The following is an 826,471-nucleotide window of genomic DNA, read 5'->3' as shown; positions in this document are numbered from 1 at the left end:
TTTCTTAAAGCACTCTGAGAAACTATGATTGGTCTTCTTACATAAGGAACAAAATTTAGTTGGATGTTTTGGTTGAGTAATTTTTACAAGTTTGAAAATTTTTTCTTCTTCGACTGCTAGAGAAATTGCTTCATTAAGTGTCGAAGGGTTTCTGCAGCGGACAATATTAGAAATATTAGGGTTAAGACCTAATTGGAATAAGCTTAAGGCGAGTTCTTCCATAGCTGTGATTTTGCCTAGAAGGAGATTACGATCAGTGCATGAATTTTGAATATCAGCTTGAAGTCGAGTTAGGCATGCTTCGAGTCTGATAGAATATTGTGTCACACTTTCGGACTGGCCCTGTTTACAGTTTTGGAGATCAAGTAGCAGATGGGACGAGTGTTTTTTCTCGCCAAACGTGCTTTTTAAATATGATTTTAATTCATCCCAATTATTGAAATTTTTAAGGCTGCAGGCTAATTGAGCTTTGCCCTCAAGTTGGGAGATTATATATTTACATAAGATATTTTGCTGGTCGGGAGCAGCTAAACTAATTGCGTTATCGCAGTTAGTTAGGAACGCGGCAAGAGTTTCCCGATTCCCATCATAAGACCTTACGAATTTAGTGAGTATAGAGAGAGTCACTTTTGCGTCCGAACTTTCTGACTTTAAACTCATTTTTGATTACTGAAACTGAGATATGGAGAGAAAAAAAAAAGGATTTAAATTTAAAATACAGTACGAAAATATACAATTTAGACAATTTACGCTTTTTATACAAAATTAATATAAACTACTTACAGGATAACGGCAAACATCACGATTTATTTTTTCACAAAAAGGTTTTCACTTTGATGTCACTGCACTGAAAGTTAAATTAGGTCGATGCGTTTGCGACACGTGAAGGCTTTGAACTGTACGGAATGCGTCTCGTATTTCACGCGGCGACGATATCGAGTAGGTTTCTGAAGATATTGAAGAAATTGTATTTCGTAATTTTGAAGGCTTAAAATTTATTTCACTGATGTTTTTAAGTGAGTCCAGGATATTCGCGTTCTTCGTGTGAGATGCGGGCTCAGTCTGGCAGGCTGAGACTTATCGTCGATCTTGAGTAGAACCGGTGCTTAGTGGTTGTGATGCGGGCTCAACCCTGGGGGCGAGGCTTATCGTCGATCACGACTGCGATGACCTCAGGATTCTTTGGATGCTAAGGGTCCTCTTGCGTGAACCTTCTTAGCATCCCACTTCTGACACCAATTGTTAGGAGGTCCGCTTCGACAGTCTTTTGAAAAAAAAACCACAAGAAATGTCCAACGAATTTAATTTGGAAATTCACACACACGGAACTTTTACTTCACGCGAATACAGTAGTTTCAGTGTTAACTGCTTAATGTGGAAATGTGGACTGCTTCGCCGCCTCGCGGATTGTTCGCTTTATATAAATTGAAATGCTGAAGCAGCGAATTAACACGTCATGTTAAAATTATTAATTTATAACAGAGCGATGATTCTGCGAAACCATCGACATATTTTGTGGCGCGGTGTTTGCGAGTGAATAGCGGGCTTCATCGCGCCACAATGACTGTACCGATTTGGCTGTTTGGAATAGAAAAAAACTTATACTATACCCTAAGACATAGATTACTTTTATCCCAAAAGAAATCCTGCGGGCATAATCTAGTAATCTATATACCTATAAAAAGAAATGCTGTCTCAGTTCTGACTGATCTTTCATACGCACAGTAGATACAAAGTACAAACTACTTATTGGACGAATTAAAGCGTACCTACTGCGTAGACATCCGCTATGAAACGATTTTTGAAAATTCAACCCCTAACGGCGGTTACGCACTCATCCGATCTGAGTCCCTAAAAATACGTTCCTTTTTGTTTTGTATGGGAGCTTATGACATAATGTCGTAGATAATCGCTGGTATTCTCACGGATGACGGATGGAACTCTGATGACGAAGTGCAGTGCGTAATCGCTGTAAGGGGGTACAGTAGGGAAATTTAGTGTTTGTGGTTTGTTGCCTAGTAGTTTGGAATTCGTGCCGTAGCTAGCTAAAGTATAAAACTAGTAACTAATAAATAGCTCTATTTCAGATAATTGGCGGTCTCATGATTGCGTTGGGATTCTCGGTATATGCCCATTACCACACGTTCTCGTTCTTCTACGAGGGCGCCAAGACAGGGCGGTTGTTCTCACCATCCATACTCTGCATCCTGTTGGGCATGTTCCTTCTCATTGTTACACTCTTTGGGTTTTTCGGCAGCTTGAAACAGAGCACTTGCATGGTGAATTTGGTACGTATTATAAACAAGGAGTCAAAAGCTTAATCTGTATACATAAAATTCAAAGTCCTGTACCCGTAGTATAAGATTTTACGTCTCACCAAACGGTGCTCGAGAGTCGAAACACTTCTGCGTTATAGTAAACTGGATCTTAACCGCCTTGTTTTAAAGCTCAAGTTTGTCTACACATCTAAAGCCAGCGCTCCAAGCGGAAACGTTGGGAAATTAAAATCAGTGGCATTGAATTTTTGACTTCAATTCAAGGCTGTTTAGGTCCATTTTACTTTGATGTTATTTTGTTTCTATTCTCGAATTCTAGCAACGTTTGGTGAGACGTAAAATCTTATACTACGGGTACTGACTGACTGGCTTATATTTCAACGCACAGCCTAAGCCGCTGGTCCTAGAGACATGAAATTTGGAGAGTGTGTTCTTGTAAAGAGTAGGTATCCGTTAAGAAAGGATTTTTCGAAATTCTACCCCTAAGAGGGTTAAATGGGGGTTTGAAATGTATGTAGTCCACGCGGACGAAGTCGCGAGCTAGTTTGTAATATAATCCGCTGAAACAGACAAAACTGTATGGTGCAACATGCAGTATGCGATATGTACCACCCGCCCTCCCACTTCTAAACGTATAAAAAAAGCCAGCCACCAAGCAAGCAATACGCACCACCACCACGCAGCATGGTATAAATCCCTCAAAACACACTCGACGCACAATTGGGTATTTGACTCCAATTTTTTTATTACTTTATTATAAACTAGGATAAAAATAATGACGTAAACTGAAAAAATAATTAAATCAATCAAATAACAAAAAGTTATATGCATTTAAATATTTCTGATTGGACAGAGATAGCGATATAGCATTTTGACGTCACACCTTACTAATGCCATAATAGCTTCGTGCGGTTTCATACAAATTTTCGTTTTGCGAGAAAGGGATAAAAGACCCTCCCACTCCAAAATTAAAATGCCTGTAACTTTGTAAATCTTTGTTGGATTTTAATATTTTTTTCAGGGTAGGTAGGTACGTCTTTATTTTTATCCTAGTTTATAATTTAAAGTAATAATATTTATCAAATTCAAAAGTAGGAAAATACCCAATTGGCAGATTTAACAACAGTTTCCTCACGATGTTTTCCTTCATCGTTAAAGCAAGTGATATATTTTAATTGCTTGAAACGCGCATGACTCCGAATAGTAGGCGGACGTCTTAACTCTTGACCACTAGGCCATCACGGCGTTTTTAAGTTCCATTCTACGTTTTTTTAAATTTCAGTATGCAGTCATTTTGACGATTATGCTCTTACTGAAGTTGGTTGTGATCATACTGGCGTTCACATTGGACGCAGGAACCATACGGGATCTTTTGTACATACCTATTTCCCAATACGCGTCGGATCCAGAAATTGAAATGGAAATCGACCGACTCCAAGTGTCTGTAAGTTTATTCATTAGGTATTTAGCTATAATATTGATTTTGAGAATTTAATTATAAATACCTATAGTTGATACCGGCTGTAATCACGTGGTTAATCGAAGTAAGATCACTTTGTTGTCTGTCTGTCTGTCCGTCTGTCCGTCGTGTCTGTCTAGAAAACCGCTAGGGTAATTTCCGTTGACCTAGAATCATGAAATTTGGTAGATAGGTAGGATATCACAAGTAAAGGAATAAATCCGAAAACCATGAATTTGTGGTTATATTCCAACAAAAAAATTTAAAATGTGTTCACGAACAAATAAATAGGTACCTAATTAGTATTTTCAATTTTCAGAGTAAGATAACTATACCCAGTGGAGTATCATTTGAAAGGGGTTTGTTTACTTGTACAGTGTACCATTCTAAAACACGTTTTTATTTATTGACGTAAAATCAAAGAAAAGTCTACTTTAGAAAGAAAGGGCTATCTACTTTAGGGTTACCTGCTGCGTCAAATGTACTAACATTTGACGCCTGCCAGTGACATCGAAGCTTCGCCGTTTAGAAGTTCCCTAACTGTCGTGAACTGTGACACAGGCATTCTTATTCCCAGCTCAACTGCTGTGGCGGCAACTCGTACGCAGATTACGCCGATGTGGAGTTCACAAGCAACCACTCAACAACGCTAGTCCCAACGCCCACTGGTGGTGGCCGTGTGCCGATAGCTGTACCTCAAACCTGCTGCATCCTCCCGCACGCGGAAGTCTGCTATAGGATGAGGGAACGGGGCTGTAAGACTGCATTGGTGATCCTTTTCTCGCAGAATGCTAGTGTTATTGGCGTTCTGGGGATTTCTGTTATGTTTATTCAGGTAATATCTTAATTTACACGCTTGAGCACGGTTCTCCTCTCAAGGTTCTTCTCTCCTCGAAGGGTGTAAGACCACCATGATGGTCAAGTGCCGATTTTATTGGTAAAGCCTATGTTCAACAGTGGACATCCGCATTCCGATATTATGGTGAAAAACTTTTGAACCTAGTTAGAATCGACCATTGCGAACCCTGGATAGGTACTTATAAATGCGAAAGTGTGTCTGTCTATCTGTTTGCTAGTTTTTCATCATTCAGCTGTTTAAACGATTTTGACCTAATCATTGATTTATTAACTACTAAATCAATGGACGTAATGTACAGAGATAATTTGCATCCCAGCAATGGACATGGGCTACTTTTCTACTGGAAAATCAAAGAGCTCCTGATTGTTTGAAGTTTGAACTGTTGAGAGTCCTGATGAGTTTCACTGAATTTTTATAAAGCCTAAATCCATATGAATGAAGCTGCGGGTATCACCCATTTAGTACAGAGATCAACAGGGACGACTAACGGAGTTTATCCTGGCTATTATTTATACATTTCCCATTTTAAAAACCTAAACCCGCATCATCTGATGCAACACATTTTTTTTCTATTTACAGCTGCTGGGTATAATTTTTGCACTGCTACTAGCAAGATGCATCCGTAAAGTGAAAAGCGAAAGGGGTCTGCTTTCGTGGAACATCAAGGAGCACATGATACTGGCTCGCCAGGGCCAGGAGACGAACAAACAGGAAGTTACTACAGATGCCAGTACCAAACAGAAAGATACTACAGATGACAGTGTCTACATACCACCCCATGAGTCTAGCACTGCTTGAACAAAACAATCACATATTATTTTTCTGTAACTTTTATAATAATTACCTATTAAACACCAGATTATTATGTTATGCCCATTACATTATCCGTATGTACCCAAAATTTTTCTATTAAATGTGTCTGTCGGTTACGTCTGAACCGATTTTGACAGGCATGCAGTGTGCTCCCGGAGAACGGACATAGGCTACTTTTTATTCCGTAAAAATAGCTTTGTCCCACAGGAGATTTGGTACAGATATTTAGGAAAAAATGGGCTGATTCGTTGGGTTATAATAATTATTAGTATTTGTGTAAAACATATTACCAAGATCATAGTAGCGTCGTTCATTATGATTGCAGGTATAAAAGTACTTCTATTGTTGTGAACAAATCAGTATTTTATTACGGCTATTGGTCAATAAATAACACAATAATAAAATTAAAATAAGTTTTTTTATTATAATATATCACCATTGATGTAGAACAGTAGAATATATAGATGGCAGCTCACGAATAAAATGAAATCCTCAAGTTTTGCACACATAAAATACAGTATAGTGTATACGTACACCTTTAGTCCGCGACAGGTTTAGAACGACTAATGCGATGCCGCTTGCTTCCAAATCCTACTAACATTTCTATTCCACTGGGCTTTGTAATCGGTATGTTACCTATTTGCCAGCGGGACAGGAGTGGAGAAGGCGGGTAGAGACTTGCGCGAAGGGTGCAATGGACGTGATAATTTTGCATTGATATACGATAACGAGTAGTTGAAGACCTGGGAGACGGGAGAGTGACATAAGCTACTTTTATCCCGGAAAATCAAAGAGTTTCCATGGTATTTTTGAAACCTAAATCCACGCGGACGAAGTCATGGTCATCAGCTAGTAAGTAATAAATAAAACTGCACCAATATCATCGTTATCTTTTATCAAAAAATATTTATCAGCGGAGTTTTATGTGAATTGAACATAATATTCAGTAAGGTATTCTTTACCCTAAGTGTAGGTACTATAGTGCTAAAAATGACGCTCAAAAAAGCGGAATTAAACTTGAAATCTATGAGAACTCTGATGCTCATGATTACGACAAAGTTTATGGTAAGTATTTGTACTTAGTACCTATACAGGCTACTGATATATTGATGATACTAGTATTATTAGATTTATAGATAGGTACACACTTCGTAATCAGTATACGTCATATTAAAATGTCTTTGTATCATGTAGATTCAATTGTTTTAGACAAGTATAATATGCTTACCTACTTTCATATACTTAATTGATAACAGCGATAAAGAAATGTAAATGTCGAGAAAATCATATTTTGGTTTTACCTTACCAAAAAGTTCGAAATTCGTACTTATATAATACCTATGGAAATAAGTGTAGTCTTATTAACAAGATTTCGATTGACTTGTCTTTACACAATTTTAGAAATTTCTATTAAATAGCGTATTTCGTAACTACAACTTAAAATAAGCTATTGTTACTTTGTTACTATACTTAATATGGTTGGAATTTGTATAATAAAAACAAAACCGGCCAAGTTCGAGTCAGGCTCGCGCAACGAGGGTTCCGTACTACAGTCGTATTTTTTCGACATTTTGCACGATAATTCAAAACCTATGCTGCATAAAAATAAATAAAGACCTGTTTTAGAATGTACAGGTGAAGACCTTTCATATGATACCCCACTTGATATAGTTATCTTACTTCGAAAATTGAAAATACCTACTAATTATATTAATTAATTCATGACCACATTTTTTTTTGTGTGATGTAACTACAAATTCACGGTTTTCACGGCTTACCTACCTGCCAAATTTCATGATTCTAGGTCAACGGGAAGTACCCTGTAGGTTTCTTGACAGACAACAAAGTGATCCTTTCACTTTCATTGAGGGTTCCGTTTTTCCTTTTGAGGTACCTACGGAACCCTAAAAATTGAAGGAGGATACTTGTTTTTTTTCTGTTTCCTATTCAGAGATCGTTAGGTAATAAAATAACGTAAATACTTACCTTAAAACAAGTAAGATAGGTACGTAGGTAGAGCTCCTTTTCCACATACGACTAGTGTTATGTGTAGTTTTAGCAAGATGTAAAAAGCTACCCTTTTTTGTTAGCACGGAATAGCAAATTAAGCTTGTTGGTCTTTGTGTATTTATGGACATCAGCAAAATAACGCCAGCTTCTATCTAAAATATTCATCATTCCCCAAAATCCTTGTAGCTTTAGTTTTAAGTTTACCTATGTAATTAACTGACCTTTAGGTAGGTACATCTTTATCTTTAAAAAAAAAGTGTATTTCGTAATACTATTTTAAATAAATGATTTGACTTGACTTCAGATACTGGCCTGTTTCATGATCGTCTTGGGATTAGCAGTGTATTCTTACTACCACTCATTCTCGTTCTTTCAAGAGGGCGTCAAAAGCGGAAGGTTTTTCACGCCCGCCCTAATAACTTTTCTGCTGGGCGTATTCCTACTCATCGTCACACTGTTTGGATTTTTTGGTACTTTAAAACAGAGTACTTGTCTGGTGAATTTGGTACGTGACTTTTTTAAATTTTAACAGAAAATAAGTAGGTAGGTACCTACAGTACTTTTTGTGCAAAACTGTTCGTAAGACGGATTGAAGAAAAAGAAGATTTAGACAAATTGAGAACCTCCTCCTTTTTGAAGTCGGTTAAAAATGGAAATAGTTGATCTATTCGAGACTGCCAGGATCACGATCTTCAGTTATGAAGAAACGACGGGGAGAGATAGAGAGAGATACTTGTTTTTTAAACATTTGCAGCACCAGAGGAACCGCTAATACGTTGCGTTGCCCCTTGAATACCCCATGTTGAAATCTAGTGGGAACACCGCAGAAACGAATTGGTCCCACAGTTTTGGAAAACAGTTTTGAAACTTTAGAAAGCATTCCTTTAAGTTATTTTTTACTTTACAGCGGCGTTTAAACTGTACAATTTACATTGATAAGACCCACGACGTTACAGCGTGTCCATACTCGATTAATGTCATCGAGATGTTCAAACTCATGTTAACTCTTTAGCGAAAGTAGGGTCTGCTAGTCTACGGGTGTTATAATAAACTGGAGGTTTTTATTTCAGTATGCCCTAATTTTGGGTCTTATGGTACTACTGAAGGTGGTTGTGGTCATACTGGCGTTCTCATTAGACCCTTGGAGACTAAGGGAAGCGTTGTACATACCAATCTCACAATATGTTTCGGACCAAGAAATTGAAATGGAAATCAACCAGCTTCAAGTATCCGTAAGTACCTTACCTACCTACCTGAGTACCGGACCTACCTTAGGCACAGTGTAAGGATAGTATTACCTACTGGTATCATAGAAGTTCGTCGAAGCTGTCTCCCCGCACTTAGGTACCGCACGATTACTCGGTCTACACTCTACTTTACGGGACGAACATGTTTTTTTTAAATAGAGATAGCGAGCAAAGGAGCAGGCGGGTCACCTGATGTTAAGTGATTACCGCCGCCCATGAACATTTGCAGCACCAGAGGAACCGCCGATGCGTTGCCAGCCTTTTAGGAATTTGTTGGTCCGCCCCTTGAATAACCCCATGTTGTAATCTAGTGGGAACACCGCCGATGGGAGTTGGTTCCACAGTTTGCATGTGCGTGGGAAGAAGGATCTGGCACAGCGGACGGTCGAAGTGCACCAGACACCCAGGTGGTGAGGAAGGTATTCGTTGTTATAGCAGCATAATATAACAACGAATACCTAATACAAATTTCAAAATGACCGCCATGTAAATTATGAAAAATAAAAAGTAGGCATAATTTTGTACGATGGTACGGATAACGGAACACTTCTTCTGTAAGTCCTACTCGACCTGACCAGTTTTTTTAATTTATTCCCAGCTTGACTGCTGCGGCAGTGAATCGTTCTTCGACTACGTCGGTATGGAGTTCACTGGTAACCACGACACAACGGTGGCCCTTGCCTCCTACCAGGGTGGTGTAGTGGAAGTGGTAATCCCAGCGACTTGCTGCTCCAAACAAAAAGAAGGGGTATGCATCACATTGAGGCCTCGAGGCTGCAAGACGGCGTTGATTGACACGTTTATGCACCATTCTGGCGTGATTGGCATTTTGGGGCTTTGTGTTACGATTATGAAGGTAATAATTTAGTATGAACTTAGGTAAGTACCTACCTGAACATAGATGTCCCGGAAGGAGTCAAGCTGGTCTGCTACGCGGATGATTTGGCGATATCTGTAACCGCAAATGATGCATACGAGATGGTGATTAAAGCAAACGAGACACTACACGCTGTTGACCTATGGATGCGACAGAATAAATTGGAGATCGCACCAGAAAAAACAGAAGCCGTCATCTTCAATAGAAGGAAAAATGCTCATAGCATATATTTTGACTGTGGAGGTATAGTGGTAGTCCCATCGTCCAGTGTTACATACTTAGGAGTCAAGCTGGATTGGGGGCTAACCTTCGGCCCACACATAAAGTCTGTCTGCGAGAAGGCTTCTAGGACCGCAGGGGCCTTGTGCAAAATACTCCTTAACACAAAGGGCCCACGAGATAACAAAAGACGAACGCTGGCAATGGCTACCCAATCGATAATCCTGTATGCTGCGCCGGTGTGGGAACCAGCAATGAAGTTCGCAGTGCACAAAAGGCGAATCCTAAAAGCACAACGTGTGCTGGCGCTTCGAGTATGCTCGGCTTATAAAACTGTATCAACGGACGCAGCGCTGGTACTGGCGAACCTAATACCTATCCACTTACTGGCTCTCGAGAGAACGGAGACAAGAAACATCAAAAACTCCGAACAAATCAGAACCTCGAAAAAGGAAACCCTCGCAAGATGGCAAAGAGAGTGGGATAGCTCGACCAAAGGTAGATGGACACATTGTCTCATTCCAAACCTGGAAAAATGGACAAATAGACAACATGGCCGACTGTCTTACCGACTGACGCAGCTTCTAACAGGGGACGGGGTATTCATGGACTTCCTCGTACGCATTGGTAAAAGACAAGATGCTAGATGTTTTTACTGCAGCGAAGTTGATGATGCGATGCACACAATATTTGCATGTGCAAAGTGGGAAAAAGAGAGAAGAGAGATCGTCAGTAGAATGGGAGACATAACAGTAGAAAATCTAATAGAAAAAATGCTGGAAAATGAGAAAAACTGGACAGCTATAACAGACTTTGCTGAAATAATAATGAAGGAAAAGGAAGACGAAGAAAAAAGAAGAGGAAAATAGTAAAAGACAAGAATGTTGCTGTGTTGTAGGCTGAAAGGCGGGTACACGGTCAACAAGAAGACAGCAGGGGTTTTTTAGCCGGTAAGAGTCCGGCTCTACCTACGGGTGTCCATGAGGATTTTCCCCTGCTGCATTAAAAAAAAAAAAAAAAAAAAAAGGTAAGTACCTACCTACCTAAACTTTTTAAGTTAAATTTAAATTCAAATTCAAATGATTTACTCAAAATAGGGTAATAAATTACTCTTTGTGATGGTCAGATGTTAGATTTGTAAGATATAGTGGTGATAATTACTACGCAAACTTAAAACTAAAGCTACAAGGGTTCAAAACCCGGTAAAGGTCGATGTACATTATTTTTATGTCGTGTAATGTAAAAATGATTGTTTTCTTGCAGGTGCTGGGTATAGTATTCGCCTTATTGCTAGCCCGGTGTATACGTAAAGCGAAGAGTGAGAGAGGTCTAATGTCGTGGACGATCACCGAGCAGTCGATAGTGGCAAGACAGGACGAGATTGCCAACCAAGTGGGAGATCAATCGGGATCTGAAAACCAAGCTGGGAACCTAGCAGGAAACCATCACCAACCACCACCATGGGCGGTTACAAATGGCGATGCCAGTGGAGAAGTACCTACAGCTACACATATTGTAGTCCCATGACTCTAGCACAATCAGTGATATACTCGTACATTACGTAAGTCCCGCAAATTGCTAATGCGCATAGCCGCCATTTTAGTGACGTCAGCACTAGACTGAAGTTTCGAGCTGATTGTATATTTTTATTACGGCTGACGTCAAAATGACATGATTTCGATGATATAATGAGACATGATTCCAGCGCAATAGCAATTTGTGAGACTTATATACCTCTACACTCATGTCTACGAGCGCAAAATGTATCTTTGTCAGGATATGTTCCTACCAAAAACATTAGAATCCATCTTGTCATCATCACCAACCGATAGACTCAAACCACTCTAGGTTGGACATAATCTTTGAAGGGATTTTTACGTCATGGATTCCACCTGAATCCAGCGGCGGCTCCCTGCGACTAGCGTGATGTCATCTGTTCACCTAGTAGGTCTTCCAACGCTGCGCATTCCGGTGCAATCCTAGCAGTCCAGCTCCTTGGAACTCCAACGTCTACCGGTTTTTCAAACTATGTGCCCTGCCCATTGCCACTTCAGCTTCACAAACCGCTGACTTATGTCGGTTATTTTGGGTCTCTTACGGATCTCATTTCGGAATTGATCACATACCTATAGAAACTCCAAGCATAGTTTTCTCCACCCGCTAAATGATTCTGAGCTTTATGAGGCCCTTAGTTAGCGACCATGTCTCAGATCCGTATGTCATCACTAGCAAGTGGCAACATGCACTGTTCGAAGACCGAATCCATCTTATGCTTACTGTATTGTATATCTATGGTGTTTTTAGTAACTCCCTATCACTAAAGTACTTCATCTTTATGCATTCTGTCTTGCCACTCCTCATTATTTTAAATATCAATTTGAATACGATCTATAAGTATTTAATCTAGTTACAGCTAAGTACCCTACTCCTAGATACTTCTCTTCCTTCTATTTTCTAATACGGCTTTGGGACTCACTTCCCTTGGATGTTAAACAATCTCGATCACTTCCTCTGGTTTGGTTCAATTACTTTGATAATATACCTACTATTTATACCTATCTATTTAGATAGTTACCAATTCTATCGTCTATATATTTTATGTTTTCTCTTTTGTATTGTTTTAATATATTTATGTTCCACTGTACTTACCTGTATTATTTATTTTTAGGGTTCTAAAAAAAGGAAATAAGGAACCCTTATAGGGTCACTTCGTTGTCTGTCTGTCAAGGAACCGTAGGGCACTTCCCGTTGACCTAGAATCATGAAATGTGACAGGTAGCTAGGTCTTATACCAACCACAAATAAGGGGGAAGAATCTGAAAATCGTGAATTTGTGGTTATATCATGGTGTTCATGAAAACATATTAGTACTAGCTGTTGTCCGCGACTTCGTACGCGTGGATTTAGATTTTCAAAAATCCCGTAAATTTTATATTTTCTAAATATCCTCTGGTCTGGTGGGAGGCTTCGGCCGCTAGTTACCACCCTGCCGCCAAGCGATTTAGCGTTCCAGTACAATGTCGTGTAGAAACCATAGAGGTATGGGTTTAATAAAAAGCCCTTCCAGGTTAACCAGCTTTCATCTTAGATTGCATCATAACTTACCACCAGGTGAGATTGCAGTCAAGGGCTAACTTGTATCTGAATAACAAAATAAAATAAAAAAAAAACTAGCGTTTAACTTGAAAAGTTACATTGGAGCGTCATTTACATTTTCAAATTTCATGCAAATGTTTTTGTAAAAAAATGTATGCATAGATGATTGTTTAGCTTTTATAAGCAAAGGTAATAACACCAATAAACGATCCAGTTTATTGCTAAGTTTATTAATCTTTGATAATTTACATAGTTTGTCTTTTAATAAATATGTTTAATTTACAAATACATAATTAAAGATTAAAATAAGTATAACACAATTTTTATTTAATAAAATATCCATGATAAAGTACAATTTAAAGTTCCTTGCCTAATACATTGTTACATATCTACCATTGTACACAATGACATTAGAATGTCATTGATTGTACATAATTATTGTATATGGGTCCTTATAAAATATCATTTTGAGTTATACATGCATCTTTAAATCTCTCCCGATGGTCCCAAAACTGTTTACCTTTATCCCTAATTTCTTGTCCGATGGCCGAATGTATACCATTGGTCATGAAAGGTGGTGTGAACTCTCTGTACGCTATGCATACTCTTCTAGATGTTATGTCCTCCCTGAGGACACAATGCTCCCAGTGATATCTGCATTCACCATAAATTACTGTTAGAGATCGTCTGTAATGAAAAATAACAAACCTTGTACATATAGTATAACTAGTATTTTGCTCTGTGCTCGAGCTGCTAAAGCAGCTCTTGAGATTTATATTCGCCATATAATTGCCAACTTGAATCCACCATTTTGAATTATTTCCCAGCTCTCTGCCAATTTGATAAGGTTTTGAGTATATTACATGTCTTTAAATTCTTTAACTACCTAACCTGCCCCAGCTTAACTCAAAACGGAAGTTTTTAAATAGATAAAGGGGTGGAATTTCCAAAAATCCTGAAACACATACTTTTTATTTTTTGACCAAAAGCTCAAATATCTATTTCATGGATTTAGTGTGAAAAATGACAGACTTTCATACAAACTTTAATCCCCTTTGAATTCGAATTCCCAAGAATTCTTAGTGAGTACCTATATTATAAAAGGAACCTACTGTCAAACAACTTCCTAAGACTGGGGACACACGATGCCGCAGAGATTTCACCGTATCAGCGAGCACACGAGCGGTGCGGGGCGCCGCAACGTTGTTATGTCGCAGCGGCGCCGTGTAGCAGCGTTGGACAGTGTCTTTCGTTGTGACGCATGAACAACTGAGCGGTGCTGCTCCGACGTCGCAACGCATTCACCCCTCCCCGCCTCGTCTCGGTGGTTGCAAGTCCGGTGCGGCGGTAGAGCGCATCGTGTGACATGCCACAGATATTCCTAACGACTCAGCGACACCGCTCCGGCGCCGCATCACCGCCGCAGCGCATCGTGTGCCCCCGCTCTAACCCCAGCGGTTTAAGCTGTGCATTCATAAAATTTGTCCTGACTGACACTTAGGACAAATCTGTTTTTTTTATATAATTACTTAATTCTCTGCCAGTCTCATTTAATATTCAACAAGTTCAACATGAGTTAATATTATTTCACATTATTGCACAACCATTAAAAAAACAAAATGCAGCACATGTGGTCAGTGCCATCAACCTTTGGGTGTGGCAAAATTAAAATCCTTTTCAAGGGTTCCATTCCTGAAGGGTGCCAACAGATTTTTACAAACCTAAATCCACACAGACAGTCGTAGGCATCAGCTAATATATTATAATTTATAGAACAAGCCTGCAGGTTAATATAGGGTTGATTGATTAAACAAGATCAGGATCACAAATCAAAATATTGTACCTTATTAATGGTATCCTAATGATAACATCCATATCTTTTATAGGTTTACAGAATTCCAACATGCTCTTGCCTTTGTCTTTACACTCTAAATTTATACTGTCATCTGCTTCAACCAGGGGTGGGTATTCCTCCGCACAATACAGGTTATATTTCTTCTTATCCCCTCTATATGGTGTCATGGTAAGGGCCGAGTCAGTTAAACAGTTGACAGTTAATATTCTCTCGCCCCAAACCCAGCAGTCATCTATATGAGGGTCGATAGATGCACCTTTGCTAGGATCATACTCTAACGAACACTGTTCTATCACTTCATAGCCTTTCAACAAGTCTATACTAAGAAATCGATCCTGCAAATACTTCGAAAACTTAGGAAACCCTTCGAATTTACCTGGCACGATTTTCTGCTTTTTAAAATTAGTTTTAGGTCCGTAGTTCTGTTTACGACGTCCACTCTGAGAGTTATCCCATGGTACTTCATCTATGTTCGTCATAAGCTCTCTTTCTTCGTCCAGAGATATAAAGTCCAGCTTTATAAGCACTCCGGGGTAATCTACCGAAGTACCTTCGTGGTTTGGATGTTGTTTGTACGAATCGATGTCCCAGCCACTCCAGGCTTTGTTGCAAAAGGGACAGTATACGTAGCCTTTTTCTTTATCAAGAGGTTTGATATCTTTTAAAGTATTTGCACCGTAATAAGTTTCGCAAACTAGACAAGTCCGGCAGCCCTTACAACCACAAGGACGCGGTTTCATTTTGGTTTCGTATTATTGCACAATGTTTCACTTTTGTTATATCGCACTAAACACTAGTCTAATAACTTGAAAATATGAATAAAACTAAAAAGAAGAATAAAGAACTATTGTAGAAAACCAGAGTCGAAGCAGCGGTAAACCATAAAGTAAACTATCTGTCATGAGTCAAGTCAATGTCAAAATGACATTTCACGGCTTTAGTGAAGCCCACAGTATTGGTACAGTGGGTACAAAGAACCATCTATGAAAGGACCGTAGGTACCGTAACACATTACAAAATACCTAATAGTAACTAATCCATCATAATCATCATTATCAACCGATAGACGTCCACTACTGGACATAGGATCTCTTGTAGGAGTAATAACTTATTACCCACTTTCTTAATCTGTGGTTAACTTCTATTGAAACTAAAGTCGATAAAAATGATGAAATTCACTATACCCATATTAAACTATAGTAGGTAGCTACAAGGTACCTACCTAATATAAAAAGGAACAAAAATGGCAATTAAATAAAAAACAGTGACTTTTAATTAATATTTAATTCATGTGAATGTGTAATAGAATAAAATATATAGGTAAGTCAATTTTTTTTGTAAATATAATCATATAGGTAAATACTAAGTAGCAAATAATGAAACGAAGTTTATTTCAATATTAAAATCTTTAGTTACAATAAATAACTGAAATGTTAATGAACCAAATAAAGTTATTAGTTTATTACACAATATAAAATACCTACTATTAATTATGTACTTATAAATTAAAAACAATATCGGTAATATGGATTGATAGGTACGTGATTTTTACACTAGGTAGGTACATAAAATTACACCATGGTCATTTCGTGGTAAGAAATAAGAATCGACATAAAAATATGATTATTATAACTATGTGTTTGGTGACAGTATAAAACTCCTACTGTATTGTGTATATTAGTTTTATTTAACCTATGATTTTAGCGTTGATAAAAACCGCTTAATAAATGACTTAGTGGCCCGCCACTTATTGCTGTATAAAATATCAGTGCATATTATGTGTCCACTTTTTTAGACCCTGATTGGGATATTTACTTCTGTGCCTCTATTCTATAAGTATTCGTTAAAATTTTGAAACTATGGTATAAATAATAAATTATATTGATAAATTATAACTAAAACATCTAATATCTGGAAGTCAAAACTAGAATTAAAGCTTAATCTAATGTATTTTTCCTTTTTAAATAGGTACTTATTATCACAAAAATAAATCTCAACTACTTTAAAAAGAGCGAATTTATTTTTTATAATGCACGTTAGAATGGCAGTGAGTGAAATGACGCTTGATATTTTTCAATTTACTTCTTAATTTTAAGATAACAATCACATATAAATCTTTCTCAGATACTTTTTATCATAATTTTTTCTCCTCAAAATTCTGCACTTACTGCAGTGAAGTAGAAGATATCCTCCCAAAGCTCTGTGCTATAACAGAGCTACAACGAATCTCATAGAATTCGTTTAAGAGCCATAACGTGATATGGGTAAAGCCAGTATCCTCCTGTCCTGTAGTTCCTTTCAATCAAGTTCATCGAACTGTAGCACTCGGAACGTAGGATTATAAGCGAGCGCGGGGGGCGGTGGAGATGGAGTTGGAGGTGCCAATACGACAGCTGGTGGTCGCAGCCCCTGCGCTGCTTGATGCTAATCATCCACTAACTCCCAAAGCATGAGAGCAGCATCTGATCCACCTGAGGTTACAAGGCAACGATCATTAAACAGGAAACGAGCTGAATAAATAGATCCTGAGTAGACTTTTACTTCGTTGTATTCTGCTTTGGGACTAGCGCATGGATATCTGTAAAAATTAAAAGTATAATTTTAATGCTGATCATAGTAGGTGGAGACAACGAGGATAAATCATGTTAATATGTATATTATTTTAAAGTAGATTACCTAAATAATCGCAAATATCCATCAGAGTCACTGCTTATTAGAAGATCGTGGGCAGCTGAACGACTAGCTGCGGTAATTAGCGATGTCATGGGATAGAATCTATTGTTCCACATTCCTGAAATTAAATGAAAAATTAATATAATTTTTAATATGTCGTTTAAATTATGTGTAAATTAGTAAATGAAAATATTTACCGGAAACAAGGAACCCAACTGTCGAATTGTAGGTAAACCATTTTACATCTTTCATTGCTATTGGACTTTTTTCAGGTGACAGCGCTTTTATATCCCCTACAAAAATAATTACATAAATTTACCTGAACTGCATTCATAATTATATTTTAAATATTATGCGTTATAGATGCACACTTACAGAATGACAAATCATAGTCAGCTGTAACAGTCTGCAAGTAAACTCCATCAAGACTCCAATCTAATTGAACGAGTGGCTGAGCACCTCGAATTTTGTTAGATTTTTTATAAGAAAATCCATCACGGGATACTCTGAATAGATATATGCTACCATTTTGAGATCCAATCGCAAGAATATCCCCAGCTAAAAATAAATATGTTTATACAAATCTGAAATTATTGGAAAATGATTCTGATATTATGTGAAGATCTTTTGCAATTTTACCTGAATTATATTGTAAGCAGTTAAGAGGTGATCCACACACTCTAATTGTAGCCACATGTGCTCCAGCTTCAGCATTCAAAATCACTAAATGACCTTCTGTACTTCCTGCAGCCAAAGCCCCACCTCCAGGGTGCCACGCTAAGGAAACACATTCGTAGCCGACCTGATACATAAAATATGTGATCACAAAAAGTAAGCGATTTCAACTACGCTATTATTGTTGTTTTTGAGTAGTATTCTAATATGCATACCTGTGTAGCGAAAATCAACTTGTGCCCTTTCCATAGGGCAATATTTTTATCATGTCCAGCTGTAGCAAACATTTCATCATCAGGATGGACAGCTATGCCCATTAAGTGCTTATGATGACCGAATATCACCTTAAATTATAAATAATTTAAAGAATTATTAGTGTTAAAAATTAAAATAGACATGGATATTCTAAATGATAAAGATAAGCTTACTTGGTTAAATCGTCGCTGAAGAGATCCTTCCATAATGTTGTTTTTTGTTGTACCAATATATAAATTACCATCATTTCTTCCCGGTCTTTGGGGGTAAATACTTCGCACCCCACCAGCAATTTCAGGTAACTGTTTGATAAAAAAATGATACAAAATTACATTAATTATAAAAAAAGTTTTTTCTTTCCCAAAATATACATAATTATTAATGTTTCATCTTACTTTCGTTTCTGTAATCCTTTTATAGTTTTGTAAAGAATCCCAAGCTGCAATTTTTCTGTCTTTTTCACCACCTGATATCAAAGTACCTTCTGAGAGCATCACTAAAGAACTAATTCCCTTTATATGTGCCTGAAACAGGATTTAATATTGGACGTTATATTCAGACTAAGTCAATAAATATATTTATAGAACAAATAAAAATATAATATTTGTCTATCTCTCTGTGCCATATTCCTCATTGCTGTTGCCCTTGCCACTAATCATATTATATTAGTAAACGTTTTTTTTTTCGGATAATAATGCGGTGGGTTCTCAGATTCTTCCGCATACAACTCGATTTAAGAGAACTAGATTTCGATTTTACAGTAATTGTCAGATGGTAGTGACAACAATCAGGACCAATGGCCTAATCAAAATATGTGCTCTCCAAGATATGAAGCAATTGAAAATGTCAAAAGCGGACCTTCAAAGTCAGTCACCCATCCAATTACCAAATAATATATTTTGTAAATATTTAAAATGTAACTACCAACGCACCTCAAATTCCATTCGTACAAAGTACGCCCCATCGCTATCGACACTATAAATTGTGATAAATCCATCACTATCGGCAGTTACAACGTCACCATCTTGTTCAAACTGTAAAGCAGTTACTTGAGTCCGTGCAGGCTAAAACAAACAATCAATATCAATATACTTATAATAAAACTGTAACAGGTCAAATTCTGTACATTGAAGATATTTTGAAAATTTTTTTTCGAGGGCACTCTATAATCGATACTGAACCCAAAACTGTAATTTTTTTCATTTTTGTCTGTCTGTCTGTCTGTCTGTTTGTCTGTCTGTCTGTATCACGGCCGCGCATCACGCTGAAACTACTAAATGGATTCCAATAAAACTTGGCACGATTTGAGGTCATACTATGAGGAAGAATATAGGATACTTTTTATCCCGAAATTTAGCATGGTTCCCGTAGGAGAGGGGATGAAAGTTAAAATGTATACTGAGTTGTAATTCATTAACGCGTAGTCCGATTTCATTCATTCTTTTTTTGTTAGAAAGGGGATATTTTAAAGATTGTTCCGTAAATATTTCAAGGTCATCGGTTTTTAACCGACTGTCAAAAAGGAGGTGGTTCTTTTTTCTACATCGATTTTTTCGAGGTTTCTGGACCGATTTGCAAATATTTTTTTAAATCAACAAAAAAAGTTTACGTCGTGGTCACATAAAAAATTCTAGATTCAACTCCTTAATCCTGATGCTGCCCGCCTGGGTTATCAAGATTCAGGAAGTGTTCATAGTGAATTCATATTGTAGGTACCAAGCAACGACAACAATCCCGAAAAATCAAAGAGTTCCGCGGGATTTTAAAAAACTTAAATCCACGCGGACGAAGTCGCAGGAATCAGCTAGTTATAAATAAATTATTATTATTAAGAACTATAATAATACTTGAATATCGGTACATAATAACCAGTTACACATTAACAGAATACGCACATCACTAAGGATCAGTGCGAATCATAGAGTACAGACGGAACCACAGTCAGCCATCTCGTGGTCATCTCAGAACAAAATATACCTGTCAGCAATAGAACAAAATCTATGAAAGGCGGGAATAAATTGGCAGGAACTCACTGTACCTTTGAATTAATGCGATACTGAAAGTCATAAAGGAAAATAAGAAGAAGTAAGAGGATTTAATGCGATGTTACGAAAATTATCAAAAAGAGCATGATTAATTATGACGATTACCAACTGATTAGGTATTTTTTATGTCAAACAATTACCTATTCCAAATATAGACTGACAAAAATTCCATCTACTCGTATCTGTGCTATCTACGATTCCAAACCTTTTTGTTTGGTTTATATTTTCGTATTATACCTAAATATTTAACTAGTGATTAGTGATTACTGCTTAGTCATACTTACAGGTTTTATAATGTCAGTTCGTTCAAAAAATCCATCCTTCCTCCTGTTCCAGAAGGCAAGATGCCCCTTCCCGTGCGTGATGAGGAGATTGTCGTCGAGGGGGTGAAATACGGCGCCAGTCAGTTCTTCTTGTAACGTCTGCAAAAACATTTGCCGTCAAAAAATAATTATAGATTTACTTGTCTGATTTTTACGAAGTAATCTTCTTCTTCTTCTAAATATACAAAAGGAAAAGGTGACTGACTGACTGACTGACTGACTGATCTGTCAACGCACAGCTCAAACTACTGGACGGATCGGGCTGAAATTTGGCACGCAGATATAGCTTTTATGTAGGCATCCGCTAAGAAAGGATTCTTGAAAATTCAACCCCTAAGGGGGTGAAATAGGAGTTTGAAAGTGTAGTCCACGCAGACGAAGTCGCGAGCATAAGCTAGTTTTACATATGTAGGTACAGTATGTACGTGGCCAAAAGTGATGAACATCGATCTTTAGAAGGAGACAGCAGATTTGTAGAGCACTGTCTCGGTCGTTTAGACCGACAGAGCGTCATATGGGTATGAGTGACAGACTCTACAAAGATGAAATGTCACTCTAAAGGCCGATGTTCATCACTTTCGGCCGCGTACTGTACATACTTAATTACTTTTAAAGTAAATCATACTGTTATTGGCTCAGTTTTATCATTACCTTATTTATCTATTAAGAGCTTTCGACACGGTCAAGTGGTTTGACGTCAAGCACGTAGATTTGTTTTGCTGTCAAGCGGCTTGATGCGCCCGTCAAGCAGCAAGAGGCACTTTTCTCATTTCGTACGTGATTGCATTTAGTTACTTGTATCGTTTTCGCCCACAGATGTACCTACATTATTTTCTGCTGCATACTGTACCCACTATCTTGATTGATCTCTGGTTGCTTGGCTACGCAGCTGTGCAAACTACAAGCTTACACACAATATTCAGCTTTATTTAAGAAGGAATACATATCAAATTAAGTTGCAGTAAGCATTGCCACCATGTAGCGCCCGCGTAGCACTACCTAACCTATGTGACCGCGGCGTAGCAGAGGCGTGGTTTTTTAGTACGTTGAACTTATAATTAGTTCACTCGAGGTAAATAGGCGTTTTAACGTAGTGTGTAGTAGTGGTAATTGCGGTATACAACTAAAGTTCGCAAAAGACTATAATTTTCTCGAAAACGAACTGAAACGTCTTTTCAGTGCATCAAAAACTTATTTATTAGATGTAACTAATCTGTGCGTATAATGCAATTCTACTAAGAAATTAAATAAATAAATTAAAAAGACCCCTATAAATAACTAGATAAGTATAATATCATCATCATCATGATCATCCCATCGCCGGCTCACTATAGAGCACGGGTCTCTTCTCAGAGTGAGAATGGTTTTAGCCATAGTCTACCACTTTGGCCATGTGCGGATCGGTAGGCTTCACACACCTTTGAGAACATTTATGGGGAACTCTCAGGCATGCAGGTTTCCTTACGATGTTTTCCTTCACCGTTAAAGCATGTAATATTTAATGAATGAAGACGCACATAACTCCGAAAAGTTAGAGATGCGTGCCCGGGATCGAACGTCCGACCTCCGATTAGAAGGCGGACGTCCTAAGTAACCACTAGGCTATCACAGTAAGTATAATATGCTCTATATTATATCTATTTGTAGATACAAGGAAGTAAGGAATGATCTTTTTATAGTGCATTATTAGATTGAAAGATAGATAAAGACACGTAGATAAATGTTGAACTTACTGCAACTTTGCCAAGTAGATGTCCCCATTGCCACTGCCAAACCGATAAAATGCTTTCACGGCCGGCGTCAACGGCTAGCACGTAACTCCCGCCGTTCTATGTTCAAACAAAAATTATTATAAGTACTTCTTACGTATAGGTACAGGTTATTTCATAATATATTATTTACCTGCAATTCTAGCGTAATTTTGAACGCTTTTGAACGCTTCTTCGATGCAAAAGCCGCGTGAAAGAGTTCTCGCATTTATGCGAGTGGTTTTCACGTGTAATGTTATCACCCATTCGCCCAAGTTACCAGATTACGTGCACCGTGTACACAAGGCCGTAGCACAGAGTAAAGCATTATAACAGCGGAAAGCTAGAGCGAGACAAACACACCCCTGGCTTCACAAAACGTGTGTCATGAGCAGTGGCGTAGCTAGGTAACCAAGGGCCCTGGGGCAAATCAAAAAATGGGGCACACTGCTATCGAAACTGGTTAGGTTTTAGTCAGTAAAAATCTCAAGTCAAGTAAAAATATTAAATATACAAATACATTCACAGAAAGAATTTAGGGGAATTCCTTAGTAACTTTCGAATTTCTCTCAACTGAGTTGCCATGATTAAAGTCACCTGACTTTAATCATGGCATACTTATTTATGACTGCAACCTGTCATATTTATTTTGAAAATGGGAGAAATTTTCAAAAGTTTAGTTCGATCGAGATTTTCTGGTAAGGATTCGAGGGCCTCCTGAGCTTTAGGGCCCCGGGGCACCGCCCCGCCTTGTCCCTAGGTAGCTACGCCACTGGTCATGAGTCATGACTCATGTTATCACTATACTTAGTTGATCCATTTCATTACGATCATAGGGTTGTGAGAATGCTGCAGAAGTCGTTATCTATACAGGGATGACGCAGGTAGTTGGAGCTCCCTCGCTCCTTATAACCTGTTATAAATCTCAGTCCGCGACGCGTGCGCGAACTGATTCCCTTTGAAAAAGGACCCCGGATGAGTTCGAAACTAGTCGGGCTAACGTCGACTAAACACGTGAGTATAGCCGGGTGCGAGATATTATATATATCGACAAATCCTTTTTTATAGTTGCACACAGCACCACAACATCAGATTCCTCCATAAGGCCTGTAGGAACGAGCTAAAGATCTGATAAAAACACAGACGGATAAAAATGATTTATGACTCAGTTTTCACGTTTGTAATAGCTCAATTAAACACACACTTACGAGCTGAGAGAAAGCAACAGCGGAGACGCCGGCCTCGAACTCCGCCATGCCGAACACGTGCAGCGTCTGCAGCGTGTCCGTGCTCCAGATGCGCACGTGCGCCTGCGCGCGCCGCCCGCGCCCTGCGCGCTGCCCGCTCGCCACCAGCTCGCGCGACGGGTGCAGCTCCATGCTGCTCACAAAAACAAATCACGTGACTAACCACTTCAAGTTGCGACAACTTGTACCTAGTTATAGTAGTCTTAAGCCTAGACTCCCAGTTAAGCTTCGTTGGAAAGGCGAGGGCAAAAAGATGCCAAATTTTTACCCTAAGACTACCTATTGCCCGCGACTTCGTCCGCGTGGACCACATAAGCGAACCCCTATTCAACCCCCTTAGGAGTTGAATTTTCAAAAATCCTTTCTAAACGGATGTCTATTGTCTACGTCATAATAGCTATCTGCACGCCAAATTTCAGCCCGATCCGTCCAGTAGTTTGAGCTGTGCGTTAATAGATCAGTCAGTCGGTCAGTCACCTTTTCGTTTTATATATTTAAGATTTATAATTTATAATATTATGCTATGACGAACTTATTGTAGATATTTACATTCAGCCGCAGGGAATCGCTGGATTCAGGCGGCGCAAGACCGTGGCATGTGGAAGTCCCTACAAGAGACCTATGTCCAGCAGTGGTCGTCTATCGGTTGATGAGGAGGATGATGATGATAATGACAATCAATTCAAAACCTTTTTATGCAGTATACACACTAAGCAACAGTGTTAAGTCAAAAAAGTTTTTGTCAACGCACCCACATGGTTATAACTAGTCTTACCACTGTATGTCTTCGGTGTGGCCAATATAGTGTCGCTGCGACTCCTCGTCTCTGTCGTACATGACGGCCACAGCGGCCACGTAGTACAAGAGCTCACCAGTCGGCAGCACCCACAAGTTGCGCCGAGAGTCGGCGCCTCGGTAACCATATCTGTTGTGATTATTTTACTTTTTCATAAACTATGAGACTTTTATATACCATCCTATATACTTATAAATATGATAAACTTGTGTATGTAAACGTATGTATGAAAATGACAAAAAATCTGCGATAGAAATCTAACAATGTAGTTGAAAGAATTGCGCAGAGTCCTTCGCGTTCTGAGTCTAGTAAGTAGGTAAGTAGGAGATTTTCTTTGAACTCAAGAGAACCTTATTCTTAGTTCTTTAGTGTAGTATTAATTGTTTTAGCTTAAGTCATGTCTACGCCCAAAAGATACGTTGAAAATTATTAAGCTAAAATCATGGACCTATGACACTCTTCGTTAAATGTGGATTGATAAAACTCCGCGTGCAGTGTTCAACGCGCGATTTTTTTATTAAATAATGCGATTGCAGACTAACAGCACTGACGTACTAACAGTTAGATGTCAACTTACACCCAGTCAAGTTGCATTTTCTTTTCCGGCGGTGTGTTGTCAATAGGTGCGTGGTGGATCGGAGGATAGAACGTGCGACGCAGACCGCGGATCGTCACTCTCATTGGCTCCTCCTTTAGTACTTCTAACAATGTGTAGTCTACAACAAATCGGATCAAATTACGTGCTTAGATACAACAGAAACTTTAAGGGTGCTTAATCTTCTCAGCGATTAGATTATCATATAGCATTGTCAGAATGAACTATTGCAAACGGGTTTTTTAGTATAACGCTAAGACAACGTCATCATCTTTGGGACAGGACACCGTTGTTTTTTTTTTTAATATTCCCCTTTCCCCTCCAGCTAAGCGTTAAGCTTGTGCTAGGAGTAGGTACAGCAGTAGTGCAACGGGTACCCCAGCCTCCCTCACAGCGTTCCTCGCGTGTCACAGAACGTGCGACTCGCTCGTAGCCGCGAGCAGTTGTGGTCTCAAGGTGCTAGAATGGTGACCTCGCACTGGAAAGCGCAGCGTTGGAAAATCTCGTCTAGGTGTACAGACGACTTCAAACGAGTTGTAGGGAGCCTTTTGGCATCGGTGTACGTACCAGAATTTCGAATAATTTCTCCCTCTGGCGCGTAAAGAACCCTGGGTCGGCTTTTACTGCGCGCTCGCCGACCTCGTGTGTCCTCTGACACTGGCAGTGCTGCTACCGCACCTCTTGATCGCGACCTACATAAAATGATTTTTAGAATCAAAATTATACCAGGTAAGTAGATCGAGATCTTTAGATCTACATATTATAATCTTGTTAAGACTATCTGAAATTGTACACTCCTTTGAATACAAATTACAAGTTTTTCGGTTGGCACTAATAAGAAAGTGACACAAACGGTCGTACTTTAATAGTTTGCATACCTAGTAGGACGGACTAGGTGGAGTAAGGGTGATTAGATTTCGTTCTGGGCTACTTCATTACTGGCTACAGAAAGTGTACTTGACACTTTAATTAAAAGTTTTTCTTCTCGCGGCAGTCCCTCAATTTTGCGGATCGTGGCTCCCTCGAGATACCTATCACCTTCTTCACGATTTTTCCCTATTGGAGTATTGGAGGCCATACGGAAGGCATTGCAGAAGGGCGTGTCGACCGCTTCTCGAATCTGGTCGGACCAACGTCTCGGGCTTCGTTCGGTCAACGCCGCGGGGTCTTTAGTTTGTGTTTCCGAGCAAATTATTAAAACACTTGTGGCCGGATATTTTTTGTTACCAAGCAACCGCTTGTACCCGTCTAGACACTTCCTAAAGATAATGTTTTCTAAGACTAACCTTCTTATCGGTGACTCTATAGGCAGAGGTGCGCTTATACCAGGACTTAACGCGGGAGGTACCATGGCAGTGCCCAAATAAAACGTCTCCACATCCGTGAACTCATTCCGTAGCTGTGAAAAACTTCGCACCTAAAATACACAAAATCATTGGCTTATCCGAGTCGAACGACCATAATATCAGTTTACAGGAAGGCAAGTTATAGAAACTTAGTTGTTGTTAAATTAGTCCTATAACCACAATTATTTTAGTTAGAAATATTTATTGTAAATAAATGTAAATATTTATATGTATTATAAGTAAAAAAGCTGTGATAGCCTAGTGGTTAGGACATCCGCCTTCTAATCGGAGGTCGGGGTTCGATCCCAGACACGCACCTCTAACTTTTCGAAGTTATTAAATATTACTGACACCCAAACCACTAAAGCCGAAATGGGCAAGCCATGATTGTCGTAGAGGCGATGGCCGTTGAAGCCATAAAGTCCTAGAGTTGTACATCGCGTATATGTTTAAGCAAGCGTAGTGTGGGGCGCCCTCCAGCACGATGGACCGACGATATAGAGCACTCATTAGAGAAGGCCATATGAATGATCATAAGTAAATTATGTGTTAAGTCAGTTACCTCTTGGCCCGTAATTGTGTACATTCTTTTAGCTCCACTCATTTTCAGTACTTGTCCTAAATCTTCCAAAACCTCCTCAAAGGGTTGAGTTGTGCGTAAATTGAGCAATACACGACACTGCAAAATATAAAAAGGTGTTAAGGGTTCTTCCAGAATACAGACTTTTAAGGTCTGATACAGACTTTTAAGTAGGGTCAGCAACAAAGATAGGTTTGCACCCGCTAGTACAAGCGACTATGGACATGTGCAATGTACCTAGCTTTGTTGCTGACTGTACTTAGGTACAGTCTAACTGACTCTAACTGAAATGGTGGACGTAATATACAAGAACGCTGGAAGACTGGTGCCATACAAAAAATTACAGTTACTTTTTTTGCTGAATCAGAGCGCCCGCAAATTGCCACTTTGTGTCAAATGATCTTCGTGTTGATAATACTATATTGACAGATGTCCCATCACTAACATTTAGTTCCGAGTGCGCTCACATGACGTTCATTGGCGGTGTGTTCTTAAATCATGCTGCGTTAAAAACAGGAAAATCTCAGGTCCAGTGTACTTGTAGAGTTGTAGTACTTACTGTATTTGTAGAGGTCAGTAAGTTGGACTGAAGTATGACATAATGTTCAGTTAACCACAGCTATACAATCTAAAAGGTTGACAGTCACCCATGGAATTAGGAAGTATCTACCTACTTCGCAGGTACAAGAATTATTATTTAGTACACCCATACAGTCATCTCACTATAGAGTTTATGCGATGACAATACTAAAACCAGACTGACAGAAATAAAGCATTCTAAAGACCGTTTTGTTGCATGCGCTTACTCCTTTTGGACTTCATGCATAATGACTATTGGCTGATCAACAGCTGTTGATCAGCCTATACTGCTGTATAGTCTGGGAGGTTTTATAACTCGCAAGATTGATTGTAAGGTATTAAATAATGTTCTTTGTGAAAGCATAATAACACCCCACAAAGTAACATATGACCTCAAAAGAGCTATTGAAACCGGGGTAGTGCTGAAACACCAAGGCTCCTTCATTGAAAATGTTTTATTAGAACACCCCACGAGATTGTACTAAATGACTTTATGGTTACAATCATGGCCTTAAAACTTACACTCGATTATAATCAAAATATACTTAAAGCATGCCACCCGATCGCCATACGAGATTTATTATTGAGCCAAATCCCAAATTCCATTTTCCAACCATTGATTTTTCCAACGATTTGATTTGTAACTCCCAAAAAACTTCAAATCAAATCGCGAAGTCGCGAGCATAAACTAGTTTAAAATAAATAAAAAGTGTTAAGTGCATCTTATACAATGGTCTAGAATCCTCCCTGTGCGAGTCCGACTCGCACTTGACCGGTTTTCTTTATCACCTTGTTGGAAAATACATACACAAGACAAGTATACAAAATTGTTTCGTGCAACCCTGTCAGTATTAAAATGTAAATTATGCCAGACGATAAGTGATTTTTTAGAACTTGTACTGAAATGTAGCCGAAACAAAGGAATATATCAAAGTTTTTTAAACGGTAGATTTGTGCGTGACAACAGCTGTCGTATAAATTATATTTCACTATGATATTAGGTTAACAAATAGGTACTTAAATATTAAAATTCCTGGTTTATGAATATATCATAGCACAAAGTCGTTTACTCGTAGACTTTAGAGTTGGAACTTGTAACAAGTAAATTTTGAACTCCAAATTTATTTCATTAGGTAAGTAGGTAACTGTACTTTTTGCAGAATAATAGACGCTCATTCTTTTTCAGTTTTAAACGCTTTTTTTCGTCTCCACAAGAGATATATGTATGTATGTTTCAGTAATACAGAAGTTAGTAAGTATGACAAGTAAAGGACTCGAACTTCCGTATTAATTCAGAAGTCTCGAAGAGGATGAGTTGAGCATAGCAAACCTGTCTAATCCGCAAGCGTTATTCGATAGATAAGGGTATTTTCCTTCCAGCCAGAATTTCAAAAATAATAAGGTTTTGTCACAAAAAATAGTGCACACTAAACTTAACGCACAGATGTAGCAAAACCAAAAAATGGAATCCTGCGCGCGCATATTTAATAAATATGAGCCTGCAAAATGTTTTCAAATCATAATCATATAGTAAGTAAAAATATAGAGGTCGAGATGGCAATCGGGGTGTGAGGCGGGGGGACGCCCCGTACACCCGCACGTCACTTGCGCTCGCCCGCACCGTGTTAGCGCAGGCGTGATGGCGACCTCAAAACAGCTGATCTGTTTGGCGGCCATTATTGGCGGAATGTTACTTCCGTCCGAAAACGACCTGAGTTAGCAATTTCTCGTACCTAAAAAAGTTTTATTTTCTTCAAAACAAAATACCTGTATAGAATGATCCATGTTGTTGATGATCCGTATGACTCGTCCGCTGGTGTTCTTGCCGCCGCCAGGTGGGGGCGCGTCGGACTCCGCGACCGACTGCTTGCGAGTGCCCGCGCGGGACCACCCGCTGGTCCCTGTCACCGTGCCGCCGCCGTACCACATTCCGTTCTTCTTGCCGTAACTTGCAGCCTGGTTGCAGACAGGGTTTCATTAGTATCTAAACTATAGATATTGTCACAACAATCAAAATCTAACTGGATTATAGATCAGTAGCTATCTTGTTGGTAGGTACGTATGCAGTGATTATGTCAGTTGCGCTGATTTTATTGTTACCCATAAAGAAATTAAACCTGAAGAAAAGAGTAATTAAACCTGTAATAAAAGAGGAATTAAACCTGTTATAAAAAAGTGAATGTTGATCTCTAATAGTGATGTGATACTAGTTTAAAGTTGCTTATATAAAAACGTAGACATGAACCAGAATAACCTGAGAGCCACACCATTATACCAACCTTAGGTACTCTGTATCATGAGTCTCCTGAGGGAAATCTGTGTTAGCCTATTTACAATAATCAAGACATCTGCAATGCCTAATTGCATAGCCTGTAAAAGTAAACTTATTAAGTATTAAGTAAACATAACTTTTATGATGATAATAAATGAACACCTATTTGAATGTAAGATTGTCCAGTAAGAAAATCCAGTAGGTACATAGTGTTTTGAGTAGGTAAATATATTCCATTTTTAAATACTACATAGTATTATAGGTACCTTTTTTCAGTATTTACTGCAGATGTGTTTGAAAAAAAAAACACTTGTTTCGAATTTACACTAACAGAAATTATGGGACTGAATTTCATATCACTTTCAGTAGGTAGATATGTGAGTATATGTTTAATCGTCTGAATCGGAGACCTTGACATGATTCGCTTGATTCACAACTTAGCAAACGACACCGCATATACCTACATCACATTACATTATGAATTATATGCTTGTATACTGTTGTTTCTTAGGCTCTACAAAATATTAGATTCAAAATATTGTTTTTACTTAGGTACATCGCGGAACGCTAAATCGCTTGGTGGCATGGCTTGCCTGTAAAGTGGTAGCTAGCCTCCCACTTATAATACCACTCAGCACTGCACCAGGGACTTCGTTAATTCTTTTCTCCATTCCAACGATTTCTTGCTGCAATACTTTTTCTAATTTCTTGAAAATACCGAGACTTTTAACCTAATTTCTTTATGACGGCCAATTTCATGCAACGTATAACTAACATTGTTGCTGGGAAATAAACTCTCTGCTACCCATAAACGTTTAATGAAGAATTTCATTTCAAAAAACGTTAATAGTTTGAAGTACTACTTAGATTTTTTTTCAGGAATGAAATTGCTGTAGTGTTTCTGATTACCAGGAAAAATTTGTAAAACAAAATGGCAGTGTTCATGAACAAATAATTAGTATTTTTTACTTTCAAAGTGAGATTATTATACCAAGTGGGATATCATATGAAAGGGCTTTAACTGTACATTCTAAAACAGATTTTATTAATTTTATGCTAAGTAGTTTTTGATTTGTCGTACAAAATGACGATAAAATACGACTGTAGTACGGAGCCCTCAGTACGCAAGTCTGACTCGCACTTAGCCGTTTTTTTACATGAATGCCCAAACGAGAAACACTGGTTATATTTTTTTGAAAAAAATCAATGCGCCGGCTTATGGGCGTCATTTTGAAATGTGAAAAAGTATTTTAGTTAGTTTTTGGTTTCGCAGGGCTGTCGTGTTTCTTAATCTTTTGATCAAGACTTGTTAATAGCTTCGCTCCAATCTTCAGGTGTGCGTTGGATCTAACAAGTCGCAAAAATAATGATTTTTTATCTACCATCTTTGATTCTTAATACTACCGTAGACCGCTACGATTGTTCTACAGCATGACGGCGTAGCATTGTAGTTGCTACGAAAAGTTTATATCATATAATAGTGCTACGTCAAGTCACATAATATAGACACGGCAATCTACGCTGAGTTCATCTAAACAGCTCTAAACACTTGTTATTCTGTAGGCCCAGCACCTAAGTTTAATAGAGAGGAAGAAAGAAAAAAAGAAAGAAACATATTGTTTAAATTACGAGTAGCTACATAGTGTGACGACCGCAATCAGCGCTGATTGGCCGACACTCTTTCGCCATTGGCTAAAGTGTAATGTCGCAGCAACGAAACAAGAATGCCATAACTTCAATCATATTGCAACAATTTACACGAATGTGAAATTCTGATGATGCCTAGATGTTTCTGAGGCGTCTTGATCATACAACTACGTGCATCTTGCTAAAAAAAAATCCTAAAAGGTAAGCTAAGTAGATATTCATAAAAGAATAAAACTTACCATATCGAAGATTAGTGTCAAATCGTCAGCGCTTTTAGAGTAATACCGAATTCTTAGTCGCGATATCTTGCACAATTGCCCGGCTAGGGCAACCGACGGGCAATCACTGACGATGGTAAACAAAACCCCGACGATAACGGTCGAATTATGCTAACGTCCTTGGCCGATGGTACCTGTCGGTGGTCAACCTGCCCCTCAAGGACACTTGTTATCGCGTACACGCGTGGGTAATTAGAAAGTACAATCACTGTGGCCTTCTCGACCACGCAAGATGTAAGTAAAGGGCCGATCCGTTTTAGTGGGTTAATTGTTGTGGATTTTGTTCGGAGTATCGAAGAGTGTTTTGTCGCGGACGAGGTCAAGTTAGAAATTGCTGCATAGCAAGTAGACTGCGGTGTTTTGTGGGTTTGGTGCGACTGGAAATGTTGGATGTTTGACGCTCTGTAATGATTGTTTTTGTAGAGAATAATATAACACACGAATTGGAAGTCCAATTTGGACAATGCATATTTCAGTACTCGCTTTTAAACAAGCCGCAATTTAGGAGTAGTTTAGGTTTCATAACTTTTTGAGAGACGGCTTTTCTACTTTGTTAAGTCGTAGGAAGAATTACAGATGAGATACCCGCAACTTTGTCCGCATGGATTTTGTCCCGTGGGAGCTCCCGTGGGAACTCTTTGATTTCTGGGATGCAAGCTATCTCCGTACCAAATTTGTTTAAAAATGGTTGAATAGATAGCTCGTGAAAAGATAGCATACACGCAGACAGACATACTTCTGAATTTATAATATTAGTATGGAATATGGATAGTATGGATAGAGTTCATGATAAAAACCCATTCACGACTAAATTACTTGAAATGTCTACCATATTTTGACTCTAACACCTAAAAGTTTTACTTACTAAGTAGGTATAATATTTTATTTTGATAAATCACCTAAAAAAATAGGGTACCCAACCGTTTGTATTATTATACTAGCTGACGACCGCGACTTAGGTTAAGGTGTCCCCGTAGATTTAGGTTTCTAAAAATCCCGTGGGCTCTCTTTGACTTTCCGGGATAAAAGTAATGCTTATAACTCCAGCTCTGTGACTAAGCCAATGCAAAAAATCACATCGATCCGTTGCACCCCTCGCACCTCTCTATTCGCCTACTAAACTCCTATCCCGCTGGCAAGTTACATATCGATATTCTAAATCACCACGATATAGAAATGATGTCAGGGTTGATGAGTTGGGTCCCCGAGTTTAACGATGTAGTCTTTACTTGGTAGGTACCTCCAATATTAATTTATAACCGATAGTTTCTAAATCCCATCAGTTTTGGTGGTCAGGTCTCCTGCAGCATCAGAATTGAGTAGTTGGAATCCAATTTTTTTTACGGGGCATTGTCGCAAAGTTTCTCTATCGATTAAAAAAATACGCAAATCGTTTCAGAAATCTCGGAGATTTCTGTGTACCTGGGTAGAAAAACACCACTCCTCCTTTTAGAAAGTCGGTTAAAAAAGTAGCCTATGTTACTCCTTGGTTAATCCCACTAATCCTTGTCTGTGAAAGTCCCGTCTAAATAGGTTCAGCTGTTCCGAATATGTAGCCCGTTCAAACCGACAGACAAAACAAACAAACAAACAGACAGACAGACAGACAGACAGACAGACAGACAAAAGACAAAAAAAAATAATAACTTTTGATCCAGTTCAAATACCCATATGAGCCTAATATGAGGTACTTAGTTATCTCGAAATTACAGACAGACACTTCAATTTTATTTATTAGTTGTGTAGGTACATTTGTTATTTGTGTAAATTTTGAGTTATCATGAAATAGTTTCACTTACGCAAGAATTATTCAGAATGAACGCGACTCACGCAAAACATTGAATAAGTATGTGTAAAGAAACGGATTTTATGTAAAAACAAAACAAGACTCGGCCATTACCTAACGTCATGTTAAATACTTTGGTCATTAGTTAAAAGGAAAATAAAATATGTAGTATCCAAGTACGTTTTTATTTGCTTGTATGGGCGGTTGAAAATGGTTACTAAGAGCCTATCCTAATTACATTTAACTCTTTACTTGTTACTACAGGAAAACAGTCAAAGGAAATCCTTCGTCTGAGTTCCTGTGAAAAAGGAGCCCGGATGGGTTGGAAACTAGTCAGGCGACGACCTTCCTGGCGCAGTGGTAAGCGCTGTTGTCTTAATAGTGGGAGGTCCCAGGTTCGATTCCTGGCAGGGATTTGGAATTTTATAATTTCTAAAACTTCTGGTCTGGTCTGGTGGGAGACTTCGGCCGTGGCTAGCTACCACCCTATCGGCAAAGCCGTGCCGCCAAGCGATTGAGCGTTCCGGTACGGTGCCGTGTAGAAACCAAAGGGGCATGGGTTTATTAAAAACTGCCATAATCTTAGACTGCATTGTCACTTACCACCAGGTGAGATTGCAGTCAAGGGCTAACTTGTATCTGAATAAATAAATAAAAAGGCTAACGTCGACTAAATACGTGAGTAAAATCGGTTTCTTCCTCATTAATAACATACTTACAGGTGGCTGTGGCGTGTAAACTGGCAGAGATATGACTGTGAATGGCTCTTCGTCGCTCTCATCCATGGAATCAGCTGGGTAGAGCCAGCGGTACCGACTTGGGCGCCACACTTTCGCTCCTTTATACACTTTTACGTTAAAAAGTCACTTGCTCTTTTACTAGCAATTTTCTAGATTTTAATATCTCTAGTCTCAAAATACAACTTTTCCGGTTTACACTTTATTATTTCACCAATATTATGCAGCTTTATTTCAGCATCATGTCAGTATTTCATTTTAGCAATTTTAAAATAATTTGTCTTTAAAATAAGTAGTTTCAAAGATTCAAAGATTCTTTATTTGCGGAAAGATTTTACAATGAGATCTTATTACAAATTCTCCATTTAACTATGATTTCTCTTAGCTCAGTTATAGGTCTGCTAATAGATTCCCGAAAAGCTACGATTTCAATAAAAATAAATAAAATAGTATTTGTATTTTATCTGGCATTGATTTCAGGACCAAACTTGTAGAGTTCTGCATTGACTGTAAGTGCACCTAGGCGATCAAGAATTAATACTTCCTAAATACATGGTATTACGTTATAGAAAATGTAATTGAACGCGATGGTCAATAATACCTATAACTCTGATCGCTGAACCGAGGTGTGAACTTGACTACTTGACTTTCTGCACTCATCCGTATTCGGCTCGTATTCGTGATTCTTCGAAGTGGCCGTCATACAAATATCTACTCATTCGATTCGTATTTTTACGGAATCCGTGATTTTACGAGTGCACAAACGCCCTTAGTATAATTATTAATAAAGTATGATAATAAACTCAATCTTGATACTCAAATATCCAGATTGAGTTTATTATCATGAATCAGAATGGAATGGAAAGCATATGAAACATGAAAATTTTAGGCAAAATTAAAACGCCTTACCAACAACAAAGGCAGCCAACAAAGGAATACCTACCTAGATAAGAATCTCCAAATGTCATTCGCGTTCAACACCTTTACTGAAGTTCAAGTACCCGCTACAAACATCAAGCTTCTAGAATAATTTAGCATTTTTTATTAACGAACTCTCTTTTTAGGGTTCCATATTAAAACCCTTATAGTTTCATCCAGTCGGTCTGTAGGTATGTTTGTGTGTTACAACCATTTTAATAGGAAACTAGGAGAACAGTAAAATTGAAATTTAGCTGAAATTAAAATTCAATTACTTATACAAACCTGTTACCGTTATACGGGCATATTTAAATTAAAAAAAGGTTTTTTTTTTAAAAGAATATTAGCCATGTTAAATGACTAATATTCCCTTTACCTCTCCAACTAAGCGTCAAGCTTGTGCTAGGAGTAGGTACGACAATAGTGCAACGGCCGAGGTTTGAACCGTCGACCTTTCGGTTTTCAGTCCACTCCTTTACCGGTTGAGCTATTGAGGCTCTATATTTTGAAGGGTATCTACCCTGTGGGACTAACAAAGTGAGTCGAAATAAAATTAGTTTATCCCCTCATGCGATGATAGTTATGATGGGCGATGATGATAGTTAGATACCATTGACACCCTGTGAAATAGGTAAGTATTTTAATATCATTATGAAGTTCATTAAACAGTTTGTAGAAAAAACTACCATTTAAGAAATAATCACCGCCAAATTAAAACTTTATATACTTTTTTAAAAGCGGTTTTCGGTTACAAGTTGAAGTTAGCCCTTGACTGCAATCTCACCTGGTGGTAAGTGATGATGCAATCTAAGATGGAAGCGGGATACTTGCATAATTAATATAGTAAGATTCTATGGTTAGGGGTAAATCGAAAATATTGTCGTATACAACATAGGAATGACGTCAAAGTATCCGTTGCACCGGGCATTTGCATATAGAGTGTAAACGTTATACTATATGGTTGATTTGAACGGTAAATTGCTGGGCATGAGCTGATGATATTCTACCTTGAAGGCCTCGAGTCGCCTTGGGAGATTACCTTCAATGTACCTACGTAATCTGAACATTCAACATGAATTGTAATTTGGTATAGGTATAAATTTATAGGGAAGTCTTGATTGCGTTGACTTAGACGCTAGATATTTGTACAGCTCCAAGGGATCGTATATTTAAGTATTTGATATTAATTTCAACTTGAAGCCTCCACGGATCCTGAAAAAAAGGATCTGGACAGACAAACAGACAGACAACGAACTGGTACCTGATATCGCTCGAAACAGTCACGCGTTAGTAGCGAATAGCGATGCAGAAGCGATGCTGAATCGATACTACTTATGCGATTGTATCACTACTGAATCGCTACTGTTGCCGTGTCGCTCGTTGCAAATGTAGCGATCTAGTCGCGCGTTTACGAAACGTGCTACGGATTCACTGCAAAAAATCGCCGTGGGCGACCTACCTGGTTCTCTGCCGACGTCTTTCTGTATCTTTAAAACGCACTTTACAAAAATATTTAAACGATTTATGAAAAAGTGTGTTGTTGAAATACTGTATATTGTTATACCTGGCGTTACCTCTTCAGCTTTCAACGGAAAATATCGAACTTGTCACGCGATATTACTTGAGTCACGTAACTACGTGTGAATTATATGAAATATAAAGAAATAAAGCGAGAAAGTGAATGGGGCTTTACATAATATGTGTATTGCCATCGATTTGTTCGTACTGTTAAGGTGTGTTCCTGATATGAGTCACTAGCTGATGGCTGATGCCCGCGACTTCGTTCGCGTCGATATAGGTTTTTAAAAATCCCATGGGATTTTACTAGTTTTTGCATGAAAGGGTAATAAATATACACACACACATACAAACTTTCGCCTTTAAAATATTAATGTGATAGTGTGATGTGATTCCTATTATTTTATGTTCCACGACAGATCGAGATCGCAATCCGGGAGGCAACGCCCTGTACACCCGCGCTAACCCAGTGCGGACGAGCGAGGTTGACGGTCCCGGGTCCTCATACCCCGACCTGTGGCGTACTATACCTATGACTGATTTATCCGTATGATACAAATATAGGTCCCCCTACGCTATGTTTCCGTAGGTACTTGGAACTTAAAGGATTTGCGCGCACTATACATGCGGATCGATATTCAAAAAGCCAAAGATTATTTTAGTACCAACTCCAAACACAGACTACCAATATACCCTTATTTAGAAGCCAAAGAAGTTAAATTATGTAATAAATAGCTTAGGTAATTGTAGAATTTTATGATGATTTTAGTAATAGCTTTTCAAAGCCATATAACGCAGTTATGGGGTCAAACTTCTGATAAACTCAATTATTCTTTGATATGGGGACAAGCTTCTGATAAGCTCAATTATTCTTTGATGGCACCTCAAAAAAATTACATCGAAAAATCTTGTTAAAAAATAAAGAAAATTATTCATGGAAGTTATTGAAAAAGATTTATATGTCTCGCGCTTTATTGTTAAAAATGTTGCACTTGATTTTATTATTGGCACTCTCACTAGGTGATGTCTGCGACTTTGTCCGTTTGGGTTCGAACCTCAGAATGTTGGTTTTCATTAATAAAAGTAAGTTCTACTCGCTAAGGAGCACTAGGTTCTTTGCCACTATATGGACAACTTTAACTACATACATATGTTTAAAAACGAACCGAGTATTATCTTTAGAAAGTAGAACGACTTATCCAAATAAATAAGTTTGATTTAATATCCTACTCGAACTCCTATAAATCAATTGTTAAATTACTAAAAAATTTCATCAAAGAAAATATATTAACTGCATTGGTAAATAAACATTAAATTTCTTTTGATAGATTTGAAATAGGTACTTAGATAGAGATATTAATCACTGTATTTTCAATACATCACTTATACCACATTCACTAAAGAAAGCTCAGTATCGGAAGTTCGATTGTAGCCGATTACAAAGATACGTCGTCGTTTCGAGCCGCCATACAAGGTACTAGACCCAAGTACAACAGCTGATGAATCCGCAGCAACAAAACAAAGCCTTCATTTCAACTAATAGGAGACCTTAACCACCACGATCGCAAAAAGAAAATAGACCGTATTTAATAACATTAATGTTCTGAATTCCTCGCGAAAGCTTTGCGCATAGCACGGTTGGATAACAGCGACTGTTTAGATTGGAATACGGTGTTTGCGCGGAACGGTCGGCCAACCAAGGTCAATCTTGGCTAATCCACGCAATCCCAGCAGAACGTTATAGCACTAAACCGATATACATCGAACCTTCATAATTAAAAGCCCTTTATGGTGGTCTCACGTGCTTCAAATATTAAGGAAAAGTTGTCGAGCGACACGCGAACCGATAAGCTAAATCAGGATTACGCATTACGAAATTAAGTGAAATTAGGCGAAGGTTGGATCAAACGTTTGGACCTTGATCCAAATGTTTGAATTGCCTAGTAATTTTGCTAGACATGATTGTTATTTGGAACGTAGTTAAATTACTATTACGAACGATTTGTATAAGTTATGCAAAGAAATTAAAATAATTGGGCTAACTGAAAATTATTTACTATTCCATACAACACTGTACTTAGACTGTTAGTAATTTTCTTGATTAAATTATTACTAACCAATTTTTAAAAAGAAGTAATAGGTTCTCAATCTGGAGCGTATATTATTGTTACTTAAGTATGTGCTTAAAAACTGCATTAATTTATTATTGTAGGAGGCTTCGGTCGTGGCTATTGCACTTTAGCTGCACTGGCATTCATTCAGCCTTTGATATTGAGGTAATGAATAAACGTCATATTGGTTCGAAATAACGTCATTAGGACTACGTAACCTAAAAAATAGACCTGAACTATAATCTAAAACTACATGATGTTAAATTATTAAATCTTAAAATATAATATTCAAGGAACCTCTAAAATAACCGTCAAAGTGTTTATCGGATAGAACCAGCAATAAACTCCGTGGTCGCTAATATTTTTATTACTCTTTAATAACTACATAATAATTATAATTGTAGTTTCGTGCATTGCACCATAAAAAGGCGATAAAAAAGTAGCTCTTCGTACGTTTACGTGTCTTCGATAGTTTACGTGTAAACTTCCTTGCAATTTCGAGTATCAGGTATCGCTTAAACGCTATCGGACGCTTGACCTATATCCCTATTTTCGACAGCCCCCCGACCACGGACTTGGATCACCTAGATGCCGCATGTTCATTAACAAGTTGTGTACCTAACTAAAAATAAACACAACTACAACAAAATACGAACTGTAGAGCAAAAAAACAAAGTTTGAAAATGACCCTATTGAATTTATTTCATAAAATTTACAAGTAGCCAGTGTCACTCGAGAATTCTTACGATACCCATTCTAGCATTCCAAGTTCCAAGTTCCTCCGACCGATAGGTACTATATACAGGTGCAGTCGTGCAAAGAGAATTTTACGCGAAGCATTTCCATATTCATCTTTGTAAAGTTAGTTTTTAAATGTTCGTGAATACTTAATAAAAGTTGGTCTGTAGCTGTGAGATATTTTTGAATATTTTTAATACCGACAACGGCTCCACATGAGTGGTTTTACCTACTATATTTTATGTACAGTACTACTATACTATGTTTTCATAGAGATTGCAAGATTTATTGATTAATCAGTGTAATTAGGTAATTGAAATAGGTGATGCCTGCCATTTCGTCCGCGTGGACTTCAACAATTTCAAACCTCTATCTCTTACCCCCTTAGGGGCTGAATTCTCAAAAATCATTTCTTAGCGGATGCCTACGCCATAATAGCTATATGTATGAGAAATTTCAGCCCGATTCGTACAGTGGTTTATAATAGAATAGAACAGATTTTTATTCAAGTAAACTTTTACTTGAATAAAAGTGCTTTTAAATCGTCAACAAGTTTAATTTACTGTTTGAGCTGTGTGTTAATAGATCAATCAGTCAGTCATTCAGTCAGTCAGATTTTCTTTTACATATTATATAGTTGAATAAGTTACAATGTGTAAACTATACTTACCTAAATAAAAAATCACGAAATACGGTTCGAAACGAGAACATCCTCTTTTTTGAAGTGGATTAGTAAAAATAGTCTCGGGGCCTAAATATAACGCCTTGATCGTTAAGATGCCGCAATTTTCTATTAGAAATATTACAAAGAAGCTTGTTACATAACATCGATCAAGAGAGATAGTCAGAAATTTAGCATCTACGGATAGAGTATGTTATTTATTAGATACATTTAGGAAATTAAAAAATTTACTTTTGAAACATTTAGATATACATAATACAGGTTATAAACTCTTTTATAACGTCATATCTAATGTTAAATACTAACTAAAAGACACTAATCTAAAAGTGAACATCTTAAAAATTTACTTAAACAATGAAACTAAAACTAAAACCTTAAAAAATATAATATTAAAATATATTATTAAAAGTTATAAACTATATTAATGTTATTTTAGGACACGTCTTTAATATTCTGTAAACATAAACGGATGGCGTATTTTATAGTTTAAGATTGTAGCTACGAAGCGCTACGAAATGCTACGTCGACGAGCTACGCAAATAAAAACTCGACTCTCCAAAATTCCTACAATAAAAACATTTGGAGATAAAATGATAATAATACTTAATACCCGCAAGTTCGTCCGCGTGAATTTAGGTGTTTTTAAAATCCCGTGGGAAGTCTTCAATTTTCTGGGATAAAAAGTAACATTTGTCCTTCCCCGGGATGTAAGCTAACTCTGTACGAAATTTCATCAAAATTGGTTAAACTGTTGGGCATTGAAAAGCTGACAGACAGACAGACAGACACACTTTCGCATGAATAATATTAGTATGGGGTATGGATTGAATCTAAATGAATAGCTTTTTTATTTTATTTTTAAAAGCTCTGGTTGATCTTCACCCACCCGAGTGGGGGATCACCAACGAATCATATCAATCATCATATTAACCGATAGACGTCCACTGCTGGACATAAGTCTCTTGAGGGGCTTCCACTCGCCACGGTCTTGCGTCGCCTGAATCCAGCGGCTCCCTGCGACTCGTCTGATGTCGTCCGTCCACCTAGTGTGGGGTCTTCCAACACTGCGTCTTCCGGTGCGAGGTCGCCATTCTAGCACCTTGGGCACTATGCTTTCAATAAACATTCGAAATTCAATTCGAAAACATAGTTTCGTTTGTGATTGGTCGGTGGTTCAAAATGGTTAACGCCCACTGAGATTTTTGTCTCTGTCGTTTGTATGAGATTACGTAACAAAGAGAGCCCTAACTTCTTTCCGTGGATAGAGCATAGTGGTATAGTCCGTACAAAATGAGAACTCACTCGCCATTTTAGTTCTGTGTGTCAACTGTTATCTCAAAAGTATGACTTTAGTCGTTATTTTAAACGTGAACCGTATTTTTGACATATCAGTTGACGAAAAGAGCAAAAATGACGAGTGGGAACTCAAAATTTATGCATTATAAAAAAATTATGTCATATACAGACTAAAATTTGGCTTTTCTGAGGATGAATTGAACCTAAGATTATATATAGTACGTGACAGGTCAAGATGATAGTCGGGTTATGAGGCGGGGGGGCACCCCGCACACCCGCACGTCACCCGCGCTATCCCGCACCGGGCTAGCACAGACAGGAGCTGTGCGGATGTGCGGGGCGTCTCCACCCCGATTGTTATCTCGATCTTTCGCGTACTATAGGTTCCATATTGAACAACTACTACGTCTTTATGTCATAGATTAGCATTTTAGAGTTTAATTAGATTTAACTTACATTTATTATAACTAGGTAGGTACATACTCGAATAATAAAAAATCGGCAAGCTATGAAAAAAGCTAGTGAACAAACGACTTACAGCGACCGTCACCGGTATTTTACTTATTATTCATATATTCAAGCCTTCATCGATAACGCCGTAACTCTATTATTACTATGGTATGAGTAATTAGACGCATTGAATGTAGGTCACAGAGATGAAATTCTTTATTTTTTTCTTTAAATACAGCTTATTATAATAGATATAGCGCATAACTGAGTAGGTTCCTGCGGTAGTGAAGCGGTGCGAGAGGGGTATGATGAGGGGACGAGAGAGCTCAGTGATTCGTCAGCTTGTGACAACTGTCACCCTTCGGCCTTCCGCACCGCTCCATTGCCACAGGAACAGGAGCCTACAGTACCCGTAGTATAAGATTTTACGTCTCACCAAACCAAACCAAAGTCGAGAGTCGAAATACTTCCGCGTTACAGTAAACTGGATCTTAAATGCCTTGTTTTAAAGCTCAAGTTTGTCTACACTTCTACAGCCAGCGCTCCAAGCGGAAACATTGGGAAATTAAAATCAGTGGCATTAAATATTTGACTTCAATTCAAGGCTCTTTAGGTCCATTTTACTTTGATGTTATTGTGTTTCGACTCTCGAATTCTAGCAACGTTTGGTGAGACGTAAAATCTTATACTACGGGTACTGTCCGTTCATTATAACTTTTCCCATGCCGTCATGTTGGCACCATTGCTTTGTTTGCTTTGTTCCTTAGAGCTTAGGGTTTATTGTTGTGTGATTTGCAATGGTGCCAGTAATAACGTCAGGGGAAAAGTTATAGTGAACGGACTGTACAGTACGCGGCCCAAAGTAATGCACATCGACCTTTAGAAAGAGGTAGCGGTTTTGTAGAGCATTGGTTCTGTCGTTGAAACCGACAAAACGTCACAGAGGTATGAGTGACAGAGACAACGCTCTACAGAGCCGAAACGTCATTCTAAAGGCCGTTGAACATTACTTTCTGAATTCTTTCGCGTATACTCAGTTATGCACTATACCTATAGTAAGTCCAATTTCTGATTTAAGCTTCTTGTATCTTTAATCATTTAGGAAGAAGTAGAACAATAATAAGCTCTTACTTATAGCTTGTGTTGCGAAAGTCCTAGGTACGTAGGCAAATGTCTAGGAATTGCCTTGATGCATATTAAGTGCAAGGTGGTGCATTGCCCCCGCCATGGTGTCGTTGCCAAGTTTGCTCTATTGAGGGTGGCCACAGATAATTGTATTTTAGGACAGTCCTTAGAATTTGGTAAGTAAAAGACAAAAGGCTAATTTTATTTGCTTATTGGCCCAATTTATCAAATCTATGTGGAAAAGTTAGTGGGTAATGGTTATTGTTAAGTTTCAAGTAAAAATATTTTCATAAAATTTTAAATAAAATTATCAACTATTTAGATCTAAAGTTTAAAGACCTTATTTAATATAGTCACTAAGCAAATAGACCATGAACAACTTCTTTAGTCTCTATCTCTATTTTAACTTCACAACTGGTTCCTAAAAGTCCACAATAAATAATAAGCTGAGTAGACATTACACATTCTATTCTAAGTTATTAGCCATAAATCAAAACTTGACTAGCTTTGGATTTAGAACATAAATCATCAAAGGGCTCCTCTTTTTTAAAATCGATCAAAATAAAAAAAGGTTATAGCCAAAAGACGGAACAAAGTCCCAATATACCGAAATATATTGCTATCTTACTTTATGAACCGGCACAGACGACTGAACGATTAATACTGATCGTGCATTAATATTCGACCGTACGTGCTGCTTTTGCCGCAAAAGTCGCTTACTAAAATATTATTCAATACGAATAAAATACCTGTGATTTACATATGGATGGATGGACGATCGGATAGACGAACTGGACGAAACTACTTATAATTCAAAGTGACCAGGCTTAATTTATGTAGTTTACATTGTGTTTTTGCACGGAGTCTGTGGCAGTAGATTGTGAATGGGTCTAACCTTATAATGTTAACTGTTATATACCCAAAATTTGGTAAAATAAATCTGATTTGATTTTTTTAATGGAACACTAAAATTATGAATGACGTTAGTAGCACGAGTCATAAAGTTCATAAAGCTTCGGATAAGGCAAAACAAAACTAAATGACATCGTCATTAAGCCTCGGATTTATTCAGAACTTGAGGATCTGTGATCCACACTGTTTTCACTACTGACTTTTTCAGTACTGCGAAATGTTACCCGCAGTGTATGCGGTGCGTGCGGTTCGTCCGTAATATGTGCGATCAGCATAAATCTACGTACTTATTTCAAAAAAATGTTTGCTCATAAGTATTCCTTACACAAAAACAATAAGTATTTTATTAATCTCTGCTTTCTTAATTTATACAAAATGTCACAATCACAATGGTCACATTTATCAAAAATAATGATACCATTTGAAACTAGGTTTTATTATATACGTGAGTGATTCATGCTAACATTTGGTTTCAGCCAATTCTCAGAAACCCTAATCTGTTCATTCATTTGACCGCCCGTACCTATTTAATGTTTATCTTGACCACCATGAAACGCTTTGACCTTGTCAGTAATAGGGGGAGGGAAAATAGCTAATGAAAATTCTACATAGTTTTTTATCAACTTTGGCCAAACAAGAAAAGTCCGCATAATTGTTTTCATAATTTCCCGTCGCATATAAAATTATGCTTTGGTTACTTAGTGGCTAAAATATACAATTTTTGCCGTCAATGGGTTGTAGATTCAAAGCTTGATCAACACACTTTATAGTCTGTAAGATATCATGATTCATGAAAATATGATCGTGGTTTTTTTGGTACCTAACTAACCGAGCATTTAATTTATTTTGTACTTTGATATATGAATTAAATACTTAGTAAAAAACCAGGTAAGTTTTCGGATATAGTTAAAAATTTACAAGTATATAAGTAATTCAGAGCCTCAATAGCTCAACCGGTATAGGAGTGGACTGAAAACCGAAAGGTCGACGGTTCAAACCCCGCCCGTTGCACTATTGTCGTAGCTACTCCTAGCACAAGCCTGACGCTTAATTGGAGAGGAAAGGAGAATATTAGTCATTTAACATGACTAATATTTAAAAAAAAAAAAAAAATTGCCGTTATATTATTTAGCCTTTTCCCCTTCGGTTCCATCACGATTGTGCGTAACTTTTTACCCTTTATGTTACAGCCCTTTCATCTTAGACTACATCGTCATCCATACTAATGTTATAAATACGAAAATATGTCTCTGTCCGTCTGTATACCTTTTCACGACCCATTTGTTATCTGATTTCGACGAAATATGGCACAGAGATAGCTTAGCAAAGTCGTCGGCTTCAACTATTTGATACTGAGATAGATCGCAATAATAATATATAGATTTTAAACATAGATATAGGTTACGTTTTAGGTATCCCGGAAAATCGTAGCTTTAGTTTTAATTTCGTATTAATTATCACCACTATATCATATCATCTTACAAATAAAAATTTATGACAATCAGGAAGCGTAAAATTTTACCAATTCTGAAAAAATAATTTGAGTTTGAGTTTGAGTTTGAATCAAAGAGTTTCCATGGGATTAAAAAATTAAATGCAAACGATGAGTCACGGATATCATCGAGTGTATTAATAAAATTAAGTGAGATCGATAAATAACCCAAACAAAGAAAGAAAAATTATTTTATTGCAAAACAAGCAAAGAATCCGTATTATTTATTTTCATAATTTCCTACCGCGTACAAAATTACTTTCTAGCGGAATTCGTTAGCAATTAGCGACTTATCGACGTCGGATAAAAGTAAGCTAAAACTTAACTGAATTTAGGTAAATTATTATTGTTAGGTAGTAACTAGGTACGCAATAAAAATGCAAATGCCGGAGACGGTGCGTGGCTCTTATCCTGTGACCCAAATCACAAGGACGCGGCCCCGTGGGTATACTTCTATGAGAAAACGTTGCCTAAATACTTATGCCAATTGTCAAAACTTACAAGTAGGTATGTAGGTAACTTTTTAATCATATGAATAGTCCATACTAATATTATAAATGCGAAAGTGTGTCTGTCTGTCTGTCCGTCTGTCTATCTGCTAGCTTTTCACGGCTCAACCGTTCAACCGATTTTGACGAAATTTGGTATAGAGATAGCTTACATCCCGGGGAAGGACATAGGCTACTTTTTATCCCGGAAAATTGAAGAGTTCCCATGGGATTTTTAAAAATCTAACGGGTAAGATGTTGGCTTAAGTTTCTTCATTTAGAATTTTGAAATCGTAACCTATGTTTAATTCCACCCTTGTAACTTACGGAGACGTATCCATCATTATTAAAAATCATGATAGCTTTAGTCTGGCTTTATATAGTTAGCTTAGTTAAGTAAAAATAATTTGAAATAAAAATTATATTAAGCTAAGAATCGAGTTTAAATAAGTTCTTAAATGAGACTTTTTTTTAAATTATTAATGGGGATACATAATGGTACACGATTACTAGATATACGTCTTGAATGAATAAAACAAAACCGCATGCAAAAGCAACATTTCAAGAGTATTTAGGGGTGAAATTATTGTATGTAGATTTTGTAAACTAAAACAGTTATTAAGTATTCTTTTACGTATTCGTTTAATTCGTTTGGTATGGATCACGCATGCCACATAATAACATGTGTAATTAAAATACATTGTTTCTAGCCACTGTAGTTATAGTAATTAATTCTTACATCGAACACCTAATTGTGTCACCCAGATCTTTAACACCTTAGCTGTTAATTAGATAGAATATCTAGTAACCAGCATAAAATCAAAATTATCTAATTATTCATGTTTTTCTAAATTTGCTATAGAATTTTACTCGTCACTCTTACGTGTCTCTTACTTACGTGTATCTAATCTTAAGTAAGTAGATGATATACACGAAACAGGAGGTTTTATCCGAGCGGCACTTTTTGCAAAACTTTCAATGAAATGTTGAACAGTTTTTGCAAATAAGCGCTTGCCGACAGATATATGCTTAGCACTGACTTTGTACGTGCTATGAGATACCTATTTGTAATAAAAAGTAGGTATGTAAAATCAGAACTTACCTTGAAAGTCTTGTAAGATGAAACTACATAAGAAGCTCCGTCTTCCAATTCCTCAAGTCTGTATTTCCGATCGCCATCCATTCCAAAGATGAATCTCGCACCTCTCGGCAGTTCCAATCTCTCTGACAATCTGTCGAGTAGCGCATCCATGGATACCAAATCTCTACCCAATTTGAAACGGAACTCAACGCCTGGATGGAAAGGATCTCCATTTCTATAGAAGGTTACACGTCTCGCTTTCCAGTAGTTAAGATTTGCGTATCGACTTGCTGGTTCTGCTCGGTCTGTTCGATCAGGTCTTATATTCGAACGGGTAGGTTCAGAACCTTCCGAGATGTCGTCAGGGCGTTGTGGCGGCGAGGGCGGGCGGGACGGGCGCCAGTCTGGCGATTTCTCGTCGTCGGACGGCGGTTGCGGATCTGGATCTGGTTGCGGTGGTTCGGGAACTGCAACCGGCTCAGCCGCAACCTGGGGACGAAGGCGTGGTTGACGCGGTTGGCGCTTAGTTAGCACTCGACGCGACATGGCCGCTGTCCACTCGACCGTCGACTGGGCGGGTGCCGGGCGGCCACTGCGCTCTTTTCGCTTTATCAGCTGATAACTACGCATGTGATGCATAGCCGGCATGCCTTTCATTCATGGGATCCATTAAATATATTACCTATTCGATTACTCGCGAGTTTACCTACTCGTAATTTATGTAAAGTCAATACGTAAACAACGAAAGTACCTGCAAGGTTTTTATTACTAAGTATTTTGTCTGGTTTCTAGTCATTTTCAGATCCTTTTCCTAATAAAATGACAATGGAATTAATATAAGTAAGTAGGTTTATCATGTCACGCCTTGAAGTACGCGATTATTTGTTTACCTATAGATTATTTTCTGAGACTACGCAAAACACACTATAAGATTTTCTAAAAAGCACTAAGTACACCTAAAGTAACTAAAGGTTTAGTCATAATATTACCTATATTTAGTTAGCGTTTCTTCATCTTAGATGTTCTAAAATCTAGATAAGCGTAACGAGTTCAGCCCTTGCGCGTGACTAAGTAACCGGAGTCACGACTTTCAAGTTTCACGTTTAGTTATGTTACTAGCTGATGCCAGCGACTTCGTCCGCGTGCAATAGTTTTTTTTAAAATCGCGCGGAAACTCTTGGATTTTTTTGGGATAAAAAGTAGCCTATTTCACTCTCCAGGTCTTGACCAGGTCTAGGATTCATGCAAAAAATCACGTCGATCCGTTGCTCCGTTGCGACGTGATTGAAGGACAACCCAACAAACAAACACACTATCGCATTTAAAATATGGGTCGGGATTAAAGATCCCATTTTTTAAGCTTCACCCTATATTGTTGTATGAATCATGGTAATGTGTATTTGAATCACCTAGACTAGAACGTGGCGGTAATTTAGCATTTTTATTACCATAATAATAAATGTGCATAAATTACTGATTTAAATATACCAATTTGTTGATACTAAACTCTTTTTCGTGACTAGAAAATCATACTTGATTAAATTATGATTTAGTTAGGTATACCTATTTATTTACCTCTAAGTATTTACGTATCAAAGTATTGTTCAGATGTTGCATGTTTCGTGTGGGTATATGTTTTTCAAATACTATTCTAATCTAGGTATACCTACACATATGTAAGATATTATATCATAATATAAACCATAGTTAAACCATTTTGCACATTATGTTCATTTTTAGTGTTATGTACCTACCGATAAAAATGAAAACTTAGCTATTTAAGTATTCTAGATCCCAAATTTTTTCAACCATTATATTTTATATCGAGATTTACCTATAAGTACATACAATGATAAGAGATCCAATTGAGTACATTTAAGTAGGTACTTAGAACTGGTTAGGTACGTGTTTTTCACGTAATCAGTATATTTAATTTAGTTATATTATTAAGGGAAAGGCGCAACTACGATTCGCGCGCTGGAGCTTGCCTGGTACAAAGATTTTCCATCGCCATTCAGCATGGCAACTCTGCAAGCTTTGGCCCTTTGGCCCAGGGGTAACCAAGGGTGGACTTTTTGACTAGGTATTGTGGCTAATTCTGTTACACACAATCTCTAAACTAAAATGGCGGGTCTAAATGTGTTACTATTTTTTCATAATGCTCCCTGCGGAAAAGGATAGTTAGCACTAGATTTAGAGCTGTAATAAAAAGTGGCCTTTGTGCTTACCCGGGATGTAAGCTAACTCTGTACCAAATTTCATCAAAATCAGTTAAACGGTGGGGCTGTGAAAAGCTAGCAGACAGACAGACACACTTGCGCATTTACAATATTATTATAGTATGGACAATATACTTAGTTTAGTATGGATTATTATACTTTTAACGATGTTGTTACTGATCATTAAGTAAATAAGCAAAATTTAATAAATAAGTATATAAGTATCTACTTACCACCGCTGTAGCAGCCAAAGATTCCTCGGAAGTCATTGAACTAATAAAAGACCTCTTCAAAATACTCAACCATCACAAAGCTTCACTCAAATCAACTACAAAACTACGTGCTGTATAAAATGGGAGCGCAAATTTGCCGCCAAAACTAAACTACAAAAGGCTCGCCTTCTAATTCAGTTTATATAGTTAAATGGTAATAATATAGATTTACATAATTTCGGTATTAGGTATAACTGTTTGGTAATCTAACGGTTGTATATAGTAGTGTGAGAATCGTTGGGAAATAAAGGACGCAATAGGAGCGTAGTCGTCCGGCTATGTTTTGTGAAAGCAATCGAGTGACCGTTTCGTGGTGGTAGTGGTGGTAGCGTGGAGGGTGGTGCGGCCAGCGCCCCCGTGTGCCTTACACCCGCACGGCATGCAAGAAATTCGTTACCAGGCTACAAAATAGTAGGTAATGAGGCTAGCTCTGTTTATTTGTATGTATGTAAGTTGTAACGTAGTTCCCAAACTGTCAATATGATAAATGATTCGTCGCTAGCTTCGAGTTAGCATTACGTGTATCATAGGCTTTAATTAGGACCACATGGCAAATCCAATATGGAAGAAAAAGAAAAAGAAATGGAAGAAAGAAAAACATTTATTTTTGAAAGTTGTACCACACAGCACCACAACTTAGCTAAGAGGTTGGTCATCCTAGCGCCTCCAGTACTTGAGCATTAAAGCCAGAAAGCCTCAAGCAGAAGAAGCGCCAAAATAAACTATGCCATGTGTGGCACAACCCGAAAAAAGGAAAATATGGAGGATATGAAAAACAAAAATTCGCGAAAATTGAAGCAAATGGTTTGGCATCAAGCGAAATATATAATTGCGTGCTACAAGCAAAGTTGTCGTCCAGATTTATCTTCTCAACTCAAAATCATTTTTCGCATGTTTGATTCTATAATATAGAGGTGAATTCCAACATCAATGATAGTATCATTGCCCGTTTGGGATACCTAAACCTCTTGACATCTTCTTAGATAACCAGAATTATTTTTTATGTTCTAACTTTTTTATATTCTAAATATTTTATAAGGAAATCAGAATATTTTTATGTTTTAATTTTTCAACTAAACTGTTTCATCATCATCATCATGATCAACCCATCACCGGCTCACTGCAGAGCACAGGTCTCCTCTCAGAGTGAGAAGGGTTTTTGGCCATAGTCTACCACGCTGGCCAAGTGCGGATTGGCAGACTAAACTGTTTACTTATTAAAAATATGTGAGGGTCTACGTTATAGAACACCCCTAGCGCAAAATCCAAGTATCTAGACTCAGCGATTGACGGCAGTACTTTGATAGATAATATTATGTCAGTCAGTCACCGTGTAGGTGGTCGTGCCGCTGTATCGTACATTTGTCGCCAATCGGTCATAGTCATATACAAAGCTATAATACTCTCGTGGCGTGCTTATATTTTTTTACGTCTCCCCTTTGAACGGTTGTTTGCTGTTTGTTATCGGTTTCGTAATAATTAAAGGTAATTTTCAAAGGAATTTATTTTCCAGTTACACTAATCTGATCTAGATATATCTAGTAATAGTTTTTCTTGATTGGAATACAGTCATTCTCAGAGTGGGTTAATCGTTACTTAAGCTTAGATAAAACGAGACGGAGAGTTTATCTCACATAAATCTGTCTCGTTTTAACTCGATCTCAAGTAACGATTAGCGACTCTGAGTACGGCTGTATGACGGTAAAACTAAAATTGGTTAATCGGATGGGTCGCGAAAAGCTACCAAACAGGCAGACAGTCAAACTTTTGCATTTATAATAATTAAGTAGTATTAGTATGAATTTATGGGTATACATCAAAATTCGATTAAAAATAAGCGAGAAACAGGTACGTGCCTAGGTATACAATTATTTCTTCTCAGTTTTTTATCGTAACGAGCAATTTTGCCATTACTGTGACATTTCAAAATTGATTTACTGTACTTAATATTAATGTTATAAGCAGTTACTTTACATGGTAAAGAGCACGCAAGCTGACTTGCAAGTGCTTGAAAAACGCATAAAAGTAACTTAACTCATACATATATCTACCTTCACCTATTTTAGCTTTTTATATTTGCTGGTGGCTACAATGAATGAACTCCAGTATGTAGCCTATGTCCGTCTTCGGAATATAACCTAGCTTTGCGCCAAATTTCAACAAAATCGGTCAAACGGATGGGCCGTGAAAAGCTAGCAGACAGACAGAGACACAATTTCGCATTTATAATATTACTTAGTATGGATTAGTATATGTATAATGAGGTACCCACAATTGATTACTTAGATAACTATAAGTACCTAAACACTCTGCTATATACCTAGTAAGGTATAAGCATCCAGTATTTTCAAAACTTATACTTCTGCGTTACTTCTCCGTGGATTCTGGTTTCCGCACCAGTCACTAAAACTGACTTGACATCTTAAAAGGATCGCTAAAGTGGTCCTGTTTGAACCTAAATATCCATACTCATACTATAAATGCGAAAGTGTGTCTGTCTGTCTGCTAGCCTATCACAGCCCATCCGTTCAGCCGATTTTGAGGAAATTTGGTACAAAGATAGCTTGCATGATGCATCCCGGGAAAGAACATAGGCTACTTTTTATCCCGAAAAGTCAGAGTTCCCACGGGATTTTTAAAAACCTATCCACACAGACGAAGTCGCAGGCATCATCTTGTTTGAAATAAACTTAGTTTGTAGTATTTTAGAAAAAATCAACGATTGACCTACTAAACTTGCAGGTATGTCTGGTTTAAAAATCTAAACAGTTCCAAGTAAGTACTTACCTAATTGATTAATTAGTAAAAAAACTGCACTAACTAAAATTCAAATAACATACTAGGTAGGTAATGCCACTTTAGGTACCTGCGTATGAATAATAATAAGCTATTACACGGTAATTCTTCACCATTATGTATTTAAATAATTTTTGTATTTGCATAAACGATTTGATTCTTAGTTGCGCCTTTCGCGTGGTGTAGGTAAGGTAATAATACCTAGTTGAAGTCTGAAGTACCTAAATACATAGTAGGTAAAATCAAATGTAATAGTTGATGATGTCACCCTTTAATAATTTTTAGTACATAACTCGCTCTTCGCACGGATGGGCTTATAACTATTACACATATTTTAGTACAAATATTTTCATTAAAAAAGAATAACATTGTGGCTAATTCTCTTGTACACAATCTCTAAACTAAACTAAAATTACACGTCTAAATCTATTGCTATCCCTTTCATAATGTTGCTTGCGGAAAAGAATGGCACTAGATTTAGACCTGTTAATTTAGTTTAGTTTAGAGATTGTGTACAAGAGAATCGGCCCCAATATAAGCCTTTCTCGTGAAATGTTTTAAATTAAACTTAAAAGTTTTGAAGAAACCACGGACAATTTATGCATTTTGTAACTTTGCTTTTTTATACTAAGTATTTCGAAAAGAGCAGTAGGTACCTACCTAGTACCTATGTACCAAGAGACAAAGTAGGTAAAAAGTGTTATTTTATTCCATTACAAAAATTCCGTTGAGTTTTTATCGTTAGTTTTTGCGCTACATCGTGTGCTACGCTCGTAGCACTTTCGTAGCATAAACGTGAAAGATTCGAATATCGGTCACGTACGTTGGTCACGCGTACCTACTATTTGGCTATCATAATATGCTGTCATTGCACTTTGTAAGTTTTGTAAGTTTGGGCTTTGTAAGGAGTGGTGTGCTCGTAGGCCCGAACAATGTAGTGGCTACGTCGTAGTCAACCGACATCAGCGTAGGCGAAATTCTGACATATTGTAAATAAGCTAAATAAGATAAGCTGATTCCTAGTTCCATATTAGGTATGTATGGTACGCTACAATGCCAACAATAAGTTACCTAAACAACCACAAAACCGTGGGGTGTCATCAATAAACAGCCAATAACGGAAGCGCTATTAACCTTTAATAACGATTACCAGCCAACTTAGAACCTTATGCCCTTGTTACAATAAACATTTTGCGTCGTAACTACGATATAACTATCGGTGACAACCGGTGACTGACACTGTCATAATAATCGCGCATCTTTGTGATTGGCTGGCGGTGTTGTAAGTAGAGAACGCCCTTGTAAAGTCGCCCGCCCAGCATCGTGTCGCTAGGCAACCCCAGTTGTTGATCTGAGACGCGGCTAAGCCTCCGAAACATGCTGGCCAAACGAATCGGCGAGTGCCAGCCGACGGTGTTTTACTGGTTATATTCTCTTTGTGTGTTTACGAACTGCGCAAAGATCATTCCTTTGATATTTGTATGAAAACTTACCTACATCAGTCGGCAAGACGGCCAGTGCTGGCCGCACATGGCATTTGTATAAGCCAAGTGGTTTACCGAGGGTATGCGTTGAGCGCGTTGGATGAACATGTGCAAGGGGCATTAGAAATTAAGAATACAGTGCAGAGACGTGGCGTGGACGTTTCATCCACGAGTGCACACTACTCAGGGACTGATACGATTAATAAAAACATAATTTTTCGTCGCAATTATGACAATGTGATCTAAACAAGACAAAAACTTAAAGGGCGCAGTGAAGTTCAATTTAGGGGTTTTTATTATGACGTAACGTATTTTTTATTATAAAGTACCTAAAGTACGCGACAGGTCGAGATGGCAATGACACCCGCACAGCCTCTGCGCTAACCCGGAATAACGCGCCTCCCTCCGCCTCATACCCCGATTGTCATCTCGACCTGTCATGTACTAGGTAGGTACGTTAGAGTATAATATAATAGATAGAATAGATAGATCGAGGCAGGTCAAGATGGCATTCGTGGAGGGAACGCCCCGCATACCCGCACAGCCCCCTCGCTAACCCGGTGCGGGCGAGCGCGGGTGTGCGGGGCGTTCGTTTCTCTGCCGCATACCCATGGCAATAGGCCATCTCAACCTATCGCAGACTATAGGTGAGAACAGCAGGCCGATTGCGAATCGACTGCATCTATCATTTAATGACAGCATCAATGTCAAAATATGGTTTTCCTAGCACGGTTCATGGAGACAGTCCACAAAGGATAGATGTGGACAAAAACATGTTTTGACAGTTCATTTACACATTCTATAGCGACGTCGCTACAGGCTCAAATCATTCTCGACCACTGGTTTGGAAATTGGAATGCATACCTATTCCACTGAGAAGTCAGCAAAAAACTTTTGGTTGCCATCGTAGGGACTGAAAAGCTCTGTAAAAATACTTACTTTTATTTTCAGTAACTTAACACAAATTAATACATTTTAGCCATAACGTTGGAAATACCATAGGACGATCTTTCATGTTGCTATTTGGGTCAACACGTTCAATCGACCTTCGAGTTTATATTTATTTTTTTATGTCATTTCTTTGATTCTGCGGCCTTGGTCTAATTAGAAGTTAGAACGCGAAGGTACATACCTATTCCGCACCAGCTGTAACTTACACGTACAGACGTTTAGTGCGTGTTCACTTCAACTATCATTCATTTATCATTCATTTAGGGCCACAATATGTAAAAGTAACCTTGGTAGTGCTGCTCCTCTTAATAGTATTGTCATATCCTATAACAATGTGTTCTGAAAAGCTAACCTAGATATTTTTCAACACGTTGAAGTGGCAGTGGGCAGGCCACGTCTGCCGCAGAACCGATGGCCGATGGGGCAGACGTGTTCTGGAGTGGAGACCGCGTATCATCAACCGCAGTGTGGGACGACCTCCAACCCGCTGGACTGACGACCTTAAGAAGATAGCGGGAAGTGGGTGGATAAGGAAGGCGGAGGATCGTGTGTGGTGGCGTGCTCTTGGGAAGGCCTATGTCCAGCAGTGGACGCAAACAGGCTGATTGATTGATTGATTGATTGATTGAAACCGTTAGATTCCCATTTTAAATAAATAAATCAAAATATTATTAATTATTATTCAAATAAACTTTTACAAATACTTTTGAATCGTCAAATGCATCTACCACTGGTTCGGAATGCCTTTCCTACCGAGAAGAACCAACAAGAAACTATTCAATAAAATAATCTCTGTGATAATAGTGAGTAAAATATTTATATGTATATATTTTTTAAAGTGGGTACAATATCCCTATTTAATATAAGCGAGGGGTTACGACTTTTGCGATCAAAATAATAAAATAAGGGCGCACGAAAGTGTTCGTGACACGTAAACAAGCGTGTCGCTGCAACAATCTTCGCAACAATCATAATAATCGACTGTTGATCGAAAATGAACTATATTTTTTAAGTGATAGGACTCATAATTAATCAAATCAAATAGTTACAAGGATAATAATAGTACAAAAAAATCAATATTCATAATTTTATACATATTATTAGCAGCTATTGAGTGACCAGAGGAAAGTAAATAAGACATCTATATGTAAAATGATCCATTTTATTAAAATAAAATATACATACAAATACCTATACACAAAAAATGGTAGTATAAGTTAAATGAAAAGAAAGTCATGAAAACCAAGAAAGTTATCGTCAAGCATTTTTCTTTTTCATTGCTTTTTTAGAATTTTTCCTTGCATACATCTGAAGATATATTTATAACTTCTAAAGATTCACCGTCACGTTTTTTGTGTTTTTTTTTTATCTTTTTTGGCATTTCTGTTTCGTCAATGTTTTCAGTTTGTGAATCATTAATATTTTCTGTAGTATTATTCTCTTTTTACATAGAAATGTCGTTAGCTGTTTCTGATACAGATTCTTTAAGTTCATTTTCACGATCTTTGCGTTTCTTCTTTTTCCTTTTTAGTGTTTGTATTTCGTAATTATTTTCAAGTATCTTGTTGATTTCTGGGGTATTCTCTACTTCTGAAGAAATATTTATAGCTGGTATGTTTACAGCTTCTATAGATTCATTTTCTTTGCACTTTTTATTTTTCTTTTCTGGCATTTCTGTTTCAAATATTTTACTGTTTTCTGTAACTGGTACGGTAACAGATTCATTTTCACGTTGTCGCTCTTTGCGTTTTTTCTTTTTTTTCTCTGGAATTTCTATTACATCATTATTATCAAATAATTCAATCGCCTCTGCTATATTTTTATCATCTACATCTGTTGAAATATCTATTACTGCTGCGGTAAAAGATTCATTTTCACGTTGTTTACGTTTTTTCTTCTTCTTTCCTGGCATTTCTATTACGTCATTATTATCAAGTAACATACTCTTTTCGGAAGTATTGTTATTTTCTATTTCTATAGAAATGCCTATCACTCTTTCTGATACAGCTTTTTTAAGTACTTTATCAAGATCTTTGCATTTTTTCTTTTTCTTTTTTGACGTTTCTATTTCATCATTATTTTCAAATAATGTTTGGGTTTCTTGAGTTTCAGGTTCTTCAAAATGTTTGCGTTTCTTTTTCTTTTTATTATTTGTAGTATCAGTTTTAAAATCATCTGATAGAACCTGCTTAAGACTGAAATTGTCACTATCTTCTTGTTTATCTTTTAAGTTGGAATTTTTGTCTGCACTTTCTGCATTTATATTTATAGATATATTTTTAATAGTTTCATTGTCATGGTCTTTTAGTTTGGATTTTCGTTTTTTATTTTTCAAATTTAAAATATCATCATTTTCTCCAAAATTTTCACTTATTTCATCACTATCTTTAGCAGTTTTACTAAGCGAATCTTCATTTTGAATAGAAATTTCACTAACTTTATTCCGCCTTTTCTTTTTACTTTTCGGAACATTATTTTCATCATTCATACGTTCAGAGAACTCTTCATGATTGGGTCCATCTTCTATATTGTGAGATTCACTGTCTCTGTGTTTCCTTTTGGTCTGTTGTTTTTCTTGATCATCATCTCTTGAATCATATTTTTCACTATTGATATCATTACCATCTCCACGTTTTTTAATTTTATCTTTAACTTTCTCTTCATGACCGTTGGTTACTTTGTTTTCATCTTGCTTATTTTCAATATCTCTAAAATCTCTGTCTAAGACTGCCAGAAAGAAACCAATTGTAAAATCACTATCAGCTTTAGCGTAAAGGCATCTAGTGCCCATACTTCCATACATTCCCGAGCCAAAGTTATTCCACTGGCCCTTAAGAAGCTCTCTTACATCTTTAACTCTCCATTTAGCTCTTGAAGCTTTAACGATATTTGTAACTACCCTCTCATTTTCTTCAGGGAATATAGAGCATGTGCTGTATACTATTCTTTTTGCGTTCGGAAATGAATTCATTGCGTGTTTCAAGAATTTCTCTTGTAAAGAAGTGAGATTGGTCATCCGAGTTTCTTCGACATAGCTGTGTACGCTAAGGTCCATACCTAAGAAAACGAGATACATTTCATTTAAAAATAATTAAATAGAGATTTTTAGAGACATTTCCTATGTGCCTCGGAGGTCTTCTCTAAGCTAAACCATCGATCCTGGTTATTATACACTTCCGATAGTAATCTGAAGTTAAATGTTTAAACCTAAAAGTCAAAATTGTACTCTTAGGGCCAGTTCATACAGACGGAGGTGAGTAGAAAAGTATACCGGCAGTGTAGCGGGATAACGGCGCAACGTCTTTCATGATAACAACCACATAACAAATCAAACTGAAGCCCCTCCCAAGCAAAAAACGCATAGGCAATATATATTATCCATATGACAGTGTAACTAGAACGCCAATAGCCTCATTTTGTAGTTTTAGTGATTTTGTATTTTTCTAATCCGCAATGTATAGCGTGCAAAACTCGGGTCAATGCCCCGCCTGCGACGCGGCATTGACTCCAAGTGGCCAACTTACGCAACGTTCATTGACCTCTAGCGTCAGTCAGATGTTTTATTTGCAATATATCGTGAACATTTACAAAATATAGGATTTTTTAAAATATTCTTTGGGTCTTTTTTTGCGATATCATATCAGTAATCATCAATACTATCACCTGACTTCGTTTTCGCTCGCGTTCTGGTTACACCCTGTATTATAAGTGCGAAAGTGTGTCTGTCTGTCTACTGTAGCCGGCATGAAATATTGTATATCAACCTTTAGAATGAGACTTCAGCTTTGAAGAGCGTTGTTTCTGTCACTACTTATTTGACGTTTTGTCGGTCTCAACAACAGAGACAACGCATTACGAAACTGCTATCTCTTTCTAAAGGTCAATGTATATATTCTGTCACATACTGTACTGTACTAGGCCCATCCGTTTAACCGATTTTGTCGAATTGATACAGAGTTTGCATCCCGGGGATGAACATAGGCTACTTTTTGTCCCGGAAAATTAAAGAGTTCTCACGGGATTTTTAAAACTAATTCCACGCTATCAAAGTCGTGGGCATATAGGCGATAGCTTGCATCCCGCATACATCTCATGTCTTGGGATTTTAATAACCTAAATCCACACGGATGAAGTCGCCGGCATCATCAGCTAAGGAATAGCACATGGATTATTTATAAAAAAGAAATAGAACTCACCAGATCCTGAACAACTCGGATCAAGAAGGATATACTCCACGTCATCCAGGTCGCCCCTCTTGATCTGCAAGGAGTCTTTGCAAAGGGTTTGTACGCACTTGGAGCCGGTCGCCTCCACTAACTGGCATAGAGTCTGGTATCTTTTACTGTCTCTTTCCACTGCATAGATTTTGCCCTGTTGAATCAAAAAATATAAAAAATGTAAGTACCGGTGTGGCTGTATTGACTTTAATCTCAATATATAAGAGTAAAAGTCACCTTTTCGACTGATCTATCAACGCACAGCTCGAAGTACTGGACGGATCGGGCTGAAATTTGGCGTGCAGATTGCCTATTATAACACAGACATTCGCTGAGACTTCACACACCTTTTAAAACATTATGGAGAATATTATGTGAATATTGTTGATATAATGTACACTACGCGGCAAAAAGTAATGTACATCGACCTTTAGGACATAGAAAATTTGTAGAGCATTGTCTTTGTCGTTGAGACCAACAAAACATCATATAGATATGAGTGACAGAGACAACACGTCGTATGACGCGGGGGCGTCCCCCCACCTCATACTCCGATTGCCATCTCAACCTGTTGCATACTGTAGTTTACCTCATTTCTCATATAAGCTGCGAGTTGCGTAGTCTTCATACCGGGCGCCGCACACAAGTCCAATACGACGCTTCCCGATGGTGGCGCGAGAAGGTGCACCGCCAAAGCGGTTGCCTGAAACGACATTTACTTTAAATCGCAAAGATCTTCTTCTTATTTCGGTCTCAAGGTGCTGTAATGACGATCTCGCACCGGTAGGCGTTGGAAGACCCCCCACTAATCACTATAGGTGGACATTAGATGAATCGCAGGGAGCCGCTGGATTCAGGCGGCGCAAGACCGTGGCATGTGCAAGTCCCTACTTGAGACCTATGCCCAGCAGTGGACGTATATCGGTTGATGATGTCAATAATGCAGGTTCTTGAATAGGTACCCTTTATCACTTCGATCGTCTCCAATCCATTGTAATCGCCACCACCTTTACAGTTTCTTGTAAAGACTTGTGGCCACTATATACCTACAGCAGCACTTCGCTACATCGCAAAGATAGAAATAGAGATATTTGGAAAGACACTGGCCCTTAAGATAGGGGCTCTCCTAGTTTAGGGGCCAGGACTCCATTATAGTTGTATGTAACCAATTTTCGATTAAAAGTAAAAAGTAAAAGTAGAATATTCTTTCATTCAAATCAGTAGATAATAATACCAAATCGGAGTATGAGATAAAAATGTTATAATGGATTTAAGTCTAAGATTAGAAGAATCTTTTTTATTAAGGAAACTAGCTGACCCGGCGAACTTCGTACCGCCTAACAGTCGATTATTTTTCAGGCAATTTTTTAAATTTTTTTCTCCGTAAGAACCATCCTCGTACTTCGAGGAATATTATAAAACAAGAATTAGCGAAATCGGTTCAGCTGTTCTCGAGATTTGCGATCAGCAACACATTTAGCGATTTTTTTTTTTTGATTTTTTTGTATGTTTGTTACGCGATTACTCCGTCAATTATGAACCGATTTTGATGATTCTTTTTTTGTTTTTTATCTATAAAGACTCCAAACGCATTTGAGCTGCGTTGCGCGACATATGAGTTTGTATGGAGCAAGATGCTGCCGCGTGGCATGGCACCGCGCAGCGCAAATTTATGTAAAAAACGATTTACCTTATCTTGCAAAATAATTTTGTTCTCTAGATATAACTCATGATCATGCATCCTTGTGCCAGGCGAGAACACGAAGATCGTCTTCACGTGGTAGTCTTGTGTGAAATCGTACTCTGTCAGCTTTTGTATTTGCTCGAGGTAGTCATTATAGGAACCCGACGTACACCGGATGAATTTATAGCCTTCATCTTGAAAGGCCCTTATAGCATCAGAGGTTGTTAGTAGATTCGTGTTGATGCGGACGTAACGGGGCCTGCGAACTATTAAAGCAATTTTATTAGTTTCACTAAAGTTTTAAAAAAATGTTAGGCATACCTACTACCTACTCATTTTTTTAACTAGTTTTTTGTTCTGTTATAATAAGTAATATTATGTTCTGTAATATACCTAAGTCAGGGAATTAAATGACAAATTCTTATTTTTTCACTATATCAGCAAAAAATACTAGGATGTACCTGTCTATATATTAAGGCTAGGTAATGATGGGTAGGTAAGTATGAGCAGTGGTAGCCTAGTGGTTAGGACGTCCGCCTTCTAATCGGAGGTCGGGGGTTCGATCCCGGGCACGCACCTCTATTTTTTCGGAGTTATGTGCGTTTTCATTAATTAAAATATCACTTGCTTTAACGGTGAAGGAAAACATCGTGAGGAAACCTGCATGCCTGAGAGTTCTCCGTAATGTTCTCAAAGGTGTTTGAAGTCTACCAATCCGCACTTGGCCAGCGTGGTAGACTATGGCCAAAACCCTTCTCACTCTGAGAGGAGACCCGTGCTCTGTAGTGAGCCGGTGATGGGTTGATCATGATGATGATGATGAAACATGATTTCCAACATAACATATTGTAGTACGAGACGGGTTGAGATGGCAATCGGGGTATAAGGCAGGGGACGCCCCCCACAACCGCACTCGCTCACGCCGTGTTAGCGCGGGGGGCTGTGCGGGTGAGCGGGGCTTCCCCTCCCCGATTGCCATCTCGACCTATCGCGGTCTATACTATTGGTGCTTGAAGTGAACATTATAGCTATTTATATTGCTAGAATGACCAATATAGGGTGAACAAACCTATATTAAGAATATATACCCTGAATAAAGAACCCATTCTGTCAGGTAGCCTTCCGGCAAACCTTAAGCCTTAAATATTCGCTGGCAAAAATTAATTTAAAGTTGATTAACTATATATTTGTTATTATGTGTTAATGCTATTTTTTTGTAATAAATGTTGTTGTAATTAAAAGTTGTAGCATCAACTATGAATTAATTTTACTTAATGCTTATCTTCTACTTCATGTTACTGTTCCATCTTATGACTGAATGTTACCAATATAACCATAAAACATAATAATTTTAAGAGCACAGATCTGTCACAGACATAAAGAACTACCTACTATAAGAAAGTTTGTAAATACACATCTAAATATATAAAAGCAAAGGGTGACTGACTAACTGATCTATCAATGCACAGCTCAAACTATTTGACGGATTGGGCTGAAATTTGGCATGTAGATAGCTATTATGACGTAGGCATCCACTAAGAAAGGAATTTTGAAGATTCAACCCCTAAGGGGGTGAAATAGGGGTTTAAAATTTGTGTAGTCCACACGGACGAAGTCGCAAGCATAAGCTAGTTGTAGGATATGCCCTAACAGTTATTTTACCTGGAGATATAAATGAAAAGGATGGAAATGGAAAATAATTAAATAATAAAAGATTTTTGTCTTTCTCTATTTATTAGCATAATATATCTAATTTTCTCATAGATGTTTTGTTGATAATACTGAACACACACTGGATTGTTATATAAAAATATAACTAACACACTAATCCTCCTTATTGAGTGAACTCTTCTCGGACTCATTTGTAGCTTTATATGAATGCTGATCTATTTCATTGCCATCATCATCATACTCTTTTTCATGATACGCTTTGTAGGCATACAAGAAAATTATTAGATTAACAACTACTACGGCTGACACCACAGACCAGACAGTCCTTATAAAGGGATCGACCGGGAAGTAATCCGTTAGAATGTGTTGCATGCCAAAAAACGCGACAAAAGGCAGTGTAAACATGGCTACACTATAAAGAAATAGATTTGCCATAGCGAGCGCAGCCAGCTTTGTTTGTTTTGGTATCAGTGGACCCTCAGTATTTTCTGCCATTTCGTCACAATGATTTGTCTATATCGCAGTATTAAATCTGTAAAAGAAAAGAAATTACCTTTAGTTTTCTCATCATCTTCACCTTCAGGTATCAATTTCCTAAATTGCTCTTTATATGACAATATTGTTTGCTCTGGTTTGCTTTTTCCCGGCAATTTCTTTTTTCCATAAAGCAGTTCTGCAGTAAGAACCTTTGCCAGCCAAGGGTTTAAACGTGGTTCATTCACCAAAATACCCGTGCTTTCAAACAAGTTATTGATATCAACAGCATGTTTAATAGTTTCATTGATCAGTGCATAAAGCACATTAATTCTCTGGAAATACGTCACAATCGTAAAAACACAAGTGGTGAGAAGTTACAAAACTAACAAGAAAGCGAGTTAATATTGATTGCCTTATCGTCCAGTTCCCGAGCTATGGCCCCCTCAACTTCACTATTATAATTAGGTACTTAGAGGCAAATTTAAGTTTTTACCGAACAGGCAAACAAGAGGGCGTGTTGTCAACCAATTTAGAGCTGTTTAAAGTTTTAAATCTCTAGCTCATCGGGAAGGTACCTAGTTTAAAATTGATTGTAAGTTCCAAATAGACAGATAAAGCGATTTAATAAAAACGTGGTAAACGAGGTATAATAAAAAACTTTAAATACTTACAAAATGCTTTAATTTATCGTCGTAGAGTAAAGTTTTGAAGCTACCACCCTCTTCAGAAACCTTCTGAACAATATTTGCTGCTATTTTATAACTTTTTGGAACGCTAATTGAATGAATAAACATTTTAATTATACCCGAAAATATAAAATCCTTATCATTTTCCAAAATTGTTCAAAATATCAGTCACGCATGGGTCACGCGAAATACGAATGTCAATATTGTCAATGTCAATTTGTTTTGTCATTGTAAGTGACTGAGTGTGGAGTTTTGGTTATTTATGTTGCATTCAAATTATAAAATTAAACATGCATCATGTGCAGTAGAAACGGGCACAACGGGTAAGATTGGTAGGTATAACTTTTTTCAAACAGAGAATTTACCCACTTTATACTTTAAGATAGGTTTGTATGGAATTTCTGTCTTCTTCTCTCTGAGAGACAAAATCCGTAACAACGAAATCAACGACATCTATAGGAGAGCCAAAGTGACCGACATAGCTCAACCTTTAAAAATATCAATGAGCAATGAGGCTCAACGCAAACGACAAAATATTTTTTTGTTTTTGACATCACTGACATTAGTTTTAGGGTTGCTCTATCCATACTAATATTATAAATGCGAAAGTGTGTCTGTCTGTCTGCTAGCTTTTTACGGCCCAACCGTGCAACCAAGTTTTATGAAATTTGATACAGAGTTAGCTTATTTCTCGGGGAAGGACATATTCTATTTTATCCCGGAAAATTAAAAAGTTCCCACGGGATATTTAAAACCTAAATCCACGCAGACGAAGTCGCCGGCATCATCTAGTAATACATAAACATTTTAGTTGCACATGTTTATGTACTCTAAACGGTCGCACTGTAACTTATAGACGTTAAATCAATAACCATAGACGATATGTATCACCTTTACTCTATGGTTAACACATACTCCCGTCACTACATCTATCTATTTACAAAAGTCCAAAAAAATTACAAATAAGTGGAAGACTGGAAGACATGAAGACATTGACTTGTAATAATTGTAATTTGTATGTTAAACTTCTTATTAAAATAAATAGAGCGATTCGGTTTCATGTGCGAAAATAAGTAAATAATACAACATCTGAAGGTTATGCAGTAACTGCAGCATAAAATGTTTTGACCATTGTTGTTTGTGTAATAACATTGACAGTTTCATTTCGAATGGCTATTTTTCCCCATAATCAAAATACCAGGAATTTCTATGATTCAACACCGCCGCATTGATATCGGTGACTAATGTTTACTGCATGTGGTTTCAATTTTTTTTGCAGTTAAAAATACAAACGGATTTGCCATGCGAAACAGGAAATCAGTTGCAAGTGCCAGGATGTTGTGTATGCGTTAAAAATTGTACGAGCTGCTAGAAAATCACATAAACAATGGTTCCTGCTCCTAGCTGTCCCATAACATGGGACTATTGGACCGCCACGCCGTCAGATTACGTGGAGCTAACATGTCTGATGCCAAATTCCATATTTCTCTCTTTGAGAGTAAGTTGGAATGCAACATTGCATGGTGTGAAAGAGGTAAGCATTATTGGAATTTCGAACCAATCTTGGGATGAGTCATGCTTTATTTGCAGGAGAAGTAGGTCAAATGGTTGTGTAATGTGTTGTTCAAAACACAAATAGTTGACTTTTAATTTTTAGAAAGTAGATCACATTGTTTACATTTTTCTGAACTCTCATGACTCTAATTGCTCTTGATTTTTTAAATAGAGTTGATAGAGCTGATATTATAATGTCTTAATATGAGAGCAAAATATTTTATAAAGAACTCATAAACATAATTATATATGTTACTTAGGTTTCACATCATAGATGAGTACCATATTAACAGAATATAATTATATTGCATATTAGTACTATTTAAATTGAATGTTGTCAAGCAGAAAGGATATAATGTTTTTGATTGAAGAGAAAGCATAGGTATACTGGATATACCTATAGTTGAAACAAAAGTTCTTCCAGATGTGAAGTTGCCTCTGCAGGCCAATCTGCTCATAGTCCACTGGCCGCTCATATTTAAGAAAATAAGACTTATATCACTGTCATAAATCTGTTTTGCATTAACTGAAACGTAAGCCTGAGCAAAGTCCAAACTATACTTTATAGATTTCTGCCCGAGTATTAACTCACATTTACTGAGTATCACATTTGTAATACTTAACACCAGGACAAATATTACTTGAACCTAAGCAATGTTTATCTTATAGAGAAGTTTGTTATAGTAAGATTACTTAGACATCCACACTGGTCTATAATTCAGTTAGCGTACTATAAAAAAGTTCAATACAGGTACTTTATATTGTATTTATAATTACAGGAGCTATGGGACCTAGCAATGAAGCAACCCCTCTTTGGGATGCTCCGGGAGATGTCTGGCTATGTGTTCCAGTTCATCAACTCCCTAGCAGTTCCTGAGGAGGTTGATGATGAGAACAAGAGGGTGCGAGACATCAAACCTGCTCTTGGAGTGCTTATGATCATAGAGCGCTCCATACAGAGGCCTGGGGAAAACTTGTTGAACACACAGATCAGTCATTTGATAGGAAAAGGTAAGTTACATCCATTCCATACTAATATTATAAATGCGAAAGTGTGTCTGTCTGTCTGTCTGCTAGCTTTTCACGGCTCAACCCTTCAACCGATTTTGAGGAAATTTGGTACAGAGGTAGCTTGCAACCTGGGGAAGGACATAGGCTACTTTTTATCCCGGAAAATTTATGAGTTCCCACAGGATTTTAAAAAACTAAATCCACGCGTACGAAGTCGCGGGCATCAGCTAGTTGTTAAATATATGGGTGGAAAATACTTTAGCAAGAAACAGATCTAATTCAAACAGTGACAGCCCATGTGGTGGATCGGCAATGGGTTGATCATGATGATTAATCTAATTGACGACGATCGACGTGATGTTGTCCTACAGACTTCCACAGCCATATTAGAAAAGATGAAATAGAAGATGCATACACTTTTTTGAAATGTTTTTGCATGCCATTTTTCTTTTGTCTGTTAATAGAACTGGTAGTTGAAGATTCACTTGAAGATGAAATCTATTTCTCTTTGTCCATTATCCTTCCACTCCTATTACAGCTATTGAAGCTTTAAAATACATTTTAATTTCAGGTTTAAATGAGTTTGATAATTTAAGAAGTTCAGAAGTCAATGACTTTCGGATGCGAATGAGATACTTAGCAGAAGAGAGTTTACTGAAAAGAGCACAGAGTACACAATTAGAGAGGCTGCGGTATCACTGTCCGCCGAGATTAGCAGACCATCCTACTGTACCAACCACTTTGCTCAGCCATCTGAACAACAACTGCTTCATACTTGTCACTAAAGTGGCTAAAACCGAGGTTAGTATTCTAATTAAGTCTTTATAAAGCACAGTGTAATCAATTATTGGATCAATTATTAGATTAAAGAGGTTGAGATAACATTATCCACTGAGATTAGTGGACCATCGTACTGTACCAACTACGTTACTCAGCCATCTGAACAACAACTGCTTCATACTAGTCACTAAAGTGGCTAAAACAGAGATTTGTATTCTTATTTAGTCTTTATAAAGCACAGTTTAATCAATTCTTAGATTAAAGAGGTTGAGATAACATTATCCACTGAAATTAGTGGACCATCCTACTGTACCAACCATGTTACTCAGCCATCTGAACAACAACTTTTTACTAAAGTGGCCAAGACTTAGGTAAGTATTCTAATTTAGTCTTTTAAATGCAAAGAGTAATGAACTTTCTATTGAGATTAGTGGACCATTCAATCGTCTACTTCATGCTTACTTGTATCACTAAAGTGACCAAGATGCAGGTTAGTATACTAATTTTGTCTTCATAACAGTATGTTCATTTGAATTGTTCTTTTTTAATGCATCCTTGTGATTTCGAGGATTAATTTTACTCAATTTTTGTTACATTGCAAGTCAATAAAAAAAGTTCGTTACTATACTGTTTTTATTTATTAACTAGCTGACCCTGCGAACTTCGTTCCGCCTAACAGTCAATTCAAATTTTTTAATTTTTTTTAAAATCCCCTCGATTTAGGACTTCAGTACTTTGCAGCATCAGGATTGAGGAGTTAGGATCCGAAGTTCAATGATGTAGCCTATGCTTGGTACCTAAAATAATTTTGCATCATCCGCAGTTCCTGAAACATTATAGTTTAGGAGTGCTGTACCCTACATCATCAGGGTTGAGGAGTTGAGACTTGAAGTCTGAGAATAAAGTCGTTGCTTGGTACCTACAATATGAATTCACTATGAACACTTCCTGAATCTTGATAACTCAGGCGGGCAGTAACCCTGCAGCATCAGGATTAAGGAGTTGAATCCAGAATTTTTTATGTGACCACCACGAAAACTTTTTTTGTTGATTTAAAAAAAAATTGCAAATCGGTCCAGAAACCTCGAAAAAATCGATGTAGAAAAAAGAACCACCTCCTTTTTGACAGTCGGTTAAAAACCGATTACCTTGAAATATTTACGGAACAATTTTCAAAATATCCCCTTTCTAACAAAAAAAGAATGAATGAAATCGGACTACGCGTTAATGAATTACAACTCAGTATACATTTTAACTTTCATCCCCTCTCCTACGGGAACCATGCTGAATTTCGGGATAAAAAGTATCCTATATTCTTCCTCATAGTATGACCTCAAATCGTACCAAGTTTCATTGGAATCCATTCAGTAGTTTCAGCGTGATGCGCGGCCGTGATACAGACAGACAGACAGACAGACAGACAAAAATGAAAAAAATTACAGTTTTGGGTTCAGTATCGATTATAGAGTGCCCTCGAAAAAAAATTTTCAAAATATCTTCAATGTACAGAATTTGACCTGTTACAGTTTTATTATAAGTATTGACGAACAATTTTCAAAATATCCCCTTTCTAACAAAAAAAGAATGAATGAAATCGGACTACGCGTTAATGAATTACAACTCAGTATACATTTTAACTTTCATCCCCTCTCCTACGGGAACCATGCTGAATTTCGGGATAAAAAGTATCCTATATTCTTCCTCATAGTATGACCTCAAATCGTACCAAGTTTCATTGGAATCCATTCAGTAGTTTCAGCGTGATGCGCGGCCGTGATACAGACAGACAGACAGACAGACAGACAGACAGACAAAAATGAAAAAAATTACAGTTTTGGGTTCAGTATCGATTATAGAGTGCCCTCGAAAAAAAATTTTCAAAATATCTTCAATGTACAGAATTTGACCTGTTACAGTTTTATTATAAGTATTGACGAACAATTTTCAAAATATCCCCTTTCTAACAAAAAAAGAATGAATGAAATCGGACTACGCGTTAATGAATTACAACTCAGTATACATTTTAACTTTCATCCCCTCTCCTACGGGAACCATGCTGAATTTCGGGATAAAAAGTATCCTATATTCTTCCTCATAGTATGACCTCAAATCGTACCAAGTTTCATTGGAATCCATTCAGTAGTTTCAGCGTGATGCGCGGCCGTGATACAGACAGACAGACAGACAGACAGACAGACAGACAAAAATGAAAAAAATTACAGTTTTGGGTTCAGTATCGATTATAGAGTGCCCTCGAAAAAAAATTTTCAAAATATCTTCAATGTACAGAATTTGACCTGTTACAGTTTTATTATAAGTATTGATTATTTTTATTTATTAATTATACATTATGAATAGAGATTTAAGAAACTAAGCTAATATAAAATATTACTACTAATCTAATATCAATATTAATTTAAAAAAAAATTACGACGACGACGACGATAAGAAGAGTCATTGGAGTCCTTAGGAAGACGTCGCCAATTTCATGGAGCCCTAGAGCTCAACCCAGGTAGACCCTCGCACTTGGATATGCTGTAAGAGCGATCACACACTCATCTGATCCGATTCCATGAAATTACGGATATAAAAAATTCGGACCGAATCCGGATATTGTTTACACACTAATCCGATCTGTCATCCAAATCCAAGCTATTCACTGGTCATCTTTGACATAATATATCTACGTCATAATGTCCGATTTGAATCCGAGGCACCATAGTTCACGAGGTACATCCGAGATATTCTAACGGATGACGGAGAGAAATCGGATAACGGAAGCCGGATGTTGTGCGTAAGCTACCATACAAATAGTTCTATGACTACTTCGGAACGTATTTTCATGGAGTCGGATCGGATGAGTGAGAGGGACTCTAACTGTTGTTTTGGCCATCCAAAAAAAATGTTTTCGAGAAACATTGATTGACATCTTGAAATCAGTTGGCGGTTTCCTCCTGTTGCTCTTCCACTAGTTCCTCTTCATCTTTCTCGCCTTCTTCTATCCATTGTTTGAGAAGTTCTTTAGCTTCAGCCCTGCAAATATAATCATTTCAGTGACTATGCAATAACAGTTCTGGTAAGGATAGGTAACCCTGTAGGGCGATTGTCTAAAACCTGCATCAATCATTATTACAATCTCAATTGTTCTGATTGGCTGAATTTCTGCGATTCTTCTTGCAACAATGCATTGTGGCCAATAGTGAGCGAGCATTAACCAATCAGAGATGATTGCGATAGTGACATTGTAGCTGTCAAACAACCGCGGTAGGGCCACGGGATTTAGTCACAGAATAGCTAGAATAAATAATACACAAGTGTTAGTCCCTAAGAATGCTTAGAAATCTAAATATATAAAAGGAAAAGGTGACTGACTGACTGACTGACTGATCTATCACCGCATACTAGACGGATCGGGCTGAAATTTGGCATGCAGATAGCTATTTTGACGTAGGCATCCGCTAAGAAAGGATTTTTGAAAATTCAACCCCTAAGGGGGTAAAACAGGTGTTTGAAATTTGTGCAGTCCACGCGGACGAAGTCGCGAGCATAAGCTAGTATCTTATATATTTTTATAATGCAGCGCAAGCGAATTCGTATCAGGCAAACTGTATTTTACTATCCATATATTAATATTATTATAAATGCAAAAGTGTGTCTGTCTGTCTCAATTTTTAATTTTAATTTATTTGTTTACTAGCTGATGCCCACGACTTCGTCCGCGTGGAGTCAACTTTTTGCTGTTGCAATCAATTATTGCAGTCCCACCTGAAGGTTTAGAGGCTGTCAAAAATGCCTTTACCTTTCCTCAGGAGTAAAAACTCCCTTATTGAGTCTCTTAAGCCTTGGAAGTGCTGCAAGGATTTCCACTCTCAGTTCAGCGTCGTCTTCCTCTCCTTCGACATCCTGATCCTCTTGTCCCATGCCTCCCATGTATGGACAACCTTTCAGTACTAGAGTTTCCAGTGCGGGCAGGACCTTGAAGTTGAATCAGTACCCTTATTATAAATGCGAAATTGTGTTTGTTTGTTGGTTTATTGGTTTGTCCTTCAGTCAAGTCGCAACGGTGCATATTGATGTTAGTGTGAGAAGGATTTTGCCCATAGTCTACCACGCTGGCCATGTGCGGATTGGTAGACTTCACACACCTTTGAGAACATTATGGAGAACTCTCAGGCATGCAGGTTTCCTCACGATGTTTTCCTTCACCGGTAAAGCAAGTGATATTTAATTACTTAAAACGCACATAACTCCGAAAAGTCTGGTGGTACCTTCATATTTTTATGAGACTCCACAAAGGCACCTCATTGGCACCGACCCCAAAAAATATTATCATGGAACTATATTAACTCTTGTATACATAATATATTCGGTAATAAATTAAATTATTTTTTAATTTTTAGTGTTTGTGGCTAGGTATTGAAGTTGGTTTTTATTTTTTTTGTAAAAAATTTTCATTTCTCAATTTTTAGTGACCCCATGGTATTAAAATATGCTATGCCTGGTTAAAAATCTACTGTTTACTAAGCTATTACACTGATCGCGAGCAATTTACTCTTATCCGTTGAGGAGTTCCATTATCTATCTTCGAAGATGTTCATCAGATCTTCACCAAATTTATATGGGACCAACTTTGAAGTATACCCTTTCAAACAAAAAAAGAATTTTCAAAATCGGTCCAGGCGTCTTCGAGTAATCGGGGAACATACATTAAAAAAAAAAAGATTGTGACGAATTGAGAACCTCCTCCTTTTTTTGAAGTCAGTTAAAAATAGTTTAATCATGTAGATGAAGAAGTTGACTTGCCCTTAATTTCTTGACTTGTTTTAAAGATGCAACTCCACAGTTTCGCAAATTCAAATACTGTAACTTCTTCAAGCCAGGGTCGAAACCGTTCAGTATCTTGATCGGATTATTTCTCACATGTAAAATCCTCAAATTAACCAATTTTTCTATTCCAACGAGACTAGTAATACTATTCCCAGCCAAATATAAGCTGTCCAAATTCGGAAAGTCGAAATCTGGGATGTCTTGAATCAAATTGTATCTGAAGTCTAAACACTTTATATTGGGCATTTTATAATCGAATTGTATTTTTTTTATTTTGTTATAACCTACTTCCAAAGTACACAATTCCGGTTGATATACATCGTGAACAGACGTTATCGAATTGTTATTCATTATCATAACTTGCATATACTTCATTTTCTTTAGGGCCGCTGAGTTCAGTAAGTTTTTGTCGGCGTGGATTAATACTAGAAACGGTAGTTTGGTGACTTCTTGTAAGCTTTCCAAGTCCAAGCTGTTATTGGAAACGTCCAAGAACTGAAGATGCTGAAAGGATTTGATGGCAGAAATATTCGTCAAATTCATTCCGGTGCACGAAGCTTTTAAATACGTGTACCTGAAAAAAAAGTGTTTATCATTAAACTTATATCCAACTTATTACTGTAATGAAATGAATACATGTATTAAAAAAAAAAAAAAAATTGCATTGCATTGCGATTTTTGAAGCGAAGCTTCTTAACGGATGTTTGGGACGAGGGCCTTAATTGGCATACCGAAACGACCATACGAACGCATTCGGTCGAAACGCGACGCACACCTCATTGGCAGAAGAGTGCTATTGTTGCCCATATGAGTGAGCGAGACAGCGTACAGCTTCGCATCTGTCCCACTACACCTCGCGACTTCTATTTTTATAGCATAATCCTGTAAAATATTCTGTTGAAAGCATAATTTTATAAATAGGTACGGAAAACTAGTATGAAAAGTGAATAAAAATGGCTTTTATAAAAGGAGCACTATACCCGTCTCCTTCAGCAGTTTTCCCAAGTAAGCTCAATCGAACGCTGACCTCGGATCTATTCAGTCGTCTCTCCGAAGAGAAAGTTTTCTGCACATATTCTTCAGGCTCCTCTTCCATTACCTCATGCGTCTCGCCTGGTGCTTCCTCTGGCACATGCTCTGACTCTTCCTCTAGGTCTATATCCCCTTGCTTTGCAATGTTAAAATGTGATTTTAACATTTTTACACCTGTTGTACACAGACACTAGAGCGGTATTTCCACGAGCGAGTGTATCGCCAGTGCATACATCAAGTCATCAATCAGTGGAGATCCACTTACAACATTATCGCGGTGGTATGACACAGAGAATTCAACCTCAAGTGTACGCATATACAAGGTTTGGCATGAAAACAAAATCGTAAAATGTTGGCGGGGGACAGGGGAGAATGCTCTGTTGTGATTGGTGGACTTAAAAGTCACGTAATCAAGGCAATGTGCGGAATAAGGGTTCCGAACGGGCGTGGGCCCAGTTTTATGCTAAGCAACTGCCTAAGCTTGGCGATCGGACGTGTCCGGCTATTAGGTGGTCTGTGTGGTATGATGATAAGCTTTGACAGTCCGTTCCTTTTATATATTTAGATTATTTACTTTAAAAATCTCAATCTCAAATGTTGTTTTTGAAAGATAATTAGCTTTTACGCTAGCCAGACTAGGCACTTACTCGTATCTAAATATCACTAGAACGGACAACACCAGCGAATTATTACATACAATACGAACATTCGTTGGAAAACACTCATATCATTATATATTCTTGTTGTCTTATTTTTATTTTTCTATTTTTCCCATATTTTTCCCGTCAAGATTTGTAAATATGTGTCATAGTGACAAAGTACGTATTTTTTTAATTAAAAAGTTATCATGAAAGTTTAAAAAGTATAACTTCACTTTTTTTGCAAGATAAATCTTGCCGAATACGTAGTGGCGCATCATTGATGTTAGAAGAGGCGGTGGCGCATCTTTAAAAATTTGCCTATGCCAGTTTCCAGGATGTATAACTCTGTACCTTTCATTGAAATCGGTTAAACTGTTGGCTGTTGGGCCGTGAAAAGCTAGCGGACAGACAGACAGAAAGATTTTCTTTCATACAATGAAAGAAAATATTTGCAAAATCCAAGGGAAAAGACAGTTCCCGCAGGATGCGGACGAAGTCGCGGGCAACAGCTAGTATTAATTAAAAGACGCCGTTTCGTTACAGATAGAATATTCAATGAGTATTTCTTTTTCAGTTCTCCTTCACATCAAACGTGTCGGTCAGTCTGACGCCGCAGCAACATATAGAGACTATTCTGAGGAAGAAGGCGAATTCGCTCAACATGCGCGGGGAAAACCCGCGGAATTACGTGCTCAAGGTATAATATATAATACCTATGTTCGATGACAGGTTAACCCTTGATTGGTACCTTACCTTGCTGCTCGATTGCGGTAGAATGACAGCTACAATGTCACAATCGCAATCACCTCTTGATTGCTTGACGCTCGTTCACTATTGGCTACAATGCATTGTTGCAACAAGAATCGCACAAATTCAGCCAGTCCGTAGAATTGAGAGTGTAATAATGATTGATGCAGGTTTTATGAAATCGACCTAAAGGTGATGTGTCAACTGTAGTATAAAATAAAAGCATTAATGGCGATTTCGTAAAACCTGCATCAATCTTTATCACAATCTCAATTGTTCTGATTGGCTAATGTGTGCGATTCTTGTTGCGACAATGCGTTGTAGCCAATAGTGAGCGAGCGTCAACCAATCAGAGGTGATTGCGATCGTGACGTGATCGCGAATCGAGCAGCGGAAGGGACTTATTTTTACGTTCTATGTCTGTCTATAGCACCTAGCGGTTTTTAATTCGAAAAAATGTTTATTCGCAATGCTGGTTAACCTTCGATTGCGACCTTACGTGTCAAGTGTAGTATAAAATGGAAGCAGGCTTATCAGGGGCATGGCAGTTTTATTAAACAAATAACCCTTTTTTTTTGTCAATGGCGGAAATCTCTTTAAGAAACTCGACATCCTGCGGATGAGAATTAAAAGATGAAAATACAAAGTACGACTTTATTATGTTAGGTTTGCGGGCGGGAAGAGTACCTGCTCGGCGAACACCCACTCATTCAGTTCCTGTACATACAAGAGACGCTGTCGAGAGACGGCGTGCCGCAGGTCATGACGGTCTGCATAGACAATATACCACGTGAGTAAAGGCCGGACCGCATTACAGCGGCGCGTCAAAATATTCTCTATGCCGCGACGCGCTGTGCAGCGCCGCTAGAGTGACGCACTAGAGTGCGACGTGCACCATACGAAATGATTGAAAAAAATATTTTGACGCTTTGTGCCACGCTGTGCAACGCCGTTGAAATAGGGTCCGCGTCGCTGCGCGTCAAAAGATTCTCTATGCCGCGACGCACAGTGCAGCGCCTCTAGTGCGACATGCACCATACAAAAGGATTTAAATATTTTGACGCTTTGTGTCGCGCTGTGCAGCGCCGCTGTAATGCAGTCCGGCCTTTAAATGTTCTTCGTCTCTTCTCTCTCTGGACTGGTTTATCCGCACTTGAACGTTTCCGTCTGTTGGGCGTGCATTGCCTTTAGATGTTATCTGCGAAACCTTCAAAAGAGCGTGAATTTGACTTGCAGCTCGCTCCAGCAATGCGCGGGACTGCAATTTTTTAAATTAATTATATTAGCCATGTTTATAATGACTAATATTCCCCTTTCCCCTCCAAGTAAGCGTAAAGCTTGTGCTAGAAGTAGGTAATGCATACATTTTGAGAAATTACTCGCCATGTTTGCTCTTAGTGTCAACTGTCACTGGCCTAAAATCGTGCAGCGGGGCGATTGTCTAAAACCTGCATCAATCATTATTACAATCTCAATTGTTCTGATTGGCTGAATTTGTGCGATTCTTGTTGCAACAATGAGCAACAATACATTGTGGCCAATAGTGAGCGAGCATTAACCAATCAGAGATGATTGCGATCGTGACATTGTAGCTGTCAAACAACCGCGGTAGGGCCACTGTTGACATGACAATTGACACATAGAGCAAGGCGAGACCTTTCTCAAAATTAATGCACTATATACTATTTCAGTAGGTTCAGATATCCAATACTACTCGCTGCCGGAGCGGACGCGGCTCTCCTCGGATCAGTCCAATACTATAAGGAAGAAGAAGAACTACGAGTCTTCGTGGAAGATAGACAAGAACTACTCCTGCATTGTGCAAAGCGTTGGCGGCCTCAACGTTGACCCGGGCAGGCCTGTTGAGGTAAGTAGTACACGACAGGTCGAGATGACAATTGAGGTGAGGATGCCCCGCACACCCGCACAGCCCCCGCGCTAACCCGGTGCGGGATAGCGCGGGACGTGCGGGGCGTCCCCCCGCCTCATACACCGATTGCTATCTCGACCTGTCGCGTACTAAAGGTATCTCCATTATTTGTTTCACTATATATATCATATTATGAGGAATGGAATTAAAATGCTGTAATCGCAATAGAATATGAATTACATTAAATGTTCTTTTAAATCTTAAACTAATGTATGATGCAACAATTTCAAGTTGCAAAGTTATTGTAATAGGGCTGGAATTTGGGTAGATTTTTAGGGCTTTATTAATTTTCAAGCTGTTCCTGTACATATCCTCTCAATGTATGATGTTTCAGTTCTTAAGTTTCTGGTACAAAATAAATAATAATAGGTAATAATGGCCAAGATGAAAGAAAATCCGAAGGTTGATTTTTATCGACACAAACGTAAAATTCTAATTTAAAAACCGTTTTCAGTTTTATTATCTTAGTTTGACCCATCTGTGCGTAGCTGCAGCGTCCACGAGATATTTTGCCAGAACCGTTTCAAAGCAATGCTTACGCGTGTAGTTGCTCTCTTCCTCGATGTCAATAAAATAGTTCTTTCTTACATCATGATACTAGGTGGTATGCCAGGCGGGCATCTACCACGGCGGCAAGCCTCTGTGCGAGGCGCGCAAGACGCGAGTGGCCGTGGTGAGCATGGAGGGAGAGGCGCAGTGGAACGCGAAGTTGCAGTTCCCCATCAAAGTGTGCAACGTGCCGCGCATGGCGAGGCTCTGCTTCGTTATCTACGAGATATCCAAGGCCAAGAACAAGTGGAAGGCGAATAAGGTGGGTATACTTCTCATGGGCTCTTTTCAGAACGTAGACTTCGTCCGTTGTACGAGACTGCTTGTGCGCTCCCCGCTGAGTCACTCAGAGCATACTCCAGAATCCAAGCAGACTACCCAGATTGGCAAAAACTTCAGAGCCACGAGAGTGTGCCTAGGAAGATGAATTGTGAGTGGTAATGGCTTGAGCATTACGAGAAACGGCAAATTGACGAACGCGGCTTTTGAAAGATGTCCAAGGAGCTATATGAAGGTGCAAATGAACCGCACTGCAGCCTGATTGTGTAAGAATAACCATTTCATCGCTATCGCAATCGTCAAGAAATGCTGCCCTTTAATTGGTTAATTCGCTGTTTACATTTTTTCACAGCCAATCAAAGGGCAGAACTTCTTGACGATTGCGATATCCATGAAATGGTTATTCTTACAGAATTGGGGGCCTGAATTAAGGTTTGTTGTGAAGCTATTTGAAATCCGGTGATGTGTTCCTTTTAACTAGTCTACATTTTTGTTGAACGATGTTACTTCCTTTTTTATTACAAATTAAATACGCAGGTAATAAAGAACCACTTTTTTCAGGACACAATCAACAGGCTAGCGTGGGCCAACACAATGGTATTCGACTACAAAGACCAGCTGCGCACAGACGGCGTCACGCTATACATGTGGACGCACGTCGCGGACGGCACGCAAGGCGACGACCTGCTGCTGCATCCGTTGGGGACGGTGGTGTCCAACCCCAACATAGAGTCCTGCGCGGCGCTGCAAGTGCGATTCTCCAAGTGAGTGGAAGGTGGAATTTGGTAGTCCCAATTGATTTTTTACAGGTTTTTTTTCAAAAATTTGTGATTCCCTTCTCTGCTAAATTGGGAACTTTTGGGTGCCATCCCAAATGTAACAGTTTCCTTTATTTTTCTGAATTGCCAGGCTTGGCCAACGCATGACTCGTTGGATTATCTGAGACACGGCATTAATAAAAACATTTTCATGCACGATAACCATGACCCCCTGAGTCTCAAACGCAAGTGCCGCAAAAACGCACGCTTAAATGCTTGAAGAGACTGCACCCGCCTTTTTGACACATGTCCTGTGCATCATTGCCAACCCATTCAATGTTGCAGGTCGCATTCCATACGAATGCTCGTTCGAAAAATAACTTATTCAAAATATTCTTTTAGCTACGAATGCCAGCACCCAATCCTATTCCCGAAGCCGGAATCAGTAAAAGCGTACGCAGACCAGCTGGAGGACGAGGCAGGTGACGCGGTGGCCACGCTCAGCGATGACTTCGAGAACCTTCGCGCAACGGCCGAGAAGGACCCTATGTATGAGATGCACGAACAGGACAAGAAAGATATTTGGTCTTCGAGGTTAGTACTGCGTTTTGGACAAAGTCACTGAATAGTTATGGCCTGTTACAAGCCCATATTAGTTGCTGTTGTTTAATTTTTTTTATAATTTTATTACATTCTTTTCTTCGAAATAAAATTCGCTAGCTTGTCTGAAAGTCAAAAAACAAGACGGAGACTGCGGGATGGCCTTGAACAAAGATTTTACTGTTATAAAGTGCTTTTGCATTATGAAAAAATACGCGTGAAACAATTCGCCTCTTCTGGAGTCTTATTGGCGATAAATGATCATGCTCTGGGCTAGGCAGTCAAAATACATAGCTTTTTCTGTTGAAGCTATAGTGTAGACTTGTGTTCTTTTCTACAGAGAATACTTCCGAGTTGCAGCCCCAGAGTTACTACCAAAGCTATTATCCTGTGTGGAATGGACGGAGCGAGCTGAAGTGGCCAGGGTGGTCAGAATGTTGGCCACGTGGCCTTTGCTGCGAGTGGAATCTGCCTTGGAGTTGCTAGACTATGCCTATGCTGATGCTGCAGTCAGGAGATTCGCGGTGAAGTGTCTAGCTAAGATCAGGTCAATTCCAATAGACTTTCAACAACTTCCCTTACTTTTTGTGCCTATTATAAAAAATTATCATATGGCAACACCATATCTATAGTCTGCAACAGGTCGAGATGGCATCCGCACGTCACCGGTGCTCCCCTGCTCCGGGTTAGCGCAGGGGGTGTGCGGGGCGGACCCTCCCCGTTTGCTATTTTAACCTGTCGCATACGATAAAATAATATGTGATTGTTTAAAAAATCTTTGTTTAGTATGATTAATAGTATATTTCACTTCAGAGTAAGTACGAAAATACCGTAATGACTAATGAGTATCGGGTTTTCAAAGGTGCTTGAATCACCAATGTATGGGAGTATGGTCACGCGGACCCGAACGTAGAAGGAAATCATTCTTTTGGACTGTTATGTCTAAAGGCTCAGCTGGTCTGGAAAACTTCGTATGCGCGATTCAGGCTCCATGCCGAGAAATTGAAGATACCCGTGGCGACATCTAGTTTGTTCGTTGCAAGTTACTTCGCAGGCTCGCAGCGCGTAATTGATTTCGTATCATTGCGAGTAGCGTCATCTAGTGTCAAAGTGGAGACCGCCACATAATTATTAAAGGTTTGTTGTTATGTGCAACAATGTGCTACCGGAGAGGAAATGCCCGGGCAAGGAGGCCCAGCCTCGAGGCCCGCACCCCGATTGACTTAGATCGATCGAGAAGACCCTTCATCATCAGGTTTGTTGTTACAGTGACGAAGACCTCCTTCTATACCTGCTGCAGTTGGTGCAGGCGCTCAAACACGAGTCGTATCTCATGTGCGACCTGTCAGTGTTCCTGCTGCAGCGCGCCTTCGACAACATGAACATTGGACACTACCTCTTTTGGCACTTAAGGTACGTTTTCCTGCCGATAGCTTCTTCTGTACTGCTGCATTGGTGCAAGAACTCAAACATGAGTATCTCAAGTACCACCTATCATATATCAATATATTTTACGTCCACACCTAAAAAACTACGTGTGAGCGAAAACTATTGTATAAAAATTCAAAATTAGTGTTCACGGTTAAAATAATATTACTACCCATATTATAACAAAAAGTAAAGGTAAAACAAGAGTTTGAAATTTGTGTAGTTCACGCAGAGGAAGTCGCGGGCATAAGCTAGTGTTTAATAAATCACATAGCTGGCGCTGTACGTCATAAACTTGCTGTGTTGTAAAGCTGTTGGAACGATACATTTTTGCTATACCTACTGGTTTGTGTTTGCTTGCACGATGGTATGGAACTCTTCGTGTGCGAGTCTGACTTGCACTTGACCGGTTTTTTGTCATTGTATGAGATTGTCATTAGGTCGGAGATGCACGTGCCCTCGGTGTCGGTGCGTTTCGGCTTAGTGCTGGAGGCGTACTGTCGCGGCTGCCAGGACCACATCAACAGCCTCATGCGGCAGATCTCCTGTCTAGACAAACTTAAATGTAAGTCTTTATCTAAGTTCTATTTAACTAATTGATATATATTGCCGATTTCCATAATTTTTACTTGGTCATAATTTTCTTAAAGATTTTATTAAATTGTCCTATCTTGTCCCTTATTATTTTTTCATCGCCTCCTCGACCTTTGTATAGTTCGCGATAGATCAAGATGGCAATCGGGGTAAGAGGCGGGGGACGCCCTGCACACTCGTACGCAGTGGCGTGCACAGGGTTTGAAGCCAGGGTAGGCATTAGTAATGTAGGAAACTGTTTACTGGCAGGTCATAATGAAAAATATGCATTTAGCTATTACAACTGGGGTAAGCAGTGCATTTATGACTTGCACGCCACTGCTCGTACGTCACCCGTGCTCGCGCGCACCAAGTTAGCGCGGGGGTTATGTGGGTGTGAGAGGCGTTCCCACCCCGATTGCCATCTGGACCTGTCGAGGTGGACTGACATTATCCGTTCCGCAACGAACACGCCTATCTCCGTGTGTCCACGTAATGCTACCAACAGAAATTGTTGAAGGGAAATCGCACGAAGCAGCAGTGAAGAGTTCATATTCAAAATTCTTTGATCTTTTATCGTTTTGTATTTTATGTCTTTTTTCTTGTACCTTTATTTGTATTTAAATTTATTATTAATCATCTAGTTAGTGTAAGTGGCACTGCCGTTCTAATTAGATATAAAATAAATAAATAAAATAAATAAAATAAATAGCCACGACCACTCTGTCAAGAATCAAACTTTGAGAATTACTTGTTCATAGTTTTGACGTATGACAATGGCACAAGATACCTAACTAGGATCTACTTATGAAGCAAGGTGTTTCTTGGTCATAAGAGAATATGTATTTGAACACTGATATAATCATAAATTTTTACCAACTTCTAAAACAAGAGTAGGTTTTAATGCGTATTTTTGTATTTCAGGGGCGAATCAATGCATTCGCAAGAAGAAGGAAATAACCAAAGCCCGCGCTGCGCTAAGACAGCACCTTGAGGAGCAGCATTGTCTAGAGACACTTTCCGACTTTGTTTCACCGCTCACCCCTAGCCTACTTTGTAAGAGAATCAAGTGAGTTACGAGTCCAGGCAGACGGACTACAAGCCAACTGCAAACTGCAGTCGGCGTGCAGGTCTACTGCAGTTGACATAACTGATGTAGACGGAATGTGCGGTCCAAATGCAGCCCATCTGTCTTGACATTTTCATACTTTTAAATAATAATAATAATAATAATAATAGTTTTTTATTTTCAGGCATAAAACAACCCATATAAATATAAACCTTTTTTCTTTACAATTTTCCTTCTTTTTGGCCTTCTATTGTCGGGGGCCTCCAAATCTTGAAAACCCTATTTACAGTACGCGGCCGAACGAAAGTAAATGTACATCGACCTTTAGAAGGAGTCCCTGTCGTTGAGACCGACATAACGTCATATAGGCATGAGTGACAGAGACAATGCTCTACAAAGCCGAAATGACATTCTAAAGGCCGATGTACAGTACTTTCGGCCGCGTACTGTAGTCAAATTCCAAATCAGGCTGAACTATGTTCAGTAAGACCTAGATTGAAATTGGACGCCTCCGAAAAATTAATATGTAAAAAGTTTCGAGTGCCTAAGATTTATTTCAGTAAAATAAAGAAAAAATTCGATAGCAACACAATATGTCCAACCAAAAGATATTCGTTAACAGGCCTGAAGGTTGTCGCGTAATGGACAGCAAAATGCGTCCGCTACTGCTCGAGTTCGAGAACGTGGACCCCACGGGCGGCGACATCCGAATCATACTGAAGGTGGGCGACGACCTGCGCCAGGACATGTTCACGCTGCAGATGCTGCGTATCATGGACCGGCTGTGGAAGAACGCTGGATACGACTTTAGGTAGGTAACTTTACAGCTTTCTAGTAAAAAAACCGTGCAAATATACCTGATATCTTGGAAGAGAAATCAGAATTTTCTGCCAACAAAAAATTTAAAATCTTCAGTGACCTGCATGTCATGGGCAACTTAAGGATTTCCTAAGTCCTGCTTAAGAATTGTGGAATCGGAAATTGCTATACTGCAACTCCTTCAGCGGTCATCCTCAATGATATGACACTCCGGAATCTCTTAAGTAAGACCCGCTTCAAGCTCTAAAAGGACTGAAGGTTGTCGCGTAATGGACAGCAAAATGCGTCCGCTACTAATCGAGTTCGAGAACGTGGACCCCACGGGTGGCGACATCCGCATCATACTGAAGGTGGGCGACGACCTGCGCCAGGACATGTTCATTGTTCACGCTGCAGATGCTGCGTATCATGGCGGTCCATGATACGCAGCATCATGCTATCAGCATAGCAGGGTCATAGCATATATATATAGGGTCATAGGGTATATGCATAGCAGGGTCACAGCCGGTGCTGTGGAAGAACGCTGGCTATGACTTTAGGTGTGTACTTTTATTGTTTTCTTGTTCGACGCCCCTACTACTTGTACAGTACGCGGACGAAAGTAAGGTACATCGACCTTTAGGATATGGCAGATTTGTAGAGCACTGTCTCTGTCGTTGAGACCGACAAAACGTCATAAAGGTATGAGTGATAGAGACAATGCTCTACAAAGCCGAAATGTCATTCTAAAGGCCGATGTACATTACTTTCGGCCGCGTACTGTACATGAAATATGCCAAGAAGGATTGCCCAAACTTTCCCTTCTTCCTGAATCAGCTCACAATAGGTCTTGGATAAATCTTAGTTAGGTTAATTGAGATAAAAGTGGCGTAGAAGCACAAAAAAGTTACTTCTATTGATTGCGTGGAAATTACCCATGAGAAATTGAGCTGAAGATTAGCTCTAATGATGCTGAAGAAAAACTTATTGATTGTTTTATTTTATAGATTAAATCCTTACAACTGCATATCGATGGAGTACGCAGTGGGCATGATCGAGGTGGTGGACGAGGCGGAGACGGTGGCCAACATCCAGAAGCAGTCCGCGCGCTTCAACGCCACGTCCGTCATATCCAAAGTCAACTTGTTCCGTGAGTTGCACTATGTTCCACTTGGAACTGAGTTTCTACACTTGCATCGAGGACACGTTTGTGGGAATGATCGAGGTGGTGGACGGGGCGGAGACGGTGGCCAACATCCAGAAGCAGTCCGCGCGCTTCAACGCCACGTCCGTCATATCCAAAGTCAACTTGTTCCGTGAGTTGCACTATGTTCCACTTGGAACTGAGTTTCTACACTTGCATCGAGGACACGTTTGTGGGAATGATCGAGGTGGTGGACGGGGCGGAGACGGTGGCCAACATCCAGAAGCAGTCCGCGCGCTTCAACGCCACGTCCGTCATATCCAAAGTCAACTTGTTCCGTGAGTTGCACTATGTTCCACTTGGAACTGAGTTTCTACACTTGCATCGAGGACACGTTTGTGGGAATGATCGAGGTGGTGGACGGGGCGGAGACGGTGGCCAACATCCAGAAGCAGTCCGCGCGCTTCAACGCCACGTCCGTCATATCCAAAGTCAACTTGTTCCGTGAGTTGCACTATGTTCCACTTGGAACTGAGTTTCTACACTTGCATCGAGGACACGTTTGTGGGAATGATCGAGGTGGTGGACGGGGCGTAGACGGTGAACAATATCCAGAAGCAGTCCGCGCGTTTCAACGCCACGTCCGTAATATCCAGGGTCAACTTGTTCCGTGAGTTGCACTTGGAACTGAATCTTCCATTTGGAATCTGGAGCTTGGAAATTAATTTTCCATTTGGAATTGTAACATTATCTCGTTGACTGCGACTATTGCTTGTCGACATCAAAGTTTTTTGAATGTCAGGTCGCAACTGGCGCAATAATCACTAAATGTCAAAGAGTTACAGATCGTTCACTATAACTCGTCCCCTGCTGTCATGTTGGCACTATTGCAAATCACAATAATAAACCCTAAGTTCTATGGAATAAAGCATACAAAGCAATGGTGCCAACATTACGGCAGGGGACAAGTTATAGTGAACGAGCTGTAATAACACCCCATTTAATTTTTTTAAACAGAATGGCTCCGCAAAAAGAACCCGAGCGAGGAGTCGTTCAACAAAGCAGTGGAGGAGTTTACCATGAGTTGTGCGGGGTACTGCGTCGCGACGTACGTTCTAGGCATTGCCGACCGACATCCAGACAACATCATGATCAAGGAGAGTGGGCAGGTACAGAATTAGAAATTTTGTGATATAAGCTAGCCGTACTCCTATTTTTTTGATTTTTCAAATATTGGGGCATCTCCACGTACGATTACTGTTCGAAATTTCGCAATGCGAATGATTTTAGCACATGCCTTCGTTAGTACACACAAATCACGAAGATTGAGTTAAAAACTCACAGTAAAAGTTAGCAAAAGACTGGCTTCAGAGAGACAATTTGAAGAAAACGACAGGTACGATTTGAATGCGCGAGAATTTCTAAATAACAAAAGTTTTAAAATCGACAAGCTGTTTTAGTTTTTCCTTTTCTGCATAGACGTAAGTATATACCTACGTAACCTTTTATTGTTCCAGCTTTTTCACATCGACTTTGGACACTTTTTGGGCCACTTCAAGAAGAAGTACGGCGTAAAGCGCGAGTTTGTTCCGTTCGTGCTCACACACGGGTTCATACACGTGATCAACAAGGGACAGCGAGGCGGGAACAACGATCTGCTGGACTTTAAAATCTTCAGGGAACTCTGTGAGACGGTGAGTGCAGCTTTTCCTCATAGAAATTTGGGCATTTCAAGTACACGAGTAGATATATAGACCAGAGGGGAAGCTTCATACTAGCGGCTGGCTGTAGGTTCACTCACTCATAGCGCAGCTCACGCGCACCACGACGTGTCACGGACGCTCCGTTTGCCGCCGTTTGCCATCGAACTGGGCGCAAACGGAGCGTCCGTGACACGTCGTGGTGTGCGTGAGCTAGTGTGAAGCTTCCCCTCTGGTCTATAATATCTACTCGTGTGCTTCAAGGTTATATTTAAGATTCGGCGTCGTTAATCGATAGAAGTCCACTGTTGGACATAGGCCTCTTGCACGTCCATACGCTATACGGCAGCGCAAGACCATATATGGTCTTGCGCTGCCAGGTCTAGCCCTCTGCGACTCTTTTAAGTTGTCTGTCCACCTAGTGGACTGACTGCCAAAGCTGCGTTTTATAGTGGATTGGTGTTAGATTACAATAATGCGATTTCCAACATATTTTTACAGAAATTGCCAATGAAAGAAATTTTGTCATTGACTTTCTTTTTACAGGCATTTAAAATCCTTCGAAAACACGGACATCTTATATTGTCGCTGTTTTCAATGATGATCTCTACTGGTTTACCGGAGCTTAGTTCGGAGAAGGATTTACAGTATCTCAGACAAACTTTGGTAAGTGGCCAATATACATTTTAGTCCTCGAATTGAGAACCTCCTCCTTTTTTTGAAGTCTGTTAAAAAATTGGAGTCAAATACCCAATTTTGGCAATACATACATATGTACTTTGAATGATGATAATTTCGCGTGTTTCAAGGTGATGGACCTATCGGAGGAGAAGGCGATAGAGCACTTTCGGCTGAAGTTCGACCAGGCGGTGACGAGCTCGTGGACGGCGTCCGTTAACTGGGCCTTCCACAACATGGACAAGAACAACTGACAGTGACCCGTGAGCAGGCGCCTCAAGCGCCGGCCCACCAAGCACGCGCCGCAGACGCTGTGAGAGACTCGCTAGGCGTTATGTTACCCTGGTACTTTTTGAGTTACACTCATTTTAAAGACTGCATACAAACGCGTGACGGAAATATACAATTGACGCGCGCGTACGCGTGTACGACTTATACAGAGAACAGTTATGAACGCGCGTATGTGTGTTCAATTTGTAGTACTAGAAACATTGTTGAATACAAACGCGGGATAGAAATTTGTAATGCACGCGCGCGTATGCGTGTAAAATTTGTTATACAAGCAACAGTGTGAATTATGATATGCTTATCGCGCGCGTACGCGTGTTTAATTTGTAGTACGCCATGCGGTCTTACAGCTCGCGATGCATACACCAGGACCTCAACTCCTACGCGCGCTTCGCAGTGTGGACGCCTTCATACTTCGTGTGTCGAAGTAAGAGACCTATTGGAAGAGACAAGGACGAACTAGAAGACGCTGGCCCACCAAGCGCGCGCCGCAGACGCTCACAGCGTCTTCGCCGTTCGACTTTTTACCCGACTACGGCAAGCCAAAAGGAAGGGTTATGATTTTATTAAGTTGTACAGTAATTAATAAATTAATCTAAAGACTGAATACAAACGCGTTTGTTATTGGCAACAGTATGAAGTATGACACTGATCGCCCGCGTACGCGAGTACAATTTGTAGTACGCCATGCTGTCTCACAGCTCGCGATGCTGACGATGCCTGACATCAAGACCTGAACTCTTACGCGCGCTTCGCAGTGAGACCTATCAGAAGAAGAAGAGACATGAGCAAGAACCCACCAGAAGACAGTGACCTGTGAGCAGGTGCCTTGAGCGTCGGCCAACCAAGCACGTGACGTAGATGCTGTGAGAGACTCTGGACTTACCCTTACCTGGTACCCTGGTATTCCTGGTACTAATCTTATACAACACGTGACGGTATTGGAAAATGTACGGCAAGACGTCATACTAGACTTGTTTTCTGCTATTCGATGAAACACAGGATGCGCGCATACACGTGTACGATTTTCTTTACATATGAAACTGTACGAAATATAACAATGTGTATTTCAGGTTTTAATGTTGGCACGGTAAAATATTTAGTACTAGTACATCATTACTTATATCCACTGACACGATTTTGATTTTTTTTTAAATCCTAATAATCTTATATATAGCATTTTAATCCATGAAAGTCTTCACAGTATGGTCAAGTATCAAACATAGTCAATGTTGAACAAAATCACAGTGACGGTTAGTGCTCGAGTTAGGATAGTGAACTTTATATAGAAACTATTAAAGTGTAAAATTGAATGGATTCGTGATATAAAACTTTAATAACATACCGATGGGAGCTATTTTAAGCTCTATGCTCATATGCTTAAGGTTTATAATCAAAGATCGCAAAATATAGATTAACTGTTTCAAGTTGAGGCTTGGATACGATGTTTTAACTATGCAGAAGCTCAAAAGTGAATTTGCATTGAAAGTCATTTATTAAAATAAGAGAAAGCAAGTATTCTATTGAATGTATGACAATGTAAAACGGGTTCCATAATATTATCCAATAAAGCATCTAATGTCCGTTCATCGTAACTTACGGGTGTTGGCATTGCATTGTTTCTTTATTCCTTAGGACTTAGGGTTTATTATTGTGTGATTTGCAGTGGTGCCAACATAATATTACTCACGCCGCACGGTCAAGTTACGATAAACGCACTATACACGCTGAAATTTTAGTTGTTATCTTCCCTCGGCAAAACGATTCGCCCTCAGTAGTACTATCAAAACATCGAGTTAAACTTAAAAATAAAAATATTATTTGAAATAATTAAAAAAAAATCATGAACTCGAAAGTGTGAGAAACAATAGTAATTCACTAGACCTAACGTGAATAGTAAGTAGGTGCATCTGTCATCTACTCGAACCGCGCTGCCAATAAACTGAAAAAGTTTAGAGCAAAATAAGCTCTCAAGCGTAGTGATACGGCATAAACTAGCCTGCGCGCACGCGGCATTCCTATTGGTTCGAGGTCTTATTCGAGTTTTGTTTTTCTCGACTGTAAATTTGCCATTTTTACTCAAAACCATGACAAAATCATTTTGCTTCAGGAAAACACCCATTACAATTGTAGCGTGTATACATGTATCAACTCTGAAAAAATCGGACTTTTTCTTGTCTGGTTAGGAAGTCAGCCCGACTAAATTGCTGAATTATGTATTGTAATAAACTAGATTGGAATTTAGTTGGCATATCTCTGGATGCTTTACTGCACATAAAATGTACTAGCTGATGCGCGCGACTTCGTCCGCGTGGAATTAGGTTTTTTAAAAATCCCTCGGGAACTCTTTGATTTTCCGGGATAAAAAGTAGCCTATGTCACTCTCCAGGTCTTTAACTATATCTATGCAAAATCACGTCGATCCGTCGCTCCGTTGCAACGTGATTGAAGGACAAATCAACAAACAAACACACTTTCGCAATTTGTAATGTATTATTGGTACGTAATGTATTGATTTTACCCTAAAGCTTATTTATTATTGACACTTAGAAAACCTTACTGTTTATACGATCTTCATATTATTTAAACACTCCTTCGTATCTAAAGTTGCGAGTATCTAAGCCAAAAATTGAAGTTAAGACTTCATTAGACGCGTTGGGCGATTTCGGGTGGGGTAAAAACAGATCACGTCACAGATATGCTAATGTTTATAGTGCAAACTAATGTTACTGATTTTAATTTAGAAACTATGAAATTAGTATTTTGGATACTACTTACATATAATTGATTTAATTAGTTTTTTAAACCCCGTTTTTTTTCTGTTTTAAGTTTTAGCTTCTGTCGAGAAGCCCCACTGACTGCCATTTTTTTTTCTGTAGAACATAGACCTTTTTTATTTTGTAATCCTCTATTGTCTTTCTTTTTTCTTGGCTGACATAAACGGTATCCCAGGAAAGTTTATGCAGAAACACGTAAGTAACGCTATTATGTACGGCGCATTAGGCGTTCTAAACTTATACTTATTACGGTTTTGTTGTTAATTTGCTTTATGAATGTCTTAAGCGCCATACATATCGCGTCTTTTATGCGCGAAAAGCGATTAAAAATATATTTAAATTTCACCGTAACGCGTCAAATAAAGTACCTAATTTATAATCTGGATATATGCGATGAGCTAAGTATCATAGTTGTAGCAGTATTATATACTAAAATTTAGGATTGCAAGGTATTTATTTTTGTAATAGCGTTAAGGCCGGACAGCATTACAGCGCGACGCGTCGCTTTCCGTACGCCGCGACGCGCAACAACGTGCTGTGCCGCGCCACTCTAGTGTCTTCCTAAGCCTTAAATGACACGCTGTCCGGCGCGATGCGACGCGGCACGTCAGATATAGTTTATACTTTTTTCATACTAATATTATAAATGTGAAAATGTGTCTGTCTGTCTGCTAGTTTTCACGGCTCAACCGTTCAACCGATTTTGACGAAATTTGGTACAGGGATAACTTGCACCCCGGGGAAGGACATAGGCTTCTTTTTATCCCGGAAAATTGAAGAGTTCCCACAGGATTTTTTAAAAACCTAAATCCACGCGGACGAAGTCGCGGGCATCATCTAGTAGTTTATATGACTTTGTATGGAGCAAAGCGCACTTGAGCGACGTGGCGCGTAGTTAATATGAGTTTGTATATAGCAAGGCGCTGACGCGTCGCGCAGCGCAACGTTAAGTGCGTTTGTACCTTGAATTTCTCTATTAGGTTATCTAATAGAGTAGTACAGAAAATATAGGTTCGTTTGTGATTAGTTGCTCGCTCAAAATGGTTAACGCCCAAGGGATTTTGTTTTTGTCATTTGTATGGAATAACCTATCAGGTTTGGTGAGATGTAAAATCTTGTACAAAGCCTACAGAACAAAAACGAAACGAAATTTGATTTCGAATGAAAATGCCTTATTGACCTTAGCAACAAGTCGTTCTAATATAAAGTCAAAGTAGGGAAATTAACATAAGTACTATATCAAGTCGTGAGTACTAGTATGGCCGAAACCCTTCTCATTCTGAGAGGAGACCCGTGCTCTGTAGTGAATGTTAATTAATTGTAATATTATAATTATAAATAATAATAATATACACTGTATCATAAAAATACTCTTTGTATAAATTTATGATTGGCTAAATTTATTATACTATGTAATTATATAGAAAAGTTTTGTGTATAAATATGTAAACAAATTATCTGTTCGCTTAGTACGAGATTTATGTCTCACCAACGTTGATAGTATTCGAGTGGCGAAAACCTTCCGCATTATGGTAAACTGGATCTTAACTGCCTTGTTTAAAGCTCAAGTTTGTCTACACATCTACAGCCAGCGCTCCAAGCTGAAACGTTACGAAATTAAAATCAGTGGCATTGAATTTTTGACTTCAATTCAAGTCGCTTTAGGTCCATTTTACTTTGACGGCATTGTGTTTCGACTCTCGAATTCTAGCAACGTTTGGTGAGACGTCAAATCTCATACTAAGCGTACTGAAACTAGATGATTTTGTAAAAAAAAAAACTATTAGTCACATTTTCTGGTATGTAATATCTTAGATTCTTTAATATATACCTACTAATCTATTCATGATCAATAAATCAAATAGGTTTTTAAAGTAGAGTCATTTAATATCAATTTCTAAAAATGCTAAATAGTTATATTAATATTCTTTATAATTATTATTTGTGCTTGCGCGATTTGTAGAACAATTTGTATAATATGTTGTAAAAACCATTATCACAGTTCACCACAGTTAGGGAACTTCTAACGTTGAGACTTCGACGTCACTGGCAGGCCTCAAAATGTTAATACAATGACGCAAAGAGCCCTATTTTTCTTTGATTTCACGTCACCATAGCCTAATATTTGACATATTATCGTCGATTCACGACCGGGAAACCGAGAGTTTCCTCACTCTAAGGGCGTTTGTGCACTCCTATACACATATCGTATCCGAATGCAGATGAGTGCACTAACGCCCTAATTCACTCTGCCATAATGTAGAATTTCATATTTTGTTTTTGAGATAATAATATTGTGATCTTTCAGTTTTATTTTGTTTCCTTTGCATACAGGTCTTAGTACGAGTTTACACATTGATAGATTTCGAGTGTTGAAACATAAATGTCAGAGTAAAATGGACCTTAACTTTTTTTGTTTAAGGTATAAGTTCGTCCATACATTTACAACCCCAAACGGAAATAACAAATATAGGTTGTATTGTACGGAACGAATATCGGCAGTATTGAATAGACGTATTTGTATTTTTTTTTGTATTTATTTATTTATTAAAGAAGAATATTTGCAGGTTACAACAAGTTTGGTGCATTCATAAACTTTAAATAAGTTTTTCCGTACACCAGTGCCGTCGACAGTCGATAGGTACCTACACGTAACATTTAAAACAATTATTTTAACAACTATTGTTTAAAAAATTATAAAAGATTAAGTTGCTATTGGGGCCGATTCTCTTGTACACAATCTTTAAACTAAACTAAATTAACAGGTCTAAATCTAGTGCTATCCTTTTCCGCAAGCAACATTATGAAAAGGATAGCATTAGATTTAGACGTGTCATTTTAGTTTAGTTTAGAGATTGTGTACAACGGAATTAGCCACACTGTTTACAAAATTAGCCACAATACTTGTTTAAAATAATATTTTAAATCATTTGTTATAAATATAGACTTATGCGATATTTTCTTAAACATTTGTTACATTATTTTAGGTCTATTTTATTCTAACATTATTTCTATGTCCGAAATCGATCAACGTTTACGAGTTGTGAAAACTCATACTACTCGTATTCGTACTGGTCGTGCGCTCCTGCACTCAATTGTAGTTCATCTTACGTATCTCAGATTTTCTCTGTAAATTGTGTAATAAAAACATAATCTGTATTTTATCACTATAATAATAGTCTGTTAACCTCTTAGGCTCAGATCTATAGAGCATACTTTGACTTTGCTCAGATTTAAGATGTGTTAAAGCAAGACAGATTTATGTGAGAGATACCTATTCATCTATCTCGTCTTAACTCTGTTTTAAGTCTAAGCAAAGTTAGAGTGCATCTACATATAAGTACAATGCGACAAGGCTATCTTGGCGCGTGGCGAAAATCGCGAACTAACGTTGTGTGTTTGCCCTTTGTTCTTGTTTGAATATTCTAAGCCTTTGTTCACCAACAGCGCCCCCTTAAGTGCCAGGAGAGCCTTGTCACACTGTAGCTCTGTACTCTACAGATCATAGCCTTAGTATGAAAGCATCGTTCCAGTGGATTTAGTTTTCCAAAACTACAAAAACTGGACGTGGCGTAACCCTAATTAACAACGCAAAGTTTATGTCTCGTTCTCTAATGTCGCATATTGTAAGAAATATTCACCAAATATTATTGCCATGAAAATATTAGTGGGAATTACCTAGTTGATAAGATTGATTTGTATGCATTTGCGCATTATGTATATTAGAGCCATTACGCACGGGCGACTAGTCGCCCGGCAACTCGTCGACGGCGACCGTTAGAATCTGTAATTTATATGGAAGACGGCACGGCGACTAAAACGGCGGTAATGGGTTTTATAGTCTTTTCAATCACATTACTATCAACGTTTAAAACTTTACAGTTTGTGAACTTACAGTAGCTAATTATGTTCTACACTATCTCTTCACTATACTAAGTTCCCAGATTTGAATGTAGCCAGTCAACTTTTTACATGTTTTATATACTAAAAACTTACAGAAACATGACAGTGACTTCTGCAAGGACCTGCCAGTTAACATTTGACCTGGCCCTCAATACGGTATTTGACAACTATTCAAATCAGTATCTTTTTATCAAACGTCAAAACGCGCACTTAGTATGCGATATTCTATGAAATACTGGAATGTGACGTCACGTCATAATGACGTACTTTTTTAATTTAATCAATAATTTAAAATGGTTATTACACTTAAAACAAACAAGGGACGTGTATTTTACGTATTTTGGAAGACCCTCTATTTAATAATCACTGAGAAATAATTTATTTTTAATGTAGTCAAATATCCAATTGTGTAAGAAAAACGTATTCAGCGTTATCGTAACCGGTAGCAAATCTGCCTCCTGATTGGCTGTGAAAAAATGTAAACAGCGGATCAACCAATCAAAATACGATGAATTCGATTTTCTTACACAATCAGGGGCTGTTCTTGGAACCCCTTAATACTGCATAGCGTCATAGTATTACACATAATTTGTCATTACATTATAATAGATTTTAAACCTGCCAAACTTGTATGTCACATTGTAAAAATTCACATTATTATAATTTGAATTACTTGTGTTTATTTTACTTCGATCGAGGGCGGTGTATATGTCTTTAGTATTTTATATGTAAATTTGTGAATGCATGCAGTCCGATATCGATGTGATGAATGATAATGATGATTATGTTGTAATATTCTTAAGACTTATGGCTGGTTCACATGATTTTAGTCCTTGTATTCAGTAAGTTCTTATCAGGACTAGACAGACATGGAAAGCATCATCTACATTTTAATCCTACTAATATTATAAATGTGAAAGTGTGGATGTTTCGATGTTTGTTACTCAATTACGCAAAAACTGCTTAACGGATTTGGATGAAATTTGGAATAGAGATAGATTATACCCTGAATTAAACTATTACTGAGTCTTTGTGTGGTTGCAACGGAAATTGACGCGGCGATCGACCAATCCGGACGGGACAAGTGTTCCCGTCTTCATATAAAATGTGGCTAATAATCTGTTGAACACAATCCCTAAACTAAACAAAAATTACCGGTATAAGTGTATTGCTATACCTTTCAGAATGGTCTATGCGGAAAAGGATAGAACGAAATTTAAATTTAGATAGTAATTAAGGTAATTCAGTTTAGTCAGAGATTGTGTACAACAGAATTAGTCACAATGTATGACTACGTTCGCCGTCTTTCACTTCTTGATACATGTCTAGGGTTGCCAGGCGTCCGGATAAAGCCGGACACAGGTAGGCTTTTTGATTGCGTGTCCGGCCAAAATAAACGGTGTCCGGCTTGTCCGGCTTTTGTTAGGCTTTTTACATTTCGCAAACGAGCGTGGCCGAGCGCAGGCTAGTAGACTGTCGGTCGCTCCCGCAGGCGGCAGTGCCGCCCGACAACAAGATTTATGACAATAATAAAAAAAAGCTTGATTTTACATACAATTTTTTTGTCGTACCTATTAATACTAAGAATCTAACCTAAAATCCTCAATAATGTAGGGTGTCCGGCCATTCTACCTAAATGTCCGGCCAAACTGGCTGGTCTGTCCGGCTATTAGATTTGGCGACCTGGCAACCCTATACATGTCAATACAGTAAGTAGGTACACTGTACAGACTTGGAATGTTACATAATTTTGCTTCTAGTCAATGTTAGTCGCGAAGGATTGCTAACTTGATTTATTTTTGAGTAGGAATACAGCGCTGGTTGAGATCGCTGGACTGGAAGGAGCTACTAGAGTAATGTGAACCGGTCATAATAAAATTAATATAAGGCTCATAAAACATCGCAATTCTATATTCAATAGTTCCTTTGTACGTGTCATTTGTAATCGAGTAAAAGAAATAATGCATTATATTCATTTAAATAAATATTGTATAAAATAATTTACCGAATAATTATTATTCGCTTATCTCAAATATATTTTTTTTTAATAAAACAATTTACATACTTGAATTATGGTCTTTTTTTATTTTAGTAGGTAGGTACATCTACCTATACTTTGTATACTTTTGATAGTTTTTCACGTCATCTCTCATAATTCTATTCTGATTGACCACATCTCTGTTCCGCTTCGCTTCAGTGGACAGGCACCCTAATATTATGAAACTTTAACTTACATTTTACATTCTTAAGCATCTTTGAGATCACAAGCGTTCGTTGTTTTGAATTGAATTGAATTCCTAAAAATTAGCAAATTTACAGGAGTGCGAAAAACTTGAAGTTTGGTTTGTTACTTGTTATGGATACTGAGCAGTTGCTTTTTTAAATTTTTTAAGAGTTTGTGAGTAAGAAAACGGCTCGTTTTCTTATTTCTGACAGGCTGCGTTTCGGTAATTTCGAAGTCATTCTCTAGCAAATGGCCGGGCATTAGCAATTAGCAACCCGGTGCGGGCGAGCGCGGGTGAAGTGCGGGTGTGCGGGGCGTCCCACTGCCATCTCAACCATTCGTTGACTATACCTTATCTAAAAATTCATATAATTTATATAAAAAACAACGCAATCCTTATGTTGCGGACAACAAAATTGACATCGGAAGGGGAATGCCGCGAAACCATCCAAACAATTTTTATTGTTTCGTGGCGTTCGCTATTGTAGAGCGGGCTATATCTGCCTAAGGTAATTAAGAGCGCTGTGTATTCGAAGCCTTAGGAATCAGTCAAGTAAGGTACATTGTAACCACTAACTAAGTAGCTGCTACCTGCCCATTGCCATACTTACTTACTTAAAAAGTTATCAAAGTTAATCAATAATGACCGGATCATTACGATACAAGTTAACGGTCTTACCACAAAAAATTAAACAGGCTTTAAACGCGTCTTAAATTTTAAACCTGACAGATTTTCCCAAGCACTGATCTTGCCAGCTAAAAAAGCTGTGGTAGCCTAGTGGTTACGACGTCCGCCTTCCAATCGGAGGTCAGGGGTTCGATCCCGGGCACGCACCTCTAACTTTTCGGAATTATGTGCGTTTTTTAAGTAATTAAAATATCACTTGCTTAAAACATCGTGAGGAAACCTGCATGCCTGAGAGTTCTCCATAATGTTCTCAAAGGTGTGTGAAGTCTGCCAATCCGCACTTGGCCAGCGTGGTAGACTATGGCCAAAACCTTCTCACTCTGAGAGGAGACCTGTGCTCTGTACTGTAGTGAGCCGGTGAAGGGTTGATCATGATGATGATGATGATCTTGCCAGTGATCATGAGTTTCTCTGCCTACTCGCGTTTTTTTAACAATGAGCCCGAAGAACCTAGTCGAGCATCCGCCGCAGACAGCTGATGTAAGATAGCCGCATCTTTATTTTCAATCTGTTTAAAATCGAAACGTTCGTCTTATCTTCCGCCCAAGAAAATTGTTAAAGTATTTGATACTTAGGTAAACTACGCGGCAGAAAATAATGTACATCGGCCGTTAGAATGACATTTCGGCTTTGTAGAGCGTTGTCTCTGTCACTCATACCTATGTGACGTTTTGTCGGTCTCAACGACAGAGAAAGTGCTCTACAAAACCGTAGCCTCTTTTTAAAGGTTGATGTATATTAATTATTAATTTCTATCGCGTAGGTACTGTATATTTTTGTTCACACTTACTTTGCAGTCTAAGTCTCAATTTTCATAGGTCAAAGTTAAGTAGGTATCTACATATGAGACAGATTACAAAATATAACTCCTTCAAGTTACATGCCTGTCGACTGTAGGTGGAACAACCGGTCCAGTTGGTTCACTGCATGATTAAAATAATGATATATTCTCACATATGCCAAAGCTTTTGCGGATCTACCTAACGCTTCTAACGTTATCCGAGTGCGTTGCGTATAGATGCTTGAGTCTTGACATTTTGAACAAGTTCAAATTTTGGAAAAAACTTCCAGCGTTGCTATGCTCTCAGACATTTTAATAGGTGGGTACATTACATTATTTAACTAGATGATGCCCGCGACTTCGCGTGGATTTAGGTTTTTTAAAATCCCGTGGCCGAACTCTTTGGTTTTCCGGGATCAAAAGTAGCCTATGTCTTTCCCCGAGATGCAAGCTATCTCTGTACCTCTTTATTGAAGTCGACAGACATTGAAGACAGACAAACTGACAGACAGATAGACACACTTTTGCATTTATAATATTAGTATGGATCTCTGCTCAATCTACATGAATATGCTCCCCAAACAAGTAGAAAATCTGTTTGCATTTTGAATCGGAACCGTGAAGATTAAAGATACCTACTTAGTTCGTGGATACTTATGTATACCTACTTAGGTACTTATTATTCTAAGTCCATGAGAAAAATTTCCCAAGGTGCTGTAATGGCAACCTCGCACCGGAAGACGCAGCGTTGGAAGACACCCCACTAGGTGGACGGACGACATCAGACGAGTCGCAGGGAGCCGCTGGATCCAGGCGGCGGCGCAAGACCGTGGCGTGTGGATTTTGTGGAAGTCCCTACAAGAGACCTATGTCCAGCAGTGGACGTCTATTGGTTGATAATGATGATGATGATGATGATAAGAAAGTTTTAGATGTTTTAAGTATATCGTTGCCGAAGATAAAGTCTGTTCGTTACAGCTTCAACTTGACTTTCCCATTCAACGCAGTCTCGCCATGCAATCCGTGCATTACTTACCAAGTGGAAATATAATAATATATTTTCGTAGATATATATATATATATATATATATATATATATATATATACAGGGTGTAACCAGAACGCTGGCAAAACGAAGACAGGTGATAGTACTGATGATCACTATGATACCACAAAAAAATAAAAATCCTATATTTTGTAAAATTTCACGATATATTGCAAATAAAACATCTGACTGACGCTAGAGGTCAACGAACGTTGCGTAAGCAAGCCACTCGTGTCGTAGGCGAGGGTATTGACCCGAGTTTTGCACGCTATACATTGCGGGTTTGAAAAATACTAAATCACTAAACTACGAAATGAGGCAACTGGTTATTGGTATTGGATTGTGTTTAGGTAGTATAACAATTGACCAATTTATAATAAATAAGCTAAGTTTTTGCTAGCGTTCTGGTTACACCCGGTATAAGATAGTTACCTATAGGTACTAGGTAAGTAGCAATAATGCATGTAGATAATTAAATTAATTTAGCACGCTACTTACTATAATTACATAATTACCATGTGTATGTTTAAAAAGCCAGAATTTCAAAATATGTATAGGTAGGTCTAGGCCTACCTACTTAACTAATTTAAATACCTATTTAAATAGAGAAGTTCTGACTCACTGATTGATTCACCAACGCCCAGCCAAAACCCCACTCTTATTAATAAACATGGACTAGAGCGAGATTAAGTTTATTCCAAGGTGTAAGTCTGTAGTAGCTACATTCTGTATTGATAAACATAGAGTAAGGAGGAAGTAAAATAATGCGACTCTACTCTCGGTGTAAAATTTACTCCTGGAGACCTAGAAAGCAAAAAGCTGAAAAAAAATTAAGACGCCGAATAATGCCGGATTTTTTAAATTTGGGGAGCGAAGCCACGGATGGTTGCTAGTTTCAAGATAAATTTTATCTTACCTGGGTACCTAGGTATCTGAGTAGAGCTCAAAACTGACTGCCCTTGTTCCGTTCTTCTTATCATTTATTTAACTTTGTCAAATAAACCGTTGCATTTGAATGCTGTAGGTACATGTCTACTATAAAATTAAGAAACGCTTGCATCTTTTATCACTTTGTATAATGGTCTTCTACATAGTAAGTAGGTACCTAAGTGCCTAATTAATTATGGTGCATATTTAGAATGACCGTCTCTTCGACCTCTTCGCCAAAATATTAGAACTGATATTATTTTTTCATACATAGAGTGTCGCCACACGAGCAGGAGTAGCTATCAAAGATTTTATGTAGGTATAACTACCTATTTTACTAGAGTTTTCAGGTACCTAACAGACATACGAATATACAGACACATGGTCGCATTTAATAATATTAGTAGATAAGTACTTATTGAGTTAATACTATAATATAACGAGTTACTTATTGAGATATCATAACTAAGCAGTGTTTATTATTACCTACAATCAAATCTTTTTAGTTAAGGCCACCCGTGCGAAGCTAGGGTAAATCGGCTTAAAAAAATCTACATCATATTAATATCATATCCCTCAGAGTTGCTTAACCTCCAACTTTCAATCACCAACTTTGTAAATAAACCTTGATGTGATTTTTGGTCTTCAAAGCACTATTAGATAATAATTATGTATTCTGATACAAGCATACTTACTTATTGAAAAATAATTTACATATTGGTAAAATATTTTTAAATTGTGTCAAAATTGAATCATTCATTAAAAGTTGTTAATAGTTTAACGTATTTCTTAATAATAATTATAATAATTATTAATACGAATTACGGACTGTATTGCGTGACAGTTCGAAACGAGTAAGCAGGTATAGTTAATTCATGCTGAAGTCTTTTTGTTGCAAGACTTTTTAGTCTTGTGTCTAGTCGCTTTCACACTATAAATGGAAGAAGAGACCTAGTACAATAATTTTATTAAACACATATTTTTTGAAACGTCGTCAAAAATTCAAAAAAAATTCAAAAAAAAAATGTAGAAAGTAAGTAATTATAAGTACAGAGTACCTACAGACCTACCTATGTTAACGATTTTCTTGCTTCTAGATCGACCGATTTGAATGCTGTTTTTACTCAAAGGTTGGTTTAGTCGGGGTGGTACATTGTTTGTTAATATAGTGTCATATGTCTTGTTTAATTATTATCTAGGTACCTACTTAGTCGTTTCCAAGGTCTGGTGAAAGAGCATGAAAGTAGTCACACGAACTCAGCCCTATTAAACATAGGTCTACCGAGTTACCGTATAGTGATCCACTTCAAAAGTTTCAGTGCTAAAGCACTGAAACCTATCCTAACCTAAGTTAACCGAGTCCTAAAGGAGTCGGTTCACTTTTTTTGAATAAGTTTTAGATAATATTCCTTCTTATCTAGTTCGAAAGTCTTGTATATCGTTGGCTTTTGTTTCGTTGAAAAACATCATCAGTTTGTGAAAGTTATTCTGATTTTCTACTTTACTTACAAAATTAGGAAGATAAAGTTAGAGTGAGAGTTTAGAGTGGAGTTCACGTATAAATAGAAAGCGTATCGTGGGGCGGCCTCGCAGACACAATGGCGATATAACAAGGGTGATGGCAAGCGACTGGCTGAGGAAGGGAGAGTATGGTGACTACGGAAGATCAATGTTTACCAAACGTCCACAGGCTAGTAATATAATATTATGATAGGTAGTACAGCGACGAGACTTTCTGTCGCACGACATATCGCTAACGTGTCCTTTCACTTACCGAATGTGATTTTAATATACGCACGCTCGCAGTGCCTGTCGTGTCGTCTAGCGAAACGCATCACTCAGTTACCGCGTTCTCCCGTACCTACTAGTCGTTCGTAAAAGCCTACCGCGCGTGCTTTGAAACTTCATAAACTACTTAAAACAGTGCTAACATGAATGTGATATTAGTTTAGTTATTTGACTAATTAAACTGATAAGTTAAGTTTTTAAGGATCAAAATGACCGCCGGTTCCGAAGAACACGAACCGCTGATTTCTTCGTCTGTGGATAACCAGCGTGTGACCTATAGTAATTCTCCTCACGTATGTATCTAGATAATCATCATCATCATTATTAACTGATAGACGTCCACAGCTGGACATAGGTATCTTGTCGGGACTTCCATATAAGCAGTAATATAGAAAAGCCCTAATAGTACCTTAGGTATACGTGGTAGGTGGTAAGAAGATAGATATGGCCTGAAATTTGTCTCGTAGGTAGGTATAGTACGTGACAGGTTGAGATGACAATCGGGGAGGAAACGCCCCGCACACCCGCACAGCCTCCGCGCTAACGAAGCGGTGCGGGTGACGTGCGGGTGTCCCCCCGCCTCATACCCCGATTGCCATCTCGACCTGTGGCGGATGATGCACTTGATTTCATCCGCGTGGATTAAGATTTTAGAAAATCGCGTGGGATTTAGGTATTTGATTTTTGGGATCAAAAGTAGCATATGTCTGGAATGCAAGCTTCCGCTGTAGGTACTTACCAATTTTTTCAAAATCCGTTTAGCGGATGGGCTGTGAAATGATAACAGACAGACATACCTACTTTCGCATTAATAATATTTAAAATATGAATTTAATTATTATCAAAGTTTTTATACCCGTGGTAGGATACAAAACGATCTCAAAAATTCTACAGACTACTAGACCTGAGTACCTACTTAATAGTATGAAAACCGGTCGAAATATTTGTCTCACTCAGACAGTTTATTAATTTTATTCAGACTTTTTTTACTTCTACTAAAATTTTAAATTACCCATCTATAAATAGGTAATTAATTACAGCGACCTCCCTGGCGCAGTAGTAAGCGCTGTTGTCTAATTAGTGGGAGGTCCCGGGTTTGATTCCTGGCAGGGGTACCTATGGAATTTTATAATTTCTAAATTTCTGGTCTGTTCTGGTGGGAGGCTTCGGCCGTGGCTAATTATTAGTTGATGACCACAATTTTTTTTGTGATGTAACCCTAAATTCACGGTTTTCAGATTTTTCCTTTCATGTCTGCTATAAAACCTGCCTACCTGCCAAATTTCATGATTCTAAGTCAAAGGGAAGTACCCTGTAGGTTTCTTGACCGACCGACAGACAGACAGACAACAAAGTGAGGTACGGAACCCTAAAAGTAGTAGAAATTAATTTAGTGTGGTGGTGTGGTGTTCATTTGATATAAATAGGAAGTACCTAGTACTTACCTACTTAAACAATTGTAGAGCTTCCCCTCTCTATTTTGAAATATAATCTAACTTGGAATCAACCACAATACAACTTTTGCGCCTTTACCTATACAAATAAAATATATAAAAAGGCATAAATTAAATACTACGTTCAATTCAAATGCGAAAGTGTGTCTGTCTGCTAACTTTTCACGACCTATCCGTTTAACCAAGTTTAACGAAATTTGGTACAGAGATCGCTTACATACCTACATCCTGGAGCCATAGACTAATTTTTATGAAAATTAAAGAGTTCTCGTGGGATTTTTAAAGGCGCATCCGTTTAAAAGATTTGACGAAATTTGGTAGGCACAGAGATACCTAGTTAATTTGCATCACGGAAACAAACATAGCCTGTTTTTGATACCAGAAAATCAAAGAGTTCCCCCGGGATCGGACGAAATTGCGAGTCTCATCTAGGCATCATCATCATCGTCATCAACCCATCACGCACCGGCTCACTACTGAGAACGGGTCTCGTCTCAGAATGAGGAGGGTTTGCCACGCTTCCCAGTGTGGATTGGCAGACTTCACATAGCTTTGAGAACATCATGGAGAACTCTCAGGCATGCAATTTCCTCACAATGTTTTTCTTCACCGTGAAAGTATTTGATTGCTTAACACGTAGATAAATCCAAAAAGTTAGAAGTGCGAGCCTGGGATCGAACCCCCGACCGCCCGAATGCCGAACGTCCTAAGTACTAGGCTATCGACACTCTAGTATAATAGAATAATATTAGGTACTATTCTTCTTTTGCATCTATAATACCTAACTAATAAGTATAAGCAGGCTTATAAGTACTTATCCATACTTATATTATAAATGCGAAAGTGTGTCTGTCTATCTGTCTGTCTGCTAGCTTTTCGCGGCTTAACCGTTCAACCGATTTTGGCGAAATTTGGTACAGAGGTAGCTTGTAACCCGGGGAAGGACATAGGCTACTTTTTATCCCGGAAAATTTAAGAGTTCCCACAGGATTTTTAAAAACCTAAATCCACGCGTACGAAGTCGCGGGCATCATCTAGTTAGTTATAAAGCTGTCATGTTGAAGAGGTAATAGCTACCTAGATATTCTGACTATGATTAAAATGATTTACTATATTTGCATAATACCTACTTACTTTGCATTGCTTACTTAATAAAGATGGTTGGCAGATAGACTGGTAAATATATAAATGTAAATTACACCTTTTCTAGAGGCACTATATCTACAGTGCGTGGCAGAAAATAGTGTAAGTACATCGACCTTTAGAAGGAGTTAGCGGAGATAGAGCATTGTCTCTGTCGTTGAGGCCGACAAAACGTCATAAAGGTTATATCGGTATGAGTGACAGAGACAACGCTCTACAAAGCCAAAATGTCGTTCTAAAGGCCGATGTATAATATTTTCTGCCGCGTACTCCTACCAACTTGTCGGTCGAAACTTCGATACAATTTGTTCAGAAACTTTATTCATTCTTAAAGTTAATTCTACGCATTTAGCGAATCGAGTGTGAAACTCAGTTTTATATGTATATTATTTAACCAATCTCAAAAAAAAAAAAATTAAATCTTGGTTTCGAGGTTAGGAGGTACGGAGGATATAAATATGAATATTATAATACACAGAATACTTAGGTATAAAAGATAAACATAAATAGACCCAAAACTACTATTAGGTATACCTATTCTGTGCCAAAAGTTACACCAAATTTTACGTCACCGTGGGAATCTTTATTTCTTTATTATTATTTACAATTTCCATATCCTACAAAAGCTGTGATGTTGTAGGTCTCCTATTGAGGGGGCCTGGGGTTTTATCCCGGACCCGCCCTCTAACTTTACTTTTTGGAATATTTGCGTTTTAGGCAATTGAATATCATTCGATTTCACGGTGAAGGTCACGAATCATCGTGAGGAAACCCGGTGCCTGAGAGTTTTCCATAATGCTATCAAAGGTGTCTGAAATCTGCCAATTGGGCTGCACTTGGCCAACACGGTGGACTATGGACTAAACCCTTCTCATTCTGAGAGGAGACTTGTCCTTAGTACTGAGCCGGCGATGGTTGAGATAATATTACTGATGGGTTTCTTATATTCCTTTCTTCGTAATAGAGACGGTTGCGGACCTCTGATACGGATTTATAATTGTATCTACAATGTACCAAGGGGGGAGAGTTAGCATAGGGACAAAGAGGAGAGATAAAAATAATTTGAGGGAGTCAAAAAGGGAGCCGAGAAAACGCCAAGAGCAAGTACCGAACGGACGCCCTCTCGCGATTCGGCCCATATTTAACCGAGAGGTTGATGGGGCCATGGGTGCTGCCCCGGCGAACTTCGTACCGCCTAACAGTCGTTTTTTTTTCAGGATTTTTTTAAAAATTTTCTTTCCGTAAGAACCATCCTCGTACTTCAAGGAATATTATAAAAAAGAATTAGCGTAATCGGTTCAGCTGTTCTCGAGATTTGCGATCAGCAACACATTTAGCGATTCATTTTTAGGGTTCCGTACCTCAAAAGGAAAAACGGAACCCTTATAGGATCACTTTGTTGTCTGTCTGTCTGTCTGTCTGTCGGTCTGTCAAGAAACCTACAGGGTACTTCCCGTGGACCTAGAATCATGAAATTTGGCAGGTAGGTCTTATAACAGACCTTTGGGAAAAAATCTGAAAACTGTGAATTTAGGGTTAGATCACACAAAAAAAATTAAATTGTGGTCATGAACTAATAATTAGCATTTTCAATTTTTGAAGTAAGATAACTATATCAAGTGGGATGTCATATGAAAGGGATTTACCTGTGCATTCTAAAACAGATTTTTATTTATTTTTTATAATAGTTTTTAAATTATCGTGCAAAATGTCGAAAAATACGACTGTAGTACGGAACCCTCAGTGTGCGAGCCTGACTCGCACTTGGCCGGTTTTTTATATATAGAAACAAAAGATGTGGAAGCGCCTTAATGCCACTAACCTATCTATCGTAATTTTACCCAAAAGGAAAACTATTGTCGGTTAGACGGTGCCGGTCTATGGCTTCATAACTTCACAGTAATCCGATTTTCATGCGTTTTAGGTTTCTTTAGCCTGGATCGGAACCGGAAACTTTGTCTATTTCGTTTAATTTAACCACTAGCTACCCGCCCGGCTTCGCACGGGTGCAATGTGTATTACTAATAATATTATGGACTATGGTGTCAGTGTGGTGATCACTACCCATATTATAAATGCGGAACTGTGTTTGTTTGTTGGTTTGAGCTTCAATCACGTCGCAACGGAGCAACGGATTGACGTGATTTTTGGCATGGGTAATAGGTAAAGACCTGGAGAGTGACATAGGCTACTTTTTATCCCGGAAAATCAAATAATTCTCACGGGATATTAAAAAACCTAAATCCACGTGGATGAAGCTGCGGGCATCAGCTAGTTTGTTGCTAGTGTGTTGTTAGACAGACATACTTTTGCATTTATAATATTAGTATGGATGGATTATAAAAGTTCCATCTTGAATAAATGCCGTGAAGCGAAGCCAAATATTTGATTTCCATCAAGTCAAAGGCCCACGACTACGTAAAAAACTTCAAACTAGTTCTGGTTAATGATCTCGTCATACAAGTTTAGATACAAAGTCCTCTCTATTCTTTAATGTGCTATGCAATAAAATTATTGGCATTTTTGTTGTAAAAATCGCACTCAACGACCGAGTTTTTTTGCTCAGTTCTTACTTAATTCTTATGTTACTTTTGGACTAGCTTATGCCCGCGACTTCGTCCGTGTGGCCTACACCAACCCCTTATTTTACCCTCTTAGGGGTTGAATTTTCAAAAATCCTTTCTTAGCGGATGTCTACGTTATAATAGCTATACCTGCATGCCAAACAGCCCGATCCATCCAGTAGTTTGAGTTGTACGTTGATAGATCAGTCAGTCAGTCAGTCAGTCAGCTTCTCCTGTTATATATTTAGACTGGCTTATGCCCGCGACTTCGTCCGTGTGGCCTACACCAACCCCTTATTTTACCCTCTTAGGAGTTGAATTTTCAAAAATCCTCTCTTAGTGGATGTCTGCGTCATAATAGCTACCTGCATGCCAAACAGCCCGATCCATCCAGTAGTTTGAGCTGTACGTTGATAGATCAGTTAGTCAGTCAGCTTCTCCTGCTATTATATTAAGATATCGATAAAATCTAGGGATCTAGTTCTATATTCAGGCTGGTAATCCTCTGTATCGCTTTGGCGTCGGTACGTAGGTACTACTTACTACTTGGTTTTAAGGGATCATGACCCCCCAAAATAAGAAATATGACGCTGAAGGAGAAAGAGAGCTTAATAGTTGGAACCTTTTATAAATAAGTTTAAGTATAACGTGAAGTGAACCGGCCGGCGCCAGCAACGGATAACCTTGTAACGGAATGATAACCACAAGGTAAGGTAACGACGTTTCTCGTTACCTTACCTTGTTCGTTGATCGTTAATCGTCGCCACCACACTGGTGGTAGGCGCCGCGCCGGACGCTCGCTGTGGTAAGACAATGTACAAACTAGGTACAGATCGAGGAGCAAGAGCAAGCAAAGGCGAATAAGCCTGGCCGATGGATAACGAATTCTCACTCGCCTTCGCTGTTGTGGAATTGGGTATTTGACTCCAATTTTTTTATTACTTTATTAAGTATAAACTAGGATAAAAATAATGACGTAAACTGAAAAAACGAATTAAATCGATCAAATCGATCGAACAAAAAGTTATAAGCATTTAAATATTTCTGATTAGACAGACATAGCGATATAGCATTTTGACGTCACACCTTACTAATGCCATAGTAGCTTCGTGCGGTTTCATACAAATTTGCGTTATGCGAGAAAGGGATAGAAGACCCTCCCACTCCAAAATTAGAATGACTCTAACTTTGTAAATCTTTGTTGGATTTTAATATTTTTTTCAGTGTAGGTACGTCATTATTTTTATCCTAGTTTATTATAAAGTCAAATTTATATTTATATTTATCAAATTCAAAATTAGGAAAATACCCAATTAGCGAAGGCAAATCGGAAGCGCAGACCGAGAAGGTTTTGTGATAGAGTTGTTACAAAGTAGATTTTTTGGTCTATTGGTGCGTATGGATAGGATATCAAAATACTATTCAAAAACTTACTCTCTCCATTTTTATACTGAAAAGTCGTATATTCTTCCTCTTCTATTTCTTCCCTATAACCGTAGGTGGAAACTTCATAATATAGAAGTTCTATATAATGAAGTTTATATCTACAGTCATATAGAACTAGGATTCTATAACAGCGAAGGCGAATGAGCGTTCGGCGTTCGTTCGGTTCGTATTCCACGCCCACAATCGTTTGCCTTCGCTGCTCGATCTGTACGTGTCATAATGTATTTAAATTATACCTACATGGTATAAATCTGACTTTCACAAAGCGTAGAAGCGTTTCTGGTTTCGCTTGACATATTATATTAATTACCCACCTATTCTACGCGTCTGATAATACCTATTATAATCATCATTGCTTATAATGACGCCCAGTAGATAGGTAAATAGGTACAAGTAAAAAAATTTGGGCTTCTGATAAAATATGGTTTATAGGTATAGCACCGGGTGGATAGGTGCACAGTCAATCTAATCCGCGATCAGCGATCAAACGGCAAACCCCATAAAGATCAATAATGGCGATTCAGATTCAGATTCAGATTGTGATCATTGATTTTGACCACAGATCAAATTGTCCGTATACCTACTTCGCGCCTCGGATACGTTTTTACAATCAGTTTTGCCAGCAACTGCAGCAGCATGATTCATGTTTGGTGCCCGAATAGGAATACAAAGTCGTGATCTTCTTCTTCTTCTTCTTGATCCGTTTCCGTGATTTACGATCAAATCCACTACAATCAGATCAAAATCAAAATACCGGGCGCGTTGGAGAAAATATATCTGGACTAGCTTATGCCCGCGACTTTGTCCGCGTGGACTACACAAATTTCAAACCCCTGTTTTACCCCTTTAGGGGTTAAATTTTCCAAAATCCTTAGCGAATAGCGGATGTCTACGTAATATACCTGCATTCCAAATTTCAGCCCTATCAAAAATTTCAAAATTTAAATAATTTATTCAAAATAGGTAATAATTAATCTATTTGATTATCGGTTGTTGGATTTGTAAGATATAGTGGTGATAATTATTACGCGAACTTAAAACTAAAGCTACGAGGGTTCCAAACGCGCTCGTCTGAGAGCCCACAACAAACTCAGTCCAGTAGTTTGAGCTGTGCGTTTGTAGATCAGTCAGTCAGCTTTTCCTTTTACATATTATATATATATAGGTCCCTGCTTAATTGCTTATCCACACTAGGCCAGCGTGGCAGACCCTAACCCCTCTCATTCTGAGAGGAGACTTGTGTTCAGTGGTGTACCGGCGATGAGTTGATCATGACGATGATGATGACGCTGTTCTATCACGTTGTCACATTGTTATTGACTGGTCTATGATCCGGACCAATTCAATTAATCGGTTCCAATTCGGCGCAATCGTTTATTTCCTGTGCTAAGACGTATCTACGGATAGATCCTTTATGGTTCGCCGAATTTTTACGCGACAGAGAAACAATTTAAGTACCTAATTTTTTAATAAGGTAAGCTTAGCGGACTCCTTGGAAGTTCTAAGTAGGTAGCTACTTCGATGATTTTGTTTTAAGCGCCAGCTGATGTTGAAGTCAAGTTCTGCGACCTGTCTATAATAAACTCGTTTTAGAAACAAAAACATACTTAATAAGTGGGTAGTTAATAGTGAATTTTCAATGGACATAGAGTCGTGGGAATTTAATACGTCGAGGTAGGGATACTACATTTTTTAAATTCCATGCCACTTCAAAATACGTAGGTTAATTAAATTACGTGAGTTTAGTGATTTAAGTAATCTGGAATTAATTAATTTCTATATCTTGCTATTTACATTATGATTTATTCGTTTTAAGTTAACGAATTAGAAGTGGAAACCAGCCCAGAGAGAAGAAAACCTGAGCAAAACTTAATTTCTGATGGGTGCATCTGGCTTGTTTTAGGGCAGTACACACAGCGGTAGCCCCCGCACGAGTGGAGAAGAAATAACCCTAGCAATCCCACCTTCACGAGGCTATGGGGCTATCGGAGGCGTGGAGAAGGTCACATACACCTGGGCGGATGTTAACGCGTTCGCTACAGAAGACAGATCCAGAAATAGAAAGTTCTGGCACTTTTGGAGGAGCTCCTCAGATCGCATGTTCCAGCAGAGGAAGCAGTTGCTTAAAAATGGTAGGTATAAGCATAAGTCTGACTATTTTTAGGGTTCCGTGCCTCAAAAGGAAAAACGGAACCCTTATAGGATCACTTTGTTGGCTGTCTGTCTGTCGGTCTGTCAAGAAACCTACAGGGTACTTCCCGTTGACCTAGAATCAGTAAATTTGGCAGGTAGGTAGGTCTTATAGCAGACATTAGGGGAACAATCTGAAAACCGTGAATTTGTGGTTACATCACACAAAAAATACTAAATTGTGGTCATGAACTAAAAATTTGTATTTCCCATTTCGAAGTAAGATAACTATATCAAGTGGGATATCATATGAAAGGGCTTCGTCTGTGCATTTCAAAACAGATTTTTATTTATTTTTATGCATCATAGTTTTTGAATTATCGTGTAAAATGTCGAAAAAATACGAATGTAGTACGGAACTCTCATTGTGCGAGCCTGACTCGCACTTGGCCGGTTTTTTTTAATAGAATAAGTCTGTTTTACAAAATCGACTAATTAGGCATCACCTCCTAGACCTTACTAGATTGGAGGTTTAGATTGAATCCATATCGGGTCTTAAAATTAATTATTTTAATTAGAATCCCTTAGCATGAAGGGATGAATAATATTTATGCTAATGACCGAGCCATACCTGATGTGGGTATGGAAAAAGTTTTGGAATATCATGAAGGCATCCTGTTACCTGCCTGTAGTGCCTCAGTGATATAAGCGACTTTTTATTCCGAGAAATCAAAAAGTTCCTATGGGATTTTTAAAAACCTTAAATCCAAGTGGAATTCATAAAGTTATTTTATAAAATATCGTCAGTTTGGTTCAATTTTTGATAAAGACTGATAATTTAGGTTATAGGAAGGAACTGCTCAACGGATAAAAGCTGTAAATCATTCCCAATGAGTGCAATAGTTTAATGCATCAATCGTCAACTTTTTAATAATTAGTAATGTAACATTGTAACATTTTGACGACCTCCCTGGCGCAGTGGTAAGCGCTGTGGTCTTATTAGTGGGAGGTCCCGGGTTCGATTCCTGGCAGGGATTTGGAATTTTATAATTTCTAAAATTTCTGGTCTGGTCTGGTGGGAGACCTCGGCCGTGGCTAGTTACCACCCTACCGGCAAAGCCGTGCCACCAAGTGATTTAGCGTTCCGGTACGATGCCGTGTAGAAACCAAAGGTGTATGGGTTTAATAAAAACTGCCATACTCCTTCCAGGTTAGCCCGCTCCCACCTTAGACTGCATCGTCACTTACCATCAGGTGAGATTGCAGTCAAGGGCTAACATGTTTCTAAATAAATAAATAAATATATATATCGGTTAATTTTTAGGGTTCCGTACCTCAAAAGAAAAAAGGAACCCTTAGAGGATAACTTTTTTAGATTCTTTTTATGGGACCTCAAAAGGAACCGTATAGAAAAATTTACTACTTACTCCTTTTAGTAAATGGAGCAGCGTATCCTGGAGAGCTCCTGGCCATAATGGGGTCATCTGGCGCTGGGAAGACCACCCTCCTGAACACGCTGACCTTCAGGACGCCCAGCGGAGTGATGTCCTGTGGTACCAGAGCGTTGAACGGTCAGCCTGCCACTCCTGAGATGATGGCGGCGCTGTCAGCATACGTACAGCAACAGGACCTGTTTATTGGTACCCTTACAGTCCGGGAGCATTTAGTATTTCAGGTAAAATCAACTGAAATCTTTTTTTTTATTTTTAGGATTCCGTAACTCAAAAGGAAAAAGGAACTTCGTAGTCTGTCTGTCTGTCGTGTCTGTCAAGAAAACCTATCCCATTGACCTAGAATCATGAAAGGTAGGTAGGTCTTATAGCGCAAGTAAAGGAATTAATCCAAATATCGTGGATTTGTGGTTACATTACACAAAAAAAAAATGTGTTAATGAACACATAATTATTATTTTCAATTTTCAAAGTAAGATAACTATATACTAAGTGGGGTATCATATATTCATATAAAAACGCTTTACCTGTGTATTCTATATAGATTTTTTTTATGCATACCTAATAGTTTTTGATTTGCAAAATGACTAAAAATATACCTACCCGAGTAAGGAGCTCTCGGTGCGTGATTCTGACTCGCACTTGGGTGGCTTATAATAATAATAATAAATACAATTTATTTGCACAACCACAAGAAGAATTACATTGAAGAATAAAAAACACAGACAGAAGGAAGAGGCTTATTGTTTTATGTTCATGTTAAAAAAATACATTGCTTTCTAAAATGGAATTGGGTTTATCAGGAAAGATTTTTTAAATTCCTAAGTACTTAATGGATATAACATTTTACAATTTTGTTATAGGCTTTAGTGCGTATGGATCGGCACATCCCGTACGCTCAGCGAATGCGGCGAGTCCAGGAAGTCATTTCTGAAGTGAGTTATATTATATTATTACTTATTTATTATTCTTACCATGCCCAAAAGGCTTGACAATTTCACTCAGCCAATATTGGTGCACCAATAGCCAAGATTCCACTAGGTATATTCCCTATATTTTATTTTATTAATAGTTTCTACGTATAAAAGCTTAAAATTAAAAACCAACTAAGCATAAGTTTTTATTTCACCTATTTTAAGCTATTTCTCATGCTACCGGATACGACTGGTTGCACATAGTTGTAAAACTTCAGTAATAGGCTAATTACAATTATTCCTAACTAGATATTTAATTAGGTAAACGATTAATTGCTTATAATATTCGTTGTACGGTCGTATGTAAATTATATTATTAAACATGTCAGTCATGTCTAGGTTTCGTAAATCTATTCTATAAATAAGCTCGTAACCTTACAGTGGACGTGTTTCTTAATTAAATATTAGCTACTTACATTCCAATCTTAGGCTTAGGGCTAGTTCAGACTATTGGAATCCATGCGAGTGTAAACCGTGCAGCTCCTCATAAGCTTTTCATCCATACTTAATATTATAAATGCGAAAGTGTGTTTGTCTGTCTGTCTGCCTGTCTGCTAGCTTTCACGCTCCATCTGTTTAACTGATTTTGATGAAATTTGACACAGAGATAGCTTGCATACCGGAGATGGTCATAGGCTACTTTTAACCTCGGAAAATCAAAGAGTTAAAAAACCTAATTCCACGCAGACGATTTCGCGAGCATCATCTAGTACTTAATGATTTAAAGAGAAAATATTTATTTATTTGTTTGTAATGGATAAACTTTGAAACTACTAAACCAATTTTAATAATTCTGTCACAATTAGAAAGCTACTTTATCAAGAAGTAACATAGGCTCTAAATTAAATAATATGACCACCGCGCCGATGAAGTCGAGGGCAAAAGCTAGTTGTTTAGATTTTTTCGCCTGGATTGTTATTCCGTGCGATGACTACAGGTGCCTACCTTTATTCATCCACCGGAAAATAGTTACTACGTAGTTATCTATTCTATGGCTACGCTATCGTTAGGCAGCGGAGCTACGACGGAAGCGTGGATAGCAATACGTTCTTTTACTTTTCAACGTTTGAGTAGAGAGCGGAAACCGCGGCGGACGAGGCGCGGCTGCATAGATTATCTACTATATACGCGGCTGTCATGAGCGAATCATGACATTGCAAACCTGTTTGAATTATCAACAGGTTTCACAAAGGTGGGACGGGCTACTTTTCTTGCTTCGGCAAATATTCATTGATAATGTAAACACTGAGATGTTAATGTCGGGTATTTTGGAAAAGCCCGCATTGTGGAAGGTTATTAAGGTCTTACAATAGTGATAAAGAAGTTGTCAAGAAGATGGGGCTGTATACCATGTCTGTCTGTGGTACATTTTACCGCAGTTAGCATGTCACGTTTGTAGTTTGCATGCACGCGTTTTTCGCATGTATGAATTGACCTTTAAACTTATTCACTTTCGCAATGTTTTTCAGTTAACTGAAAATCTATTCTGCCATTAATAATAAAGCAAGCAGCAAGCATAAATAAGTTATATTATAATAATAATATAAATCTATATAATCACAACTTAAATACAAAATCACTAAAATTTTTATTAGCAAGCATAGATTAGCAAGAAACAAAAATAATGCCTGTGGTATTTGATAATGTGCCTACCTGTACCTACCGACTCACTTGAGGCTTAAAATAAATCATAGAGCCTAATCTAATTTATGCGTGGGCGGGGCGACATAATTACACATAATGTCGATTCGCATATAGTTTACTTAGTGATAACGTGAAAAAATCGTCAAGGACCTTGCCTGATCTCTGTTAAAAGTACACAACAACACTATTCTGTCCCACACATTTTGTTTCTCAGAACATAATTAAGTAAGGTCTGGCGGTCCTGGGATCTAGCTCTTAGAATATTACAAGCTACAGTAACTACCGTTATTTACTAATATAATATTATGTATTATTATTAAAGTTACTACATATTTTAAAGTAGACGTATATCTACCTATTTTATAGTATAAGACCCGCAGATTGCTATTGCACTGGAACCATGTCTCGTTACCATCGAAATGACGCCATTTTGACGTCATTTGACGTATATTTAAGTAAAAATATACCATCAGCTCGAAATTTCCGTCTAGTGCTGTCGTCAATAAAATGGTGGCCACGCGCATTAGCGATTTGTGGGACCTATAGGTACAAACATTTACTTACTGGGGTTAAAACATTTACTTTAATTTGACCAACTTCTGCTGTCCCGATTTATTCTTTCGATACAATGAAATGATCCTTACATGAAACTGAGTCCATCGGCATTTAAAAAAAAATAGTCAGTTTCATTGATTTTTATCGACAACTCACGCTTGACCAAAACATTGATGATGCCAAAATTGTTTCCTAAGACAGCTTTCCTGTATCTTCTATGGTTTTGGATTTCCCCATACTGTCCCCAGTTAAAAAATATATTAAAGAATAATATTAAAAGAGAAAAAAATATTTTTTTTAATGTTCCACTTAAATATCAGTCTGTAACTGTATAGACCATCGATGGTATAGACTATAGAGTTTATGATAGACTTTTGAAAGACACAGAATTCAAAATAACTTAATAGAAATAGTGTCTGATGTACCGGGACAGTGCAGTGTGTCGCGAATTTTTATCATCATCTTATCTTAGCAATTTATACTAATACTATAAATAGGCTTGTGAGGTTTGATGTAGCAGATAATCTGCACAACTACTCATCCGATTTCAAAAAATCTTTCACTGTTACACTATAGGTACCTACATTTTCTCCGAGTGCATTATTAACTTCGACACATTTACTAATGTAAACACTCTTGTGAGTTGTGTGTCAGTGTCATTTGCCTTAGTAAATTTTTGTTGTCAATTTATTACGTGAGTAATACTTAAAGGTGTAGAGTAATACTTTGTACGTTCGTGTGTAAGTATATACCTATAATTCGAAAGCACAATATGTCTCTGGCATGCAACGTAAACACCATAGCGTGTAACCAAATAAGTTACAACTGAAGTTTTTTTACAATAACGCGCTTTGATGTTTCACTATACATCTGCGCGGCGAAGCTCACTTGTCTTTACCACTTCTATTTTGAATTAAAATTCTGTGGAGACAGGATTAAAGGCCTGTAACCGGAGCAGCAAGACGGTATAATCCGATTGTGTGGCAAACACAGTCGCAAATAGAGCAGACTAGCCGCAATGAAATAGAGCAGACTAGCCGCAATGAAATAGAGCATGCTAGCCAGACGCATTATGTTGATTTATGTCTATCTAGGTATATTACGTGTCTGTGTACCTGACCCTGAACCACGACTTGACCGAACACTAGTGTTTTAGTGATATTTGAGCTCATATCTTTTTCTTCTAAATATATAAAAAGAAAAGGTGACTGACTGACTGATCAACGCACAGCTGAAACTACTGGACGGATCGGGCTGAAATTTGGCATGCAGATAGCTATTAATAATTATTATATAGACATCCGCTAAGAAAGGATATTTGAAAATTCAACACTTAAGGGGGTAAATTAGGAGTTTGAAATTTGTGTAATCCACGCGAACGAAGTCGCGAGCATTTACTTGTATGAAATATAGGAACATATTTTACTATATGACTTGACAAAGTAGTTGCTTTGAAACTGCTTTGATAAAACTAAAATCTAGGAAACCTTGCAGTTGTGGCAATTTAAGACTTATTTTAAATAGATGTCTAATCTATCTAAAAGCTTCCCGGTACCTTATCGGTATAAGTTAGGTACATGTCTCAAAAGTGGGAATTTGAATTGCAAAAAAAAAATACCGTGGAATACGTAATAATCAGTCACAATATTAGATAGTACCTACCTTTGTAGAGATGTAGCTATCTATCTTGAGTTAGTTTTTTATGTTTGTATATGCACAGAAAATAACACGGGTGTATCAAAGATAAGATAACTAACTACCTCCAACGTCCTACCTAGTCTATTTCCCTTTAGTTGACATATTTTATACCTATTTAATGTAAAAAAGATGCTCTTTCCGGGAACAGACAATAGAACCGAAGTACAAATTAAAAAGCACGTTCTGCGAGAAGTTCATCAGGCATTCTATTCCAGCTGAACAAAAAAAAATGAAAATCAACACGTAGTGTCTGAATAATAGTCACCGCGAGCTCATTTGACATTCATTTTTAATCCATTGAAGGTTTTCTACGAATTTTTTTCTGATATCAGTCCAGTGAAGTAGCAATGTAAAACTAACCAAATAAGACAGACAGAACAAACAAAATAATGAGCTCGGTGGCTATCATTCAGTATTAGACACTGAATTAGCGAACCACCCCGCAGATATATCATTTTTCGTAGCGATATGTGAAACAATTGATTTCTAGCTGGCCCTATCAAAATGCCAAAACACAGTGATCGGGATCCCGGGTCGGTTGAAGGGCATATCTGGAGGAGAGATGAAGAGGCTATCCTTCGCGAGCGAGGTCCTCACAGACCCTCCGCTCATGTTCTGCGACGAACCTACCTCTGGCTTGGACTCGTTCATGGCACAGAATGTTATCCAGGTGAGTGACCACTCATTTTATACCCTCATCAAATTTTTCAGGATTTTTTATTCCATTACAAATTAGCCCTTGACTGCGATCTCACCTGGTGGTAAGTGATGATGCTGTGTTAGATAGTAGACTGACATACCCCTTCCAGGTTGACCCGCTTCCATCTTAGACTGCATCGCCACCTACCATCAGGTGAGGTTGCAGTCAAGGGCTAACTTGTATCTGAATAAAATAAATAAATAAAAATAACCAATATGTTCTGATACAAATACTTTCATTCCACCAGGTACTTAGTGGATTAGCTAAAAAAGGCAAAACCGTGGTATGCACGATACACCAGCCCTCATCCGAGCTTTACGCCATGTTTGACAAGCTGCTAATCATGGCGGATGGCCGAGTCGCCTTCCTGGGCTCACCTGACCAGGCTACGGAGTTCTTTAAAGAGTAAGTTCTTAAAGATTTAAATTTTGTACGTCATCAATTATCACAAGAAAGTGAGCCGAAAGAGGATTAAAAAACCCCTGACTAAGTAGTTAAAAAACAGATATGAACTCTTGATAGATCTTTTTCTGAAATAAGTCTAGGTTTCTTTCTGATGTCTCCGAATCTGCTATGAAAATAGTAGGTACGTTAATTCAGTAGCATCGAAGAAACGAACGACTAGAAAGAAAAAAGATTTGATTCTTCGGCAAATATTCTTAAGACAGCAGAAGTTGATAAATTACTATGTTTCCTTAGACTTGGGGCAGCATGTCCTGCGAATTATAACCCAGCAGACCACTACATTCAACTCCTGGCCGGCATACCAGGTCGGGAAGAAACCACTCGACATACTATCGATACCGTCTGCACTGCTTTCGCCAAATCAGAACTAGGATGCAAAATAGCTGCTGAAGCTGAAAATGCCATGTATCATGAGGTGAGTTGTTTGGTATATGTAGTTCAAATCTTTAAAAAAATATTTAACAACTTTCTATTTCCACGAAGTTAATAGGAGGATACATAGACTCTGTCACACTCGACTCTATGCATGTTTTACTTGCACATAACTCGATAATCCTCAGGAATTGGATCGTACAATGATCATCGAAAACCGGGTGGTTACTGGTAATTAATTTACGCCGTGCTTATAGAATCTAAATATACAAAAGGTGACTGATTGACTGATCTATCAACGCACAGGTTAAACTACTGGACGGATCGGGCTGAAATTTGGCATGCAGATAGCTTTTATGACGTAGGCATCCGCTAAGAAAGGATTTTGAAAATTCAACCCCTAAAGGGGTGAAATAGGGGTTTGAAATTTGTGTAGTCCACGCGGACATAGTTGCGAGCATTGTTGGATAAATGCAGGCAGAACTTACGAAAGTTCATGATATACAAGCAACCACAAAATTAATTCTTCATAATTTTTTTTATTAATCATAATAAAACTGTAAAATGGAAAATGTTTTGGTGGATTTTAGCGAATTAAGCTTGTGGTTTCTTGTTGAGTTTTTTTCATTGGATGAAAAAGATGCATAGCATGATCTCTATGTATCGTGTAGCTTAATACCTAAATTATCATTTGAAGGTATAATTTCATTGCAGCGTAAAATTTCCTCCGGTTGGGCCGACTCTGCCTGGTCTAACGCGGTTGCGATGCGGTCTCGTCGTTCCCCATACAAGGCCTCCTGGTGGGCACAGTTCCGAGCAGTGCTGTGGAGATCATGGCTTTCTGTTACGAAAGAACCTATGCTTATCAAAGTCCGCTTTTTACAAACGATTGTAAGTATATTTTTTAAACTCACTTTTTCTATTGCCGTGTCGTTTGTGCTTGATTTTCTTGTTTTGTTTTTTTCTCTAATTCTATTTATTTAATTAGAATACTTCTTTGTCTCTGACGATTAATTACACTAGCCATTGTACATCGACCTTTCGAACGAGATTTCAGCTACGTAGAGTGTTGTCTCTGTCACTCATACCTATGTGACGTTTTGTGGGTCTCAACGACAGAGACAACGCTCTACGAAATTGGCCGATGTATAATATTTCCTGCCGGCTACTATATTATCTTTAACGTTTGTGTAATTTTTTTATGTTATTGTTATTTGTTAGATTATGTACCTGATTTTAAACACTATGTTTTGTTAAAATCTATATGTGAATTCAATTTCTTATTTCAGATGGTATCAATTCTTATCGGCGTAATTTACTTTGGGCAACATTTGGATCAAGACGGCGTAATGAACATCAACGGGGCCATCTTCATGTTCCTTACCAACATGACGTTCCAGAATATATTTGCTGTTATTAATGTAAGTTCTAAGTTTTTCAGATCTAATGTCTTTCTTATGATAAAGTTTAATTCAAACTAGCTATCCTTCCACTGGCTGAAGGGTGGATACGATACTAAACTAGTCGTGACTGAAGTTAACAGCATGATGTTTGAAGTTTACAAAGATTTATTTATTTATTTTACATCTAATTGGAACGGCAGTGCCACTTATACTAACTACATGATAATTATAAATTTCAATGCAAACACAAGAAGACACAAAATACGGAACGATAAACAATTAAATGATTTTGAATGTAAGCTGAGAACATTGAATGACCTGTTCATGTAATACTCTCCGCGTACTTCAGTAACTGCCTAATAAAATAAAATAAATAAAAATAAAAATCTTTTTTATTCAAATAAACTTTTACAAGTACTTTCAAATAGTCGGATGCATCTACCACTGGTTCGGAATGCCTTTCCTAACGAGAAGAACCAGCAAGAAACTCGGCGGTTGCTCTTTATAATCAAAGTTATACACCCGTCATTAAATATATCGTTCTAAAGATATCGTTTAATTTAAACTTAACTTTCTAACATACAAAATTCAGGTCTCTTAAGATACCTGCTCGCTCGCTGCGTCTTGAATCGCCATATATTAATTTAATAGCAGTATGTTTTTATCAGGTATTCTGCTCAGAGCTGCCAATATTCATCCGTGAGCACCATTCAGGGATGTACCGCGCAGACGTGTACTTCCTCTCGAAGACGCTAGCCGAGGCGCCGGTGTTTGCAACCATACCACTTGTCTTCACCACAATAGCCTATTACATGATAGGCCTCAACCCCGCTCCGGAGAGATTCTTGATTGCTTCGGGCTTGGCTGCTCTTATCACCAACGTTGCGACTTCGTTTGGTAAGTTTATCTTAAGTTATCCTTTTCTTTTAAGAAGAAAACCAAGAAGTCATCAATATCATGATCAGCTTCAACTCAAGTGCCGAGAAATTTTTATTGCTTTGGTTTGAATGCGCTCATTACCAACGTTGACAAGGTTCTTTAAGAATCCTAGTTATTTTAAAAGTTATCTTCGCCTTTGTCTACTTGGTTCCAAGTACCATTGCCTTTTACATGATAGGCCTGATATCCTGCACTAGAAATATTTATATGCTCGTAAAATATTATGTAAATACTTAGGTACGTCATAACTCATAACTACACAAATCTAGAGCTATCTTGAGAAACACTGCTTTGTCAAAAAATGTATCGGAAATTATTTTATAATTAACTAGCTGATGCCCGCGACTTCGTCCGCGTGAAATTAGGTTTTTGAAAATCCCTTGGGAACTCTTTGATTTTCCGGGATAAAAAGTAGCCTATGTCACTCCGCAGGTCTTTATCTATACCCATGTAAAAAATCACGTCAATCCGTTGCACCGGTGCGACGTGAAGGACAAACCAACAAGCCAATAAACCAACAAACCATCTAACAAACACACTTTCGCATTTATAATAAGGGTACTGATATATTGCTAAGTAATTGATTGACAATTTACGGATAGTCTGATTAGTCACTGTCAAAACGATCGTGTCAGTTGTCAGTCTCATTTATATCCTACACACCATTAAATTGTGTCCTATCTAAATTAAATGTCTCACATCACATCCGGACGAACAGGTCAAATGGTCTAAGCTTTAAATGTGAATGGAAATCGATTTCAAAGACACGTCTACAGATTGTACCTACATCTGTATTACTCATCAAAATACGTAAAATAGAACTTAGTAATTCATTCAGTATTAATCTTCAAGTTATTGATCGTTAACCTGTCTGTTAAGCACTCGACAGCCTAGTTATTAAACCTACGTAACGATTCATAAGTCTATAACATTGATAAGTAGGCAATGTGTTATGCTCGTGCTATTAATATAATCAATTGAAGAACCAGTATTTCCATAATGTTGAGAACATTTTAGTCATAAAATATAAGCCTATTAATTACAATATCATAGCAGGTATTTTTATTACACAACAAAGTGATATTGAGCAGTAAGACGTATATTGAGTAGATACTTAATAGGTTTAAAATCCTAAACTGGCTTCAAATCTATGAAATTATGTGAATGTAGGTATAATTTTTAACTAAACCAACGTTAAGGCATCATTAAAGGCCATTAAGGTCTTCATCAGACATTCACATTGATCTTTAATACTACTTTTAAATTACAGCGTAGGTACAGTTTATATCTAAGTAGGTATCTATCCGTTAATATTGACGAAACATAATATTATTATCATACCTAGTACTTAGGTATGATAATAATAGTTTCTTTAGTTGATTAGAATAATATCTAAATATATAAAAGGGAAAGGTGACTGACTGACTGACTGACTGACTGACTGACTGACTGACTGACTGACTGATCTATCAACGCACAGCTCAAACTACTAGACGGATCGGGCAGAAGTTTGGCATGCAGATAGCTATTATGACGTAGGCGTCCGCTAAGAAAGGATTTTGGAAAATTCAACCCCTAAGGGGGGGAAATAGGGGTTTGAAATTTGTGTAGTCCACGCGGACGAAGTCGCGAGCATAAGCTAGTTCCAAAATAAGCAGTAAGAAAATATGCCGAATGTTATTCACTGACTTCAAACAATCTTGTTATTTTTAAACCTTCCATGCATATTGATGAGAAATAAAATTATACAATCTAGTAAGATCTAAATTGGCGTTCAAATATTTCGAAGGCGAAGGGCTCTGGCCTGACGTAATTTATTACGAAATTGTGACTAAATAAGGTCAATGTCATTGAGTTACAGATAGGTAATAGAGGTGCAGGCCTCATTCATCATAGGTCAAAAGCACCCCAAAGACAAATATTGGAATAAATAAATATTTTGAAATAAATCCATATCCATACGATTATATTATAGTATAAAGTATATTATTAATAAATACGGAATTATGTCTCTTTAACTACTTCCTCTTCACGGCCCATCTGTTTATCCGATTCTGATGAAATTCGTAACAGAAACAGCTTGCTTCCTGGGAACAGATATATATATATATTCCTTTGTGTGTGCATTTAAATAACCTGCAAGCCTGAGAAACCCTTATAATATTTTCAAAGGTGGGTGAAGTTTTACAATCCGTACTTAGCCAGCGGCGCGGTGTATCCTTTTTAGTCTAAGAAACGATCCGTGCTCAGTAGATGAACTTGTAATGCTGATATCTGTTTTGCTTTTGGTATAACATCATAAGAATTAGGTACGTTTTGTTAACGATATTATAAACAGACCTACAGTACCCGGCAGAAAGTAATTTACATCATCCTTTAGAATGACATTTTGGATTTGTAGAGCGTTGTCTCTGTCACGCATACCAATATGACATTTTGTCGGTTTCGACGACAGGGACAATGCTCTATAAATCTGCTATCTCTGTAAGTACTGTATACAGGTCTTCTTGTGAAGTCAGGTTGAGCGTTGTTGGCGAAATATATTAGCCTCTAGTATTCTATAGGTATGCCAACTCTCTGGTACACAGTCACACACGTGGTATCAAATGTTGCGGACCGCAGTTTGTGGCAAAGCAGTATAGTTTGTGGGTTATTCAGATATCGGTTTCAATGGAATGTCTAATGAAAATGAGCCTTGTAAACTAATATACGCACAGACTTGGGTCATAGGTACTAATCATTGATGTGTGTTGCGGATTTAGATCTGGGTCAGTTGGTAACTGTATCACTTGCAAGTTTCTTTAGGGCAAGTACACACGACCAACTTTTTTATCCGCAAAAGTTTAGTAGTTCACTTGAAATCTATGAAAAGCTTTTATAGGGCATACAAGTTTTTTTTAAATTTATAGACTAGCGCTTGGCTGCAACATACCTACTGGCAAGAGATAAGTACGCAACTAAGTCATATTTTAAACCAACAAAGTGCAATAACTTTTATGTATCCTATGTCGTTTATCATCATTCTCTTCACAAGGTGTGAAGAGAATGATGATAAGGTTGAAAAGCTGCGTTCATTAGAGTTCAAATTGAAACGCATGGCTTTGACTTTACTTTAGTCAGACGGTGTTTTAAAATAAATGAATGTTATTGGTATAAAAAAAAAGTTTTTATGACTTATACGTGCTTTAGTATGCCGATCCTATTGTGGTAGACGAATGTATTTCGATGACGATATTTTGCGTGCGTACACCCTTAGCTTAAAATAAGCCTGTATTTTACTGTACTAACTTCGAAATTAACTTAAAGAAATAATATATAATATTTAGTAAAGGTACAGTTACCTAGTACATAATTATACATATTATTATCTAGGTAGATATTTATTATTTCCAACTGTGGTGCAATCTTACGCAACTTTAATGTCAATGACAATAAACCATTTATCTTCCTACGACCATCAGCCATATATCTATCATCATTAGCGTAGCTAGGTATTTCAAGCACGCAGCTTATTCAATGGATTCAACATGCATCTATAAACTTCTTAAGTGTAATTTGGATTTATTAGTGTAGCAAAAACACCGCAGAAACATGCTTTGCATAGAAAGTACAAGTATAAACTTATTTAGTGCATAAGTTGAATTAAATAATAAGCCATCTTTCCATAAAACTTTCTACGGTGTTCTATTTTGTTACATTCAGTTAGGCATATAGCAGCTGATCTCCATAATAATTATGTATATATACGTAAAAGCGCCCTACCCTCATCATCATCAACCGATAGACGTCCACTGCTGGACATCATCTCTTGTAGAGACTTCCACACGCCACGGTCTTGCGCCGCCTGATTCCACCGGCTCCCTGCGACTCGTCTGATGTCATCCGTCCACCTAGTGGGGGGGTCTTCCAACACTGCGTCTTCCGGTGCGAGGTTGCCATTTCAGCACCTTGGGACCCCAACGTCTATCGGTTTTTCGAACTATGTACCCTGCCCATTGCCACTTCAGTTTGGTAACCCGTTGATGTCGGTTACTCTAGTTCTTCTACGGATCTCCTCATTTCTGATTTGATCACGTAGAGAAACTCCAAGCATAGTTCTCTCCATCGCCCGCTGAGTGACTCGGAGCTTTCTTATGAGGCCCATAGTTAGCGACCATATCTCGGATGGTTATGTCATCACTGGCAACATGCACTGTTCGAAGACTTTGGTCTTCAACCACTGAGGAATTTTGAACAAGAACACATCTCGAAGCTTCCCGAACGCAGCCCATCCGAGTTGGATTCGGCGGCTGACCTCTTTCTCGAAATTGGCCCTCACCTAATGATTACAAATACGTAAAGCTTTGAACTAGTAAACTTTTTTGAATAAACGTACATCGTAAATAACAAGTTTCAATTTCAATTAGAAATAAGTTTCATTTCATTAGACGAAATCCAACCTCTTCCAATCTTCTTCTATTAATAAAATAAAGAAATAAAACAAAAATCTTTTTTAATCAAGTAAACTTTCACAAGTGCTTCTAACTCAATTCCTATACAGCCCAAGCATTTTAACAGATTTTTTCCCCGGATTGTTTGACAATCACACTAACTGTCCATCAAAACGGAACGGTCCATTAACCCGGTGAGGGCGAGCGCGGGTGACGTGCGGGTGTGCGGGGCGTCCCCCGCTTCACACCCAGATTGCCATCTCAACCTGTCACGGACTGTGTCAGGGACTGTACACATCAGTCAGCTTGAGTCCATTCCATTTAGTCCATTCTGCTGGACTTTATGGCTTAGTACTTAAACAACTCTGGTCCTAGGAGTGTTTTTTAGACTCAATTGGAAGATAAGTATATCTTTTTTTTAAATTCATTATAGGCGCACGCTTGACCACGATAACATCTGATGGAAAGTGATGATGTGGCCTAAGATGGGACGCGTTTGCGTATATCTTTTAAATTAAAGTACTATAAGCCCGCCTTTGTACATTTATCTTCTGTGGGTATTAGGTACCTAACTTGACCGTAGATATTTTTTTTTTCTCTGAACTAAACAGATAATGCACCGACCATTATTTGTAAATACATCAAAGAGTCTCTGTATTTTAATATCGACAGCGGTTAACGACTAACGTGGTCCGTTTCTAAAAATAATTTAATTACTATCAATGTTCCTATTGCTGTAGGTACCCACCTAATTAAGATTTTTTGTAAAATTTCATTTAATGACTTCGTTGCCTTTCGATAATGTCATTTTTCTTTACTTACTTAGGTACTTACCTACTTAATTTTCTTGATCAATAATGGCTTGACCATCCGCAATCGTTAATAATAATATTATTAAATAATTTTATTATTATGATGCAATATTACCCATGTCGGTTCCATAAATATTTAATTACTAGATGATGCCGGCGACTTCGTCCGCGTGGATTTAAGTTTTTACAAATCTCGTAGGAACTTTTAATTTTCCGGGATAAAAATGTGTACCTACATCCTTCCCGGATGTAAGCTAACTCTGTACCAAATTTCATCGAAATCGGTTAAGTTATTAAATATCACTTGCTTTCAAAATGTTCTCAATGTGGCTAATGTGGCCAGCGCGGTGGACTAGATAGATATACCTTCTCATTCCGAGAGAAAACACGTGGTCAGTAGAGGACTGGCTATGGAATGGATGATGATAGTGAAGACATAGATACGTATAGTCTGTCGATAAGAATCTGGGGTATTTTAAGAATATGCGTGCTTTGATAATAATTATTTAATCATTTAATCATGATGTTGCTGAGTAAGTAATTAATTGTTTGTATTTGTTCCAGGTTACCTGATATCATGCGCAAGCAGCAGTGTGAGCATGGCCGCTTCTGTGGGCCCGCCCATCATCATCCCCTTCATGTTGTTCGGAGGATTCTTCCTTAACTCAGGGTAAGAACCTTATTTTGTCGTAATCAATAAGTATCATTAATTTAAAAAGTCTAGTAGCAAAATTGTCTTTAAAGTGTTTTTAATTTTTGTGTGCACTTAAGTACCTAGTTAATTTTATAGATCTTTAAAATCTTGAAACAACTAAGTACTTAATAAATAAACTAAAATTACAAGAAAAAATTGATAGCAAAAAAAAGCTAGTGATAGTTTTACTAGCTCTGATATGGGTGAAATATTAGATTAGATTTCATCATTGCGGCGTAGCATAGCTACATTTCTGCTACCATAGCTTTAATAGAAGAGCTTAAAAAGAATCAAAACATTTGATGAAGCCTGGTGACTTTCCCTAGGTACCCATACAAGTTATTTTTCTGCACCAATAAAGTAAAGCGTGAAATAAACTATGGGACGCATCCGTAAAACGCGGCTGACTGTCGCGTCTGATAGGTATGGACACTGCACAGTAGCGCAGTTGTTTCGCGAGATAATATTATGTCTCAGACGTCTGACTGCTCAAGGCACCTCAAGGTTACGACCGACTTACGTCCGACAGTGTACACAGTTCAGTATAATATACTCAGTATAGTATTGTCCAGATACATATAAGGCGCGGCTGCGTGTCTTCTAATTTGTTTCTACACAACTTCACACACACTTAAGATCTCTGCGAACATTTTACTCAGCTCTCAGAACAAACTTATACTTTTTAATGCACGCGACGATAAAATTATAATTTTTATTCCAGATCCGTACCTCCCTACCTGGGCTGGATATCGTACCTGTCGTGGTTTCGGTACGGCAACGAAGCGCTGCTGATCAACCAGTGGTCTGGCGTGGAGACCATTGCGTGTACCAGGGAGAACTTTACCTGCCCTGCCAGTGGGGATGTTGTGTTGACTACGCTTAGCTTTTCCGAGGTAAGGATAGTTGACTCCCTATCATCCTACCTGGGTTAGATGTCGTACCTGTCGTGGTTCCGGTACGGAAACGAAGCACTGCTGATCAACCAATGGTCTGGCGTGGAGACCATCGCGTGTACCAGGGAGAACTTCACCTGCCCTGCCAGTGGAGATATGGTGTTGACTACGCTTAGCTTTTCCGAGGTGAAAACACTTAGTTGATGGTATTTTAGTTAACATCGTCGTCTCGACCAAACAGACTGTCCCGGTACATAAGTGTCTTAGGTACAAGAATCTCCATAGAACACCTCCGCTTTGTGCTGCTTAGGCCCAGCCGTAGTCGTTAATTAATCCTAATTTGATTGCGTGGAGATACTCTAAGCCCACCTCTTTCCACAGCCGCTCTTGACTTTGAGCCTTCTTATGAGGATAGAATCCACCGAATAGAATCATTGGAAACATTCATTATTCGACGACTTTCATTTTCAACTCATAGATATTTCGCCTAAATTAAATAGATACCTGAATCTATTTAAGTTAGATCTATATCACACAAAGGCTTTACTCACGTGTTAGGCGAGCTAACGTCGTCGACTTAACACGTGAGTAAAGCCGTTGTGTGATATATGTATAATGGAAATCACTCACGATCTTAGTCTTTCGCAAGTTAAGTTAGTTTTCCGCGTGTTTTATATATTTCTGATGATTTTTTTTTTACATTTACAGAAAGACTTCACGATGGACGTGGTCAACATGGTCCTGCTGTTCATCGGGTTCCGTCTGCTCGCGTACTTCGCTCTACTGTGGCGCACGCGCCGCGGGAAGTAGCGGCCTTTAGCACAAACAAAACCTACTGAGTTCTGATCAGTGGCGTGCACTTCGCCTACCATGGGGAATAAATGCACATGTCTATCTGTTTGTCACCCTGTAACCTTGAAACACTCAGGGTACTGAGTGTAAATTTTCATGTCGAAAAATCCAAGTTACGTTAATTTGCTAAAATACGAGTACGGTACGATGTCAAATCACGAGCTTGTGTCATTTATTATAAACTAGCTGCTACCCGCGACTTCGCCCGCGTCCCGGGACCTGATTTTTTCCGTGGATTTTCCAACAATTTTCTTTCATACAAACCTTGTCCTGCAAATAACGAACACAAAAAAAAGAATTATCCAATTTGTGCAGTCGTTCGGAAGTTATGCGCGTACATAGTACTTATACATTTTTCGTTGATTCATTTTTGTCTACACCTAATAGATAGGGAAAATGTTATTATATCTACCTTTTAATTCTATGCAACGCACACCGATCTTGCGGATATAAGTGCTTGCATTCCTGAGATAGACATTGGAAATAGGCTACTCAGTACTCGTACCTCACAATAGCTACATTTTGTCGCGAAAAATATAGAAAAAAGAGAAAAAACCTTGCAATTCCAGGTTTCTAGTCCGGGCCAATAATTAGTAAGTACACGCAAAATATCATAGCAAGAAACAAGTAGACAATGCTCCATTTCGTATCATCTGCTTACAGTCTACCTATCTATCTAAAGAGTCGCAGGGAGCCGCTGGATTCAGGCGGTGCAAGATCGTGACGTGTGGGAGTCTTACTAAAGATCCATGTCTAACATGGACGTCTTCCTATCGATTGACGATGATGATGATGATGATGTAGTGTGGCGCAATGCTTCTTACACATGTGCGTTCAGCTTTATAAAAATAAGTAAAAAAGTAAGTAAAATAATTTAATTCTTATTACCTAGTGACAATCAAAGTACAAGTTTGTTGATAAACTCTGATAAACGATCGCAAATCTGTATAATTAATAAACTGATAGAGATCGTTTTAAGAGGCCTAATTTAGATATAACTAGCTCATGCTCGTGACTTCGTCCACGTGGAATATACAAATTTCAAACCCCTATTCCACCAACTTAAGGGTTGATTTTTTTTTAAATCCTTTCTTAGCGGATGCCTACGTCATAATAGCTATCTGCATGCCAAATTTCAGCCCGATCCGTCCAGTAGTTTGAGCTGCGCGTTGATAGATCATTCAGTCAGTCAGTCAATCACCGTTTCCTTTTATATATTTAGATTTCTTTTCATAACAAATTAAGGTAGACTTTACAGTAAAGTACTAACACATTTATAAGTGGCATCACCAAAATTCGTTAGCGCAGAAAAGCGCAACCTAGCGCAGACTAAAACCAAATATAAACCTTATTGCTTGAAGTTAAGATTTTAAATGCAATAACAACAGATACTCGTGCTACCTCGCTCTTAATTCGCGCGTACAAAACATGGCGCGTAGGCAAACCCCAATAGCATGCGGATGCGTGCTATGATTGGCTGTGATATTTTCGCGCCATCTGTATATATAAAATTCAAAGTCCTGAGTGACTGACTGACTGACTGACATATATATCAACGCACAGCCTAAACCGCTGGTCTTAGAGACATGAAATTTTGAGGGCGTGTTCTTTGTAAAGAGTAGGTATCCACTAAGAAAGGATTTTTCGAAATTCTACCCCTAAGTGGGTTAAATAGGGGATGAAAGTTTGTACGAAAGTACGTCATTTTTCAAATTATTTGCATGAAAATTGGTATTTGGGTTGTCGGTCACAAATGAAGAAATACGTGTTTCAGGATTTTTGGAAATTCAACCCCCACCTCTATTTTCTAAATTCCACCCGAGCGACGCCGGGGCGGGTCAGTTATTCTAAAATAAAATTTCTGCGCAGGTACATCAGCAACTTATAAAAGTGGTAGTACTAGACGCTACTAGACGCGCGACAGAGATACGGGCCATCTTATGCAAAGTGTCGCGCGTCGCGGTCTTTCACCTCATATTATGCTCTCCATCAGGGTTGGAAAAAACATTTTTTATTTAAAACAGGATTAAAACATGTTTAAAACTGGTTGTTTTAACTTAATAGTTTTAAACGTTTGTTTAAACTTTAAACCCTGCTCTCAATACAGCTACATTTATATACCAATCAGTACAGTGCAAGTGTCGCCACGCAAGTGTCACGTAGTCTATGAAGTCTAAGAAAGTCTATCTTTAGGTACTTAGATCTTTACTACTTCAGTCATACATCCCAATAGGTGGACGCATGCCCGCTCGTGTACTGCACCTAGAAAAACATTTTTATACACTATACTGCAACACTACATAAGTGTGGCGTGCAGCTCATAGAGGCATAAATGCACTTCTTACCCTCATTGTAATAAATCAATGTTTATTTTTCATTATAACCTGCCGGAATAAATCAATGCTTATCTATCCCTATTTCATAAAAAATAGTTTAATTATTGTCATAATAAGTAGGTATACCTGCCCGTTTCTTCCGGTGAGGATGCGTAAAAGCATTTCCCAGCGGAAAAAAAAGGTATACATTTATTATTAATTTATTAAATTTGCTCAATGTAAGAAAAATTATGAGCCATTTATTGCTGACCTACCTACTCTATTAATATGTATGTCGTAACTCCTATACATAACTATACCTAATACTTAATTGTTGTAAGAAAATAAAGTTGTTTATAAATAAAGTTGCAGAAAATTTATTTGTTTCTTTTATTATAATTAAGTAAGCCTGAGAATAAGCACCTAAGTATAATTTTACTAGGTTTAATTAGGCTTATTTCGTTTATTATCCTAAAACAGCCACCCCAGGGTGTACACACTCAGAAACGTCAATATTATGCACTTTGGACTGTAGTCTACACTAATATTATAAAGAGGAAAACTTTGTTTGTTTGTTTGTTTGTTTGTTTGTTTGTTTGTACTGAATAGGCTCAAAAACTACTGGACCGATTTTAAAAATTCTTTCACCATTCGAAAGCTACATTATCCACGAGTAACATAGGCTATATTTTATTTGGAAAAAAATAGGGTTACGTAAGATATTTGGGTTTTTCGGACACAAGGTGTAAAAAATCAACCAGAAAAGTTACTTATTTTGCGTACGCTGCCTAAACTATAAAAGATAGAACCATAAAATGTTCTAATTAATTGTAGATCTTATAAATATCTACAAAAAAGTCCGCGACACACTATACCCATCTATGTCGAGTGAGGCACAGCAACCATTTTTTTATTTAAAAATCTTGAATTTTTTTTGGACTACATTTAAACGCGTTTATTTTACTCATGCTATTAATCCTTATCAAAATAAATGATTTCATCACTAAGAACAGTTTATGGAGATAATATTTGGTCTTTGAATGATTAAAATTGGACGTTTGGTTTTGAAGTTATGGCGAAATTAAAATATTACGATTTCTGCTGCACGGCCCGTTGTATTATATAAAGAGGTAATGTCGTTAAGTTTGTTTGTAGGGGGTAATCTTTAGAACTACTGAACCGATTTTAAAAATTCTTTCACCAGTAGAAAGCTACATTATTCCTGAGTGACATAGGCTATACGGGATCTTTAAAAACCTAAATCTACGCGGGCGAAGCCGCGGGGATCAGCTAGTAAGTAATAAAATGAAGTGATTTTTTGTATGGTTTATGGGGTTAGGTTATTGATGTTCCGGTCGTCCTTTTAGCTATTATGGCAGCCCTAGGCTAGAATTCATTATTAAAGAAAATATTTTTAAAAATCATGATTTTTATTTATTTTTAAAGAACGTCATGCTGTACGGAAGGTGAATAATGACGTCACAATCCGTAAACGACAATTTTTTCAATTTTTTAACATAGTTACCTAAGTACCTACTTAAAAAATTGAAAAATATTTGTCATGTAGGTACGCCATGTGGCGTCATTAATCGCTTTCCGTTAGGTAATTGTTTGAAAAATGAATAAAACTCGTGATTTTTTAAAATTAGTCTCTTTAATAATAATTAATTTTAGCCCCATAAACTACCGCTATACAAAAAATTGCGTTTTTTTTAAAATTCAGATACAAGTTAGCCCTTGACTGCAATCACACCTGGTGGTAAGTGATGATGCAGTCTAAGGTAGGAGCGGGCTAACCTGGAAGGGGTATGGCAGTTTTTATTAAACCTATACCCCTTTGGTTTCTACACGGCATCGTACCGAAACGCTAAATCGCTTGGCGGCACGGCTTTGCCGGTAGGGTGGTAACTAGCCACGGCCGAAGCCTCCCACCAGACCAGACCAGAAATTTAGAAATTATAAACTTCCAAACCCCTGCCAGGAATCGAACCCGGGACCTCCCACTATTAAGACCACAGGGCTCACCACTGCGCCAGAAAGGTCGTGCGTTATTATATTACTACAGTCCGAGACCCTATTCGTCCCGCAACGAACACGCCTGTCACCGGTGTGCACGTAATGCCACCAACAGAAGTCGCTGGAGGGAGATGGCAGGAGCAGCAGTGAAGAATCAATAGCCACGACCACTCTGTCAAGAGTGAAGGATTGAGAATAAGAAGAAGAGTGGAAAATTTGCTCTAAAGAGTAGGTAACTAGTCGACCTATAGGGGGAAGTGGGGCAGCTAGATACAGGGGGCACATTAAATCGTGACAACGCACGCTAAAATGTCTTTAACATGTGTTGCCCATACAGTGGCGTCCACAGACTTTTAAGCCAGGGTAGGCATTAGTTAGGTAGGAACCTGTTTACTGGCAGGTCATCATGAAAAATATGCTGAGCTATTACAACTGGGGTACGCAGTGCATGTATGCCTCTATGACCTGCACGCCACTATGCACATACCAGCAAAATCTAGTTAGGTTTGTATTTTAACACCTATATAAACCTGTTTTGAGTGCATCTAACTTAAAAATAATGCAAAGAGTCGAAATATTTTAGCGATCTCCTATGCAATCCTAAAAAGATTTATATTATACAAAATGTTAATTAATGGATCCCGAATGTATTTTTAATGCATTTTTTAAATTAATTTACATTACTAGTTTTGAAAATGTCGTTTGGGGTACAATGATACAGTGATAGGTTATTGCATTAATACACATCAATGCAACCTATAAAAATATTAGAAACTAGCTTATGCCCGCGACTTCGTCCGCGTGGACTACACGAATTTCAAACCCCTATTTTACCCCCTTAGGGGTCGACTATTCAAAAATCCCTTCTTAGCGAATTTCTACGTGGTAATAGCCCGATCCAGTAGTTTGAGCTGTTCGTTGATAGATCAGTAGGTCACCTTGTCGTTTTATATATTATGTATTAACATATCCAAAATCGTGAAAATAAAGAAATACAAGTCTTGGGCATTAACTAGTCTAACATATAAATTTGTCATTTTGACAGGTTACCAATACAAAAACTGTCATAACGTCAAATTTATTCATTAGATAAAGTTTATCTGAAGCATAGATTAGGTATTGGTTTCGCTATGTATGATCTAAAGGTTTTGAAACAGGCCCTATGCAATCGTTTGCTAAAGGAAAGTAGGTATTTAATGCTTTCACAATTTACAGCAAATGAACCACAAAACCTATCGACATTCTACGTAATGATGCCCCACTTAACAGCCGCGACACCGTGGGCGTGGTAGTTTCCGGGGCTTAGCGAGAGATGTTCGCGAAGCCCTACTAATGCCATTCAATGTGTCAGCCAGATATTTGTTAGGTATACCCTTATTACCCAGACAACTAGTACCTACTATGTAGAACGAAAGAAAGAAAGAAAACACGTTTATTAACCAAACTGTGCCACACATCACGTCTTAAAACTAAGAGCTGGTTATTCCGACGCTTCTTCCACCTGAGCATAAGCCCAACGCGCTTCAAGCAAAAGAAGCGCCGGAACAAATATGTCATGTGTGGCACAACCCGTAAAAGGGCAGCAGCAGATAAGTCACATATTTTTTTTTTTTACTTTTTCCACTCCAACTAAGCGCCAGGCTTGTGCTAGGAGTAGGTACGACAATAGTGTAACGGGCGGGGTTTGAACCGTCGACCTTTCGGTTTTCAGTCCACTCCTTTACCGGTTGAGCTATTGAGGCTCTAAAGTCCGTCCGTCTTTTGCAGTTTCGCCATTATAGGTCATAGTATCGCGTACATAATTAACATTCCTTTTAGCTTAAGGTACCTCCAAAATGTTTTAGGGTTACCTTCTTAAGATTCTTCTGCATTATGGTGAAAGTAGTATTTTTTTCATAAGTCGAAAGAGTCATTTAGTCATAAATCGACGACCTCCCTGGCGCATTGATAAGCACTGTGGTCTTATTAGTGGGAGGTCCCGGGTTCGATTCCTGGAGGCTGGACGCTGGAAGCTTCGGCCGTGGCAGTTACCACCCTACCGGAAAAGCCGTGCCGCCAAACACTTTAGCGTACCGGTACGATGCCGCGTTTTAATTAAAAAGAAAGCCATACCCCTAACAGGTTAGCCCGCTGCCATCTTAGACTGCATCATCACTAACCACCAGGTGTGATTGCAGTCAAGGGCTAACTCGTACCTATCTGAATATTTAAAAAAAGTCTCTTGCACCGGGCTCTGAGCATACTAAAAGTATCGTAATCACGCGGGGTAGGTATTAATTTTTTTATAGCGCAAATGATATTGGCGTTGGCGTAATGATATTAGGTACTTATTCGTAGATTTATTATGAGTTATTTGCTTGGACGATCTAACCTAGTTATTTGTTAGTTAGATTTGGTACTGATTCTGAGCACAACCTAATTTTAGAGTAAGTATTCGCATTCTCTTCTTACTAATGTAATAATAGCGTGCACTAAAATTTAGAGTCTTTGTAAAATGTAAAGTTCATGTTCTGTACCTTTTAAGCATTGTTAAAAAGAAAAGGATGCAGATACTCTAAATTTAGTTTAGAGAAATACAACGGAATCGGTGCCGCCCGCAACTCCATCGGCGTGGATTTATGATTTAAAAAATCCGGAACTCTAATTTTTCGGGAAAGGTGACGGTTGACGGTTTTGACAGACAGACAAAAAAACAACGGAAATGATCCTCCTGTAGGGTTCCTTTTTTCGCTGGAGATACGGAACCTTGAGAAGTCAATACAACCTCCCTGGCGCAGTGGTAAGCGCTGTGGTCTTATTAGAGGGAGGTCCCGGGTTCGATTCCTGGCAGGGATTTGGAATTTTATAATTTCTAAATTTCTGGTCTGGTCTGGTGGGAGGCCTCGGCCGTGGCTAGTTACCACCCTACCGGCAAAGCCGTGCCGCCAAGCCATTTAGCGTTCCGGTCCGATGCCGTGTAGAAACCAAAGGTGTATGGGTTTAATAAAAACTGCCATACTCCTTCCAGGTTAGCCCGCTCCTACCTTAGACTGCATCGTCACTTACCATCAGGTGAGATTGCAGTCAAGGGCTAACTTGTATCTTAATAAAAAAAAAAAAAAGATGACTACGTGGTAGGTGCTAGTAATAAAAATATAGTATCGTAACTCTATGGTAGGTATAATAATAATATTATACCTACTCAATGACATCCTACTTAAAAATATCTTTGGGCACGTGCCATTATTATTATTGAACTTATTTAAATAACATAGGTTAGGTTGTTAAGGGTCATAGCTTTTTAATTTGATTTTTCGAAATATCAAACGGCGACACAGGTGGAAGTGTAAAAATTTTTGAAAATGTCAGCCGCAACTCAGCAACAGGATATCAACTTTTTGAAAAATTATTTTAAATAATGCCATTTACCGAATGAATTAGAAGAAAAATTTCTTCTAATATCATTTGCATTTACCTATTATTTAAATGAGCAAATTGGGAATGTTCTATTTTTAGGCAATTTTAGTTTCTATAGGGAATCCAAATAGGATTGTATTGGGAAAAGTGACGTATTTTAGCTCCTAGCACTCTACTTTAGTAAGTAGGTATAGTTTACCCAACAGGTCGAGATGGCAATCGGGGTATGAGGCGCGGGGACGCCCCTCGCACCCTTAAGTAAACCGCCGCTACCTACTGTTCAAATTTCGTTCGAAATCAGGTCAATTCGAAATTTAATTGTGATTTAATTTATACTTACTTAGCATGTGTATTAAATACATGATCTAGGACACTCATATAAAAACAGTGCGGCAGAAAAAGTGTACATCGACCTATCAAGAAAGAGATCGTTTCGTAGAGAATTGTCTCTGTCTTTGAGACCGACAAAAACGTCACATAGGCATGAGTGACAGAGACAGCGCTCTACAAAGCCGAAATCTCATTCTAAAGGTCGATGTACAATATTTCTTGTCGTCTATTGTACTAGTGGTTCTAGTGGTGGGGATCTCGCACCTTATGAGTTCGGAGTTCCGAATCACCTACTTCAAATTTTCTAAAACACCTGTGTATCCTGGCAAAACGTTTTTGCTGGGAAAATTCAGCGGCTCTTTTTACTCTATTTCTTATCCGCCTTTATTCTTATTTGAAACTTCACTAATTTTAGTAAGTACCTACTTGGTTTCGGTTCATTGAATTACACCATTATTACATACTAGCTGATGCCCGCGACTACGTCCGCGTGGAATTAGGTAAAAATCCCGTGGGAACTCTTTGATTTTCCGGGATAAAAAGTGGCCTATGTCATCTCTCCAGGTCTTTATCTATACCCATGCAAAAAATCACGTCAATCCAACAAATTAACAAACCAATAAACCAACAAACAAACACACTTTCGCATTTATAATAAGGTTACTGATATTGATTCTGAATTAGAAATGAAGTATGCAGGTTTTTTGTACCAGGTTTACCAGGCTTCAGGTTACCACTACCCAGAAAATAATAATAACTAAAATCCACGTTCAGCTTTTTATGTTGAACCTCCAAATAGAAGGCTGAAGTCTTAACTTAATTTTATACTTGCCTTTACACAAGTTTAAAAAATCTATTAAAAGTATGCTCTTAAAAAAAAAGCATATGATACAGTGGAAGACTATGTAAATGATAAGAAAGCTTGAATTTGACTCGCTCCAGCAATGCACGGTGCTGCAATTGCTTGTACAGTAGGTATAATAATATTGTAAATTGATGACTTGAAAAGAGCAACCGCCGAGTTTTTTGCTGGGTTCTTCTCGTTAGGAACGGCATTCCGAACCAGTAGGAAATTTAACTAGTTAACGATTCAAAAGAACTTGTAATAATCTACTTGAATAAAATAAATCTATTCTATTCTATTCTAACCACTAGGCTATCACGGTTTCTATATGCCCACCAAATTTTAATAGTTTGGGCCAACCAAGTGCGGATTGGCAGACTTCACACACCTTTGAGAACATTATGGAAAACCTCAGGCATGCAGGTTTTTTTTCACGAAGTTTCCTTCACGGCAAGTGATATTTAATAGCTTAAAATGCAGATCCTAAGCTAAAGGTGCGTACATGGACTGAATCCCTAACCCGCCCCCCTCCAACATCACTGCTTTTATAGGCCTCTTACATAAGTTAGTGTACCATGTACTAAAACAGGTTCTTTTAATATAGTATGCTTGTTAAGATATTTGCCACGCTTTGTGCGTTTGCATTTATTACTGGTTTCATTCAAACATGAATTCTGTTAACAAGAATATTAATGACTTTTTAATTTTTTTACTTTGGGCTAGTGAAAATAACTAATTATTAAAGGTTGACAATAACGAGAAAAACAAGAAATTACAAATTAATAAATTCGTGACCGTCAAAAGTCAAGGGGCCACGTCAATACTGGACAGACTGACGAAGAGTGAATAAGTACTAACTTATAGAAATGCGAAAGTGTGTCTGTCCGTCTACTAGCTTTTCAAACGGCCCAACCCTTCAACCGTTTTGGTGAAATTTGGTACAGAGTTAGAAAAAAACCACCTTGCATTTAAAGATGATTACAAACCGCCTTCATTGCAGCTCCATCTGCAAGCAAATTTGACGACCTCTCTGGCGCAGTGTAAGCGCTAAGGTCTTATTAGTGGGAGGTCCCGGGTTCGATTCCCGGCAGGGATTTGGAATTTTATAATATTCTAAATTTCTGGTCTGGTCTGGTGGGAAGGCCTCGGCCGGTGGGCTAGTTACCACCCTTCCGGCAGAGCAGTGCCGCCAAGCAATTTAGCGTTCCGGTACGATGCCGTGTAGAAACAAAGGTGTAACTATGGGTTTAATGAAAACTGCCATACTCCATCCAGGTTAGCCCGCTCCCAACTTCATCGTCTGCTCGTCACTTACCATCAGGTGAGATTGCAGTCAAGGGGCTAACTTGTACTGTATAAAAAAAGCAATCGCGGAAAAGATAATAGGTATTAGGTACTTACCTACTTACTTATTTATTTATTAAATTACTTTCATGTACCTAATTCCCTATAAAATCACAGCGATCTACTAGATCCTATGTGTTCTGAGTAGAGCAGAGTGAACTAGAGTGAGGGGAACTCTCGGTTTGATCATGAATCAGAAATCTCATTCTAAAGACCGACGTACAATATTTCTTGCCGGCTACTGTACTTACGGCTACAGGTTTGGCGGTACTGGTATCTTGGACCATACGTCTAACCAGTGAGAGAATCAAGCCAGAACTGACAACATACAACTTTTTAAAATAATATTAAGTATACTTAGGGGTATTTGACAACTGAACCTACATGTTGCTATCACAAAAATCAAATGTTATTCAATCAACCAAAGTGCACCGCCTAAAACGCATTTTTTTTTTCATTCAGAATCAAGTTATACCTATGTAGGTATGTCGTATCAATGAAACCATGACCACGAAGGCTTACCAGGGCTTTGGGCTTGTACACAAAACTGCGATGCGACTGTCGAAAAAACTCGGAAACCGTGCGAGCACGCCACAGTCCGCGTCGCAAGAACTTGCAAATCGATTCGCATATTATTGCCCTATGATTGATTGGGTCACCTTATCGTGGAAGGGAGACCGCCTGGCCGCACGAAATCGTCATGCGCAGCAATTACTTGTCGCAACTTTCCTACGGTTGCGAATTCGCGTCCGCGTCTCATCGCAGTTTTGTGTACAATCCCTTATCTGCGTGGGCGGATGGATGTAGGTTTTTTACTGTCCGACTGTTACTTATGTAATATTCATTCCAATTTTAAGATAATTACTAGGTAAGCTGATGCCCGCGACTTCATACGCGTAAATTTTAGCATTTCAAAAATCCAGTGATTTTAAAAACCTCTTGATTTTCCTGGGTAAAAAGTAGCCTTGCCACTTTCAACTGTCACTGTGCAAAAAAATCTCGTCGATTCGTTGCTGCGTTGTAATGTGATTGAAGGACAAACCCATAAACCAATAAACAAACACCCTTTCGCAGTTACATTAATGGGTAATCCCTACTGTTTATTATATTTTAGAGTTACGAGTAGGTAGGTATATTGTTAAAATTAAATAGGTTAAAATTTTGGATACTCAGATGCTCAGAAACTAACAAGAACCCGACTATTATGATATGTTACGTAGGTTGGTAGATATATGTATATGCGATAATTACTGGTACAGTGGTCCGCAGTTACTATAGCATTTAAAAATAATGTAAAGTAAGTAAGTATATATCGCTTGCTTGGGATGCAACTTGTGTAGACACTTTAGCTGCATCCCACATTCAGGCGACCTCCTCTATGGCGGGTGCAGCGGCCATCAGCGCCTAACAGGCCAAGAGGCGCAAATATGAAAACCTCGATGGGAGCTTCGTATTCGTGCCTTTTGGTGTGGTGACCTTGGGGCCGTGGGGCCCGGGGGCTCGAGCTCTTTTTGAAGAAATTGCGAAAAGAGTTATCGAGTCAACCGGGGACCCGAGAGCTGGCAGCTACCTTGGTCAAAGATTAGTTTGGCCATCCAAAGGGGTAATGCTGCCAGCATCTTGGGTACAATGCCTCGCTGCGGTGGTCTCGATGAGGTTTTAGATTTAATTTAATTTATTTTAGTTTTAATTTAATGTTGTTTTTTTTTTTAGATTGAAGTTAATTAATAGTTTATATATGTCATTATTATTATATTAAGTATAATTTAAAACCAGTAAGTATAGACTTATTTTTTGAGACATCGAGATAAATTTTAGATATGATGCAGAAGGGCTTCGAACATTTGCGTGCTACGAGAATAGTTATTCGAACCGCTACGCCCGAATCGTCAAAAAATGTACTAACTTACACAGAAGCAGCCCGTATCATGTTTTGGTTTTACTATCAAATTACTTAACACCTTAGTATCTCATATTATTATGGTTCAGTAAACAAGTAAAAATGATACCGTAGGTATAAATATTTGTTTAATAACTGTACCCATGCTCCATGAGAGAATCTTATCAGAAGTTCTTATATTAAGACCTTTCGTAGACAACCGACTATTGTACCCAAATATGCCAAACCTACTTACCAAGCCCATTCGTATTAATTTATAATCTTTCAGTTTATGGGTTTAAAATATATTCTTTTTATTCTATACTATAGATAAACCCATTCCAAACTAATAGAATAGAATAAAATACACTCACCGGCACGGAAATTTGGCCACCCAGTTTTTTTTATGTAAGTAGGTACTTAAATCTAATGATTTGATTTATGACTGATACTGTTAAGAATTGGGTATTTGACTCCAATTTTTTAATACTTTATTATAAACTAGGATAAAAAATTTAGCGTTTAAACTACCGTGAGTGATTTCCATTATAAATAAATAATATCTTCCATCTTTGATTTCCATTATAAATAAAATATAAACACGTGAGTACAGCCGGGACAGATATTATTTATTTATAATAGGATAAAAATAATGACGAAAACTGAAAAACTAATTAAATCGATCAAATAACAAAAAAGTTACAAGCATTTTAATATTCCTGATTAGACCGAGATAGCGATATAGAATTATGACGTCATTGTGACTAATGCCATAGTAGCTTCGTGAGGTTTCATACACATTTTCGTTTTGCGAGAAAGGGATAGAAGACCCTCCCACTCCAAAATTAAAATGCCTGTAACTTTGTAAATCTTTGTTGGATTTTAATATTTTTTTTCAGCGTACGTCTTATTTTTATCCTAGTTATAATAAAGTAATAATATTTATCAAATTCAAAAGTAGGAAATACCCAACTGCATTCCTAATCGTGGTGATTTAAAACAGGCCTACTAAGTCGGTTAGAAAAAGGAACGACTAAACCGATGCTATGCCGCTCGCTTCCAAATCCTACTAACATGCCTATTTGCACTGGCTTTGAAATCGGTTTGTTATTTGCCAGCGGGACAGGAATGGAAAAGGCGGGTAGAGACTTGGAGAGGCGCGAGGGGTGCAACGGATCGACGACACGTGATTACTTTGCATGGATATAGTTAAAGACAGAGGACTGGAGAGTGACATAGGCTACTTTTATCTAGGAAAATCAAAGAGTTTCCATGGGATTTTTAAAAATATAACTCCACGCGGATGAGTCGCGGGCATCAGCTGGTATAATAAATACTAACGTTACATAGCCTAAGCGTGCGCCCGACCGCCAAACGAATCAAATTTAGCAAACCAAATTGGTCTTATGGACACGTTTTTATCTTTATGGGCCTATCTATTCATATTTAGTATAAATCAAAATTACTATTACTACTTAATTGTTATTACTTGTTTTTTATCTGTATTATTAATAATTTTTTGTGTTCCTTATAGGTATAATTATTTATGTCAGCACTCAGCAACTTAAAGTCAATAAAATTTATTTATTATTATTATTACCTACTATTGAATAATGTTGATAGTAAATTCTCATAAAGTCATAACTGACAACTTACTTAGGTAACCTACTATACTTTGCATTGAAGTTCTATTGTTACGATAAAGATATTAAAATATATAAAACCGTCTCTACTACTCTCTATCATCAGCGAATAATTTCGTGACGAACTTGAAGCGAATTACGATATAATCCGAGAGCTGGTGGAAACCGGTCCCCTCTCCCCCTAGGTGGACGGACGACATCAGGCGGCTCGCAGGGAGCCGCTGGATTCAGGAAACGCAAGCCTGTGGCGTGTGGAAGGTCCCTGCAAGCGACATATTATATCCAACAGTTGACGTCTATCTATTGATGATGATGGTGGTGGAAAACTTTGAAGAGGTGCTTAAAAAAAAAGCAGAAAACTTGTTTTACTGTGGTTCCTCTACGATCTAGCTTCACTGAGTAAAGAATAATACTTAGGCAGCCAATCGAACCGCAGGGAGTTGACAAATATGATACCTATATGTATTTGCATAATTTTGAATTATTTATTAAATATTTTTTAATAAAACTGAAATAAAATTGAGATTGAAAACAAAATGGCATTCAATAGCATTTTGAGGTTTTCGATAAATAATAAAGAAGTTGAAAGTAATTATAATGAGTAATTATAATTACGATTTCTCAAATAATTACCTAGTAATAATTAATAAATTAATTGAAATAATTAATTCTATATTATATTAGTAATAATTAATTTAAATTAGCAGCACCTATTATCTGAATATGACGTGTGAGGGATTGTTATAATGACATGCAATTAAAGTAACTAATACATATATCCAGTACCATCCAAATCACCCGGCTGTGCAGTTGACAATGCCGCAGGCGATCCGTCGACTAAAAAGAAAGCATATAATACTGGATAATTAGCTGAGACTCATGGAGTCTTCCCGCTGGGGAAGTTGTCTCCAATCACGCCAACCTGTCCTCCAACCAATCTGCTCATAGTCCATCGACTGATCGCATGATAAGGCACATCAACAAATATATATATATATCCAGTAGTTGCTCCTAAAATCGAAAAGTTTTGAACAACAATGAACCAACTATACCACGAAGGACTACAGTAGCATATAAACCTTCAACGTTTATTAAGCACCTCCTTGAAATCGTCTATCAGCTCCCGAAGCATGTACTATCATTCAAGACTCCTGTAATTGAACCTTCGCACCTCTCTTTCTAAAAGCTCATTCTGTCCTTATCTCTAGTATCAAGACCGGCAATCGTAGAACATCGCCGGCTCGGTACCGCCGTCAAACGTAGCTACGCTCGCGGTAAAATGCTACGTTCCAAACCCAATTCAAAATTCGAACATATTTGATTTTTTTTTTCAATACTTAGTGACCAGTAAGATGCGTTCGTCATTAACGTATGATAATAACGGAACTTCTTCAGATTCGCTAGCGTCTGCAAAGAGTTCGAGCAAAAACAGTTCAAACGCCGATGTGTTGGATAACATGCATGTAAGTTACTAATAAACATTTATCTATCGATAATCACTACCCATAATATTATAAATGAGAAACTGTGTTTGTTTGTTGGTTTGTCCTTCAATCACGTCGAAACGGCGCAACGGATCGACGTGGTTTCCATAGGTATCGGTAAAGACCTGGAGAGTGACATAGGCTACTTTTTATCCCGGAAAATTAAAGAGTTCCCATGGAATTTTTAAGAACCTAAATCCACGCGGACGAAGTCGTGGAAGTTATTCAAATAAACTTTCGCAAGTGTTTTTGAATCGTCTATAGAGTTTACCACTGATTCGGAATGCCATTCCTACCGAGACGAACCAGCAAGAAACTCGGCAGTTGCTCGTTTAAAATATTTAATTTACCAAATATGCAATATTGTTTTTAGCAATTGCAGCCCCGCGCATTGCTGGAGCGTCTCACATCCACGCTTTTTATGATTTAAGTACATATTCTTCGATTTTATAATATCCTTATTAGGAACATACTTTTCATACATTTTTAAACTATACTACTACTAACTAACGATACTACACTTGGTATAGTTATCTTACTTTGAATATTGAAAAAACCTAATTAAGTATTTGTTCCTGAACACATTTTTTAAATGATGCAACCAGAAATTTACGGTTTTTGGATTTTTCCTGTTACTTGTGCTATAAGACCTACCTACCTGCCAAGTTTCCGTTCGTCCTGTCTATCAAGAAAACCTATAGGGTACGTCCCGTTCCCGAATCATGGAATTTGGCAGGTAGGTAGGTCTTATAGCACAAGTAAAGGAATAAATCCGAAAACCGTGAATCTGTGGTAACATCACAAAAAAAATGAAAAGGTGTTCATGAAGAAATATCTATATTTACAAAATTCAAAGTAAGATCAAATCAAAACTCAAAGTATACCAGTGGGGTTCATAATATGAAAGGGCTTTACCTGTACATTCTAAACAGACTTTGATTTATAAGTTTTTGTTGAAAAAATACGGCTCTAGAGCCATATTTTTTCAACATTTTGCAGGATACTACTATAACTAAATAACTACTTTCTTTACTAGTAAAGAACCCTCGGTTTGCGAGTCTGACTCGCACTTGGCCGGTTTTTATATTACATAATGATATTGATGTGTGAGGTTAGAAGTTAAATCTAGACTCTAGAGCCTTCAATTTATTATTTTCCTTTTATAGAATAGAATAGAATAGAATTTATTTTTATTCAAGTAGACTTATTAAAAGTTCTTATGAATCGGTAACTAGTTTAATTTACCACTTACATAACTAAGCAATTTAAAAAATATATTTATTTCACTACCTACTACGATAGTAAATGTGTATTATATATACCTAGCTACTTATCATCTACTTAAAAAATAAAAATAAACTTATTATTGAAATATTATAATTACCTATTAATAATAAAATTATGCAAACGATAACATGTTTAAATGTTAAACTATTATAATATAAGTATTTTTTAGTGCATTATTTTTTATTTACGTACCTAATAAAATGAATAATTCATTAAAATGGACAAGTGCGAGTTGAATTTAAGTAGGAAGGGTTCCGCACGATGAACGTGTTGTCTACCAGGTTTTTCTAAGACCATAGGCTTCGTATAGGTTTTCCTGTAATTTATTTAGTAAAAAACTATTTTCTGTAATATTTCTATCAATTTTCTAAAATAACTTTAAACTACCTATTTATTTAAAAATTATAAAAAAAATTGGGACCCTCACAACAAGCCCTTTTTAGCCCGATATGTCGCACGGTACAGTTGGTGTCCTATAGAATTGGAACAAATTGGCTGTGACAGACGCATAGATAGACAGACATGTACGACTGGTCCTAGAGTTCCATTTTTTCATTCGGACGTGCGGAACCCTAAAAAAGCCGGGGTTTACATAAATTGTTTATTCAACAAAATAAAGCCTATCGAAATTCCTATCGACCAAGACTTTTACTAGGCTTTGCGTTAAGGTCATGTTGTGTCAATTAAATAATAATTAATTTTTCAATATGTTCAATTAGAGCCTCAATAGCTCAACCGGTAAAGGAGTGGACTGAAAACCGAAAGGTCGACGGTTCAAACCACGCCCGTTGCACATATTGTCGTACCTACTCCTAGCACAAGCCTGACGCTTAGTTGGAGAGGCAAGGGGAATATTAGTCATTTAACATGGCTAATATTCTTTAAAAAATAAAAAAATTGATATTTAATGCATCTATACTTAATACTTATCAATAGTTAAATAATTAAAGTAAAAACGAATGGCTAAATTAAATTTTAATGCATAAGAAAATTATCCAGACATCTAATATTATAAGTAGAACTAAACTAATATATAAAAAAAATCAGTACCTAAGTTTAATAATATTATAAGTTTAAGCCTGACCAGAAACATAAATACCTCGCCGTATTGCGGAAAACCCGTGAAACTATGTAATAGTAAGTAAGTAATATGGATTAGAATGATTAAATTACTTATAGATAACTAGCTTATGCTCGCACCTTCGTCCGCGTGGACTACACAAATTTCAAACCCTTATGACACCCCCTTAGCGGTTGCATTTTCAAAAATGCTTTCTTAGCGGAAACTTACGTCATAATAGCTATCAGCATGCCCGATCCGTTTGAGCTGTGCGTTGACAGATCAGTCAGTCAGTCACCTTTTCCTTTTATATATTTAGATGTTATATTCTATACTTCTATATGTTAATATTATGAAGAGGTAAAGTTTGCAAGTTTGTTTGTATGAAGTAATCTCTGGAATGACTAGATTTTGAAACGTTTTTCACCGGTAGTAAGCTACATCATTCCCGAGTAACGTGGGCTATATTTTAGTTTCAAAAAAATTAGAGATCCCTACGAAAATTGTAATAAGCTACTAGTGCGAAGCCGGGGTTCATTAGAAAAATATTTGCCTTCCTTACAATAGTATCTATGGTGCCTTATATACCTAGAAGGTTTCCGTAACCTATTAAATAATATTGCGTAATCTAATATTCCACACAAGGCTGGCCCGGTAGACGAGGTTTGCGGCTTTTTGTAATTAAATACGTACCTACTAATATATTATCTATTATAATTATATTATCATATCGTATCCACAGCTTCTTTACATAGTATAAAATAAAGTCGCTTCCCGCGTCTGTACTACAGAGTACGGGTCTCCTCTCAGAGTGGGAGGGGTTTTGGCCATAGTCTACCACGCTGGCCAAGTGCGGATTGGCAGTTTGTTAGTAATTTAATATTTTTCATACACTATTATTAGTTAAATATCATTACTACATCGTCGCCTAGCTAGGCCCTAGACCTACAAACAGAGTTCAAGGCTAATTATTATTTAGGGATATAATTACAACCACTCATTAGTACATTACGCTTCAATGAACAATTATGTCATTGTCAAATTTATCTCGCATGCAGATAGCTAATATGACGTAGGCATCCGTTTAGAAAGGATTTTTGAAAATTCGATCCCTAAGGGGGTGGAAATAGGGCTTTGAAATTTATGTAGTCCACGACGGACATAGCAATAGAGTCCCGTTGGCACCCTGCGAGTACGAAACTCTAAAAAATCTAATTCATGCTTTTTAAAGGTTCCGCACCTGAAGGGTGCCAACGGGACCCTACTACTAGGACTCCGCTGGACGTCTGTCCGTCCGTCCGTGTGCATGTATCTCGTGAACCATAATAGGTAGAGTTGACAACAAATTAAAAATTTCAAAATGGCCGTCATGAAAAAAAAGGTTTCATGTAAGGTAAAAGAAAAAATCCAAAAACCGTGAATTTGTAGTTACATCACAAACATTGTTATTTCTTGTACGATGGTACGGAACCCTACGTGTACTGATTTTTTAATGACACTTTCTTTGACAGGAACTGGTACCAGCCGACATAGTCTACATAGATAGCGGCATCACCTCCTCTAAATACAATGAACCGTTGTTCGACGAAGTGGAGGAACTTTTGGGGGCGTCCCCTGCAGCTCGACCGTGCACTCTGGTGTGGCGTGACGTCACAGTTCACGTCAAGCTCAAAGACGGGAAGCTCAAGAGGCTGGTTAACAATGGTATGTATCTCCTCAAGCGTACCTTATGTTTTTCATACTCTACTAGCTGACCCGCGGCTTTGCTTGGGTGGAATTTAGAAAATCGACGTGGGGGTTGAATTTTCAAAAATCCTGAAACACGTATTTCTTCATTTGTGACCGAAAACCCAAATACCTTTTTAATTAATTTTCATGGAAATACCTAACTTAAAAAACGATGGAATTTCTCACAAACTTTCATCCCCTAATTCTACTACCAAGGGGGTTAACCCCCTTGGTAGTAGAATTTTCAAAAATCGTGAAACACGTATTTTTTAATTTTAACTGAGAGCTTTAACTTAAATACCAATTTTCATCGACGTAATTTTAAAAATGACTTACTTTCATATAAACTTTGATTCCCCATTTAACCCATTTAGGGGTGGCATTTCAAAAATCCTTTCTCTATCTTTGAAATTTATATAGTCCACGCGGACATAAGCTAAGCGAAGTCGCGAGCATAAGCTAGTAAGGCATAAATGTCGTCAAGCGCAAACTGTCTATCCTGTAGTAAATAAAAAGCTTTTATCCGCAATGTATCTGTATATTATATAAAATTCAAAGTCCTGATTACTGACTGACTGACTTATATAACAACGCATAGTCTAAACCGCTGGCCCTAGATACATCAAATTTTGAGGGAGTGTTTTTTGTAAAGAGTAAGACTAAGAAAGGATTTTTCTAAATTCCACCCCTAAGTGGGTTAAATGTGGGTTTGTTTATGTAGTCCACGCGGACGAAGTCGCGAGCACAAGCTGGTCTTGATAATATGAGATAATGGCTCTATAATTCCATAAATTTTATATTAGACTAGTCGAGCCACTCCGGCTTCATTGAAGTGTAATTTCTGAAAAACTTTTCGAATGTTATAATATTATAGAAAAAACCTACATGCTAAGTCTCAGGTTTCTAGATCCAGCAGAGTTTAAACTATCGTAAGTGATTTGCATTATAAATATACAAAGATATCCGGCTGTACTCACGACTCTCGAGTCGAGACGCGTTTGTGAGCTGAGGCTGAGATCTATACACCGCACTTTGACTTTGCTCAGACTTAAGATTGAGTTAAAACGAGACAGATTTATGTGTGTCTGGTGGGAGGCTTCGGCCGTGGCTAGTTACCACCCTAACGGCAAAGCCGTACCGCCAAGCGATTTAGCGTTCCGGTACGATGCCGTGTAGAAACCAAAGGGGCATGGGCTTATTAAAAACTGCCATACCCGTTCCAGGTTAGCCCGCTACCATCTTAGACATCGTCACTTACAACCAGGTGAGATTGCAGTCAGGGGCTACCTGTATCTGATTAAAAAAAAAAGAGATATAGCTCTGTCTCTTTTTAACTCTGTCTTAAGTCTAAGTCAGAGTGCGCTCTATAAATCTCACCCTGAGTGCCTGCGAAAAAGGACCCCGGATGGGTTCTAAACTACTTAGTCAGGCTTACGTCGATTAAAATACCTTACAGCTATATTTATAGTTTAAAAGCTGTTGTTATGTCAGATTTTAGCTTAGCCTTCGCATACCTTAGAAGACATTATGAAGAACTCTTAAGCATGTAGCTTTCCTCATGATGTTTTTCTTCACCGTCAAGGCATTGTGCTTAAAGCTCCAGAAAGTTAAAGGTGCATATTATGCCCAGAATCAAACCTCGGACCCTTTGAATAGGAAGCCCAAGCCATGACTTGGCTAAAGACTTGTTTTTTACCTATATTTTATTAAATTTTCATAACGCGAACTCGCCATCCTCACATAAACTTCAACAGTTTCTAGAGGATGGCGATTTTAAATGTATTATTGAAATTTACGTGCTCAATAAAGAAAAAAAAAAGGCTTACTGCTACATCTAGGTAAGTACGCTATTTTTATAGTCTAAAACTTGAATTTAAAATGTCCTGTGGATAGGAACTCGTATTTTGATGATGCGCACCCACGAATTAATGTAAAAGAAGCAACTCTCACCGGAAATTATAAATACCTTGTGTTTTAATAATATTATATCTAAAATTTTATATTGATATCTACTCTAAGGGTCTAAGATCCCGCAGTAGAAATATCTTCTTTTTTTTAAATTCATTATAGGTGTACGCTTGACCACAATCACACCTGATGGGAAGTGATGATGTGGCCTAAGATGGGACGCGTTTACCTAGAAGATGCCTATTCACTCTTGTTTTAAAGATACCCGGGTTGTAATTGGTAGGAAACACATATCGCGGAAGAGTATTCCAAACCTTAGCCATACGTATGAGGAATGATGACGCAAAACGTTTCGTGCGTGTAGATGGAATGTCGACGACATAAGGATGGAAACTCGCCCGACATCTTGCGGTTCGGTGGTAATCTAGCCTCATCTGTTATTTAATCGTGATAAAGATAAGATCTCGTTGAAAATAATCGTCACCCGAGCAAAGCCGGAGCGGGTCGCTAGTATATTATAATTAATTGTCTGTGGATGTATTTGACAACATTTTTAGAATAACCAACATTTTAAACTGCAACTGCAACATAATGCAACAAGTCGCCTACCGGAAATGCAACTGAATATCAGCCTTCGTATTTATATGAAAACAATTTGAAATGAACTAGGCTATTTACTATACCGTAGGAGAACTAGAGTAACTGTCTAGCTCAACGGGTTGCGTAGCTGAAGTGGCAATAGGCAGGGCACATAGTTCGTAAAACCGATAGACGTTGGGGTCCTAAGGTGCTGGAACGGCGACCTCGCACCGGAAGACGCAGCGTTGGAAGACTCCCCACTAGGTGGATGGACGACATCAGACGAGTAGCAGGGAGCCGCTGGATTTAGGCGGCGCAAGACCGTGGTGTCTGGAAGTCCCTACAAGAGACCTATGTCCAGCAGTGGACGTCTATCGGTTGGTGATGATGATTTTCTATACTTAGGTATTTTTCTGTTTGTTCGCAGTAAGTGGAATCGCCAAGCCAGGGACATTAGTGGCTCTCATGGGACCAAGGTAAGATTTAAAAATCAAAAAGATATACCTACTTGTTTCTTTCGTAAGCGTAATAATTAAGTAGATGTATATTCTGAAAAATGTGCCAACCTACTTATATTCAAGTCAAAATTGAGATAGGTAGGTGTACCTATCTCAATTTTGATATTGAGATAGGTACACCTAATATTTAACCCATTTCATTTATCACCGGAGGATCCTAGCTTTCAACCTATCTTTCAACGGTCAATCTATCTGTAATCTGACCATAAGTTGTTATTTGTCAAAAAAAACCATAAGTTAAAGTAATGAGTAATTTCACCATTTAAATTTCACCAAAAAAAGTAACAACCTTGCTATGTAACTTATCGATATATTAAATACTTAGGATTGATTTTTATTAATTTTGGTCGTAAATTATGCGTTACGTACAAATGCAGATCAACAAGTCAATCAAGAAATGAAACAATTTGTCGCAATTTAACTGACTCAGTCAGGTAATTTTCGGAAAAACTCTAACTGGTTTATATACAGGCTGTAACCAGTACGTTAGCAAAATCTTAGTGTTATATATAGCGTGCAAAACTCGGGTCAATGCCCCGCCCACGACCCAGCATTGACCCGAGTGGCCTTGTTATGCAAGGTCGTTGACCTCTAGCGTCAGTCAGATGTTTTATTTGCAATATATCGTAAATTTTTACAAAATGTAGATTTTTAATATAGTTTTACGCGTCATTTTTGTGGTATCATATCAGTAATCATCAGTACTGTCACCTGTTTTCGTTTTTGCTAGCGTTCTAGTTACACCCAAGTGTACTTTAGTGTAGTATTGTTAATAAGATAATCACAAATTCAGCCATTAACACAATTATAATAATCGTGCTTACTGAACCATGACTGTGATGTTAGAACTGCATTGTTTACAATTGACCAATAGAAAGCTGTACTTCATCATTGATAGTAGATTAATTAGACAAGCTTGATTATGTTAACCGGTCATATTCATTGAATATCAATAATCATTGTTAGCGTCAGTGGATATTACACAATAATAAAATAATTCTTCGTGGTATAGATATTGCATTGCATAGATTATTATGTTTACCTACACTGCATTAAAATAGCTGTTACCTACTTTGGTAGTCTATCCAGTAAAGCGGAGTGGAATGGAGACGTCTATAGGGGACCAATCATATTGATTGAAAGGCGTAGGTACTACCGAGAGAATTTCCACAGCCGCGAGAACTCTTTTTGAATTTATTTTAAGGATAATAGAAACGTCAAAATATTATGTACTAAGGTAAAAAATAGAGAGAAGTGTAATTAGGTTATTATGGATCTGACATAGTCACATAGTGATTAAAAGATCCCAAAAAATTAAGAATAAAATAAATAAAAAATAAACCAGGACTTCATTCGCCTGGGTTAAAAAAGCCCATGGAAACTTTTGTTTTTTTTTTTAAATAAAAATGGCATGCAATCGAGCAGGCGGGTCACCTGATGTTAAGTGATTACCGCCGCCCATGAACATTTGCCAGAGGTACCACCAATGCGTTGCCGGCCTTTCAGGTTGGTCCGCCCTTTAAATAACCCCATGCTGTATTCTAATGGGAACACCGCCGAAGGGAGTTGATTCCACAGTTTGCATGTGCGTGGAAAAAAGGTTCTGGCACAACGGGCGGTCGAAGTGCACCAGGCACCCAGGTGGTGAGGGTGGAATTGTTTGCGGTGGCGTGCGGTGCGGTTGTAGAAAAAGGAGGATGGAATGATGCATGACGAATCAAAAAACTCTTCAGAGCACTCCCGCACAAGAGCTTACGTCTCTGCGGTGCTCCAAACTTTCCAACGAGCCGGTTAGTTTGGGAGTGAGTCGAACAGTCCAGTTTTCCCAGGATAGAGGTGCCCGCTAAGTTTCTTGCCTAAGTTTTCAGTAAGTACTTATTTCTTTACTGAGAAGAACCGGCAAGAAATTCGTCAAAACCAGTGATAGATACGTTAACTATAGTGCTTTCCAAATTACAATTTTTCATAGTATTACTTAATATTAGTTTTTCAAAAAGGTGTGTCTTGTTGCAGCGGGGCTGGCAAAACCACGTTAATGACCGCATTAGCACACCGGAGTACAAGTGAGTAATATTTTAAACTAGCTAATGCCCGCGACTTCGCACGCGTGGGTTCAGATTTTTGAAAATCCTGTGGTAGGTAACTCTTTGATTTTCCGGTATGAAAAGTAGCCTATGTCACTGTACCGGTATCTTTAAAACAAGAGTGAATAGGCATCTTCTAGGTAAACGCGTCCCATCTTAGGCCACATCATCACTTCCCATCAGGTGTGATTGTGGTCAAGCGTATACCTATAATGAATAAAAAAAAGTACTATACCCATGCAAAAAATCACGTCCAGTATGTACGCGGCTGAAAATAATGTACATCGACGTTTAGAAGGGTATAAGAGATTTGTAGAGCACTGTCTCTATCGTTGATACAGACAAAAGTCATATAGGTATGAGTGACAGAGACAACGCTCTACAAAGCCGAAATATCATTCTAAAGGCCGATGTACATTACTTTCGGCCGCGTACTGTCGATCCGTTGCTCCGTTGCGACGTGATTGAAGGACAAACCAATAAACCAACAAACAGACACACTTTCGGATTTATAATAGGGGTAGTGATACCCAGGAACCCTGAAAAAGAGATTTTTAGTCGTCATCAATATCAACTAATAGATGTCTACTGCTAGACGTAGGCCTGTAATAGGGATTCCTTTACGCCACGGTCTTGCTTCACGCCACCTAAATCCAGCAGTTCCCTGCAACAATAATGTTATCTGTCCACCTAGTGGGAAGAAAGGAAATTTTTATTTCATTACAATTATTATTATTTACATACCTACTTATTATGTATTTCGAATTCTGCAGATCTTTTTACATTGATGACATTTTCATTAGCCTTTTACATTAAGAAATATTATATAGATAATCAGATCTCCACAGGGTACCTAATTAAAATATGTTATTCCAAAACTAGCTGATCAACTCGGTTTCGCTCGAATGGAATTTTTAAAAATCGGTCGAGGGATGGAATTTTCAAACATCCATTTCCAAAAATAACGGATGTCTCCGTCGTAACTCGTATAACATATAATGGCTAATTCCGTTGTACACAATCTCTAAACTAAACTAAAATGGCACGTCTAAGACCAGCCATACATGAACAGCTTGAAGCAGTCAGGATAGACTGCTTCAAGTTGCGACTGCGTATTGAAGTACAGACGTACGTACATACACGAACCGCTCAAGCAGTTGCAACTGCTTCGGGCGGTTGGCGGTCAAGCAGTCGCGTCGCGCACGCCTTCCCGCCCGCATTGAAATTGCTTGAAGCTTGAAGCTGCCATCGAGCAGTTAAGCTAACTGCTCGATGGCAGCTTCAAGCTGTTGACTCTGACTGCAAGAGCGGTCCGTGTATGTTGATCACTGGCTAACCGCTCGAGCAGTCCGTGTATGGCCGGCCTAAATCTATTGCTTTCTCTTTCATAATGTTGCTTGCAGAAAAGGATAGCACTAGAGTTAATTTAGTTTAGTTTAGAAATTGTGTACAAGAGAATCGGCCCCTAGCATGCTAAATTTCAACCCGATCCGTCCAGTAAGTTTGAGCTGTGCGTTCATTTGATTGCGATTGATCATTCAGCCAATCAGTTAGTCAGTTTTCCTTTTATATGTATAGATTATAGATTAGAATCATAATAATTACACCTCATTATTAAGTGGATATAAAAAAGTTGTTTTTCAAAATAAATCCGGTCTAGTGTCTATAAAATACTATGCAGCTTTCAATTTGACATTGGAAATGTTTATGAAAAATTTGCATTCTCGATCTACAGGTAGTTAAATCGATAGATAAATAAATATTAAAAAATCAATTAATTATACATACAAAAAACAATTTTCTGTATGTATATACTATTAATTAGTTATCATTATCAAAAGCATATTTTAATGTCGCTATTGATCCAATGTTATTTCCGGCTGCTAGGCGAGAATCTTATGTAAAGTGCAAATATGCAAATAATAATCGGTCAAATGCGAGTTGGACTCACACACGAAGGGTTCCGTACTTGAAGTCACCCATATTATAATTGGAGCGGAAAACTGATACTGGAAGGGTCTCGTACTTGGCCGTTTTTTTTAAATTTTATTTTATTTTTTATTTTTAATTTATCTTATTTGTCAAAGAACCGCCCACAGAATTACACACTCAAAATTACATAAAATGTTTTTGAGTTTTATAGGTCTCGTGTAACTCAATTTACGGACAGTCATAATGAGCATTAAAACACAAGTCGTACATTTAAATGTGTGTACAAAATTTAATGTAAGTATTTGAATTTGTACCAGGCGACACGATCATAGATGGAGACATAGCAATGAACGGCATCCCAGTGGGAGAGTTCATGCACCGACAGAGCGGCTACATGCATCAAGACGAGCTCTTCGTTGAGAACCTCACAGTTATGGAACACCTCAGTATCATGGTAAGTTCTGTTGTTTTTAAGGGTCCTGTAGTAATAGGTAATTAAATATCACTTGCTTTAACGGTGCAGGAAAACATCGTGAGGAAACCTGCATGCCTGAGAGTTCTCCATAATGTTCTCAAAGGTGTGTGAAGTTTATCAATCAAGTCTAAAAATTTATTTATTTATTTATGTCACAGCCAGTATATTATAAAAAAATTAGATGCTGTACGCGACTTCATCCGCTTGGATTTAGGTTTTTAAAAATCCCGTGGGAACTCTTTGATTTTCCGGGATAAATAGTAACCTACGCGCTTTGCCGGGATGCAAAGGTATCAGCATAGTAGTAGGAACATCGGAATGCACAGCTATCAGCCCATATACCCATATACCCATATTTACCCTAATTGGCTTTCACACGACATTGTACCGGAAACCTGAGTAGCTTGGGGCAGTCTTTATAATATAAAGTAGGAAGTCATACTGGAGGTAATTTGTACATTAATCTATACTTCCAAATTTAGGTAATTTTATTAATACATATGTACAGTGGAAACTCGATTAACCGGACTAATTATTGTTGTCGTTAGGGATTCGGATAATCGAAAATCCGGATAATCGAAAATCCGGATAATGTATGAAGAAAAGCGGGTTTTGTGCATAGATATTATGTAGTTCACTATAATAGTATTTTCAATTTTTTTTTTTATATTCTTTCTTGTACACCAAAAAGAAAAGACACAAAATGAAACATGTAAAAGAAGAATATACAATTAGCGGCCTTATCGCTGTGAAGCGATCTCTACCAGGCAACTAGGTTGAAGAGGATTTAAAGGCTAGTGAAGCTGGGTTTGAGGTGTACGTAAGTTGTTAGGGAACATAAAGATAATAATTATAATATAAGTAATATGTATATTAATAGGCACAAGAATGCCTAAATAATAATATATAGATAAAGATATACATAGGTACATATATAATACATAACATATATACATATATTTATATATAATATAATGATAGATGAATAATAAATATACAACAATAATATGAGTAATATTGATGTTTTAATTGTAAGATATTATATTTAATAATGTGTAATTACATAGAAGGGTTCTGACATTTTAGATAGTGTTTATATACACGAGTCTTAAAAACGTTAAGAGACGGAGCTTGTCGTACCTGCTGAGGAAAGGCGTTCCATAGCCTGATTGCTGTAACAGTGAAGGAATCTGAATATAGCGCCGAGTTGTGTTTCGGGTAGGCAAGAATATCTATATTTGAGGACCGCTGAACGCGACCTAAGGAGCCAAAGAGTTTAAAACGTTCTTTCAGGTACCTATTTAGGAGAGCCTGGGTCGTTGAGAATGCCATAGAGACAGGCAAGAACGTGCGCATTCCGGCGATACCGAATATTAAGCCACCCTAGTTCGGAACGGAATTTTGAGATGTGATCGAACTTACGCAAACCAAATATATACCGAATGCATAGATTGAGTAGACGATCGAGTTTGTTCAGTAGCTCTTCAGTAAGGTTAGTGTAGCAAATGTCCGCATAATCTATAAGGGGGAGCAACAGAGAGTTAACAAGCACAAGTTTTGCCTTTGGGGGCAACATATTCTGCATCCGTTTAAGTGCGTGCATAGAAGCAAAAACCTTTCGACTAATTTCCCCAACGTGAGAAGACCAGGAGAGATCTTGCGAGATATAAAGCCCTAAGTTTTTGACCTGAGTGGAGTATGGTAGATTTAAGTTGTTAAAGATGACAGGAGGAAGTGAATTTAAGTCCAGTTTTGAAACTTGCCTAGGTCTACCAATTAACATAACCTATGTTTTAGAGGGATTCACGAGGAGTCCATGGTTTTCAGTCCAGATACGGATCGCCTCTAGATCTCTATTGAGTTTCTGAATGGAGTCTAGCGCATTTTCAGCATTGAATGAAATGTACAGCTGTAAGTCATCTGCATACAGGTGATAGGAGCTGAAATTTAAGATGGAGACTATTGTGTTGATAAATACTGAAAAAAGTAAAGGAGAGAGCACTCCGCCTTGGGGAACACCCGCACTAGTGTCAGCCCATTCAGATGTAGCCTCCACTTACTTTTCAAAGTAAGATTACTATACCAAGTGGGATATTATATGAAAGGGCTATGCCTGTACATTCTAAAACAGATTTTTATGCATAATAGTTTTTGATTTACTTATCGTACAAAATGCCGGAAAAAATACCTGAGTATAACCCTCGGTGCGCGAGTCTGACTCGCACTTGACCGAACAATTTTCGGTTGGTAGTCCGGATAATCGCGAATCCGTATAACCGAGGGCCGAATAATCGAGTTTCTACTGTATGTCTATTATCTGTTCAAAGCACCTCCGTTTAACCGATTTTGACACAGAGATAGATTGATGATGAACATAAGTTAGGTACCTTTTATCTCGGAAAATCAAAAAGTTCGCGCAGGGTTTTAAGAAACCTAAGAACGCGTCGACGAAGTGGCGGCCATCAATAAAAAGTATATAATATAATCCGTGCATAGAGGAAGGAGAGGAGGTTTTTAAGAGGATTAGTCGGATTTTAGTTATTGAACTTAGACTGAAATCAAAATGGGCATGGCGCTCAAGTTCCTGACGCGATTCTAACGTTTTTCTCGTAGAGCGTACCGAAACCAATAATTAATCTATGTTTTTTCTAGCTAAGCCGTTGGGTATTGATTGCCGTTGGGCTAAATAATAAGTGCCAAGTCTTAGTTCATCTAAATGATGCGCGAGTCAATTTCTGGGAAACATTAATAAAAAAATCGTGTCCGATGACCATGAACCCTGAGTCTTAAACGATAATTTATTCTGTTTTTCTTGATGTTTAGGTTAAAATTAAAAATACAGGGTCCTCTAATGGCCCTTCGTTTGTTTTCAAGTAATAAAGTATTTTATAGCCAAGCCATTAAATATAAAATAGGCTATGAATTTATGTTATAATTGTTTTAAAATATCTGTTAAAACACATCTTAATATTTATAGTTTAAAAATATCTGTTACTGTTAAGGTTGATTTACATTTGCATTAGTTAAATAAGTACCGAGTTAACTTGTGAAACTGACGTGTAAAGTTTTCATGATTGTTTGGACAGTTTACAAGTCAAACTGGTCGCAAGTCAAGTCAATGATGGAAAGAATAAGTAACGTATAACTCGCGACAGGTCGAGATGGTAATCGTGGAGCTAACGCCTCGCACAGCCGCACAGGCCCCGCGCCAACCCAGTGCGGGCGAGCGCGGGTGACGTGCGGGTGTGCGGGGCATCCCCCGCCTTATACCCCGATTACCATCTCACCCTGTCGCGGACTATACCAATCTAAGTTACAAACTAAAATGAAGACTTAAAACTATGTGCAACACTAATTGGGTCACGTATAAATGTGCGCACTGACTCTTCTACTCTTGTGCGTTTTGTATCTTCTTTACTCATCATCGAATACGAATTTTATACGCCACTTCAATCTCTTAATTACGTACTAGCTGATGCCCGCAACTTCAACCGTATGGGAACTGTTTGGTTTTCCTGGATAAAAGTAGCCTAAATATCACTCTACGAGATCCACTATATCCTTGCAAAAAATTATACCGATCCGTGGCTCCGTTGCAAAGTGATTGAAGGACAATCCAACAATCAAACACACTTTCGCCTTTATAATATGGGTAAAGATAGGTAGAACGAATACTGGTATAGGTATATTTGAACGTATAGTCCGTACAAAATGACTTCTCATGCACCATTTTTACTCCATGGGTCAACTGTCGTGTCAAAAGTACGGTCTACCTTTAAAATAAAGACTAAAATCGTACCTACTTTTAGGATGAAATTTGACACATAAAGTTAAAATGGTGCGTGAGAACATGTCTGTGTTATAATGTCATTGAAAGAAAAAAAGAAAGAAAGAAAAACGTTTATTTTTTAAAGCTGCGCCACACATTACCAGTTAAATCTAGGGGTTAGGTTATCCCGACGCCTCCTAATACTTGAGCAGTAAAGTCAAAAGACCTCAAGCAGAAGCAGCGCCGGAATAAACTACATATGTCATGACGTAGCACAACCCGAAAAAAACCGGCCAAGTGCGAGTCAGGCTCGCGCAATGAGGGTTCCGTACTACAGTCGTATTTTTGCGACATTTTGCACGATAATTCAAAAACTATGATGCATAAAAATAAATAAAAATCTGTTTTAGAATGCACCGGTGAAGACCTTTCATATGATACCCCATTTGATACAGTTATCTCACTTCGAAAGTTGAAAATACTAATTATTAGTTCATGACCACAATTTAATTTTTTTTGTGTGATCTAACCCTAAATTCACGGTTTTCAGATTTTTCCCCAACTGTCAGCTATAAAATCTCATATAAATCTCAAAATATAAGATTTGCCTACCTGCCAAATTTCACGATTCTAGGTCAACGCGAAGTACCCTGTAGGTTTCTTGACAGACAGACAGACAGACAGACAGACAACAAAGTGATCCTATAAGGGTTCCGTTTTTCCTTTTGAGGTACGGATCCCTAAAAAGGTCCCGACTCAGCATAAATGCTATATGTCTTGCACAAGTACAAAAACAAGCAAATTTTATTTTGCTGAGCTAAGTGCAAGCGCATCCCGCTTGCGCATCTCTCATTTCGATAGCTAAACAGCTTATCCCACGCGTGTAGAAACTGGAAAAGCGTATCACGTTTGTACAAGGCTACTTACTTACCGAACTAAACACATCAATATAATTTAATTTTCAAATTATTTCGAATTAAAATGTAAATCAGTAATTAAGAACTAGTAATAAACAAATCAGATAAATGTATCTGCCACGTGCTAAACTAATAAATAAACATAATAAATTAATGGCTCAACAAAAAATATTTAAAGGTTATTTTGGCACGCGCTGCTTGTAAATTATGCACATAAACTTAAAAATTTTTTTTTTTTTTTTTTTTTTTTTTTTTTTTTTTTTTAATTGTTTACTTTTCTCTCTTTTTACTATTTTTTTTTTAATACAATAAAACTTAAGGCTAGCCTTATCTAATTACTATATAAATCATGACCGCGTGGAATGGTGCCAAGAATACTGGCTGCATTTCCGCGCTGGACAGCCAGGCTGATCCGCTGCGCAAAAAATGAGCCAGCCCTTCTGTCACCAGTTGAGGCTATTAATCGCGGTGAAATGTCTCGTAAAAAATTTTTAGCACTAAGACTCCATGGCCCCAGGGTCTCCACGGCAAACGGCACAAAAATGTAACTCTCTATAAGAGAGGCATACTTGCGCCGCTTGCCGTTTTCAGCTGTTTCTGCTGCGGCTCCCGGTCTTGATGCTAAAAAAAATACTTAAAAAATATACTGATCGAATTCGAGTGGAATTTTACTTGTCTTTTGCGTTTTGACAAACATCTAAAACTACTTAAGTAGCTGCTTTTGCTGTGAATTTTGCATAATTTTAGTTTTTTATAAAACATATTATACCTACATGTGATCTACATGTAATGTAGCCTTTGCCTGCGACTTTCTCCGCATGACCTAAGTACAGGAACTGTGCCTTTTTGCGACAATTTATTATTACGGGGAACAAGCGGCGACTGATCGACCAATTGCATGCCCCCGTACGATAGAAAGAAGGGATTTCTACCGCAAAAATCCGCAAAAAATTGGATCCTTCAAAAAGACCTTAAAATGGATACTGCGCCTTTGCTCAAGTTATTTGCTGCTGACTGGATCAAGAGTTGCTATTATGATAATAATTAGTTCTTACCAGCTAATGTTACAAAATAAACTCACAATATAACATCGATATAAATGACAAGATATGGTAGTAGTAGGGGATTCGCCGGTTCTGGCCCACCTCCTGGGCCCCCTCCCAACCTCGGCCCCCTCCGCCGGTCGGTCAACTTTGAAATCTAAAAAAAAAAAAAAAAAAAAAAAAAAAAAAAAAAAAAAAAAAAAAAAAAAAAAAAAAAAAAAAAAAAAAAAGGTTTTGGGGTGCGCTGAATCGTTTGCGCTCACTCCCGTCTTCGTATCTCTAACCGTTTCAAAGTTAGCTTTCGTCAAAATTAATCCCTAGTTCGTTATCTACTTGCTAATGACCTACTAATCACCCTCTATTGTTCGTATGCTCGCTGCTTCATTTCATGGGAATTACAAAGGAAACTCTTATCTCTCATAAGTACTGTTTATTGGCCGCCAAATATTGATTTTAATAATTCTAACAAGAACATATCATTCTCTAACGTATTTTTATTGAATAAATCTAAAAAATCTGAACTTGTAACATGAAATACAAATACACTATACAATATTCACCGCAAACTGCTCTGTAGTCTTTTTGAACCCTCATTGTATTGAAAAACTTTGAACTTGTATAGTAAGTAACCAGTACCAATCAACCTATTTAGCGTTCACACCTGGACATAGGTCTTCCCAAGAGCGCGCCAACATATACGTTCCTCTGCCTTCCTCATCCATCTACTTTCCCACAGCTCAACATATTATTTTGATGACATTTCGTACAGACTTAGCTTACTTACATCCTGGGATAGGACGCTACTTTTTATCCCGGAAAATCAAAGAGTTTTCACGGTATTTTAAAAAACTTAAATCCATGCGGACGAAGTCGCGGGCGTCATCTACTCAGAAATATATTCGTATTACACTAACGATTGCTTTTCTGCATATCGGGCATAACATTTTATCCAATGATAAAGCACACTTAATACACGTTATAGCATGACCACATGGTCTATAACACATGCCTACTTCTTCTACAAGACAAATTTTACAGCAAAGTTTAAATGTTTCTTCAGCATTTTCAACACATAATATGTTTCTGCCTGCAAATTTAGAACTCATTGTATTGTTATTTACAAATTGTTCAGAGTCTTTTGATGTACCACAAACATCTTTGGCAATAGTTTGTATGTATGTTTCACCCATCACAAGTAAAACATAGGGGCAGGACGGAAACCAACGAGCGTGCTCCGACCATGGAAGTGAGTCCAATCCTTCCCAATCTTTGAGTCCACCATCACAAAAGTAACAAATCACTCGATCACTTTTTCCTGTATAAAAAAAACCAGCGTCTGCCATTTCTTGAGGTTTTTGATTTAAACCTTGAGGCCAGGCATCAAAACTTCGCAATCTTGCGATTTTAGTTGCATAACTAGGATATTTGGGATATAGAAACTCCATTTCGATCTACGAACAATGGATTTCGATGTTAATAAAATATATTATAACAGATTTTTAGTAAGGTTTGCAAGCTTATTACACATTATTATTTATTGAAAATTAATTCTTTAATAACGATTTTACACACATTTACTGCTATTTAAGTATATTTCGATTTTTAACATTTTTAACATTTTATATCTACCTATAAAAAAAAACATATTTAAGGTGATGGTGGATAACTTAAAATAAACAAAAAATATCTTTTAGCATTGTTTTATTACAAACCTTAATGAAAATGTAGATACAAGTTTTGGCTTAATCTATTTACTAGATTTTCTTAACTGCTAGTATATATAATATGATAATTTTTAAAGTTGAATGAGTTTCTTTGTAAGAGTTCCTTACATTCATTTTAGCCATTTTTTTGATTTAATCATTCTTTAGTTTTAATAATTTATCAAAGCTACTAAACCGAACAGAGTGTTTTTGGTCATAATATTATTCATTTCTAATAAGGGGTCCATTTTTCCCAATCAATTTTTTTCTTTATTTTTTTAATGTGTTTATCACCACTACCCTTTGGAGTCTTTAAAGTTCCTTCGTTAGATGTAAAATTCCCTTCGAGCGATTTCATCTGCAGTTGATGAATAAAATCAGACCTTTTAGAATTTCCGATGTAAGTCAAAGGTATTTTAATTGCATGTAATGTCTTAGCAAACTTTTCCCAACCTATTGGATCACTTTTTTTTAGAGGTCTCAATGTATCATTAATTAGATCAACAATATTACTGCCGGGAATTTTTTCATTGTTTATTAACACTGTACCATCAGCATGATCCCAATAAATTGCATTTTTACTCAAAGAAATCGAGTTTAATAACAACTCACCTTTTTTCAAATATGATTTTGGTATCAGACTTAAAATTTGAGTTGTTGTGTAACGTGGTTGATTATTTTCTTTTCTGTTACATCATCTGTCGGTGTTTTGAATGACATTAAGTTTTCATTTTCTGTGTCTTTATTTTTGTAACTCTTATTTTCATTAATACTGTCAGTAATAATTGGTAACAAGATAGGTTGACGTTCTTCCTCGGTGAAATGTAGATATCTTTGTAGAATTTGTAAATATAAAATACATTTTTTACGATCTTCAATATTACTATTTAAAATCTTTTGCATTTCTACATCTAATCGGGACATGGGATTTTCAACATTGGTTTGCTGTTTGAGTCTTTCTATAAAACTAGGCTCAACAAGCAACATTTTTTTTGCATTTTCCATATTAAACTAATCCACTCAAAATAAACTCCAAAATGAAAGGTAAAAATGCTCCTACTTTTTGTATCAATATATTTTTCTTTAGTTTTTTTTCCCTTGTGATACAAAGTGCGAAGTATACTTTTAAATTTTTTAAACTTTTTCTTTTGTACATTCACAAATGCAATTTATCTCTTCTTCTCCACACGATTTTAATAATGCTTTTTGACATTTAGGTTTAAGTATATGCAATGCGAGTAACAACTTTTTATGTGTCTTCAGACTTCAGTGCATTATTTGTAAATAATAGGAATTTGACGATTCTTTAAACTTTTACTATTCTTTGTTGAAATATTATATTCTACACAAAATTCATCACAGGTAAATATTTTTGATTTAATTGGACACATCATTTGCATCTTGTTTAAGATCAATCATTAAATATCCATGTGCTTCTTTTGTTGCATCCTTATAGCCATCCTCAATGAATTTTAAATTATCTGGTGACACTTGTCTTGATAAGTATCGTATTTGGTTTTATGATATCACGAGGATTTTTAAAATAAATAATGTAGCTTTAATTCAAAGATATAATATCTATTTAATCTTTTCCATGATGAAAAAAAAAATTTCAGTAAAACAAAATGACTTCCTTTAGTGAATTTGTTTTTGAGTTTAATTATTTTTTAAATAAGTTTTCAACTTTTATTTCATTCATTGAATTTTATGGAACGTGAAAACAAAGTTTTATCTCTAAATATTTTTTTGTGTTTAATTATTTTTTAAATAAGTTTTCGACTTTTATTTTAATCATTGAATTGAATTAAATTTTAACTTGTTTTACAGAACTTTTATTTCTTCATAGAATTTTATGGAACGTGAAAACAAAGTTTAAATCATATAAATTTAAATTTCTCCAAACACATTATATTGTTAGAACGAACATCACAAGGATTATTTCAATAAAATAAAATTTAATTCAATTCAATGATTAAAATAAAAGTCGAAAACTTATTTAAAAAATAATTAAACACAAAAAAATATTTAGAGATAAAACTTTGTTTTCACGTTCCATAAAATTCAATGAATGAAATAAAAGTTGAAAACTTATTTAAAAAATAATTAAAAAATAATTAAACTCAAAAACAAATTCACTAAAGGAAGTCATTTTGTTTTACTGAAATTTTTTTTTTCATCATGGAAAAGATTAAATAGATATTATATCTTTGAATTAAAGCTACATTATTTATTTTAAAAATCCTCGTGATATCATAAAACCAAATACGATACTTATCAAGACAAGTGTCACCAGATAATTTAAAATTCATTGAGGATGGCTATAAGGATGCAACAAAAGAAGCACATGGATATTTAATGATTGATCTTAAACAAGATGCAAATGATGTGTCCAATTAAATCAAAAATATTTACCTGTGATGAATTTTGTGTAGAATATAATATTTCAACAAAGAATAGTAAAAGTTTAAAGAATCGTCAAATTCCTATTATTTACAAATAATGCACTGAAGTCTGAAGACACATAAAAAGTTGTTACTCGCATTGCATATACTTAAACCTAAATGTCAAAAAGCATTATTAAAATCGTGTGGAGAAGAAGAGATAAATTGCATTTGTGAATGTACAAAAGAAAAAGTTTAAAAAATTTAAAAGTATACTTCGCACTTTGTATCACAAGGGAAAAAAAACTAAAGAAAAATATATTGATACAAAAAGTAGGAGCATTTTTACCTTTCATTTTGGAGTTTATTTTGAGTGGATTAGTTTAATATGGAAAATGCAAAAAAAATGTTGCTTGTTGAGCCTAGTTTTATAGAAAGACTCAAACAGCAAACCAATGTTGAAAATCCCATGTCCCGATTAGATGTAGAAATGCAAAAGATTTTAAATAGTAATATTGAAGATCGTAAAAAATGTATTTTATATTTACAAATTCTACAAAGATATCTACATTTCACCGAGGAAGAACGTCAACCTATCTTGTTACCAATTATTACTGACAGTATTAATGAAAATAAGAGTTACAAAAATAAAGACACAGAAAATGAAAACTTAATGTCATTCAAAACACCGACAGATGATGTAACAGAAAAAGAAAATAATCAACCACGTTACACAACAACTCAAATTTTAAGTCTGATACCAAAATCATATTTGAAAAAAGGTGAGTTGTTATTAAACTCGATTTCTTTGAGTAAAAATGCAATTTATTGGGATCATGCTGATGGTACAGTGTTAATAAACAATGAAAAAATTCCCGGCAGTAATATTGTTGATCTAATTAATGATACATTGAGACCTCTAAAAAAAAGTGATCCAATAGGTTGGGAAAAGTTTGCTAAGACATTACATGCAATTAAAATACCTTTGACTTACATCGGAAATTCTAAAAGGTCTGATTTTATTCATCAACTGCAGATGAAATCGCTCGAAGGGAATTTTACATCTAACGAAGGAACTTTAAAGACTCCAAAGGGTAGTGGTGATAAACACATTAAAAAAATAAAGAAAAAAATTGATTGGGAAAAATGGACCCCTTATTAGAAATGAATAATATTATGACCAAAAACACTCTGTTCGGTTTAGTAGCTTTGATAAATTATTAAAACTAAAGAATGATTAAATCAAAAAAATGGCTAAAATGAATGTAAGGAACTCTTACAAAGAAACTCATTCAACTTTAAAAATTATCATATTATATATACTAGCAGTTAAGAAAATCTAGTAAATAGATTAAGCCAAAACTTGTATCTACATTTTCATTAAGGTTTGTAATAAAACAATGCTAAAAGATATTTTTTGTTTTATTTTAAGTTATCCACCATCACCTTAAATATGTTTTTTTTTATAGGTAGATATAAAATGTTAAAAATGTTAAAAATCGAAATATACTTAAATAGCAGTAAATGTGTGTAAAATCGTTATTAAAGAATTAATTTTCAATAAATAATAATGTGTAATAAGCTTGCAAACCTTACTAAAAATCTGTTATAATATATTTTATTAACATCGAAATCCATTGTTCGTAGATCGAAATGGAGTTTCTATATCCCAAATATCCTAGTTATGCAACTAAAATCGCAAGATTGCGAAGTTTTGATGCCTGGCCTCAAGGTTTAAATCAAAAACCTCAAGAAATGGCAGACGCTGGTTTTTTTATACAGGAAAAAGTGATCGAGTGATTTGTTACTTTTGTGATGGTGGACTCAAAGATTGGGAAGGATTGGACTCACTTCCATGGTCGGAGCACGCTCGTTGGTTTCCGTCCTGCCCCTATGTTTTACTTGTGATGGGTGAAACATACATACAAACTATTGCCAAAGATGTTTGTGGTACATCAAAAGACTCTGAACAATTTGTAAATAACAATACAATGAGTTCTAAATTTGCAGGCAGAAACATATTATGTGTTGAAAATGCTGAAGAAACATTTAAACTTTGCTGTAAAATTTGTCTTGTAGAAGAAGTAGGCATGTGTTATAGACCATGTGGTCATGCTATAACGTGTATTAAGTGTGCTTTATCATTGGATAAAATGTTATGCCCGATATGCAGAAAAGCAATCGTTAGTGTAATACGAATATATTTCTGAGTAGATGACGCCCGCGACTTCGTCCGCATGGATTTAAGTTTTTTAAAATACCGTGAAAACTCTTTGATTTTCCGGGATAAAAAGTAGCGTCCTATCCCAGGATGTAAGTAAGCTAAGTCTGTACGAAATGTCATCAAAATAATATGTTGAGCTGTGGGAAAGTAGATGGATGAGGAAGGCAGAGGAACGTATATGTTGGCGCGCTCTTGGGAAGACCTATGTCCAGGTGTGAACGCTAAATAGGTTGATTGGTACTGGTTACTTACTATACAAGTTCAAAGTTTTTCAATACAATGAGGGTTCAAAAAGACTACAGAGCAGTTTGCGGTGAATATTGTATAGTGTATTTGTATTTCATGTTACAAGTTCAGATTTTTTAGATTTATTCAATAAAAATACGTTAGAGAATGATATGTTCTTGTTAGAATTATTAAAATCAATATTTGGCGGCCAATAAACAGTACTTATGAGAGATAAGAGTTTCCTTTGTAATTCCCATGAAATGAAGCAGCGAGCATACGAACAATAGAGGGTGATTAGTAGGTCATTAGCAAGTAGATAACGAACTAGGGATTAATTTTGACGAAAGCTAACTTTGAAACGGTTAGAGATACGAAGACGGGAGTGAGCGCAAACGATTCAGCGCACCCCAAAACCTTTTTTTTTTTTTTTTTTTTTTTTTTTTTTTTTTTTTTTTTTTTTTTTTTTTTTTTTTTTTAGATTTCAAAGTTGACCGACCGGCGGAGGGGGCCGAGGTTGGGAGGGGGCCCAGGAGGTGGGCCAGAACCGGCGAATCCCCTACTACTTATGGTCAAGCGAACAAAATTTTTCACGGTTTAGAATCCAAATAAATCACCGCCACCTCTTAGATAGTAATGAACGATCCGTTTGAAATCCAGACGTCACTGAGGTTGCATTAATAATTGTCAATGAGTCGGTGCCATTTGGTTTGTTCAATAACCCTGTCCATACGAAGTAATATATAAGTCATTGCAATATAACGGTAATTTTACCTAACATTATTTACACACTTAACACACTTAGGTATATCTCCACAGGTATTGCTTTCGCCACAGCCTATAATTAAAACAATGACACGTAAATGATATCTTTAAGAAATACTCAATTTGTGGTTTCACGGGCATCTCAAGTTACGGCACCGAAAGGCAACGGCCTGAATTCAAATCCCGGCTTATTCCTAATAACCGAAGCCCTTATTTGACACCTAATAAATTAAAGCTTATTTAACAACCTGAATTATAAAAGTGTGTCAACTAAAAATCTATAACCTCAAAATAACAGGCCGGGTCACGCCAAGTGCGAGTCAGACTCACGCACCGAGGGTTCCATACCCGTATTTTTTCGACATTTTTCACGATAAATCAAAAACTATCATGCATAAAAATAAATAAAAATCAGTTTTAGAATGTACAGCCCTTTCATATTATGATACTTACCCCGTTTATTATACCTAGTAATCTTACTTTAAAAGTTGAAAATACTAATTAATTATTATGTTCATTAGCACATTTTTTGGTGATGTAACCACAAATTCACAGTTTTCGGATTTTTACTCTAACGTGTGCTATAAGACCCGCCTACCTGCCAAATTTCATGATTCTAGGTCAACGGAAAGTACCCTATAGGTTTCTTGACAGACACGACAGACAGCAGACAGTGAATTGATCCTATAAGGGTACCATTTTTCCTTTTGAGGTACGGGACTCTTGAAAGGATACACACACCGAAACGATAAAGACGAAACTCTTAGATGAATTATTCTGAGACGAAACTCTTCTAGGCTCGGCTCCGCATGGACAGACGCACGTCACCTCTGGCGCGTCGGAGAAAAGTCAACCAGCTGATGAGGCAGCTCTCTCTATACGGAGCTCGACACACGCGGATCGGTGGACTGGACGGACAGAAAACACTGTCCGGTGGCGAGAGGAAGCGACTTGCCTTTGCTTCAGAGGTGAGCATAATAATATTATCTAGGTTGAGATGGCAATTGGGGAGGGAACGCCCCGCACATCGTGCAAGTGACGTGCGGGAGTGCGAGGCGTCCCCTCGCCATCATACCTCGATTGCTATCTCGACCTGTCGCGTACAATACTTACCTACCTATAATAGGTTTCGCCAAACCTCTTGTATAATTGCTTTAAGGTACAAAAGCTGTGATAGTCTAGTGGTTAATACTTCAAATTCCAAATCGGAGGTCGGGGGTTTGATCCCCGGCACGCATCTCTAACTTTACGGAGTTGTTTGCATTTTAAGTAAATAAATATCACTTACTTTAACGGTGAAGGAAAACTGCATACCTGAGAGTTCTCCATAATGTTCTCAAAAGGTGTGTGAAGTCTGCCAATTCGCACTTGGCCAGCGTGGCCTGGTAGAATATGGCCAAAACGCTTATCATTCTGACAGGAGACCCGTGTTCTGTATTGAAGCGGCGATGGGATGAAAAAGTAACCTATGTTCAATGTTCATGTAGGTACATGTTGTTTGATACAAGAATGTAAGCTCTTTCCATACCTACTTACCTACGTAATTTCGTCAGAATCGGTTAAACGCATCAGTTTAGTCGACGGCTCATCGGCCGTGAAAAGCTATAGCAGAAAACCGCGGACACCATCTAACTAGTTAGTAAGCAAATCCTGGTTGACTAACGAGATTTCCCAAGGACGAAATAGCTAAAAACCGGTCATGAAACAAGTATTCATAAATGAATGTGATAACAGATGAAATGAATTTGAATTTTTAGATCAAAACGATAGTGCGATTTTATCTAGTGATGGAATGTGGACACAATCCAAGGTGTAAACATTTAACGAAATTTAAATTAAAAACTTATACCGCACTAATTGGCGGCCCGGCTTTGGAACTCTCCCGCCTGACCTGAACAGGGAAAACGCTTGAATTCAAAAATTACTTACCCCTGCCGAGAATCAAACCTAGGTCCCTTTCTAAGATACATGTAGAAGTCGTAGCTATTACACAAAAACTTACAAAGTTGCATGGAAACTAATCAATTTTGCTTTCAGCAGCCTACAAGGCCAAGGTAGTGTAGTTGTTATGTAGAAAGAAAGCAAAAATGGTAACTGCTTTATAGGTTCTTCTTCTCTCTAGAATCTGCTTCTCGAACCTTATGGTAGCATATTTTAAAGTAGAAAACGGGTACATACCACGATTAATTTGTTGTTTTTATTTGTCGATATTTCGACCCAATTGCACGGGTCACGATGGGACTGCAGTGCTGCGAGAGATGAAGGTCGAGCAGACATGGGCAGTAGCGAACTTTGTGGTAGAGTTTTGAAATATCATAATTGGTTTCCCTCTATGAAGTTATAGTACATTTAATTTCATTATATTTTATTTCCCAATGGCTGCTGACAATGAATCAACAATTTTGCTTTAGCTCTTAATCGACCCGGGTCTTCTATTCTGCGATGAACCCACAACGGGACTGGACTCGTCGTCTGCACAGAAGTTGATAACTCTACTCCGAGCCAGCGCAGTCCAGGGCAAAACTGTGATATGCACCATACACCAGCCGTCCTCAGAACTGATGGCGTTGTTCGATAAGCTGGTGTTATTGGCGGAGGGAAGAGTGGCTTTTGCTGGCAACGCTTCAGGAGCGCTGAATTTCTTTGAAAGGTATATAATATGCATAGTTTTTTTAAACTAAATAGGTATGCCCTTGGCTGCAATCACACCAAATAGTGAGTGATAATGTAGCCTAAGGAGGAGCGTGCCTGCCTAGAGCGTGCCTAGTAGGTATAGTAATTTTAAAAAAAGTGTAGGAATATAATGAATTTTTTGTAAGAATGAAGATGCGTTTGAAGCGTGGATGGGACGGCGCAGAAGTCACACAGGCATTATTTAGTAAAAACATATATGAAAGTAGCAATTATGCTCGCGACTTCGTCCGCGTGGACTTCACAAATATTAAACCCATATTTCACCCCCTTAGGGGTTGAATTTTCAAAAATCCTTTCTTAGCGGAAGCCTACGTCATAATAGTCTGCATGCCAAATTTCAGCCCAATCCGTCCAGTCGTTTGAGCTGTGCGTTGATAGATCAGTCAGTCAGTCACCTTTTTCTTTTATATATTTAGATTAAAGACCTACACAAGAACACCACGGTGCAAATCTGGATTCATGGACTTAGACATTAACAGTAAAAAAAAAATTACATCATTTGTCTAGGGCTCCTTGGTGGGAACTGTATTTTAAACTCAAATTTCTTCGGTGATTAAAGATTAAAAATCAATATGATGGCGCCTCAGGCTAGACAGATCAGACAGTTGATACGTATATCGGTAACAATAATTAGATACGATCAGAACGATAATTCGCTGACCCTAATAGGACTTCCCGACGACTAGAAACAGCGGCAACGTTCAAGGGCTCGCGTATTACTTATCAACGGCCAAAATTATTAATAATCAATCATATCTGTAACCTGTCGATAAGTTACTGAGCAGCATTGTTATTTGTCAAAAATTGTATACTCTTTTTTGACAAATAACAATGCTGCTATAAGTAACTTATCGACAAATTACAAAATAGATTAATTAGCAATTAATTTCAGCCGGTACTTCATGATAACGCTAGCTTTAAAATCGTGCTTTGTTTAAAAAATCCTACAAAGATACTTAACATATTTTTCAAAACTTTTATCAATACAAAAGTAACGAAAAAATAATTGAATTAAGCCTCACAAATAACCTGTTGATAAAAAGCAGATTTGTAGACGTCATTATTATTAGTTATTATAATATTATTTTCTAAGTATAGATATAGGTACTTAAACCTGAAACACGAACGCTTTCCTGACTGATGCTAAAATAAATAAATAAATCTACGTGAGTTCTGAAAATTAAATATTGGAATGTTATAAATAAATATCCCAAAAATTTGGGCTTGTATTACGGTTTATTTAAATATTGATCAAAACTGTTCACAGTTTGGGCTACCAGTGTCCTATTACGTACAATCCTACGGACTACTTCATCAAAGTCCTGGCTCTAACCCCCGGATCAGAAGGAGCATCAAGGCAAGCCATCAAGAGTGTATGCGACAGATTCGCCGTCAGTGATGCTGCTAAAGAACTTGATATGGAGATACATCTGGAGTTTCATCTTATGGATAATAAAGACGTGGTACGAATTTATGGTTTTATCACTAAGTAATCTTAGTAAAATCTCTGTTAAGACGGAGGCAATAAATTTTTTACTGTCTTTGAAAAAAAAAAATGTATATTCGATTTATTTGCTTGTACAGTCATTTAATTTGTAAGCAAGGCAAAAGATGTCGTTTGCAATGTAGCTCCCGATAGCTATGTATCTTCATTAAAAATTGCTTTAATCGCCTTGGTTCTTTTGTTATATAATTGGTCAAAGGTACTCTACAATTTTTTTATACCCGATGGAATATTGCGTTCGGTTCGAGCTCATCAGATAGTGTCAGATCTCGTGAAAAACATTCCAATCGTTTTATTTGGATCTTCGCCACACTGAAGGATTTTAGCCTATATATTTTGTAACTTCTGTTTCAGGATACAAGGCGAGTGAAAAACGATGATTATAAGCCCCCGTTTTTTCACACAAAGGTTCTTTGGCTTGTCTACAGATATTTTATCATAATATTAAGGGATCCTCGAGTACAGTTCGTGCGGATATTACAAAAATTGGTAAGTTAAGAATAAGAAGTCAAACTCTTGAAAAAAGTATAGACTATATTATAGTGATAGCCTAATGGACGGAATATTAAAGACGGGTAATTATTTTCAGGCCATAGCATTGACAGCTGGATTATGCTTCATCGGAACAGCTCGACTCACTCAAGCTGGTATCCAAGATGTTCAAGGGGCACTCTTCATAATTATAGCAGAAAACACTTTCTCGCCAATGTACTCAGTACTGCACATGTTTCCTGAGGAGTTCCCTATGCTGGAAAGAGAACTGAAGGCTGGGCTGTATTCTACTCCGGCATACTATATCGCTAGAATGGTGGCTCTGGTAAGTTAATCCTTTAAAAAAAAATCTTTGTCAAAATTCAACAAATTGTATACTTAATGATGATGTTAAATATTTCCAACAATAATTGGAACTTCATTAAGTCACCTTCCCAAATAAAATTTCAGCCATTATCAAAAATAATCTACTAGGAGCATTAATACTTAGGATTGAATAATTTTCATTTTATCATTAGATTTTCCAGGCTTGTCTGATCACGATTTTTTTTCCTAGTTTCCAGGTCTAGTGATCGAGCCTACGTTGTTCACACTGGTGGTGTATTGGGTGGCAGGACTTCGAGGCACGGTCTACGCTTTTGGTTTTACTATCTTTCTGTCCATCTTGGTTCTAAACGTAGCCATCGCCTGCGGTGAGTAATATTGCTTTTACGTCATGTCTGATTGATTTTTACTCTGTGTGTCTGATGAATGCATATTCTGATAATCTAAGACTCTGATTTATTCGTTGTTATTGTCATCTGAACCATAGACTCCCTTTAATGCACGGTCTCTTTCAAGGCTTGTCACAAAATATAGGATTTTCTAAATTATACATAACTTCCTTAAGTTCAGTTTGTCTCGATTGAGAACTTATAACTGCAATATTTCCTGATTTTAGGTTCCAGTTTCTTTAAACTTTGTCGACACAACTATTCGTCAAACTAAGCTTAACCAATATTATGATATGGTGTGTCAATAATTTCTATTTTATTTCCAGGATCATTCTTTTCATGCGCATTTGGCTCAATGCCGATTGCAATAGCATACCTTGTGCCATTTGACTACTCACTGATGATGACCTCTGGACTCTTCATTAAGCTAAGGTTTTTATTTATTTTCTATTATCATCATTATAAAGTATGTAAATATTAAAGTAATAGTTAAAATTAATTTAAAACTAATGTAAGCTTATAGATTAGCCGTTAGATGTTATAATAATCATAATAATATACTTAGTTGATTGTTAGCGCAACTTATGTCGACGTAATTTTATTATAGTTTTAAGGCTAAAATTTGTACGCCTTACATAGGCATGAAATAGAGTGATTTTTTTTATTTTTGATCAAACTATTTTCTTCTTTTTTTGTTATTGAGTCGCAAATTAATCATGCGTTTTTTTTCAGTTCAATACCTAAATACATTTCATGGATTCGGCATTTGTCATGGCTAATGTACTCAAATGAAGCTATGAGCATACTGCAGTGGGACGGAGTTGAGAACATAAGTAAGTGGGCTATTTCTTTAATTTAACATCGTAAACCTAGACTACTTTCTTTCATATGAGTTATTATAGCGATTTAAGATAAAGCTTAGCCATTAATTGCTGCTACAATAACATTTCCATTCATATCTATTTGAAAAAAAAACAGGTCCAATAATACTACCCTTGGTAACACCTAATCGAAATAATATCTTTTACTGTGTTCAATGTACAATCCTTTTGTTAATTTACCTGATTTCCAAGAATATCTGTTAACCTTGGAAATCGTTGTTAACATGAGGCTGCTGGCCGGTGGGAATATTAGGTATGACTTTAAAAATACTGATAAGGGATTTCCCAACAACAAACCTAAGATTTTTAAGTTTCATTCAGAGTATGACATAAAATAATTAATGAAATACTATAGTATAGGCACTATAAGCAAGAAACTTAGCGGGAAAAAAAATTATGGTTAGATTTCGGATGCGCGGCGGATTCCATTTTTGACCACTGCAACTAGTATAATATTAAGAACTAATAAGGCACTTTAAGGGCGTTTGTGCACTCAACAGTGATTTGACGAATCTGTCAAAAAATAACTACAGATCGAATGTACGTATTTGTATGACGGCCACTTCTAAGAATTACGGATACGAACCGAATACGGATGAGTGCACAAACGCCCTTACAGTGGAATTCATAGTCAAGATAGGCGCTTCTTTAGGAAACCATTCCGACAACATTTGTCATATTCAACCCCAATTGCATTAAGGTTGAATAATATGACACTCATGTCGTCTGAATGGTCCCCTAAAGAAGCCCCTGTCTTGACTATGAATTTCACCTCGATAAAATATGGCGGGCTCAAAACAGCTGTTCTGTCAGGCGGCCTATTTTTAAAAACTTCCTTCCGACCGTCTGAAAAAAGATGTGCGATTCAAAGTCGCGCAGGGTCTAAAGTTATTTAACTTCATAAAATAATTTAATTTCAGCGTGCACGATACCTCAACCCGGCGTGCCTTGCGTCAGCACCGGCAAAGAAGTGTTGGTGAAGTACGACTTTGAACCAAACCAGTTCTGGGTGGACATCCTGGCGCTGTTCCTCCTCTACCTGGCCTTCCACCTGCTTGCGTTGTTTGCGTTGAGATATAGGACTAGGAGAAAATAACGAATAAACTGGAATAGAAAATAAATTTTAATATTATTTCCAATACAGACATAAGATTTTTTTTAACTATTCTTAGGTTACCGTTATGAATGACTAGCTGATGCCTGCGACTTCGTCCACGTGGATTTACATTTTTAAAAATCCCGCGGGAACTTTTTGATTTTCCGGGATAAAAAGTAGCCTATGTGTTAATCCAGGGTATAATCTATCTCCATTCCAAATTTCATCCAAATCCGTTCAGCCGTTTTTGTGTGATTGAGTAACAAACATCCAAACATCCACACTTTCACATTTATAATATTAGTAGGATTAATAAAAGGGGTCATAACCTGCAGCAATGACGACGCAGAAAGAGATAGTGATAGCAAATTTGTGTTACTCGTAGGTTAGGTAGGTACTGTCTATGTACCTACCTTGTTATAATAACTATATAAATAATTCTTGTTATACCTAAGAATTCTTCCCGTTTCTGTGTTTTAGACCTAAGAAAAGAAATGCAATGTTACCTCAAAACCCAGAAATGTTTGCAAAAAACCTACAGAAAATGTTAACAATTAAGTAGATGGATATTAGACATTATAAATATAATAGTATTTTATTAAATTCTATTAAACAAGGATGCCTGTCCACTAAGCGCAGCGGAGCGGAAATACATGAGTACCTAGTGGCGGAAATCTGTATAGTCGACTAATCAGATTTTTATCAGATGACCTCCAATACTCGGATTGGTTTGTTCAATCTCCACTCCGCTCCACTTCAGTGGATAGGCACCCTAATACCTAGTTATGTGCCGTTTCATACATTACTTTACTACTCACACATCATAACCCAACCATCAAGTCTTAGTAACGTAATATTTTGTCGTAAGCTTTCTTTTATTTTCTGATGCTAGAATGTCAAGTGAAGTTAATACGAAGGTTACCAACGGGACCTTCTAAGACCGAGACTAAGCCTCCGCTGTCTGTCCGTCTGTCAGTCTCTGTCTGTCAGCAGGCTGCACTCATGAACTGTAATAGGTAGATCGCTATAACAACAATCAATACTAATATTTCCATACTAATATTATAAATGTGAAAGTGTGTCTGACTGTCTGTCTGTTTGCTAGCTTTTCAGGGCCGAACAGTTTTACAGATTTTGATGAAATTTGGTACAGAGTTAGCTTACATCCCGGGGAAGGACATAGGCTACTTTCATCCCGAAAAATCAAAGAGTTCCCACGGGATTTTAAAAACTTAAATCCACCCGGACGAAGTACTAAAAATCGAGATGGAGAATTTCAAAGTATATACCAAGGTACTTAGTGAATAGTGTTATCTTGTAGGATGATACGGATAACGGAACCCGTTGTGTGCGAGTCCACCTCGCACTTGTCCGGTTTTTGAATAATTGCTATGGAAATCATGCTTTAATTTACATAAATATTTTTCATAATAATTGCACGTGAACAAAATATATCATTAAATCACTCTTTTTGAATTCATAATCCGGATTTTAACATAATATGAGCGTCGATAAAATTAAGTAGTTATAGTTCGCGACAGGTCGACATGGCAATCGTGGTAGGGACGACCCGCACACCCGCACAACCCCCGCGCTATCCCGGGGCAATCGGGGTGTCTCCCCGCCTCACACACCCCGATTGCCGTCTCGACCTGTCGCGAACTATAGGTACCTATGTTTCCCATATTAATGATTTTTATAGTCTTATAATAATAATTATAGTCTTTTAAGATGTTGAAGTGTTACTATTCTATAAATTTATTTACATAATGTGTTTTTGTATCGTATTTTTATGATGATGAAATAAATTATTAATTAATATCTATAATGTTCAGTGTTTTTTAGGGTTCCGTACCTCAAAAGGAAAACGGACCCTTATAGGATCACTTTGCTGTCTGTCTGTCTGTCTGTCTGTCAAGAAACCTACAGGGTACTTCCCGTTGACCTAGAATCATGAAATTTGGCAGGTAGGTAGATCCTATAGCTGACATTTGGGGAAAAATCTAAAAACCGTGAATTTAGAGTTAGATCACACAAAAAAAAATTAAATTGTGGTCATGAACTAATAATTAGTATTTTCAACTTTCGAAGTGAGATAACTATATCAAGTGGGGTATCATATTATGAAGGTCTTCACCTGTACATTCTAAAACAGATTTTTATTTATTTTTAACATAAAATAACATATTTATATTTAGCACAACTTGCGTGCATTTTTAAAATAATAATATTGTAAATACATTAACAAAGAAAGCGCTTTAATCGTTAGTTTAAATAAATAATTAAAACAGGTCTAAGATTGGGAGCACATTGCACTATCGCTTGAGCATTTTGCGTCTATAACAATGGTCTAAGAGCCAGCGCGTGCCAGACCTTCCTTATTTTATAAAAGCTGAAAGTTTCTATGCGAATTGTCCCAATTTGTAAAGCAACATTTGTTTGGATCATGGTGGCTTTGTGAGATGACAGGTAATAAAGGTGTAACCATCTTACATCAAAGTATAAAGTCAATTTTTTTTCATCAGAATATATTAGAAAGCCTGTCATGAATTGCCATACACTTAGTATGGTGGCAACCCTTGCCAGACACCGTTAAAGTTTGATAGATTATCAAAATCCTGTAAAAATTCTTTGATTTTCCGGACAATCAAGTGGCTTATGTCACTCTTCAGATTTTAAACTATATCCATGCAAAAAAATCACATCGATCTGTTGCGCCGTTACGGCGTAATTGAAGGATAAACCAACTAACAAACATACTTCGCATTTATAATATTAGCGATATCGCGATGTGTCTAGGCTACGAGTCGGTCGGTCAGTCAGTCAGTTAATCAGTCAGTGTCCAGGAGGGAATGTGCGGCGCTTGGGAGAGATGTTTGACGATATCCACCCAGTCCCAGCCGCGCGGCTTTCGCCCGCGCGTCCCACTTCTGCTCGATCCCACGCTCTTCTCTTCTGTGATTTGCTTAACTGCTCCTTCTTCTCCGGTTTCTTTGATTCAGTCTGTTCAGTAATGGCCATCTTCTCCACCCTCGCAACAACAGCCTCTTCAGTCTGTTGGGACAGTATCTCCGTCACCCGCTCCTTGAGGCACTCAAACAACGTATAGGTCATAGCACAGCCCACCCACTGCTCTGCTTCTGTGTCCCAGTATGGACAGGATTTTGTCTTCACTGACGGTAATAGATTCTGATTGTAAAAGATTTCTAAATGAAGCTAGGTTTTTCTGTTGGATACGTGGCCCCCCATATTATTTCCAGTACAAATGACTTTTCTCCATCTACATACTTATATTGGTATGTGGTTGCACTAACTTGTTAAAGTTCTCATCACCTTCGTAAATAGATTTAAGCACTTCAATTTCGTCCGCCTGCTGTTCTTGTTTAAAATATTGCAATGATTAAATTATTGTTAAAATATAAGATATTTTAGAAAATACTTAAGATTTCTATTAATTAACAAAATAATATTACTATTATTACAATTCTGAATGCATGTATTTTTTCAACAATTTTATGCATCAAAGTTTTTGAATCATCGTGCAAATGTCGAAAAAATACGACTGTAGTACGGAACCCTCATTGCGCGAGCCTGACTCGCACTTGGCCGGTTTTTTTAAAAACTACGAATTTAAAAATTCCCTGGCCGTTATTAGGTAGGTAGGTATAGTAATTTGCAAAGCCGCTTTCTCACGGTCGGCTCGGTGGTGCCCTGCCTAACTTTTATGTCAATAACAATGAAAATATTGTATTGTACGCGGCAGAAAATAATGTAGGTACTTCGGCCTTCAACACACTCCAAGTCCAAATTCCTCAAACCTGATGATGCAGGGTACAGCACTCCTAAACCATAGAGATTCAGGAACTGTTCCTGGTGAAATAATATTGTAAATGCCGAGCATAAACTTTGTTATTAAATTCCAAGTCTCAACGTTTCAATCCTGAAGTTGCAAGGCAGTCTGAACTCCTAAGCCAAATGGATTTGGAAAGTTTTGCTGGTGAATTGATATTTTAGGTAGGTAAGTACCTACCTACCAGGCAATGATTACTTACACTACAAAGCTACGATACTTGTGATACGAAACTAGTGTCTAGTCACTAGTCGGACTTAGGTACGTCAACTAAACACAGGCATATTCGTAATCATCTAGATTTATAATGGAAATCGCTCACGACATAATATTATAATTATCTCTTGTAGGGACTTCCACAGGACATTGTCTTGCGCCTGCCTGAATCCAAAGGTTCCATCACAGACGATACTATTGGCTCCCTGTGACTCGTTTGATGTCGTCTTTTCCAATGCTCGCTTCCGGTGCGAGGTATATTCACCGAAAAATTTTATTTAGGAGAGACATCTTACGCAAATCTAGCGTACTAATATGCAATCCGTTGGAATGGAATCTTTCGTGCGCGTGATTCTCGCGTCCGTACTCAGGCTTCCCTTGACAAAGTTCACCGCTGTTTTGCGAGATGGCGACACAAGCGGATATTTACCTGACAGCAAGGCTTGCAAGGCGGCGCAAGCGTAGTTCAAATTCATCCGCCATATCGTCGTGTCAGGACGGAGTGCAGTGCACGGCTGTGTCATGTTTTATCGTAAATTTTCATATTATTTATGAAATCGAGTCGTTATTGGTGCTTGTTTTATATATGAGGACACTAAAATATGCGATCTAATGAAGTTTCGAATGGACATTCGTGTCGCTTGTTGAAAAATAAACGTGCAACGAACTGTGCATTCGTGTGTTTATGATAACAGCATTAGCAGTAACCGTCGGTCGTGTATTTGGTTTTATCCATAACTGGTATAAAGGTTGAGCGCTATTATGCAAGAGTAACATAACCGTGACCTTCGATTTCGTGACCGTGCTAAAGGTGCTTTTTGAGGTTAAAATGCAGCTTGGATTTTGAGGCGACTGCGCCGAGCCATCAGGTCAGTAAATATCGCTTTATCTCTTCCTGATACCACGTTTCGAGGACTTTCAACTGTCCCAGTGCAAGTGATACAATTCGAATTTCGAACACGCCAAGCTATTGACGTGAGAAAGCCGGCGAAAAGTTCGTTTACTTTGCTGTATCATGTTGTTTAGACCAGAAAACAGAAAAAAGTACATACCAATGTGAGTTAAATATTAGTATTTATTTAAACAAGTTTACAGTGGAAAGAAAAAGTGTTGGTTATGTCAAGAATTGGTTAAAAGTTCAAGAAGTAATACACGTTTCGTTGACGTTTGGCGCTAACAGTACGAAGCCACCATCCGCCGGCGGGCGGGAATGCAAACCTCTCCGCGGGACATAAAAAGGGACTAAACTAAAACAAGCTTCCCGTGCCGCGTCTTTGCTTATTCCAAATACTTTTTGTAGTGGGTACGATCTCGCTTTAACTCGCTACCAGCCTTCCATCATGTTGTTATAACTTATACCATTTACCGTTACATAACCATCAACCTTTTTAAACTCATGCTCACGTAGCGTTAGAACCGTAGTTACCAAGAAAAGTAAATACATAATATATGTATACTTACCTAGATAGTCGATTATATTGTGCTTTTGGTTGGACAGGTCTTAAGCTGGCCATACACGATCAAGTTTACCGTCAAAGCAACAGACTTGAAGCGGCATCCATTAAACTTGACGGTGTAGGTATGGCTATCAGTTGACTGGACGCCGCGCCGCTTCAAGTCTGTTGCTTTGACGGTAAACTTGATCGTGTATGGCCAGCTTAAAATATGGTGCCATCCTTTTCCACACGGAAGAACATGAAAAGGATGGCATTAATTCAAAAGTCAGATCTGTCATTTAAGCTTTATGTGTAGCACCGAAAATTAATTAGTACTACGTACCTATTGTAGTAGAATCAAAATTAGAAACCTAGGCAGCACCTTTTAGGTAGTTATCAGTTGCATCGCTATTCACTTAATAGGTACGTAGGTATACTCACATAGTTTACATTTGATTTGCTTTCAATTTTGCTTGAAAGTATAACCTACTTATTTGTCTAACTTGACCACTCACGTTGCATTTTTTTAAGTATATGTCATCAATTAATGATACCTACTTGATATCATGCAGAATTGCAGAGTTCAGCTTCGCCCACGTGCGGATTACGTCATGCAAAAGCGGTAATACTTGTACCTACATATGCCTATATACCTACCTAACGTCTTCCTTATGGCTTAGATACTGTTTAGATTTGTACCTGATATCGTATTTTTACTCCTTCGTATTAGATTTATGCTCCTAGATTTATGCTCCATTACGTAAGCACTAGTCATTAGTGTAGTCATTAGTTACCTACTAGGTAGTACGAGTAGACAGCTACGTAGGTAAGTACTTAGATGAAGCTTTTGTTTGGAAACGAAAGGTTGAAACCAGTGAACAGGACAAATACCGATACCACCCGATACCAGGTATTTATTTCTCAACAATTTACCGAACAAAAAAGTAATTGGTTAGGTACCTCAACATGTACCCACCTTTTTTTTTGTAGGAGGGGAAAATCCTCATGGACATAGTGCCGGACTCCTACCGACTAAAAACCCCTCCTTGCTCCAAGCAATAATGTTCCCGCCTGAAACATGAACCTACCTACCTACCACCGAAAGTCAACATAAAAACATGGGTCAATCTGAATAACTAAAGAATAGTTTTGAGTATTGTAAACAAACTTTGAATAACTGTGACAACCGGCTTTTCAACCACAATTACCTACCTACCTACCAACTGAATTGAACAGTCAGTCTTCACTCTTCGACATTCGTTAGGGGGTCTATTAGAGTTTAGACTATAATATTATGTTTTACGCAATTTAAGGCGTAAGGCGAAGTCATAAGGGGTCCATCAGACAATAGGCTCTGCATCAGAATCAATACAAGGAAACTTACGGCCGATAAGTTCTGCAGTGAATTTATTGATGCATAACTGATGGATCATGAAGTAGAGAATTATCAGATATTTGTTATGCAAGCATTAGTCCTTCTATTAGACCGTAAGACCCGATAGTCATAGTAGTGACTCTGGTAAAACTGGCAATAAAACCTATCATCTAATCCTAATGGATGCCTTATGATTGTTACGCCGCATATTTATTTTATTACTTTCTACACTACAGATTCCGGAGAATGCTCAGGAATATGTCTGTACAGAACTCATAAGTCATTTAACTAACCCTCATTACTATTTTTCTGGTGGGACTCGGCGTGACGATTTTTCCAAGAGTTTTTTTTGCTGACTCCTACAATATGAGTACACAATCCAATGCATAAAGAAAGAGGAAGTCATAAATGAAATCTAGCGATTTCCTCTGTAAAGATCCGTAAAGGTGCAGGTAATACTTCGTGATTCCTGCTATACTGGTGTTGATGGTAAATTGACGATCTCGCATATTCTCCACAGTATTATCTTGCAGACCTACGATAAACTGGCAACTTTACCATGCGAGAGTTTTATATGTGCATACAGTACGCGGCAGAAAGTAATGTACATCGGCCTTTAGAATGACATTTCGACTTAGTAGAGCGTTTTCTATGTCACTACCTATATGACGTTTTGTAGATCTCAACGACAGGGATAACGCTCTACAAATTTGCTGTCTTCTTCTAAAGGTATATAGGTACATATTATAATATGTACTTACCAACTTACTTTATGGAATTCTCGGTAGCTTGCAGCAAACTGCAACAGCGTTACGCCTAATACGTCAAACATCCTGCCAAAAGGCCCGATTGATTGCAAAACTATAATAAAAACTTAGGTGTGCTTTTTACCGGTAAAGTTCGAAGTACTTGTAGGACGTTATTCATAACAACGTTTACTAAACTGTATATAAATCCAAATATTTTTCTAATTTTCATTCAGTGAGTGAGTGGAGTCATCTTTCATCATCTAAGAATCAAGAGAAACGTACTACTGTTTAGGTTAAATAAAGTTGACTGACGTATTAGTAAATTTCTCGTGCCAAGCCAGAAGCCAGAAGTCTTGATCATCTTGTCTTGTCATGCCAGGATGATGATTCTCGATATCTTTCCCGAAATAGTCGAAACGTACAGCGTATTGCGTCAAACAGTCCGTCTTCTATAAATACACTCAATATAAATATTACCTGCCCACAGTACCTAAGGTGAGCAGTAATTCAAATGCTAAGCCGATATTCGCATGTAAATTTTAATCCTTGTAACAGTTCTAGACTATTTACTGAGAAGCCGGTTTAGCTAATGATAATTATTATTTTCTAGATTCAGTTAGTAACTATGTTATACCTATTGTGTTATCGTATAAAAACTGTCGTGACGTGCTAAGATTGACCACATCCTATTTATTCAATCCTTCATTGTAAATTTTTTGGTAACATTGGAGTTGGAATATGTACGGTTGTGTGTAAATGTCGATTTTAATATCGCTAACTCCAACCTATACCATTATTAATATCTATACCATTATTGTGATGAATGCTTGAATTGCATGAATTTTCCGAATTTGTTTGGAGTTAATAATAGATAATAATAGAGTTAATAATATTATTATTATTATTATTATTAACTCCAAACAAATTCGTAAAATTCATGCAATTCAAGCATTCATCACAATAATGGTATAGATTCTGAGCACACCTAAATTTTAGAGTACTCGCATCCTCTTTTTACTAATGTTATATGAAAAGGCCATTTTGACAGTTTAAAATTTAATTTAGAGTGACTGACTATGACTTCAACTGCCAGGTCGTAAGCCTATTGTTTAAATTTGTAGCGTGCACTAGAATTTAGTTTTGAAGTGTAAAATTCATTTTGTCCTTTTTTACACGCAGATTTACAGAAAGATAACAGAATCGGCGCCAATTCTCGCCTTAACTTTGAATATCAGCAAATAACTCATTGAATTGATTCATGAACTCTGTCAAACTTATAAAACATGGTCCTTGTAAGGGCATTTTGGACCCTCTGTCATTTAAAGGGCAAGGGGTAACCAACCGCTTGATCCGTGTATATGCCTAGTATAATGTCAAATAAGGGTGATAAGCAAGTATGCATTGTAATGTTCATTGTATATAGCAGGCTAAGTAGAATATGCATGCCGGTTTAGGTTTATTCAAATACAAAACACAGAAACATCTGCATCTTGAGTGACTGCACGCTCAAGAAAGACAATGTACAGTCGAAAGTGCACGCATGAATCACATTCCCTATACGTAGAGCAGTTGCTTACAAGGAGTATGATTTGTTTCACACCAAACAGGCCAAGTGCGAGTCAGGCTCGCGCAATGAGGGTTCCGTACTACAGTCGTATTTTTAGACATTTTGCACGATAATTAAAAAACTATGATACTAAAAATTAAATAAAGATCTGTTTTAGAATGCACAGGTGAAGCCCTTTCATATGATACCCCACTTGATATAGTTATCTTACTTTAAATATTGAAAACGCTAATTATTAATTCATGACCACAATTTTTTTTTTTGTGTGATGTAACCAGAGATTCACGGTTTTCAGATTTTTTCCCTCATATCTGCTATAAGACCTACCTATCTACCAAAGGAGATCGCCCGTGAACGGGCCCTCCTTTGTGGCGCGCCGGGTCAAAACTTAAACAAATTTTTAAAAATGTGTTATTTTTTACGATTATATGTTTCGTTACGACTTTTCTTTCACTCTATTATTGAAAATATCAAGAATTACAGTTAAAATCGTAAACATCCATTTATTTTGAAGAAGTATTAATTAAATATAACTTTAATATCGGCAACATAAAAAATAAGATTTCTTTATAACCAGGGTGAATAAATGGAAATCGTTTGCAGAATATAAAAAGGTAATTATTTGTCTACAAAATAAAATTAAAACCATGATGACATAACGATTATATTAGGGGGGGCCCAAAGCTCCTAAGAAAATGGGCAATCTCCTTTCATGATTCTAGGTCAACGGGAAGTACCCTGTCGGTTTTTTGACAGACCGTCAGACAGACAGGCAGACAACAAAGTGATCCTAAGAGGGTTCCGTTTTTTATTGCACATCGAACTTAAGAAAGAGATCGTAGAGCTCGGTTTCGTAGAGCGGTGTCTCTGTCGTTGAGACCGACAAAACGTCACATAACGGCGCTATACGAAGCCGACATCTCTTTCTAAAGTTCGATGTGCAATATTCCCTGCTGGGTACTGTACTTAATTATCCTCTTTTAAAGTTTACGATTACGAACAACGTTGTTAATGTCAAAAAATTATTTCCATAGATATTGAGAGTCAATTTTGTTCGATAATAAACAATAGAATTTTGAACAACACTTGGGAGTGCCTAGGAGTGTCTGAGGAAACTAAATTATTAGTTTATATATTTTGACTTTAGCCAGCCCCACCTGTAGATACATTGTTCCTAATAAGGAATAATCCTATTATTTCCCGTCTTGCTAGACTAAGGACTTAAGAAAATTATATGCGTGTCTTTGGGATTTTGTAAATCCCAAAGAGGATTATAAACCGCACCAACCTCGGTGGCTATCACAGTGTTAGACACTGAGTTAGCGAATCACATAGCTGGGGTCTGCTCTTCAACCACAAGAGCCTGACGACCAATAAGCTGCTTTCTAGAAAGTGGTATTACAATTCCTATCAGATTCTGCGGCATTGAAAGCCGTATTTTACGTTAGTGTTATCAAGGGGAAATAAAAGCCACTCTAGATAAGAGTTTGTGGGTGTTTATTGACAGCCTCGAAGCTGCTACAAAAAGTGAATTATTAAAAACTTGCGACCCGCCCCAGCTTCGCACGGGTAGCTTATTACAATTTTCGTATGGATCTCTAAGTTACTCAGGAATAGTGTAGGTTTCTACTGGTTAAATAAATTTCAAAATCGTTTAGTCGTCCCAGAGATTGGCTTCAAACAATCTTATAAACTTTACCTCTTTATAATATTAGTATAGATATCTCGAATGTAGAAGTTCTGCGACGCGCCAATCAATAAAGTGAACTTTTGAGAAATGTTAATTTAATTTAAGATTAAAAAATCACATATCTGGGGCATGTAGTAGAAGCATAGGATGTAAGATGTAAGTATTTTTATAACTCATCATGATGGGAAAAGTTGCCGGAAGAAGAGACGTTGGTCGTAGAAAAATTCGGTAACATCCGAGAGTGGACGGAAATGGCAAGTATCTCCGAACTGTATCATCTGGCGAAGAAAAGACATAGAAAAGGATTATAATATGAAACTTACTGCCAAATATTGGGGGTTCATTAACTACTTTCGCGATCTAGCAACGATGATATAGTCAAAGATATGTAGTGCTGAGCTAAGATATATAGAATAATTGAACTGTACTAAGTACATATACCTAATGTTATAATGTATAGGTAGGTACGTATAATGGCTGGAATGCAGATAGCCATATTTTATAGAAGAAACGTAGAAGATTTATAAGCACTTATCGAAGCACCTTACATGGTAACTGCATTGATTTCAAATAGAAAATTGTAGGATAAAAATTATAGTTAATCTGATAAGAATTTCACTTAATAAATTAGTAATTAAATCCTTTTTTAATATTTTGCAATAAAAAAGGTAGTTGTTATACTATGTTATATTAATATTACTTACTTAATTGCAACTCAAAATAAAAAGACAGTAATTATTATTTGCATTTAAACTCTTAAAATCTTGTAACCATTGGTCATTGGAACATAAAATAAATCCTTTCTCAGAAATCAATTTGAAACCAGTTCACAAAGTTCCCATACCTAAAATTTGCATTTCATATAAGTAATAATTCTTTGTTGTTACCTTATAATTAGGTAATTATTTATAGAAGTACATTAAAAATGTTATTAAATTAAAAAAATCAGTTTTCAGTTTTTAACATGACTAAGTAATACTTAATTATTTCCCTTTTTTATCCAACTTAGCGTGAAGTTTGTAAGAGTGATGTACGACCACAAAGCAACCGATGTTCAAAACAGCAATTTCAGTGAAGGCCATAATATTCGCTATAAAGTCTACGAGTGTGAAAATATAAATTTTTAGTTAGTTATTTTCAAAATCAAATCAAATTTATTTTACTGGCTGATACCCGAGATTTCGTTTGCGTGGATTTAGATTTTTTTTAAATCCTGTAGGAAATATTCTGAGTAAAACTGATCCTATGTCCGTTTCCAGATACAAGCTTATTCAATAAACATCAAAATCAGTTCGGTTGGGCCGTGAACACTTTCGCATTTATATTATTAGTATGGAAGAATCGATTAAGTATTATGTATTTTATGTAAATATAAGCAAATCAATATAATTTAATTGTCCAGACAATTTTCTCTAACGACTGAGATCAAGAATGCAGATAATTATTGACACAGCAATTGATTTAAGTCACCGAGGATTAAATGCGCCATCGTGTCCGACATGATTGACAAAGGTCGCCTGTTCACCATCTAGGTTCTGATTTTACGAACCACAGCAAAACTAATTTCAGCCTTAGGTTTGGACTTTTTTACTTGACTCGACTTGACTTGTCATTTTAGGTAGGTGCTATTTAAAGATGGGAATTGAAAGGAGTTTTGAAAATCGGTATGAATGTACCTAATAATTATTATATTGTGCATAGGGTAGGTGCCTATCGCTTCTCAAAATATAAGCTGTCAGGACCTTGAATTTTTTTTGCAAATGATTGCACTTTTTTCACAAACTATAGTGACATTATCTCAGAGTTATGAAAGTTTGTTCGATTCTAGACAAAAAGTTTTACACAAATATACCGATAAAATTAAGTTTTTTCTAGAAATATGGCTGCCAATATTGTATTACAAAATGTATTTTATTCCACTGAAATTTCCAATATTTCTTTCCCATATACCTATCTTCATAATTTTACGTGCCAGCCGCCATTATAACCATTTTAAAAATGTCCAGCCAGTCTCAAAATTATAATTTGTGTAGTGTGTCCAGAAATTCATTCAGTTAAATTGGAAATTACTAAGTAAGTAGTTATCTTTCTAAAGTTTGAAGAAGTATAACTTTGGTTTGAATTTTTCTGTGACTCTGGCCTATCGAGGTAAACAGCTTATAGTAGTCTGTCTAAGTGTCTCTGGGATGCAATCTCTGTATGAATTTCATCAAAATCAGTTAAGCAGTGTGTAAGTGAAAAGGTAACAAGGCCTTGTTAGAACTAGTGAAGTGAAAGTACATCTTACTAGAGCGAATATAGGTATAGCGAAGCATATTATGTTACGAAATAAGTGGATTTAGCTTGTAATAAATTAGTAACGCCTATTTCTTGCATTGTGACACTTTCGACCTATAAAACAATGAAATGTCAATATTTCATAATCAGAACTCGTAAAATATCAATATCTCCTATAATTAGTTACGATGTCTTGCAGCCAGTATGTACTGTTAATTTAATAAATTAATGCTACAAATTGCTCGGGTAGAAAATATGTTTAATTTAACTAAGCAAATACTAATGACACTTTGATAACTTCAGCGAATAAACATAAAATGTTGTCGTCGTTACAGTAAATGAGGTTGGTTTGCCTAACAGACCAAAGCTGGCTCCACTCGCGACATGTAAGGATGCGGTTAATTAAGCCTCTGCCTAGATTTCCGCTTTAACCAGTCAAACCAGGGTAAGTGTTTATAGTTATTCGCCGACTATAAATCTCTATTAACGGTTTTACGTGGCACAGAACAAGAAGTAGGAATTTACCTATTAACGAGACTAAAATACTAGATGGCCGATCATAAATCTCACGCAACGTTGACAACGCATCAAAGGATACGTCTGCATTCACTGTGCAATTTAACAAAAGCTATAAACCTGCATAAAAATATCCAAGGTGTATTTTCTTTATGCTCAAGTCTTTGTACCTACCTAATGATGAATTAATCACTTGTACAGAAAAATAGGAGGACATGCAAAAATTTCGCGGTAATCAAACGCCTTTATATTTTAAGGACAAAGAAATATCCATATCTATACTACTATTACAAATACGTAAGTGTGTCTGTCTGTCTGCTGGCTTATCACGGCCCATCCGTTAAACCGATTTTGACGACATTTTGTACAGAGATAGCTTGCATCTCGGGGAAGGACATATACTTTTGTTTAGAAATTTGTCCACGCGGAAGAAGTCTCGAGAATCATCTAGTTCATTCAATATAAATCTGACGTGAATCGTGATGTCTTCACAGTTCACACACCGAAAATTACTTTGCGCATCATTTGTATTGACATTTCACATGAGAACACATTAGAAGTCTTTCATGTTACTTGAACAAAACACGTGCACACGATAGATGGTAGGTATCACGAGCTCTCCTAAATCAGGCTGCTCGTAACATGAGACCGATGAACTTTGTAATTAGCAGGTTACGTTCCAAGAAGGTGAAAGGAAAGTTGCGCGTGATCCTCTTTTTTTTGTTAACCACCTTTGGTATTATAATGTGAATAATTGTCGCTTGAAGCATCGCAATCTTTTCTTGTTCGAAACCAATTACTATGGCATTGGGCGTATTACATGTCGGACGAGTGAAAGTAGGCATGTAATTATAAGATAATGATGAACATCGACGGACACTTAATTTGTTCGGTAATTTTATTAAACTATTTGCGAATGAGAATCTTCAGAGGATGATCAAGTTTTACGAGCTCAGTAGTTACTTAAATCGTGAGAATAAAGAAAGTGTTGAAGTATTTACTACCAGATTTGGCGTGACGCGAAGAAATGGGGAACTGGTTTGATGCTCGTTAAGACGCGCCACGGAGTCTCACGTATCTGAACAAAAAGCGAGCCGGGAACAGGGCAGACCCGTTTTGGACAATACCCGGCTTGACACTTGAATACCGATGCGTTTACCAGACTCTTCGAAGGAAGGCTTGCGTTTGGAATGTAGGCTTTGTAGATCACGATAAGCATTACTTGAAAGGGTTGTGAGTGCTCAGGGAAAAATGCGCAATTAGCTGTACACAAGAGCATTTTTGGTTTTAATGGAATGTAAACGGTCAAAACTTTAATCGCTTTCTCATAATACAAAATTCATGCGGTAATTGGGTTACTGATTCTGAATTTATAATTATTGATGCATTTATCCATTTAAAAAGACATTTCTGCGTCCCAATTACGCAGAATAAGTAATTGGCGGATGCCGTAATCATATTGTGCTTTTTAAAAATCTATAGACTATCAAGCCATCACCGGCTTACTACAGAGCACGGGTCTCTTCTCAGTAAGAGAAGGGTTTGACCATAGTCCACCACGCTGGCCAAGTGCGGATTTGCAGACTAATAGACTAATATAGACTAATGCTTGGCTGTAATCAGACCTGCAGGCAAGTGATGATGCTGTCTAAGTTGGAGCGCGCTTGCCTAGAAGATGCCCATTCACTCTTGACTTGAAGGTACCTATATTAATAATTCAATGAAACTGAAAACTGAAGCCAGAAGAGCGTGCCATAATCCATATCCTAGCGGTCCGAATCAAAAACGAGGACGCAAATTGCTTCGTGCGTACCTGTAGAATTTCAACTACGTAACCTACGAGTGCAGGCCTTGACGATGCCTTGCGGCGCGATAGTAAGTAGAAAAGTGAAGGATGGACCAGGTCAAAAAGTTCTTAGGTACACTCTGAAATATATCCTGTAACCTGTGTGCGAACAGCGCTTCGTCACTAAGAAGCCTTCTAGGGCGACGATCCACCGAATCCAATGTATCAAGCTGGTACTTAGTAGTCGAGCCATCCCATAAATGGCCAAAATAGCTCAACGGTTAAGGAACGGACTGAATTCCGAAAGGTCGGCGGTTCAAACCCCACCCGTTGCACTATTGTCGTACCTACTCCTAGGACAAGCTGTACGCTTAGTTGGAAGGGAAATGGGAATATTAACTAGTCATGATTAACAATATAAACACTAATATTCTTTGAAATTAAAATTCATCGTCATCATCATCATGATCAACCCATCGCCGGCTCATTATAGACTTATAGAGCATGAGTCTACTCTCAGAGTGAGAAGGATTTTGGCCATGGTCTACCATTGCAGATTGGCAGACTTCACACACCTTTGAGATCATTATGGAGAACTCTGGGGCATGCATGTTTCCCCACGATGTTTTCCTTCACCGTTAAAGCAAGTGATATTTAATTAACTAAAACACACATAAGCCCAAAAAGTTAAATGAAATGAAATGAAAATCTTTTTTATTCGTATAAACTTTTACAAGTGCTTACGAATAGTCGGATGCATCTACCACTGGTTCGGAATGCCTTTATAGAGAGCCCAGGATCGAACTCCCGACCTCCAATTAGGAGGCAGACGTCCTAACCACTGGGCTATCACAGGCTAAATAAAAATTGCTGTATCTCAAAGATACTTTACCAGTAGCGAAATTTAAATCTCTAGCTCCATATATGAGAATTGCATGGGTCACCGACCCTTAATTACCCTCCACTGCACGGCGCCGGTGCAATGCTCCAGTAAAATTTAACATAACAAGACTTTATTAGACCCAAATGGCGCCAACTTACTTATTACATGTGACAAAAATGGATTGCTTTATAGCCACTTTGAAGAATTCCAAGAATGTTTTAATTTGTTCATCTTCAGGAGAATTTTTCGATACTTAAGATGAGTTTGTAAGGATCGTCTGATCTACTTGTTGATCTGAAAAGATCGACATAATATATCTGATGTCCAGATTTGGGCCTAACATTAAAGACTGACCTTTTTTTGATAGAGACTCAAATCCCCTGCTGTATCTAGATTTGAATTGCAATAATCGCAATTTAACTATCATAGCTTTGGTCTTTGATGTTATGTCTGTTCTTTTAATGTAACTTTAGGAAATGTAAGATACTTCCGCTACATTAATTTCAATGATTAATTTATTATTTATGAATTTTATTGCTAGAGTTTTTATCGTAGACTGCTTCAAGATAAAAAGGTGTTTAAATCCTAAAATTAATTCACTCCAGTATTCTTTCATACATTTGCGCTTGGGGTCGTTTAAAAAACTCGTTAAATAAGTAATCCTTAACTATCTGATATGTCACCCTCAATATTCGTGCTCGTTTTTGTGCATTCATGATTTAACTAAAAGAAGCCAATGTACGGCATAAATGGTTGTATCGATTGCAGCTAAAACCCTTTGTGGTGGTTTTTGTAAAACAATATCATCGACAACATCGATTTACGTGATGCCGATGATTCATTTGATTCCGTGAACCGGTTTGATTTTTTCGTCGGAACTAATTATTTTTTGTCGGGCTAACATCGAAGACACCACGTAACTTAACGTGGCTTTACATAAATGTGAACTTTGAAACAAAATACACTAATGAAAGGATCGATTGTCAAAGAGCGAATAGGTAGTTATCGGATTTCTTGCTGATTCTTGGTAGAAGCAATGCTTTTGAATTTACTCGACGTTAAATACAATTTTTCGAATTTCAAAAGTATTTTAAAAATTGCATCTATATTTCCGAACATACTCTTTGAGATTACAATTTACATATTTCCTCTACGGTCTACAACTAATTGTAAACAACATTCGCCAACCTAGAACTAATAGTTGTTAAGCAGAAACTAAGTAATTATTAGTTCGTGTAACGGAAGTTTTGTTAGTAGCTTTGTAATGAACAAGCCGATAATTATCTATTAAATCTATCAGAATGATCTAGCGACTCTAGACTCTAGTATTTCAGCTACTTATTTCTACGGTGGCTTAAATTGGCACATACGAAAGCTTTGCTTGTGCAACGCTAAGTAAGATGTTTAACAAGATGATCATTAAGGAGCAGTGTGACGCGACAAGTTACTATAAAAGGTATCCAAGTAAACGTTTTCCCGTTAACTATGACACACTGTGCAGGGTTTAGAATTTAAGAGCACTCGCAGACTGAAAATTTAGTTTGGTCGATAATTTTGACGGCTGTTTATTGGCATGAAGAGTTGAAGATCATTGTGGGTGCATAAATGCAATGATTTATACCCGATAGTAAAATTTAAAGAGCTGCCCGATAGCTATTAAAAACTATACCGACTGTCAATCAGTACAACGCTCTACTCGTGCACACTCGCCGATTGTTTTATCGTCGACCTTGTAGAGTAATGAGCTTTAGTGCAAGATGACCAAGTAGACTATCGCGCGACTGGATTCTTGATATTTCTTTCCCATTGCTAACAGAACATTTTTAGTTACGTCGACAATCGATATCATCGTTTGGAACATGGTTGACCTTTGCGATTAGTCTTTGTCACTTCATCATCATATTTTGGAACATCATTGGCATGTGCGTTTAGTCTTTAAAATTTTCAAAGTATAAAAATATAGTCTGAAGGGGTTCTAACGCGCAGGCTTTGTGGAGAACTAGCTAGTGTCAACGGCGCAATTTATAATATTTGGCCGTAATTATAGACGACAGTGTTCGAATTTATGGAGCAATTACTCCCATAATACCTTATGAAGACTGGTAGCGCGGTTGCAAAATATATGCGCTCGGTAATTCAAATGAGTGAAATAATCAGTGCAGTCGTTATTTATGTACTGTACTTTTACACTTTAGCTGTCTCACTGAGTTTCGCGCTCTATTTAATATGATAATGAACTAGAGAAACAATTTAATAGAAAGTTGTTTGTTAATTGCCAAGATAGAATTAACAAATTACTTAGAAGAAATCTAAAAAAAAACTAAAGAGGTACAGTGTAAGTGCTGAAAGAACATTTGTACAAGATGACTGTAATCAAGAAAGACTAACATTTGTGTCAATGGATAATTTCTTTGTTAATTTACAAGTTTAGGTTGAAGTTAAATTAATAATTAGTCAAAAATAAGACTAAATCGTAGTCCAATAGAGTATTTCATTGGCCGTTAGTAATACGGAAAAAAGGATTGAATGAATTATGAAGAATAAGAATTAACTAGTTGGTACGATAATCATAGTTTAGGATTGTTCAACATTTCATACTCTGACATGTTTGTCGAATGTTGAAATAATCCTCTTTGTAGATGTTTGCATCCATCATCATTTGAAACGATCATGTGCGTGATTATGAATTCTTGAAACAGAATTAAGGCCTGCCTTACAAATGCTAACGATTAATATTCATAGCTGACTTGGGTCAGATGTATCTATTGACACCAGACTCTCTCGGGTCAAGGATCAGTGGAGATTGACGATAAAATGGGGCATATAGCGAAGTTATGACGTCATCGTCTTCTTTAGTATGATTAACAGTATGCGTTACATCGATTCTTTGGTATACAACACGTTTTTACCTTTTCTATTTTGAAGTATTTGTTCATATGCCATACTAAGATAATGAGATTTTTGACTATTTGGTTTAATATTACAGAATTTCGAGTTGAATCGAAATGGTTTTTTGAACTTTAAATTTGACTCTATTTTCATTATTTCTATCACAACATAATAGTGGTTTAACGTCTAATATTAGTGTGTTTCTTGAAAAATAAGCAAGACGACGATTACTATTACCTCGCTGTTTTACTTTGAGTATCTGTTGTCGGATTCAAGAATGTTTGACCACTTCTATAACAGCGGTATCAAAATGTACCTTAATATCATTATCATCATCATGATCAATCCACCGCCGGCTCACTACAGAGCACAGATCTCCTCTCAGTATGAGACGGGTTTGGCCATAGTCGACTACGCTGGCCAATTTCGGAATACAGCTATATCAAAATAAATAGTATAATAAGTTATCATGTACATTTATTTTTTAATGATCAGTGGACAAAATTTAAAATGGTTTGCATTGCATCATCATGAATCAGTTTAAAGTTCAAACTAGAAGCTATATTCACATAAGACTACAGAGACAGACATGACTTACTTGAGTGCCGGTAAAACTGCTCTTTTTCTCACTAATTAGGTAGCAGTTAACATCGCTGCAAGATTTTCTGAGAAAGTTGTTTGCAATTACATCTCTGATGGAATCTTATTACCCGTATGTATCGTATGAATATGTAGGTACAACGCGTGAGATCATCGTCATCATTATCAACCGATAGACGCCCACTGCTGGACATACTAGGTATCTTGTAGGGTCTTCCACACGCCACAGTCTTACGCCTTTTGAATCCAGCAGCTTCCTGCGTCTAGTTTGATATTGTCTGTCCATGTAGGGGCGGGTCTTTCAACGCTGCGCTTTCCACCACCATACTTGGGACCCCAACGTTTATCGATTTTTCGAACTTTGTGTCCTGCCCTTCTATGATGCTACTTCGAATCCGTTTGAACTATGTCAATTACTTTAGTTGTCCTGCGGAGTACGGATCTCTTCTTGTCTTATATTATGTCTTTTGCGAAGCGTGATATATCGTTCAGTAATTCACCCATTCATCTGGGCTAAATATCAGTAACATTAGAGACCGAGTGAGATGTAGGACGACGTAAGGATATCTATATGACCTTGACTTCATATGACCCCTATTGACACGAGCATTCAGTCCATTGTTCTGTTTGATCTGTTTCATTGATGACTATTGCTGGCGCTTGTTTATGAGATGCTAATGCATTCTGTTCCTGTGGTGCAAGACATTTACAAGCATTTTTGACGATTCTAAAGTACGTAAAAGTATAATTGAATAAAAAAAAATTTTTTGTAAGTTCCCTATTTGTCGTCAATTGTGCTAGGGACCTTACCGTTACCGTTTTATAAATTACTAGTTCATCCCCGCGACTTCCCCACGTAAATTTGGGTTTGTATTAATTTTCGAAGGAACTTTTTGTTTTAGCGGGATATAAGTAGCCTAAATCCGTCTTTGGGATGCGACCTATATATGTTTTTAAATAAATAGGCCCTGAAAAGGTAACAGGCAGCAAACACTTTCACATTTAAAATGCTAAGCAGTACCATAATACTAGTATTATACTAAGTATGAATTGTTTTCAAGTTTAGCTCATATTGTGACTACGATATTATGCATTTGGTTTTACTTATAATTCCGCCAGTGGCTTATCACGATTCCTTATTTTTCAGCGTTTAATTATGTACGTACGTAATTTTAATGCTACTGTGAGTGTGCATATCATTACATGTACCCATAATTTATGTAAAATTGGGTTCACTTGTGTTTAAGTATTTAAAACATTCTAAGTTTTATAGTTTAGGTAGGTAACTATAATGAATTCGTAACCTACTCTATTACTCATAAACACGTACCTACTTCTAGCCTTGCACTGCATGCGATTTGTTAATGCACGCACAATACTATAGGTAGGTATGGTATGGATGGTAACACGTGTTACCAACCAAGTATGCGTATTCGTAATAATTGTAATTAACTTCAAGAAGAAGTTGCATAAATTGCTTCATGTACCTATCAAAATACTGGGGCAATCATTTTATCTATTTTTTTTATTATATGGTTATGTTTTTTATAATATTGGTGAACAAATATGATATGATGAAATTTCAGCCCGATCCGTCCAGTAGTTTGAGCTGTGCGTTGATAGATCAGTCAGTCAATCAGTCACCTTTTCCTTTTATATATTTAGATAAGTTTTGTAGAAGTAACCAAAACATCAAATAAGTAAAGGAAAGTGAAAAATGAAATAAAACAAATCCTTTTAGGTGTCACAACTCACAATAAACTCAAACAATTCAGTGACTTATTTCTTAATTGAATTAATTAGCCTCGCAATTGACCTTTTTGTTGGCATTCTGCAGAAGAAAAGTGTAATTAATATGTCAAATAAGTAGGTCAGAGCATGATTCGATCGACTGCAGCGCTCTGTTCGTTATTCCAGTTTCTCAAGATGCTGAATATGTGCATCTAAACTTAGCAAATGATGCACAGAATAAATCAATGGCTGAGAGGTATGACCTTATACCAATGCATAAGTTTAGATAAATATACGAGTATATTATTATGAAAACGAATTTTGACTTAATTAAGGAAGAATATATTCATTATAATTAATTTATTAGGATGACATTTATTAGACTTTCATAAAATGTTCCAGTTATAATAAAATAATATAAAACATAAACTTGATCAATCTGTTTGAAGGAGGTAAAGAGTGTTATGTAGCTCTCCCTCTCTGTACCTACAGAACATGCACTCACACCGCGATAAAAGATGGCGGCCTCAAAACAGCTGTTCTAATCGCCGGCTATTTTAAATACAAACGGAAGTGACTTTCGTTATTTACTCTAAAGTTGCACCCGAAGAACTTACAATTCAAAAGCGTTATATTACAATATCGTAGGTTTAAATGTTTGATAAAAATAAGTAAGTACCGGAAAAAAATATTCTCCATTATTAATCCTAATATATAACATATGGAAAGTTTAATATAATAGCTATCAGTTAACGCATTCCTCAATTTGTATCTTCGATATCACAGAGGCATCCTGATGATTTATATGGTTCATGAACGTATTGTGGCCGTGAATTGGTCCAGCAATAAATTTAGAGATCAGAGAGTCTGTTGTCCGACGGGACGGTATTTTATTCAAATATTATTTAGGGGTCGATGACTTTAACTCAATGAAGTGTCAATTCAGATGATACCTTGTTCAAGTTATGTTTCTTTATGAACCGTCGTATGTTTGATATCGATCTCACTAATGGTTGGTATCTCAGCAAAGATGCAGTATAAGCACAAAATACTTAATATGAGATCGAACTGTTTGTATTTAGAGTTAAAACCAGATAGATTTATGTCAGTCGTCTCGTTTTAACTTTAAGTAAAGTCTTAGGAAATTCAAAGTTATTTTTATCTCAGCTTAAGTTTAGATTATTCAAAAAAGTAATGTATTTTTGTAGGTCAACTTAAAGCTCATGAAATCTCAAGCCTCTTCCAGCGGATCCAAAACTAATACACTACTAAGAAGAACCGGCAAGAAAGCGAGTACCCACATTTTTCAAATAGCATGATGGAACCCGAAACTATCCAAATGCATTATTTTTTAAATTCTGCCTGGAACAATTATTGTCGCGATGAAGCGATTTACCCAAGTATTGACACTGCTTGTCGTTGTTTACTTTCGATTTTCTAATCCACTATCTATCCACGAACGTTGGAATGTGCCCACATACTTGGTGCCCACGCAACGCTATCGGCCGCAGTCAAAACATATTAGGTCGGATAGACAATGTGATACTGACCACAGACATGCAAGATGGCCTCCCATAGGCGTGCCATCAAATAAACGAGACAATAAATTACATGAAAACACAGCAGACGAAATCGGAAAATCTTTTGCTTTTGTTACAGAGAGATGGAGTAAACTTTATTAATTTTGATTTAATTGAGGCAGTTTCATCCGAAATGACAGCAATTGTTCGTATAAATTTGATACAACTTTAATCATTCAGCGTCCTTCCTAACTCATCGAAGTTAGTATGTGCATGCTTTTGCAACAAAAGCGTTTACTGCGTGTGTTTATAACTTAACTATAACTTTATTCGGTTTGATTTAATTTTGGTACTTTCATTCGAAATCACAGCGATTGTGCGTACAAGTTTTAGGTATTAAAGGTAGAACTTTTCCTTAATTTTGATACAGGATTAATTAATTATCCGACATCCCTCCTAACTTATTGGAGTTAATATGTGCATTCTTAGCAGTTAAATATCACTTGCTTTAAATTGTAAAGAAAACACGGAGAGGCAACCTGCATGCCTGTGAGTTTTACGTAACGTTCTCAAAGGTGTGAAGTCTGCCAATCTTCACTTGGTCCGCTTTGTGTACTATGGCATAAACTTCTCCTTCTTCTTCCTCTTCTCCTTCTCTTTCTGATGATCGATGATCTGAAGAAGGTGGCGGGAAGCAGTTGGATGAAGAAATTGGAGGACAGTCTTTGGTGGCGCTCTGTCTCTTGAAAAGGCATATGTTCAGCAGTGGACGCAAACGGACTCACGGATTGGAATGCATATCAGTAACCTGTTCGATTTTCCCTGAATTTATGGGTGAATTGCGGTTCAGCTCGAATCAGTCGAATCAAGAACAAAATCATGCCTTTTTTACGCAATCTTGTAAGTTGCTACTATAAATCTGAGCCACATCTGAGCGATTTAACTTTACAAGATTAAACGGTACATAAGTAACACATAATCGAAATGTGTTTGATATGTCAAAACGAAAATAATACGTGATATCGATAAAGTAGGTTGTTACGAACAACGATGTGGTCAGATCGATTTCAAGGATTCGTGGTTTTACGTAGGTACACCACGTTTTTGGGGGCAGAATATCGAGTTTGTTTATCGATTGTAATAAATATCCTACTCATTTAGTATGCTTTATTTAAAATGACTTTTCCTTCTTCCGATCTAATATGCGCCACTGTACACCGGTATATTTTTATCTACCCTACTTTTATAGGACACTTCAGTTGAAACTATCCAATCGTAAAACTATGCTTTCCATAAAGAACTTAGTTGGTGTTTTATCAGTCAGAACATACTTTGTAGACATCTTAAAGTACCTAACAGGTGCTGAGTTCAAATCAGAAATGATATGCGTCAAATTCAGAATTTCTCCTTTTTAGGCTTCCGTACTTTTCTTACCAAAAGAAAAAAAAGAATCCTTATAGGATCACTTCTTTGTCGGTCTGTCGTGTCAAAACCTATAGGGTACTTCCCGTTGACTTATGAAATTTGGCAGGTTGCAATGTCTTAGAACATAAGTAAAGGAAAAATCCGAAAACCATGAATTTGTGGTTACATCACAAAAAAAAGTGTTACTTCTTGCAGCATGGTACGGAACCCTTTATGTGCGAGTCCGTCTCGAACCTGACCAGTTTTTTTAGGCATTCGATTAAAATCATTATAATCTAGATTACTTTTTAATGAAAACACTCGTAGTTATCTCCGTCGTCCGATATTTTACGATACAAATCGAGAGCGAATAAAATTGATTACGGTTCATAATTTATGATCAGCTATTCCCATACCAAATTGATTCATACTTCGAGATGTTTATTTGTTATAATTCGATTAAATGGCTGACAGACTGTTTACTGAGTTTACCGCAATACGCTGAGGCAACGAGTAACAACACCCGCTTTGTTCTGTGAAATTAGCAGAAGCAATTCGTTCAAAACTCTTGCACAATTCGCGGTTTCATGGAACTCAGAATCGTTCCCACTGCTTTGTTGTGTCAGTTATATTTTTGTGTTTCGCAATATTAGATGTTATTCATGATTTTCGGCTTATTTCACGGTTTAACGACATACCTATTATAATGAAAGAGCCTGTGAGGGCCAGACCTTCGTTATTTTATAAAAGCAGAAAGTTTCTCTGCGCATTGTCCCCAACAAAGATAGGAACGATCAGCGACTATGAAGTTTGGGTCACCATCGTGAATTTTAGATCAAGCTGTTATACAACTTTGTTATCCGTTATCTGCTAAAGCCACGATGATCCAAACTTCATAGTCGCTGATCATTCCTACTGGTGTTAAACACTCAGGTTAGAATCTTTCAGCTTTTATAAAATGACGAAGGTCTGGCCCTCGCTGGCTCTTAGTCCACAAATGTTAATCATGTCAACCTTTCCATGGTGGGTTGCGATTGCGAATATCCGCTTTTACAGTATCGCGGGGTTAGCTAAAGTTCCCTGTTTACTTACTTTCAAAGTCCTCAGGCTGAGTATAGAGCGAACTCTGAATTTGCTTCGACTTAAGATAGAGTTAAAAGGAGACTGATGTATATCTCTCACATATATCTGTCTCGTTTTAACTCAATATTTAGTCTGAGCAAAGTCGAAGTGCGCTCTATAGATCTCAGCCTTAGTTCTTACGTCGAAACAAATCGAGTGGTAGCACTTGTACAATGTACACCTCTGTAGATAGGTATGTAGGTATATACTTCTATCTTTTTGTCATTAAAAGTAAAGTAAAAGTAAAGTAAAATATGCTTTATTGTACCTTTATGCTAACAAAGATAGCATGTACAATAGGCGGCCTTATCGCTAAAATAGCGATCTCTTTAGGGTAGAGGATATTATAAAATTAAAGAAAGCGGAAGGGGTCATTAATTGCATTAATTTTTGCCTGTTTACTTCAATTTGGTTATTTACTTTCTACATTTTTGTTTTCTATTTCACTTTCGTATGATAATAATTTGAAGACGTGCTTAACCACAATTTAGAGTACCTAATTTAGAATTCTGTATAGACTTAAAAATATCTTTAAATTAAACAGCGCGCAGTTTACTATCTACTTATAATAATTTCTGTATCATTGCGCTTACTTTTTTAATCGATCAATACCAGTTTTTGGACTTATTTTGTATTCAGTTGCCATTCTCCGTTGTGCCCATGGCCCGTTTAAAGGCGCCTCATTACTTTTTATCGATATGAGATTTCGGATTTTTTTCGCCCCCATAAACATTTTAAGAATTGTCGGCACGGAAATGACTTCATTTTTGATTATCGGTGAGAATCAGGTTAAGGAGAAACTTGAAAGGCACATAAGTCCCGCGAATTGCTAATGCGCGTGGCCGTCAGCACTCGACTGAAGTTTCGAGCTGATGGTATATCTTTATTATACGGCTGACGTCAAAATGACGTCATTTCGATGTTAATGAGAGATGGTTCCAGCGGAATAGCAATTTACGGGACTTATACAAAAAACTGATGCAATCGTTGCGACAATCGTAATTGTTCTGATTGGCTAACACATTTACCCTTTTGGCTACAACTGCATGGTGGACAAGGGAAACCTAAATTTTTATTATTACAGTCGCAATGCCTGAAATTGAGTTTTTATAAAATTAACACGTGGGTTATCAGTTTTTTTTAAATATATAAATAGCGAGCAAAGAAACAGGCGTGTCACTGGATGTAAAGTGGTTACTGCCGCCCATGCATTTGCACTACCTATCAGAGGAAACGCTAATGCGTTGCCGGCTTTTCAGGATTTTTTTTAAATAGATATAGCGAGCAAACGAGCATGAACATTTGCAGCACCAGAGGAGCCGCCGATGCGTTGCCGGCCTTTTAGGAATTTGTTGGTCCGCCCCTTGAATAAACCCATGTTATAATTCACTTGTTGATTCACTCCTTGATTCAACCCTATCGCTAAAGGGAGTTAGATCCACAATTTGCATGTGAGTTAGATTCAATTTTTATGAAGTATTTAACTTGTACAGATTTGAAATCACTAGCTTTTAAAATACGCCGAAAATTCTCGGGAGATGTCCTTGCGTCTAGAAATGAATTGCAAAGATCTCCATAAAACCTGACAACTTATTTGCGTAGTACAATAAAGTTGCTAGAATCAAAGTCGTTAACATCGTCTACGTGGACTTTCAGCTTTGATGTGGGTATTTTATGTGGCCGTAAAATAGCATAACGTTTTTATTTGAGTTTGCTTTGCTTTGTTCTAGCATGTTGAAGTGTAATATGGGGCCAGTGCTTACTCATACTTTCAACAGGTTTTCACTTCATAGTTTTTCCATCTTACTGTTAAACTATTTTTTTTATTGCAAGATAACCTTGCGCTTGGCGACAATCATGTGAATCATGCTCAATATAAAGCAATTGTGAGGTCTAGGTTGGAGCGCGCTACCCTAGAAGATGCCTACCGAGAAAAATTACATTCTTCACGATGTTTTCCTTCACCTTTAAAGCAAGTGATATTTAATTGTTTAAAGCGCATAACTTCGAAATGTTAGAGGAGGATATCCGGGAACCCCGAACCCCCTAAAATAGGAGGCCGACGTCCTAACCACTAGGCTATCACCGCACCGCTTCGATTCACTACCCATATCATAAATGCGAAAGTGTGTTGGTTTGTCCTTCAATCAGGCCGCAACAGCTCGACGTGATTTTTTGTATTGATATAGTTAAAGACGTAAAAATGGCCATAGGCTACTTTTTACCCTGGATAATCAAATAGTTCCCACGGGATTTTAAAAATCTGAATCCACGCGGACGAAATGGCAAGCATCAGCTAGTACTTAATACAACCTACTATTACCCACTATACCGATGGTGCTATATTTGGAAGTATAGACGGAGGTACTTTACCTATGATTGCCTCAAAAGCAGTTATTGCGAATGGAACGTAAATTGTTATGCCTACTCGTTCCGGGAATAGTTTATTTCCCCGAGGTTCGATGCCCGCTCTGGAACCATTGACGCTACTGTTTACAGTTGAGTAACGTAAATAATTTCACTCAGATTACGGTATATACGGTATATCAATTTCATTCCAAAAGTGCATGGTCTGGACATTTTTGGAATAAGTAAACTCGAATTACCTTTGGCTCATAGTGTTTGTTTCTTCTTCGCAATTTAATGTCAAAATATATAATTATATATAATTTATGAGTAAAATTATTATTCATAGTGTGTGTTGGAGTAATTATTCAGATATATTCATACGCAATCTTGTTCATGTCTGCAACCGCATGGGCACGTTCTGAAGTAGAGCTGTGAATTGTCGCAAAAAAACCTTCTTTGATACCACTGAAACGTGAAATAAATTGTAGCTCCGGAACGCAAAGCTCGACTATGGTAAGTATAAGATGTGGATATCTAAATATATAAAAGGAAAAGGTGACTGACTGAGTGATCTATCAACGCACAGCTCAAACTACTGGACGGCGCGGGCTGAAATTTGGCATGCAGATAGCTATTAAGACGTAGGCATCCGCTAAGAAAGGATTTTTGAAAATAGCAGGATCCGATTGAGTGGTAACAGTAGATTTCCGCAAAAGGACCGTAGGATCCTATAAAACTGGACGGCCGTATGAACACACTATCCGGTTTTGCAGGATCCGATATAAACTAGATCCGACAAAAGATGATACCGCGCCGCCGTGTGAACGGGGGGGGTAACTTCGGCTTCTGAATCGTATTGAAACCCTCCACAACTTTGAGAATTACAGTTTTGTTATCAACCCTATAAAGCAGTCATTGATTTGCAATGGGGCCAAAGGAAATGCATTCAACTGGTTCCAATTGAGAGTTATTTCACTTATCCTGCCTTTCAATGATGCCAAAATGATACTTAGTTAATTTTACAATCATGCATGCTGATCCATTAGGATTACGCTGATAATGTCATGTTTGATTCAATTTTATTACTTGACATGGGTATCTCAATTTGCAATCCTACAAATACAATTATCAGGTACTAGGTGCTGTCCGCGACTTCGTTTGCGTGGATTTAAGTTTTAAAAATCCCGTGCCCTCTTTGATTTTCCGGGATAAAAGTAGCCTACGTCACTCTTCAGGTCTGGTCCATGTTACAAATTCGAAAGTGTAATTGGTTTTTTAGTTTATCCTTTAATCACGCCGAACCGGATCAACGAATTGACGTAATTTTTTGCATGGGTATAAAAGACCTGGAGAGTGAAATAGACTACTTTTCATCACGGAAAATCGTTGAGTTCCCACAAGATTTTTAAAATCTTAAATCCACGTGGATGAAGTCGCGGGTATCAGCTAGTTACAGTACGCTGCAGAAAGTAATATACATCGGCCTTTAGAACGACATTTTGGCTTTGTAGAGCGTTGTCTCTGTCACTCACACCTATGTGACGTTTTGTCGGTCTCAACGACAGAGACAATGCTCTATAAATCTGCTCCTTCTAAAGGTCGATCTACATTACTTTCTGTCGCGTACTGTATATAAGGAGTAAAATTTCGTAGGAAAACATTACCCATCTGTGGCTATGGGTCGTAAAAAAGTCACAGCAGCTGTCACCGTCCATCCGTAAATGGACAGAAATGACAGTTCACGCACTGACCAACGACACGTGACCTTTACACCATATGTAGTTATGGCGTGAATAGTAGGCAGTAGCTACAAGCACGACACATGGGAATTATAACGTGGAGAAAGTGTTAAGTCTGTTAGTAAAGGCACAATAACATTCTCTGCAGTATTTCGTGAGTACATTGTAACGATATTCTGAATACGTAATTTATTTAGTTGTTTATTTTCATGAATAGAATAGATCATTCATGTCTATTTATTCTTAAGCAGTGTTTAATAGACTTTGTTGACTTGAAGCCTGCAAATACCGGCTATAACTTGGTTTCGAAATTCGAAATGTTCTAAATTGGCTCAGTTTGGGTTTGGTAGAGAGAGAATCTACATGCAATCTCAAGTTTCCACTAGCGGTTTGAGCTTTGCATTGATATTAAATATTAAATGTCGCGCCAGAACCTTAAACAGTACCATAATTATACCCTATTCAGATCTTCTAAATATATATAATTCAACACATAAATAGGGGTTTGAAATCTGTGTAGTCCATGCGGACGGGTTCGCGGGTATAAGCTAGTAAACGCATAATAATATGCCCACCTCTGACATATTATTATGCATCATTATTGTCGGAAAATATTCTTAGAAAGTAATGTATATCGATGCCTTCAGAATGACATTTCGGCTTTGTAGAGCGTTGTCTCTGTCACTCATACCTATATGACGTTTTGTCGGTCTCAACGACAGAGACAACGCTCTACAAATCTGCTATCTCCTTCTAAAGGTCGATGTACATTTCTTTCTGCCGCGTACTGTAAGTAAATGAAAGTGCGTTTTACTGTAACACATGATATTATTAGGAAGTAGTTCCACACAAGCAGGATTGTATTTCTGTGGGGAGCGCTGCGGTCGGAAGTGAATTTCATACTATACTAGAATGCTCGTGACTTCATCCGCTTGGACTGTACAAATTTCAAACCCCTATTTCACCCCCTTAGGGGTTGAATTATCAAAAATCCTTTCTTAGCAGATGCCTACGTCATAATAGCTATCTGCATACCAAATTTCAGCCCGATCCGTCCAGTAGTTTAAGCTGTGTGTTATTAGATCAGTCAGTCAGTCACCTTTTCCTTTTATATATTTAGATGTATATATAGATTCCGTTGCAGCCTGCCAATGTAATTTCGCATTACTTCTTGGTTAGAGCTGGTACAGTTTAAGTTCAGTTCATCATCATCATCATCATCAGCAACCAATAGACGTACACTGAGCTGACGTCTCTTATAGGGACTTCCACATGCCACGGTCTTGTACCGCCTGAATACAACGGCTCCCTGGGACTCGCTTATGTCGTCCGTCCAGCTAGTGGGGGGGTCTTTTGTGAAGGCAAGTCCAAAATAGTTTGCGGAATTTTGTTATAAAAGGTTCTTTCCTGAGCCGTAGGGTAGGAGTTGCAAGCTTATTACGGTTTCTAGTTAGCCTATTGTGTAGTTCACCTAGGTAGGTAGGTATGTTATACTGTAGAAAGAAAGAAAATAAATAAATAAAATAAAATAAAAATCTTTTTTATTCGTATAAACTTTTACAAGTACGAAAGAAAATGAATTTATTTGTTGTTGGACGTTGGTGTCACATAAAAACAAAGTACAAATGTAACAATTTTTTTTTAAAGAATATTAGCCATATTAAATGACTAATATTCCCCTTTCCTCTCCAATTAAGCGTCAGGCTTGTGCTAGGAGTAGGTACGACAATAGTGCAACGGGCGGGATTTGAACCGTCGACCTTTCGGTTTTCAGTCCACTCCTATACCGGTTGAGCTATTGAGGCTCAATTTTCATCTGTGACACCACCCCAAATGGGTGTACAGCTCAGCATAATGTCTTGCATCATATGCGTTAACACACATAAGATGCAGGACGCCGATTTTCAGCTGTGACCCGGGTGACGCCACAGTTACAACCGTAAATTATAAATGTAACACATAGATTTAAATTATGTAGTTACTTGTTCTTAAAGAATTTCTATTATTATAATTTATCTGAACAAGTGGTAGGTACAAAGGCACGCTCCGACCTTGCAATCACTATAATTGTCTATTTCGTATGTCGAAATACCATTTTAAATTATATTATTATTATAAATGCGAAGGTATGTTTGTTTGTTGGTTTGTCCTCCATTTACGCCGCAACAGAACAACGGACCAAAATGTGGTTTCTTGGTGGATATACATACTTACCTACATAGTAATAGATCTGCAAGTCGGTCACATAGGTGCTTTTTATTTCGGAAAATCAAAGAATTCCCAAGGGACTTTTAAAAACTTAAATCCACGCGGACAAAGTCGCGAGAATCATCCAGTCTAGTATTTAAAAACGCAAGCGTATTTTATGTATATCTACGTACGTAATAATTAAATACCTATAATTACCTACCTGTTATAAACGACTTCCCTTTTAGTCTGTAGGTACCATAGACTTGGAATAACTAGACGCCGCAAGTTCATTAAATAGTATGAACCAACCGTACCTATTTTTTCCTAACTACGATAACACGCGAATCTTCATACAAATATGTAACAGGAAAAGCTGACTGACTGATCTATCAACGCACAGCTAAAACTACTGGACGGATCGGGCTGAAACTTGGCAGGCAAATAGCTATTATGACGTAGACATCTGCTAAGAAAGAATTTCAGAAAATTCAATCCCCAAGGGGATAAAAAGGAGTTTGAAATTTGTGTAGTCCACGTGGACGAAGTCACGGGCTAATGCCCGTCTAAGTATATAAAAGGAAAATGTGACTGACTGACTGACAGCTCAAACTACTGGACGGATTGGGCTAAAATTTGGCATGCAGATAACTATTATGACGTAGGCATCCGCTAAGAAAAATTAGAAAATTCAACCCCTAAGGGGGTGATAGGGGTTTGAAATTCATGATTTTCGGATTTTCCCCCTATACTTGTACATTGCTACCTGCCAACATTGCAGACATTGCTACCTGCACAAATTTCGTGATTCTAGGTCGATGGAAGTGCCTACCCATCCAGTTTTAGGTTTTGATTCCCTTGACGTGTCTTGACAGATACGACAGACCGGCAGACAGACAACGAAGTGATCCTACAAGGGTTTCTAACTCTAAAAAAGGCCCTTGGCACAAAATTTGGCTCAAATTTCGGGCATGAGCGGACGGCTTACGGACTACGGTATCTAGTTACTCCGAGTCCATGGTAAGTAGGTACTAAGTACAGGTAGCTCATCAAATTATAATCAAGGTTTCTCGGTCAAAATAAACGACCGTGTTACGAAACTCTATTTAGCATCAATATTGTTATTTTTAACTAATCGATTTTCCTCCCTACAAGAGACCTATGTCCAGCAGTGGACGTCTATTGTTTGATGATGATGATGATGATGATGATGATGAATCGATTTTCTTACATTTGCTGCTGTTGTAAGGTAAAAAAATATGGAGACCCTTACACTTGCTCGCTAAACGATTGTGCGAGTTCAATTAGTTGAATAAAGATTTTATCTAGCTTTTAATCCGCAAATAATATTTAAAACTGAGGCAGGTTGACAGTATCAAAAAATACATTAGTCCCAAACGCGTAAAGTTCGTTCAGAGTTATTTTTATAATTTGCCGCTTCATTTCAAATAATGTGAAAAATTAATCATTGTTAAAAATTATACACAACGGATGAATCCATACTTAATATTATAAATGCGAAAGTGTGTCTGTCTGTCTGCTAGCTTTTCACGGCTCAACCGTTCAACCGATTTTGACGAAATTTGGTACAGGGATAGCTTGCATCCCGGGGAAGTACATAGGCTACTTTTTATTCCGGAAAATTGAAGAGTTCCTAGTTCTAGTAAGAATATTTTACTTTTCTACTTACAAATACAGCGGCGCAGTGCGCGGCACTGTGTAGTCGCGGGCGTTGGCTAGTCTTATACACATTTTGGTTACCTAATTTTGCTATAAAGTATACGTTTTCTAAACCAATAAATCAATTATATCCATGCAGCGTAATAAATAACATTATTATCTGTATTAATCGAGAAGTTTGTGTAAATAAGATCTAATATTTACCAATCATTGGTACGATCGACAATATTCCATTGTTCTCTTATCAGTGTTTAAATCGCTTATCAGTACATTCGATTTGGCCAAATATAGCGTCGACTGTGAAATACGGTAAGCAAGTCGAAACGAGAATTTAATGGAGTAGTGAAAATATATTTAGAATTTGATTGTTTTATTTCATTAGAAATAATATATCTAGAGTGTTTTTGTAAAGCGCGAAGACAGAAGCTCGCGAATGAAGAGGCGAGGAAGCGAGTCTTTTTTTTAAAGAATATTAGCCATGTTTATCATAATTCATGACTAATATTCCCCTCTCCCCTCCAGCTTGTTCTAGGAGTAGGTACGACAATAGTGCAACGGATGGGGTTTGAACCGCGCGCTGACCTTATGCCTCTGGCGTAGTCAATTTAAAAACTTGATTCTTAATTATTTACTTGATTTATTTATTTTGATTTAGTCTGTCGTATTACTTATCGCAATTATTGTGATACTAGCTGATGCCCGCGACTTCGTCCGCGTGGAATTAGATTTTTCGGGATAAAAGTAGCCTGTGTCACTCTCCAGGTCTTTATCTATACCCATGCAAAAATCACGTCAATCCGTTGCACCTTTGCGACGTGATTGAAGGACAAACCAACAAACAAACATACTTTCTTATTTATAATAAGGGTACTGATTGTTACATAGTTGCTAAGCTAAATTAAATAATAAAGTAGGTATTATTATTTTTCCAGATCAGTGCATTGTAAAACTTGACCTAGATCAACTATCAGAATTCAGATTTTAAGAATGGAACTGTACAATACAACCGTGCGAGCGAACGTCCATTAAATTTAATTAATGCTAATTTATATCGATTAAAATCAAAACGCACTCGATCGTGACGCGAAACAAATAATGGTTACTATAAAAATATTTAACTGTGCTTAAAATAAAATATGACGCGTTTATTTTAATTGGCCAAGGATTTATTTTTCCACCGTACAAATATACTATCAATGGTTTTTATTTTGATGTAATTTCTAACTTTTTATGATGCGAAATATAACGCGTAAAATTTACCTCCTCACGCTTTGTTTCAAATTTCATGTGACAGAGACAACGCTCTACAAAGCCGAAATGTCATTCTAAAGGCCGATGTACATTACTTTCTGCGGCGTACTGTACGTCTTGCTTGCTTAGTGGCTTACTTATCCTGTATGTTTTGCAGCGGACAGGAGAGCGATGCATATCGCATATCGCATGCTGTACGGTGTACTATACAGATCTGTCTGTTTTAGCGGATTATAGAAAACCCTTCCTTTTATGAAAAGTACTAACGAATGTTGTTATAGTTGGGCCATTACGAACGTGCGAACTGGGTCATAAATTATTTTTATCAGACCTCTATCTCGCACTTACATGCCTTATAGATCTGGAACATGATGCTTTGGTGTTGTGCGTGGTGTTGTGTGTAACAGTAAAAAAAGGATTTGACGATAGTCGATAACAGGTTATAAAGAGAGAGGGGAAACAATATAAAATTAGGTAAAGTCTGTTTACTAACATAGTGTCGCTACCCAACTAGTGTTTATTTTTATTTTATTTTTATTTATTTAATATTATTATAATAATAAATTATTATTTTATTTTTATTTATTACAATAAACATAAGAATAATACAGAAGGTATTCTATTTTATTCTTAAAATAAAAAACATTTATTTAACAAACACAGTGAAAAATAATATTATAATAAAAGCGAAATAATAAATGCGCCTGCGGGTGTAGCGACACTAAGTTAGTGAACAGACTTTACCTGCTACTGAACGGCATCCCTTTATCCCTACAATCGTAATGATTCTCAGTTCGCACGTTCATAATGGCCCAACTGTAAGAGTGAACGTTGATTCAACCTACTAGACATAATAATCAGTATTTACCTCACCCTTATTATCTGCGACCCAGTGAGATAACCGTTCCGCAAACATAACATTTAGTGCACTCCTACATCCATCTCTCTCACTCTCTTTGTTGTAATCGTTCGAGTGTTAGAGAAGAATGGCATGTAAGCAGTGATAAGTGGTTTGTTATCAGTTGCAGTTTTTAGATATTATGTTACCTATACTCAGTGTTTTTTTCCATGTAGGTAGGAAAATAGCACTGTTTAAACGGTATCTATGCTTACCTGTTTAAAGTGTTTCCGGTGCTTTGGAAAATAATAGAGCACTGTAATGTAAATACACGGGACTACAATTACCTACTCTTTAGATAATCTTTTAGCCGACTCGTCGCTAATAGTACAGATTTTGATAATTTTTAATACAATAACATTTTTGGTATCTAGTAGTAAGCTCTAAATAACTCAGTTGTGTCATTTGAATGAATCAATGATCCAGTTCCTGCTCCTCTATTTTACATTGAGCTCATGCAAGCAGAGTTAAAACGAAGCATTGTAAAACTAGTAGGTAAATAATTACTAAAATAAAATAACTATGTAGACTAACTATCTATCTAGGTAACATTGGTATAATAGTGCTTTAAAAAGGGGTTTTAGGATATGATTGAATTATTTTTGTCGGCGAAGATTATACAACCTCTCACTTCGTTGCAATAAAGAACTTGGCTCCTTTTCAACATTTATGTTTTTGGTGGGTTAGTTATTATAGAGAAAATGTTCCATATGCGTCTGATAAAGTTGTAGTTCCGTTCATAGCACGGCGAAGGAACGTCTATTTGGAATAGTTTATGGCTTGCCGTTCATGGGTAATAAAGAGCTAGCACACATTGTGGCCGCATAACACTCGTAGTTGAGAGGAATGCCCTTATGTTCTAGACTGCACTATTTATAGCTTTTTCATATTAAACGTCAAATGTGATAAACTTAAAACTAACTATTAAAACGTGCCAAATTATATGACCTACTTCAATAATATAAAAAAAAATTTAAAGGAATTCATTTTAGAAGGAATGATTTCATCCTACCTATGGAACCTGGCACCTATCTCTATATCAATGATTTTTGTCGGCGAAGATTATACAAACTCTCACTTCCTTGCAATATAGAACTTGGCTCCTTTTCCACATTTATGTTTTCGGTGGGTCATTACAACGAACGAAGTTCCATAGGCGTCTGATAAAGTTGTAGTTCCGTTCTTAGCAGGGCGAAGGAACGTCTATTTGGACTAGTTTATGGCTTGCCGTTCATGGGTAATAAAGAGCTAGCACCCATTGTGGCCGCATAACACTCGTAGCTGGGAGGAATGCCCTTAAGTTCTAAACTGAACTACTTAAAGCTGAAATGAAATAAAGTGTATGGTGCTTGTTGTTTGAAGCGATAACGACATACATTTTGTGTCACTTGATTTTTTATGGAGAAGCTTGGATAAGAAGGAACGTAAGCATTACGCAGTTTAATGGTTTGTGACGTGGACTTTACAGAACAGGAATGCGTTGAACAAATCTTTTCCGCCATTCTAAATGTTAAGTACCTACTAGATGATGCCCGCGACTTCGTCCACGTGGGTGTAGGCTTTTGAAAATCCCGTGGTAGCTCTTTGATTTTCCAGGATAAATCAATAGCCTATATTTATATAACTCTAAAGGTCTTTAACTATATCCATGCAAAAATCACGTCGATCTGTTGCTGAATTGCGGCGTGATTCAAAGACAAACCAACAAACAAGCACACTTTTGCATTTATGTAGTTAATATAATTAGTCACTCACAATCCTTTAATTTAAACGAGCTATTCTCGAAAACGTTTCTAAAGATTTCGATCGTCCAACGTTTTAACGTCCAAGTTTATCAGGATGGGTTCACTCTTGAATTCCCGTGGGAAACTGGAAAACAAAAACCATAGAAAAAAGAAGTCTAAAAATAATCCCTATTATAAAAAGTTTTTTTCCGATACCGGGAATCGAACCCGAGCCTCCTGGGTGAGAGCCAGGTATCCTAGCCACTAGACCATATCGGATGCTGACTGATGAGTTGAAAGTTGAATATGTTTGAACAATGATACCAAGAGATCAGAATAACATCGCGTTAACCAGGCGTTAACAGAATACTTCCTAATATACGAGTATGGGGACAATTGATATGACCCTAATACCAAAATGAGCCAGTTTGTGCAAATATCTACTACGTATCGTGTGAACTGGGTATAGGAAATAACAATTTTCTTTTTGTTCCATTTTGTTTACTAGGTACAGATAATTACCCAGATATTATAATTAGGTAGACTTTTTAGAGATCTAATCTAATTGTTTGTTTTATATTGGTATGTGTTGGTGTGTTAAAACGTAATCTTCAACAAATATTTCTGCTCAATTTACATCGGCAACATATTTTGTAACTTTGTAAAGCAGATGAAAGCCGTAAACCAGAATTTATTTTCTACGCAGCAACGAAAAGATCTAAGTAACGCTGGCCATACACGATCAAGTTTATCGGTCAAGTATGCAGCGGACTTGAAGCGGCGCAGCGCGGCGTCCAGTAAACTTGACGGGTTATGGCTATCAGTTCCGCTCGCCCGCCTCAAGTCCGCTGCAAACTTGATCGTATTTGGCTAGGGTAAGAGAAGGTAAAGAATTTGTTTAGGTACTTAGGTCTAAATAAAACTTACAACTCGTACGAGTACGTAGGCAACACAACATCGCTGATGTAGGTAAATATAGAATTAATAGATATTTGTTTATTGTACAGAATAAACATTTCGACGGATGTGTTGTTTATAAACGTATAGTTCCCTAAAACTAAACATTCGACGAACTACCGTGTCCATCGAATGTTCACCTGGTGAACCAAAACAAAGTAGAAAGAAACGCAGAGATAAAACAACTATAAATTATAGCACCTGCACATTTCTATGGTGGAACGAATAAACAAAAGGTACATAAACGCTACTGCGAAGACCGATTTGGATAATTTTGACACGGAATGAATTATAGGCATAGCGTGTACTCGTTCTTGTGTGCACACGAAATTCCATATTATTTTCTCAAATGTTTCCGCGTAAAAATCAACAATATTTTATAATTTGTTACGTTCCTGGTATTCTTAAAATACAAGATTTCACTGAGTAACAAATTTTAGAATGCTTTATGAGCAATAAAATTTACAATGAAACGACGACGTCGGGAACGGCTGACGAGAGTCAAGACCAAACTAAAACCGTAGTGCGAGAATACTCAAAATGTAACGTGAGTAATGAATGGCATCCAGCTAAAACAGAATCACCATTCAACAAGTTCAAGAAAATCCTCCATGATTTAATTTCACAAGTTAAATCTTCTGGAATGTCAATATTTTTACACAATCTAGACATAAAGTCGTGTGCCAAAAATTTTCACCTACTGCTGAAATGTCCAATCCACTTGACCTAGTTTTAGGGGACTAATTATTTCATTTACCGATGGCTCTACGTTTCTAGTCTGACAGTCTTTTTAGCTTTACCGTAGAAATAAAGACTGCTCGGTGTTGTGTTGTCTCATAGTGCCACACGCATTTACTATTTATCTATGGTAACGTAAATAAATGTAACTATGCCCTTTACTCTTGACGATTCCAGATATTTGCTACCTTTTATTTACTGATAGTTCTTATGTCTTATGTTTATTATGTCTAGTCTAATTTTAGTTTTTTGTTTCACCGTAGATAATATTTAGACTGTGTTTTGTCTACTCGTAGTTTCCGCATTTACTCGCAATTCTACTGATAATTTATAGGTGTTACTATGCCTTGTACGATTGACAATTCCAGATATTTGCTACCATTTCTTTGAATGTTTTGGACCAATTCACCGATGACTGTATGTTTGTTATTCTAATTTGTTTTTAGTTTTATCACAGAAATAGAGACAGTGTTTTGTTATTTCGGTGTTTCACATGCATTTGCTCGTTATCTACAATCTATACCTATTAATATTATAAAGAAGTTAAGTTTGTAAATTTGTTTGCTGGGGGTAATCTCTGGAACTAACGGACCGATTTTGAAAATTCTTTCACCAGTAGAAAGCTATTTTTTGTGAGTGACATAGGCTTTATTTTATTTTAAAAAAATAGAGATTCCTACGAAGATTGTAATAAGCTAGCCGGGCTAAGCCGGGGCGGGTCGCTAGTAACTAAATAAGCGTGACATAATATTATTTCCTACATTTGATTTTTGAATGTTTGGACACGATTCAGCTGTTGGTATAAAATTAAACATATTGTGACTCTATGTAACAATGGTAGGCAAAATAGCCGCAGTAGATATTTTAGGAGGAACATAAAACTTTGTATACTCATTGTTTTATTTTTAGATACCTATCGATTTATCAAGGTGTTATTAATTGCTACTCAGTGCCAATCAACAATAGATTGTGATGCTGATGATTCATTAATAGGAGACAATAATTGAAATTCATGAAACGTGTACTTTTTGCATTGATTTAGTAATTTCAATCAATGACTTTTTGGTTGACTAAAAAAATCGTTGTATACCACGAGTTGACATGAAAGGGGCGCAAAAATCGAGAGGTGCATCGTTAACAGTTAAAGTCGGTCGCTACGGGCGCATCGAAGAAATACTAACGTAAACTTTGCTTGCTACTTCTTTCGGCGCGCCCGATGTTACCTATTGGCGACACTTACATCTTTAGTAGGTATTGAAAAATGGATTGAATAGAATTCATCGAATCAAAAACTACATTTCTTTTGACTACTAATTTAGAAAATGTTTTCGCCCACCTTTGAAAGATGACGTAGCAACTGGAAGTTGGTGGATGAGAGTGATTTAGGAATGAATACTGAACACCTGTTGAAGTGGGTGGCTCGACGAGGGATTGCTTTGAACGTTCAGGTAAAATATTACCTGATTACGTATTTGGAATGGCAGTGTTGATAAGTAGTAGGTCAAGGGATTTAGTATTGGTTATTATTAAATTAAGGTATACTGTCAAATTAGTGTTTCCTAAAAATGGACTTCTAGCAACCTCAAATTGTAAACAATTAGACCTTGAGAGATAGCGGGAAGAAGGTAGATGAGAAAGGTGTAAAACAGAATGTTGTAATGGGCTTTAGAAAGGAAGAATGCTCAGCAATAGACGCAAATAGGCTTATGATGAAAACAATACTGCCTGAGAACTATCATACTTAACTGTACCTACATCTTTATTATAAAACAGGAATCCTTATAATATAGCCAATAGTTAGTAATTAGTAATTTATGTGTGAAATAAATGCCCAAAAGAGGAAGAGGACAAATTATTTCGGATGGTATCAATGTCTGTTGAAAAGATTGCACACATATTATCTAGCAAATATGATGATAAAAAACATGCTGCCTGAGAATCATGGTACTATACATCTTTTAATTTTTCTTTATTTGCTGTAATACCAATCTCGAATCCTTATATGTATATGATGGATGATGGATCCAAGTGTGAAATAAACTTCCAAAAGAGGAAGAGGATTATTCATTTGAGGTGGTGTGAATGTCTGTTTCCGGTGCGACCTGATGTATTCACGAGCACATTGGCATACCACACGTTGTGCGAATTCTACGACCCCCTGTCTGTGTGGATTTATAAATAATCCCGGTTCGCCAGTGGCGGCGGCGGACTGGCAGACCGCGGACGGCGCGGGCGCGCATCCGTGATGGACGCCCGTCGAGATCACTCCAACGATGGTCCATATCGATAACCCACCCGCGATCCCTATCGCACTGTCGATAATACGTGCTAAGACCGTGCGTGTACCTGGACGACATGTGACCTTACGTTGAATGGACTTAAGTGAGAGTGTGTCAATGTTTAAGTGCTATAGTGATATGTTTCAAGTTTAGTAGTTAAGTGAAGTGTAATCTCGCAACGCCGCACAGCTTTACCCGCATCTAGCAGCTGACTAAGGATTTCTTCGGAAAAATTGTGTCTTCGTATTTTCATTAAAAGCAATTTGACATTTCCAAATAACCAAAGTTCTAATGAGAAATTGTATTTGATTAAAATTGTCATGCTCAACATTTTGCTGTTGTGATTAATTATCAACCGTCTGTCTCAAATTGTAATAGCAGATGATTTTTCATGCTCCGTTTTAAAATCGCATTTTCTTTCGAGTTAATCAAGATTGATTGCTAATGAATGTGTTTTTGGTGTATGCGTATTTGTCTCTAGTTTCAAGTTAAAAGACGCTTAGGCTGATGTCCATAAATAAATCGAGACAGTCAAGTATGTAGCTAGTGCTGTCTTCCGTACCTACTGTACATATACATCGATTAGGTATTATATCTATACTTTCCACTGAACACGTGTTGATCTTACGACATCTTCCAAATATACAAATACCTGTACCTATAAAATGTGTAAATATATCACAATTTACAGGATTTTGGTTTTCGAAGCACATCGCATATTGAAAACAAAAGTGACCCAAAATTTAGATTTTTCAATATGGCCATTTTATAAAGCTTTGCATTCAGCAATAATTGAGCTTAAAATGACAAAGTACATATCGTGACACAGTATATCATCAACACGAGAGTTAGGATAGAATTACAGCTGTTCTACTTTTATGTCTTTCTTTTTCATAATGGTGTGCAATAAAGCATAATAAGTATTTCATTCACTCGTTCATTCTAATTAGTTGTAACTCAGAACTGTTAATTTTTGGATAATACCATTTTTGTTTTCAATGTGCGACAAATTCTTTGTAGTTAGGTTAGCATGGTTTTATGTGTGGCTAATTATACTTCACTCTTCACAGAATTCTCATTAGTGTTCACCTGGTATTATTGACACGTTTATTTTCAAATGTTAATTTTCCACCAACTGTGTGTTCTTTTCTTCAATTGATATCTTTGAATATCATGCTGACTTCAATTTGTATAATAATGTACATAATTAGACTATCCTAATGTTCTTCTTCTTCTTCTTGAAATTTCGTCTCCTATCGGAGGTTGGCAATGATAGGGCTATCTGCACCTTGGACACTGCTGCTCGGAAAAGAGATCGGGTGCTCTTCCCGTACCATTAGCGTAAATTCTTTAGCCACGATGTTCTTCTACAATCTACGCCCTGGTGGTCTTCTGCCGGCTATTTTCCCCCGAATAATGAGCTGAAGGAGGTCGTCTTTGCTATTTCTCATAATGTGGCCGAAGTACTTAATGTGTGTGTTATCCTTGGTGATTAATTCGTTTGTTTAAAATACATGAATGGCCTTACTTATTTGGTCAATTTAAATAAAACGTAACTACTTCTTATTTTTCGCACTAAATTATTAATTTCGGTAGTGAAAATGATGTTATTATTTAAATAAAGAAAAACGGACGGGCCTCAGGTGTGCTATTAAAATTTAAGATACCCTTAAAAGGTTAACATAAAATTTGAATTATTCAATAGCGACCTCCACCTACGCGTATTTTCAAAGCAGTATTTTAATTTTTAATATTGAGATGGTCAGTGTGTTGTCATTGTAGTGGGCGTTGACATAGGGCTTATGAGACTTTTGACTTTTAAGTTTATACAACTTTTAACAGGTCCTTAAGTTTTAATTGGGTAACATTCGGTGATGTTGATTTGTTATATCTGATCAACATTTTTTTGCCAGCAATTTACAGTTTCGTAAGCTTTAATGGGCTTTCGTAGTCAACCAAGTGACCTTTATTATAGTTTCATCAAGTGTGTTCTGAATACTGAGGGTCATCTATCTCACGAGTTATATTCGACCAATATGATGTGTGAGTTTACACATCATCATCAGCTCCGGCTTATTTATACTCACCAAGTTCCAAGAATACTTATAATTCTTTTAGTACCAAGTATTTTTTTCAGTTCCTCTATACACGCTTGACAAAGATCACTACAGATGGCCCAAGATGGGACTGTGTGTCTATTCATTCTGCTTTTAAAGATACCCGGGTTACAATTAGGAAACACTGATTTCGGAAGAGTATTCCAAACCTTAGCCGTATGTGCATGAGGAATAAGGACTTCACAAATTTCAAATCCTTACTTTACTCCCTTGGGGGTTGAATTTTCAAAAATCCTTTAGCCGATGTCTGCGTTACGAGCTGGATGTTGATAAGTCAGTCAGTTAGTCAGTCACCTTTTTCTTTGTGTATTTAGATGAGGATAATGACGCAAAGTTCTTACATCTGCAGCATTTGCCATTTGTTCTACAAATTTTAAACCCTTACTTTACTCCCTTCGGGGTTGAATTTTCAAAAATCATTTCTTAGCGGATGTCTACGTTACGAGCTGGACGTTGATAGATCAGTCAGTTAGTCACTCACCTTTTCCTTTTATATATTTAGATGAGGATGATGATGCAAAGTTTTTAAATCTGCAGCATTTTCCATTTGTTCTACATGTCCAACATTGCATTCCCCTTGCCCAGTGGCTTGTAAAAGTGTACAGAGTAATTGCTAACAGAGAGTTACGCAAATCTGATTGATGATTACGATCCAGCTGGTGATACCGTTACTTCAATTTGGCCACCGGCTGCTCAATTACAAGGTCATTCAACTCCAAAAAAGATAATCACATTAATAATTTAGAATATTTTCCCATGAATGTGTTTGATGCATTGTATGCATTTTTGGTCTCAGTTATTAAGGGCTTCATAAACGGGCTGGTCTTTCGTGAAGCCGCCAAGTCTTTGGTAAAGACTTCGCTGCTTTTTCTAATATTTTAATTCATTTATTTATATTCGTAATTAGCAGCGTCTAACAAAAGTAAATTTAGAGTTTCATCAGGCGATGCATAAAATTAAACAAAAAAATCTTTGTAACAGGATAGACTGAAATATTATTATGTTTGAGTGTGTGTATACTGTATATGTGTGGGAGTGTAGTGTGTCTAGTGTGTGTGTTTATTAGTTTAAGTGAGAGTGTGTTTGTGCTTGCATTTTGTTTTTAATAGTTTTTGTTTTTAATAGTTTTAGTAGTTTTTGTTGTGTACAAGATTCAAAGTAAGATGCAGTTTTCACAGTCCGTTTACGAGCCACTTAATTTAATTAGTTTCCGTTCCATTTTTACACGTTTTATCAATTACAGTTTGACAGATGAACACTTCGCATTATGAAATAGAAAACATAATGAGGTCATGTTGTTCATATTGATCAAATAGCACGTCGACAGGCTTTATTTTGAGTCTGATAATAAAATAGTTACAACTAGTGAGTGCTACGAAACATCTTCCAAGATGATGCAAGCGCTGCTGGAATCGCTCTACAAAATCTATACAGGTAAGTCTATCATATTAATGATGATTTATTTTAAGGATGTATTTTAATTATCATTTATTACTTTGCCTGTGATAAACTAATTAATACTGATTTTTAGGGTTCTGTAACTTAAAATGAAAAAAATAACCCTTATAGGATCACTTCTTTGTCTGTCTATTTATCTGTCTGTCTGTCGTGTCCGTCAAGAAACCTATAGGGTACTTTCCGTTGACCTTGAATCATGAATTTTGACAGGTAGGCAGGTCTTATAGCACACGTAAAGGGAAAAATCCGAAAACCGTGAATTTGAGGTTACATCAAAAAAAAATTTAAAATTCATGAAAAATTAATTAGTATTCCAACTTTCAAAGTAAGAATACTATAACAAGTGAGGTATCATATAAAAGGGCTTTCATTCTAAAACATATTTTAATTTATTTTTATGCATAATAGTTTTTGATTTATCGTGCAAAATGACGAAAAAATACGACTTTTGTACGGTACCCTCGGTGTCTGACTTGCACTTTCACTATTAATCAGTTATCCGTTAGTTTAGGCCTCCTGCTAAGTTCTCTCCTCTTCTCTCCACTTCTTCTCCACGCCACTAAGCATCGGAATAGGATAAAAGTGAAAAGACTTAATCTTTTCACTTTTATCCTAATTTTATATTGCTGAGACTTTTAAAACATTCCAGCTGTGATTGTTGGTATGGTATAACTCAAAATCTGTTTTTATCTCAGCGTAAATGTGTGTTAAGTAAGTAATACTCGAAACTAACAAGCGTGTAATTATAATAAATGGACGTAATGGAGGATTGCCTCGCGTCCGCTATTTACCCACCTCGGGCTTTTAGCTGTGATTATCATTTTGAAATCCTTGATGGAAAGACCTGTGTGCATTCGCTGAAATCGTACTATACCGTATAGACCGTATTGACCGTATTGACCTAGTGAATTGGACGGTTTAGAGTTCCAGGAAAACACAGGATATACATGCTTGTTTAGAAGATGTACTGGAATGAAAAATGAATGCATGCTTCCTCCTAATTTTTATGTCACGAGCATGGTTCACGGCGAAAATAAATAGGTCATTATCTCTAAACGTTTCAACTAGTTATTTCTACTGCGTGGATGCTACTTTGAGGAATATTTTTTTATCATGTTAGCATGTTTCTGGCCATTTTTTTTACCAGCGCGGTCTGTTTACCAACGAAAAATGCAGCCTTAACCTTACAGGTAGCTTGCATCCCGGAAATTGACATATACTTTTTATCCCGGAAAATCAAAGAGTTCCCACGGGATTTTTTAAAACCTAAATCCACGTGAAGTCAGGGGGATCCTCTAGTTAGGTATAAAGGAGACCTTCTGTGCAAAGTTTCAGTTTTTTATATTCAAGGGTTTGAGCTGGGCGTTGATAGGTAAATCCATCAGTCACTTAGTCAGGATTTTTTATATGTATTTATGTTATGGATGAAAATAGCAAAATTCACTATACAGTACAGTAATTTATTTATATTGAAATTTTTCTCCTCTAAATCTGGGTTTGAATAGAGTCGATGCAAATGGCTAAGAATTACACGTAGGCGTAGATTTTCCTGATCAAACTCGTGCGGTTCATAGATAAGGTTTTAAATAAGACAACTATTGAACATATTTCTTAATTATAGTGCGGATATTAAGATTCTATTGCTGATTATTATCTGCTAAAATTATACATGTTATACTAATACCTACTCAAGTTATTCATTGTATCCTCAAATATAACATTAAGAGTCGATTCACACTGACACAGTCGCAAAAATTTTACATAGCATCATGCATCATCATCATCATCAACCGATAGACGTCAACTGCTGGACATAGGTCTCTTGTAGGGACTTCCACACGCTACGGTCTTGCGCCGCCTGAATCCAGCGGTTCTCTGCGACTCGTCTGATGTCGTCCGTCTACCTAGTGGGGGGGTCTTCCAACACAGCGTCTTCCGGTGCGAGGTCGCCATTCCAGCACCTTGGGACCCCAACTTCTATCAGTTTTACAAACTATGTACCCTGTCCATTGCCACTTCAGCTTCGCAACTCGCAACATAGCATCATGCATAGCATATTAATATCTAGGAAATTTTCTCTAGATTAATTTATTACACAACTGTTTTGACTAAAGGAGATATTGTTAAAAAATGTTTTTGGGCAATATTTTTCCATATTTAATTCGAAAAGAGCACGTCAAAATTTACAAAATCATCAATTTTCTAAACTTCTTTAAAACCTTTCAGTAAAAATACCATATGACTGAAGTTACATAACGTAATGCATAAACTAAAAAAAACGTCGAAAACACATGTGCATTTGCGCCTTTTTTATGGAGATGAGGTCAATAACTGCACTGCAATTTTTTTTATTACTGCTTCAGAACGCTTCGACTCTGTGTCAGTATGAATCGACCTTTACTGTTTGATGTAGAGCAGCAATATTAGAAATGGGAACGCTATTAATTATTATAATTGTTGTAATTAAGTTTTTATTGAGGTCGAATGTTGAATAGGCGTATTTTATGTACCACTTTGAAAGATTCTTTTCTTACTACTTAACATAATATCGAGGCAAGATGTACAAGATAGTGATTTTATCAACTTTCGGACGTTTTGTTTGTCTTCTTCATAAATTTACACTGCATTGTTATTAATTTAAACAAAGAAAAATACGTGCGTCATGATAATCTAGTAACACTTTAGAATGTTTATATTAAAGTTACTTGAGTAATTATAGGCATTAGTAGATGTCTAAGTTTTTTGCCTATATATCCATCTCGAGATTATAATATTTTACTGAGTTTGTTGTGGGCTCTTCTCAGACCTGGGCGCGTTTGGAACCCTCGTAGCTTTAGTTTTAAGTTTGCGTTATAATTATCACCACTATATCTTACAAATCTAACACTATACCAGACAATCAATAAGAGTAATTTATTACCTATTTTGAATAAATCATTTGACTTTGACTTTGACTTTGACTAACAAAATACCTTCTTCTTAGTCCTAAACGTATTAACGTATCCTAAGTGTAATGTGTGTAGTGTAAGTGTAGGATATGTTTAATACCATGGCATTCCTTGTTTAGCATAACTTTACGCAACGCGGGCTGGCCTGCCAATTGACGTCACAATGGGACAACAAATCGTATGTTCGTCGGTGTTGGGACTTGCGAGATCGTATTGTTTCCATTGATCGATGATTGCTCTATAAACTACTCCCACTCTGTTTCGCTCACAACTTTAATAGCTCGTTTTGTTTATTGTGACCCCGCAGTACTTCTTCATCATCATCATCAACCGATAGACGTCAACTGTTAGGCATAGGTCTCTTGTAGGGATTTTCACACGCCACGGTCTTGCCGCGCCGCCTGAATCTTGCGGCTCCCTGCGACTCGCCTGATGTCGTCCGTCTACCTAATGGGAGGTCACCATTCCAGCACCTTGGGACCTCAAAGTCTATCGGTTTTTCGAACTAAATGCCCTACCCATTGCCACTTAAGTTTCGCCACCCGCTGAGCTGTGTCGGTTACTCTGCTTCTCCTACGGATCTTCTCATTTCTGATTTGATCACGTAGAGTAACTCCAAGCATAGCTCTTTCAAGGCTCTCTTGGCTCAAGAGGCCAAGTACTTCTTAAACGACATTAATTATTATGTTATCAGATAATTTAAATAGTGTTGTGTTGATCGATTGAAATTAATTTGCATAATTTGTTATGTTAAGTACTTTCTCACTGCCACGTCTCGATATTGCCGGGTGGTCTTGCTCTTGAGTTTAAATATTAGTTGAGGAATCCCTTTCAACAACACACTTTCTATCTATCTCTAATAAATATTTATCTATCAGTGAAAACTTTAACAAAATCCGATTCACCCATTTTGAGGTATGCACTGTACTAGGTAATTTTGGAATCTAATAACTAATTTTCATTTGATTGCTTATTTTGTCTGAATTTTCAGAAATAGGGCATATTATCTTATGTAAATGCCATGGAAACGACTGTTTATAGTTATCACCATCGTCGGTTAAATAACCAATATCAAGTAGGTAATCATTAAACCAACTATGTAAGTATATTATAATACTCGATCTGTACAAAATAAGTACAGTTATATTATTATTAATTAACTCAACTCCATAAAAGTGAAACAATATTAAAAACTTGCAAAAGAAGACGTTGGTGGTCTCCGTAGCCTCTATATACAGTGTATTAATAAAATTTTACGTCCGATACAAATTAATTAACATTAACTATACAGCTACATATTATAAACAATGATTGGATATAAACATTTGTAGCTGTCGATAAAAAAGCTTATATTTGTAGTTAACAACAATATAATAATAATAATTGGACCGTGACATTTCGATATGTAGGGATTGGTAACGATAATGCTCATTAATACTTAATTGTGAAGGTTAACAAAAGTAAGTCAATAATATATCCCTTTTTAACTGTGTTTTAGTCGAAGGTCTTGTATTGGTCACACAATGAGTAATAGTAACAAGGGGTTCCTTTGGATACGTGATCTGAGAAATATACCTACCTACCTACCGACAGCGCCATACTGCTGGCATAAATCTGTCTCGTTATACCAGCAGTATAGCATTGTCTCTTGTTCACAGGAGTGTTATAATGAAATTCAGTACAACATTATAACACTCGTTTGGATGCTTTAATGGTTATTAAGATATTGGGTGTTTTAATGTTGGCAATAAGCTAACTGTTTCAGAATCTTTTGTAGAGGATTTAAAGCATGGGTGTAGATAAAATATTTTTATTGTAGGTAGGTATGTACATAATTTATCTTTAGAGCTTGCCTTTCTGCAAGGAATATTTATTGCTTGCTAGGATGCGGAACGATGGATGTGTAGGCGTAATAAAACTACTGCAATGATCGATTCTTCCATAGCTTTTTTTTTAAATTCATAGACTAGCGCTTGGCTGCAATCAGACCTAGTGGCAAGCGATGATGCAGCCTAAGATGGAGCGCGCTTGTCTAGTTTAGATAATTTTAGCTCTTGTGGAAGGGGTTTCGTGAGCTGAGCTTTGAAAATGGATCATTCTTATTGATTGGTATCACAGAATCCTTCTTAAAACGCATCTTATCCTCGCTTGATTGTGAGTAGTTTTGGACAGAGACTTTCTGTAATTTCTAGAGACGAATAAAATTGATTGAATTTCTTAAATCCGCCGAAAACGACAACAAGATAAAACTCATTATTTATGTTAACTAAATATTTAAAAGAAATACTTACTTTAATAATATTGGTGTGAACCCATATCGAAGCCTTTAATTAAAGGCTATTTTAATACTGGTTGTTTGGGTACTGGATATTATGTAAATGTTTAGCGGTACCTTCAATATTTTTTACAGCCACGAAAAGAAGTTAAAATACGATAAGTTACGAGGTGCCATATTTACCGCAGATAAGGTGTTTAAAAGTAATAAAAATATCGCTTACTTATCAATATTTCGAAACACTATTCGATAATCACCAACATAACCTGAAAGCGAGCACGATTTTAAAAGTTACAAGACCGTTTCTGGCTTGTCACGAACTTTGGGAATCACCGAAATTGAGTGTATAATACAAGTAGGTACGCTGGAAAAGGTGTACCAGACGAAATGACAGCTATTTTTAGTGCCGACTCGAAGCGCCCCACCAAGCGTACCGGGCATTAAAATTGACACTTGTCAAATGGTCTTCGTATTAGACATGTTAACATAATGTCTCATCATCACTAACATATTTTAATAGCGAGCTGAGAAAAAATACCTCTAGAAGTAGCCCTATTGCAACTCTTACTGTTAGAGCGAGGTAAGCCAAATGCAAAAAGCTCTTATTAGAACGTGACGAAATTATCATTTTTTGTCTTTATCACCGTGGCCACTTTTTTGTTTGTCAAGATGTATTTTGTACGTGAGATCTTGGCAAACAACGTGAAGTGAGTTTATATTGATTCAAGTTTTTTAAAGAAATAATTGATTATTGAATACAATTTTTCTTTTTGATGTTATTGTACAATGATGGGTTGCAGTATACTAGGCTACAATAGCCGAAGAAACGTAAAATAGAAGGAATAACATTTCGCAAGTAGGTAGGTAACTCTGCTTGAGCGAGAGGGACTATAGGGGCCACGCTAGTTGCATATCTGTAGGTATATATCTGTGGTGGCGAGTGTGCTCACAATATGACGCTCACTGCTGCTATTAGTGACAGCGCTAAAAGACGAAAATCAAGTTTCTTCAAAAACAGGACGGCAATCGCAAATCCAGCGTCCCTACTTGTTTTAGTAGAGGTCAGTGTTGGAAATGAATTTGAAAGTAAACATCCTTCCTTATTACTTAGTGCAGCGTAATAAGCAATTAAATCAACCATTTTACGATTCCGAATCAATCGAAATGTTTTTCGAAAATCGTGTAAATTATATCGAAATAAAAAACCGTCGGTTAATATAAAACGGAAAGTAGGGGCTGTAAATATGTAATCGGGTTTCGAGAAAGTCGAGCGATTTTAGGTCACAAGCATTCACATGACAATTTTTTTATGGAGTCATCAGATGTGTGTATCAATCCAAAGAAAGCTATAGTAGGTATAGTATTTGGGTTGAAAAAATTTGTCTGAGTGTAGTTGAGCTGTGCCTTGATCTAAGTTCAGTCAGTCAGTCAGCATTTTCTTTTATATATTTAGATAAGTAAATAATAAACCAGATTAAACCAACGATAGTATGAAGAATGAGTTTATTTAATAGCATACATTTCAATATCCAAATGTTTGACTATCCTATTGTTTTAGACTTAACGATCTTAATTATTGATAACTCCTTGACATTGACCTGTCCGACCATAGATGTGTCCGACATAGATAAACCAACATAATAAACAACAGCTGTTATGTAATACAGTACAGTGTGACAAGGCTCTATTGGCACTTGAATGACATTGACAGGAGGGCGCTGTTGGAGAACAAAGGCTTAGAATATTCAAACAAGAACAAAGGGGAAACTTGACGGCAACGTTAGTTCCGATATTCGCTACGCGCCAAGATAGCCTTGTCGCACTGTAGTTAGTAAAGACTAAGATTTAGCGTGCACCACGAAAAATTTCAATACGTTTTTTTCCCGCAAAATCTGTGAACTATGTATAGAACTACATAGAAGCGCGTGCACTGCAATATTAATTTCGCACCGGATTTTGATAAATTTAAATTCAAATTTACGTATTTTAAAACGCACCGCACCGTGGTGCGCGCTACGATCTGTCGTTTCAACAATGGAACATTTTACAATAAAATTATTCATACTAAAGCCACGGTAATCTAACAGTTAATACTTCCTATATGTATAGTTACTTACATATTATATGGGCCTTGTCATATTTTTTTAGATATTCAATTTATGTACTTCAATTTCTTTTTTTTATAATATACTTAATGTTCTCGACTTCGTTTTCAATGTATATCTATCAGCATAACCGGCCTTTGTAAATTTATCATTTTTACGCAACTCAAAGGTCAGAAAGTCCAGCAGATAACGAACAAAGACAGGTATTGCAAAAGTTGTGAGAAAAAATATAATTAATGATCGTTATGTCAACGACCTTATGAAAGGAAAGGAGAGGAACGAGGAGCCGTCGATCGGCGCCGGGAAGGGTAGAATCACATTAGCGATTTGTCGCTCGAGAGCAAACATTTTGTTGAGCGAAATATTGAGCTAACTACACACCTACACGTTTTACCTGATCATTTTGTAAGCAGTAACCACAGACTAAGTACCTATCGATGTTTTAAGGTGACGCAGGACGCTCGACCGAAATTGGCAGCGCACGTGGGTAACATGTTTGCTTTTCACTTGACATTGTATGAGAAAGTTGAGAGGCACGATGATTTTCACTGAAATCAAGCGCGCGAAAAGGGTTTAGGAAAAGTATTTTTGAGAAAAAACTGCTGAATTTATGTTTGCAAAGTAAAGTTATTTCAACTAATGAATAAATAAACAACGTCTAATGATAAATTTTTTTAGAATTTTCATATCCCTAATCTTATTTATTTACGCCCAAAGTTGTCATTAATTTAGTGTTAAAATAGAAATCTTTTGAGCCTCGTAACTTTTAAATCAATATTTTTTTCAATATTTTATACATCAATAAACCTAGATAATGACGAGATAAATCGATATAATTCTTAGTTTTGGGCGTACAATATCGAATATTGTTGTATTTTCCCTCCTACGTTTGTATGGAGAAAGCACCGAACTGAGCTACCTTAAAGGAGCGTAAGGCTGTTGCTCAGATAGATATGTAGTGAAACATTGAGGCTAACTACGTTGTACACAATATCTAAACTAAACTAAAATGGCACGTCTAATTATATATTGCTATCCCTTTCATAATGTTGCTTGCGGAAAAGGATAGCACTAAATTTAAACCTGTTAATTTAGTTTAGAGATTGTGTACAAAAGAATCTGCCTCAATATCTACTTATGTGATTAGTGTGCAGGCTAGTAATAAAACAGACTTATTTTTATACCGCAACGGGAAAATGCCCCGCAGCCGGCTGTATTCATTTGGGGCTTGTTTGCCAATCAATGTAAGATTATTAAAATAACACCAACGATAAAAAAAATTGTCAAGTGTACGGTCTAAGTAAAGCGGTAATAGTATAGCGGTTAAGACGTCTGTCACCTATTTCGGGGTTGTGGGGTTCGATTTCGGATCTCCAAAATAGGATCAGGCGATGAGTTGAAATAATTGTTAGATGATAAAAATTGTTAGATCAAAACTGGGCTAGTGTCTTCTTTGACATTAATGGAGCGTGTTGAATGACGCGGAGCTGGGTGGAGTGGAGCGGAGCGGACCGTGAATGACCAATCACATCGCTCGAAATCTCCACTCCGCATCACTGGAAACTGTGTGATTCGCCAATTCATGGTACACTCCGCCCAGCTCCGCGCAAGTGTAAAAACGCACCCTAATTTTTGTCACTTCGTGCCAAGATGACGGCAGATTTAAAGTTGTGCAACTAAAAGTCCCTAGTGTGATCTGACCATATTCTGACATTAACGTTCCCGTTGAACTCGATGGAGTCCGAAACCTTACACAATTCCCGCCAACTTTTTAGTTTTTTTTTTTCCATTCTCTCCTGTGGCCAGTGATCCAGTTTGCGGCAAGTTTTGTAACGTTTCTCGCTCGCATTTTGGACGATTTTCGTCAGTGATGCCGAGCGGATGCGAAGCAAGTTGTATAGTGGTGCAGTCTGACTTCGATTTACTGATATCGATATATTTTAAACTCTTTATTTTTTCAGTAGAATGTGATTTTAATTCAAGCTTCACAGCGAAGTATGTAATTTACATTAAAACACTTTAAAGATCCGGCCAAGTGCGAGTCAGGCTCGCGCACCGAGGGTTCCGTACAACAGTTGTATTCTTTCGACATTTTGCCCGATAAATCAAAAACTATGAAGCATAAAAATAAATAAAAATCGGTTTTAGAATGTACAAATAAAGCCCTTTTATATGATACCCCACTCGGTGTAGTAATCTTACTTTAAAAGTTGAAAATAACAATATTTGTTCATGAACACCTTTTTTTCTTGTGATGTAACCACAAATTCACGATTTTCGGATTTTTCTTTACTTGTGCTGTAAGACCTACCTACTTGCCAAATTTCATGATTATAGGTCAACGGGAAGTACCCTATAGGTTTTCTTGACAGACACGACAGACAGACGGACAGACAGACAGACAGACAACGAAGTGATCTTGTAAGGGTTCCTTTTTTCCTTTGGAGGTACGGAACCCTAAAAGTGGTCGAAACTGCTGCTTTTAATGAATGAAGCGGCACTCTTACTGATTAGGATTTACATTTTAACTAAACCGATATCGGTTTAATTAAAATGCACACACCACATAGCAGTTCCAAGTTGACCTGCTTCTATACTATTCTGTACTAAATCGTTACTTTCCAAGAGATATCACAGCTAAGTGATGCGTAAATTTTCATAATCAAATAAATTCTTTAAAAAAATCCTCGATGGCCTTTGTGTTTCCGCCATTTTTGCTCGTACTAATTACGATAATTTTGGTTTTAGTTCATATATGCATTTCCAAATTAGCTGATGCCCTTGGCATCGCCTTCCGATCCCGTGGGAACTTTATATTTTTCAGGACAAAATTAGCCTACCTGTAGTAGCCCTGGGATGCAGGTATTTCAGTATCAAATTTCGTAAAAATATTTAAACGGATGATTCATTAAAAATCCCGTGGGATCACCACGATTTACGATTCCATTCCTTACAGCATCAGGGTTGAAGAGTTGGGTACTTGAGTTCAACGATAGTTTTTACTCACTAGGTACCTCCAGGTAGGTAGGTAGGTAGGTCGGTATTTATAACCGACAGTTTTGGTTTGACAGTTTAAATCCCATCAGTTTTGGTGGTCAGGTCCCATACAGCATCAGGATTGAGGAGTTGGAATCCAAATTTTTATGGGACAATGTCGGAAAGATTTTCTATCGACTTTTAAAAAATGCGCAAATCGGTTCTGAAATCTCGGAGATTTCGGTGTATATAGGTAGAAAAACACAACTCCAGAATGATATCGATATTTATCATACATATCGATACTTTTTGCTGAAATCAGAGTAGTTGTACACATCCCTACGCGATCACAGCACAGATTTAAAACGGTGTATCAAGTCAAGGTCACGGGCGCGTGAATGCGTACTGTTTGTTCTCACGGAACGCTCTCGTATCCTTTAATTAACGCCCTCCCTTTGTCGTGACGGCGATGTTTTATTAAAGACTAGCTTATGCTCGCGACTTCGTCCGCGTGGACTACTCAAATTTCAAACAACTATTTCACCCCCTTAGGGGTTGAATTTTCAAAAATCCTTTCTTAGAGTATGCCTACGCCATAATAGCTATCTGCATGCCAAATTTCAGCCCGATCCGTCCAGTAGTTTGAGCTGTGCGTTGATAGATCAGTCAGTCAGTGAACTTTTCCTTTTATATATTTAGATTTGTTCATATTCTGTGCCTACATTTTCAAATTTTGATAGATTGAGTAAAGCCTTTTATTATCAAAAAGAATATTAAACATAATATAAACCCAAGTTTATGTGCTTGGTACAATTAAAATGTAACCAGGTTTGATGGGTCGCCGAATTTAAGCACCATGTTTTCAGTTTTAAGCCTTTATCGAGGTAACTCTTTTCAGACTGCATCCTATTCGAATCCGAGAAAATTCAGATCGAATTCGGATATGCGGACTAGCAAACTCAGTCCAAGAATTCTCAGATTTGGATCGGATGCAGTGCGTAAAGAGCCTAATGTATCGTTCCACGAAAACGCCACCTGTCAAGATGTGATGTCATGTCTCTCGAAAGATATTGCTTGCGTTTGAACATTGCTGTAAAAATATAGGGTGGGCTTAACTACTCGCGCACGTGGGTCGGAAAAAGTTGGCACTAGCTAATCTGCCTATACTCTGACAGGAGGCCTCATGTAGGTTACCTATAGGTATCGTTTAAAAATATTTTCTAATAGTATATCTTCCATATATGTCATAAGAAAATGTATGAAGCTTGCCGCATTGAGGAGTGTAGGACTGAGCGCGCAGCGTGGCTGTAGCACGGCTCTCAGAGGGGTGACGGCAACGGTATTTATTCTGCCGCACATTCGTTTAATCAGCATTTCATTTTGAAAGATGTAAAGTAAAAGTAAAATATGCTTTATTGTACACCAAAACCAAAACAATAGACATATAACAAAGATAGCATGTACAATAGGCAGCCTTATCGCTAAAATAGCGATCTCTTCCAGGCAACCTTAGGGTAGAAGGATATTATAAAATTAAAGAAAGCGGAAGAGGTGTACTAATTAAATAAAGTAAATAGACATAATATACGTATGTATATATATAAATAAAAATACAACAGTAAATAAGATAGGAATAGACGACAGCTAAGTGGAATAAAAAGTAAAAATAAATAAATAAACACATCAAATGGAGGATAAATAAAAGAGCTTCATTTGTTTTTCATCATTTCGTTTTGAAAATTGATAGTGATTGAGACTGTATGATATCCAAGGGGAGAGAATTCCATAGCAGTATAGCGGTAACAGTAAATGATTTAGCATAATAAGAAGAGGAGTGAGATGTAATTGTAGGTATGCTGGTAAAACTATATATATACGACCAGGCCACTGTTGTGGTCGTTTTAAGATGATACAATTTACATATTATTCTATAAAAGTCACTTTGAAGCCACTGCTAGGTCATCGCGCTACAATATGACTAGCTAGAATTCGTTGGGCACCTAGGTACTTATTTGTATTCTACGAGTCTATCTACGGAACTTTAATAATAGGTAATTAATATCTACAATTTAAAAGCCGTTACCATTAATTAAATACTAAATTGCAATAATCATTGCGTGTAATTTGTTTACATTATTTGCAATGCAACGGTATAGCATTCAATAAATTTTAATTAACCTACGACATTGTGACAGTAACTTAGTACCTAATGGCGAAAATGACTTTTATTATCTTGGAATAAGAATTACTATCATTCAATGTAACAGTTTTTCAATTAAGTACAGTTAAGGGTCAAGGTATAAAGTGATAAAAGTCTTGATAAATCGAGAAAATATTACATAAAGTACTGTCCACGAATAGATACTTTGTAAACAGAAGTTTCTTCGTCCAAAAGTCGTCAGGCCTCGAAGATCAAATTCTTCGAACAGTGCATGTTGCCTGCAGCATGTAACTTTGAAATTATTGTGTAATACGGAATACGAAACTTAACTAAAACTAAATAACTTTGAAACTATTCTTATTATGGATTACGAAACTAATTACATTTTTTTATTTTTTTTTATTTTTATTCATTATAGGCTTGACCACAATCACACCTGATGAGAAGTGATGATGTGGCCTAAGATGGGACGCGTTTACCTAGAAGATGCCTATTCACTCTTGTTTTAAAGATACCCGGGTTGTAATTGGTAGGAAACACGTACATATTCAAATGAGAATCAAACTACGTTTGTATGGAAAGCGCTGGGGAGCGCTGGGGGAGGGTAGTTCTCTAAATGATTTCCTTTCCAGATTTGAGCCTATATTTGCCAGTCTGTATAAACCATAACCGTGAACCGTTATTGTATTTTGTTTCTATTTAGTTTCAGTTCGTCACTGTCACTTTACTTAATTGACGACGTCTCTTAAAAGTCGTAACTCGTAACAGTTTAGAAATGTATAATAGTGTACCAAACGGTGTATCATTAAAATTTCACCAAGTGTCTTATAATTGTATAGTTTGTATACTTTAGTGATAATTATGTGTTGTCATGTCTAAGACTCTATATCAATGCACAATTTTGAATACAGTAATTAATTTGTGCTACATAGATCCAGCGTCTTGATTCTTGAATCAAGTTCTTGTTAAGTAGGTCACATTTTGTTCGGGGTATATGCAAGAGAAGTTTGTACAACTTGTTTCGAACGTTATCGGTAATCGGATTCTATAATTTTATTATTAACTTTATTGGTAATCAGATACCAAAATCATCTGAAAGGTTAAGCTTTATCGAAAAGGTCTCAATTACAAGTGCACTTAAGTCAGAATTAATGATTTTAGTAGCATCATGACCCAGAGTTTTGAGTTGAAAAACAAAACTTGTTTTTTATTTGATCACTACATTGCAATGGACACTACAATAAACCTTAAAACTTATATAATCAATCTACATAATTATACTTATGGGTAAAAATATACTAAATAAAGTGTATCGTGTGGCCAAATATAGGTCTCCCACTCAGCATCATGCTGCAGCGCTGATTTGATATATTTATTTTTAATATCGTTCTGTTCCCAAAGGAGAGTCTGCAGGAGAACCAAGGTTACTGACACAGCGCAAACCATTTGCATGCTGAAGTGGCAGTGGGCAGGCCATGCTTGTCGTAGGAGTGATGGCTGTTAGAGCCGTAAAGTCTTAGAGTGGAAACCACCTTACAAGTGACCGTCACATCACAGAATGGGGCATCTTCCAGTACGACGAACCGGCGATATAAAGAAGTAAACAGAAGTGGCTGGATGAGAAGGGCAGAGGACTGGTTGTGATGACACTCATTCGGAAAGGCATAGGTTCAACACTTCCGATTAGTAAATGTTTACAGGCTGACGATAATAAACATTGTGTCAGGCAAGGCACTAACTTTGGCAACATATTATCAGAAAATAGCAAATTACTGCTCTTGCAAAATCTAAATTAAATTTCATTTTAATTTTGCAAGAGCAATTTCTTGAATTAGTTAAGCAGCTGGCTTTATAGTGAATCTGTATTGACTTCTTGAAGTTAAATTTTGACTATATGAAGTTAAGACTAGACATATTTCTTCAGATTCAAACTCAGATTTTTCAGATTTTAGATTCTAAAAGCCGGAGGATTTAGAACTTATATTACAGATCTATCGATTTACGTGAAATCTATAAGCGGATACGTAAGTGATATGAATTCCAGTGGATCTATTTGTTCCTTTTAAGGTATGAGAAAACAGTGTCAAAGCTTCATACGCATTACTTTCTCAGACACAATTTCCCTTGGTCGAGGTACTTATACTCGTATATCTTTAATTTAGCGCCTTATTTGAAATAGCGTTTCACGATCACCGCGGGCCGTTGTCTGCTGCGCCCTTGTGTTCCGGTTCAGCTGTCTTGTGATACGGAATTGAGAGGTTTTGTGCAATCCACTGCAATTTACTTGTACAATTTCACCGATCGTGCATATTTATCGTTTGTGGATTTCTTGCGTCGGTTTTGTTTTTATAGGTATAGCCACCAGACCAACCAGAAAAATAAATGCTTCGCCATATTGCCAATCCTAAACCCTTGCTCATAAATATTTTGTAGTTTTGTAGGGTTGTTTAACATCATTAATTTTTAGTGTAATGAATGCAGCGTCTTTATAATAGTTTGTTGCATCTTCGAATAGATTATAATATTCAAACATTAATTTTGATTGAACAATGTAAAAGTTTACCTCAACCTATTTTATGAATCAAGTTCTTTTCTCCTGAAAAGAGAACTATTTTTATTTTTTATTTATGAAGTCCCTAACAGAATTACACAATTACACTTTCGCATTTATAATATTAGTGTGGATTTTGAGTGTAATATGTATTGTAATGTAATCTTTAGACTGAATTTTTTTTGTGATCAAAAGAAAAAAAGGTGTGCACATATTCATCGTTTCGCTGGCCTTGTTTGACCTTTACATTTAATTTTCTATTCGTCGTCGCCGTAACCTAAAAACGTTACGGCAACAAAAACCGAGCTATGCAATCGCTCAGCGAATATCTCAAAGGGCCATTTGGAATTTTCGTCGTTTGTCTGTCGAACCGAACCAAGGCTCAGAGTCGGAACGCCGCGGGTCGACGCGTGATGGAATGCCCCAGAATCGACTGCAATTGTTGTTTGTTGTTGCCAAATAACTGTTGTTATAATGTCGTTCGTCTTGTTATGGTTGCGTTATGCCGTAGCCCGTACTTAGGCTGTAATTTGAAATGACTTCACTGGATTTGTTCAGTTAGAGACTGGATAAAGACAATGTACCTACTTACAACGTCCAATAAAATCGGCATTTATAGGGTCGGATTAATATTAAAATTAGCCTGAAAAAGCAAATTACTTTTTTTATAATAATAGGTATAATACGCGACAGGTCGAGAAGACAATCAGGAGGGGAACTCCCCGCACAACCGCACAGCCCTCGCTCTTACCCGGTGCGGGCGAGCGCGCCCTCTACATACAAAGATTTAAAACGAAATTTTAAGATACATTTTTGTAACATGCTCATTTGACATTTGACATTGCTCAAAAATGTTTTTTAAAAGCCTAAATCATACAAAAAAGATGCACGAATACACACATGTCCACGATAGGTATATTATTTACTATTATACTTGTTAAAAAATGTTTTGTTTAATTTTCCTTTCTGTTTCAGGTAATGCATCATCGTTATTTAAAGGAAACAAACCATCGCTCGGTGAGAACGTTAGGTGTACCGGATATTATTTAGTTTACTTCCTTATTTGTGGGCTTATTGTAACAATACTCGTAATTCATAATACATAGTTACATCAGTGATGTGTGACTAAAGAACAAAAACAAATAAGTAGTACAGTTCTTGCAATTCACGAAGGCGAGTGTACTTTACTTGTGGTTGCGTCGGATACGCGGGCATTGTGTAAGTGTGCGTGCATGTCGGACCAATCAGTCGCGAGCAAGCGCTCGCAAACGCACACACATAGTATACCTTATCGATACGACTTAAACACAAGCATGAGCCACTCGCCTTCGTGAATTGCAAGAACTGTAAGTAACTATGAAAGCAATACTGTTCGATTTTTTTTATTGCGTGGAGGAAAATGACGTCAGCAGTGCTCAATTTCTTTTTATATGTGTCAGTAGTTATTATCTACTAGCGGATACCGGGTGTGTGCTACTACGCTAAAAGAAAACTAAAAAATAAACACTAATTCCATCTTCGCATTATTGCCTTTCTGATGAAACCGGTTTGGGGCGCATCGGTTGGATAGTTTCAAAGGGCACCCCACACAGGTAGAACAATTTTGAGTTTTATATATGTAATTGTAGATATAATATAACACATAGCCTACCTCTCTGGCGCAGTGGTAAGCGCTGTTGTCTTATTATTGGGAGGTCCCGGGTTCAATTCTCAGCAGCGCGGTTTGGAGTTTTATAATTTCTAAATTTCTGGTATGGTCTGGTGGAAGGCTTCGGCTGTGGCTAGTTACCACCCTACCGGTAAAGCCGTGCCACCAAGCAATTTAGCGTTCCGTTACGATGCCGTTAAGAAACCAAAGTTTCAGTTTTTAAAAAAAACTTAAATACCCATTCCAGGTTGGCCCGCTTCCATCTTAGAGTGCATCATCACTTACCACCAGGTGAGATTGCTGTCAAGAGCTAACTTGTATCTGAAGAAAAAAAATAACATGTATTATGCACATAGGTAACCGTATCAAGTTACAAGCCCGTATTGATAAGTGTTCTTATTTAATTAGTTTAGATTGATTAGTACTGCTCAGCATAATAAGTAATTAAATAGGTATCTACTCATTTCTATCTCTATGATTTGTAGGTTACCTACCTCAGGTTAATTAATAGCTGTTAATAAAATAAAATAAAAAAAGTATAATGTTCATTAAATAAACGCAACATTATACAAAATATATTAGTACAACTATAAAATGTGTTTAAGGTTAAAAGGTCTATCACCCATTTGTCCACACATTGCTATCATTCTGTTTGTAAAACAATAATTGTTATTGGTTTTAATTGAATATTAAAGATAGTGCTGTTTAATTTAGGTAACGTTCATAATTGAAACCAAAATAATTATGAAACCATGCAAAGCATTGCGATTTTCATAGATCTTCCATAGGTAAACACGCAATGGTTCACAGGTGTTTTCTTATTCTAACTACTTACTCATATTATCTAGTAATTATAACTTTATATATGTGGCTCGGTGCCCATTCTCGTAGCTACGGATTCTTTGGCGATGAGAGTCAGTAATTTAATGTAGCAGTGATAGCTCACTTGGATTATTAGCTCAGTGTCAGCTTGCTTTATTATTAACTGCACAGGTAGATTTTGCTCTGATTACAGCTCTGTTATGCGTGTTTTGATAGGTAAGAACATATAGCGAGTCATGGCGGTCAGAGTTATAAGAGGTTATCGCAATTTACTGTGAGGCAGCCTGTGCTTTGGCAGGGACTCCTCCATTGGGATCTGGATGCGGAGATGCTGGTTGACATGCACCAAGCGAAGGGTGGATGCCCGACTACAAGGAGAATACCCTACCTCCGCTGAAATCGCTGGGTGGTGGCAAAATACACAGGCCGAGCTCCTCCGCCAATGGTGGGGGAGCCCCAAATCACCCAACGCGGGTCACATGACAGTGGCGGTGATCCGGCCAGTTCTTTAACAGTGGGTTAAAGGGCACGGAGTACCTACTATCCTATCTTGTATATACTATCTTGTGCAGGTTCTTTCGGGGCACGGCTGCTTCAGAAGGTACCTGATGTGCAAGATCGCAGGTAGAGAGTCTACTGAGGCACTCTACCTGCGATCTTGCATCACTTTAGTGACTTCATAGTATCGTGGCCCAAGGTAGGTTACACGTGGGGCCAGCGACGCATGATATATTTCGCGGCTTCACTTCTTGCAAAAAGTCGCGGTGAGCGTTCTCGAAACCTGGTAAAAATGTAAGGTTTTTCCGAGAACGCTTATATTTCTGCTTGGTAACGACCTCCTTTTTAGGGTTCCGTACCTCAAAAGGAAAAACGGAACCCTTATAGGATCACTTTGTTGTCTGTCTGTCCGTCTGTCTGTCCGTCTGTCTGTCAAGAAACGTACAGGGTACTTCCCGTTGACCTAGAATCATGTTTGGCAGGTAGGTAGATCTTATAGCTGACATTTGGGGAAAAATCTGAAAATCGTGAATTTACGGTTAGCTCACACAAAAAAAAATTAAATTGTGGTCATGAACTAATAATTAGTATTTTCAACTTACGAAGTGAGATATAGTTATCAAGTGGGGTATCATATGAAAGGTCTTCACCTGTACATTCTAAAACAGATTTTTATTTATTTTTATTCATCATAGTTTTTGAATTATCGTGCAAAATGTCGAAAAAATACGACTGTAGTACGGAACCCTCATTGCGCGAGCCTGACTCGCACTTGGCCGGTTTTGTGACGAATATAAAATTTGACACACAAATCCACTTTGTGACAGAAACAGGCACCTTGTCAGCTAAATATTCCAAAGCAACAAACACTAATGTCTGTATAATCGTCAATCTATCGTATAAATAGTCCAATGAAGTGTAACTAGGCGTGAAGTGGTGCCAAAATTCCTAGTTCGATCTCCGTTGTTTATTCTTAATAACATTGTAACGGCTCAGACCGACAAATATTCCGCGAGACAATGTCTACATTCCAAAATAATTGTGGAATTAACTCTTGAAAACTTATGATATTCTGAAAAATGTTTGAGTATTGAGCAAATTATTGGAGTAATTTGTATGACCGATTGAATGTCTCAATTTGGCAACTATACTCTCTAACAGAGGTGATGAATGGTGGAGTGTATTTTTTTAAACTGAAGTCTCAAAAACTTTTAATAACTAGTTCAAAAACTTTAAACTTAATTAAAGCTTACGTGAGCGAAAAGTTATAATCAGCGGCGAAAAACAAAATGTAATTTTATCAAATTAAATTTTGTTAAATCGATAAAATTATATAATTACCAAGTACAGTTCTTTACTGTTCATAATTATTTCAAAACTTACTCTCAAAGATCTGGTATCGTCAGATTCCGAACAAATCAAATCAATCAAACCGGCCTCGGTAAGTCGATTTTTTGAACATTTTTTAAATAGGTTTATTATCCCAAAAATCTTTCTTAGCAGTTTCCTAAGCAATAGAGTCACCTGTGTTATTTCAGCTTTATAAGCTTAACGTTTTGAACTCTACCATGGAGTAAGGATAGTATGGTTGGCTCTCTTTGAAAACCAGCTCCCACTGAAAACCAGCGCTGCAGCTTGCTGCAGCATGATGCTGAGTGGGAGCCCTATATTTGGTCACACGTGACACTTTATTTAGTATATTTTTTTACTTATTTGTATAACTATGTATATTGATTTAATTAGTTTTAGGCGCCGTCCTATTGTCATCGCTCGTGCGATGATGCATGCGTCCGACGAAAATGATCGCGGGTCCCGTGCGTTTAAACAAACTGTGTTCTACTGAATGTCCTATTGAAGATCGCGCGATCATGCGATGCGTTCATATTGTATTTCATCGCACGATGAAATCGCATCGCATCATCGCGCTAACGATGACAATAGGACGGCGCCTTAAGGTTCATTGTAGTGTAGTGATTAAATAAAAAAGTTTTCTTTCTATCTTTATACTGTTACTTTACATTAATATATCGATCAGTGAAGCTTTTTAATATTATGTAGGTAGGTATATGAGGGTGTTGCGCGTAGGCGTACCTATAACTGCCTTAAAAGTAAACACACAATCAAAATAGGAGCGACTATGTCCCTATGATTTATGCCTCTATAAACCTACTCCATAAACCGTCATCATATAATGATAATCATGACCTACGCTGCACTGACCTTTTACGGCGCGTACATTGACTTTGACATAAAATCAACAGCATAAGCAAAGGCGATAATTAATTAGATCCTACGCACACTATAGACAAATCTTATTTCCATATTAATATACAATTGTTTTAGATTTCCACTATACATATAATATGACTCACCGGCTTTACTCACGTGTTAAGTCGACGTTAGAACGACTAGTTTCGAACCCATCCCCCCACCCGCACAGCCTTCGCGCTATCCCGCCGGTGCGAGCGAGCGCGGGTGACGTGCGGGTCTGAGGGGTGTCCCCCCCGCCTCATACCCCGATTGCCATTAAATACCTTGGTTGGTTGACATTAGATGCGTGGACCGAAAACTCACAATAATGGCTTATTTTTTCGTTTTTCTCCCTTATTTCCCTTTTTTGGCAGAAATTTTCTTTAGTAACGTATTTTATAAAACAACATGTCTCAAACCGACAGCTGTTACTAGTATTTGCTAATGCTATTTACATCTGTTTTATGTACGAACGTCAAAGGTCCAACGCGACTTACGACCATAGTCAACGTTGGAAAATGTTATGTAATTGGACGTTGATTTGTTAACGCGTTGGCTGGATGGACTTGAATGGAATTTATTGCGAGTTTGTGTCGCTGTTGATCGCGCGATTACCTCCTATGTTAATTTCATAGTTTATACTACGTTAAGTGCTTGAGTAAATATCATTTTTCAATACAAATGTTATTTGCTCCTAAAGTGGCTGTTATTTCAGGGTTGTCAACACGTTAAACTAGTGCTTAAGCAGGATTTTTTTTATATGCATCGAAGTATTGTAACTGGGTATATCATACTATGTAATCTGAATTGGTATGTAAAAGGAAAAGGTGCCTGACTGACTGACCGACTGATCTATCAACGCACAGCTCAAACATGGACGGATCGGGCTAAAACTTTGCATCATCATCATCATGATCAACCTATCGCCGGCTCACTATAGAGCACGGGTATCCTCTCAGAGAGAAGAGTTTTGGCCATAGCCTACCACGCTGGCCATGTGCGGATTGGTAGACAAACTTTGCATGCAGATAGCTATTATGATGTAGGCATCCGCTTAGAAAGGATTTTTGAAAATTCAACCCCTAAGGGGGTGAAATAGGGATTCGAAATTTGTTCGAAGTCGCGAGCATGACCTAGTTATAGATAAATATGTATTATAGTTATGTAATTATAGTAGACAGCCAAAATTTCCGCTAAATGGAGCGTGTTATTTTTAGGCAAATTCGATCCTTCACTGCCTATAGAAGACGGTGTAAGTAAAATGTAGTTTCAGATGACTCTGAAATACTTAAATAAGGGAAAATTAGAGCAAGCAGATAATATTTCAAAGAAAAGTGACTAAACTTAAAGTGGATATAAATTACAGGGCACCAAATACCACTTTTTTACACTTTTTTTTTAAGAAAACTAACTTAACACTAACGAGATAGGCTTTTGTTAGACTACAATCTTATCAGATGATGTACATCTAATCAGGTAATAGGGTCTTGGACTGTAGTAATAAAATGATGTGATGTTGCGTATAGCGGTAGCTTATGGGGCTAGAATTCATTATAAATAAAGAAAAATTTGAAAACTCAAGATTTTAATTTATTTTTAACATGAACGTCACGCTGTAAATATGAATGAAAATATTAAAAAAAAAATAGAATTTTCGTTACTTTTAACATAATTATTTATTAACGTCACGCTGTACCGAAGGTGATTAATTGGAAAGAAACCTGTAACATTTTCGCTTGCAATAACATAAAGTGTTCAAGGCTATGATTTTATCAGCACTAGAACATTATGATGAAGTACCTATATGAGAAGAGATAATAATAATATATTCATCAATGATCATTGTCATTAGTAATTTGGACAATAACAGAGCGTCCTTCATCGCAATGGGAGCAAAAAGCCCGTAACAAACGAGTGATGTGTTTCGCGTCACGTACCTACCAGTTTTTGTTAGCTAAACATCAATTTGCGCCACTATGGGAATGGTTACCATGAGTCATCGCACATTTCACAGACTCGACTTTCTTGGCGGCTCTTCTCAATAGAATCTCCTTTCCGGGCTTGTAGTAGAGTCCATTTTGTTTCGACTCCAATCCAACACCGTCCCAACTCCAACTTTGATGGCCATAAATGTACGAGGAATGGACCATGAGTGGTCCACGTGTAGTACTCTTCTTTCAATTAAATGATGAAACTCCACCGTAAGGAACACGATATAAAGCTCACATTTCCTTGCTTTACTAAGATTTGAGTTGGAGTGGAGTTGGCGTCGTGTTTGTGTAATGTGTGAAGACTTTAGCCTGTTAAACTTAGATCCTCAACCAAATGAAAGACGTCAGTCAAGATAGTTCATAACATCTTTCTTATTGCTATAATAATATACAGTCGGAGCAAAATCTGTTAGTTAGAAAAAAAAATCTTTTTTATTGGTATAAACTTTTACAAGTACTAACGAATAGTCGGATGCATCTACCACTGGTTCGGAATGCCTTTCGGCCTGTTCGGAAAGTTAGAACTAAAGATAAACAGTCATTGGTCGAAGATAAAGGCAAAGTCTTACAGTATTATAAGTATTATTAGTAGTATTTTACAATAGAAAATTGGTCCAACTAGCGCAACTTTCAAGCGAGAAACATTGCGGCCTCTGCATGTCAACGAAACCGTTGAGAGTTGTAAAGAATTCTCTCGCGTACAAAGCAACCGAATGCCAAGTCTGGCATAGCGGTCATATGCCCTAAAGTCTGCCTTCTGTCCCATATAATATTGATCCGTAGTAACCCTACCATAGCAACTGGAGCAAAACTTTTCGTAAAGCGAGTACCTACCTAATAGCACCTCGTTATCGACTTTGAAAAAGTTCTTTGTAACTTTGGCCTCGCTTCTAATGCTCAAATATTTATCTCGCATCGAGTCTTGGATACAATCGGTTTGTCTTTACGTCAGAGAGAATTACACGTGTTTCGTTTCATCAACTGTTTTGACTTTTACATGCCGTATCGTTATGTTGCCGTTCCATCATAATTTTCGTTCCCAAAATATTAAAACCAAGGTGAGTTTTTTGCAGTCGCGGTGACGCTCGTACAAATTTAAGTTTCAGAATTTTTGGCCACTTATTAAATGAATCTAGTAGGTACTTATACGTTCGCTTATGGAAATTCTCTTCGGTGTTGCGTTGCCCCAGCAGCTATGTGGCATTCTCCTAACATTTCTGAACGACATATTTGGAAAGATTTCCCGCCTGAATCCAGTGCAGCGGCACCCTGAGCGTCTGATGTCGTTCGTCCACCTAGATAGAGGGTCTTTCAACACTGCGTCTTCCGGTGTGAGGTCGCCATTCCAGCACCTTGGGAACCCCAACGTCAATTAATTAAGTACATACCTACTGCAAATCAAAACATTACATATTCGAACGCAAATATTTGCTCAAATGCAGCGCTTTATCAAAGTAGTTCCACAGTCCACACTCGAGGCATAAGTGATAGAATTGGCACTTATTAGGCGCTTATTTGGACAAGGGTCATTTACCTTAACGCGTACGGTAGCTGCGTTTGCGTGTGGCAATGAGTTTGACAAATATGATAAAATCAAAACCGGACAAGTTTGAAACGTTTTTGCTCCGTGGGATCCGTACCTCAGTTCACGACAGTTAGGGAACTTGTAACAAAACGTAGAGGTATGTACAATGGGGCCGATTCTCTTGTCACAATCTCTAAACTAAACTAAAATGACACATCCAAATCTATTGCTATCCCTGTCATAATTTTGCTTGCGGAAAAGGATATCACTAGATTTAGACCTGTTCATTTAGTTTAGAGATTGTGTACAAAAGAATCGGCCCCAATGAACCAAAAGCTTAATTTGCTATAATCCGCTGAAATAAATCGAATCTATATGGTGCAACATGCAGCATGCGACATGCACCGCCCGCCCCCCCACTGCTAAACATGGAGGAAAAAGCAGCCACCAGGCAAGCAATATGCACCACCACCACGCATATCCACACGAACCCCAAAACACACTCGACGCACGTTTCGCCCCTACACCGGAGCATCCTCAGGAGATGTAGACCTTACAATCCACAATTGCAAATTGTTTTGATGGATGATGATGAATATAACCGTAAATAATTAAAATTAATATTTCCACGCTTTATATTACTAAACTTGTCAGACTGTTGTTAAGCTTATTTATAGGTTTCACGCTAAACATTATTGTAAACAATTAAACACTTGTCGGTTATAAATTCTCTAAGCACATGCGAATATTTATTTATGGATTACGTGGTAACTCGTAACATGTCAATATTATTTTAACTGCATTCGATGAAATAACTATCGTGAAGACGCGATTCGTACTTTGTTTCTAAAAGGTAAACATTAAACATCGACATTGTAACTAAGCGAGCCGCAAGGTTGTGTGCACAACTGCACAATGGACTTCTATGTGCATATAGCGCATAGTATAGCGCATATTTTTAAAACTAATGTTGAAAAATACTAATTCACTAAAACTACAAAATGAGGCAAATGGTTATTGTTACTTATTGGATTGTGTTTAGGTAGTATAACAATACTATAACGCTAAGTAGTGTTTTGGTTAAACCTTGTATAAGGTAGGTGTATCTAGGTATATAAATTTTCCATAATACGATATTTTGCTACACACAAAGACGTTTTTTCCTTATATTTTTTACGCAACCATTGCGACACAATAGTGTAATGCCTAAAGAACACTTTTATAGAGATCGTGACACCGATCTAATTATTTTTTGTTGATATTGTAAAAATCGACTATAATTGGGTATTTGACTGACTATATGAAAAATAAATTAACAGCCGTACTCAGAGTCGCTTAAATCGTTACTTAAGTTTAGTTAAAACGAGACAGAGCTATATCTCTCACATAAATCTGTCTCGTTAAAACGAGAAAACAACAAGTAACAATTAGCGACTCTGAGTACGGCTGTAAGTATTTCTCAGATTTTTACCGTTTTTCTTCTTCTGTAGTATGAAACCCTCGATGCGCGAGTCTGTATCGCACTTGACCGGTTTTTTTTAATTTGGAAGTTTTTATTGTCCTACAAAACGAAAAGGTTCTTTAGACTTTCTCTATAACCACGGTTCTCAAAAAAAAACTCCCTTTATATTCTACTAGATGATGCCCGCGACTTCGTCCGCGTGGATTTATGTTTTTAAAATACCCGTGGGAACTCTTTGATTTCGTCAAAATCGGTTGAACGGATGGCCAGTGAAAGGCTAGCAGACAGACAGACACAGTTTCGCATTTATAATACATGCATTTATAATTATGGATTACAAGTTCTAAATATTATATAGTCTAAGAGGTCGTCGACATTTTGATCTAAATAATAGAACAAAGCCTGGGCGTCACAGTTTTTACCATTTCTTGTGCTCAATGGTGTTCACTATTGTTACCATTGCTGAGTGCACACGCAATTTAACGTCATTTTAATGTTTGAAACACAATTCAGTCTGGCTTTAATGGTGGTTGAGCAGGCGACCTCACTCACGTCTAGATTATAATCGGTTGGAACTACAAACAATTTAGTCTTTTTTTTCTGTATATTTTCCAATTTATTTTGCGTTACGGAATTGAACTTTTTTAGGTTTTCTTTCCAAGAATAGAGCGAATATTATTACTGGTAGGTAGGTATATAAATAGTTCGATGACATTTTAACTTTTTTGTAACAAAACTAAATTATCGTTAAATCTAGGTACCCAGGTATCAGATAGCAGATAGGTTTAGATAGGTAGATAGATACATAAGTAAAACTATTTTCTTGAAGCAGTGCAATGGTAGACATCAACGTTGATGACAATTGAATGACTTATTAGTAGAAAGTTCCACACAACAGTCTTACGCAGCCTGAATCTGGCACCTCCCTGTGACTCGTTTGATGTCGTCTGTCCACCTCGTGGGGGGTCTTCTAACGCTGCGAGTTTTCCGGTGCGAGGTCGCCATTACATGAGAATCTTCTAACGTTCGTTTCTATCGGTTTACATCCCTCCCCCCCACGTCTGTCAATTATCAGAAGTGTATACAGGTAACCAAAACGCTAGCAAAAACTTAGCGTTTTTGTTATACCTACTACCTACCTAAACACAATCCAATACCAATAACCATTTTCCTCATTTTGTAGTTTTAGTATTTTTCAACCCCGCAATGTACAGGGTGCAAAACTCAGGTCTCCGAATGGCCTACTTACGCAGCGTTAGTTGCCCTCTAGCGTCAGTCAGATGTTTTATTTGCAATATATCGTGAACTTTTACAAAATATAGGATTTTCTTTTTATATTTTATTTACAAAATATTATAGCGGTTTTTTTTGGCGTTATCATATCAGTAATCATCAGTAGTATCGCCTGTACTCGTTTTTGCTAGCGTTATCGTTACACCCTGTATATCTAAATAAATAGCTACAAAAAAGTCCTGCTGGTTGTTATTATCGACACCGTGGCTTCTAAATGAACTGTCCCCAATTTCATTACGCCATGGACGGTTCTGCTATTGATATTAATTGATTGGCTTCATGAAGCATTGTGCCATAGTGTAGTCCACATCAATTGGGTATTTTACTACTTTTGAATTTGATAAATATTATTACTTTATTATTAACTAGGATAAAAATAATGACGTACGCTGAAAAAAATATTAAAATCCAACAAAGATTTACAAAGTTACAGACATTTTAATTTTTGAGTGGTAGGGTCTTCTATCCCTTTCTCGCAAAACGAAAATTTGTATGAAACCGCACGAAGCTACTATGTTATTTGTCAAAATGACGTCATAATTCTATATCACTATCTCTGTCTAATCAGAAATATTTAAATGCTTATAACTTTTTTGTTATTTGATCGATTTAATTAGTTTCTTTCAGTTTACGTCATTATTTTTATCCTAGTTTATAATAAAGTAATAACAAAATTCAAATACCCAATTCACTATACAGTACGCGGCCGAAAGTAATGTCCATCGGCCTTTGGAATGCCATTTCGGCTTTGTAGAGCGTTGTCTCTGTCACTCATACCTATATGAAGTTTTGTCGGTCTCAATGACAGCGACAATGCTCTATAAATCTGCTATATCCTTCTAAATGTCGTTGTACATTACTTTCTGCCGCGTATTGTACCTACTTGCGTATGAAACACTTTCGGTTGTTGACTGTCGTCTGTCCGTTACGCTGCATTTACGCGTACTACGATATATCATTCATCGAACTCATCACCGTCTTTGAGGCCTGTCACAATATGTCGCAGTCACAGACGCGTATTTCAATCGTATCCATCGACTACCACGTGGTCAGCCCCCCAATTGTGTAAGAATAACCATTTCATGGCTATCGCAATCGTCAAGAATTCGGCCCTTTGATTGGCTGTGAAAAAATGTAAACAGCGAATCAACCAATCAAATGGCAGAATTTCTTGACGATTGCGATGGCCATGAAATGGTTATTCTTACACAATTGGGGGGCAGGTATTGGTTAGTATTGCCAAAGAGATTACAAATTCCCAAATTCAGCCAAAGCAATGCTGCTATATTTCTAACACTTATTTATTGAAAAGAAAGAATATTATCGCCTATTTCCTCATCAGAGAACTTTCCATCTTATCTTTAACTAGCTTATGCTCGCGACTTCGTCCGCGTGGACTACACAAATTTAAATCCCCTATTTCACCCCCTTAGGGGTTCAATTTTCCAAAATCCTTTCTTAGCGGATGCCTACGTCATAATAGCTATCTGCATGTCAAATTTCAGCCCGATCCGTCCAGTAGTTTGAGATGTGCGTTGATAGATCAGTCAGTCAGTCAATCCTTTTATATATTTAGAAGAAGAAGAAGATTAGATTTCCACGATTTTGTTGGCATTTGGCAAAATCCTACTAAGATAGTTTGCTAGCTTAGTAGGATTTTGCCGTCATGAGCACAGGTGCCTTTTCAAAATGAGAAGTCTACCACGCTGGCCAAGTACGGATTGGCAGACATACTTAGGATACTTAGAACACCTTTCAATTATAGCTGCATTTTTTCATTAGATACACCGCGGAAATGCTTATGTATCAATTTCTAAGACTAATGAAATAGACCTTGATAGATCACATAAAGGCAATACCCTACCGAGTCTTATCCTTTAAATGATGATGGAATGTATAATGCTCAAACTGTAACGATAATGAATGATCAACATGAACGCTATCTACCTTATTTGGTGTAGTTACTTCGTAGAATTCGCACGTGTTCATAATTGCTGCTTCATTTTTAGGGTTCCGTACTTTATAACGGAAAACCACCCTCGTAACAACTTTTTCGAGAAACGACTTTGGGTATCAAAGTATCAAATTCAAAAATCAATATCGAATACCTGTGTATCTTACTGGTTCTTCTCGATAAAAAAACCCATTCATTTAACCAGCCATTCCGAACCAGTGTGATAGATTCACTTGACGCTTCGAAATCACATGAAAAGTTTATAATAAGAAATCTTTATTAGACAAATCTAGACCAAGTTTCCTTTGTAACTTGATTACCGATTAAAATGGTTGGTACGGAACTCTTTTAGCATGTGAGTTCTACTCGCACTTAATAGTGTTTTTTGTGCAGAGAATGCCGTCATCTCCCATCTTGTACCTCGCATTATGGTTACCATGGTTTGTAATCATAGAGAATGTGTTATTAGGCAACAGTCGTGGCCATTGCAATTTGTGTTGTCAGTTTTTTGTTTACTCGCAAACGTCTGTAATTACCTTAATATACAGTCCACTATTGCTGTGCGCGGTTTATCTGCGGTTAATTTAGAAACATATTAGTGAAATAATGGTTTAACATTATCTTATGATTTTAATATTATTACTTCAAATATATTGCTCAAATATGGTGTTAGATGCATCCCACTATTCGAAAGTACTTGTAAAAGTTTATTTGAATAAAAAAGATTTTTATTTTATTTTATTTTTATTTATAGGAACAAAATTGTGTAGATTTTGGTTCAAAATAATGGTCGGATCAATAATTACTAGCTTATGCTCGCGACTTCGTCCGCGTGGACTACACAAATTTCAAACCCATATTTCACCCCTTCAGGGATAGAAGTTTCAAAAATCCTTTTTAACGTATGCCTACATCATAATCTATCTAAAAGAAAGAAAATGCATTTATTTGTTGTTGGTGTCACAGATAAAAACTAAGTACAAATGTAACATTTTCATCTGCATAGTGCATTCAAAATTTCAGCCCGATCCATTTCAGTAGTTTGAGCTGTGCGTTGATAGATCAGTCAGTCACCTTTTCCTTTTATATACATATTTACATAATTTCTCTGAACAGTTCGTTTCACAAAAAGTTCGCATGGTAAGGGGCAACAGAAGGAGGTCTATGCGGTAGTGCATATTTTGTTCATTCAGCAAACTATTCCTTTTTGCGGGCAGTATTTATTTTGGAACTGCAATATTTGGACTCAATTGGTAGGTATTCGCAGGTTGTATCATATTATTGTTTTTGTTCATTTTTTTGTTGTCCTTCAATCTTTGCCAAATGACCAAAGCTAATTCGGCATAGTTAATTACATTAGGTTGTATCAATAAAATTTTATACCATTCGATTATTAATTATCACGCGCTTAATTAATGATTTCTTCATATTATGAAATATGAATATCATGCAGTTTTTGTTTGTATCATGGTATCAGATTTCTTGGTAATGGTATAGGTAGGTATTTGAGGAAAAATTGCTGAGAATTTTTTAACGCGTTTTGTTCTGGAGGTTGAAGAAATTGTAAAGTTATTTTTTATCGCCCAGTGTGTTTTTACTTTTTACCTATTTTGATACGGTATTTGTATTACACTGGTTATATTATGTACGTCGGAGTAGTTCTTTCGAAATGTTACTACTACTTTTAGATAGGTACCTAAGTTTATTTTGTCACTAGTTCTTGAAACATTTAAAGTTATGCTTAAGTAATTTAAAAAATAAAAATAAAAAGCGTCTAGACGGCCACAAGCGGTCGTTCGGTAGTAAATAATCTCCGGCCACAAGTTTTTTATAAGCTAAATTTGTTCTTCAATGCAAACTGTTAAGGACTTAAACTTTCGGTAGCTTACTCCAGCTACCCAGAACGAAATCTAATCACCACGACTCCACACAGTCTTGTCTGTCCTACCCCTAGTGTTTTTGTAAAGTGAAGCGAAATAACCGTCATCTCTTGGACTATACAGATAGCACTGGCCATGGCAACAAACTTGTAAAATGACAGTAGGCGGTCTAAAGTTTTAAAACGAGAGATCGTTATATCGCTGGCATAAGACGGTCTCGTGAAACTTAAGGTCTAAAAAAGTCAAACTACGCTCTATAGAGCTCAGCCTTAGAGTGATTTTGTAAAGCGATACGAAATAACCGTCATCTCTTGGACTATACAGATAGCACTGGCCATGGCAACAAACTTGTAAAATGACAGTAGGCGGTCTAAAGTCTTAAAACGAGACATCGTTATGTCGCTGGCATAAGACGGTCTCGTGAAACTTAAGGTCTAAAAAAGTCAAACAACGCTCTATAGAGCTCAGCCTTAGAGTGATTTTGTAAAGCGATACGAAATAACCGTCATCTCTTGGACTGTACAGATAGCACTGGCCATGGCAACAAACTTGTAAAGTGACAGTAGGCGGTCTACAGCTCGGAGAACGTTATTGTAGATTTCCTACCCTTAGGTTGAAATCAATAGAGCGCACTTTGACTCTGCTCAGCCTTAAGACACTCTTAAAACGAGACAGCGTTATATCGCTGGCATAAGACGGTCTCGTTTTAACTGAAACTTTAGGTCTAACAAAGTCAAACTACGCTCTATAGAGCTCAGCGTGATTTTGTAAAGCGAAGCCAAATGGCCGCCATCTCATGGACTATAGGTACAGATAGCACTGGCCATGGCAACAAACTTGTAAAATGACAGTAGGCGGTCTAAAGCTCGGAGATCGTTAATTTTGTATTGGATCTTGATTCATGCAGCGATTTAAATGTCTTGTGATGATGTGATTTAATGCAGCCATTATGTTATGATGAACAGGATCAAATGCATTGAATCGAAACTTGTTTATCGAAGTTGCTTTAAGGGGGGAGGGGGGCGACGCTCCGCACACCCACACGTCACCTGCGCTATCCCGCACCGGGTTAGCGCGAGGGCTGTGCGGGGCGTCCCCACCCGTATTGCTATCTCGACCTGTCGCGTACTATTGGTCTATTCAAAAACAAACAAAAAAGTTAAGGTGGACGCGACGACGTAAATAAACGTTTTTCCTCAATTTATTCTTTAAACCGGTTTTTAAGCTAAGTCAAAAAGTTAATGTCAGCGGCGGATGTGGTCCGAAATTCCGAATGTAATTTGTTGACTGTCGGTACGTACCACAGATCTGTGGTACGTACCTAATGTAGAGTGTGAAACTGTTTACTTATAGAAGCTAAAATATATAAAGGAATAAATAAATATTAGTTTATTTCAATACAAATAAGAGTGGTAATTCGGCCAGCCTGCTAAGGCTCCTTCGTCCAGCGCCTACGAAGTAATCATAGTTCTTGCATTTCACGAAGGCGAGTGACTCATGCTTGTGTTTAAGTCGTATCGGTATACTTAAGGTACAGTAAATGTGTGCGTTTATAGAGTAGAGTTAGAGTAGAGTTCACTCGCCTTCGTGAATTGCAAGAACTGTACCTTAGTAAGTTGGCCATTTCTCTTAACTTTACTCACACTTCAATAATTAGGTAGGCTTATCCTCATTATTTACTTATTACTCAGTAAACAGCTGAGTCCTTCTCCTTCGAATATGGTATTTTTATTTCTTCCTTACTTAGTATTTACTCATCGATGACTTCGGTATTGCTTTGTGCTGTCTCGGCGGGAAAAATATTTACTCGTTAACTTTCAAAGTCATTTTTATCATACTTATTGACAACGCATACTCATAATCTGCTGTAGTACATGCACAATCAGTGCCAAGACGCTTTCTCGCGCCTTTATCACCAACAGTTGCAAAATCCGCAAGAGTGATCAATTTTTTTTCCCGTTTTATTTGTGGTATCATATCAGTAATCATCAGTAGTATCACCTGTCTTCGTTTTTGCCAGCGTTCTGGTTACACCCTGTATTTTACGTAACATTACGAAAAATAGGCAGGTATAACAATGACACGTTCAAAAATCATTGTCAAACAATATTACGAACCGGTGACCAAATTAACAAAAAGTGACCTAGAACTGCGACTCGCGTGAAGTAACAATTTATTTTTTATTTACACAGGTGATAACGGTTCGACGTCTCAAATGTATACGTTTCTATTAGAGTTAGCCATTATTGCTACTTTCAAATCATTTTCATTTGCAGAAATTAAGAAATTTCACAGGTGATTTTTCACAGAAAAATATTTTTCTATTGTCGCATTTACAGTCGTTTCCTACATCAATTATTTAACTAGGAAGTAATCATAATTGATTAAAATCAATAGCGCTATATTTCACACGGTTTTAAACGGAAAGAATTTTCGCTCTTATAAGTTTGCTATATACCTACTACATGCAGCCATGCAGGCTGCGTGTTATATATTTTTAAGACGCAGCGATGGAACTGTGCTCATTTGCTCTCTTGTTTTAGCATCTAGCTCGGATCGATACCATGCGTGCGCGAATTTTAAAAAATAAAGCTGAATTAAAATGTAATAAGTGCCAAACTTTGTGAGATTTTGATTCGTAATTTTCACAGGGTATTTTAAGTAGAATGGCAATTGTTTCACATGAAAAGGCTATTCACGTGATTTTTCACATGCTACCTGTGAAATGGTCCATCTCTAGTGTTTATTTATGTTTGCTTGCGTACGATAACGACATGCACACGAGACGTGGATTAAAGGCGATTTGGGAGTATGTAGGTATTTATGTTAGCGATAATGCGCCCCTTGCATACGTGTTGACATATATACAATGGTTGAAAAAATAAATTTGGAAACTAAAAACTGATAGAAGTTGTGATGCGAAGGTGCTGGAAGACCTCACAGACCTCAGCTGTGACCTCACAACGTTGGCAGACGACCCATTATTTGGACTGCTGCGTGCATACATCAATGGAGTCGCAGGGAGTCTCTGGATTTCGGCCGTGGCGTGTGTAAGTCCCTATGTCCAGCTGTAGACGTCTGAATTTATTTATTTATTATTTATTTATTTAGTGTTGTGCTATTAAAATGGGTATTTTAATGGTATTTCTAGAGGCGATCCAACATTTCTGAAATATCGCGCATCGTAACTATTCCAGAAACTTTAACATTAACGTCAAAATTGGTGATGGTATCGATGATACAAGAAATTGCTCAAGGGATCGTTGTTAGGTTTCTCTCGTTTCATACCTAATTAGAGCAAATAGCGAGTCCAACTTATCTGTTGGATTCATCTCGACTCGTCAGAAAAGCTTATTATCGAGATTGACAATCACTAACCCATATTATAAACGCGAAAGTGTGTTTGTTCGTTGGTTTGTTAGTTTGTTGATTTTTCCTTCAATCACGTCGCAACGGAGCAAGGAATTGGCGTGATTTTTTGAAATAATTTTTTTTCTCATAATAATAATAATTAATTTTCACTTCCAGTATAAGTTTAACTCCACTCTGCAACTTGTACAAGTGCATTTCATGTTCCCAACCCAGTATGATTCACTGTAGTCCTCCAAACCTGTAGTGTGGGCGATTGTGTATAATTCACCGTGTTATATTATACAATTATACACGGACTTCACGTTCCCCGTCGTCATTACATGCTAAACACATTTACCCAGTCAATAAATATAGATAAAGAAGGATTAATATTGTTTTACTTACCTTTCAAAATATGTCTCTTATATCTGTAGTATATATAAAATTCAAAGTCCTGACTGACTGACTGACTTATATATCAACGCACAGCCTAAAACACTGGTCCTAGAGACATGAAATTTTGCAGGAGGTGTTCTTTATAAAGAGTAGATATCCACTAAGAAGGGATTTTTCGAAATTCCACCCCTAAGTGGATTAAATGGGGGTTTGAAATTTACGTAGTCCACGCGGACAAAGTCGCGAGCATAAGCTAGTCTTTAATTATATTACTTGTTCTCACTTGTCAGCTAGATTCTCTTTTCATATTATAAACAGACTATCTTTGGCTCGCGACTTCATCCGCGTGGACTACACAAATTTCAAACCCATATTTCACCCCCTTCAGGGTTGAATTTTCAAAAATCCTCTCTTAGCGGATGCCTACATCATAATAGTTATCTGCATGCCAAATTTTCTGCCCGATCCGTCTAGTAGTTTGAGCTGTGCGTTGATAGATCAGTCAGTCAGTCACGTTTTCCTTTTATATATTTAAGATTTCTTCGTAGCATGTATCATGTAAAAATGACGTAATATCAGAAAGGATTCTAAAGATTTACTGGACAGGTATCATGATGAATGAAATCCAGCGTGAATGCGGCATTAAATCTCTCTAACATTTGAATGAAGAGTTGCAAACATTTGCAAATATAAAACGGCATTACATTATAATACTGTTATCATTCATTCGCAAGAGATATTACGACACCCACTCTCGGGGACTTGCTAAATCCTATTCCACCCCCAAACACTGGTTTTGCGATAAGGTTGCCTGTACACCGACCTCAATTATTGCTTTGAATGCGTTATGAGACGACAATAGTCTATCTAATAAACGTAGTCAAACTTGAAAGCAAAACCAATTTGAAGCATTCCGAACCAGTGGTAAATTAAACTAGTTGACGCTCCAAAACAACTTGTAAAAGTTTATTTGAATAAAATAAAAATATATTCTATTCTATTTAAATAAGGCTAGGGCTTAGAAAAATAAGCAAAATCTCGTCACTACCCCGGCATATGCTAGTCTGTTCCAGTAACTAAAAAATTGGTAACTTCAATAGAATAAATAGGCACTTTCTAGGCAGGCCTTCTAAATGTAAAAACACTGACAGACAGATTAATATTCTCTTTTGTGATTGGTTACTTGATACTTTGTAAAATAATGATAATTTTCGGTCTTTGAGCGTAACATACACAATTATATTTTTTGTTTTATCTTACAAGTCTGATTCTGCGCTGTCAATGCCCTGCGATGGATGAAAGACGGCATACGACGGAATTTAATAAATGCCGATACAATCAACTACACAGTGAGTGTCTTGTTGGACGATAGTTAATTATTCTTGTGCAGTCGTTTATAAACTGATTTACCGCTCCTATGAGCAATCGGTAATGCAAGTTAAATGTCGTAGACTCGTAGATAATCGTTGGTGAGATGTGTGTTTACAAGTTATTAACTTGGAATTACATGAGTATGAACAAGTACGAAGAAAATATATTGTTTAATTAGTTATTTTATTGTAGTGTAATAGGAACCTAAACATTGAAGGAAATAATAAGATTAATTTGATATTATAAATTGGAGATAATTGGGTATTTCAATCAATCAATCAATCAGCCTGTTTGCGTCCACTGCTGGACATAGGCCTTCCCAAGAGCACGCCACACTAGATCCTCCGCCTTCCTCATCCACCCAGTCCAGCGGGTTGAAGGTCGTCCCACACTGCGCTTGCTGATATTGAATTGGGTATTTGCCTATATTATCAAAAATAAATTATTTCACAGTGATTATTAAATAGCTAGGGTCTCCCGCAATACGTAAAATCCACGTCCTTTGTTAGTTTTATGTGTGATAGCCATTTTAAATTATCGATTAAACTAAAAAAAGCGCGTCAAATTATTGTGACGTCATATACCGGTATTTCATAGAATCTCACATACTAAGCGCGCGTTTTGACGTTTGATAAAAAGTTACTGATTTGATTAGATATCTTATACCGGATTATAGGTATATTTTATTTGAGCCCCATGGGGAAGTAATTTACATAATGAAAGTTAGGTACATTTGGACTGGGTACCAATGGAATATCTACGTGTTACCCAACAGGAAACGTGATTAACATTAATTACAGTGTGTATTGTTATAATGCGATACAATGGCCGTAAATTGAGTTTTAAGTTTTAATTTTTTGTTTAATTATAATTTTATGTTGTGTTGTTTTTTTTTAAATCTAAGTAGGCACTTGTAACTAATATTGTTAATCGTGACTGTTAATGCTTATCACTAATGCCTGCTACTATATCGGTATTTTCTGTGTTTATCATATTTGTTTAGTACGTTGTACGTTTGTTTGTTAATACAAGTCTATTAAAGTTACTTCGTTTAATCTAAGTTAACACCGTTTTATGTAGGCGAGGCTTACCTAAATAATTGTTAGTTTAAATTTATTTTAATAATATGAAGTCATGAATCAACAACCCAAAATCATACGTAATTAGATAAGGCTAGCTAGCTTTAAGTTATATTGTAATTTGTAAAAAAGCATTGTCAGATATGGAACTTACCGAAATAGTTAATATAATAATAATTGGTAGGCCGTAAGTTTCTGTTTTTTTTAAATTCTCTTTTAAAGAGCTTAGTCACTAGTGTGAATATTGTTAGTAAAATAAATCTGTCTTCAAGCTTGTAGACGAACATCCTGGCTTAACACCTTCATCAGTGGTTAAACACAAATACAGTGACTGTTTAGGGCAGCGGTGAACCAAATCCAGTAAGCCAACCCTAGTTGCCAACCTCCTATACGAGATAGGACTAAATGAAGAAGAAAAATTGTTTCATTCTGGAACCTTCGTAGGCCCATAACCAGAATTTTGCATCTCCACTTAAACGTGTAAAAACCTGTTTCAAAGCAATGTTTGCTCAAACTACATAAACATCAGTCCCTCAAACAACAACGTCAGATTACATCAATATGCACAAAGGGGTGACGTGACAGGGGAATTAAAATGCAACCCTTCCAGTGTCTGTGTAAACCATTGATGTTGGAATCCCCCTGTAAACTGAAGCCTCGTAAACCCCTGTGATCGTCCTAATCACTTAATAGCGTATTTGTGTCGGGATAATTCTAACAAAAGACGGCGTTTGCAATGCAGGCGTAATTTAAAATAACGGCCATTTTGAAGTTGATTTTTAGTTTTTATTGAATTTGCGAAAATTGCTAACTAACGAAAAGAGTAAAACTGCTTAGTTTTTCGCCGGTTTCTTCTTTTTCAAACCGGTGGCGGTGGTACATTCCTGTCTTGCCGTTTATTAAAATTTTGCTTCTCATTGCAAAATTTTGTGCAATATAACTATGCTGTTTAAAGAGTATCAAAAATAACGTTTAATTTAAGCCTACGAAGCGATTTAAATTGGACATTTATGTAGATAAGTAGGCCAGTGGAGATTTAAGGTCTTTAAACCACTGATATAGTCCGAAGTTTAGGTTGTTCTTGAAAAACTTAACAAAGGTTAAATTTTATCGACATGAATCATCGATACATTATGACAAATCATAAAATATTTTTTATTATACCTATACTTCAATGTATAATGTGCTTATTTTTCGAATAGTTTTTGTGGAGCTTTTATGGTAAATTGATTTGTAAAATAAGTTGTATGTATGCAATGCAAACCCCGTTGCACAGCTGATGAAATATGTTTTTTATTATGACGCGGACTTGTGTGACTTTTACAACTTCATCTAGATTCTAGGAGTTATTTATTGTGTCTAGTCAATTTCGCTGGGTATACTTTCAGTATTCATTGACCATACATTCAAGTGGGTAAAACAAAGTTTTCTTAATACATCTACTGACGGAGTCTCATTTATCCGATTGGATACTTAACATTTTCTTTGTTCATTTACATACACTACGTAGCGTGTTGTTGCTGTTCGGAATTCAAAAATAAAGTCGCAGTAGTACATGATTCATGGTTTTGATCGGTTTCTGTTCTCCTGTTCATCACCATTTTAAGCGATGATTCCCTCATGATTTAGTTGCATCGTGTTGTCAGTGATATCATAAAATCTGTCTCAAGAAATTTAGGAATTTTTGAAGGCTTAATTCTGCCTTCTTTATCGACTTACCTTACAAGTTAGTTACAGTAAGACAATGCTTCTCCTTTTTTTAATATCTTCTCGTTCAGGTTACATTTAGATTTTAGACCTAATTAATATGCCTTATTAGCCCTTGGAAAAACGATTTCCCTTTATATTATTTAAACGATCTTTACTAATTAGGTACCTGAAATGTGAATGATTTGGTATTTGTAAAAATAAATAACCAAAATATCAAGTTTTCTGATTAAATGAGTTTTCGCAAGTCATCGAAAGTAATCATTCATGCGATCTATCTGAAATAACATTAACAATTGAGGAAAAATTATTCCGTCTATCAATAGAGTTTTGAAGAATGGTGTTGGAATAAATGCCAAAACTCGCAAATTATCCTCGGTCGTGACTCAGGTTTGAGCAATCATTGAAACGCAACGCTCATCAAATGCCTCGAAAGTCGCATTACCAGCGCCTAAAGTGTTGTTTAGCAATGGTGTCAGTGGAGTCGATTGGGATACGGAACGGGGTTCGCTTGCAACATTACGAACCAAACGAACGTATACAACTTTAGTATATAGACAGCTGTGAATAAGATACCTAAGCTTCGATTGTACTCGTTTTCTATACACACAATATCTCTAAAGATAAAATGTTGTAGCGGTAATTTACCCATGGTAGGGTCTTTTGCAAAATCATTAGGCACAAATGCTTGAAATAAACCCTCAATTTCGATAGCGTCTTATCGAATTTGAGGGCTAATTACGGTTAAGCATTCGTGAGTGAGCTTGTTTTTGTCGATTTTTTCACCGTAGTGAGGGAGTAAGGAACAGCTTATACCATCTTCTTTTACTTTCTTGTCTCACTAAGCATCTTTCGTTTTACTATGTCACACTTTTATAACGGCTTTTGTATCGCCCATGTCCCTGCACATGCTTTAAGTTTTTTTAACTTAGGTTTACATTAGCAGAAGGACATTGAAGCCTTCTTTTAGGAGTAGAAGGATTACGCCTGTGTCAGAAAACTCCGCTCTTCCATTACAATATAATAGAATTTTGTATGTGTGTGTGTTTGTTAGTCTTTTAGCAAAAACTACTGGACGGATTAGGCTGAAATTTGGAATGCAGGTAGATGATCACCTTGAATTAACAAATTGGCTACTTTTTACCCCGCAAAAATGCAAGGTTCCTGTGGTTTTTTTGAACATAATATGCACGCGGACGAAGTCATCTAGCATTTCATAAGATAGAGAAATATCTTTAGGCGTTACACAATACCGATAGCTAATGTGCTGCACTATTGAATTTTATTACAACATGAATGCAAGGAGATCAGAAATCAGCGACACCTCTGCTCGTGTCTCCAATACAAATCAACAGAGAGACGTGACTGGCATCAGAGTGCATCGGATTTGAATAAATAAATCACGCCGGTTTCATCCCGGCTTATTTGTTAGCACTCGAGAGAAAGGCTGGTTACAGTTCCTGATAGCCTAGTGGTTAGGACGTCCACCACATTCGGGAGGTCGAGGGTTCGATCTTGACCACGCATCTCTAACTTTTCGGAATTGGGCATTTGACTACATCAAAAGTAAATTATTTCTCAGTGATTATTAAATAGAGGGGTCTTCCAAAATACGTAAATACCACGTCCTTTGTTTGTTTTAAGTGTAATATAATAACCATTTTAAATTCTCGATTAAACTAAAAAAGTACGTCATTATGATGTGACGTCACAATCCAGTAGTTCATAGGATATCGCATACTAAGTGCGCGTTTTGACGTTTGAATAAAAGTTACTAAATTGCCTAGTCGCCTTTTCCTTTTATATATAGGTATTTAGATGCTGTGACAGGATCCAACTTGTTGGCATATCTATAGAAGCTTTATAGGTATTTCATTTCCGGTTCATGCTCGTGCTCGCTCCTATCTACGGAGGCATCGGTTGACAGCGATGTTATCTGCGCCGCATTCACACCATCGCAATGATCCGCGAGATGCTCTCTCGTGACTACATAAGGCTGAGTGCAAACGTCAAGTTCATTGATACGGTTTCTCAACCTCACAAAAACTTACGACTCAGCGGTTCTATTACGGTAAAATGATAGCTACAGTTTGACGATCGCAATAAGTTCTGATTGGCCGACACTCGCTAACCATTGGCTACAACGCATTGTTGAAACAAGAATACCATAAATTCAGTCAACTACAATCGCTATGATTGTAATAATGATTGATGCAGGTTTTCCCTCTGACTAGCTGTATAAACAGATATTAATTAAGTAGTAAGCTAACTCTTTACATCAAAATCTGTTTAACTGTTGAGCCATGAAAAGCTAGCAGATAGACACACAGACAGACGAACACACTTTCGCATTCATAATATTAGTATGGATTATTTTATTTTAAATCTGGGAATTCAGTCATTGGATGACCTTAATTGGAAAAATGCATCAACAATCCAGATGTCTGTGCTTAGCCTAAGTTTCTTTCTGTATTTATCTCTCATGTACCAATCTATGGAGTTAAACCCCTCATTAATTTCAACCAATTAAGAGCATAAAAGCTGTTATTTTAACGTTTATTGGGTCTTAAATAATAACATTTCGTACTTTAGTCCGATAATTTTCAAGTCGCTAATTGTATCCCGCTGTCTATCATTATTTTGCAACTCTGTCCAACTAGAAATTGTTCGCGACTCGTTAGTGTAGCCTTCGTTAGTTATAGACCAAAACTTGTTTAAATGATAGATATTGCTATTTCATTGTTATAATATGTTGAACTAATACCGATCGGCATATTTGATTATCCAAGTGCAAAGTTTTTACTTTTTTTTTCATTATCTTAATAATCCTATATCAGAAAGTTTCTCCAAGTTTCTTCCATCTTTATTATATTTTATCTTTAAGAATTTCAAACCTGTTTTTCTTTACAGTTCGAAAATATTGTTTTCTGCTTTTACATAACTTTTGTTTTTTTCGTCTTAAAAATATCATCAACCCAATTTTTAACGCTTTATACGTCTATCATAATGATCAACCCATCGTCAGCCCACTACCGAGTACAGGTTTTCTTTCAAAATGAGAAGGCTTTAGGCCATAGTCCGCTACGCTAGCCAAGTGCGGATTGGCAAACTTCACACACCTATGAGAACATTAGTTAGAACTTTCAGGCATGCAGGTTTCCTCACGAAATTTTCCTTCACCGTTAAAGCAAGTGATATTTAATTGCTTAAAACGCATACAATTGCGAAAATTTAGAGGTGCGTGCCCGGGATCGAACACCTGGCCTGCCGAACAGGAGGCTGACGTCTTAACCACGAGACTATCACTGGTTTTATAGTTATCGAAACGTTACATTATCACTTGGCATAGTATCTGTATCAAAACTCGTGATCAGTCTGCGTCCGTTGGTAGGTCTGGTAATCACGGGGGTCATCTAGATCATGCAACAAAGACGTCGTTAACGCTACCGTTAAATGCTTGACGTGTTACACTTCTCCATTCAAAGCAGAGATCCCTTTATCTATGGTTCAATGGTATTAACGAGAAATTACGTCTGTCTATAGTTCTATACCCAGTTGGTACATAATACTATTTTAAGTATATTTTACACGTGCATGTATGAAACTTTGACAGTTACGGCGATTACGCACTTCCGTAATCCGAATTATATCCGTCATCCGTGAGAATACCAGCGATTTTATCTACGACATATGTCATAGGCTCCCATACCAAACAAAAACGACCGTATTCCGATCAGAGTCCTAGAAAATACGCTACAAACCAACAGACCAATAAACCAACAAACAAACACACTTTCGCATTTAATATGGGTAGAGATAGGCTTCTGATTTTAAATGATACGATCTAGTAGCTTTTGTGATTGAAATAGGTAATGTAGTGCCAGGTATTCGAAGCCAGTCAACGGTATATTCGGATATGTTTTTAACAGCATTAGTGTCATGTTAGTCGGTTATTATTATTCTGTTACCTCGAGACATGTCTGGCACGCGATCTGTACGGTGCTTTGTGCAAAGATTGTTCCTTATTATTAATGGTAGTTGTCTTGTCATTCATGTGGATCTTAAGAAATAAATTGTGATTTTTTTAAACTGAAATTAGTGATCTTACTCGAAAGTTCCAAATTAAATAAAGTGCGGATTGTCAGACATCACACACCCTTGGGAATATTATGGATAGCTCTCAAAGGCACGCAGGTTTTTTCACGATATTTACCCTCACCATTAAAGCGAGTGATATTTAATTTCTTGAAACGCAGATAACTCCGAAAAGTAAGAACCCCCCTAAACTCCTGAATAGGAGGTGGACGCCGCAACCACTAGGCTCTCACAGCTTATACCCTGTCACAATACAAAGCAGTAAATATTTCGCGGGTGGCTTATCGCAACGTGTCGTGTAGAATGACGTTTTGCATGTTCGCAGCGCTTGATAAGCCATCAGTTTTATGGGGAAAAAACTCGCGTGCGACAACTAAATATTATTATGCGTTTTTGAGATGTCATAAATTAGAAATAATTTATGAGGATGTGTGTGAAGCATGTTGGAAGAGATGAAAGAGTTGAGATTTTAATTTTAATCCCAGTTTGTAATAATATTAATGCAAGAAACGGCCTGACTTCGCAAAAGCCTAGCAGGCCACCTACGAAAATCTATAACCAATACAGGGTGTAACCAGAACGCTGGCAAAAACGAAGACAGATGATAGTACTGATGATTACTGATATGATACCACAAAAAAAATCGCGAAAAAAATATAAAAAAATCCTATATTTTGTAAAAGGTTATATTGCAAATAAAACACGTGACTGACGCTAGAAGTCAACAAACGCTGCGTAAGTAGGTTATTCGGAGTCAATGCCGCGTCGTAGGCGGGGCATTGACCCGAGTTTTGCACGCTATGCATTGCGGGTTTGAAAAATACTAAATCACTAAAACTACAAAATGAGGCAAATGGTTATTGGTATTGGATTGTGTTTAGGTGGTATAACAATAACGCTAAGTTTTTACCAGCGTTCTGATTACATCTTGTATATTGAAAGCAATTCCAATACTTAAAAGTCAGCCCACAAAAGATAAAGCCCTTTTTAATAACACGTTATGAATAAATCTAATTTACGCTTGCAGTTTATGTAAATCACCTAGTCCTTTAAAGGCCTGGATAGATAGAAAGCGTTACTGGAGCGAGCAGTCATATTATCTGCAATTGTTAGAACGTTACACTGAAGTCGACCACGTGTACAATTTTTAATACAAGGAAATCTATGAAGCACGTCATACCGAAAGTGATGACGTATACGCCCAAGTGCAAAAATGCAGATCCTACATGCGCTCCGCTATTTATAACTTACAAGTTACAACTTTATGTTATGTAGACTGCATCTTAATGTCAGAAAACTTTCTGTCGCGTTCACTCTGTGGACATCAGAAATTTCCGATCCGGCAAAATTCTGACCGCGTCTATTGTGTGCTTTGGTTCACGTTTTTTTAAAATTTATTTATAATCAAATTAGATACAGAATATTTAAATTTTGTGACTCTCGCCAAACTGGTGGGCCAGTTTATTTCTAATAAAATACACAGACAGATTATTTCTGATAAAATGTGGCTGGCTTAAGAACAGCGTTGGATACATTACCGCAGCGAGTTCCGTTTTCCCAAGTCTTAAGTTATACGTTTATCCTCCAGGGTGGTCCCGTAAATTCCCGTGGGCCGCGACCCTCGCGTGTGAGCACCTTCGCTCTGATAATTACCTGTGACTTGAATACTGATTGCTACTGTTTAGGGGAATTGCAGACGTCACGTGAGTCTGCCCGTGAATTAAATGCCGATAAGTTAGAAGGGCACCCTTTTGAGGTGGTAGTTTTATAGACTTTCGTGAGTCAAATTTGAGCGGACTGAATTCCCACAAAATGCCACGGTCTGAATGCAGCCAAGCGCTGGTCTATAAATTAAAAAAAAAACATCTGGTCAAGAAGTTTGTGTTTTACGTGACGAAGATATTATATGGAAAAGGTATAGAAATTCACTTCGATTCGCTGCTGTTATAAATCGACCATTATATTATTTCAGGTATCTTAGAGCAGCTGTGAGTAGAAGTAATTTCTCTAGAAGAAAGTGGTAAGGATAAATTAATAGAATTCCTCTTATACCAAGTGTATCTAAATCCAGAACCTATTATATTTCGTATAGAACGTAACCTAATAACTCGCAGCGCTGTAATTGTACCATCGTGATACAGAATTAATAGAAAAGGCTCCAGTCATTATTCTCGTGAAGCGGACCAGATAATAGTTCCGGTGCTATTGGAAAGGTATTGGGCTTGTAATTGAAAAGGTCTAGATAAACGGTATAATTTCTTTGTAACGAAGAAATATTGCTTTTTACAGAATATATTTCGTAGAGTGCCGAAGAACTTTTCGACCTGGTTCTTCCTTCACCTTTCTACTATTGTACCGCAAGGCATCGCCAAGGTCTATAGTCGAAAGAAATGTATACCTAATACTACTGTACAAAATGATGCCCACACAGCAAAAGAAAAACATCACTTATCAACCTGCATTTCAAAAATCGGCAAAAAATCGTAGTGAATTCAGTACATTTTGTGACGCAAACTTAGATGTCTCTATAGTTCGCCCTTCGAAGTAACATAATTATTACTAACATGTACATTGTACGTAGTTATTATATACACGCTGAAATTTTAATGGTTGTTTTCCCGAAGCGAAATGATTTTGAATGAGTCAAAAATGTCAAATTAACAATCGAGAAAAACAAAAATCGAATGAGACCTCGAACCAATAGTGATACCGCGTACGCGCAGGCTAGTTTATGCCGTATCACTACGGACGAGAGCTTATTTTGCTCTAAACTTTTTCACTTTATTGGCAGCGCGGTTTGAGTGGATGTACCTACCTACTATCTGTGCTACTATTCACGTTAAGTCTAGGGAGTTACTATTGTTTCTCACACTTTCGAGTTGTCGATTTTTTTTAATTATTTTAAAAAAAACATTTTTTTTAAGTTTAACTCAAAATTTCGATAGTAGGTACTACTGAGGGCAAATTGTTCTGCCGCGGGAAGATAACCACTAAAACTTCTAAAAACATCTATCAGTTTTTTTTGTGACACTTAAGAGTTAGATTAGGATATCAGATTACTTTATCCCTCCCTTATCTGGAAGGACGTTAATGACGACATTAGTTTTAATTTCATCCCTTAAACGGATTATTTGTAATGATATTATGTCGCTCCTGGGAACATTTCGTCGAGTTATCGAAAGGGCGGAGAGTTCAAGAGGATTCAATTTTTTGCCGTAGGGTACGAGATACAGACCTACGAGTCACTTTTTCTATTTCATAAATAAAAATGTTGGTTTCTATTATTTTTAGGGTTCCGTATCTCAAAAGAAACCCTTATAGGATCACTTTGTTGTGTGTCTGTCCTTCGTGTCTGTCAAGAAAACCTATAGGGTCTTCTCTTTGATCTATAATCATGAAATTTAGCAGGTAATTAGGTTGTATAGCACAATCAAAGGAATTAATTTAAAAACCGTGGCTTTTGTGGTTACATCACAGAAAAAAAAATTAAAATGTGTTCATGAACAAATATTAGGTAGGTAGGTAGTATTTTCAATTTTCAAAGTAAGATAACTGTACCAAGTGGGGTATCATATAAAAGGGCTTCACTTGTACATATCGAAACAGATTTTTTAATGCATATTTAAAAGTTTTTGATTTATTGTGCAAAATGTCGAAAAAATACGACTGTAATACGGCACCCTCGGTGCGCGAGTACGACTCGCACTTGGCTGATTTTTTCGTATTGATAACAAAAAGTGTATTCTAATTATTTCGAGATCTCCTCTTCATACGCTTGACATTCTTGTTTCATGTTTGTATCTCTACTTAAAATTCGATAGTTTTCGCGATATGTCGATCTTTCAATAAGTAACAACAAATTCCTAAAAGGCCGTAACGCATCGGCAGTTCCTCTCTCTCTGGTGCTGCAAATGTTCATGGGCGGCGGTAATCACTTAACATCAGGTGACTCGCCTGCTCGTTTGCCTCGCTATCTCTATTAAAAAAAAAACTAACATACTCGTGGCTCGTGGTTGTAACAGTTCAATCTTCCAATACGTGCCTATGCAATGCAACGGACAAAATACCGGTAGTAAAATTGGTATAAAAACCAATCTCGTTTGAAAAAGGAAATGAGAAAATATCCCCCCCGCAATTACCCCACGTATAGAGATGTAAGTACAATTTGTAGGAAAATTGCTTCTGCGGGCTATCATCGCAAAGGAGCGTCGGGCCAGGCACGCGACCCCAGCAAGAAACAGCTACTTGAAAAGGAACTTTATTTTAATGTAATAGAGTACACAATTTATATTCAAATCTTTAAGTGATTCACAAGAAATGTAGCGTTGTTTTGGAGGGAAGTAAGAAAGTGTTATTATCTTATGCAAGTTGTATCACCCTGATTGCGTCAGTCAATATTTTTTAAGTAACTAACTTTAATAATATTCTTGTACGAATTTATATTACGAGTACGAAATATTGGCATAGAGACAGCTTGCATCCTGGGGATGGACCACCGAGTAGTAAACAACAGACCGACGACGGACATAGGATACATTCTATCCCGGAATGTTTCAAAAATGTTTCATCCATGCGGAAGGCATTAGATACCTACTAGATAATTCGTCATAATTCTCGTATATCTAAATATATAAAAGTAAAAGGTAACTGACTGGCAGACTGGCTGACTGACTGATCTATCAACGCACTGATGAAACTACTGGACGGATCGGGCTCAAATTTGGCATGCAGATAGCTATTCTGACGTAGGCTTCCGCTAAGAAGGGATTTTTGAAAATCAACTCCTAAGGAAGTAAAATAGGGGCTTGAACTTTATGTAGTCCACGCAGACGAAGTCGCGAGCATAAGCTAGTGAATGATATTTTAAGACAATCCATGGCTAATCCTTGGGCATCAATGACTGGCAATAAGGCAATGCACTCAAATTTTTCCTTGCAATGAGCGCTTTGTGTAAATCGTTCACCCTTATCGACAAATAAATTGTTAGTTACACGCATTTACTCGATAAACATGGCGGAGTGTAAAAGATACGATAAATAAAGGCTTTGTTTGAAGTGTTTATTGAACTGAACCTGATCTTACAAGGTCTGTGACCCTAGTATGAGTTTGCACATTTCGAAAACCTGGACTGTTTTCGTGAGTTACATACAGTACATACGCGGCAGGGAATATTGCACATCGAACTTTAGAAAGTGATAAAAATAAATAACAATCTGTTTTAGAATGCACAGGTGAAGCTCTATCATATGGTACCCCATTTAATATAGTAATCTTACTTTGAAAGTTGAAAACAGCAATATTTGTTCATGAAAACATTTTAATTTTTTTCTTGTGACGTAACCACAAATTCAAGGTTTTTAGATTTATCCTCTCATGTCTGCTATAAGACCTACCTTCCTGCCAAATATCATGATATTTAATTAACTAAAACGCACATAACTCCGAAAAGTTAGAGGTGCGTGCCCGGGATCGAACCTCCGACCTCCGATCAAAAGGCGGACGTCCTAACCACTAGGCTATCACACTACTCTCTTGAGGTACGGAAACCTAAAAACGTCTAAAATTGCTGGATTTAGATGTACAGTAGTGCGTAGGTCATAAAGGCATAAAAGCATTACTTATTCTACTTAAAATAACTCAATTCACACTTTTCATTACGACCTGCTAGTACGTAAATTGCCTAATTGTAATACATACCCTGAATTCAAACCCTGTGCAAGTGCATTCCACTGCCTATACTGGAGTTCGGCATCGAATCTAGTTTTTAAACACTATACAAACTTGTTCTAGGGTTAAAGTACTGCTTGGAAGTGTTTGCCGTTTCGTTGGTCTACTCTATAGGATTTGCAATTGCATTGTTAAGATTTGGTACGAACGACCTTGCGGCACGCTACCGTTGGGCCTTGTTCCTAAGCTATTAGGAACTGGTTTTACTTAAACTGCACTAGGTAGGTCTATCTGTATTTCTTTTAGTTTGGCTCAACGATAATGGTTAGGTGTAAGCATCATCACCATCATTATCCGGTACAATGCCGTGTAGAAACCAAAGGAGTGTGGGTTTAACAAAAACTATTATATTCCTTCCAGGTTAGCCCGCTTCGATATTGCAATAAAGGACTAACTTGTACCTATCTGAATTTTTTTTTAAATCTAGCGGGCGCGTGCGACCCATTTGATGTCGTCAACCAAGTGTGGAGTCTACCATTGCTGTGCTTTCCGGTGCGAGGTCACCATTCTAGCACCTTAAGTTGGGACCCCAACATCTATCAGTTTTTCGACCTATGTTCCCCACCCATTGCCACTTCAGCCTCGCAAACCGCTGAGCTATGTCAGTTACTCTGGGTTCTCCTTCGGATCTCCTCATTCCTGATTTCATCACGTAGAGAAACTCCAAGTGTAATACAGTAAAAAGAAACTCGGTTTAAAATATCTGGTAGATAAAAACCTTGACATCAGTCAAACCGTTGAATAGATAAGCCGGCTATGTCCCGGATACGTTTAAATTAACACGTTAATAAATCCTTTCCTAGTCGGCTCGTTTGACCGGCCGCAGGTCTAAACAAACCAGCTAAATTAAGGTAAGCGTTTACCTATAGATAAAAGAAATAAGTTTATCTAACATAGCCGAAAATTAAAACCTTTTGATTGTTTGTGTATAAGTCTTTATTTATCTATCCTTAGATTAAGGATTGGTCTAAACTAAAAATTGGGCGAATCCTTAATCTAACATCTAGTCGTTAACCATGATCGGTACCTAGAATTGGTATAAACTAAAAATTTTGACAATCCTTAATCTAAGATCTAGTCGTTAACCATGGGCACAAAATAACAAAGTCGGTATGGGTCTCTAAGAAAGCTCAGAGTCACTCAGCGGAGAGAGTTAATGCTTGGAATTTGTCTACGTGATGAAATCAGAAATTAGGAGAACTTGATTAACCGACGTAGTTCAGCGGGTTGCGAAGCTAAAGTGGCAATGGGCCACTTCAGCTTCGCAATGTGCTGAACGGAGAGAGATCAGGCTCAGGACTGATAACTTTTCGTGCTCTCCAAGGCATGGAGGTGAAACACCGCTAACTTCTTATCTCCGGGCTAGTACCTACCTTACCTAGTACTGAGAATTTAGAAATTTGTACTTACGCGGTTTCCATTCTCGCAACAGAATAGGCACTAATAATTGTTCTAACGAAGTAAAAAAGAACATAATAGCAAAGATAGGTTACTGTGCAATAAATTATTTCTGCTAATAGCTAGTTATTATTATACGTAGATATTATACGTATTCTTACTACCTACTTACAAAGAAATAACTTTGGTAACATGTTTCTTGGAATTGCAAGCAAAACGTTTTTAAAAGGAACTGCAGATTTCATTGAAAACACATGCAATATTAACCTACCTATTATTATTTAAAATGACTGTCTTGGCTATAATTATAAACTCTTCCATGAAAACTGAAAATATTACCTACAAAATATTAAATTAATAACCTATTGCTTGCATTTTTATAATGTCTTGGACCTATGTTCGAGGTAACTTAACTTTTCACTTATTACAATTTTATTATATTTAAAGTTAGATGATTTTACGTCGGACTTTTATACATATTATTGATCAAAATTTTTAAATCCCCTGCCCCCCTAGCATGGGCAGGAGACAAAAATTTTATCCCCCAATTATATCGACTGACGAGGGATAAAATTTACTTGTCCACCTCTCAAAGCACGGCAACAGGGGAGAGGAGAAGTTTATCCCTAATTCGGGGACAATTTTATCCTCGACATTAGACGTGGGTTTAAGTTTATTCTCATAGAACTTAAAAAATCAAAACATGTCTCGCGGTACCTGTTGGGTTTAGGTTATGTTTGGGTTGTGTTTGGGTTATGTTTGGAATATGGTTGGGAACCCCAACATAAACCCAACATAGGTCCCAAATACCAATTACCATTAACCCAATAAAGGTAAAGGAAAAGATCCAAAAACCGAAAAGTCCCCCGTTTTATTCACTGTGGATAATTATATCCACCCGTGAGCCCATGCTCGGAGAGTGGATAAAGCTGTCGGAGGGGATAAAGATTTTATCCTTTCCCCGGGGAGAAAATTATATCCCCGCCCATGCTAACCCTGCTGATATCCGTTTCGCCTGCATTATCAACATCAGGCAGTAGACGACAATAATTTCTTGTTATATTTTTCTTTAGAAATAACTCGAAGCGGAGCAGACGCAGCGACGCCGGACAAGTGAACGACGCGACGCTAGCTAGTTTTGCCACCGAGTTGCGTGCCGTATACAGAGATGGCGCTGTTATAATAATAGACTTTTTTTATTATAATAAAATAATAATTTTACTGGATTGGTAATAATAAATTATGAAATTAAATTTATGAATTAACGGAAATACTGCGAAGAGATGATGGTGCATAATTTGGAATCGAACTAACCTGGAAGGGGTATGGCATATTTTATTGAACCCATACCCCCCGATCAGTCTCAGAGGCATCAAACCAAAACGCAATCGCTAATCGGTACCACAGATCGGCACGATTTTATCAGTAGGGTGGTTTCGTATCCATATGTGATCAAACCAATTATTTTTAATTGATACCTACCTATCTAAAATCCTTAATTAATTTTTAAATCTAAGGGTCTGTCTCAATAAATAATAAAAGTATTTTCCACTTTTTTTCGTGACCCATCGTCTCGTAATTATAGACAATCTAAAATTGATAGGAGGGTTAGCGTGATGCATCGTTGTTTCGCTTCACGTCGTCAATGCGACCCTTTGTTTATTAGGGATCCTCGAAATAATTATTTTTTTATTTTTTTATTCGTTTATTTGCAATCAACAGCGATACATAGAATATAATATTACATAATAACAGACTGAAAATAAGGCCAAATAGGATTACTATTTAGTTTTACAGATTACCTAAATAGTTATTAATTATATAACATTAGGTACGTTTGAAGAGACCAAATAATTTAAGAAAGCTGAAAGAAATTAATAATATGAAAATATAAAAGTCAATTAACTAGTAAAAATACCTAGTAGGTGATTCACAACATATGCATGTGTGTGTATGTGTGAGTGTATGTGTCAGAAAATAAAATAAAAATATTTTTTATTCAATTAAAGACTTTTACAAGTACTTTTGAATCGTCAAATGCATCTACTACTGGTTTGGAATGCCTTTTCTACCGCTCACTTTTATAACGCCTTAAAAACTACCTAGACAGGTATTACTGAAGCAGCAGCAATTAAAGGCCAGGGTGCTGCCCCCCGACTAGGTGGAACCATGGCATCCGGAAAGTGACTGGCGTTGAAAAGGGCAAGGTATAGGCAACGTTGGCGCTACACCTGTCTTAAATGTAACGCCAACTTTGCCTATCCTCGCCCTTTTGTCCCGTTGACCTTTATTCAACAGTGGATGCATATTGGCTGTCGATGATGGAAAAGGCTAAGCAACCTAGACCATTTTTTTGAAACATAGCTTTTTTTGCAAGAACCTTTTCTTCTAATGTCTATGCGACATTATATTATGGGAAAGCTAATAGGTAGGTTTATATTATTATTGAAGTAGGTATATTATCTCCTATGTACATCAATAGATAAAATCTATCTTTGTAGACTGTGTAAGAATGTTTAGTAGATATGCCTCTTGTGTCCATGCAGCGGGATTCCTATTGGGATGTCTACGGAATGCCTCTTACGGAACCCTTAGTGTACAAGTCCGACTCGAACTTGATCGTTTTTTTTTTCAATTCTCAATGGTGTGTCAAGTGCCTAGGCGCAGTGATTGATGTAGGGGAAACGGGATTTGATGAAGCTAATGTTTTTTTTATTGTATACAAGCAATTGTAATTCTAATGAGCCACATAGTTGCGACTTGCGGGGTAGGTATTGATTTTTTTTATTATAGTTGTATAATTTACCTATAGGAACAAAATTGTGTAGATTTTGGTTCAAAATAATGGTCGGATCAATAATTACTAGCTTATGCCCGCGACTTTCTCCGCGTAGACTACACAAATTTTAATTACCCCCTTAGGGCTTGAATATTCAAAAAATCCTTTCTTAGCGGATGTTTGCGTCATAATAGCTATACGCATGGCAAATTTCAACACGATCCGTCCAGTAGTTTGAGCTGTGCGTTAATCCTAATCTTAATAATATTATTCTTTTTTCATAATATTCCTTGAAGTACGAGGATGGTTCTTACGAAGACGAAAGTTTAAAGAAATTCCTGAAAAAGAATCGACTGTTAGGCGGTACGAAGTTCGCCGGGGCAGCTAGTAATATTACAAATGTGAAAGTGTGGATGTTTGGATGTTTGTTACTCAATCACGCAAAAACTGCTGAACGGATTTGGATGAAATTTGGAATGGAGATAGATTATACCCTGGATTTACACATAGGCTACTTTTTATCCCGGAAAATCAAAGAGTTCCCGCGGGATTTTGAACAATGTAAATCCACGCGGACGAAGTTGTGGGCATCATCTAGTAAGTAGATAAATCCAATCAGTCATCTTTCCCTTTTATATAATGTAGATGTTTCCATTGTCGTCAGATTGGCGCGCACCGATGACGGACGAGCCGGAGTCGGGTCGGCGGAGTCGCGCGCCGCCGGCCCCGCCGCCCCGCGCGAGCGTGCGCCCCGAGCCGCGGCCGCGAACGCTCCCGCCGCGTCTCATCCGCCCCTCGGAGCACCTTGCCATTGTGGAGCAGGCGCGGGAGCGGCGCCCGCCGCCGCTCGTGCCTTCTGTCACCGTCATACAGGTACCTACCTACGCTAGAGGCATCGATATAAATGACAAGATATACCCAAGCGAAAAAAAATTTTCACGGTTTTGGAACCAAATAAATCAACGCCACCTCTTAAATACCCGCCCCGTTCCCGTTTGAACCCGACCCGTTTGAAATGCAGACGTCACTGAGGTTGCATTGGTGCTAAATAAACATTTAAGGACCAATGAATCGGTTTGTAGAATTCTGAATGGACCAAAATATTAAAAACCATACAGTGTTTCGAATCGTTTCGAGACGAAAATTGATCAAACCTTACAGCATAAAAAATTACGATGTTTGAACACAGGGACATCAAGGATCTCGTCCACCGCCCCTCGTGCCTTCCGTCGCGGTGGCTCAGGCTCAACCTCGCCCGCCGCCGCTAGTACCTGCCGTCACTGTGTTCAATGGGCCGCAAAGGCCGCAGAGGCCGCAAGGGCCGCAAAGGTCGCTTGTGCCGCGGCCTCCGCCCCCGCCTCCCGGGCCGCGGCCCTATGTCCCGCCGTCTACTCGTATGCCAGCTCCTGTGCCGAATCCTGTTATGAGGCTGCCACAAGCGAGGAGAGATGTTCAGGTATGTAGATTTTTGCCTTTTCGCATACTTGTCCTTGTACGCTTTCGCTACTATCGATTTGAAACGGGTAGCACGGAGCAAAAAATACATGCTTGTTATCCTAAGGATCTGTGAAGAATTAACGGTGGAACCAGCACGACAGCTTTGAGAGATTCAATATCAAGCAAGGAGCTTTTTACTACAAACCGCATTGTTTAGCTTGATTTAAGGTGATCGCATACCACGATATGAGCCGCAAAACTGCAGGAGCAAAAGCCGAATAACGTCAGCAAAGGTGACTTACGTGATACCATTTGTTGAAGTGTGTTGAAAGTAGACAAACTAAGTTCTTTACTAACTAAAATTTATTTATAATAATCTTTGATTATGGAACTATCTAGGACTGGACTGGAATTCTGAAGGTTAACAGTACCAACCCCAGCCTTTGCACTATTGTTATTAATAATTGGACAAACTTTAAGTTTAATTGGAGCGGAAAGGAGAATAATAAATGTTATAGATAGATAGATAGAAATACTTTATTGCACACAAAAAATACTACATAACATGACAAAGAAACTAAAACTAAAAAAATAATTGTATGCAAAGGCGGCCTTATTGCTCACAGCAATCTCTACCAGGCAACCTTTGGTGAAAGGAGAAACTAGGTGTGTTGGGATAGCACTTCAATGTAATGTTCAACATGACTGAAGTAAAATTAATATTATTTCTGCTCTGCTGATACTTCTGATGCAGCTGTCTCCAGTTGATAACGTTCTAGTAGTATCTGAAAAAGTCATTGCGTGTTTTCACAATACTTGCTATGCGACGTTGTATCGTAAAATTCTACAATCTACAACGCATCGTGGGAATTTGCATGGGAATTGCATTGAGGTGCGATGTCTATGTCTACGCTTACGGCTCTACGTTTCTTGCAGACCGTCAAGTATCTACTATGCGATCAGTTTTAAAACCGCCCGCGTAATCTAGAAGCCAAACCGATTCGTAACGGACTTCGGAATAATACAAGAAACCTGAGTAATTCCCCAAATAATGAAGATTTAAGGCGAACCGATATCCCGCGCAGACAGATTCGAAAGTTGTATTGAATTTATTCGAAGATAAACGTTGTAAATTTACTTTTGCTAAAATTATATTCGCAAAAAATATATTTGAAAGTGACGTCTTAACTGCTTCGATTTATGGTTTTACCAAAATTTAATTAAGTCGCTATTGTATTGTCGATTGTTGTATAAATCGCGCTTTTGTATTATTCTTTCGACAGACAAATTACTAGTCTAATAGAACGGTTAAAATTTAGACGTTTCGTAAAATTATCTAATCTAATCTATCTAATCTAAATCAGCCTGTGCTGTCCCACGTCTGGGCAAAGGCCTCCCTCCGATCCTTCCACAATTTTCTATTTCGTGCCTCTTCAGGCCACGAAATAGAAAATTGAAATTTTACAGTAAAATTATAGTATAATTTATTTGTGGATTTACCAGTAGCTTCTGTAATACCTAGTAATGCTGTGTGCATATTGGCTACTAAATATCACCTGAGCGTTTAGCCTTTCTAGCTGCCAAAGCAACTAAAGAAGAAGCCTCGGAAACTATGCTTCCATACGGACGCCCGATACTCCTGAGCGTTGTAGGCCTTCTTCGCATTCATTTTGCTCTTGACAGAGCAATCATGGTCATCTCTTGAGTGTTGTGGCACGCTGGACTATACGTCTCTACTCCTCCCTAAAAGTCTTCTTCGTGTATTCATGTAAGGGTACCTACATCCACCGCAGCCCTTACTGGATCTGTCGATCTCTGATCTCACGGGAGATTTGATCTTCCAAAGCCACTATGATCCAAACAAAAATTCAAACAAACGTTTGTCCCAGTGTTGAGGACAATACGCAGAGAAATTTTCAGCTTCACACGCTGTCTCTCTCTCTCTATATGTATATCGTATATCTTTTAAATAACTGGATTCAGGTCACCGCCAGACAAGCATCATTAGAAGGCTAGTGTGCCGAAGAACTTTTCAACCTGGTTCCTCCTTCACCTTTCTACTTTCGTACCGAAAGGCATCGCCAAGGTCTGCACCCGTACGTAGTCGAAATTCCCCGGATACGTATACGAAGTGATTTATTTGCTTCCTCATTTCTAATCCGAACCACTAAGATTTGGAACTCCATTCCAGCATCAGTTTTCGCCACCAATTATAATATGAGTACCTTCAAGTTGAGAGTGAATAGGCATCTTCTAGGCAAGCACGCTCCATCTTAGGCTGCATAATCACTTGCCTGATACACAGGTCTGATTGCAGCCAAGCGCTATTCTATAAATAAAAAAAATTATATGGCATAGCATACTAATCTTCTGTCTGAACTAAAGTATGGGAGTAAAGCCACTGTCAGTTATTTTTGTAGATAGAGTGGATATTTTTCGAGTACTTACTTAAAATTTTAAGTCTTAATTCCTTGGATTCTATTTGCGCCTAGTCTGTGCACGTCTTCGACAAGGCTTCCTAGAAGTGTTATGCAAACACTTAAGACGTCATATAGGCTCGATGTAGCCAAACATGTTTGTCTTATGCTATTCACAACAAAGCGTGGGTGACACTTTCTTCGCCAAAGACCATATGCTAATGATTATCGAACGATGATATGGCATTATTCATGCATTAATACGAAAGCGATAGCGATCTGACTCAATCGTAAACAATGGAATTCTGAATAGGTATACCTAACTATATTGTGGCGCCGAGGAAAAGACTTCGAAGAATCTCGAATTGCGCGTCTTGGACGAGAACTACGTAGGTATACTACGCTTGATCAGTTCCGTTGTTATTATTGGCGTCTGTGCCTACTGATATTTTTAGCTTAGACTTCTTTTAAAAAGCTTTTCTTAAACATTATATTCATTTATAGGTACCTAATTTTGAAACATAAATGAAACTAATAACCTATATTATTTGATCCACTATTGTGTCTAGTATTAATTTGAAACTTTGCAAACTTACGCAATGGGGATAGGCGGCTATCATGGGCGACCCACTTCCGCCCGAGGATGACATGAGAGAGCCCACATCTGCATCCTCCTCTCTTATGCGCTCCGCCGACTCTTGCGATATTATCTACTCGCAGAAGGGTCGTAGTCTTCTCCTTTGCTAACATGCTGTGATTATAAAGCTCTTGCCAACGTTGTAATGCGCAATGCTCAGTCTAGGCTCTCATTATTATTTTAAGCTTGTTTTATATTTTTTTTCATTTTTTTTTTATTCAGATACAAGTTAGCCCTTGACTGCAATCTCACCTGGTGGTAAGTGATGATGCAGTCTAAGATGATAGCGGGCTAACCTACTGGAAGGGGTATGGCAGTTTTTATTAAACCCATACCCCTTTGGTTTCTACACGGCATCGTACCGGAACGCTAAATCGCTTGGCGGCACGGCTTTGCCGGTAGGGTGGTAACTAGCCACGGCCGTATATACTGTAGATACCATGCCTATTACCTTGGTAGACTACCAGTAGTAGGTTACAGTCAGCACCAAAGCTAGGTTTGCCAGTACAAGCGACTATGGACGGGTGCAAACCTAGCTTTGTTGCTGACTGTACCTAGTAGTAGGTACCATAGTAAAGTGTCTGTGAGGTCGTGATATCCCAACAAGGTATTCCACTAAATGGTCACATTTAAAACAATATCGATCATCAATCGGCTCAGTAATGGGCAGATTACACCTACCGAGTAGTGAAGCGAGACAGTATGGTATAATGTCACTCGGCCGAGACAGTGCTGTGTCTGAGAAATTGCGGCGAAATTGCACTCGACGACTCGAAGTACTCGACCAAGGACACTGACTCGCCACTGTACTCGGTAGGTGTAATCTGCCCATAAGTACAAAGCTGTGCGCCGCGGTATCCAACCTGTCAGATCGCGATAGCCATCGCGCTGCCATCGCAACACGACATTCGACCGACTTATCGGAGTGATCGCGTACGGAGAAATCCCCTCCGATTTGCCCTTTAATCGTTAAGATATCTGATACGACGTATCTATAGATTTAAAACGATAAACTGACAGACATATTATGAACGTACGTAGCTTTAACTACTGACTCTGGAAACTTTAGCACAAGTTGTCTCTATAGCGTGGATCCCGCTAAGATATTTTAAACCTGTTTTTTTTATTTTTCATGTACCAAAATTGTAGTTATCTACTTAATTTGTTACTACAAAAGTAATAATAAAATAAGTTACATTGGAAATGTTTATCTCTAAACAGAGATTTCTTCCAGCTTCCCATACACCTAATCTATCTTCTAAATAAAAGATTATTACAATCTTAAAAAATCCATATCCGTACTTAATATTATATTTGCAAAAGTGTGTCTGTCTGTATGTCAGCATTTCACGGCCCATCCGTTTGATCGATGTTGACGGAATTTGGTACAGCGATAGATTTTGTCTCTTTGGAAAATAAAAGAGGTCCCATGTGATTTAATACTAAATTGATAAGAAATACCTTGCTATGTAAAGTAGCTTGCATGTGCTTGCATCCCAGGGACGGGCATAGGCTACATATTTGAATCCCAGAAAAATAAAGAATCCCTGCGCGATTTGTAAACAAAACCTATAAGTATTCACGTCGCACACGCAGTTGCAGGCATCATCTAGTGGGATATAAATTAAAAACCCCATAAAAGTCTACATTATTATTAGGCAAGTATTATAACTATAGACTAGAAGACATTAAAACATCACTAAACTCATAACAACAAGGAAGAAAAGTTCATGGAAGCCATTTAAAATTGAGCACGCGTTAAAAGCAACCTTATCTGATGGTTTACTACAAGGAATCGAGCGTGTAAAGTATGACTTATAAGGCCAAGGCCCGCTCCGCCCTGTCTGGCTCGTCGTTATAAGTCTGCGGGCACGAAATTTGCGGCGCCCGAGCGTTGGCGGCCGCGGGGCGGCGGGCGGCGCGTGGCAGCGACGTGAACAAAAACATAATATACTTGAGCCATTACAAACGTGCGAACTGAGTTATAAATCATGGTTGTGAGAATGTTGCAGAAGTAATCTATACTAATATTATAAAGAGGTAAAGTTTGTAAGTTTGTTTGTAGGGGGTAATCTCTGGAACTACGGAACCGATTTTGAAAATTCTTTCACTAGTAGAAAGCTACATTATTTCTAAGTGACATAGGCGATATTTTGTTTCAAAAAAATTAGAGATCCCTACGAATATCGTACCTACCCTACCCGCGCGAAGCCGGGACGCAGGTAGTTATTTGGGGCAACTCGCTTTTCATAATCTGTTTTCGACTATCGACAAATTCTTTTTTTACTGTTACGCACAACACCAGAGCAACAGGTTCCAGGTCCATAAGGTATGAAGTGCGAGCGAAAACTCCGATAAAAATGATTTATGCTCAGTTCGCACGACTTCGTACGCGTGGATTTAGGTTTCAAAAATCCCATGGGAGCTCTTTGACTTTCCGGGATAAAAAGTATCCTAAGTCACTCTCCAGGTTTTAAACTATACCCATGCAAAAAATCACGTCGATTCGTTGCTCCGTTGCGACGTGATTGAAGGTCAAACTAACAAACAAACACACTTTCGCATTTATAATAGGGATAGTGATTGTTGCTTTTCGACTGATTTTTCGTGCCCACGCGAGAAGCCGCTGCCGAACCGCTCCAATGCCTCGCGAGCCGCCACGCAGTCCCCATCGCTCAGTCGCCGCTGCGTGCCCGCAGACTCAGTCACAGTGCTTTCGGGGGACACCCAAACTGGGTCAGCCGGAACCTAAAAAGGTTTATGATGAAAGGTATCTATTTAGCTCTGCGAAAGTTTATTAGGTACTAGGTTGTCTTTTATCTCTGCTCAACTGAGTCGGTCGTTACATAAATGCTTAAGGATGTATAATGGAGGGCCCCTATTTAGTTCAAATCCGTAAAGTTTTTACTGGTAATTGCTAAATTGACTTTGTTTCCTAGCCATTAATTAAGAAATAGATGTAAACAGTTGTGTTAGTCTAGTGGTTAAGATATCCGCCTCCTAATCGGAGGTCGGAGGTTCGATCCCGGGCACGCACCTCTAACTTTTCGGAGGATGTGCATTGTGCGTTTTAAGTACATAATTAAATGTCATTTGCTTTAACGGTGAAGCAAAACATTGTGAGGAAACCTGTACATCTGAAAGTTTTCTATATTGTTGTCATGGGTGTGTGAAGTCTGCCAATCCGCAATTGACCAGCGTGGTAGACTATGGCCAAACCCCTTATCATTCTGAGGGGAGACCCGTGTTCTGTAGTGAGCCAACGGTAGGTTGATCATGGTGATGATGATAATGATGAGCACCCAAATTCAGCTGTCTTGGTCTTAGAAATTCGCTTGCTATAGATGCCGTTTCGGTCAGTTAGGACCACTTCTCGTCACCTGTAGTCAGTGTTTATTCGGGGAGCTGATACCTGAGTGGTTTATGATGAAAACTGACTGTCTAGTTCTTCGAAAGTTTATTACTAAGTCTTCTTTAATTTCTGCACAACAGTCTTTCCCTAAATGCTTTATAAGGCTACAAAGGCTATTTAAATCGTCGGATTCTTTGAGTTGTTGTTTTGATATCGTTCAGATGGTAGATACTCGTGTTGACACCAAAACTAGGTCGATCGAGGCACCTAAATGCTTTATGATAAACAGAAACCACTAACTACCTAATAAGTTCTTCGAATCCACGTTAGCATTAATTACGATGTTGTTTTGAAGTCTTTTATTTCGCAACATTATTTGACGAAATTAGTCTTAACTCTTAAGTATCGAGACTTTTGTTTGTCCGTCTGAGCCAATAGAACTCAGCCTAAGGCAGTGGTCCGACCGCCGACGATGAACGAGAAACAAGTAGAACTAGAAACTTAAACGAGTTGGCGATCAGCGGGAAGCGAGTGTGTAGTTTTGATAGTTTTGTCGCTGGGCTATAAGCGAGTGTGCAAGTGCGACGAGCGATTATTCGCGCCATTCGCCCGCGGTCGCTCAGTCCTGACTCCTGTGCAAACCTGCGCACGCGTTACACATGTTCAAGTGAGCGAGCATCGCCGAACGAATATCGCTGAGCGAGTTTATTTTTGGAAGCTCGTCGCTCAGTGACAAAACCGTCGTCACCGGCAGTGTGAACAGTCAGAGAGCAACTTTTGATATATGCATCTCTTTCGTTAACACGGAATGTACATTTTGTGCGTTTCTTGAGAGAGAAAATCGCCGATAGTTATTCGTTTTCTCGCCGGCGCGCGGTCGGACCACTGCCTTAGTCTGCATCATCAATTACGGTAAGATGAGATCATAAAAATGTCAGTAGGTAGGTACCTACTTAATAAAATTATGCACGTACAACGATTAGGTCATTATGGCTCACTGGCATTCACAATGCACACCAAAATGCCAGATATCATTATTCCAACGAAAAACTGTGGCGAGCGTAAAATTCAAGTGACAGTTTCAAATAAGGCATGAAATAATCGTCTAAATTTGTAATGGACGGTGCAACAGTGAAAATGTGGACAAGATTACTGCCGTCCGCTCACTAGAACGATGCTAAGTGCAAAAAATCAGTTTCTAGACGCAAGGGAAAAAGTGGAAAAGGAAATTACATTCTGCTGAGAGAATACTGATGTTTACCGGATAAAAATAAAGGTTAAAAAGAAAAGTTATACTTACTGTGTTAGAAACTGTGAAGTCATAACAAATACGAGTAGAGCTCTTCGAATATAAAAAGAATATCCGGCTGAGTTTATTGTGGGCTCTTCTCAGACCTGGGGCCCTACTACCATCGCTTAAAGTAGTGTTTTGATATTGTTTTGACTTTTGACATTTCATACAAAACTTGTATGAAAATGTCAAAAGAATATTGAAAAAATTGTAGGGTTCCTGGGCGCGTTTGGAACCCTCGTAGCTTTATTTTTAAGTAATTATCACCACTACATAATCTTACAATTCTGACAATCAATAAGAGTAACATATTACCTATTTGGAATAAATTATTTGACTTTTGACTTTTTGTTGTATTTTCTTGTAACATGCTTTACTCTCTCTTCTTAATTGCCCAATCCTTTACTTATCAGTTATCACAGAAACGACTAACAAAAATATGTATAATGAATATAGCCATTATAATTAAAGCCTATCTAACGCCCGAAATTATAAGCATAGATTGCTTATAATTTTGAAATCGATATGGTACAATATGTTCAAAACCCTAAATCCACGCGGATGAAGTCGTGGGCATCAACTTGTTGTAATGTTAATTACAAGTTTAATCTTTCCTAGTACCTAGTGATATAATTAGCGTGAAAACCCCTAAATCGACCACAATGTAGTTTATGTAAGTTTTAGTTAAAAGGCGACAGATAGATAGGAGATCTACGTCGCTGTGCTAATTCTGGTCCAATCTTCCGCCTCATTAGAGATTTAGCGATCGCTAAACGGTTCGTTAGCTACTATTAATAATAATCAATTTAGTTTGCCGTGCGTCTCGTGTTAGTTATGCCAAGACCTGCCCGAGTTCCAAGAATGCATTACAAATACATACGTTAAAGATTACGTTCTGAATGTTTAAAATTTAAATATTTTGACGACCTCCATAAATATAAATGACAAGATACCTATGCCCAAGCGAACAAAAATTTTCACGGTTTTGGATTCCAAATAAATCAGCGCCACCTCTTAGATACTAAATGAACGACCCGTTTGAATCCGGACGTCACTGAGGTTGCATTGGTGCTAAAGCACCACTGAATCGGTGCCAGTTTGTTTGTTCAATGGCCCTGTCCATACGAAGTAATATATAAGTCAATGACGACCTCCCTGGCGCAGTGGTAGGCGCTGTGGTCTTATAAGTGGGAGGTCCCGGGTTCGATTCCTGGCAGCGATTTGGAATTTTATAATTTCTAAATTTCTAGTCTGGTCTGGTGGGAGGCTTTGGCCGTGGCTAGTTGCCACCCTGCCGGCAAAAAGCCGTGCCGCTAAGCGATTTAGCGTTCCGGTACGATGCCGTGTAAAAACCAAAAGGGCATGGGTTTATTAAAAACTACCATACCCCTTTTAGGTTAGCCCGCTTCGATCTTAGACTGCATCGTCGCTTGCCACCAGGTGGGATTGCAGCCATGGGCGGCTAACTTGTTAACTTTTGTAACCGTACAGTGACCTGCAAATGTAATTTGTGATATATTTTTAGAATCAGCTCATGATGCCCTTTCATTTGACATCCCACACGATAGGTTTCAAAAAGGTTTTTTTAAATTTCATAAAAAAAAATTATGATCACTAATTAAATCTTTCAGACCACACAACTTCCGGGAAATATCAAAACTAGACATCTTTGTGGCCTTAAGAATTCATAACAGAAGAGGTCAATCCGTGTTTTTCATATTTTGCAATTCTGTTGCAGTTTATATCATAGTTTGCCGAAACATGCTGGAAAAAATATTGCGCTAGTAGTACCCACTATCTAGGTATAGTATGTAGTCTGCAGCTACTAACATGCCTGAACCGAAAAGCGCACAAATTTGTCTTCAGCTTTACATATCTTTTGTAATTTTTTTTTTTCTTGCGGCCCGGTCTATCTCCCCATTAATATTTATCTGTCTTTCAAAAGCGCTTAGTTTTAATTTAAAACATCTCTACTGTTGCGTTAAATCAAGCAAACGTTAGGCGCCTGGCAACAAGGTTGTTGCTCAGAATCAACGGATTGTAGTTAGGCTGAGGTCACACTATGCGTTTCCGGTGCGTCGCAGCGCCGCTCTGCGGATTTCAGTATTGGATGCCACAAGGGCACTGCGTTGCCACTCCTCCGGCAGAGATTATGGCGTTGCAACACACCACGCCTCCCCGCCTCGGCTCTCGGGTCCTAAGTCCGTTGCGCGGGCGGTGCGGCGCCGCACGACGACGTTGTAACGCATCGTGTTACATGTCAAACTCAACTTCAAACTCAAATTATTTATTCAGAATTGGTAAAATTTTACGCTTCCTGATTGTAAATTTTTTTATTTGTAAGATGATATGATATAGTGGTGATAATTAAAACGTACTTAAATCTAAAGCTACGAGGGTTCCAAACGCGTGTAGCGTGTACAGTGATTTTTTATGTAGGATGACGCAGCGGCACGCGCCGACGCAACGCATCGTGTGGCTTCACTCTTTACATAGATTTTTTGCTACTCAACCGCGACAGCAGCAACTTTGGTCTAGTTACAGTTAGGATCAGTGTACGTAACGAAACGTAGATCGAATTACAAAATGTACCGTTTATGCTATTACATCTAGTGACTAAAGTGTAATGTAATAAAAAAGAGACCGTTTCGGGAACTAATCGGAGTAGTGTGATTCTATGCAGTTCTTTTTCGATGTAATAAATTGATAAGTACTGTACTTAAACGTCTACGATACCATTCTTGAGTCCTTAAGGGGCAGGGCACGTATGACGTAGAGAGGACGGACGCTGGAGCCTAGCAGAGAGCTGCTGGAATGACAACTACGTATGGTTGCAAAATTGTCGACCGATCACCTGCACAATGGAGCGACGCTATCGAAAAAGCAGCGATATTAAAAGAGGTGGGTGCAAACGCAGATCACCAAGAGTACTGTGCGACTAGGCTCTCTTGGTACTTCAATGACATTAACAGGGGGGCGCTGTTGAACAGCAAAGGCTTAGAATATTAAAACAAAAACAAAGGGGACACTTGACGGCAACGTTAGTTCCAATTTTCGCCACGCGCCAAGATAGCCTTGTCGCACTGTAGATATATAGAGGCTTCTGCGAGTTTTTTATAAAGCTGGAGATTGACTTGTACCGTTTGTTTGTAATATACCATTCGAGGCGATCTTGTTACAATACAGGCGACAGAGGCTGACTTGTAGCGTATGTTTGTAATGTATCATTCGAGCATATTTAATTACTTAAAAAGCACATAACCGAAAAGTTAGTGGGGCGTGCCGCCGCCGCCGATTTAATTCAGCTGTCAATTGAACGAGCAATATCGGAGTTTCGCAAAGCTAGGCGCTCACCGGATCATTAACAGAGAACATCGCGCCGTGGGCGGGCAAGCTTGCTGGCAAACAATTAAGAGGTGAACGTACCCTCTTATGGAATCGACAAAATAATAGACAGATTGTTTGACTAAAGTACCTAAGTATAACTTTATATTAGGAATCAAGTTTATTGATTTCTGTTAAAAAATACTACCAATTCACACTTATATAATACTAGCTGAGGCCCGCGACTTCGTACGCGTGGATTTAGGTTTTAAGAAATCCCGTGGGAACTCATCAATTTTCCGGGATGAAAAGTAGCCTATGTCCTTCCCCGGGATATAAACTAACTCTGTACCAAATTTCATCAAAATCGGTTGAACGGTTGGGCCGTGAAAAGCTAGCAGACAGACAGACACACTTTCGCATTTATAATATTAGTATGGATTATAAATATGCGGAAGTGTATAGCTATTTGTCTGTTTACTAGCTTTTCACAGCCCATCCGTCTAACCTGTTTTGACGAAATTTGGTACAGAGGGAGCTTGCACCCCGGGGATGGACATAGGATTTTTTTGTCCCAGAAAATCAAAGAGTTCCCACGGGATCCTTAAAAACCAAAATCCACGTGGATAGGCAGGCATCATCTAATTGGTACGGGTATAAACGTGGTATACTTTTTATCACCGTAAAACCACAGGATCTTTAAAAACCTAAATCCACGTGGACCAAATTAGGGCATCATCATAGGCTTGGAAGTTTCTCTTGATGCCACAGGAAAGTTTTTGCGTGAAATTAAAATTAAACAAGATATATTATAGTAGGTAGCTATAATGCAGTTATTTGGTGGAGATATTAAATGTTAACAAAGCTAAAAACAAGTTTAACTCTTTCGTACGAGTTTAAGTTTTCTCTTATTTTCAGTTTTTATTCTACGTTTCAAATATAGTAACAAGCTGTAGTACAAATTATATTATGTAGACGTAATGGAAATGAACTTGTAAATTTTGTAGCTACTAATGTTTTATTATCTTTGTTACGTCAATAAAAGCTTAGTATATTCCTCGTGTATTAATGTTATGTCAAACCTAATAAAAGAGAAAGTTTAAATAAATCGAAGGCTTATAAACGATGTGTGCGTTTCCTCTGATTGGATCCCAATCTTTTATTTTACAAATGTTTCGATCGTCACCCACGCTAGCATCCACGGGCGGCCCGATCGGATGGGCTTATTAATATCGGTTAGGGTTGCCACCGGTTATGTTTATTTTATATTAAGTTATAAAGCAGTATAATATGATACGTCACTAAGCCAATATTGGTACTGATTCTGAGCACAACCTAATTTTAGAGTATTCGCATCCTCTTCTTACTAATGTAATATGAAAAGGACAGACGCAGTATGACAGTTTTAAATTTAATTTTTAGATGATAAAACCCGTGATTTTAGCGCACAGTCGCGAGCCTACTGTTAAAATTTGTAGCGTGCACTAAAATTTAGTCTTTAAATGTGAAGTTCATGTTCCTGTCCCTTTTTAGCATTGTTAAAAAGAAAAGGATACAGATACTCTAAATTTAGTTTAGAGAAAGACAACGGAATCGGTGCCATTGTAGGTGTTTATAGCCTATATTTTACAAAATAATAGTCCACAGTTTGTTCATACAAGTGATATACCTGCAAATGTTCGACCATTCTAAGTCATTTTATTATGTACTTGTAAATAAATAATTAAATAAAAACATTCAGCCACAAATTCATATGCCTACTGTTATTTGATTTACATTTTTTCTTAACCCGCAACCTTTTTGGTCTTGTGTATTTTTTAATCTACAGTAAAAGGTCATTTGGGCCCTAACTCCAGGAAATCAATCTAACTGCAGTCTGCAAAATATTAACGTAACAGCTAACTAAGGGCGGTTTCAGACTAGCGTATTTTTGTGCGCGTATACGGTCGTTTCAGCATACGCGCTTACACGCGCGCTACATTACGCGCTTCAAAAAACCGGACTCGCGTATACGGGCATATTTCAGCGTGTTCGCTCGAACCGGTGGCCCGGTGGGTAGTGGTCTCTCGCGGCTCGCGCTTATACGAGCTTAGGGCGCGTCAACGCTCGTATGAGTTGATCGTGTGCCAAAAGGCGCGCCTATACGCGCCTACATGCGCTTCCAAATACGAGCTCATACGCGCGTATAAAACGCTAGTCTGTAACCGCCCTTATAGAAAAATATATGTGGCAACCCTAATTCTTACCATTAGGGTCCATTGAATACACATTACGTTAATTTAAAATGCTGACGAATTAATGTCTTCGCCGATAGTCAATAATTAGAAACGATTTTTTATGTAAATAGGTCGCGTGACATCCTTAATGCAGGATCATTAATTAATATCTAAGGCAACTTCAATTAATTATCTATTTGTTTACAATAAATTACTTTTTTCGACAACCGCACCGCGCGCCATCGTAAGGAATTTCACCCTCACCACCTGGGTGTCTGGTGCACTTCGACCGTCCGCTGCGCCAGATCCTTCTTTCCACGCACGTGCAAACTGTGGAACCAACTCCCATCGGCGGTGTTCCCACTAGATTATAACATGGGGTTATTCAAGGGGCGGACCAACAAATTCCTAAAAGGCTGGCAACGCATCGGCGGTTCCTCTGGTGCTGCAAATGTTCATGGGCGGCGGTAATCACTTAACATCAGGTGACCCGCCTGCTCGTTTGCTCGCTATATCTATTTTTAAAAAAATTACATTAAGATAACTAATTAGATAGGTACCATATCAATTATTTTTTAAAGTGGTGATAGCCAGGTCAGCGGTCAGGGGTTCGATCCCGGGCATTCATTTCTAACTTTTCAATCAAATATCATTTGTATTATAAATACTATCTGTCCCGGCTTTACTCACGTGTTGAGTCGACGTTAGCCCGACTAGTTTCGAACCCATACGGGGGGGGGTCCTTTTTCAAGGGAGTCCGTCCGCCGTATGGGTTCGAAACTAGTCGGGCTAACGTCGAGTACACACGTGAGTAAAGCCGGGACAGATAGAATTTATCATGGAAATCACTCACGGTAGTTTAAACGCAAATATCATTTGCTTTCAAAATTCAAAATTTGAATCACTTATTCAAAACTAGCTGATGCCCGTGACTTCGTTCGCGTGGATTTAGGTATTCAAAAATCCCGTGGGAACTCATTGATTTTCCGGGATAAAAAGTACCCTATGTCACTCTCCAGGTCTTTTATCTAATAGGAAAAAATCACGTCAATCGATTGCACCAGATTGCACCGTTGCGACGTGATTGAAGGACTAACCAACAAACACGTTCTTCATATTTTTCTCAAAGTTGTGTGAAGCCTGCCAATTCGACCCTATATTAAATTAATATTACTAATACCTACATTAAATTTCGTCGAAGCGAAGCCGGGAGAATTAGCAAGTAAATAGAGGTAAAGACAATAACTGTACAAATAACGAGTTGTTTTCCAACAAACGCGAATTATCTCTACATTAGCAATATTTTAAGTAGAACATTGCTATTGCTGTCCATAGCCGTGTTCTGGAAAGTACCAGGAAATCTGATACCCTGTAAGTGGATCCAAGGATTATTGGCTTCGGAGGAGCGCGTAAAAAGTCGAGTGAGCGAACAATATCGGTTTTCAAGAGGTTCTTTCGTTGCATTCGACATGTTTAGTGGAAGGCTAGTAGTGAAGTGGGCGGTAGATCGTTTTTGTTTGATGCTTTATTTCAGAGTTTAAATAGTATTTTTATTGATTCGGTAAAGTTGCCTTTTTTAGGGTTCCGTACCCAAAGGTTAAAAACGGAGCCCTATTAATGTCACTCTGCTGTCTGTCCGCCTGTCTGTCCATCTGCCTGTCTGTCCGTCAGTCTGTCTGTGCGTTTGTCTGTCTGCCCGCATGTCACAGGTCGCTAGCTCGTACACGAAATGAGTTACAAACCTGAAATTTTGGTATTTGATGAAGAACGTTGACCTGAAACCAAATATTTAATAAGTATCTAATATTATTAAATTACTTTTATGGAGCTCTCTTCTAGCTCGGAAAATAAATGTTTCATACACCCAAAATAATTATCATAGGTATTCATAATTTTGTACGAAACCCTAAAAGAGCGAGGTCCGATTCGCACTTGACCGGTTTTTATAAAGTTTATGACTTTATGGTGTATCGTTGCGAGTAAACGCGGCAACTTTGAAACTAATAAGTACCTGTACAAATTCGTCTTGAAATTTTCTGACTGGTAGTGGACCTATAAAGTACATCGTATCGAGGTTAGGAAGTTGCCTCGAGAGTCGAGATGTCGAGACGCATTTCACGCCCACGTCGCGCGCGTCCTGCGCCTAATGATTGACACTTGACGGCAGGACTCGGTCGCATTCACCAGTTACGATACGATACGACACGACAATGTGGCCAATTTCTAAACTAAAATGACAGGTATCAAAGTTGTTCGATTGCAGTAGATGACAGCTACAATGTCACGATCGCAATCACCTCTGATTGGTTGATGTTCGTTCACTATTGGCTACTGTAACTGCTAATGTGTTGTTGTTACAAAAATACCATAAATTCAGCCAATCACAACGATTGCTATTGTAATAATAATTGATGCAGTTTTCCCGCAATCGAGCAGCTGCTGTTCGATTAAGGTAGAATGACAGCTACAATGTCACGATCGCAATCACCTCTGATTGGTTGATGCTCGCGCATTATTGGCTACAATTCATTGTTGCAACAAGAATAGCTCAAATTCAGCCAATGGCAACAATTGAGATTGTAATAATGATTGATGCAGGTTTTAAAAATTAGAATATTTTTTATATTGTTATCCCTGCCATAATGCTCTCTGCGGAAAGGGGTATGACTTTTAGACCTGTCAATTATTTTTTTACTTAGAGATGTGTGGGTACTTACCTACAAGAGAATTAGCCACAACGTTCAACCAAACAATCGAAACTAAATTGACGCATGAGGAGTCATTTTGTACGGACTATATGTAGTTCAAAAATTATTCTCATTACTAAATACGGCTGGAATTTCTAATTCAGAAATGTTAAACCGCGATCAGATATAACGAGTCAAGTTGTAATAAAAACAGCGATTTACATTCAGCCGTCACAGAACTTTAAACGATTAAAAAAAGTCGTGACGTGTCTCGTTAGACCTCGATAAAGGTGCATAATGAATGCATCCCGTACGGGGCGATTATGCTAATAGCATTCTTGTAAGGCCAAGTCACTGCCATATCGGGCCACAATGAAATGGGTCATTTTTAAACACTGTCGCATAAAACATTGTTGCATTTAAGGAGATCGCACACGGCCGTAAGAGCCGCAAAAAGTGCATTTTTTAGGAATCTTGGAAATGGATGTGAGTTCAGTTACACTGGGCGCGACGTAAAGATGCCGAACAAAGCAGCCGTTGCTTTCGAACATACCACATGTCTAATTTTACCATTTCTTCGATGCGCCTGATGCTGCCCAATTTTCAATCTACATTAGTTGCAGTGTGCGCAATTAATGATCGTCCCTTGCGGGACGATTATGCTTATATAATTCTTGTAAGTAGTTCATGTCGCTACTGCCATATCGGGGCGCAATTAAATGGGTCACTTTTAAACACTGCCGCATAAAATTGTTGCATTTAAGAAGGTCGCAACACGGCTGCAAGAGCCGCAAGAGCCGCAAAAATAGCATTTTTTAATAATATTGGAAATGCGAGTGAGATTAATCATATATCATTAAGCGCGACGTAAAAATACCAAGCAGAGATTACACTAAGCTGATTGTACCATGTAATTAGCATTTCTTTCACCCAGATGTCACCGTATCATCAGTGCATTATCAGTGCATTAATTAGAGCGATCCCATATATCAATTTTAAGCATTGCTCCGTGTTGCATTTAAGTTAGCACACGGTTGCAAGAACTATTGAGGACGTAAGTGCCGCAAGAATATAATTTTCACTGCAAATGGCGCCAGCAGCATCGCTTGCCAAGAAAATGCGTAACCACAGAGCTAGCTATATATACTGATTTCATCGTAAATTTTTTGAAACACTGGGAAAATGGGCAATGGGCACTGGACAAATACAGCTCACTGCTGTGAGCTGTATCTTACTGCTGATGGTACACACATTTTCTGTAGGGTGGAAAAAGCAATGCGTAAGCCTCTTGCGGCTCTTGCGCCTTTTGCAGGTCATCTCGTGGTATGCGATCACTATGAAACTCGGATGCAAATTGCAAATGTGCATTTATTTGCATAATATTCCGTCACGGTAGCCTTTGTTAAGGGGACGTGTGACAGCGGAGCCTATTTTTCTGTCCGTTCGCAGCGAGCACCGCAGATTGACGTGTACCTTTGTAACTCTGACGATGTATTTTTTTCGAGGTAAATTGGCTTGTTACCAATTTTTAGAACAATTTCTGTGTTATTTACCTCCTTGTTTTGATTCTATGTTTACACTGAAATTCATATTCATCCTTAGCAAATATACATCCATTACTGGACCTAAGCATTTCATATATTTGGGGGGGGGGGGGGGGGGGGGATTTTGCATTTTCTGTCACTACTCACTAGTTTATTTGATGCTCATATAGAATTACGTAGTCAGCCAATATCCATCCGCTGTTGAACATAGAACTACATATTTTAAGTAGTCTACAGTGTTGACTGTTGACAGTTATTCGGTCTGAAAGATAATGGTAATCGTAATTTGTCTTTAACTCTTTAGGGAGCACAAGTAGGGTACATTTCCAACTTTTCTTGTCCGTGGAATTTACTTTTGCGCCTTGCAATATCTAACCAACTGCTTTTAATTGGATAAAACCTCTATCTCTCTAGTCTACTCTATAATATTATATTCTTAAAGGACCTCTATAGGACCTTCCAAAAGGCACAAATATCAATCGTTACCGCAGTAATAAGAAAATTGCTTCTTGATAATTTTAATCTTACTGCACTTACCTACTATAAGCTCATGTTTGCATTGAGGATGCGATGTAGATATGTATTTTTTCAAAATGACCGGACATCCCGCTATCTGCCGTAATTGTTTTGATTTGTGACATGTGCAATTCAAAAGGGAATCAAGCAATTAACGTGTTGACCGCCGTCAAAAAAAATTGTTCTGTAGTTAACTATTTATTTGTTAGTACTTTGCTATGTATTTAACTTTCATTATTTAAGTGAACCTATAAAAGTTAGAAGCAAGGTGCAAAACATGAAGTATATTTTCTTTATGTTGCTTTTAATCCTTTAGGTGGGTAGTGATCGCCACATGAGATAACGCTTCTTATTTTTAACCGACTTCTTTTACAAAGCATTGATATGATGATAGTTAAAGTTGGTTTATAAACGTTTTGGTCCTTTAAAATTAAAAAAAAAAAATTTTTTTTATTCAATTAAACTTTTACAAGTATTTTTGAATTGTCAGATGCATCTACCACTGGTTCGGAATGCCTTTCCTAACGAGAAGAACCAGCAAGAAACTCGGCGGTTGCTCTTTTCAAAGATTTGATATACAATATTATGCCATGTAATAAGAAAAGTATTTGCAGTCCTGCGCGTTGCTGGAACGAGCTGCAAGTCAAATCCTCTTTTATCATTTCGATAATCTTCAATTGTGTAATATGCTTTTTTCAGGAGCATACTTTGAATAGATTTCTTTAACTTGTGTAAAGGTCCAAAATAGTTTGCAGGATTTTGTTATAAAAGGTTATATCCCCAAACTTCTTGTTTCTTGTTAGTCTATATTGTGTAGATCAGCGTTTCCCATTTGCCGGGTCGCGACCCAGTACCGGGCCATCAAAATAAAATCCCGGATCGCAACAGGTTTTAAAAATATTACCAAATTTCGATAAATCTCAAACAAACTCACTCTAAAAAAATCTCACACAGCTGAACAACTGAACCGATTTCGAACTTTTTTTCATAATATTCCTTGAAGTACGGCACGGGGATGGTTCTTACGGAGAGAAAAATTAAATAAAATGACAGACAGATAAGACTGTTAGGCGGTACGAAGTTCGCCGGGGTACCTGATGGAACCAGCTTGGGAAGTGTTAAGTGGGTCACGAAGCGGCAATGTGAAAATTACCGGGCCATGGCAGAACAATGTTTGGGAAACACTGGTGTAGATCACAAATTTTCTTGTAACTAAGAATATTTTGTCTAAATTTCTAATTAACGTCAATATTATGCTCCTCGTTAATTATGAAGAAGAATGTGATTGCAATAGCGTCGCTCAACTCCCAGTCCCACCTCAATTGCCGGCAACGAACCTTAATTATTATCATGAATATGTAAATCCTCGTTGCAGTTGCGCACTTCATCATAATTTTCTAAAGCCCATTTGTTCGCTCCATTAGAGAAATGCGAAAGTGAAATCCTAATTGAAAACGACGAATTAGAAATTCACATAGAAACGTGTGAATAGGTGCGTTTTCCACGCGAAATAAATCAGTGGACGCGATTGCGTATATCATTAAGTGAAAAGTGGCCACAGGGTACCTAATACCTAGAGAAAAAGCCTATGATGGCCAGACCTTTGCTATTTTATAAGTATTATAAAATAGCGAATTGTCTCCCAACACTGGGAGGAACGATCAGCGACTATGAAGTTTGGACCATGGTGGCTTTGGCAGATAAAAGACCCAAGACATATAGTCAAAGTTAAATATTTTTTCAAATTGGGTACTATTGTACTACTAGTATTCATAATTAATTACGTAAAACTAAAGCTACGAGGGTACATATTAAAGTGTAGGGGTCTGGCAGAGGGTTGCCACGATACTCAGTGTCTCCAATGCGTGACGTGATTTCTTAATATTTTTCTAAGAGACTTAATACTTTGACGAAAGATTTTTTACGTCTTTGTGTTGTGTGTTGATTAAGTCAGCATGATCCAAACTCTCATAGTCGCTGATCGTTCCTTCCTGTGTTGGGGACAATGCGCATAGAAACTTTCAGCTTTTATAAAATAAAGAAGGTCTGGCCCCCACGGGCTCTTAGTTCATAATAGACGTTTCGCGATTAAGATACGAACAGTTGGGCTCTTTGCGGTTAGAAACAAATTATTCGCAACGCAAATGAGCATGATGATGGGGTTTGGAGATTAAACCTAATGTTGCTATAATTCACTACACTGTTATGTGAGTAAAGAAAAACGCACACCTACGAAGAAGAGTGGAGTCGAGGCGTAGCGTCGCTCGTTTTGGTATTGATAGCAATTCAAACTAGCTTTGTTTACCTTGGCATAGCCGTGGTGCGACCGTAGCGCTTAGGTTACCTTTGACTCTTCTCCGTGATTAGTTTTCCGTACCTACCTATTTATGTCAAAGGCATGCCAACAAATACTACTAATACCAGGTTACTCAGGGTAAACACCATTCATATGATATTTTAATTAGCTTTTCACATATTGTTTTACAACATCAGTAATAAAACACGTGATGCAAAACTAATGTCAAAGTGGCAAGTTGCCTTTGCCAATTTCCAGGATGTAAGCTACCTCTGTACCAAGTTTCATATAAATCGGTTTACCGGATGGGCCTTTAATAATTTCGTGGGAACTTTTTGATTTTTCGGGATAAAAAGCCTATGTCCTTCCCCGGGATGTAAGCTAAGTCTGTGCCAAATTTCATCAAAATCAGTTAAACTGTTGGGCCGTGAAAAGCTAGCAGACAGACAGACAGACACACTTTCGCATTTATTATATTAGTACGGATTAGTATGGATGTTACAAATCATACACGAGCATTCTTTCCTCCATTCATCATCGTATACACTTTTTTACACACACCGGTACTGTATAGGTATAAAAAGGTTGGAGCTTGGTATAGATAAGCATTTAAAAAAATCCAATTACAATATTAAATATGTTTTCCAAGTAGACCGACAGTTTTCCCGTCCGTCTTGTAAGTTGTAACAAGACTTCTACGATGTTCACGACCTGATTACCCCAATGCTCGATCATTTCCATAACATCAAGGAAGTCGATCACTGCAGTACTACCGGAAAACACGATGATCGCATTATCTGAAACCGGTCGATTATGGTGGCATTAGTTAATGCTCGTGTGAATGCTCTTTCGATGACAATTTAATGAGATTACATCTAATTAAAAGCTGTGATAGCCTAGTGGTTAGGACGTCCACCTTCTAATCAGAGGTCGGGGGTTCGATCCCGGGCACGCTCCTCTAACTTTTCGGAGTTATGTGCGTTTTAATTAATTAAATATCACTTGCTTTAACGGTGAAGGAAAACATCGTGAGGAAACCTGCATGCCTAAGAGTTTTCAAAGGTTTGTGAAGTCTACCAACCAATCCGCACATGGCCAGCGTGGTAGACTATGGCTAAAACCCTTCTCACTCTGAGAGGAGACTGTAGTGAGCCGGCAATGGGTTGATCATGATGATGATGACATCTAATTAATGAGTTATCGTTCAGGAAGCTTTGAGATGTCTTCTTGTCCAAAATTCCTCAGTGCTTGAAGACCAAAGTCTTCGAACAGTGCGTGTTGCCAGTGATGACATATGGATCCGAGACAACATGGTCGCTAACTATGGGCCTCATAAGAAAGCTCAGAGTCACTCAGCGGGTGATGGAGAGAGCTATGCTTGGAATTTCTCTACGTGATCCTGTACTTACATGTGAAATGCAAAATTTGTCTGGTGGGAGGCCTCGGCCGTGGCTAGTTACCAACCTACCGGCAAAGCCGTGCCGCCAAGCAATTTAGCGTTCCGGTACGATGCCGTGTAGAAACCAAAGGTGTATGGGTTTAATAAAAACTGCCATACTCTTTCCATGTTAGCCCGCTCCCACCTTAGAATGCATCGTCACTTACCATCAGATGAGATTGCAGTCAAGGGCTAACTTGTATCTGAATTAAAAAAAAATGAAGAATCTGAATATGAATAATTCAATGTTGATAGAGCGATTCCGCACCGCCCTCATTACAGCGAGTAAATTAATAGTCGTTAATGTGCACCGCGTATTAACCCGATACTAAGCACCGCCACTAAATCATGGTCCTTCATTCGATTCTCATTTCGCCGACTGCGCGTGTCGGCGATGTACTGCAATTTATAATTGACCGTTTGTTAATAAGCTTATCCGTCGTAATGAATTATTGCAATTAAGGTGCTACTTTCTAGGAGTTTCAGGTCGTTGCCTTTGCTCGTAGCAGCGTCATCTTCACTCATTAATTATTTTATCAACTAAGTTTCGAATAGAACACTTTGTACAAAAACTCCTTAACTTGTGGTCATAAAAAAATATGGCATAGTTGCCTAATATAAATCCTTAAAATTGCTAATGCGCGTGGCCGCCATTTTAGTGACGTCAGCACTAGACTAGTTTCGAGCTGATGCTATATTTTCATTTCGGTTGAAGTCAAAATGACGTCATTTCGATGTTAATGAGACATGGTTCCAGCGCAATAGCAATTTGCGGGACTTATACCTACCTACCTAAGAACATGGTGATGCCCGCGCCTTCGTCCGCTTGGATTTAAATTATATTAAAATCCCGAAATCTTTGATTTTCCGGGATAACAAGTAGCCTATATCCGAGTCCGAGATGTAAACTATCTTTGTAAGTATCAATTAGATAATGTCCGTGACTTTATGCACGTGAATTTAGGTTTCTCAAAATCACGTGGGAACTCTTTGATTTTCCAGAACAAAATTAGCCTATGCCCCGGGATGCATGCTATCTTTGTAAAGATGGGCGTTATTGGCTATTTATGTCAACAGTTAATCAACAGTTATTTAGTTTCAATACCGATATTGATAACCGTTGTCGAATATCGGTATCAAAGTTGTGTTTCAACTAATTTAATATGCGCAACGCGCAGCGGTTTCCGTAGTAGTAACTAAGCTAGCTGCCGTATCAATACCGTCTGTATAGCTAGCGCGCGCATATTCACTAAAATAAAACCAGTTTGACTTTCATGAATATCGTGAAGTAATCACAACCTTAAGTTCATAGCAGCAAAGTTTAATTTGATCATTGACATAGGTCAAACTATAGTGGACGCCTGCACGAATAGTTTGCCACAGTCCAGTTAACCAAAAACATTTCACGAAGATTGATAAACCAAAGAGGACCTTATCTCTATTACTCTAAGGCTAACTGTATTAAGTTTGATAGATCAAAGTGTAATGGACAAGTACTGGTGCAGTTAAGCCTTAGCGTAATAGAGATAAGGTCGGCTTTGGTTTACCAAGTTCTTAGTTACTAAGCCGGTAGCCAATAACCGCTCCTTCTCAGCTTTCAGTGAAAGAAAGAAAGAGAAGGCATAATTATTGCGTTTCTAGTAACCAAAAAACCAAACAATGCATTGTCAGTTGCCAGTTGGCAGCGTTGCGTTGTCAGGTGGTTCGTCATAGATGTTAGCTGAAAACCGTTGCTAGCTACGACAATAACGCTATGGTACGCTATAGGCACGGCAGCGGTTTTCAGTTAAGTTAAGCTATAGCGGACACATGTCTATATCTTTGTACCAAAGTCAAAATCGGTCAAACGATGGACTGTAAAGGACAGACCGATGGAAATAATATCGATAATATTATGTCTCACGGTGTGGCTACGTATCGTTTATCACACAATATTTTTCTCTCATTTCTTTTTTTAATTGAAATGTAGCAGACATCACCACCTAAATTTTCAGAAAACTCATTCTTTTTCGAGTATTTATTAGTTTCCTTTACGTCGTAGAGTAAAATAACTGAGAAAACTATTTATTGCAATCATAAAAAAGAACATTTAAATATTTACATGAAAATTCTTCACAATTTGTAAGGAGCCTGCAATAAATACATACGAAACAGTAAATTACGACCGTCGCGTCGGTAATAATCATAAAATTGAATGCTCGCTCATCTTGGCGTTACATTGTTGCAAATTGCAAGTAAATTCACACTTTGGGCGGGTTTGCCAGGAAGTTTTGAGGCAATCAAGAACCTTTAGACCTGTAGGGCTCTAGAGATGTTATTGACGACACAGGATATATCCTACAAAGTAGTCAAATTGTTCGGTATAAATGGTAATGTTATTTAATAAGTGTTGGGATTGATTTGTGACGATAGCAAATATAAAAGAAGAGAAGCATTGCAAGTAAATCGAACTTCGGGTGGGCTTGCCAGGAAGTTTTGTGATATTGAAGAATCTTCTGCCTTGTAGGGCTCTAGAGATCTTATTGACGACTAGCTTATGCTCGCGACTTCGTCCGCATGGACTACAAAATTTCAAACCTCTATTTAACCCCCTTAGGAGTTGAATTTTCAAAAATCCTTTCTTAGCGGATGCCTACGTCATAATAGCTATCTGCATGCCAAATTTCAGCCCGATCCATCCAGTAGTTTGAGCTGTGCGTTGATAGATCAGTCAGTCAGTCAGTCAGTCAGTCAGTCAGTCAGTCAGTCAGTCACCTTCTCCTTTTATATATATAGATACAGGCTCACAACTATATCTTAATCCAGATTAATAAGGGAAAGAATTAAAAGATGAACAGCGGGGACGCTCCGCCACGTCACCCACGTTTGCCCGCTCCGGCACCGGGTAAGCGCGGGGGCTGTGCGGGTGTGCGGGCCGTTCCCTCCCCGATTGCCATTTCGATCTGTCGCGTACTATATATGTAATAGACTAGTCCTAACAAGTTGCAATTTACGCGTGTCTCGAAAATTGAATCAACAAATGGTGCTGCATGACAATCGTGTACAATATTACAACACATTGTCACAAATTGATGTATCTAGTTAGGGCTGTCAACACTAGAAAATGGAGGAGACTACGTTACAAAGTACAGGCATACAAGCTCTAGCGTTAATATTTTCTCAAAATTATTCTATTTTACTTTACCTGTTTTGTTTCCAAGGCCCTTAAAATCCCATCTGATTATTTATTATGGGTATAGAAATAGTTTGCATCCCGGAGACTGACATAGGCTACTTTTTATCCCGGAAAATCAAGAAGTTCCCACAGGATTTTGAAAAAACCTTTACCCACACGGGTGAAGTTGCGGATATCATCTAGTAAGTAATAAACAATTTTAAAGTGTTCAGTGTTCATAGTATACTTACTAATCTCAGAGATCCGGAAAGAAAACCACGTTATTTTAAGCACACTGAGATTCGTTTTTTTGTTTTGTTTTTCTAGGGTACTGGCAACCCTACTGCAAGATGTGTAACAAGTGAAGATCGAGTCCTTCCTCGTGCCAGCCCGGCTAATATCATTCACGTCAATTTAAGGACGTATTAGCTTTTATAGGAAGATAAACTGGCTTCGTGACTAGACGAGATTGATCGAATCATTCGCGGCGTGACGTAAGAGCTTATAAATCGATATTCGCCTTATCTGGTGTTTGTTATTACATTGATCACTCGACTCTACCGGTTAAATGCCAGGATGAAGCTACTCGTGCAACGGATTATAGCCTTTAATCGCTTATGACAAAGGCTATTATAGTTTATAAAGTTTTGCGCCGTGTAATTGTATTAAATTGACACGTCAGTCAGTAGTTGTGTAATTGTATGTAATTTAATTGATATTGATGTCTTTTTTTTTGAGGAAATTATGTCAAAAAATGTGGGCTATGTTTTTTTGATTGACGTTTTCAGTTAACTTACTTTTTTGTGCAAGAACTTTGGTCATAATAATATGATTTTATTAATTCAGTAATAATTTAAAGCGTGACATACATATCGATTACGTTTTTCAATAAATAATAACATGTATTTTTTAAAGCTTATGAAATCAATAATTCGTATAGAACGTAAGTTCATACTTACCTACCTAGATATTATTATGCTGTTATCTTCATACGAATTTACAATAATTTACTCTTACATCAAATTCATGACTCACATTTAAACCATAGTCTATACTTTGTTGTACAGATTCCTGTGTTATGTTTCAGTCTATTACGCTATTACCTCAGTGTTGAGAGGCTTAATAGATTTCTTCATTATAGCTCTGCGTCTGAAATCTATTATGGAATTATAGGGATTATGTTGCAATCGTATCATCTCGAATGCCCCTGGCTACTTTCTGTCATAGGAAGTCGAGGAATAGTGATCACATAAGCTAAACACCATCGTAATATAGTCTTTATTGTATGGTAAATAAGGTATATTATATAGTATATTGAGATGATATTTATTAACGGTACGCACTGGACTCGTGGACGCCATATTATATCTACTGGTAATGAACTAAACGGTAGAAATTAAATCGGTGATAGTAAAACACAAGTTTGTAATGTAAAGTATAAAATGTTACTTGTTCACTATTTCTTCGCCTTCTATCGTCTAAACTAGGAATTTTTGATTTACAATTGAGATTCTTCGTGTTGATGATTGGTGTCATTTTTAGGGTTCCGTAGTTCCAGAGAAAAAAGGAACCCTTATAGCGTCATTTCATTGTTCTCTGTCTGTCAAGACCCGTCAAAGTATTTAAAACCTATAGGGTACTTCTCGTTGACCTAGAATTATAGTACAAGCACAAAAGGAAAAATCCAAAAAACGTGAACTTTTCAACCGGGGTTACATTACAGAAAGGTATGGAACCCTTCGTGTGCGAATCCTACCCGCACTTGACCGGTTTTTTAAGTCGCTACTGCATTTTTATCCTCGTCTTGTCGATCCTATGGAGACGACGACATGGTTAAAAAGTGACAGACGCTTCCTTTTCAAAGATTTACCTGATTAAGACTCTGTACTAGGTGTTACTCCGTACCTTTATCATTTAAATAATATTATGAAACACAAAAATGCATGTCCGTTATAGACTTTGAAACCAACCGTTTTAAAGTTAGATGAACCAAAATCAAGGCTAGCCTTTTTGAAATAGGTACCTAAATATTTTCTCATTCTTGTCGATTACGAATAGAAAGCTGCTAATCTAAAATGAACAATTAACATAATAGGGTCTTGGACTGTATTAATAAAATAACGTGATTTTTTTTAGTATAGCGGTAGTTTATGGGGTTTAGAATTCATTGTTAAAGAGAATAATAAAAAAATCATGATTTATATTAATTTTTAAAATAATTAATTATTAACGTCACGCCGCGCTGTACGGAAAGTGAATAATGAAGTCACACTACGTAAACGACAAATAGATATTTTAAATAATAGATAGTTTACATACATAATTACAATTTAATACGTAGATTCTAGTTATTTTTAAGGAGCGCCAGCTCGCCAACAAACTGGCTCACCAGTTTGGCGAGAAAAATATAATGTAAATATTTGGTGTACCTACGCTTGTTATAAAAAAAAAATTGTTTAACATAAAAATCTTTTCCCGTAGAAATTACTCTACTATTTTTATGTTCGGAAATTGAAAAAAAAAAAATCGTTTGCGGATTGTCACGTCATTATTCACCTTCAGTATAGCGTGACGTTCATGTTAAAATAAATGATTTTTTTTTAATCATCCTCTTTAATAATGAATAAACTACCGCTATACGAAAAATCACATCATTTTATTACTACAGTCCAAGCAAGACCCTATTGCTATGAATGATGTAGTCTCTTATTCATCCCAGTCTCAATACATATAAACATTCCATCTACATTTCACCGAAGACTACAATTTGTCACTTGATTTATCGACCACGAGAAAGTTCATGATGACTTTACGTAACTCTGCTCTCCTAGTCGTTTGAACTTTGGAAAAGGCAAGCTTCCACGATATTAACTAACTATTAAAGCTCATATCGCGATTTTATCTCTGGAGAAATAGCTGCCCTTTCCTATTTGGAGGGGTAAAACGTGAAGGTAAGGATGTACTAAATTCCAATCAATGAAATATTTGTTGCTTATATCTTCTTCCTATAAAACCAGAATACATTATTCTTATTTCTAATTCAGATTTAGACAGACTTTTTTATTCAGGTATAAGTTAGCCCTTGACTGCAATCTCACCTGGTGGTAAGTGATGATGCAATCTAAGATGGATGCGGGCTAACCTGGAAGGGGTACAGTAGGTTTTATTAAAGCCATACCCCTTTGGTTTCTACACGGCATCGTATCGGAACGCCAAATCGCTTGGCGACACGGCTTTGCCGGTAGGGTGGTAACTAGCCACGGCCGCACCCTCCCACCAGACCAATGCTTGATCTCAGGCTGATGCTAATCAAAGGGCGATGGAGAGACCTTTGCTTGGAATTTCTCTATACGTGATCAAATTAGGAATGAGGAGATTCGTAGGAGAAATAGAGCAACCGACATAGTACATCAGGGTCCTCATTTCTGATTTGATCACGTAGAGAAACTTCAAGCGTAGTTCTCTCCATCGCCCGCTGAGTGACTCTGAGCTTTTTCTTATATGAGGCCCATAATTAGCGAACATGTCTCGGATCCATATGTCATCGCTGACTACACGCACTGTTCGAGGACTTTGGTCTTCAATCACCAAAATTCTTCTCAGTGCTTGATGCCATTCAACTATGTTCCATATCTATTTCTGAGTGATTGATAGGCAACTCTTGTGTCTCGCATTACCTTTTTTGTCCGTTGGTAAAAATGCAATTAAGCATCAGGGACGGGTATGTGGGACTCACTGGCAATTTTTTAACCGCCTTCAGCATACCCACTAAAAACCCAGCGGTACCGTCCGCGTCAAGTATATGGTGTCTCAGGATCCCGGATATCGGATGCGACTGAGACGTCCTGACGTTGAACCGGCACAGGTTTACACTTAATACCTAAGGCTGGAGAAGGTGAGCATAATTTCTCCTTTTTAGGGTTCCGTAGCCGAATGGCAAAAAACGGAACCCTTATAGATTCGTCATGTCTGTCTGTCTGTCTGTCTGTCTGTCCGTCCGTCCGTCCGTCCGTATGTCACAGCCACTTTTCTCCGAAACTAAAAGAGCTATACTGTTGAAACTTGGTAAGTAGATGTATTCTGTGAACCGCATTATGATTTTTACACAAAAATAGAAAAAAAAAACAATAAATTTTGGGGTTCCCCATACTTAGAACTGAAACTCAATTTTTTTTTCATTAAACCCATATGTGTGGTCTTCGGATGTCTTCAAAAATGATATTGAGGTTTCAAATAATTATTTTTTTCTAAACTGAATAGTTTGCGCGAGAGACACTTCTAAAGTGGTAAAATGTGTGTCCCCCCCGTCCCCCGTCCCCCTGTAACTTCGAAAATAAAAGAATGATAAAACTAAAAAAATATATGATGTACATTACCATGCAAACTTCCACCGAAAATTGGTTTGAACGAACGTATCAAGTAAGTAGTTTTTGATTTATCGTGCAAAATGTCGATAAAATACGATTGTACTACGGAACCCTCAGTGCGCGAGTCTGATTCGCACTTGGCCGGTTTTTTTCTCCCGTCTTTCTGCGGAGCGGGTGGGCGGGGGGCGAAGCTGCAAGTGAAATGTAGTTTTTACTAATCCAGCTATAATTCCGTCTCTAATAAACATTACCATTTGTTTCAACCTCTCGCTTTGTTTTTACTGAGTAATTGGTCGATTGTTAATCATGCAATCGTCGTTTGCATAACCAAAGTCGACACTAATTATCCCTACACTTAACCTTTTATCAACGGCTTACCTTTTAAATCTAGTACAATACCCTTAATTGCTCTGCTTTTTCGTATCCATTTAATCTTTGGTCCATTTAAGGGTTCGGTTCCACTTTCGGGATTCGGCAAATGATTCGTGATATTGCAAATTGTGTGGCCGGCCGCCGGCGACAATCGTATCCTTTGGCATATTCATACTAACCCGAATCATCATGATCAACACATCGCTAGCTCACTACAGAGCACCGTTTTCCTCTCAGAATGAGAAGGATTTTGGTTTTAGTCGCTGGCCAATCGCAGATTTGTTACACCTTTGAGAACATTATGGAGAATTCTCAAACATGCAGGATTCCTCACGATGTTTTCCTTTACCCGAATGGTTGGCGCGGATATACCTACCTATGTTTTTTATAAATCCCGTGGGAACCATCTATTTTCCGGGATATAATATCTAATACACGACATGGACGACTATTCGATTGCCAAACTTACACTCGCCGTATATGTATCCGTAATAAACATGAATCAGCAAATCAATTAGCCAGATTATTATTAAAATTATAATCCGGCCAATTGATTTGCCTAATGCCGAACTGCTCGTATCGTAACATTTGCTCGAACTTGAATGAATACCGAATCCAATAGTGGAGCCGTACCATAAAAGTGATTACATAAATGTTTACTGTTGTAAATAAATAATTGGCGTATCGATAACGCGATTTCGTAGTAGCTCTGTGGTAGCAGTACCTATAGTACCTACCTATCGAAATCATTACTTCATAGATAAACACCTTATTTCAGTACCCTTATTACAAATGCGAAAGTGTGTTTGTTTGTTGGTTTGTCCTTCAATCACGTCGCAACGGTGCAACGGATTTACGTGATTTATTGCATGGGTATAGATAAAGACCTGGAGAGTGACATAGGCTACTTTTTATCCCGGAAAATCAAAGAGTTCCCACGGGATTTTTAAAAAAATCAATGAAGTCTGAAAATGAATGAAAAAGAATGAAATAAATGAAGTCGCGGGCATCAGCTAGTTGATTAAATAATTCATTAATCATACTTCAAGCGCACTCCATCTTAGGCTGCATCATGACCACCATGCCACCATGTCTGATTGCAGCTAAGTGCTAGTCTGCAGACAGATAAATAAAAATCGCTTAGCGGCGGCTTTTTTTTTTAGTTAAAATTTATTGTAGGACCTTAGTTAACATCGAAACTCACAGAAGTCACCCATATTAAAGTCAAGGAGAAGAAAGTAAATTGGAAACCGTGAGGTTCCTCATGCCAAGCGATTTGTAAACGTCACATTCGGGTAGTTCCACTCATAACAGTCACAACCGACCAGCATAAGATGTCCTCACTTCCCTGTCTCTGTTAAAAGGAAGAGGGGTCAAGTTAAGTGGACGAAGTACAGCAGTGGCGTCTGTATTAGGTTAATTTGCCGTAGATAGTGGCCATGATGGATAGTTTGACGCGCAGTATGCGCCTGCGCTGCACGCCCTCAGCCAAAGGTTAAACGCCCACTTTGTGCACGATTCCCCCTCTATATTGATTTTACAGTCGATTACGGGCACTATCTCTCGGATATCTTTTTTATCTTTTGAGATAATCTTTTATATATCTTTTTGTGTTATTTAACTTGGCTGAGTAACGTGAAGATTAACTTTTAGTTGGAAATAACAGAAAACTTTTATGTTCTTATCTGAGTTCATTTATTCTTACAATCTATTAGGGAACAAGATTGACAAAAAGGTTTACTTTAGGCCTATATCTAGCCTAGATGAAGCTGCGGGTGAAAAATAGTTTTAAATTCATGTTATAATATTTTAGCTGTGTCGGTCATTGACTTGACCAATTTATTCAATAAAACAATTTTTTTTAGATATCATCATCACCATCGCCATCTCACAATCATTGAGCACAGTCTCCTCTCAGATTGAGAACGGTTTAGCCATACCTGTACTACACTAACCAATAGTGGATCGGCAGCCTTACATACCTTTGAGAATATTATGAAGAACTCTCAGGCATGCAGGTTTCTTCTGGATGTTTTCCTTCAATGTTTAAGCAAGTGATAACATAACTCCGAAAAGTTAGACATGTATGGATGTATCTACAAGAAATGTAGTTGAAGAAAAAGTCAAAAAGTAGTTTTAAGTAATACGAAACAATTCAGAAATGAAAGAATTGAAGTTATTCAAACAGAAGATTACAAGTTTGAATATTAACGTATCCGCTAACTTCAAAGTTAAATCGAATGACGAAAGCACCCATTGGCAATAATTTGCATGAGGAAATAAGATAAACCATAGCGCATGCTCAAGAGGGTGGTCCAGATACTTAGCCAACGTAATATATAATATACCGTTCAGATAAGAAACAACAGACTTCCTACATAATATTCTGGAATAAGATTAGAGGGAAATGTACTTAACTGTAAAACATTGTTAAACAAGGTGTAATGAAATATGTATTGCAGATTTCAAATTAGATCAAATAGAAGTCGTAACACATGACACGGCTATTTACAGCGAATCGTTCGAACCTAATATTGATCGGGACAATAAATTATTATACGTAACATATACGTTAGAGTCGGTAGCAGACAGTGTCGACATCATGGTGTTATTTATTGTTACGTTTTATCTGCAAACATTCGCTCACGATATGCGATTGAGGTTGCTAGAAACAATAGAGTCGATATGTACCGTGCCAAAATGGGGCAAAGTATATAGTAGCAAGAAATAGTAGTTAAAGTAATTTTTTATTTTATTTATTAGGAACACATACAATACATTAATTTAACACAAACTACGACACTTATAAACAAACACAGGCTGATAAATGTATCTATAAAATGTGTACACATAATAAGTAATAACCAATTATTTGCGCAACGGATCAGTCTGGGCTATCCAGCGCGGTAACGCAGCCTTTTTTGGCACTATTCCACGCGGACATGTTTTTTTTTTTTTTAAGAATATTAGCGATGTTAAATGACTAATATTCCCCTTTCCTCTCCAACTAAGCGTCAGGCTTGTGCTAGGAGTAGGTACGACAATAGTGCAACGGGCGGGGTTTGAACCGTCGACCTTTCGGTTTTCAGTCCACTCCTTTATCGGTTGAGCTATTGAGGTATTTGTACAGTAATTAGATACCTCAGGCTAGCTTTAAATTTTATTGTAATACTAGCTTATGCCCGCAACTTCGTGCGCGTGGATTACACAAATTTCAAACCCCTATTTCACGCCCTTAGGGGTTGAACTTTCAAAAATCCTTTCTTAGCGAATGCCTACGTCATAATAGCTGTATGCCAAATTTCAGCCCGATCCGTCCGGTAGTTTGAGATGTGCGTTGATAGGTCAGTCAGTCAGTCAGTATCATTCCCTTCTATATATTTAGATTAACAATAAAAAGCTTTACAAGTAGAATTTGCTTCAGAATTATTGTGAAACTTACGGAACAAACCCATAAGAAAACACAGGACAATCATAATGATAAAGGTCCTTTTTAACCGACTTCAAAAAAAGGAGGAGGTTCTCAATTCGTCGGAATCTTTTTTTTTTTTTATGTATGTTCCCCGATTACTCGAAAAGACCTGGACCGATTTTGAAAATTCTTTTTTTGTTTGAAAGGGTATACTTCAAAGTTGGTCCCATTTCAATTTGGTGAAGATCTGATGAACATCTTCGAAGATAGATAGGTACTGGAACTCCTCAACGGATTAGAGTAAATTGCTCGCGATCAGTGAAATAGCTTAGTAAACAGTAGATTTTTAAGCAGTCATAGCATAATTCCATGGGGCCACTAAAAATTGTGAAATAAAAATTTTTTACAAAAAAAATAAAAACCGACTTCGTTACACAAACACTAAAAATTTAAAAATAATTTTATTTATTACCGAATATATTCTGTATACAAGAGTTAATATAGTTCCATAATAATATTTTTTGGGGTCGGTGCCAATGAGGTGCCATTGTGCAGTCCCATAAAAATATGAAGTCTAGACGATTCGCGCAGCTAAAGCTAATTGGCACCGGCACCAAAAAGTATTATTATGGAACTATATTAACTCTTGTATACAGAATATATTCGGTAATAAATAAAATTATTTTTTAATTTTTAGTGTTTGTGTAACGAAGTCGGTTTTTATTTTTTTTGTAAATTTTTTTTTAATAATGCTGCTACTGAAGTAACTGAACAATACTGAAATATAGTAAACTGCTACAACAGGGAAGTCTGAAGCTCAGTGCGTATTGCGTACGGTTACAGTAAGTAATAACTTTCGCAAACAATATCACAGCCACAATGAAAATAGAGAAACGTATTTTATATGCATTGAATGTACTCTAGCCGACGGTCATCTCTGGATTAACAGCCTGGTCATTAATGTTAGACGCCCACTTCAGGCTTACTTTGTGCTATAAAGAAAACTACTTTATGACGTCATTTCAATGTGTATTTAAATGTGGAACTATTAACATCAATTATTAGTTTTATATCCTTACTGTACTTGATGGGTTCGATTCCCGGTAGTTTGGGAATTTATATTTTCTAAATAGTCTCTGGTCTGGTCTGGTGGGAAGCTACGGCCGTGTTACCATCCTTTTAATATATTTATTCAGATACAAGTTAGCCCTTGACTGCAATCTCACCTGGTGGTGAGTGATGATGCAGTTTAAGATGGAAGCGGGCTAACCTAGAAGGGGTATGGCAGTAATTAAACCCACGCCCCCTTGGTTTCTACACGGCATCGTACTTGAACGCTAAATCGCTTGGCGGCGCGACTTTGCCGGACCGGACCAGAAATTTAGAAATTATAAAATTCTAAACAACTGCCAGGAATCGAACCCGGGACCTCCCACTAATAAGACCACAGCTGTTTCCGGGCGCGCCTGCATAGGATGACGTTGTGCGAGAGCCCGGCATGCGAGTGCGGCTTTGGCGACGAGGATAGGCACCATGTGCTGTGGGAGTGTCCCCTATATGAGGACTTGCGAGTGACGATGTTGGATGGGATCGTACGCGGGGAAGCGGGGCCGGTCTTCTACACGGACCTCGTCTCATCGGCGGGGAACTACAACCGGCTACGGGAATTCGCGCACCATTGGCATAAGAGGCGAAGCAGCTCGGAGCGTGCAGGTGCCAGGCCGGCACCACGGAGGAGCAGCAGCGGAGATCACAGCTGTGTTAGTGACGTCTAGCCCCCAAGGGGGGAGAGTGAGCATAAGGGACAAGGAAAAGACAAAATAATTTGTAGGGAGTGAAGAAGGCGCCCCGGGAAAATGCCAAGAGCAAGTACCGAACGGGCGCCCTCCCGCGATTCGGCCCATATAACCGAGAGGTTGGTGGGGCCATGGGAGGTGGAGGGTTGTCCCAGTAATAAGACCACAGTGCTTACCACTGCGCCAGGGAGGTCGTATTAGAAGCATATCGAACAGCTGTGCGGTTATATAACTTTGTTAAAAGATGTATTGGTTACTCGTTAAGCATATCCGTTACAAGTCATTACGCAGTAAAACAATATTGTTACCAAACTATATTGCACAGTGCGACCTACCGGAGCACGCTCCGAAGCGTAGGCGTTATTGTTTGTATGATAACTTCCTAGCGAAGCCAATAGTGCAAGTCAGGTTGTTTTGCGCAGAAAAATAGGTATCAATTCATTAATGTACTCGTAGATATTACACATACTCGAAGCTCAACGGGGCTCAGTAAACCAACAAACAAACACACTTTCGCATTTATAATATGGATAGTGATAATATTAAGTAAAAAAAAAAACTCAATTTTTATCTATTTAAGGACAGGGTCTGCCAGCGAAATTATAATTTAATTTGATTTTAGCGTTTAAACTACCGTGAGTGATTTCCATTCTAAATAATATCTGTCCCGGCTGTACTCACGTGTTTAGTCGACGTTAGTCCGACTAGTTTCGAACCCATCCGGGGTCCTTTTTCAAGGGAGTCCGTTCGCGCAAAACCGCGGCACGTGCGCGAACGGACTCCCTTTGAAAAAAGGACCCCGGATGGGTTCGAAACTAGTCGGGCTAACGTCGACTAAACACGTGAGTACCTACAGCCGGGACAGATATTATTTAATTTGGTTTTTCGCAATTTGTAAACTAATACGACAAAGTGGGCTTAAATTGCATGGGCGTGGCATTCAAATTGAGCCCCTAGCAGTATCATCTTCACAGGTTTATATAAAAATCTTAACTTGAAAGTGAAAGTGTATTTTGACTAATTTCTTAAACTGGACACTTTCAAGTTAAGATTTTTATATAAACTTGTGAAGATTTGAATGCCATGTCTACTTTGTCGCATTAGTTTACAAATTGTAAAAAACCAAATTTAATTTGAATTTCGCGGGCAGACCCGTGTCTTGGGCCTTAAAAAAATCAGTATTCGCTTCCTGAACTTCGTTCGGCTTTTGTTTTTAAGCAGACAACAGAACCGAATAAGGATATGTTTCAAACAATTATTCTAGACTTAGTGCTTCTGCCGCATTGTTCCCGTGGGTGGAACAGGAAGTGTCTGACACCCACGGCCTTTCGTTGCTTCGTTATTCATAACCTACAACCGTGGCCATTAGTTAAGAGACTTGTCTGAGAGCATTAGCTCTTTAGAGCCTCCACGGGCAATTTATAGCGCTCTTGTTTCAGCGTGTCGTTTAGAGCCAGATGTTGCTCCTGGATCGCTGAGGACATTAAGTCTTAAGATGATATTCCTTACATAATAATAATCGGTCTTATTTCGAAGCTCTTCTCTATTAAAGAAACTTACAATGAGATAGCTGCGGCTAACCTTCTCTGTCCAGGTGAGATCGCAGTCAAGGGCTAACTTATATTGGTATAAAAACCGGCCAAGTGCGGGTCAGACTCGCGTCATACCCGGATTGCTATCTCGACCTGTCGTGGACTACTTACCGATTGAACGTTTGAAACTGCACATTACAGTCCATTAAACATAGCACGAAGCAAACAAATGCCAAATGATCTTTAAAGAAATTACGAGGTGCAACACCTCCTATTAGGTAAAGTATAACGTATAGTCCGCAAAGCTACGGGTGCGTACAGCCCTAGGACATTTTTCACCGCGCTCGAGTAAATTATAGGCGTTCGTCGTATGAAGCAAAATGAGCCGATGATATACATCTACTTTTACACGTTCCGAGCGTTCTTGTATGCTGCCTTAAGTTATAGACATACGAATATTTTAGCTACGGTTTGCTTGCTGCCAGTGATGAAAATTGTGATATGCGGCCTAATAGTCTAGTAATAATCAGAGCGTCGGGTGTGATCCCAAGAGACGCGGGTTCGAATCCTGCCGGTCCGCAATTTTTGATATGTATTTAAAATTATTTAAAAACCTATCTTCCTGTGTTCGTCTCCAATCTCTGTACCCGCCAAAATCGGTTAAAAACGGATGGGTCGTGAAAAGTTAATAGACAGTCCGACATACTTTCGCATTTATAATAATTAGTAAGGATGATAGTTTGAGCATCGTTAATTTTCCAAATTCCACTCGAGCGCAGCCGGGGCGGATCGGCTAGAAAAATATATCGGCGGGGTGATTACGTAAAACGTTGCAGTAGCGACAGCAGTAGCAATGCGACAGTTCATTTGCTGTCTTTCTTCTTCTTATTTTGCTTTGTGGCTATTGCTGTCTCTCTCTAGCCGCTGTAACGTGTGACGTTTGACAGCAATGATCGCGAGATTTACGCCTGTCGCGACATACGTAATCACCCCAGGTCCCGCTTGTCGCTTATTCCTTGAGCCTAATGTTTCTCGGTGAAGACCAGTAGCCGACTACTTTCTCCGCCCGCGTCTGGAACACGAATTTCGACTAATAGTATGAATTATTGCACCAACTATACCCCGCCATTTTGTAACAAAGCATTTCCACGCTACTGTGTGGGTTTCTAGTTTATTATTGACAGGAATCGAAATTATTTCCTCCTGCTTTCTAAACTAAATGCTTTCTCGGTGACAAAGTTATGTTATATCTAATTAATCATCATTTCCGAATGTGATTTGATTGACAATTACAAATTACTAGAAACTTAGAGAAAATAATTGTGTATTTTTATAAAATAATGGGTTTGATGGGTTAGCGTATGGTGTTACTGCTCAGCGACGATGTCAGTTCTAACATTTTCAAGCAAATGTTCATGCTTTTACACAATCGAAAATACAACACGCCTGTTTCTTGTCTGGATCACGAGTTCTAAGGATCCAAGATGGTTCCGAAACTAGTCTGGAGACGTAGGCTACTTTTTATCCTGAAAAATCAGAGTTCTCAAGGAACTTTTAAAAACATTAAGCCTCGCCGATGAAGTCGCAGACATCGTCTAGTTATTCTTTACTTTAATGTTGGGTCATTTCCTTTAATTCGTATCGGAAGTCAGGAACCCCAAGTTTTTGGCGGTACGGATTGGGTTATTGCCAAATTAGCTACTTAACTAAAGTACCTATTTAATTTGTACGAGTTTTTTAAATTGAGCGTAATTGTAAGGCTATTCATATTTTTAAGTCTGTTTAAAGTAATTTCAAAATTAGCTAATCGTTTTCGTCGCTAAGAGAGGTTTGTTCGTATTGGGCTCCAAGTAAATGTAATTTGGCTCTTTGGGTCTAATTTGAATAGTAACCAATCAAACTCATTATAATTTTGGTGATCCGCTCTTCTAATATGTATGTCTGTGGTTTTCCAGGTTTCCGTTAAAATGTTCAATTTTAAAATTACACTAGTCTCAAGAAATTACATACAAATCTTAAAGATTACGTGCTACTTATTTTTAAGGAAATCTGGCAAACCATAGACACAGATATTAGTTTCTAGAACGTATCTACAAATTAAATCGAGTTTTTATTTTTATAGTGTTTTACCTACACTTCGAGGTAATATCTAAATAATTTTAAATACATATGAAAAATTCCTGCCGGTCCGCAATGTTTGATATGTATTTCATATTATTTACATCGAGTTTGTTTATTTTTTATTTTAATAGAATACTAGACGATGCCCGCGACATCGTCCGCGTGGATTTAGGTTTTTAAAAATCCCGTGGGAACTCTTTGGTGTTCCGGGACAAAAGTAGCCTATGTCCTTTCCCGGGATGCAAGCTGTATCTGTGTAAAATTTCGTGAAAATCGGTTTAAAGGATGGGCCGTGAAAAGCTGGCAGACGAATTTCACCCTCACCACCTGGGTGTCTGGCGCACTCCGACCGTCCGCTGTGCCAGATCCTTCTTTGGAACTTTGCAAACTGTGGAACCAACTCCCATCGGCGGTGTTCCCACTAGATTACAACATGGGGTCATTCAAGGGGCGGACCAACAAATTCCTAAAAGGTGCCGGCCGCCGCATCGGCGGTTCCTCTGGTGCTGCAAATGTTCATGGGCGGCGGTAATCACTTAACATCAGGTGACCTGCCTGCTCGTTTGCTCGCTGTCTCTATTAAAAAAAACAGATAGACACACTTTAGCATTTATAATATTAGTATGGATTAGCCATGTTTTGTTTAGCATGACTAATAATCCCCTTTCCCAACTACGCGTAAGTGTAAAGTTTGTGCTAGAAGTAGTAACGACAATAGTGCAATGGCCACCCATTTCACTAGATTTGAACCGCCAACCTTTCGGATTTTATTCCGTTCCTTTAACCGTTGAGCTATTGACACTCTTTTAGTCTGAATTTGATTCAAAAGAGAACAAACTACGATTGTGTAGAGCGAGTGAGGAAAAGACCTCCGTTAAACTGCCGTGCGGGCTATAATACTAAAAGTATCATTATGCTGTCTCGGGCGTTTATGCAACTTAATGTCTTAATTTTATTGCGTACACTCCTGGCTCGAAATTGTTAGATATTATTATAATAATAATTATGGACTTGGGACCGATAACGAGCGTATTGTGTCTGTAAATTGTACAATTATGACAAACGTTGGAGAAATTGTTGATATGGAAAGTGACTTGCTTAGGAAACATAATAGGTATAGATAAGTAAATACATATCAACTACTAACAATTTACTAAGGACAGCTATAAATTTTATGAATGATGATAGCCTAGTGGTTAAGACGTCGGTCTGGAGGGTCCGGGGTTCGATCTCGGGCCACTAACTTTTCGGAGATATGATAAGCATTATTCTTCTCAAAGGTGTGTGAAGTCTGCCGATCCACACTTAGCAAGCGTGGTGAACTATGGCTTTCTCATTCTGAGAGGAGGCCCGTTCTCGGTAGTAAGCCAGCGATGGGTTGATGACAATGATGATGATAAATTTGATTGTAAGATTCAGTGAAAAAAATCAATATAAATAATATTAAAAATAACTAACTGAAAATGTTAAAGTCAAAGCAAAATTGATGTTTGATTACTTCTGATGATGTAAACAATGTTTTCCTCTTACTTCTAATAAGGAAAAAGATCCGTTAAAGAACTTTTATGTTTATTTAAAGATTCCTAAAAGTCCCACACAGTCTTTCCGGACCTCGTATTTTATTTCGGTATTTTCCTCCCATCGGGTAGCTCCATAAAAGCGTATGGGCTACCCTTTATGGTGGTACCAATTGATCACATTGGTTTTTACACATGTGTAATATTAAAAGACTACATGGATTGTTGGTTCGTTGAATTTTATTTCTTCATACAGCTTATGGTCGTAGTAGCTAAGTGGTAAGATAGTGCGGATCCATATAAAAAGGGCCTAAAAACGCAATATGTTGTTGAACAATGTACATTGAGAAACGTGAATATTTTCACAACAAACCTTTTTTTACGGCAATACGTCCAAACGGACGAAAATTCGTTTTCGACTAAAATAGCAATCTTGCACTGGAAAGCGCAGCAGGGCAAGACCCTGCACTAAGTTCAACCCCTAAGATATCAAACGAGTCGCAGGGAGCCGCTGGATTCAGGTGGCGCAAGACCCTGGCGCCTGGAATGTCCAGCTGTTGACGTCTTTCGGTTGACGATGATGTGACAAAGATACATAAAGTTTAATAGGTCGGGGGTTCGATCCCGGCACCTCTAACTTTTCGGAGTTATGTTCGTTTTAAGTAATTAAATATCATTTGCGGTGAAGGAAAACATCGAGAAAAAACCTGCATGCCTGAGAGTTCTTCATTAATGTTCTCAAAGGTATGTGAAGTCTGCCAATCCGCACTTGCCCAGCGTGGTAGACTATGGCCTAAACCATTATCATTTTGAGAGGAGACTCGTGCTCTGTAATGTAGCTGGTGATGGTGGATCATGTTTATGACGATGAGTAGATTCCAAGATCTCTACATCTTTATATGCATGTAAAACGCAGGCAAACCCATGCCAACACGTGCTAGTATTGAACAAAACGCTCCGAGCGGACTCAATTTGCATTGGCCATTGTTTCGCGCTATCCATAATTTCATCTTATAGCCGAATTTCCTTTTTTTGCAATTCCACGCTCTTTATGTTTTTATTTGCACATACCATTCGAACACTGCGTATTGGAATGAGTAGACATTGGCATTCCTTGGCGATATTAATACAGCTTAATTGTTCTATTGTTTTAAAGCTGTGGGATTTTTATGTACTCACTTGTTGTATGACGAAAAGCTTCTTTAAAACTACGAACGACTAGGTACCTTGCCAAAACACTATATAGTAAAAAAAACACATTTGAAATGAGTTGAGGATGGTGTGAGGATTCTAACGGACCCCCCCAATACATCCAAATCTATTCAGGAATTTAGAAGTTATAGTAGTAGAAACAAATCAAATACTACGAGTATAACGAACTATGTCTTCCATACGCAAGACCATGGCGTGTGCAAGTCCCTACAAGAGACCTATGTCCAGCTGTGGAGGTCTATCCTCTAAATATATAAAAGGAAAAGGTGACTGACTGACTGACTGACTGACTGATCTATCATTTGGCAAGCTATTATGACGTATGCATCCGCTAAGAAAGGATTTTTGAAAATTCAACCCCTAAGGGGGTGAATTAGGGGTTTGAAATTTGTCGAAGTCGCGAGCATAAGCTAGTTCGGTTGATAATGTTGATGATAAAAGTATACTATAAGCACTATGCCGCAACTTTCCTCTTCTTATTCTTATGAAAGATTCTTTAAAGAAATAGGTCGTTCGTTCTTTCATACATTAAAACTCAATAAAGCCTTCCTCGAACGCCTGATTTAAGACGTATGATCTTCGTAAATTTCAATGGCTCGTTTGTTAATCGTACTTATAAAAACTCTCGTGCCAATTTCGCGCCATTCATGTATTTAAGGCCCAGACTACACTGATTACGGTTGCTTTCCGGTCCGGGTTCCTTATCAATATTTTTTGCATATTGGACAATATGCTGATTCGCTAACACAGCGTTCAACGATAAACGATAACCACCGAGCTCCATTGCTACTTCTCTGATGATGTTAAAATTATTTTTGTACAAAACCTTCAATGGATTAAAAGTAAATGTCAAATGAGCTCAGTGGCTAACATTCATCATTAAACACAGTTAGCGAATCACACCGCAGGTAGCTTCGCGAGCCTCGATTTCACTAATACCGAAGCAGACTCTTTATACGCCTGTGCAACGTAAAGGAGTATTATTTTCATTTCATTTTATAAGAACTTTTTGTCAGACACTGATACCTACTGTTCTATAGAAATATTAAGTCAAAAAATCCCCTAGATCTAACTAAATATTTCGTTCAATATGTAAAAGTACCTACATATTTTGTATATATTTAAAGATTTTTAAAATGTAAAGGATACTTCAGTTCCTAAAGTTAGCTAACAAATAGGGTCCGGTGATGTACGCTTATAAAATATTCGCATACATGGACCGGACCGGTTTGCAACCGGACACCTCTTCGTGTAGTCCGTGCCTTAATCTCGCATGTTTATTTTCGCAATAACACTTATCGGCAATAAAAAGGAGCTGACAATTCATCAACCAGTACTTTATACGTGCGCTATCTCGGTTCAAGTACTTACAGTGCAAGTATTCAGTCTTCGTCACTTTAGCCTTACTGACAATTTACTTGGGAAATACATAAAAAATGATTACGCTGTGATCGGTCACTTTGTTGCTATTTATTGGTATGAATCACTCCATTGTACGTGAGATACAAGTGACTTCACATTTAAAGTGTTACCAATATACCTAAATGTAGTACGCGACAGATCGAGATGTAGACTAGCGCTTGGCTGCAATCAGACCTGGTGGCAAGTGATGATGCAGCCTAAGACGGAGCGCGCTTGCTTAGAAGATGCCTTTTCACTCTCGACTTGAAGGCCCATCTGTCTTTTATCTGTACCTCATAATATAACATATAAATAATGTAGTGATTATTTCGAACAAATTACCAACTGATTGGGCTGACGGAAGACACTCTTTACATGGAAGAAATAATATTTAAATCAATAATGATCTGTAAAAAAATGAAACGTATGTAGGGAAGTCGGGTACGAAAATGGTTATTGTCAATGTGTCATTCTGTATGTTTATGACAGTTGCTAACGAGCTTGCTTTAACGATTGTTTACTTATCGGTAAAACACGTTACTTTCCGTGGGTGATTGTTTCGGCGAGATCGCATTCAATGTTTTTTTCATAGCAAGCGATATAAGGGATAGCGTCCACCAGGCTGGCCGGGTCGGAATCGCATAGTCGCAGACTGACTGACGGACTTATATATCATCGCACAGCCTAAACCACTGGTCCTAGAGACATGAAATTTGGAAGGTGTGTTCTTTGTAAAGAGTACTGAGTAGGTTTCCACTAAGAAAGGATTTTTCGAAATTCCACCCATAAGGGGGTAAATATAGGATGGAAGGTTGTATGTAAGTCTATCATTTTTAAAGTTACATCGATGAAAATTGAAAATTGGTATACCGGCTTTCGGTTAAGAATAAAAAATACGTAATTCACGATTTTTAAAAATTCAACTGCCAAGGGGGTTAAATAAGAGATGAAAGTTTATATGAAAGTCCGTCATTTTTCAAGTTATTTAACATGTGTTAACAATCGATTCAAATTTTTTAAATTTATCTCTCCGTAAGAACCATCCTCGTACTTCAAGAAATATTATGAAAAAAGAATTAGCGAAATCGGTCCAGCTGTTCTCGAGATTTGCGATGACCAACACATTTAGTGATTCATTTTTATATTATAGAGAGAAGAGATGTTATTTAATAAATTTAACATTTGGTCTTCTGTACAAAACAATACTTATTTATTCGATCCTAAAGAAGGTAGGTATGCCATCAAAATTTAAGTGGAACGTGCAAGAGAAAGATAGATAAATGTCCTTCATTATAAAGCTGAGTGCACATAAAAGCTCCTTTTATACTTTTCCATAAAACGTTCACGAACTCTACCTCGGCGACACCTGTACGCTTAGTACGAGATTTTATGACTCACCAACGTTGATAGTATTCGAGTGTCGAAAACCTTTCGCATTATAGTAAACTGGATCTAAACTGTCTTGTTTTAAAACTCAAGTTTGTCTACACATTTACAGCCAGCGCTCCAAGCGGAAACGTGCGTTGTGAAATTAAAATCAGTGTTATTGAATTTTTGACTTCAATTCAAGGATCTTTAGGTCCATTTTACTTTGACGGTATTATGTTTCGACTCTCGAATTCTACCAACGTTTGGTGAAACGTAAAATTTTATACTAAGCGTACTGACCTATTTCCGCCCTACGTGCTCTTTATTACAGCCTTGACCGGCAATCGTGACCTTTAGCTCGATATTAGGTATAGGAACGTAAAGGTTCTAGGCTTGGCATAGTAACTCGCCTTATTAGCTTTCCACCGACAATTTCATAAGTATAGGCTATTATTATCGTTTACATCAGGATATGAATTTTCTAATAAAGGAATGGATTTCAGGCTGGATAATACGATATTGATTATGACTTACTAGCTGTTATATCTAACTAGCTGATGCCCGCGACTTCGTCCGCGTAGATTTATGTTTTTCAAAATCCCGCGGGAACTCTTTGATTTTCCGGGGTAAAAAGTAGCCTATCTATGTGTCACTCATTAGCTCAACGGTTAAAAGAGCGGACTAAAATCCGAATGGTCTATTGGCGTTGCACTATTGTCGTACCGACTCGTAGCACAAGCTTAACGCTTAGTTGGAGGGGAAAGGGGAATATAAGTCATAATTGACGTTTCTATTTACGGCTGCACTTTGGCTTTATCTTTTGGTATGTGCGTGTTGCCAGTGACGACATATGAATCCGAGACATGGTCGCTAACTATGGGCCTCATAAGAAAGCTCAGAGTCACTCAGCGGGCGATGGAGAGAGCCAAGTATGCTTGGAGTTTCTCTACGTGATCAAATCGGAAATGAGGAGATCCGTAAGAGAACTAGAGTAACCGACGTAGCTCAACGGGTTGCGAATCTGTAGTGGCAATGGGCCGGGCACATAATATGTAGTTCGTACAACAGATAGACGTTGGGGTCCTAAGGTGCTGAAATGGTGACCTCGCACTGGAAGACGCAGCCTCGGAAGACCTCAACTTGGTGGACGGACGACATCAGACGAGTCGCAGGGAGCCGCTGGAGTTAGGCGGCGCAGGACCGTGGTGTGTGGAAGTCCCTACAAGAGACCTATGTCCAGCAGTGGACGTCTATCGGTTGATGATGATGATAATGATGATGTGCGTGGATGTGACTGTCACAGCCATACACTCACATCCATACAAACGAAAATGACGTTTAAAAGCCTTTTGATCTTCAATAACCAAAGTTGGTATTAAAATCTGGAAACATGAAGACAGAAGTCGTAATATAAGAGCCTTGGTCGGATCGTGTCCTTCTATGTACTCTAATGGCAATAAACTACGAATCCTTCACCTAAACCTTGACCGCGAGAATCGATATTCTCTAGTCTAGTAGGTACCCTAACACGCGATGCTCTATCGATTAGCACAGCTTTAGCAATGGAATCTAATTTCCATTGAATAACTTGAATGTAAAAAAACGTGTTGAGTACTAAAAGATTGATTGATAAAAGAAAAGATAAAAATAAAAGAAAAGAAAAGATTGAAAGAGTGGTTGATTGATACATGATTGAAACTTACTCAGGAAACAAAATATGTAACTTCAAAGTCAAACATGACTTTCTTGCCATACCTAATCGTGATTTCCAGTCATCATTTCATCTTCAACATGTTGAAGATGAAATGATGAGTCTCATGAGGCTCGTGTATTGTATTTTTAGAATCATAAGAACTCATGAAAACAACGAAAACGAGTCTATAACTCGATTTTCCTGCTGTATGCTACCAGAGAGATCCAATATCAACCTTCCTCCTACATCATCAGAGTAGCTCAATTTATCATCTGTTATCGTCCAAACCACACGGTCTCTGCAAGTTTTCAACTCAATCAGATAATAGGCATAACCGAAAAGTCAGTTACCAAAATTGACGAAAATATGGCAATATAATTATATGAAGTTAAACTAATAAAAATGTATTTTTTTCAATAAAATTGGCCTTGTTAGATGTATTGTGTTGACGAAGAATATCAGAAGGCCTTGACCACAACATTCATGAAAGGATGGCCTTAGAAATATTATCATCTACTTGGCTTTAAAAATTGCGTCTATACTCGTAGCTATATACCATCTACAAAATAAAGGTATAAAGGCTTAAGGATAATGGAGGAATACTCCCAAATTATTTTACCTCAATTGTTTTTCAAAACTTTGCTTGTGATTTCATATTCTAAACATATTTTTTTCCAGGTATGGCCAACTGATATGATCTGAAAACAACTAATCGAAAGTGTCAAATTTTATAAAACTGTAGCACCCGCGAGTAACTAAGTAAGATCTGATGTTTTTAAGACTACATGAATTCAATTTTTTTTCTCTAAATATTTTTTATTTATTTATTTTAATAAATTTATAGATTAGCGCTTGCTGCAGGTCTGACCTAGTGGCAAATGATGATGCAGCCTAAGATGAAGCGGTTCGAATTAGAAATTATTAAAATAATTTAAGAGTACCTCGATAAAATGCGTACTTCATTCGCGTCTTAAAAAATGCGTTGCAATCTCCATTAATGTGCTACTAGATTAATCAATTTCACAGTTTCTGGCTATCGGTTTCCGAATACAATGATTGCCATCTGACCTTTTCAACCCGTTACGTGTTGCCTAGCAATAAGTCAGTCAGTTATTCAATCATTTGATGTGTTGTTTATTATCTATCGATGTGATAGTAGATTGATACTAAAATCACAAATGCGAAAGTGTGTCTGTCTGTATTAACTGTTACGTTTTAAGTTGTAGGTTTATAAGACTCTCGTGGGACTTTTGATTTTTTTGGGATAAAAAGTAGCCAAGTCCAACGAATAAAGCCTCAATGCTAAGCAACCTATTGAGGCTAGCTGGGTTAAGGAGCGGGCTGAAATCGGAGAGGTCGAGCGATATATATTTGTCGTGTCTATAATAATTGTCGTACCTACCGCTAGCACAAGCTTTACCCTTAGTTGGAGGCGAAAAGAGGATCATAGCTAATATATTATTCTTTTATCAATAAAAACTATTTTGGCAAAATTTGGTACAGAGATGGCTTGTATTCCGAAAACGGATATAGGATACCTACGGGATTATCAAAAACCTAAACTCACGCGGACGAAGTCGCGGGCTTCATCTAGTTGAGAGAATAGATTGATTGAAATCATATCTCAGTCACGGCATGATCATTGTGCAAATCATTGTAATCAATAGTGTGTTAATAGATTGATTTATTTGTGGTCTCAATAGATAACAGGTTATATAATAAAAAACCGGTCAAGTGCGAGTCAGGCTCGCGCAATGAGGGTTCCGTACTACAGTCGTATTTTTTCGAAATTTTGCACGATAATTCAGAAACTATGATGCATAAAAATAAATAAAAATCTGTTTTAGAATATACAGGTGAAGACCTTTCATATGATACCCCACTTGATATAGTCACTCACTTCGAAACTTGAAAATACTAATTATTAGTTCATGACCACAATTTAATTTTTTTGTGTGATCTAACCCTAAATTCACGGTTTTCAGATTTTTCCCCAAATGTTAGCTATAAGATCTACCTACCTGCCAAATTTCATGATTCTAGGTCAACGGGAAGTACCCTGTAGGTTTCTTGACAGACAGACAGACGGACAACAAAGTGATCCTATAAGGGTTCCGTTTTTCCTTTTGAGGTACGGAACCCTAAAAATAAACTGGTTTTTGATTACAGAGACTGCAACAATCTCAGCATGAGGTCTAGCGAAAGATATATTCTGTAAATAACAATAAAGTGAGGTTCTTCCATCTTTAAACTTTTCGAAACTTCGTCCGCGTGGATTTTACATATTTTAAACTACTATTTACCCACTTAAGGGTTGAATTTTAAAAATCCTTTCTTAGTGGATGCCTACGTCATAACAGCTATCTGCATGCCTTTCAGCCCGATCCGTCCAGTAGTTTGAACTGTGCGTTGATAGATCAGTCAGTCAGTCACCTTTTCCTTTTATATATATAGATATCTTGTTTTAACGGTGAATGAAAACATGCAAAGAACCGGCATGCCTGCACTTCTCCATAATGTTCTCAAAGGTGTGTGAATTCAGCCAATACGCCAGCCAGCGTGGCAGACTGGCCTAAACACTTCTCATTTTGAGAGGAAACCTGTGCTAATGATAATGATGATATCGTTTGCTTTCGGTATAGATAGAGATAAAGGATATCTGACTAGGTTTATATCTAGAAAACAAAAAATAGAATGAACAGTGTAATACATTTTGTAAGTACAGGGATCGCGTAAGAAGTCCCGACGGTATTTAGAAGCTATATCAAAAATAAATAAATTCTTAGGAACTAAGAAGTAGAGGGTCTTCCAAAATTCGTAAAATTCACGTCCACCGTTAGTTTTAAGTTTGCTAACGATTTTAAATTATCGATTTAATTAAAAAAGTACGTCAAATTACGTCAAGCGTTTATGTCGTCACATCTGTGTATTTCATACAAGCTAGCTTATTGACGTATGACAAAAAGTTGCTGATTTGACTAGTAATCATCATGTTTTCTCCAAGATACGCCATATTGGCGAAGTGCTGCGTTGGCACAACAACACAAAAAAGCCACACAATAAACTACTGTACCATCGAGGTTGTTGTCAAGACCCACGCCGTTCTCACGGGAGGCACTCGCACACGTAGATCATGTGTGTCCTGGCCGGGTCAAATCCAAAACAATGCTTTCACCGGTGCATGTTAACATTGTCGCTAATTAATGAGCGTGCAGGCCAGGGTATGTCATCCATGTTCGGTTTACTTGAATAATGCTTAAATGGAATAGTATACAATTAAAACTGATTATGATTTATGATTTATTTATTCATTTGCTTTCACGGTTACATGAAGCCCCGTTAGGGCATTGCAAAGTTAGGTACATTAACAATACATACATGCTAAATATATAATTATTATACAATTACATGCAAACTACGTGTTACATTATTTTATAATAGATTTTATCAGGTAATTATATAGGGCATTCATTTTGAATCGAAATTATTTTTATTTATTGATCGCACTAATTAATTGAGTTTGTTATAATGTCAATTAGTTTCTTTGTTAATAATTTAGTAATATTAGGTAGGTACAAGTATGTTAATATAAAATAGTTTCGATTATCAGTAAGAATGGGGCCGATTCTCTTGTATACAATCTCTAAACTAAACTAAATTAACAGGTCTAAATCTAGTGCTATCCTTTTCCGCAAGCAACATTATGAAAGAGATAGCAATAGATTTAGACGTTTCATCTTAGTTTAGTTTAGAGATTGTGTACAACGGAATTAGCCACATTGTCATATTAAACTTAAATTAACAGGTTATAGTAAGTACAACGTAGTCTGAAGCATGGATAAGCTTCCATCCATACTAATATTATAAATGCGAAAGTGTATCTGTCTGTCTGTCCGTCCGTCCGTCCGTCAGTCTGTCTGTCTTGTCTGTCAGCCTGTTAGCTTTTCACGGCCCAGCAGTTTAACCGATTTTTATTAAATGGTACAGAGTTACCTGACATCCCAGGAAAGCACATAGGCTACTTTCTGTCCCGGAAAATCAAGGAGTTCCCACCTTCCCAGTTTTTTAAATACATATCAAAAAATTTATATATCTACATACTAGCTGAAGCCTGCGACTTCATCCGCGTGGAATTAGGTTTTAAAAACCCCTGGGGAACTCTTTGATTTTCCGGGATAAAGAGTAGCCTATGTCACTCTCCAGGTCTTTCTATCTATCTATACCCATGCAAAAAAGCACGTCAATCCATTGCACCGTTGCGACGTGATTGAACTCGTTGAATGACATATCAACAAACCAACACACTTTCGCATTTATAATAAGGGTAAGTGCTGCTGATATTAATTCTATGTTTGTGCTGCAGAAAAGGGCTGTTCGAGCCATATATAGTATGGGACCACGAGAGTCACTGAGAACTAAATTTAGAGAAGTTAAAATTATGACAGTGCATAATCAATATATTTTTGAAAATTTATTGTACATCCATAAAAACATAAATAAGTTCAAGAAAAAAAGTGTCTGTCATAATGTAAATACTAGAAATAAAAATAAGCTTGTAATGCCCACCTCCAGGCTAAGTAAAGTTAGCAATTCATTTATTGGAAAATCTATAAGTTTTTATAATAAGCTTCCAGAAGACATATTGGAGATGTCTCTCAACAAGTTCAAAGTTTTCATAAAACGTAAACTAATTGAAAAATCCTATTACAATGCAAAGGATTATTTAAATGATAAGCGAGCTTGGGAATGAGTTGCTTAACGGATTTTAATAGTTCTAATAAGTTTCAATAATTTTGTAAAGTGGTGATAATAAAAAGAATACCCGGCTGAGTTTGTTGTGGGCTCTTCTCAGACCTGGGCGCGTTTGGAACCCTCGTACCTTTAGTTTTAAGTTTGTGTAATAATTATCACCACTATATCTTAGAAATCCAACACCTGACCATCAAAAAGAGTTATTCATTACCTATTTTGAATAAATCATTTGACTTTGACTTTGGTACTCATCAAATATCAGTAATGAATGAACATACATATTATCATGAATTTTGGCACTGGTAGCGAAGCAAACCGTGGCCTAGCGCTTTCGCAATTTTTGATATATGTATTTAAAAAATATTTAGGTCCTTGAAGTGTAAGCTAAAACACTATAACAAAAATTATAAAATAAGGATAGTATGTTATTTGTCTCTCTGTATACTATGGCAGAACGAAACATATTGAGTATTTATTACCCACTTACCTATTAGTTGTTTTCTGCTATTAGTACCTATTAACTGTAGGTAATTCAAGTTAATACCAATTTTATATTTTATATCCCAGATATCACTTATTTTGTTAATAAATTCACTAGTTTTACTGCCAATTTCACCTTTTCTACTACTTTATTATTTCCTTCGTCAGTTCCTTAGTATTCTGAATATTATGAACGAAAACATAAAACGTTTGCGACATGTCCACTTGTTGGTAGAGTTTCGCTAACTCGGCAATTTATCACTGCTTAAGACCTTGTCCAGAAGCGGCGAAGCCCTACGAGATAGGGAGCTTTATCGGTCATGATTTGATCGTCGGGATCGTTAAGGACGTGCTTAGGACCTCCTTTAAAGGGGGGGGGGGGGGAGTACGTCAAATAAAAGTAAATCAGTGACTTTTTATCATACCTGTTCGCCGCGAATCGATTCGCGCAGGTACGGGCGTATGCACTAGGATCAATTACACTTTAGATCAACTTGACACGACATTATTAAACTACAGCTATGAACTCGTCAAGACGAGTTGAGTTTGTTGTTGGCTTCTTCTCAGACCAGGGTGCGTTTGGGACCCTCGTAGCTTTAGTTTTAAGTTTACTTGATTAATTATTACCATTAAATAAATCTCCCTTCTCACTCTGAGAGGAGACCCGTGTTCTGTAGTGAGCCGGCGATGGGTTGATCATGATGATGATTACATAAATTAGCTCACATATTCAACAGTTGACACTAAATCTTCTTGACTTATAGACTTCTTTTTTTTTTTTTACATGAATAAAAAACATTCTATTCTATTCTATTCTATTCTATTCTTGCAGATCACTTGTTACACGTTGTACCATATAAATTGTCTGTTTCGCTTGATCATAGCGAACTAAGTCTGGGGTTCCTTGTATGTAACCTTACCTTTGAGAAACCTTATTTTTTTTGTAACTACGTATGCGCGATCAGTGTGGATGTCCTGCCATCAGTAGTCATACTAAGTCTTGTCTGGGTTCAAGCCTTTATGTTGATAGGTAATAAAATAATAACAACTTTCCCCACTTAGCCATTATAGATAGTCTGAAACCTGAGTTACCTTATCTTGTTTATTATTTTTACTTATGACCCATTCCTTTGATGGAACGCATAATGGTACCTAACTTTACATAAATATACAGTAGGATTAGCGATAAACTTTTTTTATGTTGCTTTTTAGCGCGATTTAGGCAGGCACTAAAAATAAGCACTAAAAGTGTCTACTATAAAATTAGGTATATTCCCATTGCCGTTCGTGGCTTCATTTTGACATCTAATTTACTAACTTTTGCTCCTGTAGTAAACATAGAAGAATATTAGCTCTATAAAAATTCCTCTTTTAGTGAATGCCTGCGTTAATTAATTAAAAAATTCTGCGTTTTCTCAAAATTTCAAGTTTATAAACCCTCGTAATGTTTTTCAGTCAGTTAGGACCAGCTAGCCGCTAGCTAAGCCAGGCTAATCTCTGTGAAAATTCTGTGAAGCAGACAGGGAATCACAACATTGTATGGTTATTAGTTATACTTACAATGTTGCACTTATCGTTTCAAGTCTGTATATGAATGTCTTCTTGTCGTGCTGTCCGATTATTCGCCAGTGCATTAGTGTGCAGTTGTATTAATTAATGCACCACAGGGCCGCGCCCACGCAGCGCGTAGAAAGTCCGTGGGATTGCGGCTCTAACTGTGTTTACAGGTTCAATTTGCAAATTGATTATACTTCTGTTCTTTATAATACAACTTACCATTTCTACCTAAATTAATACCACTTTCTGGACATAGCTGTCTCTTGTAGAATCTTCCATACGCCAGGTCTTGCGCCTCTTGTGTCTAGCCTAGCAGATCACAACGACTTGTTGGATGTCGCTTCTTCACCTAATTGGGGGTTTGTCAACGCTACTCTTTCCGACGCGAATTCGACTTTCCATTCTATTCTTAATGTCTATTGGATCCTTGTTGGTTACTCTGGTTCCTTCTTCTTTTAGTTAAGTTTATAACATTCAACAGTCTCTTCTTCCTGTGCCTCTAAAGCTTATTGATTTTTGAACTTCTTCACATTTTTCTGCCCTTGTTTTTACATTATATTCTTTATTACGGTCCTTAGGTCTACTTCTATCACATTCAGGCTTACTTTTAGTAGGCAATATCTGTTGTTAATTTTTTGTTAGCTGATTGATTATGTTACGAAAGGAATTCACAAACAACCACAATAATTTTTAATGAGTGGTTTTAATTAGAAAATATGTATATCGTACGAAAATATTTATACGAATTACTTAATATTATCATGATTCATAGATCTAAACCTTGGGAAACTGCAAACGAATTTTATCTTAAGAATGGTGTTGATTATATTTCCTTACACCGCCCATTGCCTTCTCTGATATACACTGTAGCACGTAAATTGCAACAAATGAAACTCTCAGACAAACTGCTCCGGATTATTCTTTACATAACACTGATAACCTACGAAATCCCGCAAGTCCGCCTTGTAATCTAAGCAATGTTAATTCGTAAGGCTCGAATGCTATTTGAAAGTGGAAAGTTAGAAACGCCGTCTAATCAGGATGGCGAGGTTCCTGCAACTGACTCATCAGCCAAATTATGAATCATTGTAGCCGCCGTATGATCACTGACCGACATTTGATTGTGCCATCTTACGCAACCGAAAGGTGACCGCTCGGCGCTCTTAATTCATTGCATAAAAGTATAAAGCAGAGAACCGTAGACTACTTTCTACTTTTAACTTGATTAAGCCATTATACCCGCTATACAGGCTGTAAAGGCTATAAAATAGCTCATTGTAGTCAGGCCCGATTATATGAGAGCGTTGTGTACGCTTTATCTTAGTGAATCACCATTATCGGCTCGCTATCGATCCGATTTTATCGATAAAAGTGAAAACGATATCGGTGTTGCATTGTGAGGCTGTAGCGGTTTATTATCGCGCCCATATACGGTCAACGCGTTGATTTTATCTATCGAAAAGTTTACGTGCTACCGTTGTTCGCTTAAACGATTGCATACATTTGAATTTCATTTCGATGTAGTGGAAATTGACTTGTAGATACCTATTACTATCACCTGGGTGATACTTAGATAGCACTTAGTATAAATTACACATAATTGTTTCGAAACGTGTTGGAAATAATAACATCAAATCTAGTTTCATTCACGTAAACTTGATAGATACCTACTTTTTAACCAACCCATTTTGAGAGCAGACTCGTGTCTAATAGTGGCCCAGCAGAGGCTTGAGATGATGATGATGATGATGATGATGATGATGATGATGATGATGATGATGATGATGATGATGATGATGATGATGATGATGTTAATGATGATGATGCTTATAGTATAGCTATATAAGTTTGTAAAATGATAGAGTTTTGTATGAAAAACTAAGTTATTTAAATCGTTTTTGGTTACGATAATATAATAAATATTGCAAAAGCAGTATGAATAAATTCGCAAAAGTATTAAATATTATATTTTAACCCATACTATTCCATATACTATAATATTATAAATACGAAAGTGCGTCTGTCTGTCTGCTAGCTTTTCACGGCCCATCCGTTCAACCGATTTTAATGAAATTTGGTACAGATATAGCTTGCATCACGGGAAAGGACATAAGCCCCTTTTTACGGCACTTTCGCCATGTGCCGTTTGATTTTACACCTGCTTTAATAGAAACTTCTGATATATTTGATGCGAATTGTTTTAGCATCATTAGCAACAAACTTGCGGTTATCGTCGCGACTAATAGTGCGACGATGTCTGTCCTAGTCTCTTTTATCGACAATATAACATCGACTCCTGGTCGACCCTGTGCCATTCGATTTTACCGCTCGTTTGATTGTCGCTTCTGCGTAATGTCTTTGTTGCGGATTGTCTTAGCTTCGTTAACAACAAACTTGCGGTTATCGCCGCTACTGTGATAGCGCGGCGATTATGGAATTTATTAGAATTGCCACCCTGAAATACGAATATTGTTTGATATAACAATTTACTAACAGGTCTCGCTACCTCGTCACCAGTTTGTAGGATATGTTTTTGTTATCTATAAACAGTATTGGATTATTTATTGAATTACATGGAAATGTAGAAATATAATTTTTCCCCTATAATGTTTGCTGGCTGAATTCATATAATATTTTAAGAAATATTGTTTCATTCATAACTAGCCTGAATTTTTTTTTTTTTTTAATAGGCCCGAACTCAGCTGAATGTTGTGGTTACACGATGTAACCACAACTTTTGTCTGCGTGGAAATTATTTAAGTACATATTTTTCAACAGTTCTGTTTAAGCGTGGGTTAAACCGAAAGTTCCCTCACTCTAGTTCACTCCGATCGCTCTGTCTAGATGGCTTCGTCGAAACTGTGTATGTAATATCATATCCTTACTCTGTGCTAAAGGTGTTTTTTCCATATGATATTATAAATTATACGGTGTAGACAACTCGAAGCAACTGTTTAAAATGCTCACGTAAGACTTGTAATCGCCAGCGACTTTTATATTATTCGCTAAGCCTTATTTGAGAAGAGCTTCCTTTATTGGTCTACTGTCCACTATTGACCATTTCTCATTACATAATACGCACCTCCTTCATAGTTTATTGCATGATGCTCATGCCTTCGTCCGAGTGGATTTAGGTTTTTAAATATCCTTTTGGAATTCTGATTTTTCGGGGTTAAAAGTAATCAGATGGAATGCAATCTTTCTCTGTACTAAACATTAAAATTGTTTAAATGGATTTGCATGATAAGGAAATAGGCAGCATTTAAAAGATTCAATCAATCAATCAATCAGCCTGTTTGCGTCCACAGCTGGACATAGGCCTTTCCAAGAGCGCGCCACCACACACGATCCTCTGCCTTCCTCATGCACCCACTTCCCGCTACCTTCTTAAGGTCGTCAGTCCAGCGGATTCGAGGTCGTCCCATACTGCGCTTGCCGATACGCGCTCCACTCCAGAACGCGTCTGCCCCAGCGGCCATCGATTCTGCGGCAGACGTGGCCTGCCCACTGCCACTTCAGCTGGCTAATTCGTTGAGCGTGTCAGTCACTTTGGTTCTCCGACGGATTTCCTCGTTACGGATTTTGTCCCTCAGAAAGATAGCCAACATAGCACGCTAAGCGACTTTGAACTTGTGGACAAGGCCAACTGTCAGTGTCCACGTTTAAAAGATTAGTATGGATTTATTATGACTTTTATAAAAGGCAGGGGAAAGGTCGATCTCGAAGCGGCAACATCAGGCTGCTGTTTGTTTTATAAGAATCTTCGGTCAGACATTTCTTAATCAGTTGGAACTCAGTTCATGCTCAGCAGTTCACCTCTCTCTGCCAAGTCGTTTCACATTCGCACTCGGGATTTGCGCAAATCAGCACAACAAGGAATAGAAAGTCGTGTCAGTATCAAAATACGCCGAAACTGACATTCGCTATTTAATCTTTGAGGCTATATTTATTATAGTCACGTCCACAAATGCTAAGCAGCTCGTTAGCGAGTGTTGCCGAGACGTGCCGGTCAGTTATCTATGTTCTGTGTATTTAAAACAGAGATATATAGGCGCGATAAGATCTTGCCGATCCAGTGACTTACGGCTGGCGTGAAACATCTGATGCGAAAGTGATTTTCGTGTAAAATAACAACAGTTAGACCGCCTCTTGAAATTAATCCTTGGCCAGCTTATGCCGGCTTGAAAAGCCTTAAGATCTTTATTTATAACTGGCTTATACTCGCGACTTCGTCCGCGTCGACTACACAAATTTCGAACCCCTATTTTACCCCCTTAGGGGAAGAATTTTCAAAAATCCTTTCTTAGCGGATGCCTCCGTCATAATAGCTATCTGCATGCCAAATTTCACCCCGATCCGTCCAGCGGTTTGAGCTGTGCGTTGATAGATCAGTTAGTCAGTCAGTCATCTTTTCCTTTTATATATTTAGACTTTTATATACTTACATAGGAACCAAAACATGGTCGCGAATTATGGGCCTCATAACTCATAAGAAAGTCCAGAGTGATTCAGCGATGGACACAGCTTGGCTTGGAGTTTCTCTTCGTGATCAAATCAGAAATGAGGACAACAGTAGAACTAGGGTAACTGACGTAGCTCAACGGGTTGCGAAGCTGAAGTGGCAATAGGCAGGGCACATAATTCAAAAAACCTATATACGTTGGGGTCCCAAGATGCTAGCAACGGCGCTGGAAGATCACCTACTAGGTAGTAGGTAGACATCAACTAAGGCGTAGAGAGCAGGTAGATTCAGGCGGCATGAGACCGTGACGTGTGAAAGTCCCTACAAGAGACCTATGTCCAGCTGTGGATAATGATAATGACAGCTATTGCTCTTGACTTCATCCGCGTAGTTTTTCTGTTTTCCGAGAAATTCTCTCTTGGTATAAAGTGAGCCAGGTGCGGACCTCCAGAATGCTATTCTATCTTTGCAAATATATTTTCGGAAGGACTACCGCTGCCACCCTTTAACCAACAATGGTTACAACAAAGGAGTTTGAGCGAGCTAGACGTGAAGAGATAACTCAATTTTCTGCATTTAAATGCAGAAGCAAGTAATTGTTTATGGTACAATCATTTGTGTGGATATAACATCAATTTTATTTCTCAACTATATGATGCTCGTAACTTACTCGTAGTTCACGTTCATTTAATTTTCCAAAAATCTCGTGAAAACTTTTGCATTTTCCGGGACCAAAAGTGGCCAATGTCCATCTCCGGGATGCAAAGTATCTCTGTACCAAATTTCGTCAAAGTCGGTCAAACAGATGGGCCGTGAAAAGGTAGCAGACAGATAGACAAATGGGTTCAATGCTCTATGTTACATCCAAATCTTTTAATTATTATTTGCCTGAAAAGGCATATGATTGCCTAACGGTTAACCTGCCAAAATTATAATACAAGTCATGATTTTACAACGTCCGTGAAGTCATCAGGTTGCAATACGCTTGTAATTAATTTATTATCCATTCAAATGGAAGTCGAATCTGTTGAGGGGAAGTCGACTAGAAACTGAGTAGTAATGATTAAGATATTTAGGAATCGGTTTTAATTTAACACCATTTTATTTTTGTGGATTCATAATTTAAACGTACAATCACGCCGATTCTCTTGTACACAATCTCTAAACTAAACTAAATGAACAGGTCTAAATCTAGTGCTATCCTTTTCCGCAAGCAACATTATGAAAGGAATAGCAATAGATTTATACGTGTCATTTTAGTTTCGTTTAAAGAAATTGTATACAACGGAATTATCCACAATATCTGTATTTATACATTTATCAATTTTGTTTTTTTCCTCCGTCTACCCCCGTTCCCACTTGTCGTTTGTCGTTGGTCGTTTGTCGATTGGTGTTCCAGTGGCAGTACATTTTGACACAAAATCGGTTTCCGACAAGTGTGAATAGCTTAATAAGTATAAAATGTTCTGCCACTAAAACATCCGATTTAAATCCGACGAAAGACAAGTGGGAACGGGAATAATGTAAATACGAGAAATAAAAATAAATTTGTAATGCCCCGCCTCTAGGCTAAGTGAAGTTAGCAATTCATTTATTGATAACTAGCAGTTGCCCGCGACGTCGTCCACGTAAAATTTCTGGTTTCTCATGAGATTAGAAACCGAAACTCCACTCGGACTCCGAATCGGTTTCCAAAATTGTGGTCATAAACTAATAATTAGTATTTTCAATTATCAAAGTAAGATGACTATATCAAGTGGGGTATCATATGATAGGGTATATTCTAAAACAGATTTTTATTTATTTTTAGGCATAATAGTTTTTGATTTATCGTACCAAATGTCGAAAAATACGATTGTAGTACGAAACCTTCAGTGCGCGAGTCTGACTCGCAGTTGGTCGGTTTTTTTTTATTGGGAACACGCGCGTATTATTTCGCGAACCATACGTATTCTGTAATCCCCCGTATAATCGCTGTGATGGACAGGATCATTGTCATACGCCCAAGCCTCGGGTGATTATTCTGCTAATGCACTTTCACTCCTTTTGTTTGGTTTTTTGCCGATGAGACATCGCGTCAGACATCGGAGCTATCTGTCACGATAAACCGCTTTCTTATCTCAGTATCGATTATCGATACGGTATTGTTCTTTGCACTTACCTATAGCAGTTCAATAACCTATTGAGTCTTCTTCTTTTTCCTTACCTTATCCCACACTAAGTGGGGTCGGCACAACATGTCTCTCATTCCTGTCATTCGTCAACGTATTATCCACCTCTTTTTCACGCAATCCACCCACCTTTTCTTTTGAGTGTTTGCAAAATTGTATGGCCTAAGAGCCAGCGCGTGCCAGACCTTTCTTATTTTAGAAAAGCTGAAAGTTTTCTGCGTTTTGTCCTCAACGCTGGGCGGAACGTTTGTTTGGATCATGGTGGCTTTGGGAGATAACAGATACCTAAGAAAGGTGTAAAAAATCTAACGTCAAAGTATAAAGCCTAATTTTTTTGTTCAGAATAGTATTAAAAATCACGGTATGCATTGCCAGTCACTTAGTATGGTGGCAACCATGCCAGATACAAAGTTTCGTATCATCGTCAGCCAATACGCATCTACTGCTGGACTGTGTTCATATACGCTTACTAGCTTATGCTCGCGACTTTGTCCGCGTGAACTACACAAATTTCAAACCCCTATTTCACCCCTTTAGGGGTTGAATTTTGAAAAATCCTTTCTTAGCGGGTGGCTACATCATAATAGCTACCAACATGCCAAATTTCAGCCCGATCCGTCTAGTAGTTTGAGCTGTGCGTTGATAGATCAGTCAGTCAGTCAGTCAGCCGTCTTATCCTTTTATAAATTTGGATTTAAGTAACGCCAACGTAACCTCGACCTATCGCATGGATTTCAGTTGTAGTAGAAATCAAAAGTGTTAATGCTAATACACAAATCTAAACAATTAATACACTTGTCAGTTCATACATTTTATAGCGTCGAGAAAGGCTTATAAATACAGAAATGGGCTTTATTTTCATATTTATAGTGAAAGGCAGTCCTGCGGTGATTATTTATCCCGGGGGGCATTTGTCAGGCGCCGCTGTCCACTTGAATCCAACATTTATACATTATATCTAGTACTACTACTAGAGAATGTTTCGGAAGTAAAAAAACAACACTAATATTTTCTAAAGCTACGAGTATCTTAGTACAGTAGCAAAATGCAAACATCATAGTCAGATGTTCTCACAGACTCGTATTTGTTTTTGGTTTTGTTTCCGAAAACTGCTCCAAAACTTATCTAAATACTTCTAATTAATCTAATTAATCTTTTAGTTTCAATCGGAAAATTTATTTTTAGGGTTCCGTACCTCAAAAGGAAAAACGGAACCCTTATAGGATCACTTTGTTGTCTGTCTGTCTGTCTGTCAAGAAACCTACAGGGTACTTCCCGTTGACCTAGAATCATGAAATTTGGCAGGTAGGTATATCTTACAGCTGACATTTGGGGAAAAATCTGAAAACCGTGAATTTAGGGTTAGATCACACAAAATAAATTAAATTGTGGTCATGAACTAATAATTAGTATTTTCAACTTTTGAAGTGAGTGACTATATCAAGTGGGGTATCATATGAAAGGTCTTCACCTGTACATTCTAAAACAGATTTTTATTTATGTTTATGCATAGTTATTGTGCATAGTTTTTGAATTATCGTGCAAAATGTCGAAAAAATACGACTGTAGTACGGAACCCTCATTGCGCGAGCCTGACTCGCACTTGGCTGGTTTTTTATTATGTGGATAAGTATGTACATACTACTACGCAACCAAAAGTGATGAACATCGGCCTTTAGAATGATATTTCATATTTGTAGAGCGTTGTCTCTGTCACTCATACCCATATGACGCTTTGTTGGTCTCAACGACCGAGACAGCGCTCTACAAATCTGCTGTCTCCCCCTAAAGATCGATGTTCATCACTTTTGGCCGAGTACTGAACTTACAATTATTTCCAAAATCATCATATAAAATGTCGTTTATTAACACAATTTATTTTTAAAACAATTTAATTTGATCTTTTCTTCTGTCGTGCTCAATTTGCTTTCTTCTCGATGCTCTACAGTGAATAAATCTACTTTTCTCACATTTTTACTTGAAATCAGTTTTCTCAATAACGCGATAGACCGCGAAAAAAGTTTTTGTTCTAGATCGACGTAAATAAATTATTACTAAACAATTTATAGTCTTCCGATAAATATTGTCCTGGGCATAAAATATCTAAATACATATTTTATAGAAACATCAGAATGATTAATTTATCCATTTTCATCTGTCAGACAGACAGACTGCAGGGACTCTCTACTAGAGTCTAGGTACTGAAATGATATTATACACCTCTTATCGTTTATGGTCATACGAGACTGATCGAGTTTAGCGCGTTCAGACAGACAGACGCTCTCGAGGACTTTCTTTTATATCGACAGTATAGATTAATATCTTACAAGTTACAATCATACTTACTGGCTGTAGAAATAACTACCTAACTATACAGATCCAGGCCTGATTTTTCAATCGTAAGGAAGAATTCGTTTTTATGGTTTTTGAAACGAACTCTGTACCCGTAGTACAAGATTTTACGTCTCACCAAACTAAACCAAATTCGAGAGTCGGGTCATTCTGAAAACAAATCGTATTATATGAAAGTGTCAAAATTAGTAGGTATGACACTGGCCAATGGAAATCAAGTTATATGCAAAAGCGAGTTGCAGCCTGCAAAAGTTTTTGTTCGGGTCTTTGTGTACATAAAGATCTTCTCAGACCTGGGCGCGTTTGGAACCGTCGTATAGTTCCAGTATTAAGTTTACGTAATTAATTATCACTATTACATCGTTAATTGTCTTACAAATTCAACAATCGACAATCCAAAAGTGTACATTGGTACCCAATTTGAACTTTGACTTTGGTTAATGGAAATTGAAAAAGATTAATGGTAAAAATAATATTGATTTTCCTTTTGGGTATTATGTACAAAAAATATCAGTTTTATACGGTCTCCTTATGTAAATACCGTGTAATGACTCGACTTCGATGAAACAACTTCCGCTCGTCGAAACCGCACCTTGAACGTATCGGCGACAAGGTGTTGACATCTATACTGATACAGCTTTTTATGGAAGCTTCGGTTAACTGTTATTACCCGATTATTTATCTTTTAATGTGGCCGACACCTTAAGGGTTCTTTCACATACTTCTTAATATACATCTTTGACTTTAGAGTTAAGTGGCCAAGAAATTATAGTGATGAATGATGGCATATAGGAAGTTCTTATGTTAAGCAGGAGCACTGGCTGAGATCTATAGATAGATATCGTCTTAAGTCTAAGCAAAGTCAGAGTGCGCTCTATAGATTCGGCGCAGACTAGAGCCGAGAGCTGTCGAAGGGGCACGCTGCCCTAGGTATATTTCTCGGGTCACGTAACTAAGTGATTTTCATAAATTCCACCTGAGTGAAACTGTAGCGGGTCAAATAATTCTTCATACGCAGGTAAAATGGCGAACTTTTGCATGCCAATAATAATAACGAAGGAGATAAATAGCGTAGCGGGAAAACACAAAATGTTCAGAGTCAATAAATAATCTCTTCAACTGAATCCACGCCCAACGTAATGGTGCTGCCATGATCCGTGTGTGAGGTTGTATAGAGCTGTAATTAATATTATCTCGCCTCACTTCGCTTTTAATTAATCAAAGGATCGGTAACACGCGCAAATTTCACGGCCGAGTGATTTCGTGAATTTAAATAAATGCCGGTCATTTATTTGAATAAAATTATTCTACTGTGAAGACATTATTATTTTAGGTAGTTGCGGTTTTTAAATTTCCGTAACAGGTATTTGTTTCAAACCTAGCATAGGATTGCTTTCATTCTGAGAGTGAGCCGGCGATAGTTAATGGTGATGATAATAAGACCGCTTTAAGTATGTTTGTAGCCGGGTTTCATGTAAAGTTCATGTAAAGTTTTTCACCAGAGCTTAGCTCTAAGCAATAAAACTAAAGCACTATGTATTAGGCATCATGGAATTTTTTCCACCAGGAGCTTTGTCAACTATGAAAGAAAATAAGCTTCATTATTAGAGAATGTCAAACGCTCCGACTACGGCCATGTTAAGAATACTAACCTGAACACGTAAAACCAAACTATATGAATTTTCAGAAGTTAAAAGTAGAACCTGTTGCAAAAATGCGAAAATGGCAATAGGAATTAGGAAGTACCGCCACAGTTCACGACTGTTATGATTTATGAAACTAACCCACGAGGATTCACTTCCACTAGCAGGCGTCAAATGTAGGCTATGAAATGGTTAGGGTATATGACATGGGCCGTCGTGGCAGCGTGACCCAGGTCGTCACCCCTAGTGTTCATATACCTACCTAATATTTGACAGATGTTGATTCAGGATCAAACCGAGAGCTCACTCACTCTAGTTCACTCTGGTACCGTTGCATGACAGCTTTTAGTATTGCCCTGGGTGCGTTATGGCCGACCATTAAGTTTCGTGCAAACTGTAAATAAATAAATGCAATAATTACGTATAATCTCGTACTCGGACGGTTTTATTTATTACAGTAAAGATGCCTCCGTAGTCCGTAGGCTGTAGTTAAAATCACAATCCGTGTCTTAAGGTGACGCAGTACGCTTGACCGAAATTGGCAGCGCACGTGGATGGTTAGTATTCAGTAGTTTTTGAGAAAAAACTACTGTTCTATGTGTTCAAAGTATAGTTATTTCAACTTATGAATAAATAAACTATGTGTAATGTTCAATTCTTTTAGAATTTTTATACCAATAATCTTATTTATTTGCGCCCAAAGTTGTCATAAATTTAGTGTTATAATAGGAATCTTTTTAGGCTCTTTTTAAAATCAATATTTTTTCAATGTTTTATATTTCAATAAACCTAGATAATGACGAGATAAATAATACTTAGTTTTGAGCGTATCAAATAATATAGTAATTACCCTCCTACGTTTGTATGAAGAAAGCACCGTCCTGAGCCCTCTTAAGCATGTTAATTAAAAGGGATGATACCATCAGTTCATTGTCTCTGTGACTTTCGGATTTAGTGAGGCCTTGAGAGCGCGATTTGCCTCGCTACCCGGTAGATAAAGAATCTGGAATTATCGAATTTTTTCCTTAACAGTAAAGGAAAAAATTCGAAAAACCTTAATTTATATAACTTTTTTTGCGATTACAAACTCACATTTGCTGTTGGAGATAAGTAATTTGAGCAACCAAATAATTACACGTAGGTATCCTTCCACGGTACGAAAAACTGGGCGCGGGAGTCCAACTCGCACTAGGCCGGCTTTTTTGTGTGTAACATTTCATAAAACGAGACTCGTGGTGTAATTTATTACGTGACACCATTGTTGGACCTTCTATTATAAGGACGTGGTTTGACTTTTCGGCACAATGTTATAGAATGGCTTATTTGAAATATTTCAAGTGTCAAGGGGGCTAAAAATTTCTGGCCCAAACAATAGCTATTGTTTTAATCACTACTTAAAGTTTAGGGCTATTGCCTTACCGTGTAATATATTTTTGCTTAGATAAAATATTTTCATTAAATTCCGTTTTAACCTAATAAATTATTAGTTACCTATACTAAATATCCAGGTTATTATTGTATTACAATAAAAGGTTACTTAAAAGATAAAGTATAAAATACGAGATGTTCTCTTTTAGATCATTAGTGTAACACGACATGACTTGAATTTGATTATTCTGTGCATACTTTATTGCAGATCTATTGAATTTCGTCATTTAAAATCACCATCTTCATTTCAACCCGTCCGTGCATGATACAGGTACAATTTGTTTTGACTACATAGGACCACATTAAGTAAAATGTGGCAAATTGAAGCTGTATTTGTTCTTTCTATTAACGTACCAGTCATAGAATTAGGGTGCGTTCCCACTCTGTCGTGACCATAAATAATTGTGCAGTTTACAGCATTATGGTTTGTATATTTGAATGAAGGTGTTCAGGATGGCGCGACAGGTGTCATTGCGCTGACACGGTCCGGTCCTTGCACGGTCTACCACAAATCCACCCTTAATCTTTGATGAGATAATTTTTTATTTTATTTTATTTATTATAGGAAAATCAACAGCGAAATAATACAATAAGTTTCTTTAATGCTAATTACAGAAGTATGGCCAATTACAGATTACAGAATATAAGAGTGAGTTAAAATTATTTCATACAGAGGAACAAAATTTAAAAAAAAAACAATTATTGGCTAAGTACATGACATAATATCAAAACTAAATTCTTTGATATTGGCCCATGCATTGTAAACACACTCATAAAATGCTGTACTTACATCCAAATGACTCAATTTCTATGCTCGAACTACTTATGGTCATTTTCCATAAGCTACCGAACAGAATGGCATTATCGTAGGTTATATGACTGCTTTGTCCGTTGCTCCGAGGCGTACGAACAATATGCATTGTTAGAGTCTGGAGGTGCAAAATTGTAATGCAGCGGCTACATTAACGGGAAACGCCGTTGATCAATGCGTTAATAGCTGGTAACCGTCTATGAGTCGTGAGTCGTGACGCGATAATTTGAACAAGGGCATTCATAATGCTGTTTGGCGTTAGACGATTTTTACCCCAATTAAATTGGCAATAGACGTTAACCGTTCAAGTGTGGCCACTCAGTTTTTAACGCGTTGATTATCGGTGGAATTATTGCGTTGATTAAGGCGTTGTTGGACATTGACGTTAACCTTATTGTGGCCCGAGCATAGCGCTATGCGTGGAGATTTTAGTGTCGGGGGCACCTTGGATACTGTATCTCCGATATTTCATATCTTATCGGTTCACTGCAGTCTGCAAATCGATAAGTATATCAAACGATAACGTGACAGTTTTGTGTTTGTTAGTAAAGTAAACGAAATTTTAATGTAGGCAGGCAACTAATTTACGTCAATGCCGGTAGAAACTAGAAACTAAGAAGGCATATTATCAAAGCTTATATTTCTATCTTCGTTTCGTTTTACTCTATAGAAAGAAAACTTACTGACTTTAACATACCTTCAGGTGCTCAAACTGAAAACTTGAGATTTATTATGTACCCAAAGAATTTCTAAGTACTAATTCCTATGTCGATGTATGTACCTAACTACCTCACTGCTTTAATAAATAAGATCTCTCTCTCTATCTTCTTTTTCTACTTTTCTTCTTTAGTTTTCTAATAGATTTTTTGACCCTTTATTTCTAACAACTTTTTGTATCATTTTCGTATCTTACATTTTTACTTTAATATTTTTTTTTTCAATCAAAATATCAATACAATTTATTGTGACTGAAAGGTCTAAAAGGATGTACTTTCTCACCTTTAGTCAATACAAAGTTGCTTATAATAAAATCACATAACTTATTGGCGTTGACATTCGCCAGTCCCTTTCCCATTATCAAAACATTTACCTCGTGATTTATACCGTTTGCATTGTAACCTGTCATAATATCCAATTCACGCCTCGCAGAACCGAATGTCCTCATATCTGATCCGTTGGTACCTACGTGTTTTCAGAAACCCCGCAAATATCTTCCCACTTCCAGGTGAAGTAGTAAAAGGGACGGTGCTAAGATTTCTTATGATCCTTATACACACGAAAATGATGGGATAAATGGCTATTGGCTTGGCTTAGACAATCTGAGTTGACATTTCGTAAAACCTGCATCAATCATTATTACAATTTCAATTGTTGTGATTGGCTGAACTTGTGCGATTTTAGTTGCAACAATGCATTGTAGCCAATAGTGAGCGAGTGTCAACCAAACAGAGGTGATTGCGATCGTGACATTGTAGCTGTCATTCTACAGCAATCGAGGCCCTGGTCCAGGATGAACCCAAGAAAAATGATAAAATGAATTGTAGATTTTTCTAAACACTTAAACACTGAAGTTAATTAATTTATGTGTTTGATTGTGGCTGTGTATATGTATAGCTGCGTAGTGCCTATCCATCAGAGATGTATATCTCGTATATAGGTAACGTACAAGAAAGGTATCTTAATAAAAATATAGGCTTTTGAAAGTAGTTTCGATAACCGTAACGTGTCGCTACTGTAATCTATCCGCGGAAGGAAACATAATTTCCCATACAAATGAATGAGTCAAATATCTCAGAGGGCGCTAACCATTTTGAGTCTCTATCATTTGTATGGGGTTACGTAACAGAGATAGCTCTGTACTAATTTATTTCCGCGGATAGAGTTAGATAGCATTAACACTTGACCGTCGCCGGTGTCCAGTGGAACCCTTATCCAGGTGACGCCACGGAATAATTGAACTGACATTTGAGTATTTATGCGCTAGGAAAGCTTACGACGGTCTCCCGCTCTATCATGTTCACCATTTGTCACGGTGAGAGCGGTATCGTAATGTATCCCTACTCCGGATCGCTCGAGAATTTGTCGAGCCCGCAGCGAGATGAATAGGCCCTGTTCCAATGTCGAACGATTTATTGGCCCCATGTAATGCTTGTATGATTTGTCGGCTGCTCGCTACTGATAGCTTAACCTAGAATATTGCTATTTTACACCTTTTGGACTTAGAACCTTCATGTCTGGAGTAAGAATAAAGACTAATGCGTATCTTCCATCTTCGTCATGAAGAATCCATGGTCGTTACTGACGTCGCAGGTAGAACTGGTTTGTAAAAATTTGTTTTGAGTACATAGGAGACTTTATACAAAATTTGACGGCCCACCGGGTGGCTAGAACTACGCACACTGACTAATTTCATCATTATCATCATCAACCGATAGACGTCCACAGATGGACATAGGTCTCTAGCCTCAATAGCTCAACTGGCAAAGGAGTGGACTGAAAACCGAAAAGTCGACGGTTCATACCCCGCCCGTTGCACTATTATCGTACCTACTCCTAGCACAAGCCTGACGCTTAGTTGGAGAGGAAAGGGGAATATTAGTCATTTAACTTGGCTAATATTCATATTAAAAAAAACAACTAACTCTTCTTCTCTTTCGATCGTATTTCATACATACAACTATTGAACTTCGTATAGAAAAAATGCTCAATAGGGCACGTAGTCGTTATAGTCTCTAAAGTTCTTTGAGTTTTATTTTGAACCAATCTATTAAATTCACGGCATCGCGCGTCGTCGTACCTACCATAGCAATTAGCAATAAACAAAGTTAAAGTAGCTCTAACCTTGTGTTTTTTGTATCGAAATTCGATACAGATAAATAAAATTTAAAAGTCCACGGTCTATGGGGAAAAAAATATTGAAGCAACAATCGTATCTGTTGTGGTCTCTAACACTAAAGTGGCGTAAATTCTATTTAGGGTTGTCGATATTATCATAAAGTTACGGCGTGGTTGCGATAAAAGGTAGACTTTTAAGAGATAGAGTAGTCAGTATAGTGCGCACCCACAATTATTATTTGTAGGTAGGCTTCTTGTTCTTCTGAATAGCATGCGGTTGGCAAAAATTCTATTAATTTTCATAAGGTTTTATTGCATTTTGGTTTGTTTTGTCTTTACTAGTGTAAAGTTAAAACACTAGTCTAGTGCGTCTTGTCCCAGCTTCGCACGCGTAGCACTTACACAGTGCACGCCACGGAATCTCTCAGATTGCCGGGTTGCTTCGGGGATATCCCCTCGGCTCCTGTCGTGACGATATAATTGTCGCGCCTTTAACACATAAATAATAATGTCACCTATAAAAAAAAAAAAATATATATATGTGTGTATGTGCATGTGTGTATGCATATATGTGTGTATATACATATATGTGTATGTATATGTATTATCTGTTCTTTGTATTTTTTTTTAATATTTAGTTTGTATATTATAATATAGTAATATTATTTATAAGTAGATATAAGTAGGCATGATGTAATGCGCAGACGTACGCATTGAGGGTCAAACCTCTGTGGTTTTAACAATGCGTGCTACCTATTATGTGTAATTTTCTCTTGTATGTTAATAAAAAAAATTAAAAAAAAAAAAAAAGATGGAACGAATTTATCTGACTTAATTCACAATTATCATCAACCGGTAGATTACTTGTGCCTATAATCTTCTTAAAATAATACTTCCTTCTATTAATAAAAAGAAAAACCATGTGGAAATTCGTACATTAGTTTCTGAGATTAGCCCGAACAAACACGAACTCAGCGCGACGCGGGCGGCGCGGGTGAACTTTATTTTATAATAATATGTATTTATACCTATTTATACCTATAATAATAAAGCTTTATTTAATACCATACAAAGTTGTTGACAATTAAGTTACAGTGAGTAAGTACTTAAAATAATTATGGTTAGTAGTTAGTTACTATTTTAAAATAAAATTATGGTTAGTTAGTATTACAAATTATTTACATAGATCTATTATAATGTCAAACTGTTATTTTGTACGGACCCCCTTTGGGTAAAAGCCTCCTCCAAGGATTTCCACTTGGCTCTATCTGTAGCTGAGGCTAGCCATCTTCGACCCGCTATCGCCGCTATTTCATCTACCCATCTGGCATATGCCCTGCCTCTGGCTCTGGAATTAGATGCTAGGTAATTTAAGCTGTTATTTATTTGTGTAAGTACGTAAAATGATTATTTAATCGTTTGAAAAAAAAACTTTATTTTTAAAATATTAATTAGTTCAATGATATTTCTTAATTTATATTATCTCTACCATTACAGGCAGCAGCCCTAAACGCAAGCGCATGTGCTCTAAAGAAATCCATTTATTACGACCATTGTTGCTCACCGTAATGAGAAAAAAACACTTTATTGTTCGCTTTACACACTGACTAAAGGCCGTAAACAAAGTGCTTGGCTGTATTTTCACTTTTTTGTGTGTACCGTGGTTTGTAAGGCAATCCATGGCGTGCCCTTTATTTTAGTACTTTTTAGTGCCTCGATTTGTATTTCGTTTCGTTTCAATAGCGCTTCGGTTCAAGAGTTCTGCACATTTATTGAGTGTAAGTATTTGCCATTAGGAGAATCGAGGCGAATGCTCTTTTCTTATCTAAGTACACTAATATTATAAAGGTGTAAAGTTTGTAAGTTTGTTTGAAGGGGGTAATCTCTGCAACTGCATCTACCGACTACACGAAGCAGTCAACTAGTAAATAACAGTTATAATGATAAATAGTCAGATATAAACACGGAAGAAACCCTAACAAAAAATCTAATATTAATATTTAATACAGACTCACTCCAACGTGATTGACACTACATACGTTCTAAGAAAACACAAGCTTAATTTAAATATCAAGAGGGCAGGTTATCTGGTCAGAGTGATATGTTATCATACAAATCTGATAATAAAAAATGAACCGTATCTCAAGGATGTAGAGTGCATAATATTTTCGGCAAGTGCAACGTTTGCGAATTCGTGATCCAAGATCGTGAATCGGATTCGACGTGAGGAAGTCAATAAGTAAGACACCTACACGATTCATTGTTAATTATTGCGGATTGTATATTCATATAATGCTTAATGACATGAATGTTAAGATATTTATGAATGTACGGCTTAGTTGTGGGAATGGATTAACGCCGGCTCTTAATCTGGTATTAGAAACTGTTTTTGATTCAACTTAAATTGAGTCGCGCAGCTTATTTCACAACTTCCTTTTGAAGTAGCTTTGCCAAAGTTAGTTTAACTAAACGACCGAGACCAATCTAATGTAAATTCTAATTTTGCAATTAAATTTCATAGAACCATTAAAATGCCCTTTCGAACCTTCTAAAATATTTTGCACCGTACCTACCTATCCTCTTTACTCTCTGTGTCATGTTATTATCAACCGATAGACATCCACTACTAGATCTATCTCTTGTAGGGACTTCCACACGCCACGGTCTTGCGCCGCATGGATCCAGCGGCTCCCCGACCCGTTTGATATCGTCTGTCCATCTAGTGGGAGGTCTTGTAATTAATATTAAAATTATTAAATTATATCGTGTTCTTATAATTTTGTGACTACGTTCGCCGTTTTTTAAAAATGTACCTATATATATCAAAATGTACGATTAATGATGGTCTTTAAAAAAATCGGTGCCTAAACCGTCTTATTTTGAAACGTAAACTGTGACTTTAATGTCCAGTCTTTAATGTTTTAAAATAGAAAATACATAAATACATACTTCTGCTTGAATACGAATAGATTTATATTAAGTAGGTAGGTATTATGCTTCGTTATATAACAAGGTATATAAAATGAACCCATATTTTAGATTATAATAAGGAAAATAAACAAAAGTTGGCGCAATGCATCACATCGGCTGCATTACGCAAGATAGGAACATATCACAAATCAATATCTGTTCCGTGCTTAGGTTCACAGACAGACAGCACATACATAAGATGATTATCAGCTTACCAAATCCTTCCTACTCCTGCCAACCGCTGTAACTACCATTTGCGTCATATTTCACGAGAAATTGAATAAATATCTACATTGTAAGAACAACTCTCTCTGTATTATTAAGATATTATATTGCTTAAGTACACGGGCTAGATTTTGCAACAATTTCTAGATGCCGTTTACAGCAAGAACTTTGTTTTAAGAAATGTTTGTTTTATTAATTGTTGCCAAGCTATTCTTCATTTTGTTCTTACTCTAGGGGTTCTATCTATATAGCGCACTCTGACTTAGCTTAGACTTAAGACAGAGTTAAAAGGAGACAAAGCTATATCTCTCACATAAATCTGTCACGTTTTAATTCAATCTTAAGTCAGAGCAAAGTCAAATGAGCTCTATAGATCTCAGCTCTAGACTCGAGAAGTCTAGGAGTACTTACGACTGTTCCTACTTTTTCACTCTGTAAATTATTTCGGTAATCTGTTGCTCGATGCCTTAGAATGACAGCTACAATGTCACGATCGCAATCACCTCTGTTTGGTTGACGCTCGCTCACTATTGGCTACAATGCATTGTTGCAACAAAAATACTACAAATTCAGCCTATCACAACAATTGCGATTGTTATAATGATTGATGCAGGTTTTCCGCAATCGACCAGTTGAGATCACTCCAGAAAAGTACTCTGGTAGCTGAGTCATAGTTGCAGCAATTTTTGTAGCCCGTTTAAAAATTGGCTGTGCACAAGATTGGGCGAAGATGGGTCTCAGTCGTGACATAAGCCATGCTCGCAGTTCGTACCTCCGATAATGAGGTGCAATATTTTCGTAATGGGGACAAGCACATACCGTGTGAATTTCTGCCACTAGGAAGACGGCAAATCGTCAGCCCTTAAACGGAGTGACATCACACGGCCTACCTTCTACGGCGGTGAAAGCGTACGCAATAAAACTATGATTGATTCTATGATTGTGTTATCGTAGTGGACGTAGTGGGACCTGCGTGACGTTGTTTATGGTATTTGGCCTCATGACTACGTTGATTTATATGTTAACAGGTGGTACTTCTATAAATGTTAATGTTAGCAATTTGTTGCCAATCTAGGTAAAGTTTATACATACATTTTACGGTCATGGTAAGTAAAGGTTGGGATAGACTCTGAGGTACAAATGATAATGTAAGATTGGAGTGAGTTATCGTGTAGAATGTACAGTAAAATTTAATAGAGAAACCAAGAGCAATAACAATATATTATTATGTAATGTATGTATGTAATGTAAGTCACTGTAAAAAAATAGAAATTATAATAAGAACACCGTGCCAGCAATGGAAAAGGTTTTGACCTTTTAAGCTATTGAACTAGATCGTTTTTTTAAAATCCAAAATTCTCATTTTAAATCCTTGCTATAGCTGGTCCATTTCGGATAATATTTCGTTCATTTTGAATGGCTAAGTGGCCATAACATAATTATTAAAACTCCAATTTATCTCTTAAATATAATTGGGCATGAAAAATGGCCAAGATAATAAATTATCTGCACACAAATCAAGATACATTTAACAGTTTCATTGTAACTCATACAACGGTACTGTCCGTGATTGTTTTCGAGAACTTTAAAAGGACTACACGTGCATCTGTTTGTAACTTTGTATTTACTCGTTTCCTACATTTGACCACTGTGCTCGATTCGTACGTGACATTCTGGACAACGTTATTCATTGGTTCCACGTTCTTAAGTTCAAACTGAAGGTACATTTATTTCGTGTGTATGAATAATACATTTTGCCAAAATGGTACCGTGGCTCGGTGCCTTTTTAGGAGCGTGTTCCCTCGTTTATCAACTCGTGCCTATGCCTTGCATAACTTCCGCGGTCCTGCAGCAATTGACAGCTAAGTACATCGTTTCTCAACCTTTTTAGTGTCACGATTCCCCAAAGAGCCTGATTCATTAATTTAATCCGTTTCTGTAACTGACAATCAAAGATTTTATTTGTCTTTTATAAAAATCTGTTGTCATCGAAACCATAATATTTCCACTGGATCTTAAAGTTGGGTTTTTTTGGCTCTTCTTCTTAATGGCAATGCTTTAAAAGTTACCTAGAGTTTAGCCGACAGGTCAAAATAGCAATCGGGGAGGGATCTGCACACCCGTACAGTCCCCGCACTAACCCGGTGCGGGCGAGCGTGGGTAACCTGTGGCTGTGCGGGGCGCCCCTTCGCCGCATACCTCGAATGCCATCTCGACCTGTCGCGGAGTATACCTAGGTTCACTGAACGTTGCCAATCTGTTGTGATCGACACTAGACGGTTCCTCTTCTATATTGGTTTTTACGAAGTACATCATAGCTTCTTATTTAACCGTCTCCGGATGACTTATATAATTTTGGACATAGGTCTCCTGAAGGGATAACTACAATCTACTATCTTGTGCCACTTGAGTCCAGCGGGTCCCTCCGACAAAGACATTAACAGAAATCCTTAAGAAATACCTTAGAGTAGAGAAGAGAAGTATTTTTTCATTTAAGATTAAATAAAAGTGTAATTTCACTTGTGTAATTTTTAAGCCAAACACTTTCTTTGGCGTTATGTCGTAATTATTATCGGCGCCAGATGATATCCCCTTAAAGATAACAGAATGCAGTGCCATAAAACATTGCAACCAATTTGCTCAAATAAAATATTGGAATGCAGTGCCAATAAAATAAGTTTTCACTCACATAAAAATTATGATGCAATGCAATATTCTATGGGTCTAAAGCGGGATAATATTTCAGTAAATATTAACTAGACTGTTATATATTGGCCCATTTATTGTAACTTGTAAAGTGGCAATATAGTTATTGGTTGGTGCTTTAGTGTAACCGAGTATTATTGTTATTCAAATTGTGTAGCCGTATTTGATTGTTGTGGCATATTTTCGTTACCATTATAAAGATAAGTATTAGTAAGATATGTTAACAGAGCGGTTGGCCCACGGTTGGTCCATTTCTTCGCGCAAAGGATCAGCTTGGCTGTCCAACGCGGAAATGCAGTCAGCATTCTTTCATGCGAGCATGATTAGTATAGTACTTAAATAAGGCTAGCTTGTAAGTTTTTTTAATGAAAAATAGAAGAAATAGAAAACGAAGGACAGCAAAGGTATTCTATATTATTATCTACTATATTCTATATCATTTTTACATAGATTTATTTGGTTACCTATATGATTCAAAGTAGTCATAAAATTGTGAACATAAACCAGTAAATAATAAAATCCTGGTTGGAACGGCAAAGGGCCACTTTCACGGCGATTATGAGTCCATCGATACGTTCTTTTGTTCGTTTTATGTATGACCTCGGCTACTGATGATAATAATATTTTAAAGCGGGGCACTTTGAAGATCCATGCTTATTTTGACGGCGCTTTTGACCGAAATTTAGTTCTATCATAAAAGCAAAGGATTTCTGTTTATCAGTTTGTCGCGGCTAGCTTCGAAAAGACTAATTTTGAGTACCACGATTTTTGCTTAGTTTTTTGCCTAGACTTATTCTTATTTGTCAGATACTTCAAAGTCCAAACTTTCATTAATTTCGTACCATTAGCATTCAGCTTAAAATCAAGTGCTTTTATGGAGAAACTAAAATAACATGTTCTCACAGCCTTACTCTTTATGGTGTCGCTGTGATGAAAAACGTTTGACGATTTGACGCTTTTTAGTGCGTCACGTATTTTGATGGCGAACTCTACAGTAAACCTTTGATACCAAACCAATACGGTTGTAGTCGTTAAAAATAAAATAAGTAGCCTTAATCGTCATTTTATGAGACCACTTTTCGTCTTCGAATTTCAATAGCCCCGAGGCGTCGATCTGTTCTACTTTGCTGACAATTAAATAACAGTTTAATACTGGTTTCTTATATAAACATTTATTCTTCTGCACATTCAAATCTTCACTGTTTTTAAATTCAAATGCGATGCCATTGTCTGCTTGTCGTTTTGCGAGGCACATAATGCCTTCGAAGAGGAAAAGCTTACACCTCGATGTGTGTGCACGAGGCTTTATGTGAGGGCTGCCAGCGTCATTCAATTTTCAGTTGCGTTATTTTACAGATTTTACTATTTTAAGGTTAGGTAGACTTCATTCGCTCTTCTTTGAGAAATTGTTGAAGTTGCCAGACATCCGGCAGGGGGTTGCTATGATACTAAGTGTCTGGCAAGTGGCAATGCATGACGCAATTTCTAATACTATTCTAAAGAAAAAAAAATTACACTTCAAATTTTTAAGAAACATTTTATACACCTTTGTTACCGGGGGTTACTTGTTATCTGCCAAGGCCACGATGATCCATCGTAGTTGCTGATCGTTCCTCCCTGTGTTGGGGACAATGCGCATAAAACTTTCAGTTTTTATAAAATAACGAAGGTCTGGCTCTCACGGGCTTTTAGTCCATAAATAAACCATGTAAAAAAACAAAATTGCTAAACCACCGACCGCCTTGAAAGCAAACTTTCGGAAGGTATGTACTTAGTAATAATTTCAAATGTGTTAGGATTGTTTAAATATATTGAAAACTAGATGATGCCCGCGACTTCGTCCGCGTGGATTTAGTGGATAAAAAGCCTATGTCCTTCCCCGGGATGTAAGCTACGTCTGTACCAAATTTCATCAAAATCGATTAAACCGTTGGGCCGTGAACAGCTAGCAGACAGACAGACAGACAGACAGACAGACACACTTTCGCATTTATAATATTAGTATGGATTTATATGCTTTGTTAAAACATCGCGGTCGTCCATATTCTCATTCTTGAGTATGTCTCCTGCTCACTGTAATAATAGCATGTGCTCTCGCTTCCACACTACCACGGAAGTAGCCTCCTACCAGACCAGACCAGAGACAAATTAAAAATTCGCAAATTGCCCTTGCCGAGAACTGAATCCAGGACCTCCCGCTTATGAGACCTCAGCACTCACTACTGCGCCAGGGAGGTCGTCAACAGCCTTATGTTTTGTGTCATCCCTATTGAAGATTGTAGGCACACCAATGCTTACGTCCATATTTGGGCGTGATTCGCACCCAGCGCGGGGAAATTACATTGTTTATTTAACTACACACTATTTTGCATACAATCATCGAGAGAAAGCACAAACCATTGATATTTTAATCATAGTAACACGGCAATTTATTCGCCGTGAAATCGATATCTCAATTGAGGTAAGTTCGCGCCAAGATTTCATAGTTTCTAGATTATTACCATAATATCTTCTGAATGCTTATTGTCAAGCTGCTTGTTACTTTGTTGTAATTCGATACCGGTACTACCTAAGAAGTTACTCACTGACAAAAGTGTCGTTCCCATGTTTCATTCGGAATTAATCTGTACCCGTAGTACAAGATTTTACGTCTCACCAAACCAAACCAAATTCGAGAGTCGAAATACTTCCGCGTTACAGTAAAATGGACCTAAACAGCCTTGAATTGAAGTCAAATATTCAATGCCACTGATTTTAATTTCGCAATGTTTCCGCTTGGAGCGCTGGCTGTAGAAGTGTAGACAAACTTGAGCTTTAAAACAAGGCATTTAAGATCCAGTTTACTGTAACGCGGAAATATTTCGACTCTCGAATTTGGTTTGGTTTGGTGAGACGTAAAATCTTGTACTACGGGTACTGTATCTTGTAAAAGACTGTCTGCATTTAAATGACTCGTTAGACTAGTGGATAGCATGTTCAACTGCGGGTAACGAGGTCCTGGGTTCCCCGGTCGGGCCAAAACTAGTTAGAATAGTATTGGGTTTTATTGTCAAGAAATTCCCAGTCTCTCTCCGTTTGTGTCAGATTGCTAGAGAGTATATAATTGCGCATAGGTTCCTACACATTTGAGACAGCATCAAGAGCAGGAGCCGCAGCAGAAATGGCTGAAAAGGGCAAGCGGCGCAAGTATGCCTCTCTTATCAAGAGTTACATTTTTGTTCCGTTTGCCGTAAAGACCCTGGGGCCATGGAGTCTTAGTATAATAAAGTTACACCATTTCAAAGATTTGTATGTGAATCTTTTAGCCCGTGTAACTTTGACTCTACAAATTTTTATACAGAAATCTGGATAAGCACATTTACGGATTTTTGTTTCTAGAACGTCTCTATAAAGTTTCATTGAGTTTGATTGGTCAACATTTAAATGAGAACCAAACTGAATTTTTATGGAAATAGCTGGGGAGCGCGCTAAGGTTACTGCTCTTAAGTACAAAATAAATATGGCGGTTCAAAAGGTCGCCTCGTCGGTCTTCGCGTTATGATGTAACAAAAATGATGTTTGAATTTAAAAATCAAATGAAAGTAGCTATTATACGAGAGTTGTTAGCTAATATTAAAATGTAATAAACTTGTATTTCTGTATAATGTCAATTGGTGCTGCTTCACATTTTATTATGGATGTCTTATGCAACTCGATATTTCTACACAGTATAGGTACTTTCTTAAAAGCTATGATAGCCTAGTAGTAAGGACGTCCGCCTTCTAATCGGAGGTCGGTGGCTCGATCCCGGGCACGTACCTCTAACTTTTCCGAGTTATGTGCGTTTTAAGTAATTAAATATCACTTGCTTTGACGGTGAAAAAAACATCGTGAGGAAACCTGCATGCCTGAGAGTTCTCCATAATGTTCTCAAAGGTGTGTGACGTCTACCAATCCGCCCATGGTAGACTATGGCCAAAACCCTTCTCACACTGAGAGGAGACCCGTGCTCTGTAGTGAGCCGGCGACGGGCTGATCATGATTATGATGAATACTTTCTTTAGATTTGAAAATAACATCAGGTAATCGAAATGGCGACGAGTTCGAGTGGCTAAAGGATATCAGGGACCACGGCAGTGCCCCCGCCAAGACGAGCCTAACTAAAGGTACATATTACAAATTGCGAAAACTCGTGACAGTGTCCGCTAAAAAATATATTATCACTAATTTAAAAAAAATCAAAGATTAAATAAGCTTATTATCAAATTGTTTTGCTAAATTTCAATTCAAGTTAATATTTTCAAATATTTTTCACGGTGCCAGTAAAGCACGCAATCGAAAAATGTATTTTCTATTGACGAAATAGCGAACTTCACTATTTAATTAACATATATTTTCAAAATATCTTAAAAAGTCATATTTTAGAATGTAGACCAACACGTCTAATTAAATTCACATTACCGGTAAAGCCGTGCCGTGCGTTTTTTTACGGTGCAGTAAAAGAACCGAAATTTCATGTTGGACTGCATTATTACTTACCTACCACATCAAATTCAAATCAAAGGCTAACTTATCGTTGTACAAAACGTAAACGTAAACGTAAACGCCACTTATCTAAGTCACAGACGTATCTTATGAATTATGAACTATGTGTCTTAGGTTAATATTTAAAAATTTCAATGATTATTTTTCCGACCCAAATGTCGACCAATAGAATTGCACCATTCGACGTCACGTGGTACAACCTACATGGTATTATACTGATAATTTTTTGAAAATTTTCTCTGGTAGTAAACAAAACATAATCCAGTCAAATTAACCACACGTCAAACTGACAGGTTGAATTCAATTGTGAAAATTGGAGATTTTGGCCGACATTTGGGACGGAAAAATAATCCCCCGAATACCACACGAGCTTCAAAATTATCTGGCATTTCAAATACCCGATAATTTTGAAGCTCTTGTGGTATTATAAGTGATTAATTTGTTCAAAGAACTAAATAGAATTGTCAGCCGGTGTTATTTATATTGACGTGATTAATTCACAATACGAGCTTCACTTAGCGGCAGGTTGCGCAACCAGTTGGAATATAATCGAACGGTCTCTATTAATTAATGCAAGTTTTTATTACATAACCCGGTCGTAACCTCTTCTAATTTAAAACCGAACCTCGTTCGCCGCGGATCTAAGAACCTCATGTATTACCGGTTTACTTATAGATTGGTACCGCATAAAATGCACAATTCGTATGCAAATTTTAATTATTTCTGGATCTTTCTATAACATGTACCTAATGTGTGCGCTTGTATTATAACAATAATGTGGCTAATTCCTTTGTACACAATCTCTAAACTAAACTAAAATATCACGTCTAAATCCATTGCTATCCCTTTCATAATGTTGCTTGCGGAAAAGGAAAGCACTAGACTTAGACCTGTTAATTTATTTTAGTTTAGAGATTGTGTACTAGAGAATCGGCCCCATTATCTACATACCTAAAACAAAGTCGCTTCTATATATACGCTTAGAAACTACGCAACGGATTTTAATGCGGTTTTCGTCAATAAATAGAGTGATTCAAAATGGAGGTTTCAACGTATAGTTTAATATTGTTTTATGTTAATTTGTTGAAATATGACGATCATTGTTCAAAATGTCTGAAGACATCAAGCCGCCGAGAACTAATTGAAAATGCAGGCCTATTATTTTTAAATATAACAAAACAACCAGCAAAAATAGCAATTCATTTGCTCGTGATTCCATACGTTTTTATAAAAAGCTTCCAGAAGCCATATTGGAGATGTCTCTCAACAAGTTCAAAGTTTTCATAAAACGTAAACTAATTGAAAAATCCTATTACAATGTAAAGGATTATTTAAATGATAAGCAAGCTTGGGAATGAGTTGCTTAACGGCTTTGTGATAGTTCTAATAAGTTTCAATAATTTTGTAAAGTGGTGATAATAAAAAGAATACCCGGTTGAGTTTGTTGTGGGCTCTTCTCAGACCTGGGCGCGTTTGGAACCTTCGTAGCTTTAGTTTTAAATTTGCGTAATAATTATCACCACTATATCTTACAAATCAAACATCTGACCATCAAAAAGAGTAATTTATTACCTATTTTGAATAAATCATTTGACTTTGACTTTGAACCAAACTAACCCCACGTTCGTATCTATATTGTACACGTGCGAAGCCAGGCGGGTCGCTAGTTATACCATAATACAAAATAAATATTATAATATGAAAATCCTTACTCTGATTACTTCGGGGTCACTGTTGTAATCATATTCCACACAATGATTAATGGTCCTTTATAGCATAGTGTAAACAACATTTAGATAATATTATTATCATCTATTTCTAATCTATATTATTGTGTAGTAATATTATAATTGCAAAAGTTTGTCTATCTGTCTTACCTTTTAAAGGCTCATCCGCATAACCGATTTGGGAATAAATAAATAGAGATAGCCTGTATCCCGGAGACGGACATAGGCTGCTTTTCTCGTAAACTAAATATCAAAGAATTATTCTCAATTCTCAAATTTCTCAAAGGGGTTAAAATAAACCTAAATCCTAGCAGACTAAAGTCGCGGGGAAAGCATCTTTCTATTCAGAAAAAAATTTGCTAATTATGCTAATTTTCTTTATAATATGTAAGTATCAATCGAATTTTACTTTCTCGGTAATAATATCATCCTCATCACCACCGATAGACGTCCACTGCTGGGTCCTCTTGTTGGGACGTCCACTGCTGGGTCCTCTTGTTGGGACGTCCACTGCTGGATCCTCTTGTTGGGACGTCCACAGCTCCACACCACACGCCACAGTCTTGCGCCACCTGAATCCAGTAGCTCCTTGCGACTTGTTTGATTTCGCCTGTCCACCTTGTATGGGGACGTAGAAAGTAGATTTGACCCTTTTTGAAACTACGCGTGAAATCAGAGACATGCAAATTGCGAAAAAAATGATGTCATTAGCTTCAAAAGGCTTGATTAAGTTCTCTCCTTAAGTGCTTAATTAATATTGACATGACAAATTAATAGCAAGATTTACGTAATTAGATAAACTGAGGTTAAAAGTAAAAGTTTTTGAAACCTAAGATGAAAGGAACGACAAAACGTTTTCTTTATCTTTGAGAAGGCTTGGTTAAGGAGTGGCCTCAAATAGCTGCGATTTATCTAAATTGTGCTTACAGATGAATGGTTTGTCAACATAAATTGATGTTGATGTTGAATAGCGGATTTGATTGAATTATAATATGTTTTAGAATTTTAGATCTTAATTTGGGCGGTCAGCAAAAATATCCGCTGTCGAAGACTGGTCACGATAATATTTATGATATTCAAATGTCTCAGTATAGAATAAACTAGCTTATGCTCGCGACTTCGTCCGCGTGGACTACACAAATTTCAAAGCCTTATTTCACCCGCTTAGGGGTTGTATTTTCAAAAATCCTTTCTTAGCGGATGCCTACGTTATAATAGCTATCTGCATGCCGAGCCCGATCCGTCCAGTAGTTTGAGCTGCGCGTTGATAGATCAGTTAGTCAGTCACCATTTCCTTTTATATATTTAGATAAACATTGGATAGCAATGTTCCACGTATGTATACATATGCTGTGTCAAAGAAAAACAATTAATTATAAAACTCCAAATTGGTTGGTTTCGACCATCATCTTAAGAAACTATCGCTTAACTTTTTTGTTGTTTCTGTTATTTTGTTTTTTGTTGTTTCTGTTAATTTATTTTTTGTAGTTTCTGTTATTTTATTTTTTGTTGTTTCTGTTATTTTATTTTTTATTGTTTGTTGTTTATTTTATTTTATTTTTATGTTATTTCTGTTATGTTATTTTTGTTACAATTTGTTAAAAATATGATAGCAATGAGACATGTAAATAAATGAGAGATAATGATTTGCTAAAACTAGCCAAGATAATAAGAATATGGCTGTATTCATTTTAAAATTTTTAGTTTAATATGTTTCGCGTAGTTCCAATTGGCAACGGTATTTTAAGTTTTTTTGGCACAAGTTCATGGAATTTGTGCTTAAAACTATGCAATTAGATATGTAAAGTTATGTTGTTGGCATAAATCCAACTGTCTACACTCGCTAGAATCCTCAGTAAAAGGTTACGTACGCGTTTACAGCCGAAACTTCAAACTAATAATAAATCTGGGAGTATCACGTAGGCAGATTCTTGAAACAGGCGAACAGAACATGGACGACCTCCCTGGCGCAGTTTAATAAATTATTAACGTTTAAGGGGGTCTGGTGGGGGTTCCCACGACAGTGCTAGCAATGCATGACGTGATTTTTAATACTACTCCGAAGATTAGACTTTGACGTAAGATTTTTTACAAATGTATTACCTGTTACCTCCCAAAGCTACCATGATCCAAACAAACATCCAAGCAGTGTGACAATACACAGAGCAGCTTTTATAAAATAAGGAAGATCTGGCACGCGCTGGCTCTCTCTCTCTATCGTATTTCTAAGGCTATCTAAGGAGATAAAAAGATATTATAAAGTAGTTCAATGAACCTTGTATCAAAAAACAATAATCGAGTCGTCAACCTATCCTTCAGCAAAACTTGACATCGCTAAAAATTAAAATAAAATTGGTGAGTAGGTAGGTACTAAAGTAGAGAAAAATATTTCATAAGACTAGAAAGCATGAGATTTGATAATAATAATGTTTCAATTAAAAATATGGTAGGTAGATTCTTAAGCCTACACGCTGTGGCTTGTAGATGTAGGCGGCAGTGAGAGTGAAAAACTTATGTGATCTTTGATTGACTCATTATGACGATATATATATTTGTATGAGTGGTAGGTACTTACAGTCACAATCGTATCATATCGTGTCAGTGAAAAGGTCATGGTTAGAAACTACGGATCTTGTTTACTAAAGATCAACATTTATTTATACTATAAATTATAACTTTGCGATTTGTATCATTGTTATTTTTGTTGCATGACTTTGTATTGTTTTGTAATAAAATTAATGAAATAATCTTCTAAATATATAAAAGGAAAAGAAAACTGACTGACTGATCTATCAACGCACAGCTCAAACTACTGGACGGATCGGGCTTATATTTGGCATGCAGATAGCTATTATGACGTAGGCATCCGCTAAGAAAGGATTTTTGTTTGGTTTGAAAATTGTACAATCCACGCGGACTAAGTCGCGAGCATAAGCTAGTCACTACTAATATTATAAATGTAAAAGTGTGTTTTTTTGTTGCTTTGTTAGTTTGTCCTTCAATCACGTCACAAAGTAGCAATGGATTAAAGGGATTTATGCATAGATAACAGAGTCATCTATGGATTTATGCATGAGTATAGTTAGACCAGGAGAGTGAATAGTTTTTTATTCCGGAAAATCAATGATTTCCCACGGGATTTTCCAAACACTAAATCCACGCGAATTCTCGTCGCGGGCATCAGTTAGTTGAAATATAAGTTAATAATAGGTACTTACTTATTTCATGTATTTTGTTCTTTTTCAGGTATGTACCAGTAAGAATATAGAGTTCATTGAAATCTACAAAAGTAAGTGATTATTATTTATTTTATGACAATTAGGGCATTATGAATAAATTCGCCCAAATCGAATAATCTATGCTTTCATCGTTTAAAAACCTTCACTATATTATATGTATTTTTCCCAATAGTTCCCAATAGTAAAATAACAATAATATAGCATCTGATGCCCGCGACTACGTCCGCGTCCCGCGGGAACTGTCTTTTCCAAAAAAAAAATCTATCATACAAACCTTGTCCTGACAATTATAAAAAACAAAAAATAATATTATTAATATAATAGAATTGTAAACGAGTACTTATAGTATGCGACAGGTCGAGATGGCTACCGGGGTATGTGGCGGGGGGACGCCCCGCATACCCGCACGTCACCTGCGTCCCGTAGCTTGCGGTTAGCTTGGGGGCTATACGTACGGGTGGGTATGCGGGGCGTCCCCACCCTGATTGCCATCTCGACTTATCGCGTACATACATTAGCGTTATATATTCTCTCAAGCGAGATTATCTTCCGCTGTTACCCGTGACACAGATATCGGTTGCTAGGAAATGGCTACGTGGAAAAAGGGACGCGCTCCATACTTGTGCGGAAACAGCTGCTAGAACCATATCCCGTCTTCACTCTTCGCGTCTGTGTAGACATTCTCTACTAATTACAGTTTTACTGCGGATATAATATGACACTATTCTATATTCATTGGTTGTAAGTTTTAATCGCATGGAATAAGCTTAGCTTGGCAGTGGTCCGCCGGCGATAAAAGGACTAACTATCAGCGATTTTCTCTCTCAAAAAACGCACAATAAATGTACATCCCGTGTAAACGAAAGAGATGCATATATCAACAATTGCTCTCTGTTCACACTGCCGGCGACGACTCGCTTTACTAGTTTTGCGCTGAGCGACGAGCTTTCAAGAATAAACTCGCTCAGCGATACTCGTTCAGCGATGCTCGCTCGCTTGTACACGTGTAACGCGCGCGCAGGTTTGCACAGAACTGAGCGATCGCGGCCGAATGGCGTGAGTAATCGCTCGTCGCACTTGCACACTCGCTTATAGCCAGGCGACTAAACTATCGAAACTACACACTCGCTTCTCGCTGATCGCCAACTCGTTTAAGTTTCTAGTTCTACTCATTTCTCGTTCATCGTCGGCGTCGGACCACTGCCTAAGCCGAATGGCGATTTCGGTAAGCGTTGTAATAATAATAACAATCCAATGGTCTTATTGCGAATAGTTTCGACCAAGAAACTACACATCACATCTTAAGAAACTATCGCTTAATTGTTGGATCAAGGGTAAGATACAGAAGGCAGTGGTTCTTGAGCCCTGACCATTGGCAGCTTGGATCCTAGCCCGCTGCTAGTGGGATCCATTTTATCATATTTTTAATTATTGTTTTTTTTTTGTTGTTCCAGTTACTTTAATTTTTGTTGTTCTTGTTATTTTAATTTCTGTTGTTTCTGTTATTCTATCGTTTGTTGTTTCTGTTACTTTATACTCTGTTGTTTATTTTATTTTATTTTATTTTTTGTTGTACCTGTTATTTGATTTTCTGTTACTTTACTTTAAATTTTTTTTGTTGCTTCTGTTATTTTATTGTTTGTTGTTTTTTTAAAAATATGATAAAAATGAGAAAAATAAATAAATGAGAGTCAAAATAAAAATAACAATCAATAGCAGTTATAATGTTTCCAACCGATTTCACCACGCAATGCGAACCAAGATCAGAGCACCATTAATTCAATTTACCGGGATCGCGTAAAAAGGTAACAATAATATAAATATTTTGTAACATCTTGCTTTGCACATTTATTACTACATAACAGATTTAATTCGGAATAAGCTTAACTTAAGGCCCAAGACACGGGTCTGCCCGCGAAATTCAAATTTAATTTGGTTTTTCACAATTTGTAAACTAATGCGACAAAGTAGACTTATGGCATTCAAATTTCGCCCCTAGCAATACCTATCATCTTCACAGGTTTATATAAAATCTTTAAAGAAATTAGTCAAAATAATGACTAATTTGTGAGTAGCTCACGTCAAACTCATTATTTTGACTTAATTTCTTAAACTGGACACTTTCAAGTAACGCTTTTTATATAAGCCTGTGAAGATGATACTGCTAGGAGCTCAATTTGAATGCCATAAGCCTACTTTGTCGTATTAGTTTACAAATTCCGAAAAACCAAATAAAATTTGAATTTCGCGGGCAGGCCGTGTCTTCCACCTTAAGCCGAGTGGCGATTTCGGTAAGCGTTGTAATAATAATAGTAATCAATAGCAGTAATATTGCTCCCAACCGATTTCACCTCGCAATGCGAGCCAAGATCAGAGCACCATTAATTCAATTTACCGGGATCGACTTTCTAAATGATGCACAAAACTCATTTGTGGAATGACAAGTGAAATTGTAGCTGCCATTTTGCTTTCACGGGCCACGCAGTGACATTTAGTTCTGAATCTAGATGGGCCCAGATTATCGGGTTAGGCCATCTGTGCCTAGGCTGGCTTTTTAGGGTTCCGCAATAAAACAAGGAATTCTTAATTTTTAAAGAATCCATACTAATATTATAAATGCGAAAATATGTCTGTCTGTCTGTTTGTCTGTCTGTCTGCTAACTTTTTACGGCCCAACAGTTTAACCGATTTTGATGAAATTCGGTACGGTCTGGTTTTAAATAAATAGGCACATATCAAAAATTGCGGAACCAGCAGGATTTGAACTTGCGTCTTTCCTGGACATCGCGCCCGGTGCGCTTTTGATCACTAAACCATAATAATTTTAAAATCGCATTACTAGGGACATTTTACCATAATGTTCTCAAAGGTGTGTGAAGTCTGCCAATCCGCACTTGGAGCGTGGTAAACTATGGCCTAAACCCTTCTCGTTTGAGAGGAGACCCGTGCTCTCTAGTGAGCCGATCATGGGTTGATCATGATGATGATGATGCAGCCATTTGGTATGCATCAACATCACACTGTGCTGCTTTGGCGTAAAATGGCCTTAAATGAGTTTGAATTTCGAATAAGCGAAGTAAGTACAGTTGGTACAGTACCCAGCAGAAATTATTGTACATCGACCTTTAGAAAGAAATAGCGGTTTTGTAGCGTTGTTTCTGTCATTGATACCGACAAAACGTCAAATAGGTATGAGTGACAGAGACAACGCTCTACGAAGCTGAACTCTCTCTTTCTAAAGGTCGATGTACACTATTTCCTGTCCGCTACTGTATACATAAACGCTTTTAATAGGCAACTAATCTAATATCAATCATAGCTTCCATATAAATCCGTTATAGTGTTTTCCAAGTATGATAGGTATAATTTGCTATTTTACTACATAATGTATAAACATTATTACATTAACGGAAGTCTCTCCGTCATTCACTCCATACAAACTTAGTTTGGTTTTCATAAAACTGGATGTATTTTTGCAAAGACGTCCTAGATAGTTAGATACTAATATTTAAATCCATGGTTTGCCAGATATCCGTAAAAATAATTAATTTTAAAGTTACAAGGCTTGTATGCAAATCCTTGAGACCGTGTTATATACTTTGAAACTGAATATTTAAACGGAAATCTGGAAAACTACCTGTATGACCTATAGTACGCGACTGGTCGACATGCCAATCGTGGTGGGGGCACCCCGCACACCCGCACAGCCGTCGTGCTAATCCAATGCGGGACAGCACGAGTGACGTGCGGGTGTGCGTCCTTCGCCTCATACCCGGATTGCCTCGACCTGTCGCGAATTATAGGTACCTAGGACCTACTACTTCCTAGAACATCTCTACAAAATTTCATTGGGGTTTATTGGTTAGTATTAAGTGAGAGCCAAACTACGTTTGTGTGGAGTGCACTACGAATAAACCCCTCTTAAGCTTTGGCGGTAAAAGCGGGGTTAGCTTTATGCCTATTTCGTAATAGGCTTATAAATTAAATTAGTTTGAGAGCTTATGGGATATTTTGATGAGGTTTTTGATGGCTGTAAGTTTCAGCTATCAATTACTACATCAATAAACTACTAATAGTTACCTTTATATCTTCCTAGTGTCGCAAAGTATACTCGCCAATGGGCCCATCATAAATTCGAGAGTAATTATAATAGACATTTTGATTGTTATTGCCTTATTTAACGTAAACATAATTTCACAGACTGTTATCTGCTTGGACTTAATTTATTTTCTAAAATCAGACAAGTGCGATTCAGCTTAGCACACGAAGCAATCTATACCATCGTATAAGAAATAACACTTTTTGTGATGTAACTACACGGTTTTCGGATTTTTCCCTTTACTTTTGCTATATGACATTGCTACAGATAAGCTGAGTTTTTCTATTAATTGCTACTGGGTAGATAAATGATAAGCCCCAGTCAATTGCGTGGGCGTTTCGTAGAAATATCTGATCAACCAAAACACTTTGTCATTTGGCTTGCCGTTTCAGGATTAATTGTATGGTTTTCTTTTGCAAAACTCAGTATTTTTTAAAGACTGTGGGAACACAATAAAAATGAGACAGTATAATTACATAAACTACTTATTGAATTCTAGAATCGCGTCGCGTGCAATATTTTGCCATTTTCATATAGCTGAAGTGTAATTTTTATCTATTGCTGCATTTTTGTTGCTTCTACGTAAGCACTAAGCTGATTCCTAAACAAACATCCAAACAAACGCTCCTCCCAGTGTTGGGGACAATACGCTCACAAATTTTCAGCTTTTATAATAATATAAAGTCTGGCATGCACTGGCTCTTTCTCTCTATTATTAAGTCTTTTTATTTTTTTATTTCATTTCTTAAGAACTATTACAATTCAATTTACAATTAACTGTCTTATTACCTACAAAACTGTTTGTACAGCTTGTCTGTAGAATTTTCTTTACATTACATCATACTTCTCATTATTTTTAATATCAATGGAATAACTCGGAATGTTTAAGACATTAAGACCAAACTTATTAAGCGGTCCGCGAAATTTTTAGTTCCAGCGTTCAAGGCGAGCACAAAAAGAGATATTATTTTCAGATAAAACCTAGCGGCCCACTCGGCTAATTGCCACAATAAAAATTGTTGCGGCCCATAAATCACTGCGCATGTATTCGACAATTTCCCTTAATTGGGCACAATCTCCACGTTTCCCAATCGAGGCGATTGTGATCTCGAGTTGTGTGGCCAGCTAGGCCCTATGCCCAAATCAGCAGGGCGATCACCCTGACACTGACCGGACCTGCGAAGTAATTAGTCCCAACCAGACCACACACCGATGTCAATGAGAAACAATAAAATCATTTAAAATTAATAAACTTCAATGTAACTGTTTAAGGTCCATTCAGATAGATCCGTTTTTCTTCACATAGACCGGAGCCAGTCTGCAGCTGAAGCACGAAAGGTTTTAAGTACGATCAAAGCTAGCTCTCCATGCCAGTCTATCTGAATGGACTCTAATAAGGCTATGGCTTTTGATACGATGCAACAGTCGACAATGCAACGTGATGCCTACTTTATCGTCTGGTGGGAAGCTTCGGCCGTGGCTAGTTACCATCCTACCGGCAAAGCCGTGCCGCCAAGCAATTTAGCGTTCCGGTACGATGCCGCGTAGCAACCAAAGGGGCATGGGTTTAATAAAAACTGCCACACTCCTTCCAGGTTTACCCGCTTCCATCTTAGATACTGCATCATCACTTACCACTAGGTGAGATTGCAGTCATGAACTAACTTGTATCAGAATTTTAAAAAAATCTTCAGTAAACCTTAGATATAGAGAGCCTCAATAGCTAAACCGGTAAAGGAGTGGACTGAAAACCGAAAGGTCGACGGTTCAAACCCCGCCCGTTGCACTATTGTCGTACCTACTCCTAGCACAAGCCTGACGCTTAGTTGGAGAGGAAAGAGGAATATTAGTCATTTAACTTGGCTAATATTCGTTAAAAAAATGGAAAATCGTGAATATCAGTTCAGATTAGGTATGTGAAGTAACATTTAACTTGGGAACCCCAAAAAAAGGAGTGGTGATAGCCTTGTGGTTAATTCAAAATGTTATATTTTTTGTAACATTTTGAATTCGGTTGTATATACATAACTGAGGCGCCTCCATTTAGTGATTTAACTTTCATCCTCCGATCGAGTCTGGGTCGCGTGAATCACGCCGATATGCAAATATGAAAGGCTTTGCATATTGACTGGACGTAACTGAACAGTTTCCAGTTTTTTTAATGGTCTTTTATTTATTTTTGTTTAAACGCTTCAATAATAAACGTTTTCGAGAATATTCTTTAACAGACATAATAAACATTTTGGAGATGCTTCATGTAAAAAAAAAATTGTTTAGTTTTAAAGATTATCGAAATCGCGGAAGTGTGTCCAAAATTTGATATTTAGTAATATTGGACATCCAAGAACTTAATTAAATAAAATCTAAATATATAAAAGGAAAAGGTGACCGACTGACTGACTAATCTATCAACGCACAACTTAAAATACTGGATGGATCGGGCTGAAATTTGGCATGCGGGCAGCTATTATGCCGTAGGCATCCGCTAAGAACTTGGACGATTTAACCTAAGGACGCGCCTCGCATGATTATTCCCCTCTGTCAATAGTAATGGATTTTTAATCCACTGCGTTTATAAACACTGTTTGCGGAATCGATTTTGTCATTGTCAGAATCGTTTTCGATGTGTGACGACGTCTTACACGCTGGGTGAAAAATGCCTGTTTGTGCCGTTAGTGAGTGCAAGAACAAATCAAACACATCAAATTTACAAAAAGATGGAATTTCATTTCATAAGTAAGTATTTTTGGTGTAATAAACGCTTTCTATAAATTAAATTACATAAATTATTCTAATAAAATAACCATCGAGAACTTTACCGATTCAGTAACTGAGTACGTAATAATTCGGTAGAAACGAGTCGCACTCCACACGAGACTATATTTTGTTTTTTCTAAACAATTGCAACCCTCGATATATACAAATTAGGTTAAAATTTGAATACGCGTGAACAGCATGAAATTACGTAGTAGTACGATAGTGATTGCGGTTCGATTATCGATATCGATGAAAACATTTTCTTTATTATTAACGACTAAATTACCGTCTTCAAGTCAAGTAAAGAATAGTTATTATTAATTACCACAATTTTTTTGCTACCTATACTTGTAATAAAACTGGTCGATTTCTGTGATTTCACGTACTTAATACATTTAAAAAAAAAATTAAATTTATTTCCAAATATTGATGTTCACGATACAGATAATACTGTAAATCATAAAATTGAGCTGGCAAAAGCCGTGATGAATAAATATGCTGATACAAGGATTTCATACCTAGCCCGAAAAATTAACTCTGAGAAATGTATTAGGCATATTTACACAAAATTAATTCATTTTAAAAATCAATAAATAAAATAAAGATATGTCGTTGGTTAGCTGCAATAAAAATTTATGTATTAAATCGCCAAGAATATACATAACATTAACCTAATGGTAAATAATGACGTGTTAAAAATAGAAGAGGCCACCGTGTGTGTTTACTAATTTATTTTCATAGTATCATATCTGTCTTATGGAATTTTGCTGTGGGGTAAAAGCGGCAGGTATTGAGAAAATTTTTGCATTGCTAATTTGTAAGGGCAATACGTGTTATCTAAATATATAAAAGGGAAAGGTGACTGACTGACTGACTGACTGACTGACTGACTGACTGACTGATCTATCAACGCACAGCTCAAACTACTGGACGGATCGGGCTGAAATTTGGCATGCGGATAGCTATTATGACGTAGGCATCCGCTAAGAAAGGATTGTTGAAAATTCAACCCCTAAGGGGGTGAAATAGGGGTTTGAAATTTGTGTGGTCCACGCGTACGAAGTCGCGAGCATAAGCTAGTATTTAATAACTTACATTTAATTTTTTTGGACAAAGAGTACACTATATTGGAATTACCATGTAAACCCAATGTGCAATAAATAAATGATTGATTGGAAAGAAAAAAACATTTTATTGATTGATATACCTACTAATTATGTTTGGTAGGCTTTTGCGCGGTCAGGTTTATTTTGTATTATATAATAATATAAGTCATTAATAAGCACATTTTCACTATCGAAATTTTAAATGAAAATTTCGTTATATAAAAAAATACAAAAGATTAAAAATGATATAAAATAAGTAAAAAAGTATGTGCATATTTTTTAAATAAATATTTTTCTTATTTTTACGTTGCATTATTAGTTTTTGGGATAATTACCTATTAAGTGAGGTGAATGTATGCAAGAATACGCTACGCTGACCAAACACTGGTTTTAAGTAATTAAATACGAGTAATAAATTCTTACTTCTACATTTGTTTCTGAAAAACTATCGATATATTTTAAAATATCGATACGGTAGCATCGCAAATCAATTTGACTGTCTTACACTCGTAATGTCTTTGTATGTTGATGTATATAACTTATTAGTGTGCGTAAAATGTAGTAGTGTTGAAGATTTAGATATGTGTGTGTTAATAATGACACAAAACTTTGTTGAGTGAGTGTGTCAAGTTGTCTATGTAGTGTTTCCTCGTCCCGCACCAAAAGTGACAGAAATTTTTATTCGTAGTATTAGGCGCGTTACAAGTCCATAGGTTAAATCGTCCAAGGCTAAGAAAGGATTTTTCAAAATTCAACCCCTAAAGGCGTAAAATAGGGGTTTGAAAATCATGATATTGAGTATGTAAATGTAAGTAAATTTGATGGTTGCAGTAAAGTAAGCTTGGTGGTTTTGGCACCTACTAACAGTTTTTTTTTTAAAGAATATTAGCCATTAAAATGACTAATATTCCCCTTTCCTCTCCAATTAAGCCTCAGGCGTGTGCTAGGAGTAGGTACGACAATAGTGCAACGGGCGGGATTTGAACCGTCGACCTTTCGGTTTTCAGTCCACTCCTATACCGGTTGAGCTATTGAGGCTTATCATTCAGATTAGCGAAGGATATTGTCCATGAACATGTTCTGTAGTTAATATTTTGCATTTAGCAGTATGACACATTTACAAATCTCATATTTACATATCATCCCTAAGCGTGTAAAATAGGGGTTTAAAATTTGTGTAGTCCACGCGGACGAAGTCGCGGGCTTAAGCCAGTTTAACATAATTTCACTGACTGCTATAATTAATCACTAGCTATTGCGTGGCATATCCACTAGGTCACACTGTAAAGTATCAGGTTCAAGGTGAACGCTCCATTTTGCCACAAATTAACTGAATTTATTCCCTTCGTGTCTGCCACGCCTCGAGGTACGTCCACGTGTGCTATTTCATCCATTTTTTAAATAAATAAAATAAATTAATCAATAATAGTTTACTCAGCTCACAAAACAAACAAGACAAAAAAAACATATAAACCATATATTAAAAATTAAAAAATTTAAACTTTTATTATTATTATTATTATAAATTAAAAATTAAAAAAATTTTTAGTGTTCCGTACCTCAAAAAGAAAAAACCAACCCTTATAGGATCACTTCGTTGTCTGTCTGTCTGTCAAGAAACCTAGGGGGTACTATCGTTGACCTAGAATCATGAAATTTGACAAGTAGGTAGGTCTTATAGCACACGTAAGGGGAAAATCCGAACCCGCGAATTTGTAGTTACATCACGAAAAAAATAACTAAAATGTGTGCATGCACAAATAATTAGTGTTTTCAACTTTCAAAGTAAGATTAATATACCAAGGGGTAATTAAATGAAAGGACTTTACCTGTACATTCTAAAACAGATTTTTATTTATTTTTATGCATTATAGTTTTTGATTTATCGTGCAAAATGTCGAAAAAATACGACTGTAGTACGGAACCCTCGGTGCGCGAGTCCGACTCTCACTTGGCCGGTTTTAATAAAGTCATCAATGTGAAAGTACCCTTAGCGCCAGCAACAGGCCAAGTTGAGGTTGACATCGGCATAAAACACCCGCTCCGGTGTAACCAAGACGGAAACATGACAAGAACACCGCTATAAGAGGATTTTATTCCGTTATGTAGGTATCTACTATCTACCAAGTATACGTTGCGCGTTGGGCCAGCTTCTTGGGCCAATACACCAACGTGTAGCAAAATGATCATCCGTTCGTATATTCATCAACTTCATGCATACACTCAACACTGTTACATCCACCCATTTATTAATCTTTTTTAAGGTCGTCGGTTCAGCAGGTTGTCTCACATTGTGCTTATAGTAATTGGCATTACAAATAAAGAACTCATCCTTTAAACCTGCGCAGTGGGTGATTTATTGATTTATTTGATGGTACGATAAAACGTGCAACGGCGTGGTTGTCATGGTTATCTATGCTTTTTCATTATTGATTCTTAATCTTCATTCGTTTTCCGCGTTTGTACTCGTACGAAAGAACAGTACCTAGTCTTTAGAGCTTTTCCCTCTATCAACTGTATACCAGTACACGGTGTCTGAAATAACCAAAAGAGTCTATGCCCACGTTGGCCGAAATCATTGGGCCAATACCTTGGCCCAACATGTCCGAGGGCCGATATCGTTACACAGGCTGTAGCACCAATTGTAGCGTTGTTCTCACGTCTGGTTTATGATCCCAATGTTATAAATGTAGTGTTACGCGATAAAGTAAGTCAATCGACAGCAACAATACCGAAATGTGTTGGGTCCTTATTTCCGATTGTAGAGAACTTGGATAGCGGTAAATAGCTTTGACATTAGAATTGAGGCGGAAACATACTACTAACATGCTACGCGACCCCATAAAGCATAACATCATCATCATCATCATTATCAACTGATAGACGTCCACTACTGGACATAGGTCTCTTGTAGGGACTTCCGCACCCCCGGTCTTACGCCGCCTGAATCCAGCAGCTCCCTGCGACTCGTCTGATGTCGTCCGTCCACCTAGTGGGGGGTCTTCCAACGCTGCGTCCTCCGGTGCAAGGTCGCCATTCCAGCACCTTGGGACCCCAACGTCTATCGGTATTCGGTTGTACGAACTATGTGCCCTGCCCATTGCCACTTCAGCTTCGCAACCCGTTGAGCTATGTCGGTTACTCTTTTAAAGTAGGTTTGTCTTTTAAAGTATAATTATTAACAAATGCAATCTTGTTCACAGAACAGAGGATGTGTGTAAAAGAGTTAGACTATTTTATCATTTATGTAATCCACAATTGCATTATACATAGGCCTTGGATCTACGAAATGCATTTGCATTCAAATGTCACGGTGCACTTAGCCTTTTGTTTCACTGGGAAACTTCAAATTAAGGGCCAGATGATCAATCATGAAGAGACCACGATTCCTGACGCAACAGCCGTTGTGTCCCTATAAAGATGATCGCATATTAGAGGCTGCCCGCAAAATCCACACGCGCATTGGATTTATTTACCTACTGAAAATACGAGAGCCGCAGTTACCGAATAAAACCTACCGCTGGTGCATCATCAATTTCTACCAAACCAATCATCCCAAGTTATCCTAAAGTAGCCTAATGTCATAATAAATAGAGGCATAAGCCACAGAGAAGGCGTCCTCTGAACGATGCTACTCCAATTTTATCTGACCCATCAAGCAGAACTTCTTCGCTCGCCTAAGTTGACTGATGATACTGTAAAAACCATATGGCCAAACAGCTTTCTATCCGAAATAAATAAATGATATTTTCATTTTTTGTTATGTCCAATGAATGCGCTTGACGCGTGTTGATAACGTCTAACGCATTTTCAGAAGGTATCTATTGCAATTTGCAAAATACACTGACGAATAAAGTAAGTGAACTGGCCAGTGCATTGTTTCCTGAGCCAGTGCTGCGACTCTAAGGGTGATATCTATAGAGCGCACTCTGACTTTGCTTAGACTTAACACAGAGTTAAAACGAGACAAAGCTATAACTCTCACATAAATCTGTCTCGTTCTTCTCAATCGTTTCAATGATAAATCTAAGCAAAGTCAAAGTGCGCTCTATAGATCTCACCCTGAACGCTCACCGCTCAATATATTTAGGCTGTAATTGTCATAAAAATGCGGATACAAGTGCCGCCGGTTCCGCAACTTCAGAAATCCCTTCAAGTGTATGCCTATAATGATCCTTAGGGTTCGGTGCGCGCGGCTCTAATGCCTTGTGCGGATATGCAATGTGCCTATGTTTTACGATCGACTTTACTCGTAAATTGCATAATTGGAACCGAATTTATCAGTGAAAGTGAGGAATCGTTGCACGCCGCAGTAATGCCGGTTTAATGATAGATGATCTCGACGAAATATACCCTCGCCGTGAAAGCTCGAGCATTATTTGTTACTAGCAACTGCCTGCGACTTCGTCTATGAAGAATTTCACCTTTGGGGGAAAAGGCTTCGGAGTTCTCTGCCTGCATAGTTGCTCGCATGGATATACTTTGCCTTTAATTCTATAGTACATTGGCGCCGATTCTGTTGTCTTTCTCTAACCTAAATTTAGAGTAACTGCATCAAGTATGGATTTTCAAAAAAAAAAGGAACTAAGTAGGTACTTTTAGAATGCTATTTAAAACTGAACTGAATTTTCCAGCTGAAAACACTGGTAGTGTCGCAGTTGAAAAATCATGCACGACCGACGTACACGACATACAACGTACGTCCCTTAGATATATACTTTTCGGCAGTAAAAAAAGTAGATTAGATTATTCCTTGCATAGCCCTCGATTGATCTGCATACAAAATCCAGTTTATATTAGTTTAACCGTTTCGAAGATGCGCCCGGACAAACAACCTCAAAATGTTTACCTAACGAGTACAGTTCTTGCAATTCACGAAGGCGAGTGAAATTTACTTGTGGTTACGTCGTATACAAGGGCATTGTGTAAGTGTGCGTGCATGTCGGACCAATCAGTCGCGAGCAAGGGCTCGCAAACGCACACATTTACTGTACCTTACTTATACCGATACAACTTAACACAATCATAACCCACTCGCCCTCGTGAAATGCCAGAACCATAATTTGTGTTTTGACTTGTGATACCTTGCGAATTACCATAATTTAAGCTTACGAAAAGGCAAGTACTTACATATTTCAAAATGACAGACAGACACTTCAATTTTATTTATTTGTATAGATTGCAGAAACCATTGTCGTTCACTCCGAGTCAAGCTGAGTGATGCACAATAGTATCGCCTGTCCGACATATCGGCGGCTAATTACAAAGCTGCTCCCCAGTAGGGTGGGTCCACACCTGTGTTTTACTCCCATCATACTCCACGTCGTGTAATCAGTACCTACCCTTATTATAAATGCGAAAGTGTGTTTGTTTGTTGGTCTGTTGGTTTGTCCTTCAATCTCGTCGCATAGATAAAGACCTGGAGATTGGCATAGGCTACTTTTTATCCCCGAAAATCAAAAAGTTCCCACGGGATTTTTAAAAATCTAATTCCACGCGGATGAAGCCGCGGGCATCAGCTAGTTGATAATAAAACACAATCATTTAGAAATTGAAAGACATGAAGAGCATAAAGACAATGCTTACAATGCCGGATATACAACAAAAATACGTTACTGTTGTTTTGAAATATTGTTCCTATGTTTGCCGTAGAAAGTCTTCCTGAATTTAAGTGTTATTTTTTATATTAAAATTAATATTTGTTAGCGGTTCGTAAAGTACTGTAAATGCATTATTTGCAAGAAAATGATGAACAGTCATGTTTTTGTGGACGTGCGTGTGATACTGCAATTCTGTTGTTGTTAATCGTGATAGAAACTCTATCGTAACCAATTAAATATTAATAACGTTATTTACTTTAAAACACTTTGTTTGCTTGTACATTTTTTCATGAATACTTAATCATTATAATTGTCGTACTGTCATACCGCTTCAATGTTAATAATTTAGTTCATTTTTAATTGCGAAAAATTAAGACGTAAGTATTTTTGATATCTTGCAAATTAAAATACTTATATTAAAGAATTTTTAATATTGAACTTATTATTTTAATACGTAGTAAGTAGTCGGTAATTATAATAAAGTGTGTTAATAATAATTATTAAACTATAGGTAGATGCAAAAAATGGAGATTTATGTCTCATGCAGTTTAAATAGATACACAAGACATATTTTAATATCGGGCTTGTATTTTTTTAAATTATAGGTATCTAGACAGTTTTATTATCTAACAACAAAATTCGTGTCTTGATCTCAAAGCACTTTCTACATTTCATGGCAATAACTATAAATAAAATTGCATCATCGAAATCGTATTAAAGTCATCAATGGAATTAAATCTCGCTGGTGTAAACAAAATATGAAGGCTTGGACAAGTAAAGCGCGATGCTGAACCAAACCAAGACGTGCATACACATAAAATTACAACAGGTTACAATGAACGCACCCGTACGATTAACCTTAAATGAGGTGACCCATGACCCGCAAGAATCATGGGAGATGTCACCATCATCAACTCATCGTCATCTCCTCTCAGAATGCGAAAGATTTAGGCCGTAGTCCACCACGCTGTCCGGATTGGTAGGCTTCACACATCTTTGAGAACATTATGGAGATATCTCAGACAAGCAGATTTCCTCACCAATTTTTCCTTTACGCACATCCTTGTACGTGAACATTATTCAAAAAGAAAAATACGTATGAAAGATTCGGCTGCATCAGTGGGCTGCGTCAATCAGATCAAAGAAATGCTGATGGCTGATGATTATGAATGTCAGAAGAGGCCTGCGCTGACCTGATCTCTACACATGCATTTTACAGCGCAACCGATGCTGACTTAACTCGCATTATCAGTACAAAAAAATTCGCTGCTCGCACCTCTTGCGGTTTTTTAAGGGTTTTACGTACTGCGATGGATTCTGCAATCATACGATATCCGATAAAAATGTATATGATGCACGTCCCACTGCAGAATGAGCTCCCCAGCTCCCCGAGCTCCCCAGTGTGAACGGCTTCTTACAATTCCTTGTGTTACAATATTTTCTAGAAGTCACGTTGAACACGTTGTCGTCACGCGTTTTATTTAACCACGCCTTAATATCGTTGGTGTAAACAAAATTAATGTTCGCCTTTCGGCCGCAGCCGCTTTCCTTCAACGGTGCACATTGACTTGTCTGTTTAGGATGCAAACTGCATGCCTTATTATGTTTTACAAGTCTGACACGGTGTCGTTTATTAGCTCGATATCGAAAATATCTTTATTTTAAGACTAGCTGATACCCGCGACTTCGTCCGCATGAAATCCCGTAGGAACTCTTTGATTTCTCGAGATAAAAAGTAGCCTATGTCCTTCCGCAGTATATATAAGCTAACTCTGTACCAAATTTCATCAAAATTGGTTAAAGTCTTGGGCCATGAAAAGCTAGCAGACAGGCAGACACCTAAGACAGACAGATAGACAGACATATACACTTTTATAATATTAGTATGTACTAGCTGATGTCTGCAATTTCGTTCGCGTGGATTGAGGTTTTTTAAATTCCGGGATACAAGAAGTAGCCTATGTCACTCCAGGTCTTTAACAATACCCATGCAAAAAATCATGTCGATCCGTTGCTCCGTTACGACGTGATTGAAGGATAAACCAACAAACAAACAAACCAACAAACCAACCTATCCTACTAATATATCCTACTAATACATACCTATTATAAACTAGCGAGTCTAGCGACCCGCCCCGGCTTCGCTCGGGTAACTTATTACAATTTTCGTAGGGATCTCTAATTTTTTAAAAATAAAATATAGGTCGCTCAGCATTCAGCAATAATGTAGCTCTCTACTTATTGGTGAAAGATTTTTCATAATTTCTTTGCCATCCCTTTTTTTTATTTATTCAGATACAAGTTAGCCCTTGACTGCAATCTCACCTGGTGGTAAGTGATGATGCAGTCTAAGATGATAGCGGGCTAACCTGGAAGGGGTATGGCAGTTTTTATTAAACCCATACCCCTTTGGGCTCTACACAGCATCGCACCGGAACGCTAAATCGCTTGGCGGCACGGCTTTGCCGGTAGGGTGGTATCTAGCCACGGCCGAAGCCTCCCACCAGACCAGACCTGAAATTTAGAAATTATAAAATTCCAAACCCCTGCCAGGAATCGAACCCGGGACCTCCCACTATTAACTCCCACAGCGCTCACCACTGCGCCAGGGAGGTCGTCAAAAGAATTTTGTGTATAGAAAAGGCATGCAGTCAATTATTTCGTACCTAAGAATACTTTGTTACGACTATACTCACTTATTGCTTTACATACTCTTCCAATCAAGATATTTTTGCTTTCCATACAAAAATGTCTTGTACTCCTTACTGTCTTGTACTTCGTACTGTTTTGACTGTTGGCGCCAGCTCGGTTGTAATATGTTTGTTCACCCAAAAACTTACACTGGTTGCTTTGGCCGCTAAATCCCTTTACTTAATGATGTGTGTCATTGAGAGGACTCTTTCTTTTTTTATTAATGTATTAAGATAAGCTTGAAATGTCGGGTTTGATTTCAAGCATTTATAATACTTTACTTTAGTACCGAAATCGTGCGTGTCACGACCTACGTAGGTTTCTTGCGACACGTTTTGATTTCGTGTGCTGCATGGCTTCCGGATTACGTACCTACTACCTACTGTTATTGTTGGCTTTAATTGCACTTTCACCTTCAAGGTAATCTAATAGAGACTAAATGTTCCCACGTTTGGGTAAAGGTCTATCCGATCTCTACAAATCCTGGGGATGGAGAATCTAATTCTTATTAACTTCATAATTTATTTATTTTTAAATTTATAGACCAGAGCTCATCTTATTAGCATAATATTTAACCGACTTCCAAAAAGGAGGTGGTTCTCAATTCGGCCCGTTTTTTTTTACTTTTTATTTTTATCTTTTTTTTTTTTTTTTTTTTTTTTTTTTTTTTTTTTTTTTTTTTTTTATCTATTTTTTTTACTTTATATATGTATCGATTTTTTCCAGGTTTCTGGACCGATTTGTTTACTTGCTTGATTGCAATAGGTGTCTCACTGTCTGAGACAGTGTGCAATATAATATTATATTATGTATGAATTGCTTTTTAGAAAAGAGAAACTGCTGAGTTTCTTGCTGGTTCTTCTCAGTAGAATTTGCTTTCCCAACTGGTGATAGAGTCTTGATATCATATATCACTTGATATCAACAGTGGCACAAGTTCTACATGAAATAAAAAAATAAATACAATTTCATAAGTTGCAAATGAAAAGCAACGATCTCGTAGTATGTAGTTATGTACACATACTACACATCGAGACATACGACACGTCGAGATAGCAATCGGAGAGGGAACGCCCCGCACACCCGCACAGCCCCCGCGCTAACCCAGTGCGGGTGAGCGCGGGTGACGTGCGGGTATGCGGGGCGTCTTCCCGCCTTATACGCCGATTGCTATCTCGACCTGTCGCGAACTATACTTTTGGTTTATATGTTCTGTAGTACCTACAGGTACAGTTTGAATAGCTCGACCTGTAGAAGCCCGACTTTTTAATAGCGGAACTTCGAAAATCGGCTGTTACACAAGGACCAGGGCAATGTAACAACCGTGGAAAGATTCAGAGATACACGCGGACGAAGCCGCGGGCGGCCGTTAGTGAGAACATAAAACTTATCGATTTTAAGAGCGCGAGTTACATAATTTTCTACACAAATTGTGACTCAACAAAACAATATTCAGGTTTACAAATGTAATTCTAATGCAGTTATCTAATATCAATTACAGCCTCCCACGCCGTCTGTCACACATCAAAGAGAAACAGGCGGTGTTGTCAAACAACTGTCTTAAATCGATACAGTATCGATGTAATTCTGATTCGACTGAGACTAATTTTATGGTCTCTTTGAACGAAAGAATGCCGTAGAAATTCAATTGGCAGCACTAATTTGTATTTTATTGAAAAGTTAGCCTGGTTAAACTTGTTTATTTTACGTGTTCTACCCACAATGTGAAATAATATAATGTTTTTCACATTTTTATGTGAACTACATACTCTTGCAGAATCAGGGTTGAGGAGTTCGAATCCAAAGTTCAAATAGTGTTGTTGTCTCATGAGAACGATATTCGAGTACAAAGTTCCATTCAAGAAAAATCCATTGAATGAAAAAATCTGTTGTCGAGTAGGTTGTACTTTGAATCCGTCTATTAGAGTCACTCGTTGATAATTAAGGACAACATGCAATTGCATAGTGGAACATGCGTAGAGTGTGTTTCGAGGGATTTGTGCGATGCGTGGTGGTGATGCGTATTGCTTGCATGGTGGCTGACTTTTCTTTGGAGGGCGGGCTTGGTTCTTTGTATATCACGGACTTCCGCAAAGTAACGCCTGGACTAGAACTAAATTGTTGTATAAAACAACAATTTAGTCTCTATATTACATCAAACGCCGCACCGCCCGCCCTAAATCTTCTCAATGTTTAAAACACCAAAAATGTTCCTACCTGTGTCTGTTATAGACTTCGAAACCATCCAACCGATATGTTCCAAACCGGTTTCATTAGAAAGGCAATAATGCGAAGATGGTTTCAGACAAATAAAAATGCATTAGGCATTTTTTTTAGCGTAGTATTACACGCCGGTTATCCGCTAGTTTTAGATAGCAACGGAACGATCGGTATGCGATAGGTATTCCCTTCCTCCGGATATCTTTCGGACCGGTCCGTTGAGAGCATCGATATAAATGACAAGATATGCCCAAGCAAACAAAATTTTTCACGGTTTTGGAACCAAATAAATCAGCGCCACCTCTTAGATACACTAATGAACGACCCGTTTGAAATCCAGACGTCACTGAGGTTGCATTGGTGCTAAATAAACATTTTAGTACCAATGAGTCGGCGCCATTTTGGTTTTGCAATGGCCCTGTCCTTACGAAGTAATATATAAGTCAATGGTTGAGAGTGAAAGCATGCGCACGCGCCGCGAATTGTGGCCAAAATAATTATTCACACGTCCAGCTGTCATGTCCAGTTCATTTGACATTTCTTAATGAATTCATATCGCGAAATCGAGCGTGGTGAAATTATTAAGCCACAGCAAAAAAAGGTTAGAAGTAAGAAAAAAAAGAAAATACATGTTCTGATCTAAACGTACAGAACATGTATTTTCTTTTTTCTTAACTAAATAATTTACGTCATTTATTAACACGAGCGAGCGTCGCTTATTAAGTAAATGACGCTCACAACTTCATCGTGAAGATGTAGGTTTTTAAAAACCTCTGGAAATGCTTTAATTTTGCGGGATAAAAAGTAAGCCTATGGATGCAATCTGTCTCTGTTCCAAAGTTAGTCAAAATCGGTATAGTCGGTGGACGTGAAAACGTAAAATATACACAGACACACTTTCGCATTTATAATTTATACTATCTATATTTCTATACTAATATTATAAATGCGAAAGTGTGTCTGTCTGTCTGCTAGCTTTTCACGTCCCAACAGTTTAACCGATTTTGATGAAATTTGGTACAGAGTTAGCTTACATCCCAGGGAAGGACATATGCTACTTTTTATCCCATCAGAAAATTAAAGAGTTCCCATGGGATTTTTAAAATCCTAAATCCACGCGAAAAAAAGTTCTGATTATTAGTGATTAGTAAGATCTGTCGCTGAGAGAGCCAGTCGTTGGTTTAACTTTGCCCGTAGGGTGATAATAGAACTGATCCAATTTGGAAAGTCCGTTTCTTTAATTAACTCCGCAGGCGATCTAACCTAAAGGGACCTCTAGCTTAATTGGCATCAGAAATAAAAAATTGTTTCGCCAGTCTTCATTTTGACATTGGCGAATAGAAAGTTAATTTGTGTTTTGTATCCTCGTTGTAAACTCAATTATTATATCTAAGGCTGAATTATATTGTTAAATTATGGTAATTTATGTCCAGCTGAGGTGAATTTAATTTGGCTGTTATAAAAGAAAAACATGTTAATTCGACTTTTACGAGTATTATTTATATTGGAGTGGAAATAGATTCACTAAAAAAATTGGTGCCGGCGATATTTTACTGCTATCTACTACAATTTTTGGTAAGAATTGAGAACAATAATTATGCAGCCTCAATTTTTAAACAATTAAGTTACTGGGGACCCAATTTAATTTAGCCGTTACAATAATTACGAAATAGGTACTACATGATGCCAGAAGTAATGGAGGTAGCCCAGAGAAGAGACCCGTACTTAGTAGTGGGCCGGTGATGAGCTGATGATGATGAGTTCTGAACAATCCATACTAATATTATAAATGCGAAAGTGTGTGTCTGTCTACTAGCCTTTCACGGCCCATCCGGTCAACCGATTTTGACTAAATTTGGTACAGAGATAGCTCGCATCCCGGGAAGGGCATATGCTACCTTTTATCCCGGAAAATCAAAGAGTTCCCACGGAATTTTCAAAAACCTAAATCCGCCCGGACCAAGTCGCGGTCATCACCTACTGTTTTAATAATTTTATAAAAACCATAATATTAAATATAACCTAATCTCTACACTTAATTACGGTTTTGTTATTTATGTATAGGCATGGAAGCCAAACCGAAAGCGTACGGGAGTATGACGTAGGTACTAAAAATTACATCGCATACATTGACTTATATATTACTTCGTATGGATAGGGTTATTGAACAAAGAAAATGGCGCTGACTCATTGGTGCGTAAATGTTAATTATGCACCAATGCAACCTCAGTGACGTCTGGTTTTCAAACGGGTAGTTCATTAGTAGGTAGGTATCTAAGAGGTGGCGCTGATTTATTTGGTTTCTAAACCGTGAAAAATTTTGTTCGCTTGATCATATCTTGTCATTTATATCGATGGTCGCATAGTAAAGTATGCTAGTGATAAATCGTTGTAAAGAACAATACAAATTGGACAAAACGAATGCACATCCCGAATTGAATGTCAGTGAAAAATATACCTCTCGTCTCAGAGATCATCAAATTGAAAAACAATAAAGATTAAGGTGGATGTCCAAATAAAACAATCGAGGTTAACTCTACCATTTATCAGATTCATCATATTGTGACTTTTTATACTTGTTGTTGTGATTATCGTTTCATTATCATTATATATATATATGCAGCACCCAATATGGTCGGCTGAAAAATTGATTTGAATGCCTTTCAAAAATCACAAGTGTGCACTAACTTATTGTGTCAATTTGTTTTACCTACCTAAAGAACAAACAATTTACTTTCGTCTCGTGTGAGACCAATCGCTATATTAAAAGATAGAGGACGCCCGCGACTTCGTCCGCGTGGATTTAGGTTTTTAAAAATCCTGTGGGAACTCTTTGATTTTCTGTAACCTATGTAACTTTTGTCACTCTCGAGGTCTTAAACTATACCCATACAAAAAATCACGTCGATCCATTTTTAGAGCGAAGTGAGCTTTAGTGACTATCCACTTTGTTCTTTCTTTTTTGGAGCACAGCACAGTGAACATATTGGCATATACAGTTTAACATACAAATGGCAAACTATTCAAATCTAAACAGCATTACCTGTCAAACCGCGAAGATATGGTTTCAACATTGAGTCCCGGCGCTGGTCACGTGTGGGAGGATGTGGTTGAGGCCCTGTTCGCCCACGGCATCCTGCTGAAACAGCATCACTTGTGACTCGGGTGCTAAGTGCCAGCTGCGACGTACACAATGCAATCTTCTTCTTGAACCATATTTAGTATATATCTCAAATTGAGACACTGTGTCACAGGTCTGTCACGGTCGCTACGCAGACTCACTACGCTCATCTACGTCGCTTAGATTATCTCGACGAGTCCTTTCTGTTTTGGAGGAATCTTACTCCGTTTGCATGGAGTGCGCTCTATTAAGATTTTGTCACACAGTTTGTGACAATGGCTAGTGGGCTACATAGACCCACTTACTACGCTCTTCTACGCCACTTGGATCATCTCAAACTTCACAAATTGTTTCTTTTTTTAGAGCGAAGTGAGCTTTAGTGACTATCCACTTTCTTTTTTGTAGCACTAATTTTATGCATAATAGTTTTTGGTTTATCGTGCAAAATGTCAAAAAATACGACTGTAGTACGGAGCCCTCGGTGCGCGGTGCGCCTGACTAGCAATTAGCCGGTTTTGTTTTTGTTTTTGGAACGTAGCAAGAGTAGCCTTACGTTGCCTTACTACACTAACTTTCTTTCGATTTTGTCAGAGTTATGTATTAGACAGCAGATTTGCAGTTATCCTCTGACCTATTTGACTAATCATAAAAAATACAGGACACACTTTGTATTTCTAGCTTGTTCTTTTTAAAGTTACTTTTTTATTAAGGTCGGTATTTATCGCTCCATTGAGCTGAACAAAACGTTAATCTATTATAGTAGACATGATTATAAAACAAGGACTTTTTTCTTCATTAGCAAATGAAGCGGAATATAAAAGGGTAGGAGCATATCTCCTTCATAAATGGTTAATTGCAAATAAAAACCGGTCAAGTGCGAGTCGGACTCGCACATAAAAAATTCTGTACCATCGTACAAGAAATAACACTTTTTAATTTTCATGGCGGCCATTGTGAAATTTTTATTAAGTGTACTACTAGCTGATGAACGAAGCATTAATATTAAGTGTTCTATAAGTCAAATTTCAGCATTCTATAGTTCAACACGGATTCATACGGGTACAGTACCCGGCAGAAAATATTCTATATCATTCTTTAGAAAGAGATAGCGGTTTTGTAGAGCGTTGTCTCTGTCGTTAAGACCGAGAAAACGTCACATAGGTATGAGGGACAGAGACAACGCTCTACAAAGCCGAAATCTTCTAAAGGTCGATGTACAGTATTTCTTGCCGGCTACTGTTGGTTCTATGGTTCTACATAATATTACTTTTCATTTTCGTTTACAATGTAGTCACTCGTTTTTCCTGAAATTGTTCCGCTCAATAGTAGCTCCATTAAAATCTTATCAGTATAACAACCTACCATAATTTTTGCTCTCCACTACAAAGGTAAATCATCTTCGATTGTGCTTCTGATATGTTAATACCGCATTCGTACCTCGTTTATATTGACGTTTCGCTCTCAGAGGAGTTCCGTATTCGAGTTAAAATATCTCAAAGGAATCATATTTCTCATAATTTTACCGTCACTTGATTTATTAATAGCAACCGACAACTTTAAAGATGTTTATCCATACAAGCTCCCCGACGTGACTTATTCATTGTTTAAAACAATTTATTCATGCAATAATATAATCGCTCGGACCTTGATCTTTTACTCTACACTGATTTACATCTGTTTTCTTCGCGATCATTTCACTTGCCTTAAATAAATGTGGAGGAGTCTCGAACAATGGGATTCAGAACCCGTGTTCAAGTCACTTCTCTGGCTATTTTTCATGTTTAACTTGTAAATCATTAAACTGGCGTGTCTAGGCGCTTACCATCAGCGAAGATGCAAAGTTTCTGCTGCATTCCCAATTGATATCTTAGCTTCTATGACTTGGGTATCACGGCGCATTATTATCCTCTGTACTAGCGAATAGAATATTCTGGTCTGTCGTTATTTATTATTGCGTGGCATGTTGTCCCCCCCGTCTTCTACTAGGGACGCATAATGATCTAGATGGTTTCTTGATGCAGGGGTTCTATTTCAGTTTTAAAGGTCATCTTTATTTGTTTCTTTTGAACTATCAGGCAGTTTATTCTCATTATTTATACGCTATCACAACTAGGTAGATGATTGGGAGCCACTGCAATCTATCAACTGCAAGTAGCATTTGTTTAATATTTTTTTACAAAAGTATTTATGCTTTTTTTAAAGATTGATAGGCATAAGTTCGTAATCACGACGAAGGCCTATCGTCATTAAATATAGGTACATTATTGGACTTGATTTTTGGACTTTACGTTCAAGCTTTTCATGAATCAGTGAATTCAGTTGCATAATTAAATCAAACCTGTTTCTTTCATTTTGCTATATTTGCCAATGAAATACGAGGTAGGTGCATGCTCTACTTCGCATTCATAATAATAGGGTATGGCCGTTCATTGAGGTAAATTAAATGAAAATACACATAACGTAATTACCTTATTAATTTTATTTATTTAAGTCCGGCGCGACTAATTGAAGTTCCGATATAATAGCTTAATTAAAGACGTAGAGTAAATAAAGTCTGGGTATTATTATTATTGAATGGGAATAAATACTAAGTTAGTTGGTAAAGATAGCTATAATAATGGTATGGCTGGCTTAAAACTAAACCATTTTGCAATTATTTTTGAAATCAAATCAAATGTATTCTGAATTCAAAACAGATTCCAAATGATGAATTAATCCAAATACTGAAATAACTGAGAAGCACCCATGTTCTTTGATGGTGTGACTATCTCAGAAAGCTTCAACAAAGTATCAAATCAGTCAGATGACCGATGTGCGACCGCATAGGTAAAGACAGACAAACAGACAGACATTAATTTTTTATACGTAACCACATTGTTTTATTGAAATATTTTTTCACCCACAAGCTTATCGAGATAAACAATTTATAAAAAAAATATTGCGCGTTATTAAATTAAGTAGCAAAAATATTTACGCCTTGAATGACTCTTTCTCGAATTACACATACCGAATTGTCAGCTTACATTAGGAATAATTACGCAATGTTGATTAATAAGTGAAAATATTAAAGTCGTAATTCATTTGAAATACAAAGCAAAATCTACTTTAATTTTAAGTTGATAAAAGTGATTTCTGATTAACATAGTTACTCCGATTTCTTATTTTTAATCCGGACTGGTTTTTGGAGGACTAGTGATTTAATTAATCAATTACTTTTTTTTTGTTGCAGGTAACCATGGAGTATTTTTTTGTAATTAATTTTGGAAGTAAGTAAAGTATTTGAATATTAAATAACATAGTACGGGGCTCCTCACAGAGAGGAGGGTTTTGGCCATAGTCTATCACGCTGGCCGTGTGCAGATTGGTAGACTTCACACATTTTTTAGAGCATTATGGAGAACTCTCAGGCATACAGGTTTCCTCACGATGTTTTCCTTCACCGTTGAAGCAAGTGATGTTTAATTACTTAAAACGCACATAACTCCGAAAAATTAGAGATGCGTGCCCGGGATCGAACCCCCGACCTCCGATTAGAAGGCGGACGTCCTAACCACTAGGCTATCACAGCTAATTTAACCTTTAGATAGAGTTTATCTGGTGATTGTGAAATAGGCACATAGAGTTTAAAATTTACCTTAACATTATAAAATATTGTACTAACTTAATGCATGTAAATTACCCATAGCAATTCATACAAGTTTCGTAGGTAATTGGTCTAGACATACGATTACATATAGATTTATGACTGCAGAACCCACGTCTGTGAAATTCCTTTACGTTGTTTTCAAGTTGGGAAGTAAACCTCTTTGTCATAGTGGCCTTGTTTACATAGTACTAATAAAATTCATTGATTCTCAGATAGATTGTTTGATCCTGGTTTGACCTGGGCGCGTTTGGAACCCTCGTAGCTTTAGTTTTATGTTTGCGTAATAATTATCACCACTATATCTTAGAAATCCAACATCTGACCATCAAAAAGAGTAATTTATTTTGAATAAATCTTTTGACTTTTGATCAAAAACTTACGCAGATTTATGCATAACACTATTGCTTTACTGAAAATACTTTTTTAGGGTTTCGTACACTCTAAAAGAACCCTTCAACGACAACGAAGTGATCTTAAAATGGTTCCTTTTTTCCTTTTGAGGGAACGAACCCTAAAATTACGACAAGTTTGGAGTCAAATGAGCGACCGCAATGAACAAGTAACCAGTTGTGATAGTAGGTAGCTAGGTACCTACTACGGAAGTGTGTGCTTTTGACACACGTAATTTGATCACCTCGAGGTATTTGTAATTTCAATACCAAAACATTGCGCATTTATGTCACATATTATCTGTAATCTACATTTTTTATGCGTCTGGTCGATAGACACTCAAAAAAATGTAATAAACAAATTCCAATTCAAAATATTTTCAATAGATGATACTCGTGAATTCGTCCGCGTGGATTTACGTTTCATAAAAACCCCGTGGGAACTCTTTGATTTTCTGGAATAAAATTAGCAGATATCCATCTCCTGGAAGCAAGCTATCCCTGCACCAAATACATAGATAGATGATACCCGCGACGTCTTGTGGATTTAGATTTTTAAAAATCCCGTGGGACTCTGGCTATGTCCGTCTCCTATCGCTGTACCAAATTTCGTGAAAATCGGTTAAAGGATTGGACCGTTAACTGCATGATCACTTACTATCACGTAAGATCGCAGTGAAGGGTTAACTTGTAATCGATAAAAGAAATATATTCGACAATTTTGTGCACGAAAATCAACGATACGTTACGTTAACGAAAACACCGTCAATGACCCTTCACTAGTTATAATTACTACCTTTAAAACTGATATTTACCCACGGATTAGAGAAATATTATTCACTCATCTGTGTATTTACCTAAGTATACTGATACTGACGGTAGGTACTTTAATTCCACTCAGACCGAGAGCGTTGCTGCAAAATCCATTTGGGATTAATAACTCTCATTACTTTAATGGATCATAACATGTTCAGTACTCAACTTCAGACGCGTTATTTCCACGTACGCGTTTGCGTATTTCATGCAAATATTTTTTTAATAACGCAAATATTTTCATTTATGAAAAACGTTGGGGGTTCTTGATTTTTCGCCTATTCCCCACGTAAAAAACGGGGGCGGGTCAGCTAGTCTCAAATATGCCAAAATCGACTTGAGTTTGAAGTATTTTCCTTATTTAAAAGTAGATAACAGTATAAAGATTACTAAACATCATAAAACGTTTGTATTAAAGGTTAATATAAAAATAAAGCTCTCTTAATGAGGCAATTCCTGAGCTTTTCGCAGCGGGGAAAAGCCCTTTTATAAAAGCAAATGGAAACCTCTACCATCTTTACTGCGGGGAAGCATTTCAATTGCTCCGTTATTTTAAAAATGTATACTGCAATTCAGTTCGCTGCGTTCAAGCTCATAAAAATGGAGAAAAATGATACCACTGGATACTAGGAAAGATTGAAATAGGTCAACTACTTACCTACTCGAATATCGGCGGTATCTTAGTTTGGTTTATCTTCTTTGATCCAACACTTCCCGGAATTGAGTCGGAAGTAATGATGTTAAGCTTATTTCGTCATTCAACGACATATTTTAATGTATACATATGACGGGTACAACATAATACGATTAATTTTTGTTCTTATTTGTCGATATTTCAACCCAATTGCACGGGTTCCGTCGTGACCACGACCCGTGGTCCAAATTAATTCAAAAAGCGTTGTCGCATCGATTGTGTTTGGGCTGTTGTTGGCCTAGCGTAATCGACGTGAAATAACATGCTTTACCACTCGAATATTTCACTAACAATTTGTAACCAAGAAGGATGTGATATTCTTGAGTGGCATAGACTATTTTTTATTTTCAAAAAAATTAGAGATCCCTGCGAAAATTGCAATAAGCGACCCTTTCCAAGCCGGGACAGGTTGCTAGTCGTGAATAAAATAAATAGGTACAGTTCATTATATTCCATCTTTATAGCAGACTTTTTAATTTAGTAAAATGAAATGTGCTTGCAGATTATACCGCAATATAAGCCGCTAGAAATAGAAATGATACTTTCAATTAATTCGCAATAAAAGCAAATCTTTTGTGCAAGCTATCGCGATTCTAATGATTAATAACGACATCTGAATGACCCGGTCTTTTGAATCCTCGTCTAATTGTATCAGCGGTCTTCCATCTGGTATGCAGTGTCTATCGTTCATCTGGCAAGTCGACTGTAGCACATTCTTTCTAGTACTGAGTAATAGTAGATTAGTATGAGTTTTCACATCTCGATAGTTATGAATGATACATTTCGGGTACCAAAACCAGAGAAATGTACTAAAAATATGCTTTAATGTCTTTGATCGAAACACTTAATAGAGATCAACCCTCAAGATCTATGGAAAGCAGTGGCAGAGCTTACTACTGAATCTCTAACTCAGAGTCTAATCTAATCTCTAACTCACTGAATGATAGCTTACATTAAAGGTTTTCTACGAAAAACTACTGTAATATCACTTCATGAAGCAGTAATGTAAAACTAGCCAATGTCAATTGAGCTCGGTGGCTATCAGTCAGTGTTAGACATTGATTTAGCGAATTACTCCGCTGCTGGTCTGAGTTGGCACAGGGTATGGAATTTACATGCGATTTCTTGTTAAATTTGTCACATATCAATATATATTACAAATTACTTATTTAATGATAAGACTTTAAAACATTTGTCTAAAACCTAAAACGTTAAAATAAACTTGAAACAAAAATGTACGGGTCTTTACAGGCGTTCGATATAGTGGATCGATACTCGAAATCTATAGACGTTGTCGAGATACGTGAGAACTTATACTAAGGGTACTGATGGTTAACGAATCGCGGTTCGTTCTTTTTATTTTCTTATAAAAACGCCAGTAGCTTGTTAGCTGGCGATATTGTTCGTGATTATGATTTATATGTCAATGTAATAAAATGAATTATTAATCGATTCCAAGACAAGTTTTAGAATCGAATAGAATTATTGGAAACCTATCAGCTTTTAAATGAGAGGAATTTTTGTATTTATTTCGTGGTTTCGTGGTTTTAATATCCTTTTTCGTAATTTTAGATTTCCGATTCCAAAAATATTCATATTTTTAACAAAGTTTAAACCACGAATATTTTTTCAAAAGTGCATCACTACCCATATTATAAATGCGTAAGTGTGTTTGTTTGTTGGTTTATTGGTTTGTTGGATTGTCCTTCAATCACGTCGCAACGGAGCAACGGATCGACGTGGTTTTTTGCCGTTATCTACTTTTTAACTCGGAAAATCAAAGAGTTCTCCCACGGGATTTTGGAAAAACTAAATCCAGGTTATGACGTAGGCATCCGCTTAGAATGGATTTTTGAAAATTCAACCCATAAAGGGGTGAAATAGGCGTTTGATTTTGTTTAGTCCACGCGGACTAAGTCGCGAGCATAAGCTAGTCTTAATATATAAAAGGAAAAGGTGACTGACTGACTGGCTGACTGATCTATCAACGCACAGCCCAAACTATTGGACGGATTGGGCTGAAATTTGGCATGCAGATAGCTATTATGACGTAGACATCCGCTAAGAAAGGATTTTTGAAAATTCAACCCCGGCGATTACGCACTGCACTTCCGTCATCCGAGTTCTATCCGTCATCCGTGAGAATACCAGCGATTATCTACGACATATTATGTCATTAGCTCACACACAAAACAAAAAGGAACGTATTTTCACGGACTCTGATCGGATAAGCGTGTAACCGCCGTTAGGGGATAAAATAGGGAAGGAAAAATAGGACGTTTGAAATTTGTGTAGTCCACGCAGACGAAGTCGCGAGCATAAGTTAGCTAGTATTAAATGCAATAACGTTTTGCCATTTTTGTTAATCTGTGGTCCGAGCGGGCAATATTTCCTGTAGAGACTTTCTCTTTCATTGTTGTATAGAAGGTGTCGAGCGATTTATCGGCCGGCACGTATCGCGCGACAACTACACGCCGGGAATCGAACCCGTAGAGCAAATACTAATTTCTCTAATGCAACATTGTTAATGCCGTTACCGTTGGTATAAATAAGACTGTGTTTTAATAATAAAAAACCGGCCAAGTGCGAGTCAGGCTCGCACACTAAGGGTTCCGTACTACAGTCGTATTTTTTCGACATTTTGCACGATAATTCAAAAACTATGATAATTAAAAATAAATAAAAATCTGGTTTAGAATGCACAGGTAAATCTCTTTCATATGATACCCCACTTGATATAGTTATCTTACTTCGAATATTGAAAATACTAATTATTAGTTCATGACCACAATTTAATTTTTTTTTGTGTGATCTAACCCTAAATTCGCGGTTTTCAGATATTTCCCCTAAAGCCAGCTATAAGACCCACCTACTTGCCTTTCATGATTGTAGGTCAACGGGAAGTACCCTGTAGGTTTCTTGACAGACAGACAGACAGACAGACAACAAAGTGATCCTATAAGGGTTCCGTTTTTCCTTTTGAGGTACGGAACCCTAAAAACCGGCCAAGTGTGAATCAGACTCGAGCACCGAGGGTTCTGTACTGCAGTCGTATTTATTTATTCGACATTTTGCACGATAAATCAAAAACTATCATGTATAAAAATAAACAAAAATCTTTTTTAGAATGTCCTGTACATTCTATAAAAGATTTTTGTTTATTTTTTAAAGGGTAAAGTAAAGGCCTTTCATATGATAGCCCACTATTTAGGTACCTATTTTACTATGAAAGTTGAAATACTAATTATTATTTGTTCAGGAACACATTTAAATTTTTTTGTGTTGTAACCACAAATTCACGGTTTTCGGATTTGTCCCCGTACCGTACGTGTGCTATAAGACCTACCTCATGTATCTATGTATGTACTTGTCGTCAAGATTTACAGCAAGGTGCAATTTAGCCATTTAACGAACCACTTAAAAGCATTATTGTGCAACGGAATAGCTATCTCAGTACACTCGGTGCAACGGAAATAGCATATCAGGTAGCGATAATGCAAGCATGCGCCAGGAGCTAGTACCCAGTACCCACAGCGATAGCTAGTGTATCGGGGAAACATTACTCTAAAGTCTAACTAATTGATATTTGCATGCACCCGTTAAACTGGCCTTACACGATCCGATTCTTTCCAAATTCCAACCAATCAGAATCGTTACGAGCATACGATTTTAAGGGAATTACTTATTAATTGTAGCTTAGCTATGCATTATTGTGCAACTGAATAGCTATCGCAGCACACTCAGTGCAACGGAAATAGCATATCAGTTAGCGATAATGCAAGCATGTAAGTGTTTTTTTTTGTGTAAATAAATAAAATAAAATAATAAAAAAACCGGCCCTTGTTTTAGACCGACGACGGCTCAGTGTGTACTTACTTAGTATTTTACAGCCAAAATTAATAATTCAATCCATCTACAAATTGTGGATAATTTACTTAGCAACGTTGTTATTTGTCATAAAAATCCTACAATTTTTGACAAAATATTATAATATTGTTAATAAGTAAAGATAACAGATAGATAAATTTCGGCCGTTAGATCGTAATCTACTTGTACTGCAATCTGGAGCTGTCATCGATAAAAAAATCGTCTGAGGGCGATTCGATGAAATTAGGTTCTGATGGGATCGGAAGGTGTGGAGGCTACTTTAGCGGGTGCAGAACACGGAAACTGCGCGGGTTACATCGGTGACCTTATAAAATGGCGCACGTTGATTGAGCAATTAATTAATTTATGGTTGTAGGCCGTCGCAGCGTATTGGCAAAGCTGTTGTTTATAGTGCTGTTTACTCTAAAATATCTTTACTCGTACCTACCGCTTCGTTCTCACGGTTTTGTGCTAAAATGTTTTAATGGAATTTAAACATAACATTTGGAAGGTTTAGTAGATGTTTTATATTGTTTTGCTCTTAGGGTGACGTGTTCACGTCGTAACAAAATCACTTAAAATCAATGACTGTTTATATACTTCGCTTAAAATAAATATGATATGAAAAAAAAACCGGCAGGCTCGCGCAATGAGTGTTCCGTACTACAGTCGTATTTTTTCGACATTTTGCCCGATAATTTAAAAACTATGATGCATAAAAATATATAAAAATCTGTTTTAGAATGTACAGGTGAAGACCTTTCATATGATACCCCACTTGATATAGTCACTCACTTCGAAAGTTGAAAATACTAATTATTAGTTCATGACCACAATTAAATTTTTTTTTGGTGATCTAACCCTAAATTCACGGTTTCAGATTTTTCCCCAAATGTCAGCTATAAGATCTACCTACCTGCCAAATTTCATGATTCTAGGTCAACGGGAAGTACCCTGTAGGTTTCTTGACAGACAGACGGACAGACAGACAGACAGACAACAAAATGATCCTATAAGGGTTCCGTTTTTCCTTTTGAGGTACGGAACCCTAAAAACATTTAGATACCTACCTATGTACACTATCGACAAAATATGTATCTACAGATTTATTTAGAGCCTCAATAGCTCAGAGGTTAACAGAGCGGACTGAAATGAGAATGGTCGCCGGAACCCCACCCGTTGCACTATTGTCGTATTTACTCCTAGCACAAGCTTAACGCTTAAATGGAGAGGAAAGGGCATCATTGACTAATATTCTTTAAAAAAAACTGTACCTAACTATTTGTCGTCTTATTTAGCCAGCGATTTTCTTCTTCGTTTCTAATTAGAACCACTAGGATATGGAATGGACTTTCGACATTCCATATCCTAGTGTTACATACCATACTGTACATTAATGTGGATACTTTTAAGTTAAGAATGAATAGACATCTAGGCAAGGGTGCTCTATAGCTACATCATCATTTTTCAGCAGGTCTGATTGCAGCCAAGCGCTAGTCTAAAAAAAGCACTTCCGGATTTTATAAGCTCGTGAATTTAATATCTTTCTTTTTAATCGTCAAAGCTACAGCAGGTGTCTGCTGTTTTCTTCTTAGTATTTCCTATTACCAGAGTGAACTTGAGTGGGACAACACTCGGTTTGATCCTAAATCGACGATATGTCAAATATAGTGACGTGAAATCATAGAAAAATAGGGCTACCTTAGGGCTACCTGAGTCAAATGTACTAACATTTGACGCCTGCCAATGACGTCGAAGCCTCGACGTTTTGTTAGAAGTTCCCTAATTGTCGTGAACTGTGCTAGAATTACCTAGTTATTTTGGCAAAGTCGAACAAACTGGTATTCTAAAGCACCAATCAATTAAACTTCTATAAAAACGTTAATAAAAGAGTTAGATCATATCGTAAGAATATGCGTTTATTAATTGTTTTTCATATTTATTAGTTTATTACCGAATTCCAGTCCAGCCGAGTGAGTCGTTATAGTTTTATTGTTGTTATAATTACAAAGTTTTACGTTGTTGAGTGATTTAATAGCTAGTTAGCGGCAACTTGCTTGAGATGGAATGCGATCTTCTCTTGCTGATTGCTTTATATACTTAACTAACTCTTTATATCTCTTATTTATTTTAATTTAAACTGGCTTATGCTCGCGACTTCGTCCGCGTGGACTACACAAATTTCAAACCCCTATTTCACCCCCTTGGGGGTTGAATTAAAAATCTTTTCTTAGCGGATGCCTACGTCATAATAGCTATATCTGCATGCCAAATTTCAGCCCGATCTGTCCAGTAAGTTCGAGCTGTGCGTTGATAGATCAGTTTTTTTTTGAGTTTGAGTTTAGGTACTTTCTGTTAATTAATATATTGTGTTTACTGTGTGTTGACTGTTGGATCAATTAATAAACGACATTATCTATGTAACATACATCATTGTTTCTCTTTCTATTTTTTATCAGTGAAAGTAAACCTTATTCTTTCTATTGCAGCATTATTAATTTTAATTAAAAAAACTAATTCAATTTTACCGTTCGACTATCTAATCTGTATCACGCAATGTAGTAGTAGAAATCACAAGTTAGCAATAATTTATTTTTGTATGAAATCTTTTGATAAGGTAGCCATAATATTTTTAACCTTTTGACTAACGCAATGAATGCCATGTACCTACAATCTAAATATATAACCGCAATATTCAATATGATTTTAAGGCTTATCATATTGTTCATTACAAGAAATATATATTATATATAATCTAAATAACCAACCCCTAATGGGGGGAAACAGGGGTTTGAAATTTGTGTAGTCCACGCGGACGAAGTGGCGAGCATAAGCTAGTATATATTGATGCGTTCACTGTAAAACGGGACATTATCGCTCCTTCCAATAATTCCCAAAACGTAAGGACCATTATTCCAGAGTCGTGTATAACTACACTAGCAGTACCGTTGCCTACGTGATTCTAACACCTGTGGCCTAACCTCATGTGCTGTTAACCTGTAAATATGCCACGCATGTTTTCCAACATTGCATAGCATAGGATGGGAATTTTTATTATATTCCGCTTTCAGCTCTCTCTTTTAAATCTTAAACACTATTTTACGAACTTTGTGAGGAAGAGGAATGTCCAATTATTGATTTTTAGGGTTTCGTACCTCAAAAGGAAGAAAGTTACCCTATTTTATTTTTATTTTTACTGTAGGACAATCATGATTTTTGTACATCATGATCAACCCATCACCGGCTCACTACAGAGAGCGGGTCTCCTCTCAGAGTGAGAAGGGTTTTTGGCCACAGTCTATAGTCTATAGTCACGCTGGCCATGTGCGGATTGGTAGACTTCCCACACCTTTGAAAACATTATGGAGAACTCTCAGGCATGCTGGTTTCCTCACGATGTTTTCCTTCACCGTTAAAGCAAATGATATTTAATTAATTAAAACGCACATAAGTCCGAAAAGTTAGAAGTGCGTGCCCGGGATCGAACCCCCGACCTCCGATTAGAAGGCGGACGTCCTAACCACTAGGCTATCACAGTTTGTAGGATATATATAAAGATAAATTAAGTACTTTTTAGCAATGCTTTTTAGTTAATCTTTTTAATTAATCGTATTAACTTTTTCGTCACATCGCTGCGATTATTCAAATGAGTGGAGTGCATAATATCGATGATACCGTTGCTCCTACGTGATTCTAACACCCGTCGCCCAGTGGCCCGCCTCGTCCGCTATAGCCTTCAGGAAGTGGCACACTTTCAAACTTTAACACGTTAAACGGTATTTGGATTTACTGTGCTCTTCCGTTCAAATAATTTTACTATTTTCCGTACAGTAGATACTATCAAGGGACTCTACGAGACCTATAAGAATTTTTCATTCATTTCTTATTCTTTCGGTTGCACCAAACAAACACTACATGTTTCCTTTACCAAAGTTATGTTATGCTTCATCATTCACCAATTTTGGTTTACCACATACTGATAAAAGTATCTTTATTGAAGTTTTCCCAAAAATAAAATGACAAAATTTGATAAGGCGATTCGGTAAATCCAATTTTTGGGAAAACATGAAAACATCAGTAAGGACACTTTTATCAGCAGATTGTCTTATTTTATCTTACAAAATATGATTTTTTTATCGCATTTGCTATGTTATGTATTAAAAAAACCAATCCTATAGAGACCGATTCCATAATCGGTGTTTATAGGATTGTTTTTTATTTATTAAATATGTACCTACATGTGGATATAGGTACATATTTAATAAATAAAAAACATTCCTATAGGATTGGTTTTTTAGCAAATATTCAAGCTACACCTTAATTGGTGCGTGATTATAATTTCAATCTTCCCGCATCAGCATTCTCACGAGAATTCAAGATGCGAGACGATTACTATTTACGCTTGTACGTTAATTCAGTACCGTAAAAGGCGTGAATAATTACTTGGATAAGTGAAAAAGCGGTCGGATGCCTCGGCTTAAACGTGCGGTGGTCTGACGCTATGCGGTACGCATCCTTGTTTTGTCCGGTTGACCAGGATAAAAAGTGCCTATGGTTCTGGGAGGATGGAAATTGTGTCCCACACACAACTACTACTGAGTACTATTACTATTTGCCATTACACTAAACATTGTGTAAAAACCGAGGCTTTTTTAGGCATGCGCTTGACAACAATCATGCCTCAGAAACAGAGGTATAGGTTGAAGCGCCCTTGCCTAGAAGATGCCTATACAATTGATGAATTCCTTAGGGACAAATTTGCGTGGAGGCAACCGGCTGAGCTTTCAATTGCCCACAAATGGTGTAGTATCGTTTAATATTGTAACAACGGCTGACTTTCTTGCTGGTTCTTATCAGTAGAATTTTCATTTCAAACCGGCGGTGGTAGAGTCAGGTACATAAGACACACTAGTTGTCGCACATGAAAAAAATAAATTTTGATTTTGAGTAGGGAATGGGACCAAGGGGTTGCGAAGATGCGCCTGTGCGTCGGCGCTGTACGCCGTCCGCTCGTCCGTCAGTCTCGCTGTACCGCGAGCGTGCAGTGGTCGTGGTAGAGGGGGCACGAGCTTCGTCGCTCGCTTCTTATCGGCTGTTATTCGCGGTTTTCTGACGGGAACGCACGTGTAGCCGGTATAGAAAAGCCACTTATTTACGATGCTCACACCTGTGACAAAGCAAATATTTAACGTGATGTGACAGACCTGTATCGGTTGAATAGCGTTTTGTGTTTGCCGTTGAATTCGAAACTTAAACGACACTGTGGTTGTTTTTTTGTGGTGTTTTGTCTAGTACTGTGCCATTTGGAATACAAAACTCTGCAGATGTTCTGAGGCTTGAGCGTGAATTTCGGCGACAGCCAGAGCGCCAACATTTACAGTTGGATGAACGCCAACAGCGACGGTTCTAAGGTGAGCGAAATCTTGAAATACCACGGTCATTAATATCAGATTTTTTGCAAGTCGCGACAATAATGTATCGGTACATTACTAGTTAGTATTATTTAAACCATTATCGCCTAATCGCTCCCTTCCGCTGTCGCAATTTATAGCATGTGTTATTCCTCTTCACAAATGACCGGTGTTATCATTTATCGCAAAAAAAATATTCCGTAGCTCACGCCCGCGACTTCGGGTTATTTAGGTTTTGAAAATCCCGTGGAAACTCTTTGATCTCCCGGGATTAAAAGTAGCCTATGTCACTCTCCAGATCTTTAACTATATCCTACCTGTGCAAAAAAGTGTAAGTATAATAAGTATATGCGTTGCTCTGTTGCGACGTGATTGAAAGACAAACCAATAAACACATTCGCATTTATAGATATGGGTAGATGACCGTCGAAGTAGGCGTACACTAGGTATGTTCCTTGCAGAACATTTTCTGTCCATTATTATGTAGCTCGCAATTCTTAAATCAACAATAGGTAAATGTTCAACATGCCACCTGTTTAGTTTTTTTGAAATGGTTACTTAATCACGCACATCATACAAGTTTATATTCCTTGTACCATTTTGTACTTGCTAACTTAACACTTAGCGCTAGTAACAGAGCGTAACTACCAACTGTCTTCATTTCATGTTTTAGTAGCTTCCAACATTTTTTTCTTTATTATTATCATGAAATGCTCTACGAATTGGCATTTTTAAAATCGTATATTTTGTATACCTACCTACTTAGGTATTTATGTCGAAGTCTATTTTGTTTTCATATTTCTTTTAATTATCTTGAATACCTTTGCCAGGTAGGATCTTCTTTATTGTATAGATCCAGACACATAATATAAGTAATATTAACTTTAAAAGCTCTTCTAAATTGATACCATCAAATTGTTATTTTTTTTGCATCAACACTTCTATCATGAATATCTATCTGTCTGTCCATATGTCTGTTAATCTGTTACCTTCTATCGGTACAGAGATAGATTGTATCCTGGAGATAGACCTAGACTACACTCTATCCCGGAAATTTAAAGAGTTCCCACGGGATTTCAAAAACTTTAATCCACGTAGATAAATTCACGAGCTTCATCTATTTTAATGTAATTTTAAACTAATTAACAAAATTGCATTATATTTTCAATATCAATTAATGTAAACTGTATTGGTATGATACCGACTTAACTGATTTCTCTTCGTAAGACTTTAGATTATATTATTCTGTGCTTTAGGTGTATTGAGATATGAGACAATACTCCGTATTAATAGTACTGATAGAAGCAGAGCCAGTAACAATAGGCAGACTGAAATAATAAAACTGTTCAATGGAAAAAAAACCGTGCGCGTGTATGTATTTAAAAATATAAGCAAATCACTGAAACAGCGTCATAACACAAATCAGACATTTATGTTGAATAATTTACCGTGAATTTTACATTGAAGTCCTGAATTAAACGCATGAAAGCAAGAGAATGTATCCCAAAACCCAAAAAAGAATAAAACGAAAATATTATCTCAGCTCATTAAAATAATGTACATTGAAGTCCTGAATTAAACACATAAAAGCTAGAGACGGCAATATTATGGAATAGGAATAAAATAAAAATATCTCAGCTCATTAAAATAGAACAGGTGAATCCAAACCGAACAGGTAAAAGTAGACAAAAACGAAGAAATAATGACTGATATAAACCAAGTTTTATTAGGAAGGTATGCGTAATATACGATGATTAGGTATGTGGTCATTAGCTTATTTTGTTATTGCATAAAAATTACATCATTATGATCGACCCATCGTCGGCTCACTAGCACGGGTGTCCTCTCAGAATTGAGAAGGCCGTATTCTACCACGCTAACCAAGTGCCGATTAGCAGACTTCACACACCTTTGAAAACATTATGGAGAACTCTAAAGAATGCAGATTTCCTCACGACGTTTTTCTTCACCGTTAAAGCAAGTGATACCCACTTAATTGTATCCGAACCAGTGGTAGATGCATCCGACTATTCGTAAGCACTTGTAAAAGTTTATACGAATAAAAAAGATTTTCATTTCATTTTCATTTCATTTCATTTCAATTGCTTAGAATGCACATCATTCGGAAAAGTTAGAGCGTGCCCACGATTGAACTTCTGCCCTACCAACTAGGAAGCAGACGTCTCAACCATTAAGCTTTCACGCCTTTGTGTTTTTGCTATTTCATAAAAGTATAATAGTTAAATAAACTTACACCTCAGTCATGGCTTTACAAATCATTTTCATGCGACCCAAGGTCAGAGCGTGAGACCGAATGTTATCTCTCGTAGAAGTCGTAAGGTCATAGCACACTTAAACGACTCTGCTCCCACCCGGCAAAAAGAATAAAATTCAAATATGGGCTTTAAATATTGCTCTTTAGATATATTTTACATTGGCATCATAAATTAGCAGACAGCTCGCTGTCAGCGAGCTTACCGCCGTCAGACTGCTCGGTAGTTGACGCCTCGCAGGCCGCACGTTGTAGGCGAGCGGTCGGCGCGGTGCCCGCGCGCTTACTGCTAGCGGTCGGCGCGGTGCCCGCGCGCTTACCGCTAGCGGTCGCCGCGGGGCGCGGGGCCCGCGCGCTTTGCTAGCGTTCGCCGCGCCCGCCGTCGCGTCGCCCGCGCCGCTCAGTCGGTCAGTATCTACACCGAGTAAACCGCACGTTCGATCTCTTTCCAAGTGTTTTCGCAGATATTGAACGCATTCATTATGAACAAAGAAAAACTTATAGAAGAAGTTCGAAGATATCCCTGTCTGTACGATGCCAGTGACGCAAAATACGCAGATTCTGCCAAAAGGGATCAAACATGGAAATCTATTGCTAGAACGTTGTCTGCAACAGGTATGTATCTATCTACGTACAATCACACTAATATTATAAAGGCGAAAGTTTGTATGTGTGTGTGTGTGTGTGTGTGTGTGTGTGTGTGCGTGCGTGCGTGCGTGCGTGCGTGCGTGCGTGCGTGCGTGCGTGCGTGCGTGCGTGCGTGCGTGCGTGCGTGCGTGCGTGCGTGTGTGTGTGTGTTTGTTACTCCTTCACGCAAAAACTACTGGACGGATTTGGCTGAAATTCGGAATGGAGATAGATAATATCCTGGATTAGCACATAGGCTACTTTTTATCCCGGAAAACCAAAGAGTTCCCACGGGATTTCGAAAAACCTAAATCCACGCGGACGAAGTCGCGGGCATCAGCTAGTCTATACTATATTAAAAACGTATAGGAGGAAAATTGTATTTTTTAATAATTTTTTAGGGTTCCGTAGCCAAATGGCAAAAAACGGAACCCTTATAGATTCGTCATGTCTGTCTGTCTGTCTGTCCGTCCGTATGTCCAGCCACTTTTTTCCGAAACTATAAGAACGATACTGTTGTATGGTAAGTAGATGTATTCTGTGAACCGCATTAAGATTTTCACACAAAAATAGAAAAAAAAACAATAAATTTTGGGGGTCCCCATACATAGAACTGAAACTCAAATTTTTTTTCATCAAACCCATACGTGTGGCCCCTCCACACGTATGGGTGGTATGGTAAAAACCATGCCTCTCTTTCACACTAATCATCCTTCCTATTTGCATTGTTGAAATAAGGAAAGATGATTAGTGTAAAAGAGAGGCATAGTTTCTTTATCCTTTTGTTTCCTAGAAAAGATGAACTACTTTGCAAGACGGGCGTTCTGGGTAGTTCTGGCACGTGGTGCTAGTGAAGAGTTTCTGTTCTTTTCACAAATTATAAGTGTGACAAGCACAGTGATGTTTCTAGCATTCCAACGTACAAAAAACTAGCAGTTTAACTAGCAGCATGATAATCTTCAAAATTATTTTGAATTAAACTAATCTTTTGCACCTTGATATGAAAAAACGATTATAATACCAGAATTACGAAACAAAGAGTACCTCATTTAAATTGGCATTAAATCAGCAAGTTTTTCTTATACAGGGTCATTTTTCCGTAGTACATTTTTTTTCACAGTGCGCTTTTAAAGTGACACTTAATTTTTGGTAACGCTTTAAAAGTTTTGGAAAAAATTAATTGCTCTTGTAATTTGGTAGCCAGAGCTAAAGTACATGTTGAAATAATAATTTTTGTGGTACCTAGTCTATAAGATATTTATTTTTCATAAAACAAAATATATTTTTAAAATGAAGGGTAAAAGTTGCTCTAAGTTTTTTCCTCGTTATTGAATATTTTGATGCAGCCATGAAACTTGACCTTCAGGAGATTGAAAGTAAGATGAAAACAAGTCTCGAATATTAAAAGCATTTTCGGCACTGTTCATTTCGTTTTCTAGTATTGGTTGCAGGAAACCATTCTCGTTGTGATGTATTGGTTGCTGCATCTCATGTTGATCTAGATACTCTATTTCATAGTTTCGCATAATATTATGTAAAATACATGTCGCTAGTATCAATGTGTCAACGTGTATCGGGTTCACATTAATATTTTTGTTATAAATGCTAAATTTCTGGTACAATATTCCAAATGCATCCTCCACAACTTTGCGTGCTCGTGATAAACGTTCATTGAATATAGTTTGTGCCTCAGATAAGCCACGACAACGAGGGTATGGCCTCATTAAATTTTTCATCAGAGGAAACGCCTCATCTCCTATGAAAACATGTGGTATATTTCTGTTACTTCCAGGTAGTGGTTTATCGTTTGGAATATGTAATGAATTACTTTCAAGACGTCTCGCTAATTTCGAAGATGCAAATATTCCACCGTCACTATTTCTACCAAAAGCGCCTATATCAACTATTATAAATCTATATTTATCATCAACCACAGCCATTAGGACAACAGAAAAGTGCTTTTTATAGTTAAAATACAGCGAACCACTATTAGCAGGTGCTATGATGTTGACATGCTTCCCATCTATAGCGCCGATGCAATTTGGAAAATTCCATCTGTCTTGAAATCCTTGAGCTATACTTTTCCACCGCTCTTCAATTGGCGTTGGAATGAAAATTCCCATTAATTTGTTTATGATTGCATTACATACTTCTTGTATAATTGATCGGATTGTTGATTCGCCTAATCTAAAGCTTGAACTCAACGTCCTTGCTGAACTTCCCGTGATCATGTATCTGAAAAAAACTTCCTCTATTAATATTTCTTAGCAAAAATAAACACACCTTAGCACACAGACACCTCTTCACTTCGATTTTTTTCTTTTTCAGAATCAGAGTGCAAGAAAACATGGACAAACTTAAGAGAAAGCTATAGAAGGGCAGTTGTTAAGACACGCACAAAAAGTGGTCAGGCTGCTATCTCATCCAAAAAATGGCAATTTGAAGAAGAGATGTCTTTTTTGTTGCCGCATATGAAACAAAGAAAAACTATTTCATCGTTAACGGAAGATGATAGTGAAGTGGACGAAAATTTTGATGTTAACGAATTATTGTCAAATCACGATTCTCTCATGTCATCAAATGACTCAGAACTTAATGTCGCCAACCAACCAGAATCTGCTTCAACAAATACCTCAGCAAACTCTTCTTTGTTTCCAAACATCCCTAAAAGAAAGCGATTCAAAGGGACCCAAGAATGTACCTCGGCATCAGCTCAACTTTTACAATATTTACTCAAAGAAAAAGAGACAAATAAGGATGACGAGATTGACAAGTTTTTTTCGAGCATTGCAACAACAGTAAAAAAATTAAATCGTTACAGCCAATCTGTTCTGAAGTCTAGAATATTCAACATGGTGTCTGAATTTGAATTACAAGAAATTCAGGAACAAACTAATTTCTATGCTGGTTCTTCACGACACAATATTGAAAGTCCTTCGACTTCGGGTTATAACACCCACAATACAGGACCTTCGGGCTATAACACCCACCATGTAGGATCTTCGGATTATGACCTCCATAATGCAGGCCCCTCCGAATTTAATACCCGCAATGCAGAGCTTTCAGGCAATAATCCTCCAGTTTTAGAAGAACCGATATTGAACAGTGAATTGCCTAATGCTATACAGAAAAATGATTCCTAAGATTAACATGTGGTAGAATATGTTTCTTTACTAATTTAAAGTTAACATTGTAAGCTATAAGTAATGGAAATTAGAGACTGATTGTTACTATATATTTTTTTCAAATAAATATGTACAAAATTTACAAAAAAGTTTCTCTTTCACTTACCTCAACGTGACGGCAATTTTTTCTATTGGTGTTATTGCTTGTCTAAATTTCGTATTCTTCTTTGTTATGTCTTTTTCAATAAATGATAATATGTAATCAAATAAATACCGATTCATATGAAAGTAAATGTAGAATTTTTCTTCGTCATCTAATATGTGTCTCTGGATCTGCCAAAATTCTCCTTCTGCATGTCTTGCTTTCAGCATTTTATGCACCCAATATCTTCGTCTGTTATTTCTTGCGCTTCTCTCTTCATCCTCAAGTGCAATAGCAATAATTGCTAGTTCGCGCGTTGTGAATCGGGACATAGTAAAAAATACAAGTTGCTTCAATGGAAACCGATCGTGAACTGCGTCTATCGCGAAAGGCGAGAGCGGTCGGCGGGTGGACAGCTGGCTGTCTGCTAGCTGTCGCCGCGTCGACTGCTAGGGGCCAGCTAGCTGTCGCCGCGTGGACTGCGAGCAGTCGTCTTAGTTTAGGGCGGTGTTGGGTGGGAGCGGTGTTGGAGCAGAGTCGTTTAAATGTGCTATGACCTGTAGAATTACGTACACCGTCCGAGGCCGTGTCTTATCAATTATGTCGTATCAGATTCCTGCTGTTCACTTGCTTAATTGACTTGTTTGTGTTATTGTATTCACCAAAAATATGTTTATATGTTTTGGTTTCATTAAAAAGAAAAGTGTTGTCAATCAGAATAATCCCTAATCAAGATATATCAATGTTAAGCTGATACCACCGATAAAAGTATTAAAATTAGACAGTTGTTGCTTTATAGACTTAGAAACTTTATCCCTTTAAAAAGTAGGTAAGTACTCGAAAGTTTTTATAAGTGGTATGTCCTTGAAAAAATAATGATCAGCTACTTATCACTTTCAATTTAGCTATACTTTATTAAAACAAACCGTTATTACAGAATGTCCAAATTTCTAATGAAAGCTAAAATGTACTACAAAAGTTTTGAATGATTTTAATGGAACTTAAATATTTGAATAGAATGAACTTTGACGGATTTTGTTATGGGAAATGGTAAATGTCGATCACGTATTATTCCCAAAAGCCACCAAATAAAATGCCTTTGAGACAAAAATTGTCGGATTCTGTAATAGTATAAACATGGAACTAATTGCCGATCACAGATTAATCTCTAAAGCCACCAAATAAAATGCCTTCGAGACAAAAATTGTCGGATTTTATAAAGGCAAGCTTGGAGGTAATTGTCGATTACAGATTGATCTCCAAAGCCACCAAATAAAATGCCTTCGAGACAAAAATCGTCGGATTTTGTAATGGCAAACTTGGAGGTAATTACCGATCCAAAGCCACCAAATAAAATTCCTTCCGAGAAATGTTTAAATAATCTAGAAAAGGCGACGATAATGATAGAACTCTTGCAAACATTATTATTTTTACACTCCCCGTTCTACGTGATTTCCCGAATTTTTATCTAGTTTGGTTATTATTTGTGTTGACTTATCATTAACAAAACTACTTGACTCTATCACATTTTATATTTATGTACTTAATTATTGTCAACATTGTCGTTAGTTATTTTAATGTTGGTTGAAGATTCGTTCATGCGTCTATCGCACCCCATTTGTTTCTAATTTATTACTTTACGATAAACTACTTTGTTAAAAGCAATTTGCACACATAACTTTGTATGGCAATTACAATTTTATTTCAACTTTGCGGTCTACTCGTATATCAAATGTAATAACTCATCAATATGTTAATTTGAAATATTAATCGATTTGTTACGTGTATAAACATTAACTTGTTTTAATTCGTTCTCATCATAGTGAATATAATTTTGATTGATGGATATATTATTGTTATTTACTCCGTGTATTTACTTGAAGGAATTGTTATCTAATTAATTGCTAATATTTACTCAAAGATAGACTAGTATTGTTTCTAATAAGTACCATTGTATCAATTTCATGGGTTGCGTAAAATTACTTAGTTCTGAAAAAATTTGTTCTGTAATTCGTAACTACCAAATTGTGCAAACTATCACTAGGTACCATATTATGATAAGAAAATGCGAAAATGTGTTTGTTTGCTTGTTGGTTTTCCAATCACACAGCAACGGAGCAAAGGATCGGTGTGATATTTTTGCTTGGGTATATAGTTAAAGATCTGGAGAGAGACATATGCCGGACATGTCATACATTATCCCCGACTTTTTATCCCGGAAAATCAATGAGTTCTTACAGGATTTTTAAAAACCTAAATCCATACGAACGAACTCGCGGGCATTGTCTAGTAATTAATAACTCGAACAAATGTACCTACAGTAATAACAAACACTGTACCTAATGCAGATGAGATCACTGCTGGACGCGGTCCGGATTACTCATCCTAAAATCTAACTCCAGACCCTACCACTTGTGTCCGAGAACAATGTACGTCAAATATTATGTAACATTATAAATTACATCTTTGCCAAGGCGAGCTACCATGATTTCTAAAGCTTTTTACTAAAAATTGGTACGAATGTTGGGATTTGGGAACACCAATATTGACCGGACTATAATATACCCGTAGTATGAAATGACCTTTACTCAAAAAGGAATCTTAATTTGTAGTAATAAACTGTTATCAATTCAATTATCATTTTTGACTCTATTTTTAATTCCTAATTTTTCAAATTCTGTCTTTTTTCTTACCTTTACAGCAACTAATTAAAATCTGCGAATATTATTTTTCTTTCTTTATATATCACACTGGCCAATTCCTTCGATGTCTAGTTGGATTTAGAACTTTGGAAATCCTGTGGGAACTCTTTGATTTTCCGGGACAAACCCATGCAAAAAATCACGTTGATCCGTTGCGACGTGATTAAAGGGCAAACAAACAAACACGCTTTAGCATTTATAATACGGGTAGTGATATCATCCATATTAATCTCCTCTTCCTATTTTTGATAATTGATTGGCCAAGCGAGAAATTATTCAAATGCTTCACGTGATTTCCTCGCATATATAACCCGAAACTCACACTAATATTAGTTAGTGAATTATTCGATGAGTACGGCCATTATCGTAAACAGATACGCGTTTCCTCCTAGCTTGCTCAATGGGTTTCCATCTCGAGTGCTAACTGAGTCAGACTCGGTAACTCTTCAGCATTCGACCTCCCCGAAATAGAGTGAACGTGACCGTCTACCTCTGGTTCTTTTGGTCGTTTCAAATCGTCACTCATTCAATTGCCTGTTGGCCTTCGGCCAGGATATCACGGAATGCCGAAGTGTAGTCCACTTTTATAATGGAACTTAAGCCTACTGGATAAGAGTCGAAACTGCGTTGCTTATATTTATCCGAAACGGCGCTTGATCGCTTAATCTTAATCAATATAAAATGCTCGGACATATTTTCTGGCTATCGCGGTAAAAGCACTTGGACCTAACGACATATTTTTGCGCATCACTTTTTTGTTAGTAACTATTTAACCAAGATTTTGATATTTTTTCTGCAAACAATGCTTTCCATCCTTGTTCTATTTTCCTGTCTAGACTCTAGTTTATTAAATAATATTTCGTTCTTTCTGTTGAACATTCTTCCAATTACAGAAGGTTTTACCATTCAACAATTTGGTAGGTCTAGTAAGCATAGTATTTTATGCCTGTCACATTTCTAACTTAATCTAATGTTTGTTAGGCATTGACTTAATATTTTGCTATCCTAAGCGGTGGCCACTAAGTATGCTTGACTTTAAATATTGCTATCTATCAATCATCGCATCTATACAATGAACCAAAAGCTTAATTTGCTGTAATCCGCTGAAACAGGTCGAATCTGTATGGTGCAACATGCAGCATGCGAAATGCACCCCCCCCCCCACTGCTAAACATGCAGGAAGAAGCAGCCACCAGGCAAGCAATACGCACCCCCACACAAATCCCAAACACAATCAACGCACGTTTCGCCCCGACACCGGAGCATCCTCAGGAGATGTAGACCTTACCATGCACAATTGCTTTGCAATTGCGATTGTGTTTGGGATTTGTGTGGTGGTGTGTGGTGGTGGTGCGTATTGCTTGCCTGGTGGCTGCTTCTTCCTGCATATTTAGCAGTGGGAGGGCGGGTGGTGCATTTCGCACGCTGCATGTTGCACCATACTGATTCGACCTGTTTCAGCGGATGACAGCAAATTAAGCTTTTGGTTCATTGTATATCATGGACTTCCGCAAAGTAACGCCTGCTTCTATACAAAATCATCGCATCAACATTTCGCACTGAATATGTTACTCAACTCCAAATCAAATGGAAATATTTTGGAACATTTATTTCCGTGAGTGCATTCAGTTATACAATTACCAGCACCGAAATTAGTTTTACAAGAACCCTCCGCATGCTAGTCCGACTCGCACTGGGTCGGGTTTTTTCCTGTCACATCATTAACTTAATCGAATGTTTGTGTTTTGTTAGCCTTAGGGATGACTACTAAATACACTAAACTTTGAACATTGCTGTCTAGTGTTTATCAATCTTCGCATCAACATCTGCACTGAGCACGTTACTCAACTTTATACGCACATGCATGTGATATTTTGGACCATTTATTTCCTGCTATTGCTTAATCCGCGAGTGCAGTCAGTTGTACAATTACCAGCACCGAAATTAGTTTTACGAGTGGCGGCCCGGGCTATGACGCGCTCGCACACATCAAACGGCCACACTCATTGTTAATGTTTATTATTAGTTCCCATGAACCGTTTACGTTACTCGTTGTATGTAGGTCCATCGTTTTCGTAACCTTGGGATTTTGTTTCGTAAGCGTGATAATTACTCACGATTCTAGTTACAACTTAACCGCATGGATTTCGTTATTCTTCTCTGTTGTGTCCTCAGTCTATCTTTATTCGTACCCTTACTGACTCAACTCAAAATAACTTATTTATTTTTAACTAGCTTATGCTCGCGCGACTTCGTCCGCGAAGACTACACAAATTACAAACCCCTATTTGACCCCCTTAGGGGTTGAATTTTCAAAAATCCTATCTTAGCGAATGCCTACGTCATAATAGCTATCTGCATGCCAAATTTCAGCCCAATCCGTCCAGTAGTTTGAGCTGTGCATTGATAGATCAGTCAGTCAGTCAGTCACTTTTTCCTTTTATATATATTTTGATTTGATCTGTGTTCATCCATTTAAATAAAATACCTAACTGACTGATATATCACCGTACAGCTCAAACCACTGAATTTTACTTGTTTTTCTCTATAGAGACAAACTCAACAAAGCCGGAGTGGATCGGCTAGTCACTACCCTTAATATAATTAATGTGAAACTATGTTTGTTTGTTGGTCTGTCCTTCAATCACGCTGCAACGGTGTAGCGGATTCGCGTATTTTTTTGTATGGCTATGGTTCCGGTAAATCAAAGAGCTCCTACTGGATTAAAAAAACATAAATGCACGTGGATGAAGTCTCTTGAATCAGCGAATTGGTAATGAATCTGTTGGCTCTATCAACGGACAGTCTAAACGACTGAATTTATCAACCTTTAATATGAAAGATTACTCCAACGTAAGCAACCACTATGAAAATGTTTTGGGTAAATCCCGCGAGTTTAAGAGAATATAAGTAGCTTAAGTAAACATACCTAAACGACGCAAATTGTAGGCACGCTAGGAGCTACAATGTTAGAAATTATGTCAGGAACCAGAAACTATATGCCCCATGAATACCAGTGTTTGACTTACAATGCGTACAAGGATGTTTCATGTTTATCGGTGTCATCAGGTCATCGGATGCCGATGAAACAATGCGCTCACTCTACCGAAAGTCTACATTACGTTAATTATTCATGACGTGCGACCAAAAACTGTATCGAGAAATCGGAGCCGACCGGTCTCGCTGACCTATTCGTGTTCGACAAATCGATACAAATTTTTTAACTCATCCAATTCTTCTGCGTAGGGTTAGACTTAGGATGCATTTATTTTTATGGTACTTAACTAATAAGATCAGGAATTTTTCTAGCTATTGAAGCCTTAAACACATCATAAAGAATAACGGCAGCTATGCGCGACGTGTCCAATACAGATCCTAAAAGTTGTAGAAGAAAGATGTGTATAGGCATTTATAAAGAGTAAAGACGTTTGCACAATTCCAAACGCGTTAAAAAATCACGAACCATCGTATTCCGGTTCTAAAGTATGACGTGCTTTATACAATTTCTTCAGGCAAAAAGGTGTCGGTCGCACAATAAATTTCTGATGGTTACGCAACATCCTAGGGTAGAATGGAATTGCGAGTGTTGCTGAACTATTGCAACTCACAAAGAAAAGAACGGAGTTGCAGAATATGAAGCTGAGCTGCACCCTTCGCTACTCAGAGAGGCCTGAAAAAGAAGATAGAATTTCTTGTATGTACTGCAAATCGTACGCGTGGTTTCTGTATAACGTCTTGTGAACGTCTTTCCGTTCCGTCGCGCTTTGTCTCCAAATTTTGTTTATGTGGTCTAAACCCATAATTGACAAGTTGGCTACCAGTGTTACACAAAGTGATTACAATCTGACCTCCAAACCGGTTAAATGTAAACCAGTACCTTAGTTTTAGAATAATAACCAATTTATCGTCAGACGTTAGTGACGATAATCGACTTTCAATCCGACTGCCCCTTATCAATTCCTAAAATCTAGTTTCTGTTTAGATATTCGAGAATGTATTCATAGTCATTGTCTGTGTTATTTATCTGTTTTCTCCAATTATTAATTCCTTTTCAAACACGTTTTGCCTCTCATATGTTCCGTGAATTATTTTTTGTCGAATATATTAATGTTAAAATTTTATGTTTGCAAATATTGGTTAAGAGGTCGGTTATCGGTAAACGTCGCGATAGTGGCGACACTTCACACGGCTCAACAAACTCGATTCGACACCCTTATGAATAAAAGCACGAAAAACTTTATTGTTACATTGACACCAATATGTCATTCGAGAGTGTAGAGGGCCGAAAAAAAGGGAAAATGCACTGTGAGGCTAGAAAATCGGAACATGGTACTCCATTTACGGGCAGAGGAACAAGTTTTTAAAGACTGTCGAAGTCATCGAATAACGGTTACAATGAGACAAAAAAACTGCTCGGTGCCTCCATCCTGCGTAATTGGCGAAGGGCTTTCGGAATGCGGCCTGACGAAGATGACTCCCAAAAGGAAAGACGGACGACCTTAAAAGGAGTTGCAGATGCCTTACATTTAAATAGAATTTAAATTTTATGGCCACCATATCTTTTGTGGTGGTTTTATTGCCGTTTTTTATTCCTTTGTTTTTTGATCGAAATGTTCAATAATCCATTATGTGCCATAAATGGCCCAAAATTTGCTACGGGGCGATTTACGAGTAGTATTGAAGATACCATCTTCCACGTATTTTGTAAAGGTTTTTGTATCCATTGAGGATCGCTGTCTTTTAGCTGAAGGTAGGTAATTATGTTGAATAGTGAACTAGATATACTTAAATGTCACGACATTTGAATGTTCGTCACTTATGGTGGCGGGTAACGGTGCAGCAATCATACCTAACATTATCCCTACACTTTGAGGTAACGAGCCACATCAGCCCCATAACACAAGGAATGTGTGTTAAACTCATCAAACCACTTCTGAGAAGGGCTGGCTCTGTATTCTATAGAATGTTAGATAAAACCACGGAACACATAAAACGGTAAAGCGTTTCCTTGAAGCTTAAAGAGGTTTGATCTTCATAATGTTATTGCCACTCAAATATACCGAGTGCATTCCTAACTGTTGTTAAGCGTTACATATTTTGTATTTTGATTTATAATATATTAGAAACTTGAAATGTAATCATTAGAACGTCGTAAATCTGTATAAACGTAAAAATGTTAAATAACTACTAAAATCGATGAGTTACATATGTAAACAGAGAAGTAACTAGCTAGTTACATACATAGGGAACTATTTAAATTCCTTCTGAAGAAATATAGTTACTTCTTTTTATGCATATCCAATAAAATTATATTATGGTCATCGCGCAACACGAACTCGTTCTCAACCAGTCCTGTTCGCTATCCTCTCAAGATGCCCGATGTATGTTGGATCGCGAAAATGCGATTTTACAGAACTAACTTGGCCTGTACAGGTGAACGGGGACTCTTTTATGGTATCGTTGAAAAAACGACAGCTGGCCAACCCCATATTAGTGCAGTGGCAGCGAAAGGTGTCGTTAAGGCGCAAGCTGCCTTGCAACGAGACGAACAACTAAGCCTAATGAATTACACAGAACAGTAGTTAAGGGCACAAATTAATTTTCTTAACACACCGACTTTGTTCATTAGTCACCTCGCCCAACCTGTACGCTTTTGCAATAAAGCCTTCATAAGGCTAATACATCAACTGTGGCAAGTAATTAATTAAAATCGCATTAAAGTTTTTCCACAGCGGGAAAACATGGAAAAATTTATACCTATCTCCCGACCGGTTGTTGTAGGGCACATTCTCGTATCAATTGCGAATTGCGATGAATGCCGAGTAAAAGCTGTTAATAGACCAACTTTTATTGCGAATTCGATGACTAGGCGTATGACAGCCGCCGCCTTTTTCCTGTCGAGATCACTGACATGGAATTATACAAGTAGGTACGCTGGAAGTGCTGGAAACCGTGTGCCATACAAAATGTCAGTCATTTTTTATGCCGTTTCGCTGCGCTCCACTGAGTTTACCGGGAATTTCGACACGGTGTCAAATGTCTTCGTATTCACACTATGTTGACAATGTCTCATCAAGTCATCACTAACATTTGGTTCCGAATACGCCCACGTGACGCTCACTACTGCTATTAGCTCAAAAATGGCGAAAATCAAGTTGCTTAAAAAACTGGTTGGCAATTACAAATCCAGTGTAGAATATTGGTAGAGGTCAGTGGTCGAGATTGACGGTTGTAAGTAATCTCAATCACACACCATCGCTTCCTCGCCTCGCCTCACATCGCGCTGTCATGAACAGATAGAGAAACCAGTGAAATATTGCAATGCATCCATTATTCATTAATTAACCCACTATCGCTCGCCATAACGGACCATCCTCGGAAGCTAGTAGCTAGTCGTACGTTGCTAAATAACTGAGGATGATCGTTTCAAACGAGTTCCAGCGCAGATGCTTCTTACTACTCACATACCAGGCGTTTCGCTGTCATGAGTGAATATCTATTAGACATAGCAAGACCATTTTCGTAAAAAGATATTTATTTATGATTCTGCTGTACCATGTCCATACATGCTATATCCATATTCCATACTAATATATGTATTATAAATGAGAAAGTGTTTTGTTGTCTTGTTGTCACGGCCCATAAGTTTTTTGCGGCACCTAGTCCCTACATATTTAACTGATTTTGACGAAATTTGGTACAGAGATAGCTTTTAACCCGAAGACGTACATAGACTACATTTCTGTCGAAAGTTTCCACGAGATTTTCATAAAACAAATCTATGCGGATAAGTTGCGAGTATCATCTAGATATTTATAAAGTTGAAAATGCTCGTGTGGAGACTTTGTACCTACTTTTAGGAGGAGATAAACTGACAGTCAACCTTTCCTAAACTTTATTATCGCAGTTAGCATCACCCAAACCGAATGCAACCATGCGCCGTTTTATAACCACATACTTACAACAAATAAAATTAGATAAACGCTCCTTAATGAACTTTTGAAAGTAATAAAAATGATAATAACAGTGAAAGGATTATGCAATGATGAAAAGACTGCGATGCGAATGATTAATATTGTAGCCTAACCATCGATATTCTTCCGCGTTAGGTATTTGCGACATCAGGTATTTTCGAATGCAAATCATAACACTTCCGTACACACAGAAATGATTTCTGCATCAACTGCAGGAGTTGCGTAATCGTTGTAAATGCTTTGTAAATTGTAAATTACTTGATTTTAGATATATCCCTGCAGCGAGTAATCACCGTAATAAATTTTTATGAGCAAATAAATAATTTAGAGAAAAAGTTTCATAATTTTGATTCGTTGAAAAGTTGTCTACAATATTTCCAACGACTAGCCGTTTTGTCATTCTCGTATTTGAAGTGAAATCTTCTTAGACGTGTCGTGGGGCAATTCTGGGTGGGTAAAAAGTTAAAACTTCAAGGTTATAATAGTACTCGGAGTGCCGATAGTTGTAAAAACTAAAGTACTTGATGTTACAAGTAATTAATGGTTTTAATTTACAAATAATGATAAATTAAAATTTAATTTTAGATAAGTACTATATTCGAAAATCCATAAAAACCATAACAGTGATTTTATTCATAGTTTTAAGTTTTCATTTCTATCGGCATCAGTAGACTGTCAATATCAATTGTTACTTTCTTCCAAAGCTTCGAGACAGCTTTCTATTACGCGTACGGTCAAAATGACCAAGTTCAACGTTTGACGGCCTCGTCATTTATCGGCTGACCCGAACTTGTCACGGCTCGAAGGCTGTCTACTGACTTGGTTATCAATCAGTCGCATAGCCACAAAAATACATTCCAATTTATGACCTATCTTTATCCTCATAAAGCACAGAATTGTCTACATGTACAATAAAAATATTCTTCACTGAATGTAGAGCGCATGAAAACTGTTACATTTGAAACACATGGACTTTAGCAACATAACAATAACCTTGTTGACATCAGAAAAGAACTACATCACGTATACGCGATTTTAATCACAATATTTATAACCATCTACATCAATATTTCCTCATTAACGATTACCATAGGTATTTTTGGGTTATAAATGCCAATATTAATAGCTTATACAATAAAAAAACATCGTTACTTTATTATAGCTCACGAATAAATAATTCTAAATGTTCCTCCATGTAACCATTATATTTAACTGATTGCACAATATATTTCTTGGTCTTTAACTTATCTAGAGAGGTGATCGTTTTAGAAGGAATTCTGTGTTTCCTTAAAGAGATAAATATGTCAAAACACAAATACAATATTCCCTTATGCAGATAGAATAATAAATCTCGATTCGACCGCTGAAGTGTCCACCTGATTTACTCAATCACTCTTCCCGTATCATTTGAAGCCCGCATGTCAAGCCGTGACGCTTCTTCTTCAAAGCGAATTGAATAAGTGGTTATCGTAGATAATGAAGACAAATAATATGACAAGAATCCTATATCTAAATATACAAAAGGAAAAGGTGACTGACTGACTGATCTATCAACGTACAGCTCAAACTACTGGCTGAATCGAGATAAAATTTTGCATCCAGATAGCTTTTACGACGTAGACATTTGCTAAGAAAGGATTTTTGAAAATTCAACCACTAAGGTGGTAAAATAGGGGTTTGAAATTGATGTAGTCCATGCGGATGAAGTATATAGCATAAGCTAAATTCAAGAATGCTAAACATGAATATAAAATAAAAGACTGATATTATAACAGCTAAGAAGAAGTAAAACTTACAAATCTAGTTACTTAAATAAAACCTTTGGGAAATTCTGAACTACTACTGTACGAGGTAAAAACAAATATAAATCTCAAACAAATCGTGATTTTTCTGACGTTGACAAACAAGATCAAACAAATGGTACCTACGACTAGGAGCATTACTATAATTTACCTATTATTGAACGAGAGTGCGATAAAAAAGTTTGAATAAACAGGTGGTGCCAATAGAATAGATGTGTCTGCGGGGTTTTAAAATACGGAGCAGGTAGCATTTGATATTCAGTTAGAAATGTTTTGTCTATAGATGTTGAGCTGACGCGTTACAATAATTTACCTGTTATTAAACGAGAGTGCGATAAAAAAGCTTCAATAAACAGGTGGTGCCAATAGAATAGATGTGTCTGCGGAGTTTTCAATTACGGAGTAGGTAACATTTTGATATTCAGTTATATGTAAATGTTTTGTCTATACATTTAGAGCTGACGCATTACAATAATTTACCTGTTGTTGAACGAGAGTGCGATAAAAAAGCTTCAATAAACAGGTGGTGCCAATAGAATAGATGTGTCTACGGGGTTTTAAATTACAGCGTAGCATTTTGATGTTCAGTTATAAATGTTTTGTCTATAGATGTGGAGCTGACATCTTCTGCTATGTTATAAATGTGTCAGAAAGTCGGAAATGTTTAATCCAATTTGTATACTCTACAAATTTTATTTTTTTATCTTCGTGTGTTTTGACTTTGAATTAAGGTTTATAGTGAACTAGATGATGCCCGCGACTTCGTCCGCGTGGATTTAGGTTTTTAAAAATTCCGTGGGAACTCTTTAATTTTCCGGGATAAAAAGTAGCCTATGTTCTTCCCAGGAGTGTAAGCTAACTCTGTACCAAATTTCATCAAAATTGGTTGAACTTTTAGACCGTGAAAAGCTAGCAAACAGACAGACAGACAGATACACTTTCACATTACATATTAGTATGGATGTTACTGTACAGTACGCGGCAGAAAATATGTACATCGACCTTTAGGAGATAGCGGATTTGTAGAGCATTGTCTCTATCGTTAACACCGACAAAACCTCATATAGGTATGAGTGACAGAAACAGCGCTCTACAAAGCCGAAATGTCATTCTAAAGGCCGATGTAAATTATTTTCTGCCGCGTACCGTATATTATTTTTCACTGTATTTTATTAAACCGTTACTGTACTGCTTAGGTATACTGCCTATGGGTTGATCATGATGATGATGATGCTGATGAATCGATTAGGTAATTAGGTAATCGGTACACATTATATCAAATATATGCAAGGGATCATTACGTCGATCTCATTGTTTTGTGGCGCAAGTAATTGTTGTAGTAACTAACGTTTAGCGTTTAGTTTACATAACGCCCACACGGATCATGTTTCCAAAACAACCGTTCAATCAAATCGGTCTGCTCGTGTACATGTGTTTATTTATATCTTATCTGCGTCTGCAAAAAGTAGGTACAATGATCGATTACATGCGCAAATAAATGTTTTGATATCAGGACGATTGTGCTGGTCCCGTACCCGAAGGGTGTCAACGGGAGCCTTTTTTAGGGTTTCGTACCTTAAAAGGAAAAACGGAACCCTTATAGGATCACTTTGTAGTCTGTCTGTCTGTCTGTCTGTCCGTCTGTCTGTCAAGAAACCTACAGGGTACTTCCCGTCGACCTAGAATCATGAAATTTGGCTGGTAGGTACTTCTTATAGGCTATAGCTGACATTTGGGGAAAAATCTGAAAACCGTGAATTTAGGGTTAGATCACACAAATAAAATTAAATTGTGGTCATGAACTAATAATTAGTATTTTCAACTTTCGAAGTGAGATAACTATATCAAGTGGGGTGCTATATGAAAGGTCTTCACCTGTACATTCTAAAACAGATTTTTATTTATTTTTATGCAACATAATTTTTGAATTAACGTGCAAAATGTCGATAAAATACGACTGTAGAACGGAACCCTCATTGCGCGAGCCTGACTCGCACTTGGCCAGTTTTTTTTTAATACACAGGAAATGCCTGACGCATACCCCTCCGTCAGGGAAACGGAGGGGTTATGTGGGGCTTGCACCCACTAAAACCTATGTTCGTCCTTCAACAGACAGGCGTTTGCGCGGGTATCACTTGGCAGCATTGCTACCGCCAGGTTTTCCGTCATCAACTGGCAGGTGGGTCCCATCGCTAGCCTGGCTGCTATCAAATCTGTCTCGGAAGCACTCCCAGAACCCGGCGCGCTATCTCCTGAGCTGTTTATATTTCGGCTGACGAACGCCCCTTACTTACGCCCGTCAACCACAAGCCAGCAACTCATGGAGGCCGAAGGTCGTTGAGCGCCCCGGTGCGTCTGCTGCGAGAGGGATCCGAAGGTGTCAACGGGAGCCTTACGCTATGCCTGCGCTGTTCGTCCGTCTGTCTGTCAGCGGGCGTTATCTTATGAATCGTAATAGGTAGCTAGGTAAACATTGCACAGAGTGTTTATTTCTATTTCCGCTTTAACAACAAATAATAAAAATTTAATTCTTAAATTGGCCGCCATGCAAATTTAAGAAATATTCATAATTATAGATAGGTACACTATAAAATGGTTAAATCAGTTCTATGATAATGTAATAAAAAATAAACAGTTAATATCATATTAAAACACAAGTTGTAAATCGAAAAGTTATTTTCATTTGGTGGTAAATTCAGTTCGATTGTAAATACGATAGTCAAGCGACGGTAAACTCATACCGCTACTTTCGACAGCATTGTATCACAAAATCCGTCCATCTAAATAATTGTAGCGACACAACAATATCAGCAAATATACCTGTCATCTATTGTCGCATAAATTGGCACGTCCGAGCACAACAATTGATCTACATACGCGGTACATCCACACCGCAGTCGGACGGAAATTATACATGCGTTTACATGGACCGCATTGTGTCCTCTGGGCCGTGTGCATCTAACTGTACTGAGAGTAGGGGTGTCCACTTCAAAAAATCTAAGTATAATCATCATCACGATCAATCAATTCAAGGGGCGGACCAACAAATTCCTAAAAATGATCCTTAATATTATTATGATCGCATCGATTTCATCAATTTTGATTTGTACCTAGTTATTATCTAGTTTAGTTCAGTATTATAAGAGGAATGTGCAACATCCATAGAAACTCAAGAGAGTTTCTGGCATGTCAAGCGGAAAATTGTATAATTTGTAAATTTATAAAAAAATAAAAAAGCCCGGCTACGCATCGGCGGTCCCTCTGGTGCTGCAAATGTTCATGGGTGGCGGTAATCACTCAACATCAGGTGACCCCCCCATCTAGTTTGCTCGCTATCTTTATTTAAAAAAAACCATCGCCGCCGGTTCAAACCTTCTCAAGAGACTACAGAGCACAGGTTTCTTGAGAAGGGTCTCATTCTGACCCTTCTCAAGAGACCTGTGCTCTGTAGTCTCTTGGGAAGGGTCAGAATGAGAAGGGGTATTATACCTGAACATAATGAAATAAGAAGGAAAAATCTTCATTCGTCGCAAATAAAAAGTTTTGCACGATTGGCCCTGAAGTGTAATGTTTCCAGGGTTCATGAATGTATCTAAGTTTCTGTATTCCACCGTGACTTCTAGATTTTTTTTGGAAAAATTCAATATGGCTCCATTTTCAAATCCAAAAAACAATTGTCAATTATTTTGACTTAATAATTGTGGAAAAGAGGTTGATAAATTTGGAATCCACGGACTCTCTTGCCAAAGGAGCTCCGGTAGGCTGTTTAGGCATGGCTCTCTTAACGATACAATTAAAAGAGCTCTTGCCACCATAAATATTCCTGCGCTCATTGAGCCGGCAGGGATTAGTCGGGATGATGGCAAGAGACCTGATGGATTGACGCTGGTTCCCTGGGAACGGGGACGGGCGCTAATGTGGGACGCAACTTGCGTTGACACATTGGCCCCGTGTCATATCAGGAAGACAGCATCAAGACCGGGAGCCGCAGCAGAAACAGCTGAAAACGGCAAGCGGCGCAAGTATGCCTCTCTTATAGAGAGTTACATTTTTGTGCCGTTTGCCGTGGAGACCCTGGGGCCATGGAGTCTTAGTGCTAAAAATTTTTTACGAGACATTTCACCGCGATTAATAGCCTCAACTGGTGACAGAAGGGCTGGCTCATTTTTTGCGCAGCGGATCAGCCTGGCTGTCCAGCGCGGAAATGCAGCCAGTATTCTTGGCACCATTCCACGCGTTCATGATTTATATAGTAATTAGATAAGGCTAGCTTTAAGACTTAATCTTGGATGAAATACTATCTCTTTGGACTTAATTGTACACCAGACCTGATGCAGGGCAAATCGCAGTCGGGTTTTTTTGAATACTTAATTTTTTCGATAAGCTCTGAAAATCATTTGCTGAGGTGTTTTTTACGCACTATTTTTTTGACATTTCTAGCAAAAGGAAAATGTGTTGATGTAAAAATAAAAGAATCAAAACCTGATCTTTTTTGTAACATTTCTAGCTTCTTAAGTTTTATAATTCTTTTTAAAGTAGTTAGTAAATCGTATAGTCGTAATTTTATCACAATGGTAAATACTACATGATCTAAAATAATTACAGGAATATTATATTACTTTGTTGGCTAAAGTAAGCTTTTATTAAAACGTTCCAGAATTAAAGTGTCGGCCCTACAAAGGCGAGGGTAGGTAGTTCACCCCATCATATTCGAACTCAACGGCATAATTTCCCAATATCAAGGGTTACCGCCCTTTGCGAAGGCAATAGCGTGACAATTTATTGGCTATTCTTGCACAATGCCCGGGAAAATTTATTACGTGATAACGCGCGTGTCTTATCCCGTTTCATTTCGACGGGATTTGGTGTGAATCCCGGCGTCCACAAATGTCATTATACTTTTAGATAATCGTAAATAATCCACGAGGAAGCTGACTGGATTCGAGTGTTACGAGTTACGACTCGTTTATTTGAAACAGAAATTTATTTTTGTCGGGCTGTTGTGATCCATGTAATAAATGTCATGACGGCTTTCCATGCACTAGGTTAGTAGTGTTTTTAGTTTTAAAAATCTTTTTAACCGACTTTTTAAGTAAATAATCGGGTTATGTAGGATTTTTACGTACTGAAATCTTACATATACTAAGGGAGGAAAATATCACAATAGGTTCACGTGCTCTATTTACTTGATGGGGTAACTTCGTAGTTCGTACTCGGTAGCATCACACAAAGACACGTGCCGAGCACGCGGGCGGTCGAAGCCATGTCGCATGTCTGATGTGTTTATCGAGCGTCCTCTACATGGTAATTTTCATGCCATTATATAATCTACTAGCTGATGCCCGCGACTTCGTCCGAGTGGGATTAGGTTTTAAAAAATCCCATGGAAACTTTCATTTTCCGGGATAAAAGGTCTTTATCTATACCCATGCAAAAAATCACGTCAATCCGTTGCACCGTTGCGACGAGATTGAAGGACAAACCACCAAACAAACACTTTCGCATTGATAATATGAAGTAGGGATATTGTATAAATGTGGTAATTTTTTCTACGTAAAATTTTTGAGCGGAAAAGTGAAAAAGTCCAAACTGTTTCCATTGAACGAGAGTATTCGCAACGAGGCAGGTCAAACTGTTCATTAATTTCGGCATCACTATTGTTGCAGCTCGCAAACCGTGATTGTTTTGTGCAACCATTGTTGTAAAAAAAGTGTTCAGCTGATCGCACATTATAGCGCGTGCTGCTCGCGGTAAGAGCCTAATGAGAACATATTGATTGCTTGAAATTACCATTCCCGGGACGCAAGCTACTCGTATACCTGGAGGTACCAAAAATCAAAATCGGTTAAACCTATCTCAAGAAGATTTCCCCCTCGAAAAAAAAGGCTGACAGACACAAGCTTTCGGATTTATTTATTTAGTATGGAAGTATGGATTGCTAATGCCTTTTTTGTTACATACACTTTTTTATTTGTGACTGAGACTGACAGACACATAACCCGATTGGGTATCTCAAGAAGATTTCCCCCTCGAAAAAAAAGGCTGACAGACAAGCTTTCGGATTTATTTATTTAGTATGGAATTATGGATTGCTAATGCCTTCTTTGTTACACACACTTTTTTATTTGTGACTCAGACTGACAGACACATAACCCGATTGGGTATCTCAAGAAGATTTCCCCCTCGAAAAAAAAGGCTGACAGACACAAGCTTTTGGATTTATTTATTTAGTATGGAATTATGGATTGCTAATGCCTTTTTTTGTTACACACACTTTTTTATTTGTCACAGACCTCGCGCGGCTCTTACGGTTTATACGGTGAGTGCTAAAATGTTGCGATTACATAGTTTAAATCTAAGCTTACTTTATGAGAAGCCAAAATTAATTTATTTTTCAGTAGGTTGTATAAATGCATACGACATGCAAATGACTTCATCTAAATTTCTTTCGTGAATTCAAATTTCGAATGGAGAATGTTATAAGTAATTATCATCGCATGCGGCCCGACTGTATGTGCGATCAGCATGAAAGAGTAAAAAATCTGCACTCCGAAATAGCACAATGCACCGCGCCTGCGCCCATTGTTCGCCTTTGTGATAGCGCAAGGGTGGATATTAAAATGCTCCCTTAATGTACGCCCTTCGGCCAACCATGAGGAATATAATATTATCTCGCATCGTTTCTCGCGACCGAGTTTTTGATCATTTGTTCGCACTTTACTATAGATACGATTTTTATAGATACGATTTTCAAAAGTAGAGAAGTAGAGTAAAGCCATAGAGCTGAGTATGAAGAAGCTATGTATTGGTTGATGAGATATAATGTACTTACTTTAATTCAATAGTTGATATTCCCCGAATCCAAGTAAGTTGGCATACCACCTACAATCAATGCTATTAGTTTTGCCTATTTTTAATGTAAAGGTAGCTAGGATACCTACTAATTTAAGCTCTACCGTTTACCTACCTAGTTTATCTTTATGATTGGATCACGTTTCTTCTAATAATACTTAATCACTATTAAATGCGCAGTTCAATCATGCCGTGAAAAATTGCTTAAGTATCTTTGAATATCTCAGTCCGTATAGGATAGATTGCACATAATAATATCTACTGATTTCTGAGAAGGCGCAGCGTTTCCTAAGACCTAATAGATGCCTTTGCAAAGAAACAACCTGCATTAGGTTAATTTAAGCTTATAAAAAACTTATTCAAATTAAATCCGTTTTGTACTTTTGCAGCACATTCAAATAGACAGACTGATTTACTTATAAAACAATTTTTTCTGTCGTGAATGATGAAATGAAATAAAATTCAATTTTGATCAAACTTTCATTGGCAGCTTTTACCTAAGCAGCAGTATCGTTTTAAAGTTAAAAAGATGTGTTGGTTTAGTGTAGTTTGTATGATACAAATACATGAACGATTTGATTCGATCTATATGTATAATGCATTCAATATAAATTGGCGTGTTTCCACTTGAGACCGTCATTGAATTTACCCGCCACGACTTAATCATATTGTTATTGCTAATGACGGTCTCAAGTGGAAACACGCCAGTTTATTTTGAATGCACTATACTATTAGTAGGATTTTAGGGACATTTCCCATCAATTTTTAACTGACATAGGTACGCGTGTCGAATTGTATTATTACAATTTTACAAATGGTTCCCAGTCCCCTTTAATCTGTTACATTCGCCACAGATAAACTATTTTGCAACTGTCATCTGGTTAATCTTTTAACGGATGGCGTGCAGTTTTTGGGACAAAGAAAACAACGCCTACTCCCTCTTTTAAGCCTGATGTATGAGTAGCTTTAAAATAAATCGTGCATTGTTTTCAAGGAGATGGTTGGTAGAAATCTGTAGCTGATTATATCTGCAATCAGATAAATAATGAAAAGAAGAAATTGAACTGATTCTGATTAGGTAGTAATTAGTATAGCTCTTCAATTCTTTTTTGTCTAAAACGATTAGATAGAAGTGATAACTAAATAAGAAGTAGGTAGCGCCTTCAAATATTTTTCATAGACTTTCGATGCGACCGCGAAATGTTATCCCCTCATAAAAAATATATTTAAAAAATCGACTTCCAAAACCACTACAAAATAAAAAATAACTTTTGCTTCTACACGTAACACGTGTAGGTATGTATGTTGAAGTCGGGCGAGCTTTACGCTTTGATTTTTAGTTTCTTTTATGCTCGCCCGACTTCATACATACATATCTGCACGTGTAGAAACAAAAGTTATTTTTTACTTTGTAGTGGTTTCCGAAGTCAGTTTTTTAAATATTTATTTTTATTTTAAGCTTTTTAGAGTAATTCGTCATCGCTTGGTAGGTACCTAAAATATCGATTCACCAGCAAAACTTTCCAAATATACACAGCAGGAGTTCAGTACCTTGCAGCATCAGGATTGAAGAGTTGGGACTTAGAATTCAATAAAAAATATGAAATGAATATGAATTGAATGAAAAAAAAATGTTAGTGAAATTTTCTATACATTAAGGCGCAATAATATTCACTCTACCGAACACAAAAACCATCATCCCATCATAACATATTTATCACAAAATTATACAAGAGTACCTACGTAATACCTTTGGACGTAACATTTGGCGCATCGGCCCCTGGTCCCTCTCGCAGGGGACACAGTTGGTCGCACACCCTCCGTCTGTTAGCTAGCACTGGAATGTACGTTCAGTCCCTAGGCGCTACAGTTTAATATCTTTGTATAAGGATTAAGTAACGAGAGCATGGCGTGTTATACCTACGTATTCCGTAAGTATTCCTCAAGGTAGGCATTTTTACGTATTTTTAACCGACTTCAAAAAAAGGAGGAGGTTCTCAATTCGTCGGAATCTTTTTTTTTTTTTTTTTTTTTTTTATTGTATGTTCCCCGATTACTCAAAAACGCCTGGACCGATTTTGAAAATTCTTTTTTTGTTTAAAAGGGTATACTTCAAAGTTGGTCCCATTTCAATTTGGTGAAGATATGATGAACGTCTTCGAAGATAGATACTGGAACTCCTCAACGGATAAGAGTAAATTGTTCGCGATCAGTGTAATAGCTTAGTAAACAGTAGATTTTTAACCAGTCATAGCATAATTCCATGGGGCCACTAAAAATTGTGAAATAAAAAATTTTTACAAAAAAAATAAAAACCGACTTCGTTACATAAACACTAAAAATTGAAAAATAATTTAATTTATTACCGAATATATTATGTATACAAGAGTTAATATAGTTCCATAATAATGTTTTTTGGGGTCGGTGCCAATGAGGTGCCATTGTGGAGTCCCATAAAAATATGAAGTCCAGACGATTCGCGCAGCTAAAGCTAATTGGCACCGGCACCAAAAAGTATTATTATGGAACTATATTAACTCTTGTATACATAATATATTCGGTAATAAATTAAATTATTTTTCAATTTTTAGTGTTTATGTAACGAAGTCGGTTTTTATTTTTTTTGTAATTCATCTCAAGTTTTTGAAAAGATTTATTTGGTAAAAAGGAAAATTCCGAAATAGATTTATCCCGAATATGAAACAGATTTGATGCTTTCACAAATTAAAAACTGTTAGTGAAAAATAGCTGGTGTGGAAACAGATGAAGAATAAGAACTTGATAAAAGGACATAAAAGGCAGAAATAGAGAAACATTGTAAAAAAGGTTCAGACCCTCAATTCATGTATTTCTTCACTTATTACTAGACGCGATTTTTTCTTTCCACGCCCCATACATACTGTGAAATCAACTCCCATCGGTGGTGTTGTGTTTACAACATGGGGTTATTCAAAAGGCGGACCAACAAATTCCTGAAAGGCTGGCAACGCATAGGCAGTTCTTCTGGTGCTGCAAATGTTCATGGTCGGCGGTAATCACTTAACATCAGGTGACCCACCTGCTCGTTCGTTTGCTCGGTATCTCTATTAAAAATAATAGGATTTTTAAAAGTCCCATAACCTATGTCCGTGTCCGAGATGCAAACTATCACTCAACCCGTTTAAATAAGTTTAAGTTTAAACGAATGGGCCGTTAAAAGGTAACAGACAGACAGACACACTTTTTTTTTTGTTTCTTCTTCTGGCTTTACACAGATTAGCTAGACACACTTTTACATTTTTATCATATTAGTATGAATTGAACTGCAAATTCAGTAGTAGTTACAAAATAAAGCCAGTTCACTCCGTTCATTTAACTTAGTACCTTCTAAACAGCCTATGTGCCCACAATGCGTGACTGCACATGTTGATACATCACCTGTTGTCTTTGTTCCCACGGAAGAGTGACTTTTAAAATTACGAGGTACTCGAACCATATGGTAATTTGGATGTGGCAATACCAAATATGTTTTTTAAAAAAATACGCTACGTGAAAAGGTAAAATATAGATAAAGAAATTGTAACTCAACAGTCTAATATTAATGATTTAGTAACACAGCCAATTATTATTATTCATCTATACTAATATTATAAATGCGAATGTGTGTCTGTCTGTCTGTCTGCTAGTTTTCACGACCAACCCGTTCAACCGATTTGACGAAATTTGGTACAGAGATAGCTTACATCCCGGAGAAGGACATAGGCTACCCCGGCTTATTTATCCCGGAAAATTAAAGAGTTCCCACGGGATTTTTTAAAAACCTAAATCCACACGTACGAAGTCGCGGGCATCAGCTAGTACACAATATATTTAAGTATGTTAGAAAATAAATGATGGTATTCATGTCCCCATAGAAAATAACAAACATATATTATATAGAAAATGATACAATTTATTAGTCCTATTTTAATTAATACTTACGTGTTTCTTCAGTTAAAAGAAAATAAACGTGTAGTATCTCTAATAATATATTATGTGGGTACTTAAATAATATTTAGAATATACAATCATTTTATTTTATATATACAGTAAAATCGTACCAATAATATACACAATAACTTATTCCATTAAGATAAATAGCAATAAATCTCGTATCATTGTATGTAAAAAGTTGTCCTACATAAAGAAGTGATATAAGTTATGTCATAATAAAAGCTCGTATCTATATTAAGTTTTGTCGTAATAACAGAGCTCCAGTTATTAACAAAAGCGATTACTAAGTTCTAACCTCCACAACCCATTAAAAAGTTAACTGTTACGTTGATTGTATTCACATTGCGATCTAAGGCAGTTGTCCTACCGCCGACGATTAGCGAGGTACGAGTTGAGCTGAAAATTCAGCTATTAATTTATTTATCTCTTTTATTGACACGAAATCATACATCGATGTACGTTTACTGATCGAGAAAATAGTCGCTAGCTAGTCGCTTCCTCGTCGGCGGCGGTGGGACAAGGGCGTAAAACAACAGAAACATAGCATTAAAATGCAGGTTACAAAGTAATCTAGTTAAATATATGAATTAAAGTTTATAATGTTTAGAGTTTTTAGAACAAGGTGAGATTTAGTACACGAAGTTTCAACTAGTGACCTTCTAATAGGACGTTATGCAAGCCTTATTACGGACGCATTTTTTCGGAGCTGTACAATTATAGTAATCATAGTTTACATTCACCATTTACAGCAAAACAAGCACATTCAATTTTTATGAAGTGTTATAAACGCAAGCGCATTTTTAAAGTATCTATATGATGTGAATCTGTTTTTTTCAAATCAAATAAATAAAATCAAATAATTTATTCAGAATAGGTAATAAATTACACTTTTTGATTGTCAGTTGTTGGATTTGTAAGATATAGTGGTGATAATTTTTACGCAAACTAAACGCTAAGAGGGTTCCAAACGCGGTCTGAGAAGAGCTCACAACAAACTCAGCCGGATATATTTTTTTTGAAATAAAATATGAAAGTCAAGATAATTTAATGAAAATAATAAAAAATAAATAATCAGTGAGCCTCAACACGAAATGTGTAATATGTACTTTGTTTCTTAACAGGATACAATATTAAATGACAACTTTCTCAAGTTATTTACTGTTCACTACTCTCTCTAACAAAGTCATTTTACACAAATCAACATTTAAAGTTGACTTATATACGACAAGCCAGAAAGATGCCAGAAGATGAAGAAAGAGGAGGTCCCTCAAAATGGCATAACAGGTTATAGACTGGACTCGTTAAAAAAAGGACAAGTCATGGTTTCAGTGGCATGTCGGTGACAAAATGTGTCATGAGGTTCGACTTCGACTTTTGACATGACAGTTGACATAGAGCAAATAATGGCGAGTGCGTTTTCAAAATGTATGCATGCGTTTTCAAAAATATTAAAAAATGACTTTCACGCGCCATTTAATTTTATGTGTCAAATTTCATTATTTTCATCCCAAAAGTACGATTTTAGTCCTTATTTTAAAGGTGAATCGTACTTTTGACAATGATGGCGCGTGAGGTGTCATTTTGTACGGACTATATGCATCTCTATGGTCTATGACTCAATGCGACAGGCCAACTAAACAGCAATTTGTATCAACTAACAATCTTCTCAAAGCAGTCCTGCAAGTTGCCTTGACCTAAATCGTGAAGGCGCGAGTCGAGCGGCGCGGTCGCGTGCGGACCGTTCATCAAGTCAGACCCCGTGGACTATGTATCAGATGCAATTCAGATTTGTATGGTGATTCGGTTAATAAGTCACTTTGTTACTTGTTAAATGGGTTTATTTTATTAGACAGTGTCTAAACATATTGAAGTTGATTCAATACATTGTTTTCGTTTTACTTTAAGTTTTCAATCTTCTAATTTTCGCAACATCCAATTTCAATTTTATTTTCTCCTCTTTCTACCTTCACTTATAGTTAATTGATTTAATGATGTTCAAAAATGTATCCTACTTCGAACTAATTCAACTACTAATGCAAAAATGTTACTCAAAAAGTGATAGAGAAAGCATAGTTCATTTTGGATTTTGATGAAAACTAATTTATATGATAAGGAAACTTATTAGAAATTAAACCACAATTAAGTTAAATAAATAATTTATCTATAATTTCTATGATCATATATAAATGCACAAGTCGTATTTCCGAATGATTGAAGGTCCAATTGATTGTTTCTAACGTTTTCCCACCAAAAACGTGTCATGAAGCGCCTACAACGCTTTTGTGCATAATTTTCACCAGGAAATACATACGACGTGCTCGTGACAACACAATAGATTGTCAATTGCACCTTTGAAACGTACCCTTTGAATACAAACTTCAAATGCTGCGAAAAGATTACTTTTTGACAACTTTTTAGGGTTCTGTACCTCAAAAGGAAAAACGGAACTCTTATAGTATCACTTTGTTGCCTGTCTGTCAAGAAACCTACGGGGTACTTCCCGTTGACCTAGAATCATGAAATTTGGCAGGTAGGTAGGTCTTATAGCAGACATGAGGAGAAAAATCTAAAAACCGTGAATTTTTAATTGCATCAAGACAAAAATATGTGTTCATGAACAACTATTGCTATTTTCAACTTTCAAAGTAAGATTACTATACCAAGTGGGGTATCATATAAAAGGGCTTTACTTGTACATTCTAAAACAGATTTATATTTATTTTTAGGCATAATACTTTTTGATTTATCGTGCAAAATGACGATAAAATACGAGGAACCCTCAGTGCGCGAGTGTGACTCGCACTTGGTCGGTTTTTTTTAATTCAGTGCATAATATTAATATACAACAATTTTATTGGATGGAAGAGTATTATAGTAGCTCTAAATTCTGTTTCTGTTCTGTTTTATGGACTTTGCAGACCTGCTTTCATTCGACCGACGACTTGACGAATAATCAAGTTGTTAAAATATAAAAATCTATCTGAATAAACATTATTGAATACTTTTGAATCGCCAAAGATGAGATTAGAGGCACCACTCTGTATAACAGAGCTGAGCAGTTAATATTTATTTGGTGTACTCTCTTTGGATAGATAGGTAGGTACTAGGTATGCATTCAAGGAATTTTATTTAGAACTTACGAGCAGAATATTCATAATTGTGAACTTCATCATGATCAACCCATCGCCGGCTCACTGCAGAGCACGGGTCTCCTCTCAGAGTGGGACTATGGCCAAAAAGGGTTTGGCCATAGTCTACCAATTGTGAACTTAATTAGACTAAATATCTCGATAATATGCATAAAAGTTGTTTATCGAACCTTCAATCAGTTCTAAATAACTGTTAGTGAGGCCAACCTCAATACATCTTGAATGGATGAATGTACAATTATGTTAATCCGCAACCCGATATGTTATCCAGCAACCTTTAGCTTCCACTGTGTGTTTTATCGGAATACATTAATGTAGCAGATAAGACGTATTACTTCGTGGCACGCTTGATGGATTGTCTAATGAAAACGCCATTCAAAACCCATTTTATGGCATCACTTACCTTTGATAATGCTCGACGTTAGATTTTTGGCTTGAGACGATAACAGGAAGATGGGTCGACGATGTATTGAAAAAATGTAGCATACGTTAAGCATATGTTATACTGATCGTGTGAGTGGGATGAATGAAATGATTACGTCAGGAATGAACAGGTGTCTAGGAATGCCAAATAATTTATACATACAGAATGTAACCAGAACGCTAGCAAAAACTTAGCGTTATTGTTATACCTACTACCTAAACACAATCCAATACCAATAACCATTTGCCTAATTTTGTAGTTTTAGTGATTTAGGGCCGGTTGTTTCAACAAACTTTGACGGACACGTAACCTTTAAATATGTCGCTAACGAACGTAAGAAAAGAAAAAGTGTTGATTCAGCATCTATTAGCGCTAACGTTCGTTAAAAAGTTACGTTTACGTTAATCAGTGCTGGCGCCATTGGTGATCGTCAAATCAGTTCGTAACTTCATACTTCCTACATACGGAATATTTTATTTACAAATTATAATAGAATCAATTTAATTCAAAGCTTTTAATGGTAGTTTTTTTGAAGGTGAAAGAGAATTTGTAAGAAAGAAAAAGTGTTTAAAATGCGAAGTAGCAATATTAATAACTATGTATATAATTTAATATACTTAAAATGAAATAAAAAAAGGATACGGAAAAGTTAAGTTAATTTTTAGGGTTAGTTTCGCAACCAAAATAACAATGACGAACAGTGTTTTGTACAATGAAGCAACGCACGTAAATTAACAGATGTTAAAGTTCGTCTACGTCTGTTAAATTTTAACGAACGTATCTTACGAAGACCAATGGTTTGAAACAACCGGCCCTTAGTATTTATCAAAACCCCGGAATATAGGTAGGTATAGCGTGCAAAACTCGGGTCAATGCCCCGCCTACGACGCGGCATTGATTCCGAGTGGCCTTCTTACGCAACGTTCGTTGGCCTCTGCGTCAGTCAGAGGTTTTATTTGCAACTAGGTTATGCTCGCGACTTCGTCCGCGTGGACTACACAAATTTCAAATCCCTATTTCAGCCCCTCAGGGGTTGAATTTTCAAAAATCCTTTCATAGCGGATGCTCACGTCATAATAGCTATCTGCATGCCAAATTTCAGCCCGATCCGTCCTGTAGTTTGAGCTGTGCATTGATAGATCAGCCAGTCAGTCAGTCACCTTTTCCTTTCTAACCGACTTCAAAAAAAGGAGGAGGTTCTCAATTCGTCGGAATCTTTTTTTTATGTATGTTCCCCGATTACTCGAAGACGCCTGGACCGATTTTGAAAATTCTTTTTTTGTTTGAAAGGGTATACTTCAAAGGTGGTCCTATTTAAATTTGGTGAAGATCTGATGAACATCTTCACAGATAGATAATGGCGGAACTCCTCAACGGATAAGAGTAAATTGCTCGCGATCAGTGTAATAGCTTAGTAAACAGTAGATTTTTAACCAGGTATAGCATATTTTAATACCATGGGGCCACTAAAAATTGTAAAATATTTTTTTTTTACAAAAAAAATAAAAACCGACTTCAATACACAAACACTAAAAATTATGGAACTAAGTATATTAACTCTTGTAATAAATTAAATTATTTTTTAATTTTTAGTGTTTGTGTATTGAAGTCGGTTTTTATTTTTTTTGTATTTTTTATTATTATTTATACATTACTTAACATAAATGACATATGACTGTAAATATGCGCAGGCGCAACATCGTAATATAAGAGTAAGGTATTTCTAGTTAACGATAACTAATTCGTCTTCTATTTAATTGTTATTGCTGCCACTTAAAATTCATTGCCCATTCTGAGTGAATAGTTACGATATGATATGACTTAAAGTGCGTTTAGCATGATGTGCGATTATGTAAATAAAACGTAAAAGCCACACAAGTCATAATAATTAACGTGTTGGCATTACTGCGGGCCACGCGTGACTCACGATTGGCTTCTGTGCCGCACATTTACTTTCGAATCATTTTTCATTGTAGGTACCTTAGGAATTCCAGAATTGTGGAATCTCGAGTACCCATATTATGTTAAACTAGCTGATGCCAGCGACTTCGTCCGCGTGGAATTAGGTTTATTTAAAATCCCGTTGCAACTCTTTGATTTTCCGGGATAAAAAGTGCAGGTCTTTATCTATATAACCATGCAAAAAATCATGTCAATCCGTTGCACCGCTTTGCGACGTGATTGAAGGACAAACCAACAAACAAACACACTTTCGCATTTATAATAAGGGTACTGATGCGAACCCCGATTGCCATTTTGACCTGTCGCATACTATACGTTAAGTCTGGGACATTAGGTAATCCCACATAAAAACATCGTGTATCTTTTGAATTCATACCAAACAGCTTCATATATCAACGTTACCTCAATAACATGTCTCTACTATGTAATTACGCAAAATAAATATCGTTATAATAGTCCCAAAGACGCCTAGCACGGCTCTTGAACTGAAAGAAAGCTCGCAAGATGATAAACGGGCTTTACGTAACAGCACTTTTTGTTATCCAACTGAACGTCGTCCAAACATCTCGAAAGTCCGATAGTATCGGGAGTATGTCGTAACAGTTGTGCGCTATCGTACTATCGGAACTGTATTGGATGCTCTACAAGTTACAGGAAGATGCAGTTTTTAACGACGATTTTTAAACTTAACTCAGTTTACACAAGTTTATGAAATCTGTTGAAAGAATGCTCCTAAAAAAGGATATTATACAATCGAAGACTACCTATATAAATGTTAAAAAAGCTTGATCTGACTCGCTTCAGCATTGCGCGGGGCTGCAGTACTTATTACTTATACAATATGACATGTATTGGTAATTGAACATTTGAAAATAGCAACTGCCGAGTTTTTTGCTGGTTCTTCTTGGTAGGAGTGGCATTCCGAACCAGCGGTAAATTCTTTTCCTTTTATATAATACAGATGACACCGCTAGTCTCTTATAACTTGTAAAGTATATAGCCGTGCTCGCTGACCATTGTTTGTAGTGACTTGCACCCAAAGTGCTCTCCTTTTACTGGCAATTGTGTTCACATTTGTTTTAAAGGTCTCTCTCGAATCACTTCAAATTGATCATACTTATCTTGTGTTACAATCTCTCTCTATTTCGTTTAGTTTCTCAATTGATTAGATGTTACTTTTTCTTTGAACGTTCCAATTAATAATATAATTCCTATTATAGATTTATATGTTTGTATATGTATATTAGATTAGACCTTTTGTCACATCAGATCCTAAAAAGGAATAAAAGGTAAGTATATAATATTAAGCTTATATGCTCACAACTTCGTCCGCGTGGATAACACAAATTTCAAACCCCTGTTTTTACCCCCTGGGGTTGAATTTTCAAAAACCCTTAGCATATTATGTCTACGTCAAAATAGCTATCTGCATGAGATAGGTAGAGAACATGCCTGAACTTGTGTTGTACACCAATCACATTAAACCTAGGGGCAGCAATTTAGGTCACTAGATCAGATGGGAAAATACAATTTGAAGAAGATTTTGATTTTACTGCTCCTGTGACAATAACTATGATAACTATCTGTCTGATGTAAAAAAAATATATTTTTTTCATAATTTTTAGTGGCCCTATCCATGTATTAAAATATGCTATGCCTGGTCAAAAATCTACTGTTTACTAAGCTATTACACGAATCGCGAGCAATTTACTCTTATCCGTTGACGAGTTCTAATCTTCGAAGAAGAAATCTTCTAAAGTTAACATTGTCGGTATCCTAGTGCCTTCAATCAAGATTACGCAGTGATGCCAAACAATAATTTAGAGAAAAATCTTTTGCAAATTTCAAAGCAATTAAAATCATACTGATGTGGTGTGTCTACGATATTTTCTTAGTATTATATACTTAAAGTAGCGACTTGCCCCGGCTTCGCACGTGGCTTAGAGATAACGCCCTACAAACAAACTTATGAACTTTATAAAAACCTCTTTATAATATCAGTCTAAATAAAAGCTGGAAAAGATACTATTTAATTAGAGATAAATATATTTTTGCCTCTGCTGTGCCTTTGCTGTACGTGTTTTTAAAGTAACAACAACGTTTAACAGTGTTTCCACGTGAATATGGGTTTTTAAAAATCGTTATCTCTTAATCCTGAACTCTTTGATTTTCCGGGACGTCCAAGGTGCAGGGTGTCCATACTAATATTATAAATGTAAGAGTGTGTCTGTCTGTCTGCTAGCTTTTCACGGCCCAACAGTTTAACTGATTTTGATGAAATTTGGTACAGAGTTAGCTTACGTCCCGAGAAAGGACGTAGGCTACTTTTTATCCTGGAAAATCAAAGAGTTCCCACGGGGTTTTCACTGTTTAAAACCGATTTATATGAAATTTGGTACAAAAATTGGGAAATTGACATAGACTACTTTTTATCCCGGAAAATCAAAAAATCCCCACGGGATTTTTAAAACCCTAAATCCACGCGGATGAAGTCGCGAGTATCATCGTCATAGTCATCATCTATAAAAATACAAAGCTAAAACTAAATACAGATACTAAAACCAAACATGTGGTCCTGTCTGAGCCTGAATACGTCTGGAAATAATTAGCATAAGAAATACCAACACTAGGTTTGGTACCATACGTACGGACTACGGAGATAATGCAAATTCATAATAGGACTGCAAAGTCACGAGACTCAAAGGTAATTGACCATTTGTGATGAAATAACCGCAAGACATAATTTGAAACTTATTTGTATCTGTAATTTTATGATTGTGTGCCCTTTAAGGTTTCTAGGTTTTGATAATTGAGGCAATGCATTCTACAGTAAATTGGTTTGCGAATAAGTGAATTTTGCAGTGAGTCAGTCATGAGTGATTATAATTTTTGTGATTGATTTGTAGTTTTTGTACAAGATTCACGCAGCACTTTTCTTGTAAAATTGATAAGTACAGTCACAGAATAAATAAGGTGTTAGATAATGTCCGTAACATCTCCGACCGAAGCTACCGAGATAGCAGATTTGTAGAGCATTGTGTCTGTCGTTGAGACCGACAAAACGTCACATAGGCATGAGTGACAGAGACAACGCTCTACAAAGCCGAAATGTCATTCTAAAGCCCGATATGCATTACTTTCTGCCGCGTACTGTACTGGTGTTTATTTCCATAAAAATTCTGTCAGCCCACAAAATTTGTTCAGTCCTAATTGGGTCACGTCAAAAGTTTTGTAATCTTGTAACTGATGAATGTTTTTGTTGTTGTTGCAGGTACGTCGCTGTTTGTCAGCCGAAAATGGATGAATGGCATTAGTGAGTCATTTTTAGGTCAAAACTCTGCGTAATCAAGCTTAACTTTGACACTTTGCCTTATGCTATTGTATAAAGTTTGTTTTCTATTTTGTGGTAAGCAATGATGTCATAGGAAGGATGCTAGGAGTCTCATGGACCGAATTTCGAACCAACATCTCTATACTCCAAGAACTCGGCATTAAAAAACGACTTTCGTCGATAGTACAGAGTCGCATATTAAAATTCTTCGGACACGTCTCCCGGCGTGAGAGTGACTCCATTGAGCGTCTTGTCGTGCAGGGCAAGGTGGAGGGCACCAGAGGGCGAGGAAGGTCACCCATGCGATGGACCGACCAAATTAAGTCTGCTGTGGGCGGTCCTTTGCACGAGTGTACCAGGCTGTCAGCCAGCAGGGAGAAATGGCGAATGCTCGTGAGGCATATAACATCTGCCCTCAAAGACGTTGCTTCGTGATGACCACGACCGCTCTGCCAAGAGTGATACGACAAAGAAGAAGAATGATGTCATATGCGTTGTTTTTCTCTCAACCTTAATTGACACATTTACTGACTAGTTTAACTAATCATCAGGTTTCATTTTAAGCCACAGCCAGTAGGTCCTGTCTACAACAAATTAGACCTAATTATTAAGCAAAAAAACTAATTATATAAAAGGAAAAGGTGACTGTTTGACTGACTGACTGATCCATCAGCGCACAGCTCAAACTACTGGACAGTGGACTCTGCTGAGAGTTCTCCATAATGTTCTCAAATTACATTTTAAAAACTTATTGACTTACGCTTAAACAAAGATGTGTAAAGTCTGCCAATTTGTACTTGGCCAGCGTGGCGGACTATGGCCTTAGCCTTTATTATTCCTGCACTACTGAGTGGGCCGGCGCGGCCATGAGATAATGGTGGTGAGTATTCATAGTTTGATAACACTCTCCCCGATCCATACGATCCATTGATGTCATTATGATTCATACAAAACTGGGTTTGTTTTGTCCATTCTTATTCCGCGACAGAGCCGTCAACTGCATGATTCATGGCTCAAGAATTGATGGACCAATGTCGCTGGAGGCGCTAAGTCTATAACGCGATGCTAATCACTTCGAAGTGGCATGTCATCTTTATACATTATAGCATCATTAACTGGCGCAATGGAGCATTACAATAGAAAACCCTTCAGTTGTTATCGCAATCGCAAATAGCTCTTTTTCTTTTCCGCTCGCTTTTTTTTCTTGAAAATATTTTCCTTTGTGTTGGACCTTCGAACGGCGATTACGCACTGCTCTTCCGTCATCCGTGAGAGTATCAGCGATTATCTACGACATACGTCATAAGCTCCCATATAAAACAAAAAGGAACGTATTTTCGACTCGGAACGGATGAGTGCGTAACCTCCGTTACTGTATTCTTAGAATTTTTATTCTTAGTTATATTACAAACGTATAGACGAAGATTCTAGTTAGGAAAAATATTGCATTCATAGGGATTTAAATAAATGCGATACGATGACAGAATGTTCTTCACGAAAAAAATATCTTTAGAAGAAAGCTGATTAATTATAACATGAAAGAATCTTCCACAAAAAACATTATATTGGTGAAACCTTGAATAAAATTAATTCAGTGCTCTTCGAGATTGGCGATTTCAAATAAACAGACATAAAAATGTCGACACCAGTCACAGGTAACATACTGTTAAACATAAATTATGAAATCAAACTTCCCAGATCCCAAAATAGAGTCCATTTATCCAACTATCACAAATTACGAACGCGGACCGTTTGTTGAAAACATTGTAATATGAATTTCTCAGTATTGTCTGTAAAATGTCGGTTTTATCGTAGTAGAGATATTGCGAAAAGCAATATTATTATTTGCCTGGGTCATCTGGAGAGTGATATTGGGTACTTTTATCTCAGAAAATCAAAAAGATCTGTAAAACCTAAATTCACGCGGATGAAGTCGCGGGCATCATCTAGTAAGCTATATTTTAACCATTAAATAAGTAGGTCACCATCTTCAACATAGATAAATTCACTTGTCCAACAAAGTTTTCTGTAAAAGTTTTTTTCTCCGAATAATACGGCTACGGCAATCGTTATAGTGGTTCATACATTTCTCAGTCAACGGTCCTAGTCTATGACGGTATAGCATGCGATCTAATTGCATGCCATTACAACGGCCGTAATCATAACCTTGAATTCCACCGCGAAATGACTGCGGTTGATACGAGCCTGATGATTTATGGTAATGACAGAGTCAGTGAAAGTGTTGACGTGCCGTCGAGTTGAATGGGCCTTTCAGTGCGCATACAGGATGATTGATGGAATCTTTTCACGCTAAGTTTTTTCTACGTTTCCATACTGTCTTAAGATGACTGCACACCTCCGCAATTCTTTCTCCGGCGGGGAGAATCATTTTACGCAACACCTAAGCGCGGAAACCTGACCAGAAGCTAAAGAAGAGCCGCAAGGTCAGTAGGAAACGAGAGAGTCGCAAAAGCCACCTTTTCCGTATCGTGAAATTCGTGTCGGTGCCCCTTTGCTGAACTCATCAGCATGTTTTATTCGACGCACCCAACTGTTTTTGCTGATAACATACACATTTTCAATATCGTAAAATGCGTCGCTGGTAAAATGTATGCGTTCGTCTTTTCCGGTTTTTGCGCTTCTTGCAGGTCATCTTTGAACCAGATGAATAGACACTGAATAGACCATGAGTGTCGCGTTTGCGTTAATGATGTATAGTCCCAATGTACTCGTACATTCAACCTTTAATAAAAGTGGATTGAACTCTGGCTCTCGAGGAAAATGTCTTGTTTAGAAATGATATGGGTTTGAAGGCTACTTGTTTATCATATAAATAGTTTGTTATGTATATTTGCCCGTTACTTCTGTACTGACAACATCTGTTAGTTTTGCGTTTATCCCTGGTAAATCGTTTTCCTTTGTTTATTTTACCACTATATTATTATGGGAGATACGTAAAGGCGTACAAACAAAGTCATTGCACGATGCAGTCTCACGCAGTCAGTCGACTATTGTTTATAGCAACTTGTCGAAGATCTAACGAGTTAATTTGCCATTATTAAGAACTGCTTTTTAATCTACACAGTCTTAACGTAGTCTGAGAATTTATTTATAGAACGTTTCTAGTCGTTTACAAATTTATTTTAAAGATTTTAAGCAATTGGTAATATTTTTTTTTTGGTGATAGATAGTTAGGTAAGACTTCGCTTCGGGCTGTTATTTGGGTGTTGCTACCTCTAACTTTTCCAAATAATTTGAGTTTTGAACAATAAAATATCACTTGCTGTAACGGTGAAGGAATACCTACACGCCTAAGAGTTCTCTATAATGTTCTCAAAGGTCGTGAAGTCTGCCAATCCGCACTTGACCAGCAGCGTGGTAAGACTATGGCCAAACCCTTCTTATTCTGAAAAGAGAGTCGTTCTCAGTAGTGTGCCGGCGATGAGTTATTGATGATGATGATGATGATGATGCTAATATTTTTTGCTTCTTCTAAATGCAAATCTTGCTCAAATATCCGCCCTTTTATCAATCATAGAACTGAAAATTGTGGCAGGAATCGTTCAAGTTCCATATTTTTTCTACTTTTACGACACATAGTTTTCCAATTTGTAAAGTATGTTCTAAAGTTGAATGACACGCCGGAAACAAATTTCATTACCATCCAAAAAAGCTCTAAATCGCGGGGAGGTTTAATTTATAGTAATTAACAATTCAAATACGCATATTGTGCAACCGGTGTTCAGAGAGTCATCGCTCGGAACGTATCATGACAAAGCAGTTTTATTTTTACATTTTCATTCAATTTATTGACGAACATACTCATACGTTTAACTTTGCATTTAATGCAGCAGTATTGTACAGTTTTTTAACCAATTTTATCTTACGGCAAACCCGTAGCAAATCCTCGTCAAGTCAAGATGTTCAAAACATGGTCAAAACTTAAAATTTTAACTTTGTTAGGCGTCGAACTGAACATAAAGGGTCAAACACTGGTCAGGATTTGTTAATTATAGACTAACATTTTTTTTTAAACGTAATCTAAATATATAAAAGGAAAAGGTGACTGACTGACTGAATGACTGACTGACTGACTGACTGACTGACTGATCTATCAACGCACAGCTCAAACTACTGGACGGATCAGGCTGAAATTTTGCATGCAGATAGCTATTATGACGTAGGCATCCGCTAAGAAAGGATTTTTGAAAATTCAACCCCTAAGGGGGTGAAACACAGGTTTGAACTTTGTGTAGTCCACGCGGACGAAGTCGCGAGCATAAGCTAGTCAATAATAATCATAATATTGTAACTTATGAATCATGTAGTTATGGATACTGACTTGTGCAACCCACTTTATTTTTTTGGTGGTCAAAGTTTAACAGTAACCGTGACGTAACTTTAACTCTAATATGCAGCTGACCCTGAAAATTTGGTGATACCAGAAATCAATTTAATATGCTTTAATTGAAATCCTATCGAGACATCCTTAGAAACTACAAAGTAAACACCATAATATTATGTTCGCGCCACAGATCTCATAGATTATTATGGTGTCCCCTTGACCTGGTCTGATTAGTCATCAGACCCTGAACTCAGTAAACAAGTTTCACTTTTCTTCAAGTTTTGTAATACCCTAATCCGTACAAAAGCATTGCAGCACCTAATTATAGACTAGGCTTGTAATAATGGTGCACTTTTATGCTTACAAAACTTCAACTTCCTGTAACATATCCGTTCTAGTGATGTAATGTAACACTATTTCGAACAATCTTGTTATCTAAGAATGTTTATAATGCGGCTAAATGGTTATTTGTTACATATACCGTTAGCCATTGTTTGAATAATAGGATCTCCTTTTTTCGGCGGGGTTATCTCTGGTAAGCTAACGAAATTAAAACACACGATGCTCCATTGTAAGTATTTAAACTAATAACACCAAAAGATTACCATACTGTTTATTCTTTGTTGAAAACACTGTTACGTAATACTTTTTCGAGGAAATCTGTTGTTGTAATTTTCCATACAAATAATTAATATTTTCTACGCAGTAGTATTTACTTCACACTGACTGTATTTAGGGCGAACGAAGCGAATTTCTAAAATTTTACGGAGTTTATTGTCCACCAGTCACGTAAAACACAAATTTTTCTAACCCAAACTAAAAGTTCGTGCGAAATCTCGGTGAAAATTGGTAATATTCAAAATTTACGGTAGGTACCTTAGTTTAACGGATATAATTTAATTTAATTTAAAATAACTTTATTGTTAATAGATTTACAGAGAGTAAGAATACAGGATACACTTAAAAAACAAAGGTATAATATAAGGATATAATCGTAAGTTAAAACTTTTTGTCCACATATTTTTACGGTTTATGTCGAAATGGATTCTAATAACAAAATATTAGTATAGTGCAAATTTAATTTTCACCACATTTTTCGTTCAGCTCTGTTTGTCAACGGGTTATTATTCCGAAAAATGTTTAATAACATTACTCGCAACTTCGTAATTACCTGTTTATGGACATTCTGGCCGTAAAACTGGGTGCAAAGCGATTGCATATAGCGATGTATTCGGATATATAGGGTTGCCACCGAAACCCACACTATGTATTCAAAGCTAAAAAGCTCCTGACTGTCGTCCCATAGAGCATATAGCGCCGTTAAGAAATTAATTTAGTACCTACTCTTCAACAAAAGTAGAGACAAAAGTTGCAAACGTTTTTTCGACAAACAGACCGAAAAGATCAAGAAAAAATTACCAACAGACAGATAAGAATTGTCAACCAGTGCCGAGCTATGTTTATTTCAAGTCTCAATCTCATCGAGTTAAGTTAGTTTAACATCGATTGCAAAATTTGTATCTAACGGACAAACAAACAAATATACCGACAAGAAAGCGAGTTAGTAAAACAGTGTTAATGTGAATGCATAGATACTCGGTAAAAGAAAAGTTTCCCTTTGACAGGAAAGACCATAGATAGCAGAAGTGGAAAGACTTTTGGAAGGAGAAATTCAGAACGAAATTTCTCTCAGTAGGTATATTATAGTTTAATAATTAGAATTTAAGCCCAATGCTGTGTATTTTTAAATATGTAGATTTATAACTTGAAAACACTAGACACCACTAGCTTATAATATATAGACTGACGACATTCAGACTAGTCGCAGAGACCTGCTGGATTCAGCGACGCGACGCACGTAAGACATGCGCTATCATGTAGAAATCCCTACAAGTAACTTATCTCTATCGGTTGATGATGATGACAACGACCTATTATAACTTTGACTTTAACTGAAAGAAAATACAAATGTCTGGCTTGCAAGTTGCAACCCTACTTGTAGGTGTTAAAACTACTTGTTTTATGTATTTTATAGCGTTTCGCGTAATTTACGGTGTGCACCCTCATTATGTCATTACCTTCGATTTTACTTATCAGTCCATTACCGATACGTGATCGGTTAGCTGATTTTATTCATTTAATTCAGTAATCGATTATTTATTAAGTAAAAACGCTTGTGCAATTCCGACTTTGTAATTCCAAGGTTTTCAATTTTTGTCGTGTGACAGAAACTCTCGGATTTTTAAGTGGACATTTTTACCAACAGAATTAATTATAACAATTAACTCCTCTTTGTGTTTCAGGCACCGGCCAACTAAAGGAATGCCTACATAATATTTACATATTAATCTAACAAATCGATATATTTTTTGGTGCAAGTACCTAACATTGAAAATATCAATTACAAATGAAAAATATGCAATATAAATTTGGAATTTCTCGGTACTAAATTCTATTTTTATGATTCTATGCTCGCGACTTCGTCCGCGTGGACTACACAAATTTCAAACCCCTATTTCACCCCCTTAGGGGTTGAATTTTTAAAAAACCTTTCTTAGTGGATGCCTACGTCATAAAAGCTATCTGCATGCCAAATTTCAACCTGATCCGTCCAGTAGTTTGAGCTGTGCGTTGATAGATCAGTCAGTCAGTCAGTCACCTTTTCCTTTTATATATATATTTAGATTTAGATACTAGCTTATGCTCGCTACTACGTCCTCGTGGTTTAAGGTTTGTAAAATCCTGTGGGAACTCTTTGATTTCCCAGGATAAAAATTAGCCTATGTTACTCTCCAGATACTATCTGTTAACTAGATCCATACAAAAATCAGGCCGATCTGTTGCTCCGTTGCGGGGGATTGAAGGACGACCTAACAAACCAACTAACAAACACATTTTCGCATTTCTACCCCTTGGGTAGTGATATCATTATTATTATCATTTACAGAGTATCGAATAAAATATGATTTTCTATCCAAAGATTTATCGTTGCTGCTATCAATATCCGGATCTAAAGTCTTGACATACCTATACTTAAGTGGCACAGCACAGGCATGACATGAAATAAATAAACTCATTTCATTTCAAATTCATTTCACTTCAAAGCCATACCTTGACTGATGCTAATTCCTGTCTCTCCCTAACCAAAAACGAGGAATCTGAAACCTTCTATTATCTATTCAACCTTCGCTACAGATTCTGCAGAAAACAAAAAGAATGTTGAAGATGATCTAAGCAATGCGTTTAGCATGTGATTGTAATGCGCCATACAATCACAATTCATCGAAGCACGTGGTATGACGTAATTATATCGCACCATCGTGAGCACGTGACACCACACTTCAATACAATAAAATTATTTTATTACAAAGCTGTCCACGCCTTATTGCAGTCTGAAGACATCATACCTTCACTATCATCATTATCAACCGATAGACGTCCACTACTGTACAGTACGCGGCAGAAAGTAATGTACATCGGCCTTTAGAATGACATTTCGGCTTGTAGAGCGTTGTCTCTGTCACTCATACCTGTATTATGACCTTTTGTCGGTCTCAACAACAGAGACATGATGCTCTACAAATCTGCTATCTCCTTCTTAAGGTCGATGTACATTACTTTCTGTCGCGTACTGTACATAGATCTCTTGTAGGGCCTTCTACAATCTACATGCCACGGTCTTGTGCCACCTGAATCCAGCGGCTCGACTCCTGCTCTCGCGACTGATGCGACTCGTTTGATTTCGTCTTTCGATCAGCCGTGATTGTGTTGATGGTGATTATATACACGGCATATCTCCGTTGTGGCGTATCATCATCCTCACCATCATGATCAATCCGTCACAGGCGCACTACTGAGGACGGGTCTCCTTTCAGAATCAGAAGAGTTTAGGCAATAGTCTGCCATGGCCTAGTGAGAATTGGCATTTGGCATTGGCAATTGGCGAAGTTTACATTATATAAGGAACTTTGGTGCAGAGATTTTTTTATTTTTTATTTTTTTTATTTGACTAACCAACAACATTTACACATACACAAGTATTTACATACAAAAGGATTTATAACTAAAGGACACATAGCATAAACGTTAACAACTGGCTAGTACAAAAGATTTAGGTACAATGATGTTATGACTTTAAAAGGCAGTAAAGTAAAGCAAAATGTAATAAGGAATTAGCACGTTAAATCTATTAAGTCTCATTACAAACTGATTAATTAGCTCCCTTTCGTATGGAGATAATGACGTTACGACGAAAGCAGGTTGTCGTAGAATTAAAAATATTTCGCTGTCGATCTTTCTGATGAAGCGTATTAAATTAATGATTGATGATTTCTAGGTCCAGGGTATCATCTTACTCTACTCTAACGACAACAAAGTAAATACACAGACTTTCTAGTATTTAGGTAAGACAATAAATGATTTTTTCGATGTTAAGAAAGTTATATTTAAATCATGTATTTTCAGCCGTCAGAATTGCTCGGAAAAACAAGAAAAATATTTTTTTAGGCCAAAGTTGTTATCCTGGCATAATTCGCCAATAACATCTTCCAACCGAAGAAGGCATGGATAAATAATTTTGGATCATTTTGCTCTTGGCAAATATACCATTATATGTTGAGTGTATGATGAACGTAGTATCTTAAATCGTAAAATGTTACCTTCACCCCATATTTATTGAGCGCCCAAAAATGAGTGCCTGAAAGTCCATAAAAACGTTCTTTCAGCCGCACTTTATAGGTACCTATAACTGTTTATGCCGTGCAATTTCATATAATAATGTTGTTTGTATATTATACCTACTATAATAAAAAGTATCGGTGATCGTGTTTAAGATGTCGGCTTCCTTCGGACACAAAGTAAGGAAGGATAGTATTTTAAACTGTGATCTGGGGTTCGATTCCGCTCACACAATCCCCTTTTTCGGTTTTATGTGCGTTTTAAGCAATCGTTAAAAACAAATCGAAGAAAAACATCGTTAGAAAACCTGCATGCCTGAGAGTTCTCCATAATGTTCTCAAAGATGTGAAGTCTGCTAATCCGCTTTTCGCCATATCTCATTGTAAGAGGAGACCCGGGCTGGATTGATCATGATAATGATAATGATATAAAGCAGTGAATCCATAAGAAACATTCACGAGAAAATTATACTGAAACCTAAATTTTGTACATAGTTGGTAGCTTAGTACATCTTAGAGTAGATAGAATAACAGCTAAGTATAATGTCATGCATGAAATGTATCAAATAGGTCAAATCAAAAACCTTGTAGTGATATGAAAATGGGCCAATTTTGTTAACACCTACACTAATATGTTCAACATGTAATTTTGCCATCATCGCCGTCTACACGCGTATCAAATTGTATTAAAGTTGTCTTTTGTTTATTATCCAATAAGATTCTAGATTCTACAGTTTTTTGCCAAACACAATCTGCATTACAACGTTGTTTTATCATAATTTTGGCGTCGACAGAGCATTGAAAAGCTGCAAGAAAACATTGGCGCAAAAACTGTGCTGAGGCTTATGGAGTATGTTGTTTTTCCACTGTGTGAAGCTTGAACGTTGCAAACGTTGCAACAATTAGTGAAGATATTGAATCAAATACAAATTACAAAGCAACTTACAGTTTTACTTACATCATAAATTAAAATGATGCCGCGTCTCGTTGATGAGTAATTGTCAAGTAGCTGGCGACGATGTGATAAAAACAAAGTGGTATTTACAGCTCCTATGATCTATAACCGGGACAAAATAAAAACGATTATTCGAGCCGACTTGACGATATAATATTTGCTCAATTCCCTACATTCTGCACAATGGTAGATCCAATTTCAGTTCTAATAATGGCCTCTGTAGGAACGCATTTCGTTTGCTGTTGGGTTTGTATTGAATATGGTTTATGAGAAAAAGGTCCTCGTATGATACAAGTCCTCTAAATAAACTGCAGTTGCTCGGGCAACAAGAACTAAGACATTTGAATGTTGAAATGGCCATTTTATTTGTTTTTTAATGCCTTTGCGATTTATTATGGGCTATTCATGAGTTATTTTTAAAGACTAAACTACTGCGTTTCTTGTCTTTTGTAAGCACAGGTAGGTTAGTACGTAAAACAAATATTTCTCTTCTCTTCTATCAATAGTTATTTTTCTATGGATGATGTGATCCTTGATAGCTTAGCAATCCAAGACCAAACTGAAATCCATAAAGTAATTCAAACGCCATCCATTGCACAAATCCATGTAATATGATGGATGGATGAATGGATGGATATTGGATAATGGTATGGATTTAATGTAAATGACATAACCCTTGCAAGTTAGCCCACTTCCATCTTAGACTGCATCACCACTTACCGTCAGTGGGATCGCAGTCAAGGGCTAACTTGTATCAGAATTTTAACCAAACGCCTAAACAAGCTTAGCACTTAGTTGTACGGGAAAAAGGAATATTAATATCCTTTTCCAAAAATGGCAGTAAATATATAAAAGGAGAAGGTGACTGACTGACTGACTGATCTATGAACGCACAGCTCAAACTACTGGACGGATCGGGCTTAAATTTGACATGCTGATAGCTACTATGAAAATACTACTGTATGAAAATTCAACCCCTAAGTGGGTGAAATAGGGGTTTGAAATTTGTGTAGTCCACGCGGACGAAGTCGCGATCATAAGCTAGTTTTTTTATAAAACAAGATCCTACAATAGAAAACATTAGGTTACGTTACGTACGTCAAAAATAACAAAACGTTCATATATGTAGTTACGTATCCACAGTTGGATGTGTTTGCATTATTGATTTGCAGCTCATGCTTCCTGACAATCTGCCCAGATGAGAAAAGCTATTTGAGGACTTTCTAGGAATGTTTCCACTTCCTTACACATAAAAGTCATTGACATTTGCGGAGCCAAGATAGAAATCTTCATGACATCATTAAAGTTTAGAGATACGGAATACGGGCTTAGAATAATAAGCAGAACATAGTTTAGTACTGGAAACTAAGATGATAAGATGTAAAAAGGAATAGTTGTAAGGTTTAAAAAAAGTTAAGTGATTGAAGTTGCCTACAGATTTTTCAACTCCAGTAAACAAAGAACAAAAAGTAATCTTTTTAAAACAATGCCTCTAGAGGGTTCATTCAATTCGATATTCAGCTTTCTCTATAATTTTGTTATCATTTATTCAAAAGCAGCGGCAGCCCACTGTGAAATTACAGACTTGTTACAGAACTTCCTATTTAAGGTAACCAAACTGTATAACGTGAAATTTGTTTATATCGGACTTCCGCTCTTAGACATAATCTCTATAATAGTTTACAATTTCGACATCAATAGCTCCAATAAATTCCTCTTTTTATAGAGGAGGTAAGTAATTTGATTTTGTTAATAAACAGTCAATCATACCTATTATTCTCTACTAATATTATACTGAATATATTTATTCTTTTTTGAGATCAAAATTTTATTTTTAGTACTTCTAGTAAATTTTATATATCAATTTGTTTTTGTTTCCCATAGTTTTACTAGTTGTGGTTATCATAAAGGTAATAATCGTTGCAATTTGTTTGTTCATACGTATCTTAGCAACTGCTATGTGAACGAATGTCCTGGTAAAGTGGCCCGTTATTAACTTCACCCTGTATTTATTTTGATGTTAAAAAGTCTCACAATTACAAGTCATCAGAGAAAAATAATAACACTCTTACAACTGACATCGACTCTGTCCCATTACAAGTTATTTATGACACAAATCATATAACCGGCTTGGAAAACAAAGAGTTCTGTATTATACATAATTATAGGTCATTTGTAAACGGGCGTTTATAAGTGTATTATCGAGTTGTCTGCAACGGGAAGGCTAAGGTTGTAGCAATTAATTTTATTGGTCATTATTTTAGATCATCGCTAATTGTTCATATTTATTTTTGAAGGCTAGGTTGGTAACATATTGTAATATAACGTTATCTTCTACGAACAAAACAATAGCATCTTCCGTAATAAGAGTACTGAATGCAACGAAAATATTGTGAAGAGGAAAGATTGAGTACAGATTTACACAGTGAATTAATTTTATAATCCATGATAAGTATTTGTAATCGTTATCCTCATCGTTTACAGAAGTGAATATACAACAACTGCAAACAATTAACAATTACAAGAATGAAGTCATCTGCACCGTTCATATTATGCATCATGAAGTGATAAAGGGCAACTTACTTGCGATTGAAGTTTTTATTGACAACGACTTCGACTAATAAGTACTCGATGCCGATCGAGGAATTAATAAAACGAAAGTAAAACCAAATACGTTAAACTATACCATAAAAACTGAGAAGAGCCTACTTATTGGCAAATCGAGGCTGTTGCACTTTGTGCCACAATGCTTAATGATCACCAAATAACTCTCGTCTTTACTTTAAAAGTAATTCCTTTAAAATTAACTTCTACATTATTTCAAAAGCTTTGTTTCTTTATTTTGCTATCCCGGGTTTACACTGGCGAAACATATTTTACATTAAAACATGTTGAAAACTATGTTTCCTCTATATCGAACTGCGTTTGCATTGTAATATAATATTGTGACGAGTAACTTTTCGACATTTCCACAAATCTTAAAATCTGTCAGGAAATTAGCAAATGCAACAAAACAAGAATGCGATTCATCTGATTCATTACATACTACGATCTGTCATACATTCATATGTTTTTTGATTTTTGGTGCAAACTCACGGGCGTAACTTGTATACTTTATATTACTACTACCTACCAACCTAGTACCTATTTGGTATGTCATAGGATAAAATAACAATTTACTGCGTTCAGACTTCAGACGATGACTAATTTAATGAAGGCCAAAGACGTTCCAATATTATTTATTACCATATAAAATAACTCCTTTAAAACTTTCCCCCGTATAGCCAACCTTATTACGCGGACCATAAGGATTATTTCATTTCTTTGTTTTCGATTGACATATCATTTAGGCCTTTTTCTACGGCAATGACTCAGAACAGAATTACTGTGCATCTAAAAATAGATCGCGTGTAGTGTAGACATGTATTTATTGTGCCGAGAAAAGAATCGCAGTTTTATGTAAACCGATACTGCAGTTGCAATAAAACAGATTCGAGCAAATTCGAAGCATTGTCTACATCTACCTATTCTTACATTGTTTACCTGTTCAGTACATAGGTAACTATAGAAGGTAACCAATACTTAACTTAACCATTACATATGGAAATAAGAATTTATTTTATTGATTGCCTTGGATATCACACTTACAGTTTCTTACTCTTTCTCTTTTTCCCCTGCGTGGACTGAGGTTCTCTTTGGCAATTTTGTTTTTCCATTGAACCTCAATCCATACAAACATAATAAATGTCTTTCTGCTAACTTTTCACTGCCCAACATAACTGATTTTGATGAAATATGGTACAAGTTAGATTACGTCCCGAGGAAAGACATACGCTTCTTATTATCCCGGAAAATCGAAGAGTTTCCACGAGATTTTTAAAATAATAAATCCACGCATTCGAAGTCGCGGGCATCAGATGTTAGTTTGTTTAGCAAATGACACTATCTTTATCACACTAAATTACAACCACCTAACCCTTTTCAGATCTACTGCGGTATTTGAACAAGGTCTAAACATAGAGGTACTTACTCATCGATGTATACGTCTTACTCTATTTTCTATGACAGAGTTTTGTTAGGAGTTAAGTTCACTAAGAAGCCATTTTTATCAATGAACGTTTCTGGTAAATTTTCTGGAAAATCTGGTCTATATAAAAGGTTTCTTTTCACTTTAATGTCTTATATGATAGGTATTATTAGATATCTCGATTTCAGGGCATCCCGCTCTCATTCAGTTCCTGCTGTTACAGCATCTGTTTGGTTTATCGTCTCGGTGGTAGTTTACGACCGTCTCGGGTTTATTTTAGCCGGAGTATAGGATTGCTGTTGCATGTCCGTCCACGGCTTTGGAGTTTACTACGGAGTAAGGTGAATTATTTATTGAATTTGCTATAAGGAAATCTGATAGTAGATATTACTTTACACAGTTTTCTACTGTGTAACTACTTAGAAGTAGAAGTTAAAAAATTAAGCTATTTTAAGTCCGCATAAATTTGGTAAGAAAAAAATATGTGGCGACAGAGATCAACAATTTTTGTATTATTTTGGGGGACTTAAATTAAAATCAGAAACAGAATCGGTTGAGAATAAACAATCGACTCGTCCTAAAATAAAACCAAAATAGAAATGCAGATCAATAGAATCGTTAAAAATATATGGCCAGTATATCACGCTGATAGTAGAGGGGTGTGCAATGTGCATCCTCCTCACAGAACACTTATACACCCTATCAAAGGGCAGTGAGTTACACAAGATCGTTGTTAAGAGTTAAGGACTTTCTACGAACAAAAAACTACATATTAGAAGTATGCCCTTGAAAATTACGCGAAGCGAGAGCAAAAGCATTCATAAATTGAAAGGGTTAAAAAATGACTAGATTTGTAGGTATTTTATACCCTTGCATATAATATTTGGGGTACGTATTGAAGTGAGAGGGTTATATGGGTCCTAAAAGACTTGGAAATACTAGAAGATAATTGAGCTCGGTGTTCGACTCCCCAATAAATTATACCCATACCATATACCTACCTTTTAAATCGCACCTATGGAGCATTTGTGCAATATTTCTATCTCGAGATTCAAAGGGTGTTAATATTTTTTCGCTAACAGGCACCCAGCTGAGTACATTCCCCCTTTTTTAACCTGTTACCTGCTGGGTTGGTTTGAATGAGGACCCATGTATGTATATGTCCGTATAACTATGTATCCATGTCCATGTGTTAATGACGATGGTTCTGGTTACTGTGACATAATTTTTTACATAATTACGTCCTTTGGCATTTTGCGTTTTAGGCAGTGTACGTCGAAGGTTTTTTGTGCAAAAATTTTAAATAAGTTTTGAACTTAGCGATTTTTTTCTAAAGAGGGTGAACATATTAGACTTATAAAGTATAGTATCAAATTCCTTGTCCCAAATGATTCATCATAGACAGCAAGCACAAAGGGCTGCTTTTATGCTCTATCAAATTTTGTCCCAAACTATATAACTATATTGAGATGGCACTTGCCAGCTACACAATTGCCAAAAAACTACCCCATTTACATGAATGGAATACATAAATTTATAAAGCAGCACATTTTATCTTGTACTTTAAAAGAACTAGCAGCATAATTTGCAGCCGACAAGTGCAAGCATTACGCAGTAAACGTTTCGCTATTCACAAATGCTTTGGATTCAGAGTCTCTAGCTTACATTGCTGAGTATAAAGAATGTATTTGTTAACAGCTGTCGTTGTTGCGGTTCGCGTATTGCCATACAAATGGAGCAGAAGAATGCCGCATCTCCTCCTTTTTATTCTACTCCGCTGCATACAATGCTTTGTGTGATATTCTATGGGAGGCTGGGTGATTGTAGGGTTCTGTAGCGAAATGGATGGAATAATTTAGTCTTACTTATGTCTCAGTAGTCAGTATTATCACAATCATTACCCTTATACTTCAAGGTACAGTCATCATCATCATCATCATTATCAACCGATAGACGTCCACTGCTGGACATAGGTCTACCAACACTGCGCCTTCCGGTACAAGGTCGCCATTCCAGCACCTTGGTACAGTAACCGGCAGAAAATATTGTACATCGACCTTTAGAAAGAGATGGCGGTTTCATAGAGCGTTGTCTCTGTCGTTGAGACCGACAAAATGTCACATAGGTATAAATGACAGAGACAACGCTCTAAGAAGCCAAAACCTCTTTCTAATGGTCGATGTACAATATTTCCAGCCGGCTACTGTAGGTAACTTGACTATTTTAAAATAGCATTAAATACCGCTATGTGAATTTAATTTTCTGACATAGTGTTTCAAAATATTATGTACTGCATTGTTTTGTTTGAATATTGTTGAGCAAAATTATTAAAAAACATAGTGCGAAAATTTAAACATATCATGTCCATTCGGCGGGTTACATAATTCGTCCAAACTACGACTTATTAAATATGTAATTTTTCGGTTAGAAACTCCACAGTAGCCTTAGAGTTTCTTAACGCTTTTATTTTTATTTATTTTATTTACTAACATTTTTCACTTACTCTTTAAAACAAAACCGGTTATAAACAACATCAAAACAAATCGTCAACATTCCATCTACACGCACGAAACATTTTGCGTCATCATTCCTCACAGAACAAAGTACGCAGGGAATTAATAACAAATGCGCTCTGGTATGTAAGAAATCACGATCTCCGCAGGGACCTTAAAATAGAGTTCGTAAACAAAATCATCAAAAAGTACGCTTACCAACGTCGACATCGCCATCATGTTAATTTGGAGGCTGTAAAGCTTCTTGATAACATGGACATCAAAAGAACCAAGCCGTTCGAATTAGTGTTAAAAAGTGCATAAGTGTCATAACGCCTGTGCTACTTTATTCTAGGTCACAAAAACATAGTGAACTGTATGTACGCATTAGAATAAACTAAGGAGTAAGGACAGTTATTTCTACTGTAAATTAGACATAGAAATAATTATAAGTAGAAGTTTAAGCTAGAATTATATTACTTATCAGCTCATAGCCTCGATGGTAGTAAGTAGGTAGGAATAAAGCTGCCATTATATAAGTAGGAAAAAAATCTTTTCTCACACGCATGGTTAAGGTTTGGAATTAGAATCCGGGTATCTTTAAAACAAAAGTCAATATACATCTTCTAAGCAAATAAGTATCCCATGCGTGTGCCTATAGTGAATAAAAAAACCGGCCAAGTGCGAGTCAGGCTCGCGCAATGAGGGTTCCGTCGTATTTTTTCGACATTTTGCACGATAATTCAAAAACTATGATGCATAAAAATAAATAAAAATCTGTTTTAGAATGTACAGGTGAAGACCTTTCATATGATACCCCACTTGATATAGTCACTCACTTCGAAAGTTGAAAATACTAATTATTAGTTCATGACCACAATTTAATTTTTTTTTGGCTGATCTAACCCTAAATTCGCAGTTTTCAGATTTTTCCCCAAATTTCAGCTATAAGATCTACCTACCTGCCAAATTTCATGATTCTAGGTCAACGGGAAGTACCCTGTAGGTTTCTAGACAGACAGACAGACAACAAAGTAATCCTATAAGGGTTCCGTTTTTCCTTTTGAGGTACGGAACCCTAAAAATGAAGTACTTACCTCTAAAGGTCTCGATCAATATTCAGCGCTCGTGATAGAGCTATTTGCCCCTTTTCATATGGAAACCAGAGAGCATTAACACATTTCTATAAAACCCAGTCACGACACAATAGTTTTCATGCCAACACTTGACCCGACAGCCGACAGGGCTAAAACTTAGCCCCACGGTTAACGGACGCCGCACCGTAGTGTACAAATCATACAGTTGGGTTGGCTTTGTTTGCAGCTACCACTTCTACGCTGCCCGCGCCTCATATTATGACCTCTTTATACGGTATTTGACAACTAGTCAAATCAGTAACTTTTTATCAAACGTCAAAACGCGCACTTAGTATTCGATATTCTATGAAATACTGGAATGTGACGTTACATCATAATGGCGTACTTTTCAAGTTTAATCGATAATTTAAAATGGTTATTACACTAAAAACTAACAAAGAATGTGGATTTTACGTATTTTGGAAGACGCTTTTTAATAATCACTGAGAAATAATTTATTTTTGATATAGTCAAATACTCAATTACGCTAGGGCAATGGATAGCGCAGTGTTTTCCGGAAGAACCTTGGATATTGCTCTATTGAGGCACAAGTTAACTGCAATCTCATCTTGTAATATTGAATTAAAAAAAATATCCTAAACGCTAGACTAAAACTCCAGAATATTCTAATTTCTTCCCAAATACACATAAGAGTCATTCATACACAATGTTTTGCGACACAGCGCCCGTTCCTCTACCAGATTCCCACGGACGCTCTGCATAGGAGAATTCTTAACCTTACTGTAAGATATTTAAACTGTGTACTGCACATAACAGAATCGATTGATTGCCGATTGTATGGAGATTTAGTGGGCGAGTGCAAGTGTGAATAGTATTTGTTGTATTTGTAATATCCTTCTAACCAGTTTCGGCTTTACCGACTAAGCTTTACATAAAGCTTGATCTGATGTGACATTTATTGCACCCTTTTTGGCAAACACGGTGCATAATGTGCACATTATAAGTCGGTCTACCATTTACATAATATTATAGAAACTAGCTGATGCCCACGACTTCGTCCGCGTGGATTTAGGGTGACGAAAATCCCGTGGGAACTCTTTCGTTTTCCGGGATAAAAAGTAACCTATGTCACTCTCCAGGTCTTTATCTATATCCATGCAAAAAATCACGTCAATCCGTTGCACCGTTGCGACGTGATTGGAGGACAAACCAACAAACCAATGAACCAACAAACAAACACACTTTCGCATTTGTAATAGGGGTAGTGATAAAACGGTTCTTTGCATTTTCCTGCATCTATATTTTAACGACGAAATATTTCCCAAAAGATCAGTATGCTAATAGCTTGCCATTATAGACATGGAATAATCGACAAAATTTCAAGGACTGCCGAATATTCATGCTTTGCCAAGCAACACTATGGCTGAGATCTATAGAGCGCACTTTGACTTTGCTCAGACTTAAGATTGAGTTAAAACGAGACAGATATACATACCTATGTGAGAGATCTTCTCTAGACAGATATATGTAAAAGAGTAGCTCTTTCTCGTTCAAAGTCAGAGTGCGCTCTATAGATCTCACTCTAAAACTGATCGGCGATAAGATATGACTCATCCCATTTACCTACCTACTAAACAAAAAGAATCCAAACAGGTTGCTTAAGTACTTCGTGAGTCGTGACCCAGGATACGGATAAGGGTTTTTATTTTGTTTTGATTTAAACATTAAAATTAATAGAGGAAGCATAAACTAGAACTGTTGGATCTTTTGTACCTTTTCTTAACATTGAACATAACTTAATGTCAATTAAGAGTCAATGCCGATTGCCTCATTTTTTGTGTAACACATTTACCTAATTGGTTTGGCATGGTTTTAAAAATACATTCTGTTGATCCAATTAGAAGGAAGAACTTTTCTAATGATTTGATTACACACCTGTAGTGTAATCAAATCATTAGAAAAGAAGTAAGGTGTCCTAAATTAGGACACCTTACTTCAGCAAAACCGTGCAAAATAGCTAAAAGAAATTTATTTTTGTAAATGGTGGTCTTTATTTAATTAATATCGTAGTACCGCATTTCATCAGACTGTGGGATTTTTACTTCATATATCAGTTGAAGGTCAATCCCAAAATTTATAAAACAACTTAAAACTACTACCTAAGGTACTACGTGAAGATGCGACACACTACGTAAAGATGCGACACACTACGTAAAGATGCGACACACTACGTAAAGATGCGACACACTAAGTAAAGATGCGACATACTGCGTGAAGAAGCGCCACACTACGTGAAAATGCGACACACTTTGTGAAAATGCGACACTCACTCCCCCAACAATTTATCGTCGCCGGCATCGTAATGGCACAGCTACTAACACTGACATGCTGGCATCATTCGGTTGTCCACTTGTCACGCAAGCAAGAGGCACCGATGTTGCTTATGTATAGCGTAGTCTTGTCCCGCTCGATTGGTTTAGCTCCATGCTCAACCCTACCGTCCCTGCAACAATACCCTGCAATAACACACAACACACACACACACACACACACACACACACACACACACACCAATCGTAAGCGGACAGGCCGGTGTCCCGGTAGTAGTAACAGGTAATTATATCAGTTCGCTTGTATAGTGTTGCGGGTATGCTACATGGTAATACATTCATAAACCTACGTCATGTTTTACACCGAACCCGATATTTCATAATAGCCAACGTCAAACGTTATCTAGGTTGGAAATTGCCGACCTACGACAATCGTGCGGTCGTTCACCCCAATCCACTCGTCAATCCCGCACCCCAGCCAGAGAGGCTTCCCAGAGATAAAACTTGCACAAAGCGTCTGAAGCACCCTTTGATGCTGCACCGTCTATTTTTTAAGTGGAAAGATGTATTTTTCATCGCTGCATTTTTAATCCATCGCTGCGAGACGTCTCGAGTAGCGAAACGTGGCAGGTAACTATTTTTTTAGTCTCTATTTTTCAAATGTGGCGCGAATTTTGTATGCGGTAGGTAATGAATGGATTTTGTAAACGGGGAACTTTGTGGTGAGTTGGAGTGCTCTCGTTAAAAATTTTAGCTTTTACATTTTGTCCGAAGTTTTCATAATAAAATTATACTTCGTCCATCATGTTATTCTTTATTTGACTGATTTAGAAATCAGGCAAATTATCTAGATTCTAGTCGGCAAAATGAACTGTCAAAACAATGCTGTACTTGCTGGGAATAGATATTATGAATGCGAAAGTGTGTCTATCTATCTGTCTGTTAGCTTTTCATAGTCCGTCCGTTTTGGCGAAATTTGGTAGGTACAGAGATAGCTTGCATCCCGGGGAAAGAAAATTAAGAAGAAGAAATAAATAAATCGAAAAATTAAAAAGTAATTCTAAAATTAAATGTTCAATTGATAGAAATTAATTTAACTTTTGGTACATCCATAAGTTTATTATAAACTAGCTACCCCGGCGAACTTCGTTCCGCCTAACAGTCGATTCAAATTTTTTAAATTTTTCTTTCCGTAAGAACCATCCTCGTACTTCAAGGAATATTATAAAAAAAGAATTAGCGAAATCGGTTCAGCAGTTCTTTCATTCATTTTTATATATAGAGATGCGGTATTTACGTCAGTAGACCAAGCTGTCGTCGAGAAAATAATAATAATTATTATTATTGGACGGTGTATAATTTCAATTGCGTTTACAGTGCAAATAAAAAGTGACAAAGCTATAACTGAACTGCTATAAAGCTTGTCACTGTGACTTATGTATACAGCTTCCGTTCTATTTACACACATACTAAACCGACGGCTAATGAATTCAGTCCGTATACACCTCGAGATCTAAGATATGCGTGTCCATGCCCTAAGTGAGACTGCCAAACACAAACTCCTAGGTTTGCAGAGAAATAAACCTAATTCTCTTAATTATAAGGGTGGTGTAGACTGCATGTAAATGGTGCGAAAGACTGTGGTAATTATGCATCAGTGATAAGGGAAAATAAATCTTAGAGCACTGCAATAGCGTTAGAGCGGTAATCGTTTTAAGTTCCGAACGAGACAGTAGCGGCCGGTCGAATGGTTTATTATAGAGCCATTGATTGAAAATGAACTATTAGATTTTGAGATAGATGGGGAATGAGTGTCGGCTCAGGGACGACTAATTGACATTTTGGTTCACTTTGAAGATAACTGATGGTTTAAGTAAGCTCAGACTTCAGTCAATTATTTTGGACCAATCAGCTTCTTAAGTTTTATTAATTTGTATTTTATGGGCTGAAATTGGGCATGCAGATAGCTATTATAACGTAGACATCCGCTAAGAAAGAATTTTTAAAATTCAACTCCTAAGGGAGTAAAATATGGGTTTGAAAGTGTAGTCCACGTAGATGAAGTCGCTGGAATAAGCTAGTTGTACATATTTAGATAAAGTTATTTTTAAGTAAACTATTAATACCGTAGCATTGGCGCCGTGCCCAATTATAGACGTTATAAAATCAACGAATTCTACTTATTCCGAGTTCTTATCCATACTTTGACAGGTTTAATTAACAAGAAACTTGGTAATAAAGTAATTTCCGAGTTTGTACGAACGACTTTTATAAAGCCATGAACCAATTCTGTTTTTATCTAATACTAGCTGATCCCCGCGGCTTCGCCCGCGTAGATTTAGGTTTTTGAAGATCCCGTATAGCCTATGTCACTCAGGAATAATGTAGCTTTCTACTGGTGAAAGAATTTTTAAAATCGGTTTAGTAGTTCCAAAGATTACCCCCTACAAACAAACTTAACGACATTACCTCTTTATATAATAGTATAGAAGTATAGACTAGATGATGCCCGCATATTTGTCCGCGTGGATTTGGTTTTTTAAAAATCCCGTAGGAAATCTTTAATTTTTCGGGGAAAAAAGTAGCCTATGTCCCTCCCCGGGATGTAAGTTAACTCTGTGCCAAATTTCATCAAAATCGGTTAAACTGTTGGGCCGTGAAAAGCTAGCAGACAGACACACAGACACACTTTCGCATTTATAATATTAGTATGGAGTAGCGACCCGCCACGGCTTCGCACGGGTCTAAACAAATTCTAATGTGTACAAACTCGGCGAACCTACATTTAAAAAGGACCATCCTGCCTCATCCTAAGACCCTTGTCACTGACTGTAAGTAATTCACGTCGGCATCCTTTGAGCGCTACGGTGCCACAAACAGACAGACAAAGCCGTCAAAATGATTACTGTTATCTACAGTTCTTGCAATTCACGAAGACGAGTGAACTTTACTTTAAACGTCGTTTACATGGGCATTGCGTAAGTGTGCGTGCATGTCGGACCAATCAGTCGCGAGTCAGTGCTCGCAAACGCACACATTTAGTGCACCTTACAAGCATGAACCATTCGTCTTCGTTAAATGCAAAAACTATACAAAGGTGCAAAAAGTAACAATATTGACCCGATAACAGAAAACAGTATAAAATGTATGCAAGGAGCCTTTGATAAATCGTAAGGGCGTTTAATACACGGCACGTCCCGGCTTCCGCTGCGCCGGCGCCGGCCCGCGGCGCTTGCGCTGTTCCCACGACGCAGATGTGTTTCTCAAAATGTGTCTGTTTATATTTTGCTTCAGAGCTTTTATTTATTTTCGACGACCTCTATGACTCGTTTCGTAAGCACGATCGATTGCTATATTGATTGATTATTACTATCGATTTATCAGATAGGAAGCGCAGCATCGGATGTAGTTTAACTAGACAGGTAGGTATTTAAATTACGATAAATTAATATCAGCCTGCCTGTTCAGTGCGGAAATGCAGCCAGTATTGTTGGCACCATTCCACGCGGGCATTATTTGTATAGTAATTAGGTAAGGCTAGCTATAAGTTTAATTGTAATATTTAAAAAAATAAAAATTTAAAATATCGTAACGAAATTTGAATAGATAATTCTATAAATTAATCATTATTTTACAGGTAGTTTGCCATGTAAAGACGAATTGTAGTTGTTGGCACTTCACCGATTTTTTCATATCGTTTTTTAAATTCTATTTTCTTCATAATCAAGCAGAAAGAAGCAAGTTTTTAGTATTGCTTTCATAGAATGGGCGTTGATTCGTCTTAAACATGTTTTCGATTGATAGAACTATATCGGAAATCGCTATCACTTATCACCGTTGGTCTCTCTACTTTAATCGCTGCAGAAAGCGTAATTCAATTATCGCCCGATCTATCTATTCAATACTTTCCTCGTATCCTTCTGATCGAGAAAGTAAAATAATCGGGTCGCGAGAAAGTGTCGCTCCATATACCAGAGCTCTTTGGCGTTTATCTGTGCCGCTAAGTGGAAGTGTTACTTTACAACTCTAGGACAATACATTGAAATTTTAAAGCAACAGAACAAAAAATAAATGTGTAAAAAATCTAGAGCCATGGATGACTTGACGCCATTTATCTGCTACTAGCTTATTCCCGCGACTTCGTCCGCGTATTTTACCCCCTTAGGTGTGGAATATTCAAAAATTCTTTCTTAGCGGATGTTTACGTCATAATAGCTATATACATGCCAAATTTCAGCCCGATCCGTTCAGTAGTTTCAGCTGTGCGTTGATAGATCAGTCAGTCAGCTTTCCCTTTTATGCCTAATTGATGTTAGCCTTTTTCTGGTAAAACGTATTCTAACTTACTTACCATGTCTTTAGGCTACAACTATTTGACCACCTATATCATTTTCTTTATTTATTTTTGTCCTTATTCTGTTTTATTACTTTCCTTATTTTTGTTATCCTATTCCTCTCCTATCTGTCATCACTATTTTTTTATATAACGCGTAATAAACTTTACGCTCCTTTACTTTACTCCTCACGCGCCATTTTAACGTTTTGTGTCCAATTTCGGTGAACCGTACGTTTGACATGACAGCTGACCGATACAGTTAAAATGGCGCGTGAGGAGTCTTTTTGTACGGACTATAACTTCTAGTAGTATAGTAGCTTTTAATATCTGCTTAGTATTCTTGTGTAGTTTTATATTTGTTTTGTGCACATCAACATAGACTATAATATACGCTAACATCTCCAAATTATCATTATTAACGATGTCTTTTTTTGTTAACAGGTAAACGACCAGAAAATTCGTATGAATGGTGGGAACATCCTTGGTATGACATTATTTCATTATTGTCTAAGAATTCCGCTCTCAGAGATTTGATTGTCTTCATTCATTCATTTAAAAATTAAGGGCAAACGTAATCATTGCGTAATTTGTTCTTCACCCACATATTTATTACTAGATGCTGCCCGCGACTTTGTCCGCGTGGATTTAGATTTTTAAATCCCATGAGAACTCTGATGTTCCGGGATAAGTTGGTTAAGGATTTCTATCGTTCCTAAATCTGCAAATAAAAGATCTATTGCAAGAATCTCCGATGTACCGAATAGCGCTATCTCTTCTACTTTCGTGCGTTTGGTATCTTCTGTATACTCATTATCGAATACGAATTTTATATGCCATGTAATCCTATGATAAATCTATGCATGTAAAATGAATGTAACTGGTAACATGTAGTTATCAATAAAAAATACCGCGACCCCTAGTTCACTAGTTAATATATTTTACAGTGTAACATGTGTACAACAGCCATATTTTAGCTTTTAGCATTGAAAAAGAACAAATAAACGCATTCATGACTGAATATAACTATATCCGTGTCAAACAACAAAAACATTCGCATAGAACATAGGAGGCAAAAGCGCCGCTTCGTCTCTGCAACTCCCTATATTTAACCACTTAAGGGTTTCCTGCTGAAAATGTTTATTAATTTAAATATGTAGGTAATAACATGTTTGTTTACACCCATACCACGTGTCGGGGGCAATGAACTCCTCTTCGATATTTTTATGCGTTTTTTTTAGTTTCCGTAACGTTCAGATTTACAATACTGATTTACTTTATTTCATGTTGCTATTCCTCACAAATGTGTTGAACCGATTCTAAATAAGTTGGTTAAGAGTGGAAATACCTACTGTACCTATTTTTTTCACTTATAACTCACAATCGTAGAAATTGGACTATTTATGTATAAAACAAACTCGTGAACACAGTTAAAAACTTTTTAAACTGTAATTTACTATTACTATACAGGTACGGAAGCTGTGATAGCGTAGTGGTTAGGACGTCCGCCTTCTAATCGGAGGTCGGGGGTTCGATCCCGGGCACGTACCTCTAACTTTTCGGAATTATGTGTATGAATTATTGTAATTCGAATTTCATCAGATCATTTTACCCCGAGGTCTTAGAAATCTAAGACCTCTTGGTAAAATGATCTGATGAAATTCGACTTTACAGTTTGGAGACCTACATTCGACTAAATAGGAACAAGGAAAGCGTTTTAAAAACATTACAATCAAAGCATCACAATACGTGTTGAAAGCGTGAGAATCGTAATTACAGGAGTGATTCCAAAATCATCAGTTTTCTATTTCACGCAATGATATTACGAGTACCTACTCTGTGGTCCAAATTGCCTCACACTTTTCTATTCAATTGTCCTCTCCCACAAAATTACGAGTACAACAATCACAATCAGATTTTCGTAATTTTAAATCATATTTCGTTTGTATTAGAGTTGTTTTTTGCTTTGTTCCTCTCGTAATTAATCCTAAATGTAGTAATTATGCTGCATTTGGTGTTTTACGGCGAGCGATTCTATTATGAAACTGTCTGCGAATTTGCTTGATTCCAATCTCTGTTATTATGAGTTGGATTTGAAAAGTGTTAAAGAAATAACAATACGGTATTTGACAACTAGTCAAATCAGTATATTTTTATCAAACGTCAAAACACGCACTTAGTATGCGATATTCTATGAAATAATGGAATGTGACGTCACATCATAATGACGTACTTTTTTAGTTTAGTCGATAATTTAAAATTGTTATTACACTTTAAATTTACAAAACAATGGACGTGGATTTTACGTATTCTGGAAGGCCCTCTATTTAATAATCACTGAGAAATAATTTATTTTAGATGTAGTCAAATGCCCAATTTCATAGAATGCTGGATGCTGGAGCTGGATTTTTTTTGTACAAACCATGCCCGCGTGGAGCCAAGAGTACTGGCTGCTTTCCGCGCTGGACAGCCAGGCTGATCCTTTGCACGAAAACTGGGCTAGTCGTTCTGTCACAACATAGACTGTTAGAATGGATATTTGAATATTCAACCACTAAGGGGGTAAAATAGGGGTTCAAAATTTGTGTAGTCCACGCGGACGAAGTCGCGGGGATAAACTAGTATAAGTATATAGGTACTTTTCTTTTAGATCCTATTCTTTTAGTTTGTTCTTTGTCTTTTAGCTCCAGTAATGATTAGCAGAAGATCAACCTGAGGCCTGTATACAAGGAATGTAGCATATTTACTCAACATTTCTCGAGCATTTAGCGTCTGAACCACAGTATTTAACACCTCGAGGGAGGCGAAAGACTTCGAAGCACGTTTATAACTGCAATTTGTTATGGTGCTAACTGCTACGAGTACGATGTACGATGGGTATTGTGAAGATATCTAAATATATAAAACGAAAAAGTGACTGACTGACTGACTGATCTATAGAGAGCTATGCTTGGAGTTTCTCTACGTGATCAAATCAGAAATGAGGAGATCTGTATCTCTGATCTCTCACCGGGTTGCGAAGCTGAAATGCAATGGTCAGGGCTCATAGTTCGTAAAACCGATAGACGTTGGGGTCCCAAAGTTCTTGAATGGCGAGCTCGCACCGGAAGACGCAGTGTTGGAAGACTCTCCAGGTGGACGGACGACATCAGGCGAGTCGCAGGGAGCCGCTGGATTCAGGCGGCGCAAGACCGTGGCTTGTTTAAGTCCCTAGAGAGACCTAATATTAAGTATATGATTAACTATCATAAAAATCAGCTTTGCAGAACACTCAAAGGTCCATTCTAGAAAACAAACTTTTTGTACGAGCGAATTTTGGTAAAAATTATTAATTTGCTGTGACCGACACAACTTATAATCATGCGAACATCCTATTTCACTGTAATAATGTGAACATGCTATTTCACTATAATAATGTGAACATGCTATTTCACTATAATAATGTGAACATGCTATTTCACTATAATAATGTGAACATGCTATTTCACTGTAATAATGTGAACATGCTATTTCACTATAATAATGTGAACATGCTATTTCACTATAATAATGTGAACATGCTATTTCACTATAATAATGTGAACATGCTATTTCACTATAATAATGTGAACATGCTATTATTATGTCATACAAAGCAAACCTAATACCCGTTTATTATCTATATATATAAAAGGAGAAGGTGACTGACTGACTGACTGACTGATCTATCAACGCACAGCTCAAACTACTGGACGGATCGGGCTGAAATTTGGCATGCAGATAGCTATTATGACGTAGGCATCCGCTAAGAAAGGGTTTTTGAAAATTCAACTCCTAAGGGGGTTAAATAGGGGTTTGAAATTTTGTAGTCCACGCGGACGAAGTCGCGAGCATAAGCTAGTTCAAGATAAAAATAATATCGTCTCTACAAAAGCAGATGAAAATATCGAGACACCCATTTATTAGATTTTTTTCATCGATTCCATTAGCATTCTCCATCGATGAGATAAATGCGTATTGCTATGAATCATGAGAAGAGGTGTCAATGAACTTAGCACAATGGTTTTACGATCGAAGTGGTTTCATTCAGTTTTTTATCACGCTTAGTTTGTACTACAGAGTTGTATTTCGATTTGTGTGTATGTGTTATGTTGGTAATTTGTTTTTTTTGTATGGTTGTTGGTAAATAAGCGTTCCTTGTTCCATAGTTGTAGTGTAGGTTTTATTTCGAATTAAGCTTTGTGTGTAGATTTTTTTGCAAAAAAAAAAACCCGCCAAGTGCGAGTCAGGGTCGCTCACCGAGGGTTCCGTACTCCAGTCGTATTTTTTCGACATTTTGCACGATAATTCAAAAACCATGATGCATAAAAATAAAAATAAAATCTGTTTTAGAATGCACAGGTAAAGCCCTTTTATATGACACCCCACTTGGTATAGTTATCTTACTTTGAAAATTGGAAATACCTACTAATTATTTGTTCATGAACACTTTTTTTTTTTCACGGTTTTAATTCACGGTTTACGGATTTATTCCTTTACTTGTGCTTAGACCTACCTACCTACCTACCAAATTTAATGATTCTAGGTCAACGGGAAGTACGCCATAGGGTTCCTTGACAGACACGACGGACAGACGGACAGACAGACAGCCACAAAGTGATCCTACGAGGGTTCCTTTTCTTCAAAATTGAGTGTTAGAGTCATGTTAGTCATATATGTATAGACAAGACGGAAAAGGCTAGTGACTGTAATTTATTTCGTTAATTTACATTTCGTAGATCTAATATTACTAATTTATAAAATCATTGTCATATTTTTGTCATATTGAGTACCTTTATATAACAAAACTGTAATTTTCATGACATTTTTACAGCTGTGGCCGTCATTTCGCCGTCATAATGTTTGCAACTTGTTAAGATCCGAAAAGTAGTTATTAGATAAAGTACCTACTAGTAAATATTTACGATATAATTTATTTACCCATAAGCGATTTTGAAAGCCACCAGTCAATCTAACTGTCACACTCATAGTTATCTGGTGGCAGTTATCGAGTTATCATGGGCCGATCAAATGAACTTATAATTTACCTGAATGTCCGCTTTTATCAGTGACTTTTATCGGCCAATTCAGTTAAACCTTTAATATATAGCCAATTAGATATTGCCAAATACGTAGGACCCCCTTACAAGGGGTCTAGACCTCCAAAATTGAGCGCACCCTAGGACCTGCCCCTACACAATACAAATATCTATATAGAGCTTAAGATTTTTGTTATACCTACTATTTTACCTACGTAGTATCAAGAAAAATTTCACGGTGCACGAAACTATACTAATTCGATACGTTTATGGCGAATTTACGAGAAACATTTATTTGCAATGCACTGGAGTGTAAGCGAGTAAATGTGTAAACAAATCGGAATCGAGGATTTATGATCGATTAAATTTACGGCCACTATCGATGTTTTAGAGCCTTAGATTGTTTATAGAGATTATATAATAAACGACGCTAAACACCTTCACTGTATGGCTAATATCTCTTTTATCGATTATCATTTTCATAATCTGTTACTCGTAATCACGAAAATTGACAAGAGTGCGTTACAGCAGCCTAATCATAATCAATGTGAGAACGCTTACTCTTGGCTTTAACATCATTCACAAAGCCATGCCCTCGCCGGGGAAATTTGCCCCTCTGATAGTGCTCGGTCTTCAGTTATTAAGTCAGAAATCAAAGCTCTCAAGATAATTGTAAACAAACTTTCTAGTGTTCAAGGACACTCACGTACAAAATATGTATTAGGGAAGTTTTGGAGGAAAAATAGTCAGTTTTACAGCTATGTAAAGCTTATTAAATACAAATAGTACGTGACAGGTTGAGATGGCAATCGCGGTGGGGACGCCCCGCACACGCGCAGAGCCCCCGCGCTAACCCGCTGCGGGACAAGTTTAAAAGAATTTACCCCCTATGAAGAATATAATAGGAAAAGTTGATTTCTATCATACGTATTGGAGAAAAATGTTTGCGTCATTTTATAAAAGGTCAAAAATGTACTTTTCATAACTTTGGAAATCTTTAGATGAATTTCCACGTCTCTTCCACTTCACTGTGTGCACTTTGAATGTTATGGTAGATGCCGTAAAGTTCACTCTCAAATACATATCTAATGATTGTATTCTACAGGTATAGTGCGCGACAGGTCGAGATAGCAATCGGGGTATGAGGCAGTGGGACGCCCCGCACACCTGGGGGTGATTACGTAATACGTTGCAGGAGCGACAGCAACGCGACAGCAGTAGCAATGTGACAGTTCATTTGCTGTCTCTCTTCTTCTTCTTATTTTGCTTTGTGGCTATTGCTGTCTCTCTCTAGGCGCTGTTACGTGTGACGTTTGACAGCAATGATCTCGAGATTTACGCCTGTCGCAAGCCTGTCGCGAGATACGTAATCACCCTGCCCACACCGGGCTAGCGCGGGGGCTGTGCGGGTGTGCGGGGCGTCCCCACCCCAATTGCCATCTCGACCTGTCGCCTTCTATATGTATCAGAAAGTGTAACCTAACACCTATCAGATCCTGAATCGATCAGTCAGCCAAATGACAATAGCGTTCTTGTACAAGCTACCGGTACAAACTCTCTCTTAATTAATTAATAGTTAGAAAGTGGCTGCGAGGTGTTACAAAACTAATTTACATAGTTAAAATAAATTATAATAATTAATCCTAATACAATGTAAATAGTCTTAATGGCACGATTAAAAAGATTTATAGACCCAGCTACGCGCCTCGACACTACTCTACGCATATATTGAGTGTCAATAAAATAAAATGAAATCAAAATTAAAAATCGCAGTACCTATCTATATCTACGCATCTTGGACTTAGGTCTAGTTGCATAACAGGTGGTACGGTTAGTGGTAAACATTAACTACCAAAAAAAGTTATGTAGGTTGTACCAATTAGTAAGTAGGTATTCATACTTCCATTATGACTTGTGCAACTCATTTATTCACGTTCAAAGTTGAAGCGTAACTTAACTTTAACCACCTGTCATGAAACTGTAGTTCACACTTAAAAATTATGGCATTGGTATTTAAAAAACGAACCGCATTAAAAATGTAAAAAAATAAATATACTTACACATTAAGAAAGTATGTACATTATACAGGAAATGATTTGAGATACAAAGCCGTAACACTGACCGATCGATCCTCATTATTCTTTTCGCGGCGAGCAATTACCGCTTTAAACCGTTTAAAGCCCATTCAAAGCAGAACTTTTTGTCATAAATGAGAAACTTTAACGGCTATTAACAATCGGAAACTGTCCGTGTAGGGTAAAGTTGTGTAAAGGCCGGGACACATAAGTACGTGCGTGAATTCGCCGCTACATAACGGCACGGCTGCCGTAATATGATGCGACGACATGCAAAGGCGAGAAGCTATAATAGTAATTTCTAAAGTGTCTTTGGTAAGGTCTGGTGGAAGGCTTCAGCCATCGCTTGTTATCACCCTACCGGCGAAACAATTGTACGCCAAGCGATTTAGCGCTCCGATACAATGCCGCGATAGATTAACTGTCGCACCCCTTCTAAGCTATTTAAGTCTTAGGTAATATGTAATGAGTGGCACAGTTTAAGAAATAAACGTTTTTCTTTCTTTCTAGTTCGCTTCCATCTTAGACTGCATCGGCATCACCATTTGAGATTGCAGTCAAGGTATATTTGCCATTAAATAAAAAAAGTACCTGTTTTTTTAAGATTTGCATTACGCAATATTACGCACTGGTTCCATTTTGTCGTACGATGCCTCTGCATTTCGCCGCACCGTTTTATGACGGATACTGCGGCGATGCCGAGTCGTAGTGATGTATCCCGACCCTAAGTCCCCGACATGTGACTCGTCGTCCGACCCACTTTCCTGCGACAGTGGAAAACGTTCCGCACTCGAGACACACTGACCAGCGCAAAAAGGTTATGTGAAGTCAAGTGGAAACGCGTATCACATGGTAGAATTTGTAACGCATAGTGGCAGCCTTTTGTGGCGCGTTCCGATCGATTTATAATGTCTTATTTCTTGTTAACAGAAACCTTCTGTCTGTGTGGCGTGGGAGAATATTTTAAAGTAAACTCCTCGACTTTCCTATACTTATCTTTTTATTCAATTGATTCATGGAATGAAGGTAAAGTTAGTTAGCATGGGTAACCTAACCTAAGAGCGTTGATAGCCTAGCTGGAGGTCGGGACTTAAAATATCTACGTCCAGGAGCCGCCAGAAATTATTATTTTTTACTTGTTGATGACCGCGACTTCGTCTGCGTGGATTTAGGTTTTTAAAAATTCCGTGGGAACTCTTTGATTTTCCGGGTTAAAAAATAGCCTTTGTACCCGTCAAAATCGGTTAAACGAATGGGCCTTAAAAAGCTCGCAGACAGACAGATAGACACACTTTCGCATTTATAATAACTATTACTAGCCTGCGGCCTCGCCCGCGTGGATTTAGGTTTTTAAAAATCCCTGTTGAACTTTTGATTTTAAAGGACAAAAGTAGGCTACATGTCTGTAAAAGTCCCGTCAACATAGGTTCAGCCGTTCCGAAGATTAGCCCGTTCAAACAGACAGACAACTGACAAAAAATTTAAAAACGTGTGATTCACTTATGATACAGTTCAAATAACCATATGAGCTTAATATGAGGTAGTTATTTCGAAATTACAGATAGACACTTCAATTTTATTTATTTAATTGCAATTTATTTATTTAAACCTTAAATCTTAACAGTATCTTATTAGTATAGATAAGTAGTATGGATGGATTTGTTTGCTATTGCGCTGCTTTAATATTTAATGAACACAAACAGTGACGTGTTCAGTTGCACTAGAAACCTAGCACCTGGTCTAGACCCTCGCCTCTGTCACTATATTTATCAATCAGACCTCAGGTGAACTTGCCACTTGCAGCCACCGGACTACCTCTAATAGACAAACATACTGATACTTCCAATTTACACCCCCTTTGACTTTGAGTTCAAAATTCAATCAACTATTTCGACAGATGGCATAATAATTCATAAGTTATGGAACTGATCTAGATTATCACGTGACGACAGATGGTGTTATTACCTTATATGCTCCGTTTGTAACCGATATTGGAAATGAATGAAGAGATAATTTTATTTATTATCATTTAAAAATTATGAAGTCAATTGCGGTTAGGTAATAAAATGTACGCAAGAACTAATAATGTTTACGCATATTTGTTTACCTTTTGGCTGCTCACATCATTTCTGTATTTGTAAATCGATTTCACATATGACATTTCTTCGATTCGATACTTTTGATTTGCAGTTTGCATTTTGCTTACTTGTAGGTAAATGAAATTGCAAACAAAACACGCTCTATAAGTAGTTTTTGTATTTTCATTATCTAAGTTTAGTGCTAAGCTCACAAGATCTGTTTATATCCCTTGTGAGTGAAAACTTTGATTTGAAGAATAATCCTACATTAATTTTATAATAATAATTACTGCAAAGTAAAGCTATCACAATAAAAACTAGATTCTTAGTAGTGTTTAAATTTATCAATTTAACTAGAAAGTACTAAATTGGACTATAAAATTATTTTGAAATTAGTTCTAAAGATAAGGGTAGATTATGGCGCAATTTTTTTTTCATAAGACCACGAGTGCCTCTTAATTAATACGGCTACACAGAGCACACATTGTTACATCGTTAATTTAGATAGTTGCCGATTAAAGTGGACACATTAAGCATATTCAGATGTGCCAACAAATCAGCCCCAGTGCTCGTTACCAATGCATTCGCGCATCGTTCATCAGCACCTCGATTGCGGGAAACCTGCATCAATCATTATTACAATCTCAATTGTTCTGATTGGCTGAATTTGTGCGATTCTTGTTGCAACAATGCATTGTAGCCAATAGTGAGCGAGCGTCAACCAATCAGAGGTGATTGCGATCATGACTTTGTAGCTGTCATTCTCCCGCAATCGCGCATCAGGTTGAGTTGAAACTTATTTTCTTTTTTCACTAATAGATAGCTACATTATACCCCAGTGCTATCGTTACCCATTACCCATATTATTAATGCGAAAGTGTGTTTGTTTGTTGATTTATTGGTTTGTTGGTTTTTCCTTCAATCGCGTCGCAAGGAAGCAACGGATCGACGTTATTTTTTGCATGGGTAAAGTACAAAACCTGGAGAGTGACATAGGCTACTTTTTATCCCGGAAAATCAAGGAGCTTGCACGATATTTTTAAAAAACTAAATTCACGCGAACGAAGTTGCAGGCGTCAGCTATCAGGGTCTTAATCATTTTATCACGCCGGCGAAGTTGCAAACAAAGCCTAGGAAGTTTAAAAAGTCCTAAAATAAAACTTCTTTATTTATTTTGTTTGTAGTTTTAAAATTGGCGTGTCTAATGCTGATAATATAATAGTTGCATGATTACGCAAGGAAACTATCCATCTAGGATACCTACCTAATATAATCAGCACTAGCCGATATAATTAGCTAGTTTTTTACATAACACTTTCACGCTTGTCCATATTATGTGACGTCGATAAAAGCGATCGCTTGTGGATTTACTAATTGGCTCTATCCGTAAACGATCTTAAATCATTCGTCTTGTATGTTGGTTACTTGCTGCTAATTGACGCTTAGAGCACTAACACACTGGGACACCATGGTGATGTTGCCGCTGGTTGCCTACCGTCGCCAAACGAGGTTGCCAAATAAGTAGCACAACAGCACAACAAGTAGCGAACACAAATACGCGGGCGTCCCTTACTTGCTCAGATTTAGAATTTAATCTAAGCTTACTTGTGTGTAAAATACTGGCGACTTGGCTACGCGTCGCCAAGTCGCCGAGTATCCAGTCTCCGCATTGGGGCCGGTCAATCGTGGCTACGCTTCCAAAGTGACGACGTCGCCAGACCGTAGCCAAGTGAATTAAAATAAATAAATATAGAAAATCTTTTATTCCAGTACCGCTATATATTATATAGGTAATTACTAATACATCTATCTCTATCTCTATTCATGTACAATCGGGCGAGTTTCCATCCTTATGTCGTCGACATTCCATCTACACGCACGAAACGTTTTGCGTCATCATTCCTCATACGTATGACTAAGGTTTGGAATACTCTTCCGCGATATGTGTTTCCTACCAATTACAACCCGGGTATCTTTAAAACAAGAGTGAATAGGCATCTTCTTGGTAAACGCGTCCCATCTTAGGCCACATCATCACTTCCCATCAGGTGTGATTGTGGTCAAGCGTACACCTATAATAAAAAAAAAAAAAACAATACGTGTTTTCCGGATAGTGTGAAAAATGTTGGTGTCATGACAAAAAGTTGTCTTGTTTACCTATCGACAGCATATTATCATATTTACGTAACTATACCTAGTTATGCCCACACATTTTGTTTTTGATACAATTATTTAAAAAAAAAAAACTTGTTAATTGATAGAAAGATTATTAACATTTAATAGATTAGTATATTAATTTTGTTTTACAGGAAACTATGTTTTGCACATGTATAAGCAATCCTGACTTGTCTTCTATATCTTTATTCTATATATTATAAGTTGTTGTTGATCATAATGATGATGATGACGCGGACGAAGCCGTGAGCATTAGCTAGTTTGTATATATAACTGGCCAAGTGCGAGTCAGGCTCGCGCAACGAGGGTTCCGTATTTTTTCGACATTTTTCACGATAATTTAAAAACTATGTTGCATAAAAATAAATAAAAATCTGTTTTAGAATGTACAGATGAAGACCTTTTATATGATACCGTACTTGATATATTTATCTTACTTTTATAATTGAAAATACTAATGAATAGTTCATGACCACAATTTAATTTTTTTTGTGTGATGTAACCACAAATTCACGGTTTTCAGATTTTCCCCCAAATGTCTGCTATAAGTCCTACGTACCTGCCAAATTTCATGATTCTACGGGAAGTACCCTGTAGGTTCCTTGACAGACAGACAGACAACAAAGAGATCCTATAAGGGTTCCGTTTTTCCTTATGGTGTACGGAACCCTAAAAATGTAGTTAAAAAACCAAAGAGTGTATTTAATTTATCTCAAATAGCAATCAAATGGGTTTTATTCCACCATAGACATCTGCAGCGCAATAACATGAGGATTTGCCTCCTCGATATGTATATGTTGACAGAGGACACGCTAGTTCAAAATAAATCACATAAGGGCGGATCGCTCGCCCACATGACACCGCAGGAGGTACTATAACAGCAGGATAGTACAATTTAGATAGTGGAGGAAGACTCGTATTTCTAAATTCTACGAGTAAAACATGAGCAATATTTTAAGAAGATAAACCTCTAGTTTCTGCACAATCAGCGTCAAAGAGTGGTATAGCAGTAGGATAGTACAATTCAGATGGTGGAGGAATACTCGTATTTCTAAATTCTACGAGTAAAACATGAGCAATATTTTAAGAAGATAAACCTCTAGTTTCTGCACAATCAGCGTCAAAGAGTGGTATAGCAGTAGGATAGTACAATTCAGATGGTGGAGAAATACTCGTATTTCTAAATTCTACGAGTAAAACATGAGCAATATTTTAAGAAGATAAACCTCTAATTTCTGCACAATCAGCGTCAAAGAGTAGTAGAGCAGTAGGATAGTACAATTTATATGGTGAAGGGAACAGGGATACTCGTATTACTAAATTCGAAAACATGAGCATTATTTTAAGAAGATCCTAGTGATCTTTTGAGAAGAAAAAACCTCGAGTTTCTGCACAATAAGCGTCAAAGAAATGATTACACTCTTGTTATATCTTATTATTTTTACATTTTAACCGGCTTCCAAAAAAAAAGGAGATGTTCTATCCGGCGCGTATTTTTTAAAATTCAATGTCAATGGTATAGGACTAAATGTAACATTCAATTTTCCTGTTTTCTTTACGTATGCGAAAAACTTGTGCTGCCTTAAATTTGAAATGACAATAGCCTAACGCGACGGTTGAGATCTGTACCTACGATCCTTAGTGCTTCAGTCCACAATCCGTTGAGCTGTTGAGGCTATATCATGTTACCAATAGCATTAAAGCTACAAGAAAAGTACCACCACGTGGGTGTTTGCCATAGAATTAGCGAGGCGATATTTATACGCAGTTATGTAAGAGGTCACTCAACTTCGAACTTGCGTACGAAATATCGCGGCGTACGTACTCGGTGGGTGTGTCTGCAGATATTATGATATCCATCTCGAGAACAACAAAAAATAAGCACATTTATTAAGTATTCAATCGCTGTTGAGGTGCTTATTAAAAACTTTTTTTGATTAATTTCACAGTCATTAATTTGAGCAGCTTTAAAACTAAATTATAATAATTAGATTTTTGTGTAGGTAGGGTTGTCATGTGGTATCTTTTAAACTTTATGAAGTACTTAAATTTTTATTAAATTAAAACAAAAATTCATTTAAGCCTTCTTTGGTTCATTATGGTATTTCAAGATTCTAACAAAGGTTCGGAAAGCAGATTCTACTGAAAAGAGCCGGCAAGAAATTTACCAGATACTCTAAAAACTAATCTCTTACAATAAATACAAATTAAACACATGAAGCATATGCACTAGTAGTCTATTGTGTAGTATAGGGGTGTATCCTATAATGTAGTAGTGGTTAAGCAATATTTTGTCCATTAATCACGTCACGTCACAACGGGTCAAAGGGTCGACGTGATTTTTGCATACTTATAATAATTAAAGACTTGAGTGACGTAGACTACTTTTTATCCCGAAAAAATTAAAGAGGTCCCATGGTAATGATTTTAAGCTTATTCATATAATACAATAGTTCCCATGTTTTTTTTAAACCTAAATCCACGTATAACATTGCGCATTTTACTTGATTAAACATAGAAAGACATTCGTAATTCAAAAGTCATGCTACACTATCAGTAAAATTATAAAGTTCATTCCACGCTTTAAAAAATATACGTCTCCTCCCATAGGGTCTGACTTCTCACCGTGACAAGTTATTTTATAGGCAATTGAATACTCATCAGCTTATAAATCGTTTGCTCAACATTAACGTATTTTACTTCGTAATTGTATGTCAAGAACTTTAGCAGCAATGTTAGTGTGTGTAACTTGTCGGAGTCAATAAGGCGAACAATTTATGCTTCGCTTTATTGCCTATGACACGGGTTAGGCTTAAGAAATATGGTGTCTATTTGTCAGTCCGCACGATTATGGTTCGCGAATGATCTAGGGTGTTACGGTTAATGGTGGGGTTGAACTTGAACGAGTTCGTTTACATTGTAAAGATAGTTTGTTAGTTGTAAATTGATTTACTAAAAGAAAATTAGTACAACCCTACGTCCTGAAATCCTGTGAAGTTTCAGCAAGGTAATGTTTATTGTTTATATGCGAAGTCTTAATACTGTACAACTAAATATTATACTGCCTTTAACTTTAACTTTACGCTTAATTAGACAGTTTGTGATAGTTGGTTAATTGAACCATCATCTATCCCGCACCGCGCACCTCCGTCTCAGGTAAGCAGATGTCCAGTGTTGAGCATGAGCCTTTCCGAAAAATCCTTTCGTCAGTCCATCTTGCTAGAAGACATCCGACAATTATAATTTGTAAAGCCTATAATTTGTATAATCTAAGCGCAATGTAGTATTTCCATTCAAGACCTAACCAAATAGCACAATTTAAATATAATAAGAGACGAATCGCATTGCACGTCAACCAGCTCACCTAAAGGGACCTTTGCAAAGCACGATTCCTACCATTTGTAAGCGAACACATAAATTATTCAAAAGCATGTAAACACACACCGTATAAGCTCATGACCTGCATCGTGACGCTAACTATTCTAACCCAAACGAGTGATTATAATGAAGACATTAAAATTCTTGCCCTTGCCAGACGTTGGATACTATCAGTTTAAATACTGAAGGATTTACGAGGGCTTTCTCGACGCCAGATGGTCTGCACGGGTTGACCTTTACATTTTAGCTCGGTACGAACAAATTGACGAGAATCGTAGATAACTAATTCTGTAGAGTGATATTTTATCGAGCATACCTTGTCGGAATATATTTGTTATTAAAATTAAAATTGTACCTATTGCTAACTAAGATTTCATCTTTTTTGACGCGTCATTCTTATTAGAGTATTCGTGGTCTGGGGATTGGGCAAATAATTCGCGATATTATGTATTATGTATGTACGTGTGCTGGCACACGTACGCGATCACTTCACCTGCATGTATATTGTATAGATTCGCGTCCTGGACGCTCTTGCATCGCGTCCCGTATGCCGTGTTCAAAACGCGCTAGTGTGGCCGTAGTTAATTCTTGATCACAGCGGATGCGTTACTCAAAACATTGAACCTTCAAGATACACACAGTGATCGCGTTATGACCTTAGTGTCAACAAGCTACAAGCACCTACAAGAGTGAAGTAACAGCAAGTAAATGTTACATTCTCTTCTGCATCCGGTATTTGGTTTGGACTAAGGCCAGTGTGGGGAAACATGAAAAAAAATTAGTCTAACCTCGTGGTGACTCTCTCGAGCTGATTTACAGCCCTCCCACAGTGAGACAAGCCGTCGGGTAGAAAAAGATCGTATTAGCGACATGTTGCTTGAACAAAAAAATTGCATTGAATTGAACAAATAACGCAATAACACATAAGCGACATATCGTACGACATAAAGTTACATGCATCTTACTGCAATTTGTATTAAAAACCAGAAGAGCCAGTAAAATCGTGTCGTATCGAGTTGCAGTTGCATTATTTCGACACAACATTAAACGGTTATTGAAAAAATTACCCTAAGTATTAGTAAGTCCTGTATTCGGGGTTTTGTACTCGGAAAAGGTACGTACTACGTCGTCCTTTCGTGATCCATCATGTCATGTCTATATGCCACAATGATTTTATCACAAAACTAACCTAATTTACTACTAGCGTTATATAGCGCTATCCTGAATCGCGCTTGATTTTCATATCTTTTTTTAAACATTTGATCAAGTTTAGTAACTTTTGTAAGTAGGACTTTTTATGTTCTTATTATTAATGCAATTCTGGCTCTACATAGATCCAGGCGGCAAGACAAAAAGTGTTGAAACCAAAAGTCGCCTACATGACCTCACGCGTTTGAAAAAACGAGAAAAAAATCCAACCTTGGGGTGATTCTCTGTCGCTGATTGACGGCCCTCCCGCGCTCAAACAAACATCGGTTAATTACGAGCGCACTAAAAACGCGAAGGGATAAAGATAAAACATCGATTTATTACCCTGTTTGCGCAATATAATTGAGTCCAACCAAAATATACTGCCACTGTGAACTTGAGATTTAAAGAAAATCTCTTGCGCAGCAGGTGTTATATCCCCGCTGGTTTGGGATTTAGAAACATTCCATTCGGTGGTATAGGATTACTAAAATCCATCCATCTACTAAAAATCAGAATACTAAATTTGTTTGCGTTTAAATATGATAAAAAAAGGAAACGAGCGAAAAAAGAAGAGTGATTCTGCTGCAGATAACTTTCGGAGGCACCACCATCCAATACAAAATATATTCTTGAAAATATAAGCTGTCTTTGTGCATGTCATTTTCCTTCATGTAAAATTGAAAGTTTTAAGTAAAACCAGTAAGTCTGATAAAATGTTATGTACTTACATCGGTAGGTGTATTTGTAAATACTAGATAAGCGAAAGCCACCGACGTGTATTTATTGTACCTACCGTACATATGTCAGTATATGTTTTAACCTCTAGTTTGATCATCATCATTATCAACCAATAGACGTCCACTGCTGGACATAGGTCTCTTGTAGGGACTTCCACATGCCACGGTCTTGCGCCGCCTGGATCCAGCGGCTCCCTGCGACTCGTCTGATGTCGTCCGTCCTCCTCCCTAGTTAACTTGAATAAAAATATATTCTATTCTATTCTAATCCGCTGCACCGATGACCTGAAGAAGATGGTGGGTAGCGGGTGGATGGGCAATGTGGAGTATTTTGTTTGGTGGCGCACACTTGAAAACGCATATGTCCAGCAATGGACACATATAGACTGATGGAGTAGTTTAGATTGAATGTTTTCAAACCTATCGATACCAACGTATAGTCTTATAATAAACTGTTCAAAAAATATATTGTTTAAAACTTTAAACATATTCAGAAACCAGCCACAAAAAAATACTTACTACCACCAAACAATGCTGCTATTAAATTTTCCGCGCAATTAGCAAAAACGTGACTGAGTATTTTTCTAATCATTAATCAAGCTAACTCGTTAAATACAACACAATGGTTCAATTGATAAAAAAGAATGACGGATCGCCCCGTCATTCCCATACAGCATATAGCTAAATAGATTACGTTTGAACAGGCTGTTGAACTGATGCTGATCTATTTCCTAATCATTGGATAATACTTGCCGTAAGTGCCTCATTGTTATCGTATTGTGAAAAAGTCTATATACTTACTTGGTCTTTTTGTTTGGTTTGCGTGGTCCAATTCGTTCTGAGAACAAATTGAGATTTGAGATCCTGGTTTTAAGTTGTACCTATTTGTTGTATTTTTTTTTACTTTACGGATGATTTATAATATTCAAAAGTTATATGCGGCTAGCAATGACGAAGCAATTTTTGATGGAGATTTTAATAGAGCACCTGCCAGCCTACTTCTGAGCACGGGTCTCCTCTCAGAATAAGAGAGGTGTATATTTACTAGTCTGCCAATCCAAGCGTGGTGGACTATGGCCAAACGCTTCTCATACGGAGAGGAAACCCGTGCTCTGTAGTAAGCCGGCTATGGGTTGATCATGATGATGATAGGTTATTTACTAGCGACCTGCCACGGCTTCGCACGGGTAGCTTATTACGATTTTCGTAAGGATCTCTACATTTTTTTGAAAATAAAATATAGCCTATGTCATTCAGGAATAATGTAGCTTTCTACTGGTAAAAGAATTTTCAAAATCGGCTTAGTAGGTAGTTCCAGAGATTATTACCTACAAACAAACGTACAAACTTTACCTCTTTATACTATTAGCCCTAGTCCACCACGCTAGCCAAGTTTTGATTGGAAGATTTAATGCACCTAGAAACTTGAGATTTATAACCTAGTGGTTTTTTCATCTTTATTTTTAGCCGGGGCTTTATCAATATGCGATTGTGGGACCCTATCAACAAATCAACTTATATTAAAACTTAATCACAAATTAAAGACTATCGGCGGTAACGCACTCATCCGATCCGAGTCCGTGAAAATACGTTCCTTTTTGTTTTGTATGGGAGTTTATGACATATTATGTTGTAGGTAATCGCTGATATTCTCACGGATGACGGATAGAGCTCGGATGACGGAAGTGCGTAATCGCCGGACGTCGGCCTTCTATGCGGAAAACTAAATTACAATACTTCTATATTTAACAGTCCATCAGCTCTGATTCTAATTGTTTTTTCTGGAATGCGTCTTTTTTTACACACACAACATTATAATATTCATTAATTTCATTAGTGACGCGCTTGACATTGACCGCACGAAAGTTCGAATTGCGTCACATTTACGTAACTGAGTCAGTCACGAGCGCCATTTGTATCACTTTTATGACTCACGTACATAATGTAATACATTATCCAGAAAAAATCGGCCGATTATTTTTGACATCTTTTGTCGTCATGTCGCGTTGCGCAGTGCGCTTATTTTAATTTTACGACTAGCGATCGCCCGCGGCTTCGCTCTCGTGGGGATTTAAGAAAATGTGGCCTTATTCCTTGCAGGGAGCCTCTGTGCAAAATTTCAGCTTGCAAAAAAAGAAGGCTTAGACCAAAATACATTGCAAGTATTAAATTACTTATACATACCTTATATTTTGAAGTTTATTTAGTTTATTTCTAAAATAGGATGTCGTCTGTTAATTATAATAAATTGCCAAATAGTTTTTTATTTCGGATGAATAATTAAGCAGATTCTGGTAAAATAACTATTTTTATCTTATTAGAACTTGCCTGGACACACTAGCCATGTGTGTTGATCAGGGACATACTCGAAAGAAATACAGAAGTGTAAAGTACCTATATAGACTGTCTAGTTAGGTACTCGTAACTACTAGTAAATGTAGGGTATTAAGTTTTATAGAGAACTAATATGTAGCTTCCCGTTTCTTAACTGACTTCCCACATCGTAAACATCAGATATACACTTCCAATGACATACTTTAAGATGACCCACTTGAGCTAGGAATAAGCTGAAAATTATATTACTTAGGAGACATTTACGTGTCATTTCCAAATCAGGAAAGAGGACTAATGGCTAAATCGATTATTTATGACCAATTCAAAGGAGCTTGCTTTCTAAGCTTTGAATTACGGGCCAGCGTTCCGGACAATTAAAGATAGATTTACTTGTAACATATCCTACATTATGGAAAGCTTCATAAAACTGGAATACTTCTAAAGATTTAGACTGAACTCTACTTTTAAAAGTAGGATAAGTCAGCATTTTATTTAGTTGTAATGAAAGAACCTTTTACAATAAATTATAAATATCATATTAAGTAGTTTATATCCAAGTTATGTATTCAATGCAGGAGGTTTTTGTGGGTAAAACTGATCAACAGGAAAATTCATGTAAAATTTATGAGCCACTTATAATTTTTTGCTTAGCCACAAAACTTGTGTCACTTTGAAATGCTAGGGCTCATATACAAAAAATGAGATCATAATTTCATGAATCTATCTCATTCGTTAGATTCAGTTAGAATCTTTTCATTTATCATCTCACATCCATCACCTCTAATCAGGACGGGCCTAATCTTAGAATGGAAAATATTAAGGCCACCACCACGCTGCTGGCTAAGTAAGGATTGGCCTAATATTCTCAAAGATGTGTATCTTTCAGAACACTATGGAGAACTCTCAAGCATGCAGGATCCCCGTTTTCCTAGTGATATTGCTGAAAACGCACATAACTTCGCAAAGTAGGTATGATTATTATAATTATACACCTAGCTTTATTCAAAGAATGTGAAAATGAATAGCTTTCTCTCTATAGTTAACGAAATGCAGATACAATCAAAATAATTTGTTTATTGATACCTACATCATCAATCATCAGGAACGCGATAAAAAAGTAGGTTCAATTTCTTAGGCGTCACGAATCAAGATAACGACGAAAGATGCGTGTAGTGATGAAATCACTCGACGTACGTAGGTATGTAAGAGAATGAGTTCCTACATCATCATCATCATGATGAACCCATCGCCGGATCAATACAGAGCACGGGTATCTTCTCAGAGTGAGAAGGGTTTTTGCCATAGTCTACCACGCTGGCCGTGTGCGGATTGGTAGACTTCACACACCTTTGAAAACATTAGAGGTTTCCTTATGATGTTTTCCTTCACCGAAGCAAGTGATGTTTTATTACTTAAAACCATTTAAAACGCACATAACTCCGAAAAGTTAGAGGTGCGTGCCCAGGATCGAACCCCCGACCTCCGATTAGAAGACGGACGTCCTAACCACTAGGCTATCACAGCTTATTCCTAAGAGTTTCTACATAGTCAGAAAATATTTCTGAGTTTCTACATTATAGTCCCAACTTTATTTTTAACTAGCTTATGGCCCCGAAGTCGTTAGCAGTACATAGATATGTTATTTATAACCTCTGTAGCTTCTGGTTAAATTACTCTAGTGGTGAAAGAATTATGAAAATCGGTACAGTAGTTTCGGTTTATCGATTACAAACAAACTAACGAATCTTTCCTCTTGATAATTAATATATAAATAAATTTAATTCAGAAACTTTTACCCAGAAATGTTGTCATTTTTAGGCAACAATCCTTGTGCTTGTTAAAAACAATCGTGAGCTTCCAGAAAATTCCATTCATCAGTGAAATGAAAAATTGAATAAGAGTTATTTTTCAATAAACTTAAATGTGCTACGAAACTTCGTAACTAACATTGCGTTGGAGGCCCGAGACTTCATCCGCGTGGAATTAGGTTTTTAAAAATCCCGTAGGAACTCTTTGATTTTCCGGGATAAAAAGTAGCCTATGTCTCTCCGTCTCTATCTATACCCATGCAAAAAATCACGTCAATCCGTTGCACCGTTGCGACGTGATTGAAGGACAAACCTATAAACCAACAAACTAACACACTTTCGCATTTATAATAAGGGTACTGATTTATATTTGTTCGGTTATTTACGTATAGTCTGGATAGCTCTATAAAATTCAAATAAATTGTTACATTGAGTCAATAATTACCCTATTTAATGATCCGCCTAGACTATTTTATTTTGGTCAAACTTTCAGTTCGCTCGTAATCGCAACGTTAATAATTATATGTCTGTACGGTTTTACTATTATTAGCTGATTTATGCGAAATTCTCTGTTGCCGGTGTCTGGAGGAGCGTTAAAAACGACCGTTACTATATTACGAGCTACTGTTAACTACGTAGGATTTGTATTGAATCATCACTGCTTCCTTATCCATCTATCTATCTTCAGAATTACTGAGCACGGCTCTCCTTTCGGGATGCGAAGGGTTTGACCAATCCGCACTTGGCCAAGTGGTGGACTGTCACCACTTGATCAACTGCAAATTGGCAGACTTCACACACCTCCAAGAAAATTATGGAGAACTCTGAAGCATGCAACCTGCATGCTTGAGAGTTCTCCAGAATTTTCTTCGGATGTTTTCCGTCACCGTTAAAGCAAGTGATATTTAATTGCTTAAAACGCACATAACTCCGACAGGGTAGAGGTGTGTGATCGAAACTCGGATCCTTCGAATAGGAGGCTGACGTCTTAACCACTAGGCTATCACCGTTTCTACTACGTCATAATCATCATCATCATCAACCGATAGACGTCCACTGCTGGATATAGGTCTCTTGTAGGACTTCCACACGCCACGATCTTGCGCCGCCTGAATCCAGCGGCTCCCTGCGTTTCGTCTGATATCGTCCATCCACCTAGTGGGGAGTCTTCCAGCACTGCGTCTACCAGTGCGAGGTCACCATTCCAGCACCTTGGGACCCCAACCTCTATCGGTTTTACGAACTATGTGCCCTGCCCATTGCCACTTCAGCTTCGCAACCCGTTGAGCTCCCGTTGACCTATGTCAGTTACTCTAGTTCTCCTACGAATCTCCTCATTTTTAATTTGATCACGTAGAGAAACTCCTAGCATAGCTCTTTACGTCATAATATTGCTTCATTATTTCATTTCGCATTTCAACAAATATTTTGATGTGGATTAGAGGTGTCAAAAAATAATGTACCTAATAAATTTATTAAATATATAAATGTATTCAAGATATTCGTTTTTAGATTAAAACAAAATTGAATACAATATTATAATAAGTAGTGAAAATTTGAGAAAATCCTTCCTAAAAAATAACTCAGTTGATACGCCGCGCGCGGCGCGACCGAGCGACGATATTAGAATAAAATATATTAGGTAGGTACAGCTGAATACAAATATCGTCGCGATTCGACGGTGAATAATTATTACATCGAATTTTCGTACTGGCCTGTTACATGTTGACTGTGATGATACGAGTATGCGGCTAGTATTTTTATCATTTTGTTTGTTTCGTAATAAATTTTGAATGCAGTTTTATTTATTTGTGAACTTGAGTGTCGATAAATATTTAATGCGAATAATTGTAATGTAGATTAGGCAAAATAATGTAGATTAGGTACATTTTTGTGTTGTGATAGATTTGTGTCGCGTGTTAATAATACCTATTATAGTAGATTTGTTCTTTTTGGAAATACTTGCGTCATTTTATAAATCGTATGAGAAAATGTTTTTCAAAGTGTAGGTATTATCATACATTTAAGTATTATAGGTAATAGGTTAGGTACGTGAAGTGGTATTGTTCTTTTTAGAAATCATCATCATCATTTTATAATTCGTATGATAATAAATATGTAGAAATGTATGATAATAAATATAGTAGTTACCTACTAAAAAGATTTTTTTATAGGTAACTAGGTAAACTTACCTACCTATTGTATACGTATTGTAGGTATCTACTTGACATTGCTTTATCGTTCTATTTGTTTTTATTTTTACATACATAGGTAGGTACTAGGTACTGTATTCCGCGACAGGTTGAGATGGCAATTGGGGTATGAGGCGGGGGTGACACCCCGCACACCCGCACGTCACCCTCGCTCGCCCGCACTGGGTTAGCACAGGGGCCGTGCGGGTGTGCGGGGCATTCCCTCCCCGATTGCCATTTCGACCTGTCGCGAAGGTATGCATTGGGTACCTATTAAGAGTAAAATTTAAAATTTAAATCAATCGAGTTAAATACAAGCTATACCCTAGTTCTCGACCTTATTGACGGTTATGAGAAAGTTGTTTTTTGTCATATTCTTGTTCAGTAGGTATCATTCATAGATTGTTAAAATGTTGTTCCCTATGTCAATAAGGTCGGAAATCGCTTGCACCCATTTATCTGCTTGCGCCTCATGGTGAAATCGGTGCAAGCAAATCTCGACCTTATTGACGGTTATGAGAAAGTTGTTTTTTGTCATATTCTTGCTCAGTATAATTCATAGATTGCTAAAATGCTGTTTTCTGACGTATGTCAATAAGGTCGAAAATCGATTGCACCCATTTTTCTGCTTGCGCCTCACGGTTCAAGCAATTTTTTTTTTTGTAACAAAATAATGTAACGTTAATAATTATTAAATATGTGTCTGTAACACGTGATAATATTGTGATACACACATGAACCTGTATTTGACACCTCTAATGTGGATGCGCGTAATCCTCTAAAACGTTTTGCATTCAATAAGCGGATAAATGAAAGCCGTATACAGGCTAATGTTCATTAGTTACGCTAGATCCAACATCTCTCGGCTTTCGTATTAACACACAAACGCTGGTTTATTTGATGTGGCCACTTGCGACATTCATACACACATAATATGCCACACTAGTGGTTTGCTAATGGCGCAAGTGTTAAAGAACTTGATATTTTTGAATGTCAGTTACAAAGTGTAGATTCTATTGTAGTTGCACAACCGAAGCAGAATATAGATAATATTTTAAGAGATATAATTTAATTTAAACTTCGTCGTCAACCGATAAACGTCTGCCGCGGGACATAGGTCTTTTTAGGGACCTCCAGTTCCATACGCCACGGTGTTGCGCTGTTTAATCCAGCTGCTCCCTGCGATTCGCTTGATGTTGCCGTCCATTTGAACAACTTGAACTAGTAGTTTTCAATTTCCTCAATTTCTGAAAACTTTGGTTACTATTATCATCACTTGATTTTCAGGTTTTACCTATTAGTTATTAGTAGAGTAAGGTACCTAATCAAGCAACTTTTAAAAAAAATCTTAGAACCTGTAAAATAATCAATAGGAAACGTTTTTCAAGTGGGTCCGTACCTGAACAGTAAACAGAAAATATTGTGGACGTAATCTCTTTTGGAAAAGACTTTCGCTCATAACTTGTTCCATTCTGTAATATATGGATCAAGAGAAGCTCCTAAGTGGATAATGTCAATTGCCGGCAGCCATTCCGCATTCCACGGAGCTAGGGGCTACACATTAATATAGGAATATTAGTTCATTAAACTGCTAACTAGACGAGACGAGACATCTTTCTGCACAATTGTCTAACCACAGATACGGTCTGCGGTCAGTTAATGTAATTAAGTAAAGCCATGTGAATGTTCCGATCGAAAATTTCTTTATTACTCCATCACGTATACTTAACAAAAAGACCCGAGTCATGTTTTTCTTATAATATCTCAACAATTTTTGTATTCCAGCGGAGTACCTTCCTTTTTAAATAAAGATATAAATAAAATAAGGAACTAAATCATAGTAAGTAAGAAGAGTGTCTGTCAAGGTACTTAAATATTTTTTTAAATTAAGATTTAAATCTTCCAGTTTTGTCATTGATTTTTCAAAATCACTGATTTAAAAAGTTGATTCTGCTGGTAAAATCTAGCAGATTGGCATGATTTAGAAAATTTAATCAATTTAGGTAAGTTCATTAGAAGAATTTTAGTTTTATATCATCAATTCGCAAAATTGACTTAGCTGCGTAGATACCAAAAAGAAACTTATTACATTAACCTAAAATACCGGCACTTGATCAAATAAGATTATAATACCAGTAGAGTATAATATTATGCTAAATATCGCAATCGACAATTACATAATACGCCACCGCCGAATAAACACGATGATTAATAGTAAACTAAGAAATGATATTAGAATATAATCGCAGATAAATTGGTTTTAGCACTTAAATATATTAGGTAAGCGAAACAAACCGGAAATTATGCAAACTATACTTAATCAAACGATGAGTGTCAACTTGTCAACAAAATGATAAAATGTTCCGAACAGGTTTTGTGAAGTACCAATAGAAAAATTAAATAGATATTGCGATGATTAAGTACTTTTATCGACGAGAAGACGATTTTACATGCATTTACTTCCAGGCATTGATATTGGTATTGTATGAACAGTTGCGAATTTGCGTTCCAAGTTCCAACAAATTGAAAAGAAACACATGCTTGCTTCATAAAACATGTGTTAAGAAAAAGAAAAGAATGGCTTTTCAAGAGATCAAGAGCGTCGTGAATGGAAGGCTTCAATGGCAGCTTTGAAGATCTGGAAGCCTCCAGATCAAAGGGGTCACCAAATAGTTTACCTAAATTGATATCATACATACCTTATACAAGTTGTGATTTTTTTAACGAAACAGGTATCATAAAAAATTGGTTAGATATACTTACATTACGTGGCAGAAAATAATGTATATCGGCCTTAAGAAAGAGATAGCAGTTTTGTAGAGCATTGTTTCTGTCGTTGAGACCGACAAAATGTCACATAGTTATGAGTGTCAGAGACAATGCTCTACAAAACTGCTATCTCTTTCTTAAAGCCGATATACATTACTTAAATTACTTAGAAAATAATATACATCGACCTTTAGAATGAGATTTCGGCTTTGTAGAGCGTCGTCTCTGTCGTTGAGACCGACAAAACGTCACATAGGTCGTAGGTAGTGTCGAGACGACGCTCAACAAAGCCGAAATCTCATTCTAAAGGTCGGTGTATAATATTTTCTGCCGCGTACTGTAAATTGTTCAACGTAGGTGAGCCAAACATCTCTTAATGTTCCTAGTATCAGCAAATAGAGATATCAAACGACAACTCAACGGAATTTGCTGATTGCCGTGTGGGAACGCTTCCTGAAATCAATTCGAGATGCAGAGATTAAGTAATAGTTGGCACAGCTAATTGTGAGTAACGACTTGGTGACATAGATCATTTAACGCTAAAATAAGACATCCTGCTTATTCACAATTTTCTCAAGGACTATAATGGATACAAGGAAGTTATTGCAATCCTCGTACGATAATTTGCCTTTATAAACAAACTTTAAAGGCACATTGCAAAATGAAGTGAAAAAATCTCTTCTACAAGTTAAACAATCACACAATAAATAAAAGTTAGAATGACCTGATGCCTTTGCAGAATTATAATGCTTGCTTCGTGTGATAGTTTGACTTGTAGATAAGGCAATGTATAATTTTTTAGTCAAATGGGAAATGGGAATTTTTATTTTATAGGCTATGGAATACAATAGTAATTTTTTAACACAAGACTTCGTCTCGAGTTTGAATTAATGAGCCTTGGTGAGCACTTATGTAAATTGGTGAATTCAAAAAATTCACCCAATTAAATCTTCTAATGATTCAATCACTCAGAATAATTAAAGGCTGACTTTATGTTGGCCAATATTCAAAATACTATTTATTTCACACTACTATTTAATACATTTATTTTCACTTTACTAACTATCACCGAGATAGACGCAATCGCGATTACAGGACGCAAAAACATTGAAGACATAAGACCTGACCTAGTTACCAGGATATATTGCCTCCAATTAAACATAGTCCTAAATGTACGGGGTTTAAAGGTCTCGCAAACATCAAAAGTCGCTTTAGAGCGTGTTAAGCTAAGCGGGTTCCCGTGTACTGCGGTAATGCACGCTTTATTGCAATACTTGTTAACAGTACAACTAAGTAGACTAAAGAGGTGGTAATGTGCTTGGATTATGTAATTTTTAATGCAGTTTCCCAAGGCGTGAGCGTGTGACTCACTCCCTATGGAATCTGAGGAGAGGAGTCTTCTAAAGCAGAAAAATATATAGTATACCTACTTGCTGATGCTCGCGACTTCTTACGCGTGGTATTAGGTTTTTTAAATCCCGTGGGAGAACTTTGATTTTCCGGGATGAAATGTCAATCTCCAGGTCTTGAACTATACCCCTGCAAAAAATACGTCGATTTGTTGCTCCGTTGCGATTTGACTGAAGGACAAAACAACATACAAACACACTTTCGCATTTACAATAAGGTACTGATTTTTGAAGTCAGTTATGTTACTCCCTTGTGCAACGATTTATATTATACTGCCATTTCTATCGACCTGCCATGCTTTTTGAAGTCATTACGGCATACTATGGCTGTTATTAACGCAGCAAAAGCGCCCGCCACTAATGAGGGCAATTCAGTACTGTGGAGGCTTTTTCTCTTGATGACTTTTTGTCACGAACATCGAAACAAGTGAGTGTAGGAATAAATTACCTGAAAGCCATCAAACAAAAGCAAAATTAATGGAAAATATAATAGTTTGTACCTACTAAAAATCACGGTGTTCTAATAGGTATATTTACGAGTATTCTTGTACTTCGAGTATTTCTTACGACTATGAATGTTATGACTATGAAGCTGTGATAGCCTAGTGGTTAGGACGTCCGCCTTCTAATCGGAGGTCGAGGGTTCGATCCCGAGCACGCACCTCTAACTTTTCGGAGTTATGTGCGTTTTAATTAATTAAATATCACTTGCTTTAACGGTGAAGGAAAACATCGTGAGGAAACCTGCATGCCTGAGATTTCTCCATAATCTTTTGGAGGTTTTCCATAATCTCTTGGTTCTTCACACACCATTGAGACCACTCAAAGGTGTGTGAAATCTACCAATCCGCACATGGCTAGCGTGGTAGACTATGGCCAAAACTCTTCTCACTCTGGGAGGTGACCCGTGCTCTGTAGTGAGCCGGTTGTGTTGAACATGATGATGATGATGAATGTTATTATATTGTTATTATTGCAAGGTACATCTACGTAGACCGGCGACCAGTGGCGTGCAGGTCATAGAGGCATAAATGCACTGCTTACCCCAGTTGAATAGCTCAATGCATATTTTTCATAATGACCTGCCAGTAAACAGGCTCTTACTTAACTAGTGCCTACCCTGGCTTCAAACCCTGTGCACGCCACTGCCGGCGACCATGGTCCTATAACTACCAAGGCAATCGTGGTTTCGTTAATGAGTAGGTACTATCTATATGTATCTATCGTTATATTTGTTTTTCAGTAGTACGTAAAGTGAACGGTCGGTCTCAGAGTTCGAGTAGCAAGTCCACACAACTAGTGCATCAAAAAACAGTCGCACTTATGACCTATAACGAGTTTTGGTCCTTGACTGTATCTACTCGCTACTTGTCTACTAATGTAATGTTCGTTAACCTACATAATCTCTAATCTCTTGTTATTTGTTACAGGTAAAACAATATTCCTTCTAGTCAAAGACGATCTATGGAAAAGCAATGTTGGTAAGAAAGTTATTTTGAAGCTAGAGCCCATCACACTGCAGTAGATATATTATGCCTGTTGTTGAGTAGGTATAGTACGCGACCAATCGGGGTATGAGACGGGGAGACCTCCCCACCAGTGCCGTGCACAAGATTTGAAACCAGGGTACGCATTAGTTAGGTAGGAACCTGTTTACTGGCAGATCATAATGAAAAACATACAACTGGGGTAAGCAGTACATTTATGCCTCTATGACCTGCACGCCACTAGTCCCCACCCTGGTTGCCATCTCCACCTGTCGCGTACTACCTACTCAGCAAATTTCATATATCTACCTATAAAACTTGAACCATTAGACTCTGCGATGATTAGCATCAAAAATTTCTATTTTCCTATTGCTTTCATTGTTAAAGCAAACCTAAAAATATTTACGAACTAGCTTATGCTCGCGACTTCGTCCGCGTAAACTACAAAATTTCAAAACCCTATTTCACCCCCTTAGGAGTTAAATTTTCAAAAATTCTTTCTTAGCGGATGCCTACGTCATAACAGCTATCTGCATGCCAAATTTCAGCCCGATCCGTCCAGTAGTTTGTGCTGTGCGTTGATAGATCAGTCAGTCAGTCAGTCATTCAGTCAGTCCGTCAGTCAGTCAGTCAGTCAGTCAGTCACCTTTTCCTTTTATATATATATTGATAACGTGACAAATAAGTCGGACAACTCATAAAGTAGATACAAGTTTGGCATTCTTCTTCTCAATCGTTCACTCTTGACAGAGTGGTCGTGGCTATGAATTCTTCACTGCTGCTCGTGCGATCTCCCTTCAGCGACTTCAATTGGTGGCATTATGTGCACACACGGAGACAGGTGTGTTAGTTGCAGAGCGGATTAAATCTGTCCACTTAGTTGGGGAACGCCCACGTGGACGTGTGCCCTCCACTCGACCTTGTACGACGAGGTGTTCGAGGTGTTTGGCATTACAATACAAATATGGCAAATAACAGTACGATGAAACCTATAGTATTTCTTATACTGCGCAATTGAAAATATATAAGTACCTAAACTGTTTCAAGATGTTTATGGCACACTCTAAGAGCTACGAGCTATACGTATAAGTATAAATAACCACTACAAATATACATTGAAAGAAATAAAAGCAACACACATAGAGTATTGCTTACATAAATAATTAATTTATCTAATAGGCATGCCTCTCTTAACTCGCCTCTCCCAACCCTTTAGCTATTCCAGACGGTAGGGATCCCTAGCACTCCTTGTTTTAATAAGTCCTCTCACATTGCACCCTTTACCTACAGTCCTACAAGTTGTGTAAACGGGTAGACTTAGCAGTTAACGAGGAAAGCCCTTAGCGCCTCAAGGCACGATGCAGTAAAACAAAAGATCGCGCTTGACGCAACACCCAGTGCATTTCTGTCATAAGCGATGAATTCTGCATACACCCTGGGGAGCCTGGACCCTTATTTACTGACATCCATATATCATTAAAACAGCCTACACACAGAGTGAACTATGCTACCATAGATAAAAGAATTCTCTAATCTGTGTATGCTACCTATAGATTATACAACGACCCAGTGCATTTCTGTCATTATTAGCGATAAATTCTGCATACAGCCTGTGGAGCCTGGACCCTTATTTACTGACATCCATATATCATTAGAACAGCCTACACACAGAGGGAACTATGCTACTATAGATAAAAGAATAATTCTCTAATCTGTGTATGCTACCTATAGAGTATAGATTATAGAACGACCCAGTGCATTTCTGTCATTAGCGATAAATTCTGCATACACCCTGGGGAGCCTGGACCCTTATATCATTAGAACAGCCTACACACAGAGTGAATTATGCTGTAAGTCCCGCAAATTGCTAAAGCGCGTGGATACCATTTTAGCGACGTCAGCACTAGACTGCAGTTTCGAGCTGATGGTATAATTTTACTTAAATATAGTCAAATAACGTCAAAATGGCGTCATTTCGATGTTAATGAGACATGGTACCAGCGCAATAGCAATTTGCGGGACCTATAGATTATAGAACGTTTCTTAGTGACATAATAATCGTTGTCCATAGAAAAATATACGTCGATATCATATTCTTATCCAAAATAAATGAGACCCTGCGGAATGAACTACACACCTGACCTTAGTCACATAAATATTAATGCTTAAATAACATGAACAGAAACACATTTTGCTAGGCCCTGAGGCCCGGATAGGTAGATAGAAGGAAATAAAACCTAGAGAAAACAAATCAAAAGTCAAAACACCCACAGCTAACTTAGTATATTCTATGTGCGTAGAGAATGTACTCTATGGTAGTAGCCTCTTAGTTGATAGTCTAGTTGATATCGGTGATAGTCTATTGGAATTCGATCCCGGGCTTCCAGTATATCGGGTACCTCTAACTTTTCGGATTTATGCACCTTTAATAATTGTAAATATCACTTGCTTTAACAGTGAATGAAAACATAGTAAGGAAACCTGTCATGCCTGAAAGTTCTGCATAATGTTCTCAAAGGTGTGTAAAGTCTGTGAATCTGCACTTGGCCGGTTTGAACTAGTCTTTAGTTCATCATTTTAACCCATCCGCATGAGCATACACTAGTTAATAGTGTATGCGGATTGCGGGCAGTATTTATTGATACCGTCTGTTTCTTAGCGATACATTCGGATTTCAGATATAGAAATGCATCCATTTCCCGACAATGAATCACGCTTAGATGCGGGAGCGCATACAGTGTGCCGATTTCGAAAATAGATCAAGTTGACACATAAATAATATTAGCTGCATCGTAAATACGAGGCGCGTCGGCCAAGCGACCGAAACTGTGGGAGTGATGCGAGGATTTTATGATTAGTAAAATTATTTGGTGCAATGATGTACATTGTACACTCAACACGCTTCGCGTTCGACTCCTGGCGGGGTCAGTACAAGAATAGGTAATGTTCTACCACAAAAACTTAAACTTGTTTATCTCATATAACGCCTGTGTTTAATGTCAGTTAAAACCTCGCCTAATTTTGTGGTAAAATTATAATGTTGAGTAGTTACAGTACGTGGCAGAAAATAATGTGCATCGACCTTTAGAAAGAGATAGTGGTTTTGTAGAGCATTGTATCTGTCGTTGAGACCGGCAAAACGTCACATAGGTATGAGAGCATCGACATAGGAATACACTACGAAGTAGTACTTAGAAATTCTTTGTATGAGAGACAACACTCTACAAATCAGAAATGTCATTCTAAAGGCTGATATACATTATTTTCTGCCGCCTACTGTATATGATTTTGTCTCAAGGAGCGATGGTGGAACCCGTCAATCGCCATCCCCGCAAACTTTTGAGGTAATTTACCGTACCGGTACTATGATGCTTATGAACTAATATTGTGTAATAAACTACCATAGAACTGATACTCTCGACAATTTAGCTTGGACGTTCTTACTTTCAGCTTAGACTTCATCGAAGTGAACTTATCATCGAATAAAAACTCAGGTCATAGAGATAAAAGGTTCAATAGCCATTATAAGGAAAACCTATTGTTATAAGTTCTCAGTACTAAACTTATGTTTAGAAAAACAATAGTCATAGAGAATCATAGCCACAGGTAGAAATTGTGATGGTACTTATTGGTAAAAATATCGATTCTCTAGTAATCAACTGCACAGAATAAAAAAGACGTAAATAACTAGGTGTTTGGCTCTATTACCTGTCATACCTAATAATAATTAACTTTCTTGAGTCTATTGGCCCTTAAATTGCATGTAAAACCTGATACATCCGCCATATTACACTGCAATTATCGATATCGCAAAACCAATACAATAATTATCTCAAGGCTCCAAAATAATACTTGTTTAACTCTCTTCCTTATTCGTGTAAAAATTTAAAATACATCGATATCTGATACTGGCGTCATAATTGGATCCTGGAAGTTATTGGTAAAAGGATCGAACTTGTAGATTGTCGTCACTTAATAAGGATTATCGCGGCTTATTAACTTACTAGTGTCTTTGTGTCACGTTTCATGTTGGCACGCTTAACACTTCGATGCATTTTATTTTTTATATTTATTTTAGTATTCCTAAAAATCCAAAACACGGTCGCTAACTATCAGCATCATAAGAAAGCTCAGAGTAATTCAGCGGACGATGTACGATGGAGAGACCTATATCCACTGTCCAGCTGTGGACGTCTATCAGTTGATAATAGAAAGTAGCATAGGTAGGTACTCCAAGAGTTGATTCGCATAGCAGCAGAAGTGCAAGAGCTAAAAAAAGCTAAACATGCTATCTTAGCTCTTGTTATGAATTCTATCAACAATACGAGAAGTTGCCATTACTAGTTTACTACCCATGTTACCGAGTGGTGTATATGCAAAAATAAGGAAAAATTTAAGAATATTTATAAAGGATTTTTTACAGATCAACTTATTTTCTCTTATCGGATTGGTAGTCTCTTTGATATTAAAATCAAGAAATAAATTTAGGCACGCGTATTGACTATAACATGTTGTTCAAAAAAGTTGAATTTACATTTTATAATACATCCGTGCAAGCGACATGCGCTTTTATCGTTATGGCGCGCTTTAATTACATAAGTTTAATATGTTGCTTAAACTTTAAAAACTTGCCTAATTTTCTATCAACTTATTTATATTAAACTCATAGTACAAAGCATAAGTCCACAGTGCCCACTGCCCATCACCTATTCTCCACCTACGCTACGTACCATCAACAATTAACATGTCGAAATGCTTCTTTGTTCTTACTTCCCCATTGAATACATTTTGTCAGTACTCTGTAGTCTGTACGTTAGGAAAGCGTCTACCGCACTCATAAATCACTGTGATAGACACTGACGAAACATACTCGTGGCTGTCGGACATAATTCCTTCGTAACATTGTAATAATTGACAGGCGTTTTCGAAATCCCCCTTTTTATAACTAACCACCACACATAAATTAGACAACTGTCAGCGTGGCGTCTAACAACGGTATAAGTACGCGACAGGTTAAGATGGCAATCGGGGTATGAGGCGGGGGGATGTCCCGCACAATCACATGTCACCCGCGCTTTCTCGCACCGGGTTAGCGCGGGGACTGTGCGGTTTTGCGGGACGTCCCCACTTCGATTGCCATCTCGACCTGTCGCGTACTACAGGTGTATAGTCCCAACCCATCGCCGGCCCACTACTGACTACATGTCTCCTCTCAGACTGAGAAGTCTTTTTGTCTGATGAATTAAAAGTGCATAGGCGTCAGTGGTGGTGGACGTAAGCGTCGTTTTTAAATTAATAATGAAAAACTAAAATACAGTACCTAGGTACCCGGCAGAAAATCTTGTACATCGACCTATAGCGGTTTCGTAGAGCGTTGTCTCAGTCGTTGAGACCGACAAAACGTCACACAGGTGTGAGTGACAGAGACAACGCTTTACAAACCAAAATCTCTTTCTAAAGATTGATATGCAATATTTCCTGCCGGATACTGTAAAACCTTTATCTACATATTTTGCACATACCAAGTAGGTACTTCAAAATTTATATGCACAGATTAACTCATGTATATCGTTAATCTTCATGTCTTGGCCTATTTCGTACTTGTTAAATAGCTGTTGTATTTTTATATCTGTCGCAAGAACTTTGTTCCAGTTCAGCAAGCTAAGTGGTATATCTTTGATCTCCACTTTGATGTGGTGTCACTGTGCCGAGCAAGCGTGTCACACGCTCTTGAAACTGTAAACTTTAGAGATTGTGTTTGACAAAGTGTAAAGAGTTTTATATTAAAAAACATAGTAAAATAAATATATTAAAAGACTAGCTGCCCCGGCGAACTTCGTATCGCCTAACAGTCGATTCTTTTTCGGTTTTTTTTTTTTAATTTTTCTCTCCATAAGAACCATCCTCGTACTTCAAGGAATATTATAAAAAATGAATTAGCGAAATCGGTTCCGCTGTTCTAGAGATTTGCGATTTATGGATTTGCGGATTATAATTTTGAGAGTGTGTTCATAATATTGGTATTTTTTTTAAGTCGCTTTCTACAATTTTTTTTTTATTAAATATGTGGCCGAAGTTCCACTCAAAAGCATGAAATCAGTAAAACGTCTTCTGCAAGAATTAAGATTTGAATTATAATTTTTAATAAAATTAATGTTTTGTTACCTGTAGTCTATTAAGAAGGGATTGATCTATGATATTTTACGTTTTTTTTTATTAGAATCGTTATATCTGAAGCTTCAATAGTTCCCAAAAAAACGAAAATCGATTCGAATCGATCAAAAAAGCGATTCATTTTTATATAATATAGAGATAGAGATAAGAAAGGGGCTACTACGATAAATAGATATAGGTTATATTTGTTAATTCTTTAGCCCGTGTTACTTTAAATTTTAAAACAAAATATATGTTAATGTAAATCTGAAACACCACCAACACAGATATTAGTTCCTAGAACGTATCTGCACATTGAATTTGATTGATTAATTTTACATTAGAGCCAAACTATAGTACGCGACAGGTTGAAATGGCAATCGGGGAGGGAACACCCCGCACACCCGCACAGCCCCGTGCGGGTGTGCGAGCCGTCCCCCCGCCTCAAACCCTGATTGTCATCTCAACCTGTCGCGGACTTACGTATGTTTGGAGCGCACTAGGAAATTAGCCCCTCTTAAACATTTTCTCAAGTTTACGTAACCTGTCAGAATACTTGTTAATTTACTTAGCAATATGTAAATCGAAGTAATGCCAGCTGAAACAATAAATAATAATTATGGTGGGTAATAATCAGCCAATCCAGAGAGAGTGGAATTGAGATGTCATACCGGATTGGATGAAATCGAAAGTTGACGCCTGCTCAGTGAGAAATATTTGTATTTACGTGGTATTCACTTAACGCGATAAGAACGTGTTTGGGGGTTATAATAAATTGTAGTATTGCTTTAAAAACATCACTCCTTTTTGTGTTTATCCAAGATTCTCCGTGTCTGCTCCTTTCTCCAAAAGTTGTCTGGTAAAGATCACCATTGGCGATAAGACCGCCTTTTGCATGCTGTGAATTTCTAATCCTAGTCTTTTGTTTTTTTTTCTGTATTTTTCTACATTTTGTGTGCAATAAAGATTTTAAAATATGAAAATTCAAAGATTCGCTCGTCTATCAGTCTATTGTCTAAAACATGTCACGCTCGACCACGATCTCGATGATAATATTATAGGACAAACAGATGTGTTTGTGAATAATAAAAAATCTTATCAAATTTTAAACATATTTATGAAAATATTTATCAAACTTTAAAATTTATGAAACTTTGAATCACCTTATAATTTAAGATCCTCAGCCGTGACTTTCCGTGTTTAACCGCTTTAATAAAAATAAAAAGTAAACCATAGTAAACATTTACTCGGAGTTCGGACCCCACGATACAGGTCATCTCCTAGTGTAGGGTCCACTGGTAAAAGTTTTGGAATGTAAAAGTAAGCAAGTATAATATACACCTAGTTATCAGTTTATCACCATGACTTAGAATAACAAGTGACTTGTAATTTGTAATTGTACTAAATACTTATACTTGTACCAATACTTTTTTGAATAATAAACGATTATTATAATATTATTATTATTAATTTTCTTGTATGAAATTGATAGTAAACTTTCATGTTTCAAAATGTAGTTTGTGCGTAGTTACAAGCTAAAAATTGCTGTCGGAAATTGTGTTGCTAAAAGTAGGCGATGATAAAATAGTATTAGTTTGAATAAATAGCTCCCTACATTCTCTTTCATTTGCATGTTGTTTAGACATCTGAAGCCAAATAAACGTCAAAGGCTAAGTGACATGTGATATCCGGATGAAACCATTCAACAATCTATAAGTCCTTACTACCTACTCCTCTTTCAGTAATTCTGAGAATGTTTTCTATTTGACTGACGCACATAATATACTGACAGTCCGTACAAAATGACTTCTCACGCGCCATTCTATTCTATTCATTCATTCCACTGTCATGTCAAAAGTACGGTTCACCTTTAAAATAAGGACTAAAATCGTACTTTTGACGGCGCGTGAAAAGTCATTTTTTATACATTACACTTACTACATAAAAAGTGTAGGTATTTCCTATCATCGTGAGGAAACCTGCATGGAGAGCACTCTTAAAGAGACCGCGTCTTTCCAGAACAGTGCCCAAAAAACTTCTAGTGTCTGAAGTTTAGTGTGAAAGAGCCATAACACTAGGAAGTGTTGCTTGGCTTAACTTTTCACTACCTCAGCTATGTATCGAGCTAGTATAATGAGATGCGGGGAAGTTAATTAAGGCCCTGTGCAGATTTACATTATTGCGTTCGATATAAATCTGTAGTGGTTTCGATCGCCTCGGTCGATCGGTTGTCTACCAGTGTTGTTTCGCCGTGTCGCTGGTTTATTGGCGTAAAAGGCTGGCCGTTCCGATTTGTTACTGAATTGTTAATTTTGTTTAAGTAACCATTAAATCCATACTAATTTTTAATGCGAAAGTATGTCCACCTGTCTGTGTCTGTTACCTATTCAAGGACCATTTGCTTAACCGAAGTTGACGAAATTTGGTGAGATGACATGATATTTTTTTCACGTATCATCTGTTAAGAATCTGATTGGCCTGCTAAACACACCACGTCTATCTTCGCTATAGTCGATACGGGTCCTTAACATAACAATACAAATATTTGGGTATGATATAAGTAAGTAGGCACATTGTTCTTTTACCTATATCAATGTCGTTGGTTGCCACTGGCCACATACTTACCCGCCATATCGCAAACTCTTTAGGAATTTGGCTAAGACTTGTTTTTTTCATTCTTTGGTTTAGCTTTTTTCATCCCTAGTATGTAAATGTATAATGCTTTATGTAAATGCAAAATTTTTCTTAGTCCCTTTAAAAATACCTTTAGGATATATCTACCCAGTGGCGTGCAGGTCATAGAGGTACAAAAGCACTGCTTACCCGACTAATATTGTAATAGTTTAATGCTTATTTTTCATTAGAATCTACCAGTAAATAAATTTCTACCGAATAACTGCATAATTTGGGCATAAGCCTACGCCACTAGATAGATAGATACCATTAGAAAAAAAAGAAAAAGAGATCCTTGACAAATATAAGCAAATAACTTGCTTCCTATCTTTCCTTTTTCTTTTTCCAAAGTCAACGTCTGGTGAAAGTTAGAATTTTTTCCATTATTATTAATAGTCCAAAACAAGGAAGCTAGAAGAGCAATTACTTATTCTTTTTGTTAGTATTATGTCTATACCGAGACAAATAGGACCGTAGTAAAGTAGAATATAACCGTGAAATTTACACACAAAGAGAAACTAATAGCTATTAGTTTTCTTTTCAAACTAACTAAGCATTTGAAAAATGTCTTATTGCGGCTCTGAATAGTTACATATTTATATGCCTAAATACTTCCACAGAATAATACTTTGTAATGAAAGTAATTTCGATTGAAGAAAATCTAAAAAGGGCATAATAGTTTTTGAAAATTACACCTCATTAAAAAAAATTATTTGACTTAGCCAGGCATTGAACTTCAGCAGTCAGCACTGAAGGTTCTAGCTTGCCAAGGCGACGATAGCGATCATCCAAAAGTTCGTCATTATCTTCTTCTTCGACGCGTTTTTCCACTTAAGTGAGGTCTGTTTTTTTAAACGACATCAAAAAAAGAGGAGGTTCTCAATTCGTGGGAATCTGATTTCCTGGGTCTATATTGGCCCTCAATTCTGCATTCACGACGTCCAGCCAGCGCTTTCTTGGTCGTCTTCTAGAGTCTAGATTACAGTACGCAGCAGAAAATAATGTACATCGACCTATAGAATGACATTTCGGCTTTGTAGAGCGTTGTCTCTGTCACTCATACCTATGTGATGATTTGTCGGTCTCAACGACAGAGACATACTCTACAAAACCGCTAAGTCTTTGTAAAGGTTGATGTACATTATTTTCTGCCGCGTACTGTAAATTAGTTCAAGCTTAAATGAGTTGTTCTATAGTGCAACTTTGAATCGTTTAGTATAACTCTGTTCAAAGTTAGTAAATTAATTTGCACTTACCTGCTCTAGGTATATAAATCTACTATTCTCTACCTACCCTATAAATCGCTATTTGATCCCTACATAGGCAATAACTGATCACATAACGATGTCGTTTTATGTAACAGTTAGGAGTAAACTTAAGGGTTTTTCTATCAAGTCACGAGCACCCAGTACCGGTATCGATAGCGAGCTAATCAATTAAAGGCGCTAGGCTTGATTTAACTACGGGAAACTAGTCACTTGTCAACATCGACCATAATCTCCAGGAACCGTTCGATACAGCTGTAGGACATTTATTTTAATTCCAACTTGGTTTAAGACGGCTGCTGCGATCTCAGTATACTCACAGATAGGGTTGCCAGGTCTTAAAATTGAAATGCCGAACAGGACAGTGAGTTTAGCCGGATATTTTGGTAAAAAGACCGAACAACCAAAATTTTTTAGTCTTAGTAGGTGCTAGCTTGTTCCCGCGACTTTGTCCGCGTGGACTACACAAATTTGAAACCCCTATTTTACCCTCTTATGGGTTGAATAATAGCCATCTGCATGCCAAATTTCAGCTCGATCCGTGAAATAGTTTGAGCTGTGCGTGGATAGATCAGTCAGTCACCTTTTCCTTTTAGATATATATTAAAAGGTAATATGACAAATATGATATATTTTTTATCATTTACCAAACTTAAATGAAAGAACAACAAAATTAAATGAATCGGTCTTCTTTTTCAATAATCATTACTACTATTCATACTATTGCAATTTTCAAAGGAAAACAAAATTAAACAAAACTCCAATGAATGAACCAGTCCTATTTTAATAATCATCATCCTTTACTTTACTTAATATTATTGCAAATTGTTAAATTTAAAAAGCCTAACAAAAGCCGGACAGGCCGGACATCGTCTAATTTGACCGCACATGCAACCAAAAAGCCTGACCTGGCCGGAATTACAACTATTTATAAGTATTTTAAAGCCTTAATTTAAAAAAAAAAATACAATAATTATTTTAATATTCTAGCAACGCGTTCGTATGTTCATATTGGTCGTGTTAACTAGGTACATTAGATCTAGATCAGTGAACTCTTACTCCAAGTATCGCAACGAAACCTAGATAAAATTCCAGTTTGACCTGTCACAATGTTTTCCCATCTTGCTGCCGTTTTCTCTTAGCAATGTTAGCGATCGCGCGATCTTATCACTTATCAATAAATTGATCTCAACAGACCGTGTAAGCATTAAAAATATAAATTTTCATTTCCAATATCGATAGGAAATCGTGGCCATGTTCGCGTGACAACAAAAACTGGTAGTCGATTTCGATCGTACTTTAGATAAAGCTTAAAGTGATCGGTTGATCACCCACCTGCCTGGTCTTAACAGTTAACAGCGTCGCTTTTTAAGTCGGACGGAGGGACTAAATTACCTATTCCGTAGAACTAGAATTGATCTTATATGTACAGTTTAGTTAAACCAACATAGCTCAACGGGTTGCGAAGCTGAAGTTGCATATAATTCGAAAAATCTGTAGACGTCGGGGTCCCAAAGTGCTAAAAAAGCGACCTGGCACCGGAAAGCGCAGCATTGGCAAACAAACTAGTTAGATAGAAGACAACAAACGAGACGCAGGGAGCCGCTGAATTCAGGTGATGCAATCCCGTGGCGAATACAAAAAAAATACAAAAGACTTATGCTCTATTGGTTATATAGGGTCGTAGGTCGGTGTATTTTTTTTACTCTAATTATTTTATTCGACAGTTTTGTTTACCCCTATAACCTAACACCCTTTCTTTGTTATCAACAACTAAAGATAAGCTTCATGTTTGGTTTAAAAGTAGCTGGGATTGAGTAGGTACAATACTCCAACATCAAGAGTTCCAACTAACTAAACTAAATTTCTGTTATGGTTATAGCAATGGACATCATAGTTGCAAGTTAAATCGAGTTATATACAGCCCGCAAACATTTTTCAAAATTAAAAATTCAAATAATTTATTCAAATAGGGAATAAATTACTCTTTTAGATAGTCGGTTGTTGTATTTGTAAGATATAGTGGTGATAATTATTACGCGAACTTAAAACTAAAGCTACGAGATTTCTTCGGAATGACCTATCCTGTGATATTAGTACTACATGGAGTACGATGCTTATGACAGACAGACATATACATTATAGATACCTATGATATATTGTTGAGCTATCGTAGATTTATTAGTGTCAATGCCCATAAAACAATCGTAAACCTCACGACCTTGCCCCCAACGCAACCAGCCCCATACTTCATTTCATAACTAGGTCATTATCTAACCTTAGCGAGTCAGCTTTGTCTAGATAACAAGTGTCAAATATATTTCTTTATCTCAAACTGTCGCATTATGATCGCACGAGTCGGTATTTAAGACGACGCTTCTGGCACGACGAAAAAGTTTCAGATAACTTTTGTAATTTATATCTAAGAACGTGAATTCACCAAAGCTTTAAAATAAACAGTTCTTGTCTACATAAGAAAAACTATTCTAAGTGATTTTGAAATGTAAAATAACAAATAAAAACTAAAGAACGCTTATTCTTTCTTGTTAGTAACGAATTCAAAAGACAACCATTTGTTTGGCTGCAATGATAATTTTGAACGCATTGAAATTCCTTTGAATTTCGATTCCTTTCCGAACAAAACTCTGTAAAACATTATTTCATTATGGCTAAACTCTATTCGGGAAATACCACTTTTATTGACTGGCAAAAGTTGGGCCCCCTTTATAAAGACTGAAATAAAAAATCACGACGTGAACTGCTTTGCTTGCAATACGTCATACCCAATTCGCGTGTACGCGCGTACGATACGAGGAACTGTATGAAGCCCGTCATACTGCAGCGCGCTGCGACGACGACGACGTGTGACCGCCTTGATACAGTTTCTAAGGCCTGAATTCCTCTGTCGCTGACGTCGGTCGCGTACCGTCAGTCGCGTAGCGCGCTGGCCATCAGCGCCAATGAAAACATCCGTAGTGCGATACCGACCGCTCCACGGTACAGGCGTCTCCAAGTGGATTTGGGATAATTATGAACCCGTTTATAAATTGTTTAGTTGCTGCAACATACTTACGCAAGCGGAGACGGCGTCAATGTAGAAAAAGATATCACATTCACCCAATTGTTGCTGATAGGGTGACGAATGGTGAATTTTCTACATTATTTGAAAAGCTACGTCAGGACGAGGAAAAGTTCTTTAATTATTTTAGAATGAGAGTAAAAACTTTTGATGAACTGTTATCAAAGTTAGAAAATCACCTGAAACACTGCTCCATATATCGAGAAATTATACCTCCAGTGGAACGACTTGCTGTTACATTGAGGTGAGTTACATTATATCAATCTATCATTGGAATATAATAATAAGAAAGAAAACAACACATTTTTATATAACCTTTTTATTATTTTTTGTAAAAAATAATAAGTAGTTATTTATTTTGTTGAAGGACACATTTTACTTGTCTTCGTTGGCTTTCCTAGTAATGCCATGGATGGTTTGGTATCCTTGAGAAATAATTTGGGATCCGGAGTTTGATGTATAAGAAGTAGTGGGACGTACTTCGTACATCACACATTCTTGTGAAACGGTATTTGATATATCAGGGAAAGTTTCATATTCCTGTACGTTGATCGGATCTTGACTGTGTAAAATCGATTCAGACTGTGGAGAAAAATACGAATCTGAAGAATTCGGTCTACTGGTTATTTCATATGGATTGTGTATATTACTAATTTCCATTGCTTTTTTGAGCATTTCTGTACGGAAAATCAATTTTTGATGCGTTGTAAACTTTTCTGTTATTGGCAGGAGAGACATGAAAAAATTCATGTCATCATTTTTAAAAAGTTTGGCATTATCTTTGAACATCATTAGCATCTCTTTATCGAATTCATCAGTGTCGGTCTGTTTTCTTTTTCGCTGATTTTTATTAGAATGTTTATTACGAAAATCAGAGTCTGTAGAATTTTCTTGAGCAACACTTTTCTGTAATTCTGTATTTACTTCAAGTCCTGTGCTCCTTGGTATGTCCTGACTGGACGTACTTGGCACGTCTTGATAAGATATGCTTTGGGTATCCTGATTACTTGCGCTCGGTGTAGCCTGATTACTTCCGATGGAGTCCTCAACTTCAGCTTGGTGTTTTTTATCAAGAAATTTCATATCTTCAAAATATATATACACCTTTTTTTTACTTCCACCTGATCCTGAGGGAGTATTTTTTAAGACATTTTTGCAACGCATATATGCATCTCTTGCAGTCTTCCATCGTTGCTGCACAATTTTTTCTGAAACAATAAAAAATAAGAAAAAAGAGTAAAATTAATACATATTACATTTTACAGATTCCTTGCGACCGGCAATACCTACATAGATCTACATTACCACTATCGGCTTGGAGAATCAACTATTGGCAAAATCGTTACAGAAGTGTGTACAAAAATTTGGGATGTTCTGCACGACGAAACTTTAAGACTACCTTCGTCACATGAAGATTGGCTGAGAATCGCTGAGGGTTTCGAATCACGAGCAAATTTTCCAAATTGTGTTGGAGCGATAGATGGCAAGCACGTCCGTATTATTTGCCCTGCATTCAGTGGAAGTTTATTCAGTAATTATAAAAAATATTATTCAATCGTTCTGTTGGCTATGTGTGACGCTAATTACTGTTTTAAGTATATTAATGTGGGTGCTTGTGGAACAGATTCTGACTCAATAATATTTAGGGACAGTAACTTGTATGCAAAATTACAAAGCGGCGAAATAAACCTACCAGAACCGAGACAAGTAGATAACAGCCGGACACCGTTTCCTTACATGATTGTAGGGGATGCAGCGTTTGGAATATCACGTCATATTTTAAGACCATACGCTCGTAGTAATATGACTCACAAGAAAAAAATATTCAACTACCGCCTTAGTAGGGCAAGACGCTACATAGAATCTACTTTTGGTATTATGTCTAATAAATTTGAAGTATTTCACAGGCCTATGAGGACTTCATTGATTAACAGCATCAAAATAGTCAAAGCATGTTGTGTATTACATAACTTTATAAGAGTACGTGATGAATATGATGTTATTGATACTATGTCAATTGTTGGTTTAGAAAATGTTTCTCTAAGCAGCTATAACATTATGAATCGGACAGGCGATACTTTAAGAGACTTATTCGCTAACTACTTTATTTCACCGGAAGGTTCTCTGCCATGGCAAAACCAGTATATTTACTAAGAAATTGCATCTACACATCTCACGCTAATTGCGTGGGATGTGTTTGGGATTTGGGATTGCAACGACAGATTTTATTGTAATTCGTGTGGTATCTTGTTTTAAATTGTAGTTTCTACATAAAACTTTTGTGTATGGACATTATTAAACGTGTAGGTACAATTAGTGTTTGTGTGTATTTTTCATGAACCTTTGAACCCTGATATAGCATAAGCCAGTTATAGTGGAGCAACTTCGTGCGCGACTGTCCCGTAAAATGTAAGACGTTGGGGGACGCGGGGTAGAATAAGACAAAAAATTATGTTTCCCTTCCCGCTACTCCACCCGCATTCCACATGTATATCTGATAAAATTATTATAAACACATTATCTTTTACTTACCGATCTCCTTTTTTTTATCATCGCCCTCATTATTGTAATCCGGAAACAGTGCTTCAAAAACTTGTAACCAAAATTTTGCTCTGGCATCGCGATCTTTGTACAGTTCATTAGATAAATCCCACAATGCAGGACGTAGGCGCACCTCGGCAATCACACGTTCGGTATCAATATTCATGGCGACTGTACGCGCGCGCGTACCATTTAGCCGACGGTCGGGAACAGAGTGAGGACGCTCATAGCGTGCTATAGCGCGTCAGTCGACCGACGTACGCGGCGCTGACGAGCGAGACCGACGCGCGCCATACGCGGCGCGTAGCAACTCGCGCGCCGCTGATGTCAGCGTCACAGTGTGGTGCTATATATAACACAACGTATATTCGTACGCGCGACCGACGTACGCGACCGACGTCAGCGACAGAGGAATTCAGGCCTAAGAGCCACGTTGGACACGTTCCGTCGCGCGTTTTGTGTCGTTCAGGCTTCACTCTTTATGACAGTTTCCAGCAACCTTGTTACAGATCTGCACTAACTATGTAGGTTATAGTTTCGCAAAGGCTGTGGTCACTTTGGTATGCGATGTAAGAATACGGGTCACTCGTAAAAAATTGTTATGCCTTTGTATAAAGATAGGACAGTTAGATATAAGCGGTTTTAAATATCATTGGACTTAAAATACCCCTTCTAATATTCGTTTAAATTATAAAGATCATCGATAAGCTACTTCGTAATTCTTATGCCTACTTGCAATCAAACTCACTTCTAGCAACAATTTTTTCGCTTGGTTTATATTTTACTTTATTTTTATTTTCAAAGAAAACATACAAACAAAACCTTTTAAATATGGCATCAGTCTTCACATTTGAAATGCGTAGTAGATAGATCTTAGATCGGACCGTTGAGTACACACACAGACGCTTGTTGAGTCTTATGTGATCGACTCTACTACCAGTTCGAACTATACCTCAGTATCACTGAACTTGTGATTGTATCAAATTGCGATAGATTTTTATATTAAATTCATGGCGAGTCAAATTGTGGAGTAGGCTATTGTGTTAGAGAGTTAGGCAATCAGTAAGGATTACTATTGTTTGTCACATTGCCGCTGTCAAAGTTCAATGTTAGGCCCACAAATTCACGATATTTTGGACAACAAATGCAAAAATGCACTTATGGATCACATAAATGTGTATGAAACGGCCAGTCTAAATTTCAAAATATTCTATTAATTATATTATATATATCTAATTTAATATATAGCATATTTGCTTAGAATATTTTGAAATATTCTAAGCAAAAAAAGCTATCTGAAAAGGAAAGCTGGGCTGTTTTATTTGCTCTAGACACTCATTACGTATTCGTCAACTCACCGGTAGTGGTAATGGTTTGTTTACAATTTCCACGGCAAATTGAAATTTATTCAAACCTCAATTAACAGCCACTTAACTCGAACATACAAACTTCTGCACATTTATATAAGACTCGATTATTCGTTGGAAAACTTGAATTGAACATTTTCAACGATCGTAAAATTTTATGCGCATAAATCGTTAAATTCGCAGACGCAATTAAAATTATTAAAGTTGTAAAAAACGGCGGATTTACGGCTGAACGTAAGTGCACTCACTCTTCCGTCGTGGTTTGAAAAAATTAACGTCAAAGAAAGTGGTTCCGGTGGGCGAGTATGCTGGCTGTTTTTAACCGGACATTTAGGGCTATAACAGACACTATACTTTGAGTATCAGCGATCGGCGATTTAATTGTTTTTCGGAAGCTTGATGCCGTGATTGAACGCGAAACAAGAAAAGAAAATTGCATTGATTGCTGCGACTAAAGGATTGTATGTGTGCAGAGTGGAGCATTCAAAATCAGTACTTCCAATACAATATCGAAACCAGAAAGTCCTCAAAAGTGTGATGCAGCATCGAAGCAATAGCTAAATCGCGGTTACAATACACCGGTCGAACGCAGAAAGTCATCAAAGCGCGATGCAGATCAATGCTTTCGTAATATCGTCGATCGCTGATGCTACTAAAAGTATAACGCGTCTGCTATGCTGCTATGGCCCTTACTACTTATATTTATTTATGCCGCAAAATAGGGAGCGATAACTTTTTACGAGGCACTCGGGATGCCGTCAGGGCTGTGAACTGTTGATGATAACATGTTAAAGGCCTATATAACGGTGCTTTTGGGTATTTAGTTATGTCTGGGTCGTCACTTAACGCTACCTTTTCCGGTCTGGGGTCACCAGTAAGGCACCTTAGGACACTAACGTCTATCGGTTATTCGAGTAATGTACCCTGCTAAGCGGTCATAGCCGTTGTAATAACAGCGATATAAGACGTCGGCCTCCAATTCCGGTCGGTCGGGGTTCTGTCCAGTGTGGTGGACTATGGGCAAATACTTTTTTTGCCGGAAAAAAAACCGAAAAAACATTATACTCAATTTAAGAAGCTATAGCTCAACCCTGTTTCAGGAATTTGTACCACAAGATGCACTATTAATATTTATGGTGAAAGGGTTGACGACACCTCAAGGTCCCGGGTTATACGATAAAGGATACAAGGGCTTTAAACCCACGTGCGAGCTTTATTTGACGTTATAAAAGCCTGCTTTTATATCGCTAGTTCGACTGATCCTTATTTTGTATAATATATAACTTTTTTCAGTGACTTCGTCCGCGATACATATAGGTATAACTTATAGCTTATACCACTAGGAGATAACGAAGCTACAGGAATATCTAGTCATGTGACGTAGCTATGTATCAGTGAAAGTATTTTCAGAATCGGATCATGAATTCCGAAGATTACCTCAACATCTACAAAACCTCTTTGTTAAATTAATGAACATCGAAGTGTAGTCTATGTAGACTATTAGTATCCTCTTACTACAATTTTTTAGGGTTCCGTACCCAAAGGGTAAAACGGGACCATATTACTAAGACTCGGCTGTCTGTCCGTCTGTCACCAGGCTGTATCTCATGAACCGTGATAGTTAGACATTTGAAATTTTCACAGATGTTCTATTTCTGTTGCCGCTATAACAACAAATACTAGACACAGAATAAAATAAATATTTAAGTGGATTCCCATACAACAAACGTGATTTTTTTTGCTCGTTTTTTATAGATACAGAACCCTTCGTGCGCGAATCCGCGCACTTGTGCGGTTTTTTCTTTTTTTTCCGAGGAACTTCCCGATATTAAAATTTTAGAGTTCTTGAATGCCTAGTTGGACATCAGGAAGAAAAATCTAATCACGAAATAAGGTACGACTAGGTTATAGTACTAAGGATCATTGATCTTTCGATCACAGATAAATACATCGTTGAAATCTCATTTACCTAATAGGTTTAGGAGCTTAATGAACTTGCAGAAGGTCTGATAAGGGACGGACACGTTTTTCTATTTTAAAACCAATTCTTTGATGTATTGTTTAAGATACTACCGTTCAAAGGCCTGACTTACAAAACTTATTTTTACTGATAAGATTTTTAAATAACACAAAATGGAAATATTTTTTTTTTAATCTCAAACTTCGTGTACAAAATACGATATAAATCTACACATAATTAACCTAAATTGAAAACTCGACAGTGTACGAAAATCTACGAGACAAAAAAGTTTTACGAGAAACGAGATTTAAGTTCCCCCGGAGGGCTCATAATTTTTTCCAACCTTTATAGTAATAGAAATTATCTATTACTTACGCTATAACCACAGACTGTAATAGAACAACGTTACATGCTCTTTAAATTAAACTGTGCAGTACAATAGTACGCACATAGTTAAAAGGCTATAAGCAAGTGATCAAGCCTGCCCAGTAGCTATTCCAATTAACAACAAGTATCAATCAAATTACGACTCTATGAGCTTCTTATACAGTTCGATCTTGCTAATCAGTTGCATAGCGTGCTTTGCTCTGAGTTCGATAATCCTAAATAACCATAGGCTAATCGTTTGACCTGACTACGCATAAGTATTGGTTCCTGTCATTATGAAATGATTTATGGCTGCAACTTGCAGTTCAAAGTAAATAATTGGTACGAAATACTTCGCGTAAGATTTCTTAATACTGAGTTTGGTGATATTTCCACTCCAGATTTTTGTAGGTTCTCAAGAACCCTGTATGAACTTGAATTGGGTACGATGAATAATATGGATGCCATTCTTCAAATCATAACAAGTGGAAGTATAATAATTATTATAAATATTAATTGTATGACTGAGAAATGAGCTAATAATCCTCAAACGGCTGAACCAATCCATACTATCCATACTAACATTATAAATGCAAGAGTGTCTGTCTGTCTGTCTGCTAGCTTTTCACGGCCCAACAGTTTAACCGATTTTGATGAAATTTGGTAGGTACAAAGTTAGCTTACATCCCGGAGACGATCATAGGCTACTTTTTATCCCGGAAAATTAAAGAGTTGCTACGGGATTCTTAAAGGCCCAACTGTTTTACCGATTTTAGCTTGCGTCCCGGAAATCGACTTAGGCTACTTTTTATCCCGGAAAATCAAACAGTTCCCACAGGATTTTTAAAAACTAAATCCACGCAGATGAAGTCGCAGGCATCATTAGAAACATCTCGATTAAACACGTCTTTGAATGAAAAAACGTATTTCAATCGGTTCACTTATTTGTGGTCTACGAGGTCACAGTCAACCTTAGGTATAAAACACTTGGTATTAAAAAGAAATAAACTCAACAGTGAAGAAAGCCTTACAAAATCGGAAGGGAACGTGGCCAGAAAATCTGGTTACAGCTGTTGTCTAAGGGCCTTACCTCCGTAACCCGATAACGTAATGCGTACATCACTTGGGGCTTCCCGGAATATTGAAATAAATCAGAGTCGTGTGGCACGTTTGACCTATATAATATACTAGCGACCCGCCCCGGCTTCGCATGGGTGTCATTTCCATACTAATATTATAAATGCGACCACCGCCGCCTTCGTCTCGTTTTGTTGCGCGTAATATTTGTTAATTTTCGATGGAAGCTTTGATTTCTTCCGACATTTTCTTCAAGTATCGTCATATTTCAACAAATTAACACAGACCAATATTTAACTATACCTATAAACCTTCCTCTTCAATCACTCTATCTATTGGTGAAAACCGCATTAAAATCCGTTGCGTAGTTTAAAAGATCTACACGTTCATACATACAGACAGCGGGAAGCGACTTTATTTTATACTATGTAGAGATATATTTTGCCACGCTTCTATCAATCACGTCAAAATAGACGGAACTAAAACTTTTTGAGAATAATTTATTTTTTATTTTGAAACATCTTTACATCCTTATTTCTCTGTTTTTTTGCAAAAAGCTTTTTTTAAATTTATTATTCAGATACAAGTTAGCCCTTAGCTGCAATCTCACAGGTGCAATCTCACCTGGTGGTAAGTGATGATGAAGTCTAAGATGGAAGCGGACTAACCTGGAAAGGGTACGGCAGTTTTCAATGCCCCATTCTTTGGTTTCTACTAGTTTCTGTTTAACTTATCTTTATAAACATCGATTGTCAAGCTAGTTATGCCATCAGAGAATTCCAATTTCAATCTGATACCTCCAACGTCAAAGACATTGGTACTATAATCATCTATTGTCATCCAAACCACGCATTTGTACCTACAAGTTTAAATCAATTAAAAATTGGGTTACCAATTTCAACAACATACGAACAATTATTTATTCAACCTTATAAAAAAGCTTTTAAAAGCGTTTAAGTTGACTTTTGTCTTTGATAGAAATCGGCTTTATCGTGCCCTCGTGTAAACCTCTCTTTTTTGCTGTAATGTCGTTTTTACTGCAATGTGGCTAATCTTGCGAATGCGCAGAATTGGCGCTCGTCGCTCGTCCTGTAATCACGTCGGGACAGGCGACAGAGCGTGGGACGGCCGTAATCAAGCGTGTGTGAACTGTGAAGAGCTACCTACTTCTTACCGCTGATGTTCGCGACTATTATGCTACTTCATCATCATCATCATGAGCAACCCATCGCCGGCTCACTGCAGTGATGGGTGAGCATGGGTCTCCTCTCAGACTGATGAGTCTGATGAGACTCAGACTGATGAGATGCATGAAGATGAGTTTGGCCATAGTCTACCACGCTGGCCAAGTGCGTATTGGCAGACCTCGCACACGTTTGAGAACATTATGGAGAACTCCCAGGCATGCAGGTTCCCTCATATTTAGTTACTTACTTAAAACGCACATAATTTCGAAAAGTTAGAGGTGCGGTGATCAAACTCCCGACCTCCTGCTACTTAGAAGTCATATTTTGTTACTTAGTCGCTCAGTAGAATAAGGAGTAGTGATAGTCTCTCTAAACCCTTCTCAATCTAGAGGAGTCCCGTGCTCAGTATTGGACCGGCGATGGGTTGATCATATTCACTTGTACACTCCAAATTGCATGGTAGAAAATTGGATCGTAGGACGTTGTAAGTGTATAGGACGTAGCTGTAAGATATTTCTTTAAATATGCCTCCCAAGTTTATGTGCCAAAAAGATGCTTCACCTAGAAATATGACGGTTTACCTAGAAATATTGGCAAATTTAAGTGATAGAAATAAATACGAGTGACAAAATGATAAATAGTTTACAATTTACGCTTGGGGCATACTCGTAAATGTGACTGACAAAATGATAGAGTGTCTTTTGACTGCTATGACGAATGTTGTGTTCTTGAAAACCTAGGAATTATATTTTATACTAGACTAGCTAATGCTCGCGACTTCGTCCGCGTGGACTACACAAATTTCAAACCCCTGTTTCACCCCTTTAGGGGTTGAATTTTCAAAAATCCTTTCTTAGCGGATGCCTACGTCATAATAGCTATCTGCATGCCAAATTTCAGCCCGATCCGTCCAGTAGTTTGAGCTGTGCGTTGATAGATCAGTCAGTCAGTCAGTCATTCAGTCAGTCAGTCAGTCAGTCAGTCAGTCAGTCACCTTTTCCTTTTATATATTTAGATTATGCTCGAAACTTCGTCCGCGTGGATTACACAAATTTCAATTCCCTATTTTATCCCTTTGGAGCTTGAATTTTCAAAATTCTTTATTAGTGGATGTCTACGTCTTAATAGCTATCTGCATGCCAAATTTCAGCACGATCCGTCCAGAAGTTTGAGCTGTGCGTTGATAGATCCGTCAGTCAGTCAATCAGCTTTTCCTTTTAGATTATTTGTAATTTTCGTTATTAGAATTTTGATTCTTTAATAATAATAATGATTGTTAATAATAATTGCCACACAAATTCATAAAAAAAAATAACCGAATTTCCCGAAAGTATTTCTTGACCCCAATATCCAACTATTTTTGGCCCGACGACCTAGGAATTGAACCTCTTGTTCTCCTCATCAGCTGCAGTAAAAAATGCTACCACTAGACTAACGAGGATGTGAAATAAAATCTATTGGCTTATGGCACTTCTATAGCTAACATTATAATTCGTTCCTTAGATACTCGTAGTTATAACATCCGGACGCGAGTCGCTCAGTAGAAGAGTAGTCGTCACGATTACGATTCTGGTTTGGAAGTTATTTCTGCGGCTAAAGCTTGTTTGCTACCTCCGCTATTCAAGACACGATTAAAGTTATCGGCTGACGTCAAAATGACGTCATTTCGATGTTAATGAGACATGGTTCCAGCGCAACAGCAATTTGCGGGGCTTATAGTGTTAATTATCACTTGAATCTTTATTTACGGCGATCATTACAAAATATGGTAGGTATAAACTACTAGATGATGCCCGCGACTTGATCCATGTGGATTTAGGTTTTTTAAAATCCCGGGAGAACTCTTTGTTTTCCCGGGATCAAAAGTATGTTATGCCTATGTTCGTCGCTGGGATGCAAGCTATCTCTGTACCAAATTTTATCGAAATCGGTTTAATAGATGGGCCGTAAATAGCAAGCAGACAGGCAGACATACAGACGGACAAACAGACACACTTTCGAATTAATTATAAATACCTGATACTAGTATGGAGTATGGTTATGGATTAAATAAATTATTGTTTCATTATTTCCAGCCACCGCAAGTCGTTCACGCACCACCAGTGCAATTGCCGCCACCCACCACCGCGTCATCTCCGCCTGCCTCGCACTGCTCCGCTCCACGCACCATCGTCATCCAGCGCCCTGACGCCCGCCACGGCTTCGGCTTCACGCTCCGGCACCTCGTCGTATACCCGCCAGAGTCTTTACAGGTGAGAATCGATATATACACAGTGGCACTGTCGCCTCTAATCGCCGCGTCACCTCCGCCTGGCTCGCACTGGACGCCCCGCACAAAATCTTCATCCAACGCCCTGACACACTGGTATTGCCGCCTCCCCGCTATGCCTGCCTCACCTTGCTCTACTCCGCACACCATCGTCATCCAACGCCCTGACACACTGGTATTGCCGCCTCCCCGCTATGCCTGCCTCGCCTTGCTCTACTCCGCACACCATCGTCATCCAACGCCCTGACACACTGGTATTGCCGCCTCCCCGCTATGCCTGCCTCGCCTTGCTCTACTCCGCACACCATCGTCATCCAACGCCCTGACACACTGGTATTGCCGCCTCCCCGCTATGCCTGCCTCGCCTTGCTCTACTCCGCACACCATCGTCATCCAACGCCCTGACACACTGGTATTGCTGCCTCCCCGCTATGCCTGCCTCGCCTTGCTCTACTCCGCACACCATCGTTATCCAGCGCCCTGACGCTCGCCATGGCTTCGGATTCACGCTCTGGCATCTCGTCATTACCCGCCAGAATCGTCACAGGTAACAAACGATGATATTATTACACTACAAACGTCACACCGTGGCATTGCTGGCTCCCACCATCGCGTCAACTCTGCTTCGCGTACCATCGTCATCCAGCGCCCTGACGCCCGCCACGGCCTCGGCTTAACGCTCCGGCACTACGTTTCCTCGCACTTGGTCGATTTTTAATTTTGCCGAACGTATACAAATAGAAAAAACATATGACGGTTTTTGCTTCACGCTGATACGTATACCCCTTATTGAATGAAGATAAAGATCTATCTTCCTTTAGTTATTATGATTGTTTTGTCTAGATTTTTTGTTATACGAATTAAGTTGCAAGTCATAGTATTTTAGTTATATAGCATACGGAAATATCGTGGTCATTTATAACTACTTGTGATCAAGATAAGCTCAAGTTTTAAAAGCTTGAGCTAGAAGTTTGTCCGACAATAGTTCAAAGGATGAAGGTCGACTATTGGTTTTGACTATTGATTGGTCGACTCATAATCCCGTAGACTAGAGTTTTCAGAAAGATTTTATGATCATCTTTATTGCAACTTCAGAAATAATTCAGATGCAGTTATGAAGAACAACAGAACAATGTATATTAAGTAGATTTTCTTGGCACGAATAACGGATACCTTGTATTCTGTGCGTAGACATGCATTTTATTGATTTAGGTTAACTGCAAAGTGCAAAGGAACAACATTATAATGACAACGCACGGTCTTGTTCCAGGAATTATATGAGGATGCGCGGCACTTGGCAGTGGGCGCAGTGGGGGCGCCAATGGACACCATCTTCGTAAGGTCCGTGCGGCCGGGCGGGCCGGCGGCGGCGGCGGGCCTGCGAGCCGGCGACCGCGTGCTGGCCGTCAACGGCGAGCCCGTGGCGTGCGGCCGCTCGCGCGCGCCCTACGCCAGGGTCGTGCAGCTAGCGCAGAGGGAGCCCAAGACGCTGAGGCTGACTGTTGTGCCGAGAGACCACGATTTATTGCAACGGGTAAGCGAATATTTAAAGCTTATAAACTGTTAGGTTTAGTTTAAGTTGCTATCCAGGTTAAGCGCTCAAGCCAACGACGGCGTATTACCTGTCAACGGTAATCCCATGACATGTGGACACTTGCAAATGACCTAAGTGGCGTACCTAAAGAAAATCTGCTGACAAGCCGAGGACTACAATTAATTGCAAAGGATACGCCTTATTTTAACAGTTTTGAAACAGTGACGTGTTGTAATTCCGGTGTACGGTACTGTCTGCAATCTATAGCCCACACTGTAGCATGGGTTAGAGCTTTCACATGTGTCAAGCATAGCTGGGCTATAGATAATTTTATTTCCTTGCCTATTGCAGAGAAGGAACTTGTAACAAAATGTACGTCCAGGGCACTAGTCTTGCCATAAACCGTGACGTTCTAACTACGCTATCAATTCTCACCATTAAATCTATCGTTCTCCGCTTCAGTATTTCAGCGAAGCAGCGTACAACCCAGAGACGAACCAGCGGGTGCTCGAAATGCCAGCGGTGACGGAACACGAGTCGCGCTTGTTCGACGCGTGCCGCCGACCGCGGTTGCCGGCGTTGCCCGCACCACAAGCTCCTCTCCGACACCGCGAGGATCCGGAGTATGCGACCGTGGCACCGACGCCGTCGAGGTTCGACGTGCCACGACTACCGAGTTCACCGCACTATCTTTTACATGATGGGTGAGGATAATACTTTTTTGCCAAATCCTCAGTGGCCAATCCAAAAGTTGGAGACACTAACAGTCAATTTTATTATCTCTCTATTGCTATTCAATCTTGTCAAGTATAGGAATAACAGGAGGAAGCCATTAAACAATTTTGCCAAAGAACGAAATCTTTTGTTTTTCTGAATTATCAAGAGGCAATATTTGTAAAATTAAATTTTTGTAAACTTAACTTTTAGCAGGAGAGAATCCGATACATCTCTTCCATCATCAGCCGCGGAGAGTAAAGACAGTCTCGGCTCCTTTGACTCCAACTCGACACTCACGGGCCGAGAGCTGGACGACTCGATCATCCTCTCCCGAATACGAAAGAGCCTCGAACAGAAAGAGGCCTTCCTCCGACGTCCCAGTCAACCCACCGGGTGGGTCACCCCGGACGCCCCACCTCCTCCGATCAAGCAGAAAGAGTTCTACGCCAGACCGCAGAAGCTACAGAAACCGGCCTGGCCGCCACCTCCTTCCTCGCCCCCACTCGCAGCATCCCCCCCACCGCCGTTACTCCAGCCACAAATCCAAGAACAGAGGAAAGAAGAATGTGCCACTAGTGTAGACAGTGGAACCTACAGCGGTTATGGAGAAGTAAACGGAACGCATAACGATAAAAGTAGAACGAAACAGGACAAGAGTCAGTTTGTGGCGACTTTATCGAAGATACAGGAAACCTCACCGAGTATTCAGAGTACGAATATCGGAACTCTTACTAACGGATCCTCTAGCGAGTTCAGAGAAGACAATGCTTCTTCTAGTAACCAGGATAATAGGTAAGTTCCCCGTTCACTGTCAATTCAGTAGACCAGTAGACCATCGCGTCATCTGGAATGGTATTTATTTAAAAAAAATGTTAAATCTTGCAGATACCCAGTACCTGAGCTTCAACTAGTAACAGCGCGCACAAGGCAGCTAGAAGAGGCGCGAGGTGTAGGCGAAAGAAGAACAGAAGTAGCGCGAAGTGAGCTAGCGCGACTGTCCACCACAAGGTTGGAGCCCAGCGTGGCGCTCCGGCGGAAGGAGTTCGAGACCCGGACCTCCCGGAGAGAGGCGCGCTCGCTGGACGTACAACCTCAACAAGGTAAGAGAATCTAAGCAGGCTACCCAGGTCGGCGAGGACTTCAGGAAATGTTGCTGGGAAGCCAATGTAGGCGTTTCGTACACTACGCGTTTCAGTGTATGTATCCATGTGAGCTGTATCTTTCTGCTATTAGCCAAATTATAAAGCCATTTATAGATCCAAGGAAATCACGTCTGTCTGGTCACTAGTAGGATATTATAATTTCTGAGATTTTCCTAAAAGTCAGCATTTCATTTGCAGTTTCTCTTTCTAATGAAGTTTTAGATCCTGAAATGTCCTGAAGTGAGATAGACTCTGATGGTGATAGTGTTGCTGTTATATTTTTAAATTGAAATTATTCTATCATCATTATCATCGTCATCAACCGATAGACGTCCACTGCTGGACATAGGTCTCTTGTAGGGACTTCCACGCACCACGATCTTGCGCCGCCTGAATCCAGCGGCTCCCTGCGACTCGTCTGATGTCGTCCGTCCACCTAGGGCGGGGTCTTCCGACACTGCGTCTTCCGGTGAGAGGTTGCCATTGCAGCACCTTGGTGGACCCATCGTCTATCGATTTTGCGAACTATGCGCCCTGCCCATTGCCACTTCAGCTTCGCAACCCGTTGAGCTATGATCTCCTCATTTCTGATTTGATCACGTAGAGAAACTCCAGGCATAGCTCTCTCCATCGCCCACTGAGTGACTCTGAGCTTTCTTATGAGGCCCTTATTATAGCTTACATTCATTTTATTTCATGATTTCCTTTTCTAGATTTAGAGCAGGAGTCGTCAATCCTCGGCGGCAGCTTGTCAGGCAACCAGCTGATGATCACCGGCAGCAAGCACCTCCATTGCCCACCGCCTGATGGATTTATCATGCCCGGTGAATATCATATTTTTAACCAACATCTTTATAATATACTTTGAAATATGCGAACGTGACACTAAGGGCGCCTTCGAATTTTCCGCAACGTGCCGCGCGGAGGCAGCGCGACTGCAGCGCTACACACGCACTGCAGCCGCGCCTCAGTTCATCGATCGAAACTTAATATACCTACTGTCGAGGACGCCACTCGCGGCAGGGGGGTGCGGGGCGACAGGCGGTGCATAGGAGTGAAGTCGCGCGGACGCTGGCGCGCGACGCGGTACACACAAAATTATATTAAAATCATTTATTGTAAAAAAATTAAAAAAATTCTAACAGTCCACTGTCCAGTCAATCAGCCTCCCAACATTCCCAACACCTACAACCCTATGAAGCTCGAATCTAGCGACAGCAGCGCGGCCACAGCGCTGCAGCTGCGTTGTCTCCGCGCGGCACTTTGGAGCTTAAAGGCGCCCTAAGGTGTTGCGCGATCAACTGCCAAATGTCACGTGTTGCGATCGCTCATCTCAAATGCTCTCAAACACTTCGATACAAAGCAATGTGCAGTCTTGTAGTCTCATGTCTCATTTTTGAATACACTCTACCCGCGGAAAGAAGTTAGTATAGCGCTCTCTCTGTTACGCAATCCCATAGAAATGTTAGAGATAAAAATCTCAGTGCGTGCTAATCGTTTTTAGCCACCAACCAATCACAAACGAAACTATGTATGTTTTCTAATTAAATTTCATATGGTTTTTGAAAACATGTTTGTGATTGGTTGGTGTCTCAAAATGGTTAACGCCCACTGAGATTTTATGTGAGAGGAATATAGTCAAAATGCGCTTTATATATTATGTCAACCATTAATCTATGACGTCAACCTTAGTTCGGGCACAGCATACATAGTTTGGGCCGAAACATTAGTATTACAGTACGACAAGGCTCTCTTGGCACTTGAATGACATTGACAGGGGGGCGCTGTTGGAGAACAAAGGCTTAGAGTATTCAAACAAGGACAAAGGGACACTTGACGGCAATGTTAATTGCGATTTTCGCCAGGCGCCAAGATAGCCTTGTCGCATTGTACAACAAAACTCATAGCTAGCCTAATAGAATATTTTGTTGCATTGTAGAAACTGAAAAGGTTCAAATGCGAACAAGGTCGAATAGTACCGGTAGTGAAGGATTATCCATTAGAAGACATCATGCCACAGGTGAGCTTGTGTCGCTTTTTCACACATTTTACATCACTTTAAAAAAAATCCTGATTCAGGTTTTCGCCTTTTACATAAATAATTTTTAGATATAGGTGGAAATCTTTTTTATAAGCAAATTAGCTTTTTTTTACATATTTACATTATTTATTTATCACAGTTATGTTTGATAAATCACTCATGCTTGGCTGTATTTCACATTTTTTTACATTTTTGTATCATACAAAGTTTAAGTAGGTACATACTAAGTTAATATACATACCTACTTATTTACCTATTTATTTCTAAGATATATTATGATAATATTATAATACATACAATTATCGATATAAGATGGGAATAATCTTGCCGGTAGGTGGTGTTACAGTTTACAAGTATGTAATTAAAAAATTGTTGTTTATTTAAACTGAGCAGCAGAGCTGGTTTACTATACAAAGCGTATTTGAAGATACTTAGAGACATTTTCGTTTTTAAATCGCTCATATAACGCCATCTACCGACGAGTGGATTTACACTCACTCTAGCATCGCAAACGCTTTATCGGCGGTTGCACGTAACACGTTACTATTGGACGTACTCGCGTGGAGCGGCATTAACGGCATGTTCCGCCCCAAGATGGCAGTCACGCGAAGAGACGTATGGGGCTGAACAGAGAGCAAATGGAGGCCATGAACCGGGTGTCGCTGCCGGGCGAGGGTCCGCAGAGGCCGACGCAGCTGAGCCTCGCGCCGCCCTCCGACGCGTCGGCCTCGGCCTCGGCGCACACCTCGCCCTCGCCCACGCCCACCACGCCCGCCGACTCAGGTCCCCGACACCGACAAACACGCCTCGTCTTCCTGACAACGCTAATGCTCCCTCCCTGTGTCTGCGTCCACAATGCTCCACGCATCTGCAGCTGCTCCAACAGTGGACATATACACAGATGTTATATTTCATGGAGACCGTTTGGCTATATTTGTGTGAGTGTACACGTACCTCCACATTGTTATAGTGTGCATGGTGTTCAGTTTCGACCGCGATGCGGTTTACGTTACGCACTCAAATGCGTTAACGCCTGTCGATGCACTCACTACTACAACCAAGGCTTAGCGGTCATCGTGAAATAGAACATCAGCTATAGGTAACACTTGCCAATATTGAAACGAATCGAAAAGACCGGCGTTAACCGTTCGATCTCACTCACAACAGTATAGTCACAGTATAAAGAGATACAGTAGTCCATTGTCTTTGAACTCGTAACGACAACTTTGCACATAGGCCCCTAACTACATGGGCCATTTCGGGTAGCTCCTTCGCCCGCACTTACCGCACGATTGCTCTATCTAGACGGCTTCATCAAACATACCTATGCGTCAAACCACTGTGATACCAGTAATACTATACTTACTTTGTAGTATAGTCCCGAAATATGAGTGAGACGGAATGATTAGCGTCGCTTCGTTTCGATTCCTTTCTTTATTGACACGCGTTATACATACATTTGGAACGTGCAACTTTGCACGACGTAGTTTTTTTGCGCACCCATAGTGTCCATTGGAGCAGTTGCAGTTGTAATTGTACGATTTATGCGCGAAGATAGTAAACGCAGTTTAATTTTACAATTAATTTCTCCATGGTTTCTTGAAAGAATTTCCTTGAAAGTAACTTAACTAAAATACTCCTATTGTTAGTTAGTACTGCTATTTCCTTATTTACTACTTACCCGTTCACATTTAACAACTGTGTTAAATTATTAACTGTCTACGATTAGTTTCTCAAAGCTCGAGTATTAAAAATTATAACAAAAAATTTGCTGCATTAATTTACCCTCAACAGCGGTTCAAGAAACCGAGGGTTTATGTTCTAGCATTTTTGTAAACACATTTTTAAACCTACTGATAGAACAGAGTTAAAAATCAAAACACAATTTTTCATTATTCTTTTTTAAAAAGACACGTTTTGGATTTCATTGGAATTTAACTTCTTAAACGGTTTGTTGTTTTCTAAATTACCTGCATGGCTTTAATAAATATTCCCACAAAGATATCAGGAGAATATAAAAGGGAGGGAGCTCTGTGTATTCTAACCTATCTTCTTTGCTGAGAGCAGTATTAACGGAATGCGTTGTTGTGTGCTTCGTATGCTACTAATGCCGACTAACCGTTCGTGATCCTCGATGTTTAATATATTAACCTTGATCCTGAATAAATCTTAACAGAATTTTAGACGGGAATGTTCCTTTACAGGATTTGCTGATGACATAGTGACGAGACGACACAAAAAGGATGCACATCTCGGAGGTTAGTTTTCAACTGTTCTTTAAATAAATTCACTATCTTTCGTTATCGGGTAATAATCTTTAATCATATATACTACCGGTTGTTGATAAAAACCGAATCGATAAGACTCGTGTAAATTTGTTGTGTGTAAATAAACTTATGTAGGTAATTTGTTATAGTTTGCTCTTCAAAATTTTTTCTGTAGTCTCATTTCTTAGTGGATTATTTTGAATAGAGTCGATTGTCGAATTTCTTATTAAACCCACCTTTCCGGTTCAAAGTGAAAGACTGCTTTGACTACTTTTTTAGTTATTTAAATATAATAATCTTAAGCGTCATACCAGTAAACTAATAATTTTTAGCGCGAGAAAGCAACAATCTTGCGATCAGAAGGTAGTCGATCGAAAAATTCTTAGCATTATATTTCCGGCAGATATAAAACCAGGATTTGATTATAATCCTTTACTGGCTAGGCAGATCAATATCCTGCCCAAGTTTAGAGTACTAAGCAAACTCTGGTTAAGATGGGTTAAGGTATAGCCAGGATAAGTTGGGCATAGATATTTAGACATTATTTGTAAATTTTGCGCAACTTGCCTTTAAAAATTCTTTTTCCTAACAGAAGAGGAACGTGCAATGCGAAGGGTGTCCTACCTAAAAGCGACTTGGGGTGACCGGCTTCATTTGGACAGTGACGTCGAACCTGATGCGGATCATCACGGTCTTAGAAGGTATACCTTTTCACTTATTTGGTTTTACCTCTATTAATTTGATACATTTTTATCTGCCATAGTCTTCCCTAGCGTAGTCATTAAGTAGTATACTACGGTGCACATAAACTAAGATGTGTTGTACGTTATAGGCATAACGCTTAGCTGAGTTCCTGCAGTAGTGGAGCGGTGTGGAAGGGGTGTGATGACGTGATGCGAGAGCTCAGTGATTCGTCAACATGTGACAACTGTCACTCTCCTGCACCGCTCTATTACCGTAGAAGTCTACTCAGTTACATGCTATACCTATATACGCTTATAGTCGCGACGCGCGGTGATTGACCAATCGGAGCGCACCTCAAGTCTCCCCACATTACAGCGCCGCAATAGGCTAGTGAAGATGTCTTCATAATACACTATGGTGGTTCATCCCAAACTGAGACCTCGTGTACTATGGTGGTTCTTCCCAAACTGAGACCTCGTGTTTTTTCAAGTCCAAGGCACCACACTACAAATTAATTTAAAATTATTATTGGTGCACCATGCCTAAAGTTTTGGCAAAAAGCAGGTGCTGGCTTTCTTCATCTCTCGCAGAGAAAAGTGGACTTGATAATTTTATTTGTTTTTAATACATGACTAAAGTTAGTATTTGTAAGCCATTGATTGACATATTGTTTGTGAATTTGAGGTAATTACATGGATTAATTTTGAAGTTCTGAAGCTCGTGACAGATGGACGGACGGACAAATGCAAATTCATCCAAGTAGACTCGGAGAACTTGCTTCACTCGTTCAAATTTTTTGACTCCGTTTGCCGTCTACCGTATTAGAGATAACTTTATTACACCACAACAATAGATTATTTGCACCTTAGTATTTTTTTTGACATGAAATATGCAATTGTTTAGTTATAGTAAAAGAAGACCATATTTTATTGTGGTTGTGTATATCTTATGTCGTTTGAATTGATCTACAATAATACAAATGATGTCATGGAAGACTAAAGCATGGCAGATATAAATGAACATGTCTTGTACTCCCAAGAGCCTGCCTATTTAGATCCTCAGTAGTTAACTTTCAATACATTTGTTAATTTACGTTAACATGTACTTGGTCCTTGTAATTAAGTAGAAATATAGTACATACACCATTATTATACTGGTCGCGCATTACGGATCAATCGCAACCTTCCCCCACCGCAATATTAATAATACAAAAAAATCATTTCATTAGAACGGGATGCACCAAAAAAATTGTACGATCAATAGATAGTACAAAACTGCAATATATCGAAAAAATTGATAGATAGATTTTGAGTATCTAAACACTATCACATCAATGTAAAAGGGACCTAATGGGCCTTGTTTTAAGGTTTAAATTTGTCCATTCATCTTAGCGGAATAAAAATTGGTATCTATCTTGGTGTCTATTTTATTTTGACGTTATAGTGTTTCAGAAGTCGAAATCCAGGAACGTTATCGAGATTTCCAAACTCTTACTAATTAGTATGAGATTTGACATCTCGCCAACGTTGATAGGATCCAAGCGTCGAAACACAATAATGTCAGTCAGAGTAAAATAGACCTACAGATCCTTAATTTAAATTTATCGTGGCGCCCGACGATACCAAGGGCGCGTATTCGATCGGCGCAAGAGTCTCGACCGAAATGTGCGATCAGAATTTTTGTCTTACCTTGTCAAATGTATCACATTATTTGTTGTAGATAGATTTTATTGAAAATGGTAAATTATTCTCAATATCATTATCTAACAAACGAGTGTTTAAAAATGGGCTACGAATGGTTTTTTTGTATCTGTGTTTTTCCGTGATAAAATGCAGTGCTTACCGAAAATGGCAACCTCCACGATTCACTGAAGACATTACACCGCTGCTGAGAATATTCGACCCCCAAGCCACCCTCCCAGAGCGGTACGTCGCATGACGACGCTATTTCGCTACTCGCCAATAGATGACGCTTATACAATGTGTGGCTGTTTACAGCGTTCGAATGATAGATGGCGCTAGATGTCCGCAAAACGCTTCTCAAGTTTCCACTTGAGAAATATTGTACAAAGCCAAGCATCATTACATCGACTTCATAATTTCATCTACTGAACAATAAACTCATTGGCTTTGTTTTTTTATAGTTATCTCTAACAAAAATGTCCAGTATTTATCCTTAGGCTGGTCGACTATTAGCTACTTTCACCTGAGCTATCGCTTTTTTCAAGCTGCTGATTAATGAGTATCCAATTTTAAAAGCAATATATGTACTTCCATCAAGACGTTCGGGGTCTCGGCATCCAAATGAAAGCATTTAAGCATTTTATAGCTCCTTAATTAAGCTTGAACTTCTTTCGACGATATAGGTATGTATCTACTAGAGAGATTAGACGCTCAGGCAATAGTTGCTACCTAGGTGATAAGCGTCCAGCCGTTTTAGCTAGTTTTTATAGGTTAAGTGATTTTTATGTTTGTTATGTTTTAGCTTTAAATTATTTGTATAAAGCAGCGCGATTAGCGGCAAATAAGGAGTAAACTCTTTGCATGTTCTGCAATATGATTCCTCTATGTATGCATGTCTCCTGTTTTCAGTCCGTTTTGTGTCCCGTTTTCGTAATATAAAGCATGTTTGTTAGATGTCCTTATGCAATATCTAAATGTGCTTTAGTTTGTGTTTTTGTAAATGAGCCTTTCAAAAGTAATACTTAATTGGCATCATTGAACAACCACACCCATTACAATTTGTTAACTTTAAACCTGTGTAAAATAAATAAACTTGTGCTTAAGTATAGCATAGCGATGGTATCAGAGACTCTACGTGACTTTATAAGTAAACTACAGGCAGTTCACTCTGCTTTTAGTATACCATTTCGCTGAGACGGCTTGTTAGGTAGAGAGCGGATTGCAGGAGGGTAACAGTTGACGTAAAAATCAAGGAATTCATACTCGCTGTCACCCTGTCGCAATGCAACGAGCTGTCTCAGTCAAGCGATAGGTACACCGTGACATTTGCAATGACCTTTCGTAACTGCTCCATAGGTACTAATAAATTACTCCGTTGTCAATTTACATGAAAAGTAAAGTTAGTTAGTTAACATGGAAACGTCCACTAGGGGATATGATCCTACCTAACTGTTCAAATTAATGCTGGAAAAGCGACAGAGAATTTTTCCATCCCACTCCCGTCCACATTAAAATAAATGATATATTAACGTTTGGAAAATTTACGCTCAGACCTCTGGTAGGCCAAAAAAGTAATTTTGTTTATGCTAATGATATGTAAATGGATTATCTCTAACTATGACAATTTTTCGGTGTTTAGTCCAGAGAAGAAAGGCCAGGAGACGAGTGAGAGCATCGAGTCTTTGGAGGCGGACGTACAAGGCAACGTTCAAGTCAAGATGGTGGTCAGCAATGGAAAGGTGAATAATTACTTAAAATACAATTAAGTACATGCTTTTATACTTCAACATTCCATGTTGTAACAACTTCTTGGAGTTCTAAAATAAGAAATTTTGTACGATAAATTTTGTTGATAATAAGTTTTGGGAGGACTTTTATATCCCTTATTTTCTATCTTTTTCTCTATTTTGACTGCAGTGAATTTTTTGCGCAAAGGATCAGCCTTGCTATTCTGTGCGAATTGCAGTCAGTATTCTTGGCAGCATTTTGTGCGGGCTTGATCTGTACAGTAAAATTAGATTCTTCATTATCACCAACCCGCTCTGTCCGCTAAATCCAGAACATCACTATGGGGAACGGGTCTCTTCTCAGAATTAAAATTCCACCCTCACTAGCCAAGTGCGGATTGGCAGACTTCACACACCCTTCAGAATATTGTGAAGAACTCTCAGGCTTCCTCACGAGGAGGTTTCCTCACGATGTTTTCCTTAATCGTTAAAGCAAGTGATATTTAATTGCTTAAAAAGCATGTAACTCTGAAGAGTTCGAGGTCGTGCCAGGAATCGAATCCTTGACCTCCCGAATGGGAGGTTGACATCTAGGCTAGGCTATCATCACTCTTCGATTAGATTAGGCTAACTGTAACTACTGTCTACCAATCCATGCACATGGCCAGCGTGGTAGACCATGGCCAAAAGCCTTCTCACTCTGAGAGGAGACCCGCGCTATGTAGTGAGCCGGTGATAGGTTGATCATGATGATGAACTGTAACTAACCCGTAATTTGGGGAAAATACACTTACGCATTCCGTCACAAAAGCGGGTATATGTGGGACTCACTGGCACTGCCATAGGATACCCACTCAAAACTCATCGGCACAGTCCGCATCAAGGATCCCGGGTATCGGATGCTACAGAGACGAACCGTAATTACAGTGCGACAAGGCTATCTTGGCGCGTGGCGAAAATCGGAACTAACGTTGACGTCAAGTGTCCCCTTTGTTCTTGTTTGAATATTCTAAGCCTTTGTTCTCCAACTGCGCCCGTCAATGTCATTCAAGTGCCAAGATAGCCTTGTCGCACTGTAGACTATGCTAGCTATAAGTTTAATTTAAATATTAATATTAATTAAAGTGTGATGTAATACTTGTTTAGCGCGCGAGCGACAGATCGTGGAAGCAGGTGTGGGCCGTGCTGCAGGGCACCAAGCTCTACCTGTACCGGAACCATCCCACGCAGGTCAGTGCTACTGTGCTTATACACCAACGGGGAAAAACTAACCTTGAATCTTCAATCCAATCCGTCAGCCTGTATGCGTCCATTGCTGTACGTAGACCTTTTGAAGATCTAATCATAGGAAGATGTATCATAAGTCCCGCAGATTGCTAATGCGCGTGGCCGCCATTTTAGTGGCGTAAGCACTAGACTGAAGTTTCGAGCTGATGGTATATTTTTATTTCGATGTTAATGAGACATGGTTCCAGCGTAATAGCAATTTGCGGGACTTATACGAGATACTAGTGGTTCGCGCACCAAACTGATCTCGCGCCTTATGAGATCGGAGTTTGGACCTTCCTACTTCAAATTTTCCAATACACATGTGTATTTTGGCAAAAAGTTTTTCGCTTGGAAAAATTCAGCGGTTCCTTTTTTGTCTCGTCGCCCGCGCATTGAAAAGGTGTATTTATTTTATTTTTGTTTGTTACTTGAGTCATTTTAGTGCTTGGTTTTCGGTCATTAAATTAGGTAAGTACCTTCATGACCACATAGATGTGGACTTAGAAAATAAGTGTGCAGGTTTTTTCTGCAACGTGAAGTACCTCTACCTAGACCTCTACTAATAATTTTTTTTAAGAAATTGCATCCGAACGAAACCAGTACGTGTCAGCCAGTAGTAAGTAGTAATAAAAAACAACTTCCTTATATACCTAAGTAGGTAGATACTTTTGGTAAAAAATTCCATCCTCATACTTATTTTTTTGGTGAAGCTGTGGTAGCCTAGTGGTTAGGACGTCCGCCTTCCAATCGGAGGTCGGGGGTTCGATCCCGGGCACGCACCTCTAACTTTTCGGAGTTATGTGCGTTTTTAAGTAATTAAAATATCACTTGCTTTAACGGTGAAGGAAAACATCGTGAGGAAACCTGCATGCCAGTTCTCCATAATGTTCTCAAAGGTGTGTGAATTCTGCTAATCCGCACTTGGCCAGCGTGGTAGACTATGGCCAAAACCCTTCTCACTCTGAGAGAAGACCCGTGCTCTGTAGTGAGCCGGCTGGGTTGATCATGATGTCTTTTTTTACAAAACAAGCAATGTTCCATAAGTTCCTTACCTTGCAGTTCAATGGGGCCGCGTGTACGCTGTTTATACACTTAGTTTAGTGCAAATATTTTAAGCTAATGGGATATTGTTTTTATGGTATTTTTCCTGCGAGTTGTTTTTTAACTTACAAATATTATGGTCAAACAATCGTGTTTGAGTATTTTTAAGTTAAATATAGAAGCTATATTTAGGATAGTTATATTCGTACTTAGGTTTAACGATAGCAGAAAAAGTTCGCTATCATGGTTTAAATGTAACTAAGTATGGTACACCCATCCCTGGTAACGGGTTGGGTGCACCATAAAAAACAATAATAGACATATAACATAGAGTTTTGCCCTATGGCACAGATTATTTGTTTAGGCCTCGGCGCCTTATGGCTTACGGCGTTTACACACTCATCCGATCTATATTCTCACGGATGACGGATATAACTCGGATGACAGAAGTGCAGTGCGTAATCGCCGTTAGAACTAGAAGCAACCTAGGTACCTATAGTCTACACTAGGTACCAGAAAACCATGTTATAACTTATACATAAATAGGTAGATAAATACAACAGGATTGCTTTCCTTAAACTTTAAATACATACTTGTTTGATTAAGAAGGTATTTCAAATGTATGGTTGTTCGTTTAATCCTTCTGAAATTGCAGCTCTCATGCGATTTCCTAAAGTTCAATGGCGCAATATCATTATCTCGAAGGTAATAAACTAAGTAGGTAACAAGGTACCTACTAATGATAATAATCTAAAAGTGAACATCTTAAAAATTTACTTAAACAATAAAACTAAAACTAAAACCTTAAAAAAATATATATAATATTATAATTAAAATATAATATTATTAAAATGAGTCCCTTTAGGCTTGGTTCCGAAGATACTGGCAGCGATACTTATGATAATTATGTAAAAAATTTGCACATCCTTACGCCATATGGCCGAACGGCCTCATTAAAGAGTTTAACACAATACACACATATATTTCACAAAGCAAATAAATATTGTGGTAATTGCGGCCAAAATATTCGCATTACTTATTCAACAGCTATCGTGTTAACATTTTAATAGTCATATTTCCTGTCCACCATATAGGTACCACACCTGGCTTCCTCGCACCTTGAACTGTTATGGTGTGAACACACCATATACCTAACAATGACTGATGGTTGAAGTTATGGTAACTTACTTTAGCCAGATGCAATTCTAAAATAACAGATGTTTTTAGAATTTGAAATAAGTAAAAGACGTTTTCGGTTAAATTACCATGTGGCCTATGATAACCGACGTAGATAAGCTATACTAATTACGAGCAAATTATAAGTACCTACCTGGATACCTGGACAGGGAATACCAAATTTCATTAGTTATGTCTTATGCTGAATCTAAATGCGATAAATAGTCTGTTCGCTGACTTAGTGTCGCTACACCCGCAGGCACACTTAATATTTTGCTTTTATTATGTTATTTTTCACTGCGTTTGATAAATAAATGTTTACTATTCTAAGAATAAAATAGAATACTATATTATTCTTATGGATATTGTAATAAAATACGAATATAAATAATAAACACAAGTTGGGTAGCGACACTATGTTAGTGAACAGACTTTAAATAAAATAACAATAATATTTTTTAATTAGCTTGGGAAGAACAGCTCAAATTCAAAATCAGTAGATAAGTAGGTACCGATAGTACGCGTCAGGTCGAAATGGCGATCGGGGAGGGAACGCCCCGCACACCCGTACAGCCCCCGTGCTAACCCAGTGCGTGCGAGCACGGTTTACGTGCGGGTGTGCAGGTCTCATACCCCGATTGTTATCTCAACCTTCACGGACAGTACCTATACGCAATTTTACAGCTAAAAAGAGCTACGAGAAATAACATATCCCATAACACAATTTCTTCAGTACCCGTAGTACAAGATTTTACGTCTCACCAAACGAAACCAAAATCGAGAGTCGAAATACTTCCGCGTTACAGTAAAATGGACCTAAACAGCCTTGAATTGAAGTCAAATATTCAATGCCACTGATTTTAATTTCGAAATGTTTCCGCTTGGAGCGCTGGCTGTAGAAGTGTAGACAAACTTGAGCTTTAAAACAAGGCATTTAAGATCCAGTTTACTGTAACGCGGAAGTATTTCGACTCTCGAATTTGGTTTGGTTTGGTGAGACGTAAAATCTTGTACTACGGGTACAGAAAGCGTTGGTTTCATTTACGTAAACGTAAGCGTAGATGTTACATTTTGTTTTCGTCGAAACCTAAATACGAATCACGCGGCCTGTGTGACGCACACGTGAAGCTTACCTGTGCGTGGTTTGTTGTTTTGCTGTGATGTTGCGATGAAACGCATAAACCAGCATCGAATCGACCTGGGGTTAATAATATTAATAAGTATACAGACACAATTACTGCAGCGCAAAGTCCTGTGCCGCTATTCGAATTCAGTTTTTCGAGCAACGCATACTTAGAATTTCTACCAGTGTATTGTCCACTGGGCATAAGTCTGAACTCTCATAGAAGAGAAGATGTAAAGTCTAACTCTCTCGCTGCTCCAGTGCGGGTTGATTAACTAAACATATCCCAGAATTTCTCCAGAGGTATAGGTTTTGATTGCTTCAACCTTACTTAAATCCTTAGTATTTTTTTATAAAAGTTATTGAAACAGGTTTCAAACTTTGACCAGCATGTTGATTTGCTAACTCAGTGTCTAACACTGAATGATAGCCACCGAACTCATTTGACATCTTTAATCCATTGAAGGTTTTCTAAGAAAAATCGTTTTATTATCACTCAATGAAGCAGCAATGTAGAACCAACCAATGTCAATCATCAATATCAATGTCGCATTTACCACGATCACGGCAATCAGAATAGTCCAAGGTCGCAGCGTTGCTTGTTAGCTAGTTAGTTGCTATTAGTTAGTGCATAATGGCATATTTTGCAGCTATTTGCTTAATATGAGGCGTATGCGGCTAAGCAGCGTATTTTTCACACTGAACTTCAAAACTGCCAAAGCGCATGCCGTTATCAGAACGCTTTTTGTAGTATTGAACCAACCAGAGTTGAGACTTATCTCGGATTGTGCGATCGCTGAAAAACAGTGTTGAAAAAATAAACCAACCAGGGGTCCTGTAAGAACTTTAGGTAGATTTTGATTTAAAAATTAACAAAATAAACCGGGTCACATTAATCTTCATTCACGTATAAACTTCAATGATATTATTTTAAGCGTGCACATCACAAGCGACCTTTCACGCGTTGTATAAATGTCACGACAGTGCACAAATTAACCGCTTACGTAAGAAGCGTGCCATCCTTTCCTTTAAATGACAAATTAAACTGACGTGGGTGCGTTACATACATCTACCTACGTAGATAAAAGTACAATTTGATGAACGCAATTTCCCTCTCTATGTAGATGTGAAATGTTTTATAGCGCGCTGGTGACTACTTGATACATTTCCCCCCTTTTTTTTTTTAAAGAATATTAGCCAAGTTTATAATGCTGACTAATATTCCCCTTTCCCCTCCAACTAAGGGTAAAGCTTGTGCCAGGAGTAGGTGCGACAATAGTCCAACGGGTGGGGTTTGAACCGGCGACCTTTCGGATTTCAGTCCGCTCCTTTAACCGTTGAGATATCGAGGCTCTACTTTAATAATATTATAGAAAAAATATTTCTGCTTTGCTATTGTTATAATAATAATAATTGAGCCGTCTTATATATAGTCTCACTAGATGATGCCCGCGACTTCGTCCAAGTGGATTTATGTTTATAAATCCTGTGGGAACTCTTTAGTTTTGCGGGATAAAAAGTAGCTCATGTCACTCTTCAGGTCTTTAACTATACATATCCATGCATAATATCGGCGGCGTTACTGAAGGACAAACCAACCAACAAACACACATTCGCATTAGTCTTATAAGGTAATTTACTAACGGACCTAACCTTGTAACCAAGTGACTGGGTATCTACTTAAATGTATTTCATTCAATTATGCCAATCACTTGCAATATTTCAGTACCTAACGGTCTTATTTGAACAATACTTAGGTATATATTATGTAAAATTGATTTGCTTGGATATTATTTAATAGCCCAAGCTGTTCGCTCACGCCGGCGAACTCTCCCACTGATCAAAGGCCGGCAATAAACTTAATTTGCTTTGAAGACCATTTGCCATTTCATTAATACAGCCTACATATTTCTCGGCGCAATAACGAACATCGCTTTAGCGTTTCGATACCCCTTCTGCGATCACTCGAGCCCCAATAATTCCTTAGGGCTCTGAAAATAGAGATCATTTTTGATAAATAATAATTTCACTTTCACGGAAGACATTCCGCTATTAGATTTAGGTGTTCCGAGAACTGAAAGCTAGCGATTCCAGACGTTTATTAGTGTTCAGATAACATGAACTGCATTTTAGTAGTTAGGCGAAGTGTAAGCAGAGTTTATTGCAATTGACTCTTGACACAAGAAAGTCTGACGCGAAGTTTGAAATGTTGAGATCTAATTTAGACGGTTATGAAACAGCTCGAACAGTTTGTGTTAATAAAACTACATGCCAGAAACTTTTTGTACTCAACATAATATAATATTTTTATAAACATCAACACAAAACGATTGATTTTACTAAATATTTCAATGCCATTTATTAAACACTAGCTTATGCCCGCGACTTCGTCCGCGTGGACTTCACAAATTTCGAACCCCTATTTTACCTCCATAGGGGTTGAATTTTAAAAAATATCTATAATTTCTTAGCGGATGCCTACGTCATAATATCTATCTGCATGCCAAATTTCAGCCCGATCCGTCCAGTAGTTTGAGCTGTGCGTTGATAGATCAGTCAGTCAGTCAGTCAGTCACCTTTTTCCTTTTATATATTTAGATAAAAGGTAAGGAACTTATACATGCCTATATTATATACCTGTGTAAAAATACGTCGACTTAGGTCATAAAGGCATTACGTATTGTTTCAAATTATTAAATAACGATACCCTACGTTATTTATATTAATTATACACTGTTTCTTAAATTCCGCCCTATTCTAATACCTATTATAATATTCAATTTACAGTGATTGTCGTAATGAAGTGGTTAATCCAAATACATTTTAATGAACTCCATATTTAATAAATTACATGGTAATTTGTCGGTCTGGTCTGACTGTATTTTGTTTAAATATTAGCCTGTAATAATTTTATGTCTCAAATATTACCATGTACGGAATTTTCATTATAGTACTTTATCATCGATTTATTATTATAGATGTTTTTTTTAACTGGGTACTATTACTTTATATTTAATCCTTGTAAAGTAACTATAAAATGTTTCGCAAATTAAGGGTATGTACGAGTAACTACTAAAGTATGAATTTCGTTTTTAATAGAACTCACTAAAACCACAAAACTTGCTGTAAGTAGGAAGAAATAAACATTAAGAAGTTTGTCACGTTTCCCATTTTGTAGCGGTTTTGTAGAACGTTGTCTTTGTCGTTGAGACCGACAAAACGTCACATCAACGTCACGCTCTACAAAGCCGAAATCTCATTCTAAAGGTCGATGTACATACATTATTTTTTGCCGCGTACTGTATGAAATTAAATGAACTCAGGACTAGTCCTTTTTCATGCTTGGTTACGATACCTACGTGAAAAAAGCACTCTGGTCTCTACTTTGTGTAAACAACATGGGGTTATTCAAGGGGCGGACCAACAAATTCCTAAAAGGCCGGCAACGCATCGGCGGTTCGTCTGGTGCTGCAAATGTTCATGGGCGGCGGTAATCACTTAACATCAGGTGACCCGCCTGCTCGTTTGCTCGCTATTTCTATTCTCTATACCATTCACATTTCCTTTAAAACGTATCTAAACTGCCTCTTTAGCATATTAGGTTTTATTGCACTTATGATTAAGCATTGACACGGTTCCACGTCCTGAAAAGGGAAGATTTAAAGCTCCATAAACCATTTGATTTAGGGGTAACAATTTACAAATGAACTTTTATGCGAGGGATTATGCATTGTTTGGGTTGTATCACTCCGGAATCTCAGACCAGCTGACCTGGTTAAGCTTAATGCTATTCCTGATGTAATACACGTTTGTAGGCTTTTGTTCGGCATTCGGGCTCGTTTGATTCATTCATGTGCAAATTGGCTTATTTTTGGATGTGAGTTTGTTATGCGGCTGCGGATGACGACGATGATAAAAATGGCTATGGATTGGGTTTATCGGTCAAGAAATTATTATCAGTTCTAGTCCGGGGTAAGGAAATGTGTGGTGTTTGCATGCTTCAGAGAGCACGTAAAGCCGTCGGTCATGCGCTTGATTACTCACCGGTTGTGTTGGATTGCCGTCCCGTGAGGGTCAAGGGGAAAAATCTATGTTTGTGCACAAATCTCTGTGGAGATAGGCCGTCACGCCCGAAATTGGTCAAGAGGACATTAAAATATGACCATCAATTGTTTATCTATTTTAGATAATATTAATTTCACTGTAGATCTGTATTTACAGCTAGTATATATTTAAATACACTTATAAATGCTGTTTATTTGTGCACACCTACACCTCGCCTTGTCTCGCCTGCGTTTACTATTTATGGGCTAGCTGCACTAAGAAGGTGAAGGCGAAATGCTAGCTTTGGAAATGGCACTGAGAGTCGTGTCTGTTTTTCAGGAGATACGGAACCCAACAAAAAAAATGTAATTACAAAAATTTATAGATCATTTTGTAAGTATGTTGTGAAAAAACCTAATCTCTGAAAGAAAAATAAAATGCTAGAATCACGATTTAAGAATCAAATTACTCTCAAAGCAGAAATATCTGCTGGTATTACCAGCGCGCGTTATCTTAGTGTTACCTATCGCATCTAATTTTAAATTATGAATTCTAAAAATGTTATTAAGTAGTAGATATACTGTTATCAAGATCGATGTAGATTCAGTCTCGCCTTGACTGAATTTGAATTTAATCTGTGTGAATTATTAGAGCGTGCTTTTACGTAAAACCGCATCCGACGTGCGGCGGATCAGAAAATTTAGGGAACGTTTCGTGAACGATGAATGAATATATAGTACGCGACAGGTCGAGATTACATCGGGGACTTCGGGGAGGTAACGCGCCGCCCCATACCCCGATTGCCATCTCGACTCGCCGCGGACTAGACCCATATTTCGCACGAGACACAAACTATTATTTTCTGCTTGAACCAGTGTATGTTGAAAGACTCCAAATCAACTATATACTATGTATATGATAGTACTTACTAGATGATATCCGCCACTCAATCCGCGTGGAGCTCTCTCGCGCTGGCTTTGCAGGCAGGCTTTGTAGGATTTGCTTTGGGATGTAACCTCATCCACCTTACAATGTGGGGATATCATCTAAACAAAACCTGAAATCAACTTACAAATGGATAAACGGATAGGTACATAGACGTACTGTGGGCGCTGCTTAATGAATGGGCAGGATTTTTTTTTGTCTTTTTTGTAGCGCTTTTTTTTTTTACTTCCGTGATGCCTCTAATTTAGGATTCAGTCCCAAAATCATAACCAAGTAATAGTTATTTGACATGCAAGGCTGCAAAGTTGTTATTTGGCGCGAGTGTTTGTGTTCAGAACGCACCCGAAAAGACTTTTTTCATAATTTATATTTGAATTGTTTTCATGCATCTAGCATTTTCCTCGCTGTAGGAAATCGCTCAATGAAAAGTACTTAGTGTTTCGCACGGCTGCAAAATTATTTGCATTTCGTGCCTTTGAATTTTTTCGGGCCAAATAACGACTTTGCAGCCTTGCATAAAAAATACAATAACTAACAAAGACATATAGTACGCGACAGTGGAGATAGCAATCCCCCCCCCCACCTCATACCCCGATTGTCATCTCGACCTGTCGCGATCTATACAAACGGTACTAGACCGTGGGTGTAGAGACCCCTACAAGAGACCCAAGGCGAGCCATAAACATGTATCGGTTGAGATTACGGCATTGTTGAATATCCCTTATTCTTTTAGGTACCTGTTGTTTCTACGGAACACTTCTTCCTGCATTCCACTCGTACTTGACCAGTAAATTTAAATACCGGCGAGATAACTCCATTCACTCCACAATCAGCGTGCGCCTACATCCATTCCTTATTGATTGATGATTGATTGTATTTTAATGAGATTCTATTGAATTTATTATACATACTTTGTACTGTTGAATTTATTAGGACAGCAGAATTATAATATCAATTATTAGATTTTGCCTTCGGTTTCGATCCAGCCGTATCGCGGAATCTTTCTCTGCGGTTTAAGAGATTTTCTAGTATATACTTACTTAGTGATGCAATGGACCTCCTGATTCTTCCAAATATTTTTTGGAACTTTGTATTTTCTTCAAAGAATTTTTAAGTTTGTCTATTCATCTCTATTTGTTCAGTGGTTACACATGTAGATACTTAAAACTGCAAAAACTTACACACATTTGTGAAATATGTAAATATATCAGTGTAGGTGTTATTGAAGCCACACAGTGTAGATACTAGGTAGTGCCTTGCTGCCTCTACGGAGCAACCAGCCGTAACCACACAACACGTGCCAACTAGCCAACCTCCACGTTATAGATATGATCGAGACTCAGTGCAGCCAGATTAAATTACGTTATTCGATATACGACCATGCCACGCGCTCGCTAAAATATATTGACTAACCATAAATACACTACAGGCGTCTATAACTACAGATTAGATCGTAAATATCTTAAGAGAAGTAACCCTAGCGCACTTCCCAGAGATTTCCATACAAACGCAGTTTGGTTCTCATTTGAATGAACTTATACCTCTTGCGATTCGACTCGTCTTGAGTCTGAGCACAGTCAAAAAACTCCTAATACTCTACCTTCTGGTATCTCTCATTGGTTCATATAAAACTTAATATAATAGTTATGGTCTACACCTACCTACCACATAACTCAATAGCCAAAACTATGAGCTTGTAAACATAATAAAGCACCATTCTTAAGGTGCTTTGCGAAACTAGGCCTAGGTTAATTGAGGATAACCATTATGGATCAACATAAATCTGAAGACTGGTAATGGTAATGACATTTACGCGAGCTTTCGATTTATGATATCAATACACTTTTAAGTGCATGAGGGACGAACTTAACTTTATGTAAGCAGTATGATAAATTGCAGCAATAAATAGTCGTAAATATAAGTATACAAAACAGTTTAGTTAGTCAACCTTACTAGAAAATCAACTTGAATTAAAAATGTGCAGCAATTTTATAACGATGACAATTTGTTTGCAAGCCACAACGTTGCGCAGGAAACCTTCTGGCTACTCGTAAATTTGTTCTGCTGAAACGCTTTTCCATTTATTTCTTCCTTTATGAATGTGGAATGAGTCTGGAGGGATGACAAATGAGTTTCTTTCAGTATATCACAGGTAAGCTAATGGCCCCGATTCTCTAGTCTCTCTCTTAACTAAATTTAGAGTATCTGCATCCTTTTCTTTTTACTAATGCTAAAAAAGGAACGGAACATGACTTTTACATTTAAAGACTCTAAATTTTAGTGCACAATACAAATTTAAACAGTAGGTTCGCGAGTGCGTGCTAAAATCACGGGTTTTACCATCTAAAAATTAAATTTAGAAATGTCAAACTGCTTCTGTCCTTTTCATATTACAATAAGTAAGAAGAGGGTGCGAATACGCTAAAATTAGGTTGTGCTTAGAATCGGTGCCAATTGTTCTTGTTTCATGTAGAAAAAGATATAGATCTTTGAGTTATAAAAAAACAACTGTACACACGCAGCAGACCTTTGTGTATAATGCTAAGACAAACTTTAGGATGAAAGAATTGTCCTTATAAACTAAAAAACCGGCCAAGTGCGTGGCGGGCCACGCGCAGTGTAGGGTTCCGTAGTCATAATCCTCGAAAAACAGATGTAACTTCTTAACCTGTGAACCCTACTTAGCCATGATAGTTTTCCTTTAAAATTGATTATATATACTACTGCTGTGAATTTTTTCACGTTCCTATATACTACTATTTGGCTGATAGAGTGGGGGAGACACTTGACTCTAATAAAAATTAACACTTTAAAACATCATATTTTACAAACGGATCTAGTAATCAAAAAATGATGTTTCCAGACCCACAGTATTTTTAAAAGACCTATTTAACGATACCCCACACTATGGGATAGACGAGAAAAAAAGAAGTTCATCCCCACTTTACATGTAGAGCTACCCTAAAAAAATATTTATCAAAATTTTATTTCACCACTTTGTCGGCGTTATTAATATTTATACCCATGCCAAATTACAGATTTCTAGCACTAATAATAGCAACTTCTAGTCCGACAGACGGAGGGACATGGCGAAACTATAAGGGTTCCTTGTTTACTACGGAACCCTAAAAAGGCCTCATCTAATAGATAAAAAGTTTTTTTTTGGTTTTCACAAAAGAGCCTGAAAAGCCAGAATATGTATTCGCTAAAAGGCAAAAAAGTTTTGAAATTATTATCCCAAACTAGGCAGGGTCGGCACAACGTCTTCTTCTTCCACTCACTTCTGTCATCTGTCAACGTAGTATTTAGAATGTCATGTAGAGCAACGCAAATAATATTGCTCCACGAACCATTATGCATGGCAACCAATGTACTCTGTGATGCATAGTATAAATCAAGAATTGCAAATCAAATTAAGACCATTTTTTTCTTCTCTTGCTTTTGGAAGAATGGCATTTGTCCTCACTAAAATGTTGTGGCCCGCTTGATTTTATATCAAGAATTGCAATTCAAAGTATGTACACTTTGTATTATAGTTTGGATATGTATCATTTTCGGTATATCGCTAATTATTTTTTATTAGAGAACTAGCTTATGCTCGCGAATTTACACAAATTTCAAACCCCTATTTAACCCCCTAGGGGTTGAATTTTCAAAAATCCTTTCTTAGCGGATGTCTACGTCATAATAGCTATCAGCATGCCAAATTTCAGCTCGATTCACTCAGTAGTTTGAGCTGTGCGTTGATAGATCAGTCAGTCAGTCAGTCAGTCAGTCACCTTTTCCTTTTATATATTTAGATTATTTATGTACGAAAAATCAATGTTGGAGAGTTACCTTCGCCCACTACAGGTGGAACAAGGCAAAGATGTGCCACGCTTCATGTGGGTTGTTCACAATAAGAGTGCATCGCCTTGTTAGGCTGACAGGAATGTTTTACATGTGTTTACAAATAGTATTGATCCCCATGATTTATTAGCTCCTTTGTTCTTTTGTTGTAAATGTTGTCTACGCTTGAATATTACTTCCAGCTTTTATATCATAACTAGGTAGATGATGCCCGCGACTTCGTCCGCGTGGTATTAGGTTTTTAAAAATCCCGTGGGAACTCTTTGATTTTCCGTGATAAAAGTAAACTATGTCACTCTCCAGGTCATTATCTATACCCATGCAAAAAATCACGTCAATCCATTGCACCGTCGCGACGTGATTGAATGACAAACCAACAAACAAACACAATTTCGCATTTATTATAAGGGTACCTACTGATAATGTTTTTCGTAGATAATTCGTAATAAACTTATTCGATAACAAGTTCGGCAAGGATTTTTGCTGTTATGCTCCCAATATCATCTAAATGAAAATATCATTCCGGTGTCCTTGATACGTCGAAACGAGTCCCCTTGTTTATTTCTATAACATTGACCTAATTTATTTCGTTCGGTGAGAAAGTTTGAAGACGCGCTGTCAATACAAATAAACTAAAACAAAAGTTGTGAACTGGGTTGTTTATATAACCTTCAATCTGACGACCTCCCTACGCAGTGGTGAGCACTGTGTTATAAGTGAGAGGTCCCAAGTTTGATTCCTGGCAGGGACAATTTGAGAATTTATTATTTCTAAATACCTTTATTTATATTAAGTGGGATGCAATTAAAATTTCTGTGGTCCACTTTAGCACGCTAATGAATAGTGAGACCTCTTGACACTGCGACGACGGCCTCGATAACAAAATTGTCTCTGGTCTGGTCTGGTGGGAGCCGGGAGGCTACAGCTGTATCTAGTTAGTAGTTACCACCGGCCACCCTTCAGGCGAAACCATGCCTTCAAGAGATTTAGCGTTCCCGTACGATGCCGTGTAGTAACCGATAAAAGTACATGGGTTTAAAAATATTGACATACCCCTTCCAAGTTAGACAGCTTCCATCTCACTTCATCATCACTTACCACTAGTGAAATTACAGTCAAAGGCTAACTTCCTAAAAGGCCGGCAACGCATCGACGGTTCCTCTGGTGCTGCAAATGTTCATGGGCGGCAGGTGACCCGCCTGCTCGTTTACTCGCTATCTCTGTTAAAAAAAACTTGTAATGGCATAAATAATCTTCCGAGACAAAGCCTTTTAAGATGATCTTAACGACGAAGATATTTATTATCTTAACTGATCAGGGAAGCGCTTCCTTCCTCTCTTAACTGAATTGTTTTAAGTAAATGATAAAATCGTTTACAACCACGACATCCTTCGAAGTGTGTCAACGAGGTGAAATAATTGAAAAGTGAATTTTAACGAAACATCATTAATATTAATCTTAACGTTGGGACAATGGTTAACCCATTTAAAATAAATATCAGTCATAAATATCAAGCTTTAACTTTTGTAGATATTAATCTATATAATATATAAATTGTAATAATATGTATTGTACTTTTTTATATATACTAGCTGCCCTGGCGAACTTCGTTCCGCCTAACAGTCGATTCAAATTTTTAAAATTTTTCTCTCCGTAAGAACCATCCTCGTACTTCAAGGAATATTATAAAAAATTATTAGCGAAATCGGTTCAGCTGTTCTCGAGATTTGCGATGACCAACACATTTAGTGATTCATTTTTATATTATAGAAGATTTTTTAGCCCTTGACTGCAATCTCACCTGGTGGTAAGACATGATGCAATCTAAGATGGGTGGCGGGCTAACCTGGAAGGGATATGGCAGTTTTTATTAAACCCATACTCCTTACCCCATTTATGCATCAAAAACAATCAACCAACTATACAATATAAGAATACACCTGCATCATTCACAGACTTATAAGTCCCGCAAATTGCTAATGCGCGTGGCTGGCATTTTAGTGACGTCAGCACTAGACTGAAGTTTCGAGCTAATGGTATATTTTTATTTCGGCTGACGTCAAAATGACGTCATTTCGATGTTAATGAGACATGGTTCCAGCGCAATAGCAATTTGTGAGACTTATACCTACAGCGTATCAGTGCTTCAATAAATATGGCCAATTTCCGTCCTCTCAAACTTGTAATTTCAGATAGATGAAGTGTCGATTATTGTCATTTTTACAAGCCACTGTCCTTCCCCATACATGGTAATAACCCACCACACACGTAGCACGTCGTTACGCAAAAAGCGAAGCGCCCTGAAATTAAATCGCCGCCATCGACGAAGCTTAATGGTCCAACATCCCAGTGTCGCCAGACGTTACTTATTTTTTATTTATTATATTAATTCAGTAGATTATGCTCGCGACTTCGTCCGCGTAGACTACACAAATTTCAAACCCCTATTTCACCCCCTTAAGGTTTGCATTTTCAAAAATCCTTTCTTAGCGGATGTCTACGTCATTATAGCTATCTGCATGCCAAATTTTAGCCCGATCCGTCCAGTAGTTTGAGCTGTGTGTTGATCGATCAGTCAGTCGGTCAATCCGTTTATATATTTAGATTAAGATTATATAGGCAAACGCTTGACTACAATCACATCTGATGGAAAGTGATGATGTGGCCTAAGATGGGACGCGTTTACCTAGAAGATGGGTTGTAATTGGTAGGAAACACAAATCGTAGAAAAAAGAGCATTCCAAACCTGAGAAACGAAATGTGTGTGATGAAGTAGTGTTATTGTGTACTTTTAAGCCAAAGTTTTTGCTTAAAAGTAAGCCAAAGCTTTGCTTGTGCTTGGGCCAATTCAATACTTTATTGCACACAGAAACAGAAAACAATATAAGGTGCAACTCTGCAAGAGAAGTTTTTATGTATATTTCCTGAATGTCATAATATGAAAATTACGATCCAGACTATAAGTAAGATTATATATATGTAATTTTTCACGAGCTTTAGCGTCTGGCAGAAAACACCGCCGACGGAAAGTATCTCGTAGTACTAAATATTAATTATTAACTTAACTGACTATAACTAACAATAACTTCTGTCAAACATACATAAAATCTACACTCACACAGGTATCTTTAGCAGCTGATACCTATAAATTCTCCACGGTACAAGATAGCAGATATGTGCACATTAATACAGTGAAACCTGGTTAAGTGGGACCTGGGTAAGTGAGAAACCTCTATTATTGACAGTTGCAATGAGGTCCCGGTACTTTTTCATAAAATTACCTCTGTTAATGGGACTTTTTGAACCTGGTTAAATGAGATTTGAATTCTAAGACTTTTTCGATGTTTACCTCTATAATTGAGACTCTGCAGCTCAATCACCTGCATAAGTGAGACAAATTAATTAGATTTTAACACGTTTTGACATGTTTGTTTACATTTCGCGTCGTCTTTCGCGCATGCTTTGTTTGTTAGGAATATCTCAGGTTTTGACCTAAACACAAGAGAATAAAAGTGTACAAAATGTCCAAACGTAAATATAAAACGTTATCAGTATCTGAAAATTTAAAAGGTTTCACTGTAGTACACACTAACACTACTCTATCCCACACATTGTTTCTCAGAAAATAAGTAAGGTCTGGCGGTCCCGGGATCTTGCCCTATCGAGTAACGACTCGCCGCGCCGTCTGAGGGGAGTCGGAGGAAGTGATTATTGTTTATTCTTATAATTGCCGAGGCAGGAAGCGGTGACTTACTGCGACATGTTAAGCAGCCGCGCCTCACGCGGTTAAAGAAATAAAGCAATTTATCAGGGGGCACGTAATTAAGTAACTCCAATTATAAGCAATTTGCGTCACGCCCAACTCGTCCGAGGATGGTCGAGAGTCGAGACTACGATTTTTTGTAACTGAACTTCGTGTGTGTATGTTAACTTTTAAAGTATCACCGAGAGACGACCTCCATGGTGCAGTAGTGAACGCTGTGGTCTTATAAGTGGGAGTTCCCAGGTTCGAATTTGGGGATTTCAAATTGTTAAATTATTACTGGACGCCAAGCGATGTCGCGTTCTGGTACGATGCCGTGTAGAAACCGATAAGGAACTAGGTATCAGGTATGGGTTTATTAAAAATGCCGTACCCCTTCCATTAAGTTAGCCCTTTTCCATCTTAGGCTGCGTGAGGTGAGATTGCAGTCAATGGCTAACTTATAATGAAATTAAAAAGAGGATGGTGAAATTTATGTAATTGGGGGTAATTTATGTAATTGGGGGTTTTATATAGATCTTCCCCAGAGACCAATTAAGGGTTCATTTACCTCTGTTACTTTTTTCTCGTTTGAACAAACTTTGGTGCTTACATTTAGCAGGAACGCGCCTCGTGTACGGGGCTCAGTGAACTTGCGAAATCATTCGTTTCATTTCCATAATTGTACACAAAGTTCGTTATACGCTTCTCTGGCTACGCCAATTATGTAGGTATGATTTATTATTATTTTCGCACTTTCGCCTATCATCAAGAACGATCTGTGTCATGTGGATGAAAACATTCCTCGCTGAGTTTTATGGTGTGTTAAATTCTCTGCTTATAATAAAACAAATGCTTACCTACTGATCCTTTTTCTATATAATATTTCAAAACACAAAGTCTCGAATTTAAGTTTTTAATAAACTTCGCAACTTGAGTTGGCTATATCCTGTAACATATGGAGTTATTATCACAATTATGACATTCGGCCAATCATAAAAATTGCAAGCTAAAGCTAGTAGTAGATAGTAGTAGGTACAATAATTTGTAATGCCCTGACGGGGCTTCATGTAGTTAGTATTGCATATTTTATGGTAACTAGTAATACGTTTATAGCCAAAGCCGAATAAAATGGCATATACATAAATAATCCTAAATCGTATGTTTTCAAAAACATTGTCTGCAAAATTGCAGCACTATTTGAAATGCATTTCGTACTATTTGAAAATCCCATTTTTTTATTGTTACGAATCTCTTCATTGATACTAACGAAAACTACTCCAACGAAAAAACATCTATTTCACCATCGTGTACCTAAGTATATAAGTATGTCGGAGAACAAGAGGATGGCCGATAATTATTATTGATCTTTAGCCGACATCAGAAGGTAGTAATTAATAAGTAGGTACTTTAATCCATGTTCTTTACAAATAGTTCTCAGTACTGCAAACAACTTATCGGATAAGTCAGGAATTCAGGGTGTACTTACATGAACCAGGCCGCATATGTGAACTAACGATATTCTTGTGTTATCAAATTACCTTAACTATCCTCAATTACAATCATTGCGACTCACACGTATCGCACACGGAAACCATCGACGTCACACAACCAGATCACCCTAACCTAACCCTACCTATGGTCGCCTCCAACCACCCCTCACAGCGACCCCTCACCTCACTCTAAACTAGCTAGCCTGAGCTAAACACTACATCGTGTGATTAGGGCGCAATTGCCATTGCAACCTCTCAATCAAATCACGACCTATTCCGTTATCTAATCATCTCAAGGTAATCAATCACAACTTCATGAACGCTCTTAAAGGATCATTGCATTGACTCTCTTACGATCTAAACCAGATCTTATAATTGACTTCTCATTACTAATTCAGAATATCGCAATAGCTCTACCTTCTCCACTCTGTGCACATCTGCATACAGAACACCATAGCATCGTGCGCCACACGCGCCACGACTACTATCCACCCAAATAAGCGATCACAACAGAAACCAGGTAGAATGTAAGCTATTCGATCTCATGGGCAACTCATTGTCTAATCCATTTCAACATTACACGAGAGTCATCAATGATTCTTTACCAACCGGGTCATACGATTCTAAAGCGGGTACTATCAAAGTTAACTTCAAGTTACTATCACACTAAACTATCACACTAAACTATCACTTCAAACTAGTCATTATCTCAACTGCCGGTATATCTCCAATTACATTCTAAATTACTAGCGTTTGCAGAAATAACCTTAACGGATGTCCTTAGAATAATCTATCCACTGAGCCAAACGTTAACTCACGAATTACTCTAATATTCACCAATAATTAATATTCCATATTCGTCAAACAACTACGCGAACATTATTAATAGTGCTTTGCAGACAAAGTCACCGGATGGCACTAGATGTTACGATTTAACACAATGTACATTAGCATCGAACAATTACTGTTCTAACTATATCACAATCACCGAATTAAATATCACGATTAAGAAACTACCTACCTATCTCAAATAATAAAAATTAGCTAAGCTATAATCTGATACTTAATTAATTTAATGCGAGAGAGAATTTTGAACAATAACAAAATGCGTGCGTGTCAAAATCCAACTCTGACAACTAAAATAAAGATGGCTACCTTCCGTACAGTAAAGCTTCCTTCATACGTTTCTTTTCACGGAGTCTACGACAGTAAGAACTCTTTCAATATCGACCCTCCAATAAGTAGATACTTTGTTTAGATATTACCTACTGTTAGGAGCACTAGCAGACGGCAGTCTAATTATAATAACACAGCAAAAGCACTAAGGTCGTCTGTACCTACGCAAGCATTCCTCGTACCTAATTCTTGCGTGGGCGCGTTCATTCATTAAAAAAGATTATGGCTACTTAATTCAGTATTTTAATTTAAGTTTAGTTTACTTTGAGCTCGTGATTTACATTTGTTCTACGAATCTTTATTGTAATTTAGTGGATTGCCTCTTCACAATTTCTACAGAAAAGGGTCCTTGTGAGAATCTTAGACAAATTAATTATACAGAAACGTATAGAAGTTCATGAACATGAAGACTATCATGTGACTTATTATAAGTTCCTGAGGAACCCAGAAGTTGGACTTGTCTTGTTGCGGTAATAATAAAATAATACACAAATAATAATATTAATAAGTTCTTATTTTATCAAGCAACCTATCTATAAATGTACCTACCTATATATACCTGAGTTGGAAGAAAACAATTGTTTTTTAAAACAACAATTTTTTTCATGAAAATTAAAAACGTGTTTAACTGGTTTTTTTTATATATATTTTAAACATGTTGTTTTAAACATATTTTAGACACTTGTTTTAAACATCTGTTTGAAACATATGTACCTATATACATATGTATATACATAGATCGTGACTGGTGGTTTCGGCATCAATGATTGCAACCGTCAACGATTTCCCGCGCAATATTTTGTCAAAACCAAACGAAAAGAAAACAGTTTGTAAGATCGACCAAACCATAAAAGTATTTACGGATCTAATACCACATAACAATGTTTCTTGTCAACGCTGTTAAATAGCTTGACCGAAATAGAACACGAAAATGAGAAAACATTAGGAATTTCGTTTTCAGCGGGGTTGCCCTGAAAATTGCGGATCCTAATCGCTTAATCTCCTTTAGAATCGGGCTCCGAGCCGTCGGAAAACGTCAAGATCCGACCCACATACGTTGCGTTGATGTTGCGCATTGAGATATTAGAGCATAGAGACACAGATTTTATACATCAGGCGTAAAAAAACTCCCGTACATAACTATATAAAATTTCAAAAACCAAATACTCAGCTTCTATCCCTTAAATTTAAAATAGAAACAGTTTATGAAGTGAAGGTACTTATCAAACGTTTGAAATGGGGATCCATAGTTGGCAAAAATGAAACGAACGACCGAATAAGACTGACTTAGCTGGATGGTTTTGGTTAGGTTTAAAAAAATCTTTTAAAAAAAGTATTGAGTAGGTACTTCCGAATCGTCAAGTAAATCTTGGTTGTGACTTACAATAAATACAATAGATTTTACGTAATTGTGTCCGATAAGGTGAAACATTAGGTACTACTGGAAAACTATTTAATAACATCTTATTGTAAAAAAAGTTTCTGCAATTTTTTTTATAATTTTGCGTAACAATACCATAAAAATCGCGTCATATGATAAAGATAGCGATATTGTCGACAGACAGAGTAAAAGCAGTTGCCATTTTAGCGTTTAAACTATCGTGAGTGATTACTGATTACCATTATAAATGTAGAAGAAACCGGCTTTACTCACGTATCACGAAACTAGTCGGGCTAACGTCGACTAAATAGGCGAGTAAAGCCGGTTTCTTCTACATTTGTAGCAGTTGCCATTTTACTAAATGTCAAAAAGCAGATTTACCCTCTGGTTCACCAGTTCATGTTTTGCGCTTAATCTTCACCTCTAGTATATTACACCTCTCTAATGTTGCGTAGGTTATATGAATTATGTCTCATTCAGATGTTTTATTAGGTTTTAGTTTACGTTATTCGTACAGCGTTGTGTTTTCTTTCTCTGTCGTAACAATTTAACGTGTACTTTGTAATGGACTAAATAAAAGTATTTTATAATATTCGGGAGACTAGTTTTTGCTTTTTTTATAGCTTTATAAATGCCAATGAAGAAATTTTTTATTACAGTGTAACCGAGAATATAAGTTTTATGTATTTGAATAAAAATGTTATACAATCGGTGATACAACGTTATGGAGGGATTACAAAACTTTAAAGCTTGTTTACTAGAGATTATATGTCTGTCTATCTGTGTATAACAATGTCTGACTGTCACGTCTGTCTGTTATGTCTGTCAAGGCATATCAAGTGAATCAAAACCTACTTCCCGTTGACTTAAAATGATAAAATTTGGCACGTAGCAATGTCTTATAGGACAAGTAAGAAAATCCGAAAACCGTGAATTTGTGATTAGATACATCAGAAAAAAGATGATATTTCTTGTACGATACGGAAATGATACGGAACCCTTCCTGTACGAGCCCGACTTGCACTTGACCGTTTTTTTTTTAATTTAACGAATCATCTTTCAATAATCAACATCCACAAGAAATATGCGTTCCAAAGTCTTGGCACCCACAGTATTAACAATAACAAAATTCTTGAAACCATCGTCTATGGAAAATTCTCGGATAACAAAAGGAAAACACCGCATCTATCATTATTAACACTTAATTGCGAAAGAACAAAAACAAAAACAAACTAGTCCAATTGATGAACAACTCTTCCAGAAAATTCATTACTGAAAAACCGATTATATACAAATGCATAAATTACTAAGTGATACTTAATATCACTACGCTGCGATGCGCTGAGGTCGCACAATTAGTGCACAATTACCTACATTGTTTCAAAATTTCAATACACAGATCATATTTATAATTGTTTTAATCTTGTTTTAACATTAGTCCGCCAAATGGCAGAACTGGAGCTGCCATAATTAATAGTAGGTATATCTATAATATGTATAAAAGGAAAAGCTTACTGACTGATCTATCAACGAAAAGCTCAAACTACTAGACGGATCGGGCTGAAATTTGGCATTTAAATATCATGACGTATAGACATCTGCTAAGAAAGGATTTTTGAAAATTCAACCCCTAAGGGGGAGAAATAGGGGTTTGAAATTTGTGTGGTCCGAGCTGACGAAGTCGCGAGCGTAAGCTAGTCTACCTATAATCTGATTGGTCTGCTCAGCACATCGCCGTTTCGCTCCGTTCCGCTTGTGGACAGACGCATGTTATTAGCGTTAGAAAAACCAGCCAAAGTACAAGGAACAGTTTGACGTGCGCTTCAGGTACAGTGTCATCAACATGATCAACCCATCGCCGGCTCACAATAGAGCACGGGTCTCTTCTCAGAGTGAGAAGGGTTTGGCCATAGTCTACCACGCTGGCTATGTGCGGATTGGTAGACTTCACAAACCTTTAAGAATATTATGGAAAACTCTCAGGCATGCAGGTTTCCTCACGATGTTTTCCTTCACCAATAAAGCAAGTGATATTCAATTACTTAAAACGCTCATAACTCCGAAAAATTAGAGGTTCGTGCCCGGGATCGAACCCTCAACCTCCGATTAGAAGGTGGACGTCCTAACCACTAGGCTATCAGAGCTTAAGTTTATATACTTTTATAAGCCATGTTGGATAGATTACGTTCTGTTTATTTCAACCTTTATCCTAAAACACCCGGATCGCGTTGCCGAGCGTCGAACCGCAATTGGAACACATTCCTTCAGCCACTTCACCACTCATTGGCTTCCTTTAATTCTTTTCTGAGTACCAAATACCTTTGCGTCAGGCGTCGACCCACTTTCGGCAGGGATTTCGGAAAATTTCATAACTAATGATCGGCCAATCGTCGGTTATCTAATTTCAGCTATTCTCAGTTTTAAATGCGATTCACAACACTATCTATTCTTAATTTTTTTCGTCCTATATATTTTTTTATTAAACGTGTCCTTCAACTAAATTGGACGGATTTTTCCACAGAATACAATCGAAAGAAACTCGAACTTTGAAAGAAATCTATTAATAAAAAATCAGAATCCTGTGAAAATATTATGTTTTCCTGAAATTTGTTCCCGTACAAACACGTGCGTTTGTTACGAACAAAGCTCCTTCGCATGACGCAAAATAATACGAGAGGAAATAATTCCTGTCGGTACTCGAGTACCGACAGGAATTATTTCCTCTCGTATACGATCGTATATCCAATGCAGGTGTAATAATATAACAGTATATTTTGGACCTCCGATGCTTTTAACTACATACTTGCTCGCTTTATATAGTCATAGTCTATACCTATGATATTTGAGGAGGTTATTCCTTAGCCATGAAAAGGTAGACAGACAGACATACGAGTACTTGCGCATTTAGTATATTGTATCATGACACTTAACACATGGGGGAGGGGGTGAGTGAGGTGTTACCCTTTAATTATGTTTGTTATGTTTGTTACCCTTGCTCGGAAAAATTACTGGATTTGGCTGAAATTCGGATAGATTATACTTACCCTGGATTAACACACAGGCTACTTTTTATCGTGGAAAATCACAGGATGTTGAAAAAATTAAATCCACACGGACGAAGTCACGTGCATCAGCTAGTTTCATATAAGATTATTCTATTATCGTCATTAAAAAATCTTTCTGTGGGATTCACCTTCGACATCTCCAAATGTCAATTTTGATAACTGCGATTTGCTCAGGCGGTAATCTTTTCATGTCAGACCCATTCGAGGACAGTGTCAGGTTTTTGTGTCACGTCGTAAAACGTTTATTTACGCACTCGTTCGGAAAGCTCTCCGCAAATTTTCCACCAGGCCCTATATTGCCGGACGCCGTACGCTTGACCTATAATCAAGGGCTTGTTTGCTTAAAGCTCATCTATAAAATGGTGACAGGTTTCGGGGCCACGCTGTGTAACTTAATCAACCCATAGCCCTTATAGGTATAGTACGCGACAGGTCGAGATGGCAATCGGGAAGGAAACACCCAGCAACCCACACAATCAGTTTAAATGGAATATAGCAGCAATAATTGGATATTTGACTACATTAAAAATAAATTATTTCTCAATGATTATTAAATAGAGGGTCTTCCAAAATACATACGTAAAAAATACACGTCCTTTGTTAGTTTTACTTAAAACTAACAAAGGACGCTAAGTAATAAGTAATAAACATTTTAAATTATCGATTAAACTAAAAAAGTAGGTCATTATGATGTGACGTCACATTCCAGTATTTCATAGAATATCGCATACTAAGTGCGCGTTTTGACGTTTGGCAAAAGTTTCTAATTAGACTAGTTGTCAAATACCGTATTATAGAAAAATTGCTGATGCCCGCGACTTCGTACGCGTGGATTTAGGTTTTTAAAAATCTCGTGGTAACTCTTCGATTTTCCGGGATAAAAATTAGATTGTCATTGTGAATTACCCATGCAAAAATCTCGTCGATCCGTTGCTCCGTTGCGACGTGATTAAAGGACAAACCAACAAACAAACACACATTTGCATTTATAATAGGGGTAGTGATATCAGAAACAAATACCTACTAAGGGTCTCGCAATTTAGGTCAATTCAATTATTTTGAACCCGTGTCTCTGACATTCACGGAATCTTTAGATCCCAGGTGTAGGCCCTTCTCAAGTGAACAACGCAAATTTTACATTCAAATTAGATTCTGCAAAATTAAATGGAAATCCGAAGGTGATCCGAATGGAATTCCGTTACCTGGATTTTTTTTTATTCAATTTGAAATATCTGCGCGCCCTTGTCTGCGATCTCACCTGGGTGAGTCCCGGGTTTGACTTCCGGCTGGTTCAACTTAAGAATTTACATTTTCTTAATTGACTTAGTTCTTATTTCTAGTCGGGTCTGGCTTTGGCCATCCCTATCTCGAGTCACGTATCTCTAACTTTACGGAGTTTTATGCTTTCAAGTAATGAATTAATATAACTTGCTTAACGCTGAAGGAAAATATTGTGACGAAATCTGCGTTCCTAATCAAAGGTGTTTGAAGTCTACTAGCTTTTGGTCGGCGTGGTGGTTATGGCCTAATCCTTCTCATTCTGAGTGGAACTCGTGCTCCGTGAGCCGGGATGAGTTGATAATGATGAAGAACAGGAATAAAGAAAAGAAACAAAAAGTATTGAAAATCTGGTAAGGTCTCAACTTTCATCATGCCTTCAAAGGAGTTGAAAGATAACTTTCTTCTTCTTCCTTACCTTATCCCACGCTGCGTGGGGTCGGCACAACTTGTGTTTTTCTTCCACTCACTTATGTCATCCGTCAGCGTCAACGGATTTTCCACCCCTTTTACATATATCCTCTTTCACGCAATCCATTTACCTTTTCTTTGATCGTCCTCTCTTCGTTTTTCCTTCCACATGAATATATTTAACATTCTTCTAGTCTAGTGACATGGCTTTCTTCCCTCCGCATTATATCCATAAGTTGTAAGATAACTATCTACATCATATTCCATACGATACGTACGTACGTACGATCCAAGAGCTACTTTTCTATCGCGTTGCGTTGCGCTGTTTGTAATATTAATGTTCTAATATTATGCGTCGCTGAACATCACGGTTGTCCATCAGCAGCGTTGGTTGTGAAAGCGATTGGCAAATCATTAAGAGGGTTTTATTCGTAGCGCCCTCCGAACAAACGTAGTTCGACTCTCATTTGAATACCAACCAATCAACTCAATGAAATTTGTAGATTCACTCTAGGAACTAATATCCGAGTACAGTTTTCTAGATTTCAGTTAAAATATTTTGTTTAAACTAACATGGCTCATGGATTTACATTCAAATCTTTAAACCCGTGTAACTTTATAACTATAGTACGTGACAGGTAGATCAAGATGGCAATCGGGGTACGAGAGGGAGGGGGGGGGGGGGGTCGCCCCCGCACACTCGCACGTCACCCGCGCTATCCTGCGCCGGGTCAGTGTGGGAGGCTGTGCGGGGTTGTTCCCAACCCGATGCCATCTCGACCTGTTGCCCGTCGCGTACTATAGATCTTCATACGGAATCTAGCAAACCAATACAGTACGCGGCCGAAAGTGATGAACATCGGCCTTTAGAATGACATTTCATCTTTGTAGAGCGTTGTCTCTGTCACTCATATCCCTATGACCGCTTTGTCGGTCTTAACGACCGCGACAGTGCTCTACAAACTACAAATCTGCTGTCTCCTTCTAAAGATCGATGTTCATCACGTCTTTTGGCCGCGTACATTGGTTGCTTAATATTAAAATGAGAATTAAACTACGTTTGTATAGAGCGAGAGACGGATAGCCCTCTGTTAAGTCGGTACTGCACTCGTACTGGGTTCTGAGCCTCGTAATCTACATATCAAAATCAATTATGGGAGTAGGGCACGGTATTACGTAACATACATCCAAGTAAACATCGTGTTGCATTCTCATACATAACTTCCTCGACCAGTTATTTTTCAGGAAGATTTTTTGCGTCATCAAAATTTTGTAAGCACCTTTTTTTACCCAAACCAACCACCACCACCGGGGCGGTTCAGCTAGTTAGTGATAATAATCGGAATTGACAGCTTGAGGTGCTCTCCGTGTGACGAAAAGCCCCAGTCGGTCCCCCATCCAGTTATCGACTTAGGTCAGCGCAATCAACTAAAAGGTATGCAGTGTCGAAACTAGATCAGCCGTCCCTCAATACAATTAGGTTTACGTTTAGCTTTTTTCCCGATATATGAAACCAAAAATAAGTAGGTGGAGAGCATACTCTACTAACCGACTGACGTATTTTAAAACTGACCCAGTAGCCAAAAATAAAACCATTGTTTTCATTGCGTTAGAAGTGCTTTATGATAGGCGCCACCTAGTATTCGTTTCTTATTTTATTTTTAGGTATCTTATACTCTATATCTACTCGTATATCAACTTCTGGTTCTGATATTCAGTTAGTCGTTACTAAGTGTCGTTAATAAGCTACAAAGCCTACTACTAAAATAATAAATTCCTTTTGTCAAAAAGCGGTTAACCCAAAATATAAGTTTTTGAGTCAGGATCGCGCAACGAGGGTTCCGTACCTACTACAGTTTATCGACATTTTGCACGATAATTCAAAAACTATGATGGATAAAAATAAATAAAAATCTATTTTAGAATGCACACGTGAAGCCCTTTCATATGATACTTGATATAGTTATCTTACTTAGAAAATTGAAAATACGAATTATTAGTTCATTTCAATCATCAATTTAATTTTTTTTCTGTAAATTTTAACTGAAAAACTAATGTTTCTAAAAGATAAAGGTTTTAGTAGTGTTTTAGTTTGATCATAGGTATTAAATAGTTTATTAAAATATTATATTTTCAAATTTGAAAGTATTCTTACCTCTACGGTAGCTAACGTGCTGTGATAAATTAAGATTAAGGTCTATGTACTGTACTTATTTACTGTGTACTGATTTCTTTCCACTATTTTCCGAGTAGCAAAAATGTTAATAAAACAGAATAAGTACCTACTTAATAAAGTCGTAAACATAAAGAAATAAAACAACATTTATGTATATTACCTACTAACGAGTGATTCGTTCAACTATAAAAATTTAACTGGGGCGATACAGAAATAAAATAAATCCAAGCAAGCACCTTACTGATACAGGTTTCCACTCGAGCGACAGGTAGCAATTTGCTAAGTGGAAATGTAGATGCTCCATTAAACTAGAACTACATGCGGAGGCTATTCTTAGCCTTGTAAGCAAAACCGCCACCTGACTAATTACAGCGTGTCATAGTAACTTAAGAATAGAATCCTCACATAAGCGGAGCGAGTAGCGAAGCTAAAAGTAAGTTTGTTTATTTTGTACATAAATTTGTAAAAAACCCACACAAATATTTTTAGAATACTTAAGTAGTTACCTACTTAAACTAAACCAGAAAAAATTCTGATACCTACAAACATCGTACGATGTATTCCCACTTCAGCTTCGCAGGCTTTTGAGCTATGTCGGTTACCCAGAGTAACTTCTATGGATCTCTTCATTTCTGAATTGATCATGAAGAGAAACTCTGAGCATAGCGCTCTCGGTGTCGCCCGCTGAGTGCTTGAGCTTTCTGAAGAGGCACATAGTTAGCGACTATGTTTTGGATCCGTATGTCATCACTGGCAACACGCACTGTTTGAAAAGTTTGGTCTTCTCGCTATTTGCTACCTCTAAAACCCCTGACTAAACGATGTTGTTGAGGCAACTTCACAGACAGGGCGAAGGAAAATTAGGGCAGAATTTGCTGTCAAGGGCGCGCCTTGCGTTGAAGGGTGCTTTAATAATAGCTCTATTATAAGTTATTTCTTAGTAGGAGGCAGAGCACTAACAAATTAAGTTAAGATATCATATTATTTTGTGTTCGTATATAGGTAGGTACATACTCGTAAAATAGTTAAGAAAATAAACGCTAAAACGCTAAAATAAGGCAATAAAATGTATTAAGCAGTAAAATTTTTAAACTTAAAATTAACTTAATTTTTAAAATTAACTCAAATAATGGTTGTGACTTTCTCTAAAAGTCTTTATTTTTTATTATAACTCTTGTTCTTGTAATCTTGGAGTTAGTGTGAATGGTATTTCGCAATCAAGATATCTATTTTTAACCAACTTAATTCTAGGGGATTCTTAATTCTTCGCGTAGGGACTTTTATTCATATAAAATGTTTCACGAAATCCTGTGGATTTTGGAATAATTAGAGACTGGTGTAATAAACTAATGAATCTCATTGATGATCAAACCAACATCACTCTTTGAAGACCAAAATATCATATAATGTATTTTGTAGTAGCTAACTAATCAAAATTATATTATTTTGAGGTAATTTTGGGGGCAGTTTGAATAAAATTACGATTTCTATAAATAGTCGTTCATTTCGCCTATTATTTCATCAAAGTACTTCTATAAAACTTTTTGGTACCACGCGCGTCAGCAATGTTGATGACGTCTTACCACCCCGCCGCCGCACTCGATTCGCACTCTAGCACCTTCCCCTGATTAGATTATGCCATTTCACTTGACCGTTTCGCTTTTAGAAGCAGCAATGACCAATGAATAAAAGTCTAAAAAAGCTCTCATATATTTTGGTCGATTTGCATAGGATAATCTGTATTGGTGACCAATAAAGAAATTTCATTGATATTTTTTAAGGATCGTTTTGCTTTTAGAACCAGCAATATCTAACTACAATAAAAACTAAAATAACATTGTACACGTCTGCTCCAGCGGTTTATAGTTTCTGCGACAGATATGCCTTGTCCACTGCCTCTTCAGCTTGATAAATAATTATATGAGCTATGTCAGTGGTTGTAATAAGGAAAACAAATAGAAAATAAAGTGAACTTTACTTATCGCATAATTCAGCACATGATAAATTACCTCAAATACGCGATTGTTCCAAGAAAAGCTAATTTTACTCCTGTTTATTGCACTTCACGTTTTGGGAAAGCTTATAGTATAACCAACTTACTGTCATAAAGACTTTACTGGCCGTAAATATAATTCAAATTGCGTTTGTTATTTACTGTTTTATTGTGTTCGTGAATATGCATTACTCTTCTTCAAAATTGAACTAAGTAGATAATACAATAAAAGCTTACACAGAGACAAATATGTACAGTAGCCGGCAACAATAATGTACGTCGACCTTTAGAAAGAGGTTCCGGCTTCGTAGAGTGTTGTCTCTGTCACTTATACGTATGTAACGTGAGGGCATGGAAGGCATAGGCTACTCTAAATATAGAGTTTTGAAATTTTTTCAATTCCTATCTCACGCAATTAATTACATCGAGTGGTTATATACAGAAACAGTTAACAAAACAATTTTTATATATTACTTGTTTCGTCAACTTCGCTTTGGTGAAATTCACGTCGAGCTCTCCCTCGGGTTCTTATTGATTGATTTTGACCAAAGTTGGAGGAGTTACTTCAAACTTAAAAACATAATATTGTTTCAATCGGCCCAGTAATTTTTGCGTGATACACACAAACAAATGTCTCAATCGGTCCAGGTGCTGCGGTTTTTGCGTGATAATTTAACTTAACAAATAGACAGGAAAATAATCACAGTTTTAAATTGATAAACATTGGAAACAACCATAGAAACTTTACTAGCAGTTACATAATCATACAATAAATCAATGTGTTTGTGGTGAATTTTGATTTCTAAATTATAATAACTTGACGTACGTAACATCATCTGATGCAGTACATATTTCATGAATTGCAATATTTTATGTTAATTGGTAATCTTGTCGTCGCACGTTGAAAAGTCCGCTTAATAAGGATGTGTTGCCACTTCAAATGTGGTAAATTTAGCAATTTGACGGCTGTTAACGTCGAGTACTTGAACTACTTTAATTCGAGTATCTGTGTAAGAGTTTATTAATATGATCACCGGTATGATTATTATGTTCCTTCTTATTAGATTGGTCTCGTAATCGTACTACTTTGGTAATATCACATGTTACTTTTTGCTATTTACATATATTATGTTCTTCACTGTAGTCCCTTTATTTAGATTTTTTGCCTGTAGTTCAAACTTTATATTCACATTTAAATTTTCAACGCATCAGCTGTTTTCAGCGCATTTTTTGTGATGTTGAAATTAAATTATACCTTGGTTTACTTTGCCTTCTTGTTTTTGTGGTCTTATTTATTTCTTAATAGCTTATGCTCGCGGCTTCGTCCGCGTGGAATACACAAATTTCAAACCCCTATTTCACCCCATTAGGGGCTGAATTTTCAAAAATCCTTTCTTAGCGGATGTCTACGTCATAACAGCTGACTGCATGCCGAATTTCAGCCCGATCCGTTCAGTAGTTTGAGCTGTGCGATGCGTTGATAGATCAGTCAGTCAATCGGTCAGTCAGTCAGTCACCTTTTCCTTTTATACATTTAAATTAATTTAGCAATGGTTGGGACGAAAAGCGTTAATGAATTCTATTTAATATTATAGGTATTCTAAGATGTCTAAGCAATAGGTATAGATAATATAGGAAATATTTTATTTCCTGAAAAGAGCATGTCAATTACATGTACCTACACAATATAGTATCACTAGTTGTTGTGACAAAATATCTTATTGATATTATAAATGCAATTGATACCTACTGTTGAAATATTTGAGAACAAACGTTTCAGCAGGAATCTTAGTAGAATATATTTCATTGTTTGGTACGGAACCTTCGTTAACGTGCGTATGCGCATGACGACATTGATTGGTCGCCCGGTCCAGCGGTTCGTAATAATGCGCCTGTAAATCGCTCTGTAATGGACCTGCCTTTTGACAGTTCGGACAGATTATGCAAAGATTAGTGTACACTGAAGTAAAATAAAAGATGTATTAGTAGAACAAGTATTTAAGACTTCGTCCGCGTGGATTTACGTTTCTAAAAATCCCGTGAAAACTCTCCATTTTTAGGGTTCCGTACCTCAAAAGGAAAAACGGAACCCTTATAGGATCACTTTGTTGTTTGTCTGTCTGTCGGTCTGTTAAGAAACCTACAAGGTACTTCCCGTTGACCTAGAATCATGAAATTTGGCAGGAAGGTAGGTCTTATAGCCGACATTCGGGGAAAAATCTGAAAACCGTGAATTTGTGGTTACATCACACAAAAAAATTAAATTATGGTCATGAACTAATAATTAGTATTTTCAATTTTCGAAGTAAAATAACTATATTAGGTGGGGTATCATATGAAAGGGCTTCACCTGAGAATTCTAAAACAGATTTTTATTTATTTTTAAGAATCATAGTTTTTGAATTATCATGCAAAATGTCGACAAAATACGACTGTAGTACGGAACCCACGTTGCGCAAGCCTGACTCGCACTTGGCCGGTTTTTATTCAGGATAAAAAGTAGCCTACGTCACTTTGTACATCTTTAACAACATCCATGCAAAAAATTACATCGATCCGTTGTTCCTCTGTTGTCCATGCTGAACTTTAGCCAAATTGCACCAGTCCATACCCGAAGATCCAAACTTTTACATTCGATGTATTGCCATCGTCACATTGTCCTAAAACCATCATACTATGTCGTCCTACTTTCAACCTATTTAAAGGGGTAGCAATTATCGCATAGCTTGCTCTAAGTTTCTGCGATTGAAAAACCATGCTACTTCACTACGATACGCTTTTAACTTTTTCCATCTTTTTGATATTCTTTTTTTTTTCAATAAATATGACGAGCAAATGAGCAGGCGGGTCACCTGATGTTAAGTGATTACCGCCACCCATGAACATTTTGCAGTACCAGAGGAGCCACCAATGCGTTGCCGGCCTTTCAGTAATTTGTTGGTTCGGCTCTTGAATAACCCCATCTTGTATTCGTATAGTGCGCACGTGAATGTGTACACAGCTTAATCACTTTCGCTATAATATCACAATTTTCGCAACGGCTCAAAACAAATTTGCGTAAGTTATGAGACTTCATCGCACATCTCACTTGTGAAGTTTACACTTCACAGTTGGTTCCGCGTCGGGTCACTGAACCACTGTTGTTGTACAGTGTTGATTGATCGCGAAACAAAAGCATACTACAAAGCTTCATACATCACTTTCCATTTAATGAAGCATCGGAAATGGAAAGCTATCGCCTTTTCTTCAGATTTAATTGTTATAGTCGAAAGTTTTGGGAACATCAATCAATGTCGTTTGGCATATACTAAGTTCTCTCTTAAATGCCCTTTTAGTTATCTTGTACCTTTTAGTTTTTTTTTAATCCTGTGGGAACTGTTTGTTTGTTGCTTAGGTTGCTCTTTGGATGTAAGCTACCTATGTACAAAACAGACGCTAGGGACTTCTTCCAGATGGATTTAGGTTTTTTAAAAATCTCGTGGAAACTCCTTGATTTTCTGGGACAAATCATAAATCATAAATCATAAATCCTTTATTTGGCTAGAATACATGTCACAATGGTAGTTAGTTTTTAAGGTAAGTAAGAATCAATGTAATCGGCCATTTCTGGCATGCAAATTTTTTTCTATTATAACACAATTAATAAAATTCTAATAATTATTAGCATAGTTAAATTCATTAAATTTTAATTATTTTTACAATCTAAGTCAAGTTTAATTCTATATATTATATATTATAAGAGTCAACTTAACCTACTGTGCCAACATTTCATTGATTGAATAAAAACATTTATCTATAAGCCACTTAAAAAGATCCTTCTTAAATCGTTGGAGGGGTAATACCCGTAATCCTGGAGGTAGTTTATTAAATATTTTTATACACATGACATAACTACATTTAAAACGTAGCTCTTGTCTGTCACTGATGCAAGCTATGTATTTCTGTACTACCGTATATACCCATCACAATCGGTTAAACGAGTGGCTCGTGAAAAGCTAGCAGGCAGACAAACAGACACACTTTCGAATTATAGGTCACTTTCGAGGTCTTAAACTATCCAAGCAAAAATTCGGTCCATCCGTAGCTCGTGACATCATTGAACGACAAACCAACCAACAAACACACTTTTCTTGTTGTTAAATTCTTCTATCGTGAAGCTTATATTGGCTTCAATGACAGAACAATAATCTGTAACTAAATTTAAAAGACGATTTAACACATGATAAAGATCACTCACTGGTCTTATCGTATCTATTTTTAGAAATCTCTTCTTCCCTTGAAGAAGGATAGTACAATGTTTTCTATCAAGTTTGACCCTTGTTTGACCTCATTAGGAGACAGTCACCTGTAATCCTAAACTCTGGAAAATTCTTTAATCGCTAGAAGTTCAGCGACCTCAACAAAAGAATTCCTGCAGAATTTAACATTATCCCGATGATGTTGTGGATTTGAGGCCTTTTTGTTTAAAAGTCGACGACCTTAGGTGTCTCCATAGATTTTATCATCAAAAGTTCGATTGACCTCTCCTAACGCCTGGCCGCTTTATATTTATAATTAGATAATTAGATAGATAGATTAATATAGCCGCTTAAATATTTGAAATTAAAATTTGGTGGGTAGTTGAATTTCATCATCATCATCATCATCATGATCAACCCATCGCCGACTCACTACAGAGCACGGGTCACCTCTCAGAGTGAGAAGGGTTTAAGCCACGCTGGCGTCACCTTCGCTCGCCCGTACCGGGTTAGCGCAGGGGGTGTGTGGGGCGTGCTCTCCCCGATTGCCATTTCAACCTGTCGCGTACTATACTTAGCAGAATTTTTCGGCATATTTGCGATACTGTGTTAATCTTGAAATATTGCCTCTATTGTGGTATTCTTATGTCTTTCTTGTGTAATGGTGCATTTTCTTGGAACAGCTTTTACGCCCTAATGCAAGTAACTTGAAACGCTTCCTGCTTTCTTAATTGCGACGAGGTTTGGTCCTTTTTTCATTTCTTTCCTTTCAGACATATTTGGCAGTGTTTCGCCATATTATGCTAATTATATACCATAATATAAAGGTTCAGACAAACACAACACGTGACGGCAATATGTTCAATGCAGCTTCGAAAAGTTGTATCTATTACGGGGAACTGTGTGAAGGTATTAACACTTTGCGGACCGCGTTAGTAAGGCGCTTTTTTGCCGTTATGCACAGTTGCCATCAGTTTGTTGTGCTTCATACAGTTCTTTATGAAAATATAATATAAAAAAACTTGTCCTGAGTCCTGACTGATTCAGTGACCTGAAATTTTACAGTAGGTTCCTCTTATGACGTAGGCACTGACTAAAAAACCCTTTTTTTTAAATTCTACTCCTAAGGCGGATCAAAATGAAATGAATTTTTGTATCAAACTTCTATTTTCAAGTCGTGTCAATGAAAATTGACATTTGGGCTATCGGTTGAAAATATAGATATACATGCGATTTTCAGTAATTCCGCTTGAGCGAAGCCAGGGCGGATCAGCTAGGGTATCATAAATCATACAAGCAGTACTGAATAAAATATTCTAGCTAACGATATCGTGCAAAAATCTGTGAATTGTTATGAAAATTAACTTTAGGAAAACGGCATAATTTGACATCTCCATGCTAACATACAAAGTTAACGTTTGCTTGAAAAGTTACACTTCCTTCCAGCCTCAGTCTGCAGTGCTGCCATATTGCTGCGGTCTCGCTTTGTCTATGGCCAGGCCTTTATTACCATCGTACCGGGAAGTGAAATTATCACTGTTACGCACATACGGTAACCCAAAACCCATAATAATAATAATATGATGAAGACAGAAGAGTGCATTAAAAACCACGTGCAACAGCTGCGTTTTAAATAAATATAATATATCAATATTGAATAAATATACATAACCGAGTTTGCGATCGTTCACTTATTATATTGGCATTGCGGTTACTTAAAGTGCGAACTGCTACTTCAGCTTACTACGTTTTGTTACAAGTTCCCTAGCTGTCGTGAACTGTGCCTTAACTGCGATCTCACCTAGTGGAAGTTAAAATGCATTTTAAGGCGAGTCACCGAGGCGGGCAGCGCGGCTTTGAAGTAAACCGCTTGGCAACGTTCAAATTCTGTTTCAAACGTTAAATTTGAATTTAATAAATTATAGAAGTCCTGTTGAAAACCAAAATTTAGCAGGTTCTCTGTAGTACTTAAAGACAAATATTTCCATATAAAAATTATTTGCCAAGTCAGAAGTTTTAGTATTAAATAATTCGTTTTAGACTTTTATTTCGGCTTATTTCAAGATTTTATTTGATCGAGTGAAGTACTTCCTATTGTGTATCACATTCTTTACACAATGTCTTTAGGTATATTGTATATCTTTAGCAAGGCCATTATTTAATAATAAATATCTAAAACATTTGATCTAGCAAACCAGTTTTTTCCGCTTAGCCTCGGTGACTCGCCTTAAGCGTAGAAGGGGTTCTAGCTGTTCACCCCTGCTCGCTTTCTACGCGGTATTACACCGGAACGCTAAATTATACTTAATTTTAAGCAAGTATATATATAACTAATTGGCGCGTGGTCGGAAGAAGCTTTATCTAAACAGCGGATATAAGCGCGGATCGCGAGGTCATCGCAGGAAAATAAACGCCTACGACGCAAGATAGGTATAAGCACGTATACGTCAAGCGTCTACAGACAATGGCCGTGGATATTTGTTTTTTAATTGATACTAATGAAGACATTGTTGATAACCAGGGTTTCAGCTACGAAGTATTTAATTTTTGGGGATCCGTACCTCAAAAGGAAAAACGGAACCCTTATAGGATCACTTTGTTGTCTGTCTGTCTGTCTCTCCGTCTGTCTGTCAAGAAACCTCCAGAGTACTTCCCGTTGACCTAGAATCATGAAATTTGGTAGGTAGGTGGGTCTTATAGCTGGTATTAGGGGAAAAATCTGGTTTACATTACACAAAAAAATTAAATTGTGGTTATAAACTAATAATTAGTATTTTCAATTTTCGAAGTTAGATAACTATATCAAGTGGGGTATCATATGAAAGGGCTTCACCTGTGCATTTAGAATGCAGATTTGCAGATGCAGATAGAAACAGATTATTATTTATTTTTATGTATTATAGTTTTTGAATTATCGTGCAAAATGTCGAAAAAATACGACTGTAGTACGGAACCCTCGTTGCGCGAGCCTGACTCGCACTTGGCCGGTTTTTTTATATCTTTCTGATTTATATAGATTAACTTCAGGATCACTTGCTAATAATTGTGTGTGGATTAAGGTTTTCATAAATCTCGTAGGAGTTCAGAAAAACTGTCGCAAGAAAGAATACTATTGGCCTCTGAATTATTCAATGGAATTTCCCCTAACATTAACATACTTTATAAACATTTATTTTGCCTTCTCGGTGCTCCTCTTTATAATGAATCCATACAACCACTCTTGGATCAAAAAGTCAGAACATTTACGGCTAATACCGACAAATTGGGCACTCTAAATTCTCACATTACATTTTCGATCCTAAAATATTGCCTTTTTGCACCTAAATTAATTTATATCCTCCGCGCGAGCCCAATTTGGAAATTTCCTGGACTACTCGATAACATGGACAAATTCTACGTCACACTAATAACACAGATGTTCGTGTGGAAATGAGGTTGATAAATTTGGAATCTACGGACTCTCTTGCCAAAGGAGCTCTGGTAGGCTGTTTAGGCATGGCTCAGGATGATAGCAAGAGACCTGATGGATTGACGCTGGTTTCCTGGAAACGGGCACAGGCGCTAATGTGCGACGCAACTTGCGTTGACACATTGGACCCGTGTCATATCAGGGAGACAGCATCAAGACCGGGAGCCGCAGCGGAAATAGCTGAAAACGGCAAGCGGCGCGAGTATGCCTCTCTTATCGACAGTTACATTTTTGTTCCGTTTGCCGTGGAGACCCTGTGGCCATAGAGTCTTAGTGTAAAAAAAAATACGAGACATTTCACCGCGATTAAGAGCCTCATCTCAGGTGACAAAATGGCTGGCTCATTTTTTGCGCTGTCCAGTGCGGAAATGCAGCCAGTATTCTTGGCAACATTCCACGCGGGCATGATTTGTATATTAGGTAATTAAATAAGGCTAGCTTTAAGTTTTATTGTAATATTTTTATGCAAAAGTTTGATTACAGATAGTCTTATACAATCATTTCTTTCGCGACTCCTACATTATTTTATTACAAACACGGATTCCAAATTCCAATCTATTCATAATTTCGCAAAACATCCGTCTTCGGTGGAAACCGAGCCAGTCAGCGATTGGGAAAATAGGATACGCAAATATTTACCACATAATGTTTAGGCTGCAACACCGATGTCTTATAACGCGTTAATGTTTCGGAAATTATCTGCAGGGAAAACCCATAACGTAGCTATCTTTGAAAAACATGAAACCAATTGTAGAGTGATTAGTTAACCTCACAGCTTCAAAATTAAGATACAAGTATGATTAGCTAGATTTGAACTCGTCTTATTAGGTAAGTATATTAATCAGTAAAAAGAAGCTGGTTTTAAATTGCAATTATTCGAACCAGTGCAACGGTAGCTATTTAAGACAGATTCGACTATTAGGAGTTTTTATGAAGTCTTTTAATCGACGTTTAGCCAGCGTTTGTCTCACAACACCTTCTTATTTTGAAAAGCGATCCATACTCAATAGTGCGCCGGCGGGCGATGTGAGGTGATGATGGATGAGTTAAAAAGGGGTTTACATTTTTTTTTGGCCGCGCAATTTCGACAATAATCATCTGCTATAAAAATTGACCTTATAAAGGATGTGTGTAATATAAAAAATACGGCGACGGGGACAGTGTTAAAAAGGCTCGTTAAACGAAACACGCGACCTATTTCGTTAACTTTTTATATTTTATTTTATATATTTACTCTGATATCTAACGTTTAAAGAGATCGCACACGGGCACAAAAGACAAATTCAATACTGAAAATGTGAGTGAATACAGAAGAATTTGGGCGCTCCGTACCTACTCCTCGCATACTTTGAGCATGGATAAAGTAGAGCGGCTCGATCGCGCTGCGCAAAGCGTGCTTCAACTTGATCCATGTATATGGCTCATTTGCTGCTCAGCTCGCAGGTGTGGATGTTTCTTAAGCAGAGTTCATGTTAGCGCTGATCTGTACTAATATCACTCGCAATTCTTCGATCCAACGGATGCAACTTTTCATATTTCATACATTTTCAATAGCTAGGATAGCCTGGTGGTTATTAAGACGTCGTTTTCGGGGTGGTCCGAGGTTCGATCTTGAGTTCGATTGCGTTTTAAGAAATGAAATAAAAACACCGTGAGGAAAGAGCCTCAAAAGCTCAGCGGGTAAAGGAGTGGACTGAAAACTGAAAGGTCGACGGTTCAAACCCCGCCCGTTGCACTATTGACGTACCTACTCGTAGCACAAGCTTGACTCTTAGTTGGAGGGAAAAGGGGAATATTAGTCATTTAAAATGCCTAAATATTCTTTTTTTTTAAAACCTGCATGACTGAGAGGCGTCCATTATGTTCTGAAAGGTGTGTGAAGTCAACCAATCTGCACTTGGCTAAACGCTTCTCATTCTGAGAGGAGACCAGTGCTCAGTAGTGAGCTGACGATGGTTTGATCATGATGACGATGATGATTTAAAAATATTTAGCTCTGGCGGCTCTTACGCTTCCAGCGCTACGGATCTCGCAGATCGTTTCTATGCGATCACCTCAAAGCGAATGGTACAATTTTCATTATTATGACACAGTGAAGCAAACATTTTATTTGTGCCATTCCAACGTTACTGACGAAGGTTTTTATGTAACTAATTAACCTATATTGTTTACATTTAAGTTTAAATAATAGCCCAAAGCGTTTTATGCCTTCAATTATTTCCGGACATAGAATTACAGATCATTACCCCATAAACGTCTCTGATTCACGGAACTTTGGCTCCAGTACCTACCTATACACACCTCCCTGTTTCCAAGTAAGTATATCAAAATAGCATTATCTATATATATAAAAGGAAAAGGTGACTGACTGACTGACTGACTATCAACGCACAGCTCAAACTGCTGGATGGATCGGGCTGAAATTTGGCATGCAGATTGCTATTATGACGTAGGCATCCGCTAAGAAAGGATTTTTCAAAATTCAGCTCCTAAGGGGGTAAAATAGGGGTTTGAATTTGTGTAATCCACGCGGACGAAGTCGCGAGCATAAGCTAGTCCATATACCTACTCGCATTTCAATTCAAGAACCACAGACATAACCTAGGCTTAGTGGTCCGTGTATTACATACAATAAAAACACGTGAAAAACAAAGAAAACACCCTAAATTCACCGCTCACGTGGAAGGAAAAGTATTGGTTACCGAAATAGATTTACTTTCTAGAAAAATTTCTTTAGAAAAATACGCAAATAATATCGAAGTAACCGCTGGAATGAATACTGAATATTTTACGTTGAATAGGTACAAGGAACCTTTCATTTATAAAGTTAACGTGACTTTGGTATATTTTACTTTCATAATCAGGTATTAGTAGGTAGGTAGGTATACCTAATTTATACCTATTTAGTCTACCCTGAGTGTGAGTTTCCAACTGAACAAACGTGATATGAGATAAATCTGATTTTATATGGGGGATATAAAGCCGTACCTTTAGCACTAGAACTTTAAAACATTGTTTATATGTTTGACAAAGTAACATAATATAACCAAAGTACACAACAAAATAGAAGTTTATAGAAATTTCTGAACTTTCAGTCTTCAATACACTCCCGCAAAACTCAAATATACAGTGGTGCAGCCGTGCAACATTCTTAAACTTTATCGCGTATCGCGCTACATTACGATGACAGTTCTAAATCCAAAACCATACGCTTTTGCACCATCGAACTGGGCGTACGTTACCGTTCTGACATAACTCGGCCATGTATTTTGCAACGATCTATTAATAGGCGGCTATTCGCTCGTCCAAAATTAACGCGTTATTTTACGCGTTCATTATAATAATAGCGCGTGGTGTCTTCAACCGCTAATTGGGTTTTCAAATCGGCCCGACTCGTTCGCGTAACTATCACATCTAAGCGGTGACATCTCCTACGAAGATGAATGGAGTCGTATCTTTTTCGAAGAACATCATAACCTATATTCGTTAGACTCGGAATCCTTGGAAATGAGGGCGACCAAATCAAGGACGTCGGCAACGAATATTACGCGAATAAAAATTTTAATTTGAAAAGGACGAGGAAGCAGCTGACCTCCAAACACAGATATTGAATAAGGCCATGACAAAGGAGTTTAGAAATTAGGCCGTTTTAAGAGTAACGCACACTGCAGCTTTGTTTATCTCATTACAATGCCAGAGTGACGTCGTAAATACGACGTTTCCTGGTTGAATTGAGATAAAAGTGCTAAATTTTTCAACATCTCGGATAATTCCAGTGATTCGATGCTGCAGCTCCGTTACAGTGTTGGCTCGCCCAGAATAGATTACTTTATTCTGTGATTTAATACACTTTAAACATAATCGCGTTAAATTATAGATTTTAGGATAGTACGTAACCTCATTTAAATAACGCAACATGTGCTTTTATCAAAAGACTTGTACAACATCATTAATAGAGTACCTTTCAAGCTTACTAGCGTTATGTGTGTTTCGAGGTAAATCAGGCATTTTAGTTTAAAAGGGTCGGTTTATATATGAATAGCGAGAAAACGAGTTAGGTGCGTCGCCTGATGTTAATTATTGATTGCCGCCGCACATGAAAATTTGCAGCACCCAACGAACCTCCAATGAGTTGTAGACTTCAGGAACTTGTTGGTCCGCTCATAGAAATCCCCATGTTAAAATCTAGTTCTTAGCAACTCCGTACAATTTTGGGTAGAGCTGGTATTTACGCTGGTGTCACATTTTTCAACTTGAAAACTTATCTTTTGTTACATCTCTGTAATATTTTTTTAATCAACGTCGACCAGTAGAAAGTTATCATTTTTATACCGTAAGATAAGAAATCATAAAAATATTAGCTTTCCCCCGAACAATCAAATCTTTATGGTTTCACCGAAGGTTCGCCCGTTAACCATGGCTTCTATACTCGATCCATTCCGAAAACCCATAAACCTATATATCTCACGAACCGTGGCAATTAAACCCGAATTATCACTACAGTCCCGATTCCGTAGTAAATTATGTCTTCAGGAACTAAACCACTTTTGGTTTATGGTATTACTACCACAATGCCTTTTGGGAATAGCTGCTTTCATTAGGAAATAGAGAAATTTGATAGGGGATAAGGCTTGCATTTTTGAAAAATTCTTCTTAAATTTGGCCATTTCTGTGCTTCTGGTGCCAAGAAAAAATTTGACGAAGACAAAAAAGTTGAATGAATAATCAATCTACTTTTTGTTGTCTTGTATTTTTAATGTACAGATTTCTAAGGCACTTCAATTATCCATCCTTTTAAGCCATTCATAAACAGAAGCTTCTATAGTCTACACATTTTCTACATTAGTGATACGCTTACGCTTAAATTCATGATCTCTCGTAGAAACAAGAATAAGAAACGAAGTAAAGCTTAGATCAACAAACAATGTAAAGAAATGTATAAAAAGCTTCGGAAAAACTAAGAGCGCATTGTTTACAAAATGTTTGCGATCGACTCAATTCGGAACTATAAGCCCATGCCCGGAATCGGACTACATCAATCATCCGCTCAAGCGTTCGATATCTGAGCTAAAGGCATAGACAGATACAACACGTTGCGTGACGGAAGGACGTCAAACTTAACGTGTGAACTGTTTGTAAATAAGGAACTGTCAGATAACAACAGTGCAGAACACTGAGGCTCCTTCGCAGGTGCCCTAATGTATACGCCTTCAAGGTGATTTCCTTAGTACGTAGAAATGCAACGTATATACATTGAGTACGCTAGCGCAGCATCAGTACGGTACGTTTGTATGCACCAAAGAACCCAGGCTCACTATACTTCAATAGTATTCGACTTCGTTCAGTAGTCGGCAAGAAATATTGTACCTTTAGAATGAGATTTAAGCTTTGTAGAGCGTTGTCTCAGTCACTATGTGACGTTTTGTCGGTCTCAACGTCAGAAACAAACTCTACGAAACCGCTCTTTCTAAAGGTTGATGTACAATACTTTCTGCCGTGTACTGTAAATACGTTGCGTCCATAGATATCTTAGTTAAAATTTCTATGGTTGCGTCTATGCATCCACGAAAAAGCTTCCTACTTTTTACAGTTATTTTTGTATTACAACAACTACTATAGTAGGAGCTACTACTAGTAACAGCTGATCACCGTTTCGTTTACCGTTACGCTTTGGATCTGTATAAGCCTTAAACTATTTCGGATATATTGTTTACGTAAACTCCGTGCGCCGAATGAACAAAAAAATAAAGTATTATTCTGTTCTTTTTATTATATGATTTAACACTGCTTCTTTGTCTGTGAGGTGTAATATTTATATATATTTTAACCACTTATTTGTATCAATAAATAACTTTAGAGTGAATTATTCAACACTGTATTACGGCCCTTGTGTTTTAGAGAAATGACTTCAGTTTAATGATAATGAATTTCTCTTCAACAAGCTTTTCCTCAAATAAAAATTTCAATACAAAAGCTTTACGTTCATTGTCATATATATGTACGAGGAAGATCATATACTCGTTGTTACGTGTTTTTATGGATCATCAAACGGCTCTCTCTCTCTATTTATTAACTCGGCATTGACGTAACACGAATCCATAAACCTAAAGGGCGGGATCGACCATACTTCTACACCAACTTAGGCACGATAAGTGTACATTGTACACATGATTGTCAAACTAATGAACACACACTCTCATACATACTTCAAGCATGCGTTAGTGGTTATTACTTTTTGAAGCAAAGCTTCACGTTTGGGATAGAAATTGAACACCCACTGCAATTGCTTAATATTGGCATAGTATTGCAAATTGAAGTTATTATAGAGTAACCGCTGAGTTTTTTTTTGGTTCTTCTTGGTAAGAAGAGCATTCCGAATCAGTGGTAGATTTGCTTGACGATTCGAAAGCATCAATAAAAGCTAATTTCAATAAAACATATTTATATTTAAATAGCAAAAAACAAAACGAACGAAATAACAAACGCGGTGATTAAACTTCCGTATGATTTGAGCGAGAATGAATACAGCTTCGCTTCTATCGGAAGTTCCTCCACACTTCAAAACTTTTTTTTACATGTATGTCGCCGTAAAGATATTTTATTTTTCTGTCAGTTATGCATATGGGTAGCAGCGAATCCTGAAACTTTGGTAGAAATTATTCTCCGCGCATTCATAGATCTAGCGCGCGTTACGTCCTCTAGGCGGGTTGAACCGCTATTGTAACTTAATGCACGTCACAAAATCCCTTGTTTTATGTGACAACAAAAAGGAGATGAGTGAGAAAATGTCGCACCCAGCTTTATGGCGATGAACAAAAGACCTTGTAACCTAAAAAACTCTGAGAAAATGCATCTAGCTCGCGTTAGAGCTGCGACAATATGGGTCCATATAAAAAATTCGCAATCTCTGCCAAGTCACGAATGCTGACCCTTTGTTGTGATTGTATGCGCTTAAAATAGTATCCGAGCTATTCACTCATCCCATGCACTGCTATCCAAATTCTTTATGACACCAGTGTTGTAATACATGACCAGTGAGAGTGACACATAGATCACAGAGGCATAAATGCACTGCTTATCCGAGTTGAAATAGATTAATGATCATTTCTCAATGACCTACCTATTTACTGATCACAAACGACAACACGATTTAAGAGAATTCCCTTGTCTTCTTCTTCTTCTTCTCATGCCTCTCCACTATTGGTAGTTAGCCGTGAGCTCGCCATATACATAACTATCTTATTCCCATGACTTCGTCCGCGTAGACTACACAAATTTCAAACCCCTTTAGGGGTGGAATTTGAAAAATCCTTTCTTAGCGAATGTCTACGCCATAATAGCTATCTGCATGCCAAATTTCTGTTTTGTTGAGTTTGAGCTGTGCGTTGATAGATCAGTAGTTATTCAGTCAGTCAGTCAGTCAGTCACCTTTTCCTTTTATATAGGATAGAGTTACCGTTTGGCAAAAGATAGGATCTTTTGCCAAACGGTTAAGTTGTGCTACGTTGGCAATCTCGAATATCTCCTTCTACTACCCACGCTTGTCTTTCCCAGGTAACTGATATTACTGCGTTTGATGGTCAAAATTCTAAATTTAAAAAAAATCACTTGTATAAACTGAAATAAGTAGTGTATTCTATTAATAGGATTTATTCTCTGAGCTATTAAAGTAGCAGGTTCAGTTTGCTCTAGGTTTTGATTTAATCAAAGATATGAAAACAGGCCGGGATCCCGTTTCAACATCCATGCTTCGTTCGCAAGAACCGTTGGAATATTATGTAAAGATAGGTTCAGCTAAGAAGGAATTAGTTTTTCTTATACCTACTCCTCAATTTATTTTTTCATGAGAAATTATCAAAATGCCTATCCAGATTCTAGAAAGCCTAATAATGCAACTTGACTTTCAATAAAGTGACAGATGACACAATTTAAAATTCAATAATTTATAAGTACCTACTTTTATATAACACTAGCTGCCCCGGCGAACTTTGTACCGCCTAATAGTTGATTCTTTAGGATTTTTTTTTAATTTTTCTCTCCGTAAGAACCATCCCCGTACTTCAAGAAATATATAAAAAAGAATTAGCAAAATCGGTTCAGCTGTTCTCGAGATTTGCGATCAGCAACACATTTAGCGATTCATTTTTATATATAGAGATATCTCATGGTACAATATCAGAAAACTTAAACAAAAATCGCGACATTCCTGAAACCTTATTGCTTCAGACCTTAGTGACATAACGATTTATGTTATCGTAAGAAAAATCAAAATATCTTACAATTACGTTGTTAAAAGAAATTGTGAGATATTTTGATTTTTGTTTGCTTTGTAGTGCTGATCGCACATTAAAATTAGCCGCACTCGCCGCTGCTATAAAAAATCTTTTACAGTTTATGTTATCAAAATCGAAGTTAGAACTTTTTTTTAATAGGCCTATATGAGAAGCACAGACGCACCCAACTCATAATTTTAAGCATAATAGATACAATATACTAGATACTTAATGCCTGCAACTGTTGCTCTACTATGTATGCCCTGCACCAAACTTAGTTTGGTTAGGTGGCTTGTGGCATAGCGGCGGCAGCGTCGGAGTCTTCTGCTAATTGTTTTTGTTTTGCAAATGTCGCCCGTATGCTGTCATAGTAAAAAAGCTGAGTTTAAGTTATTATCGCTGCACCACAGCTCCACTCTACTCCATAGTTACGCATTGGACCTTACGATACAGAAAACAAATGCGGCACGTGCGACTTACCTGTAATGTGTGATCCGCATAGGTGGTCATGAATTTTTTGATTTAATTGCGGCACGGTATGTGGGGCAAGAGTGCCGGTGACACCTTTATTATTGAGTCGAGATCATTTCGAAAATTGCTTTTACGCCCGCAATTAAACTGAATTATGAAATATAATCGTTTTAATGTCAACGTAAACAAGGTCTTAATATCCTCTCCGTAGTCGTATATAATAATAAATTATGATAATAATTTCGTCACAATACCTATTACTTCAGATACCATTTAATTTAATTCACTTATTAGTTTCAAAGGACTGATATCTGATCTAGGCAAAATTACAATAAAAACTTGTGATTTTATTTTTAGGACTTGAAAACCAAAGTGCACTTTTGCGCTCCAAGTTTCTGTGACGTTTTGCCGCTAACTTGTCAGTCAATTTATTTAATTCATCACGCTATCGTTGCCTCGGTCTACCACGTTGGCGTTGATGATTCTGGAGAGTCCAGAAAGAAGCGGATTTTGCCCATAATTCATCCGGCATATACGGTACACATGTGTGCCTCTTTCTGTTTAACTCGATGTTTAATATTTACTGCTAGGGGTAATGATATAAAGTTTATTTCTTCTTTTCTTGTTTCAATCCGCTTCTTTGCGCAAATTAATTAACTCTCTAGCTCAGTTTTTATTGAACTTAGGTGCCTACTCTAGTCTCTACTCAAGTTACAATCTAAGCTTAGCCGTTAAGCCGCTTCTTTGCGCAAATAGCTCTCTTACCTATCACACTGAAGAGGTAGCCTAGCTAACTTTCCTCATTATTTACGTTAGAAAATTGATAGGTAAATGTATAGGTATAGATTGATACGGCTATACTCACGTATTGAGTCGGGCTTACGTCGCGTCGACTAAATACGTGAATATAGCCGTAACAATCTATACTTATAATAGAAATCACTAACGATAGTTTACACACTAAAATATACAGGGTTACAGGAAAAGAGGACACGATCCCGTTAAGGGGTTATAGTACAGGACATTAGCTATCAAACGACCCCTAAAATGCTTATGCGAAAGTGTATCGTTTTCGAGTTATTCATTTTTTATTTTTTCTTGGTAAAAGGGTGTTTGCCAATTTAAAAATTAATAAAAAAAAGGACTAATGTATTTCAGCAGATTTTATTTTAATTCTTGCTAGTACATATCCTTGTTAATAATAAACAGTTATAAAACTAAAAAAAATTTCAAGCATTTTAAAATCACAGCCCAAAAACCTAAAACGAGATCGAGTCCTATTTTCCTGTAACCCTGTATATGTAGTTAGGTACATCAGCGAATACTTTTTCTTCATATAATGTTTTGCCAGGAAACGAAATTGAATCCGCATCTCCCGTTGTAAGCGTATGCATCTGGTTGGACAACTGCCCATACTTTATTATTTATGATTATATTATTATGTAGTACCTAATGTATTTTTATAATTATGTACTAACTCTAATAGATGATATATGTCTTTTACAGGTAAGCATTGCAGCACACTCTTTAGTACGCCCTAGAGTAAGTAATATTTATGCTGAATTTGATCGCTGGACTGGATATTCATACCTGCTCCCGTTAGCGATTACGCCACGCGAAGGGTTCGACATTGATTCATCAGCGTCGACCCCGCCGCGTGTCAAAAAGACTTTAATTATGCATTTAATACGACAAACATAAAAAAAGCTCTCAGACCGTCACAAGGTGTACTTGACTAATGCTTGGGCGGTACACAAACGTGACATAACGCGCATAAATCATAAAGTTTTGAGGACGTCGCGTCACGTCTCCGTCACTTTATAGTTTATTCCGGTGTTACGTCTACAACATGACTACCTACTATCGTTTTAAGCTGATCGCATAGTTCTTCATAATCCGTCAAATAATCACACGTAACGAACAATCTCGAGGATATCGCGTCGCCTCTTCGTTTTTTTAAATAAAAGCTTTATATTCCGTTGTTACGTCTAATATCGCATACGAAAGATCTAGTACAGTCCAGACGTTGGATGTACAGTTCTACATAATTGCCAAAATCACCGTTAAATCATCGCCCGAAGTAAAATATCTTTTCATTTCGTAATTCAATTTGTCCAAGATTCGAATAACTCTTTGGCTCATTAGACCTCGTGTGTCGTGACCGCAGCGTCATCACGATGTATGCTTGCCTGAATTTAGAATATAGTAGTAGTACTAAATAAACTGCATTTTCTTGTTGCCGCATTTTGCGGTGCATGAAACTGACAGGCGTGTATCTGGCTCAGCTCATAGAGAGAAATCAAAGAATTGAAATATTCGCTGCGTGCGGCGCACAAGTAGGTATGCGATCAACTTTAAAGTGATCACCTGCCATGTCATGCAAATATAGAGTTAATTATTGATAGACATGTCTACGTCATCAGAGTCAAAGTAGTTTGAAGATACGATTATGTCCTCGTAATTTAGGGCTGGCGACGCAAACCGAAATTTAAGACTTGGCGATAGGAATGTGTTACCACGTGTTACGTAGTGTTGAACTGATATTGTCAATCACCTGGCTGGGCATCATGTCATTCAAATACAGAGTAACGTATTTACAGACACGTCTACGTCAGCGTGGCGTATAGTTTGTAAATACGAGTGTCCTCATAACTTAAAGCTGGGACGTAATCCGAAAATCAGGACTCAACGGATTGCCGTTTGTTACGTAGCCTAGTGGGTGAACATATAGGTACTGTCGTGATCATGGCGTCCATCATGTCATGCAAATGGAAGCTTACTTATTTACAGACACGTCTACGTCAGAATGAGTGCATTGCTTGTTATTTGAAGATACGAGTGTCCTCGTAACTTACTGCTACGACGTCAAACAAAATTCAAGACGCAACGTAATGTGATTTGTTATGTAGAGCTGAACTGATATTGTCAGTATTGTGATTGTTGACCACCTGAGCGTCATTTCATACAAATAGAGAGTAGTGTATTTATAGCCATGTCGACGTCAAACACAGTGCATTGCAATCGCTTTGAAGATACAAATATTATATTATGTTCATGTAAACGACGCAAGCCGAAATTTGAAACATGACGGATTGGATTTATTCACATCGCTACACCGATCATTGACACGGTCGGATAAACGATCTTCCGTTCAAGCTTAAATACAGGGTGTAACCAGAACGCTAGCAAAAACTCAGCGTTACTGTTATACTTCCTAAACACAATCCAATACCAATAACCATTTGCCTCATTTTGTATAGTTTTAGTGATTTAGTATTTTTCAAACTCGCAATGTATAGCGTACAAAACTCATGTCAACGCCCCGCCTACGACGCGGCATTGACTCCGAGTGGCCTAGTTATGCAACGTTCGTTGACCTTAGCGTCAGTCAGATGTTTTATTTGCAATATATCGTGAACTTTTACAAATTGTACCTACCTAGGACTTTTTTATGTATTTTTTCGCGTTCTTTTTTGTGGTATCATATTATCAGTAATCATCAGTAGGTTCTATCACCTGTTTTAGTTTTTGCTAGTTTAGCTAGGTTATATACTTGAATCAACGGTAGACTGATTATAGTAGATATACCCATATAAGGTGATCATAGATACACATAGGTAATACATAATCGTGATTGCCAAAAAAATCTGGTGTAGGTACACTGTAGACCCACGGTTACGTAGCATGGATTGATGTTTTCGAGCTATTTGATAAGATTTTGTTACTAATTATTATTTTTAGGATTTTACAAACAAGGTCGAAATAAATTGATCTAAAATACACAAACTCAAATGTTATTCCGAGTAAACTATAACAAATTTATATTATCTGTACAGTTTCTATTTGTGGTAAATTTCGTAACATGCAATGGTCAGAGAAATCCTCATAAACAATTATTGAGTATTTTACTCGTAAGTGCGTTATGAAACGCTTAGAAACTTTGAACACCTTGAAAATAAGATCTGTTTGGACATACATGATGAGTAAGGTAGCAGGCAGCTTTAAATGTTTGCGTGTAATAAGAAGAACCGGCCGCTGAACTTGCTTCATCTAAACATATACAAAATTTCCCATGTGCAAAGCGCTTATGAAATTATCGCACTAATATTCTAATTCTGGGGTAAACTCTCTATCACTGGTGAGAGTGATATGGAGTTTTTTTTTTTTAATAAGAATATTAGCCATGTTAAGTGACTAATATTCCCCTTTCCTCTCCAATTAAGCGTTAGGCTTGTGCTAGGAGTAGGTACGACAATAGTGCAATGGGCGGGGTTTGAACCGTCGACCTTTCGGTTTTCAGTCCACTCCTATACCGGTTGAGCTATTGAGGCTCTAAGATTACGTCCTACCTTTATAGTTAGAGAATAATGTTAGTGCGTATTTTATCTATCTCAGAGTTAGATTGTAGAGACAATACCACTTCAGACACCGATTGTTACAGTTTCGGACTCTGGGTTCGGAAGTCGCCGCAAGTAGCTTCTGCAAAGGTGACTTTTTTCTCTCGTCCGTGCTATTGCCGTATCCACGTATCCACGGACGAGAGAAATAAGGGGACTGGGCCAGTTGGCGTGTTCGAAGTCGCCGAAGTATGAATCAAAAGGGAATAGTGGCGTAAATGTTCCTTAGTCGCATGTTTTGTACTTTTGTGCTTGTGTTCGTAAATAATAACAAAATGCCGAGATGTTCAGTGCTGATCTGCAAAAATAGAAGCAATACAATAAACTTGAGACAAATCCAATCCCAGGGCTGTAGCCCGTAACAATTCGGACAAATTGTAGGTTACGACGGCGTGTAGGTTAACTCGGTACCAGCCTTTTCGTTCGTACCAAAAAGTTTAATAGTCCTTTTCTGTGGTTCCAATCTACAGACATTGATTTAAGAATTCACTATACGAAGTTCATAAGTAATCTAAATGAGAGGTTTGTAGTCTAATGTCCTCAAACTTTACACTTTGTAATATTTCGATAAAATTATTCATTCATTCACTATGTACCTACTTCCATATTAATTATATGCAAATTGTATGTATATATTATGTATGCTTTAAAATACCTAAAATAATAAACTTACTCATTAATATTTACTATAAGCGTTGCTGCTTAGAAACATGGGTCCGGAAGCTATTAGAGAGTAAATCATCATTATTCTAGCACTGCATATATTGAGGAGTGACTTGCCAAGCTGATTTCTGTATGTTTTATTGTTAGTAAGTATAAGGTACATAATATCTAAGTTAGTTACGCCTGACGCAGTTTGCGATAGAAGCTAAAGGAAACACGAGCCTGATACCCCGCGGGCTGCGGACACGCAAGCCATGCGCATTCCTCATGATAAACATTTCCTCGCCACAGACCACGTGGGCTGGATATCTGTTATTTACATCTTGCGGTATCCGCGACGGATCGAGTTGCATTTACCAGTTCTTACTCCTAAACACGCAATATTAAAATACGTACCTAAATAATAACCCTTAGGCCTTAATGATTAGGTATCAGTACTTATTCGAAAAAAGGTCATCTTAATAAAGTATTTTAATGATACTTGATCTAAGCTACGCACGTGGAAAATGTGGAACAAGTTTCCACGTGCAGTTTTCTTTGCTTTAGAATGCAGATACAAGGTTCGCAACAGTTAGGGGACTTCTAACAAAAATTCAACGTCACTGGCAGGCGTCAAAATGATAGTACATTTGACGCGGGTAGCCCTAAAGTAGCCCTATTTTTCTTTGGTTTTACGTCACCACAACCTATTATTTGACATATTATCGTCGAATCAGGATCAAACCGAGAGTTCCCTTACTCTAGTTCACTCTGGCAGATGTTTTATAAGTGATGGTAATAATTCTACTCAATCGAAGTTAGAATAGCTAAATTAAAATCTGAGTCTTGACCACGTTCCCATAGAATGCACTTATTGGCGTAGTTATCGAAGTATAATAAGAAGCTTTTAAGTATAAATGCATAAAAGCATAGAGTTTTCAATTAGGTTTATAACAGTAATTTGTAATGAATGAAAATAAATTATTTATATACATAATGTACATATACTTGTGTATGAGACAGCTAATTTTTTTTTTGTCGGAGTATAAAGAAGTTTAAACCTTAAAACTATTTCTAATTCATAAAATTCGCACAAATCGGATTTGGTCAAAACCACATACACTGGTCAAAGACACGTATGTTTACTTTATTTTTAATATTTTTCCACTTAGCCAGGAATAAAATAATGTTAAAAGTTAAAACGTTTAAACTCTAAATCCGTTCGTACATTTGTTTATCTTGCGACTAAGTAAACTCGTAAAAGTCAATGGGCGAGATTATTTATTTGCTGTGAGGTATGGCAAGGTAAAAATATAGTTTTTTGTCGCTCACGTAGTTTTTAAAACGTAAGTTTGTATTATATTTTATGAGAAGCTAAATAGTTCATTTCATATGACTTAACTTAAAATTCAGAACAGAAAAGTAAAAATATGGCACCTAAAATTCTTCATATTTTTCTTTTTCTTTAATTCCGATAGTCAACAATCATCATCGTCATGATCAATCCATCGCCGGCTCACTACTGAGCACGGGTCTCCTCTCAGAATGAGAAGCGTTTGAAGAACTCTCAGGCATGCAGGTTTCCTCACAATGTTTTCAAGTAACATTTAAGTGCTTGAAACGCATATAACGCAAGGATATTACTAAATAATTATTATTAAGTATACCTGTAAAAGAATTTCTCAAACGCCTAAATACACGGTAATAAATGAACGAAGGCTTTCCGGCGAGCAATTTTGTAAGTTTCCGCCTTATCAGATGGCGGTAATTAGTGCGGATCGTTAGGCAATTAATTAAGTATTTTGTGTAGTGTGCCCGATTTAAAGGTTGCCCCACACCACAAGGTCAAGGTTCGCCGCCGAAACGGCCTTTGCTCACGAAACTCGACGATTGATGATGGAAACTAATTAAAAATGGCATTTACAAACAATTTTCTTAATAATAATTAACGATTTTACTGCCTTTTCCTTTTTATAAATCTATGTAGGTAAGCAGAGTATGGTCTAAACCGTTGTCATTCTGTGTTCAGTAGTGGCCGGACGCTGGGTGGAAATGATGATTATGAGAATGCGTCGACTTAATTTGTATTATGAATATTGTTTTTATCATGAATAGAGAATTCCTAGTGCCGATGATAGAGCCTTTTTAGAGCCTCGATAGCGCAACGGTTAAAGGAGCGGACTGAAAAACCGAAAGGTCGCCGGTTCAAATCCTAACCGTTGCACTATTGTCGTACCTACTCCTAGCACAAGTTTTACGCTTAATTGGAGGGGAAAGGGGAATATTAGTCAGCAATTAACTTGGCTAATATTCTTTAAAAAAATTGCCACTTCAGCTTCGCAACCCGTTGAGCTATGTCAATTGCTCTGATTATCCTACGGATATCCTCATTTCTGATTTGATCATGTAGAGAAACTCTAAGCATATAGCTCTCTCCATTTCCCGCTGAAGCTTTTTATGAGCTACAACTTGTCATGGAATTTAAATAAAAAACTATTTTATTGTCAGATATGATATCTCCCGAACACTCCAGGCAGGGCGTGTTCGACCCGTGACCCTGACCGAATTCGCGTCGACATTCTGCAATATATTATATTAATAAACTCACGATGAAAGTCGGTCGATGTCAGTAAAATTGGGAAACCATCTAATAGCTTTGTCGACGTGACACTACGAGTGTTTCTGGATTAGTCATAGCCCAATAGACAAGGAAAACTTAACTCGAATCATACGTATGCATTGAATATTGATGACTTTTTTATTGTTTCTGCTCAAGCATATAGCAGTTCCTAAGACTATATAAATAAAATCTTGTAGATTTATCTTTAAATTTTACTCAAAATGCCACTGGCTTCACGGCTAAGATCATCATCATAGTCAACAGATAGACGTGCACTACTGGCTATAGATCTCTTGTAGGGACGCCACACCCCCTAGTCTTACGCCGCCTGAATCCAGCGGCTTCCTGCGACTCTTTTGATGTCGTCCGTCCATCTAGTGGGAGGTGTTAGAACAGGAAGTGGGAAACATGATTCGGAGCACATCCCTAATATCATCTTCGTGCTCTATTTAAACTAAACTTTACATAGCCTATATTATGTCATTGAAACCATTTATTTACACTTCTAGTTCTAGACACCTCAAGGTGCAGTAAGTACTTCATATATTCGGAAGCTCAAAACAATAACACAATGTCATAAACAATAAAAAACGGAAATAACTCGAGTAGTGGAAAATCTTGAACCATTTGGACCATTGTCAATATTGCCAGTTTTTCATCAGCATGATCTATGTATCTACCTATAGGGATTTCGGGAAAACTTTATCTCATAACATGCCATTATCTAATAATCATGCTAAATAAGGCTATTTCGCACTGTATAGGTACTTAACTAGGTTTTTCCCGCAACACCATCGGCATTGAAATAGGACTACAGTACGCGGCCGAAAGTAATGTACATCGGCCTTAAGAATGACATTTCGGCTTTGTAGAGCGTTGTCTTTGTCACTCATACCTATATGACGTTTTGTCGGTCTCCGCGACAGAGACAGTGCTCTACAAATCCAGGCCGAAAGTAATGTACATCGACCTTTAGATAGCAATCTAAAGGTCGATGTACATTACTTTCGGCCGCGTACTGCACGTTGGTACCTACTGCTTGGAATTTCTCAAAATGCTCACTTAGTAGAGTTTCACGTTATAGAAAGAATCGAATACATGCAACATACTAAACCAAGGGCAGGATGCATTGATAATGTCAGCTAGGGTAGTCAATTTCTCCTTTTATAATACCTACTAGATTCTAGAAGATACCCGCTACTTTATGTTCATAAAAATCCTGCGGGAGCACTTTGATTTTCCAAGATAAAAAGTAGCCTATGCCCTTCTCCGGTATGCAAACTATATCTGTAGCGCATTTCGGCAAAATTGGTTAAGCGAATGAGCCGTGAGAAACTAACAATCCATTTATAAGTGTGAATATAGAACGCTGCGTTTAGCACATGCGTTTGTTTTCTTAAGTTACGACTTGTCCTTATAATATATTTGCGTTCTTCTGGAAACCACGTCATTCCATACAACACGGTTGGGACGGTTGACACCGATGAGTTTTCTACTTAGAAACGCGCATCTGCAAAAGTTTTGGGCGGGCGCCGCAGCTTTCCCGACCGGTGGAAAACGGGACCGGCAGTCCGGCACACTCACGTTATAACCGGCGAAGTGACAACACGCGTCGTGCCCACTTAGCTTAATAACTACGCGAGCGCGAATAAACACTTTCGAAAAGTTAGAACATAACATATCAAGTGCATTTACAAAAAACATCAATGGATAATATTTGAGGTGATTTTTTGGATTTTTTGGTGAACAATGACTTTGGATAGGGTGGATAGTTTTAGTGGCAAAATTCATTCGGCAGCCTCCGTTTCCTGTCTGTCGCAATGTCAGAACATTTTCGGGAAAAGGCTCAAACGCTGGGGCTCTACGGGATCGTGGGTAAGCAAATATATTTCTGGATCTTATGGTTAACTAGCTGATGCCCGCGACTTCATTCGCGCATATTTAGGTTTTTAAAAATCCCGTTGGAACTCTTTGAATTTCCGAGATTATAAACACACTTTCGTATTTATAATACGGGTAGTGATCCATATCTAGTTGTTTTAAAATTTTGCCTATATAGAAATTAAATACCAATAATTTTTAAATTGAAAAACCTATCGTTTAATGTATACCTACACACTGTAACCGGTTGAACCCGGCTCAGGTCTATTAAACTCAGATAAAGTTATTTAAAAGTATTAATAATACTTTGTGAACCTACAAGTGAAAAAATCTTTAAGTTATAAAATAAATTTATATGTTAGTATGCATCTTCAACTAATCTCCATGTTAATTTGATAACGCAACACAACAAACAGTGCATGAAGAATTATTAAACCGACAATTATTATGTAAATAAATCGTTCATGTTATTACGGCAATTCATAAAAAAGAACCATTGCGTGGAAGTAAGATGTCACAATAAACTTTATACTATTTGTTTGATAGCCAATAAAAGTTGTAAAAAAGTAATAATTATATGCGAGGAGATAGTAAAATGTGACACGGACGAGTATAATTTACTAAGCAAGCAAGCGTATAAATATAAATCGTAGATACGCCTACAGACAGGCTCGTATATTTTATTGGATACGCTACCATTTAAATTATGTTTGCAGTCCTAGCTTGGATATGTTTTGCATACAGATTAGATCTGTTACACGTAGGGTTTCCTGTATTTACTTATCTTCGGTCAGTCAAAAATAGCTGCATGTCTGTTTCAAGTTATTTTGCTTTGAAAATTAGTATTTTATCATCAACTTTAACTATTTCAGTTTTGATATTGATTTTTAAAAAGCTCTTGTATTTCTTCAATTTCTTAACTCATGATAGTTAATTTGACATCTCTCCAGTCCACACTAATATTATAAATTCAAAGTGTGTCTGTCTGTCTGCTAGTTTTTTACATCCGTCTGTTTAACCGATATTGACGTTTAATACATGTCCCGGGGAAGCAAATAGGAATTTGTCCCGAAAAACCAAAGAGTTCTCACGGGGCTTCATGTTATTATTATAATGTTATTTTATACGAATGAATATGAATGATCAATAAATGAGTAAGTGAGATTTTTAAAAACCTCAATCCATGTGGATGTAGTGGCAGGCATTATCTATTTGGTAGGTACAGCGATAGCTTGCGTCCTGGAAATGTATATAGGCTACTTTTTATCCTGGAAAATGAAAGAGATCCCACATTATTAAAAAAAATCATAAACCCGCGATACATACAAACATAAACGAAGTCGAAGGACTGTGATTGGTAAATGATTAACATTTTTTTTCCATTACAAGTTATCCCTTGACTGCGATTTCACGATGGTGAGATGATGCCGTCTAAGATGGAAGCGGGCTTACTTGGTCGGGGTGGGTATGGCATTATAATAAAAAATGGGCTAGGGCTAACTTATGTAGAAAAAAAAACAAAGTGCTAGTTGCCAACAAAGTACCTATAGATAATGAAGACGTAAATATGTCGCACAAATTGCTCAGGGTGTGTTGAGGGTGGCAGTGTGACCCGCGCGTGAATTTCACGTGATTTGATGTTTATGAAGCGAACACGAGTGGAGGCAATGATTAGCTACCTACCTACTTACTTATAAGGTTATGTTAATATTTACGAACCTTTTTTTTTCTTTAAGTAGGTACTCGTAGTTAGTTTTTACTAGATAACGTTTTATGCAACAAATATACTCTACTATAAAGAAAGATTCATATTATGATACCCTATTTCAGTAATTTTAAAGCTTTTTCCGATAAGTTTCATAATTTGAAACAGGTGTTGTAATAATAAGGGTCTTATTGAAAATATTTTTTAAATGATAACATTTTTATAATAATTAGAATACTAAGAAAAAGTAGTTTTGCATAATAAAGGGCTGCATTATTGGGTAAATATACGATATACCAATACAAACTACATATATAAACATACGCTATACCAATTGTGTAAATTTCATGAATGACTTATTAAGTAAGTGTGGTAGATAATATATGCGGAAGGATTTGGGCAAGAAAAACCTCTGCCAATATTGGAATTGTGATTGATGGAAAGAGGTCACGTAACCCAGCAATAAGGAATTCGACAAAGACGTAGAAAAGTATTCGTATTGTTTAAGAGGAGGTTTACAAATTTACGCTCGGCCATACGAACGAAGCCATTGCGTGGCTATTTATAGTAATTTAGAGTGATGTTTATAATTTTTTTATGCTTGATAAAATGAATGGATTGTTACCAAAACTGTACAAATAGATTTGGTAAAGAACATAGTTTATTTTGGTATAAATTTTTGGTTGAATTTATGTTTTATTCAATACAAAAAATTGTCCTAAACTAGCCATATAATTCCTGAAAATTGGCAACAGTTCTTGTTTTTTATCCAGTAATGTGATTAAAAATCTATATTCTAGTACATTATAAGTCAATAAAACTATATTTCTGATATTCAGGTATTTTTTTCTAGTAAATTAGATGATTTTCAAGGTCAGATTTAGGGCTTCAAAGTTGAGTCTGTTATTTATTTAATTAAAACTAGGTGCGGGAGATTGGACACCACAAAATAAATAAAATAGATTTTGTAAATATGATAGATGAAAGGTCAATACGAAAAATTGATTTATTTTAAACATGTATTCAATTATATGAAAGTCCGTCCTATGATGATAAATTTGGAGCTTGAAATCTTAGAATTTCGTAGTTCAAGTGATAGCGGGGATGGAACGCTGGCACTTGTTACGGAAGAATCACACAAATTACGAATGTATGGAAGTAAAATAGCAACCTCGTGATTGTCGCATGGCGTGACGTCAATGGAACAAGAGGGCGACGAGCAGTTTATTGTGGTAGAACAGAGTTTATTGCAGTAACCTTGCGTCGTTTATTTCGAAACTTTAGTTAACTGTTAATGACTAGCTAATGTTGTTATTTTGGATAAAGGGAAGCTGTGACCATGATTAGGTCTTTGATCCCACAAATGATAACTATGCAATAACCGACATTCGCGCTATATATTTATAATTTTAGCATAAAGCACTCGGAGATAATGTTTCTAGCAATAAAAGATTTTTTTTAAATCTGATAAGATTACCTCTTACCTCCAAGCATACAAACTCTACCTCTTTATAATCATCATAAATCATGATCAAGTCATCACCGGCTCACAACAGAACACGGGTCTCCTCTCAGAGTGAGAAGGGTTTTGGCCATAGTCTACCACGCTGGCCATGTGTGGATTGGTAGACTTCACACGCCTTTGAGAATATTATGTAGAACTCTCAGGCTTGCAGGTTTCCTCACGATGTTTTCCTTCACCGCTAAAGCAAGTGATATTTAATTAATTTACTACGCACATAACTCCGAAAAGTTAGAGGTGCGTGCGCAGGATCGAACCCCCGACCTCCGATTAGAAGGCGGACGTCCTAACCACTAGGCTATCACAGCTTATCGCTTTTTAATACGTATTATTAATGCTTAGAAATACATATTGCGTCCATTGCCACACCGACAGAAACAAGTCCCGTGTTGCTATTTCTCTGATCAGAGATTTTATCTTCTTGCGAAGTTCAAGCTATGCAACTTATCTTTAAACTGCATGGGCGATTGAAATACCCCATACATTCTCGTCAGAGCAGGCGAGCAAATTTGATTGCACCACTAAGCAGGTATCTCGCTTACATTTTGTATGTAAAAATAATAAACGTGTTTGCCAAAGGGTATCGCTCCCTGGACCCTGTGACCGGGTCTATGGCGGGACCTTGCTCCGAGCAGTGAAACTGGTCCTGTATACCATCCCACACAGTCACACACCCTTATCTAATAACCCTTAACATCATCAAAATAAAGTCTAAATTCATGCAGGCTTTTATAGCAAATTACCCTGTCGCCGACTGTACTCCAACTGGTTCCGAAGACAAGTGCTGCAAGCTTCTTTACGTAATTCGCGCGACTGTTATGGGCATATAAAGTCATTGCCGCTATTAAAATACCCTTTTCAGTTTCGTCAGTGATAAATAGTTTAGCGGTTAAGGTCGGTACGACAAATAAAATAAAGTCATTTTCTGTCGTGTCCCTAAAAAAGGTTATAGAATACTAGCTGATGCCCGCTTCTTCATCCGCATAGATTTAGATTTTCAAAAATCTCTTTATCTCTTTGATGCTTTGGGATAAAAAGTAGTCTTTGTCACTTTCCAGGCCTTCAACTACATCTATGTAAAAATCAATTCAATCTGCGTTGCTCCGCTGCGGCGTGATTGAAAGAGAAACCAACCCCAATGTCTATTGGTTTATTGGCAACGTCTTTAGCTAGATTAAATGAAAGACTTTATAACATAGCTTATGCCCGTGACTTTGTCCGCGTGGACTACACAACCTTCAAGCCCCTATTTTACTCCTTGGATTTATAGGTCCATGTGTAGAAGTAGAATTTTTAAAAACCTGTCTTAGCGGATATCTACGTCATAATAGCAATCTGCATGCTAAATTTCAGCCCAATCCGTCCAGTAGTTTGAGCTGTGCGTTGATAGATCAGTCAGGCAGTTTTTTCTTTTGTATTATATTTAGATTATTTAGATTTTAGATGTTGGTAAAATTACGTAGGTACACTTCCGATAACCCAAAATATAAAATTATGATCATGCAGCAAAATGTTTGATCAAGTTTGAAAGGCCTTTGATCATCTCTATATATAAAAATGAATCGCTGAATGTGTTGCTGATCGCAAATCTCGAGAACAGCTGAACCGATTTCGCTAACTCTTTTTTATAATATTCCTTGAAGTACGAGGATGGTTCTTATGGAGAGAAAAATTCCCACGGGATTTTTAAAAACCTAATTCCGCGCGGACGAAGTCGCGGGCATCAGCTAGTGTTTAATATTATCAATTCAATAATAATAACACAAACAAGCCAAAAGTATTTTCATTTAGACTTGTTATTTACAATTAGGTTATATCGGTTCGGGACTTGGGGTCGACAGGCTATTTCCATGTTTATTGGAATTTCATATTTTACGGTCGGCGAGTTAATTTAGAGTGAAATATTCAAATATAATTATCTCACACCCACCAGAATATTAATCAGTCAAGGAATCCATACTAATATTATAAATGCGACATTGTGGCTAATTCCTTTGTACACAATCTCTAAACTAAACTAAAATATCACGTCTAAATCTGTTGCTATCCCTTTCATAATGTTGCTTGCGGAAAAGGAAAGCACTAGATTTAGACCTGTTAATTTAGTTTAGTTTAGAGATTGTGTACTAGAAAATCGGCCCCAGTGTGTCTGTCCATCTGTCTGTCTGTTACCTTTTCACGAGCCATCTCCATAAACGGTTTTGGTGTTTGGTACACAGATAACTAACTATACATTTATACGGAGACGGACATAGACTTTGGAAAATCAAAAAGTTTCCACGTGTTTTCAACAAAACCTAAATTAACGCAGACGAAGTCCCGAACATAATCTAGTTTCGAAATACTTAATTGGTTTTTATCGTGCTCGTATGGGTTTTAAACAGATATCAAAACTCAAACACTATTTTTATTGGGGCTAATCTTCGAAAAAGATTTTAGCAGCCAGGTAGAGAACAAGGAGATATCTAGAAAAGCCACTAAACCAAGCAGCATTTCTACAGGATTTCTAGAAAAACCTATATTACGCGAACGAAACAGCAAGCAAAACAAGTTAAAAACGGGAATGTAGAGTTTTCTAAACCAATTTTAAATACCGCTATTAATAGACAGACATGTTTTAACGTTTATGTTATACATTACCTTCCTCCATTCTGTAAATATAAATCATGGTCAAAAGCACATAATTAGTTAATATTATTTTCCGGAACAAAAAGTACAATAGGTACGTTGATCCGTTGTTCGTTACAACGTGACTGAAGGACAAACAAACACTCTTTCGCATTTAAAATATGGGTAGTGATCACGACTTGTACAATAAATTCGGTGGAAGTGATTCACATGAGTCAACTAGTACATTATTGGATCAAGTACAAAATTTGGAACTTCCTAAAGAAATAATTACTGAATGTAATTAGAGAAAGATCTTGTCCTAAATGCCAAATTCATTAACCTTTCAAAATTATTGTACTGAGCATATCACCCCTAGCAATGTACCTACTATAGGTATATACATACATGAACTTTCAGGCAAACGTATTTGATTCTTATCACACCTACGGCTACAAAGAATACGGATCCAGGTGTCTTTTTGTGAGTTTATCAAATACTCATATCTCGGACAAAGTCAACTGACGGAACATTTCGATGAATATTTACGATAAAAAACATACGGGCACATGCGGGCTATTTAGACTGATAATAGTGGATATGGGCTAACAATTTTTTACTCGTATTATAATTGCAAAAGTGTATTTGATTGTTGTTTTGTTTTTCAATCAGGCCGCAACGAGGCAACGGATCGGCATGATGTTTTGCATGGATATAATTAAAGACTGGAGAATGACATAGACCTATTTTTATTTTGGAAATTGAAGAGTTCCCACGGAATTTTTAAAAACCTAAACCAGGCATTAGCTGATTAGAAATATGCTTAGAATATTTTGAAGTGAGTGCTAACCACACTCAACCGCAAAACATGTTAGCGTCATGAACGAGCCCTGAGCTGCAAGAAACGGAGTTTTCAGCAATAAAAATGCGTGCGTGCACCTTTTGGGTCTCTGATAGCTCTTGCCCTTCCGGCAGGCTCGTAAGTCGTATCTTGATATGTGATCCTCTCAAAGTCGTAATTAATTCAGCATATTACACTGTGAGACAGATTTAGACGCATCTGTGATCTAAAAAAGCTGACGAAGCAGTTTGGCGCTATCGTGACCTCGCTCACACATTTTTACGGCTCCCTCAAAGCTGTACTGAAAACTATTCCTTCTTCTGTTCTACCTTCTGCCCCGATCTCATTCTAAGACTGGAATCCAATTCGGCAATTATTTTAATACCTGTTACATAAATACAAATTTTGCAATATGTAGGTATTCTTCTTACGAGTATATATCCAAGTAAATCCTCAGGTGCCACTTTTTACAGTCGTAGTTGTCCCTCTTATAAATACCTGGTCGTAGTTTTTGGTGTCAAGAATTCTAGCAGCAAGGAACTAATAAAGCTGTTTCCCCTAAATAGCTGTATTACTCCCAGTTACACAACCGCATGCCTGGCGCGGTTGACTGCGATTACCGCGGCCTACTTGTCGCACGTGTGTCGTAAGCCTTACTTAGCCCTACATGTACATGTGTGGACGAACTCCGGTGTTAAGTTAAACTAGATCCAATTGCAACAGTATTAAGGTGCATATTGAAACGAAATTAGTTAATAGTTACCTACCGTAAATGCCTAAGCAATAAATAGGTATTAGTCCAGTGAAAGAAGAAACTTATGTCACTTAAAATAAGGTTAAAAGTCATAAATATGCAAAGGGTCGTCACGCAGTCTTGTGCGGCTTCGTTCTAAATATGTTTGTAATTATGTTTAAACACCTCTTCAAGCTAGAGCAGTTAGCTTCCAGGGTTTTTAGGAAATGCAGCCAGCCACGTGGCGTTTAGAAATTTCCTGAATTTTCCGACGTGTTAATTGTAATCCTAGAGAATTTCGCTGGCAGCCTTATAGAAACACGCTACGTGTGTAAAAATTGTTTCACATTCATCTTGCGTTAGTTCCCTGGGCCTAATAACTTTAGTAGCAGCAGATAGGCAACTAATTAAGTACCTACATCTCCATGATGTAGTAGGCCTTTATTATTAGAAAATGCAGATATAGGTATACCTTTAGTACTAAATGAACTCTTATATTATGTTAACACATTCATCCCAGTATTATCGGTAAAATCCTGGGCCTCCCGTCAAAAAATTAAAATTTCCAATGTCAAAGTTTTCTAAAGGACAGTGCCCACCATTTTCGTCCCATTATCCTAAAATGTCTTCTTAAGATTAGGTACATTTATTTAAACAAAAGCTTTCAAAGCATTTCCATAAAATCCGCAAACTCATCGTTTTTAAGGTTTACAAAGAACTTTATTATACGCCTAAATGGTTATAAGTTCATAATACAAATAGTCGTTAAAGACCAACGATCTTCATCTCATCTCTGAACTCTAAGGAAAAAGTTCAAGTAAAATAACCTTCAATTCAAAGTTTACTAGAATGATATTTCTAACTTTTAAGTTAAGTATAATACATTATATACTAAGTATAGGTATTACAGCTTTAAAATATATTATTTTGTCTTCAAATGAACTAAAAATGAAAATATAGTTCTACAAAATCTATCTACCTAATGATAACATTTTAATACCTAACAAATAAATATATAGCAGTCTACGACCTACACGAACGTCAAAGTATGGACTTTACGGATGAAAGTACTACTTCTAGATTTATATATATGTATATATAAATCTACTATACTACTACTAGAAAAAAAGTACTACTACTAGATGAAAGTACTACTACTAGATTTATATATATGTATATATATGTATTTTAAAGAATATTGGCCATGTTAAATGACTAATATTCCCCTTTCCTCTCCAACTAAGCGTCAAGCTAGGAGTAGGTACGACAATAGTGCAACGGGCGGGGTTTGAACCGCCGACCTTTTCGGTTTTCAGTCTACTCCTTTACCCGTTGAGCTATTGAGGCTTTTTATTGAGCTATTACTAGCTGATGACGCGTGGATTGAGATTCTTCGATTTTCTGGGATAAAATGTAGCGTAGCCGTCCGTAAGGTCCGTTTCTTCGTCAAAATCCGCAAAAATAGGCAGTGACAAAAATACAGACAGACACTTTTGCATTTATAACATTAACAATTGCAGTTTGTTTGCTCGTATAGGAAGTGAAAGCGATCGGCAATGTACCTGATGACCATGTTAATGAGTAGGTACACTTTCATCAATTGTTACACATTGCCCTAGAGATCAATACTTATTTATCGCACAATGATTAAGGCCGTCTTTATAAACTCCACCTTTGTAGGCTAGAATAATAGACACACACCTAGGAACTGTATAAAATGAAAAAGATGGCATGAAGAGGCTATAACGAGACAGAAAATTATGTGAGTAGGATTCACTACTAGACTGATGCCCGCGACTTCGTCCGCGTGGATTTAAGTTTTTTAAAATCCCAAGGAAACTCTTTAATTTTCCGGGATAAAAAGTAGCTTGTATCCTTCCCTGAGAGGCCGGGATATTGACTAACTTTGTACCAAATTTCATCAAAATTGGTTGAACGGTTGGACCGTGAAAAGCTAGCAGACAGACAGACAGACACACTTTCGCATTTATAACATTAGTATGCTATAGGCTACCTTAGGGTGGATACCAAAACGTGTGCTTCGTCTATCCACCTCATTAACGGAATTTGTATATTATTTTTTAATCCGTGTTGGATAGATGGGCAAACGTTTCCGAGTATACAGGGTGGCTTTTTTAGGGTGGATAAACGGAATAAGCGAAAACCTCAAGCATTTAATATTTGCATTAAAACGGATCATCTTACATAAAGAACTAGCTTACGCTCGCGACTTCGTCCGCGTGGACTACACAAACTTCAAAACCCTATTTCACCTCCTTAAGGGTTGAACTTTCAAATATCCTTTCTTAGCCGATGCCTACGTCATAATAGCTATATGCATGCATCAGCCCGATAAAAAGTAGCCTATGTCACTCTCCAGGTCTTTATTTATACCCATGCAAAAAATTACGTCAACCCGTTGCACCGTTGCGACGTGATTGAAGGACAAACCAACAAACAAACACACTTTCGCATTTATAATAAGGGTACTGATGATTTACTAGCTGATGCCCGCGACTTCGACCGTGTGGATTTAGGTTTTACAAATCCCGTGGTAATTCTTTGAATTTCCGGTATAAAAAGTAGCCTATGTTACTCTCTGTCCTTTCAACTATCTCTATGCCAAATCAAGTCGATTGGTTGCTTAGTTAGGGCGTGAAGGAAGGACAAACAAATAAACACACTTTCGCTATAATAGCATAGAAGATAGATCATACTAGCTTTTGTCCAATACTTCGTCCGCAATCTCGTAAAGATCCTTTGTTTTCTGTGACAAAAAGTATCCTATAGAATCTAGACTTCTTCTTCTTGTTATCTGCTTGCGAAAGTCTTAAAAAGGTTGTTTTTTGGGTTTTGATAAACATATTAGCCTAAAAAGGCAGTTCTTTTAAAATCACAGACGAACACTTCATTCATAGTTATATAGATGGGGTAGCTTATGCCCGTGTGAGATTTTATGTTAAATCTCACATCAGAAGCGGGATTAAAAAATTAAAGCATTTGAAAAGAATTAGTGGTTTGCTAAGGCAAAACCATATCGTAATTCCATTTCTGATGTGAGAAATAACGCTAAATCTCACACCCGCGACTTCATGCGCGTGGACCCCTATTTTACCCTTAAGGGGTTGCATTTTCAAAAATCCTTTCGCAGCGATGTCTACGGCATAACAGCTATCAGCATGCCAAACATCCCGATCCGTTCCGTTCCGTAGTTTGATCAGTGCGTTGATAGATCAGTCAGTCAGTTAGTCAATTTTTCTTTTATATACTCGTATTTAGATAAGTCATAAGGAAAGCCAATGTGCGAGGCTGACAGCGGAAGCTTTTATTTTTTTGATATAAAACAGCTGCCTTTTTTAAGTACTCGCCGCGTTATAAATCATAACATTGTGTGCACAAGTTTGTCAACACCACTCCAGCGGCGGCTGCATTATATCATCGGGGCATTGGTCCGAGTCTCAAGGAACATGTATAATTTTATTTTATACCATACATGTTCATTACGTGCGAAGCGGTGTCTTCTGTCCTGCCTCCTGATACCCGGGTGTATAAATAAGATAAACATCATCATCAAAAATAAAAACAACGGTTAATAAACAGTTCCATTTAAGTGACGTTAGCGAACTTTACAACTAATCATCATCATCATCAACAACCCATCGCCGGCTCACAACTGAGCACGGAGTGAAAAGGGTTTGGGTATAGACCACCACGCTAGCCAAGTGCGTATTGGCTGACTTCAGACGCCTTTGAGAAAATTATGGAAAACTAGATGATGCCCGCGACTTCTTCTGCGTGGATTTAGGTTTTTTAAAAATACCGTGATAACTCTTTGATTTTCCGGAATAAAAAGTATGTAAGCTAACTCTGTACCAAATTTCATAAAAATCGGTTAAGCTGTTGGGCCGTGAAAAGCTAGCAGACAGACAGATAGTCAGACAGACACACTTTCGCATTTATAATATTAGAATGGATAAATAAATAAAAAAAAAATTATTCTCTGTAATGTGGGTGCAAGTATAGGTCTCTCAGGAATGCAGGTTTCCATGCGATGTTTTCCTTCACCGTTAAAGCAAATGATAGTTATAATAAAGTTAGAGGATCGAATCCCAGACCCCGTGAGGAGACTGACGTCTTAAATTAACGACTAGGCTTTCGTCGCTTACAAAATAAAGGTAACAATAATTAATAAAAGTTCCATTAGGTACGTTGACGCTAGCGAACTTGACAACTAATTGTAGACGTTTAAGAAACAGAATACTTCTAAACACAATAGCGTTCACACAATGCAATAGATACAGAATTTAATAAAACCATTGGTATCATCAGCACCTAGCAATTTATCTTGAGCAACTATCAATTTGAATAGTGAATTACTTATTGAATAGAGACAAAAACAATCGAACCCAGGTCCTAACCTGTCGATGTTCAATACGAAAGGTTAGGAAGGCATCTGGCCTTGTAGCAACCTGCGGAGGTCGTATGCCTATTCTCAGCGCATAATGGGTGGAAGATGACAGCTGATAGGGCCATGTCAATCTCCGCAGGCTTCGCGACGTGAAGACAAGACGCATCCGATGCTCATAGTGATTGACATCGGAATTTAAAGGTCTTAAAGGACAACGGACCTCTATGACGTACCTACTTGTAAGTTACATTTTTTGGGTTCCGTACTAAAGGAAAAACGGAACTCTGACTTCGTTGTCTGTCTGTCTGTTTGTCAAGAAACCTAGAGTGTACTTCCCGTTGACCTAGAATCATGAAATTTGGCAGGTAGGCAGGTCTTATAGTACACGTAAGGGAAAAAACCGTGAATTTGTGGTTACATCACGAAAATAAAATTAAAATGTGTTCATGAACAAATAATTTGTATTTTTTACTTTCAAAGTAGGATTACGATACCAAGTGGGGTATCACATAAAAGGGCTTTTTACATGTACATTATAAAACAGATTTTTATTTATTTTTATGCTGAATAGTTTTTGATTTATCATACAAACTACATGTCGAGAAAATACCACTGTAGTACGGAACCCTCGGTGCGCCGGCCTGACTTGCACTTGCCCGGTTTTTTTCAAATAAATGTACCTACTCATATTTTAATGCAGATAACGGGTACAAACCAAGATTAATTTTTATTTGTCGATATTTTAACCCAATTGCACGGGTCGTGGTCACGACGGGACTGCGGTGCTGCGTTGGGCCAAAAAAATATTATGTCTGTACCAGTAATATTTTTTTTTTTTTATTATCTTTAATTTCAGGAGTTTTTTCCTATTGGAATATGCCACTCCGTAAGGCCTCACATATATTAATTACTTACTTACGTAATGCCTTCTTGTACAACTGTAACAGAGCCCCAGCCTGATCCGACAGAGGTTGTGATAGGGCGCTGTTACAGGGGGCGCCAGCCAGGTAACCTCCCAGTGTGCTTGGGTGCTGCGATCTCCTTTTGGATACGTCCGGGGGGAAGAGCAGTACTCGGGCCGGTGCGCCCCGGTAACATGACCAATAATTCCTCTACGTGGATATTGTTGGTTATGGCTAATAACTTGGCAGGGGGGGAAGGTCTCTCCGCGTGTCCCTCTGATTAGCAGAGGGCACAGTGGACGAAACCAGGGGTAAACACCCCAGTGGGTGGAGAGCGGTGACGCTTATCGAGAGGAAGAAAACCTCTTTAAAAATAACCGAAGCGGGCGGGAACGCCCACCTAATCTCAAGGTTTGACGCCTGCCGATGGGATGAGTGGCTGATGGGGGATCAGTCGTTAAGGCGTCAGGTGGGGGGGAACTGGGGTTAAAAAACAAAAAATGGAAAAAGCGTCGTACGAATATTCTACCCGGGAGGGTCCCGCTAGCGGGGAATCCCTTGGTGTTTCGGACAGCCGGAGCATCGGCCCCATCGTATACGGGGGGGCCAACCGACGTTCAATGGGGGTAGGTTCACGAATGGAGGGTAAAGAAGTTGGAAATGTGCTGGGGGAAATAGGGGAAGAGGAGAAGAGAAGAGAAGAAAATGAGAAGGAGGAGGTGGTGATGGAGATAGGAGAGATATGCGGTGTGATAGGGATCACAGAACCGAGCGAGGTGGCGTTGTCGTTGCCGGGATCGGACATGATCGCGGAGTGCAGATCCAGGTCGGGTTCTGAATCCTCTGCGATCGTGTCGGGTCCGGGCCGCTTCTGGCAAGTGCAAGGCGCAAAGAGGCCACGTCTTGGAGGGGATGCTTCGGCGTCGACTGATGATGAAATGTTGGAGACAGCGAAACCCAGAAGTAGGGGCCGTCCCCCTGCTAGTAGTAAATCTGCGGTATCGGCCAAGGCCAAGGCTGAGCTGGCCCGGAAGAGGCGCCAGGAAGTCTCTGAAAAGGCGGAGGAGGAACTGCTAAGAGCCTCCGTCGTCAATCAGTTCAGGAAAGAGCAGGGACTTTCCGATTCTTCGGCAGCGGGATCGGTGGAGTCTCGGCCAGCAGCAGGAGAAAAAACTGTGGCTGGTGTCCAACAACAAGTACTGGACGACCTGGCGGCAATAACAACGGTCGCCACAAAGTCCGGCAATCTTAAGGGGACATTTGTGCGGGTCCTGAAGGACGCTGTGGCCTCCATTAAAGAGGCTGTGGAAGTCCTCAGCTCACGCTCAATCTCAGAGGAGACACAGAAACTGCAGGCTGACAACATGCGCCTGCAGGTGGAAATGGCCAGCCTCCGTAAGGAGATGGCCGAGATAAAAAAGGACATGGAGAGTGCGCGAAAGCAGGGTTCCGTGCCCTCTCCCTTGGATATGACTGAGGAGCTGCCCCCTGTGTCGCAGCCTTCTCAAAAAAAGAAGAAAGGTCAACGCACTGGAACCAACTCGGATGCGTCCCCAATGGAGGAGATTTGTCGCTCGGTGATGGTTCAGGTTGGAGAAATGCTTAATGCCCGCCTGGCCTCCTTCGAGGACAGGCTCCTCCCGGAGAAGCTACTTCGCCCCCCATTGGCGGCAGATAGAAAAAAGGAGGCAGATCCCGCACAGAAGCAAGCAGGCCCCAGCAGGACTGCAAAGGAGACGCGCCCCGCAGAGAAGACACTCTATGAAGAGGAGACGCACCATGCGCCAACTTCTGATTCATCCTTCCAACCCGCTCCCAACGAAGGTGCTTGGCAGAGGGTTGGAGGGAGGAAGAAGGGAAAGAAGAAGAAGAAAAAGAAAAAGAAGAGGGGGAAAACTGGCGTGCATGGGGATGGCCCGCCCTTGCAGCCACAAGGTCAGTCGCAGCCACAGTCTCAGTCGCAGCAACGGCAGCAACCCTTAAACAAGAGTCGGAAGCTTCGCCCGCCTCGTTCTGCGGCAGTAATAATAACGCTGCAGCCGGGAGCTGAGGAGAAAGGAGCTTCCTATAGCAAAGTGATACAAAAGGCTAAGGAAAGTATCTCCCTGTCAGACTTTGGCGTTGCCGCGGTGCGGTTTAAAGTGGCTGCGACTGGAGGGCGGATTTTGGAGCTCCCAGGGGCTTCTCAGGGAGAGAAGGCGGACGCTCTTGCTCATAAGATTAGAGAAGTAATAGGTGAAGAATTTGTGCGAGTCTCTAGGCCCACCAAATGCGCCGATATACGTGTTTCGGGCCTGGATGACTCTGTCACCAGTAGTGACGTGGTGACCGCAGTGGCACGTACAGGGGGCTGTTCTGCTGACCAGATACGTGCCGGGGAGGTCGTCCGCAATTTTTCGGGCCTTGGTACGGTATGGCTGCGTTGCCCAGTCATGGCTGCAAAAAAGGTGGTGGAAGGAGGCAAACTTTTAGTGGGCTGGGTTTCGGCCCGCGTTAATCTGCTTGACGAGCGACCCCAGCGGTGCTACCGCTGCTTGGAAAGGGGGCATCTGAGGGCGCAGTGCATCGCTGGGACTGACCGCAGCGACACTTGTTACCGATGCGGGCAGGTTGGTCATAAAGCGAAGGACTGCTCGGCTGCACCACATTGTAGTGTGTGTGCGGCAGCTGGTAGACCGGCGGATCATCGGGGGGGTAGTGGCGCATGCAATCAGCCCAGAAAGCCCAGAAAGAAGAGTGGCAAAGATGTCGATGGCCCCCGGGTCCCCTCGCAGTCTGCCAGCCCATCCATGAATAATCGGGCTGAGGAGGTTCAGATGACCGTTGGATAATAAATGGCCCTCAGATTTCTCCAAGCGAACATTAACCACTCTGCTAGAGCTCAGGACCTCCTGTTCCAGAGTATAGCGGAGTGGTCAATACACGTGGCCGTGGTCGCCGAACCGTACTACGTCCCATCGGGTGACGATTGGGTGGGGGATCACGACGGCTTGGTGGCTATCACAACCCGGACTGCTGCTGGATCTCCGAACTTCGAAAGAGTTGTGAGGGGGCGCGGATATGTCTCAGCGCAAGTGGGTGACGTCACAGTGATTGGCATCTACTTCTCACCGAATAGAACTCTGGCAGAATTTGAGTCGTTCCTGGTGGAGCTCGGGGCCCAAATCGACCGGAATCGCTCGGACCAGATGCTCGTTGCCGGTGATTTCAATGCCAAGTCTATGGCGTGGGGATCTCCGTTGACTGATGCGCGTGGTAGGGAGCTTGAGGAGTGGGCGCTCTCGACGGGGCTGTCAGTGGCGAACCGGGGGACGGCTTACACGTGCGTGCGGCAACAGGGTGGTTCCATTGTAGATATCACCTTTGTTGATGCTGCTCTGGCACGCCGTGTCAATGATTGGGAAGTATTGGAAGATGAGGAGACACTCTCTGATCACCGATATATTCGGTTCGCAGTTGCCTCATCTGCAACATCTGTAAGCGGTCCGAGTCAGGCCTCTCAAGGCAACAATCCTCGCTGGTCATTAAAGCGCTTGAACAGAGAGGTCTTATATGAGGCGGCATTGGTTGAAGCATGGGTGACGGGATCTGAAAGCCCAGTGGAGGTGGAGCGGGGGGCCGAGTCATTCGGCAAAGCCATGAGGCAAGTTTGCGATGCAGCTATGCCACGAGTCGGTCCCTGCCCTCCAAAAAATGCAGTGTACTGGTGGTCAATGGAGATAGCGCAGCTACGCAGATCCTGCGTGGCAGCGAGACGCAAGTACCAAAGGTGCCGTCGCCGTCGAAATCGGAATGAGCCAGAGGAGGTGCGCCTCTACGCGCTGTACAGAGAGGCTGTCGTGGCCCTACAGGTGGCCATTAGAACGGCGAAGGATCTGGCAGAAGAGGAGATGCTTGAGAGCCTCAATGCTGATCCTTGGGGGCGGCCATATAAAATGGTCCGACGAAAGCTGCGCCCCTGGGCACCGCCACTCACACAAACTCTTCAGCCTCAACAGCTGGAGATGGTGGTGGATTCGTTGTTCCCGGTCATTCAGGAGTCACCACACATGGCACCACCCACAGGTGAAGAGGACGAGACCGTCTCTCACGCGCCGGAAGTCTCCGAGGGCGAACTAAAGGCGGCGGTGCTGCGGCTCCGAGCCAAAAACACTGCTCCGGGCCCTGATGGAGTGCACGGCCGTGCATTAGCAATGGCTTTGGGTCCTTTGGAGCCTCGACTAAGGGGGCTGTTTAGCACGTGCTTGAGGCAGGGTCAGTTTCCACGTCCTTGGAAGACGGGGAAACTGGTTCTGCTACGCAAGGAGGGACGCCCAGCCAATTCGCCATCAGCGTATAGGCCTATCGTATTACTGGACGAGGTGGGCAAGCTCTTCGAACGTGTGGTTGCCACGCGTATAGTCCGCCATCTGGAAGGGACAGGGCCAGGTCTCAGCGATCATCAGTTTGGCTTCCGCCGGGGCCGGTCCACAATTGACGCAGTCGCACGGGTGAAGGCCCTGACAGATGATGCTGTTTCTCAGGGTGAGGTAGTCTTGGCGGTGTCTCTTGACATCGCTAATGCTTTTAACACCTTGCCTTGGAGCAGTATCAGGGAGGCGCTGAGATACCATGCGATGCCGGCATATCTCAGGCGACTCGTGGAGGCCTATCTGTCAGGCCGAGCCATTGTCTACCCGGCGCATGATGGGGAATGGGTAAGGCGAGAAGTCCAGTGCGGTGTTCCACAGGGTTCAGTTCTTGGACCTCTCCTGTGGAACATCGGTTATGATTGGGTACTGCGGGGGGCTAACGTGCGGGGTGTTGATCTGACGTGCTACGCGGATGACACTCTTGTGACAGCTCGAGGTAGCAATTTCAGAGAAGCGCGCGTCTTAGCGACGGCTGGAGTGGCCCAAGTCGTAGCGCGTATCCGGCGGCTGGGACTTCAAGTAGCCCTCAATAAGTCTGAAGCCCTGTGCTTTCATGGGCCAAGGAGAGCACCTCCGGCGGGCGAACATCTAGTAGTGGGCGGGGTTTCCATCGCTGTCGAGTCGACGATGAAGTACCTAGGACTCGTTCTCGACAGTCGTTGGAAATTCGAGGAGCATTTCCGACGCCTAGCCCCCAAACTAATTGGAGCTGCCGGGGCGCTCGGACGACTCCTCCCAAACGTGGGTGGGCCAAGTGCCAGCTGCCGCCGCTTGTATACGGGAGTGGTGCGATCGATGGCTCTTTACGGGGCACCTATCTGGGCGGATGCTCTGAACGCCTGCAATTGTACCCTGTTGCGAAGGCCGCAGCGAGTCATGGCGGTCAGAGTGGTAAGAGGTTATCGCACCATTTCCTGTGAGGCGGCCTGTGTTTTGGCAGGGACTCCTCCATGGGATCTGGATGCGGAGATGCTGGCAGACATGCACCAGCGAAGGGTGGATGCCCGATTACGGGGAGAACACCCTACCTCCGCAGAAATTGCTGGGTGGCGGCGAAATGCGCAGACCGAGCTTGTCTACCAATGGTGGGGGAGACTCGAGTCACCCAGCGCAGGTCACATGATAGTGGCGGCGATCCGGCCCGTTCTTCAACAGTGGGTGGAGAGAGGGCACGGAGTACTCACCTTCCATCTTGTGCAGGTTCTTTCGGGGCATGGCTGCTTCGGAAGGTACCTGTGCAAGATCGCAGGTAGAGAGCCTACTGAGGAGTGCCATGAGTGTGGCAGTGCCGTGGATACGGCGCAACACACTCTGGCAGAGTGCCCAGCATGGGCTGAGTCGCGAGAGACGCTCGTGGCGGCAGTGGGGCAAGACCTCTCCCTGCCAGCCGTGGTCAAAGCCATGGCGGGCAGCGATGGGTCTTGGAAAGCAGTAGAGCTCTTCTGCGAGCAGGTAATGTCGCAGAAGGAGCTGGCGGAGCGCATGAGAGAAGATGATTTCAACTCTCATGCCATCCGTCGTAGGAGGGTCGGGCGTAGGCGAGTCGCCCACGACCGCCGCCTACCCCCTTGAGAAGGACTCTTGGGCAATAGACACGGGGAGTCTATCGTCCGTAAAGAAACCAGTCCTCGAGTCGGAAGGCGCACCTTTGTGTTCCTGGTGCGCCTCAGACGGTGTTTAGGGACTTCATTGGTCCCCTGAGGTGGGTCCTCAGCAGGCGCCGCTGGCTGGGTTGCGCGAACGTGTTTGGCCCCGTAGCCCAGCCACCAGGCGATGCGTGGAACATCGTGGGGTTTTAGTCGGTAAGAGTCCGACATAACCTCCGCACCTCCCCGGGTGCGGTGGCATCCATGAGGATTTCCCCACGGAAAAAAAAAAAAAAAAAAAAAAAAAAAAAAAAAAGGGCGCTGTTACAGCCGCCAATCTGGCGAAGCATAGGAAATCGAGTAAATGCCTACCATCTCTCCGCCTCGTTACGAACACATTCCATTAATAAGTGGTGTACGTCCTCCGGTCTATCACAATCGGGACAATTAGGGGATAGAACTTTTTTCATTAAGAAACCAAATTTATTCAGTGGGATGTGTCCGGAACGAAGGCGCAATAAGTGTACAGAATCCTTTCTATTTAAAGAACAGTAATTGCTAACCCAAGATGTAAGAGGCTCCGACTGAATAGTACGATACCAGATACCTTTGTCTCTCGAACGTCGGTCAAAGTATTCATTCCATAACTTTACACACTTCTTTTTTAACAAATTTGTACAGTCTGTATAAAAAGGATGTACTTGTAAAAAATCTCCTTCGTATGTTGCCATGTCAGCCAGCTGGTCCGCCTTATCATTTCCGTCTACACCTACATGAGATGGAATCCATTGAATTTTGATATTTTTATTTTGAGACCTGAGTTTTAGAATCACTTTTATAATTTCGTAAGCAATAGGTAGCCCTCGAAAAGTCGAAGAGCATCTAGCTAGATGTTGAAGCGCGCTTCTGGAGTCGGTTAAACTCACAAATTTATCAAATACTACATTACTAATAATTATTATAAACAGATAGAATCAGATGGCCACTTACTTTCGCATTCGCTGACGCATGCGGAACAGATAATTTTTAAAGTGGTATAATCGAAATATCGTCTAGTAAAAATAACCTGATATTACTTGAACCGCTCGTTGCTATCGAATAAAGTACCTGGAGGCTGGAAATGTCTTAAATTGTTAACTGGACTGACGAAAACCGGTGATTCACCACATTCCGCGTTCGATCCTTTCCATTCGATATACGATAACGTTTTTTTGTGGTCGAACAATTCGTCCTCGGGAGCGTCAACAATGCGTCAAATTTCCGAGCATTACCGTACATAGTTGGCTTGCGCAGGCGCAATTCTTTTATTAATTATCGTGGCCAATTGAGTGGAGGATGTGACGCCATGCCGGCGGCATACGCGCGTGACCCACCTGCAAATCGATCCTGTAGCACGCAATCGCTATTCATCCTTGAGGCGTTCTGACTTGAAATCATATTATTATTTGTAGACGCGTGCCATCAATGGCCGACCCACGGTACTTAGCTGTTAGCACACAATAACCCGTGGTATTAGCTTATCAAACAATCATTCGTCTAATCCTGCCTAGTGCCTTAAATAGTATAGACACTACCTACACATCTGTGCTTTGATTGAAATTGTTATTAACATTTTATTTCGCACTGAGTGTTACCAAGATCATTTAACGACCGAAATTAATAATATCCAATCTATTCATAACCTGTGGATTAGTTATTAGTGATTAATTGCCAATTATTTATTTATTTTATTTTTATTTTTTATGTACCAAAATTGTAGTTACAAAGTAATAATAAATTAAGTTATATTGGAAATGCTTATCTCTAAACAGAGATTTCTTCCAGCTTCCCCTTCATTATTATTACAGATAGGATTGATTTTAATTTCGACCGTTAGTTTACTCCACGTCCCATACATAAACAAGCGTAAAGCAAATTTCCAGATATATTCTTGATGGAAAAGGCTATCCTTGTATTTGAAAATATATTTATATTGTTTCAAATCAAACATATAACCCGGTAGATATTTTCTTTGGCAGATGCAAGGTAGAAAAAATGAGTGTGTAAATAAGTTAATGTCACAAGCCGTCATCTTATGACATTTCAAAACACGGCGCATTCGATTGCTTTCATAGTCTCATTTTAGAATAGCTTTTAAACGTTTTATAATTGCTCTGTATATCACAAATAGCTTTGTTTGTCCTTGAACACGAAGCAAAAAATTCCGAACACACTGTTAAATATCGCTGTCTTTATGAGAAAAGCGGCCAATTGCGAGTCAAATTCGCGCATCTAGGGTTCTGTACTACAGTTGTATTTTTTCGACATTTTACACGATATAATAAAACTATTATGCATAAAAATAAATAAAAATCTGTTTTAGAATGTACAAGTAAAGCTCTTTCATATGATACCCCACTTGGTATTTTAATCTTACTTAGAAAGTTAAAAATACTAACTATTTGTTAATTTTAATACTTTTTTGTGGTGTAACCACAAATTTACGGTTTTCGGATTTTTCCCTTGCCAAATTTCATGATTCTAGGTCAACGGGAAGTACCCTATAGATTTTTTGACAGGCCCGACAGAGAGATCTGTCTCTCTGTCGGGCCTGTCAAAAAATCACAGCGACAGCGAAGTGATCCTATAAGGTTCCCTTTTTCGGTACGGAACCCTAAAAATGTACATTGTTAAAATAACACGATTCATTTAAAAAAAACAAAAACCCATTTGAAACCATTTGGTAGACATCCTAGTTTAAAAACTCATACTACAAAATATTTAACAATCATATATCTTTTGCGAGACTAGGAATATGTTATTATGATTAATCATGTGTACTTTTTAAATTGCAATCGAAAAAGCTTTTTAAAACATTAAAAGCATCAGTAACTTAATCACTTTCAAGTGCTCAAATTGCCGTGAAAAGCAGGTGAAGCGTGTAATTGTACTAAAGCATGCGCTATTTATAAACATAATATTATTTTACCGTAAAACTGACGATGAACATAATTTAATTTAGATTCAGAAGAATTATATCGACATGAAGTTACCTATGTAGAGACAGCCAGCCATGGAGTTCTACTACCTCTCTCTCACTCCAGTTGAAGTTGGTCCCTCATGACAGAGAATTTTTCGAAAGAAAAATATGTCCTTTAAAACAGGTCCTGTTTTAGCTATTTTTACTGCATCGTAAAAGTTGAGCGCAATAGTTAGTAGTTTCCTTCGGTTGGTCTGACCACCGGATTTGGAGATCTTCCTTGTGGTCTTTTGCCTTCCAGGTTCCCAACCATGATCAGCTTCTTAATACTTTCATTTCCGCGACGAGCAATATGTCTAAAATAACTATGGATGCGCTGATGGCATTCTACCGCCTCATTTCTTCTTTTTTCTTTTCCGTAGCCGTCCGTCCACCACCATCGGGCTAATAAATCTTAAAGATTGCATTCGACAAATATGTACACCCCCGCATGCTTTATGAAGTATGCACGAAATACGGACAAAGTACTTGTGGGCGAAAATACATTAGTTCATGTTACGTAAAATTCGACGCGGATGATTTGTTGAGAAGTTATGATTTCGACTACGTTAACGCAGACGTGCGAAAAATCGGTGGCGCCTCGTAAAAAAACAAATGTTAAACGAATCGCATCGCTATTATCATGCCATTGCGTATTTTTTTTTAATTGATAATACTCATGATTTGGCTGTCTGACTGTCATTACTGTGAGCTATTCCATCTGTTATTTTGACAACGAACACTTCGCAGGCAGCACTTGTTATAATTATGATAATAGGCTAAATATAAATTCCTAACAGAAATGCTTTCGAGTTTTGTAATCTCTTTGGCTGTAACCGCAAGGACGTCGTAATACATGATCAGTTTTATTTCGATATAAAATGCTTTTAAAATGTTTTCGTCGTGAAATAAAAATATATTTCACACGTTTTGTGACATTATATATTTTATTTCACGTGTTACCTTCAACAGGGCGTAGACCCCACCGACCCCACCTTACGAGACGATTAGATTTCGAAATCTCACGTCATTCTAGTCTATTACGGGCTGACGATAACGCGACAGATTTTAAAGACGCCTATCAGTCACTTCAGATTTCGTACGCATAAATGTTTTTCAACTCTTCTGCTCAATTTAAATAGGATATTCCGGTAATTGACCTTTACTGAAACTATTAGCTCATTATTTATCATTTTACGAACCAGCTTGTAACTTGTTAACGCGAGCATTATTTGCACAGTAGGTAATTAGATAAGGCTAGCTTTAAGTTTTATTATAACATTTTCAAATAAAAAAAGTATTTTAGCGTTTAAACTATCGTGAGTGATTTCCATTATATATAACTAGATGATGCCCGCGACTTCGTCCGCGTGGATTTACGTTTTTAAAAAATCCCGTGGAAACTCTTTAATTTTCCGGGATAAAAAGAAGCATATGTCCTTCCCCGGGATGTAAGCTAACTCTGTACTAAATTTCATCAAAATCGATTGAACTGTTGGGCCGTGAAAAGCTAGCAGACAGACAGACAGACAGGCCGACAGACAGTCACACTTTCGCATTTATAATATTAGTATGGATATCTCTCACCCTCTATACTCACGTGTTTAGTCGACGTTAGCCTGACTAGTTTCGAACCCACCCGGGGTCCTTTTTCAAAGGGAGTCTGTTCGCGCACGCGTCGCGGTTAAGACTGCGCGCCGCGCGCGCCGCTACCCGCATTGTGTATTTTGTGTAATTTGTGTATACTTTTTTTATAAAAAAGTATACAAAAATTAACAGCTTATTAGTTTCTACCATATTATACACGAGTAATGGCGGAAACACATTTCCATCCATGGTCCATTTTCCATTTACTTAATGTGCCTTTTCCCAAAATAGCCGATTAAGTCTAGATATACCTAGATACCCATTATCATACTTTCGAAAAACATGATTGTACTTTACCTGTCGGTGACTTTTATTCTTCAAACATCTACGCATAAATTGGGCAAAGAATGTCCATGTCCACGAGGAATAGATGCAATACCTATCAATCTCGATAATGAGTCCATGAACTTACTGCCCCTAGCTGTTGCTACATGGCAAATGTATTGACACTCGAAGATCGATAGAGTTTTACTGCTGGTGATAAGGAAACCAAGTCACGTTACGGTCGCCGGCCGACAACTGCCCGCCTCGCTTCCTACATATGAAGATCTTGTCTACTGATTGACATTTATGAGCTCCAGTAGGGCGATTGTCTAAAACCTGCATCAATCATTATTACAATCTCAATTGTTTTGATTGGCTGAATTTGTGCGATTCTTGTTGCAACAATGCATTGTGGCCAATAGTGAGCGAGCATTAACCAATCAGAGATGATTGCGATAGTGACATTGTAGCTGTCAAACAACCGCGGTAGGGCCACTGGTGAAAATAGACTTAATTTAATAGTCCGTCATCTGCGTTCTCGGCTTCAATCTACCGCTGCCATAAATATGTTGTTATTGAGGCGCACTTAGATTAGCAGCTCAAGCACCATCAGTGCAACACCTCTCTCTCGCGGATTATTATGAGACAGCCATCTCTATTATCAGTACTCTTATTATAAATGCGAAAGTGTGTTTTGTTTGTTGGTTTGTTGGTTTGTCCTTCAATTACGTCGTAACGGTGCAACGGATTGACGTGATTTTTTGCATGCATAAAGACCTGGAGAGTGACAGGCTACTTTTTATCCCGTAAAATCAAAGAGTCTCCACGGGATTTTTAAAGAACCTACGCCGAATCACTTTGCGGTCGCCAGTCGACTACTGCCCACCTCACTTCCTACATCAGTGATGATCTTGTCAACTACCATTTAGGTATAGATTAGAGGTGTCAAAAAATAATGTACCTAATAAATTTATTAAATATATAAATGTATTCAAGATATTCGTTTTTAGATTAAAACAAAATTGAATACAATATATAATAAGTAGTGAAAATTTGAGAAAATCCTTCCTAAAAAATAATTCAGGCGTTCGATCTTTGATACGCCGCGCGCGGCGCGACCGAGCGACGATATTAGAATAAAATATATTAGGTAGGTACAGCTGAATACAAATATCGTCGCGATTCGACGGTGAATAATTATTACATCGAATTTTCGTATTGGCCTGTTACATGTTGACTGTGATGATACGAGTATGCGGCTAGTATTTTTATCATTTTGTTTGTTTCGTAATAAATTTTGAATGCAGTTTTATTTATTTGTGAACTTGAGTGTCGATAAATATTTAATGCGAATAATTGTAATGTAGATTAGGCAAAATAATGTAGATTAGGTACATTTTTGTGTTGTGATAGATTTGTGTCGCGCGTTAATAATACCTATTATAGTAGATTTGTTCTTTTTGGAAATACTTGCGTCATTTTATAAATCGTATGAGAAAATGTTTTTCAAAGTGTAGGTATTATCATACATTTAAGTATTATAGGTAATAGGTTAGGTACGTGAAGTGGTATTGTTCTTTTTAGAAATCATCATCATCATTTTATAATTCGTATGATAATAAATATGTAGAAATGTATGATAATAAATATAGTAGTTACATACTAAAAAGATTTTTTTATAGGTAACTAGGTAAACTTACCTACCTATTGTATTGTAGGTATCTACTTGACATTGCTTTATCGTTCTACTTGTTTTTATTTTTACATACATAGGTAGGTACTAGGTACTGTATTCCGCGACAGGTTGAGCTGGCAATCGGGGTATGAGGCGGGGGTGACACCCCGCACACCCGCACGTCACACTCGCTCGCCCGCACTGGGTTAGCACAGGGCACTGGGCATTCCCTTCCCGATTGCCATTTCGACCTGTCGCGAAGGTATGGATTGGTTACCTATTAAGAGTAAAATTTAAAATTTAAATCAATCGAGTTAAATACAAGCTATACCCTAGTTCTCGACCTTATTGACGGTTATGAGAAAGTTGTTTTTTGTCATATTCTTGTTCAGTAGGTATCATTCATAGATTGTTAAAATGTTGTTCCCTATGTCAATAAGGTCGGAAATCGCTTGCACCCATTTATCTGCTTGCGCCTCATGGTGAAATCGGTGCAAGCAAATCTCGACCTTATTGACGGTTATGAGAAAGTTGTTTTTTGTCATACTCTTGCTCAGTATAATTCAAAGATTGCTAAAATGCTGTTTTCTGACGTATGTCAATAAGGTCGAAAATCGATTGCACCCATTTTTCTGCTTGCGCCTCACGGTTCAAGCAATTTTTTTTTGTAACAAAATAATGTAACGTTAATAATTATTAAATATTTGTCTGTAACACGTGATAATATTGTGATACACACATGAACCTGTATTTGACACCTCTAGTATAGATACCGCTCCGCGTGAAAATAAACAAAAACTAATAGTCTATGTATTTGTGTTCTTGGCTTCTATGTACTCGCAATATTACTCTAGATATAGGTACTTGCGGTAGAGATTACAGTGCCCTAATAGTCCACGTTAATCTTTACGCTGATTTAGTACCATTTTCCCAATTGAACTTTAGAATACAATTTAATCTAAGCAAACGCGGAAACGTTTCGCAAATAGAAATAACACGCGGTAAATTAAGACTTCGAAGTCCTGTTGTACTTCTGGGAACGGATCGCGGCAATCCCGCAAATCGTATGATAACCGTCACGCTATATTCACCTAACTTATACTGCGAAAGTCTTCCTTAATACAAGCACATACATGCGTAAATCGCACGTGCTTGTGTATGTTTATGCATAGTTTACTAGCTCGTGCAATTAGTATAGGCAATAGGATAGTATAATTTTCTGCCGGTTGAGATATGGGACACGCGCGGCCGTTACAGACAGTTAGGCAGAGCTTCTTACAATTTAAAGTTATGTTTAGAAATATGAACCTTGTAGTTGTCACATTAAGTAATGGTCAATTGAAATAAGACGGGTAAAGTAATAGATTTCTCGGAATTTGCAAAGCGATATTAAAAATCTGTCCCTTTTCACCGGGTTTCAGTTAATCTCTTTAATTCAAAAAGGTTGAAGTTTAGAATGCTTAGAATGCATCTTTAATCTGCACTTATACCTTCAGGCACGTCGTCGAGCGCTTATAATAAATTAATAATATATGCATATGCTAAGATTAGCGCCGTACCTCATGAGTCATGACAAATAGATAGACAAGTCTATACTTACCTAAAGATATTTTACTGTGATAAAAAATAGTCTGTATCCAATATTCTCTATCAAATTTCATAACATAATTTCATTACATAGATAAAGAGACTCCTAAAATATTTCTACTAACAATGAAACTTTGTCATGCTTCGAATCGAAATATAAAGACATAAAGAGTGAGTATAGATAGATAACAATAAACAAACAATAGTACTCCCTCGATACGAACCAAACAAAGGCCTCAAGTGGCCACAAATTGCATTTGCCGATCAGATTGTCAGCGAATACAGATGATGCATGTACCTATTGACCGAACAATCGTTGTTTTATGTAACACACACTGAAACACTTAATTAGATCGAACGGCAGAGTGCACTTGATAGTACGCAAATAATATAAGGCTGTGGACAGAATCGCCGAAAAAACACGAACGTAATAATTTTGATTACCTAGAGCTTGCAACTCAATGATAAGTAGTCAAGCTTAAAAAATCGTGGAGTGAAGGCATAAAAATATTGTCAACATTAAAGATGACTTTTTTTCCCTTTTTCTCTCTGGTATCCGTTGGTCTATTGACACAGATGGGATTTGAACCTTTTAGCTATTTTCGTAGCTCTGAAGGACAAACTTGAATAAATACTGATATCTATATTCTCAGTCTTTTGTAGACTTAAATACTAATAATAATAATCGCAATTACTGTAGCAATAAGTACCTTTCATTACAATAAAATCTAAGCGCTTGATTATTAGTGATTACAGAAATTTAATTTTTGTATTTTAGACAATAGTACAAAAATAAAAGCATAAAATAGGTGTTACTAGGTGTTTGTCTAATAGGAAATTTTAATGTAGCCAATTTCCACCTGAGTAAAAACGTCGGTATCTTCCCGTCTGGTCACTTAAATCAAAGTCACTATGTGCCAACGAAAGCGTGGCTACTAATGACTTCCTTATCACTAGCACGCACGCTGAATGTATGCACTCCTATATACTCACCTCTATCAACTTTGACGTGAATTGTTGAGACTTGAGAAAGGTTGAGTCAAGTCGATGGACAAGCTACCTAGGGGGAGATATTCCGCTATCCGCTAGTTAAAAGGATGTTCAAACAACCGTGACAGCAAACCGCGACGTCTTAAGCACACCAACATTGAAGTACAGGTAACAGCACCTCTCTTAAAGTATAGTTCCTCACTCAAAATAAATCAGTATTGGAGAGACACGATGAGAAGAGGATAATATTTTAAAATCATGCTAAAAAAAATATAAGAACTGGTTGAAGAAAAATCTATAAATCGTGTGAGGTCGATGATCTTTGTCAGCCCTAGCACAGACGACGGTCTATTTGGGCTGCAAATTACAGACACCAGTCTCAGTTTTTATCAAGTGCTTTGGTCTAAAAGTGTGATGTAAAATGTTCACTTTTCAATTAAGTCGAAATAAAATAATAAATAAATAATAAAACTAGGATTTGACAAATAAATAAAAAAAATTAACCCGTCATACAAGTCTGTGAATACTAGCTCATAATTTTAACTACCATGAGTGCTTGCTTACTCATTATGCGTAGACTGAATGTCTGCTTTTCACGAAGCTCGCATGTGCTTATTTAGCACACACGTCGATGGCTCCTTAAGGAAATAGGCATTTCCCTTCCATGCACTCAAAATCGCCAGTGTGAACGAAGCGTAATGCATCGCAATCAGTTGGGCGGACCACATGGCCGACGCATCACTCCCGCGCAGACCGAGTGTCTGCGTTCTGCGAATATAGTGTGTGTTTATTGCAGAGTGCAGTCTACTCGAGTAGGTACTCTTCGTAAATGACACACATAAATGTTAGTCATATTTGCCTATCGTCATAACTCGTTATGCTATAATATCGACGATTGGCATAACCGAAAGTTACCGCACCTTTTCCTCCTCATCCTCATCAGTACAACTTATTCGGGTTACATTTGTGAAGAAAATATGCTAAAACATAATATTTCACCCCCATAGTGGTTGAATTTTCAAAAATCCTTTCTTAGCGGATGGAAAGGTACGTCATAATAGCTATCTGCATGCTAATTTTCGGCCCAATCCATCCAGTCGTTTGAGCTGTGCGTTGATAGAACAATCAGTCAGTCACCTTTTCCTTTTATAATATATTTAAATAAAAGAAAACCTTGCCTAGTTATTTTTACCCCCGAAGATCGCGAAAAAAAATTTGTTCTTTTATCAAAGAGAAACCTCACGTGACTGCACCTGCCATTAAAAACAATTGAGATAAGACCTAGGCATACCTATTATAGTCATAAGTTCGTCTATCCTCGATCTGTCGGTACGCACGTTGCAATGCGCGTCCATCCGCTGCCGGGGTGAACGACCCGCCGTACACTGCCAATCACCATAGAGATAGATTCGCTGGAAACCACCTACGAGTACTATCATGCATCATAAATAAGAATAGCTTGGACTGTTGCCTAACTTTATTCACCTCGTACTGATACCCGTATGTTTTTAAACAAGGATATCATACATACTTACTATACGTACCTACATTAGGTGATTAGGTGCATAATTTTTGTAGTAGGTACTTACTAAGGTTAAGGACAGCTTTTTTCAAAATAGTAATTTAATTAGAAGGTATAAGTAAATAATTAAAAATAACTTATTTTTCAACTATAGTTTATAGGTATATTTTACAAAATTACACAAGTTTAAAATTATATCATATAGGTATATATATTTCAGAAATAATTTCTCTGTTTTGTAAATTATAATTTTTTTGCTGACAGTGGTGAGAGCTGTTTTATTTTGTTACTGTTATTTTATTGGTAAAAACGACCCATTTTCATATTGCAATCAAAACTAACTTAAATAGTACTAGCTTATGCTCGCGACTTCGTCCGCGTGCACTACAAACATTTCAACCCCCTATTTCACCCCTTAGCGGTTGAATTTTTAAAATATCCTTTCTTAGCGGATGCCTACGTCATAATAGCTATGTGCATGCCAAATGTCAGCCCGATCTGTCCAGTAGTTTGAGCTGTGCGTTGATAGATCAGTCACCTTTTCCTTTTATATCTTATTTAGATTAGGTATTAGGTATAACTTAATACTATTTAAGTGCGAAACTGGTAGATAATGTTTACATACCTATGCACATTATTCATCTTTTTACTGTTATTTTACTGCTAAAGACTTCCCTATTTTCATAAATCTTGCATTCAGAACTACCTAATCTATATATATAAAAGGAAAAGGTGACTGACTGACTGACTGACTGACTGATCTATCAACGCACAGCTCAAACTACTGGACGGATCGGGCTGAAATTTGGCATGCAGATAGCTATTATGACGTAGGCATCCGCTAGAAAGGATTTTTGAAAATTTAACACCTAAGGGGGTAAAGTAGGGGTTTGAAATTTTTGTATTCCACGCGGACGAAGTCGCGAGCATAAGCTAGTCTACTTATAATATAATGTTTACATGCCGGTGCATATTTATTCATCTGATTGCTATTAATAACAACATAAAATACGTAAATTATTTCCGTTTTGCCGTTATTAGTAATCACAGGATATTTATCCTCGCCAGCCTAGTTCAGGCGAGCGGTAAAGACAGCCGCCCACGGGCCGCATCCAGGAGTCCGGCGTTTCCGCGTCAATAGATCCACTCAATGAACGAGTAGGCTGACGGTTGCCAATTATAATGGTTTACTTTCTATGCCTAATTGCACATTTGACTCGAAAGCGTTCCGTCTGTGATGTCATGTGATTCACAGAATGCTTAGTACGAGTTTGCACATCTCGACAACGTTGATAGATTTCGAGTATCGAAACACTTCGGACTAAATTGGACTTCTAGACTTCTGGCTTCGGACTAAATTGGTTCTTCTATCTGGAAGAACCAGAGTAACCGATACAGCCCAAGGTGCTGAAATGGCGACCTAGCAGCACCGGAAAGTGTAGCCTTGGCAGGTTGTTAGCAGGTTGGCACTAGGTGGACAGACGACATCAGTCTAGTGGCAGGTGGCGCAAGACTGCGGTGTGTGGACTGTGGAAGTCCCTACAAGAAGTAGGAGACATACGAGTAGGTGTGTCTATTAATTGATGCCAAAATTGGACCTAAACTAAGCCAGCGGCAGCGTCCGACGCGGAAACATCAAATAAAACAAAATTAGCTAGTAACTTCTGAATAAACCACTGTGATTTAGGTCAATAGACGTTAAAGTGTTTCTATCTTAGAAATCTATCAACGTTGTCGAAATGTACAAACTTGTACTAAGGGCATAATAAGACTAGGACACATAACTAAGACTAGGATATCAATTGGCTATTGTCAAAATGCACGCAACATGACGCCTGTTGGCTCTCTATACGTCTAGTTTTGAAGATGTTTGAAGAAAGTCAGAAATCATCAATCTCTGAAAGTATACTGTCACTCAAATGTCATCATTGAAACCCACTTGATTTTTTTCCTTTGTAGTCAGCGATAGTAGTGCTATAGGAGCAATGCGACGGTAGGTAGAAGTTTAAATATCTAAAGTAGAAAATATTTTTCGTAGTTTCAGATACAAGCCATCAATGGATAAGACTACAATAGGTTTTTTTTAGTATTAGCATCAATCAAACGTTATTTTTTGACTTTACTATTTTTGGTATACCTAGTCACGATGTGGTGACTCCATTGCTTTTCCAATAGCAGTGCCACTCCAATAGCAGCTCGATTTTCATTCTCTCCGTTTCATTATGAAAAATACACAATGCTAATGTAGCATTGATTATACCTAAGTCAGTAAAGAAACTATAAAAGTCACGTCCGATAGGCGATAACACGTTAAGAGCATTAGTACAAATGAATTGACGGTCTATTTACCTAAGCCTAGGTTGACCAACATTACAACTAATAATAGAAAACATTAGAAAATATGAAAATAATATTCGTCCAACTGCAATGATCTCGTATTTAGTGTCAAGGTGACCTATTTTCGCTTGGTAGTGGATAGAATTTTGCCAATAAATTCTTAAAGTTCGTTTCCACGGAGCAGAGTAGAGACGAATCAGGTTATAGTTAGATGGCGTGATCATTTAATCACATCATCTTTCAATAATTTGATTGGTCAGAAACACACGTCTCACACACGGGTGGAGTGAGTGTCGCTTCTTTACGTAGTAATATTACAGTTTTACTATAGCTGTGGCAATAGCTATTATTTGGTTCGCAAACGTTATCGAACCAGAAAAGTTACTAGAAAAAAATAAAAAAATATACATGTATTTTAAGCCTTTATAATATTATTTTTAGGTTAGCTTTTTCTTCGTAAAATGACTAAATCAACGACGGAATCTGTATCTTTTTGCTCTCTTTACGGTCAAACGCTTCGTTGCACATGTGAGCGAGATGTTCAAAACACGAGTTGACCTGTTTTAAAAGTAAATGAATGGCCACATTGCTCGCTTAGTGCAAATAAAAGCAATACATTATAATTAACAAGATAGATACATTATTATTAAAAGTAGCGCAAATTCTTTCCGTGCGATTGGTTTTCTCTGGGGCATCCGCACCTCCCAATTGTATGTAGGTCGTATCTCGTATCAGACAAACATCTATAGACATGCCAACATCCAATTATGGCTAAGCGGTTCCAACTCGGTGGTGGGGAGCGGGTGGATGAGGAAGGCTGAGGACCGTGTTTGGTGGCGTGCTCTTGGAAAGGCCTATGTCCAGTAGTGGACGCAAACAGGCTGTTGGATTGGATTGGATTGGTTCCAACGCTGCCACCAACTGACCTATCTTATCAAGACCCACTTGCATGTAAGCGTCATTCAAAAAAGCCCTAAAAAGTAAAAACCGTCAAACGCCCATATTCATACAAATTCTATCAAGATGGCTTCCTCACAACCGGTCGTATGACATCGAATGAGACAAATATTGATTTAATGAACTAGATTCAATAAATAAATTAATAATCTTATATCATTTCTAAAAATTCAAATCAATTTTAAATATAACCTAACACACGGCGTGTGTCCAGCCAAATTCTAATACTATTTACTCTTAACTATGGCCTGGTGACTTTGTGGTTGCTCGACAACACCAAAACTGGATTTTTATCAAAGGTTGGAACATTCAGGCCCCTATGTCATTAACTAGGTTGGAACTTGTCAACAGCTGATTTGTTGGAACATCTAATAATGCTTTATCTCGTACAAAACTAAACAAATCGTAACTCTAATTACGCCGATAATGGTATAACGGTCAAACTTACACGCCATTTACGGTACAAATTGAACACAAGTTGTGTTGTTTGATTTTCCTATTCACATAGCTATAGTAATGTTCGCACAAGTACTTATAATTTCGATTAATGTTTGCTTTGGAATGCTAAGTGCTTTCTTATTGATTGTATTTTACATCAGGATTTTTATTTTTGCCCTGATTTTTAACGGTACCAAATGCGAAAACGTGAAAATGACAAATCATTGAATTACTATGTATTATCTTCAAAGCACAAATCTAGGTCGTCCATATAAAATAACAGATTTTCCTCAATGCCCATAGAAATCTATAAATATAAAAGGAAAAGCTGACTGACTAACTGATCTATCAACGCAAAGCTCAAACTACTGGTCAGGTCGGGTAGCTATTAATATGACGTTGACGTCCGCTAAAAAAGGATTTTTGAAAACTCAACCCCAACCCCTAAGGGGGTTTGACATTTGTGGTAATAAGCTAGTTAAATATAACTTAGGTACATTCAGAGCACTGAATTCGGGTTCCATTTGTATCCGAGAAAATAATCCCATGGTAGTATTGTATACAACCCATATTTTCTTAAATTCTGATCGGATGAGTGCAGAACTTGCAAAGGCACCTTTACCCGCTTTTTACCCCCTGAATTCGGGGTTCATTCGTATCTGATTAAATAGTATTATAGCACTACGAGTATATACGCCCATATTTTCTCAAATTCGGGTTGGATAAATGCAAAACTTCCTGAAGAACCCTGAGACGTTAATTTTAACGTTTCTCTCGTAATAAACAGCTTATTTAATATTACGTATCAGGCGGAAGTCGAACTTTAATCTACGCATTTATTGCGTTATATTTCTTGTTTACTATCTTCAACTTTTATTCATCTCCGGCATAAATTAAGATTCAGCAGGTTATTATCATCTTGTTTCCTTTCGGTTCTACTATCTAGGTCAGAGTGCTTCATAATCATAACATAATACGAACATCAAAGAAGTGTTAAGGTTTGGAAAGAAACAACGCGTGATGGTAGCGCGGCACATAGGCGACGGCCTCACAAAACGGCCGTCTCACATTTTTGTTTCGATAGATGGAACCCAACAAAAATGTGAGAAGAATAGATTTCTTTACTGTAGTATACCGAGAAAGAGATGCAAATAATGTTAGCTACCACAGGATCAAAAAATTAAATTACTTATACCGTTTTAATAAAAAATATAAAATTAGACAGATAAAATTTTTGGAATTTGTAAAAATCAACATAGGTATAGTAGTTTAAAAAAAACAAGATATTTGCTAGTATGTTAATAGACAAAAACAATTAGACACATATTTTTTTTGGAAATTGGAATTATCCACATAATAATTTAAAGAAGCTGTAAGAAACTAGATATTTGGAGCATTTTTCAGATTTTTTCAATCGAGGAAATTGTGTCCAACCGTGTTCATTTGAGTTGCTACAACGCTGTGTAGATTGATCGTCGCGTTGTGTCTATCCAGGCCTTTATAACGTCGCGGACTGAATGAAAATTCCGTGCACCTCGTATCGCAATTCGACATAATGTTTGCATTATTACTTTCTGCATCGACATAAATAGATTTAAATAGGGCTATAAACACAACTGTATTAATAAACTGACCCAAATGTTGGTATGACGCGCGTACCTGACGTAACATGAACACATACACATGTATCTACGAGAAATGGGTTCATTTCTGTTTAAACTGATCTTATTTCTGTTACGATATGTTCGCATAATGATACTAAACGGGTGCCCATTAAACTTCTGACCACTGCACTGTACTAACTACTAATGTACTGCCTATAATTTTCCTCCAAACGCAATGAGTACAGTATTTGTTTAACCATTTTAACATAGATCTCATTACATGAATAACCTGCTTTTTATCATTTATCATTCAAGTAGGGTGTATATACTACACGATTTAAAAATGGATTCAAAAGAATTTTCTAGATATTCACAATAAACACTGCAACAAAAGCCGCTGGTCAATTACCGAAAAGCTGCATTAATAAATATATCACTCAATTGTTCTGATTGGCTGAATTTTTGGTATTCACGCTGCAACAATGAATTTCAGTCGATAATGAGAGTGTTGGGCAATCAGAGGTGATTGCGATCGTTACGTTGTTTCTGTCAAAATATTCTATAATTCTGCCAGAATATGACCACAGAAGCAGTCGCGACGCTAGTCCAACTCTTCTCTCTTCTACGCATAAGCAGTAGATAGGTATCATTTTCATCATAAAATAAAATCATAAACTACGTCCTATCCCCTATTAACCCTGACAAGGAATGGATCCTCAGGGACAGATATTTTTATCATCCTCATATCATTTGGACAGATCTCCCCTATTAACACCAAAGGGTAAAAGGATGGTAGGAGAAATTGTGGCATTAAAGTTACATTTCATTGCATAAAATCCCTTCGATTCTTTATACCTAGACCAAAAATTAAACGTAACGAGAGACATATTATTTGGTACATAATTATATTATCTTCGTGAAAATTTTCCACTTTCTTAATGCAACTTTAATCTTGAGAATTCGACTTTCAAAGTTTTTGACTCTTACAATGCCTATAGATATGTATAAATATAGTAATTTAGTCAAGAGAATTTATTGTAATTGGAAGGCAGTGGAGTCTCATTCACTCAATCCTTAACGATCGAAACTTTATCGATAATAATAATTGGTCTGTATGAAGTCCGCGTAAAAATATATTTCAATAAAAATCAGCGATAAGATATTTCTTACGTAAACCATTTTTTTAAGTCCCAATCTTTTCTTACGAAACCTTGATTATCTCCATTCAATGCTGAATGCATAATATATCAGATTTTATTATCGGCCTCCGTACACGAATAAATTCATAACAATGCAAGCTTCATGTTCCGTCTATTTAGACATCGCGAAATTGATCGTTTGATATAATCTTCGCTTCATGAGTGTTGTATGTACGAGCAGGCTTTCTAGATCTTACGCAACTGTGCCTGCATTAGGCACCGAATAATGTTCTTCCATATACACTACATGCAGATAGTTATTATACCTACTAGCCGCATAAGTACCTAATATAAATATTTTACCTACTAGCGATGTAAGTAAAAAAAACCGGCCAAGTGCGAGTCAGGCTCGCGCACCGAGGGTTCCGTAGTACAGTCGTATTTTTTCGACATTTTGCACGATAAATCAAAAACTATGATTCATAAAAATAAATAAAAATCTGTTTTAAAATCCACAGGTGAAGCCCTTTCATATGATACGGGATACCCCACGTGATCTTACTTTGATAATTGAAAATACTAATTATTAGTTCATGACCACAATTTAATTTTTTTGTGTGATGCGACCACAAATTCACGGTTTTCAGATTTTTCCACTAAAGCCAGCTGTAAAACCCACCTACCTGCCAAATTTCATGATTCTAGGTCAACAGAAAGTACCCTGTAGGTTTCTTGACAGACAGGCAGACAGACAGACAGACAGACAGACAACAAAGTGATCCTATAAGGGTTCCGTTTTTCCTTTTGAGGTACGGAACCCTAAAAATATTTAGGTAAAGAAAAACATAAAATCTAAATTTATATAATTATGTCATCTAGGGCTTAAATCTATTTGATAATAAATAATTAGTAATTGAATAGGTATAAATAAAAATTGATTGATATGTTAAAATTGTAACTATTCAAAAAATAAACAATTCATTAATTTTAGGAGCAAAAAACACCCGGCGGAGCTGAGGTGCAGTGTTTTTCTTTATGATAACTCAAAATAATGGTCATTTACATACAAACGGACATACATTGTAACGGCGCGGCAGCGGCGGCGGCAGCGGGCGGGCGGGCGGGCGGCGCATGGCGAGCCAAGACGCGCCCAAACGTGGCACGCATCCTCTGTGTTGTGTATACCGATTTTAACGACATAATATAAACTGAATTTTTAGGTAGTTATCAAAAAGTCTCGACTCCATTCCTCCATTACATCTCTTTACACTGGCCATAACTCTTATCGCTGCTTTTTAAACAGGCCAAGTGATTCATCTCGATGATAACATGACTGTCTGTTTTGCGCTACTTCGCACTAGAACACTATTAAAGAAATCGCAATTGAGTCATAAGTATCGGAGGCTGAGCTTTCATTGTTTATTCATCACTTAGTCACCGATGGAGACGATATAGACGCAATTCGATTACGAGACAACTTGTGGTAAGTGTTACGTAAAATGATACGAATATTACGGAAACCGGCGCTAATAAGCCGCGGAGGTGATAACGCTGTACGAATAATGTTTCTATACAATCATAAATCATTATAGTCTTAGAGCCTGTGACCACATTGCCAGACACTTAGTATTACTCAATTTGGGTGTCTGGCAGCGGGTTGCCACGATACTAAGTGACTGACAATGCGTGACGTGATTTCGAATACTACTCCGAAGAAAATATAAAAAAAACTAGCTGATGCACGTGACTTAGGTTTTTAAAAATCCCTTGGGAACTCTTTGATTTTCCGGGATAAAAATTAGCCTATGACACTCTCCAGGTCTTAAACTATACCTACCCCAAAAAATCACATCGTTGCGACGTGATTGAAGGACAAACCAATAAATCAACAAACAAACAAACACACTTTCGCATTTATAATATGGGTGGTGATTAGACTTTGACGAAAGATTTTATAAGTGCCATAGCCACCATGATCTAAAATATAAACTTCATAGTCGCGGATCGTTCCTCTCTGTGTTGGGGACAATGCGCAGAGAAACTTTCAGCTTCTATGAAATAACGAAGGTCTGGCCCTCACAGGCTCTTAGTCCATTACATGCGGGCATGCACATGATCAATCATGGAAACGCACTTTCGCTTTCAATTCCAAGATAAACTCTAACTTCGAAACGAATACGTGCACACTCAATTTTATATATATAATATATAATATGCCTAGCTGTCAAAACATTATCAAGATAATTAACATGTTTGAGTACTAGCAACTTGTTCAGAAAGAAACTAAAAAAATATTATTATTGGGTGCTTACTTATTTTTTACATCTTACCAAATCGAGCTTTAATTAATTCGCTAAGTGTTGTAAGCTCTTACGTAAATTACCGCAGCAGAAGCCAGCATTTTTTTTATTTAGTTTCATAATTTAAAAAAAAAAATTAACATAAAAAATATTTTCCAGCAGAATTTAATACTCTATTTTTATGTAAAAAATTGAAAAATATTTGTCGTATTCGCATTGTGACGTCATTACTCGCTTTTCGTACAGCGTGACGTTAATAATTAATTATGTTAAATATAAATAATAATCATGGTTTTTTTAAAATATCCATAAATTACCACTATACAAAAAACACATCCTTCCAAGACCCTATTATAATATTTTTGCAGGCAGGCGCAGTGGGGTTTCATTCAAGATGACAGTAGCCAAATGGTATTACTTTTATTTATATTTATCGCTATGAGTCCCGCAAATTGCTAATGCGTGTGGCCGCCATTTTAGTGACGTCAGCACTAGACTGAAGTTTCGAGCTGATGGTATATTTTTATTTCGGCTGACGTCAAAATGACGTCATTACGATGTTAATGAGACATGGTTCCAGCGCAATAGCAATTTGCGGGACTTATACCTGGAAATATTTCTCGAACTGTTGATTCAAACAAACGCGCCTACTCTACCCACAGTGCCAATTTGCCAAAGCTTTGTCTCTGTAAACTGTGTCTGTGTACCGTTAATTGATTGCCAAATATACTCACCGGAGTCACAAATTAGGATTTTGGCTACAAAAATATTGAGAGATGAGAATGTCAGGTTAATGGACTCTATGGTTCAGTGGGTGAACAATTCTTTACGCTCTAGTTTGACGGAATATGCGAAAATATGAAACTAGGATAGCCGTTTGTCGAAAGGGCGAAAATAATATTCTGCGCCAGCAACTTATGAAAACGCTAGTGGTATTACGGGCTTATCGAGGGTATGGTAATACCTACATTCTACAATGATATAATTTTATGTTAGTTAAACTGTAAAATAACCTATCACTTACTTTTCAATGAATAACCAAAAATAAATAATAAATCCAAAAGTAATACAGGCGGCACTTTCTTGATCTATACGTATTCAGAAAAGAAGTTAGTTGACGAATGAACTTCTTTAATTGTAACAAATACTACATTTCCCTTAACATTTGCCTTATTTAAAATGATTCAAAAATAACCCGTGAACCTACTATTTACACTTTTTACGGTATGCATAGGTAGTTAGGTATCAAATGTTGGCTCTATTATAAAGCGGTACACGTTCGTTACGTTTAAGTCGCAAATCGTAAAGAAAATATAATTTCCATGAAATCGTTGGCAAGATAACCGCACTAGCTAAAAAACGAGGATGCAAAAAAATTTCTCTTGTCACAGTTTCACCAACATTGGTCTCAAACGCCCTGAAAAAACTTGAATTCTAATAGTTTACATTTTCATGTATTCCAAGAACGGCGATTAAAAAGGATACAGGGTGAATATGGAACGGAAGCTTCATGTTTGATGTATCAAAACAAATTCTTTGGAACGATGTGTCTTTCACTCCTTATTAACAAATCGTAAATAACTTCATTTGAATAATAATATGATATGAGCATGTTTGTGTCTGAAGAAAATTTCAAGTTTCGGCAAGACTTCGGTACCTATGTTTAAGATGGTATGTAATTAGACATCGGATTAATAAGTATGCACTATCAAGATGCCAAAACATGCATGCACAAAATGTGAACAAAATATGCACAATTGGAAACTGACTTATTTACGTTTTAAGCAATACAATGTCACTTGCTTTAACGGTGAAGAAAAACATCGTGTGGAAACCTGCATGCCAGAGAGTTCCCCATAATTTTCTGAAAGATGTGTGAAGTTTGTCAATCCGCACTGGACCAGCGTGGCAGACTGTGGCCTAAACCCTTCTCAAACTGAGAGAAGAGCTGTGCTCAGGTGGGCCAGCGTTGGATTGATCATGATGATGACGAATACAATAGCCTCAACACAACATATCTCTCGAAATGTTCAGAACAAAGAAGGAAGTGTAAATATAGAAAAGCACATCGTGAAGTGAAGTGCGAAGGAAAAGTATGACGAATTAAGATTGTTGTTGCGTTCGCCGCCGCACAGAATTACTGCAATGCTCATTCATCTCGCGCCGTAACGATGTTCGAATCACTGCACAACACATTATTCTAACTACATACAAAATTTCCTCTTACTCTTAAGCACTAGTCACATATAGCGTGGAGATACAGATCATGAGACGTCGCACAAGTTGACCGATTTGTGTTGGATTATCTCGGTAATTTATCATCTCGTATTCGGCAGCTTGCTCTATCTACCATACCTCATAGCGAGGTGCGAGATGGGGCCATTTTCTCTGGGTGCTGCTCGTAAAGGGGCGCCGATGTGTTCGTAAGAGTTCTCGAAGCCTCCCACTGTGGCCACCGAGAAGGTTTTAGTACGTAAAAATCCTGCATAACCCGATGCCTTTACCAGGACGTTGGGTATCTAACAAAAAAAAGGTTCCGGGGTCACTCCGCACTCGGTTTGACATGAATAAAGACTGCACAACGCGCTCCACCATGCATGCAGAAAATTGCCATTCATTATAAAGAATAGTCATTCATTAAACATCTAGCCTGCCCAAGTAGGTATACAAAAACTCCTGACCACAGTCCGGCTGCTATGTGACAGATGCTTTACAGCCAATCTTAATGACCTGCTGATGACAAGCTTGCGTCGTAAAATAGTTATTATGTATTACGTGTTTTAGTAATGTGACAAAAGTTATATTTATGTGACAAACATATAACGCTTTTCTAAAAAAATAACATCACTAGTTATATTATTTTTACTAGAAGTCTATAAACTCAATTAAAGTATCCAATTGCACCACATACACAATAATAAAAACGAGATTTTAAATGGATCACACTGAATTACAAAATAAACAGAATAGCTCAAATTGGTTCATAAATGCCGGAGATTCAAATTAGCATTCATAGAACCACATCCTCTATTAACACACGTTAAAAACTAAAAAGTAAGGCACAAAGTATATAGCTCCGCCCATTAAACATGATCGCATCATATCAACAGAATAATCTTGGCTCTCTCTAATTTAATAAAAACATTATAAAAGAGCTAAAATCGAAGAGCTAACATTAAGTTGCATGTTAAATTTGAATAGACAAATACAATAAACACTCAAGAAAGTGGCGTCGATGCGTCCCCATTGTGACGAACAGCTCGTCCGGAAAAGACTATCAATTTTCGAACCGTGAAAACGTCGATTTGGCAGACGCCGCGGAGTCTGCGCCGGAGCACTTTCTCTGCGCAGACGCAGCCCGACGCGCATAGTCCTTCAGGCGAGCGCGAGCGCTGCCCGTACGCATGCATTGACGCTTCCGTACATTGGAAAACGTTCCAAAACCAATATTTTATTAAAAATAATTTATAACACAAGAAAATAAACATTTTGCGATCGCTTTTTGATAAACTCAAATTGTTTTTTGTGTTTCCAAAATATGGACTGGATGAATAAGTGACTTAGTTTAGTGAGTGATTTGAATTTTGAGTTGCTTTAGGACTTTAGGAGCAATTGTCATTTTGTTATCACCGATGCTAACCGCTGACAATGACCAAGAGGCGTCTCGTTTGGCTTTGATGCGGATGGACTCCAGCCAAATTATGACGCTCTGGTACACCGATTTACTGGTGAGCTTTTCACTCCACGTTTATTACAGACTAAAACATGCTTTTTTATTACTCAATCGTATTTTTAAAAGCGTGAAACAAGTATTTATCTAAACTACTAAAATGTCAATCTAACGATTAGCGATCTTATAGAATTGGTGTGCGTAACTTGTGACTTTTTTCTTTTGTGATATCAACACAGATTATTTATTATTGGATAACACAATTTACAATGTTTATACAGGTAACCATTATCTTGATTCTGATCTATCGTGACATAACTCCATTGTTCAAAGTAATCAACCAGAACCGCGAACAACTTTGGTAATGCATGAGTTGAAACTGTATGGATCTCCAATTCTCCACGCGCCTTTTAAAGAACGGATTATGCAAAAATATGAGTGGACCTATTGAGCCATAACGTTTACAAAAGTATTGCAAACAGCTTGAACCTTAGCTTGAACGCTTTTGTAAATCCATTAGACATCGATTGATAAAATAATTGCTCCTAAAATGTCAAGTGGAAACATGAACACATAATCTTGCAATTGTATGTACCTACGAGTAAATTTATAATCGTCTTAAAAGCATCAATTAAAATAAAAAGTTTGGCATAGTAGCATTTGAAAGAATTAAATGAGCAATCCTTAACTACGATACTAAAAAACGAATGATCTAAAACCAGTAGCGATTTCAATTTTTCAATCTGTTCTCAATTTGGAGTTTTTATGCCGAAATATTAATGGACTTCTTGATTATACCAGTCAGTAATTACTCAAATCAATTAATTAATGTATTAATATTCATTTCGAAGAGAGCACAATAAAATTAATCTCTCAAGAATGCGAAGACCATACAAAACCGAATCAAGTGTGCGTTCACGTTGTCTCGCGGAAGCGAGTGCAGGTACTATCGCAAAGATTTTGTAATATCTTAACTGGTTTTAATATAAATGTTAGTAATGTTAAGTAACGCATTTTAATATTTTATAAGAATTAGAATAAGACTATCAGGTAATCATTTTACATTCCACTCAGTGGCGGACTGTAGTTCAACTACTGGCTACTACTATAACAATAATTATGTATTCCTCCGAAATCTGTGCAAGTAAATGTATTGAATTGAAATATCAAAATTATTATTCAAGTACCCTCAAACCAAGGAACCTTGGACTTGAGGCAAGGCTTGTGGCTGTTTGAATGGACACATACGTCTGCTCGTCGTTCGAGAACGATAAATACCGATAATAATAATACGTGAAGCGAAATCTTTAACGTGGTAACCCTCGGAATAAGGGAGCTTTTTCACTTCAACTTGATAATGTTTTGAAAGAAAAGTACTGATTGCCTCTAGTGAATTCAAAGTTATGTAAAAAAGGGACTCGCGCCTTTCTATACAAAAATTTCCCCGCCCGCTAACGCGCCCGCGTTTGCTAGCTCTACGTGAACACGCAATAAGACTCGATATGGGCGTCAACGCATCTCAATCTAATATTATTGCATTTAAGTAGACGATTGACCTAGTACTGCATTATTTCTATCCATATAGCTAGAGGCTTTTTATTACCCAGATTAATATGAGGTCACCACTTTACGGGGTACATTATAGAATTTTTTAGATTACTTTCTATATAATTATTGAGAAAGCTAACGGAAGCGATTCAAACCTATCTATTTTAATTCGCTACATACTCGTAGCTTTGCTTACTTTATCTACTGTAATTACTAATTACTTTAATGTCTTAATGGTTAAACTGTTTATCTTCGGACTCCTTAGTATTTACACTAGCGACAGTATAATCGTAGCTACAATTGCCGAAGACGCAATCTGACGAATAAATATGTCATTAAAGATTTTTCCCTTTCCTATCAGCCTATGTAAAAACTGCCAAGACGTCTTTATTCGATGACACTTATCCGACCTCCGACGAGGAAGCGACTAGCTATCGAAATTATGTTTCTAAGGTTTCTTCGCTCTAGAACCGTACAATCGATGTATAATTCCGTGTCAAAAAAGGGATAAATAAGTATACTAAATTTATAGTTGATCGCTGACTGTGGCTCACTGTCGGTGAGAACTCCCTCTCCACTACTTTTTTGTAGCGATAAGAACTATTAAAGAAATAAAAGAAAAAACTCTCTCAGCAACGCTCTCTGAGCTCTCGCAACAATCCCGCCGTTTGCGCAGGAATTAAAATACCTATATATATCTCGGCCACCTACCCAGCGACTGATGGGAGTAATCGCCCGTCGCACTCGTACAATTGCTCATAGCCCAGCGACAAAACTATCCCAACTACACATTCGCCAAGTCGTTTCTAGTTTTTAGCTGAACTCGTTTCACGCTAGTCGTCGAATAAGATCTTTAAGGTTATATTTCTACAGAGAAGCTCTAACATAATCAGAACAACATATTGCTCTCGCTGCCTTTGCGATGCTTTGTCGATATAAAAGCCGCTATCAAAGCGTTGTGGCCAGGGCTGTACCTACCATATTCTTGTCATACATAATTAAACACTATTAGAGATTGGGATCACTCTTGTTTTAGTAGCATTGCGTGAACACTCGCAGACTTTATACATATATCTAGTGTTTTCCAATTTATAGCCGTTTTCTAACCATATCAATAAATAATTAATTGTTAAATTATACAGGTAAACATAAAACTTTCCAATCGATGTAGCCATTTTCCACATCGGCGAGTGTTGAGTGTTGACACGCCGCGGCTTGTTGCGCTAAGTGTTTGCTATCGCCTTTCCGTCTCACAGCACACACGTTACATAAGCGGACCACTTCTGGCGTCGAACACTATGACCTGACCCTCTAATTGCGAGGCGAATGGGTCAAGAACGAAACAGCTCTCATAACAAAAGTCATAACGTTGAAACAAACAAAGCGCGACTGCAACGTGACCAGCGTGTTTCCTTCGAGTTGTTAAATAAGAAATCTCGAAGCTTATTTTGCTAAGCAAGGAACCGTGCGTGGAGTTCTACTTCTTCTACTTTGCTACACAACACTGCTGCTGGAAAGATGTGTCTGCGTACCTAACCTAAGGTGGTTGATAAGTTAAACACCCCGGTCGTCCCGCTTCACTTCATACAATCAAATAGATCGGCTTTTACTCGAAACTAAAGATATGTTAAAATTTCAGATACGCAAAGCTCGCGTTTTGTATGTTTCAAGCTTCACGCCAGCGCGACAAGTCTACGAAACTCGAAAGTATGTCAGACGCAATAAATCGTCGATCCTTATCGGCGGCCGGTAATTTTCGAGACTATCGAAAGCATGACTGTTTTTTTCACATAATAAAAATACTGAGGCCGGTGATGGTATCTGTGCACGAAAAGGTCCTGGATAGATCCGAAGCGCAACGGAAGCGTGGCGCTTTGTGATTGTCACAGTGAACGCGAGTATTATATTTTGTAAAGAATCTGTATTTATGTAGAGGTACCTTGGCGTGCAACGTAACGCAGAAACTACTATTGAAATTAATATAGGTAGTGTGTCGGGGTTTTAGGAGTTTAGTGCACATACACGTACAATAAAATAACGCTCTGTTTAGCGTGCGCACCGTGTATGCGTTGCCTCCAGCAAGGAACCTCTTTGACAGGTGACGGCAGCAACGTGGCTGCATATTGTTCTTGTTGGAGTCGCATTAGACAAGTTGTATTCGCGCCTCGCGTTGTATTTGTCCAAGCCTTTACTAGTTATCGCCGTACACGCGTACCTAGGAGTACGTGGGTAATTATTCTCTGTTATGTTCCGTGCCGACAGTGGATTACCGTGTTTCTTGGTCTAGAATTGAGGTTAGACGGAAAATGAATATTCATTTCTATTTCAGTCTATTTAGGGGCAGAAAAAGTGTTAGCTTGCGATTTAATTTAAAATTATTCAATTTTTGTATCCGTGTTTGACTTTCCTTTCGTTTTTATATAAAACGAAGTTCGTGCTTGTTTTTATTAAGTACCTATCCATAAATCTTTTTGATTATGAATAGCTGAATAATATACCTACTCACCGGAATATTTAAAAAAAATCGCAGTTAAAACTTAAGATCTTAGAGTTGGACCAATATTGATACAATGAGTCAGGCCAATTCATTTTGTTATAGCTATCAATATGATCTAAGAAGTTGTATAATATTATAATAATAATTATTATTTTTTTGCCTTTTAATTATTGTGGAAATATTGAAGATCAAAGTACGCTCTTTTGCTGTCCGAAGCTTTTCCTCAGAAGTATCGAGAGCGACGAAATGAGGTAATTTTAACTACCGAAATTTAAATATAGTAATATTAGGTAATCATGATTATAAATCAGAAAGAGAAAGAAAGAAGAAAGAAAACTAATTTATTCATCTTGTGTATAAGTATAAAATAAGTAGTAAGCAGTAGTCAGTAATTAAATAAAAAAAATTAAAAAAAAAACCGTCCGAGTGCGAGTCAGACTCTCGCACTAAGGGTTCCGTACTACAGTCGTATTTTATCGACATTTTGGCAATACAAATCAAAAACTATTATGTGCCGTTTTAGAATGTACAAGTAATCCCTTTCATATAATACCCCACTTGGTATCCTGCTTTGAAAGTTGAAAATAGCAATATTTGTTCATGAACACATTTTAATTTTTTTTCTTGTGATGTAACATCAAATTCACGGTTTTTAGATTTTTCCCCTCATGTCTGCTATAAGATCTACCTTCCTGCCAAATTGCATGATTCTAGGTCAACGGAAAGTACCCTATAGGTTTCTTGACAGACGGACAACAAAGTGATAAGGACAAAGTTATAGGAATAAGGGTTCCGCTTTTCCTTTTGAGGTACGGAACTCTATAAATTACTTAAAATGAGTTTTTGCACCCACACGGGACAAGATGAAAAGGCCCCGGCCCCCGGCTCAGCATTAATGCTGCAGGTTTTGAAAAATAGAACGCTGGTATTATGCCGGTACCAAGTCGGTGACGCGCACGAGCTCAACTGTCTTTCGCAACCGCCTGCATTTCAAATCGATATTATTGTTATTTTTCAAAATCAAATCAATGATTTTTATGGTATCTAGTCCGCAGCTAGATTGTAATTTTATAGCCCGATTATGAGACCATTTATCATAGAAGGTAATAATATTATTAATGTTCAAACAAGCTCAAAGCGTGCGTGTACGTTTGACAAGGAAGGCAAACACGAGCGCACACACTCTCGATTTCATCCGCGATATCAACCAAGCCACATTGCGGCTTTTCCCAAACGTAACCGACAGCCGCGTCGATTTATCTTGTTATGTACCGTTTTACCACGGTGTTCAAAAACGTACAGTTTCGGTAACGCTTTTATCGTGAAAGACGGTACAGTACGCGACAGGTTGAGATAAAAAATTGAAGAGGGGAACGACCCCGCACATCCGCACAGCACCCTACGATACCCGATGCGGGTGAGCGTTGGTGGACGTGCGGGTGTGCGGGGGTCCCCCTGCCTCATACCCCGATTGCTATCTCAACCTATCGAGGTGCTGCCTATGGTAATTTATTAAACGTTTACAAAGATACTCAGTTCAGGACCCTCTCTTTTGGAATACCTAAGTATTGAAATCATTTTATGAACTCTATTTGAAACCACGTGACCAGTCAAGTTAAGATGTTACTAATTGGTTACGCGACATGTCGAGATGGAAATCGATGGTATGAGGCGAGGAGACGCCCTCGCACACCCGCACGTCACCCGGAATCGTGGGTCCGCACTGTGGTTAGCGCGGAGGAACGTGTTTAAGCGGCATTTAACCGTGGTGTGTAGAAATCTCTGGGAAAAAAAATGATTTATGTCGTAGCAGTGGAGTACAATAAGTTGAGACAGCGACGACGAAACGAGTTCCATAGCAAATAAGTCGTTGCTCTGTGCAAGTAAACTCGTTTGCCCTCACTGTTTGATTGCTAGACAGCAAATATACAGTAGGTTGGGCGGGCAGATGCGGGGACATCCCCGCCTAAGTCAATGATCGCTGTTAGACCTTTTTTATTTCTAGGTTAATCCGATTATTATGCATAACCGCTCTACATACATTGTTATTTGTTACCCCATTATGTGTTGACTTTTGTTTAAATATAAATAAGTTGTAATAGAGATTTGGTTTTGATTAGAAAGCTTAATCGTAGGTGTTTCTACGGATGTGTTTGGGGTAACCAAGAAACCCAATTTTCGCTAATTGGTTCTGATTATAAAAGCATTTTCGTTACGGTATTTTGAGGATGTAATTTATATTCACTAGAAAAACAATCGCCCATTTACCATTGTGACATACCTACCTACCTTAAATCTTGTTTTAAAGTGATGTTAATTATAAGCATGATGTTATCTTAACACATTTAAAAAGTTATGCAATGTTATAGTCTGTTTTTTAGAATCAGACAATACTTTTTCTTTTACTATTTTTTTCAATGGTTTTATTATTATGGTAAGTATTTTGTAAATTAATGAATCTAATATGAAACCCACTAATCAAATAAATCCGAGCTAAGTTTTTAAAACGCCCTGAACCAATTTCGAAGAACTTTCAGACAGCAGCAGCTATTGAACGCAGACAAAATTGCGGGAAAATACCTCTAAAACAAAACAAATTGTGTCGGTCCAATTAAAATGCAAATATCATGTCTCACGTCAGCGCGGTGCTGGTTTAAAAGATATCAAAAGAAAGTGCAAGTTTTTTAGACGTTAAACCTCTTATTTCGTGCTCCGTAACCCACTTTGTGCAGCTCGTTTGAATTAATGCCATACGAGATAATGAAAGCGAAAAGAGATGCACAGGGTTTACCATCACTGGCGTTCATAGGGTTTGAAGCTAGGGAAGCCTAATTACTGACAGTGGCAGGTCATGATGAAAAATAACACTTGATTTATTTACACTAAGGTAAGCAGTGCTTTTATGCCCCAGGCCACTGGTTAAATTTGTTAAACGCCATTGGTTTCCATGTGATGCATTGTTTTAATTGTCTTGTATTTGTACCAGCTACCTAGTTGACTATATTTTTACTCGAGTGTGGTATATTTACTAAAGTGTGCTTGTGCACAAAATGTGGAAGTTCCTACTTTAAAATGGATGCCTAAAGAAGTACTGATTAAACGCCACGTTGAAATGTAAAATAAATGCCCAAAGAATCACTTAAAATACTAAAATATGGACTCATTTTAGTCGGTGACCCTAGAGGTTGGTAGTGTACACGCCTCAAATCTGTCCCTGATTCATCTATTTGGTTTCGGAGACATAATGCCAGTAATTAAGGGTGAAGCATCACGCACTCGAGAGCGACATGACCCGAGTGCATGCAGATATACCCGTTAATTCCACTATCCGTTAATCACACATTATACAACGGGCTTTAGTTGGCTTTGTAAGTGAGCTCTACTATAAATTTTTATAATTTTTATGATAGTGTTTTAACTCTTCAAGCTAAATAATTTTTAAATACAATTTTTACCAAAATTGCGGAACCAGCAGGACCTGCGTCTCCCCTGGGACTGGGTATCGCGCTCAGAGCCTTCGGCTCTTACCACTAAGCTAAAGTTTTCACTTAGCAGACGATTAATTTACTGCCCAGTGCCGAATTTTTAGATAGTAGGTACCTGTATTTTATTTAGTAGTTACCGTCTGTTAATGCTATAAAATCATACCACCTACATACACATTATCGTGAAGTATCAATGGCGGATCTGAAGGGGAAATTACAGAGGTAGTAGGATACCAAAACAGGACCTACAAAGCCGTATAAATTCGGAAACCATTGCTCACAGCTGCAGATAGTAGGCCTAAGTACTAATTCACAATGTAGGTATGAATAGCATCCTTAAATTCTCCACTAACTGTCAACAAGGAAATAGGTGCTGTTAATAAAAAAACTGTTAAGTAGAAGGGTTAGTAAGACTTGTTTTTAAGAGTATGAATAGATTGAGAATTCGGCATAAAGCTCATTCTGCAGCAAAAGTGGGCAGTTACTGCGCAGTTGCGAAAAAAACTGCGTACGTGATTGATACCCTACCGATCTACCTAAAGGAAGCGTACTAAAACCAAACAAATCATAAATCACAAAGCAATGCAAAGATATATTTTTTTTTTACTTTATCTTCCCAACGGGCACTTCGAGTCCAAGTTCTTTAAGAAGCGTTTTCCGGAAGCTATAATCAGCCTGCCCAGATTGCTCTCGCTTTGTGACTAATTAAAAAATTGTCCTCAGTGTGTCACGGTGTGTCCCGAAGGTTGCGCATAAATTTCAAATCTCAAACACGTCCGCCTTCGTTTAAATCTAGACACCGGTCCTTGCCTTGCCATATATAAATCATCATTCGAGTTGTGCTGTTAAAATGAGCTTTGTTAACGTTTTCTGCATAGCCGCATATTGGAGTGAATCACACGAGAAATTTTTGCGCTTTTTTATCCTTTTTCTTAAAACTTAAATTACTTGTAAATAGGTACACTGGTATACTTACCGAAATACTATTGGCTGCAAAAGGCATTACAAAACAACAGAACTTAAATAAAGACTCGAATATTTGATAAACGTATTTAAACAATGTACAACTTCTCTGCACAATAATTTGTAAGAATTGGCAACGTATCAGCAAAGAATGCCCATACCTTGGCAGTGGTCTTAAAAGAATTCAGTCGTCGTTCAGACTTTTGATCGAAAAACATTAAATTACTAATATATTGGTGTCGAAAATCAGCTAGACACAAAAATGTGATCTTGAAAACAGTCACTTCATTACTGGTTTATTGTTTGTCTTATATCTTTGAATTCAACATGTTTAACTGACGTTAATGTACACCAAATCTTATCAAGATTTTTCAAGGAAAGAAGATAAAGAAAGAGTTAACGAATCCGCCACAATAAATTTACGGTAACATGACGTTTGCCAAACATCAGAAATGTTGGAATAAATTAACTATACCTACATACTCTGATTATAAATACTGAATAGTATGACTGTGGTGGACGTAGCTACATAGTTCAAAACTCCTAACACTCTTGGCCGAGCGGTCGTGGTCATCACGAAGCGACGTCTTTGAGGGCAGATGTTATGCCCCTCACGAGCATTCGCTACGTCTCCCTGCTGGCCGACAGCCTGTTTGTTACACTCGTTCAAGGGACCGCTCACAGCAGACTTAATTTAGCGGTCCATCGCATGGGTGACTTTCCTCGCCCTCTGGTGTCCTCTACCTTGCCCTGCACGACAACGCACTCGATGAAGTCACTCTCACGCCAGGAGACGTGTCCGAGGAATTTTAATATGAGACTGTACTAACGCCGAAATAGGTAGGTACCTACTTGGTTTTATGCCGAGTTTTTTGACGTATGAGATATATGAAACACTAGCACACTAGTACTGTGTATAATTTCTTTTGTAGTTAATAATGTCCAGGCCTGAACCACATTGCTCCTCCTGTTCGCAAATTTTACGTTCACCTTGGCTTTATTTGCGTCTATTTTACTGTTACAGTCTAAATAATGTGATAGTTCATTACCATGAGACGTGTTGAGGTGTAAGGATCCTCGAACAGCTATTTTAGACCAAAACACTATATGTTTAGCAAGTAAGGTCAATACGTACGTACTGCGGAATTAAATGTAAGTAATAAATAGGTGAACACGCTTGCTTGAAAAGATTTTTAGATTAAAAAGTAAAACAAATTACTTAGTTTGATTTTATACTCTGGTTGGAAGACGTTGGTAATTGCGGCTATAGGTGGTGATGTTTTTTTTCTTCCTTCCAAGCCACTAAGGATACTGACGGCTGTCACATGTTATTCCTAGCAATACATAGTAGCAGAATGCAAAATCTCTAGGGCAAACGGCTTACCGGTAGGCTACTAACGGTAGGATAACTAGCCTTAACCGAAATCTTCCATGTAGTTGTAGAATCAGCTACTTGGAGAACTCTCGATATTATTTCATTATTTTTTGGGGCATTCGAGAGGGAAATCTTTTGAAACAATGTTTGACCAAACTGTTTTCTCTTGTTGCAGAGTCCTGGTGCGGTGACCGGCAGCGGTACAGGGACAACGGGAGCGGAAGGAGGCTCACGAGATGCCCTGGACGTGCGTTACTCTCTGGCTGCCTTAGCAGACGATTACACCAAACGGAAACACGTAGTGCGCGTCACTACGGCCGCGGGTGCTGAACTTCTACTACAGGTAAGCGACTTTTTAAATACATTTATGTTATGTTGAGGAAGACCATGATGCAGACTGACAGACAGAAAACTTATTTTGATGTAATGAACTAAAACCAGATAAATGTGTAGGTATAGCGCAACGTTCACTATCCTGCCATGAAACCTGAAAAAGAAAGCATTAGGTATCTACCGGCCACCATCACCAAGCAACACCACACCACAATACACACTATGAGCGTTTCACATCGACACTGGGAGAATCTACGCGACTGGCAAGTCAGCGCATCCCCTGAGGATTTTTAGATTGTATCTTACCAGACAAAATCACTTCTATCATAATTTTAAGCATTTCTGTACGTGTACGGTTTTGTTTTTTCTAATGGTACCCATTTCCAATGCCCTTGAATTTATGTGTGCGCTGAGGTTTTGTAATGTAAGTTATAATCTTTCTTTTTTAAAAAGAATATTTCCGTTGTAGGCTGAAGGTGCCGCAGACGCTCAGCGCTGGCTCGCCGCGCTGCGCAGACACTCGGCCGAGCCACCGCCCATCGAGCCTGCGTCGCTGCCGCCGCCGCCCTCCTCCGCGCCGCCCACCACCACCACCGCGCCCGAGTGCCCCTCGCCACTGCCGCCGCAGCGCAGCAAGAAGATCGGCAGGAACAGGTCGCCTACCGGTAAGTTTTCGCTTATATCCAGGTAAATGAATGAAATATGATTTCAGGTCACACTTCTTTGTGCTTAGTAGATTGTGGTGAAATTTGGTACAGAGATAGCTTGTACCTCGAGGATAGAGATAGCGAGCAAACGAGCAGGCGGGTCACCTGATGTTAAGTGATTACATGAACATTTGCAGCACCAGAGGAACCGCCGATGCTTTGCCAGCCTTTTAGGAATTTGTTCGTCCGCCCCTTGAATAACCTCATGATGTAATCTAAAGGGAACACCGCTGAAGGGAGTTGATTCCACAGTTTGCATGTGCGTGGAAAAAAGGGTCTGGCACAACGGGTGGTCGAAGTGCTCCAGAAACCCAGGTGGTGAGGGTGGAATTGATTGCGGTGGCGTGCGGTGCGGTTGTAGAAAAAGGAGGGTGGAATGAGATCAAACAACTCTTCGGAACAGTCTCCATTATAGGCGGTAGAACAAGCATAAATAAATAATCTTTTAGTTCAGACCAACTGTCCATAGTTATTTTCATTGTCTTCGAGAACGAGAATTACGTGCAAATTGGAGCTCCACAGAGTCAGTTTCGTGTTTTTTACAACAGCATATTGTTCTCAGGTCCTCCAACGCCAACCCTCCCGTCATCTCCCAAGAACAAGACATGGAAGGGACGCATGGCGAAGCAGCTGCGACGAATGCACGGAGGCGCTACGACGCCTGCGCCGGCTGCCGCCACCGGCTGGCTGGGCGCGCCCTTGGATAGGTGTCCCGCCGATGCAGAAAATCCCCTAGTGCCCAAAGCAGTCACACTACCCGCACAGGCCGTCGAGGTAAGACGATTGATAATAACGATACAAAAGCACTCGTAAAAGTTTATTTAGATAAAAATTCTGAGGACAAGATTTTATCTGAAGCAAGTAAAAATGATTATAAAGTAATGAAAATGGCGATAAAACTGATAAAGTTTTTGACATAGGTACGGCGAAAACAGAACAAAAAAGTTAGATCTGATGACAGACAATCTGATGACGATATTGAAGTTGCACTGACTATCCTTCCTCAATCACTACCCATATTATTATAAAAGCAATTCAGCCACACAATATAACTATTATGTCAAACGTGGGCAGGCATTCTCGACTCTTGCATAGTCAATTGTAGCCTTATTGGGCGCTTAATTGCTTAATTGCTTTTCTTCGCAAATTAGAAAAACAGGTCGAAGTGATCGATACAGTATTCGATGCAATCGACATAATTCTTCACTTGGTCAAATTCAAAAACTGGCCGTTGAACGTATGGACTCCAAAAGCATACGTTCAACGGTCAGTTTTGGAGTCAACTTTTTGTCCTCATCCTGAACGTGCCTACTCATACTTGTCGCTACTACAGATAAGTTAAATCTTCACTTAGGTAAATTTTTATTCAAAACTAGACGCCAAAAGCTACTTTCACCGGTCGCGTTGTTACTCTAACATGTAAGGTTCTTCTTACCCATTAGCCTGAGAGGCGCCACTCGCCGTTAATGTTATCGATATGTCATCCACCATCTCGCTACAGCGCGTTTGCAAGACTGCAGTGGAAGAGACTTGCCACTCGGCGCGCCTTTACGATTTATCGTAAAGGGTTGTGGGCGTTGTGGTTGGTAAATTGATCCATAATTCTATGTATTTTGTTGCAGGCGTACGGTCTCCGCACCGTGGGTGTATACCGCGTGCCCGGCAACGCGGCGGGAGTGGCGGCTTTGGCAGCGGCGCTGGACCGCGGGGAGCCGCCGCCCGCGGGCGACGCGCGCTGGGCCGACGTGCACGTGGCCTCCAGCCTGCTCAAGGCCTACTTGCGCCGGCTGCCCGATCCCATCCTCACCGCGCATCTTTACCCCGCCTTCATAGGTACGATTTCTATCCTCGTTTGTTCAAAATACCATCAGATAAATTTGTATGCTGAATCGAAGCTGACTGATAAACGAACTTTCGTTAGTCGAACTGTTAGCCAATACAGAAGATGAACTCAATTATTGTGGTTTAGTGTTCAAAAGCCGTGGGTTCAAAGTCCAAAGCACTTTCAGAAGTATAGACGTGGATTCCGAACAGGCATCTCGATAAAATATGGTAAAGAACCGGTGGTTATTGACTAATCATTCTATTTAAATAAAGATATTTGAAATTTAATTATTTTTGGGGTTTGTAAATCTTTCGTGCTCTGCATAAAAGTGAAATGTGATTTCTTCCAGCTGCCGACCGGTCACCGGAAAGGGCGCGAGAGCTGCGAAGGCTCGTCCACGCCCTGCCCGAAGCCCACTACGAAACACTCAAGTACCTAATCCAACATTTGCGCAGAGTGGTTGCGCACTCCGCCTTCAACAAGATGGAGGCGCGGAACTTGGCCATCGTGTTTGGCCCAACGCTGGTGCGCGCCACCAGTGACGACATGCTGGCGATGGTCAACGATATGTCCAGTCAGTGTCGCATCATCGAGTCCTTCCTAACTCACGTGAGTCTAATGCAGTTTTTGGTATGACATCCTTTGAGCTTTTTTATTCCCCCAAAACAAAGAAGATATTTTTAAAAGAGAAAACCAAAATCACACATGCCGCACATCTACGTTGTGTTGAATATTTAGAGCCTCAATAGCTCAACCGGTATAGGAGTGGACTGAAAACCGAAAGGTCGACGGTTCAAACCCCGCCCGTTGCACTATTGTCGTACCTACTCCTAGCACAAGCCTGACGCTTAATTGGAGAGGAAAGGGGAATATTAGCCATTTAACATGGCTAATATTCTTTAAAAAAAAAAATACTAATACACAGTACTTACTTATTCATAAAAAGTTACCAGGTAACATGAAAGATAGTTAAGATAACTGAAACTCTCGAAAAACAATTTTGAAGCATGTGGGAAGTATATTGGCTTTATCTCATTGATTCTGATGGCCTCGCACCAAGGCCGCTAAAGTATAGCGATCGCAATCATATTTGATTGGCGCATTTTAATGCGCAATTGCAGCATGAATACCATAAATTCAGCCTATCACATCAATTTACTGTTTAGTGTTATAACAATGCGATGTGTGTGTGATGCGATCGACTGTCTTGAAAATGGGGCAGAATCAAATCAAAACTACAAGAGCTTTCCAACTTACTGTATAAGGTCGTTTTACCCCCCCAGAATAATAATTATTTAATCGGAATTTGGTTATGTCCGTTGCAGTACCCGTGGTACTTCGAAGACGAGGAGGACGAGCCGCCGCGCGAGACGGCCGCCGCCGCCGACCAGCTGTCGCCCGCGCCCGCGCCCTCGCGCGACCTGCTCATACACAACGTCAAGAAGATTGAAGGTAACCTGCCCTTGCTTTTATGTCCTAGCGCTTTCTTCATTTCTTCGTGCTATCTTGTCTGTTGAGGTTCTTTCTCCCTTCCCTATCGTGAATCATCTCACCTCACCATTATAGAATAACCAGAGTGATCTAGAATGAGGAACCTCTCGGTTGATCCTGAAATCGACATTTGCCAAACAGTAGGCTAGGGAAGCGTGAAATCAATGAAATCTAGTTAGTCGTTTCACAGCCTACCTAGCGTAGGTGAAGCCTCGACATTTTGTTAGAAATTCCCAAAAAACTGTTGTGAACGGTGGCATAACTCATACATAACTCCGAAAAGTTAGAGGTGCGTGCCCAGTATCTAATCCCAAAACCCCTGCGAAAACTATGAGGCCAATGTCTTGTCGGTTATCACCGCTGAAAACAACTGAAAAATTGATGATATTTAAGTTCTATCCTAAAGTACCTAATTTTCATTCATTCACAGGCAAAGACGTGTCGACCCGCGACATTGTGTCGTCTATCATATCGGCGGCTAACCGCAAGATCCAGCGCAAGCCGCGTAAGAGCGACAAGAAGTGGGAGGCGCCGCGCTCGCCGGGCACCTCCCCGCCGCGCTCCCCGCTCACCTCCCCGCCCGCGCCGCCCGCGCACACGCGCCACGTCTCGCTGCCGCACTTCCTCGACCGACACCACGACCAAGACAAGTGAGTGTCCACTCCACTGGAGTATATGTCGTACGTACGAGGTACGAGAACCGCAAGATCCAACTCGCGTCCCCAAGCGTGCGTGTGGCAATGTATGGCAGTGGCAATCGTTAACATCCGTGCTCTTGAAGCGCTCCAGCCCGAGGGAGTACTTTCTGCGATAAGACGTTGTAGCGGAAACTTAACAATCATAAAGATAAATTATTAAGACTTTATTGACAAATTATAGCACAGGTTACATGAAGATATTTTTTTCCAGAATCGAAATGGAGGCAGTAGCGGCACTGGCTCGCCGGCAGGACATCTCGCGGCACACGCTCAACAACTTCTCCATCGATGGTACCTATCTATCGTTTTTATTCCGCTTTTAAAATGATCGAAAGTCTGTTTATCTGTAAAGTCGAGCACAATTTTATACTTATTTGATATGCTACAATTGATGTAAAGGTGTCTGTTATTTGCTCTATTAGGTGTCCAGTACTGACGTCAGAGAATAGATACAGCAATCCATTTCTTTTGCCCACATTCAAAGGTATAGGAATATGAGCGTGCGTGTTGCAAGTGTGTGCGTGTACGCGACGTTCCGTTATGCAATCCGCTTCCGGTTTACGTTCGCTCTACTTTTTTAAATGTTTTGTTTTCGTACTAAAACCGTCATTGCGCTAAGACTAGAGGAGTGAACACGAACGAGACAACATTCATAAATAACTAACTAACGCTTTTGAACGGCGGCTGCCATGTCCGCACGGCTTGCGTCGCTCGCGGCCTCGCCTCGCTGTACATACTCCACTCATGTCATCCATCTCACACTCGCGACCACGCGGCGCGGCGTTCTCTAACCGCTTCCGTGCTGTGTTACACCTGGAGCCATCGAACATACCGTAACGCGCCGCTTTGTTGTAGGGGCCGGAGACCTGGTGTCCTCGCTGACGAGCACGTTCGACCAGAAGCTGCGCACGCTCAACAACTCGTCGCCGCTCGACGACGGCAGCATCCCCTACGCAGACGAGTGCCAGGACGACGACGAGGGCAAGTCCAGCGGCAGCTCGCCGTCCGACGCAGGCTCCGTGCGCGGCGGCTCGCCCGTGCGCGCGCGCGCCGACCAGCTCAAGGCGGCCTGGCTGCGCTCCGCCTCCTCGTCCTCCGACGAGCCCGACGCGCGCGCCTGGCCGCCGCCGCGAGCGCGCGCTGCGCCCCACGTGCCGCCCGCCGACGACGACTCCGAGAAGGAGAACTGCGGCGCGGGCAACGAGGCGCGCCACGACGACGAGAAGGACGTGGACACGCGCTCGCAGAGCTCGGGCGAGCCGCTGCCCGACAACGACAAGCCGCACGCCGACTGCGCCAAGCGCGCCGGCGCCGACGCCGCGGCCGCGCCGGGCGCCGACGACGAGCGCAGCAAGGTGCCGCGTGAGGCGCCACGCGTGCTGCGCTCCGAGTCGCTCAACTGCCGGCCGCAGCGCTCCGAGTCGCTGGGCAAGGGCGAGCGGCTGGGCAAAGCGGAGAAGGGCGAGTGGAACGCAGTGCGGCGGCGCGAGGCGGGCGCGTGGCGCAGCACCAAGCTGAAGCGCAAGAACGGCATGCCGGAGCGCGGCATCAAGCGGCGGCACACGGTGGGCGGCACCAAGGACTTCGACAAGGACGGCTGGGCGGCGCGCCACACGCGCACGTCGTCGCCCGACCTCACGGCGGCGTGGCTGCCGGCGCCGCGCGCGCCGCTCGAGTCGCACGTATGACGCGCCAGCAGAGCCGCCTTCGTGTGGTGCTCCGACTTCTGGCGCGCGCGAGACGACGCTCGCGGCCGACCCGCCTCCTATCCGTTCGGATCCGGCGACGGTTTCATTTCTTTCGTTACGAGAGAGGCTATTATTTGATTCGATTCGTTTGACTGAATAGATTAAGTCACAAATTCTTAATAATATTATACTGTGTAAGTAGACGAAAATAATACTCATAATCTTTTGTACAATAACGCGTCTCATCTCGCGCTTTTACAGCATACTTGCGACTATCGGAAAAAACGAACATTACCTAGATAATAAAATGTATTATGATGATACGGAGAATTGGTTTCGTCTGCAATTTTATCGATTGAATAGTGCAATACAATTTATATTATATTGACGAAGAGAACGTATAGATATAAACTTAAAATTTATTAGTGAAAGCATTACTAAACTCGGCTCACTATATAATGCCAAAGAATGATAAGGAGTGACCCTTGAGAAAATAGTTATACGCGACGTGTAACCATGAGAGAAGAGAAGACCACTCATATTATGAAATTGGTCCATAATGATTATTAAACGTGAAGCAACGAAACGTTATCTAGAAAATGAAAAATGATTTTCTTTAGTAAATTTTAGCGTACAATATGTTACGCTTATTGTCATGTTATCCCACAAATCTACATATAAGTTCGTAGATATGACTCCCCCTGTAGGTATTAAACTACTTTTAACGGAGTTGATGTGGGACTAAAAAGGTGGTTAAAAGAGTGCAAAATAAAACAGCATAATATAATTTAAATAAGTGCTATTAGTATTTCATAAATTAGTATGAAAATAGAATGCCGGAGGGCTCACTTTTAGTCGTAAGATAAGCGATAGAAGCCGTTAAGGTATATAAGTAATATGACATAAGCGGTAATACTATTTTAGCCTTTAAATGACTTCATTTTACAGCTATTATCAATAAGTAGGTACTCGAGGAGTTTAAGATGTAATGTGGTTAAAATGGTATTTTAAAATATTATACATGCATGCACACATCACCTTGCCTTCGCGATTTAGCGAAATCAAATTTTTATGCACAATTCTCAATTATTAGTAGATATTTTACGAATTTGAAGTTACCTTCTAGTGTTTCGTTCGGCAAGAATGATGGATGTTAAACATTTTAGATACTAATTTTAATCGAGCTAATACTTACATGTAATTTAAGCCTTATATTTTAATAAACAGTTTTTAAGGCGTCGATGAATATATATTTTAAAATAATGACGCAGTAGATATGATCTAATTGTAATAGTAATTAAATAATTGACTCAATGTAAAGTAGGCGCAGGTGCCTGGTGCGCATGAAGTACGAACTGCGCCGATGTGGCACCAACACTACAGTGATACTAATTAAAGTGATCCCTTAAGCTCTGTAAAAATGTACATTTATTGTATTCTTAATTTATATTAAATTTGTTATCGTAGCTTTGTTGAATGCAATTATTTTTATTGTTTTGTTTATCAAAGAAAGTATTTTAGGCTAAATTCGATTGTTATTTATTTTTGAAAGTCGTAAAGCTTATTCGGCATTTTAGCGATCAGTTTTGTAAATATTGTCCTGTAAAACGTTTTAGTCTTTCGTTCATTAATTTCTTTTTAAATTTTAATACCATCATTAAGTTAAGACGATCTCAAGTTTGTTGAATGTTTGCAAAGCGTTCCTTTTAAAGTTTTATTTGTAAATATATCATTTAATGTAGGGACAGTGAATTTACTAATGTACTCGCTAGCGTAGCGGTGGAGGACGACATGCGACGGAGTGCGAGCCGCTCGACCAGATTGTATTCAAAGTAACCTATTCATGCTCTTCGTATAATCCGCTATGAAAATTCAATAAATACCTACAATTAAAGACATCTTGAATATTATGGTTCAAACCAGATTTACATTATATTTGTCATTGTGTATATTTTGGAGAAATGAAAATAAAAAATATTAAAGAATTTATTTGTGATATAATTTTATAATCCTCCCGAACCTTCTATGTCTGTCTACTTCCTAACGTCCTAATTATTTAAACGGCTGAAATAAATATTACGCGAACAATCTGAGAAAGGACTCTCCATAATATTATTTGCTCTTTGTGATGTCAAAAGTACGGTTTAGTGCGGTAGGTAAACCCATAGCGTAAGTCAATGCGGTAATCCCACAGATGTAATACCTTAGATGAATGATTACCTTTTGAGATGACAGTTGGCAAATACTAATAGCCGCTAATATGACGCTCTTCGCTGATTCTACAAGAGCGAAAGCAAGAGAGCGTTCGGTGTACATCAGCCACACCCACAGAATAATTCGTCTTCGCTGCCCATAAGAAACAGTTTGACGGAGTGATATAAATTGGATTGGATCGCAAAATAGCTAATTTGCGATCCGATATAGAATATCAATCGTGAAGAAAACGCGTAAATTTTGAGAAAGGACTAAGTATATTTGCTCTATGTGTCAACCGTATGACATAGTACCTACCATGTCAAAAGTATGACTTTGTGTGGATTTAGTACGATAAAGGTCCCAACGCGTTTGAGCTGCGCGACGCGTCAGCGCAGCAAATAATATATTATACCATTGATCATTTTGGTTTGGTTTATTGGTTTTTACGAGATTGTATGACGCGACGCGGCAGCGCCTTGCTCCATACAATCTCATATAAATTATATTTGCCGCGCCGCATCGCTCAAGTGCGTTTGGACCATAGAGATATTGGACCTTTAACCATAGTTTTGACATATAGAGCAAATATGGCGAGTCCTTTCTTAAAATGTACTACTTATACATCACAGATTGATACATCTTATCGCAATCATCCATCAGTCGCATCTCATCCAATGTATCAATATAATATGATGATATAATATATAGTATGATCAATATATTATTGTGATGGACTGCGGTCTTTCGTTTTGATTGCGGAACATTTTAGATTTGAGTGTCCGGACCGGCCGCCTATAGTACGTGACAAGTCGAGATAGCAATAGGAGGTGGGAACGGCCCGCATACCCGCAAAGCGCCCGCGCTATATCGTTGCGGGCGAGCGCGGGTAACATGCGGGTGTGCCTCATAGTCATACCCCAAATGCCACCTCGACCTGTCGCGTACTATACCTATATACTTTTTTGGCTAAAATCAAACTATCATTATTTTCAAATGATATATTTCGTTCATACCACTTAACACAAACAAAAATATATTTCTTATTATTAAGTAATTTTTAAAAACCAAATGTAATTGTACCCATCGATTGTATTTAATATACACTAATACTTTTAATGATAGCTTCTAATAGTGTTAATTAAACATTAATTACAACAAGCTATAGCACAATAAGAAGCCTTAATCACAAATCACTGATGCTGAAATCTATAGAGCGTGCTTAGACTTTGCTCAGACTTAAGACACTGTTAAAACGAGACAGCGCTAAATTGCTTACATAAATCTGTCTCTTTCTAACTAACACTTAAGTCTGAGCGAAGTCAAAGTACGCTCTAATTGATTTCAGCCTTAGCGCTCACACTAATCTTACTTTGAACTTTCAATCAACAACACTACCTCACTTATGCCACAATATGGCCACGTCTGGATTAAGACCTTTAAAGATTAATTTATTACACACTTTAAACAGGTCTCGAGACGATCGGCTTGACGTCAAGCACGTAGATTTGTTTTGCTTGATCAAGCTGCTTGATGCGCCCGTCAAGAGGCTTGATCAAGCAAACGGCACTTTTCCTATACATCGAACACTGTCTGAACGTAGTGTCAAGCAAAAATATAAAATCGCATTAACCGCGCGTCAGGCACGTAAATGCTCAAGCATCAAGCAAACTTTGTAAACGGTCAAAATGCTTGACTCAAGCAAAAATCTACGTGCTTGACCGTCTCGGAACCTCTTTAGACTTCCTTGGCTGCTATTAAGGCGCCTGTCCACTAAAGCAAAGCGGAGCGGAGATGTGTTCAATCGATTAATCTGATTTTTGAGAAATGACGTGATTTTAACACGGTCGTCTATTAATAATCTTATTTGTTTACTTATATCCACTCCCCTACTCGTTGATCCGCTCTAGGCATCCTAATGAAAAGTGACGGTTAGGCCCGGTCTCCACCTAAGCGGAGAGGTGAGGAGAAATGTGTTCAGTCAACCAATCAGGTTCATAATAAATGACGTGAAAAAATTATCACGTGATTTTTTAAATCTGATTGGCCGATCGCACACATCTCTCCGCTCCGCTTAGGTGGAGACCAGGCCTTATGGTGGTTTTATGGCACGTCCGTGTCTAAAGATGTATACCAGATAGACAGATAAATAAGTCCAGTCCAGACGTGAACATTGCACTTATTGTAATATCGCTACATAAACATCGATTGGACTATTTTAACATCTGCGAACTGGAATGAATCTTAAGAGTAATCAAATATCGGACATTTATACAAATTCAAACATCATCATCGATAGGTATAGTTAATTATACCGTATCACTGAGACGGCTCGTGAAGCCGTACCTACCTACGTAAATATCAAGGATTCAAGGTCCCGTCATCTTATCCCACAACCTAGCCCTACCCCACGAGTGGCCTCAGTCAAGCAGTATACACCTATAAATATTATTTTCAAGAAAACTACAAGTGTGTTTGTATATATCGAAATGTTATAGAAATCGAGGAAACTTAAAACACGTCAAGTTCTACTTATCTATGACATCAACGCTATAATGAGCCAGGTACATTAGTAACACCCCACCCCACGCCACGCCACCACTGAATCAAAGTCAAATCTCAAATTGTAGCATTTAATATGACCATTACCAAGGACTCCAAGAGAAGAGTTGATTTACAAGGAACCTACCTTAATTTTGCAATGCACCCACGTGTTTTGAGTCGGCTTCTCATGGTTGATAGAAGCAGGCGACACTTTGCGGAAGTCCGTACAATATACAGGGAACCTAAAGCTTAATTTGCTGTATTCCGTCAACTGTATGGCATTACGTGCAACATGCGATATGTACCACCCATCCACCCACTACTAAAGAAGCAGGAAAAGCAAGCAATGCACACCCCCACCACTCAACACCACGATAAGAACTTCTAGAACACACTCAAAAAAGGGCAATATCACAATCCACAATTGCACTTTATGTTGTGGAGTCCTGAGGAATTGCACTTTATGTTGTGGACTCCTGAAGAAAATCTGGTGTCTGAGTGAAACATGCGTTGAGTGCGTTTTACAAGATTTGTGTGGTAGTGTAATAGAAAAGCAAGCAATAGGCTTACTTTTCTTGCTTCTCTAGTAGTGGTAGGGCAGGCGGTGCATATCGCACGTCTTACCATACAGATTTGTCTGTCTTGGCAGATTATAGCGAATTGAGCTTAAGGTTCCTTGTACACTCGTATCATGAACATCCGCAAAGCAACATCGCCTTCTATCCAACATGAGGATACTAGACGTAGGATACGTGGCGTAGCATGGAACGCAACGGGGTTGGATAGGGTGGCGTGCCAATGTGTTTCTACCCTAATTAAAACGTTATTTAATTATTAAAAATCTATTGATTTACACTTAGAACCTGTAAGTAGCGATATACACAAAGGCGACAAATTGCAAACATTTTTACTGTCTTGGGCACTGACTTAACAATAAATAATATAGAGATCAAATTTTGAGTTCACACTTTAATGCCCAAAATAATTTTCACTTACACACTCATACACATCTTAATAACAGTAAAGCTCTGGTCAAACATAACGCGGAATGGCAGCGTTGCTCACGGCAGTTCGGCTCACCTGAGTGACGTATTTATGTAAAAGGTTAAACTTTTAAAAGTTTAGCAATTCCAGCGGAAAAGTCGCCTGCTGTCATTTCATACAGAACTATCATGTTGACAGCGCCGATCGCTAGTTCAGCGACAGTTTCGTATGAGATGATATACCATATCCGCGGAAAGAAGTTAGTACAGCAATCTCTCTGTTACATAATCCCATACAAATCATAAAGGCAAAAATCTCAGTGGGCGTTAACCATTTTGAGACACCAATCAATCGCAAACATGTTTTCAAAACGATATTTGAAATTCAATTGGAAAATGTTTTCAAAAAACATTCGAAATTCGATTAGAAAACATAGCATCGTTTGTGATTGGTTGGTGACTCATAATGGTTAGCGCCCACTGAGATTTTTGCCTCTATCATTTGTATGGGATTACGTAACAGAGAGAGCGCTATACAGCTTCTTTCCGAGAATATGATTTAGATCGGGATCAAGTAGCGACGGGAGATACAAAATGGTGATATCAGACGCTTCATTAAAGTACAGTGCGACAAGGCTATCTTGGCGCGTGGGGAAAATTGGAACTAACGTTGCCGTCAAGTGTCCCCTTTGTTCTTGTTTGAATATTATAAGAATTTGTTCTCCAACAGCGCCCCCCTGTCAATGTCATTCAAGTGCCAAGAGAGCAATGTCGCACTGTAGGTCTCATTTTGTTTGACACTTTTGATTACTTTTGTATTCAGTGAAGTTTCATTTCAAGTGAAGGATGCCGAATCAATCAATCAACAAGAGAAAAAGTCTGATACCTAACTGGACAAGAGTACATGCCGCCACGCGTTCACGACACCCGTTGCTATGACGCGTTGTCTGACCAGGGGTTAAAATACAATATTAAAACTAAACTCGTAACCCGAGACGGGTTGAGGCAAGTCTCTTGCTCTCTGGCGATGAGTATAATCAAATTATGCCAAGGTTAGCGTCCGCTCCACGAAAATGGATGCCGAGCGCTCGCTCAATTAATATCTAATATTCGTTGAAGTAAAAACAAAAATAAATACAAATATAAATCAATCTTTCTAAACATAAGCTTAAAATACACATAACCTGCAATGGAAACGTGGACAACGCGACAACATTTGAAGATGTTGTAATATAGTCTAGCTGGCAAACAGAACCAAAATATTCCATCAAATTTTTTACAGGACGGCGCGGCGAAAAACTTATGACTACGATTGCTTTTTTAAGGCTTTTTTTTACTCCAATCCAATTCAATGATCAAACTTATTTGGACAAGACGTATTGTCAACAAGAACAAGGGGACAAGAGGATTGGTCCGGATCTATTCGTCAGCTCTTCAATATGAAGTTTTTGACATTACAAGTTGCTACGCGTGAGTTAGTTCCAGTTGCAGGCATAAGTCTGCTATGCAAAATCTGACAGTGTCGCTTTACAGTACAACTAAAATAAATAAAGTATGTAAGTAGTAAACAGTGCATTGTAAAACTTACCTTATTCAGATAATAGTAAAGTATGAATCACCTAAACGACAAATATACGCCCGTGTTCATTCCATATAGCAAGTAGTTACCAGAACGCCGCGCTTCCATTGCACATTTTATTTGTTTCAATCTTCAATGCCCATAATTTAATTAATAATTATGCCTATTATGGGCGCATTCTGTATTTTCTCGCAGTTACTACTCAACCGCGATCCAGTTGATAAATAGCTAAACGATACAGATTCCCCCTTGTATTGACCAATTGATTGCACCAATAGAGTACTAAATAGTCAAAGTAAGATTAAATTCATTGTTATTTAAGTTCAGAACACTCTATTAATCCACAATCGCGCCACACGACATAATACCGCTCCAAATTGATTTTATTTATAACGCACAGTCTAGTAAATACAATAAGCTTCTGATTTAAGATCAAAATGTTAATGAATAAAATTGAAGTAATGTAGTCAAAGTGCATTAGGCAACACCCACAGGAATCCCGTTTAAGTCGCAACGGCGCGTTGCGCGTCGCGTGGTTCGTTGCGTCGCGCGTCGTACTACGCCATATAACAAGCAAACGCTTCTGAATAAAAGCCCTCATACTTGCTCATTTGTTTGAGTTAACAGCGCGACGCGAAGCACCACGCGATGCGCAACGCGCCGCGTCTCCAGATAAGAGCCCTTAGCGCTTTCTGGCGGGAACGAATTTTACCGTTGCGACTTATAAAAGTGGTAGTACCTAACATGAAAGGTTAATGTTACTCGAGTCGGTAGTGGTCCAATGGATCGTCGTGGTCGGCAATGTCGTACGACAGGTGCGGTTTCGGGTGCGGCTGCGGTTCGGTGTGCGGTTGCGGGTGCGCGGTGTCGGGTCAGTCAGCGCGCGAGTCGCGCGGTGGGCTCCACGGCTGCACAGGCGGCGCGTCGTCGCACTCGGCCACGTTGCTGCCCTCGAGCGATAGGCTGTTCAGAAGCATATCGAACAGGGTGTCCTGGATACCGATACAAGAATCTAAAGTTAGGAGTTCCTGACCACAAGACAAGCCTCGCTGCGGTAGCCAATCCGAAACCGAGCTATGCAATAGGATGCGCATTGCATAGGTCGGATTCGCTGCGGCGGAACCAATATCCCAACAAATCTTATTCCTCGTATGCTTTTAAGCCAATTACAGTGGGATGCATGCACTGAAATGCTGCATGCTACTATTAAAAGAAGAATCAAGGACGAATGGGATAGGCAGAAACAAGACAGTCATCTTTCAGATAAAATGCAAAGGTCTTAATCCGTAGGCAGTTGGACAGCATTCCCAATGGAGTCGGGCATGCCAGAGGTATATGAGGATTTTTCTCCTCCCAAAACGAAAAAAATCCTTAGGCTGCTTAGATAAACTATACTATAACTACATATAATTACGTTGTAGTCGAGAATGACCTCGACGTCGTCGGTGTCGCTGAGTGAGGAAGCGGAGGGCCAGTAGCATTAGCGCATCCCGCTGCCTGCGCCACTGTTCGCGGGTTCAGGTTCACATGCTATCGTGTCAGTAATGTTAGTATCGTATAATTACGTTGTAGTCGAGAATGACCTCGACATCGTCGGTGTCGCTGAGGGAGGAAGCGGAGGGCCAGTAGCACTCGCGCATCCCGCTGCCTGCGCTACTGTTAGCGGGTTCAGGTTCACATGCTATCGTGTTAGTGATGTTAGTGGCGTATAATTACGTTGTAGTCGAGAATGACCTCGACGTCGTCGGTGTCGCTGAGGGAGGAAGCGGAGGGCCAGTAGCACTCGCGCATCCCGCTGCCTGCGCCACTGTTAGCGGGTTCAGGTTCACATGCTATCGTGTTAGTGATGTTAGTGGCGTATAATTACGTTGTAGTCGAGAATGACCTCGACGTCGTCGGTGTCGCTGAGGGAGGAAGCGGAGGGCCAGTAGCACTCGCGCATCCCGCTGCCTGCGCTACTGTTAGCGGGTTCAGGTTCACATGCTATCGTGTTAGTGATGTTAGTGGCGTATAATTACGTTGTAGTCGAGAATGACCTCGACGTCGTCGGTGTCGCTGAGGGAGGAAGCGGAGGGCCAGTAGCACTCGCGCATCCCGCTGCCTGCGCTACTGTTAGCGGGTTCAGGTTCACATGCTATCGTGTTAGTGATGTTAGTGGCGTATAATTACGTTGTAGTCGAGAATGACCTCGACGTCGTCGGTGTCGCTGAGGGAGGAAGCGGAGGGCCAGTAGCACTCGCGCATCCCGCTGCCTGCGCTACTGTTAGCGGGTTCAGGTTCACATGCTATCGTGTTAGTGATGTTAGTGGCGTATAATTACGTTGTAGTCGAGAATGACCTCGACGTCGTCGGTGTCGCTGAGGGAGGAAGCGGAGGGCCAGTAGCACTCGCGCATCCCGCTGCCTGCGCTACTGTTAGCGGGTTCAGGTTCACATGCTATCGTGTTAGTGATGTTAGTGGCGTATAATTACGTTGTAGTCGAGAATGACCTCGACGTCGTCGGTGTCGCTGAGGGAGGAAGCGGAGGGCCAGTAGCACTCGCGCATCCCGCTGCCTGCGCCACTGTTCGCGGGTATCGCGGGGTTGCCACTCGGCGCGTTGGACCAGCAAACCGCGCCTACACCAACAATAATTTATTTATTAGACAATAAATTACGTTCGCGCGAACGCCGAAAATAGACGCAATGAGGTACATGTTCGGTTCGTGCACGCGCTGCGTTCAGACTCCTTTCATGTTACATTGCATGCGTTGCCTTTCATCAGTCTATACGCAGCTTTAAGAGCACTTTCCCGCACCTACCTGGTATCGTATCTCTATGCAGCTGGCCGGGCGACAGGGGCGGGTTGCGCGGACTGCGCTGCGGAGGGCGGCGCGCGCGCGCTTGCGCGAAGCGTGCGGGCCGCGGCGTCGCGCCGCCACTGTTACCGCGCAGCATGGTGGGGTCGCTTTGAGACGACGTCGCCCAGTTGCGTTTCGGAACTGGGGAACAAGGCTCCTGTTATAATGTTTACATTTTGAACACTATTCCAATAACAATAAGGTTGCAAAATAATGTTGCGTGTAATGTAATATAATAATAGATAGGTATGCGTATAGGTATACAGCAACTTGTGGTTTTTGGAAACTCACCATGCTTACTATTCCTCGTGCACTTCGGCGTGAGTCCGTTGATGCGCATGAGGTTCAACAGCAGCATGTCCGTATGCGCGGCTGTCGACAACTGCGGGTCGTCGTGCCTCACGGGCGTGGGTGCTTGCATCGTGGTTTGCGGGGGCACGTGCACGTACACGGACTTGAGCTCGGGGGAGAGCGGGCACGCGGGTGACAGCGGGCGAGTGGGTGAGATCGGCCCGTCGCTGTCTGCGGGCGTCACCCCCCGCCCATGCACCGCGCAGAGAAGTCGGCTCAGTATATCACCCGCATCGTTCGACCGATTCGAGTCGCTGCAAGCGCCTTCGACATCGTTTTCCCCTGTTCAAAATATTACGTAGCTTAAAATATAACTATTTTGTTGGAAACGAAAGTGAAGAATGAAATTCTTGGCTAACACGCCAAACAAAAATAAAGAAAGGTAAAATGCACATCAAAAATTGCGAATGATCAGAATGTATGCGTTGCGGGCAAACGAGATGTAAGTATGCGAAACGTTAGCGAACGAACCGGTGGAACATATTCTACGGAGACGCAGAATTCATGTTTTTTAAAATAAAAATAGCGAGCTAACGAGCAGGCGGGTCACCTGGTGTTAAGTGATTACACCCATAAACATTTGCAGTACCAGAGGAACCGCCAATGCGTTACCGGCCTTTCAAGAATTTGTTGGTTGACTAACTTGACTAACCCCTTGACTAACCCCATGTTGTACTCTAGTAGGAACACCACCGCAGGGAGTTGATTCCACAGTTTGCATGTGCGTGGGGAAAAAGGATCTGGCACAACGGGCGGTCGAAGTGCACCAGACACCCGGGTGGTGAAAAGGTGGTCACTTGGCGGAGTGTGAGTTTTAAACTAAGGTCACTTACTTTAGCATGGTTTATATTTCAAAGTAATACCTCAATCTAGTAGTTCTTGCTTCTTGAAATAAAAGAAAATAAGTGAGTGTCTTTGCTATACTATTTAATTACAATTGAAAAATTTTAACATCGTGAAATGAAAGGCTTCGTTATCGAACTAATCAAACTAATCCTGTTCTATTAATTTAATAATAATTTACATATTTGAATAATAATAACGAAACTAAAAATTGTACTTAAACAAAAGCTTAAACAAAAAATAACAAAACTTAATATATTAATTATTATTTATCAATTCAATGTGAAATACAATTTTTTTTGCGGTATTTTTTTTTTTTTTCAATGAAACAATTTTAAATTATTTTACTTGTACAAGTACCTAATTTTTGGAAATATTATAATTTTTATACAACTTTGGTATTAGTTTACTTAATTTATATCTGAGTTTCTAGGAACAATAATTTTAAACGCCAAATAACCCTTACTTCTATAAAAGGGAAATGAAGAAGAACCGCCAAAGTTTGAGTCTCTTCATAACCATATCGTTGAATGGTAATAATTAAAAAAAAAACAGTGACAAGTTAGCCGTTTAAGAAAGGGGGCTAAGAAGGAAGAGGTTTGGCAGTTACATTAAAACTCATTGAGTCCGCGCCAGGTCGAGATGGCAATCGGGGTATGAGGCGGGGAGACGCCCCGCACACCCGCACGTCACCCGCGCTCACCCGTTGCGGGTGAGCGCGGGGGATGTGCGAGAGACATTTATCACATTGGCTGACAAATATCAAGCAAGTTTTGAAGGTAGTTTGAAAAAATGCAGATTTAAGGCGTCATTTCTATTTATCTAATTTTAAATAGAAAAGCTTACGACGCGCTCCTACCGCCAACGACCATTTTTCATCAATAAAAATTTAAACTATATAGATAGTTTCTTCTAATTAATGTAACGGAGTTTATGTTGTGTGAGACTGTGTTGGTGGTAGGAATCGTCTGAAAGCGCGCGGTTGCGAGAGGGGCGCGGGGGGATGGGCGCGGGGGGAGGGGCGCGGGCGGGAGGGGCGCAGGAGGTAGGAGCGCGGGCGGTTGGGGCAAGCGCGCAGGTGGCGGCTGAGACAACCTTTTCTGCACGAGTCAACATGAACTGAACCCATGACACCAGCGCCGTGAGCGTGTTTGCAATGTATTGGACTGGTCACGGCTGGTCGATTGCGGGAAAACTGCATCAATCATTAATACAATCGCAATCATTGTGATTGGCTGAATTTATAGTATTCTTGATTTGGTTATTGATTAATTAACACGATCAAACTGGTTAACGCGATCAAACTGGTTTTTGATAAACTATGGCGATCAAACTGTAGGGCGATTTCGTAAAACCTGCATCATTATTATTACAATCTCAATTGTTTTGATTGGCTGAATTTGTGCGATTCTTGTTGCAACAATACATTGTAGCCAATAGTGAGCGAGCATCAACCAATCAGAAGTGATTGCGATTGTGACATTGTAGCTGTCATTACCCCAGTGGAGGTGCGGGATCAGCGGCAGTGATGTCTTGGCTCTACCTCTAGAGTTGGAACATCGTAGGACGCGGATGTTACGAGGTTCAGTGTTGGTGATAGGGCGCGGGCGGAAGTGGCACGGGCGGTTGCGCAACCTTTTGCACAAGCTAGCATCAACTGAACCCTTGGCGTCAGTGCCGCCGCAGCACCGCGGCAATGCAACACCAGCGATGTTATCAGCCCTAGCTAGAGGTGGAGTAGTGTTATGGGAGGTTCAGTGTTGGTGGTAGGGCGCGGGGTCGCGGACGGTGCGCAGGCGGTAGCAACTGAACCCTTGGCGTCAGTGCCGCCGCCGCACCGTGCACCGTGGCAATGCAACACCAGCGATGTTATCAGCTCTAGCTAGAGGTGGAGTAGTGTTATGGGAGGTTCAGTGTTGGTGGTAGGGCGCGGGGTCGCGGTCGGCGCGCGGGCGGCTCGGGCGCAGGCGGTAGGGGCGCGCGCGCAGGCGGCGGCGACGCGCGGGCGGCGCCTCGTCCGAGCACTGCGAGCCCGGCGACTCGGCCAGCGCGCACCACGAGCAGCCGCTGTCGGGGCCCGACGACGGCTCTGCGGGGCGGGAAGGTACAGGAAATAGGACAGGGGACGGAACACAGATGGACCTAGGGAAAGGAAACTTGACTCTCTCTCTCTCTCTCTCTCTCTCTCTCTCTCTCTCTTTAGTTATATAGGTTACGTTACTTAGGAATAATGTAGCTTTCTACTGGTGAAAGAATTTTCAAAATCGGTTCGAAAGTTCCAGAGATTATCCCCTACAAACAAACTTACAAGCTTTACCTCTTTATAATATTAGTTTTAAAAGGCAAGGGGAAGATAAACTTATTGAACTTTAACTTCTTAAACTTAAGTTTGTCAACCGTTTGCAAAGGTATCATAAAAACATGTTGCCAAAAATCAAGGTACTGCTTACCTGACATGGTTTCTTCGTCAACGTCGTTCTCTTCGTTGGAGTTCTCTTCGATTTGGTTCGCGTTGTTGTCGCTCACGAATGTGTACTCTAGTTGGTTGAACATTAAATCCTGAGGAAGAAAAAATTTTATTTTTTTAAAGAATATTAGTCGTGTTAATCATGAGTAACATTTCCTCTTTCATCTCCAACTAAGGGTAAAGCTTGTGCTAAGAGAACGTACGACGATACTACAAGTACAACGGGTGGGGTTCGAACCGCCGCCGACCTTTCGGAATTCAGTCCGCTCCTTTAACCGTTGAGCTATTGAGGCTTTGTGTAGTGTAATTATTTGTATAGTATAATTCCCGCAAATTGCAAATGCGCTTGGCCGCCATTATAGTGACGTCAGCACTAGACTGAAATTTCGAGCTGATGGTATATTTTATTTCGGCTGACGTCAAAATGAAGTCATTTCGATGTTAATGAGACATGGTTCCAGCGCAATAGCAATTTGCGGGACTTATAACTGTTACAGTAGTGTAGTTAGAGTGAAGTGCGCGGAGAACGAGTCAGGGCCGGCGGGCGAGGCGGGGCCCTATACCGGCGCCTTACCCTGGCCCCGTTCAACTTTGGGGAAGAGTGTCAGTAGTATAATCACCCCGGTGTCGCTGCTGGACTCGGAGGCGGGCTGCGCGGGGTTTGCGGGGTGTGCGAGGTGCGCGGGGAGCGGGTCGGGCCCGGCGGGCGAGGCGGGGCCCTATACCGGCGCCTTACCCTGGCCCCGTTCAACTTTGGGGAAGAGTAGTGTCAGTAGTATAATCACCCCAGTGTCGCTGCTGGACTCGGAGGCGGGCTGCGCGGGGTTTGCGGGGTGTGCGAGGTGCGCGGGGAGCGGGTCGGGGCCGCCGGGCGCGGTGGGGACCTCTGCCGGCGCGTCGCCACTAGGCCCATTCAGCTCCGGTGATGATAACGACGCACACAGTATCGGCGAGATGGCCGTGGACACCTCCGGCATGGGCGAGCTAGCCACTGCTGCACAATCAAGTAATTTTCAGGGTTCCGTACCTCAAAAGGAAAAACTGAACCCTTATAGGATCACTTTGTTGTCTGTCTGTCTGTCGGTCTGTCAAGAAACCTACAGGGTACTTCCCGTTGACCTAGAATCATGAAATTTGGCAGGTAGGTAGGTTTTTTAGCATTTAAACTTATTATATATTATTTAGGTAGGTAGGTATTATAGCAGACATTATATTTTCCATTTTCGAAGTAAGATAACTATATCAAGTGGGGTATCATATGAAAGGTCTTCACTTGTGCATTCTAAAACAGATTTCTATTTATTTTTATGCATCATAGTTTTGAATTATCGTGCAAAATGTTTTCTAGGTGTTACAGCCGCACTCAGAGTCGCTAATCGTTACTTAAGATTGAGTTAAAACGAGACAGATTTATGTGAGAGATATAGAGACTCTGTCTCGTTTTAACTAAACTTAAGTAGGTAAAGATTAAGCGACTCTGAGTACAGCAGTTAGTAGGTAGTTTGCAGTCACCAGTGAGCGGGGAGTCGGTGACGGGCTGCTTGTCGGACCGCGGGCGCGGGGCGGGCGGCGCGCTGGCCGCGCTCAGCAGCGAGTGGAGGCTGACCACTAAGTTGTCCGGAACTCCCGATTGCAGCGAGTTCGACGACCTTCCAACGGTTTTTGATTTTTTTTAATAGAATTCAATACTTTTTAATCTAATCAATACTTATAATAAAACTGTAACAGGTCCAATTCTGTACATTGAAGATATTTTGAAAATTTTTTTTCGAGGGCATTCTATAATCGATACTGAACCCAAAACTGTAATTTTTTTCATTTTTGTCTGTCTGTCTGTCGGTCTGTCTGTCTGTCTGTCTGTCTGTCTGTATCACGGCCGCGCATCACGCTGAAACTACTGAATGGATTCCAATGAAACTTAATACGATTTGAAAAGTATCCTATGTTCTTCCTCATAGTATGACCATACTATGAGGAAGAACATAGGATACTTTTTATCCCGAAATTCAGCATGGTTCCCTTAGGAGAGGGGTTGAAAGTTAAAATGTATACTGAGCTGTAATTCATTAACGCGTAGTCCGATTTCATTCATTCTTTTTTTGTTAGAAAGGGGATATTTTAAAAATTGTTCCGTAAATATTTCAACGTCATCGGTTTTTAACCAACTGTCAAAAAGGAGGTGGTTCTTTTTTCTACATCGATTTTTTCGAGGTTTCTGGACCGATTTGCAAAATTTTTCTTTAAATCAACAGAAGAAGTTTTCGTGGTAGTCTGATAGTGAATTGCTATTAAAAAAAAATAAAAAAATTGAATCGACTGTTAGGCAGAACGAAGTTGGCCGGGTCAGCTAGTCTAATTATATAAATGGAAAAGCTGACTGGCTGACTGACTGATCTATCAACACTCAAAGTACTGGACAGACCGTGCCGGAATGCAGATAGCCTTTATGACGAAAATATCCGCTAAGGATTTTCGAAAATTCAACCACTAAGGGGGGTGAAATAGGGGTTTGAAATTTGTGTAGTCCACGTGGACAAAGTGTGGGCATAAGCTAGTACCGTTATAATTTGAAACTAGATGAGACGAAAAAGCGACACTAAAAAGAGCCCACAACAAACACACGGGTATTCTTTTAAGGGTTCCGTTCCGAAGTGGATTATTAATAATACGTATCCCGTTGGCAACGGGACCGTATTATTAAGTCTTCGCTGTCTGACCGTCCGTCTGACTGTCTGTCCGTCCGTCCGTCTGTTTGTCAGCGGGCTGTATCTCATGATCCGTAATAGGTAGAAAGTTGAAATTTTCACAGAATGTCTACGAGTCCGACTCGCAATTGGGCTTTTTATTATAATAACCTTTTCACATGGAACTATATTAAAGCTGTCAGATATAGTATGGTACCTGGAAGTGGAAGGTAAGTTGGGCGGAGAGTCGAGCGCGTGTTGCGCGGCGCGCGCGCGCTCGCTGTAGTCGCCGAAGCGACACACCGCGCCGGCGCACGGCTCGTCGAACACGCTAGCGCCTACCAGAGACAACATTCATTATCGTCGTGATCAACACAATACAGAATAACACAGAAAGTTGACCCTATGTGGGATCTCGTACCAAAAATAATTTTGTACGAGGTCACACATAGGGTCTTGCTCATTATGGTACCAATGCAAATATTTTTTATCAATGACGATACGTAATCGAACATGCCGCGAATGGGTTTAATAAAATCAAGACAAGCTCTTAACTCTTAAGTTAGCTCTTAACTGCGATCTCACTTGATGGTAAGTGATGATGCAATCTCTAGTGTGGCGGTTTCATTAAACTCATACCCCTGACCGGTTTCTACACGGCATCGTATCGGAACACTAAATCGCTTGGCGGCATGACTTTACCGGTAGGGTGGTAACTAGCCGAACCTCCCACCAGACTAGACCAGAGAAAATTTAGAAAATATAAATTCCCAAATTGATCCTGCCAGGAGTGGCACCCGGAACATCCCACTTATCCCGAGACCATAGCGCTTACCACTGTGCCAGGAAGGTCGTCAAATATAATAAGATATACATCATCATGATCGACCCATCGCCGGCTCACTACAGAACACGGGTCTCCTCTCAGAGTGAGAAGGGTTTTGGCCATAGACTACCAGGCTGGCCATGTGCGGATTGATAGACTTCACACACCTTTGAGAACATTATAGAGAACTCTCAAGCATGCAGGTTTGTTTGTCTCACGATGTTTTCCTTCACCGGTAAAGCAAGTGATATTTATTTAATTAAAACGCATATAACTCCGAAAAGTTAGAGGTGCGGACCCGGAATCGAACCCCCGACCTCCGATTAGAAGGCGGACGTCCTAACCACTAGGCTATCACAGCTTATAAGATAGACTGACCTGGGTTGATCAACCGCTGGCCACTCATCATGTTGTGGGGCATGTTGAACTTCCACTGGTTGCCGTAGATCACGTCGCTGAGGCTGTTGCCGTCGACGGGGTTGTTCTGCGAGGGGTTGTCTGCTTCATTGGTGGCAGCATTGGACTGTGACGTCACCGGACTGTTTGGCGTCGCGCGGGTCGCCACTATCGTGTTGCGAGACATTTCCAATGTCAAGCGCTGACAAAGAAAGAGACATAGGGAGATTTTTATTCAAATAAACTCTTATAAAAAAATGTTAAGGACAAGAATACAGAAAAATAGTTAAGGACAAAAATACCTCACTGCAATCCACGCCACACAATTGGGTATTTTCCTACTTTTGAATTTGATAAATACTATTACTTTATTATAAACTAGCTTATGCTCGCGACTTCGTCCGCGTGGACTACAAAATTTCAAAACCCTATTTCACCCCCTTAGGAGTTGAATTTTCAAAAATCCTTTCTTAGCGGATGCCTACGTCATAATAGGTATCTGCATGCCAAATTTCAGCCCGATCCGTCCAGTAGTTTGAGCTGTGCGTTGATACATCAGTCAGTCAGTCAGTCAGTCATTCAGTCAGTCAGTCAGTCAGTCACCTTTTCCTTTTATATATATAGACTAGGATATAAATAATGATGTACGCTGAAAAAATATTAAAATCCAACAAAGATTTATAAAGTTACAGGCATTTTAATTTTAGAGTGGGAGGGTCTTCTATCCCTTTCTCGCAAAAGGAAAATTTGTATGACACCGCACGAAGCTAAGGCATTAGTAAGGTGTGACGTCAAAATTCTATATCGCTATCTCTGTCTAATCAGAAATATTTAATTGCTTATAACTTTTTTGTTATTTGATCGATTTAATTAGCTTTACCGGTGAAGGAAAACATCGTGAGGAAACCTGCATGCCTGAGAGTTCTCCATAATGTTCTCAAAGGTGTGTGAAGTCTGCCAATCGGCACTTGGCCAGCGTGGTAGACTAGGCCAAAAGATTTCTCACTCTGAGAGAAGACCCGTGCTCTGTAGTGAGCCGGCGATGGGTTGACCATGATGATGATGATGATCATTATTATTAAGGTCGGATCCGAAGAAGTGTATTCCTGACGTAGTAACTATTATACAATCGATATTTAATTACTTAGAGAAATAATAATTATTCGTTATTAAAATACCTCTTTGAGATCATTGATTTGTAGCGTCTGCTGATTCTGCTTAGTAATCAACTGAGTTATGTACCACTGCTGGTCGCGACACCGCTGGTAGAACGTCGGCGGACGCACTTGGAACCTAGTAAGATTAAATAAAATGACTGTATTTCTTCATCTTACATCATACTTCAAAAAAACCACTACAGCTGTTAAAAAGTAATTTGAAAAATTGGGTATAGTACGCGGCCGAAAATAATGTACATCGGCCTTTTAGAATGACATTTCGGCTTCGTAGAGCGTTTTCTCAGTCACTCATACCTATATGACGTTTTATGACTGCTCTACAAATCTGCTATCTCCTTCTAAAGGTCGATGTACATTACTTTCTGCCGCGTACTGTGCATAGGTATTTTAAAGTCAGTCCTGAATAAAAATATAAACCACAATGGCACGGCACGATTGTCTGAGTTATACACTGGATGATACCCGCGAGTTCGTCCGTGCGGATTTAGGTATTTCAAAAATACCTTGGGAACTCTTGGATTTTACGGGATAAAAGTAGCCTATGACCGTCCCTAGGATGCTCTAGGATATCCTAGGGATCCTACCTCAAAATCAGTTCAACAGATGGGACGTAAAAGACAGACAGACAGACATACTTTCGCATTTATAATACCTATTATAGTATGTACTAGATTAAGTACTAGATGATTTAATTTAATTTCAATTTTAAACATCTTTATTACTAAATACAATATTAAAAAGAATAAAAATGCAGTCTGCGTGGATTTAGATGTTTAGAAACCCAGAGGGAACTCTTTGATTGATTTAATTACATATTTTTAAAACATAATTATTTAAAAATCGAGAATTGAGCGATAAACAGTTTAAAAAAACCACACCTTAATATAAGAGTATCTGTATCAGGATTGAGGTATCCCTCACTAGCGAGCAGATCGAGTCGGAAGAATCGATTGTAGCCCCAACACTCGCCCACTTCGAAGTCCGACGCGAACTCGCGTACGATGTTCTTGGACGGGTCTCGAGAAACTTGGTGGAGCATCTCCACTCGGTATTCGTATCTGTTTGTAAATTAAACACATGTTTTCTATGTTTGCGATTTTGGAATCGATTTTTACCTGATTGATGATGATGTGTTTGTTGGAAAATCGATTCCAAAAATCGTTTTTACCTCATGATGATAGTGAGTGTATGTTGAAAATAGATTATTTCAATTAATATTTTTTTAACCTTAATGCACTATGAAAGTAGAGTCAAATTAGGTAAAAGTAAAAAGTCATTACGCTAAAAAAACAGTTTTTAGAATTTATATCAATAATAGCTTAAAAACTAAACTGTTGCATAACAACACGAAGTAAAAATTACTGGAGTTATTCTTACTGGAGTTTAGAGTTGTATATAAAAATATTGTTTGCTACAATGCTTCAGCCAGAAGAAATTTTCATACATTTTAAGCAGAAGCATAGAGGCCTATACTTAAAACTACAAACAGTAAGTAATCGAATAGTGTATGCATTTTTTCCTCCCTTAAAACTATACTATATTATGGTTTATTAATTGTGTCACACCCTTTAGTAAAATTATGAATTGAGACTTAAAATGAGAAAAAGGAATGAGTATAGTGTATAAATGGTTTTTTGTATTCACATCCTATGATTTACCACCATGAATGTAAAAATAAAGGTGGATCAGGAGCTCCTAATACCTACTTGAAACAAATACCTACATATCACAAAAAACTTATAACTTAGAGCGAGAGGTCGGACCACAGTGTCCAACCTCTCGCTCTCGCTCGGCAGTCGAAGTCGAATAAAGGTGTTTGTTTCAAGTATAGTCCGCCAGAGGTTGAGATGGCAATCGGGGTATGAGGCAGGGGGACGCCCTGCACGTCACCCGCGCTCGCCCGCAACGGGTTAGCGGGGGAGCTGTGCGGGTGTGCGGTGCGTTCCTTCTCCGATTGCCATCTCGACCTGTCGCGTACTATATTGGAAATAAAATCTCCACTTACTTCTACTTCCTGTTTACCACAAAAGAAAGTTAAAAATAAGGTTGTCATGCCGCCGATCCCACTGCCGATGCAGAATAACGCGGAACTTGGAACTCTGCACAGTACAGACACTGTGTATAGTATGCGATCTTGGACGATCTAACCTAAGGACGCGCCTCGCATGATTATTCCCCTCTGTCAATAGTAATGGATTTTTAATCCACTGCGTTTATAAACACTGTTTGCGGAATCGATTTTGTCATTGTCAGAATCGTTTTCGATGTGTGACGACGTCTTACACGCTGGGTGAAAAATGCCTGTTTGTGCCGTTAGTGAGTGCAAGAACAAATCAAACACATCAAATTTACAAAAAGATGGAATTTCATTTCATAAGTAAGTATTTTTGGTGTAATAAACGCTTTCTATAAATTAAATTACTTAAATTATTATAATAAAATAACAATCGAGAACTTTACCGATTCAGTAATTGAGTACGTAATAATTCGGTAGAAACGAGTCACACTTCCCACGAGACTATATTTTGTTTTTTCTAAACAATTGCAACCCTCGTTATATACAAATTAGGTTAAAATTTGAATACGCGTGAACAGCATGAAATTACGTAGTAGTAAAAATAACACTAGTCTCGTGGGAAGTGCGGTATACTAAAGACGGAGAGCCAGCGCCCAAAAAACTGTTTGAATTTACTAAGGCTAATTTTTTGCGCATACTGACCAGCTCTGTCCCCATATTCTGCTGACTAACCATTACAACTTTTATTTATAAGCAATATACAAGTTATATAACAATTTTCAGCCTTAGTAAATTCATTTTATTACCTCGCAGGTACGACACCTTTAATAGCGCACCTGAGTCACTGTTCTCAGGTTCACTTGACTGACCGCAGTATGTTTGTGTACGCAACCATTCTAATGAACTATAAAAAAATTAGCCTTAGTAAATTCAAACAGTATTTTGGGCCCTGGCTCTCCGTCTATAGTATACCGCACTCCCCACGAGACTATAGTGTTATTTTTACAAAATTTTTCAGTATTAGATTTAATTGCATAGGACATAAGGTTCGATTTTTAAGAATCATGTGATAGTGATTGCGGTTCGATTATCGATATCGATGAAAACATTTTCTTTATTATTAACGACTAAATTACCGTCTTCAAGTCAAGTAAAGAATAGTTATTATTAATTACCACAATTTTTTCGCTACCTATACTTGTAATAAAACTGGTCGATTTCTGTGATTTCACGTACTTAATACATTTAAAAAAATATTAAAGCAACGCAATTTTAGTGATAGGCGAGAAACGGGGTAGGGTGTCTCTGAACTGGGTAATTTGTAGCTAAAAGGTGTACCTTTCTCAAGGATGAGGATTAGGTAATAATTTATCATAATCGTTTTATTTTTACAGATTTCGATATTTTTACAGAGAGAATCGCCAAGAATATACATAACATTAACCTAATGGTAAATAATGACGTGTTAAAAATAGAAGAGGCCACCGTGTGTGTTTACTAATTTATTTTCATAGTATCATATCTGTCTTATGGAATTTTGCTGTGGGGTAAAAGCGGCAGGTATTGAGAAAATTTATTGCATTGCTAATTTGTAAGGGCAATACGTGTAATATTTAATAACTTACATTTAATTTTTTTGGACAAAGAGTACACCATATTGGAATTACCATGTAAACCCAATGTGCAATAAATAAATGATTGATTGGAAAGAAAAAAACATTTTATTGATTGATATACCTACTAATTATGTTTGGTAGGCTTTTGCGCGGTCAGGTTTATTTTGTATTATATAATAATATAAGTCATTAATAAGCACATTTTCACTATCGAAATTTTAAATGAAAATTTCATTATAAAAAAAATACAAAAGATTAAAAATGATATAAAATAAGTAAAAAAGTATGTGCATATTTTTTAAATAAATATTTTTCTTATTTTTACGTTGCATTATTAGTTTTTGGGATAATTACCTATTAAGTGAGGTGAATGTATGCAAGAATACGCTATGCTGACCAAACACTGGTTTTAAGTAATTAAATACGAGTAATAAATTCTTACTTCTACTTTTGTTTCTGCAAAACTATCGATATATTTTAAAATATCGATACGGTAGCATCGCAAATCAATTTGACTGTCTTACACTCGTAATGTCTTTGTATGTTGATGTATATAACTTATTAGTGTGCGTAAAATGTAGTAGTGTTGAAGATTTAGATATGTGTGTGTTAATAATGACACAAAACTTTGTTGAGTGAGTGTGTCAAGTTGTCTATGTAGTGTTTCCTCGTCCCGCACCAAAAGTGACAGAAATTTTTATTCGTAATATTAGGCGCGTTACAAGTCCATAGGTTAGATCGTCCAAGTATGCGATAGGTCGAGATTACAATCGGGGAGGTAATGCTCCGCACACACGCAGAATTGGGTATTTTCCTACTTTTGAATTTGATAAATATTATTACTTTATTATAAACTACGATAAAAACAAAAAAATTAAAAAATATTAAAATCCAACAAAGATTTACAAAGTTTTACAGGCACTTTAATTTTGGAGTGGGAGAGTCTTCTATCCCTTTCTCGCAAAACGAAAATTTGTATGAAACCGCACGAAGCTAATATGGCATTAGTAAGGTGTGACGTCAAAATGCTAAACGCTATCTCTGTCTAGTCAGAAATATTTAAATGCTTATAACTTTTTGTTATTTGATCGATTTAATTAGTTTTTTCAGTTTACGCCATTATTTCTATCCTAGTTTATAATAAAGTAATAAAAAAATTGGAGTCAAATACCCAATTCTTGCGCTAACCCAGTGCGGGCGAGCGCGAGTGACGTGCGGGTGTGCGGGGCATCTTCGGGCCTTCACTCTAATGACTGGACTTTAAACCACTCTCTGTGGGATCGGCGTCTCAATTTACACAACTTTGGATTGTAAAAAATTTATACCCTGTTCGATCGCTCCTAGCACGCAGAGTCATAAAACGAGGGAAGCAACGCATATTGCGCGCTCCCTTGCACTTACGGGCCTTTTGGCGGTCGTAGTGACAATACAACTTTTTCGATAATTTTTATGCGTAAAGTTAAATAATGCATTTAAGGTTTATGATCCTGCGTGCCAAGGAGGATCGTACGAGATATAATCAGCGAATTCAGCACACAGAAGTCAAAGTTTGGTAGGAACGGACATGCTTGCACACAGATCTGCCACTACAGCTAGATAATGTCGCCGCAACTCACCTCTTGCCTACCCTGAATTTAGTTATGCTTGCAATCACGAAATTTTGCGATTTTTAGTTTTGTTTCTTACATTTGGAAAATATTGGAAAAAAGTAAGGTCATTTTAAGTTTAATTAATAATATTTCTATAATATTTGTCAATGAATAAGTCAAATTGTATAATGAGAAATACAGTCTCTGACTTGAAATTTTGCAACTTTAAGTTCCAACCCTGTGAGTATGAGACATTAAAGATGCAATATACTCATACCCTTGGAAATCTCAAAGATTTACCTGAGAACTAAGGGATGATTTATGCCAGCAAGTGCTGGCATTAATCAAGGGCATCTCCGTGCCGTGTTCGTGCACTGACGCCACATGGTGAAGCATAAACTGCTTCATATAAAATGTTCGTGATATTTTGAATCCGCGCCTCGTCCGCGCGTCGTACGTGGCACGGCCCGCGCCTGCCACGTGCTGGCATTAATCATCCCTAAAGGAGCGCGCGAGAGGACGCGGAGTGTTGTGTTCTTAGTACTTACACAACTGTAAGTTTTTTAAACCTAAACACATTAACCTAAGAGCCGCCGCCGCACATGCCAGGTTTCTAGAAATCAACGGAATCCTAAACCAATAAAATCATTGCATTAGTAAGATTGATCGCACATTACAGCACGCACTGCAAACAACGCACTTTCCAGTTCACAATATGAAATGACGTCATTAGTACGCGTCACCTTTCTCGGTGCGTACTTTTGACGCCGTGAGTCGGGTCTAGACTCCAGAATCCAGACCGACTGAACACGGCTCGCGAGCCAATAGGGATCCACACTGCCAATTCATCCCGACAGGTGGCGCATAAGCAAACCGGCCATATAGATAGCATCATCTGTGGAACCGGCTATATTGAGCTGTCAAACGCCTGTTTTAAAAAAATTTACATGTAAACATTCGAAACCTCTTCAATTTAAGTAAGAAACTAAGATGACAGCTTGCATTGGCCGGAACTTTTGTGGCGCCCTCTGAGATCAGTTTTGCCTGTGGATCCCCGTTTGCCTCGCCCAAACCAACTACCGAGCTCTGCAGTGACGGTATGAGTCGTACTCAAAGGCGCTTCAGTGTGAGGTGCTTGCTCGATGTGGATGGTTGTGACCAGATTTTGCAGACTGAGACAAACTAGCTAAACTGTCCTTATGCTCCTTCAAAGTGCTTTGTCTTAAAACCGTCACGCGTACTATAGTGTGCGATCAACAATAGGTATACAAAGTACCAGGACCGTATAACTGACTTGGAGGTCTCGGGCAGGCCAGCGCTGAGCTCGAGGAAGACGGAGAGGTAGTTGCCGCGCACGACGCCGTTGCCGTCCGGATACACCTTGAGTCGCCATGACAGCCCGTTGACGCGCAAGATCTCCGAGTACACGGGCAACGCCTTGTGCTGCAGCTGCGTGAAGTTGGCCAGAGGGAACGTGCTGCTGTCGTAGCTCGGCACGATTTCACTGTTCATAAATAAACACTGATGTTTAAATTTTTGTCAGTGAAGACTCCCATTGGAGTTCTGTAGGGCGATTGCCTAAAACCCGCATCAATCATTATTACAATCTCAGTTGTTGTGGTTGAATTTGTGCGATTCTTGTTGCAACAATGCATTGTAGCCAATAGTGAGCGAGCGTCAACTAATCAGAGGTGATTGCGATCGTGACAGTGTAGCTGTCATTCTCCCGCAGTCGCGCAGCTGTATGCAAAACACACAGACTGTAATCTGACCTTTTGATAAGTATTGTAGTGATTTCAGACTTCGATTTGACAGATGTTGCCAATGAGAATTGTGGTGCCCCACTACCTTCCCCCCCAGCGCGTGAGAGCACCACAATTCCGTGGGACACAGCCAAAGAACACACAAATCAAATCTGCAAATTTTGCAAATAATCCTTTGGTGCCTGCACCATCAAGTATATGGGATCATATAATTCAAACGAGCCCGTATTCGGGCAAATTATAGCAGTATAAAGAACTAGTAAAGAAGTATTGGTTGCTTGAATTTAACTGAAATCATTCAGGTACCTGAATATGATTGATGAAGTTGTACGACTATGAGTTAATTAGTCAATAGTTGTGACCATGATCTAAAACAGCTTAACGGCGATTACGCACTGTACTTCTGTCATCCGAGTTCTATCCGTCACTCCCTATAAGCTCCCATACAAAACAAAAAGGAACGTATTTTCACGGACTCGGATCGGATGAGTGCATAACCGCCGCTAGACTAAGAACTCGGATGGGCTTAAATAAAATTAATTTGTGTATTAAATTAACGTAATCAAATTAATACTTGCCTATGAAAATCGGCCGGTACAGGCGCAGTGACGAAACTAGCCATTGGCTTTTTGCGTACTTGATGGATCATTTTAGATAGCTCGCTGCTTTTTGCTATCAGTTCAGACCTAGAAAATGACAAAATACTGACTGTTATTTCTATAATATTGACATCAACAAGGTTTTAAACTTGCTGAGACTTGTCAAATTTCTTTTTTTAAGTCAGTTTTAAAAAAATGTCTAGGTATCTAGACTAGGTTTGACAGTTCAAAATTAAATTAGGTTTCTCTATCCTTTTCTTATAACATTAGAAAGAAAAAGATGTCAATACTCTAAAATTTAGTTCAGAGTCAGCACCAATGATTACCTAGTACTGGTATGAAGCTGGTGGTCAACTTCCTGGAGCAAATGCTCCAGCTGCTCAGTCTCTTGTGTGAGGCTGTTCTTCTGCCCCATCAAAGTGAGCAGCTTGGCTTTCAGGGCAGAGTCCAGCCGAGAGATCATCAGTTCTACGGCGTTCCGGATCTCACGCACACGCTCGTCCTTGGCTGAACGCACTGATTCCACATTCCGTTCCTAAAAAAACTTTTGGATTTAAACGTTTAAATAAGTTATTTTGGGTACTATCAATTCATTCTTAATTTGAGTCATTTTGAAAACTGCATTAAAAACACAATTAGAATTTTTCAATAAAATTTTCATTCAAGTTAACAAATGTCAAGACTTTTTGACTTTACTTAATCATTTTCATTATTATAAACAAATTGATGCCTGCGACCCTGTGGCATGCATGTAGGTATTTGAAAATCCAGTAGGAATATAGGTAGCGATAATCATGATTTCTAATTATGTAGAAACAGGAAGATACCAAGTGCCCTTCACATTTACACTAAAAAACAATGTTAAGTGAATAGCTAAAGGATAATGTATAACTTAGTTATTTGTTTTGCTCACCACATCCTGTACTAGACTAATAAGTTCCATGAGTCTACGCCTCAGCTGTGACACCTCGTCTCGTATCTGAGTCACATGTTGGTCGTACACCTCTTCCAAAGGTTTGAAGGTATGGCCCGAGTGCATCCCACCCCACAAGGCACACTGGTGGCAGATGCACCGACGGCAAGTCCAGCAATAGACGGTCAGCTTCTCTTGATGAGTTGGACATCTAATAGTTGTATTAAGTTATTTAGCCAACATATTATACTACCTTCTTTATCCTAACATGCTTCTATGATGCTATCTTCCTCTGCTTATTGTTGCAAGTTCATTTATTTATTTTAATCTCATTCATAAATTCACAATGAGAAAACATCCTGATATAGTGTAGATAAAATAAGTAGTCCAATCTGAACATGAGGCTTATGACTGTGCATTGTTGTACAAAAACAGATCTCAGCCAGGTTTGTGTGTTTAATCCTTAGTGTATGACCTGTGCAAACCACTATTATGCAACTTCAGATTGGACTTGTTTTATGTGCACTATGCTGAAATAAGTCTTATTAGCTGTGGAGAATGTGTATGCTTTGTTTACAAGCATACAGATTCTCATAATGTGTATGCTTGTAAACAAAGTCAAGAAAAAAACAGCTTTTACTTCGCTTTGCTTTAAACAATCAATTCTGAAGAATCATACATTGTCTTATGCTTTCTGCTATAACACCTGACTGAGGTGACTACAACAAACTTTGATTATTGATAAATTAAGATCAATTTAACTCAAACAGTGAATAAAGATTTACCTGTCGCGAAAATTGTCCCTCTGACAAGCAGAATTAGTTTGTTGCATGCTCTCTATTTGCTGAGTGACCTCCTCAACCCAGCGACAGTTCACCAGCTCATGGAGGTGCAGGGCTGCGCGGCAGTGCGGGCACTGCGAGCGTTGCTCCGTGAGCCATCGCCGCACGCACGCATAGCAGCAGAGCTTTGAACAGTGGGGGCAAAGGTGTGCGTCCACCAGCTTCTCCATACAGATGAAGCATCGGAACACCTCTGCCAACGTCTGAAAATCCCATAACCATCGTTCCACACACCTCACGGGTCAAGTTTAACTAACTGTCAACGGAAAGTAGGCCAAATCGATTTACCTCGACGATCTGCTCCTCGCCATTTCCATTTGCTTTTTCTCCTCTCGTAGCCATGTTTATGATTCACTTTCCGAATCAGGGATGAGATATATTATCCACCATAATTTGGACAATTTTTATAAGCTTCTAAAACAGTAATAAGGCCAAGAGAATATAATCAGTACAATAAGACATGTTTCGCAATGCGAGCGTCAAGTCAACAACGAGAAAATAACTTCCGTGTTCGAATCACTTCGAATCTCGAATCTCTATCGAAATCAAAATAAAAACAAAAAAAATATGTTGCTACGTTTTGCTTCTAAATTCCCAAAATATTTACTTTGAAACAAAAAGTTACTTACCTTTACCTGTTTCGAATTATTGAATACCTAGCTTTTTCAGCCAGACTGTTTTTAACTGCCACATTACATTTTTAACTTTTGAAAAAACTCACCCTATATTGCACAAAAGACTGAAATTCAAATTTTCAAAGGAAATATTATTTTTTATTTTACCCACATTTGGGAAAATATTAAATGTGAATTTATATTTAAATTTAACTAGTCTGTGGAATGCGCGTAGAGTAGACCACAGAGTACATCATTAGTATATTATCTATGGAGTACATGTAGACCACAGATAACTCTGTATTGTTTTTTTTTAATTTGCCATTTTCTAAACAAAATTATTTTTATAAAAACTACGATTACAATGAAAATGGTTTCAATTGTTATGAAAAATAATTTTGAAAATACTTCCAAGGTACCTACCATGAGAAATAAAATAAAAATTCAACCTGTTCTTGACTTCTTGTTTCTACACATAATCTTATCATTTGAATGATATGACGTAACATATTAATGAACGTCCTCCAGATTTCAGGGGACAGGGGTTACCTAAATAACCTAAAAGTATTTTGATTTTCCAATTTTCCTCATAAAAATATTGTTTGTTTGATAAGTGTCGAGTGTGATTATAGTTTCTGGGAAATAACCATGTTTTTATGTAGGTGTTTTTTATGTAATTGTAACCTTAAAACGACTTTATTAGAGATAGTACGGTTTCCACTAATATCTTGTTTTGCAGCATACTTTACCGCAATATCGTTGCGGTATCCCTCATACTGATCTCTCAATTGTTTTCATATTATATTATATAAATTCTAATGTGTAAGGGTTTTGCCAGTTTTATTTATTGCACAAAGTTGAAACATACAAATTGTAAACATTAGTTTCTTATAGTTTTTCTGTTCTGTGGGAGCTTCTTTGTAGTTCTACATAAACTCTAAAATTGTACTTGATACACGCGGTTTTACTTGAATTGTTTTTAAACAGGTACATACATTGTAAATATCAATTTGTGAACATAAGTTTTACTATAGGAAACCCCTAAGTCTAGCCTGGATTTGAAACTGTTCCTAGTGCTACACAATGTAACAACTACACCATCACACCTTTTTAGGATATAGATCTATTCTAAATAAGTTAGGGTTCCTACTTAATAACATCTTAATGTAATTTCAGAATGTTGCTGACTTAAAATACTTTCTTCAGTGAACCCCTACATAGTGAACATGTCCTATCTAAAGGTGCTTCACTGCACTCTGTGTATCAAACAAGGAGCCTTTAATCTTTCTAATAAGTCAGTGCTGTTAAAAATTGGAGTAAGTTACAATTTTGTACCTAATAATTATCTTGTCTGGTTATTCTTCATATTTTAATCATTTATGTAACTTATGTAAGTAAATATAATAAATATAAGTACTTAATTAGTGAAATGAATGTCTGATGAATTTTCTCTCTGATGTTGAGGTAGTCTAACGGCGGTTACACACTCATCTAATACGAGTCCTTGAAAATATGTTCCTTTTTGTTTTCTATGGGAGCTTATGACATGTGTAGATAATCGCTGGTATCGCCGGATAGAACTCTGATGATGGAAGTGCAGTGCGTAGTCGCTGTAAGGCATTGTTGGCACAGCATACTTGATGCATTGGTGAATGACTGGACCCAACTATCTATAGACCGGAATAAATGGAAGGTTGAAAGGAAATCCTTTGCCTTAAACAGAATAATGAATAATTAATATAACAAATAACAAATAAAAATTATAACTATAAGTAGGCACATACTTTTATTTTTTTACCATTAAATTATAAAACCTTAATGATAATAATTTATAACAATTAAGTATTAAAATCACAATTTTATAACACAAACATTACTATTTAACACTCAAAATATTATTAGCCATAATCATATATTTTTTTTAGAATAAAACACCAATACAGCATCTGGTAAATATTTCCACATCATGCCACCTGAATAGTAATCTACCATTGACTTCCCAAACCACGACGACCAAGGCAAAAAGTAAAAAAGTACCTGAAGACCCAAGAATATGGAAAGAGACTCCAACACATGATATAAAAAATAATTTAGTTCAGTATTGCATGATGTTGTCCAAGTTCAGATTGACATGTAAGTTTTCACATTTTAATGGTGGCATCTAATGATAGAAACACTATGCTTTACTATGATACCTGTGGTTTTGAGGTAAAAAACAATGTTAAGGTTTTTTTAATACTCATCAGTGTATTGATTTTTAGATTTTTTCCTTTACTTGTGTAAAGTAGTATAGATAATTTAAAATTATCATATTAATCATGGTACAATTTACATTTAATATGAATGCGTATATTATATAATTTATTATAAGTATTGATTAAAAAAATATATATATACATATATATAATCTTATTGTAAATGAACAGTATGTTTTTTAAGAATAAATTTCTTTAAGCCTAAATTTCTTTTGAGCCTCAACCGGTAAAGGAGTGGACTGAAAACCGAAAAGTCAACGGTTCAAACCCTGCCCGTTGCACTATTGTCGTACCTACTCCTAGCACAAGCCTGACGCTTAGTTGGAGAGGAAAGGGGAATATTAGTCATTTAACATGGCTAATATTCTTTGTAAAAAAACATTAATGCAGAAAAAATTGAATAAAACATCTCATTCTAGCACTAGTAGTGATGACGTCAATGGCCGGGTACGCGCTGGCGCCGGCACCGTTCGACCTGACAACTTTCGCGCTATGCTCAGTGGGCACCGGCCTGGTCAGCGCCGCGGCCAATGCCGTCAACCAGTACCACGAGATGCCCTTCGACGCGCAGATGTCGCGGACTAAGAATAGGGTGCTAGTTAAAGGATTATTGGAGTAAGTAACTGAGTTTAAGTTACAGATCTACCATTTATGTGCCCAAATAAATAAAACGGGCACTGGTATCTAGTTTAAACACTAGCTCAATTGAGTCCAATTTTCAATGTGAATGTGAAATTTCGACTTCGTACGAATGCAGACCTTGGCGATGCCTTGCAGTACAATAGTAGAAAGGTGAAGAGTTTTTGGATACACTCCATTACATCTTGTAGAATACTGCTAGACAGTTAACAATGTTTAGAATTGACGAGCGCTTCGTCCTGAGTTTTATCAATAGGTATCTGTTTCAGGCCAACCCACGCGATAGGATTCGCAGCTACAACAAGTATGACCGGACTGAGTATACTATACTTTGGTGTGAATCCGCTGACTGCTGCGCTGGGCGCCGGCAACCTTATCCTGTATACGTCAATATACACGCCACTGAAGAGATTATCTATTGTCAACACTTGGCTGGGATCTATTGGTAAATATCTCTTTTCCGAACCAGTGGTAGATGCATCCGACTATTCGTAAGCACTTGTAAAAGTTTATACGAATAAAAAAGATTTTCATTTCATTTCATTTTCATTTTCATTTCATTTCATTTTCATTCATTTTCATTTTACTTCAAGTGGTATTATTTTTGAATCTTGGGAAAATAAAGTATGGAAAAATTATAGGATCACTATTGTTAGTGTTAAAGGTTTTTTGTCTTGAAACAGCTTTTACATCAAGCAGAAAATACTGAATAGTCAATAGTCAATGCTGTGAAAATTCAAGTTTTTAATTAACCTTAACAAAAAGTTACAGCTTTTCAAAGTGAATTTCCGATTGCATATCTTAATAATAATACGCATATTGCAGTGGGTGCGATCCCGCCTCTGATGGGCTGGGCGGGCTGTGCCGGGAGCTTGTCAGCAGGTGCCCTCGTGCTCAGCGCGCTGCTATACTCTTGGCAGTTCCCGCACTTCAACGCGCTGTCGTGGAACCTGCGCCCCGACTACTCGCGCGCGGGATACCGCATGATGGCCGTCACCGACCCTGGTGAGCAGTTCCACTATACCCCCGCGAGTGGTTCGCGCGCTTTTTGTAAAGTCTTGTTAGGGTTTTATAAATGCCCTGGGAACTCTTTGATTTTCCGAGACAAAAGCATTTGGCATCTCCGGGTGCAAGCTATCTGTGTACCTTTTGTCAAAATTGGTTAAACGAAAGAGTTTCTAAAAATACTGTGGTAACTCTGATTATCCGGGATTAGCCTACCTTCCCAAACAAGCTACTTCTCTCTGTACCAAATCTCGTCAAAATCGCTTTAGCGGATAGACCGTGAAAAGTTAGCAGATAGACAGACCGACATTCGCATTTAAAAGCTTACGCTCACTAGCTTATGCTCGCGACTTCGTCCGCGTGGACTACACAAATTTCAAACCCCTATTTCATCCCCTTAAGGGTTGAATTTTCAAAAATCCTTAGTGGATGCCTACGTCATAATAGCCGCATGCCAAATTTCAGCCTGATCCGTCCAGTAGTTTGAGCTGTGCGTTAATAGATCAGGCAGTCAGTCACCTTTTCCTTTTATGTATTTAGATATTAGTATGGATTATATATTTTTTCCCAGCCTTATGCAGACGGGTGGCGCTGAGACACACGGGGATCATAACAGCGACGTGCCTCGCGTCCCCCTACCTCGAGGTCACCAACGTGTGGTTCGCACTCGAATCGCTACCACTTAATATTTATTTTATGTACTTAGGTAATTACTATCTGCATTATTTATTGTAAACTAGACAATGCTCGTGACTTCGTCCGCTTAGATTTAGGTTTTCAAAAATTCCGTGGGCGTGGGAACTTCTGGACTAAAAATAAAATTGGTGATTCCATCTTCAGGATGCAAGCTTACTTTAAAGCTTGTTTAACAAAATCGGTCAAACGAATGGGCCCTAAAAAATTGACAGACAGACACACTTTCGCATTTATATCAGCAATATCAGTATGGATTAAAGTGTGTTAAAAATAATCCTTCAAAAACTATATTACAATATCAGTTTCCTGTGTGATTGGCTAGTCTTTGTGACTGCCTTGGCCTAAGTTCAATCAGGACAACATCATTATAATAAAGTAAAAACTTTTTCAGCTTGGGAGTTCTATAAGAAATCGGACAGTGGCAGTTCCAGGAAGCTCTTCAGATTCTCTCTAATACACCTGCCTGCACTCATGTTTCTGATGCTAGTCAACAAGAAATACTGGCCTTCGAGCGATACTCAGGAACAGGACTTGGTGAAGCTACAGGATGTTAAACACACGGAGGCTAAGAGAATAACGGTTCTGCCGAGAGGGCCAGTGGTGGCAGCGCAAGACACTAGTACGGTTCACAAATGATGGTGCAAACAAATTACTGTAATGTAGTGTGTCGTAACCATCGTCGTCATTAAAGCGAAATGCGTCCCAAAAGCGGTGTTGAGACACATTTCTGATGTTCGAATAATCAAGTTTTGGCCTCAAAAACTACAAATTTGTTTATTTATTTTTTAAGTATTATAAAAATTAAAGATATTCTTTAGTGAATTACGAGAGCCAAAACACGATTGGCACAATTTGGCTCGATACAAAAAGATCGCATTTTTTACATGAACGTTATGAGAAAAACCAGCTTTATTCGACTGATATAAAACCATTTTCAATAAATTTCGTATTTACGTTCCAACGTTTAATACACTAAAGGGATTACTTTATGGTAACAGAGGACATAGAATTTAAAATATAAATATTTATAATAAGCGTGCAACTGCGCTCGGGAGGCGCAGACTATCGCTCCCGTACCCCGTCAGTCGCTCGCAACGTGTCTTTGAGAACACCCGTGTACAACTTCAATCCCATACTCTACTGCTGGACATGGGTCCCACACGCCACGTGCATGCGATGTCTGAAGCCAGCATCTCTGGTATTAAGTATCTTATCTATGATCCAGCGGCTCTCTGCGACTCTGATGTCTGTCCACCTAGTGGGGGGTCTGATAACTGGAGCAATATTAGTCGTATTAACCATACCATGAAATGATTATTTATTTTTATTTGAACCTGCTTATTATTGCCAGAGCACCATGACAGGATAGTTTGCACTTTTTCATTTAAAATGTATGAGATTGCCTTGTGCATTGCGACACGCCACAACACATCAGTGTGTTTGCACCTTAAGGTGATCGCATATATACCATCGCATCGGGCACACGAATATCGTCAGCGCAGATTGTTTGCCGCGTTTCAGTACTGAAAAATGTGTCCTTTAGAGCCGTATGCAATCACCTTAGATCTACAAAATGGTAGATAATTTTAGTTTCCTTTTTTTCTGTAAATAATGTACAATGTTTTGTGATGTTATTTATAGAGTCTGTGTAAGATAAAATCACCTTTATGCAAATATTTGTTAAGAATTTAAGTTGTATTTTTTGATGTTGGGCTAGTTCCTTTATTGATGCATAGAAGGAGTAAATAAAATAGACAGAAATAATAAATCCTTATATTTATTTTGTTTTTCTTGGTATAATTTAAATTATTACAATCACGATTGGAATTAGTGATGAACCGCCAAAGTAGCCTTCAAAAATAATAATATTCTCATTAAAAAAAATTATAACTGCACAAAGTTTTCTATTAATATGACACAAAATTTTTATGATGCTGTTAGTTATTTGGTTATACACATATCTGAACAAAATCTAAAAGTAATGCTATCCTCCTCACAATGGTCCTTATAGAAAAGGATAGCACTTCTATTATATGTGTCAGTTTAGAGATTTGTATACAATCAAATAATCACAAAAATAAAATAGATACAATGGCGATTCATCGAAGTTATTCTAAATACATTTACATTCATTCAGACCTGATTTGAACACGAGACAATGTATGCAGGTGGAAACCAACAGGCTAACTATAAAATGTATAAGTCTAACATTATTAGCTTGCTGCAACAACTTGGGTTGGGACACTTGTATTCCCACAATTTGTGTAGGATTCTTTTCTTAGCGATGGCTTATTTCCTGAAAATAAAAGAGAGGAATCAGTATGGTAAACTTATGAATAAATAAGGTACCAGGCATAAATACCCTAGAGAGGTGAGCTAAACTTGGAAATTGCTGTATCATATATTCGACGAGTGCGAGCCACGAGCGAACTCATACTTCGCGCGTGCGTAGGCAACCACCAATAGCGGTTTTTTTTATTAACTGGTTTTACGGTTCTTTCGCACCATCTAAATATACAGGTTGTAACCAGAACGCTAACAAAAACTTAGCGTTATTGTTATACTACCGTAACACAATTCAATCGAAATAACCATTTACCTCATTTTGTAGTTATAGTGATTTAGTATTTTTCAAACCCCCAATGTAGCGTGAAAAACTTCGGTCAATGCCCCGCCTACGACGCGGCATTGACTACGAGTGGCCTACTTACGCAACGTTCGTTGACCTCTAGCGTCAGTCAGATGTTTTATTTGCAATATATCGTAAACTTTTACAAAATTATAGGATTTTTTATATTTTTTTTCGCGTTTTTTTCGTGGTATCATATCAGTAATCATCAGTACTATCACCCGTCTTCGTTTTTGCCAGCGTTCTGGTTACATCCTGTATAAAAAAAAGGTGCCGTGACAGATCTATCAACGTACAGCTCAAACTACTGGACGATCGGGCTGAAGTTTGGCACGCAGATAGCTTTTATGACGTAGACATTCGCTAAAGATTTTTGAAAATTCAACCCCTAAGGTGTTTGAAATTTGTGTAGTCCGCGTGGACGAAGTTGCGGGCATAAGCTAGTTCAAATAAGATTTTTGCGCAGGTACATCGGCGTAACTTAAAAATGTGGTAGTACTGTATAGACGCTTACTTGGACTTCTTAGAGGATCGGTCTTGTTCGCGGCTGTCGTCCCGCGAGCGCTTCTGCGAGCGGTGGTCGGAGGAGTGCTTCTTGTGCTCGCCATTCGACTTGCTGTGCGACGACTTGCTGCGGTCGCGGTCGCCGTGCGACTTGTCGCGGTCGCCGTGGGACTTGTGATGCTTGTCGCGGTTCTTCGATGGACTGCAACAATTCACACTCATATATTTTTTTTCTATCTATTCTATTTTTTACATAACAATAATTATTTCACATTATATAAATAAGGTAAAAATTGCCTATTGAAATATAATATAGTCTGCGACAGGTTCAGAAAGCATTCGGCGTATGAGGCGGACGGAAGCCCCACACACCCGCATATCACCCGCGCTCGCCCGCACCAGGTTAGTGCGGGGCGTACCCTCCCCGATCGCCATCTCGCCCTGTCGAGTACTATACAAACTTAATCTTTTGAAACACAATAACTCTTATGGTTGGAGCTAGAGCTCTTGTGGTAGTAGCTCTTATCATACTTGTTTTAGTATGGGGTCAGTATTTAACATGAGTGTACTCACCTGCTACTGCTGTGTTTGGAGGGGCTCTTATGGCTGGAGCTCTTGTGGTTGGAGCTGGAGCTCTTGTGGTTGGAGCTAGAGCTCTTGTGGGAGCTGGAACTCTTGTGACTGGAACTCTTGTCGTGTTTGCTCTTCTTGCGACCCTCTTCGTCTTCGAAGTTGCGCCTCGGGTCGCGACCAGAGCCTCCTTTACGCTTGCGGTCGAAGTCGGTCGTGTCGCGGTCATAAATGCGTTCTTTTTTGTCCTCTTCGGCCGCTTCACGCTCTAAGTCGGACCAGTCTTTGCCGGATTCTTCGTCTTCCTCTGTAACATTGTGGCAATCACACTTATTTAGACTATAAATAGGGTACTTTCCTGTTTTATTTTTTATGCAACAGCAAATACCATCAAAAGAAACTTTTTTGTGAGCAAAGTTTTAAATTAGTTGTAGATTGAGACAGCAATTAATAGGGTACTTGACTCATATCTAATTTCGTCCAATAAATGATTATTTATTATAGTATTTTGCTTAAGACAACGAAATATATCAATAACAATTATTAAAAACGCAGGATGGATATATAAATCCAATTTAAAAAAATACAGTTTTTATTTTTATTTGAAACGCAGAAAACGCTGTCAGCCATGATGTGACGTCAAACAAACATGTAAACAAACAAATGTCATCCCTATGTCACGCGGGGACTAACGTAGTATCCATATATATAAAATTTAGAGTCCTGACTAACTTATATATCAACGCACAGCCTAAACAGCTGGTCCTAGATACATGAAATTTGGTGGGTGTGTTCTTTGTAGGTAAAGAGAAGGTATCCACTAGGAAAGGATTTTTTGAAATTCCACCCCTGAGTGGGTTAAATGGAGGTTTGAAATTTATGAAGTCCACGCGGGCGAAGTCACGTGCATAAGCTAGTTTTTATATATTTCTAAAAACTCATAGTAAACGTAAAAAAATATCGTTTTCTCTTTATAAACTGAATAAGTTATTAAGTAAGACTTACAACAAAGTGATCTTTGCAAAAATAAATTTGGGTTGAAGTCGTTAGTCATATAGGATCCCTTTAAGCAAGTCTTTGCGTGTTACGTATATTTATTTCACTGGGCACTCTAATCCACAACTTTCCTGTGGTCTTTATCGATGCGTTTTTTACTTTCTCGGATGATACAATAACGATAATTACTATATTTTTCATGTAAACTAGTATAGAAGTCATGTTTATTAAACTTTGGGAGGTTATGCTGTTGTTTACAAATGCATGACGTCAGAGCACAGATAATCTATCGGCCAAACATGGCCGACCAGTGTTTTCACCTGTCTAAGAAAAATATATTTTTAAATTAAAGTTTTACGGTTATTAGGGCGCTAAAAAATATAGTGTTAATTTTTTTGATATAATAGGACAAATATTAACCATTTAAGACCAACTTAAAAAAAGTGTCAAGTAGCCTATTTCCCTACTATGTTTTCCTTCACCGTTAAAGCAATCGATATTTAATTGCTTAAAAACGCACATAGCTCCAAAAAGTTAGAAGTGCGCGTGCTCGGGATCAAACACACTACTTAGCCATTTTTATCACGGCTAAATACTTTTAATTTGATCTTAACGAATGCAGTCTGTATTAATGGATATAAAGCCGTGCCGCCAAGCGATTTAGCGTTCCGGTACGATGCCGTGTAGAAACCAAAGGGGTATGGGTTTAATAAAAACTGCCATACCCCTTCCAGGTTAGCCCGCTATCATCTTAGACTGCATCATCACTTACCAACAGGTGAGATTGCAGTCGAGGGCTAACTTGTATCTGAATAAAATAAAAAATAAAATAAATGCGCTTAGCCCTTACCCTCGCTCTCACCCGAGCCGTCCGACACGTCGGACGCTTCAGAGTCGTACTCCGAGTCGTCCTCCGACTCCTCTTCCGACTCCGCGTCTGTCGGCTCGTACGCATCGTCCTCTTCCTCCGATTCCTCCTCCTGCAAATACATTTTCTTTTTAAATATTTTTCCACTAGATGATGCTTGCAACCGCCGGGAGCCGCATCAGGGGTCTCACGTACAACGGAGGGCTACGTCTAAGAGCGAAAACGAAACCCGGAAAGAAGAAAAAACGCCTGCGACATTGCGTGGATTTAAATATTAAAAAATCACGAAAGAAGTTTGATTTTCCGGGACAAAAAGTAGCCTATAAGCAATTCCAGGAGGCAAGCTACAGTGCGACAAGGCTATCTTGGCGCGGTGCGAAAATCGGAACTAACGTTGCCGTCAAGTGTGTCCTCTTTGTTCTTGTTTGAATATTATAAGTCTTTGTTCTCCAACAGCGCCCCCTCTGTCAATGTCATTCAAGTGCCAAGAGAGCCTTGTCGCACTGTATCTCTGTACCAAATAGATGATGTTCCTGAGGAAGGACGAACTCGCTGGCATCAGCTAGTAGTGTATGTTTACCTGACGTTCGTTTTCGGCGTCCGACTCGGGGTCCAAGAAGGACCAGCCTCCATTGTCAAAGAAGCCCTCTATGTCATCTGTGATTGTCTTCATAACCTTTGTCCAGTTCAGCGACTGTATGCCCTCTGAATATCGGATGTCGCAAGAGCTAAGAAAGAATAACTATTTTATTTATTGAAGTAAATTGTGCTAGTAATACCAGAATAGTCAAAAATAAATTTGTTGTTGTCTAAAATAAAATAAATAATAATGAAAGGTCCCCCAAAATACACGAAATCCATGTCGTGTTAGTTTTAAGTTTAAATACAAAAAATGAAGAGTCAGGTGGCCACTTATAACACCACAGCGCTCACCACTGTGCAAGGGAGGTCATCAAAATCCTTTGCTAAACCTAAAAAGAAACCATCAGGATTCCGTACCATCGTATAAGATATATTTTATGTGCCAGTTAATGATGGACAGCGCCATCTACATGTGATTTAAGTAAATAATTATTTAAACAACAAAGTGATCCTCTAAGGGTTTCTTTTTTCTTTTTGAGGTACGGAACCCTAAAAAACTGAAAAGCAACTCACTTTAGCCATTCCTTGACATGATCCAGCATGTTCATTGGCACAGCGTTGACCATAGCCACCTTTTTGGCGTAGTCCTTGAACACGAACACCATATCGAAGTTCTTGAGGTGGAATTGGACTCGCTCGAAGTGCACCAGCTCCACATCCTCCAGTGCTATCACGAAGGGAGGCCACTCGGTCAGGTTGACCAGGGCTCCCGAAGTTGGTTGAAGGAGGACGGTGCTGCGGAACGGCGCTCCGGGGAAACCGAGTTCTCTGTGAAAACAAACATATGGAGTATTCATCATCATCATCATCATCACCAACAGATAGACGTCCACTGCTGGACATAGGTCTCTTGTAGGGACTTCCACACGCCACGGTCTTGAGCCGCCTGAATCCAGCGGCTCCCTGCGACTCGTCTGATGTCGTCCGTCCACCTAGTGGGGGGCCTGCGTCTTCCTGTGCGAGGTCGCCATTCTAGAGTATTAGCATAACGTAAATAGGTACATAGTGAGATGAAGTGCTTCAGGTTTGCCACGAGTCGGCTTTATAGTATCACCTATAGTCCACGACAGGTTGAGAATATGGCAATTGGGGTATGAGGCGGGGGGACGCCCCGGACACCCGCACGTCACCCGCGCTCGCCCGCAGCGGGTTAGCGTGGGGGCTTTGCGGGTGTTCGGGGCGTTGCCTCCCCGATTGCATCTCGACCTGTCGCGTACTATACATTTCCAAAGACTGATCCACTACTAAGTAAAATAATTAGAGTATCAATATAATCCAATGCTCAATCACGAAAAGGCGAAAGTTCGTATGTGTTTGTATGTGTGTGTGTATGTTTGTTACTCTATCACGCAAAAACTACTGGTCGGGTTAGGCTGATTGCGGGAGCTAAGACATACCTGAAGGGCGTGTCGAACTCCACCTCCTGCTTGGTCATGTTCTCGACTCTCTCGCAGAAGCTCTTGAAGGCGACCTTGAGCTTGTGTCGCAGCTCTCGCTCGCTCTGCTCGGCCGCGAGGTCGTCCCGGTCGTGCATGTGTTGGTGTTTGCCCAGATCTGTCGTGATCTCTCCCACTTCCGTGTAGAATTGAACGTCCACATGCTTCTTTTTGCCTGAAATATTATTTTGTCATGTTGTATTCGTGTAAAATCCGGTAAATCGTCTAAAAGTTTTTTGGAAAATAAATAAATGTCAACTCACCAAACATAATAGCGTGTTTCAAATGGAAATGTAGCAATATGATCATTTCGCCGTCACAGGGTTGAAAGAAGGCATTTTTTATATTGTTATATAAAATATCCACTTTATCCCCTCTGACTGACGTAAACCTAAATCCATTTGTGTGCGCTTCTAGGGACCCGCTCATTCTCTTTGTGACTATATTAGGTCTTATGTACAGATCTTTGAGCTTAGGGTTGCCTTTACTCTGTGAGAGGACCAGTGTGTCTTGTTTAACCAGATCTTCCTTTTCTCTTTCTTCAGCTTCTCGTGTTTTGAATTTTTTCTGAACTTCCTTTATAAGTCGGAAGCCTGTGTTCAGGTTTGATGAGGGAGGTGATATCTCACCAGGTTCTTTTGTGTTTGTACTTCGATATGTTCTGGGAAAAGATTTGTATTTTTAGTAAATATAATAATAGAGACAAATTGAATTCTAAACTTCTAATTATTAAATTAAATATTGGAATTTTATGAAACTTAGCCCAAGTTTCGCAAAGAGCGGATAGTAAATTTTTCAAAAGCCAGCTACATATTCACGTTCAGTCCTTTGACGCTAAAAAAACCCTGCCGATTGACCATCCGCCGTATACTTGCCAATGGGTGGTGCACTAGTGCCGGGGTGGAAGAAGTTGATGCGTAGATAAGTGTAGTCGCCCTCAACAGACTACGACATGGTTCTTATCGTAAATATATAGAGTACGCACTGCACTTACACTTCTTTGACGAAGGTCGCGTCGGGTTGTGCGTAGTTGCCGCCCTCGTTGCGGCCCATGGTCGCGCCGGGGTGGAAGAAGTTGATCCGCAGATAAGTGTAGTCGCCCTCAACAGACTGTGATATGTTCTTAATAGTGGATATATGGAATGGTACTGGGACACCGAATATCGGTAGGATAACTGTTTCGTATTTACGATCTGAAACATCACAAATGAGGTTGAGTGTTTCAAATAATATGTTTGTATCGTAACTTAGCTTCAGCATTAGAATAAAACTAAACTCTGTTGTACATTTTCACATCAAAGCAACATGTTTGAAAAATGCTCCAGGCCTGTTCAAAGACCCTGAGTTTTTTCGGCTGGCAAACATGGCATAGAATGAAATAAAATTTCTCCATTTCAAAGAACTAAAAAGGATTGGCAGAATGAGTTTGCAAGAAATGCAAACTGCTTGTGACGAATCGCATAATTGATTAGAGTGAACCTTTCACTTAGTCCTTAAGGGATATTATTAAGTATAATTTAATATGTTTCAGTGTATGACCATTATGGTTTTATTATGATCACTCTTTTGAAGTACACTTACCCACATATAACTTTAATTCTTTCACTTCATTCTCTCTAGGCATCTGGCTGACACTTTTGTACGAAACTGTGCTTTTCCTGATTTTCTCGCCCTCTTTTCCGCCAGACTGTTTCGCCAGTCTCTCCTTGGCCTTCTCGTTCAATGCTATAGCAAGCTCCCTTTGGTGTTCCTTACGTTTCTCCTCTGAGGAATGTTCTGTGCGGAGCTTGGATTCGATGACGGCAGTTCTTTTACCTCTGCCTAAAAATGTTCATAAAACTGTAGTTTTTATTTAGACTATCGTTTGCACGCACAAGCGATGTGTCTTTATGATGCGATTAAAAAATCCGGATACAAAATTAAATCTATCTAAACTGGTTTTTTTTTCATTTATATTCATGAAAAAGCATGTCATTGGTTTGTAAAAATTGCATTATTGTAAAAGAAGCATGCATTAGATTATTTATAAACCATGAAACTCACCTCCATTTTCTATCCATCCACGATTGCATGAAAGGAAATAAAAAAACATGAATATGTTATTATTGTACATAATATACATTTGTTGTTGTTATGTACAGTACGCGGCAAAGTAATGTACATCAACATAACAGAAGGAGATAGCAGATTTGTAGAGCATGGTCTCCGTCGTTGAGACCGACAAAACGTCATATAGGTATGAGTGACAGAGACAACGATCTACAAAGCCGAAATGTCATCCTAAAGGCTGATCTACATTACTTTCTGCCGCGTACTGTACTACAGTTTGAAGTACAGATAACAAAAAATCAAGTATATAAAATTTCACACATGATGTTAAATTAAAAAAAAAATTCTATCTATCTGTAAACAAAATGTAAATATGTATAACATTTATAATACACAATATACCGTCAAAACTGTGTAAGTCAATGCCCATATTATAAATGCGATTGTTGGTTTAATAGTTTCTTTCAATTACGTCGCAACGGAGGAAGGGGTCGCCGTAAAAAAAAAAAACAAGGCAGGATTTTTAGATATTTCACCAAAGTTAAGTTGGGGTAGATCTGTTAGTCTCTATCCTACTTACCAAGTATCTCAGCCTTATTTTCCTTTTCCTCCTCTTCCTCTTCGTCGTCGTCCTTGAGGAAGATGCCGATGTTTTTGATCTTCTTTTTGGACTGCGTGAGAAGGGAGGCCGGTTGCTCCTCGTTTACTAGCACTGTGTCGCCGACGAATAGAGCATATGTCTGCAATGAGATTAATTACTCATACAAAACCTAAGGTGCTTTATACACGTTCATGTTAGAAATGGGAAGTTCTAGAGTTCTAAAAATTGGCTCAGGTCTGGCCTGGTAGCGGAACTAGTTACCATCCTACGTACAAATACGTGTCACCACACACTTTACACGAGCATATTATTTTGCAGCTATCTTATGTCACAAGTCACAACTGATGAAAATTTGTGGTCACTATACTTCATCCGCGTATAGAAGTTAGTAAAGAGCTCTCTCTGTTAAGTAATCCCAATACAAATGATAGAGGCAAAATGATTAACGCTCAGTGAGATTTTTGCCTGTAACATTTGCATTGGATTAGGGATGATTTATAACAACACGTGGCGGGCACGAGCCGTGCCTTGCACGAGGCGCGGATTCATAATATCACGAACATTTTATATGTAGCAGTTCATGCTTCACCGTGTGGCGTCCATATTCAAAACATCACGAACATTTTATATGAAGCTGTTTATGCTTCATGTCCCGCGCACACCACGTGTTGGTACAAATCATCTCTCATTCGGATTACGTAACAGAGAGAGTGCTATACATACTTCTTTCCGTGGTTTGAGATGACGTTGCGTTGTGCATATACTGTACATGCACCAGGGCCGGCTTAAGCATATTCGGCGCCGGGGTGCGAAAGTTAGTCTGCGCCCCACCCCCTATAATTTTTCACGATATTGCCTATGGGAGGCATATGTTTGTTTCCTTTTCGGCACCGCCCGAAATCAAATCTAGGTGGGTAGGTAAATTTATGGACGGTCGGCTTGCGCCCCCTAGGACTCTGCGCCCGGGTGCGCCGCACCCCTTGAACCCCCGGGTAAAGACGGCCCTGATATGCACAACGCAACTTCATGTCAAACGCCGCGTTTCACATGTACACTAACAATATTTTGACCAATTTTATGGATTTTTCAATCAATCAATCAGCCTGTTTGCGTCGTATTAAGAATCACATTCTGACTAAGCAAAGTTTTTGTTGCCATTAAAAAATAGTGGTGTTTATGCTGCCAGGCGTCAAAGAGTACATCAAAGAGCTTACTTTGCCTTCTTTATCAGTCGCCGCACTGTTGGTTAAGTTGGACAGACCGATGTTGATATTGAACACCATTCCTTTCTTAGCCACTATGGACGTTTTGGGGCTAATCACGATTGAGCTTTCACGGAACTCTATACCCATCGCGAAACTGAAAATAATATGCTAAATTTAATTAATTATTCAATTCACAAATTTAAAAGTAAATATGAATAGGAGTGTTTTAATTAATTAAATATCACTTGCTTTAACGGTGAAGGAAAACATCGTGAGGAAACCTGCATGCCTGAGAGTTCTCCATAATGTTCTCAAAGGTGTGTGAAGTCTACCAATCCGCACATGGCCAGCGTGGTAGACTATGGCCAAACCCTTCTTACTCTGAGAGGAGACCCGTGCTCTGCAGTGAGCCGGCGATGGGTTGATGATGATGTGTTAATATGAAGCTAAACTTCAAAATAATTATAGTTTTTCATGCCAACATTTGATAGACTACCTCCGTACATCACAGCCCCTAGTGAACAATTTGCAAAGTAAAACCTGATAATACTGCCGGTCAATTCCGGAAAATCTGCATCAATCATTATTACAATCGCAATAGTTGTGAATTGTGATTGGCTGAACTCAAATCCAAATTATTTATTCAGAATACGTAATATTTTACGCTGATGGTCAAAATTTTAATTTGTAAGATGATATAGTGGTGATAATTAATATGTACTTAATAAAAATAAATATGCAACTTGCATGCTACAAAATGCATTGTAGCCAATAGCAATCAGATATGATTGCGATCGTGACATTGTAGCAGTCTTCTACCGCAATCGAGCCACAGGATTCCTTGGGCATACTGTATGCTCAGTATTCATCACGATGTTTGGATCGCGATATTCTAACTTATTCGATATTAAAATGAGACAGTGCTATACCGCTGGCATAAGTATGTCTCATTTTAACTAAAACTTAAGTCTAAGCAAAGTATAACTCTATAGAGTTCAACCTTAGACTCTAAAACCATTAGACCCATTTTATTGTCATATAAAAACTCGTGGAGAAACAAAATATTTAGAAAAGCGATTATAAAGCGAGGTTTAGACTAGCAAGCACTTCTTGCAAGTTATTCTGCAAGTACTTGCAGAATTGTTTACACTACAAGCAATATTGTACATGTGCATACATTTGTGACTTGCGGCAAGTCCAGCAAGTTACAAAACTTGCGGAAGTGATTTTTTATACGGTAGAAATAGCTTGCGCAAGTTTTGTTGCTAATCTAAACCTCGCTTAAAATTTCAACCTACCCAAAGTTTTTAGTGAGATTGTCGACAAGTTCAGGCTTTTCCTTCTTAGCCAATTCCAAACCAGCTTCGTATACCGTAGACAACTTGGCACCAGCGACAAGACGTTTTAAGACTTCCTCCTCTACATTGAGTAGGAAATTATAATTGCTCTGAACAGCATCCGTAGGGTTGACCAGCAATGTACGGACTATGTTCGAACAATACGATTTATATCTCGCACCCAACGAGCATATGATTGCTCCGAAATGTAAGTGATTTTTGTCTGAAACAGCGCTGAATTTCAAACTGTAATTGCCACCGGACTGTATGATCGGTGGATAGCACATGTCTACTTGGCTCGTATCAACTCCTGTGACATATTTTTTATCTGATATTGCTGCTTCTACGCCTTCCGCTAACTTTGAGTGTTTTACTTTCTGAAATAATGTTGTAATGTAATGTTATAAACTGTACAGTAGTGGTAATCCAGCGGGCAGTAAGTATGATTTTACAATTTTTTTTAATATCTTAGATGGATATCGATGGAGATTCAAAAGGCTACATTAAAAATTTAAGCTAGCCCTTATCTAATTACTGTACAAATCATGCCAGTGTGACTGCATCTCTGTACTGGACAGCCCAGCTGATCATTTGAGCAAATAAATGAATTTAATTACATTTATTGAATATTTCTCAAACAATCTTCCTTCATTTGTGTATGCCTCTGTGCTATGCATCATGAAAATCAAGTTTATAAGTTTTTCGCAAACTCTAAATATTACAATTAAATTGTACGCGTCATTTTCTCGAAACTGACATTTCTAACTAACTGCCATCTTGATTACCATGTCATGGTTTTCGATTTACACTTTTTACTCTTTGTTGGAAAAGATATAGCATTTCAGCACGTCTTGACATGCCTAAATTTTTTTTAAGAAACTAAAAAAATATACCATGTGCCAATTGTGGGTGAAAGGGAAAGAAATGAAGACAATGGGGCTGATTCTCTTGTACACAATCTCTTAACAAAACTAAACTAACAGGTCTAAATCTAGTGCTATCCTTTTACGCAAGCAACATTATGAAAGGGATAGCAATAGATTTAGACGTGCCATTTTAGTTTAGAGATTGTTTTCAACGGAATTAGCCACATTGTTCTGATACTGATGTATTATGATGAATGTTCTAGACCGATTGCACAACATTATGCAATATAAATATTTTTATATATAAATTTAGATATAAAAAAATATTTCTTTATAGGCATCCTATAAGAAAACACATTCTATATAAACAATGTAATATTGTTGCAAATGCAAAAAAATGCATTTTATTTATTTTTTAGGGTTCCGTACCTCAAAAGGAAAAACGGAACCCTTATAGGATCACTATGTTGTCTGTCTGTCTGTCTGTCAAGAAACCTACAGGGTACTTCCCGTTGACCTAGAATCATGAAATTTGGCAGGTAGGTAGATCTTATAGCTGACATTTGGGGAAAAATCTGAAAACCGTGAATTTAGGGTTAGATCACACAAAAAAAATTAAATTGTGGTCATGAACTAATAATTAGTATTTTCAACTTTCGAAGTGAGTGACTATATCAAGTGGGGTATCATATGAAAGTTCTTCACCTGTACATTCTAAAACAGATTTTTATTTATTTTTATGCATCATAGTTTTTGAATTATCGTGCAAAATGTCGAAAAAATACGACTGTAGTACGGAACTCTCATTGCGCGAGCCTGACTTGCACTTGGCCGGTTTTTTAAATAAAAGAGGAACTGCTGAGTTTTTTGCGAACTCTTCTCAGAATCCGCCTTATGGACTAGTAGTAGTCTTGACATAACATAAGCAGCACATACTGTCCCACATGAAATAAATTTATCTCATTTGAATCAGCATTTACCTTATCAGAATCAATAATTTCCATAATTTGATCCTTTAAGTACTTGGTGAATACATCAACGGTCACCAAACACGCTTTCTTTACGGTGATAACCTCCGGATCTTCCTTGGGTGCCATGATTAGTGCAACTGAGGAGCTAATATCAACATTTTCAAATTTTTCTGCCTTCAACGCAGCCTTCCAGCTCTCACTGAATTCTCCTGGATAGTTGTCTTTGGCAAAAACACCAAGTGTCTTGCCCTCTTTAGATTTCTTTATCTCTTGTATGAGTTTATTGAAGTTTTCTTTATCATGGTCATTCTGAAATTGTAATTTTTATTTATTACATTTATAGCCTGTAGGGCGATTGTCTTAAACCTGCATCAATCATTATTACAAACTCAATTGTTCTGATTGGCTGAATTTGTGCAATGTTGCAACAAGAATCGCACAAATTCAGCCAATCAGAACAATTGAGATTGTAATAATGATTGATGCAGGTTTTAGACAATCGCCCCGCTGTTTCACAACCGCCAAATTAACTTTATCAAATTATTTTTTCACAAAAAAAAACATACATTCAATTTCAATCAACATTTCTAAAAATTCATAGTACTTACTCTATCTCTTATTAAGAGCTTCACTGGAGGTAGGTCAGATTCCTCTTTACCATTTTCAATTTGCCTCAAAAATTCTATTTTCTTTTTACTTGCAAGGAAACACATACTATGTTCGCTCAGGACTGCTATTGTATCTGGTAGTTCATATCCAAACAGCCATGTCTGGTAAATAGAAAGAGAATTACACCTAGATCAACAAAAATAGGACAGGAAAACCTGCAAAATTGAGCATGAAAGTATGTAGTTAGAAAGTCAAAAATCTTAATACTGGACAAAATGGTATACAAATTACTAGATGCCCGCGACTTCGTTCGCGTGGGTTTAGGTTTGTATCGTACCGTGGGAACTCTGATTTTCCGGGTTAAAAAGCCTGTGTCCTTCTCCGGTATGTAAGCTAACTCTGTACCAAATTTCATGAAAATCGGTTTAACTGTTGGGACATGAAGAGCTAGCAGACAGACAGACAGACACTTTCGCATTTCCAATATTAGTGTGGATAAATGCTCTACAAATAATTACGAACTATTAGAGTTGGAAGTGTTGGAAGTGGAAGTTGGAGTGAAGTATGGAAAAAATTTCATGATCCCAGTTGCACCAGCTGACGTTTTTAACGCACATTGTATTGTATCATGTGCGGTGTGCTAACAACAAACCTGTAACGCCGTCGATTTACTGTAAATTGTATCTTCATCGCCACCGACATAAGTCACCAGACAATCAGCCTTACCCAAGGCATCCTCGCTCTTAGAGTCTGCAGCAGCCTGCAAGTAGATCACATGGTAATAAACGAGTACACACTTCTTCCAAAATCACCAAGAATAGTGAACAACCTTCCACGCCGCGTAGAGCTTTTTCATGCGTCTAAAAAACGTTTCTTTATCAAGTGATATATTCGACATGGTAGAAAATCTCTTAGGGTCTAACTATAATTAACGTTTCTTGTATTTATCCCCTTCGGACGCGAAATAAATATGAATTTAATTCACAACATTACAACATTTTCCTTTGCAGTTTGACAGAAAACAAAAATGGCGGGCGTTCGCGCTTCTTTCTCTATTGTCTATGAAAGGAGAATTCATCTCTACATCACTCTTTGGTATGAATTATAATGGTTTCATCAGACGCTTGCGACAAACAACATACAGCAAGCATCATAGAGTAGGATGTATATACCTGCAAACTTGTGCACTGAGATGCCAAAAACGAGCCCGTTAAGATAGCGCTGAATGGGAGTGTGTCCTTTTTTATTAGGGTAACAACATGATTTAGCAATGTAAGATTATTTTGATGAATTATTATGTGAGTGTTGGAGAGGATGAATTTGGTTAAGGATATATTCACATAGTATCATGCGGGTGATGTTGTTGGGGAAAGCTGGCTTTCACTTAAAAATAAATGGCAGAAGAAAGTTTGATATCTTTTATTTGTTAAAAAAGTTAGTACACAAATTTTCACTAAAATAGTTAGTCCATTTCACACGCGTCCATCAAAATATGCATCAAACTAAGCCTTTAGTTCGTTTCAAGCTTACATTATGGAACCTATCGCAAGCGTATGGTGACACCATAATAGTCAGTCGCACCAACACTTCAGAAAATGACACTGATGATTTGAATTTAAAAATATCCAAAGAAGAATTTGCAAGTACTGGTACTACTACGTAGAAAATATCTCAAAAATATGTATATATCAGAGAATATTTCAAAATATTAAATAGCGCTTAGTTATTTATTTTTGTTTTAAACAATTAATGAATTATAAAATGCAAAGGTTAACAGCGCAGGAACACGTTCATTTAACAGAAAATATACTAAAAACTTTCAGTCAAAATCGCATCACAACTTTATTAGATTTTCTTCAAGAAGATGTTCAAAAGTTATCAGCATTAAGCAAATTAAGCTTACCACAAATTTTAGAAATAAGGAACCATATTCTATTAAAATATTCAGCACCATTAATAAATGGTACTAATTTATTCATTAACAGATTAACTTGCAAACAGTTTATTAGCACTGGAATTAATAGGTAAATATAATTTTAAAATCATTTAATATGTATACTTATCTGTATCTAATGATGACCAATATACCTATTTAAAGTTATTTTTATTATTCAGTTTAGATGCAATATTGCGTGATGGAATTCCAATTGGATTTATTACTGAAATATGTGGACTTGCTGGATGCGGTAAATCACAATTATGCATGCAACTTGCTATAAACTGCGTCCAAAATAGTAGTACTTCTGTTCTTTGCATTGATACAAAAGGTGATTTTTCTGCTGTAAGAATACAGAAAATTTTAGATTCGTGTGGGTTCTCTTATAAGGTATTCTAATATTACATTATACTTATCATTTATTTACTTAAACTGCCCATAACTTACATACTTAATGCAATTCTATAATGGTAAATTATATAGGTACAAATTGCAAAATTAATTTTATATTTTTATTTAGTACTACAATCTAGATTATGCCCGCTGCTTCGTTCAAGTGGATTTGGGTTTTTAACAATCCCATGGGAACTTAAAACATTTATAATATTAGTATGGATTTGTTACAGGATATGGCATCAATTATGTTAAAAATAAAAGTCATCCACATTTGGCAAATGGAAGATCTAGTAAAGTTGTTTGAGGAACTTAAAAGTGGTGTCCTTGTTATTGAAAATTTATCCCTAATTATTATAGATTCATTACCAAGTCTTATGTTTCAACACTTTGGTGATGACAATAAAATAGGTAACTAGTAAATATAAATTACAGTGGAAATTAATTTAAAGTGTCACTTGTATCTTATTACACTCTCCCCAATCCACCACGCTGACCCAGTGCAAGTTTGCAGACTTCATAAACTTTTGAGAACATTACTGAAAAGTCTCAGCTTTCCTCAAGATGTTTCCTTTCACTATTAAAGCTAGTCATATTTAATTACTTAAAATGCACATAACTATGAAAAGTCAGAGTGCCCGGGATAGAACTGGATTCTGTGAGTTCTGTGAGGCTGACTATTCATTTTACTATGTAGAAATAGGTATGGCTAATTTTGTTGTGTACAATCTCTAAACAAAATTAAATTGGCAGTTCTAAATCTAACGACATCCTATAGTAATTTTGAAAAGGATCATAATGACCTGCCATTTTCGTTTAGAGATTGTGTACAACAACATAATTAGCACACTGTATTGATAAAATAAGTATGTAGGTACACAGGTACATTGATGTTTTATGTTTTTTCACAGGATTAAAATTGCTAAATTATTTTGCAAACTATGCAAGAAGCATAAGCAAAAAAATGGAAATAGCAATTGTATGTGTTAATATTCAGACTCGATGGATTGATCAAGATGTTCTAGACCTTGAGGGTAATATAATTTAACATTTAATTTTGAAAAAACAAGAGTATTCAAGGATGTACATTATATAAAAAAATTATTACATTAGTTATTAGTATTTTTATTATATACCTATTAGTATAAAAAAAAATTTTTTTAATAAAATATTATTTTCATAGGTAGGTAAGTGTAATAATTTATGTGTTAGATTTTATGTTGGTTAAATTTTACAATATAATTATAAAAATACATATTAAATTAATATAGATAAATAAATTACAGATGAGGCCCGCTCAGGAGAAGCAACATACACTGAGAAATGGAACAGATGCCTGGGAAAGTATTGGCAAAATATCCCTTTAATTGTGCTCTTTCTGGAAAAACATCAAAACTCTAATGAAAACAAATGTTTTACAATAAAAATAACAGTTGTGGGATATAATAATCCTTACATTAATAAAAATTGTATGTTAGAAGTTAGTTCATGTGGAATAAGATAATAACAAGTAATATAACTTAAGTATTATATATTTTCTTTTACAGTCGGTCCTTTATTTCGTTTTAGGATCAATTGTCTACTAATTTTTTTGACCCTTATTTAGTACTAAAAACTAGTAAAGAATAAAGATTTAAGATACATCTTAGCATGGTTTAGGGGGGTTGGGGGGTAAGTTTCGGATTTCGCGCCTCTGCCAGAAGTGTGGAGTGAGTGAGACTGAAATCTAAATAGTGCCGTGCCTCTACGCTCTAAGCTACCCTCAGCTTCTTGTCTGTCATAAACAGTGAGTGCGACCAGGCTATCTTGGCGCGTGGTGAAAATAGGAACTAACGTTGCCGTCAAGTGTCCCCTTTGTTCTTGTTTTGGAGCATTCTCTTTGTAAGTATTTGGCTACGACCTAGGAAATATAGTTATTGTTTACTCATTGGTATTTGGAGCTTTGTTCATAAGTTCGTTCACCAACAGCGCCCCCCCCTGTCAGTGTCATTCAAGTGCCAAGAGACTAGAGAGACTTGTCGCACTGTATATCACGGGCTACAGTAGAAACCTGTAACATTCATCTTTAGGATGCCATTAAAACTAGTAAAATATTCGTCGAATTAGGCTTTAAAATTTCAATGAATTTAGGTAGGTACCTACTCATTAATTTTCAATACAAAAGAGAAGAATAAAAAGTCGTAGATATTTTTTAAATCGAACTATTGCAAATGACAAATTATAACTGCGCCTTGCGCAAACTGGTTTGTGCACTGTGCAGGTAAGCTCACAAGGACGGAGCGTCTAGATAAAAGCATATGCTCCCTGTTTAAGAGCTTTGGAGAGAAACTATCATCAGATCAGCATGTTGCACCCCCAATCGGTTCGTTCAGTATATATAATGTATTCTGTGGGTTCGTTTGTGGTTCGTTTCGTTCTAAACCAGACATCACTATTCAATCGATTCGTAATTACCATTGAGAAAAGGGAGTAAACATGGAGCGTAGATTGAGTAAAACAGCTAGATTAAAGTACTGTGTAACCGCGTATGAGATAGCGATAGCACGACGTAACGATGAATAACACGTCAATAAGCATTGTTTAGTAGTCAATATTAGTATTAACTATTAACCGATCAATAGTATTTGTGTTAAACGTTTTTATGTGAAAACAAGTAAATAACTAATTAGAAATACAATGACGCCACGAATTCTCAGTTTGTTTTGCAACTAAAGTTGTATTCCTTCCTTGTAAAAATCGGTTACACGATAAGGGACAAAAAATAGGTTAACTGCGTCTCTGTTTATCACATTAGTAACTTTATCTGTGCTCTCTTTTTAGTGTGAATGAGAAAGCAAACGTTCCTTTATCTAGCTTTATTACTCTATCTACGACATGGAGTAAAGGTCATCCATAGAGATATTCATCCAAGAGGTCATCACTCTTCAAGTCTTGTTCGACGATTGAATGTACTCTGTGGACGGTTGGTTCGATTGAGGTTCGATTTCAATCTTTCCAAGGTTTCACCATTCCTTTTTCACATCATGCATCATTCTTTCAACTCTTGTTTGTCATTTGTCATTTCGTTTCGTTCCCCGTCGGCTGCCGCGCGCCTGTCAGGCGATGCGTAACTTGCTGTGATGGTTTTATTTAACAGTTTTATATATTTCTCAATTTTATGATATTCACATCTTGTAGTAAACCTTGTAGTGTAATTTAGTTTCATTTATATTTATCTGTTTAATTAAAATGGCGAAAGAAACCCAGAAAATTATGTACAAGCTGGTACTGACTGGAGGTGAGTGTTAATTCTATTTTAAATAATGAAATAATTGAGAGCGAAGTGCATTTTTACATAGAATAGGAAAATTACATTGTCACGATGTGTAATGTTTGTATTAAATACTTAATTTAAGCGCTATGCACTTATAAATAAATTGCTCCGAATGCACGTGGGGACTTGGCACCATTTTCATACATGCCGCTTTATATCTTTTTTAACCTAAACAGGGCCTTGCGGCGGAAAAACCACTGGACAATCTCGACTTAGTACGTTCTTCGAAAACTTGGGATGGAAGGTAATATTATTATTTAATCTAAATCTATGTACTTAGTGAACCATTTTGACATTTGTATTGATTAAATTTAAATCCCCTATTGCCATTGTGAATTTCAATGAAACCACAAATAGCAGGCCAGAATCTATTAAATATTTGCATTTGCAAGTATACTAATTATTGTAAATTAACTTAAGACTATTCAAATTTCATTATGTTATTTTAATATGATTTCTTGACTCTTTTATACTTTCCAAATTGAATACCTATACCTACTTGGGTACATTTTGATTGCGAGATTTTAGATTTATTTACTAGATTTTACAAAATATAATTTTTTGATTAAATATGGTGCTAAAATGTACCTCGATGTGGCATGCAAAACTAGCCTTAATTTTTGTTGTTAATTAAAAACAATAGGTTTATTTTAGATGTTATATGGTCTGGCTGAGTAATTTAACTGCATCTGCCAAAGCAACAGTCCCCTGTGGTTCATTTCTGGTATGGTTTCTCCAAACGGAGATCCAATAAAACATTGTTCCACATTGTGTTTATTTCCAGGTGTTCCGGGTGCCGGAAACGGCTACCGTCCTCTTAAGGTACGAAGTGCAACCATCTCTCTCATGAGAGTGTGTTGCCACCTCAATTTCAAAGGATACAGTTATGAATTTACATTTTTTTAAACTCTCTCCTTCCTAGCACACTTCTAGTTCTGAACTGGTGTAGGTATGCTTTTTATTTAAACTCATTCATGATAAATGGGTTTAGAATAATAGGCAGACCCTGGTTATACAAGGGGTGTGCCAGGAAGGGAGTTTTTTTGTCAATTACATCATACCTACCAACCCAGTTTTTTTTGTTTTAAATTGTGTACCTACTTAACTTTGAATTTGTATAAAAACTAAGTATACATTTATATAGAAACCTTTAATTGTGTAACCAAAAAAATTGTAACTTCAGTTTAATTTGTACATCAACAAACATTTGAATTGCAACATGTACTATTTATCTAATATCTGTTGTGAACAATGATTTCAATAATATTATGTTAATGTCTACAATAATAATTCGAGCAAAAATTTATATTTTAGGATACAATGTTATGTAAGAATAGTACTTAATGAAAAACTTCTTTTTTCTAAAATCACATTACTTTTTTGTCACTCCAATGTTGATTTTACTATACCTTTTAGTATTATGTTACTGTGGCTGCAATAATTTTATTTCTTTTACAGTGGAGGTGTAAAGTTCGCAGACCTGAGCCCGGAAGAAGGTAAGATTATTGCCTTCTTAATTTATTTAGGACTAAATTTTATTTAGGGCTAATTTTTCAATCACCAAATACAAATCTGCCATTTTGCTGAAACATCTTTATTGCTGATTGCTGATTTTCCAATTGCCAAATAAACTTTAACTGATGAAGCAGATTTCTATGCAAGAAATATCAAAACATCAAAATGACTCAGTTAAAAAGATGGCAACTGAAAAATCAGCCCTTAGTTGATCATATTTTGTGATAGAAAAATTGGTTATTTTAAGAATAAGGAATTTAACCAGAATTTTATTAATGTAGATAGACTAATAGACATAGAAAAAGTTCCTAAGAGTTTTTATATAGAATATGTTTATATTTGTAAGAAAACTATTAGGCTTTATAATACAACTTTTTAGCTAAACACTTATATTATGTACCTTGAATTTATTATTACAGAATTTTAGAATCATGCCATCGCCCTTCAGCTTTTTACCTTTGAACTCTCGCCGCTAAGCGAAAGCCTTGTGACTACGAAATAAAAATAGCTTCATAAATTATAATAATCTAATTACTTATTTACATATTTTAAATAAAATACCGAAGTTTTATATTTTATAAAAATATTCTGTAAAGTAAAGAAATTGAGTTAAACTCATGATAATAATAATTGAGAGGTGATCTTTCAATCGCCAAATCTTAATAATTTTAAACAAGTCATGTATGTATAAATGTACTTAAATATATTATACATTTGTAATTATTATTGTAGTTGATTTCTCGGAATCGGCTATAACGATTTGGATTTTTTGTACATAACATGTATTTATATAGGTAGTATTTTTTTCCGAGTTTATCTAGGCAGGTGTTATGGCGATCACTTTTCCGCTATTTTTTCCGGAAGTTATCATAATATTCCCATAGCATACTTTAAAGACGCCTACCGATGTTCTTGACTGAGGAATTATACTTTTTTATTGGAATTTGCAATACTGTCAAAACATCATTCCTAAATCCTACATTAAACATTATATTTTGGTGCTTGAATAATCAGTTCTTGAATAAAATATATCAAAGCACAATATTGTTTTAAATCTGAATACATTGTTACACATTGATGAATTGATTGAATAATCATAAACTTTGTACCTAGGTACAATGTACATACATTAGACATGTTAATGAAAATGAAAATGAAAGTGAAAATCTTTTTTATTCGTATAAACTTTTACAAGTGCTTACGAATAGTCGGATGCATCTACCACTGGTTCGGAGTGCCGGAATGTTATAAGATATTATGTAGCTGTAGGTAATAGGTATATACTTATAGTACTGCTTGCCAGTTGTTTGTTTTTGAAGCTTAACGATAAACCTTGCAGATTTCCTCGCCTTTGTACCCAGAAATAGTATGTATGTATATTTATTTTCACATTATAATTTTCTTTGTAACCTTGATGCTAAGCTCCTACTATTGTTTCTTATCGCAGTAAATTTTCTTCATCACGCCCATCTAATTCTAATAATTGGTTTGCGTAAGGTAGGTCAAAAGATTTTTCATTGCCAAGACGGACTTCTCATTATCAACGCTTCATAACAATAAGTAACTACGCCAAGTAAATTATTGGCGTAAATGGTACTGCATTTGTATGTGTGGTTGGTTGAATTTTCAAAAATCCTTTCTTTGCGGATTTCCGCGACATAATAGCTATCTGCATGCCTTGCAGCCCGATCCATCTAGTAGTTTAAGCTGTGCGTTGATAGATCAGTCATTCCGTCAGTCAGTCAGCTTTTCCTTTCATATATCTAAAATATGCTGTTCATAATTATGTACGGAACCATACATACGGAGCCAAAGAGCGCGGCCCGACTCGTACTTGGCCGGTTTTTTATCAAAATCCAAAAGGACTCAATTTTAGATAGTTTTGTTTGGAAATGACTTTCGATTTGTATTCATTATATCATATTCGAACTGACGAACTTTGGATTCAAGTTTAGCAGCTAAAATAAAAAAATAAAAAAAAAATCAGCCAGCTCAGCTCATTAATTTTATTTATTACCAAATTATATCGTTTAAACGTAGGCGCAGTTAGATATTTATGTAAGCAGAGTAAATGTACTATTATTGTTGGTATAATCACTGAGGCTCGGCCCCGGTCGGCTGCGTCACGTGCTACATTTATTTTCGTTTCGGTAGCTTTGTGTTACTGGTAAAGCTTTATCACGTGTAGCTTTCTATAGAATTACTATAGATAACCGCTTAGCTCATTGGCAGAAGGGCTGCGATATGAAACTTGAGACTTGAGTACAGACGATCCAAAAAGGTCGAAGTGCTTCCGTTTAAGTCAAGCGTCATGCCGCACCGTAGAAAAATAAATCATAGATTTTTTGATTGGATTAAAAAAAAACTTTAAACACGTGTTAAATTGGACTGATTCTAAGAGGTAGAAGAGAGAGAAGATATTTAATCAGGGGTATTTATCATCAACATTGTGGCTCTCGACTCACAGAGCCTTTTATCCAGAAGATCCCGTTTCTACAAAAAAAAAACCGGTCAAGTGCGAGTCAGACCCTTGCATAAAAAAAAAACATACAGGATTCGCATGACCTCGTGCCTTCACAATAAAGTCTCACCTAGCAGGTCCCGTAAATTCAGGAAGAGGAATATCTTTAAAAAGGATTCTTATCCTAGAGGTTCCGTATCTTTAGAACTGCCATATAATATTGGTTAAACATACATTTTGTAGTTATTTTTAACATTTTGATACAAATTACTTTCTATATTTTAAACACTTATGGAAAGGTACAAACGCTTGAAGAGCAAAGTTGATTGTTGTTCAAATGATAACTCGTGAGTCGTGAAGCAGGTATTGTTTGTTATAAATTATAATGTTCTTTACGTATAGGATCTACTGAAATGAGACACGTACCTACTTCCACGTGTTTAGCAAAATCCTGAAAACGTGCTCTATCTGTTCAGTAACTCTTCCTTTTGACCGCCTTTTAAAAGGAGAAGGTTCTCAATTCGGCACATTTTGTGGCCTGTATATTGATTGATCCGTTTTGGACTACAGCCTTCTCATTGACTAACCATTCTAATTTCCCTTTGACTTTCCATCACTGTCAATTATGTATATATGCATGTACCTATAGTACGCCCCGGTTGAAATGGCAATCGAGGCGGAAACACCCCGCCTCATACCCTGATTGCCATCTTGACTTGTCGCGTACTATATACTATGTAGTTTTTTTCATAATATTAGGTATTATTAGTAAGGCACGTCACTCAAAACACGTCACCTGAGTCTTCAAAGGAAAAATACAAATTGTAACCTTAGCAAAAGCCTTTGTATTTATTCATGGATATGAGTAGATGTTTCGTACCAAATGGCAAAAGCCCCTATTGTACTCGTACTTACCGAAGCAATCTTCGTTCCGGATCTTAGGCTGAAATCTATAGAGCGTACTATGACTTTGCTTAGACTTAGGACACTGTTAAAACGAGACAGCGTTATATCACTGACATAAATCTGCCTCGTTTTAACTAAAGCTTAAGTCAGAGCAAAGTTAAAGTGCGCTCTATAAATTTCACCCTTAGACAAACACCAAACACGTGTATTAAGAGAAGTTTTTCTAGCGCGCTCCCCAGTGCTTTCCATGCCGACGTAGTTTGGTTCTCATTTGAATATTAATCAAAATCAATAATTTTTTTATTATATACGTTCTAGACCGTATATTAATCACTTTCCTCGCGGTTCTCGGTAAGGGACACGATTTTTCTAAACCGTTTATGAGCTTCTCTAAATCCCAGGCCAAAGTAGTAAAGTTATCTTCTAGAAGTGGATCATCTGCATCATTGTTTGAGACAACGACGAATCGCGATTTTATCTCAGCTAAGTTTGGAACAAAATGTAGGTAGACATTTGAAATTGCTTTTGTGTAGTTTAGTTATTACCCATTATTATACTTAATAACCGGAAACTAAAGACTAACGTGCTCTTCGAATCGCTGAGGCTAGATAATGATTAAAGCTAAACTCTGTGTCATCAAAACAAATCTGAAATTCAGATAAACTACCTACTCTTCCGGCAAAAAGTAAAAAAACCTTGCATGTAAATTGGTATTCAACCAGTCACCAGACCCGCGTACCGAAATTATACAAAGGTCTTACGAACTTTAATCTCGTTACTAATTATGTGAGTATACATATGTAAGTAGGAACGCGTGATAGGATGGAGTACTTTTATGGGGCTTCACATGAGCGAGTCTTTGACGCAATCATTTCACGGTCACGTTCATGGTTGCTCTAGAAATAAATCCGAAACAGAGCACACAAGCAATAACAAGATTGATCTGCATTGTTGCGATGCCTCAAACACATTCCAAGTTACAAGGCAAACAAAACAGTATTTTGGGATTATATGCAATTTGTAATAAGAGATTCTGCTTTGGCATTGCGAAATGGATTTCTGATTTCATACGTATTACGTAGATGTCCAGATGTTTGCTTTCAAAGGTTTCTTGTTTGATTTGTGCAATTTAAAATCCGTTTCCGTCATGAGCTGTAATTACATCTCATACGTTCCAAAGGCTTCCGATCGAATCGTACCATTGTCACTTCGAGCTTCGTTGAGCTATGTCGGTTGTCTGTACGCTTAGATCTTTTAAACTACGCAACGGATTTTAATGCGGTTTTCATCAATAGATAGAGAGATTCAAGAGTGATGTTGCATATCAAGTGATTAGGAATCTGTTGTAGATTGACATGAGTCGTCCACGTTCGCTTTCAAGTTTCAACCCTTTGATGCATCATCCTTGATCATCGGGAGTTAAACTCAAACTATGGTATCTATAAAAAAAAGTTTGCACATTAGAAGTGTTAAATGAAGTTAATTCGCCTTGTTGATCGGGGTCGCATTTCATCATCACTTTATCAAGAGCGTTATTAATTTACCGCTCAACGGCACTTGTTTCCATTTCATTAGCGAGTCCTTTTGCATCGATGATTATACTCGAATGAACCGACAATAACTCGATTCAATCGATTTCGTTACGCTCCTCTCAGCTAGGTATCTGGTACTGCCTAGTTATTATCAGCGATTTTATCGGCGCAAAGTTGCCTGTTTAGTTAGTTTGTTGTAAGTAATTCTACAGAGTATATTTTGGAGAGTGTGTCAAAGAACTTTTTGGAGAACTTGAAGTTTTTCATAGAAAAAACTGGCCAAGTGCGAGTCAGGCTCGCGCAATGAGGGTTCCGTACTACAGTCGTATTTTTTCGACATTTTGCACAATAATTCAAAAACTATGATGCATAAAAATAAATAAAAATCTGTTTTAGAAAGTACAGGTGAAGAACTTTCATATGATACTCCACTTGATATAGTCACTCACTTCGAAAGTTGAAAATACTAATTAGTTCATGACCACAATTTTTTTTTGTGTGATCTAACCCTAAATTCACGGTTTTCAGATTTTTCCCCAAATGTCAGCTATAAGATCTACCTACCATCCAAATTTCATGATTCTAGGTCAACGGGAAGTACCCTGTAGGTTTCTTGACAGACAGACAGACAGACAGACAACAAAGTGATCCTATAAGGGTTCCGTTTTTTTCCTTTTGAGGTACGGAACCCTAACCCAACATACGAGTTCAGAAATACATACTCAGATTGAATGTATTTGTAACCGCTTCCGTATGGCGTAGGCGTTTATTTACATCCGGTGTGAACGAGATGAATGCAATTATTAATAATACGCTTATTGGGTCATTACAACCGTTCATTTGTCGTCAAGATCGTAACAGTAAATTGTATCCCTCCAAAACATTCATGTTAATTTGGTTGCCAAGACTCACACTTTCATAATGCCTTCTTTAGCTTCTTTGTTAAAAAGTTATGAGATCTTTATTAGAGTCAAGCTCCTAGCTGAGCTTCGATTTGTGCTGCCTGTCTAAAGTATATCTCTTAATTGCTCTTGACTGTATCAAATTTATAACGATAAAAAACACTAAAAATTGAAAAATAATTTAATTTATTACCGAATATATCTACACTAATATTATAAAGAGGAAAACTTTGTTTGTTTGTTTGTTTGTTTGTTTGTTTGTTTGTTTGTACTGAATAGGCTCAAAAACTACTGGACCGATTTTAAAAATTCTTTCACCATTCGAAAGCTACATTATCCACGAGTAACATAGGCTATATTTTATTTTGGAAAAAAATAGGGTTCCGTAAGATATTTGGGTTTTTCGGACACAAGGTGTAAAAAATCAACCAGAAAAGTTACTTATTTTGCGTACGCTGCCTAAACTATAAAAGATAGAACCATAAAATGTTCTAATTAATTGTAGATCTTATAAATATCTACAAAAAAGTCCGCGACACACTATACCCATCTATGTCGAGTGAGGCACAGCAACCATTTTTTTATTTAAAAATCTTGAATTTTTTTTGGACTACATTTAAACGCGTTTATTTTACTCATGCTATTAATCCTTATCAAAATAAATGATTTCATGACTAAGAACAGTTTATGGAGATAATATTTGGTCTTTGAATGATTAAAATTGGACGTTTGGTTTTGAAGTTATGGCGAAATTAAAATATTACGATTTCTGCTGCACGGCCCGTTGTATTATATAAAGATGTAATGTCGTTAAGTTTGTTTGTAGGGGGTAATCTTTAGAACTACTGAACCGATTTTAAAAATTCTTTCACCAGTAGAAAGCTACATTATTCCTGAGTGACATAGGCTATACGGGATCTTTAAAAACCTAAATCTACGCGGGCGAAGCCGCGGGGATCAGCTATATTATATAAAGAGGTAATGTCGTTAAGTTTGTTTGTAGGGGGTAATCTTTAGAACTACTGAACCGATTTTAAAAATTCTTTCACCAGTATAAAGCTACATTATTCCTGAGTGACATAGGCTATACGGGATCTTTAAAAACCTAAATCTACGCGGGCGAAGCCGCGGGGATCAGCTATTATATATACAAGAGTTAATATAGTTCCATAATAACACTTTTTGGTGCCGGTGCCAGTTAGCTTTAGCTGCGCGAATCGTCTAGACTTCATATTTTTATGGGACTCCACAATGGCACCTCATTGGCACCGACCCCAAAAAATATTATTATGAAACTATATTAACTCTTGTATATATAATATATTCGATAATAAATTAAATTATTTTTCAATTTTTAGTGTTTGTGTAACGAAGTCGGTTTTTTTTTTTTTTTTTAAATTTTTTATTTCACAATTTTTAGTGGCCCCATGGAACTATGCTATGACTGGTTAAAAATCTACTGTTTACTAAGCTATTACACTGATCGCGAGCAATTTACTCTTATCCGTTGAGGAGTTCCAGTATCTATCTTCGAAGATGTTCATCAGATCTTCACCAAATTAAAATGGGACCAACTTTGAAGTATACCCTTTCAAACAAAAAAAGAATTTTCAAAATCGGTCCAGGCGTTTTCGAGTAATCGGGGAACATACATAAATAAAAAAATAAAATAAAAAATAAAAAAAAAAGATTCCGACGAATTGAGAACCTCCTCCTTTTTTTGAAGTCGGTTAATAACAAATAACTCTACTTATATAAGCCCTGACTCTACATCTTGGTAAAAAAAATATGGCTTGGCCGTTTAATGTTCGTGAAACTATTACTCGACATAACATATTTTAAGTTCATATCACGAAATTGTATTGTGGGGCCATTTCGTGATTTTCCGAATGGCGTTGGCGTTTATTTAATCTGCTGAATGAGATGAATGTAATTATTAATATTACGCTTATTGAGTCATTACAACCGGTTCATTTGTCATCAAGATCGTAACAGTGAATTGTATTCATTAGCTTTACTTGGGAAACTAGTTCTGTTTCTAACTTAAACGTGCTTAATCATTGACGACAGAAAAATGTTCTACCGTATTCTGTAATAATCTGTATTGATAAATTACTAATAATATAAATAAAAACTCGCCATTAATTTTAATGGATCTCTTTGTTTGAAGTTTTGTAGGTAGGTACGATGTCTTTAATGATGCGCTTACATGGGAAATTTTTGATGCAATTGCTATGAATCGATCTGAAGCAATAAGTGGAACAATTATTTCGCATAACATTGCTGAAATTTTCAGGTATTGCCGGGTGTTGCATTAAATTGCTTCATGTGACGTCATAATTGACTTAATTGACTGGAAATGCGGAAATTCAATTGCCATTTGCCCGTGTACCCTTAAGTCTTTAGGTTGTCCAAAAATGCTAATCCATATCCATACTTTATTATTATAAATGCGAAAGTGTCTGTCCGACTGTCTGCTAGCTTTTCACGGCTCAACAGTTTAACCGATTTTGATGACATTTGGTACAGAGTTAGGTTACATCCCGGGAAGGACGTTGGCTACTTTTTATCCCGGAAAATTAAATAGTTCCCATGATATTTTAAAAAAACTTAAATCCACGCGAACGAATCCGCGGGGATCAGTTAGGTAGTCACTTATAGGTATATCAACAACACAGTTAATCCTTGGATTGTTGACGTCACTGACTGACATGCTTTGTGATAAAGATAATAAGTAATTATTATCTCCTTTGATTACATTTTATTTATGAAACCATTGTAAAATATGTATCTACATAGTAGGAACGCTATGGCAACTCGAGATAAGTCCGCGACAGGTCGTAATGGCAATCGGGGTATTATGAGACGGGGGGACGCCCCACACATCCATACGTCATCTGCACTGGGTTAACGCGGGGGCTGTGTGGGTGTACAGGGCGTTTCGTCCCCGATTGCCATCTCGCCCTGTCGCGTACTATAGATATTTCGTAGAGGCCAGGAAAAACAGTTGAGATATCGCAGATCATCATATTTTACATTTATGACGTTAAATATTTGCTACGGAGTGAATTAAATTGTTTGAACGTACGATTATGACGTCAATCATTGTTGTAAACATTAGTCTCTTTGTGTAGGTGTTACCCACGTTTACACCTGCCTTTTGTATGAGGGTAAACAAGTTGCTGGGTGTGCAAAGTCTCAAAGCCCGGGGGGTGATTACGTATCTCGCGACAGGCTTGCGACAGGCGTAAATCTCGCGATTATTGCTGTCAAACGTCCGGCCAGAGAGAGACAGCAATAGCCACAAAGCAAAATAGCAAATGAACTGTCGGATTGCTATTGCTGTCGCTACTGCAACGTTTTACGAAATCCGCGCCGGACACATTTAAAAGATTCTGAACAGAGTTCTCAAATGTCGTCATATGAGGGTACTTTTAACACTGATATAACAGAGGAGGGCCAATTTTTTTAAAGCAGACTAAAGTTGGGCGACTTCTCGTAGTAATGTCCAGAGGCTCTTCACAAAGTCAACATGTTCGGTATGTTGACACTTACGACTTGGCCCGTAATTAGGGTTGTATCGATTAAAGAGGATAAGAGATGTTTAGGAATCCCTACTCATTTATTTATATATTACTAGCTTATGCTCGCGACTTCGTCCGCGTGGACTACACAAATTTCAAACCCCTATTTCACCCATGACTGACTGATCTATCAACGCACAGCTCAAACTACTGGACGGATCGGGCTGTTTGGCATGCAGTTAGCTATCACGACGTAGGCATTCGCTAAGAAAGGATTTTTGAAAATTCAACCTCTAAAGGGGTGAAAGGGGGGTTTGAAATTTGTGTAGTCCACGCGGACGTAGTCGCGAGCGTAAGCTAGTTTTGAATATGCGATATGATATTATTTAAACTGTGTTGCAAATTACGATTTCGATTCTCTTATCTTAATTTAGTTGAAGGTGATCCGAGTTTTCTCAGCTGTTATAATATACTATCGGTATTTACCTAGATATTATTTTTTCATCAGCGCCAGCGGTAACGTTTCGAAACGTTTGATTGAAAACCTTGCGCTAGTCTATTTCTTTGTCATTTTTACTTGCTCACGTACTGTATAGGGATCAAGATCATGACGTGCCCAATAAGTATAGTAATAAATAGGTATAGTAAGTATAGAAGGACAAGAACAATCATTTTAATATCAATTCACAGAGTACCTGTTCGATGTCATTATTATTACATTAAAATTCGTGTTATAGGATGAGGAGTTTTCTAAACTATTGCAGCCATCTAGTACCTACTCGCGTACTTTTAATTGAGGAAGTTTTTAGACGTTGAGCCTTGAGTTGAGCGTTAGTCTATCTGCCTTAGAAGTTTGGTCGTTCATATAAAATAATAGATTGCCGATTCTTTGGAGTCTTCTCTAATCTATTTACTATTTAGTCGAAGGAAAATCATGAAAACTTATTGATTTCCTTTCCACTAGCGATGTTCCAAAATACATAGTATACGGAATTGTGAGAAACAGACTTGGAGGATCAGTTTAAATTCATATATAGAGAGACCATCTTAGCTCTGATGAATTTTATGTAATGAACTAGAAATATGAAAATGGACTGATCCCATAAGGTTTCGCACTCCTCCCTCGCTGCGCTTAGACACAATAGTTTGCACAACCTGAGTGGAAAGGGCAGCCATTGGGTTCGATTGTTGAACTCAGTCACAAGGTCGGATTACCCCTACGATTGTTATTAATCTATATTATGTTATATTGCAAAATGACGTTGTGGTGTTATATTATAGCAGCCAGGCCAATAAGCGCCCCTGACAATTGTCGGGGTAATTGCAAAAGGTGTACGGCCGCCGTAATGGCGCACGCGAGACAAGGTGACTACGGTGAGTCCCCGTAGCCTCGCTAAAGGAAAATATGAGCTAATAACCATATACAATACACCTACGTAGAGTCATCAACAAGAGATATTATCTATTATATATTAATAGTGATCGCACATTACAACCGAGTGAACGCATCGAATTTTCAGCACTCCGCGCGTGTCCGCTTAAGTGCGGGTTAGTCAATTGCTCGCTCTTTACAATAAGGCTGCCTTGCGGCGTACCCTTGTTTTTTCTTCCTTGTGTATGTTGTTTCCTTGTATGTGTGTAATAAAAAGTTATCTATCTAAATGCGGGGTGTCTTAATGACATTTCTTTGGCGGGTCTTAGGGATGATATTTTATGCTAGACCGTGCCGGGCCTGAGCCGTGCCGCGTCCGAGGTACCAGATTGGGAATTTGTATCAGGTTACATCAGACCGTGCCGTGTCCGAGTCATCCGAGCCTCATCCGTGCTACTTTTCTTCATACAACATTGCAATCAGTGGATCGTCTGCGCGTCGGACGTGCACGGCACGGTCTAGCATAAATCATCCCTTATGCGTAGAACTTGCTTATGAGTGGAACTCCCCATTGTTCAGTTTCAGTACTGAAAAATGCATTGCTGTGGATGCGTGCGTTTTGGGCGGGGCCTCCGGCTTGTTAGGAATGTGCGATCATCATCGTACCTATTAATATTGCTCTTTCATTAGTCGTATAAATCGTTAATCATCATTAGGTTCTACTATGAGGCCGCCTACCTAGTTCTTTAACCTCGCTACATCTGAAGTGTAATATTATTAATACATAGTTAGAAATGCTATTCCATATTGTTCTAGACGGCATTTATTTAATTTGCTAGGTATCATCTATCTCAAAACTAAAGCGTTTTAATTAGTATTGTTAAGAGCAGGATAGAACGTAGTAAAAAACCTTTTTAAAAAAATCTCACCATTTTGGCTACTGTGACGTTTTTTGGGAGTTTTCGTAGTAACTTTGCGTCACGCTTGAATGAAAAATTACCTACCTACGACATTGGGCAAATCTTTCTTTTTGTTTGTATCGAAACGTTTTTCATTTTAAATGTATACAGCACCATTATCGTGATGATTGATGGGTGTAAAGCTGAAAAGTGTCGACCTTGAGTTTCCCCCCAACGTTCTTGACCACGCAGACTACAATTTTGTGAAATTATTCATTAACTTAGCTATTCGACTTGCTTTTTAGGGTTCCGTACCTCAAAAGGAAAAACGGAACCCTTATAGGATCACTTTGTTGTCTGTCTGTCTGTCAAGAAACCTACAGGGTACTTCCCGTTGACCTAGAATCATGAAATTTGGCAGGTAGGTAGATCTTATAGCTGACATTTGGGGAAAAATCTGAAAACCGTGAAGGGTTAGATCACACGAAAAAAATTAAATTGTGGTCATGAACTAATAATTAGTATTTTCAACTTTCCAAGTGAGTGACTATATCAAGTGGGGTATCATATGAAAGGTCTTCACCTGTACATTCTAAAACAGATTTTTATTTATTTTTATGCATAAAATAAATAAAATAATAAATAATAAATTTTGCACGATAATTTTTTGAATTATCGTGCAAAATGTCGAAAAAATACGACTGTAGTACGGAACCCTCATTGCGCGAGCCTGACTCGCACTTGGCCGGTTTTTAAAATTTAGATGTGACTGTTCTTCAGAACTGAAATTAGCTAAGCTATTTTAGATTCCAGAGCATCCCAATATACGTTGAGCCCATAAAAATAGGGGATATTTGTTGTTAAAAACAACTGGGAAAGCTGTTTTTGAAGAAAACTAGTGCGCTGTTGATTTGTTGAAGTAATTTGTAACATCAACTCACAGAACAGGGATTCAGCCTAGACCCCATTTTCATCTTGGCATTTAGATAAGAAGGAGCGGAAAGAAAATGACGTGTTTAAAGCACGATGTTTTTATTTAGTTTTCATATAGATTTCTTACCGTAGAGCTTGAACATGAACACTGTGTGCCACCTTTGATATTTTGCCGTTTGCTGCACTAACTTGTATATTTCTAATATTCCACGATCTCCCTCTCTAGCATTATTTCAACTTGGCAAGTAGGTCAGAAGAGGCGGAAGGAAATGACGTGACGTGTTAAAAGTAAGATTTTTTATGGAGATTTTCTTACTGTTAAAGCCAATAATTCAAATTGGATGTTTACCGAGATGGGTTTAAGGTATTCGAACATTTTTAGAACAAGCTTCATTCTATGATCAAGTCAAGTGGTTTCATTTTCTAAAAAAAAAACCTCTTTAATACAACTCTAGGATATTACCTACCTATGTTAAACTAGCTTATGCCTGCAACTTAGTCCGTGTCCGCGTGGACTGCACACATTTCAAACACCTGTTTTACCCCTTTAGGGATTGAATTTTCAAAAATCCTTTCTTAGCGGATGTCTACGTATGATAGCTATCTGCATACCATATTTTAGCCCTATCAGTCCAAAAGTTTGTGCATTGATAGATTAGTCAGTCAGCTTTGCCTTTTATATAGATGTATAGATCTTTAGCATCTATAAAATACTATCTACATTATTATCAGAACTAAATAATATTTCCGTAAAAGTTTACATATTACTTACATTGTCTTTATCAGGTGTAGTGTGTGAATTTTATAGTATTATCGTACCTACGTTATAGTTTACTTGTTTAAGATGTCTCAATCTTATCTTTAAAACAATCCAGTAGTAGTAGTCATTGTTATTTATTTTATTCCGGTCTGCTGACCACAGAGGTCACATTTTTTTAATGATACTGGATTCTCACCAAAACATTTTTTTATGTCACGAAGACCAAACAAAAGTATGTATATCTCAATAAATATGAACTCATGAGGTCAAAACGATAGTGTAAAAACCATTTCTGACGTTCTGCGTTGAAGTTAATAAAAAACCAGCAATTTTTTTTCATTTATTCTTCTAACAAATAATTTATTCAAAATAGGTAACTTATTGGATATAACAACTTAAATACAAAAGTAAACTATATATATATATACACGTAGAAAAAACTTATCACTAAAAATTTTATATTTACAAAAAATATAGGTACGCCGTCCAAATGGTCATTTATGGGCATTGTGCCCAATACACTGACGCGACGCTATTACCTCGCTGAATGGAAAGGCTTAACTTTAGAGCCAAATAAGCACCAGCTCTTGGGTCACCAGACGCGTGGAACAGCTTTTGGGACACGACATTTATAAAAGCTTTCGTGTCCGATGACCATGGGCCCAGAGTCTCAAACGCAAGCGCCGCGAATACATAGTCCTTACGCCCCTTTCACACGGCAGTCCAGTTTTTTGCAGGATCCCGTTTTCTGCAGGTTCCCGTTTGATGGCGAATGTGTTTATATGCTAGCGCGGGATGCTCGTGTGAACGCTAGCATACAAACACATTCGCCATCAAACGATCCTGCAGAAAGGGATCCTGCAAAAAACTGGACGCCGTGTGAAAGGGCTGTTACTAATGACTGAGTATTTACCAGCAAATTCTATTTTGTCAATTTACTCATTCTACTTTCCATCGTGAGCAATCTAATGCATTTCATAACCCCATAAAACTTTTACAGCGGCTTACGACCTTGGAACGAAAGTAATGTCTTTGACCTATCGGCATTCAATTCAAATAAGTAATTGGATTTTATATTACAGTTGATCGTATCATAACGGCGGATGGCTGGTAAACATAATTTATGTCTGACTTCCAAATCTACAATCCCGCTTGTTTTTTTTTATTGCAAGATAAGCTTGCGCTTGACGAAAATCATGCTTCCAAAAAGGCATTGATGAGGTCTTGGTATGGAGCGCACTTGCCTAGAAGATGCCTATTCACTCTTCTTCTTCTATCTTTGTAGTTTGATTTATATTGAGATGTGATCCGGATTCTGGACCAATTAAAAATCGACTATTTATACCTGAAAGTCCTAGGACTTTTTAAGTTGTGTGCTCCTAAAAATTCGATATTCAACAGATAATGATAGAGGCTGGTGATGGAGTGAGGTAGCTAGATAGACCTTTAATTGCTAAATGGTAATCTTGATGATCTGCTTTAGAAAAAGCGGACAAAACAGCGAAACATTTTATGCTCTAAACTGGTTCCGCGCACCGTTTCATCTGGTTTTCGTGAAGAGGGCTTTCTCCCTTATGGGTTTGTGTCTAAAGATTTCAAAGCTGGCTTCAGGAATTAGAAACTTAGATATGACATCGATGTTCACTCCCGGAACTTGAAAGCTATTATTAGTGCTAGACTATAAACAGATATTATATATCTACTTCGTGGTCTTTAATTTTGTTTTTTTCTTACTATCGATCAACGATCTATGAATTTATACGTGTATCTACTTATAGAATAAACACGCGATCGAATATCCTCCTCGTCGGTCCTTATGGTGACGTACCTAATAAGTCTTAACACGATTTTCACGATGTGGATGAGAAGTGAGGACGCGTTGCGGGCTTCGTGTTCGCTCCGTAAGCGTTTCCGTTTATTGAGCCTACGATATCATTTTAATCACATTTTAATATACTTCAGAAAACACGTGTCCAGTTGTACTGATATTATTACGTCACAATGACTTAATAATTGCGTGAAAACACGCCGAGACACGACAATAAAGACATTATCAAGTAAATGGCGTGTTGACTCTTATCTCGCCATTATCGGCTTCTTGCTACCTATATGTTATATTCATTTTAATAATAGATATATTATGTATGCGCCGTCACAGACCACCACCTATAGACGCCTAATGGCAGGACACCCCCGATCGCCAAGCTTTGGCAGCTGCTTAGCATAAAAGTCCCGCCCGCCCGTTCGGTACCCTCATTACACACATTGTCTTGATTACGTGACTTTTGAGTCCACCAATCATAAAAAAGCATTCCCTTTTGTCCCCCGTACTTGTATACTTTTGCTCTATGATAGCATATCTACATTCGACACATTATTAGATATAGACAAAATGGTCGATTGTGCCTTTCTCAATTTCCTCAAATTTCAAATGCGATGTTCATAATATTTATGTCTCGATTCTCGATAACCAAGCACAATATAATAATCATGACACGTCAGGCAATAAAACTCACCACAAGACAATAATAATAGACAGAGCCAGAGCCATAAAACGAACTTAGTGGTGGTTTTATTGCGTAGTTGCCTTGTGAGGCGGTGATGGAGAGCAAATGTTTGTATAGGTCTTGTAGTTCCTGCCTCTGACTGCCCACTGCCCGGGGAGTAATGGCAAATTGATGTTAGTAACTATTTACTAAGCCATTTCATAGCATTGAAAACATGGTTCAGACGTATTTGTGTCCTAGTTCACCCACCTCGCTAAGGGCTGAAAATCGTTACAGTACGCGGCAGAAAATAATGTACATCGATTTTTAGAATTAGATCGGCTTTGTAGAGCGTTGTCTATGTCACTCATACCTATGTGACGTTTTTGTTGTGTTTGTAATTGGGCAAGGTTTGTATGAAATATTTTTTTCGGATAATCCACGGGAAAAGACAGTTCCCGCGGAATACGAACGAAGTCGCGGGCAGCAGCTAGTATTTGATAATAATGTAACTTTGTTAGAAACTGGCAGCGCAAAGATAATAATGATAAAATAAGAGACGTTGTGTTGAGAATGTCTTCCTTATTTTATGAATAATGATTGTCGTAATTTTTGAGATTATAAACTTTAATTTAGAGGTGTCTGTCTCTAGCACAACGTCAAAAAAGAGAATTTACGACAACAACCACTGCCAAGTCGTCTTAAAACTTTAAATGCGTCGACCTACCTATAGCTGGTAGGTTAAGTTCATAAATTACTTTCGCAGTTGACCGCCCCTCGCTGATTGCCAATTTGTACCTTTTTTCTTAATTTATTTTTTGTACGTCACAAACCAACATCCGCCAAATGTTTTCCGTAACATTAAAAAAAATCGGCCAAGTGCGAGTCAGGCTCGCGCAACGAGGTTCCGTACTACAGTCGTATTTTTCGACATTTTGCACGATAATTCAAAAAATATGATGCATAAAAATAAATAAAAATCTGTTTTGAAATGCACATGAAGCCCTTTCATATGATACCCCACTTGATATAGTTATCTTACTTCGAAATGGAAAATACTAATTTTTAGTTCATGACCACAATTTAATTTTATTTGTGTGATGTAACCACAAATTCACGGTTTTCAGATTTTTCCCCTAATGTCTGCTATAAGACCTACCTACCTGCCAAATTTCATGATTCTAGGTCAACGGGAAGTACCCTGTAGGTTTCTTGACAGACCGACAGACAGACAGACAACAAAGTGATCCTATAAGGATTCCGTTTTTCCTTTTGAGGTACGGAACCCTAAAAAGGAAAATTAGACTTTGCTCGGAAGTTCATTGGCAGACACTGAAAATGACGTACCTACGCGACAATCATGGCCAAGAGTCACACGTCTGCGCCCGCGCTGGCGATATAATAAGTGTCGAAAGTCATAACGAGTGACACATCAAGGCATTAACCCTGTACAAAACTTTACACTTTTATGAAAACACCAGCTGATGATGCCCGCGACTTCGTCCGCGTGGCTTTAAGTTCTTTAAAAAAAATGATTCCGACGAATTGAGAACCTCCTCCTTTTTTTGAAGTCGGTTAAAAATCCCGTGGGAGCTCTTTGATTTTCCGGGTTAAATTTTGCCTACGTCCGCCTCCATGTGATAATATTATGTAAGTTATCTCTATACCACATAGATGATTCCCGCGACTTCGTTCTTACGCGTATTTAAGTTTTTAGAGTTCCGTACCCGGAAGGACCCTTTTAACAAGCCTCCGCTGTTCGTCGGACTCGCACTTGACCGGTTTTTAAAAATCCCTTGGGACCTTTTTATTTTTCCGGAACAAAAGTCAAAACATAGCCGTCCCTGGTAGGTATACAAACTATCTCTGTACCAAACGTACATTAAACGTACACGTAAAAACGTACGTTGAAATCTGTTAAACGGAAGTGGGAACGTAGCAGATATACAGACACACTTTCGCATTCATAAATCATAATACATATTAATAATTATGGACTATGGACTCCTATATGCTTGCCAATTTTAAGTACCGTTTTGTTTTTGCCGTTAACTAGGTAGGTACCTACTTGATATGAAACAAGAAATCTAAAATAGGTACCTAGGTCTAATAATGATACATTGTAATATCAATTAATTTGTTAAGGTACGCTTACACGGGCTATTGAACTTCCACAATTCCAGGCAATTTATTCAATTATGACGTCACGACCACATGGAGCAATTTACTGCAATACCCAGCAATACCTGATCAGGAATGTTATGAAAAATAATTGCTCCAGATTGCGCCACTAATTGCTCCTGATTCGATCCATGCGTGTTACCGAGCAACAATTGCTTTAAAAATTGTCCATGTAAGCGCACCATTACTGCACTTAGCTATTTTTATACATACTTATATCATGTATTTAAGCAATAGGTAAGTAGGTACCGGTTAACGTAATTGAAAACTTCATGTCTCATCTTCTCTATATATAAAAATGAATCGCTGAATGTATTGCTGATCGCAAATCTCGAGAACAGCTGAACCGATTTCGCTAATTCTTTTTTTATTTTTTATTTAATTTTTTTTCCTTGAAGTACGAGGATGGTTCTTACGAAGAGAAAAATTTAAAACATTCCTGTAAAAGAATCGACTGTTAGGCGGTACGAAGTTCGCCGGGGCAGCTAGTAATATTATAATTTTACCGACATACTAAGCAGTAGGTACTGGTTATTACTTCGCTTCAGGCCTGGTTGCGTCCGTATTGACCAGTAACAAGATATATTATGTAGGTATAGGTCAACAATATCTAAAACTAATAAACAATGCTTACTTAATAGTCAATGATAATTCATAACTTATGCTAATACATCGGTGTACGTTTACACCTTTTGCATAGATAGGTACTTTAAAATAAGACACAGGTGCTAATTCGATAGTAAACAGTTCCCCAGTACACATACATAGGACAGTTCACTACAGTTAGAAAACTTGTACAAGACGTCGTAAGATGACGATTCAGGATCAAATACCGAGAGTTTCCTCAACTACCTAGTTCATTCTGATAGTAAGTATACAATCTCTAAAATAAAGTGTATTACACTATTTCTAGATATTTTGTCAATTTAGTTTGGAAACTGTGTGCAAGAGTAGAAGTACCTCTACTACATAATTCGGATTTAGGTACCCACTAGAAAGTAGAAAGAAAGGCGCTTGAACACTAATACAAGTTAATTGGTAATTGTATTGTTCCAACCGCTAAAACGTTCTAGATTTTAGTACACAACCATAAAATGTCCTCAGTAAAAATAGTAATAAATAACAGAGTAGGGTGCTCTATCAAGAAATCTTCAATAACAACTTATTTGAACGAGATTTGCATTTATAAAGATAAAGATGGGTTTGTTTGCTCGAAAGAAGAGATGTGCTATTTAGGGCCGTGGAGACAACAAAAAACTATTAGGTCGTTTCATTGATATGTCGTCCTTATAGCCTTAACTACTGGCGTCCGTTAATTTTGGCTAGGTTACAAATCCTGTAAAAGTAGAAGGAATAATCTAAAAACGCTCGTTAGCTCCGTGACATCCTTTGTACATTTTATTAACTAGTAAAATGCTCATATTTATTGCTATATAAATACCATCTCTATCATCCTGACATCTACAATCTTGTGTGTTTTATTAGTATTGTATTTACTATTTACTAGGTACTCCGCTGCTCCTAATATTATTGTTATGTATATTTTCTTTTATAATAACTAAGTGTTAATTACCTACTCATTCCACCACAATCGTATCGATTTGATAGGTAGGTGATTGTATTCAATCAAACATTGACTAAATATCAAGTAGTCCTTTCCTTGTTATTATTTTCATTCATAAAAAAACCTTAGCCTCGAGTTGAAGCAAAATGAAACTTTAAATGGATACTTATTGTTGACGCCTCTTTTATTTCAACTTTCAAAGGTCTGTTTCGAGTGCTCGACTGAAGCTTTTTTGACAAATACTTTTGCAGCGGCTCGATTGCGGCCGAATGACAGCTACAATGTCACGATCGCAATCATCTCTGATTGGTTGATGCTCGCTTACTATTGGCTACAATGTATTGTTGCAATAAGAATGCCATAAATTCAGCCAATCACAATGATTGCGATTGTAATAATGATTGATGCAGTTTGCCCGCAATCGAGCAGCTGTCTACTGATTCACTAACTCATGAACTCATGAGTTAGCGAATCACCCTGCAGGTCACAGGTTTTGGCATACATCAAATGTTCTCTATGAATCGCCAATTTTCTCCAATTTTTCTTTGAGTTCACGTCACCCATAGCCTAATATTTGACATATCGTCGGTTCAGGATCACTAATGGTTTTGGTCCTGTTAATGATAAAGTAGTGTTAAAACATTCATTTAGCGTTATCTTACTAGTAATCTTTAACCACTCTAATTAAGAATTTAAGAATGAACAGTTTTCTAAGTTAAACTATTTACTTGTTGCAGCTACAAAGTTCCAAGAGAATCTACTCAAGACCATGATTCAGATTGAGAACACGTTCTTCGAGCTGGGGCGGACTTGCCAAAGGAATTGCCTGATTATATGCGATCGAGGAGCCATGGACGCTAGTGCATGTGAGTTTGATACTACATTAATTTATTCGAAAAATATGTGATTCCCCTAAGACTAGGGCCACTCGATGAGTTTCTGGTGCGTTGCGGCGCGCGCCGCTCCGCTGTAGATTTCAGTATTGGTTGGATGCTTGCTACACGGGCACTGCGTTGCTGCTCCGTTTCTCCGATCCCGATGTAAAGTGAAAATAAAACCTTATGAAAAAGCACTAAAGTATTATCGGGGGAGCCACGCGGCTCACTATTTCCGATGAGCTTACCCATTGCCTGATACTACATTACTATTCCCGTTCCGTTTTTCGACTATTCGCGACCAAAATAACACTTGTTTATTTCAATAATATATTCCACTTAATATTATAATACTGGCTGCTATTATAAGATAAAGTTTCATTATGTATTGTTGTGGCTATTTTCTGTAAGACATCGTCGACTTTGATTTTTCACCGGGCGTTTAAAAAACACTCTAAATGGGAATACTGCGATATTTTGTAGGAGGACATGAGTCTCACTTATTCGTCGTTTTTTAAGTCAATTGGTATAGTGAGACTAATTTGAAAAAAACGTGCAGTCTCAGTATTAGGTACCATTGCAATGGGTAATGGCAATAGAATAGTTGACCCACCCGTATTGTCTTTTAGTTATAACTTTTAAAATACTTGTAACTAACCTTAGTCATTGCAGTCGTACTACCTATTTGGTCCGCTAAATATACCTACCGGATGGTCAGTGCTGCGTTAGTATGTAAACAATTTAATATGACAACTGGACAATAATATTGCAACGTTGAATACGTGAAGGTACTTTATATATGCACTGAGGAAAATTACGATTCATGTTTCATGTGACAAGTGGGTTCAACTACATTATATTATATTAGGTACACTTACCTATAACATACAGTCAATTTAACAAACTGGCAAGCGTTGTTCTGACTTCAAGAAAATATTATATTTGTAATCTGGTAAATAATGGTTACGCGACAGATCGAAATGGCAATTGGGGTTATGAGGCGGGGGGACGCCCCGCACATCCGCACGTCACCCGCGCTCGTATGCACCGGTTTTGTGCGAGAGTGCGGGGCGTTCCCTCCCCGATTGCCATCTCGACCTGTCGCTTACTATAGGTATAAATGAATTTATTTTAACAGTAATGATGATAATAGAAGCTATGGAGCTTGCCAATATCATTTTTGTTAATGTAGGTACCTAAATTATATAAAGGGATTGCAATTTGCAAATACACAAAGAAAACAGTCTGTCTGTTAGAAAGGGGTCACAAATCACGACCCTCAACAGTGAGGATAAGGTACAGTAAGGTACAGTGCTCTACAAATTTACTATCTCCTTCTAAAGGTCGATGTACATTACTCTCGGCCGCGTACTGTACGACAGAGAGGTATTGTTATAGGTATTACCTATGTACCTAATTGTATATTCGCAAATCGCAACATTCTGTTTCCTAACAATGTTTATGATAAACAAAGATGATATGGAAATGTATTACGATGTTATCGACATTTTCCGTATCCACGATAATAACAACCGATGAGAGATCGACGCATTTTGCGAACAAGTAATTTTCCACTAAAATGCTTCCAAAGACACGCAACAATGGATTTTATTTAAACCCATTGTTTATGGGACGTTCTCGAAAGACGTTGCATGTATCCAAAGAAAGGAAATAACTGTTTGTGTAGCTAAATTTACATAATAGCCGTTGTTTGGAAACACGACGAGCATAAATGTTAAATTACTAAGTAATCAGATGCATTACTTTGTGAATTAAATGAATTTCAATTCTGCAATTTTCCAGTACAAATATGTTTTCAAGTTCAAGCTTGCAATTTAATCCGCCATTAGATCAAGCCTTCCCGTTTCCAATTTCGTCAAGAATTTCCCAATTTATTTTTATGGAAAAGCGAAATTCCGTGCCGTGCCGTGCTGCGCTGCCAGTAGGCGCAGGCCCTAACCTAGCTAGGTACTTAACTTAATAATTGTTTTGGATCATAATCAGCACAAAGTAATAATTCAAATGAATATTAAGTAAAACGCATAACGGCATGTACATGAAATTACTTATAATCATCGATATAAATGACAAGATATTATGGTCATGCGAACAAAATTTTTCACGGTTCAGGAACCAAATAGATCAGCGCCACCTCTTAGATACTACTGAACGACCCGTTTGAAATCCAGACGTCACTGAGGTTGCATTGGTGCTAAAGCACCACTGAGTCGGTGCCATTTTGTTTGTTCAATAACCCTGTCCATACGAAGTAATATATAAGTCAATACTTATAATTAATTACCGATTGCTTTTATGTATATGACTAGATTCTAGTCAGTCCAATAAATATTTTTCATACTGTTTATTTCATTTCACTGTAATGAGAATATTTAAAATTGTTCCTCAATTTAGTATCAAATTATTACGCTGATTACATACTTAAACTTATGTACCATTATTATATAAATGATTAGCTAAATGGGACCAACGATATCGGGTTCAAATAACCTGATATATCATATATACCTATATAATAGATAGTCGCGGTTTATTACGATTGGTTTAGGTCTTAGGCACAGAATTTCATACGGGATATCCATTTTACTTGATTGCTCTGACTACTAAACATGTCACCCGTTCTATTTACTTTTTTTTTATAAAGAATATTAGCCATGTTAAATGACTAATATTCCCCTTTCCCCTCCAACTAAGCGTAAAGCTTGTGCTAGGAGTAGGTACGACAATAGTGCAACGGGCGGGGTTTGAACCGTCGACCTTTCAGTTTTCAGTCCACTCCTTTACCTGTTGAGCTATTGAGGCTACTGAAAGTAGGTATTTGAGTTTTTTACTTACATTACTTAATATTTTATTATACAATACAAAAGTTAGTCAATAGGTACTACCTACTACCCGACTTACCCGTTTCTTCTACTTTAGTGAGATTACGCGTTTGTTTCGCCCTCCGCAATACAGTACTTTTCGGCTATGTTTGAAGAACTTGGCTTGGGACTAATACCCTTATTATAAATGCGAAAGTGTGTTTGTTTGTTGGTTTGTCCTTTAATCACGTCGCAACGGTGCAATGGATTGATGTGGTTTTTTGCATGGGTATAGATAAAGACCTGGAGAGTGACATAGGCTACTTTTTATCCCAGAAAATCAAAGAGTTCCCAGGGGATTTTCAAAAACCTAATTCCACGCGGACGAAGTCGCGGGCATCAGCTATCTCTGTACCAAATTGCGGCAAAATCGGTTGAACGGTTGAGCCGTGAAAAGCTAGCAGACAGACAGACAGGCACACTTTCACATTTATAATATTAAGTATGGATAATGGATTTAATTTATCGTTTCAGTTATATCGAAGGAGAAATGGGAGGCGATGATGAGCGCAAACAACTGGAACAGTGTGGAGTTGCGGGACAACAGGTACAACCACATCGTACACATGGTCTCTGCTGCCAATGGGGCCGAGGACTTCTATTCTACCGAGGTATTACACTATACAGTTGATATAAACGCACAAAAAGTTATAAGTCCCGCCAATTGCTAATGCGCGTAGCCGCCATTTTAGTGATCGGCTGACGTCAAAATGACGTCATTTCGATGTTAATGAGACATGGTTCCAGCGCAATTGCAGTTAGCGGGACTTATACCAAATGCAAGAAAATGTTTTTTTTACTAGCTCTATTAATTTATAACACAGCAAGGTTGGTAAGACGGAAGTTAATTATGGTGTTATTATCAAAGTTCACTGTGATCAACTTCAGAATTCTGGCACGTGAGCTGATATGATATTTTCTGCCATTAACTTCCTATCTATTATAGAAAGAAGAAATCACGAAATAAAGATAAATTTTAATTTATAAGCGTGTGACTTGATTACATAAGTAACGTGTGATAAGATAAGAGATATTAAACATAAACAAAAATAAGTATTTTAAAGTACATACTATTGTTATATAGTAATAGTTATCACCTGTCAGGCAAGTAGGGGTTTTTTCTAGGTATATCCCGGCATACAACAGGAAAAAGTGTAAAAAAAAAGAAGTAAAAACCGGTTTTGTACGCACAACAGACGGAAACGTTTAAGTGCGGAAACCAGCCCAGAGAAAGAAGAAGAAGAACCCGGTTTCGTGAAAAGTTTGATGTCTTTTCTACAAAATATAATACAACACAAAGGTAGCTTTTATCCTGCAGATGAATCCTTTTTATTAAAAAAAAATATTATTATTAAATATTCGTTATTGCTAGTAAAATCCGAAAACTTTCCAAAAAGTAAATAACTGGTTTGAACAGTGAAGCGACTGATGACAAAGAACAGTTTGCAGGGATAGGATGGTAGCGAAGATGGATGGATGCAGCAATGCCGCTCTGGCGTAAGAAACTTAAGACTTTTCGATGCGGATTCTGTCAATAGTTTACCGTGATAGGATGGTAGTAAAGCTGGATGGATTAGTATTATCGCGCGTCGCCGGTCGATTCTCACCACGACGCGACGTGCGTCTGGCTCGCTGCCAGTCAGTATTATCAGTCGAGCTCGTGACTATCGGCGATTGATTGATATGGCGCAAGGCATTCTTATCACTAGGATTTGTGAAACGCTGTCATAATATATATTCGAAAGTATTACACGTTATTATTACCGATAAAATACGAAAACTTTCCAAATGTAAATAACCGGTTTGAACAGTGAAGCGACTAATCACAAATCTCAAGGATATAGAATAGAATAGAATGTTTTTTTATTCATGTAAACTTTTTAAAAGTGCTTATGAATAGTCAGGTAGTTTTAATTTACCACTCTTTATCTGGTATATAAGTCCCGCAAATTGCTATTGCGCTGGAACCATGTCTCATTAACATCGAAGTGACGTCATTTAGACGTCAGGCGAAATAAAAATATACCATCAGCTCGAAACTTCAGTCTAGTGCCGACGTCACTAAAATGGCGGCCACGCGCATTAGCAATTTGCGGGACTTATAGATGTTTTCCTACAATCATTTTTAGGATTCTCAAAGGTATACGAAGTCTGCCAATCCGCACTTGACTAGCGTGGTGGACTATGGCCAAACCCTGCTCTTTCTGAGAGGAGACCCGTGCTCAGTAGTGAGCCGGCGATGGGTTGATGATAGTGAATATGTTCATCTGTGACACCATCCGCTTTAGCGTATACTTTTCTATAGCGGTGTTCTTTTCATCAACAGGACCACGCGTGCCGCTCGGAAGGCGTCGAACTCGCGAGAGAGCTGGACTACAACGCCGCGGCCGCTTGGATCGGTCACCCGTACTTCGACGTCATAGACAACTCCACTGACTTCGACAAAAAGATGAACCGCTTACTCGCATGCGTGTGCCACAGAATCGGCATAGACACTGGCGACCGGCTCAACGTCAACTCGAAAAAGCGCAAGTTCCTCGTCAAACCTCCAATGGTCTCAGACACAGAGTTCCCCCCGTTCCAAGACTTCGACGTTGTACATAACTACTTGCAGAGCGACTTCCGCAAAGCGCAAGTTCGGTTGAGGAAGCGGGGCCAGAAGGGCCACTGGTCGTATATCCACACAGTGAGGAAGTTCCACCCCACGGGGCAGTCGGTGGAAGTGCGTTCGCAGTTGACGCACCGCGACTACCTCAACATGCTGCCGCAGCGGGACGACGCGCACTTCACGATATTCAAGAAGCGGCGCTGCTTCATTTACAACAACCAGTACTATCAGTTGGACATTTATAGGCAACCCACGCATCCCAGGTGATATATTGTTTTGAATATTCATTACTAGATGATGCCCGCGACTTCGATTTGTGGATTTAGGTTTTGCGAAAATCCCGTGGGGACTCGTCGGTTTTCCGGGATATCAAAATCGGTTAAGCGGATTAGTTTTGAAAAGACAGACACTCTCATTTATGATATTAGTATGGATGTTAAGGATAACTAGATTTTCTGGGTCATATTTATCAAGATTTCAATTCGATAAATAGAGCCATCATTCTTCAACATCGAATTTCAGGTGTCGTGGTCTAATCCTACTCGAGACGTACAGCGCTCACGACCAAGACGCGCTACTTGCCACTCTGCCAAAGTTCCTCATCATCGAGAAGGAGGTGACAGGCGACCCTGCCTACTCCATGTACAATCTGTCCTTAAAGGAAGACTGGAAGACGTCCAACAAGTACTATACCGGCTCTGAGGATTGTAAGTCTAATATTTTCATTTTGTTTTTCGATATACTTCTCTAAAGGCTGAGATCTATAGAGCACACTTTGACTTTGCTCAGACTAAAGATTGAGTAGACAGATTTATGTGAGAGATATAGCTGTCTCGTTTTAACTCTCTCTTAAGTCTAAGCTAAGTCAGAGTGCGCTTTATAGATCTTACCCTAAGGGCCTGCGTACACTGGAAAACTGGGACGGCAGAGGATTTTAAATGTATCAATTAAATTTAATATTTATCTGATTGAAATAAGGTATATATTTCAATGCTCGGTGATTGACCTTGGAGCATCGCAACGTAGTTCTCTCTGGAGCAACGAGCATTGAAATATATATCTTATAACGATTAATTAATACTCTGCCGTCCCATCCCTCAGTGTGCACATGCCCAAAGATTTAAGTTGATCGCTTACCGTCAAGAGTTGGAGACTTTATTCATTTAACCATGCATTTACATATTAGCCATCTTGGCCCGTCTTGCCACTCATCGTTGCTACGTCAAGGCTCTTGCGGGTCTCGAAGTATGCGATCAACTTAAAGGAATATCCACACAATCGTGTAGCGACAGAGATGTCGCCTGTGCATTAATATGAGTCCAGCCCATAGTCAGAATTATATGTCCAAAACATTTCTTGTACTGCACGGTTGGTTGTGGATAGAACCAATTGTTTTAGAACTATTAAGGAAAAAGATATTAAGCTGTATATGAATGAAACATTAGAAAAAGAGGATTCCAAAAAAGACCGGTTTTACGCGTACAATCTGAGAAAGGATTCACCATATTTGTTCTGTGTCAACGGTCATGTCAAAAGTATAGTCCGCGACATGTCGAGATGGCAATAGGCGGGAGGACGCCCCGCACAGCCGCGCTCGCCCGCATCGGCTAAGCGGGGGTCTGTGGGGTTGTTTCCCTCCCCGATTGCCATCTCAACTTGTCGCGTACTATACGATTCACCGTACTAAACCCAACCAAATCGACAAAAGTGCGATTTGGTTGAGTTTAGTGTGGTTGATCGTACGTTTGACATGGCAGTTGACACAGCAATGTGGGGAGTCCTTTCTCAGATTGTACGCGTAATACTACCAAAAGCAAGCATGTATCTGTGAGGCCTTCATCTTTTTCCTTAATGTGTGATGTTATTGGTGTTGTCACAGCATATTAAAGCTTCCTCAATGTTATAATTGGACGTTGTAACGCGAAATGACTCAATCTACATGAGTCAGTTTTTGATAGTATGACAAGGCTATCTTGGCGTGTGGCGAAAATCGGAACTAACGTTGCCGTCAAGTGTCCCCTTTGTTCTTGTTTGAATATTCTAAGCCTATGTTCTCCAACAGCGCCCCCTGTCAATGTCATTCAAGCACTTGTCGCTGTACTCAACTTTATAAAGATGTGTTGAGTGATTATGAAAAACTGACTGTGGGTAGAGTCCTTTTCGCATAACAACGTCTAATAGGTATAGGTAAATACATGGATAAATAATATTGTTCAAGCTTTTGCAACTGAAACATTATCTTCCAATATCTATTCTTGTATTTTTCCGAGCTTTGTCCTCTATAAGTGTGAATATAAATAATTTGCAGATATAGTTCAATAATTAAAAATATGACTTATTTTTGTAACGTTTTGCATGTGTAAGTTAAAAAAGTCAATGGGGACTGCTGATGGAAGTGAAAAGTGTTTTTTTGGATTTGCTATTAATTGAAATATCAAAAATTAAAAATTCATAATTTGTAAATTAAAAGTTAAACCATTTACATTTATTAGTTTAGTTTTACTTCTATTATATTTTATTTAACGTTAGCATGTCGGTGACGCAATCTCGAAGATTATACCCAACCCTAAATCGTCCAACGCGCCTAAAAATGTTTTCACTTGAAAAAAATTATGAATGGAACGAAACCGAAAATTATTTTCCCTTACGCATGTGTACATAATGTATAAAATCTGGCGTAATTGTATGTGAGACTAGAAAAAAAACTCCCTTATTAGTTTTACTTTTCGTAGCTGGTCATGCTAAGTTCACAATATTATTTTACGTAGTGTGTGTTAGTCGTACAGCTGTTGTGTTTAGTATCACACTGGTGTCCCGCACTCCACTGTGTGTATGTCGTAGTATTCCATATCCAGTAATATCCATTTGATAGAAATCCTTTGTGGATTAAAGACGTAATAACTTTGCAGATACGAAAGCTGTCATTCTGGGACATTCGTAATTTAATATACTAACGACTGACCATTCCAACGGTAATGACTAACATTAACTGGGAGATTTTAACTAGAATGTGGACAGTTCTCATCATTGTTATATTTCTAGTGACAAACAATTACGCCAGAGTCGATTAGTGTAACATTAATATTGGAATAAAGCCTTATTTTGGTTTGTCAGGGCAACTGAAACGCTTTATGAATGGCCACAGTGCAGACAAAGCCAACAGCCCCGCTAGTAAAATGAACGGACATGTTGAGAAACTGAACGGGCATGACGTTTACAGAACGAATGGACGAGCCGCAGGCAAGCATAGCGGACACACCTGCAGCAAGGTCAATGGCCACGCCGGAGATAAGGTCAGTGGCCACGCAGGTGACAAGGTCAATGGCCACGCAGGAGACAAGGTCAATGACCACGCAGGAGACAAGGTCAATAGCCACGCAGGAGACAAGCTCAATGGCCATGCAGGAGACAAGGTCAATGGCCACGCAGGAGAGAAGGTCAATAGCCACGCAGGAGACAAGCTCAATGGCCATGCAGGAGACCAAGTCAATGGTTACAGAAAAATTGATGGACTCCACCAATCGAATGGACACGAATCATTTAACGGCGATGTACATGCCACCGAAATAAGTAATTGCGTGAACACAAATGGTGTACCACCGAAGATTCCCAAAAAAGATGCTATAAAAGTATAATTTTTCAAACATCGCGACATTTATATTTAAGGAAATTATTATGAAATTCCATTTTGTAACATTTCAATATACACCAAATCTTAAATTATATTATATCTGTAGTCTAAGATGTACTTAATGAAATCAAAATAATATGATATCGCAAGTTCACTTTTGATCTTTATGGAAATTCCTACATAATATTATTATGTATTATTTATATACCAAATAAAGCAACTATTTTTATAGTATTTCTTATCTAAGTACTAAATATTTTTCATATTGATGACGCGTCAATAAAATTTTGCCCAAATAATGAAAGGTTTCATTATGAAAAGGGGAAATAAATAAATAATAATTTAATATTGTTTGTGCCTTTTTACATGATCATACAGTATTGTCTTTAAATACATTTTCATGACTTGTAGTACTTAATCAATGCTGTGAAATACATTAGGTATTGATGCAGAGATAGTAGTTTTAATAAATAATTAATTAATGTATAATACAAAATCCTTCATGCAATAAATATTTCAATATTATAGCCACATGACATTTTACATTTCTAGGTGTTGTGTTCTTACTGTTTTGTTATGTTAGGATAAGCTTACAATGCGAAAATTCACCACGCGGTTTTTCCCGCAGAAATCTGTGACATTAAAATTTTATGAAGCAGTTCAAAAGTTTATTTGCATGTAGATACGTGCGGTTTCATACGTTACGGAACTGTGCGGTAAAAATCGCGCGATGAATTTTCGTAGTGCGGGCTTACTCTTACTCTGATTTTAATATTTTTGCGAATTTAAAGTTTTATTGTACAAAATATATAAGCTTTGTGTAATTTGATCTTGAAGGAACAATGTTGTAAATGGAAAATAAAAATCTTATTGCATAATAGCATCAAGTAGTGGCCTTTGAAAAAATATTGTATCTGTTAGCAAAGCACACATCCAATAGCAAAATTATATTGTAGAAATGCTAATTATTTATCATTTTCGAGTTTAAACTGTTAGTATCTTATGTATTAGTGAAAATCTTCAAATGTAATTTATGAAAGTATTTGTCATCTGTAGTTTTATGTATGTTTGGAACAGAGGGTACCTATGATGGAGTTTAGCTTCAAAATATACCTCTAGAAGAGTAGCAGCATTGTTGAATGGCTGTGCTATAGTTAATGTTATAAGAGCTATCTCAGCCCTTTTATTTGGTAAAATCTGAGATCTCTGCTTAGGAAAATGATGGCAACATCATGCTATCTGTATAGGGATGCACTTCAAACAAAAGATTAGCTCTAAATGTATTTTGTTTTACTTAATAATATGTAAGTAATAAGAAACATTGGAAAAAAACCTGCATAAAATGTTTAACATTTTTCAGACATAAATCTCAAAATTGCATGTTTTACCACCTAGCACTAGTTCCTTGAATAAAGACAAAAGGGCGCCTGAATATATTGTTTTATTTAACATTCGAACTGCTTCTTATTCATCATTACCTAGGTCTTGGGTCTGTCAGATACTGGCATGGAAAGCAGAGCAAACTGCTGTGATCCTACTTAAAATAGAGTTTTCATAAGGTTAATTTTATTACATTTCTTTATTGACAAATTGCGTGCTATTAATGCGCTGAGTGAAACATTGAGAGCAGAAAATTGGCTGCTCCTTCGTGTGCTCTTTTGCGCTCCAGCTGCTGCCTGGCTCTGGTCTATGTCAAAAAATCGCTCTCCAAGCCAGTCTATCTGGACTGACCCTAATAATTGCAGAGGACCCGAGTCGGTACCGACGACCTAGCTTTCCCAAGGCTTCGAAGACACGAAAAAGTAGTCTGTCACCCACAAAGTTATCCTACCATCCAGTTGTCAAGTTACATACCATATAACATTAGTTGTCTGTGCCTCAGAATACATAATAGTGCAGGTGGTACCTACAAACACTACCTACCTACCACACCTACCTTTGTATGTTGGTGTTGTATAAACGGCCACAGAGTACATTATATATATTGAACTAGGCCTTGCTTAGACAAGTTCCCAAATATATCACAATGTGTAAATGAGAAAGGATTCGCCATATTTGCTGCTGTGTCAACTGTGATGTCAAAAGAGAGTGTATGGTGTACGTGGATATAGGAAGTAATAATAAAATTCTTATTGAGTGTAAGTATAATCGTACTTTTGGCATAATAGTTGATACACTACGCGGTAGAAAGTAATGTACATAGACCTTTAGAAGGAGATAGCAGATTTGTAAAGCATTGTCTCTTTCGTTGAGACCGACAACGTCATATAGGTATGAGTGACAGAGACAACGCTCTACAAAGCCGAAATGTTATTGTAAATGCCGATGTACATTCCTTTCTGCCGCATACTGTACATCAAATATTATGATGAGTCTATAGTAAATCTAGAAAAACCAAAATAGTAGGTATAAAATAAAAAGGGCAGACTTTTGTTTCTTACTTTATTTTCTATCATGGAGCTTTTGGTCCTTATACATTTTTATGACCTTTTTCCCTGGCACGAGACCCTGGGATAGACCAGGCCGCTTTTTCTTCTGACCAGCTTTTCCTTCCCAGAAATCGTCATGTGTTGGAGAAGACACTTCGAGCTCAACTTGGGGCGGCGGCGCAGAGGTCATGGTTCCTGAGCCCTCGCAAACAACTGATTTTAATTTCTGAAAGACAAAATTTATATTATCATGTACTTGGTGATGGAAATGAAAAAAGCTTTATTATTATTAAACGAATAAACTTGAGATTTGTTTTAAAACTTAGTTGCTCCTTAATTGCTTATTTAATGCTCTCTGTAGGGAACCAGTAAAACCTCAGGAAACCTGCATATTTTGTACTATGTAAGATTTGTAAAATTTAGAACTGAAAAATTTACAATATTACAAAATTGCAAAATTGAAATCAGATATATTTATTCTTAGTTTTCAAAATAATATTTAGTCAAACTGTGAATGGTAGCATGTAAAAAACAAAATCATTTTGTGTACCTACCTATTCAATGTTGGGGTTAGGTGGCATGACAAGGAGAAAGGGAATTTAGGGATTTAGCATGGAATAAGTTGTAAGTGCTACAATAGGATCACAGCATGAATAAGTATTTGTTATCATAACTTTTGAACATAGTATACCTGTTTTTCAACATCCAATTCTTCTGTGGTCTTCTGTATATCTGAGTCATGTGCATATTTACAATTGTGCCCAAACCGACACCTCCCCTTACGATAGTTCCAGCAGATCTTCTTGCCATTAATCATTTGGGTATTGTCTTTACCTGGAACCTTAACATTCATGGCCTATGTACTTGACGATTGTATGTTATATTGGATACATTAATGGGCCAATTTGAAATGAAATAATAGTCATAATTTTGTCCGAATTGTGATACTTTGTATTTGTGTAATTGATGTAATGAGCATAAATAAACTTAAAAGGTGATAAAATACAAAAGGTGCCAGATCCGTGGCCTCACTGTTTTGACGAACTGGTGGGTCTACGGTATATTTATTGCCCATTCAACGTATCTTGACTCGTGAGTGATATGCTGGCATCATTGCTTTGCTATTCCTTAGAATTTAGTGAAAGGGTTTATTATTAGGTGATTTGCAATGGTGCCAACATATTACTCATGGGTCAAGTTACGATGAACGGACAGTACCACCATTTTGTAACAGGTCAGTGGTCCCACTTGTGAGTCTATGGTACTTCATAATGTACATGTGGTCCTACCACTGGTAGGATATGAAAGTGTTCCCAGAGGATTTTTTAAAACCTAAATCCACATGGATGACAATATGTTTGGTGTAGAGAGCTAGTTAGCTATAAGAGAAACAGAAACTATTGCTGTTCTCATGTATCAAGATTTTGAACTTTTATCACCGTAATAATTAAAAGCTGAGTAAAAGATATATATAGGATATGGAACTTGAATGGTTAATATAGAAACACTTCAATAGAAAGTCAACATATACCATTTTAACGTGTTTCTCAAGTATTGCAGCTTTGGCTAGCTCTGCCTCAGCAAATGGATTGGAAAACACTGAAGTATGGAGACTGTTTTCACCAATTGATGGTTTTGGGAGCTTTGGCTTTTCATTGTCCTTCTGGTCTTCAATCTTTGGCCTACAATGATAAAATAGCGTTTAGTATGTAGATATATCATGATAAAAATAGGTAGTACCTACTTAAATAATTATAAAGTATTGTGAGACTTCCGGCCATAGCAAAGCTGTACTCAGTCTCACCCTCCTATGGGCATCAATATGAGCTCCCCAGTCAATGAGAAGTTTTACGAATTCGTTTCCCTTTTTAGGTTCCATCCCAAATATAAGAAGATACATAAGAAGCTTCACTTCAATAACTTTATTGTAGACTGTGATACAAAATTAGTTACTTTTCCTCATCACCGCTTTCGTCCTCAGTTCCACTTGATGATGTTCCATAACCTAATAGCGCGTTCATGTTATTTCACAAATAAATGCACGAGTTTTCAAAACGGAACATATAAATAATAATGAGTTAATTTGGTATGAGTTCACCCAAACAGTAGATAATCAAAAGTTTTGTATGAGTTAAAATGGATTATCCCGTGATATCTCAGCACATAATCATCACCATCACCACAATCCATTTAAAATGTAAATATGATATTAATTTATCTTTAAACACTGATTTAAATATATTAAAATTAATCATCACACAAAATGGTCCAAGCGAGTCCGAACAATTTTCTCATTTATCTATCTCATCTCCTCCGGATTACTGTGCCCTGTTTATCAAACGTTACAAGTCTTGTATTACAAGCGTTTCTCTTGTAAATTTGTGCATTTTTACAAGAATGCGTTTATCAAAACTACACTTGTAAACTACAAGCTACGAGTAATATCACTTGTAATACAAGTGTTTTTCACACTTGTATTTGTGGTTTTGTTCATCAAAAATGCCTTTGTAGTTTGTAGCTTGTAACTTGTAACGAAAAAGTTGGAGAGCCTCCGTTGACTCTTAATTTATTTTACAAGTTGTATGCAAGTATGATATTTGTATAAAAGAATAATTAAATTATCTAGTACCTAGTAGTAAATAGGTAAAATAACTATAAAATAATTCAAAGGTGTAATTTTATTAAACTTATCAATGTTGCTCTTCTTAAATTTGACCAAAACGTGTCTCATGTACATACGAGTATGCTGGCATAATCTTTTTCGGCAGATACAAGTCCAAGCGACTGACATAGCAATAGTATCTCTTTCCACTCTGCTATTTTTGGTCTTTAGATAATTTATCAGTAAATGCGCCAAATAAAATATCTTTTTTGTCACGAATTACTTAATTGAAGAATAATTGTAACTTTCGCATCAGATTTCGCCATTTTTTGCGGTGTAATTCGAATAGCGAAATTTTTTTAAAGTCTATCTATTTTTTCAAATTTTAAGTCTAACCCTAATTCATGAAAAATAATGTATAGTATAGGTACTTCCTGTTGGTGTAGGTATAAATTAAAAATACAAGTTCTACAAGTCTTGTAAAATCCTACAAGTCATGTGAAATTATTTGATAAACATAATTTACAAGAGTTTGTAAAAAAGTTCTTGTAACTTGTAACTTGTGAGCTTGTAGACTTGTAATGTTTGATAAACAGGGCACTGGTCTGTGTTTTTCCCATTTTTCCAGTGAGTGTCACAGACCACAGACCTTAATCAGAGAGTGAGTGTATTCTTTACTCTATGGATGTAGCAGTGTTTTCACATTTAGCGACTTCGCCTTATTTTATGGCGAAACGGCTAATATTACGTACGGCATAATAAGCGCTTTATTCACGATCCATCCCGGCTGTACGTCAGCTCAAGGCCGCGGTACTGGATGTAGCGTACAGACTATCGATTAAGTAGGTAGTTAGGATTTGTATGAGACGGAGAGGTATTACAATTTAAAAATGGATGAAAATTATATTCTAACACCCGACTTAGTCACAAGACTTAAGATTTTAGGATCTTGATATGATATTAAAAACGTGCAATTGTGTTTCAAATTTTAAAAAAATGGACGAGAAATAATTAGGTTAGGGTAAAACAAAAACCATAAGTGGAAACACTGCCCTATTGTATTGTATGAGAGAGAAAGCAAATCTTGCTATTTCTTGCTAGTTCGTTCGTAGTGACGGCGGCATCAATTTCTGAATTAATTACCATTTGTCGCAAAAACTGCGCGTCCTTTACCTTTTCTAGACTCAAAAATCTCTCATTTGTGTTTGGGTTGTGATAAATTGTAATCTAAATGGCATCAGATGATGAAGTAGACGGATCTTTTGCAGGTAAAAAGTTAATTTCACTCCTAGCATGTCATAGGTAAGCCGCGAATAGCGGTATCATATGTTTACGTGCGGTAGGTAAGCAATTAAAATTTTGAAAAAATTTGGCACCTCCAGTGAAAAACCCCGAGTTTATGGAACAACTCGAAGTAGTTCGCAGTGGTACGTGTTTGCGTTTGTTTCGTGTTTTATTGTTGGTTGGGGTGTAAATATTTTTATGTGGCAGTTTGTGACAGAAAAGAACATGCATTATCCCTCATTACTTAACAAAATGGACGCCGCCAAACAAAGGGATTGATGACTTTACGGCTAGGAGTGCGCGCGCTGTCAAGAGATTATGATGCTCATGTGCCTGATATTGTGAGCAAGTGTGGAGGCCTGGTACTGGTTTGACCAGTTTCTAAATATTTGTTACAGGCGACGAGGACGTGGAGGAAGGTGAGGGTCAGAACGATAACTCAGGGGAGAGTGATGAAGCACCACCAAAGGTAATTCAATAATTTATTGTATCACAAATCTACATCAGTACTTTCAAAAATTGTATGAATTAATAAACAAATATTTTACTATCATAAAGGCATGTCTTCTAGAAGTTCACATCATCATATTTCTTTGATCTTAATCAATAAGATACCCATAATTTTATTACTAAGTCAAAACTCATGTGTAGACAAAGTCGAAGCTAGTGCTATGCGCTATGTGCGATGCTCTGGTTTTTAACATGTAAAACTACTATTAACTAGCTTTAAAGGGCTAGTTTTGCAATTGTTAGATAAACTAACTAAATAAGGTATAAATTTAAGAATTTCTTATAAAGCAGTCAATGCGACTAATTTATTCTGCAATGATTGATGAAAGATTAATGATTAGTTATGAAAAATATTTAATATTCTAACTATTTACTTGGTCCAGCATGTAGTAATATTTTTATCGAATTCTATCTTCTTCATTATAATCATAATTTAGATTTATTTTCTATTTCTCAAGGAGGATGACGACTATTCTCCAGAAGATGGCAGAAAGAAAAAGAAGGGAAAGAAAAGAAAAGCTAGAGGTGAAGAGAAAAAGGGCAGAAAGAAAAAGAAGAAGCGAAAGAACGAGAGTGAAGAAGTAAGTAGATTAATATATAAAGTTGTAGCTCATAAAAATACTAGAGCTTGCATTTTTAGACCCAACGTACAGTCATCAATGAGGTAATGATTATTTTTGAAAATAAACAGTCAAAAAGACTCACTATTATGTTGCCAGCAACATTCAAATACGAATTCCAAGATTATTATGTATGGCCCCAGTGATATCTACCGAGGTAATGCAAAAGACAGCTAATGTATGATATTTTTTATTACATATATTATTAGTATGGAATTTGAATTCATTTCAATGTTATTTCATTAGACAACATCCCATAAAACTAGATTACCTACAAAAAGAATATGTTTGTGTAGGAGGAGGAGTTTGGTCTGGAAGTGGAGGCGGAGGGCGACAGTGACTACGCGCTGAGCGCGGTGTCGTCCACCAAGAAGTCGCGCAAGGGCCGCGGCAGCAAACACAACATTTCCTCCTCCGTACCCTCCGACTCAGGATCTGGTAAGTAATCACTGTGATGATGACTATGTCAAAAATAGATTATTTCTTAGGAACTATTAAATAGAGTATCTTCCAAAATTCATAAAATCCACGTCTGCTGTTAGTTTTAAGTTTGCTAACCATTTTAAATTTTCGATTACTTTTATTTTTTCTTTACTTGTGCTATAAGACCTACCTACTTGCCAAATTTCATGGCTTCAGGTCAACAGGAAGTACCCCTATAGGTTTTTACGACAGACAGACGAACAGACAACAAAATGATCTTATAAGAGCTCCTTTTTTCCTTTTGAGGTACGGAACCCTAAAAATGTTGTTCAATTAAAAATCCGACTATAATAGTACTGTCCTGTTGGCTCCCTTTGGTATGGAACCCTAAAAGCTACAGAACTTGGGCTACATTTGTAGATAGCTATCTCTTTAACTCTTGTGTCTTGCATCTTCTCAGATTTTAATCATCTAATTCTATACTTCTAATATTTTATGTAATTATAAATGTAACACATAGGTAATCTATGATATAATACCATTGTGTATTTATTAATTACAATAATACATTGTTTCTAATTTTGTTTTAATCTAAATATCTATTTACACAGGTATGCCCACAGTTGAAGAGGTATGCACCTCTTTTGGGCTAACCGATGTTGACATTCAGTATTCAGACTCAGATCTGGAGAACTTGACAAGTTACAAGTTGTTCCAACAGCATGTACGTCCACTGCTCGTCAAGGAAAACCCTAAGGTAACTACTTTTTTTTGACACTCCCCATCTTTGTTGTAATAGAATTCTTGCAATTAATCTTTTCTCAGTGGAGGATCTATGTTATTAAGAAAACCTACATCGACGCTGCGCATGGAAATTCCGCTATGTGGAACACAAGTTTTCGGAAGACCATTAAACTTATTTTTTGAAAAACATTTAACTTTATATTTATGATTAACTTGAAGTTTTTATTTGTCGATATTATTGTTGAAATATCGAAAAATAAAACTTCAAATTGATCGTGGTATGTACCCGTTATCTACATTAAAATATGTCGTTAAAACACGAAATAAGCTTAAAACCATTATTTTACTTTTAGATCAAATTCACATAGTTCAACAGGTCTTGCCCTTTGCAATCTTGCCTTTTAAAACTGAACAAAAATACATCAAAAACGAAAATCCTAAAAATTACATAGCAGATTTTCCATGAAGCTTCTCTAGATCCAGTAGTTATAGCATTATTGTAACTTAATTAGTGCTGTGGTGCTGAAAACTGAGATTAGGAACATACAGGAAAACATAGTTAACGGAAATATTATTTTTTAATAGGTACCAGTGTCAAAGCTGATGATGTTAGTGGCAGCCAAGTGGCGGCTCTTCTGTGAGACCAACCCCCACCTGGAAGGAGGCAGCAGTACACAGAACCTGGGCTCAGAGGAAAACACTAACACATCTACAACATCAGACTATACGCCCAAACGGCCTGGACGCACTCCTAAAGAGACTAAGGTAAAATCCGTCCTTCTCTTTCCAAGAGTTTTAAAGTTTTAGGCGACGTAAAATTTTCTATACTAAGTCCACTATTTCGTAAAACTTGCATCAATCATTATTACAATCTCAATTGTTCTGATTAGCTGAATTTGTGCGATTCTTGTTGCAACAGTGCATTGTAGCCTTGTGAGTGAGCGTCAACCAATCAGAGGTGATTGCAATCGTGACATTGTAGCCGTCATTCTCCCGCAATCGCGTAGCTGGACTAAGCTTGCAGTATTCTTGCGTCGATTTTAATGGCATTTGTATTTTATGTGTTTTCGAAGCAAGCACGAAATGCCAGCGCCCTAGGCCATAGGCGGTTGCCTAGTTCGCTTTTATGGATGGCTCTGATAACATTAAAAAAAATTTTTAGGTACAATTTAGCCCTTGACTGATATCACTTGACATCTAAATTATTTGCTCTCTGAAGGAGCACTAATGGTATAATCCCGTTGACAGATTGACGACTCGGTAGACGAGCCGGAGGAAGAGGACGATGAAGGTATAAGCGATGAGAGCACGCCCGCGCCGCGGAAGCGCGGCCGCAAGCCCAAGCACGCGGGCGGCGCGCCGCGCGGCAAGCCCGGCCGCAAGCCCAAGGTGCCCACGCTCAAGATCAAGTTTAGCAAGCGCAAACGTACCAGTAGTGTGAGTATTTAAAAAAAATTCAGATACAAGTTAACCCTTCATTGCAACCTCACCTGGTGGTATATATAGCAGTTTTTTAAAACCCATACCACAGGGTTTTAAAAAACTTAAATCCAAGCGGACGAAGTCGCGGACATCAGCTAGTAATTTAAAAAGTTATAACACGGTATCTTGCCTTCTAGATGATGCCCGCGACTCCGCGTCCGCGTGGATTAAGGTTTTTAAAAATCCCGTGGGAACTCTTTGATTTTCCGGGATAAAAAGTCCTGTCCTTCCGCGTAGTGCAAGCTATCGCTGTACCAAATTTCGTCAAAATCGGTTGAACGGATGGGCTGTGAAAGTCGAGCAGACAGACAGACACACTTTCGCATTTATAATATTAGTATGGAAGTATGGATATGCAAGCAATATACCGTGTTATAACTTTTTTGCCAATTTTATTGATGGCAATGTTCAAGTTTTATTGATTCTCAAGTTAAGCAATAGAGCTACAGATGTTTATACTACAGGAGGAAGAGCAAGAGGGCAGCGGAGGAGCAAACTCTGACTCAGACGCGGAGTTTGAACAGATGCTGGCAGAGGCGGAGGAGCCCAAGCCAGCCGCCAGCACCGCGGAGGAGACTGCCCCGCCCAAGGAAGAGGACCCTAATGCACCTGTAAGTCTTATTTGATAATTAAGTCTATGCTCGGCACCTACAATATTATTTCATCATCAACAATTCTGGTTTAGGAGTGTTCTACCCTACATCATCAAGCTTGAAGAGGTAGAACTTTGAGTCCAATCATAAAGTTGTTGCTTGGTACCTACAATATTGTATCACCATAACTTGGTGGGCAGTAACCCTTCAGCATCAGGATTTAAGAGTTTGTTAAAAAAAATATGGTACCATCTGGTGAACTATCTCTATGGAATTTTTTTGCAAATTAGTCCAGAAATTGCGCCACATTGAGAACCTCCTCCTTTTTGGACGGATCGCACACTACTCTATTCTATGGAATCGGTACGGTTGTTCGTCTATCTTTAATTCTTGGTCATACTCAAAACATATTTAGAGCTGTCTATTGTCGTTGATGCGTCGAGTAAAAAAAAATCGATCAAGTACGAGTCGGACTCGCACACGTAAGGTTCCGTAATAAACTGTTTGTTTTCACAGCCACAGCCAAGGAAGAAGGCTAAGACCAAAATCGGCAACAAGACTAAGAAGAAGAAGAAAATGAAGACCACCAACAAGTTCCCCGACGGCGCAGAGGGCGAGCAGGAACATCAGGACTATTGTGAGGTCAGTTGATGTTTGCAGGTCACGAATATGACTCAAGAGTCAATATGGCCACTGATTCTCCTGAATATCTACTATTTACTGGGTTTCCAAATATGCCTGATGACAAAGTAATATTCTTTTACCACTTTTATAGGATACATTTTAATACAAATTTTCTCAAGGCTAGACTGCATTACAGCATCGTTGTGCGGTGCGTCGCTTCGCGTCAAAATGTCTACAAACCCTTCGCTTCTGACGTCTGACACTTGCCCCCTGACATTATGTTGGCACTATTGCAAATCACAATAATAAACCCTAAGTTCTAAGGAATAGAACAAAGCAATGGTGCGACCCTGACGGCAGGATACATAAGTTATAGTGAACGGTCTGTATGCCGTGACGCGCAGTGAGGCGCTGTGCAGTGCCGCTGTAATGCGGTCCGGCCTTACATGTCACATTTTGGTCTGCGTTTAGGTGTGTCAACAAGGAGGCGAGATCATACTCTGTGACACGTGCCCTCGGGCCTACCACTTGGTGTGCCTAGAGCCTGAGTTGGAGGAGACCCCCGAGGGGCGCTGGTCATGCCCTCACTGCGAGGCCGAGGGCAACCAGGATCAGGATGACGATGATGAGCACCAGGAGTTCTGTAGGTGAGTCACTCTTCGGTTTCTGCATTGTGGTATTGAGGGTCCTTTGCTTCTGAGTTTTTCTAAACTAACTCACCAGCCTTTGTGGAACCAGCTCCTTTCGGCGGTGTTCTCAATAAACTGACATGGGGATTAGGATAGGGAGATATATGTAATATGGATATTATTGTTCAAGTGGTGGATCAGAAAATTCCTGAAAAGTCGGAAAAGTCAATTGGCGGCTCTTCTGGTGCTGGCACTTAAGATCACTCAGACGACGCGACAAAATAATGGATCTGTTTATTTTTCATCTTCAGATGCTCTCTGCTTGTGCCTTGAGTCGTTTGTGGTTTGTTGATTCGCAAATCCGACCAACCTCTTGTTTGGAATCAAATTGTGGCGACAGTCAAAGAGATCACGAAATCACTTATGTCATTCGATTCAAGACGTTTGAACATTATTGAAGTGTCAGATGCAGAGATTGGATTAGTATTGAACTATCATAAAACGTAGCCAGTAATTTTTTATCGTTCCAAGTGACCAAATCATATTTGATCATTTTTTCCAGGATTTGCAAAGATGGCGGAGAGTTGCTGTGTTGTGACTCGTGCCCATCAGCTTACCATCGGTTCTGTCTCAACCCACCCTTGGAGGAAGTGCCCGACGGGGAATGGAAATGTCCTCGATGTAGTGTAAGTTTGAAGTTTGAAGCGTGATACCTAGAAATGGACTATGATACCTGACCTGTCGCGTACTATGTATCATATCTTATGTCACCGAATTTAATCGAAATGTCTTTTTTATTGAAATTTCTTGATATTTTGCAAACACTAAAATAAATATATTTGTTCCAGTGTCCCCCTCTGGACGGCAAAGTGGCAAAGTTATTAACGTGGCGATGGATAGAGCCTTCAGCTAAGTCGAAAGCGCCGCGCTCAAGGGAGTTCTTCGTCAAGTGGCACGATCGTTCGTACTGGCACTGCAGTTGGATCGCAGAGATACAGGTAAGGATTGTGGATATTGGATTGAAACAAGCGTTACTTTGTGGAATACGAAAAAAAACCAAAATTAAGTTGTTCCTTGTGTGTCACAGATACACAAGGAACAACTTAATTTGCCCATGCACGTACACTTACGCAATGTCCATGTAATCGACGTAACCACAAGTAAAGTTCACTCGTCTTCGTGAATCGCAAGAACTGTAACAGAAATCCAGTAACGTTGACGAAGTTTCACAACAAAGTTATAAATATTACATTACATTGTTTGGTTTAGTTGGACGTGTTCCACCCGCTGATGTACCGCTACTACATGCGCAAATACGACACTGAGGAGCCGCCCAAGTTGGAGGAGCCTTTGGAAGAGCGCGAGGGCCTCAAGCGCCTCAAGATCCGTCAGGGTCAGGAGCAGCAGGAGCCTGACGAGAAGATGCTGGAGGAGAAATTCTACAGGTCACTACCATGTTCCTCTATCTAACAGTTAATAGCAATGGTTCTGTATGAGCCCCTTGCCGAGTGCGATGGCTTCAAGAAATTCCGGTTTGAGAGAAGATGCTTTATATTCTTACAACTAAAAGCCGCCGTACACAGGCAGCTTGAGTGGTCAATGTTTTATATCACTGCATACAGGTTTTCCTAGATTCTTCCTACTTTGCTACTACATTTACAAGGTTGTTTCAAAGAATTGGCAAGTTTCTAAAGCTGAAGATGTCGATTTAAGTCTTTAGTAGATTAGGTTGTCATTCGAGCGGGTGTTACGATTGCGATGTAATTGTGATTTCCGTATTTAGGTATGGAGTGAAGCCAGAGTGGTTGCTGGTGCACCGGGTGATCAACCACCGCACGTCTCGCGACGGCACCACGTACTACCTGGTGAAGTGGCGCGACCTGTCCTACGACCAGGCCACGTGGGAGTCCGAGCACGCGGACATCGCCGGCCTCAAGAACGCCATTGAATATTATCAGGTAAATAGTTGCCCTATTAAGCTGTGAAATTATAATCCCGAAATGGTTGTAATGAGTTTTTTATTTCATAGGACATGCGTGCCCACATTACGTCAGAAGGGAAGACGAAGGGCAGCAAAGGCAAGAAAGCCGGCCGCAAGAGCAAGAATAGGGATAATGTCGATGACGACGAAAACAGCAGCGGCTTCAAGCCGCGAAGATACAATCCGCCGCCCGACCGCCCCATCACCAACCTGAACAAGAAGTACGAAGACCAGCCGGTCTTCGTTTACGAGACCGGCATGCAACTGCATCCGTATCAGTTGGAAGGTCTCAACTGGTTGCGCTACTCGTGGGGCAACGGCATCGACACCATCCTCGCCGACGAGATGGGTCTCGGCAAAACTATCCAAACTGTCACATTCCTCTATTCGCTATTCAAAGAAGGACATTGCAAGGGTCCCTTCCTAGTTTCAGTGCCGCTCTCGACGATTATAAATTGGGAGAGAGAATTCGAACTGTGGGCTCCGGACTTGTACTGCATCACTTACGTGGGGGACAAGGATTCTAGGGCTGTCATTCGCGAAAACGAGCTCACGTTCGACGACAACTCCAACAGAGGCGGAAGGCTGTCGAAGATTAAATCCCAAGTCAAGTTCAATGTGCTTCTGACGTCGTACGAACTCGTCTCTATTGACGCGGCCTGCCTCGGCTCCATCGACTGGGCCGTGCTCGTGGTCGACGAGGCCCACAGGCTAAAGAGCAACCAGTCCAAGTTCTTCAGGCTTCTCGCCGGGTATAACATCAACTACAAGTTACTACTCACTGGAACTCCTTTGCAGAATAATCTCGAGGAGTTGTTCCATCTTTTGAACTTCTTGAACAAAGAGAAGTTCTGCGACCTCGCCGCTTTCCAGAACGAGTTCGCGGACGTGTCGAAGGAGGAGCAAGTGAAGAGGCTGCACGAGATGCTGGGCCCGCACATGTTGCGGCGGCTTAAGGCGGACGTGCTGAAGAACATGCCCACCAAGTCGGAGTTCATCGTGCGGGTCGAACTGTCGCCGATGCAGAAGAAATACTACAAGTATATTTTAACTAGAAATTTTGAAGCTTTGAATCCGAAGAGTGGCGGCCAGACAGTATCTTTACTCAATGTCATGATGGACCTGAAGAAGTGTTGTAATCATCCCTATCTGTTCCCCGTGGCGGCGGAGGAGGCCCCGCTCGGGCCTCACGGGAACTACGACACGCAAGCGTTGGTTAAAGCGTCTGGTAAACTCGTGCTCATGTCCAAGATGTTGAGAAAGTTAAAAGAACAAGGACACAGGGTTCTCATCTTCTCCCAAATGACGAAGATGTTGGACATTCTCGAAGATTTCTTGGAGGGCGAGGGGTACAAGTATGAGAGAATCGACGGTGGCATCACTGGAACGATTCGACAGGAAGCCATCGATAGGTTTAATGCGCCCGGCGCTCAGCAGTTCGTTTTTCTTCTGTCGACGAGAGCCGGTGGTTTGGGTATTAATTTAGCCACTGCTGACACTGTCATAATCTATGACTCCGATTGGAATCCCCACAATGATATTCAGGCATTTTCGCGAGCCCATCGTATCGGTCAGGCGAACAAGGTTATGATCTATCGATTCGTAACTCGAAACAGCGTTGAAGAGAGAGTCACACAAGTAGCTAAAAGGAAAATGATGTTGACCCACTTGGTCGTGCGTCCCGGTATGGGCGGCAAAGGTGCTAATTTCACGAAGCAAGAATTGGATGATATTCTGAGATTCGGTACCGAGGAGTTGTTTAAAGAAGAAGAGGGCAAAGAGGAAGCTATTCACTACGACGACAAGGCTGTTGGAGATCTACTGGATCGTTCGAAGGAAGGTATCGAACAGAAGGAATCTTGGGCCAATGAGTACCTTAGTTCCTTCAAAGTCGCCAACTATTCAACCAAAGAAGGAGAAACTGAGGAGGAAGTTGACACTGAGATTATCAAACAAGAAGCTGAAAACACTGATCCCGCTTACTGGATCAAGCTGCTTAGACATCATTATGAACAGCATCAAGAAGATCAGGCCAGAACTCTCGGGAAGGGCAAAAGAGTTCGCAAACAGGTCAACTATAATGACGGCAGTGTGGCTCAAACTGAAAATAGGGAAGATTCTACTTGGCAAGAGAATGGATCAGATTTTAACTCTGATTTCTCTCAAGGCAGCGAGGATGATAAGGAGGATGACGATTTCGATGAGAAGAATGATAATGGGGATCTCCTCAGCCGTCGGAGCAAGAGACGTCTCGAAAGACGAGAAGAAAGGGATAGGCCTCTGCCGCCCCTGCTCGCCCGCGTGGGAGGCAATATGGAGGTCCTCGGATTCAATGCTCGACAAAGAAAATCATTCCTTAACGCGATCATGCGGTACGGCATGCCACCACAGGACGCGTTCAATTCACAATGGCTAGTGAGAGATCTCAGAGGGAAATCGGAACGTAATTTCAAAGCTTACGTTTCTCTATTCATGCGCCACTTGTGTGAGCCCGGTGCGGATAACGCTGAAACCTTCGCTGACGGTGTACCGAGAGAGGGTTTATCGAGACAACATGTGCTGACGAGAATCGGCGTGATGAGTCTCATAAGGAAGAAGGTGCAAGAGTTCGAGCACATCAATGGCTATTACAGTATGCCTGAGTTAATTCGTAAACCAGTGGAACCGGTGAAGATCGCAGGCGGGGAAAGCGCGGCACCGAGCCCTGCTCCTTCGTCCGCCACGCCGATAACATCGGCGGCACCGTCGCCTGCGCCTACACAAACCACACAAGCGTCTGGCCAAGCGCCGACCCCTGGTGGTTCAGAAAAAGATGATAAGGAAGAAGCGAAAGAAGACAAACCCGAATCCAAAGACAACATAGTTAAAGACGAGCCGATGGACACGGGTGAGATTAAGGAGGAAAAAGACAAAACAGATGACAAAGATTTGATAAAAGATATTGTTAAAGAAGAAATAAAAGAAGACCGGCGGATGTCTGTCGATGAGGAACCGTCTAAAGATGAGGAGAAATTAGAGGAAAAGAAGACTGAGGATAAAGAAGTGGAGGAGAAAAAAGTTAAGGAGGAGAAAGAGGAGGTTGACAAAAAGGAGGACGCTAAGAGTGACAAGGCGGAATCGGAGGGCTCCGATAAAACTAAAGACGATAAAAAAGACGATGACGATGATGATGTCGTACTTGTTAAGGAAGAGGAGGACTTGAAGGTGGAGCGTCGCAAGTTTATGTTCAACATCGCTGATGGTGGGTTCACGGAACTACATACACTATGGTTGAACGAGGAAAGGGCAGCGGCACCTGGAAGGGAGTACGAGATCTGGCACAGGCGGCATGACTACTGGCTGTTGGCCGGGATAGTGACGCACGGCTACGGACGCTGGCAGGACATTCAGAACGACCTGCGCTTTGCGATCATCAACGAGCCCTTCAAGATGGACGTCGGAAAAGGCAACTTCCTTGAGATCAAGAACAAGTTTTTGGCTCGGCGATTTAAGGTGAGCATATTGTTCCAAATTTATCAGTCTTGTCCAACCTATAATCCGTCTTTTAAAAAATCCACTTAGCTTTATAATTCCTATTTCTTTACATTCGAACGTAATTCCTCCAGTAATGTATCAAAAAAATTATTTCTGCTAAATATCAAAGTATCTCCTTAAGTTACATAAGCACTGCACGGTTTCCAATTTTAAGGTAAAGAGCAGGTGGGCCTGCCATAAATCTCGATGCCATCCCTTCGTATGATATTTGACCCTTTTTCACTTGTTCTGTTGTAGGCGTTTATATCCTGTCAAAGAATATATTATTTTGTCTTAATCATTAATTGAAAATTACGTATAAAAAATGACAGAATCGAAGGGTTACTTACAAATTTCCTTCTCGTTGTATGTAAATAATTAAAAAACATTTCAGTTGCTAGAGCAAGCGTTAGTAATCGAGGAGCAGCTGCGGCGTGCGGCGTACTTGAACCTCACGCAGGACCCGAACCACCCAGCGATGTCGCTCAACGCGCGCTTCGCCGAGGTGGAATGCCTCGCCGAGTCGCACCAGCACCTCAGCAAGGAGTCCCTCGCCGGCAACAAGCCCGCTAACGCTGTACTGCACAAGGTAAGTCTTCCAAAGCATAAACCTTGAAACACACTTAATTCTAAAGTTTCTTCATTAAAATATTCCCTTTTATCTAAAATCTGTTCTTCTGCTGTTTTATTTTCGTTTATGGGGGGGTAGTTACCAAAAAATTCTGACCTAAAGATCAGAATTTTTTCGACAACTACCCCCATAGCTATAGATAGATAGCTTTTGTGCCCGCAAAAATATCCCTTCGGTTGGCCACAATCAGTACTTGTCTGATCTCTGAAGTGCTGTCTTTTGTTTGTTAGGGGAATTTACACCATGTATACGTCCCGCAAATTGCTATTGCGCTGGAACCATGTCTCATTAACATTGAAAGGACGTCATTGTGACGTCAGCCGAAATAAAAATATACCATCAGCTCGAAACTTCAGTCTAGCGCTGACGTCATTAAAATGGCGGCCACGCGCATTAGCAATTTGCGGGACTTATAATAGCTCTTGTAATCTTATTCGATACAGTACGCGGCTAAGGTTTAGTAAACAGCTTATCAGTTAACTTGGATATTAGATAACAACGCGATGTTTTCGTCGCAGGTGCTGAACCAACTGGAGGAGCTCCTGTCGGACATGAAGTCGGACGTGTCGCGACTGCCGGCCACGCTGGCGCGCATCCCGCCCGTCGCGCAACGCCTGCAGATGTCGGAGCGGTCCATCCTGTCGCGCCTCGCCGCCACCGCCGGCAACCCCGTGCCCGCAGGTACACTACTACAAAGTTACGCTGATGTACCTGCGCAGAAATCTTATTTTTCAATGGTGCGAAAATATCTTAGCCAATCAAAGCGCGCGTCTGTCCGCTATTGGCTGGTGCGTACGCCCCACGTTTTGCACGAGTCTCTGTTGTTCTTGTGTTTAAAATCTTAACGTCAAACAATAAGGTCTGTATTCATTAGTGTGTATTCGCTTTACAATAGTGGTAGTAGTGTAACGATTGTCCCCCCGCAGCTCAAATGGCGCAGTTCCCGCCCGGGTTCGGCGCGAGCGGCGCGCTGCCCGGCTTCGCACCTGCCGCCGCGGCCGCCGCCACCTTCACCAACTTCCGCCCGCAGTACTCCGTGCCCGGACAGCCCGCCACGCCCACCAACAACGTAAACAAACACACTTTACTCTTTAGCCTATGTCATCATCATCATCATGATCAACCCATCGTCGGCTCACTACAGAGCACGGGTGTTCTCTCAGAGTGAGAAGGGTTTTCGCATAGTCTACCACCACCACACCTGCTCCACTACAACTCTGGTCCAAGTGCGGATTATCAGATGGACCTTGGAGAACATTATGGAGCGTCATCAGGCATGCAGGTTTCCTCACGATGTTTTCCTTCACCGTTAAAGCAAGTTTAATTACTCAAAACGCAGATATCTCCGAAAGGTTAGAGTTGCGTGCGGGGACGGAACCCAAACCTCCGATTTGGAGGCGGATTAGGTCCCACCCACTAGGCTATCACAGTGTAAGCCTTGTATTCACTGAGAAACAAGTTGCGAATACAGTTTCTGACACACCACTTAGATGCTGAAGAAGATTTTCTTTAAAACAATATTTTGCTATCCGTCAGTTGTCAGAATACTTCAAATATCTGATTTTTCAGTTTTAATCAGAAACAGTTTTTCAATTGGCTATGTTGAAGTGAAAACTTCTTTAGGCGTGTTGGGCGATTTTGAAATGGCTAAAAACTTTAGGATCGCGTCATCGACATGTTAGTTAATAGTATAACTGTAGCCATAAGTATGACGTGTTGCGCGAATGATAATATATGCGCGTTCGATTTTTTTATAATATAGGATCTCTGTGCTGTGCGAAAGTAAGTACTAAATATGTTGATATTATTATGTAGAAAATTGAATAACAAACAGCATGGATTTTCAATATTTCCGTTTCAAAATTATATACCTTTTTTTTATTTTTTTGATATTAAGTATTGATCTTTGCAATACATCATGCGTAGGCGTAGGAGTTAAGACTTACTTGCGTGGTAACAGATTTCGAGTTGTTCGATAATGTTTTTGCCGCTGATTTTCTGTCCTTTTATTGCAAAATTTAATTTTACGAAATTATTATATAACTTGGTTTAAATTATCAAACATAAAGTACGTGCTTTGATATTTTTTATACACTTATATCTTTCAATTTCACCATTACAAGTTCGACCTGTAGAAATTAAAAAAAATAAATTGTAATATAGTTAGTGTTTCTAAATATCCTTTTCTCATATCTGTTTAGATCCTCAGGAAAAAATTAGAGATGTCTTCAGACGGTTGTAAAAGGAAAGACCTAGGAGGCGATGAAGAAAATGAACAAAAAAGAAAAGTGCAAGAAAAAATTAGGTGTCAGCGAAAATTAAAGATATCTTCAGACGGTCGTAAGAGGAAAATACAAGAAAGTGATGAAGGATATGAACAAAAAAGAAAAGTACAAAATAAAATCAGGTGTCAGCGATACAGATATAAGAAAAAAACGGATTCAAAAGTTAATTCACAAACTAAACCACGTCTAATAACAGTTGAAGAGGAGGAAACAATTAAATCCCGAAGAGAAAAAGACAAACAAAAAAGTCAGCGTTACAGAGATAAGAAAAAAGCCAATCAATTGATTAATCTACCGGCAGAATCCTCAGCAATAGTTGCAAAGCATATTTCTTAATGTCAAAATTTCCATAATTCACAAATTACAGTGAGTAATTACACTGATCACTAAGAGATGTGCCATATGTCCCACCAGCTCATACTGCTAACCTGAACACGGATTGAACCTTACATTCCAAAGTTCGTTCAGATTATGACGAAATATTATGATACTCTTTACAAGTTCACATTAATTTTGTTCCACAATTACATGAACAAATAATAACAAACTACCATGAACCAATACTCAAAATATTAATTATCAAGATATTCTATGTGATATTCAAAATTATATACAAAAGCGTTAAAGATATCACTATCAGTAAAGAAGAAATATAATCAAAAATTACATACAAAGTTGTATTGAATAGAAAAGCCTGATCCCGAATTCAGCATATTATTGATCGGAAAGGAAAAAGGACCTGTTTGCAATGATTAGACAATAATTATGGTAAGCCAACAGTTTTTTTTACAATAAGAAATAGGATGGCCCATATTGCTACAGTTATTGCATAATTTTTTACTTGCGCTTACGTTTCAACATTTAGTCCACCTCAAAGAATCGAATTTCAAAATGGGGTAGGTCTACAAGTGTGTCCTTGCCTTGTTGATGAGACTGCCACTTGTAAACCATGGTTTTAACCGGGCAAGGAGTCCCCACAAATAGATTTCATATTTTCTATTCTAGTAAGATTTGAACAGACTTTCCTTGCTTGGTAAGGATACTTAAAACAGCGCGGTACTCAATTTTCTCCATATTTCAAACATTCATCCCTGAGTCGCTTAATCGGCGATAGTTCAAATCTTGGTATTTATGCTAATCAATGTGTGTACTCAATTAGTTATAATAGTGACTCAATAGTTGACTGTTTAGGACACAACTACCCTCATTAATCTACTCTCCCAAACTTAAAAACGTACCCTCGTACATGCTACAAATTAGTAGCATAAAAAGTTATGCAAAAATTTTAAGCTCCTGTTATGCCAATTAAGAAACCAGTGATTTTGACACCGATGAAAGGCTCTGAAGATGGATTTAAAGAGTAAAAAGCAAAGTATGATGAACAGAAAAATTTGGAAAATTATGTTTTCCAAACCTTTTATGAAGATAATCATATAAATTCAGACAAGGAATATGTTAATATTATTCGTGCAGGAATTAATACACCAAGAGTTTTACCACAAACACAAGGCACATCACACTTTGTCGCTGCAATATGGCGAGTGGCGACATTCAAATTCATTGGAGAGATTTGTGACAACGCATATTTCACCTAAATATGTGTTGCTCGTTTCAATTCCGAAAATGGATAATAATTTTAATGGTTGCGGTATACACGGCAAAATCAATCGTGGAAACCTGTAAAATCCATAAGGCAACAACAATTTTTATTAGAAAATTTGATGATAAATGAAGATACAAAAGAAGGCTCTAAAATACTTGACAAAAGATTTGCAGATGTACACCCTTATGATGTGATTAGGTGGAGAATTCAAAGTTAATAACTTTGCAGATGATAAAAATCTACCATCAATTGGATTTTTGAATGAATCAATGAGTGCAAACTCAGCACTAAAAAATATAACAGACGATCGATACGGTTTTTACAAGATATTTACATAAATTATTCCAAATAATCATTTTTGTTTCTTCAGTTACCATAAGCCTATTGTATCCTTTTTAGAATATGTATAATGTAATAATTGATAGTACGAATAACCTAAGTACTGTTGAAATTAATGAAATTGCAAATGATCAAATGTTGAAAATTAATTTCATTAAAATTCTTGTAACTACAAATACTATGTATAAATAATAAATATCATAAATATGTTATATCAATTAAGTTGTTTTTTTTATTTTATAATAGGAACCCCATCATAATATTGTTTTGATTAAGCAATACTTAAAACCATAAAAAATGTTCATAATTGTTGCTTGAAGTGCAGATAGATGCAAAAACTAAACTAATGCGAAAGTGTGTCTGTCTGCTAGATTTTCAATGAGTTCCTCGGGAATATTATGGGCCTTTCGTTAGGCGAAGCGAATATCTGCATGGACAAGTTGCTACTGAAAAAAAAAACCACCTTCGTTTCCCCGCTAAAGTCTATAGTCTTATGACTTTAATATTAATTACAGACATTGAAAACCTTACTACTTTACTTATCTCCGAAACAGCGTTTCTATTACAAAATCTTTGAACTTTCAAATACTATTTTTTTTGCTTTAGTGATAATATTGGTTAATAATGAGCTTGATCAATCTTTTAATGTCAGTTAAGAAAAATATTAATTGAAATTATTGTATTGTTTCAGAAATCGTAAGCCCATGGAAATTATTTTAAATCAGTGAATGGAGTTGACAAGCATGCTGGTAAATCTATCCTCGTTCCTTATTTATTGAGTCATGAGCATTACTCAGAAATACTAAACTGTACCACTACCCATATTATAAATGCGAAAGTGTGTTTGTTGGTTTATCCTTCAAACATGTCGCACCCGCGCAACCGATCGACACGATTTATTGCATGGGTATAGTTAAAGATGTGGAGAGTGACATAGGCTACTTTTAGCATTATCAAAGAGTTGCCACGGGATTTTAAGAACCTAAATCCACGCGAAATCGCGGGCATCAGCTAGTATAACATAAAAGGAGAAAGTGTTTCACTGATCGACGTATGGGTCAAACCGCCTATAGGAACTTGAGAAGTTGCAACTGTAAATTCTTTTATAAAATATTTATTATAAGTATTGATAATTTTTGTTTGTCTGTTACTACTGTCCGTTACCTTTTCACAGCTCATCGGTTTAATAGATTTGTCATTGATTTGAAGAGTTTGCGGAATTTTTATTCCGGAAAAGTGTTCCTACGGGATTTTTGAAAAGCTATGTTCACGTGGACGAAGTTGCAGGCATCATCTAGTCTTGTGTACATAATAAAAACTTTACCCGTATGCCGGATAGACGCAGATGCATTGAAATAAAAACTTTTTAATCTTTTCTCTTTGTTTCAGTGAGCAGTGAGCAAGTTTTTAGCAAATAATTTAAAAATCAAGCTTTTCAAGATTCCTGTTCCACCCTGGGTTTGAAGTGATATAGTGATTAGTGCAGTTATGTTAGGTAACATAATATTTCGTCATAATGAACAGAACTCTCACAATATTATTTATTTCATCCTGATCTGTATGAATCTTGTTTTTATTGTACTAGTAAGTGATTGTGAACTTATGAAATCATAATTTTAATGTACCAAAAATGAAAATAAATCAATACAATTATGTAAACAAAAATTGTTTTATTATTTCCATAGAAACAAAAGGTAATGAATACAAAAAATATATTCGTGTAATTGATTCAACTTTGGAATAAAAATCACACTTACGCATACACATGCAAAAATGACAATAACGTGAGTGGCCTACTTACGCAACGTTCGTTGACCTCTAGAGTCAGTCAGATGTTTTATTTGCAATATATCGCAAACTTTTACAAAATTATAGGATTTTTTATAGTTTTTTTTCCCGTTTTTTGTGGTACATCAGTAATCATCAGTACTACAACCGTCTTCGTTTTTGCCAGGTTTTGGTTACACCCTCTATAATTTTATTCTATGGTGCCAGCGTTCATGATTTCTCCCTGCTCTGAGACTTCAGACCGAACTAAAAGCACATCTCCTATCACCAACTGTATGTGCCATCTTCCGCATTATATTTAACACTGTCTATTGACTTCAAAGCACTGGCGTCAGAAGAGCAGAACAGTTGCAACATGTCCTCGCTAATGCCGCAGTCGGATAAGTTCTCCTTGTTGAAGGCCTTCGCGAAATTGTTCGGCTCATTTTCTTTCGAGGTTTTATCTGTAACAGAGGAATAAGTCTATAATAATATGCTATAGCACACAAATGAAACAATACACGTCAAACGTGTAGTTAGTAATTAATAAATAATTAATCAATACAGCCAGACACCTCCTGTGGGGCATATTTTCTGCCAGACGCTTTAAAGTTCTAAAAAAATAACGTAATCTTACTTATAGTCTGTCTCAATTTTTATTTTATAATACTCAGGGAATTAAATCAATACTTTTCGTAAACAGCCAGAACATTCGTAGGGGCCAAATCAATGTCTCTGTGATCAAGATCGCGAAGTTACTATTCGTGCGCTTGGATGCGAGTGAAATACAAACAAACACACTTTCGCATTTATAATATGGGTTGGCAGAATTCATAGATTCTATTGGCTCTAAGGCTGAGATCTATAGAGTGCACTTTGACTTTGCTCAGACTTAAGATCGAGTTAAAACGAGACAAATTTATGCGAGAGATATCTCTCGCATAAATTTAATTTCGATCTGTCTCGTTTTAATTCTGTCTTAAGTTTAAGCAAAGTCAGGGTGCGCTCTATAGATTTCACCCTGAGACTTGCAAGTCTCAGAGCCAATAGAAATGGAGTGTGGCTTGTTTTACCAGCAAAGATCTTCTGTTGCGCCTTTAGGCTGCGCTCAAATTAGAAAGCTTGTAGACGCTTCGATTTTAAAGGTAGCTATATCAAATAACTTACCCTCGGCTAATTTCTGTGCTGCCCATGTAAACGCCAGCGTGGGCTGGTGGTGTGCAAACGTCGCACTGTACTGTGCGCAGGAGCTGGTCTTCAGGACGTTGAACAGAGAGTGCACTGTCGTCGGTAGGATCGGGCCTCGAAGCTCTATCGAGTAATACTTTTTGCTTTCGGAATGTATGACGTTCTCTCTTACCTACGAAAGGAGTTTTATAAGATATGTAAAGTTGCCAGTAGACAGTAAATTTGAACAGAATGCAGTACAATTATTTTAATCGATCTAAACTCATTTAGATCTGTAGGAGAAATCACATTTGTCGGTCACAGAGGTCGCTATCTCTTCTACTCTTGTGCGTTTTGTATCTTCTGTCACACTCATAACTAAGCACAAATCATGTAATAGGTCTATAGTAAGTACAAGTACATATATGGTAATTGGGACAAAATACCCAAAATTTGTCAAATACTCGTAAGTTGAGCTTCTCAGGCTCAGCACTTTTCAGTAAATCTCCTGAAACACTTTTTAATGGAAGAAGAAATGACTTACTTTAAGAGACTGCAGCGTTCCCCCATGAAATGCTGTAGGCGCTAGAAGGGTCGGAGGGACGCCTCCGAAGGGCCCACTGGGGCTGACTATCGACTTGCAGTTGAGGAGGAAGTTGAACAGCGCTTGAGCATCCGCCCCTCGAACGAGCACAAGGGACTCTGCAGCGCTGTCTACACTGGTTTCCACTGTGTGAGTTAAGCGCGCCTGAAAGATAGTTATCATTTTGATAGTATGGATGGACTTTGCCTACAGTATGGTATTCTCAGATGCTTAGCCCTTATTTTACAGGATCTTAATTTATAGTACTTTTCTATGACAAATTCATCATAATATAATTTGATTTGCACAAAATTAACGATTATGTGATTCGTTACAAGTGTGCAATTTTTTTGGTACCTCTGAACATAGCCGCGTTTCTATGACGTATGAGTAGGTCATAGCCTTCTCATCCCGCTGCTCGCTCTCAGCCGGGCTGCCTTAGCCTATATATGACCTGTGCATTGTGCAAACCACTATGTTGCAACTCCAGATTGGATTACCTGCTTTGAGCGTACTGTTATACCAACTGCAATCGTTTTGAAGATACCAGATGTACGTGCGGAAGTCGTACAAGGGCAGTCTTGATGGACGCGGCTTTTAAAATCGATTACACTCATCACTGCTCACTCAGTCCCGCTGCTCGATTGCGGTAGAATGACAGCGACAATGTCACGATCGCAATCACCTCTGATTGGTTGACGCTCGCTCACTATTGGCTACAATGCATTGTTGCAACAAGAATAGCACAATCACAACAGTTGAGATTGTAATAATGATTGATGCAGGTTTTACGAAATCGCCCTACAGATGCAGAACCCATCTAATTTGTCACTCTCGTGACTCTCTGTGAGGAACTAACCTGCGCGTTATTTATCCTCTTAATTTCGTCGGTCTCAAGGCCCATTTGTGACAGGAACGTGTCCGGATCGTCTTCGTCCCCGGAACAGTGACCGTCCTTCCGCGCGTCGTCCATTGTGTCGTAGCAGCTGTCAAAGGAGGCGTTTTTAGCGCGCTCCTCGTCAGAGGTGTTGAGTTTCTTTTTGTTATCTGGTCGTAGCGGCATTGTGTACTCTACATCTATAGAACAAGCACGGATTCCTATGTAACATACTTTTTATAAAAAATAATAAGAACAGGTAAAGATTACGGTACAGTGCGCAGCCGAAAGTAAAGTACATCGGCCTTTAGGGCGGTTTCAGACTAGCGAATTATACGCGCGTAACCTCGTTTTTGGAAGCGCATGTAGGCGCGTATAGGCGCGCCTTTTGGCACACGCTCAATTCGTACGAGCGTTGACTCGCTTCTAAGCTCGTATAAGCGCGAGCCGCGAGAGACCATCACCCATCGGGCCACCCGGTTCGAGCGTACACGCCGAAAAATGCCCGTATACGCGCGTCCGGTTTTTTGAAGCGCGTATGTAGCGCGCGTGTAAGCGCGTATGCTGAAACGACCGTATACACGCAAAAAAATACGCTAGTCTGAAACCGCCCTTAGAATGACATTTCGGCTTTGTAGAGGGTTGTCTCTATCACTCATACCTACATATTTGTCGTTATAGTTACGTTTTGTCAAATAGGTATGAGTGATAGATATCTCAACGACAGAGACAGTGCTCTACAAATTTGCTATCTTCTTCTAAAGTTCGATGTACGTTACTTTCGGCCGCGTATTGTAAGTAAGTTTGTTTTGTTAAGCCTATACACGCAACTAGATGGCCGCTCCTGAGATGCGGAAAAGGATCAAAAAACGTCGCACTCAATACAACATAACCTCATTGCAGCACGAATTTATTCAAAGCAAAAAGAAAGGGAAAAGAATAGTCACCGATCGCCATGTCGCGTTAGAACAAAAAAGGGAGGAACATGTCATTATAAAAAAACTGCTATCGATTTGGATATAGGCTGTAAGTTATTGCTCCCCAATTGTGTAAGAACTGGTGTGGTATTCGTCGTAATGACAGCAAATTCTGCCCCTTAATTGGTCGACTTCGCTGTTAACATTTGTTCATAGCCAATCAAGGGGCAGAATTTGCTACCGATTACGCTTACGATGAATATGTTTTTCTTACACGGTCAGGGGGCTGGATGTTTGCTTACCTTCCTGCCTCAGCGCGTGCCTGAAGCCGTGTGTGGTGGGCGCGATGAGGGCGCAGGGCTCGGGTGCACCGCACAGGCCGGCCGCGCGGAACACGCACGTGAACGCGTTGGCGCACACGTAGAAGTACGGGCAATGCAGCGCGCGCAGCAACTGCGGAACGAGACGTTGTGTGAGCATATACACGCGTAGTATTCAGGGCTGAGCTGCTCGATTGCGGTAGAATGACAGCTACAATGTCATGATCGCAATCGCCTCTGATTGGTTGACGCTCGCTCACTATTGGGTACACTGCATTTTTGCAAGAAGAATCGCATAAATTTATAATGATTGACGCAGGTATTATGAAATCTACCTACACAGGTTAACTAGTGGGCGCATTCGCGAAATATAGTCTATGTATTATGTGAGTTTTAGTACGCGGACTCTAACGCGCAAGGCGCGCTGTGATGGGGGCTGAGGTGACTCTCAATCATCTCCCGACGTGATTCAGGGATGCTGAACTAATAGTCATACTCCAAGGATGTTAAAGAGCTATTATCTGAGTGTTCACATACAACTCGCGCGTGCTTCTATACAAAGTTACATTACGCGGCAGAAAGTGATGTACATCGACCTTTAGAATTAGATAGATTTGTAGAGCATTGTCTGTCGTTGAAATAGACATAACGTCATATATAAGCATGAGTGACAGAGGCAACGGTCTACAAAGCCGAAACGTCATTCGAAAGGCCGATGTACATTACTTTCTGCCGCGTACTCTATATAGGTACACAGACCCGTGAGACGGGGTATTCACACTATGATTGCGTGCACACACAGCAGTCAGCACTGTATGGGTATTCAGTGCTGTGTGTGCACGCAAGCGAGACCAATGATACACCTGAACACGTACTGCCCAAATGCAAGTGTATTCAAGTAATATGAAGCCTACATTGGCTCGCCAGCAAACTTCCTGAACTCTTTACCAGTAAGAGCTCAGCTGGCTAAAGTGATCTGCTCGCATACATCAGACAGGCAACTTCTAAGGGAGGTAACGTACCTAGGAAAAAAGATTACAAAGTGTCCTCACCTGAAACAGCGATCTGAAGCTTTCGGTCCACTCGGTCAGCATCGCCCGCTTGGCATCCTCGTTGGCAGCCAGGAAGCTGGTGGCGGCCACGCGGCCGGCGGCGCGTGGGAACAGCGCGAGCCAGGGCAGGTGCGGGTGCTGCCAGTATAGGCAGGTCTGGTGGAAGCGCGCGCGCGGCGACGTGTCCAGCGTGGACGACGACGCCGTGTCTAGGCAACGAACGAAGCTGAAAAAAGCAAAGAGTCTAGGGCGAAAGTGTCAGTAGCCATGAAGCCATACATTTTTAGTAGAAAAAAGTACCCTTATAGGATCACTTTGTTCTCTCTCTGTCTATCCGTCTGTTCCTCGTGTCTATCAAGAAAACCTATAGGGTACTTCCTGTTGACCTAGAATCATTAAATTTGGTAGGTAGGGAGGTCTAGCACAAGTAAAGGAATAAATCCGAAAACCGTGAATTAGTGGAAATATTAGTATGGATAAGCAATTTACAAGCAGTGTATATAAATGGCTTGTTGATTACTTACCCTGTAATCCCTGATGCTTCCTCGCTTGCCTTCAGCTTTGTGGTCCAGGGGAAAGGTTTGGCAGACATTAATCTTATCTTAGTTTTTAAAGCCCAGTCTATTGTCAAATGTTTGTATTTCTTTTCTACTATATGCTGAAAAATAACTCACTATGATATTATGATATAAATATATGATAATGAATAATGATAATAAATGACACTCTGAGAAATATGTGAAGAAAGGAAGGTGATTCTTTCAAGTACTGCTCAGAACCTACTCAAATACTGTTAGTAATTTAGTCTATTGGCGATAATTTTAGTAACTAAACGTATCTGAACTATAAAAGTTGAGTAGTTAGTTAGTTTAGTGTGATTAGTCTAGTCAATCCAGCGAGTAGAGCCCCTCCCCTCCCCCCAGATTTGAGTGACAGAGACAACACTCTACAAAGCAGAAATGTCATTCTAAAGCCAGATGTACATTACTTTCTGTCACATACTGTCTTTTGCCACACAAAAGTTTTGTCTATCTGTATACCTACCGTTACTTACCGTTTCTACTGCATGCTCAGCTGTGAATTTCTGTAAAAGATTAGAGAATGTTGCCAATTTCTGTGTGTCAACTTCTAATGAATGTTTGTCAGTCACTTTGGCAGGCAGCTTGAGCAATGCAAAAAGAGTTTTGTCATTGGATTGATCTAACTCAGATGCTTTTTCTAATTTGGCTCTTTTGTTTTGCTCCACATTGCTCCTACAAAACATAATTTGTATTTAGATAAACACACAAGTACCAAAACCAACGTTAAAAGTTACCAGCTGTTCTACAAAAAAAAATTTAATTGGCTCAGTTTACATATCATCTTTTTCACAATGTTCCACACAGAAAAGGACAGCATGGTTTTACTTTTTATTGATAGTCAATTATGTGCATTTATTATAAGCTTAATAGCAAGTGCTGTATCAGTTTTTAATTTAGTAAAGAGTAGCTTTTCTCCCAATTTTGTCTGCATGGTACAATACCTAGCCTACAGCACTCGGGGATAATGTAGCTAAGCTATCTAACGGTGAAAGAAATTTCAGAATCAGATCATTGGTTTTTTATTTATTTATTTATTCTGATACAAGTTAGCCCTTGACTGCAATGTCACCTGGTGGTAAGTGATGATGCAGTCTAAGATGGAAGCGGGCTAACCTGGAGGGAGTATGGCAGTTTTTATTAAACCTTTGGTTTCTAGTTTCTACACTGCATCGTACCGGAACACTAAATCACTTGGTCGCACGGCTTTGCCCATAGGGTGGTAACTAGCCACGGTCAAAGGCTCCCATCAGACCAGACCAGAACTTTATAAATTATAAAATTCCAAATCGAACCCGGGACTTCCCATTAAAGAGACCACAGCACATACCACTGCACCTTACATCCACTCTCTCACTATTGCAATACATCGCAGCAAGAATACCATGAATTCAGCCAATAACAACAATTGAGATTGTAGCAATGTAATGGTAACTTCCACAATTATTTCTTTCCTGTCTTTATGAAATGGTTTATACAGAAGTGGCAAAAATATGTTGCATGCATGATATTATTAGGAGCTGGTGATAAAACGGTGTAATTGCACAAAACAAAATGTTATATTTAGCTTGTTTTGCCTCTTATGTATAAAACAGACTCTTTGCTATCAATACTTATAATAAAACTGTAACAGGTCAAATTCTGTACATTGAAGATATTTTGAAATTTTTTTTTCGAGGGCACTCTATAATCGATACTGAACCCAAAACTGTAATTTTTTTCATTTTTGTCTGTCTGTCTGTATCACGGCCGCGCATCACGCTGAAACTACTGAATGGATTCCAATGAAACTTGGTACCATTTGAGGTCATACTATGAGGAAGAATATAGGATACTTTTTATCCCGAAATTCAGCATGGTTCCCGTAGGAGAGGGGACGAAAGTTAAAATGTATACTGAGTTGTAATTCATTAACGCGTAGTCCGATTTCATTCATTCTTTTTTGTTAGAAAGGGAATATTTTAAAGATTGTTCCGTAAATATTTCAAGGTCATCGGTTTTTAACCGACTGTCAAAAAGGAGGTGGTTCTTTTTTCTACATCGATTTTTTCGAGGTTTCTGGACCGATTTGCAATTATTTTTTTAAATCAACAAAAAAAGTTTACGTCGTGGTCACATAAAAAATTCTGGATTCAACTCTTTAATCCTGATGCTGCAGGGTTACTGCCCGCCTGAGTTATCAAGATTCAGGAAGTGTTCATAGTGAATTCATATTGTAGGTACCAGGCAACGACAACAATCCCGAAAAATCAAAGAGTTCCCGCGGGATTTTAAAAAACGTAAATCCACGCGGACGAAGTCGCAGGAATCAGCTAGTAATATAATAAATTAGGTACTTTGAAAATGGGTTCTTTCTCTTGTCTCTATTGAGAATTCTAGAGAAATCCAGGTCCACTGGTTTCTGACTACATTGTTCAGTCGCTGAACCTGCAGGCTGGCACATACGTTCCTGGAATAAAATGGTAAGGTATTGGTAATGGTAAGGATTGGAACAATAAGCATATTTTTCTATAAACTCTTAAACACGCGAAAATCTAGTATAAGACCTGAATTATGCGCAAAATCACATATATTTTATATACTAAGTGTAAACAAGTGATTGAAATAACGACCAGACTTGCCTGTAAAGCTTTCTTTCGCTTTTTGAGCTTGTGCAGTTGCATTACTTCGTTTGGTGTTTTCCATGGTGATGGTGGATTCATTGCGAAAGGTTAGAAGAAGTCGATGTAATTTGTATCCTCTATAAAAAGCTAAATTTCATTGTGATTTCCGACGATTTTAGAAAAAAACGCGGGACAAAATCAACCAAAACTTATTTCGTCGGTGCCAAAAACTTTTCTGTTGACATTTTGAATTGATTGACAATAACAATTAAACTTACTTGACATTTGACAATGACATTAGCCGACAGATTATACCGTATACGACATGGATGCGACATGGACACGACACACGGTCCCTGTCCGTTTTTCAGTCGGACTCTCTTGCCAGGTAGGGGTTCTGGTTTTCTGGGTTCTTTGGTGTGTAGTATGCTGTATTAGCCTTGTCACTTTCAGGTCTTAAACTATAAGTAAGTAGTTAGGTAGGTACTTACTTACCTATCCATGCAAAAAATTACGTCAAGGTAATCGGATCGAGTAACTATACGTACCTACTTACCCATCGACATAGGATAGGTAAACCACATCTGAATACCTAAGTAATTCGCAGTCAATAGTCATAGACTCAGTTTGGCAGTAAATAAACACGCTTCCGTTTTGGCGGCATTTTTGACTAAGTTGGCGTTCGTCAAATAATTAATGCGTTCCTCCAAAGCCTCAACTGTTCTCAAGGACTTCGGCTTCACTAGCTCGGGCACGGGACATCATCTCTCCATAACGGTACTTTCATCTGCATTCCAAAGGTACCTACCTACTGTACCTAACCTACCTACGTCATATAAAAGGGACGAAGAAGCGGACTCGGTATGTGGGACTCGTAGCTTTAATAATTTTAAGTTTTGGTAATTAATTATCACCATTATCTCTTACGTCATCATATATTATAATTCAACAATTGACAGTCAAAACACAAAGTGTACAGTGTACTTACTTTTAATAAATGATTTGACTTTGACTCTATACGCATTTCGAGTCCGTTTCGTCCAACTTTGGTCAACTTTCGATAACTTTGGGTAACATTATAAAAAAATGCGCTCGCTTCGCTCGTGCTTTATCAATACCTTTTAGTATTGCCACCCTAGGGATCAAAATTTTTAATTAAATTAGCTTATGCTCGCGACTTCGTCCGCGTGGTCTACACAAATTTCAAACCCTTATTTCACCCCCTTAGGGGTTGAATTTTCAGAAATACTTTCTAAGTTGATGCCTACGTCATAATAGCTATCAGCATGCCTAGCCCAATCCGTCCAGTAGTTTGAGCTATGCGTTGATAGATCAGTCAGTCGGTCAGTCAGTCATTTAGATAATAATAATAACTGAGTACCTACCTAATCAGCTAACTAGCTAGGTACGCTACGCTAACGCAATCTGATTACCTACTTCTGAACTTCATTGCTGGTTAAACATTTAATTGGGTATTGATATTTGATACTGATTACTGAATAACTGGACAGTGGACTATAATCACAGGGAGTAAAGCGATGACCTAACAAATCTCAGCCTATTCTCCGTGTGCTCGGCCGCGGCACGGCGGCAGTCATACGCACGCGTTCTTCCCGCTCACATAACTCGTTATAATGGTCCAGGCTGTTTACACCACAGCCTGAGCCTTATTAAAATTAATTTAAAAAAAAACAGCGGGATTTTTTTTGAACGCTAAAAAAATCATGTTCGAAAATTTGAAATGTTTCCAATTTCTAAAACTGCCGGCTACATATTTTAAAAGTTTACGTTAGGTACATATTTATTGTAGTATAAAAATTATGGCACGATATTTAAGCGATTTTTGTGTGTTTATAAGAAGACGTATTTATTTGGTAAGTATTTTTTTATATTTTGTTAATAAATATCAGATAAAATAACTATATAATATGTATGAGATACCTCCGGGCGGGGTATAGGTATGTACCTACTTAGTTCAAATATATAAATATTTCAATCCTATACGCCTTTGACCACCTACCAAGTTATAACACTACAAACTCGTATCTTTTTAGATAAGAGCAAATAATACAATACGTAGGTAAACTTATGGTCTATTCATATTACGTAAAACATTTACACGCTAAGTTAAACTTTCCTGTTAATAATTTCAAAAGAGGCCAGCATGAAATCGCTTGCACGCCCTTTGGTTAAAAGTTCCACTTCTAAGAAACACCGGGTGATGTCAACTTTGCTCCACGCGATCATTTTGCATTGAATACATACATTACGTCATATCTTCAGTTAAAATTCGCGTTTGCTAAATAAACTAGCAACGTATGGTAAATTATTTATAAAGTTAGTCACTCACTTGACTTGTGCAGGCTGCAGGTTGCGAGTGAATCACTGTTTTATTCAGTCTTGTTGCATTCTCTTTTTGAAAAGAAGGCATGGCAGGAATGTCTTGAGTGTGCGAGCCATAATTTAATCTTTGTTAATCTTTGCTTAGTGTTCACTAGCAATAAAACTTGCAGAAGTCAGATTTCGAATAATTAAATATTAATAAAATAAAAATCAATTAAAGTAATTGACTTGCTGTGAGTAATTCAATTAACATTGACACAATTGCCTATGGAAAGAAAATATGTAATGTCTATAGAAAGTATGCAAGTGACTTGCCAAAGCTGACTTCTGCAAGAAATTGCAAAAGATACATGTCCGTGGACATTTGGCTTTGTTTTTTTTTAAATTAACGATCGAATGTCGATGCACCTTATACTTTTATTTTGTGACAACTTAACACCTGGTTGCGATTGCTTCTAATAGCAAGTGACGATTCGGTCAGATGGTAGCGCAGTTTAATAAATAATCCTGTAATGTATAAAGCGGCAGATTTGGAAAAATTAAAAGGGCAGTAAAGAGGTATAGGTAGGTATCTATGTGCATTTTTTATTTTAGTAAAACCGCACAATATAGGTACCTACTTACCTACTCTCTTAATTTTTGTACGACGATTGACAAAACGTTCTCAGTTACAAAAAATCGGATTTACATAATATGATAGGCAAACTAGAAACCGTAATAGGCTCGCAACTCCTACGTTCCGTCTCAGGAAATTCGGAAGTCAATATTGTGGGAATGAGTGTTGGTAATAGCTTCTTCTATCTGTATCTATATCTATCTTCTATATCTATACTTATAATAAAACTGTAACAGAACGATTAAAATTTTCAAAATATATTTAATGTCTGTACATTGAAATTTTTAATCGGAGGAAACATTATTATCGATATCCCCAAAACAATTTTTTTTAGAACTTTTGTCAGTCTGTATGTGCGCCTATCACGCGAACACTACTAAACAGAAGTAAATGAAATTTGGTACAATGGTAGCTGATACTCTGGGTCTCTGGGTTAACATATGGGGGAGTTTTTATCCCGAAATTTTTTAGGAATTTTTCGGGATAAGGGATCTAATTTTTTACTGATTTTACTCCATAACTTCGTGAAATCTGAACCGATTTTCCAATTATTTTTTCTTTACAAAGGTTGTACTGTCAGGTTGGTACCATGTAAGTTTGGTGAAGATTTGATGAACAGTTTTGGAAATAGAGGACGGAACTCCTCAACGGGTAACAGCAAATCTATCGCAGTCAGTATAATAGCTTGGTAAAAAGCTCTTAACCTTAATACAAAGCATATAGCATACAATACATTTTTATTTCTTCGCTTTTAGTCACAGGTTTGATTCCGGTAAAAAATTGGTACGCGCCTAAACTCAGTGCAATTCAATATCTACTGGTTTTACTGTATTTAGAACATTTCACGAAGAATATTTATTAAGTAGGTAAATTCTAACAGGTATGACCCACAATATTACCCGTATTATAAATGCGAAAGTGTGTTTGTTTGTTGGTTGGTCCTTCAGTCACGACGTGATTTTTTGAATGGATATAGTTAAAAACCTGGATAGTGACATAAGCTACTTTTTATCCCGGAAATTCAAAGAGTTCCCACGGGATTTTTAAAATCCTAAATCCACGTGGACGAAGTCGCGGGCATCAGCTAGTATGATAATATTATTATGTTGAGACGGACTTGTGGTAACTCTACGACATACAAGTATAGGTACTTAGGTATGTACGTAAATATAATATGTTTAGGTCTTGTTGAAGCCTGAAGGTTTCCAGTTGATGAATTAGCAAGGTAATTGTTTATCTCAATACAATTTTCCGTTATCATTTTTTATTAGGTAACTCATAGCTAACGAGTACATTGCCCGATAGTTACTAGGTATAAAAAAAAACCGGCCAAGTGCGAGTCAGGCTCGCGCAACGAGGGTTCCGTAATTCAGTCGTATTTTTTCGACATTTTGCATGATAACTCAAAAACTGTAATACATAAAAATAAATAAAATTTTAGAATGCACCTTTCATATGATACCCCACTTGATATAGTTATCTTACTTCGAAAATTTAAAATACTAATTATTAGTGACCACAAATTAATTTTTTTCGTGTGATCTAACCCTAAATTCACGGTTTTCAGATTTTTCCCCTAATGCCAGCTATAAGACCCACCTTCCTGCCAAATTTCATGATTCTAGGTCAACGGGAAGTACCCTGTAGGTTTCTTGACAGACAGACAGACGGACAGACAGACAGACAGACAGACAACAAAGTGATCCTAAAAGGGTTCCGTTTTTCCTTTTGAGGTACGGGATCCTAAATATAGCCTCGATACAAGAAATAAAACAGAGTCGGTAGGTATCTATTAGCTTATAGGATAGGCATACAAATTTACGGAGCTCGTCGCCGTATTAAAAAATGAAGACGCCTTTTCATAGCAAGACTTTTCCTTGCGTGTTTACAGTTTTGACCTAAAGCACATTTTCAGGGTGGCTTAGATAACTTGGGGATTCCATAAAAGCGTTTGAACTTTGGACTAGTTTTCACTTAAATGGAGTAAAATAGAAAATGTTATCTACACCTAACATAGCTTCTGCAAATTTTGGTTATTATTGCTTGACTGCAGACACATGTGCAGCGCTATAACTACAGTCTTAGGAGAAAATAATCATCGAAGAAGAGTTCACTTTTCTACTATTTTAAAATTGGAATAAGTAGGTTATTTAGTATTTTGACAAGACATCACACAAAATTCAATAGGCCGATTGGAGAAGCCACGAATTTACTATGGGCCTCCTATGAAAGCTCAGAGTCACTACGCGGGTGATGGAGAGAGTTATGCTTGGATTTCTCTACGTGAACTAATCAGAAATGAGATCCATAGGAGAACCAGAGTAACCGACATGTAGCTAAGCTGTTTCCGAAGCTGAAGTGGCAATGGGTACAGGGTAAGGTACATAGTTCGTAAAACCGATCAATGTTGGGGTCCCAAGGTGCTAGAATGGCGACATCACACCGGAAAGCGCTGTGTTGGAAGACCCCCTCCCCCCACTAAGTGGACAGACGATATCACACGAGTTGCAGGGCACCGCTGGATTCAGGCGGCACAAGACCGTGGCGTGTGGAACTATGGAAGTCCCCAAGACTGGACGTCTGTCGGTTGACGATCATAAGACACGAATTTTACGCGGGCAAAGTTGAGCTGAGATAAAAATCCAAAGTACTTACCTACCATACAATTAATCTATGGTACCTAGTACCTACTTACCTTATTGCACAAATAATTCAACCTCAAGAGTATATAAGGTTAAGAGAATATACAAGGTTTTGCATGAAAACAAAATTGTAAAATTTTGGCGGGGGACAGGGGAGAACGCTTTGTTGTGATTGGTGGACTCAAACAAAAATCACGTAAACAAGACAATGTGCAGAATGAGGGTACCGAACCGTGGGCCGACTTTTATGCTAAGCAACTGCAACTGCCTAAGCTTGGCGATCGGGGGTGTCCGCCTATTAGGCGTCTATAGGTGGTGGTCTGGCACAACATAAGGAGAGCCACGGTACTTCGACGCCTTTGATCTCGTGGTAAATGTTGATCACATCGACTCTGCCATGCCTCTCCCGTATCTGGGAGTTACTGGGGCCGTCTCGGGTCGCTCCCATACCACACGATTGCTCTGTTTAGATGACTTCGTCGAACCTCTGGTTAGTAGGTAATAACATCTATCCTCTGTGCTTATGGGATGCATAATATATATATATTTTAAAAATAATATTAGCCATGTTATATGACTAATATTCCCCTTTTCTCTCCAATTATGCGTCAGGCTTGTGCTAGGAGTAGGTATGACAATAGTGCAACGGGCGGGGTTTGAACCGTCGACCTTTCGGTTTCAGTCCACTCCTATACGGGTTGAGCTACTGAGGCTCTATTTAAATAGAGTCTTGGACTGTAGTAATAAAATGACGTGATTTTTGTACAGCGGTAGTTTATGGGGCTAAAATTCATTATTAATGAAATAATTTAAAAAATCTTGTTTAAATAATTAATTATTAACGTCACGCTGTACGGAAAGCGATTAATGACGTCCGTAAAGCGTGACGCTCTTCTTAAAAATAAATAAAAATCATCATTTTTTAAAATTATTCTGTTTAATAATGAATTCTAGCTCCATAAACTACCGCTATACAAAAGAATCACATCATTTTATTACTACAGTCCAAGACCCTATTGATGCATTCAGCGAGACACACCTAATTCGATCGAGCGTAACAGATTACAGCCACGGAAGCTGTCATGAGCTCATCACAATCACATGCAAATGAGACTCCGATAATGCGTTCGACATCAATACATTAATGCGGGACCATCTCCGCGCTGTCATCGGCTCTGTTCAATCGCGTTCAATAGAGATGGGTTGTCAAAGCTTCCCTGGCGCAGTGGTGAGCGCTGTGGTCTTATCAGTGGGGAGGTCCTGGGCTCGATTACCGGCAGGAGGTATAAAAAGACTAGATATGTATTATTTATTTAATAAGCGCATTGTGAACTAGCTGTTGGTGTACCTACCGAAATTTAATAAATTAAATTAATTTCAATGAAATGAAATAAAATGAGATGAGATGAGATGAGATGAGAGGAGATCGGGTTATTCAAGGGGCGGACCAACAAATTCCTAAAAGGCCGGCAACGCATCGGCGGCTCCTCTGGTGCTGCAAATGTTCATGGGCGGCGGTAATCACTTCACATCAGGTGACCCGCCTGCTCGCTTGCTCGCTATATCTATTAAAAAAAAAAAAAAAAAGATGAGATGAGAGGAGATGAGATGAAATGAGACTTCTGAATTTCCACTTGTCTGGTCTGTGGGAGGCTTCCGCCGTGGCAAGTAACCACCCCGCCGGCAAAGCCGTGTCACCAAGCTATTTAGTGTTCCGGATGCCATGTAGAAACCAAAGGGGTAATGGGTTTAATAAAAACTGCTATATCCCTTTCAGGTTATCCCACTTCCATATTCTTAGACTGCATCATCGCTCACCACCAAGTCAGATAACTTGTATAGGAATAAAGAAAACCATAATGCAATCCATACATTAATGCGGGACCATCTCCGCGCTGTCATCGGCTCTGTTCAATCGCGTTCAATAGAGATAGCTTGTTTCAATAGAGATGGGTTGTCAAAGGCGTTGTGTAGAGACGGTGTATAGACAGTCGGTACGCACAGGAGTTGAATAGCGTCTGCTGTGAAGTGTCAAGCTGTGCCAGTTTACATTTCCGACGCATGTCGTGTCGTTTCTAGGATTCATATGACATGTCCTTTTTGAGGCTAGGAATGTTAATGAATCCCTTTCTCTGTGAAAAGTAAGAAACTAGTCCGTGTCACGTATCTACTTGAGAATTTTTGGCTACAGTAACCAAATTTTGTTGTACGTTTAAATAGCTAATAAAATAATGTAGAAAAACTTGGAACTTTTGAAAGTTTCGTTGGCGTAATTTACAGAGATCCTACCAATGAAAGAATTTCAGAATCAAATCATTAAGTAGATCCGGTAATTACTCCCTCGTCCCTACATCCAAACTTACAAACTTTATCTCTTTATAATATTTAGTAAGTAAATTAAATCTTTTTACTCATACCTAGAAACTTAGCTTGTAAAAATGGTTAAGATTTAAGAATAATTTTACCTTGGAAACGTGCTAATGACGAAGAAGATTTTGTTTAAAATCGTACAAACTCTGTTTACTATATAGTAATAACGTAGTCTAAAATAATTTTTAGATCGGCTTCTGTTTATTACTTATAACACCTAGGTATTTCTTGTAACATTCTCATTTCAACTAGTCTGCTTCCAGTAGCTAGTGCGAAAATAATCTGACTGTGTTTAGGTTTACAATTTATTTTTTAGAATTCGTAAAATGTTTATAAATATCGTAGCGACTATGTATCTACCTATTAGATAACTAAAAATAATTAATTATTCTGGTCTATTTACAAAAATCATCCGTCTTCGTAGGTATTGTTTACAATTTACCTACAGTCGTTTTTAATTACATGCCTGCCTTAACTAACTTCTTCCTACGTATTTCCATACTTTTACCGTGCTGGTTGGCATCATACCAAATTACAATAGGTACAAATTATTTAGAATTTCGGATCATCATCATCATGATCAACCCATTTGCCGCGGCCGGCTCACTGCAGAGTACGGGCCTCCGCACAGAGTGAGAAGGGTTTCGGCCATAGTCTACCACGCTGGCCATTGCACACACCTTTCATTATGGAGAACTCTCAGGCATGCAGATTTCCTCACGATGTTTTCCTTCACCGTTAAAGCATTTCGGATATTTTTTGGTATTACAGGATATAAATGTATCAATTTAGTAATACCCAGGTAAGCAATAAGCATTTTACAAGTAGGTATTTTCCGATGTCAAGATTTGAATTTGCCAAAATATGCATTTTGTTTACTGTTAACAATAAAAACCTGTATATTTGAAGTTTACCAGCAAATTGTAGTGAGTTAGTTGATTCCTGGAATCTGAGTCACAACTCACAAGTCAAACTGTTTCACGATGTACCTATCGGTGTACAATGTAATATCCTAACAAAATAACCTTGTGTGCGCTAAATATAAATACTCTGGACATAGTTCACTTCAACGAGTCAGCGTTAAATTAAATCATATACCTATGCATATTGCATATGCGGCAAATGTGATTCGTCGTACACCAAATCGTAAGGATATTGAGTTGATGTAGAGTTTATAATAAAATATGAGAAATCATAGAGTTATTCACCTAAAAATAAATTATTTTCCTCCTTTCTAAAATAAAAATTATCTTCTTAATAGCTTGTCCTAATACTTAGGTTTGGCAAACATTGGTTTTAATTTTTAATTTAATTTTAATTTAATTTTAATTTTTAGCATTTATTTTTTGGCGCTGTCACAGTGTCACAGTGAGAAGCTAAATGCTTCTCTGTGTTAATACGTTGCAAGACACATCCTATTCGATGGTCCGCGGTTCGAATTCGAAACCAGACATCTACATGCTTGGAAGTCTGTCAATCCACACTTGGTCAGGCGTGGTGAACTATGACCTAAACTCATTTCATTCTGAGAGAAGACTCGTGATGAGTAGTGGGCCGGCAATGGCTTGTGATGATGATGATGATGATGACATCCAACTTTGTAGCTGGTCACTAATTAAGTAAATAATTTTTCCTTGTTTCAGATATCATGGATCTCATTAGTTTTGTATCTTTTTTACAAATCTTTTATATTTTATTTAAATGGTCGCCAATTCTATTACTTGAGGCGCATGTTAGGGGTGAGTAACTGAAGTAAAATTGTTTTTTTAAAATCAATCCGTTTTTTTAAAATCCATACTTAAATGCGAAAGTGTGTCTGTCTGTCTATCTGCTAGATTTTTACGGCCCATCCGTTCAACCGATTTTAACGAAATTTACTACAAATATAGCTTGCATCTCGGGAAGGACACAGATGCACTTTTGTCCCGGAAAATCAAAGAGTTTCCATGGGATTTAAAAAAAAAACTAAATTCACGCCAAAGAAGTCATGGGCATCATCTATTTGATACATAGATAGCTTGCATCCCTGAGACGAATGTAGTGTACTTTTTATCCCAGAAAATCAAAGAGTTCCCACGGGAATTGTAATTAGGTACAATGTATGAGAAAACAAAATGAAAAATGTTTATTTACCAAAATTAATTTTGTCAATTTTAACATTGTCTGATGGTACCCACACTAGGTAGCCTGTGTCGTGAATTACCTAATTAGCATTAACAATAGGTAACCGGTAAATTGACGCTCGGTTCAATAGAAAAAGTAATACGAGATAGATAATGACTAAGTAGATGGTTATTCCGAACAAATTTTGCGGAGAGCAACTCCGAAGGTTTTTGCATTGCAAAAATCTACGTTTTCTCATTTCAAGTTTTTGGACTAGGTCTTGACCTTTTGGTTTTGATTTTTTTTACAGCTAGGTCTCTGCGTGTCGCGAGGTACAGCGACCGTTCTGAACTTATGCTGTGCATTAGTCCTGGTGCCATTATGTAAGAAGCTAAACCAAGTGCTTTATCGAGCCATGTCTAAACTGTGTCCAGGACTATTCTTCTTCTGGCTGGAGAGAGCGAAAAGCTTCCATATGACCGTTGCTATCACGCTAGTTATGTTTGCAGGTTAGTTTAAGACCTTAAGTAAATTAGGTGTGCGTGGCGTTACTTCCCCGATTGCCATCTCGACCTGTCGCGTACTTATACAATAGTGCGTCTCTGGAGCCGCCCTACTAAATTAGCACAATAACGGTGGTTACGCACTCATCCGATCCGAGTCCGTGAAAATACGTTCTTTTTTTGTTATTTATATGGTAGCTGGTTATGAAGTTGGATCGGATGATTGCGTGATCGCTGTTAGTCAGAAATCGGATGGGGTCGTCTTGATCAGAGAATTTTTTACACAATGTAACATTATTGTAAGCAAAAGGAGACAAATGGACTTCAAAAAATAAGTTTATTTCTTAATTTATTTTTAACAGTTTATCATAGTATTTATTTAAGTAAATTAATGTGTTGATAGAGCATTTTTAGTGGTCCTACGCAAATAGTGGAGTTTTAGTTTATTAACCGTATCTTAAACATTAGTGAATTATTCATGTGCGTTCTAGTAGGTAGTAAATTCTTAAATACTCATTCTTCAAGTTCTTACGTTCGGTGCTTTTGGGGTGAAGTGTAAATTAGCAGCATCTAGCACGTCGCTCAAAGAGCTTAGCTTCTAAACGGCTCTCGCTGCACCATTAAGTTCTTCAGGGGCCTTCAGACGAGGTTAATGACGCGACACCGTTCTGAGCCGCGACTTCAGTGCGTTAAAGATCAACGCGTGAAGAGAGGCTTGTGCTTCTTGTTTTGTAAGAAAACTCCTTAGAATGGGTGTGAGGACTCCTTAGAATGGATGTTAGAATTATTGAAGTTTTTTCTAAAACAAAGTGACGCACTACCTATACAAAATATATAAAACCGGCTGAAGAGTATTAAAACCGGCCAAGTGCGAGTCAGACTCACGCATCGAGGGTTCCGTACTACAATCATATTTTTCCGACATTTTGCACTATATATCAAAAACTTCCATACTTAATATTATAAGTGCAAAAGTGTGTCTGTCTGTCTGTCTGTCTGCTAACCTTTCACGGGCCATCCGTTCAACCGATTTTGTCGAAATTTGGTACAGATATAGCTTGCATCCCTGGGAAGGACATATGCTACTTTTTATCCCGGAAAATCAAACAGTTCCCACGGTATTTTTAAAAATACTACATCCACGAGGACGAAGTCGCGGGCATCATCTAGTTATGCATAAATATGGACACGTTTATTACCTACATATTACCCTGTACGGGAGCGGTGTGCAGGCTCGACCGTACCAAAGGGGAAAGAGAGACCGCTCCCACCGAGCGGTTGGTTGTGCTCGATAGCGCCAGCTGGGCCGACGGTTGTATCTTGAAACTTCTATATATAGTCCAGATTGCCGAACACTCTGTTAGTGCGAGTACTGTCGGTGGTACATTTGTTCGGGACTACGTCATCGATTGAACAGCGCCATCTAGTTTATATTGTGGCAACCGCCACAACCCTATTACACACTATACTTTATATACCAAATTATATTACATATACTATACCTATAGTTTTTTAATTTATCGTTATTCGTCATTGTTCTTATATCAATAGACATCCGCTGCTAGGTGAAGGTTTCTCCCAAGGGTCTCCATACTTGTATATAGGTGTGATCTTGCGCTCATAAATGTCCAGCGGTGGTTTCTCAGTGACTCTTGAAATCGTCCACAGTTGTTCTTCCAACGCTGCTTTAACCCTATATATTTATTGAAAACTTACATGCTAGGTAGGTATCTGTTAATTTAAAACGTAAATCAATTTTGTAGACATAAAATAGTTAGCCTAGATAAGGTAGGTACTATGTAGGCAGTGTTAATTACTAGTACGTACTCGATGGTTACAACTAAAAGGATTTGATTTCGATCAATGCTGTTGGGTTTGCATGTTGCATGTCTCAAGCATATAAAAGTTACAGTTCAAAAAACATATAAATCAAAGTGCATTTTTTTAAATTGCTACTGAAACTAATTTTAGGCTTTTAATGCATTTCGGTCAACAATTATTTAGCTTGACTTGTGACTTATTTTCACAATTTTGATGGTAGGTACACTAGGTAGGTACTTATCTGTGTTGCGTTAGAAAACTCAAAATATCTATGTGATGTTTAATTATTGTATGTTGGGTGGCGAAGATGAAGTGGCAACGGGCAGGACACATAGTTCGTAAAACCGATAGACGTTGGGGTCCCAAGGTGCTGGAATGGCGACCTCGCGCCGGAAGACGCAATGTTGGAAGACCCCCCACTAGGTGGATGGACGACATCAGACGAGTCGCAGGGAGCCGCTGGATTCAGACGGCGCAAGACCGTGGCGTGTGGAAGTCCCTACAAGAGACCTATGTCCAGCAGTGGACGTCTATCGGTTGATGATCGTGATGATAATGATGATGTGTCCTAGGTTCTATCTATCAATGATAATTTATATAAATCGGTAGCAGTGGCGTGCACAGGGTTTGAAGCCAGGGTAGGCATTACTTAGGTGAGAACCAGTGGCCCTACCGCGGTTGTTTGACAGCTACAATGTCACGATCGCAATCATCTCTGATTGGTTAATGCTCGCTCACTATTGGCTACAATGCATTGTTGCAACAAGATGGCACAAATTCAGCCAATCAGAACAATTGAGATTGTAATTGATTGATGCAGGTTTTAGACAATCGCCCTACTGTTTACTGGCAGGTCATAATGAAAAATATGCATTGAGCTATTATAACTGGGGTAAGCAGTGCATTTATGCCTATATGACCAGCACGCCACTGATCGGTAGGTACTACAGCATGGACACTACAAATTACAATACACCAAAAATGCTACAAAATGTAAACGATTTTGAACCATTTTTATAAAGTTGGAAAAATAGATTTTCTTTTAATAGCTACGGGCTACGGCGTAGCATTTCAACAGTTTTAAGTTGGTAATTTTGTTGCAGTCGTACATTCCGTGTCGCATTTCGTGAACCTGTGGAATTTCTCGCGGAGCTACGACGAGGAACGGGAGGAAATTAATATGGCGAGTTATAAGAACCAGGTAAGATTCCATCCTTAAATATATTAATATAAATTTAACTGGGCACCCATAAACATTAAAGTTTTTTTTTAAATGAAAATAATACAATAGAACTTAAAGCTAGTAGGTATTATCTAATTACTATACAAATCATGCCTGTGTGGAATGGTGCCAAGAATACTGGCTGCATTTCCGCGTTGGACAGCTAGGCTGATCCGTTGCGCAAAAAATGAGCCAGCCCTTCTGTCACCAGATGCTATCAATCGCGGTGAAATGTCTCGTATTTGTTTTAGCCCTAAGACTCCATGGCCCCAGGGTCTTGTTTGTTGTTGTTTGTCTTATCTTAACAACATATTATTTATTAAATAAACAAGTACCTCCTTTTAAATAAATGGTTTTGAGAGTGAAAGAGGGAGGCTTTAAGAGCCTAGGTGACAACGCAGACAACTTTAAGGCTTTTTCAATTCTGGTCATTTAATATTCAATTACTTTCGGTGGGTGGGTACGTACCCAGACGTACAAAATGCTCACTGATCTTTCATCAAAAACGCCATAGGGTTGCGAAATTAATGCAAGCGAAAAGTCAAGGGCATGTACAAACACTAGACCCAGTGTAGTGTGCCTGAGTCAGCTGGTTGTAACGATCCTTGGGTAGCCCGGCTTTGTCACTCCGTGAAAGAAAAATACATTTTTAAATCCGTTCAGTAGTTTTCGCAGACAGATAAAAAAAAGCTGTTTTGGGGTCTATATTATCGATAATAATGTTTCCTCCGTTTAAAATTTTCAAAATATTTAATATGAATATTTAATGTACAGAAATCGTCCAGTTACAGATTTATTAAAAAAAACCGGCCAAGTGTGAGTCAGGCTCGCGCAATGAGGCTTCCGTACTACAGTAGTATTTTTTCGACATTTTGCACGATAATTCAAAATCTATGATGCATAAAAATAAATAAAAATCTGTTTTAGAATGTACAGGTGAAGAACTTTCATAAACCCCACTTGATATAGTCACTCACTTCGAAAGTTGAAAATACTAATTATTAGTTCATGACCACAATTAATTTTTTTTCGTGTGATCTAACCCTAAATTCACGGTTTTCAGATTTTTCCCCAAATGTCAGCTATAAGATCTACCTACCTGCCAAATTTCATGATTCTAGGTCAACGGGAAGTACCCTGTAGGTTCCTTGACCGACAGACAGACAGACAGACAACAAAGTGATCCTATAAGGGTTCCGTTTTTCCTTTTGAGGTACGGAACCCTAAAAATATAGATAGATACTCTAAGCTACCTACTAGTATTTAAAGAGAACCAAGAAATAAATATAAATGCCCATTAAAAAGAGCTTTTATGAATAAATACGTAAATGCATTAAGAATAATTGAATTAAAACACTTTAATGGGTGCCTGTAATACAAAATGCAATTAAATCACTCGAGGCAGTTATCCGCTCGCTGGGATACGTTGATAAGCCGTGAATATGGGTCGTTTATGTAAAATTTATGAGCACATGATTCACGCGATGATGTATAGTGATTCAGGGGCTTTTAAAACTATTATTGACTAGCTGATGCCCGCGACATCATCCGCGTGCATTTAGACTTTCAAAAATTACGTTGGAACTCTTTGATATTCCGGGTTAAAAAGTAGCCAATGTCGCTCTCCAGGTCTTCAACTATATGCATGCAAGAAATCAGGTCAATCCCATCCATTGTTCTGTTGCGGCGTAGTTAAAGGACAAAACAACAAACAAACATATAAAATACAATTGAATCGCTCGTGCCAATAATCAGATCGCTGGGATGCGGTGATAAGCTTCGAATATGGATCGTTTATGTAAAATTTATGAGCACATAATTCACGCGATGACGTATAATAATTCAGGGGCTTTTAAAACTATTTATCATCATCATGATCAAACCATCGCCGGCTCACTACAGAGCACGCAGGTCTCCTCTCAGAGTGAGAAGGGTTTTAGTCATAAGTACCATAGTCTAAGTGCCATAGTCTACCACGCTGGCCATGTGCGGATTGGTAGACTAACTAACTAAAACTAATTAAAACTATTATTGATTTTAAATAGCTTTTGTCGGGGAGTTCGTTAGATTCCGAAGATTAAATTGTGTGGATATAGGTATTTAATGTCCGTCCGTACCTACACCGATTTCTACGAAATTTTTGAACCAATTTGTTTTTTTTTGTACTCACTAAAGAAAGTTTGTGAGATGGCCCCGTAAAAATGCTGGATCCAACTCCTTAATCTTATCCCAATCCAACTCCTTAAACGTGATGCTGCAGGGTCACAAACCCTTAGCAATGAGGAATACGACGCAGAGAGTGTAGGCTAACTTTGTGAAATTGAAACTCGTTGAAATGAGTTCAGTTGTTGAGGCTTTATATTTTTTTAACTTGGGTTACATTAAGGATTTATGTAGGTATGTATGAGAGTATTCACGCGGCTGCACCTGTGTGCTTCATTAATTTATATAAGAGCCTGCAGGACGCCCTCGTGTCATAATATACACTCGTTAGGGCACAGCGTGTCTAGCACCCTCACCTTTTCTGCTGAATGTTACAGAATTATTCTGCATCATTCATAATTTAAAGTAGTGTAAACTTTGCCTATAGAGAGAGAGCCAGCGCGTTGCCAGACCTTTCTTATTTTATAAAAGCTGAAAGTTTCTCTGCGTGTTGTCCCCAACACTGGGAGGATCGTTTGTTTGGATGTTTGTTAGGATCATGGTGGCTTTGGGAGATAACAGGTAATAAAGGTGTAAAAAATCTTACATCAAAGTACGTATAAAGTCTATTTTTTAATATTTTCTTCGGAGTATTATTAGAAATCACGTCATGCATTGCCAGACACGTTAATAATTTAATAAACTTCAAAGGTTACTAAGGACATACTAAGTGTCTGGCGATGCATGACGTGATTTATAATACTTTTCCGAAGAAAGTATAAAAAAATTAGGCTTTATACTTTGACGTAACATTTTTTACACCTTTATTACCTGTTATCTCCCAAAGCCACCATGATCCAAACAAACGTTCCTCCCAGTGTTGGAGACAATACGCAGAGAAGCTTTCAGATTTTATAAAATAAGGAAGGTCTGGCACGCGCTGGCTCTTAGACCGCTATTTTGTGCCTCTACAATATGCATACCGACTATGACAGACTGTTCAGTAATAATAAAGTCTGGTTTCAGTCATCAGGGCTTCATAGTACGTAAGGGGAAGGTTGCGAGTAGTTTTTTTTACAATTTTTTGCATTCAGTAGCCAGTACTTTACACCCTCAAACTATCGCCAAGTAACGCCTGGCTATATCATTTGTTTCAGAGCCCATTACTCCTACTGATGAGCATAGCAGGCGTGACGGGCACATCGATGCTAATTATCGTGCTAAGCATGGGTGTAACGTCGAGCAGATTTGTGAGACGCAGGGTGTATAACGCGTTCTGGTATACCCATCAGCTGTATCTACCTTTCATGGTGTTGCTGATGATACATCCTTTGAGGTAAGGAGTTGTTTTAACATACGAGAATATTTTTTTGTTGTCGAACTAAATTAGTTATCAATCTTTAGAAAAGTGCTTAAATGGTTTCTGCCTAAATTGGCGAAACTTTGAGAAGCACAGTAATTTTTTGTATAGTACAAAATATTATTTTTGGCATAAATAACTAAAACATATTCGTATATGAGTGTACTCCATCAACAAAATAAAGGTTAGGATATTTTGTATTTAAAATCAATTTTTTTTTATTCAATTCAACTTTTACAAGTAATTTTTAATTGTCAAATGCATCTACCACTGGATCGGAATGCCTTTCCTATCGAGAAGAACCAGCAAGAATCTCTGCAGTTGCTCTTTTCAAAGATTTGATTTTTTATACAATATTATGCCATGTATAAAAGTAATTGAAGTCCCTCACATTGCTGGACTAGCTACAGGTCAAATCCATGCTTATTTATCATTTACATAATCTTCAATTGCAATATTTGCTTTTTTCAGGAGCACAATTTTTTTTTATAGGTACATGTTTAAAAAACAGTAGAAAAAGTTAATTGCAAATTCGCAACAATTTATTTTTCAGTGGCATTTTGAAGGAAGAAGTTTTCGACGAAAACATCAGTATTAATAGTAGTATGAACACCCATATAAATGTTTCATCACTATACAAGCCAACATTTGCCCCAATCAAGTCGATGGTAAGTTAAAAGTCCAACATTTTTATTACTGCTTTTAGTCCAAAAACTAAAACATGAAATCTTACACAATAATATACCTAAGTTCTATGAATAACGCAGACTTCCATTATAAAAGAGTTTAAAAAATTCTATCCAACCATAGCTGGAGCGGATATATTTGCAGAGTAGGTATACTTGGGTACTTTTAGTTGGAATTCCCCTAATTACTTTTCATGGAATTAAGTTTTTTTTTTTTAAATTCAGATACAAGTTAGCCCTTGACTGCAATCTCACCTGGTGGTAAGTGATGATGCAGTCTAAGATGATAGCGGGCTAACCTGGAAGGGGTATGGCAGTTTTTATTAAACCCATACCCCTTTGGTTTCTACACGGCATCGTACCGGAACGCTAAATCGCTTGGCGGCAAGGCCTTGCCGGTAGGGTGGTAACTAGCCACGGCCGAAGCCTCCCACCACACCAGACCAGAAATTTAGAAATTATAAAATTCCAAACCCCTGCCAGGAATCTAACCCGGGACCTCCCACTATTAAGACCACAGCGCTCACCACTGCGCCAGGGAGGTCGTCAAATGTGATGATGGCATAGTAATTGAAGTATAGTTTTATCTTTTAAAATCTAATTTCGATTTTCAAGTCTTTTAAGAAATAACAATATAATGGGGACGGATGAACACACATCCAAACAAGTCTGTTAAACTCTTCACCCTTCGGGCGTTTGTGCACTCATCCGTGCAATAACGGAATCCGTAAAAATACGAATCGAATGAGTACGTATTTGTATGACGGCCACTTCGAAGAATCACGGATACGAACCGAATACGGATGAGTGCACAAACGCCCTTTCGGGTTCCGAGTTTTACGATGACCGGCAGTTAAAAGCGCATTCATACAAATCACATAATCATCATACCTACACGTTTATGTCGCCATACATTTCATTAAGCAATTGTGTCGAGCATTAATAAAAGAGTTTATGGGTCTCTGTCCTCTTTGAATTCCTCAATGAATCTGATTCGACCTTGAAATAAGTATAATTCGATTTACATATAAAAAGCTATTTATTTTGAAAGTTATTAAGAAGGAACCAGAAACATGTTAGCGTTTAAACTATCGTGAGTGATTTCCATTATAAGTAACTAGTCTGGCTTGTTAGCTGACGAAACCTATACTTATAACCAGAAACATAACTAAAATATTAAAGACTTTATAATCGCTAATAGTGGACATGCCAAACCATGACTATTTTCGTTGGCGTCAGACTTTGGCGGACACAGATTTTTGTTAATAGACCTTAGCTATTTCCTTCGGTGCTACAAATATTTGTGGGTATTCGTATTGACTTTGTTTACGGTTTTCCTCTATTCAATTCCATCTTTTACTTAGTTCTTCCATGAAAAAAACTTGCAGAAATGTTTAGTCAGATTTTCAAACTATTTACCTAGCTGTCCTGATTTTCTAAAGTGCGTCTAAATAACATGTCGCAATCTAAGTATTACAGAAAATTTATCAGCCCTTAGTGATATTGTAGGTGTTGTGATAGGTCTAGGTTGGAGCGCGCTTGCCTAGAAGATGCCTATTCACTCTTGCCTTGAAGGTATTCAAGTTACACTTGGCATGAAACACGGACACCGGAAGAGCGTTCCACACCTTAGCGTTTCGTGTCAGAAACGTTACTTTAAAACTTCCGAGAGATGTTTTTTTTTTTGCTTTTGAATTTTTAATGAAAGAACATAGTTTATTTTGATATAAAACGAATCTAAACAATTAAACATAAAAATTACAGATAGAAAATGTCATCTAAACCACCGCAACGAGGCAGGGTGCCCAGAACGCTTTTTTGATTATTTTTATGCTTTTTAAATCTAATTTCAGACTTGGCTGTGGATGGCATTACCTCTGATCTGTTTTTTCCTGGATTTGTTGTGGAGGATATTTTCGCGGAATCTCGCAAGAGTTCAGATATTAAATGTAAGTATGGTTTTCGATTCGAGGGTAAATAAGGGATATTTCCTTTTAAATAAAAGTTGCACAATGGGTAGATAATTAATCCGTAAGTTGAAATATAATCAAATTACGGTGTGTGCACAGAGCATACTGTATTATTAGGTTCACTAACCGATTAAACTTCGCCTAAGCTCGTTATAATATGTTCTTTGTACTGTCCGCAACAAAAGAGTTAAGCTATGTTATTACATAAATTTTAATAATTTTGGATTGTCACTAAAATAAACAGGAAAATTTATTATTTTTAGGGTTCCGTACCTTAAAAGGAAAAACGGAACCCTTATAGGATCACTTCGTTGTCTGTCCGTCTGTCTGCCAAGAAACCTTCAGGGTACTTCCCGTTGACCTAGAATCATTAAATTTGGCAGATAGGTAGGTCTTATAGTAGACATGAGGGCAAAAAATCTAAAAACCGTGAATTTGTGGTTCATCACAAGAAAAAAAATTAAAATGTGTTCATGAACAAATATTGCTATTTTCCACTTTCAAAGTAAGTAACATTAATACACCAAGTGTATCATATGAAGGGGCTTTACTTGTGCATTCTAAAACAGATTTTTATTTATTTTTAGGCATAATAGTTTCTGATTTATCGTGTAAAATGTCCATAAAATACGATTGTAATACGGAACCCTCAGTGCGCGAGTCTGACTCGCACTTGGCTGGTTTTTTTAATGTGTTTAGTGGAGTTTTTGTTTTCTTTAAAATCGACACCATGACTCCATACATCATTTTCCTCTATTAACAGTACCTAAGTTTTCGCTTCTGAGTCTCTGACGCTCCCAAAATAACACCCTTTTATTGTGACGAATGAAAAATCAAAAGTACTCCCATGTTAGTTAAGGTATAGGGGAGTCTGTATGCTTAACTACTGGACCCTGACTGCCCACATTACTCCCACGGAAGTTTGTAATTCTGCGTGTCCTGTGGGATCACCACTTAATGACTGTATGCAGAATTAGATAGAATGTAAAAAAACTACTTAGATTTGTTTTTAAAACTAAAGCGTTGTAGTTATTGACTTGTCACGACAAGTTGTCGTACCTACCTATTTGTAAAAACTTGAAGGAGGATTACAAAAATTTTGTACTTTAGCATGAAATCATTTTCACCAAGTTTGCCGTACCCAGAGTTTATGCAATTACCTACGCAATTTTCTAAAAGTTGCTAAAAGTTCAGTTTTATTTAAAAAAATACTTATTCGTTGTAAAGAGCAGATTCTATATATATTTTTGAAAAATCCGTTTTGTAAACTAAAAAAGCTATAAAGATTTCTAGAAAAGAAATTTCGATTCGATGTAGAGCACACTGCCCTTTTGCTTCAAAAAAATTAACCGTATAACCTTTATTATGCCAGGTTGAAGTATATAATTTTTTTCTAAACGAGTCGACGATTTACAGCTGTTCTGTTTGGCGGCCATTTTCCGCATTCCTCACAGCGGTTACGCACTCATTCGATCCGAGTCCGTGAAAATACGTTCCTTTTTATTTCTATGGGAGCTTATGACATATCGTAGATAATCGCTGGTATTCTCACAGATGACGGATAGAACTCGGCAGTGCGTAATCGCCGTTAGACATTATTAGAATTAGAATTAGAATTATAATTTGTTTATTAATCACTTGGTACACAATCAATTAATTTACAAAACCACTATAATAATTAATAATCAGTAAAATAATATGTGTAAACAAAAACAACACAATCGATAGAACTGCATTAGTGAAACACTGCGTCGCAATTCTATCGCCCATCCCTGGAGTAATGAAACTTGACACATAATGGATTAAAGTCTAAATATAACAATTTGCTAGAGATTAAAAAATAAATTATGAACGTTACTTCCGCCCAAAAAAATATTGGAGATATTCTCGAGTCGCGCCTAAATAAGTTTAATTTTAAAAAAGTAACCTAGATTTACCTAAATGATTTTATTTAGGTGAGTCACATGGCCGGACGCACAATAAGCCTGACGCTAAGCTGTCCACACGAGCAGTTCTCCTGTCGGAAAGGACAATACGTCCTGATGCAGTGCTTAGACGTCTCCGTGCTAGAATGGCATCCTTTTACTGCGGTTGAGGTAACTTATTATGTTAAGCTGTTAAGGTGCTCTCTGGTGCACGAAGGCACCACATTTAAAACATAAAATACTTAAAATACTAACCCTTATATTAATTATTTAAGACAGAAGCAGTTCTTAAATGTAAATAATTTATTCCAGATTCCTACACAAACCCAAAGAGTATTTGTTATTTGGATAAAAGTAAAGGGCGACTGGACGGAGTCTTTAGAAAAATTAACAAACGAAAGAGGACCTAATAACCTTATGTGAGTAAATTTCAAAATAATAAACGAAATATCAGCAACAATAGTAGAAGATGCAGCAAAGGAGCTTGAGCTTATTGCCGCACACCAGTAAGCGTCATTGTAGTCACAGATGTATTTACATAGCATTACAGTTGGAATTACGTTACTTTGGATGCTAGAGATATTGTAGGTCATCATTTCTGTAACTATGGGTGTATAGTTTTGTTGTGTACGTCTACGTAAAATGTATTTGACTGATTTAGAAGCGACTTTCACAAAGTTCTAAAGCATTTCTAGGCATACACCATAGATTAATTATTGGTCTCGCTCCAGACACGCAATCTAGAACTAGGAAAAATGACTCTAATTTCGTGGAGACTTCCGAGTTTGCTTCAGTTTCAATTTCTATCTTGATTTCAAATTCATTGCAACTGATTCCTTTACTAATGAACTAATATATTATTAATTAATATGTTTCAGCATTCTTATAGATGGACCATTTTCGAGTCCAATGGAAGGAGTGTGCTCAAACAAAGTTGCGATATGTGTCGCGGCCGGCGTTGGGATCACTCCGTTTGTTTCTGTACTTAGAGACATACTTATGTTAGTATCTTTTGTTAGAGCTTTTCTTGAGTGTTCGTTTTGATCAAAAACATTTCACAGGAATTCGCGTAAAGTTTTTCAAGTCTTGACGGTCAGAGCCTAAGAATTTTACATCATCAATCAGCGTGTTTGCGTCCACTGCTGGACATAGGCCTTCCCAAGAGCACGCCACCACACACGATCCTCCGCCTTCCTCACCCACCCACTTCCCGCTATCTTCTTAAGATCGTCTGTTCAGCGAGTTGGAGGTCGTCCCACACTGCGCTTGCTGATACGCGGTCTCCACTCCAGAACACGTCTGCCCCATTGGCCATCAGTTCTGCGGCAGACGTGGCCTGCCCACGGCTTTACAACATTATTCATAGTATTATGAAGACAGATTAATAATAACCTACTCCTCTTGCAGTGAAAATATTATTTACTAGAAATGTTAACTCAAAGTCTACTAGCTTCCCTAGGATCACCCTCGATAGTAAAATAAACATTTTATGTTGATGAGGAGATTTATTAGTACAGGCTACATCCAAAGAAAATAAGTTCATATGTTACATCCTTAGTAGGAGGGAGAAAGAGTGTAAAAGTTATTATTAAATTCTTTTTATTTTCAGGAATCCCAGAAGCAGGCTGCCAGGAAGAATCCATTTGATATGGATTGTGAGACATGAATCGGAACTAATATGGATTGCAAAGCTAGCTAATGACACTATAATGCAATTGAGAAACGCCAACCGACCAGATAGGCTACATCTAGAACTTTACGTGACTAATACAAATGAAATTGATACCAAAAATGAAAATAAATGTAACAATAAAGCCCGTGCCATAACTCATATTGTAGTAGATGAAAAAGGAACTCTTAGTCATGTGATAGATAGAAGTGAAAGAAATGACAATGATGAAAAAACAACACTTCTAACGCCACATTTAAAAAGAAACGGCTGTGTTTTAAGTGAAAATAATATTTTAAAAAGTGATAATGCTCACGATAAATGTGATATAGCTAAGAAATATCCGTTGATCGGATGCAGAGTGAAGAGAGGCAGACCACATTGGGACCGAGTTTTTGGATATTGGATACATTTATATCCAGAGTAAGTTAAATGAATTTATTTATTTCTCTATTTGATAATATAATGTATGAAAAATACTTAAATTAATATGAATTGGGGCATATTAAAATCAAATAAAAATTGGTCCGAAATATTTCATACTTTTTATATTACAGAGTAATGAGTATTAGAAAAAATGAAAGACTTCCGGTTATTACTTAAAATGAATAGTTTTTTAGTGAAGGACAATGAAATATGAACTAAAATCTTAATAACATCTATAATATAAAAATGAATCACTAAATGTGTTGGTCATCGCAAATCTCGAGAACCGCTGAACCGATTTCGCTAATTCTTTTTTTATAATATTCCTTGAAGTACGAGGATGGTTCTTACGAAGAGAAAAAATTAGTTCAACCTCCCCCTCAATTTTCTAAACTCCACCCGAGCGAAGCCGGGGCGTGTCAGCTAGTCAGCAATAAAATTAACGATGAATGAAATTATTTAGACGCACGATAATTTATAGCGCTTGGTTGGAGAAATATCCAAAATGATATCAATATCAAACCCACAAAAATTTACCCAAATTCGTAATAATCCGCCGATGAAATTATATCTTATTTTATGTAAAGAAGAAAAAGGAAAAGACAAGAATAACATAGCTTTAAGTATGACCAAAACATATTGATTTATTTTATTAATTGGATAATTCAATTATAAAATGATTTAATTTCAGGGAGCATCTAAATCTTTATTGCTGTGGACCAAAGAAACTAGTAGAAATGTTAAGAAGCAAGTGTAAATATTATTCTGCGAGATTAACAAAAACCCGCTTCACGTTCATTCACGAAGGTTTTTCATGAATTATAATATGTTGAATTTACTAATGGACTGATTAAATACCATGTATTTCAAACGATTTTTAATTTAACATATCTTGAAAAACGATGAATTTATTGCAGTTGATTTTGATTTTGAAATTACTGTACCTACCAACCTATTAAAGAAGATTAAGCTAAAACTAATGTCGAGCCCTTAATGCTACACATTTAGTGGTCAGTTATATCGAAGTTCAAGAAACAAATCAAATTATCAACTTTTATGCAGATATAATAATTGATCGCTAGACCTTTCACTTGCAAAATGGCTTTAGCAAGGACGATTCGTTCGCAAATATTAGAAAGTGATCTATTTGATTTCAACATAAAATATCTTACTTATGTGGGTTTATGGCCAAATGATGATTGGTCTCCAGCCAAATTGCGTCTTTATAAAGTTTATGAAGTTTCTCTTTTTATTTTATCCATAACGTTTATAATAATCACTGGGATCGGCACTTATGAACAAAAAGACGACATTACAATGTTGATGACGAATTTAGATAAAGCTTTGGTGTCCTACAATTTCGTAGCGAAAATAATACTATTTACTGTAAAAAAGAAGCAGCTTAACAATCTTATAAGTGAAATAAAGCTTTCTGGAGACAAAATTGTTGACGAACGAAAGAGCTTGATGGCTATACACGTAGTTGTAATAACTGTTTTTTCAACTCTCGTAGTATTTGCATTTAGTTTATTGAGTCATATAAGCAGTTATTGTTATTGAGTCATATATTGAGGCAGTATAAGCGAGAAATGACTGTAGAAGCATGGATGCCGTTTGACCCAATGAAGTCTAGAATGAATTTGTTGCTAGCAGCTCAACTACTGGCCTTTTGCTTTGTTGTTCCGGTTTTGTATAGAGCTTTTGCTATACAAGGAATCGTGTGTGGCATTATCATGTATTTTTGTGATCAGTTGATAGAATTGCAACAAAGATTAAAATATTTAGATTATTCAGAAGAAAGAGATGCGGAGGTTAGAGATGAATTCAAAAATATTATTAAAAAGCATGTCCGAATCATGAGGTGAGAATTGACACTCATATTCGATTTGGTAAGTATAAATAAAAATGATAAAGTTTTAATTAACGTTTTCCACACTAGATTTTGTAGCACGTTAACCAACATATTCAAGGAGTACTTTCTGATTCAAAATCTGGCAGTTACAATAGAATTATGCTTGAACGCATTGATGGTTGCAGTTGTAAGTATGACAAAACAAATTATACATAATTTAATTATTATAGTTGCACCGATATTTATTTTTATCATAATAATTTCTAGGTTGGCTTAGAAGAAAAAACTCTTTTGGCTACATTTTTGGGATACCTCGGACTGGCTTTGATCAACGCATATATTTACTGTTATTTGGGAAATGAGTTAATTACTCAAGTATGTTCAATTCATAATAATTTAGCATTAGCCCTTTACGTTATTGAAGCAGTTCTTTGTAAGTGCTTTCTGCAAAAAATTTGCAAATCACTTTTTCATGCGAACACGCGTTTCAGCTAAAGGAGTATGTAACATAATATAGAACTTGTCTAGTATATTCTGGTATTTCGTTTAATTAGCCCAAATTATTGTTTGTTGTTCATTGATGCTTAGCTTATTTAATGGTGCTTTGCTTTCAAGCTAACCGTATTATACGAATATTTTGTAGCTAAGTAAAATTACCAATATTTATACCTAGTTATAGCAATCTTTGAGTATGTATAGTTATATGAGCGCAAAAACGCCATGTGTAAGTGTTATCAAAAAATCTAGATGAAACAGCTTCTAAGCTGATTTATAAAAGTGAAATTTTATAGAGTACAGGAATAGCTCAGGCAGCATACGAATCTGGTTGGACATCCTGGCCGATCGATATGCAGAAGGATCTTCTAATTGTCATCAATGTAGCGCAAAAGCCGCTATCTTTGAGTGCTGGTGGAATGGCCCTCATGTGCATTGAAACTTACAGTCAGGTTAGAAGGGATTCATACATTAACATTTTCTTTTTACAAAATTTAGTATTTATTAGTAAGATGTTGACAACGTTGATTGACTTTCTTTACATTGAGGGAGGGCCTATCCGATGAATTTACCACAGGCCTCTAACTATATAGTTACGCCAGTGGTTGTCGCTGGAGTGAACTAGATTTCATGATTTTTTTGTCAGAAAATGGGAGTATCTATACCAATATATAAAAGGAAAAGCTGACTGACTGACTGACTGGCGATTAATCAACGCACAGCTCAAACTAGTAAACGAATTGGGCTGAAATTTGGCATGCAGATAGCTAGTATTATGACATAGACATCCGCTAAGAAAGTATTTTTGAAATTCAATCCCTAAAGGGGTGAAACAGTGCCTAAGCCCTACCGCGGTTGTTTGACAGCTACAATGTCACGATCGCAATCATCTCTGATTGGTTAATGCTCGCTCACTATTGGCCACAATGCATTGTTGCTCATTGCTGCAACAAGAATCGCACAAATTCAGCCAATTAGAACAATTGAGATTGTAATAATGATTGATGCAGGTTTTAGACAATCGCCCTACTGGAGTTTGAAATTTTTGTAGTTCACGCGAACGAAGTCGCGGAGCTAGTTAAGTATAAGTATATAAGTAATTACTGAGTTCATATCACTACCCCTATTATAAATGTGAAAGTCTGTTTGTTTGTTGGTTTGTCCTTCAATCACGTCGCAACGTAGCAACAGATCGACGTGATCTTTTGCATGGGTATAGTTTAAGACCTGGAAAGGTACCTACTTTTTATCCCGGAAAATCAAAGAGTTCCCACGGGATTTTAAAAACGTAAATCCACGCGTACAAAGTCGCGGGCATCAGCTATCAGCTAGTCGTATAATAAAAGCGTGGGCGCATTTATCCGAAGATATTTTTTTTTCAGGCGCTCTACAATGCATATTCCTTATTTGCTGTCTTGATTGATATGGTGGACTAGATTATGGTTTTAAAGAAACTAATAAGGTAGCTCTTTGGAACTAGGAATATTACTATCTTTTAAACGCAAAGCGAACTTTAACAACGTTATCATCTTCTGGTACAGTTTAGTTCTTTCTAATAATTAGTATGTTGCGTTATCAACCACTATAAAAATAAATACTTATTGTTTAGTACCTAACCAGGGACGAGACAACGTAATTATAATCTTATTTCGTTACGAATCCGAATAAAATATTCTTGATTAATAACCTGTTACGAAAAGCCGAAGTACCTACTTATTAATTTTATTTCGTAGCTGGTTACGAAAAATTGTTTACCAACTTATATCCGAAAACTGTCGGGATGAAAGCCCAACAAAAAAATAAATTCCTAAGAATTTTATTACGTACACTATTTATGGTTGCTTTCAATAAAGAATATCTCAATTCAATTATTATTGCGTTTTATTTATCCCTATTCCTTATTCAAGTTGTCAACCTGTGGGAATGTTTATCTATGTAACCAATAATACCTACCCAAGTTATTTTCAAGATAATTATATCCTTCAAAAACTTTTATACCTACTCTATCAGAATTTATTCCTTAGTTCCTCCTAGTTAAAGGAGAAAGGTTACTAATTAAGAGACACTTTGGTGTTACAAAGTTCATTTAATTATATTAGTACCTATAATAATCAATGAGTCAATAACGCTTGCTGGTACTTTCGCAGTCTCCACTCCAGAACACGTCTGCCCAAGCAGACTTATCAAACCCTTATTTAAACCACTTAGGGGTAAAATTTCGACAAATCCTTTCTTAGTAGATACCTACTCCTTACAAAGAATACACTCTTCTTTCATGTCTGTAGGACCAACGGTTTAGGCTGTACGTTGATATATAAGTCAGTCAGTCAGACTTTGAATTTTATATATTAGATTAGATTAGTTACTTTTGATTTTTAGGGTTCCGTAGTGAACAAAGAACCCTTATAGTTTCGCCATTGACGACCTCCCTGGCGCAGTGGTGAGCGCTGTGGTCTTAATAGTGGGAGGTTCCGGGTTCGATTCCTGACAGGGGTTTGGAATTTTATAATTTCTAAATTTCTGGTCTGGTCTGGTGGGAGGCTTCGGCCGTGGCTAGTTACCACCCTACCAGCAAAGCCGTACCGCCAAGCGATTTAGCGTTCCGGTACGATGCCGTGTAGAAACCAAAGGGGTATGGGTTTAATAAAAACTGCCATACCCCTTCCAGGTTAGCCCGCTATCTCTTAGACTGCATCATCACTTACCACCAGGTGAGAATGCAGTCAAGGGCTCACTTGTATCCGAGTAAAAAAAATGTCCGTCCGTCCGTCCATCCTCGGTTAATATCAGACTATTAGTGCTAGAAATATTGCCCCCCCCCCCCCCCTCTATCAGCCAAATGGTAGTATATAGGAACGTGGAAAAATTCACAGCAGTAGTATATATAATCAATTTTAAAGGAAAACTATCATGGCTAAGTAGGAGTTACATTTGTTTTTCGAGGATTGTGACTACGGAACCCTACAATGCGCGTGGCCCGCCACGCACTTGGCTGGTTTTGTTCATTTAGGTTAACTACCTTATAATGATTAAGAATTTGAAGCATCATGTTTAGATGGAACCTTAATTATTGTATGACTAATGGGATACACCTATATAAGTAAGTAAAACGTTAGATAATTTAGTTTACCTATTAGTGGTCTATTTTTGCCTTTATTGTTCGACACTTGTGTAAATAGGAATTACCAGTCAACATGAACGGGTCAAATTGAATTACTTGCCATTTGTCATTTGATGTTCAGTTAAAGGAAGACAGCCGACAGATTGGCCGTCACCTTGCGCGAGTGCAATCAACGCAGCAGTGCAACCATTGACCCTACATTGCTGATTGCAATATGGCAGGGCAGAACCCATTACTTTTATTAGCTTTCGTGATAGTGATATCCTTCATTTCGCAAAACGTTGTAGCCTTAAATATTCTCGCTATTATCTCTTTACCAATGAAAAGTCATTACACGGCCTTTCAAACGCTGTTTCGTGAGCTAGCCATCAGAGGACACTCGGTTACCGTAATTAACAATTACCCTGACGTCGATCCTCCGCCGAACTTGAAGTTTGTAAATATATCAATAACGGGACTCACAACTGTCATGCCTTCCATGATTGAATTTGAACGTACCAAAGACGTTCTTTTACAAGAATTGATAAATTTTCAAAATCATTTTGTCGTGGGAGTTCACCGTGGGGAAGCAGATTGCGAAAATTTGTTTCTGAACGATAATATGAAGCAGTTTCGGGCTAAAGGAGAGAAGTTCGACGTGATATTTGTGGAACAGTTTATGAGTGATGGTGGGCTAGTGTATGCTGCGACGTTGTATGACGCTCCCATCATTGGTATAACATCCCACACTTTGCTGCCCTGGGCTTATCCGAGGCTGGGGATACCGTTTGATTTCAGCTCAGATGCCTCTTACTTTACCGGTGCCGGTACAAATCCAAGTATTTTCAAAAAAGTGCAGTCCTATCTCTTCAACCTCTATATGACTACACTTGGACGTTTTAGAATTCAACAAAACATTTATAAGGTTTTTAACAAGTATGCACCAAATAAGAGTTTCGATATAGAAAAGATTGCGAAGGAAAAAATGAAGATGATGTTTGTTTATCAGCACCACTCGGTAACAGGAGCTCGTCTACTAGCGCCGAGCCTCCATGAAATAGGCGGTATCCATATCCAAAAACCGAAGCCTGTACCAGAGGTAAGTTTCATATTATGCTTGGTATTTTATACCTATAATTCCGGAATCTTTTGCGATTTGTGCAAGTTCAAAGTGCACCCATCATCAATAATTATCTACATCACGGCGGGGAGCATTTTAACCATTATTGCCCATTACTGAATTTTTATGTCCTATTTCACATATTTATCGATCACGATTCACGACGTATTTTATTTCACTTCTTTCCATTTCAGTTTTACTAACTAGCTTATGCTCGCGACTTCATCCGCGTGGACTAAACAAATTTATAACCCTTATTTTAATTTTCAAAAATCCTTTCTTAGCGTATGCTTCCGTCATAATCATAGATAATACATGATATACTGGGTCATAATAACTATCTGCATGCCAAATTTTAGCCCGATCCGTCCAGTAGTTTGAGCTTTGTTTTGATAGATCAGTCAGGCAGGCAGTCAGTCAGTCAATCACCTTTTAATTTTATATATTATTTTATAATATTTATTTTATAGATTAAAATTAAATATAATATTACTATTTCCTAAATGGAAAACTCTTTATTTTTCTAGTCTGCGCACAACATTTATTGTTAGGTTTACCTATTTCTACACAATTTTTTTAGCCGACATGGTACGAAATGAAGAATTCTTGTAGAAATGTAAAAACGGTTCATTCTTTTTTTTGGCTTTCATAAAATTCTCCAGCAAACCTTTGTTTTCTATAGAGTTGGCGATGCATAGTTACTGTTTCAATTACTTTAATTCACAGAACATAGAAAAGTTTATAGCCAGTGCGAAACATGGAGTGATATACGTGAGCTTCGGAACTAATCTGAAGGCGAGCTCAATGTCCAGCAACAAGTTGCAGCAATTTCTTGTTGCATTTAACAAGATACCGCAGAAGGTTCTCTGGAAAATGGAGAACAGTACCCTTACTGCTGGCAATGACAATGTGTTGGCCAACGCCTGGTTTCCTCAACTGGATATTTTGTGTGAGTATTTCATCTAATCATCTAATCATGTTAGCCCGCTACCATCTTGGACTGCATCATCACTTACTACCAGGTGAGATTGCAGTCAAGTGCTAACTTGTGGTATCTGAATAAAAAAACTAAATTATTCTGTAAATACCTCTGAAAGAGCTGGAGTTTAAAATGCGTAATGAAAATAGGTTACTTACTTCCTAAATGGCCAAACAAATGTTTGCTAGCAAACACGTTGTAGGAGTAGCCCAAATATTTTATTAATCTTCATCATATTATTCCGTGGATTTTGGTTTGTTAAAAGTCCCGTGGAGAATTCTTTGATTTCCGGGATAAAAAGTACCTATCTTTAGGCTGCAAAGCTATCTGTACCACGTTGAAATGTTGAAATTGGTTAAGTGGATGAGCCAAAAGGTTCATCAAGGTTTTACAAAACCAATAATAATAATAACAGGTAAGTATAGGTAGTAAGTATTTTAGGTTAGAGTTGTAGGGAAGTAAAATTATGAGAGACGTAGGTACTAGGTACCAACTTATATTGAGCTTTGATCTCTAAAAGACATAGCTCGACGAAATAATAGAAAAATTAATACAAAGGAGATAAATATTAAAGTTACGGAAGTACCTAGTGTATGAAACGGAATCTAGCTCGGTTAGCCACTTAGCTGGGCCTTGTACGACCATCACCTGGGTGTCACTTCACGCTCCAGCTGACAAGGTTGAGGTTAAGATGAATATTATCTAATTTCGTCTCCGTCCGGCTACAGCTCTCGTTTAAAAGAACCGTTATAACTTATACTTCCTACTATAGTTCCCGGCAGTTAAATAGTTGCGTCTGACCTACGATGCGAGTGCAAGCTCGCGCTATTGTTCCACGCACTCGTGTACCGTGTACATATGTATAACTCACACTAATGCAGATGGCGAACGCGGGGTGCTCCGCTCCCTCGCGTCGCACGCCCCACTGATGCCTAAAACTGCTATTGCGAACGCGTCTTGCGGTTAACTTCAAGAACGACTATTTAATTGGCGTGGAATATAGGACCAATTACCAACTACTGTGGCAATTATAGGTTTTTCGGTTTTTATCGACGACGCTTTCACGCTTTATGCAATCTTACCTGTGACCTGCGGGATTAGCATGAAAGATGTGGCTACGACCATAGCTTTAGGTAGGCATACATCGCAAATCGCAATTGTGTTGGCTGATTGAATTTATGGTTTTCATGCTGCAGCAGTGTATTTTAACTAATAAGTAGTAAGAGAATACCTACAAGCAAATCAGAGGCGATTGCGATCATTACACTGTAGTTGTTCAACTCTTTGGTGCTGATGTAAGTGTAATGCGGTCTATTCACTGACCTCTACACGCTCGACCTGCGATTACCGACCTATTATTGAAGCAGCTTGATTACGCCATCAGTGTACTGAACTAAGTGTTGGTGAAGAGACATCTGTCAATATAGTGTCAATAACATGTCAATAAGAAGACCATTTGACAAAAAGTGTCAATTTTAATACCCGGTATGCTCGGTATTGCGCTAGGTATAGGAATGCCCATTTCAGTAGGTCGCACATTATGAACTGCACGAGTCGTTTGCAGGGTGCAATGTTCCTTGACCGACTGCACAAGAAGAGAGTAAGGAAGAACAACCCTCCACCTCCCATGGCCTTACCAACTTCTCGGTTATATGGGCCGAATCGCGGGAGGGCGCCAATTCAGTAACTTGCTCTTGGCGTTTTCCCGAGGCGCCTTCTTGACTCCCTACAAATAATTATTTTATGTCTCCTCCTTGTCCTTTATGCCCACTCTCCCCCTTTGGGGGCTAGACGTCACAAGAAGGGAGTGTACCTAATGTGTTTGTAGATTACCTAATGTACTAATGTGTTACAGGTCATCCCAACGTCCTCGCATTCGTATCGCAGGGTGGTATGCTGAGCCTCTCCGAGGCGGCCCATTGCGGCAAGCCTCTATTGACAATACCTTTCTTCGGAGATCAGTTCTCCAACTCAGCGGCCGTCAGAGAAAGTGGGCTTGGCACGACGATGAACTTCCACGACATCACTGCCGATACATTATCTGGAGCTATACGACAGCTAACTTCACCAAAGTTAGTATTATGCTAATTATAGTAGATACGCGACAGGTCGAGATGGCAATCGGGGTATGAGGCAGGGGGACCCGGGTTAGTGCGGGGGCTGTACGGGTGTGCGCGGCGCGGGGCGTCCCTACCCCGATTACCATTTCGACCTATGGCGTACTTGTTTCACTCAAAATTGGGGTGTCCACCCTTTTGAACGTATTACAGGATCTGTATGTAGTCAAAGCTAAAGTTATCGAGAAATTATGAAAAAAAGGAAAAATAAAAATACTGTTGAAAGACGTTCTGGTAACAATAAATTAAACGCAATTTTTTTATTTTAAATCTGAAAACATTAATGTTGTAGCAACCCTACAAAATGGGTATTTCCTGAGGGTATTTCATTCAATCATTTTCTTTATAGGATGCAGGAAAATGCGAGACGTGTATCAAAACTTTGGCACGATCGACCTCAACCTGTGATGGATAGCGCCATCTATTGGACCGAGTACGTAGCGCGACACGGCACTGTACCTGCTGCGTTGCCTTTTACAAAGAAAACGTGGTTCGACAGGTCGCTAATAGATGTCTATAGTGTACTATTAGGAATTTTGTTAGCAGTCGTAACTTTAATTTACCTCATTTATATGGTAGTTCATGAAATTTTAAAGTTTATCTCAGTTCAAAATATGTCTTATAGTAACGATAAGAAAAAACGTGCCTAGGTCCTGTACCTAAGAGTCTATATATATTATGCACGGTCGACTAATGACTAGTCGCCCGGCAACGGCGACCGTTGTCCGCAGCAGCACAGAATATATTATAACATTTTGCGTAAGCTAAAAAGATCTCTTGCTCTTTTTCTAGTAGGTAGAGCGTATTTACCTACTTGTACATAAATTATAAAAAATATAGCTACTTAGATAAGAAATTGTATTTTATTTACTACGCACACGTATATTTTTTATTATACATACCTATATTTTATACTTCTATTTTCGTTTTTTGCAAGTCAGGTGCTATCAGGACATGTCCTAAGAAAACGAGACGACTAGTAATTCTACATTATGAAGGTCACCCAGTGCAGTCCGTTACGTTTGTTGAACTTGATCTTATGATCTACTGATCTAATCAATCTGAACTACAAATATTAATTACTAGACTAGAATATGATGCTCGGCGTTCGTAGGTTTTTGAAAACATAAGATTAAGTAAGTACAGTTTTTCGTGTGGGAAGTATGGATTATTTATACTGGATGACGCTGCTGAATGACGCATAGGCAAGGATGGGGATTGGGGATGGAAGACAAAATTAAGTGTTTCTGATAGGTTAAGGTAGATACGTTAATAAATATTTAATACTTACCTACCTATCTTAATGTTTACGATTAAATACTTAGATTGAGAATATCCATATTTTCTACAAACAAATTCTTTTAACTATAAGTTATCTTGCTCTACAATGTTACTTTCTGGGAATCATAATATTATTATTGAGATTATTATTGAAACGTCAATGATTTCTCAATAACTATGGGATCAAGGATTTATGGAAAACTTTATCATTAAGTAGGTAGGTACCTATATTATATTGATTTCAAACATATTCTTGGAACATTAGAAAAATAACGACTAATAAGAACTACAATACCTAATTGATTACAAATAGAGAAGAATCCGGCTTTACTCATGTATTTAGTCGAGCTAGCCCGACTAGTTTCGAACCCATCCGGGGTCCATATTATAAATGCGAAAGTGTGCCTGTCTGTCTGTCTGATAGCTTTTCACGGCCTAACAATTCAACCGATTTCGATGGGTACAGAGATAGCTTACATTCCGGGGAAGGACATAGGCTACTTTTGATCCCGGAAAATCAAAGAGTTCCCACGGGATTTTAAAAAACCTAATCAGAATCTGGCTTTACTCATGTATTTAGTCGACGTTAGGTTAGCCCGACTAGTTTCAACCCGTCCGTCCGTCCGTCCGTCCGTCCGTCTGTCTGTCTGTCTGTCTGTCTGTCTATCTGTCTGTCTGTCTGTCTGTCTGTCTGTCTGTCTGTCTGTCAAGAAACCTACAGGGTGACTATATCAAGTGGGGTATCATATGAAAGGTCTTCACCTGTACATTCTAAAACAGATTTTTATTTATTTTTATGCATCATAGTTTTTGAATTATCGTGCAAAATGTCGAAAAAATACGACTGTAGTACGGAACCCTCATTGCGCGAGCCTGACTCGCACTTGGCCGGTTTTTATTCGGGGTCGGCTCGCAAACGCGGCGCGGACTTTATAATGGAAATCACTCACGATAGTTTAAACGCTACAATAATAATTAATATTTACTAAAAGTAAAAAATCTTGGTCAAAAGTATAAGGTATCTTATTGTTGGCGTAGGTCGTGTTTGAAATTTCCATACAATTTAGGCAGATTTAGGTTAAGTAAGTAAGTACGATAAAAATTGATACACTCTGGGCTTCTTTCTATTTGGCTCACTAGAAGACTATGCCATACTTCGCACCGCAATATCCAGACAAGTAATGGCCACTATTATGACGTTGGCCTTTACTACACGCCTCATGTTCCGGGTTTATACCCTGTTACTGTAGTACTTAGTCATTTCTTTTAGCCTTGATGTAGATACCTATTTGGATAAGTGGTGTGCAGTTGTGCACCCGATGGTAAATGATGATGCTGACAATAATGTATCTAGGTACCTACCTATATGAATCAAGCCGGAAGGTGTATAGTTACGACTTACGACAGTTTACACCTTTACATCCAGAACGTGGTTTTTCAGGTTGTAGTACTTATCCATTGATAGAAGCCAACAACCAACCCCACAGAATTCTAAATAGAAATGGTACCTAATTATCAGCGGCCTGTCTGCGACTCGCTCCATAGAAATTACAAACGTAGTTTGGTTATAATTTTATAGACACGTCCTAGAAACAAATACTTAAGTATAATATCCATGACTGCGGTTTGATAGATATCCGTAAAAATAACTATGCTATTAAAGATTTGTACCTAAATTCTTGAGACCATGTAACTTTGAAACTGAATATATCAACGGAAATCTAGTTTTGTTTGGTCTAGGTGGAAAAAAGTTTGGTTGGTACGTACCTACGATACGATACCATACGAATAAGAATCAAACATTTGTTTGGAGTTGGAGTGACGACAAGACCCCGCTTACTTGCTTTATTTAACAGCATAAAAATATTCCTCTATCCCGATAACCTTTCGCGTGCAAAGTGACAGCTTACCGTTGTATCATAGGCTCGTTAATCTTCATACTCCTGCGTAGGTACGTGCTACAACAGCATTCCATCCGACCTCGCAAGTTCACCCGGTGAGCGACATCCAGACAATGATGCCCATTATCACACTTGTCACAGTGACCTTTACTATACGATACGATACGTCATATCTTCCGGGTTTATGCCCGTTATTATTGGCATGTCATGTTAAAATTTATTATTTTTTGTTATAGCGGCAATAGAAACACATACTCTGTGAAAATTTCAGCTCTCTCCTTATTACGGTTCATGAGATACAGCTCGGAGCGTACAGGTGCCAGGTCGGCACCACGGAGGAGCAGCAGCGGAGATCACAGCTGTATTAGTGACGTCTAGCCCCCCAAGGGGGGAGAGTGAGCATAAGGGACAAGGAAGAGACAAAATAATTTGTAGGGAGTCAAGAAGGCGCCCCGGGAAAATGCCAAGAGCAAGTACCGAACGGGCGCCCTCCCGCGATTCGGCCCATATAACCGTGAGGTTGGTGGGGCCATGGGAGGTGGAGGGTTGGTTCATGAGATACCCGCTGATAAATAGACGGATAGATAGCGGAGGCTTAGTACTTAATAGGTTCCCGTTGGCACCTTCCAGGTACGGATCTCTAAAAACTACAACACTATTCCATCAAACCTCGCAAGTTCACCCGGTGAGCGACATCCAGACACTGATGCCCATTATCACACTTGCCACATTGACCTTTACTATACGATACGAAACGTCATATCTTCCGGGTTTATGCCCGTCATTATTGATTTTTAATTTACATGGCAGTCATTTTAAAATTTATTATTTTTTGTTATGGCGGCAATAGAAACACACACTGAGAAAATTTTAGCTCTCTCCTTATTACGGTTCATGAGATATCTCCGGCTGATTAATAGACGGATGGATAGCGGAGGCTTAATAATAGGTTCCCATTGGCACCTTCCAGGTACGGATCTCTAAAAACTACAACACTATTCCATCAAACCTCGCAAGTTTACCCAGTGAGCGACATCCAGACACTGATGCCCATTATCACACTTGCCACATTGACCTTTACTATACGATACGAAACGTCATATCTTCCGGGTTTATGCCCGTCATTATTGATTTTTAATTTACATGGCAGTCATTTTAAAATTTATTATTTTTTGTTATGGCGGCAATAGAAACACACACTGAGAAAATTTTAGCTCTCTCCTTATTACGGTTCATGAGATATCTCCGGCTGATTAATAGACGGATGGATAGCGGAGGCTTAATAATAGGTTCCCATTGGCACCTTCCAGGTACGGATCTCTAAAAACTACAACACTATTCCATCAAACCTCGCAAGTTTACCCAGTGAGCGACATCCAGACACTGATGCCCATTATCACACTTGCCACATTGACCTTTACTATACGATACGATAGGTACGTCATATCTTCCGGGTTTATGGCCTTTCTACCTTGATAGCTACTTGATGTATTTGGGTAATTTAAGTAACGCATACTTTTTACACGAAATAAACATGAAAACGCTTTTTGTATCATTGTCTTTTTGAAGAGCATCGGTAACGAGACCTATCTAGATGAAAATGAAAAAATATACTTACGAGCTGAATTGGAGAACGTCTCTTTCTTGAAAGCCAGTAGGTTCATTTAATATGATGACTGCTTATAAAGTGACAGAGCCAAAGAAAGTGACCCAAGATATAACAAACAATTGAGTTGAGTTGAGCACCGCAGAGGTCTAGGGCTTCTCCTCCGGATATTTTGAGCATATGAAAATACTGAGCTTTTAAGGAGATTCAAATATTTCTTACGTATCTGATCCAAATTGATTTATGTAAAAATGTGACATCCATAATAACTATCCTTACAAGACGCCACTAACGATTCAATTTATCAAATCGTCTACAAACATCTGCTCAATACCGCCACAAATCCAGCGGAAAAACGAATTAAAATCCATTGCCAAATGAATTTTTGCATCAATCATCTTAACGGCCTCAGGGTATAATCGCCGAATTTGCTCTAATGTACCCGGGACGACCTCTGCCACAATTGTTGATGCCAATGCCGAGGTTGAGGTCGACGTAGACCTGACTCACAGCCTGGATGTGACGATTTCTAGCTCCTGTTTGATAAATCTGAAGTATCATGGAACATGATACTTACTTTAGATTTGTCAAGGTTCTATTTTATTTTATTGGTTCGCTAACAGACACATAAATAAAAAACAAAATAACCAAAAATAACACACAGAGAAAAATGTTTGCGTGTACCACACCCAATTACTGGCAAAATTTTTACAAGTGTGCAAGTGCGGGATTGCCAGTTAACATAAAGCTAAAAATCCAGATATGATATATCACTGTGTACTTAATAAAAAAAAATTACTAAGTAGGTATATAAAACAAGAAAAATTAAGAAGAAGCATACAAGTCTATGATGCTGTATTAATATACTGATGCAGCATTTTTTTTAAACGCTTATATACAGCTTAAAAGTTGGGTTGGGAATACGGCGTTACACAACTGAATAATTGGAATACGTAATTCCAGCGACTGAAAAAATTTAATGCGCAATACTGGCGCAGGTTTTTCAGCTAGGATGTCCTTCTCCATCCTACGCGTTGGATAGATTTATCATTTATATAGTATGTCATACTTAGGACCACGAAGTAATACCTACAGAATTGGGTAAATACAAGTCCACAACAAAGGGAGACAACCGCCAGAGATTGCTACAGGTGATAAAACTGCTTTTGCGCACTTTAGGTCATAAAATATCTCCGTATGTTTGTTAGCATACTAAATATTGTATATTATGTTGTTCAAAGCGACTCATATATTCCTTGATTTATTAAGGAAAAATAATTATGTTTCTTATTAGTGGGCGTCGCATAGTAAGTAGAGTAAATAATTTATTTGAACTTATTTAATGCGTAGCGACTAGCGAATCATTCGGCATTCCTGCTTTCCACGGTATAAAATTCAGGGGCTGTATTTGAAAGTTCGTAGGTTCTGATTCCATCTATTGTAGTAGATACTCGTAAGTTACGACTATGACTTAGATGAATCCGGCAGAAAGGTGAAAAAAGAGAAAATTAGTCATGGTTACGTCATAAGTAGGTAATTATAATATTTTATAAACCAAGAGATTTCGAATTCGACTTATCCATATTATCCCTACCCATATTAAAAAAGCGATAGTGTGTTTGTTTGTTGGTTTGTCCTTCAATCACATCGCAACGGAGCAACGGATCGACATAATTTTTTGCATGGGTATAGACTATAGGGGTATAGTTAAAGAACTGGACATAGTCATAGGACTTTTTATCCCGAAAAATCAAAGAGTTCCCACGGGATTTGTAAAAACTCCACGCGAAAGAAGTCGCGGGCATCAGCTAGTTTTCTAAATAAATTGATCCATATAAATATGAGTAATTTCTAAGAGAGCTGTTTTATTTACAAACAAGCAATTTTAGGTTTGGTGGTACGATGTTATACTTATGTAAAAGCCAATTTAAAATGCGCTAAAGTAACTCCATAATATTAATTTACGTTTTTGGATCTAAGAACTAATCTCCTTTGCCTAATAGAGATCTCTGCTTATTCTTCTACACTATCCTGAGTCTGTTGTATTCTGTATAGCATGAAGTCTGTTTAGTGTGTAGTATTAACATAACAATAATCCTTTTATTCGAACAGACCCAAACTTGGCGGTACCTACTCATCAAAATCGTTCTCATATGCAAATAGCATTGACGAGGAAAAATGGAAATGTAGATTTTTAATTAGGTCTCGGGCTTTGAGTGAACCGTTTTGGATCTATTGTTTGAATCCTTTTCTGAAACGACAATAATAAAAGAAATCTTAATACTTAACTAACAGTGAGAAGTATTTTGATTGTAAGTATAATTTAATTAATTAATTGTTGACTGAGAAAAAATAATTTACCTCTATACATAGGTATATAAATCGCACGGCATCGATGACTATAAGTTAGAAATATTGTCAAAATGTACAAGTTTATAAAATAGGTACTAGCTTATGCTCACGACTTCGCCCGCCTGGACTACAAAAATTTCAAACCCCTGTTTCACCCCCCTAGGGGGTTGAATTTTCAAAAATCCTTTCTTAGCAGATGTCTACGTCATAATAGCTATCTGCATGCCCAGCCCGATCCGTCCAGTAGTTTGAGCTGTGCGTTGGTAGATCAATCAATCAGTCAGTCAGTCAGCCAGTCACCTTTTTCTTTTATATATTTAGACTACACTTGAATCTAATCAGGGACTTCATGCTTGTAAGATGATGACTTACCCAGAGGGCTCAATATAGTAACCATACCATAATATCATCACTAAAAGCAACTCTTTTATCTAGCGAAGGTAAACTACAGGCATTACCGTTTAAATACGTCATAATGCATGCCCACTTCGGTTTACGAGCCATCAGGATTGCACTATTTGCACTCCGCAGCTTTCAACTGCCCCCTAGAGACCGATACAGCTTTAAGCTTACTTACCTATTAGCCTTACTACGACTTACGAGTATGTATCTATGTAGCTTTTAAGGTTTAACTACAATGGGAATATGGGGAATATTTTAGGTGATATTTTTTATTTTATTTTACTTTATTAAATTTCGGTACACCAACAACAAGTTCATAATACGCTTATTATTAAATAAATAATACCGTCTTTTTCTGTGTGACATGCCACTTTACATAGCTATCGTAGGACAACTAAATAAGACGACCGCTTACATTTTTTACATTTTTTAAAGTATAACTCCAAACGTGTTATGGAAACAATAAATGACTTAATCTACTAATTTTAGGAGTAAAAACAAAAACATATAATTATTTAATTAAATACAATCAAAAACCTAAAATGAAACTAAAACAAAAACTGGTCGATTAATCTCTCAAAGCAGAAACAGCAGCCGCAATAGCTTTTTTAAAAGCATTTGAACCCTGCCGAAAAAATGTCGATTTCTTGAACACTGGCAAACTCGTTATAGACTCGATTAAGGCGATTTAACGCAGCGTTCCTACCCAAGTTAGTTTTGCTTGAGTTGATACAAAATGTGGTTGGTGTTCATGTGCATCATTTAGTTCACTATAAAATTACCTACTGGAATTAAAATGCTCCGAAATTAAAACCTAGAAAGTTGACCATCTGAGCTCTTTGTAATTTATTGCGACAGCATTACAACTGCAGTAGGTATGCAAACGGTATAAAGTTAAATATTTCCTTATATATTTTATAGATATATTCTATTCATAGTGTCGATTGTGATTATTATTGTTTCGCTTTGATATCAGTCAATATTGGTGCCATTGATTGCAAAACGCACGCACAGGTGCGGTATAAAGCTCGTTTCTAAATGCTATTTAAGCTCCATGCATCAATTCAGGCTTGAGATAGGACTGTACGTTTGTTGCTCATTATGAAATCTCTTATGAATTATGGAGTCTGAGAAATGTGGAAGACTAGTGTGGTGGACTAAAGCCTAAAACCTTCTCATTCTAAGAAGAAACCCGTGCTCAGTAGTGAAACGTGCGATGGGTTGAGCTAAACCCTATTTTATGATGATGATGACCTCTAAATAATATTGTTTGGGAAATTACGTTTAAGCTAATATCAAGTGACAGGTGTTAATATTCTGTGCTTGTAACTTTTAATATCCCGCAGTTGTATTAGATAGATACATTTTCTACTAAAAATTCTACTAAGTACTTTAATTTCCTCTACAATTCCTTTCGAGCGCATTTTCCTGCGACTTTGCTTGCTTGAATTTAAAATGTTTAAAGATCCCATTCTAAGAATTCCTCAAAATCCTTTCTTATTCAAGGGGATCCACGCTGTGAAGCGAAGTTCCAAGTTTTTAATAATAAAACGATTCTTAAAACTTTGATGAAACATTTTCGATACAGAAACTAAAATCAAAGCAATAATTGAGTGGAAAAATAGTGTAACAAAATAAAATTAAACGAAACATAATTCTTATCAAAGGCAATTAAGGATTGACATTGTTCCAGATTTAATTAAAATTAATTATTATTTCCACGATTAGATGTTGGTCAGGGATGTTATGCTTAATGTAATTAGAGACCGATGGCCATATTTTGAAATTGATCGCAGTCTACTTATACGTACGTATACTTATAATCCATACTAATATTATAAAATATGCGACAGTGAGTCTGTCTGTTTGTCTGTCTGCAAGCATTTTACGGTCCACCCTTTCAACCGATTTTGACTAGAATTGGTACAGAGATAGCTTGCATAACGGAGAAAGGATATAGGCTACTTTTTATTCCGAAAACCAAAGCGTTCCCACGGGATTTTAAAAATCCTAAATCCACGCAGATAGCTATAGCTGCGAATAGGACGAGCTGCGAATAGGTCGAGATGCGAACATGGGACGAGTTGCGAATTTGGGACGAGCTGTGAATGGGACAAGTTGCGAATGGGATGCGATGCGAATGGGACGAGCTGCGAATGAGACGAGCTGCAAATGGGACAAGTTGCGAATGGGACGAGGTGCGAATGGGGTGAGCTAAGAATGGGACGAGCTGCGAATGGGGCGAGATGCGAATGTGGGACGAGTAGCGAATGGGACGACTTTCTAACAAGCCCTTAGAGGGAGATTGAGACGAACTGAGGGATGTTATTGATAATTTCTTAACAGAAATACCCAATAACTGTTTTGGTCCGACCTAGGACTTGAACACGGGACCTCATGATTCGCAGTAAATTATAAGCTAGCTATTAAATCAAAATGCCGGGGAAGCATTTAATCGTAGTGTAGATATTAGATGTATCTACAGCATAATTGAGCGGTTTACCGGTAAGCCGGCAACAGACATGGAACGGCGTGAAACAACTTCACGGTCAGAGGTGAACGCTCCTACCTGAACTTGACTCCGAAACGCGTTGTATCGCTCGAAGTTCGCGCTAAAGTGCTCATCGATCTGTCGACATTATTGTCCTATTTTTTACATAACAACAGTTAGGATGCCATATTGGCATCCATATGATGACATGATACCAACTTACTTATAGTCAAATTACTTATAGTTAATTGTTTTACTAATTATTTTGCATGCCTAATAATATGTAAGGTGAAACATTTCTACTGGACAATATGTAATAACATCTCATTGTAAAACGTTTCCGCAAATAAAGAATCTTTGAATTAACTTTGAAAAAATTAGAAAGTGCGTCTGCCTGTCTACTAGATTTTCACGGTCTATCCGTATAACCGATTGTGACAAAATATGTTACAGAGATAGCTTGCGTCTCGGGGATGGACATAAGATACTATACTTTTTGTGCCGGAAACTCAGAGTTTCCACGGGATTTTTAAAATCGTAACTCCTTTATAATAATACTAGCTGATACCCGCGACATCGTCCGCATGGATTTAGGTTTTTAAAAATCCCGTGGTCTTTGCCCATGCAAAAAATCACATCAATCGGTTGCTCCGTTGCGATGTGATTGAAGGACAAACCAACAAACCAACGAACAAACACACTTTCGCATATATAATATGGATACTGATATTATTAAGTAAACATATTAGTATCTAGGCCGTAGCCAGGAATTGTTTTGGGAAAGGGGTTATCGACGAGCGCTAAATCACAGAATATATAATAGTACTACTAAACTGAGTTAATCGAGAACTTAATAGGTAAAAAAATCCGAAACCCGATATATATTATACCTACTCGTTAAGCTTTAACAGGTGGCGGAGGCCAGATGACAATTGCTCCGTATTAAAACTTGTAGCCACATCGATTTAGAATGATAAAAAGACCCTGGTTAATATTCTAGAACCGACTAGAAGAAAACCAAGGCAAAATCAATATACCTACTTTAGTTTAGCTCACCCACCCCGACTACTTCGGGGTAATAATTTTGATAAATTCTTGTTTATCACTAAACAAGAATTTGTCAAAATTTATCAAAATAGCAATGTACACACGTTATATGGAGTGTAACCAAAACGCTGGCAAAAACGACGACAGGTGATAGTAGTGATGATTACTGATATTATGATACCACAAAAAACGCGAAAAAAAATATTAAAAAATCCTATAATTTTGTAAAAGTTTACGATATAATATTGCAAATAAAACATCTGACTGACGCTACAGGTCAAGGAATAAGTAAGTAGTAAGTAGGCCACTCGGAGATAATGTTGCGTCGTAGGCGGGGCATTGACCCGAGTTTTGTACGTTATATATTGCGGGTTTGAAAAATACTAAATCACTAAAACTACAAAATGGGGCAAATGGTTATTGGTATTGGATTGTGTTTAGGTGGTATAACAATAACGCTAAGTTTTTGCTAGCGTTCTGGTTACATTCTGTATAGAGAAACCTATATGATGATGATATCCGTCAATCCAGCTTATTAATGGAATTTGTAGGTACGTATATAATTTTTTTAGTCCGGGATACACACGTTTCCAAATGTTTACCATGAGAGGCTGTTTTAGGCACATTTTTCGTTTCACGTACATAATATATCTACTTACATAAAATAAATAGCTACTACTAATAATTTAATAAGAAAAACTGTTTGATTGTTGACCGGGAAAAGCTAGGCCATAATGAAATAATAACGTTAAGGGTTGATCGCACTATAAAACACGGTTTTATTGAGGGTCGTGCTTGCCAATACCGATTTCGACTTAAGGACAAGTATTACTTAAGCGTTGGGTCTCCTCGTCTTAGTAATATCTAAAGACAGGTCGGGCAAAGTTCATGGGAAAAGTTCAGAGGCCTAAACTTTGATAGTGACTTTTTATGGTTCCGTAACCGAAGGATGCCAACGAGACTATATTACTAAGCCTCCGCTGTCAGTCCATCTGTCTGTCAGCGGGTTGTATCTCGTGAACCATAATAGGTAGAGAGTTGAAATTTTCACAGAATGTGAAACGCTATAACTACAAATTGTGTTTGTTTGTTGGTTTATTGGTTTGTTGGTTGGTAGATTGGGGTGATTTTTTGCATGGTTATAGTTAAAGACCTGGAGAGTTCATCCCGGAAAATGCTAAAGGTTCCCGCAGGATTTAAAAAACTAAATCCACGGGAACGAAGTCGCGGGCATCAGCTTATACTCAGTAAAAAATTCAAAATGGCCGCCCTGAAAACTAAAAAATCAAAAAGTGTCATTCCTTGTACCATGGTACGGAACCTACATGAACAACGAAGGATCGGAACCCTTCGTATGCGAGTTCGACTCGAACTTGATGGATAATTTTTAAATTATATCTTGTAAAATGGATCGTCCTCTGAAATTGAAAATTGGAATGGGCAAACTCAGATAGAGGAAGTAATTCGATAGTTATTTTTCTAATAGCTAGCGAGTGAAGCTAAGTAGATACTAACACTTTTCACAATCACATTATTTTTACATTTTTTACCCTTTGCTTATACAGAAGTAATGTGAAAAATTAAAACAGAATTTTATTTTTTCATTACTTAAATTTAATTAAGATTAAAATACAATTTAGATACATCGTGCACTTATTTCCTACTAATTTACTTATTTTTTAAATTTTCTTTTATTTTCACAACTAATTTGGTTTGGTAACTAATGTTAGACTATTCAGTATTCATGTACATCAAATTAAAAGCTTTTATAAGAACAAGGTAAGTAAAATGTAGTAGATACTCGTATGTAGGTATAATTATTGTAAAATATTCTACATTATATAAATACTAGAAGATGCCCGCGACTTCGTCTGCGTGGATTCAGGTTTTTAAAAATACCTTGGGATCTCTTTGATTTTTTGGGCCTATGTCCTTCCCCGGGATGCAAGCTATCTCTGTACCAAATTTCGTCAAAATCGGTTTAACGGATGGGCCGTGAAAGGCCAGCAGACAGACGACAGATAGACACACTTTCGCATTTATTATATTAGTATGGAATTATGGATTAAGTATGGATTCCTACTAAGAAACTTATAAATTAATGAATAACATGCGTCATTAGTCTTCTTTGTTAACCCGATATCACAGCGTGTTTGTCACAGCGTGTTTCTGATGTTACTTTACCCTATTTCATTTATTTATAGGCTAAAGTCACATAACTCAAATAATACCTATATTATTATGACTAAACTATGCGGAAGATTGGTATTGTGTCGTTCATATTCTAAGAATGCTGTATTTGTAATGCAATAAGGGATAAGGGATTTTTTCTTAAAATGCATACCTAAGTAAAATGATCTGAGAAGTCCATTGAACAATTTTGTAGTGACGAGAAATAGGACTCCTATGGAATGGTTTATTTTGAAATATAGTGAAATATGGTAGGGTTAATAATTTTATAACTTACAGAATTTAACAAAAGATTGAAAGCTTATGCGCTGATGGGTGCCGTTAAGCTTTTGTTGCAAACCTCTTTCTCCGGAGAGATGCATTGGACCGTTCCAGCCTGTAGTCATTTCAAATGCAATTCCCGACTAGAGACCGTGAACCCGACGCGTGCGCAATGTTTATCTCCAGCCAGATGATCCGAGGCCGATATATAAGCGGGCAATAAGAGCACCCGGCACCATTCGCGATTAAACCACCGCCGAGAGCTTCCGCGCGACGAGGCCGCAGTGACCGTCATCCGAATTGAGACAATTGCCATTTAGCACCCTTCCGCGATGTCTTCCATGAGATTATTAATTTTCGCCCTTGTAATTGCTGCTATGGCAGTTGATGCCGCGCCTTTCTTTGACGCTATTTACGACGCCCTTAACGGAAACACCAGAAGATCATACGGCTACAGTGGATATGGAAACTACGGTTACAACTACGGTTACAATAATGGGTACAACAGGCGTGTGGAAAGACCAAGGCAGGGGAAATCGTGGAAAGAGATATGCAGGGTCCATTACCCAGATGCAGCCGCCGTTCCTGGGACAGGAGGGATAGTGTGTCCATACTGAGGGTCAGATCGCGTGTTCTACGCAATGGAGCGGTTGCTTCGCCGTCGCAACATCATGAGAATGGGATGATCCAGATATGGAAGGAACAAAATAGAGCTTACATTATAATTGTTTAGTGCGAAGATTACAAAAATATTTCATTTCTAGTTTTAAGAGGTAGAACAATTATTAATGATGCAGGAGACCCTGGGAGAATCAGAGAACTGCTCCTTCTATTTTCTCGTACAGTTATCAGATGATTTTATTTTGTGCTTCATTTCGTTTCCATGTGTAGTGAATGTTTACTTCTACTGTTGTGACGTTTGTGATAAGATGAACTGGCGTGATATTTGTAACCTTGTGATAGTTACCTAAGTGTTTGTTCGATATTTTATGTTAATATAGTTTTTAAGGTCGATGCCAAATGAACACTGCCTAGAACACGCGATCTTAGCCCTATATCTTTGTTACGGATATTAAAACTAATCTAATTGGCTTGTTGTACTTAAAAATTATAACACATTACAGTTTCTTTTTTGCCGGTACAATAAGATCCAAGAGTGTTTTCTCAAATAGTATAATAATATGCTTGCCGCAGAATATATTTCTTCGTTAATTCAGGTAGGGTTGTGTTCAATTTTAAATGTGATTTTCTGCTTTTAGCTTTAAGTTATTTTAGTAAGTTACAAGTAAGTAATAGGTCAGTCAACCTTTTTTCTATTGTTATCGCTGTCTGTATTATTAAGAAAGTTAATGCTCAAATCTTTAGGTTAAAAGTTATCTTAATATGAACGCGTAGTATTTTAAATATTTCAATCACTTGTTTTGGCAACAGACTGCCTATTTTTCCATTTTTATCAGTAGCGATTTTTGTGCGACATGACATCTTATTTTGTATCTGTTTGGATATAAAGTAAGATGCCATTATTTTTTATGGAATTAGTGTTAATTAATAATAAGTAATTACATACAAAAAATGGATTTGTAGCACACTTGAAAACTCGATTTCATTACTAAACAATATGAGTCTGGGAAAAAAAAACAGGACAATGGACCTGTGCATATTTTGCAAGACGTGATCCATTTATCATAACAAATTTTGTGGTTTCTAAAAAAAAATGTTGAAAGATTTTCACTTAGAAATTAACGATCGAAACATTTTACGAATTCAATGATTTCAACAGACCAGTTCTCTCTATCTATAATACTTTTATATTGTATACTGTTTAGATTCCACCTCCTAAATCCAATGTACAGACGAGGCATTTTGCATAGCAGTAACCGGTATGGTAGTAAATATTTTAATGATGAACGGTTTAAATTCAACAGCTATTGTAATGTTTGTAAATAAAATTGTTATTATTAATGAACTTTGTCTTATATTTATTATAACCTTCCTTTATTTTATGTGATGCATAAATGTACCTATCATTAAATTATGCATTCACACATGTCTGCCAGTTCGCCTGTTATCTTTTTACAACACAACCGCTGAATCTATCTCGAAGAAATTATCTGGCATCTAGAGAAAGCATCCTGGAAATAGACTTAGGATATTTTTATTCAGGGGTAATACGGATAGTAAAAATGGTTACAGATTTAAAAAAAAAAATTGACGCGAAAAATTCGTGCCCAAAAGTTAATAAGTATCAAAAATAGGTGCATGTTCACATAAATAAAAGTCATATCCCTACTAGCTGATGCCCGTGAGTTCGTACGCGTGGATTTAGGTTTTTAAAAATCCCGTGGGAACTTTAATTTCCCGGGATAAAAAGTATAGCCTATGTCACTCTCCAGGTCTTTATCTATACCCATACACAAAATCACGTCAATCCGTTGCACCGTTGCGACGTGATTGAAGGACAAACCAACAACCAACACACCAACAAATAAACACATTTTCGCATTTATAATAAGGGTACTGATACCTATTAATTAATCACTTTACCTTGCAGCCTGCATATAAATGTATTATTTAGTTTAAAGTAGGCTGTACCCATTGAGCTAATATGTACCGGTACTGCGTACCAAAAAAATAATAAAACGACATATTACCTACGAACTTAGCACAATATTCGACAAGTGAAACACTGATATATTTTTAAGTATACTTAATTCTATTAAATACATTTAAAACGTAGGCATGTACGTGTTTAGATTATATACACACGGAATTATGTAATAAAAAAATATATACGACATAGCCTTGGACTTGCATTTTGCTCAAAATATTATTTGTCCTTATAAATATTGATTGTCTTGGAGACGCCTGTTGAATTTTTATTTGCGTTAAAAGTCTTTATTCCATTTTGTTAGTCATCAAAAGTAAAGTACCGCGATTCGCAAAGGGAAATAACTTGACAGGTAGGTACTAAGTATTACCTTTGAACTTATAAAGGGTCTTTAAATGCATTCCCACTTAGAAATATATAAAAGGAAGTAAAGTGCGTTAGAGTGCAGATTATCTAGGTATGTAATCTTTAACTGACTGAATCCATAAAGGTGCGAAAAACTGTTTCGATTATTAAGCAGCAGCCTAGAGAGCAATTCAGTCATTATAGTGAAGAAAATTTGAAGAAGTAAGTAATTTAAGAAGTAATTCTAAATATATAAAACGAAAAGGTGACTGACTGACTGACTGATCTATCAACGCACAGCTCAAACTACTAGACGGATCTGGCTGAAATTTGGCATTCAGATAGCTGTTATGACATAGGCATCCGCTAAGAAAGGGTTTTTGAAAATTCAAGACCTAAGGGGGAGAATTAGGGGTTTGAAATTTATGCAGTCTACGCGGACGAAGTCGCGAGCATAAGCTTGTTATCAATAAAGTCTTTTTATATAAAATACAAAGTCCTGACTGACTGACTGACTTATATATCAACACACAGGCTAAGGGGGTGAAATAGGGGGTTGAAATTTGTGTAGTCCACGCGGACAAAGTCGCGTGCATAAGCTAGTTATATTTAAAATTTAAAGTCCTGTCTGACTGACTTATATATCAACACACAGCCTAAACCGCTGGTCCTGAGATGAAATTTTGAAGGTCTGTTCTTTGTAAAGAGTAGGTATCCCTTAAGAAAGGATTTTTTGAAATTCCACCCCTAAGTGGGTTAGAAGAGCAGAAGTATAAATTGACAGAAAATTAGATTCAGTTTGAAAGGAAATGAAATAATAAAATAAAGACATCCTGTTTACACAGACGCATTCTTCTTTAAAATAAATATAAGACAAAGATGCCGCTGCTCAATTTCGTATCTCCTATCTAGGTCATAGCGTAGTGACCTAAATTAGGTTTGTTACTTACGTTTTGCTAGTAGGTATCTACGTTGCACGTTGTCCCCCTATGGTTCTTCGTAAGTACTTATAATTTCGGACTTTTGCACAGATGGACCCAGGGCATATACCTACTTAAGGTGGTTTGATAGATCCAGCCACGAAAATTCAAATTTTAGTTAGCTTTTCGGAAATAGTAGACTAATCATACATCGAAAGCTTATGGAAATGAGTTTTGCGGGCATAACACTTATGCATCCTACATGATTTTCCATAAAAACTTTGGTCAAAAATATTCATTTACTTCATATTTTGTGCAAATCTGGGAAAATTCAGAAAATTATCTTTCAGGAACAAATATGAAGTAAATGAGTATTTTTGAACAAAGTTTTTATGAAAAATCATGTAAATGCATAAGTGATATGCCCGCAAAACTCATTACCATAAGCTTTTGATGTATGATTAGTCTACTATTTTCGAAAGTCTAACTAAAATTTGAATTTTCGCGGCCGGATGTATCAAACCACCTACTATAATAATAGATAACTGTTAATGCGCCGAAAACTGTTTGTGATCCAAACTTTGGAATGGAATATCTCTGGAAACTTAAGTCATCAATCGCCTAACTCTGGAAGATAATCATCATCATAAACAAAACAAACTCATTTCTCTGTAAACTCACTTTAAAGTTTCGTAGAAGAAACCCAAGAAACATAACGATTTTAGAGTACCTTTTCAATGAGCTCTCACTCACGCTGAAATACAGGAAGTGAAATTTATCGACTGCAGCTTTCATGTCTAGAACATACCTGTTCTAGACATGAAAAGCTAGAGTCGATAAAAAATGAAATGCTAATTTAATATTATGTTTTATGTATGTAGATGCTTAAATGTACGTATGTAATTAAATTATTGTAAAAAAGAAAAATCAAGTATAAGCCTATACAGCATCATTGTGCTTTATTAAAGTTTTGCATCATTATTGTTATATTATACCCATAGATCTAGGAAATTGAATATAAGTAGGTAATATTCCATTTCATGTCTGCACATCTGCACGTCTGTGATATAACTGAGTTTCTAATATTCCAAACCCTATTATTTTCTTACATATATTTTTTCTACTACATATTTATATTTCATCCAAACTCGAACCCCGAAGCTTTCATTTGCGAGGTGAGGTCTTGTATCGCCGCGATAATTCATTTTCATTTTTAGAAAAATTTCCACGTCATGAAGTTCAGTACCGCATAAACAGGAGTGCTTCATACTAGAATTTTTCATTTTTGACAACCTCCCTGGCGCAGTGGTAAGCGCTGTGGTCTTATCAGAGGGAGGTCCCGAGTTCGATTCCTGGCAGGGATTTGGAATTTTATAATTTCTAAATTTCTGGTCTGGTCTGGTGGGAGGCCTCGGCCGTGGCTAGTTACCACCCTACCGGCAAAGCCGTACCGCCAAGCGATTTAGCGTTCCGGTACGATGCCGTGTAGAAACCAAAGGTGTATGGGTTTAATAAAAAACTGCCATACTCCTTCCAGGTTAGCCCGCTCCCACCTTAGAGTGCATCGTCACTTACCATCAGGTGAGATTGCAGTCAAGGGCTAACTTGTATCTGAATTAAAAAAAAAAAAAACAAATTACGAGGAAATTTGAAAAATTCAACGTCACCAGGTGATTCGGCTTGCAATTTTGTATTTGCCGCTGTATTGAAAGCCATTTTAGATGCGCTACTTGCCTATTACAAATTTTTAAGTTTTCTACCTGCCAAATAAAAATGTTAATACTCAGCTAGTTTGAACTGTGCTGCGACTCAGCTATGAGGTAGGTACACAAAGACTGTCCAAATGTTTAATCTAAGTATGAAAGTACGAGTATTGAATTGTGTTTAATTGCTCTAAATGGCTAAATCTAACAATAAGAACCATTTCTTTATGTTGGCTGGCACTTTCAGAATAGGCCCAGACATGTATGGAGCTTGACTGTCATGACATACTTATGTCATCAGAGTGCTGTTCCAGACTATTGTCATCTAAGGCAAAGATACGTGTTTGTACGACTTACTAAGATTGGAAGTACATCGGCCTTTAGAATGACATTTCGGATTTGTAGAGCAATGTCTCTGTCAGTCATACCTATATGACGTTTTGTCGGTCTCAACGACAGAGACAATGCTCTACAAATCTGTTATCTCCTTCTAAAGGTCGATGTACATTACTTTCTGCCGCGGACTGTATCTAGTTGAAAAATCATTTACCTAGTTATACGAATTTCGACGGAAAGACAATATACCTACAAACAAGTGAATCCAATAAAAAGCTTGGACAAAATAGTTTTCTGTCCAAGAAATGTATTTTACCTTCTTGAAATAGTAATCCGAACTATTATTATTGATGAATGTTTTGCGTTTATATCTGGTTTGTATAGACCACGGACTTGGAAAAGCTAGATGTCGCATGTTCATTAAATAGTATGAAAACTAAGCGAGCCTATTTTTTCGTACCTACGATTTATTGAGAAAAAAGAAATATCCTCGGTATGCTTAAAGCGACGCCAAATCGCATACCGAGTCAGAGGTTACATAGTTTACCAAATTCTTTGAGACTAATATTACATACCCACGTCTTTATTGTTAGTGCTGAGCAATTAGGCCACTAAGGAAGGTAAGTACTCGAATGGTTGGCGTATTTTCGGCAAAATTTGTCCCTGTCATTTGCAGATCAAAAAAGGAATCAAGAAAGGAAGGAAGGATGTCTGCAGGAATGGACAATGATGTCACGTAAGATGTGCATCAGTGAGCCAACGTCAGAGTTCAGACCTCAAAAGGAGAGAAGATCTTAGTGGGGATCATTTTCGTGTTTGGAAAGAGGAATGATAGTATTGACAGAGAAATGAAAAATAAAATAGACGCTTGGTTCGATTCAAATTTCGACGCCTGGACGGACGGCTTGCCCGCTTGCGGTATCTAGCGACTCCAAGTCCGTGGTATAGACTTAGTAAACCGCAAACCATTTTGTACGCGGTATCGTTTGGCGGTACAGTTTTAGTTTAAGCCTAGAAATTCTAGACTCTAATCGAAATTACTTCATAAACCTAACCTAATATCGCAACCTGCGAAGCATTTATAGCATTCTAAAGTCCATAAGAAAATTTTATATATAGTCCGCGACAGGTCAAGATGGCAATCAGGATATGAGGCGGGGGACGCCCAGGACACCCGCACGTTATCCGCGCTCGCCCACACCGGGTTAGCGTGGGGGCTGTGCGGGTGTGCGGAGCGTTCCCTCCTCAATTGCCATTTCAACCTGTCGCGTACTTATACTTATTTTTGTACGTTTTTGCGGTCAAACTGGGTAATAGAAATACTACAGATTGTTTCTCTATAGAATAGGGCACGGTTATTAACTTGTTATACCTGACTTTGATTGATTACGCAATTCGCGAAAGGTTTGTCCTAGATTAAGCTAGGTATTATCATTTATTGTAGACAGTACACTTAATGTAAAGAGCCTTGTACACATTGGCTCAAATGCACTTGGCCAAGGTATAACTTCATTTGAAAACAGATAAACAGAAAGCTTCCTACGATTAAAATTTTCTATTATAGAAATCTATACAATTATACATTTCTTCCAGATATAAGAGCAAGACATGCTTTATAAATTTGTAATTTATGTTGAATTTTAAATAATGATAAAAGTTAGTGAAGTAGATAGGTACCATTCGTGCGGCTTTAGAAATTGCGAATTTTCGGAAGTTTTCGAAACCGCAATCTTTTAGGCATGTGTGTGGGTAGGCACTTTGTTGAAAAGTTTTACAAGATTTTGGCTTGGTTAGTACATACTTACCTACCTAATATTTCATGCAAAACACAAAGTAATAAAACTAAGCTGAAGATATAAAGCTCGTGTAATACAACGAATATTATTATTTTAGTAAATAGTAATTATTACCTGTTAAATCTATAATAAACGAAATGCCTAAACTAAAATGACTCTAGTGCACTCACTTGAATAAAACTTTGCTCTAATAAAATGTAAGGAGCATAGATTAATTATTATTGGTCTCGCTCCATGGTAAGGAGTAAGGACTAAAGAGATAAGTGTCGTCCTGTGGTGCAGCCGTGAATCTGTGGGCGTAAGTAAGCTGAGTCTACAGTTAGTTGGTGAGCTAGATTGTAGGGGGTAAACTTCGTAAGTAATGGTCCGATTCTGAAAATTCTTTCACTAAATAGTCCCCGATCATGGCTAAGTATACGTGGACCATTGGTAAATAAAATTATATCACGCATATAAAGTCCTGGGCAAAAGCTAGTTAGTTTGGCTCAGATTCAGTTAGAATTATTTTTTGAATTATAATTTGGACCAGAATTACTGGGTAAGTAAAAGCCACCACCGAACCCCTGTTCTGTGCTTCTTATTTTATAAGCTCAGCACATGAAAGGGGTTTTTTATCTCATAAATTTGTAAAGTTCAGTGGCTTTTTTGTAATAAGTAGGTAAGTGATATTTTTTTTAATTTTATATCAGTGCGGTAGGGCTGATCTAAGCGAAATGCACTTATATCCATCTGTAGTGTATTTTTATCTTCTGTCACTCTTGCAATCAGTAAGTAGATCACGATGACTTCGCGGGTGTCGCCAAAGAGATCACTCGATCAGTAAGCTGTCAGATTTGGGTCACGCATGATTAGCTACACTAACGGCCCCTGGCCCAGTGGCAGAGTGACCAGTGGTCACCTTTCGGCAAAATATTCTCGAACTGGGTTTGTATGTAATATGACTTGACTTTACATTCTCAAATTTTGATTATACTTAAAATGACTCCTCACGCGCCATTTTAACTCTATGGGTCAACTATCATGACAAACGTACGGTTCAGCCAAATAAATTTTAAGTAGGTACTACTTCTTAGTACAATAAAAATTATTACTTTTTATATCGATGGGTTCACCTTTAAAATAAGGACTAAAATCGTATTTTTGACATGAAATTTGACACAAGAAGTTAACTTGGGCGTGAGGAGTTAGCTTTACGCGTCAGATTGTTAATCACTGAAAGTCTTCAGTTTTCATGGCCTTTTGGGGCAGTGTGGGGGACAGTGGTGCTGATTCAGTTGCGCAACACGTTATTTCTAAATAAAAAAGTAAGGTCTAAAATTAGTGCCTACTATCTTTTATTGTAGTATTTTACCGACACTTTAAGGAGATGCCTAAGTCAGTACCTTTATTATAAATGCGAAAGTGTGTTTGTTTGTTGGTTTGTCCTTCAATCACGGCGCAACGTTATAACGGATTGACGTGATTTTTTGCATGGGTATAGTCAAAGACCTGGAGAGTGACATAGGCTACTTTTTATCCCGGAAAATCAAAGAGTTCCAACAGGATTTTTAAAAACCTAACCACGCGGACGAAGTAGTACCTACCGTCCCACAGAAAAAAATATCCCAGTACTTTTCCCAAATTAATTTCTACGTCTCCTGCTTCGGACGTTTATAACAAAGAACTTTACATCAGAAACAATAATATTTTGGTCAAAATGTTTTTAACGCGAACGTCAACGGAACAAGGGTAGGAATTCTAAATGTCTTCACGTCCCGTCCCGAGTCGTTTTCCGCGATAAAAAGGACCCGCCGCCGATCAAATGCAAACAGGATATTTTTCACGATTTTCCCGTGAGAAAAATATAACATTTTTTATTTTGTCATATTTTGTCACTAAAATCCCTCACCTCTTTATTGTTTTTATATTTATTTTGTCACAGCACGCAGTTTTTTACAGATATTCAATATTGTACCTAAGTACATTGATATAGAATACCAGATACTCAATTTTCGTATTACATAATTTATTGAAACTGAAATTCACGACACTTTGAAGCAAGTACCTACTGGAATAGGAACATGTTTAAAATGCACGGTGCTAGCGTTCCGGTATGATGGTGTAGGTATGAGTGAGGTATGATTCCTATCTTTCTTATCTTTTCCAGGACCACTTGGCATCGTATTTCTCATTTCTGAATGTCATCACCCCTCCTATTAATCTCATAATGGTAGTGGTTATCTAATATGTTGAGATAATAATGTGGTGGCCTCATATGCAGGTTAGCGTTTTTTTATTTTAAGACTTCTTGAGGCTGACAGTATAATGATGCAGTCGTCACGTATATTACGCATTTAGTTACTAGGCTGACTTAGATATTTTGCAAACCTTATATATCTACAGTACGCGGCAGTAAATAATGTACAACGACCTTTATAAAGAGATAGCGGTTTTGTAGAGCATTGTCTCTGTCGTTGAGACCGACAAAACGTCACATACGTATGAGTGACAAAGACAAGGCTCTACAAAGCCGAAATCTCATTCTAAAGGATGTACATTATTTTCTGCCGAGTAGTGTAAAATAAATTCTATAATATGCAAGTTGGTAGGTTTTTCGTAAAGCAATCTGAAAAAAAAAAACCAGTCGAAATGGTTGAAATACGAAATTCCTGCAATACTTAGGTACTTAGGTATTCATAGGTATAGGTATGCATTTTTTCATTGTTGGAAAAAAAGAGAAACATTTTTCCACTACATCATCATTTGGTAAGATAAAAAGGGTGACAGGGGCCGGATCTCGACCGGATAGACAAATTGGGCCGTTTTCGCAAACATAAAACAATAACGTGTTTGTTGCTCTCTCGAGTAGCTAACTACATGTTCTGCATTGAAACTAAAGTGGTTTTTTTTCTTTTGTATCTAAGTACATAAAAGACGTGTTGGTATTGAAATTGATTTTATTTAAAACCGATTTATGTTTGCATGGTTAATTGTTATTGGCTAGAGTGCATAAAGAGTGATATAAAAATTGTTTACATTATAAACACGCCGGCAGAATTAGTAGAACATAAAAAAAGGAAGAATAATAATATTAATGTATTTTTTTTCGTAACACTGGCTGGTCACATTACTTTTTTTTAAGTTTAGGTTAACTTAAAAACGGAACTTATTCGACTTTCTAAATAGGCTAGTTGACACTTTTTTTAAGTAGGTCTTAAATGGTTAATATTTGTCCTATTAGATCAAAAAAATTAACACTATATTTTTTTGCGCCCTAAAAACCGTAAAACTTTAATTTAAAAATATATTTTTCTTAGACAGGTGAAAACACTGTCGGCCATGTTTGGCCGATAGATTATCTGTGCCCTGACGTCATGCATTTGTAAACAACAGCATAACCTCCCAAAGTTTAATAAACATGACTTCTATACTAGTTTACATGAAAAATATAGTAATTATCGTTATTGTATCATCCGAGAATGTAAAAACGCATCGATAAAGACCACAGGAAAGTTGTGGATTAGAGTGCCCAGTGAAATAAATATACGTAACACGCGAAGACTTGCTTAAAGGGATCCTATATCACTAACGACTGCAACCCAAATTTATTTTTGCAAAGATCACTTTGTTGTAAGTCTTACTTAATAACTTATTCAATTTATAAAGAGAAAACGATAATTTTTTACGTTTACTATGAGTTTTTAGAAATATATAAAAACTAGCTTATGCTCGTGACTTCACCCGCGTGGACTTCATAAATTTCAAACCCCCATTTAACCCACTCAGGGGTGGAATTTCAAAAAATCCTTTCCTAGTGGATACCTTCTCTTTACCTACAAAGAACACACCCACCAAATTTCATGTATCTAGGACCAGCTGTTTAGATGTTTAGGCTGTGCGTTGATATATTATAAGTTAGTCAGGAGGACTTGAAATTTTATATATATGGATACTACGTTAGTCAATAGCTTGGACGATCTAACCTATGGACTTGTAACGCGCCTAATATTACGAATAAAAATTTCTGTCACTTTTGGTGCGGGACGAGGAAACACTACATAGACAACTTGACACACTCACTCAACAAAGTTTTGTGTCATTATTAACACACACATATCTAAATCTTCAACACTACTACATTTTACGCACACTAATAAGTTATATACATCAACATACAAAGACATTACGAGTGTAAGACAGTCAAATTGATTTGCGATGCTACCGTATCGATATTTTAAAATATATCGATAGTTTTTCAGAAACAAAAGTAGAAGTAAGAATTTATTACTCGTATTTAATTACTTAAAACCAGTGTTTGGTCAGCGTAGCGTATTCTTGCATACATTCACCTCACTTAATAGGTAATTATCCCAAAAACTAATAATGCAACGTAAAAATAAGAAAAATATTTATTTAAAAAATATGCACATACTTTTTTACTTATTTTATATCATTTTTAATCTTTTGTATTTTTTTATATAACGAAATTTTCATTTAAAATTTCGATAGTGAAAATGTGCTTATTAATGACCTTGGACGATCTAACCTAGGTTAGATCGTCCAAGTTAATGACTTATATTATTATATAATACAAAATAAACCTGACCGCACAAAAGCCTACCAAACATAATTAGTAGGTATATCAATCAATAAAATGTTTTTTTCTTTCCAATCAATCATTTATTTATTGCACATTGGGTTTACATGGTAATTCCAATATGGTGTACTCTTTGTCCAAAAAAATTAAACGTAAGTTATTAAATATTACACGTAGGTATTGCCCTTACAAATTAGCAATGCAAAAATTTTCTCAATACCTGCCGCTTTTACCCCACAGCAAAATTCCATAAGACAGATATGATACTATGAAAATAAATTAGTAAACACACACGGTGGCCTCTTCTATTTTTAACACGTCATTATTTACCATTAGGTTAATGTTATGTATATTCTTGGCGATTCTCTCTGTAAAAATATCGAAATCTGTAAAAATAAAACGATTATGATAAATTATTACCTAATCCTCATCCTTGAGAAAGGTACACCTTTTAGCTACATATTACCCAGTTCAGAGACACCCTACCCCGTTTCTCGCCTATCACTAAAATTGCGTTGCTTTAATATTTTTTAAATGTATTAAGTACGTGAAATCACAGAAATCGACCAGTTTTATTACAAGTATAGGTAGCGAAAAAATTGTGGTAATTAATAATAACTATTCTTTACTTGACTTGAAGACGGTAATTTAGTCGTTAATAATAAAGAAAATGTTTTCATCGATATCGATAATCGAACCGCAATCACTATCACATGATTCTTAAAAATCGAACCTTATGTCCTATGCAATTAAATCTAATACTGAAAATTTTTGTAAAAATAACACTATAGTCTCGTGGGGAGTGCGGTATACTATAGACGGAGAGCCAGGGCCCAAAATACTGTTTGAATTTACTAAGGCAAATTTTTTTATAGTTCATTAGAATGGTTGCGTACACAAACATACTGCGGTCAGTCAAGTGAACCTGAGAACAGTGACTCAGGTGCGCTATCAAAGGTGTCGTACCTGCGAGGTAATAAAATGAATTTACTAAGGCTGAAAATTGTTATATAACTTGTATATTGCATATAAATAAAAGTTGTAATGGTTAGTCAGCAGAATATGGGGACAGAGCTGGTCAGTATGCGCAAAAAATTAGCCTTAGTAAATTCAAACAGTTTTTTGGGCGCTGGCTCTCCGTCTTTAATATACCGCACTTCCCACGAGACTAGTGTTATTTTTACTACTACGTAATTTCATGCTGTTCACGCGTATTCAAATTTTAACCTAATTTGTATATAACGAGGGTTGCAATTGTTTAGAAAAAACAAAATATAGTCTCGTGAGAAGTGTGACTCGTTTCTACCGAATTATTACGTACTCAATTACTGAATCGGTAAAGTTCTCGATTGTTATTTTATTATAATAATTTATGTAATTTAATTTATAGAAAGCGTTTATTACACCAAAAATACTTACTTATGAAATGAAATTCCATCTTTTTGTAAATTTGATGTTTGATTTGTTCTTGCACTCACTAACGGCACAAACAGGCATTTTTCACCCAGCGTGTAAGACGTCGTCACACATCGAAAACGATTCTGACAATGACAAAATCGATTCCGCAAACAGTGTTTATAAACGCAGTGGATTAAAAATCCATTACTATTGACAGAGGGGAATAATCATGCGAGGCGCGTCCTTAGGTTAGATCGTCCAAGGTCAATAGGGATGACATTTGTTTGTTTACATGTTTGTTTGACGTCACATCATGGCTGACAGCGTTTTCTGAGTTTCACATAAAAATAAAAACTGTATTTTTTTAAATTGGATTTATATATCCATCCTGCGTTTTTAATAATTGTTATTGATATATTTCGTTGTCTTAAGCAAAATACTATAATAAATAATCATTTATTGGACGAAATTAGATATGAGTCAAGTAGCCTATTGATAACTTGACTTTTTAACAATTTAAAATGTTGATTTAAAAATAAAATTAACTATTTTATATTCCCCCTTTTTGCGTTCCGCTAATTCTTCTGCTGGCGTGTGTATAAGTATAGTCTCAAAAAGTTGATAGGTATTGTTTTTTTGGATCTTTTAGTACTGTATTATTGTTTATTTTACTAGTATAATTTAAGTTTAACGTGTCAGTTGGAAAGATATGTTAATTAGGTCTTGTCGGGCCTACCGCCACTCCACAAGTACCTACCCAAGTAATGACTCCTCAAAAGTACGCACTGCTATCGACGCGCACTTCACGTAATTGCCTCTCGATGATAGAACCTCTGAGGTTTTTTCGTATTTTTAATGGACTTTTATTACCTACCCTATAAATATAAGGGTTACTATTTCTATGATACTAGCTTATGCCTGCGACTTCGTCCGTGTGAACTACACACATTTCAAACCCCTATTTTACCCCCTCAGGGGTTGAATTTCCTAAAATCCTTTCGTAGCGAATGTCTACACCACAATAGCACTACTTGCCAAATTTCAACCAATCCGTCCAGTAGGTAGTTTGAGCTGTGCGTTGATAGATCAGTCAGTCAGCTTTTCCTTTTATATATTTAGATACTAGATGATGCCCGTGACCTCATCCACGTAGAAAATCCCGTGCGAACTCTTTAATTTTCCGGGTTAAAAAGTAGCCAATGTGGCTAATTCCATTGTACACAATCTCTAAACTAAACTAAAATGGCACATCTAAATCTATTGCTATCCCTTTTATAATGTTGCTTGCGGAAAAGGATAGCACTTGATTTAGACCTGTTAATTTAGTTTAGTTTAGAGATCGTGTACAAGAGAATCTTCCCCACTGTCCTTCCCCGGGATGTAAGCTAGCTCTGTACGAATTTTTTTCAAAATCGGCTAAGCTGTTGACAAACAGACAGACAGACACACTTTCGCATTTATAATATTAGTAAGTATGGATATACTTATTCGTTGTTTTTTACCCGACTGCGTAAATATTAGAAAATGTATAGCAGGCGGGGGCAAGCTAATAGTCCTAAGTAGATTGTTGGCTAAGCAATACCTGCCATACGTATTCTAATATTTTGGTTTAAAGAATTTTATTCTCAAAAAGAACACACTGTTCACTTACATTAAGATTAATTATATATACATTTTAGTAACTACTAACACAGACGCATGCATTAGAAATTCTATATTCTATTATTTAAGTTTATGATCTTATCAATTTCTACTTTATAGAATGCAAAGCTTGTTTTTTGCTTTTCGGTTACCAGTTGCTATTTATTAGCAGTCTTTTAGTTTTTTTTTAATTACGTAATTTTATTTATCTCTGCGAAGGAAAGTTTGCTTACAAAAATTATGCACATATCGCTCCTGCTTACTAATTTCTAATCTAATAGTGCTTTCCCCTTACCTTAAAAAAAACCCCAACTAAGAGCGTGACCAGCAAAATAGATACCATAATTACGCAGGACACCTGGCGGTCGCGGCGAGGCGAGTAGCCATTCCAGTAACAAATGACTGTCACTGCAGCAGATTACCGCTGTCCACCAGTAACAGATAGTATCGTAAGGTGTAATTAGTTATTGTGTTAGAGAGGCCAGTTGTAACGGTAGAGATTCCGCGCAAGTGCTAAGTCGATTTCCCGAAACTGTAATAAGACGTAATATTAGATTGTTTAACAAGGGACTAAAGCGAGCCTATGAACATTGACTTTTATATTATTTCGTATGGAAAGGGCTATTGAACAAACAAAATGGCACCGACTCAGTAGTGTTTTAGCACCAATGCAACCTCAGTGACGTCTGGATTTCAAACGGGTCGTTAATTAGTAGATAATATCTAAGAGGTTTCGCTGATTTATTTGGTTCCAAAACCGTGAAAAATTTTGTTCGCCTGACCATATCTTGTCATTTATATCGATGAGTCGCCGATAAACTAATGTGCAGTGAAATTGTTATAACGTGTGCATTATCCATATCCATACTAATATTATAAATGCGAAAGTGTGTCTGTCTGTCTGCTAGCTTTTCACGGCTCAACCGTTCAACGGATTTTGATGAAATTTGGCACAGAGTTAGCTTATATCCCGGGGAAGGACATAGGCTACTTTTTATCCCGGTAAATAAAAGAGTTCCCATGGGATTTAAAAAAACTTAAATCCACGCGGACGAAGTCGCGGGCATCATCTAGTATTAAATAAATTAAAAAAAAGTATGAATGGGTTTTAGTCCTAAGTTAAACACTCTACGATTGCGAGAAAATGAAACAGTGACACGCGACCGTTACCTGTGGGTGAGCTAACTCTCATACTTCATCTCTTATAGTCATTTCGTGTGCTCTGAGATATGAGTATGTCAGAGGCCTTTTAACAAGACGCCAAATATGTAACCATACGAGTAACAAATGACTGTCGCTGGGAGTAGATTACCTCTGTCTATCCAGTAACAGATAGTGTCGTAAATGTGTAATTAGTTACTGTGTTAAACAGCCGTGTTGTAACGGTGGAGTTTCCGCGCAAGTGTTCAGTTGATCTCCCGAAACCGATCATCATCATGATCAACCCACAATCATATCACTAAACTTGCCTTGCAATGGTCATCGCGCGTTAATCCCGTTGCGCTATTGTTCCAAGCAAACCCTAAAATTCCTTATAAGTAATACGAAAGCTTCATTTACGTTAAAGCAAGATAGTGTGACATTACAGCATGCTACAACTATTTCATCATCATCATCATCAACCAATAGACGTCCACTGCTGGACATAGGTCTCTTGTAGGGACTTCCACACGCCACGGTCTTGCGCCGCCTGGATCCAGCGGCTCCCTGCGACTCGTCTGATGTCGTCCGTCCACCTAGTGGGGGGCAACTTTTTAAATAGTAGGAATAATAATCGTCGCCATACTGTCGTACCGTAATATTACAATAATTCTACAGTACGGTTTTGTCTCGGCATAAAAACGACTGCTGCATGCTGCCTATGGCGATCTCTTAGAGACGACCAAGACAACCTTTAGAGAACGAAGAAGCTAGTGCAAATGTTTTTATTTGTAGCATGCCACATTGTCGCACGTTCTTGCTCCAGCTAAAATAGCCTTTACTTATACAAAAACAAAATAATATACAAAAAGTCATTCAATAGTTTAGTTGAAAAATGTGGCAATGAATTTCTTTTATAGCCACTATATCCGTTGCGAAATAGGCAAAAAGGTCTCGGTCTAATATATAACATTTTATTTAGGTTATCAAATATCATAATAATAATAATATTTTAGTTTTATGATCAAACATCTGTTAAAAATCCAGATTATAGCTAGGATAGGTTGTCTGGTATTAGATATAGCTATCTATGAATACGGTAAGCTGTGATAGCCTAGTGGTTAGGACGTCCGCCTTCTAATCGGAGGTCGGGCACCTCTGACTTTTCGGAGTTATGTGCGTTTTAATTAATTAAATATCACTTGCTTTAACGGTGAAGGAAAACATCGTGACGAAAGTAAAGGTGTGTGAAGTCTATACCAGTGTGGTACACTATGGCCAAACCCTTCTTATACTAAGAGGAGACCCATGCTCTGCAGTGAGCCGGCTATAGGTTGATGGACAGATACTTAATATATAATATTTAATTATTATGGGTCGTGGCTATATAATTCAAAAAAAATTATAAATATTTCAAGTACCTAAATCATGCGTGTGTTTCAAATTTTAATGATTTTATTAGGATCAATAAGTGAAATTATAAACTTTTACGAAGCATATTGATCACTATATATCATCAGCGCAAATTTCAGCCGAGGAAAGATTCACACGCAAAATTTCAAATTTTTAAAAAGTATAGAATTTCGCTGCCGATTGGAATCAACGCATCAGTACCCTTATTATAAATGCGAAAGTGTGTTTGTTTGTTGGTTTGTTGGTTGATTGGTTTGTTGGTTTGTCCTTTAATCACGTCGCAACAGAGCAACGGATCGACCTGATTTTTTGCATGGGTATAGTCAAAGACCTGGAGAGTGACATAGGCTACTTTTTATCCCGGAAAATCAAAGAGTTCCCACGGGATTTTTAAAAACCTAATTCCACGCGAACGAAGTCGCGGGCATCAGCTAGTAGACGATAAATTTTCAAAAATTCTTTCTTAGTGCTCACTCACCCTATAGGTACAAAAGATGCGTCTTGACCTACCGGGTGCCTTGGAAATCCCGAAATTAGTAAAGAGCAGACCCGAATTTCCAAAAAGACCGAAAAAACAGCAAACACAAAATATTAAAATCGCTGCTTCAGATGACGTCGATTAATTTTGATATCGATTGATGGTGAGTCGCTCACAATTTAGATAGAGGAGTTATCACATTACTAGAGGGAAGAGCACCACCAGCAAAGTAGCATCATGCCGGTAGTACCTAGTAGACTACCGCTACGAAATTTTTATTTTTATTGCAAGACTAGCTGCCGATTCAAATTTTTTAAATTTTTCTCTCCGTAAGAACCACCCTCGTTCTTCAAGGAATATTATAAAAAAAAGAATTAGCGAAATCGGTTCAGCTGTTCTCGAGATTTGCGATGACCAACACATTTAGTGATTCATTTTTATATTATTGAGATAGGCTTGCGATTGACGACAATCATGCTTAGAAAAGCTCGCTTGGAGTGCGCTTGCCTAGAAGATGCCTATTCACTCTTGTTTTGAAGGTATTTAGGTTATACGTGGCAGGAAACACGGACGCCAAAAGGGTATTCCACACCATATTCCTTAGCGGTTCGTAAAACGGTAAGCAAAAACGTTTCGTGCCAGTTGATTGGATGGATGTCGACCACATAAGGATACCAACATTCACGCTTTCTCGTTGTTCTGTGGTAGAATGGTGATGGAGTCTGAGCTTTGAGTTTTTTTATTGCATATTTAATTATTTGTCGAGAAATACTTTTCTCTTCAAATATGACAAAAAATTGCCATTTCGCATCACTTTTCAATGCAACACAGTGGTACGGAATTTCATACGCGTTTTTTCGATAGATTTGTCCTATTTTGATGCACGCCTGTTGTATGAGGATTGCTTCTCTTGGTCTATTGTACTCAATGGCAATAGGTGGCAGATCTTGAGCTGTTAATTAAAAGCAAACAAGAGCCGAGAAAAATCGCTACGCCAAGACAGCTCCTTTTAATTTATCAAAGATTAAATCTAACGTAATCGAATTTCAAGTAAAATTCATTTTACGGCACGCATGTTATTAATTTCCACCAATGTTTACTCGATTTAATGCATTCTATTAGATATACTCGTAGTTGTTATAGTCCATGAGGTAAATTGATAATTGTATTTATATAACTGATGTTGATAGAGTCTGTGGATAGGATGTAGATAGCTGATAGTGGGAAAACCAGGAATAAATGTATATGAAACTAGCTGCCCGGCGAACTTCATACCGCCTAACTGTCGATTCATTTACAGGCAATTTTTTAACTTTTTCTCTCCCTAAGGACCATCCTCGTACTTCAAGGAATATTATAAAAAAAGAATTAGCGAAATCGGTTCAGTTGTTCTCGAGATTTGCGATCAGCAACACATTTAGCGATTCTTTTTTATATAATATAGAGATGTAATCCTATAAGAGTTCCGTTTTTCCTTTTGAAGTACAGAACCCTAAAAATTAGTTCTGGCACGCGCTGGCTCTTTCTCTATAGGTGCCTACTTATAAGAAGACAATATAAAACATCAATAGCAAAGCTCCGACGAACGGAATCTTGTCAAGAATGTTCAATAAAACCAATCAACGATAGCATTGCCTGTTGCGCCGATATTCGGCCATAATTGCTTTCTGACGGAAGCATCCTATTCGATTTTCCATTCGCATTTCCACCGGCTAACATAATATACCTATGTAGATATAAGTAGGTGTCTTATGCTTCAAATTACTATTAAGGAAAATTAAACTGTTTTACTTAGTTAATTTGGCAATCGCATTATGATTTTGGCAAAAAGTGACTGAATTTCAAAATTTAATTGTGACTTAATTTATAACAGTTAAACTATCCTTGTGCAAAAGATTAAATGAAGCGAAGTCTCTAAATTGTAAAACGCTGCGGTGAAACGTTTGGCTGGACAGAGCGTATAATAAATAAATAAGAAAGAAAAAAAAAGTGTTTATTAGATGCCACAGAAATTACACATACAAAAATACATAAAATAATCACGCAAAATAAGATGCGAGGTGTGTGGTACCTACCAAAGTGGACTCCACTCATCATTTGCTGCGCATGTGGCGGGAATACAGGCACATATCGCTGGTCTTCCGTGGAGCCAGAAGTTTTGGACAGTAAGTATAAAAGATAGAATATAAGTTAGTATAAATAATGTGGTTAATAACTTGGGTCAAGAGAAGGATTTAATAATAAACTAAGTAAAATAGAGTAAATAAAAGCGAAAATTGAGTTATTAAACCGGGTATATAATTACATGTATGTATAGGTATTAAAAGCAATAATAATATAACAACAAACTAATATAATTATCTAGTGATTACCTAGATAATACTGTACAGCTTCGCTTCATCGTATAAAATAAAATTCCGTCGAATAACTGTACCCTGCAGAGAAGATTCTATGTGTGAAAAGTAGAAACGACAAAAACAGGAAGATAATTCGTAACTAATGTGCGATCTCCTGATTTATACATTTAATGAACTAAGGCTCTCTCGAGGATAATTAGGAAACACCCGTAGACTAAGCCATTAGGAAGGTTAGTAAGGAAGTCAAAAATGTTGCTAACGGAAAAATAAACCGGCCAAGTGCGAATCAGACTCGCGCATCAAGGAAGGGCATTTGGGGTATGAGGCGGGGGGACTCCCCACACACCCACACGTCACCTGCGCTTGCCCGCACCGAGTTAGCGCGGGGGCTGTGCGGGTGTGCGGGGCGTTCCCTCCCCCGTTCGCCATCTCGACCTGTCGCGTGCCTACTATACTTTACCTAGCCTGAGTGTGCATTGAACTTTTAATTTTAAAAAGTCACGGCACTTAAATAATAATTATACTATCTAATCTAAATATATAAAAGGAAAAGTGACTGACTGACTGGCTGAGTGACAGACTAACTGACTGACTGACTGACTGACTGACTGACTGACTGACTGACTGACTGACTGACTGACTGACTGACTGACTGACTGGCTGACTGACTGATCTATCAACGTACAGCTAAAACTACTGGACGGATCGACCTGAAATTTTGCATGCAGATAGCTATTATGACGTAGGCATCCGCTAAGAAAGGATTTTTGAAAACTCAACCCCTAAGGGGGTGAAATAGGGGTTTGAAATTTGTGTAGTCCACGCGGACGAAGTCGCGAGCATATAAGCTAGTTGTATATATTTAGTTTTATTTCGATGCAATATTGGCCCCTCGAGAGCTGCATATCTCTCCGGGGACTAATATTGCATCGAAATTGGCATCGGCGGCGGCGGAAATAATGTAGGGATATTTAAATTTGCATATGGATAAATAGAAAAGGAGTAGGTACATAACGGTAGTATGATGATTAGATTAGCTATTATTCTTCAAAAGAGTGTCATTTACAATAGTTTTTTCATTCATAATTACAATTTTTAAAATTTTGTGTATCTTATTGTTTTTGTTTTAATAAAACGCTATAATTTTGATTCCTGATCACATAGTCACTAACATTGCTTTATTACCTACCATGTCTTTCTCGGTATACCTACTACAGTGAATCAGTACCCTTATTATAAATGCGAAAGTGTGTTTGTTTGTTGGTTTATTGGCTTGTCCTTCAATCACGTCGCAACGGAGCAACAGATCGACGTGATTTTGTGCATGGGTATAGTTTAAGACCTGGAGAGTGACATAGGCTACTTTTTATCTCGGAAAATCAAAGAGTTCCCACGGGATTTTTAAAACCTAAATCCACGCGTACGAAGGCGCGATCATGAACTAGTAAATCTATAATTCTTACATTTTTCTAGGTTCTGGCCTCTAAAATCCAGTTGAACGTTTGTGTAGCGTGACAAATGAAGTGGAATATGATATTGAATCGTGGAACTATCTGGAATGCGCCGAGAGGCAACTGGGGCGGATTGATGCATGTGGCGGCAAATAGACGCTCGCGGTAACGCAAACTACAGTCTGCACCATTTTGCACCCCATCTATTATTATAACTGAACTCGGCTGTTACTCATGTTTGGTTTTCATCGGTGCATGCCCGACTAGTTTCGAACCTATCCGGGTGTTAGTTATTATTTTAAACCATTGGTTAAAGATTTTTTTATTACTTAGTAAGATTAATATTAGGAAGGTACAAGAATGTGTAAACATGTGAACCTTTCCACCAAGAAATCTAAATTATCAGTCAGATGGTAGATATTTATTCCTCTAAAATATAATTAGCTTATAATACGGTAGTTAAAATAAGTAGCGTAGAGTGTGATATGTGGCACTATTACTTATTTCGTACCTACTTAATAGATATTATACCTAGTTTTACAAATAAAAATGCTTGGTTTAGGTCAAAAATTAAGATTTTTGTTTTAGGTTTTTTGAAATTTCATCCCGCGGGGTGATTACGTAAAACGTTGCAGTAGCGACAGCAACGCGACAGCAGAAGCAATTTGACAGTCCATTTGCTGTCTCTCTTCTTCTTCATCTTATTTTGCTTGGTGGCTATTGCTGACTCTCTCTAGCCGCTGTTTTGACAGCAATGATCGCGAGATTTACACCTGTCGCAAGCCTGTCGAGAGATACGTAATCACCCCGCCGTTTTATTTCGTTCTAGTTTGTGTAAAGCTATTGTGTTAGAGTTGTACCTGGTATGCTTGCGACTTGTGCGGAGAAAGGCACTTGTCCCACCGCCGACGAGGAAGCGACTAGCTACCGACAATTTTCTAGCTCAAGAAACATACAATCGATGTATGATTCACGAATAAAAGAGATAGTTGATCGCTGACTGTGCACACTGCCAGTGAGATCTCTCTTTACTAGTTTGTCGCAGCGACAAGAGCTATCAAAGAAAAACTTGTTCTTATCAAAGAAAAAAAGAAAAAATTACTAAAATGTAATAATTACTCGCCCGATACACTCAGACCTTCGTTATTTTATAAAAACTCTGTTTCTCTGCGTATTGTCCCCAACACTGGGAAGAACAACGTACTTTGTTTGTATGTTTAAAATGAAATAAATTAAGACTAAGATTTTTTACACGTTTATTACCTGTTATCTCCCAAAGCCGCCATGATCCAAACAAACATCCATTCAAACAAAGGTCTGGCTAGCTTTTACTCCAACTCAGTCATAGCCCAGCGATAAAACTATCCCAATTCCCAAATAAACACTCGCTTCTCGTCGCTTACTATATTGCTTTGCCAATCGTTTCTAGCTTTTAGTTCAACTTGTCCTCTAATCTCCGGCGCTCGGACAGCTGCCTAAGTGAGGCGTGGTGATGCATGTGCGAGAAAATAGCTTCAGCATGTGATCACAGGGCGGCTCTCCCCTTTTAAATCACCTTGTTTTGATGGCTGCGGGATTTATTGGACGTGTACGACTTTTACGCGAATAAATTTAATAGAAATCAATTCGTTTTCTTATCTATTGTTTACACGGGTGCCATTTTGTCGTAAGCTATTAGCAAATCAGAAAATATATTTTCTTTTTTGTTATTGAACAACGGAAGTTCATTAATTTCGGGGTTAAACTTTAATTTTTTTTTTTTTTTTTAAATAACTTCCTGTGGGTCATATTTATCTTTCTCTGAACATTTTATACAATTAATTATAACAGGAGAAACTGACTGGCTGACATATCAACTACTACTCGTTTGATGTCGTCTGTCCATTGTCCATCTAATGAGGGGTCTGCGCTTTCCGGTGCGAGGTCGGCATGGTGCGTTAGATAAAGCAAAATCAGTACCCCTATTATCAATGCGAAACTGTGTTTGTTTGTTTGTTTCTTGGTTTGTCCTTCAATCACGTCGCAACGGAGCAACGGATGGACGTGAATTTTCGCATGGCTATAGTTTAAGACCTGGAGAGTGACATAGGCTACTTTTTATCCCGGAAAATCAAAGAGTTCTCACGGGATTTTTAAAAACCTAAATCCATCCGTATGAAGTCGCGGGCATCAGCTAGTACTCAAATAAGTTTGTAGACCTACTCTGTAAAGGTTAATGACATAAAAGTCATACCAATATCTCCAACGCCAACGTACGCGCAAGCTCTTCTCTCCGATAGCCAACATTTATAAAAGTAAATAGCTGGCAAAAGCCGTTTTTATTATTGCAGTATTTCAATACCTGGAACTCGTGGCATAAATACGGATATTCATTCAGCGTATTAACTTTTAATATCCATGCATTGTTTCGATATTATTATCGGGATTTAAAATTTTCGTCATCGCAACTTTTAATTACAACAACCGGATTGTTTAATCACACCCATATTATAAATGCGAAAGCGTTTTGTTTGTTGATTTATTGGTTTGTTGGTTTGTCTTTCAATCACGTCGCAACGGAGAGTCAAAACGACGTAATTTTTTGCAGGTTATATTTAAAGACCTGGTGAGTGACATAGACTATCTATTTATTTGACGCTAGAGGTGAACGAACGTTGCGTAAGTAGGCCACTCGTAGTCAATGTCGGAGGTGGGACATTGACCCGAGTTTTGCACACACTAAAAAAATGCTACATCACTATAACTACAAAATGAGGCAAATAGTTATTGGTATTGGATTGTGTTTAGGTAGTATAACAACAACGCTAAGTTTTTGCTAGCGTTCTGGTTACATCCTGTATATTAGTCTATATTTCACAAATGAAATGATAATAAATTATACTTAGGCAAATAAATGACCATTTGTGATTCAAAACCTTGTTCAAAACAGTATTTAGCAGCCACCTAATCCACCTATGCTACATAACAACATAGTGATTAGTTCAACGAGCATTCCATTTACGCATACGATCTCCTAAGTGAGCTTGTGGATGTATGAAGCAAGTGCATCCAACAGATATGGTAGTGTCTACAGTAACAATAAAACCGGCCAAGTGCGAGTCAGACTCGCGAACCGATGGTTCTGTACTACAGAATAAGTAACTCCCATGAATGAATATTAAAGAATTTACTATTAATTAATTAATTAAAAGTAGTCTATCAGCCGCACTCAGAGTCGGTTAATCGTTATTTAAGTTTAGTTAAAACGAGACAGAGCTATATCTCTCACATAAATCTGTCTCGTTTTAACTCAATCTTAAGTAACGATTAGCGACTCTGAGTGCGGCTGTATGTCATTTTCCAGTAGTGGTTAGGACGTCGGCTTTCTTTTCGGGAGGTCAAGGGTTCGATCCCAGACACGTACCTCTAACTTTTCGGAGTCATGTGTGTATTAAGCAATTACCTAAATATCACCTACTTTAATGGCGAAGGAAAACCATCGTGAGGAAACTTGCATGCTTGAGAGTTCTCCATAATGTTCTCAAAGGTGTTTGAAGTCTGCCGAGCCGCACTGGGCCAGCGTGGCAGACTATGGTCTAAACCCTTCAGCATTCTGAGAGGAGACCCGTGCTCAGTACTGATCATGATGCCAAAATCCTTCCGATCCGATCCAGCAGTCTAAGTCTGAGAGAGTAGAAAAAAAAATTAGTTTGTTCTATTTGCCACATACACAAGTTTCATGACTCGGTGCAGTCATGAAAGCTCAACGTGTTGATGGATTTGCTCGCTTTGCCGACGAGGCGATCAGGCGATGACTGGCGGAATAAATGAACGTTAAATCCTCCATAAGCCAACCTGCTGCGCTTCTACCAGATGTATAGTATGCCATGTTATGTGCACTTTAGAATCTATGAATTTATTATTATTTTGGAAACATGATTAAATCTAGTGGGAGGCTTCGGCCGTGGTTAGTTACCAGCCTACCAGCTTTAGCGTTCCGGTACGATGCCGTGTGGAAACCAAAGGGCATGGGTTTAATAAGAACCGCCATACCCCTTCCAGGTTAGCCCGCTTCCATTTTAGACGGCATCATCACTTACCACCAGGTGAGATTGCAGTCAAGGGCTAGCTTGTATCTAAATTAAAAATAATTGAGGCAAACGTAAGAAACTCGGCGTTCGGATGCTCTCTACTCGCTATTCGGATGCTTGTGTTTGCCCTCAAGTTATACGAGTACCTACCTACCAAATTCTAAAATAACCGGTAATAATAATAGTTCCGGCTATAGTCCGTAAAAAATGACTTTTCACGCCATTTTAACTCTATGGGTCAACTGTCATGTCAGAAGTACGGTTCAGAGGGGGATTCCAACATCAATGGGTTCACCTTTAAAATAAGGACTGAAATCGTACTTTTGACATGAAATTTAACACAAAAAGTAATTTTTTAAGCATTATCATAAAAAGGCAAAACAAAGCGATCACTCACAGTCGTTGCCTTCTGTCAGAGGGTAATTTGTACCCTTTGACAGTAAAAGCATGTTTGTTTTTGTAGTAGGTAGGTATCTTCTTATCCAAAACCACGAAAAGTGCAATTTATTTTCGTTGGCGTTTTTCTATTGTTTATATTAAACTATGTAGCTGATACCCGGCGTGTGCTACTTACCTACGCTAAAAATGTGCATTGTTTTAGTGGTCTAAAACCATTTTCGCATTATTGCCTTTCTAATGAAACCGGTTTGGGACGCATCGGTTTGATGGTTTCAAAGTCTTTTACCGAGATATGTAGAAACATTTTTTTTGTGTTTTATTTAATAGGATAATTTGTAATTTCTGCTTAGACGTTTTTTCTGTTGTTTAAATTAGGAAAATAATGCGTAATTTTTGCTTTGACGGCTAACTCGGTTTTCGACGAAATTGTGTCCCGTAATAAAGGAGCGAGTTTCTGAAATACGTTAACAATGTCAGGACCTCGTTCACAGGACCCTTGAGGTTTAATTCATTCTGCGAGATGATGCTCAAAATCTCAATGATTTTAATATTGTGTTATATATTAGTACAACGATCTTTTATGACTTGAGCTAAAAGCCTCAAAGGCAAAATACATATTGTAGGATTAGTTGCCAGATCAAACTGTTTGCAGATGATGTGAGGTCTTGAGAGAGATTTCTGTAAATTTAATTTTAAGGCTACCATGGCGCATTGGATTTATTATTTCAGTTTTAAGTTTGTACTAGTTTATTATAATTTTTGTGGTCAAGTCCTGTACAGCATCAGGACTGAGGAGTTAGAATCCAAATTTTCATGGGACAAGTTACACTATCGATTAAAAAAAAATTAAAAACGGTTCAGAAATCTCGGAAATTTCGGTGTCTTTTATATAGGTATATACTTATATAGGTAGAAAAACCCAACTCCTTTTTTGAAAGTTGGTTAAAAAGTAGCCTATGTAACTCCTCGGTTAATCTTCTACTTGTCTGTGAAAGTCCCGTAAAAATAGGTTCAGCCGTTCCGAAGATTAGCCCGTTCAAACAGACAGACAGACATACAAAAATATTAAAACGTGTGATTCAATAATGATACAGTCCAAATAACCATAAGAGCTTAATTTGTTGTAAGTAGTTATTTTGAAATTACAGACAGACACTTCAATTTTATTTATTAGTATAGATATAGATTAATAAAGTTATAGAAGTATAGATATAGATTTATTCAGTTAAGTATGTTTTTTGTTTCAACTCACAACATTGTGATAAATCATTATCACATCACGCATTAAATTAACAAAAACCTTTAATCGGCTAACAAAAACCAATGCGTTGGAAATAACATTGCGGTTACAGGTGGACAAAACAAAATGCCCGGTTAATTTTAATTTTATCTGATGTTTCATTTCGTGTAAACAAAATATTACGCCTAACCTTTATCCAAATACATAATATTTTATACCTTCCTAAATGATTCGTTATGTTGGACACAATTTATTGGTTTACCCGTAGTACATATTGGTCGCAAACAAAATTCCTACAACGAAAAACCTTAAAAAACCGGTCAAGAAAGTCGGACTCGCACACGAAGGATTCCGTACCATCGTACAAGACATAACATTATGTACTTTTTAATTTTTAATTATTTGTTGTGATAGCGGCAATAGAAAAACACACTGTGTGAAAATTTCAACTGTCTACCCTATTACTAGCGACCCAATTACTACGCCTCTGCTGTACGTCCGTCTGTACAGCCACCCGTCTGTCCGCCCGTTCGTATATTGTTGCGCTGTATCTCGTGAGCCATAATATCTCTACCTATATAGAGAGTTGAAATTTTAACAGTGTGTATTTCTATTGCCGCTATTACAACAAATAATAAAAATATCAGAATGGCCAACACAAAAAAAATGAGTTTTATTTCTCTCTTCCGTACGATGGCACGGAACCCTTTGTGTGCAACTCCGACTTGACTGGTTTTTTCATTATCGACGTATTTTGTTTGTCTTTTAGATGAAAATCCCGATTAAATCCCTTAGGCATTGTCGAAGGTGAGAGTTAGTAAGTGATACACGTCTACTGTTTTTGTTATGTGTAACTGAAGATCTATTTGCAAAGGGTTTGTTCGCTGGGTCTGAACA

The 826,471-nt window shown here is 37.9% G+C and overlaps 23 protein-coding genes, 2 long non-coding RNA genes, 1 other non-coding gene and 1 pseudogene across 52 annotated transcripts in view; 15 read left to right on the top strand and 12 right to left on the bottom strand.

Moving 5' to 3' along the window:
- The window catches only part of LOC117996260 (CD63 antigen-like), a 6,747-nt gene extending 917 nt beyond the window's left edge, over window positions 1-5,830 (top strand). The window contains exons 2-5 of the mRNA XM_069509458.1: window positions 2,088-2,288; window positions 3,559-3,720; window positions 4,313-4,570; window positions 5,174-5,830. Of these exons, the coding sequence (XP_069365559.1) occupies window positions 2,088-2,288; window positions 3,559-3,720; window positions 4,313-4,570; window positions 5,174-5,392 (840 nt within the window). The 3' untranslated portion in view covers window positions 5,393-5,830. The remainder of the gene's footprint in view (window positions 1-2,087; window positions 2,289-3,558; window positions 3,721-4,312; window positions 4,571-5,173) is intronic.
- Window positions 5,831-6,376: 546 nt separating this feature from the next.
- Window positions 6,377-12,831, top strand: LOC117996465 (leukocyte surface antigen CD53-like). Its single transcript, XM_034984523.2, has 5 exons — window positions 6,377-6,472; window positions 7,722-7,922; window positions 8,488-8,649; window positions 9,263-9,520; window positions 11,024-12,831. Exons 1-5 carry the CDS (start codon window positions 6,398-6,400, stop codon window positions 11,285-11,287), a joined length of 960 nt encoding a protein of 319 aa, XP_034840414.1. The 5' UTR covers window positions 6,377-6,397; the 3' UTR covers window positions 11,288-12,831.
- Window positions 12,832-13,164: 333 nt separating this feature from the next.
- LOC117996407 (alpha-ketoglutarate-dependent dioxygenase alkB homolog 4) lies at window positions 13,165-15,603 on the bottom strand. The gene is made up of 2 exons (XM_034984463.2): window positions 14,700-15,603; window positions 13,165-13,543 (listed from the first exon to the last, which is right to left on the bottom strand). Exons 1-2 carry the CDS (start codon window positions 15,449-15,451, stop codon window positions 13,309-13,311), a joined length of 987 nt encoding a protein of 328 aa, XP_034840354.1. The 5' UTR covers window positions 15,452-15,603; the 3' UTR covers window positions 13,165-13,308.
- Window positions 15,604-16,016: 413 nt separating this feature from the next.
- Window positions 16,017-47,657, bottom strand: DCX-EMAP (Doublecortin-domain-containing echinoderm-microtubule-associated protein). Of its 4 annotated transcripts, XM_069509369.1 has the most exons (20): window positions 36,671-36,693; window positions 34,276-34,520; window positions 29,341-29,529; window positions 26,977-27,093; window positions 26,355-26,485; window positions 25,636-25,760; window positions 25,051-25,189; window positions 24,453-24,602; window positions 23,639-23,810; window positions 22,416-22,511; window positions 20,644-20,781; window positions 19,247-19,378; window positions 18,710-18,838; window positions 18,488-18,616; window positions 18,275-18,403; window positions 18,024-18,186; window positions 17,760-17,942; window positions 17,582-17,677; window positions 17,388-17,502; window positions 16,017-17,289 (listed from the first exon to the last, which is right to left on the bottom strand). In XM_069509369.1, exons 2-20 carry the CDS (start codon window positions 34,339-34,341, stop codon window positions 17,136-17,138), a joined length of 2,553 nt encoding a protein of 850 aa, XP_069365470.1. In that variant the 5' UTR covers window positions 34,342-34,520; window positions 36,671-36,693; the 3' UTR covers window positions 16,017-17,135. The 4 variants fall into 4 exon arrangements, with proteins under 4 accessions (XP_069365470.1, XP_034840413.2, XP_069365472.1 ...); XM_034984522.2 differs by lacking the exons at window positions 34,276-34,520; window positions 36,671-36,693 and adding an exon at window positions 47,126-47,657; XM_069509371.1 differs by lacking the exons at window positions 34,276-34,520; window positions 36,671-36,693 and adding an exon at window positions 39,138-39,151.
- An 8,315-nt stretch (window positions 47,658-55,972) lies between these two features.
- On the bottom strand, window positions 55,973-63,764 carry Nsun5 (Nop2/Sun-like domain containing protein 5). The gene is made up of 6 exons (XM_034984521.2): window positions 63,547-63,764; window positions 62,952-63,207; window positions 60,734-60,993; window positions 59,633-59,746; window positions 59,023-59,197; window positions 55,973-57,883 (listed from the first exon to the last, which is right to left on the bottom strand). Exons 1-6 carry the CDS (start codon window positions 63,667-63,669, stop codon window positions 56,271-56,273), a joined length of 2,541 nt encoding a protein of 846 aa, XP_034840412.1. The 5' UTR covers window positions 63,670-63,764; the 3' UTR covers window positions 55,973-56,270.
- A 711-nt stretch (window positions 63,765-64,475) lies between these two features.
- Pi3K92E (phosphatidylinositol 3-kinase 92E) lies at window positions 64,476-87,979 on the top strand. Its single transcript, XM_034984418.2, has 20 exons — window positions 64,476-64,656; window positions 64,841-65,095; window positions 65,895-66,126; window positions 66,698-66,927; window positions 73,981-74,103; window positions 74,820-74,943; window positions 75,845-76,020; window positions 76,685-76,894; window positions 77,473-77,675; window positions 78,072-78,263; window positions 78,610-78,816; window positions 79,539-79,682; window positions 80,138-80,262; window positions 81,195-81,339; window positions 81,962-82,150; window positions 83,145-83,287; window positions 84,299-84,450; window positions 84,799-84,975; window positions 85,528-85,647; window positions 85,791-87,979. The coding sequence occupies exons 2-20, from the start codon at window positions 64,949-64,951 to the stop codon at window positions 85,911-85,913; spliced, it is 3,162 nt and encodes a 1,053-aa protein (XP_034840309.1). The 5' UTR covers window positions 64,476-64,656; window positions 64,841-64,948; the 3' UTR covers window positions 85,914-87,979.
- On the bottom strand, window positions 69,808-72,940 carry LOC117996362 (leucine-rich repeat-containing protein 23-like). The gene is made up of 4 exons (XM_034984419.2): window positions 72,714-72,940; window positions 71,710-72,307; window positions 70,706-70,881; window positions 69,808-69,939 (listed from the first exon to the last, which is right to left on the bottom strand). The coding sequence occupies exons 1-4, from the start codon at window positions 72,929-72,931 to the stop codon at window positions 69,843-69,845; spliced, it is 1,089 nt and encodes a 362-aa protein (XP_034840310.1). The 5' UTR covers window positions 72,932-72,940; the 3' UTR covers window positions 69,808-69,842.
- A 12,137-nt stretch (window positions 87,980-100,116) lies between the features above and the next one.
- Window positions 100,117-129,388, top strand: w (eye pigment precursor family transporter white). Of its 2 annotated transcripts, none has more exons than XM_034984274.2 (13): window positions 100,117-100,373; window positions 108,591-108,819; window positions 110,254-110,492; window positions 111,132-111,203; window positions 115,630-115,809; window positions 116,087-116,244; window positions 116,539-116,719; window positions 117,391-117,567; window positions 117,966-118,097; window positions 118,748-118,976; window positions 124,825-124,930; window positions 125,676-125,847; window positions 126,556-129,388. In XM_034984274.2, exons 1-13 carry the CDS (start codon window positions 100,290-100,292, stop codon window positions 126,655-126,657), a joined length of 2,061 nt encoding a protein of 686 aa, XP_034840165.1. In that variant the 5' UTR covers window positions 100,117-100,289; the 3' UTR covers window positions 126,658-129,388. The 2 variants fall into 2 exon arrangements, with proteins under 2 accessions (XP_034840165.1, XP_069365520.1); XM_069509419.1 differs by lacking the exon at window positions 100,117-100,373 and adding an exon at window positions 106,035-106,157.
- Window positions 129,389-141,677: 12,289 nt separating this feature from the next.
- On the top strand, window positions 141,678-174,242 carry LOC117996235 (protein scarlet-like). Its single transcript, XM_034984275.2, has 14 exons — window positions 141,678-141,929; window positions 145,809-146,001; window positions 148,940-148,988; window positions 151,044-151,093; window positions 153,364-153,500; window positions 167,346-167,516; window positions 168,960-169,198; window positions 170,510-170,705; window positions 171,101-171,235; window positions 171,336-171,563; window positions 171,795-171,930; window positions 172,278-172,383; window positions 172,684-172,784; window positions 173,753-174,242. The coding sequence occupies exons 1-14, from the start codon at window positions 141,819-141,821 to the stop codon at window positions 173,926-173,928; spliced, it is 2,028 nt and encodes a 675-aa protein (XP_034840166.1). The 5' UTR covers window positions 141,678-141,818; the 3' UTR covers window positions 173,929-174,242.
- A 2,509-nt stretch (window positions 174,243-176,751) lies between these two features.
- Window positions 176,752-178,518, bottom strand: LOC117996462 (RWD domain-containing protein 4 pseudogene; annotated as a pseudogene).
- On the top strand, window positions 178,470-635,158 carry LOC117996232 (rho GTPase-activating protein 23-like). 13 transcript variants are annotated; one of them, XM_069509380.1, is made up of 26 exons: window positions 215,253-215,444; window positions 218,702-218,892; window positions 271,823-272,031; window positions 272,348-272,614; window positions 506,577-506,753; window positions 508,041-508,304; window positions 508,767-509,008; window positions 509,232-509,813; window positions 509,907-510,121; window positions 510,877-510,987; window positions 512,103-512,183; window positions 512,799-512,987; window positions 514,409-514,462; window positions 515,064-515,172; window positions 516,991-517,080; window positions 518,477-518,576; window positions 519,711-519,794; window positions 626,605-626,772; window positions 627,232-627,427; window positions 628,032-628,243; window positions 629,092-629,302; window positions 629,644-629,903; window positions 630,620-630,746; window positions 631,216-631,435; window positions 631,695-631,774; window positions 632,339-635,158. In XM_069509380.1, exons 2-26 carry the CDS (start codon window positions 218,850-218,852, stop codon window positions 633,169-633,171), a joined length of 5,124 nt encoding a protein of 1,707 aa, XP_069365481.1. In that variant the 5' UTR covers window positions 215,253-215,444; window positions 218,702-218,849; the 3' UTR covers window positions 633,172-635,158. The 13 variants fall into 13 exon arrangements, with proteins under 13 accessions (XP_069365484.1, XP_069365481.1, XP_069365480.1 ...); XM_069509379.1 differs by having other exon boundaries at window positions 215,253-215,712; XM_069509382.1 differs by having other exon boundaries at window positions 215,253-215,876; window positions 509,235-509,813.
- TRNAE-CUC (transfer RNA glutamic acid (anticodon CUC)) lies at window positions 211,575-211,646 on the bottom strand. The gene has a single exon. It is a non-coding gene; the product is annotated as a tRNA-Glu (tRNA).
- LOC117996240 (uncharacterized) lies at window positions 394,895-398,751 on the top strand. The gene is made up of 2 exons (XM_034984283.2): window positions 394,895-395,441; window positions 397,782-398,751. Exons 1-2 carry the CDS (start codon window positions 395,309-395,311, stop codon window positions 398,594-398,596), a joined length of 948 nt encoding a protein of 315 aa, XP_034840174.1. The 5' UTR covers window positions 394,895-395,308; the 3' UTR covers window positions 398,597-398,751.
- On the bottom strand, window positions 395,459-398,884 carry LOC117996238 (uncharacterized). Its single transcript, XR_011238543.1, has 2 exons — window positions 398,745-398,884; window positions 395,459-397,688 (listed from the first exon to the last, which is right to left on the bottom strand). It is a non-coding gene; the product is annotated as an uncharacterized lncRNA (long non-coding RNA).
- Window positions 496,110-498,320, top strand: LOC117996239 (uncharacterized). Its single transcript, XR_011238530.1, has 2 exons — window positions 496,110-496,247; window positions 497,269-498,320. It is a non-coding gene; the product is annotated as an uncharacterized lncRNA (long non-coding RNA).
- On the bottom strand, window positions 496,241-498,963 carry LOC138404707 (uncharacterized). Its single transcript, XM_069509368.1, has 2 exons — window positions 498,536-498,963; window positions 496,241-497,211 (listed from the first exon to the last, which is right to left on the bottom strand). The coding sequence occupies exons 1-2, from the start codon at window positions 498,708-498,710 to the stop codon at window positions 496,379-496,381; spliced, it is 1,008 nt and encodes a 335-aa protein (XP_069365469.1). The 5' UTR covers window positions 498,711-498,963; the 3' UTR covers window positions 496,241-496,378.
- A 4,461-nt stretch (window positions 635,159-639,619) lies between the features above and the next one.
- Window positions 639,620-662,472, bottom strand: LOC117996461 (E3 ubiquitin-protein ligase TRIM37-like). 5 transcript variants are annotated; one of them, XM_069509406.1, is made up of 18 exons: window positions 662,023-662,472; window positions 661,682-661,807; window positions 661,337-661,596; window positions 660,552-660,762; window positions 659,965-660,173; window positions 659,618-659,725; window positions 658,559-658,780; window positions 652,933-653,112; window positions 652,055-652,169; window positions 650,859-651,078; window positions 649,872-649,992; window positions 648,483-648,619; window positions 647,756-647,964; window positions 646,954-647,062; window positions 643,601-643,942; window positions 643,271-643,450; window positions 642,960-643,087; window positions 639,620-641,462 (listed from the first exon to the last, which is right to left on the bottom strand). In XM_069509406.1, exons 2-18 carry the CDS (start codon window positions 661,733-661,735, stop codon window positions 641,343-641,345), a joined length of 2,925 nt encoding a protein of 974 aa, XP_069365507.1. In that variant the 5' UTR covers window positions 661,736-661,807; window positions 662,023-662,472; the 3' UTR covers window positions 639,620-641,342. The 5 variants fall into 5 exon arrangements, with proteins under 5 accessions (XP_069365507.1, XP_069365508.1, XP_034840410.2 ...); XM_069509407.1 differs by lacking the exon at window positions 662,023-662,472 and having other exon boundaries at window positions 647,756-647,961; window positions 661,682-662,010; XM_034984519.2 differs by lacking the exon at window positions 662,023-662,472 and having other exon boundaries at window positions 658,571-658,780; window positions 661,682-662,008.
- Cox10 (Cytochrome c oxidase assembly factor 10) lies at window positions 662,404-668,389 on the top strand. 2 transcript variants are annotated; one of them, XM_069509433.1, is made up of 8 exons: window positions 662,404-662,422; window positions 663,184-663,323; window positions 663,933-664,140; window positions 664,682-664,877; window positions 665,171-665,346; window positions 665,727-665,906; window positions 666,478-666,612; window positions 666,994-668,389. In XM_069509433.1, the coding sequence occupies exons 2-8, from the start codon at window positions 663,234-663,236 to the stop codon at window positions 667,236-667,238; spliced, it is 1,230 nt and encodes a 409-aa protein (XP_069365534.1). In that variant the 5' UTR covers window positions 662,404-662,422; window positions 663,184-663,233; the 3' UTR covers window positions 667,239-668,389. The 2 variants fall into 2 exon arrangements, with proteins under 2 accessions (XP_069365534.1, XP_034840171.1); XM_034984280.2 differs by lacking the exon at window positions 662,404-662,422 and adding an exon at window positions 662,517-662,665.
- Window positions 668,390-669,741: 1,352 nt separating this feature from the next.
- On the bottom strand, window positions 669,742-682,933 carry dre4 (SPT16 homolog, facilitates chromatin remodeling subunit dre4). Its single transcript, XM_034984273.2, has 17 exons — window positions 682,715-682,933; window positions 682,538-682,645; window positions 681,885-682,046; window positions 681,286-681,585; window positions 679,401-679,816; window positions 678,112-678,256; window positions 676,877-677,036; window positions 676,291-676,299; window positions 675,829-676,068; window positions 675,242-675,440; window positions 674,511-674,908; window positions 674,209-674,422; window positions 673,325-673,579; window positions 672,750-672,897; window positions 672,152-672,281; window positions 670,309-670,612; window positions 669,742-669,937 (listed from the first exon to the last, which is right to left on the bottom strand). Exons 1-17 carry the CDS (start codon window positions 682,781-682,783, stop codon window positions 669,742-669,744), a joined length of 3,453 nt encoding a protein of 1,150 aa, XP_034840164.2. The 5' UTR covers window positions 682,784-682,933.
- A 562-nt stretch (window positions 682,934-683,495) lies between these two features.
- Window positions 683,496-685,760, top strand: Rad51D (Rad51 recombinase D). The gene is made up of 5 exons (XM_069509367.1): window positions 683,496-683,909; window positions 684,001-684,211; window positions 684,448-684,625; window positions 685,126-685,248; window positions 685,501-685,760. The coding sequence occupies exons 1-5, from the start codon at window positions 683,635-683,637 to the stop codon at window positions 685,716-685,718; spliced, it is 1,005 nt and encodes a 334-aa protein (XP_069365468.1). The 5' UTR covers window positions 683,496-683,634; the 3' UTR covers window positions 685,719-685,760.
- A 1,469-nt stretch (window positions 685,761-687,229) lies between these two features.
- Window positions 687,230-719,987, top strand: Ttd14 (TRPL translocation defect 14). Of its 3 annotated transcripts, XM_034984276.2 has the most exons (10): window positions 687,230-687,491; window positions 687,704-687,771; window positions 688,312-688,349; window positions 688,986-689,023; window positions 699,649-699,741; window positions 709,300-709,428; window positions 712,791-712,927; window positions 714,643-715,187; window positions 715,447-715,631; window positions 718,039-719,987. In XM_034984276.2, the coding sequence occupies exons 1-10, from the start codon at window positions 687,443-687,445 to the stop codon at window positions 718,557-718,559; spliced, it is 1,803 nt and encodes a 600-aa protein (XP_034840167.1). In that variant the 5' UTR covers window positions 687,230-687,442; the 3' UTR covers window positions 718,560-719,987. The 3 variants fall into 3 exon arrangements, with proteins under 3 accessions (XP_034840167.1, XP_034840169.1, XP_069365528.1); XM_034984278.2 differs by lacking the exon at window positions 699,649-699,741 and having other exon boundaries at window positions 687,233-687,491; XM_069509427.1 differs by lacking the exons at window positions 688,312-688,349; window positions 699,649-699,741 and having other exon boundaries at window positions 687,233-687,491.
- A 995-nt stretch (window positions 719,988-720,982) lies between these two features.
- LOC117996241 (uncharacterized) lies at window positions 720,983-723,310 on the bottom strand. The gene is made up of 4 exons (XM_069509453.1): window positions 722,938-723,310; window positions 722,516-722,666; window positions 721,676-721,825; window positions 720,983-721,210 (listed from the first exon to the last, which is right to left on the bottom strand). The coding sequence occupies exons 1-4, from the start codon at window positions 723,003-723,005 to the stop codon at window positions 720,998-721,000; spliced, it is 582 nt and encodes a 193-aa protein (XP_069365554.1). The 5' UTR covers window positions 723,006-723,310; the 3' UTR covers window positions 720,983-720,997.
- A 1,365-nt stretch (window positions 723,311-724,675) lies between these two features.
- Window positions 724,676-742,512, top strand: Mi-2 (chromodomain-helicase-DNA-binding protein Mi-2 homolog). 3 transcript variants are annotated; one of them, XM_069509376.1, is made up of 21 exons: window positions 724,676-724,854; window positions 725,269-725,339; window positions 725,839-725,961; window positions 726,297-726,438; window positions 727,035-727,180; window positions 727,753-727,932; window positions 728,416-728,604; window positions 729,114-729,260; window positions 729,759-729,884; window positions 730,338-730,513; window positions 731,058-731,181; window positions 731,344-731,493; window positions 731,765-731,940; window positions 732,279-732,453; window positions 732,525-735,968; window positions 736,384-736,578; window positions 737,139-737,301; window positions 737,547-737,689; window positions 738,822-739,673; window positions 741,539-741,596; window positions 742,237-742,512. In XM_069509376.1, exons 1-19 carry the CDS (start codon window positions 724,818-724,820, stop codon window positions 739,239-739,241), a joined length of 6,327 nt encoding a protein of 2,108 aa, XP_069365477.1. In that variant the 5' UTR covers window positions 724,676-724,817; the 3' UTR covers window positions 739,242-739,673; window positions 741,539-741,596; window positions 742,237-742,512. The 3 variants fall into 3 exon arrangements, with proteins under 3 accessions (XP_069365477.1, XP_034840802.1, XP_069365478.1); XM_069509377.1 differs by lacking the exon at window positions 724,676-724,854 and adding an exon at window positions 724,891-725,013; XM_034984911.2 differs by lacking the exon at window positions 738,822-739,673 and having other exon boundaries at window positions 724,677-724,854.
- On the bottom strand, window positions 742,498-750,996 carry hd (humpty dumpty). The gene is made up of 10 exons (XM_034984548.2): window positions 750,730-750,996; window positions 750,445-750,557; window positions 748,585-748,783; window positions 748,055-748,188; window positions 747,531-747,756; window positions 746,461-746,611; window positions 745,224-745,441; window positions 744,326-744,529; window positions 743,782-743,974; window positions 742,498-743,078 (listed from the first exon to the last, which is right to left on the bottom strand). The coding sequence occupies exons 1-10, from the start codon at window positions 750,808-750,810 to the stop codon at window positions 742,900-742,902; spliced, it is 1,698 nt and encodes a 565-aa protein (XP_034840439.1). The 5' UTR covers window positions 750,811-750,996; the 3' UTR covers window positions 742,498-742,899.
- Window positions 750,997-752,277: 1,281 nt separating this feature from the next.
- On the top strand, window positions 752,278-775,380 carry LOC117996387 (NADPH oxidase 4-like). Of its 2 annotated transcripts, XM_034984444.2 has the most exons (12): window positions 752,278-752,585; window positions 760,326-760,421; window positions 761,096-761,294; window positions 764,213-764,310; window positions 767,631-767,809; window positions 768,387-768,501; window positions 770,373-770,468; window positions 772,445-772,585; window positions 772,727-772,833; window positions 773,293-773,415; window positions 774,024-774,506; window positions 775,201-775,380. In XM_034984444.2, the coding sequence occupies exons 1-12, from the start codon at window positions 752,532-752,534 to the stop codon at window positions 775,325-775,327; spliced, it is 1,818 nt and encodes a 605-aa protein (XP_034840335.1). In that variant the 5' UTR covers window positions 752,278-752,531; the 3' UTR covers window positions 775,328-775,380. The 2 variants fall into 2 exon arrangements, with proteins under 2 accessions (XP_034840335.1, XP_069365527.1); XM_069509426.1 differs by lacking the exon at window positions 773,293-773,415.
- A 40-nt stretch (window positions 775,381-775,420) lies between these two features.
- On the top strand, window positions 775,421-778,640 carry LOC117996388 (odorant receptor 4-like). Its single transcript, XM_069509460.1, has 6 exons — window positions 775,421-776,045; window positions 776,084-776,370; window positions 776,449-776,548; window positions 776,629-776,736; window positions 777,153-777,308; window positions 778,239-778,640. Exons 1-6 carry the CDS (start codon window positions 775,608-775,610, stop codon window positions 778,290-778,292), a joined length of 1,143 nt encoding a protein of 380 aa, XP_069365561.1. The 5' UTR covers window positions 775,421-775,607; the 3' UTR covers window positions 778,293-778,640.
- Window positions 778,641-780,084: 1,444 nt separating this feature from the next.
- Window positions 780,085-785,028, top strand: LOC117996458 (UDP-glycosyltransferase UGT5-like). Its single transcript, XM_034984515.2, has 4 exons — window positions 780,085-781,055; window positions 781,803-782,025; window positions 783,911-784,127; window positions 784,522-785,028. Exons 1-4 carry the CDS (start codon window positions 780,192-780,194, stop codon window positions 784,820-784,822), a joined length of 1,605 nt encoding a protein of 534 aa, XP_034840406.1. The 5' UTR covers window positions 780,085-780,191; the 3' UTR covers window positions 784,823-785,028.
- The last annotated feature ends 41,443 nt before the right edge of the window (window positions 785,029-826,471 follow it).

The sequence above is a fragment of the Maniola hyperantus genome, chromosome 3, assembly GCF_902806685.2.
Source record: "Maniola hyperantus chromosome 3, iAphHyp1.2, whole genome shotgun sequence".
NCBI classification, from domain to species: domain Eukaryota; kingdom Metazoa; phylum Arthropoda; class Insecta; order Lepidoptera; family Nymphalidae; genus Maniola; species Maniola hyperantus.
This window is presented reverse-complemented; position numbering and strand designations above follow the sequence as displayed.

Bases quoted from the DNA above. Each gene is read 5' to 3' on its own strand.
- LOC117996465 (XM_034984523.2), top strand. From the start codon at position 6,398: ATGACGCTCAAAAAAGCGGAATTAAACTTGAAATCTATGAGAACTCTG. The intron at 7,923-8,487 runs GTACGTGACTTT...TTTTTATTTCAG, and splicing joins GTACTTGTCTGGTGAATTTG to TATGCCCTAATTTTGGGTCT. The intron at 9,521-11,023 runs GTAATAATTTAG...GTTTTCTTGCAG, and splicing joins TTTGTGTTACGATTATGAAG to GTGCTGGGTATAGTATTCGC.
- LOC117996407 (XM_034984463.2), bottom strand. From the start codon at position 15,451: ATGAAACCGCGTCCTTGTGGTTGTAAGGGCTGCCGGACTTGTCTAGTT. The intron at 13,544-14,699 runs GTACAATATTTT...TTTTCATTACAG, and splicing joins ATTAGGATACCATTAATAAG to ACGATCTCTAACAGTAATTT.
- DCX-EMAP (XM_034984522.2), bottom strand. From the start codon at position 47,650: ATGTCGCGTCGAGTGCTAACTAAGCGCCAACCGCGTCAACCACGCCTT. The intron at 25,761-26,354 runs GTTAGTCTTAGA...CATTTTATGTAG, and splicing joins ATAGAGTCACCGATAAGAAG to GTCGCGATCAAGAGGTGCGG. The intron at 18,404-18,487 runs GTAAGCTTATCT...TTATAATTTAAG, and splicing joins TTCAGCGACGATTTAACCAA to GTGATATTCGGTCATCATAA.
- Nsun5 (XM_034984521.2), bottom strand. From the start codon at position 63,669: ATGTTTATTCATTCAATTAGCGTTCCAAAAAGTTATAAAATAGCAGCA. The intron at 60,994-62,951 runs GTAATTTCTTTT...TTGCTTTAATAG, and splicing joins AGATGATGAGAAAACTAAAG to TTCGCAGGCCCCGTTACGTC. The intron at 57,884-59,022 runs GTGAGTTCTATT...TCGTTTTCTTAG, and splicing joins TCCGAGTTGTTCAGGATCTG to GTATGGACCTTAGCGTACAC.
- Pi3K92E (XM_034984418.2), top strand. From the start codon at position 64,949: ATGGTTCCTGCTCCTAGCTGTCCCATAACATGGGACTATTGGACCGCC. The intron at 65,096-65,894 runs GTAAGCATTATT...TTATAATTACAG, and splicing joins CATTGCATGGTGTGAAAGAG to GAGCTATGGGACCTAGCAAT. The intron at 66,928-73,980 runs GTTAGTATTCTA...TTTCTTTTTCAG, and splicing joins CTAAAGTGGCTAAAACCGAG to TTCTCCTTCACATCAAACGT.
- LOC117996362 (XM_034984419.2), bottom strand. From the start codon at position 72,931: ATGTTAAAATCACATTTTAACATTGCAAAGCAAGGGGATATAGACCTA. The intron at 72,308-72,713 runs GTATAGTGCTCC...CTTTTTTTTCAG, and splicing joins AAAACTGCTGAAGGAGACGG to GTACACGTATTTAAAAGCTT. The intron at 70,882-71,709 runs GCAAGTCAACTT...TTCAACTTCAAG, and splicing joins AACAAGTCAAGAAATTAAGG to GTCCTGCCCGCACTGGAAAC.
- w (XM_034984274.2), top strand. From the start codon at position 100,290: ATGACCGCCGGTTCCGAAGAACACGAACCGCTGATTTCTTCGTCTGTG. The intron at 108,820-110,253 runs GTAGGTATAAGC...TACTCCTTTTAG, and splicing joins GAAGCAGTTGCTTAAAAATG to TAAATGGAGCAGCGTATCCT. The intron at 118,098-118,747 runs GTAAGTTCTAAG...TGTTTTTATCAG, and splicing joins ATATATTTGCTGTTATTAAT to GTATTCTGCTCAGAGCTGCC.
- LOC117996235 (XM_034984275.2), top strand. From the start codon at position 141,819: ATGCGTTCGTCATTAACGTATGATAATAACGGAACTTCTTCAGATTCG. The intron at 141,930-145,808 runs GTAAGTTACTAA...TTTCTTTGACAG, and splicing joins ATGTGTTGGATAACATGCAT to GAACTGGTACCAGCCGACAT. The intron at 171,564-171,794 runs GTAAGTTAATCC...TTTTTTTCCTAG, and splicing joins TCGCTAGAATGGTGGCTCTG to TTTCCAGGTCTAGTGATCGA.
- LOC117996232 (XM_069509380.1), top strand. From the start codon at position 218,850: ATGATGCAAGCGCTGCTGGAATCGCTCTACAAAATCTATACAG. The intron at 506,754-508,040 runs GTGAGAATCGAT...GTCTTGTTCCAG, and splicing joins ACCCGCCAGAGTCTTTACAG to GAATTATATGAGGATGCGCG. The intron at 512,988-514,408 runs GTCCCCGACACC...GTTCCTTTACAG, and splicing joins CACCACGCCCGCCGACTCAG to GATTTGCTGATGACATAGTG.
- LOC117996240 (XM_034984283.2), top strand. From the start codon at position 395,309: ATGAACAAAGAAAAACTTATAGAAGAAGTTCGAAGATATCCCTGTCTG. The intron at 395,442-397,781 runs GTATGTATCTAT...TTTCTTTTTCAG, and splicing joins TAGAACGTTGTCTGCAACAG to AATCAGAGTGCAAGAAAACA.
- LOC138404707 (XM_069509368.1), bottom strand. From the start codon at position 498,710: ATGAATATTGATACCGAACGTGTGATTGCCGAGGTGCGCCTACGTCCT. The intron at 497,212-498,535 runs GTAAGTAAAAGA...TTATTGTTTCAG, and splicing joins TGATAAAAAAAAGGAGATCG to AAAAAATTGTGCAGCAACGA.
- LOC117996461 (XM_069509406.1), bottom strand. From the start codon at position 661,735: ATGGCTACGAGAGGAGAAAAAGCAAATGGAAATGGCGAGGAGCAGATC. The intron at 660,763-661,336 runs GTAAATCTTTAT...TACAACTATTAG, and splicing joins AGGGACAATTTTCGCGACAG to ATGTCCAACTCATCAAGAGA. The intron at 643,943-646,953 runs GTAAGCAGTACC...TATTTTGAACAG, and splicing joins TGACGAAGAAACCATGTCAG to GGGAAAACGATGTCGAAGGC.
- Cox10 (XM_069509433.1), top strand. From the start codon at position 663,234: ATGTCCTATCTAAAGGTGCTTCACTGCACTCTGTGTATCAAACAAGGA. The intron at 663,324-663,932 runs GTAAGTTACAAT...TATTTTTTTTAG, and splicing joins CAGTGCTGTTAAAAATTGGA to AATAAAACACCAATACAGCA. The intron at 666,613-666,993 runs GTAATTACTATC...AAACTTTTTCAG, and splicing joins TATTTATTTTATGTACTTAG to CTTGGGAGTTCTATAAGAAA.
- dre4 (XM_034984273.2), bottom strand. From the start codon at position 682,783: ATGTCGAATATATCACTTGATAAAGAAACGTTTTTTAGACGCATGAAA. The intron at 678,257-679,400 runs GTAGGTTGAAAT...TATTATTTTCAG, and splicing joins AATCTCACTAAAAACTTTGG to TTTCGCGATGGGTATAGAGT. The intron at 673,580-674,208 runs GTATGTCTTAGC...TTGTTTTCACAG, and splicing joins GAGTTCGACACGCCCTTCAG to AGAACTCGGTTTCCCCGGAG.
- Rad51D (XM_069509367.1), top strand. From the start codon at position 683,635: ATGAATTATAAAATGCAAAGGTTAACAGCGCAGGAACACGTTCATTTA. The intron at 684,212-684,447 runs GTATTCTAATAT...GATTTGTTACAG, and splicing joins CGTGTGGGTTCTCTTATAAG to GATATGGCATCAATTATGTT. The intron at 685,249-685,500 runs GTAATATAATTT...AATAAATTACAG, and splicing joins AGATGTTCTAGACCTTGAGG to ATGAGGCCCGCTCAGGAGAA.
- Ttd14 (XM_034984276.2), top strand. From the start codon at position 687,443: ATGGCGAAAGAAACCCAGAAAATTATGTACAAGCTGGTACTGACTGGA. The intron at 687,772-688,311 runs GTAATATTATTA...GTTTATTTCCAG, and splicing joins TCGAAAACTTGGGATGGAAG to GTGTTCCGGGTGCCGGAAAC. The intron at 688,350-688,985 runs GTACGAAGTGCA...TTTCTTTTACAG, and splicing joins ACGGCTACCGTCCTCTTAAG to TGGAGGTGTAAAGTTCGCAG.
- LOC117996241 (XM_069509453.1), bottom strand. From the start codon at position 723,005: ATGAACGCGCTATTAGGTTATGGAACATCATCAAGTGGAACTGAGGAC. The intron at 722,667-722,937 runs GTAACTAATTTT...TTATCATTGTAG, and splicing joins GAAAGCGGTGATGAGGAAAA to GCCAAAGATTGAAGACCAGA. The intron at 721,826-722,515 runs GTATATGTTGAC...ATGAATGTTAAG, and splicing joins TTGAGAAACACGTTAAAATG to GTTCCAGGTAAAGACAATAC.
- Mi-2 (XM_069509376.1), top strand. From the start codon at position 724,818: ATGGCATCAGATGATGAAGTAGACGGATCTTTTGCAG. The intron at 727,933-728,415 runs GTAAAATCCGTC...TCCCGTTGACAG, and splicing joins GCACTCCTAAAGAGACTAAG to ATTGACGACTCGGTAGACGA. The intron at 729,885-730,337 runs GTCAGTTGATGT...GTCTGCGTTTAG, and splicing joins AACATCAGGACTATTGTGAG to GTGTGTCAACAAGGAGGCGA.
- hd (XM_034984548.2), bottom strand. From the start codon at position 750,810: ATGAATCCACCATCACCATGGAAAACACCAAACGAAGTAATGCAACTG. The intron at 748,189-748,584 runs GTAAGTAACGGT...GTTATTTTTCAG, and splicing joins CTGAGCATGCAGTAGAAACG to CATATAGTAGAAAAGAAATA. The intron at 746,612-747,530 runs GTGAGGACACTT...CTCGTTCCGCAG, and splicing joins GCTTCAGATCGCTGTTTCAG to TTGCTGCGCGCGCTGCATTG.
- LOC117996387 (XM_034984444.2), top strand. From the start codon at position 752,532: ATGGCACGATATTTAAGCGATTTTTGTGTGTTTATAAGAAGACGTATT. The intron at 767,810-768,386 runs GTAAGGAGTTGT...TTTATTTTTCAG, and splicing joins CTGATGATACATCCTTTGAG to TGGCATTTTGAAGGAAGAAG. The intron at 772,834-773,292 runs GTGAGTAAATTT...AATATGTTTCAG, and splicing joins AGAGGACCTAATAACCTTAT to CATTCTTATAGATGGACCAT.
- LOC117996388 (XM_069509460.1), top strand. From the start codon at position 775,608: ATGGCTTTAGCAAGGACGATTCGTTCGCAAATATTAGAAAGTGATCTA. The intron at 776,371-776,448 runs GTGAGAATTGAC...TTTCCACACTAG, and splicing joins AAGCATGTCCGAATCATGAG to ATTTTGTAGCACGTTAACCA. The intron at 776,737-777,152 runs GTATGTTCAATT...GAAATTTTATAG, and splicing joins GAAATGAGTTAATTACTCAA to AGTACAGGAATAGCTCAGGC.
- LOC117996458 (XM_034984515.2), top strand. From the start codon at position 780,192: ATGGCAGGGCAGAACCCATTACTTTTATTAGCTTTCGTGATAGTGATA. The intron at 782,026-783,910 runs GTGAGTATTTCA...AATGTGTTACAG, and splicing joins TCCTCAACTGGATATTTTGT to GTCATCCCAACGTCCTCGCA. The intron at 784,128-784,521 runs GTTAGTATTATG...TTTTCTTTATAG, and splicing joins CGACAGCTAACTTCACCAAA to GATGCAGGAAAATGCGAGAC.